The 986,713-nt window shown below is 36.9% G+C and overlaps 1 protein-coding gene and 1 pseudogene across 2 annotated transcripts; both read right to left on the reverse strand.

Moving 5' to 3' along the window:
• Positions 1-227,986: 227,986 nt before the first annotated feature.
• On the reverse strand, positions 227,987-228,427 carry LOC118836458 (annotated as a pseudogene).
• A 142,549-nt stretch (positions 228,428-370,976) lies between these two features.
• On the reverse strand, positions 370,977-974,713 carry EDIL3 (EGF like repeats and discoidin domains 3). 2 transcript variants are annotated; one of them, XM_036740909.1, is made up of 11 exons: positions 973,920-974,710; positions 815,591-815,719; positions 772,903-772,923; positions 692,364-692,492; positions 651,290-651,403; positions 588,577-588,758; positions 520,633-520,788; positions 509,496-509,640; positions 504,523-504,707; positions 420,052-420,207; positions 370,977-374,729 (listed from the first exon to the last, which is right to left on the reverse strand). In XM_036740909.1, exons 1-11 carry the CDS (start codon positions 973,984-973,986, stop codon positions 374,580-374,582), a joined length of 1,434 nt encoding a protein of 477 aa, XP_036596804.1. In that variant the 5' UTR covers positions 973,987-974,710; the 3' UTR covers positions 370,977-374,579. The 2 variants fall into 2 exon arrangements, with proteins under 2 accessions (XP_036596804.1, XP_036596805.1); XM_036740910.1 differs by lacking the exon at positions 772,903-772,923 and having other exon boundaries at positions 973,920-974,713.
• Positions 974,714-986,713: the final 12,000 nt, after the last annotated feature.

The raw sequence follows: 986,713 nt of genomic DNA on the forward strand, positions 1-986,713 counted from the left end.
AAAAGCCCTTGACAATAACTGAAAGTTATAATGACCCTAAGAAAATGTCAATTATGGTCTCTATCCTACATAAGAAGACACAGAAGTATATAATGCATTTTGGAAAAGATTCCTCTTAAAATGATTAAAATAAGAAAAGTTTTGGCCCTTAAAGGCATACACTTGCAGGTGTCTGGAAGGATTAATTTCCTGGGTTCCAAGTAGTAATTCTCAACATTTATTTAGCTCATTATGATAATAAATCTTTAAAAAAATCCTGTCCTAATGTATTATTATTACCTGAACATGATGGAAAAAAGGCCATCAAACAAAAAAACTAGTTAATTAATTAGTTATGACACTGTTCAAGATGAAAACCTCTTTGATGATGATGATGGTGGTGGTGATGATGATGATAATGATGCACATTTTCAAATACTACTTAATATTCCAATGAAATGTTCAAAATGGCAAAAGCTATGCTTCAGATCCATATAAGTGAAGCACAATTTAGGGAGAAGTCAACCATGTCTGAAGAGCTTTAGGGCAGACACAGAGACCACATCTACTGTCTAGGACTGCACTAGTGAAGTAAGGGGAGTTGTATCAGGAGTAGGTCAGCTAGGAGGTGAGGAATAGTTTTGGCTGCAGATTCAGTATGTGAGAAAAAGAACAATGCAAAATGACCCCTCATCCTTTTCTTTATCTAGAGTTAAGGTGGTAGTTTGGATGAAAAGAGAGGAAGATGATGTTATAAATTATAGCTTTTAGACTAGAGATTCTTAATCTGAGCTCCATGAGCTTATAGATAAAGAAAGATATAGATATAGATACAGATGATATAGATAGAAGATCGACAGATATAGATTTATAAAGATGACAGATATAGATATAGGTATAGATATAGATACATGGCACAAAGATGATATAGATAGATATAGGTTGCACCCCACAGTTTAAGAAGAGCTGAAGGGATCGAGAGTTTAAGAAGCCCGGCTTTAGAGGATTGGGAGACAGATATATACATATATATATGTATATATATATATATATATACACACACACACACATATATATATATGTATATATATATATATATGTGTGTGTGTGTGTGTGTGTGTGTATGGATATTTATGTCTATATAGATATCGATGCTAACATAGGTATATGACAGATATTGATGATATAGATGTAAGCATAGATGATAGAGATGGAGGTAGAGTTAGAGACAGGCATGTAGATGTAGATAAAGATATATTACATGATATAGCTAGAGATGATATAGATAGAGATATATCAATATGGAAATATGACATGGTTATAGATGACATAGATATAGGTATAGGTGATACAGATAAAGATGTAGGTATAGATATAGCTATATATCTAGATGGGTATAGATAATACAGATATAGATGACATAGATAGATGACATAGATGTAGATATAGCTAATATAGATGAGTATAGACATATAGATAATAGAGACATAGGTATAGATGATATAGATGATACAGATAGAGATATATATATAATTAGCTATAGTTCAATAAAATGTTTTTCCTTTGTAGTAAAGTACACTATATTTTGTTCTTTTAAAAACAATTTTCTGAGAAAGGGCCCATAACCTTCGCCAAGCTGCCCAAAGGGTTCATGACACATAAAAAGGTTAAGATTCTCTGTTTTTTTACTCTGAATGTTAGGGAGGAAGCCACGGAAGAGTGGGGATAATGCTAGCTTTAGAGCCAGGAAGATTGGGGTTCCAGTTTTGCCTCTGTCCCATACTGGCTGTCTGACCCTTGCCAAGTCACTAAACCTCTCAGTGCTCCTGGGAGCTCTTTAAGACTAGAAGGTTCAGAGAAGGTGCTGACCTGCATTGGTAGAAAGTGTTCCTCACCTGAGGATCTCTATACCATGGAAATCACATATCTAGTCTCTAACCTTCAGAAGATAGAGAAAAGATTAGAGACTAGATATGTGATTTCCATGGGGACTGGCCAATATGGGCCACATCCTTAGGAGCACCTGTGGTATAATTTGCCTGACGTGTGTTTTGTGAGTCTGCTTTTGCATGTGTAATGGTGGGTCCTGTCCTCTACTTCGGAGCATTGCAAGTATTCTGTGACTATTTCCTGCCCAATTATTGAGTGGTAAAGTAGGACTTTTTGAATGATTGCTAAGCTAGAAGTGAATATATGTACAAAAGGTCCTGATAACTCTACTTTTTTTTTTCAATTTATAACTCTACTTCTTCAATCTAGAAAGATAGGATCCAGATTGTGAAGAGATTTAAATGCTGAACAGAAGGGCTTGTATTTTATCCTAAAGGTAATAGGGAGCCACTGAAGGATTTTGAGAAGGGGAGCTATGGTCAGACCTGTGGTCTAGGAATAGCAATTTGGCAGGAGTGGAAGGATGGATTTAAGAAGGAAGAGACCAGATACCAGAAACTAATTAGGATAATAATGACATAGTCTAGGTGAGAAGTTATGAGGGACTGAACTAGGATAGTTGTGGTGCGGGGGGCAATGTGAGAGATGCTGAAGAAGTAGAATAGACAAGACTTGGCAACTAATTAGAGATGGAAGGGTGAAAATGGAGAATCAAAGATAACTTCTCTAGACTATGAACCTGAATGAGAGAAAGAATAGTACTATCCTTGAAAGAAATAGGGACGTTAGGAAGCCTTTACAGAAACAGATGAGTTCTGGTTTTGATACATTGTATATCTTGTTTATACCTTATTTGTCATCTCCACCATTAGACAGGGAGCTTCCTTGAGAGCAGGGACTGGGTTTTGTTTTTGTTTTTTTGCATTTCTTTGCTTTGAAAAATGTCTGGCACAAGGTAGGTGCTTAATAAATGCTTGTTGACTTCATTTCACTAGACTTTACTTAGCTATGAAATGCCTCAAGTTCAGGAGAGAGATGAGGGCTATAGATTTAGGAGTCATCTGAATAGAAATGATAATTGAATTCATGTGAGCTGAGAGTATAGCCAGAGAAGAGGGAAGGGTCCAAAATAGAACCCAGGAATATGCTACTTATGAGAGGCACTATATAGATGGATGATCCTACAATGAAATCTGAGAAGGACTGAACAGACAGATAGGGAGAGAACAGAATCAGAAAAACCCAGGGTCAGAGGATATCTAGAACAAAGAGGGTCAACAAGCGTCAAACTCTGCAGAGAGATCCCTACTCTCTGCCTTTCTTCTCTACAAATTCCTTTTTTTCTCTTCCTCCTTCATTTCCTACTCTCTTCTCTTCTCTCTTTGTTCTCTTTCTTCTCATGTATGCCTCTCTTGTCTTGTTTCCTGCCCCCCCACTCTATCTTTCTTTTATTGTTAATTCTTCTTCATTTTTTTCTTATCAGGGCTCTCATCCATCTTTTGTACCTTATATGCATTTGCAGTCTTGCAAATTATTTTGAAAGTATTTTTAAAAGAAAATATAGCAACCATACCTTTTTTAATAACATGTTAAATAGCTTATGACATCTTTGATAGATGGTGACAGCACTAGTTTTCTAGGAGAATAGGCCAATACTTGGAGTAAGTCCTTCACCCCTTCAACAGATTCCTTGAAGCTTGCTCAAACTATCCGTTGACCAGCAAGTCCAGGTCTTTTTTTGATTAATTTATAATGTTAGTGTTGGTCTTCTTCCCTTAACCTAGCTTTATAGTAAGGTTACATGACACATGTTTGAAAACTGAAAAAAACACACAACAACAATAAACATCTAAATCAAAGATGAGTTTATTATTCAATAAATTAAGGTTGTGATATACACAAATTGTAAACCTATAAAAACTCTTAACTTTCTTTTGTAATTGCTTCTTGAAAGAGATGAACTCTTCAATCAATACTCCATCTATCCCCTTAGTTGGACTTCTATTTATTACTATTTTCACTGTGTGGCCTAGTGGGTAGGAATATGTGCTGAAGGTTAAAATAAATTACTTGTTTCTTATTGAAGTTTTTTTGGTCTGATCATCCACTTCACAAGCAGATGGTAGCTAATATATATACCATCAGAAGACTAGTGGGGTGCCTAGCTCTTGTCATTCTGAATCAGCCATAGATTTGAATCAAAGGAAAATGGCCACTAGGACAATTCTGTACATAATTTGAGTGAAAGGATCATTCTTGCATTGAGACAAAATTTCTCCTTATTCTTTTATCTTTTCTTTCTCTTCCTTCTTTCCTTCCTTCCTTTCTTTCTTTATCTCCCCATCTCACCCAGGCTGAAAGTGCAATATCGCCTAATAGGTCCAACCTCATTGTTGGTATGCATGGAAACTTTAACCTGCTCCATTTTTCTGACCTCAGCTAGTTCATCCCTTCTCAGGCAGCCTGCTGACCCTCTACTCCCAGGGGTTCACCATATTGATGCCGTTTATATTACTCATTCCCACTGACACTATGCTGGCATCTTAGATAAAATTTCTTCGTATTCTTTTAATCTTTTCTTTCTTTCTCTTTCTCTTCCTTGTTTCCTTCCTTCCTTCCTTCCTTCCTTCCTTCCTTCCTTCCTTCCTTCCTTCCTTCCTTCCTTCCTTCCTTCCTTCCTTCCTTTCTCCTCCCCCCATCTTTCTTTCTCTCCCTCTCAACCAGGCTGAAAGTTTAATAGCCCCTAATGGGCCCAATCTCATTGCTGCTATGTATGGAAACTTTAACTTGCTCCATTTTTTTCTGACCTCAGCAGGTAGACCACCCCTTCTCAGTCAGCCGGCTGACTCTCCACTCCCAGGGGTTCACCATATGGATGCCATTTATATTACTCCTTCCCACTGACACTATGCTGGCATCTTAGTATGATAACTGATGGAAGAATTCTATGGCTTCCAAATTCATGGATATAGGAGTGATGATGACAGTAGCTTAGCAACACTTCTGTGTGCTCCAGACGTCACTGTGCTCTGTCCATGCATGAGTCAGGGAGCAGTTTTCTAAGGAAACACAGCACTTTAGAGAGCTAATTCTGGAAGTCTGCTCTCCACCAAATAGATAGAAATGTTGCAATATTGCATTCAATAAACATGTGTTGATAACTACCATAATATTTTCAGTGGAATGGATTACCTTTGGGAAATTAGGCAGTGCTTTCAATGAGCCCAAACATTTCCATAAATCAAAGGTCTATATTTTTATTGCCAACATTCTTACAGTAGTGTTTAATGGTTGTGGGTCATGGAAAAGCATTGTTTCTGAAGAACTGAAGCTTAGGAACACCCAAAGGGTAATGGGAAGGCTTGTGGTAGGCAGGCTGCAACATGTTATAAATGAAAAATCTTGCAGAAGAAATAGAATGAAGGATGTCATTAGAGAAATACATAACAGGAAAAAAATCAAGTGAGTCATATATTGAGAACAAGAGCAATCAGTAGATAGCCTTTTGTTATCCCTGCAATGTTAAAAGAATTTGAGGAAGGACCCTTCCCCCAGAACATTGAGCGGACACTTTATGGCCAATTTATGGAGGGAGGAAATTGCCAAGTTATGCGCAAAGTTAGCAGGAGTGAGTAGGTTGTAGTCTGTATCGCTGGAGGGAATACTCATCAAAATGAGATTAAAAACCCACTGGACTCACATTAAAAACCTTCCTGACCTGCTCAGCACAGGACCACCTTTTGTGTGAATGAATTTTACTAACATGGCAAAGCAAAAATATAGCAAAACAAAACAAAACAAAATGGCTGTCGAGGTCTAAATTCCAACTTCATCGCTTCTAGTTGTATGCCTTTGAGCAAGTAACAACCTCTCAGAGCCCCAGATTTCTATGTGTAAAATAGGAATTAGAATAACTGTGCTTCCTACATTATAGAGTTATTCTGATAATGTATGTAAGTATTTTTTAAATGGAAGATGTTCTATGAATGGACTCCATTGTTATTATTAACCAAATATTATCAACCTCTGCTTGAACCACAGAAGCTTAAAATATAGACACCAACCGATCTGAAGAGCACATTTTAATACCATTAGTATGCGTCTGTGGTAAGTGCAAAAACAGCATTCATTTTTATCTATGACAATGAAAAAATTCACTAAAACAAAATTTCTTCTTGAGCAATTCTTAAAATATGACGAACTCTTTAAGAATGCAGATGAACAATTCCTCTATTTCTCAGCTTAACCTATGATTTCTTTGTAGTTGCAAATGCTAAATGCTTACATAGCATATTGGCAGTATACGAACAGCCAAATTATATACTTCTTGTTGCTAAGGAAACTTGTGATAGCAAAGTTAATAAATCCACGTGCCTCAGATAATTTAGTCTAAAACAATTCATTACTGTCAATTCTTCTTTGATCCTGGTCTCAATTCATTTCCTTTTCAAAAAGAGATATTTAAGGGTTGTTCCACAAAATATTCTTTCTTCTAAAATGAATGATGAATGTGTTTCCCATATAGAACTTCACATGAAAGATATTTACTTTCAAAGATTAGCTCTGATCTGACTCCATACACTAGGATCTTAACAGTATCTACAACAAAGGCCTGCACTCAATAACAATAAAATTAGACTTAAAATGTTTTTTCCCCAGAATGCATAAAATGAAGTGACTGCTTGTCATTATCTGTAATAATAAATGTTTCATGAAGACTGACAGAGAATGTGGCAGGCTATTAATGGCTCTATAAAGGTCGACAGGATTTCTTCCCAAGTGACTTTCAATTTAAGTCAAGCTTAAACTCATGCATGTTAAAGAGCTTGGTACATTTACAGACATGATTTTCAACAACATAGTGAGACAGCTACAATTCGTCTAAAACATCAAGAAGAGAGGGCAGGAGAAGGCATGAAGAACTGCTTCCAAGGACTTTTAGGTTGTTATTGGATAGTTTCAGAAATGTGGAAAAATACCAACCCAAAATAGGACAAAGGCAAATAAAACAAAATCTTTCCAAATTTATTGATTTCACCTAGTAAAAACAAAAGAAATCTGGGAGGCTAGGAAGAGAGGGAGCTGCCATTTGACTTGTGCCCTGAAATTTAGACATGCAGGAAACTATTATAACTGCCTTCATCATATTTGAAGTGCATGTGGCTTCCTTTTATAAAGATTTTTTCAGATTTAGTTTCTATATAAGCATATATTTAAAATTTTATATAAACTCCCAGTGCTATTTTATATTAAATAAACAATTAAAAACTTTTTCAGCATGAACATTTTTGAAGAGTGATTTTTTCTGGACACACAGCCCAGAAGATTAATCACACTATTATGAAATAAAATAATCTTCTCAATTTTTTGAGCTCAAGTTAACAGAATGTTGTTTTAATACTAGTTCAGCTAAAGAAAAACATGACAATTGTGATATATTTCCAGCTTTTACCATCTAATACTCAAGCATGACATTAGCACTGGGTATTACAACACAAATGGCAAAAACATCCCAAAGGGCAGCCTCTAGTGACATCGTGGTTCTGACCCTAAGATAATTCAATCAGATCAAAGAAGATTTAATCTGAATCACCATGCAAGCAATTCCAAGTTAGCTTACAAGTAACAAGAATCAGGCAACTCACCCAGATTCCGACCAGTGTATAGTTTCTGTAAAGGCATAGAAAGAATATACATCTATCCCCAGCTCTGGATTCTGGCTGAACACTGCAGACACACAAAGTGCTATTGCCAGTGGTTTGGGAAGTTATTTAATTGTGCCAAGTTAAGATTGAAAATAAAAATAAATGCAATTAGAATAATGCTTCGCAAAAGCAGAAACTTCCCCTCTCTTTTCTCTGCCTAATGTTGTCTCAAAACTCTTTTGGCTGTCACTTTTAAGCTATTTTCCAAGATCCCAAATCAGGTTTACTATTGGTCCATATCCTATTTCAAAATATGATCTCATGCAAGATTCAGCTCATTGGCTTACAAATAACAATGCTTGCTGCCAGTCATTAAAACTGGGTCTACGCAGTACCAAAAGTGGAAATAAAATTATTATCTAGTTATTGAGTCAAATAAAAAAATGAAAGCAGGCAATACATTGTCAGGGAGAAAGCATGATTTTGAAATAAAAGGAACTGTATTCTAATCCTGGCTCTGTTACTTACCACCTGTGTTGACTTGGGAAGATCACAACATCTCAGGTCTTTAGTTTCTTCAACTAAAGGATGAAGGGGTTGGAATATGAGATATTCAAAGTCCCTTCCAATTAGTAAATATGTGATGTGATTCCTATGACTCTGTGCTCTAAGAACACGACTTTTAAATAGGTTTTACATTTTAAGCAATATGTCTATTGTTATTTGAAACCCTTTGTATTTAAATCATTCAGCAATTTAAATAACCATGTAACTGATTTCTAAAACTTGAACCAAATGATTATGCTTGTATAAGGTATTGAAGAATTCCAGTTTAGCCTAAGACAATTCAGCCAATGACATTTAATAAGCATTTCTGGTAGAATATTAACTCAATCAGCCAATCAATGTGCAGTTACTAAGTGTCCATTATAGGTCTATTATCTGTATGAGCTAGGGATAGATACACAAAATTATGACCATATCTATGGAACTTTGGTGTTTCCAAAGCAATTTTCTTACAACAGTACTGTCAAGTAAGCAGTGTAAATATTGGCTGCATTTTACAGATGAAGAAACTAAGACTGAGGGAAATAGAGCAACTTGCCCATGAGCAAAATTTCTTGACTCCAAATCCAATCCCTTTGCACTACATAACAATCAATTTCAGAAAAATGACACAACATTGAAAACATTTTTCTTCTAAAGATGTCAAACCTTTTTGTTTCTAATTACATAGACATAGAGATTCTAGGGTTTTCAAAATAAATTCATTAATTACATGAGGAATCCAGAGTAACACAGACAGATCTAGCATTCACCATGCATTGACTTAATCCAATGTTGTCCTCACTGATGGGCCATGCTGCTGCCCTTCTTTCATAACCTTAATTCCTACTATTAGCATCATCCATCAATCCGCCGTTAAGACAACAAAAACAGTAACAGCATTTCCACAAAGCCACTGTTACCATGATCATTTTCATCAGGGCTGGAAGGGACCTCAGAAGGCATATACTCTGTTCCACCCTTAGTTTTACAGATGGGGAAACCGAGGCAAGGAAAGTGAAGTGACTCCTCCAAAGTCTTATAGCCAATCAGTAGCAGAACCAGGACTAGAATCCAAGTTTCCTAGTTTCTGGCCTAACCTAATGCTTTCCCCATTACACTACGTGTTATGGGGAATGGCAAGTGGGGCTTAATCACATCTATTGGTACATTGACACAAATTGACTAATCTGATTGTCACCTTGAAAAAAACAAATCTGGTACTGCCAGGACAGGGCACAAGAGATTAGTTTTCAAAATGGCTAAGTGAAAAGTGGTAACAATCACGGTGTCTTAGGGAACATCATAAGAGACCAATAAGAGAGTGGACCTAGGTGTCACATGGCAGCCTGAGGGTGGAGACTAAGGAGACAGAGGTGAGGGGGTTTCTCAGGTTGGATAACTAGGGGAATATGAAAAAAAATAGAGCAAAGAAGGGAGAAATATATTAGTGACAGACCATTTATTTGACAATTTGGCAAAGATTGTTCATGAATTCCAAAATTTCAATTCCTCTTAATAATATGATATATAATATAATAATAATAAATATATATATGGCAAGGTCATTATTATATATATATATATATGTGTATGTGTATGTGTGTGTGCATATATATATATATATATATGGCTAGTTTATATGTATGCTCTAATTTCAAGCCTTACATATATATGTATACACACACATACAAATAAGGCTCGAAATTCTAATCTATCTTCAGAAAACATTAGTGCAACAAATTACTGATAGGGCAACAGAAAGGGATTCTAAAACAAATGGAGGCAGGAGAGGTCAAGGACTATTTTCAAGTTAATAAAGACAGCCTCACATAGTGCACAGAGGACCAGCCAGGGAGTCACTAACATCTAGATTCAAGCGTTGCCTCTAAGACATTCTAACTATGTGACCAAGGACACATAAATCAACCTCTCAGTGTACCAGGCATATCCATAAGACTATACAGTTACAGATGAATTTCCTATATGCATCAGTGGAGGGAGTTTTCATGCCAGGAGTTCCTTAGACTGAGAAAATAACAAAGTGTTCTTATTTTCCAGGAATAATTATAAAGCCCACCCTCTGTTGGCATTAAGACAGCTAAAGGTAGGAAGTAGTAGGAAGAGAGAGAGAATGAAAAAACAAAAACAGAAAAAAAGGGAGAGAGTGATGATAAAGATCAAGTGATGATGAATGTAGCAAGAAACAGACTCACTGAAAATGGACAGAAATGACAGACTGAAAAAGCTTTAAAGAGTGGGGGGAGAGGGAAAGTGAATAAGCATTTATTAAGCACCTTCTATGTGTCAGGCATTGTGCTACACGTGTTACGAATATCTCATTTGATCTTCACAACAACTCTAGGAAGTAGGTGCCTTTATTATCCCCATTTTACAGTTAAGGAAACTAAGGCAGAGGAAATGTGACTTGTCCAGGGTCATATGGATAATAAGTATCTGAGACTGGATCTGAACTTAAGGCTTCCTGAGAAGTTCCCAGTGTCCAGTGCTCTATCCACTGTATTACATAGTTGCCTCGGGTTGCCTCTACAAGGTTGGAGGCAACAAACACCAGACAAAACAGGCCAGTGCCAATTGCACAAAAAATAAACTTAAACAAACTAATCACTTCTACTGGTACATTAACATGATTATTTTCATTAATTTCAGTAAGTCCTAAATGTATCACTGTGGCACACTGAATATTCACCTACTAGAAAAGCCCAGTAGACTTGAGGCAAGAAGAACGAGAGGCCACACTAGCTTGGGGAGTGGGGGGGAAGAGAGAGAGAGAGAGAGAAAGAGAGAGAGAGAGAGAGAGAGAGAGAGAGAGAGAGAGAGAGAGAGAGAGAGAGAGACGGAGACAGGCAGACAGATACAGAGAGACAGAGAGGGAGATTGTGCATTGGTGCTTGGAGAAGGGCAGGACAGGTGAAATTTCAAGGTTTTGTTGCTGGGAGGTATGCATAATAAAGACAGGAACGTAGAGCAAGCAGGAATGTGAACCATATGGGTGATAGGATTGGCTTCCCTACCTAGGATCTTACCTTCACCTGCATGAAAATTTGGGTGTATGTAGGAGTTCACCACAGTAACCCAGTCTTTACGCGAACACTGGGCATTTTCTAATAGAGTCCTTGAAATGGGATTTAGAGACAGACTGATGAAAGGAGAAGTTAAATGGTGATGTAAAAGAAGTTTAAAGGAATTTGTTAACATTAATTGTGAGACTTCACAGACTTCTAATCAGCAGGGGCACATGTGATGAAAAGAACAGGCTGAATCTTAACCTGGGAGCACTCTGGCTAGCTTTTGGCTTTAACTTTTAGTTAGCTAAGCTGTGTTGTAAGGTTCCCAAGGGCAGGAACTCTTGTTTGTTTTCATCTTGGTACTCTCAGAGCTCATCACAGTGTAGGTTTTATATGGTATTAAACATCCACTAAGGTGTTGGCTGCTTGATTGTGTACAACAGTTACAATAGTAGAAAACTGCTAGTTTTCTACCTGTGGTTAATGAAGCTTCAGGAGTTAGGTTCCAGCTAGACTTCACTATTTCTATGTTGCATTTTGAAACATATTAGTCCACTGGAGAGTTCCTTGACTTGGAAGCTCTAGTAATTACATTGGAGTCGAAACAGAGAAACAAGAACTCTAAACTGTAGATCCCAAATGGAAAGAAAGAATGAGGATGCATGTTGAGCCTAAAGAAGGAGATTTCAAATTTGGGAGGGGTCCCTTTGGGAGGGCAAAAGACCATCCATATAGCTTTTCTCACCTACTACCACTGAACGTTAATGACGTCCCTTAAGCTTGCTCCAGTTCAGCACCTATGACATGCCACAGGGGAAGAGAAGGCAAGTTGAAAGATGTAGAGGATATAATGGTGGGCAGGTGAAAGGAGGAATGAGACCATCGGGTCGAATCTGGCCTGGCAGTGAGGCTTTATGTATCTTTCTTCTCCTACTATTCATTTCCAACACTTATAAGAGCCTCTCTCACCTCATGGAAAGTCCAATAGTGGGAGAGCAACTTTGCTTAGTGCTATAAATATGTCATAGAGGAAGTAATTCAGTCAATAGTGCTCTACCTTTTTATGCCTCTCTCTCTGAGAAAGTCATCTAGACACCAGCACATTTGACCCCTATGTTTTGGTGAAAGCCTGTAAAAGACCACCTGGGGCTCTCTCTCTCTTTTTTGGGGGGGCTATCTCTTATAACTGGAAATTTGTCACTGCCAGAACTCTGGGGCTAAGGGGTGACAGTGGAGTAAATAATGTTGTGTGTGTCCTTTGTTTTTGAAGAGGACCAGGATATCAGGAAAAATGATGACATGACTTGTAGTTGACTTTGATTTGAGTGAGGGAAGGCTGTGCAAGGTCTCACTTTCTCCTCCACAGCCATCTGGATCCAGTGGCCTGATATTCACCAGGATGACTGGAGATTGCCCAGGAGGCAGTAGAAGACCCTGGCCCTTTTAGGCTAAGGCCTTTTCAGGTCATGGGTGACACTGTAGATATGTCAAATATGCCTTTCCTGGTCATATTCCATTCATAACACTCTTGAGTGTAATGGTAATCAAGGTGGGACTTTTTTTTTTATTACTATTTTCTCTTTTGGAATGCTAAGGTAATCAAGAACCTTTGATGAGTCTTGTCTTTCAAATGTAATGGCAAGCAAAGTGGGACTTTTTGCTATTTTTTGTTGGAGTGCTTTTCAGCACTGAGGTAATGAAGTGCCTTTGATAAGTCTTGCCTTTGTTTCACTAGGGAGTCTTTGACTAAATCAAGAGTCTTTGATGATCTGCTTAAGAAACAAGAAAGCCTAGTTCACATGGTTTGAGTCGAATGGTTGTGATGCCCTCTGACCCTGAGAAGGACATATATGATCTGAGGTTGGCATTTTGTTTTGAGGGCTTTCATTCACTGGAAGAGTGTCCTGTGATTTGGCCAGATGAGACTCTGGGTAGCCATCACAGAGCCCCCTGGCTTTGAAAACCCAGATGTTGGTGCTTCTCTCTCTGGTGACTATGTATGTATTGCTATGGATCCATTGGTTTGTGTTATTTGCTCTGTTTACACATATAATTTCTGCTTGTAATTTCTGTTTATATTCTCTCTGAAGTTCAGGGTGCTAGCTTTTCCCCCTGAACTAAGAGAACGATATACGTATGTTTAATTAAAGTAAGATTGTAAACCCTTTAAAGTTGCTTTCTTTAGAAAAGCAGATTAAAGAATCTGTGCTAGCAGCCCTTCTGTGTGCTGGTGTTATTAGCCATATACAGCCACAGTAGTGGCAAGCAGCATTGTTGTTACATGCGGTTAAACCAGATGAAAATGTAATTGAGAAATATTTAACAAAATAAATAAAAATATTATAAAATATACATCATATCACATTTTAAAACTAAGTCATTATGCAGCCTGCAAGGATCCTTATGTATGGATTAATTTCCCCCATTTCTATTTGAGTTTGACATCATAGTTGAAAAGCTAGAAGATGTAAGCAGCCATTTAACTTCAAACAGCTTAGGAGCAGAGGAAGAATGACCTCTTTTTCACATCTAGTAAGATCTGTTACTTATTCCTGGACAATTTGATACTACCAAAAATCAACAACAACAACAAAAAACAAAACCAATATGAGGGAATGAATTAATTTGACAAATATTTATTGAACACCTATTATGTATGGGCACTGTGCTGGGTTCTATGAATACAAATACAAAAACAAACAAGAGACCTTGCCCTTAGGAATCTTACAACCAAGCTTAGCTAACTAAAAATTAAAGAGGAGAATGTGACAAATTTTGGGAGATAAAAAAAAGATAGTGAAAAATTGTGAAATATAGTACAAAGGAGTTTATTAAAGTTATGATTATTTTTATAGCAACAGGCTAGTAGAATCCAAGAACTAGAGGTTAAAACAAGAAGAAAATTAGCTCATATAAAGTAATACGAATAGTCATCTTTTTTCTGGGCAAGAACTAATTTCCCAAGGCAAACACATTTAACTTATGGGCTTGCCCTTTGTATAAACAGAACAAGTATTTACCTACATTCCATTCATTCATTCAGCAAATATTTAAAGAAAATATGATCCTAAATTTCTCCCCCATCAACCAGAAAATGCCACTCCTCAGGGTAGAAAAGGTCCCCTTTAAAATTGTTATCTGGAAAAAGAAATTCATTAAGCTATTGCTCTCCATTAACACCTTTGCCTGAATAATTTCATCAGAGAGCAAAGCCATAAAGTGATAGGACAAAGAACCTATTAGTTACAGTGATGAGGCAAAATCTCTAGAGCTTAGCAGTAGGCTTTTGGAGGTTACATCATAATGGAGTTTCTGGTGACTCAGGGAGAAAACTGAGTGTTTGGGCACAGAAAAGAAACTGCCTATTTTCTAAGTTCGTCCCCACTTCTCCTTGGTTTACATGCCAAGATGCAACAAGGGAGGCCATCCTATACTAGCATGGTCCTTTGATTTCTTCCACCAATGCAACTATCTATGTCTCCCAATGGGGCTCTGCTAGTAAATATTTAACAACTGTCTCTGGAAAAAAAAAAGTACCAATACACTATTAAGCTTAATCTGCATTATTAACATTTTCTTCATTACTTTCTTAAGTCCAAATAATCAACAAAACAATAAATCAAGCTTGGTTTGTAGTGTTTACTGATTGCTGTGTAAATGCTTACACTGATAATTTAACAACTGACTCTAAGGACTGCAAGCTCCATCTCCAGTCTACTACCTGTAAGTCCCATGACACCTTCTCATCTGATTCTTTTCTGTCTTTCCATGAATCATTCGTAGAAAATTTACTGAAAGAGCTAGAAAGTTGAGTTTCTATTTTCTGGGTTCTTCAGGGCACTAATACAGTACTTGTCTTTGTATTTCACTATTGATATAACAGCAGATTAATTTCTTAGTCAGTCATTTCTGTCTTCCACAATGACTCTGACTTTACTTCTCAAATGCAAGTCATTGTTGGTTGTATACTAAAGCCTACCTATCTCCATCATTAATCTCTTTCATTGCCCAAGTAATTTCATTATTTGGGCATTACAATTACTTCAGGATGATGCCATTCCATGATGTGTAACCATGTGACATCACTGAGAGAATACTGATATTACAGACCTTGGTTTTTGCTACAGGGACTAATTCAAGATCATTGAAAACATTTTGCCTTTTTCCAAACGCATGCTAGTCTAATCTCTTACTATATTCAATTCTGGACCAAACATGGTCCCAACTGCAATTCCTTCCCAAGATAAATATATTACTATCTGTTTTAATATAACTAATAAATACATTGAGATAATGAAGATAAATATCGACATAATATAGATCTTAGTATAACTAATGGATGTGGCAATGTAATAAATGCATTGATACAATGAATTTGATGAACTGTTTATTCAGCTGGATGTCATAGACTTTGAGAGGTCCATTGCATTAGATGAGAAACCACGAATGGATCAGGTCCTGAGAAGGTACTCCAAATGTGATGGTTCCATTATCATCACTGCAGATTTTTTCTTTTCTTTTTTTGTGTTTGTTGTTCTTCTCCACTTTCATCTAAATGTTCTTAGCTGCATCTACCATCAAGTTTTCTGAAAGTTCATTTTCTAAATTGCTTTACATTATTTTGAAGGAATGCTGTCTTTGAAATTCCATTATCTGCTCACCTAATGTTTTATAAATGAGCTGTTTCCCTAAACCAGTGTTGTCTTTGACCGAAAGATCTCTCTGATTTGCAAGGAGATTAAATATTTGAGATGTTTCCTGAGTTCTTTTGGTCTCCTTATTGTGATAACTGCTTTTGGTCATGTGACCCATGAAACAGAGTCAATCTGAACTGATAAATTATTAAGTTTTATTAAGGAAATCCAAGTTAAAGCATCAGCAGCATATACCACAACTTCAAAACTCAGTTCTGGGTAATATCTTACTTACATATTAAGTCTCAAATTACTTACATTAGTGTAAAATAGATTAAACATAGAGGCTTGGTAAATTAAACAAGATCTTTCATAATGTACTTTCAGTGTTAAGGAAGCATCGGATTAGAGTGCAATGCAATGCAATGGGTTACCAGAGAGTGAAAACTGGGTTTTAAGTCAGAGGTGCTCGGTCCACCTCCTGCTCTGTCATGATCTTAGGTAAGTCATTTAGTCTCAGCCTTAGTTTTTCCATTGAAAAAAAGAAAAGGCTTGATTAGGTGACCTCAAAATTATTCTCCAGTTCTTTTTCTATGATCCTATGATCTCCAGATATAGTTGTATGAAAGTCAAGTGCCTGAAGAATAATTCTGCAATAATAGATTGTAAGAAGCCACAGAAAAAGCTACTGAGAACCAATATCTGTAAGACATACCTGTTTGAAAGCTGAGGAATCAGAATATCTGGTGAGTATTACTCTATTTTTTCTTTGCAATTATTTTCATTTCCCAGATCTAAAGTCACTCCTCTAGCTGCTATTGCCAATTCCATTTGTTCTAGACTAAATCCATCAGTCTCTATGTGGTATGGTGCCTTGTAATATCCTTGGCTGAAATTAAGAGTTAACTAGGATGCTTAATATAATCTTATTTTCCTTTTCAAACTCACCACCCTTCTCCTTCATAAACATTCCTCTATTTCTTTAATCATTTTTGCAGTCTTTTTTGATTCTTCCTTTTCTGTCATCTTCTAGTTGCCTGAATATAAAACAGCCATGAAAATCTCCAGGTGTGCTCTAATGCTAGTGGATCCTGACAGGTAATGCAGGCAAAGGACCTTTGCTTAGCTCAATCAGCTTGAAGTTTCCTCAATGCCTATCTTTGTTGAATAGCCTTCTCTTGATATGGCTGAGTAAATCTCCTTTTGTTAACTGCTGAATGACCTCTGAGTGTCTAATTTAGTTCCAATATGAAATCTGAACTAACCTGGAACTGACCTGAGTAAGGCCCAGTTAAGAAAAATTTCCCAGAGCAGTGAGTCCTCAATCTCCTCCCATATTTTCAAAGCCCTTCAGTCTGGTTCCCTTTTACCTACTCAACTTCACTATTTACTACTCCCAAGCATCGCCTTCTGCTATTTTCACAAAAGGCCCTAGAATGCATGATGCTGTTTGTCATCTCTCTACTTTTGCTAAGTCCCATCTCTGCTAGTTCCTGTTTGGGCCCCTGAAAATAAAAGTGTACACTCACCATCTTCACCTATCCGAATTTAACTCATCCTTCAGCTCATATCCTCATTTCCTAAATAAAGCTTTCTTCCATATTTTAGCCCCCACTTTGGCAAAGTCCAAAGATATTTTGAAAAGAAAGAAAAAGAAACTGGATCCACAGGATACAGGGGATGACAAAGAAGGAAGAATTGAAAAATGAACTAAAAATGATTAAAGAAATAGAAGACGGGGGTATTACGAGGGAGAAAGGTGCTAAGTTTGAAAAGGAGAATAAGATTATCTCTTAAATTCAGCCAAGGATGTTATAAATTCAATACATTCTTCACAGCCCAGTTCAAGTCCTCATTTCCTAAATAACACTTTCTTCCCAATTCTAGCCCCCACTAGCATGGTAGAATTGCCAGAGTGCTGAACTTGGAATCAGGAAGACCTGAGTCCAAATCTCACCTCAGATACTTGCTAGCTGTATGACTTTGGGAAGGTCATTTGATCTTTATGGGCCTCAGTTTCTGTAAAATAAGGGGGTTGAACTTGATGAATTCCCACTTCCCTTTTAGCTCTTAATTTATGACCCTTCTCTGAGTTACTATTATACTAATAGTTACTATTACACAGTTCAGCACTTTACCTTTGGTCTCATCCTATTCTCTAGTTGCTTCATTCTTGTTGGTCTTCTCTTTCTAACTACAGTGTAAGCTCCTTGAGCCATATCTAATAGTTCTGATTAATTTTTTAAAAATCCCTGTGGCACTTTTGCTGGGTACTAGTATGTATTGGTACATATAAAGGGCAGCTAGGTGGCATAGTGGACAGAATGCTGAGCGTGAAGTCACAAAGACTCATCTTCCTGAATTAAAATCTAGCCTCAGACACTTACTGTGTGATCCTGGGCAAGTTACTTAACTCTGTTTGCCTCAGTTTCCTCATCTGTGAAATGAGCTACAGAAGGAAATGGCAAACTACCCCGGTATCTTTGCCAAGAAAACCCCAAATGGGGAGCAAAGTATGTACAAATTAAAGGCTGGCTGGTTGACTTATTTTCCAAGCCTTTTAAATCTAAAGTAATAGTGGATAGATATTGTCAATCATTTAGCAAAGACCTGCAGTTATGGCTGCCATCAGTCAGCCTCAGATGTGACCTTTTATTTCAAGAGAGTATTTGGAAGAGAAGATTTTATGATGTGTACATGAATTCATTCCACTCAGGCTCAAATGAGAAATGGAGTGGGAAGACTGCCAGAGTCAGGAGGCATGGGTTTGAATGTAGGATCCAAGACTTATCAGCTGTTATAAGTCTCTATAAAATTATTATAATGAAGTCATTTCATCTACTGGACCCTCAGTATTCTCATATGAAAAATGGTGCTAATGATGCTGTAGTATTTACGGTACCTCACAGAGTTGTTATGAGAAAGCCACTTTGTAAACCTTAAAGTGGAGCAGAGAGGTGGCACAGTGGCTAAAAGACTGGGCTTGGAATCAGGAAGACTCATCTCCATGTGTTTAAATCTGGCCTCAGACACCTCCTACCTATGTGACCCTGGGTAAGTAATTTAACCCTGTTTGTCTCAGTTTCCTCATCTGTAAAATGAGCTGGAGAAGGAAATGGCCAAGAAAACCCCGAGTCAGGAAGAGTCAAATACAACTGCACCACAACAAAAACAAAACAAACCTTAAAGTGCTCACAAGTATGACTTAACCAATAACAGAATCCCAGAATTTAGTGGTGGAGGGGAACACAGAGTACATCTAATACCTGCATTCAAGTCCTACCTCGTATACTTACTATTTGACCCTGGGTAAGTCTCTTAACCTCTGCTTGTCTCAGTTTCCTCAGATGTAAAATGGGGATTATAATAGTCACCTACGTCCTAGAACTGTTGCGAATTAAAATGAGATAATTGTAAAGTGCTTAGCATAGTGCCCGACACAAAGTGGGCATTTATTAAATGTTTGTTTAAAAAAATCTGAAAAGGACCTTCCATACACCTCTAAACATGCCATCATTCAACCTTTGCTTGAAATTCTCTAAAGAGGGAGAGCCTATCGTTTCTCAAGACAGACTATTTAATTTGGAATTGGTCTGATTGGTAGTTTTGTTTTGTTTTTCCACCTGACATCAAGCTTAAATGTGTCTCTTTGTAACTTTTGCCCATTGATTCTGGTTCTACCTAATCTATCCTCTCCCCATGACAGCCCTTTACATACTTGAGGACAGCTATCATCTATCATCCCCTTCCCCTTTCTCTTCTCTGGGCTAAACATCTCCACTTCCTTCAACCAATCTCATGTGACACAGACTCAAGGCCTTTTGATTTCCAGTTGCTCCTCCGGGCACTCTCTATCATATCTGTGTCTTTCTTAAACTATGGCACCCGGAACTGAACACAATACTTTAGATCTTGTCTGATCGGGGCAGAAAACAGAGGAACTCTTTGTTATTCTTGAAAGCAACCCAAAATCACATTAGTTTTCTGGCTGCCACATCGCACTATTGCTGATTTAGGCCGAGCTTGAGTGCACTAATACCCTAAGTTCTTTTTTTCAGACAAATCACCATCTAACCATTCCTACCCCAGTCTGTAGTTAGGAAGATGATTTAAAAAAAAAACAGAAAAAACAAAAACCCAACTCATATGTAAGACTTTACATTTACTCCTATTGAGTATCATCTTATTAGATTCAATCCAACGCCGTCAAGCCAACCTTCACAATCTGTTTTGGGTCCTGATTCTGTAATTTAGAATGTTAGTCATCCTTCTCAGCTTTGAGTTTTCTGAAAATTTGATAAGCATGTAATCTATGACATCACTAAAGTTACCGATAAAAATGTTAAATAGCACAGGGCAGATCCCTGGGGCACTCTACTGGAAACCACATCTATCAAGTTGACAATGAAGCATTACCAATTAATCTTTGAGTTTAGCCAATCAAGCAGTGGTGAATCCACAAAATTGCTCTGTGTAGTCCACACTTGTATTTTCTGCAAGAATAATAGGATATACTTTATCAAACGCTTTGCTAATACCTAGATAACATGTATCTATAACATTTGCCTCATTAGAGTTTAATAAACCTGTCAAAAATGGAAGTAAGGTAAGATTGCCATGTTCCATTCTTGATGAATCTATGCTGGCTCTGGATGTTTCACTAACCATGTCTTTAATGATTCATTCTAGAATTTTCCCAGAAATCAGTCAAGTTCATTGATTTGTTGACTTTGTTCTCTTTCCTTTTCTGAAAATTGAGATCCTGTAGATTTCTTTTAGCTTGCTGAACATAGACTGTATTAACCCTTCTTTCCTTAGCTCCCTCTCTCCATCAAATCTAGTCTCCTTTTCCCCTACTAATATGTTAAACTAACCCATACTCACGTAACAGTGATGGGTACTAATAGGCCGATAGGCTACAATGCAGGCTTCCAAGAGAAAATGTATTAACTCAAAGAAATGACAACGTAGAGGAATGTGGAGGAATATAGTAGAAAAGACATGAATTTGTAATCAGGGGAATTGGTTTTAAATCCAAGTCCTGCCACTTATTACTTGTGTGATCCTGGTCAAATCATTCAACTTTTCAGCGCCTAGTTTTCTTCATCTGTGAAATGAGGTGATTTGACTAGGCAACTTCAAAAGTACCTTCACACCTCTAAATCTGGGATATTAAGGACTCTAGTGATGGGAATTCATCACAGCAGGTGATTCACTGGGGGAAACACTTTGGGATAAGGTAGACTTTCCAATGCCCCTCAAAGAATCTCCTATGGATTACTCCATTGATACAGAAAGCCAACCCTGCATACAACATCCCATAGGTTAGAGCAGCACTGTTTTAAGCACCAAAACTCTGCAGTTCTTTTTGTGAATTGATATCTTTTAAATATCCACAATGTATTTGGCATGAATTTGTTGGCAAAATGCACTGCAACACTTTGTTGGCAATAGATTGTGCTCCAAGAAATTCTAATTCCCAATGGTGAATAGAAGTTGCTTAAAAATCTCAGTGTAACTGCCAGATGAAATTCAGGCCAATAATTAAATGCACATGAATGGTGAATGGATGCTGACCTTTCCTGGGGGGACCCACTATTCTGTATGTATGTGTGTATATATATATGTATATGTATACGTACATATGTGTGTGTGTGTACGTGTGTATTTTTTCTTTTTCTATGCTATTGGTGTTAAAGCATTGCCAAAGGCAGGCACTGAACAGGCTAGTAATTCTATTCAGCCTGCATTTTAGTTTAGAAGCATGAATATTCATAGGAAAATTTTAAAATGAGAGGCAAAAATGTAGGGAGAAGAGGTATAGTTGCTGTGGTATAGAAGATGATGCTCTGGGCTAAGGTGAGGAACAGAAACCACAGCATGATGCATGGTGGGAAAAACTACTTTTATGTCAGTCCAGAGAATCCAGAGTCCAGAGCTGCTAGCCAAGGGAGAGTTCATCAGATTAGGATCAGATCAGTTTTATGTCTAAGGAACCACTGAACATTTAATTTGGTTTTTGTATTTTTGGACCAAAGTTTCACTATTAAAATAGTGAAATATGAATTGGCATTTACTATGTCTGAAAGCATGGACTTTTTTTCTAGATATACATAACTAGATTCCATGTTTTCAGTGGCTGGTAATATTTTCATCACTGCTGAGTTGCTGAGGATTGTTACTTTCCCTATCTCCTTTGGGTTCTAAGGGTCCTTCCATCCCCATTAGGTCTGCTTGGCCTCTCCAACCTCTTCCTACATACCACTTGTTCCCAGGACAAAATGGGAGTTACCTGGGGATCTTTTGTGTTACTCTAGAATTGAGGAGCATATATGGAAACTTCAGAGTTGGAGAAATTCTGGAGTTAGACAACCTGTTAAAGTGATCTATGTGGTATCTCAAGTCAGTACAATATGGAAGGCCATATAGCTGCAGTCAGTTTTCTAATGTATCTATTTATAGCTTTTTTTTTTTTTACTATCTGAGCTCAAGAACCGAGACTATCTCCTAGCTCTTTTGTACCATGTCCCTTCCATTCTACTCCCCTCATCATAAAGAGGACTACTTTGCACACACGGGAAATGAAAGCTAAGCTACTGTTAATAATTGTGATGATTGAACTATGCCTCCAGGGAACATCACAGCCACCATGATATTTTACTGTGGAAAAGGGAATTCTTCTGCAGGAAAGATCTCTATATAACCAGATTCAAGTGCAGAGGGGAAATCCAAGTTCCTGGTATTAGGAGAGTCCAGGAAAGAACATCTGAGACCCTCTAAGTGTCCCAGGCTGATAGCTGAGAGGTATTCAGAGTGGAGTTTCTAGTAGTCTGCTAATGTCACGAAGTCCTGTTGTTGTTAAATCATTTCAGTGATGTCTGATCCTTCATGACACCTTCTGGGGTCTTCTTAGTAAAGATACTGGTGTGGCTTTCCATTTCCTTCTGCAGGTCATTTTATAGATAAGAAAACTGAGGCAAACAAGATTAAGTGACTTGCCTAGGGTGACACAGCTAGTGTCTGAGGCTGGCTTTGAACTCAGGTCTTCTTGGCTCCAAGACCGATGCTCTATCCGTTGCTCCATCCAGATGTTCCACAAAAAATTTTGCCCCACAAAATCCTGTAACCTGCATCATTAGCAAGGTAGCCTAGAGAATGGGGGGCTCACGATGGACAATAAGAGGAATTCATGATCATGCTCACTCAGTGTTTTCTGGGGTTCATTCATGCATCACAGAAATTGCTTGTGCCCGATCAATAACACCAATGTACAACTCTGCTGTTGGTGAGAATGGAACATTTTTCTTTTTTGGTCTCTAGCATTTAGGAGGATGATAAAGAAAGGTTGGGTTGTTCTTCCTGAGTCTGAGAAATTTTAGGATATTAGAACATATAATTTAAGTATGTAGCTCTCCTGTTGATGAGGATTATACATGCAGACATTACAGTCTTCACTAGATTGCACAGTAGCTGTTAGCCATCAGCTGTTAACTGGTAAAAGTCTTAACATGGCAATTTTACAGAAGAGGAAACAGGTTAGGCAGTCATTTCAATTCTCAATCTGTTTTCCTCTTCAGTAAAATGGGGGTCATAATTCTTAAACTACACACCTCACAAGAGTGTTGGGGGAAAATCTATGTTATTGAAATTTGAATTGAAAATTGAAAATTCTATGTAAAATTCTAGGTAATTATGAGACAAGTTATAGAATACCGAACAGTAATACCAGATGTACCTATTCTGGTTAACAGGCCACCTATTCAGCTGTTAGTAAACTTTGCAGGATTGTAGCATCATAGAATTGGAGTTGGAAGGAATCTTAGAGCCCATAACATCCAACTTCCTGATTTTACAGATGAGGAAATGAAGGCATGGAAAAATTAAGACACTTACCCAGAGTCATATCACTAATAAGGATTTGTAGGCAGATTTTGAACCCAGATCTTCCTAACTCCAAGTCCAAAGCCCTATCCATTATGCTGTGTGGTGTCTCTACCTTCCCCAAAAGTTGAATGTATAAAAAACAATATTAAATCAAATGTTTTGGTCAATAACTTTCCCCCCCTCTTTCTGGCATCCGCATATATGGAATTAGCAAAAAGAAAAAGTGTCTAGAGACAAATGATATTGTGGCCCCAGCTACTGACCTTTGGTTAAGCTTCGGAGAAGCAGGAGTGTGTTGAAACTGAAAACTCCTATGCTGAGGTACATTATTGAACAACGGTACCACATTTACGCAGTCATTCATGCCATTTACACAGAGATGCTCTGGGGTGTCTGAATGCCCCATTTTATTTGAATAGTCTATTTGCCTTATTTAGAGCTATGTAACCATAGTAATTACTGGTTCCATCCACTAGTCCATCAGGTAGAATACTAGCTCAAAGGCTTTTCCAAAATGGCCCAAATCTAAGTATTTTGCTAGCTTCCCTCCTTTTTTTTTTCCAGAATGGAAGGGAATGGGATGGTAGAATCAGATCATGAAAGTCAGGTTGAAACTGGACATCTTGAGTGTCTTTTAATATATCAAATTACAGATTTCACCTTTTTCCTGTATTGCAGACACTGGCAATACCTTGATGGGGACTGCTGACATTAGTTTCCATAATCTCGTGGCCAGGCCCCTATGGATCAACAGACTAGGTAACTGCCTACATAATGAGATTTGAGGGGAACCAAAAGGCCTTCCTGCTCTCATTCATTTCCTTTTCTCTCTGGCTAAATTACCTGAAGGAGAAGAGGGAGACCATGGGAAGGAATGATTTTGCTTAGGGAAAGGGTTCTTAACCTGGGATCTATGAACTTCAAAAAAATTTTGATAACTGTATTTCAATATAATTAGTTTTCTTTTTAAACCTATGAATTTTATTTTATGGGCAGCTACATGGTTTAGTGAATAGAATGCTAGGCCTGAATTCAGGAAGACTTTATCTTTCTTAGTTCAAATATGGCCTCAGACGTTTTACTAGGTATGTGACTCTGGGCAAGTCATTTAACCTTTTTTGCCTCAGTTTCCTCATTTGTAAAATGAGTTGGAGAAGGAAATGGCAAACTACTCCAGTATCTTTGCCAAGAAAAAGCCAAGGAGGGGGGGGTCACAAAGGGTCAGACACAACTGGACAACAATTTTATTTTATGCTTTTGAAAACTTTTATTTTGAGAAGGAGTTCATAGGGTTAACGAGACTGCCAAATGACTCCATGATACAAAAATGGTTAAGAACCCCTAGCTTAAGGCCCTGACTAAGGAAAAATTTTCTTGGGCCATAAGCAGTGAAGACATGCACTCATGATGGAATGGTTCTGGGAACCGATGCAAATGTGGATATGGATGCTTATCAGAGGACAATTATAATCCCATAATCTGGGAGCTTATTTTGTCATTAAGTAGTATTAGATATGTAAGGGTACTCTCTCCAGAGAATGTTATATTCTCACAATGCTTTTGGGATCTGAAAGATTTACTCACTGGGACAGGGTCATGACCTGCCTGCTCCACAAGGCCATGCAAGGCACACAAGGCTTGAGCATATCTCTGAGGAGGGTGTGTGTTTGAAAAGGAGCTCTGGGGATGTCAGGAAGCAGAGGGAAGAATCCAGGCAAGGAAACAGCTGGTCAGCTTAAGAATTCCCCCTGTAGGGTTTATAAACATTCAGATTTCTCCTCTGTGCCTACTGATGATGGATTCTGAGCATTCATGAGGCAGCACCGAAGGAGTTCTGGATTGGCTTCATGACTGCTGTAGCTGCATGATCTGGGACCCACCCTGCCAGCCTCTGCAGACTGTACCCTGCCAGGCCAGCAGTAGCTGATATGCAGCACCTTCCCTGGCCATCCAAGGGGACAAGTTAGGAAGCCACTGTTTCTTGCTCTTCTAGTATGGGCACCACATCAGGCATCCAGATCTGACAACCTTTAGTCTGTGAAATTGAGAAGTATGTGCTGAGAGGCCAATCTTTTCTTCTCTCTGCTTTTCTATTTCAAGCAAATTGTCCTTTTCCCCCCACCCTAGAATTGGCTTTGTGCTAATTATTGGCTAGTCATGGGCAAACTGGCATTCAGAAAGGAAAAAAAAACCAAAAACAAATGCTAAAAAAATTGTTTTTACATGTAACTGGGGCAAAATTAAATACTAAATAAATACAAAAAGGTACAAATTCCTAAGAATAACAGATTTGGTCCATACACTCATTTCAGAAGGGGTGACTTCTTGATGTGGAGATAGTGCCTCCCCCCTAAGATTATCTCCGTGTTTGTCCTGTCTACGTCTGTCTTTTTTTGTGCATAGTTGTTTGCATGTTGCTCCCCTCTCTCCCTATTAAACTGTGAGCCATTAAGAGCCGGGATTGTCTTTTTTCCTTTCCTTGAATCTCCAACATTGAGCACAGTGGTGGACACATAGTAGGTGCATAATAAATGCCTGTTGACTAGATTTGACTTGGATATCTTATCCCAGTATAGAGCAATTTGATTTTTTTAAAAAATAGACTATTGGATTTGGATACATTTTTAAACCAAAGTCAGATGACAAATAAAAACAGCATAATATTCTTTTCTGGCTTCACATTATAGCATTCTTTCCACAAGGTTAAGTATATGAACTTACTGTATTAATTGGAGAAGTCAGGTTGCCATTCATTCCTTTTTAACCTCAAAGTTAAAGAGCTGATATTACTTTACATCTAAGGTATTATTAGTGCCTTGCTTTCTTGTTAGGGCTATTTTCTAAGACCACCCAGAAACTTCAGCTAATGGAGACTACATTGGTCAACTTTCCTTAAAAACAGGGGTTGCATGTAACACATGATTTCTGTTCCCAGCACTCAGTAAATCTCCTGTTGGATGTAATGCACAGTGTTTATTTTAATCTACAAAATGCCATTGGCTTTACATTTACAATCCTAGAACAAAAACAGCAGAAAAAGCATATGTTTAGAGGACTCCCTGCCTTTATCTTGGAGACTGCTTCTTAAACCATGGTTGCTTAAACCCCCTAATGGAGGGTTGCAGGAAAACTCTAAGCCGATCCTTGCAACCAAATCACCAGAGCTCCAAACAGCAGGATGTGCAGAATCACTTATATCCAAGGGGAACCCAGGGTTCTCATGGCAATACTACTGACAGAACTGTAGCTTTTTATGTTTTTTAAGGGGTACACTGAAAGTAAGGGAAAGAAAATATATGAGGTTTTATCTTACTTTGGTTCTTTATAACTTGACCCTTTCCTACCTTTTCAGCCTTATTACACCTTGCTCCCTTCCATATAATCTGTGATCCAGTGACACTGGTCTCTTTGTTGTTCCTAGAATGTGATCCTCCATCTCCTGAACCCGTGCATTTTCACTAGCTGTCCTTTGTTTTCAAAGACGATCAATAACATCACAATGTTGGGGTAAAGTAGTGGATAAGAGTGATGTCTTGACTTGTGCATGAATTGGATTTAAGTGAAGCAGAGATGTGCAAAGTCATCAGCCTCACTTTCTCTTCCATAGTCATTAAAGTCCAGGAACAGGACAAAAATCAAGATGACTGGTGATGGTCTGGGATGCAGTGGATGACCTTGGCATCTTCAATGTCTGACCAAGCTCTAAGATCTCCACTGTGCCCGCTTCAGCTTCCTCCATGATCATTGGAACAAATTGTTCTTATCTCCCCATTCTGCCTGGAGGGAAGTCTTCTTCACAGGCTTGGGGTAGACCTCCCCCTAAGTCCCTGAATGGTTTGGTTACCCTCGGTCTGGTTTATCCTGTCTAGGAGACAGTTTACCGAGGTATGGCCACTATATACTACAGCTTCTTAGAGACACAGATGAGATTTGGGTAACAGGTAGGCACCAAAGGCAGATGAGCAGCCCCGTAAAGGGCTCAGCAAGCCCCCACATCAGAGGTGCTGGTCCTCCCTGAACATCCCATATACCCCGCCCTTCCTTTAAGTTTCAGCTAAAGTTTCAAGAAGCCTTTTCGATTCACCATTATGCTAGTGGCTTCCTTCTGAGTCTATTCCCCATTTGGTTTGTATATGTCATGTTTGTACACTGTTGCTTTCATTTTGTACATAGTTGCCATTACATTGTGAGCTGCTTGAGGACAGCAACCATTTTTTGCCTTTCTTTGTAACCCTGGCATTTAGCAATGTGCCTGGCACATGGTAGGTCTTTAATAAAAATAAACTGACTAATTGACTAACTTGTTGTAGTGGGAGAGGAAAAGAACTACAGATTCAAGTTCCAGTTCATTACTATTTTGCTATGACCCTAAGAATGTCACTAAACCTGTATGTATCCATTTTCTCATTTCTGAAATGACAAGGCTGGGTTATGTGAGCTCAAAATCTCTTCCACTTCTGTAAGTCTAGAGCAGAGCACAGCTAATATCATTTGCCCAATTCACACTCTTCAACCCCCTTCTCTTGTTTCTCCCACCAAATATTTTAACTTTTATCCAAATTGATTTTTGTACTTAGGATGGTGGAAGGCTTGAAAAAAAGTTGACTCATATCCCTCAGAGAGCCCAAGTCTTGGGGTTCCAAAGGTACTAGAGGTTCTATGTTTCTGGGGACCCAGAAATGATGCACCAAGTGCTTGCTGCATGTATAGGGTTTGGTGTGGGTGCTCTTCATCCCACATTTGGGGGATGGGACAATGGATCTGGTGCCCATTGTGAGTTCAGTCTGGCCTCCAGGATCTAAATACTGGTTACTTATTGACCCTGAAGCCTGGACAGAACTTCTTTGTTACTCACAACCTGATGCCTATAACCCTAGCTCCCAGTAGTTTGGAGTGTCAACAGACTAATGCTTCATTGACTGATAAATCATCTCAGGACTCTGGATGGCAAGGTTCCCCAATACTACAACCAGCACATCCTTAGCTTCTGGCCCCCTTATAAAGATGGTTCAATTTCTATCTGTGAGATGAAAATCGTTTTGCTTGGCCACTTCTTGTTTTTTCATCCCTATCCACCTCAGTTGTACTTCTCTACAATTTTTGTCATCTTTGCTCTAATTTTCCATTATATCCTCTTGAAGCATGCAAGTTTACTTCCAATGTCTCGTCTTCATCCAAGATCTGTTCATTTCATATTCTTTAAATCTTCTTTAAGGCATTGCATCTTTGTCCATACTCTTATGTATACTCCTCTCATGCCCCAGCAGTAAAAGAGTCATACTGCTTGCTCCTCACTGCCACTTACAGCCAGCAATCCCTCCTCCTTTGAGTATCATTCCATCCATCTATGGTACTCTTGTCAAATTTCTGTATACATATATATATATATATATATATATATATATATATATATGTATGTATGTATGTATCATCTCTCCCCTTCCCCCTTGTACTTTCTCATAGATTTCATAAAACACTTGGATCACAGTAATCATTTCCACCCTGGCCATGCCTTCATACTTTATAGGACTTCAAAATATATATAGGAAGTTGCAAAAGTCTTAGCACAATTTTAAGCTATTAAAGCTTTAAAAATCTGTGATAAGACTTTTGGGATGGTCTGTATATTGGTATCCCCTCAAACAGCTGGATTTTCTAATCCAACGCTTCTTAAATTTTTTCCACTCTCAACCCCTTCAGAGCGACCCATAGTTTAAGAACCACTGTCTAATCTATCAACCTTCTTAACTCCTGCAACACATCTTTACTTCCCTTCAATCACCCACTGGGATGGTCACTTCATAGACCTTAGCATCACCCAAAATTATGCTGCCTCCATGATTTTGAATACTGAAACTCCTCTTTTGAATTTTAACATCCTATCTTCCTGTATTTCCCTCTAACTCTACCTTAACCTAGTCATCCAAACTCCATGTCCAATTCACAAAGATATGGTAAAAGATGTTGACAAATTCTTTGCTAAAATCCACATATGCTGCAGAGTAACTTCATCATCAAAAGGAAGAAAATGGTCTTGTGGTGTAATGAATCATCAATTGGAATTTGGAGTCACGAAAACTTGAATTCAAATCCTGCTTGAGACACTTTTTAGCTTTGTGATCCTGGGCACATTATTTAACATCTCTACTCTTGGCCTCCTTATCTGCAAAATAATGGAGTAGGACTCAAAGAAGGAAGTAGAACTCTAAGGTCACTTTGAACTTTAAATCTAGAACTTATAAGAAAAAAATATTTTAACGTGATTTCCTCATAGTGAACTCACGCTAGGTCATAGTGCTTATTTTTTCTCTTTCTCAGTGTTCACAAACTACATTTTTGACCATGGATTCTAGAATTTTCTAAGGAACTTAGTTCAAAATCATTATATTATAGTTTCAAAAATTTGCTTTCTTCCCCTTTTGAAAAATCAAAATGGTATATAAACCTTGTGAGTCTTGCTGTTCTCCAGGAGTTTTTAAAATGTCACAATAATTGCTTGGCAATTAAATCCATTTGTTATTCTAGGGGTCCTATGTTTGAAGGTTTTTACTTTGAAGGTTAGCCCAGTAGATTTGACTACTTGGCCCCAGAAAATGAAACTTGGACCAAAGAATGGAAATTACATGATGACAGATTTCTGCTCAGTTTAAGGAAGGATTTCCTGACAATAGAGGTTGTACCAAATTATAATGAATTGTCTTTGTGAATAGTGAGTTCTGTCACTACAAGCCTTCCAGTGAAGGATCTATCACTGCTTGTTGAGACTCTCATAGGGAGAATTAATGCTTCAGGTAATGACTGTATGTTATGATGCCTAAAGTACTTTTGAACTTTAAAATCCTGTGACTCAGTTAGTCATATAATATTGTCAGGTCCGTATGATATGTGTCTTTCCTTTCCTTTCCTTTTTTTAAAAAAGTCATATATAACTTTAGAACAGTAAAATGGAAGGCCCTGAGAAATCTTTCACCAGAGAATTCCCACCGTTGTTAACAGTGTCCTGAGGAGGGAGCTTGGAACTCAACTCCTTCCAAGCTATGACTTTCATGTGTATACCAAGTGGTCAATAGAGCATTATCTTGTTCTCACTCAAAACATAGAACCTCCACCAGTCTGTCATAGGTGGCATAATTATTCAGGATTTGTAAGATCATGGAGCTTTGGGAAAACTTGTGGTTCAATACAGATATGTAAATCAATAAAAATGACTTCTACAAAATTGAAAATATACTTCTAATATACCTAAAAGTTCAGGCATATAAGCATCCATACAAGTAGGATAAACTTTTAGTGTAAATCAAGAGTTCTCCCAAAATCCTATTAGATTGACTCATTTAACATGATGTTACCTAGTTTGTCAGATTCATATCAAGCAAAGAGAAGAAAGGAGACACACACAAACACACACACATGCACAGAAACAGAGACAGAGAGACAGAAGAAAAGAGAGACAGAGACACAGAGACAGAGACAGACAGACAGAGATAGAGAGAAGGAGGGAAGAAGACAGACAGCTGGAATATTGTTACATCTACCAAAATGAAAGTACCATCTTTTTAGGAGTGGAGAAAAGTCAAACCTTTTAATTCCAGGCTGTATCCTAGATGTGAGGGTCACTGAAAGTGCTGTCTCTTTTCAAGGGATAGGTCGATTTTGAACCAAGAAGGTCCAGTTCTGTTATCAACAGAAAGTCACCTTCTCGGTCCAGTTGCATCACTGCCAAAATGTTGCGGTGTTGCTAAGGATAACTAAGCAGCTATGGACTTAATGATGAGGACTCTATGGAATATTGCACCACACTGCCACATCCCATATACTTCTCTAATCACATCATGAATCAGAAAACCAAGACTATGACCATGATCGTGAAGGGGTATTGTGGACAAATACATTTTTGGATCATTTTTATCAGATTCTGTCAATTCATCATCGTGGCCCTGAGGAAAGAAGGTGGTTTATTAATTCATCCATTCATCCAGCAATCAGAAACAAAACACTGTGCTAAGTGCATTATTTTGCTGTTGTCTTAATGTTTGAAGGTCATACATTTGGGATTTCAGACATAAGATAACGACCAGCATAAGTGAATTATGTAAGTAATTTTTTTTAAATTAAAAGAACTACTTTGCAATAGAACTAAAAGAGAGGCTTGCTTTATTCTTTATTCCAAAATAATAAGTCTTAGTAAATAATAAGGCAATAATACTGGTATACATAATATCTTAATTCTGACTAAGAGCACAGCTAAAACTACATTCATTTTGCCCACAATATTAAAAAGAGAGTACTGCAACTCCTCCTTGTGGCAAGTCAGATCCAACCTTTATCACATTTATCTCTTTCACATTTCTAAGAGGCAGGAGTTGTTCAAGAGGATACCAAGACAAGCCAGGGTCCCCTTGGGAAATTTGAGCCCTGAGGCTCCTTCACTTCCATCCAATTAGACAAGGTGAACATAATTGCCTATATCTCCTCAGGTAGTACCACCCATTCCACTTTAGAATTCAAAGCACTGATTTGAAGTAAAACCACCACCACCACCACCACCACCAAATCAAAAAACAAACAAACGAAAAACACCTCCTCACTCTCTAGCGGCTACCAGAGAAAAGAAATAATATCAGCTGGAGGAAGGAAAGAAAAAAGTACCTGTAACCAAAGAGACAAAATCACTGTTATCAAGGCCCAGATATTCTTCATTTCAGTTAGATTGCATTTTTTTCTCTCTTTAAATGCTTCAAAATGTATTCTTGCTTCCTTCCCCCTTCCTCCTCAAAGTGCTATATTTGGGCAGTATGTGCATTTCTTTTGAGGACAGCCAAGCTGCAGTACAGTTTTTATACCAGTGTGATACATTTAAGAAATCTCTACCTTTAGATGCCATTGAAGAGTTTTACAAGAAGTCAATTACTTAATGAAGACCCAAGGCTTACCTCCTATTCTCTGATGATTTATTTGAAACAGTAGTGCTTTACAGTGAAATGAAGTCCCCATAAAAGATGATCAATGATCCCTGTCTAATGTTCAAAATAAGAGTTTTAATTTTCCTTTGGCATTTATTTTCCATGCCTGTGGTACAAAGAAAAAGACCTTTATTCTATCACAAGAGCATTATTATCAGATGCTCTCCTTGAACATTCTGTTAATACCATCAAACTGAGAAGTTGCAGAGCTAAAGGGATACAATGTGACATTGGGTACAACCTAAAAATCCAATGAGAACCAAGGAACAAGGAAGGACTTCCATGATGACAGATGGCATTGTGACAATTATCTTTTCAATCTGGAACTATGGAATGGAGGTAACAAGATTAAATTTAATAGGAAAACATTTCCAGTCTTGTACTTTGACTCAAAATAATACCTATGACATGGATGATATTGGACAACCTGAATGCTGCTTTTGCCACTGCCTTGTTCTTCCCCTTGGGGAGGGGTTTTATCCTTTTCCCACCTTTACTGAACTTTTCACCCCTAGCCCTTTAGGAGGAGATTTCTGTTTTCTCCTCTTTGCTTTGTTGTCCTGCCATAAATAGGCAAACTTCTGTATGTATTGTGAACTCATTGCTCTTGTTTAGGGTTCCACATCCATGTTCATTTCTCTTGTAATAAATTTCGTTTTCATGTAAGTTTCAAGAAACTGTTTTTGCCTGTTGACACAGCCTAGGCAAAAACGTGGAGGTGGGAAAATGTGGGGTATCTAAAGAGGATGATGAATAGTCCAATTTGGTTGCTGGTTAAGTCATGTACACTCACTGAGAGCATTTAAGCAGAAGCTGGATAATTACTTATAAGAGACAGCCTGTCATTTCTCTCTCATCTTCAGCTACCACCTCTCATCTCTAGATGAATAATTCCTAAGCCCACGACTATAGTAGCAGTTTTCTCTTAAGCCACTGTTCTCTATCTTCAGCCGCTTCCTAGGCTCATGCCAATTTTACTATTCTGCCTTTATAACATTTCCCACACTTATTCTTTTTTTCCTACATTCCCTTCTAACTTCCTAATTCAGGCCTTAATATCCTCTTGTTTGAAATATTGCAATAAATTTTATTTTAACTGATCTTTGCCTCCAACTTCTCCCTGTGTCCAATCCATCCTACAGATTATTGTCAAAGTAATATTGATAAATAGCTCTGGTCAAGCTCAAAAATCTTAAATAACTTCCCACTCTCTGCTTGGACAGAGTCCAAACTCCTTAACTTGGAATTTAAGGTTACCTATGATCTAAACCCCCTAGCCCCACCCCCTTGGGGTAGCTAGGTGACCCAGTGGGTACAGTGCTGGGTCTGGAGTCTAGAGACCTGAATTCTAAACTAGCCTCAGATATTTGCTATGTGACCCTGGGTAAGTCACTTAACCCTGTTTGCCTGAGCTTCCTCATCTATACAATGAGCTAGAGAAAGAAATGGCAAACTTTGCCAAGAAAACCCCAAAAGGGGTCACAGTCAGACAACTGAAAATGTCAAAACAGCAACAGCAACTCCAGCCTTATGTATCTCCTTCAAGCATCCTGTGCTCCAACTAAATTAGATTTCTTATCATTCGCTGAACATGGCCTGTGCTTTCCTGACCCTGTGCTTTATAATAAGCTTGCAAACACTCCCTTACAGGCATAGAACCTTTATAGAATACAGACAGAAATGGAGTTGAATTACTTTTTGTTCCATATTTGACCTTCAGGGATAGCCCATGGTAGACAAGTGACGTAGGGAAAATGAGGAGGAAAGTAAGGTGACTAATGCTCTCTCACTGCAGCCTTTTCTTTGGGTCAGCACACCCCACAGAATACACAGAATTATCCACAAAAGGGAAGACTTCTTAAGATATTCACATTGAATAGCTCTGCCTTCCCTCATGTCCTGAAAGTTTCCTGGAGTCAGTTATTTTTTGCTAATCTCCTACAGAGCCTAGTACAGTGCCTAGCACATAGTAGGTACTCAACATTTGCTGAATGAGGGAATTAATGAATAAATGAATGCTTTAAAGGTTTCCACATTGGATTAGAGGATGGACTGTGAGCTCTAATATCTTTCAACTCTATGATTCTGTAATTCTAAATCTCTAAATCAGAAAATCACAAATCCTAAATCATAAAAATCATTTTAGAGGAAAAAACTTTAATTACCGGAATAATTATGATAATTTTGTTTTTAATTTTGCTTTGTAGGTTGATCTGCTTTTTGGTACCTTTCTTTGGTAAAGACATTATCAATTGCTCTAAAGAAATTCAATAGATGGGTCTTGCCATATTACTCCCCTGTCCAAAAACCCTACCTGACTCCCTAATGCCAATAGGATAAAGAATTAGACTTAGCCTAGCACTTAAGGTCTTCCATAACTTGGTAACAACCTATCTTTCTCAACCTTATTTCACACTATTCCCCTTCATGAATTTTCTGTTCTAACCACAATGGACTACTGACGTCTCCATTCTCATTCCGCTCCCTCCTGTCTCAGTCCTTCTGTACAGGTCATCCCTCGTAACCACAACACTCATTCACATCTTTGCCTAATGAAATGTTTTCTTTTAAGGTCCAGATCAAGTGCTACTTGTTCCTAGATGGTGCAGTTGAGTCATCTCTCTCCTCTCAGGTTTTCTTAGAGCACCTTTTCTGGATCTCTCATGGTTATTTGTTTACAAAGGATCATAGGAGCAAAACTTTGTAAATAAGGGACAGCTACATGGTGTGGTGGATAGAGTACCGGGCATGAAGTAAGGAAGACTTACCTTCCTGAATTCAAACCTGGCCTCAGACACTTACTAGGTGTGTGACCTGGAATAAGTCACTTAACACTGCCTCCGTTTTCTCATCTGTAAATTGAGCTGGAGAAGGAATTGGTAAAACCACTCTAGTATCTTTCACAAGAAAATCCCAAAAGGCATCACAAAGGGTTGGACATGACTGAAAAATGACTTAACAACAAACAGGAACAAAGCACTGGGGCTAGAAGAGACCTCAGAGATCATCTAGTTCAATGCCCTCGTTTTACAGAGGAGGAGACTGTAGACTGTTCAAACCGAGAGACTTGCCCAGGATTACACAGGTAACATGAAGGTAGATCATGAATAAGGTGAAGACGATCCATGTTCCCTCATGGTTTTACCTTTTGGTTAACCGGTCAATGCAAGAGGGGCTTATTTACTACGGGATCAACCATCAAAATTGGCCCAATCCCTGATCCTTCCAGACAGTACAACATTGAGAGTTCTCCTGATTTCAACCCTTGCTGCCTCAGAGAAAGCTGGGGCATTAGGTTGAGAGCCAACAAAAACAATAAAACAGGAGTGTTTCTTTGTTTCTTAGAATGGGTAGAGAAATCTAAATGAATTAATTAAGGAATAAAAAAAGCCTTAATTAAACATTATGTGTTGAGAACTGTGCTAAGTGCTGGAAATACAAAACAAAAGCAAAGATAGTTCCTGCCTTCAAGGAGTTTACATTCTTTTATTTTTTTTGGAGGGGGGAAGGCATGGCAATTGGGGTTAAGTGGCTTACCCAAGGTCACACAGCTAGTAAATGCATCAAGTGTCTGAGGCCAGATTTGAACTCAGGTCCTCCTGACTTCAGGGCGGGTGCTCTACTCACTGCATCACCTAGCTGCCTCTGGAGCTTACATTCTAATAAGGAAAGAAAATACCTAGAGGGAGCCCATAATGATGGTGAGACATTTTGGTTTGGATGTTATAGTGGCAGTGAATATAGCCATAAGGGGAATAAATTGACACGTACTTTCTAGTAGCAATGGCAGTGCTGATTTCATTGTACTTTCTTTGGGAATGAAAGAAATTGAAATAAATGGCTAAACTGATAGTCTTGAAATATACATGGATTACAGCTATTCCTGTTTACCCCATAGTCCACAGGAAATAAAAAATTGTAAAACCAAAACCAAAACAAAAAGAAAAGCAAAAAAAGAGAAAGAAAAAAGGAAATTCTAAATGGAATTGGGTGAGTTGAGTTTCATGAAGTTGTCACTGGAAGGGAGAAAAGTCACAACATGAACAATACTACAGACCACAGAAGTCTGCAGAGACTGGTGAATAGTTCATTTTGGCTAGGGTATAGAGTGTGTGGAGTATATGGAATATAATACTACGGAGTAAAGGGTGGAAAGCTATGATGACACCATATTGTGAAGGACTTTGAATGCCAGACTAAGGAGCTCTTCATAGGAAATGGGAATCCCTTTTTAATCAGAGAAATGGCACAACCAGATTTACGAACCAAGAAGAATAATTTGGTATCATTATGAAAAATTAGTCAGAAAGGGAAAAGGATAGAGTCGGGGTGGTATAACAATAATGCATGCAAGTAATCATGAGTGCTTGGTCTCGTGATCAGTGGTAGGCAATGGAAAAAAATAGGACAAGTGACCCAATGCTCAAGATACGTGATGTGAGATATGTTACGGTAGACTTGACCGGGATTAGCAACTGCTTGGGTTCAATAAATGAGGGAAGAAGAATAAGTACAGGTCACACCAAAATGTCAGTCACGGGACTCCACGTGACTCTGCTATGACACTTGGTCAGTAATACCAGCGTTAACATCAACTTCAAAACAGGCAGCTAGATGACCCAGTGAATAGAGCCTTGAGCCTGAAGTCAGGAAGATTTGAGTTAAAATTTGCCCCCAGATGCTTACTAGCTGTGTGATCCTGGGCAAGTCACTTAATCTCTGCCTCAGTCTCCTCATCTGTAAGACAGTATAACAGTACCTACCTCCCCAAATCATTGTGAGGATCAAATGAGATAATATTTGAAAAAGGCTTGGCGCATAGTAGGCACTAGATACATGCTAGTTCTGTTATCTCAAACCCAACCTCAGAAACTTACTAGCTGTGTGAACTGGGCAAGTCACTTAACTTCTGTCTGCCTCAGTTTCCTCATCTGTAAAATGGGGATATTACCCATCTCTCGAGATTCTTGGGGGATCAAATGAAACAACAACTGTGCTTAGCATAGTGCTTGGCACATAGTAAGAACTATATAAATTTTTGGTGTTGTTATTATTATTCTGAACCTTTCTCTGTTCTGTTTGGCAGCTATGAGATTCTGGTGCTGAGTAGCAGTGAGGTCTCAGCTATGAAATCAACATCATTTCCTGACTTGAACTATTTTGACAGTCATGATTAGTAACTAATTGCTTTCCTGACTAAGTAGCTGGTTAATTAGTAACTGGTCCACTTAATCAAATTGGCTAAACTATTTCTGTAAGTTAATATGGCCCAGTTTCACCCAGAAGTATCATTTAGTTCAATATTGGGTAATTGTTAATGAAATCAATGCAGTATATAATAAGGGATGCATTAGACATTTGCTAAAAATGAAATATGCCCCCTCTTCTGATATGTTGGTGTTGTACACTTTCGAGAGAAATCTATGTTTTTTTTAAAATATGGGAAATGCATTACTAGCATTAATAACAATTTACAGAACATTTAATTAAATATATCAAACATGAATTCATTAGCTATTTAGTGTTCAGATAAGCCATTTGGGATTCTGTGTTTTGGGTATAAAATGATTAATGAATTCAATTGGCCAATATCATTATAGGTCACTAGGTGGCAGCATAGCAGCGCTATAAGAACAGTAGCTGTAGATGTATTTTCAGATACTCTGTACTTAAAATAAAAATTTAGTTACCACACTATGTATGATGCTCTGTTATCTAATGTCTTTTTTATATAAAGTGCTTTTATTACCATACTGCCACTGAGGCATAACTTCATTTCTTTGTAGTGTAAAAAAATGTTAAAATATTGTAAATAGGATTCATTTTTGCCTGATAGATTTTTATAAAGCTTAATGGCATTCTCCCTATCTCTTAGAGTGAATAGACTACATGGAAATATAGGTATGTATATGCTCTATCTGTAAAAATGACTGAGCAGACAGTTTTTCATTTGATTTTTAATCCAAATCTGTATTTTTAAAAATGCATGGTCATCATAGCCTGTTATTCTTTTCACTATACTAAAACTCCTATTCTTATTTCCAACTGATAGGATCTTGGACGAAAAACAATTCATCGTAGGACTTATTTTGTGCAAATTTACTCTTACCATTGCTGATTGAACTTTGCTATGGCTCATTTTCTCTCTCTCTCTCTCTCTCTCTCTCTCCCTCTCTCTCTCTTCCTCTGATGAAGGATTAGGGAGAAAGGGTGACCCCTCTATTGATTGTCAGGTTTTGCCATAATCCATCCCATGATATGTCCATTGCTAGCACAACACTGGATTGCCTATTTGTTTTGCTTCCAATTTAGTTATAAGAAGGATGTTCTAGTGTAAGTTAGAGATACAAAGGCCTAAACCCAAAGAACAGGGTAGGGTGAAAATTGGTCAGTTGGGTGAGATAGGAAGAAATCCTGAAGTAGTCTGAGGCAAAGTAGATCAAGGAAAGACATGAGTATGAGAAACACACATTCTCTACTGTATCTGACCCACTTAATAACATGAATCTCTTAAATATGAACAACCGCACTGGAACAGTCTCCCTAGGTGAGCCCGGGAATTCTTTTTCCTTTCCCTTAGGGGGTGGGGAACCTGCGGCCTTGAGGTCACATGTGGCCCTCTAGATACTCAAGTGCGGTCCCCTAGGGCCTTATGGCCAAATGTGACCTCGAGGCCACAGGTTCCCCATCCCTGCGCCTATACCTTTCCTTAGGATTTCACTCCCCTTCCTTTTTTTCCCCTCCTACTTAACCCATTCCTTCCTGCCAAGGCCTCCTCTCTCTCTGTCTCTGTCTCTGTCTCTCTGTCTCTCTCTGTCTCTGTCTCTCTCTGTCTCTCTCTCTGTCTCTTTCCCCTTGACCTAGGGCCAACTAAGGTAGTATGTTTTTGCCAGCAGGGAAGGAGGACAAAGGAACCAGGGAGCGAAACTCTAAAACCTGCTTTTGCCTTCTCCTCACCACCACTGCCCTTGGTTTCTTCATTAGCATCTTGAGTTCTATTCTTTCTTGAGCTCTGTTATATTTCTGTACTTTGGACTTGCTTTTCTACCCAAAGCATTGACTGCCAGCCTCACAGACCATAAGAAATAAGTCTTTTTTCTTCTGAAATGCAGGCAAAGCCAATTTTAGTTTTTTGTGTATCTAAAAACCATATTAGCATTTTCCTCACAACTTTCCCTACTGAATCTAAGGGGAAGAAAAGTGATGAGAAGGGTCTTGGAAGAGATGCCTTTAGCCCCTGGAAAAGTAAAAGGCCTAAGGAGGAGCAGGAGGAGGAAGCAGAGGAGGAGGAAGAAGAGAAGAAGGAGGGGAGGAGGAAAGGGAAAAGTCTGGGGAGTCACCCAAGGACCAAGAGGCATGAGGGGAGAAAGCATAAGTGTAGGGAGTACTTCCCTTATTTGCCCCCCAAACCTTAGAGCACTAGTCCTCTGGTTCTCACTGTTGCCCCATCTATTTCGGATCTTCAGTCAAAAGTGCCCACCCTAAGACCAAAGCTCCCATCCCACCCTTCATAACTTCCTAGCCTCTGTACTGGAACCCCCTATCAGACCACTGGAGTCACCAACAATGACTTAGAACTGGGCCAGTGACTTCTCCTGTTTTCCTAATCCTGTTCAGGAATCAGTGGATATGTGTTCTTGGCATCCCGATCTTGAACTCTGGGATACATTTCCACACAGAAACATTGTTTCAGAGTAAGTAGATTGTCCTAAAGACTAGAAATTATTCCTGGCATGTAACAAGGTGGTTACATTTCCCTCATTAATGCATAGGAATTGAAGAAGCTAGGAGAGAAATACTAGATCTATGATTTTATTGATAGAGAACTCACTTTACCAATGCAAGCAGGCACTTTCTCTGAAACTTATAACCTTAAAAAGTTTTCAAGAACACTTAGAAGTTAATTGATTTGCCCAGGGTCACAAGGCAGTATATATGAGGAGTGGGACTTGAACTCAGGACTTCTGGCTTTAAGGCCAGCTATCTCTTTACTATACTATAGCTGCATAAGTACAAAAGCAAACAAACAAAAAATTGTTCATTTCTTATTTATCCTCTTTCTTGAGAAGACTGATTTTTCCTATTTTTCAAATTTTCTTTTTAAAAATTAAGATATGAAATATGAGAACCCTATTAGTTATAATACCTTGGATTGTAAAAAAAGCTTGAACAGAAAAGTTGTAGTTCATGAGCTAGGCCACCAGGTGTCTTCGCTGAGTAAAGTTTGACTGAAAATTCAAGGCTTTTGAGACCCACTCTAAATAGTAGAGCAGTGTAGCTGAGTTTTATATATCTATATTATAACCACTGCTGTGGTAGTAACAAACAAACGACAAAAAATATACATATACAAATGTATACACATATGTACATATATACATATACGCATGTATACACATATACAAATATATGTATGTATACACATATACACATTTATATACACAGATAGACAGATACATAGATAGATAGATTCTTCATCTATAAAATGAGGAAGTTGAAGGAACGTCCCTTCCATTTTCAGCATTCTCTGAACTGAGTAAATGTTTGAGCCCTTGGACCATCCAGATGCTGATTAGATAGATATTAGCGTACTAACAATAAATCTCCCGATGAGTGGCAGTAAAGCAGACACCAATGAAGGACAATTAGGGAACCTGACCACCTTTGCCTGTCTCTGTTGGTGATAGAACAAGGTCTGTATCGCAGAAGACACAGAAGTCTGGTCCATAGAGGGAGAAGTGTCTTCAACAGTAGGGAGTGTTAGCTTCTGTTTCCGCCCTGCTCTCCTTTTTTTTAAACAAGGATAAGCAATGGTGGCTGACAGGATGAGATCAGATATGGTATAGCAGGGAGGTTGAATACAAACAGTAAGAAGAAGAGAAGCTACTCGATTGCACTTTTCCTTTTAAAGCATTCTGGAGTGGTCAAGTGTTTGAAAAAGAGTCACCTCTGATGAGCAATTAGGAGAGGATAGGCAAGGAGTTAGGATTAGGTCAACCCCAAAGGACATATGTATCTAATCTTAAAGGCTCTGCTTTCCATGCCAGTGAGGGGCTTGGCACTGAGAAGGGAAATTCTATCTATGTATCTATCTATCTATCTACCCATCTGTCTATCTGTGTATGTATTTATGTATCTGTGTATTTATTTATATATATGCAGTATGTATCCATCTATCCTACTTATTGATTTATCTATTTATTAATTCATTGATTCATTCAATGAGCATTTATTAAGTAGCTTTATTGGGTCATCGTCAAGTTAAATTACTAATTGATTTAAGCTGCGAGAAGATGATGCGGCTACATGAGCAGCAAACTGTGAAGGCCAAGCACTCATGAGTAGAGTTAAGTGTTGTAATCAAGTAAAACTTACACAAGTTAATATGACGCATTTAACTGGATACCTGATTGTTATTGTACTGAATGTCAATGAGGCGTGGAGAGGAAGCAGTTTGCATAAATGTTCCTAATTAGTATTACTCGCATGTGGCCAAAGTAAATTTTTACAGTTTTCCGGTCGTTGTTAGGTGACCAATATCCACAATGAATATCATTGTCAACAGTTTTCCTTGGTACCATAAATGGTTTAATCCTAATTATACATACACAAAGACAATCACATAGCAATAATAATAAATTGTATAGTTCCTTTCACATACATCATTGGCCTAAAATTCTTTCTTTACAGCTTTCTTTACATCACACCCCACTGCATGTTCTATGTTCTAGACAGTTTAAGCTACTCACTATACCCTGAATATATTCCCCTTTTTCTTGCTTTAGTATGTTTGTTTCCATGAGTGGATTGCCTTCCTACTGACCCTTCCAGCTCTAATATATATGTTTTTCCCACCAGGAAAGCTTCCCTGACCTGATCGCTACCCCCTCCACCCACAAGAAATGGTCTATTATTCCATCAGCTCACTGTGTTTATAGCTTCCATGTATTGGTTATGTTTAGTTTTGTATCCTGGTATTTCAAGAGGTTGAATGGGACATGTGCAAAGCTCCTCTTTCTGGTCACAGTTGACTAGCTTGTTAAGTAGGCACTTCAATAATGATGCTCAGTCATGCTTTCTAGTTCAATATTTGGGCACAATGGTGATGATCCTGCATCTGACCATGTGTGACTCAGTGCTGAAGAACCTCCTCTTTGAGATGATGAAGCAACCCTTTATTGTCCTCCAGGCAGGAAGAAGCAATGACTCAATGGAGCTTTAAAAGGAAGCAACTCTATTTCTGGGCCTCTCTCTTGGATTCTCCTGTGTAGTAAGTATCTCTCTTTCACTAGCTTTCTCTTAAAGATTTGATGTAGGATCATCACCTCCCTCCCCACTGACCCTTCACTCAGCTTATGATGGCCACTTATGTGTGGCCTTAGAGAATGTAACGCAAGGAGTCTTAGAAGGGGCAATGTAGAGCTCAAGTGAAAGGTAACTCTTCTTATTTATCAGTCTGGCAAACTGATTTATGTTCTGATGAAAAATATGATGAAAATCCTCCATCTCTTGGTAGAGAATAACAGTAGACATAAATGAAGTTACTGAATCCTATTCAAAGACTTTCTATCAATGTGCACTTGTATTTTATGTTTAGCATTTCTTCTGTGTATAGGAAATAAATACCTTTCCTCTACCTGATTCATATCATACATTAAGTACCTTCCCACTTCCCTCATTAAGGAGACCCCAGACATGAGCCAAAACTTAAGCCTTAAATAGGAGCCAGAGTGCACACCTGTGTATAATGTACCAAAGGATATCAGAATAGGGAGTCTAACCCTTTTTATTAGAGGCCAAATTTCCCCAGGACTGAAGCCCATCTGTGCTGCACACCTGAATCCAGAGTAGAGGGTCCCTTTAGTGGAGAAGGAATCAGGGAGAATATCTAGCTCCACTAGAACTGATAGTATAGTTATCCACTAGTATCTGATAGTATAATGTTATAATAATAAATAAATGTGTAACATCTCCCTCAGGTTCTGAGCTCTATGAGGATAGGGCTAATTAATATCATGTTTGTCTTTGTACCTCTTCTAATATGCTTCACAGAATAATTGCTTAGAATGTTCATTGAAGTAAATTTATTTATCTCATTTGATCCCCACAACAAACCTGAGCAGGGAAATATCATATTATTCTTTCCATTTCACAGAGGATGAAAGTGAGTCTCACAGGGAACTGATTGAGTTGGTCAAGGTGGAACAGCCAATAATATCCTGAATCCAACTCCTCAACATTTGCTTCGGCCCCATCCCACTCACATAATTAGAATGCCCTATGCTTCTGTCCCGCCCCCTCAATATATCTGAGGAACACCTCATCCAGCCACTCCAGAGGAACCCTGAACAATTTATGCAGAGGGATCAAAGTAGCAAAATTGTAGGGCAAGAAGCTGAGATAGCCTTCCTAAGAAGACAACATGATCACCATGTTGCAAGGTGGCATGGGAAAGACCAGTGGGGTCTTTCTGTACTTGATCTGGGGTATTCGGGATAGAAAGGGGACTAGAGTTTGAAATCCAACAGTGAAATACAGGACCTCATCTGTGCTCATACGAAGAAGAAAGCAGAGAGAAGGCAATCACATCAGGGATGAGAGGGAGAAGCTGGTCATAGAGGCAGGAGAGCTGTGATTTGATCACAAACGGAGAAAGGCTTCCTGGTTCGCTGATATACAAATATGTCTTCCCAACCTGAAATTCTTTTAATAGATGACAAAATGGGATCTTAAGATGTACTGATAGAACTAAAACATCTAATATGAAGAAGGTTATAGCTTACTATACCCTGCTTTAGTCAGACTACTTCTGGAGTATTGCATTCAGTTAATGTCATCATATTTTTTAAACTTATTTAAATTTATTTAAACTTATTATTTATATCATTTGCTCTTATAACATCTTAATTCCTGGACATATCAATATTTTTCCTTACTCAGTGAGCCACCCCTTGTAACAAGGAATGAAAGGAAAGGATGAAAAGAAGAAAGAAAAGAAGGAACAAAGGAAGGAAAGAAGGATGGAAGGAAGGAAGGGAGGGAGGAAGGAAAGAAGGAAGGAAGGGGGGGAGGGAGGAAGGAAGGAAGAAAGGCAAAAAGGGGAGGAGAGAAGGAAGGAAGGAAGGAAGCAGTTTAGTAAAGCCAACGAACACACCAACTATCTGATGATAAATGCAATATTCCATACCACTTCATCTTTTGAAGAAGTGTATTTTACGTAGAGCAAGACATTACATTTAAAGGGAGATACTGACAAGCTGGAGTATATCCAGGTGAGGGTGACCAGGATTTTGATAGGAATCGATATACTGGCATATTGGGATCTATCAAAGGGACTGGATTTTTTTAATCTAAAGAGAATTGCTTGGTGGGAGGAGAGGCATGATAGCTGTCTTTAAATATTTGAAGGGATGTCACATGAAAGGTAGATTACATTTAACCTCCCTGGCTCTAGAGGGGAGATTTAATGGATAGCAGTTATAAGAAGACAATTTTTGGCACACTTCTTAACAATTAGAGCTATCCCAAAGTAGAATGGACTGCCTCAGCATTTAATAAGTTGTTCAGACTGAAGATGTTTGATTAGAGTCTCACTGATAAATACATAAAAAAATGTAGTCGTTCAGGTGGGTTATAGTGGTGAGAACATTAGGAGTCAGGAGATCCGGATATTCTATTAACTAGCTATCTAGCAAACTTAGCTAAACATTTTTTTGTTCTTGTTCAGCCATTTCAGTCTTGTCCAGCTTCTTTGCGACCCCATTTAGGGTTCTCTTGGCAAAAATACTGGAGTGGTTTGCCATTTCTTTCTCCAGCTCATTTTATAGATGAGGAAACTGAGGTAAATGGGGTTCAATGACTTGCCCAGCGTCACACAGCTAGTAAGCGTCTGAGGCTGGACTTGAATTTAGGTCTCCCTGACTCCAGGCCCCTCGCTCTATCTATTTTGCCACCTATCTGCTCTTAGCTAAATTACTGAATCTCAATTTCCTCATGGATAAAAGGAAGGAGTTGGGCAGAATTATCTCTAAAATTCCTTCCCATTTGAAACTTCTGATCCTATAAAAGCCCCTATATATTCAAGAACAATTCATTTGGAAAATAACTTTCCCAAAGGCACACAGGAAATAAGTTCCAGGACAGATTATGTAGCTGCAAATAGGAAACATAAATGATAAATATACCATGTGGTTTACCTACCACATATGCTCTATCTCAGTTAGACACCTAGGTGGCAGAGTTGATCAAGTACAGAGCCTTAGGAAGTCCTTAATTCAAATCTGGTCTCACACCATTACTAGTTATGTGATCTTGGGCAAGCCACTGAACCTTTGTCTACCTCAGTTTTCTCAGCTGTGAAATGGGCATAATAATAGCACCTATCTCCCAGGGTTGTTGCGAGGGTCAAATGAGATTATATTTGTAAAGTATTGTATTGTAAAAGTATTGCAAAGCACAGTGGGCAGCTAGGTGGCACAGTAGATAGAGCACCAGGCCTAGAGTCAGGAAGACTCCTCTTTCTGAATTCAAATATGGCCTCAGACACTTACTAGCTGTGTGACCCTGGGCAAGTCACTTTACCCTGTCTTTACCCCGTTTGCATCAGTTTTCTCATCTGTAAAATGAGCTGGAGGAAAAAAAATAGCAAACTATTTCAGTATCTTTGCCAAAGGGGTCATGAAGAGTCAGACATGACTGAGCAACAATTTAGCACAGTACCTAGCACTTAATAAATGCTTAATCCCTTTCCCCTTCCCTATAGAGACTAGTGACTTTCAAAGAATTAGAATGCATCAAAAATACACAACAGTAAATCTCTGGGGAATATAAATTAATCTTTTTTAAAAAAAAATTTCAGAAGACATTTAGTGTCCTATGGTGACTCTTGTGTCTCAGGCTCATTATTAGGAATGTCAGTCATTACTATATTTGAGGGTGATAGTTTGGACTTTGGATAAAAGGAAATTTATCACATAAATAAAACTGTATAATTTATAAGAAGAGTAAAACTTCTGAAAATAGCTTAGCAATTTAAGTATTATAAAGCAGATTCTACTTGACACAGTTTTCTAGAATTCTTCACCAATATCATCTTTTCCCCAAGATCCTTGGAAAGACAATTAGCATTCTAAGAATGAGTACCTCTCCCACCATTTCCTTGCTTCAGAGTCTCCACAGGAGGGACATACTCTGATGTCAGGGCAGGCAGGGTCCAAGTACATAAGCCTGCTCAAGGAGTTTGGCAGTTTCCCTCTATAAGTTTAAGGCAATTCACATTTCCCTTTCCCTTTCTTCATTTTACTTCTCTTAGATATAAGCTTTTGGTTTGAAACAGCTAACAATGTCTTATGGATGCTATGCTAATGACTAGTCTTCAAGTGAATCTCTATTTTAAATTTCATTTGAAGTTTAAGTTGTTTTTCGCTAGCTGCCAGTGAATCTTTCGTCTTAACTCACAAATATGATTAAATCATATAATGGTGTATTTCTGGTGGAGATAGAGCCCTTGAAAGTAAATATTAGGATAATAAGTCCTGTTTTTAGCCTATGGCTATATACTGAACTAAAGATTCCTCAGATGGAAATTTCTATTGCAGGCCAGCAGGCAAAATTGTATTTTCTGATTACACCTCTAGAGTACAACATATAACAAATTAATCATCTTTTTTTCTGCTGAGACATTTTACCTTGCACAATTTGAATTTCAGAACATTTTTTTTGATTAATGCAAAGGCAAAGTTTCCTATTGCTACAGCTTGAACACTGTAGCCATTACCTCATACATCATGCTAAGAGCCTATTAGAGTTATAATTCATATACCTCTAGAGAAAAGTTTTCAAAACACCCATTGCAGTCTTCAGATGGATTACTCTTCTGTGATATCCTAATGCCTCTTTTAAATGGTTGTTTTGCATGTAATTGATCATGTCTAGAATTTCCAATTCAATATTAATTAAGGGGAAGCAAGGATGCTGCTTTGAATCCATATATAAAAGTGGAAATATAAGGCAGGTATTCCATATGCTAGTAGTCTTGCCTTTTCTCTTAAACTTCAGAGAGATGAAAATATTTTGTAAAATAATCCCCCACCAATCCAATAGCCAATACTAATATTCTTTTCAATAAATGAAATATTTCTGTATCTATAAAGACACGCACACACACACACATATGTATATATACACACAAAACAGACACATATATAACATTTCTGACCAACTAGAACCTTCTGTACTAGTACGTGCTTATAATCCTCTTGGGTCCTATGATCCTGCTATTGCCACTCATTACACGTATCAGCAATGGACTTTGCAGACACTTACTCAGTTTCAGAAATGATTCATCATGTCAAAAGTCTCCCCACCCTTCCACCCACTAACAGCTATACATCGCTGCTAAAAACAAATCCTGTGCGAGGTGTGAGTTGTCTATATTTGACTGAATGATTCAGTATCCTCATGGAAACGAAACTGTTGGTGTCAAGCTTCCTACTACAAGGGCTGGACTGATTTTAATACTACAAGTGGGCACGTCATAACGACAACAACAACAATGGCAAAAACCCTGCCACCTGATGCTTTCATTCTGCTAGAATTGCCCAAGTTCACCAGTTGTACTTCATAAGCAGGATTTGTTACTGATTGATCCTCATTGGAAAAGGACAGTGAAAAATTTCCTAGAATCATCCACTAGGTGGCACACAGTGACCATCTCTTAACTCATATAACCTTCACAAAAACTCCCATTCATAGAGTAAATAAAGGACTGCATTATTAATTTATACCATTGCATCCACTCTACACCTAATATTTGTTTAACCAGCTGTTTCCTCTAATCCTCCTTAAACACTATTGATTGAAATCCTAAGTACATTTAGTCCCCCCTTTTTTTCTTTTTCTTTTTAACCCCAGAACATTTTGTTACCTCTAAATTACAGGCTACCTTTTTAAGCACAAGACTAAGTACTATGGTTGCTAATGGTGGAGCCAGAATGTCTAAAAATTCATTAGAAGCAAGAGAAGAAGGTTGTAATCTGAAAAGGATTTTTCAAATTCACTTTTCATTTTGTTGGAATTTAAATTGGTTGACTATTTGAGCAATTTAAACATGTAGAATATGAGGTAAAAACTACTTGAAAAAAAGGCAAGTTTAAGAAAAGAAATTTTCAAAAGAAGAGAGTTAATTTCTAAATATGATTGCTAATTATTATTCTGAAAACTTATATGCAGGTAGACATCAGGATTCTAAAATTTTCAGTTGGCAGGAAGTAGCAAGCCTACCACACCCAACAGGCTAAAAGGCAGCACTACATTTTCCAAACTGTACTTAGAAGAACTACTACCCATAAAGTGTCTTACTATATATTCAGAATATATTTATATTGGATGTGTTGCTAGCTCCCAAGGGAATGGAAAGGAAATGAAACCACTAGGGATATAATGAAATGATTCTTCTCTGTGCAAGCCTCTCCAATACTTCTGAATTAGACTGTCACTCAGTTGTCTGAGAGACAGGGGTTTGCTGCAAATAAATGGTTCACTTCATAAGAACATGCTGTAACTTTCTTCTTGTTCCTCAGTAGAAAATTTTCAGCCATTGGGTGTTCTTATTAGGAAGATGGGACTTTAGGCACATTTTTAGAAAATCAATTTTAAAAAGTAGTTCTTTGCTGAATCTAGGCTCCCATTACTCTTTTAAAACAACTTTGAAATTAATGAAGTTAATTGAGTTGAATTTTTGTCCAACTCTCTTACTTAAAATAATGTTTAAATTATGAAAACCGAAGTTCTATAATAAAGTATTTTGGAGCTTAAGATTTAAAAAGATTTAACATTCTCTGGACGTACACTCTCAGCTTTCTGTTTCTTAGTTCACTGAAAGTGAAGAAAATCCCTTTCTTTGAATATAAATTTTATTATGGCTTGGAAGATAGGTTGGTTTCCAAGAAGAGACTTGGGTTGTTAATTCAATTTGAACACTGGGTCTACAGGAAAGTTAGAAAAAATATGAAAAAGTTAAAGAACTGAGACAATGCCAAGAAGTGCTTATAAAGATTAGGAAAGGTCACATAATGAGTTATTCAAAGATAATGCATTATATATTTATAAAAGGACAATTAAAATCTTTAAAAATTATTTATTCACTGACACTGTTTGAGTACACTGGAATCATCAAATGGAAATGGTTACCAGAAACTCCATTTGTAGTGAATAAATACTATATTACACTGAAGACTGAGTTCACAGGTTTCTTTTCTCAAAAACCGTTAGCTTCCAAGAAACCAGTCTATTTGATTTTATGACATCACACTGGAACATGTACAGGAACACTTTCCACCATGAAAATTCCCAAATGTATTGGTCATTCTATGTATTTTTCCACGGATAAATGAAAATACATTTGATTTTGAACACAGCAACTATATTCAACCTAAGAACTGTTGTTACATCCAAACCCCAAACCGTTCATAGTTTTGCCTTGGCAGTGAAAGTCACTTCACAAACTCTTAAAATGGCTTCAAGACTGTGATTTAAAATAGAAGTCTTTTCAAAGAGTTAGTGGAAAAAGTATATCTACCCATTTTCTGCCTGTATTTCATAATTGTCCAGATTTCAGTCTTACCTTTCCAATTAGCACTAGGCACCTGAGCCAACGAAAGATGCCTTATCTCAAAGATTCACCTGACTGATGACTCTAACAACTTATATCACACAAGACCACCTTTTCCCTAAAACAAAACTCATAAATCTGGAATGGTCACTCTCACTTCCATTCCTCAGCTTTTCATTCAGTCTGCACTATGCCTTTTCTCATTCCAGGTGCTGTAAATTCCTGTTGGAATAGAGTTGGAAAAGTCACCCACTTGGAAACCATGAATCTAGGAGATTTATAGTACCCAGGAGAAAGCCAACAGAGTAAAGTATATAATTTTCACATTGCAGACTGAACCTGTGGATTGCAATAAGATATTTTATCTGTTAATATAGGATCCTTAAAAATTGCAAATTCAAATACTAAACACAAGGACATCATACTCAGTTGTCATTCCCAAATTAGTTAAATTGAAAAGAAAAAAGTGTGTGTATGTTTAAAGAAAAAAAATCAATCTAGCTTCAGTATATGTTCTGAATTCTTGAAGGCAATCCATGAAGACCATCTTACAAGAGGGAAAGAAAACCATCAATTCTAAAACTTTTACCTTGTCCTGAGCTCCAGAAGTTGAGGTGCTCTCAAGTTCTGCTGAAGTTGAAAACGGGAGGTAAAGTGAAGGCAGCGTTCTTCTTGCTCACCTTAAGACTGTGTGTGTGTGTGTGTGTGTGTGTGTGTGTGTGTATGAGTGTATGTCCAAAATGTCTCTTTGTGCCTCTCAATGGCAAAGGTCCTGATCCAGGGAAGGAGCCACTTTTTCACCGAAGGCAAAAGAAAAGCAACGCGTCATAAGCAAAGTACGCCTCCAAGATCCCTTAATTATAGCCCAACGTGCACTCCATGCAAACTTCAGGGAGGGCGGGGGGATGGGAGGGGGAAAGCACAGCGCTCGTCTTAGATGAGGTTCTTCTGTGTTCAGAGCAGAGTCCCCTGCCCTTCCTGCCCTTTGGTTCAGAAAAGGCAGCAGCAGCAGCCACACACCCACGAGCCCCCACCCACACCACAGCTCCCGCTCTCACCCCACTAAATTTAAAACAAAACTAAAGATGTTGAAGGCACGGCAGGGTCTCCAGTGAAATGATCTCGGAAGCAGTGAAGTGTGTGTCAGACTCCCTGGGACAGGCTACTTGGGACCTGCTGCTGCTCAGAGGGACCAGCCCTCTGAGAAGAAAGTCCAAGAATGGGTGGGATATCCTCCCCTTCCACTCCCCCGACAAAAACACGCCACAGGAAAACAAACAAATCAGAAATAGATTGGGCTTGGAAAGGTAAAGTAGAGAGCAGACAACGCAAAAAAAAAAAAAATGAAAACTTCAGAGTTGAGGGGCACATCTAAACCAAACTCTGCCAGATGCAGTATTTCTTCCCTTGTTTTATTGGGTTTAGTGGTGGTATTTGCTTTAAATCTTCTTTAACAAACAAATAACACCAATTGTATTGCCTTGGGTGACAGCACAGACAACCTGGATTTATTTATAGTGTGAGGAATGTGAATTGAGGGGATGGGGAGGGGGGAGACTGAGTGGGTGGGGTTGGGGTTATGTATCTACGGCCCAATATTAGAACCAGATGGACACACACGCACACACAGACACACACACACCCCTAAAATAAGTATGAAGAAGATGGTGGGACATAGAGGGAACACTCCTTCTGAGCAAACAGACATTTATTTATAACTAGAGAGAGAGTACATAGGTCCATTGATTCCCGCCTTAAGTAACCAAGGTTTTTGGAGAGGAAAGAGCTTCATATTTCAATAACAGAGCCACCTTTGATGGAGACTAGGAGGGGAAGGGGAAAAAAAAAGAACGCCACACCGCAGGAAGAAAACGGCAGTTGAATTAGCTCGGGAGGAGTGAGCTGGAGTGGGCACAGGACTGGCTACAAGCAAATAAACCCGAGCTGTCAATAGCGGGGGGAAGCAGCACAGCCCAAAGCAAACTGGTCTCGGGGAGCTGGGGGAGTACAGGAGTCTGTGGCTTGCAGGAGTGCCTGGAAATTGTCCAGAGTCGTTTCAACCGTCCCTCACGCGCCACTCTTCACCTTCACCACGCCCAGGAGGGGAAGGGGGAAAGAGGTGAACCCGGTAGGTATCTTCACACCCAAAGGCATCTGGCCCGCTCTTAGGGAGGCCGAAGGTGCTGTTCTAGGACTGGAGTTTGTTCTCTGCAGGAGGCTGCAAGCGGCGCTATTGTCTTAGGTATCGGGAGCCCGACCGAAGCCAAAACTACACAAGGAGCAGGACCGGGATTAAGTGATGGGAACGAAAAGAAGGGGAAGAGGCTTCCCGCCATCCCCAGAGACAAGCACAAGAGGCTGTTTCTCTAAGCCTTCCTATCCTATACTGGAAATGGGAGGGACGGGCCTTTTATGAATTAACTGTTACTATTTGAAAAAAAAAGATTTAAAAAAGAAAATGTAACACGCACACACACATACACACAAATACATCATCGCTAAATTAAAACTGCCCTAGTTGAGAGGAAGCAATCAAAAATAAATCAGAGCACTGGCGATTCCTGCGAAAGCTCTTTCCTTCCTTCTGTTCTCCTCACAATGAACCGGGAAACTGAACTTGTTTTTTTTTAAAGCATAGCTCAGTATCATACTGAAAAGAGCTCCGTGTGTTGAATGGGAGATTTCGACATTGGCAAATGATTTATTAAGCCGGGTACTGAAGTTAGAAGGGGTGACATCTCTTCGGTGTGTATATTTATAGGAAGTTTTAATAATAAAAACCCCAATTCTCAAAGCATCTCAAGGTTATTTTTTTGTTGTTTTTTTGGAAATGCGTTAACTAGTGAACTATTAAAATAGCTGAAATAAGGTGCCAAGAACAATCACCTCTCATAACATGTAAGACTTGTTTCTACAACTCTTAACATAGCTTCCCAGGACATTTGATGTTAAAGCATAGTTTACATTTTAGAGTAGAATTATTAGTTAAAACTGTTTGGGGATTTTCCATCTGGGGGTCCAAAGGAGTCCAGAGGGAATCTCATTCATGAGAAATGGGTTTTACAAAAAGGATTGAGGCCACACGTCCCACAGTGTCCTATAGTGTTTCTTCTTCACAACTATAAAATGAAAGAGTTGAACTCTGAAAAAAAATCATGTCGGAATTGGTATATCAAACTCTGAGAGATCTAGAATCAGAAGAGCTGGGTTCAAAAGTGGGTGTGTCAGATAAGCTGCTGAAATGTCAGGATAGAATATACATAGCTATCCTTCATAAACAGAGAGATGGTGGCAAAAAATAAAGTGGAAAAGGGGGTGAGGTTGCCCATGGAGCCTTTTATTGTACTAAGGTTTGTAGATTCTTTAAAAGCAAATAAAAGTCTCCTTTATGGAGGCAGTGTGGCAAGGTGGAAAAGGCTCTAGAATTAAAATCCAGATTCAAATCCTGACGAACTTTGAACTCTTGATCTATGAGCTGTCCTTTACAGTAATCAACTTGAGAAGACATACACTTATTCCAGTAAGGCCACCTTTGCTTAAACTATTCTTGGTGTGCACATAAAATTTCGTCACTTTTTAGTCAAAACACTGAAAGTGTTTTTCATTTTTCAGGTCTAACACTAACACCTAGTACAAGTTTTTGAGGATAAAGCAAGCTATTTAGCCCTACAACTCGAGGGAGGAGGCTTCTAGCGAACTTTGTTGGACTACTCAGCTTTAGACTTGCCTCAATTTTCTCTGTTTTTTCTTTGGTCAGTTAAATATTTTTAAATATACCAATTTTTGACATAGCAATATAATTGAGTCTCAGTCTCAACTGCATGGATAAAGGTCCATACACACATTTACTTGTAGGTTCGCCTAAGAGTCCTCACTTATAAAGACTTTACATTTGGCTTAATGTTTAACTTCTTTCTTTTTCATTTTGTGATTTATAGATTTGCCACTTTACATAAACTTGGTTTGGTGATAATGCTAGAGTTTTATAGATTTCTCATTTTACATTTTCCATCTAGGCAGAGATATTATAGTTAAAATTGGCTAAAATCATATCCGTAGTATGAATGTGTCTATATATGTATGCACATATGTGCATAGGTATGTGTTTGTATACTTGATTCTGAAGTACCGTCTCCAAGCATTCTAAATGGTTTTTAAAGTCAAAGGTTATAGAAAGTGGATAATAGTTAATATGATCAGAAGTCTCTGGTGTCCATACAAAGAAATGCCATGTTACAGAATATTACACTTACAAATCATTCTGTAAGCATTCAAACTATTTCATTTGAAAACTCTTTTTGGTCCATTGTACTTTTCCCAGGACATATATATGTATGTATGTATGTATGTGTATATATATATATATATATATGTGTGTGTGTGTGTGTGTGTGTGTGTATGTATATACACACACATATATATTTATATATATAAAATATATATACACATACATCTATGTATACATATATATACACATTTATATATACACACATAAATACTTATATGTATGTATACACATATATGAAAAGGCAGAGAGTGCACATTTCTATATTTAAAATACTTCAGGAAAAATAACATTTTCTGAGATGTTAATTAAAAATAGTTCTTTGTTTAGAATTCACATGTTAAGTTCATAAATTTAAAAAAAAATTAAGTTCATATTGAGATGCAAAGTTTAAAAACCAAGTGCAGCTCTGAAAAAAAAACAGGCACAAACTTACTTCTAATGACTTTGCTATATTTTATAGCAATCAGCATATTTTTGACAATACATTGGCTTTAGTGCAAAGATGTTAAAAAAAGAGATAGAAAAATGGGCCAAAGAACATTATGAAATGTTCCCTATACTTACTCTTCCCTCGTGTGACAACCAGAGCATAGCTAAATAAGGGCACGGCGCATTCACAGTAAGCCTATTTTCAAGCTAAAAAAAAGTCACTCTAAGAATCACAGCTTCCTTATAAATAAAAGTCATTCAACCATAAGAGTCCTCCTCCTCCCTCCTGCTACCCATGAGATGTACGTACCTTCATAAGTGGCAATACTGACTCCATCTTCCCTTTGGACCTGGTAAGGTTCCCTGTTATGTAGCCATTGTGACTTGCAGGTATCACCCTTCCTGGCCAGCTCATGTCTGTTGAATTCTTGTCTCAAGTTAGAATTGTGCCTATTTGAACATTTCTGGGATAGTAGTGTAAATACACTAAGCTCGTGTCTCTTGGAGCAAGTCTACCTTCCTTTTCCATATAAAAAGCTCAGTAGGTTTTCAAGCCAGCAAACATTTATTAAACAACGACTGCATGTCAGACACTGTGCCAAGCACTGATGATACGGAGGAAGGCTATTAAGGATCTCACAGTTTAATGGAGGAGACAACATGCAAATGACTGTACAAAGATGATGTCTACAGGATAAAATGGAGATAATGCACAGAGAGAAGGCGCTACCATTAAGGTGACTCAAGAAAGACTCCTTGTAGAAGGTAAGGTTTTAGCTTGGACTTGAGAGAGTCAAGAGAGAAATTAAGGATAGAATTTTAGCCATGGAGTCAGAAATGGAATGTTTTATGAGAGAAACACCAAGAAAGCCAGAGGAAAAAGCAAGAGATACAGTGATAAAAACAGAGAAACATCAGCTGGAAGGATCAAGAGAAGATATTTTTGAGCTGTTATTGAAAATTTCTAAAGATTCAGATCCTCTTTTCAGGAAAGGTGTAATTTCTGTTTATATCTTTCTCCTTGGCTGTTTTGCTATGGAACCCAATGATTAGATATAGATTCAATAGCTATATGAATAGTCTAATTACATATCACAGGTTATAAAGAACTAATACTGTAATACAGGAAGCCTGGAAAAGGCCTATGATTTCATTGGTTTGGGCAATTCCTACACTGATGCACATTCTAGCCCTTCTAACCCTCAGCAGGCTGTTTCCTGATCCTCTCTGACCAAAGCAGCAGCAGCAAGTACATAAACAGCAATCATCTATAGACTTGAATCTTCTTGCCATTCAAACTAGAACTTAGTAGGAATTTTAGTTTAGTACGACTGGGATCATCTGTACAATATGATGAAGTTCAAGAGAGAATTTTTGTTGTTGTTTGGTCTTTTCAGTAGTGTCCGACTCATGATCCCATTTGGGGTTTTCTTGGCAAAGATACTTAGCATATTCAAAAGACTCTTGCCTGTGCTCTTGATTTTCAGGAAATAGTTGAAAGGATATTTCAAAAAGCCAACTGAATAACTCCTAGGTGGTAAGCTTCTAGATTTTAAGATCCCAGAGGATAAGAAACATCTTATTTAGCATTAGCAATTAGTAATCAAACATTACATTTAAAAAGACTTTCTATAAGTGTTCAAAGCACTCATTCATTGGAAAACTTTCTTACTTAGCCATTTCACTTGCCCTAAGTACCTGCATATACAGGTGCTAAAAATATTTTCTGACTTAGATTGAATTAAACTAGGCTTTCAAGCCTATGATGACCAGTGATGTCAAATAAGATTAGAGAGAACACATGAATAAAAGATATTTTCCAATATTCCTCATATGCAGACTTGTCAGTTTTCCTTCTTATGATGTATTTTTTTTTTACCAATTTGGATTTCATAATAGCATCCACAATCATCCTTGTCTATTCTGTGTTTGCGTATACACATGCCTGTGCATGTTCATGTTCCGTGTTTATGTGTTTTTTCCTGACTAGAATGCAAACTCACTGCCTCTACACCTTACATTGCCTTCAAGTTGCTTCTATTCTGAAGCTTTCTTCAACAGTCCTAGCACAAAATGATCTGTTTTTTAATTTTTTATAGTCCTTACTATCATTACCATCCATTTGTTATATTTCATTATTTTGCCTTGTACTGTTACTTAGTTTTTTATGTGTGTGGCCTGTGTCTTCAACTAGATTGCAATTTACTAGAAGACAGGGCAGGTAGAGTGTCTTTTATCAATCTATCTCCAACAAGTAATATAGTACATTGCAAAGGCTTGCTAGATATTTTTTCTTGATGATAGCAATTATGATGAGTTTGGGAGAAAAAGAAACAAAGTAAGAAAGATAAAGAAAAGAAGGAGGAAAGAAATAACAATTCAGATTTTGTCTGTTGATGTTAGAACCAAGAATACCATACCAGCGACCTTCGTGATAGATCAGTGTATATATTTCAACAGCTAACAGCATAAGCCATAAATCATCAAAGGGTGATTTATGGTTTCTACCATTAAAATATTGATCTCCTAGAATTAGAGGAAACATAATACTTAGATTAAAAAAACACATCTGGTGAATGTAACAGAAGTGATAAATAAAAGCAGTAAGGTGCTTTTATATTTTAATGCTTGAGAAAGGCAAATCTAAAGAATCTGGTTACTAACTGACTAGCAAATAAAATATTAGTTATCTTGATATTGAATTTTGTTTAACATTGTATTTATTGAATATTTTAACTTTCAAAGAAGTGTTACATCTATTATTTCATTTTATCATCTATTATTTCATTTTATCCTCATAATATTCCCCTGATTTCTGGCAGTCCGTAGAAAGAGGATTTAGCAGCTCGTCTGTTTAGTATAGTATATCTATGGTCCTGTTAGGAAGGATAAATTAGTTAAAACTTTAACGTTCCTCATATTTTATAACCTCTTTTGTAATTCCCCTCAAAAAAATTCCAAGTTTTTTGTGGGTATATACAGGTCACAATCTACTAAATTTTTCACTTATTTTCACTGAGCAACATGGCTCTCAAGATTGGATATAAAATTAATATTTAGAAATGTCTAAAAAATACAGCTAAGGTGTTATTAATTTGAGGACTAATAGAAACAAATAAAGACCCCATCAACAAGCATTTAATCCTGTTTACTCTATGCTGGGTGCTATCTTAAGCACTGATGATACAAAGAAGGGTAAACACAAACACAAAAACAAGCACAAACAAAAAACTCCAGTCCCTGGTCCCAAGGAGCTCACAGTAAAATGGGAGATACAACATGCAAATAACTAAGTACAATGGAGATACAGACAGGATAAATTGGTGATAGTCTTAGAGGGATGGTCACTAGCATTACAGGAGATAGGGAAAGGTATCTTAGAGATGTAGGATTTTAGCTGGAACTTGAAGGAAGCTAGGGAATCCAGGAGGTAGAGCATTCTAGGCTTGGGGAAGAAGAGCCAGTAAAAACTGCATGGAATCATAAAAAAAAGAACAAGGAGACTATTGTTTCTGGATTGCAGAGAATGTATAGGGAAGCAAGGTATAAGAAGGTTAGAAAATTGGGTTGGGACTAGGTTATGAAAGGCTTTGAGAGCCAAACAGAGGATTTCATATTTGATCCTTGGGGTAATTTGGAGCCACTGGAATAGGAGGCATGAAAGTGTCAGACCTGATCTTTAGGAAAATCAGTTTGACAGCTGAGTGAAAGGTTGCCCAATAGTTTCTGGTACAACAATGATATTAACTTTAATGTAATGTCACATCATAGCAGTGCCCTTGCCCATCTCAGAAGCTAAAAAGAATTGGAGATTTTGACAGCTAGACAGAGTTGTAGGTATTTTCACCAGGTGTGCCTTCCGGTTTTCCTTGGTTTGGACATGGGGATAGAATTGTTGCTGTGAAGTGGTTGGGACTTTGACTTTGAAGAATGATGATAGAATGAAAGCTCGAGCCAGGAATGATTGTATCAAGGTAGTTTTTCCGATCTTTTCCAGTATTGAAAAAGCCATACAATGAGGGTTACAGCTTCCCAGGTTCTGCTATACAGAAAAGAGAAAACCCCAATATTGCTAAGTTCTGTTAGATACGAAACAAAGGAAATTTTGGCAAGACAAAGTTGGTGTTCCCCCAGTGCTCTTCTGGATTGGAGACCTACACCTCACTTACTTGTTTTCATCTACTTCCTACCTGTGCCTATCCATACATATACATGTATAAACACGGGCACTATGTTTATACCATACTGTATGCATATATATGTATATACATATACATATGCTTATACACACATATACCTATCTATACATATACACATACAAACATGGACTATATGGTTATATATGTTTCTATCACTATATTTACATTATGTATATGTTTATATATGTTTATATCATTATATATACACATATGTGTATACATGTGCCTATCTATACATATACATATAGAGATATGGACACTATATATGTTTATATCATATCATATATCCACACATAAATTTTATATATATATATATATATATATATATAACCTGTCATGAAGGGTTATAGGGGAAGAATGATAATGAGGGTACAAGTATGGTTCATATGTACATATATATATATATATATATATATACATAAACAGATTATTTGTAATCATATGATAAATTTATTGTTATTGATTCTGTATCATATTTGTATTTGTTTGCATATTAATATATCTCTGTATATCTCTTTTTTCTCTATGCATCTGTCTAGGTATCTATGTATCTATTTATCATCATTCTATCACCTAACTCCCATAAGGACATTTAGGGGAGGGCATGATAATGATAGTGCAAGTGTCATCTCCATTTTGTCCATGGAAAAATTTGGTCTCAGAAAGCCATAGTGACATATTTGTCAAGCTTGAATTCCCTCATTATTTGTTAGAGTCAGAACCCAAACTCAGGCCTCCCAAATTCAGATCCAGGACTCTTTCTTCTATCTCATATTGTGAAAATTAGCAGGCCAGCACCTAATATAAAGACTTTTTTTTTGGATCTTGACTCTGTAATCCATCATATAATTCTTCCTTCTAGGTTTGTATTAACTGCAACTTGATAAGGGTGATATGCTAAAATCTAGGTACACTATGTATACAGTATTTCCCTGATCTAAAAATCTTATCAAAAAAGACTCTTTGACTACTTTTCTTGGGTCTAGATGCTAAAAATAATTTTAAAAAATATTCTAAAGTTTTGCCACCTATCAAAATCAAATTTAGTGGCCTAGAGTTTGCAGGCTCCCTTCTTGATTTTTCTGAAATTGAAAAGGCCATTTGTCCTTCTCCAGCCTTGTAAGCACTTCTCCTATTCTCCATAATCTTTCTAAAGAGCACTCAAAATGACCCAGAAGTCACATCTGCCATTTTTTCAGTACCCTATAATGCAGTGCATCTGGATCATGAGATTTGAGTTCCTACCACACATCTAGAGGTTCACTTATATTCTCCCACTTATTTTGGATTTCTATTTTTTATTGAAAACTATTTTGTCCTTTCCGGTCCAAAGATTATTCTCCATGGCAAAGTAAATGGACAAATAGTTCTGCCTTCTTCCTATTGTCTGTCACCATAATCCCAAATACCTCCAGTAGTAATGTTTTCCCTTCTTTTCCCCAATAGAGTTTAAAAAGGGATTCTTTGCATTATTCTTAATTTTCCTCACCAGCTTTACTTTAAGCTGAGATTTAATAGTCCTGAAATTATTCTTTCAGGAATATATATATATATACATATACATACATATACATATATACATACATACATACATACATACATATACAGATATACATATACGTATATACATATATACACACACACACACACACACACACACACATATATATATATATACATACATACATATATATATATAGTGTACCTTGCAGTGGTATAATGGCTACAACCTAGTTCAAATCCTGCCTCAAAACTCTTCATAGCTATATTACCCTGCGAATGTCACTTAACTATTCTAGCCTCAATTTCCCATTTTTTTCCCATTTGTAAAATGAGAGGGCTGGAATTTATGACACTAAGGTCTCTTCTAGCTTACAAATCTATAATCATCTTCTATCAGATCTTGCTTTCTCCTGTTTACAGGTCTTAGAAAAAAAAATCTAAGTTCTTTGTGTCTTTATGTCAGGCTCCTTAGATAACTCCCCCTTTTCTTTCTCATTTGAATTGGTTTTTATAGTGGCAGACTTTCACTCTTGAGAGTGTTCCATTTTTCCATGTCTTACTTTTCCTATAGAATTGTCATACATGGGATCCTTCTTTGCTGTAGATGTGAGAGTAAGCATATATTTTAGTAGTTTTTTATGTTTTCTCAATCATCTTTTTGGGAGAGTCAAATACAGATTTTTTCCATGCCTTTAGTATCTCACAATCCTTTATATATGTTGTAAATTAATCCCTCAAATTAATGCCCTGCTTCCTTTAGCTCTGCCCTCACAATCGCTTTGCTTTTGGAACACATCTATTCTGTTTACTGCATCCAATCCACTGCTTTTCCCATCTTTGTCTATCATATATTTAGAGCATACATTTTGAAAATTCTCATACATACCTATAGAAGGTCAATCAAGGTCCCTGACTGTCTTGTTAAGGTCATAGGGAGATGAGAGTTTACTTGGTACTTTCACTTCCTCTCCCTTTGGGGATATCCACATGCCCATTAACATGACATTGAGGGGAATGAGGACATCTCCTGGGCCTGTGCTCTTCTTGACCCATTCATATGCCACATCTTGGTGTGACAGTTGTCTTGTTGTAAGCCTAGTAGGTCATGTGATGGCCCCCAAAGTTCACTTGGTTCCCTCTTTTGTATGTTAGGGCATTTATTTTAGATGAAAAGTGTTGAGTTCAGTCAAAATTGCTCTGATAATCTGATTAGAAAAATTCCCAACACCTAGACAGAAATTAGGCTCTCTAACCTTATATTTATATCTTTCGCTAGGTAATTCCTGATAACTTTGTTGTTGAAGCAAAATTTAGTTTGCAACAAACATTTAGGTAGTGAAACAGTAAAAAATACTACAGTGTCTATGTATAGAAAGGCATTGAAAAGGGAAGATGGGGAAGGGCTGGCCTTTTCTTGGGACTTCCCTCATTCTGGGTCTTCTATTCTGAGGTGTCTGTAGAGTTAATGACTTTCCTTGATATTTCCTTTTTCTGACCCAACTCAGTTCTACTTTTGTTGCTCAAAGGTAAGTTCAGAATCTCTTTCCCAGTTTTGAGATAGTTTTTTTTTCTTTTTTAAACTAACTGCTATTGATTTGAGAACTATAGGCTTTGTTCACACTTAGTTCTGATTTTTTGATTGAATCAAGTAGTTTCAGCTAGTCAATGCACTAGAGCTAAAATAAGGTGGTCTCAACCCTACTCTTACACATAATTCAGTAAGGATGAATGATTGACAACTCAAATTTTTTTAGTTCTGCCTATTATGGATCACAGTCAGCCTTATGTAGTAGTCAAATATAAAGGTTGTCTTTCGGAGATATTGGGCAAGAGTTAAATTCTACAGAGAGAGTGGGGGGAGGGGAGAAGGAGGGAGAGAAAGGGAGAGAGGGAGAAAGAGAGAGAGAGAGAGAGAGAGAGAGAGAGAGAGAGAGAGAGAGAGAGAGAGGTGTCATGTCATGGAGGAAATAAACCTGTGTATATGAAAAGCTTCCAACCCTTCCTGCCCCAAACCCCAAGGAGTCCTCCAATGTCTTCTTTGGAGAGGTAGAGTCAGTGCACATGCTAATTACATAAGATTCCAGTATTAAAATATTCCTTTAAAGTTTAGATTTCTCTTTTTGGAAACAGATATGTTGCTAGAGAGATAGCCCCTCACATTCCAGTGAATCTATCTTTCAGTCTGTGAACCTTTAATATATAGGCTTTGAGACTTACTGTACTATCTTATGTGTTTGTTCCCCTTCTGAAATAAAAATGAACTTAGGGTTTTTAGAGAGGCAACTCTATTCCTATTGGACTTTCTCTGTTTGAATAACCCATAGTAGTAACAGAGAGAAAAGTCCAGATTTTATCCCTCAAAATTATGAATCAGCCCTTTGCTGCTTTTCTATCCCCAGGACCACATGTTGTTTTGAAGAGACTTCATTTCTCTAGGTGTTCCCTGTTTATCTTGTAGAAGAAAGGATCCTGGAAGCCTCCAGGAACTTAATATTGCCCAGAAAATCTCTCTTCTAGCCATGTCATTGGGTCATGTGTCTCCATCCCCTCCTGGAGAGTCTCTGTTGCTTCTCTCTGTTGCTACTTACTGATGAGGTGCTTGGGTGCTTGTGCTTGGACCCCAATTCCAAGATCACATTTCTCCCTTGCTTCAAAAGACACTATCCCTGACAGTTTTCTCTACAGCCCAAGGACACCATGCCCAGCAATAACTCCTGGGTGGGCCCCAGTAAGAAAAACTATCTTTCCCCATCACAAGAACAAGCTGATCTCTCAAGAAATTCTCTTGTTAAAAAAGGACTATCTTGTAACCACAGAATTATCATGCATTGATTCCCGAAGTTGTCATATACAATCCAGAGATCAAGCTATAGACATCAACTCTCAAAGGTATCTTGCTACAGATATAACAGATCAAAAAAATAAACCCCTTCTCTTCGTTTCCAGTAGTGAGTGATGCCTGTGACCAAGGTTGCAAGTTATCACCTAATTAGCATATCTGCCAGGTAATCCACTTCTTTTCCTATATAAGCTTTAGCATCATTCCTGTTAAGTAGTAAAATTCCTTAGGGAACTCTGCTATATTAACATAACAATAAATCTTTGCCACCTTGACTTAAAGAGTGCTTGAGTCTGTGAATTCATTCCAGATGACCCTGTCCAGTACTCTGGTCTTTGAAAGATTTGGAACTCCAATGTGCCCCAGCCTCTTTCCAGGCTGTCATCAGCTGCTCCTGAATTTCACAAAGGAGGGCTGAGTGCATTAAGATAACTACCCCTCCTTAAGCTTTGCTGTGATTTTTTTCTCCACCTATTGAAGCAATTGGGTCATACAGTGTCTAGACCAGGGGTGGGGAACCTGCAGCTTCGAGGCCACATGTGGCCCTCTAGGTCCTCAAGTGTAGCCCTTTGTCTAGAATGGTCTAGAATGAACAAGCTGGAGTCAGGAAGATTCTACCTAATTTAAATCCTGCCTCAGATACCTATTAGCTCTATTAGCTCTGTGAGTTTGGTCAAATTACTAAACTTCTATGGGCCTCAGTTTCCTCTTCTGTAAACTAAGAGGCTGGGCTCAATAGTTTCTAGGTTGCTTTCCAGTTACAAATATATTAAGGCATTCATCTCTTCTGTCTGAAATTTCCCCAGTAAAAGTCTGAATCCCTATCTCAGATCTGCATGTTGAGGCTTCATCACTGATCCTTAATGAGTTATGAACGGACGAACCGCTACATAGGCCCAGGACATATTCCTTTTTTTTTTTTGGAGGGGGGAAGGCAAGGCAATTGGGGTTAAGTGACTTGCCCAAGGTCACATAGCTAGTAAGTGTGTCAAGTGTCTGAGGTCGACTTTGAACTCGGGTCCTCCTGACTCCACGGCTGATGCTCTACTCACTGCACCACCTACCTGCCCTCTCCAGGACGTATCCTCAACCCTGTCAACAAGTATGAATGGGCATCTATATAATCCCCAAGAAGCTGAAATCAAGTTCCCAAATGAAGATTCACTTCCCTAAAATATATTGAAATCGATTCTCCCTTCACACAACCAAAAAGCAATAAGGAACAGTAGGAAAAAGTGTTGAACTTGGATTCAGAAGATATGGATTTAAGTTCTAGTTCCTTCAAAACCGAGCTTTGTTACCCTTAGACCTCAGTCACTTAACCTTTTCAAGCCCCAGTTTTCTGGCACACAAAATGAGAATAACACATGCTCTACCTACCCCCAGGGTTATTAAGAGGATCGAATGAGATAATGTGGGCAACACTTTGTACCCACCAAGTGCTATGCAAATATAGATTATTATCTGGTGTCTTGAACATAAAAACTGAACAAAGGCAAAAATCCAATATGCTAAAGTTGTGCCTCATTTCCTTAGGCTCTGACTCTTCCTGAAGTCCTCTTTAAACCAGTATTTCCTCTGGACTCTGCAAAATCAATAGAAGTACTGAACAAACTAAAGCAAATCCTCTAGTTCTATGTAATTATACAGGCAAATCACCTTTACCTTTTTCACTGCCTAGAGGTTATCTGAAAGGCAATTGGTGACTTATTTATGCTGTGTAGAAGTTCAAAAGATTTCAGCAAGAGCCCTTGAAAAGGAGCATCTTGAAAAGGAGCTTAATGCAAATCTGAATTTCTCTTTTATACTTCTAGCTAGCCCAGCTATTTGGTACTGTTGTAAATAGGAAACTCAAGGACAGCAGGCCTTCCCTACCTCCAATCTAGATGTCAAAAATGTGGCTAAATTGAGGCAGAAGAGGCGGTACTGGAAGGAAGAGTATGTTAAAGGACTCAGACTAAGAGTAAAGATTTCCGGATGAATAGCATCTAATTGGCACTGGCCTAATTGCTATATCTACACTTTGGAGTGGGAAGAAAAGTAATAGTTGGGCAGCACTGCTTTAGGTGGAAGGCTGGAGAATTTTTCTACTATAAATGCTTATTATTAAACTATTTTTGGGCCTTGAGGTAAGTCACTTGAGAGCATGAAAAGTTTTGAAATGTTATAAAGTTGGTACATTTATCTGTCATCTCGAGGAAAGAATTATCAGTGTCTTAAGTGAGATTTAAGAAATCTGTAGAGACTCGGCTGGATGCTCAGGCCCGACTCCTACCTCCCATCTGTCATTATTCAATTTTTTTTCTTTCATCAGGCCTCAGGTAAAATTAAAATTAAAGAACTATTGTAATCCAAAAAAACATTAGAAAATATTCAATCAAACCCCTTATTCTATTGTGCTCAATGCTTGCTTTGGATTCAAGAAACTTGTGTCTGAACCTTGGCTAGAAATCATCAGAAAGTTAACTAGAAGGTAGGCAGGCAGTGAACAAGCATTTAAGTGTTCACTATCGGCTGGGGATAAAAATATGAGACAAAGAAAAGCATCTCCTCAAGGGGCTTCTATTAGAGTGGGGGAAGACAATACATATATATATACACACACACACACACACACACACACACACACACACATACACACACACACACATATATATGTGTGTGTGTGTGTATATATATATATATATATATATATATATATATATATATATATATATATATATATATATATATATATGTAGGAGCTGGAAAGCAGGGGTGGAGGAGGAAAGGTGGTGTAAGTCTGGGAAAGCCAGTAAATGAATGTTCCAGAGAAAGACACCACCAGGATCTCAGGGATGTCCCAGTGTGAGAAGGCAGATGAATTATGGTGGTAACATCTGGGAGAATCAGAAATGCAGACATGAGGGTAATGAAACACTGGTACATTCTCAAAATGGAGTGCCCCTGAAGGAATTTGCTCATGGAATAAGGGAGCTAGTTGTAGTAGAACTACACCTAGTGTAGTTCTAGGACAAGAAGGCCTCAGATGCTGAGAGATTATAGGGTGAGAAGGCTGTTAAGCCATGGAAGCAAGGTCTGGGACAGTCCAAAGCACAGCCTGGAGGGGAATAAAATATGGCAGGCTTGGGACCATCACCAAAATGAAGCAACCCTTCTCTTCTACCCCCCTCCCCCACCACCGCCCCTGAGGAAACCACCAATGGGGGAACAGGGTCGGCATGATCAAAAGATGTCCTGAGTGATAAGGTCCCAGACAGTGAGGAAAATTCCAGGAAGTTACTAGGTGAGAAGGAATTTGAGCCATGGTAAGAAAGTTCAGGAAGGTCAGAAAACAGTTTGGAGGGGAATGAGTAGCATAATATAAACTACAGAATCCTGGACCTAGAATAAGGAAGACCTGGGTTCAAATCTCACTTTTGTCAATAACTCTGTGATCCCTGGGCCTCAGTTTGCTCATCTACAAAACAAAACTGTTAGACTAGATGATTTCTTAGGTTCCTTCCTTTTTTTCATATTTAATTTATTTATTTTCAGTTGTCAACGTTCATGGTTCCTGCCTTCTAAAGTTTCTTCCTTGGGCCAATCGCTTAATATTTTTGGGCCGTATCTTCTCATTTATATTAAGGAATAATAATGCCTCTGCTACTTGACGAGGTTGTGAGCAGGGCCATAATGAGCAGTCTTTTGAGCTACAACAAATGAGCAGTGGGGTTTGTGCACTGCTGAAGGCTGCTACTGGGACTAATAGAGTGTTGGCTAGAGGAGAATTGCACCATGGGTTTTATATTGCTGAAAATGTGTCTTCTGTGGGGAAGAAATACCTTATTGTTATTATTGTTATTATTATATGAGATAGTATTTCTAAAGCTCTTTGCAAGTCTTTAAGTGTTATATACATGCTAGCTCTTAAAATTATCCTTATTATTGCCATTCTTGCTAGGGTCAAAGATGACCAGGAGAAGAAGGGTACCTATGGAAGAGGCCGGAAGCAGCTGCTAACACCAGGGGTGGAGTAATGTGGGGGTGGGAAAGGCAACTCAGGGAAGATGCTATAACTGCTTTCCAAATTTTCTACCCTAGGGTAAAGCACGGACTATCCCACCCTAGTTTTGCCTCGTTACAAGACTCAAATGAGATACCATACATAAAATACTTGTTAACTTTAAAACACTATATAAATGAAAGCTATTATATATTCAAAGCTGAGTGCTTTGTGCAAAGTAGGTTCTTAATGGCTGTTGAATTAATTAATATGATTATTACTCTTATGCGACATAGAGAAGTCAAAGTCCCAATTAAAACACTTCAATAATTGAAGATGGCTATTAGCTCCCCTTCACTATCTGTGCCACCTGCAAAATTTTTATTTATTTATTTGAAGCTGTCTCCCTATACTGCCCAGGCTGGAAGTTCAGTAGCAACTCATGGTCTGGATCCTACTGCTGACCAGCAAGGAATATTTAACCGGCTGTATTTCTGACTTGGGCTGGTGCATATTTCCTTAGGCAGCCTGGTGGTCCCCAGGCCATAGGGGTTTACCATATTGATGCTAAACTTAGTGCACACATATAATCAATTTACCCCTACTTCAGCTCAAAACTCTCAATCTCAGGGGATCCATTAGCCTCAGCTTCCCCATGTAGGAACTATTACAGGCATTTACCAGCATGCCTGGCACCAAGTCATCTATATCTTGTCTAAACATCCCCCTTTCCTTTAATCAATTCTCATATGACATGATTCAAGCACCCTCACTGTTAGGATTGACTTGTTCTCAATATGTCCCAGTGATTCCTTTGCTCCCATCAGTACAGTCATTGGTCTCTTTAACGGTCACGTAGCCCCAGGACATATCTTAGGCTAAGCAACCACCTATATGGTGCATAATTCAGGAAACAGCCCAGATAAAGGCATCGGAATTTTAAACAGAAGACCGAGACCATAGTTCCACAACCGCCACTTTCCCCTTTTTCTCTATGTGGCCTACTCTAGCACCTTATCTTGGTGTGAAGATGACCCTAGATTCTCAAAAGGTATCCAAGAAATGAACAGGCCCTAACAGATTCTGCTGGAATCTTCTGACAAAGCCCTGAGAATTCTTCTACTGGTAAAGTGTGTTTGCTGTCTTAGGACCATCTTAGCTCATTCCAGAGAGGTTCATCATTTCTAGGCTGGTGACTAAGGAATCGATTCTTTGATCACAGCATGAAATAAAGAAAAATGCAAAATATCCCTCTGGCCTGCCCAGACTTCTCTGTTTTCTGTGGAGTGGCAGATAAAAGAAGCAAAGGGCATTAAGAATCACATAGTTTATAGATCATTGAATTAATATCAATTTAATTATCGGCACTCTAAATGGGAGATCTTTGTCCAACAACCAGTGAATTGATAAACTACTGGGGGAAATGAGCCACATAAGTATTGACATTCTCAAGATAAATGAAACTAGAAAACATCAAGAAGTTGCATATGAATGGAAGAGGTAGTCCACAGATTCTCCTTGGAGAGGCAAATAAAGGAGTCAGTGGAGCTCATTTTATTGTGAACAGAAGATAAATTAGAGAAATTCAGTGAAAACTTGAAAAGCTCCTGAAAAGCAAATTAGCACATACCTTGATACTTGGTGAATTTAATGTAAAAAGTGAACATAGAGTAAAATGAAGAAAAAGGACAGAGGGAAATGAGGTTTTGTATTAAGAAATGAGAGTGGCCAAAGGCTTGTGTGTATGTATACATATGTATACATATACACACATACACACACATATGTGCTTTTATAAGTCTACAAATCTTTGACCACTCATTTCTTACACAGTGTGTGTGTGTGTGTGTTTGTGTGCGCGCGCACGTGTGTGAGGAAATTGGAAATTGAAAGAATTGAGGGGATTATGTTAATTGTGGGAATTGATTGGACCACACTCCATTTTGTGGTGACATTCTGGAGCTAGTTCAGCTCCCTTTCTATTCAGTTTTGAGCCTAGTCCAAATTCCATTTTATTAGAAAACTTTATTCAGTTGTGGGAATTGGGAGAAAATTTTGTTGCATTATTTGACCTTAACCCTGGGAAGCTGGACTACTTCTACCTATTGCTTAAAGACCCTTAACTAAAGACCTAGGCTATACTGACCAGAAACTCAGTCAGATCCAAAGGCTGATGTAAAGAGTTTTCTCAAAATTTTATATCTCAAAAAACGTATATGTCTTATCTGAAAACTGGCCCTCCACTAATCAGTCAGTTATTGTTTCCAAGTTATTTTGATTATTTGCAAACACTTAGGCAGACTGGGACACCTCTTTTTCTGATTTCAGGGAATTGTGCCTGTTCACTCTTCCCCTCCCAATTTGGAAGGCCCCTAATCTTTCCTTCACTTTGAAATCAGATTACTTAATATGGTATCCTGGTTAACTATTTCCTTTTAATTAATTGTTTTAACCATATACAAGTCTGTCTCTCCCTGTATTTGGGGTCCAAGCCTAAGCTGAAGAGGTCTGGTCCTGGTTTGTTAGGCACTGGTCTGTATTGCTTAATGAATCGAAATGCTCAGAAGCTTAAACCTTTGTTTTCTCAGTCATTTCATCTGATTAATTTTCTAATTAAAGGGGCCATCCCTTGACTCACTTCTTAAAGAGGCCTATTTACTAAATAGGCATTACTTCACTCTAAGTGACTACATTAAAAGGCCTTAGCCTAAAAGGGCCAGGGTCTCCCATTGCATCCTGGGTCATCTCCAGTCATCCTGGTGAATATCTGGTCACTGGACCCAGATGGCTCTGGAAGAGAAAGTGAGGCTGGTGACTTTGCACAACTCCTCCCCCCCCCCTTACTCAAATCAAAGTCAACTGCAACTCATGTCATAATTTCCCTGATGTCATGGTCCTCTTTGGAAATGAAGGACAAACACATCTTTCACCCACCACATATGTGCATACATATATATGTATGTATAAATATTTTCTTCAGAAAGAGAGTTGAAAGGTTTCAAACACAATGAGAATAAAAATTCACTAAACAAACAAAATAAATAAATGGGCTACACCTTAACAGTCATAAAACAACTGGTCACTGATGGGGGACTCATTTATGAATAGTTGTTCATGTGTGTTTATGTACAGTCTGCTCATTGCGTGTGTGTAGAAGATAAGGACAACCCTACAACATATCCAGAGGGCAACCACAAGAGTGAGGCTGCTAGGAATATTTTGTATGAGAATAAAATCAATTCCACAGTCAATAGGCAAGATAAAGATAAGATTGCAGTTATAACAGTTCAACCTGAACTATTTAAGCATATTGTTGATTAAAAATAAGTAGCAAATTAGCATATATCTATGTATCTATTTATATATGTATGCATATATATATGTATGTATCTGATGAAAAGTCATTTCTCAACAAATAAGTGGCCAAATGATATGCATAAAGTTCTCCAAAGAAAGATTGTAAACTATTAGTAGCCATATGAAATAATGTTTTGAATTACAATGATAAGAGAAGTGAACATTTTAAAAAACCCTAGAATTTCGTCTCATACTCAGTAAACTTTGAAAAAGAAGACAAAAGATAGAAATATTCAACATTGGAGAAAGTGTGGGAAGATAGAAGACTAGGACATTGTTGGTAGAGTTGTGAATCAGTATAATCATTTTGGAGAACAATTTTGAATTGCAAATAAAGTGGCTAAAATACCTGTGAAGTTTGACACAGAGATTCCAATGTTAGGCACACACCACAAGTTTACAATAATGACACAAGGAGGTCACTAATAAGACAAAAGTCTTCATATACAGCAAAGTACTGACAAAAGCACTTTTTTTTTGGTAGCAAAGCCCTGCAACCTCCAACAATTGGTAGATGGCTACACAAATACTGGTAGTATGAATATAAATGTGTGATAAGAAATAACGGACATGATAAATATAGAGAAGCTTGGAACGATGTACAAAACAGATGTTGAGTGAAATAGGCAGAGCCAGGTGAATAATATATACAATGACTACAACCCAGTAGATGAAAAGAATGACCAAAAAGTCAATTAAAAGTGAATGTTTCTAAGTTATAAAGAACAAACGTGGCCTCAACTAAGAGATATGAGAAGATACTTAACTCCACTCCTTTGCAGAGATAGTCAGTTAATGGGTAAGAAACATTACATTTTCATATTTATTCAATGTATAGATTGATATTCCTGATTTTCTGTTTTATGGGAGGACCTCTAAGAGAGGGTAAAAGGGTAGATATTTAAGTGAAGAAATTCCAGTGATGTAAAAACAAAAAATACAAATAACTTTTATTTTAAAAAATGAGAAATGCAAAAAAGATAATTTACTCTTATTATTACTATTCATTAGAGAAATGTAACTAAAGCAAGATACTTATCACAATTAAAAGGGCCCAGAAACTTCCTCAGCCAAGAAAATATTTATTTCCTTGACAATGAGAGACCCACAGAAGTGAAAAGCAACATTGTCTTACATTATTAGTTCATTTTTACAATGCTATGAAAGATGATGGGAGATTGTAAGCAATATTGCCTTATGCCACACTGAGAAGCAATAGAAAAGAAATGAGCTTACAGAAAGTTGGCCTCAACTAAACCAGATTATCTCAAGAATGTTTATAGCTTAAACTGGAAGGAGGACAATAAAGAAATGAGAAATGGAATAGATTTGCCGGTATTGTTATAGGAACTTGTTCTCATCATTGGAAGGTCCAATACGTTTGTCCTCAGTGTGCTATATGAGGAAGGGTAACTAGAATTTAAGAATATGAAATTAGAAAGAGTGGCTGGTTGAACCCAAATACACACAGAAGACATCCACGGCAGGGAGGCAATGCAATTTTTAGAAAGTTTTTTTTTTAATACTAAATTTTCTTTTTATACTACACATCAATAATTCTTCTCCCATAGTACCCTCCCTGTAACAAACAAAAAGTAAAATTGTCTAATACAGTGACTATGACAGACAAAGTATATAACTTTCTACACCCATAAGGAATTGTATTCCTATCTCATTCTTCTGGAACCTAATTGTTTCCAAGATATCTCAGAGAAGAAAAGATACAAAGAGGATTATAAAAGACAATAAAAGGTAATATTACAAAAAAAATGTCATGCAGGATGACATAATCCTACCTATTGCTTACTTTTTCACCTCTGTAAAATCTTGAGTATAATGGTCTAATTACTTATCGAGGGTGTCCTTTCTGACAAAAGGGGAAGGGAAGGCTTTTGTAGATGATTTTCCAAAACAGACCACATCTTCCCAATCAATTTTTAGAAAGGTATAGAGAACACAAGATTCCATGGTATTTGTTGTTTAATTACTTTTAAAATTATTTGACCCAATAGAGCATGGAATATGTCATATTTTGTTTCTGTATCACAGGATCTAGAACAATGTCTTGCTTTTGGTAGACATGTAATAAACAATTGTTGAATAGGGTCTTATTGAATGCTGGTAAATGAACAAGGCATTTCCCACTAACATAACAAAATCATACAGGATTTCTTGATAGATGCAATGAAAGAGACACATTTGTTCAACAATTCTTTGAATTTATATGGATACTCCATGAGGCATCAAACCAGAAAAAATGCTGTCCAGATAGTTTTCCTTTATAGATAGTACAGATAGAAGGGTGACTCTCAGTGCCTAGCACATAGTAGGCATTTAATAAATTCTCATTTATTGATTGATCAATTGATTCCTTGATGGCAATGGGATCTTCAATATACTCCTGTTTGCAGATGGTACTGTGCTCTTTTCATCAAGCTCCAATCTTCATCAATGAAAACTATAGACACTCATAAAAAAATCACCTTGAAATCCATATGGGAAAACAACTGGATGCAGAATGTCCATTGCCAGGAGAGATGAAGTTGAGTAGGATGCGAAGTGAGTTAATTTATTAGCATATATAACTTGTACAGATACTACAGACAATTGATGAGGTAGGTCCAGAATTACATGGGATGAAGAAAACCATCTGGATTGAATTTTGTAAATTTTGCAGCACTTTTAACAATCCCAACCTGCTTTCTGCTACACACAAAATTTAACATTATTATTCTCCTAGTGATGCTATATGGTTATGAATCATGGAAAACCATAGTCTCCATAGAATGAAAATTGTGAGTGGTCAGAAAAGGGCAGCTGCAAGGTTAATATAATGGGCATAATATAACCAACAACGATTTGCATTCGAGGAATGGTATAAATGAGGTCATCCAGGACCTGTAGACTAGAAAAGTAGGTGTCTGTAATATCATGAGATTGAGGAATAATAGATCGATAACCAATGTACTTTACCGGTATCCATGAAGAAGTTCCCCAGCATGATGAGCAGATTGGGAGGTGGGGGGGAGGTTGGGATTTGGAGGACATGGATAAGAATTGCATAAGATAAGACAGGCTTATGATTTGTACCACTGAAGCAAATACTTATATGGATAAAATCACTAATCCATTGTAGGAACTATAGAGTTTGGACAAGTCTCTGAACATTCTTGAGCTTTAGTTTATTTTTATATGAAGTGAGAATAATAACATATGCCCTTCCCACCTTGTAGGTTTATTGTGACACTTGAATGAAATCATATATGTAAAGCAATTTGTAAGTTGTCAAGTGCTATAAATGAAAGGAATTATAATACTGTATGTAAGCTTTTACCACGGCCATGATGAGCTTCTCTTTCAACCTTGATATAGCAAGTTTAAGGTGTCCCTCAATGACAGGATTACTATCTACCAGTATTCATCTTCCATAGCATGAGTTAAGCTAGGTTCCACCATCCCCTCCCCCCTCTCACTTATGATGAGTGTGTTGCTCATGTAGGTTATATGTGTTCACATGGATATATCTAGATGTGGCTCCAAGGGAGGTATAAATAAGTATCTTTACAGTCTCTTTTACTCACCTTTCTCCAAGGGAGACTGATTCCTGCCAGTAGGAGAGCAGAAGATTGAAGTTGTGAGGCTAGCCCTTCTGCTTTCCTCAGTGAGAGAATACTAAACTAGAATTATATCTATTCACCCCCATATGTATTGTTAGTCCAGGTGAAATGATGCTTAGTTTCAAGCTGTGCTCCTAATCACTATCCCTTAACAGGGAAGGAGGGCCCTAAATTATATGTCCAAGGCTTGACTCCCTCCCCACCAAATGCCAATTATGAAGAGACTACATGCAGTGAAGAGCAAAATCCTTTATTCAAGCTGTTAGCAAGATAAGTTATATAGATGAGACTAAACTAGACAATACGTAGTGTGAATGATCTCTTTCACTGGGAGCAAGATATTTCAACTCAACCGAGAGAGAGAGAATGCTAGATTTCACCCAAAGGGAAGTTCCCCAAACTCTTTATTGCGTTAAGGTGGGAGTGGGGACATGAACAATATGACATCTCCTCTACATTTTTCCTACTTACTAGAGTCTTTCTCTAGAATCTAAAACCATGTCTTCTCTCTCAAACCTGACAGCCAGAAAAAAAAAGAGCTTTTCTCTCCCAACTCTTGCCAATTCTATCCTCATGGAGGCATTGTGCATTGATTAGTCTTTCCCCACCAATAAGGACAGTCTTATGCAAAAACACTTGAGCCCTGTTTCAATTTGAAAGGCAACAAAGCTTTCTCCAGGACTTGATTGGCCCAAGGGGCTAAGGTTCAAGCTGAACCTCCTATAAGGATCGAACTCTTCAAAAAATGAGAAGTTCATGGTTTGGTGTATAATTCTTTTCAAACTTCTTTGTTTCTTTGAATGTTTGTGTTTAATGGATTGCATAATGCTTTTCACATAGTAGATAATAAATATTCATTGAATCAAATTGTTGAAGTATCATAACAACAACAATTATAATAACCAAAATATGTCAATAGAGGATCATGGAACAAATGGTTGAGTCATGTGGATTTTTTTTACAGAACTAAAGAGGTTTACAATAATGATAAAAGACCAGGTCACTGCCATCAGAGATTATAGAAAATTCATCCTTGAGAAGCTTTGTTGAATTTCTTGATAAATACTGACTTAGCGAAGAAAGGAAAGAAGCTTTGCAACATCTCATGCAGGTTTGAATAATGTAGCACTTATCAAATGCCTAGAAAAACACGATTATATGACCAGATTTACTTAATTGAAACTCTCTAGGCTTCATAAGCCCATAGATAACAAACCCTTATATTACAAACCCCAAACCCAAATATTTTCAAAAATTCAACATTTATGCTATACCATAAGTTAAGTAACATTACAAATGAAAACAATTGACCAGACATAACACTGTCTTAAAAATTTAAGAATATTTTAAATACATGTTACCCTAGTAAACGTTCACACTCTCCAAATCATGTGTAATAAAATAATCTTGAAATATAGAGATCTAGTGAAAAAAAAACAACAAAACAAACTGCAGGGGAACAAAATGAAATATATATCATCCCTATCTGCTACTATAGATAAATAATTTAAATATACCTATTATGCCTAAATATGCCTAAATCTTCTGATTTTATAATATATGCAAAATGTTATAATTGAGTTTATAATTTAAAAAGCAAGCATGTTCACTACCCATGTAATAGTATACCAACCATTACACAAAAAAGAACAAAAATAGGACAGTAATTTACCTTTGACTATTTGTATCTCAAAGTCACTTCTGTACTAGAAGACTGTACTAGACAATACATGGTGTGAATGAATATCAGAATGAGAATAACAATGACAAGATGAGAATGAGAATTATAGCAATAGTTATAATGAAAATAACAATCAGAAGAAGATGAACTATATCTGACATAAAAGCAAATGTGTGCTGGTGTTATTGGCCTTACAACAGCCACAGTAGCAGTAAGTAGCATTGTTGTTACAGTTTCCTTATCCGAAAAATAAGATGGTTGGATTATGTGACATCTAAAGTTCCTTTTAGCTCTAAATCTATGATCCTACAAATATACAAATAGGTAAATAGGTTACATAAATATAGTACTGTATGTGAATTTATGGTTAAGATGTTATGTAGAGACTGCTTTCATATATTTGGCTTTGGGTTGGCATTTAAAAAAATAAGATAATAAAATGGGATGGAAGCAATTAAAATTGCATCTAGAATTTATGGAGTCATAAGCATGAATGCTATTCATCAGGACCTGGTCACCACTGACAGATAAATACATACATATCTATATCTATATCTATCTATCTATCTATTTATCTATCTTTCTATCTATTTATTTATCTGTCTATCCCACCCCTCACTCCCAACCCTGGGGACACTAGAATTGCCATCCACGAAATTCCTTTATTCCCTCAAGCAAATGAGTTTGTGCTGAATAGAATACAGTATTCTCATTTTATGTCCAACCATGTTATTCCATTCCTGTACATCAGGTATCTTAAAATAACGAACAAATATTTGAAGTCAAAAAAATGTGAAGATTTTACACTGGTGTGGTCATTTGTAGAATTCATTTACAACTGTCAGCCTGATCTATTTTGGAGGATGATCTTTGGCAAAAAGCCTCTGCTAGAGGGGTCTCTAGGCAGCCTTAGAATGGTTACTCTGACCCTAAACACACTTGTGGTAAACCAAAGATACCTATAACCTTTTGCTGAATCAGCTAATGTTACTGCTTGTGTAGAAGGTTTAAAAAGACATTTGTGGAATCCCAGTCCTGCCTGTAATCGGCTCTGTAGGTCCTTAGACTGTAGCACTAAGAAAAAATAGGCCTTTGGGAAGTGTTTTTACAAAATTATAAGGATACAACTATTTTTAGTCTCTTAGAATATTCTGTTTTCAATATCTAAAAATATCATGCACTGATGCAGATCTGAAGCACTCCATGTCCTAGTCAATAGTCTCTATGAGCTACTTACTGGTCAGAGTAATTTTTCATTTGTTGGACAAACATTATGGTGATGAGTCTTTTGAAACTCACCTGGGCTGGTCTTCAGAAGATAGACACACAGATTGTTGTGATTCTTAGCCTGGTTTGGTAGCATCTGCCAGAGTTTATCCTTTGCTGGCATGCCTTCAAGAACCCCAGGATCGCTTCCACACCAGGATGATGCACAGGGCAAGGGTTTGACTTTTATGCAATTCATATGTTTTCTCTTATTTTATCCCCTAATAGAATGTAAGTTTCTTGAGGCCAGGCATTTTTTCATTTTGGTCTTCATATCCTCAATCCCTAGTCCAGTGCCTGTCACATAGTAGAAGCCTAAAAAGTGCTTATTGATTGATTGGTGAATTTTAGTGGATGTTGACTCTGGGCAAGTGACTTAACTCTGCCTCAGTTTCCTCATTTGTAAAATGAGCTAGAGAAGGAAGTGGCAAAGTACCTCAGTACCTCTACCAAGAAAACCCCAAATGGGTTAACAAAGAGTAGGAAATGACTGAAAAATGACCGAACAAACCATGTTATTTGGTATAAAACATTTCTTAGTCTCTGTAGCCAGGAATTACTATAATTCTTCTGTGGACAGACTTGCTTGTTTACATATAGCTAAGCAAAAATTGCAGAAGAAGTTAAAAAAAATGTGGAGGGTCAAATAATTCCCTGTGCTTTGAACACAGTAGGAGCTTTATAAATGTTAATTGAGTCAAATCGAATTATTGACAAAACTTTTATAGACAAAGATATACACTAAGTGAAAAGATTTTGAAAATGTTCTTTGAGACACATTTGAATTGAATGCACTGAGGAATCTCATCCTCCTTGTCACTTTTCTTGTACTGTTTCTTATGAAATCTTTTACTTTGGCAGTTTTGCTATTTTAAATAAGTAAAGTCTTTTTCTGTCTTTGAGTCAATCTTATACCTTGGGGGGCACTTAGCAAAATATATAAATTATGGTCCTTTGAAGCAATTTAAAAGAAACATATATACTTAATTGTGATCATCTTTTGAAAAAAATCAGCTGTGATCACTAGTCACTGCTATACTGTTTCTTGGCTCTGAATGTGTAATAGGAAAAATGTTATAAATGAATTTGAAGTTCATTTTGTCACACCTACTCTTCAAAGACCAAACTATCTAAAGGTTTGTCTTTTTTTCTTCTGTAGAGTTTAAGGAAAAAAGACAACTCTTAAATAATGAAATACTTGATTTTCATGTGTCTGCAGTCATTTTGTGTGCTAGCTTACTGAAAGAATGAGTCTGACTAGACAGGAGAAAAAAGCTGACTATGTATGTGTTCCTTCTTCACCTTCCTTGTCTTGAGTTACATTCTCTCCCTGTGAGATGGGAAGTCAATCAATTCATCAATAAAGATTTATTAAGTGCCTATTATGTTCCAGGAAAGAAAAATGTTGTATAGCCAAGAGAGTTGGCCTTGGAGTAGGAAAAGACCTGGGTTTTAGTCCCCCCTCTAAAACAGCCTGACTGTATGACCACACAGATGTATGCTGTGCATGCTCTGGTACGATGGGAGGTGAAGAAGGAGAGAAAACAGCAAGGAGCTAGAACACTGGACCTGGTTAAGTAATCAAAATATAGACTATAGCACCAAACGGGATTTAAAACCAGGGTCATTGTGGTGGTGTTCTTCAGTCATGTCCAACTCTTCATGACCCCATTTGGGGTTTTCTTGGCAAAGATACTAGAGTGGTTTGCTGTTTCTTTTTCCAGCTCATTTTTACAAATCGAGAACCAAGGCAAATAAGGCTAAGTGACTTGCCCAGGGTCACAAAGCTAGGAACTGTCTGAGGCTAGATTGAGGCTAGACTCCAGGCCTGGCACTCTATCCACTGTGCCGCCTAATCTCCACCCCCCCCAGGCATTGTAGAGGGTTCTAAACTAGGGGAGGAAGAACAATCAGAGATGCTTGGAAGGCCAGACCTAGATGAAGGGAATGATTAGGCAGACAGAAGGAGTGAGACCCAGATAATACAATGAGCCAAGTGACCCTTGAGATAAAAATGTCAAAAGAATAATTTAGATGCAAAAGTTCTAGGTAGAAAGAGTAGATCTCTAGGTGGCACAATGGGTAAGAGTTGTGGACTTGGAGTCAGGAAGACCTAACTCCAGAGAAGATCTCAGTTCAACTACTGCCTCAGATACTAGCTGGTTGAACTGTGGGCAAATTACTTAACTTTCTCTACCTCAGTTTCCTCATCTGTAAAATGAACCTGCCTCGCAGAGTTGAGGACCAAATGAGATAATATATGAATGGTGCTTTGCAAACCTTGAAGTGCTATATAAATGGTAGTTATCATTAAAATGAGATAGGATGTTAGTCAACAATACATGCCATTGTGGGGCTTCCCATGAAAGGAAAGTTTGGAGGTACCAGCTACAGTCATCCATTTATTCTGTCATAGACTGATTCACACTGATGCTCTGGATCTGGGTTTAATTCTACCCCTCATCCCTTCCTACATGGAGACTAGTAAGAGATGGCTCTGAACACTTGACAACGCCAAAGTTACTGTCCCGTCATAGAGAGAGGACAAGGACCAGAGTGCTCCATTCCAATGCCTGTGTGCCTGGGCTAAAGGAAACAATTCCACATTGCCTCAATATTTGCTTCCTCCATGCTCCCATTTATCTAAGCTCAGTAAAGGCAGAAGGAGGGGAAGGGAGTACTCCACAGTCCAAGGATTCCCATACAGAGTCGTTCATAAACTTCTGGAGATCTATACCTATCATTTTCTCTAACCGTATGAAGAATTCACATCGCCACACACTCGCACTCATAAAACAAAGTATTCATTTGCTAACTCATACCACTACTGGGAACCACTTCAATAACTCAGATCACAGGACCAATTTTGAACCACACTCCATTCTCTGCACAACATTTTCTATACCCCTAACCAGTTAAGTATTTTTCAATGTACTTTCCATTAACTTGGCATATTGGACTCCTGGTGAAGAAACTGCTTCCACCAAAGTAGATTGACATTTGCACTGGCAATGTAAAGTTCTAGTGAGTTGTACAGGACACTGAAAAGTTAAATGAGTGCCAAGTATTAAATAGCTGTGTCAGAGTCAGGATTTGAACCTGAATCTTCCTGAGTCTAAGGAAAACTCTCTGTTTACAATGCCATACTGCTCCTCAACCAGTTTATTAATATCAGGGAAAAATCCAGAATGATTATCTAAAGCCTGGGGGAATGTATATGTATGTGTGTGTGTGCGTGTGTGTGCATGCGCGCGTGTGTGTGCATGCACATACATTACTAACAACAATGACTAGCTACAAGCCTCCTTTGACTGACTCAGACTCTTTTTATGATCTATAATTTCACTCATTCATTCAATAAACATTTCTCAAGCATTTGTTGTGTATAGAGCCCTTTGCAAGGAAATGAAGAAGATATAAGCTTTAGTGCCTGGCACATAGTAGACACTTAATAAATGTTTATTGAGTGATTATTGAAGTTCTGAATGGGGATGAGAGAAAGCCTGGAGTCTCACAGTCAGCATTGATCAGAAGTGGGACTTGAACTTGGTCTTCCTGGTCTATGAGGCTAGGTATGGCAAGGCAAAAAGCGTTAAATGCTTATTTTGTGTCAAGCAAATAGAAAAGATACAAAAACAGACCATTACAATATGCTAAGGGTTGGAGATACAAATAAAAGCAAAAAGAAAAGACAATCCCTGCCCCAAAGGTGCTTCTATTCTAATAAGGGAAGACAACACACAAAAAGGGAGCTGAAAAACCGGGGTGGCAGTAGTGGTGAGGGAGGAAAGTATCTGTGTAGGGGCATGGTGCCAAAGGCTAGAGCATCAGAAGTGGAATTGGGTAGGGAAAGAAAGATGGTCATCCTGAGCCTCACTTTGAAATGGAGACCCCTCCTTCTGCCCCTTCTCCCCCATCTCCCCCAGGAATTCACCTAAGGGAGAAGGTGGCTAGCGTTGTGGTGGTATGTTCCAGGATAAGGAGGCCAGTGAAACCTGGTGGTGAAGTCCTGAGAGCCTCTCTATCCACTTTACAACAAACAATATTTAAATAAGACACAGTCATTGCCCTTAAGGGATTTTCAGTCTAGTTGATAAAACAGTAAAACAAATAACCACAATACATATTATTACATGGTAAGGGAATTAAGAAAACTGCAAAAGAAAGTGGTATGTGAGGTCTCAGGTAGGTTTCCACTCAGGGAAAATCAGTGAAAACTTCATGGAAGGGGTGCCATTTCAGAAGGGCTTTAAAGGATTTCAATAGGCAGGATTTTAATAAGATATGAAGGAATGGGAGGACATTCCCCATGTAGAGATTATTGTGAGTAAAGATATTCCCTCTCATCTTACAGCTGGTCAGAGGGCAGGAGCCAGATGTTTTGTCTCTATCAAGCATTTCCTAAGATATACTATCTACTTCTCCGTCCTGTGGGCTGTTTTTATTTTCCACTAAAATGAAGGCATTGTTCTCCTTAAACTATTTCTTGGGTACTTATGACTGATAGATCCCTAAAAGGAAGATCATAACATTTCATCTGTTCTAATAAGTCATTTGGTTTATGTTTCTGTAGTCAAAATGTTCAGGGTAATATAGCAATGACTAGGTGAGCTTTTTGTCTAATTAAATATCACTTGCCATGCTTTGAGGTCTGTGAAAATGATTGGTGCACTGTTGAAAACATATGGATTCTTTCATTTCCACCAAAGAAGAGGAAGAAAATGTATTACAACGCAGCCACATAATAAGACGGTTTTCTACTTTATCTACCTATTAAATCATTCTTTATGGGGATCTTTTGCCCCTGCTGCTCAATAGTAGAAAATTGTGCTTAGTGCATGAAAAGGCTTTTACCTGTGAATTTTTAATTGCTGGGAAAGTTACAATTAGGCATAATCATTTCATTACCCTCAGAATCCTATTCACTTTCCTGGAGAATTTTTATTGGTTCTCTCTTCAGTCACATAATAGGATTCTGTCAGTCTAGAACTGTTTGCCAGAACAATGGTGAACGGTGGCTGTAATCACCCACATAACTAGTTTTATTTGTCCTTCGGGAAATTGCTTTGGGGAAAAAAACAATACCTTTCCTGACTCCTCAACATCTTGAAGACTATCGCCAATGGTGCCATTTTGTTTAAATCTCTCTAATAAGCAGATCTTAATTTCTAATCTGCCACATAATATAATCTTGGTATTGGCCACCTAATTTCCCCCAATGTCATTGTGCAACAGCAGGATTAAGATATAACTGTAGCACCTGCCTCTGCCATGAGCCTCCAGAAAAACTACTTTAGATTGAAAGTACTCTGTAGGTGAGCCACACTCAAAACCATAGCTCATATATCTTCACTAGTATGTTTCATTTTACCATGCAGAAAACAAATTAGTTCAAAATTACAACAGCAAAAAATACTAAATCAGTTAGCATAACAAAGAAAGTGACTAGATTTCCTCCTCTTCCTTCCGCCCCCTACCATGGGGCTTCTCTGGCATAGGTTACCATACCACTGTTGGAGAAGATGGAGAGCTATGGCCCTTCAGTGTAGGACTGAGGGCACCACACTCATGCTAACAATCAACAAAAGGCAAAATAATATTGTAGGCTAAAATTGTCTGTTTTTTCCCTTTCCCTCCCTCCTTTCCTTCCTCCCTCCCTCCCTTTTCTCCCTCCCTCCCTCCATTACTTCTTCCTTCCACCTCCTCTCCCTCCCTATCCCTTTCCTCCCTCCCTCCCTCCCTCCCTTCCTTCCTTCCTTCCTTCCTTCCTCCCTCCTTCCTTCCTTCCTTCCTTCCTTCCTTCCTCCCTCCTTCTTTCTTTCCTTCCTTCCTTCTTTTATTCCTCCGTTTAAATGTTAAAACCTTTACACTTTGCCTCTAGCTTACCTTCCCAGGTTCATTAGTCATTATTCTCTTTCCTGTACATTATACCACAACCATTCTGGCCTATATGCAGTTCCTCATTCATGACACTCCATCTTCCAACTCTGTACCTTTGCACAGGCTGTGCCTCTGCCTGGGATGCACTCCTTCCTTCAAGTTACGTTTTAGAATTCCTTGCTTCCTTCATAGTTCAGCTCAAGAGTCACCTTTGATAAGAGACCTTTTTGATTCCCTCTAGCTAAAATAATATATATTCATGCATATATACATATATTTATATATGCATACCTAATATACATACATATATTTACATATATACACATATTACATATCTATACATATATACACATATATTTACATCTTTCATTTGCATTTACATAGATGTTATACATGTACATGTTATTCCCCGAATAGATTATAAGCTCCTTGAGGGCAGGGACTGTCTTCTTATCTCCAGTGCCACTCACAGTAACCCTGCCCCCATTATGGGCACTTCATAAATGTTCATTGATTGACTAGGTAAATGAAGGTAGCTAGATTATGCTGAGTTCTGGACTTGGTGTCGGGAAGATTTCTGAGTTCCAATATTGCCTTATGCACTTACTAGCACTGTGACTGACCCTTCTAACAGGACGTAACCTCTCCGTGCTTCGGTGTCCTCATCTACAAAATGAAGGGTTGGACCTGATGCTCTCTAGGGTTTCTTCCAACTCTAAACCTATAATCCTACGAATGTAAATTTTAATTGCTCTTTTTTTTGAAGTACAAGTGCAAATTATTTTCAAGAATGTTTGGACCAATGCGTTGGGTCAGAGACAGCATCTAGTGATAGTTGCAAGAGGCCATTGGGTTCAACTCCCTCACTTTATAGATGAGAAGACTGAGGTCTCAGAAGGTTAAGTGACTGGCCCAAGGTCACACACACACACAAGTTACCACCCAAGGTGGTAAATATTGGGTGCTGGTTTTTCTGGAGGTCCTTTAGACTTGAATGATTTTATCTTTTATAGTTTTGTTGGGGTTTTTTTTTGGCCAGGATTAGAACCTACATTTGAATGTGAAGTGAAACCTCAGAGCTCATTTGCATTTCTCTTATTATTACTACTTTGAACAATCTCCCAAGTGAGTGTTAGTAGCTTGTAATTTTTCTTTTGAGAACTGTTTGTTTCTACCCTTTGAACATTTGTACACTAGGGAGTGACTTAGAGATTCCCTGTTAACTCCTGTTAATTAAAGATTGTGAGCTTTTTTTTTCCTTCTCCCAAAATCCTCCTTGATTGGCATACAAATAGAATTAGAGCAAGAACAAAAGGTGAAACAGACAGGACCATCTTACTCTGCCCAAGACCATATTCCTTCCTTTATTATGTCTGTCTGCCAACCATAAGATCACCGGTCTTCTCAGCTGCATTCCAGTTAGCAGCAACATCCTTAGTCTTCCTGTATAACCAAAACATGGTATAACACAACCTTTGCTACAACATACATAGATTTCCCCTAGGAAAACTTCCTAGCATAGCCTTTCTTCCCCTCCATCTTTTCGCACAACTCATCTATGTCTAATCCTCCCTTGGAGCTCTGTGGCCCTGATTCTAGAACATCTCATAGCTCATCATGATACTGACTCCCCATTTCTTATTGAGAACCCTCCTAGGTGACAGCTCCCTAGTATTACCTCAGCACGTCTCTCCAGGCAGCTTTGTGTCTTCCCTTTTCTCACACCTGCTTTCCCATTGGAATTAACTATGCCCAATTATGCTTTTATGGAACCAATAGACAGTTATTAGGTAATGTGTGCCTATGTGCAAAGACTCAGTTTTAGCCATTTTTAATATTCAAAAGGATATTATTCATAAGTAGAACAAGCACATAGCCCCAATACGTCCTCCCCCTCTCTTCCAAACCAAGTTGCCCATGGCATTTTTCATATGCAGGATGACTCACTAGGGAAACATTAATCAAATTGGTGTGAGACGATGACTAAAGTTTTCCTTTTAAGAAGGAATATATGCAGCCTGATTTTCAAGTGGAATATTAGGTTATTAACAAAATGTTGATTCAACTTTTTATAGGGTAATCTATTTATTAACCTATAGCTTGTACACCTTCAGCCGAAACTGAGTTCTATTTCCGACAGATACATATCCTTTGAAAAAAGAAATGGGGTGGGGGAAGAGATAAGAAAACAAACATTTTTTTTTAACATTGTAAGAATGTTTTTATTTATTTTTTCCTCAATTACATGGAAAAACAATTTTAATATTTGTATTTATAATTTTCAAATTCCGAAGTCCCTTCTTCCCACCTTCCCCTCCCCTCTCCTTGAGAAGGCAAGCACTTTGATATAGATTATACATGTGTAGTCATATAAAATATATTTCCATATTAGCCATGTTGCAAACAGAACATAGGACCCATCCCTTGCAGTCCTCCACCCTCACAAAAGCCCAAGAAAAATAAAGTAAAACAAAAATATATTTCAATCTACATTCAGACTCCATCAGTTCTTTCTCTGGAGGTAGATAGCATTTTTCATCATCAGTCCTTCAGAACTGTCTCTGTATCATTGTATTGCTGAGAATAGCTGCTATTCACAGTTGATCAATATACAGTATTACTGTTTCTGTGTACAATGATCTGTTTCTGCTCAGTTCGCTTTTTGTCAATTCATAGAAGTCTTTCCAGATTTTTCCTGTTCATCATTTCTTACAGCATAATAGTATTCCATCGCCATAGTATACCACAACTAGTTCAGCCATTTCCCAATTGATGAGCATCCCTTTAATTTCCAATTCTTTGCCACCACAAAAATTGCTGCTATAAATATTTTTGCACATATAAGACTTTTTTTCTTTGATATCTTTGGGATATAGACCTAGTAGTATGTGCAATTTTGTAACCCTTTGGGCATAGTTCCAAATCGTTCTCCAAAATGGTTGGATCAGTTCACAACTCCAGCAACACTGCATTAGTGTCCCAATTTTTCCACATCCCTGCCAACATTCGTTGCTTTCCTTTTCAGTTGTACTAAACAATCTGATAGGTGTGAGGTGATATCTCAGAGTTGTTTTAATATGCATTTCTTAGCCAGTACCAGATAGTTTTGATGATTACTGCTTTGTAATACAGTATGAGATCTGGTACTGTTAGGCCACTTTCCTTCACATTTTTTTTTCATTGATTACCTTAATATTCTTGACCTTTTGCTCTTCCAGATGAACTTTGTTATTATTTTTTTCTACTCCATAAATAATTTTTGGTAGTTTGATTTGTATGACACAAAATAAGTAAATTAATTGAGGTAAAATTGTCATTTTTATTATATTGGTTAGGTCTACCCATGAGCAATTACTGTTTCTCTAATTGTTTAGATCTGACTTTATTTGTATGAAGTCTTTTGTGATCGTGTTCCTATAGTTCCTGAGTTTGTCTTGGCAGGTAAACTCTGAAGTATTTTCTACCGTCTGCAATTATTTTAAAAGGAATTCCTCTTTCTATCTCTTGCTACTGGACACTGTTGGTAATATATAGAAATGTTGATGATTTATGTGGGTTCATTTTATATCCTTCAGCTTTGCTGAAGTTATTATTTTCACTAGTTTTTTAGTTGATTCTCCAAGATTCTCTAAGTATACCATCTTACTGTCTGCAAAAAGGGATAGTTTTGTTTCCTCATTGCCTATTCTAATTTCTTCAATTTCTTTTCCTTTTCTAATTGTCATAGCTAGCATTCCTAGTACAATGTTGAATAATAGTGACGGTAATGGGCATCCTTACTTCACGCCTGATATTATTTGGAAGGCTTCTAGCTCATCTCCATTACAGATAATACTTGTTGATGGTTTTAGATAGATGTTGCTTGTTATTTTAAGGAAAGCTCCATTTATTTCTATGCTTTCTAGAGTTTTTAATTGGAATGAGTGTTGCATTTTGTCAAAAGCTTTTTCTGCATCTATTGAGGTAATCATGTGATTTCTGTTGTGTTTGTTATTGATATAGCCAATTATGCTGATAGTTTTTCTAATATTGAACCAGTCCTGTATTCTTGATATAAATCCCACCTAGTCATGGTGCATATTTTTTGTGATATATTGCTGTAATTTCCTTGCTAGTATTTTATTTGAAATTTGTGAATCAATGAATATCAATATCAATAAATATTGATGCAAAGATTTTAAAAAAAATACTAGCAAGCATTTATTAAATACTTGCTATGTGCCAGGCACTGTGCTAAGCATTGGGGATACAAAACTATAAGCAAAAAGGACAGTCTTGGCCTTCAAAGGGGCTTATATTCTAGTGGGGGAAAAATAACACCCTAAAGGGAGCTTTAAAAGAGGGGCAGGAAATGAGCAGCTTGGGCACATGGGGACATGGTGTTAAAATCCAGAAGAATTCAAAACAGAGTCAGGAAGATGGCAAAGCTAGCCTCAGCCCTTCTACAAAATCAAGGCTGTAAGAGAAACACCAATGCGACTCTCCCCACCCCCACTCGCCAACACCCAACTTGCAGAAAGATATTTCATGGTGAGTTATCCCAGTGTTGGGAGGCTGTTCCACAGTGGGAATGACCCAGGCACTAGCAAGGTCCAGAATGAGCCTGCACTAGAGGGGGTATGGTTGTGAACCCCACGGAATTCAGTAACAGGACTAGGAGATGATTGAAAGTTGGCCAGTTGCCAGAAGTTTTGTTATGTAAAAAAAAAAAAAATTCTAACTATACAAAGTATTTTGCACCCTGTTATACTTTCTGGACCCTCTAAGTCTTCTGAAAAATAATTAAATTCACTAACAGTTATATAGTGCTTTAGAGTTTGCAAAGCATTTTCTTTAGTTTATCAAATTTAATCCTCACAACTCTATGCCGAACAAGAAGTACTACACAGCCAATAAATTTACTTTCAGTTCTAACTTTTTAAGGTCTATATTAGTCTTAAAGTTCAAACTTTTCTTCATTCTTGCTTTCTTAGGTTCTGAGAAATTTTTTGTTTTAAAATAAATTATTTCTAAGATTTAATAACTTTACTAGAGAATTCTCTCTGGGTGGTTGTGTGACATACCACCTCATTCGTATATGTTAAATATTTTAAGTGCTTTATCAATTTATTTAGACAATTTAGAATAATTTGTGTTTCTTTAATGAAATTTGTTTTATTTCATCACTGCAGATGTCAATTCTTTCTTCTACTTTACTATAAATCTTCCATGGAGAATCCTCTGAACATGTTAGAAGGCTTCCTCTTATTCTTTCTGTGTCTTGAAAACAATACTACACTAAGAGATTGTCCACTTGCCCTCTCTCATTCTCACTACCTACAGCACACCTCCTCTTCTAGTCCTATATGCCTACATGATACCCAAGTCAGCATTGGCAACTTGTTTATACCTCCATATGTTTCTCCACAGTCCTTTGAGCTATTTGTAATTTTAATTTTTTCTAGCTGTTACATGCTGTGATTCACAGCCAGATCTTATTACCTGGAGAATATTTTTGTTATAAGAGTGGGCTTTATAGCTACAGATAGTTTGGAGGATTAAAAACACCACTACCACCAGTGCAATCCATGATGCTGTCTGTCTAACTCCTTCCCAATGTTGGGTCTAATTCATCCTCCATTTGCTGTACACCTCGTGTAAATGTGAGATTCAAATGCAAATATATACATACATATGCATGTACATACATATACATATATGTATACTTATGTGTGTATACATTTACAAATATATTTATCTTTATATCTCTATCATTTATACCGAAGGACTTGTTTGGCAAACTAGCCAATCAATTCACAGAATCATAGGATCACAGATTTAGAGCTGGAAGAGTCCTTCAAAGACCTTCTACTTAATCTCCTCTTTTTACACATGAGGAAACTGGGGCCCAGAGAGGTGAAAATCTAGTAAGTGGCAGATCTAGGATGCAACTCAGTACCTCTCTAGGTTCAAACTTCTTAGTTTGACAATCAAGAGCCACCCAGCTCCTCCCCAATCTGGTGCCTTTGTAACTTTCCAGACATTTAAAATGATTCTTCTACATGTATTCTTGCCAGACTCTATGATTTTCAGTCTCCACACACAGATCTCATACTTTCCCATTTCTGTACCTTGGCTATCTGTATTCCCATATGCTCTCTTTATACGTTCTTTAAATCCAAAGTTATATATGACCAATTCCATTAAACCTTTTCTAATTCCCCCTTAGTTCTTTGCCAAGAAAACCCCAAATGGGGTCACAGAGAGTCAGATATGACTGAGACAATTAAATAACAGGAGACAAATTGAGGTGTGGGGTGATGGCAGAGGCGTTTGTGAACATATGCAGTGTTTTCAGTCAATAAGCATTTATTACGTGCCTACTATGTGCCGTGTGCTGGGTTACGTTCTGGGATACAAAGGGCAGAAGACAGTCCCCCATGTCAGTATGCTCCTTATGCAAAAACTTGATATCTTTCTAATGATTTTCCATGGCTTTAATCTTGGAAAATCACTGTAGTGTGGGAGAGTTCGGATGAAGAACATCATAGCCCCAGAGGGATGTCAGTGAACAAAGCTTTATTACCACTCACAAGACAAAGAGGAGGAGGAGGAGGAAGAAGAAGAGGAAGAAGAGAACAGACACCAACAGTGAACAGTCTCACTGTACCCCTGGTCCCTGTCTGAGGGCAGCACACAGTTGGGTGGCTCCAGATGTGGAGCCCTACAATGGCTTTTGCACTCAGACACATACTTGCATGGAGTTTTGGAGGGAAAATCCACCAGGTGACACCAAAGGGACACTACCCTGTCATCCATACAGGAGTATCGTCAGAACAAGTGAAATGAGGGTATTTTCCAAATGACTTAATATGGTGTAGGGAATGAGGGGCAAGGACATAGGGGAGTTAACTGTAACTCTACCAATCCATCAAGACACTGGGAGGAGGCTTAGTGCCCCATCTCTGGGTTAATTAGTTGTGGCATACATGTATCGTAGGGGTGACCATCTTGGTCAATCTGATTTTCACCAATTCACAGGCACACTTTGTGAATGATCAAAATTATATGTAACCCAAAGGGCAATAGAGCAATGCATGGTGGGTATTAGTAGGTTGTTACCGCCCAGGACCTATAGGAAAGAAGTGGCTTAAATAGATCATATACAGAAAATGTATAATTTGAAAAGGTTGTGAGCAGGTCATGTAGTGAAAATGAGGGATAAGAAACAGCTTGATAGCTTGATGCTACACTGCTGCCCATGGGTTATTAAAAGATGCAGAGAAAGGACAGGACAGACAAGAATTGCATGGAACAAAAACTATGGCTGGATTATGATATATTTCCCTGGGAGGAGCGTTCACAAGGACAACAACCTCTGTGAGTAGTAGTAGGAGCCACCCCACCGGGAACCAGGTGGAACTGGCCAGTTGTGCAACACAGCTCTTCCTTCCACCCTTCCTTCCTTCTTTCCCTCCTTCCTTCCTTCCTTCCCTCCTTCCTTCCTTCCTTCCCTCCTTCATTCCTTCCTTCCCTCCCTCCCTCCTTCCTTCTCTCTCCCTCCCTCCTCCCCCCCCCCTCTCTCTCTCTTTCTTTCTTTCTTCCTTTCCCTCTGTCTACACAGGGTATCATAACCTTACCTGTGGGTGCTCTGCCCAAAGAAATGTAAGATATCTTGGGGTTGACAGGATAGATTTTTTTTTCTTAAGGACCATGCTATAGACCAGGGGTGAGGAACTTGGGACCTCAAGGCCGTATGTGGCCTTCTAGGTCCCTAGAGTGTGGCCTTTTGACTGAATCCAAGTTTTACAGAACAAGTCCTTTTATTAAAGGATTTGTTGTGGGAAGTTTGGATTCAGTCAAAGGGCTGCACTTGAGGACCCAGAGGGCCACATGTGGCCTTGAGGCCCCAGGTTCCACATCCCTGAGGTAGACCTACTCAAATCACTCTAGCTGACTTTGACTGACCAACAATAGGTCCCAGGCTAAGCCCCATTTGGTCATTGTTTGGACTCTGATTGGCTCAGAGTGAAAGTAAATAGCAATTGTTTGTGTTTTGGCCAAAACCCCTGAGGGTCTTCCCCTCCCAGCTAGATTTTTTTTTTTTTTTGACTTGGTAAAAGAGGCAGTTCTCTGTCTCATTTCTTAATGAGAATAATCCTTAATCACTGAATGGTCACTGCCTCTGTCAAACTGAGACCTATTTAAGTTGACCTTAGTTGAGAAAGGCCAAGGTCTCCCACTGCATCTAGGGCCATCTCCAGCCATCCTGATCTATTTCTTGCCACTGGATCCAGATGACTCTGGAGGAGAAAGTGAGGCTGGTGACTTTGCACAGCCCTCCCTCACTTAAATCCAATTCATTTGCATGTAGTGGCATCACCTCCCTGATGTCATGGTCCTCTTCCAGAAAGAAGGGCAAACAACAACAATCCCCTTAGCTAGTTATAAAAATTCCTCCTTAGATATCTTTTTTAAAAAAATTATTTAGCAACAAAACAATCTTTTCCATAACATAGTAGAATAGAAAAAAGTGATTGCACATGAAATTGCAAATCTACTATGTACAACTTGCTATTCCTTTAATAAAGTTATCATGAAAATCAAGAAAATGAAATTGAGGTATGGAGAGTTTAAATAACTTGCCCAGGGTTACATAGTGTCTGAGGCTAGGTTCAAACCCAGGACTTCCTGACTATAAGTCCAGTGCCCTATTGACTATACCACAATACATCATGTATTATTTTGTATTACAGTAGTCTTTGTATATACCATATCCCTTTACAATACCACTCCATGAGGACGGAGATCATACCTTTATCATACCTTCCCCACTGAAATAAATTGAACAAAATGTATTTTTATCCACATTGCTTTTCCAGTATAGATAGTTGCTCTTGATTTCTGTAAAGATCTGGAGCTCAAAGCAATTAGTATAATGTAACCTGAAAAACAAAGCATTTGGAGAAGCACATTTTCAATAAGAAAAACTGCTTTCATTTGCAACTTACTCAGAAGACCTACCATGACGTTGGCAAATACCTTTGACAAACATGTCTCTGTTCTCCTCTTCACCTGATATCAAAAACTGAACAAAATAATTTCTAGGGTTGTGTGTGTCATGGAGTCCTGTATGATTTTGATGTATTCATGTCAGATATCTTGTCTGAGGAGAGACTTTAATTCTGACTTTTCCTCTACTGAATCACATGCTTTCTTAAAATCAATAAATAGTAAGCACAGGGGTATCATATTTTCTCTGAACCTTTCAGTCATCAGACCATTCTCATAAAGATTTTATAGAAAAGAGAAAGTATGAATATGGATTACTTGTTGCCAATGTCTTCCTGCTTGCCTTTTTAAAAAATTTTTGTAAAGCACAGTTTGTGATCTTATCCTTTTGGGGAAATTTTCTCCTCTGAGATACGTTAAAAAATCAATCTCTAAATGCTTTTTAAAATGAGATGTCTTTAGTATGAATTTATTCTGTATGCATTTGATCAGGCCTAGACACTCTTTGCAACTTTGTCATACAAGTTCATGCTTCGTTGAGTACCTTTAATCTCATTATTCCCCAGAGACTTCCATCTTAACTTCTAAATAACCATGTGCCAAATAAGGCCATATTTGCTGTCTCATAATGTTGTTCCAACTCTAAGATTTTGAACTTTTGGGTGGCTATCTCTTACTCCCTGCCCTGTGCAGAATACTAATTCTCTATGCTTGCTAAGATCTCTAATGACTGAATACCTCCTGATGTATTCAGCTCATAGTGTTGGTCCTTGATTTCTTGTCCACACTAGATAGATCATAGTCTGCCTCACTAATACCTTAAACTCACCGTGAATCAGTCAGTCGGTAAGCATCTATTAACCACTTACTATGGGCCAGGCACTGTCTTAAGCATTAGAGATACAAAGAAAGAGAAAAACAGAGTTCCCTGTCCTCAAGGAACTCTTACTGGGGGAGACATTATACACATAACTATGTACAAACAAGATGTCTGTCTATCATCTATCTGTCAATTTACTTTATCTATCTTTCTATTGAGAGAGGGGGAGAGAGAGAGAGAGAGAGAGAGAGAGAGAGAGAGAGAGAGAGACAGAGAGAGAGAGGGAGGGAGAGAGGGAGGGGGAGAGAGAGAGAGAGAGAGAGAGAGAGAGAGAGAGAGAGAGAGAGAGTGTAAAAGGAGGAAGGTAGTAGCAGGGAGATGACTGGGAAATCTCCATCCAAGAGGCAACTAGGTGGTGCAAGGGATAAACACCGGGCCTGGAGTTGGGAAGACCTGAGTTCAAATCCAACCCCAAATACTTACTAGATGTATAACCCTAGTCAAGTGCTGGTTTGTAAGCATCTAGAGAAGGGTAAAATGTAAGAAGACTGAAAAGATAGCAAGGATCCAGGTTTTGGAGGAGTTTACTGAATTGGGGGTGGGGGAAGATAAGTGTGGCATGGTCAGAGCTACACTTTAGGAAGATCACTTTGGCTACTGTGTAGAGAATTTATAGAAGTAGAGAGAGATGTGAGGCAGGAAGACCAAGCAGAAGGCTATTGCCCATGTCCTTCATTCTCAAAGAGGACCATGACATCAGAGAGATGATGGCATGACTTGTAATTGACTTTGATTTGAGTAAGGGAGGGCTGTGCAAGGTCACCAGCCTCACTTTCCCCTCCAGAGCCAGCTGGGTCCAGTGGCCTGATAATCACCAGGACAACTGGAGATGGCTCAGGATGCATTGGGAGACCCCAGCCCTTTTAGGCTTTTCAGGTTCTCACTTTTCAGGTTCTCACTTTGAGTGAGGTAACACCCATTCAGAGAATAGGCCTCTTTAAGAATCAAAGGATGGCCCCTTTAATCAAAACTCAAAAAAATAGGTATCAAACTGGGAGGGGAAGACCCTCAGGGTTCCTGGCCAAAAGATGCTATAGTCTAGGCATGAAGGAAAAAACAATTTAAAACAAGAGAAGGGGACATATACAAGAAATGCTGTGAAGGTCAAGATGACAATAGAATGTCAAAAACGTGGTTGAAGATTCATGACAATAACTCAGGAGAGAGAGGAGGAATGGGTACACAGATAGGGAAGTCATCTGCAGAGGTGATATGTGAACCCATAAGAGCTGACGAGATCACAAAATGAGATGGTAGATGGGGAAAAGAGAAGAGGGCCCGTGAGAAAACCTCGGGAGACACCCACAATTAATAGGTGACATGTGAATGAAGAACTAGCAAAGGAGATTGAGAAAGGAAGGTCAATAGGTAGAAGGAGAACCAAGAGGGATCGCTGTCATGAAAACCGAGAAAGGAGCCAGGAAAAGAAAACAAGAAAGATGAATGGGTAGGTGTGTGAAAGCCCCTAGGAGAAGAGACAGAAGGGTGACAAAGAAGCAAGAGGAAGGTCCCTGGGGGAAGTGGGGTTAGGTATTTGCAGGCAGAGGGATGTTTACTGGAATCTGGATTTTACCCAATCTGGATTCAGAAGAATAAATTTTTAATCTTAGCTTCGCTATTTGTGATCCATGTGGCTTTAAATAAGTAACTTAATTTATCTGGGCCACTTTAAAATAGATTGAATGGTTAGCTTATCACAAAGGTCTTTTCTAGCTCTTATTCCTATGATCTATGAGGCACAATGCACATTGATATAATTACAGATGTTTTGGACTCCTGGCACCAGTAAGGATGCCTCCTACTCTGCCTATATATAGGACCAGATCAGCTCCAAGAAATCATTCTTATTTCTTTTTTGGAAACAGATTGCCTGTGGGGTGTTAAAAACTAGAAGACAGATTCTGTTTTCTAAGAAAAGCCATCCATACATGCCTACACATCTATACACAAATGCATACACAACCAAAGAGCAATCAAGTGAAAAGAATTTAATTGAGTTAGCTGTGGATCATTGGACTATTTTTTGTTACCAAGTCACATACAGTTAAATTAAGTTGATTTTAAGATAGGAATTCTAAAATATTGGAATCAGAATTGAGAGAATTCAAAGATGTATGTCATGGTCCCTAATCTCAAAAGAGTTGAAAACAGTGGGAGAGAGAAAATAAGTGTATACATCACTTGACGATGGGTGATGTCTTGACTTGCACACTCTCTTCTACAGAGTCATTGAAGTCCTGTGGCAGGAAAAATGTCAGAATGACTCGTGATGACCTGGTTTGCAGTGGATGACCTTGGTATCAACCTGTGAGTAGTCTCTCCCCTCCCCTCCTATCCCCTCCTCTCCCCTCCCCTTTCCACTCTTCTCCTCTCGTCTCCTCTCTGTGCTCTGACCAAAGGAAGGTATATTTCAATGGTTGAAGGCTGCCTCCTTTACTTTGGGTTTACTGGCTAGATTTGTTTCTCAAAAATCAAGCCTTAAACCCAACTCTCTGGAGCTCATAGATTGGAAATAGGTCCCTGCCCTCCTAGCACAAAGTGAATGTAAATACTAAATACTAAAGAGTAACTGTTCTCTTTTGGGCAGGAAACCTGAGGGTTTTCCCCTCTCAGGTTGATATATTTTTTTTGGAGTTTTTGATTAAAGGGGCCATCCCTTGATTAAGTTCTTAAAGAGGGCTATTCACTGAATGGGCCTTACCTCAATCAAAGTGAGAACCTGAAAAGACCTTAGCCTGAAAGGGCCAGAGTCTCCCAATGCATCCTGGGTCATCTCCAGTTGTCCTGGTGAATATCAGGCCACTGGACCCAGATGGCTCTGGAGGAGAAAGTGAGGCTAGTGACCTTGCACAATTGCAAGTCATGTCATCATTTCCCTGATGTCATGGTGCTCTTAGAGAACAAAGGACAAATACAATCTATCTATATCTATATCTATTGATATATAGATAGATATACAAAATCTTGTTTGTACATATGGTTATTTTCATGTTGACTACTCCATCAGATTGTGAATTCGCTGTGCTAAGGGTTTGTTTTTGTCTCTTCTTAGGCCCAGTGCTTAGCACACTACCTGGCACATAGTAAGTGCTTAATAAATGCTTGTTGACTGACTGTCACTGAAAATACAGGAAAGAGAAAGAGAAGAAAAGTAAGGGATCAAGGTCACAGAAAAAAATGGGGAAAAATGAGACATAGCTAGGTAGCTTAGTCTTATAGATAAACAAAGATACCTTTTCCTCTAAAATAGAAAAATAAAGGATAAAAGGACCATTGGGGAGGTAAGGAATTGCTAACAATGAAAAGGAAAAAAAAATATGGAGTTCACATCTGATGACCCCAATATTCTTAATAAATCAGTAGGTGAGGTCCTCTGTTTAGAAAAGAATATGAGAAAAGGTTTTGAGGCAGAGAAAATCTGGAGTACTCACTGTTGGGGAAATGTTATGGGTTCAACAAGAGATGACTGATTCAGTTGTTGAATAATCCAGTTGTTTAATGACCAGCTAAAGTTAAATAGATTGCATGAGAATTCTTACATAATTTTTTTCCTAAAAGATTCTACAGCCAGGTAGCAGGAGTAGAGAAAGTATAATAGAGAGAGGGCAGGACCTGGGGTTCATATCTTACCTCTTATATTTACTAGCTATGTAAGTCACTTACCACCTCAGTGAGTCACTTAATCTCTCTGGTCCTCAGTTTCCTGTCTGTAAAACAAGGGGCTGGGACTAGGTATCAACTAAAATCTCTTCCTGTTCTAAATCTACGATCCTTTAATTGTCAAACATTGGCCATAGACATAGCAATGAGTTCTTATCTCTAAAGTATTTTCAGATTGATGTAGTTTTTTTTTCTGTAAACAACCCTATGAAAGTGCTATGAATAGTATTATCATTCTTTTATATAAAAAAGGAAAATCAAGCCTTCTGGTGGGTCTCCATGCTTCAAACCTTTCCCTCCCCAATCTATCCCTGATATAGCTTCCAAAGGGATTTTCCTAAAGCATAGATCTAACCATGTCACCCCCGACTCTGTGAAGTCCAGTAAGCTCCCTGTTGCTTCCAAGATCCAACATAAAATTGTCTTCGGGGCATTTAAAACCCTTCACATCCTGTTACCTTCTCGTCTTCCCAAACTTATCCTTGACTCTCTTCCACACACTCTAGCATCCAGGTACTGGTCTGTTGGCTCTTCTTTGTGCATGACACTCCCCCTCCCATCTCCTTGTCTTTTCACTGGCCCCATGCTTGGAATCCTCTGACCCTTCACCCCTGCCTCTTAACTTCCCTGGAGTTCTTTGAGGCTCAGCTTACATTGTATAGGAAACATTTCCTGATCCCTCAGCTGCTATTGTTAGTCCCTCTAAGGCAGGAGTGCGGAACCTGCAGCCTCGAGGTCACAGAGGCCACATATATCAAGTATATACCAAGTTATTTATATGTTATCTCCTTCATTAGAATGTGACCTCCTAGAGGTCAGAAACTGGGTTTATATTTCTCTTCATTTCCAGCACTTAGCACCATGCTTGGTATATTTTATGTGTTTAATACATATTTGACTGACCTACTATTCTACCCTTAGTGCCTCCCATCTCAGAGGCCCAAATTCTCCTGGCTCATCCCCTTTTATTGTCCTTTCTATCCTCCTTTCCTCTCATGGCATCCTTTCCCTCAAAGACTCCTCATCACAGCCACCTCCTCTCCATCCCTCCTTCTGGCTGTCATGCCTTCCAGCCACCTACTTTTCAACTTCCTTATAGTATTTAGAGTCAAAAAGAACTCCTAGTGTAATTTCCTACCACACAGATGAGGTAACTGAGGCTTGGGGGTGATTGAGGGGGGAAACCATTAAAGCCCCCTGGCTTTAATAGATAGTTTAATGAATCATCAGCCTTCCATTTATGACCTAGAGTAACTTAACTAGGTCAATTGGCCTACAATCTGTCACTAGGCACATAGTGTATGCTTGGTAACCTATTGTAACAAACAAACCACTCTGTGCAGACTGATTAAAATGATCGATGCACACATCACCTCTTGAACTTCTTTTTGGCATGTTACAGCAAGACAAGCCTCTAAATTTTATATTTGTCTCAACTATCCACACTGACTGTTTTAAGTTTTACAAACAGATGTACTTTATTGACATTGATATACTGTTAAGTCTTAAGTGATATGATGAATGATTTCAGGGAAGACTCAGTTTTTTTGAATGTTTTTTAAACAGGGGATCAATGAAAAGACATAGAAAAGAGTTACATGAGATGCTAAGATCTGGGTGAGTTGAGTGAGATCTTGGATGGTAGAGGAAGTGCCAGATTGATGAGCCCATCAACCCCTCAAAGTAGAAAGACCACATATATATCTTGAGTCTTTAAGTTATTGTGCAATTATCCAACTAAATAGAATTTTGAGATGCAATGTAATGTATAATCCTGCTTTCAATCATAACTTCAAACCATTTCTTCATTCTTGATAAAATCACACATGCTATAGAATGTTAATAATATTTTCATAACCAAAATACATTAAACGTTTCATCATAAAATGGAGACAATAATAGACTTTAAGTGATTTAATCAGTTGTAAATATAATTTAACTATACTGACATGCAATTAATCTATACATCTTCAATCTTGCTACTTATCACTTCTGAAGAAGGGAATATGAAATATAAAATAAAACTAGAAAGTTAAGTGGGAACCAGATTATAGAACACCTATAATGCCTTGTTGGGAATTTTTCATTCTATCCCAGAGGCAACAGGGAATCATTAAAGGTTTTTGAGTAAGGAGAAGGCAAAAGGTCAGATCTGTGCCTTAAGAAGATTATTTGTCAGCAGTGTGGAGAATAGATAGGACAGAAGAATGTTGGGAAGAGGGGGATTAATTAGTCAATAAATATTTATGGTCCAGGCATTGTGCTATGTACTACAGACACAAAGAAAGGCAAAAGATAATCTGGGCTCTCAAAGAAGTCATATTCTAATGGAGATGATATGTAAACATCTATGAATAAAAAAGCTCTCTCTCTCTCTCTCCTCTTCCCTCCTCTCCCTTCCTCTTGTCTTCTTGTCTTGTCTCATCTTGTCTTCTGTCTCTCCATCTCTCATAAATTCAAAATAATCAGTAGGAAGGAAGCACTTGAATTAAGGGCAAATCAGAAAAGGCCTCCTGTAGAAGGTGGGATTAATTAGTAGGCTTTTATAGTAGGTAGCATACAAGTGTTGAGGACCTGAATTATGGTGAAGCTTATGTGAATTCAGAGTAAAGGATAGATACCTGAACACATTCAGTTCAGGGTAGGGAGGATGAGGAGAATAGCAGGGAGGAGAAAAGAGTAACTGGCATCTAATTGGATATGTGTGCTGGTGAAAAAAGGGAAAAATTCAAGGATGACTGAGTGGTTATAAGGTTGTGTACCTGGAAGGCAAAAAGATCCACTGAAACTCTTTGAGCAAGGAAATCACATGGTCAGATATTCTTTAAAGGTATTAATTTGGCAGCTGTGCAGAAAGTGGATTGGAGAGAGGAGAAAGTCAAGGAGGCCAATTAGGAGACTATTGCAATAACACAGGGGCAAAAGATGATGAGACTAGAGTGGTCACTATGTGGAGTGAAGGGAAATGGTATGAGAGATGTTAAGGTGGAAGAATGAATAAGACTTAGCAATTGATTGAATATGAGGGTAGAAGGAGTGTGAAGAGTACTCCAAGGTTGTGAACCTGAGTGACTAGAAAGACGGTGGTGCTCTTGACATAAATATTGAAAGGAAGCAGGTTTTGAATTAAAAAAAGGGGGCTAAGATCTTTTTTATTTTTATGGTTATAGAATATCTAATTAGAAATTTCTAATTGGTAGATGGCTAGAGTTCACAAAGAGGCTGGAGCTCGCTATATATATTTGAAAGTCATCTTCATAGAGATGATAATTAAACTCATGGAAGCTGATGAGGTCATTGAAACAGAGGATGAGGAGACAGAAAAAGAAGAGGGCTTGAGACAGAGCCTTAGAATCCACTCACAATTAGTGACTGTGGCACAGATAATGGTACAGCAAAGGAGACCAGTGAGACAGGTAGGGGGAGAACTGAGAGAGAAATGTCACAAAAACCTAGAGAACAGAATATTCATGAATTGTTGTTGTTGCTTAGTTGCGACCATGTGGGATGGATTTTATGAATCCAAGAATTAAAAACAGAGGCATCTCAAGGTGAAAGTTGAAAGGAAAATTTATTACGATCCCGCGGGAAAGGGCAACCCGGACATCAAAAGGACTGGGGGTCCTCTCAGTGGCAGAGCGCACTGGATACAGAAAATTGGGGTGTTTATATAGGTCCCTAACCACAATTCCCCCTCCCAACCTCCTTCCTCTCAGCTTGCAGACGTAAGCTTTGAGGGTACAATCTGGACGCGATAAATCTATCCCAGGGACAATGGCAAGGAACAAACAGTATGGTTATTTTTGACAAGCAGGTGACGAACATGAATTTCCCACCATTCTTATTTCATTCTACTATCAACCTCAAGGTAATAAATCTGTCTTAATGACAATGACAATGACAATTGAACAAACAGTTTGGTTATTGGTAACAGGCAGGAATTAGTTGTTAGTTACCTCATTTTCACATCTGTGGCTACAATGGATATCCCCAGTACCCTTACACCTTGTCTCCCATCATTCATACCTAACTGGTCTTGCACGTCTACATTGCACCTGGCTTTCCGGCTTTTCATTCATTTTTCTGCTGAGCTGAGGGTCCCTTATCCCGGGGTCAGTACACAGGGGGTGAGCATCCTGTGTCCTATCCTTACTTTCAGAGGATTTTATGGTTGCTGACTTATTCACCTCAAACCTTCTTTCTTTCAGGCCTCTCGCCATTAGGTAAATACACAGGATGCGAGCATCCTGTGTCCTGTTCTTAACCTCGGGGGCCTTACGGTCACTAGCTAAGCTTGTGGAGGGGAAAACATCTAAGTAGAGAAATTGCTTTACAGAAAGGAAAATATCTAAGTAGAGAAATGGGACTCACTATCCTACTTATTTCTATTTATCTAATTTGTTCCCTTTTATGAGAGGTCTTCACTCGTCCCACACATGACTGACTTTATGTGATCCCATGGACTTTTTGTATGGGGTTTTCTTGGCAAAAATACTAAAGTGGTTTGCCATTTCCTCCTCCAATGTGTTCCCATTTTACAGATGAGGAACAGAGGCAGATAGGGGTTAAGTGACTTGTCCGGGGTCATGTAGCTAGTAAATGTCTGAGGTCATATTGGAATTCAGATCCTCCTGACTCCAGGCCTGGTGCTCTATCCACTGAATAGAGAGTGATAAATAGTAACAAATATTGCAGAGAAGTAAAGAATTATGGGGACTGAGAAAAGACTATCAGCTTTGGCAAATAAAATACCACGGGTAATTTTGGAAAGAGAAGTTTCATTTGAGTGATGTGTTTGGAAGCTAAGTTGCAAAGGATTTTGAGGAATATGATTATTTTTCTCTTATATTAATAACCAATTATTAAGATTAAGGTTTTACCTTCCTATTTCTTCATTCAGAAAACCAACTCTGGTAGGTTACTCAACCAGTCTCTGAAAGACGTTGCTGATAGAGGAGATTGCCCAAATCCTCCGAGAACATGCTTTTCAATCTTGGGTGTGAGCCTATCCAACTAGAAAAACTTACAAACAGAATCCAGTCTAGGTGAGATCTTGCCTTTAGAAAATAAGCCCCTGTCCTTGGGACCTTCCATTAGAATTTAGTGTGAGCCAGTTTATGAAGGGGAGAATCAGCCAGAGTAATCTGGGTAGAGATGGATTCTTTTATCCAGATTGCTGGAGGCAGCTGAGTCTCCTGATTGGGTCATGCTTTCAGCACGAGGAGCTGAAGACTTTTTGCACACCTCTTTATCAGTACACCCCTTTTGATTTGCCCTTAATTGATTGTTGACCAATCAGGTCAGGTACACCCACTTTTCCAATGGCTTTTTAAGCATTCAATGTTCTCCAGGGGGCAACTTTGGTTTTTGAGAGTGCCACCAACCTCATTTTATTAATTATTTGCTACCCATAATTAAGGAATTGATTATTAACTGCCCCACAACTATGTTTCTTGGATTTTTTGTTTGTCAAAGTTGAAAAATAAGAGAGAGGAGTTTAACCAAGAGTGAGCTCTCAACTGAACTGCTTAGGAAGCCTCTGAAGCTGTTGTACCTGTTCTTGGACCTCCGGGATTACTCTTGTGAACTAGTCAGAGTTATCATGTTAAAGCAAATATGTATGAGGTATTTTTAATCATTCAATTAAATCAATTTTGGGGGCCAAATTACTGGAATATCCCTTCTTTTCTTTCTTCACAGTCTTGATTTTTAACTCAAATCCACAATGTTTAAAACTGAACTTCTCCCCCTGTTATCCAAAGGAGATCCCCCTCTCCTAATTATTTTTTATTTCTATCAATGGCACCACCACTATACTTCTAATCTTTCAGGCTCAAAACCTCCAAGACACCCTCAGCTTCTCTTTCAAGAACTAATATGTCACTAATTCCCACAGATTTTTCTTTTACAGTAGCGCTCATTCTTTCTTTTTATTCCAAGTTCACTATCACCATCTTTAGTCAGTTCTTCATGATCTCATGCCTGGATCTTCTTCAAATGGTCTCCCAACTGATCTTCCTGTTTCTTGCTTCTTTAATCAATCCATTCTATACTTCTCTAACCTAAACAGTCTTTCCAAAATATCACTTCCATTATGTCATTCTCTTCTTCATAAATCTTGGTGCTGTCTATAGGATTGTAACCCCAGTTCCAAAGCCCATTGTTATGGGACTATCTCCTTCTCCATGGAGTTCAATGCCCTAGGGGGCAGAGCAGAATTGGTGAGAGGGAGAGATTGCCAGCTCCTGTCATATTGGCTTCTCAGTTCTTATTTTCTTAAATAAACTCGAAACAACTTAAAATGGAGTTGATGTCTTCCATTTTGTCTCTTGAAGCTGGATGCCAAAAGCTCCGGAAGCAACAACAGATTCCAAAGCTATTTGAAAAAGGACTGGAAAAAGACTAAAGAGATTGGAGTGCTCCCATTCTGGCCAACTCTGCCCTAACCCTGATGCAGGCATGGGCCACTGATCTCTACCAACAAGGAGAGAGTCTCAAAGTAATGGGCATTGGGACTGCTGTTACAGGACAAAGCTCAGCGTGTATTTCAGTCCATCCCAATGTGGTCCCAGTCTCCACACTACATCCTGATATGAACTTTAATCTCTCTCTAAATCAGTTTATTCACTGTTCTACAAATTGCATTCTCCTATTTCCACACTTTTAACTATCTACCTGAAATGTTCTCCTACCTTTGCTGTATGTACCCAGAGCCTTCCCATCCTTCAAAATATCTTTTAGAGGTTTTGCACTAGGGTGATATCATATTCAGTCAAAGGGCTGCACTTGAGGACCCAGAAGGCCTCGAGGCCACAGGTTCCTTACCTTTGCCTAGTGAATAGGGTAAGTTTTAGAGTTAGGAAGACCTATGTTCAAATCCTATCTCAGACATTTACTAGCTGTTTGACCCTGGCAAGTCAGTTAATCTCTCTGTGCCTTGGCTTCTTCATCTGTAATTAAGTCATTGTACTCGATGTCCCCTTATACCTCTGTATGTATAACACTTTGATATAATAATGAGATTCAACTTGAACTCAAGGTCTTCCCATAAAGCCTTCTCCCAATTTGAAACGGTTGAACTCTATGAACTCTAATTCTGTACCATTTATTTGTCCATTAACTACATACTCCCTTGTGACATCTCTTCTAATGTTGGTTTGACCTGGTATTGCCAGTTTTTACTCTTTTTAAATTTCTAGCACCTCCTTTCGATCCCTTAAAAGGTCTCATCCTTCCCAGTGTCTCCAGCAGTGTCTCATGTAAGGCTGCTCACAAAGTCAATAACAACCCTTTAGTTTATGGATTTCTTAGCATACTATTCAGGTGTGTCAACCTAGTTGTTCATGATGGGGATGGTGTGACATCTGTTATAAACAGAAATATCAACTGAATGCTGAACTTCCTCTGGGCTCATAAAAATTGGTTGAGCTGCCTATAAATTTCCTGGCTCATGAATGAGGTAGCACAAAGTGTCTGTATTCTCTTCACTGCTGTCAATTCTATATGGTTACATCCTGTGTACATAAATAACTACATGATATAGAAAATACAAATACAGAGTAATCAAAAAGACAGAAACTGGAAGAATAAGTAAAAGCCTTGAGAAAGGTGGTACTTGAGCTGACCCTCAAGAGAGGCCACAGTTTCCAAGAGGGAGAAGTGAGGTGGAGGCTTCATCTGCTAAGAGCTACCAGTGAAAAACTGGAACGGAGCGAATTCTAAGAATTGTATATATGCTGTATGAAATTACCCGGAAAGTGAAGTGAAGCAGGGAATGTTTAATTTTGTCATTGTTCCCCCAGTGATTACATAATGCCTGGCACATAGTAGGGATTTATTAAATGCTTAGTTGATTGATAGGCTACAGCCCACACTGGTTAGGTTGGCCTTTCTTTCAGGTGTTTGCCTGGAAGGGAAGAGCTGGTCTAAATAATATGACTTGAATTAAGTTTTAAACATCAAAGTTACGGACTAGATAAGTCATAGATAATAATTGGCCATCCTGTTGAACTAACCTGAGAGTCTTATGCAATTAATACATACTGTACCTACTGGGGTTCACCTATAAAATTAGAATGATCCATAATGTAGTGTTTCCTTCTCTGGGGGAATTGAAGGTAGCATTTAGAGAACATTTCTAAAAGACACACTCTCAAACAGTGCAGTATATTACTAATTTTATTGTGGTGGTGGCTTTATGAAATCACTGCAACTGTAGCATAGTTTTTATGCTTTATTACCTTTTGACGTAAATGACTACTTGCAAGAAAGAAAACTCAATGAAAATGTCACAATGGTCCTAAGTTCCATGCATGCCTGGCTTTATAGACTCTTAGCAGATCTGATGGTATCTCAACGTGTTATTATTAGGAATTCTTAATACACATCTTATTGGCACAATAAATGATAATGATTCTTTCAGAGATATTATCATCCCCTAACTTCTGTGTTTATAAATAGTACATTTGGAAATTTAACATGCAGATCATTGGTAGTGTATTCACTAATGGCTCCCACCTATTGTGTCAATGACATTTTGTGTATTTAAGAAAAATATTAGTCATATAATGTGTTTGCTCATTGTAAATAGGCATGGTAAGATGCTTATGAATAAATAATCTCCTTTAGCTAGTTAGCTAAGCATTTTTCAAAGTATTTCCTAAGAAACAATTGAAATGTCTGGCTTCACAATATGGATTAAACACTTGAAGGGTTTATTAAAATCTACCTGAGTATGAGCTTGAGGTAAAACAGATATAGTGGGCATTAAGAATCTAAAATGGTGCCATTTATGCTTGCGTAATTAATTAAGGTGTTCTACCCAATCTGGTAGGTGGAGGGTAGTGTCTCTGAGCTATTTTTTCTGCCCCATTAGCTTCTTCTTTCCTTTCAAAAGGGTTTAAAAAGGCAGCAAATATATTTGTAAATGACTCACATTCAGCTACCCCTTTAAATTTGGGAGTACTTTTGTAAACTGCAGTTTTTAAAAGTCATTTATTATGAATAATACTGAACATAAATCAATAAATTAAACTTGATTTGAAATGTTTTCTATTTCAAGGATGAAATTCAGCCAATGAAATGTCATAGCTTCAGTTACTCCCTCTATCTCCATCAGAATTACTTGCCCATTCATTCCCATTTAATTTTCTTCTCATATAATTAGCTTACACTCCATTCTTCTCCATTTGCTCTTCTATTCCTGCATTCTTTCATAAAGATCTTTCCAGCTTTAATTATAGAATGTGCTATTTTAAAGGCTTATTGCTGAGTTAAGCCTGCTCAGAATTCTAAGATGACTTGGAACTTTGAGGATGATTATTGAAGCAGTTACTCTTGCAACTCTGAGTTCTGTGACAAATAGTTGTTCAGTTTTGAAGTGGACAAGAGGTTAGATGCTGGAGAGATATAGATACTAGAACTATTTTATGATCTTGGAACCAATGTAATTTCTGATTACAGAATTTATCTGATTATAACCATAAGTTGAGATGCTTTGTAGGGAGTATACAGAGGCTGCAACCTTAAATATAAGAAAGAAGAGATGATGAAAGGATTGATGTCAAAATTGCATCAGCTAAGTTTGAAGTGATAGATAAAATAGCTGCTATTGATGAATAAGTCTAGATTGGAAGTAGAGAATGAGAAAAGTCACTCAGCAAATCAACTAATTTGACAGAGATGTCATTCCTAATGAGGTGTCAGTCATATAGTTTGGATAAATCTAGCTTAGCAGTAAAAGCAGCTATTTAGTATAGAAGGCGCATCATCAGAGAATTTTTATGGGTAGTTTCTGCAAAAGGAAGAGAATACTGAAGTTTATATTTCCAGAGTTATGAGTTACCCTGAGCACATAGATTTTCTTCACTCATGTATCTATAAGTGTGTGATCACTTTTCCTCACAGACCCTGATTATACTGGTTGGAGAGTATGACTCAGGAGAGTGAGATTGTGGATTGTGACATTTATTATCTATGCATTTACTTCAATATATCGGTACTAGAATATTGTTATTTATTTTGCCTTATTGCTAGTTAACAACACAGCCATATGGAGTCAAGGTCCCTTAGACTTGTTGGATTTCTGAAGACCCTATTTGCCTCAGTTCCTCATCTGTAAAATGGAGACACATTGGAGAAAGAAATGCAAGCCACCCAGTTTCTTTGCCAAGAGAATCCCTTGGACTTTCATGTAGTTGGACATGACTGAACAACAACAAAAATAATTATGGAAGCCCTTTTCTTAATGGAAAAGAATTAAAAACTGAGGGGGGTATGCATCAACTGGAACAAGCTTTGGTATGTGGAAAACAACAGGTACTGGATAAGAAATTGGGAAAATGATCAGGGGAACAAATTATATACACAATATATGGAAACAAATGAGCACTGGAGTTTTCTGATTGATAAACCCAGAAATCCCAGCTATTGGAGAAAGAACTTGTTATTTGATAAACTGTTGGGAAGCAGTGTGGCAGAAACTAGTATAGATCAACATTTCATACAGTGTACCAAGGAGGCTGCAAATGAGTACATGATTTAGATAAGGAGTGACATCATAAACAAATTAGAGGAGGGTGGAGTAAAATTACCTAGCTAATCTGTGGACAGAGGAAGAGTTCATGACCAATCAAGAGACAGAGATCTTCCCAAGGGGTAAAATGGACAATTTTGATTGCATAAAATTAATAGTTTGTGTATAAGTAAAACCAAATCAGCTAAAATTAAAAGAGAAACAGGAAATTGGAGGAGAGTCTTTCCATCAAATTTCTCTAATAAAATGTTACTTCTATGATGTATTATAGGGAAGTGATTCAAATTTATAAGAATAAATTCACAAATGGATAAATGGTCAAAGGATATAAATGGGCAGTTTTCAAAAGAAGAAATCCAAGCCATCAATAGCCATATAAAATTATGTAAATCAACAATAATTAGGGAAATTCAAATTAAATCCTTTCTGTCATTCTACCTCACATCTATCAGATTGGCAAAGTTGGCAATAACAACAAAAGGAAAAATGCTAGACAGGCTGAGGAAAAAGGGGTACATTAATGCATTGCTGGTGAAACTGTGAAGTGAAACAATGTGTTTTGATCAGAGGGAAATTAAGAAAAATAAGTTTGTATAAATACATTGGACATTATATTGGTTGATCTCTGAGACTGCCAGGATAACAAAACTAGTGCCATACTAAAATACAATGCAGATGAAGGAAGAAGTTTAAATGCATTTGGGGCACTTGTGGAGAATGCCAAAATCAATGAAGTCATTCTAGAAAGCAATTTGGAATTAAAGAAAGTGTTCAAACCTTTTGATTCAACCTTACCACTACTAGGTCTATAACCCAAAGATATCCAACAGCCCCAGCCCCCCCCCCCCCCCAAAAAAAAGAGGCAAAGAACTCATGTACCAAATATTTAGAGGCAGCTAGGTGGTACAGTGGATAGAACACTGTGCCCGGAGTCAGGAAGATCTGAGTTTAAATCCAACCTCAGACACTTAATAGCTATGTGACCCTGGATCTATCTTTATTTGTATAAGGAACGTTTTGTAATTTGTTCACATCCTTCCTGTGAGTGTCTTGGCAGGTGGACTCCCAAGTATTTTATGCTTTCTGTAGTTATTTTAAACGGAATTTCTCTATCTCTTTCAGTTAAATTTTGTTGGTGATACAGAAATGCTGAATAATCTGGTTTCAATTCAATTCAACGAGCATTTAGCAAGCACCTACTGTTTGTCAGGCACTACAATATACTCTAAGCATTCAAAGACAAAAATGAAAATAGTCCTTGTCTTCAAGGAACTTACTTTCTACTTGGAGAAAACAGAGTCTAGTGGGGTTCTCTGTCTCTTGATTGGTCGTGGACTGTTCTTCTACTCACAGATCAGACAGGCAATTTTATTCCATGCTCCATGTTTACAATGTCAGGTGTATTTCCTAAGTTTGCACCCCATTATTAATCTAATCTTTGGGTGTGCCCGTTCTTCCCCGTGTGTATTTGTGGTATAGTACACCCCAGGTTTATAGGGAGAAATATTTTGTAGTTGCTCTTCTTTAGGATGACCTCTCAGTAAATGCTTTTGCTTTCCTACCTAATTGAGGCAACTAGGTGGCTCAGTGGACAACACACTAGGCATGGAGTCAGGAAGACTTGAGTTCCAGTGCAGCTTCAGACACTTATTAGTTGAGGGACTCTAGGAAAGTCATTTAGCTTCTGTTTGCCTTAGTTTCTGCAATGGAGACAATAGCACCTGTTTTCTGTGGTTGTTGTGAGGGTCATATGAGATACAATTTAAGTACTTAGCATAATGCCTGGCAATAGTAGGCATTTAATAAATGGTTCCTTCCTTCCTTCCTTCCTTCTTTCCTTGTGAAGGGGTTTTAGTTGAGGAACAGAGGTGTTTGCATTTTATCCTAGAGGTAATAGGAATCCACTAGTTTCTTGAACAGTGGAGTGATATAGTTTGGGCTTTGTTGTTCAGTTGTTTTCAGTGACCCTGCTTTGTGATCCCACTTGTGGTTTTCTTGGCAAAGGTACTGGAGTGGTTTGCCATTTCCTTCTCCAGATCATTTTACAGATGAGGAAAGTGGGCAAGCAGGGTTAAGTGACTTGCCCAGGGTCACACACCTCTAGTTAGCACCTGAGGCCAGATTAGAACTCAGGAAGATGAGTCTTCCTGACTCCAGGCCTGCCTCCATGCTTGGAAATGCTCTTCCTCCTCCACTCCAGCTACTCATTTCCTTGGCTTCCTTTAAATGCCAACTAGTATTTTACCTTCTACAGGAAGCCTTTCCCAATCCCTCTTAATTCCAGTATCTTTCTTCTGTTAATTATTTCCTATTTATCCTATATGTAGCTTGCTTTGTATGTATCTCTCTGTATGTTGTTTTCACTGTTAGACTGTGAGCTCCTTAAGGGCAGGGATTGTCTTTTGCCTCTTTTTGTATCACAAGTGCTTAGCAGAATGCCTGGCATATAGTAGGTGCTTAATAAATGTTTATCAGTTGAATTTATACTCTGGGAGAGTTAACTCAAAAGTTAAGTGACTTTGTCTAGAATGACATTGCCAATATTTGTGAGAGGCAGGACTGAGAACTGTGGGCATTTTGACATTGCTGTCGCCTTCTGAGTTTACTGTCCCCACAGTAGCTTTCTATGGTCAGGGCTCTCTTCTGTTTTTTACTAATTTTTCAGCTATTTTATGGCCTTTAAGTTGAGCTCTGTTACTGGGGCACAGGGGCCACTATTTGAAGATTCTTATGCTCCGGGCCAACTGCCTAGTCACTGGCTTCACACGCTGGAGCCTTAGGTACTTGTGGCTTTGTCACTGAGCTGAGGGTAGGCTGGCTTAGTCGGACCTGTTGAGCTGGGGTCTGGGGCTCGAAATTTGCCTACTGCAGTGAGTCTGGAGGCCTCTCAGCTGACCAGCTATGCCAGGACTGAGGGGCCGGGGTTGCTGATCTGTGGCTAAGAGCCTCCTGCTGGCTTGCTTGGACAGTGCCCTAGAGCACTGAGCAGCACTCCCCTCTAACTCAAGAGAGACAGATCTTTCCTGAAGTTCTTCTAAGTTATCTTAAACTGGTAAATTGTTTCATTCATTCTTTTTGTGGGTTCTTTTGCTCCAGATTCCATTTAGAAGCTTGATTTAACATTGTTCCGAGCGAAATTGGGAAGAGCTCCGGCAACTTCCTGCCTCCTTTCCGCCATCTTGGTTCCGGCCCTGGCAGGACTGAGAACTAAGGTCTTCCTGACTCCAAGACCAGACCTCTAACCACCATGTCACACCACCTTTCATTACAACTTTGATTTATTATATATTTGAAAGGAATAGAAAGTTATATGTAATAGATTTACAGCTTCGTTGGCAATGATGTTTTTTATTATATTATGTTATGGAAATGCTTGTTTTATTCCATAAATTAAAAATAAAATAAATAAAAATTTAAAAAAACATATAGATAGAAAAAGAATATGATTCTCAAACTAGTATACTTTTCATTAAATTAATTCATATGCCTTTCATTACAGAGACACTATTGAAGAGCCTAGAGGGAGGGAGAGGAATTTGAGAGAGAAATACTGGCGTTCACGTAGCAGCTATTAGTACTTAATATGATAAGTGTGCATATGTAAATTATATTGTATATCTAAAGTTTACAGTATGCATTCCTATTATCTCAGAATTAACTTTATAACTTACATACTGTATTGGGTGGGACTGTGGCCCCCTCTATGCCTCATATCCTAACATTCAGCTTTCCATGTATTTTCTTGCTGTGTTCTCTAGTATTCCTCTGTGGACCATTATAATTCTGAAATAGCATCATGGCCAGCACACTTTTCATCTGAATTGTCTCCCAGAATTATACAACCTAAACAGTTCCTCCACAAATAGTTCACTAATGAACCTCTTTGCTGTAATGTTTTCATGTTATATTTTATGCTTTTCTTATTCTATAAACTGGAAAAACTCACAATTTATAATCATTTTTATGATGATTTTCCAAGTCATAGGGTATCAATATGTGACAGAAATCAATTACTTTACGTCTTTCATTTCCCCAGGGGAAAAAAAAAATTTGATGAGGATTCTCATAGATTATCTGACATTTAAATACTGGCAAAGAGAAGTATCTGAATATAATAGCCTGAAGTTCTAGGACATACCACTTTAGGGGTGTGCTGGAGTCAGTTCTAACCGGCTCTAGAACTTGATTGTTAAATTTTCATTGTGAGTATCAATACCTGAGACTACCTGCTGATTTCCTAGACCAAACAAATTGATGGAGAAAATATTACCAATTAAGAGTAATTTTAAAAGTGTGCCATGCCTCCCTTTTTTCTTAGGAGAGCTGGTCGTTCAATATTTACTATCACACTCCAGCCTCATGGAAATAGTAAAACTTATGCTTTGAGTGTGTGACAGGAGGATAGGTGTAGACACAGCTTAATGACAGGAAAATTAACTCTGGGCTACAATGCAAAGAGTTAGAGTGTGTTTACAAGAGGAATGAATTAATAAAATAAGAAGCAAGGGTAGTGAGTCTGTTAATAGGACAGACTGTGTGTGTGAAAGAATTTGGGAGTATTAAGACTGGAGTTTGTGGTCCCAGATGTTGCTTTGGGATCTAGTGAAGGGTCCCATTAGACTGGAGGACAGGAACTGTCTTTTTGCCTCTGTTTCTATTCCTACTACTTAGTACAACACACACATACTAGGTGCTTAATAAATATTTATTGATTGGTTAAAGTATATTTGTGGTGAAATTTAGATGATGTCCTGGGTTCTTGAGGACACCACTAATGGGAATCCATTATAAGTAGGCTTGTATTACAAATATTTTTTTTAAGCCAGACCTGCAGTTATAGGGAGCTTCTGGCAGAAACTTCCTCTACAAATATAGATTAGCACCTCCTTTGCAGTTTAATTGTATGAGAATTGCTGGAAGCACCAAAGATTAAATAACTTGTCTGGGGTAGCAGATGTCAGAGAAGGGACTTGAACTCAGGACTTCTAGACTCTTCCAGCTTATATCCAGACTTCCAGCTGATATCAGCTCTCTTTCTACATCTTATTACACATCTTAATCAATTCGATTCAACAAGCATTTATTAGGCACCTCCAGTATGCTGGGCACTGAGCTAGGTATTGGGGACACAAAGACAAAGATAAATATTTCCTGCCTTCAAAGATCTTACATTCTATTGAGGGGAAACAACAGGTATGCATACAAACAAATGCATATATACATCTGTATATTTATATCTCTATATAAATATGTATATAATGTATATCTATATCTATATCTATATTTATATATGTAACATGAAATTTCCAGGAGAAGGACATGGATTCAACATCAAAAGTGGCATGGTGGATATAATACTGCACTTGAAGGATGGAAGACCTGAGTTTGAATCTTGCCTCAGATACTTACTAGCTGTGTGACCCTGGGCAAGTCACTTGGGCAAGTGAGGAAACTTGTTCATCACTTTTCTCATCTGTAAGATGAGGGAGTATGACTCACTGGCCTCAAAGGTCCCTTCCAAGTTTCTATATATATGATCCCATGTTCCTAGGGAAAATAGAACAACAGTTCCAAAAGACAAGTGGAAGGGTAAGGAAATGTAGGGTGGAGACACTGGAGGATTAGTATAAGGCATCAGAGAGTGGTGATCAGGGAAGGGAGCTTTGGCCTAGGAAGCTAACAAGGAAGAATCACAGGGTTTCTGAATGGTGCCCCTGAGCCATATACTGAGTAATGAAATTAAAGTTGATTTGACTACTAGTCCTTAAGAAAGACCCATGAAGGGGAAAGGACTCTACAGGATGTGAGTCAGCAGCAGGGAAGATGACCAGTCCCTGTTCAAGGAAGGAGTCATGGTAGTTCTGGTGCCACGCTGGATATAGAAGGTTGAGGAATATTTGAGTACTCACTCTGAACCCCCATCATCTCCACCTCAGGACTCACTCCATTGTTGGGTAGATTATCTCCCAGGGTGGGTAGATGAAGGACCCTCATAAAGGTTTTTGCTTCTGGAATGGGAGAAGTGTCAGGGTAGTCTGAAATATCTGACTAAAAATAAATTTGAGTTCCCTATTGTCCTATCATGGGAAGAGAATGGGGCCTAGGAATGTTATTGGGAGGCATAGATTTGTAATAGTATGAGATTAATAAGTTCAACTGGCAGCAAGCTCTCTTTAAATGGCTGCCTCTGACTCTCATAGAGGAGTGCATGTAGGCAAACTAAAGGTCTTTGGGGGAATTCAACTGGCCAAAGTGGCCAAAACTAAAAGATGTTGAGTATCAGTCTCTGTTGTATAGCCAAAAGCATACCATACAGAGAAACAGCACATTTAAGTGTAAAGAATGCTCAATTTGCAATCAGGAGACCTGAGTCAGATCCTGGCTGTACTAATTAATACCAGAGTGATGTAGGAGAAGTTACTTTACCACAATAGACTTCCATCTCCTCATATGCTACCTAAAAATAATGGACAAGATAAATCAATCAGTGGACCTTGAAGATCCTTTCCAGTGCCTACAACTCTATAAAATTAAATCTATCTGATAATGGTGGAGGAGGAGATAGCAGGAAGGGCTGTCAGAGCCTTGAAAATGTATACCATGACAGGACGTGACATCACATGCCAAGACTAGATGAGACAAGACAAGACAGGGTAAGATGAGATAAGATAAGATACATGTATGATAATTAATTCTTTCAAATGCATGTGACTCTACTTTCTAGTGAGTTTTCTTAGGAGAAATTGTTTTAATGAGGACATACTAAAATGGAAATTAGTCTGTATAAGGCCAGTCTGTAAGTGAAAGATCTTTCCCACCCACTGAATAGGCCTCAGGTGGGGCCAACAAAGGGAGGCTTGATTAGAGGCAGGCCCACACCCTTTCACTAAGTAGATGTGAGGCCCTAGGCCTCACGCCTTTTTGCTAAGTAGGCTCTGAGCCCTCAGGGCCCTCAACAGGGCATAAGAGCTGTGAGATTGGTGTTTTGCCTTTGGGGGCACACTCATTGAAAGAGTGTTGGTGATGAGACTCTGGGCAAGCTGTTGAAGCATCTCCCCCCACCCCACGGCACCGCCCCCTCCCCCCCGCCCCAGCTCTGAAAACCCAGATTTGATGCTTCTCTGGTAACTATGCATTGCTATGGATAGAATGGTTTGTGTTATTTGCTCTGTTTATATTTTTTCTGTGTTCGTAATTTCTGTGTGTATTTGCTCTGAAGTTCAGGATTCTGGCTTTCCCCCCTGAAGTAAGAGAATGATATATGTATGTTTAATTAAAGCAAGATTGTTAACTCCTTAAAGTTGCTTTCTTTAAAAAAGCAGATCAAAGGACTTGTGCTAGCAGCCCTTCTGTGTGCTGGTGTTATTGGTCTTTCACCTCCACAGTAGCTCCACAGTAGCAACATTGTTGTTACAGTCTGTGATCTCTTCTTTGTGGATGTTCAACCTCTCATTTACTACCTTCTAAAAGTTCACCACAGGAAATCTATTCAACTTGCTGGGGACTTTCCTAGCTTTCTCCTGACACCATAAGGATGATAAAGGAGTGCTATCTAAGAATTATCCCTTGCTCTTATCACATAAGTAGCCTATTTCCTTTTTCATTAGACTTTTCTTTGATGACATCCAACATTTCTTCATAGTTCTTTACTTGTTATGTGTTGTAGTCTGCTCCTACCTACTCTGTGTCTCCATTGCCCTTTGAGCGACACTGATTTTTTCTTTCTTTAAATTCATTTTAGTGACATCTTTTGCTCTTTTATATCACCTACATTTTCTTCTTCTTGACCTCTCAGCAACATTTGATATTGCTTTTAAATACATTTTATTGTTGGGTTTTTTTTAACCATCTACATTTCTCAATGTATTTCTTTTATATTCCCTTCCTGGATATATCCCTCATAATAAAGAACTTTGAAAGAAACAAAAAGACAGTTCAGAAAAATTAAACAATGCACTGAAAAAGTTTGACTTATATAATGTTCCACACCTATTCTCACCATTTTTTGCAAAGCAGATGCAAGGCACTCTCATATCTCTTCTTTGGGGCCACATTTGGTCAACTCAATTTGACAACATTCAGTTTTGTTTGTTCATTGGTTGTTCTGTCTCCCATTTACATTGCTGTGGCCACTGTGTGCATTGTTTTTTCTAGTTCTGCTTATTTCATTTCATATCGACTTACATTTGCTTCTCTGCAGTCATCTTTTCTCGGAGAATGGTAATATTGCATTATGTTCATGTGCCATCACTTGTTCACCAGTTCCCCAATTGATGGACATATATTTTGTTTCTAATTCTGTGTTACTATATGTGCTGCTATAAGTATGATAGCGTATGTAAGAACATTCTTTTTGTCATTAACCCTCTTGGTGAATACGCCTACCATTGGGACCTTTTAGTCAAAGGATATGAACACTTTAAACTTCCAAACTGTTTACCAGAATGGTTGGACTCATTCTGAACTTCCTTAAAAAATGCACTAGTGTTCCTGGCTTTCCATAACTGATATTCATTTTCAGATCTTTCGAAACTATGGTATTTCACAACTTAAATTATAGAACAATGATTTAAAATTAGTATATGTTGTTGTTCAGTCATTTCAGTTATGTCTGACCCTTTGTGACCCCACTTGGGGTTTTCTTAGTAAAGATACTGGAGTGCTTTGCCACACATTCATTTACAAAAATGAGGAGATTGAACTCAATGACCCCTCAGATCTCTTCTACCTATAAATCTGTCATCTGAAGCTCCTTTCTGTATGTTTCTAAAGAACCTTAGGATGAACTAAATAAGATGTAAAGTCAAGTGCCATCTTCTGCATAAGATCTTTCCCTCTAAGCCTTGTACCTCCTTCCCTCCACCTTTCATATATTTTAACACACACACACACACACACACACACACACACACACACACACACACTGACTCTCCTTGTAAAAGGTAAGTTGCTTGAGGGCTAGGACTGTTTTCACTTTTTCTTTTTATAACTAGGGCTTAGCACAGCACTGGGCACATTGGAAGCACTTGACAAATGTTCTGTAATTGATTAGATACACGGTTTCAAAAGAGCTGTTCCAAAATAGGAGGGGCTACCTCAAAAGAAAATGGCTTCCCCTTCATTGGAGCAAAGTATAAATGACCCTTTTTTAAAGTATGTTGTTGAGGAAATTCATTAGACTCGGTGTCCCTGGAGGTTTTTTATACTGCAATGCTTCTTAAACTTTTTCCACTCATGACCTGCAGCCCACAGTTATAGTTCAGAGATTCTGTGAAATTTTGAAGTTCTTTGCTGGGCTTGGAAGCAGCAGAGTTGGCATCAGGAACATGGCCTAGAGCAGGGCCAGGAGCTCTCTTTACCATCTGAGTTAGGACTTGCTCTGGTAAAAAATGTATCCGAGCTGAACAAAGTATAAGTATAAGGCAAATTAGGTGTATGTGTTGGGGTGTGGAAATTGGGGAGAGGTGATATCTGATGAAAGGGCCAGAAGCTTGTCACAGTGTTGCTGTTAACAGAATTTGTAACTGGTAGAAGAGGACAGTGAGGCAGCTTGTCGTCGTGGATAGCTGGCCTCAGAGTTAGAAAGACCTGGCTTTGAATTCTGAGTCTGTTTCATCCTGGCTGTGTGACCCTAGACAAGTCATTCAGGTCTAATGAGATGGGGAATGGATCTACAAAAGTCCTGAACAATCTGACCTGGCCTTGGTGGGCAAATGAGAAACCAAGCCAAGACCCAGGGAATTTGTCTCCTCAGTGCAAAAAACAGGGCATAATCTGCCAGATTTCTATGGCCTGGAGAAAGTGGTGGGCCCTTCCAGTCAGGGAAGGAAGAGAATATCAAATCATTCCAGATCTGGAATCCCTTGAAGCAGGCAGGAGGTTCGTGTTGAAAATGTAGTGAGCTGCTCTGTGAGCTGAGAAGAACATTGCAGGATCTCCTGGCTCTGTGGTGTGTGTGTGTAGAGATGCCTAAGGAAAGGGGCACTGCTTTCTCAGGCCCAGGAGGTCACAGAATGGTCTTTCCTGGTGAGTGAGGAAGGAAATAAGGATTTGTATAGTGCCTTTGATGTTCCAGGCACTTTCTGCTAAGTGATTTATAGTGTCTATTGTCATTTAATCCTCACAACAACCCTGGGAGGTGGGTACTGTTGTTACTCTATGTTATAGTGGAGGAAACTGAGGCAAACAGAGATTTAGGTGGCTTGTCCACTTTACCTAGCTAGTAATTGTCTGAGGCTGGATATAAAACCAGTTCTTTCTGACTCCAGGGTCAGAACTTTATCTACTTTACCACCTAACTGCCCAGAGAAGTTTTTATTTTATTTTGCATTGTTTTTTTATGGGGGGTGCGGTACGGGTTTGGAGAAGAGAATTTCAGATGGGATTGTCCAGGGGTGTGGAGCCTGCCACCTGGAGGCCACATGTGGTCCTCAAATGTGACTCTTTGACCAAATCTGAACTCCAGTCAAAGGTCTGCACTCGAGGATCTAGAAGGCCACATGTGGCCTCGAAACTACAGGTTCCACAACCCTGGGATAGGCCATAGATCTGGGGACTCAGTCGCTTTTGGAGGGCCATGCCGTTCTGTAGACACTTCTGATTTGGCCATTTCTCACATGTTTACTTTCCTTCTCCATTTTGTCTTCCTAGACTCCTAGTTTCCAGTGGACCAGAAATGGAGAAGGTGAGGTGAGCTTGAGTCCACGGCACCTAGAAGGACTGAGGGAGCCCCTTCCCTGCTTCTAGGTTTGTCCTGAGTCATGTTGACAGGAACCACAGTGGTTCTAGAAAGGCTGGGGTAGAGAATCACATTTCAACAAATTTACTAAATGTGTGCTGGGCTTGGAGTTAGAAGACCTGTGTTCCACTCTCTACTATGATGCTAGGTGAGAGATTGTAGTGTGTTCTTTAGTTAGCACTTGGGTTTACCTATTGCTTGCATTACATGTAATCCATTCCCACAGCTACCCAAAGAGGACTCTGGGTTCATATGGACCTAGGTCTAATTCTGAGGACTGATCTCTCAAGAGGGCAACTTGCTGTCTTTGGCTTATAGCTCTAACTCAGAAAATATGGGGAAGATTCATAAATAAAGGTAAGGTATTGATTTCATCTAGGTTACCACCAAAGTGGCTTAACAGGGTCCCCAGCTTCTACAGAGGAATTCACTGTGTGATATGGGCATCAGCTATGGGATAACCATTCTTTCACTCTCCACAGAAATGCATAAAATGCAGAGGACTCACGGGAGTCCATAAACACATATAGACATACGAAACACTCATATAATCTCTTAGTCTCTCTGTGTGGGGTATGAACAATCTGAACAACTAACCTTGGGAGCAATGATCAGATTTCTTGCTCTCCTACTCTCACACCTCAGGATGGCCTAAGTCCTTCAGTTAGGGAGTGAATTCTTTGTTGAAGACCCTCTTTCTTCTTCAAGTATATTGATGATGAAACAATATCGAGACAATATTGTTTACACTAATAATTGGCTTAGCAAACTTCCTCTTCAGAAATGGTACAAGTGTAAGCTTCAGCCCTGATCTCTATCTGATTTGCTCACACATTTTTAATCACTGAATTCCTCACCAGCCAGATTTTACTATAGTCTTGTCTCAGATATTTAGGTCTGTTCTTTAGATGAGCAGCCCCAACCTACCATAATAACACCAAAAAGATTGGTCTGATTATGGAAGCCATCAATCAAACACTTATTTAATGTTCCACATTGTTCTAGGTGCCATGAGGGATACAGAAATATGTTATGGTCCCTGCCCTCAAACAGTTTACATTATAATTAGGAACACAGTAAACAATGTGAAAGCTTAATTAAGTGCAAGATTGACAGAGAGAATTTGAGATTGTGTCTCTGCAGGGTGAGGCTTTCAAGGCCAATAGACAGCAAATCATTGACTGCTCCTGGTGGATGCAACCCACTCTAACATTGATTAGTGTTCTGCTGTGCGTGGAGCTCTATTCATGGATAACTAAATAGATATAGTCTCTAGCCTTAACTGGCATCAGGGTCTGTCTTTCAGTAGCTGCCCCTGTCTTGTTAGGGCCATTTCATTGCTCCTTTAGTAAGGTCCCTTTCATTTATATCTGTCTATAGCTCTTAGGCCAGCATTATTTATTGATTGGCTGTATATAAATGGGTAATTTGGTGGTACAGCAGATAGAGCTCTGGGCTTGGAGTCAGGAACACTCATTTTCCTGAGTTCAAATCTAGCTTCAGACACTTACTAGCTGTGGGATGCTGGGCAAGTCATTTTACCCTGTTTGCCTCAGTTTCCTCATCTACAAAATAGGCTGGAGAAGGAAATGGCAAACCCCAGTATCTTTGCAAAGAAAACCTCAAATGGGGTCACATAGAGTTAGACATGACTGAAAAAGATCGAATAATACCACCACCATCAAAAGTATATAAAAGCCTCCAGCAAGTTATAAATAACAGTTTAATATGTAACAGTTATACACAGCAAGGAAAAGTTATTTATTGATTCAGTTGTGCAGCTCTTTTGTTATAGGAACTTTTCTTCTGGTTGCCTATTTGCAAATCTCAGCTAGGTGCTATAACGGACAGTGTTGGACTCGAAATCAGGAAGACTTGAGTTCAAATCTAGCCATAGCACATTTACTAGCGCTGTGACCTTGGACAAGTCACTTATCCACTCTATGCTTTAGCTTCTTCATCGCTAAAATAGAAATGATAATAGCACCAACCTCCCAAGGTTGTTGTGAGGATTGAGATGAAGTGCTTTGCAAATCTCAAAGCATATATAAATGCTAATTATTATGCTAGCTACATCCTTCTTCCTTCTTCTTCGATTGGCTTCCTCATAAGAGCCTCAGTTTCCTATTAGACTCAGCTACAGTACCACCTCAACATGAAGCTTTTCCTGATGCCCTCCCTACCACTCCATGTTCAGTGTCAGGGTCTTGCACCACAAAATCACCTTGCCCCTATTTTGTTTCTATTTTGTGTTTATTTTTGGTTGTGAACATTTCCCCTCCTTCCCCCACCTCCCTACAATGTATAATCCTTGAGGATAGAGATATTTCATTTTTATTTTTTGTGTCCTCAGTAGCTAGCATAATGACGAACATGCAGTAGGTGCTTAATAAATCCTTGTTGATTAGTTGACTCTGTACCTCTAAGATTGCTCTGATCTCTGGTATTCTAGCTTCTTGATTCTTGCCAACATCTCCGTGTGCTAGACTCAGTGTCTGTCTGACTCTGGCTCTTCTTATGTTTCCTGATTCCACACTACCTACCTGGTTCTCACTACAGCCTGAGTTTAGCTCCCAACACCTACCTGCTCCTTCAAATCTGGTTTCAGCTTTTCCGGTCCTGGCTCATTGCTCTCAAATCCATGGTCTGTTTCCTGTCCTCTGGTATAATAGGGTAATACTCATATGGTAGTAACACCATATATGGTAGTAATGATAGTAACACAATATATGGTAGTAGCACCATATAACTAAAACCGTGTGTGCAAGCAAAACAGATTCTCTTACAGGATGTTTATATAATGTGTTTATTGACTGGGGAATTAACAAAGGCAGGGTGGTGAGGACTTCTTTAATGTCTATTAGTTGTGAAAATGATTACTTCATTACATTCATGCTTCCTAGAAAATGTGACTTTAGAATGCTGAAAATGAGAAATGGTTCAGCCGTCCAAGGCACAGTTTAAAGAAGTTAAAGACATAGATTAAATAGGCAAAGTGAAAATATGAAAAACTTTGTAGTGTATTTAGACCTTATTTCTCACAAGACTTCTCCCCATTGACCCATTAAATCCCTTTGCTTATGCTTCCTTTGTATAGAGACAATTTAATTTAAAAACAGAATCCATAGTTGTGTTGGAGCATATCAATAACCTAAAGTGTTTGTGCTTCTAGTTTGCAGAGTAGGCAAAGTGGGCTACTAGTGAGACTATTCTGGCATTCAAAAAGATGCTGGGATTTAATTCAGCAGCCCAATTGAAGCCTTAGTTTGGCAGTTGTGAAGGATTGGTTAGTTTGTCATCTCCAGAGCAGATGCCATATTTTGTCTGACACCAAGTAACCTGGATTCATGACAAGTGGCAGCGTGTAGCCTTCTCAGGCTCCAACAAATATTAGATGAACCAATAGCATATTGGCAGACTTTAATAATGGCTAAAATTGTTAGTAGAGAAATACAGGACTTGATCTGTGAACTGCTTCACATTTCAAGCTTCCATTCCTTATCAGGGTTGAAATGAGAACACACTGAGGGTCCAAAGAAGAGAGGGAGGCATAGGATGGTTTTAGTCAAAGAACTGAATTTTAAGAGAGAGAGAGAGAGAGAGAGAGAGAGAGAGAGAGAGAGAGAGAGAGAGAGAAACAGAGACAGAGACAGGGACAGAGAGAGAGATCAAAATGGAGATAGATGGAGAAAGAGAATGACAGAGACAGGGAGACACAAAGAGAGACAAATGGAGAAGGGGAGACAGAGACAGAAAGATGAAGAGGATAGGAGGGGTGATGGGAAAGCCATCATCAGTCACACACAAGATTTATCCTGGATGAGTTGGCCACTTTCAGAGTCAATTTTCTGATAAGCATTTTATTTAAATTACTCAGGTGATTATCTTAACCAAGATTGCCAATGGTATTGTTATTGAGAAAAGGAAGATGAAGAGAGGAAAAGGTGTACCATGTGGAGCACCATATTGAGGTAGGGAAAAATCCCCACTAATTTCTGAGAAGCTATAGACACCAAAGGACCACCTGCATTGCAAACAGGAATATTGTGATTAGAAGTGCTAGGCAGGGCCAGATATTAACTGAAGCCATAAAAGTTCATAAGGGTAGGAATAAAATCAACAACAGGGCCTTCAGATGAGAGTGATATCGTGCCAAGCCACGGTTAAAATTCCATGGCTTTGCGTCCCAAGGCAAGTTTCAAATAATTTCTGAACTGAATCCAAAAGAGGCTGTTTATTTTTCATGAGAAAAAATGTTTTTTAAAGGTTACTTATCGATCAATGATGGAAATGTTCTTGCATACATTTTCCCATTTCCTGTGGGTTATAGAGGATCACAGTGCTCCATTCTTCCCAGTTAGTTACCTTTGGGCACATTTCTTCACTGTAATCATACTATAGCATATTCCATAACGTCAAAGTCATTTGAAAAATAAGCTAGCTTTCTGGGATAAGAAAACCTTTCTTACCATAGTTAAGGGTTAAATCTGCTTGGGCTTTTCTTCAGAAAAGAAATTATTACTATTGACACATCTATTATAGCATTTTAGTTTACAAATAATTTCATAGATTTTTAGAGCTAGAAAAGACTTTGCTTAGAAGCCTTTAGTTTAGCTTTCTTTCTCATTTTACAGATAGGAAAACTGAGGCTCTGAGAACTTAAGTGACTTGCTCAGAATCATAGAGTAAGCAAGGTGGGATTTGAGTCTTCCTGACCCTATGTCCAGAGTTCTATCCATTGTTGTTGTGTTGTCATTCATTCTCGAAGAGGACCATGACATCAAGGAAAAGATGACACGACTTGCAGTTGACTTTTATTTGAGTGAGGGAGGGCTGGGTAAGGTCACCAGCCTCACTCTCTCCTCCCGAGCCATCTGCATCCAGTGGCCTGATATTCACCAGGATGACTGGAGATGGCCAGGATGCAATGGGAGACCCATTATATGTATGACGAAGAGGTTGTATTAGGTAGCTTCTCACTTCCCTTCCAGATCTAACTCTGTGCTTCAATGAAAGGGAGAAAGCTGTGAGTAGGGAGGGAGCTGATGATGGACTAATGTCCATTGATGGAGGGACAGCTTAGCTAATTCAGAGATGCCCATCCTCAGATGGGCTGCAAGGGCACATAGACATTCTGACGACCCTCTACTGAAGCAGATCTGGATTGCAAAATGCATTGGAAGAGGGAGTTTCCACACTGATGAAATCACAGGTCCTTGATATATTGGAATGCTGTTGAATCACTGCTGAAAACTTAATTTTCTCTTTTCATTTTCTATGAAGTATAATCGATGTAGAGATTGTTCAGTAAACATCTTTTTCCCTCCTCTGATTTCTATTGTATTAAAAAAATCTCCCAAAGTGAAAAAAAAATCTGGCAACCAACTGTGACAAATTAAGTAACATACAATGAATAAGCCAAGCATAAAAATAATAGTAGCATAGGTTCATTAAGACAAATCCTGTCTGATAAAACTACACACAATTAAAATAAATATACCTTACATTATTTTGAGCTATCTCTAAAGAGATACACTGAAAATATTAAAATAAGAAAATGTTTAAATTGGCAGCCAGGTGGCACAGTGAATAGAGCATTGAGCCTGGAGTTGGGAAGACCTGAGTTCCAATCTGACCTAGACAATTACTAGGTGTGTGACCTTGGGCAAGTCACTTAACTTCTCTGTGCCTCAGTTTTCTCATCTGTTAAAGGGAGAAAATAATACTATCTACCTCCCAGGAGTGCTGTGAGGATTAAATGAGATAATATTTGTAAAGCACTTAGTACAGTGCCTGGCACACAATAGGTATTATATAAATGATAGCTATAATTATTTAAAAAAGAAGTACACATCAACATTATGCCTTACAGAGCTGATGAATCTCAATGACCAGGACTTTGGTTATTGTAGTCTACAGGAAAATAGACATTAAAAAAGAAAAAAAAAGACATTAAAATGATTAACTTTTGGCAAACACCTAGTATGAGTGTTTTCACTTAATGGAAATTGAAGTCCTAGAAATGAAAAATTTTTTCTATCAAAATGTAAAATCTGAGTCACTTTGAGCTGGAAGGGCCCTCAGAGGTCATCAGTTTAGTCCACTCCCTGCCCATACTATGAGTTTGCTGACATACAAAAAAGAATTTTAAAATAAAATATAATAATGGCATGAATAATTATTTCAATATATTTCACAAATTAGCAAATAAGTGTTAAGTATTAATATTATATATTTATATATATTTATATATATTTATGTGTTTACATATGTGTGTACAAATATATATATATATGTGTGGGTATATATATATATATATGTATATATATATACACCCACATATATACACATATACATACACACACATATATATCTATATATATCTATATATCTATATATATCTATATATCTATATCTATATCTATATCTATATACCGCTGTTCTATTTTTCCCTGTCTTCTATGCAAATGAAAAAAAAAAGTATTGTAGTTTACAGCAGTCACATGATTTGCCCAAGGTTACAAAACAAGTCAGGATTTACACTGACTGGTCTCTTTTCCTCAGATTTCTTTACATTAATTCCAATATTTTTTAATGGTACAACTAACAATACTGAGAGAAAAACAGAGGAGATTTAAATAAATAGGCTTATCAATTTTAAAGATGAATAGTATAAAATTCCAAATAAAAATGTTTCTCTTTTCTGTTGCGGGGGAGATGGTGGGCTCATATAGTGTATTGGAGGGAAGAGTGTACTAGAGTCCAATTAATTTAATTCCTAATGTAGGAGTTCTTTCATTGAAGGCTTTCTATTATAGCTTAAATCAAGGATGACCAAGATTTTTCAATAGTGTGCCAAATAATCTGAAGGGCATGTAGACAGAGAGATACATATATATGGAGAGAGAGAGAGAGATTGAGAGAGAGAGAGAGAGAGAGAGAGAGAGAGAGAGAGAGAGAGACAGAGAGACAGAGAGACAGAGACAGAGAGAGAGAGAGAGAGAGAGAGAGAGAGAGAGAGAGAGAGAGACATGGAGAGACAGAGACAGAGTGACACAGAGACAGAGAGAGAGGAAGACAGAGACAGTGAGAGATGGAGAGAGAAACAGACAGAGACACAGGATAAATAGGAAATACTTAGCAGAAGGAAGGCACTGAAATTAAGAGGAGTTGGGGAAGGCTTCCTGTAGAAGGTGAGATTTTAGTTGGGACTTAAAGGAAGGGAATCACTAGTTAGGGTGGAAAAGGCAGAAGTTTCAGGCATGGGGAACAAGAGATTCAAGAGAGGAGGATAGAATAGAGTTAAACTGGTTAACTGAGGAGTCAAGATTGGAAGAAGTGGAGAAAATAGCTAGGACAAGGAATATGGCCTGACAGAGAATTGAGGAGTCAAGGGATTGGAGGTCATGGTGCAGAGAGTAGGGTTATGTAAAAACAGGCAGAAAGAGAGGTGAAAAGTCAATAGATTATGGTCAGATAAGGGGATTTCTTGAACATGGAGGTAATATTTGTGAGTGATAGCAACATCAAGGGTATGACCATCTTTGTGAGTGGCTGAGATGGGGTGGAGGATGAGCTTTGGCTCATGAAAGGTGAGTAGGTTGAGAAATTGAATGGTTAGGGTATTTGATGGAGAATCAATATGTATAATGAATTCCCCTAGGATAGAGGCAGGAGTTGGGGAAGAGAGAAAAATTGTAAGCCAGCTATCAAACTCATTGAGGAAGGAAAGGGGTGATCTGAGGGTCTGTAGGCAAGGATTTGATTGGGTGATAGATATGAATAGTATGAACCTAAAAGCAAGAAAAGTTGTTGAATGATAGAGGAAGAAGGAGAACCTAGAAGTGGTAGTGGAGAACAGGATGTATTCCAATTCCATCGCCTCAACCAGTGAGCTGAGGAGAATGACTGAAGGGACAGCCAGTACTGTAAAGAGTGGCCAGGGAGGCCATATTGTCAGGGGAAAGCCAGGTTTCAGTAAGAGCTAGTACATGGAAGGAGTGGGAGAGGAAAAGATTTAAAATGAAGAGAAATTTGTTGCCTATGGAACAGGCATTCCAGAGGGCACAGTTGAAGGGCTAGGTGGAATTAGGATAAAACTTTGGTGTGAGAGTATTGAGGGGGTTGGGAATGAGGAATTGGGTAACACAGCTGTTGAATAGGGTTTGGATTATGATCTACAGGACTTCTGAGTCTTTGGTATGTGAAGGGTATGGCCAAGTGTGAGAATGTTCCTCATTAAGTGGAGGGCGCCATTCCAGTACCCTCAGAGAATGAGTATACCAGGAGATGAAGTTGAAAGCAAGGTTACTCAGCTTTGCCCTAGAGATTCTCCACATCCCACTAAGGACATTGGACTGACAGTAGGAGGTGGAAAATGCTTTGTGCTGGTGTAGATGGAAGTGGTTGCTTTGGGCCAGATAGAAGATGCCCAGCCTGGCACTTAACAACCTTTCTTCAGTGGAAGGCATAGTGTGCCAAATAATCTGAAGGGCATATAAATATGGCACACTATTGATATCTTTTGATTATCCTTCATTTCAATCAAACAATAAACATTTTAAAGCAACTAGTATATGCCCAGCACTTTTCTAAGTGCTAGGAATACAAAAAGAGGCAAAAGACAATCCCTGACCTTAAGGAGCTTACTGTCTAGTGGGGGTGAGGGGGAGAGACAACATACAGATAGACAGACATATACATACCTATACATACATATATATATATATATATATATGATAGACAGACTATACATATAAGATAGACATATATATATATATATATATATATATATATATATATACAGAGAGAGAGAGAGAGAGAGAGAGAAAGAGAGAGAGACTGAGATAGAGACAGACACACACAGAGAGACAGAGACAGAGAGAGATAGAGAGAGACAGAAAGAGACAGAGGGAGAGAGAGTGCTATAATATAAGATAAATAGATGTGTGTGCCCAGGAGGAGATGGAAGGTTCAAGGTGCCAATGCACGTGCAGTCTGTGATCTTCTCACCTGAGGAGGCTGGTGATGATTTAATTTACCATAGAGAACCTTCAGTGAAAGAACTCCCATTCTAGAATTTAAATTAACTGGGATCTAGTACAGTTAGATATTTTATTTCAATTATATGTACATTTTCAATTATAATTTTTTTTTGCTTTTTTTTTTTTTGGGGCAGGGCAATTGGGGTTAAGTGACTTGCCCAAGGTCACACAGCTAGTACAAGTGTCAAGTGTCTGAGGCCGGATTTGAACTCAGGTCCTCCTGACTCCAGGGCCGGTGCTCTACTCACTGCGCCACCTAGCTGCCCCAATTATAATTTTTAAAAGATTCAAGCCTGTTGAATCAAACCTGGTCATAGTCAATTATATAATGACAGTGGCTGACTGGTGGTTATGTCCTATTAATATGAAAGTTCATGTGTGCTAAATGACTAGGTAAAGCGTCTTTTTGCTAACATTTCAGAGGGGTTTGCAATTTTCTTCTCCAATGGATTAAGGCAAACAGAAGTTAAGTGACATGCCCAGGGTCACATAGCTAGTAAGTGTCTGAGATCAGACTACGCCATTTTAGGAAAGATATTGACATGTTACAGACATATAGGTTGACAATACAACCTAACAAACATACCCTATGGGGACTGGTGAGAGCTGACTTGGGGTGGACATGATGGCTGTCTTCAAGTATTTAATGGACTGTCATATAGAAGAGGGAGTAAATTGGTTTTGCTTGTCTCCAAAGGCTCTAGTCAACGGATGGAAATTAAAGAGAAATTTCACTAGATAAAAGGAAAAACCTTCTTAATAATAGAGTTGTCCAAAAATGGGATGGGCTTTTGGTAGAAGAAATGATATCCCTGTAACAGAAGGTCTATAAACAAATGCTAGAAGAGTACTGGTTGGGAATGTTCTCTCCCCCCTTTAACACTTCCTTTATTCAGCCACTAAAGTGATTTTCCTAAATGACAGGTTCAACCATGTCACCCCTTATCCCCACTCAACAAACTCATACAAAATCCTCACACATATACATACACATACATACATACACACATATACATGTGTATACATATATGTATATACAATTTGTTTGCATGCATGTTATCTCCCCTATTAAACTGTAAGCTCCTTGAGGTCAGGGACTGTCTTTTATCTCTTTTTCTATTCTCGGTGGTGCCTGGCACATAGGTGCTCAATAAATGTTTACTTATTAATTCATTGATAAAGAGATACCCATATGTTAGCTATGGGTTGGATCGATTCCAGGATTGTTTGCTATATATTACAAAAGTGGGTGCAAGGTTACAATCGGTGTTATGTGAAAAACAAGTCAAACCGTGATGATCTCAGGCTTCCCCTCTTCACAGTGGGGTGGGAAATTCTTTTACTTTCTCCATAGTTCCTGCTCTTCCTTTTCAGATGCAGTCTGTGGTTCTGTGGTGTTCTATATCAGCAAGTTTCACATAAAGAAAACCTGCTTCTTCACTGATCTGTCTCAATGAGTCCCAAATCCAGTGGCCATTTTTTGAGTGTCCATTCTCCTTTTCCACTCTGAGGGACTCAGTTATGTTGGATTTTTGCCCTTTGAGACAAAACAAAACAAAACCCAGCATTTATCCTTCCTCGGTTTCTATGACATTACAATAATCTGTTTCTTCTGTCTCTTTGACTTTTTCCTCTCTGTCTTCTTTCCCGGCTTATCTTCTCTCTCCCCCTTAATGACTCTCTCTATCCTTGCTACCAGAACTGAATAAAATGCAGGCCATTTCCTTGAAGTCAGCATTCAGTCCCCTTTTAAATTCTCCCTCTAGACTTGCTCACAAGGCATGTCTATTCTGACATTTTCAATTTACCTCTATGCAGATGACGGATAGATGAGAGGCAGTGTGGTATAATGGATAGAGCTCTAAATTTAGAATGAGGAAGACCTGAGTTAAGATCCAAACTCTACATTACCAGCTATGTGTCACTGGGAGAATCACTTACCCCTCTTAAGCCTCAATTTTTTGTCTATAAATATGGATAAAGTATACCTGTAGTACTTACTTCCCTTTTTTTATTGGGAGCTCCATATATGACATGATATGATATGGTATGATATGATATGATGACATGATTTGATATGTGATATGACATATGATATGATATTATGACATGATATGATGATATGTCCTGTCATATCATATCATATCACAGTATGTTGTGTTAAAGTTCTTTACAAAGTTTAAAGCAATATATGCTAGCTGTTATAATTATTATTATGGTTATGAAAGACGTATCTTTAACCCAGACTTGTTTTCTGAAGATTGTGGTTTTCATTTATAACTGCTCTCTGGAATCCCCACTTGGATATCCTACTTCCATCTTAAATTTTATATACATTTACAAGCATACACACATGTATGTACACATGTATGTACATATACATATGACAATACATATATGCATATATATACACGCATATATATGTGTGTGTATATCTATATATGGAACTCATCCTCTTTTCCCACAAAACAAACTTCCCTTTCTGATCTATTTCTGTTTCATTGTACTATTATTTTCCCAGTCACTCAAGCTATCATAGGATCCTAGGATGTTAGATTTACATTTTCAAGGAATCTCAGAGACCATTTCCTTCAACCTCCTCATGTTACAAATAAGGAAACTGAGATCCAAGAAAGTTAAGTTACTTGCCCAAGATTACACAAATAATAAGGTTCAGAGACTACTTCTTCCTTGTTCCTCATCTGTTCAATAATTAGCCAAGTTCTGGTGTTTCTTCCTCAATAAAGCTTCTCTTACTTTCAGTTTCTATTGATCCTTGGTCCCCAAAAGAATGGTGATGCCCTTGACAGAAATAGGGAAGTTAGGAGAAGGGTTAGCTTTACAGATAAAGTTGAGTTCTTCTTCGCAAATATTTTTTTTGAGGCAGTTGGGGTTAATGACTTGCCCAGGGTCACATAGCTAGTAAGTGTCTCAGACCAGATTTAATCTCAGGTCCTCCTGACTCCAGGGCTGGTGCTTTATCTACTATGTCATCTAACTGCCCCCATTCTTTGAAGATAGAGATGAGTATGGGACGTCCAGGAACAGATATCAATCACACCGTTGGAGATGCAGAACTGGAGCTCAGGATAGAGATAGGGGCTGGTTCTATAACTTTGGGAGTCCTCTTCGCAGCAATGAGAGTTCAATCCCTGGCAGTCGCAAGATCACCATGAGATCACTGAGAGAGAGTATTTAGAAAAAGAAGAGGCCTAGGGTTTATGCACGAGGAGGGCATGGGTGGGCACACACACACACACACACTCACCCACCCACCCCCACAAACACATCAGGAGTAGGACATGGATTATGAACTCTCATAAAAAAAGGATCTGTACAACAGGTGACCTCTGAAGTTATTTCAAGTTCAATGATATAGGAGAGCTCTTCATTATTCCTCTTAGATTGCTACAATAGATTCTTGGTTGGTCTCTCTGCTCCTAGTGTCTAACCCCTGATTTTCCCCGAAACAAGATTTCCATTATGTTTTCAATCCCCTACTTAAAAAAATAAACAAACAAAAAACCAAACACTTGTATTTCCTTGTATTTTAGAATAATACCTTTTAGGATAAAAACCAATTCCTTATCCTTTAGGATAAAAACCAATTTAATGCCCCTGACAATCCCTCCTTAGACTACCTTTCCATCCATATTTCATATTACTCTTCTGTATCTTGTTTCAACTCTCTGTACTAATAAGACTAGCTTAGTCCTTGTCCCTTAAAGACCCAAGTCATTTCCAAGCTCCATGGCTTTCTTTACTTCACCTAAAATATATTACTTTTCTCCATGTGTTAAACTACTCTTTGTCTCTCAAGGTCAAGCTCAAATGCTATCTCTTATAGGAAGCCTTTGAACTCTAACATTCCTCTGTGTCTGTACCGCTCCTTTGGCACTCATCAGCTACTTTGATGCAGGGTTTATTAATCTTTTCTGTGAATATGCCTTATCTCCTCAACAAGATTATCAACTTCTTCAGGCAGAGGGACCACATCTAATGCTTCTTTGTATCCCCCAGAACACCTAGAGGTTTTGCCTGTAGCAAAGGCTCAGTCAGAACCATACACAGGAAATAAATATCAATGGAGTCCAAGAAGAGTTGGGGATATATAGAAAAGTCTATAGTGGGAGGATACCATTCCATCTTCCTTTCCACCAATTTCACTGGTTGGCTGGGTGAGCTGTCAATCAGAAAGTGTCTAATCAAAGATGGTTTGAATTGATTTTGTTAGCATTGCTGGATAGTGTGATGCTGATCAACAGTGGTAGCCAGCCAGGGCAGGGTTCATAGAATCTATAGAGAACATAGAAAGCACTGTCTTTTATACTTCAACACTTGAAGGTCTCAGACAGCCTGCTTGAGAAATGTCGGGACAACAGCAAAGTATTGAATCTTTATGCTGCTGCTTGGTGTCTCTCTCCTCTCTATAAATAGCAAGAGGTGTAGGTAGATTGGGGTTGTGTAAGTGGTGATAAGAGGTGGTGATGAGTGGGAAAAACATATTTCTGAAGCTGGAAATTTCACAAATAAGACAATGTCCCAATTTAGATTGTGGTCTTATACTCAATAAATATGTTTGATGGCCATGCATATACATTTATGATATATAATATATAAATATGATATAGTTCCCAAATAGCACTTTATCTCTCATAAATGTTGCCTTCCCTAGTCTCCCCATTGGTTGTGAAAGAGCAATTCCAAAAGTTTGTTCTTCAAAACAGCTGCCTAAATAATAGGCATTTAATGTTCTTTTCACATATTGGTACTTGCTTTTCCCGTTGGGATGTCAGTGTAGAATGAATTCTATTAATAGCTTTCTTTCCCTTTAATGATATGGGGGTGGGGGCTGGGAGTGGGGATTATTTGAGCTCCAGTACACTTTTCATCTTTAGTACAGGATAATATTATCACATACAATAAGGAAGACTCAGAAACTCAGCAGAGCAAATTTTATCCTCAGATAGCCAAAGGCAGTGCTGCCAGCCTTAAAGGTATGTCTGTGGACAGTGTATGGCCCCAAGTGAGGGTTATTCTGAGTCTATAATCTATAAAGCCTTAGAAAAGCTTCGAATTCTAAGAGCACTATATAGTCACACCGGAGTCCAGAGGAAAGAGGGAAAGACATTTTATTCCTAACTGTTTTCTCCTAGAAAGATACTGTGGTCACCTTTGGCCTCACAAGTGATTCTTCTTTCTCCAAAGTGATTCGTGTTGACATCTCAGCTTACAGCAGTTTCCTTTATAGTTTTTCAAGGCAAAGAAAGAGAAGAAGGCGAAGGGAATCCTGGGACCAAAAAGAAGACACTACTCATAGAAATTTCAGGGCTAAAATATATCTATGGGCATCTCCTCCCCTCCTCCATCTCCCTATAAGTGCATGAAATCCATTTGGTTTTAAAAAAAAAGTAGCCCATGATTTGCAGGTACTCATGTTTTGGGTTTGTGTTTTTCCAAGGGTACCAAGGAGTTCAACTAGGAAATGATGCCTCTGCTGTGTAAGAAAACACATTTTTCTTGAATGTGAAGTAGTCTTGTCCAGCTTCTGTGATTTGAGAGCAGCTTTGAGTTACGGCCTCTTGAGAGCTATAATAATCTAGGCAATCTTCCCTTTTTAAATTTTAATTTTTATTGATTTTTCTATAACCTGAAATAGCGTAATCAGATTTTCTACAGACAATTTTTATCATGTGTTTATGAAAATATTCCCAGAATAGGGTTTGAATACTACCAAGATAACAGTGCTAGATAATAAAGTCATGATGTTTGGATATTTTCAAGTAAATTAATATTTTTATAAGCATCACATTCTTTAACTGCACATTCAAGCCTCTATGGCATCCAGGGATTCCAGAACTGGCCTGGTATTCTCAGGGTTTGATATGAAGTTGCCTCATGATCTGTTATTGTTCAGTGTCATAAGTGGTGGTCAACAGGCCAAGTAGTAATTCATATTTAATGACTCTTTAAGACTCATAAAGAACTTTCCTCACAACAACCGAGTGGCAATATGGTGTAGTAGGTAGAGGGATGGCCTTGGAGTCAGGAAGATCCAGATTAAAATTCCTACGTTGGATTTTGTGTTACTCTGAGCAAGTCACTTAATTCCTCTAGGCCTCAGTTTCCCTATCTGTAACGTGGTATAAAATAAGTGAGAGTGGGGGGAGGAGAGAGAGAGTTACCAGTGTCTATGATCTAGGACCACTATCAATTAGAACGCATTTGCTAAATGCCTACATGTACAGATAGCTTGAAATAGATTGAAGGCAATTTTGGAGGTCAGACACTAGTACCTAAGAAAATAAGCAATATGCCTCAAGGAGAAGGTAGCATTTGAAATGAGCTTTGAAAGAAACTAGGGATTCCAGCGGCCTTCAGTGATGTATCCCAGGTATGGAAGATAAGTCTATGCAAAAGCCATGAATTCACCAGATGGAATCTCAAGTATGAAGACTAGCAAATAGGCCAGTTTGACTGGCCTATGAAACTGTGATAGAATAAGACTGGAAACATACGTAAGCTTGGAACAACATTGTGAAGGGCTTCAAATGCCATACAACAAATTTGCATTACCTGTGAGAGACATGACTATTTTTTCTATTATATTAATAACTAATTATTAAACTAGGATTGAGGTTTTTTCCTTTCTGTTTCCTCATTCAGGCACTAGCCCTTGAAGGTCATTCAATCAGTTTCTGAGGGATAATGCCCTCAGATTGCCCAAATCTTTGGGGTACATGCTCCTCAATTTTGGGCAAGACCCCACCCAACAAGAAAACCTTAATTCTGTCTAAAGTAGAAAAAGATTACAATCTAGGTGAGTTTTTGTCCCAAGGAAATGAGCCACTATTCTTGGAACCCACCATTAGAATTTAGGGTGACTGAGTTTATGAAAGAGAAAACCAACCAAAGAGGTCTGGGCAGAAGTGAATTCCTTTGTCCAGGTTTCTGGAGGCAGCTGAATTTTATGATCAAGTCATATTCTTAGCAAGAGAAGCTGAAGATTTTTAGCCCACATCCTCATTAATTAATATGTCCAACAATCTGAGCTGATTTTCATCTGCCAGGGGCACCTCCTTTTTCAATGATATTTAAGTATTCAGGGATATCCATGGTTTTGTCTTTGGTTACTGAGAGAGACCAATGACTACCAATTTATTGACTATTAGCCAGTCTAGTTAATATATTGATTATTAATTAACCAGAAACTGTCTCTTAGGCTTTTCATTTGTTTCACCTACATTAGAGGTCAGAAGGAACCATTTGTGATAGAGGCAATTTTTGCTATGTAGACTGAACTACTCCTTCTTGAAAAGGCAGGGGAGTGATACCAAAAACATTTCTCCCCCATTATATCTTCCCCACTTTTTAATGTTGTTTATTTTTATTTTTTCTTAACCACATGTAAAAAATTATTTAACTTTTGTTTTTTAAAATTTTTACTTCTAAATTCTGTCCTTCCCTCCCTTTCCCCCTCCTTAAGAAGGAACGCAATTTGATATAGATTATACATGTGCAGTCATGCAAAATATATATCCATATTAGCATATCATGGAAGAAAACAGATAAAAATAATAAATCAAAGAATAATAAAGAAAGCAAAAAAGAGGCATGCTTCAATCTGCATCAGACTCCATCAGTTCTTTCTCTGGAGATGGATAGCATTTTCATCATTAGGTTTTTAATTGTCTTCAGTAGTCTTTTAATAAAGTGGATCACTGTGTTTCTCAGAATAGGTAAGTAATTCACAGTTGATCATTGTATTTTATTGCTGTTAATGTTCTCCTAGTTCTGCTCATTTCACTTTGCTTCAGTTCATATAAATTTTCCCAGGTTTTTCTGAAAGTAACCTTCTTGTCAATTCTTCTAGCACAATATTATGCCATCACAATCACATGCCGCAACTTATTCAGCCATTTCCCAATTGATGGGCATACCCTCAATTTCTAATTCTTTGCTACCAGCTGCTATAAATATTTTGTACATATATGACCTTTTCCTTTTGCTTTGGTCTCTTTGGGATGCAGACCTAGTAGTAGTATTGCTGGGTCAAAGGTTACGTGCAGTTTTATAGCCCTTTGGGCATAGTTCCATATTGCTCTCCAGAATGGTGGGATCAATTCACAACTCTACCAGCAATGCATTATTGCCCTTATTTTTCTGCAACCCCTCCAACATTTGTCCTGTTTTTTTTTATGTCATATTAGCCAATCCAATAGTATGAGGTGGTACCACAGAGTTGTTTTAATTTACATCTCTCCAATCAATAGTGATTTAGAGCATTTTTTCACATGAGTATAGATAGTTTTGATTTCTCCTTCTGAAAACTGCCCTCTCATATCCTTTGACCATTTTGCAATAGAGGATTGACTTATATTCTTATAAGTCTGACTCAGTTCTCCTTATATTTGAGAAATGAGACCTTTATCAAAGAAACTTGCTGTAAAATTTTTCCCAGTTCCCTCCTTCCCTTCTAATCTTGGCTGCATTGATTTTGTTTGTGCAAAAAACTTTTTAATTGGATGTAATAAAAATTATACATTTTATATCCTTTAATGGTCTCTCTCTCTCTCTTGTTTTGTCACAATTTCTTCCCTTTTCCCATAAATCTGATGTAAAATATTCCATAGTCTCCTAATTTGCTTATATCATTTTTTATATTTAAATCATATGCTCATTTTGACATTATCTTGGCATAGAGTGTGAGATGAAAGTCTATACCTAGTTTCTCCGAAACTACTTTCTAATTTTCTCAGCAATTGTGATCAAATAGTAATTTTCTATCCTGAAATCTTGGATCTTTGGATTTGTCAAATATCAGATTACTATGGTAATTTATTAATGTGCACTGTGTACCTAATTAATTCCACTGATCCACTACTCTACTTCTTTGTCAGTAACAGATTATTTTCTATACTCAAAACTTAATGTGTCCAAGCTACTAATCACAGCTGTTGACTCAGCTTCCCAGTTGACTAGGGCATAATTAATAATAATAATAATTGTTATCAATATAACAATTAAATAAAGCAATACAATACATTATTAATTATGTGATTAATATAATATATTATACATATTATATTATATATAAATATATTTATATTATTAATATAACATATAATATATACTAATTATTATATATTATTAATAATTATTATCATCATCATTATTTATATAGTGTTTTAAGGTTTGCAAAGTGCTTCCATGAACATTTTCACGTTTTGTTATTATCCCTAATTTACAGATGAGGAAACTAAGAGATATAGAAGCAAAATGACTTACCCATGGTAAAAAAGCTAATAAGTGTCTGAGTTTGTATTTGAACTCAGGTCTTTCTGATTCCAGGTCCAATGCTATATCCATTTTGCCACCTAGCTGCATAAAATATTAGTCTACAAAGCTTCATTGTCTTTCACGCTTGGCAAGTACTCTACGGGCATCTGAATCACCACCCCCAACACACCCTGCTGACCAGATCTGTTTTCATATAAAGATGAGTGAGTTGGATAGGAAAACTTCCATCTGAATCAGTGTGATATCCTTGCACTGGTAAATAAAGCTCCTTTGTTTAACTGTTAGTGGCCTATGACTGTCTCATTCCCTTGCAAACCTGAACCTTAAGTACTAGATCAGCCTGAATCAGGCCCAACCCACAACGCCATTGGAATTAACTGAACAGAAGAAACATTTGGTCAGATCTATGATTTAGGAGTATAACTGTGGTAGTTGTGTGGGGGATAGATTGGAAAGCCAAACTTGAGGGAGACCAGTCAGGAGACTATAGCAATAGCCTAGTAAAGACGTTGATGAGGGTTTGAACTAGGGTGGTAGATGTGTGAGTAAAGAGGAAATAGATAGAAGACATATAGTTGAGGTAAAATGGACAAAACTTCATGCATATATGTAAATAAATATTTATATCAGATAGACACAGAGAGACAGACAGACATGGAAGGTGGTGAGAGAAAGTATTTATCCTTATAATTCTTGTGAGATATGAAGTATATAGGCAATATGAGTGAGAAACTGAGACATAGAAGGGTTTAGGAGAAGAGTTTCCAGAAACTAAAGCTCAAAAACTGAGCTGTGATCTGAACTAGTGTAGTGGTCCTAAATTATAGCCCAGTTCTCTGATTATACTTTTTAAAAATTGCATTTAACATTACACAAATTATTTTGATTGTTCTATTTACATTCGCTTTGTACTTAATCAAAGGTAAACACTGCAGTTAATGTAATAACTTTATGATGTAGTAATTGGTCTAACAATAGCACAAATTGAGTATTAAAACCTTTAGCTGAATCTTACTTTCAAAGTCCTTATTTTGCTTAATTTTGGTGGAAATTTCAGTTGAAGGTCAGGGTGAATCATTTTGGAAAAATTGGATTAAACCAGTATCTGTTTATTAAGGAAGAGGATATGACTGTAAGAAATAGAAAACATTTCAGGGGAAATGTACTGTTTACCAGCTTAATGTAGCAATAAAGTTGTCCAGTGCCACTCACTGGTTTAGGCCCAGTCACTGCATGTGGAGAAGCTGGGCAACCAAGTTCGACAAGCAAGACTTTTAGGCAGGTCCTTACATTCTGGGGCATTCTAAATTGACAAAGTGACTCATTTTTGTGAGGAAGGGTGCTCACCTCTCCTGTATAAATGATTTACAGGCATAATCAGTATTCAGATTTGTTAGTATTTGACTCTTCCCATTTTAGACTGAAAGAATATGGTCCTGTCTTTGTTTAAGCATATGTCTACTTAATCATGACAATTTAACTGTGAACAGGTAAAGAGTGTGGAAAATAGCATAAGAAAAATAATTCCATTTTCTCTGAAGAATTATCATTCGTAGTAAGCCATATTTCTGTGTTTAAATCCATTGCAATTAATTAATTAATCAATCCAGAAGCCACCATTTCTAGGATACAAATGGTTATCCTATTGCTTATGTATTCAGAGCAGTTATTTCTCATTTCAAGTACAGAACCGAGTCATGCCTTGGGAGCCTTTGCTCTCACATTTAACCATTCATCACTTGCCTGTAAAATTGCTGCAGGCAAGCAGAAAAGGATCTTTTTTTTCCTTTTACATTTTCTTAGTATATTTTCATAGAAAAGAAAATTAATAGCTGCATAAAAGAGTCTCTGGGAACTTCTGCAGCCACTACAATTTAGCAACTTTATTGGAAGGGGAGAAATTGAAAAAAATAGAACTGAAAAGTCATGAGGATTAGGCCAAAGAAGCCTAAATAAGGTTCAAGTTTTATTTTGAAGAAGGAAATTCTATTGTGACAAAAAGCAAAAACCAAGGAAGTTTTTCTTTTGATGATCCTTCATTCTATCACTCAGGACCAGGCACTCTTTCAGGTCTTGCTACAAACCTGAAAGCTTTATAAGGACCTCCCTCTTGTCTAGTTCAGTGATCAGGATACAGTAGACATTTAATAAGTGTTGAAATAAATTTAACTGAATCTTTGGAATCCATGGATCTGTTATAGCAAAATGCTAAGATGCTAGAGTTGCCATACATCAGATCAAATCTAACATCAGCAGCAGGTAGAAGCTCAACTTGTCTTCCTGTGTCTTACAATGAAGGAAGGGAGGAAAATGTAGAAAAAAAGATGAAAGTGCAGGAGTGAGGTGGTGAGGTGGATAGAGAACTAGGCCAGGCACAAGCATCTCGTTTGATCCTCGCAACAACCCTAGATCCTACTCAGGGGCTCAAGTCATGAAGACGAGTTTAAATCCAGCCTCAGACACTTATAATTGTGTGATCCTAGGGCAAGTTGCTTCACCTGTCTGCCTCAGTTTCCTCAACTGTAAAATGAAGATAATAATAGTATTTACCTTCCAGGGTTATTGTGAGGTTCAAATGAGATACTTTTACCTGGCACACATTAAGTGCTATATCAATACCTCTAGTAGCTTATTATGCTTATACTTATTATGTATGTATATATGTATACACACACACACACACACACACACATATATATATATATATATACATATATATATATATATATATATATATATATTATACTTCACTGAAAAATCAGGCCATTTGCTGAGAGCTCCCACTTCTCCCTTCTTTATCATGTCATATATCACTTAGACATCTCCCGCCTTCAAACTACTCATCATTGAAGAGTGAGGACTTTCCCCTTGCCCAGGTAAATCCCTCAACTCGTACCCTTGCTTTTGTTTCTTTCCTTCTTCAGCATATCACTCCCTCCATTATCTCCACTCTCTCAAGTCTCATCTCTCTCTATCATCTGATTTCTTGCTGCTTATGAACACACCCATGACTTTTCCAGTATTTTTTTAAACCCTTCATTTGAGCTAATCACCTGTCCTATATCCCTCCCTCTCTCTCTGTGTGTTGAGAGAGGCCCAGAAAAAGGTCCACCAAGGCTGAGTGCCTCCACATTCACTCCTTTCACTTGCTTATACATCCTCAATAATCTGCCTCCTGTCTTCATCATTTAATGGAAAGGCTTCCCCAATGTTACCAAATGATTTCTTCATTGCCAAATCCAATGGCCTTATACCGGTGCTTATGCTTCTACACCTGTACTTTCAGGATTCAACACTATTGCTCAGTCTCTCTTCCTGGATATTCTTTCCCTCCTAGGTTTTCATGACACTGCTTTCTCCTGGCTCTCCTATCTATTAAAGCTATTTTTCTTTCTCAGCTTCCTTTGCTGGATTTTTATTCAGGTCATATGTGCGAAATATGAGCATCCTCCCCACCCCCTCTCTGTCTTGAGCTTCTTCTTTTCTCCCTCTTTATTATCTGGCTTGGTGATTTCATCAGTTCCCATGGTTTCAGCTATCAATTCTAATCAGATGATTCTCAGATATATGTATTCATCCTTAACGCCTCTCCTGAGGCACAGTCCTGCATTGTCAATTGCCTTTTGGACATTTCGTAGTAGCTGTCCCATAGGCATCTGTCTTAATATAATTTGAGTGAAGTTTTGGATTCCTGGCAACTGTAAGAGGAAGGGAAGAGCTCCTAAAGACAGAACACAGCACCCATCAGAGTCAGCAGAAAACAAGCCCTCTTTATGGAGAAGAAATATTCACAAAGAGAGGGATGGTTAGGGAGTGTGGAACTAGATCTAGTCCCCCTGGGGGCACTGAAACTTGTACAGTTTGGTGGATTTTTATCAGATTCTTTTCTTGATCGGCATTGGGGAAAGAGGGCAGGGAGCCTGGATCTGGTGTATAGGCTCAAGGACTTGTGGGGATTCATGCAGAGGGATTGGCAGCTAGTCGATGATTCAAACTTCCCACCAACAGAAGAGAGACTCTCTGGTTTACCACAGGCCTGACTCTGACTCAGGAAATTTGAGCCTTCTCAGTGTCCTGTTATTTAAATAGGAGAGAAGGCTGCATTTCAAATTCTGCATGTCCAAAACAAAACTTGTTAGCTCTCCCTACAAAACTCTTCCCCCTTCCCAACTTTCCTACCACTTAGGCTCACTAGCTCAGAGTCACACTCATCCCACGCCTCCATTTTGATATGGAAAAAGAGGACATGGATTAAAATCCAAGTTGTGATACTTTACTGGGCATCTTTGAGTAGGCCACCTCATAGCTCTGGGCTTCTGTTTCCTCATTTCTAAAATGAAAGGGTTAGGCTAGGTGATCTTTGAAGTCCCCTGGCCTCTAGATCTCTGACCCCATGATCCAGGAGCTTGTTAAGATCTAAAGTGCTATACAAATTACCATTTTTGCAACGGATTTCTTTCTCAGGTCATTCCTTATCCATTCATAGGTCTCCTCTTTTTCAGAGTGTGCTCTGTCCATCTCTCTCTCTCTGTCTGCCTGTCTCTGTGTCTCTCTCTTTTCTGTCTGTCTCTCTCTCTCTCTCTCTCTCTCTCTCTCACACACACACACACACACACACACACACACACACCATAAAGCATAAAGTCAGGGGAAATTTAATAAAAAACAGCAGTAGTAGTAATGATAATAATAATGATAGTGCCATGCCCACCTTTCCTTCTCGCACCTGGGTCATACCTCCTTGTCTACCTTTTTGCTAAACTACAGGGAGCTTTTCAGCTGCTATACTTCTTCCTCTCCCTTCCCTCCACGGAGAAAGCACTTCCAGCCTCAGACCATCTGGAGTTTGACTCAATCTGCATGCAGTGACTTAGTTTTACTTATCAACAGCTTCTGCTAGGTTGCCCTGGCAACTGAATCTTTGAAAACTTGGTTCAACTACCGAGTTTACAATGGAGTATCCCTTACAAAAGAAGAGAAAAATGAACAGAAATTTAAAGCTTTTCACAAACTGCTCCCTCCTACCTTTGCAGTCTCCATACACTTTACTCCCTCACCCTGCAATCCAGTTACACCTGCTTCCTGATTATCACTCGAACATGACACTTGATGTTTCATCTCCTTCCTCAGGCCGTTCTCTGGCTGTCCAGACCTGGAATGCTCTCCCTCCTCCTGACTTTCCAGGCTCTTTAAAAACCTCTGGTTAAATCCCACCTTGTGAGAATGCCTTTCCTATACCCAAACTCTCCACGTTGCTACTACTTTCCATCTGAGATAACCTTGTATATAGCTTGTATGTACAGAGTTGTTTATGTGTTGTATCCTCCAATAGAATGTGAGTTTCTATAGGGCAGGGGCTGGGGTTTCATGTTTTTCACTTTCGTTGTACCACCATTCCTTACCACAATGCCTGGCACATAGTAAGCACTTCATAAATGCTTGTTGACAATGCAAGGATCATTCATAATTCCCAGGGGACCAAAGAGAAATAATGCTGCCCACTACCTGATAAAGAGGGTGATGGACTCAATTTACAGAAAGACACATCTTTCTTTTGAATATGGCAAATATGTGAATTTATTTTCCTTAACTTTGCATGTTTATTACAAGGGTTTTATTTTCTATTTTTTTCCAGTGTGGAAGGGTAGTTGGGAGAGAGAAAAAAACCCAATAACCAATATTCACTAACTTAAAATGAATAAACAAGAAAAGTTAATAAGATCAGCATAAAAACGCTTTTTTGATTGAGATGACTGCAACATTCAGAATGCTATGGAATCTTAACTTTTTTATTTATTTAATAAGATTTTTCAGGGAAAAACTCAAAAGAATTCTGAATTTGGTCAAGCCATTTGTTTGTTATAGTTCTCTTCATTGAGGGAACTCCTGGAACTCAGTTTGAAGTTTCCTTTCTTCCATTGATTTCACTGGAAGGCTCACGAAAGTTTCTCAGCCTCTCTTGGTGGCATTTTCCTCATCTATAACCTAGTTAATAAGTGGTGGAGAACTAAAGGCAAATAACTCAGAAGAGGTGACACAGACCAGGAAAATCTGCCAATTGCAGAAGAGGGAATAGACACTAAATAAAGAGCTTGCCATGTTAGGCTCCTGAAAGCTTTCTTCTTCCTCTTCTTCTTTCTCCTCTTCCTCCTTCTCTTCCTTTTCCACTTCTTCCTCCTCCTCCATCACCATCACACTACCACCTCCTATTTTAATTGGGTTATGGCTACACTTTCGCAATTAGCCATGCATCTAAGACAAATTTTCTGGTCACTTAAATACTTGTTATACACATTTTCCATGTCATTCTGATTTAACAGAAAGATATAGCAGGAACCTTGTTTATTCCATTGGATTTTAAGACTGGAAGAAACATCATAGGATTTAGAGCTGGAAAGAATCTTAGAAGTCATATATTTCAACCTCTTAATTTGACAAAAGAAAAAATTGAGGCTTATAGAATATAGATGACTTGTCCATGGGTCTATAAAATTGTAGAAGAGCTAAAATTTGAACGCAGGTCCTCTGACTACAGTTCCAGTAGCCCCAGTCTGAGGAGAAATCATCTCTATAATCCTGCAGGTGTTGCTTATTTAACATCTGCTTGAAGACTTTCAGTAAGGGTGAATTCATTAGCTCACAATGAAGCTCGATCCACCTGAAGACAATTCCAGTATCTGAGATGTCTATTCTTTGTATGTGGCAGAATTCAGTCTCTCTGAAGCTTCCACCTGTGTTTTTCCCCTGGCACCCAGCAGAAAAAATCAAAGCCCTCTTCTGAGGGTTTCTGTCAGTCCTTCAAACTTTTGAAGGCAGTTATCACACTCCCTACTTACTGCTCCTCCTCCCCCCAATTATTTGGCCCTTCTTGAACAGATTGGACATCATCAGTTCCTACAATTAATTCTTGAATGACAAGATTCTGAGTGGCTTCACAAGCCAGTGGTTCTCCTTAAGGCACGTGTCATAGCCTACGATGGCTGAGAAGAGGGTTTTTGACTTCGACCTTGAAAAGTTCATGAACTCAGCCACAGAGAAGCAATATCCTAAACTCTCAGCCCAGAGATTGGAAAACATGGAGACTCCATGACTTGAAAAGTGGAAGTTTCTGAATCTAGCTTTTGAGGCAATGACAAGGGACTAAAGTCATGGTGTGAGAGACACAAAGGACCCAGACTTGAGGTTCCTTATTAATATAAGCTTTTCAGATGATGTGGCTACAATGAGAAGATGGTTGCTTGTCTGACAGTCCCAAATGCCTTTCCTTTTCAAAGCAAATCCAAGTTACAGGTGATGGTTGTTGTTTCAGTTGTTTTTCAGTTGTGTCTAGCTCTCTGTGGCCCTACTTGAGGTTTTCTAGGCAAAAAATATTGAAGTGGTTTGCCATTTCCTTCTCCAAACCATTTTACAGATGAGAAAACTGAGGCAAACAGGGTTAAATGACTTTCCCAGAGTCACACATATAGTAAGTGTCTGAGGCCAGATTTGAAATCAAGAAGATGAAACTTCCTGACTCCAGGCCCAGCACTCTGTCCAGACAGGGTTTTGATATAAATTTGAGGAATTACATGAATCTCTGTGGAAAATAGGACTCGCCAGAATGTTGTGATGTTGCCTATCTAATAATCCCAAGTTCAGTTCTCTTCTAAGGGGAATCTAATCCACATAATAGTGCTGTATGTCTGAAGGACTTGATGACCACAGAATAAATGGAATTCATTACAAAGGGAGAAGAAATGCATTAATTGTGTGTGGGGAATTGTAAGTTCTTTGTCTATTTTGCTCATATGTTTATGGACTCCTGTGAGTTTGAGTTTTCTGTATTATCCCATCCCATGATACAATAATAACTATTTTCTACTCTGTATACATTTATTACCTTGAGTGCTTATATAGAGTTAGGTTGTTGCTTACCTTCATGGAGACTTCAGCATGACATATATATTTCTAAGATTTATAGTTCTATTATATTTCATAATTTTATCTTGTTGTATTTTATAATTCTCCCTAAAGGAACTCTGAGCTGGGGCTAGAGGTAAGAACTATTAATAAGCCCAAGCTTTTACAAGTAAAGGGTGATTGGAAGTGGTGTTGGTCCCAAGATCAAACTTGGGGTAAGGGTGGTCCAAGACTGATGTTTTGGTCAACCTCTAACCTATGGGTGGGGAGCCTGCAGACTCAAGGCCACATGTGGCCTCGTAGGTCCTTGGGCACAGCCCTTTGAAATCAAGTTTTATAGGACAAATCCATTTATTTAGGGGATTTGTTCTGTGAAGTTTGGATTCAGTCAAAGGGCCACACTTGAGGACCTAGAGGGTCACATGTGGCCTTGAGGCCACAGGTTCACCACCCCTGCTCTAACCAAACTCTCAGCTTAGAGGTACAGAGATGTAGGTTATATATAGGGATGACCTGTAATACAGAGTAAAAAAAATTAAACATGAGTTGTTAGTACTCTGTGATGCCAATTACTAAACATTTACTAGCACATTCCTAATGATATCTGGGCCATTGTATCAAAGGGTCTTAGAGGTGGAAATGATTTTAGAGACCATCTACATTATTTTCTTCATTTTACTAATGAGATCCTGTATCAGTAAGGCAAGTGTCACAATATTAATAGTGACCATGAATATATGTGTACAGTCCTGTATTGCAGAATGTAAGAGACTTTCCATAAAGAAGCCAGAAGAAGTAAAACATTTATTCAGGCACCAGAGGATCAAATCCCAAAACCAATAATTCTAATTCGACACAACAGCAATTGTATCCCAAAACCAGTAAATCCACTGGATTATAACAGCAAGGAAATTAAAACACACTATCGAAACAGGGAGCCAAGCTATCCTGTAACCTTACCCTCTGCTGGCGCCTTTCTTTAAACACTCACTCACAAATCCTAGTTGTCTGCTTGCCTACATCCTCTTTTCCTGAAGTCCTGAGAGCTTGCAGTTCCGAGAGAGCTTGCAGTTCTCAGTGCCCTTGAAGTTCTGAGCTTAATGGCTACTCTCTGAGTATATTTTTACCTCTTTTTAGGGCCAGAGGGCTTCATACCTCTAATGACCTAATTAGCCAAAGGGTATGGGCCTTCCTACAAACAAGCCTCCACTTATCAAGCTTTCCTGAGGCCTATTAAGGGGATTAATGGGAGGGGAAGATCTTTAATCACATTAACACCACAGATCCCAAGGGAGAAATAACTATCCCAGGATCTCATAGTTAAGGAATGGTAGGATTAGAACTAGAACTCAGGCCTCCTGAGTCCCAGGCCTGTGTATTGTCTACTATAACAGGCAGCTGCCTTCAATCTTGACCTTATTTAACTTTATATACAGGTAATAGATGTATGTGCTATCTGCTCAGTAGTTTTATTTCAAGTAATCTGCAAAAATGACACTACAAAATAGGGAGTGCAATGACACAGTGTTTTCTTTAAAGAAGACCAGCTCTGCATCTTCATTCATACTGTCATTTTAATGTAAATCTCCCATTACCTGGCAAGTTACACATCTTCTGGTAGAGGTTTCTTGCAAAACAAATCAGGCAAGGCTGTCAGCTGTCAGGTATATGTTTATTTTGCATCAAGCATACCGTAGAAGGTAAAAAATGACACCATATACCACAATACTTTATGCAGATAGTGCTTAAATTAACACATCAACAATTTTATTCCATTTCTGAATTTTGACATTATGAGGAATTGTTTAGGCTAACCACTTTGGTGAAAACTGTTTCAGAGGGTAAGGAACCATATTTTATCTTAACTTCCTTTTTTTCTACCCCAGTGACTAAAAGTACCTGGGATGTTTTGTTGTTATTCAGTTGTGTCTGACCCTGCATGACACCATTTGGGGTTTTCTTAGCAAAGATACTTGGAGCGGTTTGCCATTTCCTTTTCCAGATGAAGAAAATAAAGTAAACAAGGTTAAATGACTTACCCATTGTCAACAGTGTCTGAAGCCAGATATGAACTCAGGGAGAGGGGTCTTCCTGACTCCAGGGACAGTACTCTATCCACTGTGACACCTAGTTTCCTGACTTAAGATGTAGTAGGTGCTTAAGGAATAATTGTATTAATTTGCCCTTTTCTCTCCCACTTAATCTTGCTTTTCAACTTTTCCCTTAGTTTTCCAGAGTTACTTTATTGATTCCTTTTTCTTTCTTTTATTTTCTTCTTTAATCTCTGGCCCTCTTTCCCTGCTTTGTTTGCCTTAGCTAAGTGGTTTGTCAAAGATCTCCCATTTTCTCCTCTCTTCCAATTTCTCTTATTGTCAATTTTTTTTTCTGTGAATTTTTATTCTTTGCTTCATGGTTTATGTCCTTATTTATCACTTCTTTTATTCAAGGAATGAAAGCTTAAGTAGTGAGTTTAAGTTTTCTCCTCTAACCATTTTCTGTCATTACCTTTGTAGAACTTGCCCCATCTTCCATTTTCAGTTACTCTTAGCAGTATCCGTTCAGGATAGAATGAGAATAAATGTATTTCCCCATAGTCAAAATTTCCCTGTGTAACAAATTGTGGAGTCCAGTTTTACCCGCTGTTATCATCATGATCATTCTTTTGATCATTTTCTATGAAATCTCCTTTTTGGGCATGTCTTCCCACTCCTCCAGTTACCAGTTGCTGCTAATAGCTCTGATTTCCCTTTTTCTGAGGTTGTGTATGGAGCCACGATATTCTCCAAGGAGCAGATTTCTCTGTGAACCAAGTCTCAACAGATGAGATCCATTGTTACTCCCTATCTCCCATTCCAAACATACAACTCTTCCCCCAAGGAAGTGATCTTCAATGGGCCTCCTTTCCCTATTGGGTTGAGATTTCATTTGTTCATTCCCCCTGTTTTCAATCCCTCTCTTTTTCCCCTCTCCTAATCTCCTGTATTCTCTCTTTTTACTTAGGGACTTGATTAGAGCATATCACACATTTCTGTTATCTACCTCCTCTTTCCCCATTCTTCCCCATGCTTCACTCTGCATTTTAAAATATATTAATTCACCTCCAGAGGGACTGTGGGGTTTAGTCATGGGGTTTTAGGATTGATCCTCTGCTATCACTTTTCTTATTTCATGAAATTCTGTTTTCATCTTGTATACTAAAAACAAAACAAAAACCTTTAATGGTCCAACTTTAAAAGTAAAACCAATAGGTTAATCTTTTTCTTTCTTTTCCCTTCCTCCCAATCTCTGGGTATAGGGTAATTTATTTCATTACTTATCCTTTTTTTCCTTTGGTATATTTTTACCTTTCTTTATTTCTGTTGTTTTGGGAATATGTTAAACAATATCCTTATTTCTTTCTTTTCCTTTTTTTCTTTTCCTTTCAGGAATGTTTCAAGTGCCTCTCCATTATTGAATGTTGACTTTTTCATTAATAATTGGACTCGGATTTGCAGGGTGTGTCATTTTGGTTGCGGCTGGAACTGCTTTGCATTTAAAAATATATTAGTCCATTCCCTTTTATGGTTTTTAGTGGGTACAGTATAGTCTTGTGTTTATTTGAATTTATTTTGCTTTATAATTCCTTTCTCTTCTTCTGTTACAAAATTCATTATTTCTGATTGGAATTGATATATTTACTGCTTGTCTTAAAGTTTCAGGTTTTTTTTTTTGGAGGAGATCTCTGGATTTTCTTTTGATTACTGGTTTTTTTGGTATTAGAAATTCCGAGAAATTTTATTGTATTTCCTACATTATGGTGTTTAGGTTTTTTGATTTGTCATGTTCTTTGGGGAAATTTATAATCTTTAGACTGAGATTAATGGCTGTTGCTTGTATGTATATCATGTCTTCTTTTAATATTATTGCTTTTTGTTTCTCTTCCTCTAACTTCAGTATATTTGTATTTCCAATTAGTTTTTCTCTCTTCTTCTTTGGAGACGCTGTCAATTCAAGTTTTTCTACCCTGCTAATTATTTCTGTTGTACAGGCCATAAATTCTGACATTTGTTCTGTTATGCTTTTATTTCTCTTTTGAGCCATTCTTCAGCATTCTGTTCTGGTTCCAAGTTTTCTTGGGATTTCAAAGGTTCTGTGATTATCAAGAATTGGTTCAGGTTTTTTTTTTTGTCTTGTAAATTAAAAAAAACTTATCTGTTTTCATGATCCTCTTTCGTTCTAATTTAAGTCTCTTCTCTTTTGATTTATATGCTTGTGTTCTCGGTTTTTATTTGAATTTTCTTCTTCTTAAAATCTTTGGTCGTTTAAACCTATTTTAAATATATTATCCTGTTCCTCCTTTTCTGATTCCTCTCTCTTTGATAGTGGATATACCCTCAGTTCTGACTGCAAAGATGCCTCAGCCTTCTTCAGTATTTGGAAATATATTTTTCAAAGACCTGATCTCTTCCATTCGTAGCTTCCAGGGAGACAGGACTGGGTCCAGTTGGACTGGGTTACCTTCCCTTCAGGCTTAGTGTAGTGGCTCAATGCCCTGTGCCCAGGTGTTGACCCTACTTATTTTCATTCCCTTCTCTACTTGGGATGAGTCAGTTTCTGTTGTTTGTTAATGGGTTGGGGAAGGATGGGGTGAGTGTTCTTGGAAGAGTTTCTGAAGCCTTACAGTTGCCTAACCTAATGGTTGCCCCAGGGAGAAAGAATCCTGGTCCCTCTCCATTCCAAGTATTAGGTGGCTACTTGTTTCAGTTGTGTGTGGGGGCCTGGCAGAAGGTGTGGTGCTCCTAGGGAGTCTCTATAGCTTGAGGGGAATCTTCTGTTGTGTCTCAAACACGTTTATAGGCTATTCCCTCCCTCCTGCCCCCACCCTTTACAGAACATTGAGGCTGGTAGAAAAGAAGTAAGGAGTGAAGACCTTAAAGACCAGCCTTCTCCATTGTTGGTGGTACTTCTTGCTTTCTTGTCCTGTGGATTTAGCTGTAAATGCTCTCCTTCTAGTGATAAAGCCTCTGCTTCCCCCATCTCCCCTACTCCCACCCCACCAACCTCCAGGAAGTGATGACTGAGGAAAATATATAGTTCTCTGTCTAGATCATAGGGCACAGAAGTCTACAAATAATTGTTGAATGCATAACACCACTTTTTAGAATTTTTCTTTTTTCTTATATTTAAATGTTTTATTGATACTTTTATTATTTTACACCACAGTCATTCCTAGAAATTGCATTGTCCCTTCTTCCCCTCTCCCCCATTGAAATATTTTTTGTAACAAGGAAACTCAGATAAGCAGACACTACTGATTTCAGTGACCGTATCTGACATCTAAGGCATCCTGTTCTGCCCCCTGAAGATTCTTTCTTCTTTGCCAAAAGGTAGAAGTTAGGATTCATTTCTTTTAAGTAATCTTTTTTTTATACTTAGTAATTGTGTGTATATTGCTCTTCAGATTTTCCTTATTTCACTCTGAATTAGTTCATATGAATCTTCTCATGCTTCTCTGAAATTCTCATATTTATTATGTTACAATAATATTGTATTATCTTCATGTGCCACAGTTTGTTTAGCCATTATCCAATGGATGAGTATCCAGTTTATTTTCAGTTTTTTGGTATCACAAAAAGTGCTGAATATTTTTGCACATATTGGATCTTCCTTCCTTTTTTTAATCTCTTTTGCCCCAGAAGCAAGACTGCTGGGTCAAACAACTAATAAGTATTTATTAAGGATCTACTGTATGTCAGATATTGTGCTAGGCTCTGGCGAACAATGAAGATGACCTTGGTTCTCAAAGATTATACATTCTATGATGAGGTAGAACATGTATGTATGTAAATATAAAAAATATAACTATATATGTAACTCATACCTCAAAGGCCATTTGTTTAAGACATTTGCATTAGGTCATGATTAATTACTGAATTATTCTATGTTCCATGCATGTGGGAGGGGTAGAATTGGTGAAAGGTGGGGAGAAGAGAGATCCTGGTAGCTTTTAGAGAGAAGACATCTCTTTTCATGTCCCAGAAGGGAGATACAGACTTGGGGAAGAAACCAACATGTAGAGGAACCAGGAATTTATATCATGTCCCTATCTCCAGCTTGTTACACTAGGGACTTTGAGGAATTTCCCCTTTGTTGTGAGTTTCCTTATTCTCTCTTAGTTGAGCTTGGTTAGTTCGCTCTCAGTGGGAGAGCTCATTTGTTCTGTAACATATTGTATATATTTTCCTATGCATACTTTTTCTGATTCCTGTTTTTCTATTGACTTGGATAAAGAAATTGATTTTTGTCTATTTTTTATATGTGTTTTTGATATGAACGTGTGTTTGCTGTGGAACTGGCATCTGGTGGGAAGGGAGTGAAGCCTTGTATATATAGGTTGGAGCATGCCTTCATTAGTGGATAGTCATCAGCAGTACAGTTTGAACCTGAAAATTATTTCTACTAGACTAACAATATCTAGGGGATCTGATTTGTAGCCTAATATTCTCTGTCTATGAGGAGAACAGAATGGCCAGCATCTGGCCCTAACCTCCTTCTTTTCCTCTTGGCATGGATCAAAGTCTTCCTTAGAGAAGCACGTGTGGGGGTGGGAGTTGGGGGGGGGAATGAAATTCTACAGATATTTATTCTTGCCTCTCTTCATGCTACATTTAGACAGATACATATAGATACACATAACCTACACAGGCAGAACAAAACTGTGCACTACCACCCCCCCCCCCCCATATCCCTTCCCCTACATATAGGAAAACTATAAAAGAAAGAAAATATAGTTTAAGGGAACAGAGGACTGGCAAAGTGGTGGTGGGGAGCAGCTGGGGCAGGTCAGGAATGGTTTCAAGTAGAGGATGGTATTTGAATTTAGTATCAAAGGGAATAAGACTATTCAAGGTAGATTCAAGGAGGAAGGAAGGAAGGAAGGAAGGAAGGAAGGAAGGAAGGAAAGTATTTATCAAGTGCTTACTATGTGTCAAGCATATGCTCTCAGGGCTGCCAATACAAATACAAGCAAAAAGAATGACAGCCCTTGCCCTCAAGGAGCTTATATTTTAATTGGGGAAGACAATACATAAAAGAGAAGTGGAAAAGGGAGGATGGTGAGGGCAGGAGGAAAGTAGCCAGTGAAGAGTATGGTTTTGAAGTACAGAGAAGGTCAGGAACAAGGTTAGGAGGAGATTGAAGGAGGCCAATCCAAGTGCCTGCATAAAGAATGGAGGCTTCAGGAGGAGATCACCAATTGGAGAAGGGGGATATTCTGTATGAGGGGCCCCAGGGGTGGTAGAGTATTCCAGAGAAGGCCCAGTTACTGAGGGAAGTTTCAGGATGATCCAGCAAGAACTAGGGCCTGGTTTCGAAGCCCAGAGAAAATCTAGAGCAGGACTGGATAAGGAAATAAAGCCAAGTTGACCTATGCCCATCCATAAGTCCATTCCAGGCATATAATAACTATTGTAGGGCCACAGAGACAGAAGGTAGATTATCATGTTTGAGAAACAGAGAAAGAGACAGCCAGTTTGGCTAGACTGTAGACTGTAGTATGGTAATTAACATCTATGTATAATAAAGCTAGAGGAGTAGCTATGGGGCCAGGTTGTGAAGGACTTAAGAAGCCAAGCAGAGGAGGCAAATGCCCAGAGGCAATCGGGAGCCATTGGAGTTTATTGATTAGGGAAGTAGCTTAGTCAGACTTGTGCTTTGGGAGTATCTCTTTGACAAGTATATAGAGAGGATGGATTGGAGAGGGGAGAAACTTGAGGCAAGAGGTTCAAGGAGGAGGTCATTGAAATCATTTGAGTGTTCATGAGGGACTGCACTAAGTTGGTGGCTTTATGAGTGGAGAGAAGAGGACATACAGGGTGTTTTAAAGGTCTAATAGCTTAAAACTTTATTAAGACTTTTGGAACACCCTATAGATCAGAGATGTAGAGGCTGGAAAGGTAAGATTGGGCAACTGACTTGATATAGGAAGTGGAAAGAGAGTGAGAAGACAAAGAAAAGCAATTGGCCAGGGATGGCACAGAGGTTGTAAGCCTGATTGACTGAAAGAACAGTGGTGGGGTGGATCCAAGATGGCAGCTGGAAAGCAGGGACTTGCTTAAGCTCTCCCCCAAATCCCTCCAAGCACCTGTGAAAAATGGCTCTGAACAAATTCTAGAGCTCCAGAATCCACAAAATAGCAGAAGGAAACAGGTCTCCAGCCCAGGAGAGCCTGGATGCTCACCGGGAAGGGTCTATCACATGGTGCTGGGAGTGGACCCCAGCCAAGCATAGGCCATGCCAGGACAGACCAGACCTGGAGTCATCCTGCTGAAACAGGCCTTAGGGCGATGAATCATTGAGCTGTGGCAGTGACCAGACTTCTCAACCCACAAAAGCCGATGAGCAGGTTAGTTGGAAAATGCAGGATCCAATTCACAGCAGTCTGGCCACCAGCCCTGGGGGTGGCAGAGGTGGTGCAGCTGTGGTGGGGGCAGCAGCAGGAAACTCCTGAGGCTGCTTCCTGAGCTCCAGCATTGGCTGCTTCCTGAGTCCCTGGCTCACACAGTGGGATGAATCTAGCAGTGAGGAATCTAGCAGTGGATCAGAGTGGGAGTGCAAGGAGTACTTTGTGGGCACAAAGGCAGGTCCTCTTACTGTGTCCTGTTTGGATCTGCATTGTGGTCCTGATTGGCAGTTCTTGGGGGAAGAGGAGCGCTGCTGTGGCAGAGCCTGGGGTGACGGTGGAGTAGAAGTAGCTCTGAATACAGCAGTGCTTGGACGCTAAAGCTTGGGACAAAGTACTCTCTACAAACAGTCATAACCCAACAAAAAGCTCAAGGTCAAGTAGTTGGCTGGGAACATGAACAGGTAGCAAAAACGAACTGAGACTCAAACTCCAGATTCCTTTTTTGGTGATAAAGAAGATCAAATCATACAGCCAGAAGAAGTCAACAAAGTCAAGGAGCCTAGAACAAAAGCCTCCAAGAAAAATAAGAATTGGGCTCAGGCCATGGAAGAGCTCAAAAACATTTGGAAAAGTAAGTTAGAGAAGTAGAGGAAAAATAGGGAAGAGAAATGAGAGTAATGCAAGAAAACCATGAAAAACAAGTCAGTGATTGCTAAGGGAGACCCAAAAAAATAGTGAAGAAAATAACACCTTAAAGAGTAACCCAAATGGCAAAAGAGTTCCAAAAAGCCAATGAGGAGAAGAATGCCTTGAAAGGCAGAATTAGCCAAACGGAAAAGGAGGTCCAAAAGACCACTGAAGAAAATACCACCTTAAAAATTAGACTGGAGCAAGTGGAAGCTAGTTGACTTTATGAGAAACCAAGATATTATAAAACAGAACCAAAGGAATGAAAAAAATGGAAGACAATGTTAAATATCTCATTGGAAAAACTACTGACCTGGAAAATAGATCCAGGAGAGATAATTTAAAAATTATCAGACTACTTGAAAGCCATGATCAAAAAAAGAGCCTAGATACCATCTTTCAAGAAATTATCAAGGAAACTGCCCTGATATTCTAGAATCAGAGGGTAAAATAGAAATTGAAAGAATCCACCAATCGCCACTTGAAAAAGATCCGGAAAAGAAAACTCCTAGGAATATTGTCACCAAATTCCAGAGTTTCCAGATCAAGGAGAAAATACTGCAAGCAGCAGAAAGAAACAATTTGAATACTGTGGTAATACACTCAGAATAATACAAGATCCAGCAGCTTCTACATTAAGGGATCAAAGGGCTTGTAATATGATATTCTGGAGGTCAAAGGAGCTAGGATTAAAACCAAGAATCACTTACCCAGCAAAACTGAGTATCATGCTCCAAGGCAAAATACGGATTTTCAATAAAATGGAGGACTTTCAAGCTTTCTCAGTGAAAAGACCAGAGCTGAATAGAAAATTTGACTTTCAAATACAAGAATCAAGAGAAGCATGAAAAGGTAAACAAGAAAGAGAATTCATACGGGACTTACTAAAGTTGCACTATTATGTTTACATTCCTACGTGGAAAGATGATGTGTGTAATTCATGAGACCTTTCTCAGTATTAGGGTAGTTGAAGGGAAAAAAATTATATATATATATATATATATATATATATATATATATATATATATATATGTATGTATGTATGGAGAGAGAGACAGAGAGACAGAGAGACAGAGACAGAGACAGAGGGCACATGGTGAGTTGAATATGAAGGGATGGTATCTAAAAAAATGAAATAAATTTAAGGGGTGAGAGAGGAATATCTTGAGAGAGGGAGAAAGGGAGAGATAGAATGGAGTAAATTATCTCACATAAAAGTGGCAAGAAAAAGCAGTTCTGTTGGAAGAGAAGAGGGGGCAGGTGAGGGGGAATGAGCGAATCTTACTCTCATTGGATTCAACCTGAGGAGGGAATAACATATACACTCAAATGGATATCTTACTCCACAGGAAAGTAAGGGGTAGGGGATAAAAAAAGGGGGGATGATAGAAGGGAGGGCAGATGGAGGAGGAGGTAATCAAAAGCAAACACTTTTGAAAAGGGATAGGGTCAAGGGAGAAAATTGAATAAAGGGGGACAGGATAGGATGGAAGAAAATATAGTTAGCCTTTCACAACATGAGAATTGTGGAAATGTTTTACATAATGATACAGGTGTGATCTATGTTGGATTGCTTACATTCCTAGGGAGGGTGGGTGGGAAGAGAATAGGGGAGAGAATTTGGAACTCAAAGTCTTAAAAGCAGATGCTCAAAGTTGTCTTTTGCATGCAGCTGGGAAACAAGATATATAGGGAATGGGGCATAGAAATCTATCCTGCCCTACAAGACAGTAAGGGAAAGGGGATGGGGGTGGGAGTGGGGTGACAGAAGGAAGGGCTGATTGGGGAATGAGGCAATCAGAATATATACCATCTTGAAATGGGGGGGAGGGTAGAAATGGGGAGAAAATTTGTAACTCAAAATCTTGTGGAAATCAATGTTCAAAAGTCAAATATTAAATAAAAATGATAAAATTTAAAAAAAGAAGTATGGTAATCTTGATAGAAACAGGGAAGTTCAGAAGAGCATTGGGATTGGGGAAGGGATGGAGGTAGGGAAAAAATGTAATGAATTCTGATTTGGACATTGTGAGTTTGAGATGCCTATAAGGCATGATGTTTGATATGTTCAGTAGGCAAATGGGGATTTGGGATTGGAGCTCAGGAGAGAAACTAGGGATAACAATATAGATATAGATATAGATATAGATATATACATACGTATATAAAGAGAGAGATACACACATATACATTTACAAATACATATCATATATATACATATCATATACACATCAGAGAGTAAACTACACAGAGATAATAATTAAATTCATTGAAGTTAATGTGCTCACCACCCATAAAAGAATTTAGAGGGGTAGCTAGGTGGCACAGTGAGTAGAGCACCAGCCCTGGAGTCAGGAGGACCTGAGTTCAAATCTGGCCTCAGACACTTGACACACTTACTAGTTGTGTGACCTTGGGCAAGTCATTCAACCCCAACTGGCCTGCCTTATCTCCTCAAAAGAAAAAGAATTTAGAGAAAGAAGGGCAGTGCCTTGTAGTAGACCCACAGTTAGGGGGTATGATATGAATAAAGAACCAGCAAAGGAGACTGAGAAGCAGCCAAAAATGTAGAAGGAGGACCTGTCAGTCAATGAGCATTTTTAAGTGCCTACTGTATGCCAGGGATTGTACCAAGTGCTAGGGAAACAAAGAATGGCCATAGAAATTGTCTTCTCTCAAGGAGATCACAGTCTGGGCTGCTGAAAAGGAGTTCAACATGAAAACAACCATTTTCAAACAAGATGCAACAAGGATAGTACTAGCTAGGATTTATGCAGCACCTACTGTATGCTGGGTACTATGCTAAGCACTTGATAAATATTATCTCATTTTATTCTCACAACAACCCCGGGAGGTATGTGATGTTATTATCCCCATATTACAATTGAAGAAACTTTAAGTGACTTGCCCCAGATAATACAGCCTGTAAGTGTCTGAGGCTGGATTTGAACTCACATCTTCTTCCTTCTAGCCCTGTACTCCATCCATTGCACCACCTAGCTGCTGGAAAAATTGGAGATAATCAATAGAGGGAAGGCCCTAGCACAAGGAGTTGATTGATCAAGAAAGGCTTCTCATAGAAGATGGGAGACACCACTTTCATAAAAACCCTGTTCAATCAGGTAAAACCATTTTTTTTATCACCAGATTCAACCATTTTTCTTCTTCCTGAAGTAGACAAAGTGATAATTGCTTTTAGCTGAAGAAGATATAAAAACCCGTATTTTCTGCTTCAAACTGTAATTCACCCTGAGGAAAAAAGAAACACCTACTTCTTTAGGTAGGGAAACCTTCCCAGGAGTGGGGAAACATACAATCTGGTCTAACCCTTTCTTACAAGATCACAGAAAGGGAGCTGGAAGCAATCTTAGGGTGTAACCCTGACATTTTACAGAAAATGAAAACTGAGGCTGAAGAGTGAAATGACTTGCAGGGTCATACATCTAGTGAATATCTGAGGCAGATTTTGCACTCTTGTCTTCCTTACTTCATCTCCAAAGCACTATCTCCTGAGCCACTGACTTGTCTTCTCTTGAAGACAGGAGCCCATAGAGACAAAGTAAGTGCTTAAAGAACATGTGCCTAATAAGTAGCATGGCTACAGTTAACCCCATTCCTCTGATTGCAAAGCTACTGCCCTTTCCCTATAATACAACACTGTCCCTTCAGATAAGAGAACAAACCCCTGGAGAAGATGGCGGCTGAAGGAGCATAGCTTTAAGCTCTTTGCCTTTGCCTTTTCTTTCTTCCTCTCCCTATTTTTCAACCAGGCCAACATAAACATGATTTATTTAAGGCTCTTTTCCTTTCTGCAGGGGACAGAGTCAAATCCAACATTATTAGTCTTAGACCATAATTAACTTCATAGGCTGTAAGCTGCTCTGGGGTAAGGACTGTCTCACCTTTTTCTTTGTATCCTTAGAATCAGCTACGGTGCCTTTCACATAGTTGGTACTTAGTTTGTTGATCATGGTATGGTGGGAAAAGCACTGATCTTGGAACCAGAGGACCTGAGTTCCTACTTCTGGTATCTAATACCTAACCTCTCTGGACCTTGTTTTCCTCATTTATAAAATGAAAGGGTTGGATGAGTAACCTCTGTGGTCCCATCCAGGTCTGACTTAGTGAATAATTTTTGACTCTAGCAGTGGTTTATAAAATAAATGAGCTCTGCATCTGGGGACATCACTAGGAAGACTGGTGGATGCAGTTGCAGCAGGGCCTTCAGGGCATGAACATAAACAAACAGCCGATTCACCAACCCCAGGAGCAGTCAGGAGCCCTGGACCACTGAAACTGAAAGGATGTCTTCTTTGTTTCTTGCCAGGCTCTGATGGATGCTGTCTTGGCTGAGGTAGCATTGTGACCAACCCCAGGCTAGCACAGCAGTTTCCCTACACAATGAAAGAAATGCAAACCTTGATATTTTTCTTGATTTACATTACTCTTTTTTCTCCCCCTGCTTTGTAATTCTCTTTAATATTTCCCTCCCAGCTCTAACTTTCCAAACACTAGGGACTCCTGGTGTGAAAAGGAACCCTGGAAAAACACTCACTCTCTCTCTCTCTCTCTCTCTCTCTCTCTCACACACACACACACACACACACACACACACAAACACAGATACACCTTCTTGCATCCTAAGGAAATTAATTATAATGATGGCATTCTCTTTAAAATTAGACCAAAATGTGGGGAATTCAGAGGGGAAAGGAGGAGGTGAGCAGAACCCAAGGTTCAGAGGAGGAGATTTTGGGGCAGAAGCACCATAGTCCTTCTCCTTCCCTCCAGGTCTTTGTTGAAAGTATGTTCTATCTGGTATTTGAAATGATGGTAGCTACAGGTTCAAAGGTTACCAGTGTTTGGCAATGACTTTTTGAAAACCAGGTAAGCCTGGACAAATTCTCTGAATTTCCCTGTGTCTCTCCAAGGGAGGTGGAACACTGAGAGAAGGGTCTTTCAGTCCTTGTTCCTGAACATATGTATTTGCTCTCAGGAAGAGCAGGAAAGCTGGGCAGTAGGAGAAATTCAACAGCGAACTAGGTGAAAATGACCACACCTCAGAATAAAGGAGGCTCTTTTTGGTGCCTGACTCTGGGGACTGGATTTCAGACACAGTTTGATTCATCATCAAATCAGAGCGGGTCCTTTTTATTCCATTTCTTCCAGGCAGTTACATGCCAATGGCACAGAAGCAGCAGAAGCAGCTTCATTAGGGCTGCTTAGATGTTGAAAATACTTCTAAACTGGCAGCACGGGTCGGGGGCGGGGGGGGGGGGGGGGGGGGGGAGGGGGAGCCCTGCAGGGAGGGGAGGAGGACCGACAATGATAGCAAAACAACAAAACCAACAACAAAACACCTCAAGGATTCCCCGCCCCCAACAAAAAAAAAAAAGAAAAAAATTCTGCAAACAACACTTGTAACATTGGGTTAATGCTTTTCATTGCAAGGCAACCTCAGAGACTGAAATTTTCTTATAAAATCACTGACAGGGAGGGAATGGCAAAGAAGACAGAGCTCTGAAACATGTTCTTCTTTCCACAACATTCTTTTGGCTTGCATGGCTTGCTGGGGAAGGTGCTAACATTCTTCAGCTTGGACTGAATGTGAACTCTTTGCCCAGTGGTTGGAGCAGTGACTGAAGGTACTGTTCCAGCCTGCCAGGCTATCCTGTCTCACAAAGGGGCCATTTTGGTGGCGCACGTCCGCTGCTGGGAGGGGGTGGGGGAACAGGGCTGTAATCACAAACCTGGGCCTAGGAACGTCTGTGTGCGTGAATGATTCTTTCTGTGGGTTGATTTGCACCCAAGAACAAAGTCAGACCTAAGCCTCAGAATACAGCCTCTGTGCTCTCCCTTAAATGGTTTTATTCATCTCTAGGTGTGGGGAATTGAAAGTGGGGGAAGCTAGAATTTGCAGGCAAAAATCTCTGGGGTACATGGTAGAGTTTCTATGTCATCACAAAATGTACAAAGGTGAAGCTTGTATCAGGCATGTTGTACCTTGCATAGACAGCATTTGGGAACCATATGCTTTTCCAAAAAATATTTTTAGTTTTTCCAGCTATAAACTATTCTACCCCACCCCATGAATGTCACATATCTGAAAGTATTAATGTGTAAATTCACATCTAACATAGCTAACTTGGTAAAAAGGCCAACAGACTTTCACCTCTTGCCCCTATGTTCACATCTCAGTGTGAACTGACATTTTAAAAGTAAATGTGACAAAAATGCCATTTCTTCACAGCGCTCTAGAGTTTCTATTCTACAGGGAAAGCTGGTATTGGTGAATGTCACTGTCTTCTGATTCATGATACAGTATCCACATTAGATTCTTGTATTCATTTTTTTTTGACCTATTCAATCTACATGTAGGCTGAAAAAAAATACAGCTTCAGAAAGTCGGATCTACTACAAGATACATTCAGTCAGGGTTAAAATATTTGATTCTACTTGGGCAGGGAAAGGGTGACAGGGGAAGGAAGAGCTGAACATACTATTCTAAAAATGATTACAAAATATTAAATGTTTGGTATATTTCAGTTGTTATTTTCCTATCGTATCCTCCGTAATACCTTTTGTCTTTCTGCACCTTGCCAGATTCTGTCCGGTTATCCATCTATGCGGCTCAAGTCCAACCTTCTCCATGAAGCTTTTCCTTTCCAAACAGCTACAATTCCCACACATTTCCCCCTTTTTCTCAATTTCCGTGGCTCCTACATTCTGTGCTATTTCATTTAGAACTGATTATCCTCTGTGGCTGATAGTTTCACGTGTGTTATTTATTCATTCATTCAACAAATATTAGTGCTATGACTGTGGTAGGTGCTATTATGGGTAATGTGCTGTATAGACAGGGCCCCTTGCCAATCTTGTCTTTTGAACTGCATTATAAATGCCTTGAGGACCAGGCATGTGTCTTGTTTGTTATAACTCCCTCAGTGTCCTAGACATTGTTTTGCACATCTAGCCCTGCTTAGCCAGTGGGGGTGAGACAGTGGGGCTTGTTGATTGGGTCCTGTGAGAATGGGGTCTTATGGATTGTTTGTACTAGGGGTTCTTTAATGCTGAGAAAGGTTAGCATCAACAGTAAGCTCAGCTGCTCCTGTGCCAAAGGGACCCTACAGTGAAAATTGCACCAATCCAACACCTCTGGCTATCAGCTCCTTCCCTTATAAAATCATTTTCTCTCCCTGCCTGAATTCAAAAGGAAATAAATCTAGAAGATGATCTGTCATTCTATCTATCTATTTATCTATCTACATACATATATAGATAAATATGGATCATATCCAGATCAGTCCCCCATTTCATATAAATATAGTTACATGTTTATAGATATGTTTATATGATGTTTCATATAAGCATATGAAATGGGAGCCTGATCTGAACAGGATCCGTTTATATGTGCATATTCCATATACACACACACATATGTACGTATATATATATATACATATATATATACATACATATATGTGTGTATATGGTGGGGTATATATTAATTTGTTCATATATGAAATATGTACACATGTATGTGTATAAATATATATACCTACATACATATATACACCTATATACATATATATATACATATTTCATATATAAACATATGAAATGGGGGACTGATCTGAATATGAAGTGTGTGTATGTGTGTGTGTGTGTGTAATGGAAAAGGATTGGCTAATGGGGGCCCAGGGCAAGTAGTGCAAGGAGTTCTGCATACTGTCAACCTATATGAGAAATTTGTTGGACCTACTTCCGAAGGTGTGTGATGACATATAATGGAAGAAGAGTTGCCTTGATTCATAGCATGTGGTTATTCACTGTCTGCTTACTTTGTGGTAAAGAGAAGTCTTCCAATGGTCTGTTAAGCTAGATCTGAGCATGCATATAAAATGCATAATCAGGCCATGATGGCAAACAGGGTAAGATCTTCTAAAGCCTCTAAGTGAAGAGAGAAGTGCTTGTGGCCTATTCTCCCCAGTCAGACCATGTGCTTTTGGATGCTTAGTGATGCTCTGGTTTTCTGTTCTTGTTGTGTTTATTCTTTCCTGATCTTAGGCAAAGGAGTATTGGAGATTGAATAACCTTCTGCAGTTTGGAAAACCATTAGAGATCCAATGGCTGAGAACAGAAGGAGCTAGCCCTGGGAATTGACTTGATTGACCCATCCCAGAAAGGGATCAACCTGGTTTTTAAGATCTGGTATTATGCAGGAAAAAGAGAATGTCATCCAGGCTAAATCAAACACAGAAGTGAGCATATGTTGAATGGATCATATGTTTAGTGGATCCTATGTTTAGTAGCAACCACTTTATTGTTGAGCCCATTTTCAGGAGGACCAAAGTATAGAGGGGAGAGAAATCCTCTGGTTTTGGAGGTGATCATACTTTGGTTCTTGTTATATCTTTCAGTGAATATCCCTTTGTAAAAATTAATTTATTTAAATTTGTTATTCATGGTATTGATTAAATATTAATGGATAAAATATTGGTGTGCTTATCACTGGTGATTGATATTGGCAAGAATACACCATATGGGAACTTGATCTGATAGCATTAGAAAAACTCTATTGCCCCTAGAATCCTGAGGAAAAAAGGTAGCCAGATGTTTGCTAGGGGCCAAACTTGCTTAGTGTTTTTGCATGAGAGAATAAGTCCAGATGTATATACAGAGAAGAAGGTAGGTATGGGGAGGCAATATGACTTAGTAGATAGAAAGCTAGGCTCAAAGCCATTTAATTTTCCATTACTCTTGAAAAGTGCCAAACTGTACCTCTTTTGTTTTGTTATCCTGTCAATGCTGCCCCTCCTTTGTTTGGTCTTGCCAAATGAAAAACAAAACTTAAAAAAAAAAACCATAAAAGCATAGTCAAATAAAACAAAGTCCCATGACAGCTGTTCTCCATTACCTCTGTGTCAGGAGGTAGGTAGCATGCTTCATCATTAGTTTGCTGGAGTTATGGTTGGTTATTGCATTGATTAGAATTCTTAAGTCTTTCAAAAAAAATTTTAATCAGGCTGTTATTGTATAAAGTGTTCTGTTGATTCCACTCACTTCACTCTTCACAACTTCATACAAGTCTTACCTTTTTCAGAAACTATTCTTTTCATACTATTTATGGTATAATAGCATTCCATTATATTCATATTCTATAATCTGTTTAGTCATAATAGCTCTTTGCTATAAATATTTTTTGAATATATTTTTGTATATTCCTGTGATCTTTTGGGGGTATAGAATTAGGAATGCTTTTGCAGGGTCATAGTTTAAAAACTTTTGAGGCATAATTCCAAATTGTTTTCCAGAATGGCTGGGCCAATTAATTCACAGCTCCATTAAGCATTAGCATGCCTGTTTTGCCATAGTCTCTCCAACAATTGTCATTTTACTTTTTTTTTATCTTTGCCAATTTCTTTTAAATGAGGTGTATGGTAGAGTTCCTTTAATCTGTATTTCTTTATTAGTTATTTGGAGTATCTTTTTCATTCATTCATTCATTTATTTATTTTTGGAGTATCTCTTTTATATGCTTTTTGATAGTTCAAAATTCTTCTTTTAAAAACTACTTGTCCAAGTCCTTTAACCATTTATCTATTGAGGAATGACTTTTATCCTTATAAATTTGAATTTGTTCCTTATATGTCTTGGGTAAGAAACCTTTATCAGAGGAACTTTCTACATATTTCCCTCCCCGCCCAAGTTAATCCTTTCCCTATTAATTTTAACTGGATTGGTTTTGTTTGTGCAAAAGGTTTTTTTTTTTCATTTTATGTAATCAAAATTTTCCATTTTATCTTTTCTAACTCATAACTCCTGTCTGGGTAATTTTTTTCTATTTTTATTTCCTCCTCTGGTTCTAATAGATCTGGGCAGTTTTTTAATTTGGGATTTCTTAAAATACAATATCTAGATTTTTTTGAAGAAGGTCGTGAGTTTCAAGAAATCTGATGAGTCTGAGATTCTCTCTCTTTGATCTGTTTTCCAGGTGTATTGTTTTTGATAGTGATATACCTTATATTTTCTTTTTTAAGCTTTTTGATTTTATTTAGTATTTCTTATTGTCTCATGGAGTTGTTGCTTTCTTTTTGTTTAGTCTATACTAATTTTCAAATTTAGGATAAAGTTGACCACTATCTGTTTTAAACTATAAAATGTCCATGTCCTTCTTTCTTCTCTATCTTTTGTTGCTTTCCTTACTGCATTGTGCATTATTTGTTTCATTTCATCCAGGTTGTCCTTGTGGCCGGGACATTCTTTTTCCCTGAAGCTCTATGTGGACTTCTTGTAGAGTTACTCTCATTGTGTTTACCTCCTTAGCTTTTCTCAGGATTTCTTAATTTTGTTCAGCATTTTTCTTCTGCTTACATGAGTAAGCTTGCCTCAGTTTCTGGATTGAGGTTTTGTGCTTTGGTTAGGCTGTTCTCACTCCCGTACTTAAGGATAGTGTTGACTGGCCCTATGTTGTCCCAAAGGAGGTGGCTAAGATTGGACCCATCTTCTGTAGGAATTCTTAGGTTTTCCACTCTCCTGCTTTGGTTTGACTCTTAGATTTGTTTTCATCTCTTTCCCCTTACATTGTTCTGAATGCAGAATTCAGTCTCTTCCTTTCTGTGAACCTGGCAGTCAGTAGCAGACTACTTTCAAGACAGCTGGTTCTTTGCTTTCTAGGTATATCTTTGGCCCTTTGTTCTGCTGGGGCTTCTGTTAGATCTCTGTGGGTCTATCTGAGGCCTGAATTGTTTGGGGGTTGTGCTGTGTGGGCCCTATTCTGATTCTATCTCCTGTTTTGCTTTGGGCAGGATTGCCTGGGCCCCAGAGCTGCCCTGCTTCATGGGGCTTGGTATCACTGTACTGCTTTTTGGGTCATATAATTTTAAAACAGTTTTATATAACAGTATAACCTGAATAAATAATTAAAGGAATAATGCCTCTAAATGGTAGTTGCTTTGGTCAAGCAGGGACAATTATCTTTTACCTTCCTTGCCAAATGTCTTTTCTCTTCCTTAATTGCTCAGAAAGGTAAGTGGAAGGTGGGCTCCCTGCTCCAAGAATAAAGTGGGGAAGAAAGATGCTTTGGATTGGTTTTAGGCATCTTGCCAGCCATAAAATCACATGCCTGTTCTTCTGGTCCAATTTATTTTCAGTTCCTTGGCTCTGGTCCCAATCTGTCCATGTTACACTCACTCTGATGACCACTTGCACATCAGTATCCATCTCAATCTCAAACGTCTTCCACTTGTGTCAGGCAAGTGATGGCAGAAAGCCATTTCTCCGTTCCACATTTCAATAATCCAGAATGGAGTCCTGGAGGGGGCTCCAGGCTGACTCTCCATGATATCAGTTCTGTGTATCCAAATAGTTTCTATGTTATTGCCTTATAGATCTTGCCCCTCAGTCCAGTTTTTTCTATTATGCTTTACTCTTAAAAATACCAATTCCTTCAAGGTGCTAGTATTTTCCCTGATGGTGGGAATTTTCCTTTATCCTTAATTGTGTAGTTCGTTATTGACTTTTCCCCTCCTTGCGGTCATTTCTCTCTCATTTGCCTCTCTGGGTCCAGGGGTCTATGTCCGCTTGCTCTTTAGATAGTCGGTTGCTCCCAGGGGTCCTGTTTTCCATTCTTTTGAGGCAGTCTCTCTAAATATCAAAATCCTTACAGAGTATATCCACTGTAAAGTTCTGATCTCCCTTTATAGAATATTTTCCTTCCTCTTGGTCTAGTTATCAGTTGGACTCTCTCCCACTGCTGAAATAAGATCTCCCCACTTCTGCATCTCCTACCCCTTTTTATTCTCTCCCTTTGCCTACTCATCCATTCTTTTGTAGGCTCTCTTCTTCCTGAGGGTCTACAGGAATTATTTTCCCTTCCTTTTTTGCCTTTAATTTGAGAAGGGGACATCACACATTCTCCTCTAATTTCTTCCTCTTTTTGTGTGTCCTCCTGTTTTGTAATTTAGTGCCACAAAAAACCTTGATTCACCTTTAGGCATCTGTAGGTGTTATGAGGTTTAGTCCATGATGCTTCAGTCTGTTTCTGCACCATTACTGCTCTTTTACTTCTGCTTTTAACCTAGTCTCCTTGTGTATGTTTGGAAAAAAAAAATCTCTTAATGATCTCTCTGTTGCTATTTTGTTGTCCTTGCTTTCTGTATTTAACTTTCTTGTATTGCTGTTGTCTCTGGTCTTTGAGAAGCAAATTCTTCAGTTTTGGTTTTGTTCCTAGGAATATTTTAATATTCCTCTTTTTATTGAACATCTTCTTTATTGAACATATCTTTTTATTGGACATCCATCATTTAAAATTAATAATTAGGCTTGGATTTGTAAGGTAAGTGACCTTGGGTTTCATACTGAGCTCCTTTGGTCTTCAGAATACATTATTTCAATTCCATTCTAAAATTTCTAGTGTGTATAGAATGGTCTTGTGTTATTTGAATTTCTTTTGCTTTCTCCTGGATGCTTGTAGCAATTGTTTATCATCGGAATTGTTAAATTTAACTACTATGTATCGTGGATTTTGCAGTATAGGGTTTTTAATTTTTTTTCCTCAGAGGTTGTCTGTGGGTTCTTTCCATTGGCTCTTTGTTATCTGGGTTCAGAAGTTCTGGGTATTTATCTTGTAACATATTATTTATTGTATTATGATGTACTTTTTTGACTTTGTCATTAAAATGATGTTAAATACTTGTCTTCTAGGAGACCTATAGTCTTTATCTTTATGAACCAAAATATTTTGCTTCTGTGGAATTCTTTTACTGGAATTTCTTTTTGTTTCTTTTCTTCCAGATTGTCTTTCACCTCTATGTATTTGCATTCCCAATCAACTTTTTACTCTTTTGTTTCATTGGTGAGACTTGCCACTGTGGCTTCATGTTTTTCTATTCTGCCAAATATTTCTTCTATGTAACCCATAAATTCTGCTTTCACAATTCTTTCTTCTCTTTTAAACCATTCAGGAATATCCAGCTGAGATCCCATGCTCTCTCTGAAATCCACAGGGTTCTCTGCCTCATCAGGTGTTGATTCATTTTCTTTTGTCTTGCAGTGTTTATTCATAGATATCTGAGCTCTTTGATTTGGTGGCCATATTCCCTTCTGTTAACCATATCTTTCCTGTTGGTTCATTTGTTCATGCTCAAGGTCTCAAAATGACTTTTCTTCCTACTGAAATCTTTGATAATTTCAGTCTTTTCCCTTATTTTACCCTATTGCTCACTTTCTGACTTTCTTCCTTTTGATGACCATTTCCTTAGGGGTTGAATTTCAAAGCTGTCTAAGCTTCCTCTCATGCTGAGCAATTCATGGTTCATCAACTTTGGTTTCCACTCTAAGTGATTTCTGAGGGTATAAAACTGGCCTCAGCTGGATTCTGATTTTTTTTTTTGTCTCAGGCTTAGTGGATTGCCATACAACCACACACATGTGTCTTGTCCCAGTTTTCTTTGATCTCCAGTTCTCTGGGTAAGCTTAGTTGTGGCATAGAGTGCTAGCAGACTGTGTTACAGCCTGAACAAGCTTCTGCCCTTGGATTTCCAGGGCAGTAAAGCTGGGGGTAAAGTTGAGTTCTGTTGCAAAATTGTGAGTCACTCCTGTAGTTCCTCAGCATGAACATGGCGATACTGAGAGTGCTAGATATTAGTGATTATTAACCTTCTTTGTTGTTCATTCATCAGGTTGTTCCCCTGTTTGGGTTCTTGGTGTCCTGTCATGGAAATAGCTGCTTTATCTCTTACACATAATTCCTATTTTGGAGAGAGGTCTGAGTGGTCAGAGAAAATATTCAGTCCTCCATCTTGGTCATTGTGTGCCCTGGAAGTTTCAGGGATCTTTCAATAATTCATTCCCACCATTGGACATACATTTTAGCTCCATCAGTGACTATATTGGAAGGGCGATCTGTTCTGATTCCTGGGCTAGACATATAGTAGACACTTAAATAATGTTCATTTAATCGAACTCTCCATGGTGTTTAAATTTTAGCAAGTATTCAATAGTTGATTTCTGATTGATTGCAAGTGTTTTAAGAAAATAAAGAATATTGGACTAACTTGCCCTCCCCAATCTAATAAGAAAGATGCCTAAATTTTGGTTGTTTTAAAGTTTATAATATATGAAGTCCTTTTCTAAAGACCTCCTCTGATGCCTCATTGTGGTGTGGTGTTGAAACCAGGTACATGAAGGTTATCATAGGAGAGTGTACAAATGCTGGTAGGTTCTAGAAAGTTGGAACATCTTTAAGAAAGGGCACAGCCACAGACTGAGACCCATCCTAGCTGAATTTAGAGAGACTAATCGCCACCTTGACCACAAAGTGAGGTGATGAATTTTGTGGCAAGAGTAACCAGTAAAAACTGTCTACTAAGTTATAGAAAGGGTGTGATCTACATTATTAGAGAGAGTGACCACATCAAAGAAATCATAAATCCCTGAAGAATTAAAGGAATATTTGTTATTATATTTTTTTCCCATGAACATTTTTAGTAAAAAAAATCTATATTGAATCTCCTCCCAGAATAAAATATAGAACTGAATATAAAGTGATAAATCACTGCAGTCAGTGATGTATTAGCAAAATGAAATGAAGTGAAATAAAGGTTTAAGACAATTTTATTCAGATAAATCAGTCAGCCAACAAAAATGCCTTGAGGGTTGGCTATGTACAAAAGATGACGCTAAGTGCAGTGGGAGATACAAAGAAATGTAAAATGTGGCTTCTACCCTGAAGAAACCTATAATTTAGTTGATACTTCAATTTTTCCAGGATCTCCTCAATTCATAACTGAGAATATTTGTTGCAGTGATGCAGACCACCAGAGCTTTACACCAGAGGTATCAAACACAGAGTCAGGTCCCCAAACCAGATGAAAATTAATTGGGAAATATTTAGCAAAATAAATAAAAATGCAATAGAACATAGATAATGTTAATATGTGGTTTTCTAAGTCGATATGTGGCCCACAGGGATCTTCATTATGATAGTGGACCCTATTTCTATTTGAACTTGATATCACTGCTCTACACTCTTATAGAGTGAGATGCTATGTTCCATATACCTACACGTGCCAGTGATTGTGAAAAAACCCCAAAACATTAGAATTGGTGTGGGGAATAGGAAATCTCAACTTGAGGGAAAAGGGACAGGATGTAAATAGGAATCCAAACCCTCACAGAGCACATTTAGAGTATTGTGCTCAATTCTGGATACCACAGCTAAAGAAGGATATTAATAAACTGGACATTACGCAAGTATGGATAACCACGATAGAGAAGGGCCATGAGTCTGTGTCATATGAGAATTCAGCCTATTTATCCTGGGAAAAAAGAAGCTTCAGTATTGACATGATATTTTTCTTCAAGATTTTGAAGAGTTACCATGTCGAAGAGGTATTAGATTTGTTCTAGTCTCAAAGGGGCCAGAAGCAATAGGTGAGAGATGTAAAAAACATACAAAAACTGTTAGAATTATTAACAAAAGCCTTTGAAACATTAGAACTAAGCAAAATTGTAATGGGTCATCTTGAGAGGTGATGGGTTCCCTTTCTTTGGAGTTTACAAGCAGAGGTCTGAAACCATGATGAGGATTTCTTTTATGTATGGTTTTGACTAGACATCTGTGGAGGTCCTCTACAATGTCCTCCTCTTTTGAGCCCATAGCCTCCTTGTCATATTGTCATTATGCCCTATAGCCTCCCATCACTCTTCACCTTCATGCCTACACATGTGCTGCTGAATGAAAGTGAAGTAAATCATGCAACTATCCTGATGGAGTCAACTACAAGTTTATGTTACATGTATTCAACTGGGCCCTCACTGTTGTTAGGCAATCTTATTATACCTCTCTTATCAACTCACTATCCCATGCTCCACAGTGCCTATTATTTCTGAGGCATCTGCATCAAGATGTTCTTTAGACATCTCAGACAATTCATTATCTTGCTAACTAACCTTGCTCTGCCTCTAAAATATCCATTCCTGTTGAGAATACTACCATCTTTCTGGTCACCCAAATTCACAAACCCAGTCACCTTTTATTTTTCCCTCCTAGCCTCCAATATCCAAACAATTGCCACATTTGTCGATTTTAATTCTACAGTATCTGTCACATTCTCCCCCTTTTCTGCATACATGATACTGTCACCTCTTCAAACCTTTATTAGCTCTTGCCAGGACTACTGCAGAGGTCTTTTTGTGGGTCTCCCTGCTTCCAGGCTTACTTCTCTTGAAACCACTATTCACGTAGCTCCCAAAATATTCTTCCTAAAGTACCTGTCAGGATGTGCTATCTCTTCCTCAAAAAACTTCTGTGATTCCCTGTTAGCTCTAAAATTGACTATACCCCTATCACAGCCTGTCACTTTAGGCCTCTCACAATCTTTCTCCAGTTTACCTAATCAGATTTACTTAACATTACTCCTCTTCCTTATCCACTGTATATTCCAACCAATCTAGACCACTAGCTATTCCCCAAACACAACACCCTCTTCTGTTTACGTGTCTCTTCACCCCAATGGTCCCTCATGCCTGAAAATGCCTCTCTCTTTTAGAAGCCTTAGTTTCTTACAATGCTCATCTCGGGTGTCACATGCTCTTTGAAGCCCTTCCTGATCCTCCTGTTTATTGTTCTCTTCCTCCTTAATTATTGTTAAGTTAATTCATCTGTGAATTTGTGTTTCCCCAGTGAAAAATGTAAGCTTCTTAATGGAAAGAACTGCTTCCTGTATTCATGTCACCACCACCTAGTACAGTGCCTTGAATATAGTAGGTGCTTAATAAATGTCTGTTGAATTGAATTGAGATACATTGGGGATGGGGAGGGAATAATGGGAAATAGAGAGAGGCAGGAAAACAAAATGGGAAGGGCAGCTGTGTTGGATTCAGAAAAGCCTCAGTTTGTGTCCTGCTTCAAAAACTTACTAGTTTGGTTACTTTGGATAAGTCACTTAATATCTCTGAACCTCGGTTTCCTGATCTATAAAACAAGGATAATATCGTTCTGCCTACCAGCCTCTCAGGATTGTTGTGAGGAAAAGGCTTTGTACATTGTTGAACATTATGTAAAGGTAAGGGATTGTTCTTTTTCTTGGGTGCTATTTCTAGGCAGAGTGGGTGGAAAGTAGGTTAATTCTCCTTGCAGTAACACTCCTATCAATGTTAATGTTCACAAGCTTATGTTGGAAAACTGCTGACCCAGTATAGATGCTGGTGCTTTGGGCACTGCCATTGGGCACATGCCCAGCTCAGCAGACTTGTGCCTATGCTCCTGGCACGGTTGGAGCTAGCTGTAGGGGATCTCAAACTATAAGAAGATCAGTCAGTGGCTTTTACTTCTATAAGGTGAATGAGAAGGGATATTGGCTGGAAGACAAACCATAAGAAAAGATAAAAGAAGTACCTAATTTTCTCCCCAAATTGGCTTATAGTTCAGTCATCAACAACCAGAGAAGCCTCAGCCCTCAATCCCATCCAGAGGCATTTGGGGAGCAAATCATAGATGATACTAATTGGTTCAGCCCTACTTAGGAAGACCTGAGGTTAAATCTAGCCTCAGACACTTACCAGCTGTGTGACCTGGACAAGTTACTTAACCCCCACTTGCCTCAATTTTCTCAGCTATAAAATGGGGATAATAATAACATCTACCTCCTAGGTTGTTATGAAGATCAAATAAGGTAATACTAGTAAAGCACTTAGCACAATACCTGCCATATAGTAGGCAATCAATAAATGCTTGTTTTCTCCCTTCCCTCTCCTTCCCCCTTCCCTTTCCCCCTTCCCTTCTCTGCCCTTCCCCCTTCCCTTCCCTGCCCTTCCCCCTTCCCTTTCTTCTTCCCTTCCCTGCCCTTCCCCCTTCCCTTCCCTTTCTTCTTCCCTTCCCTTCCCTTTCTCCTTCCCTTCCCTTTCTCCTTCCCTTCCCTTTCTCCTTCCCTTCCCTTTCTCCTTCCCTTCCCTTTCTCCTTGCCTTCTCTTTCTCCTTCCCTTCCCTTTCTCCTTCCCTTCCCTTTCTTCTTCCCTTCCCTTCCCTTTCTCCTTCCCTTCCCTTTCCTTTTCCCTTTCTTCTTCCCTTCCCTTTCTCCTTCCCTTCCCTTTCTCCTTCCCTTCCCTTTCTCCTTCCCTTCCCTTTCTCCTTCCCTTCCCTTTGTCCTTCCCTTCCCTTCCCTTTCTCCTTCCCTTCCCTTTCCTTTTCCCTTTCTCCTTCCCTTCCCTTTCTCCTTCCCTTCCCTTTCTCCTTCCCTTCCCTTTCTCCTTCCCTTCCCCCTTCCCTTCCCCCTTCCCTTCCCTTTCTCCTTCCCTTCCCTTTCTCCTTGCCTTCCCTTTCTCCTTGCCTTCCCTTTCTCCTTGCCTTCCCTTTCTCCTTGCCTTCCCTTTCTCCTTGCCTTCCCTTTCTCCTTGCCTTCCCTTTCTCCTTGCCTTCCCTTTCTCCTTCCCTTCCCTTTCTCCTTCCCTTCTCTTTCTCCTTCCCTTCCCTTTCCTTTCCCCTTTCTTTTTCCTTTCCTTTTTTCTCTTCAGATTCATGTGCTCCTTGAGAGTGGGAAAAATTCCCATTTTTGCTGTTGTAACACCAATAGTTAGCACAGTTCTTGGTGCATAGTAGTTGCTTGTTGTTGCGTTGAAATGTTGTGCTGAATTGAACTCAGTTGTAGGGGTGTATTTTGGTGGCTTTCCATTATAGGTCATTATAGCTTCACTTGCCCATCCCTCCTGGGATGTCTGGCCCATCTGACTCACAATGGATAAGCACATAGCTGTGCAGCTTTCAAAAGGACACAGACAAGAAGAAAAAAAAAGCAAGGATAAGGGTCGAACTGCTAATTAGTTTGTGGAATTATTAATTGATGTATCGTGCCCTAGAAAAAGGGGAAAAAATCTCCTGGAAGGGGACGTGAATTTCAACTACTCACCCTTGCTTTCTACCCACAAATTCCTTATGCCTTGCTTGTTCAAAAGTAGGAGCAATTATGAAAAGCCTAGTTCTGGTGCTCCTAGTTTATAACCAAGGGAATGGAACCACTAGGGGGTCCCTCTGGATTGAGGGGGACCCAGGAATGCCCATTTTTTTGGATACTTGGGAAATACCATGATGATGGCAAGTGGATTCTAAAGCTTCAATCACATTTTAAAAAGGCATGGAGGCAAATGATGTGGAGGGGTGCAAGGTGTGTGTGTGTGTGGGGGGAAGTAGTGGGGGAGGTTTAGAGGCAGACAGTTTGTACAAGGGGAATGGTGTAAGAACAGAATGGGGAGGAGAGGGAAACAGAGTCACTTACAGAAATGCAGATTAGAGTTGGAGTTGGGAGCACTAGAGCAGCATGAACCTATAGCAACAAGTGGAGGAGTGCTCTGGGTGAGGCAGGAATTTGGGATTTTATTTTTATAGATTTTTGGTGGTAGACTGTTATACATGGCACCTTAGGGTTAGTTTGTTAACATCTCCATATCCATATCATCTCAACGTTATCAGCAATATCTTAGGGTTAGTTCATTAGCATAAACTTTGCTGGTGTTTTACTGGTCTCACTGCACATCTCCAGCTTATCAGAGGCTAACTGATGAAGGGGCAGTTAGTAGGACCTAGGGCCCGTTATATTAAGGATTAGCTGGCTTCTCCTAATTTAGCACGTGGTCTCAGGATGTGGCCTTAGATGATTTATGAGACAGTTTTCAAACAACTGTTATGCTCCTTTAATTTATTGGACAATTTGTAAGTTACTTCTAGGTTCCCCTTTGCAACCTTATTTCCTACTGTTGTTGCCTTATACTAGCTACTTATAAACTAGTTTACTATACTAGCTCTCTGGGTGGTGGTGGTGGTGGTGATGGTTAAAGGGATCAGAACAAGATACTATTTTGACACAAAGGAATAATATGGATAAGAGTACATAAACCACATCCTGCTGGGGCTAGTGGTAGTAGTGGAGACTTTGAGATGTCTCTTTCTCTCCAATTAATTGCTGGGGGCAGGGGTGAGGAAGGAACAAAAACTTGAAACAAAAACAAAAAACAAGAGGTCTCATTCATGGTGATGACTGTCTTGAAGACCTGAAACCTAAATTTTTCCTTATTTAGGGATGACTGCGCCTTCCTTTGAAATTGGAATTCTGGGGTATATCCAGGTTCCTGGTTAAGTATCGATGACCTGACAACAAAATGTTTCTGCAGTGGTGGGCAATTTGGTTCGTATTTTTTTTCCAGCTTCTATTTAGATTGACCTTGGAGATGGGCTCAGGCTATGGGGCTGAGGTGTGGTAAATAGGACTAATAATCTTCTGGCCTTGAGGAGCTGGGAAAGGTGGGGTAGCTTGCTTAGGCCTTGGATGATATGCCTGCTACTGAGGTATTTTCTTAATCCAATAATATTTATTATCTTAAGTAGATTTTTTTCTTTACTATGGAACTAAACCTCCACGAAAGTGCTACTGCAAATACGTTGTGGAAGTAATCCTGAGTTCTAGAAATCTCTATCATTGGATCAAGAACTCTGGCAGGTTCTTTGGTGTTGTAGAGGATTCAACAATAGCCCCAGGAGCAGACCAAGTCTGTTTACCAAGGACCAGTCTATCTAATAACATAGAAGCACATTGTCAGTAGACTGGAATGAAATGATTTTTGGCTATGACAATCCAAGAAATAGAGAAAAAAAATATCCCTCAATCCTGTAGAGCCTCTTAAGACTTCTGCAATGATGGCAGCAGTGTAGTGGAAAAGGCAGAGGGGAAGCCAAGAATTATGAAGTAAAGTCAACAAGCATTCATTTAGCACCTACTATGTGCAAGGCACTGTATTAATCCCAAAGTTTTTAGACCAGCAGTGCGATTTTACTTGGGACACTAAATCTGAAATCCTAATCCAAGGAGTAAGTGGACATATTCCTGGAGTAGTTGAATCATATTAATCTTGACATTTTTGCTATAAACAAATCCAGCAGAAAGAACGAAGGGAAGGATGGGTCACAGTTACTCTTTGGAGAAGCAAAGAAAGGAGTTGGTGGAGCACATTTTATCATATGCCAAAAAGCTTTATTTACAGGGCATTTCTCATCATATACTACAGTACAAATGATAAGCATTTACAAAAAAGACCACCACGAAAATAATTTCAGCTTACTCATCAACATTAGTTATTGAGCATGAATAAGTGGAGAAGTTCTGTGAAGAACATGATAAGACCCTCTGTTGTAAGGAATAGCTCCAATGTCAGCATACCCTTAGTTCAGGTTTCAATGTTTGGACAAAATGAGGCAAATCACTGTACATTTAACAAAGGAGGCTTACTTTGCCCTAATGCAGTAAGAATACGCAACATGGATACAATGACACTCAGCTTGTCTGGACAAGGTCCCCTTCAACTTTATCTGGAAAGTCATCAGGGTACATGACAACTCAGGCAACCAATAAGTCTAACAGGCCTAGACTACACTTGGCTGGGACTTTTTATGACTCTTGACCATGAAGTTATAACAGGGAAGCTGGGGCCAATCAGGTTGCATGAGGGGAATCAGCTACATCAGGAAAACACTGGTTTTCATCTCCTAAACCAAATAAAAATACTTGATTTTTAACATTGACTTCAATGCAAGGTGAGCAAAGGTGATTTAACCCTAAATTGTGTTGAAGATAAAAAAAAGAAGAGTAAATGGGCATCAGAAATAACATAAAAATAGACTTATGATTTCATCCTGAAGTAAAACCAGAGTAAGCTAACTGCTACAAGGTGATTAAAAGAGCAAAGAAAGTGTCTTATTCAGCAAACATTTGGCTTACTTGTCAAATACAGAGATATGGATGCAGAAAGCAACAGTGTACAGTATTAGCATATAAACTCATCTGTAAAATCTTATGAAGGAATATGATGGGAGATTATAGGCACCATCATTTCATAAAGCAGAGAGTAGCATCAGAGGGTAAAGCCACAATTTTAAAAGAAAGCTGGATAAGATATCTAACTGAGCAAAATCATCCCAAGGGCATTCAAGGATAATCACAAAAAGGAGACTAAAAGCAGAATAAAACTGGAAAACAATTGCAAAAGATTATTACAGTAAACTCTTTTCTCTGTCAAGCATGTTGGAATGACCCCACTTGGATCCTAACATTACGGTCCCTAAAGTGCATCAAATAAGTAGAAGTGGAGTTACAGAGAACATAGGAAAAGCATCCATGATGGCTCAGGATCATACATGTATATACAGACATATACACAGATATATACATATATGTGATACAACCGTGAAAGAACTCATTTACAAAGTTTCTAAAGGATGGGAAAATAAAAAATGTAGAGAAAAAAATTGGACCTTTTTTGACTAATGGAAACTAATTAAGAAAGTATCAACAATTATAAAGCTATATGCCTCCTCTTCTAGCTATACAAAGTTTTTATAAGGGTCATTGATAAACAGATCAATGTCATCCTCAAAGAGTGCATTAGTAGAGAATACTTAGGTTCTAACTAAAAGATACTTAACAATGGACTACATCTTCACATCTTTACCATTTCACAATTAAATGCGAGGTGCATAGATAAGGTCTCCTGCTTTTTTGTTGATTACAAAAAAAAAATCAAATTAATATAACAAAACACCATCTCACAGGTTTAAAAAAACAATAAAATATCTTCCATCTATATATCAAGATCATTCAAAATTCTTCTTCTTCTCTTCTTCCTCCTCCTCCTCCTCCCCACTACTACTACTAATCCTAATAACCAGATAAATGAAGAAGAGAAGTACAAAGTGTTCAAATGTCTAAAGACCAACAGATTTCTTGTGGTTTGGGAGATAAGGAAAGCCTTAATAGAAGAGGTAGTTTTTGAGCTGTGTCTAAAGGATAGGTGGGATTTCAATAGACAAAGATTGGAAGATCACGCATGGCACATAGAATGATATAAACAAAGGGGCGGGAAAATGAGCTATGTTCTTCTAGAAGCATAAGGAGTCTTGTTTGGTAGGAGCACAGGGTACGTGGAGGGAAGGGTGCAGTGTGAGATGAGGCTACCAAGGTCAGTTGTAGACATATTGTGGAGGTCCTATAATTTAATTGTATTTAATAAATATTAAGTTTCTACTACAAGAAAGGCTCTGTGTTAATTTCCAAGCTAAAGGGTTTATATTTTGTCAGTAGGAAGTGGGGAGGTTTTTCAGCAGTAAAATGACGAGAGTAGAGCTGTGTAATAAGATTAATCTTCCAGTTGTGTGTAGGGCCAATTAAGAGTCCATTATCCATTCAATAAATAAGGAAGGGTTGAACTCTAGTGTTGGCAGTGGGAATAGAAAGGAGGGGCTGGAGGAGAGAAATGTCTTGCAGGTGATATGGACAAGATTTGGTGACTAATTGACTCTGGGGAAGCAAAGAAGAAAGTAAAAGATGACTGATGTTTTGAGCATGGGTAACTGAAAGAAAGATGGTGCCATGAACAGAAATAAGAAATCAGAAAGTGGCTAAGTTTGGGAAGAGAAATTAATGTGTTTTGTTTTATACAAATTCAGTGCGTAAACTAATCAACAAATTTTTGTTAAGGGCTTATTATTATTATTATTATCATTCTAAGCACTGAGGTCACAAAGGAAGGTAAAAGTCCCTGATCTTGAAGAACTTACACAAATGGAGGAGACAATGTACAAATAACTATTGGCTATATGGAGGATCATTGTAAATAATCAATGAGGGAAAGACTAGAATTAAGAGGGATTAGGAAAGACTTGTACAAGGTAGGATTTTAGCCAGGTCTTGAAGGAGTCCAGGGAAGCCAAGAGGCAGAGATGAAGATCATCCCATGAATGGGAGGGGCAGCCAGTAAAAATGCCCACTTGGAATGGTTTTATGAGCAATCCCAAATGCAGGACTACTGCTCAGAAAAGAGATGGGGCTAGAGATAAAGATTTAGGAATAATTTGAAGAGAGACAGAGACAGAGAGAAAAGGAGGACAGGATAAAAGGAGGAAGGAAGGGAGTGAGACAGAGAGAGACAGACAGACAGTGAGAGGGAGAATTCAGGAGAGTTGAGAAATAACCACACTTGGAAATAAAGTTGGGGAGGATAGAAGAAGGGAGAGAACAATAAAGAAGAACAGCAAAGGAGACAGAGAAGGGACAATTATAGAGGTAGGAGAAGAAATGCAATAATATAGTGTCATGGAAACCAAAGAAAATATAGTGTCCATGAAAACCATGGACATCTAAGTGTATGAGGAGCAAAAGAGCTGGAGCGTGCTGCTGAGGACAAACTTGGACAACTTAAAACTGCCTAGGATTTTATATAGATGGCTAAAGAAGACTTACCTATTACAAATATGTCTTAGCATGTCTTCTGTCTTTCTACATATTCTTTTCACGAATTTTATTTTTATTTAAATAATTATCAAAGTGGATTATTCAAAATATCCCGCATACATAGAAATGAATAGTCATTTTCTCCCTACTGATCATTAGACACCCAGACATGGAAGAAAAGGAAAAAGGGAAGAAGGGGAGGAAGGAAACATGCATATATTAAGTGTATACTATGTGTCATGTACTGTGCTAAGCATTTTACAAATATTACCTCATTTGGTTCTTGCAACAACCTTGTGAAGAAGGGGCTATTATTATCCCCACTTTATAGATGGAGAAATTCGGGCAGACAGAGAGAGGTTAAATGACTTGTCCAAGGTCACACATCAAGTAAGTGTCTGAGGCTAGATTTGATTTCAGTTCTTCTTGACGGCAGGCCCAAATTTTAGGAAACATTGTTAAGAACCCATCACACACCAAGCAGTGTGCTAAGGGTTGGTGATCCAAGGACACAAAACTAAATATTTTATGTCCTCAGAGAGTTTCTGAGTATTGATTAAGTGAATACAAAATAAATACTAAGTAAATGATATAGACTCTTACTTTCCTGGTCCTACTAGTTTCTTTCATAAGACTCATCTATAAAACATATTGAAATTATCCTGAAGGAAGTTGATTTAATTTTTGTCTAATGCATAGAAAAATGCTTTCAGGAAGATGAACCTACAGTATGACTGGCAAAATAGAGTTTTGATTCACCTGAAAAATAGGTCTATTTTTTTCTTAGAGTCTTTCTAAAATCCTTGTTTCTTTTGAGGTTGTGACTTTATCTGGTGATGACACCTGATATATTGCACCTCATCAATTCTAGCCATTTCCAGGTCCTTCCTCAAACAAAAGCATTGCTTATCTCAGATGAATTTTGGCATGCTGGCCTTTAATTTTTGCTATGATATAAGAAGGTCACTTAGTTGAAATGAACAAAAGGTATTATTGATTTTCAAAATTCATTCCAATCTCCAGAAGGTTTCAGGGTGTTTAAACCTTCAAGCAGTTCTTATGGTAACTTACTTGGTAGTTCTTGTGATAAGGTGAAATGACTGGATTTTTCACAATGATATCTTAATGAGTCATTCATTTTTGGCTTAGGAATGCCATTTTCAGAACTAACACATCAAGGCTAAGGTCACACTAAATATGAGAAATGTTAAGAAGATACACAACTTGATTCTTTTTAGCAAAATCACTTGAACCCCAAACAGAAAAAGCAGATTGAGAATTTAAATAATTGACATAGATTTGAAGTTTTAAAACCATTAATTTTACTTTTTAGTATTGTGACTAGTATTTAATTTTGAATTTTTAAATATGGATTTCATTAAATGGCTTTGCCTTTGGTAATAATGTATTGGATATAGGGAAGAGAGATATAACTCATGCTCCAACGGTTGTTATATAGATATAAGTTATTGAGGATAAAGCAACTGTTGCCAGGGCAGGAATATTACTCAAATATGGATGGGATTGATGGAGAGACTTTTCATTGTAAATGTGGTAGGTTCATTTTATTTTGTTTTTACTTTGTGTTGTATGTGTGTGTGTGTGGAGGGCATAGCTATGTTTATGCCCATGTCTCTATCATTACTAAATCTCTCTCTAATATCCGTGTAGATTTATATATCTATATCTATCTGTCTCTCTATCTATATCTATCTGTCTCTCTATCTATTTTCTATCTATCTATCTATCTATCCATGTGTCTCCAGATAGAACATAAGCTCCTTGAGAGCAAGGTCTGTTTTCATTTGGATTTGTATCCCCATTACCTAGTGTGGTGCCTGACACATAGCAGGCACTTAATAGATGCGTTTTTTGATGTTTGATAATAGTGGCACCTGATAAACAATGAGAGAGTTGGCTTTTTGTTTATATAATGAAGTGAGACTCCTCTCATTCCAAATTCACTTCTTCACTCTCATAGCTTCGAACAGGAAGATGCATCACCTTTGGGAGGAGACATATAGTCCAATATTGGGCTCTAGCAGAAAGGCTCTAGAAGACAAATATCCTGGACCCTGGTCTACTTTTCTAGTCAAACCAGGCTTCTCTTCCTTCCTAAAGTTACCATTTTGCCTGGGGAACAGAGAGCAACCTCTTGGTGCTGTTTTTACCTTTATCTCACTTCTTTCTGGCAATAAAAACAATCCCCTTGAGGTTTTTGAAGTCTTCAAGATCTTCTGAAACTGGATTTATATTTCCCCTCGTAATCTATGAGCTTAGCAGTTCCCACTAAATCTCTCTCTTTCTGGTACAAAATTTTGTCTTTGTTTTGTGGGATTCAGCTTTGTAGGCACTCTAAAAACAAGGCCTAAAGATCGTCGGAGCCCTTGCTTCTGACATATTTCAGGATACAGCTGACCCAAAACCTAGTGGGAGTTGAGGTTTCCTCCCTTTTAGAAGGCTAGTTAAAAGTGTTAAATCTATTTTAAGGTCAATTCTAGCTTCATGCCCTGTGATTTTACATAGCTCAACTTGTCCTGATAACTTAAAGCTTTATGAATGAAAGGTACTGATAAATAACTGTATATAGGGACCTGCCTTAAAATGTGCACTTGGACATAATCTTGGGTCTTTGTTTTTGTTGTTCAATTGTTTCAGTCATGTCTGAATCTTTGTAACCCTACTTGGGATTTTCTTGGCAAAGATACTAGAATGGTTTGATATTTCCTCCTCCAGTTCATTTAACAGGGGAGGAACTGAGGCAAACAGGGTTAAGTGACTTGCCCAAGGTCAAACAGCTAGTAAGTATCTGAGGCTGGATTCGAACTCAGGAAGATGAGTCTTCCTGACTCCAGGCCCAGCATTCTAGCCACTGTGCCACCTAGCTGCCCCTAATCTTGGGCCTTGTATTATTAATTAAAATTTTTTTCATACTCATTAGTCATTTGGAAGGCAGAGTAAGGTGCAAGATCAAGAGTTGTGCAAACATCAGGAAGAAGAAAGAAGTAATTGGCACCATTTCCCATGTACTCAATGTACTAATTGGCTCTTTGCCAAGAGAGGGTGAAGCACTTGCTGACTGATGCATACACTATGTTTGTTATTCTAGCAAGCATTTTCTTAATGAGCCAGATTCTCCCATTGTCTAAATTACCCCCTGAATTCTTTCAGGCCACTAGAGTGCCATGCACTCATTGCTGCATCAGATGGGACCCTAGTGGCCTAAATGTTGTATTTCTCATGGTGCCTAACTCAACATAGAGTGCTGCTTAGACATCTAGAAGGTCTCTTTCATCATGCGGGTCAGTTTTCCATTTCAGGGGATTTGCATAATACTTTATTTCTCTCTGGTGAATTGTATTAATTGTAATAGAAGCATTGTATGGTCACACTCCTAGCATTATTTATCTGTGCATTTATCTCTAAGGACTTAGATAGCTGTTGGGAGCATTCTGACATATCATATTTGATTCCAAAGAAATCGAGTCTCATGCCTAACCTTTCACATTTCTTACCAAGCCACTGTGCAGTCTTAATGAGCTATTAACCTTCTCAAAGGAACACTCAGTATTAACAACAAAAATGTTCATCTTGCCCAAAGGGACCCTTAGTTTGTTTATCCCCATTATTATTTTTCAGATTCTCTGACCGCAGCAGAACACTTGGCTACTGATTCTTTTATAATTTGTTCCTATTTTTTGTTTTTGCTGTCAGACACCAAGACAGTTCTATATAACCTTGACTTCAGTATTCTGCTGAGCCCTAGTTTCAGTTAGTATTTCTGCTGTTCTAATAATCTTAGGTTTAAGGAAAATTATCCTATAGATTTATGGGGATACCATTACAATTACAATATCATAAAAGAGGTTGCCTCTGCCCTGCTTTTGCTTTTTCCTTCTCTTTTAACAATGCTTTTTTTTTTGGACAAGATGCTGTTAGGTTATGCTACCAATGACCAAAGGCTTTCTGGCCACTTCTAATTGCCTGGATTTTAAATATTATAGCTTTCTGAAATCAGGAAAACAATCCATTAGATCGTCATTTGCTGAAAAACAGGCAATAGGCTAGCATCATAGGGAGGAGGCAGCTGAATGCATTACAGAGCCTCAGGGATCTTGCAGCCAACCAGCTTTTCGAATAGGCAGGCAGGCAGGCAGGCAGGCAGGCAGTGGGAATAACTATACACATTACAGAGGAGTAGTTCAACCTTTACAAACTGGTCAAGAAAAAAAAAAGAGGAGAAAAAAAAAACACTTGAAAGACAATGAAGTTTAATGAAGTAGCATTTCACTGACTTCAAAGGCAAAGAATGAAGGTTTGTATAACTGACCATGAGTGACAAATATTCATTTGAAATGGACAAAGATAATGGAAGTTATTGTACAGTACATCTGTACACATGTGGCTTTCAATAGTTTTCATCACATACATGAGAAAAGGCACTGATTATGTGATTTATTTCTCTTATTTTGCTAGTAGTTGATTGAACAAAAGATGTGTCCTACTATGCTGGTACATGATATACAGTCTCTTCTCTTTTCTAGTAGGATGAATATGGAAATATAATAATAACCAGTATACTCTAATTATATAGTAGTTGTAAGTGGACTATAGTAGGGCAGCTAGGTGGTGCAGTGGATAGAGTGTCAAGCCTGAAAGTTAGAAAGACTTAATTTACTGAGTTCAAATCCGGCCTCAGACACTTATTAGCTGTGTGACCCTGGGCAAATCACTTAACCCTGTTTGCCTCAGTTTCCTCATCTGCAAATCATTCCAGTATCTTTGCCAAGAAAACATGGGAGAGTTTGACATGAATGAAAAATGATTCAGCAACAACTATAAAAAAAATAGAATGTAATATGCTATGAGCATAGAGAAGTAGAAAGGGCTTTGCAAGGTTTATAAAAGGAAAAATCATTATCTCCTGAAGAAATCAGGGAAGACTCAATGGAAGAGAAATACATGTGCTTTATTTTTCTTTAGCAGTTTGACATGTGATTTTGTAAGTGGGGAATTGATGAAAACACAGATGATGGTTTCATATAATAATTCCCAGATTCTGGCTGGGATCACAGAGTTGGGAACATGTCTAAAGCATTCCTGGATCTCTCAAGTTGTATAAAAGTTGCTGACACAAGACTTAAATGTATTTTAAAATGATTTTTATTGACATAATTTGGTTTTTTTTTATATCACCTATACTTCCTCCTACATCTTCTCCACTCCCAAAGGGCCAAACAAAGGAATTTTTAAAAGAAAAAAGTTGAGAACAGACAAAAAAATCAGCAAAACTGATCAATACATGGAAAACAATCATATAATAATGCAAAGTTCCACAACCTTGTGCAGCTTTGCAAAGAAGGAGGTGGATGGGGAAGGGAGAAAAAATTTCTCATCTCTCTTCAGAGTATAACTTGTTCTTTGCAATTTTATAACATCTACTTTCACTTGCTTTGTGGTTATTCTTTTCATTTACATTGTTGTAGTCAGTGAGTATGCAATGCTTTCTTGGTTCTGCCTGCTTTACTTTACATCAGTTCATGTAAGTCTTTCCATGCTTCTCTATAGCCATCATGTTCATTGTCTCTTGCAGCACAGTATTATTCCATTATGTTTATGTACCATAATTTGTTTAGCTATTCCCTAATCGACGGTTATCCAAATTGTCTCTAGTTCTTTGCTACCAGGAGTAGTGGTGCTATAAATATTTTGGTGTGTATGGAATCTTTCTTTTGTCAATGACCTCCTATGGGGTATGGGGCAGTAGAGTCTCTGGATCCACGGGACATTTTAGTCAAATTATTCTAATAATTTCAAATTGCTTTCGAGGATGGTTATATCAATTTACAGCTCCATCAACAATGCATTAGTACGCCTCTCTTAACACATTCCCTTCAACACTGATTATTCTCAGCTTCTAGAAATCTTTGCCAATTTCTTGGCTATGAGGTACAACCACCTTGTGGTTGATTTGCATTTCTCTTAAAGTTAATATTTCTTTAATGCCACGTTTCATGACTAGGTCATTGTTGGTAAGTTGCAGCAGCTAATGATGTTTATTTCAATTGTCCTTTGGATTTTTTATAATCCAATTTAGATTCTCTCAAGATTGCATTGCTTTATTATTTTTAGTCATATAGCATCAATGGGAAAATCTTAAGAGATGAACTTTTAAGGTACTGAGCAAAATTTGGGATTATTGAAAACTCTGTGTATTTTTCAAGTATAATATAGATCAGGGGTCACCAAACTGGCAAAATCAGCAAACAGCCTGTTTTCGTTTGGCCCATTAGGTAAACATTTTTACATTTAAAAAAATAACACTTTTTAAAAAGGGGGAAAACATTCTTAGCTGGGGAGCATACAAAAAAAATCCCACCTGGGATTGGGCTGACCTTTGACCTAGACCAATTTTCTCTTGTCACTAAATTATGGGCCCAGATCATTATGTAGCCACATCACCTATTGTTGTTGTTCAATCATTTTCAGTCTGGTTTAACTATTCGTGACCCGCTTTGGGGTTGTCTTGGCAAAGATACTAGAGTGGTTTGTCATTTCCTTCTCCAGCATATTTTATAGATGAGTGAACTGAGGCAAAGAGGGTTAAGTGACTTGTCCAGGGGACACACTGCTAGGAAGTGTCTGAGATTGTATTTGAACTCAGGAACATGAGTCTTCTTGACTTTAGGACTAACAGTCTGTCTACTGTACTACTAAGCTGCCCTCATGTCACCTATGCCAGATGTATTCATATACACATGTACATACTTACAAACAAATACACCTATATGCATATATACATATGTATATATCTTGTACAGGTGATAGGCATATAAAATTATATATGTATATATATCCCACATATTTATGTATAGATACATGTATCTATGAATTAACTCAATAAGCTGCCTATCATAATCCTGGAAATATGTATTTTTTGTCCATTTTTTCTAGAATAAATGCTTAGAACCATCCTCTTTTACTTTGCTATGGAACAAACTGAAGATATTTTATGGAACTTGAAGCAATTAATACAATGCCATACGTGAGTAGGAGCATTTCAAGACCCCCAATTCTATGGGTATAGCTTATTTTTCTTGGAATCTATAAGACATATTCTATGATGCTGGTCAATACCTTAGTTAAACACAGCTCTTTCCCTACTTAACACTTCTTTAAAACTTCATGGTTTCATATATCCAAGAGTTTTGGACAGTTTAGTGTTAGTGTAAGAAATAGTTTGAGGATAGTGTTCAAGGCTATCTTTTGTTATGCTAAATCTTTATTCTGTAGTTTTTTAGTGAATTGCACAAGCACAAATTGGTAATATGCTATAGAAAACAGCCCTAATTGCATGAGGGAAAAATGAATCCTCACATCCTGCTTTTCCTTAATAATTGAATCTTGAAAGGTCTTTCTCCGTTCTTGAAGTCTTACATCTTGAGAAAAACAAACTTTCTATTTAATTTAATTTAAGGAACCATTCCTTGCTTTATTGAGTTACGACGAAATGAAGAGCTCAGGTTGGCCTAATCTACTATATCTACATGAAATAAATTCCTCTTGGCCTATCTTCCTTCTAAGCTGTAATATATTGGTTTAAGTATTTTGACCTGTTATCTCTCACTTTCAGTTCTGGATCTGAGTTATCTTTCCATTCACACATTTTCAAAATGTCACAGGCAAAATGGAAGATAATTTTCTGTGGTGGTCTCACCAGGCAACTCAGTAACTTATTTAGACACTTTGAAATACTCAGATAGAAAGGAGAGCAGGAGGAGATCAGTTGAAAGGCAGAAGCAAAACTCCCCTAGGGTAAGAAAAAGGAAGGGAAAACTGGGTATTTATTTGCAGTGTCTATGGAAAAACAATGAAAAGAAGGAGTATTTGTAAGTTCCTGTAACAGCATTAAATTAATGTAGTTAATTAATATTTTTTGTTGTTGTTTAGTCATTTTTCAGTTCTGTATGACTCTTTATAACCCTGTTTGGAGTTTTCTTGGCAAAGATACTGGAGTGGTTTGCCATTTCCTTCTACAGCTGATTTTTTAGATAAGGAAATTGGGGCAACTGGGGTTAAGTGACTTGCCCATGATCACATATCTACTAAGAATCTGAAGCCAGATTTGAATTTAGGAAAAGGAGTATTCCTGACTCTAGGCCCACCATTCTATCCATTGGGCCACCTTAATGTCCAGTTAATTAATGCAGTGAATAAAGTGCTGGGCCTGAAATTAGGAAAATCTGAGTTAAAATCTGACCTCAGACAGTTCCTAGCTGTGTGATCCTGGGCACACACTTCAAGACAAGTACTTAACCCTGTTTGCCTCAGTTTTTTCATCTGTAAAATGTGTTGGAGGAAGAGGCAAACCTTTCTAGTATCTTTTCCAAGAAAACCCCAAATGGCATCATGAAGTATCAGACACTACTGAAATGACTCTACAATAACAAAATTATTCTCTAGTTAATTCATGTAAATCTTGTTTCTTGAACTAAATCCTAAACATCTAAGGGACAGGAATATCAGAATTGTAGATTCTTAAGAGTTTGAAGGGATCACGATGTTACCAGTACAGCCCATGACTGAATAGGAATTTCCTATCCCCATTAACAGTTGGTATTCAACAATCTCTGGTGATAGTGAACCTCCTGCTTCCCAGACCAGCTCATTCCACTTTGGGCAGCTCTAATTGTTAAGAAGTTTTTTTTGTTGTTTTTAATCAAGCCAAAATGTTCCTCCCTATAATTTCTACTCATTCCACATTGAAGGCCAAGCAGATCAAGTCTAATGTCATTCCAAATGACAATCTTTTAAATATTTGAAGCCAATTTTTAAACTTTCCTTTCTCCAAACTATGCGCGTCCTTAATTCCTTCAAATGAGGTTCATATTGCACATTCTCCAAGCCTCTCACTATCCTGGTTATCCCTATGTAAATGAAGAATCTTAAAACTCATACCTTTTTCCCTATGTCGTATGCCTTACTGTGCAGAACAGAATCTTGGGCCTACAAGAAACAGTAAGTATTTCAATAAATCTTGATTTGACTAGACAGAAACAAAATTATAGCTACTAAAATAGAGATGCTAAATTTTTCTTATCTTTCTTAGGATTTAAAATTTAAAGGGACTTTAGATATCATCTAGTTCAACTTCTCAGGTTTCAAATGAGGAAACTGAGGTCCAGGGAATTTAATAATAAGGTAAGAGATGGAGAATGTTATTCACCCCACAACTCAGTTTATGCACTCAAAGTACATCATATACTCACATTTGATAAGGATATTTTATGTAAATAAATGAATCTACCCTCTGATCTTCTTATGAGATGCAAATGCTCCTCTGATTAGGTTAAGAACAGAATAGAGCGGTCAGGTGAGCAAGTAGATTAGCTATTTCTAGGAGTTTTAAATAGAAGGTAGTGGTTGTATCTCAGAGGCAGTTGTAAAGGAAATCTTTTAACCTACACCAGAGGGTTGCAAGGGAAGGAGAAGATACAGTCACATGAAGGGGGATATCATCTTCAAGGAGCCCTGTCTCTGGTAATTGATAGTCAAGTTGAGCCAAAAAGCAGACCCTGGAAACCCAGGATGAGGACTCTAAAAGAGAAAAGATTCCTAGGTTTTGTAATACCAGGACTGGATTGTAAATTGCCTTTGCTCTATGCAAATTTTACATGTGTGCCTTGTTGTCAATGTATTCTAAGTTTGAACCCCTCTTCCCATGGACACTGTATATCTGTGAGAGGGTGAGTTCCAAATTTATAGGAAAAATGTTTTGTGCTTGCTATTTTTACTGTACAATTCTTATTAAATGCCTTTGCTGATTGAGCATACTGGTTAATTGTTAATGGAATCACACCAGCAGGGGCTTGAAATCTAGGAAAACTGTAGTGTGATCTAGAAGCTATACTGTTAGGACTTGAATGCAAGTCCTCTTTCTAACACATACTAGTTCAAGACTTGGGTTCAGGTTTTCCCTCTAACATAGTGATTCTGTGACCCTGATGAAATCCCTTAACTTCTCCATGATCTGGGTAACTCTCTAAGAAAACAAATTGCTGAGATGTTATCGACTTGGAGAAGGAGTTTCCTCACCTGGAAGTTCCCTGTTCTAATGAAATTACAGGTTTTGTTCTCATCCCTAAGAACCCCATGAGGGAGGTGCTACTATTGTCCCCATTTTACAGATATGGAAACTGGTTTCTCAAAGAGATTGAGTGAATTACTCATGATATGGCTAGCATCTGGGGCAGGTAATATCTGAACTCTAAGGCTTCTTGCTTCTTAAATCTGGTAACTTATCCACTGTGCCATGTTGCCTAGTAGTAAAACAGGATTCCACCTACTCCAGGATCTCATTATTTTGAGAAGCAGCTAGGTGATGCAGTGAATACATTGCTACTCCTGGCATCAGAAATATCTGATCTCAATTCCAGCTCAGACAATTATTATAGCTGAATGGCCTTGGGTAAGTTATTTAATTTTTGTTTACTTTAGTTTCCACAGCTATAAGATTGGATTAATAATCGGCACCTACCTTCCAAGGTTATTAAATGAGATAATATTTGTAAAGTGCTTCGCACAGTACCTTGCGCATAGTTGATGCCATATAAAAAGCCAGCTACTATTCCTATTACTAATTTTCTCATTCCAGGTCCAATGTTGTTGCTACTACCCCAAAGCCTCCTTTTTGCAAAAACCTCTCATATTTTTTTTAAGGTGTTCTTTAATGAGTGTTGATTGATAAGTTATACTACTTGGGCTTGGATGCCCTTTGATTTGTTATTTTAACTTTCTAAAACTTTCTTAAGCTCCTCTAAAGTGAATAGGGTTGTTTTATCCAGAGTCATAATTGAAAGAGAAGGAAATTGTAAATGCCAATTTTACAATTGATTTGTTAATTCAAATTAAGCTCAGACAGTCCTTTTTCTTTTCCTTCATGACAATAAGCCACATGAAGGGAGCTTCTTTTCTTTTTTGTCTCAAGGTTCCTCCTCTATACGCTTCCTTTCCCTGTATCCCTGCATAATTTAGGCTACCTAGATTTCTAGGATGGATAAAAAAAATTAAAAAAAAAGATTGGGGGGGCAGCTAGGTGGTGCAGTGAGTAGAGCACTGGCCCTGGAGTCAGGAGGACCTGAGTTTAAATCCGGCCCCAAACACTTGACGCATTTACTTGGGCAAGTCACTTAATCCCAATTGTCCTGCCAAAAAAAAAAGATTGGGAAAAGAACAATATTTAATTTAATCAGGAGCTGTAAGTCAACCAAGGCCTTGTTACTGTGCCAGAGAATATTAACATGAGAGGAAAAGCAATGAAAGGATTCATTTTTGTTTGTCATTTGCTTCTTTGGCTATGGGAGGTGGGTAGGAAGTAGGAACCATTACCTAGCATAGCATTTTGGAATTATTTGCAGAATTCATATATTCACATAAGAATACTTGGGCCTCTAAGAATACATAAGCCTCTTCAGGGGTTCCTTGGTCAGTATTTGAAAGAGAAATAAAGAAGCCTACTAACTAGGGCCACCTCCTTTGCTTTACTCTTTATTTCTGCTCATTATGTTCTAGATCACTAATTGCCCCCTGCTCTAGTTCTGCCCTCTTGACTTCTGGGAGTCATACTTCCCCCACCTGAGGCATCATCTCCACTTGTTGAAATCCTTATTTTCCTTCAACAGCTAAGGTGTTATTCCTTTCATGGTGCCTTTCCCTGATCTCCACTCATGCTCCACCTATAAGTGATCTTTCTCAAAGAAAAAGGAAAAGGATCCATATGTACAAATATATTTGTGGTAGCTCTTTTTGTGTTGAAGAAGTACTGGAAATTGAGGAGATGACCATCAATTTGGGACTGTCTGAAGAAGTTATGGTACATGAATGTGATGAAATACTACTGTGCTTTAAGAAATGATGAAGGGAATCATTTCAGAAAAACCTAGGAAGACTTATATGAACTGATGCAAAGTGAAATGAGCACAAGGAGAACAATCCACACAGTAACACTAATATTACAATGATGATCAACTGTGAAAGTCTCAGCAACTCTGGTCAATATAATAATTCATCACAAAGGACTCATGATGTAAAATCTTATCTACCTTCAGATAGAGAACTGATGGCCTCAGAGTGCAGAAGCACATTTTCTCCTTTATTTTCCTTGTTTTTTGAGGGGAGGGGAATGTGTCTAAAGCAGAAATATGTTTTGTATTACTTCATATGTATAATAGCGTCATATTTCTTGCCTTCTCAGTGGTGAGAGAGGAGTGGAGGAAGGAAGATAACTTGGAATTGAAATTAAGATTAAATCAAATTTGTTAAAAAGAGAAGTATTTCTCCTTCCTCAAATTCTCCTAGGGTGCCTTGTGCAGATTTTGTCTTCACCCTTGTCACATCCTGCCTTTTATTCCAATTATTTTCTTTCCTGTCCTCTATCTGTGATTAGATGTTAAGCTCCTTGAGGGCTAAGGCTGTGTCTTTGTATCTCTACTGAGTTACTGAGTTGCCATCTATACAGTAGGTACTTGATACAAGTTTGCTGATTTAAATAGAATTGTTTCTAGTCTGTTTTCCATTCGTCTTTTCATATCAATAATAAAGATCAGAGCTAAACCAGATTAATTACCCTCTAATTAGATTTGGCTGAAGCTGATATGATATAGTAAAGTAGTGCTATATTTAAACAAGAGACTGAATTGGTAGAATCTTTGGTGAGATAGTAGACTTTAGGTAAGTAGAGGTCATTACTCCACACCTATTACTGTGACTTCAGGGTTGGTTATCCCTGAGGCCTCCGAACTAATAAACCCCAGGATCTGGGGTACTCCATTGTTTTGGATGTTAAGAGCTCAAGGAAATCTGCTGCAAAGGAAACTACCACAGAAAGCTTCTTCCACGAGTGTGGTGGGTGCTAACAAAGATGCCTTGTACAAGTGTCCTCAAATGCAAACTTAATTAGGGCTGTTTGTCTTCATGGTAGTCTGCACTGCTGACAGTGAATGCAGAGCCTGGATTGCAAAATCTAGCACTATAGTTTCCTCCCCAAATGACACACTTTCCTTCTTAAATTATATGACTATGGGTTGCACTCTTCTATTTATGAAATAATGTACTTACCATTTACCAACAGCAATTCAAAACACTTTTCATTCCATTTAGCTATTTTCTACCCTGTTGTATGAGAATACAAAAAGAATAGAAATTGATTAGACAGTGGGTGAAAAGTAGGTGAAAGCATTTCTTGGCATGCTATATGCCTCCTAATAAAATGATAGACTTCTAGCGTGTTGTTTCTTATCTTGGAGATGTTCCTTCCTTAGGTGGCCTGTTGCAACTTAAAAACCTATTTACCATATTCCTTTCAGTTCCCAGAAAGGGAAAAAAAAGAAAAAACTCCACATCATATGCCTTGCTAAACTGAAGGGATATTACTACTGATCAGGGTGGTTCTTGGTTTCAAACCACAAGAAGAGAGTATCACCAATTCCTGAGGGACTTATAAATATCACAATTAGTGGCCTCATAATTATGGAGAAGCAGGATGACAAAGGATCCAGAGGGCTAACCTTTAAGTCAAGAAGACCTGGGTTTAAGTCCTACCTCTGACACATACTAGCTGTGTGCCAGTGCTATGCTGGTAATAGTTTAACAATTGGCTCTCCCTCCATTCTACCTCCTTCCCAGGATAGTCATGACACATTTAAGTCTAATCGGCATTATTAACACATTCTCCATCACATTCATAGGTCAAGACAATCAACAAAACGATAAATCAAGTCTTGATTTGTAGGGTTTGCTTCTCACACTGAAAATTCAACAACAGGCTCTCTAAAGCCAGTTAGAGCTGGCTCTAGCACACCTCTGTGTGTGACCATGGGCACATCACATGACTTTTCAGGAATCAAGGCAACTCTCTAACATGATAAATTTTAGGAAAGTTGCTAATCTATATCTGTAGAAGGAATTTTTATGCCGTCTAGATCCAGAGATTCCCCACCCTGATGAAATTATAGGTCCAAGTATTTTTGGACCCACCTTGACAAATAAACATCCTTATTAGCCCTCTTTGTATGATAAAAGTGGATACTATAGGAACCTGACTGGTAGAAGACTTAATTCTGTTTGTCCATTACTCTGTCATTCATGGTAAGATCTGTTTCATTCTCACTGGGCAACATGCCTTCCTTACAAATGGTAAATCCCTAATAAATGTTTTTTTTTTAAATCAGTTAATAGGTGGATAGAGTTAGTAAACAAGTGAATGGATAAGTGAATGGATGGTTTACTTGTTTTAATATGTTCATCCAGTGTTTTTTTTTTTTTTTGCTTTTGTTTCATTGGGTGGGATACTTACCTGAATCCCAAATAATTATCACCTTGATCTATGTCTAGGACAAGAGTAAGATTGATCAGCTTTCAGGCAGACGTGGGGCAGAGCAGAGTGAGCCAAATATCTGTTCTCTACCCATAGACACTTAGTTTCTCTGCTAGTTCTTCAAAGGTGCCACCTGATAAGTAGGTCAGAGTAGTCCGTAAGTATTTTATATCTACATTGCATATATGCTGTGGTAGGTATCTTAAGCCCATGATTTGAGCAGAAGGTTATTAATTTCCCACAAGACCTTAGAAATTCAAAACAAGTGAGCAGTGATAGGCTAAAGGACAAAGTCTCAGTTGTGTTATGAGTTATGTGAACAGATGTCTCCAATCCTCTAATAAGCAGGCCAAAGTTATATATGTAGTTTTTTTTAATTAATTACAAATTCTAATTGGAATTTTATGGAATCTTATGCAATATATTTTTCACAAGGAAATCTCACTTTTATTAGAAGAAAAGGATTTTATATATGTGTATACATTTCTGTTATATATATATATTCTATATATGTTTATATACACATACACATATCCATATATCTATATATATAAAACTGTGTTCTAGATTCATGTTCAACAGATGATCAGCCCATCTTTTCTTCCTATCATATAGTTCCTTGATGACATCTTTTACTCTGCTTCTTCCAAGTTTCTCATTGTTTATATGTTGCATTACATGTTTATATGTTATTTATTTGTTGCGCACTCCGTGGGCCTCTCCATTGCTCTCAGGGTGATATTCGTTTGAAATTCTTCAGAGATTGTTATATTTCATGTCTTGCTCTCATAACCATAAGCCCATATTCTAGAGGATACTCAGTGGATACACTCAGGATACGGGGAAGAAGTAAAGAAGGACTCTAATAAGCTGGGTAGACTTCCTGGGGCAAATTTATGGGAGGGCATGAATACGACTTACAGAGGATATGTAGATTTGGATGGGTTGCTGTTTGTATTGTTGGAGGGAATTCCCAGATTAATTAGATCACAGACTCCTTTGCGTATTTGCATGCATTTTAAAAGAGTATCTATAGGTCTTATCATTATTTCCTTTCTTATACAATTGTATCAGGAGGGCCGAGTTTATAATCTCAAAGAGGATCATAAACATGTCTGAAAGGTTCGGAACCGCCGGATATAAGAAACTCTCAAAGTAGAAGGCAGAAGAATCAAAACATTTATTTAGGCTCCACAGTAACCAACCCATGAACCAGAAGCCCCATTTTGATATGTTGATCAAAATCTTCCAGGCCCAATAAGTACGCCTTGCAAGAGTAACCAGGAGGCTACAGAGAAGCATGATTGCGTAAAGCAAAATCATGCTTCCCCCTCGATGGTAATAAGATTACCCACTGGCCTGAAGTCTTTGTTCAGCTTCCTCCCGTAGATCAGCTCTGCTACTGGCAGCTCCTGCCTCAGCTGTGTCTGTGTCTGTAACTGAAGCTGCAACTGCAACTGACGATGTAACTGTCGTAACTGCCTCTGTAACGGTCGTTGTAACTGTCGCTGGCTCCAACCGGAAAAGGAAGAGAGAATCTTCAAGCTGTCCTCTCCCCTCTTATAGGGTTTTTGACATCATCAAGCTCCGCCCAAATGACCAGGGCCGATTGGTTCCTGAGTTGGCTCCTCCCCCTAGGGTAGACCAGGTTCTGGAGCTAACACCTCCCCTCAGCCAGCCCCATGACTCATCACACAGGAAGTTCTGGTCCTGCCCCGGAAGAGCAAGCCCCAGCGTCCAGGGAAGCTCAATGAGGTAAACTGAGTCATTCAAAGAAAACAAAGGCCATTCTGGTTACAACAATATGATGGCTAATCAGTGCCAGACTGTCAGTTTAGATGACAGTTTGACTTATTTCTTATTGTCACTGAGTTATTGCATATTTCATGGAATTACTTTCCCTTACTTTGTTTTGTTCACTTCTTCCCTCAAGACAGATTGTACTGTTTGTACTATAAATCATAAATCCGACAGCCTTAAAAATATAATGTTTCTTTTTGAGGTTGTAAGTTTGTTTCATTAAAAGAAGTTTAATGTCCAGAAATGCTTTAGTATTATGAAAGATCTATGATTTCATCTGTTTGGGTACTCTCAGCACCCATGCAGAACACAGTCTCTCATAAGCACTATTCTACAGTACGCTACATCTTTATCATCACCTAATTGACTAAGAGATGTGGAGTATACAAGATCCCACTGTGCATATTTTTAGTTGTAGATCAAAATGCCACCTTCAAGGATCTCTTGTAAACATTAGTCTTCCATACATATATCAAAATTAGGCGAGGATCCTTGAAAAATATGACAACAGAGACTATCATTCAGTGACTTTCTGATTATTGATATCAGGCAAGTCATAAAACAAACTGACATGCTCATTAGAGGTGAGCCATGAAAGAGAACTAGTGACTATTAAAGGTTGAAGAAAGATTCTTCATAGATGCCAAGGTATTCCCGATATTCCTGTTTGCTGAGGACCTTGTGCTGTTTGCATCAAGCCTAGGCACATTGCAGAGAATCCTGTATAAGCTAAATAACAAGTCAAAAGACTTCAGTCTAATCATCCACACAGGGGAAGAAAGGGAAATAAAGAATGCTTATTTATTGTTCAGGCATGCAGGTAGCTGGGCAATCTATAGAGCCTAACTATCCATTATACATATGTATATGAACGGATAAATGGATAAATGGTTTACTTGCTTTTATACTCATCCAGAGGTTCTGGCCTTTCCTTTATTGGATGGCATATTTACCAGGAGATTGAGGAATTCAAATCTCAAATACTGTGCTTATGACCTTAACCTATGGCTAAGACAAGAATAAGATTGATTCTTTTAGGTGGAAGCTGGGCAGTGCAGACCAAGCCATATATCTGTGCAATATCCATTACATACTTAGTCCCTTGAGTACTTCTTCGCAGGTGCCAACTGATAGGTCAAACTAAAGCTTTATCAAGAGTAGCCTATAAATATTTTATATCTACAGTGCATATATACTGTGTCTGAACCCAATGATTTTAAAAGAATGTTATAAGCAAATATCTATATGTTATATATTATGTACATGTGTATGTGTATATGAACACATATGTAACTATAAATGCAATGTATGCATGCTATAGTTATGCATGTACAGTTCTAGCCATACATATATGCACACACATATGTACATGCATACACATATGCAAATACATATACAAATATACACACTGAGCAAACACTCAAATGACTAATGGGTTGGACCTAAAGATAAGTAAGGAGAAAGCATGGACTATATTGCTCATAGGAAATTTCAGAACTCCTTTAATGATCTCAATCTCCATAAAATGAAAGCCTGACCTTTTAATACTTTTAACAATCAGATCATGCTAGTAAGCAAGGCAGATCAAACTGTGAATGACACTTGAGCCTATGATCCTATCTGAGGATTCCTAGGAAATCCTCTGCATCCCTTCACTTGGGTAGATTTTCTCTAGTAAACTCCCTCACCTTTTAGGGCCTTCTTTTGATTTCCAGCAGGAAGCCTACTGAAATCCAAGTCTCTCTGACCAAAAATGTTTGTTTACTCCCAATCCATCAACTGTTTTTGGCTTCTGATCTTTGACCTTCTTTTTCAAAGAAGAGAAAAGAAAGGCTTCCAGAAATGTATTGGAGTCACATATTTTGGATAGGTTTTTCTAGGCTTTATAAAAGTTTTATTTTGGTTACTCATTTTGTATGTTAGCTCCAACCTCCATCTTCTCCCCTCTGCTGTGTCGAAATCAAATGTCTTGAAAACAGAGAGTTTGAAGATGGTGGATTAGATGCAACATAGCTGAACTATCTCAACATTCCTCTCCAAAATAACTTTAAAATGACACTTCAAATCAAATCCAGGAGTGTCAGGGACAACAAAAAGTCAGTGTGAGACATTTTTCTGGCCTAAGAAACCTTAGGTGGTCAGCAGGAGAAGTTCGTGACATCAGGTTAAGGTCTAACTGAATCCTATGCACGTGGTGGTAGCAACAGCTTTGGGATCTCTTAGCCCAGGCATAACAAGGGAGTCAGACAACTGGCCAGAAGGAGATTACAATGAATCCTTTGCCAACACTGGGTATAGCTGGCACTGATTGGCAACTCTATTGCCCATACACAAACATGGGTTGTAGTTTGAAGGTGAAGAGAAACACAGGGGGTCAGTAACAGGGAGCCCTGGTCCCAGTTTCAAGGTGAAGAGAGAACTTACATTTATAGCTGCAGGGGACCAGGGGCCCTTCCTGTGTAAAGACCAGTGTGCAGAACAGGAGAGCAGTCACTATACTTCTCCCAGGATCTTTCCACTTTGGAAGCACCAAAAACTTGTAGATCCCCAGAACTAGCTAGGAAGATAGCAGTATAAAAACGCCTGAAGCTTGGATCAGTGCCTCCCCACCTCCAGGTGAACAGAGCCCAACTTTAACATAAAGTTCAAAGTCAGGAAATAGGATGGAAAAATGAGCAAACAACAACAACAAAGACTTTGACTATAAAAAGTTGCTACAGTGGCAGGGAAGACCAACATATAGATTCAGAAGAAGACAGCAGTATGAAAATAGCTGTTAAGAAACCTCAAAGAAAAATGTTAATTGGGCCAAGCCCAAAAGAATTCCTGGAAGAGTTAAGAAAGATAAAAGTCACAGAGGAAAAATTTTGGGAAAAAATGAGATTGATGCAAGAAAATTATGAAAAGAGAATTGGTAGCTTGGTAAAAGAAGCACAAAAATATTGAAGAAAATAACACTTTAAAAAACATAATTGGCCTAATGATAAAATAAGCACAAAAAATTCACTGAAAGAAAGAAAGAACTCCTTAAAAAACAGAATTGCCCAAATGGGAAAAAAGGTACTAAAGCTCATTGGAGAAAATTATTACTTAAAAATTGGAATTGGGCAATTAGAAGCTAATAAGTCCACAAGACATGAAGGAACAATAAAACAAATTCAAAAGAATGAAAAAAATAGAAGAAAATGTGAACTATCTCATCAGAAAAACAACTTACCTGGAAAATAGAGGAGAGGTAGTTGAAGAATCATTGGGCTAAAGCCATAATCGAAGAAAGATCATATTTCAAGAAACTGTGAAGGAAAACTGTCCCAATATCTTAGATTCAGAGGGAAAAATAGAAATTGAAAGAACCCACTGATCACCTTCTGAAAGAGATCCCAAAATGAAAACTCCTAGGAATAATAGACCCAAATTCCAGGCTCCCAGGTCAAAACAAAAGATACTTCAAGAAGCCAAAGAAGAAACAATTCAAACATTGTAGAGCCACAGTCACACAGAATGCAGCAGCTTCCATGTTAAAGGAGCGGAAGTCTTGAAATATGATATTTCAGAAGACAAAGGAGCTAGGATTACAACCAAGATCACCTGCCCAGCACAATTGAGTATAGTCTTCAGGGGGAAAAATGGATGTTTAATGAAATAGAAGATTTTCAAGCATTCTTGATGGAAAGACCAGAACTGAAAAGAAAATTTGTCTGTTAAATACAAGACTCAAGAGAAGCATAAACAGGTTAACATGAAAGAGAAATCATAAGAGATTCTATAGGGTTAAACTGTTTACATTTCTGTATGGGAAGATGATACATATAACTACTAAGAACTTTATCATTATTAGGGCAGTTAGAAATAGTTTACATAGACAAAGGGCATGCATGTGAGTAGATCGTGTTGAAATAAACTCCAAAAGAAAAGAAAGGGTGAGAAAGAGGGAAGCACTGAGAGAAAGGGGAAAGGAGAAGTAGAATGAGAAAAAAAAATGCTCACATAAGAGAGGTTAGGAAGAGCTTTTACAAAGTAGGGGGAAATGGCAGGTGTAGAAGGCAGGGCAGAGGTGGGCAAAGCTTAAATCTCACTCTCATCAGAATTGGTTAGAAGAGGGAAGAACACACTCAGTTGTATGTAAAAATGTAATTACCCATTAGGGAAATAGCAGGGGAATGGGATAAGTAAAAGGGTTGGGGGGAAGGATAAATGGGAAGATGGATTAAGGGAGGCAGTGGTTAGAAGCAAAATAGACTTTGAGGAGGGACAGGATAAAAAGAGAGAGAAGAAGAAAAAGTAAATGGGATGGAGGGGAAAACACACTAATCATAACTGTGAATGTAAACGTGAATGGGATGAGCTCACCCATAAAAAAGAAGTAGATAACAGAATGGATCAGAAACCAGAATCCAAAAATATGTATGGAGAAACTCTTGAAACAGACACAGAATTAAAGGGCTGGAATGGAATCTGATATGCTTCAGCTAAACTAAAAATAAAAGTCAGGAATAGCAATCATGATCTCAGATAAAACAAAAGCAAAATTAGACTTAATCAGCCAAACTGCATTTTGCTAAAAGGTACCATAGACAATGAAGTGATATCAAAAAAATTTACAACAAGTTTCTCTGATAAAGGTCTGATTTCTCAAATGCATACTGAGTATAGAACTGAACCAAATTTAGAAAAATAAGAGCTGTTACTTAATTGATGAATGATGAAAGAGTATAAACAGGCAGTTGTCAGAAGAAGAAATCAAAGCTACCTATTTTATACCTATTTTGCATATTTTAAAAATGCTCTAAATCAGGGCTGTCCAATCTTAGGTTGTTACTGAAGCAATAGACATATTTTGATTTGCTGTTTTAATGAGAGCTCTGTGGTAGCTCAGCTTCCTTTACTAAAGCATTTATGAAAATTTCTATGATTGTAGCCGGGTGCATAAATCATGCCGCATTTTGGACAGCCCTACTCTAAATCATTATTGATTAGAGAAAGACAAATTAAAATAGCTTTGAGGCAACCCTGGCAACTAGGTGGCACAGTGGCTAGAGTGCCAGGTCTGTAGGCAAAACGACTTATTTTCTTGAGTTCAAATCTGCCCTCAGACAGCTATGCTATACATAGACTTACTAGCTATGTGACCCTGGGCAAGTCACTTACTGTTTTTCTCTCAGTTTCCTTAACCTATAACATGAACTAGAGAATGAAATGGCAAGCTGCTCCAGTATCTTTGCCAAGAAAACTTTAAATGGGGTCATGAAGATAATACAACTGAAAAAATGATTGAAAAGAGGTACTACCTCACACCTATCAGAAATGACAAATGCTAGAGGGAATAAGGGAAAACTAGCTATGCCAAAGAACAGGTCCAACCATTCTGGAGAACAATTTGGAACTAGGCCCAAAGTACTATAAAACTGTGTTCCCTTTGACTCACAAATACCACCACTAGGTATGTATCCCAAAAAGATCAAAGAAAAAGGAAAAATGACCTATATGTATAAAAATATTTATCGTAGCTCTTTTTGTGGTGGCAAAGAATTGAAACCAAGGGGATGTTCATCAGTTAGGGAATGGCTGAACAAGGGGTGGCATATGACTATGTTGGAGTACTATTGTGATATAAGAAATGATGAACAGGATGGTTTCAGAAAAACATGGCAAGACCTATATGGACTGATGCCAACTGAATGAGAAGAACTGGAAGATCAGCGCACAGGAACAATGATGTTGTAATGATGCCAACTGTAAAAGACTTGACTACTCTGAGCAATACAATAATCCAAGACAATTCCAAAGGACTATTGATGAAAAAATGCTATCTGCTTCCAGAGGAGGAACTGATGAACTCTGAATACAAATTGAAGTATAATTTTCTCCTTTTCATTATATCTCTTGCTTTGTTTTTGGAAATATGACTAATACATTTTGTATGAGGAAGAAGAGAATTTTGAAGTCAAGATTTAAAAAGAAAAGAATCTCAAAAAGAAATAAATAAAAAGAATAAAACAGAGGGTTCCTTCTGTCTCATACAGGAACATTTAAAGAAAAACACAACAGTTTGAGTTTATATTCATTAACAGTTTCATCATATTTTAGTAGGATGGAGGCAAAATTGATCATTTGGGATAAAGACTAAAATACTCTGTGAGACCAAGAGAGAAGTAGGGAGTTTAAAGTGAGTAGGTAACACAATAATATAGTTAGCTTCCCACTGAGAGAAGGGGACAGGATGGAAAAGGGGAAGAGTATATAACTCTCTCTTCCCTTTATGCAAAAGAGAAAGCAAAAAGATATTCTCCACCTTCTCTCCCCTCCCAAGCTCTGACATCAGCTCTTCCCTCATAAAGCACCTAGGCATCGTTCTTTCTGTCAGCGATGATAGTTTATTTTTTTCCCCTCAAATGCTCCAGGTTTGAACTTAAAGTTGCCCTGAGATAGATCTTAGCATTTCTTTTTGGTGGCTGATTTGGACAATGGCCAACTCAGGTGTTTAGGGAAGTCTGTTTAGTCCAAACACAGATTAGAGTTCTGGCCCAGTCTCAGCCAATTCAAAAGACTCAGAGGAGATCCAAGGCAATTTAACTTGAAGGTGAACTTAAAAGTACCCTAGACCAAAGTAGATCCTAGACTTTCCTTAGAATAAACTTAAACTCCTAGTGCCAGAATTGTCACAGACAGAGCTTTCTTGTATGACCAGACCTCTTGGACACCTCTAAACAAGAGCAAATACATAGTTTTATCTCTCCTCCCCCTGCCCCTCCCTCCCCCCCCCCAAAAAAAAAACCCTTGGATTTGACTTAACCTGATTGATTGGGAGAACTGGGTGTGTGGCAAAACACTATTCACCTCAAAACATTCTCTTTAATGTATAGCCTCAGAGTAAGGGTGGGGCTGGGGTTCGAGGGGTGAGGCCACAGGTTTTCCAGGAAAGTCTATTACACAAAGAAGTCCCTTTTCTCAGATGGCCTAAACTTTGGGACTATTGATTCACTTTCCCCTAAACGCCCAGTCACATTCCTCTATATTCTGGTCAAACAAGCTGAAAGTGATACTTATTTATTTTTTTTAATGAGTTAATTTTCTATTTGGTTGAGGATTAGGAATGGAGCTCTGCTTGTATACCGGCTCTTACTGTATGGCCTTACCCTCCTAATATATCTCGGTCATGCTTCACAATAAGGGATTAAAGATGAGAGCAGAGGTCAGTTTCTAGGCTGAGGCCTCTCCATCTTCTTTCATGTCCTCAAATCTTACGATCTTATGATAAATCAATGAATGACCCTCTACCTCCACAGCCATTCTTTTTATTTGCTTTGATGACATGGTCTTCAGCTATCCATTAATTTACCTTCTGGGCAGTATTTGAGCCTGTAAAATGACTGGGAAGGGTTTCACATGTCTTTGCAGTGTCTTGAGCTACACAGAAGCTTCATGCTAAATTAGGTTGATTAGAGTGAAGAATTTAAGTTGCATGTGGATTAGAAAACAGCTGCAATCAGAACATCTAGATTTTTTTGTATGAGTTGTTACAATTTCCTTATAAAATCTGAAGGTCCCCCACCATATTTATTAAACAAACATGAAGAGATCCTGATCAATTTTCTTAGTGGCACTGTATTTTTCAAACTTATGCCTGGAGCAATTTTACCATGTGGCCAGGGTGAAATGGAGATGAGTGAGGTTCCTTGCCCCTTCCTTTTGTGTTTGATTATGTTCAGTTTGGTATATTATCATATCCTCTCCTGTGTTGTTCTCTAAATATTTCTTTACTCTATACCCCCTCTGCCCCACCCAAATCTGTTTTATAGAATCATAGAATCTCAGATTTGGAAGGGACCTCAGAGGCCCTCTAGACCAACCCAGAAAGAAACAAGAATTTCTTGTATAACATATCCAATCTTTGCTGAAGACCTCTAGTGACATGAAAACCCCTCCTCCCAAAAGAGCTCTTTCCACTGTGAGTGAACCTTACTTGTTGGGAAATTCTTCCTTAATCCAGCCAAACTTTGGTTGTCTCTGACTTCCACCAATTGTTCCTAGTTCTGTCCTCTTGAACCTACCTGAACACATCCAACACCTCCTATTCCATTCAGACACTTGAAGACAACTAATCATGACCTTATTTAATTTAACCTTCTTAAGAATAAATATACCCATTTACATTAAAGGATTTTTATATGGCATGATACTAAGGCACTTTGTCATCATACTCATTCTTCCCTTGACACAGAGCCATGACAAAGCCAATGCAAGTCGGGCTTTGTCCCATTGTGGCCAAATTTAGAGGGTAGTGTATTGGCCTTGCAGACTTTGAGGAAGCAGGCTGTCATCCATTTAGTGCCGAGTAGAGAGAATAACATGAGGTAGGTAAACACCTGTGCCCTGTTCCTTCACCAGGGTCCGAACAAGTCAGATCCAGACATATCTTCTTTTGGAAGCCATAGCTATAAGATTTGGAGCACTTCCATTCAATATCTCAAGTGCAGGTGGGTGGTAGGGATGGGAAATGGTATGGGGATAATAGGGCCCTCAGTCATTAAAATTGTCTAGTGGGAATAACCTGGATAAGGGAGAGGAAAGTGCTGGATTCCCTCACCTCCAATCAGAGGCTCTAGCTTTCCATCACAGTGTCCCATGTAGGACCCTAACTTAACTTGGCTATCAACCCATACTCCCCTGCCTCAAATCTCAAGTGGCTGGGAGACTTTAGGCAGGAGAGTTCCAGGACCAGAGGACCCAAGGAGCAACAGTGGGCCAGGGAAAGTGGATCCCATTGTCATGAGATCACTGCTGCCATAAATTCCTACCTCCTCACAAAATGGAGGGTACGACTATTTCTCCCTGTTGCTAGGCTTTCCTAAGACCAGAAGGAGGCAACAAGTACCCATCCCGGTATGAACACTGGGAGGATCCTGCAGGTGGCCAGTTATGAAGAGTCCCTTTCTGCCACTCCCTCCACACGTAGGGTGGAAAACAAGATTTCTTGGGAATTTGTCTGATCAGCCTGGGTTGGATCAGATGCTAAGCCATCACTCTGACCATCTTTGCTCTTTGGTGGAACACTGTGTTCCTAGGGTGGTACCTGCATTCAGAAAAGGATGGTGCTATTGCTGGAGGTAAGAGGAAATGGTTAGTGAAAGACATTGGACCTTTTTCCCTTCATCCCCTCACACATCTATCATCTTGTGTGCCCTAGCACCTGGTTAGTCGGAATAATCATTTAAAATAGGAAGCTACCTTTCCTTTCATAATCAAAATCCTAGAAATATCTTTGTTTCTATTTTACCTCCTCCCAATCATTTCTCAGCCTTTTGCAATATGACTTCTAATCTTACCTCTCAAACTGTTCTCTCCAAAATTATCATGGTTATCCTAAATGTTAAATCAAAAACTATTTTTTACCCCTCATTTTTTTCTTCTCTCTAAGTTTTGATACTCTGACACTGTCAAGCACCGCCTCTGCCTGGATCTTCTCTGCTCCTTCACATTTCCTGATACAGTTCTCTCATTCTCCTCCTATCTGCCTGATCTTCTCCTCAATTTCATTTGCTGAATTATTAACCCACCTAAACTTGTGGGTCCCCCAATCAAAACTCTTCTGGGCTATCTTCTTATTTTTCTCTATACCCTATTTTTGATAATTTCAACAGCTCTAACTGGTTTCAATTATGTCTTTGCAAATAACTTCAGGATCTGTATCTGTCCCTAATCTCTCTCCTAAGCTTTAATCTCAAATCACCAACTACTTGTGAGATATCTCTAATTGGACATCCCTTTTTTGGTAAATTAGTCATGTTTGACCATTTATGAGCCCATTTGGGGTTTTTCTTGACAAAGATACTGAAACTGTTTGCCATTTCCTTCTCCAGCTCATTTTACACATGAGGAAACTAAGGCAAACTGAGGTAAACAGGGTTAAATGTCTTACCCAGGGTCACAAAGCAAAGTGTCTTTGGCCAGATTTGAACTCATGAAGATGAGTCTTCCTGACTCTTGGCTTGGTACTCTATCCACTACACCAGTAGCAGAACTACTAAGCAAATGCTTACTGAGTTAATTACTGTGTTTACGATGGTAGAACACAGTTATAGACTCATTGATTGTTCATATAGTAAAGCTGAAATACAGAATGTTTTCTGAAGGATTGTAAAGATCATTTTAAAACACTGTAGTTACTGTCAAATATTCATTTCCCTCCAAAGGTCTTGCAAAGATATAGACTTATGATTTTACCAGTGTAGGCAATACCTAGTGTGGAACCTTCTTCCACTGATTCCAATTGGTAACTGGTTGCATGGTATAATGCCAATCATGGCAGTACACTTGAGGACTGCTGCTGCGAATAATTTCAAGGGTCTAATCGAATAGTATAATGAACTCTCTATTTATTCAGCAACAAATTAAAGCATTGTTCAATAAAGTAAAGCATAACATTCATAACAACATCCTTAAGCAAAACATATCATATATATGTATTATATATATGTATATATATATAAAATCATAACACTTAGTATGTTATATGGTACATAGCATAAGTCATTGTATTTAGGAGCATTCCCCAAAATGCTTATTTATACAATCAGGGGTTTCCCAGGCTAGGGTCTTCCCTAGCACAACACATTCTTAAGAGGTAGCAGAAAATACCACACCATCCACCCCTAGCTCACAGTAAGAACAATCTTCTTAATCAACGCCAAGCATCTAAGTACAGTCCTCTTTCATCTTGACTAGAGGTTGACTTCCAAATCCCATGACTCTTCCTCTGTGGGCTGACCTCTCCTGACTCTCGCCTGGATTCACACACAGGCAACTCTGCACTCCTGCTCTGGGTCTCAGCTCATGGGGACTGCTGTACTCCAAGCTCTTCCTGCTCCTGCCAGCAGCTTCTGGCTCTGGGAAAACAAAGCTTAACAGGGCAACAACACACACTACCAGCACCACTATCTCAATTCACCTTCAAAGTCCAGAGTCTCTGTAATAACAGCTCAGTTCAATTTAACAGTTCTCAAAAGGGGCTTATGCTAAGTCTCCTTCCCAGGGGCAGGTTTCTGCCCTACAACTTGGAAGCTCCTTCATCAAGTTTCTACAATCAAAGGTCTCCTCTCTGCTCTCAGAGGTTTCCTCTCAACTCTGATAGGTTTCCTCTCAGCTCAGTGCTCAAAGCTCATCCTCCTTCTTCTTTGTCTCTTCTTTTCATTCTCTTCTTCTCAATGCTGGCTTACCTTTTCTACACTGGCTCTCTCAAGTATGCTTTATCTCAACACTAGCTCTCTTTATATACAGTTCTAGTCTACATCTGATTGGATGAAACTCAATACACATGTCTGGTTAAAACTCACATACAAGTCTCTGATTGGCTAGAACTCAACACATATGTCTGATTGGCTAGAGCCCACATACAAGTCTCTGTTTGGCAAGAACTCAATCCAGCAAAAAATCCTACTTTGCTTGCCATTATACACGGCTAGTGTGTGTCAGAGTCAAGACTAGAACCCATCTTCCTGACTCGAAGAGTTACTCTATCTACTGCACCATCTCTCACATAGAGTAAAAGTCGACATGGATTGTTCAGCATTTTTTGACTCTTTTCTACTTTTTCATTTTCAATGACTCATTCCTTTCTACAAGAAGAAAGGAGAGTATGCACAATGTAGCATTTGGTATACTTTGGGCACCCGATGTATTTCTACGATAATGGGCTGCTAATTTTTATCACACAACAGATGCAATTATTAGTGGAAATACAGCATGTATATAGTTCTTATTTTATTTGCTTTGAATAGAAACAGTATTCAAATGGTAACTGGCTGTTACATCTTGAAGTGGAACATGCTGGCATGTTTCTAGATATAAAGTTAGATAAATCTCTTGTTCTGTAATTCACAATGCATCCATCCTTCTCCCAGGATCCTTTTTAGAATAGTTTCTTCCAATTGCCAACATCCTTTTCACTTCTTCCCTTTGGGGTCTTTTGCTTCTAAGCTATCTCATCAGCAAATGTTATTGATCCTGATCTTTGCTAGGCTGCTATGTATTCCTGTTATATTTGAAGAATAGCTTATGATCAATGGGTCCTGTACCCTGAAACTGAAACTCCTGTCAAAAATATTTATCCAAAATGGAGGAAGAAAGGATAATCATTCATTAGATTTAGAGCTGAAATGAACCTTAGAGATGGTTGAAACAAGTATCATTTTGGAGATAAGGAAATTAAGGTATAGAGGTTAAGTAACTTGCCTAGAGCGATCCAAATAGTAACTATCAGAGCTGAGATCCCAAATGTTTTGAATCTGTAGTGATTGTTTTTTGGAAAATGACAAAGTATTCTTTACTGTTGTAGCCTGGGCTTCTCTGGAGATGCTCACTTTTCCACTATCTATTCGGCTAAAATCTTTTGGGTGACTCCTATCTGCTGTACCTAGTGGGGAGTCTGTGAACTCAACAAAAGATAAGGGAAAGACTGTCTTTTGGCCTTTCTCTCTCTCTCTCTCTCTCTCTCTCTCTCTCTCTCTCTCTCTCTCTCTCCATGCATACACACTTATATAAATATATATATATGTATATGCATATATGTAATTTCCCCCCTTACAGGTTAGAATAATTTTTAACTTCTTTTTTTAGTTTTGAGCTCCAAATTCTAACCCTCCCTCCCTTACTCTCCCCTCTCCCCCATCCTTCCTTCCTTTGAAACTAAGCAATCAGATATAGATTATTTATGTGCAATCATGTGAAAATGTCTAAATTAGCCATTTTGTACAAGAAAATGTGAATAAAAGAAAAAGAAAAGAAACCAATCAATATCAATTCGTTCTGTGAAGTTGGATAGTGTGCTTCATCATTAGTTCTTTGGGATTGTCTTAAATCATTGCATTGCTATGAATAGCTAAGTCATTCACAATTCTTCATTTAACAGTATTATTGTTACTGTGTACAGTGTTCTCTTGGTTCTGTTCATGTCACTTTGCATCTGTTCATGTAAGTCTTTCCAGGTTTCTCTGAAATCATCCTGCTTGTCATTTCTTATAAGACAATAATATTCCATTACAAATCATATACTACACCTTGTTTAGCCATTCCAGCATTTCTACATATTATCAACAAAGTTCAGCAGCAATAAATAGATAGAGAAATTCCATTTAAAATAACTGTAGAAAATATAAAATATTTGGGAGTCTTCCTGTCAAGACAAACCCAGGAACTATATGAACACAACTGTAAGACACTTCAAACAAAGTCAGATCTAAGCAACTGGGAAAATATTCATTGCTTATGGGTATGTTGAGCTAAAATAATAAAAATGTCTTGCCTCTTTTACCCCAGCCTGAAGAAATAGGCTTGGCTGTGTTTGTTTCTGTTCTGTGTTGTTTTTCCTCAGTTCCGAGTATCTGAGGTGATCCCCAGGAAATCAGGAGTTCAAGTCATGATGCTATTGGAGCCAGGAGTAAAGTCTGGTTGGGTCCTGAGAAGACAGGGCATCTGGGACTCAAGCCTGAGGTAGAGTTTGGACCTGGAACTGAGACTAGGCTTTATAGTAACTGATCTAAGTTGTGAACCTAATCATCTTCCTCTCCCCAGAGACGCAGGTGGTAGGGAGGTAGAGGAATAATGCCTTCCATATGTTGGGGAGAATGTTTGTATAGATTTTTTTATTATCTTTTGAAGTAAACATCTCTTTGTAAAAGCTCCATTGTGTTACACTATCATAAAATACAAGTATAAATGAAGCATTTTTTATATGGCAGGCACTATTCTAAGTACCGGGGATATAAATATAAGTAGGCAAGACATTAGCTACCTTCAAAGAGCTTAAACCCGAATGGGGAAAGGCAATACATAAAGGGAAGCTAGGAAGGGAGTAGTTGTAAGCTCTTGGGAAAATGATGTGGCTGCCTGGTTCTGAGCAAAATAAAATGAAACTTTACTCTTCAGAGCTATGTCTCAGAGGCAATGTCCAGGTTCTAGTGGGAGGGGAAGGAATAGGATGGTCATGAAGTAGCATGGTTTGAAAATGGTCAGGTGGTGCTGGTGTGCCAGCCAAGAGTATCCATTGAGCATGCTTATGCAACTCAATCTCCCTCCCTTCTTGTTCATGAGGGCTTCTCTAAAGACTACTCACCTTCAGAACTGTACCCTTCCTTTTCAAGTCCAGAAGGAGCTTTCAGGGTTTAACCTGAGCCCCAAAACTTATTTGTGTGGGACTGTCCTCACTAGTGCGATTGTTTAGTCAATACATATATGGTCATACAATGGGCTTTGAGCCTTGGGTTACAAGGGCAAAGGACATAAAAAAATTTACTAGAGCTTCACTACTTACCCACCCTGGTGGCCACTGGTACTAGAAGTATCTAACCCTCAGGACTGTTTTCTTTTTCAAGTAAACTATCATCTCTCAGTGCAAAGCTCTTCAAACTCCCAGCCAAAAATCCTACTCTTAAAATGTTAATCTGGATTTGATAGAAATATAGATAGAAATTCCAAGACTTTAGATCTCCTTGCTATCGAGTTTTCTCTCTCAATATCCAATCTCCTTTATACATTTAGACAAACATAACTGATACAAATAAGACAGCTATCTTTTTTTTAAATTTAATTCTCCGAAGAACAAGAAAACTCCCAAAGGTAAAAACAGTTCTAAGCTGTAGTTACCTAGGCTACAGCCAGGAAGGAGGGGGAGGCAAAGAAGTGGCTGAGGCTGCTATCCATCATGCCCTCTCCATCTCACTTACTGAAGACACGAAAAGCCAGAAAGTAGGAGGTGAGAAACAGGAGGAATCCTCTAGCTTAGAAAATACAGAATAAAATCCCCAATGTATGTCTCACCAAAAGGCACCAGATGCTCTCAGGTCAGATATTCCCTAGCAGCCTCTGAGATGTCCTTCACCCTGTACTGCACCTGTGTCTGCCACTCAACAGGGCTCTTAGGCCCAGCCAAGGTGAGCCGCGCCTCTTGGCATGAGGTCAAAGTCTGGCATGACCGCTTATCTTTCAGTGGATGCCTGTCTTTCCAAGGTCCTGACTTCCTCTTTTCCTGATTCTTGTTCCCATGTGACTCTTTAGGTCCAATAGGGCATAAATTTCTGAGGTGTCAAGGGGAAACTTTCTGGGAAATCTCTGCCCAAACCTGTATCCTAATCTACTTTTGTGACTCCTGAAGGTGAAATGGTAAAAAAAAAAAAAAAAGCATTACACAAAGAAAGACCACAAGGGAAATAAAATAATGAATAATACTAAATATAATATAATATAAAATACTAAATATAATAATACATTAATAACATATAAATAATAATAATAAAAAGGAAAATAAAATCTTTTTACAATCTTTTGATAAATTCTAGCTGTACCAAATAGATAAAATGACTGGGAGTCTCATTCTAACATAAATAGAATTACAGACAGTGTTCAAAGGGACCTCAGAAGTCACATAGTCCAATTTCCTCATTTTAGAGATGAGAAAACTGAGGCACAGAAAAGTTAAGTTACTTGCTTACACATTTAGCAAGTGTCAGGGATTAGAGTAGCACCCAGGCCTTTTGTTTCTAAGTCAAGTACTCATTCCATAACACCTCACTGTTTTTTTTTGTCATCTTATAATAGATAATAAAGTCTTTTGGGTTCTTAGGACTAAACCCTCTGGGATGAGGTCTAAAGCAAATGATGAATAGCAAGTTTTCATTGCATTTTATATTAACCCCAAACATACCAAGAAGATGGGGTATCTATCAATCAATCCAAGCATTTAAGTACCTACTATGTACCAGATATGTGCTGGGTGCTGAGATAGAAATACAAAGGATTACATAATGCTTGCTTTCAAGGAATTTACATCTTAACAGGGGAGACAACCCCACATATAAGTATATACAGAATAAATATAGCAATAGGGTTTAGAACTATGGTTTAGGGTATTGGTATAGGGAACTTCTAGATCAGGCAATTCCCTCTACCAATGGAGGTAGCATTTTCTCTGAAACTTACTTTCTTGATTGTAGCCTAGAATGGGGAGGGGTCAAGTGACTTAGCTGGTGTCATACAGACAGCACATATCAGAAATATGATTTGAATTTAGAGTTCTTGGCTCCAAGGCTGGATATCTAACCACTATGCTAGGCAGCTTCTTTACAGAAAAAAGAGATAAATACAAACCAAAAGAAAGAAATCTACTTTAAAGGCACACACATGAATCATACAGTCGGAAGCTGCCTAAAGTGGTTGTCTATTTCTTATCTCCACTTAACCAGGACTCAGAGATAGATGAGAACACCTTGTTGAAAAAAAGTCTTCAGAAAAGTATACTTCACAAATTCCCTCTGGGATCACCTCCTGGGATTTAGAACACTCAGAAAGTGTTTTTTAATGTCCAACTCAAGGTCTTCCCTTTGGAATCACTTTTTTATTTCATATATTACTCCCTTCATAGACTTGAATCTATTCAGCTCTGTGTCTTTCCTTTTCTTATGAGGTATTTTAGATAAAGTTGTATGTATTTGTGTTTACTTTGGCGACTATGTTAAAATTTTTATGTGGCAACACATTCATTTTTGTATGTGTGAATTAGTGGCACAAAATTGGTCTTTTGAAACCTATTTCTTTATGTGTTACATACCTGGGACTTGTTGGCAGTACACAGCAAAGCCATGTGAAAATTCTTGGCTTTACAGCTTGTCTTAAGTCTTTGTTCCTCATTCAGTTTTCAAGACTACTTTGTGTCACAACATTGACTTCACTGTAGGGTGCCCTTCTTAAAAACCAACATGAAAAACACTCCTTATTTACAGTAAATGTGAATAACGTATGGAGAAGGAAAGATTGAGACAAAAGATCTCATATATTTCTCCCTGTTTGATTTAAGGATAGTTTTCAAAAGGAAACACAATCTATGTGACCCAAAGTCCCAGGCTGCCAAGACTTTGCTGAGTCTCATGTGATCTATGTTCCCACAGACAAACTGGGGGCAACGAGAGCCACCAATCCCTGGCCTGCAGCCTCTCTGGTTGGCAGTCTCTTCAACTAGCACGTGTCAGAGCTCTTAGACAACAGTGCCATCTTCCCCCGAACTCAGCCTGAGTAAGAAATCTGGGGGGATTTCCTGTGAGATTTTCTAGCACATCATTGAGCATGCTCCCCAGACAGCTTGCTCCAAGTAATTGTGGATGCCACATTAATATGCTAACTCTTTTGATTGAATGCTCCAGTGGGACTCAAGAAACTGTTCCTTAATAGCCAGTTTCTTTAATAACAGGGCTATTTTTGCTTCATTTAAGTAGGGAAAGCATAACCTTCCTCACTCTTCTCTCTCCTCTCCCCCGCCCCTCTAAAAGAGTCATTCAATTTCATTTCCATGGAATTCCTACTGGACTATATTCACATCTGTCTCTATGTTAATATCATCTTACTGCATGTTCCTCGACCACCTATGAAATGATTCTTTACCTATTAAGTAGAGGATTGTTGGAAACGTGTGTGATTTCAGTAGCAGCTTTGACCTCAGAAGACTGATATCTAAGCCAGCAGTTGAGAGTTCTTGAATCATGGAGCAGGGATATGTTTGCTTAGTATTGTACAAGATATATTGGAGATTATTTGACAATTGTTTGCTTTGATTTCTTCACTGGAAATTACCAAAACAATAATGCAGATTTTAAAAAAAAGGTTTGAGACCTGGGGAATGACTTATTATAGCCATCTATGTTGATCAAATTGCTTAATTTTATACCACACGAGCACCCTCAGTATAAAAGAGGAGATCCCTGTAGATTGCAGTGGCTACAATCAAGTGCTGACAGATTCTTAACAAAATCTAGGTCATTATTCAACATACTGTAACAAATGAAAGCTTTCTGGTCTCGAATGAAGTATTATGGGTCAACTCAAATCTATTGTATTTATAGTACAGGCATATAAAGCATTAAAGAATGACTTTCTGGGCCCAAGAGATTGGAGTGCTGTACTCACTCCCTCTTCTTAATGGTCTCCTTTGTGCTAGACCTAGGTAATTGGACCTGGTGAGAGTGTACTCTAATGGGAAGAGGGTTAAGCCTCCTTTTCTCATTTTCTTCAGTTTGTTGAGCCTCCTACCCTGGTGCCTTGGGGAAGATTTAGTAATAGCTTAGGAAGAGAAAATTATGGGACAGATATTTATTTCCCAAGCACAAAAGAAACATTAAAACATGAAAAACACTCATATGTGCTTATTGACAGTAAGACAAATTACACATGTGGCAATGCTAACTTCCATTATACCCATCTTAACTTGAAGTATGTCTATTGATAATATAGCTTACATTTCACCTCAGCTGTGCACTGTGTCCCTCAAAGTCCATGTTTTCTAGAAATCTAGGCCAGGCATTTAAACTCCTACTGGTGGTCATCTCCAGTGGAGATACTTTTGCTCCCAGTCCAATTCACTGAATAGACCCCAGGACTTTTTGATTTTCCTGACTGCCAAACCTGTCTCTAATCCTAGATATATCCTTTCTGAGGTTCGTGCTTGTTCAGCTACTCAAGAAAGAAAAAAAAATGTAAAAGCTGGTGAGGTGTCCAGGTACAAACTCACGTAAAGGAGGAAATCCCCTTACTCTAGTCACTGCAGGGATGACTTCCATGATTCCAGGGTAGGGAAGGGCCAGCCTATTCTTTACCCCTTTAGATATCTCAGAGTTACATGATTCAACCTGGAGTGTCGAAGGAAGAGAGAGCCACCCAGAAGCTAGCGTGCTCTCTCTCTGTCTCTGTCTCTCTCTCTCTCTGTCTCTCCCTCTCTCTTTCTCTCCATCTCTCTCTTTGAAACTAAGGAAGAACCTTGCTTCTCTGCTGCTGTCACAGGGCATGGGAGGACCAAGTTTTTCTGCATCATACAAAAGTGACAAGCTTTTTCAGTGATAGGTCACCACAAGGAGGGAAGAGCCAAGAAATTTATCATCCCTAAAAGGTCCTACTGTTTAGTCACCATGTCCTTGGAATGCCCAGAAGTTTTTAGGAGGGTTTTGCATGAATGGTTTCTGAGATATGCCTTATAGGTCAATTAAGTACTGCCTCCCCACCCCAACCTCCATACACATTTATACTGCTAGGGCATGCATTGCATCATTGAGGAATTACTGAAAGGGACTCCCCTCTTTGCTAGAAATTTGTTCATTTATTCATATCACACACACACACACATACACATATATATACACATACACACATATGTATATATACATACACACATGTATATGCCTTTTCTAAAACCTTTCCAGGAAAAGGTGGAGAATTAGTATGTGGGCTTTTAGAAAGGTGATATTTTGTGGAAGAAAGGATATTTACTGTGCTGGACATCAAATCTGAAGTCTAATTCTGGCTCTGCCACAAACTACGTATGCGACTTTGGACTATTTGCTTGGCCAGGGGTGAAGAACCTGCAGACTCGAGGCCGCATGTGGCCTTCTAGGTCCCTATGTGCAGACCTTTGACTGTTCTGTGAAGTTTAGATTCAGTCAAAGGACCACACTTGAGGGCTTAGAAGGCTACATGTGGCCTCGAGGCCACAGGTTCCCAAGCCTTGGAAATTCTCAACGTATTCATCTATAAAGTAATCTGCTAGATTAGTTTCCAACACTTCTTCCAGCTGTAAATTGCAGCCGTGAGGTTTGCAGTATTTTTCTTTTCCCACAACGAGACAAGAGGAGAACATGGAACCTAAAATAGTTGTCCCTTTTACCTTCACTACTACTTGATGATAGGTATCTCCATTATCTACCCACCTAACTATTGATTATGTCATGACCTAGAGAAGACAGGCTCCAGCTGATAGGGAAACTGATCTAAAATCAATCTGCAATCTAGAATGCAGGAACTCCTCGATCCCTTTGTTGTTCAGTGATTTCAAACTCTCCCTGACCCCATTTGGGGTTTTCTTGGCACAAATACTGGAGTGGTTTTGCCATTTCTTTCTCCAGCTCATTTTATAGATGAGGAAACTGAGGCAAACAGGGCTAAATGACTTGCCCAGGGTCACATGGGTAGTAAGTGGCTGAGGCTGGATTTGAATTCAGGTCTCCAGACCTGGTGTTCTAGCTACTGCACCACCTAGCTTGCTCCTTGGTCACCCCTACCCTCAAAACACTAAAATGGAAACTCGAAAGCATATGCTGCATGGATTGTGTATTATACGCACAGAAGCAGAATGGATAATTGAGATAATTTTCGGATATGTTTATAGCAATCTGTTCCTAGAATTACAAAATCATAGATTTTGAACTGAAGAGACCTTAGAGTTGTATCCAATTCTCTCATTTTCCAAATGAGGAAACTAAAGCCCAGAGAGCCCAGACAGGGCTGCCCAGTTAGAAAATGTCAGAGGTAGAGTTCAAACCCTGGGATTTGTACCTCCTTTCCAGCACCCTATCCATTCACCACATAGCCTCAATCGTTCTGCCTCTCAAGCTTTGGCTATACTTTCCCAAAATGTGAGAGTAACTGTGGCATCGCCTGATATAAGGGCAGAGCCAACCTGTTATTGAGCCCTGTGTCCTGTATCCTGTAGTCTAGGGCCTAGCCCAGGGGTGGGAAACCTGTGGCCTCGAGGCCACATGTGGCCCTCTAGGTCCTCAAGTGTGGCCCTTTGACTAAATCTAAACTTCATAGAACAAACCTCCTTAATAAAAGAATTTGTTTTGTAAAACTTGGACTCAGTCAAAAGGCTGCACTCAAGGACCTAGAGGGCCTCATGTGGCCTCCAGGCTACAGATTCCCCACCCCTGGCCTAGGCTCTAGGCCTTCAATTCCCCCCACTTGGTAGGAGGCAACCAGTTATCTATGGCGGGAAATGGTCTGGATTTCTCAATTCACTGGCGCATATGCTATAAAAGGGAAATGTGCATTTATAGTGCCTTGTAAAAAAAAAAAAAAAAAGCTTGTCCAAGGACTGAGGGAGAAAGGTGGGGGTTGGGTGGAGACAATATCATCAGCCTCAAGCACTCATGTATTACAACCATCCCCTTGCTCATCATTTCCTTTTTTTTCCAAACAGGGGGCAATTTCATAACTTCCTACTATAGCCCTTCATTACCATCCATATATACTTTATGGATGCACATTAAAAAACAGTCCCACTTAGGTTCCATATTGAGCAAGGCCCTCACTTAGAAAAAAATAAAAAGTCATTGTTGACATCTGCTTAAGTGTTGCTCTCTCTGCAAGCATACAACATATTTGCATAGACTTGTCTTGCTGAGATGCTCAGATGGGAAAATTGGAAATGATGCCAGACTGTTGTCATATCCATGCAAAGGTCTAACCATTATATTCCCATACTTAGGATGGTTTTTCCTATATTTAAATTTGATTCTTTACCACTCATTTAACACGATTATTCATTTGAAAATGACTGGGTCCATCATATCTCCTTGGGTGCCCTCAAATATTCATTCCTATTCATTTACGGAATGGTAAATTTTAGGGTTTGTGTGGATGTATTGTAATCTGACTCACAAAACCACAAGATAATGTGACTTAGTTGACAGAGAGTTGACCCTGGAATCAGGAAGACTTGGGTTCAATTCCTATCTTGAAAACATACAAGTTGTATGACCATGGGCTTAACCTTAACCTTTCAGTGCCTCAAGGTAACTCTAGTACTATTTTAATACTAAATATATAATGGAGGGAAGAAAGGAAGGAAGGAGGGAGGAAGGAAGGAGGGAAGGACAGAGGGAAGGAAGGACAGAGGGAAGGAGGGAAGGAGGGAAGAAAGGAAGGAAGGAAGGAAGGAAGGAAGGAGGGAAGGAAGGAAGGAAGGAAGGTGGGAGGGAAGGAAGGAAGGAAAGAGGGAAGGAAGGAAGGAAAGAGGGAAGGAAGGAGGAAAGGAAGGAAGGAAAGAGGGAGGGAAGGAAAGAGAGAAGGAAGGAAGGAGGGAAGAAAGGAAGGAAAGAAAGAGGGAAGGAAGGAAGGAAAGAGGGAAGGAAGGAAGGAAAGAGGGAAGGAAAGAGGGAGGGAAGGAAAGAGGGAAGGAAGGAAGGAGGAAAGGAAGGAAGGAAAGAAGGAAGGAAAGAGGGAAGGAAGGAAGGAGGGAAGGAAGGAAGGAAGGAAAGAGGGAAGGAAGGAGGACTTATTAAGCATCTACTGTGTACTAGGCACTGTGCTAAACTCTACAAATATCCCATCTAATCCTTACAATAACCCTGGGAAGAAGAAATATTGAGAATCTTTTTTGTGTGTATGAACTTGAGAAAGTCACTTAGTCTCTGCCACATTCAGCTTCCTAACCTCTAAAATTTAAACAATAGTAACACCTATATCCTAGGTTTGTAGGGAGGATCAAATGAGATCCAATGAGTGCTTTGCAATCCTTAAAGTGCTATATAAATATTAGCCTATCATGTTTTCCCTCCATCCTACTCCCACTTCTCTCTCCAGTGGCTTTTGATGAAGAATCAAGAGATTATTAAATACCAGATACTCAAACAACCACAACATGTATAGTTGTCTGTATGTTGCAAATATATGTAACAAGAGAGCCTGAGACAGAAAAGAAGAAAGATGCCATAGATGGTGTATAAAGTTTGATCACTGGGGAGGAAAGAAGATGGAGGAAGAGGAGTGGCTCGAATTTGGAATTTGGATTTTTACACAAGATCTCATAGACAATAGGGAAGGGCAGCTACTATTTTGAGTAAAGTTTTGGAAAAATCTGCTAATAAATATTGAATAGTACCTGAGCAAGCAAGTAGGCTCATATCTTCAGGAAGCGTAGAGAAAGATCCAGAAAATACAGAAGATTCAATATCATCAAGGCTTGGCTATGCAGTATTATACCTCCTGGCATAATAAACAGATATAGCAAAGAAGGCATTTGCTGTGACAATTAGCCACAAGAGTCAGCTAGAGCTACTGTAAGTATAGGAACTGAAGAGCACTGGTTCCAGTCAAAGGGATAGTAAGGCAAAGGAATTTCTCTACTACCTTCAGAGAGGATATTACATCTATACTGACCCTAGTTCCAAGCAACAGCTACAGAGAAGGGTACAACAATAATGGTCAATAGGGAATTGAAATCCAAGTTGATTAATGGGATGATAAAGAAACATCTGGCATCTGCCTTAAATGAGTTCATCACTAGGCCCAGATGAACTACAACCCTGGAATGGTAGGAGCCACATTTACTATTACTAAGAAAACTGAAAGGCCCCTACCCCATAGGCTAATTTTCCATTAATACGGTGAAGTTTACCTCCCTGGAAACTTTAGTGGTACAGGGGACTAAGTCTTAAGTGGTTCACAAAGATTTCTGGTCTCTACCTTAATAGCGTTCTTCAGGCTTAATGGATTTCACATTGATGTGTGATCAATATGCCCTTCTGATCAGGCCTTCCATCATAGCAGAGGGAGCTAAGTTCAATTGAACTAATGCTTCATCTTCAATGAACATACTTTGTACACTTCTGTTGAGTGAATTCCTTTTGTTGTGTGTTACATGGCTTACAAATGTCACAATTCATTCTGGTGCCAAGCTTGAACCATCAGAATAACATGACTCGACCCTGGCCTAGGATGCTAATGTACTGAAAAAAAAAACGTTGTGTGTGATTGCATGGTCTTCTATTGGTCTTAAAAATACAAGAAGGGGAGGAAAATGAAAACAGGCAAATGTTGCTCTAGTTTTCAAAAAAGAGCATAGATTCTCCAAATTATTGGATAGTGAACTTGGTTTTGATTCCTGGAAAAATTACAGAATGTAATATTGAAGATATGGTCAAAATAAAACAATACTCAATGTCATCACAATTCTTAAAATGGAAATCTATTTTTATTAAGATTTCCTTCTTTTCTTGGAAAATCATGTTCAGTTGTCTGAGAATTGAGTTTATCCTAGCTATTAACTCATTGTCCCAAACTTCCGAAGTGCCATATGTTCCTCTAATTTGGTGAAATCTCCCGTTGGAAGTTATCTCAACCATCTTTCTGATCTGAACAGTAATCAACCAATTCAGGAAAGGTGGTCAGGATGGTTAGGCACTCAGACTGGAAACTCTTCAAGTTTCCCCTGGGCAATAACATACCTACAATTTCTGCCCCACTCCTTCGCTTAGCCCCAATATCAGACAATTTAATATTTAGAATATTAGACTAGGAGTTAATATATCACAGTCACCTAAGCTATGGTTTTGGAGAATTGAAGGATGCAACACTTCTGTCAACATGCCTAATTATCCAATTCTATTCCCTAGTCCTCACCAGGTGACCCTTTTATGTTAATTATATGCTTAATAGATTAGAACAACTAGATCTGGCATCTTTTGCAATGGAGAAGATAAGTCATTGGCATGGAAATAGATATGAAATCAGTTCTACCAAGAAAATTACCCATCAATAGAGATCGATATGTATAACGGAGATGTTCCTCTATAACCAAGACAATTCTATTTCATTTTTTTTTTGCTAAAGATTGTTCTGCAAAACAATGAGTTTCCTGACTATATTTTTATTAAGGATCAAGGACTGACACAGTGATTAATCAGTAAATTCTTCAGAAAGGTAGACAGTTTCCTTGAATTAATATATTGTTGCAGAGATGGTACAAAGTAGATATTTCAGCATTGACAGTAGCGTTTTACCAAAAATTAATTTGAGAAACTGTCATTTTAAAGAATATTTCCTTTAAATTTATAATGAATTTCCTGATAGATAAGTATTCAAAGGACATGAACAAATCATTTTCAAAAGAGGAGGTAGAAACTATGAATGACTATATGAAAACATGCTCTGAATCACAAATGGTAAGAGAAATACAAATTAAAAATATTCTGATATATTACATATTCTGCAAGTTGACAAAGATGACAGACAAAAGCCACATTCAGTATTAAAGTGGCCGTGGGAAAACACATATACTAAGCCAGGGCTGTCCAAAATGCGGTCCGCAGGCCACATGCAGCCCACGGTGTGATTTATGCGGCCTGCCTACAAGCACAGAAATTTACATAAATGCTTTAGTAAACAAAGCCAAGCTACTGCAGAGCTCTCACTAACATGGCAAATCAAAATATATTGTCTATTGTTCCAATAAAAACCTAAGGTTGGACAGCCCTGTTAACTAAGCCACTGTTGATTAAGCTGTGAAAGGGCCTTGTTACACAGAATAGGTTGAAATTATAAAAGAAAAGTGAGCCATATGCTCATGTTCTTTGACTAAGCAATCCCACCTCTGTAAATGTACCTGAGAAGTCAGACAAAAAAGAATTCATTATCAATCAGTCAATATTTATTAAGCATCTACCAAGTGCTGGAAATATAAAAAGAAGCAAAAGACAGTTTCTGCCATCAAGAAGATTCTAATCTAATGGGAGAGACAGCATGCAAACATATATATATATATATGAACAAGCTATATACAGGATAAATAGGAAATGATTAACAGTGGGATGACACTGGAATTAGGAGGGGTTAGGGAAGGCTTCTGGTGGAAAGCAGAATTTTAATTGGGACTTAAAGGAAGCCAGGGAGGTCCTCAGTTGCAGTGAAGGACAGAAAGCATTCCAAACATGGGGGATAGACAGAGAAAATGCCTAGAGCTGAGAAATGGAGCATTTTGTTTAGTGGAATAGCCAGGAGACCAGTGTCACTGGAACAAAGAGAATTTGGTGGGGAGTAAAGTGCAAGAAGATTAGAGAGGTAGGAGACAGCCAGGTCATGAAGGGCTTTGAATGCCAAACAGAGCAATTTGTGTTTGCTCCTGGAGTCAATAGAATGTCATTGGAATTTATTGAGTTAGGGGAATGACATGGTCAGACCTATGTTTTAGGAAAATCACTTTGGCAGCAGAATGGAGGGTGGATTAGAGTGGTGAGAGACTTGAGGCAAACAGACATACCAGCAGCTATTGCCAATAGTCCAGGCATGAGGTGATGAGGTCTTGTTCTGGAGTGGTGGCAATGTCAGGGGACAAGAGGGGGATGTATTTAGAAAGATGTTAAAAAGGTGAAATCAACAGGCCTTGGCAATAGCTTGGATACGGGACATGAGAGATACTGAGAAATCCAGGATAATCCCTGGGTTGTGAACTTTAGGGGCTTGCAGGATGGTGTTGGCTTCTACAGTAATAGGGAAGGTAGGAGCAGAAAAGTTAAGGGACAGGAAATATATACAGAAATATTCATAGCAACACTTTTTGTGGAGGCAAAGAACTGGAAACAAAGTGGTTATGCTTCAAATGGAGAATGGCTTAAAAAGTTGTTATAGAGGGGAATAATGGATATTATTAGCCAGTAAGAAATAATGAATAAGAGGAAATCATACAATCATAGGGTCAGGCAGCTAGATGGAGCAGCAGATAAAGCACTGGAGTGGTAGGCCTGGAGTCAGGAAGACCTGAGTTCAAATACAACCTCAGACATCTGCTAGCTGCGTGACCCAGTAGCAACAAGCACCCTAGAATACCCAGGATGGCCTGCTAGCAGGTTCTTTGATCAGCTTTTAAATGAAAACAACTTTAAAAGGGTCAACAATCTTCTTTAATTACATTCACTAGTTCATGGGGAAAGGAAACTCCCTGAACATCAGAGAAAATATAAGCAGAGAAAATACAAACAGAGAAATTAGACCAACAGACAGGGCTCTGACTGCCTGAATCAAAGCAATATTGCTATATACTTTACATACACCACTGGATGGATAGAGCTTTTACATCTGAGCAGTCTAGGGGCTCCAAACCTACGGTTGCTTGGAGTCTTGACCAGGGAAGCACAAGATCCTTCTCATGAGTGAACCCCCAAAGCAAAATACCAACTCAGAATATATATGCACTTCCCAGAGCCAGAAGGCATCACAACCCTCATGACTCAGTGTGCAATTAGAAATTAGCAAAAGGTGTGAAAGCCTTCCTACAAGCAAGCCTCCCCTAAGCATGCTTCCCTTAATGGGCTCCACATGAGGCCTATTAATCGGCAGGGAATATCTTATATCCCATTAACATTACAGCCCCTCAGCAAGTCACTTAACCTGTGTTTGCCTCTGTTTCTTCATCTATAAAATGGGGATAATAATAGGACCTATCTCCCATTGTTGTGACAATCAAAGGAAATAATAATTATAAATCCCTTGGCATAGTGCCTAGCACATAGTAGGTGCTGTGTAAATATATTATTATCGCTTGTATGAGTGGATGCGAAATGATACATGCAGAACCAGTAGAGTAATACTATAATGTAATAGGAAGATCAATAAAATGGAAATAAGTACTAAGTAACTACAATAGCAATAATGGCCCCATAGAACAAATATCAAAATATACCTCTCAGCAGATAGATGAGGGATTACTTCAGCAAAATGTTACATGCCTTTATGAATATGGACCCTATATTGATTGCTTTTTCTTAATTATTTTTTCCCATAACAAGCAGTGGGTTGAGTGGGACAGTATAATATCTAGGAATGACTGTGGTCAAAAAACAAACAGCATAAATAAAATTCAATTTGTAAAAATAAGTATATACAGACTCATTTTGTTCCAGCCAAGACTACTTTACTAAGCCATTAATAGGAAATAATTACCAAATAATTTACATCTCAGAAATGGTAAGATTTCAAGAAAACAAATTTTAACAGTGCTGAAGATGATTTAATTGTAATCAAAATGTTCAATGATAATAATTTGATAAAGATAAAAGGACCCCTTTGTAGGCTGGGAGTCTTATCTGCTTGAACTTTAAATTTCTAAGGGTATCTGGGTGGTTTTTTTGTTTTCGTTTTTTTTTTGTTAGTTCTTTGCTGGGCTTGTAATAATCTAATGCTTGTCTCTACCCTCACCTAACCCCACCCCCTCCTTCTAATTCCACTGTGCCTGAGCAGCTCCAAGTCTCCAGTCTAATTCAGTTAAGGAAGTTATCTCTCATTTAGCAAGACACTGAGAATTCAGTCCCTCTTCTTTCTACCTCCCACCTAACTCTCCCTTTCATTTAGGTGCTCAAGTACTAAGTAAAGTACAACAGTTCAGATAAATTGACTGCCATTTTTATTATAGGTTCTAGGAACCTGTAGAGACTAAAGCAAACATTTCAGGGGAGATGGGGCGCAGACATGAAGGAATTAACTAGCATCACGGAGATTTGCTTTCCCTATGGTGAATTAAAGGAAGAGAATAAAAGGACCAGAGTTCACACCATCCTACTCCCTGCTTATTCTAGGTCAGCCATTCTCAGCGAATGTCTCTGAGTACAATCTGCCCTGATTTCTCCTTCAGCAAAACATTTTTTTAACTTCCAAAAGTTAAAAGGATGGGGTAAATTTGCAAGTCTAAGTTCATTCTGAGGAGTGGGTCATTTCCTTCTGTCCCCTTGTGGGTGTTATAGCCAAGGTAGGGCTATAGGAAGATAAAGCAATATATTTTCTGCAACAACTACATGATGGGGAGGGAAACAACAACAACAAAAAAAAAACAGCAACTTCTAAGAAAAGGGCTAAGAGATAGTATTGCATAGTTTATTTCTACGTCTGTCTGTCATCTATCTATCTCTATACCTATCTAGAGTTGGTCTTACAATTAGGAAGCCTCAAGTTCTAGTTCTGCCTCGTATGTTCTGCCAATATGACATTGCTAATTTATTTAACATCTCAGGGCTCTAGGAAATTCACCGAAGTATGAGGTACAGGACAGGTTTACACATCTTACCGCAAAGGGGGTAGGGGGGAGATGGTACAGAAAAGAAAGGAAGAAAGAAAAATTTTATGTGTTCACTGTTTACCCCTCTTAATTCTCAGCCCCTTCTACTGTATACTGAGTACTTGAAGCAAGAATAAGAGTTAATTCTATAACATGTTTGTAAACACAGTTCTATAATGTCACAAAGATCACTAAATCAGGTTGATTCATCTTTTACCATACCTTTTATACATTCTCCATTAGCACTTCTATCATCCAATCCAAGGTCTCCTCATTTCATGCCTGAATTACTGCCATAATCTTCTTAATGGTCTATTTTCTTCCCATTTCCTCCTTCTCCTCAATTAGGTAGCACAGGGGCTGGAGTATTGGGCCCAGAGTCAGGAAGATCTGAGTTCAAATCCAGCCTCATTTATTGGCTGTGTTGACAATTCACCTAAGCTCTGTTACCGTTTCCTCAACTGTAAAATGGAGACTAAATGAGATAACATCGGTAAAGCACCTAGCGTAATACCTGGCACATAGTAGTTACTTAAAAAACACTTGTCCCCTCACCACCTTAACATACTTAAATTATCATTATTAGTATGTAAAATCATTGTCTTAAGAACCTATCAAGGGCCTTCATATTGTCCACTGGGTGAATTCCAAAAGCATGGGAGCATTACAGGTCCTCAGCTGGTCTTGCTGTACCTACCTACCTGACCATCTGGTTCATCATTTCCCAATGTAACACGTTTAACTCAGGGCAGGCTTTTTTATGCTTCATGTTTATGGTGCCTCCATGCCTTTTCCCCCTACATTTCCTTACAGGCAAAGTTCAAGTCCCAACTTCTTCATGAAAATTTCTATACCTGATTCCAGCCCACAATTTCCTTTCTCTACTTAGTGCCTATAGAATTCACACTCTACCATACATTATACAAATCTCTTATATATAAATCAATTAATAAGCACCTAATTTAAACTGTAGTTAAGCACCTATGATATACCAGACATTGAACTAGCTGCTAGTGATAGAAGCACAAAAGTGATAGGTTCTTGCCCTCAAGCAGTTCACCTTCTCTCAGGAGAGATAAACATACAAACACGGGCGCATGTAAAATTGATACAAAAAAGACACGATTTTTTTTTGGTGGGAGGACAGGACTGGAAGTGTGAGGTTAAGGAAAGTCCTCTTGTTAGTTGATAGTTGTCTAATTATCTGAAGAAAAATATCTTGTCTTCTCAACTATACAATAGTAGTTAATACAATTCTGGAAATTTAGTGGATGGTTTGTTGGCTTGGTTCAATGATTAGCAAAATCAGTTTCTAATACTGTTATCATAATTCCATTTTTCTTGATTTTTTTCACTCATTGTTGAAAGGCACAGGAAAGAAAATGCCTCAATTGAATTTATGTGGGTTTCTAGCTCTCTAAGATTCCTTTCACCTATGACCCTCTGAAAGGAATAATTTTTAAAAGTGTATCCTTCATGCGCAACTTTTTATTTCTGCTAGCCAGACATTGAAAATTCCCTCTAGAGAATGCAATGTCACTTCCAAACCCCACAATCATCGACCAGGCTCCATTTCTTGATTACCAAAAGCTAGACTGGTTCTGGCCTAATACTTGAGTGTCTATTCTTTGAAGTTTATTGATACTATGAATAGCATGTTTGAAGAGATAGGCTTCATTTGCAGCCCTGTTTAATTATAAAAGAAACTTTTTAAACAAATGCTTTCTTGTTAATTTCTGTCTTAAACTTAGTCTTTCCCTTTTGCTTAGCAGATGTGTTTTCATTACACACATTTGGCAATTTTAAAACAAGTTCACAACAGAGCCCATTTTCCAAACAAATCTGCACAAATATGCAAACTGTGAACTTGACATTCAGCTTTACAGCTGCAGCAATTGAGGAATAAATGGTTTTTCAAGGATAACCATTATGTGATTGAAGATTAAAATTCACTTCCAATATAGTCACAGCAACTACCATAATCTATCTTGACTTCCTGATAGAAAACTGATATCATATTTACGTGTAGTCTCAGTGATTTCAGGGTACTTTACCTAAGAATCTACCTCTTCGTCTCAGTGGCGATGAAAAGTATGTCAAGTTAAGTCAAAACACATTTGAAAAATAGCTATCACGTAAAATGCTTTCAATTGTTAAGCACATCATTGCCACCCTATGCTGTAGAGTCCTTTTCCAATAAAACAAAGTTTCCAAAATGAAAAATATGGATTTTCATTCCTTCCTCAGGTGAAATGGCCTATCTGAAGCTTGATAAATGATTGTCAATTGACTGACTGGTTAGGAACATTGTGTTGGGACCCAGGGAATAGAGAGAGGATGGAGATACTACATCTTCAACCTGTGCTCCCAACTCTCCTTTACTGTATAACATGAAGAAGTAGTTTGTTGGTCTACTGACCCAAAGCTGGAAGTGAACTAAGGGACCATCTAATCCAGTCTCCTCATTATACATAGGAGGAAAGGTGGCCAAGGGAGACTGTTATTTTTCTCAAGGTCACGCAGATAATAACTATCACAAGTAGAATTTGAATCCAGGCCCTCTGATTCCAGAGAGTCTGGGAATAATTCCTTTGTATCATGCTGAGTCATGGCCAATATTACTTCCACTTCTTGACCATCCCCTCCTCAAAACCTTGTAATCTTATATTCTTTGTCACATGCTCCTTTGAAGTTATATGAAGTTAAGAATTGGTTTTGCTGAATTTTTTTCTTTTCTTCCTTTCTATTTATTTCTTTTTACTGGAGGGTGAGAAGGAAGAAGGGAATGAATTGAATCCAAGGCAGAGATGCACCACTGGAGAAGTATACAGCTGAAAAAAGGAAGGAAGAAGGAGTCAAGATGAAAGAAAACAAAGATGTACTCATAAGAGGATATGAAAAACAAACACAGAAGTAATAACTCTGCATGAATGTCAAAGCCAAAGGAAAAACTAGGAACATATGATGAGGCTGCAAATTGAGTCAAAGGCCCAGGCATGGTGGCTATGAGTGTTGACATTGTTAAGCAAAAAACCAAAACAAAACCAGTGCTGTAAGAGCAGACCAGTGATGTGTTCAACTTGGGAAGACTACACTTAGGGAGGTGTTTTCATGTAATGGTACATATTCTGTGTGTGTGTGTGTGTGTGTGTGTGTGTATTTATTGTTGTTTAGTTGTTTCAGTCATGTCTGACTCTTCATGACTCCATTTGGTATTTTCTTGGCAAAAATTACTGGAATGGTTTATCATTTTTTTTTCTCCAGCTCATTTTACAGATGAGGAAACTGAGACAAACAGGGTTACATGATTTGCCCAAGGTCACACAGCTAGTAAGTATCTGAGGTCAGATTTGAACTCAGGAAGATGAATCTTCCTGACCCCAGGCCTGGCAATATGCCCACTGTGCTAATATGTATATGCATATGTACATGTACATGTACACATATCTCTATATGTGTATATATGTATACATACAATATATATCATATACACACATGTATGTGTGCATATACATAGCATATATAAAATGTATACAATGTATATAGCATCCATCTACCTCTCTCTTTCTCTTCCTTTCTCTTTCTCTTTCCTTTTACACCACCTACATCTCCCCCTATATCCTTCCCTCTCACCCTCCACTGCAAAGAAATAAAAGGAAGAAGAGAGAAAAAAAAGACAAACCCATAAACACGCCCAAATAAATTGGCATTATGTACAATGATTCAGACTCATAGATCTGCAAGAGAGTGGTGGAAGATGTCTGTCTTCTCATGTTTTCTATTCAGGGCCAAACTTAGTCGATTATAATTTTGCAAGAGTCAGTTTTGATTTTTTTTTGTGTGGTAGGTGTTCTTTCTGTAACCCGTTTTATAGTAATTAGCTAATTTTAAAGACTAGGGCAAAACATAATGACCTTTATATCTATGTGATCCTCTCTGCTTTGGCCTTCGGGGTGTTTCTTTTATACGAATACTTATGATTTCAGTCATAATTGCTTTAAGCTACCAGCCAGGAAAATTTCTAACAATCAGGCAGAGGTTAGGGTCTTTGTCTAAATTTACAGTTGTATCTCTCTGGCTTCTTTGTGGTTGGGGCAAAATTTAGTTTACTAGAAATTTTTGGATGATGAAACATTCGACTATTTCATATTGTCTGTAGATAGACGAGGAACAACAAGGGAGATTGGGGAAAGAATAGATCTTTTTTATTATTTTCCCCAGCCTGAATTTTCTGATCTGAGCTGCTTACCATTGGAAGTTTCTTGGCAGAATTTGGCTTAAAATTTTGAATTGGTATTCCTAGTGATATTAGTCTATGGTTCTATTTTTTTTAACTTTATTCTTGCCTGGTTTAGGAATTAGAAATCTATCTCATAAAAAGCTTTTTGGCAGAGTTCCTTCTCAATTTTTGATAATAATTTATGCAGTAATGGTATTAGTTTTTATCAATTTTTCTTTAGAAATTTCTTATAAGTCTATCTGGACCAGGTTTTTTTTTAAGTAATTCCTTTACAGGTATATTCTATTTTTTCTGCAAGGATTAATTGTTTATAATATCTATCTGATGTTGTTAAGTATCTATTAGTTTGGTCATTTTTGATGGTAATGTTTTGTTTCTTTTGTATTCTCAGTTTTGTATGTATATAACTCTACATAGTAGGTTCTGATAATTCTATTTTATTTATTTTGGTTTTATTATGATTTCATCTTTTTTTTAAAAATATTTTCACCATTTTCTTTATGATAAGTTTAGTTAAAGTTTTATCAATTTTGTTGGTCTTCTTAAAAGAACTATCTTTTAGTTTTTTTTTTAAATTAATTCTATAGACTTTATGGTCCCTAATCTATACATTTCAAATCACTATTACCAATGCTACTTATCACAATTTCCCTACTTTTATCTAATTTTCAGGATTTCTTCATTTGTGCATAGTTTAAGTTTACTTGTTGGCTTTCTAATTTTAAAATGAATGTTTCACTCATTAATGTTCTCTTTTTCTATTTTGTTACTGTGTTTTTAGGGCTATATTTTTTTCTTTTAAGTACTTTCATTTGCATCCTACGAATTTTGGTATATTGCCTCAACATCTATATAATCTTTACTAATTATCAATTGTTTTTTTTATAATTTATTCTTAGCCCATTTGTTACTTATGATTTCATTTTTTAATTTCCACTTGGGGGAGAGAAAGCGAGAGAGAGAGAGAGAGAGAGAGAGAGAGAGAGAGAGAGAGAGAGAGAGAGAGAGAGAGAGAGAGAGAGAGAGTTTTTAAGGGGATGGATACCTTTTATTTGTTTAACAAAAATGGTAATGTTTGAGTCATTGGGCAGAGGCTACTTCTTTGCCTGGAGCTCTCCTCCTCTCACCCTCAGCAGATGATGATGAAGCCTCAGGCAAAGGATGTGCAGTTGGCTCACCAGAGGTGCAGGAGGCCACTGCCAGCAGCCTAACAGTGGTCCAAATAAATCCAAGCATTTCCAAAAAACGTTCTCCTGGTTAGAGCTTGCCGCCCTGCCCCGCCCGCGGGAGCAGAGGGAGGGGGTCCAATCAAGGTGGTGCTTTTTACTGGACGCTTCTGGCCATCAGCACTTCTCCAATGCTGTCCTCTGCATCCTTCACACTGTGATCCAGGTCTGATTGTCTCTGTCGCATTTCCTTAATTTTTTTTTTCTCCCGCCATCTTCTGTTTCTCTAACAGCTGGCTGTTAATGAGTTCCTTGGACTGAAGAATAAACATTCTCCCCACACCTTCACACATGTGGGAGTCTCACCTACAAAGTCAATTTCTGTATCTGTAAGATTTGCGTGCTTTTTCGTTCTATTTAGCTCTGTATATGGGCAAGATCTGTATATGGGCTCTGAATATTTATATATATGTATATATATCTGTATATTTAGATCTGTATGTATACGGGCAAGCTTCGTCTTCTGCCGAGTATCAACAGCTTTGGCTTGTAGTTCTGGGAAAGGTTCCTTCAGCTCCAGAGCCACAGGGGCAGCCATCTTGGATCTGACGCTGCGCCTGCGCACTCTGATGACTATTTTTACTGCAATATAGATGTACAAGCTGTATTTGACATATTTGCCTTTTTACATTTATTGACAATTTCTCTGTATCCTAATACATCCCTGTTTTTGTAAAAATATCATGTATTATTGATCAATATGTATTTTTTGTGGTCCCTTCAGAAGGTGCTAAAATTCTTCCAGCTTTAAATTCTCAATTTGTTCATTTATATATCCCCCCTTTTCTTCATTTTTCCATTATATTTGTCCAATGATGAGTGGGTTATGAAAATTTCCTACTAAAGTATGTTACTTTCCCTGACTTTTTCAATTCAGTTATTTGGTCCTTTCAGAATTTAGATGCTTTGCTATTTGGAGCATGTACGTTTATTAATGGCATTGGTTTGTTTTCTGTTGATCCTTTAAGTATAATATAATTTTCTTGTTTATTTCTTCTTACCTTTTGATTTTTGTTTTATTTTTACTTTGTCAGGTTGCATTATTTCAACTCTTGATTTTTTGGGTTCACTTGATTCATAGTAAATTCCTCCCCTGCATCTCATTTTGATTTTATTTATGTCTATGCTTTTTATACATATTTAAGTAACAGATTATAGGCTTTTGTTTTCTCATTCACTGCCACGCTCTTGTTTTATTGGATTATTGAATACATTCACATCTAAAGTCACTAGAGTTAGATTTATCTTCCTCAATTTGTTCTCTAATATTGTTTTTTTTTTATCAGGATTTTTAAAATTGTCCTTTTTCTTTCAAGTCAATACTTTGACCCTATTGACTGGCAAATTCCTGACCAGAGTTACCATTTGTTGAGGAGCTCTGGCCATGCTGCTTACTTGATTCCCAGGTCAGGACTGCACCACCGCCCCACCAGCTGCCTAGCCACCTAGGAATGACTCCATCCTTAGGCCTGCTTATTCAATGGTGAGTCCCTGTCTGGGATTGCCATTTATTGAGGAAGCCCAACTATGCTTGCTCGTTTCAATCGCAGATCAGCTTACTCTCTGGATTTAGTACCTTCTCACCAGCTGCCTTGCTCTATGCCTGTGCCCCTTTCCCAATGCTCCTACACATTATCCAGATCTACTTTCTGCTTTTTCTTCCCGTTTAGAATGTAAGATCCTTGAGAGTAGGGAACATCGTATTTTCCTGTATTTGTATTCCCAGTGCTTAGCACAATGCTTGGCACATAGTAAATGCTTAATAAATTATTTATCAGTCTGCTATTAGTTTTGCTTCATCTACACTGATGCAGATCTTTTCTTAGAGACTCATTTCACCTGTCTAATCCCCTCTACCCCAAATAGTATTCCTGTCTTTCAAAGGTATCAATTCATGATGGAAATAAGGATAGAAACATTGCCCTATATAAGAAATTACTCATGTCTTCCCTTCCCTCCTCATGCTTGTGTTCCTTCCCTTTGCCATGCTATCTCATCTCTGGGTCATGTGCTCCCATCCTTCTCTGTTCTGATTCTATCTAGAAGGTCTGATGTCCTTTCTCCTCAAGTTGGATATTGTCTAAGGAGGTTCAACACTAGAAAATAGCTGGAAAGTTTATTTTTGATTGGGTACATACCCACCATGTCCAGTCTTGACACTTTCAGGGAATGACTTGTCAGGATTTGCGAACTAGATAATCCATTCTCAACATAATTCTGGTGAGACTGCTCCTATAGATTCACTAGTCTATTATATTGCATACTTATTTAAGGCAGAAGACACCCTTCCTCTTTTTTGAACCACTTATTTTTTAACAGTATCTCTTATAAAACAGGCAGTTAGTGTTTGCTGAATGCAGTAATGAATGTGCTTATGGTGCCTTCTGTCATTATGTATTTTGTCATTCAATGACTACTACTAACATAATTACTTTTATAAGAGGGTCCTTGAAATTTATTGTTGCTAAAAGGGGGATCATGTTTGAAAAGCCTGGAAATCATGGATACTGTAGAAAGTGTGGTGAACTTGGAGTCAGAGAAAATGTGTTTAAGACCTGACTCTAATATACAGTAGCCTGTGTACTTAGGAAAGGCTCTTTATCTCTTTGAGTCTATTTCTTCATCCATAAAATTCAGAGAACTCTACAAGATGACTTCTAAGGTCCCTCCCATCTCTGATATCCTTTGATCTTGTGAGCCCATAATTTCTATAAAATGATGCAAATATTATGCCTGTCTCCCCACCCCCTTGGGTTTCCCTAAGTGTCAATGATAGCTCTTCCATTAGGTGTTATGCAGCAAAAAACAATGTGATTAGTCCTTAATTTGAACTTTAATGTTCATTTGTATTTGGAAAAGGAAAATTGGAGTGCTTGGCATTAAACATGGGAAAATATTACTTTTTGTACACAGGATACTTTTGCCCAAGGAGTAGGCAAGTGTGGTGATTCTGTATGTTATCATGAAATCCTAGAAAGTCTGAGAATATAGTAGACATTATTTGAGTAATTATACTTTCACTTTTTAGGAATTTTTGGTCATCATACTTTTGGAAATCTGTGAAAAGTGTCAGTTACCAAAAGAGAAATTATACATAGACTCAGAAAAAGACTCAGACCAAGCAAAAATTAAGGATAAGGTCACACTGTGGGCAGTGCTGCTCACTGACTTAAACATGTGTCTGAGGAGCAGTGAGTTTCATTCCAGAACCCAATTTATAAAGAATTCATCATATGATTTTGGGACAGTTATTTTACCTTCGTATCCTTGCTTTCTTATTGTCATTTTGACCTGTCTCTTGAAGTTGAGAAGTATAAGTAATTGATGACCAAAAAGTGATTTGTGAAACCTAAAATTCCTATATTAGGTATTTAGTAAAAAATAATGGTGCTAATATTCCTTGTGCATATTTTACTTTCTATTTAAAGACTTCATCAAGGTCATAAAGTGAGTTACTTAGTACATATGCAGCTAAAAAAAAACCGCATGTGCATAAGGACATTGTGGCAAAAAAAAAAAAACCCAAAAAACTCAACAACCTGAGAATATTACTGAGAGTCAGGAAATTAGGAAATTCAGACAAAAAATAAATTTATTTCCCACTTCAAAGACATTAGCCATTATAGTAAGATAACTGGAGAACATTATCATGTTATCATATTACAAATAGAGTTGGGGAGGGGGAAAGAACATATTCCTGGTGGTCAGAAGACCTGGGTTCTGGACCCAGTCCTACCACTGATTGGCTATGTGAATATAGAGTAGTTACTTAATCTTTCTGGACCTTGGTTACCTTATCTACAAAATTAGGAAGTTGGATTCAATCACCTTGAAAGTGCCTTCAAGCTCCAAGATTCTTCAAATTATTTAAACAGCAAAAATATCAGGCTGTGTCATCTTTTGTAACTCTTGTAGGGCAAATTCCTACCCAAACCACAGAAGTGCCTTTTTGTCATTAGTAATCCAATTCAATTTAAACATACATCCTTCAAGGGACTCCCAAGTACAGGAAACTAGACTGGGTCCAGTATATAATAGATCTCTAATCCATATTTAGACTTGGTGTAGAGAGTTTCTGTGGACTGGAAGCTTCAAGAAATCGTGTAGTTAAATTCCATATTTAAAAAAAAATGAAGACTATGGTTTGTAGGTTAGACTAGTCGGTCACTAAGATTTTAAATCTTGTAAGTCTACCAGTGACTCTTTTCCATACTTTTATAATATCGTGTAAGATCGATCTGCATTTTATACCCTTTGGATTGTTATTTGGCAGCCTGGAAGGCTGGATATAAGGGTTTTACTATTTCTCTTGTGCATTGTTTCTGAAAAGTGGAAACAAAAAAAGTTTGAGAGGGGCCCTCTCAGACACATAGACTATAAGCAGAATGTGGAGCTGGGTTTCATCAGTGTCTATTTCCTTTGAGATCTGACAAGCCCAGGATGCATCCCCAGTTTCATCCCTCTTCCTGTTATCAGATACAGACCAGAGGTTCTTCTCAGAGTGCTCTAGACAACTGGTATGCATAGACAGGAGGAGCCTCAATGGGCCCCAGCCTGACATAACGGAAGGCCAAGGAGACATACAAACTCACAATCTGAGATTACAGTGGACAGAATGATTTCAGGAGTTCTGCAGCCCTACTCAAACTTCATGCCTGTGATTCACATACTTCACACTCTGGTCCCCACAAGAAATCCAAGACATGTGTCTAGGTCAACAACAGCTCACCAGTGCCCCAGGCATCTCTGTCCTGCCTTTTCAGTTACTGTGCTAATTGCCCTCAATGGAAGTATCAGAGAGTGAAAAGGGCCCCAGCTGCTGCTTGAGGGATTACTGCTGGGACTATAGCCCCTCCCCAACTACCCCCATTGCCTGGAATTGCATGATGGGAATGTCTTTTGAATGCCCGTTTGCTTCCTTTATAGCTGCTGCCTATGTCTCCTTAACCCTACGGAATTGAAGCCATTGACACTAGGGCTCTGTAGTGAAATCTGCATCTTCCAGATCATCTATAAAAACAGTATATAGCCACTTATATATTTGGACATAAAGATCATTTATTTTTACCCTACTCTTTGTTCTCTCTAAACCAGTTTCTAATCTGTGACAAAACAGGGCCCTAATCCTGTTCTGTCTCAATTTAAGAAGAAAACAAAACAAAACACACTTTGTTATAGAACTCTGACAAACTTAAAAAAAATCTACATTGATTCTTCCTTATCTGCATGCTTATTTTCTCACCCAAAGAAACAAGAGCAAAAATGCTAGTAGATTAGTCAGACATGATTTCCTTTTGTAGAAACTTATCTTTCAGATAGTAAACCTTTTGGGACTGGGCTTGCTATTATCGCAGTAGTCCCTATTAAATGACATCATTGGTGCTACCATAGATAAATAAGACACACCAAACAAAGAACTGCCTTATTTATTTTTACTCAGCCAAGAACTGATAACCTGAAGTCTCATTCTTTGGCCCTAGGAATTCATCCTCCCTCCTCAGATAATAAGGCCATTCACAGCTGGAAGTTAGACCTGACTATGTCTTGCTGTTCCTTGGGTTTGCTGATAAAGCGACTTAGAGTGCTGTGAATCTGTTGTGCCTAGGATACCAAAAGATCAGCAGATGTCTGGATGGGGGTGAGTTTGTCTCAGTGTCTCACATCTGCCTGCTGAGTTTCTGCTCCAGGCATCACAGCTTTGTTTCTTTAAGCAACAGGCCAGAGCTACAGCATCATCAGAGTTCTACTCCTAGAGATCAGCCCTGCCAGGTACCTCCATTACTTTTGTTCACGAAGAGGGGAGAGGAGAACAGTATTTGCACCAAATGGAAGGACACATCAGTTAAACTTCTGCAGTGTTGTCAAGGTCGATCCTAGTCCTCCAACCCCCTTCAAGACCTCTTTAGCCCATAAATAAAATAGTCTTTGTACAAAGGAGGCAGCATAATGCATGCTCAGTAAGAACACTGGTTCTGGAGTGTGAGTGCCTGGGTACCAATCCTACCTGTATGAAATTTGGCAAGTCATTTGAACCCTCTGGGCCTCAGTTTTTTCATATGTAAAATGAAGGAGGTTAGGATAAATAGCCTCTGATCCTATAAGAATAGGCTCATTCTTTTGTGTGACTACTTTTCCTTATCTCTCCTGGCCTTCCCATTTCTTTAGTCAATGGGTTAAAGGCATCTAATCAATTTAATTATTTTTAATAAAAGAAGATTTGAGATGAAAATTCATATTTCTTTTCTGTTAGTCTATTGGGCTTTAAGTCTTCATAATAAAATTATTCACAAATATATTCCTCCTTTGTTTGATATTCTTTCTTGTAGCATCTCTAAGAAACTAGTAAGGGTATGTATAAAATTTCAATTTATTGACACTTTTTTTTATCTCTGGAAGTTCGTTCAGATGGTAGAAATGTGCACCTGCCTTTGAGAGATTTGTGTCTTCTCTTTAGTAGTGCAAGAAGCATTTTTTCTCCAAGAGCTTTAGAGTTTCAGTGACTATTTCTTACCATAAGAAGCAAATATGTCTTATTTACACAGACCTAGAACTACCAACTAACCCAGTATGTAATGTCTGATCAGCAGCCAGCATCAATAAGGACTTTGATCTCTTGCCACTTTCTAGTGTTGCTATTTTCCAAATACATAATGGTTAGCCGAGGCCACATCTCTACCCACTTTCCTATGCTCAATATTTCCAATATATGGTTGTGTGATATAAAAAAACCGAAAACCAAAACAACACTTCCTAACCATACTGTGTAGCACTCCTTACCATTCATTTAAAACAAAAACAAAACAAAATTAATAACAAAATCTGGGGAGTTCATTCACTTTGTGTTTTTTATCAATACAATTAAATATAATTAAAGGCATTTATATTTTTCTATTGGTCCCATATTTGAGGTAAAAGAAATCGATCTAAAACTTTGTAAAATGTGAACATATATCAAAATGCTTTAAGAAAGTAGAATATAATCTCCTAGAGGGCAGGAACTGTCTTCATTTTTGTTTTTGCATCCCCACTCCCTACAATGCAATAGTGCAGCTGTTAGATGCCAAGGAAGTGCTTGCATTGCTTGATAACTTCATGAGTCAATCGATAAACTTTCATTAAGTGCCTACTATATGCCAGGTATTGTGTGAAGCTTTAGGAGTACAGATAAGGAAAAGAAAAATAGTCCCTCAAGGAGGGAGAGAAGAAAGAGAGAAAATATCATATACCCATAAGGTGAAAAGGGTGGGAGAGAAAAGGTAGCCAGTAAATGAAAGGAGGAGTATGTATAAGAGCTTTGGAGGAAAGAAGATATTCTTCAGTCTCCTTCAAGAGAAAACATCTGGGGTTCCAAACTCTTTTTTAAGACTGTCTACACACACACACACACACACACACACACACACACACACGCACGCACACACACACACACACACACACAGAGATACTGGGCACTGTAGAAATGTAGAAGAAGCTGTTTTTTCAACAAATCCTTGATTTCCAGCTTGCCTCCTTAGAGACATCAGGGGAATTTTCCTTTGGGTGAGAGTCTCTCTTAGTTCATTTGAGATCTCATCTTGTTCCTATCTAATTAGCTCATTCACTCTTGTATATTTTCTGGTATATTCCAGTACATAACATACACACACATGTGTATATATATGTATATATGTGTATATATATACATACACATACACACATATACACATATGAGTGTATATACATACAGGTACACACATACATACATGTGTGTACATACATATATACATTTTATATATATATATGTGTGTGTGTATATATGTATGTGTATATATATGTATTCTTTTGATTTCTATTTGCTTGGGTAAGTAAGTTTCCTCCATATTCACTATTTGTAATTATCTTTTGTGTAACTTGTGTTTGGTGGGAAGGAATTGACCTTGTAAGCATAAGTTTGAGCAATCATCACCTCTTTAGGGGTAATGGCCAGGAAAGTGACTTTATTCTGAATCTATATACTCCTACACCAGCAATATTTAAGGGAGGTGGTTTCTAGTCCTCTCTCAAAAATTGGAGAATATAGTGGCCAGCCTTGTGGTCCTTATGCTCCCCCAAGTCAGGAATTGAAATCTCTTTTGGAAAGAAATGGCCAAGATTCGAGATATGTATGTACACACATATATAGAGATGTCTTCTCTCTCTCTCTCTCTCTCTCTCTCTCTCTCTCTCTCTCTCTCTCTGTGTGTGTGTGTGTGTGTGTGTGTGTGTGTATATATATATATATATATATATATATATATATATATGTCTTCTCTGAGCTGCATTTAGACAACCCAGTTGGGCATTTGTGTCTAACATGGGAGGCACAAACACCTAAACACCTTATAGTCACAACATAATTTTTTTTGGCAGGGCAATTGGGGTTATGTGACTTGCCCAAGGTCACACAGCTAGTGCATGTGTCAAGTGTCTGAGACTGGATTTGAACTCAGGTCTTCCTGACTCCAGGGCTGGTACTCTACTCACTGCACCACCCAGCTGCCCCCACAACATGATATTTTTACCAATGAAGTCATCAAATTCAATAACTATCAGACAAATACAAAATAATATCCTTTTAGATATTCACCTATTTTCACAAGAAGTCAATTGAAGTCATAGAGAAGACTTGAGTAGAAATAAATTCTTGAGTTTTGACTTGTTTTTCCTAAGGGTCTTCAGTGGGGAGTTCTCTTTCCACATAGGGTTTGACTTTTTCCTCAATTGGTATCATATCTGGATCTATCTGGCATCAAGGGACCCACCAATCTGTCTCTATCATCCCTCCATCTTGCCCTCAACAGTCTCCTACCTATAGAACCCTCTCACAAGGGTCTAGAGTCACAAGGCACATACTTTTGTGCCAGCCAGAAGATAGGAAATAGCATTGTCATAAAAAGAATGGCCATAATTGGAGTCAAATGAACTGTATTGGTGTCCCAAACCAACACTTAATAGCTGTAAGACAACAATTAAGTCACTGTACTCTTCTGAGATTATCACCTGCAAAGTGGAGTTAGTAACACTTGTACCACCTCCCTAAGTCAATCAGCCCATCAACAAGCATTTTTTAACTCCAGCTATGTGACAGGCACTGAGAATATGAAAAATCTCTAAGGGGAAGAAAATATGTTCTTAGTTGTGTATATAAAAATAGATATAAGTTGACTCTAGAATGTGAGTACTGGTAGGTGAGAGATAAGGAAAAGTCCTCATGTGGAAAGTGGAACTTGAGCTGAGCCTTGATGGAAACTATGGATTCTGAGGGATGGGGGTAAGGAGGGAGAGTATTCTATGCATAGAGGTAGAAGATAAAATGTTATCTTTAAGGAACAGTGGGAAAGATATTTTGGCCAGAACATAATGTTCATGAAGGGGAGAAATGTGTAATATTGGTATGTTGTGTGGGAAGCACATTGTAAACCTTGATGGCCTGTAGAAATATGAGTTATTATTTTAAAGCTGTATGTCGTTTTAAGATGGGTTTGCATTATTTGAAAATTAAACACTCCCTACCAAGGACAAATGATTTTTTTTTGTTTTTTATGTATTTTTAAAAATATGCTAGAACTAGAAGGGACCTCCGAGGTCATCTAGTCTAAATACTTTTTTTATGGGTGAGGAAACAAGGCCAGAGAAGATGAGTGACTTGCCCAGGGTCACACAGGTGACAGTGGCAAAGCCAGGATTAAAACCCAGGTGATCTGACTTGAACTCCACCATGCTTTCTTTTGCTCCAAACTCCCTTTAACTCTTTCAGAGTAACCAGCCAAAATATCTTGCTTGATACTAATCAACCAGATTTTGGGCTGGGGAATGTTTATAACTCACAACATGTGTTTGGGCAAAATAAATGTGTTTACATTACTCAAGGATAGCATCATAATGTGTCTTTGCTAAAACCGTTTCACATTCAAATAAAATATTCCATTGTATGATTTAAAAAGTCAATTGATCCTAGTTTATATAAGTCTTATTGTATATTTGCAGCTAAGTCTAACTTATATACATATATAAACAAAAAAAAGCAAACAGAATTAAAACATTTACCTGATTAATTGATTACCCTATCAAAAATACCTAAATCCTTTCTTTGAGAACATTAGTTTTCTTGATAGTCCTGATAAAGTTTTGGCATCCAATGCCTATAGTCTATGTTTTGTTTTGTATGCCTAGGCCCAGTTCTGTGGCCATATCCTAAAATGCATCCTGACTTCATCACCTTGCTGTCAGGAGGCAAATAGACATTGACCATGGCCAATATGGGAACTTGATTTGCTTGTCCATAAATATTTATTAAGAAAGATTTTTTTTCTTCTTTGTTTTGCACAAGGGACAGAAGAAAAGGAAAATAAATTCTTATTGATTGATGAAATCAAATCAAATCTTGGATACTAAAAGAAAAAAAAACACTTGGATTTTTAGTCATAGAACTTGGTATTGAATCCTGACTCAGCTGCTTTTTTCATGTAATAATAACAATCCTATTCTCCCATAAATGTTTCCAATAACAAAATAGGAATTATCTTTACTATTCCTCTATTTAATTCAACAAACATATGATTCATGTTTTTGGGTTAAACATGTGTGTGTAAAGATGCCCTTCCTTCTTATGTTGGAGGGAATTCAAGCCCTTTGAGAGCAAGGGATATTTTATTTCTGTCTTTGTATCCCCAGAGCCCATCATAACTTCTTGTACATAGTAGGCATTGTATAAATATTTGTGAAAAGGAATGACCAGTGTGACATTGGCAAGTAAACATCTCTGTGCCTCAGTTTTCTCACTGTCATGGTATAGAGGATGGGCCCTGGAGCCAGGAAGATCTATTTAAGACTTGCCTCGGACACATTCTAAATTGTGACTTTAGGCTGGTAACTTAGCTTCTCAGTGCTCCACACCACTAAGATGTAAAGTGTCAGACTAGCTGTTGATTTGTACGGTGAAGGTTGTTTCTACACTGAGTTGCCCACATTTTGGAAGGAGGTAGAAGAACAAATTTCCTCAATAAAGTAGAAGCTCTTTCAACTTCTAAATCTGTGATCCTTCCAAACCAACAACTGTTGAGCTCCCAATACCTAAGATATTTATTTACTCAGTGCTTTTCATTAATTATCCCAATAACTCAAAAGAACCCAATAAGATATGTTTGGATATCTATAAGTAACACTTCTTTTTGAAGAAGTTAATGACTAAAATATTATTGGCACTAAGTTGATTACAGGAGGGAAAGTGATCATAAATGTTTTCTGTAAATGGCACTGAACTGGAAGCTGAGGAACCTTGCTCTAGTACTGCCTCAAGTGGGCCACTTCCCTTTTCTGTGTAATTTACTTCTTCCTCATCTGTCAAATGGAGATAAAAATACCTGTCTTATTCAGGATTATCATAAAGATCAAAAGAGCTTTACCCAGGAACGAGGGGGTCTCCTGGAACAAACTCAATATGGTTACTGGAGGTTAAGAAGAGGAGGAGCAAACAGGCCTTGGACGTGGTATGGGCCCAAACCATGCAGCACCCAGTAGAGGAAGGAAAACCAATAGAGCAAAGGTAGAAATAGAACAGAGATGATTTGCATATGTTAAAACTGTTTCCTTCTCTCTCCCTCTCTCTAGTGTGTGTGTGTGTGTGTGTGTGTGTGTGTGTGTGTGTGTGTGTGTGTGTGTGTATGTGATGGGCAGGTAGTTCCTTAGTTCCAGCCAGTGACCTGCTGTGTTAGCATTCATTTATAAAAGGAAAATCTAAAAAAAGGAGAAAACATGGGGGAAAAACAACAACAAACAAACAGACCCTGACAATGTAGGACAGGAAAGAGGAAGGAACAAAAGAAAAATATAGATCAGACAAAAAGAGGAAAGGGAATAAAGAAGATATTGTTAAATTTTCTTCTTTAAAGACTGGGTATGGGGGATGCATAAAAGGAAAAGTAAAATAAGAAAACCTGGGCAGCTTCTGAGAGGGGAGAAGGAAATCAGGAGGTCTTCATTCTCCATTCAAGAGACTATTTGTTGTGAGGATCCATCTATTTCTATAACATGTCAAGGTTCACTGATGCACATTGCAGACAACAATCCTGTCATGTAGGCAGTATAAGTCTCTTATTATCCTCATTTTACAGATGGAGAAACTGAGTTCCAGTGAGGTAATGTGATTTACCTATGGACACACAAAACTAACGGTAACAGAGTTAGGGCTTAAATTCCTGTGTTCTGGCTCCAAATCTCATGTTCTCCCTCACCACATCAAACCTGCCGAGGAAGAGATAGCTAATAATAATAGCTAGTATTTATAGAGCAATTTAGGGTAACATTTTATGTATTTAATTTCATTTGGTCCTCAGAACAACCCTGTGAAGCAAATGCTCTTATCATCCCTGTTTCATAGATGAGGAAATTGTGGGTGAGAGAGGATAAGGTACTTGACCAGAGTCACAAAGCTAGCATGTATCTGAGGCTTTTTGTCCAGTTTCCATCTGTTATGCCATCTGGTTTCCCTGTACCATTTAGCTGTCATTAATATTAATTTGATTAAGATTAAGGCTAGATACATTCAAATAGTGGGAAATAAGGAGTTTGATGTGAACTTTATGTCATCGTACAGGTTTCATTCAACACATACTTCGTATTAATTCAACAAATATTTCTAGGTATTGGGGATACAAAAAGGAAAAACAGTCTAATTTCTGTCCTCAAAAATTTATCCTAGTGAGGGAAGTATAGGGAGGGAAGGGAGATTCAACATATACACTAATAAGTTTAAATCAAAATAGACTCTGATAGGGGCAAAGGAGAGATTCAGATAAAGGGGTCTAGGTCTTTTGAGGAAGGAGGGAGCACTTCATGTGGGAAGGTAAAGGGTAACAAGGGCAACAGCTGATGGGAGAACTTTATGTGTATCCCACTGGCGGGCTCAAAGCCTTTGTTCATTCTCTTTAGGAATTAAATAGCAGACAAAGGAAAAGCTGTGAATTGGTCAAAAAGATATTTTGATAAAATGGTTTGGGGTCTAGGTGTAGGAATACAAGTAAGAAATAAAATTGCAGTAAGGGAATGCTGGTTTAACTACCTGCCAGGTGCTTTTCATTTAAGCACAAAGAAAGGTTATAACTGGTATTGAGGCAGTAGACATGCCACAGATGTGACCTGAAGAATCATCTGGACACAATGTGCAGTCATGAAAAGTGTTTGAGGAGTGGTGATCAGGGACACTGAAGTGTTTCCTATAGAAAAATGAATTGTATGCGACCTCTGTGATGAGAGAGGGCATCTTGGACAAAATGTTCAATAACCTAAAGAGAAATTAAGTAGAGGTGGTTCAACTTTGGGGGCTTGGAATGAAAGGGGAAGAAAAAATCTTGAGCTTGCAATGTGTGTCCAAATGAATGAAGCAATTTACCTGGGACTGTAAGGAAAGAAGAAAGCAAGAGAGGTCTTCAGGAAGAGTTGGAGAAAATAAAGAGGATGGATTCATATTTTAGTGGCAGGGGGAAAAGAAAGAAGATAACATGAAATAGTTGAGAACGAACAAGAGGTACATCAGGAAAACAGCAGGGAGGAGAGAAAATGAGGAACTCTTATTTAGGAGACAGCTTTGAGGTTCATGGAGGAGGGAAGGAATGGAGGGAGGCAGCAAGAGTATTTGAGAAATTAATGAAGCAAAAGACCAAAGAAAACAAAGAGAACTGGCAGACTGTTGATGGAATGCAGGTTCTCAGAGAAGGAGAAATAAAGGACAAGGACAAGAATTGAGAAACACAAAGGGGAAAAGAGAAGAGGGAGGTCAAAGGAAGCCTTGAGGGACTAAATAAAATCATACCTAAATGGATGAAGCATAACTTGAAGTAGGAAGATATAATAGAAGCAGCACATGAGTACAGAAGGCTAGAGGTACAGTTTTAGAATAAGAGCTGCATATAATTTTATAACTATGAACAAGACTGAAGAGGGAAATGTGTGGCAAATAAAGGGACTGGGCTGGAAGCTCTTTACCTCTGTCAGAACCTGAAATGAGCTCTCTAGGGGTCAGCTATTTGTTTAATGAACTTTGCATTTGAAAGGCATATTTGATCTGGGCTAGAAAATGCATGATCATAGAGGTGACTTAGGAAGGTGAAGAGATTTGTGAACATATGCCTACTTAAATAGGGAAAATCCTTTTGCTATGTGCCACTCCCCTTCGTGCAATAGGAAAGGTAATGAAAAAAGGAATTTCAGCTACAACTTGAATATATAGGTCAGGTTTAGGGGTAGCCAACAGTTATTTCAAACACACAAGGAGATCTGTGATCTCTTTGATCTGGAAGTTCCTTCCAATGATGCAGATCTGTGGGCATCTTGTCCATGCCCTCCTTTAAATTTGTTATAGGTGGGGTGTATGGGGTGTTCAGGAAGACTAACACCTCTGGTGTGAGAGTTTACCCACCCCTTTTCAGGGCTTCTCATCTACCTTTGGTGTCCACATATCACTCAACTCTTGCCTATGGTTCAAGAAGCTGTAGAACATGCAGTGGCCACACGCTGGTAAGCTATCTCAGATGGGCTAAACCAGATTGAGGGTAATTGACAGGCCTCAAACCTGTTGTCGAGTTAAAGGGATGTCTACCCCAAGCATGTTTAAACTTCTCCTGGCCGAATGGGCAGATGAGAATAATATGTTCTAATTGCCAAGAAGGTGGCTGAAGCAAGCTGTAGTACACTTAGAGCCTGGACAGATATTGAAGACACTAAAGTCATCCACTGCATCCTGGGGTACTGCCAATCATCTTGACTTTTGTCTTGCCACTGGATTGCTGATGACTCTGAAAGAGAGATAGAGGCTGGTGACTTTGAGCAACTTTGTGCAACTCTGCCTCACTTAAATCCAACTCATGCACCCTGTGATGTCATTGGTCCTTTTTGAAAACAAAGGACAAACAAAAACAACAACATGTGGTCCACCCAGTGCTCTGGAGGTCTGCTTCCTTTTCTCCTAACATTGCTGAGGAAAAAGTGAAACATTATGCCTGTGCACTTGTTGTCTCTCACGATTGTCCTGTAACCAACTCCTATTCTTTTCCCATCATATAGTTTCTCAATAATAGTTTTTGCTTAATCATTTTTTTTGGAATTCCTCATTGATTATATATTGCAGCCTGCCTATACCCACCATGGTCTTCTTTGTTGCCCTTGGTGTGATATTCCTTTTTAAAAATTCTTCAGAGCCTTTATATTCCATGCTTTGGTTCCATGTAGTGATGTAAAATAGAATATTGTTTTAATATCTTAATAATGTTTTAAAATTACAGGGCTTGGATTTCATGGGAAACTTGGGATCATTAAAGGTGTACTGTCTATCCTAGATATACACATTGGGGGACAAACTTTATAAAGATTAATATAAATGATTTCTGAAGGAAGAGAAGACAGTAAAGATGTAGAAAAAATCTTACACATTATCGACATGCGAAAAAAGCAATAGTGTAGAGAGTTGGGACCAGAATAGAGACATGATGTATTGTCATAGTTTGCAGAATAATTTAGGTAAAAATCCTCAAAAGGACTTTGAGAAGGAACAGTTAGATGGGTGGGAGGATACCCAAGAGAGTAGTAGTACAAAATCTTAGAGAAGAAAGAGTTTCTAGAAAGGGGGGGGGTGGCCAACAGTCAAACACTCCAGAGAAGTACAAGCTATGAAGTGCCAAATCTGATAGCCTTTTCTCAATTTTCATTCTTCTTGACCTCTCTGGCTCTATTCTGGTCCCATTTGTCTACGACTCCTGGCAGCCCCATCACCAGTGGACCCTACAAAATGCCCAAAACAAATGCTCCTGTTGCAGTCATTGCAAAAGTCATAATAAATACAACAACTGGGCAATTCTAGCAACAGGAGCTTTTTAAGAAGCCTGAGGCCTGCATAGTCTGTGACATCTAGTCAGGACCTATTAAGAGCCCAGAATAGGATAGTCAGTACTAGTTGGGGTCTGTACAAGACAAAGGAGGTAGAGAAGAGCCCCATGGTATTATAGCATTTAATAAACCCACCGGCATTAACTACAGGGTTAAGAACTTACTATCAGACCAAAACTGCTGGGAAAATTAGAAAGCAATCTGGCAGATATTAGGCTTAGGCCAATATCCCATAGATTGGGATCCCGTATTTCATATATTATGACAGGGCTGTCCAAAATGCGGCCTGCGGCTCACCTACAAGCATAGAAACTTACATAAATGCTTTAGTAAACAAAGCCAAGCTACCGCAGAGCACTCACTAAAATGGCAAATCAAAATATATTGTCTGCTGTTTCAATAAAAACCTAAGGTGAGACAGCCCTGTATTATGAAATTTCGTATATTATGCAAAGTCCTAAATAGATACATGACCTAGATTTTTAAAAAATTGTGTCATAAATGAATTAGAGGAGCGTGGAAGGAGATAACTTTCACAGCTATGCACAGTGAACAAGTTATTTAAACTTTAAAACTTCAGATCCCATCAATGTGGGCACTTCCTCCTGCAGTGCAGATAACAAGCCATTCAGGCCTTTCCACACGGGGTGAGTCATGCCCATATCTTCCAATATTTTCTTCTCAGGGGTCCTACCCAACATGCTGGGTGACCTCTGTAAGGTCTCTTAATATTGCTTCCACAGTTATCACGCATGCAGACTGCCCGTCTTTCACCATAGGTTTACCTCACTTCCTTACACTGCCATATATTTTTTTGATGTATTTTTCACTGCTTCTTGAATGCAATTCATCGTTGGTATTTTTTTGTGACTCTTTTATGTCTGTGTGCATCTTTTCATTGTCCTTTGTATGACCTTCAATTAGGACTCTTTGCCGTTGTGATATTTCATGGCTCATAGCCACATGATATCCCTAGAAAAATGTCAGTATTAAAATGATATGTTTTCGACTTAGGGAGAAATTTGAACTTATTAAGAACATGGCACAGTTTCCCTAATGCCATACATCCAGCTCTCTTCTTTGTATTCAACTCAAGGCAGAGCTTGTGGTTCATCTGCAAACATCTGCGCTGCATGCCACAGTCTGGGCAATAGGCATTATCTACTTGAGATTTCCTGTGTGTATTCTTTGGCCAAACTTTTTGAGCAATTGTGGGATCTCATTTAGGGGGTTGTGCAGTGTTGTGGAGCTTGATACATACCGACCTTGAACAGTAACATCTGACATCCATCTTCAGTTTGGCCACTCCTGTACATCTCCCGTGATACTACGGAAGCCCTTCGGTGGGCATCTCTGTCCTTAGTTTATGTTTCACTTGATATTAACAATGAAAGGATCTCTACCTGAAGTTCTCTCTGTTATTGCATCTTTCACATGATCTTAAAACATACACAGATGCCATCCTTCTGGTAGAGTATCCTCAATACATTATTTTGTTCTACCAAATAAAAGCTTCTCTTTTTTTTTTGGTAATTAACAAACAATGGACACTTTGGGATCTTGTACTTCAGTCAATCATGTGGTCCTAAATATCACCTACCTTAGATATCATATGTAAAAGCCTACTGGACTCTGTTTTCATCAAATATGCATCAAATGCCATAGATATGTTTATATGTTATTTTCAAAGGGTCTGTAGACATGGGAAAGTAGGTATCCTAAGTAAACTCCTGAAATGTGAGAATATAGTAAATAAGACTAGCATTTATACACTCACAGAATAGATGAGGAAAGAAAATAAATTGAAAAAACAGGTGAGAACAGGCTGCCCAAGTAGCCCTTCCTTGTATGCAGGGTTCATAGACCCCCTGATAAGCAAGTATAGACCTGATTTATGAGAAGCAACATGGTAAGGGCACTGGCTTTGGAGACCTGGATACGAATTCTTCCTCTCATGCTCACTAACTGTGTGATCTGGGACAACTCACCCCAATTTCAGGCCTCATTTTCTCATTCATGAAATAAGAGGGCTGGACTTGATGGTCTCTGAAGTACCTTCTACTTCTACAACAATGAGCCTATGATTGGAGAGAAGCAGGTCTCAAAGATGAAAAAAAAGTTAGTGATATGCTTACTAGTTTAACAGAAATCCAGATGACAATTTGGCAATGATGGCATTGACACATAAACTGAAAAGAAGGAATATGCTAGAGAAACTGAAGCAAAAGTCAAGAAATCAACGTGCAATCCATGTAAAGGGAAGAAAAGCGGAAGGAAATGCGATAATATGATGATGTCAAAATGAAAGTTGAGCCACTAGTCATTTTTGTAATGCAAATTGGAGGTGAAGATGTTGTTCAGTTGTTTAAATTGGGTTCAATTCTCCATGACCCCATTTAGGGTTTTCTTAGTAAAGATACTGGAGGGGTTTGTCATTTCCTTCTCCAGCTCATTTTACAGATGAGGAAACTGAGGTAAACAGGGTTACGTGACTTGCCCAGAGACATACAACTAGTAAGTGTTTGATTTGAACTCAACAAGATGAATCTTCCTGACTCCAGGCCCATGACTCTGACATTCTGGCATTCTATCTGCTATACCACCTAGCTGCCCCAAGGTGGTGAATAAACAGAAAAAAGAAGGAAATGAAAATGAAGAAAATGAGGGAAAACAAAGTTGTGGAACATTTAGAATCATTAGAAAATAGGGTAAAGCTGTTCATGTCGCATCTCATACCAGTGTTCTTATAAGTCAATTATACATGACTCCCTTCCAAAGGGTGAACGAACTTTCTGATGGGAACCCTTCCTGATCCCAAGGGACAGGTGGAGCACACTTAAGAAGCAGTTCATAGATCTGCTGCTGAGTCACTTGCAGGAGGAAGACTAATCACAGACAATGAAAAATTATTTTATGGCTTAATTTATGTAGGTGCTTTGCAACTTTAAGAAGGCAAGAGAGTACAACCACCGAGGAGGCAGGCTTTAAATCAGTTCACATTGAAAGATTGATGGGGAGGGAGTATTTTGCTGAAGAGAAAAGATTAAAAAACGGGAAAAAAAGCATAACCTATGAAAACCCATAGTGAAGAGGGCAAGTGGCAGATAAAGGTGAAGGAGCTGAAAAGGAAATCAAACAAGTGTTATACATAAAAACATCAAAAGTGTTCTAAGCTTAAGAAAAATAAACCTTCAACATACTGACCCTTGGAAATGGGGAATGGTGACTTCATTTTCAAAGAAAAAAATAAAAATCCAGAGAAAACCTTAATCATATTGGGGAATTTAGTGGCAGATGGATTTTCTAGCTCCCATGAAAGGCAGGTTATATTTTGACCCCTTCATTTCTGTGAGACAGAGTTCTCACCTCTCTCTCTCTCTCTCTCTCTCTCTCTCTTTCTCACCCCCTCTCTCCCTCCCTCTCTCTCCTCTTCGAGAGATGGAGAAACAGACAGAGAAATAAAGTTAAACACAGAGACAGACAGAAATCAAGGCAGAGAGAGAGAAACTAATAGAGAAAGAAGTAGAGGCAGAGACAGAAAGTCACAGAGACAGTGGGGCAGAGACAGAGAGAGGAAGAGAGAAAGACAAAGAAAGAGAAACAGAGAGGGACAAAAGGAGAGATAGAGATGGAGAGACAGAAACAGAAAGAGACAAAAGAGAGAGACACAGAGACAGAGGGACAGAGATGGAGGAACAGAGTCCTAAGTCAGGGTTGGTGGAGGTTAGAAATGGAACCTGGTGGTGAGTTGCAAATGGCAAGTTTCTGATCTGAATCTGTCAGTAGTACTTAAGATGAAGATGTGTTGTTATGGAAATAGCCGTAATACTGAGCTAGTGTAGAAGAATCTACGCCTGCATTGTCAAGAAAGCTATAATTTTGTTTTATCTGTTTTCTCTGAAATGATTATTCTTGTTTGACTTGGTGATTACATTTTAGCAAGCTAATCAATAGACTCTCTTCTTATATAAAAGAACAACTCAAGCTTAATATTGCTAAATTATTTACTGTGAGGACAGGGGCTATGTATTATATATGCTTACCTCTCTCAATCCCTAGCATGTTGCTTTCTCATAGTAGGTGCTGAATAAAAGTTTCTTGACTGAATAAATGGCTGCTGTTCAGCAAATATATGGTAGAATATGAAATAGAATGTCTTGTTCCTTTTACAACAGTAAGGCATAGCATATCCAGTAAATGTTTTCAGAGACTCTCAGTCAATCAAATGGTTTTTCTACTCCCTGCGATTTTAAGTTCAAGATTTAATTTAAGTAATTAACTTTGCTACTGGTATTAATGCTGGTTTTTTTTTTATCATTTGGTTAGTGAAATCAATCTCTTGATCTCTCTTTCCCTCTCTCCATTGCGAGATCTCTGCCACAAGGACAAAGGGATACAAATGTAACCTGCCCCTTGTTGGAGCTAGAAAATCTATGTGTCACTAAATTTCTCAACATCATTGATGTTTTTATTCTGTATGCTTCTTTTGTGTTTGGGAATGAAGTCACCATTCCCATTGGCCAATATAGTGAGGGTTTATTTTTCTTAAGTTTACAACTTTTGGCATTTTTATGTGTAATATAATCAGGTCCATACTGCTTACTGCAATAATTCGAGTATCTCTGATTTGTTTCTGCCACATATCCACCCACTGATACATATTGCAGTTCCTCCCCAAGGTTTATTGATGGTCTTTGAGAGCAGCTGAGTTGATCTTATTTAATGGATAGGACATTGAACCTGGAGTTCCAAGGATCTGCTTAGAGCCTTACTAGCCTTGGGGGCCTGGAGAAGTCACTTAACCTTTTTATTCTTCAGTTTCTTCATCTGTAAATGAGGGGTTTGGAGTCAATGACCTCTAAAGTACCTTCTAGTTTGAATTCTACATTTCCCTGTACATTTCTGCCAAGAGATAAGAAACACCTGAAGCCTTTCCCATTTAGTAGAAGGTTCTGGAGCATATGCTTCACTGCTGCAGCCTTTAAAAGTTCAGGGTCACTTCCATGCCATGATGTGGCATTATAGGAGGATTTAGCTATCCCTCACGTTTATTTTAAGGTCCATGCAGAACACAGTAGTCCTTGGTTTTAGTCAGAGATTTGGGTCATAAGATTTGGGTCAAGTGACTTCCCTAGGGTCACACAGCTAGTAAGTGTCAAGTATCTGAGGCTGGATTTGAATTCAGGCCCTCCTGACTCCAGGGCCAGTGCTCTATCCATTATGATACCTAGGTGTCCCTACTCAATTTAATTTTTACGTCCTTAATGGTCCTTGGCTTGAGAACTTTTAGCTCAGAGGGTCATGACAAAGCTCTCCATCACAAGGATACATGCACACACATACATACACACACGCACACATAGACCTCCACATAAATTAAAATATAAAATAATTCTTCAGTGATCGTGACTAGTCTTTGTTCTCCTCACATAAGTTTTATCTCAAGTCCTCTCTGCTGTCTGAGGTACCCCCTGGCAAGATCATACACGCATTTTGATGAGAAACATATATAATTAATGTAGAAGAAAACTGATTCCAGAAGTTGCTTGAATAGTTTTACCTTTTTTTTTAATTACTCTCTAGCATCCAATATGTTTACTTTCCTTCCCACATTCTTTATTTTCATTTTGTGATTTCCTTGGGGTATGGAAGTGTTATCTTTTTTTTCAAATCCCAAACAAACACCAAGAATCCTCAATGGCCCAGACTCCATTTTGTTTCAATTCAGTTTCTCCTCTTCACTCCCAGGCTATTCTCAGTCACAGATACCCTGTATGGTCCCATTCAAAAATTTCTGTGATTCTGTATTGTAAGGGAATAGCTACAGTTTGGAATCTTTAAAGTGCATTATCCATTCAGACCACATGATTACCCCTGGGGACACTGAATGTATATTATATGGGAAGCCCTAAGGGAAAGACTGGGTGAGCCCTGCTCATAGTACTTTGTCACAAAAAGTGACAACTTAGTACATTGACAAATACCTCACCTAATTTCTGTTGGTTAGTTTATTTTCACTTTAGCAACTTAAAACAAAATCTTGTCAAACCTGTATGTTTATTTTTCTTCTTTTCATGGACACATTCTGATAAGTATATCATGAATCTGAATCCGTGAATTTCTCTCTATTGATCAGTAAAACTTGGGACCTTTGTTAATTCCATTTTTCACCTTTATATAAATTTGTAGACTCCCAAAAGAGCATGAATTGACTTGTTTGCTCAGCTGGTTTCTTTCTTGTCACATTTTTTCCTTTTCCTCTTAATTTTAATGACCCTCATAATTTATGTATTATTTAACAAAGGGACTTCTGTGGCATTTGACTTCTGATTGTAATTAATGGACTGGGAACTGGGTACAGGTTGAGTCTTGGTAGGGAGCCACCAGAATAATATCTATTTTGACTAACTAGCACCATTAGCCAACTTGACATTCATATATATATATGCATATATAGTATACATGTATATACATATGTACATATACATGAGTTTGCATACATTCATTGAAACATGGATACATTTAGCCTCCCATTTGAAAGTGACTCCAGTCTAAATAGTAGTCGTTCTCATATAATACAGCATTTCAGATGTATTGGGAAGGGGCACACAAATATGTATGTACATGCTTATACATACACACACACACTAACACAGACACATATACACATACGGACACCTATAGTGTGTACGAGAAACAGAAAAAGAGAAAGAGAGGGGTGGGGGAGAGATGTAATTCAAAGTTTGTAAACTGAAGGGTAGGTACAAACCTACATTGTCTGAAGGAGTTTCTTTCCTATGAAAATGATCAAACCAATGGTCTAGAAATACATTAACAGTTGTCCATTTGCATTGGTTGAAGTAAGGCAACTGTTCTACAGCTCTTCCCCCTCCTCCCTTCTCTTCTCTCTGTCTTTGTTTCTCCACACATATACTATAAGATTTAGAAACAAAGACAATGTTCTGAAGAGGAGAAATAAAATCTACACTATCATTATTGACTCAATTTCAGCCCTGTGATGTTTACTTGGATGTTATTTTGTATTTCTGGCTTCTATATCTTACGAGATTTTGTCCTTGTCTTGTGGCTTCTGCAGTTGCCCTTTCTGGCTCTGCAGACTTCTCACATAAGACATTCATAATTGGAATGATTCATTTTTAAGCATTTCCCTAGGAAGAGATTGAAGGAGTATTTATTTCATTTACCTCCTTCTTGCATTTGAAGAAATCTTTTACTTACAAGTCATCTTTGACTGTGTCATGATGTAGCATACAGGAGATACATGACATGAACTGTAATTAAGTTTTCTAAACCTACTTTACACGGTATTTTGTCACAGAGGAATATTATTAAGAGTAAGGAGCCATCTATCATTCAGAAATGGCATTTTAAACTTAACAATGGATATGAACATCTCATCTGAATGGAGTAATCTAGATATGGGTCACAGTGTTCTTTTAAAGAAGATTCCAACAACCTTTGATTACAGGAATTCAATAGATGTGATGCCTTTTGAAATGAGTAGTCAATAGTGGACCACATACTGCTGCCATCTGTGTTTCAAGGACAAAGATCCATCGAGTGAAACCTAGCCAATATCTAGATTAGATCCCCATTAGCTTTCTTCTAGGTAGTTTACTGGTCCCTTAATGACATCTTTTTGAAAAAAAAAATGTGGATTATGAATGTTGAGTAGGGGAAGTTTCACCTCTAATGCTTTATAGGCAGATTTGGAATCGGAGCAACTAAACTAAAAGCCTGCCCTGGCCCATACTGCCTGTATGACCTTGGCCAACTCTTTTCACTGTTCTGGGCCTCAGTTTCCTCAACTGGGAAATGAGAATGTTTGCCCAGATAATCTCTAAATTCCCTTCTTTATTCCTGCTGTACTATAGGTGTAAACATTGCATGTGTAACATCTCATTCGTCCCTGTGGGGTGGCACTCTTCTATTTTGTTGTATACGTTTGAAAACCCTAATTTCAAAAATGGAGCAAATCATTGGATGTCTATTTTCCTTTTATTCCACTCTAACTCAAAGTTGGCATAGTGAATAGAGTCCTGGGCTTGAAGTCAAGAAGACTTATCTTCCTGAGTTCAAATCTGGCCTCAGACCCTGGGCAAGTCACTTAACCCTCTTTGCTTCAGTTTCTTATCTGTAAAATTAAGCTGGAGAAGGAAGTGTTAAACTACTCTAATATTTTTGCCAAGAAAACCCCAAATGGGGTCAAGAATGATTGAAATGAGTGAACAACAAAACTCAAAAGACATAAATCCTTTTACATCATGAAGACTTGACATATTAGGCAAGGCATGTCTAGACCGAAGCATGGGACAGAAGTTTTGGAAGAATATCCAAAAGAAATTGTTCTTTATTAAATAAATATGTAATTCAAAAAATGAGTTTTGCTTTTGAGAACTATACCTTTACAATGCCTCCAACTTAAACTTGGTTTAAGGAGAAGAAGAGTTAAACCCATTTTTTTTTTCCATCATTCCAAATATTTTTGGAATGCAGGCCTTGTGCCACCATTTTCTGCCTGAGGCTGAGGAGCACCTGAGGATGAGAGATCTTATCCCAAGGCAAAATGTGCCTGGGTGTTCCCTCCTAACAGCTGCATTCTGAAAGGGCATAAATGAGAACACACTCATTCATTAATTTACCAATTGGGAACACTCACTGGCCCTGTTAAGTTGCTCTCATGTTATGGTCCTTAAACATAATCACTAATTGTCTGGAAGTGTGCCTGTAATACTTAGACTGAATTGGCCCTGGGCCTCCCTTGAAGTTAAGTCCAGCTAGGCAGCAAGAGCCAGCTCACAAATCCCCACCCACAGTTGTTCAGATGTAGCTATAGATCCCAACACACTAGGCTATTTCTCTTGAAACATGCTACAAAGAAAGAGGCAGCCAAAGTTTAGCTGGTGATAAAGACCTGTTGGCTTGGGAGGAAAAATATAAGAATGAGGAACAGCTCCATTCCAACTCTGGGGAATCATACAGTTTTCTTCGATGCTCCATGATGAAAAACCAAATTCAGATTGTACTCCTCTGGGAAAATAAATAAATTCCTGGGTATATCAGGCCCATTCAGAAGAGTGCTAATTATTTTCTTTGTGCCATCAAAGGCTCCCTCCCTCTCTCTCTCTCTCTCTCTCTCTCTCTCTCTCTCACTCTCTCTCTCTCTCTCTCTCTCTCTCTCTCTCTCTCTCTCTCTCTCCCCTAATTTCAGAGGTCTACAAATTTCTTTTGACATTTTAACACTTAACCACTTTCTCTGACAGAGGCTTGGGCTGTTTAGGCTGGTACTTTCCATTATTCTTAGAGAAAAGATACTGCTTTTCTTACAGGCCTGAAAGTAGCTGAAACATATATAATGCTTTGTACATGATCTCATTTGATCCACAGAGCGACCATACGGATGAAGAAACCCTAGTTTCCAAGAGATTAAATGACTTTCCCAAGGGCACATTTAATAAGTACCAGAATCAGTCCTTGCGGACCAAATATACTTCCCACTATGCTATTTTGGATTTTTATAAATTTTATAGGAAGAGTATCTATCTATCTATCTATCTATCTATCTATCTATCTATCTATCTAGTTAGGAAACTTGGAAAGTTTCTCCAGAATCAGCTCCTGTTCAAATTCGTAGTTATGATTATTAATTGTGCATTTCCCTCCATCCTGCTTTTTCCCTGTTCTTCTCTCTTCTCTTTTTACCCTATGCCTCCTCAAAAGTCTGCTTAGCTTCTGACTACTTCCCTTAATCTGCCTTCCCTTCTATCAGCCCCTTCCCTTTCTTTTATCCCTTTCTCTTTCTACTTCCTCTTAGGGTAAGATAGATTTGTCTACCCAGCTGAATGTGTATGTTATTCTCTCTCTGAGTCAGTTCTGATGAGAGTAAGGTTCTAGCGTTGCCCACCACCCCTCCCCCATCTTCCCATCCATTGTTAAATCTCTTCCTTTCACACCTCTTTTACGAGATAATTTTTTTCTGTTTTTACTTTACTTTTCCCTTTATCCCAATGCATTCCTTTTTCCCCATTCCTTAATTTTATTTATTTAAAACCAACCTATCATAGTCAACTCATATACATAGTCAGCTCTCTGTCTATGTATACTGCTTCTAACTGGGATTCTAACTTCTAATAATGATAAAAATTCTTAGGAGTTACACTTATCATCTTCCTCTATCGAAATGTAAACGTTTGAGACTGGACAATTTACTAACATGGTGACTAGTCTCTGAATAACTTCATAATGACTGTACCCTGAATATGATTGAGAGAGCTTTACTGGTAATTTTTATCTCGTTTGACTTTTCCTTTCTGAGGTGTTCAAGAATCAGGATAAAAGACTGAGAAAGTGTTTTGATCAATTATGGTCCCAGATTAGGATTCTTACACACTTTAGCAGTCAGAGCGAGACAGCCCCTGGAAGAAACTTTAGTCAATTCCAGAAATACGGATTTTTATGTTCCCAAAAAGAAAACCTCCATAGCTTATGTGGGTGGCAAGACATATAAAGAGTGATTATTCTGAAACAGAAAGTTCAGAAGCAGTTTAGGGAGCTAGGATATGCTTTTTTTTTTTAAGCTTTTTATTTCTAGTCTATATATTCCTGTGCTACTCTTTTTTTTAAATGCTCTAATTTATTCATCGCAATATATTTTTAGCCAGACAGATCTTACCCAGCCTTCTAAATCCCTAGTCTTTGAAACATAAAGAACTGTGTCCTAAGTAAGAGCTGGTCTGAGTAAGACATGGAGACAGGAGACTCCTTAAGTATTCTGAAAGATCCAGCCTGGCTTCAGCAGTCAGGCTATAGGCACATCCAGTTTTTGAGAGGATTGCTAGAATCAAGCTAACATTATAGAATGATAAGTCAGCAGTTCATGAAGGAATTTCAAATTGAAAGCATAGAAGACTTAGTTCTTTTTTTGATAGAAATAAAAATGTTCTAGAATGTATATATACAAACACACACACATATGAACCACTCAGCAGTACTATATGCCAATGCTATATGCCAAGCACCTTGATGGGTGCTGCAGTAACAAAGATGCAGATTGAACACAAAGAATTTACAGCCTGTTATGGGAGACAACATGTATACACAGAAGGAATATACACATGTATGTGTACATATATAAATACATGTACACATAGATGTATAGATATATGTATGTTTATATACATATAACAATATTTTTATCAATTGTGTATATACACACAGAATCGATGCATGCACACATATATTTCTGTGTGTATATACAGAAGATACACACACTTGTACATACACACATACATACATACACACATACATGAAGGCCATTTGGGCTGTGCAGAAGAATGAATGGAGAGTCATACGTAAAAACCCTGGAAAGTGTGTTGGGACCAGATTGATAAAGATGTAAATGGATTTAAACCACTGGGTCTTTTGAAACTAACATTTATGTAGCACTTTACCATTTGCAAAAGGCTTTCAAGTAAATTGTCTCATTGGGTCCTCAACAAAAATCCCACCGGGTTAGGCAGACCTATTTGACAGATTTTTTTTAAATGAGGCTCTGTGATGTTAAGTGATTTTCCAAATGTCTGTAACTACTACGTAGCAGAGGCATCTCAGGAGGCCAGGCTTCTTCTTATGCATCCTGTTTTCTTTCCAATTTATCACTTAATGATTCCATTGTTTGCTTTTAAATGAACTCTTCACGTCCTCAGATTAATCTACAGGAAATAAGGATTTCACCTACAGTTTCTTGTTTACATGAATAAGCTGTGAGACTTTGGGCGAGTAGCCTGCTTTACCTTCTGGGCCTCTGTAAATGAGGAAGTTGGAATGATGATCTCTAAGGTTTTGTTTTTTTTTTTGTCATTCCAACATTCTGTGATTCTGTGAGAATCCCATGTGGATGTGGATGGATACATACGTCTGATTTGCCAAAGACTCATTTCCGAATCAGACTGGTAGAGCTCATTTGGGCCCTAGGTGTTCTGCTTTGTACTTAAACTCTCTGTGGTATCTCTTCTTGCTCTTTGTTTATTTTCTCTTGTGTCTAAAGTTAGTAAATGGACACAAATTGCAAGATTTTGGATCTGGCCTCTGCCCTGGGAGAGTATATTTACAGTTACTGTCCACTGTCCACAGGGGGCTTTCTTGGGTTGTTATGGAAACCAATATGACATATTAGCAGGGGGCAGACTATCCCCTCACTTGCTTGGTGAGGAGGAAGTTCAGTTAAGTGCTATGTAATTGATAGAGAAAAGGCCTTCTGGCTCCCTGTTTTGGAATGTGAATGCTACTTTGAGCTCATTTCCAATGGCCTTCAGGTAGGCTCAGCAGGCTTGAACTTCCTCAGGTGCAATTGGTGGTTCTGAGGACTGCTCATGGATGCTAATATGCACTTCAGAATCGCTGGTCCTTGACTGTTACAATGCCCTAAAACATCTTATTTCTCAGGTGAAAAACAGTTCATCGGTCACCAGGTTTGGTTGCAAAGTACAATTGGGAATTGAGAGAGTGAATAAAAGACATTAGACCACCAAAAATGCTTTACCTAAGATCCCCAGGAGGCAGAGAAGCATTGCTTTCTCGGTGGTATTTAGATAATTTCTTCCTGCTCTACATGAATTTGTTATTTTAGGTGGGGCCATTAATAATCAGTTGTAAGAATGGAATCTAATGTGCTGATTGGTCTCCCCAATTAAGTGATCTAGGGGCTGCTTCAATTCCTTTGAAGTTCAAAGTAAAGCAACAGCAACAATACCAACAACCAATTTTTTAGCTATTAGAAGTATGCGAGGCATTGCATAGGGGAATCATTAACCCCACGGACTGTATGGGAAGGTGAACTATTGCTGGACTCGTGTGGGAAGAGCGTGAAGGCTGAGTTTCTCATGAGGGTTACAGTGTGGTTGTAGGGAAGGGGTGACAAATTCACATAGATAATTTATAAGGATACTTTCAGTCCCCACAGACTTTTAGAAAAGCACATATTAACATTATCTATGTTCATATATATATATATATATATAATGTATACATATCTGTGTGTGTAAACATTATCTACATTCTAATGTACACACAAATCTCTCTCTATATATAACTAAATATAACTTATTGTTGTTGAATATTTCCCAATTACATTTTAATCTGGTTTGCTGCACTTGGGAGGGATGCAGCTGTCAGCTGCTTGTTTGATACCTTTGCTGTAGAGGAATGTCCCATGGAGTAGGAGACCTGAGGGGTCATAGTCTAGCTTTGATATTCCTGAGGGCAGGTACCATTTTATTTTTCCTTTTGTATCCTCTGCACTCAGCACAGTAGAAAGGACGTAGCGAGTATTTAGATGCTTCATTTGGCCTCTCCTTCATACTAGTAATGGAGTCTTTGCTAAGATAATAGACGCTCCAATCCCAGACTCCAGGCATTGTCACTGGCTGTCCCTCCCACATGGAATGCTTTCCCTCCTCAGCTCCACCTCCTGGTTTTCCAGGCTTTCTTTAACTCTCACCTAAAATTCCACCTTCTCAAGAAAGCTTTTCCCACTACATCATGCCTTCCCTCTGTGGTTATTTCCAACGTATCTTGTGTAGTGTGTTTACACACTGTTGTTTGCCTGTTGAGTCACCTTTAGACTGAGCTCCTTAAGGGCAGGGACTGGCTTTTGCCTTTCTTTTTATCCAGAGCCCCTATCGCAGGGCCCAGCACAGAGTAGGCAGTCAACAAAAGCTTGCTGACTAACTGATAATCAGTGGCACTACCTCCAGTAGGAGAATTTACTGGAATAGATGATTTCTAAGGTCACTTTCACGTTCTGTGATTTAACCAATCTGTGAATTGGGTCATCCTACCCAGAAGGGGAGTTAGTGAGGTAGTGGATCAATGCAGAGTGACTTGGAAAGAGATTCCAGAGCTGCTGAGTGTATCTAAATGTGCCACCGAGTTGCAAACTATGGCTACTTCCAAACCAGCAAATCAGTTCTTCCAGGTACTGGTGGTCACATTGTTTTTTTTGTCTCTTGACCATCAATATTGATCCAACTTGGGTCTTGACTTTGCCACAGGTTAGGAGATGAAAGATGGAGTTATCAACTGTATGTGAAGCAATTTATCCTAGTACTCACAATTTATATTCCACATTAGAAGTGTTGATAAAATGTGATTTCGCGTAAAACACACACACACACACACAGTTGATTCTCTAAGTTATAGATGATTATTTTTGTCTAGCTTTTTAATTGATAGGAAAAGGTGATATGTATTAATATTTTAATTTGGTTCTGACTAGTTGCATTAAAAAGTTGACATATTTTATAGAATTCCATAAATCATATTCTTTCATATTTAGGGAATATTAGTGTCAGTAAGGAGGATTTTGTTATCCTTTGAGAGTTTAGTTTTTCAAGATCCACGGCCATGGCAATGTCTAGTTTCCAGGAGTTAGATAATAATTCCCATAATAGTCTCAAGGATCCTAGATAGTAATTCCTAGAATCATAGTGATAGTCCTACTGAGGCTACACTGTGAGATATAGGGGTGACATAAATGATATTTAATTTTCTTGCGCAGAATGACAATATTGCTAAAGTTAACCTGTGAGCTTGGTGTTGGCAAGATGCCTTCTTTGTCTGTTGCCCTGTAAAGCAGGTGGGCACTGGTTGGTGAGTGGGGAAGCCATAGAGGAATGCATGTACCTGCCTCAACCAGCCCCCATTGCGGCTTGAGGGGATTTAGGGGAGGGCACAAGCTGTGTCTGTCTCTATTGACCCCATTCCAGCTCTAACATTTACTGAATCTGTGATTATAGACAAACAACTTCTCTCTCTGCCTAAATTTCTTTATCTACAAAGTGGGGTTAGAGAAACAAGCATTTGTTATGTGTCGGGTACAGTGTTAAGTGCTTTTACAAATATTATCTCATGTGATCTTCCCAACAACATTGGAAGGCTGATGCTGTTATGATCCTCATTTTACAGCTGAGGAAACTGAGGCAGACAGAAGCTACATAACTTGCCTGGGTCATACGGCTGATAAGTACCTGAGACTGGACATAAACCCAGTTCTTCCTGACTCCATGCCTAGCATTCTATTCATTACAAAACCTAGCTGTCTCTAATATAAGTGATAATCCTCATATGCCTACCTCTCAATGTTTTCTGATTGAAGTCCTTTCTGAATTCTGCAATGCAATTATACATGTGGGCTATTATTATTAGGACCTTAGTCAGTCAGTGAGAATTTATTAATCATCTCCCATGTATCAGGTACTAGTTAAGTACAGGTTATACAGAAAGGCAAAAAAAGCAGTCCTAGCTCTCCAGGAACTCACAATCTAATAGAGGAGATACTAAGCGAGTGAATATGTACAAACAAAACATATACAGGAAAAATAGCATATAATTAAAAGAGGGAAGGCATTAGAATTAAGAGGGCTAGGGAAAGGCTTACTGTAGAAGATGAGACTTTAGTTGGGAAGCCAGTAGGTAGACATGAGGAGAGAGAGCATTCTAGGCATGGGAAGCAAGTCAGAGAAAATGCCCAGAGTCAAGAGAGGGGGTGTTTTTTTCATGGGTCAGCCAGGAGGCCAGTGTCACTGGACTGAAGAGTATGTAGGTGGTTGGGGAGGGGGTTGTGTAAGGTGTAAGAAGACTAGAAAATGGGTGTGTGTGTGTGTGTGTGTGCGTGTGTGTGTGTGTGAGCAGATTAGGTGACGAAGAGTTTTGTATGCCAAACAATTTTATGCTTGACACAATAATGCATTAAGGATCATCTCAACTGACTGACAGAGGTAATATTGTTCCATCAATGTTTAAGTCCTGAGAAGTGACAGAAGTACAGGGGAGAAGGTGGTTCATTTTTTATTCCTTTCTGAAAAAAAACAGCAGCAACAACGGTTCTTTGTATTAGTTAGATTTTCTCTTTTCTCCATTCATGCATAATGGATATTGATTTAAGCAAAGGATTTTACAAACATGCACAATGTTCATAAGATGTGACTCTGCAGGTATAATTTCAGAGGCCATAGTTCTAGCAGTGCTTGGTTTACATTAATTTTTGTTTGAGGAAAATATCTACAGAGCTAATTTGGAAAGAGAATTCACTTCATGTTTTGGTCTGTGTTGTTCTAGCGTGCTTTCAAAGGCCATGTCAGAGAGAAAACCCCTTTTTTGTAAATGAGATAAACACTTCAGATCAGCCCAGTGTAGGGGAAAAAAATTAAAGTAAGTGCAATCCAGGAAGCCTAGCATTAAATTACAAATAATTGGGCATTTTGCCCCTAAATTTAGGCCATTTTAGAATAGATTGTTGTATTCAGGTGATTATTCAACTCTTTCTGGGACAACACAGTTTACTCATTCATTAACAAATTCATTTTAAAGATGAATCTTTGCAGATATTTATAAAAATTCATGGCAGAAGCAACAAATAGAATATTTGAATTTTTCCATCCATAACATAAATAGGAAATTATGTGCTTACGTGAAGAGGGGTAGGTGGGATGGGGAGGAGTCAATAGTTTTAGTAAATCTGCCCTGAGGTATCCTTCCTGAAGGAACACAGATTCATTTTTCATCAATGATTTAAAAAAGACTTTAAAATGTATGTTTCTCAGTAATCTTTTAAACATTCCTAAGAGGGCCTATTCTTCTTCTTTGGGATTCCTGGCATTGTTTATTTTAGGGAGCATATGGTCAGTGATTTGAAGTTTAGTCCTTTAAAGACTCATTTGTTTCTCTTGAGGAGAAACTATTTAGTGGATCCTTTTCTTTCTGGCATCTCTATTTCTTGATATATAAAGTTTTCCTCAATGTAATTCAGGATTATTTGGAATGCTGTGTGTTATGAAGGAAGGAAATATATTTGTACTGAAATATATTTGTGCCTTTAATTGTGCGTATTCCCTCTGGAGAATATTAATTCATGTTGAGACATGACTTCCTTTCAAGTGTCCCTTTCCATGAAGTGTGGACCTATTTGGGAGTCTTTTGGACTGTCTTGGCAGTTAGAAATATTGTACAAATTGTTTCAGGGTTGGAATCATATACTCTACTTTGGATTCACCCATCCTTAGAGGTGTCCTCAGACCAGACCTTTTAGGTGGAGAAGAATTCAAGGGTGTCTCTCTGGTCTCGTCTTGGGCCAACCTTATCTAGAATGGACCAGAATAGAGCTCACATTAGACATCCTTCCCTCAGTCAGTCAACAACTCATACCATAAATACCATGCTCCATTAAGAGCAGGGGTCTTGTGTGTACTGTGGAACTTTTGGCAGTCTGTGGAGGCCTATAGATCACTTCTCAGAGTAATGTTCTTAAATGCATAAAATAAAATGCGTGGGATTACAAAGGAAACCAGTTATATTGAAATACAACCACCAAAATACTAACACAATCAAGTGTACAGACACTAGTTAAGAACCCTTGTTCTAGAATCTCTAACAATTGATTCCTACTATAATTGTTCTTCATAAAATTCAAATGAAAATCTCACAAATCTAGAACTAAGGTGGAAAGACAAGGGAGAATCCTGCTCCATCAAATGAAAAGTCTTAATTGGAGAATTACTGATATTCAATCACCCTGTCACAAACTAAGATATAAAAGTATACATAGGAGAAAATGAGTCTAGTTAATGAAAAATGTTAGAATTCATGATAGGCCCACATTAATAACATCTTACACGTTCCACTGCATTACGTCACTTGCTTTGAACTTTTAAAGTCACTAAAAATTATTCATAATGAGTAAACCTGAAAGGAATGGTACTTTCCTGTAGTAGTTAGAGCCACAAGCCCTATATATACCAATTAGTAGGCTGTTCTTTTGTGCCTAGAAAGGGTAGTGTTGACAGAAAATTACCTATCGTCATACTTTGTTGTACCTATGAAAAGGGGATGACACAAATAGATGTCATCCTAGTTTAGTTTAGTTTTCTTCCTCCCCTTCCTCACAGGCTTGAATTTAACCTTAAGCATGGCTGTTTCTCTTCACTGTCAAATTACAACACCTTGGCATTGTAAATACTTTTGACAGATTAATAACCCTCCAATTTTTAAGTGCTAATACAGCATATAGGATGAAATGCTCTTTTCATTTTGGATAGTTGCTGAGTATTGAAATTGCTTTTCTGATTCCACTGGGTTTCACAACTGCTTAAGTCAAAATATATCCTTTCATTTAGTTTCCTTGATCCCCTAACTCATTTTTTTTTCCATAGCTTGGATTTTTTTTTAGAAAATAAGAATTATAGACACCATACAAATTTTCCTCTATAAAATTATGTTAAAGAATTATTTGTTAGAATTGATTGTTGCCTGATGATTTGCCTCTATCTCCATGTGTTTCTCAAGTTGTCAAGGACACTTCCCAGAAAGAATTATCTTAGAACCTGCAGAGTTCACTTAAATAGTGTCTAGGCTCAATTAGGAATTCTTATATTGTACTACTACTAACTCTCTCTTAAGAAGAAAGTATTGAGCAGGGATCACTCTCTTCTCTTTTTAAAATACTCACAGCACAGTTGCCTTGAGCTATTATATAATTCTGCCACTTACTACCCAGGTTGATGAACTCAAGGATTTTAGGGTGGATGACATATAGTCTTCCCTACAGAGGGAATTGAGCTTCTCTGTGGGAGAGACATGGTAAGTCTTTGCTCATTGTTGGGTTCTGGGCAAGATTATAGCTTTTGCTTCTCAAGGCGCTGATGGCTGAGATAAAAGTTCAAAAGTATATTCATGTGTGTTCTGTATTATTAATATACTTGTACCAGCTAACCAACAGAAGGTATTAGTGTTTGAAAATTTAGTGTACTAGCAAAAATTGGTACACAATCTCAATTAGATTTTCAGTATCTTAAATCCTTTATAATATAATAATTTTTTGTTTGAAATTTGATCAAATGTTGACATACTTTAAAAATCCTTTGTTAATAACTGAGGAGGGGAATTTGTGTGTCAGTAAGTATCAATGATCAATGGGTATTATAACTTTGGTTTTTTATGTGTTATTGGAAATATTTTAAGGATAATTTACTACCCAGCTGAAGTGTATCTAAAGAAGGCAGCATTAGGACACATATCATAGCATAGAGAATTCTAGAAGTCAAGAAGACTTGTGATCAAATCCCACCTTAGACACTCATGAGGTCTTTGATCCTATAAAAGTCTCTAAACCTTTCTCGGCTTCAATTCCTCATCTGTAAAATGGAAGAGTTGGACTCAATGTCCTTTAAGATCCCTTTATAGCTCAAAATCTCTGATATTCTGATCAACATTTCTATAAAACTCTTAAAGTAGAGAATTGAGGCAATTATTCAGGTAATTCAGGTAAAAAACAAAACAAAACAACCTAACAACTTTTCACTCAAAGTAAGTTCTTAAAGTTGTTTTCTTTCATGGATCTCTTTGGCAGTTCAGTGAAAAAATATCCTCAGAAAAAAATATTTTTAAATGCATAAAATAAAATACATGAGATTACAAAGAAAAGCAACTGCATTGATATATAATTATCTATATTTTAAAAATAATCATGGACCCCAGGTCAAGAACCTCTGATTAAAGGGAACAGTTAATTGAAATCTATTCATTTATTTTTGCTTGGAATATCTGGACAATTAGCAAAGTTTTGGGCTCATATTGAAATGAAATAAATTGGATTAATATAGTATAGCTCCATTACAAGGTGCCTGCCTGGTATTAGTGTCTTTTCAACTGTGCAGAGGTGTCAGATTGTGACTCCTATGTACAATAGATTGTGATGTATTGTGATTGCTCTCAGCTCTCAAAGAGAAACTATAAATGAATATTATACTTCCCTCAAACCATCAGCATGTTTTTCTTATCAAGAGCAATTCTTGACTCCAAACTTTTTTTTAAATGATACTCTCTATTCTGAAACTTATTTGTTCTACTCAAAAAAAATAGAACTTTGATTATATCTATATCTATATCTATCTGTAAAATCTCTAGATCAAAGGGATGTTTCAGTTACTTTATTTGCAACGTTACAAATTTTAGTTACTTTATTTGAATAATTTCAAATATACACATGCACACACATATGTACCTGTATACACATATACACATACATGGGAAAAATCAGCAAAATCAGTCTACACGTTGAAAAAAACCTAAGGTTATGTTCAGTGTTTCTCACTTGTAGACTACCTCCTGTGCAAAAGAACAAGGGAAGATATCTTCTCATATCTCTTCTTTAGGCCCAAATTATTTATAATTTTGCAGCATTCATTTTCTATTGTTTTGTGGTTGTGTTTTCCATTTAAATCATTCTAGTCACTGTGTGTGCTGTTTTTCTGGTTTTTCTAATTTTACTTTGCATTTACTTTGCATTCATATAAATCTCTCTATTCTCTGTATTTATTGAGCTTGTTGTTTCTCAGAGGACAGTAATATTCTATTACATTCACATACCCCTGTTTGTTTAAGAATTCTATAAATGATGGGTGTCTACTTTGCTCCTACTTCTTTGTATCACAAAAAGTGTGTTATAAATATTTTGGTGTATACTGAGACTTTTTTGTTGTTGTTGTTACTGATCTCCTTGAGCACATACCTAACAGTGAAATCTCTAGGTTAAAGGGTCTAGACATTTTGGTCACTTTATTTTAATAATTACAAATTGTTTTACAGAATGGTTGTACCAATTCACAGTTCCACCTCTAATGCAGTTTTTCTTTCCACAAACCTGCTAAGATTGACTATGTCCACTTTTCATTTTTACCAATTTGCTGAGTGTGAGGGGCGACCCCACATTTGTTTGTGAAACTACCAAATTCATGATCAGGAGCATTCTTGTATATAGTCGTTACAATGTACAATTCTTCTTTTTTTTTTAGCATCTTGTGAGCTACTTTATTTTTTAATTAGATTTTTTATTTTTAGTTTACAACACTTAGTTTTACATATTCTTGAGTTTCAAATTTTATTCCCTTCCCTCCTCTTCTCCCTCCTCCCCCCGCCCCAATATGGCATACAGTCCGATATAGATTCTACATAAACCTTCGCATTAAACTTATTTGCACAATAGTCAAGTTGCAAAGAAGATTGATGACTAATGGAATGAATCATGAGAGAGAAGAAACAAAACCAAAAGAGAGAGAGAGAGAGAGAGAGAGAGACAGAGAGAGAGAGACAGAGAGAGAGAGAGAGACAGAGAGAGAGAGACAGAGAGAGACAGAGAGAGACAGAGAGACAGAGAGACAGAGAGAGAGACAAAGAGAGAGAGAGAGCAAGCGGGCAAATAGTTTGCCTCAATCTACATTCAAATTCCACAGTTCTTTCTCTGGATATAGCTAGCTTTTTCAATCATGAGTCCTTTGGAGCTGTCTTTGAGCCGTGTATTGCTGAGAAGAGCTAAGTCTATCAAAGTTAGTCATCACAGAATCAATATGTCTGTGGTTGTGTACAATGTTCTCCTGGTTCTGCTCCTGTCACTCAGCATCAGATCATGTAGGTCTTTCCAGGTTATTATGAAGTCTGTATCATCCCCATTTCTTATAGCACCATAGTATTCCATTACATTCATATACCACAACTTGTTCAACCATTCCCCAATTAATGGGCATCCCCTTGATTTCCAATTCTTTGCCACCACAAAAAGAGCAGCTATAAATATTTTTTGTACATATGGGTCCATTTCCCACATGTGTGATCTCTTTGGGATATAGCCCTAGGAGTGGTATTGCTGGGTCAATGGGTATGCACATTTTTATAGCCCTTTGGGCATAGTTCCAAATTGCTCTCCAAAATGGCTGGATCTGTTCACAGCTCCACCAACAATGTAGTAATGTTTCAATTTTCCCACATCCTCTCCAGCATTTATCATTTTCCTGTTCTGTCATGTTAGCCAATCTGATAGGAGAGATGTGGTACCTAAGAGTTGTTTTGATTTGCATTTCTCTAATCAATAGTGATTTAGATAATTTTTACATATGCCTATAGATCTCTTTAATTTCTTCCTCTGAAACCTGCCTGTTCATATCCTTTGACCATTTCTCAATTGGGGAATGATTTGTATTCCTATAAATTTGGCTCAGTTCCCTGTATATTTTAGGTATGAGGCCTTTATCAGAGATATTGGTTGTAAAGATTTTCTCCCAATTTTCTGCTTCCCTCCTAATCATTGTTGCATTGGCTTTGTTTATACAAAAACTTTTCATTTTAACATAATCAAAATTGAGTAATATTTATTCATATCTATTGATTATTTACCTATCAGCGAATGACTTTCAGTCCTAAATATTATTATTAATTGTTTGTATATCAAACATTTATCAGAGATATTTCATATGAAGATTTTTCCCTTGCCAACCATTTCTCTTCTTATACTAAATGTGTTATTTAGGTGTTTGTGTCTGCATCCACGTGTATGCAAAAGCTTTTCAATGAAATGTAATCAACATTCTCTATTTTGTCTTTTGTAATTTCCTATATCTCTCTTTTGGTTAAGAATTCATCCTCTGTCTATAGCTGTGAAATGCATAGCATCTACTTCTCTTCTAATTTTTCTATGGTATGATCTCAATTCAATTTACATGTCCATTTTGAATTTATTGTTGAATATGATATAAGAAATTTGAAGAAGCCTAATTTGTGCCAGACTGCTTTGTAGTTTGCTCACTAACTCTCTTCAGATAAGGCATTCTTTCATAAGTCACTTATGTTTTCAGGCTTATCAAACACTGAGTTCAATTATTTCTGATTTTTGCCTTGTCTGTTCCATTGATCTACTTTTCAAAATTTTTTAACTAGCTTTTTAAACTAGTTTTCATGATTGCTTTAAAATATAATTTGACATCTAAAAGTCCCATCCTGCCCTTCATGCCTACTTTTTCCTCATTATTTTCTTTGATATTCTAGAATTTTTTTTGACCAAATGTTTTTTTTGTTATTATCTTCTGTAGTTCTTTAAAGTGTCCTTTTGATAATTTGAGTTATTTAAGTTCTATATTAGGTATTCTATTAGCTTGAATCTTCTATATTTATAGCAGCTTCCTTAATTTCTCTTGTGATTTTTAGTTTGGTTAGCATAGAATTATACAGAATAGGTTCTGATAATTCCGGTTTTGTTGTGATTTTGCCTTGTTTGTTTGCTGCTGGGTTGATTTATTTTCCTACGCTCTTTATAATCATATTAATTAAAGGTATATAAATTTGTTAATCTTTTCAAAGAACTACATTTTAGTTTGACTTATCATTTTTATACTTCTTTGGTTTCCAGTTTATTCCCCTCATTATTTTATTTCTTCTCTGCTATGCTTATGTTGGGCTTATTTGTTAGCTTTCCAATTTTGTTTTTGTTGTGATGGGGTACAGGCTTGTGCACATTGTGGCACACAAGAGCAAACCGAATTATCCACCCTGACAGGCTCTGGAAACCCCTTTGAACTCTCCTTGAATCTTCCCACTTGATCTGGCTGTGGCCTGAGGCTATAATCCCCTCAGTTGGCCTTTCATCATCACTCACTACTGCCCAATTCTCTTTTACCCTTAATTTAGCCCAGGCCTTCATTGTCTGTTACCTCTGGATTGCCTCTGGCAACTTCCCACACATGATCTATCAAAATCCCATTCTCTTGGTTTCTGGCCTCTGACCTCTAGTCACCCCAACCTATTGGCCACTCCCATCAAGATCCTGCCTAGACCCCTCCTCCAATCACCCCAGACTACTTGGCCAACCCCAGATCCCTCCCACAGTCTTTCTGTATGTAAGATCCATCTTGTGTTCCTGAAAGTGCTCAGATTCAATCTGGCCTGCTTACATTACCATAACAAATGCTCAGATTCCTAAGAGTCTAGTCCACACTGAGATTCCTTAAGAGTCTGGCCTATATGGCATATTTTTAAATAAACTTTGGATTTTTTTGGCTGAAAGGTTTGGGTCAAATTCATTTGGGCAGGATCCCATGTGTCGATATTAGTTGCATTGTCAGTTCATTAATACTCTCCTTTTCTATTTTGTTAATGCACTTTGTAGGGATATAGTTTTTCCCTGAAAATTTTGTTACATCTCAGAAATTTTATCTCTTTGTTTTGTCTTTATCAATTTTTAAGCTTAATTATAAATTATGTCTATGATTTGTCCTTTGACCCACTCATTATTTAGACTTTTATTAATTAGATTCCATTTGGGTCTGTGTCTTTTGCTTGTGCTCTCTTAACTGATTATTATTTTTATTGTGTTACAGTCTGTAAAAGATATATTAACTATTTCTGCATTTTTATATTCATTTGAAATATCTCTGTGACCGCCAGTTTTTGTAAAAGTTCCGTGTTACACAGATAAATTTATATATTTTTACTTGCTCAGTTTGGAAGATACCTTAAATCTTTTGGTTCTAGTTTCTCCAGCAATTGATTTAATTTTAAAATTTTCCCTTAAAAAACTTTTCTGTTAGATTTGTCCAAAATATAGAACCTTCAGTCATTTGAATGGTTTAGTACTAAATATGTCTACAGACTTCAGTAGTATTGCCATTTTTGTTATATTGTCATGGCCCAGATGTGAGCATTGAATATTCCTCCAGGTATTTAAGTGATTCTTCATTAATTTAAAGAGCATTCTCAACTTGAATGTATACATATACAGAGTATGCTTTGGTAAGCTAACTCCTAAATATTTTATGCATGTTGAGTTATTTTAAATGCTAATTCCATTCTTGGATTTTGTTGTTATCACATAGAAATGTTGATTTTTATGGATTTATTTTATAGTCTGAAGCTTTCCTTAAGTACTTAACTGTCCTCGGATTTTCTAAGTAAACCATCATGTCATCAGCAAATATTCTATCTATTCCTCTCTTCTCTTTGTCTTTGTTTTTAATTCCTTTTCTTTGTTGCTATTGCTAGCATTTCTAGAAATATACCTGATAGTAGTGGGGAAATGGACATTATTATTTTACCCTAGTATTTATTAGGAAGGCTTTTAGTTTTTTTCCTCCATTTCATATAATGCTTGGTTTTGTTTTTAGATTGATGCTTCTTTTCATATTAAAAAAAGTTTCTGCAAGAGAAGAATCCCTTTTTGTACCAGTCACAATCCTATGGATGCCTTGCTTGAGTGTGGATCCTGGTTGAGCTAGTGTTAATTCATAAGGCAATTTCTTGTTGGACTTCTCAGTTTCTTGTTCTGAGAATTCAGGTATAATTGTTATATCTCTGATACATAAACTCTCTCTCTCTCTCTCTCTCTCTCTCTCTCTCTCTCTCTCCCCTCTGAAATCAGTGGGAGTATGGGAGAAAATTCCTGCTTTACCATATTTTTTTTATTCTTTTAACTGACTTTTTTTTCCTTGAGAAAAGGAGACTTTGGATGAGGAAAGCATGATAGCAGTTTTAAGATGTTTAAAGGGATATATCATTTACAATCATTTGAAATGTAGTCTTCTTAGTCCTAGAGAACAAAATTAGGAGCAACGGGTGGGAGTTGCAGAAGCAGATTAAGACTGGGTAAGGATATACTTCCTTATAGCTGTCTAGTAATGAAACTGGATTCTTCAGAGGATAGAAGATCCTCCCCCACTTCTCATATTCAGGCAAAGGTTGGACATTCACTTGTCAAGTGTAAAGGGGAGGGAGTTCTTAGGTATAGGTGTAGAGTAGTTAGCTTCTAAGTCCCTTTATAGCTCTGTGATTCTAGATATAAGGTATAAAATCTAGGTAAAGAGCATCATTGTTGAAAACAATGTTGGAATTTCATTTAGGGGAAAATAAAAGGATTTTTTTTTATTTATACACAAATCTCCATAGTTAAAGTAGCTCTGTGTTTTAATTATCAATATATTTTAAGACTCCAGTGAGAAAGGGTAAACCATTGTTTTTGATTTTTAAATAATTCCTTAAATAAGTTTGGTTTTTAGAAGTTAAAAAATAGCACTGCTTTATGGGGAAATCTTTTCCTGAATGGTATGAGGTAACTTCTATGGAGTAATGGCTTGAAAATGCAAGGTAGCTCCTTTAGTGGTAATTAGTACCACATGAGTGCAGAGCCATCTTTTAAGTTCATGGATGCTGAGCTTAGTGAATGGTGCTCAGCTTCATCAGTGTCTTCTGAGACTGTTACGAATAATAATGAAGAAAGAAACATCTATTTACATATATAGCTAATGCTCTATCGTGTCATAGTCTGCTGAATCCAGCAAGGCATTGGGAGCCATCTCCATCTTGGTTGGCATTATTTGATTGACATCCGAGGCTAACATCCCCAGTAAAGCAGAGTTGCAATCAGTGTGCTAGAGTAAGGACCATTACCTTTTTGACACCACTTTCATTTCTCCTTTCTTCTAAATTTTCTCTTACAGCAAGTTTTATTCAATGTTTAACTGTAATACATCTAGTTTTGACACTTGTTACCAGTAATTACAAAAAATCAGTAGACTGGAATTGTGGGTACTATAGATATTGCTGAACTGAACTATAGCTCTTGCCGTATCTTCTTTCATCTTCCATGCCCAGTCTAGAAAATAATAGGTAGCAATTAAACTTTACAGTTTCATTATAATATGACACAGAGAAAAATATTTAAGGGCTCCTCTGGTAGTTTACAAGACTATTTCTCAGTATAATACACTATTTGGTCTAAAATGTCCATTCTCTTTCCATATTGTTTATCTATCTGGGACATAGTTACCCCACATTAAAGTGTGTGGTATCAAACATCAAACAGGCTCAACCTTCCTAGTTCTGGGTGTATGGTCATAGGACCCATGTTTGGATTAACTCTTATTTTCTCTTTAATATCTTACCTCAGTATTAGCTGTGAAAATGTGAAGATATTCATAATGTACATTTGATCCACTGAGTTGCTAGAATTTAGATAACTGACAATTTATTTCATGTCTATGACCTTCCTGGCAGCCTCCTATCATCATGCTTTGAAACTACCATTGACACTAGAGGACATTTGTTAACCCTTTTTATTTTACAGAAGAGGCAATTGAATCCCACAGAGACTAAGTGACTCACCTGTTAAGAGGTCGGTCACAAGTGACAACACTGAGACCTAATATTTGTGATTCCAAATTCAGTTCACTTTTTGTTGCAGTCTATCACAATGGCAGAATATATTTATTTAAAGTAAATCTTTGAACATAAAACACAATAAAATGAAACATATTTTTTCAACATATCTTTAGTCAGTGTGCTCAGAATCATGCCATTCATCTTTTTGCTCCTTCCAAGGAGGAATTCCATGAGGATTGTCAAATACCTACAGTGGGCAGACACTTTGAGCTGCACTCTTAGGCAAAAACCCAGACTTTGTCCCATTGTTGTTGGTAGCATCAATTTCTAGTGATGTTATCAACACTGGACAGTTATCTAATTCTTTTTTTCTATTCATACAATACATAGACCATAGGTGCCCTTTGTCTCCTGGGATCACAAAGATAGGACATACCACCTTTCATACAATCATGAATAGGTTGAAATAGAGGGATTAAAACAAAACAAAACAAAACAAAACAAAACTGAAACAAAAGACCATTTGAGGGAAAGATCCTACACAATGTAGGAGAGAAACTACCTAGAAACCTTGATTCATGGGGAGCCAGAATCCTCTTTGTGAAATTGCAAATTGAAAAAGGCAGCTTACTGGTGTCAGAGGAATCACTGATAGTGTGGTATAGCACTAGCATAATTGCTTCCATGGAGGTTGTAGGTGATGAGAAGACATTGCCAGCTTCACGTGTGTGCCTTTTATATTCTCTCTGCTGTGATGGCCAGTGGAAATGGCAATTTTATATAATGCATTATGGGATAGGCTTTACCAGGGCACATGGGAGTTTGGCTATTTTTTGCTGAGTGCCAAAGCTCTGAAACCCTACAACCTTTCCATTTTCAACTGCAAGGGACTTGAAACATGGAAAGCCATTGCATTTATTTAAACATAGGTTAATGTCACATTAGTAGGGCTTCAATCAGACAAAGAATATTTAATATAATCATTTTATAGATAATAATACAAGAAATAAATATGGTTCCATTATCAAAGACCTGTACAAATGCAAAAATAAAAAAGAATAATCATCATCTAAATTACTTTATTGTGGAAGGTTTTTTTCAGATGTTACTTGAAGTAGGTCATAACTGGGTCTTAAAAATCTTTAGGTTATAGAGACATTTTTGTTGTTAATGGGATTTACATAGTGGAATTTGAACCAGTCTGCAAAATTAATTATTTTGTATTTATATGAGTGTTCTAATCTATTAGATCCCATAAAATATGAATTAATGATAATTAGAGAATCATAGAACATTATATTTGGAAGGATATACTCTGAAGTCATTTGGTATAACCGCTTTGAATGAAAATCTTCTCTATGACATCCCTAAGAAGTGGTCATTTATCCTTCACTAGAAAATAATATGTTAAAGGATAATCCATTATCACCCAAGACATTCCATTTCGTTTTTGTACAGCTCTTAAGTATTAGGAAGGTTTTTTCTTCCTTTTATTCAATTTACATTTGTACCTGCAACATCCATTAATTGCTCCCCATTCTTACTCCTGAGACCAAACAGAATAAATCCAACCCCTCTTTCGTATGATATCTCATAAAATATTTGAAGACAGCATCAGGCTCTTATAAATCTGTTCTTTTCCAAGCTAAACACCCCCAGTTCCTTCAGTTAATTTGAAATTACCAGGTTGTCTAGCCCCCTCACAAGCTTACTTTCCCTAGTCTGGATTTCTACAGTTTGTTAATGTCCTCTCTAAAACATGGCATTCAGCAATAAACACCATAGTATGTGAAGTCAGAATACAGGAGAAACCACTACTTTTTTGGTCTAAATGGCATGCCTTTCATTTAGCTTCCTTGGTTGCTATGTCATGCTGGTGGCTCACACTGAATCATTAAGTCACTAACTATTGACCCCAAATCTCTTTCATGTGAACAGCTTCTAGACCTTCTTCCCTCATGCTTCTACTTGTGAAATTGATTTTTAAAACATAAGCATAAGACTCTACATGTATATTAAATTTCATCCTCCTAGATTTGTCCCATTTGGGGTTTTTCTCCTCAAAATCTGTATTTCTTTTTAGACTCAGGAAATCATCTTGATATTGTTATATATCTTAGCTTTTGAAATAACCATCCCAGTTCCTGCAGAATTCTCATGAGCTTGATAAAAAATCTATCTAAATTAAACCCATAAATGATTCATGAAATCTGTGACCATAATCTGAGAGGGAAAGCAAAATCTGCCAGTAATAAACCAGCCTAAGTTCCCTCAGAACTGATACAAAGCTCAGCTCCATTAGTTCATTTAAGATGCTTATTTGCCATTGGAGCTTAGTGAAATAGAATACTCAGCTTCTTCCTATGGAGTCATATTTCTACATCAATTCCTCAGGGTCATCATTGCCAGGCCTCTTAATACTCCTTTTAGCTGTTTTCCTCTGCAGGACTTGTCACTTACCTACAAACCACTTAGGCTCAAGTGCCATTGTTCTCTTTGAAAGCTGATTCTCTATCTAATCTTATTTCAAGAATTATAGACTATCTGAGCAGGAAAAATACCTTTGAGATTATCTAGAACATTGTTCCTATTTTATTTTTAATAGTATTTTATTTTTTCCCAATTACATGTCAAGAAAATTTTTAGCATTAATTCTTACAACATTTTGAATTCCATATTTTTCTCCCTCCCTCCCTTCTGTCCCCTCTTCTGAAAATTGTAAGGAATTTGATATAGGTTACATATGTGCTATCATGCAAAATGTATTTCCATATTAGTCATAGCTGTGAAGAAGAAACAGATCAAAAGCAAATAAACCACAAAAAAGAATAAAATAAGTGAAAAATATGCTCTAATCTGCATTCAGAGTTTATCAGTTCTTTGTCTGGTTGTGGATGGTATTTTCTTTCATGAATCTTTTGTACTTGTCTTGGATCATTGTGTCGATGAGAAGACCTGAACCCTTCATAGGTGATCATCACACAATGTTGCTGATGTTGTGTACAATGCTTTTCTGGTTCTGCGTATTTTACTTTGCATCAGTTCATACAGATCTTTCAAGGTTTTTCTGAAATCTACCTGTTCATCATTTCTGATTGCACAATAGCGTTCCATTGCATTCATATACCACATCTTGTTAAGCCATTCCCCAACTGATGGGCAGCCTCTCAATTTCCACTATTTTGTCAGTACAAAAAGATCTGCTATAAATATTTTTGCATACGCAGGTCCTTTCTCCTTTTTGAAAAATGATCTCTTTGGGATACAGCATTTGTAGTGGTATTGTTGGATCAAGGGATATGTACAGTTTTATAGCCCTTTGGGCACAGTTCCACATTACTCTCCAGAATGGTTGGATCAGTTCATAACTCCACCAAGAAGGCATTAGCACATCTTCTCCAACATTTATCATTTTCCTGTTTTGTCATATTAGCCAATCTGATAAGTATGATATGGTGCCTCAGAGTTGCTTTGATATGAATTTCTCTAATCAGTAGTGACTTAGAACATTTTTACATATGACTACAGATAGCTTTAATTTCTACATTTGAAAACTGCCTGTTCGGGGGCGGAGCCAAGATGGCGGCTGGAAAGCGGGGACTAGCATGAGCTCCCTGCTGAGTCCCTCTGAAAACCTATAAAAAATGGCTCTGAACCAATTCTAGAACTGCAGAACCCACAAAAGAGCAGAGGGAAGCAGGGCTCCAGCCCAGGACAGCCTGGATGGTCTCTCAGTGAGGTCTATCCCACACAGAGCTGGGAGCAGAGTGGAGCGGAGCAGAGCAGAGCCCAGCATGAGCGGCATAGACCAACCAGACCAGGAGCCGGGTGGAGTGTGTCCTAGTGCCCTGAATCAATGAGCTGCAGCAGTTACCAGACTTCTCAACCCACAAACACCAAAGACAACAGAGAAGGTTAGTGGGAGAAGCTGCAGGAGTAGAAGGAGTTTGTAGTTCAGCCACCGCCCCAGGGGCAGCGGAGGTGGGGTAGCTACAGAAGTACAGCTGCAGTTGCTTCCAGCCCCAGGCCCACCTGGTGCGAGGAATTAAGTGGCAGATCAGAGCAGGAGTGAAGAGCCTGCTGAAGATCTAAGTCCAGCCTGGGTTGGGGGTTCTTGGGGAAGGAGGAGTGCTGGTATGGCAGAGCTGGCGCATCCCCCCCAGGCGTGGAACATAGTTCTCTAAACTCTACAAGCAGTCATACCCCACTGAAAAACTCAAGGGTCAAGTTAGTTGGCCGGGAAGATGGCCAGGCAGTGGAAACGCACCCTGATTCAGTCTCAGACTTTGGATTCTTTCTTTGGTGACAAAGAAGACCAAAACATACAGACAGAAGAAGTTAACAAAGTCAAACAGCCTACAACAAAAGCCTCCAAGAAAAACATGAACTGGTCCCAGGCCATGGAAGAGCTCAAAAAGGATTTGGAAAAACAAGTTAGAGAAGTAGAGGAAAAATTGGGAAGAGAAATGAGAAGGATGCGAGAAAACCATGAAAAACAAGTCAATGACTTGCTAAAGGAGACCCAAAAAATACTGAAAAATATATTGAAGAAAACAACACCTTAAAAAAATAGACTAACTCAAATGGCAAAAGAGTTCCAAAAAGCTAACGAGGAGAAGAATGCCTCAAAAGGCAGAATTAGCCAAATGGAAAAGGAGGTCCAAAAGACCACTTAAGAAAATACTACCTTAAAAATTAGATTGGAGCAAGTGGAAGCTAGTGACTTGACTCGTTGCTTTAAGATTACTTGACTATATGTATTTGTTAGGAGGCTTTTATTTTCATTTTCTCTCTCTTTTCTGATGTGAGGAAGAAAAATTAAGTGCTTATTAATTGAATTAAAAAAAAGATTTCATGAATTAAAAAGAAAGATTGCACTACTAGCAGGAAAGAAAGGAAAGAAAATACATGCTTGTTAATTGAAAAAAAAAAGAATAAACAACATTATACTTTACCAGTCATGTTTTGCTTATATAGGAGTCAGAAGGTATCTATGAAAATGACATTTAAAGGGTGGATAAGGCACCTGTGCCTTAAAATATCTCTCCCACCATAAAAAAAAATTACTACCATTATAGTCAGATTGGGTTAAGATAGTGATTTCTAAATTTTGTTTCATGAAACAGTTTATTTTCAACAAAAAAGCTACTGCTCCCTCATTTTTCACAAAGCAATCTATGATAATTTTCTTAGCTTGAGTTTTATTCAAATATAATTTTATTAACTCAAAGCCTCTGCTTAAACATAAAAAGAAAATAGCATACTATATCCAGATATTTATTGAATTATTAACAATCTCAGGTGATTTATCTAGAATCATTCAAGTTATTTTAATTTTTAAAAGTTAGAATTTTTAACCAGCTTGTTACATTTTATCTACCAAAATGAAGAATTTTTAAAAATTTAACATGTGATACGTTTAACTTCCACTTAGAAATTGTTGAAGTTCAATTTTATAGACCTAGCATTCAAATGGAGTAGGCCACCGTTCTAGCAATTAGATTTGAAGATCTTTACCACCCATTGTGACCTGCTTACATCACAGGAAGCCTAAGACATACGTGGTGGAAAGAGCTTTTTGACAGGAAAATGAAATTATGCCACAGAAAATGCTGAAAGAGAGAGAGAGATGTTGAGGCTGCTAATGGCTGCTAATGGCCACCCTTGTGATTGTTAGAACTGAACAGGCTGACTTAGCTGTACTGTGAGTTTGTTTTGGGGAAGACCTCGGCAGAGGGTCAGAGAGTTTTTGGGACGAGGAGGCTCCATATTGTGATATTCTGTATTGAATGTCTTAAGCTCCTTGCTGTTATGATAAAGTGGACTGGCTGTCTGTGGGAGCTGAACATTTGGTTATGGGATATGATTTTCTGGTGTCTGAATAAATGTTACACTTCTTTTACTTTCTTTATGGAAAGTCTCTCTTACTTTGCTATACAGAACTACATAGGCGTATTCATGATTATTGTTGATGTTGTGTTTATTGCCTTACCGGTACAGCCACACAGTGGGCCAGTTCATCCTTGCTGACCCTAGACTGACTGACGGTTGTAGGCAAGAAACCAAGATATCTGATATCATATGTCAATGAGCTCAAATTTGATCTTATTTGTGCATAATTATTAAATAATCACGGTGATAACTGTAACAGTATAACAGTGTCCAGTGGAACAAATTCACTGGGAAAATCTTACTTCTGCTGACTTTGGTTTGAACTTTTTGTTTTCACTGAATAAGTGCTTGTATTTATATGAGAGTTGTACTCAAAAAATTTTAAGGACTGTGAACATTGCTTTATATCCTCTATCCATATGCCAGAGTTTTCTCTTCATGTTTAACTTGAGGCTTTGAGTTAATAAAATTAAATTTGAATAAAATTCAAGCTAAACCAATTCCTAAGCCAATGAAATCCTTTCCATTCCCCATCTCTTTTCAATTATCATTGTGCTCTAATCATCCCTTTCCCGATAAAGGTTTGTCTTTGGGTATTTTCTTTTCTTATTTTATATTCTCTCCCTGGGCAATCTCATTCGCTCTCTTCCATAGAGGCTCATGCTTCTACATAGATAGGTCAAGTTAAGCCAAGAAGTGTTTATTAAGGTCCCTGTGCTAAGTGCTGGGAATACAAATATAAGTGGGAAAAATACAGTCATTGTTCTCAAAGAGTTTACATTCTAGTGGAAGGAAGACAACACATTAAAAGGGAACTGAAAAGCAGGGGATGTGGGGGGGTGGGGTGAAGGTAGGATGAACCAGAGCATAGTAGAAAAAATTCTGCAGAGTTCAGTAAGCAGTATAGTCTAGGGAGGCATGGTGACATGGTTGGTCTGAGACTCCTTCTTAAAGTGGAGTGTCTGGAAGAACCAGCCAATCAGAGGGAGAGGCTGAAGGGGCAGAGGGCACTTCCAATGTGAGAAGTATTCCAGCAGTGAAGTCAGCTTCCAGGGTGTTGAGGTTTCTATGACAATGTAGAGAGATCCTGTGGAGATGAGTGAGCAGTGAAGACAGGGAAGGAATGAAGATAACTCCCAAATCCTTATCTCCAGTCCTGGCCTCTTTTCTGAGTGTGATGACCACATTATTTGTGCCCACAGGACATTTCCACTCTGCTATCTCATTGGCAATACTAGAGTGTGGCAGAGAGGAGAAAATGCAGTCTTGTAGTCTTGAAGACCTGAATTAAAACCTCACTCATATTTTTTTCCTAGCTGTGTGACCAAGAAAAAATAGCTTATTTCTTTGAATCTCAGCTTCATCATCCGTAAAATAGCAGTGATACTTACAGCAACTGCCTCATAGGTTTGTCATGAGACTCAGATACAATAATGAGTATAAAACATTTCACAAACTTTAAAGATCTTTGTGCCATCCATGATTATAAAGACAGTAGTAAGGTATGGTGCACGGAAAGCTGGCCTTGGGATCTTGCAGGCTTTCAGTCTGGCCTCTGACAAACTGGCCATATGACCCTGGGCATGTCACCTAACCTCAGCATCTAAGGCCTCTCCAACAGAAGTCATAGACAATTTGCCATTATTACTTTAAACTCAATGTCTTTTAAAATAAGTTTCTTTCCTTTCCCTCTAAATCTAATCTTCTACCTGACTTTCCTCTTTCTGCCAGTGTCCCATCACATGTTTTTCTGAGAGCATCCTACACATCGTTTCTATAGCACAATAGTATTCTGACACAGTCATATAACCATTCCCCAACTGATGGGCATCCCCTCCATTTCCAATTCTTTGCCACCACAAAAAAGAGATACTATAAATATTTCTGTACATATAGCTCCCTTTTAAAAAAATCTCTTTGAGATACAGATCTAGTAGTGGTATTGCTGGATAAAAAGGTTTTATAGCCCATTGGGCATAGTTCCAAATTGCTCTACCAACAGTGCTTTACTGTTTCAGTTTTCCCACATGCCCTCAAACATTTGTCATTTCCCTTTTCTATCATATCAGCCAATCTCATAGGTACAGGGTAGTATCTCAGAATTATTTTAATTGGTGTTTCTTTAATCAACAGTGATTTAGAGCATTTTTTCTTATGACAATATAAAACTTTGACTACTTCATCTAAAAACTGCCTGTTCATATCCTTTGACCATTTATTAATTGGGGGAATGTCTGGTATTCTTATAAATTTGACTCAGTCCTCTATATATTTGAGAAATGAGGCCTTTATTGGAAAAACTTGCTGTAATTTTTCACAGTAATGATTACTGTGTAGTTCCCTCCATCATATTTTACCTGTGTTTATCCTTTTCTCTCTCTGTCTCTCTGTGTCTGTCTCTCTTCTTTCTCTGTCCTTCCTCAAACATATTTTGATTCTCACTACCACTTCTGCCCATGTGCCCTCCTTTGTGTCAGACCTTCCCCTCTACTTTCCTGTATGGTAAGATAGATTTCTATACCCAAATGAGTGTGTATGTTATTCCCTCTTTGAGCCAATTCTGATCAGAATAAGGTTCAAGCACTTCTCCATACCTCCCCCATCTTCATTTGCTCATTTGCACCTCTTTTATGTGAGACAATCTACCCCATTTTAACTCTTCCTTTCCTCCTCTCCCAGTGCATTTCTGTTTCTCACTCCTTCATTTTAATTTTTTTTAGATATCATCCCATCATGTTCAAATCACACCCCTGTCCTCTGTCTGTGTATACTCTTTCTAACTGCCCTAAGAATGGGAAAATTCTTATGACTTACAAGTATCATCTTCTCATGTAGGAATGTAAGCAGTTTAATCTTATTGAATCCCTTATGATTTCTCTTTCCTATTTACCATTTTAGGCTTCTCTTGATTCTTGCAATTAGAAGCTAATTTTTTTATGATTTTATGACTAAATAAACAAAAGAGAGCATTATGGCACGTAAAATGGATAATTTTCATTACATTAAATGTAAAAGTCTTTGCACATACAAAATCGATGCAGCCAGAATTAGAAGGAAAGCAGGAACCTGGGAAAAATTTTTTTTACAGCCAATCTCTCTGATAAAGGCCTCATCTCTAAAATATATAGAGAACTGAATCAAATTTATAAGAATACAAGTCATTTCCAATTTCCAAACCCAGGGCCTATATGAACATAACTATGAAACACTTTTCACGCGGATAAAGTCAGATCTGAATAAATGGAAAAATATCAGTTGCTCATGGTTAGGCTGAGCTAATATAATAAAAATGTCAATTTTGCCTAAATTAATCTATCTATTCAGTGCCATACCAATCAAACTACCAAAAAATTATTTTACTGAGCTGGACAAAATTATAACAAAATTCATCTGGAAAAACAAGAGGTCTAGAATATCTAGGGTATTAACGAAAAGACATGCTAGAGAAGGTGGCCTAGCCATACCAGATATTAAACTGTACTACAGAGCAGTAGTCATCAAAACTACCTGGTACTGGCTAAGAAACAGAGGTGTGGATCAGTAGAATAGGATAGGAATACAAGATGGAGAAGTCAACAACTATAGCAATCTACTCTTTGATAAACCCAAAGAGGCCAGCTTCTGGGCTAATAATTCACTATTTCACAAAAACTGTTGGGAAAATTGGAAAAGGGTAGGACAGAAACTGGGCATAGACCAATATCTTACACCATATACCAAAATAAAGTCAAAATGGGTTCATGAATAAGGAGTAAAGGCTGATACTATAAGTAATTTGGGAGAGCAAGGAATAGTTTACTTATCAGATTTATGGAAAAGAAAAGAATTCATGACCCAACAAGAGATACAGAGCATTACAAAATGCAAAATGGATAATTTTGATTATGTTAAATTGAAATGTTTTTGTACAAAAAAAGCCAATGCAACAAAAATTAGGAGGGAAGCAGAAAATTGGGAGAAAATCTTTACAACTAGTATCTCTGATAAAGGCCTCATTTCTAAAATATACAGGGAACTGAGCCAAATATATAGGAATACAAGCCATTCCCCAATTGAGAAATGGTCAAAGGATATGAACAGGCAGTTTTCAGAGGAAGAAATTAAAGCTATCTATAGGCATATGAAAAAATGCTCTAAATCACTACTGATTAGAGAAATGCAAATCAAAACAACTCTTAGATACCACATCTCTCCTGTCATATTGGCTAAAATAACAAAACAGGAAAATGATAAATGCTGGAAAGGATGTGGGGAAATTGGAACATTGTTACATTGCTGGTGGAGTTGTGAGCTGATCCAGCCATTTTGGAGAGCAATTTAGAACTATGCCCAAAGGGCTATAAAAATGTTCATACCCTTTGACCCAGCAATACTGCTTCTAGGGTTGTATCCCAAAGAAATCACACAAGAGGGAAAAGGACCCATATGTACAAGGATATTTATAGCGGCTCTTTTTGTGGTAGCCAAGAATTGGAAATCAAAGGGATGCCCATCAACTGGGGAATGGCTGAACAAGCTGTGGTATATGAAGGTAATGGAATATTATTGTGCCATAAGAAATGGGGATGATACGGACTTCATAGCAACCTGGAAAAACCTACACGACATAATGCTGAGTGAGCGGAGCAGAGCCAGGAGAACACTGTACACAACCACAGATGTATGGATTCCGTGAGGACCAACCCTGACAGACTTCGCTCTTCTCAGTAACACAAGGTGCAGGCACAACTCCAAAGGACTCACGATGGAGAATGCTATCTACATCCAGAGAAAGAACTATAAAGTTGGAATGCAGATTGAGGCACACTTCATGCTCACCTTTTTCGCTTCTCTTTTGTTTTTGTTTTTGGGTTTTTTTTTTTGGTTCTGTTTCTTCTTTCTCATTATTCATTCCCTTGGTTGTAATTCTTCTCTGCTACTAGACTAGTGTATAAATTAATTCAATGCGAAGTCATTCATGGTAGTTATATGAGATTCCATGCCATCTTGTGGAGGGAGGGGGGAGGGAGGGGAGAAATTCTGGAACTCAAAATTATGTAGAACCGTCTGTTGTAAACTAAAAATAAAAACAAATTAAAAAAAAGAATACAAAAAAAGAATAGGTGCAGTAAAAAGCTTCAAACAATACCTATTTCTATTAAAAACTCTAGGAATCATTAAAAAAAAAGAATACAAGTCATTTCCAATTTGAAAAATGGTCAAAGGATATGAACAGGAAGTTTTCAGATGAAGAAGTTAAAGATATCTATAGTCATATAAAATGCTCTAAGTCACTATTGATCAGAGAAATGCAAATCAAAACAACTCTTAGGTACCACATCTCACCTGTCAGATTGGCTAACATGACAAAAAAGGAAAATGATAAATGTTGGAGAAGGTGTGGGAAAATTGGGACACTACTGCATTGTTGGTTGAGTTGTGAATTGATCCAACCCTTCTGGAGAGCAAATTGGAAGTATGCCTAAAGAGCTATAAAACTGGGCATACCCTTTGACCCAGCAATACCACTTCTTTTTTATTTTATTTTATATTTGTGAATTCCATATTTTATTATTTAATATTTTTTAGTTTTCAGCATTGATTTACACAAGATTTTGAGTTACAAATTTTCTCCCGATTTCTATCCTCCCCGCCCCACTCCAAGATGGCATATATTCTGATTGCCCCATTCCCCAGTCAGCCCTCCCTTCTGTCACCTGACTCCACCCCCCATCACCTTTCCCCTTACTTTCTTGTAGGGAAAAATAGATTTCTATGCCTCATTGCCTGTATATCTTATTTCCCAGTTGCGTGCAAAAACAGCTTTTTTTTTTTGAACATCTGCTTTTAAAACTTTGAGTTCCAAATTCTTTCCCCTCTTCCCTCCCCATCCACCCTCCCTAAGAAAGCAAGCAATTCACCATAGATCACACCTGTATCATTATGTAAAACATTTCCACAATATTCATGTTGGGAAAGACTAACTATATTTCACTGTATCCTATCCTATCCCCCTTAATTCATTTTTCTCCCTTGACCCTGTCCCTTTTCAAAAGTGTTTGCTTTTGATTGCCTCCTCCTCCTATCTGCCCTCCCTTCTATCATCCCCACCTTTTTATCCCCTTTCCCCTACTTTCCTGTGGGGTAAAATACCCAATTGAGTGTACTCAAGTCAAATATGATAAGAGCAAGATTCACTCATTTCCCCCTCACCTGCCCCCTTTTCCTTTCCAATGAACTGCTTTTTCTTGCCACTTTTATGTGAGATAATTTACCCCATTCTATCTCTCCCTTTTTCCCTCTCTCAATATATTCCTCTCTCATCCCTTAATTTAATTTTATTTTTTTAGATATCATCCCTTCATATTCAACTCACCCTGTGCCCTTTGTCTATATATATATACACACATATATATTTCCTTCAACCACCCTAATACTAAGAAAGGTCTTATGAATTACAAATATCATCTTTCCATGTAGGAATGTAAACAAAAGAGTTCAACTTAAGTAAGCCCCTTATGATTTCTCTTTCTTGTTTACCTTTTCATGCTTCTCTTGATTCTTGTGTTTGAAAGTCAAATTTTCTATTCAGCTCTGGTTTTCTCACTGAGAAAGCTTGAAAGTCCTCTATTTCATTGAAAATCCATATTTTGCCTTGGAGAATTATACTCATTTTTGCTGGGTAGGTGATTCTTGGTTTTAATCCTAATTTTTTGACCTCTGGAATATCATGTTCCAAGCCCTTCAGTCCCTTAATGTAGAAGCTGGTAGGTCTTGTGTTATCCTGATTGTGTTTCCACAATGCTCAAATTGTTTCTTTCTAGCTGCTTGCAGTATTGTCTCCTTGATCTGGGAACTCTGGAATTTGGCGACAATATTCCCAATAGTTTTCTTTTTGGGATCTTTTTCAAGAGGTAATCAGTGGATTCTTTCAATTTCTATTTTACCCTCTGGTTCTAGAATATCAGGGAAGTTTTCCTTGATAATTTCTTGAAAGATGATATCTAGGCTTTTTTTTTTTTTTGATCATAGCTTTCAGGTAGTCCAATAATTTTAAAATTATCTCTCCTGGATCTGTTTTCCAGGTCAGTGGTTTTTCCAATGAGATATTTCATATTGTCTTCTGTTTTTTCATTCCTTTGGTTCTGTTTTATAATATCTTTTTAATATCTTGATTTCTCATAAAGTCACTAGCTTCCACTTGTTCCAGTCTAATTTTTAAGGTGGTATTTTCTTCAGTGGTCTTTTGGACCACCTTTTCCATTTGGCTAATTCTGCCTTTCAAGGCATTCTTCTCCTCGTTGGCTTTTTGGAGCTCTTTTGCCATTTGAGTTAGTCTATTTTTAAGGTGTTATTTTCTTTAGTATTTTTTTGGGTCTCCTTTAGCAAGTCACTGACTTGTTTTTCATGATTTTCTTGCTTCACTTTCATTTCTCTTCCCAATTTTTCCTCTACTTCTCTTACTTGCTTTTTCAAATCCTTTTTGAGCTCTTCCATGGCCTGAGACTAATTCATATTTTTCTTGGAGGCTTTTGATGTAGGCTCTTTGACTTTGTTGACTTCTTCTGGCTGTATGCTTTGCTCTTCTTTGTCACCAAAAAAGGAATCTAGAGTTTGAGTTTGAGTCTGAGTCTGAATCTGAGACCGTTTTTGCTGCCTGTTCATGTTCCCAGCCAACTACTTGACCTTTGAGCTTTTTGTGAAGGTATGACTGCTTGTAGAGTAGAGAGTGCTTTGTCCCAAGCTTTAGGGGCTGTGCTGCTGTTTTCAGAGCTACTTCTACACAGCAAGCTCTGCCACACCATCCCTCCTCTTCCCCCAGGAACCACCAACCAGGACTGTGACCCAGATCCAAGCAGGCTCTGCACTCCCTCTGTGATCTGCCACTTAATTCCTCTCACTGGGTGTGCCTGGAGCCAGAAGCAACCACAGCTGGATCTCTGGAAGCAGCCACAGAGCTGCACCACCTCTGCTGCCCCCAGGGCTGGGGCCGACCACACACTCCTTTCACTCCACTCCTCTCACTCTGTTCTGCTCATCTTTCCACTAACCTGCTCTGTTGTCTTTGGTGTTCGTGGGTTGAGAAGTATGGTAACTGCAACAGCACGATGATTCAGGACCCTATGGCTTGTTCCTCCTGGCTCCCAGTCTGGTTGGTCCTGGCATGGCCCATGCTGGGCTGTGCTCCACTCTGCTCCCAGCTCCGTGCAATAGACCCTTTCCAGTGACAATCCAGGCTGTCCTGGGCTGGAGCCCTGCTTCCTTCTGCTATTGTGTGGGTTCTGCAGCTCTAGAATTTGTTCATAGCTATTTTACAGGTGTTTGGAGGGACCTGGGGGAAAGCTTAAGCAAGTCCCTGCTTTCCAGCTTCCATCTTAGCTCTGCCCCAGCAATACCACTTCTAGGACTGTATCTGTAACAACTGTACAATACAATAACTGTAGCTACTGTGGAGGTGTAAAGCCAATAATACCAGCACACAGAAGTGCTACTAGCATAGGTTCTTTGATCTTCTTTTCTAAAGGAAAGCAACTTTAATGGATTAACAATCTTACTTTAATTAAACATACATATGTCATTCACTTAGTTCAGAGGAAAAAGTCAGCACCCTGAAATTCAGAGTAAATACAAACAGAAATTTCAAAAAGAGAAAATAAAACAAATCAACAGACAGGCTTCTAACTATCTGACCATAGCAATACATACATAGTTACCAGAGAGAGAAGCACAAACATCTGGGTTTTCAAAGCTGGGAAGCTCCTTAATGTCTACCCAGAGTTTTATCTGGCAAAATCACTTGAACACTCTTCTAATGAGTGAGCCCCCAAAGCAAAATGCTAACCTCAGAGTATATATACACTTCTTCAGGGTCAGAGGGCATCACAACCATGTGACTCAAACTCATGTGACTTAGGCTTTCTTGTGACTTAAGCAGGTCATCAAAGACTCTTGATTCAATCAAAGGCAAGGCTCAATCAAAGGTAATTGGTTACCTTAGTGCTGAGAAACACTCCAAAAGAAAAAAAAAACAGCAAAAAGTCCCATTTTTGCTTGCCATTATAGTATCTCAAAGAGATCATAAAATAGGAAAAGGACCAACATTTAAAAAAATATTTATAGCACCTCTTTTTGTGGTGGCCAAGAATTGGAAATTGAGGGGATGCCCATCAATTGGGGAATGGCTAAACAATTTGTGGTATACAAATGTAATGGAATACTATTGTTCCATAAGAAACAATGAGCAGGCAGACTTCAGATAAACCCGGAAAGACATATGAATTGATGCTGAGTGAAGGGAACAGAATCAGGAGAACATTGTACATAGTAACAGCAACATTGTCAATGACCAACTTTCATAAACTCTTCTCATGAATGCAATGACCTAAGATAATTCCAAATGAATAATGATGCTATCCATATCCAGAGAAAGAACTATGGAGTCTTAATGAAGATCAAAGCGTACTATTTTCTGTCTCTTTTTTTCCTCCTGTTTTTTCTTTCTTGTGGTTTTTCTCTTCTTTCTGATTCTTTTTTCACAACATGACTATGGAAATATGTTTAATATGATTGTACATATATAGCCTATATCAGATTGCATGCCATCTTGGGGGAGGGGGTTGAAGAGAGATGGGGAAAGAGTGAATGTTTAAAACTATAAATAAGCAAACAAACAAACAAACAAACAAATAAATAAATAAACGAATGAATAAATAAATGAATGAATAAATGAATAAAAAATAAAATAAAATAAAATAAAGATCAGAAAAAGGAGGGTATAGGGAACCGTATAGAAAAGTGAGTGTATATCTAAGAAAAACTTTGTTTCACAATTCTGTTTTGAATTGGCCTTGATTATTGTTTTTATGTTCCTGAAATCCACCTTGGTCAGTCAGTCATCAGACAGATTCACTTTAGAGGTAGATAGGTAGAATAATGCATAGAATGCTGGGCCTGGGGTCACAAAGATCTGAGTTCAAATCCATTTTCAGAGACTTACTAGCTGAGTTATTTTGGTCATTTCATTTAATTCACCTGTTTGTCTCGGTTTTCTCAACTATAAAATGGGCATCATAATAGTAGCTACTTCCCAGGGTTATTGTGAGTAGCAAATGAGATCTATATAGAATTCTTTGTAGAATGCACATAGTAGATGTTATGTAATCCTAGTTATTATCACCATCATTATTATTATCTTTGTGAACTGGACCAGTGAAATGCTTCTGTGTAGTCCAGCTTAGATATGTCTACAAAATCTTGGTCACAAAAAATTAAAAAATAACCTCCAACTTTTTAGCCACATTTCAATAATCAATATGGAATTTTTTAAAGACTAGGAACAGAATAACTTGACCTTGTTTGGTTCTTCAAGGTTTTCCCATTTGCACAATTTCATTCCTATTATTTTTTTTTTTTGCTTTTTTCAGTTTGCATACAACCATTTAGGCAGTGATTTCTAGGCCTCTATTTTACATGTTATTCTCAAAAGTTCTTCTGGGCATTCTGCCTCTATTCTTTTCTCAATGTTTCAATGCTATTTCATATTCAACCTCTCAAATGAAGGAATATGACCATAATATCCGTGGCCTTTTTCATTTATTTGTGTCCCGTTTTGTCCCATTTTCCTAAGAAGCTTCATTTCCAAAGGTCCAAACTTTACTTTGTGCCTTTAAATTAACATTCTATATTTTTGGAATGTAAATTAGAATAGGTATAAAGAAGATTTCCAGTCTGTTTACAATTTCTTGGAAACATCTTGTGCATTGAAAAGTACCTGTGTATTGCTAAAAAACAGTTCTAAATAAATCCAAATTTCCTATTAAGTATATTCCCAGCTTCCTATTTATTCCTTCTCTAATCCATCTTCCATACTGCTGTGTGAGAGCTCTGTCCAATGAATCTCTGCCATCAGGCCAATCCTTTGTGCAGAAATCTTCAATGGTTTCCCATTTCCTACCAATTAACATATAACTTGTTGTTTAAAGCCCTCCACAGTCTGCTTTCACATTATCTTTGATTTTGCTTTAGATTGTGTTATTCTCCTTTATTTATTCAGTGTTTTAGCCAAACTAGACTGCTTTCTCCGTTTCCATTATTGTCTTGACATGGCTTGTCCCCATGTTTTTTTCTTATTCAATTTCCCATGCCTCAATTCTCCCTCAGCACCCCCTACCCCATATCCTTTTGTTGCATTTCCTCCATTCTTTCAAGACTAAATTCAGATATTTCCTCCTTCATGAAGCCTTTTGTGCCTCTCCACTCCCCACAATTAAATTTCTCTCTCTTTTGACAAATTTTTCATATTACTTTGCTGGGATCTTTCCTTTGTACTTATCTTATTGTCTCTAATATCTTAGTTACTTATGTACTTCTCTTCTTCCTTCACATCTACTAATTCAGGAACTATTATGACTATTCCTGGGTTCCCTCTACCTACTTCAATTTTTTTGAATGCTATAGAGGGCCATAATAGCTGTTTAATGAATGAATATTATCAAAATAGAGCAAAGAAAAGTACAATTGGAATCTGTAGAACTGGGATAAGGCCTTGGTACTACAACTTACTAGCTATAAAGTGAAATAATTGGAGATGATAGGCTCTAATGTCCTTTCTAGCTCAAAACTCATGTTCTTTTATCCTGTGATAAATTTGCCAGTGAGTATTAAATGCAGGGTGTCCAAAAAGTAAATTTGAAACTGCACTAAGTCTTTTGGGATACCCTGTAGGTGTAAACTTTTCCCTTTATTCTTGGTTTCTTCTTTTAATTGTGATTCATTGACATCTATATTTGTGGACAAACTTTGAAAATATTTACATGTGAAACAGATTCTGTCCACAGTGATTTAAACGCAAACTTTCTATTGGAAGTAACTACCTCCTAGAGAGCTGGTATGGTATAGATTTAGGAGGACAGAGCCAGGAAAACCTGGGATCAAATTTTGTGAACTCTAGAAAATTGTAAGTCCTTGCCATGGCAAGTGACCCAGGGGATGGACTGCTGGTCCTGGAGTCAGGAAGAGTTGAATTAAAATCTAACCTTAGACACTTACTAGCTATGTGAGCCTAGGTAAGTCACTTTAATTTCTGTTTATGTCAGCTTCCCCATCTGTAAAATGGAGATCATAATAGCACCTACTTTCCCAGAATTATTGTAAAGATCAGATAAGACAGTAATTGTAAAGTGCTTAGCACAGGGCTGGCACATTTACTATGTGCTATATAAATTTTAGCTATTATTTTGAATGTGAATTTCTTAGCAGTTTTATATGTGGAAAACAACACAATGGATTCTGATTGATCAAACTGATATGGGTTGTGGACCTACATTTTGTAGAAGCTTCTTTGAGCTTGGGAAAAACTGGTCCTGAGACGCCTGTGCATGTTGGTCCCAATATAGATTCATGTGCTGTTAGAGACAGACTTGATCATCTAGCCCAGTAGTTCCCAAAGTGGGCAATACCTCTCCCTGGGGAGTGCTGGAATTATTCAGAGGGGTGGTAGTCTCTTGGGGGTGTAATTGGGGGACATTGAATAAAAATGAGCAGGCAGTGGAAGCATAAGGAAAGAAGAGAAGAAAATTTTGAAAAACCATTTGTACATATTTCATCTGTTGTGTAACTGAATTAAAGTCATAGTGATTACATTATTTTCCAAATAAACACACAAAATGCAAGTTATAACTGATCAGTGGTTAAGTCCGTCTATAGGTCTTAACAAGCAAGTCTCTGCAGGGGAGCTTGCTGTACTTTGTTGGGAAGTCCGACACGCATCAGCAGGAATATGTGCATGTAATGACTTATTTACCATATGATACCATAAACAGTTACATGATACAATGTTGTATCACCAAAATTTCAATGCAGGAAAAAACCCCACAAATTTACAATAAATTATTAAATTTAAGGTGCATCATTAAAACATATTTTATATTTTTTGAAATGACTTGAATTTCAAAAAAAAAGTTATAAGGGGATGATGAGTAATTTTTTTAAAAAAGGGGGTGGTAGGCCAAATAAGTTTGGGAACCTCTGACCTAGCCTAACTCGCTTGATTGACAGGTGAGGAAACTGAATCCTGCAAAAGTGAATGACTTGGCCCAAGCTCACACAGTAGAACCCTAGACTCCAGTCCTACTCCAGATGTTCCTATTTCTAGACAAGCCTGCCTTTCCCTAGTAAGGTCCCTTATCCACAATCTGAGCACCTTTGGTGTAGCTAATCCTCATCACCCACCCAACAAGCCATCCAAGAGGGAACCTAGCCAAATAGCTAATTTTGATAAATCTACATTTTGGTTCTTACTCGTATGCTGATGAATATAGTTGCAGATAAAATTACAAAATCATGCTCACCGCGTCCACTACAAATTTATGTTATATAAACTCAACTACAACCTTCACTGTGACAAGGTAATCCTTTTATGCCTGTTTAATTAATTCACTATCCCACTTACCACAGTAGTATTTCTAAATCTTTTCATTCCTCCTCAAGCCTCTTGTGACTCCCCCTTCCTCTGCTCTCTCGGCTGAGAACCTCCCCTCATGTTTCACTGAAAAAATGAAGCCCTTCTCTGAGCGCTCACTCTTTTTCCCGCCTCCTCATCTTGCATCGCCCTATGCCTTCTGCCACTATGTCTTCCTTCACTTTTGTTTCTCATGGAGAGGTAGCCCTTCTCCTTGCCAAGGCTAACTCTTCTACATGCAAAAGTGATCTGATTCTAGTCCCATCTTCTTCAGCAGGTTGCTCCCTCTATCATCCCCATTCTCACTTATCTTCAATCTCTCCCTGTCTATTGGTTGCTTACCTCCTACCAACAAATACACTCATGTATCCCCAGCCTAAAAAAAAGGAAACTCCCCCCTTGATCTGTTCATGCCCACTAGGCAAAGTAAGTTGTCTATAGTGGATGCCTCCACTTCCTTTCTTCTCCCTCTTTTCTTAAAATCTCTACAATTTGTTTCTGAATTCATCATTCCACTGAAATTGCTCTCTCCCAAGTGTCTGGTGATATTTTATTTGACAAATCTAACGGCCTTTCTGTTTTCCCACTTCTGATCCTCCTTGACCTCTCTGTAGCTTTTGACACTGTCCAATCACATTCACCTCCTTGATTCTCTCTTCTCTTTAGGTTTCTGTGACTCTGCTCTATCCTGGTTGTTGTCCTCTTTCTCGGTCTCCTTTGCTAGAGCTTCATCCAGGTCACACAGAAATACTCATGTGTCCCCTGTCTTAAAAAAAATAAAAATAAAAACAAACACTTGATCCCTATTGGCTATTATTTTTACAAGGGTGGGGTAAATGTGGCAGTCTAGATCCTCAAGTGTAGCCCTTTGACCAAATCCAAATTCCTCGAGGTCACACGTGGCCTTAAGGCCGCAGGTTCCCCACCCCTGATAATGTCTCACCTCCTTTTGGTGGCTAAACTTGTCTATACTCAGTGCCTTCAGTTTTTTCCTCACATTCTCTTCTTAATTCTCTATGATATAGTTTCCAACCTCATAATTCAACTGAAACTACTCTTTCCAAGGTTACCAGTAATCTCTTAGTTGCCCTATCTAACGACCTTTTCTCAGTCTTCATCGTTCTTTGATTTCTCTATAGCCTTTGACACTGTCTATATCTATCTGACTATTCCTTCCCAGTCTCATTTGCTGACTCTTCATCCAGGTCCACACATGGATGCCCCCTGGGTTCTGCCCTAGGCTGACTTGTCTTTTCCTTCTTTGCTCTCTTGCTCGGTGATCTCTGCAGCTATACAGATGTTCCGAGATCTACATAACCAGCTCTAATTTCTCTCCTGAGCTCTAGTCTAACATTATAACTGCCTTTCTGAGATTTGAAACTGGATGTCCTGTAGACTTCTTAAATTCAACATGTCTATAACTGATCTCATTATCTTTCCCCTGAGACCCTTCCCTCCTCCCAACTCCTCTATTACTGTTTGTCATTTGAAGCCCTTCACAACCTGGCTCCCTCTAACCTTACCAGTCTTCTTATATACTTTACTCCAAATAATTTTTGATCCAGTGACAATGGCCTACTTTCTGTTTCTTGTGCAAGACACCCTATTTCCCCACTCTGAGCATTTTCACTGGCATTTCCCTTGCCTGTTATACCCTCCTACTGTATCTTTGCCTCCTGGCTTTCTCCAAGTGCCAACTTCCTCCAGGTTTTTTTACAAGAAAACTATTCTGATATGCCTTCCCTCTCTTAATTATCTTCAATTTTTCCTGTATATAGCTTGTGGTTTGCATGTTGTTTCCCCCATCAGATTATAATCTCCATGAGAGCAGGGACTAATTTCCATTTTTCTTTGTATCCTCAGAGTTTAGCAGAGTACCTGGCATATTATAGGCTCTTAATAAGTGCCTTAATAAACAACTGAGAAAAAAATGTATGTCCCCAACTACAACAGAATGAAACTTTTATTCCCTACTAAAGTTTTCATCACTTATATTTCTGTCTGTGGGAAGCAAAGTGCATTCAAGTGGACCAGAGTGTTCTCCAAGATATTTCTTCCCTCCATGTTGATGGCCTATGATGCAGAGGAGTGACAGAGTGTAGAGCTTTGTAGTTCCTACAGGTGTACTTGTCTTAGTGATCAAACAACTTGGAGCAGGTATTCTCCAGAAGCAGAAAATTGAGGCTAATTGCTTTTCACAGAGTGAATCATAAATAGCAGGCTAATTTTTATGCATGAGAGAAGAGTCAACAGGCTGTAAAGGCAATGGGGTACAGCAAAAAGAATATTGATTCTGGTATCAGAGTTGTCGTTCAGTTGTGTCCAACTCTTTGTGACCCCATTTGGGGGTCATGACACTGAAGTGGTTTACCATTTTCTTCTCCAGCTCATTTTACATGTGAGGAAACTGAGGCAAACAGGGTTAAATTACTTGCCCAAGGTCACACAGTATCTGATGCTGGATTTGAACTCAGATCTTCCTGACTCCAAGCCCAATGCACTATCCACTGTGCCACCTAACTGCCCCTTGGTGTTAAACCTGAGTACAAACCCTGTCTTCATTGTTTATGGAACATTGGTGGGTGTGCGTGGTTGAGTTGGTGTCTACGTGCTGATTGGTTCAATTGAAACATTAATTCACTCATCAATGCATATGGTTAACTTTTATTATTCTTTTTTTTTTGGAAGGCCTAAGGCAGGGCAATTGGGGTTAAGTGACTTGCCTAAGGTCACACAGCTAGTAAGTGCATCAAGTGTCTGAGGCCAGATTTGAACTCAGGCCCTCCTGACTCCAGGGCTGGTGCTCTACTCACTGTGCCGCCTAGCTGCTCCAATCTTTATTATTCTTGAGGATAATAATAATTCTTAAGAATCTTTCAACAATATAAATATGATATTTATTTGTTCCTCTAGGAACAATTTGCCGACCTGATTCCTAGAAGTCTTGATAAGCATGTCTCATAGTAGCGCTCAGGGCACAGCTACTGCTTGGCACAGCTGGAGGTTTGTGTTTTTCTTAGAGCTAGTGTTCATACTGCCCTCAGGCTAACATAGGGGTCTTGCTCAAGTCTCAAATAGAGAAATATAGAGCATATTGATAACTGAGGCCTCTAGTTAGCTAAGAGTATTGGCTGGCTACACTCAAATTCTAGTTGGTTGTCTATCACCTAATTCATATACCACATAATTTGATTGGTAGTTTATTATGCATGCTAATAGCAAAATTATTTGCAATAATTCTCATTGATGGACTGTCCTATATAAGGGTCTACATATGTTTATGAGTTGTTTAGGAACATACTATATAAAGTGAAGTGCTTATCTAATTATTTTAAAAAACAAATAAATAACAACTTATAGTAAAACAACCCAGCAGGGAAAACAACCTAGTCACAACTCAGTCACAAAATAGAGGCTTAAGAAAAAATGGTCACTTCTGCTTAGGTAACAAATACTTTTTTTTTTTTTCTGCTGGTGGCTGATAGTAAATCTTTTCTTTTCCTCTTGTAATGCTGATTGGTATGGATATCAGTGTGCCAGGTAATGTTGTTCAGCTGCTTCTCTTTCTCCTCTGGGTGGGGACAGAACTAAATCCTTTCTAGGCCTTTCTTAACTCCTTCTTGTGGGGTTGCTTAGGGTGTGATCTTTTCTCTAAGGCCTGGTCTTCTCCTCTCCACCCACTTTCTCTACCTGGTTACATTAAATCTTTTTATAAAAATTAGTTTTTTTTTTGTTTTTGTTTTTTTTTGCCAAGGGCAATGATGGTTCTGAGGTCCCTGTGATTTCCTAGTCTACTGTTTAATGGAGTTTATATCAGGCAAAAATATTAGTAACATAACAAAATGCTCATAGATCCCAGTTAGGAAAATTCCTAATATATAGGCAAAGGTTTGGCTCACTTCTTTAATTTAAGCTTATGTGTATCTCTAGATAATTCCTGACCTCAGTTTTCAAGCCCCAAGTCAGAATACACTAAACACAAAAGTAAATAAGTACATAATATATTATAATGTTTGTTACCGGATGGTCACCGGCAGCTTCAGTCTCAGTTCCCTGTTCTGAGATGTTGGTATGGGACTGAGATAGCTCCTCTTGAACCCTACCTTGTCTGCCACAGGTAAGCCCTCTTTTCAGTGTCTGCTTTCAGGTTTCTCCTTTTGCCTAATGCCTATGCGTCTCTAATTCTTTTGGGTTCAGGTTATTATATCCTGGAAAGGACTAGGGATGCTATCTTCTCACACTAATAGTTCTGGTTTTTCATAGCTGCTGCTTAGGTCCTGAAGTCCCCACCTCTCAGTCAGTCTCTCAAAGACATTATATGTGTCTCTTTAAGAACTCTTGGGAGTGATTCAAGTTTGCCTTCTAGTCCCAGCATCCCTCTTTAGCTGGCAGTGGGGAAGAAGAGGCTGAGAGAGGAGGGATTACTACTTAGAATAATGAGTAGAGTTGTGATTTGGGAGGATGCTGAAAGAAAAGGGCCAAAGCCAATCCCTTTAAAACCCTTTCAAAGAATCATATTAAAATTAAAAAGTATATTAGGTATCATCTTAGGCGGTCCTTGATTTACAAAAGAGAAAAGCGAGTCCCCATAGAATGGAAGTGATTTATTCAAGGTCACGAAGTAAGGCTCATTCGGTTTTTACTGAAATTATGACTGACTGAAGCAAAATGGATCCTGAATATTGTAGAGTCATAAGCCTTTGACTTTAGAGGTTACTTTGTCTAACCTCCTAATTTTAATGAGGACTAGCAGAAACCTCAAACTAATATCAGATCAGAGAATGTAATGTAGGTCTAGCTCCCAGGCTAGTCTTATTACAGGCAGATGGTTGAAATTTGACCTCCGTTGGAGGCTTGGTTTTCATATGGGAGAAGCTGTACTTGATCTCATGGTTTAGGATAAGTGACTATCAATGAAAGGACACATGTTGGTCCTTTTGTGCTTATCTTCTTGTCTTCCAAGCCCAACCTCCCCTCCTTAACCCATTGGGGAAAATATAAACAGTTTTAAAGGTCAAACATTATTTTTATTGTGCATAACTGTGATATCTTTGGATTTCCTCTTCCATTGTTTTTGGTAGAGGTAGGGAAAAGTCTAGTTTAGCCAGAGATCAAATGGATGGAACACCAAAGCTTTGGTAAGAATTAGAAGACTTCTTAATTGACTTAGTGTGAATCTCAATTTATAGATCAAAGAGGTTGAGCAAGACCTTTCATGTGTGAGAATCCCAAATTAGCTTGAGCATATTGTGATGTAGAAGACACAATTCTTGTAGGTCCTGAGAGGGATAATGATCACCAAATCAAAATTCTGGAGTCTGAATCAGAGATCAGAAAAGGTCTTTATTCTTTCTCATGAGAAAGGGCACAGCCCTTGTGGCTCAAGCAGGGGCAGCCGGGGAGTGCAAGAGTCTGGAAGCTTGCAGGCTTCTTTTTACCCTATGCCCCAATTCAGTCCCCACCCCGTCCTATCCCACCATTGGCCGGTTGGATAGACTCACAGTCTTTTAGCAAACAGCTAGCTAATTGTATCAAAGCAATTTGCATCCCTTATTACCATAATTATTCCTCAAATGAGTACCCAGTTGTTTTCCAAAACCTTATTATGCATTTCCTTTTACCAAATTTGGAGGCAACCAATTAGAAGAGGGTAGCAAATGAGTACCCTATCAGAATTGTAATGGCCTCAACCTATAAACTGCACATCCTGTGTCCATATAGGGGAAACCACCAGTTCTAAGCCCTACCACTTAAGTTTCTTTTCATCATTATGGAGGAATCACTGGTTTTCATTATTCAGAAAAGGAAACTAAACTTGTTTGCAGAGTTTGAGATGGATAAGAGTGCAGCAGTGAGGGAACTTCACTGTGAGCCATCCCTCACAGTCCAAAGGTCAAGGATAAGGTCCTTATCCAAGAACAAGGGTTCCCACAAAAGTATAGGCTTCTGGCCTAAGGAGAATCAAAGCAGACCATGAGAACTTTAGTTAGACAATTTTAATGGTTTCCCTAGTGAGTTTTTCTTCATCTATATGTCAGTGATCAAATGGATGATCAAACATTTTGTCTTAAAACTTCCTACACTGCCTATGAAAAGAGGCTCAGCTGCACGGAATGTTCTGATCTCACCTATTGCCATTAAGCTCCTGCTCCCCAGGGGAGCGTTCTTCACTTTTACAGAAAAGTTTTATATACTTGGAAGGCAGTCTTCCCTTTACCCTTACTTTTCCCCCTCCTTCTCCCTCTTCTCCCCTTTCTTCCTCTTCTCCCCTTTCTTCCTCTTTCCCCTTTCTTTCCCTTCCTAAGTTGCATTATATATTTGTTTCTTTGGGGGCATCAGCTGGATACATTTTCCAGACTTGGACATATATGGTGTCCTGGAAGCAGTATAGGATTTGGAGTCAAAGATCCTCATCCTTCTATGTGCTGCCTCCGTGATCCTGAGCAAATTGTTTAACTTTTCTGGGGCTCAGTTTCTACATCTGTTAAATGAGGTTGGATTAGGCAATCTTCAAAGTTCTTTCTAGATTTAAATTAATGGTTCCATTCTAGAATTTTTCATTTGGACGTAAAGGCAGCATGACCAGGTGAATAAAGAAAATGTATGTTTTATTTGACCCGTTAGGTGAAGAAATTGCCCACCAAAATAATTCCCCAACCTCTTCTTCTTGGCATCACCTGTCTATGGCTCCACACAACATAAGCCAGTTTCTGTTAGTGTGGGTGGAGCTGATGAAAATTGTGTGGGCAGGTGAACATTTGAACAGAACTAACTAGATTTATTTTAGAACCTTCCTGCCAGGCTGTTTTAGTTCTAATGATCTTTAAGTAAGAGAAACTGAGGTGTTATTAGCAGGATTGAGCCAGCCACCATTTTATTCCTGCCAAGGCACAAAATTATTGTCAGCTACATATTTCAGCTCTTTGCTGCAGCATTTGGAATTAAGAAGAAAAGCACACTAAAAGAGTTGCCTTGTTCCTCTCAGTAGGTTATTTCAATGCCATGTTTTCCTTATTAAAAAGACACAGAAAACCTGTCCCTCATTTGTTCAGAAATTAAAAAGCCCTGACAGGTTTTCTAAGATGTTAGTTCCTCTCAAAGATCTACACAATAGGTTGTTTTTTTGGCCAACAAACATGGCCTCTTGCTTTCATCAATTGACCAAAAACACTTAGCAAAGTTGAATGGGTGAGCCAACCCCATCAATGTTTCCTCTCTCTGGAGAAACTAAATGGTCATTTGAGTGTAATAACAGGTGATGGTAATCGTCTGACAGGGCTGTTGTTAAATGCTGGCTATTGTGCCAGAATGACTATTTTGAATATCAATAAGGTACAGGGGCCCTTGGGAAAAGTGAAGGGGAAACTCTAGCAGTAAGAAATGGCTTCTCTTTCAAAAGGATAATCCTGAAGTTAATAAAAATTAAATTCCACATAAACATGTTTCCCCTTGGCTGTAATGCTGAAACTAATTGTCTAGCAGTTAGGTACCCTGCTACTATTAACTCTAATGGCATTGGTATCAAATATGAGTTAATTAAAATGCTTTGCAACAATAATCTTGTGTCTATTAGTGTTAATAGAGTTCATTCTGAAAGAGGCTGTGTGGGAGTGAGTTATGAGCTATTCTTTACTACGACAGGATGTCAACAGTTGCAGTGACTGGGAGTGAGATGAAGGGGTAGCAATTCCAGCTGCCAACGATTGAAAAGGTAGCTATAGTGGTTGAACCGAAAAGTCCTGCCACCTGTGCTCTGCTAGAAAGCATTAAACACGTATCACCACCTGAGCTGTATACACTTCAAATAATAGACTTTCAACATCATAACAGTGTTAAACACATACATACTTCCACCTAAATACCTTTCTTACCACCATGGTATTTCTAACTCCAAGACATCCTACCATAAAACAAATATATCAAAACCACAAAACTAACACCACCAATTATTTTCTTTGTCCTAATTCCACTGTCAATAACCATACAACCTCCCCTTTCCCCCACCACCTTTTTTTTTGGTTTGTTTTCTCTAGTCTGTTTTCTAATAGGGAGGCTTCGAGATTTGTTATTTTTCTCTTAGCACCTCAATTATAGTAAAACTCTTTTACAAAACCCTTTGGTATACTATGGGTTTATTCCTAGCATGTTCCCAAATGTACATAGCAAAATATAATGCCTGACTCTCAATGTAATAAAGAATGTATATAAAACAGGTTCCTTCTCATCAGTACCTGATTTTAGTGCATTATATTTGTTCAGATGGGACACTCCAATATTGCTCATCTCCTCTAGTAGGTTGTATGCTCCCTGAGCATAGGGGGCATTTTTATTAATTTTTGTATACAAAATACAGTGTTTTTGATTTTCAATATACATTAAATTATGTGTGTGTATTTTTTTTTTCTCGTGGGTGTGGGGGGGCAGTGACAGGTTGTTCTGCCTCCACTGATTAAGCCATTCTTCATTTCACACAGTAGCTTTTTTTGCTGATAAGAGTCAGTTTTTGTTCATGCATATATTTTGTAGTTTTTGAATTTCTGCTATGTAATATATTGGATACTTTAGTGGGGAGGTGGAAAGGTGGAAATACATGTAAAATATGATCCCTGTCATCAAGAAATGGTAATCAAGTCCTATTTCTAGGGATAAAGATATACTAAATTGTTATACCTATATCTTTCTACTGACAATTTTCTTCCAACATATTGAACAATAATGTCAGAAAATATTTTCTTTATTTCTTCTTATATGGAGTAGAAGGTTCATATTTTTTTCCTTAAAACTACAGAGGCACATTATCAATGCAACCCATTTCTGCAAAATGCTGAATACATAACCTATTATTTTAAAGTTAGTTTCCAGTGTCTTGATCCCAGTAAGCAGGTTCAAGAAACTTTCTCTCTCTGTTCAATATAGCTTTAGGAATCAACTGGATATTTTTTTTGTCTCCTGGCAGGGAAAAGGCTGTAAATGTTTTGACAACACATCCTATTTCCCTTGCTCTGTCTTCTTTCTCTCTCTGTCTCCCTCCATCTTTCTTTCCCCTTATCTCTCCCCCCCCCCATCTCTTCCTGTCTGTCCCTCTGTCTCTCTCTATTTTCCCTTCATTCTTTTTATAGATATAATGGTAACCATGCTGAGACTCTGTGAATGAGCTAGTGAAAAAGATGAGCTGAGCAAAAAAAAAAGAAAAAGAAAAAAACGTGGCTTGTTTCCACCAAGAAGCAGTTCCCCACAGAGGTGATGTTTGGAATTGAATAATTTAATTGATGTTTGATTAAATGAAAAAAATGGAATGAAGCTTTAGTAATAACTGTGGCATTCATTAGTGAATAAACATGAAATATATTATAGATGGTGATGACCACATCATTAGAGCAATTAATGTTTACTCATTGGTCTGGAAGGAATTCATATTTACACACAGATTAATTTAGAATATTAGAAGATATCTTAGTAAAACAGAAGTTATATTACACTTTTTGGGCAAGATCATACCTAAAACTGTCCCTGCCAGATGAAATACTCTCCAATTTTTTAATGACCCTTGAGGAGTTTAAACCATTTCCCTTGAGAACTCATTTCCATGTTGAACAATAGTCCAGTAGTTAGGTTTGGAAAGACATCTATGAATGGAGCTTATACCCAAAATTGTTATCAATGGGAATTTATTAAGGGTTTATTATATTTCAGTGTGCTAAATGCTGGAAAAACAAATTTAAGAAAAAGAAAAAAATAGTCCTTGCCCTTGAAATGCTTAGATCCTAATGAGGGAAAGCAGCACACAGAAGGAAAATGAAAACCAGGGGGCTGGGAAGGAGGGAGAAGTTGTTTGTGTGGAGGTATGATAGAAAAAATAATTGAGTCAGTTATGGAGCCTGAAGAGGAATGAGGATAAAGCTGGGCTGGGTACCTTCCTTAAAATGGAGGGTTCATTTCTGTCTTTTGCCCCAGGCTGCTCTCTCTTATTAGAATCTAGTATTCCAAAAAAATTCTGTTCCATCAGGAAGTGAGATGGAGGAGTGATAGGAAGCAATGCAGTGAATTCTTCTCCACAAACTCTTTCTAACAGATCTGGAAAATGCACCAGACCAAATTTTGATGGGGAGATCTAGTAAAAGTCATAGTGAGTCCTTTTCACAGAGTAGGGGTAGAGGCTAGCAGAACTGTACTCTTGTCCAGACCCCAGGGGAGGGAACTTGTAGATGGGAGGGGCTGAGGTGAGCAGCAATTTGACTTTATACTGCAACAGGCCAATTTGAGATCACTGAAAGCTTGCAGACCCCCAGCATGTCTCTGAGATCCTGGAATAACACAACACTAAATAGCCCAAGAAAGCAGCAATAAGAAGAGTCTAGAAATTTCCTCTAAAAGTGCCACAGATGGGGCAGCTAGGTGGCTCGGTGAGTAGAGCACTGGCCCTGGAGTCAGGAGGACCTGAGTTCAAATCCGGCCTCAGATACCTCACACACTTACTAGCTCTGTGACCTTGGGCAAGTCACTTAAAATCCAATTGCCCTGCCCTCCCTCCTCCAAAAAAAAAAAAAAAAAAGATTAAAAGTGCCACAGAACCCAGCCCTAATATAAAGTCTGAAAATAGGCTGAAAGAAGGAACAAACGAAAATCCCTGCCATAACGAACTATTATGGTATCAAGTATGCTCAGGACACAAATGCAAGAGAGAATGACTAACCATCTACAAGCAATGCCTCAGGGTGGGGGTGAGGTGAAACATAGATTAGACATAAACACTAGCATTCCTGGAATATATACAGTTTAAAAAAGAGTTTAAATGTTTTTATATGTGAATGAGAGCACTTGAGGAAAAAAATGGAAAAGAAATGAGAGCTATGGGAGAAAGATTTGGAAAAGGAATTAATAGCTTGATACAAAAAGTACAAAACCTTGCCTAAGCAACAAATTTTGTGCAAATCCTAATTGACCAAATAGAAGCCAATGACTCCATGAAGCAAAAGAAATATTAAAATAAAGTCAAAAGGCTGCGAAAAAAGCCAGAAAACAAATGTAAGATTTCACATAGCAACAAACAAACAAACAAACAAAAAAACCAGCCCTGGAAAATAGATTGAAGGGAAAAAATTGAAGAATCATTGGCCTGTCTAAACACTATGATATATTATATATATATATATATATATACACACACACACACACATACACACACACACACACATATATGTGTGTGTATACATGTGTGTGTGTGCATATACATACACACACACATATATATATGTATATATATATATGTAGATGAAGACTAAACATATTTCAAGAAGTCTTGAAAGAAAACTACTCAGATCTTTTAGAAACAGAAGATAAAATCTCCTAAGTCACCCCCTGAAAGAAACCCCAAAATGAAAACTCCCAGAAACATAGTAAAAGTCCAGACCTTCCAGGTCAAAGCAAAAATATTTCAAGCAGCCAGAAAGAAAGAACACAGCTACTGAGGAGCAGTAGTCAGGATCCCATGATACAGCAGCTATCACTAAAAATGAGGCGAGAAATTAGAATAGGCCTAGGCAGAAGAGATACAGAATGATAGTGGGGGTGGAAAAATGAAAGTATAGGGGAAACATGGATATGTTTATAAGTAGTAGGGAAGGAGCCAGGAGACAGATTGAAGATAAGGGATAAATTAAGAATTACAGATCTGTTGGAGGAGATAGGATAAAATCATTTGTGCAGGCAGAAGGTTGGCCTTGGTAAGGAGTAAGGAAACCTCTGTATGTGAGACAGGAGTGAAGGAGGAGATGGTGGCAGAAGACATTTGAGTGATACAAGATGGAGAAAAAGATGGACATGACACATGGCATCATGTTTTCCTCCATAAAACATGAGGCAAGATATCCTGGGCCATTGCCAGTCATCTTGACCTTTGTTCTACCACTGGACTTCAATGACTCAGGAAGAGATGACAACTTTGAGTAACTCAGCCTCATTTAAATCCAATTCACATGCAAATCAAGACATCTTCAGGATGTCATTAGTCCTCTTCAAAAATGAAAAACAAGCAACACCAAATGGAGTGAGTGCTGCGCAGCTCCTCCTCATGCATGGTGTGCTGTCCTGGTGCCTTCTCTCTGTCCCTCAGTTCTCTAGCCCAACATCAGCAGTTCAGAGCACTGCAGTGCTGCTGCTAAGGGGCTTTTGCTCCTGAAGAGTTGCAGTCGCACTGTAGTAGCCCAAGCAAACTTCCACAGCCTGTAGCTAGGATCTCCACCAAAAAGAGGGAGGGAAGAGCAGAGTGTGGTGTGGGTCTGTGTCATGTCCTTGGGTTTGCTAGTGCAGCTTTACTGAAGGTAGCATGGGAGGAGGAGGAAGGGTGCTTAATGAGCTGAGGGTCAGTGAACATCAGTTCACGGGTGTTTTTGTTTATTTGTTTTGTTCTGTTTTTGCCTTCTTTTGGATTGTGGTGTACTAGACTATAGAGACAGTTAAAGTTGCTTTATCTTTGGTACATAATTTCTGTTTTGGAGAGGTTTGAAAAGTCATGGGGGTCAGCAGAAATGTCTAGTCCATCTTGTTGCTTACATGACCCAGAAGTCTCAAATTGTATTTTAATGTGTCTTTAAGTTCTTTTCTAAGTCATATATTCATTTGTCATTGCCTGGTTCAGGATTATGTAGGGTCTACTTTGTCTATTCGACCCCTCCTATTTGCGATCCTTAACCAGATCAATGAAGCTGAGATACCTTGCAACTGTATCCCAAAATTGTATTGTTAAAGATTTGGTTCTGTCAAAGGATGAGATTTCATAGGTAGTTTAATATAACATGAAAGGTAAATGGGTGTGTTGTATTTTTCCTTTCTGCAATATTCCAATGCTAATAATTTTTTTTAACAAAAAAAAAATAAAATGAGGCAAAAAGATAGGTGCACATTCTTAAGCGATTCTGTTTTCTGTTTCTATATTATCTGTCTTTCCCCCAGAGCATCTTAACAATTTCCAGGATTGATGAAAGTCATTCATTGTAACTTCGAGCTGCGGTTGATTTTTTTTTCCTTTTTGTAGGTTTTGTTTTGCTGGTGCTTCTTACAAGTAAGTTACCAACCTGCAGACCATATAGTGATGTGGAAAAGCAGTATGGCAACTTAAAGGTTTGTGAATTTTATTTTAATGCTACATTTCTGGTTTAAAGCCTACTAAAATTTGAGGAGTAATGATTGTTTCCTTTTTAAATTTTGCAACAGTCTTTGTGCAGTTTTTCTTAATTGCAGACAAAAGCACAGAAAATATATTGTGATTGATTATTTAAAATTAACCTTGGAAGATGACAAGGACCCTTTATAGACCACAATGAAATAAAAATAGCAATTAATATAGAAAATGCAAGCAAAAAAATACAAACCTAATTGGAGACTTATTACTGACATTTGAAAACGTGGGTTGAAGAAGAAATTGCAGAAACAATTATTACCAAATGAAAAGAGAATAAAAAATACAAGACTACATATCAAAATATTTGAAGTAGAACTAAGCCATCTCAGAATAAAAAAAAAATTCTGAGGATGTACATTAACAAATTTAAAAAATACTGGTTTTATGAATGAAAACACTCTGTATCCTTTTATGTGATGAAGATAGTCTCAATATTTCAACTAGGGAAAATAATGGAAAACCCAACAAATTGTAAAACTATAACTGATGAATATACTTCAAAATGTTAAAATCATAGCAAAAATACTAAAGTAACATATACAAAATATTATTTCACCTGGTTGAGTCATATTTATACAGAGGTGCAAGATTGTTCAACATGAGCAAAAATATTAACATAAGGAGTTATGTTAAAAACAAAAACAATCCCTACCACATGATTATATCTCTGGATACAGAAAAAAACTTTGGATGAGATATAGCACTCATTTCTACTTAAAAAAATAATGAGGCACAGATATAGATGGACCATTCTTTAATACAATAAAAAGTATAGAATAAAAAATTTATTAAATAAATGTGGGCAAAAAAGGAGACAAGGTTTCCTCTATTTAATGATGACTACTTAGAAAATCCTAGAGAATCAGCAAAGTAACTAATTCAGACAATTAATAACTTTATTATATTATCAGAACACAAAATCAACACACACAGGTGAATGGCATTTTCATATAGCAGTAGGAAAATCTAATAGGAAATAAGAGAAAGGAAAGTTCAAAATAGCTATAAAAAGCATTAAAAAATCTGGAAATTAATCTGCCAAGGTTCACTTAAGACTTATATAGACACAATTACAAAACAGTTGTTAAATAAAGAATTAATTAAATAATTGGAGGTATATTCAAAGGTCATGATTGACCTTTGCTTGCCTAAAACAAATTCATAATACCTAAATCATTTTTACAAAATCAGAGCTATGCAAACCAAACTACTAAGAGAATACTCTGGAAACACAGATAGAATCATAACAAAATTCATTTGGATGAGCAAAATTTCTAGTGTCTCAAGGGAAATAATGAGGGAAAAAGGAATGAAAATAAATTTTTAAAGGATTAAGGGGAATAAAATCTTCAGATTTCAAGTTATACTACAGAATGGTAATCATCTAAACCTTTTGATACTGGTTAAAAATAGAAAAGTAGAGCAGTGGATTGGAGTGGAGAAGGAAGTAGAAACAATTGAACTCAATGACCCAATATTCAGTAAAACTGAGAACATAAATTATTTGAGTAAATGTTCATTATTTGATCAAAACTGCCAGAAACATTCAAAAAAAGTTGGCAGACGTTATATTTACTTCACAATCTGCCAGAAGAAGCTCAAAATGGGTATATCACCTGGATATTATAGGTAATACCATTATAAAGAAATAGAAGAGAATCACATAATGTATCTGTCACAGCTCTAACTAGGAGTTCTTAACTAATCAAGATGTTGAGGTGATTACAAAAGATAAAATAGGTGATTTCAATGCCATGAACTGGAAAGCTATTTCATGATAAAAGTTAATGGAACTAGACTAAGAAGACATGTGATTTTGGGAAAAAAGTATTTGCATCAGTTATCTTTGATAAGTATGTGATATGCAAGATACTAGCACAAAGGAATAAGAATAATGGGTAAATGATTAAAAGATATGTAAAACTTGTCAAAGAAATTGTAACTCAATAACAACCATATGAAAGATTGCTCCAGATTACAAATAATAACAGACAGGACAATAAAAATAACTCCAAGTTATCTCAGTGATAATTGGAAAACTTGAAAAAAGATGAGAACAATCAATGTTGGTGGGGCTGCGATAAGAAAGGAACACTAAGGCATTATTGGTGGAGTATGAGTTAATATAACAGACCTAGGAGGTAATTTGGAAGTATGAAAATAAAGTGACTGTGAGAGGATTTTGAGTGTGTGCCAAGAAAGGAAACAAGGGCTCAAAGTCAGACATTTTATTACTACCAGGAAAGTGAATGTGATTTCCTAGCCCTACAATCCAATAGAAGCACGAATGAATGGCAGTTTAGGCATATTGTAGAATGCATTCCCCAAACCAGAGCCCAGATCTCTTTCTTTACATTTGAATATTCTTGCTGGGAAGATTCATTGGGACTGAGTGGGAGGGGGCACCTTAGGGCCAGTCAATGAATGAGTGGCCTGGACTGCATCCTTCTTCACCTACCTAGGGGACACCCTAGACCTCATTGACCACAAGGGCATTGTTATTTTAAAAATCTGTGAACTTTGCATATATGGATTAGATGAAGTTTGCCAAACTGATTATGATTGGCAGAGCCTCAAATTCTTTGCTTAAAATGTAGGTGGCCAAGACAGTATTTCCAGTACATATGTGGATCAATCAGTGGTCAGACAAAGAGTTATTTCTTTCAGCTAGACCTACCCAGTCCAGCAATAGGGAAATCTTTTCTGTGGCTAAAATGACCACTAAACCTTTTGGCCTAAAGAGTCCATTCCTTAAGAAAGTGGAGTGGAGTTCGAGTCCTCCTGTCCCAAGGAGGTAAGTGATAAAAAGAAAGTCTCCATATACACCAAAATATTTATCTCAGTAATTTTTATGATAGCAAAGAACCATAAATCAACTAATATGCCTATTAATTAGGGAATGACTAAGTAAATTTTAGTATGTAACTGCAATGCAGTATTAACATATTACAAGAAATAATTGATATAGAGAATTCAGAGATATATCGAAAGAGTTACATGAATTGATATAAAGTAAAGCTAGCAGTACCAGAAAAATACTCCAAAATGAGTACATTAATATAAATGGAAAAAAACACGCACTCACAACTGAACTCTGAAATTATAAAGATCAAGCTTGGCCTCTAAGAAGAAATGAAAAAAGAAATACCCCCCTTTCTGCTTTGAAGAAGAAGAGTGTTGGTGTGGAACATTGCATATAATGTCAGATTTTGTTGATACGTTGGTTATTTTTGCCGACTGCTTTCTTTTCTTTCTCTTTTTCAATTCTTTGTTACAAGGGGTGATTCTTTGGATCAGGGAGGAAGTCAATTAGTCTTTGGAAATGAAGATAATCTAAGAGCAAAATATGTCAATATATTTTTACAAAGAATATGTAGCGCTTATAATACTAAAAGGACCAGTGCTACTTTGTAGGCAAAGGGTAATTAATAAAAATCAAGAGGCAGAAAATATAGAACCCAGAAGAGTATTTCTGAGTTGGGAAGATAGCATTATCCTCAAACCTAAAAATGATTCATCCTTCAGTTCCTGCTTATAGATGATGTTAGGGAATGAATGTCATCACTAACACCAGAGAATGACAGAGTTGACCTTTGGTTAAGTTAAAAATAAATGATTTCCAAATAGACTTTGATGCCTTGAGCATTTCATTTGATCTAATCGTGTAATTGTACAAAGCCATCTGCATTAGGCCAATATATTACTTTTTCTTTAAAAGCTATCTTTTATCTTCATAAATTGTGATTTCTTTCTTTTAATTTCTTTCTATATGATCTATTTTATTAGATTTTTTGATGTTTTAAATACTGTAACTAATTTAATGATAAAATGATGTGTTAGTTTGGAAAAAATCTATCCTTCCTCTTGCTAAACACATTTGCTTCTGTGCCTATAGTTCTATAATAGATGCCATTTCTTTATAGCTAATTACAGTGACATCTTCATTTTTTTTCTTTTACAATAATGATCATCAGTATTCTATAACATTGTCTCCTTGTAACTTGGTAACCCATTCCCAATGTCTATTTAATCAGTATATTTCATCTTGAGTCCGAGATGTTATAATAGTAATTAAGGTGGGACTTTTTGCTGTTGACCTTTAATGATTCTGGCCTTTGTTTGAATGGGGCAGACAAAGTAGGATGTTTTTGTATTTCTCAGCACTGAGGCAATTGGGAGCCATTGATTTGTATCTGATGTGATATTGGAGGTGGGGAACTTCTCCGTGCCCAGCCTGGGTCAGGTCAGGGTCCTCCGGCCCTGAACAGGATATACAAGCAGAGAAGATAGCATTCTAGCTCTGAGCTCTGAGCCCCAGCAGGAGTGGCATGTGACTCTGGGCCAGCTATTCTAATGAGCTCCCCGGCTGTATGCCCAGATGTTGATAACTACGAATTGTATTTGGTCCATAATTCAGGCTGCTGGCTTTTCCCCTTGAACTAGGCGGATGTTATTTGTATGCTGCATTAAAGTAAGACTGTTAATCCCTTAACGTTGCTTTCCTTAATAAAGCAGATGAAAAGGACCTGGGCTTGCAAGTGTTCTGTGAGCTGGTTGTTGTTGGCTTTATACCCTCACAGCAGCTGCTAGCCAGATTGTTGATACAGATGTCCTATGTGGTTGTCTGGTCCCTGGAAACATCTTTCCTTGGACATTCCAGAATAGGTGTCATCCTCTGGGAAGCTGTGAAAAAAGTTTCTCCTAGAAGATCCACATCTTTTCTTCCAAGTCACTTGCAGAGATTCCTAGGTGATTCTGCTAAAATCTGCCAGTAACAAAGATCAATACAATTTAGTGCAACCTTCTAAATTTGCTTTTCCTGTAATTAGTTCCTGTGGTAAGAACTAACTCAAACTGTATGGATCCAACCCTATTAACAACAGAGCTATAAAAACAACAGTTTAGGAGCCCATAATTCACCTGGAACTTCAAAGAATCTCAGTTTTTTACACACCACTTGCTCTTTCTGTCTTTGCCTAAAACCTGTAACTGATTATGAGCAGTACCATCAAGAGACTGAAGGAAGAATCTTAAAACAAAAAATCCATGAAGGCCTAACTTGTAAAAAGAGCTCTTCCATTTCTTGATATTATCAGACAAGGATTTCAAAATGGGAAAACCAGGACAAGACTTAAAATTTTTATAATTATTAATGCAGTTTCATATGTAGAAACCTTAATCCAATTTTGAGAACATAACATACTAAAACATACTAAAACCTGTATTTCCCATTAGACACATTTGGAAGTCAATCAAATATACATCCTAGTTCTTCGATGTCTAATAGTCTAATCTTGTCTTCTCAAAGTTTGTATGTCCATTAAAATTTTAAAAATATTATACGTCTTTGTCTGATCTCCCCTTTTTGAGGATATATCTATATTTAGTCCTCATATCATCTTGAAGGAATGAGGTATGTTAAGGACATGATCTTATACATGACTATAACTATTAGTAAGGGGATGGTAAGCCTAAGAACTCATTTATCTAGTTGCATAGGATTTGGAGTTGACCACAAACATAAATTTAAAATGGTAAGCTCTTTCATACTTGTGTTGTATTATAGTAATTCAGATGTTCTAGTATTAATTTATTAACTAATAGGTTTAGTATCAAAATGACAAAACTTTCACTGTTCATCTGCCTTGATTATAGAAATTTGCTTTGAAAGGAAAAAGGTATGACAGTAGCAAGACTGGCCCCTCCTGGGCACAGACTGACCTTTCATAAGGCACAACAGAGGAAAACTCAGTTTTGTTTTATTTCAGGAATGGGTCATAGCTGACAGCTAATTATGTCACAAAGTTCCACATTATTCATGGGGTATCAAAAGCCAGGATCAAGATAAACCAGGTGGGAACACTTCCTGTTCAGAAAAGATATAGCACAATGGGATATTGAGTTAAGAAGATGCTACGTTTGCCTACTCCAAGTTGTCCTCTCAACTTTTCTGAGGGACAGACATCTACTTGTAGCAGTTCTCAGGCTGCCCTCCCTTTGGGCAGTACATGTCATTCCCTTTGAATGGTGGACCACTGGTTCCATGACAGTTCAGACAATCATACATGAAATCAAAACATAGAGCAATGTCAAATTACATTTCTAAGAGATTTTACCTCAAATATTAAAATTTGCCTAATCACAGTTCAGGGTTAGTTTTTTTATTATTTTCCTTTTCTTGCAACAATAACTAACAATGACCAAATATAATATTTATTTATAAATTAAGAATAACCACATTCTGGAGTTTCAAATATACAGTGAATAAATGATATTTAACTCAAGACCCCAGAAAAATTCTGGCCACTCTCAACTTTCAGTCTCCATTGACTATTTACCCCCAAGGCAAAACTGAAATCTTTGAATATAAGGTCTATTGGTGCTAAGTAGGCTCAAAGATGTAACTTCAACAAATACTCTTTATTAACAGATATGATTTCATAAGTTATGGTCAAATAATCTCAGATGAAACTCATTCTTTACAATATTATCCACTTTAAAGCAAATATACACCATTAAATATTTAAGTTTTCAAACATTCTTATCACATTCTTTGTTTAACAGCTCAATTCATTATCTAACAGAATCCGGATTAAAAGAGAAGTTACTTTTCTTACAGCATTTCTGATACACTCGTTTCCCAAATGTCACAATGCAAGAAACATTTTAGAAACACAATAATAATGTCCACAGTACATATTATGAATTTAAAACATGAAACAAAACTCATTACCAGTCAGGTGACTTTAATTTAGTCTAATGTATTTCCAAATTAGCTTACATAGAAAATAATTTTTATCACTTTTGGCATTCTATACTGTTTATATTCAGACTAATAGAGAGTACTTACATTTACTAACATTTATATATTACTTACTGTGTGTGCTAAGTGCTTTACAATCACATGATCCTCACAGCCACCCTGGGAGGTAGGTGCTACTATTATCCCCTTTACACATTAGAAACTGAGGATACAGAGGCCATACAGCTAATAAATTCCTGAGATTGGATCAGCTAATAAATTTCTGAGATCATATTAGATCTCAGAATTTCCTGATCCATGTATTTTCCCAGCATATTACCTTAATACCAAATAGCAAATACATTTTGCATTAAGTTCTGATTTACCACAATTATCCTATTATCCAAGTATTATCACAATTATCCAATTATCCTCACTGTAAATAATACTATATTATGATTTAATTTCAGGACAAATTTTGACCAAATCAAATTTGAATTTATAATCACTAATGGTAAACATTCAAAACCTCAATTTTCCCAAGGGCCATTGGCTGCCAGCACCCCAAATTTCAGGACCCACTGTTTCAGGTAGCTCCTTTTTTTAAAAGTTCATAATAGCACTCTTACCTATTTATTTTTTGTTTCCTTTAAAATCACCCAGTGAGCCAAATATCTCTGTACATTCATATATGGATGAGACTATGAGATAACCATGTATGTACTCCAAAGGTACTGTCCTAGGGCCTATTCTCTTTTTTTTTTTCTGTATCCTCTCAGTGATCTCATTATTTTGTACATGTTCAATTATCATCTCTATGTAGAGGACTCCCAAATCTCTGTTTTCAGCTCTGATTTCTTTCTTGAATTCCATTCCTATGTTACTCATTTCCTGATAGTTACCTCTTGTTGGATGTCTCGTGGGTTTCTCAAGCTCAACGTGTTCTTCCCATTATCACCCCTATTCTGTCAAGCGTGCTATCATTTTTCCTGTTACCCAGATTCACAACCTTAGAGTCATGTTTGACTCACTTTTACCTCCAAAATGCAAACATTTGCCAGATCCTATAATTTCTACCTTCATAATATCTGTTGTATTTATTTTCTTCTCTCCCCTTACATACTGTTTCACAAATGACACACAGGAGGTACTGGAGTATTCCTGGACTCCAGCCTGTAACAGGTTCACTCTTGATCTAGTCAGACAGGCACATACCTCCAGAGGGGTAATAATCAGCTTTATTCTAGTCTAGTCTTCTCATAAGGGTTGCTAAGTACCAACTCCTATAGCATTCCCCAACTTCTTCAGAGGGGCCTGCGAAAAGTGGAGGCAACTACCTCTGCATCTGAACAGGGTCAGTCGAGACAGGTGCAGCTTGGGCACTCCCCTAAATCCCCTCAAGCCTTAATGGGGGCTGGTTGATGCAGGTACATGCATTCCTCTTGCATTCCTGTTGTTTTCCCACTCACTGACCAGTACCCACTTGCTTTATAGGGCAACAGACAAAGAAGGCATCTTGTCAACATTAAGTTCAAAGGTTAACTTTAGCAATATTGCCATTCTGTGCACTGTAGTAAATATCGATTATGCCACCCCCATATCTCATGGTGCAGCCTCAGTAGGACTATCACTATGATTCTAAGAATTGCTTTCTAGGATCCTTGGGACTATTCTGAGAGTTATTATCTAACACCTGGAAACTAGACATTGCCATGGTCATGGATCCTGAGAAATTAAACTCTAAAAAGGATAACAAAACCCTCCTTACTTATACATACTAAGCTCAGATCCTTATTACCTCTTACATGGACTATTACTACAACTGCCTAATTGGTCTCCCTGCTTCTGATCCTTACCCTCTTAACTCATCTTACACATAGCTGGCATATTGGTTGTCCTAAGGCATATTTCTGACTCTTCTACTCCCCTGATTAAAATCTTTCAGTGGCTCCCTCTTATAACAAATGTAAAATACTAAGTCCTGTGGTCCTGACTTCAAAAGTCCTTTACAGTCTGACTTCACTCTACATTTCCAGATTCATTTCTAGATTTGTTCAAATATTCCTCTTTAAGACCTCTATGTTCTAATCCAATTAGATTGCTTGTAGTTCTCTACCCTAACCATTTCTTCTCTTGCCTCTGAGGCTTTGCAAAGACTTGCTGTAATTCTGGGAATGTGGTTTCTCACTTTTGCCTTTTCTTAATGTTCTTCATGAGTACAGCTTCCTCTACCAATCCTATCCTTATATGACTACTAGTTAGTGTTCTCTCCCTCAACAATTTCCCTCATGTTTGCTTATCTGTTTGCATGTTATCCTCCAGTAGACTATGAGCAGCATTAGGGCAAGGATTTTATTGTTGTTGGGTTGTTTTCTTACTTTTTATTCCCGGACATGACACAGTGAATAACATATAGTAGGTATCAAAGACATGTTTTGTGAATGCAATTTAATGTTTATGGAATTTAATTTTCATAGCCTTGTCTTTAAGATTTGTTGTTTTGTTTCATAGACTTTAAGTGTTCTTGCGACTTCTCTTTTCAACGTATGCTATCTTACTTGGTGAATTTATCACCTTGACTCATGGGTTCAGTAATCATTTCTAACTGGTATTTTCCAGATCTGTATTCAATCTAGTCTCTCTGTTGAACTTTAACCAGAGTTGTATCACAAATTACCCATGAAATATTTTAAACTTGATGTAGACATCTCAAGTAAACATGTCCAGAATAGAATGCATTATCTTTCTCTTAATTCTGCCCCTATTCTCAAATTCCTTATTCCTACCAAGGGCAACAAGATCTTTCCCATCTCCTAGGTTCTCAACACCAGTTCTATCTTCTACTCCTCGCTTTCACTTAACTAACCCACATATCTAATTAGCAGCAAAATCTAATTTCTACCTCCACAGCATCTCTCATGTAAGTCTTCTTCTATCTCACAAACTCACCCCCCCCAGCCCCAAGCGAGACCCTCATTACCTCTCTCCTGAATTATTGTAGTAGCCTTTGGATTACTTTCCCTGCCTCAAGTCTTTCTCTATTCTAATCCTTTGCTCAGCTGATAAAGTGATTTTCCTAAAGCATAGGTCTGAACATGTTATTTCTCTACTTAATATATTCCAATGGCTCTCTGTTACCTCCAGGATCAAATATAAAGTTCATTTTCACCATTTAAATGTCACGACTTGCCCCTTTCCTGGCCTTCCAGTATTTTTACACTTTATTCCCCACCACACATTCAACTGATTTAGCCATAGAAGCTTACTTGCTGTTCTTTCCACCGGACAATTATCTTCACTTCATGTCCCATCTCTCTGCCTTTACCCTACAGCCTTCTCCTTTAAGGTTACATTCCATCTCCTCTGTTTCTATCTTGTATATATCTGCTCTATTCTCTAGTAGAATATAAATGCCTGGAGAGTAGTGATATTCTTTGTGTTCAAATATCTACCAGCTCCTCAGTTTACTGAGTGTGTGGCCCTGCAATTTTAGATAACACCATTTCACAATAAGTAACAAACTTCAACCCACTTTTTCAAGTGCCACATTTATTTTATATTTTCTGGTGCAGTAAGAGCTGTGAATGAAGGAGGGCTGGTTCATCTCTCTCTCCTTCCCTACCTTCCACTATATTCTAGGATTCAAAATTGAAGCCCATCAAGGCTCTATCCTCTTACTCTTCAGTGGTCGAACTTTCCCAGCTTTGCATTGAGAATGCTAAGTCTAAGTATTTCTGATGCACTAGTTAGGATATGTGAGTGTAACTTGGTTTTATCAGAGGGATTTGATGCACACATTTTTCCATAGTTATCAGCTTTCCTTCAGGTCCTAGTTTCATTGATCTTGTTCTTTATGAAATCATTTAATGACATCATGAAACAAAGGCCTGTCTTTTTCACATCAATAACATTGATTCATGCTATCTGGTTAAGATTCATGGAATATTACAGTCTCCAAAGAATTAAAATTGCTGGTTACCAGACTGTAACTTCTATCATGGGACTCTGCTTTTCTGATTGATGACTTCCTCTCTCAAAAGACTATTTTAGGGAAGCCACAGCCACCATACATCATTCCTCACTTTATAGCTATTTTCCCCCATAGCTTTGCCCACCTCCTTGCTTTTGCATGCCTACTATCTTTTTTTCTTCTTTCCCTGATCCATTCAGTACTGGAACCATGATCAAATCAACTGCCACTGTTCCTGGATAGGATGTGTCATTCTACTTCCCTAAGGCCCTGCTTACAATTCTTGTAGCTGTTTCTACCAGAGCATCTCAGCCTTGTCAACATTCCCCTTCCAATGTTGTCTCTTCCTCTGTTGCCCCTATTAAGATATAAGATCCTCAAGATCAGAGAATGTTTAACCTTTTGTATCAGTTAAGGCAAGATTCATGACCTTGAGGATGACCATGAACATGCCTGTATGGTTTGGAATCGCAGAGTATGAAAAATTCTCTAGGTAGAAGGCAGAGGAAATATAATATTTATTTAGGCATGAGAGTATCAAATCCCAAGACTAATAACTCCAATTTGATGTAACAGTGATTATATTCCAAAACCAGTAACCTCACCTCAATGCAGCAACAAGGAAATTATAACACGGTATTATAGCAAGGAACCAAGTCATCCTGTAACCTTCCCTCCTGCTAGGGCCTTCCCTATAAACACTCATGAATCCTGACTGTCTACTTGCCTGCATTCTCTCCCTCCCTCAGTTCTCTGTTCTCCACAGTTCCCTGGTTTCTACTCTGCTCTGCGCTGTCTCTGCAGCTCTGTTGACTGAGTTCTTGCTCCTTCTCCTTAGGCTGAGTTCTGACTTTTGTAGCTCTCTGAAGAGTCTGAGTTCTATGGCTACCTTCTGGGTATTTATACTCTTTTTAGGGGCCAAGAGCTTCATACCCAATCATCAAAAGAGTGTGTGCCTGAGGCTTAATGCCTAGTAAGTAAAGGGAGTAGGCCTATCTCTAATCAAGCCTCCCTTTGTTGGCCCCACCTGAGGCATATTGAATGGGCAGGAAAGATCTTTCACTTACTGATTGGCCTCACATCTTTCTCATTTGTTTCCCTAGTGCTTATCATAGTACTTGGCACATAGTAAGCCCTGAATGAATGCTTTTTCATTCACTAATTCATAGGGACTTGGTCACTTGCTGTTTATAAATTCATTACATTAGGTAGGTATATTTACTCTTTTGAGCCACTATGATACAGTCAGGGTACTTCACCATGAAGTAGTTGTAATGAAGGCAATATGTATGCTCCTTACAATAGCAGAAAGTAATATAGGCAATGGGGAAATTGATTCTAGATCACAGAAAAATCTTGTCCGATAAGAAATTATGGTAATATTGTAAAATTATTATTGTAAATTATAAATAATACTATAAATTACTTTGAATTATTTTCCAGTTATTGTTTAAAAGTATTTTTTCACCATTTTAATAGCTAGTTAAGATGAACTTACACATTACACAATTTATAAGAAAATAGGGTATGGGAAAAGAAGTTGGATTCACATGTCACAAATAAAAGTGAATGAAGGAGAATTATTTTGCACAGTTTTCTGTGAGTTTCACAAAAATGAATTTTGACCAGATTATTGCTTCTTTCTGTTTTCAACAAATATGACTGAAACTGAGATATATTTAGCTTAATGTCAATGTTGTTTACATGTGGTTGGTAGGCATTATTTGCTCCAGAGAGAAGTAGAAACCTATTTCTCATATGTAAGGAGGGTTAGAATTCACAGAGGAGTGAGTGAAAAGAAAATCTCACTATCTTCAGGAAATAGTCACTTGTAATATGCTGAAGTCCAAGTAAATTCTCGTATGTCAGGAAACCACCTGAGCCACTGAACTATTGCATGCATATTTTCTCAAAGAATAGTCCCAACTCCTTTTTTAATGTAAGGGCAGAATTGTCATCTGGTATACCTTTGAATCAATCCCAATTTGAGGGAGTTGCTAAGCTAATTTATGCTTTTGGTCTTGTAGCAGCCATTCAGATTGGCAGCTCTACAGAGAGCAAAAGAGTTAAACCAGTGTTTCTTAAGATGAAGTCATTTGTGGGGAAATTTTAGGTCACTCTAATTACTATCATTCTAAGTTAAACATAATGGCAGGTTGCCTTTTGCTTCAAAGGATCTGACAGTGTAAAGTGATTTGAAAAATGAAACGAGCTTTTAGTTCTGTATACATGGAGAGTTGAATTGGCAGTCACCTGGGAGGGAGCTCTGAATAAAATTGACTGAAATAAAACATCTTAATTTCCATTTACCAATAATAATCACATGTGCCATGTAAATTAATCACTGAGCATGTTTAGAGCCTCTTAAGGATTGGGGCAGGTGAAACGAGAGTTTGCTTTGATCAAAAACCACAAGTCAATGGAGTTGAACAGAACCCCTCTTCTTGGCATGTCCCCTGTTACACAGAAGAAGTGTTTACCAGGAATTGTCACTGATTACTCCGTTCTTGAGCTCTGTTACTTTGGAGGGCTTTTCTACCCCAGGATTTGACAGGAAAGGTTTCTTCTGGGAGCTCCTCTTTCCCTCCCTTGCAAATTTATCAAAATGTTTAGCTACCTTCCTTAGGTTGTCTCTAACAAAGTAACATTCACTATGCTTCCTCCAGAGATGAAATTCAGCAGTAAACTCAGAAGAAATGAAAAAAAAAAATAACTAAACATTTGAAGGAAAAAAAGAAACTACCTTAGAATAAAAATTTGCATATTTGTATATTATCCTCAATGCTACAGACAGTTCCACAATATTGTGTAAGAGTAGTCACTAAGAGTAGGTGTGTATGGTAGGTAGCAATATAGACAGCAACATGAAGAAGTGGAGTGGTGATACAAGAAAAGGGCAATTTTATTAGGGGTACGGACTACCAGACCTGTGATTTCATTGGCATGGGGATTCCTTGGTTGAGGAAACTCCTTCTACCAATTCAAGATGGGACTTCTCTGCAATCTTTAGTTTCAGAGAATGGTACTTGGGGTCACACAGTATAAGTCAGAGGGAGAATTTGAACATAGGTCACACATTTGCCACTTTACACATTGTTTAAATGTACATAATATGAGAAAATTCTACAATCGGTGGCATTTATCTATTTTTTTTCTGATATATCAAGTTGCATGTATTTGGTATAGTAAAGACTGAAAGGCACTGAAGAATAGTTATACATCTTTTCAGATACCCACCAATGAAAGAAAACAGGCTGTATTAAGAATTATAATATGGTACATTCATTCAGGAGGCAAAAATTGTGCTGATACTTTCATTGAAGATTAAAGAAGGACCATTTTCAAACAAATGTATAGCCTTGGCTCAGTGGTGCATGCTTAATAAACAAACATTAAAAATTCAATTTGATTCAATCCAACAAACATTCATGGAATGACTATTGCACAGAAAACTATACTAGGCAACCCAAAGGGATAATAAAGTTTAGGTAAGATGTCAACCATTTCTTCACAGATATGATAGTCTATGCCATGAGACACATACAGCCAAGCATAAGTCAAAATAATACCTGATAAATTCATTAGAAATATATAAAATAAGGTGCATAATGAGGTCCCCAGGGCAACGAGAAGATCTTTAAGGGAAGAGGGAGAGCTCCACAGAGAAGGTAATATCTGCATTGAACTTTGTAGAATGGTTAATAATTTAACAGTTAAAAGATAGCAAAGGCAGGACATTCTAGGTAGAGGGGAAGGAAAAATCTGGCTATGTTTGGATGACAAAAAAGCAAGGAAGGAAGTTTATTACTAGAGCATTGAGTATGTCCTACTATGAGATAAAAGGCAGCCTAGAAGGGAAGACAAAGGAGTTTTTAATGTTAATCCTAGTAGCCACAGCTGCCAAAGGGGATCTTCTTGTCCAAGGCAGTTTCTTGGGTCTTGGGAGTCCCTGGAGGCAGAAGGAAGATCAATTCCATCCCATTTCCTTGACTTTTCTGGCTACTCTATCACAATTCCCATAGGGGTATCTGGGTACAGGCAATGCATAGTAATTCCAGACCTTCCCTCGGTCACCAATAAATCAGAATTCATGTAAATACTAGGGACAGTTGGAAATCTCCATCTGAGGTGAGTATGAACTCTTAAGTACAAGAATAGAGTGGGGGGGTCTTCTTCCCTCTAGTAGGAAGATTTATAAAAGAGGTAGGCTTGATTTCAATGTATTTTAAACTCCTTTTCTTTGACTAGTGGTGATGAAAACAACATTATTCTAGAAAGGTTGAAGAGGATAAAACAAACAAGGTTAAGTTGTCCAGATGGCTTGCAGATGAGAAACATTGGTTCAAGCTACTCTCCCTTGCCTATCATAAAAGGTATCAGATATGTCAAGCACTTTAAAACAATAGATCATCAATTGGAAATGTTTGGCCAACCTAAAACAATCATACTTGATTTGGTTGTCTGAAGGGGCAGCTAGGTGGCACAATGTGTAGAACACCAGGCCTGGGGTCAGGAGGACTTACCTTTCTGAGTTCAAATCTGGTCTCAGGCACTTACAGCTAATATGACCTGGGCTAGTCACTTAACCTAACTGCCATCTGAGTCACTTTCCTCATTTGTAAAATCAGATAATAATAGCACCTATGTTATAATAATAATAGCCAACTCCTAGGATTATCGTAAGCATCAAATGTGATAATATTTGTAAAATTCTTTGCAAGAATTAAAATACTATATAAATACGAACAATTATACATATATATATATATATTTATACAGACATGCATGTGTATGTATATGTATGTATGCATATTTCTGATACATTCTTTTTATTCTGGGGTGGATCTACAATAGTGATTTCATTACATTAATGTTAAAACTCCCTCCATCCATGCAGATTGGCAACCTCTGTGGAATTTACAGTTTTCGGGAGTTTTCCGAGACACTGAGAGTTTGTGACTTGACATAGCCATAGGCACTACCAGAATCTAAGTCTCTGTGACTTGAAGGCTATTTCTTCTTGCTTCCTTTCAAAATTCATTCTACCTTTTTTTCTTTTTTTAGATACATTATCATTTATTTCTGCCACAATTCCTGCCATCATGATCACAGAGATTAGACTTGCAACTATCAGTCTTTCCAAAATTGCTTTTTTACTCATGCTATTTAATGATAGCCATACTGCCCTGAATGCTCTCAGCCTCATCTGATCTCAGCAGCTAAATTAGATTGGGCCTAATTAGTATTTGGATGGAAGACAGGCTGAGAATATGAAGAGTTGTATTCTTAAAATGAAAAAGTACTGAACTGACCTTGAAGTCGCCAAGATCTAGATTCGAGTTTGTATTCTGGCAAATGTTGAGTGTGTGACCCTCACAGGTCACTTAACATTGCAGTGCCCCAGAAGCATAGGGGCTGCTTCATTTTTCTTTTTCTTGACCCCAGGCAACTCTTTTAAGACCACACACCAAAATGCAGATGCCAATCTATATTATTAGGGAGAGTTTCTTCTCTGGGAATATCTTATGCCAATGAAATAATATGTCCTAGCTGATCCAATTTAATTTTATTTCCACAAAATTTCTACTCTAATGCTTTATTATGGTCTGGAGTGGGTTTTGGGCTCACAGTAGATATTCATGGGTTCCTTCAGCAGCCATATGTTAAGCACCTAAATATGTTCAGGTGTCTGAGGGCACAAAGGCAGAAATCAAACCATCCCTGCCCTGAAGGTTACATTCTACTGAGGGAAACAGTGTGTCCAATATGTGTGTTTTAAATTCTGTATGTATCTTGGATATAAGACTGAAATAATTGATACAAAGATATTTTTCCCAACTGACAATTTCTTTTCTGATTATATTGATTTTTTTAAAAAACATAAACCTGTTTTCATTTAATATAACTAGAACTGATCACTTCTGTCTCTTGTTTGGGTAAGAATTCTTTCTTTAATCATAAAGAGAGGTTGGTTTTAGCTTGATTAAAAGGTGGGGGCACTTCTTAAGGGGCAACTAGGTAGTGCAGTGGATAGAGTGCCAGGCCTGGCATCAGCAAGACTCATCTTCCTAAGATCTGGCCTCAGGTACTTACTAGTTGTGTGACCCTGGGCAAATCACTTAACCATGTCTCAGTTTCCTCATCTGTAAAATGAGCTGGAGAAGGAAATGGCAAACTACTCCATTGTCTTTGTCAAGAAAATGCCAAATGGGGTCACAGAGAGTTGAACATGAGAGAAACAATGGCACAAAAAGAGAACCTCAAAAATAGAGTTGTACCAAAATGGAATTGACTGCATTTCTGGAGGTTTTTATTTTTGTCTTGAGAGTGAGGCCATCATAGCTTCCTATAAGTATTTAAAAAGATGTCAGAAGGAAAAGCGATTACATTTATTTTACTTAGCAAATTCTACAAAACTAGAAGCATTTTGTATATAGACTAAGCAGTGACCTGTCTCTCTCTGTCTCTTTCTGTCTCTGTCTCTCTCTCTCCCTCTCCCTCCCTCCCTCCCTCCTTCCTTTCCTCTCCCTGTCTGTGTCTCTGTGTCTTTGTCTCTGTCTCTGTCTCTGTCTCTGTCTCTCTCTTTCTCTGTCTCTCTCTGTCTCTGCCTCTCTCTCTCTCCCTCCCTCTCTTCCTTTCCCTCCCTCCCTCCCTCCCTCCTTCCTTTCCTCTCCCTGTCTGTGTCTGTGTCTGTCTGTCTGTCTGTCTGTCTGTCTGTCTGTCTCTCTCTCTCTCTCTCTCTCTCTCTCTCTCTCATCTAACAACCAACCTAGTCATATTGGAGAGGCTTATCACCACAGAGTTTTGCCACTGATAGATTTTTTTAATGAGGGTGACAGAGCTTCAGGAAATAGTCTACACAGGCACGGATCCTTTGAACTCTACCTTATTGGAAACAGTAGTTACACTGGTTAAATCATAGATTTGAAGTATGGAAATATAGTACTGACATTTAACATTGATAGATTGAAGTAACTATCTGGCCTAATGAAGAGAAGAACACTTGGAGGTGGTGAATGTTAGTTGCCTTCAAATACCTGGAAATCTGTCCTGTGTAAAAAGTAGACCTCCTATTACTCTAGATTCTCAACCTGGGGTCCATTAATTTGTTTCTTTTTAATATTTTGATAGTTGTATTTCAATATAATTGTTTTACTTTGTAATTCTTTGTGTTTGACTTTATATATTTAAAAATCTTTATTCTGAGAAAGGGTCAGTAGACTCCATCAGACTGAGCAAGTGGTCCATGACATGGAAGAGCTCTGAAGCTCTTCCCCTAGGGTACAGAACAAATACCGATGAATGGATATATCAGGGAAGCAGATTTCTGCCCCAAATAAGAAAGAACTGTCTTACGGTTATAGTCGCTTCATGTTGTAGCAACAAGCTTTATTTTTGATGTCAGAAGGCCTGAATCTCAAACTCATCTCTAACATCGACTTACCATGTGACCGTGGGCAAGTTATGACCTCTCTTTGTCTCAGTTTCCTCACCTCTGAAATGGAGAAACTACTTGTATCAAGTCATAAGTCTGATGTGAGAAAGTGTTTTGTGAATCAATGTCAATATTACAATTAGATGTGTCCATCAGTGGAACTGGCTGCCTTGGGAAATAAATAGGAAATTCTCTGTCACTGAAAGCATTCTTACAGTGGCTGGATCCCCATCAATTAAGGATGCTGTAAGAGGGGTAGCTCATTTGGGGAAAGGGCAGACTTGGCAAATTCTAAAGCCCCTTTCAACTCTCAGTCAGTGAAAAAGTGTTCTAAAACTTCTTTTTCTATTTAAAAAAAACCTTTATTTTTTCTGAACTTAAATGAAACAAGCATTTCCATAACATAATAGAATAAAAAAGACTGCACATGAAGTTATAAATCTATTATATACACTTGCTATTCCTTTTAAATATATAGTAAAGTTATCATGTAACTTTTCCCCTTTTTTCTCCCCCCCATCCTGCCCTAGAGATGACTACCATTAGACACATATATGTATATATACATATATGTATATACACACATATATACATATAAATATACATACATACATAGATATGTGTGTATATGTATATATATATATGTCCAATCTTTCTGTACATACTTCTATTTATAAATTCTTTCTCTGCATGCAGCTAGCTTCTTCCTTCATAGGACTTTTGTAAGTTAATTTGGGTAGTTATAAAAGTCAAAATTACTTATTCTTAAAACAATATTGCTCTTACCATATACAATATTTTCTTGGTTCTGCTCATTTTGAGCAAGTCTATCTATGTTTTCCTAAGATTAATGAGCTCATCATAGAACAGTAGGATTCCATCACAATCATATACCACAACTTGTTCAACCATTCCTCAACTGATGGGCATCCCTGCAATTTCCAGTTCTTTGCCACCATAAAGAGAGCTGCTATAAGTATTTTAGAAAATATAGGTTCTTTTCCTTTTCCCTTAATTATCTTTGGAAACAGACCTAGTCATGGTATTGCTGAGACAGAAAACATGAGTAAATGCTAGTTTAAAGTAGAGGGACAAGAAACAGTTCTCATCACTTAGAGCATTCCTAACCAACGGGCCTTGCTTGCTATAGTCTGAGCTTTTATTAGGTACTATTTGTGAATCCAGGCTATATTTCTGCCCTTCCCCTCCCCTTTAGTGAACTCTCCTGTTCTATAGCATTCTCTTTCTCCAACATCCTTCACCAATTTCGGAGAATGTTGAAATTTTAAGACAAGGAGAGTAAGAGATTTTCTACAGTCTTAATGGTCATAATAAGTGCTTTCCAGCAATCGTTTTGAGAAGAAAGGCAAGTACTCCTGTGATTGGTAACTCATTCTTTCGTGAAGTGTTTTGTTCTTGGTGGGAGCCCTACTTTCAAAGAAAAACAGCAATTTGGCATTTTCCATCTGTGCAAAAAAGTACAGAATATAAAATGTGATGCTATTTCTCCCACATCAGTTTTATAGCTACTACCTAACTTAATAGAAAAAAGGGAATGGTATCTGTACTTCATATCTCTTTATGTACCAATATCAAGTATCTTAAGACAGGAAGTAGATCAAATTACCCAATAAAATTCCACATAGGGCCTACTGGGGCAAACCTCAGCATCTAAATTCCCTATTCTTAATTTTTAGGGGTTTCTCTTATCACAAAGAATCCATATGAATGAAAATTCAGTGCCAGAAAACACTTTGAAACAAAACTCCTTCAAAACTATTTAGCATTTTCAAATTTTCAGGCCAGGTGCCTTATAAGACTTTTGTGTTATCTATGCCTCCTACTAAAATCAGCTATAATAACATGTTCATATTTGGCATAACAATAAAATTTAAAATACAAATCTCAAGTATGACCCTTTCCTGATGAAGTTTATTATCTGAAAAATTGTCTGCTTTTGTCAGCCCTGTATAAGGTAGAATAGACCAAGTTCAGGGGGAAAAAAAACCAACAACATTTAACTATACAGTTCAGATAAAGTCACCTACAATGCAAACTCCGTAAAGTTTTCTTATGCTACATTTATGTTCCCAAAGTGCTACATTTAATTCCAAATTGGTAATTAGTCAGCCTTCATTGGCTCCCCAATAATTAATGAGTAAGTTCAGATCTCTTAAACTGGCAGTCAGTACTGTAATACTCCAAACCCTGTTCCAAACAGACTCTATTGGTCGTTATCCCTGAACTTTTCCCAGCTTGACCTTTGTTGTCTATTTGCCCTAGCTAGAATGCCTTCCTTACTACATCTTTCCAAATCTTGCTAATTCTTTAAGGCCTATTTTAAATCCCACTTGCTCCATGAAACCTTTTCTGTCTGCTCCTGCCCAAAGTGATCTTTGCTACATCTAAAATAGCAGCTTGTATCATCTATGGGAAAGACCTAGCAATGAATTTGGTGCCTTGCTAGAGGGCATACAGGTTTTCAGGAATTCCAGGTCCTAATCAGCCCTGGTTCAGCGGATCTTTGCCTTAAGCCTCAGGTCTTTTTCTTTTAGTGATATCAAAAGTTTACTGATCGGTGAACTCAAACTTGAGGCCCCAAGCCTCCTCATTTTTTTGATCCTTGAGGCTGTTTTGGTGTCCTGAGTTTATAATGGTTATGAGATCATAGACTGAAATGGGGAAAGGACCTCATAGACGTTCTAATACAGCTCCCTCATTTTATAGATTACAAAATTAAGGCTTAGAGAAATGCAATGGCTTTCCTAAGGTCACAGAGATAGGAGTAGCAGAGGTATCTCTCATATCTCACATTCTCTCTCTCTCTCTTTCTTTCTTTCCTTCTTTCTTTGTTTCTTTGTTTCTTTCTTTCTCTCTTCCTTTCCTTCTTCCTTCCTTCCTTCTTTCCTTCCTTCTTTCCTTTTCCTCCCTCCCTCCCTCTCTCCCTCCCTCTCTCTCTCTCACTCTTTCTTTCTTTCTTTCTTTCTTTCTTTCTTTCTTTCTTTCTTTCTTTCTTTCTTTATTTCTTTCTTTCTTTCTTTCTTTCTTTCTGTCTTTCTTTCTTTCTTTCTTTCTTTCTTTCTTTCTCTTTCTTTCTTTCTTTCTTTCTTTCTTTCTTTCTTTCTTTCTTTCTTTCTTTCTTTCTTTCTTCCTCTTCCTTCCTTCCCCCTTCCCTGCTCCTTCCCTCCTCCTCCCCCTCCTCCCTTCGTCCCTTCCTTCCTTTATACTGACCTCAAAGAAGGGGTATATTATATTTGGGGCCATTATACACGGCCCCAAAGAAGAAATGTGAGTAGACCATCCACACCCAGTTCCTTTGCAGAAATGGGGGGCCACTGGTGTGGAAAATGGCATATAACAATAGATTTTTTCATCATGTTTGTTAGTTTTGCTGAATTGTTTTCTTCCTCCTCTTAAAAAATTGGCACACCTTTCTTTTTAAAAATTCTGGAATTAGCAAACACTTCCCTGAAATGAGAATTTCCATATACAAAGTAGAACATTAAAAGAAGATTGTATATGAAATTATAAGTTTCTATTCCATCCAGCTTGCTTCTGTTAAAAATGCATAAAATAAATTTTACCTTTTACTTTCTAAGATGTGATAGGTAGATTTGTTCTACTGTATGTTCATTTTGCCCTCTGGTTATAAATGATCTAGATAGGTTTCAGTTATATCTTGAAATATAATGTACAGGTTTTCTTTTTAAATCACAGTGTTTGGGAGGTTGGATTATTCTTAAATTCTCATGACTTGTTTCCTAGGTCAATTCTTTTTCATAGCAGGTGACTTATGCTTTCTTCAATTTTTTTTTAGTCTTTCCATTTTGTCCTAATATATTATTATCTCATTGAGTCATTTATTCACATATGGTCTATTCTAATTTTCAAGGTGTCTATTTCTTGGCTACACCTTACCAATTCTCTTCCCAAGTAGTTTATTCTAGTTTCTATATTCTTGATAATTATTCAGTTAGGTAATACTTTTAGATTTTGGCTGTAGCAAATTGTGGGAGCTAGGTCAGCTGGTTCTAGTCACGCAGCCATGGTGGCTGGATCCTCTCTAATGCCCTTTCCTATTTGTAATGATTCTGCCACTGTGGTAGCCCAAACCCTCTGGTGTCAAAATGTTGCAGAAACTGCCCAATTAATGGTAAAGTCTGCTGTAGAATTCTGTTCTCCCTATACATTTTTTGCCTCATATTATTTTTTGAATACCTTGAACTTCACAATCTTTTGTAATTCCTCCTATCCACAGTTTGTTTTAGAAGAGGAGAAAGAGGAGGAAAGGGGAGGAAGAGGAGTTAACACATATATAATTAAAGCTTGTAAAGCATTTCGCTCATATTATCACATCTGTTCTCACAACAATTCTTTAAGGCAGGTGTTATTAATATCTCCATTTTACAGATGAGGAAATGATATTTGCTCTGCTGATCCATGCATTGTCATAATGTCATGGGGTTAGTGTTATATCTATGTGGTTTTCCAGAGAAAATTATTCCTTTTTAGAGAGGAAATGATGATTTACTTAAGGAATCCTAGAGATTCAACAACAACAAAAAATTGGTACAATTGAAATCTTAAGAAGAATAGCAAGATATGAAATAAGTCCACAAGAATAATCAGCCTTTCTGTATTTTGCTAACAAAATTCGGGAAGAAAACGGGAAAGAAAAGGAAAAAAAAATCAATTTTAAATAAATGTAAAATGTATAACCTAATAAGACTCATTCATGCCATGAATACAACTACAAAGCACTCCTTGTAGAAATAAAGGAAGACAGACAATGGGAGAGACCATAGGATTATAGCTCGATGTCTAGAAGGGACCTCAGAATCTGGTCCACCCCCCTCATTTTATTGATGGGAAAACTAAAGCTTAGGAAGGCTAAGTGAGAGTGATTGTTCATGTTTGGGCCACACCATTATACTAAAAGTAATGATGCTATGTAAATTAATTTACAGACCAAATGAAATACCAAGCTCTTAGGGTATTACTTTATAAGTATGGTAGGTACTTAACCAATGCCTGTTTAATTGGATTATTGAGGTGAATGGAAGGAAAAATTTCCCTAATAATCATTCCACTCCATTTTTTTCATTTGTCTAGTGTTCTGCTGGTCCACCAGCTGCCTCCCTCCTTTACCCCTTTCTAGAAGGATCTTGGGCATTTTAGGAGAGACCTATAGCCAGCATGTTCAGCTTGCTTTTGGTTGCATTGGGGGGGTGGGGCATAAGGAATAAATCTCTATTGTTTTCTTGGTATAGCAAATTCTCTGTGAGAAAATTAATAATATTTATATGATGCCTACTATTGTAAGTAAAATCTCTCCTGCTCTCATTCACACTAGCTGCCCTGCTGTCTCTACCTCTTCTCTCTCTAACCTCCAACTCATTCCAACTTTTTGCTCCACCTGTTCAGCAAGTTCATCCCACCACAGGTTCCATGGGATTCAGGCTTCCATGTGACTCAAGCAGGTCACGTAGGCCTATTAATGGAGGGGAAAGATCTTCCCATTTCATTAACAATATATTAACAATTAACAATAATGCTACTTGTTGCTACTGCAGCTCTATAAGGCCAATAACACCAGGGGGCCTGCTAGCACAGATTCTTTGATCTGCTTTTCCATGGAAAGCAACTTTAAGGGGTTTACGATCTCACTTTAATTAAACATACACATATTGTTCACTTAGTTCAGGGGGAAAAGCCAGCACCCTGAACTTCAAGGGCCAATACAAAGAGAAATTACAAACAGAAAAAATATAAACAGGGCAAATAACACAATTCAATAGACAAGCTTTGTCTGATCAAGACATCACATACATAGTTACCAAAAAGAGAAGCACCAACATCTGGGTTTTCAAAGCTGAGGGTACTCTCAACAACAACTACCCAGAGTCTCATCTCATCAAATCACATGACACTTCCAGTGAGTGAGAGCCCCACTACAAAACACCAACCTCAGATCTTATATACCCTTCTCAGGGTCAGAGGGTGTCGCAGCTATGGGACTCAACCCTATGTGAACTAGGCTTTCTTGTTAAGCCAGTCAAAGACTCTTGATTCAATCAAAGAAACAAAACACAACAAAAAGTCCACTTTGCTTACCATTACATTTGAAAGTCAAGACTCATTTTGATTACCTTAGTAATCTAAAAGAGAAAACAAACAAAAATGTCCTACCCCAATTACCATTACAACAATACAGACCTGGAACAGGAATCTAATTTTTCCTGACTCAGGTCAGCACTGTAGCTGCTTTGCCACACTGCCTTTTCGGGTTGTGTTACAGAGTCATTTTTTAATTAAATGTTTAACTTTAGCTACAAAAAGGAAACTTTCAGGTAAATAGGTTATTCATGTAACAAGGTAACAAACATTGAATGCGATCTTTGTAATACCACAAATTAATGTTTCAGGCTTTATGCATAATGTCATTAACAATAATTTACATTAAAAAAAAATTTAATACCAGCATCAGGAAAAATCCAGCGGAGATTTCTTGTCTCATTTTCAGTTAAGCCTCAAGGTATAAAACACCAGTTGGCAACTGTAGATTGAGCATAATCAATTAGCCCAGCATGCACATTCTTCAATGTTTAATGGGAATTTAAAAAAAAAAGAGAGAGAGCATTCTACTGGAGACTCCAACTTAGTGTAACAGTATTTGGTGGAAAATCATAATCTGCCCATTATGTCGTATTATTTTTCTTTGTGACCTGAATTTGTTACACTACAGATATGGAATAACTTTGGGGTCTGAGGTTCCCTTGCTATGAAAGCAGTCAGAGATCTCTTTAAGAGACAGAATGTCTTTTTAGATAAGATGATATCAGAATGCAACATTTCCAAAATAGAAGTTGTTATATTTTGCCCCCAAATCTATGCAGGCTTCAAAATTTGTTACTTCCATTAAGAGTACCACTATTTTTCATTTGACTTTTGCCTGAATAGGCTGAAAAGTGATCTGACACCTCCTCCTCCCCAACCTCCATTCTTCTAGGCGTTAAAGTTTGCAACCTTGGAGATATCACTGACTTTTCATCACCCTTTCCTGCCTCCCACCCCCAATTGCCATCAACATTCAAATCTTGTTTTTAACTTCCACTGCTGAATCAGTTGGAATGACCCCATTGTTTCTAGTTTTGTTTGCCTTCTGGGTGTCAGCCTGTCTGTTGGGAGAGGTGGCAAGTACTTTTGATCCCATCCTCTTGTCCTTGGTGTTACCTGCTAGTCAGCACATAGCCACAAGTGTTTCATCCCACCCCCTTAATCTCTCATTTCAGGTTTCTATGATGGGGTGTGTGGGGTGGGTGGAGTGGTGAGGCATGGTGGCCTATCCCTTTTTGGAAATGTGCATCTATCAGGGTTGTCTTGCTCTTATCATGAAAAGTTGTCTATAAAAGCAGTGAGGTTGTTTGAAATCGTCACCTGGCCACATTCAACAAAATTTTGCCTTAGGTACTAAAATCAACTCCTTTAAAATTTCTCCTCCTGAGTTTGTTTCATTGTTGAGGGCAAGGCCTGACCAAAGATTTTCTTTTAACGACATCTCACAAATCTGTATCTTTTGTGTCACTCAACTCACTACCTCTGCTGTAGGTCAGAACTTTATTATCTTTTGCTTTAATTAGAATAGGTCTTCCTTACCTCTAGTCTCTTCCTTCTCCAAACCCCATCCTTCCCCACATAGCTGCCAAATGGGTATTCCAAAAACCCAGACATACTCCTGTCACTCTTGTACTCAAAAATCTTCAATGGCTCCTTAATGACAGTAGGATCCAATAAAAAATTCTCACTCTGATAGTGTGTTGAAAGGAAAATTCTTCCTGGGCTTTTCACCCTAATTAACAAGGCAAAACATAGGACAAAGAGAATTAAAAATGGTTTATTGTAAGAATGTCAAGGTAACAACATATTGACAGGCTGATTACTGAAGATCAGAGATGTCTTTAAGGGGTGGGAAGCAGCTTTTATTAGAAACTTTAAAGACAATTCAGATAGGTCCACCTCAGCAAAAGAAGTTGGGCCTTTCCACTTCAGTTTTTCCTCAAGGTAGCAAGAATGTGACAATTGGCAGATACAGCTATATATGTCATCTGTACGGGTGTATGACAAAGAGCAGGTAATGCAAAAAGCTGCAGACTTGGTGTTGCCTTCTCGACCAGAGCCTCCCCCAACACTGATTGACTGGCTGGAAACAATGGGTCACTCAGTCAACATACCTTTTTTTTTAAATTTTTTTAAATTTTTTCAACAAAACTTTTAGTAGAGATACTTAAAAGGAATAGCAAGTTGTGTATAATAGATTTGCAGTTTCATATGCAATCATCTTTTGTGAATAGTATTTTGTATTTTTCAATTTTGTGTAAAGATAGTTTTCAACATTCATTTTTTATGAATTTTGAGTTCCAATTTTTTATCCCTCCCTCCTGCTCCTCAAGATGGCGAGCAATCTGATAGAGGTAATCCATATAGAATCATACAAACATATTTCCACACTGGTCATGTTGTGAAGGAAGAAATAGAACAAAAAAAAACCACAGAACAACAACAACAAAAAAAATGAAAAATAGTATGTTTTGATCTGCATTCAGATGCCATAATTCTTTCTCTGGATGTCTACAGCATTTTCCATCATGAGTCTTTTGGAATTGTTTTGGATTATTGTATTGCTGAGAAGAGGTAAGTCAATCACAGTTGATCATTGCATGGTGGTGCTGTTACCGTGCACAATGTTGTCCCGGCTCTGCTCATTTCCCTCAGCACCAATTTGTGTAAGTCTTTCCAGTTTTTTTTCTGAAATCTGCCTGCTCATCATTTTTTATAGCACAGTAGTATTCCATTACATTCACTTGCCACAACTTGTTCAGCCATTCTCCACTTGATGGACAGTCCCTCAATTTTCAATTCTTTGCCATCACAAAAAGAGCTGCTATAAAATTTTTTGACGATCTGGGTCCTTTTCCCTTTTTTATGATCTCTTTGGGATTGGGATTGGGATGTAATACCTAATAGTGGCAGTGCAGGATCAACAGGTACACACAGGCATAGTTCCAAATTGCTCTCCAAAATGGTTGGATCAATTCACAATTCCACCAACAATGCATTAGTGTCCCAATTTTCCCACATCTTCTCCAACATTTGTCATTTTCCTTTTTTATCATATTAGCCGATCTGATAAATGTGAAGTAAAACAACCTCAGAGTTGTTTTCATTCATATTTCTCTAATCAATTGTGGCAATCATCTTTTTTAATTATGTTGTTATAGAAATGCTTGTTTCATTTAATAAATTAAAAATAAAATAAATTTTAAAAAAGAAAAAGAAAAAATAGGATATCAATAAAAGCTTTTTAAAACAGAAAAAAATAGAGCTCTCTATAATTTGACTACTATCTACCCTTCCAGTCTTACTTCATATTACTCTTTTTCATATATTCTCTATTCTACTCAAACTAACTGTTCACCATAAAACTGGAGTTTATTAAGCAGGAGACTGATATGGTTAGATATGTTTTTCCTGTTGTACCCTACCTGTGGTTTGTAACCACTTGACAGACTATTAGAGATATCCTAGCACTTTTTGTCTTCTCCATTTTCTCACCCTCCTGTAATAGATTGCTGTAAGGATAATATTTCTTAAGTATAGATTTGGTCATGTAATTCTTAAACATAAGAATCTCAAAGCCCTTCATCACCCAGCCACCTCCTACCTTTCCAGTCTTCTTACACCTTATTCCCCAACGTGTCTTCTTTGATCCAGTGACATCGGTCTCCTGGTTGTCCATCTCTCAGCTCTAAGCATTTTCTCTGCCTGTCATGCATGCCTAGAATGCTCCTCATCTCCACCTCCTGGCTTCCTTTAAGACCCAACTAAAATCCCATCTTTTAGTGGAAGCCTTTTCCAACTCTTCTTAAATCTAATGCATTTCCACTGGTAATTATTTCCTATATATTCTGCATATAGCCTGATTTGTGTTTATTTGTTTGCATGTTGTCTCCTTCATTAGATTGTAAGCTCTTTGGAGGTAGAGATGGTTTTTTTTTCCTCTTTTTTGTATTTCCCATTAGTAGGCACACAATAAATGTTTACCGGTTAATTGATAACGGCTCCTGGCAGCTGGGTGGGGAAGTGGATAGAGTGCCAGGCCTGGAGTCAGGAAGATTCATCTTCTGAGTTCATATCTGGTCTCAGATACTAGCTGTGTGACACTGGGCAAGTCACTTCACCCTGCTTGCCTCATGTAAACTGAGCTGGAGAAGGAAATTGCAAACCACTCCAATATCTTTGTCAAGAAAATCCCAAATGGGGTCACAAAAAACTGGATGTGACTGAAAGACTTAATGGTAATAAAAAATTGTATCTCAAGTAAAGTGCAAATCTTTGGGCTAGCTTCCAGAGCTTTTCAGAACATGTACAATCCTACCTTTCCAGGATTATTTTATATTAGTACCTTCCAAATATTAATATACAACCAAACTAGATAACTGTATTTTCTAAACAAGCACCTCCCTCTTGTAATTCTGTGCTTTTATTAAAGCCTATGCTTACAATATCCTTAGTTCCTTCCTTAATTTCTACCTCATCTTTAAAACCCAGATCAAATGCCACTTTCTCATGTAAGCCTTCCCTTGATCCCCCGAGGAGATCATTACCTTCCTTGTCATATGTCACATTGGTCTTTGTTATGCATGTGATGCCCTTAGATATTATAGCTAAATTTTCTCTGTGCTTTATTCCCTCTTCCAGAGTATAAGTTCACTAAGAACAGGAGGCCTTATCAGGTCTCATCTTTCTATCTCTCACACTGATTGGCAGCATCCTTTGCACATAGTAAATATTTGTTGCACTATATCCATCCTATGGTTTGTTTTTAGGGAGTCTCTATTGCCTAATTTCAGAATCTGCCTGCAATTATAGTCTTTTGTCCTAGAAGTTAAACAGTGGTAGTATAGAGATTTCAGTACCAAGACCCATCATAATGGAAAAGCTAAAATTGGTGATGAAATTTTCCAGTTTTCAACTTTTTTTAAAAAACATTTTTCTCTGTAAGGCAGTGGATAGAGCCCTGGGCCTGGAGTTAGTTCAAATCCAAACTCAGATATTTATTAGCTGTGTGACTCCAGGACAGTCATTTATGCTCAGTTTCCTCAACTATAAAATGGGGATAAGCCTAGCATCTGCTTTCTAAGGTTGTTGTGAGAATCAAATTAAATAGTATTTGTAAAATAGCCCTTAGCATAGTACCTGACATATAGTAGGTGCCTATATAAATGTTTGTCCCTTTCCTCTTTCCTTCTGTGTGTGTTTGTGTGTGTAGGGAAAGGGTAGAGGGATACATTTGCTCCTTAGAGACATCTAACCTACATTAATTGGAACCTCCAAAAAGAATAGTAGTACATTTTAGTGGCAAGAGTAGTGGATATTGTGTCAGAAGACCTAAGATTTGTTGATAATCATGCAACTTAACTAGCTTTGGCTAAGCAAGTGATTTCAGTTTTCTGCATCCTATGGCCTCATTGCTATGTTCCTCGAGAACATAGTTGGGTTTTTTCTTTTTCTTAATGTAACTCAGGGCTCAAGCCCACATGTATAAGACTCTCCTTTTTGGTGGAGAGGGATTACTCAATTATCTATGGCCTGCATGGCTATGTGAAGGGTCAAGTTAGTGAGAGCCTTGGAAGAGGAAAGATCCTAATTCTTCTGGCTCCCAGGTGTGAAACGAGACACATTTGGTTCCAGCTCTTTTTCATTGAGAGATGCCTGAAGGAAGAGAAAAACTCTGAGAAGAAGTTGACTTGTAGAGGAGCTGATTCCTCAATCCTGTACTTATTCTGAACTTACAACTTAAGAGACCCAGGAAATCTTCTTCTGGGTGAGATCTTTATCTCTCTCTCTGTCTCTCTCTCTCTGTCTCTTTCTCTCTGTCTCTCTTTTTCCCCCTCTGTCTTTCTCTCTCTCCTCTTTCTCTTCTTCCCCTCCCCCTGTTTCAACAATCCAGCTAGCAGCTGCTGTGTGGGTGAAAAACCAACACAAGCCCAACAACAAGAATGCTGCCAGCATAGGTTCTTTTGATCTGCTTTACTAAGGAAAGCAATGTTAAAGGGTTAATAAGCTTACTTTAATCCAGCATACAGACATCATTCACTTAGTTCAGTGGAAAAAGCCAGCACCCTGAACTTCAGAGCAAAATACAAACAAAGTACAAACATCAACAGACAGACCCTGTCTGATTCAAATCCCAATACATAGTTACCAAAGTTTAACAAAGTCCCAGCATCTGGGTTTCCTAGCTGGAGGGCTGTTAGCTACAGCTGCCCAGAGTCTTCGCATCAGCACGCCACCAAGACTGAGAGCCCTGAGCAAATGGCTCTGTCTTCCCTTTTTTATACAGTTTCAGATATTATCAAACATCATCTGAGTGACCAGAATTTAGGCTCCTATGATTGGCTCTGGAGTTAGCACCTCCCCTTAGTATCCTGGGAGCTTCACACCCACATAGGCTTAGCACCTAGTAATTAGGGGTTTGGGGCAAACTTAGGAGCAAAGATCTAATCAGGCTTCCCTTAGTTAGCCCCACCTGGGCCCCCACCTTAGTTACCAATTCACACCCACATAGGTTTAGCACCTAATGGGGGTTTGGGCCTGGGGCTTAGCACCTAGTTAGAAATGAAATGAAATACACTGAATTAATCAAAGGAAACAAAAGCTAAACTCTTCAAGGATCCCCAATATATGCCCTGCCCCGCCCCCAACACTCTGTGCAGTATCTGGTATATTCCAATCTGTATTGGAAATCTCTGATTTTGGTTTGCTATTGGCTTGGATAAGTTGGTTTATTTTCTGTTCATGATATGGATGGCTTTTGTGAAACTGTCATTTGGTATAGAATGAAATTTTTGGATATATAGCTTGGGTCATGAATAGTTGGACATGAGGGAAATGACCTAACAAGAACAGCAAATATAGCTTAGATCCCTCTTCCTGGTTAAATGGATAGTAATCAAGAGCACAAGCTGATTCTGAAAATTATTTGCCCTTGACTAAGCAAAATTTAAGGAGGGGAGAGGTGGTGAATTGGTATAATTTTAGCCTGTCACCATTTCTTAGAATGACCAGCCTGTTAATCTCTTGCTCCCTTTCTGGTAGTAATCAAAGTCTCCCTTGGAGAAGGGTTGGCAGAGAAGGCTCTAGAGGTATCTATTCACACCTTCCTTCCTATGAGCCAGTCTCCTAGTTGGTCTGAGATATCGTACTCTGAGTGGGAGAGAGTCCCAGATCTTACTAGAAGAGAAATCTCCCAAGACCTTTAGGGTGGTCAGCTGGGAATGGGAATATGATAAAGATGCCACCTCTTCTACATGTTAGCTTCTTTTTTTCCAGAGGTTTTTCCTCCCTTCAGGGACCTTTCCCAGAAAAGGACTGGAACTACATGTGTCTTCTCTTAAAACTGGAAGCCAGAAGAAAAACCAGGATCTCTCCTTTCCCAAGATCTCACCAACTCTAATCATCACAATAGTCAGGGAGCATTGAGTAATCATTCTCTCCCAATGGAGATAGTCTCATGCAAATAGACTTGGGTTCTGAATCACATCTTCCTAGTGTCTTGAATAGAGTAGGAACATAATATATTGGTTGATTGGACTGAAGAAAAGGAAAGCGTTCTCTGCTAATCAGCCCACTCCCTTTTCCTCATCTATGCTGGTTTCCTGACTAACCTTTGACTGACCCCCAATAATGATCATTGGCATTTTATGGGATATTGGAACCAGCTTGTGCATATCACTTTCAGTTTACTGTGATATATTGGGGAAAGTATCAGATTTAGAGTCATTAGGTCTCGGTTTAAATATCACATCTTCTACTTATGTGACTTTCAGTAACTCAATTGCTTTAGGTATAAGTTTTCTCATCTATAAAATTGGAGAGTTGGAATAGAAGATCTATCTCCAAAGTCTCTTAGCAATATGGGCAGCCCAGTCAATTTCAGACACCCTTGTGTTGGGCATAGGTATAATAACCTCTAAAGAACTAGGCACAGAGTGGTAGGAAGTTGGCAAATTTGTCTCTTCTCTTATTGGAACAAGGGAAAGATTTCCTTTCTTTCATGCCTTGGAAGGGCATGGTCTATTACACTTTGCATTTAGAGGGGGTAATAACGCCGAACCTTAGGATTTGAGGAAATAAAAATAGACTTCCTATGAATTGTAACACGTCCTCATTGTGATAATCACTGAGGAGCAGCTGTGGATTTTAGTTGAGAGAGCTTGAAGATGGCAGTGAGGAACTGCCTCCTGACCCCAAGAGGTGATATGATTCCTTGTAAGGTTAGTTCTTGGGAATGTTGTATTAAAACCAGGGATGACAGATGGGATGACAGATATCAAAACCAATTTTATTGGTGGCTAAAGGTTTTTAGCTTCTCTTGTAAAAGGTAGTTTCTCATTTTGTCTTCTCTCTCTTTTAAAAAAATCACTTTCTCCAAATGATTTCTTATCCTTTCCTGAGTGACTAAGACAGAACTTTTGAAAAAGAAGACGCTGTCTGGCTTTGCATTTTTGTGGCCAAGGAAAAACGTTTGTGGTCAAACCAGGCAAAAAATGCCTGACTCAGGGATGAAGAATATCTAAAATGCTTTTGTGCCACTTTTCATATAACTTCTACAGGCACAGTGAATTCATTTGACACTGCTTTCTAAGCAGTTTGTTTTCCCCACTTTGTATTTACAGGCATAAGTTACCCTCGACCCCCTGGTCAAATTAAAGTTTTGGACTAATTTCCCCACATCATAGAGTCAATAAGCTTGGCCTAGCTCCTGAGTCTGCATTTAGTCTGCAGGAAATATTTAAGGAATGTGACCTTTAGAATTAAATATATTCTCAGTAACAAGCAATATATCAGTAGATTGCTCTCCTGTGGCCAAACTATAATTTTCAAATATCGAAGAGAAACTTGAAGGCATTCTTAGATTCTATAGATCCCTTTTGATGAAATGATGGTAGCTGTAGAGTGTATCATAGTACTTTGCTTCTTCCCAATGCATTTAGATTATATTTTATATGATAGTTATTTATGTACATATTGCCTGTTCAGACAAAGGAACTCAATTTTTGGAGGAAGCATTATGTATTGGAAATGTCACAGGATCGTAGATTTAGAGCTGGATGGGACCTAAAAGGCCATCCTGTCTTGTTTTATAGATGAAGGAACTAAGGGTCAGGGAAGAGATATAATTGATTTGCTCAGTAATTTTAACAAGGCAGGATTTGAAATCAGGTCCTCTGACTTCAGATTTGGAGTTCTTTTCACCATACCATGGTACTGGAATTGGAATCATTTGAGACTTTAATTTGAAATTGCCTCTGATACTAGCTAACATAAGAGAAGCAAGTGAACTAACTTCTTTGAACTTTAGTTCCTTGTCTATCAAATGGGGATAATTCTGTCTTTACTAACTATCCCATAAGGTTCTTTTGAACGTTGAATTAGATGAAGTTTGTATAGTACTTTACAAACCTTAAAGCTCTGTATAAAGATCATTATTATTATAATTTAGATTTATATTGTTATTTATATTATCATATATCTCCTCATACCCAATACAATGCATTCTATATATTAAGCATTTAACAAATATTTGTACCAAAATAATCCAAAGGATTATTGTGTTAAAGAATATATTGATAATCTTGGAAAATATTAGGATGGAAATGTAGGCTTTTCAGAGCTAGAAAAGACCTTAGAGATTTTATAGATGAGGAAAACTGTGCTTGATCAAGGTCACACAGACAGAATGTTGTTGATTTCAGATTTGAACTTTCGTCTTCTGATGCCAAATCCATTTTTTTAAAGGGTCTTGAAAATAACCCTGTGAATTAGGGGAAATTTTTTCAGAATCCTCTTCTCAATAGATGTTAAAAATATGAAATACTTAAGCTGCCCAAGGTTTCAGAATGTGTGCGAGGTGGAGCTGAGGTAAAAGACCATGTTATCTGAATCTAGTCACCAAATGACACTGCTTCCATTCAGAAGGGCTCTTTACAGTACACACCTACAGGATTCTCTCTATAATTAAAAACACTTAGGCACTCCCTGTTGAGAAGCAGTTCTGTTTCAGATTTCACTTTCTGAGGCTTAGTATAGTTCAGTCAACATACAAAACTTATGCTTACCATATAATGTTTCACTTGTAGGGGAAAAACAAACAAACAAACTAAAAATTAGTAGGAATATGAAAACTTCCTTCAAGGAGGATGATTATCAGCCAGTACTGGGGCACCCTCCTTTGGGCCATCTCAACCTAGCTGGCAGAAAATGGAGCTATGATGATGAGTTGCTAGGGGTGAGGGGTGATCATCATCCCCTATTTTTTTTTCCAGCTTGTTCTCACACGTTGAGGCAGTACAGTTTAATGGAAAGTCTAGGAGATTTTGCAACAGAGAACCTGGGTTCAAATTGCAGATCCCTTATTTATTATTTATTGTGACATTGGGCAAATCATTTAGCCACTTTAGATCTCAGTTTCCTCATCTGTAAAATCTGTAAAGTCTGTAAAGTCTGTAAAGTCTCATCCAGCTTTTAAAATCCAATATTCTAATACTAATATCTTTTAAGATCATACAGTGAGTCATGAACACACACATATTTGTTTATGAAGACTTGAACTAATTGATTTTTTGTTTTTTTTTGTTTTCAGCAATCAGGGTGAAGTCCAGGGTCATACAGCTAGTAAGTGTCTGAGGCCGGATTTGAACTCAGATTCTCCTGACTTCAGGATCGGTGCTCTGTCCACTGTGCCATCTAGCTGCCCCATTTTTTTTGGAGGGGGGGAGGCAGGGCAATTAGAGTTAAGTGACTTGCCCAAGTCACACAGCTAGTGTGTCAAGTGTCTGAGGCCCCATTTGAACTCAGGTCCTCCTGACTCCAAGGCTGGTGCTCTACTCACTGCGCCACCTAGTTGCCCCTAGATGCCCCATTTTTGAAAGATTACCAAAAAACACTGGAAGAATGAGTGCTTCCTTAATTCTCATATTTCATGAAAAGGAGACTTTTAGCCACATGATGTTTGCTATGATGCATAGATACTATGCTTAATGTAGAACTCAGGAGTTTTCAGAAAGTTGGCTGAAGGCTGTTTTCTCCTTTCTACGGTAGACAACAGAAACAAATGCAGATTCAGAGTGACAAAATTCAATGTCTACCACATCAGCCTAAAGAGTAACAGTAAAAATAAAATCACTATAGAGAAGAAAAAAGAAAAAAAATAGAATATCATTTGGGCATAATCACTATGTTAAGAAACTTGGAGCTCCCAAGCTTGCCCCTACAGAAAAAAATAGAAGGGTGCACCACACCCACTTCGTTGCAGATGTGAGGGTCTGTGGGTATGGAAAGCTGCATATAATTGTTTTCTTCTATGTCTCACTTAATTTTGTTGAACTGTTTTTCACTCTCTCCAATTCTTTTTCTTTATTATAAGGGATGGCCAGCTATACAGATTAGACCTGTGCTTTGATTGTTAGGGAGAAATTCCTAGAAAAGGAAACTCCATATATAGGCAGGATGGCACTTTCTCTTCAAGTTATATAGTCTTAGGGAGTTGCCTAGATCAGATGTGTTGGCCTGTATGTGGCCCACAACACTTCCTAATTCAGCCTGAACCAGATTAAAATGTAATTAGAAAATATTTAACAACATAAATAAAAATGTAATGAAATATAGACAATATCACATTTTAAAACTAAGTCAGAATGTAGCCAGCAGGGATCCTTATGGACAGATCAGTGGCTCTAGTTTCTATTTGAATTTGACAGCGCTGATCTAGCACATTTAGAGATTAATTGATTTGCCCCAGGACACATAGGCAGCATGTGTCAGAGAAGGACTTAAACTTCCTGGTTCCAAGGTCAGCTCTTTATCTAATGTATTGAATTGCTGGGAAATGTAGGTAATAATTTTTTTTAATTAAAAAGACTAAAAAAGTAGTTTCTTCTTTTTTTAAACCTTGTTAAATTTAATAAACATAGAATTCCATTCTCTCCTTTGGGTCCATGAGAACACTGCTACACTGAGCTCAGGGGAGATAAATGTCATGGTACCAGGATTACATGCTATTAAAAAGATGAATACTAGTCAGTCATTCAATAATTTATTATGTGCCTATTAGGTACAAGGCACTTTATTAAGTGATGGGGATGTAAAGAAAGGCAAAAGACAGTCCCTGCCTTCAAGAAGCTCAAAACTTAATGAAGGAGGCACCATGCAAACAACGATGTACAAACATAGTTTGTATAGGATAAGTAATAAATAGTAAATGATAACCAGTGGGAAGGCATTAGAATTGAGAGGAATTGGAAAGCCCTTTTGTAGAAGGTGAGGTATTACCCAGGACTTAAAAGAAGCTAGGGAAACCTGGAGGCAAAGATAAGGGAGGGGAGCATTCCACGAAGGAGAGACAATCAAAGAAAATGCCTGGAGTTGAGAGATTAAGTCTTGTTCCAGCAACAACAGCAAGAAAGCCAATGTCACTGGACTGAATGTGTGTATGTGTATTGGTGTAAGAAGACTAGGAAAGGTGGGGTATGTTATAAAAAGGTTTTTATATTTGAGGATTTTATATTTGATCTTGGAAGTGATAAGGAGCCATTGGGTTTTAATTGAATGAATTTTGTGGGTTGGGGTGGGGTGGAGTGTGAAGTGATAGTGACGTGGTCAGACCTGGGCTTTAGGAAAATCATTTTGACAGCTGAAGGGAGGATGAACTGGAGTGGGTACAGACTTGTGGCAGGCGGATCAATACCAGCAGGTGATAGCAAATAGTTCAGGCATGAGGAGAAGAAGGTTTGTTTGGTTGGTTGTTGTTCTGTGTTCTTGAAGAGGACCAAAATGAAATCAATATGTTAGAATCAAGTTCCAGTGTATCCTACTGTGACTGATTGGACTAGTACGAGCTCAGAATGTTCTACCACATGTCAGATACAAATAGTCCATGTGGACATTTGGGGTGGAGTCTTTAAATTTGCACATCTCCAATTTCTTTTGAGCTACTTCATTTCTGCTTTGCCCATATAGCACAGCACCTTCTCTGATAAGAGTACACCATGCTAGGAGGTCCTGTGCCAGTGTCTCCCCCCATGGCATATAATCAATTCCAAAGTCCTTGAGAGTGTCCTTGTATCACTTTTTCTTACCACCATGTGAGTGCTTGCCTTGTGTGAGTTCTCCATAAAATAATCTTTTAGGCAAGCCTACCTTTGGCATTTGAATAACATAGCCAGCCCACCGGAGTTGAGTTACATTCTCAGAGTGATGACAGTATCAGAGAAAAGAAGGAGGGGGGGTATTCAAGAGATTTTATGAAGGTAAAATAAAAATCAAGTTGTTGCCTTGGTAACAGATTGGATTTAGAATGGAGCAACAGTGAAGAGTCAAAGATGACACCTAGGTTGAAAGCCTGTGGAACTAGGAGATTAGTGGTGTCTTCCACAATTATAGGGAAATTTGAAAGGGTAGGAGAAAATGAAGAAGATAATTTTTCTATCTGCTCAGAACAAATGATTTCTCAGAGTCTGTGGCTGTTAAGGGATCTTACTAGAATTGGAATTGTCTTCCTCACTGTAGGGTTTTCAGGCAAGGTAGTTATTGGGCAAACCAACAGTTGGAGCCATAACAATTCTGCCTATGCTTTCCCTAAACCATCACCTGAGATTCTGTCATGGTAGGCAAAGAACTGGAGTGACAAGGACTTGGGTAAGAATTTACTCATGCTGAAGAAAACAAAGTCAGGCAAAACACTCGGTGATTTTCAGTGAAACTGTGATGGTTTTTCATGTTCCCTACTTGACCCTTGCTTGGTAGGAGGCACTACTACAGTTTAAAGGGTTGATAAATGGTCACTGTGGATGAATTAGAGAAGAAAGGAGGAAATGTATGATAATAAGGAAGAATCATTTCTTTAGCCAAAGCAAAGGGCAGCCAGGTCTAAACACCAATCCAAGTTTTTTTTTATCTTTTAAACAATATTTTATTTTTCCAATTAGATGTAAAGATAAGTTTTAACATTCTTTTTAAATAAAATTTCGAGTTGCAATTTTTTTTCTCTCTCTTCCCTCCCCGCTCCCTGAGACAGAGAGCAATTTGAAATAGGTTATTTATGTACAATTATGCGAAACATATTTTCATATTAGTCATGTTGTGAAAAATGAAACAGAAGAAAAGGAAAAAAAAACATAAAAAAAGTGAAAATAGTATGTTTCCATCTCCATTCAGAGTCCAGCAATTCTTTCTCTGGATGCAGATTCCTTTTCCCATCATAATCTTAACACCAATCGAGGTATGAACTTAAACTATGAATGTTACTTTTATGTAAAAGACATGATCTGGTCTAGGATGATGCCTACAAATCACCATAGAATGATGGTAAACAACAATTAAGTCAAAAGATCAGGAAGCTGGGACTGAGTGAAATTGATGGAAGAATACAATAACACATGATTATAATAGAGGCAGGAGACTGGAATGTTGCTTAATGAATATAATGCCGTGTGTCAGATTCTATGAATGCAAAGTAAATTCATTTTCCTTTACCTCTCTGGTACTTAGTCTTCTCTGTGGAACAAAGTGTCAGGGGAGGGAAAGTCAGCGATGAGTTCTAAGGCCTCTTCCAACTCTAAACACATAATTCTTTAATCTCATCACTTTTTCCCCCCAAGGGTCATGTAGTCTAAATAAAGAATTTAGTTGTATCTAGGTTATCCATTGCCTTGGAAGGCAATGATGGAGGGAGGCAACAGTCTGCTTTGGGGACTACATCGATGTGGCGCAGACACTTAATGGTACACAAAGAAGGATTTCAAATCTTCTGAGTATATTTCTGGCCAATCATGCCAAGTTTGGATGTGAAATTATCTCCCTGTGATTGCAGCGTTCCTAAAGCCTGGAAGTCCTCAATTTAAAGAAAAAGTCTCAAGGAACTGAAAACCCTCGACTTCATAAAGAAAAAGCCCCATTCCACTCATACTCATTTTGCTCACACCACCCAAAGGTTCATAGATAAAATTTAAGGCTGGTGGGGACCTTAGATAGCGTCTAGTCCCATGCCCTTATTTCATAGATGGAGAAATTGAATTTGAGGTGTTAAATGACTTTACCATGGTCATACAGTAGTAAGCAACAAGGGAAGAATTTTTTTTGAGATTTTTTTATTTTTGGTTTACAACACTCAGTTCTACATAATTTTGAGTTCCAGATTTTCTTCCCCTCCTCCCCCCACTCCCTCCTCAAGATGGCATGGAATCCAATATATCTTCTATGTACAACTTTGCATTGAGCTTATTTACACATTAGTTAAGTTGTGAAGAAGAATTATGAACAATGGAATGAATCATGAGAAAGAAGAAACAGAACCAAAAAAAAAACCCAAAAGCAAAAACAAAAACAAAAGAGAAAAAAAAGGGAAAAAAAAAGGCTAGCATAAAGTGTGCCTCAATCTGCATTCAGACTCCATAGTTCTTTCTCTGGGTGTAGATAGTATTCTCCATCATGAGTCCTTTGAAGTTGTCTTTGCACCTGGTATAGCTGAGAAGAGCCAAGTCTATCAGGGTTAGTCATCACAGCATCCATGTATCTGTAGTTGTATATAATGTTCTCCTGGTTCTGCTCCGCTCACTCAGCATTATATCATGTAGGTTTTTCCAGGTTGTTAAGAAGTCCATATCATCCCCATTTCTTATAGCACAGTAGTATTCATATATGCATATACAACAACTTGTTCAGCCATCCCCCAATTGATGGGCATCCCCTTGATTTCCAATTCTTTGCTACTACAAAAAGAGCCACTATAAATATTTTTGTACATAGGGGTCCTTTTCCCACTTGTGTGATCTCTTTAGGATACAACCCTAGAAGTGGTATTGCTGGGTCAAAGGGAATGAACATTTTTATAGCCCTTTGGGCATAGTTCCAAATTGCTCTCCAGAATGGCTGAATCAGTTCACAACTCCACCAGCAATGTGACAATGTTCCAATTTTCCCACATCCTCTCCAGCATTTATAATTTTCCTTTTTTGTCATTTCAGCCAATCTGATAGCAGAGATGTGATACCTAAGAGGTGTTTTGATTTGCATTTGTCTAATAAGTAGTGATTTCTAGCATTTTTTCATATGCCTATAGACGTCTTTAATTTCTTCCTCTGAAAACTGCCTGTTCATATCCTTTGACCATTTCTCAATTGGGGAATGACTTGTCTTCCTATAAATTTGGCTCAGTTTCCTGTATATTTTAGAGATGAGGCCTTTATCAGAGACACTGCTTGTAAAGATTTTCTCCCAATTTTCTGCTTCCCTCCTAATCTTTGTTGCATTGGCTTTGTTTATATAAAAACATTTCAATTTATCATAATCAAAATTATCCATTTTTGCATTTTGTAATGCTCTCTATCTCTTGTGTCATGAATTCTTTTCTTTTCCATAAATCTGACAGGTAAACTATTCCTTGCTCCCCCAAATTGCTTATAGTATCAGCCTTTATTCCTAAATCATGAACCCATTTTGACTTAAGATATTGGTCTATGCCCAGTTTCTGCCCTACCATTTTCCAATTTTCCCAGCAGTTTTTGTGAAATAATGAATTCTTAGCCCAGAAGCTGGATTCTTTGGGTTTATCAAAGAGTAGATTGCTATAGTTGTTGACTTCTCCATCTTGTGTACCTATCCTATTCCACTGATCCACAGCTCTGTTTCTTAGCCAGTACCAGGTAGTTTTTATGACTGCTGCTCTGTAGTACAGTTTAATAACTGGTATGGCTAGGCCACCTTCTCTAGCATTTCTTTTCATTAATACCCTAGATATTCTAGACCTCTTGTTCTTCCAGATGAATTTTGTTATTATTTTATGCAGCTCTGTAAAATAAGTTTTTGGTAGTTCGATTGGTATGGCACTGAATAGATAGATTAATTTAGGTAAAATTGTCATTTTTATTATATTAGCTTGACTTAACCATGAGCAACTGATTTTTTCCATTTATTTAGGCCTGACTTTATTCGCGTGAAAACTGTTTCATAATTATGCTCTTATATGCCCTGGATTTGTCTTGGCAGATAGATTCCCAAATATTTTATAGTGCCTTCAGTAACTTTGAATGGAATTTCTCTTTCTATCTCTTGCTGTTGGGCTTTGTTAGTAATGTATAGGAATGCCCAGAATTTATGTGGGTTTATTTTATATCCTGCAACTTTGCTACAGCTGTTTATTATTTCAAGTAGTTTTTTACTTGATTCTCTAGGATCCTCTAAGTAAATCATCATATCATCTGCAAAAAGTGATAATTTAGCTTCTTCTTTTCCTATTCTAATTCCTTCAGTTTCTTTTTCTTCTCTTATGGCTACAGCTAACACTTCTAGTACCAAATTGAATAGTAGGGGTGATAACGGACATTAACAAGGGCAGAATTTGAACTCTGGCCCTGAGTGCAATGACAACATCTTTATACTACATAATATATGTGGCTTAAAATGTCACCACAAGGTAGGTTTGTGTGGGAAAAAGGAAGAATTATCTGACGTCTTCCAAACTCTTCGTACCCTTTCTTGTTAAGATCATTGACTTAGAGCTAGAAGAGACATTGGAAATCATCTAGGCCAATAGCCACGTTTTACACAGAAACAGTATTGGAGAGATCAAGTGACTTGCCTTTGGTCAAATAAGCAATAACCAGAAAAATCTGGATTAGAACCTAGATCCTTTGACCCCCAAGTCTAGGGTTTTTTCTACTTCGAACCCAGATAACTAGAGTTGAGTAGACTGTCTTTCTCTTTTCCTAGGAAACTGATATCCTGAATACTCTCCAGCTATTTCTTGAGAGGTTTAATATAAATTGACCACATATAGCTTGTATTTCCTTCATATTCTTTGCTTCTTTCTCTTATCACCAATAGATTTAATGGAGAGACTTATGATCAGTCAGATACCATTCTGTCTACTTCAAATAAGGAAATTATAAGAGAATCAGAAAGGGAATGTTTCTCTTTTTCTTAAGTTGTTTCTCAAATCCAGGCACATTAGTCCTGGCTCAGTCTGAACTCTTCTTCCCCCTTTCCATGTGCTGTTCCTCTCAGTCCCCTGTGAATGCAACACTTAGCAGCCAGAATGTATTAGGAGATTAACTACTTTACCTCAAGGCTGCACTAGATATTTGGAACTAGCCTGCCAACACTGTTCTCTTTGAGGAAAGTAAATACTTCTGGAAACTACATTCATCCCTAAATACCTCTATAAAGTGATCATCTTTGATAACATAATCAGGAAAAGACATGAAATTAATGGGTATGTACATGTCTAGTAGGAAAAGATTCAGTGGTCAGAGTGGATAAAAAGATGATTACTACTAATAGATAATTGAATAAAGCTATGGAATCTGTTTTTAAAAACCATTAAAATGACTTCTATCCATTTGGAAAAAATATAATTTGGGGTCTATGATGTTGGGAAACTAGACAACCTCCTTCAGTTTCTGGTCAAGGTGGAAAATAATTCTCTAGCTGGTAGGAAACCTGACATGCCAGAAAAAAAATTGATTTTACCCTTCAAAAAGTTTACTGGAAAGATCTTGCTAATGCCTGGTGGAAAGCCATCTTATCCTGAAGAATTCTGCATGGGGTTTCTTTTCAGGTTTTCTGCCACTGTGAGATGTCCCCTGTCATGGCCTTTGTGCTGAGCTTCTACCCTGGGGATAACAATCCACTGTCATGAGCTCATACCCCAAACAGTAATCAGTGAGTAGAATGTTTATTCTTGCCAAAGATGAGGGTTTTCTGTAGCTTAGATCTGTGAAGTCTGGTTATTGACACAACCACTCATCAAATGAAACTGGGCTTTATCTGAGGGAAAAACATTGTATTTGGAATCTCAAGTTGATTTTGAATAAACCTTTGAAACTAGAAATAAGTAATGGATTCTTTTGTTCCTTCTCTGGGTTTTCAACTGTGTGGCATGGATGGAATTATAGATGTTTGATGCATCTATTAAAGTCCTTCACAGAATTGACACTAGCCCCCAACCTTTATTTCTATCAATACTGATGATATATACTCTTTTTCTTTGGGTACTATGAAGCCCAAGACATGGAAATGATGCCTTGACCAAAGAAGATCAGAGCAGCATAGATTTTAATCTTGAAGGGACCTTAAAACTCTGAACTCCCTCATTTTATAGATCACAGGATCATAGAGCTAGAGCTTTCCAGTTTGTTTGCACAGAGTAGGCAATTAATTGACCTTAGAGGGAAGGAGAAGGGGGAAAAGAACATTTATTTAGCCCCTACTAGATTCTAGCAGTTGGGCAGCAAGGTGGAGCACCAGGTTTGAAGTCAGAAAGACTCATCTTTCTGGGTTCAAATCTGGCCTCAGACACTTACTAGTGTGTGACCCTGGGCAAATCACTTCACCCTGTTTACCTCAGTTCCCTCATCTGTCAAATAAGCTGGAGAAGGAAATGGCAAACCACTCTAGTATCTCTGCCAAGAAAACCCCAAATAGATCACAAAGAGTTGGACACAACTGAAATGACTGAACAACAACAAATTCCTAGTCACTGAGTTAAGCGCTTTAGAAATACTATCTCATTGGATTGAGAGCATCTAGTTCAACTCTCATTTTACATATGAAGAAACTAAGTTTAAGAGAAGTTAATGGTTTGCCTCAGTGACACAGGTGGTTAAGTGAGAGAACCATAATCTGAACTCAGGTCATAGGATTTTACCTGGAAAGAGGTAAAGAGGCCATTTTATCAACCCCCATAATTTTATAGATATGGGAAAATGAGACACATAGAAGTTAAGGGACTTTCCCAAGGTCACACAGGTAATAAATAAAGCTCAGATTTGAACCTATATCCTCTGACTCCACACTGGGAACTTTTCCTCCTGTACCACCCTGCCTCAATAAGAAAAAGGTTGGCCACCATTCATAAGCGTTATATTGAGGTTGGGTCCTCAGTTCTTCTGGTGTACTGGGGATGTAGTGTGTGTCAAGTAAGGGTGAAAAGAGAAAGGGTATTGCTATGCTGAATTTTGTTGAGGGTAGAGACCCACAAAGGGCTAGTATTGGCTCATTTTCAAGTAAGAAATATTCCTGGAAATGATTATACTATGTCTGACACATGCTGCGAGTTGCCAGATCTTGAAATGGATTTGAAATGAATTTTTGGTCTATAGCCTCCATAACATAATTTTGAAGGAAAATATGTGGTGCTCCTGATGAACCCACCTTGTTGCTCTAAGAATGGGATATTTACAGCCATCACTCCTTATAATTGGAACAAACTGGTTCAAACTAGTCTCCTTCATGCAGTCACAGAGCCTTGCATTAGACCTGTCAATCAATTGCATATCCACTTGTATCAACAATTCACGTGCAGCTATTGCAGGGGAATAGACAGGCCTGTGCAACTTTTGAAAGACCATATACATCTCCCAACTCATACTGGAGAATGAGGAATCTGATGGCAATGCCTTGATGATTTTCACCAGCCTGCCTTGTCTGTGTGGGCAGGAAGCAGCAGTTCAATCTTGAAAGCACCAGCTTTTCCTCTGTCCCTGGAAGCAAATAGCCTAAAAAAAGTTTCCTTGCTCTGAGGAAGTCTAGATAAGGGTGTGATAAAGAGGGAGAGGGCTGTCTGTTGTGTCTGTCAGCATGGCACCTGAAGGAAGGCAGCTGGCTATCAGTGAATGATAAGGCTGAAGTTACTGAGGCAAAGATAAAAAAAAAAATCTCAGTCTGACAAAATACATTACAAAGCCAGAAGAGGCACAGACAGCAGTGTTAGAATTGCACCCCAAGCCTTTCCCTGAAAAGTGAAAAGTCTGCTCTGATTTATGAGCAGATGCAAGGGGCAAATTCACTAAGTAAAAGAACAAGTCCCTGATGCAGGAAGCAGACTCATACACAAATACTTGAGAAAACTACCTAGGAATTGATTTCATTAGGTGCTCGAAACTGGTCCTTTTCACACTAGAATCTTTGGGAGAAAAAACAAAATTAATGAATCGTGTTGAATAAATGAATCAACCTGGTGTTTAAGACCCTCCACAACCTGTTTTATTTCGTGCTATTCCCCTTCATGAATCCTACATTCCAACCAAATTGGACTACTAACTCTTTCTAACCTCAATGCTTCACACCTGCCTAGTGCCTCATACATAGTAGGTGGAAAATGATATCCTATAGATTGGTTGGTTGCCCCGCACCTTGAATTTTTTCCATCTTTACTCCTACCAGGCAGAATCTCTCATCCTCATCTTACAAATGAGGAAACTGAGGCTCAAAATCACTTAGATGGTGAGCATCAGAGGTAGGATTTGAAGCCAGCTCCTCTAACAACAAATTTAGTTTTCTTTCCACTCCTTTAGAGTTGCCCTATTTTGTCTTTGTTTTCCTGAGACCTCACACACAGTAGGTACTTAATAAGCATTTATTGAACTTCATAGAATTCCACCAAGGCAATGACCCACTGGGAACCTTAACCCTATAGGAAATGTCTATGTAGTAGCAGGTAGAATCCTTCTGAAAAAATAGCTAAGTACTCATTCAAAGTAGCAATTTTTGATGAAACTTCCCTACTCTGCCTCATTCCAGCATTACATTCAGTCAGTAAATAAACATCTAAGGGCCTAGATTGTATTAAGTACTGAATATGCAAAGAAAGGTTGAGGATAAAGTAGCCAAAATGTTGGAGAAAGTAGAGACACAACTCTTTAGTCATGCAGGACATCCATGGATGATCATTGGTTGTTTGTCGAAAGTGTTTCTGAATTAAAAAGCCATTTGATGAAAAGTTCAAGGGTAAAAATAATGGAAGGGATGTATGTGCAGAGGATTTCAAAGGCAGGAGATGAAGTATGGAACTATTTGAAAAGTCATCAGAAAGCAATGAAGGAAATTCACATTGAGGAAATTTATGTAAATTAAATCACATTGAATTACAGTCCATGCAAGTACACCTCTTTTTGCTTATTTTTTTGAAAGGGGGTTGTTACAGGAAATTGCTGTTAATTTCAGCAGTTAAATTAGCCTAATTGCTTTTTGTAAGTTATTCCAGGTCTTAGCTATTATTACATTTGTTCAACATGGAAAAAACAAAATTTACTTTACTTTTACTGTTATAAAAATCAGTGTATTTGAAAGATGAGAGCTCTGATGTGGATTATTTAATCCACATATTGGCTCCCAGGGTATTGTAAATGTCAGAGGGAACCCCTGTAGAGGTAGGAGAATTTGGTTCTCTTTTTACAAGAAGAAGCTGTTGAAAGATGTTGCAGGGTTCTTGGTTAGATCCCGTCCATCTAAAATGGGTGAACCGGGTTCATTATTTGGACTTAAAATAAAAAAAAGACAAAAAACCCTCTACCTTAGCTATTGTTAAAACATATGTGGGCTTATGTATTTCTGATTACTGTGTCAGAATACCTGAGCTATACTCACTCTCTAGAATGCGAAGGGTAGCAGAGGTAAGAATATTATTCTCAAATGTATTACCGTTTTTATTAAAAGTTAACTCATAATACTAGAACCACTCTGGTGGAATGAATCTATTCCAATAAACGTTTTGGGCACTAAAACAAATTTCAACTGAACTAAAGTTATGATTTCAGGGCTCGATTTGGTGATGGGGGCCAATTACATTTTTATTTGTGCAGTACTACATAAATTCTGAAAACACCAAAGAATACTCCAACAGGAAGAAATATAGCCAGTACAAGGGAAAGTCTTGCTTTTTCTAGCGTGGTTATAGGGAGGAAATGTGCTAATGCTAACTGCTAGCACAAGATAGAAGTGACTTTGAAACCTTCCGGATCCTGGCTAAAAATGGCACGTCTTTTCTTTTATTTTTAGTCATTTGATGTCTCTTTTCTACCATCAATTTGTGCTAACAACTTCATTAATACTAAAGAGAACTGTGGCCTATTCCTTGCTTTTATGAAAACAAGAATGCAAGTATGCATTGTAGTTTCTTTCAATCAGTCTTTTATTTTTAGTAACATGCAATTAGGTCGTGTAAGATTACACAACATGTAGTATGTAAAAAATATTCTGATTCATTTGCAGTTTGGCTGGATTTTTCTTGGGCAAGAATCCAAAATATGTGTAACAAAAGAAAAAAAGTAGTTCAAATGGTTAGCATATTGCAGACAAAAATATCTAGCAGTCATAGATGTTTCTGTGAAGCCCTAAACAATTTCAAGAGAGTAAAAAAAATGGAAATCTGTACTTTATCATAAAGTTAATTTAATTGAGCTATTTTGGTCTGTCTGGTTTGCTCTAGCAAGTCTCTATGGCTTCATGGTCAGAAATACTGGGTACGACAGCAGTATGTGACTTCAACAACTTGTTGAGGAGGGCTTTTCAAAGGACGTGCTGTTTACACTGGAGTGCCACAAATTTCCCTTAGGTGGGCCATGAAACTCCTCACCACACCCTAAGATGTCCTCATTCTCCAGCCCCTGTTAATTTTTCCTAGCTTAGCAATAGGGAAGTTCTATAGCAGCTCTTTTCACAAAGGTACAAAGCCATGTCCTCTCATGAGATACTTGGGTCAGTAAAAAAAAAGAAGGAAGTAAAGGAAGAAAGGAAGGAAAAAGGAAACATTTATTAAGCACTTATTATGCACCAGTAGCATTATGTGCTAAGTGCTGGGGATAAATATGAGGAAAAAAAAGATTCAAATAGCAAAAGACCACCCACAGGAGGGAGCCGAAAAGCAGGATGAGGCAGGGTAAAGTTACTCTACCAGGATTTTGAAGTACAAAAAATCAAGAACAGGGCCAGAAGTGAAATAAAGACAGGCCAGTCTGGACCCCATTCACAAAATGGAACTCCAGGAGGAACTCACAGATGGAAGAAAAGGGGTGAGCCTTTTCAGGATGAGCAGGTTGAAGGAATTCCAGGCGTTCCAGGTGAGGAGGCCCCATGTACTGAGGAAAGTTCCAGAATGAGACCACAGCAGAGGGATAATTTTGGAGTGCAGAAAATCAGGGACAAGGCCAGGAAAGGAAGAGGCTGATGGGGTGAGTGAAGTGAAAGGTTAATAGCTTGGAGGTCTAAATACTCAGGAACTTTTCCTTGTTAATTTAAAAGTTCAATGTGCTTCAGTTTCCTAAAACAACAAATACTGTGCCATGAGGAAAAGGAAAAACAAAACAAAAAACTGTAAGAACCCCTGATCTAGACAGTAGATAATTGTCTTTGTTCTAGTCCTGCTTATGGCTGATGTGATCTACACAGGCTGAGACTACTTTGGCCATGATGTTTTCAGGAGTGAAGGAGGAACCACATAGTTCTTTTCTCCCTTATATAACTATAGACCCTAGGGTTTTGAGGGAAAAAAAACAAATTTGAGGAGGCCCAGCTCTTCTATTCATATCATTTCCTTCCCACTCTCCAGTGTGCTGCTCCTTCATACCAGCTGTCTTTCCTTTCCCTCTCAGCTACCCTTTACATTTTGTCTTCTATTAAGAATGAAAGGTCTTTGAGAGTAGGGACTCTCTTGTTTTTGTATTCCTGACACTTAGCCTAGCATAATGCTATGTGTTATCCCCTTTGGTATCTCAAAAGATATAGAGGAAACTAAAAATTGCATTTTTATAAATTATTTACCTACATGAATTTAACTGTTGGTCAATTAACAATCAATAAAAAATGTTTATTAACCTCTAATTACGTGCCAGGCACCATGCTGGATGGGGAGATAAAATTACAATGGATGGAATAATTCTTACTTGCAAAGAGGATACATGTAAGCTATATCCAATCACTTACAAATCGACATATGACTGGAAAGAATTTTTAAAATTCCACATTGACTTTCTCTCAGTTAATAAAACTAGAAGACATGAAGAAATTACAGGTATCTAAAAGGATGGTTCAAGGTTCTCTTTGAAAAGGCAAATGTAAATTTAGGGGCATTATTTTCATCATGTGCCCAAAGGCAATAATAATTATAATTGCATTTCATGGGACATAGTCCATTTTGTCCAAACAGAGTGTTCAACGGGGTACAATCAAATAATGTCAAGAATTAAGAACGTATGTGTCAGCCACTATGCTACATGCTAAGGACATAAATATAAGCAAAAAAAAAACCCAAAACAAGCAAAAAACCCAACATAGTCCCTACTCTCAAGGAGCTTACATTCAAATGGAGGAAGACAGTACATAGTTGACAGTACATAGTAGGCAGAAGTCCATGGTGGTGAGGTGCAGTGTAGTGAAACATGCTTGGTCTGGGCTCCTTCTCAAAATGGAGGCACAGGAACCCAGCAATAGGAGAAGGGGCCTGAATGGGAAGAAAAAGAAGGCCGCTGAAGCACAGTGGCAAAATCCAGAGAATGAAATGAAAGAACATGTTTGTAGTTTATTCATCAATATTTGTGGAAGAGGATGAAGAAATCAAGTCTGAGAAAAACTTGATAAAGTCATACATAAAGTGACTAGATGAATTCCAAGTTGTTTTTTTTTCCCAAGAGGACACTGAAGATCTAAATCTATGATACTATGACTTCAATGACAAGGTTAACAGTGAGGAGTGTGGTGGAAACTAATGGGGAAATATGGTTTTGAGTCAATAAATGTGAAGATCAAAAACTTGTAGATTATCTTAAAGCATCATGCCTGTACAACACGAATTCTTTTTCAAGAAGAGAGTCAGAAAGTACTTAAAATGACAAATACCAAATTACATCACAAAACCCAAAATTGTCTGTGCTTTAACAGACAGAAAATGACAGGTTACAGATGGAGCAGTATCAGTTGTCTGTATGTAGTCAGATTGACTGCTTAAGGCAAAGTTTGAAATAAATACCAAATTAGAGGACACTCTATGTTTTTATAGCAACATTAATCCAACACGCTAAAAGAAGCCAAAAAAAATGGGAAAGGAACAATCTTAAATGACCCATCATAATGATTGAGATGTTTACTGCAAAAGTCACCAAAATGAAGAGTTCAGTCATGTCTGACTCTTCATGACCGCATTTGGGGTTTTCTTAGCAAAGGTAATGGAATGGTTTGCTATGTCCTTTGATAGCTTATTTTACAGATGAGGAAACTGAGGCCAAGTGACTTGGCCACTAAAAACACAACTAGTGTCTGAGACCAGATTTAAACTCAGGTCTTCCTGACTTCAGGCCCTGCACTCTATCCACTGCACTGACTAGCTGCTCCTATTTCCCTACCTGGTTGCCCACAACAAAAAGGCTGATCTTCTAAACAAGTAGACAGGAATGGTGACCTGGTTAGGTAATTTACACAGTATCGGGGAAGAAAGGGATAGTAGATTTGGGTCAGTATCACTATCATTAACCATGCAGGAAACAAGGAGGGCAGTGAACAGGTCTTACTTGCTATATATCTGCCAGTCTTTGTATAGTGACCAATTATCATTGACAATACCTGAGGTGAAGAAGAGAAAAGGCTTCTTCTCTGATTCTGTCCTAAAAATATGTGGTTCAATAGGTCTTACATCATGCTCAGAAGTCAGGTTACTTAATTTAAAAAAATCATAAGGCAAGTTGAATGAATGAAGACATAATTGCATTAATATATATATGCATATATACATATGTGTATGTGTATATATATATATATATATATATGTAATTTGCTATGGAATTTTAGCACTAATATTTTACCTATTTAAAAATAAACCTATTTTTAACATTCATTAAATTTTTTTTTGAGTTCTGGATTTTTTCCCTCCCTGCTACCGCTCTCCCAACCATTGAAAAGGCAAAAAATGTGACATCAGTTATATATGTGAAATCATGCAAAACATATTTTCAAATTAACCTTATTGCAAAAAACAAACAACAAAAATAAAAAGGGAAAACAATAAGCTTCAGTCTATACTCAGACTCCATCAATTCTCTCTCTGAAGGTGGATAGCATTTTTCATATGTCCTTCAAAATTGTCTTGAATCATTGCATTGATCAGAATAGTCAAATCACACACAATTCATCATTGTACAAAATTGCTGTTAATTAAGTACAGTGTTCTTCTGGTTCTGCTCATCTTTCTCTGCATCAGACCATATAAGTCTTTTCAGATTTTTTGGAAACCATACTGCTTGTCATTTCTTATAGAACAATTGTATTCCATCACAATCATATACTACAACTTGTTCAGCCATTCCCCAAATGAATAGCATCTCCACCATTTCCAATTCTTTGTCAACACACACACACACAAAAGAGTTATTATAAATATTTTTGAACATAAAGGTCATTTTCCTTTCTCTTGAATCTCTTTTGGATATAGACTTAGTAGTGGTATTGCTGGGTCGAAGGGTATACACAGTTTATAGCCCTTTGGGCATTGTTCTAAATTGTTCTCCAGAATGGCTGGACCAGTTCACAACTCCACCAACAATGAATCAGTTTCTAGATTTTTCCACATTTCCTCCAACATTTGTTATTTTTCTTTTCTGTCATGTTAGCCCATCTGATATGTGTGAGGTGGTACCTCAGAGTTGTGTTTATTTGCACTTTTCTAATCAGTAGTGATTTAGAGCATTTTTATGAGTATATTTAACTTTGATTTCTTTTTCTGAAAACTTCCTGTTCATATTCTTTGCCAATTTAGCAATTGGGGAATGATTCATATTTTTATAAATTTGGCTCAGTTCCTTATATATTTGAGAAATGAGGTCTTTATCAGAGAAACTTGCTGTAATTCTCATCTGCCTCCCGTCTAGTTTTTTTGTTTTCCTTCTAATTTTGGCCTCATCAGTTTTGTTTGTGCAAAAATTTTTTAATATTATGTAATCAAATGTGATTTTATCTCCTCTTTAGTCATATACCTGACAGGTAAAATTTTCCATGCTCCTCTAATTTCCTTATGATATTGCTCTTTATGTCTAAATCATATACCTATTTTGACCCTCTCTTGCTATGCAATGTGAGATGTTAATCTATACCTACTTTCTGCCAAACTGATTTCCAGCAGCAATTTTTGTCAAAGCGTGAGTTCCTGTCCCAAAAGCTTGGATCTTTGTGTTTATCAAACATTAGATCACTATGGTAATTCACCACTGTGTATTGTGTACCTAATCTATTCTATTGATCCACCATTCTATTTCTTAGTACCAGATTGTTTTGATGATTACTGCTTTGTAATACAGTTTGAGATCTGGTACTACTACACCTTCCTTCAAATTTTTTCAATTGATTCCCTTGATGTTCTTGACCTTTGGTTCTTCCAGGTGAGTTTCGTTATTCATTTTTCTAGCTCTACAAAATAATTTTTGGTAGTTTGCTTGGTATGACACCGAATTAGTAAATTAATTTAGGTAGAATTATCATTTTTGTTATACTGGCTCAGCTTACCAGTTAGCAATTAATATTTCTATAGTTGTTTAGATTTGTCTTTATTTGTTTGAAAGATGTTTTCTAATTGTATTCACATAATTCCTGGATTTATCTTGGCAGGTAAACTACTAAGTATTTTATATTGAGAAGAGAAAATTTCTCTTTTTATGTCTTCCTGTTGTACTTTGTTGGTAATATGTAGAAATGCTAATGAATTATATGTGTTCATTTTGTATCCTGCAACCGCACTAAAATTGTTCATTGTTTTAACTAATGTTTGCAAATGATATGATAGTATACTTAGACAATCAATGAAAAGAATGACAATTTTGTTTCCTATTGCCTATTCTAATTCTTTTGATGTCTTTTTCTTGTCTTACTGCTATAGCTAACATTTCTAGTAAAATATTGAATACAAGTGGTGATAATGGACATACTTCCCTCACTCCTGATTTTATTGGGGAGGCTTCTAGCTTATTTCCTTTACAAGTAATTCTTGCTCTTTGTTTTAGATAGATACTACTTATCATTTTAAGGAAAGCTCCATTTACTACCATACTTGTTTTTTTTTTAATAGGAATGAGTATTATCATTTGTCCAAAGCTTTTTCTGCATCTCTTGAGATAACTCCATGATTTTTGCTAGTTTTGTTATTGATATATTCAATTGTGCTGATGGTTTTCCTAATATTGAACCTGCTCTGCATTTCTGGTGTAAATCCCACAGGTTTATGACGTATTGCTCTACCCTTCTTCCTAGTATTTTATTTAAAATTTTTGCATTAATATTCATTAGGGAAATTGGTCTATAGTTTTCCTTCTCTGCTTTGCTCTTCCTGGGTTAGGTGTCAACAGCATACTTGTATCATAAAAATAATTTGGAAGGATTCCTTCTTTGCCTATTTCCCCAAATTGTTTATATAGATTTGTTAATTAATTGTACTTTAAATGCTTTGTAAAATTCACTTGTGAATGCATCTGGTCCTGGGAATTTTTCTAACTCATTGATCATTTTTTCAATTTCTTTTTCTAAGATAGGGTTATTTACTACAACCTCTTCTTGGCTCTGCCACTCCAGAATTTGATATGAGGGATTATTTTAAAGTTGTTTGGAGGGGAATATCAAGAAAGTGCGGCTGAGTTCTTGTCTTTACCATCGTGGCTGTGCCTCTCCTATTTTACCTACTCTTAAAATTGCTTCTACTTAAATGATTTATATATATGGCCTATTGGTCTGGTTATTTTTCATTTTTAAAAGTACAAATAATTTTTTGTTTTTCACAAAATTATGCTTTTGAACTTTTAGATGCACCAGTGTTAGTGTTGGACAGCATTTCCTGGGAAGACTATTAGGAAGTCTTATTTAGTATGCGTCAAAAGATGCAAAAAATGTGACGTGGGAGGGATGGAGGGAAGGGCAGAGAAAGAGGGAAAGACAGAGTGACAGGTAAAGAGAGACAGAGTTATATTTTTATGTATACTTTTTCTTTTATTTCAGTGGACTCTAGAGTGAACTATTTTTACAAGAGTTGTCATCCATTGTTTGTTGTTTCAAAAGATTCTAGTCATGTTTACAAAGTGTATTATGTATAGAATTATGTGTAATGCAGGTTTGTTTTCAAGATAATCTATTTCTCTAATAATGAATCTAAGACCATTTGGTTGCCTCTCCTCCCTCCCCCTGCCAGAGAATGAAAGGTAAAGCTGGGAAGATAACACTGCTGCATAAAAGCAGGCTGGGATTGTAGATGGAGAGCTGCTCTTAGAGTAAGCAAGATCTGGGTTCAGGTTCTGCCTCTGGTACAGATTGGTTTTTATGACTTTGGGCAAATCCTTTCAACTCTTAAGATCATAAAAAAGTCAAGGAAAATGCTGCTCTATATATGTAGAGGAAGTCCCTTACTAGGAGCCTCTGACACTGATGAACTCAGAATTAGTAAAAGTAAAAATAAAAACCAAATAAAACAAATTGTGGAGATCCCAGCCAGACGGTCTGCAAAGCCATGGCTGTCCTGCAGCTGAGCCCCCGAGACTCGCCCTGGAAGGCGCTGTCCAAGGAGATGCCTTCCAACTCAGAAATCCTGAGCCGCTGTGTGCTATAGGACCTGGAGAAGCAATATTCCCCCAGCAGATGGTCCCACCAATTGAACGCTGAGGAAGTGATAAAGGCTCATGTTCGAGAGGGAACAGAGGAACTGCAGAACCCACAAAACAGCAGAGGGAAGCAGGGCTCCAGCCCAGGACAGCCTGGATGCTCTCTGGGTGAGGTCTATCCCACACGGAGCTTGGAGCTGGGAGCTGGGAGCTGGGAATGGAGTGGAGCAGAGCCCAGCCTGAGCAGAGTGGACCATCCAGACCAGAAGCCGGGCAGAGGGTGCCCTAGCGCCCTGATTCAGTGAGCTGCAGCAGTTACGAGACTTCTCAACCCACAAACATCAAAGACTGCAGAGAAGGTTAGTGGGAAAAGCTGCAAGAGTGGAAGGAGTTCGAGGTTCGGCTTCCAGCCCCGGGGGCAGCGGAGGTGGGGCAGCTACAGCTGTTGTTACTTCCGGCTCCAGGCCCACCTGGTGGGAGGAATTAAGTAGCGGATCGGAGCAGGGGTGCACAGCCTGCCAAAGATCTAAGCCCAGTTTGGGTCTGGGGGTTCTTGGGGAAGGAGTAGTGCGGGTGAGACAGAGCTGGCACCTCTCCCCCAAACGTGGAACATAGAACTCGTTAGTCTACAAGCAGTCATACCCCACTGAAAAACTCAAGGGTCAAGTTAGTTGGCTGGCAATATGGCCAGGCAGCAAAAACGCACCCAGATTCAGTCTCAGACTTTGCTTTCTTTCTTTGCTGACAAAGAAGACCAAAACATACAGACAGAAGAAATTAATAAAGTCAAAGAGCCTACAACAGAAACCTCCAAGAAAAACAGGAACTGGTCCCAGGCCATGGAAGAGCTCAAAAAGGAGTTGGAAAAGCAAGTTAGAGAAGTAGAGGAAAAATTGGGGAGAGAAATGAGAAGGATGCGAGAAAACCATGAAAAACAAGTCAATGACTTGCTAAAGGAGACCCAAAAAAATACTGAAAAATACACTGAAGAAAACAACACCTTAAAAAACAGACTAACTCAAATGGCAAAAGAGCTCCAAAAAGCCAATGAGAAGAATGCCTTGAAAGGCAGAATTAGCCAAATGGAAAAGGAGGTCCAAAAGACACTGAAGAAAATACCACCATTAAAAATTAGATTGGAGCAAGTGGAAGCTAGCGACTTTATGAGAAACCAGGATATTATAAAACAGAAGCCAAAGGAATGAAAAAGTGGAAGATAATGTGAATCTCATTGGAAAAACCACTGACCCATGAAAATAGATCCAGGAGAGAGATAATTTAAAAAGTATTGGACTACCTGAAAGCCATGATCAAAAAAAGAGCCTAGATACCATCTTTCAGAAATTATCAAGGATAACTGCCCTGATATTCTAGAGCCACAGGGCAAAATAGAAATTGAAAGAATCCATCGATCACCTCCTCAAATAGATCCCAAAAAGAAATCTCCTACGAATATTGTCGCCAAATTCCAGAGCTCCCAGATCGAAGAGAAAATACTTCAAGCAGCCAGAAAGAAACAATTTGAGTATTGTGGAAACCCAATCACAATAACCCAGGATCTGGCAGCTTCTACATTAAGAGATCGAAGGGCTTGGAATGCGATATTCCGGAGGTCAATGGAGCTAGGATTAAAACCTAGAATCACCTACCCAGCAAAACTGAGTATCATGTTCCAAGGCAAAATATGGATTTTCAATAAAATGGAGGACTTTCAAGCTTTCTCAGTGAAAAGACCAGAACTGAATAGAAAATTTGACTTTCAAACACAAGAATCAAGAGAAGCATGAAAACATAATCAAGAAACAGAAATTGCAAGGGACTTACTAAAGTTGAACTGTTTTGTTTACATTCCTACATGGAAAGATGATGTGTATGATTCATGAGACCTCAGTATTAGGGTAGTTGAAGGGAATATGCATATATATATATATATATATATGTTTATGTATATATATAAGTGAATGTGTATGTATGTATGTATCTATGTGTATATGTATGCATGTGTATGTATGTATATATATGTGTGTGTTTATATATACATATATATATGTATATATATATATGTAAAAGAGAGAGAGCAGGCACAGGGTGAGTTGAAGATGAAGGAAAGATATCTAAAAGAAATAAAATGAAATTAAAGGATGAGAGAGCAACACACTGAGAAAGGGAGATAGGGAGCATAAAGCTGGCAAGAGGAGGCAGCTCTGTGGGAGGAGGGGAGAGGGCAGGTGAGGGGGGAATGAGTGAACTTTGCTCTCACCATATTTGGCCTGAAGAGGGAATACCATACATACTCAGTTGGGTATCTTACCCCACAGGAAAGAAGAGGGAGGAAGATAAAAAAAAATAAAAGGGGGGGATGATGGAGGGGAGGGCAGATGGGGGTGGAGGTAATCAAAACAAACACCTTGGACAGGGGACAGGGTCAAGGGAGAAAATTCAATAAAGGGGGATGGGTTGGGAAGGAGCAAAATGTAGTTAGCCTTTCACAACATGAGTATTGTGGAAGGGTTATACATAATGATACATGCGTGGCCTAGGTTGAAGTGCTCGACTTCTTAGGGAGGGTGGGTGGGAAGGGAAGAGGGGAGAGAATTTGGAACTCAAAGTTTTAAAAACAGATGTTCAAAAACAAAAAAAAAGTTTTTTCATGCAACTAAAAAATAAGATACACAGGCAATGAGGTGTAGAAATTTATCTTGCCCTACAAGAAAGGAAGGGAAAAGGGGATGAGAGGGGAGGGGGGTGATAGAGGGGAGGGCTGACTGGGGAACAGGGCAACCAGAATATATGCCATCTTGGAGTGGGGGGGAGGGTAGAAATGGGGAGAAAATTTGTAATTCAAACTGTTGTGAAAATCAATGCTGAAACAAATTTGACTGTTACATAAAGATATTTCTCTATGTCCTCATAGCAAAACTTTAATAAAATTATGATCTCATCAAAAAAAATTGTGAATAAACACAAGGAGGCAGTGTGATATAGTGAGCAGAGCATTGGTGTTGGAGATAGTGGATACTGGACCAAATACTGAATGTAAGACCCAACTTCCACAAAAGTAACAGAGATTTACTTAGTGCTTTAAGAACTTCATATACATTTTCTCACTTAAGCCTCAGGACAACCCTGTGAGGTAGGTAGTCAAATCATTATTATTTCCATCTGATGGAAGAGGACCCTGGAGCTAAGAGGGACAAGGAGTCTTGCTCATGGTCATGCAGGTGGGAAGTGCTATTAATGTGACTGTGAAGCAGATCTTGACTCCTAGTCCAGAGCTCCATCTATTACACTAGTAGCTTTCAAACCTTTTGCTCTCAGGACCCCTTTATGTTCTGAAAATTATTGAGGACCCACTTTCCAAGAAATCTGGTTCATTTAAATTATATCTACTGATGTTTGCCATTTTAGAAATGAAAACATCTAAGTACTATTATGAATACAGTTTTGACCTTGCAAATTAAAGTGGCATCCATGGACCATGCTTTTAGAACTACTGCACTACACAACACTGCTTATGAGCTTTAGTTTCCAAATATGCAAAATAAGGGATAAAGTTTGTTTTAGCTATCTCACAGGGTTATTGTAAAAACCAAATGAGATATTACACACTCATACATACAAATGTATAACTTCGCAGCTCTATATAAATGTAAGTTGTTTTCATTAAATCATCATATGAAATTTTCATAGGGAGGAAAGGGCCTGCTTATTTTGTATTTTCAATGAGAATAAACTGCAAATTAATGTACTTGTATTTTCTGCAACAAGAGGGATCTGTTCTCAGTTTTGGAGTGAGCCTCTTGACCATAACAGATATTAGTTACAGAATTGGAAAAGCCTTACTTTTTGGCCTTTAAAATTTTAAGAATGGGGTAGGAACTAGTCATGGATAGATGGATAGCCTAAGTTCAGTCTTTCCTGGAAGCTGGGAAATGGTATCTCTTTATTAACTCAAAGTAGTGTGAGGACCTTTTGAATAAATTCTGTTTTTTAATGTAAAATTGACATGAAATTGACTCCACATCAATTTCTATTAATCCAGTAATTAGAAATACTCTGCATTAATTAGGTGACTTGTTCTATCAATTAGAAGTCTACCAGACAATAAAGTAGGAAATACTACCTGTTTCTTTTCCCTGAAGCCAGTTTATTGATTTTTTAAGAATCCATCTTTTATTTTCCAAAACAACACATATTACTTATATTCTCCATCATGGCCAAGTGTATATGAACCTTTAAATACTCACCTCAAGAGCTTAAAACATTGCAGAGTATTCTCTTGCCCAAGATTGTAAAAAGAGGTTTGTAAAGGAAAAACAAATTCTCACTGTCTATAACTCCTCTAGCCCACAGGATCCATTATTTTCACCTCTCCTTTCTTATGTGTAATTAATTTTGATGGATGTTCTGAAGAGCCCATGCTCCATTTACTTGATTTCTATATAGAACAGCCCATTTGCTGTGTCCTCAAATATCACCATAATGTGGAGTCTTGTGCTTATGCCTCTCCTTCCACAGAATTAATGGCATCAGGTAATTGATGTATTTTGACCTACACCAGCTGTTGGTTCAATTGTAGATTATTCCTATTCATCTGGTCATGTGAAGATCAACACTGTGCCCAGTTATCAATTACCTAAAAGAATATGATGTCACTTAGTTCTGATGTGTTAATTTTGAGGACAGCACAAGTTACATAGATTGAACAAAATGAGCAGTCAGTGTGTAGACCCATTCTTTGTGTTAGCAGTGGCCTCCTAATGTTTCTAGAGTGCTATAAATGAAAATTTGTTTTCCTATGTCCTTTCAAGGCTGGTGAGGAGTATGCTGGAAGTGAGCTTAAATAGCATGGTTCTTAATCAAATTAATCATGACCTGGGATGGAAAGGGGTTTGGGGGAATGTGGATTTGGAAGTCAGAGATAACTATAAAAATCCAGTGCGCCATATTTTATTGTAGGTGAAAAGTCTTCTTTCAGCAAGAAGCCACAATATAAGAGGAGTCATGATGGCTATGATAGGTAAGGTAGAATATTTCAGACTTCTATGTTAAGGATTTCATGTTAATTTTTCTTATCCACACTCCATTTCTGACATATTTACTCTGTGATCTTGGCAGAGAACTTCAGCTCTTTGTTCTCTAGTCATTCCTGTAAAACTAATTTTCACAGAAGGGGTCAGTCTGCACTGGGACAGGTAACACTGGGAGCTTCCACTACCAATGAAACTAGAAGTCCAATCCTTGTGTCTATGATACTTTTAGTATCTCATAATAAGCAACCGTTGAGTAATGACAGGTGAATAACCATTTACCTATCTTAAAAATGGAGTATGATAAGATAAAATTTTTGAAAAGAAGAGATGGATTAGAATTTTTTGGGGGGGTAAAGTAAGAGGGATAATTTTCAGATGGGGATTTTACTTGTCAATGATAAAACTAGTGACACTTGGGTTCCTGTTCTCCCTAGTGGTAAGCTTAAAACTCAACAAGTAATATATGGCTAACTGTAGCTCCTTGGCCTTCTCAAGTCTTGCTTTCAAATTTTGATTCACATCACCTATTGTGCTGAAGTGTTTTTCATTCTTCCAGCAGCTAGTCCTTTCTTTTTTTCTCTTATATTTTTCTTAATTATATATAAAAATTTTTAACGCTTGCTTTTTAAAATTTTGAGTCCAAATTTTCTCCCTCCCTCTCTTCCACCCTCATTTAGAAGGCAAGCAATTTTATACATATATATATATATATACACATACATATATACATACATATATACACACATATACATATAGTTATATAAAACATAATTTCATATTAGTCATATTTCAAAAGAAAACACAGACCAAAAACAAAATACAAAAACAACCAAAAATAAGAAAGTAAAAAAATTTCTTGTCTTGATCTGCATTCAGACTCCATCAGTTCTTTATCTGGAGGTGGATAAAATTTTCCATCATAAGTCCTTCAAAATCATTGCTGAAAATAGCCAAGTCATTTACAGTTGATCATTGTACAATATTGTTGTTACTGTGTATAATCTTCTCCTGATTCTTCTCTTTTCACTTTGCATCAATTCATATAATTCTTCCCAGGTTTTTTTTTTCTGAAATCATCCTGCTTGTCATTGCTTTTTTTTTTTTAGCACAACTTGTTCAGTCATTATTCAATTGATGTGCATTCCCTCAATTTCTAATTCTTTACCACTGCAAAAAGAGCTGCTATAAATGGTTTTTTTTTTGTTTTGTTCACATAGATCCTTTTATTTTTATCTCTGGGATAAAGACCTAGAACTGGTATTGCTTGGTCAAAGGATTTTATAGCCTTCTTTAGGCATAGTTCCAAATTGCTGTCCAGAATGGTTGGATCACTTCACAACTCCACCAACAGTGTATTAGTGTCCCAATTTTTTCCTCTCTCCTCCAACATTCATCATAGTTAATGCTTTCAAAACAAAAACAAAGAAAAAACCCCAAACCTTTATATCTAACTATTTATATTTTGCACATACTTATTTCATACATCTTGTTTTCCCCTACATAAGTTTCTTAAATGCAGGAACTGTTCGTTTTTTCCTTTGAATCCTCAGTGGCATAGTGGCTAGGAAGTTGTTCTCAGAACCAGGAAGATTTAGATTCAAGTCTTACTTCTGACATATACTGACTGTGTGGCCCTAGGGAAGTTATTTAATTTCTCAGTGATCTAGGTACTTCTATAAGTTATAGAGAAGATGCTTGCCTGCATTGGTAGAGGGAGTTTCCCTGTCTCAGTGAAATATCATGCCCAGTCCTTTTTCTTATCTTCAGTGCCTCCTACATGTTAAATTGAATCTACTCTTACATAAGCTTCTTGTGGGCAGAGACCATTTCATTTCCTTCTATATTTATGTCACCAACCATAGCTTTGCATCTAGTTGGACCTAAGAAATGTTTGTTGAATTAAAAAAAAGTTGTGAGCATAATTTTAGATGCTCTATTCTGTTACTTTGGGGTTAAGGCCACAAAAAGGTGTCATAAGTTCCTGTAATAGTAATTAAGATGGGACTTTTTGCTATTCTTTTCTTAAGTGCCTTTAATGATTCTGGCCTTTGTTTGAATGGGGCAGATAAAGTGGGATCTTTTTGTCTTGGAGTATTTCTCAGCTCTGAGACAATTTGGAGTCATTGATTTGTATATGATTTGATACTGGGGATGGGGAACTTTCCCACACCCAGCCTGGGTGATCTCAGAGCCCTCAGGGCTCTGAACAGGATATAATTGAAGGGACTTTGGTGTTTGACTTTTGGGGCTCACTCATGGAAGTGAGGAGGGTACAGTCGCTGAGAACCCTCACCACTCCAGCATTAGCTTTACCTAATCTAGAAAAACTTTTCCTTGAAAGGAGAGGATAGGTTTTGGGAGTCTTAACTCAGTCCTTTAGACCTGACCCCAGGCTGGTTGCCTGTTTTCCAAAACAATTAGACTCCATGGCTGCTACAGCCTCTCTAATTGAGGACACTTCTAAACCCTAGCAGACCAGCCCTTAGAAGCTCTGAATCAGCATCGAGTTCAGAGCATCCTAGAAGCAGAGAGCCACCAGTGGCTGGCTAACCACAGGCTCACCAATATCAAGCCTTGCTCTTAGATACTCCTGACCTAATTTGGCTGTGTTACACACTTCTGGACCTTGAAGCAGTGTGGTACACAGAACAAGTGTTTAAGAGAGCTAGATATGAAATAGTCATCTTTAATTCCCTCCAAGGAAATTGTCTTTTACACCAGGAAAATTGTCCTTTCTCTATATATAGGAATCTATACTGCTTGTTTGATTGTTTGCTTAACCTCCTTGCCAGGTTTGTCTCCTTCAGCCTCCAAGCCATCAACTTCCAGATGACTACTCAGACTATGTACCCCTTGAACTGGATCCATTGAGGCAGGGACAGCTCTACACCCCTTGCCAGCTGGAAGCAATTTCAGAAGCTGAGACCTTCATCCCTGACCCCAAAAGAATTTGGGTCCAATTTATATGAGGGGGAAATGATGAGGGTACAGTCTCTGGGAACCCCCTTGATCTCTCCTTGAATCTTCCCAGTAGATCTGGCCTTCCCCTGAGGCCATAAGCCTTTCATTATCTAGGCACAAATCTCTACCTAGCCTAGCTCTCCATTATCCAGCTGCTTCCCATCCTTATTCCTACCAAAATCCCATTCTCTTGTTTCCTGGAGTCTTGACCTCTAGGTACCCCAGCCCATCAAGATCCTCCTTAGACTACTCCTCAAGACCCTCCCTAAACCCCTCCTCTATTCACCTCAGAGTACTCAACCACCCCTCAATCCCTCCCATAATCTTTCTGTATGTAAGTTTCATCTTGCCTCCATGAAGGCATTCAGATTCAATCTAGCTCAGATTGAATCTGGCCTGCTTGTGAAAACAAGCATCACAAATGGTAAGATTTCTTAAGACAACCCATTATGGCAAATCCCTAATAAACTTTATCTTTTTCCCTGGTTGAGAAAGCTTGGGTCGAATTCTTTCAGCAGGACCCGGCATGTCAGTACTTTGGGATCTTGAGCACCCCTAAAAACATATGGTTCCCTACCATCATCATTTTTCTTCAACCTCATCAAAAGGAGTGTTGAAACTCTGGGTAAACTGCAACTGCCCTCCAGCTTTGCAACCCAGATATTGGTGTTTCTCTGGTAACTATGAATTGTGATTTCAATCAGACAAGGTCTGTCTGTTGATGTTTGTAATTTCTGTTTGAATTTGCTTGAAATTCAGGGGACTGATCTTTTCCCCCTAAACTGTGAATGATATTTGTATGTTTGATTAAACTGAGATTGTTAACCCCTTAAAGTTACTTTCCTTAGTAAAGCAGATCAAAGAACCTGTGTTGGCAGCTTTCTGTGTGCTGGGTGTTGGCTGGTCTTACACCCCATACAGTAGCTGCTAGCAGACTGTTGCTACAATTCCTAAACTTCTAGAACATTGGAAGCAATTTAAAAGAACGGGACTTTCCAGGAACAAGCTGGGACTGCTGTTAGAATGTTCGTAATGAGCAGGTCTGATCATGTCATCCAGCCTCCCTCATCAATACTCACTGAACTACAATGATTCCCAATTACTTCTAGGATCAAATATAATATCCTCTGACTTTTAAAGCCCTGCAAAAGCTGGCCTCTTCCTATGTTTCCAGTTTTTTTTTTATACCTTCCTCCCCTTCACATTCTCTGCGATCCTTTGAAAACAAAGGATGAACCACAACAAGTCTCTTTGCTGTTCCTCACACTCAACATCCCATCTCCTGGGGCCGTGCCTCTTCAGTGTCTTTCTCCCATGCTCTACCTCCTCCCCTCCATCTCCTTATATCCCCTGATTGCTACAAGAAGCAGCTCAAATCCCACCTTCTGAAAGAGGCCTTTCCATAACCCTCCTCCCTGACTCCTTTAAGTGCCTTACTGTCTGAGGTTGCCTTCCATTTACACTGTATAAACCTTGCGTACGTAGGGTTGCTTACGTGTGTCCTCTCTTATTAGAATACGATCTGCGTGAAAGCAGGGATCCTGTTTTTACCTTTCTTAGCACAGCACAAGGAACATGGTCAGTGCTTAGTAAATGCTTCTTGTTCTTGTTATTGACGATGATAAAATTGAAATGGATCTTAGATATTAAGTGATTTCATTCTACAGTGATGATAAGGCCAAAGTACACGTAGACTTCAAAAGCTGTCACATCCGTTTTCTTTGTCCCCCTTATCAGAAAACAATCATCTGCTGTGCTGGTTTCTGAGATAATGTTGAATGCTCTCAAAAATAATCTTATGTTCTATTGATTGGCTAGTTTATTTTTCTTGAAAGGCAGGATTTTTCTTTCTACGTTCCTAACGATACTTCTAGCCAACACAGCGCTAAGATATTTTCAAATACTCAAACTGGATCTCTGATCTTATCCCTGCATCTGTTCCCTCCAGTGATAAGATTGCAATCTGTCCATGCCTATTCAACCTGTACAACTCAGTTTTCTGAATTGTCACATAAATTCACAACAGGAATTCTGCCCGCAGTGCCAATGGCCTGCTTTGTAATCTTTAGAAGGCAAAAAACAATGACAAAAATATCTATGAACCTCTTTTCTATTGGCTTTAAGGCTGAATAAATCCAGTCATTTATCACTAAAAACTGTCACGCTATTCTTGTCTTTTTATGCATATCACCCTACTGTCAGCTGTCACAGCTTTAATTCTCTACAGTACTTTGGCCTCCAGTATTTGGGCCCAATGTTTATACAAAAAGCTGTTTTAACTTTGGCCAGGTGGGATGCATTATTTCTAGCTGCCATCAATCTCCCTGCCATCACTTCCTTTACCAGTGGCAGCAGGTAGAAGGATAAGCAGCAATTAATCATCATTATTAACTTATATGTGCAAATATGTGCTTGGCACTATAAAGGTAATGTGAGATTTTGACAATCTATGGAAAAGATGTGAGCCATGTGCTTGAAGAGGGTGTGATCTACATTAAATTAGTTGCTGATATCATGCACCCTGGAGTATCCTGTCAATTTCCTGATACAACTGCACTGTATGCAATAATATGAACAGATTCTGTGGCTGCTGAGAGAGAACAAGCAAACAAAACTATAAAATCCCTTAGGAATATTTTTTTTTCAATTGTCACCACAAAACTCATCTAATAACAAAATATTGTGGGAGGGCCATCACTAGGTGGCTCAGTGGATGTAGTACCAGGCCTGGCGTCAGGAAGACTCCTCTTCCTTAGTTTAAATCTGGCCTCAGACACTTATTAACTGTGTGACCCTGAGCAAGTCACTTAACCTGTTTGCCTTAGTTTCCTTATCTGTAAAATGAACTGGAGAAGGAAATGGCGAACCACTAAAGTATTTTTGCCAAGAAAACTTCAAAAGGGGTCACCAAGATTAAAACACATTTGAAAAATGACTAAATAACCACAATAAACCTGGTGGCAATATTGAAACACCGACCATGAGGTACAAATATTTACTGCTGTATAATCAAGGATTCCCATCTCTTTGCCACCCCCATCTCCTCATTCTGCAAATCAGTAATAAGCTGCTTCTAAAACTACCTTTCCTTCCTTTTGTTAAGCAAATGGTACCATATTCAATTTCATGATAGTTTGGCCACTGAAATTGTCTAAAAAGGTGATGGCTCAAGGAAAATCACCCAAGGAAATGTTATTTAATCCACATTTTCACATAGGAGTCAGGCACTAGTTTGTTTTGAATCTCAAGGGCCAAGGGCAGCTTTTTTCATCATGAAATGGAACAAAAATGTGAATTTTAATCTTTAAATGATTAGCCTCTGTGAGCAGAGATACATATAAAACATTAATTTAGTGACAGGAGAAATTAATGCCTCTTTACCATCATCTTTACTTAAAGCCTCAGAAATCTGCATTCAATGCTGTGGTTATAAACCTTTTTCAATTTTTGATTCTGTACTGGCCTAACATATTGCAATGGCCCACCCTCCCCTCAGTTCTCCCATTTGCAGAAACAACTTGAATTTCAACCAAGATCACAGTTCTCTCCTTGGCACTGCCCTCTAAGCTACCTACTTATTTTTCTTTCATTTTGAAAGGCTAATGTAAAAAGAATTCAAAGGATCTGTGGTAGGAGAACTCTGTTGAATAATCATGCTCCAGTCTCTATGCATCCCTGGCCTTGTGAATAACATTATGGTTCTCTGTGGGCTTCACTGAAAAGTATATTTGTGATTACTAATATCTTGAAAAACCACATTTATTCAGGGAAGGAATGCAAATAGCATTGTAAAATAACAGTGAAATAAGGCTAAGTAAGGATTGTGTGTACGCTTGTATGTACCACAACAGACAACCCTGAGCACATTCTCAGGCTCACTCTAGCTTATTGAATGATGTTGTGTATTGCATTTTTGCTTTTCTGACCCTTCTGAATTCAAAGATTGAATAAACTGTTGCAAGTACTGTAAAAACATCTCCTTTAGAATCTCTCCTGTAATGTCCAGAAGACCAGAAATATCATTCCTATGGGCACCAGGCTCTAAAAAGGTGATTTACTTTGAGCAATCACTTCATCCAGTTTGAAAGAAAATGTTATATTGAGAAATGCCATATTGTCAGAGGACAATCTTGGATAACCACTAAAGAGGAGAGCCACAGCTTTATTATACCACTGAAGCATTTCCTGATCGTGAAAGCTGCAAAAACAGCTGACAATAACATCACATTAATAAAAGGGAAGACACAGCATGGCCAAATGAGTAGAGTACTAGACCAGAGTGAGGCTGGAGTTAAGAAAACACAGATTCCAATCCCATTTGTGTTACTCATTAGATGTGAGAGCCAAGGGAAGACACATGACCTCCAGGGGCCCTCAAATAACTCCTTTGGACCTATCTACTAGGCTATAGATAGATCATGATCAATATTGATGGAATAACAGGAAAGAAAGCATGGCACACTTATGCATTCCATTCGATCTTTGTCATTGAAGCCAAACATACTTAAAGGCAACTGGTGGCCCAGTGGGTAGAGTGCTGGTCTGGAGTCAAAAAGATCTGAGTTCAAATCCAGGTTCAGATGCTTATTAGCTGTGTGATCCTGGGCAAGGCAAGTCACTTAACCTCTTGGTTAACCTGTTTGTCTCAGTTTCTTCAAATGAAAACTAGACTTAATAACAGCATCTTCATAGGGTTATTAGGATCAAATGAGATAATATTGGAAAACCATGCTTAAGGCAGTATCTGGAACATAGTAGGTACTATATAAATGCTCATTTCTCCCTCCCCTTCCACTTTCCCTCTCAAACAACTCTTCTAGATGAGCAATTTTTTAGTAAATTTTAATTTCTGCTGCCAAAGGAACATGAAGTCTGTATTACTTTTAGTATATTTGGAATGGACTTTTTGTTAGGATTAATCATACTTGAAGGGCAGTATAATTGATCTTTACTTCCATGTCTGTTCAGTTAGATATATGAAAACTAAATGAACCAAAAATAATGTGTAGTCAATAGTAATAGTCATTCATGTCCAGACAACTTGTGCATTCTTATAAATGTATTTAATTACAACTGCTTCAAAAGTATCCTAGATTTTCAAAAGTTTTATTGTAAGTTTGAAGACTAGACAAGGTCATACTGCTTTTACATCATTCTACATGATTTAAGTATATACAAAAACATCTGAATATTACACAGCTTGAAAGGTTGCAAAAGTCATGTGTCTCAGATACCTCTGTACTTACTGACACATCAGAAGCCAGCACTGAATATTATAGTTTGTAAGTTGTTGGTTAGCAAAGATACACTCATTACTACCTTTAGGTCTTCAGAATTCACACTAATCTGTATGTAATCATTCCGAAAGAGAAAGTCAATGCAAAGATCAGAACCAGAGGCTGTGACAAAAGCTTTATTAGGACATAGATAAAACCATTGTGTGCGTGTGTGTTAGAACTTCCAGGCCACAGAATTAACGTATATCAAACCCTGAAAAGATGGAATCTAGATCTTTCTGTGTGGTCTGCCTACTCAGATTTAACTGGCAGAGTGTGAAGTTGAAATCCAACATTTTTGCTCCAGTTCAGGGTCATTATACAATTGATGCAAAAGCTAAGGACTGCTTCACAACATTTCTCAACTTTTTCATGTATAGAAACTCCACCATTGCCAGCAAATAAGAAAAAGACAGGTGACACGTAAGTCACATTTGCTCTTCGTGTCAGTGGACAAAACAATGTGTGTGCCAGTGAAGAAATACAAAAGCAAGATAATACAATGTTTTCCAACATATTACTGAATTTACAGTTGTAGCTTTAACCAATATCTCCAGCAAACTGATAATAAAAAAGAATAGTATCACTAGAAAAATCCCAGGATAGTATCTGATGGCATCATAAGTGATGTTTTTCCCTCCATAAATCACCACAAAGCATTAGTCCTAACATTTTGAGCTCTCTCTTCAGCCTCTTAAGGATGGAACACAATCCACAAAAGAGACTGGTAATAAATGTAGTGGGAAAGGAATCAGGTTATCAAATTTGATAGAAAAAGGACTTTAGCCTTGACATTTCATTGTGTTTTTCATGAACCGAGGAATTTTATGTATAAAAAAGATAAATGAAAAAAAATTCCACTCCAACTGGAAAGTAACATAAATGGGTAAAGTAATAATTGAGGAAATAGCAACCTAGTTTTTGGAGTCTAATGGGAACAAATCATCAATTGAGATATTTTAAAACAAAGCTTTATTGTTAGAGCCTAAAGTGATGCTTTTGAAGCTGCTGGTCAATGACCAACTTCTATGATCTTCTTCTTGTACCAATAGCTTTTGTTCTTGAAAAAATGCCATTATGATTGACTTTCTCTTTTAAATTGTTCACTATGATTGAAGACCACTTTGTATATACATCATTAAGGAATGCTGTTAGCACACTTACAGACAAGACAGTAACAGTCTAGTGGTTTTTGTTATGCAGCACAAATGAAAAAAAAAACTGAAAAATTTAATGGTGTTGCACAGGACTGTAACATTTTGTACATATACCATACTTTCTTTTAACCTTTATAAGACCCTTAAATCAAGTCTTTGAAAATCCTATGTCTAAGCCTTACAAAATAAATACTTATATAAATACACTTTGAAGGATCAGTACTTTTTTGGAGACATCTCTGCTTCTTTATTCTTCTTTTCATTTTTTTTTAAATTCAAGTAACTTGAGGGATTTTGGTGAGCAGAACCTCCACTCTCTGTACCTAATTGTTGCTAAAATTGCTTAGAAATGTCTTCAGGGTTCTTAAAATGCAATAATATGTAGAATTGGACTTCCATTTTGAAAAAAAGACTGTTTTAGCTTTGGGGATGTTTCTTTCCCCCCTTCCCCAACTGAGGCTTGTGAAATGTGTTTTCTCTTAGGAACATCAGTTTCCAATCTCAGCGAAATTTTATTTTATTTACTTGGAAGTGCAGTAAACAACATACAAGTTGAGCACTTTGGGCAAAATTATGCAGCGCAGTATTAAAACAAGCATACTGGAGAATAGAGTTATTAACTTGGGGTCCCTGAACATTTAAAAAAACTTGAACAATTTGAACAAATTGTAGTATACGAATGTAATGGAATATCATTGTGCTGTAAGGAATGAGTAAAATGACAGTTTTAAAGAGACATTGAATAACATGTGTGGACTGGTGCAGAGTAAAGTAAGCAGAACCAGGAGAACAATTTCTACTATAACACCGATATTATAAAAATGAACAATTTTGAAACACTTATGACCTCTGACCAAGTAAATGATTATGACTCCAGGGGACGGATAAAGAAGGACACTGCCCACCTTGACACAGAGACATGTTAGACTAATAAGCAGAATAAGAAACTCATTTGGGGCATGACCAATGTAGGAATATGTTGGACTATGTTTTGCTTGGCTGCGATCATGATACAGGAGTTCCTTCCTTTTTTCTTTCCTTTCTTCCAAGTAGGTAGAAAGAGGTGGGACGGAGAAATGAATGTCTGATAATTGAAAAAAATTTTAAAAAGTTGGCAATGATTTCAATATAATTGGTTTCTTTTGTAATCCTATGTATTCTATTTTATACTTTTAAAAGCATTGTTCTGAAAAAGGGATTTCCAGACTTCTTTTCCAGTATGTCAAAGGGGCCATGACAGATAAACAAGGTTAAGAAACCTTGCTGTAGGATAACATTAAACTGGGTTTGTAATTGTACTGCTAACAATTTTTAAAACCAAATGTGATAATTGGTGGAAAATGTAGACTTTAAGGAATACAATGCTATTTTTCCAGTTTTCCTTTGATAACTATATTGCCAAAGGATAATATGATTGGGGAAATTTATTTGTGGTATTTCTGTATGTATGGCTTCCATTCAGAATAAAGCCATGGATATTCCCAAGTCAGAACCAGGCATTTTAGAAGGGCCTCATATTAAGATCTGTACCTCATATAAACAAAAACTTTTTTTAATTGAATGAAATTTAACTGAAAAAGGTTAGATGCATTGAGGCCATGCTCTAATGAAAGAAAACTGAACAGAATTATGTGGGGGAGAAACTTCAAGAGCTTTGTAAATAATTGAAGAATAGAATTGGAAGGTAGTTTATATAGTATCAACAAGGAGTGCATACCACAGATTCTTTTTTCAAAAATGTGCAATAAATACTGACAATGTTTGGTTGGCACATGGAAACAATTAAGATAATGCTGAGTTATTTCATGAAGGGAAAAAAGAGAACAAAACAAAACTTATTGCTAATTTGCAGTGTTTTTTTTTTTTTACAAGTAAGAGGCTAGTTTCCACTTTCTCCGCCTCCACACTGAGGCAATCAGAACATTCTGCCTTCACTGTAAAAAAAAAAAAAAAAAGACACGACTCTCTTTTCCTAACATATTTCAACCAGTGTGAACAACTCAGAAGAATATGAGAAAGGTAATTTCCACAGTTAGAGAGAATGTGTACATGAACGGATCTAAAGGACAAAAATCAGGTTGGAAGATTTAAAGGGCAGGCTTAGACCTCCTAACAAAAGACAGTGGCCTACCATAAATTGAGCACTTGTTCATGAAAAAACCAAACAAAACATTCAGTTTCCTACAGGTTTTGCACAGTTTATTCTATGGAGATACTTTTTCAGGATATAGAGAGCAGAGTTTCCAAGCACTGGGCCTTGTTAGTTCTCCTCGGTACAACCCAACAGCTCTGACCGCAAGGTGATCCTACCATACCAGGACCAAGGAAGGATCCTTATGTGCCGTGCATAGATGGGAGGGTCAATGACGTTTTTTCGGTGTGTGTCATTGTCAAAATTGCCCTGGAAAACCTGGAAAGGAAGAGTGAAGAACGTTAACAACACATGTCTTTTTCATATCCACAGAGAAGAGAGACAAAAAGGAAGGCAAGGAAAAGTTTTCTTAAAAAACAAAAACCTTCTGAGAAATATACACCATTCATAGAAGGTATTTCTATAAGAGATCTTTTCTTTCATATACCTATACCAAAAGACACATAATTCAGAAAAAATACAGTAACCTGAAAAGATGGATATGCTACTTTGGGTGATCTTGATATCTTGTTAGCAATTGTGGGGTTTCAAGAGAAAAATCCTTGGTTACTTTCCATTGAGGGATTAAAAGTATACTTTGAGCTTACAAGGAAATTCCATCTGATAAAGAGCTGAATGACCTTCTTGCTTAATACTGAGACAGAAAACTAGCATCCCATAATTTGAATTACTATCAAATGATCATTCAGTAGACTATGAGAAAGCCTTCCATTATTCATTTTTGTGATTCCTTATAAAGATGTGAACAGTCAGTAAATTCCAAGTTCAGTTTGGCATGCTCAATCAAACTCCAAGTTATCTACATATCCACTTTTATAGAAACAGTTTTAGAGTCACAATTGTGTCCATGTTGACAGTGTGGCCAAATACTGTATGTTTTCCCCTGGTGCAAGCACACTGACATAGCATTATATGGCAACTGTTAATTCTGTTCAGTTTGCTTACAAACTTGTGGGAGAGAAAATTGAAATATAAATCTTCTACTCTTCAAATACCCTGAGTAGAAGAATTCCATGGCCACTGATTAGAGGTGTTGTTAATATAGGAATAGGGATAGAAATTTTTATTTTACAGGAATAGAGATTTCCCTGGTGAAAAAAACAAACCAACCACAAAACAAAACTGCCTCTATCAATGCAGATTGGCACCTTCTCTATAACTTATAGTGCTAGAGTTGCCAAGAGCACTGAAAGAAGGTAAGTGGCATGAAACAATTATCATTGACTTGCCTTTGGTATATTCTTGCCTAAGGACGGAGGCAGCTTGCCACAATGAAAAAAGTATTTCTCTTTTGTATTCTCATATGTAGGAAGCAGAGAGGCATATTTATCTCTGGTATTCTCAGTTTGTATTGTGGCCTTGGCTCTGTTTTTGAATTTAACTTGTCTCATGGAAAGGGAAATGTGATCTTTCTGCAGTTGTTTTAGGTGGATCAATTGGTCCTTAACTCTGCCACATTTGAAGAACAAATTTTCAGTTTGCAAACTTCCATTTGTTAAGCACCTGATGGCTGCAGTAAAGTTTTTATTTTTCCTGTTTACAGTCAAAGTTGGCCAATAGGAGATCTGACAGTAGAAATGTGGGGGAAAAAGGCAACCCCAAGACCTCATAGCAGAAAATGCCCTTTAGAAGGAGTTGGTTCAGTCACACATGAGAAATAAAGGTGCTCTGGAAACAGTAAAAGAAAAATAAAAAAGATACTCTGCTTCAAAGCATAAGGTGGTGATGGCACAGATTAATATAAGGCACAGAAAAGACAGAGTAGCTCCGCTGCTAGTTTGTGGCAAAAATCTACTTTAAGTAGATGGTGAAGTAAAATGTCACATCCATATCTGATAGGTGAACATATTTCAACTTGACGTAAAAAACCTATCCCCAAGGCCATTTTATGAATTAATATTTCTTGGAGATGGTAACATAGAATTCTGGCAAGTGTAGAACCTTTCCTGCATCTTTATCAAAGTTTCACTTATGGGAAATTCAAACCCCTATAGTAGTGCTCTCCAGGTAGAAGATGGAAGCAACTGGAGGAGGAGGAACAGGGGAAGAAAAGGAGGAGGAAGAAAATAAGGAAAGAGAAGAGGAGGAGGAAAGGGGAAAAAAGGAGGAAGAAGATAAGGCAAGAGAAGAGGAGGGGGAGAAAGTGGATAAAAGGAGGAGGAAGAAGATAAGGTAAGAGAAGAAGAGGGGGAGAAGGGGAAGAAAAGGGGGATAAAGAGGGAGACGACAAGGAGAAGGAAGGTATGGACAGAAAAATCCCATTAAGTCAAAGTGACTCTGACCTTATAAGCACACAATACAATATTTCACCTAATGAAACACAAATATGAAACCTCCAAAGAAACTGTCTTTGCAGCAGCAGAGAATAAATGTTCTGGCTTCCTGACACACTCCCTGAAGCACAGTATTGTTTTCAAAAGGCTCACAGGGATTGTGGTGCCACCATTTAATAATGAACCCTTAAAATCTAATTTTGCTACACTGCTATGGAATAAAGCAGATAACTTTGGAACTCCTGGTTTAGATTCATTAACTTTCCTTGAAGGATTTGCAATGTACCCAAATAGAGTTCTGTGCACTTTGATCTTAGGAAGGGAAGAAATGGTGCTAAGACTTTCCTTTCTAGGCCACTAGTCCCTAACTCAGATTTCAAGTAGGAATGATTAATTCCTCAAGTATTAGTTGAGTTATTATTGACACAAAAATCTTAAGTAATAAGGATAAGATTTGAGAATCAAAACTATGAACAAAACTGAAATATGTCATAACTTTGTTAATCTCTCATTTCAGTGTGTGAAGTTTGGAAATATAGTTGAATGTTCAATTTTTTTTTCATAGATTTAAACACTTAAGAGTAAACACAACATAGAAGCTACAATTTATATCTAAGAGACACAAATATAACCAAGATTATAACAGTGAACCTAGAAATGAATGAATTTACTCTCCCAACGTCTCTGGGTAACCAGCCTAATAGGCAAGTATGAAAATTCTGACTCAAAAATACTATCATGCATTGCAGGGAAATGTGCTGCACATGTGGTGCCTTCCTTGCTGTACCACTAGGGAAACTCTGCTGATAATGCCATCACTGTGAATTATTACTTGAAAGAAGATTGCTAAGTCAGAATCTTTTGCAGGGACTTCAGAGAGAATTCTTTGAGTGGTGTGCAACCATATACACTATAAAGTAATAAGCATTTACATTCAATTCAATTTCTGAAAGAATGAGGGGGTATAAACACCTATACACAAGCAAAAATCTATTGCATGTGAGAGTTGGTCTTTTACAAATAGGTGTGCAGATGTTTCAGATTGGAGAGAAGGCTATTAGCTAATTATCTGGTGACAAGTTTGCTGATGTATTAAAATATGATACTGTTTGTACTCTCAACGTGTGGAACCTAAGGAAAACACCTAGTATTTTTGATATGTACCATAATTGATACCTTAAAAAAGAAGAGAGATATAAGTTAAGGATAAGGACTATTAGGATGCCTTTCTATATTCTTTTGCTAGAAAGATGATGGATTCAGTTCTTAGCTCATCTGTTATATCGTATTGAAAATAATGCATGTCAAAAAACTACTAAGGAGTTAATTCTCAACATATGATAGCAAAATATGTTATTGGGAGCATATTAGACAAGAAAAATAGTGATCTGGGGGTCATATTTTTCCATTGGATATCAGTGCAACATGATGCAACAACTACAAAGGCCCACATAATATTAAGCATCACTAAAAAGGTTATTTAAAAAAGCTAGAAATGATTAGCATGCTTGTAGGTAAAACTATGACACATCCTCTGGGACCATGGAAGTAGCAGTAGATTTGGATTCAAATATGGAGTCAGATGAGTGACAGAGTCCCAGCCCAGCTACTTATCCTTTGTGTGGCTTTGAGCAATTTATTTCACTGAACCTCAGTTTACCTCTATATGATATTGCTGAGGGCTATGTTTTCATTCGGACCTATATTCTCTTGTCAATGTTTGGCTATGGCCAATGTGAATAATTTGTTTTGCCGGCCCATGCATATTTGCTACAAGGGCTTTGTTTTCTTTTTCATGATATGGCTGGGCAGGGTTGGAGAGAGAAAATAAATGCATGATAATTGAGAAAAATTAACTGGAAAAAACCAAACAAACAAGGTATATAAGAGGGAAGGTCATGCCTGTCCTAAGAAATGGAAACCTTAAAATTAAGTTGTATTTTGTCTTCTTTTGTTGGATATTCCTGGCTCTCATTTAGAAAGTGTTCACAACATATTTGGAGTTATTCATGTTTTTTACTTTTTCCATGCCATCTCTTGGGTTAATAAGTATCTTAAATGTTTTACTTGTCCCAATATTATGCCTTTTGAATTTCCCTTAAGAGTCCAGAATTTTCCTGATGGCTAGTGTTCATTTTACCCACTTCACTTAATATTTGATACATTTTTATCTTATTAACTCTTAGCTTTTACCTTTTAAAATAAGGGATCTCAGATCTTCTGAGTCTGTCCTCAAAAGACAGACTCACCATTTCTTTTATTAGGAGAGTTAACCATTTCTAGCTCCAGTACACATTTCTTGAGTCCCAATGATCACAACTGTACATAACTGTTCCTTAGGGTTCTAAAAGTTGGAGCTGAAAGGGATCTTAGATGTCCTATAATCTAAACTTCTAATATTATATAGAAGGAAACTGAGGCCTTGAGAAATTAAATGATTTATCTGGAATTACGAAACAAAGAAAACCATAAAACCTAGGTCTTCTAATTGCCAATCTACTGTCCCTCTGTGACACAATAAGATATATATTTTGAAAAATGCAGGCATTATTATGTTTTCTATTTTCACTTAAGATCTTCTTTACTGAGGCTCAACTGTGTAAATGGATCTCTGGGGCTTATGTCCACATAGAATACTCTGTGGCTCTCAGATCCCTTTTCCTGGGTATTCTCTATAAGTTAGGGCTCAGAATCATCCACCATATCTAATTCTGATTATTTATCCTTTGCAGACATTTGTAAATTTTCTGTGCACTCAGACAGAGGAGAGTTTTGTAGAGTCTACCACCATTATCTTGTCTCATCACTATTTAGGACAGATCAGTGTCATTCTCAAAGGTGAGGCTTTGACTGTGATCCTTTATTCATCTAGATCCAGTATAAGGACTAGGCAAGACAGGTCCTTGCTAGCAATAACTTTTCACAAAATATAGTCTTTATATATCTATATTGAGAGGAAGGTTCATTTAATGATCCTTATCATATGATAATAATTTTATTCTTCAAAAGGTAGAGGGAAAAAAGAGTTAGGTTGGATAGTGACTAACAGTCAGGAACTCACTCTTGGTGTAGAAATGAAGGGAATCTTGGAGAAAGATTCTCATGGGAGGGGTCTAATTTCATGTATAATTTCTAATAAAGAAGGTAAAAAAGTCAGGCATTTTGGAAGAACAGATTTCAAAGGGTTTAGAAGAAAGTTAGGTAGGATACAGTGAATTTAAATTCCTTATGGAAAGTCAGTGTGTACAAGAGATGGAAATGAAATACAAACACTAAGAAGACCTAATGTGAAAAAAATATTCCAAAGAGGAGGAAAAAAATTGAATGGTTTGAAGAGGTTTATGGAGAGACACAAGGAACTCACCCATGAACTTGGATTTCACCAAGAAATGTATAGAAAAGTGAGCCTTGATGCCAGGAGGACCTGAGATCAAGTCCTTATTTTGACATAAACTGAATGAGTAACCCTGAGTGATCTGAAACTATAAATTGCAGAGAAGGTGCCAACCTTCCTTGGTAGAGGGATCTTCTTTAGTAGAAAGATCCTTTTATATGTGCAATTACAATCCAGCACTAATAATAGGATGAATACAAGAGTGTCACATGATCCTAAAAGAATGGTATTGAATTCTAAAACTCAGAATGAACTGTGGCTGGTTAGAAAAGTTAATGTCAAAAAAAAACCCACAGTTTTTAGAACTTTAGAGGATAAATAGACCTAGTAGTGGTATTGCTGGGTCAAAAGATAAGAGAATAAAATGAAGGGCAGGACTGATACACGGGATGATGTGAAGGGAAAAAGCAAAGCTCAATCCTTAGTTTGCTTACTAAGATATTATTAAAATACTTCCCTGTCTTTGTTAAATCCAAGGTGCCAGGAACAGATGAACTATATCCATCACTTAGCACAGTGTCTGGCACATAGTAGGGGCTAGTTGATTAACTGACTATATCCTCAGATACTGAAAGAACATGCAGCTGTGATTGTGGAATCATGGTGAGTCTATGTGAAAGATCATACAGAATAAGAGAGATATCCAAGGACTACAGCATTGTACATATTGCCCTGATTTTCAGAAAATGGAAGAGAATGGAGTTTTCATTGGCCTGTGAAGCTGACTTTGATTCCCGGGGAAATTCTTGAATGGATCATTTCCAAAGGCTAGTGAATGTCCAGAAAAGGGAGCAATGCTTATAAAAAGCCAGCATGGCTTCCTCAAGAACTTGCTCAGCCCTAGGCTGCTAAACTTTTTTTTAATCAATAACTAGGATAAAGACATAGATGGAAGTTCATCAAGTGTGCTGATGTTACAAAGCTGGGAGAGAGATATAACATACTTGATAGACTCAAGATGTAAAAACAACATGAAAAACTAAAACATTGGACTGAATCTAATAAAGATAAATATAAAAGCTTACACTTTTAAAAGAATCACCTCAAGTACCAGATAGGTGAGGCAAGATCAGATAGCCATTTGCCTTAATCAATTTCAGGAGTTTAAAGGACTACAAGCTTCAAAGGAGTAATCAGTGTGTGATTGTGGCAATCAAAAAGTGAATGCTATTTCAGAAAGCATTAAGAGAGGCATGATTTCCAGGCAGAATCATGTTGTGAATAAAACACCACATTGGAAATTAGAGGCCCTGGGTTCAGATCTTTGTTCTGTTTCTTGCTATCTGTGTGACCTCAGATAGGTCATCTACCTTCTCTGTTTTTGGATAATTCTGAAGGTCCCTTTCAAAGCTATGAGTCTATGATGGCTATTTGATATGTACCATTAACTCGTCCATTTCAGGGGATAACTGCAAATGCGGAATTCTCTAACATCCTTCTTGGATGCAAAGAAATAATTCAGTCCTCTTTATGTGTTCTCTGTTGGCTCTGTATCAATCATCAAAGGGCCCTACTACACTATGGTATAGAGAATATTGGCTTTTAGGGTCAAAAACAAACTGGGTTTGAACCCTGCCTCTGGCACTTACTTTGTTATCGTGGGCATATCACTTTACTTTCTTTGGACTGATTAATTTTTATATACAATCTGTTCTACTTTCTGGGCTTCTCCATTAACCCCATTTAGGTCATATTTCCATTTTTATAAGATGTTATTTCCCTTGTAACAATCTCTTTATCTCTGCTGAGATAAAGTGTCCATGTGCAGATGTTTTTGAGCAACTAGCATTTTATAAATGTAAGCATACTTTTTTTCTGGTTTGCAATAAAGTGATCTGAAAGTGTTTGATTTTTCTAAATAAGGATCACATTTCACCCCAGTTCCATTTTGCAAAATGGAACAACCGTGATGGATTGTGGGAGGTTTCTACTTCAGACTGCTATGTCAAAGTTCATTGTGTTGAGACAATTGTTATTGAGTGCTTCACCCACAATCACCTTTCAACCACCTTTTATTTATTAGCTAGGAACACATGGCATATAATTAATCTCCTTATACATTCATGAACTACCTGTTCTAAGAAACAGCTGTTTGTCATATCCAGACACTCTACTTGCTGCTCCATTAATATAGGTGACCCCTAAAGTGTGGCCTGCAGACTTTTTTCTCTTCTGTATTTATATTCTCTTGCTAGAATATTAAATTAATGTCCAGTGCTTAACAAATATTTATATATTGATGACTTTCCAATCTATAACACCAGCTCTGACATCTCACAAGTTTCAATGCCAGATTTCCAACTATGTGCTAGATATTTCCACTAGACTGTCCTGATAGGATGTCAGTTTAAAGGTATAAACCTGAACTAATCATCGTATCACACTGTAGCACCTTATTAAAATCAGTTTTCACTTACCGGTAAACTAGTAAAAGTATTTTTTCCCAATTGGAAAGCAGGACTGAAGGATGTTTGGAGGTAGAAGTTGTGAACTTTGGAACTTCATGGAGAGAAGAGGATGTGGAGTATGGATAGGCACATGTGAAATGGCCAGACAATTGCAAGTGAAGGGTTTTGCTACCCCACAGTGAATGTAATCATGAGAAATTGGATTCTTTTTGGGCTCACTGACCTACTGGTTGAGGGGTCATCTGCTGGTACAATATTTTGCTCTTGTGCCATTTTCAGAACCTGGTGAATTTACCCCATCTTCACTCCCCTCCCCCAAATTTATTAATTAGAGTGATATTCAAATTAAATTGCACTTCCAGACAAGGCCACTGACCCAGAGATTATATTGACAAATTCTTCTATTCAGAGATGAAACCAAAGACTCTTGCACTGCTGGAACCCCACATTCTTACAAAACTCCACATGTGCCTATCCAAACTTTCCATCACTCTCAAATTCACTTATTACTACCTGAAGATCAGTTTAACCACATGTACTTCTGTCAACAATATCAGCATCAGGTGACAATTCTTACCGTGTCAAGGAGAGCTTGGGAAGGGGGAAGGAAATCATTCAAACTTTACTAACTTTGGTTCTACCCCTAGCTGTCCTTCAGTTCTGAATTAGTAGATAGATAGATAATAGTGTTTTTAAAGAAATTCTTTAAACAAATCAGTGGAAAAAATATATGTACATATATATGCATGTATATATATATATATGTGCATATATATATATATGAAGATAAAGATATTTCATCTTAAATTCATGGCATCTTATTTTATAATATGAAATTGAATTCTAGCAATTATAATAGGACTCAAAATTATTATTTGTACATACATGTTTTTATAAACAACTTTTCTGAAATACATCTAATGCAGAAAACATAGTCAATCCGCATTAGATGGACAAGCCACCTTGATGTGACCAGGTTTTCTAGTTCATTTTTAACATATTGTGGCCATTCACATACCACCATTGACTCCTTGAGTCACCTTTGACTAATGACAATTCTGAGGTACACTGTTCTTTCTCATACAAAATGGGAATAAAATTTGGTCAGCCTACCTCTTAGAATTATGAGAATCAATCAAATGACAAATTGCATGTGGAGGCAATCTGAAAACTATAAGGTAAAACTATGAAGGTAAAGCCTCATCATAGTTCATGTTATTATTATTATCACTACTACTACCACTACCATGATGATGACAATGATGACTTCTACTACTACTGCCACACCACTACTAATGAAAAAAGTAAGAAATAGCCACTGGGCCACTTTTACACTTCACTGGTATCATGCAGTGTCAAGAGATCTATGGGAAGAGCCCTGTAGTGATTTTACAGGAAGATATTAACAAGAGTAGCAAGGATGCACAGTTATGGATAGGTTTTAATCTGTACCATTGAAAGAGACTCTAAATTGATAACATAGACCTATGAAAGTATAGGATGCCTGGAAGTAATTGTTTGTGATATAATGGTGCAAAGTATAAATGGCTACTGTCTATTATAAAGAGCTCCATTATAATAATACATTAGCTGTCCTCATGGGAAGTTAAATACATATTCAAGCAAATAACAAATAATTTCCATTAAGAAGCTTCTTGGTTAGCAGTCTTTATATGATGTGACTGAAGTATTAAAACTGGTTTGGATGTGTGACTTGCAGAAATCATTCATATAAGCTTATTGTCACATCTAGTAAGTACTCATTTCTCTGAAGCACACTCCAATTAAGTAGCATCTCTAAAATTTTGTTTAAATTCCAGAAAAAAAAGGAATCTAGATATAGAAATTCAATATCATCCCAATGATAAAAATATGGACTTTTTAATCTATGTAAAAATTTTTATTGAGCAAATATGCTACAGTCAAGTTGTTTTTGCCCATTGAATATTATTGTGCACAAGGAGGAATTGCTGGAAGAAGGAACCAAAGGATTGTGGGAGAGAGCTGCCACATTGGAGACTGCTTCATATTAAGAAGAACATCCAGTGGAATTGGGATTAAGTGTAAGATTAGCCAAACACACACACACACACACCCAACAGATTTAGGGAATGGGGTGGGAGGAATAACGGAGGCCAATCAGATGCATGTGGGAAACGTGAAGTTTGAGTTATTGAGTCCATTGGGATGATTTGCTTTTCCCAGGACTCTGTCACATGGATTACATGTTCTTATACATGAAAGAATAAAGAGACTGCCAGTCTTAAATAAAAGAACGCTTGGATTTTAGTTGTACCTCTGGCACATACTGACTTGGTGCCCGAGGATGAAATTCTCATTGCCATAAGCAAGTCTTTAAGGCTTCAAATTACAGAGAATTTCCTGATCTACAAAAATGGAGGGAATTTTTACACTGAGTACTTTCTACACAGAAGAAACCACAGATCTGGACAATGAAAGCCTCCCTCAAAATATGAAAATGCTCACTTGATAGCATGTTTCTTTGTTAATCTTCTCCATCTGGTCTGAGAGGGGGTCTAAACAAATGTTCTGTTTGAATGAAAGACCTCTTATTACTTCTAAAGCACAGTCTTCAAATTTAGCACACTTCCATTGGACTTGCCCTGGAGAACTTCAAACTATAAAGATCTATTTTGTACCAATCTTTTCTAATTTTGCTCACTATCATGGAGTGGTGATGATATAGTTACACTGTGATATAGTTACAAATAAGCACTTGGGTTTTGAGTACAAAATCTTTGACCAAAGAGATTGTGATTTAAAAACAAAGACTAACAAAATGTGAATTCTGGCAGTTATTTAATTAATTAGATTTTCTAGGAAAATTTACCAATATGCCCAAATCATACCATGACTGATATTCTACCTTTGACTCTATCTTCTATAATCCATTCTTCATAACCAATGGAACATTATCACTTTTATTATATGTCAAAGCTGGAAGGTATGATAAGTAAAATAGAATCTATTATCAAGCTAAATTTCTAATATTTCAAGAGCACCTTTTCCCTCTTGGGCTTTCAATTCTCCATGAAGGAATTCATTTGAAGGAGAATAGCACATTCATGTACAAAGCATCCATACTTACTAGTAGATTATGATAATCAGCATCCACAATAATGAACTTTTTCACTAAAAATAGAATGCTGAATTATGAATAAAATTCCACAGAATCTCAGTTAGATGCTACCCTCTAGGCCATATGCATACCAACTCCTAAAAAAATCCAACAAAAAGAAGAACTCTTCATTGGCCAAAGAAAAGTGAAAGCTGTCATGGAATACTGCTGCCACCTGGACAGCCTCCTGATTAGAAATGAGAAAATGAAGGGTCCTCATTGCAGAGCAGCTGATGCAGTAAAACAGCCAACAGAGGAGTTAGCAACTGGTAAATGTTACTGGGTATAAGTCAGAGTTGAGGAGACTCAATTAAAATACAGGTGTAGGGCTTCCCATGGGAAAAGGCTGCAAACAAAGACAAGCCCTACTAGAATATACTACATCTGTTAAAGAATAATGTATATAATTAGCACATAATTAGCCAAATGAAATAAGGTCTTAGTTTCAATTCCAACATGAGACATTGCGTCTCTCTGCTTTATTTATTTATTTTTTGTTCCAGGATAATTTCAAAAGGAATTGACTGAGCATACTAGTCCCACCTCTGATGCATATTGGTTGTGTGACTTTGGACAAGTCACTTAACTTCTCACTTACAGTCACTTGACCTCTAACCTTACACTCTCTAAGTGGCAAAGGTTTTAGTTGTACATTATTAGAGTGAGTTTCCTCACAGGGAGTTTCCTACTCTAATGAAATCACAGGTCAGCACACCATTAAAAGGTATCAAGATATAGTTTGATTGATGAGTTAATCTGCCATCTTGAAATCAAATGGTGGCCAATAAGCACATAATCTGGAATACAAGCACAAACACACACACACACACACACACACACACACACACACACACACACACCCCTACTTGATGAAATTTATCCATTGTTATGGATCAATTCACACTCTATTTTTACTCATGCTCACATTGTATTTCTGTTTTTTCTCCCTCTCTCCATTTCAGTTATATCTTTTCCAATATGGAGATTACTGGGAAAAGAGGGAGAGGAAAGGAAGGAGGGAGGGAGAGACAAAGAGAGAGAGAGAGAGATGGAGAGATGGGGCGGGCAGAGACAGAGGGGAGAATGGGGGAGAGAGAGAGAGAGAGAGAGAGAGAGAGAGAGAGAGAGAGAGAGAGAGAGAGAGAGATTTCAGCTTCTCAAAGTGTTACTCTAAAAAAGAAAGAAAACCCTGTCCTTTAGGCCAAGTAAGTATAACTAGCCCTGACTCCAAATAGTCTTAGAGAGAGGGTCCTTTTCAAAGACCAGAAGACTACAACTCCAACAAACAATCTACATGAAAAAAATGACAGACTTTGGTTTTCTTTGTAGTTGTTTCTTCTACTTTCCCTACATTTTACTATTATCATTATTAATTATTATAATAATTATTATTACCAAAGGTTCCTGTTCCTTTGGCTCCAAGGTCATAAATCCTTCTACGTTCTTTTGATTTCACAGCTGACGGAAGGAGGCAGAGAGAAATAACCCCTTTTTTCCTCGTGACTTTATCATCATATTTCTAGTGGAGTTCAAGAGCTGTCCTTTTCCCATGGTCTTAATCGCTAGTCTCCACATCTTTCTTAAGGGGTATCCTTGTGCTCTCTGCCTGTACTTCATATTTCCCCCATTTAGGTGTGATGCATCAGGTTTTCACTGAATCAGAGAACTTTAGACAGACAGGAGTTAGAAATAATCTATTCCAGCCCAAATTGGAAAAGAAATCTCTTCTATGACACTTATTTCATTACCCCTAGTGTGAGGGGAACTCACTGCTTCCACTTGGAGGCATTTGTCAGAATGTTTTTCTGTACATTTAATTAAAATTTGCTTCTCTGGAATTTTCATTCATTGCTCCTAGTTTTATCCTTGAGCCCAAACCAACTCTCCCCTATATTTGCCAGCCCTTCAAATACTTCAAGATAGATCAGGTCCCCATTAAGTCTTTTCTTCTTCAGGTTAAATAATCCAGTTCTTTTAAGTGATCCTCATATGCCATGGTCACCAGTATTTCACCATCTTTCTTGACTTCTCTGTACACACTCAGACTTGAAAGTGTACTTAATATTTAGCAGGCCATTTGCCACAGAGAGAAGGGGGGGAGGTCAGTTGATATTGGAAAATGTTTGTTCCACGTTTTCCAGAAAGCTACTTTCCTCATGCAATCATATCACCAAAAGCCTTTTCTTGAGATCGGTATTCTGGTGAAATCTACTGTGGATGCCCCACCAGGCAGCTGTGATGGAGCAAGGCATTAACTAGCTTATAGCTAAGTAAGCACCAAAGGGACTTTAAAAATTTAGAACCATTGTATTTAAACCATCTCAAATAGTGCTTCTTCAATTAGAATTTAATTAGTAGATTTAGAGCTGGAAGGAATTTCAGGGGTTATAGAGTCCAATCCCTTCATTTTAAAGATAGAGAACATGGAATCAGAGAAGTTAAAAAGATTTTTCTAAGCTCACATGGGTAGTATGTAGAACAGGCAGGATTTTAACTCAGGGTCTCTGATTTGAGAGCCCAGTCCTCTTTCTATTACATCATGTTTCCTTCCATGGTAGCAAATATTGAAACTGGCTTGGGATATTTCCAAAGATTAATATTCTTGCCCTCTCTTCTTCTTGAGTAGACAGATTTTACTTTTGAGGAGTAGTAATATTTCTATCCAATGGTTTCTGCAAATATGCCCCAAGTACTTATTTTCACTGCCCCTTATTCTGTTCCCTGTAGCCCATTTCTAGTTTTAATTGAGGAGGTAGATGATAGTTCCACAAAAAATAAATGTTAATGTTCATATATATATATATATATGTATATATATATATATATCCCATCACATATGTTATAAACATAATAATTTTATTTAATTAATTGGTTTCAATTTCTGAATTTCTCTACATGAAGAAAAATCCCATTCAATATCACTTATGAAAAATCTACTATCTGCCTTCTTGCCTTCCTTTCTTTCTGTCTTCCTATCTTCCCTCTACATGGTGTTACATTTGAAATCTCTTGAGAAATTTGAGTTAAGTAGGATGCAGTAGCTCATTTTCTGAAGGTTAAAGAGTTGTATGACATATATAAATAATTCTGTGCCAACACCTATTCTGGATATCAATTTTAGCTATGCTCATTTAAAAATGTTGATTTGTCCCATAAGCCCTTTTCAAAGTTTAGGTCCTTGTTGCTTCAAAGATTTCTTTCCTCTCTAAAATCCCTCATAGCCACTGAAGTTATATGAGGCTTTCATGTTACTTGTCCAAAGACATAAACTCCAAAGGTCCCATAGAGAATGTGTTTAATCTGTGGTGAAAATGTGAGGGAAAATGGGAACACAGTTCAGTGGACTTGGATAGACCTTGTGGATGCAACAGTGTTTGAATTACTTTAAACTGTTAAAATGGTTTTATGAGTTTTCAGCAGAGAGCCTAGAGCACTAAAGTTTACTCCTTTTTTTTCCTCCATCAGATAAAATGCAGATCTTTGACTTCAGGGATTGCTCAATTTCATTGAACTATGTTAGATTGACTCTGTATTCATTGATAAACAAAGTCTTAAGTTAAAAAAATCATGTTCTGTATGTCCCCCCAGGTCATTGTTGCTTACTGAACTTCCCCCACTTCACCCTGTGGTGCTGTTGAAGTGAGGAGCAGAGGGAATGGGAGGATTAGTGAGGTTACAGCAAAGGTCTTTCTTCACAGGTTGGAGTTATAAATCATGGTGGGAACAAATCATGGCCAAGAATTGAACAGATGATCTATGGAAGCTAAAGGAACAGAGGCAGAAGGCAGTTTCTGAAAGAAAAGAAAAGCAAGGTCAAAATCTAAGCCTGTTGTAGTGCAAAGGAGACTGGGTGTAGAATTAGAAGACCTAGGTTTGAAATCCAGTCCTATAAATTACTGCCTTCTATAAGAAGCCTTTCCCAATCTTCCTGAATTCTAATGCCTTCCCTCTATTGTCTACAATTTATTCTTCATATAGCTTGTTTGGACAAAGCTGTTTGCATGTTGTGTCCCCATTAGACTTGGAGCTCCTTGGGAACATGGATTCTGTGTGTTGTTTTTTTTTTGTGTTCTTAGCACTTAAGACAATGCATGTGTGTTTGTGTGTATACATGTATATACATATATATAGATATATAGATATGTTCTAAGCATTGTGTGTGTATACACACGTATGCACGTATGTGTATGTGTATATATGTATATTTATGTATGTATACATATATATGTGTGTGTGTATACATACACACATATACGTATATGTATTGGCTTTATGATGTCTTTCTTTCCTTATTTGTAAAATGCAGTCCTGGGACAAGACGATCCCCAGAACATCCACTAATGGATCATCCACCAGCTCTCCAGGGCCTAGCACGGTGCCAGTGCCTGACCCACAGACATTGCTTAATGAATTTTGGTGATTTGACTTTCCAGTTTTAAATCTTTTCTGTTCATTTTTCAGTCATGTCCAACTCTTTCTGACCCCATTTGGGATTTTCTTGGCAAAAATACTGGAATGGTTTGCCATTTCCTCTTCTAGCTCATTTCATGGATGAGGAAACTGAGGCAAACAAGGTGAAGTGACTTGCTCAGGGTCACATAGTATATATCTGAAGACATATTTGAACTCAAGAAGATGAGTCTTTCTGATTCCCAGCCCAGCACTTTAATCACTGCACCTCCTGGATCTTATGATTTTACTATCACAAACAGCCTGTCAAGAGCTGAGGTACAAAATTTAGCCTGAAAGGGCTAGTTACCAGTTGTGTACCAGTGTCAGGATAAGAAAAGTAATTTTAATTTGCTACATTCACATTATTTTGGGATATATTCATGCTTTTGTTCTAGACTTTATGTGTGGTCAAACAGACTTACCTCCTGTTCTTCCCAAGTTCTAATAGCTTGAGAGCTTTGGCTGTTGATAGACCGATTGCTCTCCAAGAAAAGAACAGAAGTTGGTGTCCTTGGCCTAGTACACTCTAGGAAACCTTTTTCTATCATATTTGAGGGTTATGACCTCCTGAATAATTTTCTGCACTATTTTTCTTCCTTGCTTTTTCTGGGAGGCAAAGTCCCACCCAATACAATGACGTGCAAGTTGAACAATACACAGCTAGCATTTCTGTTTAAGGTTTGCAAAGTGCTTTATAAATATCTTATTTAATCATCTCAGCACCCATAGGAGGTAATACAATTTTCCCCCCATTTTACAGATGAGGAAAATAAAGCAGACGGCGGTCAAGTGACTTGCCTGGGGGTGCATAGCTAATAAGTTGTCTGAAGCCAAATCTGAACTTAGGTCTTTCTGACTGGGTTCAGTATTCTAAGATAGAAAGAATTAATCAATAGGAGTGCTGGGTATCAAGTAATATTGAGGGGAGAATTCTGAAATAGGAAGCTGGAGGAGCCAAAGATAAACTTAAGCTTCCTTACAACTTTGTTCTGGGCCACCTTGTTTACCTCCCACTGTGCATAAGCCCACCGAACTTGTGGAAAGAGCCACATTTGTCCTGTCACTGTCTGCTTGGAGTACTGAGAAAAAGTTGCAGATTGATATCACTGGGCTGTTGGAATGGATAAGAGTTATTGTGAATAAGAAATTTCCTTTTGGGAAAGGTGGGGGGGGAGGCGTTGAGTTTTTTAAATTTATCAAAAGGAATTGCATGATTTGAAAGTCAAGAGGAAAAACATACCAGTATCTGAAGATGGACTATGGCAATCAGAAAGGAGAACTGGGGAAGATTCTGGTTGATCTTCCTAAAGTTTTCTCTGTATACCTTTGAAAGCTGAAATTCTTCAGATTTCGTTTTTGAAAGATTTGATTTTTGAAATATAATAACATTTCTTGTGGCATGCAAAATTTAGGAGGGAGGCAGTTCAAACGTGTAACCACAGATAAGAAATGACTTATTTTATCTTACATAAATCTTTATGGGAATCCATCCCATGAGATATATTTCCTAAGTTGTTTTTAACTTAAGGGGACTTTTCCGTAAAAGAAGTTAAGCTACATCAGCGAGTCTCTTTTATTGGCTTATAGGCCTGAACCACGGAAGAAGATTTTGGGGCAAAGAGAATTGCATTTTGGCAGGTTAGATATAGAGCCTTTGGCCCTCCTCACCTCCTCTTAAAATCCTTTACTTCCCCCAGTGCTCCGCTTAAGCACCATCTTTTATGCAAAGTTTTGTGATTCCCCCTAGGCATTAATATCCTCCACAAACCTTACAATTATTACATGTGTATTGTGCATAACCTTATATATGAACATGTTGTCTCCCCTGATAGAATAATGTGACCTCCTTGAAGGCAGGGAGTTTTATTTTATGTCTTTGCTTTCCCCCAAACTGGAACAATGTATGACACAAGTAGATGCTTAATAATTACTTATTGATTGATTGGAGAAGACAGAGATGTCATGCTTATCATTCTGCTTCATGAGTGCTCCAAGTACACACTGTCAAAACTTAGTCTTGGATCACTCCTACCATCTACTGCTTTTGTGGCAGCTAGGTGATATTGTGCATAGAGAGCCAGGTCTGGAGAAGAAAGGCCTGAGTTCAAACATGGCCTCAGACACTTCCTAGCTGTGTGACCCTGGACAAGTCACTTAAACCCTGTTTGCCTCAGTTTTCCCCAGCTGTAAAATGGGGATTATAAAAGCACCTATCTCCCAGGTTTGTTCTGAAGATTTAAATAAGTATAAAGTACTTAGCAGAGTGCCTGGCACAAAGTAAGTATTATATAAATGTTACGTATTATTTTTATTAGTATTTTTATTATTACTACTACTACTACCACTAATAATTACCAAGATGCTATTGCACGAAGGTGGAAAAAATCATGCAACTGTTCTGACTGAACACTATAAATTTATGAAACCTCAAGTCGGCCCTCAGTGCTGCTAGGCATTTTTATTCTGTTTCCCTCGTCAATTTACTATTTCACTTTCCATAGCAGCTCTTCCAAACCTTTTCATCCCTCTTCACATCTGCCATAGTTCCCCCTCACCTCACTCTCTCAGCTGAGAACCTTGTCCCATATTTTACAAAAAAACAATTGAAGCGATTCTCTGTGAGCTCTCTTTTCCCCTCTTCCTCATCTTATATCACTCGATGCCTTCTGCTTCTATCTCCTCCTTCACCCCTGGCACACATTAAGAAATAGCTTTACTCTTTGCCAAGGCTAACCCCTCTACCAGCTCAAGTGATTCCATTCAATCCTATTGTCTATAAAATATTGCCCCACTCTGTCACCCCCATCCTACCACTTATTTTAAAAGTTATTCATTGTAACATTCTTTTTTTAAAAAATTCGAGTTCTGAATTTTCTCGCTCCACCCTATACCTCCCTAATCCATTAAGAAGGTAAAAAAGTGATATGAATTATACATGTGAAAATATGCAAAACCTATTTCTAGATTAGCCACATTGCAAAGAAGAAAAAAAAACAAGAAAAACAGAGTAAACAATTATACTTCAATCAGCATTCAGACTCCATCAGTTCTTTTTCTTAAGGTGGATAGCATTTTGCATCATAAATCCTTTGGGATTATATTGGATTATTTTCTTGATCAGAATAGCTCAGTCATTCACAGTTGATCATCCTTATAATATTACTGTTACTGTACACAATGTTCTCCTGGTTCTACTCACTTAACTTTACATGAATTCATGTCAGTCTTTCCAGGGTTTTCTGAAACTGTCTTGCTTGTCATTTCTTATAGCACAATAGTATTCCATCACAATATATCACAACTTGTTAAGCCATTCCTCAACTGATGGGCATCCTTTCAAGTTCCGATTCTTTGCCACCACAAAAAGACCTGCTCTAAATATTTTTGTACATTTTCCTTTCTAAAAAAATCTCTTTGGGATACAGACCTAGTAGTGGTATTGTTGGGTCAAAGGCACAATCTTATAGGCCTTTGGGCATTGTTTCAAATTGCTCACCGGAATGATTGGTTCACAATTCCACCAACAATGCATTGTTCAATCTTTTCAATCATGTCTGACTTTTCATGAATCCATTTTGGGTTTTCCTTGGCAAAGATACTGTAGTGGTTTGCCAGCTACTTTTCAGCTACTTTTACAGATGAGGAAATTATGGCAAACAGAGTTAAGTGACTTGCTTAGGATCACACAGCTAATTAGTGTCTGAGGCCAGGTTTGAAATTATGTAGATGAGTCTCTGATTCCAAACCCAGTGATCTATCCATGGTACAGCTTAGCCAAGCAGTGAGTTAGTGTCCTAATTTTTCCACATCCCCTGCAACACTTTTCATTTTCCTTTTCTATCGTATTAGCTAATCTAATAGATATGAGGTTGTACCTCAGTATTGTTTTACTTTACATTTCTCTAATCAATAGTGATTTTAGAGCATTTTTTTCATATGACTATAGAATAGTTTTGCTTTCTTCTGAAAACTGCCTGTTTATATACTTTGAACATTTTTCAATTGGGGATTGTTTCATAATCTTATAAATTTTACTCAGTTCTCTATATATTTGAAAAATGGGGCCTTTTTCAGAGCAACATTCTTTAAATTTTATCCATTTTACTTTCTGTGATCCTCTCTATTTCTTGTGTAGTCAAAAATTCTTCCCTTATCCATAGATCTGACAAGTACATATTTCCATGCTCCCCTAATTTGTTTATGATATTACTGTTTATGTCTAAGTCCTATTCCCCTTTTTGACCTTATTTTGGCCTACAGTGTGAGGTCTTAGTCTATATTTAGTTTCTCCCTAATAATTTTCTACTTTCAATTATTTTCTACTTTCAATTTTATTACCTCTCCTTTGATTTTCAGGATTTTTATTTTGGTGTTTAAATGGGGGTTTTTTAATTTGTTTTTTTTTCTAGTTTTTTCAAATTGCTTATCCAACTCATGGATCTACTTTTCTGTTTTATTGGAATAAGTATACAAACACCCCATATATAGGTATATATTCCAATATATGTACATATATACATACACACACACACACACAAAATTTCCCCTAAGTACCACTTTGGTTGTATCCCATGAATTTTGGTATATTGTCTCATTTTTGTCACTCAATTTAATAAAATGATTTATTGCTTCTATGATTTGTTCTTTGACCCACTCATTCTTTAGGATTAGATTATTTAGTTTTCAGTTAATTTTAATCTATGTTTCCATGGCTCTTTATTGAATGCAATTTTTATTAGACTATAGTCTGAAAAGTGTACATGTAATGTTTCTTCTGGGAAGACTTACATGAACTCATGTAATTTTAATCTATGTTTCCATGGCTCTTTATTGAATGTAATTTCTATTACATTATAGTATGAAAAGCATACATTTAATGTTTCTGCATTTGGTTGTGTGGTTTTTACATCCTAATACATAGTCAATTTTTGTGAATGTGCCTTGTAGAACTGAGGAAACAGTTTACTTCTTTGTATTCCCATTCAGTTTTTTTTTCCAGAGGTCTATCATATCTAACTTTTCTAAAATTCTATTCATCTCCTTAGCTTCTCTTATATATTTTATAGTTAGATTTAGCTAGTTCTGAGAGGGGAAAATTGAGGTCCTCCACTATTATAGTTTTACTATCTATTTCCTCCTGTAACTTATTTAACTTTCTAAATTTTGCATGCTATGCCATTTGGTGCATATATGTTTAGTATTCATGTTCCTTTATGTTCTATGGTACCTTTTAAAAATGTAGTTTTTCTGCTTTTGTTAGGTGTATTACTTTTGCTTTGTCTAAGATCATGATTGCTACTTGTGACTATTTTACCTCAACTCAAGTATAATAGATTCTTCTGCTGCCCCTAATTTTTACACTTTGTTTCTTTATGTTCCAAGTATTTTTTATAAGTAACATATTGTTGTATTCTGGTTTCTAATCCATTCTGCTATCTGCTTCTGTTTTATGGGTTAGTTCATCTAATTCATAGTTATGATTATTAACTGTGTATTTTCCTCCATCCTATTTTTCCATGTTTGTCTTTCTTTTTCTCTTTTTACCCTTTTCTTGTTCAAAAGTCTGTTTTGCTTTCAACCACTGTCTTCTTTTATCTGCCCCCTTTCCATCAGCCTCTTCCTTATCTTACTCTTTCCTCTCCTACTTCTCTGTTAAGTAAGATAGATATCTATACCCAGCCGACTGTGTATGTTTTTCCCTCTTTGAACCAGTTCTGATGAGAGGTTCAAATTTTGTCTGCTGCCCCTCTTTTCTCCTCCACTGTAAAAGCTCTTCCTGACACATCCCTTTCATCTTAGATGTTCAGGTTCTCTATTGTTCCTTTCTCTCCCCCTTTCTCCCAGTGCATCTCTCTTTCTTACCTTTTAATTTTTTCTAGGCATCATCCCATCATATTCAAATCACACCCATGACCTCTGTCTGTGTATTTCTTCTTACTGTCCTAATAATGATAAAGTTCTTAGGAGTTACAAGTATCTTCCCATTTCGACATGTAAACATATCCATATTAAATCCCTTATGATTTCTCTTTCATGTTTACCTTTTTATACTTCTCTTGAATCTTGTATTTGAGACCAAATTTTCTATTCAGCTCTGGTTCTACATTAGAGGCCTTGAAAATTCTGTTTCATTAAATGTCCATTTCCCCCTGAAGAATTATACTCAGGTTCTCTGGGTAGGTTATTTTTAATTGTAATCCTAGCTCTTTTGCCTTCCAGAATATCATATTCCAAGCCCTCTGCTCCTCTAATGTGGAAACTGCTAAATTTTGTGTGATCCTGACTGTGGCTCCATAATATTTAAATTGCTCCTTTCTGGCTACTTGTGGTATTTTCTCCTTAACCTGGTTGCTCTGAAATTTGACTATAATATTCCTAGGAGTTTTTCTTTTTGGGATCTCTTTTAGGAGGAAATCTATGGATTCTTTCAATGTCTATTTTACCTTCTGGTTCTAGTATATTGAGGCAGTTTTCCTTGATAGGTTTTTTTAAAGTGATGTCTAAGCTCTTTTTTTTATCATGGCTTTCAGGTTATCCCATCATTCTTAAATCATCTCTCCTCAATATATTTTACAGGTCAGGTTTTTTTTTTTTTTCTGATGAGATACTTCACATTTTCTTCAAAATTTTTCCCCATTCTTTTGACTTCATTTCATTTCTTCATGGTATCTTATGGGGTCAATGGCTTCTACTTGACCAATTCTAATTTTTAAGGATAATTTTTTTTCAGTGAGATTTTGTACCTCTTTTTCCATTTGGCTAATTCTGATTTTTAAGGAGTTCTACTCTTTAGTTAATTTTTGAATTTGTTTACCATTTGCCCAATTCTGTTTTTAAGGTATTATTTCCTTCAGTATTTTTGTGCTTCTTTTACTAAGCTGTTTGTTGCCTTTTCATAATTTTCTTCTTTTGCTTTCATTTCTTTACCTAATTTTTCTTTATCTTTCTTATTTGATGAAAAAATTTTGGTGAGTTATTTCAAGAATTCTTGTTGGGTTTCTTTTCTTTTTTTAAGCATTAAATAAAATGTATGTTTTATTTGGAATGAAATAAGCTATACAAAAATTGTTTTTCCTCACCAAAATATCAGTAGTATTTTTCTCATTACTCACTCCTAGATAAACTAAAAAATCCTAATTTGCCAGTTCTCCAGGCTAAGTTTACAAGTCAGGATGAGGCATGGAAAAAAGGCAATCAGTTTTTTTTTTCTTCTTTTTTTAATGTTTGTGACTTTGGCTTCCAGTTCATAGAACAGAATGTTTGATGTATACCTGTGAAAAGTTCATGAAACAATTACTGTGGAGCCTCAACAGAAGAATGTAAGCCACAACAATCACTCATTTATGAGGAACAGCATTGGCTCTATCACTTAAATTTAAAGTGGACTCATTCATTTAAATTCTCTTGACCAAGTTGGAGTTGACATGAAAATGTGTATAAGGTCATGGTTTGGGATGAACTTTTCTCCAATATATCTCTTTACTGTCAATGGTGCAATAGTATAAAAAAAAAACATAGGAGTCAGTGGTCAGTAGTGAGCTTCATTATAACTAAATTTTTTCCCCACTTCTCCTCCTAATACTTATTTATTTATTTAATTTTACAACAACTAAGAAACCCAAAACCTGATAGTTGTATCCCTGGTAATCACAAATTATATGTCCAGAATGAAGTTCACTAAATTATCTCTAGAGCAGTAGCTACCAGCAGAAATCACAAAGAAATGAAATGGAGTATTTCTACATTTTGGAAGGTCAATTTTCAAAGAATTTCAGTTCATAGAATAGTAGTTTAACATTCAGATTAACAGTGCCTAATGTACCCAAATGGAGACCTAAAGACAAACTCATCTTCAGTGATTAAGTGGCCTCTCAGGACTTCTTTCCCAACCCCCAAATATGTAAATTCAGAGAGAAAAACCTATTTTGGTCAATTTCCTTATGTATTTTCAGTTATCTCTGAATTATTTGTGGGAAGAACTTCTTCTTGGAGGTCCAATTTACTTGTGTGGAGTTTGATGTAAGTGTCCACCATTAAATCTAAGTCATTTTTTATATCAATGTTTATGTTAAGCAAAGCCAAGTTACTTGACTTGTGAGCTGTCAGAGTATCCCTCAGGTATGCCTTAAGATGTTTTCTACTCTTTTCATATCTCTCAGTCTCAACCTCCATCACTGGAAGTATGCAGAGGACTTTAAGCAGTACATAAACATTAGGAAAATATTTGATGTCTGGTAGATGCAGGGCTTCATAAAATAAATTCCATAAAATGGAACCTCGATATCTTTTCCTCTGTGTTTCCATTTAATTCTCCAACAATGGAGTTCTGCAGAAAGAGTGTCACTTTTGTACATATCAGCATGGTGTTTCTCTGATGTATTGAATTTCAGCTGTCCCATGACAGAGAGCACTAAAGACAAACATTTCAGTGCTTTGAGGTGCTGTTCAGATAAGATATCCTGCAGCTCCTGAATGATGTGCTCCACAGTTGGGACATTAAGTACCCCTTTGTAGTAGTTTTCAGACCTCATTTCAGGTTCTATGTTAGCTTCCAGGGAATTTGATTTCTATATCTAGCTTAGTCACCAAATTTGTGGTTTCCTCAAACCCAAAACTCATGATAAACTTCAATATTTTCCATCACTTCATTTAAAGAATGTAACACTGCTATCCAACTGCTGGCTGCAAAGAAAATATCAGAAGTCTGACCCTAGAGATTCTTCCCAAAGGCTCTTGTAAAGGAAAGTATGTTTTTTTGAACCACAATAGTAACAATGAAATCAAAATCTACTAATGCACTACCAAGTACAAATACTTGGCCAGCCATAAAGTTATCCCATCTAATGGTTGTATTGCTGTTTATATTATCTAAACATAAAACAAGTGCTTGTAAAAGGTCCTCTAAAATCTCAAAGGCATCTTGCCCGCCTATCCATTGAGAACATCAAATGTCCTTTAGCTCATTATGCTTCTCTTTACTATTCTGAAAGAGAACAGAGATAACACTATCAAGTTCCAACAGCAACTGTGGTGACCCATGAAAAAAGAACAAACTTCTTCAATTATTTCCAAAGCAACAGACACACCCACCACAGGAATAAATTTTGCCAACCATGTGTTTAAGAAACAAAAGAAGCAGAGGGTGTAGACCACTTGAGGGTATTTCTCCAAAAGTCACAAGGCCACAACTTTCATCTTTGAAGAAAACCCACTGGAGACAATGTAGGCCTGGAACAGACAATACTACATGTTCAAGCCACATTTTTCAGTAATAGTGGTGTGAAACTTAACAGCCAAAATTCCAGCATTGGCTTCCTAAGTAAGAAAACATATGAATTCTTCTCTCAAATGATGAGAGTCGTTCACAAACCTAAGACCAGTAAGTGCTCCTCTCCAGCAATGTCCACTACATCATTAGTGACAATGGAAAAAAAGTGAGAGTCCCTGACTTCCTTGAGTGTCTCTTCTCACATGCAGTCCTTGAAGATCTCCAGCATTTGTTTTTGCTGGGTTTTAGAGGAGAACAGCATGTTGACTGCTGTTGTTTCAAAATGTTTTCGCAAAACCTCATCACCAGCATTAATTCTCCACTCAAGCAGAGCTTGGAAGTTATCTGGCATAAGTATGCCTCTGGAATTCCATCAGTTTCATGGTCATGTAAGGGTATGTTACCTATGAGGATCAAAATTTCAAACAAAGATTTAAAGTAATCTTTGTTTTCCTTCTCTTGTGGAAGTAAGACTTCTTTATCCTGTTCTCCTTCTGCAACTGCATTTTGAGCACTATTACTGCTATTTGTTTCCTGATTGGTTTATTCTTGTTCAGAAGTTTCATCAATTTTCCTCTCCTTCAGTGACTTGATTTCATCTTTGTTGATCTCCTTTATTCATTTTCTATTCCTACTATGTGGATTGTTCAGATTATTTGTCAGATCAAATATTGTTGGTACGGCATTATCTCAGAAAACTGTTCTGTAAGGGCTACTTTTAAACATCATAGATGTTTCAAAATGTTTGGCACAAAGCAGATAATGCTTATTGAGTTAATCAGGTGTTTTATCTTCTAAGTCAGCTCTTTTACCACTCTCCACCCATTTTTGGCATTGGGCTGGGTCCTACAGGAACCTGAAGAAGGCAGGCCCAGACTGCCTGCTCTTCTGCATGCAGTGCGGACCTTGCAGAACTTCAGCATCTGGGGACTCCTCCCCCTGGCCCACAATGGTGCTCTCCTGTCCCCCAGGGAAGCCGGCCCAGCCAGGCTTAGGCTGGGCTTCTTTTCAATTTATTTTTTCTTTTCTTTGAAGCTTTGCTTGTAGCTATTTTGACTTCTGAGTTTGTCTCTCGATCTTCTATGCCACCATAGTAGCATTTCCATAATGCACAATAAAAAAGATTGTACATGAAATTGCAAATCTATTATGTATGACATGCTATTCCTTTTAAATATATAATAAAGTTATCATGTAAATTTCTTTTTTCCCCTTCTTTTCTTCCCTTCCCCCATTAGACACATGTGTGTGTATTATATATAAAATAATTCTATATGCTTCTATTTATCAGTTCTTTCTCTGGATGCAGATAATGTCTTCCTTCCTATGTCCTTTGTAGCTAATTTGGATATTTATAATAGTCAAAAAGACTTATTTGCTCAAAGTTGTTCTTAAAACAATATTGTTGTTACTGTATACAGTGTTCTCTTGGTCATAGTAGCTTTTTATATTCAGGTCATTTTTGACAGATCATCACCCTCTCCGGATGCAGCCACCACTGCTACCGCTGCCACTGCCTCAGCCTTGAGGCTGGGGCTGGACCTTGCTCCTCTCTCACACAGGTCCAACAGACCTTTCCCACTGACCTTCTAAGTTGTCTTTGGCTTTTGTGGGTTGAGAAGTCTGGAAACCACCACAGCTGCCAGTGATTCAGTCCCCTGAGGCCTGCTCCAGGTTTCACTGGGCCAGTCTGTGCTGGTGCAGCCAGCATTGGTCTCTGTTCCTCTCCCAGCCTGGTGCAACAGACCTTTCCTGTTGACCTTCCAGGCTGTCTTGGGCTGGAAATTTGTTTCTCTGTCATTTTGTAGGTTTACTGCTCTAGGATTTGTTTAGAGTTATTTTACAGGTATTTGGAGGGGTTTGGGGGAGAGCTCAAGAAAGTCCCTGCTTTCACTCTGTCATCTTGGCTCTGCGCTTCATGCTCTCCTTTTGATACTCTCTTTTCTCTAGGTTTTCAGGATACCACTCTCTTTTTAAAATTTATTATTAATTCATCTGTATATTTAACATTTTTTTAAAAACTGAGTTCCAAATTCTCTCTCATCCTCTACCTCCTTCCCCTACTCCTTGAGAAGGCAAGTAATATGATATTAATTTTACTTGTGAAGTCATGCAAAACATTTCTGTAATAGTAATTTTGTAAAACATCCCTTACAGAAAAACAAGAAAAATAAAGTAAAAAAATAAAAGAAGTATGCTTCACTCCATCCCCACTCTAAAGTGACTTTCTATTGCCTCTAGGATTAAACACAAAATTCTTTGTTTGGCGTTCAAGGCCTTTCCAGTCCTCTTACACCTAATTCTCTGCCACATACTTTTCAATCCAGAGACACTGGCCTCTTGCTTTCCCATGAACAAAACCATCTCTTCGTTCCAGGCATTTTCTCCGGATGTACCCTGTATCTGAAATGCCCTCCCTCTTTATCACTGCCTGTTACCTTCCTTGGCTTCAGGTCTCAGCTAAAATCTTACTTTCTCTCACAACTCTTCTTAATTCTATTGCCTTTTCTCCATTAAGAATTTCCTATTGGGTTATCATTCAGTTGTGTCTGACTCTTCATAACCCCATTTGGGGTTTTCTTGGAAAAGATAGTAGAATGGCTTGCCATTTTCTTTTCCATCTCATTTTACTGATGAGGAAACTGAGGCAAACAGAATTACATGACTTGTCCAGGGTCACACAGCTAGTAAGCATCTGAAGCCAGATTTGAACTTAGGTCTTCCTGACTATAGATAGACCCAGCATACTCTATTCTTTGTACCACCTAGCTGCCTCTTTCCTATTTTATATACACGCTATATATATGTGTGTATATAAATCTATATATTTATAAGTATGTATATTTATATATATGTAGACACACAAACACACATATGTTATACTATATAAATATATGATATATGTTATAAATGCTAGTTATTATTATCATTAAAGCAGTAATAAATAAATATTAACAGACTGATTAAGATCTGATGTATAAAAGCAATATTAGCATTCATGGAAAAACTGCTACCAAAGGGGACACATCTATCAGGTTCAGCAAAAGTAAAACAAAAATCACAATTTTTTTTCTAATTGTCCAAGGAGCTTGGAACCATATAAGGATATCCGTCATTATAATTTTTCACTTACTAATGTAACCCTTATGTTTTAAATGATCAAAAAGTAAGAAAAATTGTAGAACTAAGTCCATTTGTGGGCCATGGGGGAGCGGGAAGAGGAATTTAAAGGCTGCTAAGAGCCTAATATTTCTAACAACATGCTGTAGTTGGTGGTGGATATTAAATTGACAAGTAGCCCATAGAACAAATCCTGATTTGGAGAACAAATGCCAGTTTGTCAAGGTGCCATTGGTTGTTAAATTACTTAGACATTAAGTGGGCTTATGTCATTTGCTGCATTGTCTTGAAAGCTGAGACGTTATTAATAGAGTTGCTTACTTCTGAGGGCCAATGACTAAATAACATTTCAGAAAAAAATGAAGGAAATTTCTGGTGACTGGCAGGCTTAAGAATGAAATTTCTGCTAATGTCTGTAGCAGGTAAACTCAATAATTGGGACCCTGTTTTCCTTTGTAGAGACAATGCTAATAATTTTGTTTGAAGCAAAGCTCTCCTGCCTTAATTAGATTCATTAGAGCTGCTGAAACAAATGATAATGTGTTTGAATTTCCATAAGTATGTTTAAGCAAAGAGCCATAGTAAACTCAGAAGAGAAACTTCATGAAGACCAGAATTCTCTATAATAGCCCCTCCCTGCCGGCAGCCCAGGGACCGAAAGCCCTGAGACCAGAGATGAGGGCCTGTTCCTTCAATCAGCAAAATCTGGGGAAGAAACCTTATGGAGAGGCACATGCCCAAAGACCAAGTTTCTTCATTATATATTGAACTTTATGGAAGATTAATTCTGCAAATCCCTGATGTGATTAGTTTTGTTGAGAGAGCATCTCACACCAATCTATCTCCTGCTGTACTAGTTACCCAGTTCCAGCATTATAGTCTCACCATTTGAGGTACAAGAGATATGCCTTCTCTAAAACCTTTGTCTCATGTTAAAATCATCTTACTCTCCCTTAGTCCTACCTTAATCAGTTCATCTATTGCCTGGACCATTATGTTGAGGCTTTTGAAATGTCCATCCAGGAAGTTTTTAGCCAATATACACTAGTTCCTGCTTACCAGCCGCCATCTTGGCTCCCCTTCAAACAATTTTAAATAATACTTCAAAACAAATTCTGGAGTGGCAGAACTCACAAAAGGGTCGGGGGAGGGGGAAATTTTCCACCCCAAGACAACTTAGAAGGTTGGCAGACAAGGTCTGTTGCACTGGGGTAATAATAGAATGCAGTGGAGCACAGTACAATTTTAAACATTTTCCCCCCTCAGAATACCACATCTATTATATAATGTTGTTCCTTGATGGTCACTCCTTTTCTTGTTTCCATGACTCAGAAGGCCAGGAGGAGAAGACATAGGCTATACCTTGCATCACTTCATCCCTCATTAACATCCCTCAGTAACATTTCCTCTTTTGAATTCAATCTCTTGAACATCTAGGTTGCCCAGGGTCACACAGCTAGTAAGCGTCTGAAGTCAGATTTGAACTTAGGTCTTCCTACATTCAAAAATTATTTGCCCCTCATCTTTTCAGTTAGTTTAGAGATTAGATCATGGCCTCCTTAACTACACAATTTATCATTATCCTTAAGGATTTCATACTGTTTCAATTTTCCCACTTCAACTATATTGAATTCCTTCTTCATCCCACTTCAGTCATACATCGGCATGGCCGCATCTTGGTCATCACAATCGTACCTTATCCAGAATCTAGAACTTCAAGATTTCACTTCCCAACTATTACCTCCTATCTTACCTCTCTCACTCTTTAAAATAAAACAAAACAAAACTAAGTCTGTTGTAACCATCTATTCCCTAAATGGTCCTCTTTCTTTCTTTCTTTCTTTTCCTTAGCCCATCTCCCTTACTTTCTCCAACTTCATTTGCTTCCATGCCTAGGATGCTTTGCCATTAGAACTACTAGCTTAGAATTCCTTGCTCCTCTGAAGCTTCTACCATTCCTGACCTGCAAATCCTTATAGTTAGATAATCCCCATTTGATTTCTGTGTTCCTAGTTGTGGAATCCTGAGAATCAATGGGGAAATTAGGGAATTGAGCTGATTATGACCACTAAAATTCACAATAGAAGACCTTGTCTAGGGTCTTGCTCAGGAATCATTCCATACTCTTCTTGTTGACCTCTGATAGAACTTATTAATTCAGTAAACGAGCATTTATTAAGTACTTACTAAATGCTAGGAATTATACTACTCACTCATGATATAAAGATTAAAAAAAAAATAACATTTGTATGATCATTGATTTAGAGCTTTGGAGACCTAAGAGTCCATCTGACCAACCCCTTCATTTTACAGATGAGAAAACTAAGGCCCAGAGAGACTAAATTACTTTCCCAATGTCGCATAAGTAGTAAAAGTAGGAGAAATAAGATTTGACAGTGCTCTCTCCACCGTACTACATTCCTTCTCTGTTCCAAGTAGTTGAGGATTTGGCTTTGTACTTCCTGTGTGCAAAGCATAAACCCTGCCACTCTGCAGCATCCCCTCTCTGGAAGGAGCTAAAAACAAATAATCCAATCTTTTATTCTTCCCTCTACCCAATAATCTGCAATCTACTAATGTACCCTGTCTCCTTCCTCCAATTTACAATGGATGATCTAGAATACTTCCTGGAGAAGACAGGAATTTGAGGTAATTGAATCAAAGATGACCTCAAATTACAAACATCCACTAATAGGTGCATGGTAGTATCTAATAGAGTGATCAGAAGGAGGAGCATGTTCCAGTGGAAAGATAATGAACTTGGAATCCCTTCTCCATTCCTTAAATGTCCTCAGGCATCTTATCCCATCTCACCTCCTCCAAACTCAAAAATGTGATATCCCTGCCCCTCACTAATTCTTCTACCTAACTCTTTGATCCTCTCCTATTGGCCTCCCCCAGGACCTTGCCTCAGCAGTTATATCTTCTTTGTCATGCCTTCAATCTCTTCCTTGCCACAATATTCCTTCCATATGCATGCATGATCAGGTTTTCCCAATTACAAGAATGCCTTCCATAGACCTTCCAAAGCACCTTCTTTGCAAGGTGGGGATTAAATGGGGAGGATTTAATGCCATAATATTTGTAAAGTGCTTATTTGGCACTTGGCATTTTGGAGGCACTAAAATGATTCCCTTCTCCTCATCTCGTTCTGTCTGCTCTTTCTACTCTTTGTCGCTGCTAAGCTTCTTACAGAAGCTAACTATATCTGCTTTCTACCCAGTCTTTCCTTAATCCTTAGAAGTTGGGACCTCTGCCTCGTGAATCAGGTCCAATACTTGAACTGCTCTCTTAAAAGTTACTCTTGATCTCCAGATCACCAAAAACAACGTCATTTTACTCTGATCATTCTTCTTTGTCTCTCTGTACCTTTTGGCCCTGCTGACTAACCCCTTCTTCAAAAATATTATGGCTTCCAGGTTCTCTTTCTATGTCAATAATCACTCCTTTGTCTTTTGCTGGTTCCTTGGTGTGTCTTTTGCCTTCTTCTTTTTGATTTTTATACTTTATTCCATAGTATAGAACTGGATGACACCAAACTTGTATCTCTGTTACGAGCCTCTTGAACTGCATTTTCAAATGCTTGTAGGATATATCCAACTGGATGGCCATGTCCCAAACTAAGTTTATTATCTTTCCACCTGGACATGCTCCTCTTTCTTGGCCTCACCATTATTCTCTATGTGATATTAACATGCACCTATTATTTGATGTTTGTAGTTTGAGGTTAATCTTTGACTTTTTCCTCCTCCTCTTTCACATCTTATATTCATTCAGCTAGCAGGACTAGCCAGTTCCATAACTACAACATCTCTTGCCTTATACTGTCCTCTGTATTCCAGTTACCTCATTGCCACCATTTGATTTTTGCATTAGTCTCCTTATTGGTCATCTCACCTCACTCTCATCTCTCTGTAATATACTCATTTTACAAGAATAAAATTTTAGGTGCACAAATCTGGTTATGTCACTTTGATAAGGTCATTTCTGTGGCATCCACTTGCATTTTGAATAAAGTTGAAACTTCTTTGTTTTGCATATGAAGTCATCTACCACAAGCTAATGTATTATTGTTTCCAGAGAGCTTTGCTTTGACAAATGATCCACGACCTTACATTTGTTATCGACTTCGGGTATATGATAAAAGAAATCCCTCTGGTTTGATTTTTACTTCCTTCTCCAAGAATTTATGACCTGTTTCATTAAGTTGCATCTTTTTTTTGGTTCATTTTCTGGTTTCATTTATAATGAGGATATCATTATTGATATATTTCAATTGCTCAAGTAATATGTGAATTCATTGATCATTGGAAAAAAACATCTTAGAGTAGCAGAACTATCAATTAAATTGTGTCTCTAGCAGGTCTAAAAAAGCTGAGGGTTTTTTTTTTTCTGATCACTTTCAGCCACCATCACTCTAGAAGCAGAAAAAGGGTAATGCATGAGACCGAGAATAATTTTCTTTTTTCTTTATTTCATGGGTTGAGAAATTATTTGAAAATGTATTATGCAAAAAAAGAGAATTAAACTAATTTTTCTTGGTTCTAAGAAAAATACATGGAATTAGCAGAGAGAAAAATTATGGAAAAATACATACATACATATAAATACATATACATATATAGTATATATGTATGTATATGTGTATGGATGCAGATATGTGCGTGTGACAGAGACAGAGAATTTTCAGTTTTCTTAACAATTATAATCGTCTCAAAATAGAATGGCCTGCTGTCAAAGATACTGAATTCCATATCATTGAGATGGACGTTCAAGATCCATTTGTCAGAAATATTGCAGAACTTATTCCCTTTTAACTACAGATAAGAACACAGGAATTTTGAGAATCTTTCCTTCTCTGAGATTCTGATATTTTGAGTTGGATCACCCTGTTTGCACTACCACTAGGTGGTGCTCACACATCCTCATTGGCTTGTCTAGTGTTTCCCAGCTGTTGGTTTGTTCTCTGGCAAAAATGTTACTAGACCACAAAATGTTTACAATTAAAGTATCTTAACTTCTTAAAACATTTATCTAACAAGCTGCCTTCAGTCCTCTTCCCTTCATCCTTATTGTCTCCTTTCTCGCTGCCTCCTGCTTTCTGCACCTTTGCTCTCCTCCTCTCTAACTCCTGGTTTTCACATCTTAAATCCCCAAGTATCTATTGGCTGAGTCTTTGGAGGGCAATGAGTCCGCCACAGAGAATTTAGATATTTTATTACTCTGCAACACTATTTGAATTGAGAAGAAATGATTTAGGCTCTCGGTCTTTTCTTCTACAGATTCTAGGTTCTATCAACCTCAGTTTTAAACAAATTAGAGCCATCATAAAAATGGCAACATGTAATTTTGTAGCTTTTTTAAGTGGTTCTTTGTACAGTAGATACCAGAAACTAAAATGTCCCTCAGAATAATTTTCTTTGAAAAAATTCAGACAAGTGTAAACAAGAAAGAACTCTTAACGGGTATCATTCAGGGATCAGTGTAAATCTTGAATTTTAAAGCATTGAAAAAGTGATAGTATTGGGGAACAAAGGAAGATTAGGTCATTTTGAAGAAAGAAATGTAACTTTTCTAATAACTTTACAACAATCTCTCCAAACAAGCTATCTGATTTCTTTTGGAGATATAATGGTAACTTAAAGCAATACTACACTCATCTTTTGAACAAAAAAAAAAATCTATAAAATGCCCAGTCTCAGGATTTGTATCTCTTTTCCTATATTTTCTGTTGCAATATCACAACTTAAATAGCAGTGTTAAGATTGACAGGATTGGCATAAATTAGTTAATAAACATTTGTCCTGAGCCGCTCTTAATTATATCTGGATTCTGATTGTCACATTTTCTCTATCTCTGCCCAACATTCTCTTTAAACTGAACTCACCAGGTTCGACAGTGTCCTTACTCTTTTATTCCGTGACCTTTCTATCTCATCAAAAAGAAGACCATTAGTTTGCTTTTTGACCCTACTCCTCATTTCCCCCGGTTATTAACAGACAGGGCTGTTGAAGTTGTCAGGCATTTATTCAGAGTGTTTGTTATGAACAAACTCCAGATAAGCACATAATAGTTTGAATAGATAAACAATACCACCATCTTCTCCAAAATTTATGGCAGACCTCAGAAGTTTGAGCTATACCATGGAAAGAAGTCCATTAAATTCTACAGACAAGCTAATGGCAGTACGTGATTCTGTTCATGGTTTTCTGCTTTTCTCTTAAAAAAAAAAAACAAGAAAATGATACCGTTTCCTCCTTCAAGCAACTTTCTTTTTGATAAGCTATCACTAGCCAAGGACATAAAGAGTCAGAAGGTTATGTGGATCCCCAAAACACCAGTTTAGACTCAACATTTCTTTCTTTTATTTTTAATAGTACTTTAGTTTTTTCCCCAATTATATGTCAAGACAATTTTTAGCATTCATTTTTACAAGATTTTGAGTTCCAGATTTTTCTCCTTCCTTCCCTCTCCTCTTCCTAAAATGGTAGACAATTTGATATAGGTTATATATGAGCAATTGTGCAAATCATATTTCCATAATAGTCACTGTTGTAAAAGAAGAAACAGATTAAAAGGAAAAAAAACATGAAAAAATAATGTGAAAAAAGTATGTTTGGATCTGGATTCAAGTCCATCAGGTTTTTATCTGGATGTTGATAGCATTTCCCATTGTTAGTCCTTTGTACTTGTCTTTGATCATTGTGTGGCTGAGAAGAGCTACGTCATTCGTAGTTGATCATTACAAGATGTTGTATACAGTGTTTTCCTGGTTCTGCTCTTCTCACTTTGCATCAGTTTCTACAAGTCTCTCCAGGTTTTTCTGAAATCTGCCTGCTCATTATTTCTGATCGCACAATAGTATACAATTACATTCATATACCACTGCTTATTCAGCCATTTCCTAATTGATGGGTATTCCCTCAGTTTCCAATGTCTTTCCTCTGCAAAAAGGGCTGTTATAAATATTTTTGCACATGTAGGTCCTTCTCCCTTTTTTACGATCTCTTTGGGATACAGACCTATTAGTGGTATTGCTGGATCAAAGAGTATTCACAGTTTGGTTGCCCTTTGGGCATAGTTCCAAATTGCTCTCCAGAATGGTTGGATTGGTTCCCAACTCTACCAACAGTACATTAGTTAGAATCAAAATTTCTGAGCAAAGTTAGATTACTGTATATACCTTTCAAAGAACAGCTTCCATTTCTACTCAGTTTTCTTCTTTGGTAAAACAAATCTTGAACTCAAAATATCCAATGGTTAACCCTATCTACCACTCCATCCCTTGGCAGTGAGGGTTTTGAAACCCATACACAATGAATATTTAACTTACTCATGTACCTGACTAATATCATATTGGTTGATGTTGTGGTCATGGTAGTGGTGGTGGTGGTGGTTTGGGTCCTCCATTTTCATCATACAATGTCATTTACTCTTCCCTTCTCTGGACTCATTAGTAGAAAGTAAGCTCCTTGATAGCATGGCCTATGCCTTCCTTTGTATTCTCAGGATTTATCACAGTGCCTGGCATATATTAAAAGCTAAATGTTTGTTACCTTGGATGGCTGACTTACTCAAGTAAGAGGCAGTTCATTATCCAATTCAGTATCTAAGTCACAAGCAGAAGGAACACATAAGTATTAACTCTTGCTGCTCTAGCATGTCTGACCTCTGTCTCATGGAAATGTTTCCCATAAGAAGCTTTCAAAATTCAAATTAAATTTCTGAAAGTGCTTGTTTTTTACAGTAATGAAAATAATTCTGTGTTGCTTCTATTGTTCCTGTTGGACCAGAATGAATGCAAAACATGAGAGTGTTGGTAATAAGAATTTATGATGGTGTTCTATTTGTTTGTAATAACTCTACATTGTTTATTGAGAGAGAGAACAAAATGGGCAGCTGAGGCTGGTCAATATCATATATCTCTTGCAAAACACTGAGATTGGGGAATCCTGAGAGTGGTTTTATAACTTGTAATTCTCAAGCCTGGGGTAAGCAACATAAGGGTGGGAAGTAAGAAGGGGGAAATGGGATAAAGAGATGAGGACATCATGACAAAAGCTACTGAGAAGGTAGAGGATTCCACCATGGTGTTATAGTAATTAGAGTGGGACTTTTTTTTTACTGTTTTCTCTTTTGGAATGCTGAGGTAATCAAATACCTTTGATGAGCTTTGCTTTTTCAAAGCAAAGTGGACTTTTTGTTGTCTTTGTTTTGGAGTGCTTCTCAGCACTAAGGAATCTTTGATTGAATCAGGAGTCTTGATGACCTGCTTACATCAAGGGAAGGCCTACTTCACATGGATTTGAGTCACATAGTTGTGATGGCCTCTGACCCTGAGCAAGCATTTAAGTCACAAGAAGGCCTAAGTCATGCAGGTTTGAGTCACTTGGTTGTGATGCCCTTTGACCCTGAAGAAGTGTATGTAAACTCAGAGGTTAGCGTTTTGCTTTGGGGGGCATACTCATAGAAAGAGTGTTAGTGATGAGACTCTGGGTAGCTGTTGAAGCAGTTCCCCCACCCTGGCTTTGAAAACGCAGATGTTGGTGCTTCTCTCTGATAACTATGTATGTATTGTGATTTGGTCAGACAGATAAAAACCTGTCTGTTGATCTGTTTGTAATTTCTGCTTGTATTTGCTCTGAAGTTCAGGGTGCTGGCTTTTCCCCCGAACTGAGTGAATGGTATATGTATGCTTAATTAAAGTAAGATTGTTAACCCCTTAAAGTTGCTTTCCTTAGAAAAACAGATCAAAAGACCTATGCTAGCAGCCCTCCTGTGTGCTCTTGTTGTTGGTCTTTCACATTCACAGCACCTGCTAGCAACATTGTCGTTATACATGGGTGCGAATAGTTGTGATGTGGATGGATAGGGCTGTGGCATGAATGCAGAAGAGGAAAGGAAATTGCAGGGATGAAGGGATGGAGGAGTAGAGAGCGTGGAATCGTGCTCTCTCTAAATTTCAGTGCTCCGAGTCAAAGACCTGATTGCCTCAGCCTAGTTACAGCTCTACATATAAGGCTTATATAACTCATGTATTGCAGTTGTTTTTCAGTTGCATCCAGTTCTCATGACCCCATTTGGGGTTTTCTTGGCAATGCTACTAGAGTGCTTTGCCATTTCTTCTCCAGTTCATTTTATAGATGACGAAACTGAGGCAAATAGGGTTAAGGGATTTGACCAGGGTCAAACAGCCAGTAACTGTCTAAGGCTAAATTTGAATTCAGGATGAGTAGTCTATTCTATCCCCTGTGCCACCAAGCTGCCCCAAAACATGTATTACTACTTTCATTTTCTCTTAACAAATTTACATTTGATGTATTAGTCCCATCAGAATTACTTAATTCAATCTGACCCAATTCATTCCTTTTTTAAAAAAAATCTAATAATATTTTTTCCAAGTATATGTAAAACGTGTAAAAACAATTTTTAGCATTCCTTTTTAAAACTTTTGAGTTCCAATTTCTCACCTTCTTTCCCTTCCCTCCACCAGTCTTGAGATAGTAGGCAATTTGACATAGGTTATACATATATAATCAGAAGGATTAAATGATAAGAATGAACCTTACTGAAGATGACCCAATTTATTCATGATAACTACATTTTCGCGTACCTAGTCTTTCAACTTAGACATTATCCTTTTCATTTCAGCTATTTTCCACCTAGTTAAATGTAATATTTTTACGTCATTGTATATGAAACTTAATATGAATAACCATCAAAGGTATGATTTTCAGTAATTAATGATCTTAAATGAACACAGAAACTTTTTTGAAGGCAGAACCCAATGAATAATATTTCTCATCATCTAGAAAGATTTGGTCAGTCAAAGATCCAAACATCCATCCTATAATATGTTCATTTCCAACTCTAAAATTAAGAAATTTAACTCACTTTCAACCGTGCCTATTAAAATATTATCATTCTGGTGCTAATAAAATGCTCAAACTAAAATCTGGTGTCACTGTCTATCCTTTCTTACAAATTCAACATAATTTCATTTAGATGATACATGTAATTATATGGTGGTTCTCTCCATTTCAAAAGGGAAAAAAGGGATAGACTAAAACCCAGCATTTTTAAATCACATATAGTCTTCAGTATAAACCTCCAGAATGTTTTTAGACCACAAGCATATGTAAATTCTACTTAGAGTTTGGGGAGAAAAGTAGAAGAAATTTCTACATTTATCATTTGCCACATTTCTATCCCCCCAGTTGCTCCCCTGTATGTAAAGAAAAACTCTGAGTTAGATTCACAGGTTCCTTTGAACACCCTTACTCTCTAAGTTAATGCATCAAAAATGATTTGGAATATTCCTCTCAAACTTATTGCTGACTTATTTTATCCTGCACCCTGAAACACATAAAAAAATAAAGAAACATATGAATTTCTACTTTTTTTTAGCATTGCTTCTAAGTACTGTAAAGAAACATCTTGGGAACTAGCTTCACAGCTACTAAATAAACTTGTCTTCTCTTTTATGAGCACAAGAGACCATGCACTTTTAGTACAGGGAAAAAAATCTGAATCAACATTACAGAGAAAAAAACAAATGTAAATGTTATGAAATAACAGTACATGTTACAAAAAATAAATATGTATGGACTGCCCTTATGTTTGATTATATGTGTTGCCCCAATGGACTATGCTAATAAAAAAAAATTGAAAAAGCCACAGTAATAAAATATTTTAACTTGGCTGTAGGAGGGATAGTGAGCTACTGACCTCTAGTTGAAGAGAATAAGATAGCTATTTTATTCCAGTCAACTTCTGAAAATATATTTTCTTACTGCATACAGGTTTCCTAAGTCTTAGTCAGTTCTGACTAATGGAGGACAGAGAGACCATTCATACATTCCTGGAATCTCATTTATACCACTTATAGCAAACAAGGAAAATGTTATTATTTTTAAATCTATTTTTTCTCTTTATGAGAGCCCTGATTCTTTTTTTAATTGATGTTAGGCTTTCACGTTGTCTCCATGTAACTCAATTGATAGGTAAACTGGGTGACACACAAAGGAATTCAGAAGACTTGTTGGCAAGTACTTCTATCTGATGTTTGCTGCTGAAAAAAACATCTCAACAGAGATGCATGTCCTCTTTGAGACATCTTATTTATTTTTTATAGCTGCATGGAAGAAAATATTTGGCTAATGTTATACTTGTAAATAAAGCTATTTTTTTTCCCGCTTAGGAAAGTAACCATGGAAAGTCAGCAGCAAACAATATTAAGAATCAAATGGAGTTGCCTTATTCAACCTCTAAAGTAAAATTTGCTGACATCAACTGGCAATCCAGTAGCTCCACTCACGCATCAAGAGTATATCTTCCTATAGATTTAAGAGTCACCCGGATTCATAAAATTTCTCTCTTCGACTCCTCCCAACTCTATATTCATTCAGTTGGCAAGTTTTATTGATCCTCCCTCCTGCACATTTTTCTCATCTATCTCCTTTTCCTGACACAACACAACAACCAACCCAATCCTGGCCCTCTGTGTCTCTCTGCTGGACTACTACAACAACCTCCTAATTGGACTCATTTTTCTAGCACTAGGAGGATCAGTCATATCAAGTGACAGCATATTTTTATTATAATTTTAAATTTAAATTTTCATCCTATATTTTATTTCCATTATGTATCTATCTTAAAAAAAATGTACTGCTCCAATTGTTGCAGGTCTTTTGAAATATTCTTAAATTCCAGTCCTTCTAGTGCCAGCCTATCCCTTTTCCAAGTAATCCTCAACGTAGTTGTCAAATTGATATTCCTAAAACATAGTTCTGATCATTTTGCATCTCTTCTCAAGAAGACTCAGTGTCTCTCTATGGTCTTAAGAATAAAATCCAAAATCCTTTGTCATTTAAAGCCCTTAACCATCTGACTCCAGGCTATCTTTTAAGATAATTACACATTGGAACTTCCTTCTCCCCTGCCCCTCACACATTCTACACAATAGGATAGCTAGGCAGAGCAGTGGATAGTGCTAGGTCTGAAGTGAGGAAGACCTGAGTTCAAATCTGACCTCAGATACTTACTAGATATGTGACCCTGGAGAGAAGTCACTTAACCCTCTTTGCCTCAGTTTCCTCATCTGCAAAATGAGCTGGAGAAGGAAATGGCAAACCACTCCACTATCTTTGCCAAAAAACCCATGAAGAGTGGGACATAACTGAACAACAACACGTAAAACTGGAATGATTGACTTTTCCAATATAAACCACTAAACCTTCCAACTCTGTGCCTTTGAACAGGCTATCAGTCATGATGAGAATGCTTTTTCTCTAAACACATACCTTTATAATTTATGACTCCCTCCAAATCTCCTGATGTTCTGAGCTATTATTGCCCCTCAGTCCCTGTGTATTTATTTTTTATTTACTTATCTGTGAATATGTAAGCATACAGAATGTAAACTCCTTGAAAGTAGAAGCTATCCTAGCCATCTATTCTTTCATTCATTTATTCATTCATCTATTTATTTATCTGTTTGTTTATTTTAATTTGTATCTTAAGAATCTACTTTGGCATCTGGCACATAGTAGAGGCTTAACAAATTTTTGTTGATTGATTACAATAATAAATAATTGTAAAATTAATAAGGATGCCTTATATTTATATATATGTTTTTCTCAAGGTGCAGAAAACCTTTTCACAGTATATCATTGTGATTCTTTTCAAAACATCTTTCAAACTGCTATAGATGGGTATGAGTCTGTTGTTAGCAGATGGATAGCTGATTCTCATCATGGGAGGTAGATTTCAAATGAGAATTCTATACAGTAATGAAATCACAGGTTTGTTAGCATGACCACCTTTGTTTTCTTCATATTAGTTTTTTTAAAAAAAATTGTTTCAATATCTTATGTTCTTAATATGTTCCTTGGGTATAGGTTCCTTCTCCCCAAAATTCGAAGGCAGAAAATACATTTAGGGCAGAGAGGCTGCTATAAAATTGTCTTATTGGCGCTTAGGCACTTAGGACTCTAGGTTCAATTCATTTCAATCTTTTATAATGAGGCAATTTGATATATCAAAAAGTAAGAGCCTGGAACAAGATGGCTTTGGTGTTAACTAGTTTTTTTTCTATTTTAATAATAACCTACGCATTGGGCAGCATTTGAACTATATATACATTTATATACATATATACATATGTGTATGTATATGTATACATACACATACATACATACACACGTGCATATGTATGAATATGTAGATATATACACACATACATATACACACATATACATATGTATTAGCACTTCCGAGTTTAACTTTGAGAATAACTGCCTTCCTTACTAATTTTCATTTATAATTTTCTCTAAAAATTCAATTTTGACTAAATAATGAAGAGGAGGGGAAAAGCAATGACCCTGAGCCACTCTTGCTGCCAGACTTTTACGTTAGACATGATTTCCCGGTTAATTATTTGCAATAGCTATTTTGATGACTTTCTCTAAAATGATGGACTTAGAATCATCTGTATAGCTCTATGGGCCTTTTACTTATCTAAAACCAACTATGTGGTTTTGTGAATTAATTTTTCCATAAAAGTATCCATTATGGAATTGGTGACTTCCTGATCAATAGGCAATGATATAAAAAATTACTGAGAAATTTGTGTTCAGGAGGCAATCAGACAATAGCAGATGTTTTTAGTTCTTAAGACTGGGTATTGATTGCTGCAGTAAAATGACATCACAGTGAGTTAGCTATTACAGATTCTTAGTCTGAGAAGGTAAGTTGGCCATCCATTTCTAGTCCTCTATGCATCATTTGCTCATATAGCCATTTTCCTTGATAAAGCTTAATCATTTCAAATGTGTTTGAGAATATTTGTTTAATATATTTATCCTTGGAATAAGGTCTGAAAGATTTGATAAGATTGCAGATCTTTATATATTAGAGGCCCATCTTCTCCCAAAGGACATCTGTTAGTCACTAAATGCAAATCTTTTATGTTCATCAAACTGAGATGACCTTGACAGCTATGGATACAGATGGACATCAGATTAAATTGGCTGCCAGATGAAGAGTCCCAGCATCTCACTTACTCTGAGTCCATAACTAACAAAGCTCAACTATAGGAAATACACAACTGCGTAGACTCACTTCCATCTCTCCTCATCTCTCTTACTACAGTGTAATTAGCTTCCATCAAACAAGTGTGATAATTCTAATAATTAACTGGCACATTCATTTTAGTGAACCAGATGCTACTATACTCATAAATGAACTTATAACACTGTGTCTATTGATATCTCTGTGCATATATGAACATACACATATTTAAAAATGTGTAGCTATTTATGTTTTTCTACCTCTTTTTTTAACTTGTTGCCTTAGACCCCATTATATGAGCTTCTTGGGTTTAAGAATTGCTTTTGCTTTTCTCTATCTCCCCAGGGGTTGGGGAATATAGATTTACAGCTGGAAGAGATCTTAGAAGCTACTGAGTCCAATTTCCTAATTTTATAGATGGGGAAGCTGAGACCCAGAAAGTTTATATGACTTATCTGGGGTCGTTTAGCTAGTAAGGGTAAGTGCTTAATGCTTTTTGATTGACTGACTGAAATCAAAATAATTGATAGAAATTGAAGAATTGCATCAAATGTGCAATATATAAGTTTGATAGTAAGCCAAATTCAAATAAATGGGTATTTTCATTTGTTATTTTTTACAGTGAGTAGTCAGCATTGATTTCATGAATACTATTAATTCATGAAGTTCATCTGAATCCAAATGTATAATATATTCTTAAAATAGTAAAAATCTAATTCATGATAATTAAGCTCTTGGTACATCAGATGGCTCATTTAAAAAGATTGATATGAACTAAAGTAATCTGTAACAAATTGTTAAAAAATCATCCAGACTTCATGTGGTTGGTAATGTTACAGATATAATGAACTTTACAACTAGTTCATGGAATGCACATGCCTCTTATTCCAACCCTTAACCCCTTGCTTAAGCAAAGTGGGTACATGTTGGCCAATCTAATAAAATGCAGAAATGAAATTTAATCATTCTTCCTACCTCTTTCTTTTTCTTCCCCTGACCTAGGCACTAGTCTGTCCCTAAAATATGAAGGAAATTCTAGAATTCAATCCACTTCAGTGCACTCTGGTTGACAATAATATTAGCCTATGAATCACAGTGATCCCAGAACAGTCTGTAACATGGTGCAGAGAGAATTTGGAAAGTAATGATGGTGCATATTTCCTTGATCCCTGTATTCCTGGACAGTCTTTGCTAGCTGAGTAAATTTAAGAGCAATGAAGCAACTGTCCTAGAAGCTGTGGCTATGGATTCAATTACCCAGGTCCTCCCAGATAGCTATTATTGATCTTGCCTCTGAAGCTCTAGTGGCCAGTAAATCTGGAAAGTTAAGGAACATGGCATTCCAATAAGAGGGATAGGGAACAGACCTACAATTTCATTGGTGTGGGCAAGCCCCCGATGAAGAAATCCCCTCTGCCAATGTAGATTGACACTTACTCTTCAATCCATCCCCTTAAAGATTTACTTAGAGAACTGAGAAGTAAAGTGACTCCTCCAGGTTCCCATGGCTGGTTGTGTCAGAGTTAGGACTTGAATTCAGGTCTACCGGGCTCCAAGGATACATTTATATTCACTAGGCCATGTTGTCTCCATGTAAAGGATAGCACCAATAAAAAAATAACTATTGAAAATGTAAATTATTATTTTTAGGAGACTAGCTGTCAAGAGAGAGGACTGACCTTGAATCAGAAACACTAGGTTCAAGTATAACCTTTAACATATTCTGGCTGTGTGATTATGTGCAAGTCAGTATGTTTCTCAGTGGCTTAACAGGTCTCTAAGATTATAAATTGCCAATCTTCATTAATAGAGGGAATTTCCACACTGGGAATTGTACCCAGAGAGGAAATCACAGATCTACACTGACCCTCTCCCCCAACAGAGAGAGAGAAGAGAAAAGAAGAGAGACAGAGACACAGAGAGAGACAGAGCTAGAGGCAGAGACAGAGAGAGAAATGAAAAGAAAAATATGAAGGATAGTGTTCAACTCATGAAGGTAATATTTGTTAGAAATTTTCAAAATTTCTTACTACACATACATATATGTATATACACATTTTTTACACTAGACCTACAATTTCTAACTAAATCCTACAATTTTAACTAGACCTACAATTGACATAGGAAACTCCCTCTACTAATGTAGATCAGGATCTATTTTGCAAATTACACATCAACTGATATCCCTGGGATCATGTAGCAAGTATATGTCACAGGCAGAACTGGAATGAGGTCTCTCTGATTCTGAAGACTCTATATTACTATAGTGCCTTATATGTGTGTATCATATATGTGTGTATATATACAGATATATGAATGTGATGCACATATATGTATATTTACATATGCATAGAGAAGGGGAGAGAGAGAGATACTTCTTTTCTTTCTCATACATAAACATATATATGGGTCAATGGAACAGAGCCATATGCAAACCTGCTTTTGTCTGTATTTGTAAGTCACAGAACAGTCCATAGATGTATCTAGGTTTCCCTTAAATGAATTCAACCAATCATTTATAAAAAACAACTGGCCTTTTCTACATTTCCTTAAGCAGCTATGAATTTATCTTTCCGCTAGCATCGTAAGTAAGAAAAATTATGAGTAGTGATCATAATATATAACAGAAAATACTGACATGTGCCTAGCAAGGCGAATTTATATGTCTTTATTCACTGAGGAAAAGACAATTATATGTTTTACCAAATGATGACATGATCACCAAAGAGGAAAAGAGAGAAACATTGCCTATTTTATCAAGAAAGAAAATTGGCAAAATCCTTTAACTATCTTTGATGGAAAGTGATTACAAACTTATTAAGGATTCCTAAAATATGACTTCCATATATAATTTCATATAGTGGAGGATAGAATGGCCTGGTGTGCTATGGTCCATGGGGTCTTGAAGTGTCTGACATGACTAAACTACTGAACAATAACAACAAGTCAATACCCAAGCTCAGTTTCTTTATATATACACATACACATGTATGTATATATGTATGCATGTATCTGTAACACTTTTTCCTATACATAAGGAGCATATTGAAGAAAAACTTTCAAATCAAAAAAAGTACACTGATAAAGCATTCACATATGTTAGAGTGACAAGGTATGGAAGAAATTTTTATGGCAAAGAGGAACTAGCAGAATTCTATTTTGTGCCTTTAATTAGATTCAATCTGACACATTTGCTCAACATGTATAATTCTGTATCATTAGTACATTTTAGTAAATTTTGATGGAGTATGTCCTAATTAGATAACACATGAGTTTTCAGATCCTGTGGATTGACATGCCTCCTACATTAAGTTGTTTCCACATATATACCTGGCCGGATCATTTTGACTAACGAATTAATAGGCTCATTCAAACTGCTTAAACAGTTTCACATGAGGGACAGCCACTTTCCTCTCTAATCCCGTGTCTCATATACCAAGCAAACTGTTTTCTTACCTTATCTTTTCTTTGTTTTTCATCCTGGTATACAGTCCAATGTTCTCCATCATTGCTATATGCCAGTTTATAGGAACCTACAAATTGTACATGACCAAAATCTTTAGCTCCTTGGGTAATGATGCCAGTCACTTTGGTAGGGACTAGAAGGTCCACCTGGAAAAAAAGAAATATAATACAATCTTACAAAATATAATGTAGTAATATATTCTCCTTATTGTGTCCCAAGAGCCACTTATCTACCCACACAAGAAACTGCTGTTACTATTGCCAGAAAATTCCAGTGGAAGTCAAATCTACTGTAGATGAATATTTTTAAAATTTACTTTAAAACATAGCTATCATCTTGATTAATCAAAGCTAACTCTATCTTAAAATCCAGTTTAATCATACACTCCTTCTTTTTAACTAACTTGCTCAGTAGGGTGATTTCTATGCCATTGAAATGTTGGATTGCCAAAATCTATCTTTATAAATCAAGCAATCAATAAACTTTTATTAAGCATCCACTATATGCCCAAAACTATGTTAGATTCTGGGGTCACAAAGACAAATGTGAAACAGCCACTTCCATCAAGGAAGTATCCATGTGAGTTTACAAAAATAGATATGATAACGTTCGGGGCAAGACTATTAACAGCTTGGGGGAAGAAGAATGTTTCTATGAACAAGATGAAGACTTAGCTAAGCTTTGAAGGAAGTTTGGGAGTGTAATAGGTTAAAATGAGGCACAAGTGTATTCCATGGAACGCAATGTGTGAAGGACAATAGGAGGGGCAGTGTGATTGTCCAGCATGAAGTGTAATTTTGTGTAATACAGCTGGAAAGGTAGTTTGGGGCCAGATTATAAAAGGTTTCAACAACTAGCATTTATATAGTGTTTTAAAATTTGCAAAGAAAACACTTTATTAATATTTTTTCATTGTATCTTTACAGCCACTTCAGGAGGTAGGCGCTATTATTATCCCCATTTTACGGTTGAGGAAACCAAGGCAGATAGAAGTAAGTGACTTGCCCAAGGTCACACAGATAAAAGTTGTATGTCAGATTTGTACGTAGGTCTTCCCGACTCCCAGTCCTGTGTTCTAGCCATTGTGCTGCCTGGCTGCCAAACAGGTTTTTAAAGTGGCAAACTTTTTTGATCCTAGAGGTAATATATAGCCACTGGAGTCTATTGAATAGGGGAGTGAGATAGTAACTTAGGAAAAATTACTTTGGCGGCTGTGTGGAAGATGAAATGGATAGGGGAGAGATTAAAGACAGGGAGATCAAGTTTTCTTATTGTCATCTCCAGGTACCTTTTATATGCAACACACTTTAACAGACTTAAATCTTCAATTCAATCCAAAAGGTTGATTCAGTTTTATGAGTAGATACAGATTACGCTGCATTTAATTTGGCTGGGACTTCAGGAACAAACCTTTGGTGTTAAAAGCATCTTTCCTCATCAATTTAATCATGCATAATTGAATAATAAATGCATTAGCTAATGAAAACCCTATTTCAATAAGCCAATGTTCTGAACAAGATAAGACTATAAATTTAAGGTCAAACAGCAAAAGAGAAAAAAAAGGTCTAAAAATACACAGCCATAGTGTCTGACATTTGTGCCTGCAAGCCATGTTGTAGCACTATCTACATATATACAGAACTACGAACATAAATGAATATATATTCATTTATTGAACTTATTATAAGACAATATCATTGCTTTATTTCATGCCAATACACGGTTTCTGTTAAATAAGATATGCATTACCTAACAGGTCCATTTATTTTCCCTCTCCTTATACTCTGATTTGTAGTTGTTTATCTTTGTCCACTTACTTTTTAATTCTATTTTTTCCTCTTTTTCTGGGAGACATTCATTCCCTGTGTGAGGATTGCTTGAAACTATCTTTAGTTTTCCTCTCTTTCCCTTGATCTACAGATTCTTCTCTTATCCTACAATAACAGCTCACTTCCTCTACTTATATCCTCCGTCTTATCTTCACTATCACTGCTCCATATGTCATCATTGAGTATCTCCAAAGACCACAACTGTTTACATTTCATATTTTCTGTCCTGTGAGAAGCAGGATGCTGGAAAACCAGCTGTAGGTTAGATAGGGGTCATGCATGGAGGACAGAACAGAAACATCATTACCGTAATCTACAGATTTTTTTAAAATTTTCATGTAACAGAACTGTGGAGAAGGTGTATGATATGGGTGGTAACTACTGGAATACGATTGCTAACTTCACATTTACTTCAATTTTAAGGTTTTAGTGTCAAGGTTAAACTTTTCTTTTTAAACTTTTGCACACACTTATATGGCAACATCTCTATACAGAGGAATCATGGGAAAATATATACACATATATTCTCACATATATGTACTATATATAATTTATTATAGACACATATACATATATGTGTATGTATACACACACACACACACGCACATATATATGTAATGTGACTTCTCTTTCCTCTATTCAGCAACTTTTTCCCTTTCCTTGAACACTGGAAAAGTGTAGAACCTCTTTAACATTGTCAGGAGACAAGAAATTTAAACCTCACATTTGCTAACTGGAAAGAAGTCATTTTTCCATTATGAATTTTCTTTCCTCATTCTCAAGCTGTCTTTTTTCTTATATGTGTAAGGAAGGACTGGGAAATGTACAAAGCTAACCTGATGCTACTCCCCACATAAAAGAGGCTGAGGAATCTGCTTTTGGGAGTCCTAAAATGACTTGTAATTGAAATACCATGGTAGGAACTTTGAAAAATGGGTAGACATTCTGAAACTAGTTTCAGGCTTCTAACCATATAGAAGAAAGCAGCCTCTTTTATTGCGCGAAGTTGGAGAACTGAGACTGAGGATGGTGTCAGAATAATTTAGTTGGTCTCAGTCATTTTCTAGGAAACTCTGCTCTTGGTTTGACTGCTTTAAAAATGGAATCTGATGAGAAACAATACTGTTAAGGACATAGATGTTGAGCCTTCTCCCTCCAAGGTCAATATGTGACCTGTGAATACAGTTTTTCAGGGGTTTTTTGTAAATGGTATTTTATTTTTTTCCAGTTAGTTTCTTGGAGACAATCTTGGGACTTCTGTGGCATTCTGAGGACCATTTATCTAACAGGAACCACTGAATATAACATAGGTCTTATTTAACTTCTGCCAAAAGCTGCAATTGTCCCATTTCATTAAGCCCATAAACATCCAATACAAACACTTCTTCTCTTTACAGTGGGCCTCCCCAGAGATCCATACAGTCCTCTAGACTTCTAGTCCTGTCCTGCATGGAAACCCCCGATAAGCAGAAAACATATGGGATAGCTAGAAGGCTGATAACTTCCCCTGGGCCTACAAAGTTCACATAACTCAGCATCAGTAAAGGTTGGTATTATTTGTTGTTCAGTTGTTTCAATTGTGTCCAACCCTTTGTAACCCATTTGGGGTTTTCTTGATAAAGGTACTAGAATGATTTGCTATTTCCTTCTCCAGCTCATTTTACAGATGAGAAAACTGAGGCAAATGGAAATGAGTGACTTGCCCAAGGTCACACAGCTGGTAAATAGGTCTGAGATCAGATTCAAAGTCAGGAAGATGGCGCCACCTAGCTGCCCTGGCTATGTCAGTAAAGGACGTAGTACAATTTTGCTCTCCCATATTTTGACCTCCCTGGTTGATCCTCAACTCTAACTCCTGTTTGACCTAGGAATTCACCTGTTCCATTTGGGAACTCTGCCTCTAGACTTAAGAGGTTTGGTCAATAACTTCTCCATTAATCTGCCACCACTGCTTTATTTTAGTCTTTGGTGCAGCTAGAGTCTTGGAATCCAGAAGATCTGAGTTCAAATTCAACCTCTGATACTTCCTGACTGTGCAACCATGGGCAAATCACATAATTTCTCTGTGCCTCAATTTCTTTAATTGTAAAATGGGGATAATAATAGTACTTAACTCTCAGGGTTGTTGAGAGCATAAAATGAGTTAATATTTGTAAAGTGTTTTGCAGACTTATTTAAGTGCTATATAAATGCTAGCTATTATTATATTATTAATACATCATTGTTATATTAATATTATTCCCAAATCTTCCAGGTTGGTCCAAAAAATCCTCAGAATATCTACCTTTCTTGGTTATATAAACAGGTGTGCTGGTAAATATTTAACAGCCAACTCTCCCCAAAGTTTCTAGTGTAGTAAGCTGGAGATAGATAGTTATATGATCAAAGTTCTAGCTCCTCTACATGTCAGCTTCTTCCCAGTGTCTTTTTATCCCTTCAGGGACCTCTTCTTGAAGAGAATTCAGAACCACATGTCTTCTTTCTCAAAGCTGGAAACCAGAAGACCAAGATCTCCCTTTTTTCCAGCTCTCACCAAATCCTCTCCTCTTGCGGGCATGCAGTAAACATTGAGTAATCGATTTCTACCAATGATCCATAGCCGTGATTCTTTCCCATCTCTTGGTTGCCTCCTGATTTCTCTGGTGTCTTTCAAGTTCTTGCTAAAATCACACCTTCCATAAGAAGCCTTTTCCCTACCTGTCCCTCTTCATGCCAGTGCCTTCCCTCTGTTGATTATCTCCAATCTACCCTCTGTGTGTATATATAAATATGTATCCACACATGTATGTATACATGTGTATACATGTACACATATACACATGCTGTGTGTACATATGTATACACACATCTTGTTTGTACTCCTTTGTTTACATTTTATCTCTCCCATTAGACTGTGAGTTCTTTTTTGAGGGCAGGAGTTTTCTTTAAATGTTCTTTGCATCACTAGAACTTTGCCACATGCCTGACACATAATAGGTATTTACTAAGTGCTTATTGACTAACTAAACTTAGGAGAGGATGAGACACCTCGGAGGAAATTATGCTTTAGTGACATTCAAAAGATGATAAATGTGAACAAAATCCGATTTCCAATACAGTCATTAAAGATTGGATTTACACAGGAAGCAATAAAATGTTGTACATCGATATTAGAACTTCGAATCTTGAATTCTGTTTCTCAATTTCGCATAGGCTCTGAGCGAAGGTTTCCCTATGGTCAGGGCTAGTGATGCAATGAGGAGTTTTCCAGAATCTCCCTTTCTGTGGCATTTCTTAACATCAGTCTGATTTCCTGTTGGGTGGAGATGTTTTCCCCCTTGCCTGTATATTTTGGCTCTTTAAAACAGGTATGTTTTTCCTCCCACTTTAACTGTACTTCTTCCCTATCCTTGACCTAGAAAAAAAAATTTTTTTAAGATTTTTGTTCCACTTTAGCCCAGCTCTCTACTTAAAGAGTGAGCAACTTATTTCAAAATGAATTTGGTCTTGACAATTTTTGCATCAACCTTAGCACACCATGTCTAAGTGAAACTTCCTCCAGTACAAAAATAATCAGTTACTCACAGTGGAAGGGGTGTTTCACAGGAATCCTGAGGCAGTCAAGGACAGAATGCTCTCTATTCTGGTACATGGAGTTCACTAGGGATTCAGACACACCCAGACATCCTCAAGAGGCAAGCCACTGAGGCCTGCCCCACAGCTGTCCTAGGATCCAGGGATTTCTGTGAAGATGCTGAGTAAATAACCATCCTGGTTTCTTGACAGCATTCAGGCTCACAGACTCTAAACCCATTCTGTTTTAGACTCAAAACTCCCACAGTGTAGTTCAAACTGGATTCACCAGACAGGGTGCTGGATTGGTATTTGTAGGAATATGTGGCCTGCTACATTCTTTCTTTCTCTCTTTTTTTTTTGGAAGCAATCAGGATTAAATGACTTGCCCAGGGTCACACAGCTAGTAAGTGACAAGTGTTTGAAGTCAGATTTGAACTCAGGTTCTCCTGACTCCAGGACAGGTGCTCTATCCACTGCACCACCTAGTTACCCCAGCCTGCTACATTATGCTGTATACCTAGTTCCTAAATTTAGACTACTACTAACCTCATTTATGGGAAGACATTCAGCAAATGTAGAAACATTTCGTATTAGAAAGAAAAACAAACATGATTAATAATAAATAACTGATATTTATATAGCTCATAAAAGATTTGGCAAAATACTTCATATACATTTTCTCTTTAGGTCTTTACAAAAATCCTGTGGGGATATGCCTTATAAGTATTATAATATACACTGCAGATTAGGACCCAAAGGGTCAAAAAAAGTAAATGGTTTGCCTGAGTTGACACAGGTAATTCTTAGCAGAGCCGACATTCAAACCTTCAACATTAGGCTTTAAATTCAGCACTCATTCTAATGTACCATGTTTTCTTATGTATTGTTTCTTTTTTAAGGATAATCATCCAAATAAAAACTTAAGAGTAATTTTGAAATTAGTTATTGTGCTGTAGCTGGGAAAGAGTTAAGCCTGTCTCTCCTTACTTATCCAATAATCTTTCCATTATATTTTTATTCTTCCTTTTGCCATAGAACAAGTGACAGAGCAGGATTCCATTCTCCAAATGGTGGTGACTAGCTCTTTCCATGCTCCTCACATTTTTACACTTGGCTATCACACAGCACCTGGATATAAATCTTCTCTGGAACTCTGAGGACCATTGTTGTGTGTGTGTGTGTGTGTGTGTGTGTGTGTGTGTGTGTTTCCTTTATTGTTGGCTCAGAGCAGGGCTTAAACTTCCCACAGGACCATGAGTATGATGGAATGGCAGAAAATTTGTATCATGTTGGTTCATGATTGACACTGTCTGTCATGGACCTTGAAGATAATAGGGGCATGCAGGTGGATGGAGGTTAGTTATCATCTCCTTTCTCTTTTGACTTATAATTTTAAAAGAGTTAAGGAGCCAGTCTGAGTCCTTTTAATTCACTGAGAAAAACTGTGAATTTGAACTTGCTTGTGAAGGTCAAGGTAAACCACAATTTCAGACAGTTGCAGAAGACCCTGACAGATGGCTGAATAGCCTAAGATAGGGCAGTCTGAGACTCTAAACTCATTTTCATGGACAGGCATTCCTTAGGGGAGTAGAAAACGAAAAGGAAGAGAGAGAAATTGGCATGCAAGAGAACTGAATACAGAGACCAAAGAGATCTATCATAAAAACATGTCACTTGACTGCTTTTTCTATTGTACTCCTGCTTTTGCCTTTATGCTATGTTAATTCCTTTTTTCATTTAAATATTTTATAAAGTTCATTGTGTTTTATAAAATGAACTCATTAAGCAGAAATGTCTCTCAAACTAACATGCTCCTCTGATATTTCAAACTTTAATATATACAGGATAAGTAAAAACTTTGGCTAACTTGATAAAAATTGAGAAATTCAACTTGGTTTAAGTTGTTTCTGTTATATAAATGGTCCTCAGAATGCCACAGAAGTCCCAAGATTGTCTCTAAGAAACTATGGCCAACCTCCCTCATAACCAGAGATGTGCTATTAAATGTTTAACAACCAGCTCTCTAAGAAAAATTATGTATGCAATGCATATTTTAAAGTTTAATCTTCATTGTTAGTATTTTCTTCATTACTCTCTTTAGTCTAGACAATCAACCAACAAACAACTCAAGCATTGATTTGTAGTCTTTGTCCCTTTCTGAGGTGTAAATGAGCACATTGAAAGTTTAACAATTATTTTTTGTGGGATGGTTCAAGTTGACTGTATCATACCCTTTCCAGTACCCCATTTTATTTAAGCCTTTGATGATAAAGGAAGTCTTCCTAAAGAGATTGACCTTTTATTATTTTAAGTATTAACTTAGTGTCATGGATTTAGAGATAGAACAGACCATAGAGGTCATCTGGTTCAATCTCTTCATTTTACAGATGCAAAAATGATAGTTTAGAGATAACACGTGACTTGCCTTTAGCGACAGAGCTGAGATTCAAATCCTGATCCTCAGATTTCAAATTCGACACTCTTTCCACTAGACCATGCTGTTTCATTATATATGTCCAGCTTTTTTTTTAAACGCCAGACATAAAAATTAGAAACCACATTCTAAAGAACACATAGTACATTGTTGATCTACCATAGCCTTGTTTGCCAGAATTCAAAGATGTTTGAGTGGTGAGTCGTTATAATTAATAATCATAGCTGACATTTATATCACAACTAATCTGCACCAGCCACTGTGCTGAGTGCTTAATAAATATTGCATTTGATCTTTGCAACAAACCTGAGAGGTAGGTGCTATTATTATTCACATTTTAAAATTGAGGAAATTGAGGCAAACAGAGGTTACGTGACTTGGTCAGGGTCACAGAAAGTAAGTGCCTGAGGCCCAATTTGAACTTGGGCCTTCCTCACTTGAAGCCTGAAACACCATCAACTGCCCCTACCACTGCCAAAATTCACAAAGCCACTTACTAAAATGAAATTCTGCCTGAAATTACAAAACATCTTTAAATCCGTATCTAAATTGGGTTTCTTAAAATAATTATTTAATTAATGGTTGCTCTAAATGTATATGAGGGAATCCGAATTCATTAACACAAGCCCTTATTTTTTTATATATCATACAAAAATTCTCATTTAAGCAATTTTCCATTAGACCCATTACTATATCATGAGAATATTTAAAATCAGGTCTTTTATGTCAGTTTATGAGAAAATTTTTGAATACAATCTTTTGAAAATAACTTGAAAATAATCTGTATGTTTGCTGTATCTACCAACTCATTGATATTCTAAGTATTAAGAATTTCTCATTAAAATTCTGAGAATTTTAAAGGAAAGATCATAATTAATCTTTATAATCAAACATACTCAGAGCTAATAAGATCTTTAAGCAATGGGTCATTTTTTGCTTAATGAATCCATCTGATGTCCTTCAATCTTGACTAAAAATTATAAGGAAAACATGAATATTTATATTTTCTGACCTTTTCCTCTGTCAGGCCACACTTGGTAAGAATTATAGTTTTGTAATATTGTGGTGAACGAAAAACGATTTTCAAACAATAAAAACTATAAGTTAGATTGGTGTCAATATCACAACAAACTAAAAATTTATCTATCAAACATTTCTCTAATTTTTATTAGAGAGAGTATAATTATTAAAAGAAACTTGTAATCATTAGAAGATCTAGGGGAAGAATGCCTTCTCTGCCTTGTTCATCAAAAATATGATTACCCTAAGATAGTCAAATTACCGTATCTTCTGTACATGTTTTTCAAGTATGATTTTCATTAAACTGGGAACTTTGACTAACTTCATGCATAAGAATTCTAGGAGTGTCTAACAAAATAAGGTTATGACTGATGGGATCATTATTACTTGGTTAGTTAAAGGAAGAGTAGAGGATGAGCATATGTCCTTGGTGATGGAGCATTATGATTGTCAATAAAGCCCATCTTGAAGGTCAGATTAATAATGGAACTTGTGGAAAACGCCTAAAGAAATAAACTCACCTTTAAATCATTTCAAACTGAAATGAAAATTTCATATGGAATGGTAACTAAGCCATTTTTTATCATTTATATCATGCTATTTCATTTCTAATCCCAGTTCTGCTCCCTATAACCTGTGTGAAATGGGGAAAGTCATTCAATTATCCTGTGCCTCAGTTTCCTAATCTTTAAAATATAAGAGGATTGGACTGGATGGCTTTTATGGTCCCTTTCAGATACAGATCTACAATTCTATGATCCATCTGCTATAGGTGGCAATCACCCAGTCAAAATGAGTGCCAGTGTCCGGTTATTTTAGAAGTTGAAATTATTGAGCAGATTGATCAGTCATGAGTAGGAAATAGTTTTAATGTGTCACAAACAATTTCTTTGCAGAATCTATATCTATATCTATTATGTATATACATGTAAATATAACAATTCACTAAAAAAACATTTTACTTAGCATGTATGTTACAAAGTTCAGTATACATGGGTAAAACTCACTAGGATAACATGCTGTATAATCAAAAAAGGAAGAAGCCTTTGAAAGAGGAGCAACGTCTGTGCATGCACAAAATTATTTTGTGTATTTTGTCCATTCCCCTAACATTTCATGAGGAACTGTGATGTTTTAAATGCTAGTCCAAGATACTGTTGTATCCATAGTATGAAAAATTATCTATGGGCTCTCTAGGGAGTGGGCACAGTGGATGAAGCGCAGAGCCCGGACTCAGGAAAAACTGGGTTCAAATTCAGCTTCAGACTCTTACTAGCTGTGTGACCCTGGACAAGTCACATTTATCCCCATCTGCTTCAATTTCCTCATCCTTAAAATGAGCTGGAGAAGGAAATGACAAACCACTACAGTTTCTTTGCCAAGAAAACCCCAAATGGGATCTCAGACATGACTCCATCAACTGAACAACCACTACAGGTAGCATAGTGGATAAATGACTGCATCTGCAGTCAAGAAGACCTGTGTTCAGACACTGGCCTCAGACACAAACTAGCTGTGTGACCCTGGGTAAGTCACTTAACCCTGTTTGCCTCAATTTTGTCAGTGGTAAAATGGGGACCTACATCCCAGGATTGTTAGGAAGATTAAATGAACTATATTTGTAAAATGCTTAGCCTAGTATCTTGTACCTAGTAGGTGCTTCATAACTTATTTTTATACCTTCTATTTGTAGAGAGCTGCCTAAGGCACTCGGAGCTTAAGTGACTTTCCCAGACTAACTGCTTGCATATGTCAGTGGTAGAACTAGAAAATTCAGGTCTTACGTATGAACTGAGGCCAGCTCTCTATCTATTTTCCCTATGCTACGGTCAATCATGGTAAACATATTTTCTGTGTGTGCCTCAAATATACAAAAGAACTGCAAAGCAATATCAGGGATGAGTGTTAACAAGTAAGGAGATCAGAACAGCCTTCTCAACTAGTCAGAATTGGAGCTGAGCCTTAAAAGATATAACAAGGGTATTATAAGAATTAGAGATAAGGAAAGAAAGCATATAAGGCATGGAGGGACAGCCTTTGTGTATCCTGGGGCACAGGCTGAAGAGTATGATGGGGAAACAAAGTGAAATCAGTCTAGAATCATGTTTGAGCCACATTGTAAAGAATATTAGCTATGAAGGAGAGGAGTTTGCATCTTATCCTAGAGACAATAAGGGACAAGGAAAGCACCTTAAGCGGGGAATGCCAAAGTTGGGTATATGTTTTAGGACTTAGAGACAATAGACATTCGTATAATTGAAATTCAGCCTCTCTGAGATTCCCTTTCGGACCTTATTTTCAAGTTTCCTGTGATACTCTTTTCTCCTCTGGACTTTGTTGGTGTTCTGTACATCTCATCGAGTCATGGGCACAAATCTGGGGGTTGTATATGAGCCTGTTTTAAAAGTCCTATAACTCAGTATGACCTAGGTGTAGTTGTAATGAGGCAGAAAAGGCGCAAGAGTTCCAAGTGTTCTGATTTGAATATTTGGATTACATAGTGGTTAAGAGATTTTGTTCTTGGCTGAATATGAACAGTAAGATTCTCATACTTTCATTCTTTTGAGAAGTGACAGTATATTTAAAGGATTTTTGTGTCTGTGCTTATCTCAAAACTTACACAGTGACTAATTTCTTTGTGTAATCAACTCAGAACAGTCTCTCTTTTTTAAATCACTCTAAGTGTAAAACCATTCATGCACTGTATTCTCTATTACTGTAAAATAGCTCATAAACCTCAGTCTTAAATTAGGCACAGAATTAATAAATCACTTGAAATAAACTCATCATATTGAACTTTCTTAATTTTTTGGCATATGCATTCAAGGTAAAAAAAGCACTAAGTTACGGCTCAATTCACTTTGATACTCAATGAAAAAAAAAGGTAATTGTTTTCTGTGATCCATCACCAATATATTACAGTACTTGCTATATGCAACAGCTGGACAGCCTTTCCATCATTAGAATTCAAACAGTACTTCTGTAAGAATAGACATTTCTTCATGTTCTCATCTTCCCTGAGTGTTTCAAAGCAATTGTCATAGATTTATGTAAAAAATACTTAAACATCCCCTGGGAAACCTAAATGTAGTTACTAGAAATTTTTCATAATTTTTTTAAAAAGAGGTTCATTATAGTACTTTCATGGAGAGATCAACTGGACACTACAGTGCAATGCTTAGGTCAAATTTTGAACTTATCCCAGTTATAGAGAAGTCCAGAACTGGGAATTAAATCTGCTACTTCTACCTTGGACAAGTCAATTAACTTCTCTGGACCTCAGTTTTCTCAAATATATAATGTGGTTGGACTAGATGGTAGCTAGGGTTACTTCCAATTCTAGATTTATGATCTTTTCAGTTGACTGCACTTGGCCATTTGGAGATTGGTCAACAGTAGCTGGAAAATAAAACCAAAGTTATAAAAGCTCATTTTATAGGTATAATGCAGGTCATTGAAATTATCCCAACCTCATATAATCATCATGACTATTCTTCTCAAAATATAGGAAGTATGAAATGACAGGAGCTGAACTTTGAAGGAATCTAGGGGGTTCTCTGAGGCAGTAGTCAGAAGGGAGTCTATTCTAGGCAAAGGAGACAGCTTGTGCAAAAACATTGATTTGGGAGATGGAAAATGTACTGTGTATAGAAAATAGCAAGCTATGATCAGATATGAAAACTTCTTATCATATTTTTCCCATACTTCCCCTCCCCCCTTGCCAATTTCCTGATAGGAACACTGCAATTATTGTTATGCTGGTGCATTAAGAACCAATAGATTCTGAAACCTGATGTGCATATGTGTGTGGAGTGAGAGGCGTGGCTGACATTGGATATTCTCTCTTGGTTGATATTGAGACAAAGATTTGATTTTTCTTTCCTTTCTTTGCAATTCAAAATTTAATCACCATATGGATGATTCCAGAAAAGTACTCTATTGCCATATATTCCGTACAAGTGGAATTTCTGGATTTGTCCTTTGATGTTTTTTAGGTGCTATATTTAAATGAAGACTCTACATGAGAAGTAACATGAGTGGGAGGCCTCTAATGTAGTTTTAAGTGATTTCCGAGCTCACTGTGTTTCACAAACATGGTCTTAGATCTATGTCCATTGGCACAAAATTACTAGTATTCTAAAAATAATGACCTGGTCTAATTTTTTCTACTAGTACCATGGCAATACATTTGTTCCTTTTCAATGGAATTTGTATTGATATATTGTATTCACATCATCTAGATTTCAACCTGTCTCAGTCTCCTTTTCTTCTCCCAGAAAGTCATCCGACATGAGATTGGTTCTTATAGGAAAACAAACCAACACCAACCTAATTCCATGATTACTTGTGCTATACCTATAGAACCACCTTTCCACTCCTCCAGCCCTGTTATGCCAGTGTAATACCTATAAAGAAAAGGAAATCTAGGCATGTCGCTGTTAGAAACCAAGTTCTTGTTTTCATTTTTTTTTTGCATTTTTATATTACTTTTTTATAGTTACTATAGCCAACCACCAAAATTCAATCATTCTTTTAAAGAATGACTTTGCCCATCTGTCAGCTAGGATTATTATGCATAACCTGCCTTAGTAGCAGTGTAGCCAGAGATATAAACTGCAAATGACAAAATCATGTTAACAGACCTTGAAAGCAGCAACAAATTCTGATCTACAAGCTCACTCCTGAGTGATATTATGAGAATTGGGTCTCAAAAGGACATTGCTAAAGATCAGCAGTTGGGGGTGGGGAAGGGCACAGTAATTATAAAATTAAATTCCCTCCTTCATGATACTAATGACTTATATGAAGTGATAGATTTAAATAGCAGACGTGCAGCTTGTAGGTGTTAAGGTATTCCTTTAAAGTATGCATTCACAGGAGCCCTTCAAACGGTGAATGGAAAAAAATATATTTGAATCTTTCCACTGAACACGTGGTAGGTATAAGTACCACCCTCCAACATGCTGTCAATGGTGACATCACAATATGGTGTATTATAATACAATAAACATTTATTAAGTGCCTACTATGTGCCAGCCACTGTACCATATACTGGGGACACAAATAGAAAAGTAAGATAGTCCCTGCCCTCAAGGAGCTTACAGTCTAATGAGGGAAGATAAGACACAAAAGAGAGGTGAAGTAGAGAGTTGAAGAAGGTAGGGATAAGATTCTATGATAATGTTGGAGTAGAATCCAATGGGTGCAGCTGGTGAGAGAAATGAAGAGCTCACTTGGCTTTTGAGCCTTCTTAATATGGGGGCTTTGGGAGGAGTTTCTTGCTCTACCCTCCAGTCCTCCAATCAAGGAGCAGAGTACCAAAAGTAATGCAATCTCCAGTTTCCTGTTGATGGGCTTTTCCTGTGTAGTGGGGAGGCATGTTGGTGATAGAGTCAAATCCAAAGAGTACAGATGGTGGAAAAGATGCACAAGATTACTGTAAAAGGCATACTTAAAGAATTGTATAAAAATAATAGGCCAGTTTCATATCAAGAATGAATAGCATGTCTTGTATATAAGTACCTCTAGGCTAATAAAAAGAAAGATTTCAAAACTGCTACATGGAGCCTCTATGGAAGATTTGTGGGAAAACCTAAGCAAGCAGTACATGAGATGAGAGAATATAGAAGGGACATGATCTATATTATCATTGGGTGAAATTACCATACCAGTGAAGTCACAGATCCATCAAACAAATATTGACTGTATGCCCCATCTACCCAGCAAGATGGTACATTCCTTATAACAAGACTATGATGTATACTTCCTTTGTATTTCTTAGCCCTTAGAATATTTAGCACATTAATAAATTTTGGCCAATAAATTGTTGCGCATAGATGCTATCATAATTTGTCTATTTGGTCACCATTTTTTTAAATAACCATTAATATGGGTAGGAATATGGCAATTCAGTATCTATATTGGCTCTTCAACAAATATTAAAAAATAGCCACTTCTCTTAGTAATCTTATAGCATTTACCCTCTTAATTTCTTCTGTTACTCATGGACATACCCTTCCCAGACCTTTCTAGTGGCCTCTGATTTTTTCCCTTCAGTCTTTCCTTGAAAATCTTATCATTCATGACTTTTACTGACATCTCTACATGAATGAACCAAGTATGTCCCTCTCCTTTCTCATTTGTGTGGCTCTCTCTTTTTTTATAATATAATTTTATAATATACCATCTCAAACATCTTATCTCTTCTTTGGAGTTCTATCTCATTCATATTTGTAGCATTGTTGGAGGGACTACTAATTTCTCTGTCTTTTTGCCTATATTAAACATAGGCATATATTTTGTGCAAAAATGCTACATAATGCATCAGGCTTACTTTTTTAAGTACAGGGTGTGGTACAAAGTAGTGATTAATAAATATTTATTGATTAGTTTATGAAAATATTTGCAGTCTTCTGATACGTAATTTGTTAAATGGACTGTAGAAAAGAAACTGCAGTAAGATGTGTCTCAAAGATAATATACAAGATAGGAGTATTCCAATGCCCCTGTCTTGAACCCAGGAGAATGAGTAAAGGTGCAGACAGTCCTGGAAAGGGTGGCTAAGAAGGTTGTGTCATCATGGGGATGCCAGGTTTCAATAAGAGGTAGTAAAAGGAATCTGTGGGAGAGGAAAAGACTTAAGATGAGGGGAAGTTTGTTACCTATGGAACAGAAATTCCAGAAGGCACAGTTGAAGGGCTGGGTACTGTTAGGCTTACTCTACCATCCTGAGATTTCTTCCAGTTAATTGTTATATATAAGCTCGTGGTAGTGCTTACAATTGGAGTGACAATTCATAAGGTCAATAAACAATTAACAGGACTACAAATGATTAAATTGATATAGTTCAGTTATTTTCATTATTAAGAAAAGCAAATCATAGAACTGATTCAGTGACCAAAGAATCATTGAATTTAATGACTACTATAATTCTTGGGTGGGGGAAGTGAATCCCTGATTTAAAATTCTTATTATTTGTGTCTTGTTTTATTATCTTTTTATCTGCCCATCATATTTAGGTCAAATCTAAATGCTGTGTATAAACCAGAATACATCTGGCTCAACTGATTTTGGGAACATTTAGGACTAATATTAATTAATTCAATAAATATTTATTGAGAACATAAAAGGTACACAATATTGCATAGATCCTTAATGGAGAAGGTGGAGTGAAAGTACAATGAAAAACAAAACAAATTCCTGTGCTCTAGAAGCCAACCTACTTGTTCCTTACACATAACATTCTTTCTCTCACATTTTTGCCTTTGTTCTATCTACCATACCTGCCTCTTCACCTCTGCTCTTAGAATCTCTAGCTTCATTCAAAACTGAGGCCAAGTGCTGTGTCCTACAAGACACTTTTCATGATCCCTCTTCCCACTCTAGTTTATAGTTCTCTGTCACTGCCATCCCCCCACCTCAAAGGCTTTAGTGGGAGGACTCAGTGGTGATGCTTTAGTTTTGAACCTGGTTACTTGAGAAGACAGTGATAATATTAACAGATTTATAGCAGGCAAGGAGAGGAGTTTTTGGGGAGTGAGAAGATGAGTTTACTTTTAGTTATGTTGAGTTGGAGGTATTTCCAGAAAACTTGAGAGGTAGCAGTGGGGACACCCATATGCAGTTGAAAATGGGGGACTTAAGTTCAGAGGAGAAGTTAAAAGTGGAAATGTAGTTTGGAGGTGTAATAGCAATTTAGATTTGAAGATCTTTCCCACCCATTAATAGGCCATGTGACCTGCTTATGTCACAGGAAGCCTAAATCATGTGTGGTGGGAAGGGCTTCCTGACAGGAAAAGGAAGATGTCACAGGAAATGCAGAAAGAGAGAGAGAGAGAGAGAGAGAGAGAGAGAGAGAGAGAGAGAGAGAGAGAGAGAGAGAGAGAGACAGAGAGAGAGAAAGAGACAGAGAGACAGAGACAGAGAGAGACAGAGAGTGAAGAGAGAGAGAGAAGAGAGAGACAGAGACAGAGAGAGAGAGAGAGAGAGAGAGAGAGAGAGACAGAGAGACAGAGAGAGAGACAGAGAGTGAAGAGAGAGAGAGAAGAGACAGAGAGAGACACAGAGAGAGAGACAGAGAAAGAGACAGAGAGAGAGACAGAGAGAGAGACAGAGAGAGAGAGAGAGACAGAGAGAGACAGAGAGAGAGAGAGACAGAGAAAGAGAGAGACAGAGACAGAGAGAGACAGAGAGAAACAGAGAGAGACAGAGAGAGACAGAGAGAGACAAAGAGAGAGCACAGTTATGGCTGCTAATGGCTGCCAGTGGCTGTCATGATAGGTAGAGCTGAACAGACTGACTTAGCTGTACTTTGAGTTTGTTTTTGGGAAGATCCTAGTAGGGGTCAGAGAGCTTTTGGGATGGTGAGGCTCCATGTTGTGATATTGTGTATTGAATGCTTTACTGCTCTGATAGATTGGGTAAAGGGATATGGTTCTCTGGTGTCTGAATAAATAGTTTACCTCTTCTACCTTCTATGTGGAGAGTCTCGTATACTTTGTGACACAGAACAATATGGGCATTTTGACAATTATTATCTACATTGTTATTATTGTCTTACTGATACAAGAGGTTAGGCAGCTGGTTGGCTCAGTGGATAGATCGCTGGTCCTAGCTAGAGTCAGGAAGACCTGAGTTCAAATCTGGCCTCATACATTTAGTAGTTGTGTGACCCTGGCCAAATCTGTTTGCCTTAATCCACTGAAGAAGGAAATAACAAATTATTATAGTATCTTAGACCAAAAAACCCTATGAACAGCATTGGCATGCCACAGTTCACAGGGTCACAAAGAATTGGACATGACTGAATAAAAAACAAGATAGGAGGTTCCCACAATCACCAAAAAAATGGTGAAAGCATGGATATAGGCAAGATCTCCTCAAAAAAGAGGGTGTGAACTAAAGAAAGAAAAGTACTAAATTCACTTCTGGTGACTCTTTTGGGAAGGAGAGAAGGAAGAGGAACTTTCAAGTAAACAGCTGTATGGTCAGAGGAGAAGCCAAGAGAAGAGAGTTTCAATAAAGGGGTAGTCAATAGCGTGAAACACTGCAGATTCCAAGGGAGATTACAACTAAGAAAGCCTGAATGAACTTGATCATCCATCCATGTGAACTGTATGTTACCAATTTGAGTAGTGGGGTGGGAGGCAGGAGCCAGATTACATATGCTTGAGTAGTGAGATGAGAAAGTAGAAGCATGGATTATATGTTACTCTTTTATGTTTGTTTAATGAAAATAATTCTTTAAAAAGGAAAGATGGCTTTAGGGAGGAGTAGGGTAGACAAATTCATTTTTATCAGAGGGGGAGAGACCTGAATATGTTTGTTGATAAAGGGGAAGGAAGCAATAGAGAGAAAGAGATGGAAGGCAGAAGGATTAAGATTGCAGAACCCTAGGATATTAAGGTCTCTTGGAGGTCATCATTCTAGTCTAACTCTTCTGCAGGTGGAATCGGGATTAGCCTTGGAAATGAGGGCTAATGCCTATTCTTCTAAATTGGGAGCTAAAAATACAAAAGCACTTTGACACAGAGAAAACAGTACAGAGACGAGGTGGACCCTGGAATTGCAGTCAAAGGACCTGTGTTCAAAATCAAATTCAAAGTGGCTTTGCCACCTACTATGTATGAGACACTGAAAGATGACGTGTAGTAGTGAATAAAAAGCTGGTGGTGGACTTTTTTGGACCCGGGTTCTAATCACACCTCTGACAAAGTGACTTGGCAACACATTTTACAAAGTGACCCTGGGTAAATCACTCAGTTTCTTAGTGCCCCAAATGTTTCTGTATAAGTCAGGGGAGTTTCTTCAGAGTAAAATTTCTATATAAATTTGAAATCTATATAAAAATCTATTTCTGTATCAATATATATCAAAAAATGAAATAGTAGATCTAATACAAAAATTATTTTTGTCTAGAACTGAACACTGTTGCAGAAAGAATGCTTTTCTGTTTCTGGATAACAATTTCTATAGTTTACCAAAGTCCTCATAAGGTATACCTGTAAGGCTCAATGTTAGACATTTTTCTGCTGGGCAAATAATTCCCAATAGAGTCTTTTTATTTTCTTCCCTTTCCTTAATGGGAAATACTAGTTTTTAGCCACAGGATTTAATTTAATTTAATTGTGTTGTCTGTATTTTGGTACAATGCCCAGAAACCTTCGGGAAATGGATGCATTTTATACCAACCTAATAAATAAAGACCATATAGCCTTTGTTCTGAGATTCCCTGCTTACCTAAGAAGGGTTTTGTAGGTTGGCTTCTGGGGTACACTGAGAGATTTAAATTTTTAGGCAAACTATCCATGATATTGTGACAGTTTGGCCCCTTGGTTGCCTGCTTATGCATTTCTCCCAGCTGTTGGCATTTTCTTGTACTCACACATTACTCTAAAATGCAATCTATAAATCATGCAACATTCTCAACCTTGGATTATAGTGGCATGTACATATAGTTAGCATTGTTTTAGTCCTCCAGCTGAATTGCCACTAGGTTCTCAGAAACCTGGTTTCACTGTTAAAAAATATATGAGGTTAACTCGCTAACAAAAATTATTCAATTTCATATGACCAGGACAAGGTAGTAATATTGAAATATGAAAAATAAAGCCTAGGAAACCAGATTAATTCTCATTGAGCCAAATGAAGAAACTAAGCATATTGCTAAGACGAGCATAGAAAATGTCCACTAAAATTGAATTTAATCTAATGGGGTTGGGGAGAAAAGACTGTAATTAACATTCTACAGAAATTATGAGAACCATAACTTAAAAACCCATAAGAGTAGGGCAGACACCAAATTCTTCCTCAAACTGTAGTTTCAGATAGCCTAGCCAATTTCACATAATGCTAAAACCTCACCCAATGACATCACAAAGAAATGCTTGGCATAGCAAAATTATTTTCATGAGATAGTGAAAGAAGAAGTGAAGTTTGGAATTCTGCTCTCACCTTGCTATTAACTAGCTGGGGGATCTTTGACAACTCACTTAAACATTCTGGGATTTGCCTTTTTCTCATTCGTAAAATGCAAAGTCTGAACTAAATTTGTTTCAATGTTCCTTGTAGCTGCTAACTTTTTGAGTCTGTAGAGGTCTGTGTCTATGTTTCTTCGATTAGGTTGCAGCAAATTCTATAAAGCAAATAATCTTTTACAATGTTTTATTACACACTTTATTACCTTGATTCAACTCAATTAAAAAAGTTGAAAAAGAAATATAATTATTTTCTAAGTAGTTTGTTCCTCTGTTTTCAAATTAGAAAAGGGTATCATCTTACCTCCAACCTCTTTGGTCCTTAGGTTCCTCATCTATGAAAAGAATAATACTTGTACAACCCATGTCACTTAGTATGCAGGAGCAAAGTGCTTTTTAAAACCCAAAAGCTCAATATAAATGTATGTGCTTATTTATTTTTTATTGATTTGATCTGTAAGTTCATTGGCATAGGGGATTCCTTAGAAGGGTATTCTCTCTTCCAATATAGATCCCACCAGCTCATTAAATTGTATTCTTAACTTAGATAGTGTTACCCGAGGGCACTCAGAGGTTAATTGATTTACTCCTAGTAATACAGCTAATATGGGGTAGAGGGAAGGATTTGAACTCAGATTTTCCTTTGCTGCCTCAAATGTGTGATTACTATTCTGTCAAAGGAGAATGTTGGACTAGAGGGCTATGAAAGCCCCTCCTGGCCTTACAATTTAATTTTTAAATGGTCATTATCATTTTTCTCTCTATCTGGGCAATTCTTCTATACAAAATTTTAGATAGGCTGACACTTTGCGAAATGACCTTCTGGTTTCTGCATATGATTCTTAATAAGATTTTTTTAAACAAAATTTTACTACAACTAGAAGCTGGATTAGAGTTGGTTAAAATTTTGTGTGTGTTTAGACAGAAAGACAAAGACACACACAGACACACACAGACACAGACAGACAGACAGACAGACAGACAGACACACACACACACACACACACACATACAACACCATCTCCCAGAAGTCTTAGTGAAGTTTTAATCTTTCTTGGCTTAAAACTTTTAGGACACAGTGTATGTTTTATTATACCCACATATCCTTGGGTGTGTGTGTTGTGTGTTCTAGTTTATTGTACCATTCCTTCATAGAGCATCTGAAAGATGCTATCACCATTTAAATTAGCTGAGTCAGGGAAATATTTTTTTTCCCCAATAACTTTTGGTAAAGTTGGTATCTTAACTTTAGGACTTTTATAGTTCCATGCATCCTAAGATATGTAGAAACTGTTTCTCCAGCATTTCTGTAGCCTCAAAAAGCCTGGAAAAGAACTTCCTAAATCACCTTTTAGATGTTCTGGAAAATGTAGATGATAAAAATCAATTTTCCATTTCTAAAAAGTGCAGATCTTTTTTGTTTCCTGGCATATAACTGAAAAATGTTTGCCACCTATACCTTAATCTTTTAAATGCTTTATGCTGTTTTAGTTTTGTTATTCTCACAAAGGTCCAATGTACAAAGGCTCAATATTTTTCCCCAAGGCTGGAAATCCTTTTTATACTTTATTTGCAAAGAAAGGACTTCTCAATCAACATATAGTCCATGAAGGATTTTGTGACAAATCCTTTTTCATACTTCAGTGATTTAAAAAATCATTTTAAGGGTGGCTCAAGGGAATAAATGTGTATATCTAGTTTATTAGGGAAAAGTCCAAGTAAAATTTGTTCTAATATAAATCCATGTCTACTAGAAAGCAGAATGTCAGATAGGCTAGCATAGTAAATTGTAAACCTGACAAACTTCTGGAGAATTCCATTTTACACAATCCTCTGCCCACACATAATGTACACTTGTTTGTACCATGCTGCCCATTCCTCCCATTCACGGAAACCTACCACCTCTCTCATTTGGACATCACAATTTTTGATGGGGCCCAAAATTGACCATAAAAGGGATCGTAAGCTCCTTAGCATAGGATAAGCAGAAAAGGGATTCAACAGCATTAATACAGCCAAGATCAACATATTTATATGCTGACATTTCAAATGATTTATATGCTTATCAGACTGCTCAATAAAATAACTCATAATTACCAAACCCACTGACACATGAAAAGGTACTAATCTTCCTATTTTTCTGACAGAGGCAAATTCGCTTTTAAAGGAACACATTAACCAGGAACTTTTAAAGGGCTAAAAGCTAAAGGTCTTTTGCATCCTGGAATTTTTAGAAAATAATCAATTTAAACAGTGCTTCTACAAAGGCAAAAGAAATTTTAAAAAGCCTTTTCTGAACTGCTTTCGTGCAGCTCTTCCATCTCTCCTATATTTAGCAGAGATTACCTTACTTGGCTATTCATTGTTCACAACATCTACTCAAAATGTAGGCCTTCTTAACACCCTTATCAAGAATGGGAGTTAAGTTCCTATTATTTCCTATGGTCTTTAGCACTTTATAAAATACACTAAGGATTAGGTCTTTATCCCACCCGAGTCTTACTAACACGTCACCATACAGAGGCTGAGCCATAGGTCATACTGTGAGTCCTCAGGGCAATAAGTTCCTTTAATCTGAGAAGAAAATATCACATGCTTTTATTAGTTAAATTGACATCCAACCAGGCCTGAGATAATGAAGACAATTAGCAGGGCAGGTTGAGCCCAAGTATAAAAAGGTTGAGAGCACTGACCATCAAAGAGGTATTGGTCAGGAGAAAAGCAGGCAGCTTAGGGATGATGTTACTAGAGGAGGAAAGGGTGAGAGGCAGTTTATAGGAGAATAATCAGACATGGGAACCTGGAGCAGCATCACCAAATCAGGAAGCAAATAGCAGATCCTGAGTTTAACGGAGAGATATTTTAGAGGTTGGCACACCAGGCCAGGGCTAGTTCACAGTGGGAGCTCTGGAGGCATATCAGGTTCAAGGAAAAAGATCTCACAAATGGAGTATTGGATTCTCTTAGAACTCTCCTTTAGTCAGTTAGGGTACGTTTGCCACACTCTCCCTGTTATTACCCTTAATTACTATAGCTCTTGCAGAAGGATTATGATAAAAGATAGACACATTACTTGTTGCTCATTCTAAATCCTGAAAGACAAAACACAAAATTGAATGCTGCAAACTTGTAATGACCAATCCTGGCCCCCAAGGAGAGTTAGAAAAATGTGCCTGTCTCTCTTCACCACAAAGGTGGAGGACTATGGATGTGAACTATTGCATATAATGTCAGGCATGATTGTCAGACAAATATTGGCTAGGTTTGCTGGACTGTTGTTTAGTTTTTCTTTTGAGGTCTAATGAAAGAGACAGCTCATTAGGTAGCAGAGAGAGGAAGGATATATTTGGGCATTGATGAAGTAGAAGTCAAATAAGAAATAACTATTTTCTTTAAAGGGGCTAAGCAGGGAAGGAATAAGATGTAAGAACTAGATAAGAATAAATATTTATAATACAAGTTAGGAAATGGTAAATTGAGGACAAGAGAAGGTAAGCCATAGACCCAGTAAGAAGAGATTGCTTATAGTCAAGTCAATAAGTATTTATTGATTGCTTATTAAAAGGCAGGCACTAAATGCTAGAGGTATAAAGAATTTTTAAAAAGTACCCTTATCTTTGAGGGGTTAACATTCTAATGGGGAAGACAACACTCACATAAGTATGCATATACAAGGCATATATAGAAAAAATTGGAAGCAATCCCAGGGGGAAGGTACTAGCAGGGAGTGAGGATGGGGAATTGGGTGGGGGTTGACCAAGAAAGGCCTCTCGAAGAAGGGGGGTTTGAGCTGAGGCTTGAAGGAAGCCAGGAGGCAGAGGTGAAGAGGGAAAGTATTCTAAGAATGGGGGACAGTCAACAAAAAAGCCCAGAGCTGGCAGATGGGGTGTTGTGAAGGAGAGCACAAAGGCCAGTGTCACTGAGTTATAGTTTTCTAATGGTGTACTCTTGGAACCTAGCTTACATTCTAAAGTTCTGGTTACTTGCTCCCATAAAAATATAACTTTTGCTTCCTCCCTTTGTTTTAGCTTTGGATTCTGAATGTGTCCTTCATAGCTTTGCTTATAATCCACCTGTCAACTGGTTTAGCTCCAACATTTACAAGGACACCTAGCCAGGCTTCTAAAGCTTCATATTTCCTGCAAAAATAAAACTTGGTGGTCATATATAATAGTGAAGTCTAAAGTTGGAAAAATTTATCTTATTTAAAGGCCAAAGTATATTGAAATAAACCTGTATTTTTAATTGGAAAAAGCTAGATGTCTATGCTGGTAACCAATTATTCTCTCATGCTGTATCTGCCTCATCGATTCTCCATCTGCTTCGAGATCTTGTCCAAAAACATGTTTTTCTCCTTTGTTTGTACCTCATACTTCCTCACTTTTCTTTACCTTCACTTGTGCATTAAACAAATTAACACTTTCATACCTCCAGCTCTAATTCATCATTGGCTACTGGATCTCTCATTGTTCCTTCTTTATCACTCCCTTAGAGCACTGATCTTTATTCTGTACTATGAGTATTTGTACACTGCCTTATGTCCCTTAACTATATTGAAAACTGTGGAAGTCTTGCATGATGCGCTACTCAACTCTATATTCATTTTGTTCCAGGCCTTAACAAAGCTTCACACATAGTAGGTGTTTAGTAAATGCTGAATTTGCTAAATTCGCAACACATAAAATTGTGTGTAAGGAAACACGTATCATGACATGTATGCCACCATTTCCATGAAAATTCTAGTGATTGTTCTTAGTTAATTCTAGTTATAGTCTAAGCTTGAGGTAGGAGGTTTGAAAGACATGACACGAGGGTGTTGACGAAGTGTTGCCATGGCATGATTTCAACACGGAGACAATTCTGTTGATTTTGAGAGAATGCCAACACAGGCTTTTTGTGCCAGTCTGGCTGGTCTCAACAATGACAGTCCCTGGAGTTTCCTCATGATTCATCTCCTCCTTCAAAGGAAAGCTTGATGGAGTAGGAGGAATTCTGCTTTTGGAATTAGCGGGCCTGGGTTCTAATCCTGACTCTGTTACTTACTGCCTGTGTGACCTTTACTGAATCATTTCATATCTCTAGGACTCACTTTCTTTATTGGCAAAATGAATCAATTGGACTAGATGATATCTAAGGCAGACAGATGGTTAATTTTAATCTTAAAGAACCAGAATAGTTGGACTCCATTTATTTTATGTGTAACTGAGAATTTTCGTGGAAGATGACAGGGAGGAGAGGGGAGCCACTGTGGTTTGAAGTTCATTTAAAAAAATTCTCAAATTGAAAATCAAGCCTCTGACTATAAAAATGAAACAAAGTAGAGACTTTTTAATTATACAATTGATTTGGTATATCTAACTATATATAAATATATATATATATATATTTGTATGTACATATATATGTGTGTGTGTGTGTATATATATATATGTATATATATATACATATATATGTATATATAAAATCAAACAAGATGATCCCAGTCCCAAAACATATTTCTTATAATACCAGTTGATTAAATATTCCATTCACATGGATCATCTTAACTGAGAAATTATTTTCATTTCACTTTTCCATCCATATAGAGATAGATTCATAGGGAAGCAATGTATAAATTGAAAAGAATAAATGCAGTGGTGAAAGGGATTTTTCATAAGCACATAGATTAGAGCAATGCCCATTTTTAGCTTATTATAATTACTTAAAATGATGATTCTAGTTCATAAAAATGTTAAGATTTCCACAGTTTACGAGATACTATAGATTGAAAAACACTGAGGCCTGAATAAGATAGATATATTCTTGATTGCATTTCTGTCCTTTTGCTAGCAGATCAATCTCAGAAGAAAATGCAAGGTTTTCAGAGAAGCTTGTTCATCTTCAACAAATTACTGAAATATTCTTTTAATGCTTATACTAGGATAGTGTAGCAGGCTACAATACATAACCAGTGAGTGAATCTAAAGAATACGAGCAAAAGATACCAGAAAGACAATATGTGCTAGGAAAAGAACATAGCAGGTGCTTAATAAAAGTTTATTGACTTACTGACTGAGCTGGCCATCCTGTGACAGTGAAGGATAAAAGATTGACAGCCAGAGTAATGCATAGGTATCCTTTCAACATCAGAAGAAGCCAGGAAAACATCAAGAACATTGGGAGGCCCCTCCCTCACCAATGTTGAATTTATAGGAGGACCTGGACAAGAGTCATATAGGTGTGGGTAGTTTGTATGTGTGTATCCATATACACAAATATACAAAATTTTCCTTATTGAAGAGAATTTTCAAATTAATGAGATCATGGATGTGTTTAAGTATTAGGAGAAATCATCATGCAAGTGAATGGAAAAGAGGTGGACTGATCATAAGGTAAGATCATAGATTGACAGACAGACACTTCAGTTAATATAGATTGTTCAAAGGATTTTTTGGAATGATAAGGAAACTTGGAGGCCATCTAGTCTAACTCTCTAATTTTACAGATGAGAGAATTGAGACCCCAGCTTCCCCAAGCTCACACAGGGAGGAAATGGCATTGTCAGGGTTTGACCTCAGGTTGTCTGCCTTGTTTAATTAATGTTAATGAAGGAATTTTGACTTTAAGAAATCAGTCAGGCTGGAGATACCGAGATACTGTCTCATGATAATTGAACTATATTTGCGGCATAATATCCAATGTCTTAATAGATATTCAGTCTCAGAAAATGAGGTTTTGAAGAGTCTCACAGATATCTGCAGCCCATTGCCTTCCCTCCAGAGAAGGTTCTTCTCATGAGAGAATCCTAGAATCTTAGCTCTTGGAACAGATCTCAGAGTTCATGATATAATGACACAAAGCAACTACCCTTTCTAGCATCTACAACCAGTGTTCATTCCACCTAGACTGGAAGACCTCCAGCAACAGGGAACTCACTAGCTCTAAAGAGTGCTAATTCCATTTTGGAATAATCATAACTGATAGGAAGCTCTTCATTATGTTGAGTTGAAATCTGTCCCTCCATGACTACTTACTCACTTAACCCCTCTCCATCACCCGGGGTTTTAGTTTGACTTTCTAGATTCAAGCATAACAAGTCTCATTTCTTCATGGGAACCACTTATGGAAGCTTCTGTCCTTGAAGATATCCAAGTTGAATCCACTTCCTTTGGATTCTTCTTTGATGATCAGTTATCTTCAATACCTTCCAAACTTATTTTTTTTAAAAGAAGTCTCTTCTGCTATATTGAACTTAGGTATTTGGCCATAGTAATAGATAATTGTGATTTTTACTGAATTGAAGTGGGAGTATTTAAGTCACCCCTGAGACTTTTTTCCATATAGCACACTGAAATCTCAATTCCTTGAGATACCCCTTTTAACTTGCAAGTTATTATAAAATTTTGTCCATTCTTGCTCGGTTGAGAGTCAGTCAGTCAAAAAGCTTACTATGTGCCAGGCACTATGCTAAGAGTTGGGGCTACACAGAGAAGCAAACATATGGTTGCAGTTTTCAAGGAGCTCACATTGTAATTGGTGAGACAGAAAAAAACAAAACAAAAACAACATACAAATATATATATATATATATATATATATATACATACATATATATACACAAGATAAAAGGTGTTAATGGAAGGTAATATCAGAGGGAAGGTGCTATGCAAATTCTCTGCATCTTTCTTAGTATTTTTCATCTTGGCATCTTTTGACCATTTTGTGTCTTTGGGTCTGCATTTTGTTACCTTTGAATAGCCTTTACTTTATAATTCCCTAATAAACTCATGCAATATTTGATACTGTTTGATACTGTAGTTATAGATGCATATTTCATATTTCCCATTTGATTGCAAGTTCTATAACTTCTCTCAATTTTTTATCTCTCCTTATGCTTAGCATACTGTTCTATATATAGTAAGTGTTTAATAAATATTTTTCCAATTGAATTTAAATATAAATTCTTTTCTTGGACAGCTCCAGACCCCCCAGTGTGGAATTAGACCTGGGAGGAAGCTTAGACAACTTTAAAGGTCATCTAGCCAACAGTACCATTGTACAACTTAAAAAATGGAGTATCTGAGAAAGTAAATGACTTACTTCAGGCTATACAGACAGTAAATAGCAGAACCAAGTTAGAACACAGGATATCTACCTTTAAAATCCAGGCTCTTTTTTAAAAAAATATTATTATTATTCCATGACACATTGTCAAAACTATTCAGATGTCTGTTCATCACTATTGATTCTGGCCAGGTAAAGTTACTAAAGGACTACATAGAGTATATCTTAAAAATAACTTGCAGAAAAAAATAAAGAATTTTGGGGAAAAGTCTATAAAAGTCAGTCTGTTTTATGATTTAATAAGCTAGCCCAGCCTGGGAAAGTATCAGCAATCAATCATCTGTCTTCACAGTTTTCACTTTTGTTGGTTTAATCATTTGTTTCCTTTTGGATAAAAATGGTTCTTAGATGATGCTCTACAGTTAAGATGGAATGTCAAACTTAGTTTATAAAATGGCTTCAGACAACTGAATTGTCTTTCAATTATTACACACTCCAGTGACTGTTGCTACAATAAGTCCACAGCAGGATAAATGAAAAACAGATGGAAGGGTTCATGACTTAACCAGTCACTTCTCCAAAGCACATTTGAAACTAAACTTGCATAAACCCACTGGGAGAAATTCCACAAGTGCCTTTCCTTTCATTTGAGTTATGCTACAATTGTATGAAATTTCTTATTTAGCTAAAATAATCCATTCAAATAGTTCCATTTTCTTCCTATTTGGACAAAAAATATGAATAGTATTCAAAAGACTTTGCCAGTGGAAAAACAGGCATGTTAGAGCACTATTGATGAAGCTGTGAGCAAGTCCAGTCATTCTGGAAGGCAATTTGGAGCCATGCCTCGAAAGTTATCAAACTGTTCATAGCTTTTAATCCAACAATACCACAAAGCTATGCCCCAAAGTGATCACATAAAGAGGAAAAGAACCTATATGTTGTTTCTATGTATGTATACATGTGTTGTATATGTGTAGTTGTATATATGTGTACACATATGTGTGTGTGTATATATATGTATATATGTGTGTGTGTATATATATATCTATATATCTATATCTATATCTCTATATCTATATCTATCTATATATCTATATCTATATCTATATATATATATATTCCAACCAGATCTTTTATGGTGGCAAAAAATTGGAAGCTGAGGGGGTGCCCATCATTTTGGAATGGTTGAACATGTTATGGTATATGAATGTGATGGAATACTATCATACAATAAAAAAATGATGAAAGTGGTAGTTTTAGAGAAACCTGGGAAAGCTTGTATGAACTGACAGGAAGTGAAATGAGCAATACCAGGAGAACAATCTATATAATAACATCACTCTTGTAAATATAAACAACTTTGAAACATTTAGGAACTCTGATCAACACCATGACCAGCCATAATTCTAGAGGATTCACGATGAAAACTGTTACCCACACATATACTATTAATAATAGCTAATATTTACAGAGTGCTTACTATGGGCCAGGAACTGTGTTAAGTACTTCATAATTATTATCTCATTTGATCCTCCTAACAGCTCTGGGAGGTAGGTGCTATTATTATCCCCATTTTACAGATAAGGCAATTGAGGCGAACAGAAGTTAAAATGACTTGCCTAGAGTCAAACAGCTGGTAAATGCCTGAGACCAGATTTGAACTCAGGTATTCTTGACTCTAGGTTCAGTGACATCCACTGTAACATCTAGCTTCCTGCACATAAATATATATCATATTTATCACATATCATATGCATATGTCTTAACAAATATGTATATATGTGTATATACAAACATACCCACCACATATATACACACAGATATGCTTATATATAACATACACATATAAATGCTTGATGCGCTATATATATATATATACACACACACATATACACACGTATACATACATATACACATATATATACATATACACATATATGTATATATACTGTGTATCTATATATTTCTATCTATATACACACACGTGTGTGGTGGCCAATTTGGGATCTTCTTTTGCTTGACTATACACATTTGTGAGAGGAGGTTTATTTCTTCTCTTTCTCAATGGGGGCAAGGAGGAGGCATGAGGGAGAGAAGGCAAGTTTTCATTTATTGAAAACAATAAAATGTAAAAATAATGGCTAATGGAAAGAAGATTTAATAACTAAGTCACTCAGCAAACATGTATCAAATACTTACTTTGTGTGATACACTGTGCTCGGTGTAGTTTGCCCTCATATTTAGAATGTGGAAGCCATTTCAAATCCATTGTTTTGGCTGCCATTGTACTATAAGGAAATGGTGATCAACAGCATATTCACCTTACTCTCTAGAGCTTCTCAAACAATTCTCTGAGGAGAAATGATGGATCTGTTGGATTTGGTCCTTTCTTGAAAATTGAATGGGCTAGCAGCTTGTTAACTAGTGAGCCCCATCTCTACTTTGGGTGAGGTATGATATAGCTCCATACCTGAGTGTGGGGCCAAAATTCCCAAGGCACCTCATGCTCAGCTGGTAAAGGGTTTTTAATCTTCCTTGCTCCAAGTTTCCCCTGAATCAGGAGGCAGGAATTTTTGGAGCACTGAGGGAACCTCTAAGCCTTGAAACCTGATCTAATATGTCTATTAGGGCCTTTATAGCTCAATTTGCTCCAAAAATCTAGGTTCTTCGAAACAAAGTATTATGGATTAAGAAATCTAAAAATAGCAAACAATGACATCCTCTTCAGTGTTTAGCCTACTGAGTTTGAGATGCTATTTTCCATCAGCAGAATGAGTACTATAGAAAAAAAGAAAATAATCATGAAAGTTGCTGGACTACTGTATGTTTTTTTAAAGGCTACTCTAAAAAGACTGAACTTAGTCCCTCTTTTTCATGTACACTAAAATAATTTTAATGTTACCTAGCCACAATGAGAATTACTCTAGGGATTTTTGAAAAAAAAATTGCAATTGTGCCTGACACATATAATTTTAATGGCCATTGAAATTTGTAAGGTATCTGCTATCTTTACTAGTGGATTTATCTTAATTCATGCCTTATTACATTTTATGGCATTTTAAAATTCATCTTTCTGTTCAAGTTATCATATGAGAATAGGAAAATTCAGTAGCTTTCATAAAGTTCTCTACTTTATCCTTTTTTCCCCTACTTTCTCAGAAGCAGAGTAACAAATTGTTTATTTCCTTGACAGATGTCATTTTTTTATCCCTAATGAATTTAGAAACATGCATCTTAAAATTTAGTTTCACTACTGTTATTGATCAATTAGGAGGTTGAGGTTATATCCACTTGGCTCATATTATTCCTCAACCTGTTCATGAGTAAATTTGAGCTCACCTGATTCTACCAGTCAAATGAAATCATCCTTGGTGTATCTTAGGATGCTTTGAGATGAGCTGAGTTGACCAAAGGAGAAAAAGTGTTGGTTCAAGATGCTGCAAAACATGCCACCATCCATCCTTCTAGTCAATGATATTTGAAAGTTTAGAGTCATCTTTGACTCCTCACTCTTCCTCATCCCACATATATGATTGCCAAATTTTGTGCTATATACTTTATCTCCACATTTCTCATATAAAGCCCTTTCTTTCTACTCACAGAACATTTTGTTTAGGGCATCATCATCAAGTCTCCTAATTAATCTCCTTGCCTCAAGTCTTTCACCTCAGAATGCCTTAAGAGGCAGAATTAGCCAAATGGAAAAGGAAGTCCAAAAGACCACTGAAGAAATATTGCCTTACAAATTAGAATGGAACAAGTGGAATGGAAGCTAGTGACCTTATGAGAAATCAAGAAATTATAAAACAGAACCAAAAGAATGAAACAATGGAAGACAATGTGAAATATCTCACTGGATAAACCACTGACCTGGAAAATCCATCCAGGAGAGATATTTTAAAAATTATTGGACTACCTGAAAGCCATGATCAAAGAAGTCTGGACATCATCTTTCAAGAAATAATCAAGGAAAACTTCCCCAATATTCTAGAACCAGAGGGTAAAATAGAAATGGAAAGAATCTACCGATCGCCTCTTGAAAAAGATCCCAAAAAGAAAACTCCTGGGGATATTGTAGCCAAATTCCAGAGTTCCCAGGTCAAGGAGAAAATATTGCAAGCAGCCAGAAAGAAACAATTCAAAACAATTGTAGAAACACAATCAGAATAATACAAAATCTAGCAGCTTCTACATTAAGGGATCAAAGTGCTTGGAATATAATATTCTGGAGGTCAAAGGAGCTAGGATTAAAACCAAGAATCACCTACCCAGCAAAACTGAGTATAATACTTGAGGGAAAAATATGGATTTTCAATGAAATAGAGGACTTTCAAGCATTCTTGATGAAAAAACCAAAGCTGAATAGAAAATGTGACTTTCAAACACAAGAATCAAGAGAAGCAAGAAAAGGTAAACAGGAAAGAGAAATCATAAGGGACTTACTAAAGTTGAACCATTTTGTTTACATTCCTACATGGAAAGAAGGTATTTGTAACTCATGAGACCTTTCTCAGTATTAGGGTAGTTGAAGGGAATATACACATACACACACACACACACACACACACACACACACACACACACACATATAGACAGAGGGCACAGGATGAGTTGAATATGAAGGGATGATATCTAAAAAAATAAAATTAAGGGATGAGAGAGAAAGGAGAAAGAAGAAGAGAGAGAGAAAGGAGAGAGAAGGAGAAAGGAAGAGATAGAATGGGGTAAATTATCTCTCATAAAAGTGACAAGAAAAAGCTGTTGTAATGGAAGGGAAGAGAGCATAGGTGAAAGGGAATGAGTGAATCTTGCTCTTATTGGATTTGGCTTGAGGAGGGAATAACATACACACTCAATTAGGTATCTTACCCTACAGGAAAGTAGGGGGGAAGGGGAAAAGGGGGGGATGATAGAAGGAAGCGAAGATTAGGGGAGGAGGTAGTCAAAAGCAAACATTTTTGAAAAGGGTCAGAGTCAAAGGAGAAAACTGAATCAAGGGGGACAAGATCAGATGGAGGGAAATATAGTTAGTCTTTCACAACATGACTATTATAGAAGTGTTTGCGTAATGATACATGTATAACCTATATTGAATTGCTTGCCTTCTCAAGGAGGGTGGGTGGGGAGGGAAGAAGGGAGAGGATTTGAAACTGAAAGTTCTAAAAACAAATGTTTAAAAAATTTAAAAACTTGTTTTTTACATGCAACTGGGAAGTAAGGTATACAGCCAGTGGGGTATAGAAATCTATCTTGCCCTACAAGAAAGTAAGAGGAAAGGAGATAAGGGGGGAGGGGAGTGGAGTGATAGAAGGGAGGGCAGACTGGGAAAAGGGGCAATCAGAATACATGCCATCTTGGGGTGGGGCGGAGGGGAGAGATGGGGAGAAAATTTGTAACTCAAAATCTTGTGGAAATAAAAGTTGAAAACTAAAAATAAATCTAAAAAAATAGATTTAAAAGAAAGAAATAAATCAAGTCTTTCCTCTCTTTAAATCCTATGACAACACATCTGCCAAATTGATATTTCTTAAATCCCATCTTGACCAGTTCACTTCCCTGATGGATAAGTATTAGTGGCTTCCTCTTTGTCTTCAGGATCAAATACAAACTGCTGCAGGGCATTTAAAATCCTTTACAATCTGTCTACAGACTGTTTCTAAATATATTATATAATCCATTCCAATACACACCATATGTTTGAACCAAACTGAACTTCTTTTTGTTGCTTACATACAATATTCCATCTCCCAGTCTCTGTGCCTTTGATTAGATTGTGCTCTTTGTCTAGGGTGTCCTCCCTCCTCACCTCCGCTTTTGGAGGTCCTTACCTAGCTTCCTTTAGGCTGTTCCTACACAATATCTCTCATGATCTTCCAAGGCACTAGCACTTAACCTCCCACCAAAAAAAATTACTCTTATCCTTTATTTACTTTGGGTATATAATGTGTATATGTACATACACACATATACATATGTATGTGTATATATATATATATATATATATATCTACATACATGTGTGTATATCTGTCTGTCTGTCTATATATATATGTATATACATACACACACACACACACATATATATATATATATACATATATATATATATATATATATATATATATTCCAAGGTGAATTTGTGGAAAGGAGCCTATTTACTATTTCCCTTTTTTTGTATACTAAAAGGAGCATTTACCTCAGAAGTTTGGGCTTCAAATGTTAGATTTGAAGCTGCATGACCACAGGCAGGTCATTTTTGTTCTCTGAGTTTCAGCATCCTAATCTAACGCTCCATCATAGAATGAGGGTGTTCCTTGATTTACAGAGTGAAAGTTCTCGCAAACCTAAGCCTAAAGATTCTATAACAAAAGCCATTCAGTTCATTGTAATTAATATCTTTGGCCTGAGGACCAGTCTAGTTAAGTCTATTATGGTTCATCTCTAGAGTATGGCCACCAAGTGATTTGTTTTTGACCACAGCATCTCTTGAAACTTTCTTTTAAAAAATTTTTATTTTTAATTTGTGGAATGAAATGTGCATTTCCATAACATAGTACAAGAAAAAGATGATTGTATATGAAACTGCAAGTCTACTATGTGTAACTTGTTATTCCTTTCAAATATGCAACAAAATTATTATGCAAATTTCTTTTTTCTCTTTTTTCTTCCCTCTGCCCTCCTTCCTTGAGATGGCTACCATTAATCACAAGCAATGTTTTTGGTCTGCACTGATACAAATAGCACCATAGATCTTTAGAAGTGCTGAATAATTATCAGAAAGCCAAATATATGGCTTTTAGCACAGTCATTGTTAAATGCTATGACAGATGATGAGATACTTAACTTTATGACAAGCCAGATGACATGCCAGTCAGTGTCTTCATGTATTGGTCATTTTATTTCAGCATAGAGTTGTGAACCTTCCCAATGAACTATACCAATAACACTTTAATACTTTGATGGCTCTATGATTTCATTAATGCCAATACTCCCTTTACCATCGCATGTAACAACCCATTCACACGTTCTGATCCTGGTTGATCTTGGCTCACACGCTCATAAATTCTTCATATAGCATCTACCATCAAACTGAACTCTAGAACTTTTTTTTAACATTTAATGGGTTGAAGTACAGCTCAAGATCTGCTTCTTTTTTATCCTATACTCTTTGTACATAACCAACCTACCTTTTCTTGTGATAAATTTCCTTTATAATGCCAGATACCAGTCATTATTGTTAATATTCTGAAGCCCACTGACACTCCCTATGCACCTCTCCACTGCCTTTGAGTTATCAAAAATTTTGCTTATTTGGAGATGATTGTATTCATCATTCCAGGCTATATAGCATCACTGGGAAAAATGGCATAATATGATTGATGTGCCAGAGGAGTTGTTTCAGAAAATGTCCTCTGCAATTTTCAAAAGCAGTAAACCCAATTGTCCTTTTCCTATTCAATTGTGACCCAAACTTAATGGACATAATAATTGCCTATTTGAGGCTATTAGAGGAAGTCAATGGGCTTCCTATCTAATTGTAGGTTGAAATCTCCTACCTCTCCCCCCAGCGCCTTCCTGACTGACTTGTTAAACCTCTTTTCCATGGTCATGAATCTCACTGACAAGGTTGTGTAACATCTTTGAACTTATGTAATTGGGAAACAATGGCATCTGATAGATCTTACCATTTATAGGAAATATAAGCTCTGATTGGTCTTACCAGTCTGTAAAGACTTTGAGTACTGCTCCAATGATGAGCTCTGTGTCTGCTGAGGATAGTTCTTATCTATTCCTTTCTCATATTTTCATCAAGGATATCCTCAACATTTATGTAGACCATTTCAAAAAGATTTTATAAATATAAAAACAGAAGTATGGCTCAGCATTTCCTGAAAATTTGTAGTAGTAGTAGTAGTAGTAGTAGTGGTGGTGGTGGTAGTGGTGGTAGTAGTAGTAGTAATGAACACATTTATGATTGAATTGGCATAGGGAACTACAGAATGAGGAAATTAGCTTTACTGAAGCAAATTGGCATCTTCTGTCCAACTTGTAGTATCAGAGAGCTGAGAGATAAAGAGGCTTATGCAGGGTTAAATAGCCAATATGTATCAGAGGCAGGACTTAAACCAAGGTCATCTGGGCTCCAAAGTTATCTCTACATCTACTAAACCATGCTGCTTTTAACAATCATAATAAGAATAAAAATAGTAACTGGTGTTTATGTAATGCTTTAAAATTTTACTTTATATGCATCAGCTCACTTGTGCCTCACAACAGCCCTGTACATAGGCGCTACATTTTGTAGATGGAGAAACCGAGCCTTAGAGTGGAAAATGAATTGTCCATGTTCACTTAGACACTAAATATCAGAAGAATTATTTAAACCCATTTCATTCTGGCTTCAGATTCAATGATTGGTTGACTACATCTTTCCATTCTTTTGCCATCTTCCCTCTGTAGTATCTTGAAAATTGATCCTTTAGCTCAAAATTATACCATTTTCAATGTGGATATCTTCTGTATATGCTCCATCAGCTTCAACCCTTTCCAAATTTCATCTCCATAATTGCCATTTACACTTGTGGATAAAGCATGGCAGGTACTAAGGCTTTGGAATTCAAATATGGTGATTCAACCATCTGTGATTATGGAAATAGATCCATATAGAAATTCTGGCAAATCCATTCCATTTTTGATGCATTTATTCTACTCCTTTACCTTTTCAGTGTATGTCTGTACCTATACAGTTAGTGTTATATATTGGATAGAAAGATGGATTTCAAGCCAGTTGGACCTGAATTTAAGTCCTACCTTTGATACTGGCTATGGGATCCTGGTCAAGTCATTTAAATGTCCCCCCACCTCCCAAAGCACTTTCTAAGACTCATGCAGAGAAAGTGTTGAACAGCATTGGTAGATAGAGTCCCCTTCTCTGGGAGCTCCTTATACCAATAAAACCATAGGTAATCACACACACACACACACACACACACACACAAATATACCAACTCACTTATACATACATATGTTTATGTATATATGTAAAATACATTGTTCAAAGAATTGAATAAAATGATGCTGTAAATGCAAGCATATACCCTTTACATAAATGAATATACTACTGAAGAGGCACATGCCAACGTAATTTTGTAATCTCAAAATGCCAGTGTGTATGAGCTCATTCTTGTATTGATATAACAGTAAAAACACATAGCTACTTGTCAGCACAGCCATAAATTTTGCCAATCCAGTTGTTTGCCTTATACAGAAAAGTCTACCAGGTGAATGAATTTTTCTGCTTTCCAGCTGGTTGCTTAACATTGTGGTAAAGAAGCTTTAGTGAATTTCGACTTCAAGGTCACCATAAGAAGACATAAATGAATCTTCTTTATGAAGTGACTTCCCTCTTTGGAGTCACTCAGCAGAGCTTCCAGTGACTGTGAAGCAAAATGTCTGAAGCACCTGTCTGAGAGCGCTCATTTCCAGAATGCTTGTTTTTATTGACACATCATTTCTCTAAATATAAAATCATTGGGTCCAAATTTCTGTTCAGTGCTTTCAACGCATTTTGTATTGAAAACCGATTTGCTCTCTAATTATGCAAATGTAAATGACTCTTTTGCCACTGGCTCCAATTGTTTGACTAGTTTTAGTAACATATTGAAACCAATAGGAAATGACATTTCTATTGTTAACTCCATGACAATTCAAGTGAAGTATTAAGCTCATCCTGATATTGTGTTATTCCAGGATTAGTTTTTCTGTGCCTTCAAGTCAATCTTCTATTGCTTTTGACCAAATTAACGCTTTTGTGGTTTTAGTCAATTCTAAAACAAATAGGCTTATAGATTTGACAGCATGGCATGGTGGAAAGAATCATGGATTTGAAGTCATGGTTCAGGTCCCAGCTCCACCCCTATATGGTGCTCCAACCTATACGGTGTCCACAAAGCCACTTAACCATTCAGGCCCTCGGTTTCCTCATCTCAAACCAGTGACTTTTAAGGTCTCTTCTAGCTTGAAATCTATGATATTCATTTTGGCCTACATGAACACATAAAGCATTGGAGTGTGCATTTTGACAACAATGCCAGGAACAAGAAATCTAAAATACCTTTAAATGAAAAACAAAACAGAACACCACACACATTAATCTTTGTCTTAAGTTTCAGGATATACTTGAATCAAGACACACTTAATATTTACTTAGATAAAATAAAGGACAGCAAAGGTTGATGATCCTAGCATTTGGCTTAAATGCTTTACAATCCAGAGCTCTATAAAATGTGCAAGGAGGAGGTCGGCTGGCTGGCTATAGGGAGCTGTTGGGCTGCCCTGCACCAAGGAGCAATTCTCCTATTCCATAGTGGACCTGCTCCTCCTGGTGAGGAGGAGGTAACCTGCTCTTCTTTTATAGCTGAATAAACCCTTGCAAACCTTCTGGGTACTTTTCAGTGGAACAGAGCAGTCGTTTCTAGTATAGCACGTCTGAGGCCTAACTAGGTCTATAGAGTGATGAGTTTTATAAGCACTTCTCTTGACAAAAGTGCAAAGCACTTCTTATGTAACTGAAGCAGCCAGCTGTGGGCTCTGAAGCACATCTAAAGCTAAAAGGAAGGGCAGAGGTATCATAATGATACAAGGATTTGTTTTATTTTTAACTCTTCTTTCTGTATGTAGACTTCAAAGAATGCAAACAAGTATTAAGTATTGAGATTAAAGTTCCATCATATTTCATACAAAATACATTTTCCCTGCAGAAATCCTCACATTACACAGAATATGAAAATTACTTTGTTAGGAATAAGGTAGGCTCTAGCATTTAGTCATCTTTTCATGTAGAGAGATTCTAGCACAGAGCATGGCTGGGATGAGATCTGGCTCCATTCCCTGAAAAGGACTTTGATTGAATCTTCAGCTAAAGGATTTTTCATAAATACTTAATCTATTTAGAGTTTTTCCTCAATAAAGAAAACAAACTGGGGAACCTCAAATAAATTATAAACATTGGAAGTATAGAAGTGCTCTTATAGAAAGCTAAGATTAAAAAATTGGACATTTAGCTTGAGAGTTATCATTTGAAATTCTCATTTCCCAGGATCACAATGTTTTCTACTCCCTTTTCTCTTCCCCAGCACAGTTTGTTATGTACTGTCCATCTGGTAGAACACATTTGCCTTAAATAACATATGAACATATTTACCTTAAACAGTCTGTGAATAGAGAAGAGGATATTTAAGCTGAGGTAAAAAAGGACTATTGTTGTTCATCCTCAGGCATAGCAAAACTGACTTCTCTAAATGAAATGCAGCTACTTTATCTCACTACTTCCTTTTTGTCCTTGAAAACCTTATTATGACCCAAAATACATGAAACATGCAAAAATTAATTCTCTTAATATATATTTCATTTGAAAAGGTTTTAAGATCTCTTTGGCATGCATGTGATTGCAGAGGCTATGGTATGACTCTTGTTCTACCAGAGGTATTTGCTGGATTTGGAGATGTTTCATGAGAAACTTCTTAGGATTAAGGGAGAGAAAGTGAGTGGGGAGAGAGAGAGAGAGAGAGGGGGAGAGAGAGAGAGAGAGAGAGAGAGAGAGAGAGAGAGAGAGAGGGAGAGAGAGAGAGACTGATTGGGATGGAAATAAACAACAATAACTGACATTTATGCAAAGCTGCCACATTTATAGAGAGATTTACATATGTTATCTCATTTGATCCACACAACAATACTATCCTATGAGAATCATGGTACAGATATAAATATCCCCCTTTTACAGAGAAGGAGGCTTTCTGAATTTTAGACTTTGGAACTCAAATGTAGAAAGGGTAAAAAGGCAAGAGCCACAAGACTTGAGATCGAAGTTCTACTTCTGTCACCAACTGACAGGCTGTGTGACCTGAGCTAAGTAAATACTTTGCTGTTATGACTCTAGAACAGGGGTTTTCAACCTGGGATTTACAAACAAACAAAACTGAATTTTCAGTAGAATGGATTTATTTTATATTCATATGAATTTTGTTTCATATTTAATAATATGATAATAATAATATATTTAAATATATTATTCTGAAAAGGAGTTGATAAGCTCCATGAGATTTCCAAAAGGATCCATGACACACATAAAATGTTAAGAACTCAGTCTATAAGGTTTCTCATCTATAAAATGAGAGAAGAATGGCCTTAGATAGTCCTCAGTGTCTTTTCTAGCCCCAATGATATATAAGACTTATGTGAAGTTCAAAATATTTAGCCTAAATTATGTTTCTATGATATTTACAATACTTCCATAAGCTAATGAGCACCCTATTCATTTTGGACAATCTGCTCTAGATTGCTGTACTTAATAACTGCTATCCAAGGGGCATTTTTTTCATAACAGTTTATCCACAGATGTTTGGAATAGAAACAGTGACATGTATGTGTCACTTTGTGAACATTTTTGTGCCTATTCTAGAAATAAGCACTATATGATCATACATCTAGGAATATTATCTCCAAGAGACAGAAGCTGTGCAGTGAAAAATCACTTAATGGGTGGGTGGCATATGACACCAGAATACATTCACTGGGTTGAATGTACTAACCTGGTATGTAATACCAATACCATGAATGATTCAAAATCATCCTGCAGTTTTCTTTTCAGCAGCTGCTTTTTCTTTCATTAGTAGGTGCTGATCACAAATTTTGTGACTGCTAGGAAAAGCAGTAGGCAAAAACAGATAAATAAATAATGTTTTACCCAAGCTGGCATATGTTTGATTCTAGTACATGGCATCATGGATGTCAGCTTTCATCAGTAGCTGGAAGATGAGACAATTCAAATGAGGAAATGAGCATTTTAACTTGCCTCATTAATTTGGCAGCATGGATTTGCAGGAAGTCCTGGTTGCCCTTATGGTTATTCTGGGTTGTCAAAGGAGGAAAGAATCACAGGGCATGAGGCAGTACTGTTATTGTTGTTCAGTCATTTTCCAGGCATATCTGACTCTTTGTGACCCTATCTGGGGTTTTCTTGGCAACAATACTGGAGTGGTTTGCCATTTCCTTCTCTGGCTCATTTTACAGATGAGGAAACTGAGGCAAACAGGGTGAAGTGACTTGACCAGGATCACAAGTAGGAAGAGTCTGAGGGCAGATTTGAACTCGGGAAGATGAATCTTCTTGACTCCAGGCTCAGCATTCTATCTACTTTACCTATACTAGAAAAATCACCAGACTGGTATCCAGGAGATCTGGGTTTCCTCCTATATTTGCTCGTAATTATTGTGGGACTTTGAATTAAAGATGTAAAACTTATTGCTATTTAATCTCCTAGTACCTCAATTTCTTCATATGACAAATGTGGATGTTGGACTGAATGGTCTTGAGTTGTACCAGGCTTATAACTCCAAAGCTGACAAATTCAGAGAGGCTCTGTATTCATTTAGAGGTATATAACATTTAGCAATTATAGAACTGAGACATTTAGTGCTTTGTAAACATTTCTAATGTTACCATCATAATTTATCTCATAAGAAAATGATAAAATGCCTTTAACTCCAGAACATGTTTAGCTAGACCATGGTGCCTCTTAATAGAATTCTACCTTCAGATAAAAAAAGGCTTTTTGTACCTATTTACCTTTCATTCTGTACTCATATCAACTAATGAAAGAGTTTAGCACTATCAGTAGTCCACTTTTACTATAGGGATATTTGAGATCCGTAAGCATACTTCCAGATGAGGTTGGATCAATAGTTTTAGGTTTGTATGTAAAGGACAATATTATTAATATGATTATGTTAAATATTATTAACATTTTAGATTTTAGATAGCAATCTTATAAGAATCAATATTTTACAAATTATGGAGCTGTGCTTTTGCGGCTGTCATTTGAAATTCTAAGGTACATTATGAAATGAACAAAAATATTATAAGGAGTTTATTATAATTTTATAAAGTAGTCAAAATCCTAATACATAGGATTACACAGTATGCAAGACTTTGGTTATGGATGTATTCCTAGAAATAACCTTGTTTGTTCTGTACTTCCTTCAGTTTAACAAATGACTCAATTGGTCAACCATTTTCAACTGTGGATGCAGTTCTAGTTGCAAAAGAGATTACATTCACTTATTTTTACCTTATATCTATCATAATCCTTGAAAAATAGCTGCTTCTCCTCCCATGACACATTCATTCTTATCTCTGTACCTGTTTTTATACCATGTTCTCTCTCTTCCTTTTCTCTCCCTTCCCCTTCCTTATATTCTTCCAAGGCCCAACTCAAGCTCCAGTTGTTGACCATCCTTTCATTCTTGAAAGTCCTTTCCTCCCTTCTGAGAACAACTGTACCATTCTAGTTTCCTTCCCATTTCTTTTTATCCTTCATGGGCTCCATTTCCTCCTCTCCTCCGAGACGTAGCTGCTTGCTAAGACATTGTGCTTGGTCTTCTGGAACTGCCTATTTTTCCTCAGAGATTTCATTCATAGTTATGGTTTCAACTGCCAACTTTACATAGAGACCCAAATTTACATCTTCCATCTTATCCTCTCTCCTGAGCTTTTGTTCCAAATCTGTACCTGTACAGTGATAGCTTCACTTAGATTTATTATTGTCACCTCAAATTCAATGTACTCATTTTTCCCAACAACAAAAAACTTTTTGTTTCAGCATTCTCAAGTCCAACTTCTTACTTTAGCAATCCTGTTTTGTATCTCTTCTCTACTCTCTCTCTCTCTCTCTGTCTCTCTCTCCCCTCTGTCTGTTCCATCCCTCCCTCTATCTTCCTCCTCTCTCCCTCCCTCAGTCTCCTAGAGTATTCATTTATTATTCATGATAAAGTGTGTTCTGAGGTATCTTTTTAGGTCTATGCCATACCTCAATAACTATACTGCAAGCCTGTTGAGGGGAGGGATCGTGGCTTTTATCTCTTTTTAGCTTCACACTGGTAACAGTACTCTGAATAAGAATCACTGAATTTCAATGTTGAAAAGATTGAAAGAAACCTTAAATGGTATTCTATAAATGTCTATCATGTTTTTTTTTTGGTGATGATGATTTCTTTGACTTCTCTCTTCTCCAAAATCCTAAAACACTGTTATCTGCACAGCTGAACACTTGAGTAATTACTATCTTGTATCATTCTCTGATCTACCTTTTTAAATTTTGTCTCCAGCCAGAGTTTGAGGGCAGGGACAGTAATTCACCATTTCCACAATGGAGTAGGCACTCAATGTAAGCTTGTCGATGGATTAATTAGAATTAGACACTTGGTACAATTTTGTGGCTATACTACATAGATTTTAATCAAAATGTTTTTGGCTCTGCAGCAAGGAACCTGGGTGGAACATAAAGTGTAAATACAATTTTGTCCTTTGTGAAGGTAATTTATGGTACTTTGAAAGTATAGAGTGACAGAAATAAAAACCTTCATAAGGAATCAGCCCACATATATTTTCTGAACTTTTGTGAGTAAAACTCCTTCAGTATTCATAAATGCCACTTTCTTTTGTGCAGAAAAGAGAGCAAAATTATACGGATTGAGGAAAAGAAGAAAACTTAAGTGTGAAAAAATAACATTATAGTGATGGTTAATAGATACAAATGGCCATGTTAAATCTACAAGTAAAAATGGTCAACTTAGGAAATGAAATCCATGGTAAGACCTCTACCCACTGCCTCACCTCCCAAAAAAAGAAGTGTCAAAGGCTTCCTCTATCACATAAGTCTTAGTGTATTGTGGTTATTATTTGTGTTATTTATGTCCAATAAACATACACTGAATAATACATGTTATACTTTTTGTAAATCAGCTCAATTTCCTTTTCATCTTATTATCAGATTTTAAGAAGGAAAGTCCTATTACATAGCATGCCTTTACTCTAATCAGCAATGATGAATCAGACTTATCACATGGAAAATGCACAAAACCTGTTTCATTTCAAGCAATTGTTTTTTGCTATTTGCATAACAAACCTATCTCCTGTATACTGCTAATATTAAATAATATTTTATCTAAAGTATTAAAATTATTTGCCAATCTCAAAACTGCAAACAAGAAAAATCAAATACTATTAACTTTTACTCAACATGCTGTGCACATGTCACAAAATGCTTAGTGTCAAAGTGCCCAAAATACATTACAGTATTTTGGATTCTATTGCAGTTTTAAGCTGAAAAGATGTATGCTCCCTCAGAAACAGCTGGGTGATGTTGTAACCATTAGCTTGTCTCCTTAACCTTTGCTTTCTTTGTTGGAAAGGATGGACTCAAGCATTCATTGACATAGCACAAAATGATGAATTATCATATTACCTACTCAAAGTCCACAAAGATGCCATTTCAATTTTAGATGACTTTTTTTAAGATTACAGTTAAAGTGGTTGAATAGCAATGTGGACACAGAACTTTAATCTTTTTCTATGGCTGAAATGCAGATTAAATTTGAATAATTAATTTTAATGTTTTCATTTATTGCCTGGCACATTAAAATTTTACTTTCTTATAACCATGAACAGCAGACTTGAACCCAATTCACGAGGATTTAGGGCCTTTTTTCAACAGTAAATGTCGTCTGAAGGGAAAAACTTCTCAGATAGCTTTTAACTACTCCCTCACCCCTGTTTCCAATCCTCAATAGTACATCATAGGTTTGGATGAAACTGGAGCTTTGGACATGCCCTTCCCCTAGAAGTGGTCCTGGGTCTTTTCCTCAAAGCAGTGTTTCTCATCTGTTAATTAATTTTCAGACTTTCTGTAAATATATTAATTTGTTTTAAATTAGCTCAGAACTTTGTTTTGTTTTGCTTATACAATTTTCCTTATGCCAAAAAGGAAAGGACCCAAAATGCCATAAAATTGAATGAAATTAAATAAAAATACATTGTTTTCAAAATCAGGAACTTGTTTGACAGAACATCTCTTCACAGAATGTTTAAAAGAATATCATGAAGATGGGTGTTGTCAAAAAGAGAAAAAAATGCAGGGAGTCAGTTTAAGGTATGTTGCAATTTAAGGTATGTTTGGCTTTTTAAAACACTTTTTAATCTGTTCCCATATTATCTTTTAGTCTTCTCAAACCTCTCTCCCCTCCATGTAATCTGAGATCCAGTGATACTGGCCTCTTTGCTGTTCTTTGAACTCATGGCACTTCATTTCTGCATTCAACATTTTCAAAGGCTTTCTCCCATGCCTGGCAGTCTCTCCCTCCTCATCACCACCTCCTGGCTTCTCTGCATTCTTCCAAGTCTCAGCTTAAGGTTTGCCTTCTTCTAAGTGCATTTTTTAGTCCTCTTTAATCTGACTTGCCTACTGTTTAATATTATCTCCAATCTAGCATGTATATGTATGCATGTATGTATGTACTCCCTGTCAGAATGTGAGCTTCTTGAGAGCAGGGACTATTTATTGCCTTTCTTTGCCAATCCTTAGCCCATTGCCCAGTACATAAGTGCTTGTTGACTGACTTCAAAACAAAACATAATAAAACACCATGATGTTAATACATAAGGGAAAAGTAGACTAAAACTCAAAGTATCTAGTCCCATGTTAGCTGCCTATTCTCAAAACTTTGAATTTGCTTGACCATTTTAACTGGCTTGTTTGTTTGGTTTTCCTTTTCATTCCTTCCTCCTCAAGTGCTAGTTAGTTTCATGGTCGTGATTGGTGAGTTCAAATAAAAATTCCAACAAACATGGCTTCTCATCTGCCCTGAACTATGGATTTATTCATTCATTAAGTATTTTGTAATCTCTTAACTTCCTGCCTGGTCCAATGCTAAGGTGCTACAAGAATTCATTGTTGAATGTTTCTTGTCCTCACAAAACAAAAACCAAAACAAAAGCTTATATTCTAGTAGGACAGATTAAAACTTGTACATTAATAACCACAGTACCAGGAAATATATATTAAAGTACTCCATAAGAGCACTGTAGAAGGACAGAGATGTCATTCTGAGCTGATTTTATAGATAATAGAAAATACAGTGTAAAGCTTCAATAACACAGCTAACAAAATCAGAATTTCAACCTATGTCTTTGACTTCGTTTCTAATGTGTTTACATTATACCCCAGAAAAGGGAAAGATGCACCGAGGTGGTATTGAACTGGGCCTTGAAGTATGGTGGCCAACATTCCAGCCAGAGGATGTAGCTTGAAAAAAAATTAAGACAGGGGATGCATGAGGTATGTACAGAGCATGATGGGTAAAAGCAGTTTGCATGAGGTATGTACAGAGCATGGTGGGTAAAAGCAGTTTGGCTAGACTATAGAGTAATTTTAGAGAAGTGGAAGGAGGAAAAAAGACTTGAAAGGGGAGTTATAATCATATGTATCATATAGAGTATAACAATGACAAGTTTTAACTTCAGTGATGTGGCAGGTAATGTAAAGGTTTCTGAGCAGTGAAGTATGATTACCTTACAAAGATTCATCCAACAGTGGTTTGCAGGATGGCTTGCATATGGAAGAAGCCAGAGGCAGGGAGGCTGGCTAGAAACCTATTTCAATAGTCCAGAAATGAAGCGATAAAGGCATAAATTACAGTGACAGCTGTGGTAATGGGATGTAAGGGAATGAATGGAATGAATGAAATGAATGAAACAAATTTTATTAAGATTTTAACTAGATGGCAGGCACTATGCTAAATGCTGGGGCTATGAAGACAAGCAAGTACTAGAAAAGAAGATATAAGGTAAATGAGAAAAGAAAAAGAAAAGAGATACAAATCTTGGACTAGGTTTAAATAACACTTTAAGGTTTGCAAAGTATTTCCCCTCATAATACTGCAATGTCCAGCTACCTTCTCTATAGTCTCACCATTTAGTAGCCTTTCCACCTGAAAGCCCTGCTCTTTTGGTTGGTTACTGCCCCTCCCCAACCTTTATTTCATGAAAGGCCTCAGCCTATTTTTTTCTTCACTCCTGATTTTCCAATCTTTTCTTCCATAGCCTCTCCAGCTTCCTTGCTCCAGGGTAGGTATTCTTCCTCTCTTTTGTAGAATGAATCATGATCAAACAGGGCTCTGCCATTGGTACTGGAAAGGGTCTGTCAATCTATGGCTCCAAGGTCCCAGTCACCATCCCAAGAACTTTCTGGACCATAGTACCCTTACGTGGGCACCACTTTCCTCATTAATTTTCTCCCTCATTAGAATGTAAGCTCCTTGAGAACATGCATTCTTTTTGTTTTTTGTGTCTGTATCATTTATACTTAGCACAATACTTGGTACACTGTGAGAGCTTAATGAATCCTTTCTTTAGTTCATCAATTCATAGTTCAGAAGAGCCATGATTTCACTAAATAGGACACTCCCATTACTGATGTAGACTACTGCCGCTTTGCATCTCCATAGAGAGCTTCATGACTTGCGGCCTAAAATAATTCACCACCTGGGAGAAAAAGTTTTTGGGAGGTTTTTGTTAATACTATCTGGTTGGCTTTCAAATGACAGACTTTTAATGTACTGGTAAGATCCATCTTTGAAGTATTCCCAACCAATCAATCAATTCCTAGTTTTATGGGGTCTTCCAAAGACTGAAAACCACTGGAGAAGCCTTGAGGAACCCAAGGTAACACAACTGCCATAATGAAGAAAGTGACATTAATGGAGTTGTGGTTCAGGTGGTCAGTGTTTTATGTCCATTTTAAAGTTAAGGAAACTGATGTCATTCAATTAGTAAGTTTTAGAGCTGAGAATTGAGTCTAGCATTTAGTCTAGCATTGACTAAAAGTCCAATGCTCTTTTCTCTAGACCCTTTTGTTTTAGTTGTTCAGTTGTTTCAGTCAGGTACAACTCTTCATGACCCCATTTGGGATTTTCTTGGCAGAGATACTAGGGTAGTTTACCATTTCCTTCTCCAGTTCATTTACAGATGAGGAACTGAGGCAAGTTCTATTTCAAATAAAAGCTAGAATGGTATTTACTGGATATCTATAGAACAATGATTCTGAACCTGTGATATTTAAACAAAAAAAATCTTGGATTTTATACTTCTGGGAGCCAAGATGGTGGAGTAAGCAGTAAATCACTGTAACTGTCCCATATTCACTTTCAAACAACTATAAAATATACCCTGAAACAATTCCTGGAACACCAGAACTAGCAAAAAGATGGGGTAAAGCAGGCTTTTAGCCCAAGAAACTTGGAAGATCTGCAAGAAAGGTCCTTCTCTCCTGCATAAAAGAGGAGTGCATTTCAGGACAGGAAGCATACCAGGAAGCCAGAAGCAAGCCCTACCTCAGCAAACCAGTGGGAGATCTTGAGTCCCAGAGGGGTGGAGCAGGCCAATGCCAATACCAGGATCTGCCACGTGCCCTACCATAGCCAGAGGAACTGGCAGACTCCAGCTTGGAGAAACACCATGTGCACTGGCACAGCCCCTGGCAGGTACGCATCTTCCAGTGGCCAGATTGCCACATGCTTGAGTGTAGCCCTGAGAAAATGCAGAAATACCCCAACATATATAAAAATATATCAGATCCAAACTTTCTAACAATGATTGTTATTTATCATAAAAGGTAGTATAACTCCTTGCTTTTAGAAATCCTTAGGCACAGGCTGGTTGATATTTGGGCAGGGCTTGTCTAGAAAAATTTTCTTCATCAGGTGGGAAGATTTTCTGACTTCCAGTCTATGATTCTATATGAAGAAATTATCCTAAAATCCTTGCAGTTCTTATAGAATGAGGCTAGTACAAGAATTTTTGTTGTTGGATTATTTGAGTTTTAAATGTAATGGCCTACAGAGCTTAAATTTATCCATTTATTTGAATATATAATTATAGCTTAATTAAAGCACCTATAATAAGCTTTATTTATTTCCTTTTTCTAAAGAGCTCAAACCATTTAGCTACTTTTTTCTTCTCTTTTAAGATGAACATGTCTATTTTTAGAGAAACTATAACTAAGGTTAAATGGTTTCCCTTGAGGAACATATCCATCAAGAAAGGATCTAAAAATAGATAAAACACTAGATATCATAAGCAGCAGTAATGGTATTTATAAATTGCTCTACTCAGTATGTGTCTATACTCAAAGGCTGCCTTTGTGCACATTGTAAGACATTCCAGAGTTTGGAGGACATGACTGTGTCTGTTAGGTTCAAGCCCCCACGTTAAGACTGACCACCACTTAAGCAAATCTCTCTGCCTATGTGACCTTAGGTGAATCACTTATCATCCCTGGACTTCAGATTCTCAATTAAAAAAAGGACTGATAGATTATTTGACCTCTAAGGAGTCTTCCAACACTAGATCTATGATCCTTTAATCCTCAGGGGATTCACCTAATCAGGACCAAGAAAAGTCAAGCACAGATTCCTGTTACAGTAGTAGGAATACAAAAAGCTTCCTGTCTGTGGTAGAGCTTCATGTGAGGTATCTTGGCACTAGCGTATCATGTCCCTGTTCACCCTTCTTGTTGCTCACCTCTTTGAGTTCAGCCAAATTGAACTACTCACTTTTCTGCAATCTCATCCTACTCTTTCTAGCTTCAGGTATTTTACCCACATCAGAAAAACATTCTTTCCTATTCCTTGATCTCATCTTCTTGATATCATTCGCTCTTCAGGGCCCACTCATTCTGTGTAATAAACTGCTAATGTAGTACATCAGATCTACACAACTTGTGAACTTCTTTGGGCCACAGATAGGTTAGACTAGAGACTGGTTGGTTGCCGGGGGGCCTGTGACAAACAGGAGAGTGTGCAGGGGCAACCCTACATTTTTCACTGGCTCCCAAAATCCTTTGGGGTGCTGCAAAGCCACCCATGGGCCATATGTTGTGCAGACCTGTAGTACGTGATTATATAAATTTTTCTGCCTTTATTTTTGGTCAGACAAACTATATTGTTATTTTATTGAATTCCAAAATATTTTCTTAGACAGGGGAAAGGGGCTGGATCTAATAAGATGTCATTTATAGGAGTAGACATAAAGTCCCACAATTAGATCCAAAAAAATTACAATAAAAGTTTGTTGTAGGAAAAACATGGCCAGACAACAATTCATGGAAAAAGACCCAGGGCAGGGAGGGGATGAGATTTAAAGTGGAAGGAAAATTCAATGTGAAACAACAGAGTGGCGAGGAAGGCAAAAAAAAAAAATAATGTGTTTAACCTTGAGCAGCAGTGATAGAAATATAAGGTCAGGAACAAGGAAGGTCGGAACATTTATATTCTTCCTGGACACCTTCCTTAAGTCCCTAAGCTAGAAGTGACCTCTTCTTCATTAAATCTTTTCAGGTTGCTCCATTGATCATTTTCTCCTATGTCCTTAATATTTCCTACTGATTTCAAGTCCTTTTCCAAAGCCTTATCATGGCTTAGAGGTAACCCTGAGATAGCATAGGAGAGAGCCTTGGGGTTCAAGATCTAGAAGGTACTATCAAATTGGTGTATAGCCTTGAGATCAGGACAGGTAACAGGCTATGTTATTACATGAGAACAGGCTACTGCCAGGGAGACTCTCCATGATGTTGGTTGGTGGGGTGATGACATTTTGTTAACAGCTACTCTTAAAAACAGCTTACTAAGTTGGAGAAGGATTGTGATTTGCATTTCTGGAGGGAGGACCTCTATAAGTAGATGAAGTATTTTTGAAGTATTATGACAGTTGTATATTTGTTTAGTCATATTAATTGGTTCAAACTCATTACATAGAAGGAACAGACTGGTCATTTTTCATTTTTGGAACCCTAGGGTATTGTGGAGTATCTCACGTGTAGTAGATATTTAATGAATATTTCTTAAATTTAATTTGACAAATTTTCTACTTTGATCTCTTCTTGATATAATCAAGGATCATAGATTTAGAGCTGAAAAGATCTCAGAATGCAAGTCCAACACCTACATTTTAAAGATAGGTAAACTGAAGCCAAGGGAGGTTACATTACTTACCAATGGTCACCCAGCTAACAAATGTCTGAGGCAGGATTCGAACCCAACTCTTTTTTGACACCAACACCAATATTATTTCCCAAGCCTCACTGCTTCCTGACTCCTGATTGCTTTAGGGGCTTTGATTCACTGTTCTTTGCTCACTTCTAGTTTCTATATATTTCATGGATCTATATCATCTCAGTCTCAGTTCTTGCTTGGGCTGTCCCAGGTCCAAAGAAGAGTTCAACTGAATTCTTATTTTATAGTAATAGCTAGCACTTATAGTTTTTTAAAGTTTCCAAAGTACTTTACAAATATAAACTCATTTTATCTTCACAACAACTCTGGAAGGTAAGATGTTATTATTACCCCTGTTTTACAGATGAGCTTAGCAGACAGAAGTGAAGATAGTTGCCCAGGGTCAGATAGCTATTAACTGTCTGAGGCCGGATTTGAACTAAGGTCTTCCTGAATCCGGGTCCAGTTTTCTATGTCACTCTATGCATTATGTCACCTAGCTGTCTTATCTGTTGTTGCCCAGCGTGACATAAAAACCAGTTTGAATACAATAGTGAAACAACTGAACATGGCAATTTCCCAGATTAGTTTCTGACTATATAATTTTGATTGAATTTTTTTTCACATTTCCATTGGTTGTGTTGGCACTATCTAGACATAGCAAATAGGAAAAGAAATGAGGGAATCACTCTGATTAAATGTCACCTATGTTTCAATTTTCTTCATATTCAAGCAAAAAATATGTATAGTTACTATAATTTTTTTGCCTTAATAATTTGGTAATTGTCTGAATTCTCTAAATGGCATCCATTGACCTATATAGAAAAGTACCTTTAAATAGTTTCTTCAATATACTAAAGAAAATTGCCCTTGAAATTTCATGTTTTTAGTACAGAACTCATTAAAGTTAGATAAATATCATCTGGAATGTAATGCAAAGACAGCCAAAGAAGGCTATAAAAACTATGGTTTCATTTGAAAAACACTGTTAGAATTGGCTGTTTGTTTTTGTTTTGGGTTTGGTTTTGTAGATGACTTTCTTATAAAAATAATTCACATAAGATTGCTAAATGCCTTTTTCTGTTTAATTATAAAGAAAAGTTCTGTCTGAAATGGATTAAGAAGAACTACTGTTTAATTAAACTGAAAACCTCTAAGAGGATCATTCTGAACAAAAATCAATTAGCATTCAGTTACACATTAAAACATAATTAGGAAAGCAATTCTAGTAATATATGGGCGTAACCTTTAGAACACTTGCTGCTTTGGCATTGTTTCTATAAGACATTTTATAAAAAAGAAACCAAAAGCAAAGAAGACACTCTACACGATGAAACAGTGTCAACATATTGTTTTGGACTCTCTTTGCATTCCTGCTTTTAGAACAATGGCAGGCCCATAATAAGTGTCCGCTAAATTATTTTTGACCAACTGACTTGTAAAATGGAAAGATTTGTTTTAAAATTAAAATAATTCAGAAAATCAAATTGCCTAACCACAGTGGGGAAAGTTAAAGGATTTTTATCTATAAGGAAACTTTTTTTTAATGTAATAGGGGACTGAGTTCTTAAAGGTGACGGGGAACCTAAGTTTATATCTTGTGACAACAAATTGGACAGGTATCCAGAGGATTTAGATTGGGTTATACTTGTTCCACCACAAATCTACATCCTTTTCTGAGTAGAAATTCTTTCAATTTATATTTATTTGAGATAATTGCATCAAACTTTTATGTCACTTGGGCCATAAAGACATAGCAAAAACCAACTGATAAGAACAGTTTATAAAACAAGAAAGTGAGAATAATTGTCCTTTGAGATCTATCTATGATCTTATATGATTTTAATTTCTCTTTTTGGGGCCTCAATTTCCTTATCCCAATGTTAGTGGTGGGATTAAAATAATACTTAGAGGGGCATGCTTCCAGGAAAATGTTAAGTAATCAAAGAAAAATACTGTAATAGCTTTTGTGTAGTATTTCTTTATCATTAATACTTCTCTGGTATTTTAATACCCAACCTATACTCACATTTTCCTCTTGTGTATTCCTCTAAATGCTCCACAAGCTTTCTACTTGTTATCTGGGGGCCTTCCTCTGGATCTCTTGGCATTATGTGGATAACCAGTATAGCACAGGGTTTTTCCATCTGCTATCCCTCCATCTTGCTTTGACCATTCAATCTCTATTCCTGTTTATATATCTCTTGGATGATGACTTTCCTATCATTTTGTTCATGCACTCGATCGTGGATAATATGATGAAGTCTATTGATACCCACCATGCATCTCTCCATTACTTTCTGGGTGACTCATGATTTTGTTTCTTCCCCTTGTTTTTATAGAAATATGAAAAATATACTCTGTACCTTAAGGATTACAGCTCTTGTTGAGACCCATCCAAGCCTTTCATATTGTTGCTCATAAAAGTGCACTTTTACCCAATTCACCCTTTTCTGCATATCAGGACTTGTTGGAATGGTGGATAAGATTACTTTTCTTTCTTTCCTTTGATTGGGTCTATTAATTATTGATATATTTTAGAATGTTAATCATCAAGTTCACTCTCAGTACCCATGGTGAAGATAATATTTTAAAGAGCGGAGCTCTAGAATTTTATAGCAGAGCACATCTTTAAACAGTGAAATTGCATTTTCCATAAGATGAAAATGATAGATTATTATAGTATAGGGTAAAAATCTAAAACTTGCACTTATGTATGTATGGAGCAGGAAAAAGTACTGTTTCTGTTTCATTTGGGAGATCTTTCTAAACATCTCACGTTAAATACACAGCTGGTCAGTTTACCTGGTGAATCTGATCAATATAAAGAAGGTCCACTAAAGTCTTACTCCTGTGGTTTGGAGGTGGCCCTTGGTTTCTAAAGTCTATGCAAGCAGAGTACAGGTACCCACAAAGACAATCAACCTCGAAAAAAACTACTACTGCCATGACCTACTGATCTGGCAGCGCAATGTCTACCAGGGTAAACGATCTGAGAAAGAATTAATACAAAAGAGTTCTGCCAGATAATGATTCTTTTTGGGCCCAGTGGCTCATGAAACAGCTAGGTAAAATTCTCTAGGCACTTCTATGTACCACACTTTGCAAGATGTGTCATATGGTCCTTTCAAGCAGTATGCCTTCTGGGTGGAGTAGGGGACATCAGATATCTGAAATATAAAGCATCTTCTCATACTTCAAGGCAGATCCATAGCAGAAAAAAATAGTTAATGATTTCATTTTGCGGTTATGAAAGAATAGATCACCTGGGTGTACAATAGCTACCCTTGGTAATTAGGGTGGAGTAGGAAGAATCATTAGTGTCAGGCCTTAAAATATCCAGTGTCTCTCCACTCTATAAGTTAACTCACTTCTCTGGGGCAATCGTGTTCCAAGCTATGAACTCTCCACCTACCTGTTTTGATCGTTATTTGTCCGGGTCTGCTTCCTATTCACTAATTCTTCTCTATCTCAGACCTTTATCTCTATTTTTCAAGATTAATGTCTCTTTGTTTGCTCTCCTTAATAGTGTGAATCTCAGATTCTTGACCTTGCATTGTACCCTGCCTTGAATTAGTGGAGGTATAGAAGAAATATGGATACTGAATTGAAAGAACTAGGACACGTTACCTCTGTCAGGATCCTACCTCTGGCCAAGTGGGCTCCCAGGGTGGCTATCTCATTATTTCCCAACCTAATGTACTCTTCCAACTTCATCATACCTCTGCTCTTCTTCCCCTTACTTTTTTTTATACCCCATTAGACTGTCAGTGCCTTGAGAACAGAGAATGTCTTTTATATCCTTAATGTTTAGCACAGTTAATGTTTAACTTAATGCTTCTTTATATCCTTAATGTTTAGCACAGTAAGCTGGCATATAAGTAGGTCCCTAAATAATTGTTGACTGACTGACTCAATGAATGTATGACCTTGAGTAAGTCTCTAGGCCTATTTTCTCATCTGTAAAATGAAGAGGTTTGGACTAGATCGCTTTTAAGGTCCCGTTTAGCTCTAAATCTATGATCCCCTAATCTCTCTCATGTTGCCTCAGACCCAAATTCTATTCACTGATGACAATCTTCTTCTATAGTATCATATTTTGTAAAAGCATAAGCAGCAGGGCTATTTCCTACTTTTCACCATTTTGAATGCAAGGGAGAATATTTGGGGAGGACATATGTAGGAAAACATTTACTCCATGCCTAGGATGTTGAATAGCCAGTTTCTGAACACAAGTGGGAGAAATGATACAGGAGGTACTGTTGGAAGTAACATATTGTGGAATTATTCAATTTACTCTTTGGAAGGGAACATCTAGACTCGTCTGATGCAGGAACTTCTATACTGTCTACACTGTCTCTGACAATTTTACCAGCTCCAAATTTAATATTGGAAAAAGCCTAGGACTGAGGGTCAAGAGATCTGGGTTTAATTTGGACTTCACTCTCAGTCATTTTTTACTCATCTCTAAGCAATCAATTCCATTTTGGGTGAATCCTTAATGGTTTGAAAGTTCCCTATATTGACCTAAAACTTGTTTCCCTGGAGTTTCTATAAATTGGTCCCGGTTGTGGCCCTTTGGAGCATACAGAATAAGCCTAGGTACCCCTTAAAATATTTGAATATAGCTATTTTAATTTCCCCTTAAATCTTTTTGTGCAGTTGCGTCACATCATTTTGAAAATGTTTTGTTAAAAAGTGTTGTGCAGTTATAGAGCTCCATCATTTTAATTTTCCTCTTTTAGAAGTATAATTTGTTGTGTTTTTTCAAAATAGTTTAATCAATTTTACTAAAATTAAAATGTCACACATATTGCAGGTGCATAATTATACTTGCCATTAAACAAAAACACAGATGCATTCAACACAATTAGATGTAATCATTCCATTGAAAAAAGAAAGGTAGTTGTTTATGGTTAGAAATTTTTGACCAAAATGTTATGGCAAGTTTTTTACATCTTTCTAAAATGTAATATGCTATGCATTGAAATGTATTCATGTATCTTAGAATCATACAGTCTTAGATTAGCAGAAACCTTAGGATTCAAACAGCCTAACTATCTAATAATAATGGCCAAAATTTTTTATACAGTGCTTTAAAGTTTAGAGTATATGATTTCATTTGATTTGGACCTCAAACAACCCTATGAGGAAGGAATGACAAGCATTATTATCTCAATTTTACAGAGGGGGAAAATGAGACTCAGAGAATCTGAATGACTTGCCCTTAGTCACACATGTAGGAAAGATCAGAAGAAGAATTTTGACTCCTTTCTAGCTGTCTCTAAGGCTAGAATTTTATTAGGACACATCCATTCCCTGACAGATTTTCATCTAACCTCTGCTTGTTAAGGCGGAGAGTGAGAACAAAAATAAAATAGCTTAATACAAAAGACAGATTTGTCCATTTCTGAAAAGTATTAATCATTGGAGAATTCTTCTATCCTTCTTGCATAAGTATTCTCACCAAGAATTCTCAATTCCTCAAATGCCTTCATATGATATGTATCCTTATGATATAGCTTCAAGATTCCTTACCATGATGGTTGCTTGCTCTGGATATATCCTGCTTTGTCAATGACATTTTAAAAAGAGGGGCACCCAGAAATGGAAATTACACCCTAGGTATGTTAGGAACAAGGCAGAAGATAGTGACTCTTGATAAAATTCTAAAATCTATTTTTGGAGTGCTTTAGTGTGTACTTAGGGAGAAAATGGAAAATACTGTTAGCTAGCATGGGTTCCTCAAGAATATGTCGTATCACACTTTCCCTTTATGGACAAGGTTACTATATTTGCAGATGAGTGGGATACAGGCATAGTATACTTAGCTAGGTGACATAGTGGATAGAGCACTGGATGTGGAGTAAGGAAGACCTGAGTTCAGATCCAACCAGACAGTTAATAGCCCTGTGACCCTTAAGATACTTAACTTCTGTTTGCTGTAGTTTCCTCACCTGTAAAATGGAGATAACCCTACCTCCCAAGGCTTTATGAGGATAAAATGAAATAATATTTAATAACCTTAAGGCATTATATAAGTTCTAACTATTATTTTAATATGGGACACTGAAAATATATTTCTTTATATTCTTGTGAACAAGATTGGTTGTTGTAAGTACAGTAACATGCACTCAATTATACTACCTGAAGGAAGTACTTGAGGTAAATAAGTGCAAGTGGAGCATTGATTTGAACCCAAAGGGAAATCTCTTTTAGGTACCTCAAGGATCTGTCCTTGCACCTTGCTAATCAACATTGTATTCAATAATTCAGTAAAGTTTTAGAAGGTATCTTTGAACAATTTTTGTACTGCATGAATCTGGGATGTATAGAGAACATGGTATATGACAGAACTAGGATTGAAAATATAATAATTTCTATAAATGGGCCAAAACTAACAGTACAATTTACAGGGATTTATGAGAAGTCAAACACTTGAGTTCCAAAACTAAACTGCATGGGTACAGAATGGTGTGGGAGATACATGACTAGATAAAAATTTTAGTAAAAATTACCTAGAGGTTTTAGTGGACTGCAGGTTCAGTAATTCATTTTTTTTTAGTCTCTGAAGATCTTACCTGGAAGCTAAGTGGTGCATTGGTTAGTGTGGTACACCTGGAGTCAGTGAGACCTGAGTTCAAATCCAGTCTCATGCTTACTAGTTCTGTGACTCTGGGTAGATTAATTAAACTCTGACTCAGTTCCTCATCTTTGAAAATGGGAATAATAAAAGTATCTACCTCTCAGGGTTGTTGCAAGAGTTAAAGGAGATAATATTTGTAAGGCACTTATTACACTGCCTGGAACATAGTAGATGCTGTATAAATGTTTATTTCTTTTCCCCTTCCCTCCCTTATTTCCCCCCCTCCCCCCATATATTCTGCAATACAGTGACATTCTTTCCTATTCTTGCTCTTCGTCCCAAAAGATCTCCATCTTCAGGCTCTGGGCATTTTTACCAGTTGTCCCCCAAGCCTGGACTACTATTCTTCCTTATCTCTGCCTCCTTGGCTTCTTTCAGGTCTCAGCTAATATTCCATCTTCTACAAAAAGCCTTTGCTGACTCCCCTTAATTTTACTACCTTTTTTCTAATGATTATTTCCAGTTTATCCTGTTTATAGCTTGTCTGTACATAGCTTTCTGCATATTGGTCTCCTCCATTAGAATGGGAGCCCCTTGAGAGCAGGGACATTTTCCCCCCCTTCTTTATAGCTTTGGGATTTGCACGGTCCCTGGTACATAGTAAATCCATAATAAATGCTTACTAACTGATAGACTGTGTAATGTTGTAAAGCTAAAATTTATTCAGGCTACATAAATAAAAACAGTGTCCTGGAATGATGATGAAGAAGGTTATAGCATAGTTTATTCTTAATGGTCAAAATACTTCTTAAGAAGTAGGATTAGCTCTCTTTATCAAATTTCAGTAATATTATTTCTATGTTGGGGAATATTCAGATGAGGGTAACCATAATACTGGGTCAGAGGACCTCTGTTCAAAGACCACTCTTATTTTGGGCAAATCACTCACCCTCCCTAAAGCTCTATAAAATCAGGGTCAGTGGTTGACATTGGTTACTTTGAGCAGTAAACTGATGATCCTATGACTTCTGAAGGTCCTTGCAACTCTAGGGTCCTATGAATTTCCCAAGCTAGCTTGTCTCTATGTTGGGGTAGGATTCAGGTATGGAGTTGGGAGGGGTGGAAGGTGATTATTAATTTTTATCAGTTTGATTTCAGAGTAATTAGCAAAGAACAATATGTGAGACAGATTAGGAGGAAAAGCTACTTTAGTGAGGTAATACAGAGCTATGGTGGTTCAAGGGCTATGACGGTTCAAGGAACCTGGGCTTTCTCCTTTTGTGACTATGTTGCATTGGCATAGGCTTATGAATCTTTAGAGGAGGTGACCCATATATGGTGTGTGAATTTCCTGGGTGTCTGTGCAGGCTCATAAACGTGTGCTTCTCCCACTCTAGAGATGGATCTAGCATGTCTCAGAGAGAAAGTGGGCTTCAGCTGCCATCACAGCCTAGGCCTGAGAGCCATGCAGCTGATACTTTCTGTCAAATTGACTCCCACATCCCTGGTGAAGGGAATTCGATAGCAGTCAGTGCAGATTTTTTTGTCACAATTGGGGATTGCTTTTTGGTATAACATTCTATTATAACCCTGACTTTTCCTGAGATGAATAGGAAAAAATAAACTTTCTCTAGCCAATATGATTTTTGAGTTATTAAAACTGAATTATATATCAAAACATTCACAATAAAGAATAAATAGTAACAATACATTTGGACACCAATCCTGAATAAATATATTTGTTTTACAATAGATATAGGTTAAGAAAGAACAGTGAGCAGAGGTCACACAAATTTTTCCCCATTTTATTGCTTATGGTCATATCAGAGTCTCTATTTTTCTCACTAACTATTTTAGAGAGAATATTTTCAAGGATCTTATTAAAAGTAGGGTTTTTTAAACTTTTCTTAGGCAAGGGATTAGTGAATACAAACTAGTTACTTTTTAATATTAGCATGATGTCCTAACATTAATTTATAATAATTCATAATAAATATTTACATGAACACCATTCTTAAAAATGGGGTAGTTGGCCTAATCATTTCATTAGACAGAGATAGGTTACATTTACCTACATTTCATCATTGTATTTATAAATAACATTTAGTAGAATTGTAAATTGTTTCATGCACCAAAAGCTTCTTTCAAATTATCAGCAGATGATACTGTCACCCACAGAAAAGTATGGAGGATTCTGTAGGACATAACTTATTGAATTAGGCTGATGAAAATCACTGAGTTGAGGACCAGTCACAGACATTTACTTCAATTTCCAAAGTTACTCACCCAATTCTGGGCTTGTAGGAAAGCAAGTGAAAAAACTTAGAATTTTCCATTCTGAAAGAGGAGACCAACTCAGAGCAGAGAACACAAATAGTGATTCCAGTGTTCATATACATACATAAATGCATGCATACATAGCATGTGCATACATGCTGATAAGAAACACATGAAGCAAACATGTGTATATACATATAAATATGTAGCATATGAAGCAAACATACATGTGTATGTATGTACATATATATACACATACATATGCATATAAATGGGTATGCCTATATCTATTACTGTTTGTAACTCTCTGGCTTGTAATCTTTGGCAAGTCACTTATGTAAGTGTCTTGGGCAACTCTCTAAGACCATAAGTTACAAATGAAGTGTAGATATGCAGTCATAGAAGGAATTTCCTCACCAAGAAGTCTATGTACTAGTGAATTCATAAGTCCAGTCCCTATTCCCTATCTATATCTAGCTATAGTATATCTATCCCTATCATCTCTATTATCTATGTTTGTCTCTATCATCTCTATCTATCTATTTCTCTATCAATCTATTGCTCTGTGTGTCTATCTATCTGTATGTCTATATCTGTCATTTATGTCGGCAGATATAGATTGCTTTTATACAAATGGAGAGAGGGTATATACATATATATTCACACATATCTGTGGTATGTGTGTTCATGATTTTATTGTAATATGCCCCACATTCTGACATTGGGGAAAAGTCTCAAAGGACACTTTTATACTAGGTTCTGGCATTAAGTCAGATAAAATCTTTCTATGTAACACTGGGAAAGTCATTTAAACTCCTTGTACTCCAGCCTTTTCATCTGTAAAAATGGGGATAATAATGTAGCTGGGGCAGATATTAAATTCATTTTATGGCTAAAGAAACTGGATTTCGGAAAAGCTTAAGTGACTTGCCCAGAGTCATAAAACAAATAAAGCCAGAATTAGAATCCAAATAGTGGTAGCCTTGAAAGTTTTTGCTTAGATTTTTTCCAAGAAGATGACAAATACCAGACAACCTTTTTCAAGGAAACACTTCAGGAACTTCACTACCCTAAGGGCCAAACTTCCCAGACAGTTTGGGGTTTTAAGGAGTCCAACATCAACATGGGATTTTACTAAAGGCTGTATTAGGACTCTACATATTCTAAGGGATTAAAGCTCTATAGGTGTAACCAAAACTCTAAGGCACCCTCTGGAACAGTGGAAGTCCTGATGGCCAGTAGGAAAAGTCCTGGGCATTTCTGCAGCTGCCCCACAGCCCTATTCATTTGGAGAGACTGTTCTTAGGGAGCCATGAATGTTTTATCTGTGCTATTACAATAAACACAATCCTATGGAAATCTATTTTTAAAAGATATTACCATGTAAGGCAATAATAGGGCTTACTGAAAGAATAATAAATACATTCATTCACATACACATAATTATATATGTGTATGTATGGATATATATGATATAAAAGAATATATATTATATACATGTTATTGTAAGAAAGCATATTTATATATGTACGTGTATATATACACATACATATGTATGAAATAATTTCACCCCATTTATATGAATGTATTCATACATACACACATATGCAGGAGGCCTGACTGCCTCTATTACTCCCGAAGTGGAGAGGATCTTTGAACCTTCTCTTGGTAATAAAGAGGAAATGTTTTTTTTTTAATTTTTACAGCAATATCTGCTAGTGTACAAAAATAGAAGCTAAGAAAAAGTTACCAATTCAATTCTTCATTACATCAAACACCTCTTAGCACCTGTGTGCAAGGCACTGAGCTAAGTACTAGGGATACCAAAATAAAACCAGCCCTGCTTTTAAGGGGTGATATTTTATAAGATGCCAAAAGGACCTCGGTGATTTCACACACAGCAAGCATTCACCTCAGAGATGTTCATCAGACAGTTGCTAGTTTTGCTAGTGGATAATTCCTTGTTAAAGTTCTCAAGAGATCTTTGGTCACATTTCAAAGGACACTGGAAATAGCTTGTATTAGTGGGGAATCATTGTCACTATGGCTGTCCACAGTCCAGGGAGTTCTTCACTAATGAAAATACATTTTATGAAAGGAGATCAATTTGATTAGATTAAGCGTGTCTTCTCTCTCTTCCTGTCTCTCTTACTCTATCTCTGCGAATGTCTTTTTCTATGTCTGTCTCTGCCTGTCTCTCAGCTACTTTGTATTAGTCTGTATATATTTTGAATGTGCTTATTTGTGCCTATCCACCCATAATCTCAATAAGATACAAGATCCTTGAGGGCAGAGGCAGTTTTCTTTTTGTCTTTGTATATCAAGGATTTACAATTTACTGAACATCTGTCAAACTCAACGAGTTGAAGTATACTTGGCAACAGTGTCTTCCACTAAATTAAATCTAGGGCCACAATAGTTACTCGACCATGGAACTAAATACTGATTTCTGGCCTTAGCTACAAATTGTTCCTTGATCATTCTGAGGTTCAAAGGAAGACAGAGAAATATGTTAATAACATCAATTTAAAACGATGGAGTTAATACATCCAGGTAAAACATGAAGTTTAAAATTTAATCTACTGAAATATGGATACCTTTTTATTCTTGTCTCATTAATAGCTTAGTGTCATAATGGCTCAAGGCCTTCTCTGACTGAACTTTGAAGAGGTAGAATGAATTCTCTCCTAATTAAGATTAATTGGTCATGTTTGATGTTATCTCTCATTTCTTCCTTTTCACTATGTGTTTTTTTTTTATTTTGTTGGTTAACCAGTAGAACTATAACAAGCATGCTTTATTTGCTGTTTGCTGAGAAGGAACTTATCTGTCAATTGTTTTATTTTACTTTGGTAATGGAATCCAGGAATAGAAAAGCAGTGCAAGTTTGAGGCCAGATATGTATACATACATGTATTTGGTTTGGATATATTGATTTGAAAGTTATATAAATAGAGGTGGTAATTGAAAACATCAGAGTGGATGAGACCACCAAGAGTGATTGGGGAAGGGGGAAAGGGATGGAGAGAAAGGAGAGACAGAGATAGAAAAAACAAGACAGAGGCAGACTAGGGCAGAAGAGAGAGTCTTGGGAATATCCACAGTTAGGGCATTGGAATAGGATGATGAACCAGGAAAGGAATCAAAAAAGTATCCATCAGACTGGTAGGGAAAAAAAAGAAAACAGGAGAGAACAGTGCTACAAGAAGCCAAGGGAGGGAAGAAGTTGTAGTGTAAAACGTTGTGAAAAGTTCTAGTGAGAGTATTACTGCAGAACTAATGGATTAGCAATGGCCACGTGACCAGTGAGCTTCCATTATAAGCACTCTTTAAGTGAGTAAGGCGATGGCAAGGAAGTGGAAGCAATGAGTGTAGATTATTTTTTCTAGCAAGTAAGCAGTGATTGAGAGCATATATATGGAATTATAGCTTGAGGAGATAGCACAGCAAAGAAATTTTTGTTTTGTTTTCTTCAGGATATGGGACATCAGAGTATGTTCATTGTTAATATGGAGTGGGCAGGGGAGGGGAGAGAGAGAGAGAGAGACAGAGAGAGAGAGAGAATATAAATGAAGAGAAAGCACCTGAAAGAAGTAGGATAAAGGGCCTAATATGAAGAATTGGTCTCAGAATAAGGGATGACCACTGTCTCCTCCATGGAGATGTTCTTGACTGTGCAGGAGGGAATATGAAGGAGTTTATGTCTAGTACCCTCAATCTTCTCAGTGATGTAGGAAGTTAGATTGTAAGCTCCTGGGGGGTAGGGACTGTCTTTTTCTTTTCTTTTTTTTTTAGTCCTCTGGGCTTAGTACAGTGCTGGGCACATAGTAGGTATTTAATAAGTGTTTATTGATTGATTGGTTGAGGCTAGAACATATTTGAGAGCAGGAAGTGTAACTGGAGGGTAGGAGAAAGAATTTATAGTTGCTATGGGGACTGTGATATGACTCCATCAGAGATGACCAAAAGGATGTCAGAACAGTGGTAGGGGGTCCACCTGAGAATTTAGATACCACCTATTTGCAGTGAAACAATTCAAAATAGTAGTGTGACTTCCACTATCAGTATTCAACAGCTCCAGAGTTGGAGAAGAGAACAGATCACTAAGAATGGTTCATGTCAGATAACCTCATTTCCTTTTCTAACTGGGTGCCAGGAATGGTAGATTTGGGGAATGACAAAGATAAAGTAATACCTAGCTTTCAGGAAGGCATTTAATGCAGTCTTTTACAATATTTTTTTTGTGGGAGAAATGGAGTGGTACAGGCTCAATAATAGTATAGTTAAGCTGATCTCAAACTGGTTAGACACACACCCAAAACAGCGATTAAAGAATATATGCTAAAATGAAGGGAAACCCCTGCTGGAGACTCAAGGATCTGTATTCCGACTCGTTCTTTATTTTTATGATTGGGTGAGATGCTTATAAAATTTGTGGATAACAGAAAACTGGAAGGAATACTAAATACTTTGCATGGCATAATTAGTATTTAATAGGATCACAACAGGCTAGAATAATTAGGTAAATCTAATGTGAAAAATTCAATAGGACTAGAAGTGTAAAATGAGACATCTACTGTAGGCACAGAAAAATGAAAACTGAATATGGATAAATGTAAAGTCCTATATTTAGAGTTTTAAAAATTAACTGCGCAGGCACGTGTTGGAAGAGACATAATTGCATGTGACAAATGACATATCTTCTACCCCCATCTTTACTCAAATTCATAAGTACTTCTCACCTATAAAACTTACAGTGGTTCTCTCCTGAGTTTTCTCTTTTCCTCTTTGGGTGCTACTGAGGCTCAAAACTGTGATAATCAGATATTCATATCTTCTGGGGAGTTTACCTGGTTCCCAACAAAGGTATGCCCAACAAAGGACCCAAAATGAGTCCTTAAGAATAGGTGGCAGACCACACTAATTTAACAAAGAATAAGATTCATGTAATTTGTATATTTGTGTATGTACCATTGCTCCTATTAATAGCAGAGCAACCAAAATGCCTCATTTTTGACGTGCAATTATAATTGTGAGCTAAGGATTTTCAAGTTAACAACTGAAGGAAACCACCATAAAAAACACTTGCCTTTGATCAGGGCACGATTGTCAGAAGAGACCCAAAAGAACTACTTCTTTGAATTCAAATATAGAAGAGGATGGATGCAGCTAAAGATATCTTATATCCCACTGAGATCTTGAAAGTTGCTATCATTTTTAGAATTATCCTATTTCTCATTACAGAGGTTTGAGGCAGATGTGGAAAATGCTCACAGACCTAATGTAACATTCTCAAGTACCTTTCCATCCCTTCTCACATCATCAGGCAAATGCCTCATTGAACAGATGGGGCCTGTGGTGTGCATGAAAGGCCATCAAATGTTCTAGCATTGGGGACTCAAATTCCATAATGAATCTGATTAAAGAAACAACGGCTGAAGCTCTCAGGGAGGTGGTAAGAACGGAGAGGGGCAGGAGAAGAAAAAAAATGTAAAGATTTAAGTAGAAAATAGTCATGCTCTTTTCAACCATGCTTCTATTAGCTTTTTTAAGTTTTTGTAGTAATTTGTTGTTTTATTGGTGCATGTTATGTAGGCCATCACAACAGGGTAGGGGGTAGGGCCTGTACCTGGGATTTAATTGGCATGCAGACCTCCAGCCAAGTAAGATAACTTCTAACAATGTTGGGCATTGACTTTTCTGAAACTTATCATTTTAGAGAGTTGCCTGGAACACAGAGAGATTGAGTGCTGGGAACCTATGGTGATTATGTATCATCTGCAGGACTTGATCTAAGTCTTTGTGAGCCTGAGGTCAGCTTTCATTCCAATACACTATGCTGCTTATCCCTATCCCTATCCTCTAGAATAGACAGTAGCAGTCATGATAAATAGTTCTAGTATGACAATAGATGCGATTTTAAATAGTGTTATTCTGAATATCATTCTGTGTATTAGGGTTTTTTGCATTATAGAACAAGATATAAAATATATAATGATTAAAAATCACATACACACATATACGTATATATGGGCAGCTAGGTTGTACAGTGCCTAGGTGGTATAGTGCTGGGCCTGAAATCAGGAAGACTCTTCTTCCTAAGTTCAAATCCAATCCCAGACACTAACTAGCTGTGTGATCCTGGGCAGCCCACTTGACCTTGTTTGCCTCAGTTTCCTATCTGTAAAGGAGCTGGAGAAGGAAATGGCAAACTATTCTAGTATCTTTGCCAAGAAAACCCCAAATGGGATCACAGAGAGTCAGACACAAGTAAAGCAACTGAGCGACAAAATACATACACACACATACATACTCACATATGCATACGTATACATATACATACATACATAGGTACACAAATATATACATACACAAACATATATATATATGTGTGTATATATCTACATATATACACATACACAAACATATATATATATACTTGTGTGTATATATTCCTGGTTTGCGAAATGCTTTCGCTGATTCACTTTTTCTTGTATATATAACAAATACTGTATTGAACTACAGATAAATACAATAGTACAGTAGTAAATTATGGGATGTTTACATTAAAAGGGACTATAGACATCAAGTTCAGTCACTTCATTTCTAGGTGAGGAAATGAGATTTCCTGAAATGAGGAAAATGACTTGTCCAAAGTCACACAGTGAGTAAATGGCAGTATCTGGTCCCCTTTTTCCATATTGTTGTTGCTGAGTTGTTTCAGTTGTACATGACTCTCCATGACCCCATTTGGGGTTTTCTTGGCAAACATACTAGAGTGGTTTGCCATTTCTTTTTTTTTATAGATTTTACAGATGAGGAAACTGAGGCAAACAGGGTTAAGTGATTTGCCCACACAGGTAGTAACAGTTTGAGGCCAAATTTGAACTCAGGTTCTCCTAGGACTACTTTAGGGCTACGCTCCAGCCATTGTGCTACCTAGTTGCCACCCCCGCCTTTTCCATACTCTTTTCCCTATAGAATATAAAAGTTAAAGCTGTTAAAGAGAAGGTGATGGATCCTTTTTGAGTGGATCACACCCATATTTTCCCTCCTCTGTGGGAACTGAACTACATGACATTGGGAATGTAGAAGAGAAACTGAGTATATGTTGGGCATTAATATTCCAGGGGACAACAGCTCTAAGATTATTCAAAGAGGAAGAAGTTGTAGTCAGAATTTTAAAATGGGAAAATGTGCAAGAAACATATTGGTAAAATAATGGTGCTTTCATAGCTCAGAGCATTATTGCTAAGCAGTAGAAAACACCGCAATCCGTCTATTGCTTATGTTTAGTGTTCCATTTTGGTTTAAAGCAGTGAATATCCTAATATGGATTCTACATTAAACTTTAATGCATGTCAGTTGCGAAAACTGCTCTTATTGGCATGAAGAGGGAGATCTTTACAATAAACAGTCTGTCACCATGAATACTGAGGAGTCAAGACTAAAGTGCATCAACATTTGGAGCAAGGTAAAATATCTAAATGTGACACTATATTATTTTTAAGCCAAAAGAAAGCCAGTTTCAGAGGAAAAATATCATATGTTCCCTTCATCCTATAAATGAGAAGGATGCATCATAAAACTCTGCTCTGATGCCTTCTTGTGGCACAAAATTCCTGAAAGCAATGGCGGCAGAGTTTAAGCAGGTGCTGCCAAGTTAGAAGCTCTCTGAGTGATGGACAGACAGCTCAGGGACAAACTGTCTGCATGTTTATTTCCTTGATGAGTCTGAAGAGACTCATCATCATAGGATGGGCCAGCAGGTGGTGACATTTTTTGGCCACAGCAACTCATCAAACCATCTGCTATGGCTTGGCTGGGTGGCAATCTGTTCTACTGGAAGGCATGATCACATGGAAGAAATAATAACTCCTTGATATGTTGAGATATCTACAGTAAATAAGTGTTCACCATCTTGGAAGAAACTAATGCATATATATATATAAATATGTCAGTTTTTATGTCATAGAAATCAATTCCTTCATAGCTGAAACTGTATCTGCCTGACACCTACTTTTGGCTAGAAGCACCCTACCTGAAGTATAGTTTGCCCATTGACATGAATCTTCCTTTCTGTCTTCTATCCCTTGGTCTAATACATTCAACATACTTTCTGGTTTCATGGAGTTAAATGAACCGAAAAAGGAAAGAATGTTTTAGACCAAATTACTGTAAACAGTACAATTGGAAATATTTGCTTCATATAGACATGTTCATAGCAAATGAAGAAGCTGACTAAATTATTTAGATCTTTACCAAAACAAGTATAAAGTGAAGGAAATAATTTTATAGTGATTTATATCAGTTAAGGTTAATGTACCATGTTTAAGAAGAATCCTTTTCCTGAATGTTTACTTTTATTTGTGTGTGTATATATGTGTGTGTGTGTGTGTGTATATATATACACATACACACGTGTGTATGTACATTTGCATATATTGTACATATATATATACATATATTTGCAATTACAAAGTATATAAATGAGAAATAATCACATAGGAAACTTTCATTCTATACAAAGCAAAAGAGACCTGGATTTTCACTCCTATTCTACCACATATTCAAATGGATCTGTAATTGCATTAATTTGAATGATCTCTCCTATGATGTAGATCATAACCTTTCATTTTTGTCTATCTTATGTGACTCTTGTCTATGTCTTCCCATAAGTTATCCATGGAAAACTCCCCAATGTGCTGGAGATCTTCCTTATTTATCTTGAGGCTACCAGCAGCACATTTTGGAAGTCCTCCTCACATTTGCCACATGATCATCTCATCTTCTCTTTCAATCATACATTGCCCTGACTGAACAACAGCAGCAAGCATAAGGTAACAATAATAGAAATTAAGTTTGCAAAAGAAGAACATAGCTGTCACTGATAATCTCATAAATTAGGGGAGTATAGGAGTCATTGGCAATTGCCTCCTCAATTAATAAGACCTCACTCTGACTATGTGCTAAATTAGGGGAAGCCATCTAGGCCTCAATGTAATGTTCTGTATATCCTGCTAATTGTCCTTAGTCTGTAAACTGCAGATAAGCTCCAGAAATGTACAATAAAACCAGTAACACATTATGCTAATGAACTGATCCTAAGATGATGTTGATAACTTTGAGATGAAGTTGATATCTTAATGAACTAAGCTGAAGGTGGAATGGATAAGAGTTAGTCCATTTCCTACCACCAAAACCCTATAAAAATGGTACCTCAAATACCTGCTCCTTGAGTATTTTACCTGCTCCAGGTCCATACTGCTCATGGGCTCCCAACTCTGATCCACAGTTATGTAAGTTACTAATTGTGCCCCATTCTCTCCCCAATCTCATCCCCAAGTTGGCTGCCTCCCTCCCCACACCATCTGCCTCTGTACACTTTGGACCCCTGTGGGCCGTTCACCTCTGTACTCTGTGTCTTGTTAAGGATGATTGAAGCATTACTCCCAGCTCGCTGCCATCAGGGGCTTTCCCAGGGAGTGTCCAAAAATACCCCCAAATCCAAAAACAATAGGCATGCTTTCCCCAACCCAACAAGACCCCTTGTGGTTCCCCTCCCTTAGTTTGTAAACTGGCCAGGGCTGAGACTAAATTCTGTCACACAGATACCCCTATGGTAGATGAGCATAGCACTGTGAAGCCATTGTTAGAAAGCAAGATGGGCAGATGAGCTCCCCTTTGAGGGAGATTTCCATATTATTGGGTCTCAATAAATCACAATAAATTAACAATTCGATAAATCAATTACAATTCAAAGATTATGTTTTCATCTCTCTCTCTATCATTTCTATCCTGATGGGCAAATTCTATAGGTTTTCATCTGACTACACATCATAATCTGGGTAATAGACATTTTCCATTTTCCTACATGTATGGCCAGGCTAAATTTTTTGAGTGGTTATGGATGTATTCCAAGAGATCAGCAGTGTTCTGGGACTTGACATAACCGGCATGATGTTATTCAAAACAGGAGCAATTAGAGGACCATGAAAATTCATCTTCCACTCAATCACTAAGCTGGAACTATTCCATCACAGAAGTGAACACCTTTGGCAAAATGTGTCTGTCCATTTCATGCCTAGCCACTGACTAAGATCAACTCTAGTTGTTAGAGCTTTCAAGAAATTGAACATGCATACGTCTATACATATAATAAAGGGATAACAATAAGAAAACACAGAGAGATCATATATCCCCTAAATCATTTGGTCATTTTTGCAATAGAAAAAACATGTCCCACTTTGTGATATTTTGTTGCAAAAGTCTACCTGTTACCCAATAACACCCGAAATGAGAATGTCTTCAATTATAGATGGGTGTTCAGTTACAGTTGATTTTCCTAAAAAAGTTTACGTAGATGTCGATAAGTAGGCCTATATGTCAATAGTGACTTGTTTTCTTCCTTCCTTCCTTCCATTTCCCCTTCACCTTCTCCTTCCCCTCCTTCCTTCCATTTTCTTTTCTTCACATGCTTTTTATGTCTTTAATTTGGTCGGATGACTTGTGTATCGATTGTTTAATGTGCTCAACAACATTCCATTTCCAGTACAAATCCTCTCTTTGTAGACCTGCTTTAAGCCAGCTTACCTTTACCTCCTTTTTGTTTGCTTCAGTACCATTTTTATCTCCTCTAGGAGCTAGGTCCTATCTAGAACCATGATGTTAGAATTCAAGTTTGGTTGTTCTATTAGGCTTGACGGTGAAAAAAAAAAGTTGAGTATATATATTTTTAAAAGTTTGTTTTTCTATAATTTGATGTCCTATTTCCATTTTTCTAGAATGACTTTGCTTTGTCTGTCACTAAGCTTTCTTTTACCCGGTTTTATCCTCCAATAGTTTTTCTTTATGAGACAATGCTGCTTAACATTTTCAATTATATTTCTTCATATGATTTTATAAATGAATTCATATTGTCTGTGTTGGGGAGTCAGATGATCTGGTTCATGGTGTATCAATTCAATTCATTCATCTTTGCTTCTTCTGAGTCTTTGGGTTCTCCTGAAATCTTTAACTTCTAAGATCCTTTTTATCTCTCAGTGGTACTGAATTATTCTTTCTTTTATCCATTTGTCTCTGACTTAACGCTTGTTCCAGCATGAGAGAGGCATCTGACCAGTACAGATTTTATTTTTAGTGATTATAGCTTTTTGTTGAGAATAGCTCAGTGGGGAAGTTGGAGGAGCAGCAAGAGTGAACCTGAAAGCAGATGTGGTAACCAGGGGGGCTTACCTATTTACCTGTCAGAGGCACAGAGGAGATGGAGTGGGTGGAGGGGCATTTTCTGGAGGACTTGAATGTCTGCTGTCTATGGAGTCAGATGGTCTTTTCTGGTTGAAGTGTTCCACAAGGTTCTAGGGAGCTCCTCTTGTTTTAAAAAAAATTTTAATTGAATTTATTTTTATGAAATAAAACAAGCATTTCTATAACATAATAGAATGATAAAAAGATGATTGCACATGAAACTACAAATCTATTATAGGCAACTTACTGTTCCTTTTAAATATATAATAAATTTATCATATGAATTTCTTCTTTTTTCCCTTCCCATAAATTCTTTGCCTAATTAAAGCTAAGAAGGGCTTGGGATAACAGTAGGAGGGTGATGGAAGGAGGGCCTACAACCCCTCTCTAGGAGTTTCTTCTCTCTGTGTCTTAAGGTACCATAACATCACTTTCTCTTTAAAAAATCAAATAACATTTACATGAGATAATTTAATTACTTAGCCCTTTTTGGGTAATTATACTTATTTATCCTTCTTGTGCTTCTGTATAGAGTGTTCACAAGTCCTTTTGCTCACCTCTGGGTTTTGGGATTTTGTGTGTGTGTGGTGTGTGTGTGTAAATGACTAAAATGACTTGCTGCTCCATTTTCCTATTTTAAATGATTAACCTGAGATTTGCCAGGTAATTTGTAATTTTTTTAATAGCTTGGACTCCATTGCTTTTTGGAATACATTATTCCATTTCCTTTTCTGATGTCATTAATTGTATTGTAATCATATGCAGCTTTTTATATTTCCTTTCCTTCATATTAGAAAGTCTTTCTCTTGGCTACTTGCAAATTTTCTTTTGTCATTGAAATTGTTAAATGTAGCCACTGCACATCTTATGAATTTTACACACTGGGCTTTTTTCCTCTTGGCAATCTGTCGATTATCTCAGTCCATGCTTTATTATCTACATATAAAAATTCTGGACAGTCTTCCCTGGCCACTCTATCTCCCATCCCTTTACATTATGGTATTTGGTATTTCTGACTTGCATTTATTTCTGGTAGACCTACGAACTTTATGATATATCATTACATTCATTCTTTAAGTCCATTCACTTTGATTTATAAAGAATTAATATATTCTTTTAATGTTATCACCTTTTTCTTTCCTTCTGACAATTTTCCCTCCATTTCAGTATTTGTATTATAACTCTGTTAATTCCCCTTTCAAAGACTCTATTTCTTAAGAAAGACTCCCTGTCATGGATGTAATTACTTTTATTTGGCCAATTGACTTTTAAAATTCTTTAGTCTTTTAATTTCTGCATGTAGAATCTGGTTTTTGACTTAATTTTTTCCAACTTCTTGACAATTCAATTTTATTTTATTTTAAGCTCCAAATTCTCCTCCTCCCACCTTCCCCTCTCCACCACTGATAAAGCAAGATAAACAAAACCTGTTAAAAACATGCATAATCAAGCAAAAAAATCCCCACAATAGCCATGTCAAAAACAAATCTTTCTTAATCTGTAGGAAGTCAATTGCCTCTCTATCTGGAAGTAGTCATATGGAATTGTGGTTAGTCCTTGAGTTGATCAGTGTTCCTAAGTCTTTTAAAGTAGTTTGTCTTGTTTGTCTTTACAATATTATTGCTAATGTGTACATTATTCTATGAGTTTTATTTCTCTTTTGAATATTCTGATTTTTTGTTTCTCCATGGTCTCTTTGGAGTCAACAGGATTTTATCTTTCATCATCACTGTATTTTGCCAATTGTATTTTTATATGATATTTGCCAATTGTATTTTTTTAAAGAATCCTCTCTAGTCGTTTAGTTCATTGGTCTTTTGTTGAGGCTATTTACCGTGATCCCTTTGGTGCTTCAGATTTTTCTTAGATGTTCTGTCTTCAGTCCTACCATAAACCTACCAACTTAGGCTTCAGGGCTAACCTCAATTCCTCCCCTTGGGAAATATGGGGTATGCTGGCCTGGGTCCCTGTTCTGAGTTACATCGGGGCAAAGGTGTTTAACGACCAAATCTCCAGGGAAGAGAAATGTACGCACAATACACTTTTAAGTTTAACTTGCATTGTTAAAATTTTCCCCAACACTTTCTTACAGCTCAACCTCAACAAAACAGTAAGTCAAGCCCTGCTTTGTAGCACTTGCTATTTCCTGAGGTATAACTGCTCACACTGAAAATTTAACAAGAGGCTCTCACAAGCCACAGTTGATTCCAGCACATCCCTGCCTCTTGGTGCTGGGAAAGATTTAAGATACATTCAAGTTGCCTTTCTTTGTATCTGACCTAGTTTTTTCCTACAGATATTTTTCAGCCCAGCTGATTCCTCTCTCCACTCTCCTTCCCTTCCTTCAGGTAGCCAGGCAGAATCAGTGTCTGACTTCTTTCAGAGATTGGGTGAATAGAGTCCTTGCCTGCTTCTGAGGTCCTATCTTAAGGCTGGGGCCTCAGACCCAAGACTATGAATTTGTTTATGCTGACTTTAGTAGCATAGATTTGGGGAGTAGGTGGGAAAGGGAGGGGATAAGTAAGTGGTCAAAGTATTAAAATGCTCTCCTGTCAATTCATAAGGTTTTTGTTTTTACCTTTCCTGGGCTATTCTCTCTTCTGATCTTGTGCATTTAGCTATAATTATTTTACATCTTCTATGGAATTCTTTTGTTTGGAGACTGAAAGGTTACAGAGGTTTTCACAAAAGCCACTCATTTATGTTCTTGCTGGTCATATGATCAACATGTATATTCTAAAGCAGTATTACCTTTGACTGCTATCCCTCTCCACTTTCCAAGCATATCAAGTGCTTGGTACCTAACGTGATTTTTTAAGGCTCATTTGGCCTCCTTGTTATGGCAATTGATTTACAGCAGTTCCATTTATTTGTGAAATTTTTATATCTAGTATTTATATCCTTCTACTATTACTAATTTTCAAAATGATCAATAATCTATTTTAGTATATCAGAATTGAGTTTTTTACCTGAATGTCATATATTTCTAATATTGTTATTTCTTCTAGATTATACTCATCTTGATTTGGATCTTGGCTGTGAAAAGTCAGTATTTTATCTGTAACACGGATAGCTAATGCCAGAATGGCTTTGGGAATTAGCGATGTGAACAAGTAGCTCAGTGGCTCAATGGAGAGAGTGCTAGTCACCTGGAACAAGTCACTTAATCTCGCTGCCTCAGTTTTGTCTTCTGTAAACTGAAGGTAATAATAGCACCCACCTCCCATGTTTGTTTTAGGGACAAAATGAGATAATATTTGTAAAGCACTTTGCAAACCTTGAAGTGCTATCTAAGTGCTAGGCATTATTGGTATCAGCAATGTGCCTTTCCTTTCTGTTAAAATATTATCAATTTCATTTTGGGGTGTGGACACTAGGTAGTATTTGCCAAATCTAGGGCCTTTTCAAGCTTTTCTCAAATGAAGCATTCCTGATGCAGAGATGTGAGACTTTTTGTAGCCCAGAAGTCTCTGGTCTCTTTCATGCCTTATGTCTGACTCATGTTTTCTCTAGTCTTTTCACTGAGAAAGCTTGAAAGTCCTCTTTTTTATTGAAAGTCTATATTTTGCCTTGGAGCATGATACTCAGTTTTGCTGGATAGGTGATTCTTGGTTTTAATCCTAGCTCCATTTACCTCCGGAATATCGTATTCCAACCCTTCGATCCCTTAATGTGGAAGCTGCTAGATCTTGTATTATCCTGATTGTTTTTCCACAATACTCAAATTGTTTCTTTCTGGCTGCTTGAAGTATTTTCTCTTTGACCTGGGAGCTCTGGAATTTGGCAACAATATTCCTAGGAGTTTTCTTTTTGGGATCTTTTTCAGGAGGCAATATGTGGATTCTTTCAATTTCTTTTTTACCCTCTGGCTCTAGAATATCAGGGCAATTCTCCTTGGTAATTTCTTGAAAGATGAGATCTAGGCTCTTTTTTTGATCATGGCTTTCAGGTAGTCCAATAATTTTTAAATTCTCTCTCCTGGATCTCTTTTCCAGGTCAGTGGTTTTTCCAATGAGATGTTTCACATTGTCTCCCACTTTTTCATTCCTTTGGTTTTGTTTTATAATATCTTGATTTCTCATCAACTCACTAGCTTCCACTTGCTCCAATCTAATTTTTAAGGTAGTATTTTCTTCAGTGGTCTTTTGGACCTCCTTTTCCATTTGGGTAATTCTGCCTTTCTAGACATTCTTCTCCTCATTGGCTTTTTGGAGCTCTTTTGCCGTTTGAGTTAGTCTATTTTTTTAAAGTGTTGTTTTCTTCAATATTTTTTTCAGCATTTTTTGGGTCTCCTTTAGCAAGTCATGGACTTGTTTTTCATGGTTTTCTCACATCATTCTCATTTCTCGTCCCAATTTTTCCTCTACTTCTCTGACTTGCTTTTCCAAATCTTTTTTGAACTCTTCCATGGCCTGAGACCAGTTCATGTTTTTCTTGGAGGCTTTTATTGTAGGCTCTTTGACTTTGTTGACTTCTTCTGTCTGTATGTTTTGATCTTCTTTGTCACCAAAGAAAGATTCCAAAGTCTGAGACTGAATCTGGGTGTGTTTTCGCTGCCTGGCCATGTTCCCAGCCAACTTACTTGACCCTTGAGTTTTTCGTTGAGGTATGACTGCTTGTACAGTAAAGGATACTTTGTTCCAAGCTTGAGGGGATTTCAGAGCTGTTTCTACACAGGCAGCTCTGCCACACCAGCACTCCTTCTCCAAGAACCACCCTCCTGGACCTGACTCAGATCTTAAGCAGGCTGTGCACTCCTGCTCTGATCTGCCACTTAATTCCTCCCACCAGGTGGGCCTGGGGCCAGAAGTAACTTAAGCTCTAGTTCTGTAGCTGCAGCACCCCCGCTGCCCCCCGGGCGGTGGCTGAACTGTGAACTCTTTTCACTCTGTACCCCACAGCTTTTCCCACTAACCTTCTCTGTTGTCTTTGGTGTTTGTGGGTTGAGAAGTCTGGTAACTGCCACAGCACACTAATTCAGGGTGCTAGGGCCCGTTCCCCCCAGCTCCCGGTCTGGTTGGTCCTGCCACCGCCCACGCTGGGCTCTGCTCTGCTCCTCTCCCAGCTCTGTGTGTGATAGACTGCATCCAGCGACCATCCAGGCTGTCCTGGGCTGGATCCCTGATTCCCTCTGCTATTTTGTGGGTTCTGCAGTTCTAGAATTTGTTCAGAGCCATTTTTATAGGTTTTTGGAGGGACCTGGCGGGGAGCTCATGCAAGTCCCTGCTTTCCAGCCACGCTGACTCATGTTTTCCAACATATTTCTCACCATCTTCGGCTGTTCTCATCTTTGCATTATTTTATTACCAAAAGGTTCATTCATTTTTAGAGGGTCTTATTGAGAGCTTCATAGAATTTCCCTTCCTCTTTATATTGTCCAAGTAATAATGTATAATCTGCAAAGTTTTGTTTCATTTTTATAAATCCATATCATGAGAATGGCAATAGAACATTACCAGATGTCTCAGGATATCGTGTTTGGGGTTGTCTTTGGGTGTATAATGAAACCAGCTGTGCTAATGGTTTTTGTTTGCCTCTGAGAGCCATTCTACCTTTTACCTCCAATGTCCTCTTTTTTCTGGCATCTCCAAAGTAAGAATATCAACAGTGATCTTTCTCTCCTAGTAACATCTCTACTCATTGATCTTTTGAGAAAGATCTCCTATTTAGAAAAACAGCAGTTAAGTTAAAGCAAATAAATAAATAGATAGATAAATGGATAAATAAATAAACAAACAAATGGACAAATGAAGGAATAAATAAACTGTTTGATTCTTAGGACCCTCTACCTCCTTTTCTGCCACTCCATCACTATCCTGGCTGAGACAGAAGGAAGCACAAGCACGGGAATGAAGGCTGTTTTCTATTTTCTTTGTTTCTTGAGTGTCAGGGCCAAAAAATTATCATCAATAGTTCACTTGCTAGCTCTGGGCAAACCATTTGATACCTTAAGCCACAGTATCTCCATTACTAAAATAAGGAAATGTTTTGTTTCCTGCATACTTCACAGTGTTCTTGTAAGAATGAAATGAGAAGATGGATGTGAAAGTGCTTTGTAAACTATAAGAAGTCATTAACATGTAGACTATGTAAGTGACTAAAAGACTAAAATAAAATCAAACACAATTTCTCTCCCTGATGTCCAGAATTGTCAAGGGTGATGGAGAAGGTAGAAGAGGACATGGAATAGTTGGAAATTTTATGAGAATAAAATTTTAGAATGAGTTTATATAAAGAAAATTATTGGGCAGTCTGCACTTTGAGCTATTTTTTCATGTTCTGAAGGTAATCTGATGATGAAGAGGGATGTCTGGAATGAAGTTGTCATTGCCAGTTCAGTAGCAACAGCAGGTTGAAGATGTAGGAGAAGGAGCTGAGCACAGGTATAATGAAGTGAAGCTGATATGGCCAAACAAATGGTAGGTAGTAGACCAAGCTGCCTGAATGGGGACCCAGCTAGTTGGGTAACTCAGCTCTCCCTCTGCCTCCCCCTCCCCCTCCCTCTGCCCCGTCCCTGCCCAAGCTCCACTTAATGGCTATATTTTGGGCCCTCCTGGCTTAAAGTGAATATCATTGGTAACTGTTTCTCTTAGGAGCAGCAACCCTGAGGGTCTTCCCCTCCCAGCTAGTTTTTTTTTTCTTTTTCTAATTAAAGGGGCCAACCCTTGACTCACTTCTTAAAGAGAACTATTCAATGAATGGGCTTTACCTCACTCTAAGTGAGTACATGAAAAGGCCTTAGCCAAAAGGGCCAGGGTCTTCCACTGCATCCTGGGCCATCTCCAGTAGTCTGGATGGATATCAGGCCACTGGACCCAGATGGCTCTAGAGGAAAAGTGAGGCTGGTGACCTTACACAGCCCCCCACCTCACTCAAATCAAAGTCAACTGCAAGTCATGGCATCATTTCCCTTCAAAAACAGAAGACAAACATAATAACAACAGGAGTAGCTCAGACTCTGAAAAGACTCTAAACTTCATGATAAAAGTGAAGTCAGGTGAGGAATCTAAATTAGGGAGAATATACAAATGCTAGTCTTGGGCAATTAGGTGGCACAGTGGCCACCTGGAGTGCCAGACCTGGAGTTAGGAAGACACATCTTCCTGAATTCAAATTTGGCCTCAGACACTTACCAGCTCTATGACCCTTAACCCTATTTGCCTCCGTTTCCTTATCTGTAAAATGAGCTGGAGAAGGAAATGACAAAATACTTCCAGTTACTTTGCTAAGAAAACTCCAAATGGGATCACAAAAAGTTGGATGTGACTGAAAATGACTGAAGAACAACAAATGATAGAATTGATAGTAAAGAAATAGATTGATACCAAATAGGTATTCTGTCTTAATGCAGGGTACACTGGGTCTAGAGTTCAACAGGAGGCAGATAATCAAAATGGGCAATGAGCAATACTGAGGACACTTATGGAGAGGAGGTTAAGGTGATTGGGCAGATACTCGCGATGCTCAGGAAGTTCATATGATCTGCAGGACAGCACAAGTTGTCACTTTTTAGTAAGCATCCTGGCCACCCAAGGGTCAGAAATCCAGTTGGAAAATCTGCGCAATAAGGGAATAACTACAGCATCAAGCATAACTTGTGTGATGAAGTTGTGTCATTGAGTCTTAGACGTAGAACTGGAAGATATCAAACAGTAATCTTCTTGCATGGTACTTTGCAAGAAAGAACCCCAAACTTACAGTACAGAAAAGTGAATTATAAGGTAGACCCTGAACTTCCCAATAGGAACAACATTTTGTTGAACTGCTTGACATTCCATGGGGAGAACAGCAGACATCAAAACCTTTTTCATATCATATTGTTCCAGTCCTTTGACTGGAGAATTTTGCCCATGGGAATACAGTTCTAATTGTATAATGAAAAAAAAAACAGGAAAGAATGATTTGCTTTATGGAAATATGCCTAATATTCTCCTTTATTGGTATCCTTTCATTTCACAAAGTAAAAAAAAAGGAAATATCTGGCATTTTCATGAGAGAAATATGGCATGTGCATAATTCCTAAAATGAATGTGAAATAATTATCTTCATTATCAGCAAATTAAGATATCTGAAAAGATCTTTCTAAGGTCCTGCTACATCTTGTTTGCAAGTAAAATCACTATTTTAGACACAAAGTTCTGAAAGGAGAATACTCTCCCTCCTTTTTTCTAAATTGTCTAGAAATGTAATCCAATTGAATTAATAATGACTCTCTGAGCTTAGATAACAGGATGTTATGTCTTTATTTATAATTAAGTAGCTATGTGGCATGAGGCAAGTCATGGAACCTCTTGCCTCAGTTTCCCCATCTGTAAAAAAGAAAACTTCCATAGCCATATCATATATGGATTTTACTATACACCAAAATTTATGGAAAACTTGGTTTGTGTTCCATTATGACTTCTAATGCCTTTTCTGAAATATTTAGTCTATGCTAATAATTTCCCTTCCTGCAAGTATATGAACTGTTTTTCCTTCAGAACTACACTGTACAGTTCCTTCCATGTTTTTGATTATCAAGGACTATTTGTGATGTACATACAGTAATATCTGAATTTTATTCCTAACCTTTAAAATTAAAGAATACTTTCCAAGGTTAAAGGGGTAGAGACTGGATTATTTAATTGGCATAGGGAATATTTGGATGTAGAGACTCTCTTAACTAATGCAGGTTGGTACCTCCTCTGCCACTTAAAATTTTAGAGAGTGGCTTAGAATACTGAGATGTTAAGAGATGCCCTGTGTCACATAGCTGGCATGTTTCAGATGAGGTATTTGAGATCTGGTCTTTCTAGCTCTGAGGCAAGTTCCCTATTTACAGTTCAATGATACCTCATACCATTCACACCATTCAAAAACTTCCTAATTTTAACTTTTATCCTTGTCAACTTGAAAGAATGATAATTATTTGCCTTATTTACTGGTGTCCATTCCAGGTTATGTTAGAGATGAGATCAGATTGATTCCACAAGCCAAGCAAACAAACAAACAAAAAAATCAGCATGCTATAATCAAACCATGTACCTTTGCATAGCTCACCCACAGGTCAGAATTTCATTTAGGATTAATGTATTCTACATATCAAACATTGGGACCTGAACTGGGAATCCAAATATTTGTTAATGCTTCTTGACGTCTTGGAGATCATTTATTTCTGTAAAGATTTTTCCCTAGTTCTGCCCTGCATAAAGAGTGAATAGAAGTACTACCTAAGAGAAATCAATGCCTTTAAAGTTGCTATGAATTTTACAGCTGAAATACTACATTAAAATATCAGAAATAAGATTGTTTTTCTACTCCCTTATTTAAATTGAAGACAAATTCAATTGTCACCATAAACATTCCCATAAAATGAATATTGAAATGAAGTTTTGCAGAGTCAAATGCAATTCTGAAAAGGTCAGTACTGCAATGGGCAGTTTAACAACACTATTAATATCACTAATGGATTTTGTCTGAAATATTGTGTAGCTTTTCTTTACTTAGGGAATGATATTTCTAAAGGACCAGGAGATCATTCTCCAGGTGACAATATAATTTTTCCTCCTTTCATTTGACTTAAGATTTAAATTATGTTGTTCTTCTAAAGAATCTATATTTAGATCTGTAAGTTTCAGATTTAGGGAAGATAGGTGGCATATAGCCTTTCCTAAGGGCACAAAATTATGGATACGAATGAAGTTACAACATAAGGAGTCGATCAATAAATCAAGGGTTAAATATCTACTGTGTACCATGCGTTGTGCTAAGTTTCAGAGACACAAAGATGAAAATTAAAGTCTTTGACCTGATGGAACTTACATTCTAACAAGAGAGGCAACATGGACACATATGCTAGAAACATACTGATAATATACCTAAACCATACAAAGCAGAGAGAATGTTATATCTCAATGAATGGGAAATAATGGTTATACTTGTTAGGAAAGATTTCTGTCTTAGTGTTAGCAAGTCCTTAGGCAATGATACCTTCCACTATGGTCTCCTTCCTATTGGCTAAAATGAAAATCAGAAAATCAGCATAATACAAAGGTATGTATTAAGAAACATCCCTTACATTCGGATTGATTTTTCACTTCATTCATTTCAGCATTCATTTGATACGTGTGTATTTGTATGTCTATATATATATGTATATGTGTATACACATATACATACATATATATATATATATAATTTATATACTTATATATGTGTGTGTGGGTTTAGTTACTTATTCTGAGCTCATATCAAAAGGTAAAAATCCTATTACCTAAATTGGTTTAAAAAAAAGGAAAGGGAAAAATACTGTTTGCAGAAAGGGATCAGCTTACAATTCTAGTAATAACAGTACAGTTTGGGTCCCAAAGCCCATTGGTATGGGACTCCCTTCTTGTTGGAGATCAATGCCTTGTGCCTGCATGAGGGGAAGCGAATCAAGGGAAAAAAAAAACCTGTTGTATACTGATAGTACCATTGAGAAGAAAACAAAGTTGTGAATTTTATTGTGCGTGTAAATTAGAAAAGTAATTCTTATTCTACATCACACATGAAACATTGTCCTTTCTTGTTTTGAAATTTAGAGTTGTTTCTCTAAGCTCTATCTGACCAGATTCTTAAAGAGCTATTTAAATCAGAAAAAAATCAAATGAAATCATTTATTCACCTGTGTTAGAAGGTCATCTCATTAAGATTATAAAGGAAATTTCCTAAAAGATTCAACCTCAAACAGACTGACAATGAAGCTAGAAATGATAGGCATGGCTTTCCTTCTGATGGACTACAACTGCATCTGGGGATTGGGGCATTTAGCTCAAAATATAAAAGAAATTTATGACTTCAGAGGAATAAACTCAGGTTCTAAATTGACCTCTGTTACAATAATTCTCAAACTATATTCTTTTTGCTGGTATTATTTAAGAGTATGGTAATCTAATTCTCAAAACAAAATAGCAAGATAAAGGTATTGTAACTGGTAGTGGTATTAAGCATAATATTTTTGGGAGAAAGAATTTTAATATATTCAGAACTCCATAACATTTTTTATACTAAGGGAAAAAATGTCAATTTGCCCTGCCTTGAAGGTTCCTTCTGTGATTTGTTTGCCAACAAGAAGAAGATAGACCCACTTTTGGGAAACGTAAGTTTGCATTGAGAGAAAATTGCCTTCATTCCCCTTCCCAAATGCTGTTTGCCCAGAATCCCTCCCAGAACTTTGGGAAATAAGATTTTTTTCTCATCTTCTCCTGCCAATCCAGGATCATCTAGAACTCATCTAGGTTCTTTGACTACTCACATGGTTTGCATATGATGAAAGTCACCAACATCATTCCTTTCTTCTGGAAAGACTGAAGACCATTCATTCTTACTTTATCTCTTGTCATTGGCTCTTAAAATCTTCTAGACCTCACCCTCTTTCCTATTGTGAGGCTCTCTAGGCACTTATAACTATCTTCTGAATGATTAAAGTAATCTAAAGGACTAGGCCATCAAATTTAGCTTGCAGCTGTCCGTGGTGACGAGCTCCTCAAAGGAGGGACTATTTTAATTTTTCTATTTGCTTTCTAAAAGCTTAGCAGAGTGCTTGGCATATAATATATTTTTAATGATACTTTTGCATTCATTAATTTAATAAACAGAATGGAGCAATGTGAGCATGGAAGTGATTATCTGAGGGTGGACAAAAAGACATTTTTGACAAAATTTTATGGTAAAGATGACAACTTTAGCTATTAGCACATAATTTAAGCAAATTATTGTGGGCAATGCTCTTCAAGGGTACCCTTTTGAAGTAGCAGCAGGTAAAATGCCTTCAAGTCATTGAACTTTTTCAGTTATTTATGGGATGTGGAAGAGTTGGTTTTTATTCCTAATAATAATCCTTAAAACTTAAAACAATATTACATATGCACAATTGTTCTTGGAAAACAGTTTACTATTTGAAAACAAATATATACATGTATTTCTCTCTCTCTCTCTCTGTGCCACACACACACACACACACACACACACACACACACACACACACCTATCTACCTAGCAATCTAGAGACAAAAAATAAGTACAAAAGGGGGACTTTCGTAGAAATCCCAAATGAACATATTTGGAAGCTTCATGTAAAATGTTTCCCTCCAATTTGATTTATATTTTGAAAGGCCTAATCCTTGAAATTAGAAATTTAGAATTGTTATTGGCTAGCCCATATAGAGTGTATAGATAGGGATTCTCATTTATAGTTAGGAGGCAGCAAATAAGACTCTTAGGTCAAAACACAAGGAGCAACATTGTATATTAGAAGGGAAATTTTGCCTTGTATTCAAGAATACCCAAGCTCAAACCTTCCTTTTCACACATGTAGTAATGGCTATGTAGTCCTGGAAAAGTTGCTTAACCTGTTGGTTCCTGAGGCAATTATGTAAACCTATAAGTCATATAGCAGTTGCTAATCTCTAGGATTTTCCTCACCAGGATTTCCCTCTACTAATGAAAGGTCTAGATCCTTCCCCAAAAAGGCCACAATCAATATCTTGAATTCTACTTAAACAGCAATGAATCCCTCATGTGAATGTCACCATCCAAATATTGAGTTACGAACATTATTTGTTTTACTTGTTTTTTAAATAATTAATAACATAGAAATTTCCTGGATGACCATATCTCAAAGCTCTCATGTATATGGAATAAAGATCAGTAAGCAATAAAAATAGAATCGCTACTCTCCAAATACAGTGACTATGCTCAAGGACTGGGCATAATTCTTCTTCCCTACTGTTCTAGATCTAAACTAATTTATACTTCAAAAACCTTTTTTTAATGAAGTGAACTGCAGCATTCTTTTAAAAACTTCATTGACTGCATATGTTGTCAACTTTTTGAATGATAAGCAACTCAGCAGTGGCCAGTTTTTTTTCTACCTACAGGAGCTCAGAGATGGGAAAGCAGTCACATTGTCACAGTAATATAAGGTTCAACAGTATATATGCATGTAGCAGGATTAGTAGTGTGTCTTTTTGTTGTTTAGTCATTTTTCAGTCATGTTTGACTCTTTGTGACCCCATTTGGAGTTTTCTTGGCAAGAATAGTGGAGTAGTTTGCCATTTCCTCTTCTAGCTCATTTTACAGATAAAGAAATTGAGGCAAACAGGGTGAAATGACTTGCTCAGGGTCACACAGTGAGTAAGTATCTGAGACCATATTTAAACTCAAGAAGATGAGTCTTCCTGACTCCAGTTCTGGCATTCTATCCATAGTGCCACCTAGCCACCCAATGTGTCTCTAGTACTGTTTAGATTCATGCTAGGACTCTTGTGTACAATCAAAACATGACAGCATTCGTAACAATATATGAGTGTTCAAACATGAAAATTCACTTTGAGGACTGGTCAAATGGATCTCTGCATGGAACCTCTCTATATTGCACTAGTTAAAGCCCTACAAACATCAATGAAGACAACACATGGATGCTGCCACGTAATTAACCTATACTTCAAAATCAATTTTGGTGGATCCAATAGGAAAATAACATATTTTCAATTAGTTTAATGCTTATAAACTTGGACATTCAATGAACCAATATGGCCATTCTGGAAAAAGGGTGAATAGATGTCAAGAAACATCTTGAAAACACTACCTGCAGCCATTGTGACTGGTCATTGTGGCCTGAGGTCCAGGCATTCACTTTTCCCTGTTTATCTAGCCGGGCTTTCCTGGGTTCCCAAGTGAACATATCCATGTTGAGAGTCCTGAAGATGCTGGAAGCAGTAATCTGATAGTCTTGTATGTGTCCTGATTTCATTCCCAGAGGCTCAGAACAACCTGAATGAAAATGAGAAGGCTCCATGAGAGAAATCGTTTATAACTCTGAAAGTTTTCCATGCTGTTTTTGGATAGGCGAGAGAAGACTACACATAATGACAATCGTTTTGAAAATGGGGAGTATCAACATTCTTACAGAAAATCTTTAATCAAGAGAGCATCTGGGGTAAAATTGAAAAACAAGATAGCCAATTGAGGCTATTTTATTCTAACGTATTTTCAAAAAATTGAAAGCAAGATAGACAATTCAAAGTATTTTACTGTGATAGTTTTTTTTGGTAAAATGACAAAAGTTGAATTTCTCTTTCCATTTTCATTAGTCTTAGCCTCATGACTGTTCCCTGGTTTTCAGCAGCCCCCATCTTTCCTTAACAATGATGTATTTTCTTAGAAGATAGTTGTTTTTCATTTACATAATACCAAACCTACTGCTCCTGTAAGTGCCTTCAATACAAACTTATTCTGCCACAATCTCTACTCTTGCACTGAAGACAGCCACAGTACTTAGTAGTGAGATACACTCCTACTCAATGAATATACTCGAATCCACTTCCTTATGATTTTTCTTTGCTTTCTAATTTCATATTATCTCAAATGGCTACTTATAGAACTCTCCCAAGAAAAGTTGGATTTAAATGGAAGAGATAAGATAAAAGACAGAGTAAAATGGTTACAAAAATGATTTTTAATTAAAACTGTTAAGAGACAAGCAATATCTGATGTCTTTTCTGACATTCTCATGGTTGGAAATTTTTATTTTTCTTTCATGTTCTTTTACATTGTTTCTTAAGAGCCCCACACACATTTTTGAGATTGGAAGGTAGAAAAATGATGAAGTATTCGGCCCTTGACTTCCTGATGATTCAATGGAGGGATATACTAAGTCACTAAATTGTGTTCAAATTAAGTGCAACTAAGAAAGGAATCTATTTTGGCAAGTTTGTTATCATGATCTAATAATGTAATATATCTTAAATTATATCCTAAATATCTTAAATCACTCTAATAACATTTCTAGGAATAAAGGACATCTCAGAAAATTCTAGGCTGCTCATATACTGGTCAGTGATTGCTTTTTCCTGTATTTAAAGTTGCTTTATTTTGGCTAGGAAACATCCAAGCAGATATTGAATAGCAAGGTGGAGGTGGGGAGAGTGGTCCTCCAATTTTAGTCAATACAACCAAATTACATAGGAGATCTTTCCTGATGTTCAAACACACTTTAATTTTTTAGTCAAGTTAATAAGAAGGTGTGGCAACATTTTGTAAATTTATGGCAGTAATTTTTGAAAAGGGTCAAGTCAACAAGCATTTATTAAGTATTGTATATACTAGATACCGTGCTAAGTTCTGAGGACAAAAAAAAATAAAAACCAAAAACCTAGTTCCTGCTCTCAAGGAGCCAAAATGCATGTAACTTTATACATATAAGATATATGTATTATAAACAGGACGTAATCTCAGAGGGAAGGGACTAGTAGCTGAGAAAGATGGTAAGGGCCTCCTACAGAAGATGGGATTTAAGCAGACTTGAAAGAAGTCAGGGCAGCTAGGAGGAGAGAGGAAGAGGGAGATCATCACAGGCATGGAGGCCAGCCAGTAAAAATGCATGGCATTATGATAGACTGTTGTTTGTGAGGAGCAGGAAAGAGACCATTGGAGCTAGAGTGTGTGGTTGGCAGTAAAGTGTAAGAAGACTTGAAATGCCAACCTGAGGATTTATATTGGATCCTGGAGATAATAGGGAACCACTATAGTTTATTGAGCAAAGGGTTGATATGGTCAGATCTGTGCTTTAGGAAAATCACCCTAGCAGTGGAATGTAAGATGAATTGGAATACAGAGTGATTGCATGCAGGGAGATCAATCAGAAAGCCCATGAATATATCCTCAGATGCTAAAAACAAATGAGGTATCTACACTTCAGTCTCAGTTATCCAAAGGATGAGAAAGAAGTTAAGGTGCAAGAGAATTCAGATAAATGGAAAAGTTGAGTTGTTTTTCCTCCCATTCAAGTAAACATAAACCTCTAGGTTTTAGAAAATGAAAATATTGTATTTTGAAGGGTTTTTCCTTTGTTGTTTCAACCCAGTAATGGAATTAAGTTTTATATACTGCTTTCCTCTCTCTAACAGTGGCAGCAATGATGAGTGTTACTATTCTAACCAACTAATATATCTTAAGCTACTCCTTTTATTTATTAAGTAACACATCTCTTAATGACTAGGTGGAATACCTCCCTGTTAGGAAGCTGAAAACTATCTGCCTAGATAGAAAGCTTGGAGAGCAGAGTCGATTGCATATAATCCTGTGGTCCAAGACATAGAGCGCTGTTTTACAATGTATATGAGGAGTGTGCTCTAATTTAAGGCAAATTGTTAGAATGAATGGGGGGCAGGAATGATAATTTATATAGCACCTACTATAAGCCATGCACTGTGCTAAATGCTTTACAAATATTAACTCATTTGATCTTCACAATAACCTCGCAAAAATGTGCTATTATTCCTATCTTACAGCTGAGAAAACTGGCAAAAAGGCAAGCAGAAGTTAAATGACTTACCCACAGTCATATAGCTAGTAAGTTTCTGAGGCTAGGTTTAAACTCAGGTCTTCCTGACTCCAGGCACAGCCCCCTATCCATGCACCACCAAGCTGCCTCATCTGTTCATTGAGTTCATTGAGCTTCCTCAGTCGGTCAGTGTGACTCTCCTTATAATCAGACATCTGAGTCACGTTATTTTGTATATGGAAACTAGTTAACCCTTTCACTCATGTGGGTAGAATCTGAATAAAATTATGTTTGCCCCCCCCCCAAATATTATTTCTGTAGGAAGGACTGTTAAGTGTCTACTAAGAGTTATATTCTATAACTACAAGTTCAAAATCAATTTTTGTGTTTTGGGGTTTGTGGCCTGTCTTCTTTCTTAATATAATAAAATTCTTAAAGTGTCTGTGTGATTTATTGTCAAGCTCAAAAGTAAAATATATTTCTGTGTTCAGAGTGTGACTGTGTATTATATGAGGGCCTGACCCTCATGAGTTAACATATTGCAGAACTAACATAACAAGAAAATGAAAACTAGTAGCTTAGGCAAAGAATAAGATTGTATGACAGTCTGCATGGGACTAAGTTTTCCCTTGATTGCCTTAGGGCAGATGAGTGGCATGTTGATGCCACAGGCATATTAGTGATATCTTCTTATGTAATGTACAGGACAATAACTCTGCCTTAGTTATACAATCCTATATCAAGAGCTGGAAGGAACTTCACAGGCTATCTAATCCAAACCCCTCATTTCATAGATGAGGAAACTGAGTCTCAAAGAGATAAAATGGTAAAATTGCTATAACCAAAATACACAGATGGCATGCATGAGATGTGAGATTTGAACACAGGTCCTCTAATTCCAGAGCTAATGTTATTTTTATTTTACCGTATTATTTCCACAGTTCTATGCTACAGCTCATCGAGATTCAACGATTTGAAATAAAAAAAGATGAGAAATATTACTAAAAGTTAATTAGTGGTTCAAAATATTATGCTAGTTGCTTTATAAAAAAAAACTATACTCTGAAAACAATGTTATTTTAAGATGTATTCATCTGGCTCAATTGTTTGAATTCATTTCATTGAAACATTTTCATTTTTAAAAGAAAAGAAATAACTTTCAATCTTTTTTTCATTTAGAAAAGATCCTTTTCCTTACTGCAAAGAACACATCCAAGAAAGTAAAGATGGAATGTGAAGGTGGCATTCAAAACACAGAGACCATTTAAAAAGACCAAGAATAGAAGTAGGAGCTTTTAATGTCCAAGGCTATCTCTCTTTAGAACAAAAATGGTCTTTTTTCCTCATTTCAAGATATCATCAAATTTTTGAGGTGACACTGACCTAGCCCTGGAACTACAAGGATCAATTCACTTGGTAACCTCAGTGAATATCTCAATTATTGAACAAAACAGCCCCCAGTTACTTAGGCAAAGACTGTTCTGTTCCAAGAAATCCACGAATCACCCCAAATTCCCACACACTATAATGCCTTGACAGGATTTCCTATTTGTTTTCCAATCTAGTGCTATATTGAGAAGAGACTACAGTGAGATTAATGCATTAACTTTCATGTCTAAATCTAGTTTTGGTGCCCCTGCGGGGACAAGAATTATTTAACTTGGAGTACTTTGATGGATCATTCTTGAACTTGATAACCACTGCTTTTACAATAAGCAGGGAGCTAGCCAAGAAGGATCCCAAAATGAATTTATAGTAGCAATCCTAGTGTTGAGGAATGGCCCCCTTGGGCCATTTGTTTGATGAATTTACATGTTGCACAGAATCTAAAGAAATGAGTTCTTGCAGTGAGACACAGAGTTGAAACCTAAAATTTCCTCCTTTATATCCTAAACCTTACTTGACCTTGAGAAGTACGGATTTCAGTACTTACATTACCTTTGTCACAAATCATCAGTCATTGCTACAACCAAAAAAAATGATAAAAACAAGTCCAAATTTTGTTCTTGGTAAAGAGTGAAACTTTACTTCATTTGCTTTGTGAAGCCAGAAATTTAATACTATGTTAATTCTGTTCTCTAGCATCATTCTACTGTTGTTTCTAGCACACAAACACACAGACAAAACTAAGGCATAGACTTAAATTATACGCTGGAAATTTTGTACCAAAAATTCATCCCTATGCATACTAAATTATTATTTTTTTTGTAATTTAACATCAAAGCTTTTTTATAATCACTTTTCTTTAAAGTAAAGATAGGTAACGGGAACCTCACCAGATAGTTCACAACCAAGAAGCTCCATCCTCAAAGTACAGTGTCTCCGACACACTTGAGGATACAGTCGGACATATTGAGATTTTATTGGAGGAGTGAAGGAGTTAGCATAGGGTGTATTGTTGTCCACATTTCCACGGAACACCTGTGGGAGATAAACCACAAAGATCAAAATGATGAATTACACTTTTTTCTCTTTCAGTTTTATAGTGAGACTTCATAAGCTATAGTAAATGCTTGGATAGTCCCTTTAGGTAACTGGATAATTCATTTGGGGGCTTGAAGCATTTAGGAATTGTGGGTCTTCAAGTGTCCCCCAGTACTCTAGGCTATTATCAGTGAGTAACAAATACATAGATGTAATCTTGATTAAAGGAATATATCATTGTCCCCCAGGATATAATCTAAATTCTAATAAAAATCTTCCAATGTGTACTTATTCCAATTTCTCCTTGGGCCCAACCCTTCAGTTCTTTCTCACTTTTCTCCACCTTGGGACATAGATTCATGTGTCATGCCAATTAACTGGAGGCTATTTGTGTGTGGTGCTTTCTGATGTGTTTACAATTATACTAAGGTCCACCACCAATGCCTCATAGTGCTGGAGAAGAATCATGAAGGCTACGTCAACAGAATGCCAATTTTGACAGGTGCTACTAAGCTGAAGAGGTCTATGTATGGATTTGGTGGTATACTGTCACCTGGGAACATTCTGAGTTAAATTTGAGGAGGAATTTTACCAGGTTGTTGGTGATACCACTTCATGAAGCCTGCCTATTAACAAAAAGAAACATGGTGACTGCAATCACACACGAAAAAGTTTCTTGATTGATCTGGACTGTTCACATGCCTTGATTTCTCGGACAACACGGAATGTCTTCAGGTTTTGTTAGATACATATAAAGTATAAGTTTTCAAAGTAAGCTTTACCCAAGTAGACTGAGTGCTTTTAGTAACAAAATCATAGATCTTTGAAATATGGAAGTATAAGCAGTTTATGAGTCAATTTAGAATTATTCTTCTCTTGAGCTTCCTGTTGTATCACTTTTTGATAATAAGGCTGCGTTTATAACAGGCATGGTGGGGAGGGGCATCTGAGTCAGGCCTGTCTATGCTGCCCAAGTCCATTTGACGATAAATAATTTCTCTCAGTTATGCAGATATACAATCACAAATCATGTAACAGTTCCTTTTCCTCTCCCACTGCTGTTCTGAAACTTGTTGTTTTGTTTTTCTTTCATTCTTGATATCTTATCCTCTTCATTCACTATTTTAGCAAATTATTAGAAATACTCTTCAATCATACTTTATATGGTGAGTCTTTTTGTTTTGTTTTTGTCATTAAGTGAGTTTTTAATGAATCCAGGAACTTAAACAGATAGGATTGGTTACATATGTATTTAAATCTCGACATTTTTATGAAAAAAATTGAAAAATATAATCTGAATTGACATATGGTAAAGAATGATCTGGTACCTTTTCACCCTGATAGGCCTGTGAGTTTTTAAAGTACTCCCTCATGCTTTCTCCTCCTATTTCCTTACATTTGATTCATATCTTCCATAAATCCACCATCGAGAATCCACTTAATGCAACGTAAGACTTTCTTGGGTTGTGTATTAATTTAGTGAGACTGTACCAGTCTATGTGTTTATCACCAATGTGATACCCACAGCAGCTGCTATGAATATGCAGGCGTATTTCCAGGGTTGAATCAAAAAATATAATAAACTCTCTTCCTCAAGGGCAAAACTAAGATAATTATTCAGATGCCAGAAAGCAAGATTTACCATAGTAAACAAGAAAGTTTGTATACATCACCAACCCAAGGAGCACCTATATCTTAAGTTTATTTAAATTAGGCCTCCCCACAAACAAGTTCCTTTAGACAAAATTCCTCCCTCTCTCACTCATGCTAGCTGCTCTGCCTCCACTCTGTCTCACTCTCTCCCAGCTATGCTTCTCTCACTTACTGCTCCATTCTTCCAGCTTCATCCTTCAGCAAGCTCCTCCCACCATGGGCTCCACGTGACTCAGGCTCAAAGCCGGTCACAGAGGCCTATTAATGGGCATCCTATTCCATTAACATTACAATGTGTCAATCTTATTCATCATTTTCTCTTTCATAACTGGTGTACCACTTTTTCTGTTATAAAAAGGTTAAGTCATAGATATATAGATATAGGAGTGATCTGCATAGAGATGATAATTGAGTCCATGGGAGATGATGAGATCACCAAGCGAAATAGTATTGAAAGGAAAAAGAGAAGGGTCTAGTATACAACATTGGGGTTTATGCATAGTTAGTGGAAGTAACATGGAACAAAGTTCCAGCAAAGGATGATAAAAGGGAGCAATTAGAAAGGAGGAAAGGGATGAAAATCAAGAAAGGGAAGTGTCATTAAAACCCAGAGAGGAAAAGGATGTATTCTAGTAGAATAAGTTGATCAGAAGTATCAAATACTATAAAGAAGTCAAGAAGAATATGGATTAAAAAAGGCCATTAAATTTGGTATTTGAGAGGTCATTTATAACTTTGGAAAGAGTAGTTTCAGTTGAATGATGAAGTCATAATACAGTTTGCAGACGGTTTAGCAGAATGAGAGGAAAGGAAGTAGAAGAATCAATTATATATAATTTTTTTTTTCATGGAGTTTAACTAATAATGAGAGGACAGATATAGGACTATAGCTAGCAACAGTGATCAGAACTCTTTCTTTTTTTCCCTAAAGCATTGGATAGACAATTGCATTCTGGTCAGCATTATTTACTCAGCAAGAAAAGATACTGAAAATTATCAAGACAGTGGTAATGACAGTAGGGACAATTTGTTGCAGAGTATAGGATGAGATAACATCACAGGTACTTGTAGAGGGGTTGGATTTGACAAGGAGAATAGCTACTTCATTTTCAAAGGCTGGAATCAAACAGGAGAGAGCAGGAGATGATATCAGAGTTATGTGAGATGAGAAGGTAAGAAAAGGGAGCTCTTGGAGAAGGACCTCAATTTTTTATTGAAGTATGAAAGGAAATCCTCACCTAAAAGAGTAAGAAATGGAGGCTTGAGTAGAGAAAATTCAGAACAACTTCCGTGGTGAATAGGACTGAGATCAATTGGAGAAGAGTAGAAGGATTGTTTTGCTGTAGGAATGCTCCAGTTGACATTATAGAACATAAATTTGTGGTGGGTTTAATCGGCATGACTTCCTCCAGTTCCATTCAGCAGAATACGAATGGAGTGAAGGAGACAGATATTGGGCATTATCTAGAATAGGGGTTTTTGAATGCTGTGGGTAAGTTCATTAACCTTGACAGTATACTTTCCAGGGATATACACACAGATAATGAGGTGGACATACATATACAAACGCACACATACATACACACACATATTGCCAGAGCTAGCTCAGTGTTTGGGAGGCTCCAAAGGAAAGTGTGGTAGGGAAGAGTTATTACGCTGCCTACCCAACTAAAAGTCCACGGAGCCACTGTGCTGACCATGTTGTTGTATGCCTGTGAAACTGGGGCAGTATACCAGTGCCATGCCAGGAAATTGCATTTATTCCATTTGAATTGTCTTAGGAAGATTCTGATGATCACCTGGCAAGATAAAGTACTAGACATTGAGGTCCTTTCTTGAGCTGAACTTCTAAGCATTCAGACTCAACTGAGGAAAGCTCAACAATCTTCCTAGTTCTCAAAGATAGCCTTCCATCAGTTGCTAGGCACCCTAGGCAGATTAGGATTAGGAAATTGAGGAGAGGAGTGCTTTGAAATGGCTGAAGATATGGAATTGGGGATGGTATTTCTTCATTCATAGTCATGGGTTCAAAATAAGTGAGATGGGGACAGTGTAAAATGTTTAGCGCAAGTTTGCTATGAATCCATACAGATTTATCAGGGAATTGAGACAGGTCCATAGAGTGAGGGCAGGTGACTTAAACTGCTCAAAGTCCTTCCTCCAAATCAAAAGATTTTCTGGGAGGAAAGTCTAGACAGGTGCAGTTACCCTATATTTCAGAGGCCTAGATGAGCTGAATTACCAGTAGCTGCTAGAGTGCCTAGCAACTGATGGAAGGCTATCTTTGAGAACTAGGAAGATTGTTCCGTAATTATGATGTTCCATGATTGGCAGTCATATATAATCACAGAGAGAATTCAAGTAAGAGTTGGGCTCCTGTTGCAGAAAGTAGTTCAGAATCATTGAAAGCACTGCAGTTTCTCAAATGCAATGCATCATCAGTTGCCTCCTATTAAATTCTGCTTTCAGCTCATCAATCTGTGGTGCTTGTCCAAAATACATGTGTACCAGGCATTTCTGAGTAGGGCTGTATATCACAGAGTGACTAGGCTTATAGAGTAATCACTCAAAGAAGAAGTTCCCAAGGTTCTATTATTCCTGAGACCAGGTGCCAGTGGTACAACTAGACATTGGAGCAAGGAAAAAGGATAGGGTTTATATATAGGTTTATTTGTGATTAGTCACCAAAATAGAAACTTAAGAAGTGCCTGAGATGATGATGGTAGTGTTCAGGAAACTCGACTCCCTGAGTGCCCCTAATGCCTCATGAGGCGAAGAGAGAAGACACATGGGCTTTGGCAGAACTGAAGGTATTCACTGATAATCTTAGATGAGGTATAAAGACTAAAGCTTCCAATGACACATTTTAGCTGCAGAAAGAAGGACCTTATATTTGCTTTCACCTTTGGAATAATGAGTTTGGAGTGCCTTCTTCTTTTTCAAATTGCTCAAAAAGATGGAATTATATGTGCTTGAGAATATGTGTGATAGTTTTTTTCCCCTGTGACAGTAATATTAATTTTGGTTTTACTATATCAATATTATTCTTTTCCAGAGCCTGTTAGCAACCGAATAGCTAGACCTATGGTGACTTTAAAAGTTAGCAGTTCAGATTTAGAGGGAATGAGCCGTATGAGGTGAATAATCATTAAAAGTTCCCATGATATGAACTTTATACAGTAGAGACCCACATGCAGTCTTATGTAAAAGTATGCATATTTCAGTCTCACTTTTTTCCTCAAGCAAATTACCAAAATGCATCTATAGAATTTAAACATTTATAGACATGACATAGTAGGACTTTAAGCTTGGGGTTGTTTATATTCTCTCAAACATGCCTTTTTTTCTCTTTTAATCATTATCTTTCTGTGACATTTTTACCCATTGATACTTCAGTATTTTTAAAACTGTATCACCTGCTTGCCCCAGCATGGCTTTCTTTTGTATTGTTTGCTTAGGTAGGCCTTTGTTGGTGCTCCCAACTTTATGTTCATAAGTGTCATTGACATCTACTCATATAGTGTATCAGGAATTTATTTAATAGAATTCAAATGTAGTGATTCTATTATTGTCAATGAGAATAAGCTACCACAAAAATGCTGGAAGTTTTGTTATATTTCACATTTCTTTGCTATCCTTCTCATTTGCTAAAGATGTTATTAAGAGGGGCAGCTAGATGGTAATGTGGATAAAGCACCGGCCCTGGAGTCAGGAGGACCTGAGTTCAAATCTGGCCTCAGACATTTATTAGCTGGGCAAGTCACTTAACCCCAACTGCCTCAAAAAAATGTTATTGAGGCAAATCTACCTAAGAGGATATTTAGGCAATGATAGATGAAAGTGGGAAAATGTTTCTCCATGTGTAAAATTTTCTTTTTTTTGTCATTATTTATTTATTTTATTTAATATTTTTACTTTTCAGTGTTAATTTTCATAACAGTTTGAATTACAAATTTTCTCCCCATTTCTACCCTCCCCCCACTCCTAGAGGGCATACATTCTGATTGCCCCTTTCCCCAGTCAACCCTCCCTTCTGCAACCCCACTGAGTGACCCCCCATCCCCTTTTCCCTTACTTTCTAGTAGGGCAAGATAGATTTTTATGCCCCATTGCATGTATATCTTATTTCCTAGATGCACGCAAAAACTTTTTTTTGGACATTTGCTTTTAAAATTTTGAGTTCCAAATTCTCTCCCCTCTTCCCTCCCCATCCACCCTCCCTAAGAAGGCAAGCAATTCAACACAGGCCACATGTGTATCATTATGCAAAACCCTTCCACAATACTCATGTTGGGAAAGACTAACTATATTTCACTCTATCCTATCCTATCCCCCTTAATTCATTTTTTCCCTTGACCCTTTCCCTTTTCAAAAGTGTTTGCTTTTGATTACCTCCTCCGCCATCTGCCCTCCCTTCTATCATGCCCTCTTTTTATCTCCTTCCTCCTTCTTTCCTGGGGGGTAAGATTCCCAATTGAGTGTGTATATTTTTACCTCCTCAGGTCAATTCTGATGAGAGCAAGATTCACTCATGCCCCCTCACCTGCCCCCTCTTCCCTTACAGTGAACTGCTTTTTCTGGCCATTTTTATGTGAGATAATTTATACATTCTATCTCTCCCATTCTCCCTCTCTCAATATATTCCTCTCTCATCCTTTAATTTGATTTTATTTTTTTAGATATCATCCCTTCATATTCAACTCACCCTGTGCCCTCTCTCTCTCTCTCTCTCTCTCTCTCTCTCTCTCTCTCTATATATATATATATATATATATATATATATATATATATATGTATGTATGTATGTATGTATACTCCCTTCAGCTAACCTAATACTGAGGTCTCATGAATTGTACACATCATTTTTCCATGTCGGAATGTAAAAAAAACCAGTTCAACTTTATTAAGTCAAATTTTCTATTCAGCTGTGGTCTTTTCACTGAGAAAGCTTGAAAGTCCTCTATTTCATTGAAAATCCATATTTGCCCTGGAGCACAATACTCAGTTTTACTGGGTAGGTGATTCTTGGTTTTAATCCTAGCTCCATTGACCTCCAGAACATCATATTCCAAGCCCTTTGATCTCTTAATGTAGAAGCTGCTAGATCTTGTATTATTCTGATTGTGTTTCCACAACACTCAAATTATTTCTTTCTGGCTGCTTGCAGTATCTTCTCCTTGATCTGGGAGCTCTGGAATTTGGCAACAATATTCCTAGGAGTTTTCTTTTTGGGATCTTTTTCAGCAGGCGATCTGTGGATTCTTTCAATTTCTATTTTACTCTCTGGTTCTAGAATATCGGGGCAGTTCTCCTTGATAATTTCTTGAAAGATGAGATCTAGGCTCTTTTTTTGATCATGGCTTTCAGGTAGTCCAATAATTTTTAAATTATCTCTCCTGGATCTATTTTCTTCCAGGTCAGTGGTTTTTCCAATGAGCTATTTCACATTGTCTTCCATTTTTCATTCCTTTTGTTCTGTTTTATAATATCTTGATTTCTCATAAAGTCACTAGCTTCCACTTGCTCCAATCTAATTTTTAAGGTGGTATTTTCTTCAGTGGTCTTTTGGACCTCCTTTTCCATTTGGCTAATTCTGCCTTTCAAGGCATTCTTCTCCTCATTGGTTTTTTGGAGCTCTTTTGCTATTTGAGTTAGTCTATTTTTTAAGACGTTATTTTCTTCATTATTTTTTTGGATCTCCTTTAGCAAGTCATTGACTTGTTTTTCATGGTTTTCTTGCATCACTCTCATTTCTCTTCCCAATTTTTCCTCTACTTCTCTAACTTGCTTTTCCAAATCCTTTTTGAAGGACTGTGACCAGTTCATGTTTTTCTTGGAGGCTTTTGATGTAGGCTCTTTGACTTTGTTGACTTCTTCTGGCTGTATGTTTTGATCTTCTTTGTCACCAAAGAAAGATTCCAAAGTCTGAGTCTGAATCTGAGTCTGTTTTCACTGCCTGGCCATGTTCCCAGCCAACTACTTGACTCTTGAGTTTTTCGTTGGGGTATTGTAGAGTAGAGAGTACTTTGTCCCAAGCTTGAAGGGTTGTGCTGTTGTTTTCAGAGTTATTTCTACACAGCAAGCTCTGCCACACCAGCGCTCCTCCTCCCCCAAGAACCACCAACCTGGACTGGACTCAGATCTATGCAGGCTCTTCACTGCTACTCCGATCCACCATTTAATTCCTCCCACCAGGTGGGACTGGGGCCAGAAGCAACTGCAGCTGTAGTTCTGTTCTCAGAGCTGCACCACCTCTGCTGCCTCTGGGGCAGTGGCTGAACCATGAATTCCTTTCACTCTGTCGCTGCAGCTTTTCCCACTAAGCTTCTCTGTTGTCTTTGGTGTTTGTGGGTTGAGAAGTCAGGTAACTACCACAGCTCACTGATTCAAGGTACTAGGGCCTGTTCTGCCTGACTCCCAGTCTGGTTGGTCTGGGCGCAGCCAACTCAGGGCTCTGCTGCACTCTGCTTCCAGCTCCGTTTGATAGACCTTACCCAGCAACTATCCAGGCTGTCCTGGGCTGGAGCCCTGCTTCCCTCTGCTATTTTGTGGGTTCTGCAGCTCTAGAATTTGTTGAGAGCCATTTTTATAGGTTTTTGGAGGGACCTGGGGGGGCGGAGCTCACGCAAGTCCCTGCTTTCCAGCTGCCATCTTCCATGTGTAAAACTTTCAAAGATCTTTGAATTCATTGCCATGTAAGTATATACTTTCTAGTCCTCTTGTTTCTCCATCTATAAATGAGGCCATTCTAGTCTGGGGTTTTTTCTAATTCCAATTCCCATAAAAGCAATGAATCTTTTCCTGAAGAAAGTCTTTTAGTGATTTCTATGTGAGGATTCTGGGTAGTCCACTAGTTTTTGCACCTCTTTTGCTTCATGATTCATGTTTCCCAAAGTGATTTTTCCAACCTCTCATATTTGCCTTCACATTGAAATCCCCCAGTACCAATGTGTAAGTTTCTTTGATTTACTGAATTTTATCAAGTTCTTCATAGGTTTTCCTCTATTTTCTCATATTCCATTGATATTGCAAAATCTGGATTTAGCTTCATTACAATCTATTTACTTATGATCAACATGAGCATTGAAAAACAAGATTAACAAACATCCCATGAAATTGTTTCTTGTTCTCATTTTGGTGAAAAAAGAATTTTGACTGTCAACTTATTAATGATATCTCAAGTAGAATATGTGAACCATCCTTCCATTAGCTCAATGTTCACCATGTCTTTTCATTTAATTTATATGGCTATTTTTCAGCTTCTCCAGTAGTGTTAATACATTGTTTGATTACAAAGATCAGATGTTAAAATTATCAAGTATTTGTGACTGGCTTAAAAACTTTGGCCATAACTAAGTGGATGACTCTAGCCTAGCCCTTTAACATTTCTTCTTTTTAGTATTTTCATCTGAAAAGAGATTAATTATACCTCATATTTATATAGAGATTTATAACTTTCAAAGTGCTTTACATAGATCATCTTATTTTATCCCCCAAAAAAGAGATAAATGGTACAAATGTCATTATCCTCATTTGATAGTTGGAAATCAGTGTTCAGAGAGGCCAAGCAACTTGCCCAAAGCTACATAGTTATTATCAAGTAGCTGAATCGGGATTTTAACCAGGTGCTTCAATTCTAAATGAAGTATGCCTCCCACCAAAACAAAAACAAAAACAAAAAACAACTATGTTGCCTCCTAATGAGGGGGTTGAAGTAGAAGAGAGAAGTTAAGTTCTCTTCCAGTTTTGAAAATCTGTGATTCCATAACCCAGACTTAACTTAAGGAAAAGGTTTGTCCATTTGCCTATCCACAAATGTGATTTTTAAGCACATAAAACACTTGAGATAGCAGATGTTGAAGTACATTAAAATCAAAATTAAGGCTCTGCAAATAAAAGTGAGGTGTTTGTATTATGAACCCCAAATGTGTCAGTTCCCTATAGTGAAAGGTATTTTTTCCCAGTAGCAATGTATGACTATGAGAGTTAGAATATAAGGAAAGCTGAGCACTGCAGAATCAATGTTTTCAAATTGTAGTGCTAGAGAAGACTTTTGAGAGTCCTTTGGACAAAAAGATCATATCAGGCAATACTTAAAGAAATTAATTCAGACTATTTACTTGAAGGTCAAAAACTTAAGCTAAAGCTTAAATATTTTTGGCCTCCTAACAGGAAGACAGGGCTCGTTGGAAAATATCCTGTTGTTGGGAACGATTGAAGGCAAAAGAAAAGGGGACAGCAGAGGACGAGATGGACAGACAGTGTCATGAAAACAATGAAAATTAATTTGGAAAGAATGAGACAGAGTAGAGTATAGAAGGGCTTGCCATGCTATGGTCCATGAGGTCAGAAAGAGTTGGACACAACTGAAAGAGATGGAACAACAACACAGTCAAATAGAATTAAAGTCAACTCTTTTTCCAGGTATAGGATAAGAAAGGGCTGCTGCTTCCCTACTGTTAAAAACCATTAGATTTTTGATGATGATGATGATGATGATGATGATGATGATGACAAAAACCATGATAACAAAAATTCTTGGTACCCCCTGTTCCATTTTTTGTCACCTGCTCAATGATGTAGCAAACCTGGAAAAAGGTTACACAGAAGGGAAAGCCATTTGTTGTATATCTGTATCCATTTCATGGGTTACTTGGCCAAAAGAGATAATCCCTAATGTCCAATATTCTAGTCATAATCCTTCCTGTAATTTTTAGTCTGGTCCCATGATAGAAGGCACAGTCAGTCACTAAGCCTATATGCAAAGCCCTTCCCACTTGAAGAACCAGTCAGAGCATATTTTAGGTTACAAAGGGTTCTTTGGGAACTCAGGGTCATCCCCGTATCATAATAAGTATGGCCCACATTGGGACCTTTTCACATCCAAATCTTTATTTTTGAAAAGTTTATAATTTGATCTCATTGCTCATTAAGAAACAGTTTCACCTAACATTTTTAAATCTATGGCTGTAAAACATTAAATCCATATTGATATTGGGCAATTATTTTTTTAATATGTTGTGTTATTTTTAGACTCTGCTAATGCAATAAAACTAAACTAAAAATGAATGGGTAATTACTGGTAAAGTAATTAAAATGAAAATTGGTTAAGTATAATAAACAGGATGATGGTAACCTTGGGACAAAGTATTTATGGATCTATCAATTAAGCTATAAGGAAGTCATACATGAAATCAAGTACAAATTTATTACTCATACTTAGAGAAAAAAATGCACTATTGAATTTCAACAATTTTAAGCTTCTTTTTGGAAACATTATATACATTTGTTAATTGATAACAACATGTAAATTTAATGTTCTTAAATCGGTCTTACCATGTCTTCATTGGTTCCTTTCACTTTATACATTGCCCAAGTCTTTCCATCATTACTATATGCAATTTTGTAGGATTTTATATATTCAGGGCTTCCAATCCTCTTAGCTCCTTGGGTGATAACTCCGGTGACTCTCATCTTCCTTTGCAAATTTATCTGAAGTGACAGGATATCATTATTAATTATCTAATAATCCTTTTAATTTCTCAGTTGTGAATACTTTCATTTTCAATTTCTTAGAAAAATCGTAATAGTAACATGGAAAAATGAATTTATTTTTACATGCTTTTCATGGAAACAAAACAATTTTTAGCCATTGAACAAATTATGCTTCAACATTTCCTAAGTACTATGAAATTCAAAAGTATGAAGCACTATAGCAAGGTAATATATTATTTAGAATCCTTTATAAGACAAGATACAGACTTAAGGATTTAAAACCTCACAGTGAATAAGCAGAAGACATGAAAAGGCACTATAATAAAATTTCTCCTTTGTTATTTGTCCTATGTACTATATTCTAAGTATAGTACTTCTATCAAGGAAATGGAATCATCCACTAACAACTGAAATAGACCTCTGATATTATCCAATTTTCTGTGTGAGTCCTATCTATAACAGCTTCAACAAATGGAAATTTGACTTCTAGTCAAAGGATAATCACTACCATAGGCAGCCCATTTAATTTTTGGACAACTTTAATTTTTAAGATTGTTCCTCATGTGAAAATGTAGTCTGCCTACCTGCTGGCCCTAGGGTCAAGCAGAACAAGTCTACACATGATATTTCAAATATTATTAAATTTGAACACTTTTGGTGACCTTGCACAAGCCTAAATGCTTTAGCTAAAAGCTAAATTCTCTAAGCTAAAGATATTCAGTTCCTCCATATGATCCTTATATGGCATAATTTTTGGCCCTGTACTATCCTCTTCATCCACCATTGGATATCTTCCTAAGTGTTAATTACCCTTTTATAATACAAAAACTAGAACTGGCCACAGTATTCCAGATGTGACCTGAGTAGGACACTGGGACTAGCTACTTCCCTTTTCCTGGATACTATTCATTTATTCACCATTCTGCAAACATATTAACATCTACTCAGTAATTCCTGTCCTTAAGAAGCATATCATATACCTGTGAGAGGTATACAATATGAATACAGATAAGCATAATACATGGTAATTTAAGAAGAGAGAGAAAAAAAAGAGAAAGAAAGAGAGGAAGAGAGACAGAGAGAGAGAGAGAGAGAGAGAGAGGGAGAGGGAGAGGGAGAGGGAGAGAGAGAGAGAGAGAGAGAGAGAGAGAGAGAGAGAGAGAGAGCGCATTAGCAAATGGGGATAGCAGGAAAGCTCCTATCTATTGATGTAGCATTGAGACCAGATTAGCTTTTTTGTCTTCCATGTTATACTGATGATTTATATCATCAGGACTATCATCCATTAGAATCAGAATCTTCGATATCTTTTCAAAAGAACAATTTCCCGCTCAAATTTTCCATTTCCCATGTCGCAGTTAATTTTTGGAAACTCAGCACATACCTCCTTCTCTTTCCTGTATTTCATTTTTGTCTTTTGGAATAACATTTGGGTCCTGCAATGAATTAACTATTGCCATCCCCATCTTTGTGCCATTAGTGAATTTAATCAGAGATCAGATATAAAGCCAAAAACCCAAAGGCCCACAATATAACCTGGACCAATTTCCTTTGACAACTTTTCACATTTTCGGAAATGTTTATGCCTACAGAAGCCAGTATTTCTTTTTTTTTCCTTAAAAACTTACAAATCCAGCAGAAATGACAAATTCACTAATCACATGAAAACTATGAAACATGAATAAAGCAAAAAAGCAAGCATTTCAAAATTTTAAAAAAAGTATAATTAGAGGATTTTATGTGAAACAGTGTACTGCTACACAAAGTTATCTTTCTAAAATGTGTATTCAATGTAACAGAGTAATAACAAAGCTTCCATTTGCATCTCTTTCTTAATTTTTTTCCTATATATTTTTTATCTTTCACTGATTTTCTTCCCTTTTTACCACCTCTGTCACTACCCACTAACTCACCTCTCTCCCCAAGCAGAAATTCTCCCTTTGCAACAAATAAGTATGCTCAACAAAAATGCATCAACAGCAATACCACTACTAGGTCTGTATTCCAAAGAGATTGTAAAAACAGGAAAAGGACCATGTGTACCAAAAATATTTATAGCAGCTCTTTTTGTGAAGACCAAGACTTGGAAAATGAGGGGACGCCCATCAATTGGGGAATGGCTGAACAAGTTGTGGTATATGAATGTAATGGAATACTATTGTTCTATAAGAAATGATGAGCAGGTGGACTTCATAAAACCTGGAAAGACATACATGAACTGATGCTGAGTGAATTAAGCAGAACCAGAAGATCACTTTACACAGTAACAGCAACATTGTAAGATGACTAACTTTGATAGACTTATCTCTGCTTAGCAATGCAAGGATCTAAGACAACTCCAGATGATTCATGATGTAAAGTGCTGTCCACATGCAGAAAAAGAACTATGGAGTCTAAATGCAGATTGAACCTTACTATTTGCTCTTTCTCCTTTTTTTGTTTCTTCTTTCTTGTGGTTTCTCCCAGTGGTTCTAATTCTTCTTTGCAACTTGACTAATGTGAAAATATTTTAATATGAATATACATATAGAGCCTGTATCAGATTTCATGCCCTCTTGGGGTGGGGGAGGGGAGGGATGGGGAGAAAAATTTGGAACTCAAAATCTTATGGAAGTGAATCAACAGGTTGTCCATATCTGAAAATATGTCTCATTCCACACCTCTAGTCCATTACTTATCTATCTTTTTTTCTTAAGTCATGACTGGTTAACTCATAGAGTTCTGAAGTCTTTCAAAGTTATTACCCTTTATGGGGCAGCTAGGTGGTGCAGTGAGTAGAGCACTGGCCCTGGAGTCAGGAAGACCTGAGTTCAAATCCAGCCTCAGACATTTGACATGCTTACTAGCTGTGTGACCTTGGGGAAGTCACTTAACCCCAATTGGCTTGCTTTCCCCTTCCAAAAAAGATAAAAAAAAATTTGTTGCCGTTTACATTAGTATAATTATTAAGTAAGCTGTTCTGGTTCTCTTCATTTTAACTCTGCATCAATTTATGCACATCTTTCTCAATTTCTCTGAATCCTTCATAGTTGCCCTTTACTATGGTGCAGTAATATTCCATTCTATTCACATACCACATTTTTTAGCCATTGACCAAGTAAAGGGTACCCACTTTGATTTCTGAAGGCCAGGATTTCTTAGAAAAATCCTCATCATAACAGAAACAGTGATCATGTAATACATCTTTTTTAAAAAAAATTAATTACCTCATTTATTTTTAGTTTACAACATTCAGTTCCACAAGCTTCTGAGTTCCAAATTTTCTCCTCCTTCCTTCCTTTCCCCCTCCCTTGTGCCCCAAGACAGCATGCAATCTAATATAGGCTCTATGTATACATTTGCACTAAACATATTCACATTAGTCATGTTGCAAAGAAGAATCATAACCAATGGAATGAACCATGAGAAAGAAGTAACAAAACAAAAAAGAGAGAGCAAATAGTTCGCTTCAGTCTGAATTCAGAGTCCATAATTCTTTGGATATGGAAAGCATTTTCCATTATGAGTCTTTTGGAGTTGTCTTAGAACCTTGCATTGTTGAGAAGAGCCAAGTCTATCAAAGTTAGTCATCACACAATGTGTCTGGAACTGTGTGCAATTGTTATGGTAATTAGTATGTGACTTTTTTTTATATACTGTTTTCTCTTTTGTAATGCTGAGGTAATCAAGTACCTTTGATGAGTTTTGCCTTTCAAATGTAATGAGAAGCAAAGTGGACTTTTTGTTGTCTTTGTTTTGGAATGCTCCTCAGCATGAAGGAATCTTGGATTGAATTGGGATTCTTTGAGGACATGCTTATGTCAAGAGAAGGCCTAAGTCATGTAAATTTGAGTTGCATGGTTGTGCTGCCCTTTGACCCTGAAGAAGTATATATAAACTCAGAGGTTAGTGTTTTTCCTTTGGGGGCACACTCATTTAGAGAGTGTTGGTGACAAGACTCTCGGTGGCCATTGAAGCAGTGCCACCCCCCCCCCTTTGAAAAACCCAGATGTTGATGTTTCTCTGATAACTATGTATTATGATTTGGTCTGTTTATATTGTCTCTGTTTGTAATTTCTGTTTGTATTTGCTTTGAAGTTCAGGGTGCTGCCTTTTCCCCCTGAACTGAGTGAATGGTACATTATGTTTAATTAAACTAAGATTGTTAACCCCTTGAAGTTGCTTTCCTTAGAAAAGCAGATCAAAGGACCTATGCTAGCAGTCCTCCTATGTGCTGTTGTTACTGGTCTTACACAGCCACAGTAGCTGTCAGCAACGTTGTTGTTACAACAGTGTTCTCCTGGTTCTGCTCCCCTCACTCAGCATCGATTCATATAAGTCTTTCCATGTTTTTCTGAAGTCTTTCTGCTCATCATTTCTTATAGCACAATAGTAATACGTCTTTTAGAGAAATAAATCATGCAAAAACAGTGCAGAGCTTGAGGAAGTCTTATTCTCTCAACCTTTGTCATATTTCACAAAAGAAGTACTAATGATGGTATGAACCAAGTGAGGAGGAAGAGGCACAGTGCAGCATGGAGGAAAGGAGTGTAGCAGGCACCTCAAACAGCATTCTTGGGCCTGCCCATGATAACCCCAATGTCAGGAGTTACCTCAGGAAGCAGCCTGTCTAAATTTAGGGCTGATTCAAATGGGAAGTTTTGTAGAAGCTGCAGTTAAAAAAAAAGTATTTAAAAGCAGATCTAGGGGATTATCGATCAGGGAGGAAATAAGCCGCTATATAGTTTCTACCATGTACCAGGCATTGTGTTAAGAGCTTTTAGTAATAGTATCTCATTTGATCTTCACAACAATCCTGCAAAGTAGGTGCTGTTATTATCCCCATTTTAAAGTTGAGGAAACTGAGACTAAATAACTTGCCCAGAATCACATAGCTAGTAATTGTCTGAGGCTGAATTCAGGTCTTCCTGATTCTAGGCCCAGTGCCCTGTACGATCTAGCTACTGTTACTTATCTTTGACACAGAAAGTCCAAAGAGAAAAGGGAAAGATATTGATAGTATTGTAAAAAGAAATGTGGCTATTTTTGACGGTGACCCAGATTTATCATCAGCAAAGCCCTTAAGTGTTTCCTTTCTCCAAAATCTAAATTGATGGCATGGAATTTATCTAATCCATCCCCTTTATTTTATAGATGAGAGAAGAGGTACAAGTCCCCTGAGTTCATGTCTATACAACCTCCAGTGATTTATGGGTTGCCCCAGTCCTGTGCCCCACCCACTTTCTGGCTCCTTCACACGGCCATGTCCAAGAGTCCCTAAAAAGTCTCCTTCCTTACCCATGATCTTCACTCTTGAAGCTTATGACACAGAAAAAAATAAGTTGCATTCGTATTTTAGTCATGACAGTCACGATCTGAACTTATGCTGAAATCAATCATTCCTATTTTCATGGCTGATATAATCCAAGTGGGCTGGAAGCCAGCTTTGCCATCAGCATTGTAGGGAATGCTGGTGTTGTGGAAACAGCACAGCATCACTGGCTATTCCTGGGATGATCTGGATTATGATCTTTGCTGATTGGGGTCTATATGGCTTGATTGGGGCATTTATTCTCTCTCCCAAGTAGGCTGTCTTCTCTCTTTTTCCCACTCCTCTAATTCTTACCCCTGCAGCCACCAAGTGTGATATGAAGACCTGTCTTAAACCATCCCCATCTGTCCCAGTGTGCTCCAGAACAAATGGCGTGATACTAGTTACACTCATCCAGCTGGTAGTTGGTCTTGTAAATGTTCACTGTCTTAGGACCTCTTATATTTGTGTCTCTCCATGCTGGATTGGACACTACTCCTTTTCCATCCCTGGGCCCAGGCTAAGCTGAGGTCACTTTGAGCCAGAGAGGTCACAGAGCAATCTCCCTAACCATTTGCTATTAGTAGTCTGTATATTAATAAGCATTGAAATTTCCTTTTTTCTCTTCACTGGACATTTATTCCTAAAGCTTTTATATGGTGATACATTTATGGGGCAAGAATTTTAAATTTCCCAAGCTATATATGAATTTTATGTATAGGTGGATTATTGCATTTTGAGGTTTAGTGTAAAGTGTTGAGAATTCCTTAGATGTTAAAATTTGAAGTTCAAGACTACTATTGTATCTTGGTATTATTAAGAGCTGTATAATGGGAACACATAGAGAATACATATTTCCAGTGATGCTGTGGCACTGAGGCTTGATAGTGATATTCTTTAATGAAACCCAGGCTCCAAAGGCCATTTGTGTGAGATCCTCCTCACTGGTGATGGCTGATTACTAAGTGGTTCCACCCCAGAGGGGTGAAATTGATGAAAACTTGGGAGAAAATCATTCCTGATCTTCTGGCTTCCAGTTTTAAGAAGGGAGGCATAGGGGTCCATATTCTGATCAGGTCACTAAAGGGAAAACTAGACTCAGAGAAGAAGCAGATATGTAGAGGAGCCAGGACTTTGATCCTTTCTGTTACCAGTTCACTATACTAGAAACTCTGGGGAAACTCACCTAAGGGGATGAGATTTTGGATGAGCTGTCTTTCTCCTAATGGGAGAGTTTATACTTTCTCTGATTTCTTTGAATTGGTAAGAGTGTTCATTGTGTAATTGGAATTTGAAAGGAAGGTAGTCAAACCTTAGCCAGATAGCTTGGGGCATACCTGCCCAGTTAAGGGATAACAATCAGGAGTGCAGCTAAAACCCATAGGTCATGTCTCTAAGACTAATAATGTTTAAGAAGCAGAGACTTAATTCTAGCCCAGTATCCTCTCTCTCTGAGGAGTGTGGTCAAGCTTCTGGCCCCATCTGCTTGCTTCCCTTCCTGGAAGGCCTTAAAGTTTTCCTTGGAGAAGCAGGGAGGGAGGAAAATCTAGGGCCATCTATTTTTGCCACATCAAGACAGATCCATGTACATACTCAAATACTACATAGGCACACAAAGTAGCAAATATCCTACTCGCATAAAATTCTCATCAGAAAATAATGTATGAAAGAAAATAGGCCCAGAGAAGGTACAAAAGGATTTGCTCAAGGCTATACAGGCTATAAATGATATAGTAAGGATTTTATCTGGTTCCTTTATTTCCAGTGATATTTCCACCACTACTATGCTGCCTCTTGGATGATTAATTGTCCAATTAGTCACATAAGGCTTCCCCAGGAATGCAGATACCTCAAGAGGACACAGGAAAAGTGGTCCCAAAATATATTTGTATTAAGTGCTCAAGAAATGGTTGTTGAATGAATGAATAAAAGAATAAAATATGAAGTTCAGGAATATTTTATTATTAGATGCAAGTCATTAAATTATGCTTAGCTTTAAAAAAAAGATTCAAAGTATTTTCAGGATTCACAAGTAAACTTTTTAACATGCATATAAAATTGATATAGAATATAAAATATTATACATAATATTTAATGATAGATTTGATATAAAATATAATAAAATAAATACATAGGATTTAAATAACTAAGAGAAAAATCAATTAATTGTATGTTTTCTTATTTTATGAGCTTGGAGGAAACTCGAAGCAGGGTATATCTTTTAAGAATTTAAATAAATCACTATCTCAAGAGAACTTAAAGGTAACATAAGAGACAGTGTGGAGTATTGGAAAGAGCTCTAGAACTAGGTCATAGTTACCAGGACCATGTGCTAGCTGTGAGACCCTGCACAGGTCACTTGACCTCTTTGATTACTTTTCTACATTATAGGGATATTCATATTTGCTTGCCCTACGTTACAGAATTGTTGTGATGATCAAGAGGTACCCTCTACAAAAAGCACTTTCAAAATAATAGGGTTATGTGGGCATAAACAATTATTTTTATAGCTAACTTTCTTACAGTTCTTTGCTGTCCCTTAGCAATCATTACCTAAAATCTCACTCCTGCACAATCTCTGCTCCCTCAGTTTTTGTGACACTAATCTCCTGTGGTTCTCCTCCTACCTATACAATGCATCTTTTTCAGTGTCCTCATCTTTAACACCTTCCACATTATGCTCACTAAGAATATATCCTCCAAGGCTTTGTCTTAGGCCCTCTTCTCTCTAGCATCTGTCCTGGCATGGGGAACCTGTGGCCTCGAAGCCACATGTGGCCTTCTAGATCCTCAAGTGCTGCCCTTTGACTGAATCCAAACTATACAGAAATGTAGCCTTTTGACTAAGTCCAAGTTTTACCCAACAAATCCTTTTATTAAGGGGATTTGTTCTGTGAAGTTTGGATTCAGTCAAAGGGATGCACTTGAGGATGTAGAGGGCTACATGTGGCCTCAAGGCCACAGGTTCCCTACCCCTGAATTCTATACTTTCTTACTGGGAGAACTCATGCGCTCTCATGAGTTCAACTATCATCTCAATGAGGCTGACTTCCAGATCTCTGTTTCCAGCTCTATTCTCTCCCCTGAGCTTTAAGAGCCCTACAACACCAACTCTATTGTACTGTACATTTTAAACTAGATGTTCAATAGATATCTCAAATGCAACATGTCCAAAAGAAAACCCATCATCTTTTTTTCTAAAACCACCATCTTTTGCCAAACTCTCCACTGTAGTTCAAGGTATCACCCTCTTCCTAATCACCCAGGTTCCCGACCACTTTGTCATCCTTAACATCGTACTCTCCCTCACTGTACATATATAATCAGTTCTACCTTCTCAACATCTCTAGCATTTGCGCCCTTCTCTCCATGCACACAACCACCACCCTAGTTCAGGCCCACATTGGTCCACCTGGATTCCACTGGTCTACATGGATGCCAAATTGGTCCCCTTTTCTCTAGTCCTTCCACACTCGAATGTATCCTGCAGCTTCATATTGCCTCTAGGTAATATGCTTTTCTTTGACTTTTACAGCTTTTCACTACCTAGGACAACCCTATCCAGATTCCTTACACATTTTTCTCTCCACATACTCTATGGTCTAGCACACTGACTTTTTTGCTGCTCCTTACGCATGGACATCTATCTATCCTATTTCTTTGCCTTTACATTGGTTCATTTTCTATGTCTCTCTCTGACTCTGTCTCTGTCTCTCCCTCTCCCCCCCCATGTCTCTGTCTCTCTCCCTCTGTATCTTTCTTTGTCTCTGTGTGTGTGTCTCTCTCTGTATCTGCCTCTGTCTCTGTCACTGTCTCTCTCTCTCTCTCTTATATTTCCTTCAAGATTCAATTCAATCACTGCCTTCTTCATGAACGCTTTCCTGGTCTCCCTATTAGCTATTACTACCTCTGCTCAAAGGTTGCCTTGGATTTGCCTTGCTATATATCCACAGGATGTTTCTCTGTGTGTAATCTGTGCCTAGAAAGCTACCTTGTACCTAGTAGGCACTCAATAAATAAATGTTTTGGACTAATTGATTTAAATATCTGAAATTTGTAACATTGGTCACACAGTGCTGAGAATAGTACCTGGCACACAGAAGGTGCTATATAAATGTCTATTCTTTTCCCTTTCCCTCTATTATGCTTTGTAATCTAGTATCCGGTGATCATCCTCAGTTTATTTAAATATTTTCAATCATGTAAAACCTTCCACTGCCTTTAATCCAGATGAGAGGTGACTAAATTTTACCTGCATGATAATTCATGTGGAATATATGAGTAGAAACATGAAATCTGTACATATGTATAACTCTGCCATACATTAAAACAGCATATCATAATTAGACTTCTCTTAAAGATTGCTTTCCTTTTTGTCTGAGAAAAAAATATAAAGGAACATGACTAGTGAGCTTCTTGGGTCCTTTATTTTCTCCTACAAAAATCATTCCCTTATTTCTACCACACTTGGCTTTGTTCACGCCTTTAAATTTAGCTATTTCCTTTCGTTTATCCCTCACTTGCTATGATTAAGAAGACTTTGGATTCCCAAAAGTCTCCGCTGCATTTTTGGAACTGATTAAGATGATCAATCACCTTGCTATTTCTTTTCTAAAAGCATCAATGGCTGTTGTACTCAATGCCAATATCATTTTGTGTCACAGTCAGACCTCTTGGTTCACAAAGATTAAAAATTAGTATGTGGATAAATAAAATCAGTATAATTTCAACATGTACGTCTCTCAAAGTGTGGGAATACCTCTTCCCCAAAGAAGGCTGGGCAAAATCATATTGTTCTGAGCCGTAATCTCCCTAAGTAGCATGTAAAAATGAGACTTCTTCACTATCTACTTCACCACATTTTGTTTACTCTGGGTAAACACAGTATAAAATCTACTAATTTCAAATGGATTAATGTATTATGAGAGGTTTGGGGGCAAAATTTCTAGGGCAAAAATTGCTATTCAGGAAAAAGCCATTCCTAAGGGAGGACCTGAGTCATTCTTTCCGCTGCGCTTCCTTGAAGATGATGATAATGATGATGATGAATGTTTTATTGGAGAAACGGATGTAACTACTCTTAAGGCACGTAGGGAGGAAAAGTACATGGGTCAGTTTTAATTTTCAACTTTTCATATACGTAGCCAAAATAACTCAGTTTGGCACTTAAAATACATAAACCTACGTCAATAGATAGGAAGTGATTTTTGCTTATGATGAACATTTACACAGAGCTGTAGGTTTTGCAAAACACTGCACAAATATCGCATTTTCTTTTCACAACAATCTTGGGCTATAAGTGTCATATACTATCCTGATTTTTTAGATGAGGAAACTGAGGCAGACAGAGATTGAGTGATTTGGCTGGTGTGATACAGCTAGTTAGTGTCTGAGGTAAGATTTGAACTCAGGTCTTCCTGACTCCAGGTCTAGATCTCTAACCACAGTACCACCTGGCTACCTATTTATTCATTCATTAAGTAAACATTAAACAACTATTATGTGTTGGATAGTGTAATATATTGCATAGTGAGCCAGCATTTGCATCAAGAAGACAGGTTTAAAATCTGATTCTAAGAGATACTAATTTTATGATCCTTGGCAAATCACTTAACCTGTTTCTCATGTCTGAAACTGTCTCTTCTTATCCCCACCTCTACCACCATTCCCTGGCTTTCATCCAGTCTCAGCTAAACTCTGACCTTACCTGTGTTAGTATCTCCAATTTATCATGTAAATATCTGGTTTCCAGAGCATTTGCATTTTAGCTCCCTCTATAGACTATAAGCTCCTTGAGAGCAGGGGTCTTTTGCTTTTTTTTTCTGGTATACCTTTTTAAAAGTAACTCCTAGTAAACCCTTAATCAATGCAAATTGACTTACTCTCTCAGTGCCCCATACAGCTTTATAAAACCATAAATTGCTAGGCTATGTTTTAGAGGAAGTTTCCTTCCAGATGAAATCACAAGTTCAATCTACTCCCTGTAAAAAAATGACAATCACTGTAATTGCTAAGGAGAGAGAAGAAAAAAGAAAGAAAGAAAGGAAGGAAGGAAGGAAGGAAGGAAGAAAGAAAGGAAGGCAAGAAAGAAAAAAGGAAGAAAGGAAAGAAAGAAGAAAGAAAGGAAGACTCAGGAATTAGAGAAAGAAAAAAGTGAAAGGAAAGAAGGAAAGATGGGAGAAAGAAAAAGAGAAAAACAAAGAGAGAGAGAGCAGAAAGCAAAGAGACAAAAAGAACAAATGAAAGAAAAAAAGTATTATTTCCTTTCTGAAAAGGTACTGCCTTAAGAGATTAAGATGTTTCTGTAGAGAGACAGGGAAAGATAATGAAGAATTTATATTTTATACACCACATTTTAAATGTCTTGAATTATTCATTTTCCTCAAATATAAAAATAGTGAATAATTTTTTCTATACTGTTTTTTAATGATCAAAACAGAAACTTTCTGAACATTTGAAAAGAAAGGAGAAAACTCAGTTTCACATTGTTAACTCATATGAACAAAACCCACCACTGGTTCCGATGCAGGATGCAGTTTTTCTTAAGATTTGAAACAAACAAACAAACAAACAAAAAACTTTAACATAATAGTTTTGAAAACTTTTTATGGGAGCAAGGAATATAGGGTTTCCTTTACTGGCCTGTCAATAAAGGTATTAGTGGAAATTCTTGTATTTAAGAATATAGTTCACTATCATTCTTTAAATCAAGTACATAAAGGGTGTCCCAAAAATTTCTATGTGCAGCACACCTTCTATTAAAACATGATCTTGAAATTCAATATCATCAAGATATCCATAAAATCTCAAAATTAATGGTAAAATGTTACTTTTCAACTGTTGAAAAATTTAAAGTCAAAAAAGCTAGATGAAGACAAAATTTTTTAAAAAGCCTATTTTAAACAAACATATATATGAAGAACTTTAAATTAAGAATTCAATGATTTGTCTTCAAAGAAAAGTAGACAACTATTGAGGTTAGACAAATTATTCAATTTACAAGTATGGTATAATACCTACTTTTTAAAAGAAGAACCTTAAGCTGAATAAGTTAATTGAGATAACCAATTTTTCTTATGCTATTTAATTGCTCACACATCAATATCATGATTCTGAGATTGATAGGTCTTTAATTCCTTTCTTGTTTTATAAGTAAAATGAAGACATATTACATACAGCTAAATTTTATTCACCACTCAGGGTAAGCTTGGCTACCGTGGGGTCCATTAAAGATCTGACTTAGAATGTGGGCTGTGGGATTTGGAATGCCAAAGAAACTTGTTAGATTGATAAATAATTTGTTACAGCTGCCACTAAGAATAGAGAATATGGAAGCTTGATAGTCATCTAGAGCTTTGAGCATGGAATCCATTTTCTCTTGGCAGTCTTCATGCCTAAATCACTTTCTATTATGAACAGCATAAACAGTGGACAGTCTGAATCATGTTTACCCCCATTTTAGAAGCCAAGTTCCCTGTTTGATATAGCTGAATGTTCCCTTTTCAATTATCTTTTATCTTGTTTCAATTATCTTGTTTATACCTTTTTGTGGATGGTCAAATTATCTCTGCTAGAGTTTTTGGCTGATGAGTTGAAGGCTCATTTTCAGAAGCTTAAATAGTCGAAATATAATAAAATCAAATATAAATTTGAAATTACTGATTTTCTCAAAACCAATAGAAAATATTATTTAAAGTTACTTATTTACCCAGTATTTGGAAGCCTGGAAAATATGGTAGATATGTTGCTACTTGGATGAGAACACATCTATATCTCTTCCAATAGAAGGTATATCTAGAGTTAGTTCCTTTTAGATCCAAGTAATATTTTTAATATAATTATGAGGAATTTATTTTTGAAGCTGCTAAATAGTTCTGATACAAAGTTCTTAAACACCTTGAATTTAAAAGAGATTTGCTTACATCTTTTAAAGATCAATAAAAGTGAATAAGACTGTGATGTCTCAAAAATGAAGGTGATGGATTTGATGATCTCTAATGTCACCTCTAGCTCCAACTTTCTGATTTTATTGTCAAAGGCTAGCAAAGTCACATGTTGAATCTCTATTAATACGTTATAACCAATGTTTACTAATTCCTTCAATGTTAAAAAAAACTCCACAAGATTTTTCAATCATCTTTCTTGACACTTCTCTTATCAGATTGTAACCATTTAAGTCCTTCTGCCTTGATCTCTGTGTCTTGCATAAACTCATAAAAGTATCTGTGGGTCAAGTATAATGGGAGCTTTTGTGAGTGCATAGAACCTAGAACAGCATCTTTCTACATGGAGCTGTTGCTGTTGTTGAGTTGTTTCAGTAGTTTTTTGACTCTTCTTGACCCCTTCTGAGATTTGCTTGGCAAAGATACTGGAGCAGTTTGCCATTTTCTTCTCTAGCTCATTTTATAGATGAGGAACTAAGGCAAACAGAGTTAAGTGAGTTACCCAGGGTAACACAGTAAGTGTCTGAAGCTGAATTTGAACTCATGAAGATGAGTTGTCTTGACTCTCAGCCCTGCGCTCTATCTACTAGCCTCCTAGCTGACTCTCTACATGGAGGACCTGGAGAATTGCGATTATGTACAAGCAAAGTACATTGGAGAGTCAGACAGGAGTTTGACCTCTGACCACATATTGAAAAGGAGGCTCTTTGGTTGTGAGACACCTACAAGGCCTGTCAATTCGAGCTATTATCTCTTTACTTCATTCACTTCTGGGGATACAACACCTCAGAGTATGATAAAAATATGGAATTGTAGAGAAAACTTACTTTGACACTATACCATGGCAATGGTTATTTTCACTAATCTGTTTTCAAATTATGCACAAAGGCCATATAAATAACTTGCATTGAATATTGTTGCCAATGAGCAACTGATTTAAAGTACTTGGTTTTCTCTACAATGATATGGGCTATGAATGTGAAAATTTGATGAACAGACTTTAAACAATATAATTATTATTTGAACATACCTTCAAGTGAAATAAAAATAGCACTGCATTCCAGTTACTGTGACTACAATATTAGTTGTTGTTAAGTTGTTTGGTTACGTATGATTCTTTTTGACGCCATTTGGGGTTTTCTTGACAAAGATACTAGAATGGTTTGCCATTTCTTTTTCCAGCTCATCTTATAGATGAGGAACTGAGGCACACAGGGTTAAATGACTTATCCAGAGTCATACACCTAGTAAGTATCTGAGATCAGATTTGAACTCAGGAAGATGAGTCTTCTTGACTCTCAGTTCTGTACTCTATCTACAAGGCCACCTAACTGCCTTGAGAATATAAGATGATCTATAGCTAATAAATGTGTATATATGTATGTATATGTACACACACCCATACAAACACATACATATATATATATAATATATGCATATATTATATATAGATAAAATTTATCATTAGTGTCTATACATGACCAAAAAAAAGCACATTATAAAACAACAAAAATTTCTAATTTCAGAAAAGAAATGTCTGTAACTGAGAAGAAGCTGCAGTAGTTTGGAGTTTACCTGCCCTGCATTTAACCTGACAGTGGTGGAAGGAAGCCAAGGCAGGAAGAGGAAGTGTGGATGACAGTGGATGAAACAGAACAGGATACAACACCCAAGGAATGGCCAAAGGATCATAGGATCATACATGTAGAACTGGAAGAGGCCTCAGAGGTCATCTAGGCCAAGGAGAATAAATGAGCAGACAGGTCACAGACACAGCAAAGCATCTGACATGAGACTTGAACTTGGCTTCTAAGGGAAAAAAATATATCCTCCTTTGACAACAAAGAAGGGAGAGGGGAAATGGAAGTAGATGCACAAGAGGTGACCATTTCTTGTATAGAAACAGAACGAAAAGAACAAAAACCTCTGACACAGGATACTCTAGGAGTCAAAGTTAATATGTTCCTTAATTATAAAAGTATATTGAGAATTTGGATGCCAGGTTATAGACACAGGGGCAACTGACTCTATCCAGGGGTAACTATTTCTAATAACTGGTATTACTCACTAGGAATTGGGCAATGAACCACAGCATAGAACCCAGGCCTAATGTTGATGATTGTTATAATAGGCCATCTAATTCTGTGAAGCAATTGTATTGTGGCTCGAGAGACTGGGGAAGTGTTATGAATCCAGGGGAACTTTTGCGCTGGGGTCGATCCTGGAATTCTATTCATCTTTAACCTAATGCATGATTAATTGTAATTTCCTGGGATTTTCTTGTATAAATTTTGGAGAGTGGGGTATCTGTCCTATACATTCATGTTGAGAGTAACCAGGAATGCAAAAGCATTTTTTTCTTCATTGTTGTCTTTGGGTTGTAGAGAAAGTGACAGCCTGGCCTCCTCAAGTCAAAAAGGGAATTACCCAGGCATGCAAATACCCAAGACCTTTATTAACTAGCCTCAGTGGAGTTTCATAATGAAGTTTCCTTTGTTATCACTACAGGTGGGGTAGCATTGAACCAGGCAGACAATGACAGCGAATATCAGTGGTACTGTACTCAGTAGCGGTGTGACAGAAACAGCAGAGTACAATGAGCGGATGGGGGGTCAGCCTTGGAGTCAGGAAAACCTGCGGTTCAAGTACTACCTTTGTTACATATGAGCTATGTAACCACAAGCAAGTCACTTAACCCCTCACTATTGCACTGCTGATTGACTTTGTTGAAGGGATTTTCAAATGAGGAGTTTTCTACCCAAATATCAAGCATAAGTCTACATCAAAATTTAAAAAATAATAAAATAAAATACATGTCTTGCGAATCAAAGCATTCATCATCTCAATGAGTGTTTCTGTTTAATTTATAACCAGAATAAAATTGTGAAATGATGTTGTTTAAGGTGAATTTAGCTTTTACACAGGGCTCTAGTCCATGGGCTAAAGAAGTAAATATTCTCATGGTATTCCAATGGTAGGAACAGTGTCTGAAAACATCACTTTCATCATGTAGCAACACTGAGGTTTTGCTAAGCTCATTTGTTTGAAAGATCTATTTGTTTTGTTTTGTTTTTGTCCTGATGGCATTTTGATTTAATTAATAGTTTTGAGCCTCATTTATATGGTATATGTTTCCATGAAGATGATCCTCCAGAGGAGTTTATCCTCTGTGATAGTGGGCTGATTGAGTTAGTATGATTTGATTGAGCCCCCAGATGTCCTACCTGGTAGCTTCAGAAGGGAATAAACTGACCCATGTTGGAAACAGCAGATCAAAGTTTCTGGGTCAATCAGAATGAGATTAGGCCTGTGGGTAGCTTCTGTACTTCCAAACTAGGTGAGATAGGAGATTCAGTCTTTTTAAAAAATAATGCAATATTATTTGGGTACATGGCTCATTAGTCTTCTTCTACTATCATACTCAACAGACTAATTGGGTTAGTAAGTCATCCTCTTCTTTACTAAATCCATGAGCTATTTGTGAAGTCAAATTAGCAAACATTTAAGTACTCACTATACATCAGGTACTGTGCTAGATACCAGGGATACAAATTCAAAGAAAAAGAAAGACAGTTCTGCCCTCAAGACTCTTATTCTAACAGAATAAGGCAACACAGAAGAGGTAAATAATTTCTTTTGTATTTGTGACAAGATGTGGGGAGCTGTCAGTGATGAGTACAGTAGGGACAAGCAGCAGGCTGGGTGCAGTATAAGGATATCTGATCAGGGAGGGCAGTCCCAGGCCCATGGGGTGAATTGAATAGATACTTGAATAGATAGTTCCCTCTAGGGAAAGTAGATTATTTATCTATTCATGATTAATACCCATTTTCCTCCCAAGGTAATTTCAGGCAACAAAGAACCATAGGGGAAGGGGAATAAGCATTGAGTGCTCTTATGTGCCAGGCACTATGCTAAGCACAATATTTCATTTGATCTTCACAACATCCCTGGAATGTAGGTGCTATTATTAGTCCCGTTTAACCGTTGAGGCAGAAAAAGTTTAAGTGACTTTCCAGGGTCAAGTGAAGTGTCTGAGGCAGTATTTGAACTCTAGTCTTCCTGACTTCAGGTCCAGAGCTTCATCTACTGTGCCACCTAGCTGCCCCAACATACAACTAAAGAAAGCATATATTCATTAGTAGAGATGAGAATTTTCCTGTCACTAAATGCTAGTGGAAATTTATCATCTAGATCTTTCAATAAAGGACTCTGGGAAACAAAAAGAACTGTGTCTTCAACTACAGTTTCGCAAGGCACAGAAACATTCTTCAAATAGACATTTCTTACATTGATCCTCTATAAAAGTTGAAGGTATCACATTAAATCAGTTCAGTGAAAGCATTTACGGAGGGAGCTAAGAAAATATGGCCTGGGTAAGCAACTTTTTGATGACATAACTTAATATTGGTGTAGAGTTTTGAGAATCTAGCCCAATTATTGTAAGCATATCTATTAGTCTGTCTCTCTCACATGGCAGCTGTCTGTACTGAGCTTTTGGCAAGGTATGGATCAAATGCCTGAACAGCCAATATTCTCTGTTGTTGATTAAGAGAGAGGAATCTGTATGTTTTAGGTACCAAGAAAATTTTTGGATGAGTAGACATACCATTGTGAAAATTTAGGGCCTAGTCAATATTATTGTCCAGATGGAAGACTGTCCCACTTTGGCAGGGATGTGGGCCACAGATGTTGGAGAGAAGGATGGAGATGAAAGGCGATATGTGAGATAAACTTTTTCTGATTCACATATTTTCTGTGCTATAGCAGACCTCCCCAGCACCCTTTACTGCAGAGATGTCAAATTCTCAGTCAGCAGTCCGCCTGAACCATATTAAAATGTAATTGGTAAAGGTTTAATAAACAAATAAAAATACAGTACAACCTAGGTAATGTTTATTTGTGGTAGTTGTGATTTTCTGAGTCTATATGGAACCCATAGGGATCTTTTTTTTTCTTTCTTTATAAGTTTGATGCCTCTGATCTGGGCAAAGATTTCAGATGAAGGTTTGTTTGGTATGGCTGTTCAGTGTAGTATCCATGGAGCCTAACATTATCGAGGACCCTTGGTTCCCAGGAAGCCTCCAAAATCAGAGTGAGTTAGCCCATGATCTAAAATAGGATGTTTTATCTGTTCTAGGAAATTGATTTCTTCAGGCCAATCTTGGGCTTGAAGTTGAAATACTTGGACTCTTCAGTGTTTATCTCCTTTTCTCAATTTGCAGTATAAAGATGCTTAGGCCTGTTTGTTTTATATAACCACAAAAATGCTTTAACAGATCTCAACTGAATGAGCTTCCTATGGAGAGTCTCACCAGCCTCTACCTTTTCCTCTCTCCTTGCCCATTCTTATTCTATAACCACCAACAAATCAACTCTATCATTGCTCTTGCAAAAACTTTGTCAAACAGCTGCTCCATGACTCCACTCGCCATCCTAGTAATTTTCCAAATGAAAATACTCCTCCACATCAACCTATATGTTTTTCTCCCCTTTTAGACTACAAGATTCCTGGAAGGTAGAGGCTGTCCTTGCTTTTGTATTTGTGTCACCAGTGTTTAGCATACTTCTTGGCCCATAGAACAAACTGATAAAAGACTGCTTTTTTCAAACCATTCATTCAATCAATCTTCCTTTCAGAATCCTTAGATTCCTTGAAGTCTTAGCTTAGTTGCTACTTCCTATGGAAAGCTTTCCTGAACCCCAGTCTTTAGTTCTCTCTCCCTTCTACTCTCTATTCTTCTCTCCCCCCTCCCATTCTCTTCCCGCATATCTCTCTGACTCTCTTCTTAAATCATTAAGCAATTACTAATCTATTTACATATTGACAGTACCTAGCAGAATGTAAGCCCATTGAGGGCGATTGCTGTTTTAAATTTTGTCTTTTCATTCAAGTTATCTAGCACAGGGTCTGACACAACCGATGCTTAATAAATAATTGTTGAAATGGATTTAGATTGGATTAAGGAATCATTGGGCTATTAAATATTTGGAGGTTTATGATGACACGCTATTTAGGTAATATTAGTAAAAAGGAAAGAAATCTGAAGATGTGAATATAAAATGAAAGTTCTTTCAAATCCCTACTCTAGTAGGTGAATATGAGAGGAAAATAATTCTTAATAATTGCTTTATTTTACTTTTCTTTGGTGGTACATTTACCCTTTTCATTTCTGATACTAATAATTTGGTTTTCTTCTTTCCTTTTTTAAAACCAATTTAACTAATGGTTTATTTATTTTATTTTTTTCTCATAAAATTAGCTCCTATTTTATCTTATTTATTAGTTTAATATTTCTTCTTTCAATTTTTTTAACCTCTCCTTTGATTTTCAGTATTTCCATTTTGGTGTTTAAATTGGAACTTTTAATTTATTCATTTTCTAGTGTTTTTTATTTGCATGTACAATTTAATTATCCACTCTCTCTTTTATTGATGTACGCATTTAGAGATATACAATTTCCCCTAAGAACTGCTTTGGCTGCGTCCCACAAATTATTAAATGTTTTCTCATTATTGTCATTCTCTTTAATGAAATTATTGATTATTTCTATGATGTTCTTTGACCCACTCATTTTTTAGGATTAGATTTTTAGTTTCCAATTAACTTTAATCAATGCTTCCATGGCCCTTTATTAAATGTAATTTTTTATTGCATTATAGTTTGAAAAAGGTGCATTTTGCATTTCTCTTTTTCTACATTTGATTGTGAAGTTTTTAATGCTCTAATACATGCTCTTTTTTTGTGAAAGGGACCATTTACAGTTGAGAAAATGGTCTACTTTTAATTCCCATTCAGTTTTATCCAGAGATCTATCATAGCTAACTTTTCCAACATTGTATTCATCTCTTTGACTTCTTTTTCATTTATTTTATAGTTTTATTTTTCTAGTTCTGAGAGGAGAAAGTTGAGATTCACCACTAGTATAGTTTTACTGCTTATTTCCTCCTTTAAGTCATTTAACTTTTTCTTTCAGAATTTAGATGCTATACCATTTGGTTCATACATGTTTAGGATCAATATTACTTCATTGCCCATGGTGCCTTTAGCAAAATGTAGTTCCCTGCTAAACCCTTTAATCAGACCAATTTTTATTTTTGCCTTGACTGGGATCATGATTGCTACCCCTGCCATTTTTATCTGAGCCAAAGCATACTAGATTCTGCTCCAGCCCCTCATTTTGACTCCATGTGTGTCTCTGTTTTGGGTGTATTTCTTGTAAACACCATATTGTTGGATTCTGGTGCTTGATCCCTTCTGCTACCTGTTTCTGTTTTATGGAATTGTTTATCCTGTTTACAATCCCTCTTATGATTACTAACTGTATGTTTCCTATTTCCCTCTGTTTATCCTTCTTTTTTTTTTATCTGATACCTCCTCTAAAGTCTATTTTGCTTGTGACCACTATCTGCCCTCCCTTTTCTCACACCTCCTTTCAGTTGTTCTCTTCCCATCTTTTCCTATTGGTTAAGATAGATTTCTGTTACCAATTGAGGATATAGATAAATTTTTCTCTCTTTGATTCAATTTAGATGTGAGTGACCTTCAACCATTGCCACACCCCACCATTTTCTCTTCCACTGCCAACGCTCTTTCTTGAATTTTTTGAGATAAGGTTCCCCATCCTTTCTTTCTCTTCTCCCTTCTTTCAGGCATCTCTCTTTCTCACTTATACATTTTAAAACATTATTTCAACCTAATTGACTCAATTCTGCTCCTTCTTTCTATGTAGAATCCTTTTAACTGACCTACTAATAAGAGAATTCTTAGAAGGTATTTGTACCTAGCAAAAAGGACCCACATGTACAAAAAGATTTCTAGGATTTTTTGTGGTGGCAAAGAATTAGAAATTGAGGGGATGCCTATCAATTGGAGAATTGCTGAAGAAGTTGTGTGGTATGAGTGTAACTGAATACTACTGTGCTATAAGAGATGATGAGCAGGCAGATTTCAGAAAAAAACCTGAAAAGACTTACATGAACTGATGCTGAGTGAAGTGAGCAGAATCAGGACAACATTGTACATAGTAACAATAATACTGCAATGAACAACTATGATTGACTTAGCTTTTCTCAGCAATACAGTGATCCAAGACAATTACATAAGACTTCTGATAAAAAATGCTACCTACATCCAGAAAAAGGATTGGAATCTGAAGGCAGATTGAAGCATACTATTTTCACTGTAGTTTTTTCCCCTTTTGATCTATTTCTTCTATCACAGTATGACTAATGTGGAGATGTGTTTTACATGATTGCTTATATGTATACAATCTATGTCAGATTCCTTGCATTCTTGAGGAGGAGGAAGAGAAAAGGGAGGGAGAAAAATTTGGAACTCAAAGTCTTTCAGAAGATAAATGTTGAAAATATAAAAAAAAGAAAAAAGAAATTTATGCTCCTGTGATTGTAAAAAGAAAGTGGAATATGTATGTAACAGTTTCTTATATAGGCTGGTAAAGAGTTTAATATTATTGAATTGCTTATGATTTCTTTTTCATGTTTACATTTTTATTGTTCTCTTATATCTCATAATTGAAAGTGAAATTGTCTTTCAACACAGGTCTTTTTTGAATCAGGAATTTTTGAAAGTCCTTTATTTCATTAAATTTCCATTTTTTCTTCTAAAGGATTATGTTTGGTTTTTTGGGTAGGTTATTAAGATGTAACCCCAGTTATTTTGCCTTTTAGTGTATCATATTCTAAGCCCTTTGCTCCTTTTACATGGTACTGACTAAATCTTGTGTTATTCTCTCTTGTGTTATATCTGTCTCTTATAGTGGGGCTCCACTATATTGGACTGATTTCTTTCTAGCTGCTTGAAGTATTTTTCTTTGACCTTGAAGTTCTGCAATTTAGTTATAATATTCCTGGGAGTTTTCATTCTGAAATCTCTTTCAGGTGAAGATTGGTAGATTTTTTTTTATAATTTTTATTTCATCCTCTGTGTCTAGTATATTGGAGCAATTTTTCTTGGTAAGTTCTTGATATATGAGGTCTAGACTCTTTCTTTGACCATGGCTTTCTAGTAATTCAATAATTCATAAGTTATCTCTCCTTTATCAATTTTTCAGCTGAGGTGTTTTTCCAATGAGAAATTTCATATTGTTTTCTATTTTTTCATTCCTTTAACTTTGTTTATTGTTTCTTAATGTCCCATGGAGTAATTAGCTTCTACTTGCCCAATTCTAATTTTAAGGAATTATTTTCTTTAGTCAGCTTTTATATTTTTTAACACTTACCCAAATCTAATTTTTAAGGAATTATTTTCTAAAATGAGTTTATTACCTTTCACCCCATTTGGCCAATTGTGTTTTATAAGATATTATTTTCTTAAGTATTTTTGTGCCTCTTTTACACAAAGCTATTTTTTGTCTTTTCACAATATTTTTACTTTGCTTTCTTTTATTTACCTTTTTCCCTTGATCTATCTCATTTGATTTTGAAAATAATTTTTTTAGATCTTCCAGGAATTCTTGTTGTGCTTGTATCCAATTCACATTTATCTCTGTGGCTTTGCTTGTAGCCCTTTTAGTTTTAGTGTCCTCTTCTGAATTTGTGTCATCTTCCCTGTCACCATAGTAACTTTTTTTTGAGGGGGGTGTCAGGTTCTCTTTTATTGTTGATTCATTATTCCACCCTATTTCCTGATTAGGAACTTTATATTAATATCAGGCTCTGTTTTAATGGGGGGAAGGCTCTGTTTCAAGCTTCAGGCTTTTTTTTTGCACTGCTGTGTTCAAAGCTAGTTCTGTGGTTTTGGGGATTTTTTATGCTTCCAAGGTGGTGTGATCTGGGAAGAGGTATGGTTATTGCTCTCTTGGTCTGCACTCTGTTACTTACTAGGAAGGCCCTTGATCCCTTGGGATTGCAATCTATACTGCTTTCAGGGCTTCTCTTCCTTTAGGACTGGAGATAATATGTTTCTCAGGATTGCTGATGTTTGGAGCCAGAAGTCATACTGCTCCTCAGGGCTCCCATTCCCTATTGTCACAAAGTACTCCTCTATGACCTTGACCTAAGAACCAGAAGTGAGTGTAGGTAATGGAGATGACCAACAGCATCTGGTCCTAAGTCCAGTGATAACACAGGAGCACCCTGCAGTCTTTTGTTCTGACCAGTTGCCCAGTCCTCTTATTGTCTTTGACTTGAGTGTTCTCGAAGGTGCTGCTGCTCTAACATAGTGCTGGGCATATGGCTTTATAAAAGCTTTTTGATTCACTGTTTCTTCATTCATATTGTATGTCAAAGAATTAGAAGGGACCTGAGAGATTTAGTCCAACAGTTCTTTTTCCATGCAAGGACAGTGAAGACCAGAGAAGTGAAGTGATTTGCCTGAAGTCACAGAGCTAGTAAGTCATAAAGCTGGGATTCAAACCAGGTCTTATTACTGGAGCCAAATAAAGCAATATTTCTACTCTACGGTTTCTGCCCTATATAGCAATGATATCTCATGACTGTCCCATAACTCTCCTGTCTCTCCTGTTTTTAAATCAAACACACAACCCTTTCAAAATATTTGTTGATGATCATACCAATGGATACTAGGTAGACAATAGGAAGCTCACCACAGTAGGAAAGCTTCAGTACATAGGGTGGACCTGTAACCAACTGAACTAAACTTTGAGAAGGACATGAACAAAAGCTACTCAAGATGGGTAGGCATGTGTAGGAATGTGGTCCCCATCATTGGTAAGTATTTCCAAATCTATGAGATCACAGATCCTCTAAAGAGAATACCAGTGTGGTAAAAGGATACTTCCCATGCCATCCTCCTCTTTACTTACTTAGACTTTGTGAGGGTATTTAAAATTCATCTGTGTTTCAGATAAAAAGAATAATTAGACATTATTCACCATTTATTACTGGAATTGACATGGGGCTGGAGCTTTGAGGTGAAGAGCAAGTCAGGATCAGAAAGAAATGGGAGAGACTTAGAATATTTTGCCAAGGAAACCAGTGACAGGGCTATTTGAGTAGAAGTGATCAGGAGTGGGCCAAAAAAACATGTGGAGATGTTAGCCTTCTTTCTTGTTCTTCCTTTTCTCTAGCCACTAGATCTCCATTCATGCTTACCAGCTCTGGAGTGATTGGAGAAGCAGTAGGGACACCCAGATGCCCCAGGCTGAAGCAAATAGTAATGTAAGGGATGGAGGTAAGGCTGGATACTCCAAAAAGAGGCATCAAGGAAGAGAGGTAAATGTCTTATGTCCCCTTCTCAAGTGGAGTGGCTCTTTTCCCAGGTGACAGTTTATATATAAGCTAGGCATATATGTGAGTCAAAAAGATTTAAATCAGGGCCAGTTATATTAGGATGTGAGAGAGTGTTCTGGCTAGCTTGCAGTCTCCTGATAGATATGGTGGGGTTGAGTAACTCTCAAAGTGATTGTGACAAGTCAATTTGTGGTCAGTCAGAACCTTCTCTAGGGGATACCCAGTAATTCTTTCATTACCTTCCAGGTATTCACTGAATTTCAGTCATGGAATTGTCACACAGACCCTTTGCAAATAGCAGCCTACAATTTGGTAGTCTTGAAACTATGCTTTATATGCTTAGTTAAATACAATTCTAACCAAAGAGAAGACCTCTCCCTTTTTTATCCAGGGAGAAAGATGAGAGAATAGTTAGTGAAAAGGAGAATGGACCCCAGGGTTCCTCCTGTGTTATCTAATTTACCGTTCTCTGGCTTTTAGTAGCCTCTATACATTCATGATATTTGACAACCTTGTCAGTGGAACTCTTACAAAGTTTTCTATGAGAACACTCTACACTGTTCCATTTATGAGGCTTTTATTGGTAGTGGCAGAGAGTGTCCTGAAATTTTAACTGCCTGCTTGGGATCAATTAAACATCAAGACCGAAAATTCTCATATAATAAAAAGTTAAAAGAGACTTCTGGGAAACAGAATCTTGTGATACTGTTCATTCTGATGGCTAATGGAACAAAGGACGGTAGGAAGAGGCACTACTATTTTTTTAAGAGGCCTACACTGGCAACAAATACACCAAGCAGTACAAAATGTAGAAAGTTTCCCAACACTTCCTTTCTGAGCAATATGAAATTTAAATTAAATGCCTAAAAAATAGATAAATAAGGGGGCTAAGTACTCAGAGTTAGCACCTGGGTGGAAAGAACGCAGGAACACTATTATGAAGGAATAATGTATTGTTCCATATTTTCTGTACATTTCTGGATCTACTGTGGTCTGAATAACGGCATACTTACATCTGTGCTTTGGTTCCAAATTGCATTTCAATGACAGAACTAGAATTAAATAAGTAAATTTTAGGGGTTTTTGAAATTTCACTGCAATATTGGAACAGATTAGCATATGCTTCAAACAGTAACAAAAAGGAATAATCTCATATGGATTTTGTCAAGAAATTTCCTTTGTGCTTTATAGGGTTTACGTATTTAGATAAACTAAATATTGCTTGGTTTGCTTGTGATTATTAAGTCATTACTTCTGTCCTAAAGTAGATGTTACAAATGTCATTAACTGGGCAATTTTGTTCAGTTGTGATTGACTCTTTATGACCCCATTTTGAAATAATTTAACCACAAATACATTCAAGATAGACTTTGGATCTAAAGTCCATGAATAGGCCAGGTGGTTATCCTTAGCCCTGTACAATTTCTCTTTGGCTGTACAACAGCTCTGTATTTTTTATAACGAGGATACAACAGTTTATTTCCACTTTACCACCTTGGGCAGTATGTAGCATTTTAGTTAAAAAATAAATATTTAAATTTTCACTAATACATCTGGTTATCATCATCATCACCATCATCATCATTATGAAAAATAGCATAATGGAGATTTGACTTACTTCAGAATCAGAAAGACCGGGATTTAAATCTTAATTCTGTCATATACTCTCTGTGTGACTTTGGACAAATTACTCGAACCCTCAGTGCCCCAGGCTAGTCTCAAAAATTGTAAATTACAGAGTAGCCTCTGCATTGGTGGAGGGAGTTTCCTCACCAGGAGTTCCCTAGAACAATGAAATCATAGGTTCATACCATAAAAATGCTACTGCGAACACTACCACTAATACTACTCCTCTATTATTATTACTACTAGTAACAATAATGATAAAGTTAGAATGATAGAGACAGGAAAATAATTGAGTGAAGAATTGTTCAGTGTGTTAAATTGCTTAATAAATAAATTTACCTTAAAAGTCACTGTTAAACCTTAGAAATCAGGTAGTCCAACCTAAATTTTTGTCTGTTTCAACTGTATTCTTAATTTTTTCAAATCCTATTTGCTGAAGAAGACTGCAAAGGATGGGCAGGTTTCCTGACCCAGTGCGATGCAAGGTGAAGAGTGGCTAGATTTAGAGTTAGAGGATCTGGGCTGGAATCCTGATTCTGCCTCTTATGACCTACATGATGATGGGCAAGTCAATTAATTTCTCTGGGCTTCATTTTCCTCATCTGGTAAATTAAGGGAGTTGGAATAGATGGCTTGTAAGCTCCTCTCATCTAAAAGTTTATGATTCTATACTAAAAACTAAATTTATATGAGTATTTTCATGACAACTAGAACATTATTTTTAGTGATCACCCCAGCCCCAGAAGTCCTATGATGCTATAATACCTAACAGAAACCCAAGTATTTAAACTGACAGATTTCAGCAAAGAAGGCAATTTACCTTGCATGATGTCTTAAATTTCAAACAACATAATTAACTTCATGCTTAAAATATAAAACAATGAATTATAAAATATTTGTAGATTAAAAAAATTCATTGTCAAAGAGTATTTAACCATAATTTTATTAGTATCATTAACCTCTGTTTCATAGACTTGGAAGTTTTCATTGGCTCATAACAACTGAGATTCAAAAGATTGATATCCTATAACACTGGGTGAACAAAACGACAGTGCCACTATCTAAAATTATCAGGAAAAAAGTGGGAAAAGAAGCAACTGGAGTGAATGCCATTACCTTGTTGGTGATTCTGAAAGGGGTTGTAAGGTATTAATGGGGAGGAATACCTTAAAGTGTATAGAAGGAGTGTTCGTTTCTTGAATGTTTGGAGGTAAAGGGTCACTGTCCGTAGCCTAAGAATTCTACAATCCCTATTTGTCTGTCTGTAAGCCTCTGCTTGCTTGGCCCAGGAACTAGAGAAGTGATGATGAGATATTCATCTATCTTATAGTGAAAAAGAGTGTCAGAACCAAAGTTAGCAATTTTGGCATGCAAGGCACGCATCACCAAATTGGTCCCAAAATAAGTTTTATTTCATGGTATGAAAATAATATAAGAAGAACTTAAAACAAACCCAGTTAAATGGGACTGGAGTATTAACAAATATAGTGGTTAGTAGCTTTGTATTTTCACTAATTATTATTGCTTATCCCTTATCCCTTCCACATTGCGACTTTCTCCATTACGGTTTTGATGTATTGTGGGTCAGTACAAGAAATTAAATGAGGAGTTTTGTGGAAGCTGCAGATTACACGTGAAGGCTAGCAGATGACACAGAAACAATCTAGATATTCAGAAATCCATAAAATATATGTATAGTATTGTATCATATTAACCCAAATTTTACAATTTTTACTGTAATTACAATTTTTAAATTACAATTTACATTTTTATTGTAAACACCCCATAAAAGAAAGAAGAAAAAAATTCGGACTTTTTCTCTGGTACGAAAGAGGGCTAAAAAATTTTACAAGGATGTTCCAGATTGTGGCCACACTCTTCACCTCCTGTGTTAGGAAAGGGATAACTATATATTGAGCTCAGTTTTTTCTGCCATGGTGAAGTGTGTGTATTCAAGTGTGTACTACCTTAACTTTCATCCTCTGGGACAAAGGCCCCTCTTAGTTATAGATCAAGAAAATAACCCCAGTCTTTGAAAAGCACAGGGGGTACAATGAAGGAAGATAGGGATGTTAATGATTAAATTTCTCCTCTCCACAAATTATTAAAATGTCCTTCAAATTATCTTTCTTTCTTTCTTTCTTTCTTTTTCTTTCTTTCTTTCTTTCTTTCTTTCTTTCTTTCTTTCTTTCTTTCTTTCTTTCTTTCTTTCTTTCTTTCTTTCTTTCTTTCTTTGTTTCTTTCTTCCTTCCTTCCTTCCTTCCTTCCTTCCTTTCTATCTATCTATTTATCTATCTATCTACCTATCCTTTCATAGTTGTTATTGTATTTAATCCTCACAAGAGTTATGAGGCAGGCAAGACAATCTTGTTTTGGAGAAGGGTTAAGAAAGCAAAATAGAGTTAACATAAAGAAGAGAAAGACAAACATTGAAAAAGATATAGGAGAAGGTTAGGAAGGAAAAGATGAAGGAGTACACTAAAGAAGTCATTAACACATGGAGCTACAAAATTAAAAGTGATTTTAAAAAAGCCTACCTCTCTCACAATCCTCACTTCCACACTCAGATAAAGAATGGAATGTATTTTTGATTCAAGTCTAGAAAGATGCTATGGTTCACTACCACCATATCATTCCTGATTATAGAAGAAATAAAATTTACTGAGTGGATTTTGGCACTAAAACTCCAAAGAAAATCTAATATTGTATCACATTATTGCTTTGATTTTTGTTGTTGTTGACGACTTCTTTTCTTTAATCTGCCATGGCTATAATCCAACTACCTGTGCAACCCCTGGTTTAATGAAGATAATTCTTTTTTACTTTCCATTTTTCTAACTCTACTGCCATTAAACCTAAAATTGAGATGGAAGATAGTGAATTACATTGACAAATATAATTGTGCTGTCTTTTACTTTCCTTTACTATCACCCCTACCTAAATATTTTATCACAGAAAAACATCCATTCTTTATCTAGCTTACCATTCCATTTTTTGAAAAGGAAAAAAAAAGAATATGTTTCTAGGAATTATGTATCAAATACAACCTCTAAAACATAACATTGATTAGGTGGACAGTCTTGGAGGTCATAAAGACCTGGGTTCAATCCTACCTCTGACATGTATTGGCTGTGACCATAGACAAGTAACAAAGTTTTACTATCCCAGGCAATTGTAAGCCTGTAAGTTACCGAGGGACTACACTGAAGTATTATGCTATACATAGAAAATGCAACCTTGAGTTTTTGTTCTGCAAAGGAGGTGAGAGATTTTATGCCAGGGATTTTCAAACTTATCCACTTCCATCCTCACAAATGTCAACATGAAGCAAACTCATTGCTTCATGTGCTTTGAAAAAGAACCTTGTTTAAGAAAGAGAAAAATGTAAAACTTCTCAAATTAAAATCACTATTTTCTGGGATATCCTGGAACTGAATATGTTGCATTTAAAACTTCCAAGTGCATGCTTTGCCTTCTTGCTCATATGGTATCTATTCAAATGAATATATTTTCTCAGCCAATTCTACATTATTCTAGAACTGGTCATTAAGCTTTTCTTTTTTTCTTTCTCCTTCTTGACCAGGCTTCTATCACAACCTCTTTCAACATTAAGATATTTAGGAGATATGACACCCTTCTCTTCTAATGCCATTTCAGTCATCACTAAATCTCCTAAAGGTTAGCTACAGGTTTGACAAGATTGTGTGGATGGAATAATTTCTGGTCCAGATTTCCTGTTCTGAAACCAGAGGGCACTGTATGTGGAGTGAGGAAGAGAGAAGTTCAAATATGAGTAGGCAAGACTCTGCCTCAGTTTCCCCATTTGTAAAATGAAAATTATAGAACCTACTGCTCAGTTCTGTTGTGAGAATAAAATGAGATTATATTTGTAGAGTTCTTGGCTAACTTTAAAGCATCATGAAATGCCATTATTATTAAATACTGCATTTTGATTGGCATAGTAAGGGACAATGGTGATCCCAGAAATATAATTATTGAAGCAAAAGTACCCTTAAAGGCATTTGTATTAATATGTGCTTTTCATTTCACTATCCTCCCCTCTCTCCCACCTCAGTATCACCTAGCATAATGAGGGGGCATATGCTCCAGAAATATTTGTTGACTGATTCAGTGATTGATTATTCTAAGCTTAAATTAAATAGGCAGAATGGTGAAATAGAAGGATTGCTAGAATTGGAGACAGAGGATCAGGATTATATGATAGGCCTGGTATTTTATTTTTCCCACTTAATAGTATTTTGTTTTGTCCAATTACATGTAAAGATAGTCTTCAACATAGGATTTTGAGTTCCAATTTTTTCTCCCTCCCTCCCTCCACCACAAGATGACATGCAATCTGATATAGGCTATACATATATAATCATTGAAACATATTTCCACATTTGTTGTGTTGTGAAAGAAGAATTAGAACAAAAGGGAAAAACCATGAGAAACAAAAAGCAACAAAAAAAGAGAAAATAGTATGCTTTGATCTGCATTCAGTCTTTCTCTGGATGTGGATAGCACTTCCCATCATTGGTCTTTTGCAGTTGTCTTAGATCATTATATTGCTAAGAAGAGCTAAGTCTGTCAAAGTTGGTCGTTGCACAGCGTTGCTGGTACTGTGCACAATGTTCTCTAGTTTCTGCTCACTTCACTCAGCATCAGTTCATGTAAATCCAGGTTTTTCTGAAGTCTGCCTGCCTGCTCATCATTTCTTGTGGAACAATAGTATTCCATTACTTTCATATGCCACAACTTGTTCAGGCATTCCCCAATTGATGGGCAATCCCCTCAATTTCCAATTTTTAGCCACCATAAAAAGAGCTGCTATAAATATATTTGTACTTGTGGGTCCTTTTCCCTTTTTTATGATCTCTTTGGGATATAGCCCTAGCAGTGGTATTGCTGGATCAAACAGTATGCACAGTTTTGTAGCCCTTTGGGCATAGTTCCAAATTGCTTTCTAGAATGGTTGAATTAGTTCACAACTCCACCAATAGTGCATTAGTGTTTCAGTTTTCCCATATCTTCTCCAACATTAATCATTTTCCTGTTTTGTCACATTACCTAATCTGATAGTGTGATGTGGCACCTTAGAGTTGTTTTAATTTGCATTTCTCCATAGTGATTTAGAGCATTTTTTCATATGACTATAGATTGCCTTAATTTCTTCATCTGAAAACTGCTTGTTTATATCATTTGACCATTTATCAATTGGGGAATGACTTGTATTCTTATGAATTTGACTCAGTTCTCTCTATATTTTAGAAGTAAGGTCTTTATCAGAAACACTGGCTATAAAAATTGTTTCCCAGCTTTCTGCTTCCCTTCTAATCTTGGGTGCATTGGCTTTCTTTGTGCAAAAACTTTTTAATTCAATGTAATCAAAATTATACATTTTGCACTTCATGATGTTCTCTGTCTCTTGTTTGGTCATAAATTCTTCCATTCTCCATAAATCTGACATGTAAACTATTTCTTGCTCTCCCAGTTGGCTTATAACATCAGCCTTTATATCTAAATCTTGAACCCATTTTGACTTTATCTTAGTATTCAGGGTAAGATGTTGGTCTACGCCTAGTTTCTGTCATACTTTTTTCCAGTTTTCCCAGCAGTTTTTGTCAAATAGTGAATTCTTATCCCAGAAGCTGGAGTCTTTGGTTTTTTTCAAACATTAGAATACTATAATCATTGACTACTATGTCTTATGTACCTAGCCTATTCCACTGATCCACCATTACACTTCTTAGCCAGTACCAAGTAGATTTTCATGATTGCTGAATTATAATGCAATTTGAGATCTGGAATGGCTAGGCCACTTTCCATAGCATTTCTTTTCATTAATTTTCTTGACATTTTGGACTTTTTGTTCTTCCAGATGAATTTTTATATTGTTTCTTCTAGCTATATAAAATAATTTTTGATAGTTTGATTGGTATGGCACTGAATGAGTAAATTAACTTAGGTAGAATTTTCATTTTTATTGTATCAGCTATGCTTCTGATTTTTTTTCAAATTATTTAGATCTGACTTTGTGTGAAGAGTGTTTTGTAATTGTGTTCATATAGTTCCAGCATTTGTCTTGGCAGACAGTCTCCCAAATATTTTATAATATCTATGGTTATTTTAAATGGAATTTCTCTATCTCTTGCTGCTGGGCTTTGTTAGTAATACCTAGAAATGCCACTCATATATGTGGCTTTATTTTATATCCTGCTGTAACAATAATGTTGCTAGCAGCTACTGTGCCTGTGTAAGACCAACAACACCAGCACACAGAAGGGCTGCCAGCATAGGTTCTTTGATCTGTTTTCTAAGGAAAGCAACCTTAAGGGGTTAACAATCTCACTTTAATCAAATGTACATATATCATTTACTTAGTTCACGGGGAAAAGCGAGCACCCTGAACTTCAGAGCAAATACAAACAGAAATTACAAACAGAGACAATATGAACAGATCAACATTTCTCTCCAACAAATCACAATATACATAGTTACTAGAGAAGCACCAACATCTGGGTTTTCCAGTGCCAGGGGGGGCCCTTAACGGCTACCCAGAATCTCCACACCAACACTCTTCCATTGAGTAAGAGCCCCAAACAAAATGCTAGCCTTGGAGTTTATATACCCTTCTTAGGGCCTGAAGGCATCAAACCTAAAGAGCAAAAGGGTGTGGGCTTTGGGCTTAGCACCTAGCAAGACTTAATCAAAGGCACTTGATTACTTTAGTATTCTAAAAGAGAAAACAGTAAAAAAAAAAAAAGTCCCACCTTAATTAATATTATACCTGCTACTTTGTAAAGTTGTTAATTATTTCAAATAGTTTTTTTTTAGTTTATTCCCTAGGATTTCCTAAGTATACCATCATATAAAATGCAAAGAGTGATAGCTTTGTTTCTTCATTGCCTATTCAAATTCCTGCAATTTCTTTTTTCCTTTCTTATTGTTAAAGCTATCATATCTAGTACAAAATTGAATATCAATGGTGATATTGGTCATCTTTATTTCACCCCTGATAATGTTGAAAATGCTTCTAGCTTATCCTCATTACATATAATGCTTGTTGATGGTTTTAGATAGATGCTACCTATCATTTTAAGGAAGACTCCATTTATTCCTATGCTCTCTAGTGTTTTTAACAGGAATGGGTGCTGTATTTTGTCAAAAACTTTTTCTTCATCTATTGAGATAGTCATTGATATGGTCAATTATGCTGATAATTTTCCTAATATTGAACCAGTCCTGCATTCCTGGTAATTCCTGCAATCCCACCTGGTCATAGTATAATATCCTCATGATAAGGTGCTGTAATCTCTTTGATAATGTTTTATTTAAAATTTTTGCATCAATATTCATTAGGGAAATTGGTCTATAATTTTCTTTCTGTTTGGGCTCTTCCTGGCTTAGCTATCAGCACCATATTTGTATCATAAAAATAATTTTGTAGGACTCCTTTTTTGCCTGTTTTGACAAATGCTTTATGTATAGCATTGGAAATAATTGTTCTTTAAATGTTTGGAAAGACTTACATGAACTGATATAAAGAGAAATGATCAGAACCATAACATTGTACACAGTAACAGCAATGTTGTATGATGATCTACTATGAGTAACTTACCTATTCTCAGCAATACAATTATCTAAGAAAATTCTGTAGGACCTATCATGAAAGGTGCTGTCCATCTCCAGAGAAAGAACTAGTAGAGCCTGAATTCAGATCAAAGATACTTTGTCTTTACTTTCTTTATTTTTCTTGTTTTTTTAATGTGTGTTTTCCTTCACAGAATGACTTGCATGGAAATGTGCTTTGCATGACTACACATGTATAACCTATGTGAAATTACTTGTCTTCTCAGTGGGGGAAGGGGGATGGGAGAAAATTTGGAACTCAAAATTTGAAAAATAAAAGAATGTTAAAATTGTCTTTACATGTAACTGGGGAAAGCAAAATATTAAATAAGATTTATAAAAGAAAATTAGCAATAAAGATTTGAAATTTTTGATTTTTATATTACTTCAAGAATCAAAGTAGATAGTCAATGATATTTAATTTCCAGCTTGTGATAGTTAACTTTATAATACTTAGTAAAATATAAAACGTTACACTTCAAATGTGAAATGCAAAAGATGTCATTATATCACCACACTCAAACTCAATAAGCTCTAATATTCTTGTTCTCTTTCAAGAAATAAAGAAGATAGTTATATAAAAAAGATGGTTTTGAGTTTAAGTGTTTGCATGTTTTGAAAGTCATCTGCTTTATTACTTGTGATGATCATAATGAAAGTTTTGGGTAGAATGTTTTCACACAAGTGAATTAAAAAGTTTTTTCTGTTCAAACAAATCTTATGCCCCCCAAAGGCAAAAAGTATGCCTCTAGTTCACTTTATATCTCATTATTCTTAGAATAGTGTTTTGGAAGCATTAGGCAATGTAGTTCATTCCTTCCTTCCTTCCTTTCTTCCTTCCTCTCTCCCTTCCCTCTTCCTTCTCCTTCTCTTTCTCTCCCTTCCTCATCTCTCTCTGTCTACATAGGATGTCATACCCTTACCTGAGGGCACTCTGCCCAAAGGAATGTAAATTTTGATCCCTGAAATTTCCCAAGATATACTGGGGTTTAGGGGCTGGATTTCTTTCTTAAGGATCTGGCCTTAAACCCAAATAATCATGGCTTTCCTTGATTGGCCAACAAAAGGTCCCAGCTCCAGTCTCACTTGGTCATTGTTTGGGATTTGATGGCTCTGAGTGAGTGTAAATAACAATTGTTTCTGTTTTGACCAGAAACCCTGAGCATCTTCCCCTCCCAGATTTATTTTTTTTCTTTGACTAGGTAAAAAAGACTATTCTTTGCCTCATTTTTTACCTAGCCCTAATAACTGAATGGGTGTTGCCTCAGTCAAGCTGAGACCTGACTTAAAAGGGCCATGGCCTCTCACTATATCAGGATCATCTGCAGTCATTCTGATTTATATCTTGCCACTGGTCAGAGATGATTCTGGAGGAGACAGTAAGGCTGATGACTTTCCACAGCCATGCCTCACTTAAATCCAATTCCATTGCAAGTCATGGCATAGCCTACCTGATGTCATGGTCCTCTTTAAGAATGAAGGACGAACAACAAAAAAACAGCTCTCTTATCACTTCAATCATGTTTGAAGCTCTTTCAATTCCCAGCTGAATGGGAACATTCAATATCTACTCCCCCCTTGGCACACATAGCCCCTATAGTTTCTCCTTGAGAGGAAGAGAAGGGAATAATGCTATCTAGTTGAGACTACATCTACCAGAAACTCTTTTCAGATAAGCATTGAAAATTTTCTACAACTATAGAAATTTAATTCCCTATGTCTTCTACAGAACTATGTGGGAAAAAAAATGACAGCACATCTGAGTTTTAAATTCCTTATCTGCATTTTGAGACAATATTTTCAATAGGCTTTAATATTCTTGTTTTCTTTCATGAAATAAAGAAGGTAGTTATATTAAAGATAGATTTGAGTTAAGTATTTGGGTGCTTTGAAAGTTGTCTGCTTTATTACTTGTGACAATCATAATGCAAGCTTTGGGTACAATATTTCCACACAAAGGAATTAAAAAGTTATGTTTGTTCAAACAGATATTAAGCTCCTCAAAGGCAAAAGGTATTCCTCTAGTTCACTTTTTATCTCCCTATTATTTCTAGAATAGTGTTCTGGAGACATTAGACACCCTGAAAATACATTTCTATATTTTCCCCTTATATTTTAGAAGAAAATCAAGCTAAAGTTTGCAAAATGATATTTTTTACATAAGAATATTTTCAATTTTACCTTTTACTAACAAGACAAATACATTCATTTATTTTCTGCCCATGCTTACTAAATAATTTGCTGATTGAATTTGCTTCATTTGGGGTGGGGGAAAGGGAAGACTACCACTCAAAAAACTTAAGGGAAATTTTTAAAAAGCTACGCCTCTTTCAAAGTGACATGTTTATGTTATATATTTTTCTACTAGGAGAAAATGTCTTCAAGCAGGGAACAGCCATTAAAACCATTAGCAATCTCATTAAGGGTCTACTCAATCATCTTCCCAAGAAGGATAATTACTTATCAGCTTAAGACCTTCTTGAGAATTGTCATTATGCAAAAGTCCTGTCTGCCTGTCTGCAGGTGGGCCCAGGAAAATATGGACATTCATGTATGAAGTACTGGGAACTCTCATCCAGCTGGAATGACAATAACCAATTGAGGGGGCCTCAGTTTCAATCATCAAAAGTATTTTGGTAAGCGGTTTTCTTGTTTATCAACTCAGAGGATAAATTCAGAAATTAACCATTTTAGTCAGAGATAATACATTTTGTAGACATTTGAGAGGGAAGAAAAATTTTTGTATCATAGAAAATGCTAAGGATGATTTTGCAAAACTAGAAGGTTTTCTACTATTGTATAATATTAAAGCAAATTGGTTGGAGAAAAGGAGATCAACTTCTGATATCAAACGAAATATCTTGAAAGAAGACTTAAGTTTCTAAATTCTGTTTATGTCTTTTTGCAGGCTCGGTTCTTGTTACAGAGATTAGAAAAGTTTTAGTCTTTAAAAACTCTCACATTCTGGATTTAACTTTAAGACATTTTTATGATTTTAAAAAACCTTTTAAAAAAGAAACCTAAAATGAATTTTTCAGGATAACAAATACAAGCAGGGAGGTTTTATTCAGAAATAAACCTGAATATTTCCCACTCCAGATATATGAAGACATGAAACTGACAACCAGACAGCATTCTAAAGAAAAAGTCAGAGCTGAAAAAAAACAAAACAAATAAAAAAACCCCACAAATGTGCAATATTCATCATGATTGTGTAGGTATCTCCTTAATTACTGTCCACAATGGAGACTTAATCCTTTCATGCTATTTCTAATTTCTTAAACTCCTGAAAACTTGGTTTTCTCTTAAAAACACTGCATCTATGACCACCTTTTTCATTTCTCCAATGTCTTCTCTCATAACTCCTGACCAAATGATGCTTTCAGACTATCCCTTTTCCACCATCACTTCACAATATCTCCCCCTCTGAGAGGTTACTTCATCCATTTATACAACCTAGTCTAGAACTTTGTATGTTCTAATACACACACACACACACACACACACACATACACACACACAGAGATGCATTCTCAAGGCTTCCACAATTGATCTTACTGTTCTTTTAAGCTTTCCTCTTATATCTTGCCTCCCTTTCTCAGTTAAGTTCTTTGGAAATGTCATCTCCCCCTCTAGGACTTCATTTTCTAGGTTTTGGTGCTTGGAAGCTGTTGCCAAAGCTAGACGCAAGCAAGGTGTCTTCTTCTTTTCCTGCCTCCCCCACCCCCATTCACCTAGACAAAGCTTTCCACCTTACTGCCAACAACCCTTTATTTACCTTTTTCCCTCCTGGTTAGATACTCTTCCCCTTTCCCAGTTCTCCAGCCCTGACAGAAAGAACAGCAAATTATACTCTACTGTTAACCCACTTCCTGATAAAGAAATGATGGAAAAAGACCTACATGTACAAAAATATTTACAGCAGCTCTTTTTGCGGTGACCAAGAACTGGAAATCAAGGGGATGCCCATCAATTGGGGAATGGCTGAAGAAGTTGTGGTATATGAATGTAATAGAGTACTATTGTGTTATAAGAAAGGATGAGCAGGCAAACTTCAGAAAAAACCTGGACTTAGATGAACTGATGCTGAGTGAAGTGAGCAGAACCAAGAGAACATTGTACACAGTAGCAGCAACATTGTGCGATGACTGATGGACTTGGCTTTTTTCAGCAATGCAAGGATCTAAGACAACTCCAAGAAACTCATGAGAGAAAATGCTATCCACATCCAGACAAAGAACTATGGAGTCTGACTGCAGATTGAAGCATACTATTTGTTCTTTCTCTCTCTTTTTTTGTGTTGTTTTTTCTTTCTCATGGTTCTTCCCATTCATTGTAATTTTTCTTTAAAACATAACTAATATGAAAATATGTTTAATAAGAATGTATATGTAAAGCCTATGTCAGATTGCACTCTGTCTTGGGGAGGGAGGTAGAGAAAATTTAAAACTCAAAAGCTTATGGAAATGAATGTTGAAAACTAAAAGTAAATAAATTAATTGATTAAAAAAAAGAAGTGATGAACTTGGGGAATAGATTGAAACTTAATTATGCATATTTGTTACAACATTTTTTCTTTATTATTTTTCCAATGGGTAAAGAAGAGGTGTGAGAGAGTGAAAAATAGATTTTTGTTACATAAAACCCTTAATATAAAAAATGGAATCTTCTTGATACTAGTAGAGAGTGTTTCAATCTTTGTGTCTTTATCCCCAGTTCTATATCATAGTGCTTGCTGTATAGTGGGTATTTAATAAATATTTTCTAGTTGATTGATTGACTTTTGATTATGTTACATTGGGTTAAAACAAAAACAAACTAATATATCAAGGTGAATTTGGATTAGTTTCTGCCCTGAGAATTAAGCTTTCAAAAAACAGATTAGGGCCACTAAGTCATACTTTAAAATTCATCAACACAAGACTGTTTCTAGACAGTTTCGAGGCTTTTGAATGGAACAAATGTGTCCAATGTCTAGTGGGAATGTAAGAGATTCCTTCATCCCATTCTAAACAGCAACAACAGTATGCTCTCAGATGTTAAAGATTAACAATCAAACATTTGGTCTAGACTATCTCTTCCCTAAGCTCTCCCTTCTTTATATTTCCCACCTCTAGAGACTCTCTAAAAGCCATCAATAAAATCTACTTTTTTTTTCTAGTAAGGCACTTCTGTTATCTTATTATGCATATTTGCTGAATTAATGGCAGTAATTGATGTTAGTTTATGATCCGCATTTAACAGATTTTGTTCTGTCTCATCTACTGGTAAAACACCTTTGTGCAGAAGACAGGTCTAAGATTAAGCCCTGATCATTGGTGAGTGTTCATGGGACTGACCATATAAAGGAGAAAATATGCTACAGGATATAATTATGTCTTCAAAGAAGCTATGAGTTCCTTAAATTTCAAAGTTAATCATAGGGAGCACTGGCATAAAACTCTGGTCTACAGTCAATGTGAAATAGAGAGCAAGTGCTAATGAATTTGGTTAAAAAATAGTCAGATAAGAGATTGTAAATAGCTTTGTAAAGAGTAATATGGTACTGCAGCCATTTGACAAAATATGAGTAATCTTCACTTCACATTGCTCCTCCATCCTAGTCTATAGGATAATGGAAAAGTAGTGGGGTACCATGGGAAAGAGCAATGGGTATGAGATCAGAGAACCTGGGTTCAAAACCCTGTTCAGACACTTACTACTTATGCAAAGCTAGGCAAGTCATTTAAACTTCTGTTGATCTCAATTTGCTCACTATAGCAACTATGAATTACTTTCTAATTTTAACTCTCTGATTAGGTTGCTTTGAAGCCAAAAGATGAAAAGACAACACTCTGTGAAGTTGTAGTCTTTAGATGTACATTACAAGGAAGGAAGAATAGAACAGCGAATAAATACTGACCTTAGATGTCAGCTGACCCAGATTTAGAATCCTTGCTCTGACACTGACTAGCTGTGTGACTGATCAAATCACTTAACTTGTCTAAGAGACTCAGAGAGCCTTTCTTCAACTGTAAAAGAGGGATAAAAAGTAGGATTATGTAGAGGATAGAGCACTGCACTAGGAGTCAGGAAGACTAGGGAATCATATCTCACCTTTTATACTTATTTATAAGCCATGTGACTTTGGACACTTTGGACTTAACCTATTTGAACATCAGGCAACTAAAACTATAAGATATAGATGGGGTTGTAATTTGTTTGGTGAGAGAGCTCCCATACCAATAAAATCAGAGTATTTTTGCATATTGACATAAAACATGGATAATGGTTAAATGACTTAATTAGATCCTTCTGAGGAAAGTGCTTTGTAAACCATAACACAGTGCCAAAATGCATCATTATTATTATAATCAGAGATAACCATTTAAAATATTTACACACAAAGCTAGGACTACAACCAAGAATCACATACCCAGGAAAATTAAGCATAATACACCAAGGGGAAAATGGTTACTCAATGAAATAGAAACATTCTAAGCTTTCATAAGGAGAAGACAAGAAGTAAACCACAAATTTTATCTCCAATATCAAGACCTAAGAGAAGCCTAAACAGGTAAAAGGGGAAAAGAAAACATAAGGGATCCAATAAAGTTAAACTTTTTACATCCCCACATGGGAAGATGATACTTGTAATGCTTAAAAATCGTATTACTAATAGTACAGCTAGAAGAAAGATATACAGACATAGGGTATGGATATAAGGTGAATTTGGGTGAATAACCTTAAAAAAAATAAGTGATGAGAAAGAGGAGTACACTAAGTACAGAAGGAAAGAAGAGGTAGAATGGGATAAATTATTTCACATGAAGGGGGGTGGTGGTGAAAGACCTATTATACTAGAGGTGAAGATGGGAGGGTGGGTGGTTGGCAATGCTTGAAACTTACTCTCACCAGTATTGGCTCAAAGAGGGAATAATATACAAGATCAGTTGAATATAGAAATCTATCTTACCCAACAGGGCAGTAGGAGGGGAATGACAGAAGAGAGGCCAGATTGGGGGTGGTGGTAGACAAAAGTAAAACACTGGTGAGGAGGGAAAGGATAAAAGGAGAGAGAACAAACAGGTAAAAATAGGATGCAGGAAAATACACAATAATCATAACTGTGAAGGTGAATTGGCTGAACTCTCCACTAAAAGGGAAGAAGATAGCAGAATGGGATAAAAAACCAGAATCCTGCAATATGTTGTTTACAAGAAACACACCTGAAGCAGAGAGACACACACAGAGTAAAGTTAAGGTGCTGGAACAGAATCTATTATGCTTCAGTCGAAGCAAAAAAAAAAAGAAAGAAATCAGGGGTAGCAATCCTGATCTCAGACAAAGTAAAAGCAAAAATAGACCTAAATAAAAGAGATAAGGAAAGAAACTACATCTGGCTAAAAGGTACCATAGATAAAGAAGTAATATCAGTACTAAACATATATGAACCGAGTGGTATAGCATCCAAATTCTTAAAGAAGTTAAATGGATTATAGGCATTATGAGATATAAAATAGATAATTTTGATTATTGATAATATTGATTATTAAAGTAAAAAGCTTTTGTATAAACAAAATCAAGGCAACAAAGATTAGAAGGAAAGCAGATAGGTGCGAAATAATCTTAACAGCAAGCGTCTGTGATAAAGGCCTCACTTCTCAAATATATAGAGAACTGAGTGAAATTTGTAAGAATACAGTCCATTCCCCAATTGATAAATGGTAAAAGGATACGAATAGGCAGTTTTCAGATGAAGAAATCAAAGCTATCTATAGGAATATGAAGAAGTGCTCTAAATCACTTTTGATTAGAGAAATGACAATTATAACAACTCTGAGGTATCACCTCACACCTATCAGGTTGGCTAATATGACAAAAAAGGAAAATGACAAATGTTTCAGAGGAGATGATAAAACTGGGACACTAATGCACTGTTAGTGGAGTTGTGAACTGATCCAGCTATTCTGTAGAGCAATTTGGAACCAAACTGTGCATACCTTTTGGTGCAGCAATACCACTACTACATCTATATCCCAAAGAAATCATTTAAAAAAGAGGAAAGGACCTACATGTACAAAATTATTTTTAGCTGTTCTTTTCATGATGGCAAAATATTGGAAAATGAGAGGATGTCCATCAATTGGGGAGTGGCTAAACAATCTGTGGTATATGAATGCATTGTAATACTATTTTATTCCAACAAAATGATGAACAGGCAGATTTCAGAAAAACCTGGAAAGATCCATACGAACTGATGCAAAGTGAAATGCGCAGAACCAGAAAAACATTATACACAGTATCAGCAACATTGTGTGATGATCAACTATGATTAACTCAGCTCTTTTCAGCACACAATGACCCAAGACAAGTACAAAGGACTCACGAAGGAAAATGTTATCCACATCCAGATAAAGAACTGATTGCAGCATTTTTTTTTACTTAATTTATTCTTTTTCATGTTTTTTTCTTTTTGATCTGTTTTTTTCTTTTACAACTGTGACTAATATGGAAATAGGTTTTACATGATAGCACATGTATGACTTATATCAAATTGCCTACCCTTATGAGAAGAGGAGAGAGGAGGGAGGGAGAAAAATTTAGAACTCAAAATCTTGTAAAAATGAATACTTAAGATTGCCTTGATATGTAATTGTGAAAAATACCATTAAAATAAAAAGAAAATATTTAGACATGAGTTCCGTTACCTAAAACTTATATCAACCACTAATGGAAAGTCATTAAAATCCTTTAATAGAACCTAGTTAAAATAATTTTCTGAAATCGAACAGATAATAATTTTAAGAGGAATTTTGTAGTTCTTTTGTTAAATCTAGTTTTAGAAATTCTATTTTTTTCTTATATAAAGCAAAATTCTCACCTTTTCTAGTTACTTCTTTCTACATACTCTCTGTCCCAGTAAATCTGGCATTTTTTTTCCTTCTCTGTACATGAATTCCATTTCCCACCTGTGTGGCTTTGATTAAATATCTCTCATGTCCAGAATGTTTAAATTCCTCATCTCCACTTTCTAGAATCATTAGTTTTCTTCAAAGCATTGCTTAGGTGCCAACTCCTTCTTGAGACCTTTCTTGATGACTTCCCTTTTTAACATATTCTCACTCTGAACATTGTGCATTACTATATATCTATATCTACATGTATAATTATATGTGTGTATACATGTGTGTACACACATACATGCATATACATGTACACTTTTTTTATCTGCTTACATATGTGAATGTTATCTGTTTCCTTCAAATGCAGAAAACTACTATCCTACAAACATTTATTAAACACTACTATATATACAGCACTGTGTTAGGAACAGAGAATGCTGGGGAAAAAGTGAGTCACAAAAAAAAGAGTCAATAAGTTGGATTAGAAAAAAACAGGATTCTGTATCCCAAAGAAATCACACAAGCGGGAAAAGGAACCATATGTACAAAAATATTTATAGCAGCTCTTTTTGTGGTAGCCAAGAATTGGAAATCAAAGGGATGCCCATCAATTGGGGAATGGCTGAACAAGCTGTGGTATATGAAGGTGATGGAATACTATTGTGCCATAAGAAATGGGGATGATGCAGACTTCATAACAACCTGGAAAAACCTACACGACATAATGCTGAGTGAGCAGAGCAGAGCCAGGAGAACGTTGTGCACAGCCACAGATATATGGATTCCGTGAGGACCAACACTGACATACTGCGCTCTTCTCAGCAACCTAAGGGGCAAGGACAACTCCAGGGGACTCACGATGGAGAATGCTATCTTCATCCAGAGAACGAACTGTGAAGTTTGAATACAGATCAAGGCGCACTACATGCTTGCCTTTTTTTTTTGCTTCTCTTTTGTTTTTTTGGGTTGGTTTTTTTTTTGGATCTGTTTCTTCTTTCTCATGATTCATTCCATTGGTCAAAATTCTTCTCCACAACTTGACTAGTGCATAAATTAATTCAGTGCGAAGTTATACATGACAGTTATATGAGATTCCATGCCGTCTTGGGGAGGGAGGGGGGAGGGAGAGGAGAAAATCTGTAACTCAAAACTATGTAGAACCATGTGTGGTAAACTAAAAATAAATAAAGAAATTAAAAAAAAGAAAAAAACAGGATTCTAATTGTGTTTGAGTTCTAGTTCTAGTTCTGCTGCACTCTATGTTCCTTTAAGCCTCTTGGGGCCTTAATTTTCTTTTTTAAATTGATATTATTTTTGCTGATGCCTTTTGTTTTCATATATTTATTCTCCCAAATATTTATTTCCATTTCCCCTCCATAGCAAGCCATCCTTTATGCCATACATGCGACCTTGGACAAATAATTTACCATCAAACTTGGCTTTATTTTCTCCATTGAAGAATGAGGGAATTTGATTTAAAAAAATTCTAAAGCTATATTCAAGGCTAAGTCCTATTATCCTATGTAAAAGACTCTTTAATAATAGCAGTGACCAGGGCTTTTCCTTAGGTAGCTGAAAGTTATAGGGTGCTAACTAAACTTGCCATCTGTCAGAGGAAGGGAAACAATAGAGCTAAGTGCCTAACTGAGCAAGAATGAGTTAACGGGACAGCTAGGGGGCACAGGGTGTAGATCTCCAGCCCTGGAGTCAGGAGGACCTGAGTTCAAATCTGGCCTCAGACACTTGACACACTTACTGGCTGTGTGACCTTGGGCAAGTCACTTAATCCCAATTACCCTGCCTTCCCCCCTCAAAAAAATTTTAAAAAAAGAAAAAAAAAACTCATTTAAAAAAAAAGAATGAGTTAAAATAGAAATCTGGCAAGTGGTTCATTAGGCTCCACCCTGCATCTGTGGCAGCACAGACATTTATTCAATCAGTCCTAGGGTTTTTGTCTCCCCCCAAATGAGATGAAACCCCACTGACCCTTAGCTGAAAGCCTGTTTCATGTTGTTTGTTCAGAGTATTAATTGTATTACTTCTCTTAGATGGAAAAAGTCCTAATAATACCTCTGCTAACAGAGGAGATAGTTGGCTAAATTAACGAGTGTTCTCAAGATTGTTATGTTGGACACAATGACCATATATAATATGTTACATACAGAAAATATTCCCTCTCTCACCCTCTCTAGAGGATAGGAAATGTGGAATACCTGAGTTTGAATCTTGGTCCAAACAATGGCTGGGTAAGCCACTTAAACCACAGCCTTAGTTTATCAATCTTTAAAATGACCATAATGACAGCAACTACTTCACAGTGTCGTTGTGAGGATTACATGAGATAATGTAAAAAGCTTTATAAGATTTAAAGTGCTAAATAAATTCTTTTACTCCTCTTCCTCTTCCTTTTTCTCCTACTTTTCCTTCTTATTTGGACAATAATTTGACTAGACTTGGTGAAAGAAATCAGAGTGTCTTTTTCTCCCTTCCAAATCCAAGTCATCAATGTGCTCCAGAATCCAAAGGGGAAAACAAGATGTGCTTTTAAAATAGGGTTCACATTGCCATTTTAAAGTATTTGTACTATTGCAGAAGAAATAAAAGAATTATCACCAGGCACATTTGGCAATATTTGTTGAAATCATCAATTACAACTCACACTCTTTGTGAATTTTCTCAAATAAGATAATATGGATTTGCAAGATGATGGATGTTTGACATATCGGACTGACTTCCTAACTACATTAGGCACATTTAGCAATATGGACTGAGGAACACAAATGTTGACCCTTCCAGATGCCAACAAATAAGTGTTTCATTCCACTGAGATTTTCATTTCATTACCCACATATTCTGCAGCTGACGAGATCTGGAGTTAAGAGCTAAGTCATATCCTTTTAAGCTAATAAACAAGTAAATGTGCACCGACATTAGAGTAATTAGGGTGAATGGCCAAATAATTATAGACCATGCATGTTTTACTCTTGCAAATCACTGAGTCAATTTAATTCAATGCTAAGTCTTTTTTATACATAATAAAGTTAGCATTTATTTTTAAGATATACTAATCTAGATATAAAATATCATCTTTAAAAACCAATTTACATGAAAATTTAATCAGGGACTGCTTACAAAGAAAAAATGACTACTAAATGACACAATGAGGTTATATCTAGATTTTTAAAAATATGCTTAGAGAAAGAAGAGTTAACAACAGAATGGCTTTTGTTTCCTTCTTATGCAAAGGAACAGTTAAAGATAGATTAGGATGTATGGGACCTAGGTTATATACCCCCAAAATTTAAGGTATTGAAGATATAGAAACAGCATGAAACAGATCTAAGCATAAACAAATACACACTTTATGAATCCTGGCTCATTAAACCAGGTCTTGTTTGATTCTCAAGATTTTCTAGGTTTTTTTTTCCTTGTGAAATGAACTATTGACCTAATTTCTCAGATAGTGACCCTTCATTTCCCTGTGTCACAGCATCGGTATAGCTAGACGAGCCGCCCTTTGCAAGCCATTAAAACTACGGACCATTGTTGAGTCACATATTTGAGTTTCCCAAAGCCAGCAGTTAAGTGTGCTATCTCTATAGCGTTCTCTGCCACTGACATTCAAACAAAATAAAGGGATTAAACAAATGAGGGAAAATGACTTTGACACCAAATATTTAAGCCAATTTTCCTTCCATAACCCTCTCTGCTACTTATACATAAAACTTGAGGCTAAGATGGGAGTATTAAAGCATCCTACTTACAAATCAAGAAAAAATGCTAAAGCAGTTTGCTTAAAGTGATGTAAATAATAGAAAATGAGTCCTAACTTATATCCCCAAAGTGTCCAGGACTTAAGAATACCAAACTTAAATTACTTCTCTCTTTGGAGTTTAAGCTCCTTCAGAATAGGGATTATTTCATTTATTGTATTTGTATCCCAAGTGCCTAGTACTAAGGATAGTAGATGCCTAATAAATACTTGTTGATTGATTACAGACAAATGTGTGACTGAGTACTGATGTCCACAGTGATATGGTCAAAGATTTCTTTTTTTTTGTTTTGTGGCAGGGCAATTGGGGTTAAGTGACTTGCCCAAGGTCACACAGGTAGTACATGTGTCAAGTGTCTGAGACAAGATTTGAACTCGGGTCCTCCTGACTTTGGGGCTGGTGCTCTACTCATTGCGACACCTAGCTGCTCCTCAAAGATTTCTTAATGATCACATCATTATTGCCTTAGGAACTCATATCTTAGTAATACTAGATGCCATTCAATCATCTTTTTTCATGTGATGACTTTTTTTTCCTTCCTTTCCCTTTTCCCACTACTGCCAGCAAAGACCTCTGCCTCCAAAGACCCTTGTCACTGCCATCATCTGCAAAGAACCAAGTTTCAGACACATTGCTGATGTCCTCCATGCCCCTTTCTAAAAGAGAACTATTTCAGTCAAATGAAGACCTTGGCATTATCTTCCATTGCTGGAAGATAGAGAGTTCTGTTGTTATTGTCAACATATATGTAAGCTTGCTGCTGTTATAAGAACTGTGCCAAGAAAATCCATGCTGTTAGTTTAGTAATAACCACCCACAAAAGGGATATTCTCACAACAATCATCTAAGGATGTAGCTTCTATGGAAAAGGGGCCAGCCATCCTTAGCAGTTTCCAACCAACTGACATTCAAAGGGAAAACAAGGCCATCTAGCTCAAACAGCAAATGGCACCTCGAGGGATATACGGGAGGCAGCATGAACCAGGCAAGTCAAACCACCACCACCAAATTGATTACCATCTCCCTTAGATCCTAATGGGGACAGCTCATTGACCCTCAACCTACAAACCTTGAGAATAGCCGTGTTTCCAGCCTAATGCCCTTAGCCATCATCTTGGGAAGTCATAACTACAAAAAAATCTTTAAAATAATGTTACTGCCACTGAAGTCCTTGGCCCTGTCAAGTAGTTCTACATATGATATGTTGATGTTCATCATATCATTTTATAAGTGGAACTAACATTAAAGAAGAGGCACTTTTATCTTTTTTTTGCCTTTGCACCCTAAAGAACTTAGGATTTTTCCATCTGACTTGTAGTTTAAACCTTCCATATATATTGCCTTCCTAATGATGACATGAGCTCTTTGAGAGGAGAATCTGTCTTATTTTTCTATTTTTATCCCCAGTACTGGTGCATATCAAGTACTTAATAAATGCTTCATTCATTATTTCATTCATTTATATTTCTCCTGTTACTTATAAAATATCTAAACCTTGAAACTATTGTCTATCCTGATCCCCTAAAACTCAGACTTCCACCACTTCCACCCACCAATAATCAGGAACCCTAATGCTGCCTCCTGTAGATATAAACTGCCATTGTTGTAAATGACAACAAAACGGACCTGACCATAAAAAAATCTTTTCAGTTGATAGGGAAGTTCAAGATAAATACTCAGAAGACAATGACTTGAAAATATCTACCAGCAAAGCCTAAAAGAAAATGCAAATTGGACCAAGGTCAACAAGAATTCCTGGAAGAGGTAAAGAAAGAGATGTTAATAAAAGAACAAAAATGATTTTAAAAACCAAATAAGAGTGATAGAGGGAACTTTTTTAAAAAGAAGAAGTGAGAGCAATGCAAGAAAATTATGGAACAAGAATGAACAATTTGGTAAATGTAGTGCAAAAATACTGAAGAAAATAACTCCTTAAAAACCAGAATTGGCCAATTGTTAAAAGAGTACAAAATCTCACTGAAGAAGAAAGTAATTCCTTAGATTTTAGAATTTACCAAGGGAAAGCTAATGACTCCACAAGACACGGAGAAACAATAATACAAGTCCAGAACAATGAAAAAATAGAAGAAAAGGTGAAATAGCCCATAACAAAACAACTCATATGGAAAATGGATTGAGGAGAGATAATTTAAAAATAATTGGACTACTTGAAAGTCATGAATTTTTATTTAAAAAGAGCCTGGATATCGTATATCAAGAAATGACAAAGGAAAACTGCCCATATATCTTAGAATCAGAAGTCACAATCAAAATTAAAACAATTCACTAATCACCTTTTAAAAGAAATCACAAGGGGGGGGCGGAGCCAAGATGGCCACGTGAAGGCAGCATCTTACCAGAGCTCTCTCACAAGGTCTGTCAGATTCCTATAAAAAAGTGGATTTGAGCAGATTTGAGAGAGTCAGAAACCGCAAGCAGTCTGCGTGGGGCAAATTTCCGAGCTGGGAGAGTCTGAAAGGCTGGAGGCACGAACCTGTAGGCTCGGAGAGTGCTTGGTGCGGAGCTGCTCCAGACCAAGGTGGAAGCGGCTGGCCGGGAAATCCACGTGGGAGACGGGCTGGGAGAAAGCTGGGCGCCTGAAACCGGCGGAGATCCCCAGGACTCCCAACACAGGAGGGCAGTCTGTGGAAGCGACGAGAGGCAGTGCAACGCCACCCATGAAACACCGTCTCCAGAAGTTTGCAACCCAAACATATTGAATGCCGCTTCCTGAACTTCCGGGAGTTCTTAATGTCCAGGTAAACAGCTCTAATCCCTCCCCTCCCCACCCAGAGAATCCCTTGGAAAAAAAAAAAAAGAACGCTGGAACTGAGCAGAAAGTAGTGGGGCTTCAGTGGTTAAATAGCAGAAGTTCATTAGTCCCAGAGGGGCAGAGTCGGCAGAGGTCAATGCCAGGAGCCCAGACGTAACCTTGCTCCCCCAGCGGAAGTGCCAGACATCAGCTCAAACAATAAACAGCTGAGACCATTGCTGAAAAGCAAGTGCTGGAGAGCACCCACAGGGAGTGAGACGCCAGGGAGCCAGACCCCTCCCCCACACCTCAGGAAACTGAAGGTTATAATTCTAGACTCACAACCCCCAGAATAAGAAAGCTGGGACAGAAAGCCCTGAGACCCACAGATAGAAATTCGTTGTAAAGCCAGCAAAAGGCAAACCAACATGAAGAAGAACACAAAAAAACCGAGGACAATAGATTCTTTTTATGGAGACAGGCAGGATCAAAATATCAACATAGAAGAGGCTAGCAATGACACGGTAGATACATCAGATACCTCAAAAGCTAATATGAACTGGTCTCCAGCCCAAAAAGCACTGCTGGAAGAGCTAAAGGAGGATTTTAAAAACCAAATTAGGGAGCTAAAAGAAAATATGGAAAAAATGGAAAAAAAATTCACTGATGAAATCAAGTCCCTAAAGAATAAGATTGGCAAAAAGGATACAGAGATTCAGAATCTAGAGAGAGAAAAGGACACCCTGAGAGGCGAAATCAACAAATTGAAAATGGAGACTCAAAAGCAAAATGTAAACACTAACTCATTCAAAATTAGACTTGAGCAAGTGGAAGCTAATGAATCTATGAGGCATCAAGAAGTAATAAAACAAAACGTAAAGAATGAAAAAATAGAAAAAAATGTGAAATATCTGATTGGCAAAACAACTGACCTGGAAAATAGATCTAGGAGAGACAATTTGGGAGTTATTGGTCTACCGGAAATCCACGATGAAAAAAGGAGCCTTGACAGTATCTTCGAAGAAATTATCAAAGACAACTGCCCAGAGGTCCTAGAACCAGAGGGCAAAATAGTCATTGAAAGAATTCACCGATCACCCCCTGAAAGAGATCCCAAACTGAAAACACCAAGAAATATTATAGCCAAATTTCAGAGCTATAAACTCAAGGAGAAAATACTGCAAGCAGCCAAAAAGAAGCAATTCAAATATCATGGAACTACAGTCAGGATCATGCAGGATCTCTCAGCTTCCACATTAAAACACAGGAGAAATTGGAATATGATATTCCGAAGGACAAAGGAGCTGGGACTACAACCAAGGATCAACTACCCAGCAAAACTAAGCATAATTTTCCAGGCAAGGTGATGGACATTCAACGAAATAAGGGAATTCCAGACCTTCCTGATGAAAAGGCCAGAACTCAATGGAAAATTTGATCTCCAAATACAAACCTCAAGAGAGACATAAAAAGGTAACCAGGGGGAAAAAACCCCACAAACCTTATTAATCAATAAGGGCAGGTTGTTTACATCTTTATGTGGGATTATAACATCTTATGTATGTTTTTTATGTATATAGATGTATATATATATACATATATATATATATATACATATACATATATAAGTCATTCTTGTGAATGGTACAACTATTATGACAAATGAAAGGGATATACATAGGTTGTGAATGCCTGTATAAATTAACTGATGTAAAGATATAAAATATAAATAAGATATAAAAATATAAAGGGAGGGCTATGAGGGAAGTGGTAAGGAGGTAGTAGAAAAGGGTAAATTACACCAAAGGAAGTGGCGCAAAAACATATTATAGTAGAGGGAAAGAAGGGAGGGAGAAGAGCAGTATTTGAGCATTACTGTCATCTGATCTAGTTCAAGAAGGGAATAACATACTCTGATAAGTTTAGAAATCTAACTTGTCCTACGGGAAGTGGGAGGGTAAGGGGGGAAAAAGGGAGGAAGGTAGTCAGAAGGAAGAGGAGAAGTAGCAAGTGGGTAACGGTAAGACAATGGAGGGGAATAAAGAGGGAGGGTTAACTGAGGAAAGCGGTGGTCAAAAGCAAAACTTTGTTGAGGAGGAGAAGGGGAAAGGGAGAAATAAAAGCATAAACAGGGGAATTAGGATGGAGAAAAAGACACAGATAGAAATCATAACCCTGAACGTGCAGGGGATGAACATTCTCACAAATAGAAGCAGATAGCAGAATGGATTAAAAACCATAATCCTACAATATGCTGTTTACAAGAAATGCATCTGAAACAGGGGGATACACATAGGGTTAAGGTAAAAGGCTGGAGTAAAATATATTGTGCCTCAGTTAAAGTAAAAAAAGCAGGTGTAGCAATCCTAATCTCAGACAAAGCAAAAGTAAAGACAGATCTAATTAAAAGAGATAAGGAAGGACACTATATCCTGCTAAAAGGCACCATAAACAATGAAGCAATATCATTGCTTAACATATATGCACCAAGTGGTATGGCATACAAATTCTTCGAGGAGACAGCAAAACTATAATATTGGGAGACCTCAACCTCCCCCTTTATGAACTTGATAAATCTAACCTCAAAATAAATAAGAAAAAAGTTAAGGAGGTAAACAGAATTTTAGAAAAGGCACATATGATAGACCTCTGGAGAAAACTGAATGGGGGTAAAAAGGAATATACCTTCTTCTCAAAAGTACATGGTACATACTCAAAAATTGACCATGTACTAGGGCATAAAAACCTCACAATCCAGTGCAGAAAAGCAGAAGTAGTCAATGCATCCTTTTCAGATCATGATGCAATAAGAATCATTTTTAATAAAGTACCATGGAAAAATAAGCTAAAAACTAATTGGAAACTAAATAATTTAATTCTAAAGAATGAGTGGGCCAAAGAACAAATCAGAGAAACAATTAATAATTTCATTCAAGAGAATGACAATAATGAAACAACATACCAAAACTTATGGGATGCAGCAAAAGCAGTTCTTAGGGGAAGTTTTATATCTCTAAATGCCTACATGAATAAAATAGGGAAAGAAGAGAGCAATGATCTGGGCATACAGCTGAAAAAGCTAGAAAAAAAGCAAATTGAAAACCCCCAATTAAATACCAAATTAGAAATACTGAAAATCAAAGGAGAGATTAATAAAATTGAAACCAAGAAAACTATTGAATTAATAAATAAAACAAAGAGCTGGTTTTATGAAAAAACCAATAAAATTGATAAACCTTTGGCCAATTTGATTAAAAAAAAGAAAGAAGAAAATCAAATTACTAGTATCAAAAATGAAAAGGGTAAGGTCACCTCTAATGAAGAGGAAATCAAAACAATAATTAGGAATTATTTTGCCCAACTGTATGCCCATAAATTTCACAACCTTAGAGATATGGATGAATATCTACAAAAACATAAACTGCCTAGGCTAACAGAGAAGGAAGTGAAATTTCTTAATGACCCCATATCAGAAAAAGAAATTGAGCAGGCCATCAACGAACTCCCTAGGAAAAAATCTCCAGGGCCAGATGGTTTTACATGTGAATTCTATCAAACACTTAAAGAACAACTAATTCCAATACTTTGTAGACTATTTGGGAAAATAGGTGAAGAAGGAGTCCTACCAAATTCTTTTTATGACACAAATATGGTACTAATACCCAAACCAGGTAGAGATAAAACAGAGAAAGAAAATTATAGACCAATTTCTCTAATGAATATTGATGCAAAAATTTTAAATAAAATATTAGCAAAAAGATTGCAGCAACTCATTACGAGAATAATACACTATGACCAGGTAGGATTTATTCCAGGAATGCAAAGCTGGTTCAATATTAGGAAAACTATTAGCATAATTGACCATATCAACAACAAAACTAGCAGAAACCATATGATCATCTCAATAGACGCAGAAAAAGCCTTTGACAAAGTACAACACCCATTCCAACACTAGAAAGCATAGGAATAAGTGGAACCTTCCTCAAAATTATAAATAGCATCTACCTAAAACCATCAACAAGCATTATTTGCAATGGGGATAAACTAGATGCATTCCCAATAAGATCAGGGGTGAAACAAGGATGTCCATTATCACCCCTATTATTCAATTTGGTACTAGAAACATTAGCTGTAGCAATAAGAGAAGAAAAAGAAATTGAAGGAATTACAATAGGAGAAGAAGAAATTAAATTATCACTTTTTGCAGATGATATGATGATTTATCTAGAGAATCCTAGAGAATCAAGTAAAAAACTACTTGAAATAATAAACAACTTTAGCAAAGTTGCAGGATATAAAATAAATCCACATAAATCCTCAGCATTCCTATACATTACTGACAAAGCCCAACAGCAAGAGATAGAAAGAGAAATTCCATTCAAAGTTACTGAAGGCACTATAAAATATTTGGGAGTCTATTTGCCAAGACAAACCCAGGGCCTATATGAACATAACTATGAAACACTTTTCACGCGAATAAAATCAGATCTAAATAAATGGAGAAGTATCAGTTGCTCATGGTTAGGCCGAGCTAATATAATAAAAAAGACAATTTTACCAAATTAATCTATCTATTCAGTGCCATACCAATCGAACTACCAAAAATTTTTTTTACTGAGCTGGACAAAATAATAATAAAATTCATTTGGAAAAACAAGAGGTCTAGAGTATCTAGGATATTAATGAAAAGACATGCTAGAGATGGTGGCTTAGCCACACCAGATATTAAACTGTACTACACAGCAGCAGTCATCAAAACTGCCTGGTACTGGTTAAGAAACAGGGGTGTGGATCAGTGGAATAGGATAGGTACACAGGTAGGTGAAATTAACAAGTTTAGCAATCTACTCTTTGATAAACCCAAAGAGGCCAGCTTCGGGATAATAATTCACTATTTCACAAAAACTGTTGGGAAAATTGGAAAATGGTAGGGCAAAAACTGGGCATAGACCAATATCTTATACCATATACCAAAATAAAGTCAAAATGGGTTCATGATTTAGGAGTAAAAGTTGATACTCTAAGTAATTTGGGAAAGCAAGGAATAGTTTACTTACCAGATTTGTGGAAAAGTAAAGAATTCATGACCCAACAAGAGATAGAGAGCATTACAAAATGCAAAATGGATAATTTTGATTATGTCAAATTGAAATGTTTTTGTACAAAAAAAGCCAATGAAACAAGAATTAGGAGGGAAGCAGAAAATTGGGAGAAAATCTTTGCAACTAGTATTTCTGATAAAGGCCTCATTTCTAAAATATACAGGGAGCTGAGCCAAATATATAGGAACACAAGCCATTCCCCAATTGAGAAATGGTCAAAGGATATGAACAGGCAGTTTTCAGAGGAAGAAATTAAAGCTATCTACAGGCATATGGAAAAATGCTCTGGATCACTACTGATTAGAAAAATGCAAATCAAAACAACTCTTAGATACCACATCTCTCCTGTCAGATTGGCTAAAATAACAAAACAGGAAAATGGTAAATGCTGGAAAGGATGTGGGGAAATTGGAACATTGTTGCATTGCTGGTGGAGTTGTGAGCTGATGCAGCCATTTTGGAGAGCAGTTTGGAACTATGCCCAAAGGGCTATAGAAATGTTCATACCCTTTGACCCAGCAATACCACTTCTAGGGTTGTATCCCAAAGAAATCACACAAGCGGGAAAAGGACCCATATGTACAAAAATATTTATAGCAGCTTTTTTTGTGGTAGCCAAGAATTGGAAATCAAAGGGATGCCCATCAATTGGGGAATGGCTGAACAAGCTGTGGTATATGAAGGTGATGGAATACTATTGTGCCATAAGAAATGGGGATGATGCAGACTTCATAACAACCTGGAAAAACCTACACGACATAATGCTGAGTGAGCGGAGCAGAGCCAGGAGAACGTTGTGCACAGCCACAGATATATGGATTCCGTGAGGACCAACCCTGACATACTGCGCTTTTCTCAGCAACCTAAGGGGCAAGGACAACCCCAGGGGATTCACGATGGAGAATGCTATCTTCATCCAGAGAAAGAACTGCGAAGTTTGAATATAGATCGAGGCGCAGTAAATGCTTGCCTTTTTTGCTTCTTTTTTGTTTTTTTTTTTGGGTTTTTTTTTTTTGGTTCTGTTTCTTCTTTCTCATGATTCATTCCATTGGTCAAAATTCTTCTCCACGACTTGACTAGTGCATAAATTAATTCAATGCGAAGTTATACATGACAGTCATATGAGATTCCATGCTGTCTTGGGGAGGGAGGGGGGAGGGAGGGGAGAAAAACTGGAACTCAAAACTATGTAGAACCATGTGTGGTAAACTAAAAATAAATAAAGGAATTCAAAAAAAAAATAAAAGAAATCACGAAATGAAGCCTCCAAGAATATTAAAGGCAAATTCAAAAACAACTAGGTCATGGAGAAAATGTTCAAAGCAACTAGAAAGAAGCCATTCAAATACAATAGAGCCTCAGTCAAGATTAAACATGATTTACAGATAGCAGTATAAAGAAGCAAAGGTTTTGGACTACAATATACTGGAAGGCAAAGGATCTGGAATTACAACCAAGAATAACCTACCCAGCAAAACTGAATATAACCCTTTGTGGGGGAAAGTGGATGTTTAATGAAATAGAGGACTTTTAAGCATTCATAATGAAAGAATAGAACTGAATAGAAAATTGGACAGGTAGACATAAGACTCAAGAGTCAAACACAAGTTTCAAGAGAATCACAAAAAAGTAAACATGAGATAAAAAATCATTAGGAACTTATTAAATTTAAATTGTTTATTTTCCCAAATGGGAAGATGATACAAATCACCTCAAAGAAATTTATCATTATTAGAACAGTTAGAAGGAGTCTTATTAGACTCCTAAGTCTAAGAAGACTCACATGGTTGTGAGTCTATTATGTTAGGTGATCTCAAAAGAAAAATGAAAGGGTGAGAAAGAGGGATGTACTAGGAAAAACAAGAAGGTAGAGGAATATGGGGGGAAATATCTTACATAAAAGAGGCAGCAAGTAAGAACTTTAACAATGGAGAGGGAAATGAGAGGTGTGAAGGCAAAACTTGAACCTCACTCTTAATATACATATATGTATACATACACTGAGAGTTAAATATAGAAATTCATCTTACCCAATAGGAAAGAAGGAAGGGGCTAGGGAAGCCGTGATAAGAGGGAGAGTAGAGTAAGGGAGGCAGTGTTCATAAGCAAAACAGACTTTTGAGGAGGGGACAGGGTTAAAAAAGAAAAGAATCAATAGGAGATAATAGGATAGAATGAAATACATAATTAGCAGTCACAACTCTGAATGTGAATGGGATGAACCTATCCAGAAAATGGAAGCTGAAACCAGAATTGATTAGAAACCAGAATCCAACAATCTATTAGTTACAAGAGACACACTTGAAACTGGAAGATACACACGGAGTTAAAATAAAGGGCTAGAGGAAAATTTATTATGCTTCAGCTGAAGCAAAAAGTCAGGAGTAGCAATCATAATCTCAGACAGAAAAAAACATAACCAGATCTAATAAAAAGAAATAAGCAGGGAAACTACATTTAAAAATATATATATAAAATAACACACTATGAATACTAGACATATATCCACTAACTGGCATAGCATACAATTACAGGAGGAAAGAGGCAGTAAAACTGTATTAGCAAGGGCCCTCAATATACGCTTTTCAGACCAAGACAAATCCTTTCCTTCTTTCCAGTTTCAACTCAGGTACTACTTCTTCTACTACTTTGGTCTACTGCCTCCTTTAAAAAAACACTCAGCTCCCCCCACCCCGAAATCTACTTTCTTTAACTCTTTAATTTTAAAAAAATATTATGCCATTTCAAAAATCATTATACATACATCACATAATATATATAATATATATATATATAAATATATAAATTGAAGCATCTTAAACTTAATAATTTATTGTAAATTTGTGATTCTTTCTGCATTGAAATTTTTATGATGCAACATTTCATCATGTAACTGTATAGTATCGTATTGTAAACAAATCATTACAATCACATATTCCTGCCAATGCATGCTGGACCTCTTGACAAGGTGCCACATGCTAGCCTGCCAACACTAGCTTGTTAAGAACTGTTGGTGGACTTGACCACTGATTAGTTATAATCTACATTTTGTATGTTTATTTGAAAAATAATTTAATCAGTATGACTAACTCTATTACACAACAGATGAAATACGTAGCAACAGTTTTTCAAAATTTTCTTCTCTTCTTTCCTTATGCTTCCACCATCTCCTTGTTTTTGTTTAATGCCACCCAGTTGCACTCGAGGCTACTACCACCCCTCCCTGGATTGTTCCAGTACCCTCCAGAGAGTGGTATTGCCCACTTTGGGAACCTCTGCCTAAAGTCTACCCTGATCCCTCTAGATCCTCACCCTTATGCAATTTTCATTGTATATTTTGTATCAGTAATTTGTGAATATGTCTAATCTCTTCACTTATATGGAATGATCTTTTTCACATTAGGACAATGCCAACTTTTGTATTTTCATTGCTTTAGCACAACACTTTGAAAAACATTATCTAAAGTATCTTCCAGGTTATTTCTTTTCTGGCTTCCTTGCCACCTGGACCAGATACTATACCCCAGAGGACTTAACCCTTTTATCTCTGGAAGTCCTGGACTTGGGCCCTATTGTCCTGACTAGTGAGTGACTCCTATGACTATCTATATCAGGCTAAGAAGTATTTCACTCTACTTCCCAAACAAGTCCTTGCCAGATGCCTTGCTGTTTGACCCATGACCTCTGTGCTATTTATCGCCTTCCCCTCAACCTCCATCACCACCATTTCCAAATCAAATCAACATTGCCACGCATATAGGAAAGGGTTTGTCAGTCTACTCTCCTATGGGTCCACTTATTCTCCTTATAAATTTTTAAGCAAAAATACCCCTCTTCTTAAGAGTTTTCCATTTATTTGTTGTATATCACAATTATAGCTTAAGCTTTTTGAAGGCAGGAATTTGTTTCTTATTTTTCCTTTTGCATTTATACCCCCAGAGCTTGGGATAACATTTGGTGCATTGTAGGCACTTAAGAATGTGTTTTCAAAAAAAATCATTCATTCATATATTAAATTGGAGAAATGCAGGATCATAGATATAGGAAACTTCCAGATAATCTAGCCCAACCCCCTCATTTGATAGATTAAAACAATGAGCTACAGATAGATTAAATGACTTGTCAAATGTGGCATACCAAGTCAAAGTTCCAGGATCCAGTTCTAGCTCCTCCTCCTCCAAATCTATCACTCAGTCTGCTCTGCCACACTATATAGATTCTAAAGTTACATGATAATTAAATTGTTATGATTGTGTGAGGTTACAGCTTTACAATTAACTCCGCAGTTCCTCCAATAGTGTTTAAATTATGATGCTAAGTAAGACCTGACTTTACGAAGACACTTATAAATCACCGCTTCCACACAAACTCTGGCATGATTAGATCTGATTGAGATAAATTGCAAGTATTATATCTGCAAGGCACCCTCCAACATCAGGGGAAGAGATGGAATGCACAGAGCTTAAAAAAAGTTATATGTTTTAGAAAGCAACAAACAGAAATAGAAAAGTAAAAATCTCTCCCAATGACTGAAGTTCATATAGTTTCTTTTCTCCTCCCAAGTACTGATTTAAAGGAAGCCTTTCTGTTCTAGTATTAAGGAGTTGTTGGGTAATACGACTTGCAAGTGTTATTCCTGGCTTCAGTGTGAGGCACTTTTGTTATTGCTCTAGATCTATGACTTCATTGATTAAAGATCTAACATTGATAATGCTTCCCTTCTGTGTCTTCCATGTCACTCCTGGGTCCACTCTGACTCTCTGGACTTCTCCACTCCCCACTAGCAGCATTTTTGCCCTAAAGATGCTTCTTCCCTGTGGCTCTCTCTTCTGATTGGTAAGTTCATCATTTCATGAAGCACCTAGGCCAAGCTCACTTCATCAGTGGCTCCATTCCTCACCCTCTGCACTTTTCTGCTACCCTGCCCCCAGGATTTCACACCCACATTTAGTACCCTTTCATGTGTTGTCTTCCCCCTTTGAATGTCAGCTCCTTGAAAATAGGGGACCACTTTGTTGGTCTTTTGCTTGTGTTGTAATCCCCAGAACTTTACAGGGTGCTTGGAAGGTAGTATTTATTTATTTATTTATTTATTTTAACTTTAAATTTATTTATTTAACATATTTGGTTTTCAGCATTGATTTTCACAACAGTTTGAATTACAAATTTTCTCCCCATTTCTACCCTCCCCCACACTCCAAGATGGCATATATTCTGGTTGCCCTGTTCCCCAGTCAGCCCTCCCCTCTATCACCCCCCTCCCCTCTCATCCCCTTTTCCCTTCCTTTCTTGTAGGGCAAGATAAATTTCTACGCCCCATTGCCTTTGTATCTTGTTTTTTAGTTGCATGCAAAAACTTTTTTTTGTTGTTGTTGTTTTCGAACATCTGTTTTTAAAACTTTGAGTTCCAAATTTTCTTCCCTCTTCCCTTCCCACCCACCCTCCCTAAGAAGTCAAGCAATTCAACCTAGGCCACACGTGTATCATTATGTATAACCCTTCCACAATACTCATGTTGTGAAAGACTAACTACATTTTGCTCCTTCCCAACCCATCCCGCTTTATTGAATTTTCTCCCTTGACCCTGTCCCCTTTCCAAAGTGTTTTTTGATTACCTCCACCCCCATCTGCCCTCCCCTCCATCATCCGCCCCTTTTGTTTTTTTTTTATCTTCCTCCCTGTGGGGTAAGATACCCAACTGAGTATGTATGGTATTCCCTCCTCAGGCCAAATCTGATGAGAGCAAGGTTCACTCATTCCCCCCTCATCCTCCCTCTCCCCTCCTCCCACAGAACTGCTTGCTCTTGCCTCCTTTATGCGAGATAATCCACCCCATTCTATCTCTCCTTATCTCCCTCTCTCAGTATGTTCCTCTCTCATCCTTTAATTTGATTTTATTTCTTTTAGATATCTTCCCTTCATCTTCAACTCACCCTGTGTCTGCTCTCTCTCTTTTACATATATATATATATATATACACACACATACACACACATATATATACATACATACACATACATACATATACACATAGATATATACATACATATACATTCACTTCTATATATACATAAATATATATATATATATATATATATATATATATATATATGCATATTCCCTTCATCTACCCTAATACTGAGGTCTCATGAATCATACACATCATCTTTCCATGTAGGAATGCAAACAAAACAGTTCAACTTGAGTAAGTCCCTTGCAATTTCCATTCCACCCCATTCTATCTCTCCCTATCTCCCTCTCAGTATGTTGCTCTCTCATCCCTTAATTTCATTTTATTTCTTTTAGATATCTTCCCTTCATCTTCAACTCATGCTGTGTCTGCTCCCTCTCTTTTACATATATATATATATATATATAAACACACTCATATATATATACACATACATACACATACATACATATACACATTGATATATACATACATACACATTCACTTATATATATACATAAACATATATATATATATATGCATATTCCCTTCAACTACCCTAATACTGAGGTCTCATGAATCATACACATCATCTTTCCATGTAGGAATGTAAACAAAACAGTTCAACTTTAGTAAGTCCCTTGCAATTTCCATTCCTTGATTACCTTTTCATGCTTCTCTTGATTCTTGTGTTTGAAAGTCAAATTTTCTACTCAGTTCTGGTCTTTTCACTGAGAAAGCTTCAAAGTCCTCTATTTTATTGAAAATCCATATTTTGCCTTGGAACATGATACTCAGTTTTGCTGGGTAGGTGATTCGAGGTTTTAATCCTAGCTCCATTGACCTCCGGAATATCGCTTTCCAAGCCCTTCGATCTCTTAATGTAGAAGCTGCCAGATGTTGGGTTATTCTGATTGGGTTTCCACAATACTCAAATTGTTTCTTTCTGGCTGCTTGCAGTATTTTCTCCTTGATCTGGGAGCTCCAGAATTTGGCAACAATATTCCTAGGAGATTTCTTTTTGGGATCTATTTGAGGAGGCGATCGATGGATTCTTTCAATTTCTATTTTGCCCTGTGGCTCTAGAATATCAGGGCAGTTCTCCTTGATAATTTCTTGAAAGATGGTATCTAGGCTCTTTTTTTGACCATGGCTTTCAGGTAGTCCAATAATTTTTAAATTATCTCTCCTGGATCTATTTTCCAGGTCAGTGGTTTTTCCAATGAGATATTTCACATTGTCTTCCATTTTTTCATTCTTTTGTTCTGTTTTATAATATCCTGATTTCTCATAAAGTCGCTAGCTTCCACTTGCTCCAATCTAATTTTTAAAGTAGTATTTTCTTCAGTGGTCTTTTGGACCTCCTTTTCCATTTGGCTAATTCTGCCTTTCAAGGCATTCTTCTCCTCATTGGCTTTTTGGAGCTCTTTTGCCATTTGAGTTAGTCTGTTTTTTAAGGTGTTGTTTTCTTCAGTGTATTTTTCAGTATTTTTTTGGGTCTCCTTTAGCAAGTCATTGACTTGTTTTTCATGGTTTTCTTGCATCCTTCTCATTTCTCTTCCCAATTTTTCCTCTACTTCTCTAACTTCTTTTCCAAATCCTTTTTGAGCTCTTCCATGGCCTGGGACCAGTTCATGTTTTTCTTGGAGGCTTTTGGTGTAGGCTCTATGACTTTGTTGTCTTCTTTAAGCTGTATGTTTTGGTCTTCTTTGTCAGCAAAGAAAGAATCCAAAGTCTGAGACTGAATCTGGGTGCGCTTTCGCTGCCTGGCCATATTCCCAACCAACTAACTTGACCCTTGAGTTTTTCAGTGGGGTATGACTGCTTGTAGACTAACGAGTTCTATGTTCCACGTTTGGGGGGGGAGGTGCCAGCTCTGTCACCCCAGCACTCCTCCTTCTCCAAGAACCCCCAGCCTGAACTGGGCTTAGATCTTCAGCAGGCTCTTCACTCCTGCTCTGATCTGCCACTTAATTCCTCCCACCAGGTGGGCCTGGAGCCAGAAGTAACAACAGCTGTAGCTGCCCCACCTCCGCTGCCCCCAGGGCTGGAAGCTGAACTGCAAATTCCTTCCACTCCTGCAGCTTTTCCCACTAACCTTCTCCGCAGTCTTTGGTGTTTGTGGGTTGAGAAGTCTGGTAACTGCCGCAGCTCACGTATTCAGGGCGCTAGGGGCCCCATCCGCCCGACTCTAAGTTTGGTTGTTCCACGCTGCTCAGGCTAGGCTCTGCTCCACTCCGTTCCCAGCTCCCAGCTCCATATGGGATAGACCTCACCCAGAGACCATCCAGGCTGTCCTGGGCTGGAGCCCTGCTTCCCTCTGCTGTTCTGTGGGTTCTGCCGTTCTAGAATTGGTTCAGAGCCATTTTTTATAGGTTTTTGGAGGGACTCGGTACGGAGCTCATTCTAGTCCCTGCTTACCAGCCGCCATCTTGGCTCTCCCCCCTTGGAAGGTAGTATTTAATAAATGCCTGCTTGTCTGTCTGTCTGTCTATTTATCTATCTGCCCATGGAGCTGTGACATTAAATGGTTTTCCTTTGATTATAGCCAATATGTGTCAGAGATGAAATTTGAACCCAGGTCTGTATGATACAAAAACCTAGTTCTCTATTCAATATCCTATGCTGTCTCTTAATATATTTTGCATACTTTCTTCCTGATATTTCTGCCTCTGATGTCTCTGGATGCCTCCAGTTACTTAATATGACCTTTCCTTTTGTATCTTTAAGCACTATAAATAAAATGACCTATTGCTTTTAGCATTGACTGGGTCAACTGATTCATTGATAGATCCTGATCAAAACAAAACAAAACAAAAATTTTAGCCATTAGTGTATGATGTGCTAGAAGACATTTATATTTAAGGAAAAACAAAATAGATATAAAATAACTAATTTTAAGCCCACAACAAATGAAAAGAGTAGTAGAGGATAAGGGACTAGATCTTTGATTTCATCAATTGTCCAATATAGGGGGGCACCATCTTTGCAATTTATTGTCATTAAGGGTTGCTGAGAATACTGAGGGGCTAAATGAATTACCCAGTCTTATATAACCTCTCTCTATAGGTCTATATCTATATCTATATCAATATCTATATCTATGTCAGTGACTCCATTCCTTGGACTTGAACAAAGAACTACCTGGTTTAAAGGCCCGCTCTCTATTCAATCCACCAAAAAATGAAATAATAATTACCAACAAAAAAAAGGTCATCTCAATCCATCTTTGAAACACAGCAGTTAGAAAATAGTACTATATAATTTTAGTAGGATTTTATATTTTTACATCAGATAATGAAATCTATACTCGTATATGTGGAAAGTTCAGCATTTTAGTTAGGAATACTATCTGATAGTCTTGGTCACCAATGTGTTTTCTAGTAATTGAAAAACCATATGGTGGGGGAAAAATCAAAGGTCAGACAAACTTTAAAGAGAAAGATTGTCCTTTTTCCTTAAACTGCTTTTAAAAAAATAGTAACTGACCCCTTAAATCTCAAACCAATTACAGATATTGTAGTACCATCACTAATTACATGCTGAGAGCATTCATTTAAAATGGCAGTTTCAATTTTCATTTCATCAAGACAAGGCAGAAAATGAAGGTGCATACTAATTAGTTCATGTATGTCATACACCTGAAAGATTAGGGGAAAACTGTGCTCATTATAAGTGAGTTATAAGCAAAGTACTCAAACCTTTCATTTGAAGGACTGCATATAAATAAAAGAATTAAGTGACAAAGGAAATTAATAATGAGTGCCCAAGCACAGAAAAGTTGGGACATGATTAGAATCCGAAGAACCTCCTAGTAAAAAAAATTAATTTTGAAAATGGGTACTATTTTCCTTATTTTAATTTTAAAATTATCTTTAAAACTATCAAATAATAAGAGGTTTTATTAATAACCTATGGCCCCCACAACCCTCCAATGAACAGTTTTAAACATTGAAGATTAAAGGTTGAATATACTTAACAAAATGAATGTAAGAAAATTCAAAAGATATAATATCTCCAAAACTAATAGTCCCCAGCATTTATTAAGCATATACAGTTATCCTTTCTACATCACAACTTTCCTCATCATGGCTTCAATATACCTTGGGTTGGCATAAGAAATAAAATAGGCATGTTGGGAGAGTTTTATGGAAGCCACACATTATATGCAAAGGCCAACAGATGCCACAGAGCCTATGATCAAATACTTAACCCAAATTTTATAAGTACTGTAAATACCCAATAAAAGAAAAAGAAAAAAAAATTCAGACTTGTTCTCTGGTATGAAGGTAGGGCCAAAAAATTTAACATGGATTTCCCAGATCCCATGGGCGCCAAGCCCCTAACCCCTGTGATATGAAAGGGATAACTGTACTTATGTATGCATTTTCTTCCATTCTCCTTCCACAAACATGGAACGTCTTCTCATGAATGCAACAGTCTCTATCACTTTTTCTTGCAGAATAGACTTTAATCTTCTTTAGCTAACAAAACAAACAAATAATTCCCACCTTCTTATAAGAGGGAGGGATTATTTCATGATTCTAAATCATGAAACAAAGGAGTTCATTTAGCCTTTTTAATGTACCTCTGGCAGTAGTCAACCAATCAGTCCTGAAGCACCGTTGCTATTTCAGCCTGTGCTTTCCTTCTCATTAGCTTGGAGCTATTAATGGGACATGCATAAATATAAAGGTTCAGAGTACACTGAGTAGATGATAACTTCCCTAAGGTAGACATTTGAGCTAAAAAATTGGGGGTTGGGGTGGGGAGAGGAAATAGAGGAAGAGTTGGGCTATATTTCAGTTGCTGTGTATGTGGCTGGAACAAATTTGAGTATTCCAGTTAGGCCTACAGTTCTAATTGGTACAAGGTGTTCCCAATGCAAATCTGTGCAGGAACCAACCTACCACCTGTATTTTGCAATCTATATTTATGTGCTAGCTGCCACAGTAGATAGAACACTGGGCTTAGAGTCAAGTTCAGAGAATAATGTTAAAATACTACCTTAGAAGTTTATTAGCTATGGAAATCTGGGCAAGCCACCATCCTTTCAGCCTGAGGTCCTCATCTATAAAATTAGGGGTTGGACTCTGTGGCCTTTTTGGTCCCTTCCAGATCTAAATCTGTGATCCTTTGATTTGGTCTTTCATCATTGAGAGAAGACATTCTCAGTGAGATGAAAAGCTATGAGAGTAATTTGACTAAATCTTAAAGCTATAGCTTTTAATAAAATTTATAGCATAAGGACAATGATGGAGAGGCTTTATCTTGGGATTTCTCTTTTAATTAGTGAAACATAGTACTTTTGGTTTTCATAGTTATTGATTGATTCCCCCCAGGATATAGGTACCCTAGGAATGCAACTAGGCTATTCCTGCCATTAGCTTACATTTTCTTTTTACATGTCCTCAGAGATGTAAATGACCAAGGCCTATTTCACTTTTTTAAAGAAATGAATAATTCACTAAATTCAATTCATTAAATTAAATTTTAAATATGTACAGAAACAGACACACATGCACACAAATCAAATGCATGGATGAACACACAAGGGGTAAGCCCCTCTTCTGTGATTTCACTGGTATAGGAAACACCCAGCAAGGAAAATCCTTCCATCAAAAATGTAGCTTCCTCTCTGTTTTGCAGAGCAAAAGGGTTCCTTGCTAAGGTTCACACAACCAGTGTGTAAGAGAGGGAACTTGGAAGCCAGCCCTCTAGCCAACTGGCCACACTGCCTTTCATATACAGTAGCATATGATAAACATGCACAGATTATAGAATGCTTAAGGATACTTTTCAGAGTGTTCTAGTATATATTAGACAGAAGGGCAGTCTCGAAGGGATCCTAGTTTCACATGATAAACAGAGGACAATTGATGGTACTTGTCTTGAATATATTTTTTCTTATTTATGAAATAAAAGCATTTCCTCTACTTATCTTGAAGGGACAACTTGGTAATATCTACAAGGCATTTAAAAGTCTGTGGAGAAAAATTAACCAAGGGTCAAAGTATATCAGGAGGAGAAAATGTAATCTATGACATCAGTAATAGCTCACATTTGTATAGCACAGTTCTAGGGAAGAGTTCTTTCTTGAATATTATGATTTCATTTGATTCTCACAGAACTCTCTGGGGTAGGAGGCAGCAAGATGGTGCAAGAGAGGTAGATTTGGGATCGAAGGACTGAGGTTTCACTTCTGGTCTTGCCAGTTGCTAGTTACATAACACTGGGAAAGTTCCTAATTTGTAAAATGAAGGAGTTGGTCCAAATGATCCTCACACTTCCTAGCAGCTCTAAATTCTATGTGATGAAAATATTATTATTGCCATTTTAAAGATCAAAGCAGTCTTGCTCAGTGAGGTTAAATAACTTCACACAGCCAGGAAGTGAGAGACCTGGGCTTAAAAGACAGATCTTGCCTGGAATCAGGAAGTTCTGAGTTCAAATTTGGTCAGACATTTACTAGCTGTATGATCCTGGGCAAGTCACTTAACCTTTGTCTGCCTCAGTTTCCTCATCTGTAAAATGGGGATAATAACAGTCTACCTCTCAGGGTTGTTGTGAAGATCAGTTGAGACAATATTTGTAGAGCACTTAGCCTAGTGCTTGGCACATAGTAAGCATTATATAAATGTTAGCTGTTATTATTATTACTTTGTGGTTGTTGAGTTGTTTCATTAATGTCTGACTCTTTGTGACCCCTTGTGGGGTTTTCTTCACAAAGATACTACAGTGATTTGCCATTTCCTTCTGTAGCTAATTTTATAGATGAGAAACTGAGGCAAAAAAGGTTAAGTGACTTGTCCAGGGTCACACAGTCATTAAGTGTCTGAAACCAAATTTGAACTCAGGAAGATGAGTCTTCCTGATTCCAGGCCCAGCGCTCTATCCACCGTGCCACCTAACTGTCATTATTATTAGTTCTTATTATTTTAATGCCAAATCTGGTAGTTCATCTTTTACCCTATACTACCTTCCTGAATCTCAAAAACATCAAGAAATACAGAGTTGGAATGAGGACTAACCGTGGCGCTTTTAGCAAATCACCCCCATTTCCATGTACCATAGTTGTTTACACATGAGAATAAAAACGTGAATTAAATACCAGCTATTGGAGGAGAGTTTCTGCATGGATTCAGGTTATAGCCTTCATAAGACATCACATAGTTTCTTTTTGCATGCTATACTGCTTCACAGAGAAAGAAGAAATACAGATAATTTGTATCCCTTTGGACTGTCAGAAATTCTCCATCCGCAAAAATCAATGTTAAATGTTAACACAGCACTAATGAACACTAATGAATGACTTGAATAAAAAAAGCAATCTTTTTGATAATGTGTCTTCAAAAACCTGATTTTAAGCCCTAAAGGCTCTAATGTCTTTACATGCCCTCAGTAAAATCTTACTCCAGAAAGTAACTTCATACTTTCAAAAAAAATCTCTGTGTTAAAATGGTTAAAGTCAATATCGCCTCCAAACTAAATATTCCCCATTTGTTTATGACAGTGAATAAAAGTCATTCTATTAGTTTATCACTTGTCTTCATCATTCCAAAATTACTTTGGCAATTGGTTTTGCAATTTTTTTTCCTTCCACAATTCCATCTGTTACCTGAATCCATGGCCACCTGTCATTTTCCGCTGCAGTCCAAGCATTTACAAGCCCCTTCTTGTTAAGTCGTGCATAGTAAGGGTACCATTTTTGCAGCCCAAAAAGTGCTCGGTGGGTAGATGAAGCTGTAATTTGCTGGTTGGATATGATCCCTCCTTCAATTCCCAAGGGGCCAGAGCATTCTAGAAATCAAAGCCAAGGGAAAATGTGAGCTCATTTCAAATAAGTCTTTATTATCTAATAATCAATCAATAAACATTTATTAAGCACCCATTGTTGTCCACCCACTGTACTAAGTGCCACAGGATTAAAAAAGAGGCAAAAGACAGCTTGAGATCTAATGGGGGAAGCAATATGTAAACAAATATGTGCAAAGCAAACTATATACAGTATAAATAGGAAATACATAATAGAGGGAAGGCACTAGAATTAAGAGAGACTGGGAAGGGATTCCTGTAGAAGGTAGAATTTTGGCTGGAATTTAGGAAGCTAGGAAGTTAGTGGTCAAAGCAGAGAAGGATGATCATCCAGGGATGGGGGACAGAGAGAGAAAATGCTATAGTTAAACGATAGAGTGTCTTATTCTTGGAATAGTCAAGAGGCCAGTGTCACTAGATTGAAAAGTATGCGTTGGGGAGCAAGGTATAAGATGACTGGGAAGTTAGGATGGGGCTAGGTCATGAAGGGCTTTGAATGCTAAACAGAGCACTTTGTATTTGCTCTTGGAGGCAACAGAAAGCCACTGGAGTTTTTTGAGCCAGAGATATGTGTGTGACATGATCAGTCCTACATTTTACGAGTAGAAGGGAGCCATTAGATGTCTCATTCTAAGCAGAAGACTTGAAGACTTCCCTAAATTCATGCCCCAGACCAACACAATTTCCCCCTCCCACAACCTATAACATTTATTAACCACTTATCTGCCATGTCATAGGTTCAGAGATCTAAAATTAAAAGGAATATCAAAGACCACGTACTCTAAAACCCCTCCCCTGTATCCCCTATTTTACCAAGGAGGGAACTGAGGCCCAGGGAGGATAAGAGATTTGTTTAAGAGTCACACATGGTAATAAGTATCAGAGGTATGAGACTGAACTCTATTCCTTTGATTCTAGAACTAGTGTTCTAAGCATAATGCCATTCATAGTTATTTATTTTTTCCGTGGCTTCTGTATTCAATCAGGTTGTAAACTCTCAAGGGCACAGACTTTATCTTATAATTTCTTGGATGCCTGTTATACACGACTATAGAATTACTGTATTCACATTTTTTCAAGTATTTGATCATAATTTAGATAAGGAAGGGCCCTTAAAGACCATTTACTCCAAAGTCCTCATTTTATACATGAAGAAACAGAGATTTAGAGAGTCTCTGTAGGCTAAACATCACACAGCTAGTGTATGGCAGAACTAGGATTTGAACTCAGGTCTTCTGACCCCAAACCTGGTACTCTTTCTACTGCGACACCTTGGCTCCCTAGTGGCATGCCATATACACAAAAAGGAGCCAAGAAATTTTTGTGGATTGTTTATTGACATGATACTTTCTTTGTTTTTCATTGGCAGATATTTTTACCATGTCAAAATAAATATTCCCTACTTCTATAGCTACTTGCAACTGAAAATTTTATAAGGTTATTAAAATTACTAATGCTTTCCAAGCAAAAAAGCAAATGCATATGTTAAGGCACTTATTTTCATTCTTGTTTTTCATAAGTTTTGATGTGTAGTATGTGTGAAAAGTAAATTTTACAACATTAATAAAGGAAATATATGATCCCCTCCCCCCAAATTAGATGCCATATTGAACATGTGTGGTTGGGTCTTTCTACACCTAGATTTCTATGATCTTTGAGAAAAAAGTACTGTTCTTTTACCTTTCTTTGATTAGTTTACAACTCATAACAGTCTTCCTCTATTTCCTAATTTACTTCACCTTAAATTTATGATTTAGAAATTCGGTCAAGATAAGTAACCTGAAAATTTACCTTAAACATTTAGAATACTAAGTGATCATTCCTACTGGCAAAAAAAACACATTCACAGCTTACTGAAAGCAAATGGTTTTGACTCAGATATTTAACTTCCTAAAAATAGGTCTGAAGGGTAAAATACCAGTTTAAACAGTCAAGGTGTTATATCACAAGATACACTTGAGATTATTAATTTTCATGTGAAATTTCAGTCCAGCCGTTAGGTTTTCCTTTTTAAGCCACATAAATGGAAGAAAATAAGCTTAGTCAAATGACAGATTCTAAAGACATCTGAACTAAAGAAAAGTGACTTGAAGAAAAGTATTGTCTGTTTTCCCTCTTCCATGAAGAAACAGGTACAGAATAAATTAATTTTTTCTATGACTATTTCCATAGTCAACTAAAATAATTTGCTAAGTTGAACCTGAAATTTAATAACAGAAATTGGAGCTCCTAAGAGGGTATTTCATTATCCTGTTATAAGATAGTCTTGCAATTTAAAATGATTAGTGACTATTATTGAGTAGCTTTGAGTTGATATCAGTGACAGACATTTTTCAGGCTATAAAGACTGATAGCAAATAGGAAGCCAAAATAATGGTGTTCAAAAGTGCCAGAATGGGGCCACCATATAAGCCATTATCATTAAGGAAATTTTTCTCATTGGAAATAATTTGTTTCCATTCATGGAAGAAACAAAATAAGGTTCAATATATGCCTCTTTCCTTAGTCTCATTTGTGTCGTGGCCTTTCAACTTCATAAGCTTAAAAAAGTGATGACATGGGTAGACAGGGATAATAATAATTTTAATGGTAATAATAGTTTTAATCAATATTTTAATGGTTTTATGAGCGCATTGAAGTAAGCATTCCCTCCAACAATACAGAGCTCAAACTATTCATTCATGTTCATCTTCTGTCACTCTTGATCTTACACAGACACAGACACGTAGGCATGCACATGCACGCACACCCTTAATCGTCCATAGGAGGATCAACACAATGGACTAGGGGCCATCCTTTAGATCTTCTGGCAGTTCACAGGTGCATGGAAGCATGCAAGCTGAAAAATGTTTATTTCAAATACTCATTTCATGATCAGCCCACCTTGTTTCCTTGTTATACTCTCTGGTGATATCATTTATGCTACTTCTTCACAGTTCTCCACCGGTAATACTCTTGCCTATAATGTGTCTTTTTATTATTCTTTAGGTGACACACAACTTTAATTCATCAGACAATCTGGAATTCTATGATTATAGCCATAGAGCATCACCAGATGAATCTTGATATTCAGAAGAAAGGTTGTCATTTCAGGGAGAAAGCTTGAGTTAACTGAAAGCACTGCGTAATTTTCCAAAGGTAAGCCAGCCTCTGGTCATCCTTCTGTTTGATTAAGAAACTAGCTCATTATCCAGCTGTAGTATCTGCTCAAGTTATATGTGATAAAGGGTGAAGATGCCTATGCATTGTCTTATGGATCAATGCTGTAAATTGTCCATTCAAACGCATTTCATAGCTTGAATAATCATCAATCTTCATTCACTTGGTTTTTCCTATATTAACAGTTAGAAGAAACTCTTTGTTTGTGATTAAAGATCTGATTTAGGAGGCCCTGGAATACCTTGGAGTTTAATTCAATCAGTGCAATGCCATTGACCAATAGGAACATTTGGAGGAGCTCATTATCTATAGGGAACTGTATATCTCTATCTATCTATCATCTATCTATCATATCTATTTATCTAGATATAGATATAACTGTACATACTCTGATAGTGACAAGCACCTGAGCAAGCAAAGCTTTCCATCTTTTATGACTCGTATGGTTTTAATATCCACAGGGTCTGCAAAGTTATCTCCTTCAAAGAATATTTTTTATGATTTAACATAAAGACATGTTGCTGGAAGAGAGCTTTTAAGGCAACATTTTCTTCTGCTAAGTCCAGTGCTTTTTATAATAGATAAACCATAGAGGGGGATTTTGTGTTCTTCAAATTTTTCAGCAAACTTGTGACTTTAAAGACATGGTCAGATATTGTTTGCGAAAGCTTTCCTTTCTTTGCTCATACTTTCATTGAGGGCTGGCCTATCCTTCCAGAAGAAATAATAGAAGTGAGATAGAGCTATTTCATACAATTAATCTAACTCTAACCCAACCTATTTAAACAAGCCTTTGATAATGAAAAATGGATTCATGAAGAGACATCAACACAGACTATTAGCATTTTCTAACGACGTTTAGCCAATATAAATCAATTTCATAATGAGAAGACCAAATTAGCTGAGAAACTGCCTCCAACAAGCAAAATCTTATTTCCTTAGCAAGCACGTAGATGAATGCAAAGTGCCACACTAGTTTGAAATAGAAATTAATTTCTAAAATATTACATAGGAAAATGGAATTATGAGTATCTCATTAATGAGCAAGAATTAATGGAGGGAAAATCAAGTTAATAGAAAGCCTAGAGAAATACCTCATCAATCCTGCTTATCCTGAGGGCATTTAAGGTAGAAATATGAAGGAGGGAAATGAACAGATAAAAATGGAAAAGATCTGCTAAGATTCCTATGACAAACACATTTATCAGCAGAACCAGTGGAGCCACTTATAACATCAAAGACCCTGGTGTGGGTCATGTGCTGCATGAGAAAGTAGGAATGACACTAAAAAAACTCAAAAAGGAGAAGAGCAGTTGAATTAGAACAATTAGTTATAGAGGAGTTCAATTCTGTAGGCAACCCAATTTGGGGGACTTTAAGGGATTGATTCTAAAGATATGTGAACAACCAGAAGACACCAAATGCTTGAAGAAAATCACCAACCTTGCTATTACCATAAAAAATGGTCAAGAAAGTCTTAAACATACTTATCAATAATTAATAAAGATGTCAAAATTAATTCAACTTAAATAAAAATAAGTTCCCATTATATTCAAGGTACCGTGATCAGCACAAGGAATGCAAAGATTTTGCAATTTAGAAATCTTATAACCTAACGTAGGGGTATAAAATGTTTTGTTGTTATTCAGTCATGTCTGAATCTTCGTGACCCCATTTGCTATCTTCTTGGCAGAGATAATAGAGCAGTATATCATAGCCTTCTCCAGCTCGTTTTACAGATGAGGAACTGTGGCAAACAGGGTTAAGAGACTGCCAATAGGTAGTAAGTGTCTGAGCCTGAAATTGAACAGGTCTTCCTGATCCCAGGTCTGGCGCTCTATCAATTGTACCACCTAGCTGCCTATGAAATGTAACAATAGTCAAATAAATGCTTCTTATAAAACCATAAATTGGTCAATCGTCGATTTGATCAAGTTGTAGGACCAAAAGATATAAGGAGCAACAGGTGTCACAACATTCCATTAGAGATTGAACACTTTGGCAAGATTACTTTTGAAGTTCTTGACTAAGGAAGCCACTTGATATTCCTCACTAGACTCTTGTCATAAAGAAACATAAACATACATCATATTTCCAAATTCAAGAAAAGTTAAACTTGAGAAATTCTAATGCTAAAACTTTCCTAAAAATAGAAATTCTTTACAAATCATGTATAAGAGGATTGTGCATAATACCATGTCCCTGATATTCATGAATCATCTTAATGGGTCCTCTGGGTATGCTCAGAGTACTTAGTAAGGTAAAATGTTCATTTACTTCAACTTTCCAAATACCTAGGGAAGTTAGCTGTCTATACTCAAGTGCAGAGCTACAGATTCTTCAAGGAAGAACAATGACAGTAGCCTCTAGCAGCAGTTTGATTGACCACATTTTCTACCTTAGCACAATGTGCCTCCCAGAATCACAGAATATGAGGATTAGAAGGGACTTCAGATGTTATCTAGTCTAATCTGTTCCTTCTCCAATATACCTAACAACCTAACACCCACCCTTTGTGAGAACATACCTCATGATAGGAAAATCCCTACCTCCTAGCAAAGGCATCATACTGGTGGAGAGTTCCAGTTATGAGGAAGTTTTTCCTTACATCAAGCCAAAATCTTCTTTTTCCAATGTCCACCCATAGTTGCTAGTTTTACCCTCTGGTGCCAAGTGGAAGAAAGTCTATTGTAATGTTTCTCCTAAGACTTCTCTTCTCCAGGACAAACAATCAACTTCATTTTTTTTTCAGCCAGTCATTATATGCCACAATCTCAAGGCTCTCCTCTCAGTTTTCCTCTTCTGGATGCTATCTAGTTTAACAACCCCCTTCCTGAAATGTGGTGCCTAGAATGGAACAGCATGTTCCATATATGATTTCATCTATATACCTCCTCTATAGTCCTAGACAATATGACATTTCTAATGTAGGCTAATATTGTATTAGCATTCTGTCGTATCACACTGTTGCTCTGTATTGACTTGTTTTCCATGTTGACTCTATGTTTATTTTTCTTTTTTTTAAACAAATAAATAAAAGAGTGTAGAAGACAGGCATCCCATCTAATGACATATACAGAAGTAGTTAGTCTGTTTTAACCTGTAAACATAACTCTTATACTCTGTATTCACAGCTATGAGAAGAAGGCCTCCATCATTTCGTGTTGGTCTTCTATAGCGATTTTATAGGATACTGTAAGTAAGAGTTACACAGGCTAGGCAGGTATTAATGGGTCATGAATTGCATTATTGGAAGGAAGAAACAAATCAATGCAATCATAGATTTATTTGAATACTTTAGTATGGATATTTGTGGAATGTAGTTGAATTCAAATTATCACTCTGAATTGCACGTCTCCCTAATCAGGGTGAATTCAAAAGAACTATAAAATAGGGAGTGGGAATTTTAATGTTTTTAAAGTGACTAAACCTTGAAATTAACTGAAAACTAGCATTACTCCTAAATACTATTTTGACTCCAACCCGTTCCTACTTTATTAGCCACTATTTTATGTGTGTGGTTGTAAGAAGTGATTCATTAATGCAAATGATTACTGTTTCTTATTTTCTTTATTAGTTTTACATAAGTCCAATTCAATCTACCATGAATAGATAAAAAGAAAAAAAATCTTAGCATTTTTCCCAAGTATAGGGATGCAGACCCCCTTAACTTTATCCAGCCCTTGGTTACCCATGTTTAATTAAAAAATACCCTTTACAAGATTTATTTACGGTTTTGTGAAATGTCATTAATATAAGACAGTAAATAGCAAGCTGAATGAGTAAGGGTCTATATTAGCATGACTATCTGCCTGTTCAGTGATTGTCCTTAATAATTTCTCAATCATTCTTGTTTTAAGTCATCTGTCCACCAACACAGGCTACAACTAGTTTTTGCCTTCATAGGTAGCTACTTTTACGAGTTGTTTTAGCTGAAAAAACAAAATCAATTCTCAATTCCTATCTTTTAGGGATGAGTCTCTGAATTCAGTGAGACTAGTCTATGCGTAGCATTTATATTATTCACCACCCAATTCTTACCTGATATCTTTAAAATTTATTAGGATCTGCTAGATTTTCTGTTCCATTGGCATAATCTTCAAGAACTCATGGCTATTCCCATAGGAGAGTAAGACACTGAAGTAGGGCATTAGTGAAGGACACTCAATAGTAGTTAGGTTAAATCACTATGTCATATGATATAGAACTACAGGGTGTTCTTAAAGTCTGGACACATGGGCAAAAATGCATATTTTCAAGAAATGAAATGAATGAAATTTTCAAAAACATTTTATTTAATTGCAATATTAACAAATAACATCTTCAATATGATTTCCATCATTTGTGATGCAAAGGTTGATGTGCTTTGCAAGATTCATGTGAACTCGATGCAATAGCTACACATTTAGCACATTGACTCTTTATGAGTTCAATCAAGTGTGTTGCATCTGTGATTTTCATTAAGTATACCTTCTCCTTTATCATACCCCAGAAAAAGAAGTCAAGGGGGCTAAGGTCTGTTACTATTCCAAATATTTCAAAATATGCATTTTGGCCTATGTGTCCAGACTTTAGGAACATCCTGTAGAATAGACCTCAGAGATCATCTAATTCATCCCCCTTGTGGATTTTTTGGTTCCATTTCATTTTTTTTTTTGGTTCCAAATTCTTGCTTTCCTTCTATTCAAGTGGTATACTTTCTCTTCTCATTCAGATTGCTTCTGAGGTCTATCATACCTAACTTGACTAAAATTCTGTTCATCTCTTTAACTTCTTTCTTGTTAATTTTATGATTATAGTGATCTGGGTCTGAGAGGGGCAAAATAAGCTCCCCACTAGTATACTCTTATTTTTCTATTTTCTCCTCTAACTCATGTCCCTTTTCCTTCAAGAATCTAGGTGCTATGCCATTTGGTGCATATTATAGTCAGATTTATATTAATTCATATTGTCTATGGTACATTGGAGCAAAATGTAGTTTCCCTGATGATCTCTTTTAATTAGGTCAAATTTTGCCTTTGCTATCTGGGATAACTGCTATCCTGGTCTTTTTTCCCAGCTGAAGCATAATAGATTCTGCTTCAGTCCTTTATTTGAATCTTCTCCATCTTTCTGTTTCAAGTGTCTATCTAGCAAACAGCATATTCTTGGATTCTGGTCTCTAATCCATTCTGCTATTCATTTTTGTTCTGTTCCCCCCACCCCTTTTTGGTTTATTTTGGCAGAGTTTATTTCATTCACATTAGGACCACTGTGTATTTCCCTCCATCCTATTCTCTTCTACTTGTTTTTTTTAAACCTTTCCCCACCTTCAAAGTCGATGTTGCTTCCAACCGCTGTCTTCCCTCTCATCACAACCTTACCCTCCCTTTCTCTAAGCCCCTTCCTCTCCTACTTACCTGTTAGGTAAGATGAATTTCTGTAAACATACACATATGTGTACATGCATGCACAAATGTATGGATATTTTAGTGTCTTTGAACCAGTTCAGATGAAGATGAGGTTTAAATGCTTCCTGTTCCCCCACCCGCATTACAAAACATTTCTTTATTTTGAGCCTCTTTATTGTAAGATAATTTTCCTCACTCTTCTCTTAGCCTCTTCCCAGTACATTGTTTCTTTCTTAATTTCCCTTTTTTGTATGAGATCATCCAAGTTCCTACCAGTGAGACCAGTGGGCACTCTGGGGAGAATGGCATTGGCACCTTTGGCATCCCCTAAGACACTAGTCAAAGTCTCTCTCTATATATAGTTTAAATCTAGCTCATGTTCCCTATTAGTGGTTGAAAAATCCAATGCTTGGTGAATTCTGCTTCATAACGATAGGAAGAGCCTACATCGAAGGATCAAAAAATGGAGTCACCATGAATGGTTAGGCACCACAAGGCAGTTATTCCTGTGATAACTTTTCTGACACCTCCTGCTTAAAGCCTCAAAGGTCAGGATTGTGAGGCCTCACTTTAAAAGTCTGTATTCACACTGAAAAATCAAGATCAAGTGAGTTTTTGCTTTTCTGCTCCATGGGAAGTTTCTGTTCTCCCTGAGCTCATCTTAGGACATTTGCATTATGGTTTGTTAAGTATACCATCCCCATCCCCCTTGTAACTGATGAGGAAACTAACGACTAGAACAAGTGATATACCCAAAGTTACATAGGCATTATCAGAGAAAGGAATCAAATAGAAGATCTCTGACTCCTTTTCCAGGTATATTAACTTTATACCATCTCATTTCTTGTTTGTTCTATGAAAGTGCCAGGTGGCAATGGTGAAATCTGGTGGCTATGCTATAGCAAATCAGGAAACTGATCAAAGCCCTATCTTTCATTTCATTTGGGAGAGTTGTCACAGCAGCAACTTATTTTCACTAACCATTTGGACCACAATCAAGTGAGTGACCTCATGGTAAAAAGGTTCAAAATTATATTTCCCTTTGCCTGTGTCATCTACTTTACAAAAGTCCATTAAGTCCCCTAACTACAAAACCAATGAAAGAGTTGCAATACAGAATGAAAATGATGATGTGCCTAAATTTATGTAACCTTAACCAATAAAAAAGTAAAAAGGAAACATATGTAAGCATATATGTATGTATATTAAATATACATATTTATGTGTATATACAAAGATATAATTTACACGTATATTTTTACCAATTTAATCAATGAAGAGATAATGAGGAATTAAATCAATAAGACTCATAGATAATTATCAAGTCCTGATTCTCCATTCTCTGCTGTTTGGTCATGTAGGTATTGGTGACAGCAAAAGGGGGTAAAGCAGCAAATAGAGGAATAGCACAAAATTTCATCAGGGACTTACGAGAATGCTGGAAATAGGAGTCTAGTGGTGGTCAACAGCTTGCACACTAATGACATCTGGCTCACATGGCATCTTGGGCATTTATGATGAAGTTTATGAACAACTTGACGTCATGGTCCTCTTTTCAGTTTAATTAGTATTGACTTTAGTTAATATGATTTAAAGCTGACAAACCAACCTAATATTGTCTGCTATGGTATATCCATGGTATCTAGGGATTAAAATTGATAACATGAGCTGCTTGAGGTCAGGAGCTGTTTGACTTTTGTTTTTGTAATCACAGTACTTAGTACAGTGCTTGGCACAGAGCTGGAAATTAGTAAATGTTTGCAGACTGACAGGCTTTTCGTAAATGTTTATTGAACTTAGTTTCAAGGGAGGATATAGGTTTAGGAAGCTTATTTTATAAATTCCAAAATCATATATTCAGATCTAACTTCAAGGCTCTGTTGAATATACAAAGATGAATAAAATATTGGCTCTATTCACAAAGAGCTTACAATCTACGGTAGAAGATAAGACCTATAAAAATCAGAACAATCCAAATTAGAATATAATAAATACATAACTGAGATTCAAATGAGGTGTTAAAAATGATCCAGAGAGTGAAAGGTTATTAGGTAAGCCTATAACCTGGAAGGATAGGTCATAAAAGTCTCCTCAATGCTATTTGCAATTTCCTTGTTAATTTTATTATATATGTGTATGTTACAAGCCTATTGTCACAAGGAAAAAGATGTTAACTCATATTATCATGTCTAAACCACTCATTTACTGATTGGATGAAGAACAGTGATGACCTAATAATGAAAACTGATGAAGAAAGGATTCTGGCTAGAGGACTCCCAGATTTCTACATAAAGTTGGTAGTACCACATGGGCTTGCTTCTTCCTTATTCCTTGTAGCTGGAAATCACTTGATAAAATGATTACATATACATAATGGGTCATAATTATCATGGGATGACAAGAACATCCAAACTGATATGTCTTTGGGTTTGTAGTTCTTAGAGTGAGAGAAACAATGGATGAAATGTAGAAGTAGAGAGGGTCTTTCACGGCCTCAGAGAAGCTGAGTTAGATTTTGAAACTACAATTAACCAATCAATCAATCAGTCAGTCAGTCACAAATTACACTGATTAAGTGTTTGCAAGTGCAAAAGAGATATCTCTGGCATTTCCTGCTTGCTTCCATGTCCAATAATTATTAATCATGTCAATAAAATATTAATTATGATAGCTAGAATTGATATAGGTGCTTTAAGGTTAGCAAAACACTTTATAAATATTGTATTTTATCCTCATAGCAACTGTGGGAGGCAGGACCTATCATTATCCCCATTTTACAGATGATGATACTCCAGCAGATGAAAGTTAAATGCTCCGCCCAAGGTCACACAGCTAGAAAGAATCTGAGGACAAATTTGAATTCATGTCTTCCTGACTCTAGGTCCCATGTTCTATCCATTGCAGCCAAGCCATATGGGATGTTAAAGTACATTACAAGTACAAAGTACATTACAAGTACAAAGTTTAAAGTACATTACCCTGAAGGTAGAAATGTGGTTTGGAGGTGGTATGGATAAGTGTAATAAACAAGGAGTATTTCAATTTCCCTAGAGCAGGAATGGGGAACCTGCAGCCTTGAGTCCACATGTGGCTCTCTAGGTCCTCAAGTGCAGCCCTTTGAATGAATTCAAACTTCACAGAACAAATCCCCTTAATAAAATGATTTGTTCTGTAAAACTTGGACTCAGTCAAAAGGCCACACCCCAGGGCCTAGAAGGCCACATGTGGCCTTGAGGCCATAGGTTCCTCACCCCCTGCCCTAGAACATAGTGCATAAGGAAGAGCACAGTGTGAAATCAGCTTGAATATAGTCAGTTTGAAGAGAACCTTAATGTCAGGCTAAGAAGTCTTCATCTATTAAAGATTTTTGAAAAACAATGCAGTGAAATGAAAAAGAGCATTTGATTTGGAGCCAAATTATATGGGTTAAAATTGTTTCTGCTCTACTTATTAGCCATGTGACCTCGGTCAAGTTACGCAATGTTAATGAGCCTCAGTTTATTCTTTGGCAAAATGGAGATGATAATATTTGTGTTACTTGCCCCATGTGATGGTTGTGAGGAAAGAACTTTGTAAACTGTAAAATCTTTTCTTCAGTAAAAGAGAGAGTTGGAATAGATTACCTCTAAGCTCCCTTCCAGTAATAAATCTCTCATTCTGTGATGATGTGTTTAGTTTTGAACATAACTGATTTTGAGGTGTCATTGAGACATCCAGGTAGATGTGATTAGCAGAAAGTTGGAGATGTGAGTGTAATGAAGAAATCAGGCCTGGAGATAACAGAAATCATCCAAGTGGTGATTACATCTTTGGGAGTACATGAGATTACCAAGGTCAAAAGTATGTGTTTGTGTGTGTGTATACACACACACATATATATGTGTATATGGATAGAGGGAGAGAGATGGGGGGAGGGGGGAGAGAGAGAGGTGGGAGGGGTGCACAGAGAGAGAGGCAGAGAGAGAGACAGAGAGAGAGAGAGAGAAGAGAGAGACAGAGACAGAGAGAGGGAGAGATGTCAAGATATTAAGGAGGTGGCTTGGGCCTCCTACCTTTAGGGAGTGGGAATAAGGCTTAGGACAGGGCAGGAGAGAGAAAGAAAAATATGGAATTTGAATGATGACAACCTTAACAAGCAATGTGATTCTTATAGTAAGGGGAAGTAAGATGGGCTTATTTCCTAATGATAAAAAGAACTGACTAAAAAGCTGGAACTTTGCTTTCTAGCTCAAGAGGGCACAGTGATATCAAAAACTTTGTTATCTAGTCCCCTTCTGGGTACAATAACAGTTTTGATTGTGCTAAATATAGCAGGAGCATTTTATAACTTCTATGTATTAAATTCTTGTGTAAGCATCTCAATATCATGTTTCCCATTTCCTTCTTTTAAATGATTGAGTTCAGCAATTACCAACACCAATGGAAAGTTACAATGGGGGATGGGGGAGGGAATCATTCTGTGCCTCAAACCCATATGATGATCAAGGGGTAGCAAAACTTTTCAGGAAGCATTTGCTAGGTGCCAAAAGAAAAACAGAATTTTTCCGATTTTTTTGAAAGGAATGGAAACAGCTGCAGCCTATGTGGCTATGTCTGACTTCCCTGGAGTGACTTCTGTCATCAGTCGGGCTGAGCTGGGCATTTGAGGTAGGTCAGGGTGAAGAGTCAAGGGCCCAGAAAGGTGCAAACTTATTTTCCCTCTGCAAAGACTGATGTGAATTAAACATTTCCAAAGCGAAAGGTCACTCCTTTTTCCACACTCACCCGGAGCATGGGGAACAGGGGCTTCTGTTTTTTTTTTATATTGATCCTGTGGCTGACAAGTGAGCAGTGCTTCAGAATGTTTCACATCTTGTTCTAAATGGTGCTGATTAAGCTTTTCAAATAAGGAAGGGGGTGAGGTTGATTCTGTATCAGGGATGTTCTGCTTTCATCTCCTCTCTAGCTCTGTAATCCAAGCATCTTCAGAATGAAAGGACTGCAAATTACAGCCATGTAAGGGGCCAATCTGCTCCCACCATCTCCAGTCCTCTCTTCCCCTGAGCCACTTGTTTTGTGGAGTGAGACTGCTCTCCTGTGCTTAGCCTGTTAATTGTACTGCACATAAATCCTGCCAAGAGGATTACCCATGATCTCCAAGGCTTCACAAATTAAAGCTCATTCATGTATAAGCTCTCCCCCTACCCCACCCCTCATATTCAACTTATACTACCCCCAAGTCACTTATGCTACTGTAGTGGATTTTGTTGTTGTTCAGGCTTTTCAGTCATGTCTGACTCTGTGACCGCACTTGAAGTTTTTTAGCAAAGATACATAAGTGGTTTGCAATTTCCTTGTCCAGCTAACTTTACAGATGAAGAAACTGGAAGGAAACAGTGTTAAGTGACTTGTCCAAGATCACACAGCTAGTAATTGTCTGAGGCCAGGTTTGAACTCACAGAGAGGAGTCTTCTTGACTCCAGCCCTGGCACTCTATTTACTGTGCCGCCTAGCTGCCCTCTCTACTGGATAATTTATTTTATTATCTTTAAACCATGCTCTCAAAGATGGCAAGGGAGAAATATAGATCAATGTTCATCCAGGTATGGCCCATAAACTAGGAAGGGTTTGAAAAAGGTGCTGGTAACTTTTGTCATCTGCCTCTCTCGCTTTCTTTGGCTCTGCCTTCTGCCATCAAACAAACCTGTCTGCACTAGGGCATGTGTGACAACAATGATAGGTGAATAAGAAAAAAAAATAGGCAACAGCAGTACTGATCCCAAGGAGAGAGCCTTCATTTACTTATTGGGTCATAATGTTTGGTGTTATGAGTGGATGGGAAAGAACTGATAAATACAAATATGTATAGTATGATTTTATGTATGTGTGTGTATACATATACATAAAAATTTGTGTCTAATGGTGGCCATCTCTAGGGCAGGGGAGGGAAGAAGGGAAGAAAAAAAAGAAATTTGTATGATAACTGTATTGTATATTTAAAAGGAATAGCAAGTTGTACATAATAGATTTGTGTAATCATCTTTTTATTATACTGTGTTATGGAAATGATTGTTTTATTCTATAAATTGAAAATTTAAAAAGAGTGGATGGGAGAACAAAGGACACCTCCTAGAAACACCAGTCAGTATTGGAGAAATGCAGTATCACAAGCTAAAAGAGCACCAGAGATGTACTTGGGGGTTGGGGGGGGGTGGCTCTATGCCTCAGTTTACCCTTTTATAAAGCCTCTGAGTTGACTGCCATGACTAAAAGTACTTGTGGATAGCATCACAGAAGGGACTTCATCAGAGTGACTATTTCCCTGTCTCATTTTGAGAAAATGGACATTTATTGGGAAGGAAAAACACATTTCTGGGGAGAGGGGTAGAGCCATTTCTGACTCCTCCCCTACTGGATTTTTTGCTCTAGACCAAGGCATATTTATCAAATGTATTTTGACTTTCCCTGATAAGGGATATAAATTATAAATGCTATTTTGAAAAAAATTGTGAAAAATTATATATGCCTATGTAGATGCAAAATAAGTGAATGGTTTAAAGCAAGGAGCATCTACGCGGCACTTCAAAGCATTTCCTATTATTAGAGGGAACTTTTTTTTTCCTTTAATGCAATTTATTTATTTAACATATTTGGTTTTCAGCATTGATTTTCACAACATTTTGAATTACAAATTTTCTCCCCATTTCTACCCTCCCCCACACTCCAAGATGGCTTATATTCTGGTTGCCCTGTTCCCCAGTCAGCCCTCCCTCTACCACCCCCCTCCCCTCTCATCCCCTTTTCCCTTCCTTTCTTGTAGGGCAAGATAAATTTCTACGCCCCATTGCCTGTGTATCTTATTTTTTAGTTGCATACAAAAACTTTTTTTGTTTTTGAACAACTGATTTTAAAACTTTGAGTTCCAAATTCCCTTCCCTCTTCCCTTCCCACCCACCCTCCCTAAGAAGTTGAGCAATTCAACCTAGGCCACACATGTATTATTATGTATAACCCTTCCACAATACTCATGTTGTGAAAGGCTAACTACATTTTGCTCCTTCCCAACCCATCCCCCTTTATTGAATTTTCTCCCTTGACCCTGTCCCCTTTCCAAAGTGTTTGTTTTGATTACCTCCACCCCCATCTGCCCTCCCCTCCATCATACCCCCCTTTTATTTATTTTTTATCTTCCTCCCTCTTCTTTCCTCTGGGGTAAGATACCCAACTGAGTATGTATGGTATTCCCTCTCAGGCCAAATCTGATGAGAGCAAGGTTCACTCATTCCCCCCTCACCTGCCCTCTTCCCTCCTCCCATAGAACTGCTTCCTCTTGCCACCTTTATGCAAGATAATCCACCCCATTCTATCTCTCCCTATCTCCCTCTCTCAGTATGTTACTCCCTCATCCCTTAATTTCATTTTATTTCTTTTAGCTATCTTCCCTTCATCCTCAACTCACCCTGTGTCTGCTCTCTCTCTTTTACATATATATATATAAACACATATATATATACACACATACATACACATACATACATATACACATAGATATATACATACATACACATTCACTTATATGTATACATAAACATATATATATATATACATATATATATATATATATATATATGCATATTCCCTTCAACTACCCTAATACTGAGGTCTCATGAATCATACTCATCATCTTTCCATGTAGGAATGTAAACAAAACAGTTCAACTTTAGTAAGTCCCTTGCAATTTCCGTTTCTTGATTACCTTTTCATGCTTCTCTTGATTCTTGTGTTTGAAAGTCAAATTTTCTATTCAGTTCTGGTCTTTTCACTGAGAAAGCTTGAAAGTCCTCTATTTTATTGAAACTCCATATTTTGCCTTGGAACATGATACTCAGTTTTGCTGGGTAGGTGATTCTAGGTTTTAATCCTAGCTCCATTGACCTCCGGAATATCGCATTCCAAGCCCTTCGATCTCTTAATGTAGAAGCTGCCAGATCTTGGGTTATTCTGCTTGGGTTTCCACAATACTCAAATTGTTTCTTTCTGGCTGCTTGCAGTATTTTCTCCTTGATCTGGGAGCTCTGGAATTTGGCAACAATATTCCTAGGAGATTTCTTTTGGGGATCTATTTGAGGAGGCGATCGATGGATTCTTTCAATTTCTATTTTGCCCTGTGGCTCTAGAATATCAGGGCAGTTCTCCTTGATAATTTCCTGAAAGATGGTATCTAGGCTCTTTTTTTGATCATGGCTTTCAGGTAGTCCAATAATTTTTAAATTATCTCTCCTGGATCTATTTTCCAGGTCAGTGGTTTTTCCAAGGAGATATTTCACATTGTCTTCCATTTTTTCATTACTCTGGTTCTGTTTTATAATATCCTGATTTCTCATCAAGTCACTAGCTTCCACTTGCTCCAATCTAATTTTTAAAGTAGTATTTTCTTCAGTGGTCTTTTGGACCTCCTTTTCCATTTGGCTAATTCTGCCTTTCAAGGCATTCTTCTCCTCATTGGCTTTTTGGAGCTCTTTTGCCATTTGAGTTAGTCTGTTTTTTAAGGTGTTGTTTTCTTCAGTGTATTTTTCAGTATTTTTTTGGGTCTCCTTTAGCAAGTCATTGACTTGTTTTTCATGGTTTTCTCGCATCCTTCTCATTTCTCTTCCCAATTTTTCCTCTACTTCTCTAACTTGCTTTTCCAAATCCTTTTTGAGTTCTTCTATGGCCTGGGGCCAGTTCATGTTTTTCTTGGAGGCTTTGGTTGTAGGCTCTATGACTTTGTTGTCTTCTTTAGGCTGTATGTTTTGGTGTTCTTTGTCACCAAAGAAAGAATCCAAAGTCTGAGACTGAATCTGGGCACGTTTTCGCTGCCTGGCCATATTCCCAACCAACTAACTTGACCCTTGAGTTTTTCAGTGGGGTATGACTGCTTGTAGACTAACGAGTTCTATGTTCTGCGTTTGGTGGGGAGGTGCCAGCTCTGTCAGAGCCGCACTCCTCCTTCCCCAAGAACCCCCAGTCCAGGCTGGGCTTAGATCTTCAGCAGGCTGTTGCACTCCTGCTCTGATCCGCCACTTAATTCCTCCCACCAGGTGGGCCTGGAGCCAGAAGTAACAACAGCTGTAGCTGCCCCACCTCTGCTGCCCCCAGGGCTGGAAGCCGAACCGGGAACTCCTTCCACTCCAGCAGCTTTTCCCACTAACCTTCTCCGCAGTCTTTGGTATTTGTGGGTCGAGGGGTCTGGTAACTGCCGCAGCTCACATATTCAGGGCGCTAGGGCCCCCTCCGCCCGGCTTCTGGTCTGGATCGTCCACGCCACTCAGGCTGGGCTCTGCTCCACTCCGTTCCCAGCTCCCAGCTCCGTGTGGAATAGACCTCACCCAGAGACCATCCAGGCTGTCCTGGGCTGGAGCCCTGCTTCCCTCTGCTGTTCTGTGGGTTCTGCCATTCTAGAATTGGTTCAGAGCCATTTTTATAGGTTTTTGGAGGGACTCGGGTATGGAGCTCACTCTAGTCCGTGCTTACCAGCTGCCATCTTGGCTCCGCCCCCTAGAGGGAACTTTTAAACAATTCTGAGACAAGTGATCTAAATGCAGTGCACAAAGTTTTCTACTGTTTTATAAACTAGTTCCCATTCAAGTTTGATAGATTAGAAGGTTTTTTAAAGTAGAATACATCTGCTTCTTGTAGCATGTCTCTTTCTTTTTAGAATTTAAATTGGCTAATTCTTCCCATAACAATATTGTCACCTGAAATGGTAGAAATCTTTGCTAATAGGGCTCGGAATGCTAGAATTTGAAGTGTTCCTTCTGGAAGGCATGAATCCTAAAAATGTATTAAGATGAACTCCAGGGGGAAATTTTATTCTTAGATTATTTTCTTGTATCTTTGCATTTCCAGTGGGATTTTTTGAGTCAATATTTAGAAATTATCGGCTTAAATTCATGGTTTCCACTCCTGAACAAAATTAAAATAAAAGCCTGCATTTACATAGGATTTCACAAAACATAGTTTCATTTTATGCTTACAGCAACTCTGTCAAATACATAGGACAAGTTTTATTGTCTCCATGGAACTCTCCACTACCATTTCTAAATGCTTAGTTATCAACAAGTAGACTCAGGGTTATTATGTTGATGCTCATCCATCAGGTGACACCAGGTACCATGGTACTGAAAGTTCAGAAGCATTCCTAAGGAAATGCACGAGACTCAATGACAATTAGAGGGACTATCCAATCCCTGCAATCTTTCTTGCCATGAGAAACTGGCAGAGGACTTGGGATTCCTCTATATAGTTTCTTCTAACAGATAAAGTTGAGTATTTAGTTCAGTGCAACAGCTTTGAAGATATCAATGAGCTTTAAAAGGGCTTCTGCTAAACTTCATCCACCAAAAAAGACAAGAACCTTCCTAACAGAGTCATAAATAAAACAAGACAGGTGATACAGTGCATAAAGCACTGGTCTTGGAGTCAGAAGGACCTGAGTTCAAATCCGGTATCAGACACTTGACACACGTACTAGCTGTGTGACCTCAGGCAAGTCACTTAACCCAATTGCCTTGCTTTCCCACTCCAAAAAAATAAAAAGTAAAACAGGAGAGCTAGAACTGTTCCCCAGGTGCCAGTATGGAGGTACTTGGTAGGGGAAAGGCCCATTTCTCTCCCCCTGTAAAATGGAAGAGCAAAACTACTATTGGAGATGGGGACAATGTAAGATCAGGAGTGAGAGGTCAGTGTTACAGACTAGTAGATGACCAGGGAGGAGAGTAGAGTACCCTCTCTCTAATCAAAGTTTCACTCAACCTCCAGAGACAAGTTGTACAATGGGGCAGACTTATGGTGCCTTGAAGACCTTATTCTGCCTGGGTATTATCTGTTAATGGAAGCTCCACCCCTACTCTGGACCAATTAGTGCCTTATCTCCCAAGTACCTAAAGGATTAGCAGTCTGTATTCTCAAACAATACCCCAGTCTGGACAATTTTTCTTCCCCAGAGAAGCATGGTCCCTGTTTCTGGAATTCTAGGGCTGTCCTTTAATGCCCATTCTCCTAGATGAAAATGAGATCTAGATTCCCTTCCCTGCAACAGCCTAGCCACATTATACAGAGTGTCCTGAACCCTGAAATCTCCTTAATCCCCTCATCCTCTGTGGCCAGAGACTGTGCTCTCAGCTGCAGATGGTGGGGGTGAGGACTGGTACAATGCTCTTCTGATTTTGCCTTACATGGAAAATTCCTAGCTATGGCTCTACTTAATGGATAGAAGAAGCATTCATCAGGGCAGCTAGGTGGCACAGTGAGTAGAGCACCAGCCCTGGAGTCAGGAGGACCTGAGTTCCAATCTGGCCTTAGACACTTAACACATGTACTAGCTGTGTGACCTTAGGCAAGTCAGTTAACCCCAATTGCCCTGCCAAAAAGTAAAAAAAAAAAAAAAAAAAAGAAACATTCATCATTATATGTTATAGTCTGAAGCTATAAAGCTATTTGTACTGCAAAGGTGATTTAGAGAAGAGTAGGGATGTAGAAAAGAGCACTGGGGACACAGGAGTTGGGTACCATGAATCAATTAATCAACCAGCATTTATTAAGCACCTATTATGTGTCAGGTACTGTGCCCATATGGACCACTTATATCCTATGTGACCTAGGGAAAGTTACATAATCTCCATGAACATTGAGGTCCCTTCTAGCTCTAAATATATGATCCAAACTATGGATAATCTAATATGAAATAGTGGAGGTAGTTTCCACAGTGGGAGTGAGACTAACCATTTTGAAGCCTCTAAACATTCTTTTCTTAACAACCCACAATTCCAGGGCATTTTCTTATTCTGTAAGAGCTTTGTGGGAATAGCATTTTCTATGGAGTTGAAGGACAAGAGGGTAGCTTGTGGATAACAATTTTATACTTTCACAGTGCAGGATTATTTAAAGCATTTCAGATTTATTTCTAGTGAATATTGTGCTACTGAAAAGATAAATTCCCTACTATATTTTTTTAAAATTAAGAAACACTGAAGCAATTTATATTTTATTTTAAAGGGAAAATCTTTGGGAAGAATTTATTGAAGTCATTATTTTGTGATAAAATTAAGCTAAATCTATTTTGTATACTTTATTTCTCATTCTCCAAGGAAGACATAACTAGCTTTATGTTCTGGAGGTTCACTTCTTTCTCTAATGTGGTATATAATAAGCCCACACATTAAAAACATTCACAATGCCACTTCCCATTTTTTGTTACAAGTTTGATGAATAATAAGACATAATGTAACCTGGTATGATGCTTGGCAGAGATAGAAATAACCCAAATAAGTTTATGCAGAGTTCAGTTTACATACTCATTGCCTCTTAATAAGAAGTGGAAAACAACATCTTTCAAAATTTGCATCCATGACAACCAAGGAGAATACATGCTTTTTTAGACAAGTAAAATATTTTAAAAATGGTAAGTCTATAGTTAAGGCTATAGCTGCTGACTTGAAAATGAAATGATTAGCTATGTTCAGAGTGACTGAAAATAGCTTTTGAGACAGTAGTGGGATAAATTGCTCCCTATTTGCTGATATGTTCAAACAAATAGAACATTTATTCATTCATTCATTCATTCATTCATTCATTTATTTTGCACTGAAGCATCAGGTCAGCCAGTATCTTTTTATCACACTGGTAACTTCCCAGTTTTGCCACATATTAGCCATGTGACCATACAGGCTATAAATGAAACAGGGAGGACAATGCTTACATTCCATATACCACTGGGTTGTTAGCAATGCTTTGTAAAGCTTAAGTCACTACATAATGTATCATTAGAATTATTATTTCTTCTTACATTTTTGTAACTCTTGTTTTAGGATATCCGTCGTAACATAGATACTCTGAAGATGTATCACCTTTGACTTGTGTCTACCTCTACGAAGTACCTGTGAACTACAAGATCCAGCCCTCTTCCAAGGGGATCTACAAGCTCCCCTTATAAGCACTGCAATTCACAAGACTTCAAAACACAGGACCATTTTTATTTTATTTAGCACAGAGAATGTGTCAGTCCATAATCTTTTTCCACAGCCTACCTTCCCTCACATATCTTTACTGTCCTCACAACATACATAATTGTCCTGTGGGGGTAGTATTTATATTTCAGAGTTTATTCCTCAAAACCAAGTACTATACCATGTGCTTTTTCAATTTAATTAAAAATGTTTATTAAGCATCTATGCAATGTTAGTCAGTGTGGATACAAATATAACAGCAAAATAGTTCCTGCTTTCAAGGAGTTGACATTCTACTGAGGATATACAAAATATTCACAGACAAATAAAGGATGTTTTAATAAATACAATTTCTGGAGGGGTGATCCTAACACTAAGTAAAATCGGTTTCTGGTTATTGTTCCCCACATGGGACTCCATCCCTACAGGTGTAATGTATCTTTTTTTGCCACTGTTGCGATATTTTGCTCTTGAAGACCATTGTGGACACTATTGATGCTTTTATTGTCCTTAGCTCCAATTTACCATCTTCTGTCCTCCCCTTTCTCTCCCAATTGTTTGGCTTTAGAAGATCGTGCTAATTACCTCTTTTCTAGGTACCTTATCTCAAGCAGTTTCAGCTGAAAGTGTTATAGCTCTTCAATGCCTCTGATACATAGAGCACATACAGACTATTTAGTCCTTGGGCAGTTTCACACCTGAATCTCACAGGCCAACACTCCATATAAAGTATCTCTTTAGATGACAAATCTCTTTAGATTCAAATCTCTACTCTAGATTGGATTAGAGTGAGTCTGTAAGTTTCTCCTTCCTCCGGCCCTCAGCATCTGCACAATATGCCTCCTAGAAGTTCTTCCCACTCAATCTTTTTACATCTGGAAATTCTACTTTTCTTTGTCCATCTGTTATCTTCATGTGCAGCAACTGGGATAGCTTATGCAAACTTCTGCAGCTCCTTCTTTGAAGATCTCCATAAGGGTGGGGGATTGATGGACAAACGGCTCTCCCAATGGATGCTTCTGACAAGGTTGTATATGATCCAGAGGAATAAATGTAATCTCTCAATACACATTTTTATTCCATACTTCAGGACTCCAATATTCATAATCAATCACTTAAATCTGCCTTAGATTTGACCCTGATTATGTAATTTAACCTGTCTGTGCCTAATTTTATAAAATTAAAGGATTAGACTCAATGGTCTCTAAGGTTATTCCCAGCTCTAAATTGATGATCATTTTTTACTATCAAAAGACACATGAGTTCCAAAAGAACATACATATTGGTATAAGCATTATGATTAAGATAATAGTTTTCTTTATTTCTTTTTAATTTTTAAAATTTTGTTAGATGTTTCCAAATTACATGTAAAATTTAAAAATTTTTTTTTAAAAACTTGAGTTCCAAATTCTCTTCCTCTCTCCAGTGCCCTGCCCCCACCCCACCTTGAGAAGGAAAGCAATTTGATTTTAATTATTCATGTGACATCATGAAAAACATATATTTCCATATTAGCCATGTTGCAAGAGAGGACAGAAACAAAACACAACAATAAAAATAAAGTTTAAAAAGTATGTTTCAGCCTATACTCAGGGTTCATCAGTTCTCTCTGGAGGTGGATAACACTTTTCATCATGGGTCCTTTGGAATTATCCTGGATCACTGTCCTGGTCAGAGTAAAGTCTTTCATGGTTAACCATCCATATAATCTGCTCACTTCACTTTATATGAGTTCATGTAAGTATTCTCAGGGTTTTACTTTTTTTTGGAAAGTATTCTGCTAGTCGTTTCTTTTAGCACAATAGTATTCTATCACAATCATATACCACAACTTGTTCAGCCATACCCCAATTTATGGACTTCCCTTCAATATCCAATTCTTTCCCACTGCAAAAAAGAGCTGTTATAAATACTTAATATAAATGGATTCTTTTCCATTTTCTTTGATCTCTTTGGGATATGACCTAGTAGTGGTATTGCTTGGTCAAAGGGTATGAACTTTTATAGCCCTTTGGCCTTAGTTCCAATTCTTCCCCAGGATGGCTGGGTTAGTTCACACCTCCACAATAGAACATTAGTGTCCCAATTTTTCCTTATTCTTTCCAACATATGTCATTTTCCTTTTCTGTCATGTCATACAATCTGATAAATGTGAAGTCATATCTCAGAATTGTTTTAATTTGGATTTCTTTAATCAGTTGTGATTTAGAGAAGTTTTTTCATGTGCCTATTGATAGTTTTGATTCCTTCTTCTGAAAACTGCCTGTTAATAGGTGAATGTTCTTATTTTTTTTATAATTTGACTCAGTTCCCTATAAATCTGAGCAATAAGGCCTTATTCAGAGAAATGTGTGATAAATTTTTCTCAGTTTTCTGTTTTCTAATTTTGAATGTATAAGTTGTGTTGTACAAAAGCTTTCTAACTTCATGTAATCAAAATTATCTATTTTATTTCCCGTGTTCTGCCTTTTACTTTGGTCATAAACTGCATACATTTCTTAAGAGACAAAAAGATTTAGTACTTCCAACTCTTTGAGGACTTGCTACATTTTGTTGTGATCCTCACAGTCAAAAGCTTTAGTGTGGTTATTGAAGCAGAAATAGGTTTTTTTCTGGAATTATCTTCCTTTATCCATAATCCAGCAAATGTTGGCAATTTGGTCTCTAGTTCCTGTGCCTCCTAGAAAGCCAGCCTGCACTTCTGGTATGTCTAGGTTCACGTACTGCTGAAGTCTAGCTTGTAGAATCTTAAGCATAACCTTTCTGACATTTGAAAAGAGCATAATTGTTTGGTTATTTGAGCTCTGGTCTCTTAAGCAGGAATCCTTGAAAGTCCTCTATATTTCATCAAATATCCACTTTTTTCCCATGTAAGTGCTATGATCAGTTTTTCTGGTTAGATTATTCTTGTTTATAATCTCAGCTCTTTTGCCTTCCTGAAATATAGTCTAAGAACTCCATTCCTTTAATGTGGTAGGTGCTAAATCTTGTATGATCCTGACTATTCCTCCACTGAATTCAAATGGCTTCTCTATTAGTGATTGAAGTATTTTCTTCTTGGCCTGGGAGCTCTGGAATTTGGCTTTTATATTCTTGGGACTTTTCATTATGGGATCTTTTTTAGGTGGTTATCAGTGTATTCTTTCAATTTCTATTTTATCCTCTGGTTCTAGGATATCGAGGCAGTTTTCCTTGATAATTTTTTGAAATATGATATCTAGACTCTTTCTTTGATCGTGGCTTTCAGATAAACCAATAATCCTTATATTATCTCTCCTTGATCTATTTTCCAGGTCAACTATTTTTTTCAGTGTGATATTTCATATTTTCTTCTATTTCTTCTTCTTTTGACTTTGTTTTATTATTTCTTGTTGTCTTATGGAATCATTAGTTTCCACTTGCCCAATTCTAATTTTCAAGGAAATATTTTCCTTTTTTTCCCATATGCTCAATTCTGTTTTTTAAGGTGTTATTTTCTTCAGTATTTTTATGCCCCTGTTAGCAAGCTGATAATTATCTTTACATAGTTTTCTTCCTTTGCTTTCATTTCCTTACCTAATTTTCCCTCTACTATTACTTGATTTTGAAAAACATTTTCAACTCTTCCAAGAATTCTTGTTTGGCTTGTGTCCAGTTCAGATTTTTTTTTTGAGGCTTTGCTTGTTGCTGTTTTGATTTCATTGTCTTCCTCTGAGTTTGTGTTCTGATCTTCCCTGTCACCATAGTAGCTTTTTTTTTGGTCAGGTTTTTTTTTGTTTGTTGTTTTCTCATTTTCCATCTTCTTTCTTGTTGTAGAACAGGGCTGTCTAACCTTAGGTTTTTATTGAAACAACAGACAATATATTTTGATTTGCCATTTTAGTGAAAGCTCTGCAGTAGCTCAGCTTCCTTTAATAAAGCATTTATTTATTATGTTATTAATATTATTTTATATTATTATGTTATTATATTATTATTATGTTAATTTTATGTTAAGAATATTTACGTAAATATCTATGATTGTAGGGGGGTCACATAAATCACACTGTGGGCCACATGAGGCCAGAGGGCTACATTTTGGACAGCCCTGTTTTAGAACTTACGTTAATATTGAGCTGTGCTCCTGAAATGTCTCAAGTGTCAGGCTTTTTTTGCACTAATGTTTTCAGAGCTGTTTCTGTGGGGATCGACAGTTTTAGTGATGCCAAACTGGTATGATCTGTGGAGAGGTGTGGTCACTGCTCTCCTGGTGTACACCATAGTCCTTACCTAGGAAGGACCCCTTATCCCTTGGGTTTTCAATCGATACTACTCTCAAGGCCTCTCCTCCCTTGGGAACGAAAATGATATTGTTCCTCAGGATCTCTGATACTTTAGAGCTGGGAGTCATTCTCCCCCTGAGGGCTTCTACTCCCTATTGCCCAAAAGTTCTCCTCTTTGCCTTTTAACTATGAACTAGAAGTGGGTATAGGCAATGGAGTTGCCAAACAGCATCTGGTACTCAGTTTAGTGCTAGCCCATGGGGTATCCTCTAATCTTTTTCTGTCTAGTTGTCCAGTCCCTTACCATCTCTATCTTGAGAGCTCCAAAAGCTGCTGCTGCTTCTGTCTCCACACTGTTCTCCCACTGGTCTTTCATCCACATGGGTTATTGGTGAACCTCCTCCCTTATGTTACATATTTCCCTTTCCAGCTTTTAGTGTGTTGGGCTGGAAGAATGTCTCACTCTGACTTTTTGTTGGCTGCAGCACTCCAAAATTCAATTTGAGGCATTATTTTAGTATTATTTAGATGAGAATGTTGGGAGAGCTCAGCTCAGTGCTTTCTCTACTCTGTCATCTTGGCTCTACCTTGAAAAGTCTAAGATGAAAATTTTCAAAGTAATTTAATGTGTTATTTGAAGTCATGAATTAGCTAGTTTAGTGGATAGAAGATAGGCGTTGGGATCAGGTACTTCCTGGATTCAATGCTGCCTCTAAAACATAATAGTTCTTTAACCTTGTGCAATTTAACTTCCCTGGGTCTTGATTTCCTAATCTGCAAATAGAAAATTGGACTAGATGTTCTATGAGATCCATTCAACCTCCAAATCTATAACAGCATAAAACTGTTGCCCCAGGCAACAACCTACAATATAACTTTGATTTGCTGATCTAAATAAATAGAAGAAAAATTTACATACAGAGATTCTCCTATACCAAAGAAATCACAGGTGTACACCAAAACATAAGAAGCCTAGTACTTAAAATGGTACTAAGACTTTTGGAACATCCTGCATGTAGTGAGTAGCAATGCAGCAACATACTGTGTTGCCTCTTGAATTAATATTTTAGTACATCACTACAAATCTTGATTATCTTTGTTTGAGGCCAAAGGAATAAACACTTCCAGATAGCCTCTGTGATACAAGATAAACCAAGAAATGGAGTATCTTGTCTCCTAGAGATCTTTGTGTGTGTTTTATGCTTTTATATTAAGAAAAGATAAGAAGGCCCCTTTACAAAATGGTTGTGTAATAGCTCAATACTTAAATACATGTGAGAAGCCCATTGTGGGACATGCACATTTACTCCAATTTCACACTTAGAAAGCTACTGAATGAAAGGAGTTGGAAAAATACAAATAAGTACAATTATTAAACCTAGGCAATCACTAAACTATTGAGATCATGTTACTAGCTATCTTTCTTAAACTGTTATTCCTCATTAGATGCATTTGTAACAAAAGCCTCCAAATTGTCAGTTAAGATTTTGCCTAAGAGAAATACGGCGTGCCCCAAACGTCTTAGTGCAGGTTTAAGTTTTAATAGCTTAAGCTTCAATAGCTTAAAACTGTACTAGGCCTTTTGGGAAACCCTGTACAATCAGTAGCTTCTTTTAATGAATGGAAATGAGACAATTCCCTAAAGAATGGTACCAGATTCACTGAACGTAAGAATAACAAACCAAAAATGCCTGATTAAGATGGGCCTGAATCAGACAGCCTTTTTCCTTGTTGTAGCAGAGACAGAGATGGGTTATAGAATGCACACTTATTATCACAAGCATAAATCAGATTATTTCTATGAAGAGGGCTTTTTCAATCAAGTTTTCTTTTCTTGTGAATGTATAAAGAATATTTTCTTCAGAATGGATTGCAATTACCTTATGGATTTAAAGAAATTTAATTTCTTGAGTTCATTACTGAAGGTAAAGTTGCAGAGCAGATCAAAAAATCTCTTTTTCCCTTCTTTGGGGTGTACAACATCAGTGTCACATTGTAACATATTTCAATCAATGATAGCAGGGCCTCAATAGTCATTGGTTAAGATGATTAAGTGACAATCTCTCAATCTCTATTTCAAATACCCTTGGCCAGGCATTCATCTCTTCTTGCTTAGATTGCTATAATGAGCTACTAAATTATGCCATCTCCAATTTCAGCTCTCTTCAATACATCTTTCCTAGTATTGTCCATACTACTTTTTTAATGTGCTGTTCTGTTCATGTTGCTTCTCCCTCCCCCCGTACTCCCCCATGAGGCTCTCCATTATCTAACAAAAAAACTGTGAGCTATAGATCTTGGTCTTCTATACTCTTTACAATCTGGCTCCAACTTTGTTTTCTAGGCTTGTCTCGTATCGTTCCTCTTCATCTTCTTGATGTTCCAGCTTAACTAGACTACTTTATGTGACTGTATCTAGCCTTTCTCGTGTGTGATCTTCATTCAAGGCCCAATTCAGGTGACAATTTCTTCATGAACTTATTGTTGACTTTTGATCCCCACTCAGATGAAGCTAATCTCTCTCTATTCGAGTGTCACAGAATTTTTCACTTATATTATTCCCTTGCCTATCACTATGTATCTTTCCTTTTATTGGATTGTAAACTCTGTGAGAACAGGTTCTTTGCCTTAGCTATCTTTGCTTTCCCACTACTTAAAATAGTGTCATAATGGAGTTTGCTCAGTTGAATGAAGGCAAACAGAAAATATTCATGAAGTGTGTGCCTGAGCTATAACCTACCTTCTTGCTTATTCAAGGCAATAAGAAAAATAATCAATCAGTGGCAAATCCCTCTTAAGAGTCTTATGAGAATTTAATGTTTTTATAGTACTTAATATGAATAGGCCAATTAGAAAGTTGGGAAAAAGAAAGACAGATGTAAAATGATATTACATATATGGACAAGGGTTTTCCACGAGCACATATATGGACAAAATTGCACATGGGGTTGAGATAGTCTGGTTTGTTTTTGTTCTTGTCTTCTTCTATGATGATAAATGGTTTAGTTTTTCAATATATAAGTCCTTGGAACAATAAATTCAAATTTTCTTTAATAATTTGTTTAATTTTTTTGTGTATGATTGTGATTTCCCTCTCTCTACATATCTGTTTCTAGACAGAATTTTACATACACAAATACATACAAATAAATGTGTATTGGGGCATATAAGAATATATATATATACTAATTTACATGTATGCTATTTTATTTATATATATGACATTTCATGACAAAATTGCATTAGCATATTAAATAAAAATCTATTAAATGAATAAAAGCTATTTATATCTCATAAAAATGTGTCAAGTATTATGTGCAAGGCATATATATAATTGTGACCAAGCAAAATAATTTATATGGAGTGTTTCAAAAAGATCAATATGAAATATAAATGTAAGGTATGTGTCATAAAAGGTTAACGTGAAATATAAATGTAAGCTATTATTACTATTCTGAGTAATATGTATTTCATGTCTAAAATATTCCATACTTATTAAGCGCAAATCAGAAATGTTTTGTATGTATATACACTCATATTCTCCAATGCCAATTTACCAAAAGAAAACTTGGTTTTCATACTGTTTTAGAAAGGATTTATAGTCTGTTGGGAAAGATAGTTTCAAAGACTAAACATCTTAAACTAGAGTTTAATTTTTCTATATCTTGGTGGTTATTTGTCATACAGAAATAAGTTTTGAGAGACATATTATTGAAATTTATATTAAAAATTAATTGCAACTTAAGTCTTTGGGAAAACATTGAAACTTGATAATAAATGTAAAATATTAAAATCTATAAGAGAGACATTCAGTTAAAAGCCTGAGAAGAATCTGTGAAAATATTTTAACAGTTTTGACAGGAAAAATTTCTTTTGAAGAATGAATTATCTCATCCTCACTTCCAATGCTAGGCTTGCTACATCACCCCTCATTGTTGGAAAGGTTCAATCTGAGGAGTTGGAAGTAGTAATTTTTCTCTATTGCCATCAGCTTGAACTCCCCCTACCCCAACTGTGTTGCCTCCTCTCATTGTCATGGGCCAATAACAAGCACATTTAACCACTTAAGATAGAATGTCAAATACAAAGAGCCATTTTTTTCAAAGATATAAGGACAAACATACAGACATTTTCTCTAATTTCTCTAGCACATACACATCCTTATATTACAACAGTCTCTGAGGAAGACTCCAAACTTTGCTCAGTTACCCCAAAGCATTAGTCCCACCAAGTTCATGTTTGAGTGAGTCATGACTGCTGGTTGGGTCTTTCCATTGGGCTGGGGTCCTGAAAGACACTTCTGAAGATTGCTTCCTGTTCATGCTGCACTGTCTGAAATAACCAGTGTGGCTTCCAACTCTCCATTCCTGTGGTTCCCTCTACCTAGGAAAATCCATTTCTTTCACTGGACTCTCAATAAAGGAATCACTAAATTCACTCAGATATAAAGGAAGCAAAGAACGTGTGCCTGATGTTGACAGGCCTTTTTGATTGCCATGAAAACCAATCAGATACATCCCCACCTCATCTCCCCCACATGGTTAGGTGACCAGAACCAGAGAGGTTAAGTGATCAGGGTCACAGGATAACATAGCGAGTAAATTTCAGAAGTAGTTTCATAGGTCTGGTTGAAGGATATGGGCAAGTTCAGCCTGGGGAAGTAAATACAAGGCATTGGGCGGGGCGGAGGGGCATGACTGCTTTTAAGCATTTGAAAAATTATCCTTTAGCAGAGAGGTAGAACATGTTTCTCTTGAATCCAGAGAGTTAGAACTAGGAGCAATAGTTGGCAATCCTCTGAGAGGCAGATTTAGGCTGGAAAAGAGGGGGAAAGCAAGAACAAAAATTTCTTAACAATTAAAGTTATCCAAAAGAACAGTGGGCTGCCATGAGAGGCAGTTGGCTTCTCCTCATTAGAAGTCTTCATGCAAATACTAGAAGATCATATGTGCACTGTATGTATGGAATAGAGATATTCTTGATCAGAGATATTGATTTGAATAGAAGATAAATAAGGTTTCTGCCTAATTTAAGACCCTTTGTGATTTTGACAATTGGGTACATGAAAGGTGAGCTATTTAGATATTGTGCCTACCCAAAATCCGTGTCCCAATTTACCTTACATATCTTCTCCACCTATTTGATAGACATGAGTCTTCTCTCATATGGGTTGTCCTGTAGCTTTGGCATGATAAGAGATGGTTATGGCAGGTACTTTTAAACTTCCTGGAACTGGTCAGTGTTCTGAATTCAGACAACTATAACAGATAAATTGTTCCTGCTTAGGTAGAAGTTATACAACCAGAAAGTATCTCTAAGCATCTTTCCTATAGTTTTCCTTCTTTATTAGTAAATAATTCTCCTTTTTTGAAGAGATAATTAGGGCTAATCACATAAATTTATGAATTCTGGAGTGACCCCATAATCAAGTGTATTGTCTAACAGAGTGTTCTGTGCACTGTTAGGTAATCAATAAGAATTTGCTAATAATACCATTGTCTAATTTTCTCAGCGATCTGAAATGGAGTAACTTTGTGACAATTTGCCCAGTCATAAAACTTGTTATCATTCTTTGAATTTAAGATGTGAAGATTTAATATTTTTGTACTACCTTAATTTCATTGAATTTATGTCTACCACTTATATTAGGATATATGGAGAGACACTGAAACATAAAATGATATCATGCCTAATGTCAACTTTATAGTCTTGTTTAGAGTATAACTGAAAGCAACAGCAAGTTGTGCATAGTACATTTGCAGTTTCATGTGTAATCTTTTTTATTGTACTATGCTATGGAAATGCTGGTTTTATTCTATAAATTAAAAATAAAATTTAATAATGAATAAAAAAGAAAGTAAAGGAGAGAGGAGGGAAGAGGGGATGGAGAAGGTGGATTTTTGTTAATTGAAAAACTTAAATTAGAATAACAAAAGTTTCTGATTTGTTTAAAAATTAGTAGTCAGAAAAATTAATTACACAGAATACTTCATAACAAATACATATCTCTTGGAATAAATGACCAAGTTGTGTTTATACGTGCAGACAACATTTGCTTATAATAAGTTCAACTCAAGATACTGTGATAGAGACATGTTGGATTTGGTACACCATTTGATAAAGAGATAAATAATTGATTAACCACTTACTATATAGCATAAACTATGCTGAAGATTAGGGATACAAATATAAGCAAGACAGCCCCTCCCTTCAGGGATCTTCATTCTAATTATGGAAGTCAACCCATAAAGGGGAGTTAGAAAAAGGGGGGAGGCGGAGGTTGTGCAGCAGGAGGGAATAGAGAAGGTCAGGAAGTGATGCTGAGGTCTTGGGACAAGAAGAGATAAAAGGCCAAACCTGGATTTCCAGGGGCAGAGTCCAGCTTTTTGGTGAAAGGCAGATAATGATTATGGCTGATGTATAGGAGACAGATGGCTAGGAAATTTGTTAGATATGAGTCTCCTAGAATGTGAAAGCTATGTTTAACAGTGCATTTGGCTATCACACTTACAGAAGCATGTAATAACAAATGATTCACTGTGTAAAGATGTGTTATGTCTACCATGTTTTGTTTTGTTTTTCCCCTATTGAATCCAGGCCTAACCATTGACAGTGAAGGACTGGTAATGTCTTAGGAAGCTACGTAATTTTTTTTAGGATATTGGAAACCTGATAAGTAAATTGGGTCTTCGTTTAAATCCTTAAAGTTTTCAAAGTTACTGATAGTTTCTTTTTTCATATTTATTAATTTTATTTTTAATTTATGGAAAAAACAAGCATCTCCATAACATGGTATAACAAAAAAACATGATTGCCATGAAATTGCAAATCTATTATGTACAACTTGATGTTCCTTTTAAATATATAATAAATTTCTCATGTAAATTTCTTTTTTTCTTCCCTCTCCCCCTCCACCCTAGAGATGGCTACCATTAGACACAAATATACAGAAATAGATTATATATATATATATATATATATATATATATATAATTGTTTTATGCAAACTTCTATTTATCAGTTCTTTATAGAGCTAATTCTAATTTCTAAAGTTTCTTATTTTTGAATCTGCTCCTCCTGTCTTCCCTGTTTCTCTTGATAGTACTACTGTATTCCCATTTATCCAGTTTCAAATCTTTGCAGTCACCTCGAACATCTCTCATTTATCCAGGCAGTTCTAGCTCTCCAACATCCACTTAAATTTCCCCCATACTGCTCTAGTCTCTCACTTCTCACCTATATCCCTGTTAACAATCTTCTTACTGGTCTCCCTGCCTCCAGTCTCATTCGACTACAATCCATCCTTCACATTGGTGGTCAAAATCATCTTCATGAGGCTGTTGCATAATTATATCATTTCTAGTCCTAAAAAGTGTCAGTGATCCTCTAAAGCCTATCAAATAAAATATGAACTGCTTAGCTTGGAATTTATGAGCCTTTACTATATGATTCCAACCGATTTCTTTTTTTAGCCTTACTGCATGTTATTTCCCTCTATGTTCACTCTATATTCAAGTCAAACTGAACAGACCAGCTGATTCCCTAAATTGATACTACATCTCCTCCCTCTGTGCATTTTTCAGATTTTCTTCCCTGTTTTGAATATATTCTCTTTTCATCTGTGCCTTTCAGCATCCAGAGTTTCTTTCAAAGCTCAGCTCAGGGGCCACCTTGTTCATTTTTTCTGATTTCCCCAGCTCCAAGTGCTGACTCTCATCAAATGCCCTAAAATACGGTATCTTCTTTTTGTCACCAATATACCTCCACTTTGTATTACACTTCAATGCATATATCTTCTCCTCACCCCTGAAAAACATACATTTCTTGAGTAAAGAAAGTGCATCATTTTTGTAGTTCTATCCTTAGGCTTACCACAATATCTTGCACATAGTTACGTACTTGATAAACATCTCACAAATGATTGAATATGAGTGTTTATTTGTCAATGCTTTTAGGGCTTCTGGAACACAAGCAGATGACCTTACAAGACACTGAACTTCATAATCCATTCACAAATTAGCTCCTCTCTCTTTCTGCTTCTCTAACTCTTTAGAGTTATGATTTGCTTTCAAGATTTTGCTCATGAGAGAGGCTCATTGTCGTATGTCTTAGGACAAATTATAGAAGCATTAACTATAGCTCAAAAATGAGATTAAAATTTGATTGTGTGGAAAAAAATTTTATCCTAATGGCAAAAGGGTAAAAAAAATGATTGAAATTGATTTCTAAAAGTTTTGAAATCTGTACCCATTTCCCAATAGATAAATGGTCAAACGATATGAACTGGAGATTTTGAAACCTCTAAATCTAATCCATTAACATTCATATGAAAAAAATCCTCCAAATTCCTAATAACTAAAGAAAGGAAAATTTACCCAACCCTGACATTCTACTTCATATATGTCAGAATTGCAAAGATGATGTAAGAAGAAAATGACAAATGTTTGAAGGGATGTGATAAAACTGGTATAGCTCTTCTGGAAAACAGTTTGGAATTCTGTCCCCAAATTCACTAATCTGTGCATAGCCAACTTATGCAACTACTAGGACTATACCACAAAGAAGTCAAAGGAAGTGATAAAGGATTCATATGTACAAAAATATTTATAGCACTTCTTTTTAATGTATTGGAGAGTAAGGGGGTAACCTCTTTTTGGAAAATGGCTAAAAAAATTGGGAGTATATAACTATAATGGAATATTATTTTACTATAGGAAATGCCAAAGTGGAAAATTTCAGAGGAAACTAGAAGGTCTCTTTGAACTGATGCTGAGAAAAGTGAACAGGTGTAGAAGAACAACCTATAAAATGATAGCATCATTTTAGAGCAAAATAACCTTGAAGACTTTAGAACTGATCAATGTAATTATAAGCCAGCAATTCAAAAGAACAAAGATGAAACATGCCATTCACCTCTTGTTTGATAGGTGACGAACTTAAAAATGAAGAGACATTTTCAGACCTGGACAATTTGGGAATGTTTTACTGGAGTACATATGTTTTGAGGGCTTTATTTCTTTCTCTCTCAATTTTGTTAATCGTGATTATTATATAAGTGGGGGATATACTGATAAGTGAATATAATATAGAAAGAAGATAAAAATACAGTTTTAAAACAAAAAAAAATCAGAACTATGTCAAGTTCTCTCATCACCCGTTTTTCATTTCTTTTATTGACAGTCCTAAAATACTCCTTATTAAGCATTTAAAAATTGTCTCTGTCTCTCTTTATATGTGTGTATATATGTATGTATACATGCACACAGAAAGTTAAAAAAAATCACATTATGTACTGTATATGCACTGCTTGTCTGCCTGATAAGCTTGCCCAAGTGCAGAGGGGCCGGAAAAAGATATGTCCTCTGTTAGCTCTGCCTTTGAATCACCTTGACTGACAGTCCTCCCGGAAAACAGGCTCATTTACACACATTGGTTATAACATATATAATGGCAAGATACAACTGGAGAACTACTACTGAATCATCAATAAATCAACTACTTTCTTTACAGTCATGCCTATTTCTGATTTATGGCTTTAGTTTCTTTCCTGGAATACATTCAAATACTGACAAGTTCAATTTAAGTACAACCACCTTTGTCCTTAGCCCATATATTTGGTCCTCATGTTTCTTGCTCTCTTTACTTACTGTCAACTTTATACATGCATGCTTTATCCTTCATTTTTAATCTTACAAGTGAATTATTCTTCATTGAAACACACACAAATATGAAAGGTCTGATTCTTGAAATTCCTGCTTCTTTTGGACACAGCTCATCCGGTATTTCTGTTATAGTGGGAAAAATGCTTGATTTGGAATCAGAAAATCTAGGTTCAAATTCTGGTTCTCCAACTTAGTCTATGTATTTTGGTCATTGTCAAAACACTATAGGTCTCAACTCCATTTTATGTTATATGGGGTGTGTGTGTGTGTGTGTGTATGTATGTGTGAGGGTGAGTGGGGACTCTATGACTTTTAGATCTCCTTCAATATCCTATGACTTTCACCTACTTTTGGGAAATTGCTCTAATGTCTAATAGCAATAAGTCTAACTTTTAACTCTCAGACTTGAGAAAGGTTTGAATCAGTTGTTAGATTCAGTTAAGTGCACTTTACCTAACTGTTAGGCAACACCTTAGTTTCTGCTTTATGGGTTTTTTTAAAGGTACATAATGACACTTAACATGCTAGCTAAAATGTACTGAAGATATTCCTCATTCATTATTATTAAAATATGCTGAAACAGCACTAGCTTTAGGACAGTGACCCTTTTGAGATGGTTTGAATAATGAATGAACCCATTTAAAGTAGTAACTCAATTCAACAGTTTATAATTTATTCAATAAAAAGTAAATAAGAAAAATAATTGCCATTTTTCTGTTGCTTCAAAATTTGCAAACAGCTTCAATGACCGCATTTGATCTTCAGAACACTTCTGTGAGATAATTATATATGTATGTGTATGTGTATGTAAGTGTGTGTCTATATGTACATGTGTGCATATACGTGTATATATGTATATACATGTGTGTGTATAAAATTTGTCCCATCTTACAAAGGAGGAAACTAAAGATCAGACAAATTTAATGACTTGCCTAAGGTCACACAGCTAATACTGGGGACTCTATAACCTTTAGATTTTCCTTAGGAGCCTATGACTTTCATCTGCTTTTGGGAAATTGTTTTAATGTGTAATCACAATATACATAAGAGCTAACTCTCAGACAGGAGAAAGGCTTGATTCAGTTATTCAATTCAGTTAGGTGCTTTACTTGATTGCTAGGCAACATCTTAATAGACAGGATTAAATCAAATCCAGGTCCCCCATGACTCTAAACTTGGCCCACTCTAAGACTATACTGCTGGTAATATGTAAGTCAGAGGATTATTTATCAGGGTATATCAAAGAAGCCACTAGGTGATACAATGAATAGAGCAGTGAACCTAAAGTCAGAAAGACCTGAATTCGAATGAGGCCTCAGACACTTCCTAGCTGTGTGTCCATGGATGACACAGTTTAAAAAAAAAAAAAACAACTCTGCTTATCTCAGTTTCGTCATCTGTAAAATGGCTATGATAATAGTATTTACCTCCCAGAGTTGTGAGGATCAAATGAGGTGATAATTATAAAGTGTCTGGCACATAGCGAGCTTTTATTATCAACAACATCATCATTCTACTTTGCATCTTCTGCTCTACCTGGCTTCAATTTTATGGAACAAGATGCTTCTCCCAGGATAAGGTCATCATTTCTAAACTCACCATCATGCTGCTAAATCAAGCCTTGAATGACACCACTTCTCTCAGTCTCCTCTCCCTTCTGGCTGGAGGTGGGGGTGGGGTGGTAGAGTACCAAACTCCTCCCAATGCCTTCCTTATAAAGGCTAGAAACTGGACTCTCTGCTCATTCTACTTGACGTTTCTTGCCCTGCCTACTTTCAGTTCCACAGAACAAGATACTTCCAGTCTCCCCACTTCCTGCTGTCTTTTGTGCATTGCCCCCTTTAGATTATAAGCTTCTTGAGGTCATAGATTGTCTTTCTTTTTATTATTTCCCTAGCACTTAGCACAATGCCTAGCACACAGTAGGTGCTTAATAAATAATGGCTGGATTGGATCATCATCATCATTACTCTTATTAAAGATGAACCCTGACAACATAGTTTCTGTTTTCAAGGAGATTATGATTCTTGAATATTGTAATGAATTAGTATATATTGTCATGGCAAAGGTCACGTATGTATGAAATGTTGAGATATTCTTTGCTAAAGAAAAGTATTAAAGAAACACTTTTTTTCCTTTTTAAACTCAGCTGGACTCACTGGCTAAGAGTTTATTTTGCTGTCATAAGCAAACTTTTCTTTTTTAATCTTTCAAACTACTTAACATTCATTAAAATAAGCTGCCACAAATATCAATATTTATGTGACAGTGGGATCCTATTAGATAAATTTATCTTCACCATTTGAAGCTTCCATTGAAAATAGTACATACAAAAAAGAAGCTTCAGTTGAACTCTCTCAAAAAACCTCTTGGATTTCCTTAGACTAAAGATAATAAAAACCTTATTAAAATCCAACTCAAATTCCATATTCTGCATTTATGCCTTTCATGATGACATCTCAGTTAAAAGTGACCCTTTTGTTTTTTCCTCTTCATATGGCATATATCATTACATTATGAACTGTATTATAAATAATTATGTACATGCGCTATCCGCATTGAAACCAGACCCATTTCCTTTTTTAATTTCAAAATTGATAATCAATACACATTTTAATATAGAACAAATAGCAATAGCTCACATTTATATAACGTTTTAAGGGATGCAAAGACATCCCATATGTGTGTGTGTTCGTATGTATACGCACATGTATGTGTGAGTGATCTTACTTTATTCCAAATATAATCCTGTGATATACATGCTTTTGTTATGCACATTTTACAAATGAGAAAACAGGCTAACAGAGGATAAATGGCTTGCCCGACACAACTAGTATATGTCTGAGAAGCAAGATTTGAACTCTGGTCCTCCTAAATCCAGCACTCTACACATACCATCTGATCAAGTCTAACAGAAGAGATTGTATAGGAAACCATGATTTTTTTGTTATTTGAAGTTTTTTAAGTATATATTAAAGTTGAATACACAGTGACATAACTCCCCTCTTTGTATTCCCTTCTGGATTGTTATTTCTCTATAGTCTGCATTTAGTCACTGCATTTAGAATCATTTTCCTAAAACTTTGTTTTAATCCTCTCATTTTCTTGGTCCAAAACCTCCAACAATTACCTATTATTCCTAGGACAAAATCCAAACTTTTTTGTCTTTCACTTAAATCCCTCCATAACTTGGCCCACTTTCCATTCTTACTAGCATCTTATGATCAAAGATTTAGAACTTAAGATCTAACTGCCTCACTTTACAGGTTTTGAAATCAGCTCTTTGAACAATCTACTACAGCCAAATTACTTTATTGTTAGTTCTTAATCCCTATGTCAATACCTTATGTACTACATTAGACTTGGAGGTTCTTGAGAGTAGGGGAAGAGAAGAAAACAAACATCTATCAAACACCTACGATTTGCCAGGCATTGTGCTAACTGCTTTACAAATATTATTTCATTTTATCATCCCCATAGCCCTGGGAGGTAGAAGGTGTTATTCTCCATATTTTACAGTTGAGGAAAATGAGGCAGACAGATTAAGTGACTTGCCCAAGGTCACACAGCTAATAAGTATCTGAAGGTGCCTTAGAACTCGGCTCTTCCTGATTTCAGGCCCAGGGAGCTATTCACTATTCCATGTAGATGCTATGGCCTCTTTGTATCCGTCTGTTCCCAGGAGAGCGATATTTGTGTATAGCAACAAGCTTGCTGGACCCAACTGCTCTTTGTTCCAGGCATGCAGATGTCCATGAATGATTTACTCTCCTTAAAGCAGGAGGAGCAAGGTAAAGGATAGCATTTCAGGGTATGGCCGAAAGGCACTAGTTTGTAGAACATCAGATGGGTAGCATACTCTGACATTAGAAAATAACTGAGTGCAAAAATAGAACAAATCATAGAGGAAACTGGATCCCCTGCAACCCTGAATGCTAGGTTTCTATTTACTGAAAACAATATTACAGAAGATGAAGCACAGTAACTGTGTGGATGAAGAAAACTTCATTTGTTTCCCTTTTGGAGGGTCAGAAAGTCTTGTTTTATGCATAATTCTGGATAAAGTATAATAGTTTATGCTTCTTGTTGCTTGCTGTATATCAGTTGCATTCACAGGTGATTGAAGAAATGAATGAATGAAGCATTTATTAAGTGTTTATTGTATATAAAGCATTCTGCTAAGTGCTAGAGATAGAAATAGAAATAGTTCTTTCTCTCTTAGAGCTTACTTTCTACGTGGGGAGGCAATGCATATGGAAGGTTTCAACTAAAAAGTCAGATAAAATGTTCCTATGGTTCTTAGGGTACAGCAAAACATATGGTAATGTGTCTTCCTTCAGGTAATTTCCACCAATAAAATTATTTTAACGTCTGATGTCGAACCATTTGGCAGTCCCAATGACTCTGGTGAAAATAACTTTCTTTTCTGGGTCTTCAATAGACGTGACTATGACGTATGGAGCAATTGCCAGCTGTGTATCCACAGGGCTTGCTTCCAAGAATGAAGGATGCAGGCACTGGGTTGCAAGCACTGCCATTCCTTTGGGTGCAGTATCCTTGACTGCTCCGTCAGGGTCTGAGGGGAAATGGTGGCCAAGGGGGTGGTAGTTCAGAACAGGCTGGCTCATATCTCTTTCCCAAGGTGCCTTGCTGCTTTAGTTAGACTGGCAGTTGGTTGGCAGTTAGTGGGAATGGCTTGGCCCTTCTCCATAGGAGATGTCTCCCCAACTGATGGCCATGAGGACTTGTCTGGAAGCAGGAGCAGGCATATTAGAGTGCTACCCCCCCAGAGCTCCTGGGATTGTTTGCCCGTTGGTGATACTTAGTCAGCAGTTGTCGCTGGTGGTGAAATGGAATTGAGATATTCTAATCACAGGCAATTACTGCATAATGTCATGCTGAATGATGTCTCACAATAAAATAAACAAAAACCTCAATAAAAGTTGATTTTTAAAAATAAAGGAGTAACAATTAAATCCTGTATTAACCTATTTGTACACATTATTGTGTGCCTGAAAAATATGAGTTGTCATTGTTATGAAATCCTGCTTTGACAGCCTTTGACTGATCACTCATTTTCTCACTTTGGTCTACCAGTATATCCGCCCATAACATGATTCTAACGATGTGACTGTAAATATTGAGAAAAGGACCTAAAAGAAACCCAGAGGGTCAGAGCACACAATGAATGTGTAGGAGAACATCAGGCTGCAGACTCTAATAAGGAATGGAGTACTTTACTTTCCAATGTAGTCAAACTACTGTAGGCTCAGTCTCCATATAGGATGTCACTTTGCCTAGAGGATAACTTATGTCTACTACCAGAGCATGTACCTTTACGTAGCTTGTCATATGACAAATACATACTGCCTTTCTCAAGCAGGACTGAGTTCAGTGCAAACCCATCACTGCTATTAAAAAACTAACTAAAAGTACAATGGCTTGGTAATTTAATCTTTTCCCTCTGTCCAAATTATCTTAATGGAATGATTTTATTGGGTTTCTTTTTGCAGGGGGGAAGGCAGGGCAATTGAGGTTAAGTGACTTGCCCAAGGTCGCACAGCTAGTATGTCAAGTGTCTGAGGTCAGATTTGAACTCAGGTCCTCCTGACTCCAGGGCCTGTGGTCTACTCACCGTGCCACCTAGCTGCCCCTCATGGAATGATTTGAAAAGTAACAAAAAGCAACACAAGAAACCAGGGTGAGACCCCAGCTAAGATAGTTGATTGACAGCCAAATAGAAGGGTTTTGTTTTCCAATGTTGTACCAATATGCTATAGAAGCATTAGCTTTGGAATTGGCAGTTTTTAAAAAAGCCTTTGCAGGATAGAATTGATGCTCCTGTAATAAGTAACTGTACGTCTTTGTGAATGCCTTCAGGGAGGTGCTTTTGCTCTCTTAGTCTGGTAATGTAAGTAACAGAAGAAAGAGCTAGGGCTAATCATGTAAAATGTTATTCCAAAATTAATGCCGGCATAGTCAATGTAAATTTCATCACCCAAACTGGATTTGTATAGATTATAATTTTTCCGCTGTCTGTGATGCCATATGGCTGCAACCATGGATCATCACATTCTTAAAAGAATCAGAAACATAGGTGATGTAAAAGTGAAATAGAAAAACATATAGTAGACTGAAGAAGGTTGATTCAGGGGTGTTGTGGGGCTCACATTAGATAATTGGCATAAAGCATTTTGTAAAACTTAAAGCACTACATAAATGCTAATAATAATAATAGTAATTCTTATTTTTATTATTATTAGTCTCCAATAACCAGACCCTCTTCTGGTGATGATTTCATTACCTGAGTCTTCTACTGCATTCCTGATGAGCTCCACTAATACATACGTACATAAATAACACATATGTATATGGGGAGAAAGAGAGAGAGACAGAGAGAGAGAGAGAGAGAGAGAGAGAGAGAGAGAGAGAGAGAGAGAGGGAGAGAGAGAAAACAAAACAGGGGCTTGCTTGCAAATGTTAAACAAAAGCTTACTCAGAAACAAAAAACGTCAATGTATGCACATACGCTTTCAATTACAATCTTCATTATGGAAACTTTTTAAAATTCTAAACTATACAAAGATAAATTAAGCCCTAATTTGTGGCAATTGCTGGTATCTGAGGTGTAAATGCTCACATTGAAAATTTGTTACAAGCATGGATCCCAAGTGTCCCAAGTTTAATCACAAGCACTATTTGAGCTGGCTCTAGCACTCTGGGCTGTATTGCACTGTGAATAACCTGCCAACAAGAAATAGCATAAAAGACATTGAAGACATGGATATTTATGACAAGAAAAGAAATTGAGGTGGTTCTGGAGGAAAAACAAAAGGCAAAAGTTGGGCCATCCAGGTTGTTGGTAACTCTTCCTCTCTTTGGGGGACTTAGTGAAATATACAGAGAAGAATCAACACATATTGATGTAGGGTTGCCAACTGATTGATGAAATATCCCCTCTTAGATGAGATCACAAATCCACTAAGCTGTTTATTTGTTTGTTCAATCAATTGTTCACCCAATAAACATTTAAGCATCTACTCTCACCCAACACTATGTTAGGATAGACTCTGGAAATACACAGACAAAAATGAATACGGTTCCTAACTTCAAGAAATTTCCATTCTATTAAACAGGATCAATGTGAACACCGATGAGAAAATATCATCACCTATGCATCTAGGACAGTGAGTGGAGCCCTGGACCTGGAGTCAGGAAGAGCTGAGTTCAGATATGGCCCCAGATACTATCTATGTGACCCTGGGCAATCCACTTGCTCCTGTTTGCCTCAGTTTCCTCATCTGTAAAATGGGCTTCAGAAGGAAATGTCAAACCACTCTAGTATCTTTGGCAAGAAAACCTCAAACGGGGTCATAAAGAGTTGGATATGACTGAAACAAGTAAACAAAGCAAAAATAATAATACAACTACTTCATGGAGTTGTTGTGAGAATCAAAGGGGATGCTATTTATTAAAAGCTTTCAGCACAGTGCCTGGCACACAGTAGGCACTATAAACCCCTTCTATTTTCCAGTCAGTGGTTCATAGGATGTATAATTTGATTTCAATCTTGGAGGTCATAGTATCTGAAACGTAGCACTAGAAAGCACGAGGTGATCCGGTTTAGCTGTATCATTTTACATGTGAGGAGACTGAAGCCCGGAAGTTAAATGATTTGTCCACTGTCACAGCGTGTAAGGAGGAGAGACAGGATTTGAAGGCACATCCTGGTTCTCTGTCCACTACACCTGATGCTTCCACGTTCAGCTGCATAAATGCCCCAGACAATCCAAAGTGAGTGTTTGGAACAAACTACAGTGGATATTTCTCACTTTCTTTGTGCTGAGCACCTCTTTCAATTTCTTGGAGTTTGGTAGACAGATAATAGTGTTTGGTATTTATAGGGCTCCTTCTATAACTACAGTATTGTCCATTTTTCTTGTCAGAACAGTTTGTTTTCTGTCCCTGCTCCTATTTCCCTTGAATTTTAGTGTTGAAAGTACTGACTTTGCTCTGGCTTTATTTCCTTTTATAGAACCATATTCCTCAACTTCAATTTATTTTTAGTTTAGATATTTTATGTGTCCATTCTCTTTAGAGGTTTAAAAGACATGTGCATTATTGACCAGATAAAGCTATTAAGGTAACCATTTGAAATTTCTTTTTTAAAACCATGCCCAACTATAATGGTTCTTGGGGATTTAGGAAATAGTATAGAGCCCTATAGGTAGGAAATATTCACATGCCAACTTATCTGTCAGTATGTGAAAGACCATGACATGGAACATATATCATCCTATATAAACTATGACTTTGAAAAAGTCACCTTCCCTTTTTGTCCCTCACAAATGATACGTGAGAAAGGTCATGTTTTGCCTGGTATTATCACCGAGGCATCTGCAAATCCTTGGAACTTGTGTGCATTGACTTTTTTTCCTCTGGAAGAAGATAGTAAGAACATAAGAAATATATGCAGGGAGGCAGTTGAGTAGATAAAATGCTGGACTTATAAGTCAGGAAGGCAAGAGTTTAAATCCAGCCTCAGACCCTCATTAATGTTGTGACCCTGGGTGGGTCACTTAATCTTTCTTTGCCTCATTTTTTTTTCATCTATAGAGTGGAATAGCATCTCTTTTACATGATTGATATCAGGACCAAATGAGACAACACACAACACTTTGTAATCCTTAGAGTTCTATATAAATGTCTTGTTATCATAAGAAACAGCTGGATAGTATGGTGGATAGAATACTGGACTTGGAGTAGGGGAGATCCGAGTTCAAATCCTGCCTCAGATATTAGCCCTGTGATTCTAGGCAAGTCATTTAATATCTTTTAACTTCTGTTTCCTAATTTGAAAAATGAGGATTAGTAATAAATAGAGTTGTAATGATGAAGTAAAATAATGTATGTGTTTCATAAACCTTAAAATTCTATAAAAGTGTTAGCTATAATAACTATCATTAAAAAATCTAAATCTAAAAATATAATAATTATCAATCTTATAATTATTATCACTCATCCTGGCAACTTGCCATCCCAACTAGTATACACAAATGTGCCTAGCTGTTACAGTAATTAAGGTGAGACTTTTTTTAATGTTTTCTCTTTTGGAGTACTTATTTAATCAAGTGCCCTTGATAAGTCAAGCCTTTGTTTTTTTGATCGAATCAGGAGTCTTTGATGATTTACTTACCTCAAGTGAAAGCCTAGTTTACATGGGTTTGAGTCCCATGTTTGTGATGCCAGAAGCTTTTAGGTCATGTGGGTTTGAGTCACGTGTTGTGACACCCTTTGACCCTGAATGGGGTATATAAACTTAAGAGGTTGGTGTTTCGCCTTTGGGGCTCACTCACCACGCAAGGACTGTTGAGATTTAGGCAAGCTGTTGTAACTGCCCCCTGGCTTTGCTAATCCAGACTCATTGGTTCTTCTCTGGTAACTACTGTGATTTGGTCAGACAGATAAGAGGCCTGTCTGTGGATTCGTGTTTATTTGCTCTGTTCATATAATATATGTTTGTAATTTGTTTGCTCTGAAGTTCAGGGTGCTGGCTTCTTCCCCTGAACTAAGTGAATGATATATGTATGTGTGATTAAAGTGAGGTTGTTAACCCCTTAACGTTGCTTTCCTTAGGAAAGCAGATCAAAAGAACCTGTGCTGGCAGCTCTTGTTGCTAGTTTTGTTGGGTCTTACACATCAACAGCTACTGCTAGCTGAATTGTTGCTACACTAGCAAGGAGTCAGAATGATTCTACATTTGGTTAAGCATCTCTTAGTTTATAGTTTCTTTGTCAGGATTTATTTTGATTAAAATAGTGACTTTGAGAGGAAAAAGCTATTAAAATGGATTTCTTCCTGTATGCTTTCTCTAGCTGTTCCCAGAGAAACGTTTTGAATAGGAGAAAAAAAACCCAGCAAAACCAACCAATACATTAAAAAATAGGCTATGCAATGTTCCACACCCACGAACCCTGATATCTGCAAAGGAACGGGGGAAAGTATGTCCTTGTCTTTTCTTTGAAGCCAAGCTTGATCTTTATCCTTTTGCAAAATTCAGTTTCAGTTGTTTTGTGTTTTATTTTCCCTTACACATACATTGTCTTACTCATTGCATCTATTTTTTGTTAGCTTTGTTTATTTTACTTTGATTCAGACCATGTAATTCCCTGTTTTTCTGTATTTATTATGTTTGTTACAAATCTTGCCCAAATGGCTTGTGTGGTAGGCCCTTGGGATTCAAAGATGAAGCCCTGACTGCAAGTAGGCTATGTTCTAATAGAGAATACCATATTGACACTAGAAGTTAGGCAGTAAAAGGAATCAGGAAAAAATAGATAGCTTAATTATATAGTAAAGTGTCAGGGAAAGTTTTTTTTTTCTTTCTTTCCTCAGATAGGGATGTGCTGAATATATTTATGAATAGAAAAATCAGTGAAAATGAAATGACTGAAAAAGTTAGAAGGGGTGATTGATATTCTCCCTTCATCTTTGACTACCTGAATCTTACTCATGACTCAAGATCAAACTCAGCCTTTTCAGACAATCCTGATGTGATAGCCATCTCTGACCCTCTAGGGAGGGCTTGCATCATTCATTTTTAATGAATCCTATGATTTTTTATTGTCTTGAATTATAATGTGAATTGTATGCAGTTATACATATTTAGTCTATCACCTACCTCTCTGTCAGAAGGTGGGTAACATTCTTCTTTACCAGAGGCTCAATCCAGAAAACTCTATAAGGCACTATTTCATTTCAGGAGAAGTAGCAGTCCATTAAGTAGCTGTTGCCAGCCACGTAAGACTCAGAGTCATACTAAAGGGAGTACAAGTATGTTCTGTTATCATTTGTAATGCTACTCAAACAGATTACACTGAAAACAATTCCCTGTGTGCAGTTATTTGCCAAACACATTTTGTCTAAATTCCTTCAGATCCAAAGTGGCTTGTTTTTATTAATTCCGCTCAATTCTGTATCTTTAGTACCATACTTAACACCAAGAAAATCCTTAAAATTCCCCTAAGCCCCTCTTTACTCAAGGAATATGTCCAAACAACCAAAATTAAAATATAAAATTTCATCTAGCAGCATTTCCAGTTCAGAGAGTACAAATGTCCAAGCTCTAATCCAGACCACCACTAATTTTCTAAGCATATTTGGATGAATATATTAACCTCCACTCAACATCTTTTTCCTTATATAATACATGATGAGATTGAACTGATTGATCTCTAAGGTCCTTTTCCACTATGATTTTCATACTACTACTATGTAATACACACACACAGACATACACACACACATACACATAAATACAAACATAGATGCAAAGCATTGAACCCAATGTAATCCAGACACCAGAGTTTCTCAGATGTCAAGAAGAGATTGGCTAAACTTTCCTATTTAGTTAGTTTACCTTAATTTATACAATCAAGGAAACTCATTATGTCACATCACCTAGTGGACTATCAACTTTTCTTGTAAGTCCAAAACTTTCAAAACCCTAAGAAGAAAAGTAATGTATATAAGTCAAAGAAAATGAATAGAACTTATGTGGAAAATGGTGATTTATAATAAGGAACCTTAATCCTTCACAGGCACATTTTTGGACATGGCCAATATAAGGTATTTGTTTTGCTTTGCTATGCATGTTCACTATAAGGTCAGTGTTTTGTTTTATTTTTCTTTTCCTTTTTTTCTGTAGATGGAGGAGAGAAGGGATAGAAAATGAATGCTTGTTAACTGGAAAAAATAATTAAAAATAAAATACTGAAATCTACATTGCTGAAATACCAGACCTAGACAACAGTAGATGGTTATTTGATTGTGATTCATTATAAATGTACCCTAGATAAAAAGGTTAAGATAATATTAATAATATATACCATAGATAATAAGTGTCCTAGAGCATGAGAGAAAAGAATAATGCTATCAGATCTGCAGAAGCTTTAGAAAAGCAAAGTTTTATCTAGGTCTTGTATGATGGGTAGGACTTAGATGGGGGAAGGGCATCAGTCATCCCCTCTTGCATCTTTAGTCATTTTCCTTTTTCTGGCTCCCTCTTCCTAAATTTTCTTGAGCATGCATTTAGTTAATGTTCTTTATCTTTATGTGCCTCTCTTCATAAACATGAGAAATTTAGAGATAAACTGGGAGAGAAATTATAATTCTGGGCAAAATTTGAATTACTACACAATACTGATGCAAATTAAAATTTAAGATAGACCTACTTGTTATGTAGGAATTATTTCCATCAAATTTAAAAACATCAAGCAATGAGAATCTGATTCAATTTGTCAAAGGAGCTTAAAAAGTCCTATGGGTCTATTTTAATATTTTGCATTTTTTCTTTCTCCTTTAGTGTATTATCATTTTAAGGTACAGAAGATGAATTTCAAAGCAGGAAATCTCTGTATAAAGCTCTCGGGGAATATTTGGAAAGAAATATACCCCAGAAGCATGTGATTGAAGATGTTACTTTGGTGTCAGATATGAAGAATTCAATGAAGTTCTGTCATTGAATCTAAATGTATTTATGTTTGTAAAGACAAGAATGTACATAATAAGATTTGAACAATTTTTTTTCTTTAGAGTAGCTGACATGCTTTTAACAGTATTCTTTTTCATGCATGCATTGCTACAAACTGAAGAAAGTTTAAGGAGATTAAATTAAGATAAATAGTTATCTGAAAAACAACAATGGGTGAATCTATTTATATACTCATCTTTTACAAGTACATAAACTAAAGTAAAAGTGAAAGGTTACCTCAGGCATGAAAAAAGGAGTTTAGAGATATATTGTTTCTCTAAATCCAAATCTGGGTTAATTTCCTAATTCTTTTTGATACATAAAAGAAGCACCAGATATGAGATAAATTTTCCTCCCCACAGACCAATTAAATAGACCTCCACAGTAATTCCTTTCTTACTTCATATTGTTACAGGGCAATTCAATAGGCATATAACATTTATGACAGGAAGAAATAACATTATCAGTTACCCCCCAATTCCAATTCCAAAATAAGGATAAAATTTCCCTATTATTTTTTGGTTTTCTTTTAAGTTCTTATAATATTTTCTTATATTTAATTTTTATGATATATTACATGTATGTGTGTGTATATATATGTTTATATATATATATATATGTATATGTATATGTAATTGAGTTCTACCAACATCTTTTACAACCTAAATATGGTACTTATACCTAAACCAGAAATAGAGAAAACAGAGAAAGAAAACTATAGACCAATTTGCCTAATGAATATTGATGCAAAAATTTAAATAAAATACTAGCTAGGAAATTACAGCAATATGTCACAAAGATCATACACTATGACCAGGTAGGATTTGTCCCGGGAATGCAGGGCTGATTCAGTACTAGGAAAACTATCAACATAATTGACCATATCAGTAACAAAACCAACAAAAATCATATTGTTATTTCAATAGATGCAGAAAAAGCTTTTGACAAAATATAAAACCCATTCCTATTAAAAACTCTAGAGAAAACAGGAATAAATGGATCTTTCCCTAAAAATAATAAGTCATCTCTATCAAAAACCATTAGCAAGCATTATCTGTAATGGGGATAATCTAGAAGCCTTCCCAATAAGATTGGGGTGAAGCAAGGATGCCCATTATCATCACTATTACTAAATATTGTATTAGAAAGGCTATCTGTAGCAACAAGAGAGGAAAAAGAAATAGAAGGAATTAGAGTAAGCAATGAGGAAACAAACTTTTAACTCTTTGCAGATGATATGATAGTATATTTAGAGAATCTTAGAGAATCAATTAAAAACTACTTGAAATAATTAACAACTTTTAGCAAAGTTGTAGGATATAAAATAAACCCACATAAATCATCAGCATTTCTGTATATTTCCAATACAGCCCAGCAGCAAGAGATAGAAAGAGAAATTCCATTTAAAATAACTGTAGACAATATAAAATACTTGGGAGTCTATCTGCCAAGACAAACCTAGGAACTATATGACCACAACTACAAAACACTTTTCACACAAAGTCAGACCTGGAAACAATTGGAGAAATATTCGTTGTTTATGGTTAGGCCAAGACAATATAATAAAAATCATAATTCTACCTAGGTTAATTTACTTATTCTATTCCATACCAATAAAATTTAAAAGAATGTGAATGCTAAAACTGTCTTTATATTTAATTGGGAAAAATAAAATATTATTTAAAACACATATAAGAAATTGCCTGTGCCATAACCCCTCACATCGTTTGCCCTAAAACATATGAATTATATATGGTTAAAATTAATAGAAAAGTTTTTTTTTTTGTCGAGGGTAGTTATTCATTTTCTAGTGATAGCAAAAGTCTATATATTTGTGTTAATCCTATGCCTGTATTTTGAGCCTTTGTAAATTTTATGTTTCCTGAAGACCAGAAACATATTTACTTCTTAGCATCTACTCTAAGAACCAAGACCATTGGATTTTATGCTGTGAAGAGTAAATATGCCTTTTAGTGATTAACCAATTTGGAGCAAGGTATTTTTTGAAACATCATTTACTTATATGCTTAAGTTCTAATCAGGATAGATATAATATAGAGATATATTATATTTGTCCTATTGAAATGGAAGTAAAAGTTATGCCAACAAATTCGAGTCTCCGGTGGGTTTGTCCATGTTAGAATGATGGACATATCAATGTAACATTCTAGCTACATTAAGAAAAAATTACAATCACCTGAGCTGCAGGATGTTTATTTTCAAGGGACACAGAAACTCTTACTCCATCTACATATGGTGGGGTTGCTATTTGCATTTGTGGAAAGAATATCTGAAATGATGAAGTTAGAGATCCTTGGCATATTGCCATATTTGTGTATAATATATGTAGGTATGTATTTAGTACATTTCTGGCTATTGAAATACTATATATATTCACATATATATTTAACACCCTCTTATTTTATTATACATTTATTGCTTTTTCTTCTATTAGTGACAAATTGTGAAAAATGATAAAATGATTTTTTCCTTTACATAAGTTTTTCTCCCTAACATTGCTTTCGACATGCATGTCTTCAGTTTCATAAGAGAAGCCAATGACTGTGTTGCTGTATAGCATAAATTTGATGATATTACCTACTGGGATCTGGAAAAATAAATGGAATGCTGCAACATGGCAGTGTGGAAAGAAGAGATAAATTTGCAATCATGGGACCAGGCTCCAAATACCTGCTCTGATACTCACTACCTTTGTGACTGTAGACAAGTCAGTTAAACTCTCTGGGCACCAGTTGCCTCATCTGTAAAATTAGGAGATTGGACTAGCTAACCTCCAAGCCACATTCAGCTCTGAATCTATGATCCATAGGACCCATCAACATTAGTAATAAATTCCCATTCCTTATTCACTGAAGCACTTCATGTAGTAAATAACTGGCCACTGCCTCTAGTAGGATAGGCCATTGAAATAATGACAAATAAAACTTAACAAGGTGGTTTGCTTTTGGTAGTCAGAGTCATGAGTCCCTCCATAGTGCTTATTTCTCCAAGTGCTTTTTGGTTGCATTTTGTAACTCCTTTGAGGCTTTTATGAGAGTCTCACATGAATTTTCTAAATAAAATCACCTCTATTATATTTGCATGTCAATAAGATTTATTCCACAGAAGAGTCATACTGTAGATAAACACATTATTGTAACCAAGGTTCTTATAAAATGTATTAATTCATGGGTACATTTAAAGTTCATTAAATTTAAGCAGAATAGAAATGTACCTCTTATGTGTATATGTATGTATGTGTGTGTGTGTGTGTGTGTGTTTCTTCTGGCCTTAAAAAGCCAGAAAATGAATCATTTGGTCCTAAATTTTAACGTTAAATTTTGCTGCTTTTAATACTTCTATTTATTATCCATCGAGTAGGCAAGTATACACAGAGTAATAGAAGTTACATGGTGATACGGGAATAAATCAAAATTGCAACTTTATCATTTCACTAATAGCTGGAACAGGGAAACCCATGCATAATTTAATGAAAAACAGGTGTTCTTAGCAAGTATTTTTGGAGAGGCTTAGAGGATCTTCATTATAAATGAAACAAGAAAATAAGATCATCAGAACTAGAAGACAATTTAGAGATCATCCAGTCCAATCCCTTTATTTTACAGATCAAACATTGAGATCTAGAGAGTTTAAGGTGCCTTGTTCAAGGTCAAATAGCTATTCATAGAGGAGCTAGGGTTCAAATCTAGTTGTTCAATAACACCAAAACACTTTCTCAAAAGAAAAATTAAAACTTCTAGAAGTGGAGATAAAGGGAGCAGAGAAGAAGGCAGAGATACTGATCAATCCGTTAGTGGGCTGATTTATCCCAGGGGTAGGGAACCTGTGGCCTCGAGGGCACACATGGCCCTCTAGGTCCTCAAGTGTGGTCTCAAGGCTGCAGGTTCCCTACCCCTAATTTATTCCATTCTGACAACATTATATTCTTGGCTGAGAACAAAACTCAGAACTGAAATCATTTATGAAGAAGTTCATTAACTTGTTCAGAAGAGGGGAAAGCCAAAAAAGAGGCAGTCCCATGTACAGGGAATCTGTAAGTTACATTTACATAGGACTCCAACAGAGGAGGAAGGAAACAGTAGCTGATTGGTCAGCACAGAGGCAATTTCTAGATAAACACACAGGTTGCTTGAGATGCATAATGGGAGAAAACTTACATTCCTTGCATCAGTCTTTGGATCTGACTGGGTTTCTGGTCAGCATAACCTAGGTCTTGAGTTAAGTATCAAACGAATCTGGTCTCTAAGCAACAATACGATAAAGTTTTCCCATGCAGTCAATAAACTGTTATTAAGTGCCTACTATGTACCAGGCACTGTGCTATGAAAAGAAGGCAAAAGACAGTTCCTGCCCTTAAGAATCTCACAATCTAATGGGGAGATGACAAATATGACAAGCCAAAAAAAATGTAAAAACAACATACAAACAAGCTACAGGATAAAAAGGAAATTATTAAAAGAAGGACTGGACTAGGATTAAGAGGGAATAGGAAAGGCTTCCTGAAAATATGGGATTTTAGTTAGGTTGCAAAAAAAGCCAAGAAAGCCATTAGGTGGAGATGAGGAGGGAAAACATTCCAAGCATTGAGGACAGTCAGAGAAAAAGCTTGGAGCCAACAGATGGAATGTGTTATTTGTGGAACACCAAGTAGGCCAACTGGTTTGAAGAGTATGTGGCATGTAGTAAGGTCTAAGAAGACTGGAAAAGTTGGAGGGGTTGATTATGAAGGGCTTTAAATGCCAAATGTAGGATTTTGAATTTGATCCTTGGTCATAGAGAGCCAATGGAGTTTATTGATTGGGGGGAGGGGGAGGATGACATGTTAGACCTGCACTTTAGGGAAATCATTTTGGTAATTGGAAAAGGGAGAGATTTGCATCAGGCAGATTCACCTGCAGCAGCTTATTGAAATTGTCCAGAGATGAGGTGATATAGGCCTGCACTAGAGTATCAAAGGAGAGAAGGGGACATAGCCACCATCAGAAGAGAGGTTAGGGCAGGAGAAGTAGATGTGAAAAACATCAGCATAGAGAGAACAATTAAATGTCACTTGGTGAAGTGACATAGTATACAGGGGGGAGAGAAGAGGGCCCAGGACAGAAGCCTGGAGATACCTGTGGTTAGAGTGGGTGAGCTGGATGAGGATCAAAAGAGATTGCAAAGGAGTGAGTAATCTGACAGGTGAGAGGAGAAGGAGGAGGGAGTGGTGTCCTGAAAACCTAGAGAGAAGAAAATATCAAGAGGAGGGTGATCATCAATCTCATAGGCTGCAGAGATGTCAAAGAGAATGAGCATGAGAAAAGGCTGTTGGATTAGGCATTTAAGAGACCCTTGGTATTTTTGGAGAGAACAATTTCAGTGTAATGATGAGACTGGAAGCTGGTTTATAAGGAATTAAGAAGAGAGTGAGAAGAGAGAACATGGAGGCATCTATTGCAGATGACCTTTTCCAGAAGTTTAGCCACAAAAGGCAAAAGTTAGAGGGATGGAAAGATCAAGTGAGTGTTTTTGCTTTTGTTGAGGGAAACAAGAAAATGTTTGTAGGCAGTAGGGAAAGAGTCAGTAGAGAGAGAGAGCAATTGAGAATAAGTGATAAAATGGGGATGACAGAGGGGGCAAATAGTTGGTGGAGAATGGGATTGCTTAAATGAGTAGAGGGATAAGCCTTAGAAAAGAGTAGGGTCACCTCTTTGTCTGTGGTAGGAATGAAGTAATAGAAAGTGACAGTAGCCATCTGAGTGATATGAGATGAGGAAGAAGGGAGAAAATGGCCTTTAATTTTTTTTTCTACAAATTATGAGGCAAAGATCTCAACTGAGAGGGGTTAAGAGTGAGACCATAGGTTTGAGGAGGGAGAAAAGGTTTGGAAGAGACACTGTGGAGAGTAAAATAGTGAGTTGATAAGGAAGACATAGTCAGATTGCCTGGCTGTAGTAGTAAGGGCCTAGTTGAGGTTGTGTAACATAAATCGGTAGTGGACCCAGTCAGAACATTTGCATGACTTTCTCCAGCTTTGATCAGCAGTCTGCTTGTAGGATTGAAGGCCAATGGTGAAAATGATACAAAGCTGATGCTTGGCAGGGTGCAATTGGTGATATGATAAAGAGATCACAGACTCAAGAGAAGAGGGCAGTGTAGAGTTGAACTGGCTTGCCAAGGGGTCAAGATGGGGAAAAGAGACAGTAGTCAGTATAAAGATGATAGCCTGGGAGAGAACTAAAGGGAAGTTGTAGAAAGAGTATTGGAGGGTATTTTAAATTTCCTTTCATCATTTTATGATAATATGGTATGCCACCAGCCAGCGGCTGTGGTGCGGAAATGGCCAGAGGTAGCCAAATGCTGCGGAGAGTGAAAAGAAAAACACATTAACACGGGCCAGGTGGAAGAGTAAAGAACAGCTCCATTTATTATGCAGAGGAACAGGGCTTATATATCCTTTTAGGAAAGCAGAATCAACAAAGCCACATGCGAGGCATTTGCATAATGCAAGACTTCCTCATACTTAGTTCCCCTTTCGCCATAAACAATATTGTGTTAATAGCCCACAGGTGGTATTTAGCACGCGTGGGCTGTGGGGGTTTTGGAGACAGCATGTGTGTACTGAGGAGGCTTGAAGAGCCTTCATCCTAAGCAGCACGTGTATGCAGAGGGAGAGATGGAGAGCCCACTGGCCGAGTTATCAGCCCAAGAGCAAGAACAGGCCTCTGGCCTGTAGCTTATCCCAGAATGGACTTTCTCAGAGCTGGCCCTCTACAATGCTATATTGAGGATCATAGGAATACAGACCTAAAACTATAAGGCAGTTGTAGGCCATATAGTGCAAAGCTGTCGTTTTTCAGATAGTAAACCGAGACCCAAGGAGGTTAAAGGCAGCAACTGTTAGAGGTGAGATTTGAAACTCTGACTCCGGAGCCTTTGATCATTGTTAGGAACATTCAGGGTGGACACCACATGAGATGCCTTTGTCTCTTCTGATTTTAATGCGCTCATGACCTGAGCGGCTTCTAGGAAGGTAAGACATCTGCCTTGAGTTTGCCTTAGGACAACACAACAGATAGAGGTAGAATTGTCAGCTGGGTTAACATCCTTGTTCAATGTTTTCACTTCCATCAAGTTTTTCTTTTGTTTAGGGAATGAGATTTTTAAATTCTGAAGTGAGAAAAGTACTATTAAATCTCCTATGACATTTGCCATGTCTCTAAACTGTGATACGCTTTGAGTTCTCCCTATTTTCATTTTAGGCTCATGTTAATCTATTAAAAAGTTTTATGTATGTGTGTGTGTGTGTGTGTGTATACACACACATATATATACGTATATGCACACACACACATACACCCATACACACATATACACATACACACACATATAAATGATAATAGCTTTTATTTATTGTTTATTTTTATTTATTGTTTAACTTTCAGAAGGTCCTAGATTTAGAGCATCTAAAACTCTTATTGTACAGATGAGGAAGTTTAAGCCTAGAGAAATTAAATGACTTGCCCAATAACACATGGGCAGTAAGTGACAGAGATAGGATTTGAATCCAGGTCCTCAGACTTTAAATTCAGCACCCTTTTCACTCCACTGTGTTGTCTCCTCCTTTTCAGTAAGGTCATGACCATATTGGAACATTTGGAGGCATTGCCCCATTTAAGGATATCTGACCCTCTATTAAAACTGCAAAGTTCCCTTCCCCACCATCTTTTGACCAGCGAACATAATGTACAAATCCGATTATGTTTAGTACTGTCCATCCATGCCTCAGCCTTTCTAGAATAGCTATACACAGGTTGTATCCCCTGACCCCATTTCCCTCAAAGGTATTATTATCCTTCCAGTCTCTCAGTTTCATAACTTCAGCATTATCCTGGACTCCTCACGCTCCCTCATCCCAAACATGTAATCACTTGCCAAATCTTGCCCTTTCTGCCTTCATAGCACCTTTGGCAGGCAACTCTTCTCTCTACTCAAATTCAGTTTATTTCAATCTCTTATTACCTTTTGCCCAGACTATTGCAACAGCATTTTAATCTGTCAAGTTAACAAGCATTTATTAGATACCTTTTATGTGTCAGGCATGGGGCTAAGTGCTGGGGATACAAAAAAAGTAAACACACACACAAACACACACACACACACACACACACAAGGAGCTCATAGTCTATTGGAGGAGACTTTGAAAAATGGCTACATACAAAAAAAGACATTGGATAAATTGGAGAAAATTTCAGAGAGAAGACATTAGGATAAAGGGGGATTAGGAAGGGCTCTTTACCTAGAGTTTCTCCCCATTCTGGTACATCTTACACACCTGCAAAGGAATTCTCCTTAAGCTCAGATATGATCATGTTTCTTCATCAATTCCAGGGATTTCCTATTATTTCTAGGGTAAAATATAAATTCTGTTCACATCCCTTCACAACCTGGCCTCAACTAGCTTTCCAGCCTCCCTGGACATTACGCCAGACTTACACTGTAATTCAATCAAACTAACCTTCTCTCTGGTCCATCTCCTATTTTGGTGCCTTGCCCTCAGCATCAACCCTAGGTAGAATGCATCCACCTCTCCGAGGACTCATAAAATCCCTCTTTTCCTTTAAGAAGTATTTAAAACATCATCTTTTGCATGAAGCCTTTCCTAATCCCCCCAGCTGCTACTTCCTCCTGCCCTAAACTGTCTGGTATTTAATTACTTTGTATATATTTGAATTTATTCACTTAGTATTTATCCTTTAGGTATTTTAAAATCTATTTGTTGTTTAACTCATTAGAATGTAAACGCTTCCTGAATAAGGATTGTTTTATTCTTTGAACTCCCATCCCCTGGGGCCTAGCACTCTGCCTGTCACATAGCAGGCACTTAATAAATACCTGTTGTTTAGTTCTCTTTGTGTTGAATTTCTCGGGTCTTGTGGGAGGGGGAGGAGAGGGGAAGGAGAAGCAGAAGGTATGTGTGGCATATTCCAGGATGATTGAGCACCCCATCCCCCACATGGTGTCTAAGGAATTAATCACTAATGTGGCCACCCCGTAGGCTATAAGAACCAAGGAAAACTGATCCTACTTGGTCTCTTGATGATGTGCTGTCCAATTTTTTGGAGAAATTGGGAGAAAGGTAATGGGTTAATTTCTTCCTTCCATATTTTGATATGAACTTTAATGATTTAAGGGTCCCATTAGCATAAAATTTCTGAAGAGACCTATTTCTTACTGCACATAGGCACATGCATAGCTAAGGTGCCAACCAATACAAAAGGGGAAAGTAGTTCATCCTTAGATTAACATTCCAACTCACTGGAAACATTCCTATCATAGAAAGGTATATTTCTATAATGATTACTGTGGGAAACAATAGGAGGAATTCTGTTTCCATAGGATTAAAACTCCTCCCGGTTTTGTAGGCCTGATAACAGAAGTGATAACAGGATGTAAGTCAGAGGTGACAGGTTCTTGTCAGAGCTGTGACCTAGCAGAACCAGGCTGCTAATCAGGTAAAAGGTTAGAAACATGTATGCATGCTTAAGGAGCTGTTTGAGTGGGGCATGACAGGAGGTTGCATCCAGACAATGGAGAGCAAGGCGGGTGCGGGGGCGGGGGGGTGAATTGGGAACAGCATAAAAAGCATTGCATTTGTCTGAGCAAGTGTACTCTCTATACTCTCCTGGAGGTACCCATTCACTAGGAATGTTGAACTGGCTGAAACAAAATGAGAACATTCCTGGCTTCACCAGATTGTTTTTTCCTAGACTAAGCCCATTTCTCACATTACCTACTTGGTCAGGAGCTATGTTTCCATGAGCAAACATAGTGTGAGAAAGAGAGAGAGAGAGACAGTGAACAAAATGGGAGGAGAAATAGTTATGTGATGAAAGTAGATGGGCAGGATGGACAACTTGGTCTTATGGTTTTTTCATCTACTTTTTTTTTAATTAGAGAGTTTTCCCTTAGTTGTTAATAAAACCCTGCTCCATTGCAAAAACCCCATCCTTTACTAGTATAAAATTCCATGCACCTTCCCTGTGAGAACTGCTCTTAGATATGATGGGCCATCTTCATTTCTAAAAACAATGTTAGGAACAAGAATGATCTTAGTCTCATTCCTGGAAATTTAATCATGTCACATTTAAATACCCAGGAGGAAAATGCAGTTTTCCAGTACATAGGTACTGTGGGACACATAGACCAATATATGAAAGCAATGACACATTCTTTTAGATTAGCTAACTAAAGGCCTATCAATTTCTATTGCCATTACTTTTCATTAGCATATCATGTTTTGTTAAATATACATGGCAAAGAGCCTTCTATTCCTGTGAGGCTAGACGTGCTCATTCTAGTTAATCATCATTTTTTTCTTTCATGGTCTTTATGAAAATGCCTGGTTTAATACTTGGGCTTATATCATTTAAGAGTACCAAGGGGCTCTAAATAAGGGCCTAAATTAGATGACTGAGTTGGGTTCGTTATGCAAAAGTTGTGTTTTGAATAAGATAACAAAACTTTATTAGAACAAAGCTTCAAAGTCATTAAATTAAATGTGGCCTTCCTAACAGTTTTATCTACAGAAGAGGATGGTGTATGTCAACCAGTTTGTCATTAATTCTTAACTGAATGAACAACCTTCTTCTAAGTACATTTTAATAAACAATCACCAGAATATTCTACATGAATTTTAGGCAATCAATGAAGTTACAAAATTTATGCTTAACCTAATTTAATTATTACTGATAAATGTTTGATTAGGTAATTGAATTTTGTAATGACTATTATTTTCACATAATTAACTATAATGGCATAATTAGAAAGCCTTATGACACAAATTCCAAATAACATTAGTGTTCTCTACAATGTACACTGATGAAGTGAATGAATTAGAGTAATGGGTCCACATCATTATTATTGAAATTCATTTGTTGGGATTATCCAGATTGTTTAAATATAAAGGGTTATCCTTAATTAGCATTGTAACTCAGAAACTAATGAATGGACTTACTAAAATGGAGCCAACAGGGAAATTTGATAGCGGTATAATTCATAGAAAACAAAAAATAGACATTCATATAATTTTCCTTACAAGTACAGGTGAAGCCTGCATTGAAGTATTTTTTAAAGTGTGAAGGCAAAGTTGCAAGAGAAAAACAAAAATAGAGATGGGGAAGTTATAAAGAAAAAAAAATCATCTTCTCTGATTGACAGAGAGCTAGAAAGGACACCATATAAAACGATAAATCATGATACAAAATTGTCAATCCAACATTTCCAATTGTCATAATAGCCAATAGAGATAATGGCTTAGACAATTCGATATGGTTAGATAGTCTACTAATTATTTAGATAAACAAAGAAGTGACTTTTGAAATAAGTAACTTGGTAACATAGACATAACCTATGAAGAAAAACAGGAGTTTTGTTTCTCTAAGTTTATAACCACTGATGAATCTTCAATCCTTTTGAATCTAAAGATACATCAGTGGTCATCAAAACTACTAAACATTCATTTTGCAATTTGTTTCCAGAGCATTTCCAAATAGCAGTTGTGTTTGTGAAAACGTGGACAAAATTTATCTGAGACATTTTTTTCCCCTATTGCTTTAGCTGTGAAAAGTCAGACTGGTATAATCTGTTGGACTTGGAGGAACTAAGCCCGCATTTTTGGCTTTATCATCTCTAGGTAATGGTGACTAAGACATTTAACCTCCCTGGGCTTTGGACTTCCTCATCTGTAAAATGAGAGCGTTGAAATAGAATATGATCGCTAGATAGGACATCTGAGGTCCTTTCCAGCTTTAAACAAATGATGCTATGCAACTTTATTCTCCTCTTCCTCATCCTTATTTTGAGGAAAAATCCATGTAAAAGAAAAAAGATATTCTCAGCAATACAATCATCCAAGACAACTCTGAAGGACTTATGATGAAAAATGCTGTCCATCACCAGAGAGAGAACTGATGGAGTCTGAGTAGAGATTGAAGTATATTTTTTAACTTTATTTTTCTTGGGTTTTTATTTTGGTCTATGTTTTCTTTTACAACATGACTAATATGGAAATTTATTTTACATGACTACACATGTATATTTTATATCAAATTGTTGACCTTCTCAATGAGGTGAGTGGGTAGGCAGGGAGAGAATTTGGAGCTCAATTTTAAAAATGAATGTTGAAAATTGTTTTTACATGTAATTAAGGAAAAATAAAACATTAAATTAATATATATGCTATGCGTATATATTTAGATTATTCATCAATATTAATTTATTAATAAATTAATTTAATAGCAATATTGAATTTGCATTATATATATATATTTCCATGAATGGCTATGTATGTATACATATGTGTGTATGTATACACACACACGCACACACACACACACACACACACATATATATATATACACACATATACATATATATATATATACACATATACATATACACATATATCTGTAATCTAACAGCACAGGCATAATTCAAGAGCCCTGAAACCTGCTCTCTTTGAATTCTCTGTTCTTTTCATTTATTTCTCCTTCACATTCTCCTTTCCTACCCCCCCCCCCCCCCCCCCCCACCGCCCCTGAATCCCATATATTCCTTTCATCTGTTTCTAGAACACTCCTGACACTGGCCTTACATTCACTTCACTTTCCTCTTCTTCCCCAAGAGCAAGCAAGTGAGCAAGCAAGAGAGGGAGAGGGAGAGGGAGGGAGGGAGGGGGAGGGGGGCGTGGGAGACACACACACTCTGTTTATTCTCTAGTGCTATGTCACTGAGTTTTTCCCATTTCCCTCCTACCACCCCTCTATCTTATATTTTAAGAATTTCATTCTTTTAATAAACTACTTCGATACCAGGGGAACTAATTATACTTTAGAATTCAGCAATAACAATACCTTGTCTATATCTGGGCCTTTACAATTTATGGAGTACTCGCATTTTATTTTTCATGATATCCTGTGGGATAGACAGGGCAAGATCCTAGGTTTTAAGTTGGAAAAGACCTTAGAGGTCATTTAATCCCTGTAACAACAATGTTGCTAGCAGCTCTTGTGGGGGTGAAAGACCAACAACACCAGCACACAGAAGGGCTGCCAGCAGCACATATTCTTTGATCTGTTTTTCTAAGGAAAGCAACTTTAAGGGGTTAACGATCTCACTTTAATCAAACATACATATAAAATTGACTTAGTTCAGGAGGAAAAGCCAGCACCCTGAACTTCAGAGCAGATTCAAACAAATTAAAAAAGAAAATATCAACAGATCAAATAACACAAACCAGTAGACAGGCTTCTAGCTTTCTGTCCAACATCTCAGTACATAGCTACCAGAGGAGCACCAACATCTAGATTTTCAAGCCAGGGGGGCTCCAGCAGCTATCCAGAGTCTCCTCTGGTCAAATCACAAGATACTCTTCCAGTGAGTGAGAGCCCCAAGCAAAAAGCTAACCTCTGAGTTTATATACCCTGTTCAGGGTCAAAGGGCATCACCACCATGCGACTCAAAAGCATGCGACGCTTCTTCAGGTATCACAACCATGGGACTCAAACCTATGTGAACTAGGCTTCCCCTTGACGTCAAAGACTCCGGGATTTAATCAAAGAAACAAAGGCTTATCAAAGGCATTTTACCTTACCTAAGTGCTCCAAAAGAGAAAACAGTAAAAAAAAAGTCCTTCCTTGATTACCAATACAATCCCACGCCTTCATTTTACAGAAGAGAGAACTGAGGCCCATAGAAGAGAAGTGATTTGTTCAGTTTGCAAGGTTTCTAACCCAGGTCTTCTGCTCAAAATCCAATACACTTTATGCTAAACTATATTAGCTTCATAAATTGCTGTGCCCTTTACAAATGAGTAAACTAAGCTTCAGCAAGTTTATGTCACACATTCAAGGTCTTATATTTAAGTAAGGAGCAGAGCAAGACAGAGAACACAAGTCTTCTGAATTCTTGTCAGTAGTCCTTTTACTGTAGTATAAGCTCATAGATCTCTATCTGGAAAAACCATCAAGGTCATCTAGATCAACCTCCCCATTTTATGGATTAGGAAACTGAGGCCCACAGAGGTTAAGCAGCTTGACCAAGTTCTCACAAGTAGTAAGAGGTAGAGCTAGGATTTAAGTAGTAGAGTCCTTTGAACAGTAGAGTCAATGTTCATTCTACTCTTATGCCTCCTCACACTGCCTCTTGCTAAGTGTCATACATACTGGGTTATCATTTTTTGAAGAAATGCTTGTAGGATTTTTCTTTCTTTTTCCTATTTTGCAAACTTAGGAAGGGGGAGGGTAGAAGAGAGGGTGAGAAAGAAAGAATAGCATGAGTTCATTAATTGAAATATAGCTGGAAAAATATGTATATTAGTAAAGTAAACACTAATTTGAAATTGGTAATCACAGCACTGAATATTCTCTAGAAGCAAATCTAAACACCATCTTCACTAAGTTTTTTTTTTCCTTTTCTTATCTGTCAGTAGTCTAGATAGCAATTGGCACTGTTTCTATAATACATGAAGTAGACATAACTAAAAAAAGTATATTTGTGATACTTACTGTACTGGCAGTTTCTTCCCATAAATTCACCAGGGCACTCACAGGAATAGTTGGCAACAAGATCTGTACAGATTCCACCATTCTTACAGGGCTCTAATTCACATTCATTTACATCTAAACAAAAAGAGAGAGAGAGCAGAAGAATTGAATACTCAGTGGGAAAAATTGAATTAAAGAAAAAAAAATGTCTCTTTTACGGACTATAAATTATACATTTTCTAAGTACCCGTGTCATTGCTTATTAGTCTAAACATATATATATATATATGTATGTATACATATACATATATGTTACTATGTTGCATATTTTCTTTAAGGAACAAAAAAGGATGAGAAAAGCAAACAAATATGGTATTATCAATCAACTTGAATTGAGGTCAAATGAAATCAAGTATTTCATAGGAAAGAGAGGAATGGTTGGATTCCTTAAATAACCATGAATATTTTGGAAATGTTTAATGTACCCATAAAATTAAGTAGAACAAATTAACCCTAATCATGAGATAAATTAATATTATTTTCAACATCTAGAAACTTACCCTGCAGCTTCAGCTGCCAACTAAGACTGTATCATTTCATCTTAATTCATTAAAATTTTAACTGACAGAGTTGTTTGTTTCTTAATAGTTCTCCTTTGATGAATGAGCTGAGAAGCAAATTGAAGGCAAAAACTAAAACTGGTAATTTCCTAAGCATAATAAATGTAGAAAGAAAGTAGGTTCCTCATTCTGTTACAAAGCTTCTAAAGATTAGGAGATATTTATTTGGGGAATCTTACTCTTTCTTACACAAACACCACTACAACACAAAAATTAAGACAAAGTAGTATCCCTCGTCAACTTCAGAGAGTGTATAAAACATATGTAATTTATCTTTTTTAAAGGGCAGCTAGGTGGCACAGTGGATAGAGTGCTAGGCCTGGAGTCAGGAAGACTCATCTTCCTAGGTTCAAATCTGACCTCAGACATTTAGTATCTCTGTGATCCTGGACAAGTCACTTAACCCTGTTTACCTCAGTTTCCTCATCTATAAAATGAGCTGGAGAAGGAAATGGCTATCCCTTGATTAACTTCTTAAAGAGGCCTATTCAATGAGTGGGCGTTACCTCACTCACAGCGAGAACCTGAAAAGACCTTAGCTTGAAAGGGCCAGGGTCTCCCAATGCATCCTGGGCCAACTCCAGTCTTCCAGGTGGATATCTGGCCACTGGACCCAGATGACTTTGGAGGAGAAAGTGAGGCTGGTGACCTAGCACAGTCCTCCCTCATTCAAATGAAAGTCAACTGCAAGTCATGTCAGCATTTCCCTGATGTCATGGTCCTTCAAGAATGAAAGACAAACACAACAACAACAACAGTTCATAGTTCATGTAGTTCATAGGACCCTAGAATTTGAGCTAGAAGGAACTTTAGAAATCCTCTAGTTCAATCTCTTCACTTTCCAGATGAGGAAGGTGAAGTTTAGAAATGTAGAGTGATGACCAAAATTAGATAGGTAGTAAGCAGCAAGAAATTTCGTTCAACAACCATTTCATTATGTGCTTCATGAATAAGTTAGGCACTTGTAAATCAAGGGAGCTGTACAAGGTCCACATATCTCTGTGCTAGGCACATGGTGATCATGAAAAACTTCCTCTTAAAGTGACAAGACAGCCACATAGGAAATACATTAGTATATGAGGCAAACTCTTCCACCCCTTGAGAGCCCTGATGATTAGCACGTTTCTCTTATCTAGAGATGAAATTCATCTCCCCGCCAAATGCTCCCAGTACTTCCTCTCAGGGGCCAAATAGGACAAAGTCAGAGAAGCCCTTTATAGTCCAGTGGATAGAGTGTTGGACCCAGTCATTAAGAGTGGCGTTCAAGTACTGTCTCAGACCGCTATTAGCTAAGTGACCCATGAATAAGTCACTTCATCTCTTTCTTAGTGTCTTCATAAATCCAACTCATGATAGAAATTCGAATATTTGAAGGTATTGATTCTGTGCTTTCTCCTTTTCTACAAGCCAGATGTGCTTACTTCCTTCAGTATATGCTTACATGCCTGCATTTCAGTCTCTTCAATCCAAATTAAAAGGCAGATAAAGAGATACACCTTTTGAAGGTCTTTAGGCTCACAGGATACATCATCAAAACAACAAATATTTGAGGGCTTATGTATAAACTACTATGATAAGCTTCTGGGCTGCGAAGAGGTATGAAATGCAGCACAATCTCTAGGGGTTTACAATATAGTTTAGGAAGAGATGAGACGTGAATTGATCCTCATAAAAATAATAGACCTTGTACTGGTGAAAAAGAAGTTGGGGGATTTCAGGCAAAAAAAGGCTAAATGAATAAGGTTTTGAAGGTGCAAATGTGGATGGCACAATGAAGGAACAATGAGGAACAGGAATAGTGGGATGTGTAAACTACAGAGACAGCTAGGTGACACAATGGATAATGTGCTGGAATATAGAATCAAGATGACCTGAGTTTGAATTCTGCCTCAGTAACTTACTTGTTGTATAACAAATCATTTATCATCTCTGTGCCTCAGTTTCCTCATCTGTAAAATGGGATATAATGATAACATGTACTCCAAAGGGATGTTGTAAGGATCAAATGAAATAAAGGGTGTAAAGCACTTTGCAAGCCTCAAAGAGTTATGTAAACATCAATTATGATTCTAACATTCTATTATGTTCTGTGACAGAGATTGTGGCTTCAAAATTAAATATTCCCTTTCCTTTCAAGTTTCGAGTTAGAGGCTTGGATAGTTGCAGAATAGAGAAGAAGAAGGAAGAGGGATAGATATTAGACTGAATAAGAAATCCCTTCCCTCTCCTGTTGCCATTCAAAGATGAACAGTGTTTTGCTTCTGTAATTCAGCTCCTGTTCAATCCTGTAATGACCAAGAATGTTTCATTTTATCCAAAATATTGTGTAAGCCTTAAGCCCAGACTTTAGATATGAAACAGACTGGAGTTCTCAAGGACCCGGATGATCTTCTGCTGGCACTCATCATAGATATTTTAAATCAAAAAGTGGAGAGAGAGGGGATGGTAGGCCATATTAGATGGAAATTTCATTTATTCATTTCCTTCTTAAAATGATGAGGATAATATATAACAGGAAAATACATCAGCAAAAATGGTGTACAATTAATTTTATTCCATTAGCATGACCATTAATCAGCCACTTAACCTCCCTTTTATTCCCATCTGTAAAACAATAATTATATCTTATCCTGTTGTTTAATGTGCCCAGTCTGACAAATTCACAATTTCCACTACAGTCACACAGAATTAGACAGCCAGACATGAGGAAAATTGAGTCAAAGATGGATCAAATGCATTGAGATTCTCAGATAGAAAGAAACATGTACTGTTTCAGATTCAAGGTGAAATTTATAGTGAACAAAAGCAAAGCCAGGTTTTGCTCCCTTTTAATGTTTACAGCACAAGGTGGCTTTCACAGTTAGCAATGAGATGACTATCAAGGGGCATTTTATGGAGTATTAATGATTTGCAGGGACTGTTGTTCTTTGCTTCATTAAATCTTTCAATTCTTTACACAACAAACATTATTAAAAGAACATTTGAACCAACTCTAATCATTGAGATGAATCAACCTTTAAACCTCACAGTTATTTGTTTAGCAGGTCAGAGCTACTATTAAATGATAATTAAGGGTATCAGATTCTAAAGAAGAGCAATTATCACCTTTGTCAACGGATAAACTAGAATCTGGTTTGCCAAGGTGAAGAAAGTTTACTGCCATTTTCAGTTCAGATATTAACACTTGTTTCCCCTTTACATTTGCACTTTTTAGTAGCTCTTTTATTTTTTTAAGTAGAGCACTGTCTATCACCATGTCATTGTTTACTTTTGTGGTGGCTGTATTAAAAACCATATCATTTTGTTCAATATTTGATTCATGCTGGAGTGCATACATCATTCTCCAAAACCTTGCAATTATTTTGAATTAGGTACATCAGCAAACCATTTCTCCATGTGGTTCTTCTGGAAAAATGCAGAGTTGGAGAAAGGTATGTAAATTAGAGAGAAAGATTTGTACAATGGTCTAAAGCAACAGTAGTTTACATGTTAGGAGGCTATTAGTCCTATGATTAACACTGCTAGCAATCTAAATGGAACCTGACTTCAATTTGTACAAATCATGTCTAATTAAAGCCTGGATGTTAATATTCATGGGAAAAATGATATATAATAAAAAATAAATAAAGCATCTTTGTGTTACATCACATATTCTTTTTAAAATTAATTTATTTTTAGTTTTCAACATTCACTTCTGTAAGTATATCACATATTCTTATATTTGATACAGATTCATATATGAATATTTCTAAAGAAGCTTCTGCATATCTCCAAAATATGTTACAATTAACCATATTTTTCCCCCCCATTTTAAGGGAAAAATTGATTTTGGACACTACATTGCTATATCGAATCAGATTATGGTTTCTCTATCCTAGGATTTTTTCCTCTTCCCTGACACTTGGCAAGTCCTGTTGAATCCGCTACCATGATTTCTCTCATATCTGTTCCCAGTTTTCCATATCCTCTGCAGCTCAGTTCAGGTACTCATTGCTGTCAACCTATGCTACTAGAGCTGTCTCTTGAATGACCTTTCCTCTAGTCTTTCCCTCTCTCGTTCATAGAGCTACCAAAGTAATCTTTTTCAACTACTGCTCTGATCTCATCACTTCTCCCCTAAGAATTTTTCATTGCCTACTGAATAAAGTATAAATTAATGTTGCAGGCATTCAAGGCCTCTCTGGCCTGAACTTACTTTGCCATCCTTATTTCAAACTATTATACTTCATATACTGTATAGCTCAGCTAATGTGAATATTCACATACAGTAATCATATGCAATGATTCTCAGTCATTATGTCTTTGCTTAGACTACTTTGCATTCCTTGACCTGGCATTACAGTCCCCTACCACCACCCATATCTTTACTCATTGGAATTTCCTCTTCCTGTAACCTCTTGGATAAACTTTGGCTTGATGTAGTGAAAGAAATACTGGATCTGGACTTAGGTTTGCATCTCATCACAGTAAGATACTATTTGTATCTTTCTATGAGCCCATCACTTCATCTTTCATAGACTAAGTCTCATCACTTAAAAGTAACTAGTAGCACAACGGATTTGTATCACTGGCTGAGAGACAGGAAGGTCTGTGCTTAAATCTGGCCTCAAACACTTACTATCTATGTGACCCTGGACAAGTCACTTAATCCTGTGTACCTCAGTTTCCTCAACTGTAAAAGGGGGATAGTAATAGCACCTGCCTGACAGGATTGTTGTAAGGATCAGATCAGATTGTATTTGCACAAAGTACTTAGTACAATTGTCTGGCACATAGCAGGTACTATATGATGGTTTCCCTTATTCCAAGCTGTAAAGTCAGAAGGACATTATTTTCACCATCTACCTCACCTAGTCATTATGTTGAATGGGCTTTGTAAATCCTAAAGTGTTATATGTTTATAAATTATTATTATCCCAATTTCCTTCTCAATTTCCTCATAGCATTTTGTTTGGATCTCTCAGTTGCCATTCTTGAGCTATTCCATGAGTTGCAATCATTTGGTGTATGCGTTCAAACTTCTCTCCTTTAGTGCAGGGTCTCTGTCTTAATTCCTGATCACCCTTCTAGACTTTCACATTATCCCTCTAACAACTTTCCTATCTTCTCTATTTAATGAATCTTTCCCATTGGTGCCAGACAGTTACTTATTTTGGTCACATATTTCTCAATTTTATCCTCTAATCCCTTCAAAACTGCTCAGGTAGGTGCCATCTGCTCCCAGGGATATGACTATATTCAATTTTTACTAATCTGATGAAAACATCCTATTAACTATTTGATAGGATAATAGGAAATTAGAGTTTGAGCTGGAATCTTGAAGGTCATGCAGTCCAACATCTTAATTTTACAGATGAGGAAGCTGAGGTCCAGAGAAATTAATCAACTGTCACAATGTTACACTCACAGTGTAGGTTACAAATAAACAGCATTTAATCTTGTATATCTACCCTGTCCATTCCAGGAGATAATTTGTAAGTGTGATTCTTTCCAATAATCACCTTGATAAAGACCAAGGCAAAAATTTCATTTGATTCATGAACTGTACATATCCTTTCTATCTCCAATCCTACACTTGGCCCCCGAATCACCAAGGTCTAGTTCTCTAGTTGATTTCTTCCCTTTTATGTATTTCAAGTGATTTTCAAAGTCTTCTTTGTCTCTACAAAGTCATACTTTGTGAATTTCCCTTTTCTCACTTGGGCTCCCCATTTTTTATAGGATTTTTTTTTTCCTACAGAAACTTTTTGACTCTAAAAATTAGCCACAAAGGTGTTTTTTAATCACTTGATGTTTCTGATCTTGAGTCCCCATTTGGCTTGAGCTTCGAAGAAGATATCAAAACATCTCCAGGGGCTTTGTGGATTATTCCCTTTTAAAACTCTACCTTTGAATTTTTCCTACTTTCTACATTTTGTCAGTTTCTTTTTCTAAAACTAAGTAAAGACATGAAGGATTTCTTTTTTTTTTTTAAATCTTTCCAACTGGGATGTTGAATTTATGTTGTACCCATGCCTCAACTAAACTTGGTTCATGAATAAACTTTAAAGTCCAACTTAAATGTCTTTTCATTCAGGAATCTTTCCCTGATCCTTATCTCTTTTATTAATATTGACCTTTTCCCACTTCAGACCTCATGCAGCTCCCTTTGTATGAATTATACACTTATGTATGATTATTTATTGTAACTATTTATGCATGTATCACATCCCCCTGCCGGAATGTAACTTCCACCAAGTCAGAGTTCATGTCTTTGAACCCATGTACCTTCCCTCCCCACCACACTTAGGTTCTGGACACACTAGACACTTAAAAATATTTGTTATTAATGATATAAATAATTTGTTTTTAACTAATAACCAAATGTCAGCATTCTTATTACCATCTAGGGCACATAAACCTTGTGGGAATAGTACAATAATTAATAGCCCATTTAAATTATGCAGTCCAAGAATAGGAACCCTTAGATCTGACTATCCAACAGAGGAGTAAGATCTATATCTGACACTGGAGCCAGATGGCTCAGAAGAGAAAGTGAGGCTGGTGACTTTGCATAGCCCTTCCTCACCTAAATCTAATTCAATTGCAAGTCATGTCATCATCTTCCTGATGTCATGGTCCTCTTTGAGAATGAAGGACAAACCACAAGCTGTCATAAGGTCCACAATCAGGGTCCTTACCTACTGCTCTGACAGCTTGATTACCAATTGTTCTCCAACCCCTATGGTTCCTACAGTTATAAATGTGACCATTCAGAAAGGAATCACTCCCTGAGGATGCTTCCACGTCATTAGTGAATAATTAATTTTCCGTCCTTTAGATTTAGTCCACTGTATTCTGCTTACAATCCAACTATACTCTGGGCTGGTTGGCACAGTTATAACATAGTGGCAATAAGCCCAAGGTTAAGAATATCTGTTCCCTCTCTAAATTATTTACCAAGGAAGGTCCTGGTAGACTACTGTATGTGATCAGGGATGTTGTGGGGCCCAAATGAGATTGGATGTAAAGTACGTTGCAAACCTTAAAATGCTACATAAATGCCAATTATCATAATTAGCCTACAGTCAACAGACCTACAATTTAGTGATTTCATTCCATGAGCCTATTATTGAACTCCTGTTGAACCTGAGTTAAGTTTATAGAGCAATATAGGGGTGTGCTGGTAAATATTTAACAATTGGGCTCTCCAGGGGGAAAAAAAAAAGCATACACCTGCACTTTTAAGTTTAATCCACATTATGAACATCTTCTTAAGTCTAGATAGTCAACAATAAATCAAGCTCTAATCTGTAGCAATAACTGTTTTTTGAGGTGTAAGTTCCCAATCTACAAATTTAGCAATTGTCTCTTGGAAGCTGGTTAAAGCTGGTTCCAGCAAATCCTTGTATGATTAATAAATGAAAGATTAATCATGTGAATTTTTTGTTGAAACCTCTCAATAGTACTAAAAAAACCTCAAAGTGCATTTCCTACTGTATCTGTAGCCCAATTATTATAAAAAGTCCAGTATCCTACCTACAGTGTCTAGCACATCGTTTTGCATACAATAGGGAGCTCAATTAATGCATAATAACTTAATAAATGTAGTCAGGGACAATTGGGTGCCAACTCTCTTCCACACATTCACTGAGTAATCCTGGGGATGACCTTTAAGAACTATGGATTTGGATTTAGAGGACCTGGGTTTAAACACTGTTCTTGCTACTTACTGCTTGTGTTACCTTGAGAAGGTCATTTTACTTCCTTAGGGCTTGGTTTCTTCATTTGTTAAATGAGCGAGTTACACTAAATGACCTCTGTGGGCCATTCCACCTCTATTTCTAGGCACTTCTGAGCCTATGTGACTGTTCTAGATGGACACTAAGGCCCCCTCCTACTCTTAATCTACTCTATGATCCACTTTCAGTTTAATTCAATTAAACAAGGATATTCTTTGCCTACTCAGCACCAAACGTCAGCTAGGGCCTAGGAATTCAGACAAAAAAACTGAGTTCCTGCCCTCAAGCAGCTTATGTCCCATGGGGGTAGGGGGTTGGGGGAGGTGGGCAGTGTGGGTGGGGGTGGATTGAATTTTGTTGATAAGGAAGAATCCAGAACCAATAGTAGCTTAGGCAGCTGGGCTCTTTGTTACTGAGTAATTAGTACTGGGAAAAAAACTAAAACATCTAGCTTCACAGTCAGTCATCTTCAATTATGTGGAATGGAGGTATAACCCTCAACCAGTCTGAAAGAAACTCTTGGGGCAGGTACAAGAAACTGCTTCTCAAATCCACCAGAATATTTTGTAAGTTTTTAGAAGACACTAACTAGAAGAATTAAATATCCCTTTCTCTTAATCTACATTGTATTTAATTATGTGTATACATATTTCTATCTCTGCTATTAGATTATAAATTAGTGCAGAGGTCACTTTTAAAAATTTATTATCTATTTGGCATTGTGCCTAGGGCCTATAAAATGCCTAAATAAATAATAAACAAATAAGTGTGTGCACATTTGTGTATGTATATACACATGAACAAAGATGGGCATGTATATATGTGTGTATGTCTACATACATACATAGAAGACAATGGGTAGGGAGCTGGCATTGGAGGGAGAAAAACAGAATGACTGGTTTAAGTCATGACTTTAGACCTCTCAGATCAACACTCTAAGTCTATCAAATTGCAGAAGAATTAGCAATCTATGCTGGTTGAGGGAGTTTCCACATGCATGCACGTATGTACACATGCACATATATTTACACATGCATATATATATGTATACACAATGTGTATACACATATTCATTATACAGGGTGTTCCTAAAGTCTGGACACATAGGCGAAAAAGCATATTTTCAAGAAATGAATGAAATTTTTGACATTTTATTTAATTGGAATATTAACAAATAACATCTTCAATATGATTGACATCATTTGTGATGCAAAGGTTGATGTGCTTTGCAAGATTCATGTGAACTCGATGCAATAATTCCACATTTCCTATGTGTCCAGACTTTAGGAACACCCTGCACTATAGGCATAATATACAAAAAGTGGCAGCATGATATGGATATCAATTTTATTTCCACAAAGTTACATAATTTATAACTTGACAAACAAGGTCCTTTTTTATAAAAGTGGCTTTAATAGTGGTATAGTTCTCTCTTTATCTTTCCTGTAGTGCTTCTATCTCATAATTACCCATTACTCCCTTATCTCTCTTTACTTTATCTTCAGTAGTCTCATTAGGTACTGTAGTTTCCATTTTTATCTCTGTTACATGTTCCACAAATCTATAAATCCAGACTTTACCTCTTCCTTCAGCTCCAGCTCCTCTATCCTGGGACTGCTAAACAATTTAACCTGAGTGTCCCATAGGCATCTAAACTCAACATCTCCAAAACAGAACTCATTATTTTTCCCCAAGAAACCTACCACGTTTCCTAACTTAACTGTCAAGGGTAAATCATCAACTTTTAATTTTTTGTTCCTTTTTAAAAAATAAGGCTTTATTGATATTTTCTGGGTTTTTTTAATCGCCATAGTATAGCATGCATCTTCCTACCCCCTGTCCCATTCCCCAGCACCATCTCATATGACAGGTTTTTTTTTTTTTAAAGAGGGTAAAAAAGGTCAGAACTATGAATTTTTGCCTTGAAAGAGCCTGAAAACATGTGCATTGTGTAACACCTGTGTACCTCCCACCTCCACAAAGGGGTGGATTGGGGTGTCTTCTCAGATCTCCTCATTTGAATCCCACTTTATCTCTTTAATTTCATTACACTTACTTTTGATTGTTTTTAGTGAGTCTTCTCCATTAATTTTTTTTACTTATTGTGTGCATTGTTTTCTTTGCACCGCTTAATCCATACTACATTAGCTCATATAACTTTTTCCATGATTTTCTGAATTACCTCATACACATTTCTTATACCATAGTAGTACTCCTTTACATTCATGTACCACTGTGTTGTTTAACCATTCCCCAATTGATGGACATCCACTTTACTTCCAATTTTTAGCTATCACAAAAAATGCTGCTATAAATATTTTAGAGTATATGGAGTAAAGGATTCTCTGGTTCAAAGTATATGAATATTTTAGTTATTTTATTTGCGTAATTCCAAACTAATTGTACCATTTCACAACTCTACAATGTATTAGTGTGCCCATCTTCCTGCAACCCTCTGAAATAGATTTTTACCACTTTTTTGTAATTTTTGCCAGTTTTCGGGTTGTGTGGTGAAAACATAGGCTTGTTTTGATTTGCATTTCTCTTATTATTAGTGATTTAGAGCATTTTTTCCAGGTGTGGTAAATATTTTGTGGTTCTTCTTTTGATAACTCTTTGTTAATATCTCTTGGTCATTTAACTATTGAGATTTAAAGTAAAGATTTTTCCCCCTGTAAGATCATTTCCCTTTTTCTCCTAGATACATTAATGTAGTCTTTGCAGAAGCTTTTCGGTTACAAGTAAGATCTTTTTTGATTGTTTTTATCTCTTGTTTGGTTAAGAATAAATCTCTGACTCATAACTATGAAAGGCATATGATCTGTTTCTCTATTTTTTAATAGTATGATCTTTAATATTAAGGTTACATATTCATGTAGAAAATATTATGGTCTGTGTTGTCAGGCATTGGTCTAAGCCTAATTTCTGTCAAATTACTTTCCAGTTTCCCCAGAAGTCTATCATATAGGGAGATTTGCCCTAGGTAACTGTTGTCTTCCACATTACAAACACTGGCATATTGAGTTCTATTGTTTCTGAACCTTTCTTATCTAGTCAGATCGAGTAGCCTATGTCTCTATAACCAATACCAGATAGCTTTAATGACTGCTGCTCTATATATAATATAGTTTGAGATCTAGAAGTGTTATTTCCCCTTCATTCTTACTTCTTTTCATCATTTCCTTCGATATTCTAGATTTTTGCTTTCCCAAATGACTTTCGTTATTATTTTATAAAGTTCTGTAAAGTATCTCCTAAGTAATTTGATTTGTGTAACATTGAAAGTGTAAATTAATTTTGGTAGCATTATCATTTTTATTATATTGGCACAGCCTACCCATGAGCACAGAATGTTCCTCTAGTGATAGAAGTTATTCTTTAATTCTTTAAGAGCTCTGTAATTGAATCTATACAATTTTTGTGTGTGCTTTGCAAGGTTGATCCCCAGATATTTTGTTTAATTTACAGTTATGTGGAAGGAAATGTACCTTTCTATTATGTTTCTTATGCTTTATTATTGTCATATAGAAATGCTTTTGAATTTTAAGGATTTATTTTTATAGCCTACAATTTTCCTAAAGCTATTCATTGCTTCAATTAGTGTCTTTGATGAATCTCTTGGGTGTTCCAAGTAAACCATCATATCATCAGCAAACAGATTGGTTTTTTTAACTCCTCTTTACCTATCATTATCCATTTGATTCCTTTTTCTTGTTTTCCTCTTATTGGTATCATTCTCAGAACTATGTCAAATTATAGTAGGGAGAGTGGGTATATTTGCTTCACTCTCATATTTATTGGAAAAAGTGCTAGTGTTTCACCATTGCATATGAGGCTTGCTTTTGGTTTTAGATGGATGCTTTTTGTATTAAAAAAAAGATTCTTCTATGCCTATACTTTGTAAGATTTTTAGGACAAAGGAGTATTGAACTTTGTCAAAGTCTTTTTTCTGCATCTATTGAGATGATCCTGTGGTTTTAGATGTTTTGGTTTTTAATATAATTATGTTAATAACCATCCTTAGATCCCTGGTATAAAGCCCACTTGATTATAATGAATGATTTCTTGAATAAATTGGCTTAGTCTGATAGAATTTAATTATTTTAATCAATGTTTATTAATGATATTAGACTATAGTTTTCTTCATATGTTTTAACCTTACTTGGTTTAGGTATTGTGACTGCATTTGTCTCACAACAGGATTCTGGTAGGGTTCTTTCTCAATTTTTGAGGATAATTTGTGAAGTGTGGCTACTGACTATACATTAAAAGTTTGATAGAATTCTCCATTAAGTCCATTGGGTCCAGGAGTATTTTTCTTTGGTAGTTCCTTTACAGCTAGATCTCTTTCCTTTTCTTAGATTAGGTTATTTAAGATGTCTATATGGTCTTCTAGTTAGTTTGAATATTTTATATTTTTGAAGGCATTCCTCTAATTTCTTTTGAGTTTTCAGTTTTGTTAGTAAATAACTATGAATAATATGTTACAATTATTCTTTTTATTTCTTCTGTTTTGCTGTGATTTCACCTTGCTCATTTTCTGTAAGATTTTTGACTTTAATGTTTTTAATCAGATTCACTAAGGGTTTATAAATTTTATTAGTTCAGAGATTATTTATACCAGCCTGTTTTCCCCAACACCAGCAGCTGAGGGCTTTGGGGCTTCTGGGTTGCAGCACAGGTAAAGTTTTTCTCCTGAAGGACTGTGGCTAACCTTGCTGTTTGCTAAGTTCCTCAGTTTGGAGCTAGGGTCTCTATGGCATTGGAAAGGGAAAAGGTGGGATGAGGTACAGGGGTGGGTTTTAATGTAAACTTGTGTTATGTCCTTGAGTCTTCTAGTGTGACCTCACTGTTAGTAGTTTGGGAAGGTGGGAGAGGGGTGCTGAGAGAGCTTAGGGTCAGTGAACATCAATTCCTGGGTTTTTTTTTAATCTTCCTTTGGATTCTACATGTCCTAAACCATAGAAACACCTTAAGTGGCTTTATGTTTGGTGCATAATTTCTGTTTCAGAGGTCTGAGAGGTTGTGGGATCAGAGAAAAGTTCTAATCTGCCATCTCGTTGCTCACAGGACTTAGAAGTCCGTCTAGGTTTTCCATCTCAGTCATAATCTTTCCTCTCCTCATTCAATAAATTGACAAGTGTTATCAATCTCACCTTTGCAACATTTCTTCCTTCCACTCCCTTCTTTCCATGTGGATGGTAACCACCCTAGTTTAGACCTCACCACCTCCCTCACAGGCAATATTTCCATTAGCCCCCTCTTGAGAATCATAGGATCATAGATATAAAGCACATGAGGGGGATTTAATATGAAATCAGTCTAGAATGCTAGATTGGTTCTAGATTATGTATGGCTTTAAATGACAAGTAGAGAAGTCTGCGTTTTATCATGGAGAGAAAGAAAGAAGACATCCACTCTAACTCTCTTATCATACAGATGAGGAAAATGAAGCACAGGCTGGTAAAATAATTTGCCTAAGTGCAACCAGAAAAGCATTAGAGGCAGGATTTGAATCTATGTCTTTTGACTCCCAGAGCCAGTTCTTTCTCCCTCCCCCCACTCCTCTCTCTTTCTCTCCCAGTGTTCTTTCTGCTGTGCCAGTACACCTTCCAATTGGTTTCCTTGCATTGGGTTTTTCTCCTCTCTCCAATATATCCTCCATGTAGCTCCCAAACTGATATTCCTAAAGGATGGGTCTAGACATGTCAGCCCCTGCTCAAGAAGTTACTGACTCCACAATAAAATACAGAATTCTCTGCTTCCCATTTAAAGCCTTACATAATCTGGAGCCAATCTAGCTTTCTAGACTGATCTCATGTTAATCCCCCTCATGTACTATATAGTTCATCTATGCTCCCCCTTACTGTTCTTCATATACACCAATCTATCTCCCATCTCATATATGGAAGACACTCTCTTCTCATGTCCATTACTGTAGTTTAGCTAAAGAGCCACCTCCTCAAGGTTGTATTTCCTGACCCTCTCAATTGTTAGCACTTCCTTTCCCCTCTCCCATCCCCCAACAAAAATATCTTCTATTTACTTTTCACGTATTTCATTTTTTCCTCTTTGTATACTTGTTTCTCCTCAAAAGAAGGTAAACTTCTTGGAAGGAAGTCTATTTTCATTTTTTTTCTTTCTATTCCTAGCAGAGTACCTTGATTAAGCACTTAATAAATGGTTATTAAGTTTAAATCAATTAAATTAGGGCTCTCCTTGAAGCTTTTCCTTTTTGCCTAACAGCTGAATGACTCCTTTGTTCAAAATGACCCACCCTATTTTGGAGAGATAAATGCTAGTTTGATTCATCCCCTGTTATTTTTACCTTTAAGTAAATTTAGTGAAATTCAGAAATGCCTTGTTTTGTGAATTATTTCAATTATTCTTTAGTATATCATAACAGTATTTATAATATTTGTTGATGTTTCTCACACTAATTTTTTCATACAGAAAGTGTTCAGATATCCTGTTGTCATTCAAACTCCACATTGAATGTCAGGTCAGTGAGATGAGATTTACCTAATTTAACTGATATTTTCTTGTGTGGATATATGCCATAATTTGGTTAGCTTCACTGGAAGAAGATTTTGTTGTAATTAAATGGAAAAAAAAATCTTTATAGCAAGTAGGTCTGATAAAGGTTTGATAATCAAGATATCCAGGGAGCTGATAGAAATTTGAAGAGGCAGCATAAAACATAAATCTGCCATCACAGTCTACAGAGCTAGGGTCAATGTGTATGTACATTGTCTGTCTCTGTCTCTCTCTGTCTCTCTCCCTTTTTCTTTCTCCCCATAGACTATGTGGCCTTGGGCAAATCACTTAAATTCTTAGTGCTCTAACTCTCTGCCATAAGAGATTCTTAATCTTTTGTGTGTATCATGGGCCCCTTTGGAATTATGGTAAAGCCTATGGACTCCTATTCAAAGTAATGTTTTAAAATGTAAATAAAATACATAGGATTAAAAAAAGAAAAACAATTGTGTTGAATTATAGTTTATATATATGTATATGCATGTAATATATCTATAAATATATAATTTCATAGTGCACATATGTGTGTACATGTGTGTCTTTATCATGCATGCATATCAACCTATACACATTTTCCTGGACCCCAGCTTAAGAACTCCTGCTCTAAGACTATAAATTGCTTTGAAGATGCCTAGGGAAAAAAAAAAGAATTATACTAAAGAAGCCACTAACTGGACTACATGACAACTAGGTGGTGCTGTGTATAGAGCATCAGGCCTAGAATCAAGGATACCTCAATTCAAATCTGGCCTCAGATACTTATTAGCTGGGTGACCCTGGGCAGGTCACTTAATCTTGTTTGCCTCAGTTTCATTATTTGTAAAGTGAGCTAAAGAAGGTAATAGCAAACTATTCCAGTATCTTTGCCAAGAAAACTCCAAATGGTGTCACAAAGGGTCAAATCTGACTGAAATGACTGAAGAACAGCTACACCCAAATATTGTCAAACATAGAAAGAAAGGCCCATATGTGCAACTTTATTTAGGGCATAATTTTTTTCAGTAGCAAGGAACTGGGTAGGGGAGGCCCCATTTGTGTGAATGATTGAACAAGTTATGACTTTTGGATGTAATAAAATATTGCTGTGCTATAAAAATATTAACAAAAAGGACTCAGATTTGGGACAACTTTAAAACTCTGATACAAAGTAAAGTGAGCAGAACCAAAAAAACAAATGTATACAATAACAACAATAAAATAAAGGAAAGCAAAGAACTTCAGAACTCTGATTAATGTAACATCTAATTGTGATTTTAGTGGCCTGAGGAAAAGTCATTTCTCTTGCCTCTGAGCAGAGAGGTGATGAACTATAGGGCAGAATGAAACAAAGATTTTCAGATATGGCCACTGTGCTGGTTTGTTTTACTTGATTAGAACTATAGGTTGTTCCTAAAGTCTGGGCACATAGGCAAAAATGCATATTTTCAAGAAATGAATGAAATTTTAACAACCTTTTATTTAATTGGAATATTAACCAATAACATCTTCAATATGATTTCCATCATTTGTGATGCAAAGGTTGATGTACTTTGCAAGATTCATGTGAACTCGATCCAGTAACTCCATATTGCCGTCAATTTTAGCACATTCACTCTTTATGCATTTTATGTGCTCAATCAAGTGTGTTGCGTCTGTGATTTTCATTGAGTACACCTTCTGCTTTAGCATACCCCAGAAAAAGAAGTTGCTGAACAACACAGAGTCTTTGGTGAAACAGTTAATGAGATGTTAATGAGATTTTCTATGTGTCCAGACTTTAGGGACACCCTGTACTTATAAAAGGGAGAGTTCTATTGTGGAATAGAGAAAGTCAGTTGAATAAGGCAGTGGTGTTAAAAATGGTAGCATGAATACAATACAATTTTAAGTAGATTCTGTAGATTTCCTTGCTTTGTCACACCCAGCTAAGTAGAAGACATAATAGGATATTCTAGGTATTTTTTTTTCGTCTCTTAGGAAACCACTTACTGTACTTGAAAGGAAGCAAAAATTGGTGATGGCTTTTAACTCTTTAATTTGAGTTTGAACCAAGTAAAACTTACACAAATTGAAAAAAAAATAACAGCACATCCTTATAAAGGCTGACTGCAAGGTGTAATCTTTGGCATTTGAGTGCATATTACATGACTATCACCAGGGCCTTTGACATTCGGAGTACCTATTCACATGAAAAATTGTTCTAGGGGATCAAAAGGTAATCTCCCTTCAGTAGAATTTAAATCTTCAGAAACTCATTTAGTAATTGCAAGTCCAAACCAATAGATGATGGTTTATTCAGATGAGCCAGTATTCAACACAGCCTTGCATAAATAGGTACTAAGTAATAGTCATTTGAATTGAAATGAATTGAACAGACTTTTTTTAAGTGACCATCACTTAGGAAGGTAATGTGCTAGACATCAGTGAAAAAGGAAGGCCTCTGTTAAGGAATTTTTCCTCTATAAACACTAGTTATCTCTTCTGCCTCTGATATTTACCAGCCATGTGATTTGGATAAGACATTTAACCTCATTGAGCCTCAATTTCTTTATGCACAAAATTGTTTTGAGACTAAAATGAGGGTAGGGATCAAGTTTTTGCATTTTAATATTTTTAGTACTTAAGCACCTAGAACATAGTAAGTGTTTAAAAAATGTTGTTAGTTTATTGGTTTTAGTTGGTCATCAGCTGTTGTGATTGTTGGTTCTACTACATGGGAGACCTCAGTGGACTTAGCATAAGGTTCAAGTGGTAATTTAAACACAGGCGGTAGCTAGGTGGCACATATCTGTGATTGTATTGGTATTGGGGAGTTCCCGGTAAAGGATTGCTTTTGCTAGTGTCAGATAATCAGTTGTTAACATTTATTAAGTATTTACTTTGGTGCAATGTATAGAGCAACAGGCCTGGAATCAGGAAGACTTATTTTCCTGAGTTCAAATCTGGCCTCAGGTACTTACTAGGCTGTGTGACCCTGGGCAAGTCACTTAATCCTGTTTACCTCAATTTCCTCATCTGTAAAATGAGCTGGAGAAGGAAATGGCAAACCACTCTGGTATCTTTGCCAAGAAAACCCCAAATGGGGTCATGAAGAATTGGACATGACTGAAACACTGAATAGCAATAACAAAATTTCAGGAAGAAGGTGCTGTCTTCTGTGGTGTATCAAGAAAGTCAGACAGAGACAGAAAGACAGAGTTATCAAGGATGATACTATGATACTTGGGTTTTGAATCTGAAGGACAGGGAAGATGATGGTACCCTCTGTATCAATAGGAAGGTAGGAGGCAGGGAGAGTTTAAGGGGACACATAATGAATGGGTGTAATTTTGGACATGAGTTCAGAATGTCTAGTGGACATCAAGTATAAGAAAGGCAGTTGAAGATTGAAGACTGGGAGTTGGCAGAGATCAGGGCAGTATAGTTAGATTTGAGAGTCATCTGCATGGAGATGGTATTTAAATCCATGGGTATTGATCACAAAGCAAACTTCACTAGGTGAAGTAGTAAAGAGGGAGGAGAGAAGAGCACCCAGCACAGAATTATGTGGAACACCTGCAGTTAGAAGGTATGAGCTGGAAGAGGATCTAGCAAAGGAGACTGTGGCCTTAGAGAGTTGTCTGGGATCACTGAGGCATCAGGTACTTTGGTTAGGGTCACACAATTAATGTGTTGACAGGATCAGGATTTGAGCTAAGGTCTCTCTATCTTCTATGCCACACTGCAATTAGAAGTACTTTTGAGTACATGGACAATATGGAAATGTTTCAACAAACATTTCCTTTACATGTGTGAGAATGAAGTACTTGAAATGAACATGTACATAATGTTTAAGATATATTTTCCAAAGGAAGACTTTTAAGAGAATAAGTTATCAACTTTAATTCACCAAGTAGAATTATTCCACAGGTTCATTTAGTGTATTTTTCTCAAGATGACCTTGATTTTTTTATAGAGGCATTACTGTATATTAAAATTATGAACAACATACAAGCAATGTATGGGCTTTGTTTTAAATCTAAGATAAGATATTGTAAGTACCTAGTTAAATTTGATAAATACAGATGAAGAATTTCACTTAGCATTAGGTTTAATTTCTAGGGTCATAACTCAACTCTCACTTATAATTAGGCTTGAACCCAGATAACAAACTGTGTGAATGGCTTCCTGGTTCTCTGTTTCATATCATATTCATATTCATAGGTATGTACGTATATGTATGTACATATACACATAATATACATACACATATATGCACATGTACATACACCTATATATGATATATACACAACACACATATATACATGTACATACATATATGTATACATATTTATGAATTGGAAGAAAAAGAGGTGTCCAAGACAGAGAGATCTTATACAACATTCAGATTTAGTGCTGTATCATTGCATAATATTCCATTAGTACTGTTTAGTTGGGATAAAATTGGGAAAATTTTCTGACAATATTGCCTCTTCATTATTCTCTCTTTTGAGGGTTTGTTACTAGAAAAAATATGTGAACTGTACAAGTCTCAGAAAATCCTAAGGAGGCAACATGGTAGGATGCAGAATCCTGGATTATAAGCTGCGGTACCAAGGTCCAAGTCCAGGTCTAGGCACGTATAAGTTCTTATCTCCAAAGGCAGAGCATGACAAGAAAGTCATAATAAGAGTTGAGCTGGTAGATGAGGCAGTGGTGTAGTACTGGAAAAAAAAAAAAGTAGTGGAATTGGTGAGATAAAGTATCTGAGCTCAAACTCTGCCTCTGAACATATAATAGATATGTGCCATTGGGGAAGGTACTTTTTTTGTGTGCTCATTTGTAAAGCACAGATAATGATATTTCCATTGTTTACCTCACAGGGTTATTGTTAGGATAAAATGAGGAAATGGATGTAAATTACTTCACAACTATAATGAATTATAAGATTAATAGATGGCATAGAATCATGGAATCACGGATCAGATGAGTGAGAAGGGAAAGCCAAGCAGTTTGATGACAGAGAGGTTTCCTTTTTAAATCGATGTCAAAGTAATTTCTCATATCGACATGCCAGAGTTTGAGGATAATATAGCCAATGTAGGATAAGGCAAACCTCCTTGGAAAGACTGAGTAGTTTAATAAAATCTACTAATGGGAGGAGTTGTATTCATAAAAGTGACAAAAAGTACTGATTTTTCCTAGGTAGCTTACCTACTGCTTTATAGATTATTTCAATCACTCCAGGAAGGTTTCAAAGGAAACTTTAAATGAAGATGAATGAAAAGTATGAAATAACAGCATGCTTTTCTGTTGCTTCTATATTTTGGTTTCATGCTGCATTTATTTCTGACATGGCTCTGTTTAAGTAATCTAAAGCATAGGAAGACGTAATTAGGTTATAGACATCTTCCTATTATGAAATATACCTTTTCTCCAGAAACCTTGCTAATTCCGAATCCATACATCATTTTGATATCATTTCTTCCTATACTTGTACTCTTTGTGATTTATTAAATTTGCTATAATTTACATGATGGAATTATGAAACAATATTCTCTGGACATTTTTGCTGCCATTTAAGAAGTATAACATTAAAAACAAACCCTGGTTATTGAGAAATATACTTTTCATTTTAATTGCTTTTAATATATACTAAGATGGAAATCTAAGTTCCATTAAGTTACTTACCATGAAATTTCCCACTGTAAAAGTAAGCCTTTGGGGCAATAATTTCCATCGTCACTATTGAATCTGATTAAAATAACTGACTATTTCTATAACAAGTGCTTTAACAAATGATTCTATTCTGTCACAGGAAAACAGATCTTATTAGAACATACAATACTAGCTACTGTTATTATTTATTATGTTTTTAATTATGAGAAGGTAGAATCATAGTGTCCTTCAGTATATACTATAACCTGAGAATGGCATTAAAGAGAAATAATGATTGAGTATTGTTAAATCTTTCATTTCAATTCTTAAAATATGTTGATACTAATTTCTCTTATATTCATATTCTTTGTAATTTATTCAATTTGCTGTAAATTACATGTTGCAATCACAAAATTACATCCCCTAAACATTTTTGTTGTTATGAAACTATACGAAACATTTATTTCACTAGGTTGGTTGATTAGTCCTCAAGTCAGATGAGGAGGGCTCACTGGCATGCTTCACTTCCTGCTTGGGCGGGGGAGGGGGAGGTTATAACCAGAATCTTCTTGGTTTCTAGATGTCTTAGAGAAAAGTAATGTAGATCTATATGACCTGAAAAGGAAATGGATCTGGAGTTGGCCCATGAGATCCTACTGGAAAGGGCTATGATCAAAACTATTCTGTCCTTTGCTAGACAAAGTTGCAGAATGTGGTTATAAGTTTAATATTAGTCATAGAAAAAATGCATTTTTCTATGGTATATATTTCTATGGGATTTTCAAGGATAGGAAATCATTCAGAAATTTCTTCACTAAAAACCTTTCTGTTGACCAGTATATAGAGATATATCTGTTTATAATGGGGGGGGGGGGAAGAGAGAGAGAGAGAGAGAGAGAGAGAGAGAGAGAGAGAGAGAGAGAGAGCGCACTGCACCTGAGTTTTTGATTGTTTGGTTGATGTGTAAATGCTTTAGTCCCTAGGCAGTTTACAAAGCATAGTGCTATATTATTCTGACTCATTTTTTCCTGGGTTTGGCACTACCAGGCATGATATGTTACCCACATCCTACTCCTCTCTTTCTAAGTTTGTTCACTTAAAGGTAATCTGTGTTCACACTGGCAGCTCAGAGGGTGGTAGTGGGGGGTGGTTGGGAGGGGAGGGTCATCAACACTAGGTCAACTCACTCTCAGGGACCTAGCGTAACACTGATATTGGGGCGAGGGGAGTAAACTGCTACTACTTGCCACGGTAAGTCTTGAACTCCAACAAGTGTGCTTCCTATTTGTGCAGATCAGTCAGAATGGCACCATTAACTCTTTTTTTGGGGGCGGGGAAGGGCAATTGGGGTTAAGTGACTTGCCCAAGGTCACAGAGCTGAGAAAGGATTTGAACTTAATTTCCCTGACTCTAAGTCATGGGATGCTGTCATGACAGGTAGCTGAATCTGTCAAAGTAATTCCAAGAATATCCATGGTCCTTTGTTTCTTTCTTTAAAATGAAGTAGAAAATTCATTGAATATATTGCTTTTAATATAAATTCTGAGGCATCACTGAATAAATGGGAATTGAGACCCCAATTTTAATCTGTATTTTGTCATTCACTTGACATGTGGCCTTAGATAAGTCACTGGATCTATCTGGTCTCAGTTCCTTCTGCTATGAAATAAGAAGGCTGCATTGTGTGATCTCTAATGTTCTCTCCAGCTCTCAATTTCAATATAAAATATATTCTGAAAGTTAAATGAAGATTAAAAACAAATGCTAAGTAGTGACTGAAACACTGGGGCTTTTGCTCCTTTCTATGAGAAAGTCTTACAGCTCAAAACTTTTATTTGCCCAAATTTATTTTCCTGATAATTGACTCTATGCCTCACAACAATAACGACACAAGGTTTTAGCCTGTGAGGCACTGCTCAATGGAACCTTACTGGCTGGACCATTGCATCCTTGTGGGAGTAATCTGAGTAATTAAGCCTGAGAATGGAATGCACAGAAAAGATGATATGTCATAAAGCCTTTTGAATTTCTCAAGTTTGCTAATTTGCTTTCTTCCTCTAATTACTTCTTATGGAAATCCTATCTGAATTCAAAGTGATAGAATATGGATGGTCATATTTACCATATTGTAAATTAAATTGTTTTTCTAAGTTACTAAATGCATAAATATTCAGAAGGAATAGTTAAAATAAAATAATATCTCAGTCTTGGAACATTGTATGTTTTCTGGCCAAGCAAGATATGTTGGAAAAATTTCTAGTGGTAGATAGCTAGATTATATTACCAAATACAGAAATGCAGATGCATTGCAATAGCACATTGCTTTTAATTAAAACATTACAAAAAGCATAGCATTGAAATAATTTTTAGAAAAATCCATCTTCATTGAAAATGAATAAAGATTGAAAAGAATATGCTTGTATGACCAGATATTTTAGTCATTGGTACAGAGAATAAACTGAACACCAACATTCTTATGAATCTATCAATTTTATATGAATACAGAATATTTTAAATACTCTTTGGGATACCGACTGCTGGTATTTTGATTCAGCTTTACAATCAATAGGCAACTGCAATATGATAACCAACAAATCCTGATAGCTGAAAGTAGTTATTGATGAGAGGTTTTTGAGAAAGCTTGTACCCACACTTAAGGAAATTCAAGCATGAACTGGGGAAAAACAAACAAATATTGGTGAACTGTTGGCTGGGGTAATAAACAAGACTCCAACTGTACCAGATACATGTGTAGAAACTTTAGTAAACTCCCTGGGCTTTGATCAGAATGGCATGTGTACACATACACACACAAACACACACACACACACACATACACACACACCTCAAAGTATACTCTAGCTACAAACATGGAAATGAATACTACAAAATAATTTTACAGTACTTGAATTGTAGAAAAGAGGAATAATATTTTCATTCATGTAGATAGATATATGTATATGTGTGTTTGTGTGTGTAAACATATATAATTCTATTCTTTTTTTATTCCAGAGTATGATTTCTACTTGCAAAGTGTACCTTAAAAAATAAGTTTACTGAATGGATCAATGAAAAACAAACGTTTAAGCACTTACTATATGCCAAGTGTGAAAGGTACCAGTACACAAGTGAAGGTAGTCTTTGCATTCATGGAGCTTGTATTCTAATCACTAAATGGAAACAACATACATAAAGGGAATGATTTCTGTTTTTTTGAGAATGTTACCAGGATACTGAGTCAGTCTATAGGAGAGCAGACAGCTAGCTCCTTTCTAGTAACAATGGCAGTGTTGATCTGTTTATAATTCCAGGACTGGAAAATGTAGCCATGGGATGGTCAAAAATCACATACAGTGGCTAGGTGACTGACAAAAAAATATTGGCCAAAAGTAAAGCCTGGCAGCTTTCCCCACCTCCCTTCACTTCCTCTCCTCTCTATTTTAACTCCTGAGGGCCTTGTGAGGCAATTGTCAATCAAGGTGATGAAGCCCTAGTGTAGGAGTATGGGATCTGAAATTAAGACCTGTAGGTCATGGTCTCTGATATGGTTGGCAAGGTGCCTGACAAAAAGATGGCTGGAGAGGTTTTTTGTTTGTTTTAATAGCAACTATGAGAATCGAATAGGTATACAATGATGTTCTGAAAATACCTTTAGTTTATTTATTTTATTGAAAGCTTCCTACTCTCTTACTTATAGCAGTATTCTTGCACAAAAATAATTTGAGTCCCTTTCAGTTTTATGTAGAAATTTTTCCCTCCTTGGTTTCAAAACCCTCCATATTTAAGAAAATCGGTCGTGCTATATCTGAGATGTTGGCTTATTAAGTGACACACCTTTCCCCATTCATTCTGTATACCCTGTTCTCTTAAATTCATTTACCACAGAACCTATAAAAGTTTCCTCTTTGATACCTATAACAAAGGAACAAATAAAACTATAAAAAAGAAACAATGTACAAGTGTATTATATTTTAATTGTATCCGTGTTGCATGTACATGTACAATCAAGTGGAAACATTTTAACCATAGGCATCTCCAGAGACCCATTCTCTTTTAGCCTAAAATACAAATTAATGAGCAGATGCTTACATTAACATAAAGTTAAAAGATGAATAGCTATCTATTCTAGGTGAACATGCACTTATGTGTTAGCTCCCTTTAAATATAAATATTTATGATGGGCACTTGTTGCAAATGAGAGCCTGCCCACCCCTCCCCACCCCCAGCTAATCAGATCATTCCCATGAAGTTTTATAAATATGTTGATTTGGGTTTTAGTTTATTTCAATAGATATACATTGAAAACAACTCAGGAGACTATTAATCTTTTGAGTTACATATAGCAGGGGAATAGTTAATCAATATATTAATGCATATTTTCTAGCCCAATGTGTAAAAAGTATCTTTTCCTTTTCCTTACTTAAAAACCTAAAAATTAGTCATTGCTTATAATTACTGATTTATTGTAGAAATTTGTAAAATGAAATAAAAATAAGCAATTAATGGAAAAAATAAGTTTAAGAAAATCTTAGCAAGTGAGACAACAAAGTAAATTCCTCCTGAGGGTATTTAAGAGTTGGTTTGGAAGGAGTTCAACAAATAGAATAAAGCTGGTGAGGAAGAGTCTGCAAGGATTTTATGAAGAACTCTTTTTACCATCAAAAGCAATGAAACCAACATATTTGGACTCTGTCTTCACAGTCGGGGTACTCTTTCTGGAGGAAGAGAAAATGACATTGAAGAAAAAAATGATAGGAAAAGCAACTTGAGTCTATGCTGAAGGTGACACTATTTTAAGGGGTCTGAGGGATTTAATCTCCAGGTATCTGAAGGAGAACAAGATTCCAAAGGAGGGGAAAGGAGAGGGGGGGGTGTGGGGCTGGTGGTAATCTCAAATATCATTATTACTCAGGAAGGTGGAACAACTAGTTATCTAAGAATCAAGAGACCCACATTTTAGTCTCAGCTTTCCCACTCACTAGTTCTCTGATCTTGGGCAATCCCTTAACCAACTGGACAATTAATGCGATTCTTTTCAGCCCTAATTTATGTAAACTTCAAGGAGACAGATAATAGAATAGTCAGGGAAATAGGAAAGGAACAAGGAATATGCCAGTCTCATGAAAGCCAAAGGAGGATTTATTATCTATAAGGAAAGAGTTACCAACAGCATAAAATACTACACAAAGGTCAAGAAAGACACAGATCACATTGATGCATCTGGACTCGGCCATTAGGAGGTCTTTTTGCAATGAAGGTCACTGAATTGGAGATGGAAGGGGTCTTGGAGATCACCTAGTACAACCTACAACTGTTCACTCTACAAATGAGGAAATTCAAACCCAGTGAAGTAAGGCAACTTTCCTCAAGTAACTGGCAGAGCTGGAATTTGAGCCTTGGTCCACTAGCTCCAAATATTATCTTTGTTTCACTGTACCACTCTTTTACTGTGCTTCTGTAAAGAATAAAGCTGAGTGGTGAATGATAGAGTAGTATTTTTTTAGGATATTTGGGAATTAAAGGAAGAAAAAAGTTGCGATGGATGAATTGTTGAAGGGAGTCTTTCTTGGATTTCTGTGTGTTTAATGACTGAGAAAACTAAAGTATGTTTGCTTATTGGATTAGAAGAAGGCACCAATGGAAAGGAAGAGATTAAAGATGCTAGAGGGGTAATAACTTAGGTGAAATGGGATAGGTGACAGTAAGGGATACAGTTAAGCTTACACGGGGAAGGATTGTTGTTGATGATCTTTTGCTGTCCAAGAGGACCAATGACATCACAAGCATGACGTCTTGATTTGCTTGTGAACTGGATTTAAGCAAGGCAGAAGCAAAGTTATCAGCCTCACTCTCTCCTCCAGGGCCATGGAAGTGGAAGGATTAGCCCTAGCAAGCAGAAGAACTTCCTCTTCCCTTGACAGAAAAGGAGTAAAAGGAGTGCTTAACTATAGTCATATGAAAAAATGCTCTAAATCACTATTAATTAGAGAAATTCAAATCAAAATAACTCTTAGGTACCACATCTCTCCTGTCAGATTGACTAACATGACAAAAAAAGGAAAATCATAAATGCTGGAGAGGATGTGAGAAAATTGGAACATTGTTACATTGTTGGTGGAGTTCTGTACTGATTCAGTCATTCTGGAGAGCAATTTAGAACTATGCCCAAAAGGCTATAAAAATGTGCATGCCCTTTGACCCAGCAATACCACTTCTAGGGCTGTATCCCAAAGAGATCACACAAAGAGCGCCAGACAGAGTCAGGAAGACCTGAATTCAAATCTTGCCTCAAGCACTTTAGCTGTTTGACACTGATTGAGCCACTTATCTTTTCTTAGTCTTTGCTTCCTCATCAGTAACAATGGAAATACGAATAGCAATCACATCACAAGGTTGTTGTGAGGATCGAATGACATAATGTACATATAACCTTGTCCAAAGCTCATTGGTATAGGATTCTCTCCTCATGGGTGAAGATCAATGCCCCAGACTTGCATAAGGTGTGGGGCAGAGTTGCCAAGAGTGAGGGAGAAGAGATAACCATTCTTTTCAATATCTTTGGGTTACTCTTCTAGCTTCCAGCAAGTAGGCATCAAAAGGAAGATTTTAATCTACTGGCTCCAAATTTGCAAAGATGAAATTAGTGAGGTTTGTGATTTTCACAAGCAACATTCATCAGCCTTGCAGTAGAGAAAGCAGATGGAAGATTAATTAAGCATGAGTATTATATATTTGAAATGGTGAGATGGCCGTTCCAACATTTCTTTGACTCACTTAAGGGAAAGAAAGACTCTAGACTCTAGGAAGGTGACATGTAGAACTTCCATCATGTCTCCATTCCCAGTTCTCTGACTATAGACTTCAGTGATTTTTTTTTCCCTTGGGTGAAATCTGAGACACATTCTCTCTCTCTCTTTCCCCCTGCCCCACCCCATCCCTCTCTCTTGGTTAAGCTGAGTTGCCTCACTATTTATTAGTAGGAGAATTCATTTGCTCTGTATTATCTAGATTATATTCTCCTATATATACTTTCTCTGGTTTCTACTTTGCTACTGACTTGAATAAATGGGCTTCTTCACTACTTGTTATGTGTGTTCAATTTGGAACTGGTATTTGGTGGGAAGGAAGTGAAGCCTTGGATATAGAGCTTGCAGCCCTCCTTCCTCATTAAGGAATGGTGATCAGGATTTGAAACCTAAAAGTTACATTCCCTAGATTAACAATATTTAAGGGAGCAGAAAGACATAAATTTAGCCCAATAATGCTTCTCTCTGAGGAGAGCAGAGTGCCCAAGCTTCTAGTCCCAGCTCCACTTACCATTTGGCTATGAATTAAAGTGTTCCTTGAAGAAGATTAAGAGGAGGAAATGATAAAAATGTATATTCTTGCCTCCCTGCAAGCTATACCATGACAAGCCTTGCTATATATGCAAAGTGCTTTGCAAACTTCCAAGTACTATGTAAATAATAGCTATTGCAGTAAGTAACATATATTCTACTATACCCATATTATAGTTGACACTAAGTGTCAGAGAGATGAAGTTAGTTACTCACAATCGCACAGCAAGTAGGCATCAAAAGGAAGATTTTAACCTACTGGCTCCAAATTTGCAAAGATGAAATTAGTGAGGTTTGTGATTTTCACAAGCAGCATTCATCAGCCTTGGAGTAGAGAAAGCAGATGGAAGATTAATTAAGCACGAGTATTATATATTTGAAATGGTGAGAGGTTAATAAAGTGAGGGATTCAAAGCTTGTGGTAGTAAGCACATTATTAAAATAGCAAACTATTCATCTAAGACTGGGTTAAAAGATAAAAGATCAGAGTTGTTGTGAGGCTTAAATGAGATAATGGATATAAAACACACTGCAAGCCTTAAAGAACTATATAAATGCCAGTTATTATAATTATTACTAGCCTCTAGACAACAGGTCTACAATGTAGTGATGACTTCATTCCCTCAGCCTTCATTACTGTAGAGAGCAACAGTATCTTCCCTACTTAAATTGAAGGACCAGTAGCCCTCTTAAACACAGTATGTCCAAAACAGAACTTATCTTTTCCTCTAAGCCTTCCCCTACCTCCTATCTTCTCTATTACTGTAACGGGCACCAACAGCTTTCCAGTCCCTCGGTTTCACAACTTAGGAGTCATCCTGCATTCTTCACTATCTCTCATCTTCCATATCCAAATGTCGTTAAGGCTTTTCAACTTCGCCTTTGCAACATCTTTTCGATATGCCCCCTGCTCTCCTCTGACACAGCCACAACTCTAGTGCAGGCCCTCATTACTTCACACCTGGATCATTGCAACCGTCTGCTGATGGGTTTGCCTTCCTCAAATCTCTCCCCATTCCAATCCACATTTCATCTGGCCAGTAAAGTAATTTCCCTAACGTTCAGGTCCAATCATATTACCCCATCTACTCAATAAATTAGTGGCTCCCTATTGCCACCAGGAACAAATACAAAATGTTCTGTCTGGCATTCAAAGCCCTTTATAACCTAACCTTGTTCTACCTTTCCAGTCTTCTTATGCCTTACTCCCCAACATGCACTTGTTAATCTAGAGACATTGGCTTCCTGGGTGTTCCAATAACAATTAACTCCATTTCTCAGCTCCAGGCACTCTTCCAAGTTGTCCCCAATGCCTGGATTGCTCTCCTTCCTCTGCTTCAACTACTGACCTCCCCAGCTTCCTTTAAGATACAAACTAAAATCTTACCTTCTCCAGAAAACCTTCCCTAACTCCTTGTAATTCCATTGCCTTCCCTGTTATATATTTCCTAATTATTCTCTCTATAGTATGCTTTGTATTTATTTACTTGCATTTTGTGAGCTCCTTGAGGACAGGGACCCTGTTTTGCTTTTGTGTATCCCCAATGCTTAGCAGAGTGCCAGATACATAGTAGGTACTCACCAAATGTTTACCAGTTGAGTGAATCAATGTTTACAGAACAACAGGGGGGCATACTGGTAAATGTTTAGCAACCAACCTCTCAAAAAAAAGTATGCATATCCAGTTTTAAGTTTTATCTGCATCATTAAGTTTAAGTCTAGCCAGAGGTTCCCAAACTTATTTGGCCTACCGCCCCCTTTAAAAAAATACGTCAGCGCCCCCCTGGAAATCTACTTTCTTTAACCTTTAATTTTTTTTTGTAAATTTGTGTCATTTCAAAATACTACCACCCCCCTGCATTGTCCCAGGGCCCCCCACAGTATCACCCACTTTGGGAACCTATGAAGACGATCAATAAAACAATAAATCAAGTATTCATTTGTAGTTATTGCAGATGTCTGAGGTGGGTATTTTCATACTGAATATTTAACAATTGATTTGAAGAATTGATCTGGCTTCAGCATACCCCTTAATAAGATGTACAAAAATAAAAAGTTAAAAGAGATGGTTCCTGTCCTCAAATAGCTTGTGGCATAGTTGGAAAAAAAACATAGTGAAAAATTAGAGAAATATTAAGTGCAACCATATAACTCTGATCTGCCCAATAATTTTTTTTTTAATGCTGGCAGTCCTTGGTCTGCATCCAAAAAGAATTTACATTTAGATATAGGTCAGCAGAAGGCATTTTAAGTAAAGCGGCACCATCTGCTACGTTTTCTCATTGTCTGCCTCTACCATAGAGGGATCTCCTTGTTTATGTGGCATCTCTCTTTTTTTAGGACCTCCTCTTTTTAAGATAGCCTCCTCTACTCACTCCATAATTCCAAATGCTTCAGCTAGAAGCTGAAAGAAGCTAGCCTTCTCCACATATTCTTAAAGGAATTGCTGGAAAAGCATGCAAGAAGCCTGATACCCTGTATGAAGCAACCAAGTTCGTGATTTACAGAAACAAAATCTAAAGAGATGTATTAACACAGATTACAAGGGAAGGGCAAGAGGAGATAAACTGTGTGCCTGCAGCAGTGGTACAAGAAGAATCAGAACAGAACCTGGCATCTCCAGTCTATAAGAATAAGACAGAAAACTACTGTATGGCAAGAGACTTAGGGAGTTGCATTTTGCCAAAAGACAGTTTCTATATATAAATTCTTATATATAAAGACTTAGGTTGAAAAGAATATACACAATGACTTCAACAATGTAAATGGAAAGAAAAGCAACAAAAAGTAAATGAAATTGCGAAAATAAAATGTGCCAAAGAAGAGATATGGGAAGGCATTTTTCTCTATCTCTTTGTGGTGGGGAAAGAGGAGAAGAGCATAAATGCGGAACACTGAATATAACATGAAACTTTTTGATGTTTTGGTTAGATTTACTGAAACTTTTTTCTTCCTCTTTTTAAAAAAAAGTTGTTATTATAAGGAATGGTTTTCCAGGGTAAATAGAGGAAGTAATATGCCAGGAATTTGAGTGATATAAAAAAAATTAATCAAATTCATTTAAAAAATTAAAAGCTATATAAAGAACAAAGCTCTTCCCACAGCTGTTGGCAGACTTTATGTTGGAAACTGAACAAGTACTCAATAAATATTTATTTACTGATCAATTGGTGTAGGAGGATCAGTGTTCATATGTTTGCACGTCAATAAGTATGTGAAAAAAGATATATGTGTAAAAAGTCATGGAAATGCATATCCAATACAGTTTCTCTACTGCTCAAGAATCTTTAGTGGTTCCCTATTATCTTTAGGATAAAATAGATTTCCTCTATCTGGCACTGAAAGCCTTCACAGTTTGGCAGAAATATAGCTTTCCAAACAGCTCATGTTATTTCACCCCTCACATGTTCTTTATTCTAACCAAATTGGCCTAATTATTATTTCATAAAAACATATACATATACACACATATATTCACAAATACATACATACACATAAAATATATACACATATGCATACATGTATATATGCATGTGTATGTATAAACATGTATACATATGCACATGTACACACACATGCTCACACAATCTCCTAACCACTATGCCTTTGTACAGGCTGTTCCCAATGTCTGGTGAAGTGCTCCAGGATATTGGTGAAATTGAGAAGGCATGAGTGAACCCCAACACCAACTAGGACTATTACAAGCAAAGAAGATATGTTATAGACCCAGGGGATTCTTCCAGGTGGTTTGATCTAGCACCTACATTTGGGCCACTGGGCAAAAGGAGTACAAAAGTAGTTTCTAGAACTTTGGTGAAGAACTTGAAAGACCAGGAAAACTCTTTGCCCAGTAATTTTAATCTTGCCAGAAATTGTGTTTGTGTCTGTATGCCTGAACTACATTTTAGCCAATTTGAGAACAGTCTCTACTTGAAGGTATTGGAATAGGATTTTAGTAAAAACGAATGATCTGTTTTAGCCATTAGGCTTTAAGTGATCCATTGTTCCGCTTTCATAGGAGCAAACTGGACACCTGGACTGATCTCTCTCTTCACCTCTGCCTCATAGAGTCCTGAGCTTCCTTCAAAGGAGTTTAGGTGTCGCCTCCTACACAAGGCTTCCCCTGATTCAACTAATTCAAAAGTTCTTAACTTTTTTGCCTGCATCATGGACACCCCTGGTGGAGAAACTGTGAGTTGCTCAAAAGCAGGGGTCATGGATCATTCTTTTGTATTTCCTATAGTGCTATAGCCCGGTATATTCCCTATAGCCCACACAGTGCTAAGCACATAGTTGGTAATTTACTGATAGGTTATTTGATAGTCTCAGGACTTGTGGGATCCTATTTCTTTCTTCCAATTCTTTGACCTCCATCAACTGATAAACTGAGAGACGGCATAGCAACTATAAATGTGCAACATTAATTCTGTAAAATGAGACTAACATCCCATTCAGGGTGATGTGTGGTTCGCTCAGAGAACATTTGGTATCTGTTTTAGTAGCAATCCTTTGTTACATGGTTTTATGAACTCTTGAAAAATGAGAACACCTAGGCCAAACTCATCATCTTCAGACGGAATTCACAGCAAATCAATTATACCTCACCGAAAGACTCTGTCTAGGCTGGTCCAGAATGAAATAAAAGCTCATTTTAAAATGTCCTAATTCAAGGCCAGTGTGTCTTATAAAATGATTAAACTATTCAAAAAATCTCTGGCTAATTTAATTTCAAAAGATATTTTATCTTAAATTCCTCTAATCGTATACATTGCAGCATGATTGCAAAATCTATCGGCCTCCATGAATGAAAAATCAATTGGGAAACATGATGGCAAAATCAATCAAATTATGTTATGGAAGCTGACATGCTATCATTTCTATGAATAAAGAGCTGCTTGAAGCTACTGTGAACTCATTTTCATCCCAGTTAAAATGAAAATAATGGGAAAATGTTAAAGAACATTATTTTATCACTCTAAATAATTATATTAGCTTTGACTTAAATCTATATGCATATATACTATAATAAGTTATTCGGAATATTTTGCAATCTCTTACCATGCCCTTACTAAAGTGACAAGACAATGGCCTGAGAAAATAATGAATGTATAGCAGCCAATTAGTTTGCTTATTTATGCGCCTGTTTTAAATATTATAAATGAAAGAATCAATCACTTAAGTACTATCTGTTCAAGAAGGATTAAATGATTTAATATCAATTAAGAAGGAAAACATCTTCATTGTCTAGCCAGAATGATTTCCTGTTTTAGCTTTCTTTTCCCACATAGACTGCTCAGGCATTAAGATTGTAACTAAGTAGTCATAATCATTAGAAATATTGAGGGTCTATTATGCACATGGGGACTCTATTAAGTGTTGAACATGGAAATGAACAAGTTAAGCAGTTATTTTCTGTTCTCTAGAAACTATATCAACAGAGAGACTTGTTTCTTTTGGGATCGATGGCTACGGGGCTGATGATTATATGTCAGAGATGTTGCATAAGGGAGTCGTTCCTCCATTGATTGAGAGATGACTTCTTGTGTTCTGACCAGCTCTAGCATCAGCTAGATGGCGTAATGAAGAGAGTACTGTACCTGGAATCATGAAAACTTTAGTTCAAATCCTACCTTGGACACTTATTATCTCTGTGTGACACTGAGCAGGTCCTGTCAACTCTCTAAGCTGTAAAACAGAGATAAAATTGTAGCCACTTACAGGGTTGTTGGAAAGATCAAGTGAGATAATACATTTAAAGTACTTCTCTCTCTTTTTTTTTTTTTTTGGAAAGCCAGGAAGGGTTATTTTACATTTATTTTTTCTGAATAAATGAGTAGCTCCCTTAATGGAGTACAGGGACTTAGACAAATGCAAGCCCTTTTATGCTGCTCCCAATTAGAATTTCCTACCTTGCTCTCCATTGGCTAGATGCAACCTCCTGCACTACCCACTTCATGCTCAACCTCAAACAGCTCTTAAGCAAACACACAAGCTTCTAACCTTTCACCTGATCAGAAGCCTGGTTCTGCTAGGTCACAGCTCTGATGGGAGCCAGTCACCTCTGACTTATATTCTACTATCACTCAAAGCTGGGAGGAGAACTTTTAATCTTGTGGAAACAAAATTCCTCCTGTTGTTTCCCACAATTGCCCCTCTTTTCTTTTATTCAAATTTTGTTTCCACATCTTTAATCCTCCTTTACTCTTGTTCTCATATGAATTCTTCCCCTTATCCATCTCTCTTTTAAGTAGGAAGGGGAGAGGTTGATCAACAGATTAAAGCGCTTTCCAATCTTCATTTGTTACACTGCATCCAGTATAAATTTTTTGTTTTATTTCTACTTTTTAAAAATTGCATTTTCTTTCTGAATTCACACTTGTTTCTTTCAAATTACTGTCTAGGTATCAGCAACCACAGCATTAGCTGACAATCTGCTCTTATGATCCAATCTAAGTTCATTCTGCTTGTGAATGGGCTTTTAAATAGAAGTGCAGATAACTCCTCTAAAAGGAAGAAAGTAAAATCTACAACAATATTGAATATATACTTGAGAAACCATACAAAATGGTAAAAATTATTTTAGGAACTGATGTCACAATTAGGTAGAATCTACTAATTCATACTCATTCCCTGAAGCTCTAAATAGAAAACATTAAAAAATGTTTTCCTCATAACCTTATGCTTTTTATTTTTCCTTAACTCATGGCACAAGATGATGTTTAATGAGCAATGTAATGCATCTATGTGTCTTTATTTACCTATACACTGAGGCAGCTAGATGGCTCAGTGGATAGAGCATTGGTCTTGGAGTCAAGAAGACCTGAGTTCAGATGTGACCTCAGGTACTTACTAGCTGTGTGACCCCGGGGAAGTCACTTAAACTCTGTTTGCCTTAATACATTGGAGAAGGAATTGGCAAACCACTCTAGCATCTTTGCAAGAAAACACCATGGATAGTGTGGTCCAAGGAGCCACAAAGAGTTGAACACCCACATCAAAATATACACTCACATACATGTTGTTTGTCCTTCATTTCAAAGAGTAACAATGATATCATGGGGTGGTGTCTTAACTCACTTCTGAAATGGATTTAAGTGAGGCAGAGTTGCACAGAGTTGTCAGCCTTACTCTCTCTTCCAGATTCATCACAGTCCAGTGGCAAGACAAAAGTCAGGATGACTGCAATGGCCCCAGGATGCAGTGGATGACCTTGGCATCTTTGATGCATAAACAAGTTCTAAGTGCTCCACAGTGCCTGCTTCAGCCATCTTAATGGCTGCTGGAACAAATTGTTCTCATCCACCCATTTCACCAGGGGAAGTCTTCACATGCTTGGAGCACACATCCTCACCAACAGATCTGAGATCTGTCAGTTACTGTCAAGCTGGTCAGTCGAGACAATTTTCCTATACATGCTACAGCTTTTTGGAGCCACAGGTGAGGGTGGGATGAAGGTGGACACCAAAGGTGGCTGAGCAGCCTTGAAAAGGGCTCAGCAAGCCCTTACACCAGAGGTGCTTGTCCTCCCTGGACCCCTCATATGCCATGCACATACATGCTCACAATCTCTCTGTATATGTAATTTTAAAAAAAATTGAAAATAGTGGAAACGTTCTGTTTGTTTTCCTGAAGTTCCAGCATAAAAACTTCTGACCAATTATAGGTTGGATCATAAATTTAGATCTGGAAGAGACATTAGTGGTCACTGGAGTACAACCCTCTCATTTTCCAGATAAAGAAACTGAGTTCCAGCCTAATTAATGAATTGCCTATGATCACACAGGAAATAAGAGGAAGAGTCAGGATTCAAAACTTGTTTGCCATGACCCCAAATCCAGTTTTCTTTCACTGCAGCATTGTTGTTAGGGGCACAGTTTACAAGCTATTGGTCAAATGCCAATTGGGCCAATCTCCATGCTCCACTTTTTTCTATAATATTTCTCATGGAACTCTGGGGTTTGATCAAGTTCTAGACCCTAAATGTCATTCAGAAGGAGAAAGGAAGGAAATAGCATTTATTAAGCACCTATGCTGGGGACTCTGCTAAGTGCTTTATAAATATTATCTCATTTTGAGCCTCAAAAAATGCTGGAATGTAGGTGCTGTTATTATCACCATTTTAGAGTTGAGAAAACTGAGGTAGAAAGAGGTTAAGTGACTTTCTGATTCCATATCTAGCTCTTTATCCACTGTGCCACCTTGCTGCTTCCATGCAGGTATCTTACTGTAACACTCATTAGATTTATCAAAAATAGCAGGCTGGCTATACACGGTCTTTCCCTAATGCTCTATTGTGGCAAGAAGATCCCTTTGAGTTCTTGAAGCTCTGCCTGTGGAGTAAAAAGTCTAAATAGACTTGGAAGATGAACCCATTGATGTGGACCAGATTACCAAAGTATGGAGAGGCTTTGTATCAAGAGAGCTGATTACAAGATAGCCATTTTTTTGATCGCAGCAACTCACTGTGACAGGGAGATGTCCCATCAAGGCATAGAAGACTTAGAATATGCATTGGCAGAAAGAATATGCATGGTAGCAGTAATGAGCTCATATCCTTTCAGCTCTGAAGTTAATGACAGAGTGGGTTATCTTATTGGCCTACTTTCTTACTTGATGCTTTCTTCCTTATTTTGAAATATATTAGGATACAGGAGTAAACTATGTAAGAACACTTAAAAATAAGATACAAATATTGAATGAGTAGTAGTAACTTGGGACAAGCTTTGAACAAAATATGGAGGGAAATTAAGTCACTGAGAGATGTCAAATATGTTTTTGCTATTAAATTGTTCTTGGGAAATTTCTTTACTTCTTTACTTTAATGCAGGAAAGCAGCTCCTCCATTAGCTTCCAATCAGTCTAGATTCAAGTAGGGGTGGGGAACCTGAAATCTTGAGGCCACATGTGGCCCTCTAGGTCTTCAAGTGTGGCCCTTTGACTGAATCAAAACTTCACAGAATAAATCCCTGTAATAAAAGGAAAGACCACACCCAATTCTGCCATTTACTATGTGTAAACCAGAGCTAGTCACTGAACCTTTCTGGGCCAATGTTTCCTTAATTGACATCCGCAGTCTCTTCTAATGTCACATCTATTATTCCGTGAAATTGTGACTCCATCAAGGAATCAAGGCAGGATATTTACCATTGATGCATAAATAATAACATTGAGAAGAAAGGAAGGTAAAGCACCATTCTTTTCTTAGTACAATCTCGATCAAAACTGAACTCAAAGCTAAAAGCCAATGGCACCCATATATCATAGTTGCAAAGCTCAGTGATTATCTAGTGGGCCTAGGGAGCAAGCTAAGCTACCTTACCAAGGGGAAACTTAGCTGAGATTTGAGCTTAGGTCCTCACTCTTCACTCCTTTCCATTGTACAATACTGACAACTTTAGTGCAGTAAATTGTGTACAGCAGAACTAGCTGGGGTTCCAAGTGAAATTACTAAACATTTAGGTAAAGAGAAATTAAACTAATACAGAAGTAGGTTCAGACAAGTTTGCACCAGTTATCTGCTAATATAAAGCTAGACTCTTTGGCCATCATTTAAATCTGACTAACTCAGGGATAAAAGAATTATAGAAACTGGCTCTTGAATGAATCAATCATAAACTGCTCCATTTAAAAGGCCTCATCTTCTGGGCTGTGATTGGTTATATCCTCAGCCAGGACCCATTCCCTGGCAGGACAAGAGCCTGGATTTAACCTAAAATAGATTCTCCTGGTGTAGTACACCTGTGTATGAAGAAATGTATAGCAGACCTTCAGGGAGCTGCCAAGCAAAGATTTCTAGGCATGGGAGGCTTTTCTTCCCCCAAGGCATCGATTTGTTACTAGGCAACACATAAAGATGATAACCCCTATCCAACCAAAAATATGTGGCCCAAGAAAGTAACTACTTGCTTAAAATGTCCCTGTCAAATTTCCAGGCAATTTAAGACCACAGTCCATGATCTAATTGTCTTTATGATGAAGAAACACTCCCTCCTCTATAACTACAAGCATATTTGCAGATGCAGTTTTCATTACGAATATAAATAATGAGGACTTTCTGAATACACTGATTATAATTGCCGTGAAGTTAGAATTTCCAATCCCAGTGAAAAGTCAGTGTAGCTAATGACATAGAACTGCCATGGCTAACCTTGGAGACATTTTCTCTATTTTGTAACATGATATTTATTGGCCTGTGATTATAAGCTTGTCACTTTATTATCCTGACACTTTAAATTCTTCTGATGTCCAGTTAATGTATGATTCAAGAAGATATCCAATTAGCAACCTGTCATATGAAATTGAATTAATAACAAGTTCCTTTAATTTGATTTTTCTGAAGTGTTTCTTCAAGGATAATACCATATGAAAAAAAGTCAAATTAGGGTTGTTGATATTAAAACAAATTAGAAAAAAAGTACTATCTTTCATTTTCCTGCTATACTCTTTTGATCTGTGTCAACCCCAAACCTCCTGGTTTATGCCTATGCCATTAAGAAAAGAACACTGAAGATATATCTCACGATCTTGGACTATTAAACAATCAATTTTCAATAAAAGTTTTTGAATAATGAATGGCTAGGAAAATAGTTTGAATGTGGTCAAAGGTAAAAGTTAATTTTGGAGGGTGTGACATTTCAAAAACTTCCAAGTCTAAAATTGCATTAGGGTAGGTACTCTCTCAAGTCATAACCCATTCCTGTCTCTGCTTCCTGTGAAATGGCTATTTATTTCATTCCCAGATTCATGATAAAAGATCTATACAGTTTACTAGAGACCTTTCTCTGGGTCTTTTAGTATCTTATGGCCCCATACTGGAACACTTTGGTTATCTATTCTCCTTTGATCGTCTTAGTACATAAATCATTCACCTCCTCTTCTGGTCATAAAGGTACTTTGTCATACCTTTTCTATTATATCTTGAAAATAAATGGTAAGCTGAATTTACTAACTCAGACACATTGTACATTGTTTCCTTAACACTTTTTAAGTCACTTTTTGTAACAACAATGTTGTTTGCAGCTGCTGTGGGGGTGCAAGACCAATAACACCAGCATACTAGAGGGCTGCTAGCATAGGTTTTTTGATCTGCTTTTGTAAAGGAAAGCACCTTAAAAGAGGTCAACAATCTTACTTTAACTAAACATACATACATCATTCACTTAGTTCAGGGGAAAAAGTCAGAACCCTGAACTTCAGAGAAAATAACACAAATCAACAGATAGGGCTTCTAACTGTCTGACCAAGACAATACATACATAGTTACCAGAGAGAGAGAGAAGCACCAACATTCAGGTTTTCAAAGCCCAGGCTGGGGTGGGGATGGAGGGAATGAGGGGCTCCTTAATGGCTACCCAGAGTCTCATTTGGCCACATTACAGGAACACTCTTCCCATGAGTGAGCTCCAAAGCAAAATTCAAACCTCAGATATATACGCTTCTTCAGGGTCAGAGGGCAACACAATCCGTGTGACCCAGTTTCAGGTTTTCTTGTGACTTAAGCAGGTCATCAAAGAGTCTTGATTCAATCGAAGACAAGACTCAATCAAAGGCACTTGATTGCCTTAGTGCTGAGAAGAACTAGAACTCCAAAAGAAAAAAACCACAAAAATTCTCACTTTGCTTGCCCTTACACTTGTAGGTTTGATTTTTCTAAAATTGTGCTATTATGTGCTTTCAGCCATACAACATCTCCAAAGGAATATTAATGTCAACAAGATGGGATTTAGTAGCAGAGAAGGAATTGAAAACAATACACAAGTTCTCCAATATGGCCCAACCTCCTTTTAATCCTTGGTCCAGCTCAATTTATTGTCTCTGCAGTACTTCAAGATGGATTTGTTGATGGACTAACTGAATGGGCAGCCCACCCAACTGCACCCAATCATTTTAGCAAAAAATATATTACTTTTGATATCCCATATGACCAGAGTAAAATACAGTGAGTTTGTAAATGCTATTACTCTGAAAACTGAACTTCAATTAATGAAGATGAAGATGTCATTAGACATATTTTATGGTTTCCATTTCACACTTGACTCACAGTGAACTTGCAATCTTGTGGTGCCAAACTCAAGTAGAAATTGGATCCTTGTGGCTGCATATTGATTTAGATAATCACAAATTAACAATATCTATGTCGTATTATATTTTTATTTATTTTTGTTCAACATTTCCCATTTACTTTTTACTATGGTTGAGGCCTCAATCTGGAGTTTTGTGCACCTTGGGCCATGATTTTGACACCTCTGTTATAGCCCACCACAATCTGGGGGTTCACATTAATGACTATAAACCCATTTTTAATTGTTTTTCATTTGTATATTGTTAGTACAATCACTGTGGTGTTCTGACTTTACCCAATCAGCAAAAATTCATCTGTAAATAGGGTCATCTGGAGAATGTCCCCATCTACGGGGAATTTTTCTTCCACTTGGACGTCTCACAAAATATATTCTTAACAGTGTAGAAGACCTTAGATAATTATCTGTCTCACTATTTTGACCATACCTACCTTGATAATGAGGATAGAAAGATGGTTGAACAAAGTTATCTGCATCAGTGCATTGAAAAATGAGTCTTGCATGTTTTTTTACATAGACACCAGTCCTGGAGATAGGAAGACCCTGTATGCTTCAGTTTCCTCATCAGCAAAATGAGCTGGAGAAGGAAATGGCAAACCACTCTGGTATCTATGCCAAGAAAACCCGAAATACGGTCACAAAGAATCAAACATGACTAAAATTACTGAACAACAACAATACTGATGGTTCTGTTGTTTGGGGATTATTCTAGCTGAATTCAGAAAGCCTCATTAATGTAAAGGTAATTAATATATGATTTTTTTTGCTTTGAAATTATGTGTTATGGACAGTTAGTCTTGAAGTAGAGTCCACACTGATGGAATCGCAGATGTTTTGAAGTAATGAAGTATGATCTTATCACAGATCACAAATTTAGAGCTAGAAGAGATTTTTCAGGTTATTTATTCTGATTCCCTCATTTTACAGATGAGAAAAAGTTCAAGAAAGATTAAGTGACTTGGCTAGGATTACTTGGCATGGATCTGAAGCAGGATTTGAACTCATGTCTTTTTGATTCCCAAATCTAGTACTCTAGCCACTAAATCACACTGACTTAGCATATGAAAAATTTATCAGGTACTCAAGTATCCAGTATATATTTGCATATTCAGCATGTAACACATAAATCCTACAAATAGGATTTATACATGGCACATTTAGTGAAATCCTTAAAGAAAACTTACTGTGCTGACAGTGGATCCCATTAAATCCTCTAGGACATTTACACACATATCCTATGAATGTATCTCCTCGGTAAGCTTCACTGATTTCACATGTTCCTCCATTATGACATGGGTTAGGAAAGCACGGACCTGGAAGGAAGATAGAACACAATAATCATTTAGTTGCTTTTTCTTTTTAATTTCTACATGCCACAGTGTATTCTAAAATATGATTTTACTAATTGGTTTTTATTAAAACACTCCAAAGGAACATCATCTGATCATTATAAACCACATGTCAGTGTACCCTATTGAAAGCAGAAGTCCTGGGTTATATCCTCGGTTATCTTCTTTTCTCAGATCTAATTTTTTCTGTATGACTAAAAATATTCTTGAATCATAGTGTCTCTTTCAAGAAATTCTGCATACCCTTTGCCTCATGCCACCCACTGGTTTGCATAAACAGAATGATGTGTTCCTATGCTTGGGGAAAACTGTTAAAATACTCAAAGTGGAGAGCTGCGTTCATGATAAAGATAATCAGATAAAGAGAAATTTATTTGGTAGTGAAGTTGTTTTATGAAATTTTCTACACATGTACAAATACTCATGGATATGTGCACTATATATCTATATGTATTTATGTGTGTATATGTATGTGTGTAGATATACACACATATATGTAAGTATATGTATATATATATATATGTGTGTGTGTGTATGTATAAGTGTGGGACAAGAGTATCAAATGTTACAGAAAAGATCTGGATAATGAGTTATATCAATATAACTATGTTATTATATTATATAACTATGTTATTAATGGCAAACATGCATATCATCAGTTTTTAGATAAATAAAAATAGGAGCTAGCATTTATATAATGTTACCAGGTTTGCAAAGTACTTTACAAATCTCATTTTATGCTCACCATAGGGGTATCAGCCCTATTTTACATAAAATAAGAAAGAGTTAAGTTGACTTGCCCAGGGACAAACATCTAGTAATTGTCTGAGGCTGGATTTGAACTTAGGTTTAACTGAATCCATTTTTTTGTTTTTATTTTCTGTAATACTGTGCTATGTAAAGGATGAAGCTGGGAAAAAGACAGGAGAAAAGAGAGACAGGGAGAGAGAAGGGGGAGAGAGAGTGAGACGGGGTGGGGAGGGGGAAAGGGGGAGAGGTAGGGAGGGAAGGAAAGAGAGAAAGAGAGAGAAATAGAGAGAGAGAGAGAAAGAGAGAAAGAGATTGAAATTGAAGAAGGCAAACAAGAAGAGTGGTAAATATTTTAATAAGATATCAGATTAGGCAGGGAGCTATGTAGTCCATGCCGTAGGTCTTTATTCTTGGAGAACAAAAGATAAGCTTTTATGTAGTAGCAATGGGAAGAGTAAAGACAATAAAATATGGTAGAATAAGTTCTGATTTCTTTCATTTCTCCCCTGGCTGCACTACTTTGAGGCTTTTCTGCCTTCTTCACCATGACCCTGGAAGCTCATTACTGGGGAAAATCTCATCAGACTGAAAGATCATTAGTACTCCACATCATCATTAACCTCTGACACATTTCATTTCTCTCCTGGCTACTGCTTTGGGGATTCTCTGACTTCTCCATCATTCCCTCTGAGCAACAGACCTTACCCATACCCCATTTTCCATTTCCTTTTTTGTTTTTTCTTCCCCCATTAGATTGTGCATTCTTTGTGAGTAGGAATTCTCTTTCTTTAACTGTATTTGTATCATTCATATTTAGCACAGTGCCTGACGTGAAGTAGGAGCTTATTAAATGTTTATTGACTATTGCGTACTTGGAATTATAGGTCTTAGGTTAGTAAAGTAAACTAAAATAAGCAAATTGCCCTATTTAGATCTGTTTTCTCACCTACAAAATAAAGGGTTGGAATGTACAATTGTCAAGGTCCCTTGGAGCTCTAAATTATATCTCTGATCCATGATCTGAAATCAGCTTTGTGCCAAGGTGAAGGCAGAGAAATATGAAAGAATTCATTCCAGCTGGTCTCAATTTTCTTTGAAAAATAATATCAGAAGAGAGATAAGGTTATTCACTGAGAATCTGGGTGGGAATTCAGGTGTAAGGGTCAGCAAATGGGAAATGAGCCTATCTGGCAGAACAGAATATCTGAGTAGTCGATAAAAGGCTTGGCGAATAGCATCAGTGGTCAGGTTGAAGTTGGACAACAGAATTTCTAATGATCCAAGTCCTGCCAGCTTCAGCTTCTTCCTCTAGGAGCACTATGTAAGGTAAAATCAGGAATGGATAAAATGATTGATGATGGATATATTTGAAAAGACTAATTCAAAATTGAAGGAGTCTTGGGTTTTGGGGAGAACAATGTTGCTATAATGTATCATAGATTCAAGTATAGGTAGGAGTGGCTAGGAGAAGATAACAGACTTTAGTAAATGGGAAGGAATTGGATACTTCCATATATTCTGTTATTATCCCTATGCTTATGATTCTCATATTTACTAATCTAGCCATAACCTTACTCTAGTCTCCATACTCTCATTGCCAACTGTCTATTAGACATCTCAGACTTGAAGTCCCATAGACATCTAAAACTCAGCATGTGCCATACTTAACTCATTATCTTCCCACGACCTCCACCCCTGCCAATTCCTACCTTCTTACTAATTTCCCTTTTGTTGGTGAGAGTAAAATCAAACTTCTGGTCATCCAAGCTCAGAACCTAGGCCTAGTTCTCAACTTTTCACTACCTCTCACTCCTCCACATCCAATCTATTGCCAAGACCTGCCAATTTTATCTTCATAACATTTGTTGCATATGTCTTCTCTCCTTTGACATTGCCAACACCCCAGTACAGGCCCATATTGCCTCAGTCCTGGGTCATTATCATATTCTTCTGGTTGGTCTCCACCTCAAGCATCAACCCACTCCAGCCCATTTTCCATTCAGCTAACCAAAAGGGTGTTCCTAAAGTTTGGTTTGACCATATCACCCCCACTATTCAATAAACTCCAGTGGCTCCCTATCATCTCCAGGATGAAATGAGTAGTCATTTGTTTCCTCTGTTTGGTTCAAAGACCTTCAAAACCCGACCTTCTTACCTTTCCAATCTTCTCATACCTTACACTACCCTCTCTGCCCCATCCACCACCATGTATTCAATGATCACAGTGACATTTTTCTTGCACAAGGTTTAACCATCTCCCAATTCTGAGTATTTTCTTTGGTCATCTCTCTCAGGTCTGGAATTCTCTCCCTCCCCATCTCTACCACCTAGGTTCCCTGGATTCTTTTAAGTCCCTGTAACAACAATGCTACTAGCAGCTAATGTGGCTGTGTAAAGCCAATAACACCAGCACACGGGAGGGCTGCTAGCACAGATTCCTTGATCTGCTTTTCTAAGGAAAGCAACTTTAAGGGGTTTATAGTCTCACTTTAATCAAACATACGTATATCCTTCACTTAGTTCAGGGAAAAAAGACAGCACCTTGAATATCAGAGAAAACACAAACAGAAATTACAAGTAGAAATTATATAAACAGAGCAAATAACACAAATCAGCAGACAGGTCTTCTAACCATCTGTCCGTAGCAATACATACATAGTTACCAGAGAGAGAAGCACTAACATCTGGGTTTTCAAAACTGAGGGACTTCTTAATGGCTACCCAGAGTCTCATCTGGTCAAATCACATGAACACTTCCAGTGAGTGAGCCCCCAGGAAGCAAAATGCTAACCTCAGAGTGTGTGTGTATATATATTTCTTCAGGGTTAGAGGGTGTCACAACTATGTAGCTCAAACTCATGTGACTTAGGCTTTCTTGTGACTTAAGTAGGTCATCAAAGACTCTTGATTAATCAAAGACTCTTCATTCAAACAGAGGTGAGTCTCAATCAAAAACACTTGATTACCTTAGTGTTGAAAAGAAGTAGGACTCCAAAACAAAAAAAGCAAAACAAAAAGTCCCACTTTGCTTGCCACTGCAATCTCAGATAAAATCTCACTTTCTAAAGGAATATTTTCCTATTCTTTCTTATTTCTTTCACTGTCGATTATTTCCAATTATCTTGTATATATCTATCTTATTTATATATTGCAGTTTGAATGTTGTCTCTCATTAGACTGTGTGTCCCTTAAGAGCAGGTAGTGTCTTTTACCCTTCTTTGTAATCCTGAGAGATTATCACAGTACCTGGCAAATAATAGGCTCTTAATAAGTGTTTATTGACTGAATTAATAAATGATGGTAAGTCTAAATGAGGTCATATTGGAGATTTGAAAAAGTGGCAAAGTCAAGAATATATTATTTAAAGGGGAATACCAAATTAAGAGGTGAAAGAGGTCATATAGTTGAATAGCTGCTGTCAGAGAGGGGACTAGACACCAGGCCATCTTGTTTCAGGTCCTGTTCAGGGATCAGGTCTTTTTGAAAAACCATGCTAAATGACTTCACATGTATAATCAATATCAATTTGCTTGCCTTTTCAAGCTGTGGAAGGGAGGAAAAGAATTTGGGGCTCAATTAAAAAACATTATTTTTACATGTCATTGAGAAATATTTAATGAAATTATATATATATAATATATACATATATGTACATGTATGTATATGTATACATGGATAAACATACAGACATACACGTTTATGAATGACAGAGACAGATCATTCTGGTTGGCTCTCAATGTGTTAAAATTTGTTTGATTTACTCTCAGTAATGTGGTGTCATCTTAACAAAGAAAACCAAATCTCATTTTACCATCCATCCATCCATCCATCTATCCATCCACCAATCCATCCTTTCAACAAACATGTGTGTCTGTATATATATAATAGCATCTTTAGAAATGAAGCGTAAGACAATATGAAAAGAGAAAGAGAAAAAACTAATAGAAGTCACACCCCTTGCCCTCCAAGAGCACACAATCTAACTGAGGTTGGGAAAGCCCAGCATGCTCATATGAAAATCTCAAGTAACAATACTATGTTTCTAGTCATCATTTTCAAGGTGGTCCATATTCCTTCTTGTTGATATCTATAAATCTCTTCTCATCCCCCACTATGACACCAACTCTCCATAGACCACCAGATCAACCATCTAATTTCCTACTAAAGGTAGCTTAATTATCCTCTCTAGAGAAAAGTAAGCATGGGTATAGAATGAAGAAAAACTAGCTTAAAAATCCTTAAACACCAAACATTATGAGCATAATGATCCAGATTTGCATTTATAATATATCATCAATTGAGTTGAGTTTAGTTCATCATTTGAATTTTCTGTCATTTTCAATATTTTTACTTCAGTTATACTGTATTTCCAGTGTATTTACTATACAGTAGAAAAATGATACGTCATTAAAATGTTTAATATTTTCCTAATGTGACTTTAGATATCTATATTAAAATGTAGTAATATATTTGAAGAGATAGAAGAAAAAAAGACAATGTCATGTAGTTAAAAATAAAAAGAACTACTCTGAAGTCCAAAAAGTACCTGGATGTGAATTCTGAGTTTTCCACTAATTAGCAGTGTAATGACGGAGGAAAGTTATTTAACCTAGCAGGCCTTCTGGTTTCTAAATGAAAAATGATGGGGTAGGTTTGAACCAAATGGAATCTAAGGTCCCTTCTAGCTATGATTCTATGATCCTGCCATCATAGGATTGCTACAGCTTTAAAATTTAAACAGGATTGGGAGCAATGGAAGTTATAATAGCAATGATTGGTAGTAATTTATATCTAGATACCAGACAATTTTTATAATTAAAAGCTGTTGGATAGGTTTTATGTTTACTGAGCTACTCATTCTACCAAGTGCTTTAGAATCATTATGTTGCCACAATATTTTCACTGTAATTGACATTGTTCAAAACTCAAAACTAAAGAGTTAGTTAGAACAGCAAACTAGAAGTGACATGCTATTAGCATGTGTAATCTTTTGTAATAAATGCAGATATGTTAGTTCCTTGGTAAATACGTAATCAAGTATATCCAGTTTAATTTATCTGCTACGGAATGACTTTATGTTATATTCACCTGAACTGACCATGGCTCTGGGAATGAAGATATAATATTGGTTTACGAAACAAAGAAGTCTACACTAGAGTGGTCTACGTGGATTCTTCCAATTAAGGTCATACCCTAATATTTGTCTTGGAACAACACAGGCCTCTGAGCTCTGCGTTTGTGGTCAGAGTGACACTGCTGTTGGTTTGAAAGTTCCCTGGGTAGATCCTAATAGACTCCCTTCTCCATGATTTAGCAGACCTGGTCCATGCATTAGGAGACTTCTATAGGCTTTACTCCTCAGCAAGGGTTTTTTGTTTGTTTTGCTTTTTTTTTTTTTTTTTTTTTTGCTGACACTCTTCCTTCTTCTGCCTGTCTCCTCTTTGTGTACACTAGACTGGCATAATGTAATTATGGTTATTTTGTCTTTGGATTTTTCTTTCTTTCCTTCAAGATTGTTCTCAAAACCTACCTTCTGCAGGATGCCTTCCCCACCATCCCCTTGTTCCCTCCCTTTAAGATTACTTCCTTTTGAGATTACTAGGCAGGTAGGTAGGTAGATAGATAGATAGATAGATAGATAGATAGATAGATAGATAGATAGATAGTGAATGGGAGGTAGTAAGCATATGCATGTATTTGTGTGTGAATAGAGCATCTACAGTTATTGCATATTATCCTCCCCATTCAAATTCAAGGCCTTGAGGACAGAAGCCAAGTTTTTGCCTTTCTTTGTATTTCCATCACTTAGCACAGTGCCTGGCACATAGTAATTGGCTGAAAATACTTTTCATTGATGATGATAGATAATGGATTATGATGGTAAGTTATGAAGACTCATTAGTTTTGGTTTCAGTAATATAAGATTTGGCCCAATACGCCTTTTGTATGATTTGTTCATGTCTCCATGGATGTGTGATCTCATCGTCTACTACTCTACATAGCCACATGTCTGTGCTCCACAGCTTCCTTTCTTTCCGAAAATCCAAAGGGTTTGGAGGGGTAGTTCTAACAGTAGCATTTTCATAGTTCAAGGTTTATATTGTAATTAAGTGAAGTACTCTTGAGTCATTGGGTATTTAACAAAATGGAGTTTACTTTGTCTTAATAAAGGAAAGATATGCAACAAGAATATAGTGGCATATAGATCTCTTCTCAACACAGATCTCTTCATTTCCATATAGAGACAAATCCGGACAGCAGGATAGGACATAGTGAAGGACATGTGTGTTCCCAGTCACCCACCAAGTCAGAGAGGCCTAGAGTAGAAAGTGTGTGGGACTTTTTCTGCCTTTTGTTAACCAGGAAGCTACATAAGGGAAGCCAAGCCAATCAAGTCTGAGGTACGTCTTCGTCTTCTTTTCAGGAAAGATAATCCTTAATGATTAAGAAAGAGAAGGGACTTGGGGCTCCCTTGAATTTTGGGAAAAGAAGTTATGTCAGGGAAATGCTGGTAAAGATTAGTCCTATTACAGGTGAGCTTATCATAAAATTCAGGCTTTTTATTAATCCCAAGGTCAGGGCAAAACTCCCTGGGAGTGTGATTTATTCCAAAACCAGTGGGCATTTTTTTCTAGTATCATTATCTCTTTGACAATGCCTATAATAAGTGAGGCTAAGACTGCTTCAAATCACCTTAGCTGTCATAATAAGCTATTGGTCGATTTGGAGACATCTTAATATCAGGATAATATTTAGGAGAGAAGATCTATACATCTAGGATGCATTCATTCACTGAGAAGCATTTATTAAGGGCCTGTTCTGTGACAGGGCCTGTGACTAGTGTGGGGGATACAAATAGAGAAAAGGAAAAAACAAAAGAAAATCCTTGACATGAAGGAGATTACATTATATTGGGAGAAAACAATTTAAAGACAGATAAATAAATATTAATATGTAAAGTAAAGACAGAGTAACTTTTGGGGGGAAGGCCCTGGAAACTGGGGACTGGAGAAAAGAGAGAAGAGGTTTGATTTGTTCTTTGAAGGAAAGTATGTGATTATATGATGTGGAGATGGGGAGGGAGCACATTCCAAGGAAGGGAGAAGAACCTTTGTAGAGGCATGGAGATGGGAGAGAGTTGGAAAATCATATGTACAATAAGTAGGCAGTTTGTCTGGAATACAGAGTGCAAGAAGCAGCATAATATACACTAAGCCTGGGAAGATAGGTTGCTAAATTGCGAAAAAAATGCTAACATCAGAGACATTTGCCCTTGACACAATAAGGAACCACTGAAATTTCTCTTGATCAAGGAAGTGTCATGATTAAATCCATACCTTACTCCCTTTCATGCCCTCTCCCATCCAGCCTTTTCTCTCTTCCCTCGTTGTCTTTAGTCTGTATTCAGTTTCCGTACCTATGCACCTGTCCTCTGGCTTCCTTCCCCTCCCTCTGCCATGGAAGTCACTCCCTCTTGACTTCTGCTCTAGAATCGTTAGTTTCCTTAAAATCTCAATTCAAGTGTTTGCTTCTAAATGAAGGCTTTCCTGATTCACTGTCCCCCATCTTCTAGTATCTTTTTCCCGTAAAATTACACTGTACCTACCCTGAACATGCGCATTGCTTCCCCAGGCTAAGCTGTAACCTCCTTGAGCACATGTACTATTTCATTTTTGCATTTGTTTCTACAGTGCCTAGAACTTAGGAAGTCCTTAATAAAATGCTTCTTGATTCATTATATCTTTAGTGATATCAATTGGATAGCTGTGTAGAGGATGAATTGGTGGAGGCTGGGGGATGGGGAGAGACTGGGAACAGATAGACCAATGAGGATATTATTGAAATAGTCTAGATAAGAGTACATTTGAAGGCCTGAACTAGGATGGAGTTTATGTGAGTGGAGAAAAGGGGGTATATTGGTGAGACCTTGTCAAAGTAGAATCAACACAACCTTGTACATGATGAGAAATGGGGGAAGAGGGAGAAGGGAGTGACAAAGATAACTGCTTTATTTCATATATAGTGATTAGATGGATGGTAGTGCCCTCAACAGGAATAGGAAAGTTAGAAAGCAGGGAGAATTTTGGGGACAGTATCATTCTCTTTAGGGCTTGTTGAGTTTATGATGCCTCGGGACAATGAACTGGAAATTTTCAATGGACAGTTACTGTAGGTAATCTCTCTACTGATGCAGGTTACAGCACCTCTGCACCTGATCAGGTTACAATTACAACTTTTTTGAGAGGGGAAAATCATTACTTGGTGTCCAAATTTCTGGTGATCGGCCTTTCAGAATTTAGCTATGTTGAGTCTCGATGCCCTTTTAACTAAGTAGGAACCTCCAGAACTTGTGCTCCCTGAGATAGCATTCTACAAACCAAGGTCATATATCTATGCCCCAAGAAGACATGGGAGTAGAAATTCATTGGAGGAAAAGAAAAGGGGTGATTTGAAAAATGAATAGAAAATCTGTCTATGATTTGAAATCTGTAAAACTTAAACAAACATGAGGTGCCATTTCAATTCTTTTCCCCATCAAAAATGTTTTCCAAAGAATTCTCATTATATTTGATTATTAGAAGACTAATCTGTAGGAAATTTGTAATGTTCAATATAGTCAGGATAATCAAAGTTAAAGATATTACTTTTGGGGGGTTCATAGGCTTCAAGGTTCACAGCATTTGATCAGACATAAAAGTTTGTACCATCACTCTTAAGAGCAAAAGCTTGTAAGCTCACTTTTAAAACACAATAGGCTTCAGGGAGTTTTAAAATCAATAGCAGCTGTAATACTTTCGTAGGTAATCTTTAAGTAGCTCCTAACAAAATGGGAACAGAATTTGATCGATATTAATGAACAGCTGAATTCAACACCATGCTTTGCAGGCATGTTTTATGCATTTTCATATAAGTAATGTCAACAAGATTAATTGCTCATGAAAAATAATAGATCTATTCAGTTTACTTTTTTTTTTTTTACTTTTCCTCTCTACACAGAGGACAATGGAAAGGTACATGGCTGATGTGAGCAGTTTTCAACATAACCAGCAAGTAACTTGAAAAAGAACAGAAGTAAAAGAACTGTATGAAAGGAGATGGGCTCGTCATAAGGAGAGAGTGAGGCGCAACATGTCAATGGGAAGAATGCTGCACCGGCACCCTTACTATATTGATAGAAAGTGATCGAGGTCTCCAGAACATTGACTAGATTTTGTATGGTAAATATTTGGGAAGGACACAGATAAGGGTTGCACAGCATGGACAAGGCACTCAGATATAAGCTTCATCATTGGAGGGAACTCCTGAGTCTATAAGCTCATAGGTCGATTTCAGTAATTGAGATTACTGCTACAGGATTCATATTTGTTGTTGTTTGTCCTTCATTCTTGAAGAGGACCAATGGCATTACCAGTGTGATGTCCTGACTTGCAAGTGAATTGGGTTTAAGTGAGGCAGAGATTCACAGAGTTATCAGCCTCACTCTCTCCTCCAGAGTCATCAGAGTCCATTGACAAGACAAGAGTAAATATAACATGGCCCCAGATGCACTGAGTGACCTTGGCCTTTAAAAATTAAGGTCTTTCCACACTCCAAAATTCAAAGATTGAGTGGTTGTAATATCTGCATGTGTGTTATAAAGATAAATTGCAGAAAACAGTATCATATTCATAAGATATTCTAACATAGGCATACAAGGTCTATTCCACTTTATAGGAAACCTCTCATAGTAACTCTCATAGAAAATAGATTCTTCCTCCTCCTCTCTCTGCAATAGGTCAATTCAAATCAACAAATATTTATTATCATTTGAGTCACAGCAAGTACACACATAAGTGTGTGTGTGCATGCTCTATCCATGGCACACAGCAGATATTACTAAATGTTCATTTAACTGCACTGAAATGAACTTGGGCATGGTAATTTTCCTTCTTTTAGATAATGTCTAAAATCTTGAACTGTAGATATTAAGGAAGCAGAGAAACATGCATTGTGGGGACAAGTGCATCAATTCAATTAGTTCCCCAAGACATTTAAAAGGTCATGGAAGGTTATATGTTTGAAAAGAATGCTGGGATTTCATATTTCCAAACAGTAAAGTAAGCCATGGGATTAACATAACTTGACACTTTGTATAAGTAAAACTAGTTTTTCAATAGTTTTCTCATTAGAATTGAGAAATTAATCAGATGAAATCTTTATCAACCTTACTTCTTTTAAAAAATACAAATTAAAAATGTTTTCATAGAAATATCAATTATAACTTACAATTTTATATTGGTTTACACTTTGTAAGGTGCTGCCATCCAAACAAGCTCAGAAGGGAGGTGGTGTGATGGAGGAAGGATGTGGCAGTTAGCTCCCTTCTTGCTTCCCTTTTGTGGTCTCTACAAAATGAGTGAGCATGCTGGCAATTTCACTTCAAACTTCTGCCATATTTCTGACCTGGCTAGAACAAAGTAGTATTCTGGAAACTTCTTTTGATTGATGCTGTTAAAAGTTTTCCAGACCAATCTTTTTTTTAACTACATTTGTGCAGAAGCCAGCCATTTGGATTGATTTTTCTCTAAGTAAAAAAGATTTACTATGAAATCTGAATCATTTTAAAATGTCAGAGAAAAAAATTCCACAAAATTTAATAATTATCTCATTGATTTTTTTTAAGTTGTGGATATTCTGGAAAAAAAAGAAAATTACTGTGTTTTTTATTTAGGTAAAATTTCATTACAAACGCAAATCTTGACTTTCCTGGGAGATCTTATGTAAAGGCAGAGTGAGCAGCTATTAATGTGGTGTGACCTGATCATCTTTGAAAATTCAACAAAACAGAAAAACAAGCCAATAATTTCCACAGGCTCCTAATTCAACCTCTCTTCACAGTGGTGTTACAGCTTAATATAATATTAATTCCTCTGGGTTAAGACAAAATATAAAAGTGGTTGAGAATAAATCCAATGAAGAAGTAATTATTACATGAAAATATGGGTTCAAATTCTAGCTCTGCCATTTTACCACCTTTGCAATATTGAACAAATCACTTAACTTTCCTGGGATTAGATTTCCTTATCTCTAAAATGAAAGCATTGGATTAGATCATTTCTGAGACCCCTTCCAGTTGTATATGAAGGGTTTGGTGACTCAATTATCTGGGAGAGAAAGGCTCTTTATCAGTCATTAGTGAAGACCAATGTTTCCCTGGAAAACTTTTCTCCTCTTACTCACAAGATGGGCATTTATCTGTAGGAGACAAAGCTGCGCTTGGGACCTGATTGGCTACAGCTTCCCTGATATAGCTTTCTGGTCATTGAGATGGATCCATTTGGATAAAAGGTACAATTTGCAGTGGTCTAGGCCTCTCAGACACTGTGAATATCCAAATCCACATGAGTTGTCATACTCTGATGACCTATTCAAAAGACATGATTCCAAATGGAGATGGGGTAGAGGTAGTGGGGGTGTGCAATATCCAGAGAAGCTATATACCACTGTGAGCAAAGAGAATATCTTTTGGAAAGTGTACAATTACTTGTCATTGCCTTGTTTAATTCTCAAATGGAAACTGAATGAAGAAGGTGCTGGTATTAGAGCCATTTTTTTTCCTGTCATTGAGTTTTCAGTTGTATCCAACTCTTTGTGACCCCATTTGGAGGTTTTCTCAGCAAATATACTAGAGTGGTTTGCCATTCCCTTCTCTACCTTATTTTATAGATGAGGAAACTGAGGCAAATAGGGTTAAGTACCCAAGGTCATAAAGCGAGTAAGTGCCCAAGGCCAGATTTGAACTCAGGAAAATGAATCTACCTGACTCCAGGTCTAGCATTCTATCTACTCTGTCACCTAGCTGCTGTATCTACATTAGAGCCATACCTACAGTAAAACCCTAAGTCAAAGCAGATTACTAGATTAGCTTTGGAACACAGCAAAGCCCAGAGGGAATAGACCACAGAAGTGTTTAATTTTATTCAGATACTGACATCAAGTAAGGTGTTAAACTTGGGAATGTATCAAGAAGGGCAAGCAGTGGGACTCCCAGAACAGGGATAATGAGGAGTATCGTGAAAAGATGATCTAGACAGCAGCAGACTAAAGTAAGTGTATTGAAGGAGAGAAGTTATTTGAAGAAGAATAAGGAGTTCACAAAGATAATGCATCTACTTTATAGATTCCACTGAATGGTGGCCCTTGTGTTTGACTCATTGTCAAGGTGATTTTTAGGCAGTAAGGTACCAAGTAAAGATGGTCCTTGTGCCTATCCTCACAATAATCTAATTTCTTATATCCTGGGTAGCAGGACACTGTGCTTAACAGCCAGATGTCATACACTATTCTAATTTAATCTTGTACACACACAAGTGTATCCATGCATACTTTTATACATGCATGTGCATTCTAATGATGCTTGCTTTGTTTCCTATATTATATACATATATACATATATATATATATATATATATATATTTATATAACTTAATCACCCTGTACCTCAGTAACCCCATTTGAAATTCTTTTGAAATTTCCTTCATAGCTCCAATACATTCTGTTGAACATCAGCCAACTTTGATCCTTTTAGGATGGACTTGAATGTGAGTCATGGTGTACCTACAATGGATCAATAACATTTATTAAGCATTTACTATGTGCCAAATATTGTGCTAAGTACTGCAGATACAAAAAGAGAAAAAGACAGTTTCTGTCTTCAAAGAGTCTACAATGTAATAGAAGAGTTCACTAACCTAATCATATTGAAGAATATGATTCACTAGGCTAGAAGGCAATAGGAGGAAATGCAGAAGCTAGATAACTTGGCAGGGTTTGCTCTTTCCTGAAGAAGCAGGAGGTCATGGTAATGTCACTTGTCACTTGTCATAATTCAGAAGGTTCAGAGCCAGGGGAGAGGGGAGAAAGTGGAGGGAGGGAAAGAGATAGAGAGGGAGAGAGGGGAGAAGAGAAAGTGAGAGCAAGAGAGACAGTGAGGGTGGGGGGAGCGCGCGAGAGCGAGAGAGCACAATTTGGATACAGTACTAGAATTTAGTGCAAGATTTTTGAGAACTTAGAACTTAGAACTCTTAATTAATGGTTCTGGTAGAGATCTTGGGTGTCCCTGGAACAGCATGAATGTTCTTTGCTACAGTCTTACCTACTGTAATCCATCTTTTGTTGCCATGAGAAATTAAATTCCATTACTTTTAGTTATAGCTCATGGCACATCTGCACCTTCCATATTGTTGTCACAATGCTGAACCTAGAGTATGTGCTTAATAAATACCTGCTGACTGGTTAATTGTTTTCCATTATTTTCATCTGAATAATGTAGCAAATTCAGGAGGAAGAAAAATAATTTTGACACTTCCCTTTCTTTTTCTGTTTTTTCTTATAGAGAAGTCAACCTAACAAAACTTGCCTATCATTAATGTGTCCAGGATTACCTGCAACTGTGGGTCTTTGCTTTCTACATTGTCTCACAAGGCCCATGAATTTCTCAGAATTGTATGATAATAGAAATAAAAGATTCCAAACTAATAAAACATAATTGTGATATGTATCAACATGAAGATTATTTATCACTATGATCCCCATCTTTCAGATGGAGATGGCTCCATTTGGAGCCAAAGGAGTTAGTAAATGCCATGTGGAGGTTACAGAAATCCTCAGGCTTCTTGCGATCAAACACACATTTGACCATGTGGGTAAAAGGGCTGAAGAACAAATTCTTTTCATCATCCATCTAATAAACAACCTCGCTCTTCTTCTCATAGAAACTGTCACAGGAAGTGGACTCTTCTCACCCTTCTTGTCTCTATAGGAAGTCAATTCAATTCAGCAAACATTTATTAATGTTCCATGACAGCATCTCCTCTGTTCCCTGAGACAGAGCATTCCTAATCCATGAGCTTCTTCCAAACAGAATTCTATAGAACAGCTCCCTAGGAAATAAATGCAGCTGCCATTCTTTATAAAATCCATCTAAAAAGAGATCACGCATAGAATTTGGGGGAGGGAGAAATAGTAATATGTAAAACATAAATTTAAAATTGGCTTCTTTTGCTTTCCCTGACCAGAGACAGAGCAGGGTAATATTTTCTGTCTGTATTATGACAAGCATAGCATGCAATAGTGAGACAGAGTGTTGAACTTAGATATAGCAAGAACTGGGTTCAAATCCCACCTCTGACACTAATTGTGTGACCATGTGCAAATCACCTACCTTTTAGGTTCCTCAGACAACTTCTTAGTACTTATCTATTAAGCTTTAGATTACTTGTGAGGAGTTAGAGAGGTATGGAGTTCTACATCCTTCCTCCCCATCAAAAACCCCCCAAACATCTAAGATCCTTTTCGTATTCTCTATTATCATAAGCATTAAGCACTATCACTAATCTTTTTTTAAATAGTACTGTTCACAACACTAATATACATATTTGTATGTATATATGTGTGTGTGTGTGTGTGTGTGTGTATGTATGTTTTCTAATTGTTCTATCTCACCAACTAGACAACTGATGCGTGTATGGGAATGATACCTTAGTTCTTTTAGTCAGGATAGTATCTATCAAGGTGAAGGATGTATAGTAGTCAATTAATGAACCAGTTAAAATAGTCAGGAATTGTGCTTTGCTTTATGGAGATTAAAACATAATTCTTAAAGTCACCCAAATTAACTGATAGCCCTCTACCAAAAAAAGCGTGTGTGACAACTATGATCATTGTTAATTCGTAGCTGTTTCCTATTCCCTATGTGGTATTTTTTAATGCTATTTAAAAGCTGTCATAAATAGAAGGCCTGGGGCCAAGACAATTTTTTTCTTTCCATATGCTGTGTGTAGCTTCTGCTCTAAATCAGACTTAGGATAACTTCATCTTTTTTTTCTTACAAGTGGACGAGTTCCATGCAATAACTTGAATCTCTTCTTCAAAACTAGAGCAACTAATTTTGAACCTGTGAGCAGGGACTGGGAAGTAATTTCTAGTTGTGCTTTTGGAATCTGATCTCTGACATTCATCTCTTCATTACAAAGCACAGAGAGCACTGTCTGTCGGACACATTCCAGCTAGACTCAGAGAAGGCTTATTCCCACCCAGGCCAGGTGTCACAGTTGAGTTCATTCAAAATCACAGCTAGAAAGCAGAGGTACTGTTTGCTTTGGCTCTTTAACTCCTGCATACTCTTCTTTGTTGCTGACTCAAGAAAGCCCAGAGCAGAGCCATGCATGGATTATGGCCAGATGGCCATCTGTTATGTCTCCCACTGTCGTAATTTGATCTTGTAAAATTTTGTTAAGTGAGCATTAAGTAATGACCATGTCAAATGGATGACACTTTAATTACAGATTGAAAGCTTAGGGTTCACGTGCTCATACTTAAGAAGAAAAAGGAAATCACAAAAGATGAAACAAGATAAAAACTCAAACATAAATTTCCCCTAGATCTCCTCCTTATTTTTCCTTTAGCCACATTACACTTCTTCTTAACAGAAAGAAATTTAAGAGGTAAGTAGAAACTTGCTATTATCACAATATTTCCTAATATGCTAATGTGCCAATATCAAGCACATAAGGAAAATTGAGTACAACTTCAAAAATCAAAAAGAGAAAAATCCTAAATTGAGATCTTAGAAGCCTTAAATCCCACATCCTCATTTCACAGATGAGGAAAGGAGCATTCAAAGTTTTTAAATGCACTTGCCCAAAGCCACAAAAGTAGCAAATGCCAATATTTGAACTTAGTTCCATTGATTACACACTCAGCTTGCTTTCCACCATACAACCCTGACTCCTTTTTATTTTTGCCTGGACAGAAAACATTTGTACATTTATAGTGCTATCACACAAAGGAAAATATATCTTTGCAATTAAAAATCTTTTAGTTCATGGATCATTCCCAAAGGGAAAAAATGGGTAACAAATTCTACCTATTTTACTTCCAAAAAGATCAAGAACAATATCTTTTACTGAAGAAGTATTTTGCCTCTTATCAACAATTCATCACAAGTCAAAAAGCTTTATGGGTTTTTTTCTTTGAAATAAATATCTAAAGAAGAAATTAATAATGTATGATTGATGACTACTCAGAGAAACTAAGAAGACAAAATGAAACATTCGTTATATGAAGTATCATAATCATCATCATACAAGCTCACATTTAAAAGATGCTTTCACATATATAATCATATTTAATCCACAAACTAATCCTGTAAGGTAGGTAGTACAAGCATTCAAATTCTAACTTTATGGTCTCATACCACTAATAAAGAAGTTAAATCTGGGCTTTGAATCTGTCTCAAGTTCAGAGTTCTTTCCAATGTATTGGGCATGTGAAAGCGAAGGCCACAGCAGGAAAGTCATGCAGTAAAGAGAGAAGCATTATTTTCCATTTTCCTTCATGTCTGTTGTCAGAATCTTAACCCAGAAATTAGTCATTTTATACTTGGATTCCCTTTTCAATCTTTGACCAGGGACAGCATGGTATAGTATATGGAATGACCCTTCAAGTGGCCTTGGAGTCAAGAATATATGATTTCATATCCTTCCTCTGAAATTTACAAGCTTTGTTACCATAAATAAGCCCCTTAACCTCTCTAAGACTCAGATCCCTCATCTGTAAAGTGAGCATGGTAGAGATCTTAGGATTATTATACTCAAAGGCCTGTTTCAATTCTAAATCTGTGATCCTATCCTAAATGCTCCTTCCAGACTAATTTTCCTAAATGACTGATTTATTCATGTTATTGTTATGTATCAAAACCTCCACTGAAACTTTTCATTGCAGTTGCCATTGGGTAAAACTCAGATTGAATCTGAGTACCTTCATGGAGACAAGATGGATCTTATATACAGAAAAATTATGGGAGGGATCTAGGGTGGTCCTGAGGTGATGGGAGGAGGGGTTTAGGGAGGGTCTTGAGGAAGAGTCTAAGGATGGGACTGGGGTGACTACAGTGTGGTCAGACTCCAGGAATCTAGAGAACGAGATTAAGGGTGGGAAGTAGCTGAAGACTACCTGGAGATAACAAACAATGTAGGGCTAGGTAGTTTCAGGGTAACAGATTTGGGTATAAACACTTTGATAGGATCAAGGATGGGAAGTAGTGGGACAATGGAGGGCTAGGCTAGGTTAAGAGTAACCTAGAGATTTGGGCATACCAATAGTGGAAGGCTTATGGCCTCAGGCAAACATCTCATCAAGTGAGAAGATTCAAGGAGAGTTCAAGAGGCAAATCTAAACCCCTTCATTTCTAGCATACAGTGGAAAGGAGAGTAAAATGTCAGAAGACTGGAAAGGTAGGAAGGGCCTAAGTTATGAAAGGCTTTAAATGGCAAACAGAAGACTTTTTATTTGATCCTGGAGGTAAGGGGAGCCATTGAAGTAATTATTAAGCACCTACTATATACCAGGCACTGGAGATATAAGGTAGTCACTTCCCTTAAGGAGCTTACAATCTAACAGAGGAAACACTCTCCAAATAAACATATAGAAAGCAAGCTATATCCAGGATAAATAGGAAATAACTAAAAGAAGGAAGACATTGAAATTAATAAGGGTCTTACTTCCTGGTGTGTGTGTGTGTGTGTATGTGTATGTGTGTGTATGTGTGTATGATTTTAGTTGTGACTTTAAAAAAGCTAGGGAAATTAGTAGCTGGAGAACAAGAAGGAGATAGCCAGAGAAAATACCTGAGCAACTTGTTCATGGAACAGCAAGTATCACTGGATCAAAGAATATCTATTGGGGAGCAAGTTGTAAAAAGACTGGAAAGGTGGGAGGGAGCTAGATTATAAAGAGCTTTGAATAACAGAGCACTTTGTATTTGATTCATCAGGGAATGGGAAATCACTGGAGTTTATTGAGTGAGGAGAGGTATCATCTGAATTTGGCTTTAGGAAAATTACTTTAGTGGATGAATGGAATAGAGTATGTATTGGAGTAGGAAGAGACTTGAGGCAGGCAAACCCAGAAATGTTGTAATGATGAAATTGACAGGTCTTGGCAACAGACTGGATATGGGAGTGGGGTGAGAGATAATAAAGAATCTAGGATGACTCCTAGTTTGTGAGCTGAGGAACTAGAAGGAAGCTGTTGCCTTCTATAGGAAAGGAAGGAGGTAGAGAGGACTTAGGCAGAAAGACAATACATTCTGTTCTGAACATAATGAGTTTAGTCAACTGGACATCCAGTTTGAGATGTTTGAAAGGTAATTGGGTATGCCAGATTGGAGGTTATCAGAGAGTTTGGGGGCAGGGTACAATATGTAGATTTGAGAATCATTAGCATAGAGGTTGTAATTAAATCTATGACAGCTGATGAGATCACCAAATGAAGTAGTATAGAGGGAGAAGAGAAGAGAGGTCAAGACAGAACCCTGAGGGACACCCAATTTAGAGGATGTGAACTAGAAGAGGATTCAGCAAAGGAGACAGAGAAAGAGTATATATAGGTAAGAGGAAAACCAGGAGAGAGTAGTATTCTGAAAACCTAGAGAGAAGAGAGTATCAAGGAGGACAGAGTGGTCAATGGGGTCAAAGGTTGTAGATAGATTAAGGAGAATGAAGATTGAGAAAAGGTCATTGGATTTGACTGCTAAAATCTCATTAGTAACTTAAGAGGGAAAAGGTTTCATGGAATGATAAGGTTTGAAGTCAGATTGCAAGGGGTTAAGAAAACAGAGAGAGGGGAGAGAATGTGGAGACATCTATTGTAGGTGATCTTTTCAAGGGGTATAGCTACAAAAGGCAGAAGAGATGTTGGATGATAGCAGGGATGGAAAGATCAACTGAGAGTTTTATTCATGGTAAAGGAGACATGGACATGTTTGGAGGCAGTAAAAATGAGCCAGTAAGGGGGAGAAATTGAAAATAAATGAAAGAGTGGGGATACCAGAGGAAGCAATCTCTTTTAGGAAATTTGATGGAATGGGATCACTTGAAAAAGTAGAGGGGTTCATCTTGGTAAGGAACAAGGCCATTTCATCATATGAGATGGGTGAAGGAGGAGAAAGTGGCAGAAAGGAGATGAGGAAGAGAGGAATAGAGGGAATTCCTAATGAAAGGCCTCAATTTTTCTATAAATTATAAAGCAAGGTTCTCAGCCTAGAGACTAGAAACATGCATGGGAGCTTTGAGAAGGGATGAAAAGTTTTGGAAGGATTACTATGGAGAATGTTATAGCAAGTGGAAAATAGAGATATAGCAGGATTGCCTAGTGTCAGTGAGGGCCCAGTTGAGGTTATATAACATAAATCTGTAGTGGACCTACTCAGAAGAGTTATGTGTTTTTCTCCATCTTTGTTTAGCAGCATGTATATAGGAACAGAAGTGGACAATGTTGGGAATGATCCAAGGATAAGACTTGACCGAATGTAATTAGTGATATGATAAGGGAGCTAGGTGTTCAAGGGAGCAAGGCAGCATAGAGTTGAATTGGTTTACTGTAGGGAGTTAGTGCCGACCCTGGGGCTGCTCGGACCCTAGCACTTGGCCTGTCTCCTGGGTAATACCAGACAGGCTTAGTAGGAGTTGGAACGGTAGGTGCCCGGAGGAAAGACTTCTGTCCCTAGCAGCCCCCCTAACAGCACCCCCCCTCCTGCTCTGATAGCCATCCTTTCTCATGCAGGCAGAGTCCATTCACCAAGGACTCACAAGCCCAGTAGGAGGAACCCAGCTGGCCACTACTTAATGCTCTTGAACCAGTGCCTAACACAAACATGCTTTAATTAATGGGAACTTTTTGGATACTTTACAAGGGCATCCTGCCCCGTGCCTCACATAGCTCATACAGTTCTGATACAAGTTTGTATCCTGCCCGAGCCTTCCCATGCCTCTTTAGGTACTGTAGAACAGCACTCCCCTTCTGTTCCCAGCCTTCCCAGATACTGAAGAACAGCACTCCCCTTCTGTTCCAATACTCCTATGGAAACTACCTTACCACAGCCCTAGTTTTTCCCATACACTTGCAGGCAACATAGTTTACAATAATCCAGATTCTTCCCACCAGATATTGCTACCTACATCTAATCTAAGTGCAACAATACATTACTGAAGCACATCTCTTTTTTCCCATGCTCTCATCCCCTTGAATACCTGCTTCTGCTCATGTAGTGCAAAACCCTATAAAACTGGATAATGTCTGCCAATAAATCAGAGTTGTATCCATCTTTGACTCCTGCCTCATCATTGTGTACTGAGATAGGGATACTTGCTGGTCAAGGACCCCTAACAGTTCACCAAGGAATCAAGATAGGGAGAAGAGGCGAGAGTGGCTAGTGCAGGGAAGATGGCCTGGGAGAGAAATGAGGATCAAGGTAATGGAGGTCATAGTGGGAATGAAGAGTAAAGTTATATAAGGAAAAACAAAAGGAGAGGTTAAAAGCCAATATATAAGGAGATTGAAGAACTCATGAACATGAAGGTGGTACATTTGTGGGTGATGAGAAGATCAAGAATATGACCATCTTTGTGTCTAGCTGAGGTGGGGTGGAGGAGTAGCTCATAGAAGACTATGAGGTTGAGTAACTAAGTGATTAGAGTATTTGAGGGAGAACCAATGATATCTTAATGGTCCCTAGTATGAGAGCAGGAGTTGGAGAGGAGAGAAACATTGTAAGGTAAGTATAAAACTCATTGAGGAAGGAAGGAGAGTAACCTGGAGGTCTGTAGACAACATCTACCCAAGACTTTGATTGGGTAGTACAACTAAATAGCATGAACTTCAAAGGAAGAGAGGTTACTGAGTATGAAGGAAAGGGGAGAACCTGGAAGTGACAATTATGAGTAAGGAGGAGCTCAACCAGGTTGCTGAAGAGAACAACTGAAGGTGCAGCAGCCAGTACTGGGAAAGGTGTCTGTGTTGTGGAGGGACCAAGTTTCAGCAAGAGCTGAATAAATAGGAGAGGAATAGATTTAAGATAAAGGAAAGTTTGTTGACTGTGGAACAGGCATTCCAGAGGGCACAGTGAAAAATTTGTATGGACTTAGAATGAAACTGTGGTATGGGAGCATTTGGTATGGGATGGGCATGAGTATTGGTTGGTAAGGAGTATAGAATGGGGTTTGGATGATGATCTACAGGAGTGCTGAGTCACTGGAATATGAAGAGTATGACCAAGTATAAGAACGTTCATAGTTAAGTAGAGGGTGTCACTCCTCTATCCTCAAAGATCAGGTGCTGCAACTGATGAGAGGCCTGAGGTTGAAGGGAGGATTGCTTCTCTTTGCACATGCCAGCTGGGAAATTAAACTGTCAGCAGGAGGTGGAAGATGCTCTTTATTAGTACAGATGGAAGTGGCTATCTTGGGGCAGATGAAAGATGCCCATTCTGGCCCATAGTGACCTTTTCTCCTGGGCTTTATTGTACCCAGCAGGAGATGGAAGGCAATTAAATGGAGAGAGGGTGTTTTATTTAGACCTAATCTTTTGTACATTAAATTTGTTGAGAGAATAAATAACAGCATTTTTAGATTTCCAAAATACTCTCTTCACCTGACCTTATTAATATTATTTCTGTATTATGACCCCATTTTAGAAACAAGGAAACTAATTCCAACAGAGGTTAAATGACTTGCCTGTAGTGATAACGTTGCTAAGGCCATCTGAGTGAGACATGGTGAATGGCTGAGTGTGTGTGTGTGTGTGTGTGTGTGTGTTTTGGGGGGGGCTATAAAGAAGAGGAGGCATTAACAATAAAGAACACTTCCTCGTGGGAGGAAGCATAGGGGATAAGGAAGACATGATGGATTTAGTCACAGTGGAATTTGTATATTGGGAATACACTTTCTCTAGAAGAAAACAGAGTGATTCTGTGGAAAGTATCCTGCTTTATGACACTTGATATGTAAGCTGCATGGGGGCAGCCTGTTGGTGGTAGCAGGAACATGGCAAGATTTTATGGCCTTTGGGAAAGAGATTGAGTATAGTGAGGGTGAGGGTAAGTAGAGGTCATAATGTTTGGTACACAGGGTATTTTGAGCATACTGGGGTCCTACTTCTATATAACATTATTTCTCTCATAAATGTATCCAAAGCAAGGTACATGAGAAAAAAAATGGAAGACAGAGCAAGATCTATAAGTCAATAACATATAAATCGATTAGAAGAAGATAAAACTTAGTACTTCAGAAGTTTTGATTCCATGAGGGACACAAAAATAAAATAAAGAAGAAATAAGTCAGGGCATAGGCCACAAAACAAAAGAAAAGGTTGTAAGGGATGAGAAATAATGAAGAAAGCAAAGCAAAGAAAAACAAAGAAAAAGGAATTAGTTAAAATAAAGACTTGGAGAAGGAGGAAAACTTATGAACTAACTACTTTGAATAGAGAAAGAGAATGAAAACATGAGTAATTAGATAACTAATTAAACAGAAAGAAAAAGGAATCACAAATTTATGTAAAATCTAATAATTAGAGAAATATTAGGCAAATATAAGAAAGAAAAAGGAGAAATTAGATAACTAATTAAACAGAAAGAAAAAGGAATCAAAATGTATGTAAAATCTAATAATTGGTGAAATATTAGGCAAATACAAGGGAAAAGAGATTAGCATCAAAGTTGTTTAAACAAAACTAATCTGAGGAACAAAGTATTGATTTTTTAAAAAATGAGGATAAAAAAGCAAAACAAAAGAAACACATTGAGGAAAAAACAGATTAACAATAAAATAAAATGAGAGTGACATAATAGATAACAAAATCCAACAACCTTTTGTACACAAGAAACACATTAAAAAAAATAAAGACATCAAAATCAGGCTATCAGACTCCATATTTCGTAGTCTTCCACTATACCATACTGCCTCCCTCTAAGTGAATTAATGAATTAATGAGAGATTGATAATTGATATTCTCACAGAAGTGTTATGGTAGATATCTTGGTCATGCATTTCATAGAAATGTTTTCCTTGAAGAAGGACTTTTGGTCATTTTAAACAGGGAAAAGCGGGGGGAGAGTTTTTAATCTGGTAGATTACTTTCATAAAAAACAATTATAACAAACAATACTACAATGAAACACTACTATAGTTTTTAATTCACAAGGAGAGTGTCTAAGACTCTTGGCATACCTAAATCCAACAGTGATTTCCAATAGAGAAAAAGGGAGGAAATGAACTATGGAAAGACATGATAAGAAAATTTCTAATTCAAATATATGGCACTCAGGGAAAGAACAAATTATGCTTCAGATTTATCAAACATTCTTTTGTTTCTTTTTTCAGATTCCATTCCAACTGAGTTGTCTCTAGAATTTCTCTTCCTTCTTTCATAGACGCTTGCTATTCTTCTTTAGACTTGAGAAAATTCTTGGTTGGGTTATATCTAACACCTGACATAACCAGAGCAATCTTACTAAAAACTTCAGTTCAAAATGTTTGATCATTGAGGTGAATACATCTATACTAATGACATATTTCTCGCCTTGCTTTATCTTCTGCCTCTCCATAAGGACAGTTTGCATGAAATAGGGAAAAAAGACATCCTGAGGCCCTAACACAGGGTCTCATGTTCACCCAATTTTATTATCTTAACCATCAAACACTCTAAAGAGCAGTTCTGAAGTGGTTCCCAGTATATTTGAAAAGTCCAGAAAGATACATTTTAAAAATTTTATAACATTAATTTACTGGCACTGCAAGCTTTGTTAAGGATGTTGAACTATTCAGACATTTCCAATTAAGGATACTTCACTTTCTAACTCAGCAAAGTATTAAAAATGTGCAGTGTAGATTGGCTCTGCTGTAAGAGTCTTTATTTCGACTTTCCCCGCATTATGGGTTTAAATTTGTAAATGTTATATTACATTAATCACATACATACAGATGGGTGATTTTCGATGGGGAGGTTGTAATTACAACATTAACAGCATAAAAGCAGACTAAAATAACACTTTCAATGACAATTTAATACAGCAAATTGTTAAAAATTGACTACTGTTCATAAAAAGGCAAAGTTTCCTTCACAGAAGCTATCACTAGCATCTTAAGTCCTTTGCCCAACCAAAGTAAAAATAAGGAATGACTGGTATACTCTCACTTCAGTGACTTTGGAGTATGGGAGTACATTAGGACTCCATATAGTATGACTATCTATTCATTACCAAACAGTGACATCAATCCAGTTTTGACTACACTGTGATTAAATATTTATAATGTTTTCATGCAGCAAATGAAGCATGCCGATTAAAGAGATCAGGGTGTCTTGTTTGGATACACAGAAAAGCTGAGGTTCACACCTTGGGTAGGAAATGCTTCAGGTCATTTCTCCACATTAGCCTTTCCAATTTCCAGGGCCGTTTCCATTAGATGGAACATCATTACAGTATAGAAAGACTGTAAGCAGGAGACAAGCATTTAGCCAAATACCAAATTTCTTAACGAAATAACTAGAAATATAATTACTGCTGACAGGTCATTTAAAGATAGCAGCTCTTTGCTGTCATCCTTTAAGATAAACATATGAAGTTGGCAAAGATTTTCAGATTCTTCTAGCACTTAATAAAAGTGATGGACTATGTGCCTCATCTTGTAGCCCACAGAGTACAGATTTAAATGGAGATTTTTTTCTCCCTGCAAAAAAAGCAGCAGAAATGAGACTAAAGTTTTGAGAATTAAAAAAAAAAAACAACCTCAAACAAAAGCAAGTGATCACAGAGTTCAAATGACAGAGTCAAGATGACAGAGTGAAAGGTCATGACTGACAAACCTTATCCAAACTCTGTCTTACAAAACGAGTACAGAAAACACCAAATCAAATTCTAAGCAAAGTCAACAAAAAGTCAGATTAGGTCACTTTTGCAGGCAAAGACAACTTAGAGAGACAGAAAAAAAAAGATTTGTAGGCACTGGGGTAGTGGGCTGTGGTACCAGTTGTAGGATTTGGAGGAGACAATGGCAATAGTGGCACTAGGCATTCCCAATATACAAGGACAATAAATAGACCAAACATCTGGTCAGAAAGGATTCCAGAGACACCCTGTACTAGCACTCAGTGAAAGACGGGGTACCATTTAAGAGTTCCTTCAGCCATTTTCTAGTTGTAGGTCGCAATTCCAGGGTAGAGAGGAGTTGAGGTCATGGAGCAGAGGCCCTTTGTAAGGACCACAGCCCAGACCTGAAGGATAGTGATCAGATCTCTCCCTGAATCATAACACTTTGTAAGCACCAAAAACCTACAGGACCACAGATCTAATTGGGAAAGCAGAGGGACATAACAGACAGGACAGTTAGTCCCTGCCATCTTCCACCCCCCTACCTCCCACTAGATATATGTTTAGCCCAACTCTAAGAAAAGTCCAAAATTAAAAAAATAGGCTGGAATAATAAGCAAATGAGACCAACAACAACCATCTGACAGTAAAAATATTCTATGGTGATGATGAAGCTCAAGACATAAACTCAGAAGACAATATCTTAAAAACACCTACAAGTAAATCCTCAAAGAAAAGGCAGATTGAATATAAGCCAAATAAGAATTCCTAGGGGAGCAAATGAAAAAGATAACAAAGAACAAAAAAAAAATAAATAAGAACAGTATAGGAAAAAAATTGGAAAATAAATGATGTCTGTGCAAGAAAATTCGGAAAAGAGAATTAACAGTTCAGTAAGAGAGGCACAAAAATACTGAATTTGTCAAATGGTAAAAGAAGTACAAAACCTTGCTAAATAAAACGCCCTAAAAATCAGAATTGGCCAAATGGCAAAAGATACTGGAGAAAACAATTTCTTAAAATTTAGAATTGGGCAAGTGGAAACTAATGATTCCATGAGACATTAAGAAACTTTAAAACAAAGTCAAAAATCAAAAAAAAGTGAAGAAAATATGAAATACCTCATCAGAAAAACAGCTGACCTGGATAACAAAGAGAGATGATTTAAGAACTACTGAAGTACCTCAAAGCCATGATCATAAAGAAAGCCTAAATATTATATTTCAAGAAATTATAAAAGAAAACTTCCTTGATATCTTAGAACCAGAAAGTAAAATAGAAATTAAAAGAATTCACCTATCACTTCCTGAAAGAGCACTCCAAAGGAAAACTCCCCAGGAATATTACAGAGAAATTCCAGAGCTCCCAAGTCAAGGAGACAATGCCATAAGCAGTCAGAAAGAAATAATTTAAATATCATGCAACCAAAGTCAGAATCTCAAGAGATTTAGCAAGTACCATCTTAAAGGAGTAGCATACTTGGAACATTTTTTTTGTAAGGTAAAATAGCTAGGACTATGACCAAGAATACCCTAACTAGCAGAACTAAATACAATCTACAGTGAGGAAAATTGACATTTAATGATATAGTGCACTTTCAAGCATTTCTGATGAAAAGAAAAGACCAAAGCTGAAAAGAAAATTAACAATCACACAGAAGACTCAAGAGAAGCATGGAAAGGCGAACATGAATGAAAAATCACAGGGAAATTTAATAAGATTAAACATTTTAAATTACCATATGGGAAGATGATACATGTAACCCCTAAGAACATTACCATTAAGGCACTTAGAAGGAGTCTACTTAGGAGAGGATTCTGGGAAGATGGTAGAGTAGGTTAGCAAATTCCAAGTTTTCCAGATTTACTCCACAAACAAAACAAAATAGCACCTCAAGGTGAACTTAGAGTGGCAAAAATAAACAAGAGTTGGTGCAGAACAGTGGTTTTCCCAGGACAATTTGAAAAAATCTGAAGATCCCAGGCCAGAAGTTCAACCAGAGTGAAATGTAAGCACCTCCAGACTAGCTCCACTGAAACAGCAAGTGGTGAGATGCTGCGTTGGGGGGTAGCCTTGACCTCAGACACATAATTTTCACCTTCTGTACAGTGTGGGGAGTTGGGCATCCGAGCAAGGGAAGATTGAGGGAGCCTCTTTTGACAAAGGATGTCAGGCCCAGCTGTCCTGCCTAGACATGGACCTGGGAGAGAAGGAATAAGCACAAGTCTGGTGAGTGCAGAAGCAGTGGAGTGGGGATGCTAATGGCTATGGGCACTTACAAGAAAGCTGAGTTTTTGGTCTCAGTTCCAGGGCAGAGCGGAGAATTGAAGGTCATGGACACTGGAGGGTTCTTAGGGAGGAAGAACATTTCCAGTATAATGTGCTGGGGCTGCAGCAAAGCTGTGGCTTGGAGGGGGAAAGTAGTACAGGGGTTGGGCCCAGGGCAAAGCTCAAGTAAGGAGGACTTGAGGTGAGAGGCACCATCCCCCACACCCCAGGATCAGAGTTGATTAATAATAACAATTTGCTTTTTTGTTTTAAAGTGAACAGGCAAAAGTGAAAGAACCCAACCATAGACAATTGCTACGGAAATAGAGAAGACCAGGGTTCATCTTCAGAGGAGGATACTGAAGCAAAAAAAAAGACTCTCCCACTCCAGAGAATAATATTAAATGGTCACCTGCTCAAAAAATAATTCATAGAAGAACTCAAAAGAGACTTAAAAAATCAGAGAGATTGAGGAACAATTTTAATATAGTAAAAAACAATCTAAGAGAAGCAAGATGATTACAAAAAGAAAGTCAACCAACTGGAAAAAAAAGATCCAAAATCTTAAGGAAGAAAATGACCCCTTGAAGATCAGATTAAAGGAGACCAAGAAATAATAAAGCAAAATATAAAGAGTGGAAAAAAAAATAGGAAATAATGTGAAACATCTTATAAAAGAAACAACTGATCTGGAGAACAGATCAAGAAGAGAAAACATAAGAATAATCAGATTACCTTAAAGCTACAAAAAATACTCTTGATACAATAATGCAAGAAATAATTAAAGAAAATTTCCCTGAAGTGTTAGAATAAGAGGGAAAATGGAAATAGAAAAAAAAAAATTCACTGATCCTCACCTGAAAGAGATCCTAGGAGGAAAACCCAGAGAATATCATAGCCAAATTCCAAAACCCCCAGGTTAAGGAGAACACATTATGAGCAAGAAGAAAAAAAATTCAAATAAGACAGAGCCACGATTAGAATTACACATGACCTAGCAGCAGCTACACTAAAAGACTGCAGGTCTTTGAAAACTACATATTGAAAAATAAAAGAACTGGGGTTATACTGAAAATATCATAGGCAGCAAAGTTAAGTATAATCCTGAATTAATAAAAACACATTGAATGAAATGACAGATTTTCTGGATTTTGTTGCTAATATACTACAACTTAATAAAAAATTCAACATACAAGATCCAAGAGAAATATAAGGTAAGCATCAAAGGCTAATTACAAGGGACTCAATAAGGACAAATTGTCTACTTTTTATATGTAGAAATGTAAACTAAACTGTATTTCTAAGATTGTCTTTAGTAATTGGGTAGTTGAAAGAAAGATTCTAAAGAGCAAAATAATGTAGGAAAAGTTAAGAGAAATTATCTCATACAAATGAGGTATGAGAGGAAGAACTGATATAGAGAAATTAGATGGGGGGAGGAAAGCTGGTAGTTCTGGAACCCTACTCTCATGAGGAATGGGTTAAAGAGGGAACAATACAAATATATCTAGAAGGGTATAAATTTCTTCTAAATTCAGAAAGAAATAAGAAGGTAAGAGGATAGGGAGGTGGAAGAACATAAGGGAGGGCTAGGGAATAGGATAAGGGAGAGACCCAGATTAATGAGAATGTGATAAAGAGGGAATAACACATATATTTAGATGGGTATAAAAATTTATATTCAGAAAGAAATACGAGGGTAAGGGGATAGGGTGGAGGGAGAAGACTAGGGAGGGATTTTTGGATGGGGTGGTAGGTCAAGGAATAGGAGGGCAAGGTAGTGGGAAGAAGTAAAGTAGAGGAGTGAAGAGGTTTAGGAATATGGTGAGAAGGATAGTGAAGAAACAAGGAAGAAGGAAAATATACATGTAATTATAGTTTAAAATGTGAATAGGATGAATTTATCAATAAAAGTGGAAACTGATAGCAGAATAATTATTTGAATTCAACAATATGTTACTTTCAGGAAATGCTGTTAAAATGAGAGATACACACAAATATAAAATGAACATTAGGAGTAAAAATTAATTTGTAAAAAAATCAAGGATAGCAATTATGATTTCAAAGTTAAAGCTAAAATAGATTTAATGAAAAGAGAAAAATAGGGAATCTATACTATGCATCAGCCATATTAATCAATGGTATTAGAGCATATTAAAAAAAGATATGAGGATATACTTGCCAAAACAAACAATGGAACTATACAAATACAAACACAAAATACCTTTTATACAAAGTTAGATCTAAATAAATGAAGTAATGTTTATTGTGCATAGGTGCATAAAGCAAATATAATAAAAATGACAATTTTACCTAATTAATCTATTTATATAATGCCATCTCAATCAAATAACTAAAAATTATCTTACTGAATCAGGAAAAAATGATAACAGTTCATTTGGAAGAGCAGAGGGTCAGGAACTTCAAGGAAACCAGGGGGAAAAAGACTTGAAGGAAGTAAATTCAGTATTGTCAGAGCTTAAACCACATTATAATATCTTAAACTATATTATAAGATAAGAGCACTGTTGAAGTATAAAATGGATAATTTTGATTATTTTAATTTAACATTTTCCTGTATAAATAAAACCTATGTAGCCAAGAATACAAGAAATGCAGAAAATTTGGGGGAAAAAACTCATATAGACAATTTCTCAGACAGAATGTGATTGGGTCAGAATATTATTGTGGTGTAGGAATGATAAGTTGGTGGATTTAGAAAAAAATATGGAAAGACTTGGACTTATGAAGGAAGATGTTATCCACCTTCAGAGAAACAGCCAACAAGTGAAAATGTCTAATGTGGTCCTCCATATATGTGTTTGAGTGTATATGTTTACATAAGCGTATGTTTATGGGTATCTATATATGTGTATGTGTGTGTGTGTGTATACATATATATATATATAGTGTGTGTGTGCACATATACATATATACATAAATATATACATATACACATATATACACCATATATCTAGCTATCCATACACACACACACACACACACACACACACACACACACACATTTAATTGTAGCCTTCTTTGGGGGGAAGGGAAGTAAGAGGAAAATAGTTTTTTCCTTTTATTAATTAATTTATTTTTAGCTTTCAACATTCACTTCCACAAGATTTTGTTCTAAAGAGTTCTAAATTTTCTTCCCATCTCTCCCTTCCCCCCACCCCAAGACGCATACATTCTGATTACTCCTTTCCCCAATCTGCCCTTCCTTTTATCACTCCCCTGACACCTTTTCCTATCCCCTTCCTTTCTATTTTCCTGTAGGGCAAGATAGATTTCTATACCCCACTGCCTGAATATCTGTTTTCCGAGTTGCACATAAAAACAATTTTTTAACATTCATATTTAAAACTTTGAGTTTCACATTCTCTCCCTTCCTCCTTCCCCACTCACCCTCATTAAGAAAGCAAGTAATTCAATACAGGTCATGCAAAACATTTCCATAACACTCATGCTGTGAAAGACTAACTATATTTTCCTCCATCCTATATCCCCCCCATTTATTCTATTCTCTCCTTTGACCCTGACCCTTCTCAAAAGTGTTTGCTTCTGATTACCCCCTCCTCCCATCCATTTGCCCACCCTTCTATCATTGCCCACCTCTCTTATCCAATTCCCCCTACTTTCCCGTAGGAAAGATAGATTTTCATGCCCAATTGAATGTGTATGTTATTCCTTCTTTAAGTCAAATTCAATGAGAGTAAGGTTCACTCATTCCCTCTCACCTCCCTCCTCTCCCTGTCTATTGCAAAAGCTTTTTCTTGGCTCTTTAATGTGAGATAATTTACGCCATTCTACTTGCCCCTTTCTTCTTCTCCCAGTACACTCCTCTCTCACTCCTGAATTTTATTTTTGGATATCGTTCTTTCGTATTCAGCTCACATTGTGCCCTCTCTCTCTCTCTCTCTCTCTCTCTCTCTGTGTATATATATGTGTATACATATATATATACATACACACACATATATACATACATACATATATATACATACATACATATATACATACACACACACACACACACACACACACACACACACACACATATTCCCTCCAACTACCCTAATACTGAGAAAGGCCTCATGAGTTACAAATATCATCTTTCTATGTAGGAATGCAAGTAGTTCAACTTTAATAAGTCCCTTCGGATTTCTCTTTCCTGTTTACCTTTTAATGCTTCTCTTGAGTCTTGCATTTGGAAGTCAAATTGTCTTTTCAGGTCAAGTCTTATCAAGAATGTTTGAAAGCCCTCTATTTCGGCAGAGCCAAGATGGCAGCTGGAAAGCAGGGACTTGTGTGAGCTCCCTGCCAGATCCCTCCAAAAACCTATAAAAAATGGCTCTCAACAAATTCTAGAACTGTGGAACCCACAAAATAGCAGAGGGAAGCAGGGCTCCAGCCCAGGACAGCCTGGATTGTCGTGGGGTAAAGTCTACCACACGGAGCTGGGAGCGGAGTGGAACAGAGCCCAGCATGGGCCGTGTGGACCAACCAGACAGAGAGCCGGGTGGAACAGGCCCTAGTGCCCTGAATCAGTGAGCTGTGCCAGTTACCAGACTTCTCAACCCATTTACACCAAAGACAACACAGAATGTTAGTGGGAAAAGCTGCGGGGGACAGAGTGAAAAGAGTTCGCAGTTCGGCCATTGCCCCGGGGGCAGCAGGGGGAGGTGCAGCTACAGAACTAGAGTTGCAGCTGCTTCCAGGCCCAGGCCCACCTGGTCAGAGGAATTAAGTGGTGGATCAGAGCAGGAGTGCAGAGCCTGCTTAAGATTTGCATCAGGTCTGGGTTGGTGGTTCTTGGGGAAGGAGGAGTGTTGGTGTGGCAGAGCTGGCTGTATAGAAATAGCTCTGAAATCAATGGCACATCCCCTCAAACTTGGAACAAAGTACTCTTTACTCTACAAGCAGTCATACCCTGCTGAAAAACTCAAAGGTCAAGTAAGTTGGCTGGGAACATGGCCAGGCAGCGAAAACACACTCAGATTCAGTCTCAGAGTTTGGAATCTTTCTTTGGTGACAAAGAAGACCAAAACATACAGACAGAAGAAGTCAACAAAGTCAAAGAGCCTACAACAAAAGCCTCCAAGAAAAACATGAACTGCTCTCATGCCATGGAAGAGCTCAAAAAGGAGTTGGAAAAGCAAGTTAGAGAAGTAGAGGAAAAATTGGGACAAGAAATGAGAATGATGCAAGAAAACCATGAAAAACAAGTCAATGACTTGCTAAAGGAGACCCCAAAAAATATTGAAAAAAATATTGAAGAAAACAACACCTTAAAAAATAGACTAACTCAAATGTCAAAAGAGCTCCAAAAAGCCAATGAGGAGAAGAATGCCTTGAAAGGCAGAATTAGTCAAATGGAAAAAGAGGTCCAAATGACCACTGAAGAAAATACTACCTTAAAAATTAGATTGGAGCAAGTGGAAGCTAGTGACTTTATGAGAAATCAAGATATTATAAAACAGAACCAAAGGAATGAAAAAGCAGAAGACAATGTGAAATATCTCACCGGAAAAACCACGGACCTGAAAAATAGATCCAGGTGAGAGAATTTAAAAATTATTAGACTACCTGAAAGTCATGATCAAAAAAAGAGCCTAGATATCATCTTTCAAGGAATTATCAAGGAGAACTACCCTGATAGTCTAGAGCCAGAGGGTAAAATAGAAATTGAAAGAATCCACAGATCCCCTCCTCAAAAAGATCCCAAAAAGAAAACTCCTAGGAATATTGTCGTCAAATTCCAGAGCTCCCAGATCAAGGAGAAAATACTGTAAGCAGCCAGAAAGAAACAATTTGAGTATTGTGGAAAAACAATCAGGATAACACAGGATCTAGCAGTTTCCACATTAAGGGACCGAAGGGCTTGGAATAAAATATTCCGGAGGTCAATGGAGCTAGGATTAAAACCAAGAATCACCTACCCAGAAACACTGAGTATCATGCTCCAAGGCAAAATATGGGTTTTCAACAAAATAGAGGACTTTCAAGCTTTGTCAGTGAAAAGACCAGAGCTGAATAGAAAATTTGACTTTCAAACACAAGAATCAAGAGAAGCATGAAAAGGTAAACAAGAAAGAGACATCATAAGGGACTTACTAAAGTTGAACTGTTCTGTTTACATTCCTACATGGAAAGGTGATGTGTATGATTCATGAGTCCTCAGTATCATAGTAGTTGAATGGAATATGCATATATATGGGTGTATGTATTTATATATATACACACACACTGTGTGTTCTATTATTTATATTTTTAGGTGTATTATATTGTAGATATAACCCATAATGTATGTTATATACATATACTTAAATACAATGTATAATATACCAAGATACGTATATATACATATACAAGACCTATACCTATACTTTACCTATACCTATACCATACCTATCTATACATATATATTATATTTATATTATATATTATGTTAATATATACACTATATTATATTATATATTATATATAGAACAGAAGGGCACAGGGTGAGTTTGAATATGAGGGATTGATATCTAAAAAAAATAAAATTAAATTAAAGGATAAGAGAGGAATATATTGAGAGAGGGAGAAAAGGAGAGATAGAATGGGGTAAATTATGTCACGTAAAAGTGGCAAGAAAAAACAGTTCTGTAGGAAGGGAAGTGGGGGCAGGTGAGGAAGAATGTGTAAATCTTGCTCTCATCAGATTTGACCTGAGGAGGTAATACCATACACACTCAATTGGGTATCTTACCCCACAGGAAAGAAGGAGGAAGAAGATAAAAAAGGGGGGAGATAGAAGGGAGGGCAGACAGGGGGAGGAAGTAATCAAAAATAAACACTTTTCAAAAGGGACAGGGTCAAGGGAGCAAATTCAATAAAGGGGGATTGGTTAGGAAGGAGCAAAACATAGTCAATATTTCACAACATGAGTATTGTGGAAGGGTTTTACATAATGATAATGCATGTGGCCTATGTTGAATTGCTTGCCTTCTTAGGGAGGGTTGGTGGGGAGGGAAGAGGGGAGAGAATTTGGAACTCAAAGTTTTAAAAACAGACGTTCAAAAACAAAAAAAAAAGTTTTTGCAAGCAACTAGGAAATAAGATACACAGATAATGGGGCGTAGAAATTTATCTGGCCGTACAAGAGAAGAAGGGAAAGGGGGAAGGGAGGGGAGTAGGATGGCAGAAGGGAGGGCTGACTGGGTAATGGGGCAACCAGAATATACACCATCTGGGAGCGGGCAGGAGGGTAGAAATGGGGAGGAAATTCGTATTTCAAACTCTTGTGAAAATCAATGCTGAAAACTAAATATATTAAATAAATTAAATAAAATTTTAAAAATAATGCAAAAAGAAATTAAAATGTTAACAAAAATGTCCTCTATTTCATTAAATATCCATTTCCCCCCTGAAGGATTATACTCAGTTTTTCTGGGTAAGTGATTCTTGGTTTTAATCTTAGCTCCTTTGACCTCTGAAATATCTTATTTCAAGCTCTTAATGTAGAAGCTGCTAAATCTTGTGTTGTCCTGATTGTATTTTCACAATACTTGAATTGTTTCCTTCTGGATGCTTGCAATATTTTCTCCTTAAACTGGGAACTCTGGAATTTGGTACAATATTCCTAGGAGTTTTCCTTTTGATATCTCTTTCAGGAGGTGATCAGTGGATCAGACTGAGTGGTCCTGTGACAGTGTCTCCTATGTCACACAATCAGTTCCAAAGTTCTTGAGAGAGTCCTTGTATTGCTTCTTCTAACCACCATGTGAATGCTTGCCCTATGTGAGTTGTCCATAAAATAGTCTTTTTGGCAAGCATACATTTTGCGCTCGAACAACTCACAGTCCATGGGAGTCACACTCTATGAAGCAGAGTTTGAATGCTTGGCAGTTTAGTTTGAGTAAGGACCTCAGTGTCTGGTACCTTAACCTGCCAGACTATCTTCAGAATCTTCCTCAGACAATTCAAATGGAAGTGATTCAGTTTCCTGGCATGGCTCTGGTAGACTGTCTAGGTTTCACAGGCATACAACAATGAGGTCAGCACAACAGCTCTGTAGAACTTCAGTTTGGTAATCAGTCTAACACCTCTTCTCTCCCATACTTTCCTTCAGAGCCTCCCAAACACTGACTAGCTCTGGCAATGAGTGCATCAACCTCATTATCAATGTGCTCATCCCTGGAAAGTACACTACCAAGGTAAGTGAACTTATCCACAGCATTCAAAACTTCTCCATTTGCTGTAACTGATGGTTCCATGTAGGGATGGTGTGGTGGTGGCTGATGGAGCACCTGTGTTTTCTTGGTGTTAGTTGTTAGGCCAAAATTAGCACAAGCAGCAGAGAATCGATCCACACTTTGCTGCATCTCAGCTTCAGAGGCTGCACTGAGTTAACAATCATCTACAAACAGAAAATCATGCACCAACACTCCTTCCACTTTGGTCTTGGCTTGTAGCCTTTTCAAGTTGAATAATTTACCATCAGTGTGGTAGATGACCTTGATGCCATATTCATCCTCATTGGAGGCATTTGACAACAAGGCTTAAAATATCATGCTAAAAAGCAAAGGAGCAAGCACCCAGCCTTGTTTCACTCTATTGGTGACTGGGAAAGCATGAGAGCACTGTCCATTATCTAGAACCCAGGCAAGCAGGCCATCATGAAATTGACATACAATGCTGATGAACTTCTCTTGGCAAGCAAATTTTGACATAATTTTCCATAAGCCCTCATGTCTAACAGTATCAAAGGCCTTGGTCAGATCTACCAATGTGTACAGACCTCTGTTTTGCTCCTGGCATTTATCCTGGAGTTGTTGGGCAGCAAACACCATATCAATTGTTCTTCAGCCCTTTCTGAAACCACAGTGGCTCTCAGGTAGATGACCATCTTCCAGGTGAAGCATCAGCCTATTAAGGAGGACTCTGGCAAGAATCTTTCCAACAATAACTAACAGAGAGACCCTCTTGTGATAGCCACAGGACAATCTATTTCCTTTACCATTATAGAGATGGACAATGGAGGAATCCTTGAACTCCTAAGGGATAACCTCTTGCCATATAACATGGAAAATTTCAGTCAGCTTTTGTATGAGCAATTGACCCCCTACCTTGTAAATCTCAGCTGGAATACAATCAGCTCCAGGTGAAAGGAGCTTAATGGCATTCAAAATCTCTTCTTCAGTTGGAGCTTCAGCTAGGGAGGGATTGATTTTAACCTGAGGTAAATGGTCACTGGCCTCAGCATTGATTGATGATGGTCTGTTGAGAACACCATGGAAGTATTCACCCTCTCTCTCTAGAATCATGTCCTTATCACTAATCAAGATGGCTCCATCAGCACTGAGTAGTTGAGATGAACCGTAGGTCTTTGGCCCATAAATAGCCTTCAGGACATCATAGATAGTGAGAGTAAGATTAGCTCCATTTTGCAGATGAGGAAACTAAGCCTCAGAAAGAAATTCAAATTGTCTATTTGGTGCATATAAAATGGGTCTTAGATATTTGAGACACAGGCATTATTTTTTTAAAGTGGCTGAATGATATATCTGTATGGTGGGTTTCTTATGATATTGATGGGAAGCCATGATACAAGTTTTATAGCAAGAATTAATCAAAAATAAACAAAGACCTTTCTAATAAATTTGGGTTTTCTCAACATTTACTCATGTCATTGTATAAGCATTTGATGGACTTAAAGCACACATGCTTTCGATAAGTTAGAGTGGTCATCTTGGGTTAATTAAGGAAACCCAACCATGCCACATAGCTCTTTCTCCAATGCCTAAATGATGCCCCCAAAAGCCAAATTTAGAGTTATACATACTCATTAAGAAGAGTTAATGTGTTCCTTTGAAATGAATATTCATCAAAATTCACAACATTAAAATTTAAATGTCTATTCTTGTATCAAAAGTTCCAATGTTTTTGAGATGCATGTCATTTACTTAATATAGCATTAATAATTAATCACATAATTGCCTTGAATTGAATGAAATGTGTGTGATAAGAAAAGTTAAATATGGATATCTGAAGACAGAATTGGAATAACTGAGTAGAAATTGTAAATTTGAAAATTATTAGTAAAGAAAACCAGTGTTTTCTCTGGTAAAATTGGCTTGGATAAGAATGAGAGAGAGAGAGAGAGCGAGAGCGAGAGAGAGAGAGAGAGAGAGAGAAGGAGGGAGAGAGAGAGAGAGAGAGAGAGAGAGAGAGAGAGAGACAGACAGACAGACAGACAGACAGACAGACATGAGGGAAAAGTGAGAGGGAAGGAAGGAAAGAGGAAGTGAGGGAGAGACAGAGAGATAGAGAAGCAGATACAGCAAGGCAGAGCCAGACACAGAGACAGAAAGTATAAAGATGCATTAAATTTCTACTGTGCTTCATCCTTACTGAGAAGGGTGAGAAAATTATTTAAGTAACTTTATATATCTTCCTAGCAGCTATAATTAAGTTTTACTGGGTTAAGTTTAACATAGAGTTGTAACTCCATTTTAGTGGATTTTTATTATTTAAAACAAAATTTTCAATTTGAATAATTATTGTAAGTTCTACCTCTGCAATGTCTTTCTCAACATCTCTCTGTCACCATCACTACCTCATTATAGGCTCCTGTTACCACCTGCCTCAATGCCTGGGAAAGTCTTCCAACAGCTCTTCTCAACTTTACTACATTTTTTTTCCCGGAGTATATTTCAAAATGATGCCAGATGACTTCTTATAAGCTGAAGTGGACATGTTACTCCTTTCTTCAAAATCTTTCAACAACTTTCTGTTGCCTAATATGTATGTACCCATATATGCATGTATATGTATGTATATTACATGTATACATACACATATACATACAGAGAGAGAGAGAGGGAGATCTATTTTTTTTCCCCAAGGAACATGTTCTAGAATCTAACTCCACCCTTTTTTCTCTATAGTGTTTTCATACTGCTCTCCATGAATTCCATAATTCATCTAGGCCATGCCTTTTCTAACTCATGCCATAATGTCTTCCCACCTCCTATCAATAACTGGAACTTCTCCTATTGTTCCTTTGGTTATGAAAGGTGACCTTTTGCCTTAGTTTTCATGGACCTTGGCCTCTGAGTGACTTCTAAGCCTTCTCTATATCACTTCTCTACATGTGCTGAATATGTTACCCTCCTGTTCCTCTTCCAGGTCCCCTCTATGCATTGTCTTCCCATGTTTGAATGTAAAGTCCTTAAAGCCTGGGATTATTTTGGTTGCTTATATTTGTATTTCCAGCCCCTAGCACAGTGACTGGCAGATATTAAATGCTTAACAAATGTTTTATATAATCTATTGGTCCATTTACTTGATGGTAACTCCTCATCTAGCCTCCACGCACTTTTCTGACTCTGTGCCTTTATTCTCATTGTTCCCTAACTCTGCAAGGATTCCCTTCACCCCATGTGGCCTTTTTATTCCTAACAGTCTTTTAAAATTCAAGTTAAATGCCATTTTATTCAAGGAGTCTTCTCTGATTCCTGCCTGAGTTTATGTTTATGTATCCTTTTATTTCACTGAAATCTTCAAAAGGGCAGGGACATTTTCTTAGGTAAATTTTTATCTTCCATAGAGCCTGGCAGTATGTGGTCTGCCACAATAAATGCTTGAAAATGGTTGTTGAAATGCTCAGTTCATTTTTATAAAGGTAGCTTTATTTAATCCTGCAGAGCTCAAAAATACGGTAAATTATAACATGTAACTAGAAGGTGTTGCAGGCAATATTTCCATAAAAGATTTTTAATTTTTTAAAATTTTTAGTAAGATACATGGGCAATGTACTAACTCCTGATCATTTTATTGCCAATATTTTCAGACCCTGATGTCAGGTTCAACCTCTAGTTGCCCAAGACCAGTCAACTATGACATGCTAATTATGAAAAGTTCAAGGTTAACAGTGAAACATTCAGTGTGAAAAGAAGATATTTGAAAGACCATCACAGAAGTAAACATTAGTATCTAGAATAACCAGAGAGCAAGAGTAGTAACACAGCTTTAATAAACAAATGTGCCCCCTGCAAGTGTTTTCTTAACCTGGACTTTAAAGTTCAAAATCAAGAAATTCTTTAAGAACTGAAAAATCAATCAGAAGGGCTTGCCTTTTTTTCTGTCTGTAATAGATTAGAAGAGGATGAACAGTCTAAATTAGCTTCAGAATATGATATTTTCAATTTTTATTTTCTTCTTGGTTTAGATTGTTCTTTTTTGAAGGAACATATTTTACATATTTAGCAGTTAAAATTCACACATATTTTTGAAAAACTAATGATACAATACTTTTATTGAAGAAAGATATCATGAATAAATAATTATATTATTTGAGAGAAATAAAACTATTTACAAGTCTGGTTTTCTTATCATTTCTTACCTTCCAATTCAGTATGGCATAACATCTTTCTAATATCCCTTAAGCTGTTGAATTGGAAATGGTTCCACTTCTACATTATTTTTATGAGCATTTGCTTAAATTTATTTTGGTAAGTAAAATAATCAAATAGTTATCCAATTTTCTGCAAAATTAATCATGAGTGGGGGCACAGCTTTAATATGTATAGCAATGTTCACTTCAGAAATAAAACTTTCACCTCTGTGAATTGTGAATTGTTTGTATTCAGATTCACAGAACAAGAATGCATTTTTCTAGGAAAACATATAAAATTGAGCCTTCCTCAATACAGATTTAAATCATCTCCCAATTAAACCAAATGAATAACCAATTAATAAATGTCTCCTAAGAACCTATTAAGTATGATTTTAGGAGGCAGTGTATAAAATACAGAGTTAGGAGTCAGAAAGATTTGGGTTCAACTCTGATCTCTAGCATGTATGAGGCCTGGCAAGGAAACTACTCAACCTCTCTAAAAACTAACTCTAAAGGATTGCTCTCTGTATGGCATAATCACAGATGTAAAACTTGTCATCTTACAGGGTATTGTATGGTACAAATAAGATAATGTGTGGGTAAAGAGGTGTCAAACTCAAATAGAAATGGATACCTGAAGCCACATATTGATGTAGAAAACCACAAATTAATGTTATCTATGTTGTACTTTTATTTATCTATTTATCTATCCGATAATGTATGTATATATGTATGCATGTATGTATGTATTTATTTACATTTTAATCTGGCCCACTTGAGAGGGGTCCTGTGTTTGACATCTCTAGCACTCTGTAAACTGTGAAGTATTAAATAAATGCTAGTTATTATTTTAAGGCACCACACTAGGTGCTGAGAGGAAGAGAAGATGAAATACTTGGATTAATATGCATTTTATTAGTGGATTCATGATTTTGAGCCTTAGTGAACACTGGTCTGATTTACATTTATCACTGAAAATCAAAAGTTTTTTTTAAACTTTTTAATGAAATGAACAGTACTTTCACAATGAAAGCATTTGTTTTTAAATTGTAGCCTCATCTTTTTGGGGGGAGGGGTTGGGGGTAGCATGGTACAGCGAGAGGAGGACTGAACTTTGATACAGAGGCCATCAATTCAAATTCTGACCCTGTCCCTTACTATGTGTGACTTTGGATGCAAGCCTGCTGGACTTCAGTTTTCTCACCTGTAAAATGAGGGAAGTGGACTAGAGAACTTCTAAGGTCCCTTCCAGCTTTAGATTCATAGCCTTCTATAGCCTTGATTTTCTCATGAGTTTTAAGGGACATGGCTCCTTTAAACCTTTTAAGGTTATAAAAAAGTCTATTTTTGGAAATGGGGAGAAGTCCCTAAAAACAACTTAATTTAAACAACAATTTAAAACAAAGGACTCCATTTCTTATGTTTTCTCTTCAAAAAATATCTTATTTTTTAAAATAGCATCTAAATATACCTTCTTCAAAACTCCAGTCATTGTGCAAATCAAACCAGAATCTCCTGTCCAGGGAAACAAATGGGAGGGATGGAGTGATACATACACACACACACACACACACACACACACACACACACACACCACACACACACACCACACACACACACACACCACACACACACACACACGTACATACAAATACATACATATACATTGTTGTGTTTTTCCTTATTTCTGGAAGAGGATCATGACATCAGGGAAATGATGACATGACTTTGATTTGAGTGAGGGAGAACTGTGCAAGCTCACCAGCCTCACTTTCTCCTCCAGTGCCATCTGGGTCCAGTGGCCTGATAATCACCAGGACTAGAGATGGCCCAGGATGCACTGAGAAACCCTGGCACATTTAGGCTAAGGCCTTTTCAGGTAGGGGCTTAGAGTGAGGTAACACTCATTCAGTGAAGAAGTTAATCAAGTGATGGCCCCTTTGATCAAAACTCCAAACCCCGCCCCCCCAAAAAAAACCAAAAACAAACCGAGAGGGGAAGACCCTTAGGGTTTCTGGCCAAAAGAGAAACAGTTACTATTTGGTATTTAAGGCAGAGGCAGAACTCACAGGTTGTGTTTGTATACATAAGTACATGTATACACATATACACACATATGCCTATGGACATAGACATACATATGCATATACATACATACACATATCTAGTCCAAGTGGCAGAGAAATATCTTATGAATGGAAGAAACAAGCCTCAAAGGCTTTCTACTTTATATGCAGAGGAAAAGGGAAAAACCAAACCAAAACAAAAAACCAAAACCTCACTCTTCTCTATCCTCCACCCCTCCATAAGAAAAATAAAAAGAGATCTGGGAAATGGGCAGTAGAAGAGAGGTTGGTCCAAGTTTATTGCCATGGCAGAAGTCAGAGCAGGCAGCTGATAAAAATGCTCCCTTCCTTTGACTCCCCACATCGTTCATCAAAGAGGCAAGAGAAAATAGCTTTCAGTCATTTCCTGAAGCCACAAATCAGAATCCCCATGACTGCTATTACTTCCATGCTGCTGACTCCTCAATCCACCTCAAACCCAAAACTTGAGATACAGCATAGTTTGTTCAAGAGATTAACACATGCCTGGGTTCAAATATGCTTCAAACACTTCTGAGTTGTGCAATCTCTTTATTTCTCTGAGTTTCAGTTACCCCTTCTATAAAATGAGGATAAATACAGCCATAATACCTGTGTTGTTGTGAGGTTGGAATAGGGGCAAAACTGGCAATTTCATTTTGTACTGAAATCCAAGATGAAAAAACATTCTCTTAAGGTAGGTCAGCTCCATCTTTCCAACTTCTGGTCTTAGAGAAATGTTTAGGGCACTGGGGAGTTAATTGACTGGCCCAGGGTCAAATAGTCAATGGCAAAAGTAACATCTGAGTTCAGAACTTCTTCCTTCAAAGGCCACCTCCTACCGACTATGTGAAGCTGCTGCTCCCAGTGCTGTGATGAGGCAGGTAGATGGCCCAGTAGATAGAGTGCTGAATGTGGAGTCAGGAAGACCTGAGCTTCAATACTGCCTCTGACACTTATTAGCCATGCTATCCAGGGTCAGGCACTTCACACCTCTCAGCCTCAGTTTTCTCATCTATAAAATGGCAATAATAACAGGACCCACCTCCCAGTGTCGCTGTGAGGATAAAATGATATAATATATGTAAGGAATTTTGCAAACCTTGAAGTGCTACACAAAGGCTAGCTGTTATAAGACTCAAATTAAATAATGCATGTGGAAGCACTGTGGAAATTTTTAAGGGTCATTTATTGCTCTTATCCCTTACCTGAACTTCTGTCTTCTATTTTCAATTGCTTTGGGGATATATGCCCTTGGATATTCCATCAGAATATCACACCAAAGATATTGAAAAATGAATTCGCCATCCGTCTTCTCAGAGCAGACCCCTTCTTTTTCCAGCCTCTCTAATTCTTTGGATGATGCTGCCATCCTTCCCATCATCTAGGCTTCAAACTTAGCAGCCATCACTTGGCCATCATCTCTCCCTCATACTGCATATCTAATAGTTTGCTAAGACTTTTGCATCCTTCTCTACAATGTCTCTCTCATGTGTGAATGTTACACTTAAGCACCTCCCCTCCAGGTCCCTTATTACCTATTGCCTTTGCAATAGCCTGCTAAATTTTCTCTCTGCCTCCATCTTTTCCTCTCCTCTCTCAAGCTAGTTCCACACATGGTTATTAGATAATCTCACTGAACCCATCTGCCAATGTCACTCTCCTGCTCAAAAAAAAAAAATCACCAATTCCCTTCTCCCTATAGGATAAAATACAATCTCCTTAGCCTGGCATGAATAGCTCTCCACGGGCTAGCTCTTACCTATCACTATCTGTGCTATGAGAAATGGGGAACATTATCAGGTCCATGGAGAACATGATTTGACTCAATGACCCAATATGTTTAAAAAAGAGTAAAGCTTTCTTCTGAGGTTTTGCAATATTAGATACTATTTCTGAAGTTTCTTTTACAAGTTCTTAGAACTGCCTTGTGTTTATTAAAAACCATTTCTTCATAACACATTTATCACCAGTATTTGTGCTAAGGAGATAATACTGAATCCTCCTCCCCTTCAAAAAATAAAATGAAAAAAACATTCAGATCTGGATTAGTAGATGCCAAAGAACTTGCTAATCAAAGTGCTCCAGGCAAAATGGCAAAGTAGGAGAATACTTCAAGTCTCCTTCCCACCCCCCATACATTTCTGCTCTTTCCCCTACCTTATATTTTACCCCAAGTAACTTTCAGCACGTATTTCCTCTACCCCACTGGTTGCCTCATGGCATGATGTTTACCCCTTCCAAATCAAATCTTCCCTGAGGAAGAAATGTGGGAAAAATCATTCATTCTAAACTGAACATTTATAAGGCATAATGTGCTATTTTTTCAAGGATATATCTGCATTTAGCCTAGGACAAAGTGACTCAAATTAAAGGATTTTTTTTTACTTAATCTAGTAGGGAAGGCATCTTCAGTTTCTTCAGTCAGAAAAGCTTCCCTATGGTCCATAAACTACACCCTGTGGGTAACCACTATATGGAATTCAGAGTTAACAATGGCTTTAGACATCAACTAATCTAACCTATTTATTTTATAAAAGATGAAAATGAAATGCATAAAAGTAGAATGACTTGTCCAATTTTATAAAAGGAATAAAAGAAAATCCAGATTCAAACCCACATCATCAGAATCCAAATTCATTAATCTTTCCACTACAGACCATCTGAGCTACTCATAACTTTATTAGTACAAATCTCTTTGACATAGCTATACCACTATGAAACATATACTAAGGTGATCAAAGATGTAGGTAAAGGTCCCATATGTGGAAAAATATTTCTAACAGCACTTTTTGTAGTAGTGAAAGTCTAGAAAGAATCTACATAAGTTCCATGATTGACTTATCCACTTCTCAACTACATAGAGCTATTTCTGCCCATGATCTTTCCATCATCTACAATGTTCAACTTCCATATTCATCAATTCTGAAATTCCTTTATCTCATTTTATCATTTCACCTCTACATATATTAATCATATACCATGACTGCTAGTCCCTTCTGGCCCTCAGTATTTTCCCAGACCATCACCCCAACTCTGGTCACACTCTCCTCCTTCCCCAGTCTTGACCACTTGATGAGCCAGTTCAACTGCTTATCTCTATACTCTCTTCTTTATTCATATCTCTTGCTTCTTTGACCTTTCTCTTATCATGCCTGGGCAAAAACACAACCCCAGAATATTCCCATCATCTGACTCCTTCACTCCTCCTCATATGCTATTTGCCAGAGTCGGAAAAAATTACAAAGCCACATTAATTGGGTACAAGACACATTTATGTTATCAGATCTCAGCTTTGCTATTACAATAGCAAAATATTCTTTATAGTCTTCTCAAATTGATTCTCCATTCCCTTCACAACAGCCGTTTCAAACTTTACTATTTCTCCTCAAGCTCCCCCAGTTCCCTCTTAATCCAGTATCTTAGTTGAACTTAGTTGACACAATAAAATAAAAGGAAAATAAAACTGCAAATCTTTCAAAGACTGATCAAGGTAATGAACAATATCATCTTCATCTGGAGAACCCATCTTCATCTTGGACTCTGTGATTAACTTATTCTATCACAGTGGCTAATATCTTCAACCACTATCTGACTCCATCTTTAATCCCTCATTTGATATTAATGATTTGAGCATCAAAGTTCTCCCCATCACATATTTTAAATTGTTAAATTTGGACATGTCTACTAGAAGGAACTTTTCAGAAGAAACTGTAACCTGGCATTTTTCTGTAACATATTTTTTGAAGAGATAACACATAATAAGAGCAGCAATGAGATGTTGTAATCTCTTCATCTTTTAGCCAGTTGTATAATTGTGAAATTGTGGTCTGCTTTAAAATGTTATTGTCAAGTGACTGCCTTTCTCAAACCTTCAAGGATGCCAAAGATACATGATTAGGTTGGTCTCATAAATATTTATAGAGATGGAAACATAGGTTTATGAGAGCCATAGTAATTTATATTTTCTTTTTCATCTTTTAAAAAAATAACATTCTGTGGAATAAAGACCTTAACAGACTGAAGTCATGTAGATAAGGCATTTTCTTACATTACTGTAGGAAGAGATTCCAATCCCATTCCTGGTCTTGGTGTGCTAAACAATTATGTGCATAGTAATCTATAGTCCTTAATATTTGATGACAATATTTGTATTGATGAGTAATCTAAGGATGAATAGTCTAAAGAATTGTCAGGGAAATTCTCAATTACATTGCAATCAAAACTTTTACTCAAAGGTCACAAAGGTAAGGTGAATTGTGGTTAAAAATGTGTATACACACACACATACACATATACGTGAGAACAGTCAGATTCCCCCAATTTTATTTTTAGAAGTGGAAATGAAAAACTTTTGGCTAGAGAAGATGCTTAAGAATTTAAGATCTATCACAAAACTAGGAGCATACCGACACCACATGCCTCACTTATAAAAGATGCTAACATCTTTAAGCACTTCTGTTTCATGATGCCTTGGGTGGTAAATTTTGCATTTGCCCAATTAAGAGTCCCAGGATGGAACAAAATGTGAATGTTAGGACATTTTATAGTCTTTAGAAGTACATTTAGAAAACTTTTAATGTGCAGTTACATATTCCTTTTCCAATATCATAGAAATTATTCACAATTTCTCACATAGAATTCCACAGTTAGAAAATAGTTTCAATTCACATGTTCTGTCCATAGGGAGAAAAACTTTTATTACTTTGTCATACTCCAACAGGTAATAAAAGCAAAACATCAGACAGACACCATTCCACATTTGTGAATAGTGTTTATGGCTTTAAATATGGAAATTCTTTGCCATATTCTTTGTGAAAAGTATATATGGATATTATTCTTTTCCCTAAAGGTAATCAAAATATTTACTCTGTACTCTTGAATCTTAATAAAATTTTGACTCAGATTACTTTCTTCCCTACAATTCATTGTTATTTTTACTTATTGTTGTCTGTCCTTCCTTCTCAAAGAGGACCATGACGTCAGGAAGAAGAAATCTTGGATTGCAAGCGAATTGTATTTAAGTGAGGGAGGGCTGTGCAAAGTCTCCAGCCTCACTTTCTCCTCTGGAGCCATCTCTGTCCACTGGCAAGATATAGATCAATATCTATCAGGACCACTGGATATCTCCCTTCTTGCAAGGGGAGGCCCTGACTTTTTTAATCTAAGGTCTTTCCTAGGTCTCAATTTGTGTAAGGCAACACCCATTCAGTGATTAAGGCTAGGTAAAAATGCAGCAAAGATTGGCCTCTTTTACCTAGTCAAAAATCAAACAAACAAAAATAAAATAATCTGGAAGAAGAAGACCCTGAGGGTTTCTGGCCTAAACAGAAACAATTGCTATTTACATTTACTCTGAGCCAATCAGGACCCAAACAATGACCCACTGGGGCTTGGCCTGAGACTTATTGGTGACTAATTAAAGAGTGAGAGTGATTGGGTTTAAGGCATGGTCCATAAAAAAACAAATCCAGCCAGTAAACCACAAGATATCTTTCTAGGTTTCAATGGTCAAAATTTATATTCTTTTGGGCAGAGCCCCTGCAGGAATTGTATAATAGTTATTTACTGAGTACCCTGTACATAGTAAATGCCTGTTATACGAATACCTTGTTCTTGGGTAAACTGGGAAACATTTTCTTTAAATGCATTTGTAACATTTTTCACTATGATTTCCTGATATTTTTTGGATATTCCCTCAAGTTGCTCAACACGATGATTTCCCAGGAGTCTTTTTCAGTCTGTAATGAGGCATTTACCTCTTGTTACCTGATCCTAGAAAGGAGGGAGATCAGTAAAAATGCACTGTAATACTCCCTTTATCCTCTGTCACTTTACAATGAAGTTTTCAAAGAACACAGCCATGTTGGCTTGACAACACAATTGATTTATACTCTGCTTCAAACCTACCTGTTGAAAATGAGTAGAGAAATGAGGTTTCCTTTACCAGTGTTATAGGACCCATGATCTGTCATTAAATTGTTTAAGCATTCTGGGTTCCATTATAATATGGTTGAGCTTTGGCTCCCAAATTGCTCAGAGACATTTTGGTCAATGATTACTCTAATTTACTAGAGTAAATGTTTACTCACAGTGGCTCAAAACAAGTACAGAGTGTTGAATTGATTTTCTTTGCCAATATATGATAGTGCTGCCATGGCATAGAGATGGAGTTTATTTCATGCTTTGTAATTATGTGTTAAATCTCTTCCTGTAACTCTCCTGAACTGGGTAATACATGAGTCTATGTTCAACGTCTGCAATCTGAAGCAGGCCTTCCCTTATCTTGCTTGTGCAGATTAATGAAACTTACATTAAATTTGAGCATGTGAATAACAGGAACATTAAGTGACTTCTGAATTTTGTGAAGTTATTTTGTGTACTGAAGTATTTAAGAGGATGCTGTTGGATATTGATTTGGCTTTTTAAAAATAAGAGTAAATGTCTTCACGACACTCCTTGCATTTTTCCTACATTTTTCTTTATTTATTGCCCTCTCCTTTCCCAAGTACACACTCATTGGCACATTTAGAATTCTCTCTGCAATGAAAGACCATTCCACCTATATTTGGTTGAGTCTTCCAAAACATCTGCCGGGCAAAAACAATTGTGCCCATCACCCAACCCCATTATTATTAGTTATTCCACTGTTTAGCACAGGAAATATTCAGAATTTGAAATGCAGGATTATACATTTTCTTGGTTTACGTGGAAATTCTTTCCATGTTCGTATTTTAGGGGAAATAAAGTTTTATGTATTTAGTCAACAATTCAATTACAGAAAATGAAAACTAAGCATAATTTTGCTGCAGATATATTATTCTCTGCTTTAACAAACCTCGGATATGCCCATCCTATGCGTTGTACTGTACTAGTATTTGTAGATAATGAAGCAATTGCAAGATCATATAGATCTCTATATAGGGATCTTTATATATGACTGATTTGCAGCAATATTAGAGGATTTATTTTGTGCTGATAAGAACAGAAAAAGCAAAATTTTCTGAGTGCTATGAGAAGCACAGTTTCTTTGACAATTTTAACAGGTATGAATTGCAATTTGCCATGTACTCTCAGGAGATAATGTTACCATTACTTGCATTTTAATCAATCAGTCATCAGGCATTATTGTTTATTTAGAGGCAAATGGTAAGCCATTTGGGCCTGGAGTCAGCACTGGAGTTCAAACCTGACCTCAACCATTCCCTAGCTGTATGATGCTGGGCAAGTCAATTAACCTCTGCCTCAGTTTCCTTGTCTATAAAATAGGGAAAACAATACCTACACAATTCCCTACATAATAGCAAGCTGGGGTTGTTGTAAGGATTAAATGAAATAATATTTGTAAAAGTAATTAGCATAGTTTACTGAATATGTTGTTCTTTAGTCAGTTTTCAGTCATGTCCTACTCTTTATGACTCCATTTGAGGTTTTCCTGCCAAAGATACTGGAAAGGTTTGTTATTTCCTATGTGCCATTATGGCACATAGTAGGCCCTATGCAAATGCTTTTCTCACTCTCTTATTGAGCCATATCTGCTCAACAGCATTGTGGCCACTGACAGGTATATAAAATAAAAGTGCTAGGCTCAAGTTACTTATAATCCATATGCAGAGGGAAAACTAGCATGTGTGCATTATACTAAGAAAAAATACAGGTCAGTGTAAAACTGTGTTATGCTATGTGGAGGGAGAAAAGAGATCAGCCACAAGAGAAATCACTGAGTGATAGTTTAGTCAAGGAGGACTTCATGGAGGACTTGAGCTGGATTTTTAAGACTGAATAGGTAAGAAGAATAGGAGAGGCAACTTCAGGTAAAGAAAATAAAATAAAAAACCAATCCCTCTATATGTACATTAGAGCCCATGTGTTAGTCCCTTCCAAAAGACTAGCCCCCACAATGTCCTCCCTCCTCCTTTCTAGAATGCCTTTATCTGTCTTCCCCAAAAATGGAAAAAAAAGGAAGTAAAGGGTACCTAGCAGTACCACATTTAAATGATACTATAAAGAAGTAATTGTCATAATTATATGGTACTAGTTAAGAGCAGTTGAACTTTAGAACAGAACAGATACACAATTCATAGAAGCCAATGAACACAGCTGCCTAGTATTTGATAAATTCAAAGACCACAGCTACTATCAAAAGAACTCACTATTGGACAAAAGCTTTGCAGAAAACTAGAAAACAGTCTATTAGAAACTAAGTATAGACCAATATCTTGCTCTACATACTAAGATAAAATCCAAATTGGTACATGATTGATGTATAAGTCATAATATCATAAACAAATCAGTGGAACAAGGGAAAAATTACTTTTCAGATTCACAGATAGGGGAAGAGTTCGTAACTGCCCCCCTCCAAAAAAAAGAAAAGAAAGGAAAAGAAAAAGAAAGAAAAGATAAGATAAAGAGGATCAGAGAGATAAAATGGAAAATTTTTATCATATATTTTTTAAAAAAATGTTTTCCACAAACAAAACAAATACAGATCAAGTTAATAGGGAAGAAATTGGGAAAAAAAGTAGCAAATTTCATGGATAAAGGTATTATTTCCATGATATATAGGGAAAAGATTAAAATTTATAACAACACCATTACCCAAATTGATAAAAATGCTCAAAATCATTAATAATTAGAGCAATGCAAATAAAATCTAAGATTGCAACTCATGTCAATCAGATTGAGAAATTTAATAATGGTTAATGACAATTGTTGGGGAGACTGTGGAAAAGAAGTTTCATTAATACAGTCTAGGTGGAGATATGAATTGATACAGCTTTTATAAAAAGCAGTTTGGAACCATACCACAGAAGTTACTATTATGTGCATACACTCAGTAATACTGCTATATATGTATACGTATATATATATATACATATATATATATGTATATATATGTATATGTGTGTGTGTATATATATAATATGTGTGTGTGTGTATATATATATATATATATGTATACACATATATACAAACACACACACACACACGAAAGAATAACTGGAAACTAAGAGAGTCCTCAGAAATTGGTGAATGGCAAGAAAAAATGCTAGCTATATGTATTCATATAGAGTAGTATTATACTATAAGAAAGGACAAAGGAGAGGTTTTGAGAGAATCCTTCGAGGACCTGCATGAAGTGATGCAGAGTGAATTGAGCAGAACAAGGAGAGCAATATATAAAATAAAAACAACACTGTAAAGATAAACAACCTTGAAAAACTTAAGAATTCTGATCAACACAATGGCCAACAACAATTCTGGAGGCCTCATGATGAACCATGCTATCAAACACCTTACAGAGAGGTGAAAAAACTGAGGGTGCAGATTGAGACAGATATTTTTGGGCATTGCAATGCATGCATTAGACTTTATTGACTCAATATTAGCTACAAGGGTTTTATTTTTCTTTATTTTTGACAAGAGAAAATAGGGGTTTTTGTTAATTGAAAAAAATTAAAAAGTCAAATAAAAAAATAATGCTGTCTTCCCTCATTAGAATGTAAGCTCTTTGATGGAGAGAACTGTTTTGTTTGCTTGTAGTTTTGTACCCACTGATTGGCGTTGTTTGTGAAATACAGAAAATGATTAATAGTCTGTCCAATAGTTAATCTAATAGTCAATGAACATTTATTGAACCCATATTATGTGCCAGGCACTCTGCTAAGCAGTGGAGATACAAATAAGAAAAAAAAGTCTCTGCCCTCAGGGAGATTACAATCTAATAAGGGAACTCAATACACAAAAGAAAACTGAAAAAGTGGGAAGGGGGGGTGCCACCAGAGGGTACCTGTCATGAGGGCATAATGTTCTTGTAGACCAAACAAGCAGAGCAGCTAATGGTAAATGAAATTCCATGAAATAGTTGGAACCTTCTATAAAGGGAGGCCTTGGGGAGAGGTATTTAATCTATCTGTCATCTAGCTTCACTTTCCTCCACTGAATTACCATCCATATTCCCTCCCCTAACTGTACATGTACTTTGATACAATATCCTGGGCCCTTTTTTGTTCTTTTTTATTTTCTGTCTTCACTTAATTTCTCTTTTCAGCACCAGTTCCATACCATTGAATACACATTTGACATTTCAAGGTGGATGTCACAGAGGATGGAGAATTCCACATGTCCAAAACAATATCCTCCTTCTCCCCAACCCAGCCCTCTTCCAAATTTCCTTATTTCGATCATGGGCCCTGCCATCACTCCAGTAACCCAGGTTTTATGGAGTTTTTCTCAATTCCTCACTATCCCTCACCCTACATGTACAATATATAAGATAATATGAACTGTGCAGCACTGTTCATTCAACTTCTAAAATGTCTCTTCTTTCCATCCCTTTATCTTCACTCACATGACTACCAAAACTAGTTCAGTCCCTTATCAATTAAGGTGTAGACTATTCAAACTCCTAACTGGTCTTCCTGCTTCTAGTCTCTTCCTGCTCCAAATAATCTTCCACATACCTGCCAAAGGGATATTCCTAAAACACTTATTTGACTCTGTCATTTCTCTGATTAAGGAGTTCCAGTGGCATCCTATTTCCTGTAAGATCAATCAGTAGCATTTATTAAGTACCTACTACATGCCAGGTATTATGCTAGACTTCTGAGATACAAAGATCAGATTGTCTTTGCTCTTGGGAGGATTACCTTTTATCAGGGTAGACAACAGGCACATACTATTATACCCTGAATATATACATAAGAAACAAGCAAAACACGGTAATCAGGGACAAAGAAAGGCTTTATGTGTAAGTTAGCACTGAAATCTAGGATCAAATATAAACTTCTCTGTTTGGCATAAAACACATTCTGGCCTCAATTTACCTTGTACTCCATGGTCCAGTCACACTGGCCTTCTTACAGTTCTTCATATATGACACTTCATCCTCTATCTCCAGGTTTTAGCATAGTCTGCCTTTCATATCTGGAATCTGTTCTCTCTTCATCTCTTAAAAATCACTTCACAATTATCTCAAATGCTTCCTCCAATATGAGGTCTTTACAGATTCTCTCCCTTCTAGCTCCTAAAGCCCCCTCCATCATGTGATTATCTTATAACTACTTTGTGTATAGCCCACATATACATATTATTTCCTCTCATGGAGTGTAAAATCCACCTTTGCCTTTGAATTGCTATTGTTTTGCACAGTGTATTAGGTATATAATAGGAGCTTAATAAATGCTCATTTACTGATTAAAGGTAAGAAGCACCAATTTTGTGTCTGTAGTGCATGGGACAACACAGTTATTCATATGTTTCCCATAGTCAATAATTAGTGAGCTATTGAATTGGATGTGCTGAAGTCCCTTGAGTAGAGGAGATAATCATAAAGTTTCCAGTGTATAACTTTATGAATTTCACCAGTTCTGTCCTGTGAGAGTTGACATGTAATCTTTAACTAAAGACCCCCTAGGCAAGAAGCCTCCAAAATCACGTCATCACCTCCACACCATAATAAATGTCAGAGTAGAGCTTTAATGGGACAATATCACAGATCTTTGAAGTAACAAGTGGTTAAATTAAGTGCAGATTGTATGCAAATGAGTGATGAAAACAATTTTTGTAGATAAAAGTGTGGGGAGTAGGGAGAGATAGGAGAGGTGCATAAACCGATGCAGAGGAATTTAGGCCTTATTCGGTAGATCAGAAGCCATGGGAGTTTTTACTACAGGGTTATGATGACATGGAAGCAGAGTCTGAAGAAAATTTATTTGGGTAAAAAAATTCTCCTGGCAACTCTCTAAGAATACAAATTGGAAAAAAGGAGCTGACTGCACCAGTAAATGGGGTTTCCTCATTCTCTACAACAATAAAGTCACAGGTCTAGTTCTTACACCTCCCCCTATGTAGGTAAAATGCCATGCTAGGGTTCCAAAGAAAACAGTCTCAACCCTAAACTAACTCACATTCTATTGGAGGGGGTGGAATATAAATCTCCACAGAGAATTAAATACAAAGTCATTTTGAGAGGAAGAGAGCGCAATTTGAGATCCTGAGGCAATTCACTGATTTGTCACATTTCCCTGTTTGGGCTTACACTCAACTCTCTAATGTAGGATTTTTAAGACCTTGCAAAGATTCAGCCAGATAATCAACAGAGGATTTCCCAGGCAAAGGTTAATTGCCCTAAGCAATTCATTAAACAGAAATAGGGGAAAAATAATTAAAAAAAGAGTGGGAAAGAGAAGTGAAGTCCTATCCAAACTCCCTGAGGTGAGAAAAATGAACAAAAAGGAGGGGGGTAGACAGGAAGACACATACCCACTTCCATCTTCACAAATATTTTGTTGTCTGTTCATATGGAAGGCTCCCTTCGTTTTTAACTTTGATTTCACATTTTAACATCTCACTTTTATTCTCCCAGTCTGACTGGGAGTTGATCTGTCTTTCTATCTTAACCATTCTATAAACAGGATTTCAATACTGTTTTCTTGTCATTTAAAAAAGGCACTGGTTGGCTCCCTCATACTCCAGCTGTGAACCCATTCTCTTGTCAATTACTAGGTTTGGAAAAAGTGGGAGTAGAAGCTTAAACATGGGCATTAGGGCTTTCTTCACATAAAATCATGTCCGCTGCCTGACTTTAAAGCCTCTCTTCTCTTTTCCCTTCATCTGGCTATGATCAGAAGGAAAATAATAAATTAACAAAGTCTCTGCATCTGAAATCCAGGAGCAGCTGATAAAGAGTGAAGCTCCGAAGCCCAGATTAATAGCCAGGAGTTACTCACAATGTATATTCTCTACTTACATTTCCAGACATAGCCATCTGTACCTGAAAAGGTTATCTTTACTCCAGTAAAATTACTACACTGAAGAGTCTAGGTTATCCCTACTGGGTTCCAGCCTTCTGACCTAATCTCTCCTATGAATGAACATGTGACATTTGTTCCTGGAGCATCATCTGTTTCAAGCAGAACCAACTATCCAAGAAAATCTAATTATTTGCTCTTTTACTTAGGATAGAAACATTCTCCTGACTAAACCACAGCAATAGATTTCTAGGGACAACAGATTATATATGAGTTCATATTTTGTTGTTTTTGTTGGGTTTTTTGAGGGGGGAGAGGGAGGGAAATGGTGAGTGACAATATGTGACATGATGTGTTTACAGCAACCATCACACCAGAACAATCTCATTTGAATAGGCCATAAAATTAGACTGTGCAAACACCAAGTCCCCAGAACAGGTTGCTGCCCCTTAGGCTTGTCCTTACCCAAGCTCATGCTGTGCTGCTTGGTAAGCTTGAGAATTGTAGCATCAAACTTCAAATTCACCAGAACCATTTATTCAGTGCCTATTTTGTGAAAAGTACCAAGCTACACAGTTAGCAAAAGTGAAATATAGTAGGGACCTTAGATATAATTTGGTCTATTGACTTTATTTTACAGAACAGGAAACTAAGTTCAGTCAATCAATCCCGAAGCATTAATAAAGAGCTTACCACAGGCTCCAAGTACTTTGCTAAGTGTTGGGAATGTAAACACAGGAAACAAAAAAGACAGTTGCAGTCCTGAAGAGCTTAAACTGTAATGTGGGAAGATAACACATAACAGGAAACTGTCGTGAAGGGGGTAGGGTGGGTGTGGCTAGAGACAAAGGTACTTGGGGGGAGGCAGAACAAAAGAGTGTGGCCAGGAGATGAATGAAACCCTGAAAGATGAACTTATATACCCAAGACCACATAACTAATTACAGGAATATCCAGGAATAGAATCCTTACTCTCAAGAAATTTATTATTTAATATAAAAGTATATAATAATAATCATCCATGAATAGTGCTTTGCAGTTTACGAATTGTTTTGTATACATTATTTTGTTATTTGGATGTGTCCGTAACCTTAGTGTGGATCCTCCCTCCACAAATACAGGGGCCCCATCCATATTTCCGCATCTTGTGAAATTCTTGAGACTGTCCTTTCAAAAATCCTCCATGAAATACCAATGTGGAGGAGGCCTTCTATTATGTCATCACAAAGACCAGTTGAGTCTTATGTTACATTTATTTTTCTATCATTCTTGCTATATGTCTGGCTCACTTTCTTCTCTCTCTCTCTCTATACACACACACACACACACACACATGTATGTATGTATATATGTATATGTATATATGCATAAACATATATATACACATATACACTATATACACATACAATACATACACATGTATGTATATATGTATGAGATGTATCTATATATAGGTATATGTATATATTTTTACCTATTTAACATCACACTTCGAAGGAAAATCATTATGTTGTCTCCTACATATATCATCTTATATACTGATGGAACAAATAATTTAGTTATATCAAACAAGCATTTCATAAGCATGTACTATGTGTCAAGCATTGTGTAGGTCCTGAGGATAGAAAGGAAAAATCAAACTAGTTAACTTTAAGGAACTTATATTCTATTGAACTAAAAGTAAATAAACTTCCCATTAGTGGTATGATATCACCTGAACACTAAGCATTCTTTAAGACCTTTGGGTCATCTACATTTAAATTCTTCTGAGTACACAGAATTCCAAGGAGTACACCAAAGGATTTGGATGGCAGGATTATGGTATCCTTTACTCTGCTTAAGCATTGTAATATCCTGTTTATAATGGGTTGCAGCCTATTCGCACCTACTACGGGTCTTCCCATTGTCCTTCAGTAGATGTTCACTTTTAATCAACTATAGGCTGCCATGTCTCCTAGCAATACAATCAAGATTGATATTCAGTATATAGGTTTTCATTTCATTGAGAAGTATAAGGTCACTAAAATAGCTTTGCCATTTCCCAAAGACAATTTAGCTGTATTTATTATTTCTTTCTGTTAAATTCTAGATATCTGGCTATGATTTACACACATGTGCACACATGTACAACAGGCATAGTCATGATTTTCATAGGTTGTTCATCTATCTGCATATCATAGTCTAGACAACTGGATAAACATTGTTTATTCATTTTCTATTCCTCTGTATGGAAAGGTAGGCCAAACTCTTCTGATAATTATGGTTGTCATCCAGGAGGCTCTGCAGTGGTGAAGGATTTGATTCAGTCAGAACAATGTCAATTACAATCAGAAGCATGTGGGAGAACCAATCATATTTGACTTATACTCTGTGCTGGACTGCTTCCAAGATGGTGGTAAATATATTTGTCCCTGTTTTATGTTTTCTCTTATATTAGTAACCAGAGGGTTATGAAATAAAGTTATTTCTGTTACTATAATTCTTAAGGTTTCTTTTATGATTTTGGAATAATTATGAAAGACACTTCCTTGGATGAAAGCCAAGGTGGTGCTTTGCTTAAGAGGTATCAATGATGAGTCATTGACTTCATTTTTATCCAGTTATCATTTTTAGGGTCAATAGCTTGAGCTTTTAATATAAAGTGTGAAAGCTATAATTACACAGAGCAGATTTTCTTTCTCTTTCTTATAATGTGGTATTTATTAGGTGCTTTCCCCTCTAACCCAGTTATAAAATAACTTTGCACACAAAAATTAGTTATACCAGTAACCAATAATTTCCTGTTATTATATAGCTAATTTCATTTTCTTTTGTGATATGGTTTGGTGTTCATTATGCCTAGTGTCTTTCTACTTTCTTCCTGAAGAAGATATATTTATAATATACAGGCTAGTAAGTAAGAAGACCAACTTGCCTGGACCATACAATGCTTGAAGAGGAGTAATATTTAATAAGATTGGAAGAAGATCTTTAAAAGCTAAATGGAGACATTCACGTATAATATGGGTGGAATAGGGAGCCATTGGAGTACATTTGGTAGAGGAGCAGTGTGCTCAAAACTGATTTAGAAAAATCACTTTGGCAGCAGTGTGCAGGATGGATTATGGAGGGCAGAGACCCGAGACAGGGTGAATAATTAGGAGGCTATTGCAGTAACAAAGATAAGAAGTGATGAAGGCTTGATCAAGGATGAAGATTGTGTGAGTAGAGGGAAGGGATGGATTTGAGAGATGTTGTGAAGTTAGGAAAAACAAGATGTGCTTACTGATTGATTGGCTGTGTGGAATGAATGAGAGTGAGAAGTCAAGGCTAAAGATGAGAATCTACAATTATCTATGATTTCCATCTCTATTATTCTATGACTTATTATGGCATGAATGGAATTTTATTTGTACTGCTAGGGACTTACCCCTTTCATAAATCCTATATTCATAGTCTTACCCTTTGATGAGAAAATCATTTGGTGTTATAACATGGGAATAATGAAAAGCAATGACTGATGACATAGGAATTCTGGGGCTGAACTGTCCTTGTTCAGCTGCAAGTAGAACATTATTAGAAAGCCGTGATGAACTTGAACTGCAGATATCATTAAATCCAAGACTCTAAAAAGTTTTGTTGGTTCATTATTGCAAATAAGCTGCAAAATGTATTCCATAGAGTCATCATCTATTTTCATGTGTGTCTTATTGGCTGGGTCACTGAACAAGAGTTGAGTTTTCACTTGTGTGAGACACTGATGGGAAGGAAGTTAAGGATGTGTAAATGATGTCTTTGGAAGAACTCTACCTTGAAACCTATAGGAATATTTGAATTTTTATTTTTTAAAGAAATCAGAATTACTGCTTCAACACCTGAATACTCTTCACTTAGCATTAGGTATTACAGAAGGGAAGACATGGGATGAAAAAATTGCAGTCTCCAAATATCTGAAGGGTTGAAATGAAAAGGGATTCAGTATACTATACTGGGACCCTGATTGCAATAATGTGACTACAATAATGTGTTACAAGGTGATAGATTTCTATTCTGTAGGAGGGCAGATGGTGTAGTGTAATGGAAAATACTACTACTATTAATAATTATATTTACATAGTATTTTATGGTTTGCAAAGCACTATATATATATATATATATAAGCACTCTATATATATATATATATATATATATATATATATATATATAAGCACATTTGATCCTCATACCAACCCTATGAAGTAGGTACTACTATTATTTCCATTTTGCAGATGAGGAAACTGAGACTGAGAGGTGTTACCCAGGGCCACACAGCTAATGAGCATCTGAAGACAGATTCTAATTTGGGTCTTCCTGTCATCAAGCCCAGCAGGCTATGTATTGTGCCACTTGGCTGTATTAGGAATGACCAGAAAATTCACATGCCTAAGAAATTTTCCAGAGTATGTAATTTTAATGACTTATCTTGGGCTTGGAGAAGAAATAAGGAAATACACTTTCACACACATACTTTTAGATGCAATTTATGTGTCAGACAGTTATGCTTAACCATCTTCCCCTCTGACCTTTGCTATGAGGAAAGATTTACTGGTATTTGGAGTGGGGTGGGAAATACTATGACAAGAAATTATTTTAATATGAAAACAAAAGGAACCAATTAAACTTAATAAACAAACATAGTAACAGCTTGTCACACTTCTAAAAATGTACTTACCTCCAATTTCATCTCAAATCATTAAGACTAATTTTCCTTCTCTAAAGAAATTTGTGCTACACATTAATTTAAATTTCTTGTAATTTGCATGAAAATAATTTAATATCTTAAACCCTTATTAAGGTCCTTTATATGTCAAGAATGTCATAAACATTTCAAAACTTTCTTAAATTATCTTCTTAATGTTGTATCTTTAAACTGCCATATCAACTTGCCAACCATAGCAGTCATCCAAAAAGGTTTACTTGGTAAATTATCACATAATAAAACAGTCTTGTTTATTCAGCAAATATAAGACAAACAAGAAAATACCCAGATTCAGAAACTTTTTTTAGGACAGATATTACAGAAAACTTTTTCAATAGAAAAGGAAAGGAAAATATCAGGTGCTTAGTCCAAATAGATAACACCTATATGCCCTTTAAAGAAGAGAGAAGGGAGGGATGAAAGTAATGAATTATGGTTGCTGGTGTCACAGGTGCTATATTCCACAGAAACTTTATTCTAGTTCCAGAATGGGTGAAACTATCTCTCTGAGCTGATCAGCTACATTTCTTTGATGCCAGACCCCTTCCACAGCTGAAATGTCAGGGAGGCACAGCTTCTAGAGGTAGGAAGGGCTTCTGTTCATTAGAGATCACTTGAAGATTGTCAGTAGGAGTCACATTGGAAAAAGAACAAGGGGCTAAATTTAGTACCCAGTCACCACTGTTGCCCTAGTCCCCAAAACAGCACAAGCTACTGCACAGTTAGATGACCTATAGAATGTAGTTATTGATGACACTCTAACCCTCCCTCTCAATATACCTTTCTTTTGTTTTTCTCTTCTTTGCTTATGCCCTCTTTTCTTCATTTCTTCCTTCCTTTTCTGTTGCCTTTCTATTTCTCCTTATTCATCCCTTCTTTCTTTTCTGTGTTTTTGCCCTACCAGATGCTCATAAATATCTAAGGAGATGTACTTATTAGCCTTGTCCATGGCATCCAGCAAGACTGGTGCTATTCTATGATAGAATAAGTGGCTTCTGAGGGCAGTTATGTGGCACAGTGGATGGAGTGTTGGGCCTGGAGTAAGGAAGACATTTTTATGAGTTCATCCAGTCTCAGTCATTTACTAGCTGTGTGACCCTGAATAAGTCGCCTAACTGTATTTGCCTCAGTCCCTCATCTGTAAGATGAGCTGGAGAAGGAAATTGCAAGCACTCCAGTAATTTGGCTGAGAAAACCCCAAATGAGGTCAGGAAGAGTTGGAAAGTACTGAAAAGCAACTCAACTGAAAACTCAAATGGTTGCTTATAGATCATCACTTGAGGGATTCCAAGAGAGTCATCCTGCCACCAGCACCCTTCAGTCCCCCTCCCTGCCCTTCCCCCATATCCTTTTATCCCTTTTGCCCTACTGAAAGTCTGTGTTTTCCTTTTGTTACATTGCTTGTTGCTGAATATTTCACAGTTAAGGATTCATTCATTGCATTGCTTTAAAAATTATTCTTTCTAAAAAACAATAGCCTCCCAGGGAAGTTTTACTTACTCACCTTAATTTGAGTTAGTTTAGTTCAGATATTTTCCTCCTAATAAACAACTGAATTAGAGTTTTGATTGTGGGCTGGGGTGAGGGAAGGCATGGGGAAAGGGGTTAATTCCAAGAAGCCTCAGGCAAGCAATTACCCACAAGAGTATGGCACCAGGGAAGGGTAGAAGGGTACATAAAGAGAAGGTGGAAGGATTCCAAAGACAAACAATCTACTTCGCTGCTTTGCCTCAGGACAAACTTTAGACTAAAAATTTGCTAATTGAAGTGTCCCAGTCCACAAGAGATTTGCTCATTTCCCCCTCCTTAACTATTCTAAAACAATTTTGGCTATAATTATTTTTGTTCCATCAATGGAACAAAATGGTTGGCTCCTGAAATGTAGTAATGTCTTATTTCTTTTGCACACAAACCTGCCATCATAAATCTTTTCTCCTTATTTAGCTTCCAATGTGCCAACAATTACTATATAACACACTATATAACAATCTTTCCATTTGATCTTCACCATTTTACAGTGAAGTAGATGACATAATGTAGGATTCTCCCTGTTTACAGGTGAGAAACGTGAGGCTGAGTGGTTGAATGACTTGCTCATGGTCACAAGGCTAGGAAGCGGTAGAGTAATGGTTCAAATCCAAATCTTAAGGGCTCCAAAGCCAGTGCTTTCTCTACTACCTCCCATTTCCACTCCATACTATACAAATAACATGCAGCTCTACTCTCAAGACAAATTATATTCAGTGGGAAATGCTCTTTTTCGCATTATGTCTGCAGATACTCTCTTCTACTGCTGTATTCCCTTGAAAAAAACTATACCTGTAGAAGGGTTATTAGAAGCATAAATACCCCTGCAAAGAGCCCCTGGGGGCATGAAAAGCAGGTGTTCCTTTTCTCTGGGGAAATGTTTAGTTTGTAAATAACAAGGCATACTGGGGGCACTTGTTCAAGCTTTACCTAGAGAGCTCAGAATTGAAACATGCCACTGTTGTCAATCTAACATCCTATACACTAGAGATGAATAAAGCAGGAAGTTGACAAAAAGCTAGAGACCAAGCAATGAGAGAAAAACTCACTACCAAAAAAAATAGTTCATTGCAGCTCTACCTGCAAGAGAAAAATGGCGATGGAATAGTGAGGAAACTATCTGGAAAATTAGAAGGGGAAATTAAGCCATATTGTTGAAATACATTAAACTTGTCAGGATAGATCTATTGAACTGTGAGCTTTTTATCTATGCCCTAACTCTCAGAGAAAGACAGAGATTGATATTTTATCCTTTATCATTTTTTCTTCCCGTTTTCTCCCTCCTGGCTTGAGGGTAGCAAAGGGCGTGGGTGGCAGAAATAAAAAGAGACAGAAAGACAAAGCTTGGAAACGCAAGTTACTTGAAGAGCATTTCAATTTTCTTGCCTTATAAAATTTCAGAAGTCATAAGAGCCCTGCTTGAGAAGACTTAGTAACAGACTAATGCCAGACTCGGGATACAATATTGCTCCAAATTCCTTTCTCTTTACATTCAGTCTCACAGAGAAGTAGAACATTCCTTGCTTAAACTAAGACCTACATTTCCATCTTGCATCGGGGTTCCTCTTGTTGTCTCCTCTCATACATCATCGTTCCCCCCTCTCTACTATTTCCTAATTCTCTTCAGGCTACTGGGGAAAACAAAATAAAACCATCAAAAAAGCAAAAAACTCTTTCTTTTTTGGCTATCTTATTAAAGTTATCATCCTAACTGTCTAATCTTTATTGCCAAACTGGTAGATGAGGGATTCTTCACATTTTCTGCGACATGGGTCACTTCAAATTTGATAGTTTTTTTTTTCTTTTCTCATTTTATGATGTTACTGTAGAATTTTTTTTGAGAATGTAAAACCATCTCATTCTTCTTAATGTTCTCACTTCCCTATATTTTAATCTCCCCTTCTATTTCTCTATTTGTGTCTCCCTTATTGGATCAGTATCCTTCTTCTCATCCCTAAAACATGTATCACCCAAGATTATGCCTTTGAACTTCTCCCACACCCCAATCTATCTGGATTATCTCACTCCCATGGCTTCAACTATCACCTCTATGCACATCATTTCCTCATTTATATCTCCTTTACTAATCTCTCTTCAGAGCTGTAATGCCTTTAATTCTGGCTGCCTACCTCCATTGGAATGTTTGGCTAAATTCTTTTTCTTTCTCCCCAAAATACTACACTTCTCCCTTATTTCTCCTCTGACATCCCAGTCACCCAGGTTCATAATCTGTAAATCATCTCTGATACTTCTCTCTCTCTCTTTCTCTCTCCCTCTCTCTCTCAGGTAACTCATGCAAAAAAGTGCACAAATCCTGTCTTACTCCCAACTGACACTGGAGTAGATTAAATCTTCTTGGATTTTCTGCCTTCAATCTCTTTAATCTGCCTTTTATATGTCTGCCTGAGTAATATTCCTAGCCCTAATCCACTGAGCAGATCAGGTTACCCCTCTTTAATCAAAGATCTTCCCATAAATAACCAAATAAAATATGAAAAAAATCAAAAATATTAAGCATTCCCTATGTATCAGGCACTGGGCAAGTATTAGGGATTTCAGTACAAAAGAGAAACTGCCCATGTCCTCAAAGATAGTATATCTTAGTAAGGGGAAACAACAGACATAGGTCATGAATAGGAAAGCATGAAGTCAATGGGATGAGGAGTTGAATCACAGGGCAATTGAATGCTATGCGTTTTCCAGAAATGATCATGTGATTACTGCTCATAGAATAAGAGACAGAAAGTAAAACTTGGGGCAAAGGGAAGAGGGCTACTCATTTATGAAGAATGGCACCCATGACATCAAGAATATGGAATGGGTGAATGTCTCAGCTGCCTAAACAAAGTATGCCCTCATCAATTAGCCCTGGACTGGAGCTAGACATCTTATTGGGAGGGTGCATGGAAGTAGTGGTAACATGGTAAGATAGCATGGTTAGGTAGTCGGGGTAGCTAGATGAGAGCTGGAGATCTAGTTGGGAAGGAGCATTGCAAGAGTTTTTTCCTTAGATGCTGAATGTCAGTATTGTACTGGAAAATCAGATACAAAGGCCTCCACTACCTCTATGTTCTTATGTCATGATAATACCCAAGCAAGGCTCCTCTTCATCAGCTTGTCTCATACTGTCCTTTTCTGTCTCCAGAACTTTGCTTACATTGTGCCTCAAGCTTGGAATGGCCTTCAGTCAACTGAAAATTGCTCCTTTCCTTCAAGGTTCATTTCAGAGATTTATTTAGTATTGGATAAGAGAAAGTTGTACAGTGATATTCAAATACATGAAGAGTTGTGATTTTCAACTGCACTATGAGGAACTTTTGTTGAAAACTGAAAATCAATAATTATAATTATATACTAAGGGAGACAATTCTGGAGTTCTATCATTTTTCTGGGGGTGGCTAAATTGTAGACTTGAAAAAGAAAAGGACAAAATAACCAGATTCCCAAGTTCCCTCCCATCACCACAATTCTGTAAAACATTTTCCCCAGAAAAATGGGAGAAAGGAATCATCATATCTATTTAACCAAATTTTGCTGATTTCCTCCATTTTCTCCTTCTTACAGAGTCTCTGCTTTTCACAAGAAACCCCTTAGCCCCACCCAAAATCATGGACTTTGCATGGATATCATTAAGATATTTACACAATCAAAATTGAAATCTTTACAATGAATTTTCTCTTAATTAATTTATAGGGTATTTATTAATAATGAACTGAACCTTTAAGAATTTATATTATTCCAGAACTTTATTTTTTTTATTTGTGCTTTCCTGTGAGCTTCGTAGATGTTATCTTATTTTTTACTTTTGTAGCCTCCTTAGCACATACTTATGAGCAAGAATATCCTTGATAAAATAATTAGTCAAGTTGCCCTAGGCAGCAAAAAGCAAGATATGCAATTCCTTGTAAAAAGGGAAAGAAATTACGAACAGTAAGCCAAGTCAAATGAGGAAGCAAAGCTCTATTTCAGAGCCCATGGGAATAAAGTAATATGTTTAGAATGCAAAAGCAGCTCCTGTCCATTAGAGGATAATATGGAAAGATACATCACCTCTTGAAAATGCATGAGCTAAAGAATTATTTTGCATACTTCACCCCATAGAAGTTATTTAACTTCCAAAAACCACTGGAAAAAGGACTGACAAATTCAAGACATAGTTATCCAATCACAAAATGTAGCATAGAAGGTAGTAATGTTTTCGAGAGAATTAAATTACTCATTTAGAAGGTTAAGGCATAGCACATAATTACCATGTGCCTTCTTGTGTATGGTTGTGATTCTTTAATGCCTATTTTAATTACCTTCTACTCCCTAGTCCTGCCACCCAGAATTATACTGCAACAGGACCTATTCTTTCCCTTATGGGTCATCAATGTCCTCAAGCATACTTGCTATGCAAATGAAAATGCTTACTTTCCACCTAGATTTCTGAATAGTAGATGAGATGTATCCTCTAGTACTGAACAAATGGTCAGATGTGATGGGGAAGTTATCTTTAGCGATCTCTCAAAGATTATGGAGAACAAAATTGTAACAGAGGATTAGGTAATTTAATAGGGAGTGGTAAAAAGGGTAAAGCATTGGTAAAATATTAAATGCATACATACAATCTCTGTTTTTTCCTAGCTCTGTTGATCAGTACAGCATTCAAAGTAGGTTTTGCTAAATTTGTATTTATCAAAAAATAACAAACTTAGTTTGAAGGGTAAATGTATTCAACAGTTGCTTTGTCTTGGCTGTGAAACCCATCATCACTGCCAAATGCAATCAAATGTTAATAAAAGAAACACATAATACTACATTTGAGTGAGTTTTGAGAAATTTTACCTCTCTGGCTACATGAAATGCAACATGGAAATGGGATTTGAATGGATTTAGGTAGATATAGTTAGTAATATTTTGTGTCTTTCTGTATTTGCATTTTATTAGCAAAATCATCATTTGTTTTTATTTAAATTTTCAACACTTATGGTATCTACAGATAACAAAACATTTGACTAATTCTGGAACAAAAAAAAATTCATATCATTTGGGGAAAAAAATTAGGCAGATAAACCTTTTGGTCTCCTATGGACAAAACAGCTAATTGATTATTTTTGGTTTTTTGTTTGTTTTTTCTTTCTTACACATACCATTGTTCTTAAATTGCATAGATGGAAAATTATTTTAAACTAAATTTGGTCCCACTAAGCATTCTTTTCTGCTTTTATTAATTTACTGATTTTTAAAATATATCATTTCATTGTTATTAAGAAAAGTACATGTGTATTTGTGTGTGTATGTTTGTGTGTGCTCGTGAGTATGTATATGTGTAGACGAGATGATGATAAAACTAAGAATAGAAGAGCCAACTAAAAGATATACAAATATGAAACAAATGAATTAAAATGTTTATCAAAAATATACTTTATTATTGTATTTTCTAGCATTTATTCTACATGCTACATGCTACATAATGTCTTTAATTCCATTAAGGAAAATAAAGTGATGTCTATTTTGCTGTAGGTGGTAGGGGAATGATGATTGAAGAATGGTTGTTAGCATAATCTGAATCACAAAATACACACAGAGATGGTCACGATTCTTTTGAGGTATGATGAGCTTGGGAGTTGTCCCCATGGTATAAAATATTAAAATGATCCAAATGTATTCATATAAGGATGTGGGGAATTCCCCAGAGAATAAAGCTCCCTACTCTGAAGCAAGTATGGAGGTTATACAAAGAAACAATCCTGGAAGAGTCAAACACACAAAAAGTTTATTAAAGATTATGATTCCAACCAAAAAGCATGAGGGAAAACTGGAGCTTGGAATTAGGTCAGTTGGAAGGAAGGATATCTGGGCCTAAGAGATTGGCCAGACACATGAAGTACTCAAGTTACCCAGTAATCATACTCACTCAAGGAATAATCAATCTGTATATGCTTCAATATAGAATTTACATTTGAAAGAGGAAATGAAGGACATAATAGAGAAAGAGAAATCTGAACTGGTCAAGCCTATGCATCTCTTGTTGCATATATATTATGTATGTGTATAGGTATATATGAGGTATTACATATTTGAAGTTAGTGCTGACTTCAAGTTAGGAAGATTGCCTTTATTTGATCAGACCTAATTCTCCTGTGTTTCTACCTTTTAAAAATAATAGTCCTGCTTGTTTAAAAAACTAAATGGGCAAGGGAGAGGTAACGGATTGATGAGAGTAGGCAACAGCATATTTCCAATGAAAAAATGTATAGGCATTTTGAATAAAGGAACTTTAAAAGGGAGTAGGCTAGTCATTTAATGAGACAAGAATTAATAGACTGGTTAATAAATCAGTCATTCAACAAGCAGTTTTATATACTATGAAGATCTGAGAAACTTCCCAAAGCATCATATCCCCCTCCCCCTCCATCCCACAATCTCCAGGCTGTATGGAGTTTATTCAAATAGGTAATATTTGAAGAAAAAAGTGCCAAGCGATTCAGGTTCTAGACTAGGATGAACCTGAGAAAGCAGGTTTGAAATTAGGGCCTTTGGTGTGAGAAGGTATCTAGGTCTGAGGGATCAGTCAGACCCAGTAGACTGTGCCAAGAACTGCTTGAGATATAAAGACAAACATCCAATAATCCCTACCCTCAAGGAATTTTCATTTTATCAGAGGAGAGCATATGCATATAAATAAGTATATACAGATTAAATACAAAATAAATACAGTTAAGGGCACTCACAACTGGGAAAATCAAGAGAGGCTTTACATAAAATGTGACATGAGAAGAATGTTGAAGGAAACAAGGCATTCTAAGAGAAGGAGGTGAGGTGAGACTGAATGCCAGGTATGGAAATTATCCAGAAGGCTCAGAGATTGAAGCTGCAGAACTACATATCAAAAACATCCAGAAAGTCAATTTGTCTGGACCTTATAATCAAGGAAGGAGAGTAATAAATACTAAAATTTGAAAGGTAGGTCAGAATCAGTTTGGGAAGAACTTCAAAAACTAATCAATGGACTTTATAGTTGATTCTAAAGTCAATAGTAAACCATTGGAATTTATCAAATAAGAAAGAGACATGGTCAGATGCATACTTTAGAAGTACAGACAATATAGATTAGAGATGGGAAAGATTTGAGGCACAGAGACTAAGTAGGAGGAAATTGCAGTAGTTTAGGGGGAAGATGAAGGCCAGAACTGAAATTGTCACAATATGAATAAAGAGAAAGTGACAAATATCAAGATATTTTGGAGGTAAAAACAAAGTTTGGCACTTAACTGAATGTATGGGCTTGGGAAGGGTGAGGAGTCAAAGGTAATGCCTAGGTTGTTGAGCTGTATGTCTGGAAGGATGGTAGATCCTTGACCCAATGAAGTCTGAAAATGGGGTTGGCTTAGGGTGAGGAGAGAGGGAGCAGACATAATGAGTTCAGTTTTACATATTTTGATTTTGGTATGCTTCCAGTATATCCAGATGAATAGTTCTTACAATGCCTTCATAAAACAAAACATCAAAAGATTTAAAGAAACTCCCAGAAATCTGGGCAGGGATATTGTGAAAAACATTATGAAGTTACGTGAAACAGTCTATAGTATGATGAGGACCACTGGAGGGAGTGCCTACATCAATCAAATCAATGAACCATGGAAGCATTGAAAATGGACTACCTGGGAAAGGGGGTAGAGAATAAGAGCTCTCTCTTATTTTTATTATTACCTTTGGAGGAGGTGGTAGGTTAAGTAACAGGAGGGCAAGGTAGTGGGTAGAAATAAAGTAGAGCATTCAGGAGGGATAGGAAATAGGATATACACACAAACAAAGATCAGGAGTAGAATTTATTGGGGAAAAACGGGGGTAGAAATCATGATCTCAGACAAAGTTAAAGCTAAAACAGACTTAATCAAAAGAGAAAAATAGGGTGACTACACTATATGTCAGCCCTATTAATCAGTATTGTTTTAGACTATTTAAAATAACTAGACAGCTTAAGGTTGGAATATTTCTGTGGTGCAAGATATGATGATTTAGAAAAATATGAAAAGACTTGGACTAATGAAGATGCTATCTACCTTCACAGAAACAGAGCACAAACAAGTATAGTCTGTTCCTACATAGACTCATATGAATGTATATGTGTATAATTAGGCATTTATGTATATGTATGTGTATGTAAGTATATATATGTTTCTTTGCATGTATCTGCATATGTGTGCATATGTGAATGTATATATGTGTGAATATGTATACATATGTATCTATGTCTATGTGTGTATATACATACATAGACACACATATGTACATACATAAACACACACATACACACAAATACACGTACTTACTTGTAGCCTTCTTGGGTGGGGGGAAGAACAAAGTAAAAAAGTTCATAGCAGAGAACAAAATAAAACCTACAATGAAGTAAAGAAAAGATGGACAGCTTTGAACACAATGTATAGCATTTATTATATAGGTTGTCTTGAAACGGAAATTTAGTGCTTTGTATTGTGAATCTTCATGTTCTGCTGTGCACATGGCAATGTTTTCTTTTTCTTTTCTTATTTCATATTTAGGTTTTAGTATTTAAGTTTGTTTCTTTTTTAATTTTCTATTTAACCTTAAATTTTAAAAATTTACAAAATTAAAAAGAAAATATACTGCCTAATTTAAAATAATTCACATTTTTCTATCATATTTTGTTTTCAAAGTACTCAACGTATGTTATGGGGTTTGATCCGTACAATCATGTTTTCAGGCCAAAACTGTTATCTTCCCCATTTTTTAGTTGGGGAACTGAAGTTTATAGAATTTAAGTTACTTGCCTAGGGTCATGTAGCTAGTAAGTGTCATAAATTAGATTTGATACTTGGTCTGACTCTGAATGGTACTTTGTCCATTACTACATGCTGCTTCTCAAATTATTGAGGGTTGACTGCTTGTTATGTGAGTATCTTCTGTAAACATGCTAAGGACGTTGTTTTTGATTGCTTGAAATGTAAGAAGGCAATATTGTTGAATTATTGGGAAACCACTCTTCACATTTTCTTCAGAATGTATGGCATTTTCTTTGAATCTACATTAATTCTGCCTTTGGTCAAAAACTAAAATGAAGCTACAAGTATGGTCAAGTATCCTGGTTGTTAGTTGGCTCCTGAAGCAGTTCTACAAAAGGAGTTCCAACAAAGATTGAGCCATGGCAATTCTTTGTAATAAGTATTTCATTTCCTGAGGCAACTACTCTGAAGGACAATACAATTTTTGAGGTCAATATTTTGGTAAATGTATTAGAAAGAGTTCACATATTATAATCTAGGCATTAAAAAAAACCCCTGCGAGAACTGTGGACAGGTTTTCATATTCAAGGAAATAAGATGTTTAAATATCTGGGAATAAGATTCCAGGGGAATAAATGTTTCAAATAAGAAGCTTCCCACTTCCTACAAGAGCAGGTGTTAGGAGAAAGTGCCATCATAACTCAGATGCTACAAAGCTTCTTCCTTTAGGCTAAAGCATCCAGTGAGAACGTTTTGAGCTGAGAACGATTATCAAGGCGAATCTGCCAGAGTCAACAAGGACACATGCACTTATGGTTCGAAATGGAGATATAAATGATGCATTGCTTTAAAGTAAGTATTTCAAAACATCAAAACACAGGATAGGATAAAAACATTGATGACTAAGATCATGTTAATAATTTGTGATTTCACCCTTTAAGTTCACTTTGGGTCTGTACTAGATCTAATACATAAGGCATGCATAGCATGTGCTTGGAGTGGAGGGTAGCACTAAGAAGTTAATTAAAATAAACAGTCAACACTGATGAATAGCCATTACCCAAATATATAAATTAATAATATAAGACCATAGCATTTGCTATTGTTTCTCAAACTAAATTAATTTGTCTACCCATTTCAGATTTCAAGTTCCTTAATATCAAAGGTGTAGAATGCACGTTCTACATTTGTCATTTTTTTTGGCAAACTGAATTCTCAATGCTGCTTTGTATAGTGCACTATACTAAGTATGGACTTAGTAAATATTGCTCATTTACTTTATTAGGCAGTGTGTATGGCCTCTTTCCCTTGGCAAGTTATACATTAGGAGACATGTGGATATTTTGGAAAAATCTGGATATCTTGGAAAGAATGTTGGACTTGGAATCAGAAGACCTGCATTTAATCCTTAGCTCTAGCACTTATGGGCTCATTGACATTGGTCCAATCACTTGAATTCTCAGAACTTCACTTTTTTCGTCTATAAAACAGAGATAAAGTTGCCTAAATCATATGCTTGTGAGGAAAGTATATTGTAAACATTTTATGATTGAAAAGCAATAATATTATTAATTTTATTTTATGACACAGTAGACAGTGCAGGGCTTAGAATGAAGAAGACATGGGTTCAAAGACTTTTCCTAAAGCTTTTTGGCCCTGTGACACTAGACAAGACATTTAAAGTCTGTTCTTTGGGAAGATTGGAAGCCTGTAACTGGGCTGAGATGTGGCAATGTAAACCATAGGAGAGAAACCTCAGTCAGGAAAGAAAGAAGTAGAATAGAAAAAAAAGAGTAGAATTAATTAGTGATTTGGAAGGTAAACAGAAGACTGACTTTTATTCCTACTTTGAACAGAAGAGAGTCCTACCAATACAGAATCCAGTAAAAGCAGAGACAGACAGAGGCACAAAAGGAAACTAAGTCTGCAAAGCCATATTCTGAGATGAATAAAAGAAGGTATGTGTTGGGCAAGGAAGTAATGGGGGGATGGAAGGGGGTGTTGGTAGAAAGGGCCCAAGAACAGTTTCATGTTTGCTAAGTTAAAGGAGAGGACAATGTTTTCTAAAAGTACTAGAATGTAAACCCAGGTTTTCAAGCCTGGGGCACTTCACATGTTGCAGAGTATGCAGAAGGAGATTCCCAATTGCCAGAGAGAATGCTGATAGGACTGTGTATTTGATTGAGTGGCAGAGTTGGTGCCAGAGCTAGAGAGACAGAGAGATAGAGAGAAAGAGAGAGAACATAAAAGTGCATGGTTCTGAACTTTTTTCAGTACCTACTCCATGAGTTAGGGAGAGAAAGACTCTTGAAGTTGTCCACATATAAGGAAAGCCTGTGAGTTCCTCAAAACCTTCCTGATTTCTAACTTGCCTCCCTAGACATATAAGATGAATAAATAGAGAATTTCCCTTTTGGTAAGATGGGAGTCTCTCTTTCTTGGTTCAAACCAAGACCTTATCTCACTTCCATCAGGAAAACTCATTCACTTTTGTGTATTTTTCTGATGTATTCTAATCTGTATAACTTCTCCAGTTTCTGTTTGCTGTTTTGCTTGGATGAATGGATTTTCTCACTATTTGCCACATGTGATTATCTTTTGTATAACTAGTCTTTGGGGGAAGGAAGTCAAGCCAGCAGCTGTAGGCTTATGGCTACCTTCCTACCTTGAGGACTTGTGACTAGAAAGGTGGATTTTGTTTTTAAACTTATTGAATTACTGGGTTAGCAATGTGTGTGTGTGTGTGTGTGTGTGTGTGTGTGTGTGTGTGTGTGTGTGTGTAGATATGTTTCTAGAAGAATTATCCTCTAGAAGAAATTAAAGAAAAGAATGGCTAGCTTGGTGACCATTCCCTTACCCCCTTCAAGGCAGGAATCAGAGCTTCCATTAGAGACGGGTAGATAAGACTCCAGAGACATCTACACATGCCTCTCATGAATCACATTTAGACAAGCCATGTGGAGATGCATATCTTACATGGGCTCACAAACTTGCATTAAAAATAGGAAAGAAGAGGCATGTGTTCTTTTAAATTTTTGTTATTTTGTTTTCTTTTCCTCTGTGTTTTTTCTTGAAACATAGCTGATATGGAAACATGTTTTGCATAATTTCATATGGATAATTGATATCATGTCACTTGCCCTCTAAAAGAGAGCTGAAGGGTGGGAGGAAAAGAGAGAATCTGGAACTGATTTTTTTAAATGAATGTTTAAAAATTACATGTAATAGGGAAATATTTAATAAAATAAATAAAATATGTTGGGGAAAAAAAGAAATGTGTTTATAATTGTTCTAGATAAACGGCTAAAAAACAGATAAAACAAATAATAAAACAAAGCAGCAACTTTTCAGATATCTTGAACTGAATGTCCAGTAGACATCTTAAAGTCAATATGCCCTAAATGGAATTCATTTTCCCCTAGAGACTCCCCCTCCTACCTTCCCCAGTATTATAGAGGGCAACACCATCTTTCCTTCCCCTCAGGCTCTCAACCTAGATGTCACCCTGTATTCCTTACTGTCTCCAATCTCGCATATAAAAACAGTTACCAACATCTATTGACTTCACTTTTCCAATATTTCTCCAATAAACCCTCTTGCTCTCCGCTAACACAGTCACTGCTCTAGTACAGGCCCTCATCATCTCACACCTGGACTATAGAAAGGGCCTGTTGGTGTGATGACTTGCCTTAATTCTCTCTCCACTCCAATCCATCCTTCATTCAGCCATTAAAGTGATTTTCCTGAAGCCCAAGGCCAATAATATCCCCTGCCTACTCAATAAAGTCCAGTGGCTTCCTATTGCCTCTAAGATCAAATACAAAATGCTCTGTCTGCTTAACATTCAAAGCTCCTCACAAGCTAGCCCCCTGCTACTTCTCCAGTCTTAGACCTTACTCTTTTACATGTACTTATTCCTTGACATTAACCTCCTACCTATTCCCTGAAGAAGACACTCCATCTATCAGCTCTGGATATTTTCTCTGGCTGTTCCTCATACCTGAAATGCTTCCTTTCCTCTGCTATGACTACTAACCTCTCTAATTTTAATTCCCAACTAAAATCCTGCTTTCTTTTTTTCCCCTTGTTATTTATTTATTTAGTATTTTAGTTTTCAGCATTAATTTTCACAAGAGTTTGAATTACAAATTTTCTCCCTAGTTCTACCCTCCACCCATTCCAAAACAGCATGTATTCTGATTACCCCATTCCCCAGTCAACCCTCCCTTCTGTCACCCCACTCCCCTCCCATCCCCTTCTCCCTTACTTTCTTGTAGGGCAAGACAGATTTTTATGCCCCATTGCCTGTATATCTTATTTCTTAGTTGCATGCAAAAACTTTTTTTTGAACATCTGCTTTTAAAACTTTGAGTTCCAAATTCTCAGCCCTCCTGCCTCCCCACTCACCCTCCCTAAGAAGGCAAGCAATTCCACATAGGCCACATGCATATCATTATGTAAAACCCTTCCACAATGCTCATGACCCTGTCCCTTTTCAAAAGTGTTTGCTTTTAATTTCCTCCTCCCCCATCTGCCCTCCCCTCTATCATCCCCCCTTTTTTATCCCTTTCCTCCTTCTTTCCTGTGGGGTAAGATACCCAATTGAGTGTGTATATTATTCCCTCCTCAGGTCAAATCTGATGAGAGCAAGATTCACTCTTTCCCCGTCACCTGCCCCCTCTTCCCTCCCAAAAGAACTGCTTTTTCTTGCCACTTTTATGTCAGATAATTTACCCAATTCTATCTCTCCCTTTCTCCCTCTCTCAATATATTCCTCTCTCATCCCTTAATTTGATTTTATATTTTTTTAGATATCATCCCTTCATATTCAACTCACCCTGTGCCCTCTATCTATATACGTACATACACACACACACACACACACACACACACACATATATACACATATACAAATACATAAACACACACACATATATATACATATATGTATACATATATATATATATACACACATATGTATATTACCTTCAGCTTCCCTAATATACATCATCTTTCCATGTAGGAATATAATCAAAACAGTTCAATTTTAGTAAGTCCCTTATGATTTCTCTTTTTTGATTACCTTTTCATGTTTCTCTTGATTCTTGTGTTTGAAAGTCAAATTTTCTATTCAGCTCTGTTTTTTTTTTTTCCACTGAGAATGCTTGAAAGTCCTCTATTTTATTGAAAATCCACATTTTACATTGGACCTTGATACTCAGTTTAGCTGAGTAGGTGATTCTTGGTTTTAATCCTAGCTCCACTGACCTCCAGAATATCATATTCCAAGCCCTTCAATCCCTTAATGTAGAAGCTGCTAGATCTTCTGTTATTCTCATTGTGTTTCCACAATACTTGAATTGTTTCTTTCTAGCTGCTTGCAGTATTTTCTCCTTGATCTGGGAGCTCTGGAATTTGGCAACAATATTCCTAGGAGTTTTCTTTTTGGGATATTTTTCAGGAAGTCATTGGTAGATTCTTTCAATTTCTATTTTTCCCTCTGATTCCAGAATATCAGGGCAGTTCTCCTTGATAATTTCTTGAAAGATGATATCTAGGCTCTTTTTTGGATCATGACTTTCAGGTAGTCTAATAATTTTTAAATTATCTCTCCTGGATCTATTTTCCAGGTCAGTGGTTTTTCCAGTGAGATATTTCACATTGTCTTCCATTTTTTCATTCCTTTGGTTCTGTTTTATAATATCTTGATTTTTCATAAAGTCACTAGCTTCCACTTGCTCCAGTCTATTTTAAGGCAGTGGTCTTTTGGACTTCCTGTTCTTCAGTGGTCTTTTTCAGTGGTCTTCAGTGGTCTTTTGGACTTCCTGTTCCATTTGGCTAATTCTGCCTTTCAAGGCATTCTTCTCCTCATTGGCTTTTTGGAGCTCTTTTGCATTTGAGTTAGTCTTTTTTCTAAGGTGTTATTTTCTTCAGTAGTTTTTGGTTCTCCTTTAGCAAGTCATTGACTTGTTATTCATGGTTTTCTTGCATCACTCTCATTTCTCTTCCCAATTTTTCCTCTACTTCTCTAACTTGCTTTTCCAACTACTTTTTGAGCTCTTCCATGGCCTGAGACCAGTTCATGTTTCTCTTGGAGGCTTTTGATGTAGGCTCTTTGACTTTGTTGACTTCTTCTGGCTGGCTTTCTTTGTCACCAAAGAAAGATTCCGAAGTCTGAGTTTGAATCTGAGTCTGTTTTTGCTACTGGCCATGTTCCCAGCCAACTACTTGACCCTTGAGTTTTTCATCAGGGTGTGACTGCTTGTAGAGTAGAGTGTACTTTGTCCCAAACTTGAGGGGTTGTGCTGTTGTTTTCAGAGCTATTTTTACACAGCAAGCTCTGCAGCACCAGCGCTTCTCCTCCCTCAAGAATTGCCAACCCAGGCAGGACTCAGATCTTAAGCAGACTCTGCACTCTTGCTCTGATCTGCCACTTAATTCCTCCCACCAGATGGGCCTGGGCCCAGAAGCAACTGCAGCTGTAGTTCTGTCCTCAGAGCTGCACCACCTCTGCTGCCCCTGGTGCGGTGGCTGAATCAGGAACTCCTTTCACTCCCCATAGCTTTCCCCACTAACCTTTTCACTTGTCTTTGGAGTTTGTGGGTTGAGAAGTCTGGTAACTGCCATAGCTCACTGATTCAGGGTGCTAGGGCCTGTGCCACCCGGCTCGTGGTCTGCTTGGTCTGGGCACAGTCCATACTGGGCTTTGCTCCCCTCTGCTCCCAGCTCAGTGGGATAGACCATACCCAGTGACCATCCAGGCTGTCCTGGGCTGGAGCCCTGCTTCCCTTTGCTATTCTGTGGTTTCTGCAGCTCTAGAATTTGTTCAGAGCCATTTTGATAGGTTTTTGGAGAGGCCTGGGTGGGGGAGCTCATGCAAGTCCCTGCTTTCTAGCTGCCATCTTGGTTCTACCCCTGAAAATCCCGCTTTCTTTAGAAAAAATTCTCCACCCCTCTTAGTTCCAGCAACATTCCTCAGTTAATTATTTCCTATTTTTTTCCTTTAGATAACTTGCTTTGTATATGATTGTTTTCATGCAGTCTCCCTATTAGATTGTAAGCTCTTGAAGGCAGGGTCTGTCTTTTGCTATCTTTTTTCCTATCTCTGGTGCTTAGCACAGTATCTGATGAATAATAGGTGCTTCATGAATGTTTATTGATTGAACATTGTTATATCATAAGACTTAAAATACAAGTAATCAGCTGAGTTAAACATGTTAGATTCAACATTAGCATAGCATATTATATAATACAATACAATGTACTATATATTTTAAAATATGATCAAATATTATCAAGGATAACATACACAAATTTCATCTAATGTTGAATCTAAATCATCCACTCTGAATTTAATGAACTAAATTGAATGTTTAAAATATTTTGAAGTGAGGAGCATTAGCACTTGCAGCTACAGGGGAGTAGAGGGCACTGGCCACAGTTTCAGGGCAGATAGGGATGCTACTACTTGTGGCTGAAAGGGATCAGAGGCCTTTACTGGGTAAGAACTACAGCATAGACCAGGAGAGCCTCTCCCCAGGTCACACCACCTTGGAAACAGTAAAAACTTATAGACCCCAAGAACTAACTCTGAAAACAGTAGTATCAAAAAGACTGAAGGTAGCACAGTGTCTCCCCACCCACAGGGGAGCCAAAACTAACTTAAACACAAAGTTCAAAGTCAAGAAATAGGCTGGAAAAAAATGAGCTAACAACAAAAAATAGAACTTGACCATTAAAAAAAAAAAACTACTATAGTAACAGGGAAGATCAAGACAAAAATTCAGAAGATACAAATGTGAAAATAGCTACAAGCAAAGCATCAAAGAAAAATGCAAACAAAACACAAGCCTAACAAGTATTCCTGGAAAAAGTAAAGAAAGAGGTAAGCGTGGTAGAGGAAAAATTTAGAAAAGAAATGAGAGTGATGCAAAAATTTATGAGAAGAGAATCAACAGCTTGGTAAAAAAAAAAAGAAACAAAAATGTTGAAGAAAATAACACCCTAAAAACCAGACTTGAACAAATGGTTAAAAAATAAACAAAAATTCACTAAAGAATATAACTCCTTCAAAAGGAAAATTGGCCAAATGGAAAAAAAATAGGCACAAAAACTCACTGAAGAAAATAGTTACTTAAAAATTAAAATTGGGCAAGTGGAATTTAATGACTCCATGAAACGTCAAGAAACAATTAAACAAAGTCAAAAGAATGAAAAAATACAAGAAAATGTATTGCTTTTTTTTGGTAACATGGCTAATATAGAAATATGTTTTACATGATTTTACATGCATAATTGATATATTGCTTAATTGATATCATATTGTTTGCCTTTTCAAACAATGGCAAAATGGGAGGAGGGAGAGAATTGGGAGCTCAAATGTTAAAAAATATTAAAATAAATAAATAATAAATTGTTAAAAAATAAAACATTTTGATCTAAAAAACAGGAAAAAAAATAGGCAAATACGATTTTTAACCTTTTCAAGTCCAATTTTAAAAATAACTAGTAGCATTCATAGATCACTTCACAAATATTATTTCTTCTTATCCTTACAAAAACCCTGGGAAGTAGGTGCTATTATTAATCTCATTTTGTAAATGAAGAAACTGAGGCAGGTACAAGTTAAGAGACTTGCCTAGAGTCTCACACCTATACATGTCTGTGGCAGAATTTGAACTCAGATCTTCTTAACTCCAGACCCAGCACTCTATTAACTGCACCACTTAGCTGCCTATTTTTAAAAACAATATATAGGATGGCATTGGGTGAGTCCCTTAACCTCCCCAGACCTCACTTTTTTCATCTATAAAGTTGGGAATTCTTTCTAAAGAAGGTGGGATTTTAGTTGGGAACTTAAAATTCCTCTGTACATGATCTCAGAGGACTCTCCCTTGTTCCACATCAATGATTTAATGCTTTAAAATAAATGTTAAAATATTTTGAACTGAGAGAAAGACAAAATAGACTTCTTCAACTTGTTGTCTTTCCTTCTTCTCTATGTTCAATTGCACAACAAATAAAATGTTCCCAAAAGGTCCCAGGGCTATCTGTATTATCTTGGTTAAGTCACTTATCCTTCTTGGTGCTATTTCCTTATCTGTTAAATTACAGTGACTTCTAAGGGTCCCTAGATAGTGCAATGGATTGAGCAGTGGGCTTCAAATCAGGAAGACTCATCATCATTAGTTCAAATCCTGCCATAAACACTTACTGACTGTGTGACCCTGGGCAAATTACTTAACCCTCTTTACCTCAGTTTCCTCATCTGTAAAATGAGCTGGATAAGGAAACAGCAAACTACTTTAGTATTTTTGCTGAGAAAACTCCAAATGAGGTCACAAAAAGTTGAATAGCTGAAACAACTGAACAATAAGAAGGTCCAACTAATCTTTTGTATTACAGACTTTTAATAAAATATTTCCCCCAACTAAAAGGGGAAATATTTGTTTCCTCTTAGCAGTCTTTATAGAGGAAGAACATCTGCTCTCTGAAAATTACAAAGCACCCTAATGTTAATAAAATCCATAAATGTAATTGTTGAAATAAACATTTCCTTAAGAGTACTTTTCCTTCATTACTCTCAAAGAGCATTGGTAAAACTCAAACACCAACATCTGCTCATATCTTAAAGCAAAATTATTGAAAAAACACATTAAAATATAATATGTTTACATCATTTCAGAATTAAAATCAACACTTAGTTTAAAATAATATTCTATTGACTGAAATAAAGCAAAAGAATTACAATGGTAATTTATTTTTAAGGGTAAATACTGTTTTTAAAGCATATTGAGTTTCTGTAAGACATTATTAAGCAGTTTATTAGTTTGAGCATTACTAGGCTTTCCAGGAAACATTTTACTTATGGAATTATCATGGTGATTATTTCCTTAAAATAAGCCTCTTGAAGTGGGACACTACCAGTAAGAATAAAACTGAGCCAAGAATTCGGGGAAAGGAATATTTATTTTGCCCTGGGTCATCAGACATTCTAAAAAAAAATATTACAAAGAACAACATGTTCCCAAATGTGATATATGAAAAGACACTCTTCTACATATACTACTTCACAGAAGTGATAGGTCTATCGATTTTGAAAATTGCATATATTTTTAGTTTTCAATATATTTGTTGATTTTGCTCATTTTCCCCTCTTTCTTTTTAAATTTTTTTCCTTAAAAATATTATTTGTTATATAGGATGGCTCTTTGGGAGGGTTGATGGAAGGACTATAAGGAATACATTTAGGTGATGGAAAATAAAGAAAATACATTAATAAAATTATTTTTAAAAATAAAGAAAAAAGAAAATGGTTGCTAATAAATGCATACCACAGCAAATCCACATCACTGATGCCAGTTGTGTTCACATTTTAGGAAAATCATTCAGATATATTAAAAGTTACTAAAAATGAGTACCACGAAGAAAAAAATAAATCAAGGTCATTTACCTGCTGAAGTTGGCTCTTCATCTGATATTGTATAGAAATATGGGCAGAAGGAAGAAAGAAAAGAAAAAGAGAAGGGGGGAAGAAAAGAAAGAAGTTAAAAGTACATAGTATATTCCTAAATAAAGTTTAATTCCCATTTAATTATAATTTCATGCATCTGCTATGAATCTGCAATTATATAATCATACAGAAGCAGAAATTAAATGCATATCTTCCACATTGTCTGATTTTGTGTTTATCAGAAAATACCACACTTGTCATTTAGCTTCACTTTACTTCCCACTTGCCAGTAAAATTGACTGTAGTTAACTAGTTTCATTAAAAACATGAGTTTTTTACATAGACCTCCCACTGGAACATTTAGTTCCAAGAATACTAATATCTTAATTTATGAATAACCCTAAATATTAAAGTCATGGTAGTGTGATAAAAACATATTCATACTGAAGTATCAGTCAATCAATCAGTAATTATAAGTGGTGGGTGTTATATCCTCGTTAAAAAATTATTTTAATTTGATGTTTTGTTACAAACTTCTTAAATACACAGATAAACAATATTACTTTGGTTATTTCAGATACAGAGTTTAAGATAGTGTCCTGTAATGGGCTACATTTCTTCTTCTTACCTCAAGGAATTTAACTGATCTTGGGGAATGTGTGTGAAAACAAGGGAATCAGCCCTAATATATTTACTCCTCCAAGCTATCTTCCAAGGATGTCTTGTTGGCTGTCCAAAAATCTGGGCTGCCACCTCACACCCAGACTAAAACAATGAGCACTTCTTAGTCTCATGAGAGAATAAGGGATGTGTTTGCTAGTCCCCATTACCAAACTTCCAATCAATCATGTTTTTCCCTGTGCCTCAGATCTGTAACCAATCATTGCCCCAATCCCATGGTGTCATCTACCTTGCTCTGTTCTTTGTTCCGTACTCCCCAAACCTATATAAATATAACTGTCTTTTTGCTCAGGGACTTTGTATAAATGGAGGCAAGCCATTGATCCTTTATTAACGGGCAGTATGTCCCTGTTAATAAATGTTACTTGTACTGAGATTTGCTTCAGTTTACACTTTTCTTAAATGTCATTTGAGATGCTTTTAATACATAAAATATCACAGCAGTTTTTTGAGTCCTTCTTGTTTTTGGTCCCCATTAAGATTCTATGTTTACTCATTCTGACTCATTTCTCCTCATGTGTTCTTAGCTAGCTAGTGTGTATACTCCAACCTCCTTTGCCTTCCTCCTTTTGGAGGAAGTGGTTAGAGAGGTTGAGGAAACTAGGGATTTAGAAGATAGGGAAGGAGTTATCATGGAAGTGACCAAAGAGCAAAAAAAGGGGATCACTAATGATATGGAAGAAAATTTCTCTGATTTCCAAACTTTACCTGAGATTTGACATTTATTCTTAATCTGAATATGGGCAAACAACTGTACACAATGATATCTTTATCCTTTACACAAATTTATGTAGGATACAGCTTGTTTTCATAAATAATGTGTGCACAAGCAGAAACTGCTCAGAGATAGCCTTTCGTCATACAACTAAAGTTGAGTAATAGTACTGTTATTGAATTTTATGTCATAGTCCAACACTTTCTGACATGATTTATGAAGATTCATTTTTTTAAGTAGAGCTTTGTCAGTTCAAAAGCTTTGTTCTCAGATGACTCAGTGATCGAGGTATCATTGAAGAAGCAGGAAATATTGTCAGGAATGGTTAGTAGTAGTATTTGTAGTAATGATAATAATAATGATGGTGATGTATGTATAAGGGCTTAATTTTTGCAAAGTGTTTTTAATACATTTAATTAAAGGTATATGAGTTTAAGGTGTCATGACTCCTTAACAACAAAAACCAGATGTATCTGGTTTCTTTTCAAAGTTTTGCTTGCTTTTATTGTTGGCTTTCTTTGATACTGCAGTTATTTCCTCTTGACTCTCTTCTTTCTCTCCCAACAGTTTCTTGTAACAATGAAAAATATTTAAGAAAAGTCCATTCATCAAGTAATAAGCCATTATTACATTGCTACTATTTGCCAGGTACTATGTTAGGAGTTTGGGATTGACATCCTAAAGTTTAAAATTTCCTGACCTCTAGTACTTTATATTCTTCTGGCTGTATATACATGTGCAGAGTAAGGGCCCAGAGGGATTAGTATTGGTCTTTCCCCTTAGGAGTCAATGTGATGCTTTTGGGCACAAACACAGAAGACTCAAAAATATCTATAGGTATAGAAGACAGCAGGAAGACTTAGTCAAGGAAGTGGTTCCTAAGAAGATCACTGAAGAGAGCCAGGAGTTCCAAAACAGCCGATATTATGAGGGAGAGCATTCTAAGCACGGGGGAATAATTTATGCAGATGTATGAAGTCTATTGATGGATGGACCATATCTAAAGCCTGCTTTCCATATCTCTTGTACGCATTCCTCTATGGAGGAGAGGAAAATATATTTCCTATTGAGTTCTCTAGGTCTAAGTCTGTTCATTACAATCATAGCAGTTCAATTGCCTTCCTATTGCTTACTTTATTATTGTCCTTGTGTATATTTTCTTCTTCACTCTTTTCTTCAAACTGCTTCAAATGAACAATACTATATCTTCTCATGTCTCTTTTAATTCCCCTTGATTATTATTGATCTTGACACATATATATATACATATGTATACATATGTGTGTGTGTGTATATATATATATATACATGTATATATGTATTTATATATATATATATATATATATATATATATATATATATATATATCAGTAAGCATTTATGTGCTTGCCATATACCAGACACTTTTCTAACTCTTGGGGATACAAAAAAGGGGGACAAAAGATAGTTCCTGCTCTCAAGGAAATTATATTCTAATGGAGGAGACAATACAATACCTCATTTTGCTAAGAATTTCATGTATACTATTGTTTATGTATATTTCTTAACAATGGTAATTACTAAAAGGTGTTATTACACTTATTTTACAGGAGAGGAATTAAGAGTTTCATAAAGATAATATGAGTAGCTGGTAAGTGTTTAAGGCAAGATTTCAAATGAGATTTTTCTGACTCCAAGACAAGAAAATCATTCCCTATTCCATGGTGTCATCTGTAATGCTATCCCATTGTATTCATATAATACAACTTGTTTAGAAATTCCCCTATCAGTGGGCACCCATATATCAAAATATGAAGAAAATGATGATGTTTATTCATCAATCCATAAGTCAACAACCACTTAAGCATTTACTGTGTGATAGGTACTCTGTTAACTACTGGGGTTAAAAGTCAAGAAAAAGAACTAACTGGCTAGTACTGAAGTGATTTATAAAATTCCTATAGGGTGGTAATTCTTAGTAAAAGAAGAGTTAATGGAAATTGAACATGTGGCATTTACTACTAAGGAGAGGTAAGAGTCAAGAAAAGTAGGAAAGGCATATATTGGAGTTTTCATAATTCTTAGTCTTGTGTTTCAGCAAGATGACTGGCTAAATAGTTTCTATGTTTGGTTAAGACTGAGGTTATTTGCAGATAATCATGCAGAAAGACAGGTTGTCAATAAAGAGAAACTATAAAAAAGTTATTTCTCTTCTTCAGACTTGTCAGAGGTACTTATAGTGGTAGGATAGACACAGACAGATAGATGGCTTATGTCCTATGCAAAGTGTTAGGATAATTGAAGGCTTAATGTTTGAAGAGAAGGAGAAGATCCCAAAGCCTTCTACTTTGAGTTTTTCTGATGCTGGCATGGGCAGAACGAAGGGTCTCAGCAGAGACCTAAAAGTTCCAAAAGTAGGATTCTCCCAAACCTTTAAGACAGAAAGCAGCTTTTAAAAGCCCAAGCTGTAGCCAATTGTATTTAACTAGAGCTGAATCATAACACCTAGTAAATTCCTAATTAGTTAATAAGCTAAACAAGATTAAATAAAAATACCAATATCAGTTCCAGGAGGCAGATGATGAACCAGATTTCATTCTTTTCAGTAGACTACCGGCAGGTTATTTGTACCCAATGGTGCCCATATACAGAAAGAGGCGCTTATCAGTTGGTTTGTCTTAATCATTTTTCTTTGTTAGAAAAGATGGTTCTATATTCCAAAATGACTATGATTCATAACATAAAAGGTGTTAATATTGTTTTTAAATAAAAATAATGATAATGTCAGTATATAAGCAATTAGTATGTAATCAACATTTATATTGCTATGTGACTTTTTTTTTTCAATAGAACCACAAAGTTGGCATTATTTGCTGGACAAGCAATCTTAAGGCCTACCTGTATAACACCATGAGGTATTTTGTATATATTTATTTGCAAGTTGTCTTCCCTGTTAGATGGTAAGCTCCTGAGAGCAAAGACTGTCTATCCTCTTTTTGTATCCTCAGTGCTTAACACAGTGCCAGGCACACAGTAAATGTTTATTGATTAATAAATGTTTATTGAACGGAATACTTGAAATGTAAATATCCAATCCAGAAAGCCAGTTCAATCCTATGTCTGATATAAACACCACAAGTAGTTTATCTTAATCCTTAGCTCGTTCACTTCTACTCTTATTGTAGTGTTTGGACTGGAAATATATTTTTTGCAGATGCATACAATAAATAAAACTTTTATGGAGTCAGTTTGTATTTTGTTGACCCATCTACAGCAAAAATTTAATGAAATACCACTGTTCCAGTGTATTTGGAGAACAATGTGGGTTGTGGGTTACATAGATACTATTTATAATACATTTAAGAATGTAGCATAGCACAGCAGAAAGAGCACTAGCTTTTGACTCAGGGGACCAGGGTTCAAGTCTCACTTCTAGGGTTTATTAAAATGTATGACATTGGGCAGGTCACCTTAAGGTTAGTGCTCCTTGGATTCCTCAACTGTAAAAAGAAGGGATTTGGTAAAGTAGACCTTGGAAGAGATACCTTCCAGTTCTAAATCTATGCTCCAATAATAACAGTGTTAAATCTAGGCTTAATGTAGATTTTATTTAATAAACTCTAACTACAACTAAATGAAGGGGCTGGTGGAATTAGTGAATCCATTCAAGTCTGAAACCTGTGAGCTTACTTAATAACCACCAACTTGTTGGCTTCGCAATGTTTTTATTGGCAGAATATTTTTGCCCTGTCACAGGCATAGATTCAGAAGTAATAATTTTGGTTCCTAGGTCAAACAGCACGAAACATGCCCTCCAATCACTTTATAGTTCCTAGTGGGAAACTGAAGCAATCAAAGCAATTGTCTTGAGCGGAAGGGAAAGTTAACTTTGTGAGCAGCTATTATTTCTACCCTCTAAATTTCAGTCTTTGCCCTATTGACAGCTCATGTCAACACAACCTTAATTGGCCACCTGTTAAATGTTTTGTCTAGAAACCTCGCTGCTATAGATGCAAAGGCCAATTTAAAGCCAACATTTATTTTAGTGATATGCTTTGTTGACATCTAATTGTGAAACTATTTCTGCAGAGTCTATTGCTGGCATGCGGAAAGGGTTGGGATTTACAATTTTAAAATATGTTATGTATTGAGGATAGGGAAGAAGGGGGTGAGTATATTCTCATAGTCATAGCTTTAAAGTCACAGTACCTAAACACCTCATTTTTCATTTTCTCTTCCTTCCTTCTTTCCTTCCTTCCTATTATTAATCATATCCTCCAACACTGGGCTGCATTTAATGCTAAAATATGGAATTCCTATTTTTTTAAGTTTTGTCACTTGATGATGGTTCAACTCTACTATCTCTATTTTATCCTTTGGAAACCTCAAGTATCTCCTCTATAACTTGGAAAATATAAAACTGAATAATTCTGCTTTGTATTGTGCCCCACAGGGAGAAAGCCCTTAAGAAGTACTGATTGTCTCATTATATCATATTTTGTGCCTCAGGTCCTTTAATGGCCTAGGTTACTTGGTTCTCCTTTGTTATAGTTTTATTGTCTATAGTCTCTCAAGACTGTAGATTTAGAGTGACCGTTTCTTTTTGGCCAGAAACCCAGGGGGTCTTCCCCTCCCAGTTTTATTTTTTTTCCTCTGAGTTTTGATTAAAGGGTCCATCCCTTGATTAACTTCTTAAAGAGGCCTATTCACTGAATGGGCCCTACCTCACTCAAAGTGAGAACCTGAAAAGGCCTTAGCCTGAAAGGGCCAGGGTCTCCCCAAGGCATCCTAGGACATCTCCAGTTGCCCTGGTGAATATCAGACCACTGGACTCAGATGACTCTGGAAGAGAAAGGGAGGCTGGTGACCTTGCTCAGCCCTCCCTCCTCAAATCAAAGTCAACTGCAAGTCATGTTATCATTTCCCTGATGTCATGGTCCTCTTCGAGAATGAAATACAAACACAACACAACAACAAGAAGGGATATCAAAGGTGATCTCGACCAGCCCCTCATCTTACAAGTGGGAAAACAGTGGCCCAGAGAAGTGAAATCACTTGTCCAATATCATAGAAGGAGCAAAAGGTGGAACTAGAGTCCAAACTCAGTCTTCTAATTCCAAATATATGTGCTTTTGAGGAGCCATTCCCCAAACTCACTGCAATTCTGCAGTATGTTGGCTACTTTCTTATTCACTTTTTGGTCCCTTCTGCAGCTTCCATGCCTAACCTTTAATGAGACACCATGATTCCCAAGATTCCCCTTCCATTCCCATTCCCCCCAATATTCGCTATCCAATATCTTGTGGGTGAATATGCCCTTACCGAGTCATGGATCCTCCATACTTCCACATTTGGTGTTCCTAGGTCAGTGTTTTAAACCATCAGTCAGTATGCTCCAACCTAGAGGCTACTTCTTGGATGCGATAGGCCTAAATCAAGCCGCCAACAAACAAGGAGCAGCTGGTGTGCATCTTCCCCTGGGTGGCTGCCATGGAGTGCAGGCATGGATGCCTCCTTGGGGGAGTGAGTCCTGTTTGAGCAGCACTTAGGGATAGCCCCTGAGGTGCCTCAAACCCATTTAAACACCCTGGTTGGTTATTTTCACCTGGAGCTAATAAGCTGCCTCCAGAAAGCTGTGAGGAGCTATCCTCAATAATAAAGGCAACTGCCGTCAGCTTTGATTGTAACCTTCCCTCAGCCTTCCAGTGCTCTTCTTTGCCAGATCATAAAGAATCATCCCTTCTAGGACACTGATTCCTCTAAATATAACAAATAGTGTCACAAATGTTTGTGCCCTTCTGGCAAACACCTCAATGGTTACAATCTTGAAGGAATTCTCTTGTGAAAGGGGTAATCATTTATTTCTTTTCCACTCTACATTTCATAGCCTTTTCGTTGGGGACAATATTCCTGCAAAAAATCTATACCTCTTTTTGTCTTTCTACTACAATCTGATTTACACATGACTCTATTCCTTTGAGCTAGTTATTGTTTCATAAACATATCTCATGCTTGGATTCCATTTATGTTTTCACTCATATAGTTTCCTGTGTCTAGAATTGTTCTGTTATGATAATTAGGGTGAGACTTTTTGACTGTTTTCTCTTTTGGAATGCTGAGGTAATCAAGTACCTTTGATAAGTTTTGCTTTTCAAATGTATTCTTTTGAGCATCTGCTTTTAAAACTTTGAGTTCCAAATTCTCTCCCCTCTTCCCTTCCCACCCAGCCTCCCTAAGAGGGCAAGCAATTCAACATAGGCCATACATGTATCATTATGCAAAACACGTCCACAATGCTCATGTTGTGAAAGACTAACTGTATTTCCCTCCATCCTATCCTGTCTCCCTTTATTCAATTTTATCTCTTGATACTGTCCCTTTTCAAATATGTTTCCTTTTGATTACCACCTCCCTATATCATCTGCCCTCCCTTCTACCATCACCCCTTTTTATCCATTTCCCCCTACTTTCCTGTGGAGTAAGATACCCAATTGAGTGTGTATGTTATTCCCTCCTCAAGTTGAATCCGATGAGAGTAGGATTCACTCATTCCACCTCACCTACCCCCTCTTCCTTTCCAACAGAACTGCTTTTTCTTGCCACTTTCATGTAAGATAATTTACCCCATTCTATCTCTCCCTTTCTGTGTCTCTCAATATATTCCTCTCTCACCCCTTAAATTTATTTCATTTTTTTAGCTATCATCCCTTCATATTCAACTCACCCTGTGCCCTCTGTCTATATTCCCTTCAACTCCCCTAATACTGAGAAAGGTCTCATGAATTACACACACCATCTTTCCATGTAGGAATGTAAACATAATAGTTCAACTTTAGTAAGTTCCGTATGATTTCTCTTTCTTGTTTACCTTTTCATGCTTCTCTTGATTCTTGTATTTGAAAGTCAAATTTTCTATTCAGCTCTGGTCTTTTCACTGAGAAAGCTTGAAAGTCCTCTATTTTATTGAAAATCCATATTTTGCTTTGGAGCATGATACTCAGTTTTGCTGGGTAAGTGATTCTTGGTTTTAATCCTAGCTCCTTTGACCTCCAGAATATCATATTCCAAGGCCTTCGATCCCTTAATGTAGAAGCTGCTGGATCTTGTGTTATTCTGAGCGTATTTCCACAATATTCAAATTGTTTCTTTCTGCTGCTTGCAGTATTTTCTCCTTGATCTGGAAACTCTGGCATTTGGCGACAATATTCCTAGCAGTTTTCTTTTCGGGATCTTTTTCAAGTGGCAATTGGTGGATTCTTTCAATTTCTATTTTACCCTCTGATTCTAGAATATCAGGGCAGTTTCCTTGATAATTTCTTGAAATATGATATCTAGGCTCTTTTTTTTAATCATGGCTTTCAGATAGTCCAATAATTTTAAAATTATCTCTCCTGGATCTATTCTCCAGGTCAGTGGTTTTTCCAACGAGATATTTCACATTGTCTTCTATTTTTTCATTCCTTTGATTCTGTTTTATAATATCTTGATTTCTCATGAAGTCACTAGCTTCCACTTGCTCCAATCTGATTTTTAAGGTGGTATTTTCTTCAGTGGTCTGTTGGACCTCCTTTTCCATTTGGTTAATTCTGCCTTTCAAGGCTCTTTTGGAGCTCTTTTGCCATTTGGGTTAGTCTACTCTTTAAGGTGTTATTTTCTTCAGTATTATTTTGGATCTCCTTTAGCAATTCATTGACTTGTTTTTCATGGTTTTTTTGCATTACTCTCATTTCTCTTCAAAATTTTTCCCCTACTTCTCTTACTTGCTTTTCCAAATCCTTTTTGAGTTCTTCCATGTCCTGAGCCCAATTCATATCTTTATTGGAGGCTTTTGATGTAGGGTCTTTTACTTTGTTGACTTCTTCTGGCTGTATGATTTGATCTTCTTTGTCACCAAAAAAGGAATCTAGAGTTTGAGTTTGAGTCTGAGTTTGTTTTTGTTGCCTGTTCATATTCCCAGACAACTACTTGACCCTTGAACTTTTTGTCAGGATATGACTGCTTGTAGAGTAGAGAGTATTTTGTCCCAAGCTTTAGGGTCCAAGCACTGCTGTTTTTAGAGCTACTTCTACTCCACAGCCACCCCAAGCTCTGTCACAGCAGTGCTCCTCCTCCCCCAAGAACTACCAACAAGGACTTTAATTCAGACCCAAGCAGGGCACAGCAAGAGAATCTGCCTTTGTGCCCACAAAGCGCTCCTTGCATTCCTGTTCTGATCTGCTGCTAGATTCCTCCCATGGTGTGAGCCAGGGATGTGGGAAGCCACTGATGCTGGCGCTCTGGAGGCAGCCTCAGTAACTTCCTGCTACTGCTACCACCACCACTGCAAGACCTCCTCCACCCCCAGAGCTGGCAGCCGGACTACTCTGAACTCGATCCCACAGTCCCTCCCTAACCTGCTCTTTGTTGTTCGTGAGTTAAGAAATCTAGTAACTGCCACAGTCCACTGTTTCATGACCCCAAGACCTCTTCTGGCTGGCTGACTCTTGGTCTGGTCTGTTCTGGCATGGCCCATGTCTGCTCCCAGCACTGTGCAATAGACCCGTCCCAGTGACCATCCAGGCTCTCCTGGGCTGGAGATCTTTTTCCCTCTGCTATTTCGTGGGTTCTGCAGCTCTAGAATTCATTCAGAGCTCATTTTTTACAGATGTTTGGAGGAATTTGGAGGGGAGCTTAAGCAAGCCCCTGCTTTCCTGCCACCATCTTGGCTCTGCCCCGCTGTTGCTGGTCTTTCACTCCCACAAGAGCTGCTAGCAACACTGTTGTTACATGTTCCAATCAATTTTACATCTATGGAAATCCTACATGTTGTTCAAAGTCCAACTCAGATATAATCTCCTTTTCTACATAGCCTTTCCTTATTGTGACCTTCCTAATTCAGAAGTGATCTCTACCTCAGTAAAATATCCATGGTACTGACAGAAAGGAGTGTTAATAACCAATGATTCAGGGACATCCAGAATTCCCCCCTTTTCTAAAATCCTGATTTTAAAAGTGTAGCCTCTAGATGGACATTGCTGATAATGAGATTAGATATACCCTGGAGCTGCTATTATCTTTGGCTCAGGCTTAGGTGGGGTTTACATTTTTTGAATAGAGAGCCCAAAGCTGGGGGTGGTCTGGGTATAGAGATATTTTCTCTGTCCAGGGGTGATATGATGTCACTCTCATCCACTTATTTTGATATTTGCCCATCTCCCAGTAAACCCAAAGTTAAGGAGGTAGCTTTCTGCCATCGAAATTAACCTTCCTTTGGGCAGAGCATCCTGAGGAGGGGAGAGGAGAGGAGAGGATGGGAGTGGAGATTCTACGCTATTAACAGGTTATGTTTCTCCTTTGTCCTTGAAGAGGACCATGACATCAGGGAAATGATGACATGACTTACAGTCAACTTTGATTTGAGTGAGTGAGGGCTGTGCAAGGTCACCAGCCTCACTTTCTCCTCCAGAGCCATCTGAGTCCAGTAGCCTGATATTCACCAGGGTGACTGTGGATAGTCCTGGATGCATTAGGAGACCCTGACCCTTTTAGGCTAAGGTCCTTTCAGGTCTTAAACCCAACTCACTCTGGGGTTCATAGATTGGACCATAGGTCCCTGCCCTCCTAGCACAGAGTGAATGTAAATACTAAATAGCAACTGTTTCTCTTTGGGGCAGGAACCCTGAGGGTCTTCCCCTCCCAGTTTGATTTTTTATTTTTTTAGTTTTTGATTAAAGGGGCCTTCCCTTGATTAATTTCTTAAAGAGGCCTGTTCACTGAATGGGTGTTACCTCTCTCAAAGTGAGAACCTGAAAAGGCCTTAGCCTAAAAGGGCCAAGGTCTCCCAATGCATTCTGGGCCATCTCTAGTCATCCTGATGAATATCAGGTCACTCCTCCCTAACACAAATCAAAGTCAACTGCAAGTCATGTCATCATTTCCCTGATGTCATGGTCCCCTTTGAGAACAAAGGACAAACACACAAGTCCCCCTCCCATTGTGTTAACCAATCAGAATTGATTGCCACTCCTCTTCCAAAAGAACACATAAGCCCTGAGCCTGCTGCCATGATTGTCTTTGGTCTAAGAGGGAGATGGCCCAATGACCATCCTTTTATTAATAATGAGTTGGTCTTATTAAGAAAATGACTAAATTACCCAGAAACTATGTCTCTTGCACCTTTTTAATCACCACAGTACTGTAATTGTATATCTTTTATTCACTTTTCATAGTCTGCTTTGTACTTCAATTATTTTTTAGATTATGTAAAATATTGCATTTTAAAATTGTCAATGTATACCCCATAATGACTACTTATATATGGATTAGAGACCCTGTTTCTATTTGAGTTTGACACCTCTGTTCAAATTCACCAGCTATTACTCATACTTGGTACTATTAGTGTATAAACATCTGAGGCCATGGGTTTTGTTGCAGACTCCTTTCCTGAATATTATGTTTTGTGGATTTCAGGGTGTCTCTCTTCTTAATTGTATACTATACTTAGCTACTTTCTGTGGTAACTAATTCACTATAGCAGTTTTTTTTTTCTTCTTCCCCCTTTCTTTTCAGTTCAAAGCTCTATATGCAAGACTTCAGACAAATACATATTTACTAACTTGTATTAGGTGTACTCCATTCTTGGCCAAAAGCTTATTATACTTATTTTCCTTTTAGCCAGGGTCCAGAAATTTAAACCCTCTTTTCAGATACCATTTGCTTAAACTAGCTCTTTCCTTCCCAATTCTGCCTTTCTCTTTTCAACTCTTAAACATGAATCAACAGCAGTGATTAAAATACTGCCTGAGTTGCCAAGTTCTTCCTCCAGACAAGTAGAATATAAATTCACTGAGGATAAGTGTTATGTTTTATTTCTTCTTTTCCTTCATTGTCAAGATTCCTGTAAAGATGCTTTGAATATTGTACATTTTACATAAATGATTGTTTATTGAGTGTAGGCCTTGGGCAGTGTTCTCAGGGGCTCATGATATAGATAGGAAAACTCTCTCTGCAGATGTGAAACAGGAGACAAACAAGTGCTGAATTACCTATAAATGCATGGCCCTGAGAAGAGAAAGGTTAGTGTGAAACAGGAGAAGTGGTTCTGCAAACTGGGATATAGATTCAGGAGGGTATCAAAAGCAGGGGAAAAAAAGAGCATAAGCTGTTAAAAAACTAGAGAAGCTTGGCCAGATATTTTACAGAACTGAATTATGATTTAGGTCCCTTGTTGCTGTCAAATTTACTACCTTAAAGATACTTACGGTATGCTTTAAGTCAGATAATGTGTTTCACTTTATGTCTGTAAAAGACTTCATAATAATAGCTGGGAATACGAACATAGACTATTAGATATTTTGGCCTTAAGAGCTTTCTGAGGTCACACCACGTTTCTCAACATCAGGCATGCCGAACCAGGTTGTACCAAGTTAGCAAAGCCAAAGTACCTCTATTTCTTCCTTCTTATTTCCCCTTATTTTTACTTCTTTTCTAAAATTATAAAATCATGAAATTTATAGCTAATTGCTATGGATGCAATTTTCTGAATAGATAACTCTTAAAATAATGTTAGCTAAATTTACCTGTTAAACACAGAAATAGGGTTGTATCTCTTTGCTTTAATGAATTTAACTAATAGGAAGTGGAGTATTGATAAGGCTATGGAATTAGGATAAAAACATAAAGAGTATACACATATATACATAAATAAATGAGATTGCTCTTTTAATAATCCACAAACACACACATATACATAGATATATAGTATATATATACCAATGTATATACAAAAATATATGCATGGGTATATGTACATTTCTATGTATATATGTATGATGGATATGGATATATGTATGTATTTACAGAAAAAGGGCAGCTAGATGGCACTTATTTTTACTTCTTCTCTAAAATTATAAAATCATGAAATTTATAGCTTATTGTTATGGATGCAATTTTCTGAATAGATGGCTCTTAAAATAACTTTAGATAAATTTATCTGCTAAACATAGAAATAGGGTTGTATCTCTTTGCTTTAAAGAATTTAACTAATAGAAAGTGGAGTATTGATAAGGCTATGGAATTAGGATAAAAACATAAAGAGTATATATATGTATATATATACATACATAAATAAATGAGATTGCTCTTTTAATAATCCACAAACACACACATATACATAGATATATAGTGTATATATACCAATGTGTATACAAAAATATATGCATGGGTATATGTACATATCTATGCATGATGGATATGTATATTATATATATGTATATATATATATGTATATGTATGTATATATGTATGTATTTACAGAAAAGGGGCAGCTATATGGCACAGTAGATAGATGCTAGGCCTGGAATCAGAAAGCCCTGAGTTAAAATCCAGCCTCAGACACTAGCTGTGTAATCCTGGGCAAGACATTTACCCTTGTTTGCCTCAGTTTCCTCATCTGTAAAATGAGCTGGAGAAGGAAATGGCAAACCCCTCCAGTATCTTTTCCAAGAAAACCCCAAATGAGACAGACATAACTGAAAAAACCATTGAACAACAACAAAATTTACCAAGAAATCACTATTACTTTCCTATCCATCTCAAACTTTTCCCATGGAGTTAAAATGTTCATCTCAGTGGGAAGAAGGTAGAATATTCATTCATCTTCACTTGACCAGAAGCAGTACTATGGAGGGTCAGGCAATAGGCAATTTTCTAACCAAAGTAAAATTTGGTCTTGGAAAGTCATAATCAAGAGGGTTGTGAGTATCTTGGAGTCATTAAATGGGGGCCAGATTCCAAATCTGCTCCTAGTTTAAAAAATGTTTTTAGGAAGTCAGTGATATATTTGAAATTTCTTAGTACCATTCTGTGCTCTTTTCCTCTATTTACTGTGTTGTCTGTCTGCTCTTAAAGCCATGTAACAACTCTGTAAATTACAAGCAGAATTGCCTATGTTACCTCATAGTCTAGGATTCTGATCAGAAGTTTGTCTGCACTAGAGGACACCGAGACACTAAAATAGTTTGAGAGGTCCCCCTTCATGCCCTTCTTGTGACATGTGCTATAGTGCCTTCAAAATCATGGGACATTTTCTCACTACACCATGTATTGAGGAAAACATATTTTTGTTTTTGAACCTTCAGGATAGATTCTATACAGCTTGCCTACGTTCAAAAGTTATTGAATGTTCATTTATTCCTCCAGTGATTATATACATACACACATATATGCATATATGTGTGTGTGTATATGGCTATATAATCCCACATTTACACATACATGTATATATGTCTATACACACACATATATGCATGTACGTATATATTGTTCAGTTGTTTCAGTTGTATCTTACTCATTGTGACCTCATTTGGGGTTTTCATGGCAAAGATATGGAGTAGTTTACCATTTCCTTCTCCAGCTCATTTTACAGATGAGGAAACTGAGGCAAACAGGGTTAAGTGACTTGCCCAAGGTCACACAGCTGGTAAGTCTTTCTCAGTCCGGGCATGTCACTCTGTCTACTGTGCCACCTAGCTGCCCCATGTAGATAGATAGACTGATAGATGTAAATGTCTAGATAGCTATATATGCATCTATAGATGTCAGTATCAATATATGCAAATGTCTACATATCCATATATGCATAGATACAGATATGTAGATATTGATATATAGATATTGTTTATACACATGTATGTATGTATGTAGAATAGATCGATATCTATATATCTGTATGACATGTGAAATATGAAATTTCAGATGATTGCTCTGTTCTTTCCCATATATTTCAGTGTGTGTGTGTGAACATTTGGAAATTTTTTTTTGTCATTTTATAATTTGTCATAGGATATATCATCCTCTCTCTATAAACAAACAAGTACATATACAAACATTTGAGAAGACAAGAACAAACATCTAGCATTTTTATCATTTTTGTGCCATTAAAGCAAAATGAAAGCTATTGCAATATAAAACATATGTCAGAAAATGCAGAAAACATTCAAATTCTGTAGATTCCATGTTTACTGGAATAATGTACTGCATAAGTCCTTACATATTAGGAGAATATTATTTGACCTATACAATTATGGGGTTGATATAGGGGTGACCTGGGCCTGAGGAGATAAAAGAGAGAAAAGGACGCTAGACCCATTAAGGAAGAATTCCCTCACTTTTTTGGCAGCGAAGAGTTAATCTACTCAATTTTGGAGCTCCATCAGAGCTGCCCTGAGTAGTTGATTATCCCCTGATTTATAACATAATGCTCAGATGTTCTTCAGTTGTCTATAATTGAGTAGGTGTGGCTAGAAAATCAGCCCATAGTATGTATTTAAAATTAAGGAGCATGAGGAGAATAAGGATTGAATTCTTCACAGAAGTGGGTGTCCTTATTCTGCCAGTTAGCTGTTGTGTGCCTGTGTGATAAGTCTTAGTTTCCTCCATGGAGTAATACCAGTATTTGGAAGTCAGTTACGAAAAAAAAAATCCAATATGCTCTGAAGAGCACTGTTCTAACAACCCAGGAGTTTCAAAATTGGAGAGGGCATTGGAGGGGAAAAAGCAAAAGTGGACCCAGGGCTTGTAGAGTAATTGAGAATAAAGAACATGTGTGAATGGATCTGTAACACTTCTATGGTGTGAGTAGCAATCTAAAAACCTAATATCTGAATCAATGCAGAATATTAAAATAACATTGAAATGCTTTTGAAACTATCTTCTTTCAGGATGCCTTTACTATCTGTACTTCTTGAATAAATGTAAATATATTATATTTGATCCTTCTGCAGGAGTAAGTTACTGTCCTTGAATAAATTCACATTAGCAGAAACTCACTGATTTTTCAAACTTCTGAAACATAAGTCATGATTTACTAAGCTCTGATTATTCAAGCTACTAGTGTGAATATATCTACCAAAACAGAATCTAAACTGATAATTATATGAACATTCAAATTAATGTGGATGTCTTTTTTAAGCAGATTGTGATATTCAATAATCCAAGCCAACAAGCTTTTTGCATCTATTAAAAGTAGATAAAAAATACTAGGTGAAGCTACTCATCAAAAATAAATTTTTGAGCAGTAAATAGTACACCACTTCATAGTGGCTGAGATCATTTGTTTCTTATTAAAATCTAAGATTTTATCCTTCTCCCTCTTTGGGGGGATGTATAATGAGAAGCAATTGCTTTGAATTTAGCACATGATTTAAAAATATCTAGCTCAGTGCTACTGAGCTACATAGACTGACAAAGATTTTGTAGAAAATAAAACTAAAACCATTTATTTTCAGACTTTTCCATGATAAAAGTTAAAAATAGTCATTGACCAAGGTGGATTTAACTTTAAAAAAAGTAACATTCACCTTAGAGTTTGAGGGTCATAACCTAAGATTCATAAGCTTGGTTTTTTATTTTTAAAAAAAATTTTGTTAACTATATTTCAATATAATTAGTTTCATTTGTAATCTTATGTGTTTTATAAATTCTCATTATTCTGATGAGATTCATAGTATTCCCTCTATTGCCCAAAAGACACATGACACAAAATAGGTAAGAATTCATACCTTGCACTTTTTGGTAAGATATTCTCCATTATGGTAATGTGTTTATACAACAGATCTATTCTTTGAAAACTATCTATATGGAAATTTAGGAAACCTAAATGAATTTTAAATGCCCTATGGTGCTCATTTTTATAGGAATCCGATGTTGAATTATGTTATAATGAGAAAAATCACCACTTAATTGATCTGCTTTAGAAGGACGGCTACTCATAGATCCTATTTTCTTCAAGTAGGGCACAGATGTACTTTGCCAGCAGAAGCTGAATAGATGGCATTTTTGTTTTCCTAAGAGAAGGGTCTTTGAGTATAAGGCATGGATTCACGAGGGAATAGTAGGAAACAGAGTAGGGCTATTATAACGGATGCACATTTTTAGGCTTTTGTTTTTCCAATTCAATGGGTTATACCTTAGAGAAATTGTATTAACTCTGCTAATTTTTGAAGTTTCCTCATGAATTTTATTTGCATAAAAGAATTCAATTAAAAATAATCTGGTTTGCTATCAGGAAAGGTAAATTTATTTATTTGCATTTGATCTTAGAAAATATTAGACAAAAATGTTTTATGTGGCAAAAGTTGATGAAAATTAAAATGGTCTATTAACTTTTTTTCTTTCCCTTTCCTTCTATCTCTAGACATTGTAGAATAGTACATTCAGTATTAAACTTTTTCTTAAAGGCATTTATCTGATAGTAGATACCACCTTAAATTAAATTCTATATTTTAAGGGTTTCTGCTGAATTCTATGTGTATATTATTAAGGCAAGTCTTTCCAAATCAAAGACGTTTTTTTAAAAAACTAAACAGGATATATGTTCAAGAAACTAAATTTTAAAAACACATAAGATCATAAAAAATTCATTAGGCTCAATTTTCTTCATGAATATTTCATTTTTTGAAGAAGTGGCTTTTATTTGTAATTTTCTATACATATGTATTATGAATGCTATTCTATCATTTTAATAGAAAATTATGAGTACAAATTGACTCTTATGGGCAACAAAGCTTGTGGATTTTTGATATAGTTTTCCCACATACTAGGAGATTAAAAAACCCTCAAAAATATTCATTGTATCATAGTTGGGTATTGAAAAACATTTGGGCGATTTTGTTTCCTTGGATTGTTGGCATTTTTCTATTGATTTTCTCCAATACTCTGGAGATTTTAGAGGGGAAAAGATTGCCTTGCAAAAGTGAAATTGTTTAACTGAATTGAAGGTGAGTTTATGGTAACTTCTAACAAGCCATTAAACTATGCATTTCTGTTTTGTTATTCAGTATACCTTTCACCTTTGGGGAAAATGAAACCTTTTAAATTGCTTCTATCCAGTATAATACAAACTCTCCTTGGACCCTGGGTTAATACTTTCACAAAGATTCCTTAAGTGACAATGTAGAAAGTCACATTAAGCTTAAGCATTGCAGATCTTATGTAGTGGGGAGAAAAAGGTTTAATGAACCAGTCTCCTTCCTCGATGTTACCGCTAAACACACACACACACACACACACACACACACACACACACACTCACTAAAATAGAATAACCCTCTTAACATTTACTTTTCAATCTTTTCCCATGGCCTATGGAAGAAGAAATAACCCTGGAGCCAATATGGTTTGTCGGAAGGAATGTAGGATCTGGCACTATGAAGATTTGTGTTTGAAACCTGCCTGTAATACTACCTGTGTGACCTTGGGCAACACACTGAAAAAGAGTTTCTGGGCCTCAGTTTCCTCATTTGAAAAATGAGGGGTGGACTAGATGTTCAGCTCTTAACCTACAAACATTGCTGGAGTCAAACTATTTGGGTTTAAGTGCCATTACCATGCATATTAGCCGTACAACCAGAAATAGGTTATAACCCCTGTAGGCCTTATTCTTTACAACTGTAAAATATAGATGTTAATATTTATAATCTACTTTGTTAGAATGACAGTCAGAAAAAAATCATTTTGTAAACCATAAAGCACTATATACCTGTGAATTATTAATATTACAGCTATGATCTTTGTCTTCCTCCTAAACCACCTTGCAAAGGGCTGCATGGCACCAGAGCTTAGTAGTAATCACAGAGGTAAGGTTATGGCTATAGCTATTGGGATCACATTAGGTTGACAGTGAACTTCAATAATCCAGTCCAGTAGTTTTGGCCAGCAGAAAAATGAAGAAAGGCCCATTCAGGCAGCAATGTAGAATAGAAAAACTGACAGATATATAGTCTGAGAATTTTTCAAGTGAATCCAAGAAAAGACCCTTCTCTCTGGCTAAGCTCTATCTCTAAGATAAAGAAATTGAAATCAATTATCTATATAGTGCTTTCCCACTACAAATACGGTTAACCAGTATTAAATAATCAAAGACATTTATTAAGCCAGGGTTTCTGGCCAGAATAGAAACAATTTCTATTTACACTCACTCTGAGCCATCACAGCTAAACAATGACCAACAGCGGCTTGGGCTGGGACTTATTATTGGCCAATCAGTGAGGGCCAGAGTGATTTGGGTTTAAGGCAAACTCAAGCAGAGCCATATAAATCCCAATGGCCTTCCCAAAGCCTGGTTTTCCAGAGCTCTAATTCAAGAAATCTACTTTCCTTTGGGTAGAGAACCCACATGTAAATACGGGATTCCCCATGTGGACAGAGGAAGGGAAGGAGGGAAGGATGGAAGGAAAGAAGGGAGGAAGTATAAATAAGAAATAACAGAAGGCAGGTACTAGAATTAAGAGAGGTTGGGAAGGGCTTCCTGTAGAAGGTAAGATTTTAGTTGGGATTTAAAGGAAATCATGGAAGTCAGTAGGCAGAGGATTGGAGGGAGAGCATTCTAGGCATGGAAGATGGCCAAAGAAAATACCAAGAGTTGAGAGCTGGAGTGTCTTCTTCATGGACCAGCTAGGAGACCAGTGTCACTGGATTGATTCTCAGGGAGTAAGATATGGTAAGATAGATATAAGAAGTCTGGAAAGGTAGGATGGGAATGGGTTATGAAGGGCTTTGAATGCCAAACAGAACAGTTTGTATTTGATCCTGGAAGCGATAAGAATCTACCAGAATATATTGAGGGGGGAAGGGGAGTGACATGATCAGAACTGCACTTTAGCAAAATCATTTCACTGGCTTAATGGAGGATGAATTGGAGTAGGGAGAGATATGGGGAAAGCAAACCTACCAGCAGACTGTTACAACTATCCAGGAATGAGATGGTGAAAGCGCACACTACAATGGTGGCAGTGTGAAAGGACAAGACATATGTAAGAGATATTGCAAAAGTGAAGTTGATAGGCCTTAGAAAGAGTCTGGATATGGGGGAGAGGTATAGTGAAGCATTCAGGATGACTTCCAGCCTGGGGGACTAGGAAGGTGGCATTGTCTTCTATAGTAATATGGAAGTTGTGTGTGTATGTTGGGGGGTGGTTAGGGAAAAAAAGATAATGACTTCCATTTTGGTTGCATTAAGCAGACTGGATAGGATGACACGGTTGGGCCAGATCATAAGGGGTTAAGAAAAGAATGAGAAGAAAGTGGCAGGACCTATTTTAGATGGCCTTTACAAGAAGTTTAGCTACAAAGGTAGAAAATATATAGGATAATAGGATGGCTACTAGACATCCGGGTGGAGAGGTCTGAAAGGTCTGACATGTAACATTGGAGGTGAGATCTCAAAGAAATCATACAAGTGGGAAAAGGACCCATATGTTCAAAAATATTTATAGCAACTCTTTTTGTGGTGGCAAAGAATTGGAAATCAAGGGAATGCCCATCAATTGGGGAATCGCTAAGCAGGTTGTGGTATATGAATGTAATGGAATACTATTGTGCTATGAGAAATGAGGAGCAGATGGACTACATAATAACTTGGAAAGACTTATATGATCTGATACTGAGTGAGGGGAGCAGAACCAGGAGAACATTATACATGATTACAGACATATGGTATCTCTGATGACTAACTTTGATAGACTTGGCTCTTCTCAGCAATGCAAGGTTCTAAGACATCTCCAAAAGACTCATGAAGGAAAAAGCGATTGACGTCCAGAGAAAGAATTATGGAGTCTGAATGCAGATTGAAGCAAACTATTTGCTCTCTTTTTTTTGTTTGTTTGTTTTTGTTTCTGTTTTGTGTCTTCTTTCTTGTGGTTCATTCCATTGGTTATAGTTCTTTACAACTTGACTATTGTGAAAATATGTTTAGTGTGAAAGAATATGTAGAACCTATATCAGATTGCATGCAGTCTTGGGTGGGGAGGGGGGAGGAGAAGGAGGGAGAGAAAATTTGAAATTCAAAAACTTGAGGAACTGAATGTTGTAAACTAAAACTAAAAATTAATTAATTTATTTAAAAAGTGAAAAAAAAAAGAGTGGAGGTGAGCAAGAAAGTTTGGGGCAGGATAAGCAGATTTGAGAATCATCAACATAGATGGTAATTAAAATCATGGGGGCTGATGCAAGATCACCAAATGAAGCTGTATAGAGGGAGAAGAGAAGAGAACCCAAGACAGATCTCTCAGGGGCAACTACTGTTAGAGGGTGTGATCTAGAGGAAGATGCAGTAAAGGAGACAGAGAAGAAGTGTTCAGGTAAATGGGAAGAGAACCTGGAGAGAATGGTGTCCTTCAAATCTAGAGAGAAGAGAGTAACAAAGAGAAGAGAGAGTGATCAACCATGTCAAAGACTGCAGCGAGGTCAAAGAGCATAAGGATTGAGAAAAGGTCATTGGATTTGTCTACTAAGACATTGTTAGTAACTTTGGAGAGTAGTTTTAGTGCAATGATAAGGTCAGAAGTCAGATTGTAAGAGTTAAGAAGAGAGCCAGGAGAGAAAAAATGGAGGCATCTATTGTAGATGACCTTTTCAAAAAGTTTAGCTGAAAAGACTAGAAAACATACAGGATAATTATTAGTGGGGATGGAAAGAGAAGGTGAATTTTTTTTCAGGATAGGGTAGACATGGGCATGTTTGTAGGCAGGAGGCAATGAGCAAATAAACAGGGAGAGAAAAATGAAAAAAAAGTAAAAGAGTTGAAACAATGGAGGGAGCAACCTGTTGGAGGAGACAGAATGGAATCCCTTGAAAAAGTAAAGGAGTTAGCCTAGGAAGGAGTGAGACTATTTCACCATGTGAGACAGGGGTGAATGATGAGATAATGGCATAATACCTCCAAATCATCATAAAAGCCTAAAACAATAAATCAATGTTACATCAATTGCTTGGTCCTTCTTTCCTGAAAAAAGAAATAATATGTTACCCCCAAATGCTATAAGGCTGTGCAGAACATCACAAGGAAATATCAGGAAGTAAAGTTTTTGTCAGTTAGTATACCAAACTGAATTATTTACAATTATATGAAAAAATGGACCCTATTAAACCCTTAAAATAGGATCATAAAATTTGGAGGTAGAAGGATAATGAAATATAAAAAAGTACAAACTTCTCTGATTTTGCTATTAAGATAATAGTTATGCAAGTAGTAGGCAGCAGAATTGGATTTGGACATAGGTCCTCTGATTTCAAGATTTCCAAATTGACTTCTACATGTTCAGTCTTATCTCACAGCTTCTGCTCCTACCATCTACTGTCCCAGGTTCTTATTAAACTGGACTGTTCTATGTTCCCTGAACATGTTTCATATTTTATTATCTCTGTGCCTTTTTTTCACCCTATTTGTTGCATCTGGGATCCTCAAACCACTAGTCGAAATACCACTTGGAAATCAAGATCCAGACCAAAAAGCAAATGTTCCATATCCTGGTCTCCCATCTAGAAGCAATATTTGTTCAATCAGAACTCCAAAAGCACTTTGTACCTATCTGTTCACTTACCATCGGGAGATGTGGTATATCACAATGAGGAGGGCACTGGGTCCTGAGCTGGTGAGTCTTAGATTCAAATCCTGCCTCTGCCACATACTTGGTGTGTGAACTTGGTAAACTTATTTAAGCTCTGAGTGCTCTAGGTACCTCCCTAAGACTACAAATTGAAATAAAAGTGCCAAATTGAATTGTAGAGATGTTTTCATAGGGTGCTTCCTATACCAAGTTAATCACAGGTTCAGGCCTTAATTCTTATTCAGCTTTGCATTCTAGTCATTTGTGTGCATGCCTTGTTTCCTTTACTAGACTGTAAGCTCATTGAAGTGAGAGAGCAGTTTTGTTTTGTTTATATTTTGGGTTTTTGACTTTGTATCTCCACTGGTGACTGTCATAATGATTTGCCCAAAGTAGGTGCTTAAAAAATTATGCTGAAAAATAAAAACCTGCCACTTGTACCCCAAACAAGCAGCATATCAGATTTAGAGTGGATGGTTTTTGACCTGATGAAAGCCAGAATGCTATTATCAAGTGGCCATGGACCTTCTAGTGATCTTTCTGTGGCTTTTCAATGGAACTTGTAAATAGAATTATATTTCTCTGAAACAGTTTCAAAATAATGTTCAATGATTCAGGTTAAAGGGAGTAACTCAAGTTTTGTCTTATTTTGTTTACTTGAGCATAAAGTTGAGCACTTTTCTGATCTAAATGGTAAATGATATAATGCATTAATAATATAAAAATAAGATAACCACTAGGGATCATGAAAATTCAGCATCTTCCGGACAATAAACTCAATGTCATTTACACAGACTAGCCTAGCTATGTACGGAAAAGCTTAGCCCTAGAAGGCTTACCACTTGGTGATGAATTCTTTGCCCATACCAAGCCATATTGAATAAACATGTAACAATTCATTCATCTATTCATTCAATGAATATCGTTAAGCAACCCAGGTATAGAATAATTCTCTGGACACATTAGGAGATTTAAAGTCAGATTAAGCATGGTTCTTGCCTTCCTGAAGTGCATATTCACATATGTCCATCTTCTCGTAAGAGTAGTCAAGCTAGTTAACTGAACCAGCAGGGCACCCTGAGGAAAGGACAAGAGGCAACGTGTGCTGGAAAGTCAAACTATCATCACCACCTTGACCACCCTCTCACCTCAGACCCTGATGGAGTCAGTCCAGGACCATGAGCTCAAAAACATTGGACATAGCAGTGTCCCCCAAACTACCTGACCTGCTTCTAGCCCAGCTATTGAAGCCATCATTGATGGGGAAAACTATTGTGGAGAAGAGGCCCACCTGCCCAATCATCACTAGCAACAACTGTGGACCAACCACCATCAACAGATAAGTTAAAAAGCCCTTGCACCTCACCCATACCATTGTGTTACTTCCCCCAGCCTTTTTATGGCCATCATCTGGGTAAGTAACTTCTATAGATAAGGGGCAACAATCCCTACCAACTGCCAGATACGGGGCAGACAAGATAGACTGGCAGAAGTAGCAAGGCACCCCAAGGAAGACACAGGAAGCAGCATGTGTTAGCCAAGTCAAATCACTGCGACTACCTTGAACACTAACTCCCCTCATACTTATTTGGACACAGCCCAGGACCCCGAATTCAAGAGCCTTGGGAATAGCAATATTTCCAGCCAACTTCCTGCAGCTCTCATCGTGGGAAACAGCATCTATGGAGATGCAGCCTGGCAGCTGCTTCTGCAGGTGCCACAGTCACAGCTATTGGAGACAGAAAAGAAAGTTCTTGCCACTGAAGTCTTGGCACTGTCACATCATTCAACACCATATATTCATATGATTTTATCTGTGGATATGGCATTTGTTTTGCTGCTCTATCCTAAGGTACCATGGGACCTTTCCATCTGACTTGCAGCTAAAATCTGTTAGCTTCTCCAACAAAATATGATCTCCCTGAGAGCAGGAACTGTCATCTTCTTCTATTTGTATCCCCAGCACTTTGCACATAGTAAGTACTTAGTAAACAGCTCATTCATACCGTTATTCACAAGCAAAGAGAAACTTCAACATACTGATAGTTTAAAAAAATCTAGAATTGTTATAATTTATTTTATAAATGGAGCATTTGACCATTTATAAAATATGCAGTTGCATATATTTATGTACTTTATATTAGCCACTATTCTAGAATATGTACATTAATTAGTCAGAAGTTTGCATTAGATGACCTCTGAGGTCTCACCTCCATGAACCTATGGAACATGATGAATCAGTGGTGGAGTTTCTGAATTCCTAAATAGAGTATATGATGGCTCTAAAACTAAGAATCCTCAAAATAAAATGGTTGACCTGTAACATATAAGCCATTTGCTTTTTTCTTGGTAAGGGTGCATTTTCTCTATACAATTTAAATTGACCCAAAATCCTTGAACAAGATGGAGCTGACCTTTGTTTGCCTGTGAATAGCTGAAATAAGCTAATGTGCCCTTGACTTGGTTCTGCAGTGAGTTAATGATTGCTGCAGATGTTTCTTTTTTTCTTGCCAGCAAAAGTAGGGACTGAAATTAAGTGCCTTCTTTTCAGAGTCATTAGGCCCTCCTTTTAAAAAATAGTCAATTTAGCCATATTTGGGTGTAAATCAAATCACATTGACAGTGTAATTTCCCTATGTGCAAAACTAGTCTCCCTGGGCTAAATTTTTCCTTAATTGAAATGTCTTTAGAGAACTCAACAGATATAAAAACGTGGACAAGCTTAATTTTAAGATAATGCATTGGAACAAAGAAACAAAATCTTCGCAAAGAGGGCCTCATCTCTAGTCTTGTTAATTTTGGGGATTCTTACTTAGTGATTGTTAATTTCTACCCTGGGCCTCCATTCTTCCTCCATGCTCAGGAATAAAACAGGTAAACCTTCCATTCAGAAAACATTATGTGAAGAATTTAGGATAATAGAATGCAGAACTGATACCTTCACAAATGCAGGCATTCTTTCTATAACACCCTTCAGGGACAAACAGGTCGTGATTGATCATTTAAAATCATAAGGAATTTTCTACCTAAGCAGCTAGGTGTTATCATGGAGACCATATTGGACTTGATGTTCTTCCAACCCCAGGTCTCTTCCTACTTCAGTCCATCTACCACTCTGCTAACAAAGTGATATTTCTAAAGAAGAGTGATCACGTCAACCATACCTCTCCACACTACTTCCTTACCCTTGATATTTAATTAAAAACAAACAAACAAAACTGGCCAGAGGATAAATCCTGCTTTAGATTGTGCAATTCTGCGAAAGTCATTTAAGCTCACTGAATCTTAGCTTCCTCATTTGTAAAACAATAATATTAATAACAACAACAATAATAATATACGTACTTCTCTGGGTTATTATGAGTATCAAATGAGATAGCATACATAAATTGTTGTTGGTTAGTTGTTTCAGTCCTATCCAACTCTTCATGAGCCCTTTTGGCATTTTCTTGGCAAAGATAATGGATTGGCTTGCCATTTCCTTCTCTAGCTCATTTTATAGATGAGGAAACTGGGACAAACAGGGTTAAGTGATTTCTTAGGTCCAGATTTGAACCCAGATTTTCCTGACTCCAGGCCTGGGACTCTATCTACTGCACCACCTATCTGCCCCAATCTGTGATTGTTCAGCCATTCAGTCATTCAGTCATGTCTGACTCTTTGTGACCCTCTGGAGGAGACTGTCCAAGGATTTTTTTAGCAAGGATACTACAGTGGTTTGCCACTTCCTTCATCAGTGCATTAAGGCAAACAGAGATTAAGCAATTTGCCCAGACTCACCAGCTCGTAAGTAGCTGAAGCTGGATTGAACTCAGGTCTTCCTGATTCCAGGCCCCACACGCTGTCCACTGAGCTATATGTAAAGTCCTTTACAAACCTTAGTATTATATAAATGTTAGGTCACAAGGCAATCCATCTTCTTGTTTGGACAATTGTGCCCTTTAGAATTCTAGTCTTAAAATCAGAAAATTTGAGTTTCAGTCCTGCCTTTGACATTTAGGATCTGTGGGACCATTGGCTAGTCATTTAACTTCTCATACCTTCGGTGTTCCTTTCTGTATAAGTATATAACTACATATCTAATTGGATTTTTGTAAGAAAATAAAATCATTATATTTGAGATAGCTACATATCTACACACACACACACAGAGTATTATTACTGATAAGTGTTTATGCTGAGCTAAATATTTGTGATACTAGTTCCTTTCTGTCTTCATTCTGTCCTCTAGAGTAATATGGAATAAATTTATGCCCTCCTTCACATGAACCCAGGTTAATATTTGATGACATCTATCATTTCTTCTCTGTGTTTCTTACATAACATGATTTGGAATTCCTTCAACACGATAGAAATCTTTCTCTGGAAGTATCCCTGTTCACCAGCGTTCCTTTTTAAATAAAATACTCAGAATGAAAAGGAATCATCTAGGTGGAAAGGAAAGGAAAGCTGTTGGGAACATTTCCTCTATGTCAGTCTCGTCACTCCCTCACCTTCCAACCTTGGCTAAATCCACTGAGTTAGTAATTAGCACTCATTTGCACTAATGTGTCAAACTCAAGCCCTTTCAGTTCATCCTTCAAACTCATCCCCCTGGAGTTAAGGCTTTCTTGGAGGAATTCCTGCTGAGAGCAACCAAGATAATTAAATTTTTGAAAAAATAACTGGTTTTTTTTCTTCTGAAGCAGTATAAACACATAAGGAAATCCAGGAGGAATTATTTATTCAGGAAAAGAGAAGGCTGAAACAGAACTCAATAAAATCCTGGACATATATTTAACACAGATGATGGTAACTAGATAGGTCGAATTTAGCAGATGAAAATATAGATGAGAATTAGGTAAGTATAAGGCCTTAGAATGTAATACCAATCAATTAATCCAAAAGTACCTATGAAGAACCTGCTCATGGTGCTAGATGCTGGGGTTATAGATATAATAAGTCCTTATTCCCAGGCAGTTTACAATCTAATTGGGGAAATAATAAGCACATATATAAATATTTTCAGGATAATTATAAAACAAAAATGCAATTATGTACAATGATTAATTGCAATGTAGATTCAGAGGAAGAACAATTTCAGAGGGAGGGTGGAGAACAGGAAACATTTCATTCAGAAGTTGGTGCTTGAGTTGTATCCTAAGTCAGGGCTGTCCAAAATATGGCCCACAGGCTGCATGCAGCCTGCAGTGCAATTTTACGCAGCCTGCCTATGGGTTTTAATTTTCATGAGCAAAAAAGTAAAACAATAATTTGCATGGAATGCATATTAGATTTTTTAATTCCATCACTAATAAATAATCTCCTTGATGTTAATTTTCTTTGGTGTTTTTAAGCAGTATTACAGACAGAACATTTTGCACAGAATTTTCAATCAATCTATGGGATGTGTTCTGTCTGTAAGATGCAGACTAGTTAGTATGCACCTACCTTTATACTGTTGTATTGTCGCTTTGTTGTTTTGTGTTTTCTTTCTCACTTCACCTTAGCCTGTTGTATTTGATATGAGCGTTCCCTGACTTTCTACTAGTGTACTGTATTTTTTATTCTGGGTGCAGCCCTTGAATAATTATTTTATTTTAATGTGGCCCTAAGATAACCTAAGGTTGGACAGCCCTGTCCTAAATGAAGACAGAGACTCTAATAAGGCTGAGGTAAGGAAGAAATTCCAGGCTTGGCAGATGGTCAGCTCAAAGGAGATGCAACATCATGTATGAGGATCACAGAGAAGATCAATTTGATTGGATTGCAATTGGAACCCAAAGAAATTTATGGAGTAGTGGAGTCACATGATTAAAATCAGTGCTTAAAGAAAATTTGATTTGTAGCAGTGTGTAGAATAGACTGAAGTGGGGAGGCATTTGAGGCAGGGAAAACAATTAGGAAGCTGTTGGAATAATCTAGATGAGAAGCAATTAGGGCCTGAATTAAGGTTATATTGGTTATGGATGGAAAGAAGGTGTAAGATTCTTGAGTTTTGCAGAGGTAGAAAGATCAAGATTTGACAAATCATTGGATATGTGGGGTGGGAGAGAATAAGAACTTGGGGTAATGAGTGGACTGGGAGACTGCAAGGATTGTGTTACCTTCAATCAGAAATAGAAAGTTTGAAAGAGAGAGGATTTGTAGGAAAATTCAATGAGTTTAGTTTTGGACATGTTACATTTGAGATATCTCCAAGACACAGTTTGAAAATGCACTAGGCAGGGGGTGGAGCCAAGATGGCGGCTGGAAAGCAGGGACTTGTGTAAGCTCCCACCCAGATCCCTCCAAACACCTATAAAAAATGGCTATGAACAAATTCTAGAACTTCAAAACCCACAAAATAGCAGAGGGAAGCAGGGCTCCAGCCCAGTACAGCCTGGATGGTCACAGGGTAAGGTTTACCACACTGAGCTGGGAGCAGAGCGGAGCAGAGCTGAGCATGGGCCATGCAGACCAACTAGACCAGGAGCCAGGCAGAACAGGCCCTAGTGTCCTGAATCACTTAGCTGTGGCAATTACCAGACTTCTCAACCCATAAACATCAAAGACAACAGAGAAGGTTAGTGGGAAAAGCTGCTGGGACAGAGTGAAAGGAGTTCGCAGTTCGGCCACCACCCCAGGGGCAATGGAGGTGGTGCAGCTACAGAACTAAAGCTGCAGTTGCTTCTGGACCCAGGCCCACCTGGTGGAAGGAATTAAGTGGCAGATTTGAAAGGGAGGGCAGAGCCAGCTTAGGTCTGAGTCCAGTCTGGGTAGGAATTTCTTGGGGGAGGAGTAGTGCTGGTGTGGTAGAGCTTGCTGTGTAGCTCTGAAAACAATAGCACAGACACTCAAGCTAGGGACAAGGTACTCTGTACTCTACGAGCAGTCATGCCACAATGAAAAACTCAAGGGTCAAGTAAACTGGCTGCGAACATGGCCAGGCAGCGAAAACAGACTCAGATTCAGACTCAGACTTTGGAATCTTTCTTTGGTGACAAAGAACACCAAAACATACAGCCAGAAGAAGTCAACAAAGTCAAAGAGCCTACATCAAAAGCCTCCAAGAAAAATATGAACTGGTCTCAGGCCATGGAAGAGCTCAAAAAGGATTTGGTAAAGCAAGTAAGAAAAGTAGAGGAAAAATTGGGAAGAGAAATGAGAAGGATGTGAGAAAACCATGAAAAACAAGTCAATGACTGGCTAAAGGAGATCCAAAAAAATACTGAAGAAAATAACACCTTAAAAATAGACTAACTCAAATAGCAAAAGAGCTCCAAAAAGCCAATGAGGAGAAGAATGCCTTGAAAGGCAGAATTAGCCAAATGGAAAAGGAAGTCCAAAAGACCACTGAAGAAAATACTACCTTAAAAATTAGATTGGAGCAAGTGGAAGTTAGTGACTTTATGGGAAATCAAGATATTATAAAACAGAACCAAAGGAATGAAAAAACGGAAGACAATGTGAAATATCTCATTGGAAAAACCACTGACTTTGAAAATAGATCCAGGAGAGATAATTTAAAAATTATGGGACTACCTGAAAGCCATGATCAAAAAAGAGCCTAGATATCATCTTTCAAGAAATTATCAAGGAGAACTGCCCTGATATTCTAGAGCCAGAGGGTAAAATAGAAATTGAAAGAATCCACCAATTGCCTCCTGACAAAGATTCGCAGAAGAAAACTCCTAGGAATATTGTTGCCAAATTCCAGAGCTCCCAGATCAAGGAGGAAATACTGCAAGCAGCCAGAAAGAAACAATTTGAGTATTGTGGCAACACAATCATAATAACACAAGATCTAGCAGCTTCTACCTTAAGGGATCAAAGGGCTTGGAATATGATATTCCAGAGGTCAGTGGATCTAGGATTAAAACCAAGAATCTCCTACCCAGCAAAACTGAGTATCATGCTCCAAGGCAAAATATGGATTTTCAATAAAATAGAAGACTTTCAAGCTTTCTCAGTGAAAAGACAGAACTGAATAGAAAATTTGACTTTCAAACCCAAGAATCAAGAGAAGCATGAAAAGGTAAACAAGAAAGAGAAATCAGAAGGGACTTGCTAGAACTGAACTGTTTTGTTTACATTCCTACATGGAAAGATGATGTGTATAATTCATGAGCCCTCAGTATTAGGGTAGCTGAAGGGAATATACATCTATAGAGAGACAGAGGGCACAGGGTCAGTCGAATATGAAGGTATGATATCTAAAAAAAATCAAATTAAGGAATGAAAGAGGAATATATTGAGAGAGGGAGAAAGGGAGAGATAGAATGGGGTAAATGATCTTTCATAAAAGTGGCATGAAAAAGCAGTTCTGTAGGAAGGGAAGAGGGGGCAGGTGAGGGGGAAAGAGTGAATCTTGCTCTCATCAGATTTGACCTGAGGAGGGAATAACATACACACTCAATTGGGTATCTTAACCCACAGGAAAGAAGGAAGAAAGAGATAAAAAAGAGGCGATGATAGAAGGGAGGGCAGATAGGGGGAGGTGGTAAGCAAAAGTAAACACTTTTAAAAAGGGACAGGGTAAAGGGAGAAAATTGAATAAAGGGGGATAGAATAGGAAAGAGCAAAATATAGTTAGTCTTTCACAACATGAGTATTGTGGAAGGGTTTTACATAATGATATGTATGTGGCCTATGTGAAATTGCTTGCCTTCTTAGGGAGGGTGCATGGGGAGGGAAGAGAGGAGAGAATTTGGAACTCAAAGTTTTAAAAACAGATGGTCAAAAAACAGTTTTTGAATGCAACTAGGAAATAAGATATATAGGCAATGGTGCATAGAAATCTATCTTGCCCTACAAGAAAGTAAGGGAAAAGGGGAATGGGGGGGGGAGTGGGGTGACAGAAGGGAGGACTTACTGGGGAATGGGGCAACCAAAATATATGCCATCTTGGAGTGGGCGGAGGGGAGAAATGGGGAGAAAATTTGTAATTCAAACTCTTATGAAAATCAATGCCGAAAACTAAAAATACTAAGTAAATAAATTAATTAATTAAAAAAAAGAAGGCCATGAGAAGCAAGTCAGCAAAATGGCCTGATTTGAGAGGCAATCGAAGATGTGGACTGAAGAGCAAAGGGCAATTGAAATTCCTGTGTCCACAAAGATGGTTTAGCACAAGGCAAGAAGAATTGCTCATGAAAAAGAAGTTACTGATTTCAAAGGAGGACAGAATAGGTGCTTCAGGTTCATGATATGGAATGGACTAAGCATGTGTACATGCACCAGACTTGCCCAAAAGATGCCTGAAAGCTATGAGCAGATGAATAAAACTTGAGTACAATAAAAAAAAGAAAAGAAAATGCACCAGGCAATTGTTCTTTTGGAACTGAAACTCAGGGAAGACAATGGGGTTAGAAAGCTATCTATCTACTATCTGTCTAATTATCTATTTTCATATGTATAGACAGATATTCATATGTAGATGTGGATAATTAGATAAAGAGATAAATAAGAGATTGACAGATCGATAGATAGACAGATAGATGTTTTGTTGAGTCATTTTTCAGCTGTGTCCTACTCTTTGTGATGCAATTTGGAGTTTTCTTGGTAAAGATACTGGAATGGTTTGCCATTTCCTTCTCCAGATCATTTTACAGATGAGGAACTGAGGCAAATATGGTTAAGTGCCTTAGCCCAGGGTCACACAGCTAGTAAGTGTCTGAAGCATGATCTGAACTCATTACGATGAGTCTTCCTTACTACAGTTTTGACACATAGATAGTTAGTTAGATAGATAGACAGACAGACAGACAGATAGATTCTCTGCACACAAATAGCTAAATACATGGACTGGGAGCTACTGAGGTTACTGAAAGAAGAAAAGAACTGATAAGGTTACTGAAAGAGAGAAGAAAAGAAGGCTTAAGGCAGAACTTTGGAGACAACCCTCAGTTAGGGAGGACAATATAAATAATGAGCCAGCAAAACAGATAAAGAAGGTATGGTCACATAAACAAGAAGAGAATTAGGAAAGAGTAGTGTCATGAATATCCAAAGGAGAGAGCATATCCAAGAAGGGAACGTGGTCAACAGTGTAAATATAACATAGGTTGAGAAGTATGAGGACTGAGACTACATCATGAGATGTGACAATTAAGAGAGATCATAAAAATGAATATAATTTGCTTCATTTGAAAATCTGACAATTGGTTGAAAACAATTATAGAAATGATTTTGATTTAGGGAGATGACTAGATAGAAACTCATTTTTGTTACGTAAGTTAAAAGGGACAGCTAGCACACTACATGAGAATTAGGATCCCAATAAGATGAAATTTAATGAGTACAAATGTACCCAATCCGTGGGTCCTGACCCTCTGCCTGGCCATGGATTTATCCCCAAAAGCTCATATTGAACATGTATTGTCTTAATAAGTAGTCACCAATAGAAGAATAACTATCATGGAGGGTGCATGGTACTTTTTGACATAAAAAGGGTTGTCTTCATGTTTCAAAAATTTGGAAACTGCTGCATTAGAAAATTACCATACACTTCTTTGTTCACCCCCTTCATTTTATTAGACTTCTTTAAGCTTTCCCTGAATATCACCATTCCAGTTAGTCTAAGTCTATCCAATAGTAGATATTTAGAACCAAAGGTGTATGTTTACAAATTCGACAGAGTATTTTCCCTCAGAGGCCAAATAAAACTGCCCTTTACATAATTTAGATTATGACTGTTGTCCCACCAGAATCTATTAGATTATCTTGCCCCAGACAGGCCCAGAGAAGGTGTATGTTCACCATACATTATTTTATAAAGTCTTTGAATATTATAGCAATCAGTCTGTTAGCCTGAAAAATAAACACTTCATCTCAATGCATCATTAAACTTTTCTCAAGTAAGCTTATCCATGGCTAAGGAGAATATGAGTCAATGTTCTTTACAGTTGGGGGTGCAACCACCACTGTAGGTAAGAGTTACTCAAACCCAAATAACTCTTATATTTCTTGTCATTCTCAGGGGACACTGACTAATGCAGCCCCCATCCAAATGTGGTTTATGGATCTTACTGGAAGAACATGAAATAAAGTCACCTTTGAAACTAAAGCTATTCTTTCTCAGTAAAAAGACCAGAGCTGAATAGAAAATTTCACTTTCAAACATGAGAATCAAGAGAAGCATGAAAAGGTACTTCAGAAATGCTTTCCAGTTTGTTTTAGAATATGTCTGGTACCTCCCTGAAAAACTTGTGATGCGGGAACTTTGCAAACCTTAAAACACAAAAGAAATGAGCCCTGTTACTATCACCTTCAAGGTCTCCATCCCAGGAAATGTCTAGGTTACCCTACAAGCATCTCCGAAAATGCCGAAAATGCTCCAGGTGATCATCCAATCATGTCTCTTTTCCTAGGAAAAGGACCGACAATTATTCCAAGAGAAAAGGAACAGAGTCTTTTGGGGTAGTTTGGCTACATTTCTCAAGTTTCCTCATCTTCCAATGACTAATAGCCCTGGACCTCACTAGCTTGGTCAGAGTAAATTGTTACCACAAGCTGCCAGAAAGGAATAGGCCCCAGGCCTCTTCTGGTTTACTGAGATGCTCATATAGCAGAATTTCCCCGCAGCCTACTACTCTCTGACAGAATGGGCAACACCTAGATGCTATCCTTAAGGAAGCCACAGAAGGGAGACAGGGCAGAAGTTGTTTAATTTTATTTTCTCTATTAAAATGAAATTAAAATTTTAAAATTAACAATGCTTTATTTTCTTTCCCTCTCACTCCCATGATTCCACCCTTGGAAGAAAAAACAATGGGGAAAACAAAACCCTTGTAACATTGGTCATGGTCCAAATAGAAATCTCATTCTGAATTTTGATCCATCACCTCTCTGTCAGGAGGTGGTTAAGATGGATCACTGCCAATCCTCAGGAGTCAGAATTGGTCTTTGCATTCATCAGGGTTAATTTTTTAAAAGCTATTTACCTTTACAATGCTGTTGTTATTGAATAAACTGTTCTCCTGATTCTAAAAAAAAAGAAACTAAAGCTATTTATAGAAATAACAGTTGGTAATGCTTCAATCATTGTCTTTCTACCATTCAATTTGATTAATATTTATCAAGTGCTGAGAGGCACTATGCTAGGTGCTAAAATATCATAGCATATATATTCTATAATATATTAGTATATGTGTGTATATATACATGTACATACATATGCATACGTGCATATACATATATGCACACATACATAGCTGCTGCTTCCAAAGAGCTTATATTCTAGTGGGAAGGGACAAAGGATACACATAAATGAGTTAAAATATCACTGAGTTCATTGAAGAGTTCATACAAGGTGGTTTGGAGAATTAAAAGAAATTCAAGAAAAGACTCATGAAGGAGAAAGCTGCTGAGCTGGGCCTATGATACACTATCTGTTTATCTCCAGTGGTAGGATTCCAATGCTTGATTGTACCATTATTAAGTAGTGATAAATTACTAATACTTTATTGTGTCATGGGCACTTTAGACTTGGTGTTTAATGAATCTATCTCTTAGTATCTTCAAGAACCAAGTTACTATTGATAATAAATCAGGAAGATAAGAATATGTAGCAATTGCACAGGATTTTACACATTGGAGAACATGGTTTAAGGATGTTGCATGTCACTTTAAAAGACTGGTCTGCACTTTGTGCTTTGCTGGTGGAGAAAGACACAGCTTGGATGAATTTTTACCTAATGAAAAGCAGGTGTTCTAGACATTGCTGTCAGAATTGTCACATTGGAATTTTTTGTGTTTACATTTATACTGATCAGAATGTATAAGGACTCCCAAAACCCTTCTTGGAGTGTTCAATTGACCTGTATCCATGAGAATCACTGTGTCCTATCACAAGATCTCTGACTTTCTTCCTGCCCTCCATCCAGGGAGATCTGGCCAAGGAGGACATGTAGCATGGTGAAGGAGAGGATGGGAGCTTGACTTCATTCAGGTGCTCCAATTAAATGACCTGGAATTTCAGAGGGAGATGGTGTCTAGGAATAAGCTTAAAGATTCCTTTTAACGATTTCACTACAGCACAAAATATGATCATCCAGACAGAAAAATGATGGTCTAGAGAAATGGGCCTGGGAAGGCCCACATGCAAGACTGTCAGGTTCATGCACCATCAGTTTTCCCCCTCTGATCTCCACCTACTGGTAAGAGCCTTCCTGTCCAGATATCTTTCACATTACAATCTTTGTTCTTTATATTACAGTTAAAACTGTCCCCTGAACTTAGCCTTACATTTTCCATATTGTGCCTTTTCAGAGACAGTTTCCTAATGACTTACATGCAATCCCTGCTCACATCTGTTTCTTAGAATCCTTTGCTTCCTTTTGGACTCAGCTCATATGTTGATTGTACCATTATTAACTAGTGATCAATTACTAATACTTTTAACACTAAGGAAAGGTGTTCCTGATCCTACTAGTCTTCTTTCCCTCTTCAGAATATCTGGTATTCACTTGTGTTTACATGTGGGATTTCCTATTACAATGTAAGATCCTAGAAGGCAGAGAATCCTTTTTAGTTTTGCTAGTCCCTAGACCTTTGCATAGCGCATTGTATATGGTAGATCTGAAATTCATGTTTGCTGAGTTGAATTAAATTGAATAAAACAAATACCATCATTCTAATTTGTTGTGAATCCAATTCCACAGATAATAATATAATTTAATTTTATATTCTTTATTTTAGGTATTTTATATCTTTTTAATATTTAGAAAAAATACAACTATTCTTTTATTTCAAGTAGTTTGTTTTAAAGGATCATTTGTTGGATCAGTTTCCCACTGCTCTTCACTTATAAAAAAGAACAACTATTACTCAACTATTCAGTTAAATCAAGGATTAAAAAGTTAGGAGGCAATAAGATTATCACTAAAAGGAAGAACGAAAAAGCCCCCTCATTCTTTCTTTCTGTCTCTGTCTCTCCTTTCTCTCTCCTATCTCTCTTCAGTTTCCATCTATCTCTCTTTGTGTCTCACTCTTCCTTCTCTGTCTCTATCTCTCTTCCTCTGTCTCCTTATCTCTTTCTTCCCTCTCTGTTTGTCTCTGTCTCCCTCTCACTTCTTTCTTCCTTCTCTTTCTGTTGGTCTGTATATTATGCTCTTACACACACACAAACACACACACACACACACAAATATACACAAACACATACTCACACTCTCAGTCTCTATTTCATACATACACATATGACACATGTGAAATACATTTTAAATCATTTCATTAATAGAGTTGATATGTTGTTGGGTTCATCCAAACAAATTTAGAGAGGTAGCATAAGACAAACAAACAAAACACTTTAAAACATTCAGAAAATAAATATATGCATATAAACAATCCACTTCACTTATTTATGTGCCATTTCATCATCCACTTAGCTTTTCCTGAATAAACACAGAGAGTCCTCCCTGAGTTGAGTAAAAAAAATAAATCAATAAATCAATAAATAATGAATCTTAGTGTCCCCGATGATAATTCATCCTTGTGCCTATAGGCAGCTTGGAAATTTCTCAGTAATCACCACCTGGCTAGATGCTTTGGATTAACTACTTTGCCCACTATAGAATAGCTCTCATTAAGATAATGTCAGGGAAGACTTTAGTCAATCAGGAACTCTTCTCTTTTTATCCAAGAGTCAGTCTTAAAGAGACCTGACACCTCCTTCTTATAATTTACTTCACTATGCTGACAACCTAAGTGAAATTTGCAGAATCTTCTCATTTAGTATCCAAAGTTCAGCCACCCAAAAATAGCTTCACCTAGCCCAAGAGATCTATTCAAATTCCTTATCATTCTGACACTGCATAAACACTAAGCAGCGGGTCTTTAAGACACATAGTCAAGCTATGCTGCACTACTTGGAATACTGATACTGACCATCTTCAAAAAGTCAAAGACATTGTGGGAATGACCTGTGAAATAAGCCAATGGAACTTAATATGAGAAAATATTTATCTAGATCTAGAAAAATTGACAGTGCCACCTTTATTTTTCCCAGTTAAAATAAAATGAAGAAAATTCTAATAACAAATTAAAACTATTGTAATGCATTAGGTTAATGAAATCTTAAATTGACATAAGAAAGGGAGTAAAAAATTGACATTATATTGCTGGGAAATAGCTTGGCATAGGGGATAGAGAGAAAATTTCAGAATAGGAAGAACTTGGTTGATTTTTATTTTTTGGCCATAAACACTATATTACCATTACTAAAATGAAGTTAAATTGTGTGTGGTGTCAGTGCTAAAATATTTTCTCATACTTCAGTTTCATTTTTAGAATCAATAAGTATTTAATCAATAAGTGCTTAATCAATAAGTATTTTTAAGCATCCACTATTTTCCAGGCTATGTCGTAGGTTCTGGGGATATAAAGACAAAAAAGAAACTATTTTAAAGGAGTCTAGTAGTAAAGACAGTATATGTACGGGTACATAACATGTGAGAGTATGTAAAAATGCATACATATAGGATGATTTGCAAGGAGGGAGACCCTAGTGGCTGAGAGGATTAGGGAAGGTCTCATGTAGAATGTAAGGTCTGAAAGAAACTAGGTATTCTAAACGGCAAAGGTGAGGAGTCAATATATTCCTTGTATTGGGCAGAGCCAATTCAAAGGGATGGGGTATTGATAGGGTCTCTCTCTCTCTCTCTCTCTCTCTCTTTTTCTTCTCTCCCCACATGCATACACACATGTACATATTTTACATGTATTATGTGTGTATATATACATGTGTATGTAAACACACATATTTATAATAGCCTAGCAAGGTGCTTCATATACACACAAATATATAAATATATACATACATGCATAGGAATATACATATGGACATATATCTACATATATGTGCATACATGTGTATGGGCAGATACATACATAATACACACACATACATATATATTCAAATATAAATACACACACATATATGTGTATATATATATATATACACACACACACAAACACACACAGACATAAATACACACACACATATGCCTTACTAGGCTAATGCTGACTTGGAATTCCATATATGCTCACTATCCAGTGGGGATACTAACTACTAACACCAATGACCAAACCTTTATATCCAGTATCAGGAATTTTGACTGAAACACAGAAAAAGGGATTTTGGTGGTGAGTGACTCATTGGTCAGCCATTTGTTACTCTGGAGACCTGCTGTTGTATTCAATAAGCTTCTAAATAAAGATGAACAAATTTAAATATGACAAATTTCAGGAGAAAGAATTGGAAAGTTTCCTTTTTCCTTAGGGAAACATTGCTAATATCTTTGAGGCAGTATTTGGAAAATAAAAAGTCATTCTATGGTTATTAGAAATAATTTTTGATAAGTTAAAAATTGCAGGGGGATGGGGAAAGGGAAGATGATGCAAAGACTTTTTATAGAAGTAGATAAAAGTAAAAGGGATAAGTAATGAAGAAAAGAAGTAATGAGGGGTGCTATGGGAAGGGGGCAAGATTGCCCCTTTGACAGTGGATACAAACTTAGTTAAATGAGTTTCTCCAAGGCTTCTCTTGGCACAGAGGGACATTAGATGACAGAAGCATTGTCTACTATAAAGGCCAAGCTTAGTTGCAACTTGATACATTGTGAGCAAATAATAAAATGGCAAAATTGGATAAGGACCTCTTTGAAAGTAGCCTTCAAATATGGTGGTAGTACTGCAAAGTAATAAGGTTTAGGTTAATTCATGAAGAAGCTTTATCACTAAGAATAGCCTGCATTTGAAATGTTCTGTCTCCAGATGTGCTGTACTAAGTAGATTAGATGTCTGACTATATTTTCCTTCCCATGCACAAGATAGGAATAATTTTCAAAATTGGGATCAAAATATGTTTTTCTCCAGTACATCCAGAAAGAGATATTTTCATTCCTTTGGAACTTGAGAAATGAACTAACCTGGGAGAAAGGGACCTTAGAACTACATAGAATCTTAGAATTTTAATGCTGAGCTAAATCAGACCTTAAAGACCTCTCCATCATCTTCAGGGATTCTGTATTACTAAAAACACAGCTATCACTGGGACTATAGAAGAGTTCAAGTGTTCTTTTCTTTTTTTAAGACCTTATCTTCAAAATACCCTAAATGTTTGTTTATGTAAAATCTTAGTCTCCCTCTGTGCACTCTGTACTGGGACCTACCTAACGGTGTGGAAATAATTATCTGCCAAGGGCAAGTACAAGCAAAGTAGCTGATCATAGAGCTGAAAAAGCATTTTGGTCTCTAATAAATTAATGATTCATATATTTTGTCCCATAATAATATTCAATGTTTGATGCATTTTAGAAGTTATTGTTGTTGTTGGTGGTAGTTTTTTGTCTTTGTTTTGTAATAGTACTTAAGGCATTTTGTAATGCCAATGTGCTCACTGATTGATTCACTTATTCATTTGTTCAACATACCCTGGTTAAACACTTACTGACTATTTTCCAGCCCTGTGCTATGTGATATAACAGGGATTGGACAGAGGCTCTATCCTTCTTATTTACTAATTACTAAAAACTCAAACCCAAGACATTTGAATAAATCACATTTAAACTTCATCTACCCTACAGAAGTAGATAGAAGTAAAAGAATGATGAGGGTTCTGTGGGAGGGGGACAAGATTGCCCCTTTGACAGTGGATACAAACTCAGTTAAGTGAGTTTCTCCAAGGCTTTTCTTGGCACAGAGGGACATTAGATGACAGAAGCATTGTCTACCACGGAGGCCAAGAGCTCTAGACTTAGTTGCAACTTAATACATTGTGAGCAAATAATAAAACGGCAAAATTGGATAATGATCTCTTTGAAAGTAGCCTTCAACGACGGACTGCTTAATTGAAATTTTTTTTTGCCCATTTGCACTATGTATGTATGTGTACTTGTCTGCATGTGTGTATGTATACATAATTCTGCAAACATACATACAGACATACTCACATATGCCTAGATAATTTTTTAATGCAGGAGGAAATATTTAATTCAAATAGCTACTATTTTATATACATGTTAAAGTTATTGAATATAATTCCATTATTTTACGTAGAACCCCAACCTCTAGGCAGCCTGGAGGACAGTGATTTAAACACAGATTGAGCACATTTTTTCAAGATTCCTATAGATAATTCCTATGCATTCAAGGATTGCATGGAACACATCATGAAAATCACTGTCCCTGATAAGAATTTAATTTTTTAATTGCTATACATCTGAAAGACCTGGAATTTAAAATAATGAACCAAGATGTATTTCAAATTTTGCAAAACATAGATTTCTGGTATATGATATCCTTTCTCATAAAATGAATTAGATTTATTTTTGTTCCTTTGAACATGACACAACAATAGTCAAATATTCCCCTAACAATCCCTGCTGTAAAGCATGCCAATTTAATGAAAACCATTTCTCAACATTTAAAACAAGTTGTTTGGCTTTGGCTCTTTCACAAAGACGTAAACCAAAACAAGCAGCAACCACTATCCTGCCAGGAACCAGAGGTGTTTTCAATCTAGGGAAAATGGGTCATAAATACTCACTTGGATTCTGTTCAATTTATCACAGTGTTTGACACTTTTTAAGTGTCAATACATTTCTTTCACTTTGTTTTGTTCTGTTTTGTCAAAATGTTCTCTTCATTCTTTTATTCATTTCATGCTAGGAACGTGCATTGCCATATTTGCTTCAGAAGTATTCATTCATTTTTCCCCCCTGAAAATTTGGGTTCTCCAATGAAACTCTTGTGCCATCTTCCCTGTGTTAAAGATTGGGGCACAGGGATATAGAATTCTTCCCTCTATAGCAAGTAATGAGAAGCCCTGAGGTTCTAGTAGCTTGCCAAAAATCTTAGAATGAGTTATCTTAGAACTGAATTGAAAGAAAGTATTATTACTCAGCTATAGCTTAGTGATCCTCTAAGAAATGACAGATAAACACCAAGGCAATGGTTAAACATGTTGGTCAAATCTGTTCAAGATTCAAGGAACATTAAGTCCAACAATCAGTGGCAAAATACAGAGAATAAATAGTTTTATTCTTGATAAGATGGCATCCATAATCCTAGTCTACCCTTCCCAAATGATGCAAATCTCTCTTTTTTTGCTTCAAAATATGTTTCCCAATAACCTTAACTTCTAAAATTATGCTCAAAAACCTCATGGTAGCTGACACAACTTTAAGCCACTAAGGTGAAACATTTGTGTATTTCAAAGATGTGAAGTTTTCCTCCTCAGAGCCTACATGAAGAGTAGAGAGATTTTAGGGAGGCTGATCAAATGTGTGCCTATAATCTGAGGAGATATTTTTGCACAAGTTTACATTATGCCATTTTAAAAAGATGAATACTTGCTAGAGAGTAATTTGTGTGTCTAAATGAGGATCACTTATTCCCAAGCACTTGAATCATTCCATAGGAGAAAAAACAATTTGAAATTTTTGTTGAATTGGAATGGAATCTTTAGTAACATGTACATTTATTGCAAAGTAAACTTTTTAAAAAAGACTTTTTTTCAACTTCCTATAATGGAGAGGTTGTACCTGATCTTTTCATTTGAGAAGAGATAGGTAGAATCATTCACAAAACCCTTGAACATTCTAAATAGACTCTCTCAAGTCTATTTAGATAAAATCTGTGTTTCTTCAAACAAATTGGTTTTGGAATTATGTGCCATTGAGGCTAACATCTTTTTATAAAAGTATTTGGGCTGTATGCAATTGCTGATGTCTGAAATGATAATGCATTTTACTTGACTTTTAAAATGCCTACCAATGAAGTTGTATTTATCAACTTATACAATGTTTAGAAGTAAAAAAAGGTAAAAATGTAATAATCACAATAAAACACAAAAAGGACAGCCAAATACCAGAATATAGCAATACCTACACAAAATGTGCACATTGCATCATAGCGAAACTCAAGGCATATATCAAATAAAGTAAATATTCAGATAACCATTAAAGTGTCCAAATCTTGCACTTACCAACCTCCACAACACTAGAGCAATTGGGATCTGTGAAGCCATCTGGGCACTCACAGGAAAAAAATTCCTCAGTCTGTCCTGGGAAACAGATTCCTCCATTTTCACATGGGTTGGAGTCACAAATATCACCTGTGGATTGAAGGAACAGGTACTAAGTTTTTTATACATCTCATCAATCCCTTGCATCCAAATGAATAGGTGGAGATTCTATTATATGCAGCTTTATGTAAGCAACTTTCTGTAGATTTATTTGATGCTACCTCCTTCTAGAACAAAGATTCCATGAAATGAAATTGATGTAGATTGATGACTCAAAGATAGCATGAAGATGTATTTTTTGTCTTGTAGTTGTGTTTTGAGATGTTGCAGTAGAAATAAGAAAATTTATTTAAGACAAGAAGAAATTATATTAACCCTTTTATATTGGAGAGTACATGTTTATTGTTGTTCATTAAGTTTAAACAAAAAAGGAGAAAATTTTAAAAAAGAACAAATATTTTGAGTACAGAGAAACATGAGAGGACCTATATGAATGAATTCAAAGTAAAGTAAGCAGAGCTAAGAAAACGATATACACAATGACTAAAATATATAAATGGAAAAGAAAAAAATAAATACAATTCAATTATATATTATTAAAACAAGTAATTTTGTCTCAGAAAAAGAGATGAAAATATTCCTTCCCTATATTCTTTTCAGAGGTAGAGAACTATGGGCATGGCACACTGTATGCTGTATACCACACCAGTAATTCCCTACCTCTAAAACTAAGACTATTCTGGTATCCTTGTTCATTTAATTTTTTAAAATTTATTTTTGGTTAAATTTTAAGATTCAAGCTGTCACCCTCCCTCCCTCTGTACTTCTCATTAGAGAAGGCCACCATTTGGCATATATACACACAAACACACATATGTATATATGTACATATGTATGACGAATGAAAGTAAAGCCATACTATGCATACTTCTCTTTATCACTTCTTTCTCTGGAGACAAATAGCATCTTCCTTCATAATTCCCTTGTAGTTGATTTGAACATTTATAATACTCAGAATAGCTTAGTCATTCACAGTTATTTTTTGAATAATATTGTTTTTACCATATTCAATATTCTCTTGGTTCTGCTCATTTCACTCTTTATTATTTCATGCATATTTTTCCCCTAAATCAACCTAATCATCATTTTTTTATAGGACAGTAGTATTGTATCACAATCATATGCCACAATGTGTTTAGTCATTCCTCATTTGATGGGCATTCCCTCAATGTCCAGTTCTTTGCCACCACAAAGAGAGTTGCTATAAATATTTTAGAACAAATAAGTTCTTTTCCATTTTCCCAGATCACCTTGAGAAACAGACCTAATAATGGTATTGCTGGGTCGAAGGGTATATAAAGTTTTACAACTGTCTTTGGGCGTAATTCCAAATTGCTCTGAAAAATGATTGTATCAGTTCACAATTCCACCAATAGTGTATTAGTGTCATATGAACTTAATGTGTGCTCATATATATTATTTGGTGAGCATTTTCTTTCAGAGTACTCTTAAATGTATATACTAGTTTCTGATTTCTTAAAAAATAGACCAGTGATTACATTGATATAAATAACTCCTGTTGAGAAAATTCCTTCTTCCCTGCAGGTTGGCTTCTTCTCTGCATTTAACAATTATATAGATCTGTCTGTGGCATTGGGAGGTTGACTGACTTGCCTACCATCACATATCCTGTGTATATCAAAGACAGGCCTCAAATTCAGGTTCTTGACTCCAGCAAATTTTAGTTCCACTATACCATGGCCTTTCACATTTACTAAATGTTTAAAAAAATTGCTTCATTTGTTTATATTCTAATTTTATCGGAAGCTAATTTAAATATTCTTATTTGAGTTGAAGATGAGTATAAAATAACCATAGATAAAAATCCTATGAGTACTTTGTATCAAAATCCAATAAATTTCATTGTAACAGTGTTTTACAGCACTAATCTAATTTTGCTTGTTTTTATATTTACGAGAAAATTATTTGAAAATACTATGCTCAATCTTACACTGCTTTCATTTTGATCATTGATAATAGCATTCAGAAAATATTAGTAATTTAGCAATCATATAATGGAATTCAATAAATAAATTGTTCCTAAAAAGCATTTCTTAAGTACCTACTATATTCCAGGAACTGTGCTAGGCACTGTAATATAAAGACAAAAGGAAATAGTACTTGGCTTCAATGACTTCTATTATGGAGACAAGTGTGTGGCTATACATATATATGCATACACACCCTTATATATATACATACAGAACAATAATAAAATATAAGTAGTACTAGCAAATGGAAGGGAGAGATCAGTGTCAGGGAAGGCATTGATAAAAGGTGATGTTTGAGGTACATTTTGAAGGAAATGAGGAATTCTTTGAGGTGGAGGTGAGGATAAAGTATATTACTGGCACAAGAGATGACCAGTGCAAAGACAGAAATGAGAGATGGTGTGCTGCGTGACAAACAAGGAGAAAGCCAGTATTGGCAATATTAATGTTGTCTAAAAAGGAGTAGAAATGAGGCTAGAAATAAAGGTTGAGAGCAGGCTATGAAGACTTTTAAAAGACCAAGAGAAGTTTATATTTGATCCTATGGAGAATATATATGAATACAGGAACACCAGGGTCCACTTTGCACTTGAAGAAAATCACCTTGGCACCTAATGTAGAAAATGGATTGGAGTGGGGAGATATTTGAGGCAGAGAGATCAATCAACAGGCCATTGTGATGGTCCAGGCAAGAGGTTATGAGGGCCTCAGCAAAGGAGATAACTTTAGGAACAGAAAAACAGGATTGGATGTGATACATTGAAGTTGAAATTACAAGATTTGGCAATTTATTGGTTATTGTGTTATGAGGAAGTGGTGACAGAAGCCAGGCTTTAAAGGGTTGAGGAGTGAATAGAGGTAATGAAGAGGAGACAGTAAGTATAAATAGCTTGTTATAGATGGGAAGTAAACTAAATAACACTATCAATCTGGGTTCATAAAGCAGCAAGTTCTTACATGACTTACTCTATTATTAATAGTAAAAGATCACCTGTGACTCTGTGAGATCAATGATTTTGGCAACTATAAGCATGCTTTTTATTTATTTTTGTGGCTGTTGTTCAGTAGTTTCAGGCACGTCCTACTCTTCATGATGTCATTTGGAGTATTCTTGGCAAAGATACTGGAGTGGTTTGCCATTTTCTTCTCCAGTTCATTTTACAGATGTGGCAAATAGAGATTAAGTTACTTGTCTAGGGCAGCACAGCTCATAAATGCCTGAGGTTGAATTTGAATTCAGGTCCTCCTCATTCCGAGATCGGTGCTCTATCCAGTGTGCCACCTATTTATATTTTTGTTAAATCATTTCTATGATTCTGTCTTTCTCTGATTTATTATAAGCTTTATACTCAATATTAACACAACTAGCTAAAATTAATTACTAACAATTTACATTTGAATTAATTTAAATACATAAAATATCAGAGACTTTCAGTCTCTATCTCCATCATGTTTCTTTTTATAGTCATTCTTATTCACTTATTTTTTTGACTGATCCTTATCAGTATGTACTCAGTTCTGCTGATTCTGATTTTAACTTTTTTCATTTTACCACAAGGGTCTTTCTAGATTTGTTATATTCCTTATGCTTATTGTATCAACTACATTACATTATTATATCACAGTTTATTTAGACATTCCCATATTGTTAGGCAATTATATTACTTTCAGGTTGTTGTTGTTTTTCAATGTGGAACCAGGATTTTAAGCCTCTCTTATTGTTTTGCCCCTTTAGAGAGATTGACATTATTTCAGAAGACTATGGCAGGTGGGGCAGGGGGAGTAGGCTTGATATTGATACTCTGAAAGACTATGGAGATATCATATTTCCTAAGGAAAAATGTGCTCTTTATCAACATGGTATAAACGTATATTGTTGCTATGATACTTGTTCCTGAAATGTCCCTAGGATATTTAACCAGCTTGGTACTCCCCTCATTTGTCTTCCAACTCTATAGTACATCATTTATCTAATTGTCTTGTCAATCTGGTATGAAAAGAGAGAAGATAATAGCTTTTGCTTGGTAATGTTGGTAAAGAACTTGGCTTTGTAAGTATTAGTAAGTTAGTTGTCCAACCCTTTCCTTGCAAAGAAATGCTTTGACTAAGCAGGAAATCAAGAGATTTGAATAAATTCTTCAATAGAAATTACAAATAAGATCATTATGGAAATCTTTGAACAAATAGCTCTTTTTTTCTCTCTCCTTTTGGGGGGAGCATATTCCTACTTATGGAAGTATTGTATCAGAGAGAATAATTACTTTTATAACTTTCATTCCATACTGCAAGATTGTTCTCTATACACTTGCAATTCTACATACTAAGAAGCAACATGGTATAATGGATAGGCCAGTGGACTTGAAGTCAGGAAAACAGATTTTAAACCATACCTTAGATACTTACTAGCTGAATGACTCTCGGTAAGTTACTTAATTATCAATGCATTTTTCTTATTTGTAAAAATATTGGTTGGACTTGATGTTCTCTAAGGTCCCTTTGATCTGTTAATCTATAGTCCTAAACTATGGGGTTGTGTCCCTATACTTTTGCTGGCTGGCAAGCACTGAATTTCATTTTTTAAAACAAATTCATGCTTCTAATTTAATGGCAAATTAATTTTCATAGACTAGGAGTGCTATATGGCTGCCACACGTCTATAACAACTTGGGGAATATGATGATGTGAGAATTATATTCAGTGGTATTTTGCCCCAAACTATATTGTGCTTTGGCTATATAAATGTATCCTTTCTGTCCATCCAGATTTAAATTCTATTCTGTCAAAAATTCAGATGCATTGGGAATATGTCCATCAAAATAAATTGAGAAATACATATAAATCTGTTTATAACCATTTCTTAGAGAAGTTTAATTGATATAAACCTTTTATCACAAGAAAAAAGTCCCCCCCTGCAAAGACCAGAACCTGCCTTAAGGAAAACAATCAATTTAACAGAGTGAGGGGCATGGAAGTGAGATGGAGAGAAAATAAATGTCTATTCAAAAAATAAAATAGGGTGTAACATTATTTGCAAAAAAAAAACCAGCAACAACAACTGGAGTGAGAGGGTTGGATTGAGAATGCTGAAAGATTCTAAACAATATCACCTCAAAAAATAATGAAAAGTTGTTGGGGATACAGAAAATTTATAACCATAGATCTTTTTATAACCTTAGATCCATCAAAGGTCAAACATTTACAATTATTCCTAGATGAGATTGAAAAAAGGTAAAAAAAAATCTATGCAAAATCTAAAAGAGTCGACAGCATTTCTCTAGTGATCTACTCCTATCATTAATGATAATGGAAGAATGGCATTTGAACCCCAACAATTCAATTCAATTTAATTCAGTAAGTATTCTTAAGCATCTATTAAGTGCAATTTGCTGTGCTAATATCTCAGTATTAAATGGATTATATACAGTAATTAGAGTAGTATTTAAGAAACTGAAGTCAGAAGAGCTGGCAAAAGGATGTTGCTAAATACAAAAGAAATCTATTATCAAAGCACCAGAATTTTAAAGCATTCAGTGATCAATTTTCTAGATATTTCAAAGAGAGTGAAACTCCAAAAGAATTGAAAAGATTATAGAAGATATCACTGACTCCTTCTTCACCCAATTCCTCCCTTGCCCTTCCCAGGCAATCGATAAGGCATTAGTAACTTTTGGCTCATAGGTCTCTTTTCTCATTTCTAGAGAATCTTTAGGAGAATGACCTATACTTTTTCTGAGGATAGCCTTCAAGAATGTATGAGAAGGGAATAGGCAAGATTTAGAAGAAGATTTTCTACTTAATATCTCATCTTTGGGGACATACTTGATGCAGAAATGTGAAGAACATAAGACCTCACTGTGCTTGCTGACTGTTGAATGTAAAAAGAGCATTATGATTCCATGAAGCAAAATGTAGCCTTATAGGCTCTCCTCCAAGAAGGATTCACCTTCTATTCCTTGATTACTACAACCAGAAAGATAAACTTGTTTAACTGATGATCAATGTCAAATGATCAATGCCAAACGAATGTAGAAATTTGCTCAATAAAGATGTTTGCCACCATCATAGATGATTCTGCTCTAAGTCCAAATGTAAGAGAGATTCCCTTAGATAAATGAGTTTCTTTAGATTTGTTTTTTTCTGCAATTGATATTGTTCTCACTGTATTAAATCATAAAATAGCACAGGTCCTCCTCAGTGGGACCCCAGCTACTCAGAGGACATGAGCCTAGTGAGAAGAAATCATCCAACAATTACAACAACAACCATCACCAAATGAGAATAACTAGTGGGCAGTCCATTGAAGTAGTCTACTTTTACACTTAAATTGAACAGGCACTACAGATAATCAAAGGTCCAAACACAGAATTTAAAAGAAGAAAAAGCCTGATTGTACTTGGTTAATTTCACATTTTAAATAATTATAAGCTTTTTAAACAAAAACTCATATTTTTAACACCAACCAATATATTCTCAGTCATATTTTCATCACTCATATTGTCAAGAGAAATATTCAGAGCTAAAATTTAACTATTGCTTTCTGTTTTCACACTAATTATTTCTAAATATATTCTTCTTTTACCACCCAGTAAGTTTTTTCTTTAAAAATTGTTATTTATTTTATCATTCTTTTTTTAAAAATTTCAGTTATAAATTTTCCTCTCCTTTCCTGCTTCCCACCCCCCATTCCCAGAAAAGTCAAGTAATATGATATCAATCATCAAAATCAATAGAATAAATGATCAAATATCAATATAAATTGATATCAATATGATATCAATTATACATGTGAAATCATGCAAAACATTTCCATATTAGCCATATCACAAAGAAGCAAGAAAAATAAAGAAAGTAAGAAAACTATACTTCAATTTGCACTGAGTTCATTAATTCTTTCTCTGGAGGTGGATGTTATTTTTCATTGTGAGTTCTTTGAAACTGTTGGATCACTGTATTGATAAGAGTAGCTAAATCTTTCATAGTCGATCACCGTTACAACATTGCTATTACTAAGTACAATGATATCCTGGTTCTGCTCACTTCATTTTGAATCAATTCATATAGGTCTTCCCATGTTTTTCTGAAATTGTCCTTCTTGTCATTTCTTATTGCACACTAGAATTCCATCACAATCATATGCCACAGCTTGTTCAACCATTCCCTAATTTATAGTGTTCCCCCTAATTTCCAAATCTCTGCCATTACAAGGAGTTGCTATAAATCTTTTTGTATATATAGTTGCTTTTATTTTACTTTGATCTCTTTGGGATACAGACTGAATAGTTGAATTGCTCAGTTAAAGTGTATGCAGTTTTATAGCCCTTCGAGCCTAGTTCCAAATCATTCCCCAGAATGTTTGGACCTTTCACAACTATACCAATAGTCCATTATTGTACCTACTTTCCCTCATCCCTTCCATCATTTGTCATTTCTGATACATGTGAGGTGGTATCCTAGAGTTATTTTAATTTGCATTTCTCTAACTATAGTTATTTAGAGCATTTTCCCATACACCTATAGATAGCTTTCATTTCTTCTGAAAACTGCCTGTTTCTATCCCCTGACAACTCACTGATTAGGGAATGGCTCTTATTTTTATTAATTTGACTCAGGTTTCTACATATATGAGAAAATAGTCATTTATCAGATAAACTTGCTGTAATTTTTTATATCATTTTCTATGGTGACTTTGAACAAAGAAGAAAAAATACATTAAGCAAAATCAACTGATAAAATCACCTCATTTGATGGAGTATGAAGTATTCTCACACACCCCCATCCTCCTTCTCTACAAGAAAAGGAGTCAACACCAATATTTTATCAGTGATGCTATCTGGGATGCAATTTTTGGAACATGATTACTTCCAAAGATTCAGAATTGTGTTAGATCCTCAGTACAATGGAAAGACATATAATGAGTAAAAACAAGATGTAGTATATTACCAGCAATCCATATGAAGTATCATAAAATACAACATTAGGACACATTTTTGGACAAATGATTGGTTAAGAGGATAACTGATAGGTAGCCTGGATTTTATACTGTTATCTGTGAAGTATTAAAATACACACACATACATGAACATACATGCACACACACATACACATGAATAAAAGATCTCCATTTTTCTCTTACAAATCTGAAAGGTGCTGGACAAAAGTCTCAAGATGAGAAGGTGTGAATGCTTCCAATCTGAATAGCTAATGGGGAAGGGAGTACTTAATCAATGATACCATGAACTCAAGAAAGTATCAAAGCATGAGGAAATATCACTACCCAATAGAGTCACAGTACTGTATAATTTAAGGCAGAGGCATGCAAGGCATATTGCTGCATGTAGCCCACATCACTCTTGAGTGCAGCCCAAACCAGATTAAAATGTAATTTGGAAATATTTTAAAAATAAATAAAAGAACAATAGAAAATAGATAGTATGACTTCCGGGGGCAGAGCCAAGATGATGGCTGGAAAGCAGTGAGCTCCCCGCCCAGTCCCTCCAAAAACCTATAAAAAATGGCTCTGAACCAATTCTAGAACTGCAGAACCCACAAAACAGCAGAGGGAAGCAGGGCTCCAGCCTAGGACAGCCTGGATGGTCTCTGGGTGAGGTCTATCCCACACAGAGCTGGGAGCTGGGAGCAGAGCAGAGCAGAGCCCAAAGTGAGCTGCTCGGAACAACCAGACCAGGAGCCGGGCAGAGCGGGCCCTAGAGCCCTGAATCAGTGAGCTGCGGCAGTTACCAGACTTCTCAACCGATAAACACCAAAGACAGCCAAGAAGGTTAGTGGGGAAAGCTGCAGGAGTGGAAGGAGTTCATGGTTTGGCCACCGCCCCCAGAGCAGCAGAGGTGGGGCAGCTACAGCTGCTGTTGCTTCTGGCCCCAGGCCCACCTGGTGGGAGGAATCAAGTGGCGGATCAGAGCAGGAGTGCACAGCCTGCTGAAGATCTAAGCCCAGTCCAGGTTGGGGGTTCTTGGGGAAGGAGGAGTGCTGGTGTGGCAGAGCTGGCGCATCACCCCCAAACGTGGAACATAGAACTATGTAGTCTACAAGCAGTCATACCCCACTGAAAAACTCAAGGGTCAAGTTAGTTGGTTGTGAATATGGTCAGGCAGCGAAAACACACCCAGACTCAGTCTCAGACTTTGGATTCTTTCTTTGGTGACAAAGAAGACCAAAACATACAGCCTAAAGAAATCAACAAAGTGCAAGAGCCTACACCAAAAGCCTCCAAGAAAAAATATGAACTGGTCCCAGGCCATGGAAGAGCTCAAAAAGGATTTGGAAAAGCAAGTTAGAGAAGTAGAGGAAAAATTGGGAAGAGAAATGAGAAGGATGCGAGAAAACCATGAAAAACAAGTCAATGACTTGCTAAAGGAGACCCAAAAAAATACTGAAAAATATACTGAAGAAAACAACACCTTAAAATATAGACTAACTCAAATGGCAAAAGAGCTCCAAAAAGCCAATGAGGAGAAGAATGCCTTGAAAGGCAGAATTAGCCAAATGGAAAAGGAGGTCCAACAGACCACTGAAGAAAATACTACCTTAAAAATTAGATTGGAGCAAGTGGAAGCTAGTGACTTTATGAGAAATCAAGATATTATAAAACAGAACCAAAGGAATGAAAAAATGGAAGACAATGTGAAATATCTCCTTGGAAAAACCACTGACCTGGAAAATAGATCCAGGAGAGAGAATTTAAAAATTATTGGACTACCTGAAAGCCATGATCAAAAAAAGAGCCTGGCTAGATATCATCCTTCAAGAAATTATCAAGGAGAACTGCCCTGATATTCTAGAACCACAGGGCAAAATAGAAATTGAAAGAATCCACCGATCGCCTCCTCAAATAGATTCCAAAAAGAAATCTCCTAGGAATATTGTTGCCAAATTCCCAAGCTCCCAGATCAAGGAGAAAATACTGCAAGCAGCCAGAAAGAAACAATTTGAGTATTGTGGAAACCCAATCAGAATAACCCAACATCTGGCAGCTTCTACATTAAGAAATCGAAGGGCTTGGAATACGATATTCCGGAGGTCAATGGAGCTAGGATTAAAATCTAGAATCACCTACCCAGCAAAACTGAGTATCATGCTCCAAGGCAAAATATGGATTTTCAATAAAATAGAGGACTTTCCAGCTTTCTCAGTGAAAAGACCAGAGCTGAATAGAAAATTTGACTTTCAAACACAAGAATCAAGAGAAGCATGAAAAGGTAAACAAGAAAGAGAAATCATAAGGGACTTACTAAATTTGAATTGTTTTATGTACATTTCTACATAGAAAGATGATGTGTATGATTCATGAGACTTCAATATCATAGTAGCTGAAAGGAATATGCATATATATATATATATATATATGTTTATGTATATACATATATATAAGTGAATGTGCATGTTTGTATATATGTATGTGTATGTGTATATATATATATATATATATATATATATATATATATACAGAGAGAGAGAGAGAGAGAGAGAGAGAGAGAGAGAGAGAGAGAGAGAGAGAGAGGACACAGGGTGAGTTGAAGATGAAGGGAAGATATCTAAAAGAAATAAAATCAAATTAAGGGATGAGAGAGGAACATACTAAGAGAGGGAGATAGGGAGAGATAGAATGGGGTGGATTATCTCACATAAAGGTCACAAGAGGTAGCAGTGATGTGGGAGGAGGGGAGAAGGCAGGTGAGGGGGGTGATGAGTGAATCTTGCTCTCATCAAATGTGGCCTGAGGAGGGAATACCATATATACTCAATTGGGTATCTTACCCCACAGGAAAGAAGAGGGAAGAAGATTAAAAAGAGGGGGATGATGGAGGGGAGGGCAGGTGGGGGTGGAGGTAATCAAAAACATACACTTTGGAAAGGGGACAGGGTGAAGGGAGAAAATTCAATAAAGGGGAATGGGTTGGGAAGGAGCAAAATATAGTTAGTCTTTCACAACATGAGTATTATGGAAGGGTTATACATAATGATACACTTGTGGCATATGTTGAATTGCTTTACTTCTTAGGGAGGGTGGGTGGGAAGGGATGAGGTGAGAGAATTTGGAACTCAAAGTTTTAAAAACAGATGTTCAAAAACAAAAAAAAAAGTTTTTGCATGCAACTAGAAAATGAGATACACAGGCAATGGGGCATAGAAATTTATCTTGCCCTACAAGAAAGGAAGGGAAAATGTGATGGGGAGACAGAAGGGAGGGCTGAATGGAGAACAGGGCAACCAGAATATAAGTCATCTTGGAATGGGGGGGAGGGCAGAAATGAGGAGAAAATTTGTAATTCAAACTCTTGTGAAAATCAATGCTGAAAACTAAATATGTTAAATAAATAAATTTAAAAAAAGAAAATAGATAATATTAATATATGGCTTTCTAAGGCAATATGCAGCCCATGAGGATTCATATGTATGCTTTAGTGGCCCCTGTTTCTATTTGAATTTAACATCTATGCTTTAAGGAATGCTTCATTATATTCATTGATGCTTATAGGCACTCGTTTATCAATTTAGAAAACTGCAGCATATGTGTTAAGTTATTTTCACAAGGTACATGGTGATGCAATTTAAGGTCCTTAAAGGCAGGAATCATTTCATTTTTGTCTGTTTCCATAGTGCTTAGCATAGTACAGGTACCTAGAAGGTATTTATTAAGTTTGCTGGTTCATTAATTAGTTGATTGGTTGATTAACGGTTTCACAGTATATCAGTGGCCAATCAGAATCCATTGTCACAGAATACTGGAATCATGAAACTTTAGATGCAGAAGGTACTTTAGTGATCATCCAAATCAGTTGCTTCATTCAAAAGATAAATGCAAAGCACCAATAATTGGAGAAAGGCTAATTTAAGCAACTTGGCATTTCCACCTCACAACCATCAGATTGGCAAAGATGATAAAGGAGAAAAATGACAAATGCTGGAGAGGTGGTAAGAAAAAGGCACATTAATTTACTGTTGGTCAAGTTGTGGACTTTTCTAGCTATTCTGGAAAGGAATTTGGCATTATAGTAAAAAAGATAACACATACCCTTTCACACTTAAACACTATTAGTAGGCCTTAACTCAAATAAGGTGGAAGGAAAAGTAAAAGGGTGCATACATACAAAAATGCTTATAAGGACTCTTTCAATAATCAGGGGAAATAAATGAAAATAAAATGGATATCTACCTGTTGGGGACTGACTAAACAAGTTATGGCACATGGATATAATGGAATTTTACTGTGCCATAAGAAATGGCAAAATGGAGAGTTTAATAGATATACTCCCTGTGAAGTGATGAAGAGCAAAATAAGCAGTACCAGGAAAACAATACATGTGATCATAATGACAAGGCAAATTTGAAATATTTTAGAATTATGATTGATTCAATAACAAATCATGACTTCAGATGAATGAAGATGAAAAGCATTATAACTACCTCCTGCTAAAGTAGTAAAAGACTTAAACTGAAGAATGAAACATATATATGTGTGTGTACATACATATATACACACATATGTACACACACACACACACCACAAAACAAATTTCTACACTGGTTATATAAAATTATCTATATTACCTACATACATATATACATAATATATTCTATATTTGTGTATATTTTACACAACCAATGTGGAAATTTGTTTTGCTGAATGATGTATATTTATTATGAGGATTTCTTTCTTTTTTATTGTTCACTGGAAAGAAGTGGTAAGGGGAGAAAATAAATGTTAATTGGAAAATAATAAAATTAAACTTGGGGAAAAGAGAAAGATGAGAAAAGTTAGAATCAGAATCAATTTTCCTAAGACCACCCAGTATGAAAACTGCAGAACTGACACAAGAGGCATGTAGCATAACTTCTACTCCAAACTTCTCCCTTTTTCCTCTGGATCACCTTTTCTAGCCCTTGTAATCCTTCTAAGTCTCAGGAGCTATTAGGCAAAATGAGGAGCCCAATAGCTGCCACAATTCCAGGTGAATACTGTTAAAAGGTAGATCAGGATCATCCCAGGACAAGAATGAGGAGAGGATTCCATATCTTAATAACTCCACACTTCGTTCTTAACACAGTAGACTTTTTTTTGTCTTTGCTACCATTTCTCCATTTGTTGGTGTAGATTATAGGATAATAGATTTAGAGCTAGAAGGCACCTTCAATACAATTCTTTCAGTTTACAAATGGGGCTTAAAAGAAGCAAAACGACTTGTCCAATGTCCCATAGGTAGTAAGTAACAAAGTTGGAATTCAAACTCAAGTCCTCTGACTCGAAAAATCATGACACCTTCACCTCTCTGGAACTCAGCTTCCTCATCTGCAAAATTCAGGAATTGGACTAATGGGATACACTCTTCTAACTCTAGATCTATGGTCCTATAACCTCCTGTCTTATTACTCCACATCCATCATTCTTTCTGCTACACAACAATGTTGACAGTCTTAAGAGGGGAAACAACCTTTCCTAGATGGACTTTATTTTTTTAGGGGAAAGAAAATGGTTATCTGTATCTTTGTTCTTATCACTGGGGAGATAGGAATACTGTGAAAGACTAAGGATTTTGGTGATCTATTAAGCATTCTTTGGTTAAAACACAGATGAGATGATTCAATCCTAAGACCAATTAAAATACACTTCAGAGACTTCTGATGCCCTGTAGTGTCAATTAATTTAGGGAAGTGTCAGCTCAGGTAAGAACTTCTGATTGAAATACAATAAAATCTGTACTTCAAGCAAAGCAGTGTTTTTTTTTTCCCTTTTCCCCCCAGTGATTATGTTGGCATAGTCTATTAAAACCATCAGTGTAACTAGTCTAAGGAGGCTGGACTGATCAGGGAAAACAGGACAGTCCAAGATTCTGTGACTTTGCAGTCTTTTTTCCAGACACATCTAAATGTAACTGTGCACAGCATAATCCACGAGCAGTGTTATACCTGCCTATTTCCTGGCTAGTATTCTCCTGTTTTACATTAGGGCAGATATGTTTAATTTGAATCTAACTATGTTTTATGATTCTGCCTCCCGTTTATGGCAGATGCAGGCAAATTAAGCTGATGCCGATTTGCCTTTTGGCAGTAGCATGAAGCAATTACTTTCCCCAGGGGCAAGAAATCATTGCCTGCTATATTTAACTTACTGTTTGCTTGCTCACTCCACCTACTCTCCAGGCTTTGGAGTTGACTGTGATGAGCCTGCCTAGATTCAGTGTCTCCTTCAGACATATCACTAGCCCTTTCTCCATTTTCAACAGACTATTGAATTCATGGTGACAATGATAACTTGATTTATGCTTATTGTTTTTATAATTTAACAATCATTGACCTTTAGATCTCAATATTGCTATTTAGATGCTACATAACTGACATTACTGACTTATTTAAAACATCACAAAAAAAGCTCTGAAGATTTGGTTGTTGGACTTGAGCCCAAATCCTGTGTTCAGATGCTACAGATTATGAATACATACATTCCAAATGGATATACTGATGACCATACATTTGGATATAGTTTAACAAAATCCTTCTTTTCAAAGTATGTAGTGCAAATATAATTCTCCCCATTTACAAATCAGGTAATGGAATCTAAAGGTGCTTTAGAAACTAATTTCAGAGTTGCCCAAGGTCACATAAGTAATGTCTGAATCAGGCTTCCAATTTAGGTTTCCTGACTTCCAGTCCAGTTCTCGTTTCACTATACCACAGATTGTTTCTCTCTCACATGGGAGTAAATTGTTCCCTCCTCATTTTTCTTGGCTATAAAAATTGACAGCTAAATTCTCCCAATTGAGTGAATGAGTGAAAAAAATATTAAACATCTGCTATGCATAAAACGCTGTGTTAAATATTGTGGATAAAATAAGGTGAGACAGTCCCTATTGTCAAAGAGCTCACATTCTAATAGAGGAGACAACACATATAGGCTTCACCTGTTAAGTCAGATGGAAAGGCTCGGTCATCTTTATGATGAAGTAGCAAAACATATGAAAATACATCTTATTTTACATCATTTTCATTAATAAAACTCTATCTATTTCTGTTGTTGGACTAATTAAAAATGCCAAACACTTCAATGACAAGAACTTATTTTCCCCTTCTCTCTTCCCACACCCTATCTCTATGGGTCAGTTTTTGGTTGCTGTGGCTGTTGAAGAAGTAGGGTTTACAGTCTCTGCAGAGACAGTTGACAGGTGACATTTCCAAAAGGATTATTCTGCTGGAACATTGCTGTCAACCTTTCTATCTCATATAAACCTTTAGAGGACTTTCTTACTTAGCTTAATGCTACTTTAGTTGCTGATATTCAATTCCCCCATTTTTTTTGGTTCTTTTCTTGGAGGGGAGAAGGCAGGGTGATTGGGATTAAGTGACTTGCCCAGGGTCACACAGCTAGTGTGTCAAAGGTCGGAGGTAGAATTTGAACTCAGGTCCTCCTGATTCCAGGGCTGGTACTCTACTGACTGTGCCAGCTAGCTGCCCCAGTTCCCCCAATTTTTATTGAAAGCCTAGTATGTATATAAAGGGTACTATAGTAAGCATTTAGGGCAAAAAAGGGAAAAATAAGACCATCCCAGTTCTCAAGGAGTTTAGATTATAAAGAAATATAGATTGGTAAGACATTATTATTGCCATCTACATACCTTTAATGGGTATGTGATATGGGATTCCTCACAGTTATGTACATTAACCATGCCTACCTATGTGCACCTAGTATGTACTGAATTCAAAATACTCACTAATGTAAATTCTCTCACTACATGTTATATAGTTGAGCCCTTTAGTACCTTTCCTCTGAGATTCTGTAAGTATTTAACACACATAACTTCATTTAATTTACTTTAAAATCAAATGGTGCAGTAATCTGGCATTATACACATAACAGACATTTAATATTATATATTAAATTGAATGAAGTAGAAATCAAAAAAAATATCAAAATATGTATATGGGGAAACAAATGGAACATCAAAAATGATTTCCCCATAATAATGGAATTAGGATATGTCAGTTAAATCACTCATTATAGTCATAAGACCATAGGATTATAGATTAAAAATTGAAAGGAACTTTAGAGATCATCACATCCAACCTCCACACTTTGTAGGTGAGGGAACGAGGGCCCAGAGAAGTTAAGTAATTTGCTCAAATTCCTATAGGTGATTAGGTCATTGAGAGGCAGAGCATAGATTTGAACCTACATATTCTATTTCCAAATCCAGTGTTCTTTCCCTTCCACTACAGATGCCCCCCAAAACTGAGGTGCCAAATGCCAGTTCTACTGATTACTACCTGTTGGCTCGTGAGCATGTCCCTAACTTCTCTGAGTCTTACTTTCTTCAGCCATAGAATAAAGGGTTTGGATTAGATAACCAGATTATAGATTTAGATTTGGAAGCAGATTTCAAGATCATCCAATTGAAAGCTCTAATTTTTCAAATGAGGAAACCTCCGAATCACATTTAAATAACTTGCATGGTATCACAAAGATAGGAGGTGTCTCAAGTAGAATTTGAACCCACTTTTTCCAGATTCCCAGTCTATTTGTCTTTATCCACTCCCTAACACTCTAAGATTCTCTCCAGGTATAAATCCTGTGATACAACCCTAGACATCCTATCACATATCTAGTGTATGCTGCATTAGACTAAGTTGTACACTAGCGCATTAGTCTAAAATGAAAAAAAGAGAAAAAATTTGCCTTCATTGGTTAAAATTAAAATTTGAACTACCCTGTAAACAATGCAATTCACTAAACAAGCAAACTCTAACACACAAGTGAGCAATAACTCTGCTTAAGATGAGATAAAGTTCATGAAAATTTGCATACTCAAATTAGTAAAACTCACTGAAAATGTTAGCACCCTTATGACTTACTGCCTATGAAATTACACAGAACAAAATAAATGTCACTTTTGGAATCAACAATATGCCTCCCAATTTACATTTGTTCCTCTTGAGAGGCCATTTACATTGAAATAGTGAAAACTGATTCGTTACATGGTCTACTCAGTTTTGATGCACAGACTGATGTAAAGGCAGAATCCCAAGTAGCAAAACTTATGGATGCATGATTCATTCTGATTTATTTAAATATAATTTATTATTATAAGTAATATTAGCAGTATTTCATTTTGTCCATATTTTAAAAAGTGTATTCCAGTTGAAGGACCCTATTTTCAATCAGAAGGATAAAAGGATGCATGAGATCCATATTTCAATAGATATAACTTTATTCTAAAGTATACATTTGGTATTCAATAACTGGATTTCTTTTCTGGAATATTCAGTCCAATTATCCCATTTTGGATCTAGAGGGATCCACACTATATATCCAGGATAGGAGAAAAACAGAACCAACTACATCTTCAAATTCTCAATCCAAATCTTGACTACGGTGATTTAATCAGAGATTCATCTGTTAGTCTATTTTCTTTCTTACTATTGCCTAATACATTCTCATAAGAAACTCTCAAAAAGATTTTAGAAAACTATCAGAACAGGGAACAATGCAGCAGCGGCAGTTTTCCCCCAGAGAATAGCAGAAACCAGCAGGACTTATTACTACACATGCACTCCCATGTCAAACTCATATCCATGGGCACAAAGGCCCAAAATGGTGTATGACAAGACTGGAGTCAAATTATTCAGAGTCATTGGACACAGAGGTCTGATAAGTTGACATGTTAATATGGCTTCTGGTATTAGGGTGCATAAAACAAATGACACACTCCAAATCTAGTGAGTCAATTAATCAATATAAAGCATTTATTAAGTATGCTTTATGTGCCAGGATACAAATAGATCAATTGAAAAATCCTAACTCTTAAGGAGCCTATATCATATCAGAGAATATAATGTGGCCATATAAATAAATAGAAGCAGAATAAATAAAAGGCAATTAAAGTTATTCCAATCATTTAAAATATTTTTCAAATACTAAGAGCCCTTTTTTAAAAATTTCTGAATTTACAGCTCAACTCAATCCACCTCCTCAAATATTCCATCATGTATAGCAAAGTAAAAACTCCTATCAAAGTAATTTTCCCATTGTAGTTTCTTAATGTTTGTAGAATTGAATTAAAGACTCTTATGATGACCTTCTTCCTTCCACCTCACATTTCTTTTTGTAATGTTCTAATGCACTTATATAATGTGTACTGGATTGATTGATATCATCCTATCACACTGTAAACCCCATGAGGTCAAGGACCATGTTTCATTCAAACTTTACAAGCACAAATGATAGTGCTCTGCAGATAAAAGGTGCTTTGTAAATGTTATAATTGTAACAGTGGCTCCTAAGCAAGATAACAGTGGGTGTAGAGTATACAGGATTTTGAATCAGAAATCCTGGGTTCAAAAACTGCCTCTGCTATGTGCTTTCTGAGTAATCATTGAAAATTCATTTAATCTCTCTGGACTTCAGTTTTCTCATTTATAAAATGAAGGAGGTGGAATATTAGATAATTTTAAAGTCTTTTCAACTCTTAATCTTATGATCTATGGGATATTAAACTCCAGATCTATACTTCTTTCATGCTTTTCACTAAATTCAATTTTCTTTTTTTAAAAATTGTTTCATTCCTCTGAGAAGCAGGTTTGTACCTGGAAGATTGTGTCTACGTGTCTTTTTTTTCTTTTTAAAGTATTAATGTCTGAACTGTTCTTCACTAATCATCACCTTTACTGAATCTCAAATTAAAGGTGAGGGGATTCTTGGAGGTGGAATATTTAACTTTCCCCCCCAAAATATTATTATCTTCTTTTCCATTACCCAAAATGAAATCAAATGAGCCATGAAGCAACTGCTAAAGGAAAACAATAAGCACAACACCTGGTCAAGATAGATTTATAGGTAAAAGCCTTCAAATTTTTAATGAACAACTAATACTTGTGTTATACAACCATTTCCCCAAATTGTGAAATAGACTTATTAACCAAATTATTTTTCATGAAGCACATATGGTCATTATACCTCAAAGACAAAGAGGTAAAACAGAGAAAAATTCTAACCCAGTATCTCTAATCAATACTATGTAAACAATTAAATAAACTCTAGGGACACTACTATTCAAGTATTCGAATGGATCTGTTATCTTGTTGGTTCAAGAGTTGTCAGCAATGATGCAGAGAAAAAAATGAGAAATGAGGGGAGAACAGCACTTCCATAACACAAATTATATGATGAATTAATAATCATCAATACTATTTGGTACTGGTTGTAAAAAGATAGAAATAGATCAATGAAACAAACAAATCAGACTCAGTAATTTTGAATTCAATGAACATAAGAACATAAACTACTTGGCAAAGGATTCTATTTGGTAGGAACTATTGGGAAAAGTAGAAAGAGTCATGTCAAAAATAAATTTAAGCCAGCATTTTATACCATATACCACAAAAGTCCCAAGTGAGTATCAGACAAACATAAAAATGGCATATTTAAAAAAGGAGAAAAATAGAAGGTGGCATTTTTCACAAGTAAGACTTCATGCCTATTGGTAGAATTCTTACACAAAGGATAGAAGAGGTAACACATTAATTTTCAAATGCATGAAACAGAAAAGAGTTTACATAAATCAAATAAGTGAATCTAGAGTCAGGTGGCAACTATCAACTGAAGGGCAAAATGTTGCACTGGATATCTTTCAAAATGGTCTAACATCCAAGTTATACTCAAATAGATTTCATGTCCTCAATTTGAGAATTTTCTCCAATGGTGCAGAAAATAATTTCACTTGTGTCTGCCCATCCTCTGTGACTTTGTCCATGCCTCCCTAAAAGTTCATTACTGGCAGTCCATTCAACATGCCAGAGTCCTTCTTTGATTTTTACTGACATTTGAAGTGCACCAATGGAGTATTCTATGCATATACCTGTCATCCCTTACTCTTGCTAAGTGATCAATCCATCTTCCCTTTCTGTCATACAAAGGATTTATATGATGAATTCTAGCTTCCTGTTCTTTTTTCAGAGGTTCTCATTGGTTATTTGTTATAGTCTGCTCATAACCAGCATGTGAATTTTCATTACCATGGAGATGAGCATCTAAGATATAAAGAGAATTAAAAGAATAAAACCTAGAACTATTCCATAATGCATAAGTGGCCAAAAGATTCAAGCTATTTTCAAAAGAAGACTTCTAAACTCTTAACAACCATATGAAATATTGTTTAAAATAACTAAAAATAAGAGAAATTTAAATTGAAAATTCTGACAATTCACTTTCCATCAAGAAAATTCATGGAGATGACAAGAGAAGGAGTTAGCCAACACTAGAAGAGCTACATAAAGGCAGGCACAATAATACATTATTGGTTAAACTGTGAATCCATCCAACTATTCAGGAAAATATAATGATAACAAGGTTAAATAGAGTGAATAAAATTTCCTATTATCTGAGGCAGCTAGGTGGCATAGTGGATAAAGACACAGATTTGTAGTCTGGAAGATTTGCCTTCAAATTCGATCTCAGATCATTAGTAGATGTGTGACCTTGGGCACATCGCTTAAACTCTATGCGTCAGTTTCTTCATCTGTAAAGTAAGAAAGTTAGTCAATGAATTTTAAAGTCCTTTCAAGCTCTGAATTAATGATCCTATGATTCCTTTACCCAGAAATCCCACTGACAGGCATGTGTCTCAAGGAAATCAAAGACAGAAAGAAATGGTCCCTGTGTGCAAACATATTCATAAGAGCACTTTCACAAGTACTCAACTAAGAGCTTAAAACAAAGTAGTCACTCATTAATCTGGGAATAGCTGAACAAATTACTAACCAGGAATGCAATTCTGTACTACTGCATCATAAGAAATTACGAATTTGAAGATGAAAGGGAAATATGGGAGGATATATGAACTTATGCAAAAAGAAACCAGCTTAGGTACAAAAACAACATATACAATGACTATTACAACATAAACAAAAAGAACAATGAAATGAAAATGAATGTTGTACAATTATGATCACCAAAAGAGAAACCCATTGCTCCCCCCACACCATTAAGTCAAGAGATGGGAAACTATGGGTGTAAAAATCTGGATATTCTGTAAGGTTCAATATATGTATCAAATAGTTTTATTGAAATATTTTCCCCTTTTATTTAATCTTTCTTTTAATTTTAGCAAAGGAAAGTTTGCATCATAAGGGAAGTATATAGGAACATTCTAAGCTATAATTATCATATAACAACAAAAAGCATAAAAACACAACAAAAAATCATTGTCCAAATTCATCTAAGTTTTTATTATCTTTAGCTGAATCTTGAAATAAAAGTGAGATGATTCCTGGATAGAAGAGACAATTCCTCTTGCCAAGATGTTACTAACTTCTTGTCCATGACACAGCACCATGACCATCTGTCGTTTCCCTATAATCTCTGACTACAAATTTCAGCAGCACAATTTCATGATTTGGTATGCCTGGTTGCCGCATACCTAGACCTTTGTATATATATACAAAGTCCAAATTAGCCTTATTATAGCCTCATGTCCCCACAAATATAGACACCAAGCTTTTTTAGTTGAGATTTTAGCTAACTAGAAATACATATTTTCTTTATCATTTCATTGGTAAGGACTCCTTGCTCCCTATAAAATTTCATTTGAAGTTGTGTTTTTGAGGTACAAGTTAATGGTATCATGAAGAGCATAATCATAATATTAAAATATGATGTTTTAACCATCCATATAAAATAAAAATTAAATTATTAAGTTAATGATCATGTTTTTCATCTGAAATATATCATAGAAGGTATAAAAGTTCCATTGCCCCTGAAAATATTGCAATGGCTACTTTTGGTTGTCTATTAAAACAATAATTAGATTGGCTAATGATCTAGAATATTAATTCATACCTGTTTGTCTAGAACTCCTGAAGTTTGAGGGGTTATTTTAAGGGGTATGTCAATGAATTTCAAGTATTTGTATTTTGATCTTTACTTAGCTTCAATTATGTACATATATATGTATATATGTATATGTGTATACATATATCAAGTGTAACTCAGTATGATGAATAAGCAAACATATCCCCTGTAGAAGGGATAAAAAAAATATTACACAGATATATATGCGTGACTCATTTCCATAGTTGTTCTGGTGATTAATAAAATACAAATTCACGTGAAAGTGCTGAATTAATGGCAGCAGTTTCTTGTCATGTATTTTCTCATTTAGTTGAAATTAATAATATAAATAATATTATTTGAATGTCAAGGATATTTTTTATTTAAAATAGGGTTTTAGTTTATTTAAGTTACGAATCATTGAGACAAAAAATAGTAAGGAAGTTAGTGGATTGTAGTGCCTTTGGTAGCTACAATTAACTTTAAATGGGGAAATAATTTGAGGATCGGTGCATTGAGACCTTGTCTCTCTTCTGAGATTGTTTTATGCCTCAGTAACAGTCTATTAGACATTTCAAACTGGATGTTTCGTTGGCATCACAAATTCAACATGTCTAAAACTGAATACTTCATCTTTTCTCAAACCCTCTTCTAAAATCCCGTATTCCATTTGAGATCACCACTATTCTTCTATTCATCCAGGTTCTCAATCTTGCAACTCCTCAGTCTGTCTCACATTTCCTTTCTCAAAGCATTGTTATTCTGTCTCTACAATATCTTTAGGATACCTCTTTAAACAAACAACCCCTCTGCCTGACAAAACAAAAGCTATAATCAGATTAATCAACTTTAGGGCCAACCTCTGACATTTGTTAACAGTCATTCTAACTTCTCCAATCCTCAGTTTCTTCATCTGAAATATGAGAGCAATAATACTTGGACTATATACATCACAGAATTAATGTAAGAAAAATTAGTTCTTTTGACATCAGTCCAAATAAATCAGATTGAAGGGTAGCACCGTGAACTAGGAGAACATTGTACATGGTAACAGCCACAGTATGCGAGGAATGATTTGGACAGACTGAGCCCATCTCAGCAATGCAAGGACCTAAAACATTTCCAAAGGACTTGTGATGGAAAAGGCTATCCATATCCAGAGAAAGAACTATGGAGTCAGAATGCAGAGTGAAGCAGACTATTTTCTTTTTTGTTTTGTTCTGTTCTGTTTTTATTTTTTTTTCTTTCTTGTGGTTTCTCCCATTCGTTATAATTCTTCTATTCAACATGACTAATGTGAAAACATGTTTAAAAGGACTGTATGTGTAGAGCCCATATCAGATTGCATACTGTCTTGGGGAGGGAGGGGGAGAAACTTTGATACTTATGGTGCTGCTTTTTCCCCCAATTTATCAATTTATTTTTTTCAACATTCACTTCTATAAGTAATAAATTAAATAGGTCTCCAACCTATTAACATTTTAATAATTAGAAGAAAACCTATATATCACTATGAAAACTGGCACACAGACCCTGAAGAAATATAATCTAACAATTTTCCAAATGAATACATATTTGTGTGTATAAATATATATATATATACACATATGTATGCATGTGTGTGTCTATGTATATATACACATAATCTAAAACAGAATGATTAGCTGCCTAAAACAAAATTTTACATATATAAACACACACACATATATATATATACATATATATATGTATATATATATATATATGTGTGTGTGTTTGTGTGTGCATATGTGTGTGTCCCAAACATTCCTGTCCAATTTGGCTTGAGGATGGTGATCATGTGACACAACTTTTATGACCACAAAAGGCTACAGAACATACTAGATACAGTACAGCTATTGCTAAGACTTTTTCCCATTCCAGGACCCAGTCACTGGCGCATTCTCCCAAGTGGTCATTGTTATGTAGGGAATAAAGTATCAGCCACTCCCCAACCTCAGTTACAAATGGGCAGAATCAAAATTGCTGTCAAGAATGATTTCCCAATCTCAACTTAGTTATTTTAGTCGACTGCTACTAAGATGACTAATTAGTTGTAGTGTTATAATCATAGTTAGCATTTATATAATACTTTAAGTTTTGTGAAGTACTTTACAAAAATTCATCTCATTTTTCCTCAAAACATCCTTTTGAAGTAGGAGCTATTATAGTCCAATTTTACAGAGGTGGAAACTGAGGCAGATAAGAAGTTCAATGAATGGTTTTAGGTCACATTGCTAATAACTATCTAAGGCCAGATATGAACTTATGACTTCCTTATTCAAGATTCAGTGTTCTATCCACTGTACCGTCTAGCTACTCTATAGCAATTTAAGGTTTTCAAAATCCTTCGCCTACACTACCTTACTGTCCTTGCAACAACCCTGGTAGGCATTATTACTACCCATGAATAATATTAGCTATAAGCTTGAAGGCACCTTAGATGCTATCCATTCTCATCAGTTTACTGCAGAGGTAATCGAGGTACAGAAAAGATATGTCACTTGCTCACAGTCAGGCAGAGAGTGAGAAGCAGAGTCAAAATACGGACTCAGGTCTGCTTCCATATTGAGTATTCTTTCTGCTGTGCATTTTCTTTCAGCTCTAAGACACTGAGAAGCTCATATAGTAACAAAGCATTTCAATGCAGGTAATGAAATACATCATATTGTAGGAGGAAAAGTGTTAGTGTAAGGGGACTGCACTAGAAGGCCTTTGAGTTCCTTTTCCATTCTAAATCTATGACCAGATACTGTAAATCAAGAAATGGTTATACGGACAGGCACACATATGCACACATAGGTGTGTGTATACACACACACACACACACACACACACACACACATATATATTCATTTGTGTGTATACATACATACATACATGCCTACCTTTTTGCCATTCATTAAATCAATCATTTGAAACCTTAGTCATAGCCTTGGAGGTCAATCCTGTATTTTAAGGTATCCTCATGATTTCTGAATTTATTGAAAGAGTATTACTGCTCAAACAGTGGGGAAACATCCAATATGTGGTTTTGATTCTTTCAAAAATCATATTTATATACTATATATTTTGTAATCATATAAGACTCTTTCCCAGAAACTTGCAGGGATTCGGATTACAGCAAAGGACACCCTGAAAGACAGAATTCAGCTGCTGCATATAAATAATGCAGCATATCATGATGGCAACACTTAGTCCATCAATCTCTGTCATGGAAGAGAGGAATGCAAACTCACTCTGGCTGTAGAAGAACAATCAGGTAATACAAAGAATTCTGAATTCATTGTAAGGTGTGATCAAAGCCTTTTCATAACCTCTTCAAGTATACCACTCTTTTATAGACCATTTTTTTCACCATTCCAAATGTGACATTCATCAGCTATGAAAAGAAGAATAAAAAGAAGAGGAAGAGGAGGAGGAAGAGGAGGAAGAAGAGAAAGAGGAAGAGAAGGAAGAGGAAGAGGAGGAGGAGGAAGAGGAAGAGGAGGAAGAGGAAGAGGAGGAGGAGGAGGAGGAGGAGGAAGAAGAAGAAGAAGAAGAAGAAGAAGAAGAAGAAGAAGAAGAAGAAGAAGAAGAAGAAGAAGAAGAAGAAGAAGAAGAAGAACCAACTGCAGGGATACTCTTACCTTTGCTCTTATCAAGGAAGGTCAGCTGGGTAAGGAAATACTAAATATACCACTTACCTAGTATTTCCAGGTGTTACTTTTTTATTAATTACTGTAACCGCGAAAATTCCTAATGCTATTTGCATGAACTTCTGCTTGAATTGAGGATTCTGTCCAATGTTCATTATTCAAAGTCAACACTAGGATAAAGCTGTCTCAGTTTGGATTACATAAAAAGCAAGAAAAAGTTTGCTCTCTGTTTTAAGCATAGCCACAACTAAAATTATAAGCAGGATGGTTAAATTAGTCAAAAGACATAACAAGCTCACTCATGCCACTTATACTAAGGAACTATGCCCCCTGGGTGTAACTGTACAAGTCTACCCATCTGTCCCCTCCATGCCCAAAATATCCACTGCCACTTAGCAACAGTAGCATTGCAATCATATGTGAAAGTCAGATGTTCGACTTGATTTTCTTTTTACTTTCAAGAGAAATGTTTTCATCCGCAACTTCTAAAGGCAGTATTTTGACAAGAAAATACCACTTTCTGATTCAGCTTGTGGATCGTCTAATGCCAGATAATCTTCAAACCTTCAGAATTCAAATATCCTTTTTTTTTCCCTGCAGTCAAAACAGTGGCAAGGCCCAGAAACATAAATCATGTGGAGAGGGCACACCTCTGTAGAGATGCTAACTGATAAACATGAAAACAAATGAGCTCTTTAATTCTTTTAACAAATACCGTAAACTGTTGTTCAGACTTAATAGCTAGATGGCTGATTTGTTTTCCTAATGCAAAGGAGTCCCTGACAAGAAAAGACAGCTGAGCAATTAACTCAGTAGTATTCATAAATGATGAGAGTTTTAGGCACCTTCTTGGTTTTCAGCAGGATTCACACTGTTGCTGTTTTAATATTGCTATTTGCATCTTTATGGGCAAGAACCTGATGGGAAAGGGGGAGGTGCAGATATGGGACAAATCTCTTCATGAATTTCAGTTACCCCAATGGAACTTGGATGCACAACATCAGCTGCTAGAAAAGTAAATAAGCCAGGGAAGACTTAAGAAATGGTACTCGGTATTGTCTACTGACCTATCCAGAGGGATATTTAACCTGGAGAAAGGAGCCATTAAATGCGAAAGCTCTTGTAGAAAGAGAAGTGGGTGGCTTGTTGCAAGGGAATGAGCTCGCTTCCTTGAGTTCAAGGATCCCATCAAGTCAATATTCCCAAGTTTTTTTCTTATTGCTTGTTCTCTCCCCAAGCCAGATCACCCACAGGTGTGACTGTAAATATTAGAGTAATAGAACTGGCAGGAATAAAGCTCCAGGCCAGATAAACAATACATTATGTGGGTGAAAATACTGAAGTCTGTGAATATTGCAGAGAAATTCATCTTTATTGTGCCAGTTTCCAAGGGGATAAACTAGCTATGCAATAGAGTAATTCAGATAGTCTTGGATGAGAATCAGTTTAGGTGTAAGAATATAAAGCCTCATAATGCACCTGGTAGCTTATGGGAAGTTGGGAGATCTGCCCTTCCAGTGTCTTTTCAACTTCTACCTGGTAAAGGAATATAAAGATTCATTACAAGTCGTCTGGGCCTTAAATAGAAAGAAGTCTTGGGAAATGATAACAAAGAAAATAGCAATGCTTATTGGGAAAATTTAACCTCTCCTGGCCTCAGTACCTAATGTGTAAAAGCTGAGAGTTTCACTAGATGGCCCAAAAGAGTCTTTCTAGTTCTAAATCTATGATCTTATGGCTCTATATTTAGGAGTCAGAGCCCCACTTTTAAATCCAGGCTTGAGAATTTACTACCTGTGTGGCCACTGGCACATCACTTAACCTTTCTAGGCCTCCTCATTTCCTTCATCTTTAAAATTATCTTTGCATTGCCAGATAAGAGATTTTCTAGGTCTAATTTCTAAGACTTATAATTTTTTTTGTGGGAGGCTGCAGGTGCACATGCCACATGCACAGTAAAATGCAGTCACTATTGTTTGGTTTTACTTCTTTTTTTTTTCCTTTCTTAGAATAGAGAGTTATGGGGGAGGGGTTCACTATATGCAGAAATGATTACAATGCAAAACTATAATGCATCAATAAAACATTAAAATATTTTTAAAACAATTGTACCTTCCATTAAGAGTTAAAGAAAAGTTCGAATCTAGACAGGGTTGGGACTTGGGGAAGAGAACTGGCCACAAAATATATGCCAGTAAGGATAGCAATCCTTAAGGATTAATAGTACATGTGATGACAGGGGGAGGGGGTCCTGCCCCCTGTTTTGGTAAGGGTCTGAGAAAGGGGTCTTTTGAAGGTAGGAGGGAAGGATATATTATAGGATACTAGAATTAGAGCTAGAAGAGCTCTTAAAACCATGTAGTCCAACACCATCATTTTATAAATAAGAAAACGCTTTGAGAGGTTAAGGAACTTGTCCAGGGCCATGTCAATAACTGTAAGAGGGAGTATTTGAATTCAGGTCTTCCTAACTCCAAGGCCAGCACTTTATGTGTTAGATAGGATGATAAATATTTGCATTATAGAAAATAAAGAGTTAAGGAGGAATTCTAAGATTTTTTTCCCTCTTTCTCTTTTGGCTGGGGTCTTCTCTTTCTTCTTCAGTTGTTATTACTTCCATGAAATGGTTAGTAGACTGAACCTCAGGATCATAGCTGTGGCCCAGCAAGCACTGAACTCAGTACCTGAATCTGACTTATTTTTTATCTACATGGCTCTTGGCGGTTCACCTGTGAAGCCTGGTAGCTACACTGTGTGGGCCATCACAGTTTGCCCATGGCTTCTCCTTAGAACTGTAGAGAAGGGATTCTTAACATTTTTTGTATTATTGATCTTGTCTGGTGAAGCCTATGGACCTTTGCTCAGAATAATATTTTTAAGTACATGAAATCAAATACCCGAGATTGTGAAGAAAACTAAATATATTGAAAGTTTTTTTTTAAAGTTCATGGATCCCAGGTTAAGAACTCCTGCTGTAGAGAGAGAAATATTGGTAGTGTAATCTTATTTTAGAGAAGTATGGCCATCTGAGCCTAGTAAGGTCTGACTGAGAAGAATGGGACAATCAGTCACAAAGAGGCTAAGTTATTAAGGGAGAAAGATGAAGCTCCTACATTTGAACTCAGGAAGACACAGAGTGTACATTTCAATAGCAAGGTGGCCTGGAAGAGTTACAGATGGGCCCTCCATAAAGGGAACTTGCTGGAATGCAATATTCTGGAGGCACTAAAATAGAAACAGGGTGGGAATAAAGAATGACATCTCTTTTGTAGGCTCTGCTCAGTTAGGAGGGATTTCACAAGCAAAACATCCAATTGTTTGTTTACTCTGCATGACATCTCATATTCTCTAGTGGGGAAATGTATGGCTTTCTGATCTATGTAATGCCTCCCTCTAATTCAACTGTTTTTAGCTCCAAAACAATGTACACTTTGAGAGACATATGTCACCACTTCAGAAACTGGAAGCAAGTCATATTGTTTTGTAGTTGAGGTTGCCATTAACAGCATTTAAGTTGCCGAATGCTGTTTTCAAATCATATTCTGCATATCTTTCATATGCGGATTCAAAGAACTGTTTCATAACTGTATTCCTCCCATGACCTTCTCCTAGGCCTTTTTTCTTTTTGACTTATACTATCTCATTTGATGATCTCATCAGCTCCCCTGGATTCAATTATTATCTCTGTGCAGATGATTCTCAGATCTAGCCATAATCTGTTTCCAAGTTACACTTCACTAACTGCCTCTTTGACATTTCAAACTGGAAGTCAAGTAGATATCTTAAACTCAATATGTGTAAAATAGAACTCATTATCACACCCCCCCCCCAAGTTTCTTCCATTCCAAACTTTCTTATTACTGTCAAGGACGCCACCATCCTTCCAGTCACCTAGGGTCACAACTCTGGCATCATCCTTAACTCCTCACTTTCTCTCATACCCCTCCATATTCAATCCATAGACAAATCTTATTGTTTCTACCTTCACAACATCTCTCCTACATATACTCTTTTCTCTACCCACGAACCAGAATCCTGGTATTTTCCCTCTCATCTAGACTATAGCAATAGCTTTGGTCTCACTGCCTTGAGTCTTCACACTCCAAACCAGCCCCTACTCAGTTACCAAACTGATTTTTCTAAATTAGAGACATGACCATGCCAACCTTTGCTTAATATACTCTAGTGTCTCCCTGTTACCTGCATTAGCAAATGTAAACTCCCATGACTGATATCTAAAGCTCTTCATAATCTTTGCCCTTCCTAATTTTCTAAACTCACACTTTATTCTCCCACATGCATTCTATAACCCAATATAGCCCACCTACTTGTAGTTCCAACATAACTTTCCATATCACACTTCTCATCTCCCCCATTAAAATGAATTCATTAAAATGTATGTATGTAATATAAAATTATTGTTATTATTAAATTATTGGTATATCTCTCTTTGTATCCTAGTGTTTAGAACAGTGCTTGGCACATAGTAATTGCTTCATAAATGTTTATTGACTAACTTTTTAACATATATCTGGATAGTCTAATTTGATATAGTCAGACTACATTGCCTATGATGAAATAATCTATTTTGTGGACCTCGTTAGTCTGAATTCAAAGTTGTCCTCATCTCCCTTCCCCTTAAGCCTAAATTACAAGCAATTTCATTGAAAGCAAAAAAAGGAAAAAATGTGAGAGGGTCCAGTATTATAATCCAAAACAAGGCATACTCTTGCAATGAATTTTATGGAATTAAGCAACCAGAAAGTGTCTTTTGTTACTGTTTCAGCCCCAAGCTGGACTATGCCCAAACCATCTGTGGCAGATAGTGTCAATACTATTTTTAAAGGTAGGTGGCATCAGGCTTGGGCATCAATCTTGTTTATGGTTTCCAAGTGAATTGACAGTCTTATAAGGTGACTGCTCTCCTATAATAGGGGACAGCTTACAATGTCATCTGTTCTTCTAGCCAACTAAATTAGAAGTCCATGCTGCCTGGCAGGCATACATCTAGGAGCACATGTTCAGTTAGTCTGAAGGAAGCAAAGGGTAGAGACAGTTATAACTCTATGTGCATCCTAAGGGTGAACCCATAGCAATAAATAGGACATCTGTTCTTAAAATCTGTGGTTTGTTGAACTAGTCTAGAAATGAGGAATCTCAGAGGCAGCTCAATTAGAAGAAAGGAATATTAAACCATTTCCAGTAGCCTTATCTTTCTTCTTCCCCTACCATAAACTTGGGGAAATAGTTTACCAGGATGTCATCTACCTACCATGCAATATTAGTGTCTAAAGCCTATTCTTGGGGGTCAGGAGGAGATCTACTATGTGACAGGCACCATGCTAATTATGATCTCTTTTGATCTTCAAAACAACCCTAGGAGGTGAATACTATTATGATCCTCATTTTACAGATGGGAAAACTGAGGCAAACAGGGATTAAATAATAAGGCTTATGGAGCTAGTAAGTATCTGAGGTCACATTTGAACTCAGGTCTTTCTGACTTTATGCCCAGTACCTTATCCACTGAGCTACCTCCAGAGCTGTCAAGCATCAGTGAGTACACACAGATATAACTAACCACAGATATACTAACCACCAGGGGAAACGGTATTGAAAGGAAAGAAGGAAAAGCTAGTAAATGTCTGGTGCTCCTTTATGTCATAGAGAAGCTATGGAAAACATACTCTGTCAATTCTTCTAATGGTAAAGCACAATTCATAGAGATTTAGGCTAGGTGTTCAAATCATAAAAAGTCACCAAATCACCCTAAATAGACTGGTATTATTTTAGAGCACTCTCCCTCTATGAGCAAATACAGGATTTTTGGCATAAACTTCTCTGCCATTCATTTCATCACAAAAAACAACTTTCAAATTTCTGGTGTTTTTTTTTTCATTCCATCAACATTGCCACATGCCATTCTCATTGATCAAACAGCCTTGCTGTTATTTTTTTTTCTTATTTTGGAATCTGGACCTTTCATGTTAGGTCTCAGGATTATTATTTATGTAGTAGAAAGTAAAGACAATGAAACATGTATCTTGCCAATAACAAAAAACAAACAAATGAACAGTCAAGGTCACTAGCCTAGACTACTCTCACTGAATATTGTCTGCCCATTCATTCTCCAAATATTTATTTATGCACAAAGAATTATGCTAATTAATCACCGTACGTGATACAAAGAAGAGACGCAGTTCCTAGGTTCCACTGACTTGTGAACTAGCCAATTCTTTGTGTCTCTGTAGTATGAGAGAAAAGAAGAAACTAATCGTATCTAGACCACCATCTCAGTTATGCAGATGAGTTTATTTCTACAAGATATGGCCTCAAAATGACTTCATGGCTGTCACTATAGATAAAGCAATGACTTAGTTATTTCATGTAAGAAAAGCTAGTACTGACATTCATGGCTTCCAGTTGACAAATCTTATGGTTTCTACCACCACATCTCTCAATTTCAATCCATTCATGTGGCCACCACTATATTTCAAGCACCCATTGCCTTTTGCACAGAAGATTGCTATAGCCTCCTGATTTATCTGCCACAAATCTCTTCTCCTCTCCAGTCCATACTCCATAGAAGCTGCGTAAGTGATTTTCATTAAGTGCTATCACTTCCTTAATAAATTCCAGAAGCTCCTCATTATCCCTAGGATTAAATATCAACTCCTCTCTTTGGCATGTGATACTCAATACAACTTAGCATTATCTTACTTTTTTAGCCTTCTTACCTATTACTCCCTTCCATTTCATGGATAGTCCATTCATTTGGGTTGTCTTAACTGTCCTTCATACATGACATCCTATTTTTTGTCCCCATGCCCTTGCATTGAGGGACATATCCCTGGAATACACTCTCTCCTCATTTCTGCCTTTTGGAATCTATGTTTCTCAACTCAAGTGCCACAATCTATGTGAAAGTCTCTTCCATTGCCTCCAGGCAGACAATAGTATCTTTTAGCTAATATTAGCATAACACTTACTATGTGCCAGAAACTGTGCCAAAATCTTACAATAATTACCTCCTTTGATCCTCATAACAACCCTATAAGGTAGGTGTTATTATTATCTCAATTTTACAAATGAAGAAACAGAAGCAGATACAGGGAAAGTGACTTGTCCAGGGTCCCACAGCTACTAAGTATCTGAGGCCAGATTTGAACTCAGGACTTCTTGAGTACAGGTTCAGTGTTTTCTATACTGTGCCACTTAGCAGCTAGTGCCTTCCTTACCCATGTTACTCTTTAGCTGATTTGTATATATTTTCATATATACTTTTAATTACATGTAATGTAGCCCTTTCTAATTTAAGATCCTCAAGGAAAGGAACTTTTTGTCTTTATTTCCTCAATACTTAACTCAGTGCCTGGCATATTGAAAATGCTTAATAAATATGTCCTCAGTTTATTTATTGACCAAAAGGCACAGAGACATAGTTACTTCTCCCAAGCCACATCGCTAACTAAATGGAATAATCTATGCTACTTCTATTAGTCCATACAATGAGGAAGTCACAAGACCTGTGATACAATGAGATTCAATAGGACTTCCTTTTAGTCTAATGTACATCATAACTTGCTATTACCAAAAGTCTGGATTTGTCAACTACGATTATTGCTCCTTCTCATCAATGGCCCTTTGGACTTCTGAGAAAGAGATCAGAGAAGTCTGTGTAAACAAACTCTTAACAAGCATAGGATCAATGAAACAAAACTGGAAAATGAAAATGAGAGAAAATAAACTGAATTGGAAATGCAAAGTCAAATAAATAGTTGATAAAACTGTCATGTTAAATAAATGAAAGTACCTCTTTTTAAAACTTATCTGTTACGCTTGTCTTTTGGGCAGCACATCAGGAAAATTTTCACACTTAAATGTAATACCTCATCTTTAAACTTAGGATGCTTCAACTATTACAATAATGAACTCCACAGATGTTTTAATTTCACTTAGAAGCAGAATAGACCATAAAGAAACATTATATTTCTATTCCCAGTGAATTGATTTTGCGGTTAGTATCTATGTAAGAATTGCATTCCACAGAGACTTTCGGTTTTAATCTTAAGTCATTCCCAAACCTGTTAGGGGCGATAATCTACAAGGACAGCTCAAATAGATGATTAAACCTGTGTCATTATTCACTGGTAATGAATATGAGAGTTATTACAACTATGCAAATAGGTTTACTTGATTCTTGGTGACTGGTAATGACAGATTTTTTATAATTTTAGTCTCCAAAACAAAGATCTGATAGATAAAATACAACAATTAGATATTGAGTATCAATATTTTTCTTGTCAAATAAATATATTAATATTAGTGTGGGGGCTCATTTCAGCAACTGAACTACTTTACATTTATTATTTCATGGAAAAATTGTACTGTTATGTTTCTTTTTTTCTTATTTATACAAGTATATTTAGCATTTTCACACAATCCTTTGGCATAGTCCTGTTTTGTGACAATTCTAGATATCCAAAGCTTTTTTTGTTTTTTTTTACAATTTTCCATCTAATTTATAATGACTGTACTTTTGAGGGTGATCTTCTTTGGGTCACATGGTAGAGATTCTGGAGATGTCTGCCATCTGTTTTTTCATTCCATCTCAAGTCCTTTAATTTAAGTGCTACCTTTTTTGCATTAGTTCAAAACATTAGCATTTTGGGGGTTTTTATGATGTTGCATAAATTCACTGAGAAGAAAATCTTGACTTCCAAGCCAGCCCTCCTTACTCCAAGATGCCATTTATATAAATGCAGTTTGAAAACTTTTAGAAAGAAAAATTCCCTCCTGACTCCAGCTTCACGTTTCCAACTGCCTGCTAGACATTTCAGATTGGATGAACACTAGATATCTAAGACTTGACATGTCCAAATTGAATTCATATTTCATATATAGCCCTTCTGTTCTTTGATACACAAACCAGGTCTTTGTCCCCTCACATCTGGACTAGTTGCCTCTCGGTTGGCTTCCCTACCTCAGATCTCTCTCTATTCCAGGATATTCTCTACTCATTAGTCAGATGGATCTTCCTAAAACACAAATCGGACCATATCATGCCTTCATGCTCCTGACCCCCTGCCAGCATGCAGCATAATTCTAGTGGCTTCCTTATATTTGTAAATTGAAATATAAAATCCTTTCTTTGGCTTTAAAGGCCCTTTATACCCTGGCTCCTTCCTACTAGTTATCTTGTACCTTACTCTCCTCCACATGACACTGGCCTCCTTGCTATGTCTCACATAAGATACTCTCTCCCAACTTGATCCATTTTCCCTGATTATCCCCCATGCCTACAGTTCTTTTGCTTGTCATCTCTGCCTCTTGGCTTCCCTGACTTTTTTCCCCTCAAATTTCAGCTAAATGAAGCATTCCCCAGTCCTCATTAATGCTATCGCCTTTCCTCTGAGACTATCTTCAATTCATCCTGTTTATATCTTGTTTATACATTGTTGTTTGCATTATGTTTCTTCCATTAGACTAGCTCCTTGAGAGCAGGGAATGTTTTCTGCCTTTCTTTGTATCCCCAGTGTTCAGAAAGTCCCTGAGAAATAGATGCTTAACAAATGCTTTTTGATTTGACTTGAAACAAAATTTTCTTATTGGTAATACTATTAAATATTCAATATATTTTCTATACCTGGTATGGTTTGTAATCTGTTCTCTTCTTCTGTATGAAATAATTGTATGAGCAGAGTGATAAGGAAAGAACAGAGGACCTCAAGAGAAAAAAAAAAACAACAAGGCTGGATTCAGGACTTTTCCCTACCATGTATAGAACATTGGGGAAAGTCTCTGACCCTCAGTTCCCCTATCTCTAAAATAAGGGTAACATTTGCTGCCTAATACATGTTGCTAAAGAAGGATATATAAATAAATATAAGTTGCAATTACTATTCACTTACTCTTTGTACTCCAATAGCTTTCCCATAACCTTATGATCTTTTGTTTCATAGTCCCTCTCTGTCAATTTAATTAATTTCTGATCCTTGTTACCAGTGTTTCTTTTCACAGTCTTGATTTTTTATGACCTTATATGTTCCAAGAAAGTGTTTTTAGCTTTGCAAGGCAATTCATGAGGAAAAAATAAATTCGATAACATAATTAGACTAGTTGAATCTTAAACATTCTTGTTCCAATATTCCTAGATTCTTGGCTTGTAAACATCAGGTGGCTCTGCAATGATAAGTACTTCATTAAATTCAAGCTAATATCATTAAAAAATTAAACAACTTAAATTTTCTATTTTTAACTTCACCAATTAAAGAATCTCTTTTTTTGCCATTTGTTATCATTTTGTGTGTGCACAAGTATTTTAAAATACTTCGTTAAAAGCCATTTTCCTCTATGTTCAAAGAACTTGCTACTTAAATTATTGTTCCTTATACAGACATGTAGTTGAAATGACTATGTTGTGACTGGCAGTCTTTTGTATACTGTGTACAACTGATGGCTCTTAATTCAGAAACAATTAATTATTACTACCACTGTAACCAGATGACTATTGAGAATGCAAGAGCTTTAATTTTACTCACCCACTTTTGGGTCTCATGAAATTAAATGGCATCCTCTCTCCTGAAAAGTCCAATGAAGAATATGATCTCTTTAATTCTTTTAGAGTATAAATTATAGTTATTATGCACTAAATGGGACCCCAGTAGTCTGAGAGTTAGTATACCTCATAAAGTAATTAGGGATTGATTAATGGACTGGGAGAAGTGGGATTCCATCTATTAGTATTATAATCTCAATAGTAGAGCCCCAGCAATCAATTTTCTATGCATCATTTAGATTAGAATTACAATAATATCTGGGGATATATAACATAGTGCAGTAAAGAACCCAAAATATTTCCAAAATAATCATATTTTTACCATTATTCTGATGGAGTCCTAAAAGAGCTGCTACCAGCCCCAATATTCAAACTTCGTTCCCCATTGTACCTAGCCATTCAGCTCCTCCACCCTCACCAATGTCCTAACTTATGCCTCACTGCTCACTAGAACAGGTGTGTCCCTGAATTCTCAGTTCCCACAGAAACAGAAACCCAGCACTGTCCCACATAAACCCTTTCCCATGAACAGGTGCATTCTTGTATTCAATACAACAATACCTAGCTATCTATCTTGACTTGACAGGACCACAATAGCTAGCCAATTGGACGGCAGCATGACCAGACCAGAATGCTTGACCACCAAACAGTAGAAGGGGGCCCACCCTACAATAGTGCCTGCGCAGTTTCACTAAGGCTAGGACCCCTCTTCCATTACCTAATCCCTTAACAAACTCCTCCTGCCTTTTCACTATTCATCATATTCCAGGATTCTATGTAACTTTCTGTTTTGTAATTCCATCTTTACCCCATAAAAATCCATCTTACTTTCTCTGAAGCTGCTGGTTCCTCATTGAATTAGCCTACTCCATGACAGGCGTCAATCTCAATAAATGCCTATACTTGGATTAGCAGTGGTCTGACTCTGAATTCTTTGAGACGGTTCCACCACAACACATCATGAAACCACAACAGTTTTTGGCCCTAGGTGGGCAGAGACTAAACCTCAACAATACCATCCCATTTATGTAGGTAAGTTTCCCTCCTTCCTTAATTTTACTGACTGAGAAATTGAGGCAAGGTCCAAAGTCATACAACTAAGTAATATTGCTAGTCTAGAACCTTGATCTTCTGAGTTATAGTACAGTTCTATAAAAAATATTTAAAGGTATTAATATTAATAACATTAATAAAGGTACTGAAGGTATTAATTGAAAGAAACAAAAAAAAGTCAAGGATGACAACAAATGTCAATAACATGGCAAACTAAGAGATAAACTTGGAATATACACCACCTTTGTGCTGATTAGTGGAGAATCTACCCAGCATTAAGATTATGATCAAGAAAGTTGTTACAAATACATATATAAATACACATATGCATATATATTTATATATACATACATACATATGCATATTGTGTGTGCGTGTGTGTGTGTGTGTGTGTGTGTGTGTGTGTGTGTGTGTATACTGTGAATTCCATCTACATTGATGTGCTTTGGTGTCTTTGCCCCACAATGATCTTGATGGAATTGTTCTCCACTGAATAAAGTCAGCTCACATATATCAATAATGCATGCTCATTGTTTCATACTCAAATGTTCCACTATGATAACTTGTAAGAAAGAGAAATACAAATTCTAATGGAAAAATAAACATAAAAATACCAATCTAGAAAGCACCTAAAGGCTATTATGTCCATATATATTATATATACATATACATATATATATATATATATATATATATAATTGTGAAGTATTTAAACTACTTGAAATTTAATTTCATAAATGACTAGATCCCCTATTCACAAAACCTTTCAATTGTCCATGTCCCCCTAACATGCCAACAACAAAATTTCCAGATTTCTTGCCAAAATCTTTTTCCTTCTGGTTTAAATTCTATAAATGTAAGTACTTCCTCTTTGAAAATGAAGCTACTAACTGTGTTACTAGCTACTGACCCTTCCCCCAGTATTTATGAAGAAAGCATTTTATCAACAGTAAAGGATCATTAAAATGTAAGCTATTATTATTTTTTTAAAGAGTTATTTTTGTTATCATAAAGATGTTCCTTAAAAGATCAATCTAAAATAAATATTACATTGAAGAATTTTCCATAGAGCTTGCCACTATTTCCTGGGTACTTTACTACCTGTGACTGCCTCTTAGATTTCCAAAGGATCTGATGCTTTTTGGGGGGGGGGGAGCAGTTATTTTCTTCCTAATTATGAAGTCACACTGAGTGCATTGAAGTTGTCTAGATGTCCATATCCATACCATGTTGTTAATGTATACTTAAAGCATTATGTCTGCTTTCTTTGTTGATAATTGTCCCATCTCAGCTCCTGACACAAAACACATTGACAAACCCTGCTGCCATCCATTCTTCCTATTTACTAAGCTCAGCCATTTGGCACTGTGATGATCATTGCCTTCAGAAATGGCAGACAAGCCTGTGCCAACACATAGCTTTTGGCGATACTATTAAGCAGTATAGAAGGACATAAAGGGACAGAGAGAAATTCCTGAACATTAAGAGCCAGAATGAGTTAAAAATCATATGCCAAAATAATCATTGTTTATAGGACTACTAAAATCTCAAGGAATTGCTTTAGACATAAGTTAGGTCTATTTTAGCAAAGCCCTCTTGACAAATGTTATATGTAACTATATATGTTGAAATCTAAGCATATGTGTATAAGCATACACATATACATGAGAATATATACACATATGTATGTATACAAGATATGAACTTCTGCAGAAAGAGAAATTAATATATGGAACTTCACCTGTGTTAGGTTTTTTGTTTGTTTGTTTTGTACATCAGTTTTGTTAAGTCTTTTTTTCCTCCGTAGAAAAACAATTCTGTTATAAAAATACTTCTCTGGAACAAAGGAGCAAGAGTGCTATAGGCAAAATTTAGAGGATGAATAACAAAACAAAACAATAAAATATATTTTAAAACATGAAGCTATAACAGATAGCTAATATGATAGATGGCAGACTCATAATTCAAAAGCATCTCAATAAGTTTCAATTTCATGGAGTTAAGTATGAAGTACTATACCTCAATTAAAAAAAAACTGAACTAAGTAAACATTAGATAAGAGGAATATCTTTTGATAGTAGTTTATGTGAAAGAGATTTAGGAGCTTTAGTTGAATGAAATATCCACATTAATAAAAAATGTGGCATGAATTCTAGCCAAGTAATTTGACCTTAGGCTACATTAGTGGAATGCAGTATTTAAAATGAGATAATTATTAGTCTTATTTAATTTTCTATGGACAGAGCACAGTGCTGGGGGGGATGGACTGTGATGAGTTTTAATTTCCATATTTTAGGAGGAATATTGGAAAACTAAAGCATATCTGTGATAGGGTAACCAAAATACTGAGGGGCTCAAAGCTATTTCATATGAAAAGTGAAGGAACTTGTGATATTTAGTGTATAGAAAACTTAGAGTAGATCTGATTACTGCTTTTACACATTTCAAGGACCTTCAATTAGTAACCATATTACAATTTCTAATAATTCTTAAATTCATAAAATGTAATGACCTGATTTGACACATAAGGAATTCCTCTATTAGCAGGAAAATCTCAAGTAGAAAATTTACTGGAGGACATGATTAAAAATATGAAAAAAATATCTATTTTTGTTTAAACAACAAACATTTACTTGGTGTTCTCTAATTTGTGAGTCTATCAGAACACTGCATAGTTTTGTGTTACCCTGAGAGCATTGTCCCCCAGGAGACTAGGAGGATGGGAATAGTAAGAGGAGACATAGTAAGACAGGATATGAACATTGTCTTTAGGTTTTTGAAAAAAAAAACATTGGGAAAGAGGAATTTCCCTGTCTAGTACTCAAAAAGCCAAACAGTCAAGGAAGGAGGAGAAAAAAGAGGAGATAATATTTCTATTTCCATGGGATGGTCTGACTATGAAGTAGAGGTCATGTAAAGCTTCTCATATTCCTTGTATTAGTTAATGAAAGAAGCTTCATTAGTAAGGAGTCTCTGCTTGTTATTTAACGTACTGAGTATTTCAATCTTCAGTTGGGATAGAGACAGAACACATTTAAACAGAGACTATAAAAAGATTTAAGATTCTCAGTTCAAACCCAAGAACACTGACACTAGTGGTCTGTTCTTGAGTTGACCTGGCTGCCATTCCAATGTCAGCTCCTAGTTTGAAGGGGTAGGTTTTCCTGAGAATGAGGTTGGGATAATTCGGATATTCATTGTTGGCAAGAATTCTGTCATCTATGAGGCCACAAATCCATCGAAGTATGGATGATATTGCATCTTTTTGGAGCCTGAGATTTTGTGTCAAAAACCAATCCTATTCAGGAGACCTTCTGTTGGTCTTTTGGGTCCTGGCATTACCACTAATTATGTACGTGTGTGACCTTGGACAAGATACTTATTCTCAGTTTCCTCATTTGTAAGACTAGATGAATGACCAAGTCTCTAAAGTATCTTCCACTGTGGGTATTCTATAGTTTGTCTAAATACTATGTATTTTATTTTTTTAATGAACAAATATTTATTTTCTCTTTCTCTTATCTTTCTCCTACTGAAAAAGAAAATAAAACCTTGTAACATATATGCATAGGCAAGGGGAAGAAATTATTATATTTCCATTGGCACTCCCCTTGCATATTTAGTCTGTCTGTCAGCAAACATCTCTCTCTCTCTGTGTCTCTCTGTCTCTGTCTCTGTCTCTGTGTCTCTGTCTCTTTCTCTCTCTGTCTCTTTTTTCTTTCTCTCTTGCTCTCGCTCTCGCTCTCACGGTGAAATGCCTCATTATTGATCTTCTGTAATCATGGTTGATCTTTGTATTAGTCAGATTTCTTAAAGCTTTGAAAACTGTTTTACAATTTTTTTTTGCCACAGAACAAATTGTTCCAGACTGTTTCATATGCACTTTATCTGTAACTGTTACATATAGATCAAAATCTATCATGACCTTTTGACCTTGGAGTCTTGAAGGAGACTTCTTGAGAAGACTCTTGAAGGAGTCTTCATGGAAATAACAATAGTGAAAAAATTGTGACTGCAAGATCCCAAAGTAATAATGTATTGGTTGGGTTGAAAGCACGTTAACAAAATGTATACAGACAAATCATTTATGTATTAATTTATATAACTACCTTATGTTATAAGAGAGAATTACTGGAGAATGGACTCTAAAGAAATCTCTTAAATGATCTAAAGCTTCACTTCTAGTACAGTTTCAAGTAGGACTTAATAAATGGTTCATGCAAAAAATGACATTAATGACTACAGATTAGTTAAATATTCTAAGGATACTGACTGTGTGGAACTCACCCTGGTTGTTGGCATTGCTCTTGGGGCTGGCTGCTCTTTTTTTGAATAAACCTAATTAAATTGTACTCAGCTTGTCTCCATGCTCATTATGCAATCATAAAATGAACTATTATTTTGCTTGATAATCATTTTGGATTAAAAATGGTCATTTTTATGGATAATTTTCATTTTAAATGGTCAGAGAAATCATGGCCCACATTAAACACACCCATCTTAGGGATACACACAACTATTTTTGTTTTTACTATCATCACTTTATGTGGTCAAGTTTCTAGACTAATTAACATTTGGAGAGAAGGTGGTTACTGATTAATTTATGTCTTTTGTTTTTGCTTTTCCCCCCCATTCTACTTTTCCTGTATAATAGACTAAATCCCATTTCAGATATGCTGGAGCGAAAGTTTTGACTTTTCTGTATTTTAGGAGTTAAGCCTTAATATCTTAATAATAAAAAAAGGTTTCCTAAGAGACGATGAAAAAGGTCTTAGGGACTACAAAGGTTAAAAGATGAAATTGGAAATAGCTACAGCAACCTTTTGTGAGTATTAACTTTGTTGTGAAAATAAATCTCTTCTATTCCTCTCAAACATACACACAAACACCCATGTATATGTATATGAATATACACATATGTGTACATGTTTTAAAGTGGTAGTCTAGTAACAATGAAAACCCTGTAAGAGGTGTTATCTTGAAATGACCTGGACATTTGGAGAGGTTTTGGTGATGGGATGAAAGTCTTTCATTTAAAAAGCAAAATCAAATAAGTGCTCGATAGTTTTAAGACCCTATCCTAAAGTAAAACTATTTCAAATCAAGCCAAACATCATTAAGGACATACTCAAATGATGTAATAATAATATATAACTTTTAAAAAAATAATAAGAAAATAATCAGCTTATTAATGACTGGGATATTTGTTTCTGAAAATAAATATGAGGTGTCATTATTAAGACTGCTCAAACCATTGGGTAAGCATTACTCTGCTAGCAGGAAGACTTGAGATTAGTAATTGTAGTAATACAGGTAGAATAGATATCCCGGGAAAGCATCAGAATGACTGTTGAGTAAGTGATATTAAGGATCTCCTGGCCCTGATTTATTTCAGTTCTAGTACTTTACATGGCAATGGGGAAAATGGAAAGCACACAATTGGAAATATCTCATTATATTTACTCCTTTTTGACTGTATGAATATAATTGCTGTAGGCCAGAATCTCAACCTATATAACTCCATGGGAATTTTTCCATGGATTTACCTAGATGAAACTCTTGTCCTGTATCTTTAAATGCAGGATTTAGCTGTAGGCTTACCATGAACTCTGTAGTCAGACTGCGTAAATATTCTTGAGCTTTGCTTTGTGCTTTAAGCTCTCCTGAGAATAGCACAGACAGTAGGTTGCAGCTGAGATTGCTTTAAATGTTTGAATCTCTGTGATATAGAATAGCATCAAATTAAAATATTAATAAGCCTCAAAAGTATGCTTGGTTCTTCTTTGGTTTGCTCAATATGTAGTGTGTGTGTGTGTGTGTGTGTGTGTGTGTGTGTGTGTGTCTGTGTGTGTGTATATGTGTGTGTGTCTATTGTGAGGAGGAGGGGAAGATAACAGAAAATAAGCTGAGATGCATGACATCCTAAATGAAGGAACAGTAAAGTCTGATTAATGGAGAACAGAACAACTAAAATAAATTGTCTATTTAAAAGCCAAAGAAACAAGAACATTCAGAGATAAATCACAATACAGGATGAAATTTAATCTGAATGTCTTCATAGCAATGCATTTAAAAAAAAAGGACACTGGACAAATGGCTATACTATGAATCAAGAAAAATACTTAATGCATGCCCTGAATTTCCTTGCTTTCTGAACCTTGAATCAGAAAGACAGGGCTTCTTAAACACAACTTATGTAGTTAGACTCATTACATAAAGGAACACTGATGGTTCTTTTTGGAAATTTTATAGCTTCCTAAGTAAAGCAGGTTAAAAGAATTGACTGCAATGAAAACTGTTCCTTTCGATTTTCTGAAGCTCCCCTTATCTAGAATTTGCTCAAGGCAAAACTATGCCTGATTCTCCATTTACCTTTATGATAATTTCCCTACCCTCTGTTCTCTCCCCCATTTCTTAATCTAGGTATACCACCTCCCGTGTAGCTGCACTCATGCTGTCCCCTCTTCCCTACAGTAGCGGCTACTCATATTTTCTCACCATTAAGATTTTCTCATATTTTCTGTATCTTCTCTCTTCCAGTCCCAAGATAAGGGAGGTGTGGTAAGAGCAATATTCACTATTGATATATTTGGGTCCTATGGCAAAAAGACCCATTACACAGCTAGAAGTTCATGATGAATGGCCTAAGAAGACTGTAAGGGCCCTGATATATAGGAAATGAAACTGTTCTTGAGACTTATTTGGTCTAGGGGACTAAGGTATAAAGTCTCTTGATGTAGCTTTCTAGTCACTCAAAACAAAACAAAAATGTACAAATAATGGGACACCTAAGGGTAGATAGTGCTATGTGAGTCAACACACTATTGTTATAGAGAAGGCCAGCATAGTAAATTCAGAAATGGGCCGGGGAGGGGAGGAACAAAACAAAACTATGTAAAAGTGAAACATCTACTGATTATCACTCTCTTTCTATTGTTGATGACTCCTCTTTTTGTTAAAGATCCTATTGTCTATGAGAGTCTCAGTTCACTCTCAATCCCGAATCACTGGACCCATCAGAACCAGGCATGACCTAAAACAGTTGCTTATCCCTAGGATATAACACGGAGAGAAATAGTCTGTCCTTATCAATGTACTTGCTTCATCTGCTCATGGTGCATAGTATAGCATAATCTCCCAAGAAATGGCAGACTTAATGCTTTGAATGACTTTCAATTTCTGTTTATTTTTTTAGCTCATTATACTTATTCTGGTCTGGCTTTAGTTCCTTACTTCAGGATTCTGACCTTAGAGTCTCTCCATACCCTTGTTCCCTTATCTTCTCAACCATCCCACGCTGTCAATTTCCACACTTCCATCAGTTAGATGGTACAGTGTATGGAATGATAGAATTGGAATTGGGAAGATCTGAGTTCAAATCCTGCCTCCACTACTTCCTTGCTGTGTGAACCCAGTTAAGTCACTTAGCTTCTTTTACTCTCAATTTCCTCAGCTATGAAATGAAGATAAAAACAGCTCCCATGGTTGTTGTGAGAATTTGATTTGATAACATATGTAAAACACTTCACAAACTTTAAGCCTTAATTAATGTTAATTATTATTATTATCACTCCCATCATCTACCTTTTCCATTCCACTCCAGCCCCACTTCTGGATGATACTGAGAAAAGTCACCCAACCATTCCCATTAGGTCCACAACATCATGCTATGTAATTTCAGGTCATTATACACTGCTATATCATCATAGCTTTTTTTCCACTTCTGATCCAATTAGTTGATTGATCAACACTCATTAATAAAGTGACTACTATGTACCTGTCATTAAGGATAAAAAGAAAAATGAAGCATTCCTGTCCTCAAGGAACTGACATTCTAATTGATGGGTTGGGGGCGCATATATTTGAGTATATACAAAATAGAGGTGATGTGGGGAGCAGGGCAACACTAGAAACTAGTGGGTATTGAAAAAAAAGCTCCATTTAGGGGGTGGTATATGAGCTGGACTTTGAAAGAAACTATGGATTCTAATAAATGAAATTAGGGAATGAATTCCAGGCATTGAAAAAAGTGTATGCCCTGGCACAAAAATGAGAGATAGAGTATTGTGAATGAGAAGCAAAAAGATCATTTTGGCTGAGAAGTCATATACATGGGTGCAAGGGTAGGTTAGAGCCAGCTGGTGAAAGACTTTGAATTTCAGAGGAGTTTTTATTTACACAAAAAGGTAATAAGTCATTTCACTTTTCTCCCCATGGGAGGGTAATGTGGTCAGACCTGTGCTTTAGAAACACTTTGTCAGTCTGTGTGGATCATAAAATGAACGCTGAATGACTCTCAAGCACACTACTGAAATGGTTATTCCAATAATTTTCTCCTCTCCTCAAGTCAATGCTACTCCCGTACTGCTATGTCTCAACAGGGACCTTAGCATCTATTTAATGGCCTAATTGAGGTCATCGCTCACTAACTCCCTCATCTCTGCTTCTCCATACCTTAAAACCTTTCTATATCTTTAGCTGTCCTTTCTCCCTTTGTTCTGGTCTCACAGAAAGGAGTGGCCCTTCTTTTACCGAGGCCAACCAGTCTGGTGCCCTTGATCCAGTCCTCTCTCCTAGCTCCTTTGAGAGCTCAATTCAAGAATCATTTAACAGCAATAAAATACTTTATTAAGTACAACTATGTGCAAAGAACTGTGAGTGTGGCTATTGAAACAAAGGCAAACTTCTTGCTTTTAAGAAGTTTATGTTCAACTGAATAGTTATGGGGGAGAACACAGTTACATAGAAAGTAAACATATGGTAATTTGAGGAGGGAGAGAGCATTCTTTGACTCTTTTTTCCATCTCCTTCTCTGCAGGTTACACACATTTTTGACTCTGCCATCCCCTCAAGTTATCATGCTGTACCTACCATTCCACTGACAAATTGCTAGAAAAGGTAAACTATATTCATTACTTCCATTCTTAAACTCCTTGCAATCCAGATTCTAACTCCATAATTCTAATGAAACTACATTCAGTGGCACAGTGGATAGATCACTGGCCTTGGAGTCAGGAGGACCTGAATTTACTAGCTTTGTGCCTCTTGGGTAGGTCACTTAACCCCAGTTGGAAAGAGAGAGAGAGAGAGAGAGAGAGAGAGAGAGAGAGAGAGAGAGAGAGAGAGAGAGAGAGAGAAGAAAGGAAGGAAGGAAGGAAGGAAGGAAGAAAGGAAGAAAGGAAGGAAGGAAGGAAACTATTTTCAAATCCTACAAACTATATCTTAATGTGGAATTAATTAGGAATTAAGAAATAGGGTTTTATTTTCTGACTTTGTCAACCTCTTTCAATTGCCCTCAGTTTTTGAAGCTGTCAATTATCCTCTGCTACTGCATATTTTTTCATTTGGTTTCTATGACACTATTCTCCCCTGTTTTTCTCCTACCAGTTTTAGTCTAATTCTTCAGTCTCCTTTCCTGAATCTGTATGCCTATGTCTTCTGTAAGCATTTGTGTCTTTCAAGGTTTTGTCCGTGGGCTATAAAATTCTGTTTTTATGCTCACACAGCAATCTCTTCCAATCCCAAGGATTCAATTATCATGTCTCAAAGAAACAAAAAACAATCACTTGAGCCCTTATCACCTCAAGGCACCATCTTTCCTCCCTTTCTCAGACAAACTCTTAGGAAAAAATAATTATCAATGCTCATTGTCTCCACTTTCTCATCTCCCACTTACAGATCAATTCCTTACAATTTAGCTACTAAAATGACCACTCTACTGAAAATGTTCTTCGAAGAAAGAACCAATAATCCATTTAGTCATTGTTTACACTCAATGTGCATTTCTTAATTCCCAATGTATTTTATCTAATCTTCTGCATTCAACTTCATCAAACATCCCATCTTTCTGAAGACTGTGGATTCTCTGACACTTCTCTGTGGTCTTCTTCTACTTGCTTGAAAATTTATACTTTGCTGGATTATCTTCCATCACTCATTTACTAAAAATGGAGACACTCCAAAGACTCCATGGTCTCCTCTCTTCTCTTTCTAAAACTCCCAGAGATATTGCCTTAGCATGATAAACACTACCTATTTGAAACCAAGTTCTGGCATTTTCTATAATGAAGAAATGCTAGAGTCCTTTCCAATGGAGGTAAGGGGACATAGGTTCTAACCTGAATTTATAGAGAGAGTTTCCTTATCTAGGACTTCCCTATGTCAATGAAATCACAGGTTCAGACTCTATTTGTATTTTCAGGTTAAAATTGATGTTTTTCAGATGTCTAGTGCTATCTTAGAAATCAGGCTAGGTGCACTGGAGGTCAAGGATTCAAGACTGTGCATGCCACCACTTCTCATATTCTCAAATAGTTTTTTAGAAGGTTATAAAACTATTTTCCAGGTTCTGATTATTTGGGATATAACTGGGACTTATTTTTCCCCTTATTTATCCTTCGCTGATTTAGCTGAAATGTTAGCCTGTGTCTGTACATACATCAAGACTTTAAGAATATAAACCCCTATTTTAGAGAAGACTACTACCTAACAAATTGGAATAATCAGGAGTAATTTGAATAATGCACTTCCAAGGTTTAGGAGAACAAATTGAGGAGCAATCATATTGCTTTATTAGTTCTTGAACAAGTAAGGAGTGTTCCCTGCAAATTCTGTTGCTAAAGGGGAAAAGGATTTTAGGATGATATTATTAGAGGTAGAAGGGATCTAGGAGGTAACTAGACCAACCTCCTAGTTTTATCAATTAGGACACTGAGGCTCAGAGAGTATAAGATTGTTATCCAAAGCCACACAAATTTGGTAGACCTGAATATTAAGTCCTCTGATTTGGTTCATCAAGACCTTTGCTCACCATATCTAAACATTAGCATTGAGGGCTACATTGCTTAAGAGGCTAGAGTCCTGGTTGTCCCAGGGCAGAGCCAAAACGGTGGCTGGAAAGCAGGGACTTGCACAATCTCCTGCCCAGGTACCTCCAAACACCTATAAAAATGGCTTTGAACAAATTCTAGAACTGCAAAACCCACCAAAGAACAGAGGGAATCAGGGCTCCAGCCCAGGACAGCCTGGATGGTTGCTGGCTGTGGTCTATCCCACAGAGCTGGAGCTGAGCAAAGCAGAGCCCAGTGTGAGCCACACCTAAACCAACCAGACTGAGAGCTGGGTGGCACAGGCTCTAGTGCCCTGAATCAGTGAGCTGTGGCAGTTACAAGACTTCTCAACCCCAAACACCAAAGACAACAGAGAAGGTTAGTGGGAAAAGCTGCTGGGACAGAGGTGGAGATGGTGCAGCTACAGAACTAGAGCTGCAGTTGCTTCTGGCCCCAGGTCCACCTGGTGGGAGGAATTAAGTGGCAGATATGAGCAGGCATGCAGAGTCTGCTTAGATCTTAGTCATGGTCTGGGTTGGCGGTTCTTGGGGGAGGAGGAACGGTGGTGTGGCAGAGCTTGCTGTATAGAAATAGCTCTGAAAAAAACAGCACAGTCGCTCAAGCTTGGGACAAAGTACACTCTACTCTACAAGCAGTCATACCCTGACAAAAAACTCAAGGGTCAAGGAAGTTGGCTGGGAACATGGCCAGGCAGTGAAAATGAATTCAGATTCAGACTCAGACTTTGGAATCTTTCTTTGGTGACAAAGAAGATCAAGACATACAGCCAGAAGAAGTCAAAAAAGTCAAAGAGCCTACGTCAAAAACCTCCAAGAAAAACATGAACTGGTCTCAGGCCATGGAAGAGCTCAAAAAGGACTTGGAAAAGCAAATTAGAGAAGAAGAGGAAAAATTGGGAAGAGAAACAAGAGTAATGCAAGAAAATCATGAAAAACAAGTCAAAGACTTCCTAAAGGAGCACCAAAAAAATACTGAAGAAAATAACACCTTACAAAATAGACTAATTCAAATGGCAAAAGAGCTCTAAAAAGCCAATGAGGAGAAGAATGCCTTGAAAGGCAGAATTACCCAAATGGAAAAGAAGGTCCAAAAAGACCACTGAAGAAAATGCTACCTTCAAAATTAGATTGGAGCATGTGGAAGCTAGTGACTTTATAAGAAATCAAGATATTATAAAACAGAACCAAAGGAACAATAAAATGGAAGACAATGTCACGTATCTCATTGGGAAAGCCATTGACCACTGATCCAGGAGAGATAATTTAAAAATTATTGGACTATCTGAAAGCCATGATCAAAAAAAATGAGCCTACATTTTGAAAAAGTATGTAGAAGATGGTGGCTGGAAAGCAGGGACCAGCCTGAGCTCCCTGCCGAGCCCCTCCAAAAACCTATAAAAAATGGCTCTGAACCAATTCTAGAACGGCAGAACCCACAGAACAGCAGAGGGAAGCAGGGCTCCAGCCCAGGACAGCCTGGATGGTCTCTGGGTGAGGTCTAACCCGCAGGGAGCTGGGAGCTGGGAACGGAGTGGAGCAGAGCCCAGCCTGAGCGACTTGGACCATCCAGACCACAAGCCGGGTGGAGGGGGCCCTAGCGCCCTGATTCAGTGAGCTGCGGCAGTTATGAGACTTCTCAACCCACAAACACCAAAGACTGCTGAGAAGGTTAGTGGGAAAAGCTGCGGGAGTGGAAGGAGTTCAGGGTTCGGCTTCCAGCCCCGGGGGCAGTGGAGGTGGGGCAGCTACGGCTGCTGCTGCTTCCGGCTCCAGGCCCACCTGGTGGGAGGAATTAAGTGGCGGATCAGAGCAGGGGTGCACAGCCTGCCGAAGATCTGAGCCCAGTTCGGGTTGGGGGTCCTTGGGGAAGGAGCAGTGCTGGTGTGGCAGAGCTGGCACCTCCCCCCCAAACGTGGAACATTGAACTCTGTCGTCTACAAGCAGTCATACCCCACTGAAAAACTCAAAGGTCAAGTTAGTTGGCTGGGATTATGGCCAGGCAGCGAAAACGCACCGAGATTCAGTCTCAGACTCTGCATTCTTTCTTTGCTGACAAAGAAGACCAAAACATACAGACAGAAGAAATTAATAAAGTCAAAGTGCCTACAACAGAAACCTCCATGAAAAACATGAACTGGTCCCAGGCCATGGAAGAGCTCAAAAAGGATTTGGAAAAGCAAGTTAGAGAAGTAGAGGAAAAATTGGGAAGATAAATGAGAAGGATGCGAGAAAACCATGAAAAACAAGTCAATGACTTGCTAAAGGAGACCCGAAAAAATACTGAAAAATACACTGAAGAAAACAACACCTTAAAAAACAGATTAACTCAAATGGCAAAAGAGCTCCAAAAAGCCAAGGAGGAGAAGAATGCCTTGAAAGGCAGAATTAGCCAAATGGAAAAGGAGGTCCAAAAGACCACTGAAGAAAATACTACTTTAAAAATTAGATTGGAGCAAGTGGAAGCTAGTGACTTTATGAGAAACCAGGATATTATAAAACAGAACCAAAGGAATGAAAAAATGGAAGACAATGTGAAATATCTCCTTGGAAAAACCACTGACCTGGAAAATAGATCCAGGAGAGATAATTTAAAAATAATTGGACTACCTGAAAGCCATGATCAAAAAAAGAGCCTAGATATCATCTTTCAAGAAATTATGAAGGAGAACTGCCCTGATATTCTAGAGCCACGGGGCAAAATATAAATTAAAAGAATCTATCAATCGCCTCCTCAAACAGATCCAAAAAAGAAATCTCCTAGGAATATTGTCGCCAAATTCCAGAGGTCCCAGATCAAGGAGAAAATACTGCAAGCAGCCAGAAAGAAACAATTTGAGTATTGTGGAAACCCAATCAGAATAACCCAGGATCTGGCAGCTTCTACATTAAGAGATCGAAGGGCTTGAAATGCGATATTCCGGAGGTCAATGGAGCTAGGATTAAAACCTCGAATCACCTACCCAGCAAAACTGAGTATCATGCTCCAAGGCAAAATATGGATTTTCAATAAAATAGAGGACTTTCAAGCTTTCTCAGTGAAAAGACCAGAACTGAATAGAAAATTTGACTTTCAAACATAAGAATCAAGAGAAGCATGAAAAGGTAATCAAGAAACAGAAATTGCAAGGGACATACTAAAGTTGAACTGTTTTGTTTACATTCCTACATGGAAAGAGGACATGGATGATTCATGAGACCTCAGTATTAGGGTAACTGAAGGGAATATGCATATATATATATATATATATATATATACATATATATATGTTTATGTATATATATAAGTGAATGTGTATGTATGTATATATCTATGTGTATATATATATGTGACACAGGGTGAGTTGAAGATGAAGGGAAGATATCTAAAAGAAATAAAATGAAATTAAGGGATGAGAGAGCATCATACTGAGAGAGGGAGATAGGGAGAAATAGAATGGGGTGGATTATCTCACATAAAGGTGGCAAGAGGAAGCAGTTCTGTGGGAGGAGGGGAGAGGGCAGGTGAGGGGGGAATGAGTGAACCTTGAGCTCATCAGATTTGACCTGAGGAGGGAATACCATACATACTCAGTTGTGTATCTTACCCCACAGGAAAGAAGAGGGAGGAAGAAAAAAAAATAAAAGGGGGGGGATGATGGAGGGTAGGGCAGATGGGGGTGGAGGTAATCAAAAACAAACACTTTGGAAAGGGGACAGGGTCAAGGGAGAAAATTCAATAAAGCGGAATGGGTTGGGAAGGAGCAAAATGTAGTTAGTCTTTCACAACATGAGTATTATGGAAGGGTTATACATAATGATACCCATGTGGCCTAGGTTGAATTGCTCGACTTCTTAGAGAGGGTGGGTGGGAAGGGAAGAGGGGAGAGAATTTGGAACTCAAAGTTTTAAAAACAGATGTTCAAAAACAAAAAAAAAAAGTTTTTGCATGCAATTAAAAAATAAGATACACAGGCAATGGGGCGTAGAAATTTATCTTGCCCTACAAGAAAGGAAGGGAAAAGGAGATGAGAGGGGAGGGAGGTGATAGAGGGGAGGGCTGACTGGGGAACAGGGCAACCAGAATATACGCCATCTTGGAGTGGGGGGGGAGGGTAGAAATGGGGAGAAAATTTGTAATTCAAACTATTGTGAAAATCAATGCTGAAAACTAAATATGTCAAATAAATAAATTTAAATTAAAAAAAGAGCCTAGATATCATCTTTCAAGAAATTATCAAGGAGAACTACCCTCATATTCTAGAGCCACAGGACAAAATAGAAATTGAAAGAATCCACCAATCACCTTTTCAACTAGATCCCAGAAAGAAAACTCCTAGGAATATCATCGCCAAATTCCAGAGCTTCCAGATCAAGGAGAAAATATTGCAAGCAGCCAGAAAGAAACAATTTGAATATTGTGGAAACACAATCAGAATACCACAAGATCTAGCAGCTTCTACATTAATGGATCAAAGGGCTCAGAATATGATATTCCAGAGGTCATTGGAGCTAGAATTAAAAGCAAAGATCACCTACCCAGCAAAACTGAGTATCATGCTACAAGGAAAAAATATGGATTTTCAATAAAATAGAGGACTTTCAAGCTTTCTCTATGAAAAGACCAGAGCTGAATAGAAAATTTCATTTTCAAACACAAGAATCAAGAGAAGCATGAAAAGGTAAACAAGAAAGAGAAATCATAAGGGACTTCCTAAAGTTGAAATGTTTTGTTTACATTCCTACATGGAAAGAGGACATGGATGATTCATGAGACCTCAGTATTAGGGTAGCTGAAGGGAATATACATACATATATACATACATATATATATATATATATATATATATATATATATATATACACATAGACAGAGGGCACTGGGTGAGTTGAATGTGAGGGGATAATATTTAAAAAAACGAAATAAATTTAAGGGGTGAGAGAGGGAGAAAGGGAGAGATAGAATGGGGTAAATGATCTTGCATAAAAGTGGCAAGAAAAAGCAGTTCTGTAAAAAGAGAAGAGGGGGCAGGTGAGGGGGAATGAGTGAATCTTGCTCTCATCGGATTTGACCTGAGGAAGGAATAATATACACATTCAGTAGGGTATCTTACTCCACAGGAAAGAAGGAGGAAGGAGATAAACAAAAGGAGGGATGATAGAAGGGAGGGCAGAGAGGGGGAGGAGGTAATCAAAAACAAACACTTTTGAAAAGGCACAGCATCAAGGGAGAAAATTGAATAAAGAGGGGCAGGATAGAAAGGAGCAAAATAAAGTTAGTGTTTCACAACATGAGTATTGTGGAATGGTTTTACATAATGATACACATGTGGCCTGTGTTGAATTGCTTGCCTTCTTAGGGTGGGTGGGTGGGGATGAATGAGGGGAGAGAATTTGGAGCTCAAAGTTTTAAAAACAGATGTTCAAAAAAAAGTTTTTGCATGCAACTAGGAAATAAGATATACAGGCAATGGGGCAGAGAAATTTATCTTGTCCTACAAGAAAGTAAGGGAAAAGGGGATAGGGGGGAGTGGGGTGACAGAAAGGAGGGCTGACTGGGGATCAGGGCAACGAGAATATATGCCATCTTGGAGTTGGGTGGGAGGGTAGAAATGGGGAGAAAATTTGTAATTCAAACTCTTGTGAAAATCAATGCTGAATACTAAAAATATTAAATAAATAAATCAATAATTGAGAAACTAGAGTCCTAAAGGATGCCCTGCTCATAGAAAGTTACTTACAGGTGCAGCAGCAAGAGGCCATAACTTTGATAAGAGAACATGAACATTCTTTTTCTTGGCCTGAGCTCAACTTATATGAGAGTATTAAACAGTTGAGATTTCTCTTTGCTCACAAAGAATCATCTCAATGATACAAAGAAATGTTTTTTTCTTCTCAGCTTGCCAAAAGACAATTTAGGGCCAGAAAGCAATACCAAAATCATGGGATAGATGCAACCACAAATTTCAGAGACACAATCCTGAAGGGAAAGGTTGAGAGTATTACTGAGGAATACCAACAATCATCCACAGATGGCTCCAAGGAATCGTGGTTAGGGAGGACCCTGATATTTGTATCTGTGACTCATTGAGGGTTTTAAAGAGATCCATGGGACACAACTGGTTATGCAGAAATAACCAATAAATAGTAATAATAGTAATAATAATAATAGTTCAATTTTCTTTTCTCGACTCCTTTCAATAAAACTTTCTTGTGTACTATTATGAAGAATGCTTTTGAAAGTTGACAATCAATCTAGGTGGTGTCATCCATACAAGACAAGCTACTGGAATTATTCAAACATCTTAGGCTGAAAAAAATACTGTAGACTTCTGATTGTACGAGAGGAGACACAAGATTGAAATAGCAGTGAGAGGACAACAAAAGTTTAAGTCAATGGCAATTTAAACACTGAAATGGTGAAGGGGATGCACTGATTTTGTGGCCCATTTTATATTTTATAAACCTTGCTTCAAATGGTATTGTCTTAAAATTATATTCAAATTTAGTTACCTAATGTTTTATGTCTTAAATGTTATTTGAAGAACATATTTAGAGGCAAGATGCAATATATTTATAGACAAGCACCAATGTATTAGGGATGGAAATATTCATTTTTATGTTCACTTTTATAACTCTATTTTTTTTTCTTTGAAAGTGAGAAAATTGAAAGCAGGTAGCTATTTGGGAAAGGATCAGAAAAAAAAATTCTAATTACATGTGTTATCATATACCTGCAGGCCTCATATTCTAGAAAACCAATTGTGGCTATACAGAGAAGTAGGTTTAAGGGCAGCCAGTTTTAAAACAATTTGAACTCGAATAAATACTTCTTTTTGCCTCCACCACTAAATATGTGACACTTTGATACTTTAGTGGAACCATGTTTTCATCAATATGAATACTTCCTCTACTGATGCAATTAACGAGTTCTCAAAGTATATTGACATACTTCTTGATTATTGTGTCTTTCCTTACTTACTCTCAAGAGGACTTATCAAACACTCTGGAGGATTTTCTATTCTTTTAATATTTCAGAAATAGGAATATTATCTGCAGGTTGTTAGTCTGTTGTCTTTTATTCCTGTTATGTTGATGGCCCGCTTTCTTCTCCAGACATGTTTTAATGATGTCATCATACCACATTTCATACAGAAATCAGCATTGGTAACAGGCTGCTGACTACTGGTGCCAACAGTGATCTTTCCTTTGTCCCTTGGGGACATTTATCTTTCATTTATCTGCAATCTGCAAATCTGTATCTCTCATCTCTCTACCATTTCTACCATCCATCTATCATCTCTTTATAGCTAGCTATCATCTATTCTACCATCTCTATCAACTATATACCATTTCTATCTATTATCTATTATCTATATAGCTCTCAGTATTCATGTACAAATCCTGCAACTTCATCGGTATAGGGAGCTATTGTAAGAGGAATTTCTCTATACCAATGCAGGTCAGCATCTTATTGCAAGTTAAAAATCTTAGAGAGGTACTAGAACTATAGCACTGAAATCTCAAGTGACTTGCCCAAGGACACATAGCCATTGTAGGACAAAGGTGGTACTCGGAACAAAGTTTTGAGATCAGCTTTCTCAGCTTTGCTCTCTCCCTTTTGTTTTATACACATGTGCACACACATATGTATATATGAGTATATATATATGTATATATATATACATATATATATATGTATCGGATATTAAATATCAGCAGATATGTGAATGTGTAGAATACCATGGATAGAGAATAAAGGACCAGTCCTGAAATAAGAAAGAAGTGAATTCAAACACTCCTTCTGATAAACATGAATTGACCATGTGCTTATGTTCAGTTAGTACTGACTATTGTGTTTGTTCTTCATTTTTGGGGATGACACTGACATCGGGAAAATGATTACATGACTTGCAGTTGACTTTGATTTGAGTGAGGGAGGGCTATTCAAGGCCACCAGCCTCACTTTCTCCTCTAGAGCCATCTGGGTCCAATGGCCTGATATTCATCAGGATGACTGGAGATGGCCCAGGTTGCAATGGGAGACCTTGGCCCTTTCAGGCTAAGGTCTTTACAAGTTCTCATTTTGAGTTAGATAATGCCCATTTAGTGGGACATTCTTTATGAAGTAAGTCAAGGAATGGCCCCTTTAATTAGAAAAAAGAAAAGAAATCAAACTGGGAGGGGAAGACCCTCAGGGTTGCTAGTCAAAAGAGAGACAGTCATCACTGACATTCACTCTGATCCAGGGGGGCCCAAAATATAGCCATTAAATGGAGCTTGGGGAGGGATGCTATTGTGGTCCAATGTATGAGTTTGAGAGAACAATGGGTGAGTAAAGAAGACAGCCAGAAAGAAAGGAAGATGGGGGTGGGGGGGAAGGAAGGAAGGAAGGAAGGAAGGAAGGAAGGAAGGAAGGAAGGAAGGAAGGAAGAAGGAAGGAAGTTAATTCTAGGGTTTACTGGCTAGATTTCTGCCTTCCTGTAGTACTGAATACATTCTCACCTTCTCAAGTAGCACTCTGGTAACTTCCAGGAAAATGTTGATCTGCATCAGTGGAGGGAGTTTTCGCATTAGATATTCTCCATGGAACATCAGGAAAAGTATGGGGCTGCCACACACCAAAATTATATACTTAATGTATATTTATCTACATATGCATATATGAATGGCAATACTGATTCATGGAATTACCCAACTCTCTCCATATCTATCTATCTATCTATCTATCTATCTATCTATATCTATCTATCTATCTGTGTATATGTATATGTATGTATACAATGCACATATACATGTACATATATATACATGTGTGTATACATACACACATGTATACACGTATGTATACATATATACATACACATATACATACACATATATATCTCCATGGCAAACTAGGTCACTTTCCCTGAAATGAATTTCATGAAGGAGGTTTCAAGAATCACAGAAATCACAGACATTCATAGCTAGAAAGGAATTCAGAGACAATCTAGGCCAACACATAGATTTGATAACCTTTGCTTAAAGACATCAAGTAAGGAGAAATCCATTACCTCACAGGATAGTTCCACTAAAATCAGAGATCTTTTGAAGTGTTGAATACATTAGCAAAAATACAAAGATTTTATCTCAACTCATAATCATTATATTAACTATCTTTGAAATTGTGAAATCATACCATTGGACTAAAATATCATAGTTTCAAGAAACCATCACATATTAAATATTACTTATTATGATTGATGGTAAATGCCATGAAAGTGAAAGGCCACATTGCAACTTGGGTGAAAGCTTGCCTGGGAGTTCAAATCCTGTTTCCAGCACTTATTAGCTCTGTGAACTTATCCCCATCACTTACCATCATTAGCTTCAGTTTTCTTGTATATAAAACAGGGATAATAACACTGCAGGATTTTTTTGGAGTATCAAATGAGATAAAATAGATAAAATGAGTTGCAAAATTTAAATCACTACATAATGCTAGTTACTATGATTAAGTTAGTAACTTGTATTGGTGGAAGGCATTTCCACATGTATTTTCCTACACAAAAAGCAATATCAAATCTATTCATTAAAATTAAAGTACTGGAAAAAAAGAAGAAAAATTCATTCAGCTGATGATAGATTCCTTGCTATTGAGACTCCTTAGTACATGCAGAAGCATAGTTTCTAGAATAAAGCATAGATCCTTTCACTATATTTTCAAGAAACATAAGAAATATGATTTTGCAACATCAGAGTAGGACTAATAGAGAAAAAAATCTTTCAAACAATAATTATCTTACTGTTTCAGAATGTCCTTTTAATGTTACAATTAAAGGCTTTAATTGGATTACAAGCTAGATATAGTAACAATATCAATATAGGGAAAAAAATCAAGCTGCGACATGATATAAGGAAAAGATCACAAGTTCTGGAGACAGAAGACCTGGGTTCAACTCATATTTCTGACACTTACCTATTTGGAAAGTCACCTAAAATCCCTAGATTTCAGTTTCTGCATCTGTAAAGTGAGAGTCTTGGACTCAATGGTAACTGAGGTCCTTTATGTTCTCTAGATCAATGATCAAATGATCTTGAAATTGTTCCTTCTTTAAATACCCATCCCCAGAAAGGAGCAGAGTGCCTGGCACATAGTAGACTTTTAATGTATTCTTGTAGATTGATTGATTAATCTTGTGAACGATGAATTACATTTGGATGAAAATAAAGTATATGCAGGTTTTTACATGACCTCACACACACAAAAAGTCTGGGCACTTGCTGTAGAATGCAGACAAGGAAACTAATACAGTTTGCAGTAGCATAGGCAAGTTAAGAAGTCCCAGGGATCTAAATTACATACTTATGATTGTTGTTTTCTATAAGGGTTGTTTTACAATAGAACTTGCAAATAATCAAAATATTGAAATTGTCCTATTTTTCATCTTTTCCAGATCTATTGTTAGTCTGAAAATCTACTAATTGCTAGAAAATAGTGAGGGATTAGGGAGTATATGTTTTGGCATCATCATCATCATCATAAATTCAGGGCTTGTTTATAATTATATTGTTCAGTAGACTACCTTATATCATAGAAAGAGACCTGGATTAGGATCTAGCAGTTCCCAGGCTGAAGGCCTAGACTTGCAATTTATTAGATCCATGACCCTGGATAAATTGCTTCATCTCTTCAATTCTCAGTTTCCTCCTTTGTAAAATGAAAAAGTCAAAATGAATGAATCACTTCCAAAGTTCCCTCCCATGGAGGGTCCTCCCTCCACCAAAACAGATTATGATCTACTCTGCAACTTATATTCTTAAACTGCTTGACTGAACAATGCTGTGATATATGATCATCATAGAATACTACTATGCCATAAGAAATGATAAGCTCTTGATTTTAGAAAAACATGGATAGACTTCCATGAAATAATGAAAAGTGAAATGAGCAAAACCAAGAGAACATGCTATGCAGTAACAGCAATATTGTTTTTAGAACAACTTTGAATGACTAAATCATTTTGACGCTTATAGATACCCAAATTAACTACAAAGGACCTATGAAGGATGATGCTATTTGCATTCAGAGAATGAACTGATAAATAGAAGTATGTATAGAATGATATTACATATATATGTATTTGTGTCTAATGGTAGCCATCTCTAGGGTGGAGGAGGAGGGAAGAAAAAAGAAATTTTACATAATAAATTTATCATACCTTTAAAAGTAACAGCAAGTTCTACTTAATAGATTTGCAGTTTCACGTGCAATTATTTATTAAAATTCTATTATATTATGTAAATACTTGTTTTATTTCATAAAAATAAAACAAATTTAAAAAAACTGCTTGGGGCACTAAGAAGTCAAATAACTTGTCCAGAGTCACACAGCCAGTATTTGTGAGAAGGAAAATCAAAAGTCTTTCTGATTCTCCTTCTAATGAAATTTTGAAAATAAACATTTTTTTTTAATTTTAGGAAGACCCCATTTCTTTAATATATATGTCCTGATTGAGATCACCTGTTTTCCTTTTAGGAACTAAGGCTGTCTCTTAATTGACTCATACTTGTGAAATGTAAGCTTTGGATAGAAAATAATGGTGAGAAAACTAAAAGGATCTCGATTCAAAGAGTGAAAGTGTTAGAAACATGAGATCAATCATCATGGCAATTAATATATTTGTAAATATTGCTTGTTCCCTTTTCCAAACATGTCATAATTAGATTTTCACCATGGTGAAGAGCCAAATGAACTCCATTAGGGCCATCCAATCAAAAGCATCCTCAGTTGAAGATTTTGGTAAAGTGACATACTATGATTGTATGGTTAAAATAAAACAGAGATCCCATGCACCATATGTTTACTAACAAGCAGTTCCTATGTTTCATATGGTAATATGTGAGACAGGGAGGTAATCAGAGCAATATGGTTCAGATTCTCTTTCTTACTGCACTTCAATATTTTGTTTGTGTACATGATGGTTCACTTTATGCCATTACCTATAGGGGTAATAGAAGTGCTCTAGAAAACCCCTCTGGGTTCTCTATACTCTAGAAATAATCTAATCTTGTACGAGCTTTGAAAGCCACTTTGTTATTAATTAGTCAATGGTAAAGTTTCATAAACACTTGCTTAAACACAATACAATTCTACTTAAAGAGTCAGCAAGGAATTTGCAGTTAACTCTGAATGGGGCAACGTCTACAGTACTCAAAAGCATATGACAGAGTATTGCCCTCTGCCCCTTCTAGTAATGAAATTTTATTTAATTACATGAAGTTGTGGTATAACTATGGTGGCTACTCAAACATTTCAAGTTTATGAACTTAATAGGGACATGTTTTAACATGTGCATATTTTCAATTCCTGCAAGTTATTCTATTTACTCAAATCAAGTATAAGGTGGATAGATTAATTCGATGTCTATGGGTTGCCATATTTTGGGAGAAATACTGATAATATTTAGAGGGTGATGAGAGGCTATGAAGATAATTAACTTAAAAAAACAAACAAACAAAAAAAACCCCAAACCTTGACTTTTGGAACTAATCCAGAAACTTAGTTTAGACATAATAATAATGGAAGCTTAAAAGAAAAGAAAATTCAATGCATAAACCTTTAGACAAAACTTTTGTTTTACAATAGTATTGCCTTCAACCAAAGTGTGAAGTAAGGCTCTTAACACCTCTACTCTTGCCAGAATGAAAGGCTCTTCCTAGGAAAATCCAATATTAACTCATCTCTTTAGTTTGCGCCCCCACCTAGAGTGTTGGTTTTGGGGAAAAAATGATCTTGATCTGATTTTTTCTTTTGTAAATCTGTTTTATTATGCCACATTTTTACAAATCACCCTAAGTTCCTAAAGCTTTTGATCAAAAACTATTTATTTAAGAACTCACCAGGGGAGCACAGCCAAGATGGCAGCTGGAACGCATGGACTTGCATGAGCTCTCCCCTGGTCCCTCCTAACACCTGTAAAAATGGCTCTGAACAAATTGTAGAGCTGTAGAACCCATGAAGTAACAGAATGAAGCAGGGCTCCAGCCCAGGACAGCCTGGATGGTCGCAGGGAAGGGTCTATCGCACTGAGCAGGGAGCAGAGCAGAACAGATCCCACTGTGGGTCATGCCAGGACCAACCAGATCAGGAGCCAGGCAGAACAGGCCACAGGGCCCTGAATCATTGAGCTGTGGCAGGTACCAGACTTTTCAAGCCACAAACACCAAAGACAACAAAGAAGGTTAGTGGGTAGAACTGCTAGAACAGAGTGAGAGGAGTGCTTGGTCGGTGGGGATGTGGAAGTGGTCCAGCTATGGGGATGCTTCCAGGTGCAGTTGCTTCCAGCCCCACCAGGTGGGAGGAATTTAGTGGTGGATCAGAGCCGGAGTGCAAAGCCTGCTTGGATTTGAGTTGTGGTCTGGGTTAGTGGATCTTGGGGGAGGAGGAGCACTGGGGTGGCAGAGGTTGCTGTGTTGAAGTAGCCTGAAAAAGGCAGCAAAGGGCCCCTAAAGCTTGGGACAAAGTACTATCTACTCTGCAAGCAGTCATACGCCCACAAAAAACTCAAGGGTCAAGTAGTTGGCTGGGACATGAACAGGCAGCAAAAAATGGACCCAGATTCAGAATTAGACTTTGGAATACTTTTTTTGGTGACAAAGAAGACCAAAACATACAGCCAAAAGAAGTCAATAAAGTCAAAGAGCCTACATCAAAAGCCTCCAAGAAAAAATTGGCCTCAGTCCATTGAAGATCTCAAAATGGATTTGGAAAAGCAAGCTAGAGAAATAGAGGAAAAATTGGGAAGAGAAATGAGAGTGATGCAAGAAAATCATGAAAAACAAGTCAATGACTTGCTAAAAGAGACCCAAAAAATACTGAAGAAAATAACACCTTAAAAAATAGACTAACTCAAATGGCAAAAGAGCTCCAAAAAGCCAATGAGAAGAAGAATGCCTTGAAAGGCAGAATTAGCCAAATGGAAAAGGAGGTTCAAAAGACCACTGAAGAAAATACTTCCTTCAAAATTAGATTGGAGCAAGTGGAAGCTAGTGAATTTATGAGAAATCAAGACATTATAAAACAGAACCAAAGGAACAATAAAATGGAAGACAATGTCACATATCTCATTGGAAAAACCACGGACCTGGAAAATAGATCCAGGAGAGGTAATTTAAAAATTATTGGACTACCTGAAAGCCATGATCAAAAAAGAGCCTAGACATCATCTTTCAAGAAATTATCAAGGAGAACTTCCCTGATATTCTAGAGCCAGGGGGCAAAATAGAAATTAAAAGAATCCACCTATTGCCTCCTGAAAAAGACCCCAAAAAGAAAACTCCTAGGAATATTGTTACCAAATTTCAGAGCTCCTAGATCAAGGAGAAAATACTGCAAGCAGCCAGAAAGAAACAATTTGAGTATTGTAGAAACACAATCAGGATAATACAAAATCTAGCAGTTTCTACATTAAGGGATCAAAGGGCTTGGAATATGATATTGCAGAGGTTAATGGAGCTAAGATTAAAACCAAGAATCACCTACCCAGCAAAACTGAGTATCATGCTCCAAGGCAAAATATGGATTTTCAATAAAATAGAGGACTTTCAAACTTTCTCAGTGAAAAGACCAGAGCTGAATAGAAAATTTTACTTTCAAACACAAGAATCTAGAGGAGCATGAAAAGGTAAACAAGAAATAGAAATCATAAGGGACTTACTAAAGTTGAACTGTTTTGTTTACATTCCTACATGGAAAGATGATGTGTGTAATTCATGAGACCTCAGTATTAGTGTAGCTGAAGGGAATATACTTACGCACGCGCGCACGCACACACACACACACACACACTTATATACATATATATATATATATATATATATATATATATATATATATATATATACATACACAGACCGAGGCCACAGGGTGAGTTGAATATGAAGGGATGATATCTAAGAAAATGAAATAAATTTAAGGGATGAGAGAGGGAGAAAGCAAGAGATAGAATGGGGTAAATTTTCTCACATAAAAGTGGCAAGAAAAAGCAGTTCATTGGAAAGGAAGAGGGGGCAGGTGAGGGGGAATGAGTGAATCTTGCTCTCATCAGATTTGACTTGAGAAGTGAATAACATACACACTCAGTTGGGTATCTTACCCCACATGAAAGTAGGGGGAAAGGGATAAAAAAGGGGGGCAATAGAAGGGAGCACAGATAGGGCAAAGAAGTAATTAAAAGCAAACACTTTTGAAAAGGGACAGGGTCAAGGGAGAAAACTGAATAAAGGGGGACAGGATAGGAGGGAGGGAAATATACTTAGTCTTTCATAACATGACTATTTATGGGAGTGTTTTGCATAGTGATACATGTGTGGCCTGTGTTGAATTGCTGGCCTTCTTAGGGAGAGTGGGTGGGGAGTAAGGAGGGGAGAGAATTTGGGACTCAAAGTTTTAAAAGCAGATGCTCAAAAGAAAAGGTTGTTTTGCATGCAATGGGGGAATAAGATATACAGGCAATGGGGCATAGAAATCTATCTTGCCCTACAAGAAAGTAAGGGGAAAAGGAATGGGGAGAGGGGAAGGGGGTGATAGAAGGGAGGGCTGATTGGGGAATGGGGCAACCAGAATATATGCCATCTTGGAGTGGGGAGGAGGGTAGAAATAGGGAGAAAATTTTTAACTCAAAATCTTGTGGAAATCAATGCTGAAAACTAAAATATATCAAATAAAAATATCTAAAAAAAAAGAAATCTTCAGACAGATGATGTTGTACAATCATTTCATATATTGAGTTCAAGTTCTGAAGTTTGCATGAAAGGTAAAAATTATACATGTACGTATCTTAAATTGTCCATAAAGTTCAATCTTATATTTTAAATAGCTGAAACTATAAAGAAGCTAAGGTCTCTAAAAAAAAAGTCAGCCCATGTTAGAGAGCAAATAGATCCAGGGAGTTTGCTGTGGAACAATTGAATGTTAATTTTTCACAACAGCAAGTTAAACTATTAATCAGGTGAGAGGCAGGAGTCAGGACTTCTATTCATTTTGTTAAAGCAAAAATAAAATGGGCAAATACTTAGCTGGCAAGGAAATTGTTGACTAGAAAAAAGCATTTGAAAGTTTTTTGTGAATAACTGACTACATCAGAATGTAATCATGCCATTTTTTTTCTTTTCCTGCTTTAGAATGAGGTAAAGAGCTCACCATCAAATCAAAAGTAACATGATAGAGGTCTTTTAGCTGATCAGGAATACTAGGAAGGAAAAGTAAAGCTATCCCTATCATGGGCTTTAAGAAGAATGAATTTTCTGTGAGTATGATTAAGAGGAGATTTTAAAATCATATTCAAAAAGCAAGATGTTCATACTCTGAGGGGCTTATGGGAATTCAGTAAAAGCAAACTCATGCCTCTCCATACAAATTAACTCTTGGATATAGATAGATAGATAGATAGATAGATAGATAGATAGATAGATAGATAGATATAGATACATATAGAGATATACAGATACATACATGTTTACTGAATAGAATGGTTGATAAAATCACTCATGCATTTAGCTCTCTCTGTCTCTCTCTCTTCCTCCCTCTGTCTCTATGTCTGTGTCTGTCTCTGTCTGCCTGTCTCTCTTTTTCTCCTTTCTCTCTCTCTCTCTCTCTCTCTCTCTCTCTGGTATGATCATGACTGTGGCCCCATGGTTATTTGAATGGATCATTTCATTCTGGCTGCTTAAAATATTTTTTCTTTGACCTGGGAGCACTGGAATTTGACTGCAATAGTCCTGGGAAGTTTCTTTTGGGATCTCTTTCAGGTGATGATCAGCAGATTCTTTCAATATCTATTTTAGCCACTGGTTCCATGATATCTGAGCAATTTTCCTTGATAATTTCTTGAAATATGATGTCTAGACTATTTTTTTGATCACAGCTTCAAGTCAGTTCAATAATTCTTAAATTATCTATCCTTGACATATTTTTCCAATTCAGTTACTTTTACAATGAGATATTTCACATTTTCTTCTATTTTTTCATTCTATTGACTTTGTTGCATTGCTTCTTTATGTCTCATGGAATCATTAATTTCCACTTGCATAATTCTAATTTTTAAGGAATAATTTTTTTCAGTGAGTTTTTAAGCTCACTGGTCAATTCTGGTTTTTTTAAGTGGTGTTTTCTTCATTATTTTTATACCTCTTTTATTAAGTTATTGTCTTTTCATGATTTTCTTCCTTTGCTTTCATTTCATTACTGATTTTTTCCTTGACTACTCTCATTTGATTTTGAATTTTTTTTAATTCTTCCAGGAATTTTTATTGGGCTTCTTCCAATTCATATTTTTTTTTTCCTTTGAGGCTTTTCCTGTGGCTGTTTTATCTTCATTGTCTTCTGAGTTTGTGTCTTAATCTTCCCCACTACTATAGTAGCTTTTTATGTTCAGGTTCTTTTTTGTTGTTGTTGTTGACTCATTTTTTCATTCTATTTTTTTTTATTTTGAACCTTATGTTAAAATTGGGCTGTATTTCCAGAATCAGGGTGGGGTGGGGTGGGGTGGCATTTGACTTATTCATACTGCTGTTTTCAGAGATAATTGTTGGGGTTTGGAAATTTTCAATGATTACAATGTGGTATTTTGTGGGGAGAGGTGTGGTCATTGATGTCCTGGTCTGCACTCTGGTTCTTACCCAGAAAGAGCTCCTTATCCCATGGGATTGCAATCAGTACTGCTTCTCAGGGCCCCTACTCCCTTGAGATTGGAAACAATGCTGTTCTTCAGAGTACCCAATGAACAAAAGCAATACTGCTGCTCAGGGACCCTGCTGCCTCTTGAACAAAAGTGCTCTTCTCTGTCCTTGAACTATGTCTCAGAAGTGTGTGTAGGTAAAAAAGGTTGCCACTTAGCATCACAAATTATTGAGATATATATATATATATATATATATATATATATATATGTATATATATGGACACAGACATGGAATATTTTCGTACATATATAGACATATGCATATACACATATATGTATATGTATATACACAAACAAAAATCTATGTTTACTATATATGCACACAAACCACTTGATATATATTTGTAAATATATAAATCTATATATAAAATATTTACCAATAAATTATTCAATCTAAAAATAATATTAACTATCATTTTATAGGATGCATTTTTGTGTATCAAATTTTATCTTTCAGTTTACATTAGTCTATTTCTGTATATATCCTCACCTGATTCAAATCTATGAATAGACAGAGAGACAAAGAAACAGGGACACAAGGGTAGAGAGAGATACAGACACACACAGCTCAGAGAGACCCAGAGCCAAAGAGATAAAGATGTGAGAAGAGAGAGAGGGAAGATCTACACATTTATGGACATAAACACATATAAAAGTGTCTGTGGATACTTACAGGTTAGTATAAGCTGTAGAAAACACAGACCCACACCATTGTCTCCGAAATAAAGGGTCAATAATATTATGAACTAGGACTTCAAGGAACATGTTACAACAAATTTTAGCACTGACAGCATTGAAAGTATCTTTTTTTGCCACATATGTTGAAACAACAACATAGCTTAAAAAATTCTGGGGTAAAGCAGGGCAAACCTGGAAATGAATTGCTTAGGACTTCCAGTGCCACGAAGTGTTTGCACAGAGCTTTGCATATTGATCAGCTTCTGGTTTTGTAAATCACTATTACTGCTATTTTAAAATAAATAAATTTTTAAAATGCCTGTAGTTAAGAAGAAAAACAACTACAGCTCCCTCATGACCTTGCAAACCACTCCAAGGTTGACTTAAAAAAACTGTGAAGAATTTAATAAGGACAAAAATGCTGCATTTTTAAAAAAAATATTTTATGAAAGCTATTTCCTTTTTTGAAATGATCTTAATACTGAGAAGTCCAAAGGAAATGGAGGATATAAGACCTAGATGTATCAAAAATAAAGAGAAAGTTTATTGGCTTTTGGCAATTGAACATGCCAGAACAAAGAAAGGGAGAATTAAAGAGCCCAGAACAAGGAGAGAGGAGTGACTGGAGCAGAGGACAGGAAGAGAAGGGAGGAAGCAGATAGGAAGAGTAGAGGGCAAAGGGAAAGATAGAGGCAGACAGAGAGAGAGAGAGACAGAGAGACAGACAGAGACACAGAAACAGATAGAGATAAAGTGTTCTAGGATATCTCTATACGCTTTTCTCTCCAAAAATCAGACAGACAAACAAAACTGCTTTGGCATTCAGGAAAAGAGCAGAAAGTAAATAGATTCCCTTCACATAGCTAGCTTAATTAACACAATCAGTTTCCTACAATTTGAAGAGGACTCAATCACCCACTTACTGAATACTTCCTAGAAGGACAAACTTTTTCTTTTAAAATTTGATGGACACCTCACTGGCAGGCACTAAGTATGCAGAATCATATTTGCTACATCTTAGTTTCCTCACCAGTTTGCATTTTTGCATTTTTTAATCTCAGAAGAGGTTTATCTTCTAAGGTGAACCCTTCCTCTGTACCATGGAGCACATCCATTCATAGTCCCTGACATTTAATTCTCACATACACCTACAGTATTTGAGCCTTTCTTTAACATGCAGTCTTTCACTTCTTTCTATTTTAGTTTATTTTTTAAAAGAAAAAAAAGATTTGGTTCTGATTTCTATCTAATTTCTTTCTTTCCTTATACTGCCACAATGTTTAAATTTTGTCTTTATCTATTATGCCTACATTCTATACACCCATTCTGTTCTTAAATCTCTGCTGTGTGACATCCATGCCTCCATACGGAAATTGACTACTTAAATGGACTTATTAACTTCTCTTTGGCCAAATCCAGTGTTCCCTTTTAAGTTATCTTTTGTTGTTTTTGTTGTTTCTTTTATTATGAATTCTTTTACTACTAAGTAAAAGAACTATTTTCTTGGTAATTACTGAATTTTTAAAAAAATATATGATTTTCATATGACACTGTAAGTATGATAGGCCTTTGTGGCATATGTTCCTGAGGTGACATAAATATCAAACCTTTCAACCTGATGTTGCTGAGGCTACACCCAATTTTTGGAAATGGAGTAGAAAAGTTTCTGAATGAACAACATCCCCTTAAAACACACCTGTCATTTGAGTGACATGCTTGACAGACCACAAAATACTTATATTCACCTTGCATTTAAAACTACATATTAGCAGTCTCTATTTCTCATGATATGTTGACAAGTGATTACAAGAAAATTCTGTTGGCAAATTCTAATGTAAGAGTTAAAATATGACCCCAAGAAATATTTTAACAAATAGCAGTACAATTCAGGGTTATAAGGGTGATAGTGATGAGGTAACTTGGAAATGTCTCAGTGCCTATTGAAAAAATGGTCCATCTTATCTTTGGAGAGAACTCCCCACAATCCTTACAACTGGTTCATTTACCAATTACTACATTAAAAAAAATTCTTCTAGGACTAAGGAGACTAAATTCATAACTTAAGAATGTATGCCACATATTTCATTAGGTATGAGTTAACCTTCTTAGCTCTGAAACTCCTGTTGTGCCCCCATCCTTTTGGTGAGTATGCTATATTGCCCACAATATCTGGCCAGACACAACCATGCTATACATTCTACCCTGGTCATTTTTGAGGGGCATTTTTCTGTCCAATCCCCTGCCTCCTTCACCTCATTGGACCTTGCTATCTCACTCTGTTGCCACTGGTTCATGCTTTCCTTTTCCCTCTCATCCCATTCCTTCCAGTTGTGGTACCATAATCAAATCCATAATTCCATCAGCACTAGAAAGGTCATGTAAGTCAACTCCCCTATGGCTTCACTCACCATCTCTGTTACTTGCCAAACCAAAATAATTCTCCGTAGCCACCACCCCCATACGTATTTTATTACCCTATTAGAATTGAAGATGGTCAAAGGCAAAAATTTGTGCTTTTTTGTGTGTATCCTCAGCTCTTGGCACAGTGTTTGGAATATAGTAAGCACTTTATGAATTTTTATTCCTTCCTTTCTTCCTTCATAATAGCTGCTGTTGGTTTTTGATAAACATAAGAAAACAACCCTTGGCTTGTCACATTTTTAGTAAATCACTGCGAATATAAAGTTTCCATGTTTTTAGCCATTCAAATTAAGACATCAGGCAAAATAACAACAAAGAAAAGACCTACAAAAAGACCAGTGTTTCAATGGTAGAGACTATTTTTTTTTGTTTAACTTACATATTTTCTAAAATATTTTGATTCTCAAGGAAAGCAAATAGATGCATAGCTACCCATGAAGTTATTGAAGTATATAGAGCATTCAACATATCACACAATTTAAAAAAAGATATTGAGCATCTAAGTGGTTAAATAAAATTAAGCAATGAAGCTAAAGCAACTAGTCTCAAAATGACCAAAGCCCAAACTATAATTCAGTTGTCTAGACTTTATGGGTCTTCTAAGATATTAAGTTAGCATTTTCTATGCCTTTTAAAGAATCATATACAAGAATGGAAACATAAATCACTAATGGAAGGAACCTCAAAGTACCTCTAGTCCAAGCCTTCCATTTTACAAAAAGGGAAACTATGAAACAGGTAGACTAAATGATTTGTCTAAGGTCACATAGATAGTATTCAAGGTTGAATGTGAACCCAGGTTCCCTGACTCCAGGGACAATGCTCTTTTTGCTGTATCATTTTTATTTCAGAGATGCTCCCAATGGACACACTATGAATAGTGATACAAGCTACATCCCATTTTTGAAGATGGAATGTCTCTTTAGCCTATATAGCCACTATCCTATGCCTAACTCCTGGATTTTTTTCTGCTAATTTCAGCTCTTACCACTTTATTTTTGGTTAATCACTCTCAGAGGCTCAAATTACTGCTGTTTCTCAGTGTCCCAGGAGCCATTTTAGATATAGACTGTAATCTACTAGCTAAATGAAGCAATATCTCTCTGTGGATCTCAATAGGAGTTTGATTTGGTGATTCTCTACATTGCACTACTTTCTTGTGTATAAATGCTTGAACATATTGGTTATATATTAGCTAGGAGATAGTTTTTCCTTTTAAATTTAGACTCACTTTTTCAGATTATTTGATTTATAAATGAAAGTGTGATACATGAAACTCATTGAACATTGTAGTGATTGGAGTACTAAATTTGGAGTCAGAAGATCTGAATTAGAATTACTGATCTGGAATTTAATAGCTGTGTGAACTTGACAAAATCGGTCCATTACTAGGCCCTCAGTTTCCTCATCTGTAAATTGAAGGGGTATGACTATGTGATCTCAGATGTCTGTGGCTTTGACAACTTTCACTGTCTTTGATCACCTTTCAACATTACAAAGGGGAGAGAATTTTTCTTTCTACATGTTGTGGGAAAGGAGTAGCTTCTACATAGCTCCTTCACTTGCACTGATCCATGATTGCTCAAAGAAATCTCAAAGGGGAAAAGTTAAAATGACTCAGAGTAGATAAAATGATGGACATGGAGTCTGGAAGTCCTGGGTTCGAAACCCACCTCAGAAACTTTTCTCAACTTCAGTTTCTTAAGCTGTAAAATGTGAGCAATAGTAAAAAATGCTTATACTAATTGACATAAGATATGAAAAAGGTCAAACCTTAAAAGCACTTTATAAATAGATTGTTTATTTGTTTAATTTTGATTTAGACTGGTAGATTTTTATTTCTATTTGCTTTTTTCCTGGCTCAATGCATAAACTTGGAGTCAGAAACACCCAAGTTCAATTTCGGACTCAGACTCTTGCTAACTGTGTGATCCTGGGAAAGTCACTTAATATCTGTTTACCTCAACTACCTTACCTGTAAAATGGAGATGATAATAGCATCTAACTCTCAGGACTGTTGTGAGGGACAAATGGGGTTATATATAGATAGATAGACAGCTATAGATATAAATATATCCATCTATATCTGTATCTATATAATGCTTTGCAAAACTTAAACCACTATACAAACTACCTACTATCATCATAATTATTCCAGTTCTTTCAAAGAAGCATAGAAAAGTTTTATCACTAGAGTAATACATATGTCACTAAAACCAGTTTAACAGATGAGCAAAAATCCAAACTGGGGCTCTAAAAACATTGATAATTAGACCACTATCAGTTTAGGATTTTATTACTTTTTATATACATGTAAGGTGATATTAATTTTGGAAAAGATCATTGAAACTAATTTACTTCTTATTTCAGCATTAGAGTGTTTTAGAAATTAGAACTCAACTCAATGAAAATGAAATCCTACTGACCAATGCTCTTGTAGCTAACACTATTGACTTTTCTTCATCTGTCTGCCATTTTTTAATAACTTTATACAGATTTCCCTTAGATTTATGGTTATGGGGGGCAGAGTGAAGATGGCAGCTGGAAAGCAGGGAATTGCTTAAACTCTACCCCAAATCCCTCCAAACACCTGTAAAAAATGGCTCTGAACAAATTCTAGAGCTGTGGAACCCACAGAATAGCAGAGGGAAGCAGGTCTCCAGCCCAGGACATTCTGGATAGTCTCTGGGAATGGTCTATCACACAGTGCTGGGAGTGGAGTACAGCCCAGCATGGGCTGCCCCAGGACCAACCAGACCAAGGCTGGGAAGAGCAGACTTGAGGGACATGAATCATTGAGCTATGGCAGTTACCAGACTTCTCAACCCACAAATGCCAAAGAACACAGAGTAGATTATTGGAAAAAACTGCTAGATAGGGGTGAGAATGGTCAGGCCTCACCCCTGGGGGTGGCAGAGGTAGCGCAGCAGTGGCGGCAGGAGCAAGAAGCTTCTGTGGCTGCTTCCAGAGATCCAGGTTCAGCTGCTTATGGAGTGCCTGGATAACATGGTGGGAGGACTCAAGCAGCAGATCAGAGTGCTTTGCTGGCACAGAGGCAGATTCTCTTGCTGCGCCCTGCTTGGATCTGGATCGTGGTCCTAGTTGGTAGTTCTTGGGGGAGGAGGAGCGCTGCTGTGGCAGAGCTCACAGGGATGGTGGAGTAGAAGTACTTCTGAAAACAGCAGTGCAAGCCCCCTAAGCTTGACACAAAGTACTCTCTACTCTACAAGCAGTCATACCCCAACAAAAACCTCAAGGGTCAAGTAGTTGGCTGGAAATGCGAACAGGCAGAGAAAAAGGACTCAGACTTAGACTCTGACTTTAGAATCTTTCTTTTGTGACAAAGAAGACCAAAACATACAGCCAGAAGAAGTCAACCAAGTCAAAGAGCCTACATCAAAAGCCTCCAAGAAAAATATGATTTGGTCTTAGGCTGTGGAAGAGCTCAAAAAGGATTTGGTAAAGCAAGTAAGAAAAGTAGAGGAAAAATTGGAAAGAGAAATGAGAGTGATGCAAGAAAACAATGAAAAACAAGTCAATGACTTGCTAAAGGAGAACAAAAAAATACTAAAAAATATACTTAAGAAAACAACACCTTAAAAAATAGACTAACCCAAATGACAAAAGAGCTCCAAAAAACCAATGAGAAGAAGAAGGCCTTGAAAGGCAGAATTAGCCAAATGGAAGAGGAGATCCAAAAGACAACTGAAGAAAATACCACCTTAAAAATTAGATTGGAGCAAATGGGAACTAGTGACATTATGAGAAATCAATATATTATAAAACAGAAACAAAGGAATGAAAAAATGGAAGACAATGTCACATATCTCATTGGAAAAACCACGGACCTGGAAAATAGATCCAGGAGAGATAATTTAAAAATTATTGGACTACCTGAAAGCCATAATCAAAAAAAGAGCTTAGACATCATCTTTGAAGAAATTATCAAGGAAAACTGCCCTGATTTTCTAGAACCAGAGGGTAAAATAGAAATTGAAATAATCCACAGATCGCCTCTTGAAAAAATATCCCCAAAGGAAAACTCCTAGGAATATTGTAGCCAAATTCCAGAGTTCCCAGGTCAAGAAGAAAATACTGCAAGCAGCCAGAAAGAAACAATTTGAGTATTTAGAAATACAATCAGGATAAGACAAGATCTAGCACCTTCTACATTAAGGGATCAAAGGGCTTGGAATATGATATTCTGGAGGTCAAAGAAGTTAGGATTAAAACCAATAATCACCTACCCAGCAAAACTGAGTATAATGCTCTATGGCAAAATACGGACTTTCAAAAAAATACAGGACTCTCAACCTTTCTCAATGAAGAGACCAGAGCTGAATAGAAAATTTGACTTTTAGATTTATGGTTATGCCAAATTAAGTTAATATTTGATTAGCTTCAAAGTGAAAGTGCCTCTACCTCCTTTCTGCCTAATGCTTTTATCAGCAAGTGTAGTAGCAATTTAGATTTGAGGATCTTTCCCACCCATTATGAGGCCATGTGACCTGCTTACATATAAGGAAGCCTAAGATACCTGTGGTGGGAGGATCTTCCTGAAGGAAAAGGAGGTTATATCACAGGAAATGGAGAGAGAGAGAGAGAGAGAGAGAGAGAGAGAGAGAGAGAGAGAGAGAGAGCAGTTATGGCTGCTAATGGCTGCTAATGGCCACTTTAGTGATTGTTAGAACTGAACAGGCTGACTTAGCTGTACTGTGAGTTTACTGTGAGTTTGTCTTTGGGAAGACCCCAGCAGGGGGTCAGAGAGGTTTTGGGATGGCAAGGCTCCATGATATGGTGTTTAAGTTCCTTGTTGTTATGATAAAGTGGGCTAACTGACTGTGGGAGCTCAACATTTGGTTATGGGACAAGGTTCTCTGGTGTCTGAATAAATCTGATACTTCTTTTACCTTATTTATGGAGAGTGTCTTATGCTTTGTGATACAGAAGTACATAGACATATTCATGATTATTGTGGATGTTGTGTTTATTGCCTTACTGATAACAGCAAGTAAGAGCTCAACTATCAGACATGTATCAGACTTGTAGGACAATGAGTTTTCCTGATTTGGAAAGTGAATTTCATCTTTTTTTTCATCTTATGATCCTCAGAATCTGTAGTAGGACAGTTAATGAAATTAGTTAAGGTCAACATTTATTTATAAATGAAATTTCTTGAAATTAATTAACTGAACTGAGATTTTTTGAAGTCCAAATTATTTCATCATTTTAACATTCTTTCATTCATTCATTCAATCAATCAGTCATTCATTCAGTTTTTTGCTAAGTATTTATTGTTCATCTTATATAGGATAAATTATATGAAAGCTACAGCTATTTAATGATAGCATATAGTCAAACACAGGATAATTTTTATGCCAGTGTAATGGCAAGCAAAGTGGGACTTTTCTTCTCTGTTTTTCTCTTTTGGAGTGCTTCTCAGCACCAAGGCAATCAGAGTGCCTTTGATTGAGCCTTGCCATTGTTTGAATCAAGAGTTTTTTTTATTGAATCTAGAGTCTTTGATGACCTGCTTAAGTCGCAAGAAAGCATAAGTCACATGAGTTTGAGTCACATGGCTGTGACACTTACTGTGGGCTGACCCTGAAGAAGCATATATATACTCTGAGGTTAGCATTTATGTGGGGGTCTCACTCATTGGAAGAGTGTTTCTGTGACTTGACCAGACAAGATTCTGGGTAGCCATTAAGGAGCCCTCCCCCACCCCTGGCTTTGGAAACCCAGACATTGGTGCTTCTTACTCTGGTAACTATGTATGTATGTAATGCTATGGATAGACAGTTAGAAGCTCGGTCTGATGATTTGTGTTGTTTCCTCTGTTTATATAATTTCTGCTTGTGATTTCTGTTTGTGTTTTCTCTGAAGTTTAGAGTGCTGACTTTTTCTCCTGAACTAAATCAATGATATATGTATATTTAATTAAAGTGACATTGTAAACCCCTTAAAGTTGCTTTCCTTTAGAAAAGCAGATCAAAGAACGCATGGTAGCAGCTCTTCTGTGTGCTAGTGTTATTGGCCTTACACAGCCACAGTAGCTGCAAGTAACATCGTTGTTACAGCCAGCTCAGCTGACATTTATACAACATTTTGAGTTTTGAAAAAAAGTACTTCATATGACTTACATTATTTAATCATCAGAACAATTTAGGTAGACATTTTTTATCCATTTTAGAGAAGAGGAAACAGAGACTCACAAAGCTTAGATGTCTTGGCCATGATAACATAGGTAAGAAAGAGACAAAATTCAAGCTCATGCTTCATGACTCCCTGGCCAGTATTCCTTCTACTGTTGATGAGTTTGGATCAGTGCAAAGGGAGTTGGAAGAAATTCCAAGTAAACAGAACAGTATGAACAGTCCCCATGGAACTGAGCAATATATAAGAATCAGGGAAGATATGTGGCACAGAGGATCTAGATTCAAATCCCACTTTGCTGCTAACTACCTGAGTGACATTGACTAAATCCCATTGTGCTTATTGTTTGTTGATTTTTTAAAAATTACTCATTAGAATAAGCAATGCCTAAATATTCTTTTATAGCAAGATGTCTCTAATTCATTTCCCAAGATTATTCAAGATTCCTTTAAAGATGTAACAGAAATAAATTTATTTTATTCAGTTTTGATAAAAAAATCATGTGAAGCATAAAATAATAAAATATATGTTTTTCAAAAGTATTCAGTGCTGTAATAGAAGAGAGCCAGCAAAGAGTCTAGATCAGGGAAGAAATTTCTGTGGATTTTGTGCACTTCCAGATTTTCTTTGCATATGACATTTTGCTGTTAAGCACCAAGACATTGCAGAGCTTCCTGGAGGAGACCTATAATCACTCAAAAGAGTTCAGCCTGTTCATGCAAACAGGAAATACCAAGTGGATGGAGAATATCCATTGACAAGATTTCAACATTCATCTAAAAGTACACAATATCGATTATTTCTTCTGGGATCGATTATTTCATGTGGGACCGATGAAAAATATGCTTTCAGGAAAGCTACAAAGGAGAACAAAAGGGGCCTGGACTGTTTTGAGAAATTTCAAAGCACTTGTACTGACCCAAAACTTTTTATAATAGCAAATGCCACTTTTAATATACAAATATTACCTGTGTGGCTATATGACAATGAAACTGACTCTGAAGAGGTAAAGATAACATCACACACAGAGCAATGGAAAAGTACGTCATGAGTTTGAGCAGATAACCATATATAACCATGGAGGGATATTGAAGAAGAACAAGAGTAAAAGTTGTTAACAAAGAATTGTATGAAAGAAAAAGATGGACTTTTCATATGAGAGAAAGGGGTTAAAGGAGGGTTTTCCACTGGTATGATTCCAATGTTAGGGGAAAGCAGGAATCCCTCCAACGTGATCCCCTTTGACAAACTTTTGGGACAACATGGACCAGAGTCACACATGTTGGGCAGGAACTGATATGTTTGGCATTTGAATCACTGCAGAGATTTCCACAATGAAAAAGATCATGGATCCATAAGTATTGAAAGACATTAATCACAGAATAGTCATTATAAAAATTTAGCTAGAATAGGTAAGAAATCAGTAGTCATTAATATCAGAGTGTAGTGAATAATTCTTTTTAAGGCAGAAGAACTTGTGTATATTAAAAATCAAAATAGAAATCTTGACTTGAGTGTTTGAAGATGATACAAATTCATTTTCAAGGAGATGGAATTAAGAGTTTGGGGAAGGTGTTAAAAGGAGAAATATCTCTTTCTATAGGTAAAGATGAGATGAGGGGTATAGAGTAAAGATGAAGTGATGTTTCTAGAGGAGAAATAAGTACCAGTCAAATTTCTTTAAAAAATATTTAAATTATGAACTAGAAAGTCAACAATAAGCATGAATATTTACATATATAACAAGGCTAGAAAGTGGGACTTATTTATGAAACTATGAATCCATTATAGTGCTTATTTTTCTAGATACATATTAAATCTTTCATTGTAGTAGCAACATTTTACTATTTGTCTATGTCCTTTTCTGAATTTATATCTATTCAATTCTGTATATTTTTAAACGTTATATTGACAATTCTTCTTTACTTTTATGTCACTGTTGTTGTTAGTATCACTATCACTAATCCATGTAACAAATACATAATCAAATAAAATCTATCTGTGCTGTAATGGCCTCATCTGAAAATGAATGGCTCATTCTGTATCTACAGTCTATTACCTTTCCACCAAGAGATAGAAGAGACATTCACTACCAGTATTCTGAAGTTGTGATTGCTTATTGTATTGACCAAAGTACTTAAGTTTTTTCAAACTATTTGATCTCGCTCTCTCTCTCTCTCTCTCTCTCTCTCTCTCTCTCTGTCTCTGTCTCTGTCTCTGTCTCTGTCTCTCCTCCAATATTACTGGGAAAATAAAAAAATAAAACAAATTCTCTGTAACAAATACACAGAGTCAAGCAAAACAAATTTCTCCATTCATGATGTTTCATTCCATACCTGAAGTCAATTACCTGCCAGATAATTTATAACTAATTCATATTATATCCTCTTGGATCATGGACAATCATTGAATTGACCATAGTTCTTACAGTTTTCAAAATCATTTGTCTTTACAATTTTCTTGTTAATGTGTACATTGTTATCCTCATTTGCTCAATTCACTCTTCATCAGTTTATACAAGTCTTTAAAATTGTTCATCTTTCAGATCTAGACAGTTGGAAAAATATCAATTGCTCACAGGTAGGCAAAGCTAATAAATTAAAAATGACAATTCTACCTAAATTAATTTACTTATACAGCACCATACCAATCAAACTACCAATAACTATTTTATACAGCTAGAAAAAAAAATTCATCTGGAAGAACAAAAGGTCAAGAATATCAAGGGAATTAATGGAAATAAATGCCATGGAAGGAGGCCTAGCTATATCACATATAAAACTCCATTATAAAGCAGCAGTCATCACAACTACTTGGTACTGCCTAAGAAATAGAGTGGAGGATCAGAGGAATAGGTTAGGTACATAAAACACAGTAGTCAATGACCATAATAATCTATTGCTTGATAAACACAAAGACTCTGGCTTCTGGGATAAAGACTCACTATTTGACAAAAATTGCTGTGATAATTAGAAAATAATATGGTAGAAACTAGGCATTGACCAACACCTCACATCATAACAAGATAAAGTCAAAATGGGTGAACAATTTAGATATAAAGACTGATACTATAAGCAAATTAGGAGAGCAAAGAATAGTTTACCTGCCAGATTTATGGTGACACAAAGAATTTATGACCAAAGAAGAGATGTGAAACATTATGAAATGCAAAATAAATAACTTTGATAACATTAAATTAAAAAGGTTTTGCACAAACAAAACCAATTTAACCAAGATTAGAAGGCAAGCAGAAAGCTGGAAAATATTTTTTACAGCCAGTGTTTCTGATGAAGGTCTCATTTCTCAAATATGTAGACAACTGAGTAAAATGTATAAGAATACAAGTCATTCCCCAATTGTTAAATGGTCAGAGGATATGAATAGGCAATGTTTAGATGAAGAAATTAAACTCTCTACAGCTGTATGGAAAATGCCCTAAATCACTATTGATTAGACAAATGTAAATTAAAACAACTCTGATTTACCACCTCACACCCATCAGATTGGCTACAAGACAGAAAAGGAAAATGATAAATGTTGGAGAAGATGTGGGAAAATTGAGACACTAATGCACTTTTGGTTGAGTTGTGAACTGATCCAACTGTTCTGAAGGGCCATTTGAAAATTTGCCTAAAGGGCTATAAAACTGTGCATCCCCTTTGATCCAGCAACACCACAGCTAGGTCTTTATGCCAAAGAGATAATAAAAAGAAAGGAAAAGGACCCACATGTACAAAAATATTTACAGCAGATCTTTTTGTGGCAGCAAGGAATTGGAAATTGAAGGGATGCTCATCAATAGGGGATTAGCTAAACAAGTGATATATAATGTAATGGAATACTGTTGAGCTATAGGAAATGATGAGCAGGCAGATTTCAGAAAAACCTGGAAACACATGAACTGATGTTGAGTGAAGTGAACAGAACCAGGAGAACAGTATATACACAGTAACAGCAACAGTGTTCAATGATAAACTACAAAAGACTTAGCTCTTCTCAGCAATACAATGATCTAAGACAATTCCAAAAGATTAATGATGGAAAATTCTATTCACATCCAGAGAAAGAACTGTGGAGTCTGAATGTAGATCAAAGCATACTATTTTCACCTTTTTGTTGTTGTTTTTTTTCTTTCTCATGGTTTTTCCCTTTTATTCTGATTCTTCTTTCACAACATGACTAATGTGGAAATATGTTTAATATGATTGTACATATTTAACCTGTATAATATTGCTTCTCTTGGGGAGGAGGGAGGAGGGAGGGAGAAAAATTTGGAATTTGTAATCTTATAAAATGAATATTGAATATTATCTTTACATATAATTAGAAAAAATACTATTAGGTGGAAAAATAGTTATTGGTTTGAAGAATGAATAAATGAATGATTAAAGAGATTTTCATCATTAAAAATTATTTATTTTTATAATATTAATGAGATAATATAAATTGTTATTGTTCTGCTCACTTTGCTTTGTATCAGTTCATGAAAATCTTTTCATGCCTCTTTGAAATAAGCTATTCCCTCATTTTTACAGGTTAATTTGATCAGCCCATTCCACAATTGATGAGAAACTTCTTTATTTCCAGTTCTTGACTCTAACAACAACAACAAAATACTATTATATATATTATACATATTTTTGTACATGTAGGTCTTTTTTCCTTTTACTTTAATATGTTTGTGCTATAGGCCCTTAGTGACTTTTGGGATGTAATTTCAAATTGCTTTCCTCATACATTGCTGTTTCCTCCAACTGTCGTTTTCCTATTTTGTCATTTTTGCCAATTTGATTTGTGAGAGGTAGAACTTCACAGTTTTAATTTGTGTCTTTTTATTGATGACTTGGGACTTTAAAAATGTATGACTACTGACAGCTTGGATTTTTTTTTTAACCCTAAGAACTGCCTGTACACATATTCTCTCTCTCTCTCTCTCTCTCTCTCTCTCTCTCTCTCTCTCTCTCTCTCTCCAGATACATACATACATAATACATATATATATATGTTTATATACATACATACATACATATACATATATATATGTATATATATATATATATATATATATATATATATATATATATATGTATGATTTCCATACATCTTCCCATCTAGAGCAGACACAGATGAGAGGGTTTTGTCTCCCATTTTCCTCCCTCCTCCCCCTCCCCTAGACAGTTTTCTTAACTTTCCCTTTCTGTCTCCTCTCACAGCCTATCTGTTGCTAAGTTCAAATGATTCTAACTTAATGATAACTCTTCCACCTGTCTCCTCCTCCCCACTTACCAAGTTTTTAGTTCAGGCTTTCATTTTCTCTCCTCTGGACAAATGTCATAGTCCCCTACTCACCAAATTAACCTTCCTAATGAACATGTTTGATCCCGTCATTATATTGCTAAATACCATTTGTCTCACCACCCCACCCCACCCCCAACCCGCACACCCAACCCACATACACAAAGACACAATGTTATGGACTTTCAATTGCTCATAAGACTCAATATAAACAGCTTACTTCCAAGTTTGAGTGCCTCTGCAATGTATCTTCTGCCTTCCTTTGCTGCTTTATTTCATACTATTTTTGATGATAAAAAAATACATTTTAGGTAACACAGATTACTATCTAGTGTCCAGTCTCATCGTGCTCTTCATTTATTACACAGGCCATTCCTTATGCCCAGAATGCATTGCATCCATGTCTTTTAGAATCATCTTTCTTTGAAGCCCAATTGAAATGCTATCTCTTCCAGGAAATCGTTCTTGATCCTCCTTAATGATTGTCATCTTTTCCTCTTCCTCTTGCTTTCTTTCTCTTTGTATTCTCAGTTTCTTACACATAGCAAATGTTTATGTTTGCTTAATTTGGAAATTACTAAATTAATCTTTCTAAAGGCTAAAGATGTCCAGTTTCAAACAAAATGATTCAGCACATTCTTTAACAATATGGTTTTAGTCTCTTCACCATCTTTGTTGTTTTCCTCTAGGTATATTCTAACTTAAAAGATACAGCTCCTACAATTGAATGCAGTATTTGAGATGTGTTTAGAGCATAGAAGAATATGAGGGAACTATCACACTGGACACTAAGTTTGCATTAATATAATGTGGGATTGCATTAGCTTTTTTGCTTACTATATTGCAGTGTTCTTATATATTGATCTTGAAGTCCACTCAAATCTTTCATGTCTTTTTCATAGGACTACTGCTATTGAATTTTTGACATAAATATAGGTCCTTACATTTATCCATCATTTATTTAATTGAATTTATCAATATAATATTTAAATATTTTAGATCCTGATTCTACCTTTCAATGCATTAAATATGCCTCAGAGTTTCTATGTAATTGTTGAGTGTGTCATATACACCTTTATCCAAGTCACTCAGAAAAATTTTGAACAGATTAAGGATAGAGTCCTGTGACACTCCATTGGACACCTTCATATTGGTGAAATTGTACATAATAAATAATTGCTTTTTGAGCCCATAAATTTGATCAGCTCTGAATCAACAGACTATCATCCAGTCCGCATTTCAGCATCATGAACAAAAGGATATTGTGAGAATTTTTTAAAGTATTATTTTTACTGCCTTCCTAAAAGCCAGGTACATTTAGGCTATAGCAATGTACCTTATATGCCTATCAAAAAAGTAAATGAGTTTGGTATAGCACAGCTGGGTTTTTATTAGTTCATGCTAACTCTCAAATGTTACTGCTTCCCTAAGTAGTGATATTTCTTTATAATTCATTATAGAATTTTATCAGAATGAAAAGTCAAGCCTACCAGCCACTTAACAGCCTACACTTCCACCTCATTCTCATTTTGTCTCTCTCCCTCTCCTCTCTCTCTCTCTTTCTCTCTCTCTCTAAGATACACACACACACACACACACACACACACACACACAGACATACACACAAATCCTGATACAATACTTTTTCATCTCTGTTTTTTTTAGTATTTATCTTGTCATCTAGTATCTTGCAGGCAATGACACTAAAATTACATTTACAGATTCTTTCAAAAACCTATAAAGTAGTTTAGTAGGCCCTGATGACTTGGTTTACTGCTTCCAATTGTTTCAATGGGTATTATTATTTCTCAGTAATCCTATATAATCAATTTTATTCACTAATTTATAATTAGTAATAATAATTAAATAGTAATTATTATTACTATTTCAGTTTTAAGCATTGATTCTCCACTGATGATATTTATCTTGAACAAGTTAGCCTAACTCACAAAACCAGAAAAGGTCACAACAGAAATTTTATCTTTTACCCTATTTTGTCATTTCACATGACTATGTTTCTCTATTGCCCAAACATTTAACCTTGGCATAATTTCAGTCATATCAGTCTTTTTCTTCTAACATACTCCATACTGTCATCAAATCTTGTCATTTCCTGCTCTGAACTTCCAGAACTACTCTTACTTCCATAATTTAAGGATCTGTATGGATACTCTGTCCACCACCACATATCATGAATCCTTTACACTTTAATAAGAAATACTCAGTAGTTCCTTGGCCAAAAATTTCATCATGCTGTGGCAAACTTATTGATGAAGGTTGTTGAACAGAGGGAAGCCAGTCCTTAAATCACCACTATATCATCCCTCTCCAAGCCAGTATAGAATTGCTCTATTACCATGTGCTTCATAAAAATCTGCCAAATTTTAACTGGTTTGTGGAGGCAGTATGATATTAGACATAGATAATAAATCTAAAGCAAATTGAAATTCTGTTCAAGTGTGATTCATAGAAATCCTCAATCCAGACCAACCTCTATATTTGATTTTCTTCATGCACAACATTCCATCTTGCTTTTCTGGGCCTCTGTGCAGGGGATTTTCCATGGTTGATATATATTCCTTCACCTCTGTCACATTGGATCTTTAGCTTGAGTCAAAGTACAACTCAAGTAGCAGTTCTTCGATGAAGCATTCTTGATCTTTCAGCTATGCATGATTTCCCATTATCTCAGAAATTATTTTTAATGTATTTTCTTATTAGAGAAGCAGCATGGCATGGAGAGTCAAGAAGATAAAGTTTCATTCTTAAAGCAAGGGATGTCTTCTCAGAGTCTGTGGGCAATTCTTGTTTACTTTCAAATTCATTATTTATTTATTTTTAACATGTATTTTTTTTTAATTTTGAGTTCCAAATTCTTTGCCTCCCTGGGATCCCTCCCCTACTTATTGTAAAGCAAGAAATGTGATATCAAATACACATGTGAAATCATGTAAAACATATCACCTTATTAGCCATTTTGCCAAACAAGCAAGAAAAATGAAGTGAAAAGAAATTATGCTTCAATCTATGTTCAGATTCCATCAGTTTCTTCCCCCTCCTAGATAGCATATTTCATCACAAGTCCTTCCAGAATTGTCTGGGGTCATTGTATTGATCAGAATAGCTATTCATAGTTGATCATTTTACAATATTGTTGTTACAGTGTATAATGTTCTCCTGGCTCTACTCATTTAATTTTGCAACAGATATAAAGAAAACAGAACTAGAAAATGATACACATAATGATGTTAGCGATATTAATGGAAAGAACCAACAACCTGAATAACCAACTTTGGCCACTAAGAAGATTAAAGAAAGTTTGCTTCTTTCTCATCTTTGTTGAAGTTATAACTATTACACATACAATTTTTGAAAAAATAAGTATGAGCTGATTTTTTTTCCCTCTTTAAAATCTTTTTCACAAGATGTGGCTGCTCAGGCATGGAATGGGGGAGAGATATATTTAGAAATGAGTTGATGTAAAACAAAAGTTATCTGTATCCATATCTATATCTATCTGTCTTTCTCTCTTTCTATATATTTAAATGAATGCCTGTATAATCTAAATTAAAAACAAAACAAGGATAAGATCAAATAATTGAAGTATAATTATTTCCATCCATAAATTCAGTTTAAAATTTCTAAATAAATTTTTTAAAACTATCATCAATACATTTAAATCCTCCTAGAGCTATTCTTTTCAGTCGTCATCTCATAGCTAACTCATAACAGATGTTATCCAGAATATTATTGCTTAAAAAATCTGAACAATTCAGAATCTGATGATTGAAAAGAAATAAATATTTTGTTTATCACACTGGAAAGTAAGCACATATTGTGTCAAGCAGGAAGTTGGGGATGAAAATTACCATAGTCATTTTCCTAAACCTGAAACTTACCATGTTATAAATATAGATAGATAGAGATATAGATATATTCTGGTCATTCTAACAGGTGAATCAAAGCTTTTTTCTCACCATTTATGATTTTCAAAACATTTTTACATTTGACGCCTGGAATTCTTGGCAGTGGGTTTCCTTTTCCTCTTTGGGACTCTTTTTATGGCCATCTACATAGGCTTATTCATCATTGAATATATTCTACTTGAACTTAAAGTGCTTCAAGCCCTCCACAACTGAATAATTAAAATACAAACACAAATGTTATTGTAACTCAATGGAAAAATGCTCAAAATTACTTTTGTCAAAAAATATAAATCTACCTAGAAACAGCAGAATCAATGATTATAAATCATTGAAAATATTGGAAGAAGTGTTGCTCCTCATGAAATTACAAGGACAATTAATAAGAAAAATCTTTTTTGAAAATATGCACAGGATTTTAAAAATTCATATAATAGATGTTCAAATGTGATAAAAGAGACTAACAAAATTCCAACACCAAATTACATCCTGTCATATATTTGAAAAATGATTGCAGTGTAACCACAGATGCAGTTCTAAAATATCAAGAGAAAACTTTGAATCTTCCATTTCATGATGAGACAGAATTCTTTTCACATTTTAAAGGAGGAAATTAAAAACATTTTAATTCCTGAGTAGTCAGGAACAACATCTTGAAAATAAGAGTCCATTTTTGGTTACTTTGAAAGGAAATGAACCAGAACTTGCTTTGCATCTGCATGCTATATTATCATTCTCTCCCTGCTTGGATCACCCTGACTTGGGGCAGAGAAGGGGGCATCATTGTTACCTTAACTTTTTATAAGGAAGAGAAAATAAATCTAAAAACTATTTTTTGGAGGGAGGAAGGCAGGGCAATTGGGGCTAAGTGACTTGCCCAAGGTCATAAAGCTAGTAAGTGTGCCAAGTGTCTGTGATCAGATTTGAACTCAGGTTCTCCTGACTCCAGTGCTGGTGCTCTACTCACTGTGCCACCTAGCTGCCCTAAAAACTAATTTTAAAACCAATATGTTTAAACATTTCTCATTTCAAGATTACTAAATAAAAATCTAAGAAAAAATATGCTAAAATACTCTCATATATTAAATACTAAGATGACCCAAGTGAATGGGTAAGAGGAGTTTGAAGAATAACAAAAATACTTGTGTTAAAAGGAAATAGATGTAAAAGAAAATGACTTAATTATTAGCCTTGCATGACACTAAATTTGTTTTCCATATATTGAAGTGGATGAAGCAGAAAGCAATCATTTGAATATCCTGTCATATTAATATCCTTCCCCTACTCCTGTGATCTGGTAAATCCATGAAAAATTATTTTTTGACCCTCCCTTTGTACCAAAGAAGAATTTTGAATTATTATGGTATTAAAAGATAAAATATGTTTATACTATACATATATTTTATGCATTTCTGAGTTTCTAAGCTTTTTCTGTGCCATCTGCTTGCCTTCACATTTTGTTTGCAACTTCCACAAAACTCCCCCAAATTCCCATTTAATTTATTATGCTGACCCATGATATATTGAAATCACAATAGAGAAATCTGTAATGTGGAAGTGATGTGTAATTCTAAGTATGAATGTAATCACACAGAGAAGATGGAATATGAGTTCAATAAACAGCAAGAAGAACAGTTTAGTTGGAATTTAGAATGCATGAAAAGGAGCAAGGTGGAATAAGTCTGGAAAGTTAGAATAGAATGCCTTTGTCAATGACTATAAATGAAATGCCAATGCCAGCAATTGTTATTTTATCTTAAAGTGACAAGAAAAATCTAAAGGTTTATTTTATTTTATTTTTTTCAGTAGCAGGTTAACATGGTCAGATTTGAGCATTAGGAAGATTATTTTGCAAGAAGTGGGGAAGATAACTTGAAAAAGATAGAAAGCAGAAGCAGAATGAGATACTGATTGATTGAGAACCAGAAAGTAGCTAGGCTATGAGAGTAGAAATGGAAAGAAAATTAATCAAACTTGGAAATCAATTGATTATTGGGAGGAGCGAGATGGGGAGGCAGATAGAAAAGTTAAGGATGAATCTGAGGTTATGATCCTTGGTGACCAGGAGGATAGACACCAGGGGTCCTTAACAAAAATAAGAAAGCTTTAAAAAAAGTAGGCTGGGGTAAGCAGTATAATGAGTTATGTATTAGAAATACTGAGTTTGAATTGCCCATGAAATATCCAGTGGCAGTGTCAAGTTGGCATTTAATGATGTGGAGGTCAGGAGGGAAATTAATGTTTTTAATATTTAATTTTAGGGTAAAGTTGATAGCTGAATCCATGAGATCTGATGATATTTTTAAGAAAGAGAAGAAATATAATGAGAGGAAAAGAATGACCAGAGAATGGGACAGAGGAAAAGGGAGAAAGAAGGAGAAAAAGAGCAAAAGGTGAGGAAAAGACAGAGAGAGAAACAGAGTTCCTTGGTGAACGTCATTAGTTGAGGAGAGAGAGTGGTAGATGGTTATCTAGCAAATGTGATGGAGAAGAAAAAAAAAGCAGTATCATGATAACTGAGATATGAAGAGTGAGAAAAGTCCATCAAATTGAGTAATAAAGGTTATTTGTAACTTTTGAGAGAGCAGATTCAGTTAAGTGATAGAGTCGGATAGTAGATTGCAGTGAGATGAGAAGTGAGTGAGAAGGAAGGAATTATGGGGTGGTTTTGAGTTTGTTCCAAAAATTGCTTACTGATTGGTGTAGAACCAACCTAGCTAGGTTCAGAATTTTCTGAACTAGTTTGGTGGTAAGGTGATGATGATGATGACGATTTTTGTCTATAGAAAATCTTAGATATTATCTTCTAAATTTTAGAGATCAGATCATCTCACTCTAATGCTCAAGGAATTTCAAGTCCTTCCCATTGCCTCTAGAAAACAAAATACAGTCTCCTGTTTGTCACTTAAAAACCATCACTTTGCTTGCAAGTTTTCTTTCAAGGATAATTCCATATTACTCTGCCTCATGCACTCTACATTCTAGTCCAAACTTTTTATTTTCTGTTCCCTTTACAGATTTTCCATTGTGCAGGGTATTACCCATGCCTAGAATACTTCCTTATAGTAATTGTTTCTCTTTTGGCCATCAACCTTTTTTTTTTTTTTTTTTTTTTACTAAAGGGGCCATCCCTTGACTCACTTCTTAAATAGGCCTAATCACTGAATGGGTGCTGCCTCACTCAAAGTAAGAACTCAGAAAGACCTAAGCTTAAAAAGGCCAAGGTCTCCCATTGCATCCTGGGTAATCTCCAGTTGTATTGATCTATATCTGGCCACTGGACCCAGATGGCTCTGAATGAGAAAGTAAAGCTGGTGATTTTGCACAGTTCTCCCTCCTCTAAATCCAATTCAATTTCAGTTCATGGCATCATTTCCTTGATGTCATGGTCTTTTTCAAGAATGAAGGACAAGCCACAACTTTCCATTTGCACTTCCAACTCCTGAAAACCCTACCTCCCTCCATGACTTTACTCAAGTGCCACCTAATGCATTGATTCTGCCCATGTTTAGTTCTCTCCCACGCCCCCTCACACCAAATGCAACAATATCCCAATCACTTTATTTTACTTTGCTTATACAAAGTAAATATGATACAAAAGTATTTGTTATATACATGTTTTTTTTCACAGCAGGGTTTTTTAAGTCTCCAATAATAGTGTCTGATTTACCCTAAGGGCTTAAAATATTATCAAGTTACTCATTTCCTATGAATTAGGCCAATTTGTGGCTGAAAAAGAAGTCCCTTAAGATGGGGTTACACTTTTTTTTGCAGGGGGGAAGGCAGGGCAATTGGGGTTAAGTGACTTGCCCAAGGTCACATAGCTAGTAAATGTGTCAAGTGCCTGAGGCTGGATTTGAACTCAGGTACTCCTGACTCCAGGGCCCACTGTGCTACCTAGCTGCCTCTAGGGTTATACTTTAACATCTCATTGTGAAGATGGATTCTGTCACTGTTAACATATTTTTATCCACGAGGAAATTATGGAATGGGCAATTCAGAGATTTGATAACTGAATTTGGAAATCTTATAGATTTTTATCAATAGGGGATCCTTATCTGGTGGTATGATTTGAGAATTGCTAAATGTTTAACTGTTATAGCACAGGAAACAGAGTTACTCTTTGGTTTCAGATGCTATTTTCAGCAGAATCCTATTATTATTCAGCTATTTGTTACCTGGGAACACAACAGCTCATTAACTTATATTTCAATACTTGAAGGATATATATTTTTGTTTTTATAAATGCTTCTGATGTAGATCACCACTTGGATTAGTAGACAAAGAAGATGTCCCTCGAGAGTTGCTGGGACTGAATAAAAAATAACACCTTGTAGTGAGCCTGGGACCCTCTCTAAACTTAAGTTACTGGTATTCAAATAACACATCTGCATTTCACCACTGGACCAGACTAACATTTCCATCATGGTGGGGCCTGTATTCTACAGAGAAAGCAAGGTAATCTTCAAAATTCATAAGTAGGGATTAGTGATCTCTTAGCATGAAGTATGATTTGGTGGCTGTCTTTTGCAAGGGATCCATGGTCTGAAGATATGGGAAATCAATTTTGGTGGAAGTAGGGGATAAAGTAGGAAAGAGACATGATATAGGGCACCCCCTACAGATGGCCACTCAGGTAGTTGATAAAGATCAATTATTTTTCACAGAAAAGGGAAATAGGTAGCTCAGGTTGTAAACTTTTACCTTATAATATCATTTTTTTTCCATGTCAAGAACTACATGCTTTTTAATGTTACTCATCAGTTTGCTCTATTTAAACTTATTTGTTACTGGAGCTCTTTACTTCCACATAAATACACACAAGCAGAAAGTTGAATATTCTAGGTGATAGGGGATCTTGTTTTAAAAATAAAAATGCTAAAATATTTACACTAGAAGTTTTCTAATAATTCACAAATTTGACTGAGTCAATTTACATTTGCACAAAAGGACATCAATCTCCATTTACCAAAGCACCATGAAAATAGTGTATTGTCATTTAATCCTTTTCAATGTTGCTTTCCAATTTTAAAGTGTCTGATGATTTGACATCCTAATTATGTTTTTATTCAATATGATCACAGATATCTAACTACAAACTTTACTTGCATCATATCTAAAATATGCAAAATTATTTTCAAATAATTTATAATTAAGCATATGTTTGTTTAATACAGTAATTAAGTCAATTGATTGGAGAATTTTGAGGAAATTTAAGAGGTTATCTAGAACACTCCCATGATTTGGGGCAGCTGAAATAATAGTAACTTTATTTCAAATGGGTCTATGCCAGTAACAGCTTTGTTTGAATGAGAGATTTCAACTGAGTTCAATTCAAAAAATATTTATTAAGTACCTAGTACATGCCCAATGATGAAAAATAAATCATTCCTGCCCTCCAAGAGCTTTTATTCTTTGGGAGAGCAAAACAACATATACAAAGAAAAGCAAATACTATCTTATCTTACCTTATCTTATCTTGTCTAGTCTTGTCTGGTATTGCCTTCTCTTATCTACTTATTTCAGTGATTTCATTGGTGTAGGGAACACTCAATGAAGAAACTCCCTCTAATTAATGCAAAGATGAACTTCTTTAGTGTCATTCTTAGAGAATTCCCTGGGGGAACTGAGAATTCAATGACTTGCCTAGGTCACACAGGAAGCGTGCCTCAGAAACAGGAAAACACAGGATTTCCTTGACTCAGAATCTTTGCCCACGATGTCTCTATAGCTCTTAAATACATAAAACAAAAATGTGTGGGAAGGGCACTAAACTAGGGAACCAGAAAGTCTCCTGTAGCAGGTGGCACTTGAGTTGCTGTTGTTGTTGTTGTGTGTGTGTGTGTGTGTGTGTGTGTGTGTGTGTTTGATCAGGAAAACAGTAAGCTACAGATAATGGTAAGGAATATGGGATTTAGTGTAGGAATAAATTTTCATAAATTGAATTCATAATTTAATCTAGTATTCAACTAAACAGCTGTTGTGACTAGGTCTAAAACACTAGGTGACAGACTAAGGAATTTTCCAGTGAGTATGACAAAACTGGGTGACCAGTCTGGATAATTCACATTTGCAATGACATAGTTTTTCCCCTATAGTATTTAGGTAATTGCCTAAACTCTTCACTGACAATTTAAGAAAGGCAGCTCTGCCTGTATGACACAGCTTTTCTGTGAGGAATAACTTCTTTCCATTCCTCCAAAGAGGGAGAGGGGTCAATGAGGACAGTGGAGAGAATGGAATGAAGAGAAGAGCGAAGTTTTCTGCAGTCAATTCCCCAAGAAAGAAGAGAGGAGTTGCTAAAATTAAAATCTTTTTTCTTTACTGTTTTTACATATAATATATGAATGACCTCAAAACTCTGTTTATTAATAAATCATGAAGTGATACTATTTCAGAGCCTTAGAAATGGCCTTAGAGATTATCTATCCAAGACCTCCTATTTTACATATTAAGAGCCTGAGGTCCAGGGAGTTAAAGTGATTACCTTATGTACCTCCCTGGTAAAGCTAAGACTAGTGACCAGGTCTTCTGGGTCTCCAGAAAAGTGCTGTTTCCAGCTTCTGTAAATATCTAAATTTGCACAAATCAGTGTGGTATGTCAAATGTGATGTGTCTATGAATACTTTCTAGGAATTAATATGCATAATCATGTATATTATATATGGACATATATAAAATATGTATGTATATCTATATCTATATGTACATAAATTTATACACATATGAATATATCATATGAAAAACAGACTCAACAAAAATAAAGATTGTCTGCCTTATGGTATTATTTTCAGGAATTGACATCTAAAATTATAAACACCAGTTTTTCAAGTAGGAGTTACTCTGAAAATGTAAATGATTCAAAATACCAATTGATTGCATAATTAAGCAGGAAAACAAAGGTTGATGTTTATATACACTGTCACTACAGATAATTTAGAAAATAGTAAATGCTGCAATGGAAGTTTCAAGTAAATATGACACTCAAAAACAAATGTATAATTTGCTAAACAGTTCATCATTATTAAATTATGCAGTTTTCCTGTGCAATAGAAAACATAGTTTATTCATCTAAACTATTAAAATATGATGTTCAGTCTTATTTCTTAAAACTTGTTTTTCTCATAGTTGGCTCTATATTCTGAAAAAAATAACTTTTATGAAAATAATAAAAAGGCAAAGTACTTGCTACACTGAATATCATCATTCATCCTCAATATAGTGAGAAGGGCCTAGCATTCTTTATGGTTAAAGCCGAACAACACATTCTTTGTAAGTACAAATTATTCTTCACTATGAAATATAGCCCAGAAAAGAAACTCATTAACATAATAGGTGTGTTTTTAAAGAACTTTTTTCCCTTTTCATCAAAATTATAGATTATTTTTACTAGAAGAAGTAGCAAGCAATGACCCACACAAACAAAAAATCCATAGAAACCCTATGACACCTCTTCATGGAACCATATCATGTTTACTTTAAAGCCTGGAACTTTACTTAATAGCGTCTCCTCCAGCTTATAGAAGGCTTTTCAAAAATCTCCTTCTGAAGAGGAAATCACTTCAAGCACAGTGTGACTTTTAAAGGGACATTCTATTTATTGCATTGTGTGCTACATAGATCATTTTCTTCCCTTACCAATTCCTCTACTCTTTCTGAAATAATGTAGATATTTCCTTACTACAATGGGCTTTAAACATCATTAAGGGAAAAAAAATCTTTTATTGGTTCTATAATACATGATCAAATTCATCTGACAATGGATGATTTAGGGGTCTTTTTATCCTTTCTTCTTGAAATAAACAAACCCAAAATAGGGAAGTATTTCCAATAAGCTGCAAATCTTTCTCCTGTATATTTTAAATGACTCTACAAATATCTAGAGTTCACCCTATGGTCTCCTTGTCATGCCTTTATTTTGACTTTCATTCACATATACATACCAGTTGGTTTTGCACAAAATACGCAAGTTCCTCTAAGGAAATGAAACCAGAGGTTACTCAGGGCAAAAATGTCCTTTAGAACATTATCACTTAGCAGAGTGATACTCTGCATGCACCAATGGGCAAATACCCCAGCACCAATGAAACCCTAGTCAGACAGTTCTTATTATCTTTCAATCTGCCTAAGACTAAGTTTAAAAAAAAAAGAGGAAAAGTCAGGTGTTAAAGTTTCTATAATGGCTTAAAATTTCCCTCCGGGAACTTTTGACTGTGCTGTGTGGCCCTAGAGGAGGAAGGCATCTTCTGAAGAAAGAGCAGTTTCCTGACACCAAATCTGATGCAGACCAAATTGTAGGAATCAATCAGCACTAAATCATCCCTTTCCACACTGAAAACTTCATTATCTGCCTATTAAGATGCCTCCAAGCTGACTGCTGTCACGTTGAATATTTCTTTCTGATGATAAATGTGAAAGAAATGCCTTCTTGGAGGGCAGGAAAATGGACACACATTTTTGCGTCTATTTTCTTATTAACAGTTGAAAAAAAGAGGCACTGCATCTAGCTCCCTTCTTTCTTGACGTAACATCTTTATTTCCCCCAGTGACTTGCATGACTTTGGAGGAGTGGAAAAATTGCCTTTTTTTTCTGCAATGCAAAGGGAAGCATTATTGTACAGTAGAAAGAGAAATGGATTTACAGGAAGAGGCCCTGGGTTAAATTCTAACTCTCTTACTTAATATCAGCATGGCCTTGGGAAAATACTTCAGCTCTCTGGGCCTCAGTTTCTTCATTTGTAAAATGAAGGGTTTAGACTATAGGATATGATTTCTATGGAATGTCCTATGATCTTTTTCTACTCCTTTATTATCATAAAGTTTCCACACATTCAAAGACTGAAAGCAAAATGGACTTAGATAAATGATCATTTATTAAATTTGGGCTGAAAACCATTTGGACAATGCTGAAGAGAAATTCCTTTTATTTTGCTTTAGATGGTAACATTTCTTCCCTCTGAGCTTTCTACCACCTGTTCTCTTCATTTTTATTATGATGGAAGACATTTTATTTATGAATATAATAGTTGCACTGTGATAACCTCGATATTCTCCCCCCAAAAGGGTAGTTTGTGCTTACATATTTTTAATAGTACATATAACAGTAGCCCCACATCTCATGCAATTGGTTTTCAAGTCCCATTAATTCTATATATGAAATGACACTTGTATCTATCCTATTCCTTCATTTATTCATTTAATAAGCATGTTTAAGTGCCTTCTATTAGCACAGGAGTTAATTCCCCTATTGTACTGGCATCCTCTGTCTTCCTCTAAGCATATAGCAAAGTTTGGTCTATGTAGAAGGCACTGGAAAATCTTTTAAATGATCTTTTCTTTTCAGCTTCAAAACATAGGGAGAGTTCTCTGAATTAAAGCCATTAGTGCATATCCTGATTAGGCAATCAGATGCCAGGCATGGGGCTTTCCCCATTTTGTACCTTATTTTCTTTGTTGCAGAGTGCTGTGAAAACTCAAAATGCCTGCAAGCCTAGTCACAATGGTAGCCTCTCTCATTGGCAAGGTGGTAGCAGCAGTATTCACTAGAGTGGTAGAGATTGACCATATGGGGAAGTGCCTACATATGACAATTCAGCCATCACCAGAAAAGAATACCTAAGCAGAGGCAACTAAGTGGCATGGTAGATAGGGCACTGGCCCTGGAGTAAGGAGGACCTGAATTCAAATCCGGCCTCAGACACTTGACACTTACTAGCTGTGTGACCCTGAGTGAGTCACTTAACCCCAATTGCCTTACAATAAACAAACAAATGAATAAAAGAATACCTAAGCAGTAGCATAAGTGGGTTTCCGCCAATTTTAAAGAGTAGGCATTAGAGAGAAAGAGATCTCTAGAAAGAATACATGGATTGGTATTTGATCAGTAAAGATGAAAGGGCTAATTAGCAGTTTAGCAAAGAATGTTTCATGCCCCAAGAATCCTTGAAAAGAATTCTTAAAACTGATTTTGTTAGCAGTGATAAGTTACTGAAGGCTTGTCTAATCATTCTGTAATGTACACTATGAATCTTTTTTACTTAGCATTCTCTTTTGTATGTGGAAATAAAGGATCTGTTTCATAACTAAGAAAGAAAGGAAAAATATATATCACTGAATGAATTATTGCTATGGCAGAATTTCCATGTATTTTCATAGTTATGTTACCCATTAGACATATATAGGACATTGTGCAAAAATATTTTATTCATAAGATAGTTTTCCTGGGATTATACAATTTATTTTTCCAGCCCCTGATTCTGTGCTATATACTCTATGGCTGGCTTGGGATGAATCTGAGATTTAAAAAATTATATATTTTAAATCATTTATACTGAGAAGGCTATTATCTTTGTAATTGATACCTTCTAATCACCACTATAAGATGATTAACATACAAAGACCACATGCAAATTCCAATCCAGGCATTTTCCAGTGCACAAAGGATAGTGTTCCAAATACACCTGTGTTATCAGATTGTTTTTCATAAGAATCCATTTGGCCCCACAAGCAACTTGACAAGTAGTGGTTGGGTGTCCAGGATAACTTACAAGTGCCCACATAAACCTAAATGTGTCTGAAATGTAATGAAAAAGGAGATTATAAATCAAAGAGTTCTGCTTTCATATAATTGGACATGCACTAACCTAAAAATTATAGAACAAAATGAAGAAAATGGCAGATAAGCCATGGATTTAAGATTGCTATCTTTAATGTCCATTACGATGTTTCATTTTGCGTTATTGCTGATTTTATCTTCAGACGTTTAATGGCCAAGAAAAAGTTTGTTTTTTATGTGTACTATGTGTATTATTTTCCCTTTAAACAGTAAGCTTTACACTGAGCACAGTGATGCTATCTTTAATATTGTTTGTAACTCCTGCAACACGTACATAGTATAGTGCTGAACATCCAGAGCAATATGTGTGTGTGCACGCACATGCTCACATACACACACACACACACACACACACACACACACACACACACACACACACATATACATAAGTATACTGAGTGCCATTATGTTATTCTGCTCTACAATTATAGGTAAATTGTTGCAAATTCTGTAAATAAGGGAAGCTTTCGGAACACTAGAAAATTCACTGCAATTTGTCCAGCTAACATAAGGGAGCAGATTGTTTGATGAATACAAGATAGAAATTCAATGATGGCCACAATTCACAAAAATACAATGGAATCAAGGTGGTAATGACTGGTTTTCTATGTTGCCAATTCCAGAGAATTAAAAATATTATTCTAGTAATAAAATCTCAGTGTTCCCACACATCAGTGAGAAATAGCTGACGGTAGGACAAAGTCTACCTGAAGTGTTATCCCATATAACAGTTACAAAAATATAGTTCAAATGATTTTCTTTATGAGGTGGGTGGGTGGAGGAATTACGCAGATAGAGACAGCATTACTGATGAATATTAAGATGTACACAAACTTTGACTTAAAAATGAATTCTAACAATTTCTAAACAAATATTGCTTCCCATATTCAAAAGTGGTTGTGGTATGGTTACACTAGATTGTTGAATTTGTAAAAAAAAAAAACAAACAAAAAAAAAACAAAAAAAACCCCTCTAGTTTCCTCTATCTGCCTTAGTATAAAAATGCATTGGCCTCAACAGCTTCAGGCCATCTAGAATATGTCTGAATAGCGTTGATTGCCTGGGTTGCAATGATGTATACAATTTCGTTTCCCAGAGTCAAGTCAAAGTCATGTCCTGGGATGATATTTATGTGGAAGCACATGTGTTCCTACATTTTGTATCAAGGAATGTCCCATCAGTGGTTTTTATGCTATTGACAAACTCTGGAGTTAGTTCAAGTTGAGGTTCTTACTCAGACACATGGAGAGATTTCAGGGGATCTGCAAACTTGAATGAGAAAATAATTTCATCTTTATTTTCACTTATCTCAGAACTAATTTAGGATTTCTTTCAATTGTGAATTTAAATAAAAAACATTCTGAGGAAGGGTCCGCAGGTTTCACCAGCATACCAAAGGGGCTCTTGTCACAGGAAGGTTATGAAGCTCTGATTTAGAGTAAGCCTCTGAACAACATACAAAAAAGTATAAATAAGAGCCTGAGAGGAGGCCAAATTGTAGACAAATTTATTTAATCCTCAAAGTCCAGGAACTACCCCTTAATCTACTGATCTATAAACATTTATTAAGCACCTATTAGGTGCTGTGCAGTAGTACCTCTCCTCTAAGGTCCTTACATTTTAGCTACTTCATTCATTAAAATGTGCAATTGAAAGTAGTCTCAGGGTGTTGCAGAGATAACCTTGGTCTTTCAATTGGTATACCACATAAGGATTATGAAAGTCTCTGGTGAAGATTGATGGATAACATAATTATCTTGACCTATTCAAATCTCACTGTCTAAAAGTAATCATTGTTAAACTGATAAATTTGAATTAATGTGTGTTGTGCAGAGTAGTACATTGCCAGATTGTTATGTGAAGCCTACATTGTTGTCATATATACAAATACGCATGGATTTGATGGCAAGGGGTGGGGTAAGGCATAGTAGATAGAGAGGAGGATGGCATGAATTATTTAGATTTAAAGATTTATGTATGTAGGAAAGGGATAGTGGTAGCCACCTCAGATCGAAAATCAGGAAAGCCATTATAGTCATTTAGTCACATATGCCACTAAGAAGCAGCATGATATAATGAATTAAGAGCAGGTCTCAGTGTCAGGAAAAACTAAGTTTAAATAATGCTTCTGACCTACTGGCTATGTGGCCTTAGGCATGCCACTTAAATTCTTAGTGCCTAAGTAATTCTCTAAGACTATATGTTGCAAATAAGGTCCCCATCAGCATTGTGTAAGGAGTTCTTATTTGTGAATTCCTTACACAGACATGGATGAAATAACACACACACACACACACATACACACATACACACACAAATTGGGCCAAAAAGAAAAAAAGTCCTCTGAAGGGCATAAGAAAACCAGTCATCTACCAATCTATATGGTTTTGATATTTATCTTTAAAAGAAATATGGATAATTTTTATTGTACTAAAGTCTTAGGATTTTGAAAAAAAATTAATTTAAGAGTCACATCAAGTAGTGGTATAGAGGGCCATCCTTGAAGTCTGGAAGTCCAGTTTCAAATAGTGTTTCTGACACATACTAGTTACATTACAAGGGATAGGTCGGTTATCCTTACAGTGCTCCAGCAAATTCTCACAGTTGCAAATGAGTTCTTGATATGGCATATAGTGAGTGTTTAAATAATGCCCATTGAATGATTGGCTGTTCTACATTAGTGGAACTGATCTCTATACTAGAAGTTCCCTACATTGGAAAATCACAGATCCAAGCACGCCCAAACCAACCAATGAGCTAGATACATTAAGTTATCTACTAAATACCACTAATACTGGATCTTGCAAGGAAAAGGATCCAAATTTTAGTGAGTTAAAAAATTGAATAGCAAAATAACTATAGATATTGAAATATTACTTGAGTATGCAAATAGAAAGTTTATGTAAATGAGACAATGGTAATATATCATTGCTCATTCACTATTGTTCAGTCATTTCAGTCATGTTTTAATCTTGGTGACCCCATTTGGGGTTTTCTTGGCAAAGATGCTGGAGAGGTTTCCTGATTCCTTCTCCAGCTTATTATACATATGAGGAAACTAAGAAAAACAGGATTAAGTGACTTTCCCAAAGTCATGCAGCTAGTAAGTGTCTGAGGCCTGATCTCCTGAGTCAGGTCTTCCTGACTCCAGGCCTAGTGCTCTATTCACTACATCATCATTGCTGTAGTGGATAGAAAATCATTCCTCAGAGTCAAGATTACCTGCTTCAAGTTCTGCCTTTCACACATACTGACTGTGTGCGTCTCTGAGAAAGTCATTTAGTCTTTCAGTGCTTCAGCAACTCTTTAAGACTATAACTGAGAAATGTCTGTTTTTTTTTTATTGGAAGGACTTTCCTCCCTGGGAGTTGCCAATCTTCATTAGAAGTTTCCTCACCCAGAACAGGAGAACATTGTACACAGCAACAACAATATTGCATGATGATAAACTGTGAATGACTTAGCTATTCTGAGCAGTACAATGATCCGAGACAATTCCAAAGGACTTGTGATGAGAAATGCTGTCTCCCTCCAGAGAAAGAACTGGTAGAGTCTGAATGCACATTGAAGCATACTATTTTTAACTTTATTTTTAATGCTTTTTTGTCTGTTTTTTTCACAACATGACTAACATGGAAAAGTTTTATATGACTGCACATGTATAACCAATATCAAGTTGCTTACTGTCTCAGGCAGGCAGGAGGGAAGAGGAAGGAGAGAAGTTTGAACTTAAATTTTTTTTTAAATGTTGAAAATTGTTTTTACATGCAATTGGGAAAAATAAAATATTATTTAATTTTTTTGAAGAAGTTTCCTCACCAGGGAACCCCCTTTATCTATATCACACTTCTGAAATCCCTCCTTTCTTTTTCTCTCTCCCCTCCAAAGACAATAAAAAGAAGGCATGATTCCTTGGAAAAGTGATTAGTAAGTTCATACGAGTGCCACATTAACAATTTCTTGGTGAGGAAAAAAATGGAGAATAATAGGGACAAAGACTGGATCTAAAGTTTCATTATAATTCTAGCATGAAGAAATTAGTTTTACCAATGCAAGTGAGCACTTTCTGCAACTTATAGACATGAAGTTACCTAGAACACTGTGAGTTTAAGGGACTTGTCCAGGATCAAACAGACAATATATGTGAGAGATGGGACTTCAACCCAGGTTTCCCTGATTTCTCTTCTTAAGTATAATAATATCACAAAAAGAAAATATGCCCCTAAATATTTGCTTGGTATTTTGGAGCAAAATGTGGCATGTGGTGACTGAAAGAGAGGTTGCTTGTGTCATATGGAAGCAATTGTAGTTACTGTAGATATTCTGTGTCAATTTAAATGACAACCATGGTATGTATGTGTGTGTATATATACATATATCATATAGTTTACATAAATATAAATTATAGAAAATTATTGTCAATTGCTAATGAAATGCATTACACTTTTGTATTCCTAAATCCTACAGACAAAATTTTATTTCGATAAAGTTTAAAAGTTCCTTCCCCATTACAATTTTTTGTGATTTGTATTCTTCTTTACCAACACATTCAGTCAGAAAGAAATTTGGAAATTAGCCCCTCTTGCCTCAAGTAACACCCACCATATTTTATTCTATATAGGTTTGGGTTCAAGAGGGCTTTTTAAAATCTGCTACATGCTAGGGAATCTTGCAGCTGCAGGTATTCTGGGTACAACTTCTCTGTTCTTGGAGAAGCCAACTGAGAGCCATGACTTCTGAAAGTACAATAATTCCTTCCTGCCCAGAAGAACAGAGGTTGGTGTCAGTAGACATTTGGTTCCTTTTATCCTGAATCATTTCATGTAAGAGTGATGCCCTTGCTTGAGAGCCATGTAGGAGAAATGGAATATTTTACTTTTCAAAGAACACCAGTAAAAAATAGTAAAGATTTTTCTTGCAAGTTCAAGGAATCAAATCTTGTTATATAGATATATAGAAATTGGTTTTGATATACACACATGCATACATGTGTACATACCTGCATATACAGATATGCAAAGTGTATTTATATATGAATTTTAAAAATTAAACTCAAACTAAGGTACTATCAGATAGGCTTTGTTTCCATTTATATTCTTTTTCTTTCTAGCATTTCTTTTGTTAGTTAGCAGGTTTCCTGTGTTCATTTTTGAAGACATGTATTTTGCTAAATAATCATGTATTTAAAGCATTCTCTAATTGTAAAACATTATAATATTATTATTCCTGACTATGAACAGCATGACATTTTGATTGTCTAGTGTTACTCTCAAACACATGTGGAACAATTATGTTTCTCCAATGCATAAAATTATTAAAATAAATGAAGTTTCTATTTATATAATGCTTTCCTTACAACAAGCTAGCAGATTAGTATTTTATCTCCATTTTGCAGGTAAGAAAATCCTGGCTCAGGTTAAGTTACTTACCCAAAGTCACACTGCTAATTACTGATAGTATAAGGATTAGAAATCGTTTCTTCTAACTCCAATATTCCTTTTATAATGAATCAGTCAACCAATCTACAAGCATTGATTAAGTTAATACTATGTTCCAGGCTTTGAGAATAGAAATACAAAAATTAAATAGTCCCTGTCTCCAGAGAGTTTATGTATTATCAGAGGAGACAAGATGACACTGTGTTACAGTGTCCCTGGTCTCCCTCCCCAAAATCACAGATTCTTTCTATTCTTTTCCTAAATGTTTCTAAACCCAATTAAAAAGTCATAGAATCATAGATTTAGGACAAGAAGAGACCTTAACAATCTTTTAATCCAAACCCTTCATTTTATAGATGAGAAACCAAGAGCACTTATTCCCAATTCTGCTATCTTTCTACTGAATCATCTCTGTAAAATAAAATTGTTGGGTTTGAATGCTAGCATGCTTTCTGATTCTAACAATATTTCTAAATTAAATAGAATGAAGTGTAAGAAAAAAATCTAATGATATTTTTTGCCAGGATTGAACACTTTAACCTAGAATATTTTCTTTATCTTATCTTACTTATTTAATGAGGGGTAACATTTACATGGAGGTTTAAGGCTTACACAGGACTTTTTTCATAGCAACTGACCAAAGTAGATAGTATGAATGTTATTACTATTCTCATTTTACTGCCAAAGAAACTAAGACTCAGATAGAAACATAGATTTTTTTTCCACAAATTTAAGAAATGGAATATGAATCTCAGCCTGGAGCAGTGGAAAGACAGATGAATTTAGAATTAGAGGACTTGGGATTTAAACATCGTGCTGCCACTAATTATCTGAGTCAGTTACTTAAGTTCCATATGGTCTCATTTTTTAAAATCTGTAAAATGGGGTGGGAGACTGGACTAGATGACCTCAAAGATCACTTTTCAACTCTAACTCTCTGATCTTCTAATTTCACATGAACAGTTTCTCTGTGACATCACTTTGCCTTTCTACTAGTTAAGATTGAAAATCACGCCCTATCCCCTAGAGAGTAGTTCAGCTATAATGACAATACTAGAGTCTCTGACTTATAAACAAGTACATTCCAAATGTGCATTTTAAGTTTGTTGTTTAAAACTTGGAAAACATTTTGCAAAAGAAAGACTTTTATAGATGGTAGTTAGGTTCCTAGTTTGGCTTACAAAATCATCTTTACTTTACATATGCCTGAAGAATTACATAAATGTTGCAAAGGAATCCAGGCAATAATAGAATATTTTTTCAACGGAAAAATATCTTTAACTTTCTTGCTTGAGATTTCAGGCATGTATTTCCATCACTAGAGCCCTGGCAGCTGTAATTGGGACTTTTATTCCCTTTCCCCTGCCCACTGGAGAACAGAGGTATGTTTATCTTAAATTAGCCATGGACGCTCCCTCTGCATGGAGCAAGAGCTTCCACTAGGAAGAAGGGAAGTTGTACAACTTAGGAGCCAATGGGAAAAGAGGGCATGTACATTTTGATGCTGTTAACCATCTGGGGATACATAGCATTACTAAAGATTTCAGAACTGGTGGAGACTCTGGTGATCATTGAGTGTGATGCCCTTATTTTAAAGATGAGGAAATTAAAATCCATATATTTGAAGGAATTTGCACAAGTCAGGTCAGCAACAGCAACTTACCTCTGTCCTCATCTTGAGCTTATATTAAAGATTTCATTGCTCAATAGCAATGAGGAAATAAATAGGCTAAATATAATCAAAGAGGATACATTTTGAGATAGTATAGAATAACCAAGCCTCCCAATTAAAGTTAGGATAGATATCAATCAAGACTTTGGTCTTTACTATTCTACAACTAGATCCTTTCCCAACATTTCTCCACTCCTCAAACCTCATCTTCTTTTAATAATCAGCAAATGCTTCTGAGTTACCTTTAATTTTATAAAGAATATTTTTTCTTTGTTTTTATTCAACTTTTCTATCCCAGGCTCCATCCAGACACTATAGGCAATAGTATGCTAATAAATGTTTGACAACTGGCTCTCCAAAAAAAAACAAAAAAAAAAAAACAAAAAAAACCTGTGCTTAGGACACACTTTTTAAAGATAAATCTATATCACTAACAATTTCTCCCTCACTTTCTTAATTATAGACAATCAATAAAATGATAAATCAAATCCTGATTTGTAGATCTTGCCAATTTTCAAGGTATAAATGTTCATCCTAAAAATGCAGTAATTGATTCAGAGATGGTATAAACTTACTCCAACACACCCCTGACACTGAAATGTCATCAAGTGATAATTATGGAGCTTAAAATACAAAATGAAAGGAAATAGGATTAATGTATAATTAAGACGAAAAACTCAGAGTCTCTCCCTTCCTTAAGAAAATTTATGCATTACCTCACAAGAATTGGGTAGAGTTTCGGTAGAAGAGCAAAAGTAGAATGGGTGGCAGGGGGAGATGTGACGAAATGTAAAGGGCATGTGGACATTGGAAATGAGACATACAGATAAATAGTATATTACTTTTCGTGCCCCACCCCCTATGGGACTGACATTCCTCCTCTGCATTAACTGGTGATAGAAAGAATCTCTGTCATTCCTTTCTTAAAAGGCCTCAGTTAATTGATTTTGTTTCCTTTAGATTCTTCCTCCCTGCTTCTCCCTTACACTCTCCACTGTTTTTCCTATCAAAACCTGCTCTCAGAAAACAATTTAGAATCCTGAGAGTAGCTGCCTATACCAGTGAACAAGTCTCCTGACACCAAGTTTAATCCATGTGGATAATGCTAAAGAAGACAGTGTCCATGAAATATCTCCTTGCTTGAACTTCTTTCTTGTGCCAAAGTTGTGAGGAGAGAAGAGATTTTACTTTGTCATTGGCTATACCATTAGAGAAACCTCAGAAGAATACTCCTGAGAGAGTTACCCATATCTTACATGATGCCATAATGGCCAACCTGTATAATGAATGAATCCTTTATCATGAATTTCCCCCAGGAAATCAGTTCAATGATTAATACATTGACCCATACTATTTGATAGACAGTGATCTGATACACTGAGGATTACTTTCTTGGTTTTTCAATGGTTCTCATTTTTCTAACTTTCACTTTAGACAATCTATAATATTAAACAATTTTCTGATTATGTAAACAATGCTTTACATACAGTTATTCAACCTTTTCTGGCAAAGTTATGGTAAAATGTATTTAAAGACTGCTGTAGTTGGGAATGGACCCTAGTGAAATCCTTATCTCTGCTGGTACCAGTAAAGAAATCTAAGAATTAAGAAGGTAAGGGAATGTATGAAAGGCTTAAAAAGAATCTTCTTTAAAGACATCTTAATCAGTTGAAATATTGCTTGTATTTTTGCCTCTCACATTTCTTCCTGATTTAGTGAGTGTTCATCCATTTCTTGATCACTTCAAGTGTTGAAAAAAGATCAAAAGAAAAAGAAACAATTTTATAAAAAGGACTTTAATATGTGCAGAAACAAAACAATCATCCTTTCATTAAATTATATGAGAATAATAATTCCCTTACCTAAAGTATGGAGCAATTCAATTTTGCCATTGATTAGGTGAGGAAAGGTTTTCAGATGCAGAAAGAAAATAAGGGATCATCTAAGCTCACTCCTTGTGAAGGGAAAGGAAGGAAGGGGAGGGAAAGTGAACAAATATTTATTAAGTGCCTACTGTATGAACTGTGCTAAAGGCATAATAAATATCCCATGTAATCATTACAACAACCTTGTGAGGTAGATTTTTTTTAGGTAGGGAAAATGAGGCAGACCAGCCCAGAGTCACATACCAAGTAAGTGTCTGAGGCCAGATTTGAATTCAGATATTACAGGATCAGTGCTCCAGGCCCAGTGCTCTATCCACCACTGTACCATATAGATGCCTTTGTTGTATAGATAAGAAGCTAAGGCTCAGGGCAATTCAGTGTGTTGTTCAAGACTAATCAATCAGCATACAATCATTAAGTGATCAATAAATTACCTATGTTAGTTGTCAATAGAAAGAAAGACAAACTCCAAACAAGCCATGCTGTAATGGTGCTTTTATGCTTGCTAAGGAGGGAGACACCATACACCTGTATGGCCATATAAAAACACATACAGAGTAAATAAAAGGTAATTTTGAAGTCATTACCTGCAGGGAAGTCAGGAAAGGCTCTATATAGAAGAAATCCCTAGGGCTTAGTCTTGAAGGGAACCAAAAATTCCAAGAGGTAAAAGTGAGGAAGGATACCTTGACAGACATGAAGGATGGCTAGTGCAAAGTCATGGAGAGGAGAAATGCAACGTGATGTGTAATGAACAGGGAGAAAGCAATATGGCTAAATGATAGAGTTTGTGGAGAGGCATAATGTGTAATAAAGCTAGAAAGCTAAGATGGCTCTAGGCTGTGAAGAACATTAAATTACAAACAGGAGTTTGTATTTGATTTTAGAGGCAATAGAAAGCCACTGTAAGAAAACCACTTTGGCCATTGTGTAGAGTTTGATTTGTAGTGGGGAAAGACTACAGGTAGGGAGATCAACTGGCAATCTATCCTAATCATCCAGGTAAGAGGTGGTAAGTGCCAGACCTGGGTCAGCAGTGGTCAGTGTAAGGAAGGGGACATATTTAAGTGATATTGTAGAGAAAGAAATGACAAGATCATATGTTTTTTATGTAATTTAAATTTAGTAGTTAATTTGGGATTTGGATCCAGGTCTTCTTACCACAAACCCAGTGCCTTCTTTATGGTTTCTGATCTTAATAAAAAATGAACAGACACATTTGAGTTCTCTGCTTATATTGGGACTATCAATACCCATGGAAACAGAAATTGTGCTATAATTTCATAAGTTGATTTCTTAATGAAATAGATACTTAAATGATAATGATCTTTATGCAACTAAATAAATGATTCACATTATTTTTAAATTGAGATCATGTTACATATGTGCATATATAGTAGATGCTATTATTGTTTGCATTTAATTAGGTTATTAATCATTCATGAGGCTGTATGAGCATACCTTACTTTCAAGTCCATTGAAAGCTTTTACTTGGTTTAATTCAATTTCATTCATCAAGTTTTTATCATGCTATGAACACTAATAAACTTAGCAGTTCTTTCAAAATATCCACCACATCACACAATGTCCTTTTCATTTCCACTGCTCCCATAATAGTTCAAGTCTTTTTGCTTCATGTCTGAACTATTACTCTAATGGCTTTTCTAGTGTGTTCATTCTATTCAATTTTTCCTTCCCTATAATCTACCTCTTAAACCAGCACCAAATGAATTTAATTTTCCTGAAATGTCAGTTTCATCATGTCATTCTCCAGCTCAAATATGTTTACTGGCTCCCATTTTCCTGCTAAATAAATCCCAAACTCATTGTTTTGGAATTCAACTAGCTAGAACCTGGATCCATCCATTTTTTCCACTTTCTTTCCTTATTAATCACTTATATGACTAATTTACTCCATCCAAACTGGTCTATTCACTGCCACTAAATGTCTCTCACTTTCTCAATTCTGCTCACATAAATTCTCCTGCAAAACCTTTATAACAATGTTCACACATCCATATCCATACTTCAAATCTCAGTTGAAATTCTTGCTTTTCCATGAAGGGTCCCTTGCTCAACCAATCATACTTTTCTCTAAACTTTTGTAGCACTGTAGTTTGTATTATCTGCCTCACTTTTCCATGATGCTTTATTGCCTTTAGCCTCAAACTACTTCACAAGGGAAAAAATGAATGAATCAGTGTTCCAAAATTTAAGATCAGGAAACTGAAGTATAGAGAAGGTAAATGAGCTGCTTGTCATTATATAGCTAGTAAGTGGACAGGACCCAGGACACAAACAGAGATCTTCTGAATCCTCATCTTGCATTCTCACCATTATTAATTCTCTTTTCATCCAAATAAGTATGTCTTGTTAATTAAATTTTAAAATTCTTAAGGGCAGACATCTTGTCTTTGTTCTTAGTCATCCATATAAACAGAAATTTAACACTTTTAATGTACCAAGAGTTCTATAAATATTTGCTGACTGTCCATTAGAGGATTTTGAATAAAGTAGCAAAATGCAGGGCTCTTTTTGAATATTTCTAGTGATGTTTAATAGTCAGTCAGTAAACATTCATTAAGTTTCTACTTTGTGCCGGACACTGTGCTAGGTTCTAGGGATACAAATGAAGTCAGAAGAATTTCCCCACACTCACATAGCTCAGTTTAATGGGAGAGGCAAAATGAAAACATCTATGTAAAAATAGATATATTCAGGATAAACTGGAGATAAGGCACTAAGATTGAGGGGATTTAAGAAAGGCTTCTTGTAGAAGGTGGGATTTTAGCTGAGATTTGATGGAAGTCAAAAAACTGGAATGCAGAGATGAGAGAAAGAGAAGCATGAATGAGAGTCAGGGAAAATTGATCAAGTTGAGAGATAAAGTATTTTATAGGGATGACAGAATAGAGACCAGTGTTGTGTAGAGAAGAGTATGGTGCAAGCAAGATGGAGGTGATGTGGAGTGCAGTTCTTAAAGGTCTTGAATGCCAAATAGAATATTTTGTATTGTATCCTCAGAATTACAGGGAGTCATAAGTGTTTTTTGAAGGGATGGGGGAGATGGTAAGACCAGTACTTAGGAAGATCAGTTTGACAGCTGAGTGGAGGATGGACAGGAATGGGGGAGAGACTTGAAAAAGGGAGATCAACTAGTAGACTATTGCAAGAGTTCAGGTATGAGGTGATGAAGGCCTGCACCAGAGTGATGGTAAGGGACAGAAAGATAAAATTCAAGGGTTTTTGCAATATATAGTATAGATACAGTATGTCCCTAAAATCTGGACATGTAGGCAAAAAGGCGTATTTTGGAATATTTGGAATATTAATGGACCTTAGCCCCCTTGACTTTTTTTTCTGAGGTATGCTAAAGGAGAAGGTACATTCAACGAAAATCACAGCAGCAACACACTTGATTGAACGCATAAAGAGTGAATGTGCTAAAATTGACAGCAATGTGGAATTATTGCAAGTTCACTTGAATCTTGCAAAGCACATCAACCTTTATATCACAAATGATGGAAATCATATTGAGGATGTTATTTGTTAATATTCCAATTAATATGTTGTTGAAAACTTCATTCATTTCATTTCTTGAAAATATGCATGTTTGCCTATGTGTCCAGACTTTAGGAAGCTGAGTACAGGTGAATGGAGGATGGTGGTGCTGTTGAAAGTAAGTGAAAAATCAGGAGGGCAGGGAATGTTTATGGGAGATAATGAGTAAAGTTTGGAAATGTTCAATTTAAAATGTCTATGTTTGACATTTCCAATGGGTGGGTAGAGATGCATGATTTTACGTCAGGAGAGTAATTTGGGCTGAATAAGTAGATTTGAGAATCATGAGGACAAAGATGATAATTGAATCCATGGGATCTGATGAGTTTACCAAGTAAAAGAGCATAAAGAGAAAAGGGTCCAGGACAGAAATCTGGGGGGACACCCACATTTAGCAGGTGTAACCTGGATAAAGATCAAGCAAAGGATGTTAAAAAAGAACAATCAGATGTGTAGGAGAAGTGGGGTAGTGTCATGAGAACCTGGTGAGATAAAGTTTCAAGGAGAAGTGGACAACTGACAATGTCAAAGGCCATAGAGATGTCAAGAAGGATGAGGATTAGGAAAAGCCCATTAAATATTTTAATTAAGAGGTTATTGGTAGCTTTAGAGAAATAATTTTATTTGAGGTCAAACTTGGTCAGAAGCCAAGCCGGAGAGAGTTAGTATGAGAGGCAGAAGAAAGGAAGTGGTGGCATTGATTATAGCCAGCCTTCCTACAGAGGTTAGCCACAAAAAGGAGGAGAAATATGCACTAGATGTAGCAAGTGAGTTTTTGTGAAGATGGGGAAAACATGGATATGTTTGTATGTATTAAGGAAGCAGAGGAGAGTAGGCAAGAAGAGGTTGAAGATAAATGAGAGAACAGGGATGTTAGACGGGACAATATTCTGGCAAGATGGGATGGAATTGGAGGACTTGTGCATATAAAGGGGTTTGCCTTGGCAAGGAGAAGGGCCACCTCTTCATGTGAGTTAGGGGTGAAGGGAGAGAGAGTGGGAGAAGACATCTGGGTGATATGAGATGAGAAGGAGAAAAGAGTGAGGTCTTGGTAAAAGCTTTCAAATGTTTCAGTGAAATATGAAATAAACATCTTAGCTGAGAAGGTGGGGTGAGAGAGAGCTGTGGGAAGCCAGAGGAGGGATAAAAAGTTTTGGAAAAGACATTGTTATGAGTACAACAGTGAGTCAATTAGAGAGATTTAAAGGATTGCCAGGCCACAGTTAAGGCCCAGCTATTACATAACATAAATTGAAGAACATGTTTTCATGATTTTCTCCATCTTCATTTAGTAGAATCTGAAGATGAGCAAAGTCAGCAGAAGACAGAGACAATCCAGGGTTGATTCTTCACAAAGCAAAGCAAGCAAGAGGATAAGGAGGCAAAGAGCTCAAGAGAAAGAACAGTGTAGAATTGAACTGCTTCACCAAGGGGTCAAGATAAGAAAGGGAGGAGAGTATATAGCTAGTCCAGAGGTGATTACCTGGGAAAGAACTAAGGTGTCACAGGATTAGAAGTCACAGTGAGGATAAAGAACAGAGTTTGGGATTGCAAAACAGAGAAATGTAGAATTACAACACACTAGGAACAGAAAAGGAAATTTCAGAATTCATCAATATTGAAGTGGTACATTTGAGGGGAATGGTGAGATCAAACACACAACCGAGTTTGTGTATGACTGAGATGAGGAGTAGGTTATGTGAAATGAATAAGTTGTATAATCATGAGGTTGGAATGCTTGAGGGAGTATCAATATGAATGCTGAAGTCCCCTAGTAGAAGCCAGAATGAGCATCAGAGTTATAGACTAGGAGGCAGTCATGGAAATCATTGAGGAAAAGTTGGTAAATAAAAGATACCAGAATTTTGAATAGGTAGAAGATATGGATTGAGTGACCCACAAAGAAGTAACTACATGGTAGTAGCATAGTGTGGACTTGGAAGTAGCAATGAAGAAAAAGGAGTATTCCAACTACCCTACCCCAACCAGAACGTCAGAGGGAATGAGTGAAAGTGAACCCAGTGCTGGAAAAGGTGGCTAAGGAGGATGTGTCATCAGGAGGGAGCCAAGGGTTGGTGGGAGCAAGAAGATGGAAGGAGTGGAAGAGGAAAAGATTTAAGATGAAAAAAAAAGTTTGCTACCTAAGAACAAGCATTGCAGAGACACAGTGGAAGGGAGGGGTAGTTTTATAGTGGGACGCTGAGGGGATGGAGCATAAAGGAGAAGGCTATGAGGAGGAGAGAATAGGGTTTGAATATTGAAAGCCAGATATTCACAGCCACTGAAATAGGGACCAAGAGGGAGTTTGTTAAAAATCATTATTAGAATTTTAGCCTCAGGGTGGAGTCCTTTCAGTGGATTAAATAGCTCAGGGGAGTGGGTCAGCATGTGGATTCAATAATTTTTTTTTCTTTTCATATAAGAATTGTCAAACCAAAAAAGTACAGACACCTCTCGCCTGCTGCCTAGAGGCATTGAATCTCAAAGCAGAGGACCCAAGAGGGGAAAAAAGAGAGAGATTTTTTTGGTTTTGGTTTTGGTTTGGTTTTTTTTTTGGACAATCCAAAGGTAAGGATCTCCATCCTCACAGAGAGAACACAATAAAAGTATAAGAGAAAACAGTATCTGCTAAAGAGAGCATAGTAATGTCCAACTGAGACAGAGGCTAAAGGGGGTTAAGTTCAGGGAATTGAAAAGATCATCACAACCAACAAAGAAACCACTACCTATGAAGAACTCAGTGTTTGTGCCCATCACAGGCATCCACAGATGACTGACCCAGGGACTTTTTCCACACATTTCAGAAACATTGTCCAGTAGGAGAGCAACCTGCCCTATTCATATTTTACAACAGTCCTGTGGCGAAACAACATAATTGGCTTAGCCCAGCTAAGGCTATACCTGAGCCTCAGCACGCTGAGTCCAGTGTGGCCAGTTCAGGTTTCTGCTTGAACCAATCTAGCAGGGAGATTGAGCTATCCAAATGAGATGCTCTGCCTTACAAAAATCCAGTCCAGTGAGCAGTGGAAAACCTGTCCATTATGATTCCCACAACTTCATTGGACTTTGTAAGGTAAACTTTAAAACTGAAAAATAACTTTTTAAAGTCATTCAACCTCTCTGACTCAATATTATTTTCTGCAAAATGAGAGAATTGAGCTTATTTCTTGTTTCCTTCTATTTGTAATTCCATGACTACAATTTTCCCATCGACTAAAATAAAGAAATATAAAATAAATATGTTGTTTCAATTGTTTTTTTTTTCCTTCCCCTCACTATATTACTTGAATGAGTAAAAGGCACACAGCAGTGCTTAATGGAAAAGGCCTACACTTGCTAGTCTGAAAGAAAATCACTCTAATATGTTGCATCATTAACTAGACCCTTTTCATTGGTAACTTTATTGATCAATGCAAAATAACCTTCACTAATAATCACTTCTATGTGATTGGACTGGTGGTAAGAGAGGCTGACAATTATTTTCTTATTGCCACTGCTATTCAAACTGACATCAATTCATTCACTGGATAGATATTTATTGAGAACAGAAATTTAAATGCTTTACTATGTGCAAGGTAATGTCTTTATTCTGAATTTGTAAAAATGAACAAAGTACTGTTCCTACCCACAAGGAATTTACAATCTGTATAGTACTGGGTGTTCCTAAAGTCTGGACATATAGGCAATTGATGGCAATGTGGAGTTGTTGCATCGAGTTCAAGTGAATCTTGCAAAGTGCATCAACCTTTGCATCACAAATGACGGAAATCATATTGAAGACATCATTTGTGAATATTCCAATTAAATAAAATATTTTTGAAAATTTCATTCATGTCATTTCTTGAAAATATGCATTTTTGCCCATGTGTCCAGACTTTAGGAACACCCTGTAGAAAGAATATTTGATATGGAACCAAGAGAACGACCCTGAAACTTAGCTGTGCTATTTACTACCTTTGTATCCTTAGGCAAGTCCCTCAAACTCTTAGGACTTCAAATTTCCTTATTTGCAAAATAAAGGGATTTGAATAGATTCCTTTCAGGTACAAAGCCTTTAATAGATCCCCTAGCATGATCTTAGTGCTAATAGGAAAGAAACACTAATAATTATAAAAGAAATTAGGATGTCACTTAATAAATGTTTGTTGAATTAAATGACAGGTTCAAGTGAAAAGATCACTTCTCTGTGGAATGATCAAATAAATCTTAATATACTTTTAATTAGCCACAACATTTTTTCGTTTTTAACCAAGCGAGTAAAATAAAACTATGGACATTATAATCATGGTATCTTTCTTCCTACAATCTGAAAGAGCTTGAAACATATTATCATTGCTTTCCTTCTCAGATATCTTCAGGTGCTGCTGCTAATCTTTTCACTTTCAAATGAAGGTAATTAAGATAAAAAACTGTTATTTCTTCAGGGAAATTTTTTTCTTCAGAATTTTCTTTCTAAACTATATTTTAAAAACAACTTCACCACTACATACAACGCGGTGCTCTGGGTTTGCTTCTTTCTAGGCTTTATCTTTATTTTCCAGCACAGCCAGAATAGCACAACAATCTTCTTCTGTTAGATTTTCCATCCTTCTTGATAATTTGGTACATCTTAGTTCTTAGCTCAGGTGTAGCCTTGGGAGCATTTTACCAGGATTCTTTTCCAGTTATTTAAGACAAATTTGTGCTTAACTCCTCATTATACCTGTCTCCAAAAATCCTGACTCAGAATTATTGCCAGACAGCCAGAGTGGGAGAATATTGAAGCTGAAAAGTTCTCAAAGATCACTTATGTTCAAATATTTTAAATACAATTTTCTTTCAAAATATGATGGTTTGTTCTTGGCAGTGTTGACAAGAGGACATTGGTATTTTGCCTTATTAACTTTAATATCTAGAGTTAAAAGGATTTTTTCCTTCTCTCTTCCTACTATTCAGTGAGGCTCAAAACTTGAGATTTTGGCTACAAGCATCAGAATCAAGCCCATTACCCAAGTTTGGACCATGTATCTTGAATTATGTCAATCAATCAATCAGTAATCATTTGTCAAGTACATAATATGTATCAGGCACTGGTAATATAAAGTTTAAAAAAAACATACAACAATCCTCTCCAGGAGCTCATATTTATTGAGTTGGTGATAACAGGTACAGAAAAAAAAAACATGAAATATTGTTACAAAGTAATATCAAGGAGTGGGAACTACTAGCCATTATGCAGATCTGGGTTGACTCCTTAAATTGGCACTTGAAGTCTGTACTGAAGGAAGCTAGAGTTTCTTTGAGGTAGAGGGGGAGAGGTTTGATATTCTAGGGATGGGGAATAGACAATACAAAATCATGGAGGTGCAAGATGTGTTGTCTTCTCAATCAGGCACTGTGGTAAATTAAAGGCAAAAGACAATGCCTGATAACAAGGAGTTCATGATATGGGGAGCATCAAGGAGGCACAGGTCAGGGGGAAAGTAGAATTTGGGAAGGAGTATGTGTTAAACTTTTATAAGATCAAAAAAGTAACATGTCAAAATGAGAATTTGATTCAAAGAATTCTGATTCCAAAGGACTTTTAGAGCCAAACAAAGAGTTTGTACTTTAACATATATCTTTGAACAAGATTGATATGGTCAGATGGGTGCTTGTAATGTTAATGGGATAGGAAGATCTTCCCTGTCCATTAATAGGCCTATGTGCCCACGTGTTCAATCACATCCTGAGTCACATAGAGCCCATTAGGGGAGGAACTTGCCTCAGGAGGAGCTTGCTTAGGGAGAGGCTTGCTTGTAGGAAGGCTTTCACACCTTTTGGTACTAAGTTAATTAGGCACTGAGTCAGGATTGCAATGCCTTCTGGCTCTGAGCCTATTAACCAAAAGTGTATATAAACTCTGAGGTGAGATTTTGCTTCGGGGGTTTGCTTATGAGGAGGATCTTTTGATTCCCTGGATGGGACTCTGAGTAACCATTTATTCAGAACCTCCCAACTACTCAGATGTATCTGTGCTCCCCCAATCCGGTGGTGTACTACCTTGTTCAGAGAGCTGGAGCCCTGTCTGTTGATCTTTGTGCTAATTTCTCTACCTGTATTTTCTCCACATTCAAGGTGCTGGCCTTTCCCCTGAACTAGTGAATGTAAGTAACGTAAGATTTTTAACCCCTTTAAAAGGTACCTTTCCTTTAAAAGCAGATCAAAGAAGCTGTGCTAGCAGGCCAACCTGGGTGTGCCAGGCTGCTTGCTGTTACAATGCTTTAGGAATATCAGTTTGTAAATATGAAGGATGATTGGTAGAGGAGAAAGAGGCAGGTCAGAGAGACCAATTGCATAGCTATTGTGGTAGTTCACGTAAGCTGAGGACTAACTGAACTAGGGTGATGGTGAAGTACATGGAGAGAAGGGAGCAATCCTGATAGATCTTGAAGTAGAATCAAGAAGATTTGGCAAGTTTTAGTTAAGAAGCTCAAAGGGAAGGGAAGAATCAAGGATGGTACTGTAACTGCAAGCATAGATGAATGAATGAATGAATGCAAACAGTGGTAGCCTCAATAGAAATAGTAAAATTAGGGAAATGGATCAGTTTGGCAAGAAAGAAAATGAGTTCCCTTTGGTATATGTTGAGTTTTAAATATCTGTTGAACTTAAAATTCAAGATACTCAAGACACAGGTTGTGATATAGAATTGGAATTTAGGAGAGACAGAGTAGAGGTCAATATATTGATCTGAGATTTATTTACATAGAGATAACAGATGACCCCACACAAGCTGATAATGCCATACTACTCCTTGATGTATCATATCTGCAGAATTAATTGAATGCAAATTTCATTGTTCAGGGTAAGTACTCAGAATATGTGCTTGTAATTATTTTGTTTTTCTAAGAGTTGCAAAATTAAAAAAATAAGTCAATGGCCTCTGCCTTCTTTACTGGCATTATTAAAGAAAAGATGTCAAGTCAATTTAAATTGTTTGTATTTTTAATTGTAGTTGGTCAACTAAAAATCCAAGCCAGAAAGCTTTTCTCATTAATAAGGCAAATTTTGATATGATAAATCTCAACATGTGAAAAGTCGTCTCTATTCTTTCATTTAAGCGCAAGCACAGTTTTTTCCACAACATATAAGACTTAAAAAGTGGAAATTCCTGAATACTATACTTGCCTCTGCTACTGACTTGGTATAATTTTTAGGCTAAATTTAAAGACCTTGCAAACTAAATTAAATGTTACAATATAGTGGAAACTTCTGTTTAGTTTAATGAATTAATTGCTAGGGGAAGGGATCATTTCACATGAATCATCTGATTTATTTGCATCAAGGAAGGTCATCAGCTCAACCAGGTAGTCTTATATTCTCAGAAAGTTGAGGAAAAACAATAGGAAAGTCTCTGCAGTAATAAGATGAGGAATAAAGAGGAGTATCTGGGAAATATGTCTTGTCTTGCCTTAGTACATTTTTTTAGTTTAATTGATTTTATTCTAAACTTAAGAAATAATATGGACATTTCTATAACATAGTAGAATAGAAAAAATGATTATTGTACATGAAACTGCAATTCTATCATATACAAGTTGCTATTCCTTTTAAATATATAACACAGTTATAATGTAATTTTTTCCTATTTTTTTCCCTTTCCCTCTCCTTAGAGATGTGTAGATGGCAACCATTAGACAGAAATGTGTATGTGTGTATGCATGTGTGTATTTGTTGTGTGTGTGTGTGTGTGTATTGTGTACATGAGTATATATAATCATAACCATTTTATATATACTTCTTTTTATCATTTCCTTCTCTGGATGCAGATAGAGTCCTTCTTCACATGTCCTTTATAATTAATTTGGGTATTTACAATAGTAAAAATGACTTAGTCACTCAAAGTTGTTCTTAAAATAATGTTGTTATTGTATATAATGTTCTCTTTGTTCTGCACATTTAATTCTTCATTATTTCATGCAAGGCTATCCATGCTTTTCTAAGATCATCGTGCTCATCGTTTCTTATGCCACAGCAGTACTCTGTCCCAATCATACACTACAACTTGTTCAGCCATTCCCCAATTGATGGGCATCCTACAATTTTCAGTTCTTTGTCACCACAAAGAAAGCTGTTATAAATATTTTAGAATATGTAGTTTCTTTTTCTTTTTCTTTATTCTTCTTAGGAAATAGACCTAGTAGTGGTATTGCTGGGTCAAAGTATAGAGGTCATTAAATAACGTTTTAGCATAATTCCAGATAATTCTTCAACATTTTAAAGAATTTTAAAGAATCCTACCATTGTAGGATCAGTCCACAGTTCCACCAACAGTGAATGAGTATCAATTTTTCCACATCCCATCCAACATTTGTTACTTTCTCCTTCAATCATTTCAGACAATTTAATAGGTATAAAATGATCTCAACATTGTTTTAATTTGCATTTCTCTGATCAATAATGATTTAGAGCATTTTTCATATGATTATAAATTGTTTTGATTTCTTCATCAGAAATCTGCCTATTCATATCCTTTGACCACGAATCAATTGGGGAATGGGTTGTATTCCTATAGATTTGACAAAGTTCATTATATATTTGAGATATGAGACCATTACCTGAGAATCTGTCTATATTTTTAAACCAATTTTCTGCTTTCTTTCTGATCATGGTCACATTTATTTTATTGAATAAATTTTTTGATTTAATTATAATAAAATTATACATTTTACACTTCACACTATTTCTTATTTATTTGTAGATTATTCTCCTATTCATAACTTTGAGAATCAATAGAGTCCATGCTCTGTATATTTTCTTGTAATATCTTTCTTTATATCTAGGTCATATATCCATTTTGACCTGGTCTTTGTAAATGGTATAAGACATTGGCCTATGCCTAATTTCTGCCAGACTGCTTTCCAGTTTTCCCAACAAATTATTCATTTTGTGCATTTTTAATTATGTGATGCATTTATTCTTCAGGGGCATGTCAGATGTATCATTCAGGTCACAGATAACTAGAATTTTGAGAGTTCCTATCACAAATGCTGCTTCTATAAATATGTTAGTGTATGAAGAGACATTTTTCTTATCAATTACTCCCTTGGGGTATATGCTTAGCGGTAGGATCTCTGGAGCAAATGGCATTGACATTTTAGTCACTATATAATATTAACTTTTTTCCAAAAATTCACAGTTCAACAATGCATTAATGAGCCTATCTTTTGACATCCTCTCCAACACAGATTATACTTATCTTTTGTCTTTGTCAAATTGGTAAATGTGAAGTAAAACCATAGGATTGTTTTGATTTGCATTTCTCTTATTCTTAGAGATTTGGAGCATTAATTCATCTGTTTAATACTTTGGAATTCTTTTTAGAACTGTGTGCTTACATTATTTTACCATTTATCTGTTAGGGAATATATTTGGGTCTTGTAGATTTCAATTAGTTGTCTACATATATATATATATATATGTGTGTGTGTGTGTGTACATATACATATACATATATATATATATATATATATATATATGTACTTGGATACTAAGCCTTTATCAGAGAAATCTGATGCAAAAATTTCTCCCCTACATTTGACTATTTCACTTTATATGCTAGATGCCTTAGTCTTGTTTGTGCATTTTTTAATTTCATGTAACCTGATGATCAATTTGTCTTCTGTAATCATCTCTACAACCTATTTTTTATTGGATTAAAAATAGAAATCCATAACCTTAAAAAGGTATATGATCTGATTCTCTTTTAATTGTTAAAATAAATCAATAGTGTTATTGGAAACAATTTTGGTAAGGGCAAGGTAATGTGAATAGGCCTGTATCCTTTACATATTAATATAGAGCATGTTTCCCTACATTTATAAGGCTGGGGCTGCTGTTGAGGAACAACATGATAGAACAACAACAACAAAGAAAAGTAATTAGGTGTAGCCGACATGGGTGCACTCCTTAAATGGAGGATTTGGGAGGAGTCACAAAAGGTGACTCAATCAAAGGCAGAGGTAACTAGGACAAGAAGGAACTTCCAAAGTGTGAATCCCTGGTCTGGAGTGAGACTTCAGGATGAAGAGTTGGGGTGTGGAATCCAATTTTTAAGAAGCTGAGGAAAGAGATGTGTCCAAGACCAAAGAATTCACAGTGTTTCTTTTTGAAGAAAAAATTATCCCAATATGATGACACTCTAAAAGAGTTCCCAAAACTTTAAAAGGTACCATTCAACTTTGATAGATAATGTCCCAGAACATTCAAGTATATATACTCTTCTGTCAATTCCTTCTACTTTTAGTTTCAGTGGGATAATGAATGCTATGTGTTCAGGAACTATACAATCACCTTTGTGGGATTATCAGTTCTAAGAACAATAAATAACTTATAAGTCTAAATTCTTGAGTTTTGGGATAGATTTTTTTTATCCTTTCTTTTGTTGGACACCTTATGAAATGTTTTCTCATCATGACTCATGCAATATTATATGTAAGACAAATTAACCATGTCTTTTTAACTAACTAATGTTGATCAATCGAAAAATCATTTAAGTGCCTTTCAAATGAGTCAGGAAGCCAACAGAGTGTCTGTGCAAGAAAATAAATAAAATTTTCCTTACAGACCAACTAGATTAGACTGTTTATCTTTAGACAGTAGTTAATTAGTTCATATTTATTCACTGGCATTTTATAGTGGAGTCCTTATTTGGGATTTAAATTGGCATAATTCTACAATGTCTACGACTGCAGGTAACTCCATTCTCCATCAGCAGGTTTGCTTGGTTTTGAAGCCACAGAACACCATGCACTGATTCCAACCATCCCTGTTTCTTCTTGTTTACACACTTTCAGCTTCCTTATGTGTGTTAGCTTCTCCCATTAATTTCTAAGATCCACAAAGGCAGGGATTGTCCCTCTTTTTCTTATTTGTATGCTCAGTGCTTAGCACAGTGCCTAGCAAATAGTTGGCATTTACTAACTTTTTTAAATTTATCAAATTAAGACTTTATTTTAAAGTAGATTGCCTCCCCCCAAATCAAAATTCCAATACCAGTGAGTACCTACTGCAGAAGTCCTAGATTTTCTGGGGAAATATCTTGGTTTCAGATCTTCTGTCCAATTAACAAAGCAGAGGGAAAATATTTTGCCTTACCTTTGGTTTTGAAACCTAGTTTACAGGGAAACACATAAATGGCATGATGTCTTTTCATGGAGTTCACATTACTAATTACAGCAACTTCAAAATAAATGGTAAAATTCTGCCCTCAACTACCTTCCCTCCTCCCCTGCCAACATACAATTAATACACAAGGAAATTCTGATTTAAATAATAACCTTTTCTAAATCAACTTTACTTGCTCTACCATTTTATAGTAGAGAAAAATAAATATGCTTGCTGAGGAAGAAGCATACTGCACAGTAAAAAAGTAGCATTTCTTATGCTTGGTTTTGTAACCCACTGTGATTTTTGTGCCTGCTACTAGTCACAATTAATTATATTAATTGTAGAAAAATATTAAACATGTGAAGCCAGAGAGCTGTGGTCTTTATGCAAAATCCCAATTTTATTGTTCCTTTTACTGTAAAGTTACTCATCTTTGTTTCACACTATTCTAAATAATTTATAGACTTTCTACTATCAGATAGAGAACAGAAGCTGAATAGATATGGGAAAAGGAATATTAGTTTCCCTTTGGGAACAGTTTCTTGACATTTTCCATAATATATGTACTTAATTTTATTGTAATGCATGACATCACCAGCATTAATTACAGTAACCATATTCAGGTCAAGATTTCTAATGATTTTCCTTAAATAAACAGCATTCATTCATAAAATTAATCATTTATTCAGTGCCTACCATGTGCAATTCCCTGTTTAAGTTACTGTGAAGAAGAGGAAGATCAATTAGTTTCTTTCCTATCAACTAATTTATCACATTATAAGTAGTGAAACTAAGACAGTATGGTTTTTGAAAGGACTCAGGAAAAAAAAATTGAAGGGGGAAGGCAAGGCAACTGGGGTTAAGTGACTTGCCCAAGGTCACACATCTAGTAAGCATCAAGTGTCTAAGGTGGGATTTGAACTCAGGTCCTCCTGACTCCAGGGCTGGTGCTCTATTCACTGCACCACTGAGCTGCTCCAAGGAAAAAATTCTTTTGGAAGGGAATCTCTGCCCCTAAAAATGAGGACTGACTGAATAGCTAGCTTGGGTAGATGTTTATTTTGACTACATAATTTTGACTGCTTTTACCATAGCTCTACATTGCTTTCTTATCACCATGTGACTGGAGATGATCCTGAGTTCATAGAGACCATACTAGAATAGTATAAGCTTGGCAGGTCTTACCAAACTAGAAATGCTTTGATTATGGGCCCAATGGCAGACTGTATCTCTATCATCTAAGAAACAGCCATTCTTAAGTTAGAATTGCTGACTCATCAAAATATTGTTGAGAGGGGGATGAATTTAAGAGTCCCAGAAGTTTGGAAAGACTATTATTTTTGATGTAGATGAATTACAATCTGCAGTGGAGGAAGAACTCAACTCTGGAGAAATTAAGGATTTTTGAAGTATATTGTGTTAAGCTCCCCTGTTCTTCCTCAGAGTAGATAACCTTATTTTGGCTCAAGTTTAGAGTGTAAGTTATTTGAGGGTAAATACCACCATATAATTTTTCTGCATATCCTACATCCCAAAGTACAAAAGGCTCTCATCACTCCATCAGTGCATTACTATGGAAGTTTCTTCACCTACATTGCTAGATAGAATTTGCCCAACTCACTGCCCCTTCTTTCTGTCCAAGCCATCTTGCACACGGTAGAAAAAAAATTAAAAAAAAAAACTTCTGAAAACACTATTAACATTATGTTGCTTCAAAACTGTAATCAATGGCTTCTTATTTCTTAAAACAAACATTAACTTGAACCTCACTGCCCATTTTCCATTTTCTTACCCCATTTCTACAAGAATTAACTCTCCATCACTCCTCCAAATGTAAACTCTATTTATATTGCCTAGTCTTTTCAAAGTTCTGCCAATACTCAATGTTCACTTCCATTTCCCTGATTTTCCTGACTCATTTTAACTTGACTTGAGAATTCTTTGATACTAAGAATATCAGGTAAGGACTCAACAATATGGAAAGGCATCTGCTGGGAAATTTATCATCTTAGGGAGTTGTCTGGGGCTCTAATGTATGGCATAGGCCCAAGAAAGTAATAATAAAAATCCTCACTAAAATTTGTTATGAATCTTAGCATCCGATAATAGGTATGGTGGATTCTAATCCTGCCTCAGATACTTACTATTTGACCCTGGGCAAGTCACTAGACCATTGTTTGTCTCAGTTTCCTCATCTGTAAAATGAGGATAGTAACAGCATCTCACTCACAGGGTTACTTTAAAGATGAACTGAGTAATATTTGTAAAATGCAAACTTTAAAATATCATATACATGTTGCTAGATATAAGATAACTATTATTGTTGTTGTTTATGTGCATTATTATTTCCTTGGCTGGAGAAAAAAAAGAATTTTACTCATACTATTGTTCTCTGATAATGTTGTCGGCAATGAAACTATTGCTTCGAGAAAAGGGCCTAGAGATGTGCCACCTTTTACATACCACCGGTGTAAGGAGATAGTAACCGCCTAATCAATCAATATTTTTACTGTACATCTTGAACTGCATTTTTAAAAATAGAAATATTAAATACAATATGTCCAAGAAGTCAATATCTTTATCCACAAGCTTTCCCATCTTCCTAATTTCCCTACTACTGTCAAGGTTAACTCCATCAATAAGTCAATAATTATTAAGGGCCTACTATATGCCAGGCACTATGCTAAGCCCTGGAATTACAAAAAGAGGCAAAAAATACAAAAAGATGCAAAAAACCAGTCCCTGCTCTCAAGGAGATAATTTAATGGGGAAGACAGTATACAAACAAATATATACAAAGTGACTATAATCAGGACAAACAGGAAATAATTTTAAAAGGGAAAGAACTATAAAAGGGTTTAGGGAAGGCTTCCTATAGAACAGACCTGCACAACTTGGTGGTAGGTATGGGCCAAAATTAAAATAGGCTGAACTTCTTTGGGCTGCAGATAGGTTAGAATAGAGACAGACTGATGATGGCTGGTTGCTGTGGGTCATGTGACAAATAGGAGAGTGTACAGTGGCAACCTTACATTTTTCATGGCTGCCTGAAATCCTTTAGTAGGCACTGTGGTCTATGTTGTGCAGGTTTGCTGTAGAATATGGATTTTAGTTGGGACTTACAGGAAGCCAGGGATGTCGGTAGTTAGAGATGAAGAGGGAGAAGGTTTCCAGCCATGAGGGATAGCTAGAAAAAAAATCCTGGAGTAAGAGATGAGTGTCTTGTTCACGGAACAGCCAGGAGGCCATTGTCATTGGATCAAAGAGTACCTGTTGGGAAGGAAGGTGTAAGAAGACTGATAAGGTAGGAAGGTGGGGGAGGTTTGTGAAGGGCTTTGAGTGCCAAACCTCAGTTTGCATTTGCTCCTGGAGGCAATAGGAATCCACTGAGGAGAGGGGAGACATACACAGACTTGTGCTTTTGGAAAATCACTATAATGATAGAATGGAGGATGGAATTGAGACCAGCCAGCTATCATAGTAATCAAGGCATGGAGTGATAATGGTCTGCAGTAGAGTGGTGGCAGTGTCAGAAGAGAGAGGGAAAAGAGGTTTTGCAAAGGTGAAATTGTCAAACCTCAGCAATAGTTTGAATTTGTGTGTGTGTGGGGGGGGGTGACACGTAGTGAGGAATCTAGGATGATTCCTAGGTTGTGAGCCTGGGGTACTAGGAGAAGGTGTTGCCCTCGACAATAATAGGGAAGGGGAGGTTTGTGAGTTCTGTTTTGGACATACAGGCATGTGACATTTTATTGCCCTTCACTTTATTGAGTATCTCAGATATTGTGTTTTTTACAAATTGAAGGTGTGTGGCAACCCTACGTTGAGCAAGTCTATTTTTCCAATAGCATGTACTCACATTGTGTCCCTGTGTCACAGTTTGGTAATTCTCTCAATGTTTCCAATGTTTCCTTATTATTATATCTATTATAGTGATCTGTGGTTAGTGATCTTTGATGTTACTATTGTGATTGTTTTGGGGCACTATAAAAATGGCCATATAAGCTGATGACCTTAATTAATAAATATTGTGTGTATTCTGACTGCCCCACTGACCAACTGTTCCCCATCCCTCTCCCTCTCCTTGGATTTCCCTATTCCCTGAGACACAAGGATATGAAAATTAGGTCAATAAATAAAGTGACAATGGCCTCTAAGTATTCCGGTGGAAGGATGTGTCTATCAATGTGGCAAGCCTCATTTTTGCCTTATTTTAAGAAATTGCCACAGTGACCTCAACCTTCAGCAACGGCCACCCTGATCATTCAATAGCCATCAATATCAAAGGAAGACACTCCACTTAAAAAGATTACGAATCAATGAAGGATCAGATGATAGCACTTTTTTTTAGCAGTAAGGTATTTTAAATTAAGGTATGTATTCTTTTACTTTTTTTTTAGACATAATACTATTGCACACTTAGGAGCAGCTAGGTGGCACAGTCTATAGAGCAAAAGGCCTAGATTCAGGAAAATTCATCCTCCTGAGCTCAAATCTGGCCTCAGGTACTACCTGTGTGACCCTGAGCAAATCACTTAACCTGTTTGCCTCAGTTGCCTCATCTGTAAACTGAGCCAGAGAACGAAATGGCAAATCACTCCAGTATCTTTGCCAAAACAAACAAACACATATGGTCACAAAAAGTCAGACATGACCAAAAACAACTGAACAACAATTATTGCATATTTATAGACTACTGTATAGTGCAAACATAAATTTTATGTGCTCTGTGAAAATAATAAAAAATTTATGTGACTAGTTCTATTGAGATACTTGCTTTAGTTGGGGTGCTGTGGAACTGAAACCATGATACCTCTGAGGTATGCCTATATTGAGCTTAAGATATTTACTGGTCTTCCAGTTTGAGATGTCTAAAAGGCAACTGTAGATTCAAGATTGGAAGTTGGGAAACTTGCAATATAGGTGTCATCCTCAACTCTTCACTTTATTTCTCCTCCCGCATTCAATCATTTGTCAATTCTTATCATTTCTACCTTCACAACATTTCTCACATTTCATCACCCTGATGCAGGTCCTCATCAGTTGATTCCTGGGCTGTTGAAAAATCCTGCTGGTTGGTCTCCCTGCATCAAACTCTCTCTCCTACCCCAGTTCTTCCTTTACTCAGTTGTCAAGTTGATTTTCCTATAGCACCTGTTTGACCATGTCAGCTTCCTATTCAATAAACTCCAGTTACTCCCTATTGCCTCCAGGATCAGATATAAAATGCTTTGTTTGTCCTTTCAAGTCCTCAATAACATGGCTTCTTAATAGCTTCTCAGTCCTTTCACACCTTACTTCCCTCCATGTACTCTGTGGTGCAGAGATGCTAGCCATCTATCTGTCCCTCTTATAAGACATTCCATCTTCAAATTCTGTGCATTTTCTCACCTCTACCTCCTGACTTTTCTTGTTCCCTATGTCTCAACTACAGGCCCACCCTCTGAATGAAGCATTTTCCAGGTCTCCTTAATTTTAGTGACTTTGTTCTGAGCCTATACCCAATTTGTCCTTTATCCTCCTTAATACATTGTTGGCTGCATGTTGTCTCCATTATTCACATCCTAGTCATGGTGACTGAGTTCCTTAAGAATAGGAAGTTTCTGATGGCTTTCTTTGCATCCTCAGCACATAGCACAATGCCTGGCACAGACTAGGCACTTGAATACTTATTGTCTGACTGACTGATTTGAATTTGGGAGTGTTGTGATGCCAAGATTTGCTGCTAAATTCAAGAATTAGAGATGTAAAGAAATGAGATGTCTTAGAAACCTGTGAAATTAGAATGAGAAAAGCAGTCAAGGAAGAGGCAATTAAAAGTGACAAGGCTGAAATCATTTGATCCTCTTGAAGTAGCTGGAAAACATTGCAAACAAAATCAGAGAGAGAAAAGAAGAAATTGAGAAACTAGTTGGAAGCCAATAGGTTCTGACTGAAGATAGAGATTCAGTTCAAGTTAGTTCACATGTATATCAGAAATAAGCTTGTCTGGTAATTTTTGTCAACATAGCTCAGTGAACACTTGCTGATTTGGGGAGGAGGATTAAAATATCTGTGAGTAGACTAGTTTTGATCTGTAGCCCAAACAAAAATGCCCATAACCCAGCAGGCAGCACCCCCTTCGAATGTAGAAATTATTTCCATTTGGATTATTGACTAATGGAAATTAATTCATAAAAGTCTGAGATTGTTAAAGAAAAAAAATGTTGGAGGAGATGAGGACAGCAAATCCACATAGAGTAGTGGGTGGTATTTAACAGACAAATGGGTAATTGGTGATTTAGGACACCTAAGTATATTTCTGGGACTCCCAGAATTACCACACAAATCTCCCAAAGAACTGAAGAGATTGGCCATCATTAATCAATTTGGCCTGTCTATGCTTTGTGTCTGACTACTCATTTCTTCTTTTGACATACTGACTAGAAAGACATATCAGGTAAATGTCAGAAATTCTTTACCTTGGTTTGAGCAAGGCATATAACAAAATCTATCAAGACATTCTGTTGCATGAGATGAGATGAGGACTGAAATATAGTATATGTAGGTAAAGTTATAGATGGTTGAACTAATTTTTTTAAAAGAATATTAATTGTTTTGTGTCAATCTTTTTTTCTGTCTACGATCTGTGGTCTGCTGACATTAGGTCAGTTTCTGACTCTCAATGTATGATATTTCCACCTCCTACTGCATGACTATTATTCCTTATGGCTTATTCCTTATCAGTATCAGTACATACTCAATAACTACTATAGGGTCCAAGAAACAAGGGGATCAAAAGGAAACCAAAGCCCATTTTACAGAGGAAGAAAATGAGGCAAAGAGAAGTTGTGACTTATCCATGATGTCACAGTAATAAGGTTCAGAGGCAGGATATGAATTTGAAGTTTCCTGTAATAGGAAATATGATTATAAAAGTCTGTTAGTTAATCTTTCAAAATTTAAAAGGATGAGAAGAAGTTATTTGTAGCATTTAAAAAATAGGTCTATTATTAAAATTCATATAGGACATAGAAGTGTATTCTTATTCATGTAAATCAGGATTTATGTAAATTCTATATGTGTATACAACCATAACACACATATTTACTCATATATCATGATGTGATATACTATGGTTATTATAGTTTTATTAATTATTTTGGATTGTACATTTTTTTTCTTTTTCACTACTCTCTTCTATTCTTTTAAAGTTCATTGGAAAGATGAACAAAGTGTTATTTGTCTCATTTGATGTAATGGATTTTCACTAGGTTAGGGGACTAGACATTCTTGTTACATGATAAAAATATATTATTTTGCAAACATATTTTATTTTAAGTAGTAACTCATTTTTTTTATTTTACATCATTTATAGATATGTTAAATTTACCAATGATGCAATTTGTATATTTTGGAATTTCTTTTGCTTAATTTCAAATGTTTTATTCTAAAATAAAGAGCAGTATTAATAGCTTGTTTCATATTCCATTCTTTAAAATATGAAAAAATAATAAAAGCTTAATTTAATTTTTAAAAATTTCATACACACACAAACACAGTCACGGAGGGGGTTTGACTTTGACCCTTAGTATATGTGTGTTTATGTGCATATCATGATACCGCAATTTCTTCTCTGCTCCCCAAGCATTACAAACTCTGAGAAAAATTCCCCAAAATCTTGGTAAGAAGGGGCACCAGTTATTCTTAATTCAACACTAGCTGACAAAACTACAATAGGAATTATTTGCTTAAATATCTGTCACTCCAGGCCTAATAACCCATGTGCGTGGTAGTTTGTAAACCTTGTTCCTCCTGACAAGAAAAGGGAGCTAAAAAAATCTTTGACTGGAAGGCAGATATAGGGTGAACTAAAAAAAAAGATAGTATCCCCAAAGCTAGAAATAGAGAAGGAAAAACCTAGCTTGAATGAGTATTCAATAAGAAAAGTCAAACAGAGACGTTCGCTAAACCTGTACAAAGCTAACTGTGGATTGTCAGTGCCAGGGAAGCAGAGGTGGTGCCATATACACCTTTTGTACTTTCTCACATCATCAAGTATAGGATCTTATTTACATGCTTGACAAATGTTTGATGAATAAATTGAATGTATGTATGTACACATATATGTACACATTTATTCAATACAAGTGTATGAATATGTATGTGTTTCAATGCCTCAAGGATCCATGGTTTTTATCTTCTACATTAATCCATATCATAGCCCATCCATGCCTTATTAGACAGTTTTTGAAGAATTGAGGTTCCAAAATGTTGTCACCCTATAGTCAGCCTTATGTGAATGTCTTGTCTCTTGAAATATAGCTAGGCTGGCCCTCAATCATGACACATATCCTAAAGCTGTGCCCATCCTGAAAATCTTTTCAACTTGGTAGAATACTCCAGAGCTTTCATTCTACAGACATAGCTTTGGAGAATGCATAGTTGCATTTCTACCATGATCAGTGATAGAAGTCTGGTAATTATGAATAAGTGAGCTTAACTTAACTTCTACTTTGGCTTGGACCTTTGCCCTAACCAGATGATCTAACTGCAAAAGTTATTATTTTTTTTCCTGAAATGATTCCCATACTATCACCCAGTCAACTCCTTTTGTTTAAGATAAAAACAATTTCACTTTTGGTCAAGATAATCATTGTTCACCATTGCCTGATGTCGTCTTACTCTCTTCTTAAAGAGTTTTCATGACTTACAGGTATGAGGTTTTTTGAGGAATTGGCAAGTGTTTGGTTTCTCTTTATTTAATACATATTCACATATTTCCCAAACATATCTTCTGCCATCCTCCTCTTTACTACACATTGCCACAATGGATTTAAGGCAAACATTGATTTGGTTTGGAGGATCTTAAATTATTTATAGAATTTCTTTCTTTCTTTAATATAGCACTATTCATTTATAAACAAAATATTGGAGAGAAAAAGAAGACCATGTTTGATTTTAGAGAATGAGCAGGTTGCCTAAGAGGGGATAAAACAATAACTCGGTGAAGAAGGCTTTTAATAACACACTTTAATATACATTGCAGTCATGGGTTAGAGCTTATAAATGGTCTGTGCCAGCCAGATGCATGCAGAGTGCACAATGATAATGTCCTTTTCTTATTTACACTGTTAACTTTAATTTTTATTACCAAATCAAGTCAAGCATTTATTAAGCATCTACTATGTGTCAAGTACTGTGGGAAGCTTTTGGAATAAAAAGAAAGTTTGCTATCAAAGAACGCATGGTCTAAGTAGGACATGAATTTTGAGTGCTATTTATTGTTACAGTATTTATTGTTATAGTATTTATTTTGTTATAGTGTTTATTTTTATTGTATTTGGTGTTTTAATAGTGTTCATATGTTTATACTATAATACCTACACAGACTCAGGTAGTCCCCTTTGTAACTAATAACCCCTATTTATGAAATATCTGGAGAAAATACCAAATTCTGAGGGAAATACAACTGTCCACACAGACAAAATATGAACCTAATTGAGTAATATGATTTAAGGTAGCTAGATTTTAATTCTTTTTTTTTTTTAATGCAATTTATTTATTTAACATATTTGGTTTTCAGCATTGATTTTCACAACAGTTTGAATTACAAATTTTCTCCCCATTTCTGCCCTCCCCCCCCACTCCAAGATGGCGTATATTCTGGTTGCCCTGTTCCCCAGTCAGCCCTCCCCTCTATCACCCCCCTCCCCTCTCATCCCCTTTTCCCTACCTTTCTTGTAGGGCAAGATAAATTTCTACACCCCATTGCCTGTGTATCTTATTTTTTAGTTGCATACAAAAAGTTTTTTTGTTTTTGAACCTCTGATTTTAAAACTTTGAGTTCCAAATTCCCTTCCCTCTTCCCTTCCCACCCACCCTCCCTAAGAAGTTGAGCAATTCAACCTAGGCCACACATGTATTATTATGTATAACCCTTCCACAATATTCATGTTGTGAAAGGCTAACTACATTTTGCTCCTTCCCAACCCATCCCGCTTTATTGAATTTTCTTCCTTGACCCTGTCCCCTTTCCAAAGTGTTTGTTTTGATTACCTCCACCCCCATCTGCCCTCCACTCCATCATCCCCCTGCCAATTTGAATATTGTGGAAACCCAATCAGAATAACCCAAGACCTGGCAGCTTCTACATTAAGAGATCGAAGGGCTTGGAATGCGATATTCCGGAGATCAATGGAGCTAGGATTAAAACCTAGAATCACCTACCCAGCAAAACTGAGTATCATGTTCCAAGGCAAAATATGGACTTTCAATAAAATGGAGGACTTTCAAGCTTTCTCAGTGAAAAGACCAGAACTGAATAGAAAATTTGACTTTCAAACACAAGCATCAAGAGAAGCATGAAAAGGTAATCAAGAAACGGAAATTGCAAGGGACTTACTAAAGTTGAACTGTTTTGTTTACATTCCTACATGGAAAGATGATGAGTATGATTCATGAGACCTCAGTATTAGGGTAGTTGAAGGGAATATGCATATATATATATATGCATATATATATGTTTATGTATATATATAAGTGAATGTGTATGTATGCATGTATCTATGTGTATATGTATGTATGTGTATGTATGTGTGTATATATATATATATATATATATATATATATATATATATATATGTAAAAGAAAGAGAGCAGACACAGGGTGAGTTGAGGATGAAGGGAAGATAGCTAAAAGAAATAAAATGAAATTAAGGGATGAGAGAGTAACTTACTGAGAGAGGGAGATAGGGAGAGATAGAATGGGGTGGATTATCTCCCATAAAGGTGGCAAGAGGAAGCAGTTCTAGGAGAGGAGGGGAGTGGGCAGGTGAGGGGGGAATGAGTGAACCTTGCTCTCATCAGATTTGGCCTGAGGGGGAATACCATGCATACTCAGTTGGGTATCTTACCCCACAGGAAAGAAGAGGGAGGAAGATAAAAAAAAAAATAGATTTTAATTCTGTTAACATTAGGTACTGCTAGGTCTATAGAACATATGATCATAGGTAGACAATGCATCTGCCAATATATTATGAAATTTTATTCTTTTTTTAAACTTGATCAGATATTACGCCTCTCAACTAGTGAGCCCCTGATGAAATAATGTAGAGGATAGCTGAATTTTCATAAGGGAATCAAAAAGGCCTGGAGCATGGGACGCTGCACAGATAAGATGATAACATTTTAGTTTGTGGGCAGCTGGGTTAGGGTGGGGAGGTAGTGATAGCAAAAAGACTGTGAGTGCCTGAGAGAAAAAGGAGGGATAGAGACTGAAAAGAGAAGTGGAAGAACAAGAGAGACAACTTTCATCTCTCTTTTTCATTTGCCTTTGTTCAAGATATCTAAATTTTATTCCAGCTAATCACATCAGAAACTATCTGAAATCAAGGAAAATTGTTTGGTCAACTTTCACTAGGTTCAATTAATTCAGTCAAAATTGAGTTAATTTACTTAGATATCAGAAATTAACAAATTAACAGTAAAGTTATTAAAAACCTAGAAACAAATACATTGCCCAAGGAAAGGCTTCTTTATGGAGGATTAGAAGATAAATTAAGTGTCACTTATCAGCTAGTATCTGTGAAATATGAAAGGAGTGAAGAAAGAATTAGTACAATTACTTACACCAATTACATCTTCAGAATAACAATTATCTATATTTTGTAGTGGTAAATAATTACCTTTGAATACATAAACTAAAAGTAAGATCCAAAGCCAGAACTGGCTATACATGAAATAGGGTATGTGATCATTGGATGACAAGGATGATAGAGATTTTAAAAGACTCTAATTCTTTACGATTATGTCAGTATATGTATCTAAGATAGTATGTAAGTATACTTTTAAAAAAAAAACCTCTATGCTGGATTTCAAAATTTATCTTAGAACCCATTCAAATGGGTTCTAAAAATATTATTGCATAATTATTTTTCCTTGAAAAACCTGACCTTTTTATAGAACTTCTCTTTTAGGGATATTAACATTTTAAAGGCAAATTATTCTACTATACAAAACATGATTATATACACAAGAATTGTTCTAGTGAGAAATCCTCAAAGGCATGTTCTTTGTCCCCAAACGTGACTGTTGTCCATGCTAGCCCAACCCAACTTCAAGTAGGAAACTAACAGACAGAGCTGAACAGCTTCAACTCAACATTACTATAACTTGCCATTTTGGGTTCCTGAAGGAGTATATGATACATAGGTATGTATGGTAATGCTTTAGTTGTCAAACTCTATTAAGAGAAACCTCTCTTTTTCACTGGACTTGATAGAGACACAAGTAGGAGGGAACAAACACTACCAAAAAGCAGAATAAGGTGAAAAAGAGACTCTAAAATAGAGTGAACCTACTCTATTAAGACTATTAACCCTGCAATATAGTTTTCCACTGAAAAAGAATGAATAACTGTAACTATCAATCTTATAAAACAGCAGAGAGAGATAGCAATTTATCCAAGGTGGATAGATGCAATCTTATCCTTGAAAAGGATAACCAGAGTGATCAGAGATATTGTACAATCCCTAGATTATACAGTTTGTTATAAAGCTATAGTCATTACTAATGCCAAAAGAACAGATTATTTAAGATGTGGATTATTTCTTATTTATCCTTTCATGTTATCTTGTACACTCATATATTGATAGCCTTTCTGAAAAATCTAGTGTTTAAAATTTTGGTTTCTACAACAGTGATTATAGGATCAATATATATGATCTTTATTCCTTTTAAGATCATTTAAAATGGCTTGGTTTTCATTCAACCAGGCAACTCTTACATGTGATCTTAGATAAATTACAAAGAGAGAGAAAATAAACAGAGAGAGAGATGGAGATACACACAGAAAGAAAGAGAGATTTTATGTCACCCTAAACTCCTTAGAAGGATAAACAGTTTTCTAGTTATTTTGATAGATTAATTTTAGGTTGACAATTAAAAACCCAACATGGAAACTACTCAACCAGACTAAGTAGAATTATTTTATATGCATTTTCAATTACCTACAAGAAAATTCTATATCTTACTGTTTGTCTATATCATTCTTTGCCATTGTAACTAAATCCGAGAAACTGTACTCCTATAGCCTGGAGTGTGCCAAGAGGAAGATCAGGTACTAAGATACAGTAGTAATAGGGAACAGAAGAAGAGGGACAGATAATATGAAGTTGAGTTAGCAGATCTTCAAATTCAGAGAGGCAGGTAGGATCAGGGGCAAAGAAGTTCCAGTATATTGAATTCAGGTTTTGAGATTGGAGAGGTTTAGCAATCAACAGAAGAGAAAAATCTGAGGCAAAAAGATGAGAGTCCCCTTGTCAATGGGTTTCCCAAGAAGGATCTGGTGCCCTTGGAAGCATACAATTCCTGCATAAGATCTTTTATAAGTCTAAAAGTATCATCATAGTCTGTTTCCAAATGAGTCCACTCTCTATTTTGATCAATGGTTCCTGAAGTGGTTATTATTTCACAGTTTAAATTGAAAAATAATTCTGATAGCACATTGAAGTAGGACATACCAACTGTTGCTTTACCCTACAAGTATTCAAGTTATTATTTCACTGAAGAAAGTGTTAGACTTTAAATTAGATAATTAACTATAAGAAAGTGCCTGGCCAACTCCTAGAGTGCAAACATTACTCAATTCACTTTATTTTAATATCCTCTTATTAGTCATACCAGCAGTGCTATTATATTGCCTGCTTGATCACTAAGTCTTAAATTTATAAATTTCATTTTTTTTCTCCTAGAAGCTTATAACACAGATTTCTTGTGACAAAGAACATAGTTCATATATTCTACAATACATGGGCATAGTTTCCTGACAATTGATTTTTAAGATTGATGGTTCTATTCTGTATTATTGCCATAATTTATAAATTTGAGTGTTACTAGTATTAAAACAACTAAATATTTGTATATCATCAAATAATTATTGAAAATATGAAATAAGAGTGAGCACTTCAACTTCCTCCAAGGCTGAGACCTCCCAGGGACCCAGTGGAAAGACAGCTAGGCAGCCCGTCAGATGCCAGACTCTACTGCAGGCCTTGTGCCTCCTGCCACCTCCTCATGTTTTCCTCTATTGTCCCAGGCACCCATGTGCCTATGACCATTAGGTGTTCAGTTTCCCAACAACTTTCTGTGGAAAATCAAGAGAAGTGTGCCATGGTTGCTGTGAACAACTTTGAACAGCAGGACACCTTTAGAGAAGTTTGATCAAGGTGCCATCATCATGAAACCCTCTAGACTCAGGCAAAGTTCCTCTATCTCATCTTGCTCAATCAGTGGAGTCTATCTTTCAATTTCTCCTCTGCCTCCTGGGAAGTAGCAGAAAGCCAGCATTCATCATGGTTGGATTTAAGCCTATAGATGTGCCTCCAACAGCCACTGTAAAGTTCCTTGGGGCTGGCATCACTGCCCTCATCACCTTCCCCCTGGACACAGCCAAAAGCCTGGCTGCAGATTTAAGGGGAGAGCCAGGGGACCATCAAAGCTTCCTCTACCAATGCCCCATATTGGGGTGTCATGGGTACCATTCTGACCATGGTGAAGACTGAGGGCCCTGGCAGTCTATATAATGGACTGGTGGCTGGGTTGCAGCATCAGATGAGTTTTGCCTCTGTCTGCATTGGCCTCTATTACTCTGTCGAGCAGTTCTACACCAAGGGATCTGAGCATGCAGGCATTGTGAGTCATCTCCTGGCAGGCTGCACCACAGGGGCACTGGCAGCAGGTATAGCTCAACCCACAGATGTGGTGAAGGTATGTTTCCAAGCCCAGGCTTGTGCAGGTGGCAACCAGAGATACTAGGGTACAGCGAATGCCTATAAGACTATCACCCAAGAGGAGGTCCTTCAGGGCTTATGGAAAGGAACTTCACCCAATGTTGCCCACAATCCTACCATCAAGTGTTCTGAGCTAGTGACCTATGATCACTATGAACACAAATTCAGAAGAGGACAACATTGTCAATATACACACATCTGAAACCTAAAGGGGAATATGAATGGGTCTCAAGTCCAAAAAGCCTTCTTGGAAGAGCTCAGGAAGGATGTTAAAAGTCAAATAAGAGAGGTAGAAGAAAAACTGGGAAAATAAATGAGAAGTATGCAAAAGAGTCAATAGCTGGGAAAAGGAAGGACAAAAAATGACTGTAGGAAACAACTCCTTAAAAAGTAAAATTGGCCAAATGGAAAAGGAAGCACATAACTCATTGAAGAGAAAAATCCTGTAAAAAGTAAAATGGGCCAAATGGAAAAGGAGGTACAAAATCTAATTGAAGACAACAATTTGATAAAAATTAGAATTGGAAATTGATGACTCTATTAGATATCAAAAATCAGTCAAACAAAATCTAAAGAATGAAAAAATAGAAGAAAACATAAAATACCTCACTGGAAAAGTGACTCACCTGGAAAACAGATCCAGGAGAGGCAATTTAAACATCATTAGTCTACCTAAAAGACAAGATGAAAAAAAGAGCCTGGGCAGCATCTTCCAAGAAATCATCAAGGAAAACTGCCCTGAGGTAGATAAAGCAGTCATTGAAAGAATCCACCGGTCACCTCCTGAAGGAGATCCCAAATTGAAAACACCAAGGAATATTGTAGCCAAATTCCAGAATTATAAGGTCAAAGACAAAATACAGCAAGCAGCCAGAAAGAAACAAGTTCAATATCATGGAAACACAGTTAGGGTTATGCAGGACCTTGCAGCTTCTACATTTAAAGATCTGAGGGTATGATATTCTGTAAGGCAAGGGACCTTGGATTACAGCTGTAGATCAATGACCTAGCTAAATTGAGTATAATATTTCAGGGGAGTGGATGGATGTTTAGTGAAACAGAAGCCTTATGAAGAGAACAGAACTCAACAGAAAACTTGATCTTCAAATTCAAGACTCAAGAGAGGCATAAAAAGGTAAACAGGAAAGAAAAAATATTATTCAACATTTATAACTTGAGAACTGTATATTTAGTATGACATGAAAAAGGGTATACATAAACAGAGGTAGTGCATATAAGTTGGCTTTGGTGTGATGATAAAATTAAGTGGTGTAAAGGGATTGTACTGGGAGAAAATGAAAGGAGGAGGCAGAAATGGGTAAATTATATCACATGAAGAGGCACAAAGACCTATTACAGAAGAAGGAAAGAAGGGAGAGAGATGAGCATTGTTTGAACCTTACTCTCATCAGATTTAGCTCAAAGAGGGAATAATATAATTAGTTAGGTTTAGAAATCTAACTTACCTTATAGGAAGTGTGGGGAGGGAGGGAAAGAAAATGGAGGGGGCTGATAGAAGGGACAGCAGATTGAGGGAGGTAGTGGTCAAAAATGAAAGGGAGAAAAGTGGGAGAAAAGCATAAATGGGGTGGGGATAGGATGGAGAGAAAGACACAGATAGCAATCATAACTGTGAATGTGAATGGGATGAACTCTCCCTTCAAATGGAAGTGGATAGCACAGTGGATTAAAAATATAATCCTACAATATGTTGTTTACAAGAAACACATTTGAAGCAGAGGGATACACACAGAGGAAAGGCAAAAGGCCAGAGAAGAATATACTACGTTTCATCTTAAGTAAAACAAAAGCAGGGGTAGCAATCCTGATCTCAGACAAAGCAAAACCAAAAATAGATCTAATTAAAAGAGATAAGGAAAGAAACTACATCCTGCTAAAAGGCACCATAGAGAGTGAAGTAATATCATTACTAAACATGTATGTACCAAGTGGTATAGAATCCAAATTCTTGGAAGAGAAGTTAAAGGAATTACAGGAATGAATAGACCTCAACCTCCCCCTATAAACAGATTAATCTAACCACAAAATAAACAAGAAAGAATTTAATAGAATTTCAGATAATTTAGACGTGGTAGACCTCTGGAGAAAATTGAATGGGGATAGAAAGGAAAATACCTTTTTATCAGTGGTACATGGCACCTACAGAAAAATTGACTATGTATTAGGGCATAAAATCTCACAATCCAATGTAGAAAGGCAGAAATATTAAATGCATCCTTTTCAGATCATGATGCAATAAAAATTTGGTGTAATAAAGGGCCATGGAAATGTAGACTAAAAATTAATTGGAAAATAAATAATCTAATCTTGTAGAATGAGTAGGTCAAATAGCAAATAATAGGAACAATCAATAACTTCATCCAAGAGAATAACAATGGTGAGACAACACACCAAAACTTACGGGAAGCAGCAAAAGCAGTGCTTAGGGAAAGATTTATAGTGTGAAATGCTTATGTGAATAAAATAGAAAAAGAAAAAAATCGATTAATTAATTGGGTATGCAAATAAAAAAGCTAGAAAAATAATGAATTAAAAATTCCCAAATACATACAAAATTAGAAATTCTGAAAACCAAAGGAGAGATAAATAAAATTGAAATTAAAAAAAAACTATTTAACTAACAAAGAAAACCAAGAGCTGGTTTTATGGGGAAAAAACAATAAAATAGATAAACCTTTGGTTAATTTGATAAAAAAGAAAACAAAGAACAAAACCAAATTACCAGCATCAAAAATGAAAAGGGAGAATTCACCACCAGTGAAGAGGAAATCAAAACAATAATGAAGAGTTATTTTGCCCAACTGCATGCCAATAAATTTGACAATCTCAGCGAAATAGATGAATATTTACAAAAAAATATAAAGATTAACAGAAGAGGAAATAAAATACTTAAATAACCCCATTTCAGAAAAAGAAATTGAACAAGCCATCAATGAACCCCCTAGGAAAAAAATCTCTGGGGCCTGATGGATTTACAAGTGAATTCTATCAAACATTTAAAGAACAACTAATTCCAATACTATATAAAGTATTTGGGAAAATAGGTGAAGCAGTCCTACCAAATTCCTTTTATGATACAAATATGATACTGTTATCTAAACCAGGAATAACCAAAACAGAGAAAGAAAATTATAGACCAATTTCCCTAATGAATGTAAATACGAAAATTTTAAATAAAATATTAGCAAAGAGATTACATCAACTTATCTCAAGGATACTACACTATTACCAGGTAGGATTTATAACAGGAATGCAGGGCTGGCTCAATATTAGGAAAACTATAAGCATAATTGACCATATCAACAACAAAACTAATAGAATTCATGTGATTATCTCAATACATGCAGAAAAAACATTTGACAAAGTACAAAGCCCATTCGTATTAAAATACTAGAGAGCATAGGAATAAATGGCATCTTCCTGAAAATGATAGGTAGCATCTATCTAAAACCATAAACAAGCATTATATGTAATGGGAATAAAATACAAGCATTTCCAGTAAGATCAGGGGTAAAACAAGGATATCCATTATCACCACTGTTATTCAATATTGAGCTAGAAATTTTACATTTAGCAATAAGAGAAGAAAAAGAAATTGAAGGAATTAGAGTAGGCAAAGAAGAGCCTAAGCTATCAATCTTTGTAGATGATATGATGGTATGTGTAGAGAATCCTAGAGAATAAAGTAAAAAAAAAAAAATTACTTGAAATAACAAAGAAATTTAGCAAAGTTGCAGGATATAAAATACACCCATATAAATCATTGCCATTTTTATATATTACTAACAAAGCCCAACAGCAAGAGGTAGAATGAGAAATTCCATTTAAAGTTACTGTAGACATTATAAAATCTTTGGGAGTCTACATGCCAAAATAAATCCCAGAAATATATGAACAGAATTGCAAAACACTTTTCACACAAATAAAGTCAGATATAAATAATTGGAAAAACATCAGTTGCTCATGGGTAGGCTGAGCTAAAATAATAAAAATGACAATTCTACCTAAATTATTTTCCTTATTCAGCACCATATGAATCACCATATGCCAAAAGTTATTTTATAGATCTAGAAAAAACAATAACAAAATTCATCTGGAAGAATAAAAGGTCCAGAATATCAAGGGAATTAATGAAAACGAATGCAAGGAAAAGTAGTCTAGCCATACCAGATCTTAAATTGTATTATAAAGCAGCAATCATTGATACTACTTGGTACTGGCTAAAAAATACAGTGGAGGATTACTGGAATAGGTTAGTTATACAAGACACAATAGTCAATGATTATAGCAATCCACTGTTTGATAAATCCAAAGACTCCAGGTTCTGGGATAAGAACTCACTATTTAGCAATAACTTCTGGGAAAACTAGAAAACAGCATGGCAGAAACTAGGCATTACCAACATCTTATACCCTATACCAGATAATATCAAAATGGGTACATGATTTAGATATAAAGGCTGATACTATAAGAAATCTGGGAGAGTAAAGAATAGTTTACCTGTCAGATCTATGGAGAAGGGAAGAATTTATGACCAAAAAAGAAATAGAGAACATCATGAAATACAAAATGGATGATTTGGATTATAGTAAATTGAAAATTTTTTGTACAAACAAAGCCAGTGCAACCAAGATTAGAGGGGAAGCAGAAAGCTAGGCAACATTTTTTATAGCCAGTGTCTCTGATAAAGGCCTCATTTCTGAAATACATAGAGAGGTGAGTTGAATTTATAAGAATACAAGTCATTCCCCAGTTGATAAATGGTCAAAGGATGTGAACAGGCAGTTTTCAGAGGAAGAAATTAAAGCTATCTATAGTCATATGAAAAAATGCTCTAAATCACTATTGATTAGAGAAATGCAAATGAAAACAACTCTTCCATACCACTTCACACCTATCAGATTGGCTAACATAACAAAACAGGAAAATGATAAATGTTGGAGAAGATGTGGGAAAATTGGAACACCAAAGCATTGTTGGTAGAGCTATGAACTGATCCAAACATTCTGGAGAACAATTTGGAACTATGCCCAAAGGGCTATAAAGCTGTGCATACCCTTTGACCCAGCAATACCACTTCTGGTTCTGTCTCTCAAAGAGATCATAAAAATGGGAAAAGGACCCACATGTACAAAAATATTTATAGCAGCTCTTTTTGTGGTGGCCAAGAATTAAAGAGGGGATACCCATCAACTGGGGAATGCCTAAACAAGTTGTGGTAGATGAGTGCAATGGAATACTATTGTGCTATAAGAAATAATGAGCACCTGAACTTCAGAGAAACCTGGAAACACTTATATGAACTGATGTTGGATGAATTCAGCAGAACCGGGAGAACACTGTTCACAGTAACAGCATCATTGTGTGATGACTAACCTTCATAGACTTGACTCTTCTCAGCAATGCAAGGATCTAAGACAACTCCAAAAGATTCATAATAGAAAATGCTGTCCGCTTCCAGAGAAAGAACAATGAAGTCTGAATGCAGTTTGTAGTATATTATTTCATCTTTTTTTTTCTTTTGTTGTTTTCCTTTGTTTCTTCTTTATTGTAGCTCTTCCCATTAGTTCTAATACTTTTTGACAACACGACTAATGTGAAAATATGTTTAATATGAATGTATATGAAGAGCCTACATCAGATTGCATGCTGTCTTGGGGAGGAGGAAGGGAAGGGAGGGGAAGAAAATTGAAAACTCAAAAGCTTATGAAAGTGAATGTTGAAATCCAAAAATAAAGAAATTTAAAAAAGAATAAGAAATGAAGGGGAAACAAGCTAATGAAGTAAATTTGTTAATATTTTACTAAATTTAGTATGGACATATTTCATTAAAACTATACATAACAGAAGTTCAAAGTTTTTTATGTAATCCTTTTCCTTGATCTTTGTAAATTGAAATGTTGATGCATAAAATCTCAATGGAAAATAAAATACACAAATATATATTCACTGATGTTTAAATATGTTCTTTGGGATTTCTTAATGTAATAAAATTTAAGAAGGCCATTGGTATAGAAATATACTTATTCAAATTTTCAGTTTATGCTCCCATTCCAAAGTTAGATTATTATGTATCAATTATTCCAAAATAATTAATTTGAGCATTCCAGCAATGATTTTATAAAGTTAATTCATGCATCTGATAATATGCTCCATTCAAAGTGAAATCAACAAACTGAAAATCCCAAGTCCAAATAGATTATGTAGCTTTTTTTCAACATTTGAAAATATTTCAAAGAATTTTTTTTTAATTTCAGGGAAAACAATGCAAAAACCCCTTCAAATAATAATAAAAAAATTTAAGACCCTCAAAGATAGATTTTTTAAAAGTACATATTTACCTCTCTTTCCATTCATGTATATTTGACTTTCAAAAATACTTAATCTTGAAAAGACCATCACCGTATGAACTCAGTTCCTCATAAATTTATCAATTCTAGTTATTACTGCCTTTGCATAATGGATTTTACTAATAATAATATGAAATGTTACCTGTGTTTCCTTTTTTCTAAATAATACTTTCATATGTGGCCACAGGAAAACATTCCTGATTCTTTCAGCCATTTTGAAAGTGGAGATTCTACAAGCATATTTTTTTTTCCCAAGAAGACTGAAATACAAACATAAGTTTTCAACTTGCTGAAAGGATGTGATCTAGGATTCATTTATAAGTAAAAGTTTTGGATCTTGGATTTAAAAAAAAAAACAGAAATGGTATACTTCAGGTATTTTCAACAGTACTATTTCTACTAAGTCTAACCATCATTTATAATATTGTTTCTAAGGAATTCTTACTGCAACTCTGGATTCCAGTTATACACTGTTTTAAATTTGCCACAGAAAAGAAGATTCTCACGGTTCCTTCTACATCAGCAAGGGTGGGGAGTGAAAAATTTGGCTCCATACTTCCATGTACTTATATTTTGCTAAAACTATATAAGTTAATTTCCCTTGTCAGTCATAGTCTAGGTATTCTGAGAAGGACAGTTTCTTCCACAAATATCCTAAGCAAGAGACTCAGAACATGAATTTCCTGATAAGTTCAAAAGTATGGACTATTTATAAAGTGTCAAAGGCCAGCCTCAGCACCATATCCACCATTGATCTACTTGCTGGGTGTGAATCTCTATGTCCATGTTTTTAAAGCCAATAAAAAGAAAAAAGTCAAGTCAATAAGCATTTATGAAATATTTACTATATCCCAGACACTTGGCTAAGGAATGGGGATATAAAGAAAGGCAAAAATATCCCTTGCCTCCCAAAACCTCATAGCAGAGAACACAATATGCAAACAATTATATATGCAGAAGATATATACATGAAAAGTTATAAATAATCTCAGATGGAAATGTTAACAATTACAAAATATTTCCCGATAGCTGAGTATGGGTAGTAGAGGCATGCCCTATATAAGCAAAATCATAGAGAAAGGAAAGCAAATTCTCTTTGAAATTTCCTTCAAAACTTCAAGAATCTTCAAGGATCTATAATTTGCTTGGTGTAAATAATATCTCCCCTTGTAGATATTATAACTCTATAGCAATATATGTTCTTTAAGAGGAACTATGGTTAATAGGGTCAACTGTGTGATGACCTCCAAATTGAGCCAGCTAGTATCACGAGTTCATTTACAAAGCACTTACAATTTGTAGACTCAGCCAATACTTGTGCTCCATCAGCATGTACTATGAAAACCATGAGTCACCTGCATATCACCATGTTGTATAGGACAAAGACTTTATGAGATGAAGACAGAAGAGATACAATTGCAGAGGAAGAATTGTATGATGGTATACTGCATCTGATGATATGTCATCAATATTTCTAGCACATAATAATTTAGATAAAATTTGTTATTCTTTGAAAAATTCAGTATCAGCTAATTCTCCTGGGTTATTCCCTCTAGTATGACATCACAACTAGGCAATTCTCCTTATAAGCAGACAAACCTTGTATGACCTCAAATGCTGTTGGTATGAGAAAGAGCTTTGGGTGCTGAAAATCAGATGTATCTGAGAAAGAATTACATTATGTCGTCTAAACAAATACTAGGAACACTTGAGAAAAAAAATCATGAATATGTATATAACCCTCCTTATTTCCAAATTGACAAGATTTCTTTATGGAGTCAACCATCCATCTAGCAATCATGAAATAGGCACATACTTTGCTTTCACTGCTTTGTTACCATCGTCTCCTATTTTCTGAGATACTTTCAAATAAATAATCTTTAAAGTTATCTTAATAAATGTCAGTAATTATTACATTTTACTCACAGGTACACTGAGTAGATAGTGAATGAAACAATGTTAAAATAAGATGAGTATATTACCCATGGACACAAAACTCTTAAGTATCAGAGATGGAATTTGGCCTGGTGATTCTTAACTCCACTTTCTGTGTTCTTTCCAGAGGCTGAAGTAGCAACATGGTCTGTTTATGTTGGAAATCTTTTGTCTATAGTGGTGTATATCAGATTATGTATCTGGAACATTTGGAGTAAGTGCACGGTACACTGGATCTAAAGCTTATATAATAGAAGGCTCAAATAACTAAGAAAGAAACCAAAATTGATTGATTTTCTTTTTGAAAATATTGACACCATATTTTAGGGAAGCAAATTCCAAATAAATATTTAACTAATGAATTAACACAGTAAGATATTCTTTCCCATGCTATGTACAGAGCTTTTTAATTATGATGAGGAATCACCTTGGGAAGCAGGGCTAATTTTAGTCATAAATGGTGATGCTTTAAAAATAGACAGAAATGGATCTACTTGTCCAAAAGCCTCTTTTTTATAATTATAAGAATTCAAATTTGTATGAACTCACAAAACACGACAAGGTATATAGGAAAAGAATTATTATCTTTGTTTTATTGATGGGGAACATGAGTCTCAGATATATCAAGATCACTAATTTAGAAATTAGCTTATCTGCTTCTCAAACATACAACTTTTGATTTAAAGTCCAGTCCTATTTCTACTACACTGTTCTGACAACACATTTGATGTTGAACTATATGCCCCATACCCTGCATTCCACGAAGCTATAACAGTATATCTGTTATTGCCTCTCGTAGTCTCTTTTGGTAGTGATACAGACTGTTCCACCACTAATGTTCATGAATTAGAGTAATCCCAGTGATTGGGATGGAAGAGAATAAGCAACTTTTGTTTGGAGAGGGGCCCTGAAGTACTAGGCCCACCTCACTACCATCTGGAACAGAAGAGAAGATGCACACAGAAAGAAGAAAGAGAGATTGCTTGGATAGCCTATCCCCCACTCACTATATAAAAAGAAGACCACCAAATAAACGAAAGGATGACAACAACACAATGGAAAGGAGGAGGACTTTCGCTAAGATAGCTGAGTGACAGATCTTAGATAAATTCAAGTCTACTACATCATCTTAAAATAGCAAAAAAAAATGTCAAATAGAGTTAGATATTTAAAACAGATAACTAAGAACTCAAAAGAAAAACTTGTCAGAGGCTAAAAAAGAGGATACAATAAAATAAATACTTTAGTATTAAAGAAATCAATTTGATAAGTTCTGATACAAAAACAAAGATGCAGTAAGTACAAGACCTCATGAAAATGAGAAGAGAACAATAGCAGAATCTCCAGAACACTTTAGGAGACCAAGAGAAGAATTAAAACAAACTGAAAGGCTGGGTTATAGAGTTCTAAAAAGAGAAGCCAAAATACAATAGAGGGGGGAAAGCATATTTTTATAAAAATAAAAGTCTCTTGGAAAAGAGAATGGCACATTTGGAATTTAAAAATAGAAAGGTGGAAGAAAAATAGACAAAAATAGAATTTAAAATAATGTTGTAAATTGTAATATTTAAGTTCCATATAAGCATAAGGAAAAAAAAAACAACCCACTATGAATCTAGAATCATCAAAGAGAATCTAAAGATAGCTCTCTCAGAAATACGTGGTAAATAGATTTCTGAATACCATATTTTAAGAAAATTTGCAAAATACTGTCTAAAAATATTGAAATGAGGACAAAATACAGATTGCTGTAATTCACTGAACACAGAGCACAGAGAAATCCCCAGTTTAACTTAGGAAGAAACATTGTGATAAAACATTAGACTATCAACAGTGAGCAATATATTAAAAGAGGCAAAGAAGAACTTTGTATTCTAAGTGAAAATTGTACAAGTCACAAACATTATTCTTTTTATGGAAAATCAAAGTATACCTGAAATAGGATGTTTTGAAAAAAAAAGTATATCAGATTGCTTCCAAAACAACGTGTTATGCACAATAGTTTAACATTCAATGAAAATATATGGACATTTGAGAGGGGGGGAAGGAATTTGGCACCCTCAGGAGAAGTCATAAGTGAGAGCAGTTTGATACAAACTCATCAAACTAAAAGAAACATCAGAAAGGGAAATGAAACTATATAAAAATAAAATGCCAAGATGTTACATCAATGCTTACATGTTCCTAGGTATAGATGAACCTATTTTATTTAAAAAAATATCACATTATTCAAGAACCATCAAAAGAACAAAGAAAAAACATCTATGTATAAACTTCAAAAATGGTATCCAAACAAAGAATAAAATTTAAAAGTATTGGGTCAGCACCCAAGTTCCCCATGGAGAGATCTGTCTAACATAGTTATATTACCAGTATTTATAAAGTCTTTCCTTTTATGTTACAAATACAAAAGAATTGCAAAGTACACAATGGGGAAGGGGAAGCACATACAATAAAAAGAATTTTAGAGGTGAAAATGATCTATTTTAAGAAGTAACTTTTTATTCCATATTAAGGGTAATATGTATAACTGGGAAGAATAGAAAGAAGGAAAGAAGGACTTGCCATAAAAAGTTTTTAAAAGAATCTAGAAATGGTTTTGATAAGAAAAACATACTATTTGACTTCCTGGTTCTGGTATGTTTCACTATCTATCCCACTCTATTAAAATTCTGGGACAACTCTCTAAATGTGATTGCAAAATTGAATTCTTACTTTGGAATATGCCTTCAGAATAAGCATCTTACCGCATTGGAAAAGCAATGTCTGATTAAAAACAAATGTCCAATGTAGGGACTTGTTTTCTATGATTATGTATTTGTTACAAGGAATTTTTTCCTCTTTATTTCCATGGAGGAGGCATTAATTTACTTTTGTGGAGTGAACACAGATTTTTTAGCTGGAAACAATGTGAATTTTAAAAATTAAAAGAAAAATGGATACACCAAAGAAAAGTAATGTCTGTAAATCCCCATTCAACTGATAAATGGGAACCTTATTAATTTGGTCATTGGTCAAACATCAAAAGTCTGACTCAGGATCATTTTTGGTGAATGTGCCTTTCTTTGGGAATATGCTGCTTATGAAGCTTCTTGCTTTCTCAAGGAATATTCCAAAACAAATAAAATGAAAATCTTAGAATCTAAGTAGTTTCTCTATTGAAAACCATATTATTCTGATGCCAAATTCCAAACGTAACTTTGGAAAAAATAGAGCTACAGGTAATGATAAGGGATTTCTTTCTCAGTGGAAGGGAACATAAAAGAAAGAAAACAGGACAATTCTCAGGGACTGCCTTTAAGTGACCCTATACCAACATAAACTTCTCCTTGGAAAGACAGCTTCTGATTTCAGGGCTTTCACAGGCTAGAAGTGGAAATCACACAATTTACTAAGAACACAGCTATACAGACTGTTTTAAAGCCAGTGAGACATTTAAGAAAGAGAGAAATAGTGGCCCAAAGGAAAATCAGCAGCATCTTGGCATGCCTTACAGAATGTCACTGCACAAGGAACTCTAAATAGGGCTTTTAGCTCCTGGGGCAGACAAAACTCCCAGGTGCTCTGCTTTCCCTCTGCCAAATACTTATGTGATCATCCAGGTGTGTGGACATGAAGGAAGGTAGAAAAGCCCTTATAGTTATAGGGAAATTACCTATGGTGGAGCCTATGGGGGTGCTAGATGAGGTGCTAGGGCAATTAGAAGATCAAAGAGGCACCTGCAGCCACTTCACCTGACAACTTGCAGCTGTGACTAGCTCTTTGGATTCAAAACCTTTCCCATGTGCACCCTGGACCCCCCTTTTGGGGAACACCACTCTCTTTACATACATAAGTAATGTGCTGTTCTAAAGCTCCTTGCTTATCTTTTACACACAGTAATTACTACTTTATTGTTCTTTGATGCAATGAGATAAAAATAAGTCACATTCTCCTTATGCTCTGTAGGTAAACTGCCTACTTTTGGAAGATTAATTCAGTACCCAGTCCACCTGGGTATTTATTTACTGGGTTTCATTGTAGGTTGCAAGTACAATAATTACTTCTTTTTAAAAAAAATGGTTCACTGATATCCATTTCCCTAGATCACAGATACTAAAACAATATAGTACCCCTGAATTATTGAAGCTATTTATTTTCCAACCAGGAAAAGGTTTACACAATTGGAGATCTAATTTGACATTTCCCTATCTCTTTATTGTTAAAATAATTTATTTGAGCTTTTCTCCTTGTTTTGCCAAGGGACCAGAAGATAATTTAAAGACCAAAAAGACAAAAAAAATTGCAAATTTGGGGAAAGTTCTCTAGGGATATATTGAAGGAAATTGCATAAAGTATTCTATTACCTAACAGATACATTAAGAACCTAAAAATAGAAGTAAATAGCATATTAATGTAATCTGCAGGCAATGATAAGTTAGGTTATTCCAAGAAGTGTAGGCAGAGAAAACCCCACCTAATAATAGTAACTGTAATGATTGTAAATATAGATGGAAATGAGTAAAATAATGAAAGTGACTGGAAAAATGCGAAGCAAAATAGTTATGGAATAAAAACGAACATGCAATTGATATTCAGTTTTTGGAGGGAAGAAAACCAATGCTCCATAATACCTAGCAGAGATAGTAGACAGCAAATTATAAATGTGATTGCAAAATCCATAGCCAAAAATGCCCACTCTAGTCTGGGTGACAATTCTGGGTAGAGCATCCCTGAAATCTGTTGCTCAGTTTTCAGCAATTTTGTAGTACAATTATGTAGAAAAGTTCAAAAGAAAACAACCCAAAGGATATAGGGAAAGACTTGAGGAAAAGATTAAAAGGAAAAATGTATGTAACTTGGACATGTAAGGAACTAAAGAGTATCTAGTTTACAAATATTTGAAAAATGCAAATTTGGAGAGAAAGAATTCATTAACATGTGCAAAGTTCATTTTCTCCAGAAAGCAAAGGATTTCCCCTCTCTGATATTCATCTTATGCTTCTTCAAACAGGGAAAAAAATGGCCCAATTTTTCTCTGCATGTTAAATTTTGCTACCTATCAAAAGCCTCCTCATCTATAATGCTCCAATTTCCTCACATGCATAGGTCCTGCATACCACTATGTGTTATCATTACTCCCTGTCCCCACTGAAGCTATGCAGCATAGAGAAAACAGACTGGAACATATTCTGTGTGGAGCAGGATAGAGCTCCTTACTCATAGGAGAGCTGCACATATTCTCCCATTGAGCAGCAATTTTTCAAAAGCCTCCTTATAAATAGGCTTCCAGGTGTCATGTGCATAAAAATGGTAATATCCTACAAATGATAATAAAATGCTAGCTGACAGCTATATAATTCTATAAATACATTATTTAATTTGCTCCTCTCAACCACTTAGTGAAACAGGTGCTATTATCCCACCCCAATTTATAGATGAAGAAATGAGGAAACTGGGGTTTAATGAGGTTAAGTGACTTGCTTAGGGCCATATAAATAAAGAAGTTTGCAAATCACAAAGTGTGATATGAATATAACAACCACAACTACTATTAGTACTACTACTACTACTACTACTACTACTACTACTACTACTACATTTGAGAAAGGCAATGGAACCAGGGTATCCTGCTCCAAATATAGCATACTAGCCATTGCAATACTATGTTGCATTCCATTAAAGTTGAGTCCTAAATGGGAGAATAGTATGAGAGAGAAAATAAAAGAAATCGCACCATTCCTCTATACCAAGGAAACACATAGCTAGGACACAAACATGCACATCAAACACACATGATCATTGAAGAGAGGAGAGATTTAAGACATGGAATTAAAAGTCTACTGTAACAATCTCAGTAGGAAGTGTTGAAGGCCTGAACTTGGAAGGTGCCTGGGTCATGCAGTTAATAAGAGTAATATTTGAATAATTATTCCAGAGTGTTTTATAATTTTCCTGCTTTTATAGTACGATATTTAAGGAAGACTAAAACTCAAAATGCATGTTTTAAGGAAGTTTTAGCTCAAAATAAATCTGAACACTTATTCCCCCAGATGACAGTACAAGGATTGAGCTCATTTGATCCATACATTTCTTTCTATATATAATGCCTTTATCCAGAATCATTAAAAAGTGGCATTGAATGTAGAATGAATCAAATGTTACCTTAAAAACTCTCCTACAAACTAGATATGCTGTTGAGAAAAGGTGGGTAGTTATAGTCTATTTGAAAACTTAATATTAAATTATGCTACTTAAGCTTTGATGATATGAACACCTCAAAATTCAAAGGAAATACAGGGTGTCCAAGCCAAGGGAACAAGACTAAAACCAAATAGGAGAAATGACTTGACTCAACAACATGAAGGACAAAATTCCCAAGTAAAATAAACAATGTAAAGAATCACTAGAGAAGCCCCCATTTTTTTGCTTTTGCTATTCAATTAGCAAGTTATTTAAATCTCCAGAGCACCATTTTGTATTTCATTGGAGAGTGAATAGTTGTTTTTTGTAAAGCATCACATTTTTTCTTTAAATTTTAAAAATGATTTTTCAGAAATACATGTATATCCATCATTCTTCATAATACCCCTACATATATAACATGAGTAAATTATTGTTCACCACTTTGAGATGAAGAAATGGGATCACATCCAGTAATTAACACACAGAGCTAGCTTTACTTAAGGCTACACATACAGTGCCTTTCCTAGATTAACTACTTTAATCAAGTTAACTGCCCTGATCTGTGGATTTATAAAACAGGTACTGAGGAAAAAATAGGGAAGAGCTAGAATGAAGCCTGAATATATATCATTTTTGGTTCAGAGTTAATGTTAATAAGGACATTATAAACTCTGGCTCTAACAAAGGAAGGTATTGTTTGCAGGGTTTTATTTATTTTTAAATTAGTTTTCAATAATCCTTATTAAATATAGAAATCACTTAATATATTGCTTTTATTCAGAATCATAGATTTAGTGCTAGAAGGGACTTCAGAGGCTAAAGTATATTTACGTTTATCTTCTGTTTTGGTGGTGCTTTATCCCCCTTTGATTCAGTAAAAAACTATATTCTAAGTAGGCACATATTATGGCACAGACTGCAAGAAACATATTCAATAAGTGAGAAAGAAATTTTTAAAGTTTATGAAACTACTCTGTGACCTACTTTTTATGTTAAAGTAATACTGCAGCTAAAACTATGCAGGAATTTATTATCTAAGGAACTCTATCTGTAGTGAAAAATACTATACAGTAGCTTGGCACAGTGTGTCAGTGGGAGTTGGGGGAAGAGTCACATTTAATAGCCAGTTATGAAAAATGAAAACATTCTTTATTATGGGAATTCAGGAATTCAAAGTATAAGAAAATATCTAAAAGGTCTTTTACTTTTATTCTTTTTTTCAGGAATCATCCATATAAGTGGAATATGTAGTCTCAAATATCCATTCCAAATTATCACAAAAGAAATATTATTCATCTGAATTTGTTGATTACCAATTTTGATTTCCTTTTCTCTTTCCGCTGCCTTCCTTTTCCTCATTGTACAACACCTTAGCAATATACATAAAGAGGGAAATAAATTATTAATTTCAGAAGAAGTTGTCTTTCTTTTTTTGTGAACAGCTTTTAAAAAGGCTTAGAAGGAAATGGAGTTCGAGCTATTGACTGAAATAAAGTTCAGGAAGTATTTGTAGATTACATTTATCCATGCTATTGCTATGTCCCATTAGCAAAAATTGTTGAGAGCTGAATATTTCCCTCAATCCACTTTGTAATATGGGGGAAAGAACATATGGTTTTAATAAAGGCAATTTAAAGAAGCCCACTTTAAGTTGGAGTGAAGCTTACTCTATGTTGAGAAAGTAAAGGAAAATTTACTAGGAATGAACCAGTCTGGCAGGAAATTGTGGTTTGGAGAAAGAGTTGAGTCAGAGAAAAGAGAAAAAAATCCCTTCATTGAAGTGAATATTAGGAGAAAAGATCACAAGAGGACATGAGTCTAGAGATATTAGCTGAATGATAGAAAAGCTTTGCGCAATGCTGCTTTTGTCATTGACCATGGGTGGTCTTGTCCTTTCACCAAAGGCATTTAGACTCTACTTCACACTTTTTTTTCATGCTTACCATCACCAATCATCTCAACATTATTGATCTAGATGTTTATTTCCTGCCTTGGGTGATAATCCACTTAGCTCTGGAACCATGTGCTGTCCTGATTGGTTAGTCAGCTATTATCAAAACACAAGTTCCATCAAATTTATCTGACACCAGACTCCAAATCATGCTTATAGCCCAAATAACAATTCACTCTTTGCTGTACAATCTCCAACCCACTCCCTCCCTGTTTTACATCTTTTGCTTGTAAAGATTAATAAAATCAATATTGGTATTTTCTTCTGGGTGTATTGATTGATGCCCTTATGGTTCCACTTACCATCTCTAATACTTCCCAAACAAAACACTCTTCCATGGCCATACTGCCTTTTATTTGCTACCTTCTGAGAATGTAAGCTCCTTAAGGCTAAGGAATCTCTTGATTTTGTGCAGAGTGCTTGGTTTATAGTAAGCCCTTTTACAAATTCCTCCCTTCTTCCCATTCACCCATTCCTTCTTTGAATGAACAACTGCTGTCAGAGTTGACTGGGGAAATGAAACCAATGGTTAAGTGGCTTGTCAATAGTCACACAAAAAGTATAAAATATATCAGAAGCCATACATGACTGGTTCATGAGTCCAAGTCCAGTCTCCATATGCTATACTACACTGATACCTTTCAATAAATATTACTTTAACCTAATATGCCCAAAATTAAAAAAAAATACCAAGCACAGAAAATTTGGAATACTTGGTGATGTGGGAATATGAATGATACAACTGAGTAAGTCCAAGCTACAAGCATCTATTCTTAACATTTTGTGGGCAATGCAATATATTTGGCTCTATACTAGAAAGAGATAAACAATATACTCATGCTGCCTTCAAGAAGTTTACAACTGAGCAGATGTAAAATATAGTCACAATTCAATAAAATGCTCAGCAGAATTGGATATGTTATGGGAGAAATGTAGGCAAAGTGCTATGAAAGCAAGAAAAAGGAGAGATTTCTCATTGAAATTAAGCTGTTGAACTTTTAATTTCTGAAATAATCATTCTTAAGACAGATCAGTGAGTTTGACAATGTCTTTCTTAGAAAATTAGAAAATCCCAAACTAACCAAGTTCTTCATAGCTTGGAACTTGGACATTCAACTTGGAATTTGACACTGTGTTTGAATGAAAATCTTGAACTCAAACCTAGGTTCGAATCCTTCCCTTCAATTTCACAGACTATATTAACTATTTGCAATGACAATGATAATCATTTCCATCATAAATAATTTATAGTAGGAGAAGAAAAAACACTATGCATATGTGTCTTCAAGAAATTAAAATGGAACTTGACAAATAAGAACATTTCAATTCTCTTGTGATATCTTCTTATTAACTATAATACATCTGATATATGCGAATGTCTCAAGCATCAGAGATTTATTAGAATTAGGTCCTTTAAAACAATGTATTAATTTAAAAATTTCATGTCATTTTTCCTATCATTGGAGGTGTTCCACATAAGGCAAATTTTTCAGACCACTGAAGCTGAAAAAAAGTAATTGCAGTTAGGTGAGGAAGCAGAAAGGGAGTCAGACTTCATGTAAGGAAGATTTGAATCTAAGTACTGCCTTAGATATTTACTAGCTATGTGAGTCTGGGCAAGATACCGAAGCTGTCCAGCCCTTAATTTCCTGATGTGGAAAATGGGGATAATAATGGCACCTGTCTCACAAGTGTTGACACAGCATGAGCAGGATCAAATGAGATAATGTGTGTAAGTGCTTTGTAAACCTTTAAGTACCAGTGGGCATAGGTAGACATAGCTAGTTATACTTTAAATAATTTTGGATAGAAACCCTCCTAAAATTAGTTACCCAGTTTCCTGCCTCCTAAAGATTGATTAATGTGTTTTTGGTCATTTCTTTGGGTGACTCAGGAGTTTCTTCATGAATAACAATTAATAAGTAAAATAGTAAAACCTTTAGAGACCAATGTTTGTAAGGCTATTTGAGCCTGTACTTCATGGCTCTGGACCACTCTCTTTCTTGTTTCTGTTTCTGTCTTATCTCTTCTCTTCCTCAAATATCCTTTCTTTTTCTGTCAGCATTCATGCCTTTAACTGTACTGTACCTCCTATAATCTACTGCTTCTATTTTGCTATAAAGTGGAAAGATAGGTTTTGGGGGGTGGGGTGGGGTTATATTGAAAAAAGAACAAATACTTTCTAAGTGAAGAACCAAGTAAAGCGAATGTGCTTCAATACATGAAGACACTGATGACTACTTAGATACCTTTTTGCTACGCTTCCAAGCTTATGGTTGTATGCAGAATAGTTGAGATTGTTGGATAATTAGTTCCTGATAAGTAGGATGTTACTATATGTAATTTGTTTTATATTAGACAAATGTATTTCTAATTAATCACTACAGACAAATCAGACCCCAAATGGTCTGTACTGCTGCGTGTTTCGAGTCTCATTTAACATTTGCAATAACAGATGGGGGGACGGTCATCATGGCATCAGCTTTTTCAGGCATGATAGTTAATTTACAATGACAGCTATACTGAAATTATTTTATTATTATAATTTTTTAAAATAAAATTTCATTTATTTTATTCCAAACTTAAGAAATAAAACAAGCATTTTCATACCCTGGTAGCACAGGGGAAAAAAGATGAATTGTACATAAAACTGCAATCTATTATTTTAATTGTGATAGAAATCACACATCTATTCTATAAAAGAATGCTGTCTTACTTGCCATCCTGGCATGGGAGTGATGATCTATTTATTTTAAGAGCATTTTTTGGAGGGGGGAAGGCAGGGCAATTGGGGTTGTGACTTGCCCAAAGTCACACGCCTAGTAAGTGTGTCAAATGTCTGAGTCCGAATTTGAACTCAGGTCCTTCTGACTCCAGGGCCTGTGCTCTACTCACTGCACCACGTAGCATTTTGACCCAGAAAAGATGTTACTTAGGATAGAATACTCGGCATCATATCCATAAGCATGCATAAACTAACAAAACTTGCAAAAAGGTGTAATGATATCTCCATTAAACCATTCTTAAGGGCTACATCAGCAAAAATGCTAGAAAAAAAATTGAAAGAAAGGTCATTTGTTAAAAACCAGTAAAAACAAGGAAAAGATGTCAGGTCACTGACAGTTATCAATGTAGAGAAAGTATCGGTAGCTCACTGAGATAGAAAATGCAGAAAATTTAAGTCTTTATCTTTAAAAGGTGAATTGTGATGCTCCTTGTTTTATATTTCACATCATTTAACATATCTACACCATTCAATTATTTTTTTTCAGACTTCACATCAACTTGGTAGCATCCGGCTTCCTAAACTTTGCCATTCAGTAAGGAGGGGTGGAAATGTTGTTATCTATGCAAAATAATTTTACGTGTGTGGTGAAAATATGCTATATAGTTAGCCCAGTCGACTTATTTCTATGTTTGAATTTGGGGGAATACCAATTCCAATTGTGTAGCTTGTAAAAAGAAGAGGAAAAAGTCTGAAAAAATAATTGGTGACTACGTTAATACAAAACCTTATACTGATTTATTCACATTTCCATTCATATATGTACAAGATATGAAGCTAAATGGAAGGCTTCTTGTGTAAAATAACTGTTCAATATGGATATGCAATATGCAATATGGTGACAGCTAAAATACAAGGTTTCCAGATGGCAGGTTTACAGTGCAGTACTGTATACATGACACAGGTCAAGTAACAATGATGATGAACAGTAGAAAAAAATGACCAAGTGAAAATTCAGATCTTAAAAGAATTAGTAGCAGATCAGGAGACTAAGAATTCAATAGGACAAACCAATGACCTCACCCTTTGGATGAGCATAGGAACACCAAATATGAGATCATTTTTGATGTTCAATGGAATCTGTGCTCACATTGTAGCAACCAAGACTGACTGTAATATAGAACAGAATATCCACTAATAAAAGGGAACCAAATCCCTTACAACCAATATCAATTTTTCCTCTCAGGAAGCCTTAGGTTTAGTAGATCACAATGTTATCCTTGCCCATGTGAAAGGATTTGTTCACTTTACCTCTTTGTTGTCATAGCATGTCTTTGTAAATTATCTCCATTGATTATCCTGACACCTACTGGTGATGGTACATCTGATTTCTGTTTGGTTTCTCTCTAGGCTGAACTCTCAGAGACTTGATGAAGGAGCGAGGGGAAGTGAGGGCATTTCTGAGTTTTGTTAAGTTGTAAGTAACTTAATGTCTAATGTCTTCTCCTTTCAAAAAGAATTTGATAATATTAAATATTACTTCAGTCATTTTTGTGTTGCTTCAAATCATGTTTATGCATGTGTGTATACATGTCTAGGCTAACTCCATAAAGAGTAAAAATGATTGTCAAAAGTGGAATCTTAAGAATTGAAGTGAATATACTTAACTTATAAAATTTGCTCACAAGATTTTTCACCTTTTTTTTTCCTGATTTGCTTCCAGTGAATATTGAACTCTGAAGCTGCAATTGTGTTCTGGCTAGTTTTCAATGCAACTTCTAAATCATAAAGCATTCTTGCAATAATTATACCTGTCTCTATGTTCTGTAAACAAAATGCATCAGAATTGCTTTCCTTGAACTTTAACAATTGATTCTGATGTATTTTTTTGTTTATAAGTATATACAATATAATGCTTGCCCTATACACAATATCTTTGAAAAGCTGGTAATTGCAGACTAATTACTAAGAGACATTTTCTAAAGACATACAAGAGATTTTTGTAGGAGTCCACCAATAGATCACCCAGATTTTTCAAACTTAACCTGAGCAGAAGAAAATTATTTTTTGAAAGAATATCCTGAAGTTCTCAACCAGGGAAACATTTGAAAATGAACTGTGACATTAAGACATTTGGAATTCTAGCCATCTGTTTCAATTCAACCATACTTGGTCAGCACAATAATTTAGCTCCCACTAGGGAATTGCTTTAACATTGAAGCAAAAGATAGAATGCTTGAACATTTTAATAATAACACCATTATTCTTTTTTTAAACAAAGTTTGATGATTTTTCTAACAACTATACTTTTAAATTGGAATGCATTTGAATTGAAGGGAAATGTTAGAAATAATTAGAAAATGAGGTTTCAGAGTGCAGTTAGAAATGTGTGGTATATTATGACAGTGCTTGCTAGGATATGACAAAGTTGATATAGCAGTACCAAATTAACATAGTAGCCTGCTCTTACTTTAAAATTAATGATCGGCTTCAATTTTATTATTTGAAGGTGATTGAAAAAGAACACTTTACTCAAGGAAATTGAAGTTGGTACTAACTTTTAAAGGTATAAGTTTAATGTGCTTAGAAATTTGATGATCTAACCATTAATATGTAACAAGGCACAGGAAAATACTGAAAATTCATATTTGAGAAGGATTTTGCAATGGTAAATTCTAGAAGACAATGCACTGGGAGAAATGTGGTACTTAGTTTTGAATTCATTGTGCATCCTTATTCAGAAGTAGCTGAAAAAGCCTTTAATTTTGAAGAGTCAAATGATAAATTCCAATGATGCATAGTATTTATGACATGTCTAGACTTCAGATACAGTGCCTTTTACTTAAAGACTCCAGGCACAAACTGCAGGCATAGGGACAGATTGCATAAGGCATCACGTGCTTGCTGCAACTGTATGAATGTTATTGGATTTTTTAGAGCAACTCATAACAATGAATAATTTAAGAGCTAATAAAATATTCAATCTGACTGATCCATTGGTTTAATTTTAAAATATAAAAAAAAAAACTACTAATAAAAAGAGTTACCGAATCTCACAGAATACAGTCTTTGATTAACTTAAATTAGATGACCGCACAGAGGGAAACACCACCTTTAAAAAAAGGGAAGCACCAGGGCAATGGCATCTTTCTGGGCTACTCAATAAGATCTCACTGCCATTGGTTGCCACGGAGTTTATTCGAAGTTTAAATGGTCTGTGCTGAACCCTTTAGGGATGTGGGTGAATAACGTGCAGGTGATGCAAGTTTAAACGGACCTATTGAAAAATGGGATCATTTTATTCTTCATTCTCCCTTTCCTTCTTACCACCGGCTTCCAGAGAAGGAGGAAGGCACTAAAGAATATGGAGCATACAGCTGCCAGACCTTCCTTTAGGAGGATTTAGAAAGAAAAAACCTTCCCGAGATCCCTGACTAACGGTTTCCAACACATCCACCACACCACAGCTTCGGGCTGTCTGGAGGACCTCGGCCCCTCGGACCCTTTGCCTGTTGTGTAGTAGAAGGGGAAGAAAACTCGGCAGTGGAACCTATCTAGTGAGCGATGCACTCTTCTCTTACACCGGGACTCAGCAGAGTGGAGGCGGAGGCTGCAGATCTAGCAAATAGCTTCTCCTTTCTCTTCTTCCTGGGCGCTGTCCTCCACCCCAGTACAAACTAGAGGGACAGATGGTGATGGTAGGGTGTAGGTGTGTAGGTGTGTATGAGTTTCTGTGCTTTCTGTGTTTACCGGTATGTGTTGGGGAAGAAGGGGTGCTGGGAGGAGGGGAAGGGAGCAGGAAAGAGAAGGGCCATTCATTCCTTTCCCTTCCCTTTCTTCCAAGGGATCAAAGTGCAAGGGGTAATACATACAGGAAAAAGGAAGAAAATTCCATGGAAAGAAACGAGATTCTCTCATATTCTCTCTCTCTCTCTCTCTCTCTCTCTCTCTCTCTCTCTCTCTCTCTCTCTCTCTCTCTCTCTCTCTCTCTCTCTGTCTCCAGGAAAACTACAACACTATGACCATTTGGTAAGCTTAAATGCTGTTGCTAACCCTTCCTGATAACTGGGACACTTTGTTTAAATATAGTACACACACACACACACACACACACACACACACACACTCACCCTTTAAAAAAATCATGCCTAATTTAAGGGAGGAAAGGGGCAGTTGTCAGTAGGTAGGCAACCCTGCTCATCAGAAAAGTCCATAATAAGCTGGTCAGCAAAAACAAACGGGGGGGGGGGTAGTTTGGGGAAGGGGTAGAAGAGTCAACAGGCGAAATAAAATAATACACTTTTCCTCAAAATAAAGGGAATTTAAATATTTGATTTCACATTGATTCACCTCTTAGAGTAATTATTAACTAAACACTTTAAAAATTCAAGCACAGCATCTTGATCCAGTTTTGCGCTGCAATGAACTCTACACTTTAACCGCCTCCCCTGGAGATTTATTACCCATTAAATCTCACTGGAGATGCTGCTTCGCATTCTCAAGGGCCCAAAGAGCAAAGACCTCCCACCCCCCATCTCTCTTTACAATTCTACATTCGCCATCCAGCCACCAGGTACCTCCCCTCCTGCTCCCCGTCTTCCTGCAGCACTAACTTAAGCACCAGCCAGCCTAGAAAGCCAATCACACTTTTATTTTACACCTCGATACTTGTTCTGTAAAGTGCTCCCAGAAAGACAGGCAACAACGGGAGCTAGCCTCCCAGGCTTCAAAGCCCTCTATTTCAAGGAAGAACAAAAAGCTTCATGTTTTTTCTTATCACAAATCAAGAGAACCTGACAGAGGCAAGCTCTTGCAACTTTTACAAATGTTAAATAACACTAGGGAGGTGAGTTGCAGTATAATTTAAATATATATGTATATGTGTAATTAAACAAGCATAGCTTACTGATATAAATGTATCAGTATGTCTATAGCAATGATATCTGTATGAAACTATCAAGATGTATTTGGGGTTTATTCAGACAGGGGATCGTTCAGTAAAGAAGCTTTATTTTTGTTCTATATTTTGGATAGAGCATGTCCTAGTTAAGACAGACTACGGAAGACACTGACAAGACCCATTCATTTTAGCAATGATATACAAACCTCCAAGTGTCTTGAAATGTGTTTGCAAACTGTTCAGCATCTAGTTGAAATTTACGAACCGAGTATCCATTCTTCACACACACACACACACACACACACACACACACACACGAAAACTGGGCTGGTGGACAGCTCTGCGGATTTGAAAACATCGCATCCACTCAGTTGGCTGACGTTTAAACTCTTACACATTCCCTTCGCCCCACCCCCATCCCCCCAACTCCGCTCAAGCTGGACTAATTACGCCCAATGAGCATATTTGCAGCGATTGCCCTCCCCTTCACTTTGGAGAACACCTCCAGAGACTCTCCGTGAAGTGAACTGCAGAATCCCCCTGCTCCTGTGAGTTCCCTGCTCTTCCCATCGCCCCCTCCTTTCCTCGATTTACAGCCCGCTGCATCACTGTGTTCTGCCCGCCCTGCACACTTCACTCTAGACTTTGGGATCACTTTAAATGGTCTGCTCGGGCGCACAGTTTCCCCCTCCATTCCCCTCGCCCCCTTTGTGGTAATGGCACACAAACACACACACGCGCGCACACACACACACAGAACCTCAGGCAGTGGCAACCTTGGCATCACAAGGAATCGGGGTCTCCCCCTCCCCCCGCCCTGACCGGGCAGCGGCAGACGCCCCCGCCCCCGCCTACCCCAGCCTCACGGGACCGCCTCACTCCCACTAGTACACAGGCATTGCCTTTTCTCCCAGCACCACGTAAGGAAGAGCTTTGGCCCCTTTCTCCATCCCCTTTCCCTAGCGGAGCCCCCCACCCCACCCCATCATCTCACCTTTGGTGAATTGAGGGACGCAGAGGCTCAGACCGAACAAGAGCCAGGCAGCCACCAAACGGTTCATGATCTTTTCTCCACCGGCGCGACCCCAGTTGGGAAAGGGGTCTGGGAAGGAGAGAGGATCTAGCTGGTGGGGTTCTCAGAGATAGGGCTCTGGGTGCCAGGAGATCGCGTGCACTAAAATATGTCTTCTTCTCTCAACCCTTCTCTTAAAGAAAGAAAGAAAAAAAAATCTTTAGAAGAGAGAGGAAGAGGAGAAAGAGGATGGAGAAGGAGAGAACGCTTCCCTCTTCTTCTTTTGCCGGATCTTTGGCAAAGGGTGGCGGGTAGGATCCCGGAATAACCCAGCGCGGCTCAGTCAAAGTGCTGCAACTCAGTCATAGCTGGGAAGGAAAGAGGAGACGAGTCCTGGGAGGCGGGGATGTGTGTGGGAGCGCGGCTCCGCGCTGCGTGGCTCCGGGTGGCTTTCCCTAGGTAAACCTGGGGCTGTGAAGAAGCCCGCAGCCGGCGCGCAGCTTTGCTTAGGCTGTTTTCTTTGCCACTGCTGCGGGGCTTCTGACTTGGAGAACAATGAAGCGGGAGGAAAAGAGGAGGGAGCGATGCCGGCTGGAGGGCGCACTGTATACAAACAGAGGCGGCGTGCGTATGAGCTGAGAGCTTCACAGGCTCTCTTCCCAATCTCCTGGCTCTCTCTCCCTCCCTCCCCTCTCTACCCTCCCTTCAGCCCTCTCCCCCTCTTCATTCTCTGTCTCCCTCTCTCTCTCTCACTCTTCCCTCTTCACAGAAGTGGCTCCTTCTGCTGGAAGAGAGAAGGGAGACAACCGCAGCCACACCCTGGCACCTGCTACCAGCCTCCAATCTCTTAGGCTACCTTAATACACTCCCTCACACGTCCCGGAGGCTTTGAGGTTAATGAGGTACCGCTACTAGCCACATTCCCATCTGTTTTCAGTACTGGTTCGAATTTACCACGAGGAAACTTCATTTGGAGCTTCTCCTAGGTTTTGTCCAGAAAGGGGAGTTAAAGAGATTTCTTAAAGTTGCTTCCGTACGGGAGAAAGATTCTGCTAGAGAGAGGCAGCATTTTAAAAGGGAAATGCCCTAGCTTTCCAATAAATACGACCTAGTTAACCAAGAGTCAAAGAATTTAAAACTCTACCAGTGAGTTCCAATCTCTCCTGTATTCATTCAAACAACAAACATTTATTAAAGTCCCACTATGTGCCAAGAGCTCTGCTAGGAATTCTGCTTCAGGAGACTCGATTAATTACTACCTTGCCTATATATTCTACTTAGTCCCAGGGCTAGGATAGAAGGGAATAAGGGTTATAAGCCTGCTGTCTGAGTTAAATTTAAGAAAGAAAAAGAGAAGATTGAAGAAGTAGACAGAACATTTAGTTAGATATTGTATTTTATTTTGAATAGGGTTAAAAGAGAAATACAGTGCAAATAAAGGTCCAGAGCAGAGATGGAAGCAGCCTTAAGAAATAACGCCAAAGTGGATCAAATTCCCCATCCAAGGGTTTTCCTTTGAAGAGTTAGATGCGACAAATAAGTTTGTATTGCTGAGTAAATCGCTATCCAGAGTTGAAACAAGTACTGGTTGATAGAAACTTATGATTTCTCTATCCACCAGAGAGAAGAACTCAGTACTGTTTTGTTTTTTAGCTGCAAGTACCAAAAAGAAATAGCATTCAATTCCTCCTTGTGTCAGTAGAGGTAGCCTGTGTATGTAGGGAAAGGAGGAAGAGGAGAGGGAGAAGATGAAAGACCTTGTAATAAGTGAAAGAGATGAAAGCAAATATTTCTTGTTAAGATAACAATTAATATCAATGCAGCAAACAGAAGTTTAAATACCCATTTCTTAACTTTCCTTTTTTTCCATTGCAATTTCTGATTTTCTCTTGAATGCTGAATTCAGAGTAAGGATTGGGAAAATGGGAAGAATTCAATATGGGACAACACTGATATACTTCGGGTCAATAGCTAACAAGATCTAGGCTCTCATATGTTGTTGGGGAACATGGGACAATCTAGGAAACAAATCATTGTTAACTGAAAAGGAGGAATCCTTTTAGATTATTTTTGTGAGGATAATCATCAAAGACTATGTTTTTAGCACAAGCAAGTAAACTGCTACATCCAACGCTGTTCTAAATCAGCACAGAACAGTAGATAATCTGCTGGAGCTGGAATCAGAGACCCCTGCATTAGAATCCAATATCTGTTATGTAGTAACTATATGATCATGGGCAAGTTTTTTAACTTCTATGAGTCTCAATTTCCTTCTTTGTAAAGTAAGGCTAGAAAGATACATAGTTCATCTCCCAGGATTATTAAAGAGGCTTAAATTTGTTAATGTATGTAAAGTGCTTTATAAATTTAAAGCACAATAAAAACTTGTTATTATTAAAATAGGGCTCCTGAAATTGTCATGTCCCAACTCCCTTGCTTCCAAATATTAGGTGATTTAGAATATGTGTTCTAGTATTCTATTGAGGTGAATTCATCATAAAGTATTTTAAAATTTTTGTAAGAATAGATGGCTTTAATTTGTATTAAAGAACGTTTTTCCAACAGATTGCTAAAATGGAAAGATAACAAATGACTTCCTTTTTCTTGTAATTAATGATTTTAAAAGATGTTATAGAAAACTTATGTATACAGGTTAAGGGTAATAATGTTTTGCCTGGCATGTTGTTTAAATAATTATTTTTTTAACCACACCAAATAACTAGTAAGATGACATAAAACCACTCAGCATTAACTGGGAGTCCATTTCTGAAAGGTGCTGGATTGATAGCCCAGAAGCCTTTAGTACTCCATTTACAATTTAGCTTGACATATTCTCTTGGAGCCTGAATCCTCAGTCCTTGACATTAATGCTTTTTTTTTTTCCAAATAAATGAAACAGTCTATTGTTAATGACCACCTAGTCCTTTCATTCTGGTGACTCCAGGCACTTTACCAAACTTACATTTATAGGAGTCATTTCACCCTAAACTGAATTGTAGCCTCTTCAGAATTGGAAAGCAGGAACTGTTTTGTTTAACAGACCGAAACAGCAGGAGAGAGAGAGAGAGAGAGAGAGAGAGAGAGAGAGAGAGAGAGAGAGAGAGAGAGAGACTCTTTGTGTACTTACCACTCCTGCATCAGAAAAAAGTGCCAAGGGACCTGTAATGATCACACATGATTTGGTGCCCAGTTTTGCAGCTTCCCCAAATTTTGCCTTAAAAAAAAAGACCAAGCAAATCCATGTACCTTACTAAGGCCTTAGTTAGAGAAGTAGAGGGAAAAGACAAACTTTGGAGAGTTATACAATTAACAGGGTAATTTGATTAATGAAGATATTCAATCTAGATAACCTAAGTACTGAATCTTCATTTTTCCCCTCTGTGGATGTTTTTCCTCTTATACCCACCCACATTAATTAGATATTTCTTTAGTTCCCCATTTCATTACCAAGCAAACAGTAAAAAAACAAACAAACAAAAAAACTTTCATTCATTACCGGCTTGATTTTCTCTTGAACCATTGCACCTCATTTGGAGCTTTAACTAGCATTATTCATGTGAATTATAATATCCTGAGGAAACTTCCAGTCATTGTTTCTAGTTCTATTCCTCTGCAGCCAATTAAAAAAGTCTAGCCCTTCCACATGATGACTATTCAAAAATTGAAAATGTCACCCCCACAAAAAACAATCTAACAAATTTTATTTCCCCTGCTAAACATCCCTAGTTCCTTTGACTGATATTCTATGTCATGTTCATTTTTCTTCTTACCCTATTCTGGCCATGCTCCAGTTTCTCAAAGCCCTTACTAAAATTTGATCTGATATGGACAGGGCAGAGTTCAATGCAACTATCACCTCTTTCACTGTGAACACTATGACCCATTTAATGCAGCTGAAGAATGAGTAAGCTTTGTTGGCTGCCATTCCACACTTTTGTATGTAACATTCACTTTACTCAAACTCATAAATAATAGAATCATAGAATCACACATTTAGAGCAGGAATGAACCTTAATAGGCCATCAAGTACAATCCCTTTAATTTGTGGATATGGAAAGAAAGGCCCAGAAAAATGACATGATTTACCCAGGCCTTTTTTCCCCATGGAATCCCAGGTCTTTTGACTCCAAGTCCAATGATCTTTCCACTATACTACAAAACATCAGATGATATGGCTAGCTAAAGTTTATATATAACTTCATAGTTAAGACTTGAAATTATTAAAGTTTTGGCATCTGTGTCTTTTTATTTAATTTCTGAATTTCACCACTTCTAAAAATTAGCTTTAGCTGTGTTATCTAAAAACTTTGTAGTCACTTGATCCCATAAAGTTATGTAACTACGATAGCTATTCATGTACACTTAGTCCTTGAAAAATATACATGGTGAGTTGGTAAACATTAATTAGCATTCTGTAATCTTTAGTATGGAATGTCCCTTGTCTTAGATGAGTATTCCCTAAGATTTGTATCACTTTAAAGAGGCTACCACATTTATTTTCATTATGTGAGTAAAGGGTTGTTTATCTGTTTTCCACTTTGATTTTATTTTAAACAAAAAACTGCTTGAGAGCAAAGATCACAACTTTCCTAGATCTGGCAAAGTTTCAAGAGTTAAACAAATATTTTTAATTTAAAATAAATAAATTTACCAGGCTAAATGTCAATTGACCTCAAGGTGCTCTCCTACTTATATATACATTTGTCTGTATAGTACATACTAATTCTTATTTCCACACCTTTGTTAAAGCTTTTATGGCAGCAAAAAAATGCCTTTCCTGTTTTTCCTTTCCTATTCTCAAGTCCCAATTCAATTCATACCATTTCCATGAAAACATTTCTGGTTATATTCATTCCAAATACACTGGTGGATACATAATAATTATTCCCTTAAGAAGTCAATTCAATAAATTTCTTTAAGGCCCACTACATACCAAGCACGGGGCAAGTACTATGGCAATAGAGAGATAGCTAAATTTTGCTCTCAGTGATCTTAATCCTGTATATAAGTCATTTTTAAAAAGAGGGCCATAAAGTGAGAAAAGGTTATATCCTTTTGGTTGGGAAGATCAGGGAAGATTCATGGGAAAAGGTTCCATTTAGCTTCTTCCTTGAATAAACTGACGATAAAAGGTAGAGGTGGAGGAAGATGGATGGTGATGTATAAAGTATTCATTGTAACACAATTACACAAATATTTTACTTAGATCCTGTAAAGTATACTGTACAGGGCAATACTATCCTCCTAGTCCCTCAGGCTCCCAATGTAGGTAATCCTGGACTCCTCACTATCTCTCAAACCCCTTACCCTGCCCCCCCACCATATTCAATCTATTGTCAATGTCTGTCAATTTCAGCTTTGCAGCATCCCTTAAATATACCCATTTATGTCCCCTAGCACTGATACCACTATAGTGCAAGACCTCATTACCTTAAACCTTGGCTATTGGCAATAACCTGCTGGTGGGTCTATCTATCTTAAGTCTCTCCCTACTACAATCCACCTTCCATTAAGTCACTAAAGTGATTTTCCTAAAGTGCAGGTCTGATCATCACACAGACACAGACACACACACACGCACACACACACACTAAAATCCAGTGGCTCCCTATCACCTTTAGGATTAAATGCAAAATGCTTTGGCTTTCAAAGCCCTTCATAACCTATACCTTTCCTATCTTTCCAGGCTTCTTATATCTTACTGGATGACATGTACTCTTTGATCAAGTGACAAGCACCTCCTGGCTCTTCCATGAATAAGACATTCTATCTCTCAAGTCTGGTCACATTCCCTGGCTATGGTCCATGCCTGGGGTGTTCTCCCTCCTTCTCTCTGACTACTGACCTCCCTGTCTCTCTTTAACTCCTATCTAAAATCCCACTATCCATAGGAAGCCTTTCCCACATCTAATTCTAATGCTTTCCCTCACTTAGTTATTTCCTATTTATTTTGTATTTAGCTTACCTTGTGTGTATGTCTTTGTGTGTTGTCTTCCCCATTAGATTGTAAGCTCCTTGAGGGGTAACTTTTGTCTCTTTGTGTAAACCTGACCTTTAGCACAGTGACAGGCACATAGCACTAAGCAAAGGTTTATTGATTGATTGATATCTTCGGTGTTTGCTATAATGAAAATTGCCATGCATATCATCAACAATTCTAAAATTGCTTCTTAGATGATGTCATGATTATATATGTAAAAATATTAACCCTTTTAAGTTCAGTGCAGTTGCTACAAAAATTTCTGGTGACAGAAAACTAAATAAATCCCAGAAGAGGCTAGTATAGCAAGAAATTAAGGACTTTTCTAAGAAGGCTGTTTTAAAAATTGTTCCCTGTATAAGTTGTTAAACACACAATTTAGAATAACACTTTATTTGTTCATCATCTGCATGTTTGTACCTTTTTTCTAAAGTCACAATAGGAATTGGGATGCTTTAAGGGTAACAAATGTCTAGCACCTCCTAAACAGAATGCTATGCTAAGAATTGGGAAGATACAAAATGTAGATAAGCCATTGTTCCTGACTTTATAAAGCATATAGTCTAAGAAAGGGATGCTATAACAATGCACCTTCTCCACCAAAACTCTTTTTTGTTGTCACATCATGCTATGGATTTGATTCTATGTTTCTGAATAGTTGGTTTGGGGAGCATAAACCAGGTCATGCTGAACTAATTTAAAAAGGCTTCAAATATGGACTCAGTTGTCAGCTGGGTGGCACTTTAGATAGAGTATTGCTTGGGCCTGGAATCAGGAAAACCTAAGCTCAAATCCAGTATCAGTGTGTGATCCTGGACAAGTCACTCAACCTCTCTGTGCCTCAGTTTCCTCATATGTAAAATAGGAATAATAATAACACCCATCTCCCAGGGTTGAGGTGAGTATGAAATAAGGTAATATGTGTAAAGCTCTTAGCACAGTGCCTGGCACATAGTAAGTCCCATATAAGTGTTAGCTATTTTATTATGTTAGCTATTTACTCAGTGATGGGGTCTTCTGAGGCCCAGATGAGGTCAGAAATAGACATTGGTAGGTCAACCACAAAGTAATCCAACTCTAAAAGGTCGTCTACTGAATTTTAGAGATGCCAATGTGCTCCCCCTAACAAAATCCAGAATCCTTGATGTAATCTCATGATTCATATTCATCTAGTTTTGTAATATTTATCAAGCGCTTTACTCATAATATATTTGGGAGGAAAGCCTCAGGAAATTGAAGCTTAGAGAGATTAAATGGTTTACTCAGAGCCATAAAGCTAACTCCTGACTCTAAGTCCAATGTCCTTTTCATAACACAACATTTCCTCACCCCACAAAGATAGTTTTAATAAACACTACTAGATGGTATATGAAATACAGAGTTGCAAATCAAACTGATATATGAAGTTTAAGCAGGAGGCTATTAGAGAAATATGGAATGTTTTAAGAAATATTTGTAGTCCTTGAACTGAGGCATGCCAAATTTTTATACATCATGCCATTTTTTCATATGTTCAGAGTCAGAATCCATAAAAATTTACTTAGTACTTACTATGTGCCAGGAATTATACTGAGTTCTGTGGGTTCAAAGATAGGCATTAAATAGTCCTTGCCTTCAAGGAACTCACCATCTAATGGAGAAAGAAAATATGTAAAAGAAAAGGATTATGGGTGGACAACATTCATAGCAATCATGAAGTCTAGGGGGACATGGTATGGTCTTAGTTGGAAATGATCTGAGGAGATGTGAGTTGCAGAGTTAATTTCATCTTGCTAGATGATTAGTATCTGGGATCATGAACTCGAGGAGAGCATTGAAGTGGGAAGGTTTGAGGTGAATGACTTTGTAACCTTTCATATGTGGTAGAGGATCTGAGAGGAGCCTGCTAATATCCACCTTCCACCTGCTCTAATCAGAGGAAGGAAGAAGCCTTAAGGGTAGAAGGTACTGAAGAGGTGTGAGTTTCAGAGTTGACATCAATTGTAGCAGGATAAGTTTCTGGGGACCATGAAATTCATGAGATTAACCAGGTGGGAAATGATGAAAGTAAACCTATTCAAGGTAAATCCATGTTCTAAGGACATTTCAGCAGATGGATAACAGGAACAAAAGTATCAGTGTGAAGTCTGAAGATAATAAAAGCTAGGACTCTTACTCCTTTTTATGCTCATTCCTGAATCATCAAGATTTTATGCTAAATGCTGGAGATAAGGAAGAAAGAAAAGAAAGAGGAACAACCTCTGCCTTCAAGGAGCTTACATTCTAATAGGATAGGAAACATGTAAATAAAGTCATACATACAAGTTGCATAGGGTAGATGGACAGTGACTTTAGAAGGGAAATTCTAGTAAAAAGTGATTGAATTGTCTTAAAATAACCAATGATTCAGTTGTATGCTGGAGCCAGCTGGTATAGGTTCAGTGAAGCTGATGGTTAAACTTTCAGTGTGAGTATTTACACTTCAAATATTTGCAAATGCTACAAATCAGGGCTTTCTTTGTTGTTTTGTTGATTGTCTAGACTTAAGAAAGTGATGCAGAAAAATGTAACAACAGAGAGAACACTTAAAATACAAATTTAATGCATTTTTTGAGTATGAGATGATGTTAAACATTTATCAATGTAAATCTGCAAGAAGACTGAGAGGCAGAGGAGGGAACGGAGAACATTTTAGGAAGGGGATACAACCAGTACAAAGGCAGAGATGTAGGAGCAGGAATATCCTGTTTAAGAACAGCCAAGATAGCAGAAGAGAAACAGGGACCTGTGACCTCTCCCCCCAAACGCCTCAAAATACCTATAAAAATGACTCTAAACAAATTCTAGAGCAGCAGAAGCCACAAAATGACAGAATGAAACAGATTTCCAGCCCAAGACAATCTGGAAGGCATGTAGGAAGGCTCAATTGCATGGGGCTCGGAGCAGAGTGCAGCATAATGTGGGCCCTGCTGGCACAGATGGGGCTGAAGCAGGCCTCAGGGCACTGAATCACTGGCAGCTATGGTAGTTTCCAGAATTCTCAATCCACAAATGCCAAAGATAGCTTCAAAGGTCAGTGGGAAAGTCTCTGACCTGGATTAGAGAGGAGGGTGATCTGGTCCAAGACCCAGCCCCAAGGTGGTGGCCGCCACTGTGGCAGCAGCCTCCACTTCTGGAGCTCTTGGCCTATAGACAGTGGAAGAAATGAGTAGCTGATCTGGGTCACATTCCTGGGTGGCAGTTCTGGGGTGAGGAGGAGCACTGGCCTGGTGGAGCACATGGCAGCTATGGAAAGTGGAGTGTGGAAAGTGCTTGTGGTTACTCACACACCAGAGCACAGGCCAGGAGAGGAGTAAGCACCTATCCTTTGATCATACCACTTTCGTGGAACTGAAAATTTACACATCCCAAGAAATATTTCTGAAAATATCTGCACAAAACCCCTGAAGATTGGGGTAGAACACCCTTCACTTAACAAACAGCTCAAAAGTCAAGTAAATGACTGGTAAAATAAGCGAACAGGAGGTTGGGGGGGGCAGAAATAAGACTATAGAAGGATACTTTCTGAGTGAAAAGGTATTTTCTTAAGTCTTTGGTAAGGAGGAAGATCAAAGTATACAACCAGAGGAAGACAACAAAGTCAAAGCACCTACATCCAAACCCTCCAAGAAAAAATATGAATTGGTCTCAGGCTATGGAAGAGCTCAAAAATGATTTTGAAAATAAAGTAAGAGTATAGGAAAAAATGGGAAGAAAAATGAGAGGGATGCAAGAAAATCATGAAAAGTGAGTCAATAGCTTACTAAAAGAGACCCAAAAATGCTGAAGAAAATAACACCTTTAAAAATAGAATAACCCAAATGCAAAAGAGGTCAAAAAGCCAATGAGGAGAAGAATGCCTCAAAAAGAAGAATTGGCCAACTGGAAAAGGAGGTCTAAAAGCTCACTGAAGAAAATAATTTCTTAAATATTAGAATGGAGCAAATGGAAGCTAATGACTTTATGGGAAATCAAGAAATTATAAAACAGAACCAAAAGAATGAAAAAATGGAAGACAATGTGAAATATCTCATTGGAAAAACCACTGACCTGGAAAATAGATCCAGGAGAGATAATTGAAAAATTATTGGACTACCTGAGAGCCATGATGAAAAAAAGAGCCTAGACATCAAGAAATCATCAAGGAAAACTGCCCTGATATTCTAGAACCAGAGGGTAAAATAGAAATTGAAAGAATTCAGCAATCACCTCCCAAAACAGCCCAAAAGGAAAACTACTATGAATATTATAGCCAAATTTCAGAATTCCCAGATCAAGGAGAAAATACTGCAAGCATCCAGAAAGAAACAGTTCAAGCATTGTGGAAGTACAATCAAGATAACACGAGATCTAGCAGCTTCTACACTAAGGCATTGGAGGGCTTAGAATATGATATCCCAGAGGTCAAAGAAGGTAGGATTAAAACCAAGAATCACCTACCCAACAAAACTGAGTATAGTACTTCAGGGGTAAAATGGAATTTCAATGAAGTAGAGGAATTTCAAGCATTCTTGTTGAAAAGACTGGTGCTGAATAGAAAATTTCACTTTCAAATACAAGATTCAAGAGAAGCATGAAAAGGTAAACAGGAAAGAAAAACCATAAGGGTCTTATTAAAGTCAAACTGTTTACATTCCTACATGGAAAGATGATATTTGTAGCTCATGAGACCTTTCGCAGCATTAGGGTAGTTAGATGGAATACATACATACATACACACACATGTAGATGTGTGTATGTGTATATGTGTATATATGTGTGTGTGCATATATGTATATATGCATATGTGCATATATGTGTGTATACATATACATACAAATATATACATACACACATATCTCTCTCTATCTATCTATATATATATGGTACACAGAGTGCGCTGAATATGAAGGGATGATAATACCTAAAAATGAAATTAAGTGTTGGGAGGAAAACATTGGGAGTAAGAGGAAGGGAGAGGTAGAATGTAGTAAATCATCTCACATAAAAGAGAAGACAAGAAAGAGCTTTTACAATGGAAGTGGAATGCGGGTGAGGTAAGAGGGAATAAATGAGCCTTACTCTCATTGGATTTTGCTTAAGGAAGGAATAACATATTTACTCTATTGAGTATGGAAATCTATCTTACCATACAGGAAAGCAAGGGGGAAGGGATAAGAGAGGGAGAATACTAGAAGGGACTGCAGATTGAGGGAAGGGGTAATCAGAAGCAAACACTTTGGTGGAGGGACAGGTCAAAGGAGACAATAGAATAAATGGAGGGTGGGACAGGATAGAGGGAAATATAGTTAGTTTTTCACAACATGACAGTTATGGAAGTATTTTTCATGACTACACATGTATAACCTATATTGAATTGCTTACTTTCTCAATAGGGGTGGGTGGGGAGGGAGGAAAGGAGAGAATTTCAAACTCAATGCTTTAAAAATGAATGTTAAAAATAGTTTTTATATGCAACTGGGAAATAGCATACGCAGGCAATGGTGCATAAAAATCTATCTTGCCCTACAGGAAAATAAAAGAGAAGGGGTTAAGAGAAGGGGAGGGTGATAGAAGGGAGGGCAGATTGGATGTAAGGGTAATTAGAATGCATACTGTCCTGGGGCAGGGGGAGGGGAGAGATGGGGAGAGAATTTGGAATTCAAAATCTTGTGGAAGGGAATGATGAAAACTGAAAATAAAGATATTTTTTAAAAAGTAGCAAGTAAACCACTATGGCTGGATCGTAGAATGAATAGATTGAGGGAGAAGTATAAAAAGACTGGAAAGGTTGGATTAGGTCTAATTGTAAAGGGCCTAGATGTAAAGACTTTTAAAAGCCAATAGAGAGAGGGGTGGGGCCAAGATGCCTGAGGGAAAGCAGGGATGTGCTTGAACTCTCCCCCAAATCCCTCTAAAGACCTATAAAAAATGACTCTAAACAAATTCTAGAGCTACAGAATGCGTGAAATGAAAGAGTGAAACAAGTCTCCAGCCCAAGATGGCCTGGAAGGTGTCTGGGAAGGGTCTATCGCATGGTGCTGGAAGTAGAGCCCAGGCCAGTATGGGCAACTTGGCACAGACCAGGCCAGAGCATACCAGTTGGAGCAGGCCTCAGGGCACTGAATCACTGAACTGTGACACTGAGTGACTGAGCTGTGTCAGTTTTGGATTTCGCAACCCACAAACACCAAAGACAATTTAGCAGGTCAGTGGGAAAACTCTGTTGGACTTGAATGAGAGAAATGTGTAGTCTGGTCCCAGCCCTGAGGCAGCAGAGATGACTGCAGTGGCAGAGGCAATAGCAGTAGCTGCTACCAGAGCCCCAGGCCTACATACAGTGGGGGAAGCAAGTTGCTGGTCAGAGTGGGAGTTCAGGGATCTCTTTGCTGGTGCCGAGGCACGATTCTCTTGCTTTGCCCTGCTTGGATCGGGGTTGCAGTCCTGGGGTGAGAAGGAGCACTGGTGTGGCAGAGCTTGTGGTGGCTGTGGAGAGGAAGTCTTCTTGGCATTTACAAGGCAGAAAAGAGTGCTTGAGATCACTCACAGACCACAGCACAGGCCAGGAGAGGAATAAATGCCTTTCATTGGATCATACCATCTCAGAGGGAAACTGAAAATTTACAGGTGCCTAGAAGTAGCTCAGAAAACAGCAGCACAATACCCCTGAAACTTGGAACAGAGCACTCTCCACTCTGGAAGTGGTCTTACCTTGACAAAGAGTTCAAAAGTCAAGTAATTGGCTGGGAAAATGAGCAGACAGCATAAAAAAACTCAGACTATAGAATTCTACTTTGGT

Source organism: Trichosurus vulpecula, chromosome 1, assembly GCF_011100635.1.
Source record: "Trichosurus vulpecula isolate mTriVul1 chromosome 1, mTriVul1.pri, whole genome shotgun sequence".
Classification (NCBI taxonomy): Eukaryota; Metazoa; Chordata; class Mammalia; order Diprotodontia; family Phalangeridae; genus Trichosurus; species Trichosurus vulpecula.

Bases quoted from the DNA above. Each gene is read 5' to 3' on its own strand.
- EDIL3 (XM_036740909.1), bottom strand. From the start codon at position 973,986: ATGAACCGTTTGGTGGCTGCCTGGCTCTTGTTCGGTCTGAGCCTCTGC. The intron at 815,720-973,919 runs GTGAGATGATGG...TTCAATCCACAG, and splicing joins CGTCCCTCAATTCACCAAAG to GTGATATTTGTGACTCCAAC. The intron at 692,493-772,902 runs GTAAATGACCTT...TCTTCCTTCCAG, and splicing joins TGAAGAGCCAACTTCAGCAG to GTCCGTGCTTTCCTAACCCA.